This window comes from Lathamus discolor, chromosome 5, assembly GCF_037157495.1.
Source record: "Lathamus discolor isolate bLatDis1 chromosome 5, bLatDis1.hap1, whole genome shotgun sequence".
Lineage (NCBI taxonomy): Eukaryota > Metazoa > Chordata > Aves > Psittaciformes > Psittacidae > Lathamus > Lathamus discolor.
The window spans coordinates 41,475,780-42,628,814 of record NC_088888.1 but is presented as its reverse complement, the minus strand read 5'-3'; the positions used below and the strand labels follow the sequence as shown (position 1 = coordinate 42,628,814).

Genomic DNA, 1,153,035 nt, shown 5'->3' with positions numbered 1-1,153,035 from the left:
CACAGGTGATGTTATCAGAGCTTGGGTCTTAGTGAAAGTTGGCAGACTCTTTAAATGTCTGATTTTCTCCCCACCATTTAAACAGTGTATACATACAGTTTAAGAAATGCATGTCCTCCTTTTCCTCTCCAGAAGAGGAGAGATTTGTATTGTTAGGAGGGCAGGGGACATGTCAGGAGTAGTAGTTGTCTTTCCTTCCCACCCATGGAATGTGTGATGGCTCAGAGGCAGCCTGCTTTGATGAATAAATTTAACTTTTTCCTTTTGTGATTGTGGTTTTTTTCCCTGTTCCTTGCTGTAGTGTCTGATTGTAATAACATTTTATAGCTTGATACCTATTACTGGAACGTGATCTGCAGGACAAAGACTAAATCTAAAATTCAAGGCAGTGAGTTGCTGCACATTACTCTGCCCTGGTGGGCTGGTAGCTGTGTTTGGCTAGAGCATTTGAATGGACTGTATGCAGAAAGTGAACTTCTGATTGAGATGCTTTTGTGAGAAGACTGGTACTAAAGGTACAAAAGCAGCTCTTTACCCCATGGCAAAAGATTCTGACAAAGCAGGCCAGGCTAGATGCCTAGCATATCCAGGCCCAAGCTGAGCAGGGATGCTGAGGGTGTTGTATACAGGAATGTGCTTTCCACCAGCCTCTACCCTGTCTTTGCTTTGTTAAAGACTTGAGGTTATTTGGCTCAGAAGCTGCCTTTTGCTGAATCTCTAACTTTTGTCTGCTTCAAAGCATGGAACTGGAAATCAAGGGTTTCCATAACTGTCTCCTGACAAAAGCTTTCTAAGCCATTGGTGACTTGCAGGGGCCTGTGCCATCCTTCCAGAGGCTGAGCAGGAGTGCAGGGCCTGCTGCCGCAGAGGAGGAATAAGTAGGAAGCCTATTTTGGGGAGTCTGTTTCTCTGGAAGGTTTCTGCTTTCAGTCTAGGGATAGGAAGACTTCTGAAGGACTGCACTAGGCCACAGTATGATGCATGGGGGTGGTGCTGCTGAGGCAGTAGATTTTGTCTAGCTCTTCCTGCTTTCAGCCTGCTTTATTGAAGAAACAGGGTTTGCACTGTTTCATACTGTCCTCAGTTCCTTTCCACAGCATGGTTTTAACATGAAAAAAACACTGGCAAATTTGACAAGGATGTGGAGGTAGTAAAGTAACTGCGTTCTTGACATAGAAGAAAGAGCTTCCACTCTGAGAAAAAGATGGGATTCTCGATGAACACGGGAGATCCTTTCATTGGAGAGATGGTAAGAGTGACTTAACGGCGTGAAGAGTTTCAGCAGACTTCAGCTAGTTGCCAACCGCCTGTGTGACATACAGAACTTCTTGATGTTTAGAAACAAGCACCATATTTCAGGTGAACGTGCTGGCTTTTCTGCAGCAGAAATGGCTTTTTATTTCTTGTAACAGATAAATGTGTAAGAACTAGAAGTTTATATGATAAGTGCATAGAAGTAATAAGTCAATTCGCATTGGCGACCAAAAAATCCTCAGAATAAAGGGTTAAAAATTAAATATATGCAAAGTGTTTCAAGTTTCTGATTTTCAGGATGCCATAGTGCTTTTAAATGTGCAGTACCTTCAGATGGACAAAATTGCCTGTTTATATTTTTAAAACGAAACTTTCAAAATGTGAATGTTCAAAATTTGGGTGACACTAATAGGTGATTAAATGACACATAAAGCTCCCTGTTTGGAGGCAAGTACTTAATGTTAGCTACTGCCACCTGAGACTGCATTTCTAGGCTGTTCTGCTAACGCTGTGAGGGATCACAGTTCACCTGGTACACACATGGGTGGTGGAGCACTATGGGTTAGGTGGGATTTACTGCTACGGTCATCGGAAGTTATGGCTGTGCACATGTGGTTCTTCAGAAAGTGATACAGGTGACCTGTATGGTCAGCCAAAACCACAAACATTTCCTGTTCTTCCTGTCCTGGCAGAGGTGTTGGAGTGCACAAGGCTTCTTACTGTCTGGGAGCTGGAGACTTGACTTGGTTTATTCTAGTAAGAGTTCACACTTCCTTATCCTTGTTTCCATTTTGTCAGCGCTAACTCCAATCACAGTTTCAGTATTGACCTTTGGTGCTTGTGGTGGTAAAAAAACAGAACAAAAAACCCCACGTTCCTCTATAATGTTGAGAATAACATTGAAAATGTTGAAACACAGGCATCAGCTGCTTCACTTTGACTTCACTGAGGCCTGTTTGAAAGGGAACTTCATGCTTTAGGCTCAGTGGTTTAAAGGCTTATAAACCAGCTCCTTAGAGTTTGCTGTTGGATTCCCTTATCTATAACAACATAAAAATATGATGTAGACTCTGTTAACTGTTGTATTCTGTGGATAAGAGGAAGTTGGAGGCCTATTTTATAGTCATGCATTGCAGTTCCTTCAGTTCTCTGCAGCTCTCTCTAGACTTAAGATAGACTTGACCAGAACTATGATATAAAAAGGTTCTGGTCTTAAAGGCAAGTGAGACAAGCTAGGGTTTTTCAATGGAGATTTCTCTTTAATCTCATGGGTATCACACAAGTCAGTAGAAGTAGCATAAGGATTGTAAGGATAAGTGGTTGTTATTCCAGGGTGGATGATACAGGAAGTAGTTATCAAAAAACTATTCATGATAAGCCTGCATTCATCCTGGTGCGTATTCTGCCTGATGGCTGTCGGCCTTCTTGCTGATGGCTTCTCAAAGAACATGAGTGTGCTTATGGCAAAGCACGCCATGTGTCCTGGGTTCTAGCCTGCCAAGAAGCTTTACTCTCTGTAGGTGAAGCTGTACCTGCTACCTTCTACTTGTTAAAAAGCCCCCAGACCAGCGACCCAAATAACAATAACAACAAAATGAAGCTCCCCCCATACTAGTTATTTGGACAAGCATATTAATTGCACATTTAAGAAGTTAAAATCTTCAAGAAGTTCACAGGTATTTCTGAATTTGTTGCTGCTCTTTATTCATAGAATCATAGAATAGTTAGGGTTGGAAAAGGCCTTAAGATCATCTTGCCCTCCTGTGTGATTTTTTTTCACATAAAACTTGTGTTATTGAACAGGGTTTGTACTCTTCCTAGAGTGTGGATAATAGCTTTCTTATCAATCACACATAGGTGTAGTATAAGCAATTTGAAAACATGTTAAGTTATAGTAAGATTCATGTAAATACCTGCTACAGGCCACTGTTCTTGTGGGAAACGCTTGGGCTGGTTACTTATAGCATGTGCTTTGTTGTGGTGAGCGAGCCAGTATCATCTTGGTTAAACACAGTAGCTTGTGTTAAAAGGCATCAGCAAACTGTATTGAGGTTTAGGTCTCCCAAGCATATGATAAATCATCGAAGCTGAAAGGCGGTTCCAAGAGCTTTCTGAAATCTTAAGCAGAACAGCTGTAAACTTTTGAACTTGAAACTTGTTTGGGACTTTCTGACTGTAAAAGGTACTTTTTATTGTAAGCCCAGTGGAAAGCACTTGAGCGATAGCAGTATCTTTTTTTTATAGAAGACAGAGGAAAAATAGATATTTTAGGCAAAACCAAGCTGGGATCCCGCTACCTCGGATCTTAAAATGGGATTGTCATTTTCCAAGAAGTAAAAGAAGTTGCCATTGGCTGTGTTATTGAAATCAGTTCTTCTCTGTTCTCCCTGTTCTGTGGTCAGATGGAGTGCTCACTACTGTGGCATGGTTTCAGAGAGTGAGAGAAGATGGTCATTTTGGCAAGCATGTGAAAATACCTCTTCTAAAGATACTGGCTCTGTACCAGCCTGAGTTCAGGGCTGCCCATCAATAACCACTCCAGCAGAACCTAGAGTTCAGTTTGGGGTGTAAATCTGGGGAGTGAATGCCTGTCTCCAAGTCAATTTCCAGTGTCTCCAACAGGGAGGCAATTTCCCTGGCAGAAAACATCTAGACTTTGCCTAATAGTGTGTAAAAATCACATTTAAAATTGGGAGCCTTGTTGCTCTTAGCAAGCCAGGAGGTTAAATTGCAAGAGTACGGCTTGAGGGTCTGACCCAGGCCGTGCTGAAGGCAGAGGGGATGCTTGAGGCAGGAGGGGAATGTATGAGTTCCAGGAACTATTTAAAATATCCCGGCAATAGACCTACACTTGATTGAGCACTCGCTTTCTCCTGCCTGTCTCCTGCTGGTTAAGGGCTAAAGAGTTTTCACTGCAATACAGCCATCCACAATTGTTTAATTTTCCCAGCAACTTTTTCTGATGAGGAAGACAGTAATAACGCTTTTCTCAGTGCTGATGCAATAAATGACTGTTTCCTTTAGCAAAGCAAATACTCACTGGGGTGTGTAGACCAAAACACCTGTGGTGTTCCATGCTGCCAGTTTCAAGAGCATGTTTTTTTCCGTATGAAAGTCTAACACCCTCAGGAAGCTGGTTTTGCACAGGGAGCCTTCATGAAAGTCGTGCTTGGTCCTCTGTATTGCCTCCAGGAGCTGCAACATCCATCAGCCCAGGGGCATCACCACTGCTGTTACCAGAACATTCCCAAACACAGCAGCACAGCAGTGCAGCAAGGGGTGAAAGCAAAAAGCAGCCACAAAAGAGCACTAGACTCTGAGATACAGTGGGGCAAGCAAGCCCTATGGCAAGCGCAGGAGCCTGTCCATTAATAGCTCAACAGCAGTAACAGCTATAAATTCAGTCTAGCACGTTCCAATCAAATCTGTCGTGATCTCGAGCCCTTTGGGCCCCTTGTTGGCACCAAAAAGAGCCATTGTGGTTCAACCCCAGTCGGAAACTAAGGCCCACACACCTACTTCCTCTCTCCCACCCTGTGGGATGGGGGAAGAGAATCAGGAGAGTAAGAGAGAGAAAACTCATGGGTTGAGGTAAAGACACTTTGATAGGTAAAGTAAAAGCTGAACACAGAAGCAAAACAAACCAAGGAATTCATTCACCACTATCTGTCATCAGGCAGGTGTTCAGCCATCCCCAGGACAGCAGGGCAACATCACAGGTAATGGTTACTGGGGAAGACAGATGCCGTCACTCTGAACACAGAATCATAGAATAGTTAGGGTTGGAAAGGACCTCAAGATCATCTAGTTCTGACCCTCCTGCCAAGGACAGGGACACCTCACACTAAACCATCCCACACAAGGCTTCATCCAACCTGGCCTTGAACACTGCCAGGGATGGAGCACTCACAACCTCCCTGGGCAACCGATTCCAGTGTCTCACCACCCTAACAGGAAAGAATTTCCTCCTTATAGCCAATCTAAGCTTTCCGAGTTTAACGCGTTACCCCTTGTCCTGTCACTACAGTCCCTGATGAAGAGTCCCTCCCCAGCATCCCTAAAGCCCCCTTTAGACACTGGAAGGCTGCTATGAGGTCTCCACGCAGAACATACCCCCCTTCCTTCCTTCTTCCCCCAGCTTTATATGCTGAGCATGACACCATGTGGTGTGGGATATCCCTTTGGTCAGTTGGGATCAGCTGTCCTGGCTGTGTGTCCTCCCAGCTTCTTGTACAGCCCCAGCCTGCTCACTGCTGGGCTGGTGAGAGGGCAGAAAAGGCCTCGATTGTGTGAGCTCTGCTCAGCAGTAATGAAAACAACCCTGTGTTATTTCAGCACAAACCCAAAACATGGTCCCATACCAGCTACTATGAGGAAAATTAACTCTACCCCGGGAAACCCAGCACACTGAAACCACAGCCTTGGTGTCTCAGATGTGTATCTGTGCTGGTGAGCAAAAGGTTTTGAGATCATCTGAGAAGTTAAATATGCCGCTTTGTTTCTCCTGGTCTCCTGTCTCTCAGTTAGTGAAAAGGCTTAACAGATTTCAGGAATTGGTTAAGGGTCTTCCTGGCTGTGATCTGAATGATGTTGAAGTCTTTTGCCCATGGCTTTTACAGCAACAGGTTTAGTCATGTCTTACAAATGAAAGATGAGTGCAAAATTCTCCTAATACGATTTCCTTCTCATTTCTTTTTATAAACTCCTGTTTGTTCTTATTTATGTTGCAAAAAAAGACCTGTTACTGAGAAGTAGGAGTTAAAACGATACTATGAAATGTCATATGCTTTGCTCCATCGCCTTCCTAGGTTATAAATAACACAGCAATTTTCTCTTTCCTTTCCAGTATTACTGCCTTGTGGTGGTCTTGTGATGAGGTGTGTGGCGTTCTGCAAGTCTAAATGGAGCAAAGAAGAGTCAAAGGCTCCGGGTGTTCTGCTTGCATAGCAGCTGTTCCAGCAGCAGAAAGCCATCCTGCTTCTTTAGTTGTGATCTTAGGAACATTTTCCTGTTTCTGTACCACTGACCCCCCCGGCCAGACCTTTGTGGATCAGAGGAGGCTCTGTGCCAGAGGCAGGATAGATGGGGCAGCGTGCTGCCTTTCCATCCCATGACTGCCCAGCACTGCAGGAGGGTTCCAGGGAGTTCCTGGGAGCCTGGGTGCAATGCAAAGACATAACCATGACTGGGAACAGCTGGGAAGTGGTGGTAAGGCTTGCTTGTCATCAGTCGGTCTTCGGACTGAAGAGGATGCCACTGCAAAAGTGTTTGGTCACCCGGCTTCCTCCCACAGAGTATGCCTGTATGTCTGGCTGGGAAGGGGCAGCCCTGCTCTGATGTGTCACCTTGCAGCTCCACAGAGGTGCAGAGTTGTGGGCAGAGCTGTCTGCAGCATCCAAATGGTCCCAGAGCTTAACCCCTGCTGAGTCCCCAGCACTTCCTGCTGCCTAAAAGTGTATTTGGGGCATATTTGTTTGCAGCAAGGTAAGGAACAAGTAAAGAAAACCTCAGCTTTCTGTCGGGAAGTGGCTGTCGGTCTTTGCTGCGCACAGGCTGTGTGTCTCTGAAGTGGTCTTTTGATGGAGGCACCCGTAGGTTAGGTGGGCTTGGCTGGTTTTTGCTGTTCTGCTGCACTCTCCCAGCACAGGATCCCTCAGGTGTGGAGGTGCTTGAAGGAGGCTTTGCACCATCAGGTGCTGTTTAAAATGCTGGGTTTTAAATATCTTTTTCATGCATTCCTGAGGGTCAGAAATGTGCCCGATGCCGGGAATGAGCCTGAAATAACCCGGGAGAGCATCCCTGGTGGAAAAACCTTCACTTGCCCCAGAATTCATGAGTTCTTTTCTTACTGCCTGCTGTTGTGGACCCCGGCCAGGGTGGGTCTGACTCATCTTTGCCTGTCACAGATCTGAGATGTGCTGGGAACCACCTCTTTTTCTTCTCTCTTTTTTGTCTTTTCCCTTTGAAAACCGAAGTGAAAGTTCATCAACCTGTGCAGTTAAACGAGAGCTCCACCAGCCAAATGAGGAAGTAAAACCTTCCTGTAGAGCTCTAACCTGCTCACTGCACTTGTTTGCTCTCAGTTGACATCAGCCTCACCATAAAGCCTCTAAATACGGGCTGACGACTTCCTTGTGAGCCCGGTACTGCTCTGAATTCAGCTTCTGGCCCATGAATGGTGGGACAACATTGCTGGGACGCAGAAGGAGCAGCTGTCAGTAAGGTGCAGGGTGAGTGGGGCTCAGATTGAGCTCTGGGGGCTTGGCTTTATTATTTTTGGCTAACACAGCGGGTAAGGTGAGGAAGAAACAGGTGAATCTTTTCTTAGTCATCCGGATGTGAAATCACTGGTCTTGTTTTGGAGAGTCTGTGTGCATCTCTGCTTTGTGAGTAAAAATTGCTGTTTTTCTGAAAGCAGAGCAGCCCATCTTCTGTCAGAGAGGCAGCTCATGGAAGGGCTCTAAGGGGCTGGCAGACTCAGGTGGTTTGCAGCGTGGTTCTTAGGGACAGAGGAGGCAGAAGAGGTGGCCCAGACCTATGGGGTGAGGGGGAACACTGCCGGGGCAGGGAGTAGTTGCTGTGCACCTTGTGCACAGCCTGGTTTAGAAGACCCAAGCCTGCCCTGCCTTGACCATTACCAGGTCTGGCTGGGGCTGTGTCCCCTCTGCCTCTGCTCAGGCAGGGCAGGGCTGTGGTAGGGCTTTGAGGAGCTCCAGACCCCTCTGTGGTCTGAGGCTGTTGGAGTGAAAGTGCTGCTTAAACACGTTCCTGCGGGGCACCTGGCCCTGCCCAGGTGATTCCCAAGTGGAGCAAACTCCTGGAGGAAGACTAGGAAAAAAAATTGTCCTTTAACGTCATTCAAGATGGGGAATTAGAATATAACCCCTGCTTTTGCCACTACTTACACCTGAAAATTATAAGGCTACGTAGAAAAGTAAAGGTCAAAGTTGTATAAGGTGGGGTTCTAACTAATTACCATGTTTTCCTGCTGAACTCATCAGTTGTAATTTAGTGAACCCAATGCAGGTTTATTCCGCAGGGCTGGGGGGGAGGGAGCTCTTAGTGCCTCAGCGTGCCAGGTGGCCTGGGGAGGGGAGCCAGTGGGTGCAACGTGGTCATGGCCCTGGGCTTGTTGTGGAGGTAGTTGTTCGGGCAGTTAATTCTGCATCATTTACTGACCACAGTTAGCGAAGGGAAGAGGGCACCCTTACGGGCTATACATGGGTAGATGAGCCGGCCACAGCGTTTCCAGGTAGCACCAATAATTGCAGAGATGTGGCAAGAGAAGCTTTGGTGCAAGTAGGCCAACAGCGTCCAAAGAAGTTTGGCTTGATGGATGAGTGGTCACTGTGTATGTCCTTCTCTTGTCGCACTTGCTGGGCTGAAGCAGCTCTGAGTATGCCTGTATATGCTGCCCATCACCTTCATTTACTGTTTAGACCAGAAATGCAAACAGTGCAGCTCTGGAGAAGCTTGAAACAGCTTTCTGCTACTTCCGTACACTCATTTCTGAATTATCAGACTATAAACGTAAGTGAATTTGAAAGTGTTTCTCAGATTGCTACCTCCAGCCACTGCCCCGATGGCTTTCACAAAACAAGCTGCTTCTCTGAATGTAAAAGTCCTCACTGAAACAGTGACTAACAGGAAAAGAGCAAGTCAGGCATCATGGGAACAGATAAGTGACAGAGTTTCGTAAGCTCTGTCTGTGTTACACAGACGGACACATACTAGGAAAGACAGAACTGTAAAAAACCATTCAGGGTTCCCAGGTACTCGCAAACAACGTTTCCTTAACTCTCTCAATGAGTTTTGCTACACTTGCTCAGTTACTATGGCATCTGAGCCCATCCAACAACACTCAACAGATCTTTATCGGTGGCTGGCAAACCACACTGAGCACACTGAAAATCCCCGGTTACACCGTCCCTCGTATCACTTCCTGTGAGATACGTCTGAAGAACACATCTACGCATACAGTGTGTTTGTGTACAGACAGGCTTGCATAGCTCATGCAGTAGGATGACACCTGTCTGACATAACTGCTGGAACGTGATAAACGCCGCATGGGACACTCCGGTGCTTTATAAACAAGCATGGACCAGAAAGATGCTTTAATGCTGAGAGAAGACTGGAGAGTCTCTTCGGAGATGAGAGAGTCTCTTTGCTGTACACTAGGCAGGTAACTGAGATTGCACGTTCTTCCTTAAAACCTGTGTTTTGTTGTTTCTGATCTCTCCCTCCTTTAAGCTGATGCCTGTTGGACAAGGCTGGGAAGACAGGAGCAGTGGGTTTAAAGGAACTTGCTAAGATGGCACTGGCCAGTTCGCTTCCTAGCAAACCGGTACCACCACACTCTGGAGAAGTTTCTGCAGCGAGGGTGGAAGCGCATCAGAGCAAACTGGATTTCTTCTGCAAGCTGGGCTATGGTAAGCAGGACATCTGCAAAGTGCTGGAGAGCCTGGGACAAGAGGCCCTGGAGGACGATGTGCTGAAAGAGCTGATTCGGATGGGGAGCAAACCTCAAGCTCTGGAGAGCCAAGCTCAGCCTTCTGCACTAAAACTTGTTGCCCGTGGATCATCCAGCATTGCACCAGGGTCAAAGTGGCTCGGAGAAGGTGAAAGTGATTCTTCTGATTACTTGCGACCCATTGTGATTGATGGCAGCAATGTTGCAATGAGGTAAGCTGTGTTTCCTAAAAGGGATCCCTCTTACAGGTCTTTTCCAACCTAGCTGATTCTATGATTCTATTCCTGTGAAGTTTTGAATGTTAAGGTTGATGGCTTGAAGTATGTTTTCTTCAGGCGAGAGGTGCACTGATGTATTTGACGTATAATATTTGAACAACCGCTTATTCCTGTTGTTTGGCTGAGGCACAGCTTCTAGGGACCCACTGTCTCTCTGCCCATAAATACACAGGCCAGATGCAATCACTGGCTCGCTCTGCGTTTTGACCTTTTATAAGCCAACAGCTAGCTAACCGCTACTGTTTATGGTTGTATGATTCAGCAGCTCTCTCTCCCTTTTAGTTCACCTGAAAGGAACTGATGTTTCTCTGCATTTTCAAATGGGTACCTAGGGCTTCTAAATCCATATGTGCAGGTGTTTCCAAGGAAAACTGGTGAACAGCTAGGACAGCCTAAGTAACCTAAGAAGAGAGGGAAAATAAAGATGGGTTACTGTGGTTCCTAACAACATCATGGTTGTACTGTTTTGACTTGCAAACAAACCCCAGCAATGTTCCTGGACTGTATATTTTTTGTTGGGTTTCGGTTTGGCTTCATTTTTATAGAAATATCAGGGAATTGATAGTTGATGTGTACTGAGTAGTCTTGTTTCCTCCTTTATTAGTTCTGTTCATATTTCACAGCATCTCACCCTGGCCAATTACATTTCCTAAGGAGTGTCCTGATACTGAAAGCACTCTTACTGGTGGAGAGCCGGACACATCCATGTGGATAGGAAATCCAAAGACCGCAATGGCTTTCCCTCTGTTTATGTGCATAATACCAAGGGCCAGAGGCCGTGACAGCTGGGAGTCCAGGACTCACTGGCTATCCCAGTTTTTCCTTGTTAACTTCCCTGTCCACTCAGCAAGGCCAAGCCCGTCCCTGCAGGCTGGAACAGGGCAGAGGAGGGTTAGCTTTGGGGTGAGATGAGACCACATCCCCTCTAGATAGAGGGCAAGGTAGGCAGCACATCGAGAGCAACTGGAGACTAAGCAAATTATGCCATCTTCTGGATGTAGGGAGAAATCCCACCCAAAACTGAGTGGTTCCTCGCTCAGGGCAGCTCATGGGTGACAAGTACGGAACAGAGCAGAATCGCTCAGTTTGGCTGGGCCAGGAGCTTGGTAGACATCTCTTATGATCTCCTGCCCCATTTGCATTTTCACCCTACACCCTCCTTATGGTGTCCTTCTTGTCCCTCTGCAAAAGAAGTACCTGAGCTGAGCACCTACGTTCTCATAGTGTTAAGGGCAACAGTACCCCTGACCAGCCATGTGCTCCGTTCTCCAGACACAGCCTTGTCCTCACAGATTTACTGGGGCTTTTTTAGAGGTGAACAAGGCAGAGAACAGTATTGTTTCCACCGGAAAAGAAGATGTGCCCTTGCCACTGAGCAGGAGGCCCAGCATAGTTTGGTGGCTAATGAAACAGGGCATGTTTTGATCTGGGAATACTCTGGGAAAGCTCTGAGACCACCCTACTGTGCCAGCCTGTGCACAGGAGCTTGCTGGACGGAGGTTATTTCAGACAAGCAGCATTACAGATGTGTGCTGCAGATGGCTTGAGCTAGCATGTTGTATTGCTGTCCCAGACCACATGCCCACCTGAACAGGTTTTCAAGTAGCCACCCATGCTTCTGGCATGTAACATGAAGGCTTTTTGTAGGATGATTCCTAAAATGTGAGTCTGAGAGAAGGCTGCCTGCTAGATGATTGAAGGTCGGTGCTCTGCTCTGAATTCCTCATCTTTTGCTTAAAAGGAATTAGAGGAATGCGAAGTACTTTTGAGTTTCAGAAAGGCAAAGGTTTTGCAGCAATTCTCAGACGTCCCTAAAATCTCTTTATAAAGTTGGAGACTACTTTGAAGATGGAGAATTGAACCAATGCAGCCTGGAAAGAGCTGCATTTCTCTCCTGAATGCCTTTCAAAGTGATGCTGAATGGCATTTACTTTGGCTAATGGGATAGGTTTGGTGAGTGCTTTTGGTCTCCCCTCTTTAATGTTTCTGGCTTGCTTCTGTCAGACAGAGAAGGGACGTTTGCAGAAGTCAGGGAAAAGGGAAAACATCACCATCAACACCAGCAATCACAGAAGTGCAGGAGAGGCAGCAGTTTAGGGATGAAGCTGTCAAACAGCTGAAGCTTGGAGAGGCAGTTACCTGTGTGGAGGAGAATATCCCAGGCATTTGCATTTCTGCCTTACCAGGGTAATTGAACAAGCGAATGAGTTGATGGTCTCTGATCATCAATCAGCCTATCCATAGAAACTGAATGGAAAATAACCTTGCCTTCAGCCAGTCTCACTGTACACTCTGCATTCCCCTCAGATGCAATGAGAAGCTTACCTGTCTCCTGCCTGTCCACGGCAAGCAGGCAGGATGGTTTAGCAAGGTTAGTGATATGTACAGTGTTTTCTTCCTGGGCCAGAGGAGTCCTGCCTTGGGCTCTCTCCCTTCAGCAAAGCTGTGTCTGGTGCTGTGTCATAACCATATGGAAATGGTGCCATTTGCACTTTCAAAGGGAGTTGTTTTGACTAAACTTCTCCCAGAAGGGTCGGAATTGCACAATGTGTAAAGGACTCACTGTGTGCTAATTATGGATTAATCGCTGGAGTCACAGTGAAGCCAAATCGCTGCTTCAGCTTCTGAGAGATGGGCCCTGCTGGTCTGTGACCTGAGTGCAATGTACCCTGCTGCTGGCAGCAGGGAGAGAGACAGGACTGAGTTACACCAGATCAGTTATGGCCCATGGACTGTGGGCGCGTGTGGGAAAGGTGACTGACAGGAGCCAGTCTGTGTCAAGCAGCACAGACTCATGACACCGGGAGAATGCAACATTTTGAAGCCCCTGCTCTGTTGCACAACAACAGTTGCTGTTCAGTTGTGTTGACCCTGCCATGCACCGTCCATGTACATACTGTCTTAGATAGACATTCCCAAGGTTTGGCTGTAGCAATGTAGCAGCAACTGGATTAACTGATAACGCTGAGAAACAGTTCCAGGTGCCTCTTCTTGCTTGTTGTGCTTGGCATTTTGGGCAAATCACTTGTCATTGAGCTCTTTACCTTCTGCACTGGGGGTACATCTAGATCTAACTTCCTAAAGCTGACAGGGCTGTACATATGAGTAGTCAATGCTAAAGCAGGCTGCTGCTGGATTTTGTTTGAGTAATGACATTAAAGTTGTACCTAGACTTCCTTTTAATGGCAGTTATCTGAAAAAGTCACCTGAATTTCCAATTCACCTCTCCAGGTGACTTTACACCTATCCTGGGCAGATCCTATCCTTTAAAACCAAACACGACAGCTGTTCTAGGATGGAGATTAGATGTGTTGAGCACTTCAGACAATTAATTATTGCTGAGAGTTTATTAAGACTTCCTGTTGTCTGGGTATCTATTCATAACCCCCCCACCCCAGGTTCTTCCTCCAAACCTTATTGTTTTTCATTTGCGGTCACCATCTCAGCACTGAAACTTTTCTTAGTGTAAAATGGAGCTTTGGTTTTGAGATTGATGTAGGCAGAACCTAGAGGTGAATTCCTGGGGGACAGTGGGAGGGGCATTTAGGACTGTGGTGTCGACCTTGACTGGTCCATCACTGCAGGTAGGTGTAGTAACCCAGTGAGTCATTTACAAGTCCATTTGCAGAGGTAAAAGCCTGAGTGAGACTGTGCTAATACTATCCAGCAAGATCAAAGTACAAGGATGAGGTTTGTGTAGATACTGGGAGGGCATTTAATGTAATCACTATTGCATTACTATTACCCATTTCAGGACTTTGTGAAGAGTCTATTTTTGTTTCTTTGTGCAGAGATGGTTAACAAATGACCTCCCCTTACAAGTGCACTGCTCTGTAGCAAATTACAAGCAATAAGAACTTTCAAGGTGAGGCAACTTAGGAAGGATACCACCCCTAATTGTTTTTATTGAGGTTTTCTGCATCTTGCTGTAGATACTGATGGTTCTCCAGAAGCCACTTTGCCTGCATCCTCTGCAGCACCTGTCCCAGGACTTTCCTACCTCTCTGTGCAATGAAGACAAAATCCACCAACTAGGGCAAGATAAACGTGCCCGAGGTGCCTGTGGCCACCTCCACTGAGGTTTTGTCCCGTTTTTGGAGTGCTGGGTTAGAGTCTCTGCATTTCCCATCCTGCCTTTTATAGCTTTCCTTGCCCCGTAGTTTGACTCCTGTTTCCAGACGAGGTTAGCAGCTGAATGACCTGTGATCACAACTGCAGCCTCTTCAGACATTAAAATCGCTGATGTCACAGTTATGACAGAAGAAAATACCCATGTTTTGTTTCACGTAAGAGATCCTCATGGTTTTTGCTTGTGCTGGAAGAACCTCTCGCTCCTCAAACCTTTATCAGACAAGGCACGTGAAGGGTTTGACACAGCCCAGTATCTTGCTGGTACTCTAGGTCCCAAGTCCATCCAAATACAGATGGAAGAAACAGGCATGGGCAACAGGCTTGGGTAGCGGCAGGTCATAGATACGGGGGATAGGATAACTCTGTTTTTGAGTACCCAAACTTTTTCAGATAACAAGTATTTTGTTCTGCTGGAGGAAGTGTTTGGCTCTGTCCAACCAGGACACCCTGCCAGGTTGTTTTCTTGGAAACTGGTGAACGACTCAAAAGATGTTTGTTTTGCCTTTTCATTAACGGCTCAGTGAAAGAGACATCAGCTTCTTGAAAGCTTTGTCTCACCATCCTTTTCCTACTAAAAAATGTTTTTTATTATAGTCACGGAAACAAAGAGGTGTTCTCCTGCTGGGGGATCCAGCTGGCAGTGGATTGGTTTCGAGAGAGGGGGCATACATACATCAAGGTTTTCGTCCCACTCTGGAGGAAGGAGCCCCCTCGCCAAGAGAGTCCCATTGCAGGTAGGTCACTGTCCTGGGCATCATTTGGCAACCAGTGGGTGCAGTTTGGAGGCAGGGGGTGTGAACAGTACAGTTCTGTCCCGTAGAGACGAGTGAAGTGCAAGTTGTGTATCAGGTTTCCATCACTTAAATTAGTCATTACTTTATTGCTTCACACTCCTGGCTAGCAGCTAAATCTGCTTACAAGGCTTTGTTATACTGCTTTGAACCTTCTGCTTTACAAGCACAAATTGCTGCCAGCTGCGTTAAAGGAGTCTGTCAGCTTGCACTGAGTCTGCAGAGCTTTTAAGGCCAGCCAGGAGACAATGATGTGGTTGCACACATTATCCAAAGGTGGCAGTATCCAAAGCATTCGCTATTGCATTACTGTTATCTGATAGAGAAGCTGCACAGGTTCCTCTTCTGGGAGAAAGAAATGCATCAGCTGAAGGCTGTGGAGGGTGGTGAAATTCAGTTTGTATGGAAATACATTTGCCAGCTTTGTGCCAGCAGTCTGGTGCCTGCAGGTGAGGTGGCTGGCGGTCCACCTTTAGCATAGCGGGAACACAGCAGAAGAATAAGTTTGTTTATTTATTTGTTTATCAGGCGCATTTTACCTCTAAGTAAAGCTCGTGTCGGGACTGATTATGAACCGTCTAGCAGGGTAAAAGGACACTACAGTGGTTCAGAATGCCTCTGGTGTAGAATTCAAGCCATCCTTTACAGATAAACATCTAAAAGAAGAAAAGAGGTGCTCACATTTTGGAAGTAGGCAGTTTTGTAAAACCCCCTAATTTTCGAGCTGTCACATGGTCACCAGATATCAATGCACCCGAGAGTCACATCACTGTCAGTTGCCTACACTGCCAAAACTTCTTTAGATTCCTGCAGGTTTCTAGCACGTCATTGAGAGCTGGTCACTGTTAATTAATTAGTTTCTCTTGCTAATTTTTACCCCCCCTCTATTGCTGCCAACCACCCCACCAGATCAGCACATCCTTGAAGAGCTTGAGAAGCAATCGATCCTCGTGTACACCCCATCCCGGAAGGTGAAAGGCAAGAGGGTAGTTTGCTATGATGATCGCTATATAGTGAAAGTTGCTTATGAGAAAGATGGAGTCATTGTTTCCAATGACAATTACCGGGATCTCCAGAATGAAAACCCTGAGTGGAAATGGTTTATTGAGCAGCGACTACTCATGTACTCATTTGTCAGTAACAGGTAAGGGACAGCTGTTGTCAAACACTCTTGAATTTAAACATCACGGGCCAAGTCAGCTCCAACATCACTGCACCTCCCACCACTGGCAGAATATACAGGCCTTTTTCTGAAGGAATTTACCATAACTTTTCATATCTCATTTCTTTAGCTCCTCCTCCCTCAGCTCTGGTCTTAAACCCCCAATGTCACCCTTCTGTGAACTTCTATGTTCGAATGGCAGCATTGGTGACCAGCTTTTCTTCTATCTAACCCAACTGGGATGTTAAACTAAGGCTTGGTATCTTTTAATTTCTATCTCCTATAAGAAATAGAATTAAATCTGTGAAAGGAGGCTGGCTATCTGGCAGCATTTCTAGTCCCCTTAAAGGCAGAAGAGCAGCTTTTCCTATGCCTTTGTAATCATAACTTTCCAGAAGAGAGGTGAGAAGCTGGTCTCTCTGGTCATTACCACCCCCATTGTGGAAGGTTTTCATTCAGGCACATGCACCCTGCCTGCAAGGCTGAGCTGTGTGCTCCCCAGTCTGTATGTACGGACCTTGTCTGGGTGTTTTAGTAGCAGAGGTGGTCATTAGCCACCAGTTTGGCTGGGGAAATACACTCAGAGGCATGCATTGTGCATGGATGAGTGTGAGCGGAGAAGCCATCTTACACTGTGGCATTCTCTCTGGGTCGGGATGGAGACTTGGCTTTCCTGCCACCAGAACTGGACGGCACTGCTTGGCACTGGGTTTCAGTTTCCCTGTAATGCTGTTCACAGGAATGTAGCCACTGAGCATCAGCATATTGTCTCTCAAAGCGCCAGTCTATCATCTCCAGCTACCACCAGGCTTCTTCCCTAGTTACTAATGGGTTACAAGTATTTATGCGATATTTTCCTTCCTATTTCATAGGGATTGCAATACCTTTTCAGAACTCTTCCCTCAGAAAGTCTAGCTGTTACGGTGAAGCCCCTTTGAGTGGTTTCAGCAAGACCTTCTTGCACAGCTTTGAGAACCTCTCTAAAACCACAGCCTGAAGTTGGAGGTTTCAGTCCCCTTCTGTGGATAACCAAATTCCCCGGGTGCCTCCTTTCCCTCCTGCCCGTGACTCCCTTCATCCAACAAAGGGGTTTTCCATGAGTGGATGCACTGCAGATTCGTTTGCAAACAAGTCCAGAGATACCAATTAGTTTTCTTCCTGAAGCATCACATTCACGCACTGGCATAGAAGAATTATGAACAGTTTTATCTGAGCATTTTGCAGGCCTTGCAGCGGGAAGCCTTTACTGAACCTTTGCAAAAGGCTGGGCTTGTCCATCACAAGCGACCAGCTGTACCTCTGGGTTAACTCCTGGCTTTTTAATACTCATTCTCCTACAAGTATTTAGTGAGAGAAAGATGAGTTTGCTGTGGAAGGGAGCTGATGGTGAGGACTGCAGCGCTGGGACCACAGAGGAGTTTGCTGCTGCTGCTGCTTCAGAGAAGGAGGATGCTGCCACAGCCAGGGCCGCACCAAGCTGCGGTGCCTTTCCAGTTGTTTCGTGTTATTAGGGAAAAACAACAGCTACATGAAGGTGAAGAACTGATGTCTTGGCAGGCAGGAGGGCTGTGCCTAGGAGCAGAGCCTGGCTCCTGAAAGCCAGGCCACAAAAGGATCACAAGGATTTTCTGCCCTAAGCTTGCGCCACAAGCTGCGGTGGCACTAGCTCCTAAAGCTAAAAAGGTATTTCTGTTACCCCCATGGCTTTTTCCTTTTTCAGGTTTATGCCTCCTGATGACCCATTGGGCCGGCACGGACCCACTCTTAATAACTTCCTCAGCAAAAAGCCAGTGCTTCCTGAACCAAAATGGCAGCCTTGCCCCTATGGTGGGTTTCTCCTCGTGCTGTGAACCCCTCTTCCTCTTGCCCTTTGCTTCCCAGCAGTGCTTTCCTTCGGCTAAGGGCCCCCACCATTACCATGTGCTGTCCTGGCTTTTGTGCTAGGGACTGGGTCAGGGCTGCACGAATGCGTGCTGATTTTTTTCCCTCTCCTGCTGAAGTGGTTTCAGCCCCGTCAAAGGCAGCAGCTCTGGCTCCCGTCCTTGCCTGCACACAGCACCCAAACCAGGCACTGCAGCCGTGCTGATGCCCCAGCCTGCGCACAGGCGTCACTTCGCAGAGTGGACTTGCATCGTGGCACTGGGGAAAGGCTGTCCAAACATTTTCCCCTTTCCCCTCCCAGCAGCTTTCCAGTAATGCACAGGTTTTTCAGAGGTAAACCCCTATTACATGCCCTTTTTTAAAGCAGCCCTTTGTAGCAGCAGGTCTCCCAGCCCACTGAGAGCAGTGACCGGAACATAAATGAATTCCAGACACTTCCAAAATAGCAGAAACTTGCTTTCACTGCTGCTTCCCCTTGCTATTTCGGACAGCAGTATGTAAATCTGAGGTCAGAAGTCTTGAACCGGAAAACAGCTACTTCCCTTCTGCTGTTTGTGCTCCCCGTGCCCCTGCAGATAGGTAGTGCTGGGAAGAAGCGATGAGTGTGTCAACTGACATGGGAGCTAGCGACAACCTCCTGGTCTGACTTTTGTATTCTTTCAGGTAAAAAATGCACCTATGGCAATAAATGCAAATTTTACCACCCAGAGAGACCGCACCAAGCTCAGCTTGCAGTTGCTGATGAGCTCAGGGCTAAAATAAATGTCCCATTAACCCTGCGGAAAGAGGAAGAGCCATACAGGACTGGAGGAGAGCCTGTGCCCTGTGGTGCCTGCACAGAAACCCTGCGAGAAGGTAGCGGCTGCACAGGAGCTTCCTGTTACCCAGGGTGGTCCCAAGGGAGATGTCCTGAGCAGCCTTCCAGTGCCTGGCCCAGCATCCCTGGCTCTGACTTGTGTCTGGACCAGCGCTTGCTGCAGCCAGAGCCATGGCAAGACCATCCACTCCTGGAGAAGATGTCAGCGCTGTCCATTGATGATGACACCTACGGCTACAACTGGTCCATACATACACGTCAGGACAGAGGAGCGATGGACAGCCCTCACCAGTTCAGCGACCTCAGGGACAACCCGTACACACTTCATCACTCCCATAGCTTGGACCACACCAGCTTACCGGGATGCCCTTTGCAGCAAACGGCGCTCCCTCCTGTGCCGGGTGGGATGTGCCCAGACCACAGCTGGCCCCAGGAGTGCTGCAGCACCCACAGGATCAGTCAGAGGAGCCACTATGTCCCTGATGGTGCTCAGCACAGACAGGCCCTGGGGACTCAGCACCACATTTTGCCGCAGTCTTCAGCTCTTCCCCCTGACCTGCCTCACTCTTACAGTGAGCATCACCTGCAGCAGCAGCAGCAGCATTGCTTCCCCAGCCAGCCCCCACAGCAGCCTTTCCTGTTAGACACTAGAAACGGACTGGGCTTCTGCCAGAAAACCCATGCATACCCCAATGCCTCTTATAGTGACCACTGGCCCACTCCAGCTCTAAGGCCACCCTCTGCCGAGCAACCAAACATACACAGGGAGCTGTGCTCCCTTTTCCCTTACAGTGATGTGAACCATGTCATGGCTTTGTACCCCAATATCGAGGATATTGCCATATTGACTTTACTGATTCAAAGACACAGAAGTTTGTGAAGCCTCCAGATCAAACCTTTCCTGACAAGCACAACTCCTGGGGAAACAACATGCTACTCTGAGGCTTAACCAAGTGTTATTAAAGGTCTTCATGGCAAACGCTGCAGCTGCTCTGGGATCACAGGTCTAAGCATCAACCAGCTATGCCACATGGGGCACCAAGACACAGGCTGCCATTCACTGCAGTGGGATCTCATTCCCCTCCCTGTCACCATTTGAACCTCAGTAGTGACTGGGTTCAGGATGGCAGAGATCTTTGTTGATGCCTTGAAAGAATAGACATGTTTTAAAAATCCTAAGCTTATTGCTCAGCTATTGTAAAAGAGCCGTGCTCCATGTGAAGGGCTCTGCATAGACCTCCCATGCCTACTTGCTCAGCCATAGGCAAAAAAATATTTGGCCTATTTCCCCTGCCACAGAGCTGTGCTCTCTGCTAGAAGGAACCTCTGAGTCCGTATCACTGGCTGTATCAACAGTGAGCTTTCAAAGGCACATCTCGGGTTTATAAACCAAAGCAGTGAACACATCGAGTCTCTAGCAGAGGTGTGAAGGTACAGCAAAGAAGCTGCAGGTACCTTTCTCAGGGATCACATACAACAGAAGTTAAATCAGGGAAGTCATCTCTGGTATAAGTCCTGATGTGGACTGAGGGCTTGGGGTTGTTAGTTAAAAAAGGAAGCACAGATGATGGCGAGGAGATTGGAGGGGAAGCTTTGAAGTGTCCCTGTCGTATTAAAAAAACCTGTTGTTGCCTTAACCCTTAATTACCAAACATGGCCCCAGAATGCAACTGTACAGCTGATTTATGACTGCAGACATTTAAACTGTGCTCTGCTGGGACATGTTTGATCCTCAGGAAGCTGTAAAGCTGCTAAATTATTCCACTGAACTCTTCAGGTTATAATTGAAAGATTAAGGTTGAAGCTGAAGGGCTTTAGCATTATACCAAAGTTCAAGTACGTCAGTATGACACGTTATAGAAATGCTTCAACACATCATAAAAGTGGTCACCTACAACTCTTTGTTCTGAATAATGTTGTCTTTTTTCCTTTGTATTTTATTTTCCCATTACTCTCAGCACTGATGCTTCACCAATTCCAGTGTTTGGGTGGGATTCACAAACGCTCTGACCCTGCGCTTTTTCTGTCAGGTATTTTGCAGTTGGTGATGTGGGTCTCAAGCAAGAGTTAAACACGGCCCTCACTGACACCACTGAATTCTTTCGTTTTCAAAGAAGTGGCATCATCACCTGATGCATGATTGGGAAGTGGTGACAGTTTGACCCGTTTCCTTCTGGAAACCACCCGCAGCTTTTCTTGGTTAGTGCTGTTTAAAGAATGCTCAGGAAATAAGCACACTGTATCAGTTCAATCGTCTATGGCCACATGGTTGGCTCCAAGGAATCCTAATCGTGAGGCTGGGGTATGATCTGTCTTCACAGAACAGAACAGTTTTTTGCACATGCAATGGATTTTCCACTAGTTACTGTCACAATATTTGTAACTGTCTGTCCTGGGTTCAGCAGTAGCAGTCATTTTTCTCCCTAGCAGCTGGTGCAGAGCTGTGGTTTTGACTTTCAGCCTAGGAACAACGTTGATAGCAACAACTGAAAACATTGGTGTGTTAAGCAATGTTTACTCCAATCAAGGGCTTTTCAGTCTCATGCTCTGCCAGTGAGGAGGGGCACAAGAAGCTGGGAGGAAGCAGAGACAGGACACCTGACCCAAACTAGCCAAAGGGCTATTCCATACCACAGCACGTCAGGCCCAGTATATAAACTGGGGGGAGATACCCAGAAGGCCCAGAATGCTGCTCGCGTCAGGCTGGATATCAGTCAGCAGGTGGTGAGCAATTGCGCTATCACCCCTACACTTTGAACCATGTAATGGGAATTATTAACAGCCACACTTCTCTCTCTCTCCCCCTATGGAGGAGACATTCCCTCACAGCCTCTGCTCCCCCACCAGGCTGTTTGAGAATTTTAAAGATTCTGAGTAGCCTTTGAGTACCCTTGAAACCAGCCTGCTCCTTCTGCTGGGAGCCACCGTCTTGTTGAATATGGTTCAGCTTAAACAGCAACCTAAGAACACCACCAAGAGAACTTCCCTGAGGCTGCACAGTCACGAGTGGCAGGGTGTGTGGAGTGGCATGGGCAAGCATCTAGGCCAGTGGGCCCCTCCAGTGCTTTGCAACTTCACCCCCGAACAAGTACAAGATCCAGAAAAGCTAGTAAAACGTGGAAAAAGTATGCGGCCTTCCTGGCAATACCAGAGAGGTACAAATAACTGCAATGAGCCCTGGCCTGGACTACGCATAGAGAGCCCTGCTCAGCACTATCAGAAAAAGATGTGTCTGGATCTGATGGCAAAGCAACAGACAACGTGGCTACTCTGTCCCCATCCATCAGCACAGCAGCTACTCCAACTCTGATAACAGACACTGCAGCCACTCCAACCCCAGCAGCAGCCACTGCAGCTGAACCAAAGGATCAGTCCATGCCTCTACCATTTGCACCTGTACACAAAAGAAATGGAAATGAAAAGCAACTCGTCTAGTGAAGGAAGATGAAGAAGACTCAATGCCAGAATTAGAGGGGGCAACACCAGTATGAGAGGAATCAATTCAAGAAAGAGAGGAAGAGGCAGAACAAGAGGTAATTTCCAGTCCTTGACTGAGCTGTGGAATATGTGAAAACATTTCTGCCATCTTCCAAGTGAATAGCTTCCAGAATAGCTTGTAAGTTTACCCACCTCATATTACATGAAGATTAGAAATGACATTATAAAACAAAACTATGTAATAAATGTCCTGTGAAATGCTTTGAAAAAATTCTGGAGTTCTACCGGCATTATAAGTTGTGCTGAGATATGCCACACAACATACTTCACACACTGAAGCAACCATCTCATGGAGTCAAGTGCCTGTGTTGTGCCTATGCAAGGCCAGGCTCATTGGCTTGCCTACCAACCTGTATCAGAGCTTTCCCAACTACTGCTGTACACATACATGCTGCTGTACACATACGTACAATCACAGAGCAAGTGTGATGCAGAGTGGAAAAATACCTTCCACAGACTTAAACACAGCAAATCCAAAATGGCAGCGCTCAGAAAATATACACATAGCAACAGAACAGGATATAACTGTACTTGTCAACATTTGTTTTCATGTCTGGAATGAATGTTACGCATTTTAGTGCAAAAAGCATTTAAAATCTATAGGAAAATTGGCATTCTGCCTTTATATAGTGCCCTCGGCTTGCTGGAGACATGCATCAGCTTTTCTGCTTTTCCTTGGAGGATGCGCAGGAATTTGGTGGCTGTTCAAAATTCTCTCTTGATGTTTTATAACTTATTTTTCTTTCATTTCTGCCTTATTTACTGGGGACTCTTTCAGCAAAACATACAGAACGTGCGTTCTGCTGAGAAAGTGGCTGAGAAAATAAATCACACTTTGGCACTAAGCAGAACTTAATTTCTCTTGGCTCTGCTGCTGCCCAGAGGGCTGTTTCTCATGGAGCTTTTGTCCGAAGGGCAGCTCAGCAGTGGTGCTGTGTCACTGCGCGCTCGAGAGGAGCTCTGCTGCTGGCCAAGAGCCCGTGGAAAGCGCTGACTGTTCCATTATTTCACCACAGCACAAGTATCTGGGGCTCAGAATTCCTGCTGCAGCACCTCTTTACTTTCCAAGACAGGAGGATCTGGTTTTGGCTGCGTCAGCTCCTGGGGTAGGGGAAGGGGCTACTAATGGGAAGGAGGAGAAGGCAGTTCTTGCCAGGGTGCTCAGAGAGGGTGGGAAGCTGTTGCTATTTGGTGTCTCTGCTAAGATGCATTTGAGTCCAGCTCTCACTGCCAAGTTGAAAATGAATCCATAAATCCCAACAGGCTTGGACAGCCCTTGATGTTCTCTACTTTTTGGTTGTCAAGACTTTTATAAGCAGATGGAAGCAGTGAGAGCACTCCTCCAGGAGACAGCTTTCCTAAGGGAGAGTTACAGAGTTGCCAAGTTCATCTGAAAATAATAATGATTAAAAAAAAGTCATAAAAAAAGAATCCTCTTCCCTTCTCTCACCCTTTCCCAAGAAGTTCTGAAGGAACAGACACCCTGCTCTGTGAGGGGCTGGGGAAGATAGAGACAAATATGTCACTGAAAACCCTTGGGTAGAAGCCACCCCTGCAACAGCTCCTCAGCATAAGAAGGGGAAGAGGGTGGTCCTCTGTGTCCCATGCAGTCCGGGCAGCCCATTATACCTCCCTCCCACCTTCTCTTAAATGCTGAAATCTTCCTCTCACAGAACACTCATGACAAGTCCACTAGTTTGTGAGCTTAGATACCATAAAGATTATTCATAATAAGACTGTCCCTGAAGCATATAATAAATGTGTTCTGTATCAAACACCGTGTTCACCAATTATTCTTGGAAGTTTTGCTGATATTTTAACTCACTTCCTACAAGAGTTGGCACAGTTTATAAGCAAACATTCGAACTAATCACAAACTAAAGAGAACAAGACAGGTTTCACAGCTTCTCTCCTCCTTAAAAGTGCTGGCTTGCTAGTTAAGAACCCAGCAAGTCCTGTCCTTACCCCAAGTATGACAGACCACCTCAAACCCCAAAGCCTCTGGTGAAAGCCTTTAACAGACAGACTGCTTGTTGAACACAGGTCATTCAACTCATCCACTCTGCCACAACAATCCCTTTGCTTCTCTGCATCAGGGTACATCTGTGCCAAGTGGTGAGGCACTGGAATGGGTTGTCCAAGGAAGTCACGAATGCTCCATCCCTGGCGGTGCTCAAGGCCAGACTGGACAGAGCCTTGGGTGAGATGGTTTAGTGTGAGGTGTCCCTGCCCATGGCCGGGGGTTGGAACTTGATCTTAAGGTCCTTTCCAACTCAAACCATCCAATGATTCTACACATTCAAGGTCTCTGTAGTATTTACTACCTGTGGGCTATGGGGACTGGGATGCTTTGACCTTTTGTCAAGAATAGTTTAATATTACAGCACCACTTGTCATTAGCATTATTAAGGAAGCAGTACAATTCAGTCTATAATGAAGGGATTTTTACATTTCAGCCACATATATTCCTTCTCTGCCCCAAGTTGGACTCACTGCCTCGAAGTCTTGCAGCAGGCTCAGAGGAACTCTTGAGTAAGATGTAGTAAGATGCTGACTTGGCAAATTCGGTCAAAATAGACATACAAATGAAGCAAAGCTATGAACACAGCAATCTGTGAGGACAGCACATGCAAGGCAGCAAGCCAGAAAGTTAGGACAACGCATGCAGGGCTGGCGGGCCTATGAATGGGGAAAGGAAATGGGATGATGTGCTTCTGCTGATGAGTGCTGGCATCAGAACTGCTCACCATAACCAGCTCCTCCTCTTCGGCATTCCCTCGTGTCACATGGTTTCCTCAGCCTCCCTAATTTCTACACACTTTTTTGCCCCAGTCTTGCTGTGCCATGCACGCTCCCACTCAAGCCCAGCGAGGATCCTGTCTCTCCCTTCCCTGCCCTCCAGCTGAAGAGGTTTTTAGGAGTTCCTTCTGTAAATTTGCTTATATAGTTTCTTGTTTTACTTTTTTTTTCTTTTTTTTTAAAAAAAGGTTTTGGTTTTTGTTGTTATTAAAACCACAGCAGAGATACCTTCAGCCTGGCAGAGATCTGGTATCCTCAGGCTGTTCTCCCATGGCACATTAAAGCAGCCTTCTTAGCAAAGCTGACTTCATACAGCTTTTTCCACTAGCCAAGGATCAAATGGGATGCTAGCAGAAACTCAGCCAACATATGCTCTGAACTACCTTAAATCCTACTGCAAAAGCAATGAGCATCCTTCACCTACCATCCCCAGGACTGTACATTTGAGGCAGTTATTTACATTACTGGCTTCATACAGGAGACAAATAGGCGTTAGAACACTGAATGGCAAAACAAAACCATAAACTAGAAGCAGGCAGCAAAACATGGACAGCATAAAAGCCAGTCAAACAAGAGGAAATACATTTTCTCATAGAAGACTAAAAAGGTACTAAATAAGATTAAAGAAATGTAGACCTGGTAGTAGCAAGTATGTTGTATGTTACACATGGTATAATAAACTTTGGAGGCGTACTGCTGTGCAAAGTCACATTGACAAGGATGGATGCCATGGATGCCATCCATCTGCACCCTTGAAACACTGAGCAAAACTGAGTCCAGCTCTCCTCTGGCTCTCAGTTCGTGAACTTAATATCCATGATTTAATATTTGCAGAGACCCCAAACACCTGAGAAAACCACTAAATAAGAAGCTGCAGTAACTGAGTGAGCTACAACAACAAACATAAAGACAAGACAGAGGCACCATCACCATCTGGAAATTTGGTTTCCAGATTAGATTTAGTTTTACTACGGAAACAACGTTCTCCTTGCACTGTCAGCAGAAGAGATGCAGAGAGATCAGAACTTGATAAGGGAGCAGCAGGAGAAGTGCAGAGGAACGTGGTGGCTCTTACTGCTTGAAATGGTAAGATGCCCTTCATAACTACAATCACGTTCTGCAGCTCCAGGGAAACCAAAAGTGTAAATGCTGTGATCGCCTGGCAAAGGCTGCAGCCCATCCCATCATCGCTCCAAAAGCAGTGCTAAAGAAAATTTTAGCAGGGAAGCAAACTTGACTATGATTTCTTATTGCCAAAAAATACACAGCCATTGGCAGACAATTATAAATGTTATTCAAAACTATCATTGGAATGAGAAATACCGAGTTCTCCCCACAGGAGGTCCTGTTAGGAAGAGACTGAGGGGAATGCAGAAGCTTGTAAAATATGTTATTTCCAGCAGGGAAATGTTCTCGGAGAAGAACTTCAGCATCTGAATATCCTTTTGCTCATAACATAATACATGACATGTAGCGGATTTGGAGCCCGGGATTCACTTCGAGAAGCAGATGGAAGATCTTTAAACCTTTAGAGCATCTTTCTTAGGTTACGTAGGTCATATTTAAGTCTTGCAGAAGAGAAAAAAAAAGTAACTATCGATTTAGGCTGAAGTCAGATAACAATATTATGGAAAAAGGATAGAACCCAAGTTCTAGAAGAGTAGAAAAGCAGAAAATTACTCTCCAATGGTTATTTCTGTTAATCTTTTATGATACTGATTTGCAAGGGGTGATGGTATTTGGGAAGCACTGATTTAGGTCAGCCTCTGCACTTTGCTCTTTGATGTTCCAATGTTTGTATTTGTCCGAGGGAGCTTGCTTGGAGCTGTTGACAGAGAAAGTATAAGCAGCCAAGAGGAATGCCTCTAGGAAATATCTAGTAATTGCCATCTCTAAGACATACATACACCAATAACGTGTTTTAAACCACATGAGTGCCAAGTCCACCACCAGGTGTCAATGTGGTAGCACTGGAAGCAGGACTCACTGCTCCAGGGCTGACTTTCACCAGCCGGTTCCATCCACTCGCATAAACCCCATCAGCAGGCACACTACATCCATACACCGAGCAGAATGCACACGACAGCCCACGCTGGAGGGCTGCGTGATGGTCTCGGCTCGGCATGAAGGCAGCGTTGCCTGGGCCTCCTGGCCAGAAAGGCTCCTGCAGGCTGACAGAAACTAATCTGCCCACAGGAGAGGCTTGATCACACTGTGATCAGTGTGATCTGAACCGATTCTGCCTCTTTCTGCTAGCTACTGCTGCACACAGGGAGCTGAAATGCACCGCGTTCTTGAGCATTTACACTGCATCTGAACTTTAGCGTGTGTTTCACGTTTAAGTAGTCTGAAAAGTGCGATGGTCTTAGAAACTGCAGCACCATGTCAGATTGGAGCAGTGCGAGCCAAACCCGAGATCACTTGAACAAGGAGTTTCAGAAAGGGGGCATTTTACGAAATCCACCCTTTGTTCTGCCTTTGCGTTCTCCCCTCACCTACAGCTGAAGCCTCAGCTGCCCTGACATCAGTGGCTCAGGATTTATCTTGGCTGGGGCCCAGGCGCTGCTGCCAGGCTTCCCTTTCAGGGCAGCGGGCCTGGGAAAGTCACTCCGGGTTAAGTTTAGAGTTCCAGGTTGGCACATTCTTAACGCAAGCCAAAAATAAGTGTGAATGGGGATCAATTTTATGAATTTGCTGAGCTGCCAATTATATTTTAAAGCTGAAATCTGAAACGAGGTTTGCCAATTGGATAAGCATCACAGCCAGCCCTTAGACAGAAACTAATTGGAAAAACACTTTCTCTTCGAGTCCAGAGAGCATTGCCTTACAAACGTTATCGCTGAAGTCTTTCCTGGTGTGCTTGGGTCATAACTGGTCAATCTGAACACAGGGGATTGTAATTAAGTTTATTATCTTGTATATGTGTCAATCAAGAGCTAGGCAGATATACAGCAAGTATTCCAGGCATGCAGCTGTAAGGCAGCATTAAGTGGGGGAAGGGACACCAAAGCAGTTCCGAAGCAAGTAAAAATGCCACAATTTCCAGCTGCATTCCTTTTAGGCATGCTTCCCTTGCATTGCTGGGGTGCGGGTTCACCACAGCTGTACAGTTGCCCAAGGCCAGGTCAGTGGGTTGTGCACCCACATCTCTGCAAAGCTGAAAATAAAATACTCTGCTATCCAGGTACAGGCTGGATGTGCCACACAGCACATACAGGCTTCAGCTCAGAGCTACCCGAAACCTGCTTGCAGTCTGTGTCCAAGCTCCTTGCCAGAGGCACAAATAACCCTCCCGGGTCCAGCTATCACTTCGCTGGCGCAGCAGCAGCGCTAGCTTACAGGCAAGATTTCCTGAGCCTGTATTTGCCCATGGGCCAGCAGATGATTGCTGATGCTGGTCCATTCTCCTCTTCATTTATTGAGGCCTACCTTAAATACTGCACTTGGGGTGCCCAACTCCTGGCTTTCAGTAGCCTTTTTTAAGTCTTGGAAAATGCAGTTTGTCCTATTTCAAGGCAGAATGGCACCATAGCCATTAGTAATAGTATTACTAAAGTTTCACATACTTTCTAGGCTCTATCACATGTACAAGAACCTGTAAAATAACCCCAAATATCCCCATCCTTCTTGCACAATTTCTAAAGCAAATCTTCTGGAGGACACAGCCAATATTATGATGTATATATGTTACTTCACACCAGTGCAGAACTGGGACACAAAAGGACCCACAACCCAGGCTGCAACAAGGGTGCTGTTGTGGCCCTGCCTGAAAACACTGCTCTTCAGTCCATGGCATCTGAAGTGCAGGGTAGTCTGTACTGAAAGCTGCATAGGGCTGAAAGCAATGGTTTCCCTGCGTTGGTCTTGGTGAGATTCTGAACAAAGCAGGAAACACCAGCTCCTCTCCTCCGGGCCCAGGGACCAGAGAGCTCTACATGGGGTTAAGAGTACAATAAAACATTGCCAGCCCTGGCTGACTCAGCAGCCTGAGTGCATTACACCAAGCCCAGCACCAAACACGCTAGCAGGGAAGCGAATGGAGAAGGAGAAAATACACAGTTTGGGAGCTCTCCGTGCCCATACCATGGCATAACCCCTTGCAATACTGCAGTGGGCTTACCTGCTCCAGGCTGAAAAGGGCTAAAAAGGTGGGGAAAGCAAACTCCATCAACCAAGATACTGGAGGCTGATGAAAAAACATCTGGAAAAGGGCAGTGAGTGTGCTGGCTTGCATTACTACTTCAGGACAAGCAGGGAGAACTAGCTGTGCCTGTGCCCTGACAGCTGGCAGGCACCCTCTCAAACCAATCCATAAAAAACCATCCAGAAACAGCCAACAGGAAATGCAGGTATGAAGCTGCTTTTGTAGCTAAATGCAATACAGCAGCGTTTTGGGGTGGAGAATACTACGGAAAGGAAGCTCTGTCAAACATGAGTGATGGCTGGATCACACAGGAATTAGTAACATATGACTAATGACAGACAAACAAGTTTCTGAGCAATCCAGTTTACTCAGGCCCTTTTCCACAACTTCTTCACTGGTGTGTTTTATTTGTGGCTCTTCTATAAGTCTGGAGTTAAATGTTTTTATTCTGAAGAAAATGAAAACCAATTTGGTTACAGCAGTGACAGCAGAATCCAATTGCACTGTGAAATGAGCAGTGTCATCTTTCTGAGACCCAGCTAGTGTCATACAATCAAAATTCAGAAAGAAAATTAACTTACTCAACACTTGATAACATCTTTTTGGCCTCAGAAGTAGAAGCCCTTCCACACTAGCCAGAACATGGCAGCTGTGACTGAACAATGGGCAATGCTGAGCCCAGCGTTCCCTGCCGTCCCTGGGAAGGGTGCGCCATGGCCGTGCCAGAACACAGGATTCACAGCTCATTAATAGCTCCACAGAGAATGGGAGCATCATGGAGTACAACCCTGTAAACCAGTAACGAGGACACTTCCAGCTGGGGGTGGTGATGCAGTCTCTGCTCCAAAGCATTCCTAATCTGTTTTGGTTTAGCCTCATGAGATTCATTTCACATGTGAAATGAAAAGATATTGAGTTGAATTCACCACATGGCAGCACCTTCTGGAGCACTACTAGAACTAGTAAAGTATTAAAATGCTGATTCAAATCTTGAACTAAAGCACTGTATGTAATAAAAAATCAATAGGCGCATTTCTGCTACCAGGATGCAGGTATTGGTCCAGGAAAAGATCAGGATAAAAAACAAAGAGAAATAAATAAAAGAAAATGAAAACCATCAGGAAGGAACACATCAGGAGATGCACGATGCACTTTTCAACAAAACCACGCAAGACATACCTTTGCGTGTTACTTACATCCACTTTGAACATGGCTGGGCTCTCCAAGTGGGAAGGAGGTTTCTTAGCACAGCATCACACTGCACAGCTGTGCCTGGCAGATGTTCTGGGTGCAATTGTAAATCATGTGAATAACCTAGTATTTATCTCCATCACCCAACTCTGCTGTTGCTGCAGGAAGCACTGGGAACTGGAACGCATCACAGTTATCTTGAAAAATGGTGAAGTCTGTTTCTCACAGCAGAACTACTGGTGAGTTTGGAGAGTTGCGCTTGAAGGCCAAGGCTGTGGAGCTGGCAGAAAAGCACTCCCTGGTGAGGGCAGCTGTAGGGTCATTAACAAGAGGAAGTTCAGCCTCAGCCCTTGCTAGCTGGCTGCTCTGTTTCATGTCGTGCAGAGGCCCTGGGGTAGAGCAGTGGCCAGGCAGCACAGCATGTGGTTTCCTTAGGGGTTCAAAAAGCCTAAGCAATCTAATTAAAAATTATCAAGCTCAGCAGAAACTCCCCCCCCATTACTACTCATCATTAAATAGGGAAAGCTTTTGTCATGTCTTCCAGCTCAAAAAAACCACTAACATGACATTATTTTCTTTCTCATTTACAGAGCGTCTGTGCCAAGGATTAGGAAGGGTTTTCTGAAGCCAAGAGTTATTCTGCCTTTTCAATTTATTTATAAGTACGGCTGCAGCTTAGTTGCACTGACATAGGATGAACCTCCAGTATACAGTACCGCTTCTTCAAAAACAACGTTCATGAACATGGACAGAAGACATGAAGAGGTAACACACCTCCAAATGCTTTCACCGTTGCAGAGAAGCTGCACGAGAAACACTGCAAAAATGAGTAAGGTCAGACTGCTGCCATGGAACACATAGACAAGGACCTGGGCAACTTTCTCTAAACCACCAAACAAGTCTGTGACACAGCATCAAACCACATTCAGACTTCACGCTGGATGCCTGATGAGAGCATCCAACATCCTCTCTACGACAGCAATTTTCATCCACAGACTTTGGCTACCAAAAAGTGATTCTTGCAGACAGAACAGACACCTCATGACAATCTCTTTGCAATTGCGTCTGGGTGTACCTGTCAGAAGGTGGTATTTTCTATCAGCAGGTCATATTTGATATCTAGCCCTGAAACACAGAGGGAAGGAAAAGGCTTGTGAAAGAAAACAAAAGACACATCCCAGTTCTAATTCAAATTTTCACTGTAGCTACCAGATAGCTCCAACAAAACAGAGGAAATTTGGCCTGAGTGGCTGGCTGTTCAAGACTAATTAAAGAGAGGAGAATAAATAAAAGACAGAGGCAGAGATAGAGACAGAGACTAACTAAGGCACAGGGAATTGCAAAATCCTGGGCTCACATTCTGCACACTGCTTGGAGCAGAGCTGCCGTAACTGTGACAAAACATCTATTACCTTTAGGATGTCTTTACACGCTATACACAAGAGGAAGCACAAAAATCCTAAAGCAGTGCCATAAATCTTCCAGCAGAAAGAAGTGCTGGACCTGCTGCTGCTTCAGTTGCTGCCTTGCTTGCCCTCTCTAGGTCTCTTTAGACAAACTTAGTTTTAGCATTTCATATCTCCTCCATTACTGTCCACCAGCTCCCAGTCAGCTCCAACCCCATGAGAGGAGTGGGAAGGGGCACAATGCATCCAAGCATCTTCTGCATCTGTCTTTCAAGCAGCAGCTCCCAGGCTGCATGACAGTAAGCTTCCATTACAATGCTGCAGGACACTAAGCAAGTCATTTGGGAAATGTGACTAACATAAAACAAACAAGAGTGAAACAGAAAAGATTTTATAAAAAACGAATCCATCTCTCCAATTATGCTCTACCCAGGACACAAGACATGAAATATCAAATAATAAAAATAACCATTAAAAGGGGTCCTTGACGGAAAATTTACAGCCATGAAGTGCAGAGTTGTTACCATGAGCAGTGTTTATAAATGAAGTAATTTTATTTTTTGTATCAGCTGGTAAGAGACATTCTGTACAAACAAACACTGCTTTGCTCATAATCTTTTATCAACGTAAATGTAACGCCACTATAAAACTAATTCTTTATTTGAAGTTTTGGGGCTGATAGCTTTTGTAATCAAGTTTTCACTCCAAGCAAACACTCATCTCACCTGGAATGCAGAAGAGCCATCATTATTCACTATCTGTTTAGAACTCACTTTTGGATTTACTACTTAATTAGAAAACACTACTTTTAAGAGTTTATTATTATAGTGTGATGGTTAGAAGCATTACAGATGCATTGGCCTTCCTTCTGAGGCTATTAAGTGTCTGTTTTAATGAATAAGCATCCAACCTTCAAAACCGCAGAGGCAGAATAACCCATTTTACCCACAGGTGCCTCTCCTCCAAGGTGGGTAAGCAGATGCCTACCAGCCAGATGAGGCACTCTACTTACTTGCTCCCCCCATCTTTTTCTTAGGAGCACCTCATGAACCATTCCTGGGCATGCAACTGAACGTGCCAAGCATGAGACCCCAGTACATAAGGGGGGGACATGGCTGTCATGTGAGCAGATAGACAGTGGTGGCCCCCGTATGTCTCTCATGTAATGGGAAGTAAGTTCTGTGTTGAGGTGGTTTTGGGTACCTCCTACACAGACTGCACCTCCCATTGCCCCTGAAGCCAGCCTGACAAGTTGGCCATCCTTTTTTGTCAAATGGCATGCAAATTAAATACTCTGATGCTGCTGTTTCCTAACCTTACTGTTCTTTTTCTGACCTCAGTCTGCATGGTGTCGTACAAGTCTGCAAAGAATTCATGAGATAGGACCACATCTGGCCATCATGCCCAGGAACGTATCAACCAACTCCATCACCAGAAAACCAACAAATCCTCCCAAAGATTGGCTACACAATGTGACAAACCCATTTACTTGTACCAACAGACTTCTAAGGTAGGACAGACCAAGCACACCAGTCTTCATGGCCAGGCATGCTACGTTCCAAGTTCCAGACTCTTATCATTTACAGTCTTGCCAGCTTTGAGGGCTGGTATTTGCTGCACTTTAGTCTGCATATTACAATGGGGTGCTAGAAAAGCAATATCACCTGCTTCTGTATGCGAAGAACAAAGGACAGACTATTTCTTAGTCCATTTCCTCTGTCTCCATCACCATGTATCTTATCATAGAATCATAGAATAGTTAGGGTTGGAAAGGACCTCAAGATAATCTAGTTCCAAACCCCCTGCCATAGGCAGGGACCCTGGATCTCAATCACAACAGGAACCACAATTCAGGCAAACCTGATCAGCCACAGGCTGGATGTGGTCTGCTAACATCTACTAAGACAAAAACCACATAAAACCCACTTTATACCCATTTCCCTCCATTCGTTACCAAATTAACTGCATAAAAATTGTATTGGCACTGTGCTCCCATAAATAGCATGGAAAAATTGCACACAGTCGCAGAATGTCCAGCCATAACACAATGTACATCCATAAAAAAATGGATTAGGTTTATACAAGCACCTCAAATTGCTCATTTGAGTAGTACCCAAACCGACATGCTACTTCAAAATCTGCATGCACACACAACAGTGCTTTATTAAGTAAACTTGCAAATAACAGGGAGTTTCAACCCATGCAGATAATCGATCATTTTGGCTCAAAGTTCTCTGTAACTATGCATAGATACTTGCAACTTAAATCAATGAAGAAAATAGAACACTGGGAAAAAAGAGTCAGCTAAACTCATGCCTGCAGTAGCAATGAGCAGCACTGGATAGAGATTGTTACGCTTTGGCTACGTATTAAAAATATCTGTGCATTAGATGAAAATGTAATTATATCCACTTACACTGCTGAGAATAAACATCTAAAGTCTGACTGAAGCACACACTTCTGAGTTCTACCAGTGCAGCCTCTGACGGCACCACTGTGTGAGAAACTATCCTGTGAAAGGAAGCGCACCATAGATTTGCTCAAAGAAAAACAGATTAAGCCCCACTGAGAACTGTACCAAAAAGTCAAAGTTTAGTGTGACTGCATCATTCAAAATGTTCATTATCATTCCTCAGTGTTCCTACAGTAGTTTAGCCTATAAGGATGCTGGGGAGGGACTCTTCATTAGGGACTGTAGTGGTAGGACAAAGGGTAATGGGTTAAAACTTAAACAGGGGAAGTTTAGGCTGGATATAAGGAAGAAGTTCTTTATTGTGCGGATGGTGAGGCACTGGAATTGGTTGCCCAGGGAGGTTGTGAATGCTCCATCCCTGGCAGTGTTCAAGGCCAGGCTGGACGGAGCCTTGGGTGAGATGGTTTAGTGTGAGGTGTCCCTGCCCATGGCAGGGGGGTTGGAACTTGGTAAGATTAAGGTCTTTTCCAACCCTAACTATTCTATGATTCTAAGCCCTCAAACATTTCATACCAACTCTTCCTGCTCTCCCTCTGGTAATTTTTAAGTAGCTTACACAAAGTATGAGCCTCACAAGCCATTTTGGGCTATACAAAATTAAAGACTATTCCTCAAAGTTAGCAATAAAATTGTTATTCAAGCAGTCAGGCTTGAAAAAGGAATGCACTGTAAACATTCTACCCTGTATGAGGAGTGCAGAGTAAGGAATCAAAAAGTTTAAAGCTGATTTGTATTTTTCTGTTCAAATTTAGGATAATGATTTTTTTTTTAATACAAGTAAAAGGGTAAATACTCAATAGATTTCAATACTTGGTGACTTTTTTTTTTTAAATGCTTCTTCAACATCTTTAATCAATTCTTCTTTTAATATGTATCCAGACTCATGTCATAGCCATTCAAGGTAGGGGAATCTGATGGAAGAAAGTACTGATAAGGGTACTTTTCTTCTTTGGCACCTACAAAATACACCGAAGGCAGACATTTCAAGATCATAAAACTGATTAACTTTGCATAAGTAAAACAAATACACACAGGCACAAATACTGACTATGCAGTTTTAAAATCGATCTATCATTAGCTTGAGACCAAAGACATCAAATCTCACATTTAATTTGAATTTCAGGAGCGCCACACATAACCCTACTCCTGGGCAACAGAATACCTCTACTGATCAGTGGCTGCAGAAGACAAATGTTTTTCCAGTTTATCTAGGAAGCCATCAATATGCATTGGAGTCAGCTCTACACAGCTGAGCTGACATGACACAGAAGCCCACTTACCAGCGCTCTGGCTCAGTTTCACTGCCTTCTTTTCTAAAGTTACCCCAAATCTGAAGCTTGATCATTTGATAGTGTTTCACACATTCATAAAAAATAAATGGGAGCTTCTCTAAAAGCCCAGGAGTGTTGTTCTCCCTTCCTGCTATAGTGAAATAGTATCTCTCCCCATTATAGAGATCCAAAGACTATACAGAAAAGTCATAAATCAGCATCCAAGGTAAACTTTTGATGTTCATAATAAAAAGTTTAACCTTATTGCAAATGTTTCAATTTTTATATTTATCTTCTATGAGGAAAAATAATAAAATTCAGCTATGAAATCTATATCATCCTTCAAAATTTAAACCTTAGAACCCTACCTTTTAAAAACATAACAGTGATATGCCAATATACCAACATCAGCTTGAAGGAAGAGCTAATGACGTATGTGACTTGAAATACAGGAAGAATGCGAAAAGGTAAAGTGAAGGTAAAAAGTCACTGAAGGTGAAGGTAAAAGTCTGTGGAAAGTACAATACTGGAGATGTCACTTCTCTTGTCCCAGTGTTCCAGGATCAGTTATTGAAAACACTGCCTAATAAATTCACATACTAATCACAGAATCACAGATAAAGAGGTTGGAAGGGACCTCAGGGATCACCTCATCCAACCTTTCTTGGCAAAGCATGATGGCTATAAACAGACATTCTCAGACACAAGAATGCTTTCTAAGTGTGTTATTGTGCTGTTTGACAATATTTTACGTAAGTCCAAAGCAGATAATTCTTTAGTCATACTTCCAGTGAAAACTATTTCTTCTATTTCATTAAGAAACAAAACTGGAATTTGCATTTTATCACTGACTATATGCTGATGACTACTTTAAAATATACCTAAGTTTACAAAAAAGTATTGCTTATTTGAGTGCTGTGTCAAGGGCTCTGCATAAGTAGCTGGAGCTAGGATGCAAGTTGTTTTTTTTTTCCCCTCTTTCAGAAAATAAACACTCAAATAAATGCAAGGAAAAGATCAATTACATATTTGATAGGATGAATAGAATTCCGTTTTACCTATTTCCCCAAACATGTTTTTTCCACCCAGCAGCTGACTGGAGTTTTTGGTTTGCTTTTTAAAGACAGCTGCCCTCCACGCTCCAAACAATATTCTTCACACAGCAGATTAAGGCACTCCGGTTGATTCACCTGTGTTAAGGAATGTTTCTTGCTGGATATGTATTTAATCTGTTTATGTATGTCTCCTGAAGGACTTTTACGTGGCATGACTGTGTCTCAGGAAAGCCCAACTCCACATACCAGATGTCTGTCTGCACCAGGACCAAGTGGGGAGGACAAGCGCAGGAACACTCCACATCTTAACAACAGTGTAATATACACAGCACCAAAATACAGTTTAACCATATTAATCCTTAAACTGTACTTATATTAACAGTACACAAAGTACATTCTATACCATCTAATACCTTAGACAAAGTGGTTGCCCATTTTGCATTTGAAAAATATTTTAAAAAATCATAAACCCTTAAAGCATGAAGTAAAAAGGGCCCACATCTAGCTTGCTACTTCATAAATAAGTGAATGGTTTTTATCAGTACAGCTTTATGGAACACATTCCTTACAACAGTCACTGAATTAGAACCAAACAGAATAATGCATGGGAGGAAAGACAAGATTCAACAAAAACAAAGGCTTAAATAAAATCTCTGGTCATAAGAAAATAAGAAAAAACCTACTTTCAAGACTGCTAATCTTACTGTTCCATTGAGTATTGTGTTGCTCCACAGCATGGGAAAAGCAAACAAATCACAAACCCAAACATTAGAATATAATTCTTTTTTTTTTTTTAATTTTTATAAATAACTTATCTGTTACAAAGGCAGTTTACCCAGCTAAATCACAAAACCATCAACTCAAGATATCCAAATTAGGTTTTATTAATAAACAGGTAAAAACTGATTTGTCAATCTTCACATAGAACTGCAGATGAAGCTGAAAAACAAGGCCTCATTTTATAAACAAAATGCATTGAATGCAAGTGCTTTGGGTCTACTGCCTAATTACCCGGGATTGGCATTTTCTTCCCACATAAAAAAAAAGCAAAGCCTTCAAAACAAAGGCCTCTGTGCATTCACATAGATCACTTGTAAAACTCCTGACAAAAGTGTCCACTGGCAAATGTTTACAGTGGGTGACAGTCTACTTTGTCTCTTGCTACATTATTAGCACTCCCTCCAGCCTCACGCTAAGTGCTGCTACATCATTCTTTGCGTGCCATCTTTCATGCATACTGAACTGGAATTCCATTTTCTTGATTTCAGTTACATACATCCCCGATCATGTGAATATTTTCTTTAAAAAAATAGATCATCAAAATAAAGAGATGCTTGAGGTTGCTTCAGTGTTCAAGTCTGTTTGATTTCTCTTTTCCAGCCTTTATTTCAGTTGTCCTAAATATTGCTATCCTTGTTTTCTATAAATATGAGACTTCATCACAAAGTCAGGTTTAGAAACCGGCTGCTGAAACAGGAAAGCATTTAAAGTCCTTGAACAAAGCTGTACGATGCTGCTGCTGTTGATTTTGGCACTGTATGTACTTCCCCAACGAATTTCTCTTCAAGAGTCTGCAAGATACCCAGCAGATGAAGCAAGCTTAAATCGGATGCCGATCTGTTGGTGGGTTGAAAGTTTCTTAGTACAAAGTCTCCTCACACCAGACAAAATGCTACCTTGTGTCACCCACCGTAAAACTCAGTGTACAGAGTGAACTATATGCATAACTCTTCCAACTTTTCCTGCATTTTTACCACGCTGCATCTGCAGGTCTTCACAGATCATCAGCATTTACAAGAGCAATGTACAGAATGAGCAGAGGAAAGCTGTTTTGTGCATAGTTTCTTATTAATGCTCTTATTTTAAGGCATTGCTTCTCTCAGATAAAAGCTTAAAAAAAGGGGACATGATCGTGCTTAATCACTTAAAAGGAAAAAAAAAAAAGAAAGTTAACAAAAAGACTATTACACTATACATACAGAAGTACAAGAAAATAATAAAGGTGAAGAAAAGAAATCACTTAAAGCAGGCTCTAGAGCTATGTACAGTAGGAAAAAGCTTTGGGGTATTTCACTGTGTGTATTGTACAGACAACGCATGCAGTTTTTCCTTTTCATCTTTAGATGTGATTGTACTTGGCTTCACAGAGATGTTTTCAGGGAAGGCAGAAAGTACCACTGATTTGTGAAGTTCTTCCCTTTATCGAAGGCACTATAATGGCAGCAAACAGTTTACACAGTTAAACCTTGTTCTTTTTAGATCTCCTCTGTGCATGTAGTGCTCCACTGAAAGCTCTGAAAACAGAAACACTAGCACTCTATTCCTTTCCCCTGTCAAAATTCAGTAGTGACATCGGGGCAGAGAAGAGAATGGGCAACACCCAAGCACTGAACATGGAGTGTGTTACTGGGATACTGGTAATACTGTACATGGTTTAGGCAGCTGGCAACTGAGTCTTCCAGCAGATTACTTTTCAGCCGATCGATTTCAACTGCCTGTGACACAACACTGAGGTATTACTAGCTCTGTGGGCTGACATTTAACATTAGCAAAATACCATCTCGTCACACCTTCAATTTTACAAAATCCTACGCATAAATGCTTTTTTTTTTTTTTGCACCACCCCACCCTCCCACCCCCAATGACTGGATAGTTCCTTGTAACGTTTGCTATGGTTTTACAGAAAGTAATGAGCCTGTTGGCTCAGAAATGCCTGGGCATTTCACACTGTTCACAGCGATTTAAGGCTGGATGATTTAAAAAAGTACAGGCAGTACAACTCCACTGAGCTCCCTCATCTTCATCCGTGTCTGGAACAGTCTTTGGTGTTTTCACAATGGACCTCTGATCTGTGACATGAAAGAGATAAGATAAGCAGTTACTAACCAATAACAGCATGGAAAGAATTTTGAGATGATTTTTTTTTTTCTTTTCAGTAACTGAGAACTAGTTCCTCTGAGAACAGCACAGTTATTGCAAGTGACAGAGACAGCTTTTTACCACCCCTTTGACTACAGCTTGATTGTAAGTCAGCCAAAAGGCACAAGGTGAAACTATAAAAAGCAAGTTTCATATCCCTTCCCTCTGCTTTCTTCCCTTTTGGTCTCAGTTCAAAGCTGTTGCGTGTAAAGGAGATAAAATGGAGAAATTAATCAGCACAGGAAACATGAATAAGATTTAATAGTCCGAGGTCTATGGAGCAGTCTAAAATTCATTAAGTCAAGAAGTGGTCTGTAACCTTTTGACACATTTAACATTTAGAACCTAGAATGAATATACACAGCTCTACCCCAAAACAAATAAGCAGGCAGATACACTAAAGTGAAAATCGGTGCCTAGGTCTGTTACGCTATACAGTAATCCCCCCCAAGCATACAAGTGCATCTTTTTGCATGATCTGAAAAGACAGAAGGTGAAAAGAGAAAACATAGAAGATGGAAATAAAGAAGATAGACTTCTCAAGTTAAGGGTTCTCAGTTTAGGTAACTGCAACAGTCTTTTAGCTAATTATTTCAACTGGAGGACATCTCATTAGCAAGTAGCCAACTGCAACTGCTGCAGAATGACAGCAACAGTTTCAGGAAGTACAATGGTATTGGATCACAACTGCAAAAAGAATAATTTTTCATTCTTTTGTCAACAGTGGTTAAGTCTGGTTTAAGTTGCAGCTTGTATCGTAGCTAAACTGAAACCTGAACTGAAAATTCAGTTAAAATTAACAAAAGACTAAGATACAAAAGCAATGCTTTTTAAGAAAGAAGGAATGAGAGTTACTTCAGAGGTTAATAAACCAGTCAGGGTTAACTTTGCATTTTCAAGGTAGGTTGTACCAAATAGTTAAACACCTAAATTTGTGAGTTCTCAGAAGATTAGTCAATGCAAATATTAGCTAGCCACAGAAAATTAATTTTCTTCTTTGATAGGTTAGGTTTTATTTAACGCAAAGGGAACTTTGTAATTGACAAAACTTATGATAAATTCTTCATGGTTCAGCTGTAAAGTTTGTCTAAAAGTACTACGTGTGGATGTAACTTTACTCAGTATTTTCATTAACAGCTTAGATAATGGAAGGCAAAAGCAACCTTATAAAGCATGAAGAGCAGCACCAGTTTGGAATAGCTGTAAGCAGTCTGGAGGACAAAAAAAGTACAATTTATCTAGACCATACTGAAATACAGAACGTCTAGAAATACATAAAATGCGATTCTGTAACAATGGCTACCTGCACACTACAAAGACCAATCACACATATATATTATGTGGAGAACTTCCTGGACAGAAAGACTAGACAGAAACGAGTGGATTATGTGTTTCATTCGGCGGTCTGTTTACAGGTCATGGCATGATGCTGTTGTAAACAAGTTAATTTCATTTTCTGCTTTAGGTAACACACAAGGTAATTACTGTATTTTATTTGACATCCCACTAGGGCAAGAAAATAAAGTGCAAAACAGTGTTCAAGACAGACTGATAATTTCAACAATACTGACTGCTCTATTGGGCAGCATTCTTTTCATTGTCAACTATGTAAAACTATATTTAACAATACTCAGAGAAGGCTTTTATGTAAATTGTTAATAAAAATTGTACAGTACCCAGGAAGTCAGGGTAACCAAACTGGGTTATTTGAACGTGTAAATAAACCTACTTTTCCCCAAAGAAAATTATGAATTTATCTAAGTGAGTTTCACTCATCCCTAAGCAATGTATCTCATGCTCTCATTTAAAAGAAAAAATAAACTGTATGCTTTCATTTACCTAAAATACCCCCCAACAGATTATCCACCTTTAAACGTACCCCATTTAATATATTTCTTTCCTGAATACATGAATAGAGAGGAACGCAGCAAACAGAAGCATATTTACTGCCAATACAGGTAAAATGCAAGGTTCATATGCTTTTAAAGTAATCTATTTCATAATCAACATTTAAACTAGATTCATAAACTGCAACTTGGTATTAGATGCAAACCAGATATTAGTATTAAATCCAAATTTTACCAGTACAGTACCTTTGGGTTTTGGTGGAACTGGACCAAGAAATCCAATATTATCGTAAAAATTATGAATAGCACTGGGATTAAAATGTGGTCCTAAAAATAAAAAAGTACAGCAGTCTTAAAAATAAGCTTGGGTAGGAGAGTATATCAGGTTTTTTTTGGCACCAATTCTGAAATAGTACTATTACTCACTTATTACCTTTTAAATCAGGGTGTCAATACAGACCCGAGTGAGATATTAGCAATGTCAAAAATACACTCAAAGAAACTTACTGCCCAAAATATTCAATAGAGAAGTCAGAAATAGAATCCAGTAGCACAAACTCCTTAAATATATTTTTCTGCCATTCAAATATTTAACAGCATTTTATTAGTAAATTTTACCAGAGACATTTTCTAAATTGTGACTTACTGAAAGAGATGTGCTATCTACTACACAGCATATTATATATGCTTAGATTTAATACCTAGAGGAACTCCTAATTCCAATTTACTGTAAGAGGCAGACAAAAATCACGTGCAATTTGAATATTTTATTTAAGGTCAAGTTTTTACATTCAGTACGCCTGTCTGCTTTCTCTGTATCTGCAGGTACACTGTCTGAAGGAGAACTTCATAGCAATCTAACAGCTTGCTCTAATGAAAGTGGAAAGCATTAGTCCCTTCCCTTTCTCAGTTCTCCCTTCCCTTGTCTCTCCCTCACATCAGCTGCAGCAGCTCTTATTTTCTGCTTGGCTAGGGAGCAGAACCAGCTCTGCAATGGGTCTAAAAAGCTAACACAGAGCCAGAGTCACAATAAGCGGCAAGAGAGGGAAACAGGCAGAGACGGGGACCTCTTGCTGACAGCTCCTGAATTGGCTCAGCTGTCTCATAATTTCACTCACATGACCAATAGACTGTGTCCCTGCAGACAAGAATAGGAGAAGAGCACACTGGAAGTTACAACTGTACTTTGTATTTGCTAACTTGAGAGGCTGAATACAATACACAAAAAGTGAAAGAAGAGAGAGAGATGAACACACAGGTATAGCTGTATCGTTTGGAAAACAGCTTCTCCCTCTTCTTTGATACTCAAATAACCAGATTTCCCACCCCAGGGTTTATGAAATAAACAGCATCACAAGTTTCTTCTGAGCTAAGTAGGAGACAGGAATGACTCTGGGATTAGGAAAATCACAAAGCCAACAACAAAAAATACAAACTCAAACAAACCCAGGCTTAGACAATTACTTCCATGGTTTCACTGAAACTAATGTGATGATTTTGCCAATACTGTGTATATATACAGTGTGTATATATAGTGTGTATTAATAATACTTTTCTACATGCAGACAGTGAATGAAAGAAAAACAAAGTATTTACAGTTGTTGATGTACTAAGACATACTGTACCTCTTGCTTGAAAAAGATCAATCTCTTTGGTTAGGCAATCTATGTCTATCTGCAGCTGTCTGTTACAACTTCGTAACTGTTGCATTTCTTCCAGCTGAAAAAAATAAATCTGCCTGTTAAATTTTTCCATTTCATTATCAGTCATCATTCACACATAAGCAGACAGCATCCAGTTATTTCAGAAGCGAAGATAAAAGAATCTTCCTTTATAATGACCTTTCTTTTAATCCAAGCATAATCTTGCACAAAGCTTTCAGACCCACTGAATTCTTCTCTCATCAGATTTCAGAGCTGACTGAATGACTCCAGATTGTGGCCAGGACAGAGCCAACGGTCCACCAGCTCAATGGCTCACCTGACACTGAAAACTGGTGCATTAATCAGTTTCCTTGAGATTGGTATATGCAAGAACACCAAAAAGTACTTTGCGTGGAAAGCAGTACGAGTATTAATTTGTAATCTGAAACATTAGGAAGGACTACCAGGTCAAACCTTTTGTGACTGTCTTTAAAAGCAACACTTCAAAAAGCAACTAGTGAACTGAAAGGCTGTGGTTCAATAATGCATATTTAGTCTCTAAACTACACTGTTTACTGGTTTAATTCTAGCTGTATTACTTGTCACTAGTATATTGTCAATATATGAGCAACTGTTCCTTTAATTTAATGTGACAGACCACACTTGTGGTTTAGGTTTATAGCCTACAGGCGTTTCAACTTACTGATGGAATCTGGGATACAGAATTCGATCTTTTCAGGCGCCTTCGTGTTAGATTATTCTCCATTTCATTGACCTCAGATTTTAGTTTATCCAACTTTTTCTTTTGAATCTCAAGTTCTCGCTGAAGTCGCTCCATCCTGGCCTTCTGGTGTACCAGTAAAGCTGTAATACATAAAGTCCCACTTTATCTACCTTATTATTCTTCACATGGCAACATCAGCTAAAGATGAAAGTTACTATTCTTTTGGGAAAATACAGACAAAAAATTGTTAGAGATTGCTTTTCCATTCTCCTCACGATAAAATTTCTGCCATAAGACACAAAGTGTTGTATTTCTGAAAACGGCACAAATCAATTACAGACAACAAGCAAATACAATGAGAAAGTCATACAACGTAACAGATGACCATGCAAAATTTAGCTGTAATCCGTAAAAGTCTCTTCCAAGAACCAAAGCAATCTACAAGGATGACTACCAGAAAACAGCAACAAATGTTTCCCTGCATTATATTCACCCAAGCATTGTAAAACAGGTAGCATGAAGAGAATTTCAGAGAGACTGGCACAATACAAAGAACACTACATATGCTAGATAAGCATTTAAGGTTTTGATTTTTATTGCTATTTGGATTTGAATATAACAAATTGTTCTTGTCACAGCAGGAGACACTATATGAAACTAAAACAGAAAGTATTACAGGCAATACCACTGGCAAACATCAGTTACAGTCATCAGAGGCTGGACTGTATGCCATTTTATCCCTGAACTATGGTGCAGAACCATTAGTTCAGCTTCTAATTTCTAACACTGCCTACTATTTATAAAGAAAATGGCATGAGGAGACCTAATTTAGAAATGGTGAAGTTATCACTTAAACCACAGGCTTTTTAAAGGTATAAAGAACATAAGTATCAGGAGATATCGATTTTATACAAACTAAGGGGTTAATTTCATTAAAGGTAGGTATACTATTAAATATCATCAAGTGAGCAGATAACACTGCTCAAAGCAATAATCACCTATAAAAATGAAAAAGTATTTCATTAAATAAATGCAACAATCATTTCAACTTATGCACAGCTATTAATTCATCCATTAAATTATTAATTCATATAAACTGAAATCAGCTTCATAGACCATGGATACTTTTATAGCACTGTGGAAATTATAAAGTAGCAGCAATAACAAAGTATTTTAAAGAGACTGAATTTGTCTCATGAAGTATTTAAGCAGACTCTAGCTGGAACGTAATGTTCACCATGATTTCTTTCAGGTACCAAAATATGAGAAGCACTCCAGTTTGGTTGGTTAAGTTTCCTCAGTAGTAGCAGAGGGGAAAAAAAAAAGGCAAAAAAAAGCAAAAAAAAAAAAAGCACATCAGAAAGATGCAAGTTCCCATATCTTTGGCAAGCAGAACTGCCCTCTGTTGCATTTCCTGCCTATTCATTCATTCACACATCATATTTTTGTCTTCCAGAGGTTCTTCAAAAGGAGGAACCATGCCAAACTTTTTGTACAGTGTTACAGAACTGCAAGGCCTTACAGAGATTCAGCCCAGGCTTTTGAGTCACATGTGTCCAAAAGATACTTTTGACAAACAACAAAGCTGCTTAATCTGCTTAGTTTTGTTCAATTTTATCTGCATAAACCTTCGTGGTAGCCACACAGTCACACTATAGTTAAAGTTGCAGCTGTGCTCATACGTAATATAAAAATTTAGCAACTGAAATCCCAAGAGAAAGATTTTTGTTGAAGACTTGGAATCATAAGGTCAGCAGTCTAAAAAGACAACCTCTCCTCTTGAAAAGCTTTTTAGGAATTCAAACAACTGGAGGAACTTCTTCCCATTTTTGAACTCCAGAAGTTACAAATGTAGTTGCAACTATAAAGAAAGGAAATCAAAGACTACTTTACCTCTAGTCTTATAAGGAGAGTACAAGCTCTTTTTTTCTGTACTTCATTTCTACTTTTAGATAGTCTCTTCTACTTCCACTGCCTTGGTATTACTGCTGAGGCAACTGTTCAAAGGCCAGGTCATTGGTATGTGACCTGCAGCAGCACAGCTGTGCTCTACTGACCAGACTCAGAGCTCTTCAGACTCATCCAACTACGGATGCTGGTAAGCAACGAGTACGCTGGAGGTCGTAAGTGAGGAAGGCTGATACCAGAGTATCTCTAGGACACATGGCATGGACTCAAGAGTAGACTAATGAGCAAGACACTCCCCACTCTCCATGGTTTTTTTTAAACCTATTCTTGTAAAGGGGAAAACCCCCACAACTCCCCATTTCTGTGATTTATTAATTAAGCTGTCATTATGGAACTGTGTAGTGAGTGGAAGGTACTGATGGATGCCCAACAGCACTACTACATGCTCTCCATTTTCACATCACTTTCCAGGCATGATCCAATTTATTTTCCTAGTAGCCATGTTACTACCATTTTATAATTTTAAATACCAAAAGATTTTAAACACACTCATCACAAAATTACTATTATGATTAAAGAAGAATCCCTTGATATTGCTACGCAACACTTTTGTTAAAAATAACTTGGATAAGGGACTGGCAAGACATTGGTTTAAGTGGTGGCTTTCACATACAATTTAGTAATTTTGCCTAAATACCATTTTGGCAGCTGTAGGAAAAAAGGGGGTGCAGAAGACAAAATCTCCTCATATCCCACTGTGGTATTAATAGAAAACAGCAATTTAAGTATTCAGCTCCCTCTAGTGTTGATAAGAGCAACCAAAAACATTGAGAAGAAACTGCACTGATCTGTGAATCTAATACAATTCAGCTACTAGATCTAGTTTAGACTGACCATAAGGACATATTTAATGGTCTTTTTGATAATGGTCTTTGTGCATAGGCACACCAAGGTTACTCTACACAGGCTAACCTGGAATACGAGCCGGAAAGTCTCAGGCTTGCACCTGTTTATTTGGACATCCTTAAAAAGAAGGTATTTCCTGTAATCGCCCTAGAAAAGAAGTACAAAATTGCCTTCTCAACTTGTCATTACTGTACTGCAACCAGAACATATTTTATGTTCAGCTTTTTAATTATGTGCAAACAGGGTATTATGCACATTCAATTTTTTCAGCTTCTGCCTGTTCACATTCAGCAGCTTGGCAAGAACTGCACGATTCAGTGCTCTGGCAGATGCCACTGGTTCCTTTGAGGTTTAAAGTGCACATTTTCCACAAAAAGGCTGTAAATCATTGTAATTGCAGGGAGCATGAAAGTCTGGAGGACAAAAGTTCACTTCTTCCTAGATACCTACTCAATCAGGTACTAAATATACTTGCAAGTTTGAAAATGTATACATAACTGTTTTCTTGAAGCCTCTGTGAATCTGAATTTTAAACAATTACTACTTAAGCATGTCTTTTGTTATTGTGTTTCTAAGGGAAAAAAATATCTACTCTAGGAACACAATGATTTCACCCTATTGTACAGGCCTATCGATGTCTGAAATTTCTTAGTTTACCAAACCTGGAGGGAAGGGGAATTCTGGCATTGCAATTGTTTTGTGGCAGTAGATTCAGGAAACACTCAAGTTTGTGCACATTTTCAAAACCTGTATTTAAAGCTACATAAACTCAGTCATTTAATATGCGATTTCAAAAGTTCAAACTGATTATGGTTTTGTTCTCCCTTTCCAATACTCTTTAATTTTTTAAAGAGACCATTACTTAAGAGTGGGGCCTGATACAGAGACAAATATAATTCTGCATTTTATTCTTAGATCACATGAAGTAATTGGAGGATGGGGCACAGCTGTACCTCATTCAAGTATTTATTATTTTTTAAGACATCTACAAGGACTGGTTAGAACTTTAAGAAATTTGTTTTCTGTGGCTTTTTTTCTTTCTGAAAATTTTAAAAAGCTCCAGGAAACCAAAGCAAGAACTGTGCAAAATATGTAGTTACTAAACTAGTTTACCAATTAACATTTTTAAATTAAAAACAGCGGCAAGAAGTGTTAAGTACATGTACATCTAAATACATACATATAGGTGGCACCAATGATGAACTATGCATGCCATCCCCTCCCCGAGACAAAGAAAATATGAAAAAGACAGTCAAAAGCCAAGTAGGATTGAACTGAGGGACTGAAGCTCCCTAGTATGAAAACATCAACCTAAGGATTTTATTACACAGTTGTGTATTTTCTTAATAGGATGTCTGCCCATTAGAGGTGGAAAGTTATACACAGAATGAGCACCATGAAAATAATTGTTTAGCTTCACTATTCAACATATGACTGCACGCACAGTGAGTGTACAAGAGATGAAACAGACCTGGTAGAAGTCAGTCCCATCAGAACGACAGAACAAGAGAAAGGGACACCCTTCCCCAACAAATATCTAAAATGCAGAATGCATGAAGATCTAGAAGAGTGTTTAGATAGAGGCTAAGGAAAAGATTTCAACTGCTTAATTTTTGGGTCCCTAAAAGTCTTCTAAGACTAAACAGCCAGTTAAGCCTCCTGTCTGAGTAAGAAAAAGGAATACTGCTTCTGGAGGGCAGTTTGTTTTGCTTTTCTACAGACAAATCATTTTCTGGTGTTCTTTAACTCTTCAATGATTGAAAAAACGTAACATCCAAAAGTAGCACACAAACTATAATCAGTTTTTGATTTACTTCATTGCTATAGTACTCAAGATACACTCCAGGCTTCTAGTGTCCTGATCACTATACTTCTACAAAACAAAATGGCTAAACTAATCTGAAGAATGTTTACAGTGGTCATGGAACAAGCCAGTTTTTTAATGCTGAATTGTTTGCCATACCCAAAGAAAACCAGTAAGGTTAAAGAGAAATTATTTTGACAATCTACCATGAATACTGCTTAAATATCCTAAGGCTCATTCAACATCTTTATACAAAAGCATCTTTATACAGGAGGGTTAATAAACCATCAAGTTGGTAATAAAAGCATGCAAAACCCATGAAAACAGAAGAAAAATATTAACAGGCTGAGCTGCTGTATCATGCATTCTAAGTTTTACCCTCCCCATCACCACTGATTCTTTAAAATAGCTTTCTCTGGCATGGTGTTCCTTCTCACATTTTAGAACATAACAGAAGTAAGTATCAAGGCTTTAAGCATTTTATTGTCAGGCACACATTAGGAAACACGGAAGCCAACACTTCATCCCACTAATTTCTTCTGAAGTCTACTTTTCTTGCTTCTTAAGTAACACTCGGAAAAAGGAAAAAAATGGGAACATTTTCCAATGGAAACAGTATCTCAAGCGATTCAAAAATCTGCCAGTAGACTGGTAACTTTAAATCGTTAGGATAAATTGAACAAGTTTAGACGATTCTTTCAGAACCTCGTAAAAAATAAAACACTGCAACTCTACTTCATTATACAGATAACATATCTACTTAAGACAAACAGATGAATTATCTCCAAGTATTGTTACATGTCTTTACTATAAAAAGACATCTATGCCTATAAAGCTTTTTTATTTTGCTAGTTGAAGATACTATATTAACATTCACAAAGGTAATCAATGGTTTCCTGTTCCATAATCTACATACTGAATTGACTACCTGGTTGAAATCTCTACTATTTATATTAAGAATATTACCTTGCGTGTAGGCAGCATCATCAGATCCCATACTCAATTTCCGTGCATCACTGATCCTATCCACATGTGCTAAAACAGGGTCAGCAAGATGCTGGATACCCTCTGGTTCAACATAGTGATCAGGAAGGTTTAGAAGGTTTGTAGGTTCAAAGGTTGGGGACACAACCCCTGGGGAAACTGCAGGGGGCTTATTTGGAGAAACTGTAATTTTAAAAGTATATTTTGTGTTAGGCTGCGTAACCACCACTCGAGGAGAGGTTGCAGTGGTGCTGTTGCCCACTGCTCGACTCTTGGGTGGATGGTGATGAATAAATGCAGGACCCATGCTTACTTGACCAGACATATTCCTAGAAGCAGCAGATACTCCAGGATTTGTTGATATGAAAAGAGTGGGCTGGTTCCGCACAACTTGATCATCTCCTGTTGCGGCATTTGCTGAAATGTAGACCTTGGGCTGACTGCGTGTGATCACTTCATCAGTATTTGGAGGACTGGCCGATATGTAAACAGTGGGTTGACTTCTACTTAACGTCTGGCTGTTGAGGGAAGAGGGAGTAGTGGAGGTGCGAGGGCCAGTTGAACGCAACTTAGAAGAACTGTTTCTTTGTGGTGGTTCAAGTTTGATTTCAATTTGGTTTTTGCGAGGTCCTGTGGATATATTCTGAATGTTGTATTGGCTATGAGCAGAGGATTGTGAGCTACCAGATGAGTGAATCATAGGTGCTTGTGGAGTAGTAGGAGAACTGATAGGCATATAGACATGAGAAGTCTGGTGGCCTTGCTGATTTGACTGTGTTGAGTGTTGCGATGAGGTATGTGGCGTAGTACTGGATGTAGGAAGAGTAGTCCACGGACTTGGCTGTGAAGGCTGGTAGACTTGCTGAGGGTGCATGGGATTAAACTGAGATGCCCAGCCTGGCTGCTGCTGTGTCTGTCGAGCAGTACCACTAGGAGCTGTGATGTAAGGCCTAATATAGATAGAATTTCCCTGTGGACTGTTAAGTACAGGAGGAGGTACACCATGTATGTGCAAAGACGTAGGGGTATTGCGACCAGGCTGAATATTTGGGGCTAAAGTTACCATAATGGGGTTGAATCTGGGTGTTTGTTGAGACAAGTTAGATACTCCTTTGCTGCCTAGGTGAAATCCAAGATGCTGTCCTGGATTAGAAGTACTAACTGTATTAGCCATCCCAAAGACATTAAATCCTTGTGGAACTTGCGCAGGTGCTGTCTGTGGTTCCTGCTGGAATAGTTCATTGTTGGACTGGTTGGTTTGAAGGTGTCCATCACTAACGCTGTGAGCTAAAGTCCTACTTCCATTCATTCTACTTCCTTCTCTTCCATGGTGATACACATTCTGTGACTGCAAATCCAAATTAAGAGATGTCATGTGATTTCGTAGTCCAGGAATCCCAGAATCATCAGAAAAACCTAGGTCTCCTTCACCGTAGAGATACTTTGTGCTCTCCTGAGAGAGAACTGCGCAACAGGCATCCAAATTATTGTTATTCTATAAAAGACAGATGAAAGTTTGACATTACTGATACAATACCATCACAATTGGATACATATGCATCCAATCATCATTGAAAAATCAACAACTAACATAAACCAGAAAGTTTTAGGTGGCTGGCTAGCATAGCTGCTAAACACGCACAAAGGGCTTGCATGTGAACCTTACTATTTTGAGAACAGCAACTCAGTCACTGGTACCAACAGGGGAGGTCTGCACTGCTGCTGAAGCAATTGCAGGGAGATCTTGGACCTTGACAAGCTAACACCATACAGTATGATACACCTTGGGTGAGTACTTTTGCTATTCCTTCTCAGTTTCAGAACAATCTTCAGCAACGACCAAGTCTCTGGTTTGAGGGGTGAAATGGCAGAAAATGGATTCACAGCACCTGTATATTACTGGTCAATAACTTAAAAACAAAAACCAAAATAAATGTTTAAGTCTTTTCCCAAACATTTCAATAGCAGTTATGCATTACCGGCTGTTGAAAATGGAAAGTGAATCTTACCCAAAGAAGCAAAATGCCAGCCCAAGGCATTGTACATGACTTCAGAAGAAATGTAAAAACTCAGTGTATACAAATGCAGCAGGATTACCCTTTTGCAAGATGTAGTGAGCAATGTAAAAGCCAGGGGACATTTGTATTTTCATTTTACACCACTGCTTGCAAAGCTCCTAAATACTTACATTTGTACAATGCCACTTAAAACCTGTAATAGGATGACTTAGGACAAAACCAACCCAGCTAATTTGCTTTTTAAAAACATTTCAGAAGAAAATTGCTCATTCCTCTTTTTCCAGGTGTAGTAATACTGTACTCAGATTTTCCCAACTTCGTTTCCTACATAACGATTTTTAGAAGAGCGAACACGTATCAGTGGGGTAATTTCTTAATACTGTGTCCATATCACTTTTCTGACAGAACTTTTCCCTACCACCAAGAAATAAAGGTTAATACTTTTAGCCAGAAAAGCACCTGTTGAGGCCCAGACATTAAAACTAAATAGATGTCAGATTCATCCAGCACACAGAAACAGGTACTAAGAAGAATGCATATGCCAAGTAGCAACATTATCAGTCAGTTAAGGAATAACACAAGCGAGATGAACTGATCTATGCCAAATGCTTTGTATCAAGTTACTTTTGTTAAAGTAGCGGACAGTAGTTCTCATCCTTCAGCCAGGATGAGAGGTCATAAGTGTGTTGTGCAGATATAGCAAGGCTGTCTCTAACTTACATATTAAAAAAGAAAAAAAGGGACTGGCATAACAGAAGTGGATGAGGGACGGGGCTAAATTCCGCCCACAAAAATCAAAACCATGTGTTCATACAGGCCAGATGCAGTTCTGAATTCATAAAAAAACCCCGAATGAACAAAAGAAAAAACCAAAACCCACAAAAAAACCCAGCCACAAAACTTTTAAAGTAACAGGATTCCAGAGAGGCTATCTAACTAACCAGCTGTATATTAAGATTGCTGCAGAAAAACCTCAAGAGATATGAAAATAGGTCAAGATTATGGTTATGCCTATCAGTTCTAGTTTGGAATAAGAACCAGAGGACAAAGTAATCAAACGAAATTAGTCATGAAGAATGGAATCACACATGGACACAACAGTGGGTAAAAGAAAAGGTAAGAAAAAAAAGTCTTATATTTGTTGAGAGGGAGAAAAGGGAGCCAGAAAAGGCAAAAAGATAGGGTGCCACAGAAAAATAAGCTAGAAAAAACTTAAAGGCAGATTTTGGATGAACTTAAGTGAATTACTAACAGAAAGGCCAAAAATACCAAACCAAAAAGGAAGAGGCCATGCTTGCAAGGCCCTTACATTCAGCTTGAATGCATTTCTTTGGACAATTTTTTTTTTTTAAGACTGCATCAAATCAATTCCAAAATTTCAGTGACATCAATGAGCAAACTGGAACACACAAAGGGGAAACGGGGGCACATGGAACCCCTGGCATCTTCTGGCTGGCAGAGGCAGAGTTTCAACCGCTTCTAGCTCTTTATAGATCAGAGAATCGGTTGATGGCAGAACTGAGCATATTCCAGCAAAACAATACCCCTCATGTTAGCTCTGCCCATGTCCCAATTGAGTTTAAAATGTTGGCACCCTGAAAGAGAAAGAAAAAAAAAAAGAATGAATAAGAATGTTGGAAAGAAATGAGGAAGCAAGGAGAGTATGCAGACTTGAGGAGCAGGTATTTACAGAATGCTCCAGACACAAAAAAGAACAAAAGGGGACAACATCCACAGACTAGGGACATTGTAGTGACTCCCTTAAATGAGGAGAAGTGAGAGCTGAATGCAGAAGACTAGTTGGGAAGAATGGAAGGATGCAAAACTTTTCAAGAACATTCAGTGCTGTCAGCCCAAGAAAGCAATAAAACTTCATTCCCTAGATTAATACAGTTTTCATCCTATTAGATTTTTTGGTGGTCCTCTGTTTTCAGTATACTAGATACTGTTCAGCTATTTCAGCAGTGGGCTAATCACCTTAAGACATTTGTGTACACCTATTCTCAAGTTTTTCATTATAAGCTGAAAGTGTCTAGCAAATTAAAAAAAAAAAAAAAAAAAAGGAACAAAACCCAAAACAAGCAAACAAAAAAACCCGCAAACAAAACCAAAAATAGAAGGAAGAGGACTGAAGGATCTGTGTAGTTTTAAGTATCTGTGTAGTTTTCCTGCACAGCTCATGGTGATCTGAAGAAACTTTTCTTGTTAAAAAAGCCTCTTGCCAATCCAATCCCAAACTGCGTAACTGCTTAAACTCTTTCAGGTTCTCTCCTAGGACATATTCTCAGTTTAAAAATAATTTCACCCAGACAAGATGCTTCACCTGACACATCAAGGTAAACACAGCATTTCTTATACCTGATATTGTCCTTAAGTACTTATCTTTGACCTAAACCAAGTTAATGCATTTTTCAGAAATTCCTTCCAGTACGCTCAACTACAAGAACTAGAATATTCCGACACTGTTCCAGCAGTACTGCAGACACATGCAAAAATAGTCAAATTCTACTTTCCAATCTTCACCACAAGTCAAAGTACGAAATTTCTTGGTTTAACGAGATCACATTAGGCTTCTTTTTTAACAAAACCAACCAACCAACCAAAAAAAACCCCCAAAACCCAAGCCTAAAAAAAAATCCCCCCTATCTCAGAGGAGCAGCATAGCTAGAAGCTATGGTAGTTCATAGAAGCCACTGATTCAGAGAAATTGGAGCTCAAGAAATTTCAGAGAACCACCAACATGACAGGATTTTACTGGTGGGTCTTAGAAGCTCTCAGTTAACAACAACAAAAAAAAGGGTAGCTTTCCACTGTAATGAGTTAGTGTAATAATACTGCACATATGGAACATTAATTACACTATGGCATTTTTGAAAGATCCTCTTACAAAAGCAGACCTAAAACAATTCCTCAACATCTAAACCCTTCTCCAATCTCTGTCAAAGTATGGGTTGCACAGTATCTTTTCTTCACAGATAAAGCCTCTTTATATATATATATGAAAATATAAATCATCCAACTGTATTCAATGTCATGCAGACTGCTGAATCTCTCAAGAGCTGAGCACTAGGTTTTAAATTTCTGATGTATTCACTGTGTCAAGTCCACTGACCTTGCTCAATAAGCAGTTCTCCTGTTTGAAGGACAAAACTATACTTGCAGTATGAGAATTAGATTAATCCTACAGAGAACTAATAAAATGGCAGTGTACAATCCCGAAAACAAATACTGGCGATTTATAGTCTGGTTCTCTTTCCAGCTAAAGAGTTAGAAAGGGTGTGGGAAAGCTTAGAACCTAATGAGCCCTGAATTTTGCTCTCTTGCAAGTAAAAAGCAATTCTCTCAAAGAACTGCACTTTTCACAGCTTTTTACTCTAGTACAAATGGAAAGTCATGAGAAAGTCTTGAAAATATGAACATTAAATTGGCAGTCACACTTCTAACTCCCAAGTAAAAAACATTGTGTTTGGATGCATGTATGTATGACTACATATACATACATAAGTATACACATATGTATTTTATAAATAAAAGTGCATATAAAACCCAGGACAAGCAATTATGATATAAAGAATGTTGCATCATAACCAGAGATGTCCTAGCCATAGTCCAGAGACTGCTAGTTTCTGGGAACTCGGGGAACATCTTCTGGGAACATGTTTTTTCTAATCAAGTTGTGTATACTGATGATCCGTATGAATATTCAGACAATCCTCTCATTATCCAGAGCACTCAAAGACTGAACACCTTAGATAATGAAAAAAAATCCAACCAGTATGGATGCTTTGTGATCACTGGAAAACGCAAAGCAAACATGTTTAAGCAACACAGTTAAGTAAGTCTATCAGCATTTGTTAACCCCAGGTATTCAAGGTACCAGATTTTGGATGGGCATATTAATTTATCTGCAGAAGTAACTAACATGATGTTATAGAGCAGAAGCCGATGCAAAATGTGGGCATAAGTATTCTGATGGTGGCAATAAAGAAAACAGATTGCTGGAGGTAGAAGTTGATGATATGGCAGTCCATAGCCATTGCACTAACTGCAGTGCCAGTCAAAAATGCTTTGTTACTTCCAAGCCCAACAGAAATCCATAGATTAGCAGCATGGACTCCAAAGCTACAACAAAATGAACAAAGCCCATCTGGCAGCCAAAGCCGTGGGAAGCACATCAGTGCATCACATCCATACAGGTCTAACACAGTGGATGCTAGGCTACAACCACCTAGTCCTGCCTGATTCAGGCTGACTTTGAGAATTTGGTGTGTCTGTATCACGCTCCCAGGCTCCCTGCTGCACAAGATACCTTAAGGCTACAAGCACTGGCTCTGCAGACCAAGGGAGCTGCGAGTAGAAAGCAGGGGGAGCAACCTGCATGCAAGGCAAGGGCCCACTAATTACCTTGAAGCCTGATGGAGAACAGGTAGCAAAGATGCTTCTGGATCTGCCTTGACCCTCAAAGTGATAAAAAAAAAAAAAGAAACAACAAACCAACCAACCAAAAAAACCCCAAAACAAAACAACCACCTTAAATTGTCCCTGCTGGACTCATGTTGGCTTTGCATTCCTCCTTTTGCCACAATTAGTGGCTCATGAGACGGGTAAAAGGCATGAGCATACTGATTGGTGAGTAGGTAGTCTCCATGCTCACTCTGATTTACAGGATGGTTTACCTTGGGCCACACTTGATTAGACATGGAAAAAGATGGGCCAATTTAACACAAGAAATTGGCTGTGAGATTTTTCTCACTCAAAAAAGGAAAATAGAAAGAAAAAAAAAAATCTTCTTTCAAAGGAGACACCCATACATAATGTTTAAAATAAGCAACACTGCTTACTTGTGGAGTCATTAACAGAACACTGACCTGTAACATGCATCTGGATACAACACCTTCAGGTACCTCAGGAAACTTCTGTCGCAGGTCATGTAAAACCTGAATATCAATTTGCTGGCTTCCTTGGGCCATTCGTATATTGCCTGGTCAGGACTGTTTTTCAACAGGCAGTTTTAGGCCTTAGTAAAGGGAGTACTCATCTCTTCTGTCCCAGCATTTTCTGGAAGAGGAAGGAAAGCCTTAAGACACTAAAAGCAGGCACTTTTGATGTAACAAAAAAACATCCCAAAACCCAAACTGCCCAAATTATTGACACATGTCCTGATCAGTTTCCTTCTGTCTTGGTTTTTATATTGACATTATAAAATAAATGCATAATAAAAAAAATATCACTTGTTTTATCAAAGTATTAAAACTCACAGTTTCAAAACAGCATTTTTACTTATTTAAAATACAAGTAAACATGAAGAAGTCCACATCAAAAAAAAAAAAAAAAAAAAAAAAGGAAGATAGTGTTCATTCAGCTTTTGAGTGTACCCACATTCTTACCTTTACCATCACTGTTACTGTTTACTATTAGGGTATTGTGGCTAAAAGTTCAGTGTTTGTGAGTTTCAGAATTTACTACCACTATTCTACTTGTTTTTTACCCAGAATACTTCAGAAATAATTGGAGATTATGATCACAAGGAAATAATCTTATAACAACTCAGGTTTCCTCAACTAATTCTGTTTCTCCTTTAAAGGAAATTATTAAGAGTTATGAATAAGATTACATCACAATCACCACACTTATACAGTTTATCTGTCCTGGTTATATGATATCCACAGGCTCTTACCAAGATGATTTTCTACCAATTCAGTCTGCAAGAATGCACCTTTGTGTTAACCAATAGGAAGGTATCTTGGCCACATAAACTAATATTACAAATAAATGTAACCATATGTTTTTATTAAAAAAAACCACCTAAAAGTAGTCAGCTCCAACATTCATTTACCTCTTAAGATCTTATTCAAACATCTCCATCGATTCGTTCATTTTCTCTTCTCCTTCTCTACTTGCTTTTCTATTTGCCTTGTATTCAGCATGCAGTATTACCCCATGTGCTGACTCAGGGCAACCTGCTGCAGAGACCTGCCTCCAGTACCACAAATCACCTGGTACATGCTGCTCCCTGGATCCTGCCAGCTGGAGTTCTTTGCTAACAATCCCACTGGCACACTCGAAGTGAGCTGAGCCTGCATGCTTGTGTTTCTGTACTTCTACGCACTACGTGGGACTAGTTAACTGGGGGACATTAATCACAATTTTCTAGCGCATTAACACCACTTGCGATTCAAATGTAGTGTAGTGCAATGCTACAACTTTTCTTGAGACTCCAAAGATAGAGAAAGAAATGCAAAGAATAGTTGGGAAAGCACAAAGCAGGGATGCCAAGACAGGTATAATACTATTTCAGGACTGCTAAACTACTATACTATATATTAGTCCTGAACCACTCGTTTCAAAGACTTCTTCAGCTGCTATGTCTTCTCTGGTCTGAACTGATACAGCTACCAGTCAACTGCAACTGTGCTGAACCAGAGCACCTCGGATAATAGCTGAACATGATCCAAGAAGCAACACATTAACCAGTGCAACTTTCTGCCAACAATTTTAGAATAGCTTTGAAGAAAGAAAAAAAAAAAAACCCAACCCTAAACTAATCCAAAATACATGTTACTCTGGAAACTCCACCTATATGAACCACACGAACAAAAAATCCAAATTGTTAGCTAATAATATACTGAAAGCAACGTCGTAAGAATATTCCAGTAACCATCTGATCATTATTTTAGTCCCATAAATCCTGTATTTTCTGATATAACCACAATACATACTTAAAATACATGCAAGAACAGAAATTTTTGTTAGAATATTCAGAGATGTTTTGATAAAACATGGTTCACAATCCTACTTGCAGTTTTTAGTATACGCAACACAATATTCCGCTATCAAAAACAGCACCACAACTTAAACACACCTTAACATATGACAAGTTGCAGCCAGGACTGCTATAACTGGAAACTCAGGTCATGGTATTCTTTCCCAGAATACACATTCTGTTTATCCGAGTATGTGAGTTCAGCTTCCCTTCTCTTTGTGCACTTTATTAACGGAGCCAGAGCAGCCCAACTTTTCAGGAGCTGGAAATTCTGTATGATTAGAAAATAAAACCAACCAACCAACCAACTCACCCCAAACAACCTGCAAAGAGGTGACCAGTACAAAGATCTGCAAAAATAGCAGTCAAGACAGGATTTTGACTGTCCCACACATGTAAATTAAAAGAGGCGAGCACACATTTAACACTAACAGTCACACTATTATTAATTAAATACAAACCTGCACTAATCTTGCACAAATTTACTCTGCATATACCAAAAGCACTATCTGGAAGGTGTAAAGATACACTGAAGCCAACTACTACATGGGTTGCCTTGCAGCTGCTGCTATCAGTATCCAAGATCACTAATGTAAACGTAGCATGGATATGCCTAAACAAGCTGTGGTCATACTTCAGACTGAAGTTTAGACACACCTGAGAGGTCTCAGAAGTTGCAACACTGGACAAGCAGAGGATCAAAATATTCTGGTTTTAACAACTCAAGCTATATATACACATCTGAAAAACAACCACGTTCAAAAGGCAACTAAAGCAGGAAATCTTGGCTCACGCAATTGAGAAAAATCACCCTGGCCAGTGAGAAATGCAGTTAAATACCACATCTGAAATAGAAAGCTATAATTTATTTTCTATCAGAAAAAGAGTTGGGCTTTTACTCCATCATAGAGAATAGCTACATTAAACATTATTATAGTTCAAATAAGGGATAAGAATTGCAAAAGTTAAAATGAAGTAATGAAATAGTCTTTAAACACAAATTCCAAGTTCTAGAGTTCCTTTTCCCTCCCACTTCACATACAGTGGGTAGCGCAATATTCAGCATGTACATATGCTGCTAAAAAGATGCCAAAGCCTGTTTACATTTACTCAGGTTTAAGGCAAGCAATTCATCAAGGTTTGGGAACAAAGAATACTTTCAAAGTCCCTGAAGTCTCGGAGCAAAGGTCTGTTCACTATGGCAGACCTGAAGGAAGAGCTGATGACGCAGCCAGGCAGAGCGCACCATGCTTTGGCCAGAGAGGTGAGCAAGCCTGTTAGCACACCCCCTCAACCCCCGAAAGCACCTCTGGCAGCCATTTGCTCTTGGTGCAGATTCACAGCAGCTGGAGATCCCGCTTCCAAATGCTTATGATACATGCCCTCAGATACAAAGTGTGAGATGCTCTGTGGCTGTGGCAGCAAAATTTTAGAAATGGATGAATTCATGGCTCACAAAAAACACACCCTTCTTGTTTCTTCAATGGTTTAGAATGCTAGACAAATCTGAGCAGTGACAGAATACTACTGCTTTTACAGTTTATTCTGAGCAACTACTAAGAAAAACACTGTTAAGCAAAGGAAAAAAAAAAAGGCAAGCGAATAGTTCAACTGTTTATCAATGATAACTGTATTGCAATGCTTCTCTAATTAAAATTCAAAGTTGGCAAGATCACAGCAAGTTCAGAAAAATATAGGATCCTATTAACAAGAAAACTGTTTTACCTTAGTTCAGTATCAAATGCCATTTTTTCCACCTCTCATACTGAGTAGCCAATTAAAGACTGCTAAACAGTCAACTCCTCAAGCTCTCCTGAGACCTCTTTTTTCCAGTTTCTTTAACCTACACTAAAGTAACCCATACCACAATACACTCTATCAGGCCAGTAAACTCTACACTCTCCATCTCAAATTACCTGTACAGATCTACACGGTTTGTATTTATTCTTTACATAAATTTCCACCTTTTGTCCAAGGTCTCAGACTGGCAAAACAGCATCTTCACAGCTCTTAGAGCAAAAACTGCATGGAAAAAGTTTCATGCATCCACTCCTTTAATGAAAAACACGGAGTAATTAAAAAACATTATTTAAAACATTTTAAACCAGGAGAACGTTCCAGATCATCACCCCAGTGCTTCATTTCAATGAAATTCATAGAGAAATATACTTGAAATCCTCTAGGCAGTATATCCACTACATTAACAAAAAAAACCCCAACTGCAGAGCTCAAAGACATTTAAAATAAAGATTATTAATAAACTCAAATTAACCTTAAGGAAGTCTGAAGTGGCAGGCCAGGAGGCCTCATGAGGCCTCTAGTACAGACAGATTAAAAGGCTTTTTCCCAATTCTTGATTTTATAAAGGAGCTTAAAAAGGACTTGGCATCCATCTTGCTAGAGGAAAGCTTAAAGGAACAGGAAGGTATTTTGGCAGATGCACGTCTAAGGAACAGAAACACCACGCCATTGTCAGGCATGTAACTCAGAATCTGGAAGCAGGACATGCAGAATATTGTTAGAAAGAGATATACACCAGTGGAAAATAAAAGGCACAAATGTAAGAGCAAGCAGCCAAGACTACTAGTAAATAGGCAGCAGCAGAAAAGGGTACCAACAGGAGGTACAGAAAACTGCTGACAGCAGTATTTTGGCTTCAGAGATTCAGGCATAAAACAACAGCAACACAGCATTACAGAAGTAAACTGAAAAAATATATTCAAGAAATTAATTATCAGCACAAATTAAGGGCAACAATAATGACTCAGAGAAAGAGCTCTTCTAAAACCACTAAAAGCAGTTTATTTACAAAGGAGAACTTTTAAATACCAGAGTGCAGTACAATATAAAGTTATTATTGCAGTAATGGCCATTTACTAATCCTTTTACATACTGCTTTTAGATATTTCAAAAAAACCCTTCCCTGTGACTTTATACTGTTGAAGAGAGACAGGCACAAGAAAGATCCTACTGCCAGAAATACTAAGTAACTGGACAATTTAATTAGCTGGGTTCTTTTAAAGACTACTGGCAAGATCCCCAGATAACTTAAAAGGCCTGGCACTTGTAACATGATGGAACTCCTGTTGAAGCTTTATTCTGTGAAAACTATTGGTATGAAAGTAAACAATGTGTCATCTCCCAGAGGCTGCTCAGAACTGGAGTACAAGACAAACTGCTTACCTTGTTTATTAAAAAACCTCAAAGTCTTAATGTGAAATATGATTCAGATGCCCAATACTACGTTGTTATAATGTTGGACCAATAGCTAGTAAAGAAATAAACGAATTTTAAAATCTCCTTTCTTCTGACAGAGCATGTGTCCAACAGATCAGAAAATTCTTCAACACAAACCTGAAGCTTAATATCGCATTCGCTTTTCACAAAACACAGTGCAAGTGCTCTTCAGAGAAAATTCTGCCAAAACTGATTTTATTAAATGATTATACCTAACAAAATCTAAACAAAGAAGCAGACAGTCTAAAATGTCATCTGCACTTCTTGTTCGCTGCTAATCTTTTCCTACTGCAACTTCACACCATAAGAAATACCAAAGTTACTTGTGCAAATATTAGCGTAGCTGCTGTATTGAACAATTCCAGTTGAACTTCCGATGCACTCAGAATGACTGAAGTTCCATTTATGGTCAGCTACCCCTCTGGAAGCAGCCTTTGTGAGTAGAAGAGAACAGCTTCTGGAAATACATGGAACACTGCAACAGCGAACAGCATGCCCTTCACCTTCCCCAAAATCAAATGAATGAAACCCTTCTATCTGCCTTTATACTTTGGTTATATCTAAAAAGTAAATTGGTCATGCTTTTCTGTCATTTTATCTGATCACATCTCATCTATGCTTTACTCACATGGCTAAAAATGCTATAAAGGTTATTGATCTAAAAGCTTACTTTAGAAACCTGGCTGTAAATATTTATTAAGAGGGTATCCTTATAGCATTAATGGCACAGATTATAGATGTTTTGCTGTAATGACAGCAAATTAGATGCAACAAGTTGCAATACAAGACCAGTAGAGGTTGCTAAAGTGCCTGTTAAGACAGAAGCCAAGGGATTTCTGGCATTTCTTTTGATATATCCAAGGGGTGCAGAAAGACAGCAGAAACAAATAAGCAATAATAAGGACAACAGGAAAAAAAAAAGCCCCACTCCCAGCCCCGAGCCTGAACACCAAAAAAACAACAACAACAAAAAAACCCACAAAAAACCGCACCCAAACCAAGCAATCAAACAAACAAAAAAACCCAATCAAAAAACAAACCCAAATCCCAAACACGCAACCACTCTACACTTATTTGGGGTTCTTCAGCAGGACTAAGTAGTTCTCCAGCTCTCCCAAACTATCCACTGTGGACAGTCACCTATCCACTGGATAACTCAAAAAAGGAAAGCTATCTTCTCCCCACCCCATTCCATGCTTTCTTGAGCAGTACCTTTCCCCATATATTTAGCTACTTTTTCCTTATTACCTAATCCAAACTGCTATCCAAGCACCAGGTCAACAAATATTAAAACACTTCAACACACACTGCTTTTCAGCCAGACCTCAATTACCACTCCAATTTGCTAATTCAACCGCAGGCCAACGTTAGGTCACTGTGCATTAAGGATTTCCCTGAATGGAAACATTTTATCTCTGGAAACAGCTTGAATGATGAACTATGGCTGATATTGCTAGCATTTCTTTCAGCTTTCTCTCAAGAATATAATGTCATCTCTGGTCTATACTTAAGTTTGGCAATCACATTATTAGCTTATGAATCTCTATCCACAAAACACCCCTCCTAAGCAGGATCTCATTCCTCTGAAGGTGACTAGCATTGCAAGTTCATCACTAGTTTATATTTAGTTATTATGTGTCAACACTTTCCCTCAAAATTAGTTTGGGGTATATTTTTGTATCCCTAATAATTATACTATAATGACATTCTTCTCCTCTAACCTGCCTGTCCAACCTCTTACACACTGATGTCCACACCTATTAGTCCTTCCTCACCTGTACCTGCAAGTCCTTGTTAAATGTCAGATGAGAAATTCCCATTACACATGCCTCGCAAATGAAAGAGTGGATGGGTGGGTGTGTGTGTCAAATACCAGGTGGCTTTTTTCTTAAACTTCAGAGTAATTTTGTAAAGGAGAAAATTATAGAAACAGGAACATTCTACCATCAAGTACTATATTCTGTCTGTAAAAGAGATTAAGAAGTGAAATGATAGAATCTAAAAGCTTACATTAACATCACTAAAGTTTTAAATGCACATTTTAAAAGAAAGTGTAGGAACTGTATCATGGAAACAGGATTACTAAATATTCCTATGAGAATTTAATTTGTCTAATACATTACTCATCTTTTTTATTGCTATTATGAACCATTTCAGCAGTATCTCTACTTACAAAAGAATAATCTTAAAACTGTAAGTTATCCTCCATTCATTATCATCCATCTCCTAAACAAAATACACATCCAGCTCATCACAATTAGTTTTGTCTCATCTTCAACCTACTAAAAACTGATGCTTCTATTTAACTGTTTGCCAGATCCCTGTTCTACACTGTTTCGTATGTGAACAAGAATGAGAGAGGATATAAACCTGATTTCAATCACATAAAACTGAAAAAAACCCCAAACCCTGAACTATTCCTCCATTACAAATATTCATTTCAAAAAAGAAACTTGCATTTAACATATTTCATAATGTCTTTTTAACTCCTGGCCTTAATACCAATGTACTACAATGCGTCCCACAGCAAAAATGAGCACATTAAAACATTTAAAGAGGTTTAATCTGACAGGTACTCCTTTGGAAGCTATAAGCACTTACCATCCAGTTTGTTTTTATTTGTTTACTGTGAACTGTTTGAATTCTCTTTAGGTCAGCCATGCTGAAGTGAGTGCACAATAAGGGATTCTGTTTATGGATTTTATATAAATTGGGTTTGCCTTCCCCCCCCCCCATCTCCTTTAGAGATTAAAAACGAGGCCATCACCTTCCTTTACTGTGGGCCATTCTGTGGATTCCACCAAAGCATAGCTGATTTTTTCATAGCTCAGTAACATGTTAGCAAACCTCATACACGAGCACCTTGAAAAATGAGGTTTCTCAGATCCCTATGAGTAACTCCTCTGAGTATGGTTTCATTAGAGGAAAATATATCACAACAGTTATCAAGCTATCGTTACAGTTGACAGTTTGAAATTTGACCTGTATTTTCTGCACAGCATGTTAGCAACAGTAATCTGGGTCTGAAAGCTCTGAAATTTGTAGAAATAGCTTAAATTCATTTTTACTGAAGATGAACTAGGTGAGGAAAGAAAAGCATCTCCAAGACAGCTGAGAGGCATTTTGAATTCTTTCTATGCTTATTCTCCAGGGCACACCCATGTGTTTTTAAGAGCAATACTTTGCATGCACTGTCCTGTCCACACAGTTCTTCCAAAACCACTAAAAACTCTGCATCACAGGCTAGCCTTCTGCTTAAGAAGGGAACGTACCAGAGTCCCGCTGTAACCCAATTAATCTTACCAAGTTGAAATAAAAAGCTCACAGGGATAAAGACTGGGCATGCTGTTTTCCTTCATTTTTATTCCGACAAATACAGTGAAATTAAGTGCTACCAAATAACCAATTTCTTAGTTATTCACATGAATCTGAAAATAGGGGCTCTACTCATTAAGTTACACTGGGAATATGCGTGAAGATAATCAAGATGACTGCTATCTGTATCTTAAATACAGTAGTTAAAACTCAAACTTTTAAATCTCAGAATCTTATACATTTATCATGATGAAGCATTTTCTCCACCTCAGAAGCAACCATACATTTTGTATGTGTCTTGCAGCACATTTTCATGGCAGCTGTAGGATGTCATATGGAAATGTAGTAGACCAAGTGAAAATTGCATTATCTAACCCAGTCAGGGTAGTTTTGTTAGTTGTATCAATGAACTGTGCAGCAACTCCAAGTTCTCCCTGTATTAAGATTCCAGTCTTAGCATCCTTCAAGTCAATTTTACTGAGCTGATCAATTCTCTCCACTTCTAAGCAGATTTATTCACTTCTTTTCTATGCATTTACATAATTGTTTTCATTTGTCTGCTTCCCAATGAATGAAAAATCCCTTAATTAATTCATAAGTTCAAGTAGCAAATATTAGCCTTCACATCCCTGTCTATTCTCTTTACAAATCTGTTGACAATGTACTAATCAAATTCCTTAACCTGCTGAAATCATCTGCATTCACAGTACCCCGTGGCAAGAGATTCCTTAAGTTTATTACTCTTCATTTAAAAGTAACAATACTAATAAAAAAAATAAAACAACCAAGAATCTCCCTAACCAGTTGTCATATAAGAAGTGGTATATAGTTGCAGGATTTGGTAAGAGTTCTGCAGTAACAACTTGCATGAAATGGCAAAATTCACTCATAAATCCTCTCATCTGTCTTTTAAGTCATTCATTGAAAAGCATGAGTTGTCATCTTGATTTAAAAAAAGTAATACCAATATATCCTTCCTGAAATATAAGGACCATAGCACTAAACACTCAGGAGGAAGGCTCACCAGGGTTTCACATAGGAACAAAAAGACACTACTTCTCATGTCCTCATGATCTTTCTGATGATGCTCAACATTTTCTGCCTGCTGCTGAACAGTAGCTTTCGGTAACTGCCATGGATCCAGATCTCTTTTCTGAATTGTAATGAGAGCTCCAAATACAGTACCTATAAGCATCATGAGGCCTATTACACACCATGAGATTGCAATACTGGAACTTTAATCACCTATTCCTGCCCCTTGCTCCCACCTATGCTTTCCTTCCCTGTATTTACTTCCCTAAATATCATTAACTGTGAAAGTCTACGATGTTTTTCAATGTTTTACTACTACCTAGTTTGTTGAGTAGGAGATAGCTTTGTAAAACCTACAACAAAGAATTAGTCATAGTCAACAAAATTCTTAAGGTATCTCAAAAGTCAGAAAAGTGTTAAGCTTGCGATACAAAGCCTGTTGCACATGCTGGTTATGACCACAGCAACAAGTAGAATAAAAAGCACTTGAAAGTGTAAAGTTTATTTCTATCCCCCTGCTTTCATGAATTTCAATCACTACTCCACACATACAACAACTCTAAAAGAGAGCTGGCTCCAGAGCAGTTTGTCAAGTTCAAGTTTTATATCTGACTTTATTCCAGGTCAGATCAAAGTCTTCCTTGAACAAGTTGCCCCCTAAAAAGTGGTAGATGTTCAGGGAACTTGCCAGAAACCTACTGTCAACAGCTGCAATAAAATACTCATTCAAAAGCTTTAGGAAGCTCTACAGTAGTTGACTCTGGGCCAAAGGGGGATACCCTGTAGCTAAGTACACAGAAGCCCATCTCAAAACCTCTTTGCCCCAAGCATCCTTTTGATAGTATGAAACCATGCTCCAATTAGACCTGGAACTGAAGAGCTTTCAGAGTTTTGGTTCCACCTTTGAAAACCACAATCCAGCATGACAGACTGCTCCAAAGCTGTCTGTCTGAACTCTAGAGTCATTAGTCCCACTGTAGTTTCACTGTAAGATTTAGCTTATGCTTGCTAAACCCGTATTTCATTTAAGAGTCTTCAGCTAAATGAAACAAAGCTCTGATGAAACAGGAATCCTGATTTCTAAGAAGGTATAACCCTGGATATTTTGCAGTGCTTTTTGACAGTGATTTCCCAGTTTAAAAACAAAACAAGACTGCACACAAACTAGATATCAAACCTTTCACAAGAGACGGACGCACATGATTAACATCTGAAAAGCCACCACAGGACATCACTGTACAAGAAGCAGCACATAAGAACATGATGCTTTTTACTCTTAAGCATTCACACAATCAATAGGATCTCAGAAAAGCACTATTCAGAAAACTCTTCAAAATTAGATATACACAATTTATTTTTAGGAAAAAAAAAGCTTCTCAGTGACTCAGAAGACTGTATCAGAGAGGCACTTCAAACCCAACCGTTTTGAAACTGAAATAATTGTCAGTTTATCCATACAAAAAAAATTTTGAAGGAATCTTCAATTTCATAACTGAAAGTACTACTTTTTTCTATACTGCCAGTTAAAACATGGAAGAATGTTAGCAAAAGGCTAAGAAGTGCTAAGTTTAACATGCATGATATATAATGCTTTTGCTTGCATTTATAGTGACCTACAATTGTTGAATGTAAAATTATCCTGTTGTCACATCTCCACAACAGTAGAAAGCCTGAGAAATTTGCAACCTTTTAATGTCCCCACTGACAGTATTACCATATTTCCTTCATAATTCATACAAGAACATAAACAAGACAGGCATTGTTGTGCCATGTGTTAGCAGCTTGCTAGGTAGGTAGTTCAATTTTCGATATGTATTTTGGGTTATTCAGTTCATAGCAGGAAGCTCCGGAAAGACTTAGCCAGGCAAATATCTAGATTCCAGCAGTTCTATACAGAAGGCAGCAACAGCATCACAAACCCCAGAGCTTCATATGTCACCCAATGTTACAGTGGTTTTGCTTATGGCTAGGACTGGTATTTGAAAGACTTTTTTCTGTGTTTCATACCAATACTGAAGTACCCCTAAAGAAAATACCAGTAAGTTCCATTACAATACAACTGTAAGCCAGAAATGAAGCTATTGGAAATCAAAGGACATGACAGCATTTTAGGGAAACATTCCAGAACCGAAAATATGACAAATAATTGCCTATACCTACAGACAAACAACTCTTAAGAAGGTTTATCACCTTTTAGCGAGAGCAGAACACATTTAGATTAGACATCAGGAAGAAATACTTTATGATGAGGGTGGTGAGACACTGGAACAGGTTGCCCAGAAGTTGTGGAGGTCCCTCACAACTCTGGATGAGGCTTTGAGCAACCTGATTGCGTGAAAAGTGCCACTGCCCACAGCAGGGAACTTGGACTAGATGATCTTTAAATACTCTTTCAGACCTAAACCATTCCATTAATTTGTGATGTCCACACCAAAAGATAACTGCCATTCTTTCAACTGCATCAATAGCCAGTTTCTATACAATTGCTTAGTATATCTAAGCAATGCATTAAGATACTCCCCTTACTCACTGCCCCCCTCCCCTGACAGTGTTGTTGAAGTCAGGCTGCATGCAAACTGTATGCATACAATTACATTAGAAAAACATATATAAAAAAAACCCCTCAGTAGTAACAAGGTATGTCAACTGTCATCTTATTCTGTGTGTTATATTTTTCCTTAGAGGAAAAAAGGGCTTGCCTGTAATATTGGCCTGAAATGTTATAGCACACCTAGTTCACCAGTAACAAGGCTTTCTGAAACAAACAAACAAAAAAAATCACCCCAAATATTTTTTAGAATTAAGATCAAGCTTTCTTGCTGCTTTGATTAAAAACACTAACTTACGGGAAAAAAAATTGAAGCTACGTGTGGCTCTCTTAGGCATACATACAAAGTACACCCTATTTTCTGGTTTCGTGAGGAAGTTTTTCTAATTATTTCCCCAATTTCATTAAGTCAGTCTTTTTTTTTTTTTTTTTCCCTTCACTTTTTAACTTAAATTTCTACTTCCTTAGTTGTGCAACCCCAGTCTAGACGCTGACTCACTTCAGCACAAGCTGGCAACTGCAACATGGCCCAGCAAGCCAGTGGTGTCCTTTGTCAAGAAACAGATACAGCAAGCAAAGATCTAGAAGTCCTACTCCACCAAAACCTGGTCTCATCTTTAAGAAACTGACTTAGCCAGCACAGGGCTCTGAAGAATGGAAGGACAGAGAAAAGCCAAGCTGCAATACATAAAATGTATCTTCACTGACCTCCAAAATATAGGCTATGGTTTATTATTCCCTTCTTACATTTTTGTTGTTGTTGTTGTTAAATCTCACCTTATTATATAATTCATATATATATATAAAAAATATATGGTTTTGTCTCACCTTATATAAAATCTTTGTTTCATATGGCTATAGAAAGAAAGGTGAGCACACATTTCAAATTTAAGACTAGTTGCACCTTTGACACTTTCTCCACCTCTTCAAAATTCAAATAAAAACTTACATGCTCTGATGTTGAAGATGTTCATGTTCCACAAGTATAGTCTTTTGATTTTTCTTTTCCCCATTACCTTTGTATCTCTTGAATCTGAGTAAACCAGGTAAGTAGGTAACTTCAGCTGTGGTTTAGACAAACTGCTGAAATAAATTCAGAAGGTGTTAGTACAGCCCTGTATGAGTTAACAATGAGAGTGGGAAGTGCTTATCTAAAGGCTGATAGTTCAATCCTCTTACTGAGGATGAAATATAAGGGTAACTATAAGGGTACAAGGAAACAGAATATAAGACTAACTCTTGCCATAAGGAGAAGCTGGAAAAATAAAAAAGCTTGGTCTGGAAAACTGATTTGGAGGAACTACAACCTCTGCTCCAAGACTTTTCCAAGATTTTCCAAGAACCTTTTATTTGCAATGTTCCCAGAATAGAGTCAACCAGTTAGAGATCTCTCCATCCTTTACTTACTACATTGCTTCAAGGGTTGTTAACACAGCAGCAAGAGCAACACTAATGCTAATGCTTTTGAATGCAGTTGTCATGACACACTGCCAAGATCTTCTCAAGCCGTGTAAATAGGAGGGATACTTATTTTCGCGAGTTTCTAACTCAATCCATGAGATTTACTACCATTTTACACACGGCAGACAAGAGAGGTCTCTAGCTTGAGCAAGTCTCATCACCAAATTTTAAAAATGAGCTCCTGACAACAGGTACATTAGAACAAGACCAACAAAAGTCTTGAAAATTCTCATTTCTTGTTACAATAAGGCTATTATGAACAATAACATTGTTATAAAGAGTATTCCTGTTGGGTCTTCACTCTTGCAGCCATGTTACATACTGTTTGTCATAGTCTACAAATGAAAAGCCACACCAGTGCAATAACTGAATAAAAGGCCTCAAAAATGTGTGACTCTACCAAAAGCAAATTAAATCTAGCTGTGATACTCTGAATTTAAGGGTGCTTCAGTCATATTATAACAGCCAAACTCTAGAAATACTACCTATTTTAAATAGATCTCGATTTTAATTAGTCTTCATTTGTATATTAAATTGCTGTGTGGTGTTTGACAGCTGATACATCCATCTACTGCAGACTGTACTGATAGCGACTTAACTCAATAAAGACATTGAAATACACATCCACATAAAATAACATTACTTTTGGGGAGAAAGAAAAAATAAATAATAATAATTAAAAAATAATCAAGTACTGGGAAGTTAAAAAGAATAAAAAAGATGAGCAACATCACAAGTAAGCCATGTGACGTATTCACACACACATCACTGAAGTCCTGCCTAACATCACGCAATAACTCCACAGTAATGCCAGGAATAGAACTGCACACTCTGATTTTAACACACTGGAACACGACCAAAGAGACAATTTCTCTCTTCTTATCGTACTGCAGCTCATTCATCATCTTTCTTTTGCATAACACTAGGCAAAACACTACACTTCTGAACTATGGTATCTTCCAGTCTTATCAACACAGTCTATTTGCTGATCTCATTTTAAAACACAGCAGCAATTCTAACTTGCGAAACAACAAGGATTTTTCCAGGTCATAGGGTCAAAATCTCCAATTCCCCATATGCTAAGCAAGCACTTCAAGAATACTAACACTTTGCGAAGACTTATACAAAGGCTCTAGTTTCTGTGGCTGTCATACAACCAGGAACTGTCAGCACTGGTATACAATGTACATGCACCGCCCCCGCACCCCCCCCCCCCCCCCCATTCAGCTTTATGAATCCACAGTCATGTCGCATTTCACTGTGATTCATAGTCTACTTTGAGAATGCCTGGTTTATACAAAACACCACTCAAAAGACAAGTATAGGAAGTGAAAAGTTCCTGAGAGATACTACTGGCTTTAGAGGGGTTATCTGCTTAGAGGAAAGCAAAAACACACCGAGGATTGCTCAAGCAATAGTATTTTGAGCAAGTCTAAGCTACAAATTTATGAGCAAAATGAATTTATCACTTCATCTTCACCATTCTTTCCTATACAGTATAACCAGTTACCTGTATGTAAAAATGTCTGTTACATGCTGCATGCAAGTGTAGTTTGGAGCTTTGGTGGTGGAATTTTTGACCCCATTTACATGAAAGGCATTGTTCAAAGCATTAAAATGAAACATCAACAACCAGAGGCTGTGTGTTTAGACTGTTCTAGTGCACTACACTAGAAGAGGAAGGCACAAGCTGGTTTACCTCCTCCCAGTTGTCACATAAAGTCATGACACAACTTCCTTCTAGTAGTCTACATGTATAGTCCTTGCCATGCAGGTAATGTAGGCAATACTGCTTTTCAAGCCACTGAAATCACATCTACAGTTTAAGCCTTCATTGTCACAAACTAAATTTTTTCCTTTGCGTTCTAATGAAGATGTAAATGAAGTTTAAGTTGCTTAACTTTTATTAGTAACTCAGTACCATTAATTAACCAGTCAATTAAGATTATAGTGTGGAACTATCACTCTTGTTGTATCAAAGTCACCTTACAAAACACTAATATCAAAATCATTCATATATGAAATTAAAGTAGATTTATAGCAAGCATGATATGATGACTAGGACAAGAGGCATTTAGAAGAATCCGAGGTCTGGGTTCTCACTGTGTAAGGATCCTGCTTTTCCCTTCATTAGCACCAAGGCTGCACTTCCCCTTTCGCCATTGAACAAGCACCTGTATGAAAAAACAAGATTACTTATTCAAAATACATCTTAAGTCTACTTAGTAATCCCATTTTTGGGGGCTAGGTTAATTTTAACCTAAATCAATTTCGCAGCCTTGTTTATCACTCTGCCATTCAAACACTTGTGCCAACTCAAGCAATACAGGCCAGTTTTAGCTGGCACAAGTTCTACCATTCTCAGGCCTATGATCTGAAGATGAAAAACTGTTTCACAGAATGCTAATGATTGCCTTCTTCCCTGATGTTCTTCCCCAGGAAACAAAAAAAAATTATTTAGTGCCAAAGAAATAAGCTTTTGGAATGTTTTTTAGATGTATGCCTAGAAAGTTAGATACTTTATTCTCATTTACAATCCAAATGGAGGAAAACAGAATTTAACTCCTGAAGAGCTTTCAATTAGTGTTTTCAACCTTATCCATAGTAAAATTATGTGTAGAAGAATAGCTAATAGTTTTTTAAATGCCTCATTTACAGAGAAACTGGAAATAGCTTTGAGCCTTAAGGAAAGCATGAAACAACAAAGCAAAATAGTTCTATTTTGTATATACCAGACTTGAAGTACTCAGTTACAAGCAGCAGCAAGCTATGGGCATCACATTGGACTTTAATGTTCTACTGATCGTATGTTACAGAAAACTTTGCAAATTAATTTATTAAGGTATTTTTTCAAAGTAACTATTTAGCCAGAATTCAACAAAAGTGTAGTTTGAAAACTTACAGACCAAGCTAGAACTAGAGCAAATACAGACACAGTTAGTGTCACAAGTAACATGTATCTGTATTTTAGTACCCTAGAGCACAAAAATAACCAAATAAAAGAGAAAGCTTTTAGATTTTGGCAGTGAGCTTTCCCCCTATGGACACAACAGGCTGTCCCCACAAAACTAGTATTTACCAAACATGGCTCAACAATCAAAATACACTTTCTCTGGTATTCTCCAAGTAGAATCCTAGAATAGTTAGGGTTGGAAAGTAGCTTAAGATCATCTAGTTCCAACGCCCCTGCCATGGGCAGGGACACCTCACACTAAACCATCTCACCCAAGGCTCTGTCCAGCCTGGCCTTGAACACTGCCAGGGATGGAGCATTCACAACCTCCCTGGGCAACCTATTCCAGTGCCTCACCACCCTAACAGGAAAGAACTTCCTCCTTATATCCAATTTAAACTTCCCCTGTTTAAGTTTTAACCCATTACCCCTTGTCCTGGCACTACAGTCCCTGATGAAGAGTCCCTCCCCAGCAACCCTACAGGCCCCCTTCAGGTACTGGAAGGCTGCTATGAGGTCTCCACGCAGCCTTCTCTTCTCCAGGCTGAACAGCCCCAACTTTCTCAGCCTGTCTTCATACGGGAGGTGCTCCAGTCCCCTGATCATCCTCGTGGCCCTTCTCTGGACTTGTTCCAACAGTTCCATGTCCTTTTTATGTTGAGGACACCAGAACTGCACACAATACTCCAGGTGAGGTCTCACGAGAGCAGAGTAGAGGGGCAGGAGAGCCGAGTAGAGGGGCAGGAATGTGAATGTACATGTCAAAAAAGCCACAAGGAAAGTTTAACAGTAACTCCAAGTATTCCCTTTAGTACCCCTTTCAGAAAGTGCTCTCAGCTTCCTGCTCTGTGTGCAATAAGGGGATTTTATATATAAATATTTCAAGAACAAAAGATTTCAATCACACAGATTAAAATAATCTAAACATAATAAAGTAACTTAAATCACTGGTCCAGGATGATAATGATACTGGTCAGGCAACGTGTCAAAAGAAGGACTTTTCTTACAGTTCACACTGCCAAATTAAGAAAATTATTTACAGCAAAAAGGTCATGCAAGGAAAAAGAAAAAAATTAAGTTAGTTGCTAAGAAGGGAATTGTGGTCATTCGGATTAATGACTCTACAGGTAACATTTGTCATGTTCCTTCCTGAAGACTTGTAACTTTTGTGTTCAGTGTTAATTAAGTAACATTTACTTGAACATTGTAATGCAAAATAATTATCTCAGGTTTTACTAAAACAAACTATTTGAGGCCTTTCATCAAACACCCCTAGCCCCCCCCCAAAAATCACCTCCCCCAAAAACCCAAACAAAAAAACCCCAAACCCACAACCCAGCAACAAGAACAAAACAAAAACAAAAACCACTGAAAACAAAACCACCAAAAAACCCTACTACTTTGAAATAGTTTTGCCGAAATCTCCTGGCTTCAATACAAATAAAAGCTGGCTAGTCAGCCACCTAAGAGTTTTCAACTCTTCAAAGTAATTGCAGAATTAACAACATAACCTACTTGGCTTTTAGAGATGGAGCAGAAATAAATCTTCTAAATATGCACTCCCAAAATTTCTATGAGCCTTCTCAAACCAAGTACAGAGGCCACTCGTTGCAGACGCAAACAGTGAAGCTCCAGCATTAACACTATTAGACCTGTCAGCTGCCTCCTGCAGCACCAATCCAAAGCACAAGCTACCTTAGTCAGGGAAGGACAGAATCACCCCGAGTTGATTTGGGTTTATTAACTTCCATTTCCAGACTGCTGTGGAGAAAACTCAACAAGTCCGCTATTGCTGCTTCCACTCACTCTGAGGATAAGATTAAGTGAATCTTCCACTGTGAGAAGATTTGAGATGCCCCTATAAAATGAGAGATCTGCACTGCAAGTTAACTGTGGACAGTAACAGTCAACCTTGCACACTCCTCTCCTAATGAAGTGCTTAGAGATTTAGGTTGAAATTACATGAGAAAGCTGAAAAGACTGAAGCCTTCAGCAAAAGAACATATCTTCTTTTGCTCCTAAACTGCTTTGAAAGAAGCTGACAAGTTACTGTAATTAAGAACTGTAATTAAGAATCTGAATTACAGACCCTGGCTAGACCAAAAGCTGAATTTGAGTAGTGAGTTATGAGTCATTATATTATTTTAGCAGCCAGCACTTGAGCCATTTGTGTATTCTGCTCCCATTATCTCCTTTTGGGATTGCATATTAAACCAATTCTACAACTACAATAGGTGCCTAAGAGCAGTGGTTGCCCTAAATTTAAAAAACAAACAAACAAAAAACCCCACCCCAAAACCACCCCAAAACCCCAAAAAACCAAACCCACAAACACCCCCAAAATATTTCTAAGAAACATGTAAGAGTATATTCTAGGAAATGCTGGTCTTGATTTATGCAGCCTTAGACTGGAATTATTTAATCTAAGACTACTGTATCTCAACCCAGCAGCAGCCCTGATAAAACAGTATTGATCAGGAATGCTTTCTACATTTCTACAACTCTGGAATACTCTGCAATAAAAACCAGCTCCATTTTTGGAGGATCACTGAAAAATTTAGACTGGAGTGAGCTTCTGGTGGTCAGCAGCTCCCAGCACCTTTTCAAAGCAGGACTAAATTCAGGTTTAAACCAGATGCACAGGGCCCTGGCTAGACAAATTCTGAAACCCCCCAAGGATGGAGATTCCACTATATTTCTCCATAGTTTAATCACCCCCACTAGGAACTTTTTCCTTATGTCTAATTGGGATTTCCCCTGTTGCAGTCTATGACTTATCTCTTGCCATTCTGCTCACCACCTGAGAAGAGTATGCCTCCCCCAACATGCCTGTAATTCATATTAGAGCAACTTAAAACTACACACAAGTCCACTTTCAGCCCTCTCTTCCCTACATCAAGGATGCCAAGTTTCCTCAGCCTCTCCACATGTATCACTAACCATCTTAGTTGCCCTCAGCTGAACTTTCTCTGGTTTGTCAGCATTTCTTGCAATGGGCAGGCTCCAGACCATCAGATACACCCTCACAAGTGCTGAATAGAAGGAACAGAATCATAGAATAGCTAGGGACACACAGGTTGTGCTCTTTATGTTGAGCCTGAAAGCCCTTTTCCTATGCTCCAAGATGACTGGCACATTGGGAAGTACTTTGAAACCCATTTAAATTCACAGCTGCTGTTTGAAATAAGCTTTTATGGTGCTTTTGCATCAGCAACTATATTCTAAATGATGCAAAAAGAGGTATCTAAACCACCGAAATTAGTATAGAAATATTTTTCCTCTAGTTTTAAATGTGTTATACTTTCAACATTTAAATGTACTTCTGATCGTTTTGCAAACACACATACACAACCTGCAGAACTTGGAGAAAAAGCACTCAGTTTGACAGCTGCCTACTTAGAGAAACTGAAGTGGGGAAAAACAAGCAGAGAAAAAGGAAAGTTATGGGGATGAATATGGGATGAGGAAAAGCTATAGGAAAAATTATAAGCCTCAATGCATTTTGCAACACTGAGCCAAAATTAAATTCAAGCCTCTGTGCCAAGTATTTATCTGCTACTGTTGGGCTCTATGGAGATCCTTAATCAGTAGCTTATGTGAGGCCCAACTCTTTTCCAGGGACCTTTAGATCCTTCTCCACTAACTGTTTGCATGTTTCAGTGGAATTTAGTTCTATTTGAGCAAGACTTCTTTCTAGCCCAGACAAATGTCCTCTCTAGACATCACAGAGAACCCATTTAAATATCTGAAATTCAAATTTTAAAATGCCAAACTTCTTAATGCCAAAACTCAAAGCCACTGCTAACAGTATTTTTACAGTAGGAAAGTTTTAGATGCCAATATAGACAGTGGAAAACCTTTTTCAGTATCTTATACTGAGGTTCAGAAAAAAACTGTCAAGTCCCAAATCTTCTCATGTCATAGCAGCTGGCAGATCTGGCCTTGCTTTTGTGGACAAATGCAGTATGGCCATCTATTGACTGCAAGAACAGTAAACCTTGAGTGAAGTAACATACAGATACCAGTAATGACTACTATGAGTTATTACTGGCACCAGTCATTATAAAACTAAGGGGAAAGAGAAAAGCAAACATACACATACAAAACCCACAAAACCCCCCAAAACACCCCCCCCCCAAAAGCAAGCAAACAAACCAAAAACCACAAAAAACCCCAAACAAACCCAAACTTTGAGATGGATTTTTAAATTCCATTTCCCTACTACTGCCTTGAAAAGCAGCTTCTTTCCAGTAATGAAGGGAAACTGCTAAACTTTCCATGAAATAAGTTACCACAATGTTGCAAATGAATGGTTAGTTATTTTAAATGAGGTGCATAGTTAATTCCTCATATGGGAAAAAAATAAACAACCCATGATTAAAAATATCTTGAAATGCTGTGGCTTTCCCTTATCCTACAGATCTTCCAGAAAGCCTACTGATTAGTCTCAACAGACATGCAATCATGTGTGCTCATTACATGACAAGTCCTCAAAACTAAAAGCAAAGATAACAGCCTATGAAATAATATTGAAAGACTATACCTCCTTTGAGCTTAAACATCTTCCTACCTAACTCAAAGCTATGTTCAAGTTGTAAAGAAGTCAGTAATCTGCCACTGTAAATGTCATATCCTCATTCTGACACTGTCAAAGTATCCTTATGCGCGTTTTAAAAAAGAAGCAGTTCTAGTGATTGAGCCAGGGAGGAAATCAAACAGCATAAAATTCCAGGCATCCCTGGAACCCAGCCCAGTCTGCAGATGATGAGGCCTCACACCCTCTATTATTATATAATAGTATTAATAACATTGACCAAGACATCTTAACCATTTCATTGGGAGCCACAGGGGATAAATACAGCAACTTGGTTGATTGGTATGCAACAGTAAGTAACTAAATCACATCTGGACAAATTTTCAAGACATTGCAACATGAATTTTGACCACACTATGCTCTTTTACATCAATGAGAGCTATATTAGTTTAAAATACATGACTAATTTTAGTCCCTGTAAGAAAGGCTTAGTGACATGGGCCACAGTCAGCATCCAAGGAAACGAGAAAGACACAAAACTAGTCCTTCACAAAATCCACTGACTTCGTCATAATGCAACCCAGGTTATTATAAGTTACTTAAAACTTACTAAAACCACAGCCATCCCATTTCACAATGTCAAAACATATTCTGGAGTATTCACATTTACTTCATTGTTTCAGCTACAGTCAACGCAACCCCTTTTTACCATCAGTGAGTCCAAAAAAGATCAATTGCTCCAGCCAAATCAAAACTAAATGCAAATACCAGTACCACCAACCCCAGAAGTTACAGGCCTGTTTTCTTCAGGAACAACATAGACCAACATACTCTAGAACAACAAAATCTACCATCGACATTGCCATTTCACATAAATGAATTTAGAATGAAGAACTATGAAATGCTCCTAGGCCTGGGTTAATCATAAAATTAATGCATATAAGAGATTAAAATATATTCTACTCACTATGTTTCATACTAAAAACTAATCTAACAATAAACTGCTTTTAACACTACAATAACTGTAATTTGCTTTTTAAAAAGTATACCTTGTATCTCAAATATATATGAGACAAGACAGTTCTTCTCATAACATTCTATAAAGAAAAGTCCCTTACAAACCGCACCAGAAATCAGATTTTTTTTTCCTTACAATTTCAAGAGGAAGAGAAACTACTATTAAAATGAAATGAGTTGCACATATGCCTTTTACCAATTCTATAAGAAATTCTGCATGAGTTTTCTTTATAGCTTCTTAACTATTGCATAATTTTCTCAAATATCAGTGATTTTAGCAATTTCACTCTTGCATAGATCAGTGAGTTTACCCGCATATTAAAATTTCTCTGCAGTGCTTAGGAAAGCTACAAGCAGTCAGCAAAAAACTCTCTACAAAGAACAGATTTATTTCCTTTCCAAACCACAAAATGTAGAAGTTTAGGAGCTGCTCCTCCACACCCCCCTCCATTTTAATGAAGCCTTAAACTTTGCACAATTAGAAAACACTCTTTCCAGTTCAAGCTGTTGCCATAGGGACAGTGAACTCTTAAGGGTATAATGCAAGGCACAAATCTTTACTGGAACACTACATTTCTCAATTGATTTGTAATTTTTTAGTGTTAATATTACATGATTGTAAGTAATATTTGATAAAAGCTCTCAGAATACTAGTTTGTTTCAAAACTTAAGACCTCTTACTGCCCCTGTATCAAAGCCCATTCCAGACTGGTATTTAAAAGTTGAATTGGGCAGAAGGTATTCCAAACACTAATTACCAAATGAAATCCATTAAACTATTTTATAGTTACATCTGACCTTAAATATTTATCAACTTAGAGTAAAAACATTAAATGCTGCAGCATTTTTTAAAAAATCCTATCCATACACTATTAGTGAAACATGACTGAAGGAAGCCTACCTTAGCTGAATGATACCTGTATACAAAGGAATGCAACAACAATTTTAAATTATTCTTCACTGTGGATCACACATAGCAACATGCAGAATTACACATCTTAAAAGCAAAGCATAAAGAAAATCAAGCTCTTTAACTATTCCAATAAGGGAGAATACTTGCCTTTCACCCTCCTCCCCCCCCCCTTTATAGCATGAGACTGAGAAGTAAATTGACACCTAAACTGATAAAAGAACCAAACTAGAAACAAAATTAAAGAATCAAATAGCCTGGGTGCAGGAAACTTGACAAGTAAAAGGAGAGCCCAAGTGTCCGGACAAAGAATCAAAAAAATTTGATGCTTTCTTTCCCAAGTGGACCCAGAGCTACATAACGACCTTTATCAGTGTGTAGTGACAAAACAAGGAATTCGTAAGAAAACCTACATTATCTCCTGAAGTCTGAAACCTCTTCTTCCAACCTTTTAGCCTCTTAGTGTAAGTATTCAAGAATTGTGAATTTCATTTCTTGTAAGACTTCCTGTTGTCCTCACCTTCAAAAATAAATTGCTATTAATCTGTCACCATCTGCAGGAATACCAATGTTGTTAAAGACAGAAGCAGCCATCTCAACATAACACATACTCCAAGAAGACAGCACAAAGGCAGGATGCCTTGATTTTATAGTTCTTCCATTTTTAAAAATGATCTATAGTAGTTTTAAAATCAGTTTTGTAAAGAATTTTTATAGAGAATAAACAAACATGTTGTATATACTGTGTATTCTGACAACATAGAAGTATCACAGCAAAACCCACAATTATACTTTTCTCCAGTCCACAATCAAAATAAACTGTACTGATGAAAGCTGCATCTGTGTGAGGAGTATTTTGCCAGCATAGCGTAACTGTACCAGCAAAACACCTATAACACACAGATTAAGCCACAGGCTATAGTTTCACAACACTTTTTCCACTGCACTACCAGCTTAAGCAGTCCTCATCCTTCAGCTGTGCTGGCACAACTGTTTGTGCAGCTGAGCAGTGAGGCCGGTCAGGGAATCGATCCAGGTTAAAAATAATATTTTTCTGATGGTAAATTCCACAACCTGCTTTGCTGCACAGCCACCTGGAACATTAACTAGTTACAGTGGTGCAACTGAGGGGCAAGGCAGGAATAAGAAGCTAAGGTCAGGGCAGCTCATGCCAGTGCTGGCATGGTAAGAAATGCTCATGAAACTACACCGTTGGTCTTTAAATGTTTTCGTATTCCCTGATTAAGTGCATTATCCATACAGTGCAGAATAGAAGAATACTAGCTCACACAGGCGTGGAAAAAAACCCCAAACAACAACACAGGAGGCTTCCACCCACCTCTCAGGAAATGCTACGCAAGGGCTGCAAGAAATTCTCTTAGAAACTCTTTTTTTTTTTTTTTTTTTTAATAGAAGTTACAAACTGCCCTCTTCCTACCCCCCCTGCACCTCTGCCATTTCCTGTTTCATTTCCTGTTTGTGCGGAACAAGTGTATTCTATCATTTACTGTTTCTTTCACTAGCTCACATGCAAAACATGGTATTGGATCTCTGCCCTTCAGGCAAACAGACAAGATGTTAATACATTTGTTCTCTTAAGAAATCCTAGGCAAAGGAGAGGAAAAGAAACTGTAAGCTAGGACAGTAATATTCGTATATGGCACCTTTATATGCAAGCACATTATCTATGCTATGATAAAGTAACTATAAGACTAAAACCATACAATTCATCTCACAATACTAGCTATGCTGCTTGCATAAGCGCTACACCCTGGTAAGATTTTAGCCTTCAGCAGCAATAGGACAAGCCTTTCTGTTAGTGATCTGCTTTACTCCCAAGTTTTTCAGTCCAAAGGAACTATTGGATAAACATATCTACAAGGCCACAAAAAAGTATAAGCCCTGGCTAGTTATGCTCTATTGATAAAAATGCTTTCTACTCTTGGGGACAAGAGCTATTGGCATGCAAACTGCTCAAGTTTATCACTATGTGGATAAGGTTTTCAGACAGAAGGTAGTTTATATCATATTCCCATGGCATGCAAGACACAGGGAGCACACACCTGTGTCTCAACCATGTTCAAAAGCAGCATCCCTGGCACATAATCTTCCTCCTTCTGCTTACGGTGCAAAAAGATTGCAGTTAATACCTGAAACCAAGCGTATGCTTTTACTTGAAAGGAAAACAACCCTAATTTGGGAAACAGTCTATTATTTAAGTTCATATTTTATTCACACATACATGCTTCTGTACACGTACTAGAAAAGTTAGTATCTTTTCAAATGTTTAAACTAAAAAAATATCAAACTGACAAGTCTTACTTTGTAGCTTCTTTCTATGAATATACTCCAAAGCATTCATAAGAATTTAATGCCATCAACTTGGAGGGTAAGGGAAAGCATTTTTTCACCTGTTAACCTCAGATGTTTATCATCATATTTATTTCAAATTACAGTTTGGAATTTCAAGGGAGGAATCCTGTAATTGAGGAATAAGCCTTTTAAAAATTATCCTGAATCAATACTAATGCCAAGAATATACTGTATTATTTCTAGCCATTACTGGGCAGATGGCAATTCTGAGATGGATCGCAAGCAACAGAACTTGTTTAGTATTTTGATCCTATATTAAACTTCCAACAGATATTACAATATAACTAATCTGTAAAAATAATCCATGAAAGTGCTGACTTGAGGCTTTTTTTTTTAACTTCAAGCAGGAATGAATTTAGTTTGAAACACTGACACAGGCTTAATTCAGGTTAAGACAGAGTTACACTCTATCCTGAACACAACTTAATCCCACCAGAGATGCTTATCCTCCCAGGAGTTAAGGTCATGCAATTTCAAATCCATTCAGATAAAAATACTCAAGTGTTCTGCACCACAACAACTTTCAGAGTTACAAGATAAAGGCTTTAACAGGACATCATTTATTAAAAGCTGGCAAATTATCTTCAGTGAGCTTTCTTCATCTGCTTATCATATATACCTATCCTCATTTTTCTGTCCCCTCACATCTCCCATTCAACCCAGTTCAAGAGGTTTCTGCTGCCACCTACTGGAATAGGTCTGACTCACCTTTCTACCCCATAGAAACTTGTCTTTTCTGGTCCCTCGACACTTCAAAGAGGCAATTCCATTTGCTAGTACAACAGAAAGTTACGTTTTGGTGGACGAGAAGGAGCCTGAATTAGTCTTTAGCAAGCTGAGCTGGCCAGAAGAGGAACCTAAGAAGTGTCAATACAAGGCCACATGTAGAGGAAGAGTACAGACTGGGGATACATTTCCCATGTTAACACAAGGGGATTGTTTGATTGGCACACTATTATTATTTCCAATTACAGGAACAAGCAGAATGACTGCTGAACTCCAGAGCTAACAGCCAAATAGTGCATTGCTAGTTATAAACAAAGTAACCACTGCTACTGCTATCATCAACAAATATCTAACCATACCAATCTTGCTTACAGAAACCATAAAAGGTTGGTTTCTCAAGCATACCACTTTCATATACACATTTAAGGACACTTGAGCCTTTAAAAATAAATGCTTAGGTGCCTTCTGTAATTCTTGGTCTCACATAATTTTGTGACTAAAATATAGTCTCAAGTACTGAATTAATATGATGTAAAGATCATACAAGTTTGATTCCAAGCTTTCAATGAATCTATAAAACCTGAAGACAAACTACTTCTTTTTTAGCAATTGGGCTGTTACCGATCAGATTGGTTAAGAGAACAGGTCATCTCTGAACACCGATTAATCTTTACACTTTCCTTAAAATTTTAATTAAGTCTCCTGAAGTTGCAAGTGAACTAAGTGAAAGAAACTAAATCAAGTCAGCCCAAGTGTTAGATAGCCCATGAACACATCCACAGGACAGTTCTACGCCAACATAGAGAGGAAAAGGAAAAAGGGGGGGGGGGGGGGGAGGACGGCGGGAGTCTGTTGTCCACATCATGAAGCAAGAACAAAGTGTACCAAGTATCTGAGCTGTACAGGTATCCACTAAACAACAAACCCAACCCAACCAACCAAAAACCTACAAAAACACCCCTACCAACAAACCCAGCAGTTTCAAAGCTCTGCACCAGACGTGGAATGGTGACACTTTTGCTCAGATTTCTATTTTACCACTCAGTTATGAAAACCCTTCAGAATACCAAATTTTCAATTGGATAGTTTTACAACTGTAACTTAACATCAACTAGTCATCAGCATGAAACTGACTAGAAGTGTCTGCATTGCAGTTTTAAAAATAAGAAACAGACATCAAAAAAGATATTGCTATGACCATATAAAATAAGATATTGTTTTCTGAAAGACTTCTGGCAGGAAAGAAAAAAGAAAAGAATCCATATCAGTATGATTTCTTTTTTCTCTCTTTCACTTTGTTCCATTCAAAACAAGCAGGAGTTACACCCTTTAATGGAGCAGATTAGGCGCCAGAGGCTAAATTTTAGAGAATACTAATATATCTGGGAAAACACTAGGCTTCACAGAGTCTCTACCTGACAGCATGGAAGAACAGAGGGTAGAACCAGCCTAGCAGGCCAGTACTTTGCGCAGTTGCAAACTCAGCACAGACTTTCAGTTTCACATTTGGCAGTAATGCCTCTCTACACATTCTGACAATTTTATCCAACTAAAAGACTTGGAAGGGAAGGAAGTTTCCTTGCTCTCACAGTCCTCTCCTCATTCCTCTCCTGTTTTTCCCATTCATTTCTACATCATCCAGAGTCCATCCACTCCAAAGTTTTTTGAAAAATAAAAAAAAATAGAAGCATTCAAAATAAGCCTAGAAAACCTGTGTTCTTGTGGGTTTGGGTTGGTTTGATTTTGGTGGGTTTTTGTGGAGTTGTTTTGGTTTTTTTTTTAAATATTCTCCCCCCCACCCCCCCCGATTTTTAACATTAAATTTATACATGTGCAGGGTCCATTCTGCAGCCTTGAAAGACAAGCTTATGCTTTAAAGACATTCAAAGAACACCAAGTATCATGCAGATCATTATAAAACTACTAAAGTTAACACAGTATTTCTTTTGCTACTTGTTCCTGTCATCTCTTCATGCCCATCCTACCAATAAACAATATATATCTCCAGAAATCACACAATATATTCAGAAATCAATACTTCAGTTACACTACATCCCTTTTTCTCCACTTTCTCATTTGTTAAAGAGCAATCACAACAAGAAATTTCCCTTTACAATCATAAAAGAAATTCCACTTGCTACAATCAGCAAGACAAAACCAGCTACATCTTTGTAGGTGACATGGACAGCGGTACTGAGTGCGCCTTCAGCAACTCTGCCAATGACATCAAGCTGTGTGGTTTAGCTGATATGCTGGAGGGAAGGGATGCCATCCAGAGGGACCTTGACATGCTTGTAAGGTGGGCTGATGCCAGCCTCATGAAGTTTAACCATGCCAAGTACAAGGTCCTACACCTGCGTCAGAGCAATCCCAGGCACAGCTACAGGCTGGGCAGAGAAGAGATTCAGAGCAGCCCTGTGGAGAAGGACTTGGGGGTGTTGGTCAATGAGAAAATGAACATGAGCCAGCTTCAGTGTGCACTCACAGCCCAGGAAGCCAACCGTATTCTGGGCTGCATCAAAAGGAGCGTGACCAGCAGGTCGAAGGAGGTGATCCTGCCCCTCTACTCTGCTCTCGTGAGACCTCACCTGGAGTATTGTGTGCAGTTCTGGTGTCCTCAACATAAAAGGACATGGAACTGTTGGAACAAGTCCAGAGGAGGGCCACGAGGATGATCAGGGGACTGGAGCACCTCCCATATGAAGACAGGCTGAGGAAGTTGGGGCTGTTCAGCCTGGAGAAGAGAAGGCTGCGTGGGTACCTAATAGCAGCCTTCCAGTATCTGAAGAGGGCTTATAAGGATGCTAGGGAGGGACTCCTCATTAGGGACTGTAGTGATAAGACAAGGGGTAATGGGTTAAAACTTAAACAGGGGAAGTTTAGATTGGATATGAGAAGGAAGTTCTTTACTGTAAGGGTGGTGAGGCACTGGAATGGGTTGCCCAGGGAAGTTGTGAATGCTCCATCCCTGGCAGTGTTCAAGGCCAGGTTGGACAAAGCCTTGGGTGAGATGGTTTAGTGTGAGGTGTCCCTGCCCATGGCAGGGGGGTTGGAACTAGATGATCTTAATGTCCTTTCCAACCCTACCTAGTCTATGATTCTATAAAACCTCACAAAGCAGACAGTTTAAACTGCAGACTTTTGGAGGGGGATAGTGAATTAGTAACACCTACTAAAACCAGTCTTTGCCCTCTATAGTATTCCTTTACCTTGTGTTATTGATATAAACCCTACCCAGTACTGTTTCCTACTACAAGGTCCCTGTCATGGTTTAACCAGTTGGCAACTATCTGTCACAACCACTCCCTCAATCCCAAAACCAAGACAGTCCATAATACAGAAATCCATGTGCTTACTAGAACTTGAAGTTCCCATGAACTGGATCACCATCTGCTCCTGAAAGGTAATTCTGCTGGCTCCTCTGCATGATTTTAAGCCTCAAAGTTTAGCCTCTCCCTCTAATTCAAGCAGTGTTTAACATACTACATTTCCTTCTGCACAAAGAAAATTGCCTCAGCATCTTTTGTCAAGGCAACAAAAAAAAAGTAGACATAATCAGAACTGAGAAAAGGAGTAAAAGTTTCCTAATACATTATCACAGAAGACCTTCGCGCACACACAGAGTTGTACAGTTTGATGTCCCGGACATGCTGTTTGCTCAAATACCGATAAAAGCAAATGTCTGCTCTCCACGTGTGATGTTAAAAGTAAAAATAAATACATATGGAATAACTGAATAATTTAATTATATTACCAAGACACTTAAGTAACTATATTGCAAACACCTGAATAATATAATCACAGTCCTTTAACAGAGCAAAGGTACTTGGAACATCACTATCCCTAACTGCTGAAGAAAAGGGGAAGAAATTAAAAAACCTCACCCTTACAAATATCTGCAATCACCAGTCTGCTGCTTCTTTAAACAACAACAGTGAAAATACACTGGTGACAGAACCTACCAATTCCTTTCCCTCATTTAAAAAATAACGAGCCAACTTTAAATCAGAACTGTCATGAGATCCAAACCTAAGCACAAAAGAGATTAAACAAATTTACTAATCAAAAACTAGTTTGTTCAGAATATCTGGTCACAAAATCAGATTCTCCAGCTTTTCAAAGAAAGTAGTGTCCATTTTCCTCTTTACACCTTTCACATACAGGGTACTTTTTTCTACTCAAGAGCTTCAATTAAAATGTTTAATTACAGACAATACCACTTAAAAATGCTCAGATCATTTCAAGTCAGAAAATAAACACTAAAAGTATATGAAAACGTTTCACATATGAATTAAAGCACACCATGTAAAATTGCCACGCGTCACAGTCTAAACCTTCATCAAACTGAACAGGGAAGTCAGAAAACTTACTTTTGAAATAGAAAGGTAGTTTTGGGGTAGAAACTGACTGGCTAAAGCAATCACTCACCAGTTACTTCAATAAAGTAAAAGCAGGGCAAACGTATTTGGTTAGGGACTTGAGGAAAATTTCCATGCAACAGTCTGTTCAAAGAGGTCATCTTTTGAGAACTGCAGGCTTAAAAATACAGTGTAACAATAAAACATATGATTAAAAGATACATCTGAAGATTAAATAGAACACATCTTCAGTTTTGTGCATTGCTATACTTTATTTACCCATACTTTCCTGAGAAAACTACTTCAGTTATTAAAGAAAAATGCTTGAACTTTCCATGCTATGCTTAGAATCAAAATTAAACTCTTCTTTTTTTCATTTTGCCACACTTTAGATTTTTTCCAGTTACACTTGGACTTAGCATAGCAGGACAAGCCTCAAGGCAGTATCAAACCCAACTCTCTGCTCTCCTCAGGCATGACCAGTGATACCTTGCCCTGCAGCCTCATGCTATTCTCTCCTGGTCAAGGAGCACAAAATGATTGTCTCACACACACTTACTTCTGGGCTGGCTGAATATTTTGTTTTGCATTTTTCTCCCCTTTATAAAATTCACAACTATTTCTTTAATTGATATGAGAGGTGTCACTGTTAAATCCAACATTTGGATAAATACCTACTGAGAGCCAGACTCTGGCAAAAAATGAATTCCTTTCATCTTAGTCAGGGACTTGACTTGTTTACTAACATATCATTTACTCAATGTTTCAATGACACTAAGGCTGGACATTTCAGCCACTCCTTAAAAAGCAGTTCCAAAACAATTCAATACTGCCACTGTCATTCCTCCTGCTCCCAGGCATGCATTCCCCCTCTCCCTGCTGTGACCTGCTGCCAAAGCTGGCACTCATTTGATCCTGCAGCAAGTCAGTTCATGGAGCAAGAAACAGAGGGAGGAGGAAAGCAGTGTTAATTTTCTGCTAGTTTAGTTTTGAAACAGATGAATGCCAGTGTGAAGGAGCAGAGCCAACTTACACGTATCTATAAATCACACCCTTAATTTTTCCTGAGGGCGATCTTGGAGGGGAGGAAAACAAGGCTGCACTCAACACTAAAAGACTTCTGATTTTACATTACCTTAGCACTGGAATAAACATTTAGGAAATTAAACATGTAGCCCAACCACAAAAAACTGTCTCTGGCAGCCGTTACAATCAAACAATGTGGGCCTGGCAGGGTCAGAAGAAGGAACAGACATACAAGTTCCAAAGAACCAACACAAAAAGGGTTAATAACAGCAAACTGCTTTCTCAAGTTAGCAGCTAATTGGAAACAACTGTGTTAAGACTGAGCAGGGAGATATTGCTTGAACTCAGGAAAAAAAAAAGGGAATTTATCACCTGTGGAAGAAGGGACTGTTACTCCATGAAAAGTACAAGGATACTGTTAGGTTATGTAGAGAGAAAGTTAGAAAGGTGAAGGCACAGATGGAACTAAATCTGGCCACTGCCATAAAAGACAATAAAACGTACTTTCACAAATATATTAGTAATAAAAGGAGAGCCAAAGAGAACCGCCATCCTCTAGTGGATACCAGGGGAAACGGTAGTATCCAGTGACTGAGGATGAAGAAAAGGCTGAGGTACTTAATGTTGCCTTTGCCTCAAGTGCCAGGGAAGGTCATGGAGCAGATGATCCTAAATGAGATCACAAAAAAGCATGCGGGAACATGGAGGGATCAGGCCTGGTCAGCATGAGTTCATGAAGAGCAGGTCCTGCTTGACCAACCTGATCCCCTTCTATGATAAGGTGACCCACCCGCTTGACGAGGCTGTGAACATTGTCTATTTGGACTTAAGTAAAGCATTTGACACAGCACTCTCCTGGACAAATTGGCTGCTCACTGCCTCAATCAGTGGATTCTTCACTGGGCTGGAACCTGGCTGGATGGCCAAACCTAAAGAGTAGTGGGTAAATGGTATCACCTCTCACTGGTGACTTCTCACTAGTGGTGTCTCTCAGGGCCTTCTGTTAGGGCCAGTATTGCTTAACTCCTCCATGGGTGATCTGGATGAGGGGATTGGGTGTACTCTCAGTAAATTTGCAGATGACACCAAGCTGGCTGGGAGTATTGATCTCCTGAAGGATAGGAAGGCTCTGCAGGGGGATCTGGACAGGCTGGATGGATGGGCTGTGACCAATGGTATGAGGTTCAACAAGGTAAAGTGCCAGGTCCTGCATTAGGGCCGCAACAACCCCAAGCAATGCTACAGGCCTGGGGAAGAGTGGCTGGAAAGCTGCTTGGTGGAAAAGGACCTGGGCTGCTGACTGACAGCTGCTGAACATGAGCCAGTTTGTGCCAAAAAGGGCAAGAGCATCCTGGCCTGTAACAGAAATAGTGTGCCCAGCAGGCCCAGGGCAGTGATCATTCCCCTGTACTCAGGACTGGTGAGGCTGCACCTTGAGTACTGCGTTCAGTTCTGGGCCCCCACTACAAGACAGACATTGAAGTGCTGAAACAGGTCCAGATAAGGGCAACACAGCTGGTGAAGGGTTTGGAGAACAAGTCTGATGAGGAAGGGCTGAGGGAACTGGGGTTGTTTAGTCTGGAGAACAGAAGGCTCAGGGGGGACCTTATCACTCTCTACAGCTGCCTGAAAGGAGGTTGTACTGAGGTGGGTGTTGGTCTCATCCTATTGCTTGTCCCTTGGGAGAAAAGAGGCAACAGCCTCAAGTTGTGCCAGGGGAAGCTTAGGCTGGATATTAGGAAAAAATTCTTCAAAGAGAGGGTAATCAGGCATTGTAACAGGCTGCCCAGGGCAGTGGTGGAATCACACTCTCTGGAAGTGTTCAAAAACTGTGTAGATGAGGCCCTCAGTGATACACTTTAGTGGTGGTCTTGGCAGTCCTGGGGTAATGGTTGGACTTGATGACCTTAAAGGTACTTTCCAACTTAATTGATCCTATGATTCTGTGATAAGGAGAAGACTCACTGGTACAGCCCTGTCAAGCAGAGCACAGCATCATCAAACTGAGCACAGAGTATCCTCCCTGTTAGACCACAGTCCCTTTTTCTTAATTTTAGGCTGAGCCTCAAGATTATTTTCCTCATGCAAGAAAGAACCTGAAGTGAGAGCAGGTGGAAAAGTTTCAGAATGATTGGTAGGACACCATCAAGAGGGAAGCTACCACCAATAGGTAGGAAAGAAAGACCTTCAGCTATTCAGCACAGTACCATGAAGAATAGTCATGGAAGTCTTCTTTCCTGCCTATCCTCTTGTCTGGGAAGGGCAACTGAGGCTCTAGCATTTGAAGGGTACCCATACAGGAAGAAGCCTACAGCTGGGCTGCCATAGTTTTAGGCTAATGGAGCTTAACTTTATATCTAAGCCGTTATCTTCACCTGTGAAGTTACACTAACAGAAGGTGCTAGGCTAAGAACTTCTTTGAAAGAATAGGGGAAAAAAAAAAAAGTGCTGCAGGGAAAAGGGGAAAGGAAGGGATAAGCATGGTCACGGAAACTAGGAGCTGTTTTCTCTTCTCTGTTAGTTCCAAACTAACATATGTACAGACAAAAATCAAGACCACTGTTGCAACACTTGGGAGCAAGACTCTAGTTTCCATTTATTTTCTGCCTACTTCATAGTAGTTGGGAAAAATAAACAAAAATCCATTAATCTGCAAAAATCCTACACCAAGATGAGGTAACAGACACTGACAGGCAAGAGCAAAACAGAAATACTCATGGTGGTATCATAATCTAATCTGTTTTGTATTGCTTTTCTTCAAGGAGCATATTTCATACACAGAGTGAGAAAAGTAACAGACAGATGTCTAAACGGCTGTTCCTTTACCTCCCAATTATTTTTCCACACTTTTCTAGAATAAAATATGGTTTTGCTACCTAGGAACTGATAATATATAATTTTAAAATTTGCTATTTCCTCTTTAGGTTTCCCATATTTGTCTATGAACTTTCTTCAAGGAAGGAATAATGCTACTTGTTCTCCAGCCTTCTGTAAAGAAAAGATAGATGCAACCTCTGCACTTCCTGCTATGTAATAGACTAACACTACCAATACTTTTTTCTGCACTTTACACCACACAGGATTCAGTGAGAGGAGATTAATGAAAAGGGAGAGGGAAGCTGGGAAAAGCTGAAATGCCTCCGTAGTTCAAGGCTTCTCATTACATATTGTTTCCTGATATTATAACCTTTAAAAGATGTCCACTAATCCTTTTACAAATTAACCTATCTTCTACCTTTTCTACTTTAAACATCTCCTTACAAAGATCCTGACATAAGACACAGACTAACAAGACAACTAGATACTCGAAAAGCTAAAAATAAAAAGGCAGATGAGGAAAGTAATAGGGGGAAGTTGAAAAATAGAAAAGATGCCTCACAGCACAAGGCAAATAAAAGCTTTTAACCTTGTAAGGTCCTCCACTTTGTCACACTGGTTGGGAAAAGACTCTCACAACAGCAGCAAGATTTACAGAAGACTAAAACCCATGTTAAAAAGACCCAGAACATTTGCAACTAAGATTCTGTCCCTGTATCATCCCTATTCCAAGGCCCTTCCTTGCAAACTACGGGGGCATTGGGAAGGCAGAGGAAAAGGGCAGAATAAACTACTGTTTAAAAAGCTAGAAATCAAGATTACACTATCATCTAGCAGCTAAAATAGGAAAGAGTTCTTTCTGAAACTGACATACATGCATTATTAAACTATGAAATGTAATAAACCTTTTTAATTATAAACCCTCCAATTTTGATGTATTAACACATGCCAAAAGTAAAAAAAAGGTTATCTTTAATTACTAAAATGATAAATTGTTATTAACTTGCCAATAATTCTAATAATTGGATAATTTTCCATTCCCTTCATTAAATACAATCTTCCCACTCAGGTTTTGACCTTCCCCTGTGTTTTCTGAATACAGTATCACCTTATAGCCTTTAACTAAGAAATTAGTTGTGTTTCCCCTTTCTGTTTAAAACTGGAGTTAAACACAGAAAATCTAACTACCACATAAAAGTAAGAACCACCTTTAAGCCCCAGTGTTTATCTTCTGACCACAGATATAGCTAGGTGTCAGGTATTTTCGGGGAACTAAAGAGAGCACCAAGATACCATTTTACTTAGTTAAACATAAAACTACTCCATGGAGGAAGTTACTTTGCTAGTCTGGATAGCTCTTCACAACTTAGACATACGAACACATTTCTTGCATTTGAAACAAAGATAAGAGGCCTGTTAATAGACGTAGACTGACTTCTGAAAGAAAAAATTAAGTGTCATGCAAATGAAGTGCAAAGTATTAGTAACTATTATACTTTGCTTCATATTTCAGAAGGATTCTATTTTTCAGCAATCCCAATTTTTTAAAGCTTGTCCTGCAAAAATACTAAGCCATAGGTTACAAACAGGCATAATTTAAAAATGCAGATGCAGACTTTTCACAGGAGCTGGCAAGAACAAAGGTATGAAAAAAATCTGTTTTAATTTTGTGATAAAAATCACAAAATCCCCCCCCCCCCCAAATGAATAGCAAAGTATTATTCCTCCCAATTACATACAGTTTCATTGTCACAAGAGGTTCAGGAAGGATGACAAAGCAGTGACAATAAATACTTAAGTTCAGAAGGCAAAAAAAGCTGCACTGCTAGGTTTCTCCTAAATCAATTTAAAAATCCTAGTCAATATGTGTACACCAGGAAAAGCTACAAGAGCCAGAGAAGTTGTACTGCAATAGTAAAATCTGAAATGAAGAAGTGCTTTTGAAATCAGTGAATTTTGCCAGTCTGAGCAGTCACTGTAAGACATTCTGCAACATTCATTGACATGACAGTGTAAGGTGATGATTTGCCCTTATCACAAACAGGCAACAGCCTAAAGTCACACAGATAAAGCTGAAATACTAGTTCATTCCAAGACTGCTAAAAACTTCAAACCAGAAGACAACTGGTTTTTAATTAACAAAATCCCATGCAGTACAACTCTGGATATTTTTCTAGCTAAAGTTTTTGTTTGTGGTTTTGGTTTTTTTTTTGGTTGGGTTTTTTTTTTTTTTTTGTAATATGAACTGTATTATGTTGAGTCAAGCTGCAGGTCTAAAGACCTCATTTACATTGGCATGAATTTCCCCACTCTTTGATGGGGAGTGGAAAAAACATTCCGGAGAGTTGCCATTGGCTCTACTCTGAAGAAACCCAAGCTATAGTTTGGCCTGTTCTTTTGGCCAGTTTTAACAGGAAGGAAGCCTGTAGCTCCATCCACTCTGCTAACACCATTAGGTGGTACTTTGACTTTGAGATACTCTCTGTCACAGGGAATGTACTCAAAACTATTCATTTACGGGCAACTAAAAATAAGGCAAAACCAATAAAATAAACTCAACCAAGAAAGAAATAATGTCAAACTTCAACACCTAGATAAGGCTTAAACACTTGTGTTATATAAACAGATGGATATCTATATTAAGCTTTAGCTTGAAAAAGCGGTATCTGCCAGCCTAGAATCTGAACATGCAGGCCACACTGGCAACTACTGTTAGGTTCCAAAGTCCATCCAATATCTGCAATTTAAATACAAAGAATATTTACACATCAATACTCATTTACCCATCCTTAAATGAAGCTTTATATTCACTAATATGGCTGAATAACAGATTATAATTTAATTCACCAGTTTTCTCTCATAACCAGTAAAGGTTACAAAAGGCTCTAACTTTAGACCAGCTCAAATAGTTCTCCCTTGCAGTATACAGGTGAAATGGGCATATCTTCACAAAACGTCTGTTTTTCTATCTCACTTTAACCGCATCTTTCCTCAAGCATCAGCAAATGCTGTACCTTTTTTCTGAGTGATTCTCTCCATCTTTCTTTTTCCATACATACCTCACTGCAATTACGCTCATCTACTAGCCACACTTTCACCAGTTTCAATAGGACCTGAATTTTCTACTCCATTGCAAAACTGGGCTACAACATTTAAAGACTGAGCACCTTAGAAAAACCTGGGCATTTCTATTGACTAAGACAAGAGTATTAGGATTTTAATAGGCACCATCACTTAAAGCTCACTAATTAAAATATGCATTTAAGCCTCCTTGATTATTTCCAGGTAACAGGAGAAAGAATACTGTCACCGACTTTCACCCAGGTAGGCCACTGGTGAAGATTTCACACAGTGGCATAATCCACATATGTGGGTTCTGCGGTGAAGTCGGTCCATTTAGTTCCTGTCCTACTTTTTGAAGGGCTAGCTTTTAAATTTGCACCATCTTGGGGATTCAGTTGATGACCCTGTAAACAGCTGCAGTGCCACAGTGGGCAGAGATGAATTCTTGAACTAGTCTTCCTGCTTGTCTACTGTAGCACTGCTCTTAGGTCTACAGTTTCATGAGAGGCTTTCTTCACCAACAATACCAACATATTAAACTCTTAATTCTAGTTTTTCTTCACCATACTTCAGCTTTGCAGAAACTAAGGCTATCTCTAGGAATATACTATAAAACACATCAGTGAACTAATGGGAGAGGATGGCAAATCCATACACTCTCACTGCTATAGTGCAAAAGTATCCCTCTCAGTGTGAAGCTGAGAGAAACTCCTGAACTCATTTAACAGCTCCTCAGCATCAAGGGGTTAGATCTCACTCCGTAAGATCACCCAAGACAGTTAAACAGCAAACTGGCAGTTTTCTAACCCTTAGCACATGCTGACCCGGCTTACAGACAGATGAAACGAGTACCAGAAACCAGCTGCTTATGTCAGTGGAAGAAATTGTCCCTGTTCAGTCACAGCAAACTATCAAACCAGATCGATCTCTGATGCTCACAAATGCATTCTTCCCTCCATTTTTTGCTTTAAGCCTGCTATCTCAAAGCCATTTCGTTATATTACGACAAGAGTATTTACACAGAAATACCAACAAAAGAGTTAAAGCATTCCTTTCATGGCAGCAAAGGCATATTTTGCTTCAATAAAGCAAAACTATTCAAACAAATCAAGGTTGAAGCCCTTCCAGAAAAATAACACCACTTTACACATGTAACTGCAGCTACACTAGCAACCTCTGCATGCACAGAACTACACTATGGAACGATGACACTCTTGCATGTATTCAAAATAATGTAGCCATGTTGGTACCACTCATAGCTTTGAAAAGCTCTACATCACCAGAACAGTAAAGATAACAGATTATAATACTGATTTTTTTTCTCCTCCACAATATGTGCATGAAGGCACTACTGGAAGAACTGGTATTTTCCTTCCAGTTTGGAAACCACAGGGTTTTTCAACCCCATGCAGAGGAAAAAAAAACAAACCAAAAACCAAACCAAACCCCAAGCAACTAAAACCCGAAACAAATGGGTATCTGCGCTGAACCTTATTGCTAACACATCACCTGCTAGAAACAAGAGGCTGGACAGAAAAGAAATTTCCAGTCTGAATGACAGTACTCTCCCACTGCTTACCATTTATTTTATTTCCTTTACCAGATGCTGTGGGAAAGGAACTCAAATATGTTGCAGTTGAGGCCTGAGAAAGGAAGACCAAAATGCCATTCTTGGAGAGGAGCAGAAACTAACTCTTTAGCAATCCCCATTACACATACATTCATGCTGTCCTAACTCAGATGCAAACCAAAGTAAGTTGTATTGCTTAAAAATTTGCTAGTGATCAAATTTCATCTTGCATTCAACTCATTAAAAAAAAATCAAAAAAATAATCTGACTGAAGTACCAGGTGTAACCATCATAGACCTGATCCACTGACACAACCTCCTCCAACACTATTCCAAGCTTTGATATACCTACCTCTACCCTAAGCAGCTACCGATGAATACAAGCTAGTGAGGGTTTAAGTCAAGTAATTTCATAATTCTTGTATGAATCACTCAAACAGATCTTAAAAGTCACACATGAAAACAGCTAAATGAATTACAGCTATTAAAGACAGTTTTAGTTAATTTTTAAAGACTAGCACAGTTTAAAATGTCTGAAGAACTAACAAGCGTAACAGATGAGAGATAACACAAATACTTTGCTAAATGTCTTTGCCTGATCCAATATATGCATCTTGGTAAACAAGCTTTAATATTCATGGCACTGCAAACTCTTCTGGGACTGACTTTTAAAATAAATATTTATACAGTGCCTTGCACAAAAGGGCGTAATCCAATCCAAGCTCTCTAGCCAATACCAAAGCATAAATAAAATATAATAATCTGGTACTGGCAATTATTCCAGCAAGACGGTTTAAAATACAGTTTGACACACACACACACAAAAAGGTCTTAGCCCCATTTACCAAAGACAAGATCAGTACTTTAAAAAAGGGAACAGGACAAGAAAATTTTTAACAGAAGTGAGCTTCCTTACCAATGTAAACCACTTTAAGCATACTTTTGCTGAGCCCTGCAGATACCCTGTACCCAGACTTCAACCTGTTAAAGAAGGCACTGTAAGAAAGGTAACCAACTATTCATTCCCTTTCAATAAATATTTCTCCAACAAATGGAAAGCAGCAGTTTGAACCAGCTGAATGACCTGAAAGAAATCCAAGTACAGAACTCATGACACTTCCTTTTTCTCCCATTCTTTCAGGAAAGCCTAAATGGAACAAGGGCAAACTTAGCAACTGATATTCTGAAGAAGAAACATGAGAAAGAAATGAGAAGTGCTGAACTCAACTCTTAAGAGGGAAGAAAATTTTCCAAGAAAAAAAAAAATAATTACTGGAACAAAAAGGAACGCCAAAGAAGTATAAACAAGAGGGCACTAATGTGTCAATTGTGAAGTATAAAACATATATTGCAAGGGAAAGGGAGAGGACAAGGGAAAGACAAGATATGAATGAAGAGATCTCTTTTCTACCTCATCTATAAATATGATACGATATCAGTGACGAGGTGGTTGAAGGAGATAAATTCTGCATGGGGCAAATTTTTAAAGAGTCAAGAAAATACAAACAGAAAAACATGAGTGATATAAAAAGACAGGAGAGTATTGTAAAAAGAGATAAGTAGCACACCATCAACACAGGAGGTGGAAGCTCTTCTCAAGGGTTTAAACATAACATGAATTGACAAGTGATACAATTACATGCCACACTGTAAAACTTCACTTCTTTCTTTTCAAGTGTGCCCTGCTTCCCCTGCCCTGTGCCCAGCCCATGTAGGTGAAACAGTTTATAATTTTTTCCTCAATGGGAAATCATGCTTAGGACTTAACATGAGAAAAGACTTCTGCATTTCTAACTTCCAGTATAAAGTAGAAATCAATTCCCTCCCAACAGCTTCAGGAAAACAAACGATTTATCTGGATAGATGTATTAGTCATAGTTTCTGAGGATCGGATCAGTAACAAGTACTAATGTCTCATGGAGTGGTTAGATTCTAAAAATTACTGTATATTTTTTTCAGTTAGTTTGCCCTGCTGGAAAAGACATTTTGAGAAAATATTGATAAACACCGATCACCAAATGAGGTTTTCACACATATACAATGCAATTTCCTTAATGCATTTTAAAGCTCTAGCTTTGACAGCCCCTAAGAATTCCTCAAAGAATATTCCATAAGGATATTTATGCTTGATCTTTCTACAAGTCACCTATGAAAATACTTGATAATAGCAAAGCATCTTCTTGAATAATAAAGATTTGCTGCAGCAAATAAAATTAAGTTTGACGTTAAGAATATTTCACGTCTGCCATTTCTACCCAGCATCCCATACAAAATACAGGTATACCAGATAAATACTAATTTCAAGATTCAATCAACTCCATAAAATCTTATCCTGCAATAAGAAACACGTAACTTCAGGCTTATTAAATTAGTATGATACTACTATGGCTCACCTTCACATGTAAATCTATTAGACCTTCAGTACATTAAATGCACCATTGCATGCAACAGCGCACAGAAGTATGACTGAATTATACTATTAACATAAGGCAAACATTTAAGTCACATTACCTTAAGAAACTCTAAACTATACAGGATATACCAATAAAATAGTGCTTCTTCCCTAACCCTGGAAGTGTTCAAGGTCAGGCTGGATGGGGCTTTAAGCAACCTGGTGTAGTGGAAGGTATCCTTGTCCATGGCAGAGGTGTTGGAACTAGATGGTCTTTGAGGTCCCTTCCAACCCAAACCATTCGATGATTCTATAACGCATTTTGAAGATAACATGTATTTCTTACGCAGCTTAACTAACTCCTCCTTATCTGCACGCATTCTTGCCCCCTGCTGCTATATGCACTCTGTCAGTCTAGGCATCAGGGCAATCCTAAGGTTGAATCAGACCCATACAAACACAAATGCAGGCACAGCAGAAGAGGCTCTGTATATGCATCACTAAACCTCACCTCACCTGCCAGTCACCCCAAGAGTTTCTATCACTGTAATTAAAAGCTTACAACACAGTCTCAGAAGACTGCTCAACTACCTTTTGTCTCTCAACCTTTTTCTTCCCCCCCCCTTTTTTTCTTTCAGTTTTCATCTTCTTAAGAACCTATTGTATCAAGATTTTCATTTAGTAAACCAAAACTGGCAGCTGCTAATCTTCCTCTTAAAAGCACTATCCCATAAATAGCAGAACAAAGCCCCATTTCCCATAATTTGCATTGCTTCAGCCATGCCCCCACATTTCAATTAGTCACATTCCACCTCTATCCCAGATGCCTATTATTTTACCCCTCTCTTCCAACAGCTAGCCACAGTATACCTAATTTCTCATGTCCTCTTAACTACTAACTGAAGAGAGTACTACATTTCACATCTAGTTCCTACCCCACAGACAATGGTTTGATTACCAACTGGAAGGCTAAACACAGGTAACTTCTAAATTAACACAAAACTTTCCCCTAAAGAGATGATCTTACTCAATTAAACCATCAAGTTTAACATAGCCTGTTAAACACTACTAAAATATAAGTCTTTGAGATTTTGCCCCTTGGCTAATTTCTTTACTGAAATTAGCTGATGGGCTCAAAATGTATTGAGACGCAACACTAAAGAAAACATAATTGCTCAAGATTTGTGTCTTTAGAAAGACAAATTAAAGATGGTTTAATACACTACACAAATATAAAAAACAGCAACTCTTTCTTAAAAAAAGGAAAGAGCAATTCTTTCTTAAAGCAAATGCAAACAAACCCCCCCAAGAAAATAGGTGCATCTCCACACATTTTCCATGTGAGAACAGTTGATTCTGAACTTTTCCAGCATGTCTAATTAACTAGTTTCTTAAACTCCATTTATGCATTCCATTTGTCCCTTTAATAAGTATTTATACCCTCCCACTACTTTCAAGTGTATTTTAAAGGAGGTGTAAAAGTCTCAAAGGAAAAAAAAAAAAAAAGCTTCTACAAGGTTTTTTTAAAACTGGCAGTTTTGTAGAAAGGAAGAAACTCAAGTTCATGCCTTCAATGAGGGGAAAAATCAGGTGGAATTCTGCCTTCCCTACTGGCAGCCCCAGCAGACCAAACAGCCAGCACGCACATAGCACCAGATTTGATTAATTCTGGAACAAGCGTTAAATACTTAGTATTTGAGTGCTTGTCTAACGTAAATCATTAAATTAATGATAATATATAGTGGCTTTTGTCCTGGTTTTGGTGAATTCTAGCAAGCCTAGCAATACCGTGACTAAATAGGTGCAGAGGTTTGGGGGTTTTTTTGGTTTTGTTTTTTGTTGTTGGTTGTGTTTTTTTTTTTTTTTTTGAGGTCTGTTTTTTTAAATAAAAAGCCTTGTATACTCAACATACAGAAATGTATGTTTTTTCCTACCACTGTGTGTTTCTAAGTTAACACTTTTCTCAACACTAAAGGGAACACAAGTTTTATATCCATTCCGAAAATCGATTTTTAAATAATGGAAAAATTAAACTCTGCTCATAGTGCAACCAGGATCTGAATGAGTTTTAAACCACTCTTCATTAAAGACAATGAAATTTGATCTTCATGTGTGCTCAGAATAGGAAACAGCTATACATTTTCCATACTGCTACAAAAAAAAAAAAAAAAAAAAGGATTACACAAAGTATTTTTCTAAGAATACAACACACATTTTAAAAAAAGGATTTTTTTGGTAAAATTCTGTGGCTAGATACTAGCTTGAACAAAGTTTATTTAGCGCAGTACCTCAAGTTAAGCATAACTTCTCACCACCAAACAAAAAAAATCTAACACATTCTAAAAACATTAAACTACACCTTAACTGCACCTATAGCAACAAGAAGATCCTGATGACATTCATTCAACAACAGACATGTTCCAAGAATATCAGGATACCATGCACAAATAACAAAGATTTTCCAACTTCAATTATGTCAAGCTACTTCACTTGGTTTCACCAGAACCCAATTACTACAAACTGAGTAACACCAAAATCCAAAGGCAGCATAACACACAGCTAGAAAGAACTCACTAAACATCTGTATACTGTCTGGAATACCTTCTTGCATGGCAGTTAAGCCTGCTGATCAGTTTAATAAAAAAGAAGCCCTGAATGTCACTATCATTTGCCCACACAAAAAGTTTGTCTACAAAACCTTTTGTCAGGGAAAGCATTAATATTATGCCAGTGATTTTCGGGTAAGCATTCTCAAGAGAGGTTGAAATGAAAACAACTGTTATACTGAAACCTCTGACTACAATTAAGAGTTTATAAAAAATATTATCTAACTGTAAATCTGACAGCTTTCTTGCCCTCAAAGTTGCATTTAAATGTGTGGAATCCAATGCAGATCAGTTTGCTAAGCAGGGTTCAAGATGTTTGAGACCATCCACCTGCATTTCTCCTGTTTGAAATATTAAGTGTGTACTTTTCCAGTTGAGATAACCTACTGTGCAACTAAAGAAAAGAAAACCCCAACTTGAATCACTGCATACTTTAGTGGGGAAAAAAGTTAACTTTCATTTCAATCATTTAAATATTTGAGTTTTGAGTATAGCTTTTAAAAAAATCCAGTTCTGAATCACTGGAATTTTTGTTTTATTTCCTGTAAAAGCACCAACAGCAACATCATTCAGCATTCCGTTTGCAGCAGTTCAGAAAAGATCAGTCTGATCCCGCAGTCCTAAATTTACAGTCATTTCATAAACTTGAGGTCACATCTGATGAACTTATTTCTTCCAGTGTTTCCAACCATGGAGATCATGATAAGGAGGCAGCACTTGCAATAGGATGAAAAGCAGTCTAGTTTTATGTTTCAAAGTACACTCTCACAAAGAAATAGTTTGCCAAAAGCTCTTCAAGCTCCCTAGCAAAAAAAGGAAAAGAAAAAATAAGAAAGTTTTCTGAGAATAATCTCTTCAACAGATGACAGGTATAATTCAACAAGGCTTGAAAAGAATACCAGTTATCTATAAAGCCAAAGACTGTTACAAAATGACACAGGACCTCAGCCTTCAAAGCAACACCATGGTGAAAAACCCCACTATCATCTTCCATTCTGTCACTGCTGGAAAAGAGAAGTTTCTACCAGGACACTGTCATAGGAAGGGTGCTCATTTTCAAGAATTCTACTTCTGTATCGGCAAGTTTAAAGAAAGAGAGAAGAACCCTTTGATTTCTCTTGATGTTGAGAAGAAAAAACATTTACATTTCACAAAGTCTTTGAACACTGGTGTGAGCAAAGGCAGTGTAGCACAGGAAGAAGATAGCACTGCCCCCATATATAATGACAGGTATGATGCTTTATCAAACATCTCTCAGAAACAAAATCGGGATGACCCAAACTGAGTTCCCTTCCAACAGCCTTCCTCCCCTCTTTCCCTTTGCAGGCTTGCCTGTGAAGTAACATGAAAAAAAACACCCAGGTCTTCTCAGTTTTTAAAAGAAACCAAGAGTCAGCTCAGTGTGCATTCTGCTGCAACGTAAGCCAAGGCACTACCTACAGATGAGCATCCATAAGTTTAACATATGGATAACAGCCACAAGTGACAGAAACTTTCATTTAAATTGAAGGGCAGAACTTACTGATGCTGATGACACGCGTCACCCAATTTGTCACTGGAACTTCCCTCTTGCCAAAAGCAGACACCAGAATTCTGAGATTTTATAAAATCTAATTACAGTTTCACAGATAAAGAATAAATAATTGAAATATGTATATGAAAGGCAAATGTATGGTTATCTGGTAGATTAGTTATTCCACATTTCAGCGAGTCATGGCCAATCATGAATATAGTGCTCCTGCTACAATGTCACTGGCCCTCCTTACAGTAGTGCATGTGCAGTACCATTTTGGTGGCTAAACTTATGTTACAAAACAATTTGAACTTTCTAGGAGAATGATTGTATTTAATGTACATCTTCTACACGTTTACATAATCAGAGTACTGAAAATAATATGCCACACCATTTTCAGTGTTCTACAGTTGAACTTCAGGAACAGAACTAATCAGTCAGTGTCAAATACCCTAAAGTTATGATGTTCAGAAAACCACACCTGAAACCCACTCCATGCTAAGAAGTAATCCTTCAGAACACCTTTCTTAAGTATGTACTTACTATCATTAATACAAAAACACCTACAGGTCTTGGATGCAAACCAGGCTTTGCTGAGGTGAAGTACAAAGAACACAAGGTCCTGCCCTGAAGGCCTTGCAACATGTAACAGGGCTGATCATTCGAACTTTTAATACAAGCCTTTCAATGAATGACACAAAGTACCATACAGGTCCACATAGCATTTTCAGGTCTCCCGGAGGCACAACAGAAAAGGATGAGAAGAAGAAAAAAAACAAACCACATGCACCTCCTCTCTTCAAAATCCCTCTTATCAGAACCACGTCAAGAATTTCTACTCAACAATTAAACTGACTTGAATAGTGGAAACTAACGTCCCAAATATACTATATATGGAATCGAGCCCAGCCAGCCCCCGCAAAGACACCAGGCACCAAAGAATCGCACCTCTGACACTCTGTTACTCATCCCCAAATGGCGGAGGCTCGCCCAGCGCACCCACACCTGTCACCTGCTAGGCGCCAGGCCAGCCCCCCTCCCTCGGTCCCTCCTCCAACAAGGCGAGCCCGCTGGCAGGCCGCTTCCGCTCCCCCCGGGCTGGGCCAGGCCGGGGCCGGGGCCGCCACGCACGCTGCCCCGCGCCCCCCGCCCCACCGAGTCCCTCCCTCCCTGCGCGGGGGAATTTCCAGCGACTCACGAAGGAAAAGAAGTTTCCATCTCTCGCTGGACGCCCCGCTGAGCGGCGGCTCCCCAAGCCCAGCCTGCCCTCCCCTCCGCACCACGCCGGGGAGCCTGACCCCCACCCCGCCCCACCACGCCGGGATGAACTGGGTGCCGAGGGCTGCTCCCTCCCCGCGCACAGGCCTCCCCTGCCCTCTCCCGGGGCGACAAAAAAGGCACCGGGACCTCCTCGGCCCCTCTCAGGCCTGGGGGCTGGGCCGGGCCAGCCCCTCTCGCCTCTCTCTGCAGCCCCCAGGGATGGGCTCAGCTCCGGCAGGAAACCAGTTCAGGGAGCTGCCGCCAGGCCCGCCTCGGCGGGGTCAGCCTTACCCTGCTGCTGCTGCTGCTGCTGCTGCTTCTCCTCCTCCTCCTCCTCCGCCTCCTCCTCCGCCGCCTCCCCCACCACGGCAGCAGCCGCCGCCACTACCGCCGCCGCCACCAGCGCCGCCGCCGCCTCCGCCCGGCAGGGGGGACCCCGCCGACCCGACCCGCTCTGCAGCCTCCCGCCGCCGCCGTTCCGCTCCGGGGGGGAGGAGGAGGATGAAGGGAAGGGGGGGGTCCGTGCTGCCGCCGCGGGTGTGAGAGGCGGGGAGGCCGGGACTGGGTGGGTCGGTGGGTGCCTGCGGCGCCGCTCCCGTCCTCAGCGGGAACCGCTCCGGCTGCGCGTCGCTCCCGTCCCCCCCCCTCCCCTTCCCTTCCCTCCCCCTCCGCTCGCTACAGTTCCAAATCAAAATAGTGTCACAATATGGCGGCGGCAGCGCAGCATCGCGAGAGCGCACCCCGGGTGCTAACGGGACGCGGCGGCCGCCAATGGGCGCCGGGGAGGGGCGGCGGGCGGGGCCTCCGCCGGCACCGCCCACAGGAGGGTGGAACAGGGGGGGTCTGTGCTGCGAGGAGGAGTTTGTGGGGGACCGGCTGGTGGCGTGCGGAGAAGTGCTCCTCGCTTGGTCTCGGTAGCTCTTCCTCTGCTCTCGCCCCTTCACACCGTGGCCGTGGCCACCACTCTGCCGGCCCCGGTGCTAGAGGTGGAGGAGGCGGTGGTGGTGCTGGCAGCGGTGGGTGGGTAGGTGGGCCGCCCCGGCGGGAAACGGAGCAGGGTTTGAGAGAGCCGTGGGAGGGACGGAGGAGGGCAGCTACCACAAAGGGTAGCGTCTGCAACGGGGAATGGAAACTAGGAAAAGCAGGATTAGTTAAGCAAACCACCCCTTTATCTAAAACGGTTGTTTCTGAGAGGGAATTGCTGGATTCTTTCTGTCAGGAATAGTGGTGCGCTCTCTAAATTTGTTTATACAGACTACATGGTTTCCATCAACCTTCTGAGGTACAGCTCTGCATAATTCTCTTTCCCAAATGCTGCAGGCAAGCAGGGACCCATACGCTGGATGGTGAAGCCCGCTTTCACCTTTTGCTCAGCTCAGCAGAAGGGATGCCAGACCCAACCTGTGGTGCTAGCACGGCCATGATCTCCCTCCAAGATCCCCAAGGAGGAGAGCTTTACCAGCCTCAGCCAGGCCAGGAGGCCCCATGGGTCCTCATGTGCAACCTGGGGAATTGAGATCAAATTCCTCCTCTGATAGAAAGATGGGGTATCCTTGATTTTAGTGGGATGTTTGACTAGATGTTTCTATTGCCATAATTCAGGAAGTTTCATCTTAAACGAGAAGACAACTTTTAGATGAGTTTGTAAAATTATCCAGTAAATCAGTCGGGTTTTGGATTGTGATACCATACACCATTTACTCTTTATCACTTTTACTGTATTTCTTTTTTTCCTGCATATCTCATCCTCCATCCTCCCTGCAGTGAGCAGGTACTGCCCATGCTGTCTAGCAATGAGAAGTCCATCCATCCATCCATCCATCCATTCTTGGGTAATCCTACTCTGCAAAAGACAGACAGGAACAGAAATCATTTCAAAGAAATCTTTATCACCTGTGGTGGAAGGAAACTGTCTGAAACCCTGTAACCTAGCCAGGTTTCTTGGAAGGGAAGAGGACGTGGGCCTTCCAGATTTCCCCATACAGCAGTGGTACTGGGCAGAAATCAGTAGAGGTGTTTTTTTTTTTTCCCCTCACTTAACTCCCAGAGGTACCAGTGTGCTCTGGTATATGAAAGAAGCTACAAAACTGGTGGGCCCTAGTCATCTCAAACCTTAAAAGTTGAACAATCCATTGTGATGGTGTGATGAGAGAGGGACATGCTTTCTCTGTGAGACATCAGCTGTCAGACTGGCCAACTAACAATCCTGAGATAAAATGATACAAACAAACTATCCTGTGCTAGGCAGGAACTAGAGAATTGGTGACAATTTAGTCTAAGTGTCCTGTTACAGAACTAAAGTTGACTTTGCCATTGCAACAATGGCTATTTTCAGAAATGATTGAAAACGTTTTCCAAATGAAAGCATTAACGTGAACAAAAACCCTCTTAACTTCATTTAGTCAAAATTGTCAAACAGAGAATCCCAGGATAAGCAACTGCAGGGACCAGCTTTGCTTGAGTAGGCACAGGGAGAGACAGAACATGACACCAATGAATCTGATAGTGAATTTTTATGCTGGGAAGGGGGAAAAAGAAACAGAAAAAATGGAGAAAGGAAGACATTTTTTCCTTCACAAAATGGGGAACTACAGGTGTGTATATTCATTCCAGTAAGAATCAGTTGTGTTCATAAGCTACAACAGAGAATTCTGCAGTTCCTTCATGTATCAGCAGCATGGTGCATGAAACACATGTCCAATGTTTATTACTCAGCCTGTCTTGACTCAAGCTTATACAGGGCTGAGAACCTGCTGAAATTTGTTGATTGCAAACAAAATAGTCTTCCCCCAACCCAGCCAGAAATTAATATAGTCCCCTTCAAAATGGGCAATGGAGTAACTTGAAGGAACACACAATGGAAATATCAGATCACAGAACTGTACTGCAGTTGCTCCACTGTAATTGTTCCGGTACATTAGTCAAACCTTTCTCTTTTGCGACCCATGCTGTAGGCAGTTCATGATCTGCCTGGTCATCTGCCCAAGCACGCTGCTGTTCAACTCTTCCAGTACAACTGCTTCAAACTTTGCTATGCCATACCTGACCTTTCAGACAGATAGGATCATATATTCACATGGATACCTTTAGTGCACTAGAAACTGAGTTTATTTTGCTAAGTTTAATACCAAGTTAAATATTTGACCCTTTTGCCTACAGTTGCTAAAACAAGGATTTGCCACAGGAAAGTGAAAGGCCATCTGTCACTGCTCCGTCCTTTTACTGCAACGCTTAAATGCTGGGATCATGTGAGTGAGCTGCACTGGCCTTTTTCCCCTCTCCAAGACTCTACTCACTGCATCTGTGTTTGAGCCCATTGCTAAAAATTGCTCTTCTCTCACCTATAGTAGCTAATATTGAATCCTTTTTAAACACCTTTCCAAAATCAAAGAACAGGAAAACAGTTCTGTGTACTGAGATTCAGAAAAGAACTCTTTTCCTATGTATCTGAAACAAGAATTAGGAGGATCTAGCTAATATTAAGATCTGCATGCAACCCTTACCATAGTGACACCAAGTGGGGCAGAGTTTGCTGCCTGCCCAGCAGTTTGCTGATTCAGAGCCTTGCTTCTTTCCCTGTAGATTTTAGAGTATTGCCCCCCCCCCTTTCTTTTTTTGCCATACAAGGTGTGAGTTCATGTTTTTAAAACCTTCATCAGACTGTTTATGTTCTTCACTGGTAGAAAGTGAAATTATAAATAGGACTGGGGAATTATTCTAAACATATTGTCAATGAAAGCCATTTCTGCAAAGTACAGTCAACTTTCTCAGCTTGGTACTGGCATTTCTGATGCTGAAATTTCCCAAGAATGGTTTCTAGAAAAGGTAAGACAACAAATCCAGTTAAAAGCAATCCACAACAACTGGAATAATTATTTCTGAAGCTGAGTTTAAAGTTAGTTTTCTGCAGTGGAAAAAGGTGGCATTGGCAGCTGTAAAACTCTACTTTTCCTTCGAACATTTATCTTGCAATTTTTTTTTCATGCTTTTAGGCAGAAGGTCTGTCAGTGTTCAGGTTGACAAAAGCAGAGTGCCACAGTACAATACTTTGACCAGCCTAGTGTAGAGAAGTGGATAATGATGGATTTGTAAGCAAATTCAACTACAGAGCCTCAGCATAAAGCCAAAGCTGTGATCAATATGCAGCATAGCTTTGCCCAAGTGAAGCACTTGTCTTTCCCACCCCGCTTTGAGTGCTTATAATATGTAATAGCTTTATAAAAAGCCCTTTTTGTTTGCAGTGTAGAGGTAGTCCAGCTACTGATGTTCATTTGAAGGAGTGTGTTGGAAACTGTAGTGTCAATATTCTAGTTTACTATTTTTTCCTTCTGTTTTGAATGTCAGCATAATTCTAAGTCTGTTTTAAAAAACAAACCAAACCCAAAACACTCTTATTTAATCAGAAACATCAGCTCTTGGAGCTCAGAGTTTAAGAACAATCCTGAAATAATAAGTATAATAATTCAAGAAAATGTTTTGGTAAAGAAATAGCTTTCAGATCAAATTATTCAAAGATTACAGTGAACTCTGGTTGCTTAGATTGCACTTGTGTGCAGTTACGAAAAGCTGTTGTGTCCTGATGTTTTTCTTTTCAACCCACAGTACACAAACAGCTCCGCTATCACTGTTGAGACTCCCCTGGTTTTCCAGGTTGCTCCCTTCCTTTCTTGAAGATAGCACCAGCTTTTTTACTTCCTAACAGCTCATATATTTAGGAGTAGAGAGCAAACATGACATTTGAGATAAGGATATGATTAAGAGGTGACTTAGAGGTTCATGAGTTCCAACAGCCTCACAAGAGTTGTCCTTTGCATAAAGGAAATCCATTGAGAGAGACAGCCTACCCTTGCATTCCAATTTTAAAAGCATAGTGAGCATTACTGTAGGGCATGTATTAATCTGACATAGCAAAATGATGTATTTTTGGAGATTTGGTATGACTTTTTTTTGTTTGTTTTAAATATCTTAAAAAATAAATATTTATATTGATCACGAGTGTCGTAGAAGATTGTTTACACTTGAAGGAAGATCTCTTAATCTAGCCAAAGCAATTCTGAAGTTTTTTAAATAGCTGGGAAAGACCCCCATATTAAATCCATTTTTTGACTAAGTCAGAGAAAGTGCATCAACAATTTACAGATCTTTCAGTGCTCAGAATACGAGAATTAAAAATGTAAGAATATAAGCTCATGTATGTTCATGTGACATATAGTTGAGTCAATACCTACTAGGGAGACAAATTTAGTATTTTTCAATGCTACCGTATGCCTCTTTTATGAAACTAGTTTTGGTAACTCACTGACATAGAATATAAAAAGCTAAGACCATTTGAGGCTCCAAGGTACTTCAGAAAAAATAGCAATTATGTTTCTTCCAAATCCACTGTTTCCTATGCTTTGTGGGAAATTCAGTAGAAAGTATTTTTGCATAAATTTCCACTCTTCTTAAGATTTATATAATACTGGGATATATTCAAAGCATGTCGTTCAGGTCTTGGTTCAGCAGAACGTCTAGCCTCTTGGTAAAGTCCATCTTTGTTCAGGATACCTTTCAACTACTTGCTTGAACTTTACACTATGTTGAAACCTGAGGCAAAGAATAGGCTTAGGTGTTTCTCTGGACAGGTATAACTTGCTGATTTGAGACAGGAAACCTACCTGGAAGTCCAAACAAATGACTTTCCTGTTCCAGATTCAAATTAGGCATGAATGTTTTCATAGTAAAAACTCTTGCAGAATGTCTTACAGCTTTTTCATTTCCAGCTGCTGATTTTAACCTCTTCTGTCTCATTGATTTCAGCCAAATCCTTTTCATTTACCCACTTTGTAAATGTGAGAGTGCAAACTGCAGTGTACCTAATCTTATTATAAATGTTAACACAGAAGGTGCAATAATTATATTGTGTTTAATTTCCCCAAAATGTGAAGGAGGTTATCAGCAGGGGGCTAGTATATTTAAAAAAAACCAGCCCAAAGTACTATCTAAACCAAAATGGTTCATGGTATTAGATTTCTCCATTGTCTTCTGGCCTTCTGCCCCACTGCTGTAATTACCTTAACTCCTCACTCAATAATAAAACTCTGAACAAATTCTGTGCCTGCTATTGAGTAAAATTAAAACTCAGTACAGATTCTCTGCATTCTTTCCTCTCTTCAGCTGTGGTGCTTGACAATTTGCATGGTACAACTGAAACACGCAAAGCCTTTAAGCCATTCCATGTTAAAAGAAGAAAAAAAAAAAAAAAGAAAAACTAACTCAGTGCTTTCTAATGCTGATACTTGTTAGAAACAGTAAATTTTGATAAGAGAGGTACGGGGTTCTCCATTTGTGTAGAAAACTCATTGGTTAACAAAACAGAATTGGTCATGTAAACTTATACGCGCACTGAACCGCTTTGTTTCTGCCTGGATCTCATGCAAGCCCTTGTAAGGAGAAGGCAGCTCAGCTTCCAGGTCTACTCTGTGTTGGCGTGAAAATTGAGGGAATACATTTCACTATGTAACCACCTATCTTGCAGGTATTGTGACAAAATCACTGATTTCCTGTTCTACCTGTGTGACTTTCAAGTTCTAAGTTGAGCTATGTTTCAGTCATCATCTCAACATTTTACTTTTTCTGTGGGAAAAGATCACTTGTGTATACCCACACTTAAAAATGTTTCAGTATCACAGAGCAAAATATTAAGAAATACTGAACTTCTAGTGCATCAGTTCACTAGAATTAAGAACGGTCATCTCATCTCCAAGCTAAAATGCTCAATACTTCCAGGAAAGCCAATACAGAAGATAAGGTTGTCATTCATGAAAACAACCAGCTAATATCTCAGCTCTTTTCAGGTACTACATCATCATCTAGAGGTACAAGAGGAAATTGTGGGAAGTTTGTTAGGAGTTGCATTATGTAGATACTTAAAGGAATGCAGTAATGGCCAAAAATATTATTGTTCACTTGTCGGTACTTTTTCTTCTCAAGATCTTGTGATGAATAACAAAATACTTTAAAAACCTGTAAGAGTCTGTTCTTCCATCAGGAGGGTGCCCACTCTGTGAAACACACACAGTCCTCAAGAACATAACCCAGAAGCTATAACCACAGCTAAGCCAAAGGCCAATTTGTGCTTAAATTTAGGCATAGGAAAGTTCTGTTGGCTTTACTCACATGCTTAAAATTAAGCATATGTTTTAACACTTTACTGGACTAGGGCCCACGTCAGCAAAATAAATTTCTTGGGAAGAAGTAATAAAAATGTAGCTTGCAGTGAGGGACAGCAGAGCCATTCACAGCTACAGAAGCTTTAAAACACTAGCTGGTATTTATATGTTTAAAGAAGAAACTAGGCGTTAAACAAAACATTTATTTTAGATAGCTATCTAATTAGTCTGCTACAAAAGGACCTTAATTTTTCTTCACTTAATGAAGAACATTTTTTGCATCTCATAAAGTAAATTAGTCTACACATTGAGGACAAAAATGTTTCGCAAGCACAACTTCAAAAGCAATTTTCCCACTGTTTAGTAACAGCCTGGCTGTTCCAGAGGTATCCCAGCATTGCATGGAGAAGGAGACAGACAGGAGGCCAAACTTTTAAACACTGAGTTTCATTACACACAGGCACCTGAATTTGCTCATTTGAGTGTATATAATTGCATATATACAATAAATGTCAGCTAACTAATTCTCTTGTATGCATTGTGCACTGATGTGTATTTATTTTTAATGCTAAGAACCTCTCTAAATATTTGGTATTGTACTCTACCCTTTAAGAAGAACTTACATCATTTGCAAAATGAGAATGGATACAATTCTACTAGACTGTGTCTATGTTAATTTTTATTTTTTTTTCCAGCAGAAACTTTCTGTTGCTAACAACACTGCAGCAAAGTATAAATTCTAGTGTAGATATAGCTCCTTTGGCATTTTAAGTGCAGTGCTATCTGGCCCCGTTCAGAACAGCTCTGTCTTGCATATCAAGATGCCAGTGGTCACAGCAGCTTACTCTGCACTGGAGCTTTGGCACTTCCCAGTAGCGGTGGAGCTGTACCAATGGGCAATCCTCTCACAAGTATCCTTCCACAGAAAATGTGTCAAACTCTTTCACAATAATAGAGTCATTTATTCCTTTGGCATTACTTCACGCCTGAATCACCAGGCAATGCATGTGCATTGTATTTTTCTGCATTTTCAGAAGTAAAAATCCTTCAATCAAAAGACAAGACATAATCATTTGTTTTCAAGTTAGCTTTTTCTCCCATCTTTAGTAGCCCTCTCCTTAAAGCCAATTTTCTGAAGGGGACAAGGTTGCTGAGTTTGTGTTGTGAGTTTGTCCCAGCCACAGCCTCTGACCCCTCTGGGCAGTTCCAGACAGACACCTTTGTAATTCTCAAGTTTTCAGAAAATAAATGGTACAAAGAGAGACAGTAGTGTCCCTGCAAGAGGGAGTAATAAAGATGGGTCTTTTATCACTCTTACGACACATGGGAGAATCCACTGGAAACCCTAGCCTTGAGACTGGTTTCATGACTTCATTGTTACTATATACCTGATTTGGATCGCTGGGATCTAGAGCTTGGGATTCTCAGTCCTTTTTTCGTATCTTATTTGCAGAGTCCACTGCTCAGTGAAGACCTAGTCAAGGTCCCTACAGTACAAAAAAGCATTAAACAGTAAATCTATTGACTGCATAAAACTTAGGAGATCACAGATGTGGAAAAAAGCAGTGCTGTGAAGAGACCTTAGCATTCACCTGCACAATGACCAGAAGTGTGGGAGAAAGGAAGTTTGGTTTACTGGCAGTAGCATCAAGGCTGGGACCAAGTCATGCAGCCAACTAAACCAAGATGTGCTAACGTGCGTACAGAAACCAGCCTCATATACCAGGCTAAGATATGAGACTTACAGAATGACAGTTCAGATTCACCAACGGTTAACTCAGTGCTATGTTTTTAAATAGCTGAAGTAAAGGAACCATAAAAACTCCCACCAGGTTGAGGTCTCCAGTTTGGGAGCTTTTTCCTAATGTACTACATATTTTAAAGCTTAATCATCAGCCCTTCTCCAAGCAAAACTCCTACCCCTTTCAGTTAATCTTTGTCAGAATCAGTCCTGGTACTGGGTAGCAAGCTGTAGTTAAAGTAAAAATTAAAACCAAGTTTCTAATCACAGAAAAGAAGTTCTGAAATAGTCTTCCAACAGTAATGGGGAGTGAAAACCAGTTTCTAAATAGAATAAAAACTTACTATTGCAACTCCATGGAACTATGTTCAGTGAACCATAGAGGTCTCATCTGGTTCAATTTCTTAGCTACCAAAATCCGGTAGCTGGCAGCCACCTGAAATTTGTACATGAATTGAAATGTTACTGACTAAAGTAGTTGTCACTGAGTATTTATTTTAGACCACCACCCTCAGAGAAACAGAAGATTTAAAGTGCTTTTAGTAACTCGTTTTTTAAAAGTCACTGGTCAGCTCGCTTGTAAATACCTGATGCCCAACAGCATAAACAGACTTTGGTTTTTTGTTTAGAGAGTTTCAGTTTTATTTTTAGGAGTAGTATTTTCATCCAGAAATCTTGTTACAGTCCTATGTACAAAGTTTTATTCCAAATAATGAAGGTCTGCAAAGGCACTGCATATATTAAGTTCCAAAAGATCGTTAAGTTTTGGTTATTATTTTGATTATGGTTATAACCCTGAAAAAACAAAGGAAGATCACAATGAAAGAAAAACAGATGTGGAAAACAATTAAGACATGGTGTTAAGCTGCTGCAGTTGAGACTTATAAAGGTATCTGTAAAAAGAACAAGTAACACAGCATGTTGCACAAGAGGAGACCAGAAGACCAGATTTTTTGAGTCTAAGTCAGGATGCCCTAACTTACAGGTTACTTACTTCCTTTTGGTTGTTTGTCCATGATAAATCATTATTTTAATCTATCAAACTTTAAGAATATATACGCCGTTCATTTTGAGTCACAATTCCATCTACTTTAATCTACAGACTTTATTTCCCAAACCTGTAGCATAAGTAAATTTGTAGTTTACAGCTTAGATAATGCAGCTTCAAAAAAAGAATGAAAGACGGTGTGGCCATGTAACTGGGTGATACAACTACAACTGCTTTCTGTTTCTGTCAGAGGTATGATGAGTTGTACAGGCAAATTATATCTATGTAGTCACCCTGAAGTGATGTAGTGGTGAAAACCCGGTACCTGATATAATTTCAGAATGGAGTCAAATAGACATGTTGTAAAAGGGAGGGGAAAAATGTTGCAGCACAGCATGTAATTTTCTGCTGAAATGAAAGAACATCCTATTACAGATGATGCAATAGAATAATAGTGTACAATATTAAAATATAGTGCACTGCAATAAAGAGTTGGCTTGCAGATAGTACACCTACATTTCTTGTAAGGTGTTTCATATTATAGGTGTTTCAGTTGTCTTGCTCAAATGAAGAACTCTTTCATGGATATTCTGGGGCTAACATTGCTTTTTATTTGTAATGATTATAACAATCCCTAGAGATTATTCTAGCCATCTTATAATAGAGAAACAATAAAAAGTGGATAATTTTGAAACAGCAATAATTTGATACAACTTTTAAGAAAAAAATATATATATATATTAATTTGCCAAGGACTTCTAGCCGTATTGTGGTGGGACCACTTCTAGGCACTTAAGTCAGGCTGAAAACAGCTTTTGAAGTATAGGAGACTTGCAGTGTCTGTATGGGTTTACATGTTCTTGAGATAATCCACGGGTCTGTCTTTCAATATGCAGATTGGATATGGATAATCAGAGTGCTCAAATGTAAACTTAAAATGTTTTGCTGAGTACAGCTCCAGTGTCAGTGTAATGTAGCTAGCAGAGATACTTTCTGTTCTGGTTACCTGCCCAAGCATTAAGTTAATACAGCTTTTAATCTCTGAATTTAAGGGAAAGCTCAGTAGTTAAAAAAAAAAAAAAGCTTGATTAACAAATGAGTTGTGTATTTTAAGAGGCCTCATTACTATGTTTTTGGTACAAATAATGAACATTTTAAGCTCCACAAGTTCTGTGGTGCTGTGAGCATTAATTTCTGATTTAGTACTAGCCAGGAGAGCATTTCAAATGTAAATCTGAAGGCTTTTGGTCATTGACCTTGTTGATCTGATTAGTGTAGATTGTAGTGAGGTCCTGCATTCATGGCATAACTCCAGGTAGTATTAGGCAAAATTGTTTGGAGAGTCATACCGTCAGCAATGCATGCTGTGTCAAGTCACTCTGTACAAGCAGAAACTCTCCCATCTGGCTTATAACAACCTATGCAGAAGTAGATGGAGGAACAGAAGGCTGAAGGAAGTACCAGACTGCAATTTGTAGTGCATAGCTACAAGCACAGCTGGCTCTGCAGCCCATCTCGAAATAGACCACTTATTAATCAAGATAATTTTATGAGCAGAGTTCTTTCCTGTCTCTACTCAAAACACAGTACCTTGGCTGTGGTGGCAATGCATGCCTTAAAGATACTCTGCATAAGAATCAACAGATACTGGAAGCAGTATGATGTGTCTTTTAATCACATTGCATAATGCAGAGCAGTTGATTGCATGTACTTTAAAGCAAGTACTGTTTATATTAGTACTGTGGCAAAGTTAAGGGGGCAGGGGAGCAGGAAGAGATAAGGCTGTCATCTTATTTTATGGGAAATAAGAAGTGAGCAAGAGGTTCCTGTCAGGAGTAATACCTTAAACACTGTTAATAAAGACATTTGTTGAGCACTGTAATTCCTAACATTCTAATTCTGTGTGAAGATGCTTGCCTGTGAAATATTTCCTTTGTGGCAAGATAAAAAAAAAGGTGCCATCCACCTAACTCTGGAGACATTACAAGTGTCTTAATTAAAAGGCAAGCATGTAGGACAGCACAGTGACAAGCAGATTCCTTACAAACAAATCTACATGTAGAAAAACTTCTCCTAAAACACAAAGACCAGCAGAATTACCTGACAAAGAATGGGTCCTTCGCTGTAGTGCAGCGAAGTGTGTAGTTCAACACCACAACAGCAAAAGCTAGAAAAGACGTCAAATGCACCACTGAATTATTTCAAAATACAGAACAGTTCCATTATATGAGCATGTTTTCTCTTCCATGATACTCTCAACACAACATTTCTGCCTATTGTAACTATTAGTACAATTCCTTTAGTTTCAAACATGCTTAAAACAAAGGAAATTAAAATTTCTCCTGATGTTTACTGTTTCATTTCTTCTGGTGTACTTTCCCATGTCAAAGTTCTACAGTTCTTATATTTAGACTTAATAAGAAGAAACTCTCCTTGGGTTTTGTGCTTCTGTGTTTCTTTTTAAAACTCAAAATCTCTGGCTTTTAATTGTGTGGGTGGTTTTTTTTCTTACTCACAGCTTATTGAAAACATTTCTACTAAAAGCCAGTTCTTGGTCGTCGTTCATATTAGTTTGTTTCAGTTCTTTTTTTCCAATGTGCCTGACTGACATGTGTTCCCACCTTCATGAAATGATCTTTTTTTAAAACAGGAAGAACTTCTGAGTAAACAATGTCATATTAGGCTTTATAAACAAGAGTAAAGTCAGGAAGATACAGCAAGTAATCTTGCCCTGCTGAGCACTGGCTTTTAGAGTTCAATATGGCTTTAGATTGGTTTTATTGAAACCAGAGAAGAGTAACAAGGAAGGATTAGAAGTCAGGAAAAATACAGCTTATGAGGAAAAGATTAAGAATCGGTGCTGTTTGATCCAGAGAAGAAAAGGCTGAAGGCAGATAAAATAACAACCTTCAAATATGGAACAGTTGCTTAAAAAACCAAAAAGGTCTCAATTGCTGAAAGGTTTGTGGCTAGACCTTAAGTGAACCTTTCTAAACAGTGAGTGCAACAAAAGCATTGCAATAGCTAGAGGAGTTCACACAGTTCCATCTTTGGAGATTTCCACAAACAGGTTAATGTATAAACATCTGTCAGGAATGCTGTAGAGTGTAGTTCATCCCACATGGGATGGATTAAATTACTTCTTTAAGTCCCTCCCTAGGCCTATTTCTATTATACACGATGCTGGTTATACAACAAAAATTTGTAATTAAGATGAAAACATTTTTGTTAGCCTAGCACAATGCTTTTTACTGTTCTGATCCACTCCTTTATAAATGTAAACCACTACCATGTTAGAGACATGCAAACCCAGGTTGTTCAAAGTAAAAATTAAAATTGTGCATTTTTACAAAGTCTTATGGCTCACAGAAGGCTATACCTCTCTTTTTTACCACTTCCCTCAGACTAACAGGTGATAAAGGAACAAGTCACTTTATTCTTTAATGCTATTTGATATTAGAAATCATAATCTTGTGAGTTGGTAGTAAGAAGACTGGTCCAGGAGTATTACAGCTTCTGTATTCCAATTTATATACAAAGGATTGGAAAGGATCTCCTGGGTCATCAAGCCCAGGTCCCTGTTATCAGAGTCAACCCTGCAGTCTTGTAATTTATCAAGCTTAAATTTGTTTGCAAAGTTCTGTCTTAAAACCCCGTTTCCAGTGTACTGACTGTGTGGCTGTTCCAGGCCTCTCTCCTCTGATGTTTCAAAACTTCTGAAGCTTTCAATGTAAATTTAGTTAGGGCTGTTTATACTATTTCACTCTTGTGCCAGCACTGATTTTTACCTTAAATATCTCCTTTTGCTCCCTCAGTGACAACAATCCTATCCTCTCCTGTTTTAAAGGTTACTTTCTTTTTTTTTGGTCTCTTCTTTAGCTGGTCACTTAGCCACCTTTCATTTTCTCCTACTGATTTTCATCTTTGCTACATTAACTCTTGCTTTCCTTGGTGTGTTTCTTTGAAATTCAGATGGATTGTATCCAGTGCTTTCATTGCCAGCAAAAAGATCATTTGATAAAGTTGTGTACCTCATCAGTATTGTGTAATCTGCTCCTAAAGAAATACGTTGTGTTTTATCATATTTTTAATTTTTCTCCATATCTGCAATTATATTTCTTTCAATATTTAGAAGCCTTGAATAGCATTGAGATATGTTCAATGGATCCAACAGCTTATGTTGTAGTCTTGTGTCATCCTAATTGTAGACACAGTATTTTCTATTTATGTCTTTTCATCACTACCTGACCAAGTCTCAGCTATTTATTCAAAATCTTTACCTCTTGATTCCATTCCATGTGCTGGTTCTTCCAAACACTGGTTATTTTAATGTGTCCCTGTCCCACCCTTCAAATGAGCACATTCAGATCTTTCAACTTTGCTGCCAGTCTCAGTTGTACTCATTTCCATTTTCTTCAGTGTTAAGCATCCTCCTTCTGAAGCTATCTATTCCTTAGTGACTTAGAGGCAATACTATTTTTTTACCTGCAGTTTTGCTCACTTTGCTTGTTTCCATGCTCTGCCTTTCCTCAAATGGTTGGTTATTGGCACTTGTCTAAATCAGAGGACACCAGTCAATATTCTCACCAGCTACAGTTTGCATGGTAGCCTACAGCACTCACCAGAAAGGAGGCAACTCAGATGTAGAGGCCTCCTTGACCAGAGAGGGTACAAGGCATTCCTACATGCATGCTCTGCTCATCCACCCCACTACCAGCAATTCCTATGTAAGGCCTCCCACATCCCAAGTTAGCCTGAATTACTGCATAGTTCAAATAAAGAAACAAAACTTCTTGGGGCCAAAAGTGGAAGGAGGAATAAAGAGCTTGTGCCTACAGCCCAGTGTCAGAGTTTGGGCAGAGAGGTGATGCCTGATGCGTGGTACCCAGGCTGTTAGTGCATTTCACTCAGAGGTGGTGCACAGTTCTAAGCTGTCCATACCAGCTCTCCGTGAATGAGGCATAGAGAGATGGATGCTCCAAGGTGAGACTCTCAACAAAACCACCCTGACCAAGTGGGAAATCCTGTGTCTTGTAACCAGTTCAGTGCCTACTGCCGGTGCAGGAGAGGGAAACCCACTGCTTTGGTGGGAATAAGCATGCCTTCAGATGGAGAGGCATGGAGATGGGAGGAAGCTGGGTGTGTTGCAGCCTGCGTGGCTACAGTTAGGCACCTAAATTCCACTTTAAATCAAATGTAAGCACTTTGGTGCTTACAGAGTTACTTCTTTATCAACAATTTGCTGATAAAACCCGAGTCCAACAGAAATGAAAGAGAAGCTTTCTGGCTGTGGAGTACCTGACTTTTCTAATCACTTCAAATTCCCTAACCTCTGCAGCTTGCCTAGCTTTAAAGGAGCAGTAACACCCTAGCAGAGTTTATGTAACTGCTACTCAGTATTGCATTAAGTTCCTTCATCTGACATGCAAAACTTCCCCCTGCCCAGTCACCCAAGTCCTGACTTGAACTAATGACTCTTGGTACTGCAGTGCTATATTTGCTTCCAACAGGCTGATACTGAAGTGTGCAGAGGAGCAAGCTCCTGATTCAATGTATGCTATAGCCTGAGATGATAATTGTTTTACCCTGACTGTTATCACCTACCAGCAGGATCAGTTTAAGTTTGTTGCTCTCTAGAGAAGAAGGAAACCACAAATACAGTGAAAACTCCATGTGCCATGGTGTTTTAAAATGTCAGAGATCCACTACTCTATCATTAACTCTAATTTTAAGCTTTGACAATGCTGTCAATGAGCCTTGGTATTTTGTCATCGCTGTACTATTTGTAAAAATCTCTTTTTCTCCACTGGCTTCTTCTTTCATCTCTGTGGTTGGCAGCCTAGTTATTTGCTTTCTGCCTATTGCAAATTCTAGAACTACTGGTAGAAAGTAAAGTGTTGCTATGAAAAACATGATTCCCCCCCTCCTTTAAATACCTCTTTCTTTCTCCATGTTTAAAAATGAATACTTTACAATGTAAATGAATATTGTTTCCTCTCAGTCCCAATTTGTTCCAAAGGCAGCAGGAGCTTTTAAAAAGCTGTTACTTTCTAAACTTACCACTGAGATAATTCTGGGTTACTGTGAAAAGTTTGTTTCTGTTCACACCTTTCTCTTTTGCACAGAGACATTTTCACAAATCTCCTGTTATCAGGCAGTGCTGAGAGTAGAGCAACTGTGGAGTCTCTAAAATGCCAGCAAAGATGATCAAGTTTGCAGTGAGAAAGTGCAGGAATAAACAAAACACTGTAGCATGCTTTAAAGATATAATCCTACTCTTCATCTGAGCTTTTTCTTTGCCTGATCCACATAAAATAAATATAAAAAGGCCAGCAAGTACAAAATGAGCATCTGTGTTCCACTAGGGCAGTCTAAAGCAGTTTGTAGGCTTTTCTGTCTGAGTAACTGTAAAGCTCTGGTTATCAGTGAAGCTTCCAAACTTCTAAATATGGCAATTTTTATTACTAATTTTACACTTATTTACAGGTCTTCAGTCTTCCCCATCAAGGCACACTCTGTTGCTGCTGCTGTATGCAGAACCAGCTTTCTGGATGTTTTCTTGCAACATCCAACACAGCTCAACCTACCACCTGTAAAAAGCTCCATCTGCTCCAAAATAATTTGTCTAAAGAGAAACAAAGAGAGTAAAAGGTCCATTCACCTTGCTAGAAGATGGTCACTGGCAGTGCTTGCTCCCTCTCCATAATGCTCTGGGAAGCCAGTTTAATGAACCAGCATGGGCATGAGAGTCCAAAGGATGAAGATCAGCAACAAGTGGTGTCCCTCAGGGGTCTGCATTAGGACCAGTATTGTTTAGTATCCTCATCAGTGACACAGACAGTGGGATCGAGTGCACCCTCAGCAAGTATGTGACAACAGCAATCTATGTGGTGCAGTTGACAGGTCTGAGGGATAGGATGCCATCCAGAGGGACCTTGACAAGCTCAAAAAATGGACTTCATGATGTTCAACAAGGCCAAGTGCAGGGTTCTGCACCTGGGCTGGGGCAGCCCCTTGTATCAATACAGGCTGGGGAATGAAGGGCTTGAGAGCACCCCTGAGGAGAAGGACTTGGGTGTGGTGGTTGACAAGAAGCTCAACATGAGCTGGCAGTGCACGCTTGCGGCCCAGAAAGCCAACAGTGTCAAGGGAGGCAATTCTCCCCCTCTATTCCACTCTCATGGGATCCCACCTGCAGTACTGCCTTCAGCTCTGGAGCCCACAACATGAGAGGGACATAGACCTGTTGGAGCAAGTCCAGAGGAGGGCCACAAAGATGCTCAGAGGGCTCGAACACCTCTCCTATGAAGGCAGGCTGAGAGCTGGGGTTGTTCAGACTGGAAAAGTGAATAGAGATGGTAGAACAGACTTTTAGTACTTAAAGAGGGCTTATAAGACACATGAAAACAAACCTTTTAGGAGGATCTATTGCAATAGGTCATGGTTTTAAACTAAAAGAGGGTAGAATTGGACTAGATACGAGCAAGAAAGTTTTTACAGTGAGGGAGGTGAAACACTGGAACAGGTTGCCCAGAGAAGCTGTGGATGTGTCATCCCTGGAAACATTCAGGACCAGACTGGATGGGGCTCTCAACGATCTAATCTAGTTGAAGATGTCTCTGCTCATTGCATTGGAGGTTTGGACTAGATAACCTTTAAAGGTTTCTTCCAAGCCAAACTATTCTATGATTCTATGATTTAAATGCAGTTTAGGCAAGGCAGAGATGCTCTAACATACACAAGAAACATTTCCAGGGCTGTTGCATTGATGAAAAAGACTTCTCACATTATTTTGCTCCTGGTAGAGGTCAATTTTAGCTGGCCTCTGTACTAGACACATTCCTGGCAACAGACGAGAAGATCCACAAGGAAAGCTGACAGCGGCACTGGTGTGCTCAATTCAGCATATCCTCATGAAAACAAGGTCCTCAGATGACCAGGGGTACCTACTTGGTGAACCCTACTTGGCTGGGGTTAGGGGGAGGCAGCAGTGGAGATACCCAGGTGCACCAAGGGACAGCCAGCCTGAGAAGGAGGCAGCATAAGGAGGCAGAAGGAGGCAGAATCTTTCATAAAGAAAGATTTTATCTTGTTAGAAGTTTCGTACTCAAGTTACTTCTAAACTGAGAAATGTGTCTGTATTCCATACTGAATGTGTGAATGTAACCAAAGGCCAGAATGAGTATTTAAGAGAGAAAAACATAAAATTCAGCAGGGGGAGAAAAGGGACTGATGAACTAGAAAGAATTTGCTTTTCATTTCTAGAGGCACAATGAAACTAAGTGCTTTGCATGAGCTACCCCATCAATATCGTTAAAGGATTAGGAGAGGGGCATTCTTTTTGTGCACATGAGCTTTTCAGCAGCATGGCAAATAAAATAAATAAAGAGAATAGGCCAGCCCCAGAGGTGGGTTTATATTTAAACACAAAGTTTACATTAAAGTTTCCAGGAGAAGTGTTGGAACAATGCAGAGTAAGCTCAGATCTTCTTATTCTCTTAAGATCAAATTGCATAGTATTTTTAGACTTTAATACTGTAAATGTTTTGTCCCAAAATGTAGTTAAAGTCTTCTTTTGTCTTGGATCTATTGTGAATTATTAGCACTTGACATTCTATAAACTGGGGCTGGCACAGACTCTCGTAGACATAAACCCAGAATTGGAGTGGGGCTGTTGGGTTGGGGTTTTTTCCTTTTCAGTAAACACGGATTTATAACGTGCCAAAACCTCTACAGATCCTTTCAATCAGAAGTCAAGGGGGAGGCTTTCAAAACATTCTAGGCTTTTTTATTTGAGCCACCTTGTAGCTTTTTGTGCAGGCATTCCTTCCCAGCAAATAGCACAAGAGCTAGCATGCTGAACAAATAAATACACAAAGGTTATTGAATGTATAACCCTTTCCCTCCAAGCAAGCTCCTTCTACTTTGCATGTACATATTGCAGGTTTAAACTGCAAAACATAATTTAATTCCCTCAAAACACAACAAAACAAGCTAACCCTGTAGGGATTCAGAACAAAAAGATTATTGAGTCATGGCAATTTGTTTCATGTATGAGGCTGCTGAAGAGCAAAAACCTCCAGAAATAATTTCTGTGGGTTGAAATGTTCATTTAGACCTCACCTTGACATTCACAGGGCTCCTGTGCATCCTGACCTCTCCACAAGGAAAGACATGAAGATTACTTCTTATAAGAAACACCAAGTTCATCTTCTTGTAAGACTTTCTGACTTTTAGTGAGTTTCTAATAACCATGCCTAGCCCTAATGGCATCCTCTTCAGTGCTCTGGTTCTATACCTGGGATGAGCATGACTCAATAAGGTAAACAGTCCTGTGCAAAAAGGGTTTTTTTCCTAATCTTAGATATGTAAAGCAGACTTCATGTCTTTAGAAGGGAAAAAACAAACATGCTGTCATGAAAGAGTTGCTTTGGAAATGGTTTTATGCTAGTGTACATCAGGCTTCACTTACAGTGTTACAAAGCCACACACCTCAGTCTCATAACTGACCTTTTTCCTAACTAGCCAACTCTGAAGCAGGTAAACACATCCAAGGAATTAAAGCCATCTGCCAGTACCCATAAGTGGACTGGTTCCCTCTAGTCACAGGATGAATTTTTGTGCCATAAAATGATACAATTCTGGGCTTATGAGAACTGCATCAGCTGTCTTCAGCTTAAAAAAAAAAAGAGTGAAATTAAAAACTAGAACAATCTTCCCGCAGTATTTTAAAACACTATATCCATACACAACATTCATGGCCAATCCAAGTCCAATAATAAGAGGTGAGCTGCATCATCACGCAGCTCTTCCCCATGTGTGTGCCCATAGCTGGGCCAGCTGCTTCTCCTGTGTAGAGCCCTGTCCCAGCCTGCATAGGAAGGGAAGTGAAAGGTTTAAACCTCTATTTCCACTACTACTCTTCAGGTCATATAAAGGCTGAATGTCTTAACGAAGTTTTTCTAAGGTTTTATGTCAGATCTTGGCTTCTGTTTTACATTGTTTACAAACAGATTAAATCTTTGAAAAGGCTATTTTTTATAGAGCTTAAAACACGCATGGTTAGAAGAACCTGACTCAGAATTTAATGTTTCATATGGAACTCGTAAAGCAGACTCTTTTTGCCTTTTCTCTCCTCTATGAAAGTGCCATTAGGGATGCATCAGATGTGAAAGTAGAGGTGTTAAAGATCCTTTATATACTACCTAATACACATTCACCATCTCTTCTCTCTCCAAGGAGGCCAGTACCATCCCCTCTTCATGCTCACTCATTTGGGTGGTGGATGTCACTGACAGCAGTCACTTGATGCAGCGCACCCAGTAATCACCTTGGGGAGGATATATCTATGCACGGGATATCTGTAGTGTTTAAGGTTTGTTGTAACATTTCCTGTGAAACCAGAACTGGGAGAAGCCCCAGTTCTCAGGAACCTTTTAAAGTTGACCTTATGAATTAGTAATTCAGAGTGTTTCTCTGGGACTTGAAAAGCATTAGTAATATGTCAGTCAATACAGATATATAAATAAACCCTACACTTTTACTTATCTTTATATTCACTCTTATACTGCAAACTTCTTAGAGTAAGGACTGGTAAAGCCTGCCATAGTGCAGCATGTTTAGTGCAACCTGCCATAGTGCAGCATATTTAGTAACAATGGTTAAGGGTATAAAATCTAACCCATTTTTTACTTGTCAACTAAGAGAAAATACTGCGACTAGCATCTTGGGACAGACTTCTCATCTCCTTTGCCACGTTAGTGTTGTTCAGTGGTTTCCTGTACTACTTCCTTTACATAGGTTTTCTGTTTCATTTATTCTCTTATCTTGTGGGTTTCCCAAGGCTCAAGCTGTTTATTCTTCCTTTAATCAACAGGACTATTAATTTTATTTTCATTTTCCGTTCTTTCTCCACCAGTCTTCTGTTCACAACTTCATTTCTTTCTTCTACTTCCCATTTCTGTATCTCAGTTCATAGCCTTGGTTTCAGTCTCATCTTGGTCTATACACTTGGCTTCTTTTCCTTCTCTCACCTTTTGTTTTCACAGCCTCTCTTCTTGACATTAGCACAGTCCTGTGTCACTACAAATAGCCTGCTAAACTCTCAGTAGCTGTGTGGTTTTGTGTGAGGGGACACACACACTTTGTGGGTTAACTAATTGCCTTGGGCCATCTTGCAAGTCTCCATGACTAATTCAACTGTACAGTTACTTTGGGACTCTGAAATGTGCTAAGGAGACTGGCTCTGAATGTGCCTATAATAAAAAACTCCTTCAGCTCTTCATCTTTTACAGAATGTGGTTTTTGCCTGTCAGAGCCTTCTTTCAATGTGTGAATGCCCAAATGGCCTGCTCCCTAATTTCCCGTACTGTGCCGATAGAAGCCTCTCCTTAGATGTTACCTGCACATGATATCCACATTCAAAGGGAAGTATGAAAACACACACTTGCTCCCAGTTGAGATTATCTGGGGTAAACAGTAAGTTAAATAGCATAGTCCATAGTTCACATCAGTTCTCTCTCTGAAATCCTCCAAGTCATCTATCACGGTTTGTCCACCTGCTCTCTTGCTGTGGCTTCAAAGTCCTGGATTCCCTGGGAAAGGCTGTGTGTTGCCTGGCCACAACCAGCTCCCAACCCCTGGGGAGTCCCCAGACACCCCCACAATGGGAGCATCTCTGCTGCTGTGATTAGAAAAGCCCGTCACTACTTTGTCACCGCGTTCATCTCAGCTATTCAGAAATGAAGGCCATGCCAAGAAGAATCTCCAGGCCCCAGTTCAATCCTTTGAATTCAGTGTAAATACAGCCTGGTTTGAGTGAGAGCTGGACCTACTCCTTAATCAGGCAGCGAACACAGTAGTATGGCTAAGTATAGTAACCACTTAGTTTACAGTACAGTGACCTAATAATTATGCAAGATAATACTGTATGCACTTAGCTCGCCTGTACCATTTAGAGCACTTGCCAATAATACATGAGCACGTTTCATTATCTCCTTCCCCAGCTCAGGGCTCTTTATAAACAGTACGTTTTCTCCTGAGATCACTGGAGCTATGGCACAGAGGACTGTCTAGGTATATTTAACCCTGCGGGTCATTCCAGCATGCTTCTTTTAAAGAAGATCATATTGTTTTTCCTTCTTTCCATTTTTGAAAGGCTAGGCTTTGGCCAGAGGGTACTCTACATATCTGGCTGCAAATAGACTGCTTGGAGCCAAGCAATGCGGTGCCTTGACTAATTTCAGCGTTCACTTAAGCTAAATTATTTATGATACTCTCTGCACAAGCCTTTCTCTGTTGTTGTTGTTTTAATGTTGTAATCTCAGCCAGAATAAAAGGATAATTTGCATGATTTCAGCTACTGCAGTAGCTCACACATGGCTCTGAAGGCTGAAGCCAACTACAATATATTCAGAGTTTGAACTGAGTGGCTAGAAAAGGGAAATTTTGACGTGCCAGTAAATCATGTCCCTAATGGTGAGAACGCTTAACATTTTTACATAAGCAGCTGAAACAACATCAGAAACATTTTCCAATGATACAGTTATTCACTTGTATCAAAAGCTCATCACCTTTGCTGCAGTAACATAAATCAGGAGGATGTTAAGCTGAGAATGGTCTATTTTCACCTCTGAGCTGGTATTATGAGTCCAAGTTCATTGCCAGCAGAGCATGGCTCCGTTGTTCTAAGAATGTAAAACGCCAGAAAGACAGAGGGAAGAAGCCCAATAGTGTTTTTAAGGAGCCTTCTGGTTTCCAGCAAGCGCAAGGCACAAGAGATAAGAAACAGAATAAAAGTTACAAGGGAATGCAGAGCAGAGAGGTACCCCCAGCTTCTCCGGCTGGTGGCTTGCCAAAGAAAACAACAGAAGTGGGGATTAGAGCTTGCGATGTGCACATTAGAACAGAACTACCTATTCCCTGCCTTTTTGCCTTTGAAAAGCTGCCATGTGAAGAGAAACATTCCTTTTATTATTTATGGGGACAGCCACTCTTGTTTATTATGCTCATGTTACTGTGCTACATGCCAAGTACAAGCCTTCTTTTTCACAGAGAGGTTTTTCTTTGTACAGAGTGGGGGAAAAAAGAAAAGAAAAAAACCCTGCCCTGTTTGCAGTGTTAGTGAGCAAATCACAGGCAGGGTAGAGAAAGGAGGTCTTTCTACAGAGCTCTGATTTTGCTTAGAAAGGCGGTAGGAACAGAGCACTGCAGTGCCCCACACCATCGAGCTCTAAGGGATTAGCAGGCAGGGATCTGCCTCTGGAGCATTCCTGCTTGCCTCAGCGCTGCTCAGGCACCCACATCCCTCAACAGCCCAAGAAGAGGAGAGCTCACAACAGAAAAAAAAAAATTAAACAACCGATAATCTGAACATCGGTATTTGTGCAGCTTGTAGGAGATGGGTATTTCCCCCCCTCTGGGTTTGGAGCAATGTTGATAGGAAAGAAAAAAACCCAAGTTTATTCCTCACCCTTTTTTTCTTTCAAGGCAGCTGAAGGACAGCTGACCTATTTTCTGAGTTCAGCAACACAGGAGGCTCCCTAGCACCTGATTGCTCCTTTGTGCCTGTCCCCTTGAGCATGTTTAATGCTAAAAGGCCTGGCCCTGGTCAGTGGTTACAAAGGGGGGAACCCTCAGCTGCTCTTGGACTGTGGAGTTTGTACCGAATGCAGGCAAGGATTTGAAACAATCTACTGAATGCAAAGCAAATCCCAAAGCAGAGGAAAGGGAAACCAGGCAACAGTACTTTCTGTGGTGGATGAGAGCAGATTTACCACCTAGCAGTTCACAAACTGCCTCCAGCTGTGGGATATTGCTAGTTCAGTTCTCCCATGTTTAATGTGATTACTGGTACTAGTTCATAGGCTTAATTTCATTCCTTTGAATTCCACTTCACTAACAAAACAATCGAACAGAAAAAAGTGCAATAAAAATCCCTTCCAAAACTACAAAATACAAACCAGGAACCTTCACTCATTCTGTCTTCAGAAAAGACTTCTTTTTGTTATTATTATTTTTAACCAAATTATACACAGAAGGAGCTTATTCTGGAAAATGAAAATGCTGTGTTGTATGAAAGGAAGAGAAATCTTTCTCCTTTCCTAGTAGAGTTTTTAAAGAAGACCCTGACTGATGCTTCTGCATGTATAATCTAGAAATGAAATATTTGGATATGGGAGAAAGCAGAAATATAGTAGATTTGCAGGGACCATGTGAAAATGTGACTCAGTTAGATGGTGAAAGGGTACAGCTCTCCCCAGCTAAAAGACTGGGATAAATACAATGCTCCAGACTCTGCCCCCGCACAGAGGCTTGGTCGTGCTGTGAGGGGATAAAAGAGTGAACACATTGAAAGAACAAAAAGACTCCTATCTCACACGTAACTTTTTAGATTTCTGCTTTAAAACTCAGGCTATAGCAACTTAGTTCCCTTTCAGAAACCACTTATTACTTCACGATGGCATTACAAGAAGATGCTGAGCAAGCATTTTCCTGTTTATCAGCAACACAAATAATGTGTGATAACAGCAATTCTTCAGGTAGAGTAGGTTTTTTTCAGCATGTTCTGAGTTACAGAACAATCCCAGCAGTCAAACGAAACATACCGTAACAAAATGTATTCTAACAAATTGCATTTTTCATGGTATGAGGCTGCTTAACACTGTAAGCAAGCAATAGGTTTCACGTACCAATTTACCCTTGCTTTCCATAAGCTGCTGAGCTTACTTGGATTTCATCCTCAATATAGTATTAATAGCTGTTGCAAATAATGTATTTAATGCCTTCCCAAGGCAGGTATCTCCAGGTTATTGAATCCAAAATAATTACTTTCCATGTTCTTTCAGACTTGCCTTGGCAGATTTTGCAGATATGGCTTCTTTCATGGCCTGAACATGAATGTTTCATTTTTCATTTTTCTTATAAAGAGGCAGAAATCATGACTATGTTATATACAAAACATCTGATTTATGGCAGTGCAATACTGCTCTCCTAGTCCCTGTAGTGTTCTGAGTCCACTGCAGAATGTTTTTCTTGCTGATTTTACTACCTGTTAAATATATCTTCTCTGTCACCAAGACTGTCCATTTAACTTAATTTACATCTTGCCCTGCAACTACTACATTATTTAAACGTTTATAATTGTACTTGCCAATGACTGTCTCCATGTCTCTAATTTGTTAATTAACATTTATTGCATATCTGATTATATTTTACTCATTGTTGGCTTAATTTGCATTGAATAAGCCATAAACAGTTCTTACTAGTTATTATCAGTTTAGCTTGTTATGGGATTAATGTTATACCATTGTTGACACGAAACTACAATTGTTAATTCACTCTATTCCCTTCAGCCTCACCAGCATGGCAAGCATGAAGCTTCTTTCCTGCTGTTGGTATCCCTGTCTGCACACCCTGCCCAAGCCAGATATTATCCAGCAGGTTTAGGGATGAATTATGTTCCAGAGCTCTCTTTGCATCATCATCATAATCACCATCATCATCCTCTTTCGTCCCGTTGCTGTCCTCACCTAACGAATGTCAGACTAAGTCCATCAGCTTCAAAGGAATTTTACTCCTATGTATAGCGGGAGACTGCCAGGCTTACTGAGCTCTACCCTCCTGCCACATCCCAACAGACAAATCTCATTTCCGTGCCCTAACAGCCTTAGTTTCTTTATTCCTTCATTTCCTCCTACTTCAGGCTTACTTCTGGCTTCCTCCCATTGTTATTGATTCAGCCAAGCCCTCCCAGTCTTGCCCAGTGCTTGTTTTACTGCAAAGTCATTGATCCCCTCTGTGCTACTCAGTCCTGAACATTTCCATCCGCATTACTTCCACTCAACAACTTTATAACATTTTTAGTCACTGTCTTCTAACAGAGGACGCCTGCACCCTCTTAATACCTGCCTCCTAACCTTTATGTATTTATAAAAAACAGGGATTTAATTTCTGGTGCACTGTCTGAGATTATTTTTCTTCTGATTGATTAGACCACCTCACACAGAAGGAGTAGGTAGGAGAGGAAATCTCTTCTCCCAGCCTCAGTGGGCCTGATGTCTTCCCTCCTTTCACTAAATTTCATCAGTCCTCACTCAATCCCTCTGCACTCCCAAAATAGTACAAGACCACACACTTCTCTCCTTCTCAAAGTCCTTCCAAACCCTCCCAAACTTTATCCACTGCTGCAACTGGTGAGCTAACTCCTCTTTCTTTATGTTTAGGCTTCAAATCCGGAAGAGTTCTTGCCTTCACAAACCTTCTGCCTTCCCAAGGGGCCTGCACTCTGCCTTTGGTGACTCCTGAGGAAGCCCTCAGTAGGGAAGAAACACGCTCAGGCTTGCCACATTGTGGCTGTACCTTGTCCTGCCAGGCTAGGGCCCTGTATTGAAGAGGTGGTGACATGCCCTGGGGTGGCCACTAAACTCCGCACCTGCAGCTGCCAGGCCCCCAAAAAGCTGGGCTCCTGGGGAGCTGTGCAAACACTGCATACCCGTGGTCTAAAGGGACAGAATAAGCCTTCTCCAGAATCCAGGCCATTTCTGGAGGATGAACAATAGTCTTTATTTTGTCTGAGGAATGCCCCTTCCTGTTCTAAGAAGGATGCATATGCTGGTGTCCACAGCATGCACATCTGAGTCGCCTAAACTGTCTTTGCCTGCAGTTGCTCAAAATCCTCCCTGGCTGTGTTTGCTCACAACATATCCACCAAAGCCTGGATGCGATGTAAATGTATTGCTCTTCCTGGCTCCAGGTTGGTTGATTCTGTGCTGGGAGTGTAAAGTCTTGGTAGGATAAATGGTATCAACTCGCCTGTTTGTAAATCATACTGCAAAGTGTAGTTAAGATTGTTGGGGGGAGGCTCTGGGCACCACTTCAGTACTAATAAACAGTCAGGAATAATAAAAAGGAAGGAATAAACTAAAAACAAATAGCAGCAGGAGCTGGCAAGAGACTTGAAAGTTCTATTTTCTTTGTCTTTTTATTAAAGCTAGTAAAAGATTTGGTTGAGAGAAATGTTTTCCAGCAGAAATCTCCTCTTTTCTCCCCAGAGTGAAAACTCACCAACAGAAACACAACAATTTCTACAACACTACAGTCAGATTTACTTAATCCACAGATATGTTCATTTACTGAAACAAATCAACTTAGGCAAATGCAAATACTTTACAGGAATTCTAAGAGGACTCTTCAAAAATATTTAATAAAAATTATGGAAATGCTGAAGAAACTTCAAAATGTAATAATTTTGAATACTGTCACACAGACCCAGTTGCACAATTTCTGCTAAAAAATTGCAACCTACTCTAAGAATCACAGAATCAGCTAGGTTGGAAAAGACCTTCAAGATCAAGTCCAGCCATTACCCCAGGACTGCCAAGTCCACCACTAAACCATGTCACTAAAGACCTCATCTAAAGTTTTTGAGCACTTCCAGGGATGGTGACTCCACCACTCCCCTGGGCAGCCTGTTCCAATGCCTGAGCACCCTTTCAGTGAAGAAATTTTCCCTAATATCCAGTTTAAATATATTCATATATATTGAATGCGTGTGTGAAGCAAAGTTTCTGGGAAGACAGTACCTGCTAGGCACTTGCACTACAGCTATCGAGGGGTATCCGCAGAGCCCAAATGGGTTGTTACTTGTCAGAAGTTCATTTGTCTTGAAATGGAAATAGGAAATTATTTGCTACATTAAAACAAAAGCTACTGGCTTTTCACTCTGTTTCTGACAGTGCCTCAGAATCCTTTCCCAAGGAGTTTTCTATGCAGCAAAACCCAGTGAGGGCCACCCAGCAGCCAGCCTCTGCTCTATGAGAGTGGTGCTTTTGCTCCTGAAGTGCAACAGGTCACCAGCTTTAAAGAGTTTTATTTTCCCACCTTGAGTGAAGCAATAACTTTTCCTTGTTATAAATAATGTCATTGTGGTTTGGATGTAAATTAGGGACCTGATGATTAGTTTCTAATATTTATTCTGCATCTCCCCCCAAAAAAGAACCTGGTATGGGAAACAGATATGTAGTGAATCACTCTTCTGTTGATTGAAAGAGATTACTATTACTTGTAAAGACTTCAAAAAACATGACCTGCCCTGTGTTTAATTTCATGATTCCTGATACTTCTCGTCAACTGAATGCAATGTTAAGGCCTAGTGATTCTTTGGAAAACTTAGTTTTTGTAGATAACGTTCACTCTCCGGTTACATTGTGAAGTGTTACTTAGCTCACACGAGTTCCTGTACCAGACAGTCTGATCCAGAGCCCTATTTCTTATCATGAACAGTAGCAGACACCTAGAGACAGAGCAGAAGTAGTATGGACAGGGTGATCCTTTCTCTGATACACCTTTGAGCTTCCAGCTATCAGCTGAGGAGTTTCTTGAGGAGATGGCATTTGGATTGTTACATTAATAGGTCTTGATTGAGCTATTCCCTATAAATTGCCCAATATTTTCTTATCAATCTATTCTTTGGCTATTGTGGCATTGTGTGGGAATGAATTCCACAGCATAACTGTTCACTGCGCATATTAATTTAAACCTCATGCCTGGTCATTCAGATGACACCTAGTTTTTATAAGACTTAATGAAATATGTTCCCCATGTATCTTCCCTCATGTCTTTGTTGGTTTATAGCTATCACATCTCCTCACAACCTTATCTTTTTTATTTTATTTTTTTTTTTTTATTTTTCAGGCTAAAACTTGACAACCTCTTTAGTTCCACCCCCCCACCCCCCACTTGTGAGCATCCTGTTTCTCTTTTCTGACCTTTCTCTCATTCAATCAGCTCTTTCTGGGAGAGAAGAACAGAACTGCCCACAACAACCACAGTGTAGGTGGATGATAAATTTACACAGTGAAACAATGATTTCTTTTCACTTTCCTTTCCTTTCTTAGAGACTTTTTGTCTGTTTGTGAGTCTAATGTAACCATTTTCAGAGAATTAGCCCAGTGATTCCAAGGTCTGCTTCATAAACAGTAGTAAGTAATTTACTGCTCAGCATTCTGTATAAGTAGCTCAATTTTCAAGTCCCTGCATCCCCTGGTTTGTATTTCTCATCACGGAATTTCACTTTACCCCCATCATTCAGTGCACTCTGTACAAGAAACAGTTAATCCTGAGCAAATGGGATGGGCAAGAACAAATATTACACGCATTTCTGATGTACACACACACGCATCTTGTCTTTTAATTATCTTTCACCATGTTTGAATAACATACTCCACCTTGCTAACAAAGCTATGCAGATCTCTCACTGCCACCTCAAAATCAGAAGGAATTGCTTTGTTTTTAGCAGCTCAAACGGCACAGCATATTACAAGCTCTACTATGAACACCTTGCTGTTTATCCTATCTTGGAAGTAGCTTACTGTTTGCATATGTGTATTGATATTTTATTGATAGGACAGAAAATGTCTAGTACATTCTGAATAACATTGCTCAGTTAGTTTACCATTTGAAACAGGTAAGACTTAGACATGTTATCATAGCCAAATAATGTACAATTTTTAGCATCATCTGAGAGTCCATGATGCTTTTTATTCCATAAATAACATAATCTGCTTTTTATTCCTTATTTTTCCATGCAACATCAGACAAGAATAATGATTTATTCATTGGGAATTGAGCAGTTGAACCAGTGGGCATGGACTTCACCCCATTTGAATGCTTTCCTTGCAGGCTAACATCAGCACATAAATTTAAATCACCTTTAGGTGATGACTTCAGCTTGAGTCTGAGCCTTGTTTGGAAGGTCTTCTCCAGACAAATCCCACATGACCAGTTTTCTGGTGCCAGTTAATAACTGTTAAGATATGCCATATTTTCTACCAAAGTGCTCTTCCTTGTTTTATTCTGTCTTTGTCTTTCCTTTGTGTGGCCCTATGGAATAATGTAACTCTTATCTAGAAGTCTGCACACCAAGAAGAAGTTACGAAAGTGAAGTAAACATTAAATTTGTAACAAGAGGACATAGACCAAGGCAGTAAAACCAAAACCCCAACTGAAATTAAGAGTAAAATTCTATTAGAAAAATAGCATTCAGTTAAGCAAACTGCTTCCTAATTTATTTCCTTCTATTATTAGAGCACAAACTCAACTGATCTTTGGGAATTCCTGTGGCTGAAGGACATTCCTGGCATAAGCTTGTATCTCTGCGCTTGTATTACCTCCCTGGCTCCATCACCACATACCCCTTTAGAGCTGGGCTGTTTCTCCAATGCCCATTTGCAGCACCTGACTTATTTTCTGCACAGCTACAGTACAATGACACATTTCACCCCTCAGTTATGCCTCTTGCCTCACACCTAGTTTTTGCCCTTGCAGAGGGAAAGGCAGCTGTGAGAAAAGTGTGATCTCAGCAGCCACTACTTCAGTATTTGGGAGACAAATGAACATGATCTGGAAAATCTGTTTCAAGAAACACCCCTTCTTAGTTACACATTATGAAAATACAAATAAAATATGAAAAGCCATAAGCCCAGAACTAGTGACCATGGATACCTGCAAGCTGAGATGACCTGGGGTAACCCCCAGAGGTGGAGGTGTATGCAAAGTGTCAGTGTCTGAGGGGTGGGATCCCCAGGTGCTGAGTTTTGGGGAAATCCCTCCTGCAGGCACAGGCCATCAACTCCTTAACAGTCAGCAAGCAGCAGAGATGGTCTTTTGGCTGGGGAAATCAGGTTGCCACATATTGTAAGCATACATTTAAGAAGGGTTTTTTTAAAGCTATACACTCTTTTTTGAATAGTTAAAGCATAAGACTAAGGGGTAGGACCTAATTGTCATAACTATGTGACGATGCATGGCTTAGTTTCTTGTAAGCATTTTTTTGAACGAGGGCATCTGAGACAGTTTTTGAAGGACTTTCTCACTGGATAATTTATCAGGAGATCACGTTATTGCAGAGATTCTGAACTTCGAAAAAATTACCCCTAAAAAAAAAAAGCTTAGTTTCCACAGCCACAGTTATGCTATGCAAGACCTAGAGGAAACCCAGACCAAAGGCATTGGTGCAGGATGGATACAACCACCCTGCTCCAGGGCACACAAACCCTGAGCAGTGTGAGTTTGAGCCGGTCTTTACCACTTGACTGTGGAATTATAATCTGGAGTTAAAGTTATTATGCTGTTTGTACACAACAAGAAGACATAGTTTGGGTCTTCACAGAATTTCAGGAAAGTCTCTTAGAGCAATTTATGAACACTGAGTTTCCAGGGAGCCTGCTGAAATTCCTGTTAAGAGTTTCGGAGATGAATGAAGCAATATGCTGTAAGTCTAAAGTGCTCATTCATCATCACACAAGTTATTCAGGAGCAGAAGCCCAAACCCAGAAGCATTTCTGATGCTTGGTAAGCCCATAATAAATGTTACGAGATGACAGAAGGTTCCTGAGGCAGAGGCCAGGAACTGATAAGGTAAGAGTTGCATTCCAGCCTCCTATCTCATGTTTATTTCAATCTGATCACTCAGTAGCATTCTTTCCAGGGGAAGGAATAAAGTGGGGATCTCCTCCTTTCCTTCCTTCTGAAGGGCTAGGCTCCGTTTCTGGGCAGAACATGAAGGTTTACCTTATGTGTAGAAATTCCCATGTGACAGCTCAGCCGTGTGCAACGTGCATTTGGGTGCTGCAGCAGTATGAAGAACCTCTAGTCTGCAATATCTTAGGGACAGATAATGCTGTAATGACAACACAATTAAGTCTGAATGGTCTGTGAGCTTTAAAGAGCTGTAATGGAGCTCTCCCGCTGGGATGATGTGGTGACAGAGGTTGCGTGGTCTGCATAGCCCAGAGCATTCCCCAGTACCTCAGCCTGTGCCAGACAAACTGTTTAAGTTTTAAACTCTGAAAAGTGCTTCCCATGTAAAAGTCACCAGCCAGCGTTTGCCACTCTGTGTTCCAATGCAGAAAGAGATAGCAGCTCCTGCTGACAGCAGGAATAAGCCTTGGCCTTATGAGGAGCTGTTTTTCTCAGAGCTGTCAGGAAACCCTAGCAGAAGCATCAACAGTGTGGTGCCCTGGAAAGGCCTGAGGCAAAGGACATGCTGCTGCTTATGTGCTCAGGCAGACCTTGTCAGCCCCTCATGGCACAGGAGGTGCAGGGTGCCAAGTGCCTCAGGACATCAGTAAAAGGACAGGAAGGCTCCCAGTCTCCCTTTGGCTCCTTTAATAAACATTAGTTCCAATGCAAACAATTTAAAAGAGAAAGTTTTGGAGCGCAGGTTCAGCTTACTGGTGTGGTAGGTGATAAAAAGCTCAAATAGAAGGGGGGTTCTGGGATGCGCTCTATGTGCAGTAGATCCAGATCATCTGGTTGATTTCACTAACCGTAGTATGTAAGACCTTTTGTTCACCTGGGAGGAAACACTACTGCTTGAAGCTCTGGTCCAGCTCTTTTTCATGACCACCACTGAAGAGCCCCTGTCTGCATCATGCCACACTGCAGAGTCACTTACATCTGCCCATCCTGTATCTAATTAAGTCCCTGTATCAACTACTGTGTCCCAGACAGAAAGGAATGATGCTTTGGTTTAAGGAATGCATGAGTTTTACTATTCTCTGTGGATTTTTTTGCCAATTAATCTCTGCAGGAAGGGGGGCACACACTAACTTTTCATCCATATTTGAGACCGTGCAAAGATTGGACTTGATTTCAGCAGGAGCCTTTGGGCTCATGTAACACTGATAATAAATAACTAGGCACATTAGGAAGGGCAAATAATAGCAGTTTTTCTTTCAGGTTGTAGAGTGGTTAAGCAGGCAGGATCCTTTCCAAACATAGAACATTTTGTCTGCAGGTGGGATGCTCTACAAACAGGGACAATGCATATGCCCAATACCTTTTGCAAAAGTCTCCAATAGCATCTGTTAAAAAGCATTTGGAAAATCCACCTTAAGAAAACCACACCAATGAAATGGCCTGCCAAGCTGCAGCTTCCCGATCCTTCCATTATAAAGAAATTTGCTTATGGTGCAATTTATGTAGGCTCCATATTCCAGCAAAAATACATCAAGTGGTATCAGGTTACCGGAATCAGTCCTAAAGCAACTGCTTCCTAGAAGGGGAGTTAAAAAGAAGCAGCAGCTTGCTTCATGTTCATTAAGTTGTGACACAAAGCTCTTGGGGAAGCACCAGGAACATGAGAAAATACCCTTTTCTTTTAGTGGCGGTGTTTGGTTTTGTTCTCCCCCTTACGAAAACCTGATACAGTAACTGAAAGCAGAGGAAACACCCACTTTTCAAACCTGAACTGTAATCAATTTCCCAGCAAGGGCAGTGTCCCCATGCAGCAGTCTGTTACTAGAGAACATCATCAGTACTAGCACCCATTCCGCTTCAGAAATTTCTTGAAACAGCACTGTTATCGCTAAACCTTCAAATGCTGTAAAACCCCTTGTTTGGGGGTTTGAAAGCTTGATGGTCAAAATGCTTTGACCCTCTGTTTGGGGTCAGAGAGACTTCCTGCAAGAAGGCCTAGTACTACAACCTCCCACTCACTACAGATAAGCTTGTTTTTTATCTTCCAGCAGAAACCTATGTTTCAAAGACATGATTTGAAATAAAAGTAAAGAAAGGGGTTTCATCTTGTGCTGAAGTGCTTAGGTTTTTCTGTAAGGGAAGCAAATATTAGCAGAAGCCAATGCAGCTGCTACAGAGGTGTTTTTTTTTTATTTTAAAGAAGCTACACAGACACATGAAACAAAACTAAACCACATGTTTAATCAGTGGGAGTTAGAATAATTTCACTAGAATCCACAATCGTACATTCATCAGCTGAAAACACCAGTTTTTATACCGGGATTTTTTTCCTCACTTCCCCCACTTATCTGGAGCAGAACCAGCAAGCACCGAAGGAAACTTGAGCCCAGACAGTTCCCTATTTCAGACGTTAACCTGACTACTACAAGAGCACTTTTACACAAAGTGGAAGTGACCTATTTAACAACTGTGACTTATTTTCCTCTTACTTAGGCTGATAGTTAACTGCCATGCCCCTTTTCCCCTCACCCACAGTGGAAAAGATCTTGTTTTGCTAAGCATATGTGTGTAACTAACTGCAAAGGACTGCAGAATGTGCTCTGGAGACAAGGGTGAGCCTGAAGTGCCTGGATCTACACAAAACTTCAGCTTTGCAGGAGTCTTCTTTTGGCAAGCAGTAACCCTGTAGTTACACAGCTGGGTTTATGTTCTCTTACAGGATAAATGCAGGCAGGCACATGCTTGTTTAGAACACTTTATAAAATTAGATGTGCAGAAGATACTGGCCTGCCTACTTTCCCAGCTGATGTGATCACCTGCTCCCATTGCTTGGCTTCAAAAGCGGTAAGAACAAGGTGATCCTGAAGAGGTGACACCCATGTGAGGTATTTCACTTACGTACTGGCAAGAGCAATTGAACTTGTAGAGCTGATGCTGCATTTTGAGTTTGGAGAAATGTGAGTAAGTGTGACGTGGAGTATTTGATCTTTTAAGTTTCTTTTCGAAAAAGGGAATAATGCTGCATCTTGCTTGTGCTATCCAAGCTTGCCTGTGACTTCTATCCATGTAGCCATGAGATCCTAAACATGCCATTTAGTTTCAGGGCACTTCATAGTAATCCTCTCATGAATAGTCACTATGCACGCAGAGGAAGAGATTAAAACCTAAATGGTTGCCTCATGCCAGTATAAAGACTGGCACGCTGCAGACTTATTAGCGAATAGCTCTCTGAGCTTCCTACGCGCATACTTGCTGTGTGACGCTGCCCTTTCCGGGCCTCCAACCTGCCCTTGTGACAGGCAGCTGGGTACCGTGCTCTCCCCTCACACCCAGACCTTCCTCCCAGTATAACCTGCCAGGAACCCACCATTGCCTTGGTCTGACCAGGTCTATGTCTTGCCAGGACCACTGGTGGTGTGGCATCTATTCTGGTGAGCTGTACAGCCCCAGATCTGCTATTGCTAGTGAACTCAAGAGATGGGCCTGGGTTCTCTTTTGCACAGCTATCTGCAGCTCAGAGTAGAATGACCAAAATATCCCTACCATTTTCTAGGTACACAGTCCTTTTAAATGCAAAAGGAAGGAAAGGTATTTGTATGGTTTTCTCTCTCTGTCCATCTGGGAACTATTGCTTTAAATAGGTACTGTTAAACTCTTTGATAATTTAGTTTCACAATTCCAGATTAAAAATAGGTAAGGGCCAAGAGTGGTGGCTAGAACAACCTTGTGACAACCAGTGGCATTTTATGGCATTAAACTGAATAAACTGTCTTTGAAAAACATCTGTATACCTCTTGAGGTTTTCTATTACAAAGAAAAAGTGCCTGTGAGCAAAGCTACTTCCCTATTTTAACATGTGTTTACCAGACAATTTCATTCCTATATGCAACTTACCTTTCTAGAAGAGTCTGGGTACAATATAGATTGAAATTTCTTACAGCATTTACAATATTACTTCAAAACACCTTATCATATAGTAAAATCATCTCTTCATTTCAGTTCCTCTTTCTACCAGTGCTTGATGCCTCTCTACCTCTTGTGTTTCTTCTTACCTTATCTCCTGTAGCCTTTTCCGAAGTTCTTCATTATTCTGTCCATTTCTGACAGCCACAGCAATCTCCCTTATGGGCCAGTTCTTCCAATCATGCCGTGTGCAGTTTCTGTGGTATTAAGCATTAAAGCTAAAGAAAAAATAAAAACAAAAAAACTTCAAAGAAACCAACCCAAAAACTTGGCCAGAGACTTCTCTTTACATGGTGTTCTTTCACCACAATATGTTCAGTGCCAAGCTGGTCTTAAAATAAACTGATTTTGTCTGTTTATATCCTATATCCTCCAACCTCCTGCCTTGACTTCACCAAGTAGTCCCCCTCTTATCAGCCTCTTTCATTTTTAGATACTGTATAAAAATCCAATTAAACAGCAATCAAATGAAAATACTTAATCACAGGGTAAAAGCTGTAAGAACCTATGCTGAGGGTGTGAGGAGAACTCGGCAAGCACAGAGCAGAGACTGACAAACTGCTCAGAAGAGCAGACACATGGCCAGGCCTTAGTGATGGGGTGAAATGTATTTCCTAAAGTTTCAAAGATGATTTTCTCCGAGGAGATTTGGTTGCAATACAGAAAGCTCCTGAGCAGCTGAACTGAGAGGCCTGAAAAAAAGGACTTTTCCTGCCAGGACATAGTGGGCAAGAAGGAATTCTGTTTCTAAATGCTTTTATTTCTGTTTTGTCTCACTCTAAGTTTTATCAGTTTTAAAAGCTGTGGATCTAGTTTCTGTTAAAATAAAACTTGAGTTTGAGTTTAAAAGCTCTTTGGCAGTCTTGAGAGTGCCTAACTTAAGAAAAAAGTTTGGCAGATCTGCCTGAACATTCTAGGCAACCAAGTCCCATCACACCACCTTGGGCTGTGAAGAATGCACCAATTTCAGTAGGGAGCAATGAGAAATAAGCATTTCAAAATGCTACGCTTTGTCAAAATGCCTTGCAATATTGTGGTCCATACCAAAGTCCCACCTTGCAACATCTGCATGCTGTTCTTACTTGAGAAACAGGTAGTTGCTTCCTCTAGTGAAACAGAGCACAGAACTTGTCTCAGAACTTTCAGAATAGCTAAGATACAACACTGCACAAAACATACATCAACCTTTTGGTCTGCATTTACTTGCATGACTCTTGCTAATCTCTGCTGTCATACAGGATTTATATCTTGATTGTATTACAGTGGGGAATCACAATAAGCTGCATAGGAAAAAAGGCCATTGGAAGAATGAACAGAGAATCAAACGGCTTATTTGAACAGTTAAAGAAAATGGAAGAGACTGGGTCTTGCAACTACCATTTTTCACAGAAAGACAAAAATATGATTACTATTATCTAATACACTGCACAATTCCTTGGTTTGCAAGCATGGATTCATTTGTACTAGGCTCATCACCATCATATCTGAGCATCAGACAGACTTTTTTAATTGGCAGCAGTATAACCAGTTCAAACAAAGGCTAGCGGTCTTCCATTTGTTAACTGAAAGTAATATACCCATTTAATACATACCCATTAACACACAGCATAAACAAACCCCAGAATAATTTAGGTTGGAAGGGACCTCTGTATCACCCCACTTCTGCTGCACAAAGCAGCTATAGCTTTCAGGTTGCTCAAAGCTTCATCCAGTTAAGTTTGGAAAGCCTCAAAAGACGCATTTTATTTCAGTCAGGCGTTCCCTGTTCTCAAGCCATTCCTTGCCAGGACAACTCATTTCCTTGCCCACTGGAAAGGATCATTCTGGTGCTCCATGAGGCTATTGAGGATCAAACATATGTGAAACTCCTTCACACTGCTCTATGGCAGCCTCCCGTCTTTTCCTGAGGAAGATGGAATCTGCTCTCCTAAAATCTAGGATTATTACCTTGCCTTCCTTTCTTTCCTTGGGAGCTTAAATTTTATGATCTCATTGTCACAGCAGTGTCAAATTGTGATATAAATGCAGGTTGTCAGGTAAACAGAACAGTCGGAATATCAGCTTATTTAATAGAAAATAGTTTCAAGGTGATCCTTTATAATGCAAATATGAAAAAATGTTACTGTGATGTAAAGCCAAAATGAGGTGCCCGTGAAAGCAGCTAGTGCATATCTTCCTGTTATTCATCATTCTAGTTGGAACTTACTAGTTTTATCCAGCAATGGAATAGTCAACCAATACTGAACTGTATATTGCCGCATAACTTAAGCAATAACATGCCATGAAGATGAATGGCAAAAATTCACATCTTGGAAGATCTGGCTCTGCCTGCCTGTGGACACCTATGTATTGCTTACCTTTAGCTTACCACCCTTACAGCCTTTTGAGCGCCGAGGGCATGTTTGTAAAACATTAAAGCCGGGGGATAGAGCAAAAAGTGGCAACCTCTGCGAGACAGACTCAGCTTGGGCTGCCTGTGAGCCAGCTCAAACTGCCCACACATTATGTGTCCACATGATTTGTATGCTCCTCCTGGGTCATATACTCCCTTGCTCCTCCATTCATCTTCTGTATCTCTGTATAATTACCTTAAGAACCCTTTGTTCAGATGGAACATCAGAAAACTTAGAGTGGACATGGCATCATCTCACTTGTAAAAATAAACAGGGTGTGTGTGTGTGTGTATCATAGAATCATAGAATAGTTAGGGTTGGAAAGTAGCTTAAGATCATCTAGTTCCAACCCCCCTGCCATGGACAGGGACATCTCTCACCAAACCATCTCACCCAAGGCTCTGTCCAACCTGGCCTTGAACACTGCCAGGGATGGAGCATTCACAACTTCCTTGGGCAACCCATTCCAGTGCCTCACCACCCTAACACGAAAGAACTTCTTCGTTATATCCAATCTAAACTTCCCCTGCTTAAGTTTTAACCCGTTACCCCTTGTCCTACCACTACAGTCATATATGTACAGTCATATACTGTACAGTCATGTACTATAGTACATAGTATGTACTATAGTACATCACTATAGTATGTGTGTGCACATGCATGCTTCTATGTACATATTAAAGTTTAATTCAGTGATTCTTGGTTTTCTGCCTTCACATTCCTGCTTTGTTGACATCCGGAAAGAAGTTGCCATTAACAATAGTCGGGTAACTACTGAGCATGAATTTATAAATAGAATTTCACTGCTGTGTTATTTTGTCAGTCATTAGTACTTCATTTTACATGCCATCCATAACATCTCGAAGTCAGAATCTGATTGACTAAACATGTTTTGGCTTTAGCTAGTAGTAACTATTCTATTTTTGAGACATAAACTGTTACTGCTAAAGTGTGGTCCTAACAAGGACTTTGTGTTTGAGGAAATCAAGGCCTTGATTTGACCATGGCAGGGAGTTACAGCCAAAACACTTTTAATCTTTTCTTCAGCCTGCCAAATGAGATGTAGCTGTAGACAGCCAGGCAAAGCAACCAGTAGAATTTCAAGCTACTTCCAGTGCGTGTACCACATGTAAACCAGAATGCAAATGTTACGATACAGTAAACAAAAGCGTGAGAAATTCCCAACAGCACAAACATCCTGAAAAATATTGACAGCTCAGCCTTTCTTGCTTCCTCTCAAAATGGATGCAAAGCAGTCTGTCAAGAAGCAGACTGCCAGCTCCTTTGCTGTCTTTTCCAGACCGTGGTTGAGATCTTTGAAGTTATTCAGCCACCTGACTCTCATTTGAATGGCTTCAGGGGTCTGGGCCTTGGTGTCTTCTCTCAGGGTACTGCAAATCTCTTTAGAGTTCCTTTTATTTGGGGCTCCCCTTTTGGTTTTATTTCTTTGCTTTTTTATTTCTCCCTTCCCCCATTTCCTATTAATTGCTATTATGTTTATCACAGCACCATCTAGGTCAGTGAGTGCAGAGCTAACTATACAGATACAGGCTCTCCTTCCCTCATCCAGCCTGTGACCAATAGTGCTACTCCTGCACCCTTCCCAAGCCCCGCAGGAGTCATGGATGGATTGAAAGCCCTGGCTTTCATGAGGTGTCAGCTGCCCCCACAACCCACCTCTGTCAATGCAATAATCAGGACCTGCTTTGCTCCCAGCAGCTCACAAAGTACTTCATCTGTATCATCAGCTCTGATCGGCTGCATTGCTCACAGTGTAAGCTTTCAAATCTCTTATTGTAATATGACCCTTTTAGCAAATGCTATTGCTTTTAAAACCAATTTGTTCCACACTGAAAGGCCTCTAAGCTCCCATAATGTTAGGGCTGGTGCTTGCACACTAAACTCTGCTTGCTAACAGAGGCCATGGAAAACTATCTGGTTACACATCAGGCTGGTGTGGAACCAGTGAAAAGGCAAAAAGAGAGGCACATTTATACTACACTTACTAGTCTTACTTCCAGAATTGCAAAATTCCCTCTGTTCCAAATTAATGATGAGCAGTTCTCCACATGCTTGTGCAGCACAGTGGCTGCTCAAGAACATTCTTATCACAAACCTGTGTAAAATGCTGATCTTGCACAGCAGTTCTGAAAACCAAAGGTAAAAAGCTGTTGTTTTAAAGTGTTTTAGAATATTTTTAAATACGCTCAATACACTTTTACAATTGTTGTTGGACGAATTTGAACGAAACAATGAGGGAGGTAAAATAACTCTACTCCCAGAGCACTTTAACCTTACTTAATGGTGCAAGAGTTCAGAGAAACAAGGGCTTAAGCAAAGCCCATCTGTCTATCAGCCCTTTCCCCAGGTACTCTTGAACCCGGCGGCCAGTTTCAATCATGTTTGAGAGAGCAGCAGCCTCTTACAAACCAATCTCATATTTCACAGAAACCCATGAGGGGAGGGAGAAGAGAAATGCTTAAACTAGTGTTCTTCCTAAGAGAAAGGCAAGCAGAAACCAGCCATTATCTGGACCTTTGGTGGGCCTTGTCCTTGAACAAAGAGCATCTTGCTCACCTACCAGCCCCAAATAATAGATGGTGAATATATGAGGAAATACTTGAGCTGAAAAGCAAGGTGAAGGGGAGTTATCATTATAAGGGAAAATACTGAAGACGTGGGATGAAGCAGAAGCTTAAGGGAAGCAAAAAAAGGAATAATTCTTGAGTCATGGGAAGAGCCTGGTGATGTTGCTATGAAGAAGCCTTAAGAGTTCAAGAAGAAGATGGGGTTATTTTGGTGAAGACCATAGGAGACAGAAAACACAAATATGTGGGAAACCAGAGCTCCCTACTTATGTCTGTTACGGGTCAGTGTGGAGCATGTTAACACACTATATAAGTCTGAAGATTTACTTTAATGAGGTCCAAAGATTTGAGTAGAAAGGATTCAAAGTTGTCACTCATATGGCATTCCAAGGTCTCATAAATGTGAATGATTTCCAAAGCCAGGCCTAAATGTTTAACTAAACTGGTACAGAGGCTTGGCCTCAATGTAACTTTTAATCAGCCCAAACAGCCTGAGCTACAGCTCTCCACCCCCATCATACTGCATTGCCGGAAGCAAATGATCCACATGGTGGGATTAACAAACCAGAATCTCTCTATAAATTTGGTTAAGGGGCTTCTACCCTTCTGATCAGTTGTGTTTGGTAGTGGGCCTTTGAAAGAAGCAGCACAGTGAAAAGCAATGAGACTGCTGCTGACAGCTTCTGTTCAAGACCAGTACTTGTCAGTGGACACACACTGTTTGAGCAACAGTGTGAGATAACTGGGGAGCTCCTGAGATGACTCGGGTTACTGCCAGTGGCAAGCCTAAGGACTCCTGGCAGAGCTGGTCACCAGCTCACAGACTGACCATCAGGATCAACAGTAGCATGGACTGGTGCGCATAAACTTTGAGCTTTAGCATAAAGGTTTCACCTCTGCCTCAGGAGGCTCCTCAGGCACCAGCTGATGAAATTTGGCAGCATAGGCCACTTACACTCTCCTGCAAGCATTACCTGCCAGCTGCTGTGTGACAAAGACACTGCACCAGTGGACTCTAGTTCAGAGCCTCTTGACCATTTTCATGTTCCAAGAAAACTAAATGCAGGTCTCACAGTCAGGGCACCACACAGGCCAGCTGCTCCCTAAAGCAAGGTGACCCAGAAAGTAATGGGAACCCAGTACCAGCAGGGCCCAACCTCCCCAACCGGAGCCCATCCACAATATCGAGTGAGGTGAGCAGGACAAACCTGGAGATGATGACCAGAACCAGCTGAGAGTCCATATCATAAGACATTGAGACGTGCTTAAGGTCGAGCTGGAAATTCAGTCTGTAGATCAAGGCTGAGAACAAGTCTAACACTGGCTGGAAAGATCCACAAGACTGGACTAAGGCCTAGCCAGGACATCAGTCTCCAGGCTGAGATCTGGATCAACACAGCCCATGGTAAAACAAGACATGGAAAAGCTGAAGAGCAGCACTCATCCAGCCCAGCCCAACCAAAACCTCCCAGTTCTGGGCTGAGCTGAAATAGGGTTTCTAGGCCATGGGTGTGGGTGGAAGCCCCAGCTGAGGCTGATGAAGGCCATTTAAGTCTTACTAGTGCATGCAGGTGCCTGATATGGCCAAACCTGATAAAGAAGATGGGGTTGGCTCAAAATGATGGTATGGGATATTTGAATCTATTCAGCAGGTACAAAGAGCCTGTGACAATACCCCAGAAACACCAAAAGCATAGTTTACTCTGACCCAGAGGCTAGTGTGGCAGGCTAAAAAAGTGCACTGAGGGTGGCTTGCTAAAGGTGTGGGAGTTGCATTCTCTTTCTCACACTGATGTCTTTGCATTTCCCTTGTAAAAACATACTGGGAAAAGCAATCTGGTTTGCTTTAACACTACCTCATACCCACCTGAATCTTAATCAAGAAAAAGTCCACTTCAAAGGGCCGATGTGCTGAAAATGCATATATACGACATACACACGCAGTCGATTTTTAATGAACTTAGATCTACAGATGCAGATCTCATGGTAGACAAAGCAGACAAGTAGCTCTTCTTGGGGCTGTTTTTTTACTGCAATTAATTTTGGTGTCTTCTGAAAGGATAAGAATTACATTAGTACTGTGATAGTGATTATGCTGGCCAGTTGATGATATGGACATGACTATGTTAAAACTTTTGCTAGGCCACTGAGCATTCCCAGTGTGAGCTCCAGAAATGTGAGAAGATTCAGGCTGAGCTAAGCTTCTGATGCTGTTGTTAAAACTGGAGTGCCTCCTTGTCAGCTAAGCTTGGTGCTTAGCAGAGTGTTCACCATCTGCCCCCTGTGCAATACTCATGAATGTAGCAACCAATATACAATCTGGGATGTGTGGGCAATGCTGGAAGGTTAAAATATTCTTCCTTTGCCAGATATATCTTACTTGGTTGTTTCATTTCGCACATATGGAACAGTAAAATCTATTTGTTTTCTTGCCAATAAAGGAACGCTTTACTAATGCTCCTTAGTCACATCTTATCTACAAAAGGTGAAGGCTCTGATGTTTCCTGTTGGGTTGGTTTGCACTGCAATTCATACACAAAAGCTTTTTAGCACTTAAATCCTGAGCTAGAAGTATTTTTAAAATTATGACCTGAAATAGGAACTTCAGAAAACTGTGTCGGCATCTGTGGATATCTTAAGAGTGACATGAACTGTTACTACTTGAGGAACTCGACAGGCTCTCCATGAGTGCTGTGTACCTTACAAGTGTGTAGGAGTCTACTAATGGCTTAATTGTTGAGCATAACATTGTCTCTGTAGTGGGCATGTGTCCTTTCACCAACCTCAGAAACATGTGGTGGGCCATGCAGATTTCATAGGATCTATCTGAGCTCCTGAGCAGTGAAGGCTGCTCAAACATGGGTGACAGCAGCCTTTTATAAAAGCAAGCATTTCATCAGGACAAACCTTGACTCAGTCTCACTGCTCAAAGAATCTGACATGTGTGTTTCCATCCCCGTGTGTTTTACAAAGTGCTAACGTGAAAGCACTTTATAAAGCACCTGGGATCTCATGTACAATAGTGTTTCCTGGTAGGGGAGCACAGGGAGCATTGCTGGGGCCCTATGTGAGAGGCAGTGGTAAAGCCAGAGGGCCCTAAAGTATGCATGCATGGCTGGCAATGACCACCATCCTTGCCTCAGGGTGGAAAAGTGGCACCATGTTGGGACCTAAGGGATGCTTGGTCTTTTTGTAGGACTTTGCAGAAAGGTCATTGAAGCCATGTTTTGCGACTGCTCAAGAACAGTAGCAGCTGTGTTTGTAAACCAAAATTTGCCTGGAAAGCGTATTTCATCCATCTTTTTGCTAGGCCTTTGCAGAGGTCTGTTGGTGGGAGTTGAATATGTGATGCCTTTTTTGTCTAGTCTGCAAACTTGATCATTCCAGACAAACTTTCACTGCTTTAAGAAGATGCACACATACCATACACTTCTCTATGGTTAATGACAAGGCAAGGCTTTTGCCATTTTTAAGGGTCTTCACGGAAAAAGTTGCATAAGTTTACACAAAATTGTTGTATTTTTCATGGTTTATAATTCTGGCACAGAAACCACATAGCTCTAGCACAAAAACACAATGGCTTTGGCACTTTCTGAACCAAGGAACTATGGACCGCAAAGCCAGGAGCTCTGGTGGGGCGAGCAGCAACACCAGGGACCTAAGAAAGGGAGTCAGGGCAGATCTCCCTTTCCAACCTGGGCGTGCATGCCACAATGAGGTGTTAAACAGCTTTTCAGAGATGCCTCGGTGACACTGAAGTCCTTTGCTTCCATTTTTTTAACAGAACAGAGAAAGCCCCAGAATGGGGAAGACTGTGGAGAGAGGTGCAAAGATCAAAGTGAAGACCACTGGGTAAGCCAGTCCCACTGCCCACCTCCCACACAAAGCAGGAGTGAAGTAAAAGAACAGTGTCACAAGAGTAGGGCCAGAGGTGAGAGGCAAGTGCTCCTCTGGGGTCTGTGCCATGTGTGCTTATTTAAGACACCAGGTTTCCTAGAGCTGAGCTCCTTGTCAGACCCATCCTCTCCCAACAGGAGCTTGTATCTGCCCTGGGGCTGTTAAAGTTTTACAATAGCTGAAATGAACCAGAATGCTCTGGGCCTGAGCTGCTGGGACCAGTCAGAAGAACTCGTCCCCCCAAGCCCTTGGCTCCAGTATTTATTGCTTCTTGCCTCGCAGTTTGGACAGTTGTAGAATGTGTCGCAAGACAGAACTTTTAACTCTGGCCTTTATTTAATTTGACAATGGGTGAGGCCTTTATTTTACATCCTTCTTCAGTGGATAGAAATCTGTTTGGTCTATATTAATTTTTTGTTCTGTACCAATGGTTGGCATCAACTGGTTTCAGTTTTTTTGCACTATAAATGTTTAAATAAACAAACCAGGGTCCCAAGTGGTGGTCAGGGATTTTGCCAGACCATGGCAAGTAGTGGGCCCCAAGAGGCTTTGAAAACCACCCAAAGAAATAGAGTACAGAAGATCTGCACCGAGCATGCATAATAATCTGTTCCAGAAGCTAGAAAATATTTTCCAAGAGACTTGGCAATTGTGGCTTGAGATGGAGAAAGAGAGAAAGAGAGAGATGGGTAGAGAGAAAATGCCCTTTTTCCAGGAAGAATGGATAACTGAGAAAAGCCCCTGCTACTGCAGGGTACTTAGCTATAAGGAAAGATTCACTCAGCAGAGGGTTTTGCATCATGAGAGGTGCAGAGACAGTTCTTTGCCTAATTGTAGAGTCCAGACTGGCAAAAGCTGCAGGAAGACTTTGTTTAAAAGAGAGACGACAAATAACGCTGGTAGATAACAACTTAAAATTTTGAACTAATCTGTATCAGTCTCTTAGACCCACCCCCCCCCCCCCCCCCAAAATGAGGACTAGAGAGGTCAAGAACTCGTCTGAGCCTCCAAAAGCCAATTAAGTTTCAGTCCTTAAGATGGGCCATTAGGTTTTGGACAGTCATTTTCATGCGGGGACCAATGGCTTGTCTATCAGAAACTCATCACTGAGAAAAGCCTGGAGCCTTGATGCGATGATAGCTTGACATGAAGAATCGACCACTCTCTGGCGATTTGCTTTAATGCTTACTCTCACTGTTTAACGTTTCTGGTTATTTTCTCATTTGGATTTGCCAGGCTTCCACTTTCAGCTACTGGCTCTAGTTGCCAATTTCTCTGCTAGATTAAGAGCTCTTTAGTCCATGACATTTTCCGCCAGGAGGGAAACATCTTCTGTACTCGAGTCATTTCTCATTTTTTACAAGCCTTTATTAAACTCAACAGACTGAGTTCTCCAAGTCTTTGCTATGGCTTTTTCACTAGGCCTTGCATAATTTTTGTGGCTGTTTTCTTCACCCACTCCAGTATTTCAACAACCTTCTAAAACTGTGGGCATTGAAACAGTCTACCTAATACTGTACACAGGTATAAATGTACATCCCTGCTCAAACTGGATTGGGGTAGCAAACTTTTCTGTTTCTTATTCTGAGATGATTTTTTTCAGTCACTATCAGAAGCTGGCCTGTATTCTAGTCACTAATGCGGTCCTCACCCTTAGGTGCTTTGCTCACATGCTCAAAGTCATATTGATTGCCTCACTTGGCTTCAAAAGGCCAAATCATCATCTGTTCTCTTGCCTGAACAGTTCCTTGCCAATGTGGAAGATACATTCTGCCTTGGTCTTACCTGTGACCCACAGCTGGTGACTGAGATGCCGTACTACAATCTAACTGCTTGTTGGTTTGGTCTGGGCATATCTAAGCAGCACTGAATAACCTGTTGCATATGGATGGCTATCTGGAAGGCATCAGCTAATGAGCTCTCTGGAGTGGCTTCAAGGCCTATGTTAATCCCTTTGGAAGAAACCACACAGACATTGTATACCGTTAGTTTCTTACAAAAATGCTATGTTGTAAGCCAGTGTAGACTTCTGGTGACTGTGTGCCCGTCCAATTTAATTAACAATTCATTTTTCTGCTGCCTAGGGTCCCTTGTCAGGCAAACCAAGCTGCAGCGCTGTCAAGTGTGCTGGTGACCTCCTGTGATGTTGGCTGAACACTCTGCATTGTTCTAGTGTCCTTATGATGTTTCAAGATTCACTAAAAATGAGTATTTCTAGGCCAGGAACTTCTCCATCATCTCTTTAGGTTTCTTGACTGCAAGTTTTCTAGGTCTGCTGATTTTCAAAATATTCATTCTGGGTCAGTGTGGTTTAATATAGTCCTCTTTTATGAGTGGAAAGAAGGCATTTGTGTTCATTGGCTTTCTGGTTTCTGAATACAGATAAGAATGGAAAAAGTCTATCTTTTCTACATGACCATTGATCTTTTTATCATTTCTATCTGTCGAGGGGCAATGTTCCTCTTGTAGTATTTCTTGCATCAAAGTAGTCTTGCTGTTGCGTATGACACAAATATGGCTGCCTGATTCTTATCTGTCTTCAGCTGCTTTTTACATCTTCATGTCACTAAAGCTCCAAACATTTTTCTCTGTCTTATTAATGCACAGTTAATTTCATTTGAATATTGCTCCTGATGTCTGGAGACAATTTTCTGAGAGATGCTAAAGTATTCATATGGTCTGAAGTTTTGGCATCTGTGTCATTCTCTAGAAGAATCTATCTCCTTCAGTAGGGAATTCAGGCTGTGTTGTGATGTGCTCTGAATTTCAGTAGTTTTTGAAAAATTGAAGGAGGATCACTTTTGCAACTGTGTGGATCACTTTAGATCAGCTTTTGGTTATGATTTACTTCTTTTTATCTCAAGCTTTCTTTCTCTCTTCAGTTTTAGCAAATTACTACATCAGTTTTATTTGACTTGCATGCATTAGTCTCTAAGTTAATAATCATTGGTCTTCTCCTACTTTGTTTTTCCTTCCAACTCCTCTCAGTTCCAGGAAGCTGTTTTTATGAAAATATATCTATGACTCGTCAGCAGTATCTTCCTTTTGCCCCACTGTCTGCTGCTACAGGCAGACTACTATCAAGTTTCAGTCCAGTGACTAATTATCTTTATCTAGTACAAAGAAAACAGAAAGATTTACCTCTATGTGAACAATACCCTTTTGTTAGAAATTCTTTTCAGACAAGGAGTATCTTGTAAGGGAATCTTACCTTTTCAGATTTTTCTTCTAAATAAAGCAGTTAGTCATATCAGCTCCTCTCCATCTGTTGCCTTGTGCTGGAAACAAAAGCAAAATGAGGGGAGGGGTAGAGGCAGACAGATAGAATAAGGCTGACAGTGGGGTAGGCAAATCAGTGAACTTACTTCATGGACACGCTTCTCAACCCTAATTTATTTCTACTATATTAAGCAGTATATTTTGATCTCTGGAATGCTTCTGCCTCTTTTCTACTTAATGAGACATAATTAACTAATACTTGCATTTACCCCAAAACCTGTTTCTCTGACACTTTATGTTACCAAAAACTTTAAGCAGTACTGCTCAGATTGTTCTCAGTGTTGACTGTATTTCTTCCAGTATACAAATCTCTCATATTGGTGCAATTAGACATCACGTGGGACGCAGTATTTTGATTCTACTTCTATCTATCATCTCCCCTACCCCCCTCATTTCCCTGTTGGTAGGGGTTTTGATTTTGTGTTTCCTGTATATTCTTATCAGAATGGTGAGAGCTTAAAAAAAAAGTTGCTGTTTACTTTTGTCTGAGTCTTAAGTCCCCCTTCTATAAAGCAGAAGAAACAGAAAAAACTGATGGCAAGAAATAACAAACAGTTCATCATTATTTTTGCGTGAATAGACAGGGCTGTTTCATGATGCCTCTGGCTGAATAGTTTCTGTTGAAATGAAACATAAAATTGTCTCCTGTACCTTGTATATCAATATTTTTTTCCGGCCATGGTGATGAGAATTAGGGAATCATTAAATTAAAAAAAACCAGGAACATAACCGGATAAGTAAACCTAGGGGTTCCCAACCTGTAGAGAATTGGTACCCAGGTATTCAGCCAACCCAAACTGAAAAAGTTTATACAAGAAAAGGACTTGTATTTCCTGCTCTATGCCAGGCCCCTCGGTAATTAGTGTTCCGATGCAAAACTCTTCATTCACCAACACACAATGTTGTGTGGAGCTCTTGCAAAAGTCCTGACCAGTCCCAAGCTCAGTTAACAAACATAAACTTGAGTTGTCCAACACAGATTTAGCTGGAGCCAGAAGGAGTGGGTAGGTAGTAGTAAAGGAAAGCGAGGCAGTACAAAACGTGCATTTTGGGTAGAAGGCAGCTGAAAGTAAAGAGCCTTTAGGAAACCTAAAACATCAAAAAGCCTTAAATCCCAGCACAAGGCCATCTCTAAAGGAGCAGACTGTATCGCACACACTTAGAATCATAGAATCATAGAATAGTTAGGGTCAGAAATTACCTTAAGATCATTTAGTTCCAAACCCCCTGCCATGGGCAGGGACACCTCACACTAAACCATCCCACCCAAGGCTTCATCCAGCCTGGCCTTGAACACTGCCAGGGATGGAGCACTCACTTACTTACCAGTTAATGGTTCACACCGAAATGGTCAGGGAAGATCACTCACACCTAGACTACTGGCTGGTTGTCAGGACTCCACAAAGGAGGAATCAAGGCCAAGAATGCAAATGCCAGTTGCAGATGTATAGCTGCATTTTTGCTCCAGTGACCTTCCTAAATCCTGAAGGCAGAAGGTCAGATGGTCAGGCAACACCAGAGAGTGCCGCCTGAGATGGCTGTTTTATTACTGAAAATCCAAATAGTGTTTTGAAGCAAAGGTTTTGCTAGCCAAAACTGAAGGCACTGAGGAGACTTGTCAGAGCCAAGGAAACTCTGTCATAATCCCTTACACCAAGTATTTTGCACTTCCAAAGTAATCACCGAGCTGTATCCGTAAACACACATAGAATGTGTGCAGGGCCTCAGAGCAGGAATAAGGAAGGAAGGGAAAGTCACTTACTGTATGACCAGCAGTGCTTGCTGTCTGGCAGATATGGTCTAAAACAAGTCTGGAATTGAGAAATTTATCTGTTGTGCTTTTTTGTTTGTTTTAAGAAGCTTTTGCCAAGGAAGATGCCACATTACCAGGAAATGACTTTTTGACATGATACCATATTTTCTGCTGAGTTGTTCTGGACCAGTGAGTGGACTGAATGCCTAGCTCCATGAAAACAATTGAGATCAGGCCTTCTGACACAAGAGAGCTGTTTTCCACTGACATGGGCTGCTCTTTAAAAGTATTTCTGAAAGCACAGTAAGCACAAGAAGGACTGGTGCCGTTAATGTTTCTAACCTGTGTTGGTATGCTTTTCTCAACAGAAGCCTCTTCAACACATCCCAAAACAAAGGCAATGTGGAAACAGCCACTCTCTCTTCATTTCACATGAAGCTGCTCTCTGAGCTAGACACCAGGCGCAGGGTGGTCCTAGCAAGACCTCAGTGAGAAGACCTCTGCACGCTGCACTGTGGGCAGAATTTGGCCCATTGAATAGGAAGCTAGAAAGATGGGCAAGCACACCTTTGCTTGGTGTTTTAATTTGGCCAGTTCCTCTGATGAATGCAAGCAATCACTGGCCAAGATAAGCATGGAAAGAAGAAACACGCTGACAGGCAGATGGCTGTATCTAGGCTGCCTGTAAAGGGCGGCAATGTGACTGCTTTCGGTATCAGACTTGTTTACTTCCACCTTGTGTGGGTGAGCTGGTGAGCCCCAGCTGTGCTGTGGATGGGACCCACATTGTGCTGTTTGTGGAAACACTGCCCCACAAGCACCATATCAGCCTCCTCTCTGTAGCTGAGTCCCAAAGCACCTCCTGGTTCACAGACCAAATCCAGCCATTCCCATGGGAACATGGTCCACCTGCAAGCTACCATGACAGGGAGGGAAAGACACTTGGACTGTAAAAGAGTGAAAAAAAGTTTGTTCCTCTTTAAGGATAACATACTGACTCTTCAAAGCGTATGTACAAAAATCATTTTCTGATCACAGCAAGGGTTAGATAGGATCCATTTCAGACACATCTATTACATATTTGATAAGTTGTTAGAGGTGCTCTGTCCGGCATAGAGGTTGATTCTGACACAGTTTGCTTTCCACAGCTCAGTCATCACTTGGAAAAAAACCCTAAAAATCCATTTTCAAGATTATCGCAGTCAGGATGTCCATCAGGGGAGCAACAAGGGGAAAACTTTAAGGAAACGGGAGATGTAACAGGCATATACTAACAGTAAGACTGATTGTGGTTGTGTATCTTGTGTAACTTTCATATCTTGTTTGCAGTGAAAGAAGAGTTGAGTGCTTTCCTCATAAGTTTCACCATAACTTCAAGTTGAAAGAGTTAGATTTGACCTGCTTCACTGGGAGTCAGCTATTTGTGAAAACTTTCTTTGGCTGCCTTGCTCCAGTGGCTTATTTGGCTCAAAACAGAAACCGATCATTTACACACGAACTTGGCAAATGTCAGTTGCTTCCATTCCAGTCCGGGAGGTTTTATTGCACTCTCTTGAGAAGAGTGGCAGTTGTGTGAATAAAGCTTTTTAAGTCCCACTGGCAGCACAGAAGGGGCTAAATTTGCCCTGTTACAAAGAGAAGTGATTTTCATGATTCTCAGAAGCAGATCTGTCACTCAGTCTTGCAGACATGGCCAAGAAGCCCTACTGGGCTATTATTTCCAGATTTGGAGATAATAACGTTAAGGAGACAGCAAGTGTCTGCTTGTCTGCAGTGTCAATCAGAGTCACGCAGTGGGAGCAGGGTGGGTTGGGCAGGTAAACGCTGGCCACGTGCAGCTGAGGGCTCCAGAGATGGGTGGTGCAGCAGGCACTGGAGCATGAGTGAGGAAAGGGTGCACTACCCATGCCAGGAGGGACACACACCTCCATCTGCTCAGCAGAGACATCAGCTGCAGACGGCCATGGGCTGGTATTAGTCTGTCTCCTCTGCTAATTGGGGTTTTCCGAGCTAAACATGCTGCTGTCAGGCAAAGAGCTTCCCTGGAGCAACAGAGGGAAAAACTTCACTGGATGTTAGATGGTGGCTTTCAACCATTGTGCACGATGCGATTTTTTCCCTGATACTAACTTAACAACTCATCAAACATAAAGCCAATGAGCAGATGAAACACGTGAAACGTCCCAGACTAGTCCCAGACTAGCTAGAAATGAAATGCAAGCAGTGGTGTCTGTGGGGTAAGAAGCAGCCCTCTGTTGTAGCAGCTCCTGCAATTTAGTTAGCATGCGGGGGGGAGGGGCTGCTCCAGTCCAAACCCTGCTCTGTCACACCTGGGTTTACTGGCATGTCTAAGATGTCCTAACCATCACAGCAGGGAAGAGCTCACATGCCAGATCCCAGCCCTAGGACTGCTTCTAACTTCCACCAATTTCTTGTTATTGATGGAAGTAAATGGCATAGGAGCCACAGCAGCAATAAAAACCACTGAGGCTCTGAGAATGAGAAAAATATTCACACAACAATGGTAGAAAAATATTTTGCATTCCAGCAACAACTACAAGAATATGAGTTTTCTAGGAGCCTAAATTTGTTAGTGCTATAGGATAAGTATGCCATGAATAAATATAGCGTCAAAAAACCTACTAACTGAATTGCTTGAGATGGTGCATGGAGCCAGGGGAAGGCAGAAGAGGTAATATTAATAAATCACTGTCGTGTCCAGCGGGCTTCCATTATTCAGAGAGAAGGGCAATTACGAAGGCATACCGCTGCCCCGATTTCAAAGTTTAACATTCCTGTTTGATATCTGATCTAGCAAACAGTGTTAGGAGGTATCCAAGCAGCATGCACAGCACTTTAAATGATTAAGGGAGCAGGGTGCTTGAGCACGTTGGCATTCTAGGCCATAGCTCTCCAGCAATTAAAGACGTACATACATATGCCTCTCCTTAGATACTTACTGATACGGCCCAAATTTGGTTTCACTGAGAAGGGGAAACCACATTCCAGGCTCCGTCTCACTGGTGTGAGGTCTGAGGCTGCTGCACCCCTGAAATAGGGGGGCATACACTGCCAAAATCAGAAGCTACCTCCACTTCTTTTCTTTCTAAAGCGATGGTTGTGCTCCCAGCTCTCCACTTGTACAGAAAGGTCACTGAAGTGTTGGCAAGATCGGATAGGCAGTTCAGACACTGCCACCTCCTCACCCTCCCCAAATAACAGACTGGTTGGCTCCAAATCCAGTGACTCTAATCCCACAGGACATATTAAAACCTAGAGATACTTTGTGCTCAACTCAGTGAGTGAAATGACTACCGTTGAAAATAAACTACAAAGCTACAAACTTGCTTCAGCACAAAATTGCAAATGCTTTTGTTTCCACATCTGCACTTATCCCCACCTGTTTCCAGTGATCATTGGAGGGCTGACCATGAATTACGGAAGCACAAATCTTTCATCTGATTTCATGTTTGCCCATCATAACCTTGCTGACACTGTCCCCGGTGGTCCCAGTAACCTCTGATAAATCGGAGAATGCTGTGCCATGGGCTGGAGCATTAACTCTTACCTGGGGCACACCCTACCCTGAGTCTCAAGCCCAGCAACAAAACAGGGCTAACGGGACTGATGTGTCTCACTGAGGTGTGCACCTGTGTGTGTGTGTGAACACAAGCCAGAGGACTAAAATGAGATGCTGTTAATATACCACGGCAACACCGCAGTTAACATCTTCTAGTGCTGTACGCTGGGAAGCAAGAAAGGAATTTGATGCACTAATTGAGATAAATTTTTATAACTATCTACTGCATGCAGATTCCAACTGAGTGCACAGCCCAGTATGAACTGGGAGCTGAAACATCAGTTTGGCTTGTCTGACCTTTAGACTGACTATTTATGGTTTGAACCATCTTATCCTCCCTCAAGCACGGTCAGGGTTTAATCACTTGAAAGAAGAGGGAGGCGGCACTCAGAGTAGCTCTAGCAGTGACGGGGTAAGGATAAAAGCCAGGCAAGCTTGGCAGGGAAAGGTACTTACTGTGTGTTATTTCCTTTTGCTTTTGAATGCTTCAACTTTCCACACCACTTCTGTGTCACTTATCAGGCCTCTTTGTGGGCTCAAAACTAATTTACAGAGCTAGGAGAAAGCTTACTGGAACCAGCATCTCTGTCTTGCAGGTCTGTTGTTTTGACTGTGTTTGGTCAGCAACATGGCCCTCCCCTTTCTGCTGGCCTGTGCAAGGGAACCTGGAGTGGAAATACGCAGATCGGTAGGCAGGGTTCGAGCCTGCTAACCCTGAAGTAGTTAAAGCTGATTATGCCTTTCATAGTACCTCACATCAGTTTGAATTTTCAAGTTCATAAGGTAAGAGCTGTCACTTGTTCTCTGACCAAGATACCCAGCAAAATCTAAGGGTGGAGATCAGCAGAACAGGATGCCAATAGAGCCTCCATCTCCTCTGCATTTGCACCTACTGATGACTCTGTCAGTGCCTGCTGCAAATTTTGGCTGAGCTATCAAGGGGAAATATGGGCACGCAGCACCTGAATGGAAAGGTTTCATGGTCCTAGAGACAAAGCCATGGGTACAGTGTCTCATATTCAGACAGGGTATGCAGTGTAGCCCAAAGCAACCTCTAAGTATGGATTGTCAAACCTTTATGTTCAATGGACACATTCATGCACTCACATGTGCATGCATCCACACACTGCTAATAAAACCAGCATCAGTTCTCATATAAAACACTAAACTGAAGAAGCACCCTTTCATTATGATTAGGTTCAGAATGTTAAAAACTCCCTGAGAGAATTAACTGTGACTAACCTACTGTTCAAGATCGTTTATCCTGTCAGCTATTTCTGTGTTATAATAGTGGTACCACTGTTGCCACTGAGGTGCACAGTGCAATAGTTGAAGACCTCTTCCATGCTGCTGCAAACTGTACATGTTCTGTGCTTGGGAGTTCACTTGCTAGGGCATACTGCTGAGCCGTGGCTACTGAACCACCTAACAGAACTGCATGTATTTTAACAGAAGGCAAACTGTGCAAGCTCTTGAGTTATCCTCTCTCTTCTGTGCCCCAGGAAAAAGTGCTGATTTATATCTCATTTTCTCCAGTCAAAGAGATTGTTCTGCAAACTAGCTTCCAAAGCACTTCTGTTTTAACCACTGTTGACCTCCAAACCCCAAAGTATTCACTCAATGGATATTTGAAATGCCTAAACGAACTGTACCTAGGAGGAATGCAGGTATGGGAACTTTATTCCAGCTGCAGAATATTAACTGGGTTTACCCAGCTGACACTAGCACTTTGGTTTTCGTCACTCAACATCTTTGATTCAGAAGAACAAATGCACAAATTGAATTTTGGCAGTGTGCACCAGAGCCCCATTCCAGAAGACATTTATTAGTTATCTTACCAGCAAAAGAGCAGAAAGAAGCTTTTCAGAGAGGTTGCATCCTGTCCTCTTGAGCAATCCTTGAGTCATTATCTCAGGATCTCACATTTAAAATGCTGTAATAAATGAAACTATTCATTAGGAAACAGGCAGTCCATGGTCACCTTCTGATATCTCTAACAGTATTCTCAGAGTGGGCAGGCTTACTGAGTCTGGTTTGGATGAGGGAAGCTTTTTCCACAGCTGTAATAGATCCATCATGCCAGTGAAGATCTGTCTGGACTGCCATCATTTTCTTGGAGATATAGGCTTAATATTTTCCTTACAGTAGTGAAGAATTCCCTGTTAAAGATTTTGAAAGTCTTCTTTCTCTAGCATCTTAGAGGCTGGACTCCCATAATCCAGCTTTACCCTGGATGACCTTTTTACAGTCTGATGAAGTGCCACACCTAATCAGTTTCCCAGGCATGGAGAATGCTAGCAGTCCATTTGTCCAAGAGAGACATAGGAAGGAGGGAGAGATGTGCAGTGCCCCAAACCTACTGCTCTTTTTAGAGAGAGGTACTTGTGAACCTGAAGCCTGAGAGATATCTGGGTCTGTCACTCTGCAATGAGTACTGATGTTCTGAGCTGCAGAGGTAGCTTCAATTTAATACGTAGCAACATAAACTACTAGGAAAATCTAGTAATGGCCATCCACCACAGTACCTTATGGGCTTTAAGAACTGACCTACCATATATATGAAACAGCTTTGTCACCCCACTGCCAGCCACCACCACCCCAGCTGGGCAAATGTCAAGTTGGTTTTGATGTGAAAACTTTTATCTTTAGTGCCTACATCCCCATCCAAGCCTGTGGTCACACCACGTGTTTTGTCATCAGCTTTGGGAGAAAATGTGGCAAGGTAAGGAAGATCAGTGGAAGCTGATGTCCTGGCTCTTGCAGCTTTTTTTCCTTCCAACTAGGCTTCTGGAAGCACACTGTAAAAGTAGCTGCAAGTGAAGTGCTCAGGTGAGAGGCAATACTACTCTACTACTGCTTCTGTGCCAGAGATAGCAGCAGGCTGAAGATACAGGGAAAAACAATGGGAGCCACCAGCATGCTGCACTGCTTTCAGCTGAGGAGGTCTCTTCCTCAGGTCCTGCACCATGCTCTCGTTGTTTCCAGAGTAGGTGCAGAAGTTATCGTATTTTCTTAGCACTGATTTTTGTAAGGAAAGAAGTTTATGGAAACCACATGCAACTGACTTAAAGACTGATGCTACCAACACCTGCCATTCCTATTTATGTTTATTTTTAATATCTCTTCACACACTGCTGATGCAGCACAACTTCTATTCTATAATATCTTTCCTAAAAGCTGAATTTTGCCAAGAAATTTCACACAACCACGTAGAAATAACCAGATAAATCTCCAGCAGAAATGGATGAAGACTTCTGTGTACTTTTGGTGGCTTGAAAGATTCTCTCTGACCTTAATGCCCACAGATATGCCAAAATCTTATGAAAAGAGAGGAAAGCTTACAACATGTTGGCTGCCCAGGGGCGCACTCTGATGCATGGAGCATGTCCAAGCCTCTGACCACGGCAGCTCCTCACAGTGAACAATAGCTTTAACTGCCTGGAAATGTGCTGAATTTCTCTGTAATCATCAGTTATGTTCCACTTGCTGTGAATGACCAGCCTCTGGAGCCATTATGTGCAGGACTGCAGTTTTCTTGCAAGGGCCAACACTACTTTTGTTTTTTCCCAAGGCAAATTCCAAATCCTGACTCCTAGCCTGCAGCAGTTTATAGTAACCTAAATAGGAAGACTCACAAGAGTGTTACTTTTAAAATTAAAAATTTAAATGTAAGTGAAATTACCTGTACTTGAGCTACAGTGACACTAGCAGCTTATTATTGCTACTTGAATGAGGTCCACACAATGCGTGCAAGTAGTCTGCCCTCCTTTTCATGAGAAAGCAGCTTTAACATGCTCCTCTGTTAGGTATTTGTTGAAGACAGGACTTAAAAAAGTCCCTCAGCTATTTGGATTGTCTGCCTCAATAAATCTGAGCTATGTGATTGCCCTTTCCTCCTCCTGACAACAAAATCTCTCTTGCTTGTTACTCTCACTTTGTTGCTGCAGATAATTTTATGTAGCTTTTGGATATCAACTATGGAAACTGTGCCAGCTTCTCCAAAGTAGGTTTTCTTGGTAGCTTGTCACAATTCAGTGGTGACACGAAACTCAGTTTCATTCCTGCATTTTGGAACAAGTTAAAACGCTCTTTGCAGTTTAAGGAAGGGGCCTTTGTTCTTTAACACATTGCTGTTTGCCATATTACTTTGGCAGCTTCTTTGGACACCAGCAAAGGAGGGTTGTTTCTGTGGAAGGCCCAAAGCCCTGAATTCCTCATGCTTGTTTCTGCAGTGTTTTGGTGGAAGACACTGTTGGGCCTCACCAAGCCCGGGTGAATCTGACGCTTCCTAGGAGCTCTGGCTCTCTAGCTGCCACAAGCATCTGTGCCCTTCTTTCCAATGTCCTTTCAGTTCCTTTTCCCCTGTGCTTCTGGCTCATATTCAGGCACTTTCATACATTGTCTATGTCCAAGAGCACTTTTTTAGCAGCACCCGGGTGACCCAGGGCCCCAGCTGCCTCTAAAGTCTGTAGGTAGGCTGGTGTGACAACCCTATACCTCTTGTTTTAGTTGTTTCTCTATCCCGCCTTCAAATTCTAAGTAATCCTGCTCACCCTTCTCTTTCCTGTGCTCATCTATCCCCACCTCAGGCATATCGTGCCACTTCCATGCTGCTTCATAGCTCGCAGCCTCTGAAAGGACTGGTAATGGAAATGCATTGCAGGGTGTGCTTCCCAGCAAACAAGAGAGCTGATCCCACAGGGCATCCCTCCTTTCCACCACGTGGGTCAGAGGACAAGGAATCAAAAATAAATAATTATCTTGAAGACCTGCACTCTACAGAGACGGAACCACCGACTGCCCAGGTCCTCCCTCCTACAGGCAATGAGACAGGCTGCCACATAGAGAGGTGGGAGATGGAGGCTAATGGAGCAGGAAAATCAAAGCCCTCTCCCCCTGCTCAGGAAATAAATTCTGTGTATCCCAGAGGCCGTAGAATATGTGCCTTTCAAAGGCAGACACTGCTAACACATTCATGCCTCCATTAGGCCCCATTACCATCCACCGGTTCTTTCTGATATTCAATGCATTATACCAGCTTCTGCTTCAGCAGAACTCCCTGAGGTCTCAGATGCTGGCAAGCTGGTTTTTAATACTCAGTGCCACTGCTGCTTAGCATGGAGAGAGAGATGAGTGGCTGCTTTACCCAGATCCCACCTCATTTGCAGTTCCATAGCCATGTCAGGAAAATGCAAGCAAAACAAAACACCTTTCGGCACAAATTCCTTTTCTTAACCATCTTCCTGTAATGTCTGAGCAAGAGAAAATCACTGCCACAACCACTTGGGTGTTGCCTCTGGAATTTGGAAGGATGAAATCATCATACGTCCCATCACCCTGCTCACTTTGAGGCATTTCTGACTAGGCTCATATGATGTGGTTGCCTCCAATTAGGAGGGATTGGGATCAGTGATTCAGGAGGTCACGTCCAGTCCTGCAGCCCTTAAATAGTATGGAAAGAGTTAGTCTGAGGTTGCCAGTAGAAGGCGATGGTAATTGTTAAAATGGCTCAGGGTCTGGTAGTGTGTGACTAGGGCAGAAGAGGGGAGATTCTGGTTCCAGCTGTTGCTTAACTCGATGAGTTTGGGCAAATCTTTAACCCTGCTGTCCTTTATGTCCTGAGTAAATTTGTCCCTTAGGAGCAATGGCTTTTCCCAGCCTCTGTAAGGCCCTGTGATCTGTGTGTATCACTGACTCATGCTGGCTACTGGCAGTCAGTCTGGGTCAGCAGCAATATGCTGATTGACAGAATGAGTCAGTGTCATTAGAAGTGGCCAGTATACAGTATTGTACTATATATAAGGTTTTGTATCAGTTGCACCTCGATGGACAGGGGTGTACTCAACACATATATGACTACGCCTTTCCTGCACTCCGATCCTGTCCTGGGAGTGTCTCATTGTTGGATGCAACAGGCACTGTTGCACCTACCTCTTGCAACCACCCTCTGCAAGGCAGTCCGACAACCACAAAATAAAGCCCTCCTTTCCCACAGGCATGTCCAGTATTAAATAACATCCTCTCATCCAAAGTAGGACAGACCCATGCATACCTTGCACACATAGAGCCTTACAGGAACTTTCTTACACAGGGTATTAGACCCAAAATATTTATGCAGAAATATGTATATATGGATGTGTTTATATTCACACATAATTATGCAGCACCGAGGCATTTTACAGGCTTGTCCTCTCCCTGTCTCCAACAAAGACTGTCTCTAATGTTCCAGTGATGTACCAGTTCAATGTTTACATCCCTTTTTATTGTGAAAGCTATTGTATGATGCTTGACAGTAATATTTCCTGTCTGTTAAAAGCAGCACCAACAACCAATTTTAATTTCCTTAGAGATGAAACCCACATTTGTTCTCTCCGAAGGCAAAAAATGTGTATAAGACATGTTTCCTGATGAGTAATTTCTGGGCGTGCTGTGATGCCAGCCTCAAGCCCTGACGCTGAAAATTGTTGTTCTGTAAGTTGTTACTGTTAGTTCTTCCTTTAGCCTGCAGATGAGAACGCACGTACTAATAATTCAGCAGAATAATACATGTGGTAAGATATTCAGTAATATTCAGCTTTACCCATGCATTCTTTCTCCTGTTTTTGTACAGAGTTCCCCTTCTTCTTACAGTTAAGCCTGGACATATTTTTCTATTTTAAATTTTCCAGTGATTTGTACAAGAGAGTATTAAATTGCTGAAGGGCATATTAAGTATTACAGCTCTGTTAAACTTGAATGAAGCAATGCAAGTCTGGAACACATTTAACAAAGCTGCAGCTTGATAAGCAAACCTTCTTTGCCGAATCTGACATTCCTTTGCACTAATCACCTATGTGGAAGAGCTGCCTCTAATTCCTCTATTCATTTAACTTTCTCACCCCAAGACGAAAACCAGCTGCAGGCCTCCCCTTCTCTTGGCACTTTGTAACTTAGAACCTTTTCCACAGCCTTCAGAGGAAGGTGTGCAGGAGCTGGGTGCTGCAGAGGCTGCAGCTCTATTCGCATGGCCTCACTGGAGCACCCCTGGCTTACAGTTTTCCAGACTCTTTAAGTTGGAGAATGAGCACATGGCATGCTCAGCCCTGAGGAGGACTCACAGTGAGCATGTGGAAGTTGTATCAAGGAAACACCTATGTCAGTGTAACTGCAGGGGGAAGAAATCAAACCAGGCCACCCAGAATTTCCTGGGAAAGCTTGGAGACTTAAGATTGATTAATTTTTTTTTTTAACCTTTTCTATTATTTCTTATAGTTCTTTCACTTGAAAAGCCCACAGGTCACCTCCAGGGTGATTCACATCCTTAATTTCACCCGCAGGGACAGGGGTGTGTGATTAGGCTCCACGAGGGAAAGCTTGTGAAATGCAGGACCATTACAGTGGTGATGTAAGGCTGCAAATCAGTGTTGATGGATGACAGCTCTCCTAGAAGGCTTTGCTTTGCCATTTAGGTTTCTGCTGGTGGTGTATCTCCCCACTGCGTCAGTCCTTTTCACTCACTGTACCTTCTTGCCTCGCTGACTTGTTCTGGCCTATTTGCTGTGTGCTACACTTACATTTACCATACCAAATGAATTAAGTCAGAAAGCTTATGAAACCCACTTCACCAGAGATTTCACCCCTTATGAGAAGCCTGTATAAAGTCTCAGACCTGTTGATAAAACAGTAAAGACAAAAACCTCCAGGCCTCTATGATGAAAGCTTCTGCTTTCTCATACCGTATGATAAATAGCTTTATTACAGTCAACACTTCTTGCCTGTGATAGCCTCTTGTACAGCCCTAGACTCACTCTTGATCCTAAACTGGAGGGGAAGGCTGACAACAGCCGAGCATGTACACAGCTCCATGGCTGCTGTACTCCTGGAAGAGCTCCTGACAGCCACTTTATTCTTAGAGCTGCACCTGTGGCTAGTCAGTGAGCCCAGCAATTCTCTGGCAAGATTTAATTCCTCTATTTAACGCCCCTACACAACATCTTGCAGTAGTTTCATTTTAAGCAACGTGAAAAGTGAAAATAAAACTTGTGGGCACTACTTTCATGGCCCTCCAGCCAACAAAACAGAAGCTTTACTTGGTGGAAGCAAGAAAAAGTGCAACAAGTACTTCTCTTGGTGGAAGTCTGTCTGCCAGAGGATGCAAAGGCTGATGCTGTGGAGCTGGCAAACTCAAGGGTATTTTCTCAAGTGCCTTGACAGCTGCCATCAACACAGCAAAAATCATGACTGCTGCCCGGGACCCTGGGCTTTCCCTGGGGTGCAGCATCGTGCAGTCATGTCTGCAGGGACTCTCGGTTCCTCATCACCAGACTGCTACCCAAATGATTTCTGTGCAACTGCCCATCTCTCACTGCTCATCCACTTGACAATGTGTCCAGCTGCACATTACTGAACCAGGTACCGCCTGGGCACTCAGCTTCATGCCAGGAGGAGCTAAGGAACGAGAGAGGAGTGTGAACAGGTAGAGGTGATGATGTGGTATCTGCCAGGTAGCAGCAGGCAGGAGAAAACACAGCTTTTTATTCAGGAGAAGGGCATACGGTGATAGCAAAACAGTAGCTGAAGGATTGATGGTTGAGTCCTCGAGCTGAGTGAGAGGAAGCTGAGTGTCCTTCTCCTTTAAAGTGAATGTACAGTAAAGCGTACCCATGCTGTGTGCCAGACTGGCAGGACAGAAAAAGAAAGCCGGTCTGTGTGAAGAGGGCAAGTACTGTATTGACAGCAGGAGCACAAGGCTCCTCATGCTTTTCTGATGACACGTTTCAGCCCAGATCAAGCTCTTTAGGAGTGAGCTGCCTCATGTGTCATAGCCCTCAAATCCTTGGCCTCTGCACTGAGACTACCAACGAGAATGCCAGCTATGATGGTGGGTTTATTTTCACCAGACTGAATGGACTTCCCTCTCATTCCACAGAGAGCACGAGACAGCTGTAAGTTAGCAACAGCTTTTCCTTGGAGAGGGGCCCGAGGCATAAGATTTAAAGCACCTAATGTCTCTCTGTGCCCATATCCCAGGATCTATGCTCTGTCCGAACCAAAATAGCAAACAAGGAACCACGGGTGAATTCACCTAATGGTAATTCCTCGTGCCCCGTGTGGTGCTGCTTGCAGGAGTGGGGTATAACAGGAAGGGGGAAAGCATGGCTGGAAGGCTCCTATTTAAAGTGAGAAGGAAGAGACCTAGGCTCCCGTTCCTGAAGTGTAAGACTGGGTAAGTGCCTGGCGAAGCTGGGATTGTAACAGTGAATGATCTCTCAAGAGAGAGATAAGGTTTAGGCTATTCATCTTTTCCAAGCTTTGATGTCACCAGAAGAAAGGTACCATCTGTGCAGAAGGTTAATTTACTCTTCCCACTGCCAAAAGCCAACGGGAATACGGTTTTGCAGGTTTGACACTTGCTCATCGAAGACTGTAACAGCCCCAGCCTGGAAAAGACTTTTCGCATACTTGGTTTCTTTGGCTGTCTCTTAAAAGTAAGTTATTATCATTTCAGTATGCAGCAAGGCGCTTCCTCGCTCTTCCTCTCTCCTCTGCCCTTGCTGTGATCTCCAGAGATGTGGCCACTCCCTGGTTTTCCTCTTCTAACATCCTGCCACATCGCACATCACCTCCCGCCTGCAGTCTCCTGCTCTCCTCGCTGCCTGGGCGCTCGCTCCTTCCAGCACTGTCTGCATGGCAGCCCAGCTCTCCCAGAACCTCCCTGCTTCTCACAAGCCGTTCCCCCTGCTCCATCCCCTTGCCGGCTGCCCGGGGCTGGCCCAGAGCCTGCAGGTATAGGGGGCCCGGCAGACGCTGAGAGAGGGAGCGAAGCACCGGGGTCCTTACCGCCGCCAACGCGCAGCCGAGCAAACCCGCTGAACCCCAGCGAAGCCATGGGGCGGGCTCCCGCAGCGGTTCGCGTGGGGCCAGCGGGAGCCACCCCAGCGCTGTGCCCTGCCCGGGGCTTGGGCCGGCCAGGGCGGTCATGGCCGCGGCCGCGGCTCCCTCTAGCGCCCGCCCGGCAAGCTCCGGGGCTGCACCGAGGGGGCAGAGCCCTGCCGGGCCCCTGCGCGGAGAGCCCGGCTGGGGCTGCCCACCGCCCCCCGCGAGCTGCGGCTGTGGGCAGCACACGGAGCCAAAGATGCAGAGGGGAAAGGGAGGCCGCCCCCGCTCGCAATCCTGTGTTCGCTACCCCGCTTCCCACTGGAGAAGCGTTTCTTCCCAAAGCAGGATGCTGGGCCAGGGAGAGGTAATGTAAACAGATGCATTCTTTGGGAGCTTGCGGAGCATTTCTGCGGAGCATAGGCTCTGCAGTGAAATGGGGAGAGCCATGAGGTGTGGGAACAGAGCACCGAAGCAGCAGCAGGAGGACGAAAAACCCTTCCTCTGACAAAAGTGAGTCAGCCCGGAGCCTACCTTGACTTTAGTGCTTTTTCTGGAGACACAGAGGGCACAAAGTTGAGATCGAGCGGTGAAAAAAAACGTTAAACACAGCTGATACTGGCTCCTTGCTAGAAGAAAGCTTGAAACAGTATCACAGCCAGCCTGCCTTCCTCTTCAAAGTATGCAGAATTGGTTAATTTGCACCAGAAATGGCCTTTGCTGATGGGAACAAAAAGGAAGAGAGGATCCCATCTCTGCTCACATCCCCACAGAGTGGCTCCAGCACCAGAAAGCCAATGAGCCCCAGGGTTAATTAAGCAGTTTCACCTGGACCCAGCACTACATTGGACCCAGGTTGAATCCTTTCCCTGTTGCTGTGTGCTGCTGTCTTTTATGAGGCATGGGCTTTTCACAAAGTGTGCCCTCAGCAGCAGCGGCAGCGGCAGTGGAGCCAGGGAGGCTGTGACTGCCCTTTCTGCCAGCTTCCTTAGGGACATCCAGCTGCTTAACACCTGCATCAGAAGCAGCTTTCCTCCCCTCCCATTCTACAAGGTTCTGATCCTATTCCTCACAATGCATCTCACGTCTTTCCTGGCTTCTCTGGTCTGGTCTCCAAACTTCCTTCAAACTCTACAGAAGCAAAATCCTTCTGCCTTTTGTCTAAAACCCCTGTGTGGCTCCAGAGGGCTGTGGCTAGTGTTTTGAAGCTCTACACATACAGCTGCTACAGTCCCTGTTCAGTGCAGAAACCTAACACATGCTGTGTAACTGCATTGCTGTGGTGGGAACTTGCCATTGCTGCATGTGCCAGCCCAGTTTTGCTCCACTTTTCACATTACACATTTCACATTACACATTTCCACTACTTCACATTACAGTTTCCTTTAGGGCAGCACCTTCATGCAGGCTCCATTTGCCCCGAGCACATAACCACCACTATATAGTCAGTTTTCAAACGTTAAGTCCCAACAGCTTCCTGGGGAAGGAGCTGCTGAGTCCTAGTGCAAGCTTCAGAATTCTTTGTCTTTTTGGATCTCTGCCTTGTCTTCTCTTGAGCAATGCAAATGGGAATGATGAGTAAGGGAGTAATACCTTTTGACTCACAGGACTAAAGCAAACTGCTTTTGGAGGGACAGGCTAGAGAAAACAATGGATACTTGGTTTGGCCTGGCTTCCTATGTTTTTCTAAAAGGCTGCTTCATCTAAGCTGAAATGACTGGCATGCACAGGGAAGAGGGGGAAAGAAGGAGAAGCAAGCTAAGCCCAAGCATCAAGCACTGCAGTCTAGGCCTCCTCAGCAAGAAGCTTCTGCTATTTAGCCTACGCTCATTGACCTCTTGCATAGGGCTTTCTTTGCATATGTGTCGTGGTTTAAGCCCAATCAGCCATGCAGCTCGCTTGCTCACTCCCCCTGGCTTCTCTCCCCAACTCCCGAAGGGATGGGGAGGAGAATCGAAAGGATGTTAACTCCCATGGGTTGAGATAAGAACAGTCCAGTAACTAAGGTATAACACAAACCACTGCTGCTGCCACCAATAGTAATAATGATAAGGGAAATAACAAGGGAAGAGAATACAACACCTCACCACCCACCGACCGATACCCAGCTCGACCTGAGCAGTGATCTAGCCCTTCCGGGTAATTGCCCCCAGTTTATATACTGGGCATGATGTGCTGTGGTATGGAATACCTCTTTGGCTAGTTTGGGTCAGGTGTCCTGTCTCTGCTTCCTCCTGGGTTCCCCTCCTCCCTGGCAGAGCATGAGACTCAGAAAGTCCTTGGTCAGAGTGAACATTACTGAGCAGCAACTAAAAACATCGGTGTTATCAGCGCTGTTCCCAGGCTGAGAGTCAAAACCACAGCACTGCACCACCTGCTAAGATGGAGAAAAATGACTGCTACTGCTGAACCCAGGACAATATGAAACATTGTTTTGGTCTCAGTTGCAGCATCTACTCTTCAGTTGACCATTAACACTGTGACATAAACACAGTATTATCATTACTATGTGTCATTACTATTACTATTTGATCCTCTGTGTCGCTTGTGAGAGGAGTCTTCAAAGGTATGATGTGATCCTGCTGGCTTCACAGTAGTTAAGGGCTGGCGAAACCTGAACGGATATTTTGGGTAAGGTGGGGATTACCTGTCCTGTTTCAAATTACTTAGCTCACTATCTGGCAGGAAAACGAGGAGGCTTTCCCCATGAAAAATTTCTCCAGGGGAATTCTCAGAGCCTCCTTTTCATTTCCGGAGGAATAGAAACTAGTGCACAGTCCCTGCGTGGTTTAGAGCCACATTCAGCCGCCTTCCAGTGGCACTGCGGCTTCTTTCTCAGCCTGGGACTGACACAGGAGGAGAGAGGTAGAGGCCAAAGTGCCTGGGGCATGCTGGGGAGTTGCCCCTCAGCTGGATTTGAGTGGTGTGGAGCACTTTCTACTGGGATCGGTGTGAAGCAGAGGAGCACAACTCCTGCCTGCAGAGTCTGCGTGTAAATAGGCAAACATCATAGGCATTTGGGTTTGGGAAGTCTGGCTCCACTGCAGGCTACTGTGATCCCCGTTATTCAGGAATCCTACCAAACCGTACCAATACTCATAAAAGTTTTGCAGAGTAGATAAATACTGCACTCCAGCCTTCGCGGTGAGGGGGAAAAGCAAAGCTTTAAGTAATTAAGCCGGGCCACACAGCGATTCGGCAGCAAGCCGGGCCGCCAGCTGTGCGGGGCTCCCAAAGCAACTGCGTCTCTGTGTCCTCTTCTACCACCACTGAGAGCACCCACATGGGTGTTGAACCCTGGGCAGCAGCGGGGAGGGGCTCTGGGGAGAGGGCATCTCGGGACCACATACATTTTTTAAGGAAAGAAAGGGCCTGACCTTCCTCATGGTAGCACAAGGAGCAGCCGCTTTCTTATAAGATGCTGGCTTGTGGCTAAACGCGTTTTCCCTGGATTGCTCCAGCAAGCTTTGCTATCTGTTTTGTACTTTCTATTTCACAGAGAAGTTAGAAGCTCTTAACTCTGGTCAGAGCTGTTCTTCGCCAAGGTTTTGCCAGTGCCTCTGTTCCCTTTCCTGTGGTGAGAACAGAGAAATAAGTTGGGACCATCCTCCAGGAGCTGGCTGCAATGCTTCTCTATACCTACAAAAGGCAGAAATGCTTTAGACTCATTTGGGGTGACGGGTACATGCCTGTGAGGGATCAGAGTAAGTCTGAGACAAGTCCCCTTCTCCTGGACAAAAAGAAAGAGGACATTATCTTTTCTAAGAAGCAAAAAGCTTTTTTCCTTTGACTCAAAAGACATTGTTTTGGAAAATCAGAGTCGACCACATAATAATTCCATCTCCTTCTCCCAGTTTTGGAGAGATAAGGCATGCGTGATGCTGCTTGACACTGTGATATTTGTAAGACAAAATAGAGGTCAAATTTGCTGAATGTTTTCCAAATTCCAGTGAGGTTTATCACAAAGAGATCCATGCATGTACCCAAGTGCTGTGACTGACAAGGGCTGGATTGTAGAGTCACTAAAAAGCTCAGTTTCCAGCCAGTGCTGATCAGCCAAATCACGATCTTTGGGGCAAAACCTGCTGGAAAGCTACAATTATGCAGAGAGATTCCAGGGAGTTTTCACAGCAGAGTTTCTGAAAAGAAACCCCATTGTGTGGAGCCGGGTTTTCATGCTTCAGGGAGCAACACGGTCCTCTATCAGCACTGTCCTGCCTGGTCTGGTGAGAAACAGCCCTGAGCTCAGGCCCCTGTTGGGCAGGCAGGCAAAGGCTGCTGCCCTCTCTCCCCTGCACGCTGACACCTCCCCTGGATCCCTGCAGCCTCCTTGGAAGAGAGGCACAGTCAGGCTCTCCCTGCCAGCTTTCTGTCCCAAGAAGTGCAGGAAGAAAGATTTTTCCCACAGCAAGTGCTGACAGGTCTAGCACAAACTTGTCCAAGGGAGATTTGGCAGAAATGCCCACCAGCTAGCTGCGACTGAGAAACCGGCTCCGTTTCCCTCGCCCCATTCAGACACCAGCCTCCAGCGCTGCTGCTGACACTGAGTCTGCTCACGCTGGAGGACTGACACTGTGGAGACTTCTTTGCACCCTGATGTGCTCACCTGCCAGCGCATTTCAGCCTCCCGGCCCGCAGCCAAAGGGAACAGATTTGGCAGTGCTAAGCCTCAGTTGTTTCAACAGGGACAGGCCAGGACTCGCCCTAATACTCTGAGCAGAAACTAGAGCTGGAGCAGGGATGGAGCTCACACCTGCAAGGTGGGCTCCACTTCAAGAGCCTTTCCCCAGTATCAAAGTTCAGAGTGAGGCTCAGCAGCTCATGCTCCTCCACAAAGCATGGGCACTTGGACAGAGGAGTTTGGATTACGTCCACATTTGTTCAGTCTTCCTTAAGATGGTCACCAGAAGACGTCAGCAGAAGTTTTAATGATGTGTACTGTCCAGGTAAGGGAGAGACTGGGAGAAGATGAGGGGAAAGCACCAGATCTCTCAGCTGAGAGGTATATACCCCTGTCTGACATCTGGAGAAGTTTTCTGCTTTATGGATACACCAGAGAAAAACAACTATTCAGTGAGCCGAGTCTTTTGACTCCGTGTTGGTGTTGGTTGCTGAACAGTTAAGGCATCGCTTCATGTTCTGTGTTTCTAAGCACTGTGGAAAACCAAAGGAAAATATGACTTAGAGGACACACATGAACACAGGTTTGATAACTTTTCAGATAGGCTACAATGGCCAGATATTCCAGGACAAAATGTCACCATACTCTTGCAAACAGCTACATTTACAAGGTGTGACTTCAGCCACCCATCCATCTGCTTATCCGCTCTTACTGCTGCAGAATCACCTTTCCCAAACATAAAGCTACCTTACAGCCATGCCATTTCTGCGTGCGTTCATAATGCAACTGAACAGATAAGACTAGGAAGTAATTTTTGTTCCAAAAGGACATAAATAGTCTGTTGAAGGATTAAAAATTCATTAATATTTAGGCAGTTACCTGAAAAGTTTGCAGAGTTTTAAGGACAGGGTAAGGGAAAACAACTCTAGGTAGCTAAAATTTCCTATAGTACCTGTTTTGCCTTCTGAAATCAAGGTCTGATCTTAGAGCAGGAAAGACAGTTCAAGGATTAAGACACTTGGCTAAATTCTTATCAGTGTTTTCTCACAACCTTCCTGTGTGACATTGGGAATATCACTTACCCACCTGCTGCATCCATTCCCAATGTAAGAAATTAAGATAACAGCATTTCTTTACCTCCACTGTGGATCAAAAGGATAAATATATTAATCATTTTCCAAAATGCTCAGACAATACAGTTAGTGAAGAAATACCCTACACAGATTGACTTTGGGAAATACACCAAATAGGCCTACAGTTTGTTCATATACAAACAAATGGAGTAAGCGAAAATGGAAAAGGTCTACAGCTCTTCAATGAGATGTAAGTGCCTCATTGTTGCTTCTAGCACATCTCTCCAGCATGATCTTAGGAATCTTGTTTTCTTTGGGGAATCAAAGACTAACGGCTATAGCTGATTTCCCCTCCCTGAGCTTACATTCACATAAACTGGATTGGAGGCTTCTAGAAGAGAAATTCCTGGGAAGCCACACCCTAGCTCTTATGTCTGCCATGGGCTGTGACTGCCTCTGTTTCTCTCCTGCACCCAAACTAGAGATGATTACGAGTTCAAAACTAGGAGATGCAATTGGCCTTTGCTACCTGACAATGCTCCAGTGAGCCCTGAGGTTATCAAACATCTCCCATACTGTCCTGGCCTAGTAAACTGGAGAACTGAAGGAATGCCTTCCCTTGTGCACAGTAACTGAGCATTACTCTGCTCATTAGCAGCACCACTGCGCTAAGGACTCATTTCACACAGCTTAGTACTTGCACTCAACCTGGAAAGAGGTCTGCTGAAGGATCAAGCCATGTCTCAGAGCAGCTCCTGCACATCAGATACAGGTAGAGCCTGATACTCTGCTAGGCTTCTGGGGTAGACTGGCAATTTGGAAGCAGATTGAAAAAGCTCCCCCAAATGCTAACTTAATAGAAATCACAAATCTGAAGCAGCATTTGATTTTGAAGCACCATCTCAAGTTTTCCACATGGGCCAAAGCCACAGAGTGGGCAGTTTGTGTGACACTTCTGTGGGGTGCTCTGTATCATCCTAGTATTTAGACCATTATTCTTAATCCCGAGCAGCATTGCCTCCATGCATTTCTGCTAATCTCTACTTTGCACAGCACCAATTTCCCTGCAGTGTAGCAGAATTCTTTAACATGAGCCTTTTTGCCCGTTGGGGTCAAAGAAAGGAACAGATGGATGGCAAAAGCTTGCATAAAGCACACTGCTACCACGCCTGCTTGACAGTAGTGTTATTAACTTACCCTTTCAGCCACAATCAGTTAAATACAAAACCAGACTTGCATTCTTCTTTAACATACTCAGAAAAGGAAATCCACATGTTTATATTCACAATCCCCATTCAAATACACCATTGGTCAAATCTCACCATTTTACGGCATCAAAAAGGCCAAATATGCAGTTGCAGAAAACTTCCCCCCTTCCCATCCGTTCTTGCCCCCACAAAAACCTTCCACCCCACCTCCAGGCTGACGCCAGTTCTGAGACACAACCGTTATGGTGTGCTGGTGCTTCCATTACACGCATCCGTTTTCCAGAGCTTAGAACTGAGTGCTGAAGTTCACGCTGCAGCTTGGCATGCAGTGCCGTTTCTGGGCAAACCAAAGAAAATGCATGACAGTTTTCCAGTTGCAAGTTAGGCATCAGCAACTGATTTATGCTGGTCGAGATTTAACTTTCAGCCTTCAGAATAAGATCCTTTCCATCCACTCCTAATGCATTGCAGGGGATTTTTTTCATATCCTCAATGGCTTTTTCTCATGGAGCTGCCTTCCAGCACCTTTCGCACAATACCTGTGGGCACCTAAGCAGACCCTTTGCAAACGCTCCTGCAGAAGCAGTCCTGGTGGTTCCAGCACCACCAGACAGGCACTTCCAAGGCTTGGTAACACCTTTCTTGTTTTTTCCATGGAGTCTGTGTACGGAGGTCTACATGTAGCAATGCTCAGCTCTTTTCTCTGGTCTTGGCTCACATAAGTAGATGGATTGTCAGTGTTTTATATGTTTGCTGAACTCTATACAATAAAGCCTGATTGCTTGAAAATAAAATTGAAGGAATGCTGTGGTATTGTGTTACAGTATTACAGCGCTCAAAAATGTTGCTGTGTTGTTTTAGGCTGCGGTCTAACACCACAGATGTTCCCTTTCTTAAAGTGGAGGGGAAGATCAGAGCACCATTACCCCTAACTGAGAATTACAGACCTGTATTTTTTAAGGGGATGCAGAGTTTTATTCTTTGGTGAATGATGTTTTTTCATTTGCTAAGAGGATCCAAGTTGGCATGAAGTGTGGTTTCCTTTGTTAGTTGAAAAAAAATCTACCTTTAAATAGTTTTATTACATCAAGTATTGAAAGGAGGAAGAATTTAACGGCTTGAATCAACAGACCTGTCCTCCAGTGTCTAAAATCTGTGGTTTTGTTTGTGTTTTTATGATACCGTGTACCATTCTATATTATAACATCCAAACAATTCATCAAGGACCAATGATAAAGAATTGCAAAGAAGTTCAAATGCTTCAAATATACCATTAGTTTCACATACCTTCATTCTGCTGAGCTGCATAGAAGTACAGCACATTGCAACTACCTGGACTTAGCCTTGCATCACCAGCACAATTTATGTGGAAGAGAAGTAAATTAAATAGGAACAAACCCCACACCATTTGTCACTGTCACTGGAAACTTAAGATTAAAATTCCTTTTTTCCAGAATGCTGCATTTTAGCAACGGTTGATTCAATTTTTAGTGTGAAAGCGCTGATGTTTCACTTACATTACAACATCACTCTGGACTACTGGGGCTGTTACGCCTTGCCATCAGATACCAGGTCTAGTAAAACACAGTGTGTGGGGACCAAGCTGTTTCTCTCCTGGATAAAACTTGTTTTTCTTAGCAGCCACAAAGCTAATGAGACAATGTACTTCAGGGGTACTTACTGCACTTCTCCCCTGAGCAACGTAATTCTGACTTCACTCTCACACCTCCAGGCAGCTGGGGACACAGAATAACCCAGGAACAACCTGCCCCAATCTCACTGCTAAAGCATGACTTTCAGATGATAAACTGTGCTGTATCTCATCCTGTTTTGCCAGATGCAACTGCAGTGCCTTACCCACAGCTGCAGTACGCAGGCAAGAAATCTACCGTAAGCAAGTGGACTATGGTGCTAGGAAGAAATGTACAAGTTTTATTCTTAAACATCACTGGACTGAAAAATAGTCATATGGCTTATTTATATTTCAAGAGATGGTAGTGAATAAGTTAAAGAATATTTCATCCCAAAACATACCTTGCTTTCATTTATAGCTAAGCTAATGTACACATATGTTTTCTTATTTTCATAAATGTTAAGCACCCACCTTTTTACCCCCACAAAGATTCACAAGTACATGCATGGCACTTCCTACAAGCTGTCGTGGGCTAAAGGCTTACAAACAATGATTTCTTTTTTGAATATGAAATATTAATCAGACCAAAATATAATAATTTAAATCAACTTCTTCCTGAGCAACTTAGAATTTGGAATGTGCTGAAAAGTTTCAATAAATAAGTCAAAGATTAACCAGCTTAAATCGTACCTTTTAACAATGAAGTAAAATATATTTCACGGCAGACAAATAGGCTGTAGAACCAGGAATCTTAGATGCTATGTGCCAGATAAATTTATGAAGTACCATTCAAAGAGGAGAGGCCAGGTTGATTGTTATGAGAAATACAACATTAAAACCTAGCGAGTAAATCATTAAACAGGTTTTGTATTTAGGTTATAAGTAGTGATGGCTGAAGATACCATTAAATAAACAGATAAAAATAGACTTTACGGTAAGCGGCAGTGAACTTGCAGGAAGGGTGAATGTGTTAAGTGACTGATTATTCTGTTACAACGTTGGCAAAAAGGATTCGAACAGAATTTCAGGAAGGTGAGATTATTAGTTTTCTTTCCAAAATATAACAACTCCACAGTGTGTAAACTAATCATCACTCTTTCAATGTAATTTCATAGAAACCACTTAAAATATACAATGCAGCAGATTCATATTTTAGCTAATATGTTAGTTGTTATCTGTGCCATTTTCAGCTTTCTTTAACGTGCTCCCCCACAGTAGTGCATTGCTACCACCAACCTGGGATGTTAATAATGAGAACAGAAACGTCTACATAATATTTTCTGGAAGTTAGCATCTTGTCTTAACATGATTACACTTCTTTATTTTCGTCCTCTGCATGTAGGTACAGAAAGGCTGACTGGTGATGAAGATGGGCCACAATGTTTATTGGCTCTCAGCAGGCTCATAAAAGAAGAAACCCTTCGAAACCACGTTCTCGCTTAACCCAAGTTTATATGCCGTGTCCATCACAAAGTAACTTTTGCTTGTTATTGCAAACTGAAGTATGACTGTGCAGATGGCAGACATGCTGCTAAGGCAGCTGCAGAACAGGAAACAGAAATTGCCTGGCAGATGTTTGAGAAAGGTTGCGTGTTAGACAGAGGTGTGTAGCCCCTTGAAGTGTTACTGGGACTCATCCTGAAGAGGAGCTGCAACAACTCAGCCCTGCTTCTTTCCTCTGCTCCAGGACAGGGATTAATTGTTATTATCCTCTACCAGTCTGCTTCCTCTGGCAACAACAGTGCACAAGAGGCCAAGGCCTCATCAAGACCCTTGAATCCCCCCTATTCTGCTATGCCCATTGCTGCACGCAGGTCTGTCACTTCTTCACCATCAGTCCTATCAGGCTGTCGAATAGCCAGCAAGCCCACAGGTCACAGGGAACTCCAGGGATACCCACCTCAAAGATAATAGCATGTCACATAACTGCGCTATTCCCTTTTCCCCTCCCAGCCTCCAACCATCCCCTTTCTAGTGTTTGCTGATAATACTTGTAGTGATTAACAAGAGCAACTTCCACAGTGGCTCTCTTAACAACGTATCACTGATTTGTCTTTTATTTCACAGAGCATACCTTCTTTATCATTCTGAAGTATTTCAACTGCAGAATTTTAAATCATCCAAGTTTTTTTAATGAGTGACTTTTTCTGTATCTCTTTGGATTTGTGACCCATAAGAATAAAAATCTACAAAAACCCTTCCTGAATGTGAAAAAGATATGCTGCACCTTTTCTTTCAGAGTCTAATAGAAACATACTCAACTGCAGAAACCAAACTCTACCGTTAACTCTGCCTTGCACTTTGCATTCACTGACCTGGTAACTTTTTCTTGCTCTATGAAAAAGAAGGGTTCACCAAAAAACATCTGGTTCCTGTAACTTGCCTTATTTCCACTAATACTAACTTTTCAGAATAGTAGCCTTGCTCCTCATGGACAGGGTAATTCAGAAGCCATTATCTAGGCGCCTTCTGAGCCTGTTATCCTTGGATATGTGCAGACACGGCAATGGGATACCAGTGTGTTCTGGGCAAAAAGAGGTACTCTTCCCAAATGGCTCAGTACCTGAAGTCCCCATTGCTGGTAGCTAATGCTGCAGTGGTATGCAACGAAGACTTGTTTCTGGAGAGACATGAACGTCTGTAAAATTCACTTTTCAAGACTGCCCAATCTATCCTTTAATGTTTTGCAGGTTCCCAGAGGACTACTGAATACTCCAAAAGTTATTTTGTGATAGACAGTAGATACTTCTCTCTTGAACCATGCTATAGCAACTATGCTATAGAGCCAACACCATATGATGAATCAAACCTGCAAAACAGGTATCTCCTGGTGGCCCAGCATGTGGGAATGGTCTCAAATGTTCCATTTCAAATGCTGCTGCGCATTAACTCAGTTCCTTAAGGAATTACTTTTAATAATAATTAAAAAAATCTTAAGAAAGCTGGAGGGTTCACCAGAAGAGAAAGGATAGGTCTTCCATCCATCACCTTTTATAGATATCCTCTAGCCACTTTTCATCATCTTCTTCCTCATCGTCTATCGGTTCCTCTGTTTCCAGGGGAGAAGGAATGAAGAACTCAGGTCTTGGACGTGGTTTCCTGATATGAGACTTCAGTCCAAACTTGCGCTTTAGAAGGTGGAACTGTTCTTTGACATAGTAATAAAACTCATATTCGTATCTCATGCGTTGGTAGAGGATCTGTATTGCTTCTGGAGAGGGGACGGTCTTTTTCACTGTCACAGTCAGATTGCCAAGTTTCCTATGTTCTGTAAAAGAAAACAAGAATTGTTGCGGGTGCTGCTTAATGAGGCCAGACCTAAACTTTTTTAATGATTAAGGCATTGCTCTGCTGCATTACTAATACAAATGAGCTCAAGCTGTCTCCCTAATAATGGATTCACTTTTAACAAGAGATGAAAAAATACAGACCTTTGAAGTCAGACTTGCATGTTTAAATACGGCTACTTCATACATGGCATTTGACATTGTGTGATGTCACCAAGGATTTTAATTGGCAATGAATGGTTATATCTCAACATGCAAATCAGGTCATACCATTTATGAACATAAACTACATGCAGAGAAACCCATAATCTTGCCTAGCTTTAGAAATTTTGCCTAATGCATGTGAAATATATATCCAGTACACAGCTGAGCTGAACTAATCACTTATTTCCTGTGTAGCATACTGTGTTGTGTCTCAGTAGTGCTTTATTATTGCCCAAATCTAAACAGGTATTTACCAACCCAAATCCACCTAACACCAAAGCAAAAATACTGAATTGCCTCTGCCTCCTCTTTGGAGGAGTACATTAATCTCCGATGAGATTAGTACAAGGTGTAAAGCCAAATCTCATGGTAATCGTTTTGCTGTTCTAACCCATGGCAATAAGCTGCCAGAGCATCCTAAGTATTTTCTTCTGCTTCGAGACAGAAACATACTTGAACATCCACTGTGAAGAAGAGAACAGAATAAGCTAGAAGTACTGATCTGTAGCATCACTGTATCACCCCTAACAACTGCAACTTTCCGTAGGAGAAGTAGAGGTGAATGTCACATTGATGAAGTACTAGCTTCTATAATTAGGTTTTCCGAAAGCTCCATGCTTCAATCCAGTAACTCTGAGAGAACGTGATGCCTATGGAAATGACTGTAATAGCCTCAGAACAGACCTGTGTCCAGACACGGCAAGATGAATGGGCTTGCATGGAAGCAAGCAGGTGTCAGTGAGACATTAGTAAAAAACCTTTATCATGGCAAGAACAGATAGGCAGTGCAGTGGAGCATGCAAGTTACAAAAGCTGTGTCTCTGGAGGATTTTAAGACTAGATTCATTGATTCTCTCCTGAGGGAAGACTACGGGACATCTTAATGCCATTTTCCATGACTCTAAACCTAATAGATTAATTTTAATCTTGTCAGCCCTTACTTCACCTCCTTGCTCTTTGCTACAACAGCAAGGTCTGCATGAGAACTGACCTATGTATTTTTTTGTTTCAGGATGTCTTGGCTTCTGCTGCTCATTCTTTCCTTAATATTTAGACCCCCTATTTATACGGCCTCAAATGCCAAACAGAAATCCTCATATGCTACATGACTACATAGATAAACTGTTGCAGTGAAGAAGAGCTGGATTTTGATATGGAAACCTAATTCTTATTGTAACAACAGTTCTGTAAGTTGGAGGAATTCAAAAGGGTTGGGCCATGAAGCATGGCAAAGAGAAATCTTACAAGGAGGAAGCAGTGAACAAAGAACATTTCATGTTTCCAACCGGATCCCAGCAGCAGTGATTGCCCTCCCTTTCAGAGGGAGTCCCTGAACCAAAATGGGATTTTATCATGGGCAGAGTTTTGCTCATGTGAGCAGTCCAAACCCAGGTCTTCTGAAGAACCTGCCAGCAAAGCTAAACACATCTTAAGCAGTTCTACAGTGAAACACATTTTCACAATCACTTACACATACTGCTAAAGGATGGATTGATGGCTCCTAGTATGAAAAGTGAGTTGTTCTTGGGATTCCACAAGCACTGTGTTTATCCAAGAGAAATAACCAAAAATAACTTTTTAGGGAAGTGAGGAATTTTAAGCAAAGACAAACCCATATGTTTCAAGAGGTAATAAAAGGTGAGCAAGCCCAGCTAGCCAGCACAACAGCAATGATCTTTAAACAAAAAGTTGGTGTTTGCAATATTTTAAATCTTAAAAAAGTACAAAAGAGGGGTAGAGCACAGCTATGTGAACATAAACTGCTTTCTTTACCTTTTAGAAGATATGCATTCATATAGCTTAGAGTGTCCACACCTATTAACGCATTTGAATTTTCAGACAACTGACACACATTTTCCTTCTTCAGAGTAAAGGAATTGAAGAAAAAAACATGAAAGCCATTCATTTTAATAATACTGCATGAGACAGCAAATGCTGCTGGACCAGACATTCTCATATTCGTTTGACTTCATTCCGTCACACACATCTGGTGTAGAAGAAAAAACTTACAGCTGAAAGAGGTATTTTCCCCCTCAGTTTTACTTGCCAATTGCAGCAATTTGAATTGCTGGAAGAATATGATACAGAGGATAGGCTGACTAGCTACCAAACTTAATGCTGCTCTAAAACACACACAAAAATTATTTGAAGGATTAATTCTGTTTTGCATTTGTACTTTTAATTCCTTCTCTAAAGGAAGAATGGTTTTCATTAGTTGGTAACAGTTAAAACATGCTGCTCTGTAATTAAAAGGACGTTTCACACTAAACTGTCGTTCTTTGCACTGAAATCTCTGTCTCTACTCATATATCTAACTAGTGAAACAATTTGGTACACAGAGTTCTTTGTTCTTTAATTACACTGCTTTATGGTGGTATATGCTCTGCAACTACTGACTGTTCACAGTTTATTAATTTGTATAGTTTTATTTAGATACGAGTAAAAATGATTAAAATATACAAAAACTAAATTAAAAATAAAGAAATTATCTTTAACGTGCTGTCTAGCTACAAAAAAGAGTAGAGGAAGGATCATGAAATGCTTGCATTTAAAATATACATTAGCATTGAAATCACTACTTGTAGCTGGTGAATGGTGTGAAATACTTTTGGTGAAAATACTGGGTTCCGCAAGAGCTTAGTCTCTTTCACACGACCGTTACCCATACATCACAATAGACTAACAAATATCTCATCATTTTAAATTATCGATCACGTGTCCACGTTGCTATTGATGGCTATGAGATGACTACAATGCAGGAAGGACACTGTACTCAGTCTGTCCTTGGGTGAGAAGGTAACTGCTGCCTTATGATTACTGAGCACTTCAAGGCATTCCTCTTTCTGGTGCTTAGCTGGTAGCTCCCACCAGCTTTGCAGTCTGGTTTTCTTTACAAACTCAGCAGCAAATATACACTCCTAAATATTGCATTTATTAAGCTTAAGCCTTTATACTGCTTGCCAACTTCATTTTAATTTTACATAGGTTATTTCTGTCACAGAAGACTCCATTTACCTCGCTGCAAAAGCTCTTTACTTATACAGTCCCTCCAGGACTCTAAGCGGGAAAAGCCACTTCTTACAGCTCCAGTTTCCTTCGGTGGCTGCTCCTCCCAGCAGAGAGAGGCACTTGTGCTATGGCCCAGGAGTGCTGCCAATGATGACAAGGTGAAAAGCAGTAGACTGTTTTCTTGGGGGGGAGGTCAGTGTGGGGCAGGAGCAGCCAAAGAGGAATTTACTGGTGGTGTGCCAGGCAGGCAGCAGCCCACCAGCCAGGTGCTGCATGCTGCCCTCATGGTGGGCAGCAAGAAAGCAGCAACATGCACTCCTCCTCTGAATTTGCAGTCATCATCACATAGAGGATGCCCGCATACATTCAATTCTTTGCTCTATGCACCCACTTACCTCTATAGATGCATACATAGAAACACACACACTCTGGAAGGCTACAGGAACAACGTAGTATTTTTGGCTCCAGCTGGTTTTTGCAGTACAATCGTCAGTAAGGGCAGTGTATCAATAGTTGTGAGGCACTGGTTGTCAGATCGCGTGAGTTGGGGCTGTGCCTGGCTGCAGGCTCAGCCTTTTGACAAAACTAGTGAGCTTTGCATGTTCTTTTGCACTTGATTTTTATTTAGACTGGTTTCTAATCTGAAATATTCTTAAAAGGTTCTTTAACACAAATACAGATGAAATCACTGAACTGACCCTTGAAGTCACCTTAACCACCTCTCCTCATCATAGAAGCAAAATGGAAAAATTAGGTAGATCTGGCTTAAAGCCAAAATAACAATCTGCATACGCTACACAAACCCAGCTGTCCCACTAAAGGACCCCCGTTTTATGACCTTGGAGAGAACTAACCATACGGAGGGCAACAAACTACACCATTTACATTTTAGGGTCATTTTTTCTTAAACTATGTTTGCTTTGGCATTCTTTTAAGTTACTTTAAAAAAAAGAAGTACTATACAGTAACCCAACCTCCCAGAGCAGCCTGCTCGTGCCTTGAATTAAGCCTAAATAGGTATGCAGAGATGGATGAAGAAAATGAAATTCTTTTGGGTTCCCAGGTGATGAATATTTTACTATTACTTTTCCCGCTTTAAAAAAACCCTAACAAACTAAGAAAACTGCATTACTCACTGCAGCAAACCAAACCATAGGGAAAAAGTGGTTTTTATACTTTGTGGACAACCCTGGATTGCCATATTTAGACAAAATGATCCTAAAGACATTCTCCACCTCAGAGGAGAATTTTGGAGTCTCCAGTGCCCCACCATTTTGGCGGATGTGAGGCAAAGGTTTGCTCCCCAGGTTGAAGCCGCAGGGAGCCCAGCACCCTCGGGGCTCTGGCAGGGAGAGGTGAGCCAGGCTGGAGCGAGCACAGGATGGCTGCAGGCGAGGTAACCGTGGGCCTGCCCGGCTAATACTTGCAGTGGAAAACCGCACGCCGAGAGCTCTGCTGCATTAAGGCTGTGTGAACACGATGGCTGTCACAGATACAGTAAACTCATTTCCTGGAACTACACAGGGAGGCCGGGTGTTTCAGTGGTACGCAGCTGAGCTGCAGCACATACCTTCTGCTCCACAGTTTTAAATGGAAATAAATGTATGTCACTGTGGTTAGATGTGATGTACGAATCGGCAAGGGCCTCTGCTTCATTTGCCACTCGAATGATCACCAGAGTGCTAAAACAGGGCTCTGATGGCTATGCTAGAAATGATCTCCCCCAAGAATACCTAATGGCAGCGCAGCAGAAATATTTCTGACATAATCGATTTGCTTTTCAAACTTGAAAGTTTTAGCTGGGTTCTTGAAGGATATCTGGGAAAGGATGGGTTTGGGAGGAAAGACACTGATGCGTTTGGCTCATATGCCACCTTTCCAATGGTCATAATGCTGCTACTGCTCGGGAGCATGCCAGGGCCAGGGCAGGTCCCAGTCCCTGGCAGAAGGAGGGATGGTGCACCATGGCTGTACTACGTGACTGAGCACCTCACATAGGTTCATAGAATCATAGAATGGTTTGGGTTGGAAGGGACATGCGCCAAAGGAAATCAGGGACAGTGGAGAAAACCTAACAGAGTCACCGACCAGGAAGAAGTGCATTAAAAGCCAAGGTGGATGGAAAAGTGGTAATTTGTCCCATAGCATTTTAGTTTTATCTGTCTGAAATATTATGAATCCTGATTATTAACCTTCTTACTGCAAGTTCACTCTCTTCTCCATTATTCATATCAACAAAAAAAGGTGTAATTTTTGACAACATGTAAAGATGTGACACTCATGTGCATACTGAGGACAGTTATGGTAGGCTCACTAGCAATGCTTGCTTTGTTTTAGCATTTCTGTCCTGAATTATTGTGCTGCTCTGATGACATGGGATGACTCCTAACTCCAGGGCATTAGCAGAACTCTAGCCCACTGGCACACTGCAATGTTCTGTCTCCTAAAGATCAGATATAGAATCATAGAATCATAGTTGGGGTTGGAAAGGACCTTAAGATCATCTAGTTCTAACACCCCTACCATGGGCAGGGACACCTCACACTAAACCATCCCACACAAGGCTTCATCCAACCTGATAGGGATGGAGCACTCACAACCTCCCTGGGCAACCCATTCCAGTGCCTCACCACCCTTACAGTAAAGAACTTCCTCCTTATATCCAATCTTCCCCTGTTTACGTTTTAACCCGTTACCCCTTGTCTTATCACTACAGTCCCTGATGAAGAGTCCATCCCCAGCATCCCTATAGGCCCCCTTCAGATACTGGAATGCTGCTATTAGGTCCCCACGCAGCCTTCTCTTCTCCAGGCTGAACAGCCCCAACTTCCTCAGCCTGTCTTCATACGGGAGGTGCTCCAGTCCCCTGATCATCCTCGTGGCCCTCCCCTGGACTTGTTCCAACAGTTCCATGTCCTTTTTATGTTGAGGACACCAGAACTGCACACAATATGGATCTCTCTAAAAGGACTGTTCTCCAGGGGTCATGGAAACATCCAGAACTTGACAGATCTGCAATTCTAGGCACATCAGATGTCTTATCAAACAGGGATCTTGGGAGCAAATACACCAGGCTGTAATTAGCAAAGACATTGCAAAATGATGGCTGCCAATGACAGACTGGGCTCAGGGAGACAGTTACAGCAATGCTCTTTCTTTTTTCTTACCACTACAATCAATAAGGAAACCAGATGGAAGAATAATGTTACTATTAACCTAATATAATTTCATTATCAACATGGACAAAATGCAGAGAGCTCAGAGAATGATAACCTGGTGGAGAAAAATGGAGGGATGACAAAACAGAGATTAGCCAGGAAGAGCTCACAGAGACAATCTGAAAGACACATAATCAAAGAAATCCTAATGCTCAAGGATGTAAACACCACTGAGGCATGGCACAAAACCAGAACAAGAAACTTGGGGGGGGGGGGAAGGGAAGTTAGTGATAAATGTAAGAAGTACCTTGAGCCAATAAGGCTGAAAATAACAAAAGAATTTTCATACATTATGCAAGTAACATTACTGGGGATATGTTGCAGAGGTCCACAATGCACCAGTCTGACTGTCAACTGGACAATATAACAGCGACATGCGTTCAACAGTGCTCTGAAATACAACTTAAGCTACTGAAGGCATTATAACACTATTATGAAACGCTTGCCCTATAACACAGCGATGCAAATAGGTAACTTTCTCCATACTTTGAAAACAGCTACAGACTCTGAGGTCTCTTCTCCAGCCATTAAGCATTTACCATGGAATCTCAGCTCTCCTCTGGGAAACTTCACGGTCTTTATGCCTTTGCTCCTACCAGTTCAGAGCTGTGGATCCAACAATGCAGATCTCCAGCTGCACAGGCCATCTCAGCTGTACCACACTGTGTCTCTGCTGCTGCCCCAGCCTGGAAACAGGCTGTATCTCACACATGATCAGATAACAAATCTCAGCAGGATCTTCTAAGAAACTTCTTTATTTGGTACACTTTAATGCTGCATTCCCAGTAAGGGAAGTTAACAAAGAAAGAAAAAAAGCCTGAAATTTAACCCATGGAGGTAAAGAGAAAAGGCGTACTCTGGTCAGGTACCTTACTGCTGTTAAGCAACTTCTAAGTTGAATTAGACAGAGTTGAAGGTGCCAAAACCAAAGTCATCTGCAGAGGAAATGCCAGGATTGTCTAGTTCAAGTTGCCGAAAGAATTGCTATGGTTGCAGCTCATATGAAATCTCCAATTCATCTTTTCATAGCTGTATACGTGTTACTGAATGGATCCAGTCAAATCTGGATCTACAAAGCCATAAATTAAAAGTAGGTTCTCACAGATCCCTTGTGTGATCTGCACAGCATTGCACAGTAGCTTACGCAGACACTAACGTTATTACTTTTTTGCAGAGAGAACAGAAAGTTCCAGTGATGGAGACAAATTTTAGCAGCACTCACAAGCAGGAAGAGCTTCACCACAGGTATGTGATGCAGCAAATCTGCAGAGATACAGCCTGGGACTTGAAAACCTAGAGCAGGCATCTCGCTGTTGTGCTCTGAGTCGCAGCAGGCTGCTATCTGTGATTTTTGTCTGCAAAACGGAAGCAATGGAAGAGGTATGCTCTGTAAGCTTAAGATGTCTAAGTGGGATGGAGCGAGGTGGAGGTGTTTTTATTTCCATATATAGTACTGGTGAGTGCAATGCTGGCATATAGCATGCAGTTTTGTAACCACATCCTAAATCAGAGAGGGTACGAAAACAGCCTCAGAATGAATACTGGGGTTGGAAGGGACACTTTACAGAAAGATGATAAATTCATTCTGGTCAGCCTACCAAAAATAAGATGATTGAGAGGTGACATTTTTACAGCATCTGCATATTTTCCTGGTGAGAAAAATATGGATACTGAAGGGCTGGAAGCAGAAACCAGAGAAATGTGGATTGGAAGTAACACACAGCTTTTTAAAGTGGTGAAGGTGATTAGTCACTGGAACAAACCAGAGTTGATCTGCTATCACTTGGTATTTCTGCATCCATGCTGGGTAACTCCAGTTCGTGATCTCTGTGCAGAAGTAAGAGAAACTCTGTGGCCTGTAGCACACAAGAAGCAAGCTGAATGACCCAACGGTTCACTTAAGTCTTTCATAGATTCAAGTTCCAAACATCTTGCAAGTGTCAGCTTCTATATCAAGAGCACCACCTGTGAAAGCCTTTTAGTCAGTGCCTTTGAGATACCTCAGTGTAAATATCATTTCTGGAAGACATGTGAACACCTAATATGCTACCTTTTCCAGTCATCAGCAGTTCAAGACTAGTGGTCACCACACTGCGCAGCATCAGGCCTTGCAGGTACCTGAAGTAACACTACCCTTCTACATTCTATTCTGAAATTTTTTACTATGAGGGTGGTAAAATACTAACAGGCTGCCCAGAGAGGTGGTGGATGTGCCGTCTGGAGACATGCACAGCCAGGCTGGATGTGGTTCTGAGCAACCTGATCTAGTTGAAGGTGTCCTGCTCTTTGCTGGGGGGTTGGACTAGATCAGCTTTGGAGGTCCCTTCCAACCCAAACTATGCTATGATTCTATTTTACTCTTTTTTTTAAAGTTCAAGAACATGACTTAAAAAAATACTAAGTGTTGCCTCCTCCTGTGTTCCAAGGGCATACATACAAGTGCTTATTACTTTATATAAGAATAACTACTGAGATAAGAAACAAAAGAAACAAATTATACTAACTAGGGATAAACTAATGGACAATAATAAAACTTATGCACTACTGATAGAATATGCAGGACTGGAAAATGCACATTACTGTATGAAAGCTGCTATTAAAAGAGGGAGGGAGAGAGAGAGAGAGAGAAGTCTATCAGTTCCCTTCTCCCTTGTGAGAAGGTTGCCAGGTCTAAGATTTTCTCCCAGCTATGTCTGCACACAGACAACCGAAAGCCCTGAAATAGCTTTACTTCTTATTATTGCAAGTCACAGGCGGTCAAGAGAAAATTCCCTCTTTTGCCCTTAGGTTCTTTTGTGTATAATGAGCGACGGAAGGCGGCCAGGGGCTGAGGCACTGGCGAAGAAGGAAGAATGCTACTAGAGCAGAAACAACACACTGTTCCTTTCAAGTTCAGACCCTCCTGGCTCACAGCCTGACTGCCTTGGCCAGCTGCCAGGCTATCGGGACAAAGGCTTCCTCCTCTGGCCAAAACCGAGGAAAAGGGTCTGTTGTTTAACACAGGCAGACTTGTTTCAGCAAGAGAAAAAACTAAAAAGAAGGGGAATTATACTAACTGGCAGTCCTGAGAGAGGACAGTAATCTCCTAGTGTGGCTAATGCAATTCTCACCCCATGCTTTTCCTGGAAAGGGGATGTCTTGATTCTCTGCTGTTCAGGCTAGAAGGCAAAGTGTAACATCTCAACAGGGCTAAGCCCCAAGCTTGCCAGGGTCTTCACATCCCCCAAGGTTACTATGAACTAGAAACAAGAATGCATCTGTCTGCCTTCCAGGAAGCCCCAGACAACACACTGCTCCCCTCCATGCCTACACTACTAAGCCTGAATGAAGGGTGAGCATCCTCACTCATAAAAAGACAGAAATTTCTATGCATGTAGCAGACACTGAAGCGTCTGGCAGATAGATAAGTCATGTAGCTACCTCAGGACTTCACAGCGACCAAGGCACCTGCTGGCTTTCCACAGTCATTAAACACCAGTCAAGGCAAATTCACACCTGGGCTTTTTGCCATCTCTGTAAAAGATCTTGCAGCCCTGGTCTGCGATGGGTAACTTGGGACACTTGGGGGTCACTGCAAGTTGAGAGGTCGTGCCCCTACCTGAAACCTCCAAGGCAGATGCTGTTGCAGAGGTTACACAGAGTCGCAGTGGCTCTTCATGCCAGCCTCTGTGCCTCTTTAGCAGCACAACCACAGGCGATGGATGAGGACTTGAAAAGGGCAGAAGATAATCCCTAGGCCTAGTGTATCTCATTTGGTTCTGAGCACCAAAGCACTTGGGTGAGGCGAGCTACCTCAGAGGCTGCATCGCAGGATGTAGTGTCTTCGTGTCTGAGAGTTTTCAGAAGCAGGCCCTAGTTCAGGGAGAAGCGTGATTTTAATCAGCTCAGGTTAATATAGATGAATACAGGACATTTTTGGTACTTAGATGCTGCTCGAACACCACCAAGATTTACACAGGCATGTACTTGCTCTGTATTCCAGGCAATAGATTTTCTTCCTGAAGGAGGGGGAAATGACATTTCTGACATGTGCATGTGAGACCAAGATCTTTGCAGATGAAGGGCTCCCTATGAACCCTGTGCATTTGCACCAGCCAGTAGCAAAGTCAGCTCTCATCTATTTACAGTGACTTATGCCGTCAGCTCCAGCACACCTTGACCATTCTCACTTGCGTGTCAGCACGAAGAGCAATCTATTGAGGAAACAGAGTTTGCTCAATGATCCTTTCTAATTCAACTCGTATTTAGCATTACTGTGCTGACAGGGAGGAGATACACGGGTACATTGTTCTGCCATCCATCACCTTGTTTACAGGAAGTATATTCTCAGTAGCCGTAACTCTATCACAGGTTAAATGAATTAGTGAATACTGTGGAAACATCCATGAATCAGAACAAGAGATTTACAGGGATATGAAAAGCCACTGCTCCTGCGAATTGTCTTGTGTCTGCAGTGCTTCTATCAGTAGTTTCAGTCCAGTGTTAAAGAGACTGGCTAGTATCAAAGTTCCCAGGATGACTGCACTCTTTTGCTTTAATGACAATACGAGCCTTGACATAATGACTACCATGCTTCAAGGTTATACCACACAAAACTTTCCCTTGTGCTTAAGAAAAACAGGAGATAAAATGACCTGCTGCCTTTTTCCATTTCTGTATTTATGGGCACATGTAAACATTAACACCTCTGAAAGAGGATAAAATGGGACAGAAACCAGGGAGGTTGTGACAGCAATTAGGAAGAGCTCTTTAAGAAAAATCGATTTTGGGAGGGAGTGAGGCTACTAAAAAGAACACTAAACCTGCAGCAAACCAGGCTTTTATTGAAGAACACTCCAATTTTCTACACTGTGACCTTCAAGAATGGTGAAATAAAGGCCCTCACTTTTTAACATTATTCAACAGCATGCAACATTAAGAGTTGCATCAAGATAAAGAAAGTGTGTTCTGGTAGGTTAACCTCAGCCAGCAGCCAAGCACTTGTGTGACCGCTGGCTCATTCACCTTGCCCCCATGAAGGGATGAGGGAGAGAACAGGAAGAACAAAAGGGAGAATATTCATGGGTAGAGATAAGGGTGGTTTAAGGTGGGGGAAGTGGGAGGGCAAATTGATGCAAAGGAAATTGATGCAAAGGAAAATCCCTCACACCACCTCCCACAGACAGATCAATGCCCAGCCAATCTCTGAGCGATGGTGACTTTGGAAGCCCGAAATTTTCTTCCTCCTCCACCCCTGCTTTTATTGCTGAGCATGATGTTATAGGTATGGGTTATCCCTTTGACCAGTTTGGGTCAGCTGCCCTGGCTGTGTCCCCTCCCAGCCTCTTGCCCATCCCCAGCCTACTCACCAAGGGGGCAGAGTGAGAAACAGAGAAGGCCTTGATGCTGCAGGAGCTCAGCAACAGCCAAACTGGTGTGTTGTCAGCTTTGTTTTAGCTACAAATCCAAAACACAGCACTGTATAGGCTGCTATAAAGAAAAGTTAATTCAAACCCATCCAGAGCCAACAGAGTAAAAATGGCTGCTGTCAGGTATGGGCAAACCTGTCACATCTGTCTCTAGGAAATTTAAAATACAAAGTATATACATAATGCTCAAAACAGGCACAATGAATCACGTAAGTACCCACTTCAACTTCATAGGCTGATTCTAAAAGGAAGAGGGGACCTATAAGTAAATTTAACTTATCTGGTAAAGTAACATAGAAAATAACAGTAAGAACAAAGAATTAACATTTCAGTGGCCAATTTCAACATATATTCCTCAAAACAATGAATCTGATTCTGAATCTACAAAATCCTATTCAATTTGCAGAGCTTGCCACAAGAATAAATGCCTAAATTTCCCCCCTGCCCTTAAGAAATCCTTAAACCATAAATGATCAGCTTTTTAAAATGTGTAGACAGAACGCACCATTGAATAGCCTTAAAACAAAACAAAGCCAAACAGAACATTTTAATGAAGCTCTGTGGAAAACATGATGAACAAGTTATCTGAGAGAATGGTACATTCAGGGTTTCCATAGTAACAAAAACAACGAAAAAAAAATTAAAAATAAGGCAGCTTTGTAAAGGCATGTCTGAAAAATCAAAAATTAACCGATGGGAGGCTTGGCATACATTTGCATAGAAGGGACACCTACAGTGTTGGATGTGTATATGCATTTACACATGGCAACAGAGCTCTAGGGTGCATGCTTTGACCGAGACTCATCAATGGGAGATAATGCATGCAATCAGGTTTTGTCTAAGTGCCTAGTGTACAGGTCCCAGAACCCAGTTCTGTGTCTAGATGGAGGACAAGTTATCCTACAAGCCTGCAGGTGCTGGGAATATGAAACTGTAATCCTGAGCTCTTTAAGAATACATTCCTCACAGGCTGCTCTAGGGTGGCCAGTGACTATGGCCATCAGTTTCTGAACAAACATGGTAACTCGGGCACATCACATTCAGCTGAAACTTCATCCATCTGCTTGCCACAGTAGTTGACAGCATTCCTGGCACATTCCCACATCATTTAATTTTGTTAAGTACATTTACTGAAGAAACAAGAACCCTAAACTGAGCAACAGAGTCCTCATAAATATAACTGCTTTTCTTTTTTTTGTCCGAGTAACAGTGGGAAATGAAAAACCACAAGGCTGAAGGAAGTGAAGGGACTATTTATGTAGCATGGGAAAAATTAAACTGAGATTCAATGCTTTAAAGTGGGTGATATCTGTTTATCAAAATACTTTTGTTGTATCTCTTTTGCCTTTGAGTATCCAGTCTGTCCGCTAAGACTTAGAAACGGTGATGTGGTGCTACATTCAGCCTTTGGTTTTAGTGGCAATCTGTGTAAGCTCTGCCACTGCTTTGAAACCAAAATGTTGTTCTTGTGTTGCCAATTGTTAACAAAATATACCAGTGTATCGCAGGTCATTTTTTGCAAAACTACTCACACATGTATGCAATATGGAAAGATGTGTGGGACTTGGATTTTTTCCTTTTCTGCACATGAGATACAAATAGCTATGCACTAACTATTTATTTCTATTAAAACAAAACCTGTTGAACAAGTGGGATATACACCAAGATGTGGTCTGGAAGGATAACAGAAGCAGCCTGTGAACTGAATAGCTAAATTAAGCAGGAACTCAAACCACTGATTTCTACAAGTAGCTTGAAATAACATGCACCAAGGGAAATAATTTTCATCGATTCAAAGCAGAACCTTTGGCTCAATAGTGAGTCTGCCCTTAAGATAGGCTAAATAATGTGTTCTGCACCCACACAAAGTACTGGGGCCTGCCAGGGACCCCATGCTGTATTCCATCAGCAGCACAGGGCAGTGCCAAGTACATGCTGAAATTCAATATACAGACAAACATGATTTGCAATTTCACTGCTCTTCTGTTAGTAGAAGTTCTAGATGAACTGGGCTGATATTTTTGGTAAGCTGTTGTTAAAGTGTAAGAAGACAGACTGAGGTTTCTTGCTTTAAGCCTCTTGCGCTGGCATGGCTGTACCAAACAGGCAAAGTTATGCAAGCTGGCAATTTGTTCCTGCTATTTTCAGCTAATACGCCAGTTGGTCTTGCCATGCTTCACCCTCTTCAAGGTCCCTTTGTAGTTTCCAGACTCCACAGGTTTCCTGTCTTCTGCAGTTCATTCACTCTAAGCACTCTCCTAGCAGCTGCTTTGGTCATCACGCACAGTGTTCTCAAGAGTTTACCAGAAGGATCTTCCTCCCCATTAATCTCTTTTGATCTTGGCAAGGAAGTCCTCAACTTCTGCTGTGTTTCTTTGTCCCACATGGAACTAAGTCATAGACTTTGATCCTGCAAACACTGCAGGGAAAGATACTACCAAAGGCACTAAAAAAACCAAATAAAAGAACCAAAACCCCCAAACAATTCCACCAAAAGCTTAGCTCAAATAGCACTCAAAGATGACCTATCCATTGAATACATAAGGAAAGCACTATAAAGGCATGATATAAACTTTGTTTTTATATGCATACTTCATCCTTGCTTCTACAAACATTACTGTATGCCAGCTCCTTGACAACATCCATCTCCACCTTACTGTATACAAGAATACAGCATGAGTGAGAAATATTCTTGCTGCTGAACTCCAGGCATCAAACAAACCCTCACACAGATAAACAGACATTTACCTCTCTTCAGTGATCGTGCAGTGTTCAGTTTCCCTGGTACCTAATTTAAGCACCTGATGTTAATAACACCTATACCCAGTGAAGTAAACCAGGTTTGCCAGCTGCCTGAAGACCCTTCAAAGATCAGTCACAGCCACTGTAACACTGGCAGAGCACTTGCAGAGACAGTGGAGAGTGGAAAAAACCTTGGAAGATAAAAATAAGTCTTCAATGCCCACCAAAATATTTGGTGGCACTTAGGTGAAAACAGAATTTTCTGTGAATATTTTCATTCAACATTTCAAATAAACTTCCTTTGGCTACACGCTCATTTCTGTCATGCCTGATTTCCACTAGCTTTTGGGAGATGTATATTATATACCAGCCATACATTAATCCCATACTCTCATTTTATGTAACAGTTATGTAAAAGTGCATGTTGTTGCATAAGCAGTAAACCTCCAAATTTGCTAACATCCCAAAAGCCCTGAGAGCGCATCTCTGCAAAGCACTGGGGGCTCTGGCCAGACTGCATGCACCCATGCTCTTTGCACACAGGCATGCACCCAGTACTCTGCTGGAGCAATGGCAGTGTGCTCCACATCCTTCCCCAGCACAGGCCCAACACTACCAGCCACTGGGCTCTGCCAGTAACTTGTGTTGCGCTTTCCGGCTAGAAACAAGCAAACAACAAAACAACCCACCCCTCCTCTCCTTCTTTTATTCTAGGTCCAACAGTGCTCTTATCTGTCTCCTTTTCCCCTTTTTACTCCACAAAAAGCAAGAAATCAAATAATGTTGCTGATTGCTTGGAAATGAATCAAAGCAGCCAAGCATCAGGAGGAGCAAAGCCTGAGAGAAGCATACAGATTCTGTTCTAAGCCCCGCATTTGCATGTTCTGTAATACCAAAGCTGTAATACCTGGAATGACTTACAGGTACGTGTGTACTCTAAGTACAGCAGTACATCACACAGTAACACAACTTCATAGACCCTCTGAACCTCAACTGAAAGAATCACTATGGAAGAAGACATACCACTACAATTACGTTGCTTAAAATTTTCACTACCCAGGAAGTATTAGATGGAATCATACTGCAAAAGGCACAGGAATAGGGTATATTGTTTTATCATTGATCATGGCAGAACACAAGAAATACGGTTTGTTCTTACAGTGAATGCACAGAGCTGATTAATTCCACACTTACAGGGAAGCTAGACCACAGGAGTCGAAGAAAGCCACAGGAAAGCAAATTGATTGTGAAGAGAGTATATTTCAGGGCCTGAGAACAGAGCAGGAACACTTGTGTGGGCAGACAACAGATGCTGCTCCAGACTTCCAGCAAGCAGCAAAGCAGGGAGGGATGGGTAAATGCTGGGGTTGACTTCATGTTTTAACTTAAACAACTGGAGGAACATAACAATTTAAGGCACTGTCCCCTGCATGGCTCTTCTATTTCTCCTGGGTCTCCAATTATTATACTTTTCCTTCCCTTCAATACTCTCATTTCCCTTGAGTATGCACTCATCAGCAACTTGCATTCCCCAGAAATCCTCCCACTAGCTATTTGGAGAGACATTCATGCTGGAGGGCATAACACTCTTCTAACATGTAGATGCCTTTAAAACCACAAGTCAACTTCAGAAACCAAATGGCACAGAGGTGCATGAAGAATTTCTCCAAGGCCTATTTTGGAGGCAAGTGAATTCAGCCATCTCACAAACATCAGCAGTAATTCCAATCCAGTAAGCATGTTTGGCAGTCTCAAAACTTTCCCCCAAAACCACACACCTCTTTGCACGTGTACTTCTTCAAAAAATGTTTCTTTCTTGGTCTGTTTTTATGCTTACTTTTTGCCCTCAGCCTGTATGATAAAAATGTTTCTGGTGAGCCCTGGAGAACCAAGCAGACCAAACACTAATGCTCATATGGTATTTATTTAGAGGGGGAGAAAAATCCCTTAAGTTGAGTATTTATGTTATTTCGAGTTGGTTTTATATTTTATGCATACATAGTGGAGCTGGAATTTCAGGGCTGGCTTTTGTTTGCATTCATCATGAAACATTTGTTATATGAGCTGCTGCTACTGCTACCAAAACAGCTGCTGCTCACTGCCAGAAAACCAGAGACCAACTCACCAGTTTCTTTCTTCCTCTGCTAAGTGTAGCTGGCAAAGGAGGCCTAGCATTTCTACATAAAATGACCTTTTTTTAGCTTCACTGTCACCCTTGACACCTTTTGCCTACCCAGAACACGGACTTGAAAAAGAACAACTAAATCAGAGCAAAAGCAGGTACGCACTGATGCTCTTGAATCACCTACAATTTAACATAGACCAGAAATACAGCTGTATGAACTCCCTGCTTGGCAGCTAGGGCAGCACCTCACGTATGAACATCTTTTCTTCAGCTGCTCTTGAGACTTAGCCAGGACTTAGCCTTCCTGTCCTGCATCATCATTTTCTGCCATCTGGAAAACTGAGCCATGGCTTGATCTAGCTTCGCAAAAAAATTTCTTCTGCTTCCCTGTGCAGAACATTATACCCACCCACATGACAATCTGTGCACTTTCCTACCCACCTGGGCACACACCAGGACCCAGCGCATCAGCGGACTGCAGTCCTGAGTGCCTGGGACAGACCCTTTTCTACTGCACTTAAAGTGAATTTTAATGCATTGTTTTGTTACAACTACTAAAACAATTCAGTGTTGTCATTGTTGCTTCCTGGTAATTTCATATTGGCAGTAACATCTCACACCTCAGTCTCATCTTTTTTAGACATGACTTCTCCCATGCTGGAGCACAGTCCCTGCAGCATTCCTCTGCTTGTTTAAAGTAAGGGGAGTCTATCAAACAAGTAATGCCTATCTCTTTAACTAATTTTATCCTGCAGGAAAACATTCTCTCGTATCCTAACAACTTACTTTCTTCAAGAGCTTTTGGACAGAGATCCTGCTGAAAAACACACCTCTACCATCTCATATCCCTGTGCTTGCTGACTCCTTTCAGGAACTAGTTGATATTTAAGGGTCTACAAATGCCATACAGACTTTTTCCAACTGTCTATTAATCCATCTTTTTTACAGTTCTACCAGAACATAAATTGGGTTCTTTCATCTGTTGCTATCCAGGCAACCACTGCAGCCCTTTAAAAGCCTGGAGTCACGTTAACTACCTTCCATTTCCCCAAAGTAGCTGCTGATTGAATGACAGGACACACCACAGCATTGGCAATCTCAGTTTCACATTGATCCTTGGTGAATACTAGCTCTGACAGCAGCACGCCTGACACTGCCAACGAGTAAAGATAGCTGAGGATAAAATAAGTGCCACATGCTAACACCAAATCTGTTACCTGTATTATAGATGGCACCTGCAAGTAACTGAAAAGTCGAGTCCATACAGTACAACTCAACAGATGAGATTTATAAAGTGCAGTAACAGTTGTGCAAAATGTTGGAGATGATAGAAAAAGCAGCCCGACTGGAAAGAAGACACTAATTAAAGGACACAATGGGAATGCAATTTGGAAGAAGGGGAGGAGACAGGGAATATGAGTATAGACAGCAGTGGAGGGGAGGAAACTCTTTTTTACTGCATATGTGAATTTGTGATTCCACTCCAGTTACAGAAAAAAAAGAAGAGAAAAGGAATCTTCTTACCCATATACAGCAAAACCTTCTTCCCCTGCTATAGCTTCTTGGAGAACAAATTTTCAAGAGGGCAGATCAAAAAGGCTGGGAAATTCCAACTGGGAGAATAAATAGGGAAGCATAAACTCCAAGACTCACTCTTAGAAGGGCAAGGATCCAGCACCACAAACTGCCTGCAGGGCAGGTAAAGCAAAGGGGCTTGGAGGAAGGAGCACAGGCACAGTGTGAAGCTGTGTTCAAGTGAGCAGATTACCCCGTTAGGAAGGAGCACTGGCTGGGAGACATACCAAAAGGACTCCTGTAGTAGCTGAGAGTCACACTGCTAATCTATTACCTTCATTTTAATTCTTACCACTTTGTAATCAAGGGCCAACACTGCACTTTGCTAGAATTTATTCTACTAATTCTTTCCCTTTTCTAACAGCAATAACAGTGGTCTTAAAATGACTTAGAGCACAATACACTGTGTCCTCTGGGAGTAACTGCTGTATTTGCAGATGTTTTCTGGCTATGTCTCTTCCCTGTGAGTGCCCCCCTCCATCTCTCCCAGCTATTTTCTGTCTTCCTCTTCCCAGCTAGTTCTAGTTCTAGAGCCTAGTTCTGATGTGGCTGAAGCAAACCTTTTAGCTTTAATGCTTTTAGCTAGCTGCATGCCAGAAAATGCCTTGCTATAATTTCACACCTAACTTGTCAGAATTTACACTCTTTGATGTTTTCCTCATTTTAATTATTACAGCATTTTAATTATTATAGCAGCTCATTTGTATCACTGTAAAAACTAGATTATAAATCACGGTGCTTGAGTGGAAACCCAAGTAATTCCTAAGGAACGGCTGCTTGTCTCTACTGTCCAAAAAATACAGGTAAAAGCATTTTTATAGTTAAATTTATTTTTTTTGTAGTTACTTTAATATTTTCCAAAACATTTCTGAGCCATCCAAGCTATTGGCTCATGGTACTCCCACTGTTCTTGCAAGATGCCTCACAGATATGCATAATCAGTTTAACCTGAAGCCACTTCTATCATTGATAACAATGGGCAGGACTTACAATTAGTGTGAGGGAAAAATACAACAGACTTTTTTGAAGACTGAAAATATTATGCTCCTAAAAGCAGTGTGACAGTGAGCTCTGTGATCTTCTCCGTCCTGCTCTTGTGTCTTCCATGCCAAAACTGCCCAGTTTTCAGTTAAAAGATGTTTCTCCCTGAACACTGACCCTGAAAACATGCTGTGGGACACAATGATAATTGAGCTAAATTCCCAGTTGTTTTTGTACTATGATTAACAAAAGTTTTCCAGATTCCAGCCTCAGCCACCTTGTGCAACTTGCTTGATTCTGTGTAGGTGAAATGAAGACCTGTGCAAATATGCTGTAGCTGCAGCTGGGAACAGAAGTAGGCCTATTAACTGGGATTTAATGGCTCTGCCTTGTCCTCTATGCCTTCTGTTGCCTGAATAGAGGTTAAAGTTGTCAAAGAAGCAATTTGCATAATCTGTTACTGCCATAATTTTCATTCAAATGCTATTTTTAAAGCAGAAGCAGTAACAGAGGTTTAGCTGGAATGTTACTGATTAAAAAAGCATTATGATTTTATTTAGTTAGTCAAGAAGGAATGAACTGTCATTGAAAGCTTTAATTGTCTGTCATTAAAATGTCTGTGGTGTTTTGTCATCAGTGACCCAGGATTATTTATGAGATATAGCTAACACTGAATCTGAATGCAGCTTTCCCTCTGTGCCAGAGCTTTAACAAAGCTGCTTGTCCATGGGTTTTTCATTTTGTTATATTAGGAACAGGAAACATCCAAAAGATGCATCAGGGAATCAACCTCAGATGAATAGCAGGAACACTCTTACAAAACAAATCTTTAGTGACTGATAGGCTTATTGGATAAACCTGACAGTTGCTTGAAAGATACCAGCATGAACCCTTCAAAATGATCTCCTGACACACAAATAAATACACATGAATTCTTGATACGTGGGATGCAAGGGTTTGGCTGGCTGCCCCCTGGGATTTAGACCACAAATTAGTTTTTTTAACTGCACAAAGTATGAAATTACATCTGTGTGGTTTTAGTCCAAAACCAGACAGCCCATCAATAGGTCTGATGAAAGGAAATTGAAACAATGTAAGCATCATGAAGATGTGGGATGAAATGAAAAATCTGGAGGCTGAAGTCTTTTGGAATTGCACTAAATGATGAAGACAATGCCAAAGGTGGTCTCAGCCTCCATAATCCTGCAGGTATATATGCATTATACAACAAGTTTAGAAAAGGGAAACTGCTCATGAAGAAAGGCTCAAACAAGACCAGGCAAAAAAGTAAAGCGTGTTTGGCTTCAAGTAAAGACCTTGCCAGTCAATGGGAAATAGCAATATGAAAAAGGTGGTGGAGATGTGTAGGAAAAAGGTAGAAGACTGCAGAGCACAAGCACTGTATATACAACATGTATTATAGCACAAAGAAATGAAAGATTCTGTAATTCTATGAAAAAAAAAAATACTTAGCCTATCTCTACAATACATTATTGGTGTTGGTGACAATACATTGTCAGAGCCAGTCCCTGAGCTCAACTGCCCAGAAACTTTTGAGGAGAAACATCTGATCTAGGTTTTTCAAAGGATGACTTTAAGGGAACATGGTCTTCACCCTTCCTCTACAACTCACTTCCGAGAAGAGCCTTTACAAATTCAACTCACATGAAAATCCAAGCCTAAAATTAGGCTTTAAAAATCTGCACTGTAACTGCCAAGCCGATAAACCATATCCTTCTCTGCCATATTCAGTGGTGAGATCTGGAAGGCGGCCAACCCCCTCAAATGCCAGAAGTGCTGGGCAGAGGCTCTGTGGATCAACACTGCCCTCCTCATTTCTTCAGTTCACGAACCATGCTCTATGCCCTCCGTCCCCTGCCAACATGAAATATGCCAGTTCCTCACCTGATCTAAGTGATTGTTGCTGCTGCTGCTGCACTTATAAAGTCAACCAACCATCTTGACCCTAGAAGAAAGCAGAACCGTACTAATATGTCTGGCAGATAGACCTGTAAATCACACTTCCCTGCACCATGAGCTCAGGGAGCAGATCTACCCAAAGTGTCAATGTCACAGCAGGCTGTTAGCTACCTCACTTTTCATCTCAAAATGTGCATTCATTTTGGACCACAAGAGGTATTTTAATGCAAAAACTCTGCTGCATGACCATCCACATATGAGCTAACTCCAACCAGCAGGGAACCATAACTACAGAAAACTTGAGCCTGGGTGCGCGCAAGCTCCACGTGGGCTTGGAAAGCCATGCCAAACTCTCCTGCCGCACCTTTACTGTTGCTCATATTTCAGCAGTGAGACTGATGCTATCTTGGATAAATCTTCTGGTGCCATAATTCTGTCTCTCATGCAACACACACACAGTCTGGAGTGGCTTCACCTTCCTCAGCAGAACAAGAACCACAGCTGTTATGAGCTGCCAATCTTTGCTGCAGGACTTGCCACGGAGAAGCTTATGCTTCTGAGGCAAATCTCCCAAAGACCTAATGGATCTTTTGAAAAACATGGAGTCATGAGAAAGCCCAAAAGTGCTCAAACCCTTCCAAGAGCTCCTATTCTTAAAACTGCTTAATTCATTCACAATGGGATTTGAACCTCTGAAAGACAGAAAACAACATCCTTTCCTTTTATGGCATTGGAGAAGGAAAGAAGATTTCCACTGATTGTGCTTATCACTGATTGGTGCATCCACTAACTTCAAGGCACCCCAGGTCAGGCAATCCGGTTTTGTCGCTGCCCTCCAAACCTTGTATTTTCATGCGTGAAAAACTAAATGAGGTTTCTGCAGCTTTTGATAATACCTTCAGCTTTATAAATCAAACTAGAGAGCTGAATAAATCCACAGAATGTCCTAGATGCTATCGACCTAACTGGGAACACACACCCTTGGGGATATGCACTGGGACTCTTCCTCTCTCCCTGCCTTTTTTGCACGCAGAGAAGTGGGAATTTGTTTTACAAGAAACAAAACATGTAATTAAAACTTTTCCTGGAGCTTAAACTGCCCGTTTTTGCATACACATTGTTTTAGAGTGTTCTTCTATGTAATTTTGACAGTTCAGACTTCAGAGGGAGAAGAAAGGAACGGTTTGTTCACATTTCCTAGTTTTATTTTCTATTTTCAGAACAGGATGTTGGGTGCTGAAGAAGAAACCGCCACCCAGGTAGAATGTAAATTCACATATGCTGTTACCACTGGCACTACGTTCAAGTCCCTGAAAGTCCTGAACAAGCAGGGAGATTACACCACCTTCTGGACAAAACGTTCTAAGTCGCGCATACAGTTAGCTTCATATAACGGATGGGAACATGCCATGGAAGCGTTGTACAATTAACTGCTCCCCAGGTCCAACCTCGTATTCTACCTCCATGTGAAATTTACAATTTTCCTCTTCTGCAGAAAACCTTCATAGCCAGAAATTCCTCTTGAGAATATTATTTAGGGAAAGCGCCAAGTTGCTTTGGAGTGTGAGGTGAAAAAACAGCATGTTTGGAGTCTCCAAAGGTTTTGAACATTTGAATGTGTTCGAAGTTTTCCCAGATTCTGTTTTAAGAAAGTTACACATGCAAGGAAGTGATATAAAAAAATCTTATCATATAAATTTAATCCAAGCTGCTTTTATTCTCACATCAAGAGTGCAGATGCTTGTGGGAGAGAGAAGGGCTGTGCATTTGCACACCAGAGATGAGCAAATATATTCTCTTTCCACATATCAGTCACAACCTTCTCCAGGAAATACAGGGCATGAGAAGCAGGCAGACTATTAGAAGCTGCACGTCACCTGTCCTAATTTTTCCTTTCCTTTCATTTTGTGCTGAACAAAGACACAATATAAGATGATCACTATTTAAGGATACTGCACAAAACCCACTGCCTCTCCTCCATCAGACTTCTTTCAACATTTCTTACCCAGATTTTTTTCTCTTGGAGATTGTGCTGGCAAACGCTAGAAATTCCAGTTTCTCAGAGGGGAAAAAAGAACAGTGGGATCTTCCAGCCCTCCTTTTGCTTTCTTTGTATCACAGCAACTTTTCCAGCAATAACTTTTCAGTTCCAGAGCATTTCCAAATGCACAGCATCCACATCTTGCCAGAGCACCCCAAGAAAAGGGTGGGAGAAAGTCTGCCACAAGAATTTAGTACTAAAGGTATCTATCTACCTAAGACAACAGGGAGCACTACTAACAAAGTGATGGCCTCGAAGGGGGAATAAGGAAAGAAAAAGCCTTTCTCATCCTTCTCCACTTGCAAAGAGTTTTGTTTTGACAAGGAGTGGGAACATGTTCTTTTCACATTCCAGCACAGGAACCATGGGAAGGCATGCCCCATCTTCAGTGCTGCCCTGGCACAGGAGCAACCTTTGGCACTATGCAAGACTTCCACCCTTTTCCTAACTCCTTCAACTAAGGCTTCATCATCTACCTCATGGGATTTCAGCCTTGCAAAAAAGACAAATGTCAGCATCTCTCTCCTTACTAAGGTTAAAGAGAAGGGGAAGCTTATAAACAGAAAATGTCAAGACTCTCACTCGCATTCATGAACAGAATGGATTTAAAAAATCAGCAGGATCATATTATCCAGGATATTAGTACTAGAGCTTAAAATATTCCCTGTAAATGTAATTCTTCTGGAGAATAACATTTTCACTGCATTTTCAAAAAGAAGCACATTTTATGGTTTACCTGTACAATATATTTTCTTCCAGCTGACAGCGTGAGGAATTTCACTCAATAAAATTCACTGTTTGAAAAGCTTAAACCAATCTTCTTGCTTTAGACTAAGATGTCCACATTCTCCATGCAAAACACAACTTTCAGGAAACAATTTCTTTTTCTTTCCCTGGTATTGGGAAGGGGTGTTTTTATTGGGCTCCTGGTGCCAAAGAAAATTTATGAACTCCTGCAGAAAGGTTAGAGGATATGGGCTGCATCTGAGGTAATAGAAGAACATTTTATAGCCTATTCTTTGTCATCCTGTAAACTTTTACCCCATACTGCAGAATTTGACAAGGCAGAAAAAAAAATCCATGCTTCGTTGTCTATAGGTAGTGTGTACTTTTCTACCACTTATACCCACCAGGATACAAAACCAACACGCACCTATTTCAAAAGAAACTGTGTAAGTATTCTGGCCACCAGCCAGGCTACCAAAGTGAGCTATAGCCAGCAAATATCACAGGACTAGCAAAAATGAACAGGACTGACCAACTATTTTTCCTTCAGTTGTGCTCCTGAAAGTGAGGGGAGATGTAAAGTTATGCTATAGCTATTTCAGGCCTTTCAAAGAGTTAAGGAAAACTTCCAAATTTGAAGTAAACATAATACAAGGCTCTCCAATTGGTCAATTGGTCCTTATCTGCTCCAATGCTGGGCAAAAAAGAAAGAAAAAAATTGGAGCAAATTTTATTGTATTAACAAAGAAATCTACTAAACACAGCAAGATTGTTTATTATTATTATTACTTATTCTACCCATCTATCAATCCATTCATCTATCCCGTAATCTGTCTGGCACCCCTCACCCCCACTCTTCCCTTTTGATCTCATGTCAAGGGTAGTTCTAGCTGTCAAGGCAGGAAGAGTTTGTCACTTTAGACAAGACAGACATCAAAAAGAGGGTCCTTTTGCAATTTTTGACTTGGTACCAACATCAAGAAAATACTTCATTTCAATGACAGAGAGGAAAAGGCGAAAAACAGGAAGCCTGTAGCTCTAAAATATTCTGCATGATAAAACCAGATTGGTTCCAATGAAAGCTTTAGCACCACAAAGAACTTTCACATTGTTTTGCACATTGATATAAACCACAGAAGTCAAAATATTTGACATAGGGATTAGCTAAACACAATGTTTTTATTAATGCTATGAATAAAATTATCTTCCTGGTGTCCTCTGACACTAAAATTTCCTGTCATGAAGAACTGCCAACTTTTTTAAACTCACAACATTTGAGAAAAATTGGTGTATGTTTCAGATGTGACACCATTGAAAAGAAATAGCATCAGGGAACAAATACATAGCAGCTGGCAAGCAAAATATATTAAAGACCTCAATAATCAACTGTTAGTGATAATGTCCAAACAAGGCAACTCTTTTAATTTCAGTTTTTAATTTTTTGTATATTTTACCTTTCTTCAGACTTTCTTTCTGCCAGCTTATGTATAATAAATGATTAGCATCACCAGCAATAGCACTCAAGTTTGGATTAAGCAGTTACCTTTGTCATTACGTATGCAGACACACACACACTCTGTGCTCTCTGATGTAAATGTTCCATTATCTATCTGATCAATAGAGCCACTGTTATACTGACCTTGTGCTTCAGAACAATAGCTGCAAAGTGTTCTGGAAGGTAGAAAGGCTACTGGTTTTGTTTTCCAGCTAGGAGGAGGACTCTGAGCAAGAGCTCCTTAATAAATGTTGTTACATGCTGTCTCAGATGAGAAATTTTACTAGACACAGAAGAAACAAAAAGGCTTGAATATGGTTCACATAGTTAAAAGAAAGAGATTAGGGAAAGTTTCCAGATTTCTTGTTTTCTATTAGCAGCAACCTACAGTGAAAGCTCCCAGTATTAACAGCTGCTCTTGGGTGGGAGCTGTAGTGATCTGGTGACTACCCAAAGCACCTGTAACAAAGAAGGTTAGTCCTAGCTTTTGGAAGAAAGGGTTTAACCCAGAACTCCTGCAGATATATCTTCAATGCACACAAGATTTCGTGGGTTTGATAACATTCAGCAGTTTGCTTCCTAAAATGACAGGTGGCTGTTTTTCATTTTGTTTATATTATGATGATGGTGGGACAGCAATAACCAATCCTCTTCTCTGGTTTCTAATGTATATAATCTACTAAGGCAACACTGGATGGAAATCGCCTTCCTTCAGTTATTTTCTGCTTTAAAGCAGCTCTACAAATCCAGTTTTTGAACTGTGTCTAATCCAGAAACTCTTACTGCAGTAGATTTGAGTGCAGAGACTCACTGACCTGGAACTGAAATCACCTTTCATTGTCCTTTTCTCATGTCAATGTATTCAACTGATTAAAGATAAGTTCTGGAAAACCTTTATTTTCTTTATGTGAAAAAAGGAAAGACTGCTGTAAGAGTATCTTGGGTGGAACAGCAGGTCAGAAGGCAAAACTTGTCAATTGTATAGATTTAATCTGCAAGTATCAGTTGCAACAAAAGGTCACCACACAGCGGGGCAGAGTAACATCTCTTCTTCCCAGCACTTCATGATGCAACAGCAGAGGGTGTTGCAGATCAGGTCTAAGGTGCACTTAGGAGAATGATGCAGGACTTTTTGCACAGCACTTGGAATATGTTTTTTTTCCCCCCCTGGCTGATTCTGTTAAGTTTTTCCTAAGCATTAGCACCAACTCAGAAATAACCTGAAAATAATTATGACTGAAAAAACCCCCAAACATAGGCATGTACAAAAAAAGGAGAGAGTCAACACAAGGAGACCATTTCCTTTCTATTTTTCCTTGTCAATAAGTGAATGGGAAAAGTAAAACAGAAGTTTAATCCACATGGGGAATACTGAAGAGGTTAATCTTCAGACATGACACAACACCAGTCTTACATGCGAACTCACAAAGGAAATCACTGTCCTGAAATAAGGTGTTATATCTACCCTGGACACTGGAATAACCACAGAGAAGAGAAAGATCATCCAGCACTTAATGATTCCAGGAGATTGCTACTTCGCACCTGATGAAAATCGAGACCCTGTGTGCTATCTGTTAGCTTCCCCCATTGCACAAGAAGTGAAAACCTATGGTGAACAGGACAACTGAGGAAGTCTTATAGAGTCCCAAAGAAAAGTTTGCTCATTGCAAAAAGAGCATCCTTCTATTAATCCCCTGCTTCTCTCTTGTCTAACATTCCCATGGGAAAACCTTGGAGACTAAGTTGTGTAAATCTTTAGGAAAACTTCCACATGCTACAAACATAGGCCATTTTTGGTTTTAATTTACAAAGAAAATAAAAATAACTCTTTTCCAAACCTGGGCACTGTTCTCATGTCAATACCATACCATGCTCTTCTTATGTCTGCTATTGAACAAAACAGCTTTATGGGTGGATACAGAACCAGAACAAAGTAACACACCCCCCCCCCTTCTAAATAGCTGCCTTAACTGTTTTATTGAAAGCAGATAATGACTCAGTGAAATCATGTTAAGAGGAGGAATGCCATGCTTTCCCTGTAATATCTCTAACATTGTTACAAACAAAATCTTCAAAGATGCATCCTGGGGGCAGGGATTGGTGGACAGTCACCCAAAATTTCTGGTTAGAGACAGAAACCCATGATTTCTCCCAAGTGACATTTTACTGTGATAGCTGTTCTCAATCAAAAGCCAACCATCATCTGCATGCATTACAAACAAAATTAAATGTTTGATCCATGTGTTTTTAATACACAACTTGGTACGAAACACGCATTTCAGTGGCTGTAGGCATTTCACACTGACATGAATGCAACCTTCTTGCACCAAGCAGGAAGGGAATTTTTACCCCACCCTGGTTCATACGATGTTGATAGCCCAACCAAATGTAAGCAGGAAATCAGTTCTGCTGGAATGACATGCACAGCCGCACAGAAGCATAATATTTCTTGGTTTAGATATAGGACACAAGACTGCCTTCTAATGAAGTCAGCAATAAATAAGCATTGGGAGGAATGGACTGATGCAGAGAAGACAGAACCCTTTCAGATTGACTGCAGGGTGCAAATTAAGGGGTATATTAGATGCTCTCTTTTCATTTCTCTTACTCAAGCATCCCAAGTCTTTTTCCTCAGCATGCCATAAATACACATTCTTCTTTGTACTTTACCTGAATTCAGTTCCTGAGCTCAGAACCTTAACTGAAGGTTCATTTCATTTCAACTCTTAGTCAAGGTTGAGGGACAATAAATATCCTGGTGCTAGAGAATCTCCAAAGCTCCCAGCTCCCCAAACCACCTCTTGCAGGTTCACTTACGCAGATATTGCTGACACCATTTTGAGAATATTTTGACAGTATTATTTGACAGGTGAGTATGACAGAATTAAAAGATAAGAAAGCCACTCCAGTGGTAAACGGGAAGCTTTCTGGCATGTGACAAGGTCCCTGAAGCACTAAGTGCTTGCCTGGGAATGAAAACTACACAGCAACATTGAGAAAAAAAAGCAGAATATGTACCCTTCCCCATCAATCATATCTGCTCCCCGAAAGGGAGATAAATCCCTTCACTGACTAAGCAAGACAAACACGGATCTTCCAGCAGCCTTGCAGATTTTGCCGAAGTTTCTGTAAAAATAGCTTTTTAATGGAAAAAGTTACCTGGGTTTTTGTAGATGCTAAGCACATCCTTGAAATAATGAGGTAAGAATCTTTCTAATAAAAGCAGCACATCTTCCAACTCCTCCAGAATGCCCACAAGCAGGAAATTCTCATTAACGTTCAGCTTTGCTCTTTCAAGGGCCCATTCACCAGGCTCCCTGTATGAAATTAATGGAGGGACAGAACGGGAAAGGGGAGGGAAAAGAAAAAAAGTTTAAATATGCATTTATTTCAGAAATTCAAGCCAAGGACACAACTGAATAAAAAAATATTTCGTGCTGCACTTCCAACAGAGCATAAAAAGCCCCCACCAAACCCCAATGGCTTACTGAGCGTTCCTGTACATCTAGAATTGGTTTGGCTTGTGAAAACATGATCACATTAGAAGGACATTAATCAATGTGTGGAAATACTCCATTCTGAAGACATCTCTCACCAAGTCGTTTGTACACTCAGACTTATGAACTCTTGTATTTCAACTCAGAAGCATGACCCATCTCATAGGAGGACGACTGCCCTGGGTGATGAAGGGTGCTAAGGGGTGGCAGTGTCCCTGAACCACATCAGGAGAACTGTTGCAAGCAACCACTACCTGCTTTACTCAGTGAGTACTACACAGGAAGCTACTGGCCTGTTTCTCATCTTGTCCTTTTAACTTCTGCCAAAGTGTCCATGAGCTTCCCTTTTCCTTCCATTACCCCTGACAGCCCTGTTGGCTCTGCTACAGATTTCACATTTGTTTGCTCTGAAGATCAGCTTAGGGTTATTCTATCTTTTCCCCCAACAGAAGTTTTCTTTTCCCCCCAACAGATCAGGGGACTAGAGCACCTCCTGTATGAAGATAGGTTGAGGAAGTTGGGGCTGTTCAGCCTGGAGAAGAGAAGGCTGCGTGAAGACCTCATAGCAGCCTTCCAGTACCTGAAGGGGGCCTATAGGGATGCTGGGGAGGGACTCTTCATTAGGGACTGTAGTGACAGGACAAGGGGTAATGGGTTAAAACTTAAACAGGGGAAGTTTAGATTGGATATAAGGAGGAAATTCTTTCCTGTTAGGGGGTGAGGCACTGGAATGGGTTGCCCAGGGAGGTTGTGAGTGCTCCATCCCTGGTGGTGTTCAAGGCCAGGTTGGACGAAGCCTTGGGTGGGATGGTTTAGTGTGAGGTGTCCCTGCCTATGGCAGGGGGGTTGGAACTAGATGATCTTGAGGTCCTTTCCAACCCTAACTAGTCTATGATTCTAAGAAGCGGCAGAACACCAGTAAAACTTTATGCTTCTTTCTTAGTTTCCTGGAAGCAGAATTTGGTTAGACAAGCATAAGAATCCTAAATCCCTTAGGCTAACTTATATTAATTATGTCCTGAGAGCAGCAGTCAGCATTCATTTTGATAGGGGATATAATGCCACTGTCCCAAATTAAAGGAAATCAGCTTTTTCACAGGGTCCACCTAATATGATGAACACCTGAGTCACATATGCTATCAGAGAGTGGCTGGGGATTGCACCTCTTTTCTGGCTCCATTAGGCTATTATAAATTCTATGCAATAGTCAAACATTTGTCAGAATGTCTTTTGATAACATTTATAAAACCTTATTGCTTCCTACTCCTGCTAGAGCAGATCTGGAGCAGGTTTTTCATTTCCTACCCCTTTCTGTGCACCGATTCGTTTTCTGGGAGATCAGAGCATCCTAACAAATCTTTCAAGATTCCTTCTTGCAGCTCCTTGTGAGACTACGAAGTACCTGAAGGAAGGGCATGATAGGAAACCCATCTATAACAAGCTACAAAACGGTACTTCAGTATACTGCTTAGGAACCTCATAGAGCTACGTGGTGAAAGTACTCAGGTATGTGACTGTTGTTAATGTACTCATGCACACAAGTTAAATATGCAACCATAAGCATTTGCCAAGTGAGGCCAAAATACATTAAGAAAAAAAGTGTAATGAAAATGAAGTCATGCATCTGTTTTGCTTCTTAATCATGACTTCACTTATGCCAAAAAACTAAAGCAGGATTTTACAAGGAAGATACTTAGAAACCGAGACATAAGAAGGAAAGCATTTTCAAGGGTTTTTACTGCTCAAAAAAAGTATGGCTTTTGAAAGAAATTTTTGAAAACATCTGCAGTTGTCCCACTCTGGAGAAGCAGTAACAATAAATAAACAGAATACCTCAAAGCTGAACAAACCTAATAAAGAACATGCTGTGACCAACAATATGAAAGTACTTGAAAACAGGAAGATATCTAAAGTTATTTACATATTGTTACATTAAAGTTCACTACGCAGAATTAGTAATACAGCAATATCAGAACAGACACATTAAAAATAAGCTAGGTCAATTACAGCAGTATAAGGCTGCACTTTACGAGTTTTAAATATGATTCCTATTTCTTACGTGGACATAGAAACCTGGAATTACTCATATACAGATCTCATACAAGTATCTAAGCACAGCTAAAACATGTATTGCAGAACTGCAGTGCAGTAAAATGAGTAATGAGCACACACGGTCACTGCCATTCTCACCTTGCCAACGCAGAAAAAAAATTTCCACATAAATACGTCCAGATTCAATGAATTATTCAAGTATTACACCAAGAAAAGAGAAGTACATTTGCATTCCCCTCCTGACGCCAGCATATATGCATGCAGTCGCCACATCCAGTGCTACATTGTACTTACACTTTTCTCTTCAAGTAACCATTGCCTCCTTATTACCAGCGGCTGACAAATTGCTGGCAGTAGCTATTGCTGAACAAACGGGAATACCTTGTATATATTTACCTGCATCTCGGATGCTGTCCACAGAAATACGGTATGATGTAAAATAGCCTAGGATTGGAACATTCAGGGTAGTTTTCAAGGATACATACATTAATGTCCTGTGGGGGAGGAAAGATAAAAATAATTAAAGAAAGAGAGGTTGAACACTGCATTTTCCTTTCTCTATCAACCAGTGGTTTATCTCTATTTTTTAAAGTCATATCAGAGTCAAAGAATTGTGCTGAGGTTATCCCAGATACCTTAAAAGTCATCCACTGATCAAAGTGGATTCTAAATATCATTAGAAATATTTAGGAGGGGGAAAAACCCCACAAAACAACAAACCCCACATACTTTTTTTCTTACTGCAAATAACACAATTACTATATTGAGGTTTCCATGTGATTCAAAGCAGGGCACCTGGATCAGCTTTCATACTGAGTTATATTTAAAATATTCAGAATATTCAGGAGATTATTTTCAGACACTTCTAAATACACCCGGGAGAAAATCTGAAGTAGCCAGAATAAATCAAATTGAGACAACAATTATTTAATTTTTCTTTTCCCATTCTCTTTCATTCAGTGACAGGAATGATTAAACATAAGCTGTAATTTCCACCGCTCGCTCTTGATTGAAAAACATACATCACTTCTGATTACAATTCTGTTCATTCGTCAGATGCTCAGAATTGAGCCTATTGTGTAAACCCCCACTGAGAAAAGCATTTATTAGAAAGTATTTATCATTTTCCTGATTTACTGTTCATCTAATGAGAAGCTATTTATCATTTTTCAAAGACTAGGCATAGCTACTGAACCCTGAGGAACCGTATTCCATTTCTACCTTTACTGTAGCGCAATAGTAAAAGTACCTCCAAGCCGACGGAATTGCACTATGTTTACCTAGTCTAATCGACCCTTATTCTGCAAGCAGACCCACTGATTCCAAAGAGATGTACAGGACAAGGAAAAAAGTGGCAGACAAAATAAGCAAAAATGAAAGGATCTCATCTTTGCAAAACCTTTCTTATTTCAAGATGTGTGCCTTCATAATGCAATAAGCTTGATGCACATCAGTATCAAAACAATGAATAATCAAATCCATACTTCATCAAGTAAGGAAAATGCAACAGAGAACACTTCAGTGGGCAACAGGCTCTCTGGAAAACAGCAGTGCTCAGCAGCATGGGAGACATGGAGAGCATCCACTGCTCACCCAGGGCAGCATGGGGTACAGGCCTCCAGCTGCAACACCTGCTTTCAAGATCTCAAAGCAGAAAAGCTCTTCCCAGAACTTCAGCCCTCATGCCTGACTTCACTAGTGTCGCATTTGGGTCTGTAAGCCTTTTAAAGCACGCTCCTGTTTCTTCCTCTGTCTTACACGTATGCATATCATATATTATAAGAACATCAGAAGATCCTGGGTGAGGAAGTAAACCTCATGGTGAGGAACCATCAAAGAAAACAACATAAAAATTGTCATACGGAATATGAGCAACCCGGTTTCTCTTCTCCCCCCAGTGTATTCAAACATACTGATAAGGGCTTGCCTTAAATACATATGAGACAATTTATGGTCAAGGCCTGAATTTTGACATTCAAGTCTCTGAGCTGACACTAACCGGCCCTCCGTTCTCAATCCTTTCAATATTACTGAGAAACATACTGGTGGCACAGTAAGGTAGCACAGGGAATGTGTCCCTCCTATCATAAAAAAAAAAATATCTAAAAATAGCAGTTCTTTAAGTTTTATTGTGCTCTTAGTAGAGATGCCATCAGACATGTTTTTCAGGGATGTTTTCGGCTCTTACTGGTAACGGTTTAGTAGTGGACTTGACAGTCCTGGTGTAAAGGCTAGACTTGATGATCTTAAAGGTCTTTTTACCACCTAGTTGATTCTATGATTCTATATTTTCAGTTTCCACAAGAACCTGCAGAGACCTGCAATGAATTCATAAACTGCTTGAATTTTAAGAATGTGAAATATTGTCCTGAGAGTACCTAAAATTATGTCCAAGCCAGCTCGCCCTCGATTGATGGATTAACTGAAAGGCAGAAACACCTACATAAGATCTAAAATTCATTAGTAACACCCAGCCAAGAAACATTCATCTTTTCTCCGAAGAGAGCAAACTTTGAAGTACTTTTTGTAGAACAATAAACAATTTCCTTCAGTTAATCTCTTTAACTCGCAGCAGATACTATGCCACTTACAAAAACAGGTGACCTTAGCTTTGAGAGCTTTCTTTTACCACTCCTACTATAAAATCCTAGGGATACTGGAGGAAATAAAAAGATTTCTTTGTCCACTAGAATTAACACCTACGTTTTTTAAAATAATAAACAATTATTTGGCTTCAGAGCACTCCCTATTTCTTGATCCTTAGGATCACAACCATGAATTACAAAACCTCCAGATTCTACTATGGATGTACGGCAATTATAAGTACGGCTAAAAATTTTAAATGAGGAATCCTAATTCAAATAAAGACATCCCCTGTAGATATATTTCCATGAATCATCCGTTATCTATGGGAAGCCATAAAACCAGCCTTTCTTTCACAACCAAAATGAAAAATATGACATGTTGTCTTTCCATGCCCTGCCCTTGTGGGATATTGCAGCTTCTGTGAAGCCAGGAGACCGTGCTTACAGCCCAGCCACAGTGAACGCTCCTTACTTCAGTCTGAAGGTTGCAGATGTGAAACTGAGGTGTGTCATGAAGGCTACAGAGGAAGCAGCAACCTAAATAAATACCTTTCAAGTTTCCATAAAGGGAAAAGAAATGAAACGACGTGGAAAACCAGTGAGTGAGCCCAGTCTAGGGTGACCTCTCCTGCTCACAAGGCTGCTCTTCATGCGTCGCTACAGTCAGCGGCGCAGTCTAGTCCTCACCGCTGCCAGCCAAGGAAAATTCTCCTGGTCTGCTGAGAGCCTCCGAGAATCCTCTCATGGCTTGTAAAATGTTTTCTCACATACTTGCTTGGTGTTTGTGAAGAGGTCAAACTGACCGCTACATCCTGAGGACAACGTTGCATCATACGAACTAAACACGGCCACGCTGAAAAAAGAAATATAAAATCCGCTTTCTCTGACCCCAGCAAGGGAGCTCTGGGTGGCTACAGAGTGACAGGGAAGAAAACAGAAACAGGACATCTTAGGAAAGGGTTCAGAGTGCAAACACGGAAAAGCACAGCTTTCTACTTTGTAAGGCTGCAGGAAGATATTGGAAAATCAAGGTAAAGTTGGCACAAAGGTTTTCAAATATAAATGCAACATGATTTACTAGATCTTATTTAGAAGCATAATATTTACATATTTTTTATGGAAACTATAATGCAAAACATTATCGATGCTAATTAGAGGTGGTTTTACTTCACTAGGTGATATTTAATGTTTCAATTCAACCTCAGTTAAGTATTCAAGAAACACGCAACAGCAAGACAATCTTAATTGCTTCCACATTCTGGAGGGATCTGGTATTTATTTGTGCATCTATGCTAACGGCACTGGCAGCAGACAGCTGTGACATGGGCATCACCTCCCAAACCAGTACTGCTAACACACCTGAAGCCAAGTGGCTCCCAGCCCATGTTATTGTGGTACTGAGCCCCTCCAAGGAGGGCTGCCAGGTGGAGTGATCAGTGCCAAACGGGATGGAATGACAGTCCTCTATAAATGACAACTTGGACAAGTCTATTGGACACCAGTGGAAGGTGGCAGAGCAAGCAGCTGGCATTTTGGGGAGAAGCTCCACGAGATGGCAGAGCTGATTTGGCTAACCAGAACATGGGTTTCTGTCCCCAGACAACCCCCTGCTCCAGTTGTGATTGTCCCTTCACTCATGTACAGGCTCCACCAGCTCAGAAAGTAACAGAAATCCTTTGCTTTCCCTCTGATGCTTTCTGCTCTTCTACCAGAGGCATGAACAAAGCAGAGGATTCTCATGGAAATGCCACAATGCCACCCCAGCACCCTAGCTGCACAGGGCATGTCTCCCTCCGAGCGATGCAGGTCACATTTAATGCCATTGCCAGCAACTGAGAAACAGTCAGAGCATGTGGCCATTTCACCCCAGCATTGCCTGTCCCCCTATGCCCAAATTCTGACACCTTTGCAAGAGCCACCCGTGCTCCCAGCATCTTCGTCTGTGGCACCATGAAATCCACAGATGTCAGGGACTTCTCTCTTCTTAGCTACCTGGCAGATCTCACGTAGTTACTGACAAGAGAGCAGAGGTGAGCCTTGTGTTTCACTCTGAAGAGGATCAAAACTGCTGCAAAAGAGGACTATAGCTGTAAGAGATATCCAGGCTAATCCTCTGGTGGGTCCATGCAACAGATTAAGGTCTGCCCTGTGAAGACAGATGTTACAGCAGATGGAGGCCAGTGCCAGGATTTTGGGAACTAGAGCATGGAACAGAGAAGAGCCTGGAGCACCAAGTAGGTAGAACTGTGCTCCCCAAAGACAACCTCTTGTAGCTAGCTTTAACCACTACTTTCCTGCTTAACAGTCAAGAGGTATGTTATGTTATTTTAACTTCAGCACCTGTATATTTGAAAGCTGAGTGATGATTTGCATTTTAAAATTAGTTTTCAGTCACAGATCATACTCCTTTCAACTCTCACTTGGTGCATCTGCTTTTGAAGAGAGACACTTCCGAATGCTTTTGTACAGCTCCTGAAAGAAGGCACAGGCATTTCACACCTTTGCAGGTATTCAAGTTCCTTTCCTCCATGTATTTTTCAGGAGTTGAAATACACTTTAAAAAACACCCAACAAACAAATCCTCGATCTCTTTAGCTCCTTGAAAACCCTCGTGATCATTTCTTCAACTTCTCTTTGCCTTCAGCGAAATCACGTATTTGACAAAAAGCAGAAGCAGAAGCAACCGGAGGACGAAGAGAAGAGCCCTCTCATCACCTGTACTTCCATAAGGCCCAGTGCACTGCTAGAGAAGAAGACACTGCAACAGCCTGCAGAAGAGATCAAAATGATAGCCTGTAGGAAGTTTCCGGGACTCCTAGCACACTGGATGAGCAAAAGCACCCCATAGAGCCAGCTCATTTGATTCAGGCTGCTGTCTTCCACCCATTTTATTTAAAAGAGTAGCTCAAAACAGAAGCTGTCCTGTAAAACAAAGTGCTCTTATCAGTATGTTGGGCTTTCTCCCTCCAAAATAATTTTTCACACTTATTATTATCTGGAAACAGATTCTTTTCCCTTCTCCTCTTTTCCAATATTTCAGATGCTTCCTACAACGATTACTTCTGTAAGTGAACCATTAGTTAACCCCATGCTTTGACACATTGTGGTGCTTACCTACAAGCTACAATAACGTCAACTACTTGCTGATGACTGGCATTCCTAGCTAGTGAACAGAAGTCCTGAACAGAAGTCCTGGGGCCTGAGGGACAGTGACAGCATGCTGTCACTAGCCAGCAGCTACAAAGGCCAACCTGGTGTCTTGCAGAAAGCCCCTGGGAGTCCCTGGAAACAGTGATCGGACCCTACTAAGTTTTCCTCATTATTCACAGGCCTATTTTTGAAAGGACTCTTACCACATCCACAGTTGTTTTGGGGAAACAGCTGACAGCTACAGATGGAGGCAACATTCAAGTGCCCACACTTCAGCTCTTCTCCATATTAGCTGTCTAGCTAGGCTACTGAAAGCCAGAAGGCTCCAAAGACATTTTGTTCCCTGAGAGCAAGCTCTTTGATATAACCAGCCTGAGTAGCAAGTCACACCAATACGTTGGTTTGAAGCCAGTCAACCATGTATACAAGAAAAAAATATGTTAAAAATGTGTGGAATATAAAGCTGCCTGCTTTGAAAAATCTTTCTTTAAAGAAAAATGCACTTTAGAAACTTGAAAAGAAAACCCTGAACCCACAGTTCTCCAATGTTTAACCTAAATAAAATTAAAGGAAAATAAGCATTTTTGTTCATTCTCTAGCATGGCACACTCATGAGCAGGACTGCTGCACTTTCCTCTTCTGAGTTTCCATCTCAGAGACCCGATGGATGGAGAAGCCAGGCCAGACAGTTCTCCTTCCCTCCAGGCAGTGGGAAGTTCACCAGACATCTTGAGAAAGGGTGGAGGCAGCTGCCTGCAAGTTCTTAGCTGACTTGAGAAAGTAAAGTTTCAAAGTAGTTCTGGTACTTGTGATAGAACCTTGGAAACCCTGGAAATGGGGTTGTTCAGTTTCACCTCCAGGGAATGAGTTTTTGAAAAGCAACATGTTTAGATTGAAACTGACCTTACCTCTGTGCCCAAAAACAGCATCCAAACTTACAGGTTTGAATAGACCACTCTGCTGTTATCTATGTGTAGCATGACTGTGTTCTCATAAACAAAACTGGCTTATAATCTAGATAACATGTACAGTCATCTCTTATCTGCCCCATTTCCTTGGGGTGTGCAAAGCACACCTTGACAGCGCACCACTGAGCAGCAGCAATGCTGTAACTCCCCGCAGCTATCTGCTAAGACTTCTTCACCTATGGTTACAAGCACGGCTTAGAGACTTACACTAAATATTTCTATTTCACATGCTTCAGGGTAGCACATTAATGCTGCATTTGAAAGAGGTGACAGGAAGCTGATAGAACCCTTTGCAACAATAGATGACTTGAGATCAACCCAAAATATCAGCAGAGACAGTAAAATAAGGAATGTATACATCTTCTATTCCTTCCCTCAAAGCTTGATATTTTTCCTTAGTAACTGAATTGGCAAAGCTAGACATTTACACTTGAAAGTTATTTAAATTTTGTTTTGATTCATAGTATGACATTTTTTCTTTAATTAAAAAAGCCTGTACTGTATGAGTACAATTATTCACGAGAAATTTGTATTATGAAAATCTGGAGAAAAAAGATAAAAGATATGAAGGCTGGTTCAGTTAAGTCTTCTTTCAACTGTGCTTTACTGAGGAAACTTGACTTTTTAAAGCCAGCCTAGGGTAGCCTATGGCTTGCTTAGATTCAATTTGTGCTGTCTTACATCAGCCCCACCAAAGCCACTTCACTCCCCTTCTTCAGCTGGACTAAACGCTCATAGGTTGAGATAAGGACAGGCAGAGACCCCTCACCAATTACCATCACAGGCAACGGAAGGTTGCTTCTCCCAGAAGCCACCCCTGCAGCTCCCCCCAGCTCCTACCAAAGCCTTGCCACGCAAATCCAATCCATTTTTGTAGAGGATAATTCTGTGTTTTCTTTGAATTGACTTTCCACTTTTTTTCTGGCAAAATAAGTGTTTTTCATTTCCCCCCCCCCCCCAGACCACATAGGCAAATAGGCTGCCAAGTTTCATTCTCACTTTTTTTTCTCTTTGACAAACTCCTTTGGCTGGGCTAATTTGCCTGGCTTTTCTGCCAACAATGTATTCAACTCTTCTTCCTGGCATCTTTGCAAGTGAAGCAGCAGCTAACAAAACAGCTGATCTTCTGCTAGCCATCTACATTTTCATTCAGTGCAGGCATAAGTTATTCCTTCATATATAAAGTTTTGATGGCATTAACATAGCAGAGGTGATGAAGTATGCCTACAACACTTCTATTTAGATGTGACAAACATTAAACACATTTGCAGATCCCTATTTTCTAACTTACAATGATGTACATCATTGAGAAAATATGCAGGTGGATGTATTTCTCTCCTCTCTATATCAGAAATCATATTGGTAATTTTTCAAAGACCAGTGTTATCAATTAGAATGGCATCACTTCTTAGTTGTGCACCTTCTCATATCTTTCTTTTCCAACTTCTGTGGTTTTCACCAAGAATCATCTTAGTACGGGAAATATATATGAAAAAATAGAAATTATGCCAAAAAATGGGAGAGTGCCTGCCAGCTGGAAGAAGTGCATAAGCAATAAATAACTATCCTGTCATAGAGGGCACAGATCCAGAAGACCAAAGACACAGACCATTATACTGCAATCAAGAATGAACTCCAAAGCAACTAACAGCAGGGAGACAGTTCATCTGTTAATTCTGTTTGCTAACACGTCTCTATAAAGGAAGGTGGAAAATCAGCCTGCTTGGACGATGACCCTTAATAAAGTCAATTAGGGATGGCACATACTCAATTCTGCAAATGCTGAGCAGGAAGTAGTCCCCACCTCAAGACCTTCTCAGCCCTTCCTAATGCAGCACTGCTGGACCCTAGCCTACAGATGCCTGTGAGAAAAGCAGCGAATCAACAGATACAACTATCAATTTACTATCCCAAATGGTAGTTCTGGGGAAAATATTGAAGTTATTCCCTGACAGAAGACAGACTCGCCTTGAGCTGACTCCGAGGCTGAAGTCAGTGGGCTGGAAGTGAACAGAGATGCAGCTGGTGGGTGAGGGTCCTCCTGGCAGCATAATGCATAACCAGATAATATCTGGTGATGCAGCACAGCCCTGGTTGCACCCAGCCTGACAATAAAGGCTGCTACAGAAGACCCAGGGCATTGAGAAGCTTGATAAGGGAGAACCAAATGTATCTAAACTAGGGCTGCCATTTGTCCAATCTGTTCATAAAAATGTTCATATCTGCTCTGATTCTACCAGTGCTTTACTCCACCTACTGTCAGAAAACCTTTACTAGTATCTGATACAAAAACATCTGAATATTTAAATCTCCTCACAGTATTTCCTTTTTAAGACCATCTTCTGGACTCTCTTCAATTTCTTAGAAATCCTAAAATGGAACACTTCTTAACTTAAGCTTTTTCAGCTCCAAATGAAGCAGAAAAGACCCTGCTGGCGACTTACTGAAGTTCTCATCTGAACAAGAGTGTGCTATGGAGGAAATGAAGGAGTAATTTCATGTCTCTGGCTCCTGGAACTCAGCATCTTCTGTTTAACTTGAAATGCTGGATCCCAGAAACCATTTGTGCTGCACATTTAAAAAAAACAACAACAAAAAACCCCCCAACAAATTGGAGAAGACATAGAGGAAATCATTGTATAACACTATAGATCATCACCTCTGTAATACACCACCCTGTTAATGTCAAAAGCCTCATTGTCCAGCCAAGCACATTGTAATACTGAGACTCAGTGTGTGTCCTGGATTGCGAGCAAGTCCTGCTCATAACTGAGTAGTGATAAGTATTACAGATTGCTCAGAATGAAAAGTCTTGTCATGAAAAATACCATAGGAGATCTGGGATGCTTTTACATACAGCAAACGGCCTTCTAGAGCAGGCATAAGACAGGAAAACAAGATTCTCAAACTGAAGTGATAGTCAAAGCTGCTTTAGAAAAAATGGATAAAATGAACTGAAGATTGACAGAACCAGCTAGCAGTACATAACACTAATGAAGAACAGGTCAGCAGAGAAAGCTGGGCCCCCCAGCTTCTAACAGGTCTTTGATTCAGTCACTGATGATGTGATAAATGCAGTCCTTCGTTCCTAAATTCTCAAGGCAAACCTCCCCAAACAATAGAGGATACTCTGGTAAAGGATAGGAAGCTAACAGGAATAAACTGGCCAGTTTTCTTAGGGAAACAGGACATTGAGTAGGACATCATAGCAGGGTATCAGCATCTGTGCCTAGGCATCTCTTGTGCATAACAAAGAAGAGTTAATAGTGAACTAGCAAATTTTTCAGGGAATATTAATCAGAGTAGATAAGAAATCTGACCTGAAGGAGTTACAGAAGGACCTAATGCTGATTAGGCAATAAAATGTTGGAAGAAAGTCAGTGCTAGTAAATGCATGGGTCCCTGTAACAGGCTACTCCGGATGACAAAGGTGTAACAGTTTAAAAAAAAGAAACAATAAATCCCAAAATAATAATAATACTACTACTTTAAAAATAAAAAAGGTATATTCATAGAAAAAGGTCTGTCGACGGCTATCAAACACAGATACGGAAGCAGTATCTGGCTCAGAAAACTGGTAAACTGAAGAACATCAGAAGCTGAGAGGACACTGGAGGAGAAGCTACACTTCAGCCTGCCCCCAGTCTTCCCTAGCTGGGCTGGATGGTGCTCATGTCTCAAAAAGGCCTTAATGCAGTAAGTCCACACTTCTACCTATGACACAATGTCATTTGCACAGGTATGACGAGATTTAAATGTTTCAAACTATTGCTTCGTTGCAACAATACAGGAACACCTACATTAATAACAAGACATTTCTGTGGTTTACATTTTCCTCACATTTTCTTTCCTACATCAAATGTTCTCATTCCTGTACAGCTTGACTGCATGCACAGAAATTACACTCAGCAGATTTTAGCACAGACCTCAAAAACGCATGCACCACCAGAAACGCATTTAAGTTCTACAAATGCCACATCACCTTGAAGCTAGCATTACAGTGGTTTTAGTAGGGGCTCATAAAAGATAGTTTTAACAATACAAAGCTTATGCAATGCCTATTAAAACAAATATTAGAGATCTGAATGTCAAAGATGTCACCAGAGAGAAACAATCCATGAGCCAAAAGAAAATTAATTTTATTGGCAACAAGCATTAAATGTTACTGCTTTCATATATCCCATCAAGACAGAGGCAAAACAAACGAGAGTTCATTCCACTTGCATGTATTTTTACAGAACTTCATGTGACAAGAATTAGGGAGGCAAATGTTTATTTTCGTCAAAATAAAGCTTCAAACTGAAAGACTATATACACGGATAAGGAAGATACGCCACAGTATTCAACCTAGTTGGTTCTATGCTTCTATATCTCAAAAAAAATAAATATTGCAGGTTTCAGGAAAGCAACATTTCTTTTAATCATTAATCTTCTCTCATCTGCAGATGATGAGCAAAATTTCCACTAAAGAAAAAGAACACTAGCTAGCTGATGCACCTTAAAAAGTTTTATTTCAATATACTGCTCAGTTATAGCTTACATGATATGCTGTCATGAATTCAAACGATACACTTCCACTTCACTGATGCTGAAGAGAGAGGGATTGTATCCAACAGCTCGTGATGTGCACCTGAAATAATCCAGTCACATCAAGTGCACTGCCTAGCAAAAAAGAAAAAAAACCCAACCCTGCTGCTGACCTCTTCATTGAAGAAAATACGTGATGATCGTCATGTAGTGCGGTTATAAATTCATTTGGTTTTACCCCTTTTTTAAAGTTAGATGATGAATCCTAAAAGCACAGTACTGAGTTTAAAAAAAACCCTAGCTTTCTCATAGCAGCAAGGTCTGAATGTTTCCTATGTCCTCTTAACCTACACATTTGCGTGGCATTTCACCACAAGCCTCCTGAATGTTGAGAGAAGAGATAGAGGTGCAAGCTGTGCTCTGATTTCTTATCAGTCTTTCGCCTGGCGGTTGACTGACTTTTAATCTCTTCATGCTTCAGGGCTGAAGTGCAAAAGGAGCTGCAGAGCAGAGAAGAAAACCACACTACTTCTGCATGTAGCTTCACCGCTGCTGCAACTGGGGATGGTTTCTGCTCTGCTGCCCCTATCTAATTTCCTTAGCTATGATCTTTCCCCTGCTGAACAGTTTTTCTGGAAAATTACTAATACTTTGCATCATTCATAGCACTGCCATTCCGAACAGCAGCTACAAAATGGAACAGACATTGATACCACACTTTTGTTTGACAATACTATCACTGTCAAACACTGACCTCATAGCAGCTTTCCAGTATCTGAAGGGGGCCTATAAAGATGCTGGGGAGGGACTCTTCATTAGGGACTGTAGTGAAAAGACAAGGGGTAACGGGTTAAAACTTAAATAGGGGAAGTTTAGATTGGATATAAGGAGGAAATTCTTTACTGTGAGGATGGTGAGGCACTGGAATGGGTTGCCCAGGGAGGTTGTGAGTGCTCCATCCCTGGCAGTGTTCAAGGCCAGGTTGGACGAAGCCTTGGGTGACATGGTTTAGTGTGAGGTGTCCCTGCCCATGGCAGGGGGCTAGGAACTAGATGATCTTGAGGTCCTGTCCAACCCTAACTATTCTATGATTGTATCTACAATTCCAGGTATTTAAAAACTAAAATTACAAGGTTTAGAGGCATAATTAATGCTCCTATTTGCCTCTCTCTTTTTTTTTTTTAATTATTTTTGAACCTTAAACCATCTGCTTAAGTTCTTTTCTACAGCTATGAAAAACAAACCCATGCCTCCTTCCCCAGAATCTATCAATGTCAGGCAGTACAGTTTCAAAAAGTACAGCAAGTAACACAATCAATAATAAAATCATGGAAGTTAGTAACTCTGCTAGAAGGAGGGGAAAAGTGTAAAATCTGCCTTTTTTCTTTCTGTTTATCAAAGGCAAAGAAGTTCTTTACTGTGAGGGTGGTGAGGCACTGGAATGGGTTGCCCAAAGAAGCTTTGAATGCTCCATCCCTGGCAGTGTTAAAGGCCAGACTGGACAGAGCCTTGGGTGACATGGTTTAGTGTGAGGTGTCCCTGCCCATGGCAGGGGGGTTGGAACTGGATGATCTTAAGGTCCTTTCTAACCTGAAGTATTCCATGATTCTATGACATCATCTCTTTGGATTACATTCTGAAGAAATTCATTTTATTTCCTTCAAACACTGATGAGCACTTTTGATTTTTCCTTTTAAAGAGAACAGAAAATTACTTTCTAAAAAAAAAAAAAAAAAAAAAACCAACTCATTTAGCAATCCATATTCACCATGGAAAGTTTCCTATTTGCCACTGGTTAGTGGATTTTTCCCCAAGAAAAAGGAAATTACTCTTGACAAGCTTCAGTTATGAATAGTGGCTGGCTTTGCTTGGATCAGAGTTCACAGGAAAAAGTTGTGTTCAAGGTAACCTGAATAGACTGGGTTTCAATAACTCACTGAGCAGTAGGCAGCTCTGCTAAAACAATGGCAGTCCATTTTCCAGAGTCCAGAACAACAAATAATCAGCCTTTGTTGAGGGTTTTTGGGTGTTGTATTTCTGATTTTCTGTAAAGCAAATATAGTTACAACAGATAGAGGAGCTTTGAAAATACCAGTCAATAAGAAAATGAATGCTGCTTTTACTTCAAAGGAGAATTTCCCTACACTGTTCATGGGCAATGCATTTTCTCAGCTGACACAGAAAGCCTATTGCTTATTCTGAAAGATGAAATTACCTTTTCATTACCCTTTCAAGACAGGCCCCCCCGCCTCTGTGATAGCTCATGACCATGGAACCTCATAAGCCAACTGGTGAGAGGCACATGTATGTTTGAGTAAGGTTATTTAAATGTAAATAGTCATCTTAAGGAAAAAAAAAAATATATAAAAAAGAATTAATTTGAAACAGCTAATTTCTTTCTTTACATAAGGTTCAATTATAGTAACAACAAAAATATGAGTTCCTGGCAGCAATACCCTTCCTTACTTGACTGAGTGACTAGAAGGAAACAACGGTCAAATGCCTTAAACACCTGGGACGCGAGCCTGAGTGCTCACCAGAAAGGAGCAGCCTGTGCTCCAACAGGCCCCAGAGTCTGTAAGATCTAGGATAAGCTAAGTCTTGAGTACGCCTGGCCACTGAGAGTCCCTTTTTTCTGTAACATGCCATCTCTGCTTCCATGTGGTTTCAACATAAACAATTTCAGAGCATTAAAAATAAAGAATTCAGAGGCGTGACCCACTCATTCTGCAGCCAACAGAAGAGTCCATACTACCACCAAAGAATTACATGATAGGAGAATATTTTGCTGACAACAAACACCTAAAAAGCCCAGGACAGGTTTGGATGCTTTTATGAAACTTGGCTATCCCTCACCATGTCATGCATGTGCCTCAGGCAGGTGGTTCTCCTAATCCTATCACCCTGAATTCTCCCTGCCACCTACCACCTCAGAGCTTCAGCCTTGCTTTGGCCAGTAAGTTTCAGAGATCAGGATTTGAGTTTATTTCACTTTGCTGGCAGTGCTGGCAGCCAGAAAACTTATGTATAGACCACAAAAAGGAAAGAGGAAGGAGGATGACAGAAAAGGAACAGGCTAATAAATTCAGGTTTATTCTCACGGGTTGTCAGCTCCTGCAGGTTCTGACACCTACAGAGAGAAGTGAGTATCTGACTGCTTGAAATTACATTATCATGCCACAGCCTGAACACATTCAATATATAGGCAGTAAGGGGAGGGCTGCCTCTGTCTGCCCTTCCTCTATCAAGAGGACTAAAGGGTTCTGCAGTTTCCTTCCCCGTTACACTGCCAATAAGATAGTTTTCATTTAAGGTGGTTAGAGCATAAAGCAACCAGGAAACAGGTCTACTAGCAAGCAGTGTACTTAGGAGGGAATTCAGTAGGGCTTTCTAGGGAAGGCTACATCAATTTCTTCAGACAAGATGTCCAAGACATTTTTTAATTAAACAGGAATACAATACTGAACATTTCAATATTTACTGAAATATATATTATTTTTAAAACAGAGCATTGGCTGGTCAATGCCCGTCTCTGTTATTTAGGCCATGTATAAAATGTAACATTAAAAAGCTTAATTTTAAAAATCATACTAACAGAAATGAAAATTGGAGGCATTCTTTTTCTTCTGAATGATAAAACACTGCAGTTCTAAACTCATTCTAGTCCAACTTTAAACAAACAGAGTATCAATAATTATTTTTCCATGATGGCTACTAAAGACTACTCTCCAGCTTCACAACACACAAAATGTTGGACTATGCACAGAAGATTCACTCAGATTCTTTTGTTTCCATTACCTGCAATGGTTACTTGCCAGCTAGTGTTCGTTAAGCCATCACTTACTGGGAACCATTTAAGTGTTGTCTCTTTAGATGTGTCTTCCTGTTCCTTTAACATTAAAATACAGCCTCCTGTTGTATTTTGTTATGGAGACTGACAGAAATTATCAAAAAACCTGAAACTCATCCATACTGAAACTACTGTACATAGAAAATGTACCAGGATGTACCGGGAGACTTCTACTTTCCAGAAAGCACTGAAGAAAATGTTTAAACCCACTATCTTCATTTTTTTCCACATTTTTTGTTTTGGTACCTTTACTATTAGCAGTGCATAGTGTAAATTTGTAGATATATTTCACACTTTAAATGTATTCATCTCTTAGCTTTTGAAGATAAATTTGGTAATAGTCATGACAGTGTTAACAATTGAGAGCTTCAGCATCAGTTTGGAGATTACAAAAATTAATTTGATAGGCAGATCTGTAAGACAACAAAATCTTAGCCATTATGGCATAAACACAAGAACACTTGAAAGTCAAAATACAATAGATGCAACTGAAGATTTCTATAATGGTAACTATCTTACATAAATTACCTACTAGCAGAATTCATTTGCAAGCATGTAATTACAAAGTTTGTTTTTGAGTTACCCAGAGTAGTCCCTAATTTCAGAAAGTCAGTATGGGAACATCTACTGTATGCATAGGACCCTTTTCTGCACACTTACCTCATCTACATACATACTTACAGCTATGTACTTACCAGAGATTTTCTGATAAAGAGATCTCACCTTGGTAACTAGTAGCCTGTAATGGCTACATATTTACTCTTCAATTAGAATAGAGTATAATAGAATATTTCGGTTGGAAGGGACAATGACAATGATTATCTAAGTCCAACTGCCGGACTACTTCAGGGCTGACCAAAAGTTAACCCATATTATTAAGTGCACTGTCCAAATGCCTCTTAAACACTGACAGACCTGGGGTATACACCACCTCTCTAGGAAGCCTGTTCCAGTGTTTGACCACCCTCTCTGTAAATAAACATTTCTTACAATGCTTCCTTTTTTGAATACGTATAAACTGTTATCCACAATAATGTCAGCAACGACTTCCACAGCTTAATTACACATTATCCAAACCATCACATCTTCCTGCTTTTTCCTGCATCTGGCAACTGCCCATCCCAGTTGAGATCTTCTAGGTCTTGCACTGAAACAGCCCACAAACAGTCATCCTTGATGCAACTTTTCCATGCCTTCTGCAAACGTGCCTTCTCATATCTTTTCCCCTGTTAACTTCTTTCTCATGTGAAAAGTCCTAATATTCGTCATTCCCTGTGCGGGAATTACTTCGTCCTTTCACTTTTGCTCCTACCCATTTCTGAGTATTTTCCAGCCCTTGAAAACCCATTTTGTGAATGGGAGGTCACAAATGTCAAATGAAGGAAGTAAAATGCAGCCACCCTATGGATTTATACACAACGAGGTTCTGTTTTGGGTTTTTTTCTCTGTTGCTTTTGACTTGCCCTTTTTTTTTTTTTTTTACTGCTACTGAGAACTGAGCTGATGCTACAGCAGAACCGTCCACCACACACACCAAGACCTTATTCCTGACTGGTAACAGTCTGCTGGGAACCCATCATTTTCTGTGTGAAATAAAGATGATCCTCCCCACCAAACCACCTTCCAGCCTCCGCTGAAGGCAAGGCTGGCTCTTATCTCTGGCCTACACAAGAATGCTTTTTTCTGTTCTTGTTTCCATCTCCAAAAATATACCTCCTGAAAATATAACACGGACATACCCTCTTCTCTTATACAGTTTATACGGCCTTAGACGGCCCATTAGACTTTGTTCTGTGTCTGGGATTTTCCCCTCTAAAACAATAGCTTCCTATAGACAACCTACAGAAAAGTAGTTTCTCAGGCTACCACAACACATCAAAATCAAAAAAGATCACAAAAGAGAACATCAAGAGCTACCCTGTATTCATATACTCAGAAAGGCACAAATAACAAACTTGGCAAAATCACCACAGAAATGAAGATTCATCATTCTAAACTTACTACAGCTAAGTCCTTAAATAAAAGAACATCAATTCTATATATACCACTGTCTTAAATACCGTACACTACTGTATGGTGGTGCTAAACCTCTGTAATATTAAGTTTAATTAAGACTGTAGGTACTTAGTGCGTGGAACTCTTCTGATACTTGGCCTTCTCGTTTCTAGTGTGGTTTCCTAGCATTTGCAACAGCCAGAAATTTTCAGACCAGTACCATATTGCATGAAAAAATACCTCATGCTTTTATATTCTGAAGCAAAATATTGTAGTTTTCCTTGACCCTTCGTCCACAAAAAGGAACGCAATACAGAATGGTGTAATGATATCATGACAAATAGTATCATTAAAATAAAAGCATGGTGTTAATAAAATCCAGATCTTTGTATCTTTGCTATTAATATAAATATGTATTATAAATTACATGAAAGATTTTAGTGCTGCAATCTTAACCCACGGTATACTGCTTTATTTACTATGTGCAATTGACTCAGGCTAGTAAATGAAAACAGATTAGGAAGGCACATTTTCTTGCTCTCAGATAATTGCACAATGCTGCAATGTTTGGAATGCAGACTCCAGAAGGGAACATTCAAAAATAATGGTTTGCAAATTAAAGACACTGAAAAGTCAACGTCAGCCATGAAAACACTTCCTTTAACACTACACACTATAAGTCGTCTAATCAGTCCCTCCTCCAGCTAAGGTCTGAATTATCATTAACTCTGTGGTTCAATAAATTATTAATACAAAATGGAAGCATCTAAGGGAAAGATGATGCTTTAGCAGATGACGAGTTTCAAAAAAGGCCAAGAAATGTTGTTGCGAAGAGTTAATGCAGCAAAAGGGAACAGCTGGGACTATTAAAAGCTCTCATTAGAGGGAAGAAGCAGCAAACTGTTCTAATTGGGTCAGCTGACAGGTGGCTGTGCTTCAGCAGGGTCCTCCAGGCAGCCCAGTCCCATGCGCAGAGATTGATGCTACTGTGAGATCCTCAAACCACACCTACAGCTGTGAAGCTCAGGACACAGTGTGGGACACCGAATGGCCAATTCAAAGCTTCTCAGAACTGATATGTAACACAGGGAGCAAAATGAGTATGTATGGGGTAAGTTAGGGAAAACAGTGAGGGTGCATGAAATGTTCAGTCTCTTAACTACAGCTCGGAAAGCAGTAACAGTACTTTTTTACTTATATATTAAACTCAATATCTGGTATGCACTGCACTGGCACAGGCAAATAATTTTAACCTCTGCACGCCTCAGATTTCCAACATGAACAATGTTAACCAAGCTCACCAGAATCTCCTTAAAAGTTCCAAGGTTCAATCAACAGACATACGTAGCCCCTTGTGAGGTCTGCAGCAGGAAAATCCCATTTCAAATGAACCTTCTACTCCCTGCTGCACCAAACCTGCAGGCGGGCAACTCTCCCACTGCCTTTTTTATACAGAAAAATACTCAGGAGAGTGACAGTCAGGATATGGAGGCATGGGCTCCATACCATGGTCTCTCCTGGAGGCCACATCCCTGGCAGACTGAAAATGTTCAAGAAAAGTAAGTCATGACGGAGAAAGCTCCATGTGTTACTGCTGGTGACAATTCACAATGCAATTAGCCATGGTTCAGTATTTTTATTTAAAGATAAAGACAGGAACCAAGACAGCTAGCTGCTGTCAGAAAACCAATGCAATTGATAAAAGCATATTTTTCATCATAGATAGAAATTTGGGGATATAAATAATAAAATTGGTTCAATGTATTTAGCGAATGTTCTTATGTTAACAAAAAAAGTGTCATATAAGGAAATTCTCAAAATTCAGGAGCACAAAACCACATTCTATATGAATCTAACAGCTTAACCATCTGGCTTTTTGTACAATTTTGTTTGAACTTTATGAAATAACCTAAACATTGGTTTAAATACTTAGGAAGAAAAGACAATCTTTGCCACAGAAGAGCAGCTCCTATTATAAGAAATCTGACTTGAAATTTCCCTGATGTCCTTTGCCTTCCTTTGCAGTAATCCTAACACACTACTAACATACATTTTAACATTTAACTTAAGAGACAAAAAGACATGCTGCTTTATGGGATTACTTGCATGAGTAATCTTTAGCATAACTGAAGCTGGATATTGTTAGAATGGTTTTTATTTTCAGCCGAGAAAAGCATATCTATTTTCAGAGATGAAGTTGAAAGACTATGCTGAGCCTGACATAGATGCAGTGCAAACTTAACCACTAATTATAATGAAAATCTGAAATGGCCTATAGGAAGGTGACAAGTTCTTAATTTAACGAACAATCTTTTTTACAAAGAACCTCACTCTTCTGGCAGATCACCTCAAAGATCTTTCGATCTTGTCCTTGAGTGAGTTAGGAGCCATGCCATTTGAGAGCCTAACACAACAGAATCGCATATAACCAATTTTCCTGCAATTCAGGAAAAAATACACATCCCATGTTGTTTCACACGCTCACTCAGCCTTAGCTGTCTTAGATCAGTTTCAGCAAGTATTAAGGAAAGCTGAAAAACCCATGCATACCTTTTATATTTGATGTCTCACACTGCAATTGTAGTAAATACGAGGTAATTGCTAACAAGCCTTCTGGAAAGGACAATTTTATATACAAACCTTTCAAATATTTATGGTAGTCCCTCTATCAGGAGTACTTCCCACCTTCTGCACTTTCAAGCCTTAAACTCAACCATTCTAAAATACTAACATATTTTTCCTTTGCTTGGTACCAGCAGCACCCACAGCTGTGCTGATAAGGGGTTACTTGCTTTCTTGAAGCATATTTACTCCACTTCAACCTGAAACATAGTTACTATGACAGCTTTAAATTAACTTTTGTGAATTTATCTTACAAGACCATAAGGTAGGGTGACTCTTGACGCCATTGTAGACCATGCAGCTCTCTGCCATATGCCATGCTAACATGTTGACACTATTCATTTTGGGGAGCTTGGAAGTGGTCTTTTTAGGTGACTGACAGTGACTCACGCCATCAGAGAAAGCACAGGATCAGGGCAAGGAGCTAGCTGATCCTGGTGGGAAGTCTCACATTGCAGCAGCTGCCTCTGCTGTATCTGACTCATGAATAAAGGGCTTGTTTTCTAATCCTGCCTTTCAATTAAATTTCGGTAAACACAGACATTTACCGAAACATTTAAACCAGTTTATCTGACTCCTAAATGAATGGTTGTTTTCTCTGGAACAGAATCAAAGCCTGAAGCTCTATTCAGAGAAAATTTCAAATGATCAGTGAACGATGGAAATTTCTGTCTCTGTTTCTGATCTTTGCAATGTCAGCAGTCCAAATATTCAAAGTTAAAAAAACCAGCACCCAAGGTACTACAAGACTTCCAAGTCTGTTGTTTTGTTTTTTCTCCAATCCCCTTTTTTCTTAAGGATCAGAACTGAGGGAAGAGAATACCTCCATTAAGGATATCACAACCTGATGGCGAAGCAGGAGCTCATCAGACACAAAACCAATCCATCTTGTAAATCTATAACCGCTGTCAACCTGAGGCTTCTCAGACTCTTCAGCAATGAGCTCAAGTTTGTGGAGCCATCAGCAGTTTTATGTTTTCCTAGCCATTGAGCTGAGGCATGATGGAAGAAGAAAAGTAAAAACTTCTCAAATCTTCCCCCTGCTTTCACGTATCTGCTTGCTGTCAGGCACACCTCACCCCAAATGACTCGGGTTTAATAACTTTGATCAATATAGAAACTATTTAATATGCTAAATCTAAGTTTATCCTTCAAATACTCCCCTGTGGAAATAAATGCCTTATGGTGCATTTTGCAATTTAAAAAAAAAAACAAACAACAAAACAACACCAAAAGAAAAAATATTAGGGAAGAATTGCTAAAGGTATGAGGCCAGAAATCAGGTCAGTCATTGGTCCTGTGCTAAAGGGCCACACCGGCTCATGCTCAGAGGTAAAACAGCTGCTTACCTTCTTCACAGCTGGATCAGGCAACTGATCTAGCAGCTTCCGAAGCTACCATTCCACAAAATTGATTACCTGAGTTTTAAAATATATGCCAGCAGATTTCCTTACACCACTGAGGGGAAGGTTAAAATGCAGTCATGAAATATATTACATCGCTGGATAGCACAGCTCTTAATAATGCTTCACATTCAGAATAAGTGGCTTTTGTTAAAATTAATTTCTTTGGCGGGTGGTCTATACATTACTGTGACAGAAGCAAATGCCTTCTTCAAACAGGGCAAGTGACAGCCGAAGTCTGCCAAGGAGGGATGGAGGACAGATTCCACAAATGATTCCAAGATTCTAATGCTGAATTACCAACAGAGAAGTTTAAAACAAAAAAGCAAAAATAGAATCATAGAATACTGGGCTGGAAGGACCTCAAGGATCATCTGATCCAAACCTTCTTGGCAAAGCATGACCTAGACTAAATGTCCCAACACCCAGTCCAGCTGAATCTTAAAAGTGTTCAACATTAGGGAATTCACCACTTCCCTGGGGAGATTATTCCAATGGCTGATTGTTCTCATTGTGAAAAATTTTCCTCTGGTGTCCGACCGGAATCTCCCCAGGAATAATTTGTGCCCATTACCCCTTGTCTTTCCCATGTGACTCCTCGTAAAAAGACAGTCTCCATCCTTTTTGTATCCACACTTTAAATACTGGAACATGGTAATAAGGTCTCCCCTGAGCCTTCTTTTCTCTAGGCTAAACAAACCCACTTCTCTCAGCCTTTCTTCCTGGTGTAAGGAAGGCTTTCCAGACCTTAGATCTTCGTGACACTTCTCTGGACCCTCCCCAGCCTGTCTACATCTTTTTCATATAGCGGGGACAAAAACTGAGCACAGTATTCCAGGTGTGGCCTGACAAGCACTGAGTAGAGCGGGATAATGACATCTTTATCTCTGTTGGTGATGCCCTTGTTAATGCAGCCCAGCATCTTGTTGGCTTTCTTTGCTTCAGCTTCACATTGTTTACTCTTACTGAGCTTATTGTCCACCAGGATCTTCAGTTCCCTTTGCACAGAGCTGCCCCCCAGCCGGGCAGATCCCAGCCTGTACTGCACTCTTGGATAGATATATAAAGCAGTTTTGATAAAGGATGCTGATGGTGCCTCAGAGCAACAAACTGTCTTTTAAAGAAAATGACTACTGACCTCAGGTGACCACTTTTTATTTTCCGTTCACTGTATGTGTACATACATGCATGTGCACATAAGCAATTTCTTAAAGAACATCACAACAAAAATGCAAGGTGATTTCTTTCTATTAGCTTTTAAACCAACACAAACAACAGGAATTAGATCTATTCATTTCAGTTCTGCTTGAAGTAGAATTTCAGTGGCTTTACATACCACATCTTAAACTGCACAGGCAGTACTGTATTAATTTAGCTTTTACAGAGTCACTCAGTCATGAGAAGTGTCAATCACTGCATGCTCCACTTCAAATGAGAAGTACAGGCACTCAGAGTGAAGTACATACTGTACAACTCCCTTTCAACATTTTCAACATAGAAAACATGACCGCACTAACAAAGTAATAATGCAGTAAAAAACCCACCACACACTCACTTCTGCAGCCCCTCTGTCCCATTTGCTGATGACAGAAGTCCATGTATGAAGCATGCAAAGCTTTTGGGGCTGCCTTCCAACTGCACATGAGCAGGTCAAAACCTGCTCAGCTGATGCAGGGACTTCTTCAGCATCTCTAGACATATAGCAAATAAAAACCCCTTTACAGCATTACTGAAAGGAGTTTATATCTGTATAGCAGATATCTCTGAAGTTTAAAGCTATACATAGCTATACACACACACACACACCCTGCCTTCAATTATACATAATCTATAAGCTTATCTTTTCACAGGGATTTGAATGGCAAACAACAGTAGTAAAGTACAGAATAAATCAACACAGCCCTGTCATATGAAAAAAAAAAACCAAAAAAACCCAAACCCCAGCCTTCCTTGGATCCATCTGATCCCAGTTAGAACTGAAATATATTGTACGGCAGCCATTCAGAGCTGTGCTCTCTACAGCTCATCCACACCACATCTTGTACTCTACTGCCCCTCCAAAATATCATCAAAACTTCCTCCCTCTCTTATCCAAAAGATGCAGCTCTCTCTGGTTTTGATGTCTGGCCTGCAACATCTCATAGCAGACCATTAAGCTGTCCTGTCACTGCTGTGTCACTGAACCTTCTACAGGTCCAAGTGTGGCTGAAGGCTGAGTCCAATCAAACTGGATCTCCATTATAAAGAGGGTAAGAATTAATTCCACCATTTTGTCTTAGGAAGGTGTTGGTGTGCATGCAAAGAGATCAGTGCTAAACACACTGACCACCTGCCTAGCTTCTGTGTTTCTCATTCAGCATTTATAGAATACCTACTGCCACAAGACCTTGGTCTGTGACAATGGCTGGACAGATGTTATGACAGTTCAGCAGTTACACAAAATTAAACCTTAAGAACAGCTCATCCAGCATTACTGCCACCTTCTTAATTCAAAAAAGGCAACAAAACCAAACCAAGAACTGGGATCAGAGCCCTAGTATAAAAACACGATGCTCAACTTGGCAGCAAGAGCATTAGAAGCTTGGACTCCCTAAATTGCTTCATTTCCCAAATCTCCTCTGAGGCCGCAGTGTTACAGATATAGTTCCAACCTAAAAATCTGTCTGAATATTCACAGTGATAAATAGGCAGAATTACTATGCCTAACCACTATATAGTGAGTGTAAATCCAACTCGGTGAAAGGACCACAATTCAATGGTGGCAATCTGCGACTTCCTGTCAGCTTATACGAGATCAAACCAAATCACTGAATTCATACTAAAGCTGACCAAAACTGAAGGACCAGGTAAGACAGAGAAAAAAATGCAAGATGCCTCAGCCCCCATGTTTTCAAACATCTTAATATCAGCATTATGTGATGATGGGAAATTGGCAATAAGAACCTTGCATTTAAACATACCAGATATCTTTCCTCCTGCCTCATGCTGGGGGTACGGATCATGTGATTCTGTTCTCCTCTCCAGTCTCCAAAACGTCGAAAAAAATAATTGGATAAAAATCGATTGACGGGATCTCTAATGATATTGATGTACACTGGCTGGTCTCCTCCAAACCTGGCGGGAAGAAAAACAGGTCAATCTCATCAGAAGATTTCACATTGGCGCACGTATCCATCTTTTATCTGAATGTCTTCAGATTACTCTCTACACAAGCTCAGAGCTTTCACAAGATTAGAACGGAAACTGAGAGGCTTACCAGTAGCTACCAAAACTGTGTAAAAGCATGCAAGAACTCTTTCAGATGAACAGTAAATATGGTGTCACATTAAGCTACATATGTAGTATAAAAATTTTTGTTTAAGACCATTTTTTGCACTGTGTCAACAGATCAGCCTCTTGAGTTTTCTCCTTGATGTTTTCAGATGAAGAACCTTCTGCAGCTCAATTCGGGAATGGGTACTTTTTGTCAACACATTTCTCATCTAGGAAGTTACCAGAGCAGGCAATGCCTAACACAAACTGCCATAAGGCAGCCTTGGATCACCTTCACCCGTACAGTAAGTACAAAGGATTTTGCAACATTCAAGCTTATCTCAAAGGGCTTCCTTCGGATGAACTGACAGATATGTATGATATTTCCACCTTTATATTTGCTGGAACTTGTGAAGATCTTCCTTCCCTCACCCCAGCTTACACCACCAGCTGGATTTGAGGTTAATTTGTGGTTATACATCACCTTATCCTTGTACTACTCTGCATAAAGGTGTTTTTTTGGAAGTCAATATAAAAACGTGCTTCAAAAAAGAAATGATGCATCTATTTCAAGTACAAGCAAGTCCAAGAAAAAGAAAAAGATAAAACCAGTTGTGACCAGGCTCCACACAAAAGCAGAATGCAGCACAGGTACCTGCAATTTGGATGTAAAAAGATAAACCAAAGCAACCTCATCAGTCTGACTTTATCCTCCTTTACACCTCCTCCTGGTAATTAATGACAAACATTTTCTGTTTAATAGGTAGGATAAAAAGAGACGTAAGGAGGGAAAAGGAGCTTGAGGAGGCTTGTGATTATACTGTATTGTCACAGTATTGAAAATATTTTAACTGCCTGTTTTGTATCAATACACAGCATCAGAACAACAGGCCTAACTGGAGGAAAAAAATGCAAGTTGCTCACTTTCTTCTGTGGTCAAAACTGACAATGGACATTTATGCTATGGAACAGACTTATGAACTACAGATGCTGGGAGAGATAAAGAATAAAACTTTTTTGGGTCAAGAGTTTCATAGAGTAAATTCTACTTGGAATTTGCCTAAACACGTGAATTATGTTTCTCCCTTCTGTTTCCCCAACTCAGGGGGACAATTCTTAAGCAGTAGCTTGCAGTTTAATTTTGGGAGCTTGAGGACATAGCCACGTTTAATGACTTAAATGCTGTTCTGATGATTTTATGAGTCACAATTTATATATTTTCCTTTAAAATGTAAAATATTAGATGAGAAGAGAGAAAACTGAAGACACCCTTTATATTAAAAAAAAAAAAAAACCCAAACCCTCTTGGCTCTTTTAATCTTTTGAGCCAGATGAATAATGGCATATGTATAATAAAAGATCAGGTCTCCTCATAAATATTAAATAGCCAGCAAAATTGTTAAAAATATGAGTTCTAGTAAAAGACAAGAGAAAAAAATCCCACAGTTTCAAGTTGAGTTTTAGCCTGCATGATTCCCCAGACCACTAAGTACAGTCTGCAAAGGCCTGTCTCATGAATAATGATGCAGATCAGTAATCTCACTGACCTCAGTGTTGCAGGATCATTGCCATAATTTGAAATTGCATAGACAGCATAAAACTTTAAACCAATCCAATTTAAAAGGCAGATGCTCCTTGCTTCCTGATTAGTGCATAGCCCGGTTTGGACACAGGTGTGCAAGGGAAGTATCCTAAATTCAGTACCCCGAACTCTTCTCTGAGATTATTTTTGCTGGTTTTCGTCATTATACAGAAATAAAACCTACATTAAAGAAAGGCATTCTTGTAAATACCATAGGACAATGAGGGCATGAAGCTTTGACAGTATTTATTCAAGCAGAAAGCTTTTGGTGAATGCCATGGCGGGTAGCCATGAAAACTATATTTTTCAGTTGAAACTGCTGACAAGAAGAGGTTGCACCTAAATTACCAAACACATTATCTTCCTATTGCTTGATGAAGATCAGCAATAATCTCAAGACAGCAGCGAGTGAAAGTACAAAGAAGGGGGAAGCAATGGAGACAGTAAGAAGCGATGACAGCAGCAAGTTGTCTTAAGATACATAAAGATTACAAGATTCAGAGAAGCAAAGAGAAAGGATATCCTGCCCCAGGGTTTGTAGAGGACACTAAGCTTAAATGCTTGTCTGAAGAGACAAAAATCAGAAGCAGACAGCTATTAGTTGTCTAGATAAAAATATTCAACACATATTGTCTTTTCGGAAGTGAAAGGAGGGGTCAGATTGCATAACCAACCCACCAAAGTGTCAGAGCCTGCCCCTTTGCTGGTAAGGTCATGTCCCCGAACACGTGAACTGCAAATTCATTACCAACAGCTCTAAGAAGAGGCACATGCAAGCTCATCTGTCCCAAGAGGACAGCTCAGATGGGAGGTCACTCTTTCACAAAGAGCTACAGAGGAACTTCCTATTTCTGAAATGGAGAGTGTGTGTCCCCCAAAACACAGGGCAGCTCGAATGTCTGATTTCCTGCACGCTGTAACCAGCCTGGTATATAGCCTGGAGCTGCAGTTGCTCCATCAACAAGCAGGGAGTTTTCAGAGAAATTAAGTCTGTTCTGGCTCTTATTCAAATCTGTATTTTTTCTTTTTTTCTTTTTTTTTTTTTTTTTTTTAAGCATGGTTTTTAATACTTCAAATTCCAGCCATTTGTTTCCATGGACTACACTGAGACTTTTTTATGGAAGCTAAGCATCACTCGCATGGCATAAAAAATCCTCCTGGTTAAAAAACCTCTCTGAAATCAATAACCTTAAGCTATTTAGAGAGAGAAAAGGGCAAATCAATGCTCCATTTGTTCAAGTATGTTCAGCACATTTTAGGTACCTATCAATCACAACATATTAAATATTACTTAGCTTTCCAGAGTGAAACTTCTCAAATTAACAACACCCACATGAAAGTGCTCTTGCAAATAACACATTGTGCTCTCATTATACATCATGTCACCTTATTTATACTCAGATACCTATTGTGAAGAATTCAAAAAGGGATACGATCACATTTTTCTAGGCCTGAGCAGAACGCTTACCTTCTCTGAGTGGGATCAAGACTTCATTCTGCATAATAAATGTACCTAATCATTCTCATGCCCAGCAGCACATCGCTATTGGGCAGAGTGGGCCAAGACACCACCATTTCAGAGAAGCATTGAAAATGTATACACAGATCTTCTGCAGTCCTAGTCCTGTATTTAATTTCTCCTGATTTATTCAGTATATATTATTAAATCCCATTAGTTTTAACTGCTCTGCTGTGACAAGTATATTTTTGGAGCGCCCATCAAAATAACTAGACTATTTACAGGCTTCAATCAATGATACTTAGGTTCATTAATAATACATTTCTCCATCTTTTTTTTTAATAAAAGGAAACAAAAAAGAGAGGTATGCCAGATGTTGCAAGTCTGCCCCTTAGAAAAATGTTTCTGATGACTTCCAATTGTATGATTTACATGAACAGTATCTTTGTTTGAAACCATTTGCAACCGCCTTATGAGTTTAACATTGTTTTGTTTTGGGGTTGGTTTCTTTCATTTTTTTTTTTTTTTTTAATCAACTAAAGTGATTTGCTTGGCTTTAGAATGGAGGATCTCTCAGTTCCTGTTATATTTCATTTCACTTCATTGCTGGAGGCTGCTGTATTTCTGTTCAGCACAAAACTCTGCACAAGCAGAAGCAGGCTTCTTCGTCCCTGCAAGCAAACGATACTCCTTGAGGAAATGACAGCTCCTAACCTATTCTCTGAAAGAACCTGGGCTGTCTTTTACTCTTTTAATATAAAGTATCTCCCCTTAAACAAGTGAGAGAGTTGTTAGAAACTCAATGGAACAGAAGCAAACAAGAACTGACAGTCACCTAATATTAACAGGGACAAGCATATTGTTTCCTTCTTAGAAAGGCAGCACAATTTTTCCTTCTACAGCTTCATACAAATCAGAATCACATGCTGAGAACACAACTGCCCAGCAAGCTTTACTCATCAATTATGGTACACCTCCATTAGCTGCTCTGCAGCACAGCTTCATGGGGAAGTCACGTAAAAGCACTAACATACAACTTTCACCTTTTCAGGACTGAAATAAGATGCACTTACATCAAAATCTGTCTTCTGAAAAAGGTACCTTAAAAATTGAAAGATACTATAACTTGTAGAATTTGCATGCACTTGGGGCAAAGCAACCCCATTCTGTACACAAGGTGCCAGGCAACGCTGGGATGCTCCAATGACCCTCTTCGAGGCTGAGCTGTAAAAATTTCCAGAGAAGTAGGCTGAGGTACTGCCTATTTCACTATATCCTGTGAATCTCACAGAATATTTAATGTTTTATTTCTGTCAGTCTTTTATACTTGTGAATGCTAAACAATAAGGTGTTTTTTTCCCCTATGCTTTTCATTATGCTGAGGATATCATAGAATAGCTAGGGTTGGAAAGGACCTCAAGATCATCTAGTTCCAACCCCCCTGCCATGGGCAGGGACACCTCACACTAAACCATTCCACACAAGGCTTCGTCCAACCTGGCCTTGAACACTGCCAGGGATGGAGCATTCACAACTTCCCTGGGCAACCCATTCCAGTGCCTCATCACCCTAACAGGAAAGAATTTCCTCCTTATATCCAATCTAAACTTCCCCTGTTTAAGTTTTAACCCGTTACCCCTTGTCCTGTCACTACAGTCCCTGACGAAGAGTCCCTCCCCAGCATCCCTATAGGCCCCCTTCAGGTACTGGAAGGCTGCTATGAGGTCTCCACGCAGCCTTCTCTTCCACAGGCTGAACAGCCCCAACTTCCTCAGCCTGTCTTCATACGGGAGGTGCTCCAGTCCCCTGATCATCCTCGTGGCCCTCCTCTGGACTTGTTCCAACAGTTCCATGTCCTTTTTATGTTGAGGACACCAGAAAGTAGTTTAACATATAAATTCACAATTAACAGCATCAGCACTGATACCAATCCTGACAGGGTCTGTAAAACATCCCCAACTCAAGCAAAAGCAACACTTGAGAAGGTAATACTAATTGTGTTTCCCTTTATGTAATGCAGAGTTACAGCCAGAAATAAGCAGGAGAGAAAACACTAATTCTCCACAAAGTACTAACAACAGCTGTAGTCAAACTCTGCATTATTTAAAATCACTTAATTCTAGATACCCTTTTTCCAAGGCTTTCCAAAAGTCTGGCTCAGGATCTCTCTGGACCCCTGATTAACATTTCATTGTACTTCAGAGATGCAAATGTTGCACATTATACAGAGGAACAGAAAAACTGATTACAAAGTATTGCAATAAATTTCCAGCAAATAGCAGAACAGCTGATACAGCTCTTTGGAAAGTATTAAATCAACAAACATGGTGTGTAGAAAAGATACATCTTCAAAATTGGATGAAACCACACATTTGGCTGAGATAGTTATGTTCACATGAAATCTTGAGGCTTGACTTCTTGGGAAGGTTATAATGCAAAGAATGTTGCAATACACTTGGCGCTGCTTATTCAGCTTCTCATATGAATACATTTATCAAGAGTATCATGTGTGTTTACAGCTGTCCTGTGGAAACTGCTGTGACAGATTGCTACACAACATAATGCTAGGAACGTCCACGTGGAAACTGAAATACAGCAATCTAGGTATAAGAAAAAAAGCCAACATTTTTGTAACCTGGCAGTATATATTATGCATACAATGTGTGGTATATAAAAATCAATGTAACTGAAATTGAAAGCATGGCTGCCCTGTACCAGATGTGAAATTCTACATAATCACCATCAAACAGAGGAAGCTTATCACCATGCATGAGGCTTTGAACCTACACAGTTTAACACCATAATCTATGATTCAGAAGGTAAGTGCAAAGCTACGGATAGCATTTTCAGATAACAAAGTTGCAAAAGGAGAGAATAATGGAACGGTTTGATGGCAAAGAGCTACTCAAGTCACAGGGCAAGCAAGACAAGCAAACATCATGCACTGTAGTACAGTAAATAAAACCCTAGAATCAGAAGCAGAGGACATTGAGAGGGAAGTAGCAGTTCTGTCAGGGATTTGCATGCCTCCACAGATTATCAGTAGCATGTGAGACCTTAAAGGCCAATAATCCTAATTTCCCCTTTTCTGAGAAGCAGGAGCCCTGATGTGACCACTAACAGAGTTCATTTTAAACAAAGTGTGCGCAAAGTTCATTGCAGAGTCACAAGAAGGATGAAAAAAAAATGTTTTGGAATGGAAAGATGTCTAGAAACTGAAAATCTTCAGCTTGAAAACAAAATGAAGAGGGGAAAAAATATAGAGAAGGCTCAGAGGCGACTGCATCACTACACATAAGAAATTACACATGAAAGCTTACCTACAGAAAAAATTGATAAAAGGCGTCTTCAGAACGCGAGCAAATCTATTCTCAGATCCAAGGAGAAGGAGGCAATTAGATTTCTCCAAAAAAATAAGAGGAAAAAATAACTCTCAATTTACAATCTGAGAGAACAATCCAGTATTGGAAGAATTTACCAACGGCTGCAAATTCTCTGTTATTGGCGATTTCTAAATCAAGACTTAAATTTTTGTTCTGAAAGATGAAGGTTTTAGATTGAAACCTAAATAGTCTGTATCATGCATTACACAAGGGTGAGAAAGACTAGAAATGACTTGGGACTGCCATAATCCATCTTTTTGCCTGAAGGCAGGATCAGCCACGTAATTGCCACTACCAGCTCCAAGATGCTCAATCTATCCCGTTGCTTCGCTGTCCTTGTTCAAGCCTTTTCCTAAACGCCCAATTTAGAATTCTGCTGATGCAATTTAAGGCTGGCACTTCTGCTATCATTACTCTTAAAGAACTGTATAGTCCCTTTATTTCTACAGAGCCTTTTAAATATAAAACTCAAAAGTGTTATCACAGTCCCCTCTTTCCCAGTCTTCTCTATTTTTCTTTCTCTTTCTCTGCCCTTTCAATCTTTCCTCACAGGTCAGTTCTCTGTATCTCTGATCATTCTCTCTGGACTCTTTTGGACTCCTTTGGAGTAATCAACATCTGTCTGGTAATCTCCCAAACTGGTAATATAATCTAATCTACAGTGTGAATGTAAGCATGGAAACCAAACAACAGTAAAAAAAAAGATAATTTGGGTGTTATGTCTGATCCCACCTTCAGTAACTATATTTCAAGCAACAATTCTCCATTACCAACTGAATGAAAGCTAAAAAGTCTATTATGCAAAGAACACGGGAAATCTAGGGAAATAAATTTTAAATCAGATAATCTTAAAATCTGTGGAAAAACTTGACATAGAGCAGTATTAAAAAAAAAAAAAAAAACAACCAACCAAAAACATGAAAACTAGCCCTTAGACCATGCTGAGGTCAAACTGCACATGAGATTTGTGCTTAGCCTTCCACCAAGTCACAGTTAAAAAACATCATTACATACTCACATCATTAAAAAAAACCATAGTATAAAAAAGGAAGAAAGATGTAGGAGGGATTATAGCACCATGTGGCCATTCATGAAATGTGTACTTTACAAGGCAGACCTCAAATGATGGTAGAAAGTGTTTCATGATGTGTTAGCAAAAAGTAAAGATTATAATGCACACACATAAAGACACAGTGTTAAGGCAGTGCACGAAAGTTTAGCTGACATTTCCCTACTTTTAAGAGCTTACCCAGAGGGTCATATTTTATTTGTTAACGTATTTTAAATGACATTTCCTAGGTGTGTATGGTTTGTTTTTTATTTAAAGGAGGAAAATATCCACAACATGAAAATACTTTAGTAGATAATCTTAGGCAGCAATCGCTGTTTCAAGATGTTGACTCAAGATGGCATTCAAAGAGCCCAATCCCTCCCACAGAATTGGTGCAAGCTGACTGAACTGCTGATGTTCATACAAAGCATACCTGAATTTGCATTCAAGGGGTCATGGACATTCAGCATCTTGTCATGCTAGCTCCATGCATTTGTCCAGCACGCCATTTTCAAAAGCTAGTGGAGCATGGTTAAAACACATAACAGGCATGTTCTGCAAAACATTTACGCTCTGTGCAGCATTACTTGTTCCACAGCAAGGGAGAAACAGGAATCTTCACATTATTAATAAATTTGAGTATTGTGACAAACATTCCATGGCTGTGTTTTAAACCAATGAAAACAGCACCACAGAATCACCCTGGTTTTACTGATCTCTTACCAGTCTGTAGAAAAACTGAAAAATTCAATTCTAATTCCAAATCAACAGGCCAGTGACACACACAGAGGTTAAGTCACAGCAAAGCAAGATCTTTTATTTGCCATAAAAATTGTAAAAGTATCATCCAACCCTTATGAATCATCAGCAGGCTAACATGCAAGGCTGTCATGCTGTCAGCACAGAGTGTGCTCCTGCTTTCAAACACATGGCTTATTCTTATGACATATAGTCAACTGCTGAACCCAGGACACTAATTCTTCAAGATTTACCCCCTTTTTGTTTGTTGATGCAGAGACATTTTACAGAGCCCAAGAACAGGGAGTGCTGCAACATCAAAATGCTGTGTTAAGCTTCAATTTTTAGAGCTGCTTCTGCATGAGAAAAAACAGAAAACTGATGAATAACAAAACCCCCCTGAACAATATTCAGAAACTAAGTTTAAGTTTGGATTTATCAAGACTGCATCTCTCTGCCTGTATCTGCCTTCATACAGCCTGTGATTTACTGTTATCTGTAATTCAGAATTCAGGTCAGAGATGAAGGAAAGCATTCAAACTGATCAGCACTGCTGCACATGACAATGTCTGCTGCTACAGCACCCCAATTTACTCATTTTTATTAGTGGTGGCTATTTTGTCTGTTTAAAAAAAGCAATATTAAAGCCAATATCAATAATGCTGATACAGACTGTCCACCTAAAAACTTTTTCAAGAAAAACAAGAACCTTACACATTAACTCTGCTAACAAATAACAGAAACCCTGAGATATTTCTTACACTGATTCCAGGGACTAAAGGAAAGTACCTTCTCAAGCAGAAGACCCAACAGATCTTTCTCTCATCTCTTAAACCTGTTACCCACTTCCCTTAGGCACTGAGCAAAACGGACATGGCAGAGCTGGGGCTGGCATCCAAGCAGGGCATAGGACGGTGGCTGCTGGCTGTGACCCAGCAGAAGGTCCAGCAGTTCTGCTTTGCCTGGCTTTCCCTTCAGCAGAGGTACCATCAGCAGCACGGCTGTCTCCAAGTCTTCTACTGGTCTTTCAAATCTGGCTTTAAACTGACCAGGGGGTTCAGAAGTTATTTAGGAATTAGGCGTAGGGGGGAAACTGGAAAGACGCAGAACAGCTGGGACTGCTGCGTGAGTGTTACTTCCTTAGAAAAGTATGCTGAAGTGTTATCCCCTCCCCTCGAGCTCATGCACATATATGCTTAAATACCCACCGCTGATATTAAACTGCAGCTGGAAGAAAGAAGAGGGCAGCAGCCTGACAGTGCAGGAAGAATGACTCCTTACATACTAATGCTGGGCAATAATTCATCCTGTCTTTGAACAAACAAGATATACTGAACTGAATTATAAGGGCTAATTAAAATGTAAGATTAAATTGACTCCATGTTTTATCTCTGCATCTCCTTACCACATCATAGGAAATTTTAAAGGAGATCACTCCCCAGTGGCCTGAAACTACTGCAGAAATTAAAGAACTCATGGCTCCAGTGAGACATGAAAAAGCCTGTTTCTCTCTCTGGGTGGTCTTTTTAATGCTTCTCCCTCCTGTGACTTTACCCTGACCTAATCAGCCAACTTTTAAACAAGCAAAAGCCACCTACCAGCCACTGACAGAGGAACACCTTTAGATTTTTACGCATTCCTCTGTAACTCCCATTTACCCTGAGACAGGAGGGAGTGGCCAAGCTTCTCACTGCGCCTGAACGAGGGTCCATACATACATGCGTGGAAGATAACAGTTTGGTGCTGGAGAGAGGCAAGCTGCCTTCCTGTGTCCAAAACAGGAGTGGTGTAATTCTCCCTGGCTCAGTCTGACCCAAAACCATGGCCTCACCACCCCTGTGCATTCCCACAAAAGTTCTGCTTCTCTGCAACCTGTGACACTTGAAGCACACACCAAGCATCTTGAAGAGCTGCCCAAAGATTGTTATAATTACTAAATTCAGCTGAAGATTACTTACAGGTCAAGTGGGGATTTTCCACAGACTTGAAGCTTCTTCATGCTTCATTTTTTTTCCCAGGCTAAGAGATGCCAAGCAGGGGGGTTGGAACTAGATGATCTTGAGGTCCTTTCCAACCCTAACTATTCTATGATTCATGATAAAGTACAGCCAACAACCTGTACCTATCCTGAAATAGCTTTTGGTGCTTCTCTGCAGGTTATTCTAGCTCTTCACAGCTTCTGCACTCTAACACTGTATTGCTTGGATCTACTAATAACACCTGCAATCTCAGTGATGTATCAGCATATAAATCTTTACCTTCATAGAGTAGAGACATTTTTTAATATTTGCTTCTGACGCATATTTTGGATGTTTTTCCCAGCAACATTAGTATGTAAGCTTCAATTCAGAAAGAGATATAAATATACATCAGTATTTTTACTAATTTAATGGCTCCCACAATTCTTTTTAAATACATGCAGCACTGACTTTGAAAAAGAACTGGAATATAACAAAGATAAATTATATCTGTCATCCTGGTCCTGCAGTGTGACCTCTTCGGGCGCATGTCCCTGAGTGGAGGCAAACATCCCAAATTCCTAAGCTCTGTGCAAAAGGAGGTGGGTGCTTCTACCCTGTGCACTACAGCTCATAGCAGAGGATAACGACTGACAACTTCTAGAGCTCCTTGGGCACATGAGAAAAAAAGTTGTTTGTTTTTTGTTAACATAGGCCAATGGATCCCAGCATTCTGAGAGTACACATAAAGGATATTTTTATTTTTTTTTTTATTATTCAATTAATTTTCTTCTTCACAGCATCGACTGCAGTAGGTCAGCAGCTAGTAATTTTGCAAGCTTCATGTCCCCTTGGTTAACACATTTAAATACAAGGAGTGAAAGCCATTTCTATAACATGGGAAACGGCAACCTGGTAAAGAATGATTAGGAAAATACCTAGGAAACACACTGGAAAAACAACTTGTCCTGAAAGCCCATTTTGCTCTGGCATAACTGCAGCTTTAGTAAGTCTACATATGGCAACTGCAAAGTTATTTTTTTCTACTGCAAACAACATTAGTGAAGCTGGTACAGGTCCACAGTACAGCTTTGATACTTACACTTACTTACAGAACTGCTGGAGAAGATTCAGAGAAGAGTCACAGAGTTATTAAATGGATTAGAAAAATACTCACTAGCAAGAGGTTTGAGAGTACCTGTGATCAAAAGGAAGAGTGCAAGTTGTTTGGAGACAGCACCAGCAGACAGATGCATGGGGAGAAATACCAGGGAATACAAAATCATTCCAGTCAATAAGGAGCAAAAGACAGAGAAACTAGCCACATAATTTGACAATAAAACTGACAGACAACTGGAACCAAGGAAGTGGCAGAAGTGGTGTAACGCAATGCCATCAAACACAGCCTGGATGGTTTTATGGAAAACTTCAGAGAAATACCCTCTTTCCAATCAAGAACAAAGAAATCCCTAGTAGCTAACAGCTAGTATGAAGACAAAGAGCATCAAAACATTCACCTCTGTGTATAAAAGACATTTCCAAATAGGGTTAATAGAAGAAAGTATTGGGCCAGTTCTGTTTAATGTCTTGTTTATCAGCTGTCTGGATGAGGGGGTCGATTGCACCCTCAGTAAGTTTGCAGATGACACCAAGATGGCTGGGAGTGTTGATCTGCTGAAGGACAGGGAGGCTCTGCAGAGGGATCTGGACAGGCTGGAATGACAGGCTGAGGCCATGTGCATTAGCTTTAACAAGGCTCAGTGCCTTGGGCCTGCATTTGGGCCACAACAACCCCATGCAATGCTAGAGGGCTTGGGGAAGAGCGGCTGGAAAGCTGCTTGGTGGAAAAGGACCTGAGGGTCCTGATTGATGGCTGCTGAATGTAAGCCTGTTTGTGCCCAGGCAGCCAAGAAGGCCAGTGGCATCCTGGCCTGTATCAGAAATAGCATAGCCAGCAGGACCAGGGCAGTGATCATCCCCCTGTACTCAGCATTGGTGAGGCCAGTTCTGGGCCCCCACTACAAGACAGACCTTGAGGTGCTGGAGCAGGTCCAGAAAAGGGCAATGAAGCTGGTGAAGGGTCTGGAGCACAAGTCTGATGAGGAAGGGCTGAGGGAACTGGGGTTGTTTAATCTGAAGAAAGGGAGGCTCAGGGGAGACCTCATTGCACTCTACAACTACCTGAAAGGAGGTTGTAGTGAGGTGGGTGTTGGTCTCTTCTCCCAGATAATAAGCAACTAGACAAGACGAAATTACCCTGACATTGTGCCAGGGAGGTTCAGATTGGGTATGAGGAAAAATGTCTTCATAGAAAGGGTTGCCAAGCTCTGGCATAGGCTGCTCAGGGAACTGGCTGAGTCACCATCACTGGAGGCGTTCAAAATATTGTAGATGTGGCTGTTACGGACACAGTTTAGTGATGGACTTGGCAGTGTTAATGGTTGGACTTAATGATCATCAAGGTCTTTTCCAACAGAAATGATTCATTTCTATGCAAAAGCAAAGCAGACTTCTATTTTGCATGACTGCGTCTCTAGTACCTTGGTGATAGCCTCTAAAATGGTTTAACAAACCTTACAGATCTTGAAAGGTCTCAGGCAGGTAACTGCAAGGCAAATAGAAGAGACTCCTTTTGTCCCTAGAGTGTCCTTCAAGCACAGCATGCCTTATAACTCCTACCTGTCTGCCAGCTTGATATATGCAGGGAAAAAGGAGATTAAAGCATTCTCTATCCCTTCCTGCGAACAAAAGCTTGATTTCAAAGGTATAAAATGCCAAACGAGAAATGAGTTAAGTTACTGGATTAATGCCCTGGATGACTGCACCTGCAAAAATTCACTATTTCCAGTAAGGGCTCTGTCACAACGGTATGTAGAAAGCCTCATCCCTTTCCTTGGGAAGGAGGAAGGGTTGTCACCAAAGTAGGGTTCTTCAATCCTCAAGCTGATCTTCGAGCCTTTCACAGATCTGAAGCTGCCCTAAGCCTGCAGAGTCAGTGGTCTCCCTGTCCCTGAGCACCCACCCCACTCCCCACTGTGCTGAGCTGGTCACAGCAAGTTGCTGTCTAAGGTCTTTAGCTGTTAGCCAAGAGAACACCACATCAATACTTTGACCCTCATTCTTTTAGTTTCTGGGCTATTGCATGGCTTTCATGTGAGCTGTCAGGAAAGCTGTGGCAAACAGGAAGAAAGGTATTCCACAGACAATTTGAGTTCAGCTCAAGTCACTAAAGGTGGTTTATAAAGGATCAGTTAAAAAAAAAATAAAATCCGGTAATACTAAAATGCTTTCACAGTTCTGTATTATTTATAATGTGGTTTTAAATCACATTCTTGAAATTTCTGCAAAACAGATACTTGACACCCCAGTTCCTAATGAAATCAGTTACAAAGACAGAAATGTATCACCCTAGAATTAAGGAACAGAGCAACTATTCAACACTATTCACTGTTGTTAATACCACCAATAAATTTTGAAACTAAAGACTAAAACTCTCAAATGTTTAATTTATCAGAAAACGCTAGGAAATGTTAAACCAATAGTAAGCAATGTTGATGTACTTCAATGATGTCTCATTTTAAGGTTAGTCTTTTCACTACTCTACAGCTACTACTTAAACCATGTGTCCTCTCAATAAAATGAAAAATATGTTTTCCAGGTTTGCAACAAACAGCCAAAAAGGAAGCTGCAAATACTTTTACACATCTCACATAATTTTTATATGTTTTCACGGACTTGTATTGGAAGAAAAATGCAGAGAGATTTCATCCCATGGCTACAGAACAAAAGAAATATGTTACCAACGTGGCAAGGATGTACCATATGTATAGAGCACGGGATGTTGGGATGAAAAAGAGGCAATGATGTTCATTTCTTTCTCATGTACTAATGTTGCGTCCCATCTCTAAAAAAACCAGTTTAATCAAGAAACATCTCTTTATGTGGCTACTTGTTTGATCTTGCCTTTTGGCAGAAAGATCATTTATTAAAGATGTGACGTCCTATTCTATGAGTTTCATTTTTTTTGAAGATAATACATTAGAAATGGAACTCTCATGGAATCAGAATAGAGAACAGAGGATGGGAATTTTAACTCTTCTTGTTTTCATGTAACAAAATCATGGTCTTACTTAAGTTGATTTCTCAAGTGAAATTCCAATTGCTCAAAATATTTTGTTTTCTAAAAAACCCCCAACAAAACAACCCAATAAAACCCAAAAAACGCAAAACCAAACCCTAAACAACAGCCCCCTCTCCTCTTTCCCCTTCCATTCCCCGCCCTCCCCCCCCCAAAATTTTATCACTACACTATCTACCCAAGCCATACATTCAGAGGACATGCACTGACATTACCACAAAAACAAAATGCAACCTCTTGCAAAGACCTGCAGAAAATTCATAAAATTCACACTCTTACAAACATTTTTTTTAATCTAAATGTATGGAGTCCAACCTAGTGGCACAGATGGCATGGTTCCCAAATATAATTTCCAAATTAAAATTACAACTTGGGCAATAACCATCTGCAGTTAGCTTTAACCCTTGTGTCCTGGCTAAATGCTAATTGGCATCACTTGCTCCTTCAAAAAATTCCTTCCAAGTTTCATCCAAATTCAATTTTCTTCACATTCCATGCTATAAATGTCTCTAGTCTTGCTGCATACTTTTAAATGGCTGCCAGGAGGGACTGCACTCCCATGATACAGAGCATAATCCATTTGCATGGTTTATAAATACTTCCGTACCCTGTGGAACGGGGAATATTTTGTCAGAACAAAATTAAATTGGTTAAACTGGTGAAGAGGTGTTCCGGGTACAAAATTAACGCACTCAGTGGAGTTTTCAATCTGGTATTAGTATCCGGCTATACAGAGATAAAACCTCTGCAACAATGTTCACAGTTTAAAGACCTAAGTTACCAGCTCATGCATGTTGGCTGGCAATGTTGTAAACCAAGATCAGGTTGGAGGCAAAGGCATGCAATAGCATCCTGGCTTTTCACAAACATATTCTACGTAACTATTATGTAGCAAAAAGAGGAAAAAAACCCCTCCAAACTTCTGAATGTGACTTCCAGCACCAGAAAGGGGAGAGGAAGTAAATGTTATCGTTTATATGTAAAAAGGAGGGAAAACGTTCCATATATTACAATTACAAGAAATCAATGAAAAAGACTTCAATTGAAAAAATGCCTTACCTTGAGAAGTTGAGGAAATGAACATGTCTAGTGAATAAATAGGGCTGCTCAGCAGTGCTTATGTTTTTAATCAATTCCATCTAAAAAGAATTAACAAATCACATTTTCCAGGTTACATCAACACACATTTTGAGGCAGATACAACTACACAAACAACATATGCAATTTTCAAGTCTGAATTACTCAGGAACCCTGCCCCACTATCCCTCCCAAACACTGCCATCAAGATAGCATGATTACTATTTCATGTTTAAGCAAGAAAGTTTAAGCTGCAGACACCATCCTGCCATCACTGAACTGACGTACTTCCTGTATCAGTTTAAGGAAAGGCATGAACTAAAGGAAAAATCTAACCTCTGCCTAAATCTGCACCAGAGCTTTGCAAGTGGCAGCTGCCCTCTGAAAACAGTGTCTCTTTTCACCAGAATGTCAAAATGTAAAACGTCTGCAACTGTAACAGCAAGTAGGAGCTGAGCCAATGACCAATTTAATACAAGAATAAAAATAGCCAACATTGCCAAAACACTGATTCACCTGTTTAAATACAGAAATCCATACTCCTAATCCTTTCACTATTACAGCAAATCAAAGGTACAGATTAACTGGGCACTTTTAGAAAGATGATGCTAAGTTCTAGTTCAGGCACATTCACTTTTTTTTTTTCTTAAATAAATAAATTTTTCGGATCACTAAAATGGAATAATGTAAACAGCATAGACTGAAGACAGCGTACCACGGATATGAGTATCTAGGTTGTGTAAGCCGAGCTCTATCTAGATCTAGAGAAAACAAAGCATCTAGTGGAGCACCATGCTAGTGAGTTGAGACACCCTGGTTAATTTTGCTTCCTTATTATTAATTTACTGAGATTTATGTTCAGATTTTCTGTTCTGTGCTCAAATGCATGTTATGCTATGGATATTGAGCCCAAATACATTTGAAATGATATATTTATTGATTTTTGCAAAGTGGGTAGTAGAAAACAATACAGAAAGTAACAGAAATTCATAAAATGGGGTGGGGAGGGCGGAAGAGAAGGTAAAGCAAACATTCTGGTTTGAGCCATATCAATTGATGTACTAAGTTTAAACACCATTAAGGAGACTTAAAAAAAAAAAAAGAAATCTATTTCTTAACACTTTAATCCTATACCTGACACAGACAAAGTACCTGTCTGTTACGAGGCCAAGATAAACTGACTGGCATGTGAAGAGTTACTGCACTAAAATCCTGAAGAACATTGTAGAAAATAATGTCTGTGCCATAACAAATACTAAACTACATTTAAGGGACAACAATTGTCATTTTTTTTCCCTTCTATCTCCCAGCTATACTGATATTTTGCCATGGTTTTTATGCTGTATGTCACATCTTACTGCTTCTCATCCATCTTTTATTCTCCGTTTTTTCCTAGGACACATAACCTGCATTCTTCTTGCAGACTACACAAGCTATAGCTATTTAACTTCTAGCACGAAATAAAAAAGTGCAGAAATTGATATGCTTTTACCTACTTTTTCTCTGCCTTAAACAATTTTATACAGATACGTGTACGATGAGGACTGAAGCAAGCAGTTCAGTTTGTCTGTCTTCTCAAGATAGGCCTTTTCTCCTACCAAACTAGTTTAAGTACATCAAGGCATATTAGGTCTAAGAAAGCGCATCATGGTGTATTAGAATCTAAAGATATATTAAGTCCAAAGGGCTATAACCCCAAGGGGATGGAACTTAAAAGACCGTCAAAAGAAAGACAATATGAAAGGAAAAGAGAAATAAGAGAAAACAGACAGATGTGTGCTTTAAAAAAAGTGGCAAGAAGGGAATACCAACCCCCCCCAATTTAGCTAGTCATATACAGACTCCAGACTGGTTGATTCAAGTATAAACAGATCTTTCAGTTCCTTCAGTACAACATAAATGTTGTGAAAAAGAAATTAATAAACCTGAAGAGAAGAGCTTGCCCAGACCAGAATTAGAAAGCCTAGGAAACTTTGTAATAATTGGCACAAGCAATTGGCTACTGTTTGTTAATTCTCTGATGAGACAAAGGCTTCCCTAGCAAACCAAACAAGTCAAGATTTCTTTTGGACTCTGTCTGCCAAAAAATTATATTCATTCATCTTGAAGACTGAAACAAGGGGAGACTCTAGAGACTGTCTATCAGATGTCTCAATTGGCTTCTTTCTTTGTTTTTACCCAGAAAAGTGAAAGAGAAGTGAAATTTTCAGAACTGTACAAAGCTTTATTTATGTTTATTGTCATTTTACCTGTGTTACTGTATCTGCATGAATAAATGAAGGAAGGAAGATGACAGAAGGAAGTTATTGATATGGAATAAAAACTTCATTCATGCCATTACAGTCACCACTGTAACTACATCTTTGAATAAACAACAAACAAGTATTAGAGTATAAATATTGAGATGTAAAGATAGTATACATATACAGATTAATCCCACTGAGTTTAAAAAGTCAGGCACCTTTAATATAATACCACTAGATAAATGTGTGGGAGTAGTATATGTGAGTGTTACAAAGCACCATGCAAGCCTCCCTTGCTCCTCATCTCTCCCTAGGGCTGGTACCAATTTGCTAGCACCAGGCGGATTCACATCACACCACTATCATGTTTCCCATTGCACTTCACCTGATGCCAGTGTCAGGCTTGTGTCAGCCAGTTTTTGTACCAGAACAGGCACTTCTGCCTCAGGAGCAAAGTCTGGAAAGATGCACAGAGAGCAGGACAGCATTTAGCTCCTGGCTTTTTTTAAATCCCTTGCTACCAAACACAATCTCTTGAGCTATGACAATAGCTTACACCAAAGCATGCACAGAATTTTGTTTTGACTTAAAAGTACCTTCACATTTAGACACTTAATGATGAACTAGACTTGCAAGCAGATGTGGATAAAGCTACAATGTGCATATGAACAAACAAGCAAAACCCATCCTTTAAAAAACCGTGCCAAAAGGGTAAGTAAGGCTCAACAGAAACAACACACAGATGTCAGGAGGGAAAAATAAGTAACTGTAATGGCTCACAGCCACATGCAAACTGTGGCCATATTTCCCATGGGCCTACCTCTCTCTGATCCCATTGTGCTGAACTGATTTCAGTCTAACAAGCCAACATTAGTCAGTGCCTCCTTTCAAGATGACTTTAAAGAAAAATAAATAAATAAATACAAATTTTCAAAGGTCTCCCATAAGAATAAGGTCTCCAGTGGGTTCTTTTGCTGTTGGTTTGGGGTTTTGGTTCTTGGGTTTTACAAGATGGCTAGTGTAGAGTACCAACACAGAGGAAGACTGAGCAGAAGATAACAGCTGAGGAAAGCAAGCACCTTTGGAGGGAATGAGTGATGAAGGAGACAGACATACAAGCGCAAATGATATAGGAGATTGTCTTAACCAATCCGAGTTGGAAAGACATGAAAAGGCACAAGCAGCAGAAGCAAAACTACCCTGGCAAATGCTGTTAGGAAAGGGATGAACCAGAACACATCCATGTTTGGAGGGAGCAGCTGTAGAAATATGTGGAGGAAGCTTGAATGGAGCATATGCTCCCTAGGATAAGGGCCCATAAAGAGCCATTCCTCTTTCTTGCTGCTGCCCTGAGCTCTCCTGGGAAAGTTAGGTTATTGCAGTGAAACAGCACTGAAAAAGATAGCAATTTGCTTTTGAAATTAACTGAATTGCACCAGAGGGTTCATGCTGCTAAACAAGGATCCAGGGAGAAGGAAATGCCAGGACACAAAGACTGGAGAGGCAAGCAGTGACATTCCATTCCCACATGCTCCCAACCCACCAGCGGAGCCTATGGCATGGCCCAGCCACATCAGCTCAACTGCAGGGCAAAAGCAAACCAAAAGCACTGGGCACACTGCATGGCAAGAGTCTGCAGAGATGAGAAACCACAACAAGCACTTGCAAATACCTCTGTGGTGTGGTCAACACACATTTGCTGTCATTCCACCTCTCCTCCATAAACACTTTATTGTAAAGAACAGTGCCTTTAGCATAAATGCTGTTTTGCTCCCTAGCATAATATCTTTCTACCACTGTGATTCCTTAAGCTTTTATTGTAAATTTTCCTCCAAAATTCCTTTTCTGCACTGATCCTTAAACAGGACCTTTAAAGAAGACCAGATCTGCAAAGAGATGCAATCCTATATACCACAAGCTGTTTCTGAATCTTAAAGCCCACCTGAGCAAGAACATCAGGAGGCAATACCCAGAGGGAAAGGTTTTTCCTTAGTCTACCATCCTACACTACTACTGTAGGATCTCAGTTAGCCATGCTGAAGAAATTAAACCATAATGGCTCAGCATCACCCGTGCATTTGTTGCTGTATTGCAAATCGCAATCCAGCAGATGGCACAGTTAAATGACTCTGAGGGAGACTGGACAGGCCCTCCCCCAGAGGGGAGAAACGTGGAGGATGGCTTTGCTCCAGCCACAGCATTGTTCCTGCTTAAAAACTCAGCTCAAAGCTTGTGAGAGAGGACACCACCTTTCCCTCTTCTGTAAACAGCCAATTCCCCAAGCTAACTTCATAACAGTCCGGTTTGGTTCGAGGTTTGCAATAGGTAAATTCTACTGGGAACAAAAAGAAATAATCTGATAATAATCCTACCCAGACAACAGCCAAAACGTTACCACTTCTTTTTTTCCAAGTTGCTGTTATTTCACTGGGAGAATTTGAGGTCAAAATGTACAAAAATGATGAGGCAACTGGAATTTTCCAAGTGAGGTCAGCTGGATCACACTATGGTCTCCACTAACACTGATAAAATAGGACAAAAAAAAATTATCTCTGTGTCTTTCTTGTGAGTTCTTTACCTTCCTCTACTGCTTTCAGGCACGCAGGGTACAGGAAGCACAAGTATCTACAGGTGTTTGGTATATCACTTTCATCTCGGTATCATTTCCACAAACAACTCACAGGAATGAGACTAGGTCTTTGTTTTCAGCTTTCAAAAACTTGGAATAGTTTCAAGAATTTCTCCAGCTCCCCAAGCTGCTATGACCAATTTTGTCTTTAGAAGCACTTAAGAAAAATCAGTGATGGAATTTTAGTGTGTTAAACTGGGATTATACATAAAGCTGGCTGCATGGCCATAAGGATGAGTGGTAGAAGTAAATGATATGAGGATAAACCGTCAATTACTCCTGTGATTCATATCAGTACCTCTGTAATATATCTACATCTATACTCACTCTTACTTCTCCAAGTGAAAAAACAAACCAAAAAAAAGGAAGGGTGGTGGGGAGGAAGGCAAGGAAGGGGAAGAATTATTTTGCAGCAGTTTGTGTGTCATTCTAAAGCCACATCAATTAGATTAACTTTGTATACATGAATAATACACATTATTTTCTGAATTTAATTTATTTGGAAATATTATAGCCAATGGTAAGGCACAGATTAACCAACCTATTTCCAGAACTCACTCCCTTATGCCCACAGATGTTCAAATGCTGGACTTATAATTGCTGGCAGGAACATATAATTTGGGAAAACGTCTTGGTAGGAAGGAGACTGGGAAAGGCAATGAAAATATGGATTCCAGTTATGTGCAATCTCCATAGTCATTAAGAACACCTACATACTTAACTTTATTCAACAACAGCAGACTACATAAGCTAAACATTTACATAAAAGTCTTGGCTGGATCAGGACATTAACCAAACACAGTACAGACAATTACAAAAGGAAGAGAGACTTATCTTCAGTGAGAAGCCCATGCTCATGCTGGGAGCCTACAGCCCAGCCCAGCTCTCTTTTCTCTCATTCCAAGGCCTGGAGCCTGAGACCATCCATTCTCTTAACTTCCCCTTGTGTACACCACATTAAAGGTGGGGGAAATAACTTAATTTTTCCTATTCTGCTCATAAAAAATGAGAGGACAACTAAAACCACCCTGAACAACAGAACAGTTACTGTCTCCAGGCATGCTTCCTGCTGATCAAAGGCACTTTTCAGCGAAAGTACTCATTAAATTATGAACGTACTGTAACTATGTAAATAAGCCATAATTTAAGAGACTCAAGTTATAGGAGGGCAATCTATAGAGTACATCATTAGCTCAGTATCAATTTATCCAGTATCATCTGTGTTCCAGCACATTTGCTATCTAGTAACCAAACAGCTTCTGGCGCACAAAAAGTAATGCAGATATTTATCCTGTGTCAGTGTACTGGTTGAATCAAAAATAAGCCTGGGCCTCTCCGGAATCTCCATATGCTGGACTAAAGCACTGAAGACTGTTGCGATGTGATACCTGATGAAGGACATAGTCAAAACCCAAACAACCCAAAACACAAAAGCAGTCATACCCACTGAAGTCTTCTATCCCATATCCTACAGTTAAGCAGAAAAACTAATCAGCCAGCAGCTCAGGATAGTTTGACCCTGACCTGATGGGACCATTCTGCAAACTCCCAAGGCTCCATGGTGCTGCCAGTAGGATACACAGAGGGATGCTGCAGTAACTGCAGCCCAGGCCTTCCCTTGGCCACAAGCAGGGGCACTGGGGATACACTGTCCTCCCCGCCAAGCCTTTCCCCTGGGATGTTGCACCCAGCTGTGCACAGAAGCCTTTGAGTTGGTGTGGCAGCCCTTGCTAGTTGGTCCCACCTTGGGCTGAACTTAAGACACCATGTGGGGTTAGGTAAGGCAGCTGCTCATGAGACACCAATGGCGATCTTGGAAGGGAGGAAGGTGGGACCTGCAGGACAAGTATCTGCTCCCAAATTTCCATTTGAAATGAACCACTTTGTCTAAAATAACAAGCTTCTGCTCATAAACAGGCTACAAATAAATCACCCCCAATCATAGCACAATGCCACTGCCAGGCCCAGGTATGTATTCTGATCATCACATATATCCTTTTGCGGTTTGCAGGTGCTATTCCTAGAAGTGACACAGGCAGTTATTGCAGCCTCTACCTGATCTGTAGATCAAAATAGCAGCTGTGGGCAATTTGTGTGCAACAGCCATGTCTATAGCATCTGACTGTATCCATACACTTCAGAGCCTGAGGTTTTTTGTATTACTTGCATCAGCATCTGCTGATGGCAGTGATATTCAGAGGGCACGTGGTTACCCTAAATAGAAAGGAATTTAAATAACTGGATCTTTTGTGGAATCAAAGCTGCAAAAATAATGCCCTCTACAACTTTAAAGGAACAGGAAAAGGGGTGTCTGGGTAAAGAGGTTTCATGTGATATTTTCATTTGCTTTAGTGAGAGTTGTGTGATAACATGAAAAAGGCAGATGAGCAAGAGGCTGAGATAGGATCAAGGATGTGTCAAATTATAGCAACACTGGTTAGTATAGCACCGGGGAACAACTTTTTGAAGCAAATGTTTCCTAGAAAATTCGGAATGAAGAAAGTGAGGAAAAAAGCCCAAAAAAAACAACTGTTGGCTATTATTTACTCCTGCTCTGCTAAAAGAGACCGAAGTTAGGTCTAAATAAGATGGTCTGCTTATATGATAAATGGTTGTGCCTGAAGATATATTAGTACAGATCCCAGAAGCTGTTAGCACCTAACTTTTCTTGTACTAACCCTTCTTGCTTCACTGCTGGACCAACTGCTATGCTGACTAAATTCATGAGCTGGCTCACTGGAAGTTAGTTTTTCTCGTTAGCTTCCACATCATGTTGCTCTTGGCTCTATCATCCATTTTGCCTATTAACTGAAGCCACTCAGACGATGATGAATTCTGGCTGATTACTCAGGTCAAAGAATCAGTATGCATTTTCAATATGATTTCTGCCAGCATATGACTTTGTCTCTCAGTCTCACAAACATACTAAGAAAACAGGATCTAAGATGAAGTTACCTGTTCATTTTTGGTCAGTCTTGTCTTGTTATGGATGTCAGATGTAACCAGGTTGAATCCATGTTTCTCTGATAAAATTCTCAAAAGCAAAACCACAGTTCGACTCCCACACTTTCCAACTCTGTTGTAGACCACCTGGCTGGGGAAAGGAAGTACCTAAATAGAGATTGAAAAAACATGGAGTCAGTATATTGGTATTTTTGTTTCTGTGTACCTCTGAATCACAGCATGTTTTGACTGTAAGCCAACAAATACATACAGGAGAATTTCTAGGGCTCTGCCCAGGTCAGAAGTATTCACTTTCACCAGCAAGTTAGAAGCTCTTTAGACTAGAAACACATGGCTCAGAGGGTGGCAAGCTAAGATTTCCCCCTCATGATACAGTTTAAGCCAACAGTGCAGACTGGTAACTACTCCAGATACATTAAGGCTCTGCTGATGTCTTCTAGAGAAGATGATGATGTGCTTAAACTTGCTGCTTGTTAACCTCAGTACAAGTAATCACCTTTAGTTGACCGCCTCCCATACAAAGAACAAAGAGGAGTGACTTTTCACTACAGTTTGGCAACTCAAAGTGAAGCTGACATAATGCAAGAGGAATGCCTAAAGTGAAAAACTTCAGCTTAAAAAGAAAAAAAACCACCCCAGCAACAACCACCAGTTGTACAGAGCTAAGAATAATCAACTGTTTCAACTTCAAATATAAACATCAATCTTCCAAAGAGACTCACAGAACAAATCATGACACTGGCTAGGTATGTACTTGCACAATAAACAATGCTTCAGACACAGGCAGCCTGGAGGTCACCTGGCACAGTCTGATCACCTCTGTAGAGGTAATGTTCACTAAACCTCAAAACAGAACAGAAACATCCAACCTGCCCACTGGGCATGACCTCCAGCCCATGCTCTCTTGCACCATGCTCTTCTCCATGGGAAACAACAAAAAGTGAGAAGTAGTACACTGTCTTGAAGTACACTGGATGCAGCCTTGGTTTGTTTCTGGATGATATTCGTGGGCTATTGCTTCAATAAAAGGTATTCTGAAGTTACACTATTGCACTAGACAAAGTATTGCATATAGCAGCAGCATCTGATAATATAGGCCAAGAGACATCTTCTTTCAAGCCTTTTAAACTGGCTAACATAGCCAGGAGTTCAGTTTTGTTCACAGCAGTGCATATATCACACTCACTCATGGGAAGTTCATTTTCCTAGTAAGAGAACAGTACAAAATGTTTCCTGACACAGGGAGTGCATCCGGGTTCCAGGCGACGTGTTCAGTGCAGAAAACAACTCACATGCCAAAGTAATAGTGTGTCTCAATCTATAGTTACTTCTGCTGTTGATGCAATCACATTCTCCAAGCAGAAGGATTTCTAACATCAGAGAAGTCATATGAGGCATATGGGCTCCTGGCACTTCTTATGGTATTTGAAAAGCTAACAGATCTTCATTAGAGAAGAAAAAATATTCCTCAGGAAAACCTTCAGATTACTTTCCAAGAGGACTGCAAACTAGAATTAAAAAACCATAAATAAAAGGAAAATCTGAATTCCCCTATATATAATGGTACCATACTGGCACCTTGCTATTAACATTACACTTCACAACAATAAGAACTTTACTATTGTTACTGGTTGCAGTGTTTAGGATATCCTTCACTGCAACATGAACATGGAAACAACCATCCTCCGAACTACCTTGGGAAGGGGTAGGTATTTGGTGAACATGGTCTTGGTTAAGCTTTCCAACTTATCCAATCACACCTGCTGATTCAGCAACTAAACATGGGCCTCCCAAGGCTCATACAGAACCCACATAACACACCAAGCCTAACTATTTTGTGATGTTTTTATAGTTTTCTACGAGATACTTAGCCCCCTTGTTCCTTAGCAATCTTTCCCTCAGAAGCTTTGCTTCCTATGAAACGGAAAATCCCAGCCTCAATGATTAGAGAACTCCAGGGGTGATGAATTTAACATGTCTCTGCTGCAGCTGTAGCTAACCATTTCCAAAACGACTGCTAATGATGTCTGAAAGGTTAACTTTTGAACACATTATATTATGTTGATAGTAACACCAGGAACACCACCATGGAAAGTTTTCCTTACGCAAGAACACACGTGAGCCATATTCTGGATTGTCCACTTTTTGATTCATCTCTTTACACAACAAAACCCAGTATTTGCCAACAGCCTTGCAGCACTATCCAAGCAACCACCCTGTAACTTGTGGAATGGATGAGAGGTTCTCCTCTGCTCAGATGTACACTTCTGGCATACTGTGCTGTGCAAATATGTGAAGTCTTCAAGAGAAATGCTAAGTAGATGCTGACAAGTGCCAGTGAAGGAGCAAGAGCACACACAGCATGTGTTTGCCTAGCATCCTGGAAATGTGATAAATGATGAGAGTTTGTGGAAACATTTAAAAATGCTCCATTAACTGCTTGGATTCTCATAGCAGAGCTGCACTTCGCCATATAACAAGCAAAATTTTGTCTTCATTGGTACTTCATTCACATGGAATTTTGCTACACGCAGATCACATCCAAGTTCTAATTAAACCCCTGGCTTGATTAGCCAGTAACTTTGGGTGAATTTTATTAATATAATTCTTTAAAATGAAATGAAATAAAGCAAGCATTTATAAGGTCTCTCTTTTCTATGTGCAAGCAACTTTAGCAGCCAAAAAAGTGACAGTTGCCACCAACTTCTGCCAGTTCTCACCTTTCTTTTTGAAACTCACCCTCCTATGTAGCACAATTCTGTTTTGCACGCTGACAATAACCATGGCAACCCCCAATAAGAAACTAAGCAAATACTCATTGCAGTTATACAAAACTGAAATAAAGGGCTATTATTTTCAGGCAACTGTTTATCTTAAAGGAGACAAATACATCAATGCCTTAATTCAGTAAACATCTAAATGCATCTAGGTAAAATCAGACGGGATTCAAGATAAATGCTACAGCTCAAAGCTCACTTCAGAAGAACATAGTCACTAACAGTAATCAAAACTTCACTGACAGCACTGCTGAATGTGACTGGCTTTAGGGATGTGCTGCTGAAGCTTTGCTCATGTTTCTTCTGTTTACGTCACCATTCCACTTCCACACCTGAGTGCACCAGAAGGTGTGCCCAGTACACAAAGCCCTTCAGTACACAGGCTTTTGGACATAAGCAAGTATTTGTTTGAAGTGACCAGTTCTCTCTGGATGCTGCAAACCTGTTTTCTGCATTTTAGAAAATGTCTAAGTAATTTTCTAAAATGTCTAAATTTGATGAAGAAATATTTCCTCCTGGATCCTGAGTTTGTATCAGGCAGATCTAGAAACGCAAGAAATTGAAAACTTCTTCAGAGAGGAACTTCTTCCTCTCCTTCCCCCCCAATACTTACAGTAGACTCAGACAACAGAAGAAATAGTGACAGAGAAGGCACTTGAAAAGGAGGCTCCTATTATATTAACAGAATCAAGATGGAAAACAGCAGTTGGAGGTTTACAAAACACTAACCGGATTACATTTTATTTTACAATAAGAGTATGTATCATGTAGACTAGCTGCTGAGGTGATGCTCTGGCAACGCAATATTCATGTAACAATATACATAACCTGAAAATAATTACAATTACTTTATTGAGCACTGCATCAAAGCCCAGAGGTAATATAAACAATTCAAACATGTAATTCACTTTGGAGTTACACGAATTAGTACTTCTAGCTATAAAAAAGTAAAACCCACAGTATAATTACAACAGCTCTCTCTAAAGGTTTGGAAAGTTATGTAACAATGTACTTGTCAGTTCAAACTCAACTTTTTTTTCTTTGTTCCACACTTAAATATGTCAGCAACCATTGTGAATGAAATCAAGAAGAAAAAGCAAATTCAACTCGAAATGAATATACATTACAGATGATGACTGACAAGTAGCTCTGCCAGTTTTAGGAGGGGAGTCATTTCTCAGATAGCCTGACAAAAGCTCAGGCTTCCATCTTCAGTGGTGGCTTTGTCTCCAGGTAAGCCTTTGCACCATTGAAAGAAAAAATAGGCTGGGTAATTACTGCAGTGTCAACAATTCAGGGATCCACCCAATGGCCTAAGGCATTCTTTTACTGAACCAAATCCAGTATGATTCTGCCAAAAATTTCCCAGCCCAGGTGCAATTTGCCCAGACAAAAGAACTCGTGTCAGAGATACATGTTCCCAGATGCAATCCATTACTTCCACAACTTCTGCAAGCAAGTGACCCCTTCCCTTACTCATAAGAAAGTACAGAAGTAGGTACCAGCACTGGCTTCCCCTTTCTGAGCAGCGACTAACCTGTGGTCAGATAGTGCTCCATGTTTATCAGTTGAATGAGGCCAACTCACACAGACAAACCTGGTGAGATCATGAAAGCAATGAAACATTTGCTAATGACACACATCCCCGTATATCACATCTTCCCAGTGCCAACTTACCATTTTTTTTCCCATCCGACTGAGACTGAATTACAAGAATTTAGGAAATTGGTTATTGGGTCAACACAATGGCCCATCTTGCTCATGAGTGGTGGAAAAACACTAGTTAGGCACTTGCCAACCTGAGCACTGCCAGCAGTCTATTTCTCTCCTGTCTCTCTCTTCCTCCAGTGCCCCCAAAGATTGCAGATGGGTTGTTAGAAGGCACATCTATACCTGTTGCCTAAAGAATTTCTTACCCAACGTGCTACACCAACAAATTCCAGAATTCTGTTACCCACCATGCATTTCATTTTTAGCTCATCTTTTACCAACTCCAGAGAATATCCATTCTCACACTGCGAGTTTCATGAAGATAGATCAGATAATTCATTCACCAGTTTTGAGACTTTCTTAGAGTTGCTGGATGCCTCTATTTAACTGAGGTCTGTCACAAGCCTGCCGTGGCCTATTAAAAGACAAACTACAAGGCCACTAAGAGATAGCATATTCCAAACATAACTTCAGGAATTGCTGCACAAAATTTCATTCCAAGCAAATATCAGCTTCTTACTCACTTTCAAAGCATTTACAATGAAAAAGTGCTAACACAAAGCTATGTTGGCAGAAAACATGACTGAAAAATGAAAGAGAGAGAAAACAAAATAAAGTTATCCTCCTTCTTCCCCAGGTAAACCACACAGATCCAGTTATATCAAGATCCATCTATGCAGCCTAGTGACACTGGACGGAGACAGGCTTTGGAATTAACCAACTCTTTAGCAGACCAGACAGCATGATCTTCTCTATGGATCACTGAAAATACACTAGAAACCACATGAAATGTAAGGGTGAACTTTGTTTCTTTTCAAAGTTTGAAAGCCTTCAAGCTGCAGTGGAGCACTGAAAATAGGGCAGCAGAAGAAACAGAAGGCTCTCCTGTTGCATTTTCATTAAGCAACTAAATTTAACTGAAAGAGTATGACTTCCCCCCCACTCCACCCCAAGCAACGCATTTCATCTGTTTGGCAGCTGACATTTTTGGAAGAGTAAGTTTAAATGTGTTCCCTAATGAGTCAACATCCCTAAGTACCAAAATAAATTGAAAACATAAGCAAGGAGCACAAGCAGCAAAAGGAGACTGGCTGCAGACATAGTCAAACTTATTGAGACTAAAGAAAAGCATTACTATGAAGTGTCTGCCAAAGTTAATGGTTCCCCATGTGCCCCACAAAACAGATCTGTATAGCCCGTATCAAAACTTCCACTATTTTTTCTGTGAAGAAGCACTTCCCCCTCACAAATTTAAAAAGAGTTTGATCCAAAGCATAGTAAAGTCTCCCTGTAAAGTCTCAGATTAGGTCCCATTACAAGATATTATGGTTATATGTACAGAAAATTGAAACTATAACAACCTGGGAAAATTATTAAGAAAAGGTCAAAGATAAACTTTCAAAGTTTGGCTGCATCCTGTTAAAACATTTTGGTTTGCTCCTTTTATACCTTGCAGCTGATTTAGCTTCTTACAACAGCAGCTCACAGCTGAGCAAAGCCTCTGCTTCAGCAACCTGCTCCACAAGACTCCCTGCCCAAGAGTGCAGAAGCAGGTTTATTTCAGGCATGTGAAGTTACAGCAACATTCAAATCCAGCAGATGCATACAAAGAGTCAAACAGGCTGGTAAAGAGCACGTGCTCTGTTCACTCAGCAGTTCCAGGTGGTCACTAATATCAGCCAGCCTCTGGAGGCGCAAGCCGGACTCCTGGCTCTCTCATCACTCAGCAACACTCACTGTACACAAGCAAAGGCTGTTCTGGCTCCCATCAGGGATGAAGCAGGTGAGAGGGAATCACCCTACCCAGAAGGCAATTGCTCGGGGAAGGGGTACCTGCTAGATTAACCAAATCTTTTCCTTTCTCCCTTATCTTAACTTAGCACACTTTTCAATCTCTATTCTTCTTCTTTTCCTCTGCAGTTTCCAACCTGTTCACTTCTTCTGGGACCAAAATTAGATATAGTGCTGTGTCTAAGTCCAAAAAGAACTGAATAATTATTCTTTGTATCTTGTGGATATCCCTTTTTAATACATCTCATGGTGGCATTCTGAAGAATCAAACCATATGAGTCTGTTGCTGGTATAGAATGGGGTGCTGAATAAAGTCACTCTCTCTTTTACCCTACATGAGTGTATGAAGATGACAACAGAAAGAGAACAGGAAGACCCTCAAAAGCTTCCTTGTGAAAAGCAATATTCTGATCTCTTACTTCTAAAGTTCCTCACAATGTGGAAGTCATTTATGTATGCGTCTATCTTCTAATGAGATAAAGGAGAGAAATGATAAGGACACAGTTCACTGACTCTGATATTCATTGTGGGAGCTAGCATGAATTCAAGTAGGTCAAGAATTTTGGTGTCGCTAATTACCCAATTTTCCACTGGAATGTTTTACATGTCGTATCGAAAACCCCTTAAGCTGCAGAATTTGTGCAGCTTTTATGCTATATGTGTATGTATCTTGGAACTGTAAAATTTAAAACTGCTGGTTTTCCTCCTGAGCCCAGGGTTTTGTACACTCTGTGATGTGTTCAGAACACACTGGCACAGTTACTCTCTGTTTAAGCAGTAAATCCTATCACATCCAGCCCACATGTTTATACTGGATACCTACAACATGAGCGATATTAAGTAGCTAAGCCTGGTTTTAAAACTTCTTATAATACATCACAGCACTGGTGTTCCCTTAAGTAACCTAACTACTTTAGAGTAGTTTCTATCCTTCCAATGTAATATACATGAATTCACCCCAAAGCCAATAATACTGGATTTGAATGTGGTAAGTGGTAGACTAAATAATTTATTCCTCTGTCTTTCTTCAGATTGAGGGTTAACCCTTTTGTACCTATTGGGCTGCACTAGTACAACTCCTTATGGTTTCATCATTGCCAAGGATGTGTCATACTGTGTGTCAGTTTGCCCTCCTGCTCTTTACTTTAGTAGTTTCACATTTTATTTTAATGTCTTCAGCTCGCTTGTTTTTTCCAGTGCACTTTGAGGAGGCACTTTATAAGTCAACTGCAGCCTGAAATAAAGGTTGTTTATAGCCCTAACTGGATTTGAATTTGTAAAACAGGCTAGTTCTGCTGAACTGTAACTCAAATGCTCATTACTGATGGGCTGGCTCTGAGGTGCTCTCACTCCGCATGTTCAGAGAAACTCAAAGGGACTGAATTTACTTCACAGCTGCCAGTCACAGATTCAAACCTAGCTCATGACAATGTGTCACCACCTGGAAGGAGCAACACCAAAAAGTACCCACAGGAAGGACAGTGTGCTACTAGCCAACAATTCCAGCAGAGCCAGAAGAAATCTTAGCATCACCTGAAATGACTCAAAGGCGCAGAATACTTTCCTGACTGACAACAGCGCATGTCTCAGTCACAAGTGGATCCTGTGGTGTTGGAGATGCCCCAAGTTGGAGGCACCAATGGATGCAGCCCAGTATCAAGTGCTCCCATTTCACCCTTCTGCAATCCGAAATGATCAATCTGTTCCTCAAGCATACCAAATGTCATTCCTGCTGATCAAGGCAGGACTCCTTTCTGTTTCAATGGAGGGAGCTTCTCTTTTAGCTATGGTATTTGACATAGAACAAACCTACAGGTTGCAAAACTGGTGATATCAGAATTTTTCTATTTTGTGTAACAGTGGGTAGGCTGCTGTGTTTCACCTTTAACTATGCACACAGCCTGACAATTAAAGTACAGACCAAATGACTGAATACTTCCTAAGCACCTCTGAAATTAGATGGATGAAAACTGCAGACTCCAGGCATTCAAAAAGTCTGCATCCCAGTTGTGTCTTGAAGTCTTTCAAAATTGAGAGGCTGAAAACATCGGGCTTTGTAAAGCCAATTCACTACTGTTTAAACTTTTGCAGGATGTCAGCATGCACAGTACGTCTCATGGATTTATCTTCTTATGACAGGCAATCTGGCTTTAATTTCCCAAGTCTCTTTGTACTGTTCATTTACTATCAGTTAGCTTCCTCATATCAACACCTTTCTGATACACTGTAAAGTGAGGAAGTATTAAAAACAGAAGTAATCATTGTCTCTATATTGGTAAACAACAAAATACAACAATTTCTTGTTCTCAAGATTCTTGATCGATATATTCACATGAACAAAACAAACAAAAATAAGGAAGGAGAACAAAACTTTAAAAGGACATAAAATGATTATTCCAACTATTTCTACAATTATTTTACACTGCCTTTAATAACCTGAGGAAAGTGGAGAAATATTTTATGTTTTTTAATATCACTGAATTTTATTCACTGTACTACACTCAATCTCAGTTATACAGTAAAACATAGTTCTTCAAACTATAAAGGGGATCTTTGTAGTTAAGGCACTTACTGCATTTTGATTTTTATCAGCCAGGTATTGTGTCTAATAGCCACTGGAAGTTACTTATTTCAGCATTTCTAAATTCTGATGATTTTTGCTAGATGGAAACTTTCACACTGCACAATATCTCATAAACAATTCTTCATTTTACAAACACAACAAGGCTTTTTAATCACTGAAATCTCCTCCCACCCTGCCCTGGATTGATTGCTTCACAGATTATCCACCATTTGTTTTAGAACAGCTAAACACAGAATATCAGCTCTATCACAAACACACACCACTATTCATGATCTTAAAATCCCTATTAAGCATGCACCTAAAGTGACACAAATCTTGCTTGGTTTTTGTTCCAGTGCCTCACCACCCTCACAGTAAAGAACTTCTTCCTTATATCCACCCTGAACTTACCCTGTTTAAGTTTAAACACATTTCCCCTTTGCCTACTGCTACAGCTCCTGATGAGGAGTCCTTTCTCCAGCATCCCTGTAGGCCCCTTCCTGAGGTCTCCATGCAGCCTTCTCTTCTCCAGGCTGAATAAACCCAACTTTCTCAGCCTGTCTTCATACTGGAAAATATTATATTGTGTCTATGCATTTTATTTCTTTTCATTTTGAACCCATCCATGTCTGTATTCATTTACATCTTTGAAGCATGTCACACACATGCTAAGCATAGAGTTTTGATGACATCCTAACAGATATCAAAAGACACTGGGTCCATCACAGGCATCCCGTGGGACAACCATCAAGAAAAGGAGAATAGACCACCACTTGAATTGAATTCATCTGTCATCTACATGCACAGCTCCTTTACACATATAGAGGGACATATCCTGATGCTCTTGCCAAGTTCTCAGGGGAAAAGCTTTCAATAGATAACAACAATAGGTTTGTTAAAGATCATATAATTTGTCCTCAGATGTCAGATCCACCACATTGGATGGAGGAAAAAAACTTCAAGAAGTTTTTTGCTAAGGAAATAGCTAACCCAAATACAGGAACAAAATACACCTGTTTATTTCAGAAATGCTCAGACACGAAATGTATCAACTGAACATCACCAGTCCCTAATGAATGTCAATTTCACAGGTTTTTTAAAAACAGGCCAGCATCATCTATAGTCATTGCTTAGTCTGTGAGAGGCTAAGAGAGGCTATAAACAAATGATCATTTTGCAAAAACCTTCAGATCAGAATTTTCAGAGACTGAGAAAAAAACCTAGCAAGAAAGAGATCTGAACTAGGAAATTCAAGTGCTTTAACTTGAAGAATTATTGTTTACTGACAGAGTAGGGAATATAGTTTGGCCAAATGTAACTTCCTTTTTATCTGGCAGGCACTAACACCACCAACACCAGTGGTGTGCTAGGGTTGTTGGAGACTGCAGCTACCTGGAAAGAAGCACACACAGAGATCTGTCTTAGAACTCGTGAAAACCTAGGATGAGTCTATCTCTGGCCAAGTCTTTGGTGTCTAAGGACCAAAGAAGAGTGGCCTGCACCAGACACATACCTTCATACTACAGGCACAGGAACCTTTGTACCAGTGGCAAGGGTAATCACTGCTAGTCTTTAACGGTCAGTAAATGTTTACTGGGGGAAGACTTGAAAAGCTGGCTCAACTGGCCTTAAAGGGAGAACCAGAACCACACCAGCAACGTTCATGTACAGCATTTAGCAAACCTTTCCTTCTCTACTTGCACTGAGAAAATTGCTGCTGCCACATTTATCTGAAAAAAACATACCAATACCCTGACCTCCTGAAACATGATGATGCTAGTCCTTATTCAGAGAACAAGAGCTATTTTCAGTTCTTCCACTGGGAAAAAACCCACATAGTTATTTAAAGAAAATAAAGTTTTGGCACCTAGCCATGACAAAAAGCCAAGACTAATACAATTTCCAACAAAACACTGGAATGCACTCTGCAAAACAGTGCAGTCCAGTGCATATCAACTGTTGGTGGCCTTCCACTACAGCTAACTACATACTGTCAGTGCTAGCCAGCAGTCACCCCAACCCAGGGCAATGGCTTCTTGTTCACTACCTCAGTTTCTAGCTTTGAAGCATTTTTAAGCAGACACACAAAATTAGAATCCTTCTAACTCTGTAACTTCCTTTCTAAACCTTCCAAATCCCCCTCTCATGTTTTCATTTAATTCAGGGCATGCTGCAGTTCCCCCTGATGAATGCAGCAGGCATCAGGGAAATGCTGGAGAGCTTCATGTAATAGCGCCACATGAGACTGACCACAGCTGAATACAGCAGGGCAAAGATATGCCTGCCATGGTAAGTGACTGCCAGGATTGAAAGAAACAAATTAGGGTCTTTTTCATCCATGCATTGTGTGTGCTGCTAAAGAAAGGTGCATCACACCATCTGTGCTTTGTGAAGATCACAACTGGAAATATTATTTGTAATGAAATATTTCAAATGTTGGATTCAGGATTAATTTCTTCTGCCACTTCTTTATGTGCCATATTAAACCATTCATTGACCTTAACCATCTATTAGTTTAAATGTGGACAGTTATCTAGGCATGTGAATAGAAGCTATCTTAATGATAATGACAGTTACAGTTAATTTAGTTCAAGTAGAGTTCACAGTTCAGAACTGAAGCTGTAGGAGGGTAAATAATTGCACTTAGCCAATAATGCAGTGCATGAGGTTCACAAAGCAAGAGCATCTTCATGCAAAACATGACCTTAAGCAAATACCAGTAATTAGCAGCCCTCTTACCAATCCCCACCCACATTTTGATTACAAGAACGAAAAACAAAACAAAAAGTCCCCACCCAAGAACAAGCAGACTTGCCCACATGTTGTCCAAAAGGTGCTCAAAATGTGCGCATGCATCCATGTTTTAACAGTTTGTAAACACATGCAAGTACTTAAAAAAGAAGAATAGTTTTAACTTGCAAAAGGCTACAGCCTGTTACTCCACTGAGATATTCACCAGGCTTTCAGAGGTGATTACAGAGGAAGCCCAAAAACTTTACTTTTTGTAGTTAATCAAAGAGTACCTACACAACCGATGAACTGTGTAGGTATTTAATCAGCTCGCCTTTCTACAGACAGCTGAGCTGCAGCTGGATGAAACTGTGTGGATACAGCCAAAAATTACATGTTTAGATAGGCAAAAGAACTTTTCATAATGTAAACAGGAAAGTGTCTGGGTTGAATAAATCTGTACCGCTGCTGCCCATTGAGTTCCCATCCACAGCACCATTAATTGGTAACACAAAATTCCTGGTGCGAAAGGACCAGAATCTGAATAAAGTTTCCAAGGTTAAAAATTCTTATCCAGATTACAGCCTTTTCCTTACTGGCACAACTGGGCACTTCTGAATGTTAAAGGCAGTATGAAAATTAATAGGTCTGGAGTAACCATTGTTTTACTCTTCCGAGCTGATTGTTCACCGTGGAGACCTGACAAACATAATGCTTTACTCCCTGCAAGCTGCTTTACTTCTGCAAAAGAGAAGCAGATGGTACCCAAATAGTAATTAAAAAAAAAAAAAAAATCTTGCAAGAACATAAGAGGGTATTAAATAAATTTCAAGTGTGAAACATATGTTTAGCCTTAGATTCCCTCCCGTCCCATCTCATTTAGTAATTCTGAACCTCATTTTGTTGCTTCTGTCTACATCCATTTGTTTTTGTAACTGGGCATGCAGAAAACGCAATCTGCGTTAAGAGGAAGAAGATCAGATGCACATCCTACCTCTGAACTGACTGAACTTCAGGAGTATAACAAATTTCCACATATCCACTGAAAGCTACAAATCTCATATGCACATAGACTTTGCAGCAACAGCGTGAAGAAATACAGATTATTGTAGCTTGCGTTCACTGTTAACTAAGCTAAGTTGAATCACTTTCCATATTACCTTCCTTCCACTGACCAAAAGTCAAATGTTTCACCATACTGATGCACACACATGGTTGAGCATTTAAACTCAAGGCCTGGTGGCTCAGGGTGTGATTTCATGGTGAGTTTGAAGAGAGGTAAGTGAGGGCTACCACCAGAGAGAGTGGCTCTTCACCTCCACCCCATCTCTAACTACTCACTCTCACCTGCTGCGCTCGCATTCATAGTGGGCCACATCACCAAAATAATCTGTCTGAAACTAAATAAGGAGACAGACACATTTTCAGGTTTCGTGCTCTAGCTCATCCACATAGCCCAGCAGGACTCCTGCACTGCTAAGGGGAAAAAAAAAAAAAAAGACCCTTTCATCAGTAGGCTCCACTATTTGGCTAGAAATGACCATGGAATCTCACCTTTCATGGGGAGCTCTTAAAACATGTAAAATTTCTACTTAAATACCAATAGGGCTTACAAAAGGATTCAGGAATCTATGTTCCATTAAACCAGTACTACTTGAAAAAGGTTCGTATTAAAGAAAGCCATAGACTATTATGTAAATTAGCCTATGGCTAATTATTATATGAACAATCACAGTATCTCTGCTTCCCTTCTGCTTTGCTGTCTTACAAGTAACAGTGAGAATTCTGCATAACTTCAAGAGGAAACTTGCAGAAAAGCTGCATCTTCAAGTGTTGCAATTGCACAGCATAAAAACCTTCAAAAGACTTCAAAACCACAGTTAGTTCTACCCAAATATCTCAGTAAGACACTCCACCACACCTACAGAAATAAAGTGAGCCTGGATAAATTAGAACATAGCATGAGAACAGTTGTCAGCCTGTTTTTTAAATAGCTACTATGTAAAAGGAGTTATAATAGACTTCTTGTCTGGAAAGACAGATACAACACAGTGTAAGATCATGATTTAGAGAATAAAACAACACAAGAGACAAGAAAACAAACCAAGGGATCCTAAATGCCTGCTTCTACTTTTTATTCTTGTAGAAGTGATCACAACGCTGGTCCACCTGTCATGAGGTGCCATGATAATGGTGATGGAAAAGTCAACGCTGCAGTCATAGGCGATGAGAACAGTGTACCCTATATCCCTATAAAAGTAATCATTACCCACATTCATTAAATACCGCTTTGTTTGAAATTACTGTACAGAGCAGCAGACCCCATTCCTAGTAACTGCTGCCAGGAAAAAGGCCATCTTCACTTGCCTTATTAACTCCAACCACTGTGTCTTGTTTGTGCACTAATGTGCTGACAGACAAAACATCACTAAAATCCTGCCTCTCCTTGACTCAGTGACAAAAATGCTATTAGTTTAATCACACAGAGATTTAACCCAAGTTACTTACAAATGCCTGAAAACAGTGGGGAAAAAGAGTTAGAAGGGCCAAGTAGTATTGATGTAAACTCATCACAGTTGCTTTGCATACAAGTAAACATACAATTAGTTAAAAAAACAAAACCAAAGAAAAGCAAGGAAAAAGCAAATGTAAAATAACAGCAGCTCACCTTTTGAGGGGGTGGTCCGTGGTCATCCAAGTAAGTGGAATTTCCTACAAAAAGCAGAAGAATTTAGATAAACAAAAGACATCAAATGCAACTTCAAAACTTCCTAATTCTTGGAGCCAGTGTATCCCTATCTCACTGGTTCTTTGGTGTTGACTAATTCAAGGAAAATAAATACCCTCTGCTTTAATTTCTGATTAACAAGAGAAAAACAAAACTAATTCATTTTGGCTACATTTGTGCTAGAAGATTAGATGCACATTGTCATTTTAGCAAACAAATAAACGTGCCAAGGCAGCTTTAATTAAATAACATGGCATTCAATTATTTGCATGACAAAAAATGTCAGCTGCATCTTTGTATATATTAAGCAAGTGAGCACAGTGAACCTCAAAGAGATTTCTTAAATAATGAAGCTTCAAAGGCCTTAATCAGATTTTGGTCTGATGGAGTTCACAAGCATTCACCTATCTCCTAACATGGATTTTTTCTCAACCTCCAAGTTACTTCTTTGCTCCCAAACAGTCCTGATCAAACAGGAGAGGTATTCTGCTGTAGTTACACCTGCCCTTTCCAGCATCTCTTTTAACTCTGATGAAAAGCTTCAGGAAAAGAATAAAAAAAGCTCCTAAAATTTTTAAGTGCTCCATTCTTAGTTGGCTACAACAGAAAAGGCAACAATTTCTTTTTACCCATTACTAACAAACATACACTGACATATACAATACACCCTCCCACACACACCCATAGGCTATCTTCCCCGTAACTGTTCTTCTTGAATCCTTCTTAATCATGAGCTTTCCCAACATGTCCCAGCAGAAGATACCTTGCAGCCAGTCTGAAAGTTCTCCTCAGGCCACACATGCCTCTCCTCCCAGTCATTCTCCTACCAAAAGCAACAAAAATACCTCTGCTCTAACCTTACATCAGTACAGAGCATAAGAATCATTTGTACAAGTGCCTGCTAGATATCAAAAACTCACATGGAGGAGGACTGCAAAAATCACATCCCACTTCTGAGCATCTCCGCCCCTGGGGTTTTTAATGGGCAGCAGATATTGCCTCCGGGGCAATGCGGGCTAGTGGTAGTAAGACATAATTTCACGTCAAACAGTTTTTCCATTGTCAATCTGGACAAAAAGACACTGAGTCACCTTAGTTTTCGGAGCGCCAGAATAGAAAAAGAGATTTCTGGATCCAGAAGGCTGGAAGAAGTCTGTATGTGTGAATGTGATGAATTTTCATGTAAAATAAAAAGGTAAGCCCCAATACCCCAAAATTATCCTTTTGCAGATATATATACCTTGATCTTGGAAGAGTTTGCACAACTACAAAAGCGTAAACATGTTTTGGGATGACTTTTTGATGGTCATCTCAGAACATGAATCATCTTCTAAAGCTTACCAGAAACTCCTATTTCTATACGGCTGACAAAAACACCCATCCTTTGAACAACCCTGTTGATTATTTTAATGCCATAGATAACATGGCTGATTCCCTACATCCAGGGATAATCTCTATTATCCTTTCCTCTGATCCAATTCTAATTGCCAAGAAAGTGATTCAGTTCCCAGACTGCTAACAGACTTATGTAAGGCCTTCCAAAAAAGTAGCTACTCCATGCACAGTGACAGGGACTTGAAAGTAAGCATTTCAGGAAAATCCAGTTACACCTGAGAGGGAGGCAAGGAAAGCTCTTGGTACCTCTCCTTTCAGACTCATTCGGGATTTAACTTCCCTGTAGATGAGGCTGTTACAGTATCGTTCATAGCAACTTCCTTCTCTTTGTAATTAAACAATACTGGCACTGTTGATAAAATAACTCTTACAGTTTTCTCACTGTGTCAGAAAACTCTTCCATCTTGATCCATGCTAGAACAAGTGATGTTTGCTAAAAAGTATTTTTGTGGTCTAAACAAGTTAACACATTAGAAATGCCATAAACACTATATGAAAACTATTTATTTGTTAAAAAGGAGTAACAAAACTTTGAGTTTTATAAGCGGTATTAAGAGGGATACATTAATACTCATTTTTTCCTCATCTCCCCAAAATACAGGCAGTTTTTGCTCATAAAAAAGAATATTAACTACATATATATACATGTTTAGGAATGGCTCATTTATCTGTAGAGAAGGATTTGAATTACCACCTTCTCTTGAGGAAACAGTATAAACTACGACTGTGATGATCTATCTCATGCAGCAGTGTCAAAAGTGTCTGAGCTATAGTATAGACACCTTTTCGAGATATTCTTTAAAACTAAGGAGCCAATAACTTGAGCAATTTCACATTTCTGTATCAGTAACCTATATTATTAGCATGTGTATTGTATTTTCCTCCCTTTTTTATTTTTTAATGTTTGAAATTACATCAAAATATCCTTGCCCTTGAACACTTACCCTATAGGTTTGATTTCTGCTCTCAGAAAGTTACTAGTTACCAGTTAAAGGATAATAGTACACCATTGGCCAGTTTTATAAAAGGTCTTTTTCATGGTAGTTGCTTGCTCAAATCCAGGAACAACTAACAGTGGTATAAACAAATTGCCAGACAGATAAAAGCGATCACAGAAATCAAGAGTACTGATTTGAAACATTTTCAGAATAACTCACAAATGAAGAGCAGAGGAAGGAAAGCTGCACACATTTCCGACACCCTTACGCTGCCCTAAACGCCATGTACTCAACTAGCTCCCTTCTCCTGCCAGGTCTCCTACTTCTGCTCCTCAGGCATATGAACCAGAGCTGATCTCAGCATCCACTGCATGCCACACCAGTTCAATAGTCTGAATCCTTCTGTGTTCAAGTTTAAAATAAGTATTTGTTTTCTTTCAGTAATAAAAGCAAAACCTTTTGCTGTATATTTCATACCTACCCTAAGTTAAAATCCACTACAATAGCTCAACAAATCCAGCTGTGATGCAGTGTTGCAGCTGGCTGTGGGGTACACTGGCCAGATCCTTAACCCCAGAAAGTCCTGCACATGCTCTCACTGCTCATCGCATCATATAATTGGGCTTGTTTCCATCCTGCTTGCAAAACAATAGCCATGCTACAAGAGCCCTAATGCATGCAGAAATATCCTGGAAAACATGCACCTAGGTCAGAATCTTTCTGCAGAAAACCTTCAGGAAAGATGATCACTTTCTAAAACAAGAAGAGACCAAGAAAAGCTTATTAAGCATGATTCCTGATTTGGGTATTTACAGATCCCATGAGCTTAAGACAGGATGCTACTTTCACACATACAGAAAACATATCAGACAAGTTAAGTTTAAAAACAAAAGAAAAATTCAGCATTATGTATTTGCAACAATAGAAAAATACCAAAGTAAAGCCAATCTATGAACTACTGTCTAGAAAGAGATGACAGTACAAGAAAAAGAGTTGCACAGTGAAAATCAGGAACTTAATGAATACATCAAGCACCAAAACCCCTGTTGATAAGTTCAAGCGCTTAGTTACATCAACATGGCAAGCTTATCTAAGATGGAGAACAATATTATGCAGCTTTTTTAAGCTCTGGTGTGTCTGGCATGTGTTTGACACTACTAAGTGCCACAAGAAGAAAAAAGGTTTTCTGTCATGGAAATGATAAAGCGATAGGTCATCTTTCCTCATTAAGAATCTAGTCCATTGCCCAAAGCAACCGATGTCATTACATTATTAGGATGACTTCTCTGCAGTCCTTTAATGAAGCTTAGTAAAGCTTAGTAAAGACATAGTTGCTTTTGTCTGTTGCCTAAGACACTTCTAGATGTTTGGGGTTTTTTTTCCCCTGTAGAGGAGTATTTATTCTATAAAAAAAAAAACAAAAAAAACTTTCTTGCATGTTCCGTCTTCTGTAATAGTGTGAAAGTCTAAAGCATTAGAAACAAGTCAGACAGAGCAAAAACAAGTCTCAGAACAGGGGTATTATGCATTCCACAAACATGTTCAAGAGCACACTTGAGCTGGCTGAACACAGCCTCCTCCAATCTCTGTCGGGAGAGAAAAAAAAAAGAAGGAATTTAGCTTTATTACAGAACATGGTGAATATGTGGAAGCAGTCCAAATTTTTCCATAATTTATTATCTTTGAGGTTAAGTGAATCAGCTGTATGCAAAATCTTTGGGGAAACCTTGTGGTTATGTTCCCTTTTTCTTGGAATCATTTAAGTGTGGGGGTTTTGCTTGAAGCAAGCCAAGTTTATACAGAGAATGACGGTCAGCCACCAGGATTAAAGGACAAATATTACTGTGTCCAGTTCAGAACCACAGAAAAGAAGAATAACTGCAATCTTGGAACAAAAACTTTCCAAAAAACGACTAGGGAGTACGGGAAGAGGTGGTGAATGAACTTATGTATGAACTAAAGACCCTTTGATAGCAACTGAAACAGGATCACTCCATTTGAACAACTTCGATACCATGCAGAAAGAATTGAGTAGAGATGAGGGGAGAAAGCCAACATGGAAAATGTGGCGTTTTGACTGTTTTCCTGGAGCAGGGTTTTCCCTTGTTGGGAATCACAAGCAGCAGTCTAAGGGAGCTGGGATCCAGTTACTGCCAAATTCAATGTGTCTTCTGAAAATCCTGCTTTGTTCTCTTCACTTGGTCATCACTGCAAACTTCCAGCTGCCAATACAACCTTTACTGACATACCATCACTTAGATCATCTGACTTCTAATGGAAACGAACAGTCTAATAGTTGTCTGATGAGTCTTCCGGTCTGGAAATCAAGGCTTTGAAGAGCAACTCCCCCACCAAGCACCTTTAATCATTAAGAAGTGCACCTTCAAAATAAACAAAAGTACCAGTGAATAAGGTTCAGTTCTGCTCTGCTTCCAGACAAAAAATTGTTTGAGCAAGAAACTGGAAAACCAGCCACAATGAAATCAGTTCATGGCTTCCCAGTGCCCATTATCATTTTATTCTATGCCATTTCCCATTACAGAAAACACTGGGGAGATGCCACCAGTAAGAGCGTTAACTCGAACAGGATGCCCTTGGCTGGCAGCACATACCCAGACCAGACAGGACTGCCAGAAACAATAACTGGGGGTGGTTTCTGCAGTTTATTCTCAACATCCTGCATTTTATATGTAACAGTTGACTTCCTTAGAAAATTCATTGATTTTTAAACATCTGCAATAATAAGATGTTCTTAGTCATCATGTCATGGAGCCCTCTGTGGTCCAAAGGCAGGAAGGGGGCTAGAGACTACAACTTAAAACCTAACAGCTCAGCAGAACAACTGTGCTCAGCTCATATCCAACCTGAAACAAAAACCCAGCTATTGCTGAGGTCAGAACAGCCATTTCAGCTTTAACAGAGGGAACTCTTTCAGAGGTGTGCAGAGATTAACATCGCAAAACACTGCAAAACCCCACTGACCAATCTGCACTGGAATACAAAGTGACTTAGTGCAACTTCTCCCATTATATGTAAAAGGCTCTGTACCTACAATTGGTTTCCTTTGTGAATGACTGTCAAAAGTTTCATAAGCCTGTCAAAATTTTCATTTTGACCATAAAAAAAAAAAAGGAATAAGCCTTTTTTAAAAACAAACCAACCCCAAACCCCAAAAGCATTCCAAAATGGATTTTTCTGCTTCCTTTCTTGCCTTTTAAAACATTTTGGTTATTCTTGATTTTTTAAATCGTAAATACCAAAACAACCCAAAACCAACCCCATACATTTAGTTCACCCTACATTACTGCATGCAATGAAGCAAAGAAGCTGGAATATGACAAAAATTCTATTTAGCTTTATTAGCCAGTGAAATGAACCCTGGAAACTTCATTACGTTATAATTCAGATTTGTTTACCTATCAGTTTCACACTTTAACACAATTAGGAGAGAAACTGGCACACGTAAGTACAGTTTTTGAAAATCTACTGGTAATTCTCCATATGTCATCTATGTATAAGTACCACTAGAATACAGATACAAAGGGTTTCGATTGACAGGAGGTTCTAAACCAGCACAGAAAATATATCAGAGAAAGATCCTAAATGAAGAAAAATACCTTTATGAAAACAGATATTAAATAATACTGACTTTCTGTATACTTAAGTTTGTCCAAATCTATTTGTGTTCCTATTTATATGCTTCCCTCTTAATGTACTCGAGACTAGAGTGTTAACTTGTTCCATAGATCAATTTCTTAGAAAAAACATCCACAATAACTGTATTTGCTACATTTAAACATATTGAAATGTATAACTATAATTCCTAAATAAGAAATCCAAAACTTTCAGCAATTTAGTTCAACTAAAGGAAAAAAAAAAGTAGAAGTTCTGATGTGATCCCATCTACTCAAATTATGTGATCTAGACAAGCAACACGATGGAAGTACTGTAGACATCGGGTTTATTGGTGGTATTCCTAGGGCTTTTTGTTTTCACTTCTACCCTCTAATGACAGGCTTTCCAGCCTATAATTCTATGAGATTAAAGAGCCATTTTAATAAACATTCAGAAACAGTGGCTACATGAAACTGAATCTGAAAACTGAGTAACTTGGCTCTTAGCTGAAACTGCTCTCAAATAAGTAGAAAAATCCTTCCGTCTTACAAACAAAGACAGACCTAGGTGGTCTGACATCAGAAAGTTAATGATCTTCCTACTCCAAGCACCCACATTATGTATTTGTCCTATACACATATCAAGCAGAAGAATATCTTGCTCCAAAATTCGTGCTGGGAGATTTTTCCTAACCCCTAATTGTCAGACAATCTAATCTTGATTAATCTAATCTTGAAGTCTTCCATGACCAGTTCACAGCAACTTTTTACTTGTACCTGCCTTTAACATCCAGAAGTCTTCATGGCCCAATCTATACTGGTCCTAGCCGAACGTACCTACATACAGCAGTCTTATCCTCTGCATTGCTTGTTCTTAGCCCCTTTCTACTCCTCTAAAATTTTCCCTGCCCTTCTCAGAGATATCTGCAGGTTCAGTCACCCTTTCTGCACCTAACAGCAGCACACTGCCTGCCCAGTTACCCCTGGTGAGAGGCTGACTGCTGTCCTCCCAGGTCTGGCATGCAAAGCAGAGAGGTGTGGGCAGGACAGGGGAAGATCCGTATTAAGCATGGCCCTCCTCCTACAGAGAGAGGAGAATCCGGAAGGCAAAGCTACTCAAAAATCACAGATTCTCTCTGAATTGTGTGGTTAAGCCTTGCTTCAACACACCATATACAGAAAGCTAACAAGCATTTCACAGTGTAGTCAGGCGTTTCATTTTATTGTTTCTTTTTCAATAAACTGCTTTATTACAACTGGGGAGGGGACAGGGGAAATCAACTAATAAAACCAGCTTCAACGGGTATTTTCCTGCATTCCATTAAGACAGTGCAGAGAAAACCTAATGACCAAAACATAAAATTTGGCTTAATGGCACCTTCTATGTGAATGTGTTTCGCAATAAGAACAAACACTGAGACCTATCTCTGCAGCCAGGTAGCTCTTTACTAAATTCACTTCAATCCCCCTTAATCTGTTCTTTATCTTCACTCTGCTTTTCAGCCGGTATCACACAGCAAGCAGATGCTGGTTAAATGTGGTGCCTTGCTCCCCTCCCCACCCCCTGAACATTCTTATCCTTTCTGCCACAAAGCACGCCAGCTATTTTGTAATGACCTGTATTCTTTTCCTGCAAATGAAGCTGTTCAACATTTAAGGGGCAAGTTGTGAAAAGCTCATAGTTTGGCTGCTAAACTGCCACTCAGTGAAGTCCCACGGAGATTGGTCTCCTCCTTCATTTTCTAACTAGCTAACATGACAGTAATACTGGAAACTGTGTCAAATTATAATGGCTGAATACAAAAAGGATCAGTGTAGCACAGAAAGTAGCAAATTAGAGAGTAGTTAGAAACATCTGACATGTGGAAATAAGCTAGACTTAATGACATCCAGGTAATGTATTTTGGAAACTGCCTGTGGCAGGCTGCATTAACAACTATCTCAGAGAATTAAGAGGGAAGGAATGAGTGAAAATCTGGCTGAAAGACAATATTCTGAAAGTAGTTAGCAGAAACTAACACTCAAACTGGAAACAGAAAAATGTGTCAGAAAATCAGGGGGATGAGGACTGGCTGCTAATGGAGATCTCCAAGAGCGGATTAGGCATCTGCCAGGAATGATCCAGGTGTTGCCAGGCTGCTTTAGAACAGACAGGCAAATTACACCAGCTCCTATTCCAGGCCTGCTGTTTTTAATTATTTATTATTTTTTCTTTTAAATTAAGCAGACTTCCCCTGGGTGTTGCTCTAGGTTCCATCACTCAACATTCGCACTCATGACTTGAAAAAATGCATTACAGAGCGCTGGTATTACATTTGATAACAGTACCAAATGAAGGGATCTGACGTCTGCTGAAACTCCAGGGCAAACACAGAAACACAGTGATTAGTTAAAGAAATAGTCTGAAAACACAAGATGCAATTCAATAAAAACAGGCATAGAAATTTCAATTTGCCTAAGAGCAACATCTTTATAAAAGCAGAAAGGAAACATAGGGGAAATTGCAGAAAAGAGCATGGGAAGAGATGATGGGAGGTGAATACCAGTTCCCTTCCTTTGGATCAGTTTGAGCGCTCTGTGAAAGCTTATAGCTTCACTAGCTTGGCACGAAGACTGTTTTAATTGATTGTCATATGAAGAAACTTTTTAAAGCTTAGGGTTACTCTGTTTCCCCGTTTTGCTACCAAGTGATAGATAGGTGCAACAGTATCTGCAGGCCATTTGCCTTCAGAGAAATGTTTCTTGCTTCTACCCTGCCGAGCGCATGATACAAAGGAAGAAACACTGTGGGACAAAAGATGGTGGCAGGACCATGACATTTCCCCTTTCAAGGTGCACGCTCTCCCCTGCACAGACAGCAGCACACCAAGTGCAGGAGAACTTGCTCTGCACATGTGAAATATAAGAGTGCAGCTCCCCAGATAAGCCTTCTCTCTAAAAGGCTCTCCTTACCAAATTGACGACAATTTGAAGGCGATGTTGAGGACTGGACAAAAGACATAATGATGAAGCTTCAATGAAGACCCTGTCACATGTGAGGCCTCTTAGTCTCACTTAACTCTGCTTTTCAGGCTCCAAGCTACAGGGAATCTGTATCTGACCAGACACCTTCTCAGATGATACCAGTCTCAAGAGTTTCCTATTACATCCATACCAGACATCAGAGCTCTGCTTTTTCTGCATGACGTTTTTCCAGAGACAAGGATTTTATTATATAAACCTAACCCAACTTGCAGGGTTTATTCCTGTCCATTGCATTTCTACAGATAGTTTCAGATACACCACACTTTTTCCCCCCTGCATATGCAATCTTGGAAAACAGCAGGTCAATGAATTTTGGAAGACACACAGCTGGCAAGTCACCAGTTGGTCAAGGAAGAAGTTTATTACTATTATTAGTATTATTAAGTACTACACTGCAAATGCTATCCAGAAAGGGTTGTTTGTTGGGCCTTTGGTTTGATGCTCCTGTCCCTCGAGGCACATTTCCGAGAAGCTGCCTAGGTCTGTGGTCTGACCCCAGCAGCACCTTCCTAGCAGAGAAGGATTGAACACACTTCACAGCCAACTGGTCACATAAAGCTCTAAAGAATTATTCATATTTGTATCATGCTAAAGCCCAATGAGTTTTCCTTGCGTGTGCTTTTCGCAACATCGCTTGAGTCATACGGTTGCTATGACTTTGTCACACTTCTTTAGAGGCAGCTGCATTTACAATAATGGACCCCCCTTTGTGGAAGCCTCCAGGCTCGAACTATATGTCTGCATGGCTTTCTATTTTCTTCACAGTTCAGATTCTCTTTCTATCTGATCGCAAATAGAATGACTGAAAGTAAAAAAGACTTTTTACAAGTCTATCTCATTTTCCTCTTCTACCACTTTTTGTGCCATGAGAGAATCACTGTAAAACTCTTCGCTATACTCACAAAGCTCTTGAAAAGCAAGAACGCTCTATGTAAGAAGTGACTATCTTTGTATTGCTTTCTTCTCTGAAAATTAAAAAAAATAATAATTAAAAAAATCACAAACTGTTTACACTATTAGCTTCCCATCCTCAAAAGGCTTAAAAGGCACAAAACTGGAAGAAGCACTTCTTGCCAAGGTCTGTTAGAAGTTTATAACTGCAAAACAGAACATGTAAGTAGGTCAGATAAGGAACATAATGTACCTGAGCTATTTCTTCTTTATGACACATTAGCATAAAGTTTTATTAATCTGAATTACAAAAAATATATATATAATTCTAACTCTTCAGATGTTTATTTTTGACTTCAATATGATTTAATACAAATATTTTCCATTACTATAAATGCTCTGGCCAAACTGCTCAATTTTCACACTATACAGTTACTGGCTTTTGTTCATGAAGACATTTTAACTCCATTCTACCCCTGTCTCAAACAGATGCATTTGAGTGATGAAAAGACTTCTCAGTGCAAGTGTTGTGTATTTCAGGAACGTCTATATAGAAATTGCATGTTTAAAAATAAGAGGCAAGATTTATCAACCACAAAGCATCGGCCTTGGCTTAAACCTGCCCTTCCATTACAGCACCCTTTGATCTCCTGCAACTATGAAAGGACAGGATTAACCCCATTCCTGTCATTCCAACCCCTTGCAATATATAACATCTACTTCATATTTTAGCCTTGGTTGAGAAAGAGTCATTTCAGTACACAGAACAGACAACTTAAAACTCAAGCGTCTCTGAAAGTTTTCTTCTACAAAGCACTGCAAGTGCCAGAACAAACATTATGATTTCTAGAAAGATTACTTTTCTGCTGCCTTCTGCCTCATGATCTTTAACAAGATTCATAACCATTTTTTCGTACAAGCACATGATTTGTTAAGATTCATTTGTAAACTTTCTGTAGGAAACCCTATGAAAAAATAATTGAATGTATTGCTATAAAAGCTTTTGCTTTTCAAAATCTAATGCAGTTATTACTGAAGCCTAAGACCCACTGTGCATACACAAAGCTTACGTGTATGAAAGAGACAACACAACCCTTACAACTTTCATCAATTCACAAATGTATCCAGCAGCAAATATAAGTATGTAGTGATGATTTTTCCCATACTGTAAACAGCAAAAATATGGCTATCACCTATCAAGCATTTGGTATGCTTTCAATTTTCCAAAGTTTGAGTGAAAACATTTGGAAAACAATGGACACATGAAGAGTTTTCAGATGTATTAACTGATTCCAACCGTAAGCTCTCCAACAACCAAAGCAGTGTCTCGAAAACAACAGCAATGACAGGTTCTAGGTTAAGATATTTATGTTAAAAAGGTAACTACACCTTAGGCAATGTCATACAACCACACAAGCAGTCCAGGTTTCATCAATCTCAGCAGAATTCTTCAAATTGGCATTATTTCTCTCATGCTTTCCACCTGTCCCAAAATATACTTCCTAAATACACAACTAACCTAACTGCTGAGGAGTTCAACTCAATTAAGGTACTACTAATGTCTAAAACGCATTTTAACTCATTTGGATAACTGTTTATTTGGTACTGCTCTTGGGCGCTTTGACCGCACTCATGAACTCCGAGATGCAAACATTCACTACTGGTAACAATTACTGAGGCGTGCTCTTTCTTTTTATATAATTTTCCTGTGTTTTATTTAGCTTAGAGAACCACATCAGGATGTCACCGCTAAGATGTGGCAGTTTAATAGATCTCTAACCGCCACTCACCAGCCCTCCTGCAGACCATGCTTCTTACAAGAGACATCTTAAAATATATGAAAAACATCTGTGCGGTGTAGACTGTAACAATATAGTAGCCATTACCTAAATCGAGCTTCTCAGGGTACACATGCACTAGGAGAATTTATTTTTGCTCCATCTACATATAGCTATATAAATCTGTATCAGCAACAATCTCTGCTTTGCTTGAATGGTTGAGAGACTCTTAACCAATATGAAATCAGTTGTTTAAAAAAGCTAAACCGAAGGTATTCATATTGGCACATACTAGAGGATAGTATAACTTAGGTGTATTATTGCATTTTATTACTAGGTGGTGTATTATTTTTAGGACATGCCTAACAGCCTTCACTATAAAAGTAATGATGCTTTTTTAACGCTACAGCTTTACAGCAATACTTTTAAACTTTTGCTGAAAGGTGAAAAGAGGCTTTTTGTTCTAATCGTATAGCAGGCAGAGTGGTGTAATTCTACAACATTTCACAAGGTCATTTCAGTGACAGTATTTCATTTCTACAAATTTCCATCAAGCTTGGCTGAGATACAGAATAAAGAAATTGCAGCATACTGAAATTAACATTCAGATACATGAAAAATGCAATTCTTCATTCTTTATTCTGTATTAGGCGCTGTTTCCCAGAAATATGAGATTTGGTCACCAATCATGATTGATAGAGAAATCTAATCTGAGAATCAGATTATCATCTCCAGACACAGAAACAATGGTCTGCCATGTAAAAACTATCAGGACAGACAGACAACAATGTAGATGGTGCCTACAGTACCAATATTAGCTACTCACGAAGAATGTAACACTTCTGTGGATTGCCCTGACCTCTGATCCAAAGACAAAGGGTACTTTCTGATGAATACTGAACTTTCCTTCAAATGGACTCCTGTGGGAAAGGGACTGTATTGCAAACAACACCCAAAAATCAGTATAATGCCAAAACCAAATTTGTTTCAATCTAAATGCAGCCTTCACACTTTAAAGGAGCACATTCAACTGAGCAGCACTGCCACACCAGCAGACACACTCAATTTGCTACTCTACTATGAACACGAACTAACCTTTTGACAATGGTTGTAGCAGATTGCTCAGGGCTTCACTATTTGGCCTTACAATGCTGTAGGCTTTGGGACACGTGTCAGGACTTTTGTAGCACTATTTTCCTCTTTAGCCTTCAAAAATTCACCTCAGACTTCCTACCACAAGTCATTTTGTTCCAGGCCTCGACATCCTTATGGATCCGCTATCAGCAGCTCTCATGCTATGGTCAGCCAAAGTGTCAGCTCCTCAGCTCCCCTAACTCCAAACAAAATACAGCTGTGAAAATACCTCCTCTCTGCTGCCGCTGCAACTTCACACAAGCTGTTTAAGAGGTCTCCACTGTTTTCTTCTTGTTTCCCACAGCAGTTTCCACTGTATTACATTATTACATTATTTACTAATCAAGAACCTGCCAGAACTTACTTTTGTCAAACACTAAGAAACAATGTGCTTCCCCTGGCTGCCTTCTCAAAACAGTGCATTATGTTTTACTTAAATTAAACCAAATAGTTACAAGAATAAAAAAAATCAGCCTGAGACAGACTTCTGGCACTGAAAAGATACCAGTCCAAACTACTGAGGATTAAGAAGCTGAAAATGGGACCTTAAGGAGGGAAAACTGCAGTACAAACCTTGACAAAATACCATGGCACTGGGATTACCAAAATTTATATGTCAGAAGACACCAGAGTATTTACTCAGGCTGAAATGTGAGTTCCCAGCCAAGGCACAAGCAATAAAGTGCTTCAAATTACTCAGCTGGGCCCAGAGCTCCTCCTCCCATGCCAGGCAATTTTCCTCCCTTCCTCGCAATCCTTCCTTAAGGCAAGACAAACCAGCATCACACTGTCATGATTTAACCTGGCAGGCAGCTACACACACAGAGCCGCTCACTCGCTCTGCTCCGTCTCTTCCACCCCTCTTTCCCGAGTGGGATGGGGGAGAGAATTTCAGAAAAAAAATAAATCCATGAGTTGAGACAAAGTTTAATAGGAAAGCAAAGGAGGGGGGTGGGGAATGATAAAAGAATATACAAAACAAGTGATGCATAATGCAATTGCTCACCGCCCACCTACTGATGCCCAGCCAGCTCCCAAGCAGTGGTGCCAGCCAGTTTCCCCCCCAGTTTATTGCTGAGCATGACACCATGTGGTGTGTGATATCCCTTTGGTCAGCTGGGGTCACCTGTCCCAGCTGTGCCCCTTCCCAGCAACTTGTGCACTCCCAGCCTGCTCACTGGTGGGGTGGTGTTAGAAGCTGAGAAGTCCTTGACTTCAGAGCACTGCTCAGCAACAACTAAAACATCTGGGTGTTATCAACATTATTCTCATACTAAATCCAAAACCAGCACTGTACCAGCTACTAGGAAGAAAACTAACCCTAGCCCAGCCAAAACAAGGACACACCTCAAACATCAACAATTTTTTCAGTCATCTTAGAATCCAGATTTGCTGTTTGACATAATTCCATAAAGAGACATTATAGAAGTAAACGGATTTAAAAGCCGTGCAAAGGGTTATTTTAGTATGACGGTTATTGGAAAGCCATGAGAGCAACTGATGAAACAAGTCTACACCAGTAATGCTTGCAGGATTAAGCCTTCAGACTAGCATCTCTTTGGAAAGAAGATATAGTCTTATAACATGCTCATGTAGGGCCCAGCACTCACTAACTTCACAATCAACTAAATACGTCAAGTTTCCAGCATCACTAGGAGTTTATTATTCATATAAGTCCAGGACTTTACATACTTTCACTTTTTTTTTTACTCTTTCTTTGACATGTAAATAAGAACTGCATTTAGTTCCTAAGAAACCATGAAATATGCTGCTATTTTAACTCATGGAAACTGTAAGGAAGAGGCATAAATATGGTGCCGTCAGCTGGAACATGTGGTGAGTGAGCACAAACAGGATTTTGCAAAGGCAGCTATATGAGGATTATATAAAACTACACAATTTTACAGCAAGATGCAGACTCCCACATACCACCCTGAGTGGAAAACAGGGTAGTCGGGTTACCATTTTTTAAAACAAGTGGCCTGGTGCATGAATCACAGAAGGAAACCAGTGCACGCGCTGTCCTTATTATAATGGAATCAGAGATTATTCTACATATAATCTTCATGGGAAGAAAAGAAACTTTGTACTTGACTTATCCTGTCATATTTAAACTACTATATTTCTGCTTGGGCTGGGAAGGATGCCAGCAGGCTCAGCATACCCTCTTCCGCCACCTTCAGTTACGGAAAAGATTTCAGGGCTTTCTGACGCTTTCTAGCACTCAACAAACCATAGTTTGGATGATACTCTCCCTTTTTATTAGGCAGCTGAATGACAGGATACATTTTCACCATGTATTCTCGTGGCACTTGCTGAAAGTTCAGTCAAATTTTAAGTACCATGACTGAAAGCTATTAACTAACCAAAGTCATCCCTTATGAATTCCTCAGAGGAAGGAAAAACAAACAGAAACACAGACATCAGCACCTCATCACTGACATTGCAGTCTCAGCCCTACGCTGCAGTCTCCTTGGCTACTCTGGCAGCTGGGCTGCTGCAGGTACCCATGGAAAAGCCCATACCTCATGCAAAATGCCAGCCTTGCTTCAAGGGGTTGGGCCACATCCTCAACCTCTTCCACCATCACTGCTGAGTCTGGGAGCACTACCAGCAACAGCAGGACCACTTTGTTTAAGTTATATGTCTCCTAAGTCTGAGAGACTTGTGTTCACAACTGCCAATAACCACAGCTCCTGGGAATCACAAGCTTTGGTTTAAACTGTAGAATCACAGAATCATTTAAGTTGGAAAAGATCTTTAAGATCTAGTCCAACCATTAACCTAGCACTGCCAAGTCCACCACTAAACCATAACCCTACAAGTCTTCTTAGATACTTCCACAGATGGCGACTCCACCACTTCCCTGGGCAGCCTGTTCCAATGCTTGACAGTCCTTTTGGTGAAGAATTTTTTCCCAATATCCAGTCTAAACCTCTCCTCATGCAACTTGAGGCCATTTCCTCTTGTCCTATCACTTGCTATGTGGGAAAAGAGACAGACACCCACAGTGCTACAACTTCCTTTCAGGTAGTTGTAGAGAGCAATAAGGTCTCTCCTGAGCCTCCTTTTCTCCAGACTAAACAACCCGAGTTCCCTCAGCTGTTCCTCCTAAGACTTATGCTCTGGACCCTTCACCAGTTTTGTTGCTGCTCTTTGGGCATTTAATTTGGACACATTTGTACATAAACACATTCAAAGTTACTGTGGGAGCCAAGACAGAAAAAGAGCAATGCAGATGAGTCTCAACAAACGTGGACCAAATGTTACAGCACCATGTGGATCCCTCTTCTCCTGTATCAGAAATTAACTAGAAAACAAATGTCAGTAAGTTGAACAGTTGTTAAGGAGTTTTGGAACTTCAGTCATTGCTTCTCCAACTTGTGGATTTAAGAGCCAATACAATACCCTGGGAGCTGGCGGAGGTCATTGCTAGGCCACTTTCCATCATCTTTGGTAAGTCGTGGGAAATGGGCGAGGTGCCTGAGGATTGGCGGATGGCAAAGGTCACACCAATCTATAAGAAGGGCAAGAAGGAGGACCCGGGTAATTATAGACCGGTCAGCCTTACCTCCATCCCTGGAAAGATGATGGAACAACTTATTCTTGACTCCATCACTAGGCATATCAAGGATGAGGGGGTCATTAAGAACAGCCAACATGGTTTTATGAGGGGGAAGTCATGTATGACCAACCTTATAGCCTTCTATGAGGAAGTGACTAGGTGATGATGGTAGAGCGGTAGATGTAGTTTTTCTTGATTTCAGTAAGGCATTTGATACTGTCTCCCACAGCATCCTCACAGATAAGCTAAGGAAGTGTGGGCTTGACGATCAAGTAGTGAGGTGGATCAAGAACTGGTTGAAAGGAAGAAGGCAGAGAGTTGTGGTCAATGGCGCAGAATCTAGCTGGAGGTCTGTGACTAGTGGAGTTCCTCAGGGGTCGGTGCTGGGACCGGTGCTGTTTAATATTTTCATCAATGACCTGGATGAGGGAACTGAGTGCACCCTCAGCAAGTTTGCTGATGACACAAAACTGGGAGGAGTGGCTGACACACCAGAGGACTGTGCTGCCATTCAGCGAGACCTGGACAGGCTGGAGAGTTGGGCGGGGAGAAACTTGATGAAATTTAACAAGGGCAAGTGTAGAGTCTTGCATCTGGGGAAGAACAACCCCATGTACCAGTACAGGTTGGGGGTTGACCTGCTGGAAAGTAGTGAAGGGGAAAGGGACCTGGGGGTCCTGGTGGATAGGAGGATGACCATGAGCCAGCAATGTGCTCTTGTGGCCAAGAAGGCAAATGGCATCTTAGGGTGCATTAGAAAGGGAGTGGTTAGTAGGTCAAGAGAGGTTCTCCTCCCCCTCTACTCAGCCTTGGTGAGGCCGCATCTGGAATATTGCATCCAGTTCTGGGCCCCTCTGTTCAAGAAGGACAGGGAATTGCTTGAAGGAGTCCAGCGCAGAGCCACAAAGATGATTAAGGGAGTGGAACATCTCCCTTATGAGGAGAGGCTGAGGGAGCTGGGTCTCTTTAGCTTGCAAAAGAGGAGACTGAGGGGTGACCTCATCAATGTTTACAAATATGTGAAGGGTAGGTGTCAGGATGATGGAGCTAGGCTTTTTTCAGTGATATCCAGTGATAGGACAAGGGGCAATGGGTGTAAACTGGAACATAGGAAGTTCCACGTTAACATCAGGAAGAACTTCTTTACTGTAAGAGTGACAGAGCACTGGAACAGGTTGCCCAGGGGGGTTGTGGAGTCTCCTACACTGGAGATATTCAAGGCCCGCCTGGACAAGTTCCTGTGTGATGTACTGTAGGTTACCCTGCTCTTGCAGGGGGGTTGGACTAGATGATCTTTTTAGGTCCCTTCCAACCCTTGGGACTCTGTGATTCTGTGATTCTGTGATTCTGTGATACCATTGCTGGGACTAAGGCAGACGATTCACGAGAACCAAATAGGATATATCACCATATTAGATAACGATGCTTTAGGCACAAACAAGAAAAAAAAAACTAATCCCAAAAGACAAAACAAAACCACTATTTACCTAGGGATGCCCGATTGCATTTTTCAGCCATTATGCAGAAGATACTCGGGTCACCAGAACCCAAATTAACTTTTAAAATCATTTCTGCTGGAAGCCAGTGCTGAAATCAGTGGAAACTTCAAGCTATTTAAGTTTTGGTTATGCAGAACAGCTTCACCTCTGAAGGAAAGAGGGATTTCCTGCACAGACCTGAGCTGTTATAAGGTGGACACTTCTGACACTTCACTTTCTGTGCAATATCCTGACAATATTAACACAAAAAATACCAGACAGTCAAGGCACCCTTTCTAAAGCATGAATTCATCTACAAGTGCACAATACACAAATAAAAAGTGACTCTGAAGCTTCAAGAACTGTAATGTGTTTATATGACTCTATATGACATTGCTATTCAGCAATGGCTTCAGCCAGACAGAACAGGAAAAACACAATGTACGTAAAAAGTAGTTATGTTGGAAATACGATTTCACGGTATAACTAAGATCTAGGAATAATTTAGTCACTCAAAGATCACAAAGGGAACGCAGCTCTACTCCTCCCAGCTGCTGACCAATCTCCTGGAGGAGCTACAGTTTCTGTTAAAACAATCTTAGAGAAACAGGCATTTTAGTTTCAAAATTAGTTTTCGGTACAGAAATAAGCGAAGGCAGTTCACACTTTTCAGGAAACTCATAAAGGCAGCACAGAAATGTCAGAAACCCAGTTACAATGTCTTCAGTGATTAGAAAATTTCTGCCATTACAAATGGAAGAATATCTGCACATCTAACATAATACTTTTCACACAGCTGAAATTATAATCTTCTTTATTTCGTTGCAATCTGGCATGCAACATGTTTTTGACTTGACTTTCATTGCTAGTGTGCTATTCAGTACTCAGAACATTATGCAATTTTGGCATCTTAACTTTTTTTCTGCAATTATGCCAGTTCCATGTTTTTCCCCAACTGATCTCTTATTTACTGTCAACCAAATTTTTCTAGATTGTTCTGAAATTTATCTCTGCCCTTACTGGCTTTTATAATATCTTTACTTCAGAATCATCTGCAAATATAATCAAAACGTTAACTCTCCACTTTCTAAGCATTAAAGCAGACACTGTGCAAAACCAGCACACTGATCTTTACTAGACACCTTCCTTAACATGTACATAGGCCATTATAGCTTAGCACTGCAGTATATGAGAAAAATTATACTTATTACCCTTATCAACATCTTATTACTCTCATCAAAAAAAATGTCATAATGGAGAATGCAGATTAAATGAAGTAAAAAAAGTCTGCTTCTATGAAATATTATCAGTTTTCTAATTGTACCCTAGCACACCCAAAATGACACACAACCACATCCAGCAGCCAGACCCTATTCCAAACCAGCAGCATCCTCAGCACCACAAGCAACCATCGTGACTAGCACATGGTCATCCCTCTGCCTTTTGCAAGCCTGCCCTGACCTGTACCTCATCACAAATATGGGGCACCTGTACCAGAGAGCCACCGGTGCCACCCCACAGCAGCCTCCCTCTGCCTCCTTCAGCTGTGGCAGCCAGACCTAAGCTGCACTTCAGCAGTGACACTTCCTTCTGAGCAGGACTGTAAAGTGCTGCACCAGCTGCTCTGTATGCGGCTTTCAGCACGACCTCCAAGTACTGGACCACTGAACCTGCATGATGCTGTCCCCAGGCCATAGCAGTTGCCGTCCAGCTTCTCCACGCACTACGTTAAGCACTTGAACAGTAACATTTTTATGGCTGATTGACAGCACACTGTGTGCCACTAGACATGATGGTGGTTTTAAACTTCAATTAATTTAGGACTGAATCATCAAATGCAGCTTTGAATGCTCCAAATCTACCATGTGGCACATATGAAATTATTAAGTGAGACATCATTCTTTACTGCATTTTCATTTCTAGCAGCCCTGAATTGAAATCACGCCATTCTGGAAGTAGGACTCCCGATAAGGTGCTTAATTCAGAGAGTTCTGTTTAAGTGTTGAAGTGAGAAAGGAGACACAGGAATTACAAGCTGTTTTGAAATATTCTTTTTTTTCCCTCTCTTTGTTTCTATGGAAACTGAAACCTGTTTGCTTTCTCTTCCTACTGCTGCTTTTAGAAACTCAAGTACATTCACACTTCCATTTAATCTCTTGCTTTTAGTTTAGCGAAATCCCTATTCTGCAAAATACTTTAAAGGAATAACACTTGTGGTGTGATGAGAGCATCCCGTACCAAACAGCTGTGCTACTGCTGCTGATCCGCTTACTCCTAAACTCCTCCCAGTTTGGTCATTCACCTGATCAGCAACAACAAGGAAAAATAGTGAGAGAAAACAGTCAAAGTGACAGTTGAATAACCACTACCAAAGATCTTTGAGATTTTGCCAAATCAAACAGAAGGCCAGCTAAACTGCTCTTCCAGTACACTCCATCGTGTTTACATTTCTTGTAACTAGTTTAACCACAACAATTCTGCACCTTCTTCAACTGTTAGGAATGGCATTTTAATGCAATAACAACAAAGGAAAGCCCCAAAGCCCAACTGTAAATATGACAGCTTTTGCTCAAGCACTACAGATACACTTCACTTGTGATACAAACCAAACTTCCTGACAGTCTGCAAGACATGGCAAGTGTACAATGCAAGCTGGGTAGGCATCGATTCAGCCTTACAGTCTGTCCTTCAGTGCTTCAACTGCCACACTACACAACACAGAAAGTGAAGTCCCCAGCGAAGCTGAGCCATCAGCTCTCCTCCAAAGCGCCTGTCGCAGCTTCCCCACTGGCTCCAGTACCAGACAAACCACACGGGGCCTGCCTGGCAGCCCCACAAAAGTGTTTTGCAAGCCTGGTCCCGAGGGACCATTGTGCAAGGCCACCATGGAAAACCTAATGTTCCCCACACCCACAGGCACCTGGCAGGGATTTCTGCCCCACACAGAAACACCGCGGTCCTACAGTAACTCTCAGACCTGTGGCCACAGCGAGTTTGCCATGGCCACACAGGCAGCCACAGTAGTAATTAATCTGAGAAATCCTCTTCAGGGCAAGAAGCCCTCTTGCCGTTAGGACAGGCCAAAGTACACATGCCACTGAAGAGCATTAATAAGCATGTAATACATGTACACATGTAAACAGCAGCTGCTGGAGTAACGGAGCAGTCTGTAAAACAATCTCCACACACACAAGGTGGACAAGCATCCTGCCTGAACCAAAGCTGGTGTCATTTGCACATCTAAAGCTTCCAGAAATCTGCCCAACCTATCTTCCTTTTGGTGACCAGAAGACAAGGAATACTCAGTTTCCAGCCACCTCCAAACATGCTGACCTAACTGAGCTGCCCACTGCAGAGGCAAAAAAGAATGCCAGCCTCCAGCAGGGCACTGGTGCTGCTGTCAGGAGGCTTTCCTCTCCCACCCTGCCACTAGTTTCTGCATCATTTGGGACCAGTCTTATGCTAGACCCTGATGAAGCCAAGGCCACCCTACGTCCCTGCATCACTGATGTAACACAATGTTCTGCACCTCTTCTTCAGCTTCTCTACTTACGCTTCTTGGCTTCATCACTGACATTTTCAGTATATGCCATCTCCTGATTTTCCTTCCCTCGTCCTTGGCAATAGTCCTGATGGCACATCACATTACCCAGTGACTTTCCGGGTTGGCACGGTTGACCTGCCCTCAGGAACCTCTCAAGGTTGACAACATTAAGAAGGGTGACTACCTTTCATGAAAATGGTGAGCAAAACATCACCAATATTTTAACTATCAGATGGCTGCAGCTTCACATGGCACAATATAACTAAATGTACTCACTTTTACTCACCTCCTTCCCCCACCCAAACCATTGTTTTCATTATGTGATATAATTTCTGGCATTAAGTCATGTTAAAACCAAGCTTAATGTGAATTTCTATAAATGACATTATTTTCTGCAATCTAAAGACGTAAGGATATGTGAACAACTTTGGGCATTTTCCTTCTAAAGTCATACAATCTCCAACGACTTGTGAAAACAGTGAACATCTATTTTGAAATAAGCTCTCAAGCTAGACATAGAAATTACAGCTGGAAACACAGTCTGTTTTTTTACTGAGCGGAAAAAAAGGAAAGCAAAATAAATACATACAGACAAAAGCTTGATACTGCACTATCCAGACAGTTTCAGCACACATAAGAAACTTCTACAACAAGAAACAAAGAAATTAATAATAAAGCCCACAAAACTTCTTGCTGAACCAAAAAGTACCCTATTTTTGTGTTTAATCGAACGCTCTCCAGACAAGACATCTGAATTCAATTAACAGAAGTTTTGGTTCGGGGGTTGCTTTTTTTTTTCTTCCCTCTTCAGTGGTTTTGTTTTGTTATTTTTAAGTACTGAAAATTTAACTATGTGAGCTCATTATTGCTGAATGTCAGGATCACGGGATGCGAAAAGCATAATCCAAGTTTTGAATAGCTCCTTAGAAAAAGTTGTGTGCAAAATAAATGTGGAATGTGATCATGCTGAATTACTCTGCTGAGATGGGCAGCAGTCATGCTGTTACTAATTCATATATTCTGAATCTCTGTAGTTGTTTATCCTCAAAATCTAAAGCATACAGATGATGCGCTAATTTGTTCCCAACTGTCTCATTTTATTGACTTTTCCTAGGTAGATTAAGGTTCTTTTTGTTCCTGGTAATATAAAGGCCACTAAAATGAAACAGTAAACTTGAAAAATGCATGTAATTAAAAGTTGGGGTTTTGCCTAATATTTCCAGGTATTATTTCACACCTTTGATATGTGGAGACTGATACACAGAAAGTCCTGATGCAACAAAGCAGAAATAACCAGTAGCTTCTTCCTGCTGTCACTCATGACAACCCTGGTTTCTCTGGAAGCACAGCCCTGGTGTCAACTTTCCAATTTTTAATTATGTCTCATAGGCAACCTATGCTTCCTTTGCCTTCCTTTATGAGGTGTGAATGACCACCCAAACTTACAACACTCTCTCCAAAACCTTCCACAATCCCAACAGATTCGGTTTACACCTGGGACAGAGCATTGCTGTTACAAGACCCTGAGAAGCAGTGTGGCCCATTAACTTTGTGAGAACAGGCACTGAAAGCCATGATATCCTGACCACCTGCAAAGCCCCACAGCAGTATTAGACATAGCACATGGAAGGAAGATGGAATAGTCTTGCTAAAATATATTCAAATGGAGGCAGCTTGCTGCTACTACTACTGAGAGAGAGAAGCAGCTGGCGAGGGGGAGTGGATTTTACTCCAGTCAATCAATACAGAATAAAATCCGGTAATACTGTCCAGTCATTCTATACAGATAAAATCCATTTCATACAATTTCAGGCACTGATGAACTTGTTAACAGACGACTACAGACTATTCTGCCATCTCTTTACAAGTGCTACTCTGGCTGACATGCACCAGATAAAATTCTGCATCACGAGATCCTTTCTCTTCCAGAGGCTGTACCTACAGAGATGCCTCAGGCTGCTATGCCTTGCACAGAAGCCATGACTATTCTTTTGTTATAAAATGTAAAAAAAAAATAAATCTTTTCTAATGTCAGACAAAAAATAAACCAAAGTATTTGTTTGCACTAGATCCACCTTCTTTTTGCGTGGTATTTGTTCTTAAATAAAAGCTGAGACAAAGTACAAATCTCAGCAAGCAGAGAGTGAGAGCAAGAAGACTTCCAGCACTGTCCACGTGAATACTTTCCTTTGCACAGCTTGAGCCCATTAGCTTCCTTTGTTGTCTCTACACTGTCCAATAAAAGTAATCAAATCCAGCCTCATTTGTAGTATCCCATTATTTAAATGCAAGCATTTATGCCTCTCTTTCCTCCAGCTTTAATGTGGCAAGTTCCTTGGATTAATAAACTGGCCATCCTGTTAGATCTCCAGCTTTATGGGAATAAAAGGCTATGTTATTACAAGGGTGGGGATGTGCATCTTGTGACATGCAAGTCCTCCGTGAAATTGTAAATACATCACAAAGTCCACAACAAAATATTCAAACCACACAACAATATCACAATACCCATCAGCCATGGTAAACTCAACCCCAATTTTAAGACATTATTTCTTCTCCAAAGTAACATGCCAGTTTCAAAAGATGGGAAACTAGTTCATGCTCATGTAACCAAAGCACACACATCTGAGTAAGACAGTCAAGCACTACACAACATCATCAGCTTCCATGTAATGCTGGCAAGAGATACCATACCATTTCTTTTGGGGTGCTTGTGTGAGAAGCAATTGTCATCTCTAAGTTCAGAAGAATCATTTCTGTGCCTCAGGCTGCATATTTTCAAATGACAAAACATTTCTTTCCAAATTGTTACCCATCACATCTGACTTAACAGCACATAGAATCATAGAATCATAGAATAGTTAGGGTTGGAAAGGACCTCAAGATCATCTAGTTCTGACCCCCCTGCCGTAGGCAGGGACACCTCACACTAAACCATCCCACCCAAGGCTTCATCCAACCTGGCCTTGAACACTGCCAGGGATGGAGCACTCACAACCCCCCTGGGCAACCGATTCCAGTGCCTCACCACCCTAACAGGAAAGAATTTTTCTGCAACCATTCTATATATAAAATTAGCTTGCTTTCTGGTGGTGATCCCAAGCACAAGCACTCTTTTAATTATCTTTGAGCAGATTACCAACTCAGAGCTAACACTGATAATGCTGGGCATATGCATGTTACTCCTGATACATGAAAGCCTAGAACTAAGAGCAATACTTAGGAAAAGCAGTTGGGATTATTCAGATATGCCAGAGGGCTAGTCTCCAACTTTTTCTGCTATGCTACACGAAGGAATATAGGAGGAAAGAAACATCACTCAGCTTTTTTAGTCCTGATGTTCAAAACATTTAAGTCCTGAAGCTCAAAACATTAAAAAAAGGCTTAAGCCACCTTAGGAGAAAAGACTGACTGTCATCCATTTGAAGAGAGCCCAGGTATTGCAAGGTGAATACTGAAAGAGAGCACTAACATTGATGCTGATCTCTGGTACTGGTTTAGAACTGTTTGAAAATATGCATTGGTTTGGAAGGTATGTAATACTGAACTGGACATCTGCTCTTGAACCACAAGAATTCACATGCTTCATTTTTTGATTTCCAACTTCACTTTTTCAGGAGGTGAAACCCCAAATTCAATCTCATGCTCACCCTCTTGCTGTTTTCTACGAAAAGCTCAAGACAGAGATCCAAAAAAAGCACATCAAAGCTTTCTCCTGGCATGTACAAGAATTTCCCAGGAGCAGCTATGATTGTTTCACTGGTCTCTTGGCTCTGCTTCTGGGACAGTCCCACTCCACTGCCGCTGTCAGCTGCAAGACCTGGCTGGCTGGTGTGGCCGCAGGCAGCCCTCACTTGCTGGCCATGCTCTGCAGTGCCTCTGCCAGCCTCCCTGGCTCTTGCTTCCTCCTCCTCAGACCAGTTCCTCTCCCTACCTGTATCGCAAATTGCAACCTGGCTTCACTCAGGCTCAGCGAAGCACCCTCCTTTGCCCCCATGTTTCATGTTGCGCCCATAACCTTTTTTCCTCCCTTGTGGTCGAAAGGGATGGATCGTGATCTTGAAGGAGGATCATATGGAAGAAAAAAAGAAAACCTAAACCAGACGATCTTGTTGAAAAACTTGCTCAGTGAAAGCTTAAACAGCTTGTTCAGAGAGCTCAAGGGGAAATCCTTTCCGTAACTTTGTAGGTCTGCTGGTGATAAAGTCTGCTAGAGCCCAAAAGCAATCCTCTCTTGCTCCCACACAAGCTACTTGTTTAAGGCCGTGTCATAAGTAAGCTATTATTTGCAGTTGTTTATAATACGAAGCCTCACAGCACCCATATTTTGCAAAGAGCAAGTATCCCGCTCAGGTACACAGAACTTAACCCTAGGGGAAACTATGCTGAGTGAACCAACATAGCCAAAAATGAGGCATAAAGTTCAGATTCTTTCCTGAAATCAGAAAGCATATGCCTTCTCTCTCCTCCCAAAGGCCAGAAGAGGTTATTCTCCTACCATACCTACAACAGGTTAGGAAATTTTACCCCTCAATTACTGCCCAGTTCTCCCTCCAGCAGAGTGCATAGAACGAATTTACAGAGTCCCCCTGCTTTCAGTGAAAGCTGCCATTTTTGAAGGCAGAAACAAAGCAGTTGATACTGCTTAAAACAGCTCAAGTCCGTTCTGACAGATTGTTACAGCCCGTTTTATTTCAGAACTAAATTGCCATGATGAGGTTGTAAAAAACTGACTCATTTTTGGAGTGCTGAGTATTACAACTCTTCACGTTTGCCAAAGAAATCAGTGGAACGTTTTCTTTTCTTTTTTTCTTCAAAAAAGACATATCTTTGAGTCCTTGCCACAAGAAATGTTTTTGTCCTACACTGTTAATAATCTCCCGGAACATTTTTCTCCTCCCTTAATTAAAAATCTTGTATTTTTTCATAGCTTCTACACAAACAGTATAGGAAAGCCAAAAAGTTTCTCGTAATATAACTTTTAACAAAGAACTTGCTACCTTGTTACAGCCAAATTCTCCACAACAGATTTTTCTCTTCACATCTTCTGGTTGTCCCTAGTTGTCCACATAATCACATTATCATTGCTATTTCCAATTCAAATTTATCTGACTGCAGCTTCCAGCTATTGCTTCCTGTTATGACTCTTTCACATACTGTAATTTCCTTGGTATTTTCTCCCTGCAGATTTACTTGACTGCTGTGATCAAGTTTTATCCCAGTCATCTTTATGCTGAATCAATACCAAATTTTCCATTATAAGGTATTTTTTCTAGCCCTCAAATAATCTTTGTGTGGTTTTTTTGTTTGGCTGGTTTGTTTTTCCTAGTGCTCTCTCCAATTAGTTTTTCCTCCCAAAACACGTGGCTGTTCAAAACTATACTATGCACAGAGATAAATCAATGTTCTACTGTTCACATGTGCCAGGAGCAAATCATTTCTTTATTGCGACAGCATCAGTGTAAAGTGTGTGCTGATGCATAGGAAGAAAGAAAACTATATAAAAACACAAGCTTAAGCTTGAATATTGACCTATACAATTTAGTAATGTATGTATTTAAGTACTTGAAAGATTCTAAATCTGGATGGCACAAATGTTATACTAGTAGCTATTGCTGCTTAGGCCAAAATAACAGATACTTAAATAAGGAAAATACTGCTCTATCTCTGCAAGACAGAGTGGATTTCAGATTTTATCAACCACAATAAGTTTTATTCCTTATATGATTATACTTGAGTACAGCAACAGTAATAGTCAAGAAAAGCTGAACAGAATAACTCCATTTATGAAACAGAGTTAGCAAGTATTACTTGTCCAACTAATTTTCAGGATTAGCCTTTAAAAATTCTGCCTTTGATCTTTGATTGGGACTAATTCCCATTTGGTCACAGACACAATACTTAATATCAAATACTTTAGTCAAAATGCATCAGGTGCTGTTTGATTCTAGACAACAGCAACATACTTAGCTGCTGTGAGTTAATAATAGCTATAGTTAATAATAGCTATAGTTAATAATAGCTATAATTTAGTGACTAAATAATAGCTATAATTTAAAACTGCTATTTTGTCAATAGCCATTGAACTATAACTCATGTCAGTCACTGCCATTAAATATTTCTGAGGCCCAATAGTACATCTGCATTCAAAAAATTAAGTCTACAATGGCAGAAGTCAGTGCGACTTCTAATGACCTTTATTATCTTTGGTCATCATACAGGCATTACATTTTGCATGATATTTTACAGAAGGACTGGATATATATCTCTTTCCCCCTCCCCCCCTACATATATAAACATATATATATATATATATGTAGAATTCATTTCCATCACTTTTTGAAAAGTCTTCCTTTCTTATGAAAGAAATATTTGACTTGGCATAGCCAAAAAGGATAAAATGTCTTAGACCCCAAAGAACTTCATTTGTTGTATTTAATTCTTTTTAGTATTCTATAGATTTTTTGCCCTCTTTTTTCCAGAAGCAGAGGCAATTTTCCTACGCTATCATGGTTACTTAGACAGATATGCATAGAAGTGCACAGGCAGTTCATGCCTTTGCCTGGGCTTAGCCTTTAAAACGGGGCATGAAATATAAATATTTAGCATCTGCCCTTTCAACATGTAAACAACAAAGATGATGCCCAGAGAATTTTTAGATGGTTCTTAGGTCTTTCAGTTCCTTCTTTGTATTGAAATATCATAGACTTTATATTCTGGATTATTCTTCAATACAGATCAAGTGAATCTGAACTAGCAATTTCACATCTAAATCTCTCCAAATATTAGCATATGCCTCTGCAAGTACCAATTCCACACTGATCTCCTGGCAGACCTTTAAATCTCGAAGCTCTGTTAGCACCACAAACAAGAAAAACATTTTTTCCAGAGGTCTCCAGTAGTTCTTTTTCACATTCCATTTCCATTAGAATTTCTTTCTTCAAAACAACCTTTCTTTCCTGCATCTGTTGAACCACCCTCATGCTAACAAGTTCCTCCGGTAATAAATGAGGAACATCATTAGAACTGGCCATTAAAGCTAGTGAGAAGCAAGAAAATACATAAACATACTAATTTATAGATTTTGCCAAAATATGCACTGATCAAGAAATCATGAAACTGTGGACACCTCTGTGACCCACAGTGGGTGGTACAGATAGCAAAGCCACACTTGGATACAGAAAGAGTGTATCACCTTGACAGCAGGACAGCATTCAAGCTGAAACGCTATAGGGCCAAAAATGCACCAGGCCATGCCATGCTGCTGACAATCCTGCTGCCCTGGTCCCATATGCTGGGTCCCTTGGACCACTGCTTAGCTCTGATCAGAGTAGGCTGCCATGTGGCCTCACCTGGTCTCCCTCAGCCTTACAGCAACAGCAGCTGGGTACAGACTGTAAGCTGCACCTCCTAACCATGACAGTACTCACCTCCTGTCCTAAGGTCTCATTTCCACTTGCCAAGAAATTAAAGAGTTTTGGCCACTTGAACCAGTATTTTCCACATCAAGCCTTTGTCTTGTGCTGTAGGCTTTCAGGAGTAACACCTGATGTATGCAAAAAGGAAGTCTTCTCTTATGAAATACACAAGCAATACCAATTAATCACAGAGAGAAAGTACATGTTTACTTCATTGTGAAGAATTGCCAGTGATAGATGGCACAAAACTTACTGAGGTGTGCACACACTTTGTGACAGCAAGCCAGAAAACCCTGCCTGTTCAGTGTAGTACCCTGCTGACCAAGTAGATTAAAGAAGAGGTTATGGACAAATTGCAGAGCAAAGAAAACAGGATATCAAAGACACTGAGTAAGAGAAATATTGAGTACATCTGCAGAACTGATAACAAATCCTGCTCTCACAGACTAGCCATCTCAGTTAGCAAACATTTTTTTACAGAGAACTTTTAGGGTGGGTTTTTTCCCCTCAGCCATAACAATTATCTAATAAAAACAAACCTTAGCCCTCTTTCCATAATGCTCAACTTCATCAAAACCTGTGGCAGGAAAGGAACATTTTTTCATTTCTTTAAGGCAGAACAGTTACAGTACTTCTGCCTGAACATAGCAAAAGTGCCACTGACACACAAACACATATTCTACTTGACATCAGTACTCCTTCGAGCACTATGGATTTGACCCCTTTCATGTCCAGGGCAACTCTCTATGCCACAGTATCCACAGTTAAGACAATACAAGATATGAGACATACGCATTTGCACTTCTATTTTTAACACAAGAATTCTTGTCTCTGAAGCCTAACAAGAATGCATGTACACATGAGGCATCTAGTAGAGAAAGCAGTACTTCAAACAGTACAGCAATCTGCGGTGTGACACCGAGCACCCAGTTTCTAGCAGTTATAACCATGCATATCTTTCTAAAGAAACTGCAGACATACCTATAACAAGACAAGCAACTTAAAAGGCAGTAACCAGAAGCCAGTACAGCAAATCACCCAGCTCCTTCCTGCCACAGCATTTTCCAGCCTGTGTTGATGGGCTCTCTCGCTGTCTTCAGAGCTGCCTGGAGCATGCACAAAAAATCTCACAGCAGCCCCCGACAAGGGACTGGAGATATCAGTGGTGAAAACACCAAAAGGCTCAACTTGTCTTCACCTGCAAACCTATCAAACACTTCCCTAAGACTTTCTTTTTTTCTTTTTTTTTTTTTTTTCCTTCCTTTTTTTTTAATTTGGTGAAGAAGGCAAAGCAAGAAAGTTCAAAAGATTCTTTCTGGTTTTGACTTCAAATGATCGCTTCTCCTCTCTCGTCTTTTGTCTTATGCAATACAGGATGCGCAAGTGTAGAGGCTTCCCTTCCCTCTCTGTTTCTCAGGTTGTTACCTATCATCTCCTTTTCCATCCCTCCACACAGAAAGTGTGGTTTATAAGTATTCGTAACTATTTCCAATGCCTGAAGACACTCACGCCTCCCCAGAGCCTGTACCTCTATATCATGGTTTAATACCGGCCAACAACTAAGTACCACACAGCTGCTCACCCACTCTTGCCTCCCTTTCTCTCTCCCTGCAGTGGGATGGGGAAGGAGAATCAGGAAAAGGTAAAAACCCCATAGGTTAAGAACAGTTTAATAACTGACGTAAAATATAATTATAATAATGAAAATGAAAAGGGAGATAAGAAAAAGAGAGGAATATAGCCCAAGAAACACAATGGATGCACAACACAATTGTTTACCACCTGCTGCCCAATACCCAGCCTGACCTGAGCAGTGATCTGTGCCTCTCAGACAACTCTCTGCAGTTTATATACCGAGCATGATGTTCTACAGTTGGAAATATTCCTGTGGCTGGTTCAGGTCAGCTGCTGGCTGTGCTCCTTCACAGCTTCCTGTGCACCTCCCTAAAATTGGTAGTGCATGGGAAACTGAGAAGTCTTTGACTTAGAGTAAGCACAACTTGGCAACAAATAAAAACACTGGTGTGTTATTGACATTATTCTCACACTAAATGCAAAACGCAGCACTGCACCAGCTACTAGGAAGAAAATTAACTCAATTTCTGACAAAACAGGACAACAACCCTTTATTCCATATGATTTATGTTGTGCCATGGTTGTAAAAGTTCTGATTAGGCTGGGCCAGCCCTGTTGGCAGATCCTCTGGTGTTGACCAACCAGGTGGCTTTTGGTAAATGTGTATCCCAATGCTTGAAAGTCCCCCCACCCATTGCTCTCAGTGTGGTTTTTAACAGCCCATTGTACCGTTCGATTTTCCCAGAGGCTGGTGCATGGTATGGGATGTGATATACCCACTCAATGCCATGCTCTTTGGCCCAAGTGTCCGTAAGGTTATTCCGGAAATGAGTCCCATTGTCTGACTCAATTTTCTCTGGGGTGCCGTGTCACCACGAGACTTGTTTCTCAAGGCCCAGGATAGTCTTCCAGGCAGTAGCCCAGTAAATACATTATTATATATTATATAGTATGTAGGGAATAAACTATACTTTTCATAAGGTTAGGGGAAGAGGCAAAGAGATGACTTTTCCTCCAGCGCTGTACTGAGCAGCAAAAATGTCATTCAGGTTTCTTACGGAGGAATTGCAACATTTTACTCCCCTCAGCTCTGAGCTTTCAGCAGTAATGTGAAAGTCACTGTAATTCTACTTCAGCGCAACTTCAAACTATTTTATTTGAAGTAGGACACTAATTTTTCACAGTTTGCTTAGCTCTATCCGTTTCAGGCTGGACAATTACATACTAATCCATTTTACATGGAAATACAGTTATCCAGGAATGTCAGCAAAATCCAGCAATGCTAAGGACTGCAGAACAGGATCACTTTTCCAATTTCTGTTCTACCTTGAATCTTGTTCCACCACCTTGTTCCACATTCTGTTCCAGGCAGGCACTCAATGGCCATTCATGTACAGCAGCAGCTGAGAAGACTGCCAGAGAGAATAAAAAGGCCCTGGTATTAATACACCCTATCTTCCCTTTACTCTGTGGACCAGCTTTACCCCACTCAGCTTTTGAGAGGGAGTTTTGGCACAGGGCTCCATTGCACTGCAGCAGCAGAACACAAAGGCAACAACAAATAAAACCCAGGGCATCAGTCTAACACCAAGCCCACATCCTCTTCAGCCCTCATCAGTGAGGGGGAACAGTACAGAACTGAAGTGCGAATCCACTCTCTGGAACTCTTGCCACACAAGGACTGAATTTCCAGAGGCTAAATACACCAAGTGCCATTCATCACCCTGGATGTATGCACAGGTCCCACTGCAATTCAATTCTCACGAAGAAGTTGCTTCTTGAATTCTGTATCTTCCAAAACAGTATTTGTCTGATGTTCACTTTCCTACACATCCACGATCAACCTTTTTGTCACTTCACCGGTAGAAACAATTGCTGTAAGAAAGCAAAACCAATATACTTAAGGCATTTCAGGTTTTCAAACAGCAGAGGTTACTTTCCAAGCAGTCACTGCCATGTTATCTATTACTTAATTCAATAGGAGGAACAAGAGCTGACACAGTCACTCCAGGACTACATCTCTATTAGGGCCCTTTAGGCCAATCTTGCACAAAACCTATTTGCAAGAGGTTTTTTAGCCAGGCTTTCTTGCATCAGCATGAAACTTTTCCTTCTCCCTCTACCTCTCAATCTGGGAGCAAACACTGCCTTATTTCCAGCATAAGAAAACATCAGAAGGCTTTCCTTTGCAATAAAACACTCAGGTACTTTGGCAACCTTGGAAAACTCCAAGAGGGAAAACAGACCACACACATGGTAAAGCTCTACACAAAGTTCCTCTTGCAGATGTGCAGTCCTTTTGCTTATTAGGTCACATCTCACAGGTTTTACAAGGTAGCAACATCTATTCTCATTGTGACAGTTCATTTCCTTTAGAAGGCATACAAAAAGATAGGAGACTAAGGTCAACAGAAGTAAATCACACTTTTAAATGATGGAGAGAAAGATACTTTGATATCTGACATAAATGATTCCACATGTTTTTCTGAAAAGAAAGTCTTCTGAAGGCAGCCAATAACAACCAGAGTCAGATGCATTATATCTGGCACATGGAAAGAGAAGTGTAAGAAGCTTACACCTAACACTAAGATTTGTGGTATTTATTCATAAAATAAATCAATAAATTCACAGATCTTTCAACAGCAACTGTTGAAATGGCTCCATATTGCGAAAAAGACTTTTCAGCACACTGTGGTACAAAACTTTTCAACCCAATCTCTAAACCCAAACCACATACAATAGAAACTGCCATAACAGAAAAGAATTATGTTACGTTTGTTCAGCAATCGTATTCTTTGTCATGATTTTATAACATTATAGACTATAAAAAATAAGCTCCCTTCAACAGAGATCAGTCCAAAATCTCACTTTAATATTTTAAAAAATCAAATTAGAAAAAACATTGAATAGCTGTAGTTTGGTGATTTATTAGATTTTCCAAATTAAAAACCAACCAACCAACCAAACAACAACGTTGGAAATAGCCAAATATTTTATGTTACTACTTCAGGAAATAAAAAACTGATGACTTGACAAGACTTTTAAGATGTGGTCAGAGAAATCACACATGCTTGAATCTCATCCTTTTATCCTGAATTTGGTCTCCTGCTTGCTCTGTAAGGCTTGTGAAAGGCATGGGAAAAGTAACAGTTATCCAGCTCTAATTAGCAATCTTTGAATGCTCCCTGCTACTGTCCATCTCGGACTTACGTAATTTCCAATCACATGTTCACATTTTACAAATACATTTGAAGTGATAAGGAACAGAAATGGCAAATTCAGGTGGAAAGGCTTGTTTGATCATAGTCTGATACTTGAAGTAACGCAGAATTGTTACAGATTCACATAATGCCTGCAGATCAACACCAAACCAAAACACATCAGAATTTGGCCCTCTGCTCTGAACTTAATAACTTCTGCCCAAGAAAGACAGAAAAGAAGTTTGTAACTGTAGAGTAAGAACCAAAAGCTGCACAAACCTTACCTTGGACATGCTGTAGTCTGTAATCAGAATGGCATAATTTTGGTAATTACTTTGGGACGAAGTTTAGGACAGCTATAATGAAGCTTCCTGTTGACATGAAGTTAGAGGGAACTGTCAGCAGAGGAGGATTAGAACTTGGTCTATGGAAAACTGGTGATGCTGAGGATTACAATAACAGAAACAAGGTGACTAAATAGTACAAAACCATACACCAAGAGACCCTCCCTAATAGGACAGGAGCATTTCACCTAGAAGCAATGGATATTGATTAACCTGTTCATACCTGCAAAAAGACAACAATGAATGTTGAGAAAGGCAAACAGGAGCACAGTGAACAACAGAAAAGCTATGACCTGTGGAGGAAAGGAAGTAGCAACACCACTGAACAAAGTCTTGCATTTGACTGTATATAAAACACTACGGGCCAATCTTGTTCATTTTCTTCCAGAAAAAGTAATTTCACCCTTTAACAGATGGAAGAAGCATTACTAGCACCATCAGAGGAATTAAGAGATCCTGGTGAAAATTAAAAGTCCTGTTTTAATTTAAGTGAAAGGGCTATGTTAGCTTTTACAGGCTCAGAGGCACAAGAGCTATTTAAACTACAAAAAGACTGTGGCACAGGAACAAAGATGCATAAAGAAGCCAGAGTGAAACGTTTCAGCTGGAAGCGAAAGGAATTTTCTAAACATCAGAGCAATGCTGTTTAGTAACAAGCTTTCAGAAGGAATGTAAAAGTAAACAAAACTAACTAGTTTTAAAACTTTTTAAAATGTATTGTAGGAGGTAGTTGCTTACAGTAGCAGGGGACTGGATCATACGGTCCTTCCCTCCTGTATTCCTAGCTTTGATTTCTGTATTACATAGTTCACAACACCCTAGCTCTGCTGAAGAGGGAAAACAGCACTTGAAACTTCTTGAAGTAGCATTCTGCAGCTTCTCTTTGCAGTCTGGCAGCCTGACAACCTAGCTGATATTATCAGTTATCTTTCCCCCAGTAAGCTGGTGTCCAAAAAGTGTCCTTGAACACAGCATTTATGAACAAATCTGTAGTCTTTATTTGTTTATGGATTCATGCATATTATGAAAAGAAAACACAAGGGCAGAGATTTCAGTCGCTGGGCAACACCCACCCTCTCCAATTCCCTGCATAATCTCATGTTGTTGCCAGAGTATGCAAGTTGGGATCGGGAACTCCACAAAAGGAGGTAAGCTTTCCAAGCAACCCTGGAGGCAGGTAGAACATGAAAGAGAAAGTGCACCGAAGCAGTATGCTCCAAAACAGTGTTCAGACCTTAGCTCTGTTCCTACAGCTAGATCTTTCAGGATGTCTCAGTACATTATCTTAAAAACATCCCTCTGCAGCTTCCCACCACTCTTGACAACACAAGAGCTAACAAACAGGGATATGAAAACCCACCTTGATGTTTTCAACAAATTATGCCACATCATCTTGAAGTTTCAGTTGAATTTTAAAAGATACAGTCAACAGCTTCTAAACAGACAAGTTGGCTGATATGTATATCAGCTATTCAAAGCTGCATATTTCAGTCCAACTCAGAAAACACCAGAAAAGTCTGATTATGTTCAGAGTCTTTCCAGTAACTACACATCCAGAGCTACCACAGTGTGGCTTACTATTCAAAAACAAACAGCTTAGCCCATATGCTTATCGAAAGGGAAAATAAAGGTAAGCTATTTATACAACATACCAAATATATCCAGCAGTAGAGGCATATACAGAATGTGGGTTGCCTTCCCCATCCCAAGCCTCTAATCATGTTTTCCTCCCCTGAATCGTTGCCACAAAAATTCCTAAAATGTCAACAGCTCTAACATGCAGGAAAAATTGAAACAAATATCTTAACCACAGCATTGCCAAGGTTCTCAGCATCTGGGCAAGATGCACATGACAGAACTGTTTTCACTCTTAGCTTTATGCTACAAATGCTTCCATAAAACTGCCACTTGATGCACGTATTTTCAACACTTCCATATAATGCTCTAAGGAAACATCTGACATCTGCAAAGTTTGAAATACAAAGACAGCACTCCCAGGGAACTTGACAGTGCTCAAATCAAGAAGTTTGCCACAATAAGTTTTCAACAGACCTAAAACCCATCTCCAAAATCTAACCCAGTTTATCATCTCCAGCTTTTATAAATGCCATTCTCCAAGATCTTCAGGATGGATTCAATCATTGAATGCAACTAACTTCTTCAATTTCAAATTCCCAGTTTTATTATCATCACACAAAACAAACCAGCAAACATTTACTTTCCCATTCAAGTGTTCAAACAGCTTGAAGTAGCATGATGAAACCAGCTAAGACAGATGGGATCTGGTATCATAATCAAGGCCAGAGTGTCCCTTTGACAGGCATAAGACTAATTGTTTAGAAAATTCACAAGTGCAGCCTCCCAGCACTTACATCTAAATTCAAAGATAAGAAAAACATAAGTAAATATAGTTTACATATTCTTAATTAGGGCAATACGCAGTTTATTTCCATATCTCATAAAGTAAAAGACTGAATTTGTTCAGTTTGTTTATCAGTTCGCCACTGGTAACACCATGACTTAGGACAGGAAGAGAGGACACATCCTATGGGTTTCAGGACCAGTGCAGGCATTCAGGTGTTACACAAAACAGCACCCTCTTCAGCTTCCATACCCCCAGTGGCCTTGTCCACAGCTTCTGGATTCACTGCAATACACAACAGCTTATTCTAACACACACCCCAGGAAAGCTACCATAGAGCTACAGGGTACTGGCCAAACACAGCCATTGCCATTGCAAGACTGTATCGGCTGGCCATCTAGCCCCTCAGAGCCCAGACCCCCTTGCAGAGGGTCATGGTTTTTGAAGAAAGACAAGGATTCCATATGTAGCTTAGGTCCCTTGTTGGTAAAACTGAATTAACACCGTCTGGTCAAAAAGCCACAAAGCCCTTGTGTGTTTACTCCCACAACTGTCAAGCTGTTTCCAATGTTGATGGTAGCATTCAACAGCGTTAAGAGCTACACGCAGCATAAAACAGCATCTCCTGTCATTCTGTAATGGTCAGCACAGATGATTCAGCATCCACCCAACCAGTATAACTCAGCTAATGTAATTCAGTATTTTAACAGCTAATATTGACTACATTATTCCCAAGTCACTGGCACTACCAGAAAAATTGCCGATCCAGCAGGGTGACCTCCTCAGCCCAACACACACCTCTGGCGTACCCACAGGGAAGCTGGCTTTCCTTCATACCCTTTACTTCCAGCTCTACAGGAGACAACCAACATAACCAGTACACGGCCTGCAATTACCAAGAGGCATGGCTATGGCATGTCCAGAACAATATTCTCCCGCATCCTGCATCTGCTCTATCTTAGATTTTAAACATTCATCATTTTTTCCAGTTGTTCAGTACTACTAGAAGCTTTAGTGCAAAAATCTGTTTAATGTTCTTGATATCATTTCACAAAAGGACCCCTATTCTGACTAGAGAATGCCCCACAGCTAGGTGAGGTAAGGTGATGGACCCCAAGGCAGGGAGGCCAGGGACAGATTCTGCCTGCATTCTTCAAAGCAAGGAAAGACATTCCAGAAGCAACACATCAGTGAAGACAGACAGATAGAACATGGCTGCTTGCTAGTGTCCCTGTCAAAATCCAATGTAAAATATTACTTTGTATGATTGGAAACAGCAGCACCCGAGTTTCCAAATACAGCAAACACGCTGCAATTGTCTTGCCCTTGAAAATTACCGGGTTTTATGCAGAAAACAAAACACCATATGCTCATGGGAGGAGTAATCCCTATTCCCTCAACAAACCAGAACTTTGTAACACAAAGCCAGAAATCAGTTACCCCTTAAAAAATTAAGACAATCTACACAATTTTTCTTGCATGATAAATTACATTCACACTACCTAGCAAACGCCAGTGTTACACCCTTTCTAAACTACAGCTCATTGGCTAAAACATAAACAGGAAATAAATGCTCTTTTGGCTTGGAGAAAATAAATCACTAAGCTTATTTTTGTGGAGTTCAAAAAAAGATACCATATCCTGTGGCACCTGGAACAAAACACAAGAATGAGGGAGACAAAATGCTGTCAGTTCTCAGTAAAAACTGAGAGGCATAATACAAGAACTTGCAGTCACTTAAAGCAATCATCGGAAGTCAGATTTTATGGCAGTATGGAATGTATATTCACTAGAATATGGTTAATCAAGAGCTTCTAGTTTGTAAAAAAAAATAATTCCTTCCATATGACAACTGTACCTTCCAGTGAGATATAAAATTATATTTAGTACACCATGATGCAAACAAAAAGCTGCATGGATGCTCACCTTCATACTTATCACTCCTCATACTTATGGCTTTAAATTTTCCCAATTGTGCAATTTCCCTAATCTTAGTCGCAACTTACTCTTGTTTTACATCTGCCACGTGTAGATTCAGATGCAGACTTAACTGAAGCATGACACACACTATCTGCTCCTTAATGAAGGGGTCACACTCCCCACAAAGCAGAACCCCACCAAGTAGAAGTATTTTATGAGACCACTGCCACCTATTTCTAGACAATATTCCTCATAATCCAGATGAACCATGCATAAAGACTTTGTGGCCAACATGCCCTCCCCAGGTAGCTTCAGAGATGCTGACTGAAGAATACCGGACCTAATCCCTATCTAACAAACACTGACTGTCACACAAATGTTTAAGAGAAATTCTAGAAGCACAAAGGTAAGAAAACCAGGATGAAATTACTCTTAAAACCAACATATGGTTACTTCTGTGTGTGTGCGTGTGTGTGTGTGTGTGCATCAAGAAATCTTTAATCACCTCAAAAATCTTACTTACACATGTAAAATTACCCCAAAATACATAATTCTAGCCTGAAATCAAACACCAGAGGAGGCAAGGCGGGCGCTGCTGCCTTTGAGCGATGCTATTTTTCAGGGCGCAGCTGTTCCCTCTCTTGGTTCTGTTTGTACATTAGCTGGCAGCTACAGCCGGCTGCATTTTTCTGAGAGAGAGAGAGAGAGAGAGAGAGAGAGAGAGGATTTTGATGCACGTCCAACAGTAAGCAGTGGTTATGTGTTGTCTTTAGATCATGGGGTTTTCTTAACTGTTAGTAGTAAGTGTCAGCTATGTGATGACAATCACAATATATATTGAAATTTATAGACCATACTGATATTCACTTTCAGAAAGCCAGATTCAAAGGAAGATCCAAATTCTTTCTTTAAGGGAACAGCAAAGAGATATTCAGAAATTCTTGCAATTGCAAACATTCCTCATTGAAGCTTAAAATACTGGTAACTTTCTGGAATAACATCTGATTCCTGGTTGTTTCTAGATACTTGTTCATGCAGTGAAGAGAACAGCACGCCGACAGAAATAAGCTTAAAACTCAAGTAATTTCTCATTCCTCCCTATAGCTATAAAAATCTCCTTTGTAAATCCTTGTCTGTCCAAAAGCAAGTTCGTATTTCACAAAGTTTAGTTCGTATTTAATAATAATGAACAACGTCTCTTGTTGATCACTCTTGACCTTCTAAGATATCTGTGTTGGGGTTTTAGTGCTCATTTCTGATACGCACTGTTTCTCCAACTTTGCTCTGATTATCTACATTTCTAACTTCAAAACTTCTCCTTACAGTTTGTAAGGAAATTACAACCTGAATGGGGCACAACTAAAAAGAAAAAAAAAAGGATATGAATCTCCTACATGTAAGAACAGGAAACGACATCATCATTTTTCCAAACACTTAACCTAAGTCACAGTGTAAGATATTGTATGCACTTCAAGGAGATAAATTTCTCATAAGAAATTCTTTCTGCTATTGCTTATACTACTACCTTTCCAAGAAAAGGTAGACTGGAAGAGCAAACAGTGTATTAGGGAATGCTTGCTGCCAGAGTATCATAAGCTGCTATCTCACAAAGGGCTGAGAAACCATGCTTACCCAAAGGTTATTTAAGAGAAATGTCCTATTCCTTGCAACTGGATGTACAGTTCCACAGAGCAATCAAGTGCAGCTTTGTAAAAATGGCATGAATCTACATAATAAAGTAGGATTGAATATTCACTTCACACTATCAGTGTTTTTATGTATTCCCAACTCTCTTAATTGCCACTGTTTATTTCTCAGAGTGTAGCTCTATCAGCTTTAAATGACCACTGGGTAGTGGTGCAGTATCACAGTCCCCCTTCCCTCTCGCTTAGCTTGTGCTTGCAGTCTGGGTGCCAGTGTTCACCAAGAACGTCACTGAGTCCAGTTTACATCAAAAAGTCAGCTGAAGTGACACTGCAACAGCGGAGCCACACTAAGGTAAGGCATCTTTTCCACAGCCTGCAACTAATAGGGCATGTCCCCACCCCCAGAGTGACAAAGTGTTTGCCAATTTTCAGGGACAATTACACTGAGCTGTTATCTGAGAACTGCTGCCCTCTTGTTTAATCTACCTGAGTAATTAAAAATATGACAGGTATCCTTCCACAGGTCTTTTAAGTATTTAATCCTTTTTATACTCCTTTGTTTCCTAGTTTTGAGATGTTGGGCTTTTTTGGAACTATTCACCTCTCACCCAGTAGTGATTCAGTAGCAGACTTGGTGTGGAGAACATCACAAGAAAGACTTCTACAATCTAGCAAGACATTTAAGGAAAAGGAAGTGGACTAAAGAAGAAAAAAATCAATTAAGTGCAATTATACATCTCATTTCTGTCATTTGAATTATTCTTTGTCAACTTGCAGCATCACTGTGTCCACTGAACCTCTGCAGATATCAGAGCCTTCCCTTATGAAACATCATCAGTCCTTTCAGGCTTGAACCTGCAAAGGTTTCCTTTAAAACTTCATCAGGATCTCTTAGCCAATTAACTAGTTAACACACACAAACTGCACATAGGAAAAGGGATGCAAAAGTACTCAAATTGTTCTTCCTTCACTTCAGGAAACAGAAAAAGTGTTGAAAAGAACCAAGAAAAATTCCTTCAGACAGGAATGCTTACCAGTGCCAAATATGAATGTCATTTGTGTGAAGGAAAATGACTGCTCATCTCAGTAAATAAATTAACACAACAGCAATTTCGCTCTCAATCCACATGTAATTTTAAGATAAGCTTGCTATATCTTTTAAAATTAAACTATAATTGAAAATATTCTTTGTTTTCTTTTGTCTCCTTAAACTTCAAGACTCCCATCCTTGGCACAGCCATTTGAACTAGATCCAACTTGCCAGAGGTATCAATTTCATTGAAGCAAATCTGCTTCAATAGTTTTCATTTGAAAAGAACTGGACCAAGCCTTTGCAAGATAGAATCACACTGGAGTCAGAGAAACAAAAACAAGCAGGCTAGATTCTGTCTGACTTGAGCCAGGAGACTGAAGTATCATATCTTTTGAAGTTAATACATCCTAGAGGCACAATGGATTTACTGTACTATATCCCCAGTCTCAGAAACTGCTCTCCTACTGACCCAAGAGGGAAAACATACAAAGAAAGAAGGGGAAAAAAAGTCATCATGCTGTAAGTGGTAAATGATTACTGGAATCACTAAGGAGCATTCTCTTCCTAACCTGATCATATACATCCTCTCTCAGATTTCCTATCCAGTTTCTTTCTCCCTTGTGCTTTGACACACATACTATCCAAGATTCTTTTTTGGAAATACCTAATTTTGTAGAATATCTGCAAAAGCTAATCAGAAGGTATTTCTAAATGTTTTCAGCTACAGTAAACCATCATTTTTTTTTTATTTTGGTTCCTAGGCTCAAGTCCAACTGGATATTTAATGGTGTGTAAAACAGAAACCAAAGTTTATTACCAAAGTCACTACTTATTTTTCTCCTTCATCACTTGCTGTACCCTTCTTTGACAATGACATGATGCAGGATGACAGATTTCTCACAGCTACTAAAAGTACCCTATGCAAGAAACACCATGATCAAGAAAAGTCTGCAGCAGCATATTCCACCTACCAGCTTAAAAGACTAAGTAAGATTCAAAGTGTCTAAAGTAGTTAGTAGTCAAGTAGTCTGTCCTTCACCTTGCAACACAAAAATTATGTACCTCCATGTCCAATTAATCAATTCCTAGAAAATAATTTTCCAGAGTCCTGAAAAAAATTCAAGTCCTAGAAGTGATTTATGAATGTGACATGTAATTCTGACATGCCAATCTCCTTTAGGCTGAGACTGATGCTAGGACCCAAGCTCTTCTCCTAGACCTGCCGCTAATCAGCAACATTTCTACCATATCAATCTTCCTTAATGCATGCATACATTAGAGTCTAAACAGCTCCACATAAAGTACAGTACCACAAACAATGAAAATTGGCTACACAGACAGAACTCCTCTCACAGTATGCAAAGTCTTAATTTTACCTACAGTGAGAAATAGAGAGTAGTATGATGAATGCTTTTTCTATGCCCTTTCATTTCCCAGCACCAGCAAGGAAGCATTTTCTCCATACTTCACTGTAGAGCTGACTTTTCACTCCTACTCCTAACCAAATTTTGGAAAGGACAGCACCAAAGGACCAAAAGATTCAAGTAGCACAGCCCCACAGCATTGTAGGGTGGGAAGGCACTTTGGCAGAGCCTCTTGTCTGCTCTGGCCCTCTGCCCAGAATGAAGCCAGCTCCTCAAAGATGTTTTTCTGGTATCTCAAGGCAAGTTGTGCCACTGTTCAATCACCCTCACATAAGAAAGTATCTTCTGATGTTTAAATGGAATCTTCTATATTTAAGTCTATGCCTACTGTCTCTTATTCTGTCACAGGGTATTACTGGGAACAGTCTGGCTCCATCTTCTTTACCTCCCCAAGGTATTTGTACACACTGGTAAGATCATCTCCAGGCTGAACAGTCACAGCTCTCTCATCTGCTCCTCACGTGACACCTGTTCCATCCCATGATCATCCTAGTGGCTCTACACTGGACTCACTCCACTAAGCCTATAGCTTTCTTGCATTTGCTGAAGGTGCACTATTTCCCATCATCCAGGTCATTAAAGAAGATGCTGAACAGTGCTGGCCCTGATGGTGATCCTGAGATACACCACTAGCAAATTCCTCTGTCTGGACTGACTTCCTGCTGCTGATGAGAATCCTTTGAGCCAGTTGCCAATCAACCTCACTGTTCACACTTCATTGGTTGATCTACCAGGATTCTGGAGAGACAAGAGGCAAAAAGCCTTGCCAATGTGAAGACAAGCAACATCCACTGTTCTCGCCTCATCCACTTATACAGTCGGCTCACTGCAGAAAGCCATCAGGTTGACGAGGCATGATTTCTCCTTTCATAAATTGATGCTGACTATCCCAAAATCACCTTCTTGTCTTTATATGTCTGGAAATGGTTTGCAGGATTATTTGCTCCATCACAAGGATCAAGGTGAGGCTTACTGACTGTTCTTGCCTTTCTGAACCATAGGATTGACTTTTGCTTCTTCCAACCCCCAGGAACCTTCCTTAATCACAACCTTTCAAAAGATAACCAAGAGTGGCCTTGCAGTGACACCAGACTACTTCCTCAGCACTCGTGAGTACATCCCACCAGGCCCCATGGATTCATGTATGTCCAGTTTTATTGTTCCCTAACCCGATCTTCCACATCTGAGGGCAAGTCTTCCTTGCCTTGGATTCCTGAAGGCAAATCTTGCCAGTAAAGTCTGAAGTACCTCAGCCTTTTCTGTCCCCATTCAGCAGAGGGCCCTTATTTTCCCTACTCTTCCTTTTGCTGCTGCTATGCCGGTAGGAGTCTCTTACCAGAAAGTCATCAGTGAGTTCACATGCAAATATTTTGGAAAATATTCAAGAACGCTGCAGGATAAAGCAACTTCTTCAGGAGCAAGACACACACATTGCCATCTCAGCTCCTGAACTTTAAGAGGAGAGCACTCAAACTGAAGTTACTTTCAACGGCACCTCAGACCGATTTCTTCATAGGCATATTGCTACCTACATTCACAGGCAACTGGCCGTTTTCATCTTGAGAAGAATTTGTACGGGTTATTTAACCCTTCTTATACACAAAACTTATTAAACTACTTCAATCCTTGCTTAATCCCCGCTATCTATTAAGAGAGATGTAGGAGATAAATCAAACTTTTCTCACCTGAACCTCATGGATAAAAGAGATCCAAGGGTAAATGCCTTAATTCTTTATATCCATCATTCCTTGTTCATTTTTATCTTAGAGGAAGGACACAAATACTGACAAGCAGCAAGACAAAGAAGAAACCATGGAATTAAACAATGTATTACATATGCTTCGGCATTATGTTGTGTATGAACAGCGGCATCCTTTTAATGGTGTTTAACTTGTAACCTAGAATATGACTTCCATTTTAAGACATATATTCCCACCCATGTATTATTGTTCTTGTTTCTTCCAGAACCAGATTAGGTCTTATTTCTATTACACAAAAAGTCCTGTAACCCAGCAACTAGGCTTTGCACCACCTCTGCACTCAGAAATACATGGCAAAAAAATTGCTATTGAAGAAACAAATTGAGCAGACCTTCCTCCTAAAAAAGAAAATATGGCACTAGAGACTGAACTCCAACTAAAACAAACTTCAGATAGAGTTGCATAAATAAAATAATACTAAATAATTAAATGTAAATTCTGAGAAATTTCAATATATACCAGTAGAATAAACCTACTTTGGTCACACACACTGTTATTTCTAGTTAAAAAAAAAAATAAATATCAGGCCCTACTGAACTGTAATTCTCAGCAGGAACCTAACTTTGGTGTCACAGACAGACTGAAGCTGCTAACACTCACATAAGGACATTAATGCAAACTCGGACTTTTTAGTTGCCTAACACAAATTTTACCCAATTATAAACTCCTTTTATTTCCAGGATTTTTAAGTTGGTAAAGCAATTTATTTTTTTTTTTTTCTCAAAGAAGTTAAAATGCATTCAAAAGCACACAAAAGAATGTTTCACAAGTTTATACTTTCTCTAAACTGTTCTTTGTGGTTTACAAAGAATTACGGCTGCAGGAATCAGAACACATCAAATCTCACACTAGTGCTAATATCACTTTGTTAAAAATGTCCAAAACCACAGAGAAGGAAGAAAAGAGAAAGAATGGTCAGTTTGCCTCTTTTTTGTTCTTCCCTCCATTCTTCCTTCCCAGTTGAGGAGCTCTTCCCAAACTGTGTGACCATCACAGTCTTACAACCTCTTTGTGGTATGACCAACTGCCATATACAAGTTTGTACTAAGAAACCTACTTAGTCACGTGGCAACAGGAACTAGAAATCCTCAGTTCTGCAACCCATGAACTATTCTCTGCTCCAGCTGGAGACCAGTAACGAGTGGTGTCCCTCAGGGATCAGTGTTGTGATCAGTCTAGTTCAACATCTTTGTCAGTGACATGGACAGTGGGATCGAGTGCGCCCTCAGCAAGTTTGCCGATGACACCAAGCTGTGTGGTTCAGTTGATAAGCTGGAGGAAAGGAATGCCACACAGAGGGACCTTGACAAGCTTATGAGGTGGGCTGATGCCAACCTTATGAAGCTCAACCATGACAAGTGCAAGGTCCTACACCTGGATCAGAGCAATCCCAGGCACAGCTACAGGTTGGGCAGAGAAGAGATTCAGAGCAGCCCTGCAGAGAAGGATTTGGGGGTGTTGGTCCACGAGAAAATGAACATGAGCCAGCTTCAGTGTGCATTCGCAGCCCAGAAAGCCAACCGTATCCTCAGCTGCATCAAAAGCAGCATGACCAGCAGGTCAAAGGAGGTGATCCTGCCCCTCTACTCTGCTCTCGTGAGACCTCACCTGGAGTATTGTGTGCAGTTCTGGTGTCCTCAACATAAAAAGGACATGGAACTGTTGGAACAAGTCCAGAGGAGGGCCACGAGGACGATCAGGGGACCGGAGCACCTCCCGTATGAAGACGGGCTGAGAAAGTTGGGGCTGTTCAGCCTGGGGAAGAGAAGGCTGCGTGGAGACCTCATAGCAGCCTCCCGGTATCTGAAGGGGGCCTATAAGGACGCCAGGGAGGGACTCTTCATTAGGGACTGTAGTGACAGGACAAGGGGTAACGGGTTAAAACTTAAACAGGAGAAGTTTAGATTGGATATAAGGAGGAAGTTCTTTACTGTGAGGGTGGTGAGGCACTGGAATGGGTTGCCCAAGGAAGTTGTGAATGCTCCATCCCTGGCGGTGGTCAAGGCCAGGTTGGACAAAACCTTGGGTGAGATGGTTTAGTGTGAGGTGTCCCTGCCCATGGCAGGGGGGTTGGAAGTAGATGATCTTAAGGTCCTTTCCAACCCTAACTATTCCATGGTTCTATGATTCTATGCCACTAAAGCAAATAAAAGGCGTATCTTGAAAATAAGCAAGATGGCTGGCCAGTGAGCAGGACCCAGCACTCAAGAGATCAGAAATGCAGTCTGGAACAGAAGTGAAGCATGGGTGTTCAGAGAAAGAGAGTGCACACCATATTTGTTATTTATAGAATACCAGTAAGGAAATATTATTCACCAGGGCCATACTATAACTGAATAGCTAAACCTGTCATTTTTTACTCAGAATATATATTGAATATTGTGGGTTTCTTATTTTCTCTCATGCTGACCATATTCATAAAAGAACAGTCTGAGACCACCACATTTATTTCTTCCAGAAATGAAATTTTAAGCTTGAAATCCAACTGAGGAACCAGAGTACTCTGCTTGAAAACAGAAAATTTTCATGCTTTGTGAGCCAAACCATAATCATATTGCAAGAGCAAAGAGCTACAGCATAAGCTTTTTCACTTGATCTGCCTTAAAATTTCATTATTATTTCATGCTTGGGACACGGTAATGATTCTGTTGAATGAGAAAACAAGTTCTCTGGTCACTTTTCTCATACGATGCAACTGTTACATAAGGATTAAGGAAATCTGTAGGTGTAAAATTTTAGTCAAAAATAGCCCGAGGGCCTAACAGATGGACAAAATTTGCATGAGCCTCTCACCACCTCCCTCACACTAGGACCTCCTTTGTATTAAAAATATTTCTGTCTTCAGAATTAAATAAGTTAAAGAAACATTTCTGAAGCTGACTATACAGCTTTTAAGCTGTGCTGGCTAAATAAAGCAGCTGTTTTAACATCTACCCATGCCACAAACACAACTTCTTCCACCCACAGTAAAGGCTTTGGTGAGCAAATTCCACAGAGGTGTTGAAGACAGCTGCAGAAAGCAGTACAAAATACTTTTCAGTGGGAATAGGCTCCTTAACATGTCATTTATCACTTATCTGCTCTCCCAGTACTATTCCTGTCTTTTGCAGGCTCATTTTAAGCAGAATACATTAAAAGGTATGCTGTTATAGCTTAAATAGGGAAAGTTCTACCCAGCAACCTATCCTGCTTTCACCCGACTTTTTCCTCTACCAGCTATCACTCCCTCCTACATGCTTCCCTGCCATTTTCAGAGTTCCCAAGCTTGACGTACAGCTCTGCAGTAGCAGGCTTCCCCGCAGATGGGAACAGGGTGAGGAAAGACTAACAAGGTGCTGCTTGCAGACAGGAAAATGCAAGTTTCCATACCTGTGCTGGGGAGAGGCTCTGCTGGGTAAAAGTTGCTTCACAGTCACATAGATCTGGTTTCCCACTTCCCTGAACAATCTCATGCTTCAGAAGCGCCATCAAAAAGACAACTTCACTACTTTTCAGGAGTGTTATGCCTCAAAGGTTGTACAAACTCAGATCGCCCCAGCCAGGAGAGGCAGGTAAGTGCTGAGACAAGGGCAAGTAGCTGCCTTTCTGTGTGGCTGAGTATCAGTGTTTTGCTGGACACGCTGCACGTGTTTCCAGGTGAACCCCTGCCCTTCTAAGACTGCAGGGAATCATGTCCCTAGCCTTGATCCTGCTATTGATCAGACAAATAACAGCAAGGAATGTGGCCTTTCTGTGCCCTTTAAATAAAAAAGTGTTAATATTTACCTTCCTCTTTGAAATGCTAGATGGAAACTGCTGTATGAGGGTATAAAACAGACACTTGTACTCTCTGGTCAGTAGTGAGAGAGAGAGAAGAGGAAGTGAGGAGGACACTTAGCAGCTTCTTCTGCAGAAGACTGAAGATTTCTTGATCTATGACACCTAAGCAAGAAATTCCAAGCTTGCTCTTTCTGAATTCTTTTTTTTAGTAAACAATAAATTTATAATTGCTACAATAGCTACAAACAAACACCTCGAACTGCAGAGCCAGGTAGTACAAAGAAATCCACTACGTAGGCACAGCTCTTACCCTAACAACAGTTGGGTCCATGCCCCCCACAAGATTTATAACCCTCAGTAACATCTTTCTGAATCTCACTTCCCTTTTGTACCTAGTACGGGCAGTGCATACACCAGCACCAAGCCCAGAACCACAGCACACAGAAATGGATGAGAAAGTACATCAGCTCATTGGGATAACCCATCAGATAAAACCCACTGGATCTTCCACTGCCACTGTACACCCCCATGCTGGCCTGCAATGCCATATCCTTGGGCTAGTGGAGCATAGAGGAGGGTGGCAGTGCCCACAATGGTATCGTAACAGCTTACACAATGAGCTTGCTGCATGCAGCTTACTGAGCATCTCAGCACAGTAATAAGATGCCGTTACTGTCAACCTCAGCTGTATTTGAGGTGGGGTCAGAAGGTCAGAAAGACATTAGATACTATTTAAAAATCTTCCAGCTTTTAACACTGATAACTAAAATGTTCCAGGAAAGAAAAAAAAAAAAATTACAAAGCTGTCAGCTGTTTCCATGTAACACAGATCAAAGAACAGACAACTGCTGAGCTATAAAGAATCCCAGAGCTTTGCTAAAATTTACCCCATTGATTAGATGAGAAAAGTCAAATTCAAAACCACAGAGGAAAATGCAACAGGCTTAATAGAGAAAGGCTGTTTATGAGGAGATTAAATAACTCATGCCAAGTTTGACTGAATCCTCAGGAAAATATTCTTTGATGGATGAAACTGATTGGTTTTGGTCCTTATGAGTGAGGCAATGTAGACAGCTTGCGGTTTGGGAAAGAAGGAGTTACTACTTCAGCTTTCATTTAAGCACACTTCTGAGAGTGGCTACTTCACATGCAAAAGAATGGTATTATTATCCAGTTCGTAACATGAACTTCCATCAGCATAAAAGTGATTTAAGAAACTTCTCTTTCCTCTTGAACTGCCTCTGATTTCAACACTTCCTCAGCTAGTAAGCGGCAATACATCCTCAGATTGAAGCTAACTCTCAGCCTCTCCTGCCTCCATGCCTGTTCCTAATGGCAGCCAACACATTTGCTCCCATCTACTTATATATACAGCTACTGCTATTTGCGTGTTGCACAGAGGCAGTGATAACCAAGCAACCAAAACACACCAAAAAAAAACCCAACAAAAACTCAAACAACTACAGGTGGTAGCAGCTAGGCCCAGCTATTTTGTTATTCATCCTCATCTATTTATTGTGATATCTCCCAACAGGCAACATAAAAAAAATCTGTACATTTGTATGGAGAGTTCTGCTAGGAAAGAACAATCAGCAGCAGATATGAAAAGAACCAAGAAGTCAGCATTTTCACAGCTTTTGCCTTACAATGTCTGCTGCAACATTTCGTATCAAAGCTGTTGTCACACACCCTTTTCATGGAACTGCAAGGCTTAAGGAGAAACAAACATGGCATCAAATCTAGCAGGGATGAAGCAGGGATAGATATCCTCTGCAGTGTTAATTTTCCATTGCTTTATGTTATTTTTAGGCATCCTAAGCACTCAGGTTTCAATGACCAACTGACACGAAGTGACCTATGCATCTAAAAACTCTTGGTAGCGTAACTTCCACTCTTCTCTCCCCCCTCCTCCTCTCTGGAAGCCTTCCACTAGTCTTCAACCTATGTTTCTAAGAATAAATACTATCATGACCTAGATTCTTCCCACCAAACTTCAAGTATTTCCCTGTGCACAAGTCAGGGGCTCTGCTACCATAAAGATACAGGCAGCCTCAGTTGCTCTTCGGAGATACCTCTGCCTCACCCTGCTGACTTCAGAGAGAACCTCTGAAAGGAGTCAGGACCTTATAGACAAGGCATAGACAGTCTAAATCTCAGGTACATTTTTCTAATCATCAGGATGCCTGCCTGTCCCCTCTTCCTATGAAGTTCTCTCCCACTTAAAAATCTCTTCTTGGCACTGTGCTGCTCAATCTGAATGCAATTTCTACCTGTAACCTCCAAGTTGTACAGAAGAGGTCTACCAACATTCCAGCTCCAAGATCCTTCTCTGTTTCAAAGTACCCCATTAGCATTTTTCCTTACCCTTTAAGAATGCAAAGGCACAGGCTACTCATGGGACACTTCTAAGATTCCAGTTCCTTCTGATTTTCAACACAGATTCATATGGCTCTTATCTAGACATAGGTCAGATGAAAGAGGCAAGAATATTTGCTTTATAATACAAGCCACTGAGGAAAGTGAACCTGGCTGGAGGAAGTAGGACCACCAGCAACATGTGGTTTGGAAACCACCAGCTGCTAAATATCGTCTGGGGTGTTGTACAGGAACAGATTAACAAGAGGACTGGGCAACTACTTGTAAATACAGAAGGAGTGGAAGGAAAAGAATGTGTTCACAGTAAAAGGCAGTAAAAAAACAGATGAGAGAAAATGAGACTGAAGAAAGAGTACATTGGTACTGTACGAGAAAGTCATAATAATAATACTGATCAATTACTGTAGACATTTATAAAACTACTGTGTCATCTGAAATTGAAGCTGAAACTGGTATATTGTGGGACAATTCTTAAACACTTCCTAAAACAACATCCTAATGTGTTTTCTTCTCACATCTCCCTATCTGCCCCAACTCCTTCAGGTCTTGTGTCCTTTTCAACACAAGTCACTGCCATCAAGCAAAAGTGTACAACTTCATGTCCTGAACAGACAATTAAAAAAAACATCTGATTAGAAAAACACTTCAAGTTCTAATCTGCACAAGAATTCCCAAAGTTTAGGAGATCTTACAAGGATATATAACTAGAACTTACATTTGAAGAGCAAATTTTGCATTCTGGACAGAAACGTCATGCAAAAATCATTGAGACAATCCTAGTTTCCTCCAAAGTAACCTGGCATCCTGATCAAAAGCCAAACAATAACAGATAGGTCACAATAGTCCCTAGTAGTAATCAAGCAAAAGCTATGAAACATTCATATATTTGTTACAAATTTGTTGTACAGATTTTAGAAACACCTATTGTTAAGCTACAAGGACTCCCCATGTAGAATCATAGAATAGTTAGGGTTGGAAAGGACCTCAAGATCATCTAGTTCCAATCCCCCTGCCACAGGCAGGGACACCTCACACTAAACCATCCCACCCAAGGCTTCATCTAACCTGGCCTTGAACACTGCCAGGGATGGAGCACTCACAACCCCCCTGGGCAACCAATTCCAGTGCCTCACCACCCTAACAGGAAAGAATTTCCTCCTTATATCCAATCTAATATGTCTAGGACTTTCCAAATGGGAAGATTGGAGGGGAGCAGGGAAAAGAGAGAGGAAATAATTGGTCAAATTCCCTTGACTAGCAGCTTTTAATCCAGCTGCCGGCAGCTCATCTCACACTTTTGTCACTTGCTAGCAGTTTAGTGACCTTGTATGAGTACACTGTTATGTTGGCATCCTCCCTCTGGGGCAGATACATTAAACTAAACCAATCATCCACTCAACCAGTAGAGGTTTTTAAAATAAACATTCTCAGGGGTGCTAAAATATTTCGCATGGCAGAGATGCACGGCTGCTTTACTCAAACCACCATGGGCTCCATCCCAGCATCGTGATGACTTCTACGCAGAATCATTAAGTGTGATAAGAAGCAAGTTTTGGCAAACATCCAAATGTCTGTTTCTGAAGCACTGGTACTCAGAAACCTTAATGCAAACCTAATAATTGTGCTTCCACGCATACAAAGCCAAACATCTATTTTCTACACAAGAGGGTCTGCTTCCCTCAGTGCAGCTCTACAGAGCAAGAGCAAAATAAAGTTCAGTCAAATAACTGCTCTCCACTTCCTACCCACCCCTCCAGTCTCCAAACATCCTCTAACCCAGATTCTAAAACGAAGAAAAACGAATGCCTCATTATATAAACATAAGTGATGTTTGAAAATCTACTTGCCTGCTCACCAGTAACGATGGGGAAACTTCCCTTGGTGAAAAGTCATGTGTCATCACTGCCCGCAGCTTTCACTTCAAAGTTTAATAAGAATAATAAAAAAAAAGGCTTTTATGTTATGCTTTTGAATCACTGCTGCACTGGTCAGACTAGGTCTTACAAGCAAGCACCTCCACTGCCCAGGGAAAAGCAGCACCGCTGTACTCAAGTCTGGTGTTCCCCTCCAAGTGAATGGCAACAGGCTACAGATGGTTGACATCTCCGAAAAGACTAACCCTACTCACACCATAGGTCTATCAAAGGCTGTCATGTCCTGGAAGTGGTGCTCTTTCTCCTCACTGGTAAGACAGGAAATCCAGACAAATAGCAGAGAATGATACAAATCTTACAGTGAGATCCAGAGAGGAACCAAATTATCACCAATTTCAAAAGGATTCTTGTCCCTTTCTCGCTTCCATGATAATGATTAGCAGAACTTGGGCCCTTGCAAGCCCTGGCTCCAAAACTTACTGCTTTGAAAGCACAACAGCACAGAAGGAGCGGCAGGGGGACATTCCCCCTCCACCGAGTCCTTCAGGAAAGATGATCCAGTTAAAGAGGGCTGTAAACGCATCCTTAAAAATTATCTGCCCTGAATAACAATGCAGTACTTTATTTTGGTAAGTGTGTTCATACCCACTTGCATGAGCACACAGAGTGGCTATTCACCCCCTTGGCTGCACGGGTAACAGCGGAAGCACACAGGGCTTCCTTTCACAGCACTGCAATTTAGAACAGTGCTCACAGGGGGTCAGCAGCAGGTGCAAAGTCACAACTTCCCCAACCCACTATAAACAGAGATTTTTGTCCAGTCCAAGATTAAAAAGTCACATCTCACCTGCAAACATGCTTGCACAGAGGGACAGCTATGACACCAAAATAACCAATAGTGCTCTTCAATGGGTAACAGGAACCAGAAGTTAGCTAACTGCAAGTGCTTTCACATGAGGCTAAGACAACAAACCAGAAAAAAAGGGCACTCTTAAGTGCCCCAAATTTACATCCAAAAAATGGGGTGATTATCATACAAAACACACTCAAGCAATTTCAGTGATTTGAGTTTCTTGCTAGACATGAGGAACTCCCTCTTATTATTACGTGTATTAAGGGATCAGAAGAAGAAGATGAGGGGGAAAGAATCGATTACCAGCTGGAAACAAGGGTTATAAGAGAAGATTGGAAAAATATGAGAAATGAAAAATAAATGTGTTGTGCTTTTATACACTGTACAGATTGCTACAACCAAAAATTACATCAAAATCGAGTCACTTTGCTATACCTTCATCACGCATTCTATAAATTTTGATATATTTTCCTATATATATCATATAGATATATCTATATCATACATATAAATATATATACCAATATAGACCTATATTTAAATAACAAATGAAAAACTTTCACTTCACTGCTTATTTTGACATGTGCTATTGATTTCAAAATCACGGTTTTATCAGGAATCAGTGCAGTAGAGCTAGCACAATATTAATGAGAGTTAAGGGGCGCAGGAGGTGGGGGGTGGTGGTGGGAGGGGATATATTAGACAGCCTTTATTTTCTCCATAGAGCATCAAGTGTTGAAGCTTTTGTACCAGTTACTTAGCTCACAGCAAGAATCTACCTTTCTGGCACCCTTTAATGCTTATCATTCTTTGTCAGACCCTAAGCAAAAGCAATCTTACTCCTCCCTAATTTCATATGAAAATATGAGAACCACTGCATCAATCACCTTATTTTTCCCCATGACAGCCACAATTCATTTTGGCTGAGTATTCTCTGATAGGGCACAAAGTGCTTGCCATTCACTTTGGGAGAATGAAGCTTTAAGAAACTGTATTTTTACTCTCTTTTTTGCAAATCAAGTCTAAGCAGCACCACTGGAGGCAAGAAATAAGTGAGCTGGTTACATTCTCCTGGACATTAAGTCTTTTATATGAGGACATATATGAAAATTGATGTCCTTTGATGAGACTCTGGAAACCAATTATAGCAATAACTCCTGAAGTACAACTGCACAAAGACTGTTAATGAAAAGTGTGATACCCTTGAAAGAAAAGCAACTGGACCACTGGCTTTGCCTCAGCCTACACAGGTGTTCCCTTCTAACATGTTCTGCCTGCCTTATCTCCTTGACATGGTCAAAATCCCTCCACAACAAAAGGATTTATCACGAGTATCTTTTTCCTTTAAGCATTTCTATGGCTACAATCGCTGTAATACCTGAGAATATCATATTCTGTTACACATTTATCTTCAAAATGTCCTTTGGACAAAAGGGGATTTAGCACAGACAGAATTAACACACAATTTCTTCAACATCACATGAAGTCTGTCAGGGAAAGCAACTTCCCAAGCACAAGTGAAGCATCCCATTTAATCAGCAGCCATGTCCTCTCACAGGTATACATGCCACATATACACCACATACACTTCAGGCCAAATAACTTGAAGTAAACCAAAACCAAATATATTTTCTAAAAAGCTGTAATAATATTCTTTCTCATCAGGAACTGAATTAATCCTTTAAATCCCTTGTCAACAGTTGACAATATGAAACAGAAAAACTTATACAGCTGCATATATGCAATACCCAATTCCCAGATTTTGAAAGCAGAAAATACATCTTTGAATAGATGCTGTCCAATTTTCCAAATATACCTCGAATGTCATCACAACACATTCACAGTCTTAAAACATTTTTTGCTATGACTCTACTGCACAGTGTTTTATGGCCAGCCAGGATAATGTAGTCCAGTGACTACTTCATCCTTTTGAAAGGAATAGGCTTGAGCTGCTCACAAAACAAGGTGCACTCTGGTTCTCTTTAGAGCATTCCCTCACACCATCATGGGTTAGGTAGAGCTTTGATATTCTTACAATCAGACAAGCTGTGAGTGATGAGCAAGCCATGCAGCCTTTTAACAAAAGCTTCTTGGAGACGGCACATCTTTTGTCTTCCAAATGAGCTTACTTATAACTTGAGAGCTTAGCAACATAAGTAGAAGTCCAAACGTAATTTAACTAAAAGATAATGCATACCACATCCACAATAGCCAAATGAGGAGGCCCAAAGAGGGCAGAAAAGTTAATTAAGAAAGATAGCTACAGATTTGTCATTTTGGTTCAGACCATCTCTTTTCAAGGCATTAGGAAGGACTTCTAAACTGACCCTTCAGTTCCTTACAGTGTTAATGAATTTTAAAATATACTAAATTCCAAGCGCAATGGAATTAAACAATCCACCTAAAAGCCACAGAAAAATCAAAAAGCTTTGAAGTACGGAAAAACTCTTTTGAAAACACTATGTATTCTTCAAAACAGTAACAAAAGAACTGGCAGTAAGAACAAGACCAGGGCCTTGCTAAAAGCATATTAATTTCAGAAAGAGGTATTGTGTCACCATACAGTAAACGTCATCCATAGACCTGTCTTTCCTGGAGTATGCTTCTCCTACTCACAGGGCCTTCAAAACTGTCACGGATTCATGATCCATGTGCAGAACAAAACTGGATAAGCCAACCCTTTTGGCCATAACAATTCATCATGCTTTTTGTCAACCTAAATGGAGCACACTAGGTGCTTTTATTGTTTAGAAAAGCTTGCCCTGAACAATTCTGTGCTTTCCATCATTTTAGGTATAAATGCAGTATTACCAAAATAAAAAACTCAAACCAACCCCTCAAAACAAAGTCCAGCTGTTGTTCTCCCCTCCTGCTTCTGCAGTTTATGAATAAAATTTGTATACATAACGCCGCCGGTTACTTTTATTGTTTGCTTTGGATAGTGAGTGTTTCTTTTTTGTTCCTCCCTTAACATGTTAACAGGAAAAAGACAGAAGCTTCAGAAGAACCAACCAAAACAACAAACAAAAACCCCACCAAAATGAAACAAACAAAACCCCCAAAACACCCTACCAAAATGAAGCCCATTCACACTACCCCAACTTAAAAGTCTCACTTTGTGTTTAGTTCTAAATATTTTGAACTTTTTGGTTACAACCTCCCAAATACTCATGTTTCTCTCTGCTTCCTATATTTAACAACATTATGGTTATATTCCTCCACACATCCAAAATAAAGTAACTGCTGTGACAACTTTAGGCCTACCAGGTACATCTAGAAAATATCCAAGAGCTTCCAGTGCCATGAAAGCAAGAGTAGGCAGAAATTTACAGATTGTTTTAAGAACATAACTGGACATTTCAGTCTTTTGTCTTGCATAGGAAGCCACAGCACAGGCAGCTTCCACATGCCAGTGTACATGTTGGCAGGTTCCTGGGGAGTGCAGCAGGGGAAACGCGTTAACTGAGATGAACAAGTCTGCACTGCAAATACTGGAGATCAAGAGATTGATTTCATTTTTTGTATTGGCCATTATAGGGTTGTTACCAGCCCTTGGAAATACTCATTTCTGCATTTTGAAGCATGTATATGTCAAAGCCAAAGCAGGGAAGAACAAAGGAATGCAAAAAAAAACCCCACCATAGTTGCAGGGAAACAGAGTCCCCAGTGCATTCCCTCAAAGCCACTGGGCTATCCAAGATTTACAATTTCTGTCTTACTCATATACGGGAAGACTCATCTCGCTTCCTCCCACTGCTGGAGTTGGGTTTTGATTAGCGAGCCAGGATTACCTTGGCAGAATCAACAAGCAAGACCTCATCTGCGCAAATCTCAACACTCCAGTTTATTACTGGAAAGCCTGGCAGTTTTTAAACTTTCTTGGGTTTTGGAGCTCACAGATGGTCCAGGACTGTTTTGCAGCCCCATACAACAAATCTATGCCTACTGGGAACAGTGTGCTTTTAAGTATCTTCCACAGATTCTTTAGAAATAAACCACTGATGTCCCTGCCCTCACCAATTAAATGCTGAAAACCAGGGCTCTAGATCTATCAAGCTGTGTTGTTATGAACCACGGCCAGAAGGGACAGGAGAAGCCATTAGCTTTCCACAGATCTTTCTGCCCTATGAACAGTTATGAGCTTGCAGTCAGAACAGGATAAAGAACAAACCTCATACCTACTACTCTACTCTCACTTGCTCTGTATGACTCTGGCTGAGTTTTATAAAACAGAAGAGACAGCAATGAAAAGTGGAAATACTGAATCTAGCTACCTTCTCCCCTACAAACTGTCATCATGTTTTTCCAGGGTTCTCCCCAGTTAGTATGGCAATCAAACAAAAAATGAAACGCATATGGACAAGGCACCAGAGAAGCTCATCCAGGAGAAAAATAATTCACCAATAATCTGAGTATCCTAAAAATACACTCATCTCCTCTACCACCAAAGGGAAGTTCATAGGACTAGCAAGTCTTCACACACAATTCCTTTGAAAATAAACTCATACTCTCTCCTCCTCCGCAGTGTATGATGCAGGCCTAATAACAGAATAAAAGTTTCCTACCACCAGTGTTTTCACACTGCCTTTTCTTTTATGCACACACCTGCCTGATGCAGGTGTGATTTCTATCCTGATCGCTGCTGAAGTTTTCTGTTGTTACTTAGGAACACCCTTTCAAGTTCTGAGGTAAAAAACATCCAAGCATTCCCTCCAGAGTAACATAACCATAAAGCAACACAGTGAAACTTGCAATGCTAATAAAAACCCCCACAGCCAGGCAAAATGAGCCCTCACCACACTGGAGGCCACAAAATAGTTAAACAGCGAAATCAGTTTTCCCTTTAGGCTAGTCCTTCTTCATTCTTGTAGATTTAAATGCAATAAGGGCAACTGCAAAATTCACGCACTGCAAACATGGCTTGCAAATTAAGTGCTCATTTTTGTTCAGGGATTTAAATTTTAACATCATAAATTATGGGTTGGACAGACTGGAAGGAAAGAGCTGCTTGTACAGTGCATCTGTGGCTTCAGGGGGAAAAATAGTTTAATTTTCTTAATGTCATGAGACTCAACCAGTCCAACTGTTGTATAAAACACACATGCGTATGTAGGACTCTGGTAGTTAGCAGGACTGCATTTCCAATACCTATTCCTCCAAGCAGTTCTGTTAGTTCCCTGGAAGACAACACAACTACTGGTTACCACAAAAAATTGTTCTCAGTTTGTAAACCACCCCAAGCTGGATACCCCAAGGAGTACACACCACTCCTGATAAATCTACACTCAGTAAAACAATAAATACATCTTTAGCAACGTCATCACATGGATCAACTCTGACAATACAATTGAAACTATAAACCAAGGAAGTGTAAAAGAACTTTAGAAAATAGGATGCAAACAGGCATGTGGGCACCCAGACAAGTACTTTCCACTTCTCTGCAGAGGCAGCAGCACTATTTGCTAAGTGGGACTAGGACTCCAGCCACAAGGACTCTGCCTCCCTCTCAGCCACCAGCCTGCTGCTGGATGTTAGACGAGTTCTTGTCTCCTCCACGTCCCAGGTGACCCAGGCATTGACAGGAAATTCCTGTACTAATTGACAAGTGCAGAAGTTCATTAACAAATAGTTATTAACAGATCTGTCTGCTATCTCCTGAGAGAAGCCGACACTTCAAAAAAACCCCAAACCATTTTCAAATAAGACTACACTCCTTCCCCAGAGGCCCATCACATCAGGCACACACAATAAAGGCTTTTCTGCACTTTCTGAGTGCCTCACAAAAAATTATCATGACCCATTCACCAAGGCACAGTGGTTTCCAAGCCTTTCATCTGCAGGCCTCAGAAGATTTTCCAGCAGACACACAACTACTGGCTAGAGCAGCTAGGGTAGTGCATCCTAGTTTTATTTCTCGGATCCCTCAAAAGCAGTCAAAAGGCCGCAAAGCAAGAAGCTGTGTAACCCTGCAGCCTATTCCTGTACAAAGCAAGCAATGCTCATCCTTGATGAAGATTATTGACATCAATTCTCTGAAAACCAGAGTTCTGTGCTTGATCCCACTAAAAAGCCTATCAATTGTAAGCAAAATCTGCATCTACCTTCATGGGAAATTTGTCCGGTTTCTCTTCAGTGGTGGAATTTCTTCCTAATTGTAACATTAAAGGAAGAAACAAAAAAATTAAGGAAGTCATTAAAACTCAAGCCAAAAAAGCAACACTTTGTGGCGTTTGGGAAGTAATATTGAAAGCACTTCTTCTCCTGTTTTAAATTGAATTTTCACTTCCCCCACCCCCCAACCCCCTCCAGTTACAGTCAGAATCACAGATTAACATGAACTGGAAGCAACTTCTGTTCCCTTGGTCCTTTTCCCCGCAAGAAAACAGGGACAAATTGACTTGGGTTGCTCAGGGCCGTATCCGGCTGTGTTTTAAGTATCTGCAAGGATATCCCAGCCTCCCTGGGTAGCCTGTTCCAACATCTGACCCCCCTCACATTGAAAATTTTTTTCCTAATATCTCATTGGAATTTCCCTTGTTGCAACTTGCGTCTGTTGCCTGCTGTGCATCTCCCAGAAGAGCCAGACTGTCTCCTCTCCATACCCTCTCATCAGTTAACTGAACACATAGGACAGGTTTCCATTAAAGACAGGCAACAGAGAGTTGTACTCCCAAGATGCTCATTAAATTATGTGCACACACATATGGATTTTCCGCTTATTTTTTGGAAATACAAGTACCGTATTTTTGTTTGCAGCCTAATACTGTCTCTTGTGGATCGTCCTTCTGCAGTGTGTACCACCAAAGGCTTACCTTCACAGACAAGTAGCACAGAGTAGCTAATATGGTAAAAACCCACACCTCAAGATTACCCTGTAGCAATCCTCCCATCCAGAGCAACCCTTAGTTTTCGTTCCCTATGTGTACTAGCCCTGCCAGCCTGAGGTACTTACACGACCTCACGCCACACTGTGGTTTTCAGAACTTCTCCGTTAAGCAGGGAAGCGACATTTAGCGATGTGGAAACTGGGCACAAAGGAAAACCACGTGCAAACTTGCGGTCAGCACGAGGATGAGGACCACAAGCCCGCGGCTTGTAGCTGCTCCGCGGTGACACAAGTCCTTGGGGTCACGCAGGCTGCAGAGGCAAAGCACCGTAGCGAGCTCAGTGATGGAGCGCGGTTGCTCTCACCCTGCGAGCGCACCTTTCCCTCTAGAAGCCAATCTGCCACACACGGATGGATGCTTGGTGTACACAGTAGATGTGTTCAGGGGGGGTGGTTTGGTTTTGGTTTGTTTTGGGGGTTTCGTTTCATTTTTTACACCACCACCCTCTGACATGAGCCGTTTGCGGTCCCGTCCCCCGGCGCCGACCTCCTCACAGCCCCTGCCCGCACCTGACCGGTGGGAGGCACTGACAGATCTGCTACGCCCAAACCCCCTGCGCCGGTACCCGAGGGCAGTGAGCCCAGTCCGCCTTCCCTCCCTCCCTCCCTACCTCCGCGGGTACTTCAACCCGACCTGACAGCAAGAGGCAGCCGGCAGCCCATGTCGGTCAGCGGCCACAGAGCTGCCTCGGGTCTGAGGAAGGGTCTCGACGAGACTCTACCTTTCGCCAAAATGAACTTCAGATAGGGCCCACCCCATGCCCTACTCCTAGAGTGCAGCCGGTCCTTCCCACCTCCGTGCCGGACCTCCCCACCTCCGTGCCGGACCCCACCGACCATCCCTCCCAGGCAGCTCCGGCCTCCCACAGCCCCTCTCCCGCCGTCCGGGTAGCCGGGGGGCCCAGCGGGCGCCCCGTCCCCCCCGCCCCAGCCCCCGTCGTCGGAGGGGGGCCCCAGCCCAGCCGCTACGGGGGGCGAGGAGGAGCCGCAACAAGTCCCCGCCGCCGCCGTCAGCCGCCCTTACCCAGATAGTGCCGCAGGTCCAGTAGAAAGTGCGGGGGCCCCCCGTTGAGCTGGTAGAAGAGGGAGCCCAGGCAGAAGAGCAGCAAGGCGGCCATGCAGAAGCCGTAGTCGCGCAGCGAAAGGAAGGGTAGCAGCGAAAGGGGCCGCCGCCTCTTCCAGCCCCCGCCCTGGCCCGGGCCAGGGCCCCCTCCCGCCGCCGCCGCCGCTGCCGCCGCGGGGGGCCGGGGCGCCGGGCAATCCCCGCCGCCGTGCTGCTGTTTCTTCTTCATCCTCCCCTCCGCCGCCGCCGGCTCACGCAGCCCGCCGGGGAAAGCGCATCCTCCATCCGCCTGCTCGGCTCCGGCTGCCCGCGGCGGGGAAAGTTCCCGGGAGCTTAGGGGACCCGTCCCGTCCCCATCGCCGCCTGTCCCCAACTCCGCGGCAGGCGAGAGTCCCGGCGCTGCTGCTGCTGCTGCTGCTGCGGCGGCTGCTGGTGCTGCTACTGAAGAGCGCAGTTAAGGGGAGGAGAAGGAGGTGGTCACCATCCCGCTCCCTGGGGCTCCTCTCCTCCTCCGCCGTACTCTGGCTCCCTCTCTCCGCTCGGCCTCTCGCTCCAGTGTCAAGTTACAGCCAGCACTGCGCCGCCGGCCGCCTGCAACTCGCGGCTGACTTGTGCGCGCCGCCCGGCCCCGCTGCCCCCCGCCCACCCCCGGCCCGCCCCGGCCTCCGGTATCTGCGACGTGCACGTTGCCTCCGCGCGAGCGACCCCTGCGGGCGCCGCCGCAGTCAGGCCGTGGGGCGGTAGCGGCCGGCCCGCCCCGGGCCACCTAACGCACCTGCCCGGCTGCCCTCAGGCCGCGGGGTGCGGGCCGGGGCCGGAGGGGTAGGGCTGGTGGCAGCGGCAGCGCTTCCACTGCTCCGGAGCGCAGGGTCTGCCTCGCAGCCGGCCCCGCGGGCAGCCGCGGTTAGGCCTGACTTGTGCTAAGCGCCTCTCTTGTCCCTGCGCCTCTCCCGCTGGAGCAGGCCTTGGGGACCAGTGCCCTGTGGCCCACACATGCCACGTTAGGGCTGCCAGATCTTGCAGTGGTAATAGCAGCAAAAAGGTTTAATTGTAGTCATTTAGACACAGCGTGAAGAGGCAGCAGCACCTTTACAGTCGCATAACATCATTCACGGGGAAGAGAGGGACAGCTCTTCGTCGTGGCTTTTTTGGGATGATTAAAGTGGGGCTGTTGTCTAAGGGAGACAAGGCTTTAGACAAGTACGGAAATGACAAAATTAAGGTTGCTCAAGCAACCTTAATTTGACCCCTTTGTACATATGGCTTATGATACAGGCTCTAATTACTTGATCATGCTGTTTTTTCCTAGAGAAACACTTCCCACCATGCAAAGGGTGAATGGCATTCACTCAGCACTGAGCTGTTTAGTAGCTTCATCCTCTTTATATAACATATGTCCACAATATGTCCTGATGGCTTATTTGGAGCTATTCTTGTCCTTGGGCATTGTCTTCAGAAGAAATACATTTCAGTCCCTCACATGGCACAGCAGTAGAGGAGGGGGGCTTGGGGTGGTAGCGCCACTACACTGTTTTGTTTTATGGGCTTGGGTGGCAGGGGGGGGTCCCCAAGATCCTGCTCCCAGGATCACATGAGACTCTTTGTTTCTCAGCAATAGCAAGTTCTATCCCTCATGGGTTGGGAGAAAAGTAGGAAATCACAGCCCAAGGGCGACTTGCCAGGGCAGAAATTAAAAAGCAATCACCCTTTTCCTTTTTAGGCTTAAAAACCAAAATGCATCCCGATTGAGGGAGCCTGACTCATAACTTTTGTGCACTTGAAGCTGGAAATCTTGTTCAGGAGACCGCACTCAGATGGTTTTGCCAGTTACACTGAGGGACTTGGGTAAATGCCTGAGTCTTACCTATGCTACTGGCTTTGTTTTGTTGCTGGCATCCAGCAGCAAAGGGCATCTGCTGAAATAGGGAAATTAATCTTACTGGTGTGGACAAGAGCACAAAGCCAGAATCTGACAATAAATAACCAGTCCCATTGCATTCCTTGATAAAAAATATCCCCATACTGACTGAAAGAGCAGACCTTCTTAGATAGATTGGAAAGGCATTTCCTGGGCTTAGTTACACAGTTCTAACACATGACTGCACAAATCCTTCACAATCTTACACAAAACCTTTAGCAAAGACAAAGTTAGGAATGACACCTCATTTTTGAAAAGGAGAAAAGTAGTATGATACAAAAAGTGAGTCCACTTTGGGATAGTGTTTAAGCACCAAAAAAAGGGGGGGGGGGAACCCCAGCAAAAGAGACATCTTTAGGACTGTGGCTCATTTTAAACAGAAGACTCAAACACCTCTCAACAGATAAAGTCATAACTCCAATTGCATGGTTAAACTACCACTTCTTAACTCTCATGAATGTTGCTTTGAAACACTTGGGAAGTATTGGGGGCTCACTTACTGTGAGCTGCTCTCATGGATGTTTTACATTGGTTTACATATCCTTTTTGAATCTACTGGCTTGTCTGAATGACCACGCCGGAGACTGTTTAACAGTGGTAGTTGCTTTTATAGATGACAAACAGGTAAGAACTTATACTGAATGGTTGAGAAAATGGATGCTTTGATGAGAAGACAGACAACACCTGTGAGGTGAATCAATAAATCTTTGTTTTTCTGGTTGCTAAGAATGTCTTTGATCTCTAGGAAGAGTTTGGCGTTGGTTTGTTGGGGTTTTTTAAAATGAAAATATGGAAAACCAGACCAATCAATGGAATAAAATTTAAGTGAGAAGACTACTGTTGGCAGAGTTCTTTCTGTATTTCTAAACATTGACAGGTAAAAAAATATCTTGGGAGGAAGAAGAAATAGAAATCTTTTTTGCTGGAACATATACTTCGACATACAAATTAAGTTGTAAGATTAATTACTTTCACATATATGAACTGTCACACCTGCATTATGCTATTATTTAGAATGCCTAAATCCAACTAGGGCAACGAGCAGGAAAATAAATACTGTTTACTTTGTGCTATAGCTTGATACAGCAACTGTTTTCTTATTCTTAATTCCCCTATCACTCATCTACTTTAATGAAAACAGTATGATTTTGCATGCACAGCATAAAGCAATTAAAACATATATACATCCTTATTACATTTCCATTCACAAAAAAAAAACAAAGAATCCAAAATACAAACCCATGTTAAGGGAATGTTATGGTTGAAAAGCCAAGTGTTGATACTTTAGGATAATACGAAGAAAGATTTTTTCAGTCTTGTTTTGACTTGCAAAGGGTATGACTGAAGAATTAGCCTTTAATTGTGTGATGATATCGTTTTGCTCAGAAGACCACTGCCTCATACAGTGCATGGGATGGACACTGTTCACTAAATGTGCAGCTTTTCGGTTTATGTTTAATCTCTTTGTTCAACATATGTCCTCAGGCTTTGTTTAAAGCTATTTAAATCCTGCTTGTAATGTGGAATTATTAATATTATAGCAGGCTTTTCTACAATGTTCATTGTTACAGTACCTTGAGCATAGGATGAATGCTTATGAAGTACTTTAATGAAATGTAGCTGATATCACCATTTTACTGATTTGGAAATGAGACGCAGAAGGATTAAGGTAAATTTGTCTATTAATTTTGGTTGCCAGCCTTGAGATGACTGGAGTTTTCCTTGGTGGAATTGTGAGAACTGTGCTGCATTTTGTATGTTCAAAGCATAGCTCGCTTTGACTTCAGATGCAGCCATGAATGCCAATGACTTTTACAAATCAGACCTCAGGCTCTCAAACCAAACACCAAGCATAAAAGAAAGCACTTGGTAGCCACCTGTAGTTCAAGTAATCTCCCTGACATCATCTAGGCATGCTGTGGTGCTAGCAGGCACAGATCAATCATTTTCAGAGCAGTATTCACTGCAGTAGTCCTTGTCCTCTGCCTGCCTTGACCTTGTCCCACTCATTGTTTTCCTTCTCTCCTAGATCTAGTCTCAGCTCCAGGATCTTTGTCCAAATCTCTTCCCTTCAATGACCTCATACAGTCTAGGTCCAGCTATTGCTCTGACTGAATCCCCCTCCCAGCTGCAATGGTTCCAGAAAGAAGAACATTTTGAGCACAGAGGTGATTTTGATGGAAGAGAATGCTCCATATAGTCAAAGGAGTGGAGCTGATGAAAGTTTCCAGTGGGTCCACATTGGTCGTCTGGTAGAGATTCCTCAGCTGATTAGAAACTCCAAATGCATGCATTCAGAAACAAGTTCAATGAGTGAGATAAAGAGCTCCTGGAGGCTATATAGCCGGCAGTACCTGCAGAGACTCATTTGGCCACATCAGCACGGGCTACTCACTGGCTGGTCAGGTCTGGCTGAGCCAGCCTCGACATAACATCTAGCCATCTGGGCTGTGCACTCCTGATTCTGAGCCTATATGGCTAGTACCTTGTTTGGGAATATCTGTGCCCAGCTGCAGGGGTGCTGCAGCTCTCTGCTACTTAGTGCACATAACCTGAGGTTACAGAGAGATCTCTAGTCTTCCATGGGAATAGCAAAATCCACACACTCAAAAACCAAACACCAGTGCTCCAAGGAACAGATGCGTGATGATTTCCCATTTTTGCAGTGGTAGGATTTTATTTCTAACATAGGCAAAACATTTTCCCCTTATTCTTAGAAACATCTGAACACATTTTATTCAAATGTTCCAACTAAATTCTCATTAAGCAAAATTCCCCAGCTGGGATATTTCAGAATAGGCAGTTTGCAAAGGTATAAATAACTAGAAAGGGGTAAGATATAGCCTGGGCCTGAATTTTCATCAGACAATAAGGATAAAGGAAATTTAGATGCAAGGCTTCGCTGAGTCAATGTTCATTGGTATAGCAGAATAATAAAATGTAATGTCATCCGAGAAGCACCCATGAAAGATCACAGCCTTGGATTCCTTCAGCACTGCCTGTGATTCAGAAAGGGTTCAGAGCATAACAGAGTAATTGTCGGCAACTGTGCAGGCTCCATTTTGCTTTGTTCAGTGACAGTTAATAATTTGATAGAGATGAAATAAGGGTGCACTGTACCCTTTCATTTCATGCATACAGAATGCTTGCAAGTTTCATCTGCCTTGACGGAACTGAACTGCAGCTCTTTGCTGGCTGGTTGCATTCATTTCTGTCCTTTGTGGAAGGTTCAGGAATATAACCTGACATATATATATGACAGTAAATATCTGAAGACAGGGAAACAAGCTTGTGTGCCAGATAGATACAACTTAGTGACACTTAGATGGAGCACGTTCACTTCAGAAGAGGTGTTTATAATTTGTAATCGAAATGCTACTTGGAAGTACATGAACATATTCTATCAACATCACTTGGTGTGTGATACATTTATCAAAAGGAATTTTTATTATTCCTTTGGCACTGCTGGCTATCTCCATTGAAGTGCTGCTCACAGGGCTATCCTAAATCCTGAGACTACTGTTTTTGTTTGCTGAACCTTCCCAGAAAATAATTAACAAGAGGATTCAATTAGGATGCTTTCCTTTTTAATGAGCATGCATACCAATCAGAAGAGGCAATTGAAGCTAGAGGCACAATAGAAGAGGACGTTGTATAATGTATAGTCTTGATGATCAATCCTTTCCTCTCATAAATATCCACTCAGAATTCCCCGATTGAGTTCCCTTTGACTTTGTGTCCTCTTTGTATTGATTTTCCAATAGCAAATTCCTGGACTTGTGTGCAGAAACTACTAATAGAAAGGCAGAAGCTTCAATGTGTAAATGTGAATTTTCACACAGTAGACCCATTAAAAGCTACATGTGTTCAGACAGTTAACAGAGTAACACCATATGATGTACTAGACAGATTTAGACATGTAAAGATGGAGACAGCCACATGGGGAAAATACATTACTGGTGCTAATTAGGTACTAATTAATGTAGATAGTTAGGCATTATGTCTAAATCCAGGAAATGGAAAAATATGTTAGAAACACACAGCTACCTCCGAAATAGATGGTGCATGCATGCAACCGCATGCAGAGCTATGCCATTGGAATACCAGGGAGCAGCAGAGCCAGTTTAGTGCAGGGTGTCAGGATGGCTCTCCATTGTGGTTTAAACACTGGTTTACTTTGGCCAGTCCCAGGGAGATTTTACAGCTCCTCATAGTGCACCATATTCTGTAGCATAGGGAAAAACATCATGGAGAAGTAAGCTAACACACAAATAGCTGCAGTGGTGTTGCAGCTGGGAACACTATGGGAGGATGAATCAGCTCTCTATAAGAAACCTCAATCCACATCTCTGGAACTATTCCTAAAATTAATATTCCAACTCCTAATATTCTCCAAACTGTAACACCACCACCACCGCTCCTATAAAATAATGCAGACCTTCAAATGAGGTCTCTCCAATAGGTGAAGTTTCCAACTGGTTGTAGAAGACTCTCCAACTGGTTTGGGTTTTGGATTTAGGGTTGGAGGGTTAGGCACCTGGGGGTGTGAGATGAGGGAGAAGGAAGCTGAAAAGCCAAGATGAAAAGAAGTTAGAAAAAAGAAGTGACAAGCAGGTTCATGTGGAGGACTGGAAAAAGAGTGGTGCATCAAAGGTGAAGACAGAGAAGATCCTACACCTAGCATGGCATGCAGGGTGGAGAGGTGACTTGAACTTACAGGGGGGAAGAAGGAAATTCCTTCCTGGTGGGGTGAGGAAAACAGTACCTGATGTGGTGCATTTAGTGATTAGCAATCTTGGACTCCAGGTGGGATTTTCAAAGGCAGCTGTCTGAACAACTGGGGGTCTAAATCCCACAGTAAATCCCTGTGTTTTTCCAACTCATCTAAGACCTTATATATGAAACAATTCACAAGTTGAAAGTTGCTTTACTGAATTATTCATAGATTGCATGTAATCACAGTATTTCAGAAATACTGTTTGTTCACATATCAAAAAGCTGTTCACTTATCAAAAAGCCAGCAATTGCCAAGCTCTTTAGCATGGATCCCTCACTTGGTAAACTGGTATCCACCACAAATAGTTATGCTTTGGCTGCTCTTGTATTATCTGCCACAGGGATGTCATTACATGCATTAGGTCAAATTTTGGAAACGGCAATGTACAGAAAAGGAACTGGCCCACAAGATAAAGATTACTGTAAAGTCTGGAAATCAGGTCACTTCATCCTCTAACCTCCCAGTGACAGATGATACAAACTGTACTTGTGAGCTGCAGCAGAGGGAATGTCTTTCAGAACTGTTTGCCTTTGCTGCACAGGTAACTTGGTCTTTTAGGCGGTTTTACCAGCAAGTGGTGATACATCACTGAGAACTGAAATGGAAGGTCCAAATTTAAAAACCTCAGGCCAACAAAGCAATATGCAAACTGCTAGAGCAATATCCGATGATTCTCCCATCATATGAGGGACTGGAAAAGAGCAGTACACCAAAGGTGAAGGCACTTACCTGTACACAAGTATGCACTCACACACATCTGAGGTGGCTATGGGTATAAAATGCTGGCTTACTAATTCAGGCAGCTTACTGCAACAGCTCTGAGAGTTCTTTTTCTAACTTAGATTTGACTCATTTCCCAGACAGTTATGTATATAACCTTGGCTTCCTGTCACTTCTTTGACACACGCACTTCTAAACCTGAAAGTTTTTCAGCTGTATGTAAAGTTTCAGTTTGATTCTACACAGATTAGCAGTTTCATTCCGTGTCACCTTGCAGAATAACTGTGAGAAATATGGAACCTTTTCATTCTTTAATTCAGTAACATCTCTCATCTGCATAGTACATTCTTGTTACTCTTGCAGTTTCATGTTGCTGTTGAAATGTGGAATACACAAAGCAGCAAGTAGATCTGCATATCATAAACTATTTCCTCCCACTTTTAAATTAGATTCTTTGGCAACAGCATTTCTGGAATGCAGTAAGCATTTCTTTTAACCTAATACAAAATACATCTGGAAGACAATGCTTACAAAAATGCCTGTTGAAAAAGGAGACTATATAAATCAATTATTTAAGACCTCTAAAGTAGAGCAATAAAATCTAGAAAATAAATATAAAAAGATGCAATGCAATTGATGTAGTCATGAATGTTTACACAAAATAAAAGGCAGCCAAGCATTTGCAAAAGAAGAATGAATGTCATTCATTTATAATGAATTAAGGCAAATAAATCAAAGGCTCCTTGCTCAATTTACTGAGTTTTACTCAACATCAAGGCTTCCTGCGGACCAATTTGATTTTTCTGCAGTCTTTGTCCAGAGCCACGTGACTGGAGCAAAACCCTGAATTGCTTTAAGCAATCCCAGATGCTGGGGTTGTCAGTCTTAGATCATACTGTTTCCAATTCTTGTGGAAAAAGAAAGTATATATACTCATTAGACTGGGCCTCCAACTGAGTAATTTCCTGATTTAGAGAGACAAGTTTAAAAACCAGAGCAACAATTATGATCAACTGGTCTTATTTCTGTTGCTTGATGAGATAAAAATTGATTCTGTTGTTGCTGCTGATATTGTCTCCACTATATTTTATTTCCCTGCCTCTTGCTGCAGAGACCTTAGCTGTTTCAGTGGGACTGTGCATGTGCTGCTGATTGAGCTAAGCCAGACTTTAACATCACACCTTGTAAAGGCGGCTCCTACTGCCCTTATGGGAGGCTCTTTCGAAAGATGTCACCTTTTTCTCCCCCTTTTTTTTTTACCTTGAATTAACACAATCAGGCTCAAACATATGTCTTTGCATTTAAGAGAACAGTACACTACTTCTTTCAAAGATTTGCTTAAAGTGCTGCTACTTTTTCATGTTCAAACAGCATAAAGCAAAAAGGCTCTGTGTTTGTAAGTTTTTGAAGAATATTTTTTTAATTTAGTGTAAAAAAAGTCATATTGCCTCCTCTCCAGCCTTGCCTTTTTATTTCACAACCACATTTATCCATGAACAGAAGACTGTTGCAAGACAGTCCCTGCTTACACCCTCAGATGAGTTACAGACCTCTTATATTTGTAGAGTCTTATGTTGGCTGTAGGGTGAGAGATGACAGATGTGCATCAGTGTAGAAAATCTCACCCTGAAATGCATAATGGAAACACCCAAATACGCATGGAGGTCAGGCGGTATGTAAACCCCTCTTTCCTTTAGGACAGATAACAAGAGAAGGGTGGCAGGACAAGGCTATTGCGCCAAAATCTACACGTTGCACCAGCTGCATCTCCACTCTTCTGGACCTCAGCCTGCATTCTTTGTGCAAAGCTCAGTGTGATAAAGAGTTATGCTTCCTGCAATCATCGGTGTCTGATTCCAGGTCAGGAAAAACGACAGAACTGTGCTGCAAACCTAAGAAATGCAAGTGCTATGGAAGAAACTATGATACAGGGTCAAAAGTGTGATTCTCGCACTGAATTCAGAGAGTTGGTTGGCTTGATGGTGTCTGCAGGGGTTGTTAAAATATCCTCTTGGGGTGAAATTAAATTACTTTGTTGTTCTCTCGAGTGTTACACCATCATCATCCATAAAATTGTGGATCATAGCAGTTACAGAATAAAATGCACTTTGTATCCTCATTCAAGCTTCAAACTCCCCTTCCAAATGTCACCCTTGTACCTCTAACTCTTCTCAAGATGGAAAGCTACAATTTTCCAGCTCTTCATTACTGCATGCATTGCTTACACAATGGCCACAATGTCTCTATCTTCACATAGTATGTCTGTTCAAGCTGGAGGAGGTAGGTGAAAAACTGAACACCAATGATTTGAAAATTCTTCTTCTTTTAACAAGAAACACGTATCTTAGGTGGAAATAAGTCATGATTAGACCAAACCCTCAGGCAGAACCAGAGGAGGAAGTCTGTTGTAGTGATGATACATTATTTTAGAAAAATAGGGACATCAAAAGTTTGGGGTTAGAGGGTTTTGTGGTGCTGGGTTTTTTGGTGGTGGTGGTGTGTTTGTTGTTGTTGTTTGGTTTGGTTTTTAATTCCTGAAGCATTAAATCTAAGCATCAGAAATGTGGAAATTACTCCACTTTTAGCCTTTAGACTTACACAGACACGATCCCCCACGAGGACAAGTGACTGTGTATTGTATATGTATACAATGGACTAACTGTTAGACTAATGGGGGGCTGCAGGAGGTTTCTGGGGCCCCTTCATTAGACTAATGACAAACATTCATCCCTTATTACAGAGGATACATTCTCTCCTCTATTCCTTTTGCAACCGACTGTATTTTCTCTTTTTAGAAAGGCTTTTCACTTGTGTCCTCTGAATTCTTAAGGGAATAGAAGATGAGTAAAAGACTTTTGTTACCTATTAATTACCAATCAAATTTTCTAATACTAATGGGCAGCTGAGGTTCTTGTAACTGCAACTCTTCCTGTATTATAGCTGAGACATTTCTCTGAGCTTGTGGACATGGAAGTTTAAATCCATTTCCATATGGTTTGGATGCACAAGAACTACAAGCCCAAATATTTCCCATAGTTTTAAAACAGCAGGCTGTAAATATTATCACTTGTGTATCACTTTTTGTATATCTAAAAGCAAGAATACTGAAGGTTCAGTGCATCAGTTTAGTATGCCATCTACACCATGAGTCAAGCAAATAGGAGACTTTGTCTGGTTGTCTCCATGGTATCTGAAAGTCCTTTCTGGAATATTTCAGGCTTATAGTCTCTCCCCATGATCTTTTGCCTTCTGAAGCCTGGATTTATTGCCCTACACACTGAAAGTCGGGATTCCTGTTGCACTTGGGTTGTAAGGAAGCAACATGCCTTCATCTCCTAACAGCCACACCTGTCTCCTGGTGTTATACAGAAAGCCAAAATCTTGGGTGGCACGATTAATTACTCCATCTTCTCATTTAAGTTTCTTTCCAGCCTCTGCAAAAATAAGCTACCAAATGCCCATGCAGTATGAGCCTCCAGGTCTTGCAAATGTTTGAGAAGAAATCCCCTTCCTGCAACTCTGTAGAGATGTGAATCTTGCCTTATGAGCTTTATAGGCAGGCTGCTTTTTCAAGTCTTTCCCTTTCTTCACAAAACCCATTTGCTACCAGAGCAGAGCCACAACTTACCTGAAGACAGTCCAATGTATTTCCTGTATCACAACCAGGCAGATGTTCCTTCCACTAGGTTTTGTTTGATAAAGAAAGGCAAAATGAAAATCCACATAATCATAGAATCATAGAATAGTTAGGGTTGGAAAGGACCTCAAAATCATCAAGTTCCAACCCCCCTGCCATGGACAGGGACACCTCACACTAAACCATCCCACACAAGGCTTCATCCAACCTGGCCTTGAACACCGCCAGGGATGGAGCACTCACAACCTCCCTGGGCAACCCATTCCAGTGCCTCACCACCCTAACAGGAAAGAATTTCCTCCTTATATCCAATTTAAACTTCCCCTGTTTAAGTTTTAACCCGTTACCCCTTGTCCTGTCACTACAGTCCCTGACGAAGAGTCCCTCCCCAGCATCCCTGTAGGCCCCCTTCAGGTACTGGAAGGCTGCTATTAGGTCCCCACGCAGCCTTCTCTTCTCCAGGCTGAACAGCCCCAACTTCTTCAGCCTGTCTTCATACGGGAGGTGCTCCAGTCCCCTGATCATCCTCGTGGCCCTCCTCTGGACTTGTTCCAACAGTTCCATGTCCTTTTTATGTTGAGGACACCAGAACTGCACACAATACTCCAGGTGAGGTCTCACAAGAGCAGAGTAGAGGGGCAGGATCACCTCCTTCGACCTGTTGGTCACACTCCTTTTGATGCAGCCCAGGATATGGTTGGCTTTCTGGGCTGCGAGCGCACACTGAAGCTGGCCCATGTTCATTTTCTCATCGAACAGCACCCCCAAGTCCTTCTCCGCCGGGCCGCTCTGAATCTCTTCTCTGCCCAACCTGTAGCTGTGCCTGGGATTGCTCTGACCCAGGTGTAGGACCTTGCACTTGTCATGGTTGAAATTCATAAGGTTGGCATCAGCCCACCTCACAAGCGTGTCAAGGTCCCTCTGGATGGCATCCCTTCCTTCCAGCATATCAACCGGACCACACAGCTTGGTGTCATCGGCAAACTTGCTGAGGGCGCACTCAATCCCACTGTCCATGTCAGCGACGAAGATGTTAAACAAGACCGGTCCCAACACCGATCCCTGAGGGACACCACTCGTTACCGGTCTCCAGCCGGACATCGAGCCATTGACCACAACTCTTTATGTGCGGCCGTCCAGTCAGTTCTTTATCCACTGAGTGGTCCATCCATCACATTGATGTCTCTCCAATTTAGAGAGAAGGATGTCGTGTGGGACTGTCAAACGCTTTGCACAAGTCCCGGTAGATGACATCAACTGCTTTACCCTTGTCCATCAATTCTGTAGCCCCATCATAGAAGGCCACCAAACTGGTCAGGCAGGATTTCCCCTTAGTGAAGCCATGCTGGCTGTCACCAAGCACCTTGTTGTTTTTCATGTGCCTTAGCATGCTGTCCAGGAGAATGTGCTCCAAGATTTTACCAGGCACAGAGGTGAGACTGACTGGTCTGTAATTCCCCGGGTCATAATTTCACCATACTACCTGCAACCCCTAGGATGCCTCTATTTCTTATCCCCTGGCTCTGCTTTAAAATAAAGGCCTTCTCCATCCAACAGGTTGAACAGGTTTGCTACAGCAAATGTAGAACTAAGCAGCCAAAAGTAGGAGGGGGTGATGGTAGTCACTTTACAGGAGTTTTATGGCTGAGAAAACACCAAGAAGCAAACAAATCAATATCATTTCAGAAGAGTTTGGATAACATTGCTTAATGGTGGGATTTTTTTCCTCCCCATTACTAAATGGGGAATGGTGAAGACACATGAGTACCCCACGTGCTATTTTTCTGCAAGACTTTTGCAAACTAAATCAGGGCTGGAAGATCCCAAAAAAGTTTGGCAGAGAGAATGTGAAACATTTTATAACATTTACATCATTGTCTTATGTTTTGCAAGGGAAATTACTCACAGTGTGATTTCTACTGTGAGTAGAAATCTACTCCCTCCTGCGGCACTGCATGCTCACTTAAAGAGAGGCAAGGATTAGGTGATGATAGCAAGGTAAGAATTCCCAAAGTTTGTCCAGTGTCTCCTAGTTTAAACTCTACCTGTCCTTGACTAAGTGAATATGAAATCATGTCAATGCTTTGGGGATGCCAGCAGTGAGAAGCTGAGATGGGCTGCTGAATATAGTGTGTACAACTCAGTTCTTTCCTTCAGAGTGGCTGCAGATGTTAGCACTTCGAGTATGCTTTGTGACATAGTCCCCAAAAGGAATAACTACATATCTACTTTGGCAGTGTGTCCAACTAGAAGGAATTGTTAAAGAAGTTGCTTCAGGGACAGCAATGCTTCAAAGAAAAGTTTTTGAGAAAGGTAAGATGCAAAAAAAATACTGGAAGTCTTGAAGGGTGCAGAACACACCTATAACAAGAACAAAATGGGACAAGCTGTATTCTTGCAAGCACTAATTGAATTCAAGCAAACTGCAGGAAGGAGATGCTAAACAGGAAAAGAATTTTTAAACAATTACAGTAGGGAAATTTCAAATCCAGATTAACAAAAAAAATTTCCATTGCCACCATTTTCCAACAGTCTACATTTTGGTAAATGTGAAATACACAGAATATCACTTTATCTTTGAAAGAAGATATTGCCTATCAGATAAACCCGAACTGCCACTGCAGAGTTCAGTTTGGAGTGGTGACTACAGTGTGATGCAACACACTCCTTTCACACTTAGAAATAGAAGTACTAGACTTGTTGGGAATGAAGGGCTGGATCTTATATTGAAGCAAGTGGTACATTAAGAGGTAAGGTAAGGCCTTTAAGTGTTCTGCTGTGTTTCCTCTGTGTTATGGTCTAGAAAGTGAGAAGAAACGGCTGCCATTAAAACTGTCAAGTCCTGTGTGGATTTGGCTGGCTGGGAAATGAAGAATGCAAATAATGAAGAATAGGAGAGTATTTTAAGAAATTGCAAATGCATCGTGTTCAGAATATGTGCAATTTTTGCAAAAGCCAGGCAGAGACAATCTGACGCTGTCCCCAAATGTGGGTTCTCTGGCTGGCAGGGTGGTAAACGTGCTGCAAAGGCAGCTGTAGAGTATGTTCTGATTAAAAAAGAGCCACATATGGAGACCACCATGCTGTACTTTAGTGTTGCTTTTTAATTTTCAGCTGAAACCACTCTTTAAAATAATTTGAACTTTGTTATTACGTGGACTTTCCAATCATGTAATTATTATATTCTGTTATCACAGTGGTAGAATCTGCAGCAGTCCCTCATGCTAACATTCTAATCACTAGTACTCACTACTGCAGAACTTCTCACAGGCAGAACTGATTTGTAAAATCAAACCCTACATCATTTATGTGGTTTGACATCTTACACAATTACCTAATTTACTATGCACCAGAGGTCATTGATTTTACCATGAAAAAAAGTTAGACTGAAACTTGCATCTATTATTTTCTTCCAATGGATCATTCTGCCCACTATAAACGTTCCTTTTTTTTTTTGTACATTGTCATTTCCACGAGAAAAAAGATATTACTTAGATAAATGTGTCATGGTCTTGCAGTTTGGTTATCTGTACTTCTCTTTTTAGAAGTACAGTTTTTGTTTCTGAATGTAATTGAAGTAGTTAGACCCTGAAACCTACCTGACAAGAGGATGCTTTATTATCTTCTTATTTCAGCCTTTCCACAAAAATCAATATTCTCTTTTTATTCAAAATTTAATATAAATTATAACTAGCCTACTGAATGGCTTACCTTGCATTACAAGTTTTTCTTACTTCTCACTATTAACAATAGGAGAAGTGAAAAGGGAAGAGAAAAAGACAGTAGTGTTTTAGTAATCTATTAATTCTTTAATATTAATGTTATCTGAATGGATGGATTTTTTTTCTTACTCAAGTCGCAGTTAGTGTTTTGGAAATATCAGTTTTATACATGTTGGACATATAAATATTAAGCATTCCATCTTAATTCCCTCTACACTACAAAAAGATAGCTTATTTGGCACTTTTAGTGTGTGAATTCTTTCTTTCATGTGTGCAAAGTCAGTTGAATATAATATAGATGATTAAGGATATATCAGCTGACAGGAGTATAATTCCCTTGGTGTTTGATGTTGCAGATATACCTGTCATGTAAAAGGTTTCTGAATATAGGAAGAATGAATAAATTAATAGGTGATAGCAAAACTTGCATGTTAATCAGGGGTGCAGGTTAAACTGTAATACTTAGCATTGATGTAAGACCTTCTCCGTGGGGAACAGAAGTGATTTAGAAACACTAATTGTTCCTTTAAAAGTTTAAAAACCCCACAATGTTCTTGCTTACAGAACAGGCAGGTTTCAGGTGCCCATCTCCTTAATCGAAAGCTGGGTGCAGAACTTCTTCCTCAGTGACCAGTCAGGTCAGTGGGCATTGCTGACTCTGCCTGAAGCCAGGTCCTCCACAGCTTTAGTTCCTTCCTCTCCCTCCTGCCCATTCCTTCAGAGGAGCCTTGCTGTTCCAAAAAACATGTGTACACATTTTGCTGAATAGATATCTATCTCATTCCTTTAAAAAACTCTGCCATAGACTTTAACATGAAAGGCCAATAGGCTTTTATTACAGGGGCAGGAAAAGTTTTCATCCGTTTGAATAAGCTTGTGGGCTGACTCCAGGAACAATCCCAGCCAATTATGGAATCTGAAGGACGTAACAAAAAAAAGGCTGTGCTGTAGTTGTGGTTTCTGCCATTACCTCTAGTGAAAAAAAGACTGTATGAGTACGGCTATGTATCACTCACGTTTTGGTTCTGTGGCCAAGACCATAAACATGAAAAACACTTTGAAAAAGGAAGGCGTGCTTTTGCTCATGTAAAACACCTCTCTTTCCAAGTTATTATGGGGAAGATGGAGCATCAAGAGATTATTTTTTTCTCCTCTCAAACGTAAAGCAATTTTCTGGGACTTTGTAGAGGGTGAGAAGGGCTAGAAATTATGCATCCAGACAGCATTTGGCTAACCCATTGCTCAGAAACCTTACATCATTTGTGACCTTGGGGGAGAATAGCATTACAAAACAAAAAGATGGATTTTTTTTTCTTCTTTTTTTTTTTTTTACAAATGTAATGCTATATAGTAGCTAAAGAGTGCTGTGATTTGTTTCAAGAGTAGTAGAATGATGGAAGTAGGTCCACAAGGGACCTTGGTAGGTCATTTAGCACATCCACCTCTCCCAACCTAGAACTGGCTATAGACTACCTCAACAGATGTTTGTACTTAAACATCTGAAGAGATGTTCTTAAACCCTCTGTCAGGAAAGAGCCTACCATCTCACTAGACACACAATTCCAGTCCTTTGCTGTTCTCAAGGGGGATGTCTCAGCTACATCTTGCTTGATGCAGTTTGAGGTCATTGCTTTTTATCCTATTGACAGAGGTCATGGAAGACTCTTCCCCCAGGCACCTGTATCATTTCTGGGAATTGTTATTCCCACATTTCTAAGTCACCTTTTCTCCAAGCTAAACAAACCAAATCCCTGTGACTTAGTCACTGGTCACATATTTCTTCAAGATGTGCTCACTGCTGTTGCTGTCCATGACTCTTCAGTTGTTTAATACGCTTTTTATATGTACCCTAGTTGCACATAGTGCTGAAAAGCAGAGGTGGTGCTTCAGTTTGATGCTCTCACCAAGGCAGGCAGTTCTACCATTCACCATTTAAGCCTGCTCTCTGGGACCCAAACTTCCCATTTTCACAGACAATGGGAATGGCAAAATGATGAAGCAAGAGTCCTAATTAAGGGAATTATCTTTGAAAGCTGGACACCAACCAGCAATCTTCCAACCAGCATTTTGCCTGAAACCTAACAAAAGAAGTCTAAATTCTTTTCTCTTACAGATACAGGGGTATTAATAGTTCTGACTTCTTGGGGAACCTTTCTTATTCCCTACAACAAATGACAGACAATGCAAACCTTTAACTTAAGCTGTTCTATAACAAAGCTGTTCTTTCCTAAGAAAGTTCATTCATTAAATGGGAGGGGTTACTACTTCCCACAACATCCGAGTGCTTTAGGAGCTAAATTAGCTATGAAAGGTTATTAGATGAGTTTTTTGAAGTCTGCTTTCAAAAATGTGGCCCACACCTTGACAATGATGATGTAAAAGCTGAAATAAAATCTTTCTTTTTAATGTATGCTTTTATTATGTTTAATGTGCTTTTACATATTTTAATGTATGATTACCTCCTAGTCCTTCTTTGTATGTCCTGCTCCAGTCTCTATTTGTTGCGGTTTTATGGATTCATTTTTTTAGATAGATATTCCTCAGATGTATTTTATCCTTCTTTACCAGTAAAGCTGTATTAAATATACGTATTTTTTTTAAAGTTGCAAGTTGTCTCTGTTTCACTTTTTCCAAGCATCGTATGGCTCAAATAAACAGCCCTTACATAAGCTAGGAAACAAAATTCCTCCTGCGGTCTGTTCTCCCTCATTACAGCCCACCTCTGCAAGGACAGGAATTACAGCCGCTAGATTTAAAGATAAAAGCAGGCCGTGCAGCAAGCATTAGCACTGCGGCTCAGGTGAGGGGTATTGCTCAGTTGCTAGTGAGCTCCCTGCTGTGGACTACACCCAATAGCCTTCTCCAGGAGGTGAGTGGGTGCAGTGCTGGAAATACTTCACTCCATGGATGGCTCCCAAAGGGCATTGTGGACATGGCTGCCCCAAGTTTGGCTTCCCCCACCTACTTTTCTGACACGATTCTAGCAGATTTTGTACTACCAAAGTGTGCCACGTGACACCATGACTTGTGACAATACCCTCAAGTTCTGCTCTAAACCCATCCCTATTGTGGGCTGCAGTGCAGGCCAGGTGAGTGTTTCAGATGCACTGAAGTGGAAAGAAAGCCAAATCCAAAACTTCCCAAAGCCTATCAATCACCTCCTAGGGCAACAGTACTGCAGATGAGGCCCCAAGGAGGTGCAGGGCAAGGCACTGTACGAGATATACAGAAACTTCCTGCTCAGAGGGGAGCCAGACACTAGGAGCACCAACAGGACACATCTTGCACCACTCGGCCTTGTATTACTTCCTGCCATGGTTTATTTAGCAGTACAGACATACACAACGAGGCTTTCCCAGAAGCAGCTAAGAAGAGCTGTCTAACTGCAAGTACAAGTTCACACACATAATCCTCTCAGTACTTTTAGGGGAAGAGTATGTCACAGTATTTACAGTTTATGGGTGCAGTTTAATTTAGATTGTAATAAGCATCCTTTTCTTTGCCACAGAAGTCAAATGACAATAACAACTTCCTCAGAGCTCTCAGGTGCCAGATAGACATGCAAAGAGGTTTTGTTTCCATTTACAATTTCTATTAGCTTGTCCAGCTCACAGGGGGAACAGGACATGAAGACCTGACTCCATCTCACCCATGGATGAGTCTCCTACCCAGGGACCTATGCCTGCCATGCTGGCCCTGTCTAAGGGTGCTCCACTTTGCGTAAAGACTTGAAGATCCCTAGGCCCAGGAGCAGACACCAGAGGCAAGAGGAAGACTCAACGCTCCTCTCCTGCACCTTGCATGGGAGGGCCATGCTCGCCTGAAAATCAAGTGTTGCACTGTTGAGACCACTATATCCTGTTGTAAATTTAACTACAAATGAGCAACTGTTTGGGAGTAGATTTAGGGACAGGCAAACAGATTTTAAACTGGCAAAACTTCTGCCAAATGATTAGGCTGTATCCATGCTGTGTCACAGGTAAACATAGAGAATTGTGAATTGCCTCCAGAGTAGAAAGATGCAAAATACATTCATAACTGCAGGGAAACAAACTAAACTGCTCAGCTGGGTGAATGGTCCCAAAATCACAGTTGTTCTTGTTATGTGATGTAGAACATTTTCCGTTTTACCAGAAACATAGACCTTTGCTTACAAAACTTCGCTTTTTGAGTCCCATACAAGCGGCTTTAATACCTGAGCAGAAGCAGGAGCATGCCTGTAGGACTTGTGCAAACACATCCTGATATTTAACTCCATTAAGATGTAAACAAAAGCCGTGCCCCTCAGGATGTAAGAATATAAGAAACAGCAATAAATATTTCACAGAGATGAGAATAAACAGGCGGGAGGAGTCAAGAGATGATACTTACTTAAGCTTTAGCTTACTGTGTGCTATGTAAACAAATACCAACCTGAAGTAAGTATGACAGGAAGAAAGAAGAAGGTGGGAAATGAAGGGCACAGACTCAGTTCAACTGAAATCTTGTGCTTCTGAAATTTTTTGTGCTGCATTCACACAAGACTTTATGTCATTATTAAATTTGCTATCGAGCCGGTGCTCTGAAGTCTACATCCCATTTAAAACGAATTATGTTCCTCAGAGTCACGGCTGTGAAGAAATCCTTGAAGACATGAATCAGACAGGATTGATGCAGGCTTATGTTCGGGAGACCAAAGACAATGGAAAGAATAATTTGCAATTGGTATGACCTGTTCATCCCTATACAGTACTGACTCCAAAATCAAGACGACAGTCTAAATGTTAACATTTTACTGCTGAGCATTTTAGCAGAAAGTTGGCTAATTCGGAAAATATACTTAAAGACAGGAATAAGTTTATGTTCCACTTAGAGCACTGAATCAGCCTCATGGTGCAATTAAATTGACTGTACTTTGTATTTCTGAACAGAATTAAGACTCACAAAACTATGTTAATGAAAGAGTCTTTTCTGTATATTTGTGATGAGCTCAACAATTTTCCAAGGCCACCTAGATAAAAATTCTAGAGTCAGGAGCTGAAAATTTATTCACTTATCCCAAAATGAAAGATTTTATTTTATTTTTAGGTTTATTATTATTTAGTCAGTACTTTCGTGTGAATCAGATGGTCCATGGATTTCAACACACTCAGTATCAGTCAAAACAGCTCCTAACCTATTGCTTCCCCTTGGCTGGGCTCCTCCTTCCCAAATTATTGTGATATGCATAAAGAAGACGGGAAGCAGACTTTGCCTGTGAAAACAGCAGAAGAAACCCCACCAAACCAAACCCCACACCCAGAATACTTCAGTCTTTCCATCAGCAGTCCAGCAGATGAGTGCAAGCATAACATCTTGTTGTCACTGACCCAGAATTACAAATACGGAATGCTAGGTAAACGTTTGGGATTTATGTGAATAAAACATTGATACAAGAGAGGACTGGATGGTGAAAAGTTTCCCTTTGAATTCTGAACCAGCAGCAGCAGTGTGAGCAGGCAAAATCAGTACCTGAAGACTCAGTAATGCAGCGACAAGACTGTACTTAGATCTTTACATTTTAAGATAGGAAAGCATTAGATGGCTGGAACTTCTGCGGTCAGAAATCCCTCTTCCTTGACTGCCAGGCTCCTAATGCTTCATCCCACAGCAGTGTGGCAGAACCACATGCAGTTTTCTCCAAGGGTCATCCAGAACCTGAAGGAGCTGGAGCCAGGACTTCTGAGCTAGCTCGTTTGTCCTCTCCAACTCGCAGAGTTCAGTGCCAGTATTTACATCTATATTATTGCTTGCTAAACTTCTAAGACATTTTGTCCTCTTGGAAATGTAAGGGGAGGAGGGAGAGGGGGAGACTGGGTAGAAATCTCCACCCTTAGTTATGCAAAAATGGCAGTAATCTCACCTGAATTGCTGTGGAGGTCAGCAGATCAGTTTTACTGCTTCACTCTGGCACTTTTCAGCACTGAGACACAGAGCGCGTATGCTCTGTCCTGAGTGGGAAATGACACCTAGTGAGTTACTGTGAAAAAGATGGTGCTTACAGGTTTTTCTGATGCCTCTTGTGCAGCTACTGCTTGCATCTGCAGTTCTTTAGCTGATGAGACTTGACATCACCACTTTAAAAGGCTGGCAATCTCCACCTGCTGAAGACAGTTTTTCACTGTGTGATTTCGACCTTCTGGATACAGCATCGTTACTTTATTGCACTGCTTCTGAAATACCTCTTTTCATGAACTCCCAGAAAATTGAGTTTCACTTTTCTACTTGATTCAAGCTGACAAAATCATCTGTCATTTTCTTCCAAGTGGTTAAGCTTTTTCCTTCAGATTCTTTTGGCTTTAGGATAGATTATTCATCCCAGGCTTTACTGGGTCTCTCCTCAATCTATAACCTGCCTTTGAAATAAGTTTTCAACATTTTCTCTGTAGTCTACATCCTTCCTGAACAGAAAGTTTAATCAGAATAATGCAAAAGCATTTTCTGTTTACTTAAGCTTTACTTACTTGTCACATACTTTCTGAACAGAACGCACAGCCCTATTGCTTACAATGCCAAAAGTAACTGCAAATTTGTTTGGCATTAGTACTCCAGCCTTAAAAAAACATTTTTGCTGTTAAATACACCATGAGGAACATTATTTATCCTGGCAACAGATGTTTTAGTATATACTGTGAGCTTTAGCGATGAAGGAAATGTAAAGACAAACCAAAAAGCAATAAGGCAGGGATGTGAGGTGGAGCTTAGATAAGTTGCTTAGGTTGTTAACGGGAAATTGTCCAAACTTAAAGTGGCAAACTACATGTAGGAATGTATAAGTACAGTGTGCATATAGTATGTACGTGTTCTTTCTAATAAGAGAAAATGCTAATGACAGAGTGTGCTAGAACCCAATGTCAACTCTCTATTTGCAGGTCACTGACTTTTATTTTTTTAAGGTCTGTCTTTAAGTTTTCAATGGGGATGGGAGCAACAGGCACAATAAACCAGAAAGATTCTTTTCAGAAAACGAGTTAAACATAAACCAGGCCAACAGGTAGTACTCACAGTAACTCTGTCATACTACTCCATAGATTCTCCTGCATTGTTTTCCTTAAAGCTAGCAAGCTGTTAGTTACCCTGAAGCCTTATCTGCTTTTCCAATGGGAGAGAAACAAATCTAACAGTCACTTTGTGCTGATTTTACTGAAGGTTTCCTGAACCTGGCTTTACTCCTATAGAGCATAAAACCCCCTCTGCAACCTCAGTGGTATTCACCTCAATTTGATCCAAATTAAATACACTCTGCAAATGCTTTGCCTATCTGTCAGGGTATATTTAATCAACAATACATCTGAGTAGGTTCATTTTCAAATATTGGATATGATGATCTGGATTTGCATTGTAATATTGCTTCATAATCTATCTAGATACAGCAGAACTGGGGGTTAAGAGCCTCTTCTCAGGGGACCAGAATATGCGGTTTTTCCTGAGCTGGGAGTCTCTTTCTGCACCCCTTCTTTCACAAAATATATAAAGCACTTGGTAAGGTAAGGGGAAAAGGGATTGGCCTCCAGTACATGCTGGATCATGTGGGGACCCCAAGGGAATTCTTGAAGCATTTACAAAATAGAACTGGTGGTCAAGAAAGGTAAAGATGGACACTTGCAAGTATCATATTCTGAAAATATAATGGTTAGTGTTTCGGCTCTACATTTAGGCTCAGGTACATCCCATGATAAACATCATGGATTAAGTCTCCTGTTCGGTTTGCTATAGAACCATGGAATAGTTAGGGTTGGAAAGGACCTTAAGATCATCCAGTTCCAGCCCCCCTGCCATGGGCAGGGACACCTCACACTAAAGCATCTCACCCAAGGCTCTGTCCAACCTGGCCTTGAACACCGCCAGGGATGGAGCATTCACAACTTCCCTGGGCAACCCATTCCAGTGCCTCACCACCCTTACAGTAAAGAACTTCCTTCTTATATCCAATCTAAACTTCCCCTGTTTAAGTTTTAACCCATTACCCCTTGTCCTGTCACTACAGTCCCTGATGAAGAGTCCCTCCCCAGCATCCCTATAGGCCCCCTTCAGATACTGGAAGGCTGCTATGAGGTCTCCATGCAGCCTTCTCTTCTCCAGGCTGAACAGCCCCAACTTCCTCAGCCTGTCTTCATACAGTATGATACCTTGCATACATTGTTAACTTGTCAGTATGATTCTTCAAACTATTATATGCAGCGCACCACTGTAAGCATTACCAGAACTATGCATTAGATGTGCAAATTGAGTAAAATGAAGACATTTCATAGCTGAGTTCTACCCTGTGAAATCTTGCAACAGGTCATGACACCACCATTTAGTGTATACATATGTTGATCTATATATTAAAATATTAATAAATTCCCAGAGGCTTGAGTCTGGTGTCAAGATGAGAAGTCAGTATTATCATAACAGACAGCTCAGTTCTGTTAGAAAAGTAGCAGTCAATGCCCTAAAAACTAAATTCCTGTGAGTTTCCATATCTAAGTTACGGATGGTGTCATTCCCTCCAACTGCCCCACTAACACAGCACTGCTGAGCTTTGGAGAAGCCCTGGGCAGGAGCCCTGGGCAGAAAAGTCACCAGCACAACACAGAGGCAACTGAGTAGCTCAGCTCAGGACTCAGCCAGGAGCTGTTACTTTCCGCGCAGAGCCAGACCAGAACCAAAGAGCTTGCCCAGTGCTGTGGGACTGGACACCTCTGCTGTGCTTTTCTCAGCTCTTCAGCTCTGGGGAGGCTCCTGCTGAGGTGCAGAGCACAGTGTGTGCTTTGCTGGAGCCTGTCAGGGTAGGATGCTGATCACCCCAGCAGAAGAGCCCTGGGCAGCAGGACAGCACCAAGCAACCTGAGCAGCTCTGCAACCCAGCCCTGGGACCAGGCTGAGCACCAGGGTGCCCACTGGCAGGGCTCATCACCTGTAGTTCAGTGCCAGCCATCCTCTTAACAAAGCCTCCCAGATGCCTGCCTGTGCAAAATGTTCTTGCTGTTACCCATGCTCTTTCATCATGCCAATCTCTCTTAATGTGGGTAGGCAGAGGTGACCGGGTTTGGAAATCACTTGGATATAATAATATCCCCTATTGTAACAGTACACAAGCACAGCATCTTGCATTCTTCTGTCAGGTGGAAGGAGAGGACCAATGAAGTACACTACAAAACACCTGGTTATTCAAGTGGCTACTGACCAGCTCCTAGCTGTTACACGAGTCTGTCCTTCTCTGGTGTTGTGCCCTTTGTTACTAACATGTGCACTTCAAAAAAAAAAAAAAAACCCCAAAAACAAATAAAAACCCAACCTCAAAACCAAGCATGAATCCTATGGCAGGGTTCTATAAACTCCAAGCCAAGACACACGTATTTCATATCTTAACAATAGAAAAATGTTGTATGTCTTCTGTATTCTTAGGAAAGCATTTTTCACAATACAGAACATTAATAAAATATTCTTTTGCAGAAGTAACTGAATGAAAGCTGTTGCGTGTTAGCTTATTTTGTGTGTGTGCATCTGAAATCTTCAGTGAGGGAAACAGAAAATTGGCTGGTTCTGTTCTGCATTCCATAAAAAGAGGTGCTTGAAATGCCATAAAGTTCATGAAACATGATGATAAGCGACAGATGAATGATCTTGTTGGTTGCCAGTGGGAGATTGCACTTTCCTGAGGTGGCTTTCTTTGACCAGATTACATTCTGAGCAAGTCTGTTAAAGCTGAAAGCGAGGGGAGAAATGAGCATCATTTTTACACGTTTTTACTCATCATGCCCATATGGGAGGCGGGACTTTCGGTTTGGTGTTTTTTTAAATAAACCCAAGGAAACCCGCTTTCCTGTCTATTTTTAAAGAATGGTCTACTTAAAACATGTTAAATAAGTTCCCAGCATTGAGGCAGCTGAGCACGTCCTGAAGAGTGCTGGCAGGCAGGACGGGGTGCGTGGTACTGTGCAACAGGGGGTATTGCTGGAGCAGCTGAAGTGCTGTCTATCCAGGTAGCTGGCAGCATATGTGAGGCTTGACTGTTGGTGGGGATAGCATCTGTGAGTGCTGGCAGAAGTGGAAGCTGAATGCCGCTCCAGCCCCAGGGGACTGTAACTGTCTCTGGAGACCATTGTAGCTCTGCCAGACTGATCCTTTGATATCATAGACCGCGTCTTGTCAAGCAGCATATTCTGGTTTTAATCAGACCTTGACAGATGCTTTTGTGAAAAGGCAGTATTGGAGGAGTGTATTTGCTGGAGAGCTTTGGAGCTACAGTCAGTGGTGCAGAGGGGAAAAGAGTGAGCATGCAGCACTGATACTTCTAAGTGAGCTACACTTCCCTCTGGATTTGTTCCCTTATTAAGTCCCAACCTCTTATTTCAGCAAATGTGGTGCTTAAATGTACAGCTTGAATAGGCAGTGCAAATGGCATGCTTGCTGTACTAGCCCCAAAGCTGTTGCACCAAAAGTCAAGCTGTTGCAGAACAGGAAAAGCAGGAGGAAGCTTAGTCTCTCTGCTGTCACTGGATTCTTGCTGCCACCTGCTACCAGGCAGATATTACCCTCCAACAGCACTATATGTATGAGGAATATTTTCCACAGGTAGCTCATCATCATCTGTTTACAAGTGCTGCCACTTCTGTGGAGAGACTTAGAGCAACGGTGCTCTGGTAAATCTTCCTAAGATAAGCCACCAGTAGCTCAGGTTATGTTGAAGTCAATGTTCTTGTGCTCCCTGGAGCTACGACACTCATAAAAACCCGAACGAGCAGCATAGTCTTTATCCATTTTGTGACATTCGTTTCTCCCTCTCCTTTGAAAAAACCCTGCCTCTGACTCCCAAAGCACAGAGAGAATTAGCTGCTGGCAGCTGGTGGGAGATAAACCTATTCTCCCTTTGTGCTGTTGGTGAGAATAAATGAGAGGCTGGCTCCCCACACCTCACAGCCACATGCTTTATCCTAATTATCTTTTTCTTAATGGAGTGAACTATCCACATGTCTCTTGCCTTCTGCTATAGCTGCCAAAATAATTCTCACTGTAAGCATAACCCTGTTTACTGAGATTTAAGTGAACTGGAAAAAAACCCCAGTGTTTATGTGTGCTCTTTAGACCCATGGTAAAGGTTCAGCTGCCTCTCAGCCTCAAAATAAAAATGAAATTACTCCCTACATGTTCAGAACTGTGCAAAAAGCATGCTTACATTACCACACACCATCTTGAACTTTTACACCCTGAAGCTGTTGATAAATGGTACTTTCCTTCCTAAGAAATGGCTTAGTTTTTACCGCATAAAGATGGTAACACATTTATTAGTTACACAGTGGTTCTTTACGTTGGCTTTGCCACTCACAAAAGACTTGTGACAACTAACACAGGCCAACTCTGATGGCCTATATAGGCAGACTTTGCCCCCTCCAATAAAAGACCTCAGCCATTTAAAAGCATAGCTACAATGACACTGATTTAATAAATAAAACAGCTGCCAACTTTTAAAGTGGGCTGCTTGAAAATAGATAGGCAGTTACTCAGCACAAGAGTTTCCTGTCATTCTGCTCAGTGAGAGCACAGATCAAACTGGTTTACAATAGGAACATTCGTGCATGTTTGTAATGCAAGGAAAATCACGTGTTGCAAAGCACTGAGTCCTATTGCTAGTATATGCAGAGTCACACATACATGGATGAGAAAGAAAAACTGCCACTAAAGGGAATCTAGAAGTTAAAATCTTAGTAGGAGAGAGTACAGACAAGAGGCAGAGGTCATTGAAAGAGTTACACAAGAGATACATAAACAGGTTGCAAAGGGAGAGGAAAACATGCTAAGTCTTCCCCATCACTGCTTAGAAAATAAAAAGGAGTTAAATTACAATGAAAGATTTTAGCTAAAGGACTTTAAAGCTGAATGACAATCCATTTGCTCAAGGAGTCTAAGGACAGAGTGTGAGGGAAACCTATAAAAGGGAGAATAAGAGAAGGAATGATCCTTCTGGAGACACAGGTTGAGAACTCACACACCCTTTCTGCACGCCTTACATCAGGCACATTAAGACAACAGCCCACACACTCTCTTGGCTCAGCCTTTGCTTCCTGGCAAAACACAGCTTCTTTTTGTCAAGGGTAAAATGTAGAAGCTTCCCAAGAAATACAAGTGATCACAGATAACCGTTGCTCCTATGGCCATGGCAGCTGGTAAACGCTTGAGGAACGTTTGGGTTTGGAGAGAAGATTTAGCATGATCCAGACCTGGCTGCTTTTGAGTTACATCACGTATCTGCCTCTCCCCCGCACCCCCCTTACAGTATTTCCTCTGCCTCTAAGCAAAGACCCCTCCTGCACAGCTTCTGTGCTAGCTTAGACTGCAGGTTTGAATACTGGCAGAGCGCTTACCTTGGTAAAGCCAGCTCAAGGCTCCCTCCCTGCTTCTGACAGAACCTCCAAGTCCCCCACAGGCAAGAACTAACTGAGATACTCCCTCCCTCACACTTCCTCCTCTCTCCGCCCCGCCGCCCCGCTACAGGTGCAGTTGCACTGTTGCCCCTCTGCTTGGCTCCTGGGGTTTGCTTCAGCCTTCCCCCTCGCTGCTTTGTGCTCCTCTGCATCCAGCAGGGGCTTGGTGTTTCCCATGGGTGTTTCCGTGTCTCCCCAGCCCCAGCCTCTCTGGAGGCAGAGCGTTTCCTGCCGATAGGAGCCGCGGGCGGTGGCGTTTGGGCTGGGCTGGGCTGGCAGCTCACCCGATAGCGCATCCTCCCCACAGCTGCTCTGCAGGGTCCTCATGTTTTCCTGGTGCTCTAGGAAGCTAGGAAGAATTTGCTTCCTCAGATGACTTCCAATTATAAGTTCACAGACCACAATTAAACTATCCATGCAGACCAGTTCTTCCCTCCAGTAGGATTCTGTGGTTCATGTAACATAACTACACTGTCCCTCCCAATAAGTGTGTTGGAAAGAAAGCCAGAAATGCTGTGAAGATGCTGGTCCACCTCATTAACAGAAGAATAGTGACCTTTTCCATTAACTACATGATGCTACTAACGTGCACCACCTCTCACCTCTGCTCTCAGGGTATTCAGCAGAACCTCATGTGATTTCTGGAATGCTTCAGCTGACCAGCAGTCTGAATGCATTTAGCTTAGAAGCAGAAAAAGATGTTTTATAAGGCTGCCAGCCCTGCACACCCTCTCAGGGCTGTGAAAGACAGGCTGTGTTCTTGCCGGCACCGACTGCCTCATCCTTAATCCCAGCTCAGCAAGATGCCTCGCAGGCACAGTTAAGGTGCAGCTGAAGTCTATGAGAGATGATTTGTGAGCCAGGTGCAGTTTAAGCACTGGCAGCTAGAAAAAGCATCTTTTTTACTTTTAAATGAGCAGATCTGAGGTTTGAGTGACTGAGACCAATAAATATGGATATGTTTTTTTACAGAGTATCTTTTCAGAATGGAGTTGGAGCTCTTAACCTCAGAAGCTGGGATCGAGCCATACCATATATGTTTATGTGGCAATACAGGAAGAAAGGTTATCATGTTTTAGTTAGCTGAAAAGAAGTGTAGTCTCAAATGCTAACTTTCTGCTAAAAGCAGACCTCAGCCCCTCCCCACTCTTTACGTGGTAAAGCAATTTCACACCATAAAAATGAATTTTGAAATCACAGCTGCTTGCCCTGACTCGCCGGTCAGAGTAAAACACAACATAAATGAACCTGGAGGAATTTAAATGTTATCTTCCTTGCTATTGAAAATTTCACTGGATAATCTACCAGAGCCCTAGCTGACCTCCACAGCCAGGGTCTATTGTGCGGCTGTCCCTTTGTCTCTCTCACTCTCTGTGTCACCAGAGGCATCATTTTCACAGTCATCTCCTTTGGCTCATGGGGATCACTGGTAATGCTGCTCTGGGAACTGCACATCTCCAACAGCAAATCCATGAGTGTCTTTTATCTGGACACAGATGTCTTCCTCCCCAACTATTTACAGAATCCCAGGAAGTGTTAATCAGGAAGTTTCAAAGAGTAAAGTACCACCAGCTAAATGCAGGCTTGCCCTGAGGGATAACTATTCCAGTTTTATTAGCATCACCCTGTGAGCTCAGTGTTGGAGTGAGCTCAAATAACCCGTTAGCACATTTAGATCATCTTTATCACCCTCAGAACTCAGTGGTGTCTGATCTTTTAAGAATACTTTGTCAAATTTTACCAAAAGCTTGTGAGAGAAAGATTATTAAACCAGAGATATGATTCTTTTGGTAGCTTGTTACAATTCAACTGTATGTGGCTATCAGGTTTATGTTTTTTCTGAGGTCTTTCAGATACCGTAGGGTATGGAGCTCCATAACAGTAGGGATCATATAATAAATTTTATATATTTCATCCTTATTTCTGTATGACTTGTCTGTTAATATTACAGTTTTACAGATTATTTGGTGCAAAATTCCATCTAGCTTTTCTCGTCTTTCGGAATCTACCATGCAGGAGTAATCCAGCATGAGAGGAGTCGAAGGCAAGCTGTGTTATGGCTCCTCATGTACAGATTGTCGCGTCAGCTCAGCTTTGACAAGTGTTCTCCTGAAAGTGGAAGACTGCAGGACTCCAAGACACAAGTGTGTTGTTCAGACAGCAATGAGTGAGATATCACTGCTATGGAACAAAGTTTGTCTGGCGTCTGTCCTGACACTGGCAATTTGAGCAATGATTTCCTTCCCAGATGCTGTGCAGTTTCAGAGAGTTTGTCTCAAGAGGTTAAAAAAATAATGATCTGGCAGTAAACAGCTCTTTAGAAATATTATTTGGAGACTTACTTAAACTTGAGCAATACTTTATCTACAGCAATAGGAACTGCAGCAAGTAACAGTATTACTGTTACTATATGATCTAGCTGAAAGAGAGAGCCCTGTTGGACTTTGAAAACTTTCTCTCAGGACATAACTTTTTCAGCTTCTTTCTTTTTATCTTGCTTGCATCAGGGCATAACATGAGTCAAACACCCACAGACTTTGGGAAAAAGTGGTTCTGGGTCTAAATGTCAGGTTTTGGTTCTGTTCTGCCGATCTGTAAATTTGTTTGCCTGTAAAGAAGTCTCACAGCTAATAAATAAAACAAAGAAATACTTAATGATCCTCGGAGCAACAAAGAGCAACAAGCTTCATTTCTTTCTTTCCCATCAAATTCAGACACCATTTAAAAAATGGTTTCTTTACAGTCAGTAAGAGGCAGACATTTCCCTTGTGAAGATGAACCATTAGTCAGGCTGTGCATCCTATTTAGCTAATGCTTGGCCCTAGCCACTCTGCATTTCGGAGGCAGCAGCGGTGGGATTAAGCATTCTCCAGCTCCTCAAGGGGTCCAGACCACTGAAAAGGTCAAACAAACAGAGTTAAAATAACCATGAGACTTGCTGGCCAGCCAGCACTCTAGGTCCAAGATCAGCGGTACTGCTGCTTGGTGACTAATGCAATTAAATCAGCTCTTGATCCTGTTCTGCAGAAACAAATCTTATAGCATTGCATACTGCTGCCAGATGGATTGCTCAAGCTTGGAAAGCTCCCTCATGTGCACATACTTAGCACAACAGGCCCTATTCGTGGAAAAACCTGACACTGACGGAGGGATTTTTCACCACTTTCCCATAGAAAACAGTGGCAGGGAGCAGACGTCAATGCATAGGCTACAGGTGGTGAATGTGGGCTTTGCAGATTGCGAACAGCCATTTATTTAGTGAGAAGGGCAGTAAAGTGGAGCCCAGAGGGGTCTATGCTGGGAGGACTTGCTGGAGAACAGGCCACCGAGCACTGTGGGGTGGCTGCCAGCCCTGGGGATGCTCCACCAGGCTCCTACACCCCTGCCATGGCAGCCCTCAGCTTCTCCCAGGGACAGGCACCCGAGGTCTAGCAGCGGCTGCTGCAGTTGTTCCTCTGGCTTGTGCGGTCACTTCAACCCTGAACAATTAGTAATTGGAATAACAGTGAGAAAATAGATGTCTGGAGTTTGTCTAGACTAAATGGGATGGATAGTTTCCCTGCTTCCTGCTCTTTGAGGTGTTAGTGGTAAGCTGGAAAGAAAGGATGGGAGGGCAAAATAGCGTATGAGCCACATTTGTGTTACCCACTGCACAGGTGCTTAAATCACCCATGTCTCCCCGTGGCGATCTTTGCAATGAAAACATTTCTGCTTCCTTTCCTTCTCATCAGGTACTCTTGGCTTTGTCACAAGATTCATTATCATACAGAAAGAGAAAAGCAGCAACTGTTTAGGGCCACGCATTAACTAAGCTCCATAAATTGTATATGAAAACAGAGTGTCAGTCAGGAGAGATCATTCCCTAGTTGCTGCTGTTGGCATCAGTTGAAGTTTGAGAAGTCCGCTGAAGTTGGAGAAGTCCTGTGGAATAACACAGTAGTAAGCTACTCAGTTTTTAATTCAAAAGCCTTTCCTATTTCATTTGAATTCTCACAGGCTCCTGGGCAATTTAACTGGGGTTTGAGGTACTGCAGATTCCTTTTAGCCAAAAGAAAAGCAATCTTATACTTGACCACTATGGCTAAATCTATACTGTTACCTCTAGTCTGAACCATGGGAAAAATGAGATACAAGGAGGAAAGCAGTAGCTGCACATTCCAGTCGCTGCACCTTCTATGCTACCAGTAAGTCTCCCAAATATATTAGTGTAGGAACAGTAGTATTAGGTTGGAGAAAGGATTTCTTCATCTTGTTATTTTATCTTTCCTTCAGATGCACCCTAAACTATGTTTGTGGAAAGAATGACACCTTTTCCCCGGTACGCTCCTCCAGCTGTCTGTGGTTTGAATGTGCCCTGATCTAAAGCGTGCACTGACACCATAATCTTTTTAGCAGCCATAAATGAAGCTATATTCCACAATCTCTCCAATTCCTTAATTCTTGTGGCATCTGAAGTAGTTTGCTGTAAGGAATGCCACACTTTAACCACGCAGTCATGAACAATTACTTCCTTTTGTTGATTTAGTATCAGTGGTTCACTGTGTTGTGAAGCCCCTGAACAAACTGTTCTCCATTCTGGCCAATATAATTGCACTGTCGTTCACCCTATCCTACCTCAGTCTCTGCCTTGGGACCTCACAGCTATTTAGTCTCTCTTCATAGGAAATCTGTGCTGCACTGACCATCCCTGCCCTCATCTTGTACAGCATACAATTCTGTCACTGCTTGCTTTGATAGCAGTGACTGCAATGACATCCAGTAGGCAAAATGTAGAGAAACACGTAAGCCTGCTCAGGCAAGAGGGGGTCGTGGTGGCACCCACATGGTGCAGGTGGTGGGACCGTAGGGCTGCATGTGGTACTGGTTCCTACAGGAGCTACAAGAAGCAGATAAAACGGCATGGCACAGAGCTACATGGAATGTTTCTGAATGGCAGCAAATCATAAGAGCTTTTTCTTTTAATGCAACACAGAATATTTATTGGACAAACCAAATATGCTATTATTTCTGAAGCCTGTGTCTCCTGCACACTGTCCCTCGGAGCTCTGCTTGGAAACATCCCCAGCTCCCCACCCTGCTTGGCTTTTTGTTTTCAAGAAATACAGCCGCATCAAAATGGAGAAATACCCAAACTGCTGCACAGAAAATTGAGCCAATAGACTGATCTCCTGCCTCGGAGCCTGAAGGATAACTGTACCTGTAGCAAAGTGATTTTATTTACCTCCCAGTCATATGTTGCTTAGCACTGAGATTGGCCTCTATCTTAAGAGCTGCTACAAAATGGAATACGAACAATGTCATCAGATGGTGTGGTAGATTTTCTTCAGAGATATACAGCATGCCCTGTCTGAGACACAGAGAATGAAACCAATGTTCTTTGTTTTCAAGGAAAGGAGATTAGCAGAAATATACTTTCTCCTGAAAAAGAAACCCCCAAAATTGATGTGATAAACACTATACCAATAAACACTATACCAATAAACACTAGTGTCCAGCCATGGGGACTGAGGACTGATCTTTTCTCCACTAGGAAAAAATCATTCAACCATTTATGAAAAGAAAATACAACACCAACAACCCCTCCACTGTACTCATTCCTCTTCTGTCCTTGAGCACATGCTACCTCACTGCTTTAGGATCGCAGCTATTGTCATTGTCAAATCTGGGTCTCGTCACTTCTGTGATTTTTGTTAACTTGCTGATATGCAGCAGTTAAATGATGAGATGATTTTATTACTTCATACTGAAAACGGTCCAGCTTGAAGCGAGTCTTGATGCTGGCTGAAGTCACTGTGCACCGTGCATATCTGTTCAGCAGATTTGCCGTAATGCTGTAGGATCTGAATGGGATGTTCTCTAACCAAAATGCGTTTTTCTCTGCTGCACCAGCTGAGCCTCAGCAGCAATGAGTGAGTAAGTTTTCTTGAGTGACATACTTACAGCTGCGGTATTCAGCAGAGACGAATAGGTTGCAACAAGCACCTCGGAAATGATACAATGGCAAGGCAAGCAAGGAGAGATGATGAGGAGAAAAGGGTGAGTGAAAATATGGGACTGGCGCAGGACAGATGTAAAGGAAGATGGGAGGAGGCAGGGGTGCAGGTGAGCAGGACTCGGGAGCTGTGGTGGCTGGAGCAGGTTCTTCTCGAAACACAGCCAACCTTTGAGTAATCTTCATCTGTCTTTTTAAACAAAGTATCTTTTTTAAAATACATTTTCTGTATTACCGCCCTGACTCAAACCAGCCTCCGCTGACACAGCCACAAACCCACCCTTTCTGTTACTGCACCTATCTGCCTCAAACTTCCTCACTGATGCAGGCCTATAGGTTTAGATCTTTTCACTTCTTTTAAACCTGCCACCTGGACAGTCTCTTAATGGAGAGTCAGGTTCTGCAGCAGTCAAGAGGAGCATCTTGTAGGGAATACTTTCAGCTCATCCAAGGCAGTTGCAGAGCGCTTGGCAGGGTGAGCTAAGGCTGTACCAGCAATTTTAATTCTTCTTCTCCCTACGTTCTATGAACATAAAACTTTATGGACATAAAAAAGATTGGAAGGCAGGAAGAGGTTACTGTATATCAATAAGCTCAATAACACAGATTCGTTTCACAGGCCAAAGGAGATGGATAGAGGGAGAAAGCTTTAGGTATTTTGTTTTAATTTGCCTTTGGCATAAATTCTGTTGGTAGTGATTTCATCTCAGGAGTAATATTATTTAGCCATTTATTAGCCATTTTTACAATTGTTAGACCACAAAGGTCAAACAAATACAGAAGTTCAGGACTGAGAAAGCTTTAATCCTCAGTAGCATTTTTTTCTGGCTGCTTCTCTAGTAGTTCCAGCTCTAAAGGGACCACATGAGCTCATTATTTACAATATTTGACCTGTGTCACTCTAACAGTGATATTTATGTGGTTTAACTTTGAAGACAGTGAAGACTACAAACTCTTTAGCATACAGAGAATGATTTTATAGGCCGTCAGAGACTTAGATTAATTGTATAGAAAGAGGGAAAGTTAAAGCCAAAAATGCACAGGCAGCATAGTTCCTTTGCTACTCAAGATCCCTTTATTGGATTTTATTTCTTCTCTCTCCAGTAGATGGCAATGCAGTACTTGGCCAATAAAACATGTGAAGAGACTTTTGTACGCAAGCCCGTGTGGGCTTTAGTTACATATTCTAAGTGAAACTTTGATCGCAAGTGTTATCCAAGTGAATCATTTGACTGGTGTTTTACTGTATTGCTGTCCAGCATGAGACAACACCAGGGCAAATATGATTCAACAAATGTGTGTGGAAACAGCAGTGCCTTTCAGCAAAGGGGAAGATTTTGATGTCGTTAATGGCTGCTGGTTGTTTTAGTGATGACAGTCTCTTACAATGATGCTTTTAGAAGTCTTGGAAGGTAAAAATGTAAATTTTGACTACTTGTTTAGAAACGAGCTTGCTCTTGAACTGTTGTAAATCCATTTCTTGTGTTTAAGAAAACTCCCTGAATCCTCTCCCTTCTATCTGACCTTCTCGCCAGACCGTGGCTGTGTGTAGTACAAGTATCTGCTGATCCTCTTCTGCTTGACTGCATTGCTCCAGGGCTATTTGTGAGCTTGTCACTGTGAGATCAAGCCCACAGGCTATGTCAGATTTGATGCATACCCTGTCTCAGCTGATTGCCTAGCTATTCACTTACCCCTGGTGCCAGGTCACCAGAGCCTTCAGCAGTCGGGTGGGTGAGAGTGGTGGTGTGGATTTAAGGGCACCAGAAGCAAGATCAGGGGGTATGCACCATCTGTGTTGTGTGGCAGTGTCGTGGTTTAAGCCCAGACAGCAACCCAGAACCACTGAGCTTCTGGCTCACTCCCCCTGCTCCTGGAGGGATTGGAAGGAGAATGGAAAGAATGTAACTCCCACAGGTTGAAACAAGAACAGCCCAGTAACTAAGGTATAACACAAAACCACTGCTGCTACCACCAATGATAATGATAAGGGAAATAACAAGGGAAGAGAATACAGCCACTCACCACCCACCAAACAATACCGAGCTCGACCTGAGCAGTGATCTAGCCCTTCCGGGTAATTGCCTCCAGTTTCTATACTGGGCCTGACGTGCCGTGGTATGGAATACCCCTTTGGCTAGTTTGGGTCAGGTGTCCTGTCTCTGCTTCCTCCCGGCCTCCCCTCCTCCCTGGCAGAGCATGAGACTCACAAAGTCCCTGGTCAGAGTAAACGTTACTGAGCAGCAACTAAAAACATCGGTGTTATCAGCACTGTTCCCAGGCTGAAAGTCAAAACCACAGCACTGCACCACCTGCTAAGATGGAGAAAAATAACTGCTACTGCTGAACCCAGGACAGACAGTTACAGCTGAAGTGCTCCTCATCATCCCACAGCTGTGTCATGGCTCAGGGCTGCATAGGCAGGGAGAGCTGTAGTCCACCAAGGCTGCTTGAATGAGGTTGGACACGTCCTTCTGTGGAAAAGGGTGACAAGTCAGCAAGGTACAAAGTGAAGGGAAGGCAGTATATCAATAGATATTCAAGTGTATTTTGTCAATACCTCTAAGTCCTCATAGGTTTTTTTCATAGTTTCATTTATACATTTGTTTTGAAGCTTTGCGATTTCTGAAAGTATGGATTGATAGAGGCAAAAATGGCCTTTTGTCAGATATTTGACTGTTTGCATTCCATTTTGAATCAAAGAGGAGCTGAAGGAAAACTTTGTGTTTGCATGTGAATGTGGCTTACACTGTGTTTTGGCAAATTGGCTCATTAACAACAAGTGTGGGGTTGCCAATTTGGTGTACACTTATCCTTTGGAGTTTGGTTAGCTGGTTTTTAAGAAGTCCTTGGGGTTTAGAGCTGGTCAATGCAATGGTAGCTGCTATTTTCCATATAAGTCAAAGCCAGTGAGAAGAAACTATGCCTGGGAAAACTAACAATCTATTTTATGTTCCCACTGCTGTGTGTGAAAAAGGATGAATCAGATGCTGTTGTGATTTGGAGCTAGTGACAGCCTGCTCAGAGCAATATGGAAGCGGAGAGGAGCAGTCCATGGTGAGAGCCTGGTGTCTCACCTTGTCCAGGAGTAACTGTCCTGACTCGCGAGGTGCCTGTTCTGGGCATGTAGTTCCCACAAGTGTTTAGAAATAAATGAGAACTTTCCTTTTTTCCTTCAATTCTTTGTAGTTTTAGGTGGTTCATCTTTGAAAAGCATCTTCTCAAACTAACTCTTTAAAAGCATGGCACAACCTTGTCTAATACATACCAAACACACGCCTGAGAATGTGAGATGGCTTTGTTCCCAGAAGGTAGCAATGCTGCTCTTAATGTTATGACATTCAACAGCTTTCCACCAGTTCCTTCATCCAGCCCTTCTTTCCCTTCTCTATCTCCCAGTAATCCTCATTACCACATCAGCTGTTCCATGAGGTGGTTGATCCTTTTTCCTTTCTCCTGTGTCTCTAAGGCAGCCAGAGCAAATACATGCCAGGAACACTGTTCTTTTGCTTGGGCTGCTTGGAGGGAGTGCCATGCCTGGGCGGCTCAGGCACACCTTGAGACGGCATAACAGAAAAGAGGCACAGCCCGTGAATGTTATTCCCACAGCACATGCTGGTCTGAACAGAGGTATGGAACACTACCGGGGATGATACTGGAAATAACAGAAAACAAGTATTTGCTGTGCTGGCATTGTGCAAACGTTGCACAAGCCTCAGGGTGCAGCCTGACAGATCTTTGCAGTTTGCTATAAATAGGATTTACCTGTATTTACTTCACTTATATCACTTATATCAAGAAGATGGTGTCTGTGGGATCTTGCTGTTATCTACTGTACCTTCCACTCTCCTGGACCTCTCATTACTTTTGCCTCAGGACCCAAGGCTACTGGTAAAAGTGACATTACTCAAAATTAAAGAGTGCATCTGGCCAGGATGCTTCTCTCATTTACTCAATTGAACTGAATTTCTCTTCTCCAAATGGAATATTGACAAGACAGAACTTTACAGAAGCACTCAGCAAAGTAGATACACCTGAAAAAATGAGCAGAAATAGTTACCAGCTTGATGGGCCTCCAGCTGGCTGGTTTGTTTCCTTACCTCTGTATCACATTTGAGCTTGGGATTTTTGTGAGGCCCTGATGAAATATTCACCAGGTCAGTATTAGCTGCCTTTTCCCCATGCCTCTTTACACCTCTGGTGCTGCTTGCACAAGGCACCACAGAGACACTTCGTGCACACCCCTAAGTGAGCACTGAATGATTCGCTGGAGTACAGAACTTGATAAAACCTTGGCTTTGATCTTCTCACAGGACAGAAAACTAACAACATAGGACGAAGCAGGATGCACCAAGTAGGAGTGAGGCTGAATCTTGGCCTACTAGTACATGCTTGTCTAAGCATGGCCAAATTTTTTTCTTTTAGGTGTTCCTAAGCATGGTTGGGAAGCTTTGCCTGCAAGCTTAAACACTGTGTTGCAAACACTTGTCTGCTCCAAGCAAGGCGCAACTCTACACCAACAGGTAGATATACACATAAAATATATAATTATGGGAGCTTGAGACATCACTTTTAATGTTCATATGCATGAATCCACAGACTCAGGCCTCCCATATTCCTGAAGCAAGACAAAACTGACCGAATTGCTAAAACCATAGGATTATGGAATAGTCAGGGTTGGAAACGACCTTAAGATCATCTAGTTCAAAGCCCCCTGCCATGGGCAAGGATGCCTCACACTAAACCATGCCACCCAAGGCTCTGTCCAACCTGGCCTTGAACACTGCCAGGGATGAAGCATTCACAACATCCTTGGGCAACCCATTCCAGTGCCTCACCACCCTAACAGGAAAGAACTTCTTCCTTGTATCTAACCCTGCTGTGTCTTTCGCTGTGTAAATTTAAACCCATGCCCTCTTTTCCTGTCGCTACAGTCCCTAATGAGGAGTCCCTCCCCAGCATCCCTATAGGTCCCCTTCAGATACTGGAAGGCTGCTATGAAGTCTCCACGCAGCCTTCTCTTCCCCAGGCTGAACAGCCCCAACTTCCTCAGCCTGTCTTCATACAGGAGGTGCTCCAGTCCCCTGATCATCCTCGTGGCCCTCCTCTGGACTTGTTCCAACAGTTCCATGTCCTTTTTATGTTGAGGACACCACAACTGCACACAATACTCCAGGTGAGGTCTCACAAGAGCAGAGTAGAGGGGCAGGATCACCTCCTTCGACCTGCTGGTCACGCTCCTTTTGATGCAGCCCAGGATACGGTTGGCTTTCTGGGCTGCGAGCGCACACTGCAGCCGGCTCATGTTCATTTTCTCATCGACCAGCACCCCCAAGTCCTTCTCTGCAGGGCCGCTCTGAATCTCTTCTCTGCCCAGCCTGTAGCTGTGCCTGGGATTGCTCCGACCCAGGTGTAGGACCCTGCACTTGTTGTGGTTGAACTTCATAAGGCTGGCACCAGCCCACGTCACAAGTGTGTCAAGGTCCCTCTGGATGGCATCCCTTCCCTCCAGAATATCAACCGGACCACACAGCTTGGTGTTATCAGTAAACTTGCTGAGGGCACACTCAATCCCACTGTCCATGTCAGCAACGAAGATGTTAAACAGGATCAGTCCCAACACCAACCCCTGAAGGACAACACTTGTTATTGGTCTCCAGCTGGACATCGAGCCATTGACCACAACTCTTTGCATGCGGCCATCCAGCCAGTTCTTTATCCACCGAGTGGTCCACCTATCAAATTGATGTCTCTCCAATTTAGAGACAGGAATGTCATGTGGGACAGTGTAGAAATCTTTGCACAAGTCCAGGTAGATGACATCAACTGCTTTACCCTTGTCCATCAGTTCCGTAGCCCCATCATAGAAGGCCACCAAATTGGTCAGGCAGGATTTCCCCTTAGTGAAGCCATGCTGCCTGTCACCAAGCACCTTGTTGTTTTTCATGTGCCTTAGCAGGCCTTCCAGGAGAATGTGCTGCAAGATTTTACTAGGCACAGAGGTGAGACTGACTGGTCTGTAATTCCCCGGGTCTTCCATTTTCCCCTTCTTGAAAATGGGGGTTATATTTCCCTTTTTCCAGTTGTCAGAAATATCTTTCAAATATGATGGCCAGTGGCTTAGCAACTTCATTCGCCAGCTCCTTCAGGACCCGCGGATGGATTTCATCAGGTCCCATGGACTTGGGCATATTCAGGTTCTTAAGATGATCTTAAACCTGATCCTCTCCTACAGAAGGCCCAGGGTCTTCATTCTCACAGTCCCTGCATCTGCCTTCCAAGACTTTGGCAGTGTGGGCATAGCACTTGCCAGTGAAGACTGAGGCAAAGAAGTCATTGCAAGTCTCAGCCTTCTCCAAACCCAGGGCAGCCAGTTCTCCCGAGAGCTTCTGGAGAGGGCCCACATTATCCCTAGTCTGTCTTTTGTTTTCTACATATCTATAGAAGCCCTTCCTGTTATCTTTCACATATCTTGCCAGATTTAATCCTAACTGAGCCTTAGCTTTCCTGACCTGGTCCCTAGCTTCCCAGACAACACCTCTATATTCTTCCCAGGCTGCCTGTCCTTGCTTCCACCTTTCATAAGCTTGTTTTTTGCACTCTAAGTTTCTTCAGCAGCTCCTTATCCATCCAAGGAGGTCTCCTGGCCCTCCTGCTGCTCTTCCTTCTAGTTGGGATGCAGCACTCCTGAGCTTGGAGCAGGTGATCCTTGAATATCAGCCAACAGTCTTGGGTCCCCCTGCCCTCCAGGGCTATATCCCATGGAACTTTACTAAGCAGGCTCCTGAAGAGGCCAAAGTCTGCTCTTTTGAAGTCCAGGGCAGTGAGCTTGCTACACTCTCTTTTCACTGTCCTGACGATCTCGAATTCGACCATCTCGTGATCGCTGCATCCAAGGCTGTGACACATTTCCAGCCAGCCCTTCCCTGCTGGTGAGCATGAGGTCAAGCATGGCACCTCTCCTTGTCGGCTCCTCTATTACTTGCAGAAGGAAGTTGTCTTCCACACAGTCGAGGAACCTCCTGGATTGCTTGTGCCATGCAGTGCCATCGTTCCAACAGATGTCAGGGTGGTTGAAGGCCCCCATGAGGACAAGGGCCTGTGAGCATGAGGCTGTTCCTAGCTTCACCCACAGAGCCCTCCTGATCAGGCAGCCTGTAACAGATCCCCACATTAATGTCCCCATCACTGCTCTCTCTTTGACCCTGACCCACAAACTCTGTTGACTGATTGCCAGTCCCCAGGGAGAGTTCCATACCCTCCGGCCTATCACTGACATAAATGGCTAATCCCCCTTCCTGTCTGCCTGGCCTGTCTTTCCTAAAGAGCCAGCAGGACTCACTAGAGCACCATCCCTGATCCTAGCCCCCAGGTAGGCAACACACCTCCCTTGAGACTGGGTCAAGCAGACAGATGGGTGCCTCTGTGCCCTTCAAAGGAGAGTCACCAGCTACTGAGACTTGCTGCTTTCTCCAGGAGGCACTAGTACTCGTCCTCTGCACTGGTGCATCAGGGGTTGTTCATTTGGTGCATTGCACATGTCCTCGTCAGCCCGCTGCAGAGTGCTCCTGGGTGGGGACGTCAGGTTTTGGAGGAAACCCCTTGCTGTTGATAGTCTTCTTCCTCCTCTTTTTGCTGCTCCCTCTCAGCTTCCCTGACATGTTTCAGCCCATTGACAGTGCCCCGATGGACCACTCAGGCCTACAGGAGAGAGACCAGCGGTCATTCTGCATTTGGAGGGTTTGAAAAATCTGCCCTCTATGCAACGAAGGTGCTGTCCAAATGCCTCTGAAACATTGATGGGCACAGGGCGCTGGTCACCTCTCTGGGAAGCCTGTTCCTGTTTTGGCCAGCCTCTGGGTAAAGAATGCTTCCTGATGTCTAGCCTAAACCACCCCTGGCACAGCTTGGAACCATTCCGTGTCCTATCAATGGATCCCAACGAGAAGAGATCAGCACCTCCCTCTCCATTTCGCCTCTGTGGGAAGAGCTGTAGAGAGCAATGAGGTCACCTCTCAGCCTCATTTTCTCCAAACTGGACAAACCCAGTGTCCTCAGCTGCTCCTCACAGGACACGCCTTGCAGCCCCACCACCAGCTTTGTTGTCCTCCTTTGAACGCATTCAAGGACCTTCATGTTCTTCTTAAATAGAACTGCACCCAATACTCAAGGTGAGCCTGCACCAGCGCTGATTGCAGCAGGACAATCACCTTTTCTGACTGTGTCATGCTGTGTGTGATGCACCCCAGGATGCAATTTGCCCTCTTGGCTGCCAGGGCACATTGCTGAATCACACTGAGCCTGCTGCCAGCCAGCACCTCCAGATCCCTTTCTGCAGGGCTGCTCTCCAGCCCCCCCTCTCCCAGTTTATACTTGTGGCTGGCATTCCTCCACCCTGGGTGCAGAATTCAGCCTCTGCTCTAGTTCAGTTTAATGCCGTTGATGACCGCCCACCCAATGCTCCAGTCTATCTAGATCCCTCTGCAAGGCCTCTTGTACCTCAAGAGAGTCAACAGCACCTCTCAGCTTAGCATCATCAGTAAATCTGCCAGTGATGCATCCAACGCCTGCATCCAGATCATTGATAAGAAGACTGAACAGAATTAGACCTAGAATTGATCCCTGAGGAACACCACTGGTGACCAGTTGCCAGCCAGATGTAGCCCCATTCACTACAACCTTCAGAGCTCTGCTATTCAGCCAGTTCCTCACTCAGTGCACCATGTATCTGTTCATCTCACAGCTGGACAATGTGTGCAGAAGGAGGCTGTGAGGGGCAGTTCCAAGAGCCTCACTGGAAACTGGAAAAACTAGACTCACCAGCACCCCTTCACTTACTAGGCAGGTGAGTCCTGCCTTCAAACTTTATCACAGGAGGATCTCAAATCAGCTACACAGGACTTTCCCTTTGTGAACCCATGTAGACTGTGCCTGACGATCACACTTCCCACCTGCACTGGACAGAGGCAGTAGCATTTTCTGCTACTGTATGTGAAAAACATAGGTGTTTTGCCTAAAAGAACAGTTTGTTCAGACAGACACAAACATTTCCTCATTTCAGACAGGAACCCAGCTGGGGCTGTCTTCTGCAGCCTGCGCCAGCATCTCCATTAACAAACTTGATGACTTTCCCCTTTCCCCTCGAGAGAGACCACTCAAGAAATAAGCCTATGGGAGAGAGACCAGTGGTCATTCTGCATTTCAAAGATTTGAACAAATGCGCTGGGGGGATTTGTTGCCAATCTCTAAAGCTCTGTCCTCTATACAGTGCCCTTACATGATACTTAGCTGAGGTCTTTAAAACTGTTCTACACAACTGAGTCAGCTACTTGTTCTTCCTGAGCGTTGCAGGAAAAAGCTGCTCAGTCCATGCAGTTTAAACCGAATTGGGATCAAAACAATTTATTGAGCTATTGAGAACATGTATTTAGGCAGTAGTCAAGTGACAGCAGTCAAGTGGGCACAGGGCATTGGTCACCTCTTTAGGAAGCCTGTTCCACTTTTTGGCCACCCTCTAGGTAAAGAAATGCTTCCTAATGTCTACCCTAAACCACCTGTAGTGCAGCTTTGAAGCATTCCCAAACGTCCCAGTGAGAAGAGAGCAGCTCCCTCGGTGGTTCTCGCCGCTCAGAACTGAGGCTCCTGGACGCTGCGTTTCCCCTCGCTCCAGGGTTGGAGGCTCCTCTCTGGAGCTGCTCACCTCTGCAAAAATGCATAACAAAAGAAAAAAACCCAAACCAAACCCAAACATATCTGAGCACCTTCCAGAGGTTTTGCTGTGTGTGGAATTGAAAGGTTTTGACTTACATTTGAATGTATATCAGAAAGCAGCCTGAAATCTCTCATTTTGCCATCAGGTTGCAGGGGAGAAAACTGAGAAGGCAGCAATTGGTCCCAAGGCACGTTCTAAATCCAGCCTTTGGGGGCTAAAAAAAGTCTCTTTGGAAAGGAAGATGCTTAATGAATTGAGAGAGCATCTCATCTCTCATCTCATTTCATTAGATGACTTTATTAAGCACATAAGTGCTTATTTGGGTAATTGAATTAATCTAAGCTGTTCTTCCCTTCAGAAACTGCACTGCTCCAAATCCAAAGCACCTTCTATGATGCTCGTATTTTGATGCTCTTAAGTGCAGCCTGTGCTGGTCTGTAAGAGCGACAGACCTGAAGTGGTGAGCAGGGATCATGGTGGGAGGCAGGAGGGGAGCAGTCCTGCTTGTCACTATCAGGACTGCAGTCTTCCTTATGCAACAGCTCCTGTGAATGGCAGCTAATTCACTGCTGCTAAAAACCAAAAAGGTATACAGTGCTGGCCTGCAGCTTTAGTGTGCTCAGCAGCAACACTAATCATGCTTTCACACAGCTGCTGTAACCTATAAAACTGTTCACACCTCAGAGTGTAGTGGGCAGTCTGCAGTATTGCCAATTCTTTTCTTTGGGGCTTTTTTGGCTTTGTAGAATTTCTAAAACCTGTAGTCAGACCTGGAAGTTGGACTAACCTCTGCTCTTGGTACCCAGCTAGTTCCAGCAGGGACTCTGTCATATGGACATCAGAGTGAAAGACAAGTTATTTTAACTGCTAGTAAATGCTGGCATTGCATGTTTTTAATCAGCATCGAACTTGCAAGAGTGGCAATTCAGTTTCACCCGTTGAGACAGAGCACTGGTGGTGGGGTTTTGTTTGGCTAACTGCAAATGAGCCACTTAAACCAGAGCTTTTAAAGTGAACACTAGTAGTAGGTAACAGCTTCACCATGCTTCAATAAAACAGAAAAAAATTGCAACTTCCATTTTTCCAGATTCAGTATCACAGGAGTCAGTGGAGCCAAAGAGCAACCCCAGTAGTAGCAGATTGATAGTCTTAATTCTCAAGTGTGCCCTCTTAAGGCAGTATTTGTGGACAAAAATACAGGTCTTGTTTTTTGTAAAAAATGGAGAAATACAACTTGTGAGACTTTTGCAATAGCATATACTGAAAGAATGAATGTAGAAATGTCAGGGATACAAAGCACTCTGCCTACCTGGGATGGGATCCTCCTTGGAAGAGCCAGGTCTAGAACCTCCAAGTGTATGCAGGACTTATCTCAGAGATGAAAAAGCTAAAAGGCTGGATTCAGTAAAAAACAAAGCTGTTTGAAGTGCAGAGTTGTAATCCCAACCCACCTTTCCTGCTCCAGCCTGTCTAGTCTTGGAAACAACTATATCCACCAGGTGCCTTTCTGTTTGACCTTAGGCATGTAGAGCTCTTATGAACTCCAACCACAGCAGCCTAAGCAACAAAGTTCCCTCAAAATAAGACCTATGGCTTTGCTCTAGTCTAACTCTTTTTGGAAGTATACTAACTCTGTACGTGTCCTGAAACATTTTTAAAGAGGTTGGGGTTTTTTTGGGTGTAGAATATTGTAAGTTCATTTACGCGTGTAGAAGTCCTTCTCCTGCCTGAAGGCAGGCCCCAGCCCACCAGAAATGTTAGAACCTGATACTACTATCAGAGCTTGGGATCAGGGCTTGAACATCACCAGTACACTTAGAGCTGTGAGCACCGTCATGCAGGCATAAGTTCAGCAATAAAGTAATTATGTTGCAGAATTGAAGGAAAAAATAATTATGTCCATTCATGCAATGAAAACCTACAGTACCTGCAAAAGGGCAAGCTGAAGCGCTAGGAAGATTTTGTTGTCTGTGACTTTGTAAATGTTAAATGATTAACCTTTAGTAGTCTCATGAGGTAGCTCTGGTGGTGCATACAATGTTACATTCATAGCTTTTAAATCTCCATGGGCTTACATGTGAACCTTCTGCTCAGGCATGAAGTTTCTTTTTATAAGTATTAGTAGCAAGAATTTTAACACATTTCTCCCATGTCTCTCTTTCTGATGCAAACACTTCATGGAGGAGAGAGCTTTTAGAATACGGACAGAGGTATGTATGTGTCGGGGGTGGTGGTGCTTGGTTTTGGCAGCAGCTGTGGTGGTTATCACACATTTGGATCAAACATGATAGCAAAATGCTGACAGCAACGGACAGGGGCTTTGTGTTTCAGCTGCTACCAAAGCAGTCCTGGACCACAGCAGTCTTGGAAGGGAAGCAGTGCTCCTTCCAGCTGCAGCAATGGCAGGCACTCTGGCTTTTCATGTGGTGCAGTGTTTGTTTTGTTTGTATTTCTGTTTTGTTACTTGAGAGACGGCTGGAAACGGGCTGTGTGCGAGGCAGCTGCGGTCCCCAGGGACTGGTGGATGCTCTTCTCCCGCCAGCAGAGCAGTGCCCTCTGCTGCACATGCACAGTGCAGGCCTGGTCCTCAGCTGAACTAAAGATATTAATAGAGGAGGAAAATTAGAAGTTCACATCTGACATGCTCCCTCATTCCCATGAACTGTTTGCCACGTTGTACAGTTCTGATGGGAGCGCTGCCTGAGGAGAACCAGGGACTCAGCTGTCCGGATCCAACCCAAACAGTAGGGTTTTTTTGTTTTCTCTTTACATCATTTCCAGAGTTAAACTTTGGTTAACAACAACTAATGCAGGCACAGTCCACCCTTGTTACTTGGGGCTGAGTCCAAAAAGGATTAACTTCCAGCTCTGGTGCGCTGTTGCTGTGTGGAGCTGCCAGCACCCTGTTAGGTAGCTAAGCACACCCATTAATTGCACAGCAAACTTAAATAGACCAACAAATGCAACACACAAAGTGAGAATCACTCAAGTGAGCTTGAAGGAAGTGCCAAGAGTTATGTCCTAAGGCTAACTTTGTCCTAAACCCTGGACACTGGCATCTTAAAGAATGCAGAGATTACCTAACTGCTTAGGAGTCACAGCCGCCCTCTCCAGAATGAGGCACCTTGCCTTCCCAGCGAGGCAGAGCTGCATGTGAAGACCAGGTTTGAAATACCTTCTTAAGGGAAGAGCTGTAACTACAACTCCAGAGCATTATACTCATATACTCTTTCTCAGATTCCACTGATTTTAAATATTCCATTGCCAAGTGGTAAAGCTCTCCAGGCGAGACCTGGGAGACCTCTTGTACCCTGAGCCCAGCAGTTGGACATTCTCATGGGATACAAGGCACGAAGTTTAGACAGGGATGAGTCACATCCCATGCAATCACATTTGGAGGACTGCTTCCAGTCGTGGATTAGCAGGGCTTTTAATATTTTTTGGCCGGTTGGTTGGGTTGGTTTTTTTTAACCTTTCTCTCCTGCTGTAGGTATGTGTTGAGAGTACTTCACAAGGTGAAGAAGTGTAGGCTTGGTAAAATGGAGGGAGAGGGCCTGGGGTACAAGCAGAGAAATTAAACAGCTGGATGCTGCTACCAGACCTGTAAATAGAAGACTTGTTAGCTAAATAAAAACAACCAAAAAAGAGAGAGACCAAGGAAATTTATTTACTTTTTATCTATGAACAGTATGACATATAATTATAGACAAGTTTTGATACACAGGAAAACCCTTTTGTCAACCATTTTTTTTGCTAAATGAAACAGCACAATAATCTTTACACATTCATATTTTGTTTTTTCTTTTTTTTTTTTTCTTTACAATACACAGCTTTCTTGGGTTGAAGCAAACTGCAGGACATATTGAGTACTGGTATATTACAGCTACTTACATCATTTAAGAACAGCAAATGGAGAAAAATAAGTTATTTAAATATTGATTTCATATACAGAAAGTGCAACTTTGTTAGTTGTTACATAACTTGCTTGACAGTTTTGATTCCCCAGGATGTCAATTAAAGATAAAAGTATCTTGGACCAAAAGTATTATTTATTCTAAAAATAATACAGTACAACTGCACAGCTGTGACTTGGTGAATCGACCATTATTGCTGCTCTTAGAGATGATGACCTGTTTGAGTAGAGATGATGACATGTTTGATGCTTCCAATCATGCTCCCACTTTGCATTCGAAGCCAGGCTCATAAGAGAACACAGGGAACTACGGGCATTGTTGCCATCCAGGTAGTAACACAGGCTTATTGATGGAAGCTCATGGTTATGACAGCATTCAGTAATAATCTGGGCTTGCTGCTTCTATTCTTAAATAGCTGTTTGAGTTACAAAGGTACAACGGATAAATACTTAACATCGTCAGCCTGAGCAGAGCAGATTAGGATTCCAGCAGCAGGTTTCCTTTGTGCTTCCCAAGAGTTTATAAGCAAACGTTTGCTTAGAGCACTGCATGGTTGCAAGATGTAAGAGGTTATGGCTCTCATACTGCACCACCTCACCTGTTCAGGGAACACCACAGGTCCCTGAAACCATAGCAGGGTGCTCAAACACTGAGAAGCTTAAGGCTTTTTTAGATTAAAATATCAACTAAAATTGTAAATCAAGTAAGACCACAGAGCACAGTCTTAAAAAGAAAAACAAAGCAACTATTAAAACTCACAAATCTCAGACTGCTCACTCTAGCCCTGAAGGGTGTGATTTGGTTTCCCTGGGCTATGTAATTATTTTAAAATTATGGATTTACAAAGAGTGTTTGGCGCACAGGTTCAGTTTATTCCTGTAATTGTCCTGCTATTAAGAGAGAGAAAGGTAATTAGTATGGGAGAGCTTTATTGTGCAACTTGCCTTCACTGCAATGCAAGGAAATTTGTTTCCTTTTTTATTGCATATAGCCATCTTGGACTTTTCCCTTGCTCCAGTATAGCTGCTGTCTACTTCTACTCAGTTCTGGCTCCTGCCAGCAATCTCGGGAAGTCTCAATACTCTTTCCATCTCCTGCTTACTAATAGTTGCCATGTAAGCCTCAGAGAGGAACAACAGACAAATCATCATTATTAAAATGACACTTCATTTTTTTTTTACCTTTTTTTTTTTTTTTCCATTTTCTGGGTTTTCACCAGCTGTGCAAAACATCTGTGCTGTATGTTTCCTGATGCTGTCATATTAGAACACGCTGATCACCCACACACTTTGCTTGAGAACAAAAGCTTGAGTTTTTCTTGAGAATCACTTCAAGTTACATCAATGAATTAATTGCCTTCACATGATGGTGTGTGGTAGACAGTGGTGAAATACGAAAGGAGGCAAATAAACCTAACACCTACCAATTTGACCAGAAGACAAGTTATTTCATATCTGTATTAAAATGCATAGTTCATCTAACTTAAAATATGACCATGAAAGGACCATATGAAGTTAGAAATCATGGAGTAACCACAGTTTTGAATTCATCAGTCTAAAAGAATTTTACCACGAAAAGTGTCATTAGCTCAGTATGAGGCCGGGATAACTGAAGCACCAAATCATTAAGTTCCTTGTCTGGTTTTATACAGTAAGTTGATGTCAGAACAGCTGCTAGAAACAGCCACATTTCCTGGCCTGTGCCCAGGTTTCTATACTCTCTCCCTTTACTGGCCAGAGTAAGCTTGCCCTGTCCTTCCATGGAGCCTTTGCGCTACAAGAAGCTGAAGGACACACCATATATAGACCACAAAGAAAAAGCTAGTTATGTGCTATTCATGCTAATCTGTATTTGGTATAGAAAAATGTGTACCCATATAGAAAAATAAAATCTGTCATTAGCCACATATGTGAATGGAACGTTTTACATGGATTTAGGCAGAAAAATATCATTAGAACATGGAAAAATGGCTCAACACATATGCCAGAACAATGCTCTCTTCCAGTGAGAGGTAACATTTTAACAAAGTCATGAGGGATATCAACTGCTGTAAAATCACAATGCAATTAATAAGACTATATATAGAGGGTTTTCATCTATGCAATGGAATTACCGGATCTGAGGATATCTATGGGACACAATTTGCTTTTCTGATGCATTTTATCTCCCACAAGTGAATTTTCATTTGCAGAAACCCACTGTTATGAATCGATATGGTCAGGATACCAAGTCAAAGCTGCAGCATAATGATTGACAATATAACACAGTACACAGAATATGATTAAAATGAAAAGCAGTTACATATATACAAGGCAGTTTATCTTGTAACAGTTTAGTAAAAACAGTAAATGCAGACTGTAGTGAACAAGAAGTTAGCCTGACAACCAAAACCTAGCATAACCCTGCATTTGTAAAAGCATCTCTACAACACAGAAGGTGTTATGATGAGGCATTTTATAGAAGCTACGTTAGCTGGAAATCACCCTAAGTGCAGCTTAAGGGTGACAGGTTGAAACAAGGCTCGGGAAACATGAATACAGGTAAGTGAACGCTAGGTAACTGCTTAAAAACTTATTTTAAGGCAAATAAAAAGCTGATTGCTATAAAGCAGTTATAAAAATGACCTCAGCTCTGTACAAATAAAAAGAAGCGTTCTGACTCTGCGCAGGTTAGCTGCAGCAGAGTGACAGAGATGGACCATATTGAAAACTAATTCCAGTCCATTAACTTTGGCCTAGCTAAAGGCTTTGTGGCATATTGGGACCTATACCAAGCAACAGCAAAGATGACCAGGGGGAGGTTGTGTTTAGCTCTATACTGTTAAAATAAACAAAAGGCATTTTCCAAAGAGCTTCTACTGGAATTTGCACCTTGGCTTGTACCTGTTCTTTAGGACTCATCCAAGGTACATGGAACCTGGATGCATAGAAGCTCTCCATCCTAAGAAGCTCTCCAGAGAAGCAGGGCCTATTACTAGTATTACTTCCACAAACTTTAAGAAAAATGTATGAGGGTCCCTTAACTCTGTGAAGCTGTCTGATTTTCAGGCCAACCCTGTGCACTTTATGAAATAAGAATACTTTAAAGGGGAGTGAGAGCAGAGGAAAGTACCACATCTGTGTTACCTGGTGGTTGCTTCTCTTCTCCTTCAGTTGCCAGAGACAGCAATAGAAACATTTCATATCTTTTGAAGAAGATACCTGCCTGTCCTTGGGAGCCACTTCATCAATCCCTTTAGCTATGTGAAGTAATTAGAGCAATACTGGTGCAACAAGAAGCAGTGGATTCTCAACCAGAAAATGCCACACTATGGAGCATTTAAATTGTCTCTGGATCAAGAGGTTTGAAGAGTCTTGCCGCTGCCAGAAGCTTGCTTATATGCCTTTCCTCTGTGATACCAGCTTCCTGAAGATAAGTTTGTGACAGAGAAGGCACTTTGCTCAGTGTGTTGAATCCTGCTTCTGTGAGCAGGCTGGAATACATAGGTAGACCAATGGAAATCAGCCAGTCAGATACAGAGGAGATAAGTCCTGGGGATACAGGTTTTCGGCAAATTTCAGTGAGCCCTCCACTTGGAATCTGGGCAGTAAAGAAAAAAAAAGAAAAGAACCCTTAATGTTAAACATAACTGCGTGCTTTACAGCAAGTCTTTTGTTTTTTTCCTCCAAACTGGTAGAATTGTATAGCAGACTTTTCAAGTTGTCTCATGTCACATTTGTCAGTATGAGACTGGTGTGGGTATAGAAAGGCTAAGATCACTTGGCACAGAAGCAACACCAATGATTTTGGCAAGGCAGGTTCAGCAGGCAGTATCCAGCTGCTTGGGCAACTGTCATGTCCCATTCTGAATTAGTTTGAGATCAGTAAAAAATAGCTAGTGACAAGACTTTCCAGGGTGATCCATTTAATTTCTCGTTAAGACAAAAGAATACCAATTTTGCCTACTGCCACCTCAGACAGACCAAATTCTTTTACAGAAAGCCATGAAAGCTTTTGACAGTCTTCCCCTCCTGCTTTTGCTAAGACGTGGACAGTAACATAGCTTAAGAAACAAAAAGGAGGGTAAAACTTTTCAGAATTCAATACATAAGCATTTAATACATACCACCCTTAATGAGCAAATCTCTGTTAACCACTGCTTGCGGTTTACTTAGACTACTAAGGCTATTATTCAGTCAGGAGAGAGGACTATCTGCTCTCCTTTCAACTATTAACTGTCATCCTTTGGGACAGGGGGAGGTACCTCCTGCCCCTGTAGTATCCCTGCATACACTGTAGTACCTGCTGGGTAAACACAGAGAACACTTTCGTACCAGGACTTCATAGGTATCTCTCTTTACCAGTAGTCAGACCTTTTTAAAAGTCTGCTTATAAATAAGAAACTGTGTTTATAGAAATACTCACTGCCATGCGATGCTGCTTTCTCAGCTGCTTTACCCGGATTTGGTCCATGTTTGTGGCAACATCCTTTTCAGGCTGATCTAAGTCTTCAGCGTACCTCTGTACCAAAGCCTCAGGAATGCCACAGCGACCATGCTGAATGTCCCCAGCCAGACACAAAGGAGAGAGGACAAAGAAAAGAAGTGTATCAATACGGACCAATCAAGGCAAACATAAAGGGAAGTGCAGGATGGGAGTGAGAAGGAGCTCTCCTCAAGATTCCATGAAAAAGGAAAAAGCAATCTCTAAAGGAAGAACTGGGCGTTAGGATTCCTTCCTTCCTAAAAAGATGTCGTAATCACTATGCTATGAATTCAGATTTTCTTGGACGCATAAAATCTAATCACGTCTTCCTTTTTCAATTCTACTTCCCCCCACTGGCCGAGAAAGAGACATTTCCATGTGCAGTGCCACCAAAGTACTGGTGGCCTGAAAAGACAAAGGAATCAGTTCAGAATTTCTCAGCATCCCTATAATGCAAGAGTTACTTCAGGCATAAGGCTTGATAGTAAAGATAAACATAGTTATAGAATGCCTAATGTCCCAATGATATACGCTTTATCTTGGCTGGTAAGTCACAAGAATACAACAGAAACAATAAATGAAAGACTAACCCCTGGAATGCTAGTAGAAGAAAAATGTTGAAGTTATGTCCTCCATTTACCTTGTCAGAGTACGGTTCTTCAGTAAGATCAATGTCTTCGGACTGCAACTTGTTTTCTATTACCATTTCCAGATCCATTCCCCTGCTACAAGAGGTTTTCCTCGCTGAAGCAGGACCTAGTTTTATCACATGCTGCTGAACACTAGCAGTCTCTGGGAGCTCGGACAGCCAGGGTGGAAGTGGGCTAGGAGGGGTACTGGGCTCCTGTTCAGAAGATGTCCTCTGGGAAGGTACTGCGTGACAATCAATGGGAGTGGATGAGCTGGTTTTTTTTACTGGCAAACATGGTGCTTCTAGACTTGAATGGCTCCCACCTGGTGTTGTGGGAGGATGATATAATCCATTAGAAAGGCGTTCTCGGCATTTTTTGGCAGGGACGGGTGGCGGCTGAGAAGGATGTTTTGGTTGCGTTCTTGCCTCATTTGTGCCTTTTTGCTCAGCTTCTAGACCTCCCTTGAGGACTGCAGCATAATCAGCCCGTGCAAGGTCATGCAAGCCTTTACTTTGTATTTCCAGAGGCGTCCTTGTAAGATGCGTCACTAAGGCAGGCTGAGCTTCACAGTTTTTCAGAGGGAATGGAGCAGGCTTTCCACCTGCAGTCTCCATTACAGAGCAGTCCAATTCCTTAGCTCTTCCCTTCTGAGAACTAGCAGCTCCTTTACCCTGCTTAGCCATCAAGTCGTCTATGATACAGTTGCCTCCACGAGACTGAGGTGGCAAGGCAGGGCTAGTTGCCTTTTTTGCTATATCCAGTGAATCCTGAGGAAAAGAACCTACTTCCTTGCTAGTGTCCTGTAGGTTAGTATTGGACTCTCCCTGGAGATCATCCAGTGAGTGAGATCTTGGCCACGTATCTACACCCTGGGGGCCATCCAGAGTTTCATAGCTCCGACAGACAGCAACCGGTAAACTCCGACGGTTCTTCTTCAGACCCATAACAGCTGGAGGTTGGACAGAGCTCTTCAGAGCACGATGGCTCAATCGGCTGTCTTTCTCCTCTTGCTGCAGAGTTTCTATTGACTTGGTCAGTGGAAGTGTAGGATAATTTGATAGCTGGTTTCTGCTGAAGTCCTTAAAGCTGTGCTCACTTGTTGATTTTGAGGGCAGAAGACAGGTCCTTCGAGTTTTACCTAGAAGCAAGCAAATCACAATCCACCATTAAAAGTACTCATAATCTGCACTGTAAATAACAGATCACTTCTAAATGCATTTGAAGCAAAATTATTTACTTGCTTTTTTATAACTCTAGATGTACAAGAACTCAGTGCCATTTTAAGCATATAAATTTGTGAGCTTCAGCTTTAATGAAGAACTGGTAAACATGACCATGCAAAGAAAATTCATTTAGAATAATTAATATCCTTCCTACTCCCCAGTTTGCAGGGATTTGAGGTTTAGCTCCACCTTTTTCAGTGTAGAAATATCCTACAGTTAGAACTGATACCTTATACCCATTACGTGAACTCTTTTGTTCATGTAATGAATACAGAGAATGTAACTCAAACGACCTACCTCTTTTTTCTACTTTCCCAATTTGTTTAGGGCATGGGTAATTATGTTCACCTTCTAATGAAGTTTACTAGATTGCTCAGAAAAGACTTTTTTAAAAAGAAAAGATCCAGTTTATTCATTTTAATTACCAGATGTGCCAATAATGTTATTTCATCTTTTAAGTGAGCAGCAAACTATTTGCAATGGCAAACCAGCGAATAGAGAAGTGTTAGAAGACTGGTTTTGCACCAGTCCCTTTGTGAAGTTACTTTTAGGGACAGCAGAGTTTTATTGAAAAAGGGCTTATACTAAGAGATAGAGAAGAGTTTTAAAAGGGAGTTTCAGGTGTGACTGATCTTGGTGTTATTTTTATGTCATAGTGTTTTATTGAAGTGGAAGGTCTTAAGAGATGTGGTGTTTTATTATAATCACTTAAGACGAGATGACATGAATCAGTATGAACAACATGTTCTTCGTAAACTTTATTTTGTATTTTTACAGTATCATTGATTTTGAACAGTGAATTCCATCAGAGAAATTCCGATCAAAGGGACAGAGCTCACTGGAGTATTCATTAGTACGAAATACAAGGACATTTTTCAAATACTGCATACATTATTTAATTTTCTTTTTAACAAGACAGAAGTAAATTTCTCTCAAAGCAGATGACTGCTCAGAATGACATCACATCCTGAACAGTTATTGCTTTAGGGTGACGGAGACACATTCCCCCGTGCACAATAAGCTTTCTAGAATCAGGATAAAGCTTTACATTTCTTTTTGCAGTGGGTAAAAAGAATAAAAATACACCAACCCCCCAATCCAACAGATTTGATTAAATGGTCTCAAAAGTCTGTAACAAGTAATCAATAGCTGCCAATTAAAAGACCAGTTACTTTGGAGATCTGAGTAATTTTGCTAACTTCATTGGAACAAAATTAATCTGGTGCACTTTTAAGCAATAGACGCTTTCTTCTCATACAGCTCACCTTCAAAGCTTTATCCTGAAAGAAGCTCAATGCTTGGGTTTTTAATAATATTCACTCCTCACTTTGAATATGAATGAAAGAATCTGTTTAACACCAAAAAAGAAATAGCTTACTTTCTCACTTTCTCTTGCCTCTTTATCTGCTCAGGGAGTTTAAAAAACAAAGTATCCAGAAAACCAGTAAAGAAAATGGAGGTTACAATTTAAAGAGAAATGGAAAACATTCCCCTCAAAAAATACCAGTCGCATTTACTGGTATGCCAGCAAGGTTATTCCATCTAAAATCAAAGTGAGCCTGCAAGGATGATTGCCAGCACACAGGAACTCCTTTCTCAGAAGCTGTATGGTTCACAGTTCAATCCGAGCTAAATATTAACATTACCCCAAAATGCTAATAAAGACACATCACACATTAAGTTGGCTCCCTTGCTACTACATTGAGTTCAGGTAGCTCAGAGAAGTAGCAGAAAGACTTCTCTGTCTGCACCTTTCCATGGTGCTAGGCCACAGCTTTCTGAAAATAACTTACAGCCACATTAAAAAGACATGTTTAAGAAATGTTACATTCACTTTTTAGTGCCTTTAGGCACTAATGTCAATATGTAATACATGTGGTCAATATGTAATACGTGTGGAGAGTTCTCTTTTCATTATTCGTATTTGCTAGTACATGTCTGACTTGTGCGGTAATTCACCATATTGTCTGGGGCTTGCTGTCACAGCTCACATAACAAAATTCATGAACCTTCTTTTCAATCTGAAATAAATACTTAGGGGCTATACTGGGTTAGGAAAGCACACTCAGGAACCTCAGCACTGAAAGAGAAGTTGTAAGAAATGCTACTGCTGTGCAATGCAAGCTCTTACTGAAGCCACAAGTGTAGCTAGTAAATGACATTTAGTTCCTTTAGAAATAGGATATGATTGTGTAAAGCAAGTAGTCAGGGAATGGAAAAAAGAAGAGATGGAGAATAGAAAAACAAAGAAAAACAAGGAAAGAAAAATTTTGGAAAGTAAAGTGACATCTTCAGTTAATTCTAGCCCTGTTTGGCATAAAAATACAAATGTAGAGAGAATGGGATGAAGTTCAAAACATTTTGTCTTGAAAACGTATAACCCAATACTCTGTATAACCCAATTCAGAATGGCTTCAAAACAGTGCTAGGTTTAATGCTACTGTTTTGTACAAAGGATTTCAGAACGTAATTTTTCTTACACAGATTTAAATCAAGAGCAGTATCAGGAGTGCAGCTGTTTTCTAGCTATTCCTTCTCCCCTCTTGACTACCAAATGCACCTTCATTATACTTCTGAGGCATTAAACAAAGAAGGTAGTATTTCCTGAAAACAGACTTTTAAGTATGTTTTTAAGTTGTTTTCATAAAGTAGAGAGCTATATAAACAATGTCCACAAATTTAACATTCCCTCCCTACTTAGGGAAACAAGAAAAAGCCTACAAGGGTTAATGCCTATAGCTAGTAAAGTTTAAAACCTTTTTAATGTTAGCACTTTTTTATAATAATTCATTCTTATGAATCCTTGGTACAGATAAGCAGTCTAGTGCCTTTCTTAGTGCTGTCAACTAGAGTAGCATCTTTGATGTAAATGTGTGCAGAATGACACAGGTGTAATGGTGAAAACTAAGGTAACAAAGGTGGCCTTTACACAAAACAAATGGAAAACTTTTATTGTTTCCAGGTTCAGTTCAAGCTTACAGGCATACTTCAACTCTTTCGTTTAATGTTATGGTGCAGTTGTGTTAGACAAAGCACTGTCCACCTCTCATGGTACTTCTTGTTATTAGGATACAGAGAAGGAACTTTCCTGTCACCATCTGCTTCAGAAGAAAGGAGATTATCTTGGGGAGTATTTTCAGAGGCACAAGAATTACAGCTAAAAAATTTTAGTGTTTCTCTTAGCACCTTTTTTCTGTATGGAACGTTGTCCTCTGAAATTTAAGTACTCCAAACCAGACACAGAATGTACTCAGTGGCCTGAATTAACATCATTTGGCATTGCTTTCTGTGGCTATATTTTGCGTGCATTTCAAACAGTGCTGTTGACACAACAAAGATGATGGCACAGAAGACAACCGTAGCCTCATTGCTTTAGTGCTATTTTTTAAGTGATTACAAGCTAGCAGAAATGCACACTACATTAGGCAATGCGGCCACCTGTTCTGTTGCTTCCTTTTCTCACTAGTTAGCACTGAACACTTAAGCGCTTAGGATGCCTATTTCACACTACGGAAATCGGGGCTTCAGCAGCTGAACAAATCAGAGAGCACCCTTATCCTACCTGATAAAGCCATGGTTTGTCTGCTTCTTCAGCTTTGGGCATTGCATGAACAATTCTTATCCCTTCAGATCCCCTCTCTCCTTAAATAAGCTACACGGCACAAGAAGAAAAGGTTCAAAGACACCAGGCATGATCAGGGACATGAATGCCCTATAACGAATAAGAATTAGAAGGGTGCTGACATGGGAAGGAATATGACAGGGGTCAATACAAGAGTTAACTGGTCTAAACACTGTTTTATGGAAGACTGGGGATGTTCATAAGAAGTTTCAGGAAAATGGATGAATGCCAGGAAACAGTAGCCAATTTTTTAAGTCCTTAAATGATTCATTCCCCAAGAGTACCCTGGGAAGCATCAAATATGCTTGCTCTACTCCTTTACTATTCTCTAGCTATCTGCTTTTGGCCAGTACTCTGACAACTAGATTTCCGATATGGTTTCCAAATATGTTTCAGATAGACAACGCTTGCACACAAAACAAGTACAATAACTGCACCATTGTTGTAAGTCTAGAAGAGAGCTTTTTCTCTCTGCCTTGTTTCAGACCAAGGACTGGACTATATGGACTAATAGTCTGATCATGGCTGGTTGCTGTCTGCTCTTATGTTCTTCCTAACACTGAATACATCCCAAACTGTATATTCCTTGCTCTTCATAAGTTGGAATAAAATCACAATGCTGCTCTAAGTACATTGTGTATACTTATGAGAATACCCAAATATTTCCGCAGTGGGACACAGAGCAGTACCTATAAAAGATACACATGTGCCACTGCCATTATACATAGCAAACTACACGCTAACCAAACAGTAAGAGCAACTCTGAAATCTTAGAACTGATGCCAAATAGTGCAATATCAGCCCAAAACAAGACACTATACTAGATACCAAAATACTATGTATAACCACTCCCCAGAAAATCTGAAGAACCATTTCTTCTCAGAATATATTTCCCATTTATGAAGCACAGTTTATTATTGCTGCTCTGCTCATTATGTTTATACTAGACAACTGATTATCCTTATTTTAACGGATGAGAATCCATTCAATGTATTTTGAAAACAATATGCACATAAACAACTATGGTCCATGAACTCTGCAAAGAAGGTGTAGCACATTTCAGATTAACCAGCCTTGAAAAAATCTCTGAATGAATCCCGTACCAAATGTTCTTTTCATAATGTTTTTCAAAACAGGCACTAAATGCATTTGTGAGCAAAATGATGCAGAAATGCTGCAAGCCATACATAAAGAGCAATATAAAAATTATCAGTGGTAGTTCACATTCTGCAAAACTCAGATAGAAATATTAGTTAATAGTAAGTGTAAGCAGACAGGCAATGCCAATTGCTTTCTAAAGATTTCATTATATTGTTAAAATAAGGAAAATGTACAGGCAGCAATTTAACTTCAGTGCTACAGCTATCATTATGATGGCACTTAAGAGATAAAAAGGGAAGAAAATTGTCACATATGCCATATATTTAGCCATGATTATATTTCAGCATGCCTACTGGATGGAGATTCATATTCAAGAAAAAAATTCTCTCTGCTTTCAGGAATTCAGCATATTGTTGATTTCAGCATTCAGCCCCAAAGCAAATTGTAATTTTCTTCAATAAATGGTTATTTCTGAGTGGCAGACTGACAGAATATGCACATGCTAAGAGAAGGACCTTTAGCTCATACTTTAAATGGGAAGAACAGCCACTACAAGGGGCGTACAGTATCTCTATTTATTCTGTTCTTGGTTTCCTGTTTATGCTGGATGTTAGTTATGAAACCAGGCAGTCTGAGGCCAAGCTATGGCTCAACTGCTTGAAGTGATAATGCCAAGCTCAAACCAGTTTCATGTATTTTAATATTTCATTCCTAATGACAAGATTACACCATCCCTCAAGTAAAGCACACTCAGTCAGCACAACAAACTGATTTCTTCAGAACAGAGCAACCTCTGTTAACATCTGTCGTGGTAATTTTTCAGTGTACCACCTTTCACTGAGCCAAGATAAGGCAATGGGAATTGATACCATAAGCATTTTTTCCCCCATAGTTTATTTCCTTGCCAACTTCTCAATTAATTTAACTTGCCAGTGTTCATACACTGAAAAGTCCTAAATCTCTGCAGTTGGCTTCTGATCACAGAAGGCAACATGCAATCTAAGCAAAGATACAGCCTAAAACAGAGAACATTTTTTCTAAACATTTTTTGTATGGGTTTTGCTGAAATCCTAATCTCAGTGGAGTTTATTGATTTCTCCATTACCAGCAGTCCCTTAGACATGGGCTGTTGGAGTGTAAGTAGTACAAGCCTCATGAGGCACAGCTGCACGACAATATGACACGGATTGGAGAAGGCAAAGAATGGCAGTGAGAGCGCCTGTTGCTATATGATTACAGAAGAAAGATGATTTCTGTAATGTGATCCAATTCCTACCAATGAAAATAAATAAATTAGAAACAATAGAAATGAAAACCAGTGGCTCAAGCCAAGAGGAAAAAAGGCAGTCAGAGCAAAGAGGAGAGTCAAGTGTGAAGTAGTCTGCGTTAGCTAGGAACAGAAGCATCAAGTATATGAAGATATCTACTGAAAAAAGGCTGCAGGGATTACAAGGCTCATTGCTGTCACCATTACCATTCTCCAGGTTTTCATTGCTTTCGTAGCAGCCAGAATCCCGAGGAGAGCATCCGGTTAGGCCTTGGCCTTCAATGAGAAGTTTCTCCTGAGATCCTGACTGGTCGCTGTTACCTAGAGGATGTGAGAATACAGTGAAAAACAGGCAAACAAAAAGTCTGGCTGAACTTTTCAACCTTCCATTTCCAACACCGTTATCCTGTGTGTCCAGAGAAGGGCAATGAAGCTGGTGATGGGTCTAGAGCACAAGTCTTAGGAGGAGGGAGCGGGGTTTGTTCAGCCTGGAGAAAAGGAGGCTCAGGAGAGTCTTACTGGTCTCTACAACTACCTGAAAGGAGGCTGTAGTGAAGTGTGTTTCAGCCTTTTCTCCCAAGTAACAAGCAACAGGACAAGAAGAAATGGCCTCAGGTTGTGCCGGAGGGCACATGAGGGGGTACTTACATTGGCTATGAGGAAAAATTTCTTCACTGAAATTACTGTCAAGCACTGAAACAGGCTGCCCAGGGAAGTGATTGAGTCATCATCCCTGGAGACACTTAAAAGGTGTAGATGTTGCTCAGGGACATGGCTTAGTGGTGGATATGGCAGTGCTAGGTTAACAGTTGACTCGATCTTAAAGGTCGTTTTCAACTTAAAAGATTCTAGGATTTTATGATCTTCCCTGTTGTATTAATTATAGCAGATCAGTATTGTAAAAAAGAGGGAGCATTAAGAACAGCCATAACAAATGTTGGAAACATTCACCCTGTTTGGTGAAGAATTAAGCAACAGCCTCAGCGCAAGTGAGAGGGAGCAGTGTGACATACAATGAAAGCAGAATGGACTGCTTGTGCACCTCAAGCTGCCTTGGGGCCAACTCCTGCAACTTACAACTGTGGAAATTTATTTCAAATTATGGAGTCAAAGTTCTAAAACTTAAAAAAACCCACCAAAAAACACCTAAACAAACAAACCCAAACTCAACGCCCAAAACGAAGGGGGGAAAAAAACCCCAAAACACTGAAAAGAACCAAATCAAGTAAAAAAGAATAAAATTCTAACCCTGACCTACTTTCCAGAAGGGACCAAGAGGAAGGATTAGAGGTGGGTCTGACAAAGTTAGATGCTGTCCCCTAATGAAGTGGGAAAGGACAAGGGAGAAACGAGTGGTAACAATTCCTTCCTTGGTCTGTGCAAAGAATCAGCACTCAAGCACTCATCTAGGCTGCACAGGCTGGATTCCAGGACTTTACCCAGATGCAAGGATAAAGTTTTTGCTGTGTTTTTCTTTTCCTGCAATAAAATGTCAGAAATGGCTACTCCAATTCCTATTCTCAGCACATGAAAGGTAATTATGGGGTGGAACTAAACGTTGCCCTTTCCAGGTTACAGCTGTCCGGCCCTCACTTCTCTTTCTGCTCATCACCCTGACTTGGAGCTGGAATTCATACTTTCCAACCACCACATCACACAGTTCTTCAGGTTTTCAAACCAAAATTGAAGTGCCCTAAAAAAATTATTACTTCAGGAAAGTGAGTATTCTAACTAGGTCTGCAAATAACGAAGAGAAGCTCATATTAGGTAATGAAAAGCTACTCAGATATAAGAATCTAAGTCTGCAACCGCAGTTTTATGGAGGGGTAGAGGAGGACAGAGAAAGTGTGGATGCCTCTTCAGGAAATGAAATGAACAAAAACGCTATGTGTCAGTGAAAGCTCAGGCCACACAACATTGTCTAGAGATACTAATCACACATCTCTCTATAACAGAATTAAGCATTGCACTTAAGCACTTAATAAGCAGCTGTTTAAATTGCTGCTACGGCAGTTTAAGCTAAAACACAGGATTCTGCACGGAAGCACTTGAGAAAGCGCTCACACAGTTCATTCCACTGATTCTGTTCAGGGCAATACTGAAGTTCTGCTGACACTTAGATACAGAGGGGCAATTCAGTACTGTCTTAGGTTGCTGCAACTAGGTATTGAGTGCATCTAAATTCCTGTCTCAAGCTACACTTGTTTTTCAAATGAGTCTACTCTACCATGACTCTATCATGACTACTGTGGGGATGATACAGCCCCACTTTCTCCTGTGCAGTAAAGATGCCATCAAATTTGACTGCCACGGCTTGCTCTGCTTTCCCTCATCTTTGCAACCACTTGCTGGAGAACATCTGTACAAAAGGCAGAATCGCACTTCTGCCCCTTAGGTAGTTAGGTCACTGTCTTCTGCTATTTGCACTTGACTTACATTTTATCCCTTTACAAATTGCTATGTTGTTATGTGTACAACCTGAAGCTACCTGTAGAATCCTGCAGTTCACAGTCCAAGAACCATATGTGTGTGCAGGTAAAATAAGAGAGTTTAATTCACATTTTCAATTCACATTACCATTCTCCATGGCTCTCTGGGCTTAGATCTTTTTCTTACCCTTGGCTATCTCATAAAGTTTCTTCTTTCCTGTTCTCCATGCCTCAGCTTCTTATTTTGAGTAGGTTATCTCAGGATTTATTCCTGAACATCGGTATTCTAAAACATACGTGTTGTTCATTTGATATCACATGAATAAGTTGGGTAGCAGGGCTTACATGAACAAAAGCATTCTGGCAGAACAAATACAAGTCTTAAGTCACTCTTCAAAAATCTACATACTGCTACACAGAATTACCCTGGAAATAACTAGATTAGGGAAAAAAGATCAAAATCCTGGAACCAGTTTTCTGCTTTAAGAGGTTTACAAGGTTCTTTGCAGAGCTACTGAAAACTTAAAAAATCCCACGTACTATCATACTCCTGTAGCAGCTCCACTGCTGTGAGGAGAACGGCTCTGTGCTCAGGATCTCGGATGTTCAGTTCATCCAAATCTTCTTCTTCTAAAAGCTTAAAGGTATCTAGATCTTCATAACCATTGAACAGAAAAGTGGGCATGTGCTCCTGCATAACAGGAAAAAAAAAAAGGAGAACTGTAAGACAACATATTTACTCAACAAAGATACTAGAAAAGATATTCATAATCAATAGAAAAAGCAGCAGTTTAGCAAATGCAAACCAATGGATAACAGCAAAATTATAGGATTATAGCTTGTATAAACACTGCTCAGAGTTCAGGGAGGTAGCTGTGCCAGAACCAGAAAGCTGCACATATTTTTGTATTTGGAATGCACTGTATTCAACGGCCTGGGTAGCGTGCTATCCAGACGCACAGTATGGTACAGCTCTGTATGAATGAGAAGTACAAAGGGTGAATGACTGCCACACTTGTTTATCCCTAGCTCTTCTGAACAGAAACATGGAAAAAACATTCGTCTTTAAAAAGATGGTTACTATTGTCATTCTATACTCTTCACTTGCTTTTGAAGTGTGGCACCTAGTAGCCATACTATGCAAGGATTTACAGCCTGCAAGTGCATGCAGCCTGCAGCACTTCATCAAGCCTGACAGGCAGTTCTGCCTGGCCTCAGCAATTTTCACTCTGCAGCTAGCACCCGGTTTTGCTAAGTGGTGTCATGATCCTTCAGATTATGAATCTGGTGTGCAGCAGCTTTCAAAACAGTAACTCCAAAGGTGTGGCCTCTTCCCACAAGTAAAATTGAAGAGTAAACAGAAAGAGAATTCAGACCTTTAAGTTGATACGATCCAAGAGATCCTCAACTGACTTGGGCTGGGGCGGTCTGCTTTTCCGGCGTCTCCTGGTGGGCCGCTTCGGCTTCTCTTCTTCTTCATTTAACACATCCACATAGATAAATTTGAAAGTGCCAACTTTGTTATTCAACAGGCCCATCCAAGTGCCCATGGGGGGCTTGCTGATTATATCAATAATGTCGCCTTTCTGCAGATCAAAGCAGCAAGAAAGCCATTTAGGCATGATCTCTGATGGATATTCAAGCAAAAAACCCACTTTGTCTTATAATTTCATGTACACAGAATGGACAACACTCTATAGTTTTCAAAAGGTTAATCACAGCTCTTGCAAAAATATCTGATTATACTTGTTTTACAAATGGGAGAAAAAGGTATTGGCATGCCTAAGACCACAGAGCAAGTCAACAAAAAAACCTGGAATGGACCCCCACTGTCCTGATTCACAAACCTGCGTATACCCCAGTCATGCATCACTGCTATTTCGCACAAACGTCTCTAAGCTGCGCAACATCGGAAATGGTGCAAATAACATGCTCAGTGTATGCAGACACAGCCGCACTTCAAATCTCCTGAGGAAAGGAGGTGTATGCAGAAGTAACTGTACAACACCGCTACTTTTCCTGAATTGCTCCTGACCATAACTAAGAAATGGACACACAAGCGTTTTTGTATCCTTACAAAGAGATTACTGTATGTACATTTAATAGGAATTACCTGCCCACAGAATTTTAAATAATTAATATATGGAGTCAGATAGTTTGAATTGAATACAACACAACTAAAAATAAAAGCTGATATCCACAAAAATTAAAGGGGTGTGACAACTCACAGTCAGCAAAGTAATTCAACATTAACTCAAAACACGTTGTATTAACTGAAATGCCTTTAAGAGACACTATGTGCAGATGCATCTACATTTCTTCCAAGGATTCTGATTTTTTTTTCCATTGATGGATTAATTCATTGTGGCAGACAAAGTACTTTTCCAATCTCAAAAAAAAAAAAGAGAAAAAAATCCTTGCAAAATGGAAATGAATTTATGGCACATTTTTGTTTTTCCAGAAACTAAAGACACAGGTGTCTTTCCCTCGATATGGAGAAGTACTGATACTTACATTCTATAACACTTTGCTGTAATTCAAGCAAATCTTAAATGTATCAGAATAACACAGGTTAAAAGGCTTCAAAAAACACATGTAAATTCATTAAAAGTTAAGAAATGCATAGTCTTGCAAAGAGCTCTTATTTTGCCAGAATAAATGCTTGAACCCTTCAAAAGAGATATGGCTGGTACCTTGAGCTTCAAAGAGTCTGTATCGTAAGGACTTGGAGTAAAATCAGTGTGAACCCTGGCTCTTCCACAAAAAGGTCCTCTGTAAGGAGGCTCTTCATCATCACCGTCTTCTGATTTCACGCTCTCCCTGTTGCTGGTTGAGGAATCTGTTGTGCTCACTGTCTGACCACCTGGTGAGAGACACAGTAGCAATCTCTAATAAAGAATTTCTTTGTGAGGAAGGTTCAGAAAAGACAACAGAAGCAGGACAGAAAATGGGTCTTCTTTCTACAAAACCTGGTAATCAAAGTTACAAGTTCTTAAATGCTGTTACATAACTAACTCTCCCATCATGTGAATAATCTACTTTGCACTCCTGTTTTCCCAGATTCAGCTCCTCAGTATCTAACTAAGAAGCTGTTTAACTGGTATCTCATTAAAGGAGATGCCATTTCTCTGAGTTTTACCCACAGAAAAGCACAGTGGTGTGAGTAAAATAAGCTCCGAATCCTCCATGAAGTTCCAGAATCCCCTCATTTCCAAAAAATCAGTTTCATGGCAACACTCTGTATTGATATTACTACAAAACAAAGAAAACCAATCAACCAACCAAACAAAAAAGGTAGATGATTTTCAGAACACACTTTCAGTTATTTAAAAATGGAGCTTTCTTTTCAGTCCCTCTCCCCCACCCCCCAACACATTCTTGCTATAACTCAAAGCAAGCAAGTTCATTTCATCTGTGTACCACTTAAGCTCTATTTTGTGTGAAGACAGTCTTAGCCAGAGAGGTTTTAAATACTCATCTAACTAGCTAATGAGAGAACCTCAAGGTCCCTCTGGAGGGAGGGTGGGAAGCCCATCAGGAGGCCCAGGAGAAATCTCATGTTTAGAAAACCCTGTTTACTAGTGGCCAAGAATTGTAATTCTCACTCCAATCATTTATACTATAATAGAGAACCCAAAACACCCATCCAGAAAGCAAGTGCTTACAGTTCTTCCTAAACCCTTAATGACTAACCCATCAGCCCTTCTAACTTTTTAAGGACTGCTTCAGCTTTCTCTGATTCTGCTTATTGCAGAGATCTCTGCTCCTTGAAGCCACACAAATGGAGCAACACAATTACAAACGAACTTACTCATTGAGCTCTGACCACTTAAGGAACTCCTCAGGCTCTCTACTGAGCCACCGGCTTTCAGCTTGGGTTTGTCCAGGGAGTCAGTGTCTGGAGGTGGTGACTGTGGAGAACCCGGCATGACCCCAGGGCTGGACTCCTGAAAGGGATTGAACCATTTCAGTTTGGTAAATGAACACGGGCACTGACAGAAGCTGCTTGTTCATCTCCAAGGAAAGAGATTCTGTTTTCTTGCTTTTTACCAGACCTTCTATGTTTATCTGCTTATTTAGTAGTACTCAGCTGTGGCAGAAACCCAACTTTATCATGCATGACAGCAGATAGAGGAGCAAACAGTACAGTCTGAAAAAGCTAGTACTATAAGTAGAAAGAAATATTAAGCACACTCCCAATTCAAAGGTTGTTAATGACATGGTATTTTTATCAGCAGTACTTGCAAAACAGCTAATGCCAAATTCAGCTTTCTGAATCAAGACTTTATATAAAGATGAACACAAACAAATCAGACAGTGCAAGTGAAACATGCATCAATGTACTTCTTTTTTTCAGTGAATTGTTATCTTTGCTCATTCACCTTGAAGACAAAAAAATTAATTAACCAGAAAATGCAGCCTGTGTATAGTATAAATACTCATTGACATAAATGCCTAAATATATCAAGGTTTCGCTGCATGTGCAATAGGTGAGGAAATTCTTCTTTTCATCCATTCAAGCATTACAGGAAATCAAAGAGTCTTTCAAAAACTGAAATTCTGTCAGTCTCTGTTAAGCACAGTTAAAGCAAAGCAGCAGATTTTGTGGCCAAAATAAATTTTGCTTGGGATTTTTTCTGAATGTAGAAAGAGATACTGGCACATAGTTTGAGTCATGATGCCAGAAAGGTGCAAATATTCTAAACCAACTATGCCGAAAAGCTTGAAAACAAAAGAATTGTAGCTTGCACACAAGAAGAGGTTTTGTGGGGATTTGTGGTCATAAAACTTTCAGATGGAAGCTATTATTTGCATGCTGCAGAATCATCAGGGAAAAAAGTCATCCCAGCATATGACTTCAGAGGTCAAGTCAATCTCTGAGAGAGCTACAGAACTGTATTGCTAACTCACTGTAAACTGATTTCTCAAGTGTCCTTTTCTTAGGCAGTCTTTGCAGAGGGGTACTGCAAGGCCAGTCAGACACCAAAGCATCTTTTAATCCATATCGAATCATGTTAGGCCTTAAAATGTTTTCATCTGTAAATTTAAATTAAATAACCATAACTGTAGCATTGCCCTGGTTATGAATCAGTATGACAGTTCTACAGGAAAGAGATTCTAATGTTGCAGAGCATTGCATAAAACTGCCCACGTTCCAGCCTGTCTCTGCTGTCTCCAGATTCTACAGTTTGGGGGGTTTATTTTTAATGTTACGAGCTGCTCCTTTTACCGGCACTAAGGCTTTGCATTAATACCAGAAAGCAGATCTGCTGGGGGAGGATGCCCTTCCCATTCCCATTTCTCTGCGGCTGGCAGCATCCCCGGTACGAACCCACTTGGGGGCGATGTCAGCCAGAGAGAGCTCGGCTTTCCCAGCTATTACACGCTTTAAGTTTGGTTTGATTGGCAAGACTGGTTTCAAACAAATGCTGAAGAATTTTTGACACTCCAATGAAGAAAAGGAATGCAAAATATGCCAAAAGGGAAAAAGACAGCAATTGTTCCCAGGCCACTGAAATTCAAAGCCTAATTTACAACCAATGTACTTCAGGTTTGTCTTTCAGAACATGCCATAAAAATCCACAATAAAAGAATAATAGGGAAATCTGTGGGATGTCCCTTTCTGACTACATTGTGCATCTGTTTTAACAGGCTGCTGCGGAGGGAAACTATGATGGACGAAAGATCTATAAGAGCAGAGAGGAACCATATACGTGAAGTTATGCTGAAAATTTAAACTAAGGTATAAATTGGATATTAAATATATTACTGTGACCCTGTGTCAAAGACCGGTTCCTTTAATAAACAATGATAGATAAAGAAATGGAAATAGAGTGCAAGATGTGTAATGCCATCAACCAGAGACTTCTGCTGATGAGCTACTTGAATGAAAATCTGAAAATGCATTTTCATGGTTTGACATCTATAGGAAGCCGTTTCACAGTAAGGGATTTTATAAGAACATTGAAATAAGCCATACTTCACAGTCTTGTTAGAATTATCTTCAGAGATGCCTCGAAGCATGGGAATCAGTATTGATTATCACTTCTACACTATTAAAGTGGACTCCATTGCAGACCTTACATACCTGCTCAGACAGAGAGCTGCTGTATTTTTTAGACATCCTTTTCTTCATGGTTTCCTTTACAGACTTCACCTTTTTGCCCAGAGATATACGGGAGGCAGAGGGGGATTTGATCACGTCTTTATAAACAAAGTCTCCTTCTTTGCCCTGCAAAATACAACAGGGTTTAAGCCTATAAAATAGAAGAGATATTTTTTTCCTCAGTCACCAGTCACTGCAGAGACCTTGTGCAAACTACTGTAGCAGTCCATTGTAACGTACTCCTAAGGCCTGATGTATAACTTTCTCTGCAGCTACTGTTTGTACATATGCTGTGGTTTGTTAGGATGACTTTGTCTCTTTGAGTTTCAGGTAAGGATTTGACCTGATAGAAAACTCCACAGTTTCAAGCTAAGACTTACCTTGTAACAGGAGTAAAGGTATCCCCAAGATCCTAGCCAAATATATAAGTGGATATATATATATATATATATATATGGATACCTGCGTGTATACATATATATATATATGGGTACCTGCATTCAATTTCCCAAATTTACTTCAAGAGGCATTCAGTTAACCTCTCTTGATGACAGTCTCCATGGGTTTAGTCTAGATTTTTTTTTATATATATATATATATTTTATATTATATTTTATATATAAACCTACAACAAAAACCCACAACAAAAAAGCTTCTAAATCTATCAGCCGTGGCAGGAAGTAACACTTGCACAGCTATTCTTAAGACATCCAACAGAGTACTGCTGAACTAAATTAGCTGGTCCATATATAGTGGATGAAAAGGCCCGCTGCTTTGAATACATTTAACCTTTTCTAAACCAGCTTAAGATACCCAGCATTTACTTATGCCACAAGCACACACGAAGAATTAACATGGATCAGTTGACATTTTGCCAAATTCACTTGTGTGACTCAGCCCTTACTCAGATTTGCCAGGCGGCATGTTAAACGGGGTCTTTCGTTCTATAGTGTGTCAGGAACCACAGCAAGGCAGCAGTATTAAAGAGTTACTACCAGCACCTTCATTGGCAAGGGTACGCCAAAAATCACAATGCAAAAATGACCAAAATCTGATCAGCCAAATCAACTGACTACTGAATTTGGCCCCTGACTTGGTTCAATAACCTTTCTGAAGACAATTCAGTTACTTAAAATGACAAACCTTTAAGTAAGTGTACACTGTATTCTACATAAAAGATTTATAGCTTTTTTCCTAAATTTATGTATGTTTTATGTTTGCTACTTCGCTAAAGTTATAAAAAAAAAAAAAAAGTTTCTCTGAAATTCAGCTGATATTTCATTTCTGACAATTCTCCATTTTTTTCTTTAAAAGCTGTTTTTGTTTACAACTTTGGTAAATTTTAGTCTTTTGGCAGAAATTAAGGACAGCTTTTTGCCTTTTCTTTCTGTAAAAAACCTTCTACTTAATGGACTTAAATGTTTAAAGAAAAAAACCCTTGCTCTATATACATTATTCTGGTGCACTGCATCTCTCCCACTACTGATGCTAGTAGGGAAAAATTTAATTCATGATGTTAAAAAAAAAAAATCAGAAAACCAAAACCAACCCCAAGAATCAGAATATAACACACAAAATGTTTCACAATTTAGACTTCATTTAAGTGAACAGAGAAATTATCAGCCCCAATGTTGAAACAGAAAAGAAAATCTTATATGGGCAAAAAGGAAAAAATATGTTGGCAATTTCATTTGATATGATGCTCTGTCTCATTTCTATTCTGTTATTTTTGGCTTCAGGCTGGCCAACAGTAACACTGGGATCAACATGAGTAACATAAAATGGAATTAATTCTCAGGGGAGGAATGTTTTATGTTATTTTTTTTACAACAGAAAGAGCTCTGAGATCAGTTGTGCAGCACCCAGCACAATGGGATCCTGGTCTACTCCACAGCTCTTAGATACAATGAGAAAACAAATAATAAATCTCTCGCGTAATGACTTCCACCCAAATAACTTGCAGATCTTCACTGAAGGGAAGTTTGCCTCATCATTCCAAATAGTAAATATTTTTACCAAGAAAGTATAGTAATCATATGTTTTGCCTGGGGTGATGCTCTGAGGAAGTCAGACATAAGACTAGACCACAGATGTATCCCCAGATCTGCACTTTGATCACTTGTTCCTGCTTTTTTACACATATGGTATATAAATACTTCTACACACATGGATATGGGCGGGTATGTTATTCTCAAAGCTAAGGAAGCTTGAGGTTAACAAAGATACTCTGCTTTCTTGGGTTCCCAAACTGTTATTACAGACCTAAATTACACTCCAGTCTATAATAACTCTATTGCACATTTCTTCTTATGCTATTTCAAGTCTGCACCTTCTTGTCTTAAACTTACCATTTGGTCAGAACTGTTTCCAATATGAAGGGACCGATTTGTCAAGTCAAATCCTCCAAAGCTACAGGTTCTCTGTAAAAAAAAAATAACCAACAAAACAATGGATACAGTTCTGTTGCAATGACTAGCTCATTGAAAACACCTGTGATTTGGGGAACACCAGTGAAAACAGAAATGTCTGCAAAAATGGAAACAAACAAAAGGATGGGAAATTATAAATCAAGAAATTTGTTATAAAGCCATTTGAGTCATTTGCCTTTTCCAGAGACGACTCCTTGGCCTAAGGTCTGCTGCTGCTGAGTCATCTATTGCCTACTCTTCTTTTTAAAAAGGAAAAAAAAAGACCTTTTGGTCCAAGAAAACTGTTGTTCTTATGCATCAAGTTTTCCAGGGTGCTGGCAACTCCACCTCAGCACTCCCATCTGCCTTCATAAATGAGTCCACAGTAGCACTGAAACAGAGAACCACCAATCTCTTAAAACATTGAATAACCTACCTTCTGGGAATAGCTGCATAGGTTCCATTTCCACTGAAATACAGGGAAACCCTAGAGGCCTTGCAGGGCAAGCCCTTGGTAAGAGGGGGGAAAACCAGTCTGCCTATCCATAAGTACTGTGTCCCCAAAGACTCAGCAAGCCCTGATTCCAGATTAGGTATTTACCGTCACAGTTGTGGTGGCACAAAGCAGCTCTGCTACTTCTGGGATAAAGTATGCTATGTTTACAGTGCCACAATCTCCTAATGGAGTGACTCAGTTTTGGCTGAATGCACAGATTTAGTTTATCTTGATCATTCTGAATAAAAAAGGAAAATCAGCACTATGATACTGCTTCCTTCCCAAGAGCAGAGGGCCACCAAACTCAGTACAGCTGCATTTCCACAGCTAACCCTTATTTAATTGCGGTGGATGAATCTCTGCTAAAGCATTGGTATCACTTTAAAAAAGACCAGACACTTACGGGGCTCAGAGAGAATCCAGCTTTTGCTTTGCAATCACAGAATCACAGATTAGCTTGGGTTGGAAGCGACCTTCAAAGGTTATCTAGTCCAACCCCCCACATTCCAAAAGGTTAAACCTTTGACTTTATACGTGGCCACTGAACAGCCAGCTCAACAGTACTCAAGTACCTGGTCCTGCCAGAAGCCTCACAGTGCAATCCAGGGAAATGAGGATACAAAAGTTACAATTTACTTGCACAACTTCAATTCTGGGCTCTGAGTGTGGGCGGTAAGACAGGCAGACATCTAAGTATTCTCTTCAGGAGGCAGAAGATCAGCTACTTGCAAACTGTAAGTTCTTAGGGACTGAACTACCCAGCAGAGTAACTTCAAAGATATCTTAAGACTCAACTATGCGTCAGATCAGACCTACAAAGGATTGCCTGATCACTACCATGAATTTGTACTTGGGAGACAGTGAAGACCCACCACCTGAGAACTACCAGTCTGCTTCGACACTCTATTAGGAAAAAGCAAGCTCTATAAACTGTGACACTTAGTAAACAATTACATCAAGTAGTTCTATTAAAGTAAAAATTCTTCCTGCCCTGTTCACTGCTGATCAGCATACATATTAATAGCTTTTAAAAAGTTTTCTAGCTTCTATGTTAGCTGTTGCGTATCTACAGTGCTTGGGTAACAGTTTTTGTACACACCACAGCTCTACTAGAACTCAAAGCCAGCTTTGTCTATGCCCCACATGCATTATAAATGAGTGCTGTGGTAAAGAATTTTTTTATGTGTCTTCTACCAGAAGGCAATGTGACTATGGCATAGCTTTTAAAAATTGTTTTTGGAAAGCATCTCCGACGAGCTACAAGTAATAAGATCAGTTCTTAAAGCACAGCATATTTAACTGTAAGTAATGTTGTCCTTCTCTGAAGAGTCCGTTCTAACTAATCCTACAGTGTAAAGGCAATTGCAGCAATGAAGAGAGGGCATCTGGAACTGCTCTGAGCAAGCTTGCCTGTCAAACCAGCCAGAGCTCCTCCTAAATCTTCTCAGATAGCAAACTGTTTGCTAGTTAAAAGCTTCTGAATAAATGTACCATAATGCAGGTGCTTACTGTTTCATTACAGATCTCCCCACACGTTTAACATTTAACTTCCGCCTTCAGATTCCAGTAGTGGCCCTGGCAATACTGTACCAAACAAAAGGTCTGTGGATGAGGAGAGGGATATTCAATGGAATGGCCATGCAATCAAAAGTATTATCCTTCTGGGAGAAAAGAAAAACTGATGCGATTCGGAAATTTCATGCATGTCCAGGTCACTGAAACAAATATAAATGATAAAAATGAATGGCAAGGCAAGACGGAGTGACCAATTCCACTGAATACATAGGCATTGCAGTTTCCCTGAGGTTGCAGCAAACAAACATGAAGCATTTCTAGGAAGAAGGAGTGGCACTGGTTGAAGTTTGCCAGCTTTTTGTGGTTTCAGGAAGAAGTGTGTTGAAAAAGCTAGTAAGAGCAGCATGTCTCCACCATTTATCCCATTCAAATGAGGCTGGAGGAGCAGTTTACTGAGGAGTTCCTCAACAACAGCAATAACACATCATGCATTTCTTCTGCGATTGTATCTCTTGTGAATAAATAAAAGTTGGCCAGATGGTTTTCATAATGGAATTACTATAGCAAGACAACTTATTAGAAAAACTGAAAAGCTTTTCTGTCATCTGTATTTACAAAGACCGTTTCAGAGGGTATTTTTAATTATGGGGCATCTCTAGTACATACAAGCATTCTCTTTTGCCTGAGATAACCTTATTGTACAACCCACAGAAGCATAAGTAAGATTTCTCATATCATTGTAATATCCTTATGGGAAAACAATGTCTTCTGAGAGTACAATGATTGTGAAAATAAACAGTACCCTGTGAGCGGCAAGGCAAGCAGTCAATGCAGAAGAAACTGTGAAGCTGCCAAGAGAGAATACTCATGGTATTGAGTATAAAAAAAAAAAATGTCTATTTTGCAGCTGAAGAGCAAAAAGCAGACCAGGAAGGCTCGGTCCCCTCCCACAGGTTATTCAAGGAGACCAAGGCTGTGACTCTTACACTGAGAATACCTCATATCTGAAGAAATTAAGCAGAGACCTCTCAAAATGAAATCTGTAGCTCAAGAGGAAAAGCTGTTTCTACTGTATTGTTCATTGGAATATCTTGCTTAACACTACCAGTGCACTGCTCTTTCCACCCACTGAAGGAGGGAACATATTTACATTGTCATCTAGACAACAGACTAGCTGGCTCAGCTCTGGAGATCTGGCTCACCCCAAAGGTAAGTTCCTAGGAAACTCAGCATCATGGTAAAGGGAAATGTCAAAAGGGAATCATATAATCAGGAAGCAGCTTTGGATCTCTGGAGTCATCAAATAATTTCCCATTGTACTGCACAATTTTCTTTATCAGCCACCCCTTATTCCTTTTCCACAATGCTCTGAGGGAAGATCCCATCTTCACCCCATGCTAGAAAGAAGGAGCAACAGCCAGGGGCAGAGCAGAAGGGGCACTTCTGGCGGTGGTGAGCAGCAAGCAGGGTAGTGTTTACATAAGGCCAATCCCCTTGTCTTTCTGCAGCTGTGTGTGTAACACAGAACACAGTAGTGGGTGGGTGAACTGATGAGATGCAAACTGAGAAAAGGAGGGCCAACATGAGGCAACAACAGCAAGAGAGAAACAGCACAGTTGATTAAGGATGCTCTAATCCTCTGAAAATTTTCTTGGTAATCCCTTTAAAAGAATACCAACTCCCAGAGTATGACAAAGAACATGTCTATAGCATCTCAAACCTATGTTCACCTGTGATCTCAATTTCTCTACTAGTTTAAGAAGCAGCAGCGTCATATTTGCGTTCTCATTGAGTTGTTCTGTACACAAAGAAACTGCAGTTTCAACAAAACTCGTACCTGATGGGATTGTATCAAACTCTTACCTCAGAGCTGAATTACAGTGCTTAAGAGTTTCTAACAGCAAGGAAAGCAGAAGCAGTGAGTTTTAGTTAAAGGTATAAAGCAGAAAGTGTTGACTGCAACCTCACAGAAACTGGAAGACCACCTTCACGGCAACTCTTTGACTCACAGACTTTTGGTGGATTCTCAAGAGAACCCTTTTAGTACACCGATCCACTGTGGCAGCCCACTTCCTCTTGGCCTCCTCATCCTCCTCCAGCAGGCATCTCCTCAGGTCCTGCTTGTCGGCCTTGCTCAGGGTCCTGTCAGTAACGGGACGCACCAGCTGTGAGAGGTTGAGGTGACTATACAGGCTTCTCTCCACCACATAGGTAATATTGAACTCGCTGACAGAAGTGCGCCCTCGTAGCCTTCTGTTTGGGAAGCCACAACCTCCACCCCCTTTCGTTTTGTGCCGCAGTAATTGCAGGTCGCAAGCTGTGGGAGATGCTCCTTTCCTAGCAGGACGCTGGCAAAGAAAAGCTCTGGAACAGGAATAGTTAGTATCCATTTTCTTCAATCGGATCTGCTTCCTTACATTCTGAATCTCCTCCAGGGACACCAGAAGATGGTGCTTGTGCCTGTTGCTGTCATAAAAGCAAATGCTTTCTGTACTTACCCCATGGCTCAGTGAGCCGAGGCTTTTCTTCATTTCCCCATCTGTCATGGAGCGGCAAACTTTCTGGGTCTTCTCCTCTTCTGGGTAAGAGAAAAATGTCCCAAGTTTCCTGGGAGGCTTGATAAGGCCACGGCTATCGGTTTTGCTGAAGGTCTTCACCAGCTTCCGGTTAGCTCCCCACGTATCAAGACTGCTGGATGAGGGAGAAGTAGTAAGTGAGTCCGAGTCATCCTCTGGCTGCTTTTCGCAGGGGCTGTCAAAGTAGAATTGCTTCTTGTGAACTCCAGAGTAAAGTGCTGATCTGTCATCCAGTATAGGAGAGTTGTCAAGTGAGTGCTCTTCGACACCTACAGAGGACAAAAGCAGCACAATGCATGTCATCCATCGCTCACAGTTATCTAAGATACTTTTCCCTATGGAGCTTTGCTGTATTACTTTAAGATATCTCCCACTTAAAATGGAAGAAAACTCTTCCTTATAGAAGCAGCCCAGAAAGCATTAGCAAATAGTTAAATTTGAAGCAGCTCGTTCCACTTGTGAAGTGAGAGTTCTGGGATGAGTTAACAACAGGGAGATGACAGCATCTTATAAGTAAACTCATTGTTATTTTAAGTTTCTCCCTTTCATCTGCAGCCAAGACAGCTAAGACAGACCACAGGTGCTCTCACAACAAATCCCTTAAAGGCTGGAACTGGGACCTGTTTTCATGGTTTGCCTTCCGATACTTGCTCAGCTCTACTGAGAAGACAACAAGTCAGAAATATACTCAGGTATTAAAAACCAAACAAGTACTTCTCAGGTCCAGTTTTGCAATACCCAATGCTGCTGCAGAAAGCAGTATTTATTTTTTTTTTATGGAGCTGAGCTCCAGGATGAAATATAAAGTTTTGGGGTTTTGATGGGGGAAGAGGCACCAGTTTTAATCACACAGAATTTTCTTAAACAGATGCAAAGAAAAAGTAAGTAGGTCAAATTGCGGGTGTGCCAATTTCAACAGTGTCTTTCCTGGTAATGACAGAAACACTTGGTTTTCAACAAATACACATTTCACAGGAAGGGAAGAAGACTTTTTGCAACACAAGCGCTAGAGATGGGCAAATAGCCAGGTCTCTTTTTTGGAGCACAGAGAAGGGATGAAAGAACCTGAACTTGCAATTCCTTTTCGCATTTATCACTTAAGATACTTTTCTCTGGTGTTTTCTTCTGAGCAAAGCATAGGCTCAGGTGTTAGACATGGTAACAAGGAAACAGTCAAACAAGAGTATACATCCTCCTCAGGCTTGCCTAACAAATTTCACAGCATTCATAGGTATGTATCAGAAACACACAGAGAAATGTGACTATACTTATTTCTTGTCAAAATAATTTTCCTGCCTGACCCAACTTGTCCTTCATCTGCGATTGCTTCCACTGCTTACACAGCAGAGCTAAATTTGAACAATTACCGAAATAACTATAACTTACTAAACTCGCTCATTCAATAACAGAAGACACATTTCAAAATGAAAGAAGATTGGTTGCCCTGTCCAGGCTTTCTGTCTCACCTTCAGTTCACTCTGTTGGCAAAGCATGTTTGATGGACATTTGCTGAAAACTAAGATGCTATTGTACCAAGATGAAACTCGCTGTGACAGTGAAAGGACACACAACTTTCACTCTTTTTATAACTTTTCTGGGGTAGATATGTGGAATGGAGTCTGATTTTGACACCACCTTTGCTGGACTGTCCAACTTACTCTTTTTCCCCCTTCTACTTCCCAATGTTGACAGAAAATAGACATTCTCCTGGGACTGAATATGTGCTGATAAACAATTTTAGTCCACTGAGTAAATATGTTTTTAAACAGCTTGTAAAATATGCATTTTGTGTCAACACTGTAACAGATGTTATTTGGAGTGAGTCCATAACACAAAGCCATAATGACGCAGATGTAGATGTGATTTGGTTTTAAATGCTATATAAGAATAGTGACCAGGAATTACAAAGATTCAGTTATTTAACTCACTATGAGCATGCTAACACAAAATAAACAATGGATTCAGCTACTGGCACATTCTAGTGCATATCAGATCTCCATATGTGTATTTAGTGTGATAGCAGAGTCAACAGCAGAAATGTGGGAGAAGGCTCTGGGATAGTTGTTCCTCATGAAGAAATTTTTGAGGACTATGAGGAATCTTCTGGGGAACTGCATGTCAGTTTTCAAACCAAGCCTACTCTCACAGTTTGTTAAAGGCTGTTGAGCACTGACGAATTTATTTAAATTTTAGTGATGTTACTCCATCAAATTTTATAGCCAACTCCCCAAAACTTAGCCATTCAGGATATCACATTAAATTCATAACGCAGACCCAAATAATAGCAGCAAACTGCTCAAGAACCAATTACAGGTAACTTGGAATGCCAGACAGCAATCCCCAAATCTGACCACAGCATTTTTTGTGATCTTGAAGAGCCCTTTGACATATCCAAATAGAAATACAGACCTGCATTATGAGATGGAGATGGACAGCATTTATGAAGTAGTTTTACTTTCTCACATGAAAACTTGGGTGTTGAGAGAATTTCCTGAAAGAAAAGTCATTCCTAACGTAGACTTGGCTACTTAAGGGGCCTTCTAGTTACAGAGAAGTTATGCAGAAGTATTCCATGATGTGTCATATAGCAATAATTGGTTTTGCTACAGAGTTTCCCGATCAACAAAGAAAACTCCAGAGTGTTAGATGAAGCACAAACTCAGAGTTACACATAACTTATTCAGAAAAGCCTGGAGTTAAAACAGAGAAGACAGGCAGCAGACTGAGATAGAAGGAAACAAAGCAAACTTTTTTGAATACAATTGTTAATTCAGTGATTTTTCTGCGGGGGGCATGGGTGGAAAAACTCAGTGGAAAAGAATAAACCCTGGACGAACAATGATGCTTAAGTGAAAGACTGAGGGAGAAAAGGAAATAAAGAGGTGAAGCACCATAGGAGAGAGTACAGAGAGCAAGGCAGACACTTAGAATGCTGAGGAGAAAGTCTGGCCAAACTGCAGGAAGGCATCTGCATGCACAGCGGCTCCTGAGCTGCCTGCTCCTGCAGCTGCTCCCATCCCTGGGGCCTCTGGCTGATTGCTCCCTGCAGCTTTTCCCAGACCTCCAGGGAGGGAAGGGGTAGAACAGGCCTCTCTGGGGTCCCTTCCTCAAAGCAAAGGAAAAATAGCCACGTTGTGTTTGCCAGTCTCAAAACCTATGTTTTTGCTTCAAGATAGCCCAGCTTTATGTTCATCCTGTAAGGTGACAAGAACTTTTCAGAACAAGAAGTTGCCCAGTGCACAGCTCTAGACATGCCTTTCACACCAGCCAGTACCACCAAAGAGGCAGGCTAGATCATAAATTTGCCAACAGCTTCCTGCCACATACCCAAGGAGATGCACACATTCTCCTTAAATGCACTAGGAAGGAATCATAACACAGCTCAGCTCTCTGCAAAGCTGAAGGCAATTGGCATGTGATTCTGGGAAGGCCACTAGCACAGAGAGATGCCCACAGTTCAGACAGGATTCAAGCAGGGCCATGCACAAAGGCTCCTGAGGCTCAGGCTCCACTAATCTGAGTGCTCACACACAGATACAGGTCATCCAGAGTTAATTCTGCAGCATGGTGTTCCCAGGGGCTGATCTCTGCTTCCCATTTCCCCACCCTCCTCCTCCTCCTTTCTCTCCCCCTCTCTCTTGGCAGCAGGGCTCATTCAGGAGCCAAACTGTAAGCAGGCTCCCCCAGAAGTAGGAATTACTATTACATGAGGCTGTTGCTATCCCACAACAATGTCTGATAGAGTTTCTGTACTTTTGCCACAGGATCATGCCATGGTGCAACTGCATCACCAACCAGCCACTACCCTCCCAAAACTAGTGAGGGCTTCACCTGTGTTCCATCCCAGGCCTCAGAGGACGAAGCAACATGGTGGTGGCCCTGCTTACCTATTTGCTGCGCCTGTGGGGCAGCCAGCTGGGATCGCTCCTAATCTCACTCCCTACACAGCATGGGGCATAAAACAAACCAAGTTCTAATCTCTTAATGAGGGGCTCTCAAGCGCTGCTCTGGAAATACCAGATCAGCAATAACCACATCCTAGGCTATCACTTTCCTCCTTCCACTGTCTCAAAATGCAATTACTTGCATAAGGCATGCACCACAGACAAGGCAATCTTTCTTACCATCCCTTAAGAACACTCCAGCCCTCCCTCACCCATCCCTCCACTTTCTGTTCCCTCTCAACAGAAACATGTATGCACACACAACAGTTTTAACCATATGCACATTGCTTTTTTACCTTCCGTGCTGGGTTTTTTCATTTCTTCCACTCTTATGAGTTTCTTCCTGACTCTGCGAGTAGAATTCACCAGCTTGTGCAACCTCTTAAACTTCACCGACTCCTCTGTTTCATCATCGGATTGTTCTCTTGACTGGCAAAGAAACAAAGGGAATATTAATAAAGTAGTAGTTCCACGTCTTGCTCCTTCAGGTCAAGTTAACCCAGCTCATCTGCTGCACTGTGTCACTGCAGCTCTATAGCTGGTGTTATATTTTCAGTCCAGGTCACACAGAAACATTTAAATTACTGAGGGTTTTCTTTTTTTTCTTTTTCTGAAAGCATGACATACCATTTTGATTTCTAAATCTGTGCAATGTAAGATCCTAGGCATTGAAATTCATTCCTGCCCTTGTCTTTCTTCCCATGCATTGTGTAATAACTACTTCCACGTCCTCTCTCAGTGCGTTTCAGGCAGGGCTCTTTCCCAGGGCTCTTCTTACCATACCAGTTATGCTCCTGTGGTTTGGGTCAGTCACTGGTCTGTCTGGCATCTCAGAACTTGCTGTTTAAACCTGGTTATAAACAGCTTCTCCAAACTGAAGCTCTGTCATTGACGACTTCTCTTTCCTCCCCCCCAGCCTTCCCAGAAAATCAAAACCAGCAGCACAAGAAAGGATGGGAAGGAAAAGGAAGGAGGAGACCTCATCTGCCTCGTTCATGAACTGCCACAGCTACGAAATATTCCTTTCCTCCTCCCTGCTCCCTACACTCCTCCTGAAGGCTCTTGAGGCTGGAATCAAGATGGACACAGCATTCCTCCAGCACTGACCAAGGGAAAATTCTGACCTTTTCAGATATACAGTGCAGTCCATATTCCCCAGCATCCCGTTTCGTTTTGCATCTGATCCAGTATGCTCAGTTCCAGCTGTTTTCCCTCAAGTATCAAACATTACAGAGACAAAAAAAAATTCCCCTCTCTCCAGCAGCAGTGACACAACAAGCTGAAACAATCCATTCCTTGTGAACGAGAAGATGACTTCGATTTTCGAGCCAGATCCAATGTTCAACGTGCTACTTCCTCTGTTTTAATCAGTTCAGAATGTGGAAGGCAGTGGGGGGAAGGGAAGGGAAGGGAAGGGAAGAGGAAGCCAGAAGGGCTCTCCGGCTCGGCCAGGACAGCCCTGGCACTGTGGCTGCTGCACATTCCTGCATGCAGCACAGGCTCCAGCTGGAGTGCGGTATGGATCATATACCTTACGTTGTTTTCACCGGCGGTCCCAGCCAATTCGACGCATTCCTAATGGTCAGCTCTAAAAACCCTCATGCAACTTCCTGTCGGCACAGCTTTCTGGGTTTCCACAGCACGCTCATCCTTTTTTCTCCTTAATTAAACTTTCAAAAGAAAAATTCCCAACAAATACAAGCCAAGAAAGAAAACCACCCTCTACTCTTCCCCAGTAAAAATGCTGTCTGCTTTTTCAGAGGTTGAATAAAAGACAGGACAAATATAAAACTGCTTGCTGCTTTTCTAATACACTTAAATATCAGGATGTGGTAATAACAGTAGATGCCATGGGGCAGGACACCAATTAGCAGTTGCACGGGTATGCTTGCAAAGACACAAACAGTGCCTAGAGGAGCCAGGGCAGCTCTGAAAGCCTGCCTCCCAGGCAAGTACCTCACAGGGCCAGCAGCACCACACCAGAGCAAACTTCAGCCACTTTCTGTAAGGGCACTGTCAATTACCGATTTCCCACAAACTTCATTTTAATCCAAAACAAGGAATACCAAACAGACCATATATGGCAGTAAGACTTGTCATTCTGCCATCTGAGAGCCACAGGAATGCGTTTATTATGGGTACAGGCTGGCTAGGTAACTAACGATCTTCCTTTGGGAAAAATAGGGCTGTAAAGAGGAGTACCAGATTTGTTCATATCAAGATAAATTTAGCAGCAAGATGAACATTAATTCAAAGACTTTGGCTGGGACAACTTAGTGACATGTCAAGCAACAAGACAGCCATATTTAGATAAGATGATGAATGGATTATTGACCATAATCAAGTTCAGTCAAGACTTCTTAGGCCATCGAGCACGCCCTGGCAAGGAACCATCATACATACTCTGCACTTGAGATCTGTTTATTTTAAATGCAAGTACTATTAAGTCATTGCTTTCCTTCATTATTTTTTGTACACCCTTCGTTTGTGACATTACTGTTTGTAAAACTCTGAGACTTAGAGAATGGCTCATACCTGTTCCTCCCATCCAGAATTTCATCAAAGAATAAACGACTAGTCTTTTGCACCAGTGGTATCTGACAAAGAACTGTTCCTCTTAGGTTTATGAAGACTCAACAATTACAACAAAAGCTTTTACGGTGTCTAACATTTGCATTCAGAATTATCACAGTGAAACTGAGAGCCAAAATAGCCTCAGCGCAAGGTACTGAGATCAAACCCAAGTGGGTGGTAAAAGGGACACTTCAAAATAAATAAGATCCCATCATAATCCAAGCGCCAGCTAGTTTTCCCTGCCACTTCAGGACTCCTGGCACCCTTTTGAGCCAGGATCCTCTGCAGGCAGTAATAACCCTTCCTAGTGCTGGTGCTTGGCCGAGAGAGGCAAGAACAGCTCGTGTTCAACAACAGGAGCTGCTGGAATATGGGATGACTAAAATAAAGCCAGTCTCTCTCCATCATCCTATTTCCCATCATACCATGTAGCATGTGGCATGGAAAAATCTTCTGTAAAGGAAAAGAATGGCTAATAAGTTTATGCAAAAAAGCCTAAAAATGTCGGTGACTACGCCAGTAGTCAGGAAACTTTATCAAATAATGCTGATTTCTTAAGCATGAAACTGTTTTTAAAAAAGGGTTGTTACTTTTGAGTTACTTCCTGGTTTTGAAACAAATTTTTTTTTAAAGGCCTTGAAATTATCGACAGTTTCCATTTTTGCACATGGGAAACAGAGCTTAATTTTCCAGCTCAAGCAATGCTTATTTTACAGCTAATATTAAACAGAAAACAGAAATGTAAAGCATCCAGGCTGTAAGCAACATATTTGTAAATTGTTGAACTTCAACGCTTTGACTTCCTTGACCTACTCTACCCTTCCTGCCTCCACAGTTACTGAATTGCTTTTTTTGGTTGCTGTCCCCTTATTTTGGATGGGAAAATCACCCCAATCTCCGCAGCGCATGGCGGGCTGGGCAAATGGCTTCCTGGGCAGCTCTAGCAGACAGCCCTTAGCATGGGGCTTTGACCCAGACAGCTGCCAGTCCCCCTTTCACCTTCTCCCCCTTTAACAAGTGCTTCAGTGCTCTGCAACACGGCAAAAGGGTTGCACAGTCTACTAGAGGGAACAATGCGTCAAAAAGGCGAGGCTGGAGGCTCTTGAGCACAGGAAGAGACCATGCTGCACCCCCTGTGCCAATGCCTCCCGGCCCCTGGCACACGGCTGTCCCATTGGGGCAAGCCTTCAGGGACTGGTAAAACAGCCAGGACCCCTCCATATCCCACACACTGCAAAGCAGGCCTCTCCCCACACTCCAAGGGGAAAAACAAGCAGATTTGCAGTACTGCGAATCGGAACAACTTGAATTCCATCTCCTCCGCTCCAAAGTTTTCCATCTGAAAGCCCATATGGCTTGACTTTTAATTATTTTGGCTAATGCTGTATGTAGTAATTCTGTGGTGAATGCTTAAGTATTTCATTTCTGGTTTCCAGGGCAACATTACATCAGATTGCAGACAGCTGGCTCCACAGCCTTAAACCATAACAAATTGGCCAAAGCTGACGCACAGCAATCGCGCTTGCTTTAAGGAGAGCACAGGGCTCGGTCGGGCTGCCGGGGACGCGGTGAAGCCTGCAGGGCCCCCTTGGCGGGGCTGGCCGGGCGGAGCCGCCTTTCCCTCTGCTGCTTGGAGCAAGTGCATCCCCGACACATCTGCAATGCTCTCACGGTGCGGAAACCAGCCAGCTTGGACAGCTCGGCTGCACAAGCGCGTGAAGGACTACAGGGGAACGGGGACTAAATTAACAGCATCTGGAAATATCAAGGACTGCATGCAGAGGACTGCAGCCACCACGTATCACATGGCTGGAAAACTATGGGCAGTCCAAGGCTCATCCCCACCACCCAGCTCATCACCACTAACAAACGTGGCCAGAAACCTATGAAGATTCTCTCAAATCTGGGAGAGAGCAATTTCCTCTGCAACCTCTCCCATCTCTTCTGCTTGGAAAACTTTTTCTGTCTGTGCACTTCTAAAGGCCACACTTTGCATCATCTTGTATGTAAGATAAAAGTAAAAAGCTTTACGTTCAGGAACAAATGGGAAATTAAGCACATGCACTTTGATATTCAAGGAGCTCTCTAAAGTTCTGCTCCTGGCGCCCTCTTTGCTTTCTCTCCTGCTTTTCTCACGTGGACTCTTTGCTGCTGCCTGATCTGGAGGCAGGGCACACGCCTTGCTGTGCTGCTCTCTAACATCCAGCCCATTTCACACGCCACAGAAATAACAACCCTAACCTCCCCCTTTGAAATAGTGCTTCACACAAGCACACACACACACGGACAGAGAAAACTAAACATTTATTATGGTACTTGGAATTAATTGGCAAAATGTAGAACAGAAATAAGTAGCTAGCTTTCGGCAGGACTATCTTTGGAAACACATAAGGGTTATAGCAGTAGCCCTTAAAAAACACAAGACAGGAAAAGCTTGCTAGCCAGGTCAGAATAAAAATGTTTAAGAAACACTAGGACACTATCCAGTTAAAGCTATCATAATTGATTAATTTGTTTCAGCTCTGTAAATAAAAGCATACACTACTTTTACATGAGCTGTGTGAAACCATTTAGAGAGATGTGAAAATTTTACAGTTCTCTTTATGCCCAGTAATAGTTCAGTCCAAAACTAAGGTCTCTGGGGAAACCGAGAGACAAGAAAATCTCTTAATATCTGATTAAGCCCAAGCTATCAGACAATTTTTGTTTTAGACAGCCAATGTTTTTGGCTATTAGACAATTTTTGTTCAGCAAAGTGGGTCAAGAAACCACATTCAGATTCATGGGCATATCATATCATATCCCCCAGCCCTCGCTAGCTCAATTCAGAACTACGAGCTCTATAGTAGATGCAGAGAGATTTTGCTGTTCCTTTTAGGAGACGTGGCTACACGTGTCCTTTCTTCTTTCTCTCTAACAGGCTTTACATCCGCCAAAAGCCCCGTCCATTCTAACTTTAAAAAAAGTTTTATTAAAGACGCCTGGATAAAGTCAGAGGCAGGAAAATAGAACAGAAAAGAACTTAAAAGCCCAAGGAAAGGAAGACGAGAACTGAGAAAAGCTATGCATGCTGTGCTGCGCCTAAGAATAACCACAAAAGCCTTTTCTCTTTCTCCCTCTCTGAAACAGGAGGCACATCCTCTCCACATCACTCTGCATGCTCAGTGACTTACCAGCTTCGGCATTTATAGGCCTAAAGCTCAGTTTCGAGTAATTCCCCCCGAGTCCTCAACTGCTGTCAGCTTCGTAACCCTAAAAATTTAGGAGCAGACCCTTCTTCTTAAGTATTGTATTCGCTCCAAATCCTGTGCACAAAATGCCTCTTCTCTGGAGTTACATTATCAGACACCGAACTGGCTCTGATTCCACCGCTGAATATGTAAAGAAGAAAAAAGCGTGATGCTGGACTCAATTAGCTGTTTTCAGCTCACTGATTGATTCTCCCAGTTACTCGCTAGCTGCATAACTTGCAAGAAAGGCATAAGTCATCAGCTCTAAGCAAATCTTCTATTCACCACAAGGAAAAAAGGGAGTGTTGTACATGGCAAACAATCCCTGTTTTCACTGACGAAGGCTTGCTGACCTCTTGCTGGCCTCCAGTTCCTTAATTACTGTCTATGGAATTTCAGTGAAAGAAAAAAAATACAGAGAACCTCTGCAAAGCCAGGACGAAGACTGACCCTCAAACACGACCACTAGAGTGGAGGCTGTGTCTATAGGAAATAGAACTTAAGCCCTTTACCAGGCTTTTTTTATTTTTACTTTTTTATTCTTTTGACAAAAAGCCACCCTGAGAATTTCCCTTCATAAAGGGCTAATTTGAGAGAAAAATAAACCTTGCTTAAATGCTTTTAAATTTGTGAACTTAAATCCTTCTATTTTTTTTTCTTTTCCCTTCGTCTCAGTGAAAAAAAAAAAAAAAAAAAACAACACCTATCATTAAGAACTGGAAAGGCAAATGATGTTTAATTCAGAAATCTCAGACTGGTCTAGAATTAGCCACATTGTGGCTTTATAAAGCATTGCAGCATGACTACCAGCTTCTCCTCCTAGGCTGGGCTCAGACCTCCCTTCCTAAGAAATAGACTGAGATGCTCAAGTAAATTGGCACTACTCTTTCAGTCAACCATACCTAATCTTAAACCTTGGGGCAAATCCAGAACTTGGACATTTCTTCTCAGAGCACAAGAAAACATGGGCCAAAACCTCTACCAATTAGAAGCACTGCTATGCAGTGGTGGAAAGCAGTAGCAAAGGCATACCACAACAGCACCCTCTTTAAGCCAAGAAAAGATTCCCCTTACCCAGGACCATACCATCAGTTGCCAGTTGAACTGGATTTGCCACAGATCAACCACAAAGTGAAATCACAGTGGGACTAAACAATCTACTTCCTTTGATAACTGTCTGACTTACTGAGCCACCTAGCCAAATATCCTTTTTCGATTTCTCCACCTTTGTAATAGTGACCATACACAGCTTTTCTACTCCCTAGGGGTCACGTAAACTAGATTTACTGGTGTGTTGTAGTTGGGTTCTTACCTTCACATTACTTTAGCCCCAAAAATCTGATGTAAAACCCTACGGAAAACTCTAAGCTTCAGATAAAACCAGGTAGTGTTCTCCAATTTCAAAACCATACCAGCCCACATCGAGTGAAACACGACAGCTACTTCCTTGAAATGTATCCCAGATTCCCTAAACAGTTCATGGCCATGAGTGAAACTGAGCTAAGTCCAGGGCTTTGCAACTTGAGTTTTGAAGGTTTTTAGTTTCATTAAGAAAGTTTTGCAAACCTCTAACCCTTGCAGAGGCTGTAAAGCTCAGATGTGATAATGCACACCATAACCTGAGGTTACAAATATTAAGAAAATTACAGAGGTCATAAACATTTTTGCCACTTCATATAATTAACTGCAAGCTCATGAATTGTAGGGGCTCTGTAAGTCTAAAACATGCAGTGGAAGTGTCAACCCCGCAGGTAACCATGTGTGGGTTCAGTCTGTGATTACTTACAAGGGAATCAAAGGGGCATCCAACAGTTACTCTGGTGAAAGATACATTACACATTAGCCAGTGATGACACTGCTTGCTGAAATTAGTGGGAAATATTTGTCATAAGTAACAAGAGTACAAAAATTTAATTCTCCCCGGAGGTCTGTCTTGATACTAGAATAGCTACTTAGGCAAATTCCTAGATGTTAACCGTTTCCAGGTTTTACTTGAATAATTCTGAGAAGCCCATTGCCGATGTTTGCATCTGCAAGCCAGACATTTCCTCATGGCTAAGCATTTCTTTCACTGATTGGCACAATGAATTTTAATGACAATACAACTGTACTCATGTACCACTTGTCATAGATATATGTGGTAGCATGAAGCTCTGCATTACATTATTCTGTACCTGATACAAAATGGCATTCCTCTACACATGGGAAAGGTCTCTAACAAGGCTCTCTCAACTGCATCTTGTGTTTTTGGCAAGGTCAAGAGGGCCTGAGGAGAACCTCTACTGTTTGGTGTAGGCTGTACTATTAATGAACAAAGCATATCACTGACACGGGAAACCAATCTCCCCACATTCTGGAAAACCAAGGGTGGAACAGCAATACATGAAACACAGTGAAATGCATATCAGAGAAGAAAAGAAGAGAATGAGAGCCCTATAGTGAAAGGTGTAGTAATTAAAATTACATTCGTATAGTATTTTCAAACAAATGATTAATGTTATCATCCTAAGTGTGAGGAAGGGAAAACCAGCAGCAGGGAGAGGGCTAAGTGGTAACCAACAGGAGCACAACTAAAATTTTCTGTTGTACCACAAGTAAAGATTATTCAGCCTGGGTCTGTCAAACAGGGCAGTGAAACACATGGATTTTGAGATTCCCAATTCTTGAACTGAGCAAGGCTTTGTTCCAATTTAATAAGCTTGGTCCCAGAAAACATGGGGGCAGGGAACCACATTATGGATTACAGCATCTCCTGCTGGCTGATACATGTGGGGAGAACAGGAAAACCCTGGTTCCATCATCCCCCACCCCACTCTACGTAATAAGCAGAGAAATCAGGCAGCTGCCCAAGGGCAAAATGGCATAAAAAAGCCAAGTAATATGCTAGAATGAATATTAAATTGATTTGCCTTCCCACCTTCCACCCTCCCACAGTGCACAGCCAAACACTTTGCGGTAAAGCAAGTCAACAGGGCTTGTCTGAATGCAGTCAAAACAGAAGTGGTTATGAACATGCTTAATTATAGTCACTGCCTGTGCATTACTGTAAGCTCTCTTCTCTGACTCATGATACCAGGAAGATTTTTCTCAGAGACCTTATGGCAGACTAATTGCATCCAGTCTTCACATACGCAGGAGCCACTCCTACTGGCAGCAAGCAGGAGGTTTACTTGGGCTATGTTACTGCCAACTGTTCAGTACAATCCTGTGGTGACAATGTATAGTCACACCAGGGACGCATATCTAGCCAAGCTGGATCTGGTAACAACATGGGCAAGTCTTGCATGGTAAATAAAGCAAATAAGCAAATGGTAAATAAGGCCAGGTTGGATGCGGCTTTGAGCAAACTGGTCTAGTGGTAAGTATCCCTGCCCATAGCAGGGGGGTTGGAACTAGATGATCTTTAAGGTCCCTTCCAACCCTAACCATTCTGTGATTCTGTAATACTTGAAGAAGTGATACAGCTTTATTCCTAAATAAATGTGTTATTCCTTCAAATTCTAAAGCATTCTGGAAAATTTCAGACCAAATATGTAAAAAACTCCTTACAAAAAGCTACAAAACCAAACATAAACACATTGATGGTCTTTTGCTCTGCTATCATCACTCCACAGCACTGACCTTACTTAAAACTGTGTTGTGTCCTGGGAACTGTAACGACAATTTGTGTTTCTCTCATGAAGGTTTCTGTATTGCTATACCCATGGGAAACCCTTATGCATGGATAGAGAGGGGAGAAAGATAATAAGAAAACATGCTGTAATTCCTCTGCTACGAGATTTCACGGAGAGGTGCTGGACTCTGTCCTTGAGATCAGTGGAAAAAGGAGGGCGGCCAGTGGTCCCAGGACAGGCCCCTGTGGTAGGCACATAGCGTGGGAATTTAGAACTATCATTTTGAAGCCATGCCTTATTGTAGGCTCTTTCTTCATCATAACTATTACTGAGCACTGACAGTATTTAATGAAACTTGGATAGTAATAATAAATATATCACTCAATACGATGAGGCACATCAATGCCTTTCAGGAAATCTTAACAGAAATTGGGTCACCAGACTATTCAGAGCAAAGATGAAAGCTCTGCATTCATTCATAGCCATGCTCAACATTAGCTCCCCTCCACTACTTCTAAGAGCATGGACGGCCTGGAGGTGGCCACAAGCTCTCCAAGAAGAACTGAAGCACAGAACCATCCTCTTTACACCCTTTAGCTTTTTATGGGAAAAAAACCCCCATGAAAACTGGTAAGTCCTGTGATAACAGCAAAAAGAGGGCACAGCTCCCAAAATGCTCAAAGCATCCATGTTGCTTCAGCTTAAACACTACTGTTTAAATTTAAAAAAACCTCCACATCATACACTCATCTCCACTGGTATCCAAAGCTGACTCCTGATATGCACTGATTGACTTTGAGCTTAGTTCTGACAAGTCAAAATGACCATACCAAAAGAAGGGTCTTTTCCTGTTTACTGGAACAGTCCTGTATTATAAGCAATAATAATGCTAACAAACGGTTAAACATTTTAAGAATCCATCAGTAATGGGAATAAGAATCAATTTTAAAATTGCTGTATTTAGAAAGCATCCAGAATCTGAACCAATGAAATACAGTATAACCCTGAATAATGTGGATTTGCTGTTGTTACACTTAGATTTACTCTCAAGGTAATTGGTGCTATGGAAGTTATACCACAATTATTTCGTTTCTTCCTACTCTCCACACTTACCAAACACCACAGTAATGACTGTGGTGAGTCAGAGATAATTCTATCAGACTTCATCTTTTGTAGGTCCGCTTTGTACAATGGGTACTTTTCACCATGGGTAATTAAATCCTGATTCAACAGCTTCAGCATCTCTCAGATTGAAACAAATGTGACCCAAAGTCCATTGTCATCTGTTATTCTGCCTTTGACCCTGATATCAAACACGAACCCAATACTGCACACCCTTTCAACTTTGAGCTCCATTTAACGACCTGGTAAAAGAAAATGTCCTCAGGAAATTTTATGAAGAACAGGAGCAACAAAAGATTATCTTACTCTGGCTAGAACTGTTACTGTGTGAACTTGATGTGCTGCCATTTGTCAAAGTGGATTGATAGCAGACAGACGAGCAGCAATGCAAAGGTTTTCCCCAGCATCAGCCTCATGGCAGATGCAGATGTGCATGGCACACCTCCAGATCTGAACAACTGCTGCCACTCTCCTCAGCGAAAACAAACAGGGTGCCAGTTTCCTAGTGGTAATAGTGCCATGTTGACAGTCTTGGGTAGAGAATTGTTGGGAGGTCAGGGAGGTAAAACCACACTGTGGGCTTCCCACTGCCCACCTGCAGGCTGTACAGTTTGAGGGAGATGCTGCTTTTGTTCTCCCTGCTCATAAATTTTATGGCGTCTCTCCTGAGTCTGCTAGGGCCACATGTAGCAGGTGGAGAGGTCTTGGGGAAGCACAACACAGCCCCCAACAGAACCCTTCAAATGAAGCCTGGCTGGGCTACATGGAAGCTCACACTAATGAGCTCTGGATGGCTGACCATTATCCGCTGATCAAAACTGAAACACAGAAGCACAGTTCTGTCCAGAGATAATTACAACTTCATTTAACTTGCCTCTACAGAAACTGTCAACGAAGTTAATTAGTGGTTTGTTTCAGTGGCAGCACAGGTATGATACACCCTTCTGCCACAACCTCCCTCCTGCTTCCCTCTTTTCCGCCACCCCCGCATCAAACATGACAATTGGTACCAATTAGCAGTCTTTCAGCAGAGAGAACAAGAAAGGATTTATGCTGAAGCCTCCCAGTGCTGGTCCCTCTGAGCAGGCTGAAGTTGTACCAGCGGGGCTCTGGGGATGAACCACCCTGTTGTATATGAACTGAGAATTCCAACACCCAAAGTTATCAAACAAATATCTATCTTTAAGAGGCACAAAAGGCACCTCAGTGTAAAGAAAGAATGTGATACAATTTTGAAGTCCTCTCTTTTCCCTGGACTTTCTGACTCCTGAGGACAAATAGGCCCTTATCTAAAACCCAGAAAGGGATTCATTTGTAATCTGCACCTGCTTTACATCCCAGCGCTTGGCAAAAGTCAATGAAAGCTTGTCTTAGTGTTGCTGTGAGCAGCCTTCACTCCAACAGAGATGAAACATAAATATTCAGAAATAAATGTGTGAAAAAATGATGAGGCATTTTAGACTTCTGATACACTGGACTCAAAAGGATAACAGTTTCAACTGGATTCCCACACTAGCAAATAAATAACACACATACTTTGTTGTGACATGAAAGGGCCACAGTGGTAGGACTGAAAGCTACAAACTGGTCTAAAGTGGCAGAGAACCGAGTCAGTCACCTACTTACTCGGCAAGGCCTTTGTTTGTTTCTTAAGAGCAAACAAAGAGGACATATAATTAACAGCAGAGTAATGACATCAGGCTGCCTCCCTTCAGATGCTGAGATTATGGTCCTTCAATCCCTTGTGGTTCATTTTAGGGTTTAGTTTTGAGGGGTATGAAATGCACGCTTCCATACCCTGGTACAGTAATTTAGAGGAGGAGAAGCTGGGAAAAAGAATCCTTAAACCAACCTTTAAATGAGTTAAGGATCAACACCAGTGATGTTAGTCATAAACACGTAACAGCTATACAAGTTTAAAATAAAAAGTGTTCTTTTTTTCCCCCTAAAGAGGAAAACAACAACAACTGATGATATTTACCCTTTAGATATTACTTTGTAGGTGGCTGTTCTTACGCTGTGGGCAGAGCTGACTTGAAAGCAATGGAGTACTTAAACGCTTACAACACTTCAGATATTCTGTCTCCATTTTAAGACTCTCTGATTGCTCAGATTCTCTCTCTTTTTTCTTTTTCCTTCTGCCTGAAATGTATTCATTGAGCAAAGCTAGATCAAGATTCTCCGCAAAACACTAGAAAACTAGTGACCCGTCTTACCAAGTCCTCCAAACTACCAGCAGGTCTCTCTGCCTACACAGATAAAACAAGGAGGAGGGGAAGGTGGAAAGGTCATTATACAAGTGTCTTGGCATCCCTTAAATCCCCAAGGTTACCAAACAAATATACAGCAAGTAAACTAAAAATTATTCTTTTCCTAAATTTCCTCAATCTGCAGTTATTCTGCGATTTACTTTTATCATTTGTGTTTACAAAATATTTACAAAATGATTAAGTATGATCACAATGTTCCATTAAAAACTGCCTAGTAACAATTTGGCCCTGAGACTGAAAAAAAAAAGAAATCAGAAAAAATGTGAACAGAACCAGAAGAGCCATTGCCCAAAGCGTTTTAATTCAAACCAGAAACTTCAATTCCAGAAACTCACATTTTCAATTACTTTTGGATGTTAGAAGGCAGTGGGCTACCTAACAGAGTGTTTTTAATATATGGAAAAACATACTTATGGCCTCTACAAAATGAGTGGGGTAGTAGAGCTGAGATTCCAAATTCGCAGAGTACAAATCACACAAATGGCGCTGAAAGTCAAACCATTTGGCAAAGAAAGGGCTTGAGAACAGAATTATCTCTGCACATCTCAAAAGCTTGTTATTTTGGATTAAAAGAGGAGTCCTTTGACAAAATAGTCCGGGTGAACACACACACGATCTCTAGCCATATCTGATAGTTTGTGCTGTTTGTTTTTCCCTCTTGCACATCAATTATATGCCGAAGTCTTTCACCTCAGTTAACCCCAGTTTCTTTCTTGTCCACACCAAAAAAAAAAAAAAAAAAAAGAAGCCAAGCTGACTTTCGTTCTAGCATGAACTTTCATTTCTGCAGAGTATCTGCTTTTTCCTTGAAGGCAAGCAGTTTCACAGCTTCTATTAAATGTAACCAGGATAAAAATGAGAAGCAAGGGCAAAAATCTTGAGAGGTATCTTACAACGATGGACTAGAGATCCCCCACTGAAGTTAGCAGGAAGATGGTTCAAATCCTAATAGGACACAAGAGAGAGGCAACAGAGCTCTTGGCTCACAGTGGAAAGATGGCTTAGGAAAATAATTTTAGAGAAAAGGTGCCAAGTTGTTTCATTAGGGAGGAAATACTGAGTCATGTTCAGTTCTCAGAGGTATACACAGCTTGCAGTAACTTCAACACAAGAGTAAATCACTGTCAGAAGGTTTAAGAAAGAAATTCAATATCCTTCTGAGATTTGACCACAGAAAATGAGAGCTTTGAGGCTTCTATGCTATAGGTACCTTAGCCAAAGGTCTTAAGAAGAGAAAGTTCAGGCTATAAACACTGATGATGAGAAGATCAAGGGATCTTTCAGCTGGCTAAACAATCAGTATAGAAGAGTCAAGATCCTTCCTTCTCTGTTCTTTGCGCATTTCTCAAGTATCAACACATCAGCTTCCTCTCTGTTCCCATCTAACTAAAGATGGGCATATTCTTTTTTGAATACAAACAGAATCTTTCTCCACCACAAAATATTTTAAACATCTCATAAAATGACACAGCATTCCTCTTTTTATTTAGGGAGGAGAAGCTAACTGTCTGCTGCAGTTAGCAGGAAATTCCATACGGAATAAAATAAATAAATCAATCAATGGTCTCAGAAGTCTATATTTCAATTACATGGGTTACAAAAAGCTTGGATTTGACAGCTGAATGTGTTCTTCTCTAAGATTTATCTGTGAACTTTTAATTAGAGAAATGAAGTGGAATAAACTACTCAGTGAAAATTAAGATATTTGGAAGGAAAAACTAATTAACTCAGTATGGCACGAGACAAAGGCTGTCTGCTGCTCATAAAAACAACAGAAGCTGCACAGCTCAAAAGTAAAAATGAGGGAGGAAAGCTGCCTCACTGCTCATGGGTCTGGCAGAAGCTGCAAACTTTCTCAGCTAAGACTTAGCAAACGCAGAGAGAGAACTGTTTGAAAGCAGCAGGTAGCTAGGATTTAGCCAGACCCTCATCTAAAATGTATCAAAAAGGGCTAGGAAGGCCTGAGAAACTCTGCTTCTGAGTTACTATGAATCAGTAAAGTGAAACAGTTCCCTCTAAACAACCTAAAAGCCCTTTACTGTACATTTTGGAACACTGGCATTTTTGCGGGGAATAACCTGTACTTGGAAAGCTCAGTGAAAAAGGGTCAGATTAAAGAAAAAAGAAAAATAAAAATAAAAAAGAGAGGTTATACAATAAGACTGTTAAAAGTCCAAGACAACTGACCTTGAAGATTTAAAATCCATGTTAAATATTTTCTGCAGACAGAACATGGCATCACAAGGTCAATTTATACATATGCTAATAAGGCAATCACCAGGTAAATCACAATATTTCTGACTGCAATAGAAGAATTTAAATACGAAATGATACTGGAGAGCTATATCAAAATGATAGGTACTTACATTACAATTGGAAGAGCCATCAAATGTTGAGTAAGAGCCATCAGGCCATTCTGTAGCATCTACAGAGCTCGATTGCCTGTGCTGAGCTTCATACTCCTTCAGCTGAAATTTGAAAAGACAGAGAGAAGCTTTTCCAGTGAGGAGAATCTATCAGGCTGCATTAAAATAGAAAGGGTTCATGTCCTTTCAGTTCCCCCAATTTCCCCCCCCCCCCCCCCCCGCCCTCCCCTCCCCACCATGGTATCATTGTGGAACTGAAAGAATCAGAACTTTTTGCATTGCGTGTCTCACTTGCTCACAATAAATTAACTTGCTTTAGAACCAGTAGTTTTAATGATGACACTTTTTCTTTCTTTAAAGGAAGTGGTCTGTAAATAATAGATTTTGATGAAGTGTCACTGGAAAATATAAATTACACATCCCCATTTCAGAAGCACAGTTTTCAGCAGACAGATTAAATCACAACAGCCTGCCAATTTCCTTCATAGAGAAAATGATCTGCAGCAATCACTAAGAACCATAATTTTAAAACAAAAGACTATCTTTTCTGTTTTCCAATAAAAGGCTTAAGACAAAAAATCAATCTGACTGGAGTCAAATTGTTGAAAGGATCGTCAAGAACTGATATTAATAATGCTGCAGCTAGTAGCTCAGACCACTAGAGGGAAACAGTACCAACACATACATGTACCATACAGACTAGGTACAACTTTTCTCCCCTCAAATTTTCAACAGCAGAGAAGTGAAAGCGTTCCCAATATTACTGCCTGGTAATTAAAAAATTTAGCTTTTCTTTTTTTCATGATATGATTCCCAGCAAAGCAATCTCCTCTTCAGAAGATAACATGACTTTATATTCTAGGATAATATATCTCAAGATTTAGTTTGTCAGTACAGAAATTTACTGGAGTGCCAGCTCATGATCTAAATTGTGTTTTCTGCTCCTCTAATGGAGCCCATACAGAATATCCTGTGTTCTATCACAGTCTTTGCCACAAGGGTACAAAATCAAAAGTGGTGCACAAACTTTAACACTGTTTTGGGTCCTGAACAATTAAATCTCAGCCCTGTTGCTGCACAAATACAATACCTTACAGTTACTTTTCTTGTGGTTTATTAACATTTAGATTTCATAAAGAGACACTTGTGACAGCCACTACACTTATCAAAAGATACATCCATGCTGATTTTAATGTCAAATGCCAAAAACGTCTGAATATGTTTTCTTGAAGGCTATTAAAACACCACCTTTTTTGCTAAGAAACAAGCAGAATAGATTTTAAACATTTTTTTTTAAGTTTTAATTGCTGAAAAATGGAAGCCTTCAATCAAACTGCCTTTCAGCCATTAGCAGCAGGAAAATAAGAAATATATGTATTCTGAAACGAATGAGGCAACCTCAGCAGAACTTGAAGCATTCCTTTTAGTACTAAACAAACCTATGAACATACATGGTAAATAAAGGCTAGTACAGGTGAAATTCCTGTCCCTTACTTTAAACAGTTTTTCTCTGATTAGCACTTTTTATTGCTAATCGAGAGAAGCAAATGCTTTTAGGACTTGATCAATTTACCATGCACGGGACATCTATTTTTGTTTGAGCTAAATTTCACCCTTCCCCATAAACAAAGAAATTGCTATCTAATTTATGTTACCTATGCAGGTTTTCTCCCACTTCTACATTTTCTGAGCAAATGAAAACTCCAATTAATACAGCCTACATCCTCAAACTTGTTTCTCAAGGAAACTGAAGTATATACATAATCATACCCTAGCGAGGGCTTCCTCAATGGTGATCATCTTCTCTTTGACCATCATCATGAGCTGGATCCGTTCTTCATCACTCATCGTGATCTCACTGGCCACGTACCCTACATCCTCTCCTGCAGGAAAAAGCACAGAGATAACAAGCACGTCTAAGAGGTCATGAACAGAGTGGGGTACTGGATTTTAGTGGATGCTCTGAAATATGGTCGCCATATGGCTCTGTCTGGCCAGAAAACAGATGCTCCCCAGAGCAGGCTTATATGATGATTTCAAAGGACTGAACGATTTGAAAGTAATTGAGCAAAACAAGAAAGTACATTAAGGCTAGAAAAGTCTACTTTGACACTGAAAGCAAGAGAACATGACAAGGAGAAGTAAAAAGTGACTGTCATCCACACAGTTATTGACCCTGAAAGACAAGAATCAAAACAGAAGGTGCTAAGAAAAGTCCTGCTCTCAGTCCTGAGGAATACCGTAGTCACTGCCAGAGTGGATGGGAAACCTTTTCAGGAATGGTGTGCTGGGCCCTTGTAGCTCTCTGATGCAGACTGGCCACGTACCCTATCTATCGTATCTATCCATGCTATCTAATCTAATCAGTCACTATGCTGACATATGGTGCTGGATGTATTTGGGCTCTTACCAACAGGACCTCTCCTTTTGGCATTTGCTTGGCATGTCAGCACGGACAACTAGAACACGCCTTGAGAGCAAACAAGGACCCACATTTAACTGAGAGTGTAAATGCACCCCTTTTCAACCTCCTAAGTAGGCTTCTGTCATCTTCCACTATCTGTCTGAACACAGACATAGTGATGTGGAGAAGCATCTGCTTGCAACACAAGGATCTACAAGATACTCGTGTGGAAACAGAAACTTTCTGTGTGAAGAGAAATACTTAAAGCAATGCACAGCTGCATCTTTGGGAGAACTAGAGAAAGACACCTGACCGTTTTAAGTGGCATTGATCCTACTTTGTATGAATCACCAGAGGCACTTTTACTACTCCTTTGTGTAGTGTCTTGTACAATGAGGGGCTGGATTCAAAGCAACCAAATGCCAAAGAAAGGAGAAATGTCTAAGATCAGCATTTCTCTCATCAAGGCAGTATTGGGGGGGGGGGGGGGGAGGGGGGGGCGCGGGGGGGAAAGGCATCTCATTCATTTACAGATATTACTTATATATTAACTGCACCACTTAGTGCATGTGCTATTACAGATAGTCAGGACTGAAGGCATCCCAGCCTCATGTTTGCCTGTCTGTAGTATCACACAATGTGACTCTTCTTTCTGAGCCCTGTCACAATGAACCAAACCTGTCATACTCCCAGATATAACTGCCACACTGTTGAAATAAATTTTTACCCGTTTGTGATGCTGGCTCCTTCTATTTTATATGGATAGGTTGTGTGTCATAAAAAGCGATTTACCTTTTGAAGTCTGCCTCATTAGTCCTTTCTGGTTCTTTCGGAAATTCTGCCAAAAAAACTTATTTTTCTTTTTCCAGTCTGCTTTCCCTAAAAGGAAAGTGGGGAGGGAGGGGGAGAGGAAAGGGGAAAAGAATTTCAGAAAGAAACATTAGTTAGTGAATGCTAGAAAATTTTCAAGGATTAAGTTGTATTTTCTATGTAAAAACAAGAAAAAAATCTATTTTTTTTTTCTTGATGTATTCTGTACTAGATCTATGCTGATGTAGCTACTTCAGGGAAACGCACATTCTGTTATAATTGCCAATGCTATAGAAGACTGAGATAAACCAGTAACTTACATATTTTGAATTATAAACAGAAAATATTTTACATTCATTTTGATATCTGTTGAGCTGTTAACGTCAAGTATGGAAGTGTTTTTGAAGTATTTTCTTGTTTATTCTCTTTAACTGAACCACAATTATGTAGCCTAAGCCACAACTCAGATAACTATTTTTCCAGCATGCTTATCTATACAGAAAAGAAATACTTTCTTTGTATGTACATATATATAAACACACACACACAGACACACACATATGCACAAACACACACATTCTACTACTTGGCATGAGAAATCGTGTAAGACCATCAGCTATATCTGACTCTTTGTATGCCTGTATGCCTGGACCGTGCAAGGCTGGATCTCAAGGTCCATTAATGTCAGATCTGCAGGTGGCTTGATGATCCAGCAGTAAATCATTTGTTCTATAAAAGAAATAGTATCTGGCTCAATGTAGGGCATATAACTTTGTTTCATGAAATAACCAGGGCACATGCTATAAAGTCTATGTCACCTGCAAGAGAACATACTGTGCCTCATCTGGCAGAAATGCTATTGATAACAGCTGCATCGCCCCTCTGCTTTTGAAAAACTCAAAGGAACACAGTTTATACTGTGCCACTGAGTTTCAGCGTGTGACTATAGTATTTCGGATCCTGCCCCAGAAGACCTAGTGCTGGATTTACTGACTCTGAAACACAGCCCAGGTACAGACTGTGTGGAAATGTCCCCAGGAAAACATTAAAAAGAAAAAAAAGAAAAAAAAAAATCCCAGTTTTTCTTTTCCTCTCCAATGAGCAAAATAAAATTTGTTCAGAACTGTATCAGCTCAACTAACGTTAGGATAGCAATATGAACTAATTATAGCAAGTTTAAAACAGAAAACAGAATCCCCAAAAGTTAAAGACAATGGAAAACAAATACATATTTAAGAATACAAAATTATTCAGAAACAAAGGAAAAGACTATGGCATGACATGAACAAAAATCAAACCACTAGTTATTCACTGGTGGTGGTAATTTTCAGAATACAAAAACGAACAGGCTAGCAGTGATCTAACATGCCAACATTGGAAATTCAATACAAGTCAAAAGATGCATATTTATCACATGACAGTGCTGGTTGGGCAGTCTCAGTGATCGCTGAGACACCCAGCATCAAACTTCAAGCTGCTGAAACTCGCCTTCCCCACACACACAAATGCTGCCGGCTTCTGCCAGCATTGTGTTTACTCAGCTCTTTGCATCCCAGCACAAGCAAAACTCAAAACCTGTTTAAGTATTCCATAGGAGTATCTAATAAAATGAAATATACTGACCTACAGAGCCTTCTTCCGAACTTGATTTATGAATGGAGAGCCTAGGACAAAAAAGAGAAATGGACTTATTGATGTAGGCTTCTAGCATTTCATGGGAGCTGTCTGATTACAATAAATTATAGTTTTCAAACAACATATCATGAGCTGTTTTCTCTTCCCCTTTCTTCTCAACACAGCAAGTGGGAAACAAAAACTGAACCCACTGGTCTGGCTACAGTAAGTGAGTTCCCCTCTTACATATGCCTTTTGTGACCAGTGTAGAAAAATACATACCAGCAGAAACCCATGGTTAAGGCAAAGTAGTCTAGGGATCTCTCAAAAAAAAAAAAAAAACAACCCACTTTTTCACGTATTTTTCCCCTTTCCACTTATAAAACAGTAATATGGCTGCCTTAGAAACTGTAGCACTGGGTTGCCGTATTTGTTTAGCTGTACAATGGTTTTCAGCCTATTTGATTTTTATCTGAACATGCTTTACAAATATGCACTCATTAACCTTTCAGAAGCCACTGTGTGGAACAGAGAAGTAGAGATTTAAAGACAAGGTACAGAAAGCTTGTGCAGACACTATGAAGTGGGACCATAGATGACTGGAGACACAGCTTTTTCCCTAGTCCCTCCTGTGTGCTTTCCCACAAATGTGTAACTCCCTTCCTCAAAAGCTAGCAGAAGAGACAGAACATGGCCTTTACAAACAACCCACTAAAACAGTAAGTAAATCTTTTGTTCTTGGTCTTTATATTCATTGAACCAGTTTTCCATAATGGATTCCACCCCAGTGCCAACAGTTCATTGTGGGATCTCTGATGAGACAACATCGCCCCGCTTCATTGCCTTTTTTTTCCTGTCTGTATAAAAGGAAGCTAATAGAAGTTACCAAATCTTGTGCTATTCTTTGAAGCCTTCCTATGGGAATCGCTATTTAACCATGCTGTGCCAAGCCTGTGAAACGACTTCTGCCAGCTTCAATGGCTTTGCTGGAGGCTTCAAGTGCAAAGCATTACTGCAGCGCCTTTGCCGAGCGACTGGCCCCACAACATGACAATGCCCTATTGTGCTGTGGCTGTACTGCAGCCATGCAGAGTGGAAACATGCATACCCCAGCATACCAAGAAGACCTCAAGCTAAATCGTTCTTTGAATGAGACCACATAATACACACATGCCGTACTCCTGTTACGCACAGCGTTTGCACAGGCCCCTTGCGTTTTCTTAGACGCCCAGAAGAGGGCAATGAAGAGTTTTTGATAAATTCAGTAAAGCACTTGAAGGAAAATTTTAGTTCAGTCCAGTTCAAAAGATGTAAGCAATTACTGGCCAACGCTTTGTAAGGATGAAAAGCATGCTCATCAGTTTGCAAAGGCATCACTAAAGGGGAAATGAGACAGTATGAAGTTTCAGTTTGATTTACTAATTCATCTAGACAAGGAGGGTTTGGCACAGTGCTGCTATGAAATGGAACCCCCTTCAACCTCAGACTGATTAGAAATTCAATCCAATATAAACTGCAAACTAATTGAAGCAACCAAATTTCAGATCTGTAGTGCACCAAGTGGAGGGAGACATTTAGTGTTTTCCTTAACCCTGAAGGGGAAAAGTTAATGATATAAGTGGTATGTCACCAAATGCTTAGTTTTTAAGAAGCCTGAATGACAAATGCAGGAGAAAAACACAAACCCCATGCTTTTGGGGTAGAAACTCCACAAAAGCCAAAATCTGAAGACTTTCAACAAGACCAGGACTTCATCCAGACACTCAACAGCAAAACTGTCAGCAAGTATTTTTCTGAATAAAGGTAAATCAGATAAAAATTATGTGGACTTGCACATGGAGACAACCAAGTAAAAAGAAAGCCAAGGTCTGCTGGAACCTACAAAATGAATCCACTACATGTTCTGCACCTCAGCATAGACCTCAATGAATCAGTTATTCTGTTTATCTTTAATGAATTCAGTATCCATTAAATGCACCAAATCACCATCCTGAGAAAATGATGTGTTAATGATCAGAATTCTGTCTCAGTAGTGAAATCAGACTCAAAGCAAAGAAGCAGCCTCTTGTGTTCTTTAGCCTGTAAACCCATTTTAATCCTTTTCTCCTCTCACACAGTTGCCAACAATACAAGTAAGTAGCAGGTGTAGCAGCAATGTTTGTGATGTGGACATCTGTTCACTGGGAATTAGCCTGAGGCCACCAACTCATCGCACACTGGACTCCAAAGAAGGGGAAGAGCAGTAGGAGCAAACTTCTGACAAGCCTGAGCTAAAGCGGGTGAGAAGAAAAGGATCCACAGCAAGCACACCACCTTCTCATTTATAACTGATTTAAGAACTATGCTGAATTTCATCAGAGTATGCAAATTTCAATTATCATTTCATGCATTCCCTGAAGAGGAAATCTTCCATGCCTGGGATGACCTTGAAAATGCTAACAGCTGGTCTGAAGAGATGGAAATGCCAACAAAACTTACCACATACAGCCTGATATGGCACTTGCTTTTTAGTTCCACCAAACAACTCTGATGCTTAAAAATCCTCAGTGAAATCAATCAAGCATTTACTTCCTAGATGACTAGTGAAAAATTCCAGAGTACCTGAGTTGCTGTATGTTTGATTTGCCAATTACACTCCCTTACTCTGTTAAATCTGCAGCTCCTCTGTGAACGTGTACTGAAAGTGATTTGTGTTCTTCCATTCATAGACTGATAACTTGCACTGAAAGTTAATGATGCAGTGACACTTGGCAGAAATTTCAGCACTGCGTGTCTGAAAGGGAGCCAAATGCCATTATTCCACCATGGAGGCCTTCATTTTTGTTGTAGTCTGATGTACAACTTCATTAGCAAGCTTTCACATGAAATGTACTCTGTCACAGCATATAGCGGAAGAAATGTATAGGTATATGTTCAGACAAGAAGGAAGATTTATGGCCAGAGGGAAGGAGTACTTTCTTATCAAACCATAATCTCTGCAAGCGTGCTGCAGAATGGGTCAAAACTTTAATCCATTAATCTCACAAATTCAAACCCATCTCTACGCTGATACTTTGGGCTTCTTGGAGACAAACTGCTGAAATAAACAAGGGGGGCGGGCGCAAAGTGTAATAGATAGTCTAAAAACAGAGCTACTTTTGGGAGTAAGCAAATATTACTGCCTTAGAGAGATGATGGGTTTCAGTGGGGTTTAGTAAATTACATCAGACCACTCAGTGATCAGTAACACAAAATTTAGTAGCAACAGCCAGAGTGGAGACCAGGAAACCCGCTGCCTAGAAAGACAGGCTTAACGAAAATGAGTGTACATTCAACACTAAAATGTGCAAGTACACGAATGGGACTCACACAAAAGTCAGTCTTTCAAACATCGGAGTTTACAAATGACAGAGCGTCTGGGGATACACCAAGTGAAAAAGGATGACTGAGATATAACCAACACGTTAATCCTAAAAGGCGCAAGGATGGGAAATTCCAACGGCAGTACAAAGCATGAATACATATGGGAATAGCTGTACAACTATCATTACTCAGGCTCAAGAAAGATGAATTAAAACCTGAAGCAGTAAAGAGAAAAACTGTTACACTAGTCAGGGAACCAGGCAGCTTATCTTATGAGAGAAAGCTAGAAAAGTTGTGCCTGTTCAGTCTGTCCAAATTGAAAGCTGCAAAATTACTGCCTATTACTAAATCAGGCACAGGAACAAGTAGACTTTTTTTGTAAAAAAAAAAAAAAAAAAAAAAAAAAAAAGGAAAAGGATTTAGTATTTTCTAACCATTTGGACAAACTTCCAACAGCAGGTAGAGAAAGGGAGGGCAGCTTTACAAACCAACTGCTTTTAAGGGGGTTATTGAAAGATAGAGACCAGACCAGAAGTCTTTGACAAGAAAGACCTGGACATGACGACTGCCTCTGGAGAGCACTTCTGTCCTTCCTTTTGCAGCCTGTGGGTTTGTATGAACAATGGCAAAGCCAGGCATCCAAAACAGTCTTTGATTCTATCTTTCTGTAAAAGTTTTACAGTGGGGATGACCTTGCGATACACTTAAGCAATCCCTTCCATTTATATATTAACCCTTGAATCCTGGAGATGGGCTCTAAAACATGGAGTGCAAAGAAGAACCAGTGCACACATTTGTATCACAAGCCAATTGTGAGCATATCCTATTGGTAAGACATGTTTTAACTAGGCTGCATTGAACTATTAGGCTACAGCTTTCCCCATTAACTCTGGACTGATTCTGATCTCAGACAGAAAACACTGGGGCTTATCTCATATACAGAGCAGTTCAGTTTACAAGGGGCACAGTTATATGTGCCCCGAGATGTGAATGTGCTGGTACACCCCTGAACTGGGAAAGGAAACAAATGACACCATGTGCTGCTTTCATGAATGTGCCTGTTGATTTTTGAAAGCTCATTATTCTCCAAACAGAACAAACATGGAAACTGAAAATTATGGGATTTCTGATGGGTTTTTGTTTCAACACTAAGTATTTTAAATGCAGATGTGCTTTAACACATGGCCACATCTCATTTATGGACCATAAAATCCACAGGTGCATAGCACCATCTGATAATGAAACCACAACTATTATGATCTTCAACAAACTGATAGTGGCCCTCTTATGCCTTCCCAATCACTATTTATAGCCCATTGAGGAAAATGCTTGGGATGGGATTTTCAATCTACAAATATTATGCACATTCATAGTGGTGAATAAACTGATGCAAAAGTCCATGCTGGCTCTGCTGCAAAGCCATTTGGTTATCCATGTGCATTAGAAATGGCCCAGTCACATAATTAGTATGAAAAACTGACAGACTCGTAACTGCTCCTGATTGAACACAAGATAATTTATCTAACTGGAGCTGGCACAGAGAAGAAACAGGCCTTTGGTATTTTTATCAAATTTGCATGAACCTGAAGAGAAAGCAAGCCTCCAAGGCTCTGACCTTGCTGGCACCAGTGTGAGAAAGGGATGGAAAGTAAAGATGCTTCATTCAATTATCTTCTCATTAGGTTTCCATAGCAATGGCTCTTTAACCAGGTCAAAACTTTCTCGGTGGAAACAAACACTGAGCTGCTTGTGGGCCATGCGTGCACACATGTATTTTCTACCACCACCAGAACGGCCACCATGTCAGTCCCACAGGCTTGGCTGGGTGACTGGTAGCAGGCAGATGGGGCTGCACCACGTATTTAGTAACTGACTGGTTGGTCCCAGCCAGGAGGCAGATAATTGCCAGCTGAAAACTCTTCAACAGCAAAGAGCAGGGCCCAACATACTGCACGCAATGCACCCCTGCTCTGCATGCATTGCTCACTACATGCTGTGTCGACTAGCTGCGACAAGTTGGACTTTCTCGTGAAAGGCGCCCTTCATGCTTTCTTGTACAAAATTACCAGGCTTGGAATCTTCTTCCAGCTGCTCAAAGGCACACTGGTTTCCCTTCTCACGTGTCCAGGCAGCGTTTGGCTGTCCTCTCACTCCCATTGTGTGGGTTATTGTGGGAGTTTCCTGCCCTACTTCTCTTGAGAAGGCTGTTTAAAGGCAGCATGAATAATTTGGCTTTGACTAAACCAGGCCTCAAACAAGTGAAAACACGGCTGTACACATTCACTGATACTTCTTGATTCCTGCAAGCACAGGGTAAAAAAAAAGTATCTTAAACACAGACAATCTCAAGAGCAAGGTCTTATTTTTCTTCCAATATTCCCTTCCATTTTCAACTACTCAAAGGAAACAATTTATTCGATTAGTAAGTGCAGACTTTAGCATCCTCAGTTTGGGGGATCTGTTTGTTTTCTGCTTTCTTGTTCTCATTTTCTGCCCCCTCTCTGCCTAACGTCCTCTGTCAGCCCCACACTCCTATTTCTTTGCAGATGAGCTTACAAATACCTGCCAAAGTTAATTTGGACACCTTGAGAAGTTGCCACAATCAAACATGATAGAATTTAAGCACCCCATCTGTGACCTGGAGGGATGATTTAATAACCTCCTGCATTTAAACCTGGACCTGCAGTTTGGATGCTGCAGGGAAAGAGGATTAGCAAATCTAGTGTTAAAATTATGGCAAACACCAGTAGATCAGTGTACCAAAGGGGGCAGAATTGAGGCTTGCATAAAAACTTTGGCAAAACGAAACCTGTTTTTAAAGAGACTGCTGCTTCCACTGAAAATCACTGTGGAAGATCAGAACACTGAACTGCAGGGACTCTTATAGCCTTAGGGTGATGTGGAGTTCAAGTTTATACCACAGGACAGTGACTGACTATACTACAGCACATCCGTTGCAGAAAATCCTTAAAAACAGATTCAGTCAACAGTCCCTCCTGCAGAGACAACAGCGTGCAGATAGCAGCCACTCGTATTCTGGCCTCACTGGTTGCCTGCTAACAACCTCAGAGAAAACTGTAATGCCTAAGCAGCCTACAACTCCTCTGATATTCCCAACAAGCCATCAGAGATCTGCCAAAGTGCACGAACTCAGCACGTGAGGGGCTCAGTTTAAGATGTAGGTCCTGCACGCACAGAGAGGATGACAGAGACATTCACTTGTGGGAGCAGCTGAATCAGGGAGCTGAGGACACAGCTGCCAGAGGCACAGCAGCTTCCCCATGCCAGGGGAATGCAAAGCCCCTGAGCAATGCTGCCCTGTGCTGCCAGCACCCCACACGTGCGTGCTCTTCAGCAACTTCCGCTTGACAAGTCTGTTTCTGCTCGGCTCCCTGCTCTGGCAGACTCTGGGATTTAGGTCCTGAGGATCACAAGGTTGAGAACGCTTAAACTGTGCTGTGCCGCAGGCTGAGGAGAACAGCCGGATGAATTGTGGCACTTAATATGAAATATGACCGTTTACTTGGTCAGGAGCATGCTTGAGCGGAACAGAGCAAGAAACAGCAGGTAATTCACACAGGAGGTGTCAATTCGTAATACCCACTTCCACATGAAGGTGGTGGGAATGCCTGCGAAACACCAGACACAGCCACAGTCATGTTACCTCATGAGGTTTGTTTTGTCCTTCCTTTCTCTAGCGGCTGCAAAGAAAAATGTATATACAGGGGTGACACTAACCCATCCTATCTGCATGCAGTGCTCTTGGGTCTCACCCACTTCCACCTCTTTCCAGGCAGTTCTCTGATACACCACAGTTGAAACTTGCCCAGAGACTGCTGGAGCAAACAGTGACAGCAAAGAGATCTATTTCCCAAGAGGGAAATCACACAACTTCCCCTCTGCAACATCCCCAGTTCTAAAAACAGGATGAGAGTCAGGATGCAGAAGCATAAGTTCAGGGGACTGGGTTTAACCTGGATTTCCTGGCAAACATGCAAAGCTCATCAGTCTATCATGTAGACTTGAATGGTCAAAAATGGGAACAGGCTAAAAGCTGGATTACATTGTTTTAAATGCTCTATTTACAATTATGAGAAAACCCTCTCAGTCTGCTGCCTGAGTAAACATCCTTGGGGTGTTGCCATCTCTTGGAAATAATAGGGATTGTATATACAATATATCCCAGGATCAACATGGTATGGGCCTAAAGAAGCCATACTAACTCCTAAGAACACATTTCCTGTGTATTTGTTACACTAATAATTCTTTCAGCAAATTAGAAGTCAGTGTGTCTATATAGGAACACCTGCAGTTCTGAGGAGATTTTTATTTAAAATAAATACTATCAGTGTTAAAGATGCTATTGCCACTTCAGTGAAGGCACACCAAGAATCTGCAAAGTCACACTCGCACCACAACTGACAGCAAGACTGCAGTTTAAATGATAGGAATCTTGAAAAGGGCAGAGGGAAATGAAATGTATTATTTAGAGAAGAAAGCTACAAACGTCTCATTCCATGCTTTGTGTTATTGGCTAAATATTATGTGATTCCGAAGCCTGACCAACTGTTTCAGTTTACAGAAACAACTCCAGTATGGCAAAAAAAAAAAAAAAAACAAAAAAAAAACAACAAAAAAACCCTCACAGCAATTGTGAGGCAAAGCTTGAACAAACATGACTTTGTTTTCTGTTGTTTACGAATAGTTTTTCTGGCCACATCAGTACCCTTGCTGTTATTCACATAAATCTTAGAGGCCTCTGCTACAGGGAAGATTTCTCTCTCTTTGTCAGAGTCAATTGAATGAAAACCATCTTTGGTAGTGCGTTTACAATGCATAGAGCAGGTTCACATCTGCAGTATTTTGTAGCTTCATCTAAATTAACAGGAACAGTGTTGTCAGCAATAGAGGAAGGTAGTATTGCTCCAAATGTTCTTTGGGGGAACAATGACTTGGAGTGACAAGCAACTCTTCCCTCCAGGCTTGTTTAACCCCTTTTGCCTCCTTCCAGGCACTACAGCTGCTCTTCTGTGTTAGACTGTATCACCCACTAGGCAGATACTTGTTGAGCAACTTGTTGGACTGAGGGCAGCAACTAACTTCACCCTGGCTTTGAACAGACTGGGCAGAAGGGTTAGCTAGTAAGACGCAGGGCAAGACTGAACATACACTGCTTGTCCACACAAACAGGGTTTTTTCCTACCACAGAGCACCAAGGCTAATCTGTTTTCAGTGCGGTGTACAGTGGAGGCTGTCAGGCTCTCTCTTTAGTTGGGCACCACAGAAAAGGAAAAATCAAAGCAGGTTAAAACAAACATAGCTTCTTCCAGACTCCCTCAAAGGCTCTTTGTGCCTGGAATCTCTCAATCTGGCAAAATTAAACAACTATCCAGGTGTGTTATTTTAAAACTTTAGACCTTGGTAATGTTAAGCTGCAGGGTGTGCAGGCAGCCACACTGGTCAAGGGAGCTATCAAGAGCAACCACGTTCCAGCCTGCCACTTGCCCTCTCCTTCCTATCCCAACACGGGTTTTAGTTTGAGACTGCTTTTACTTTCTGAAGCAACTCACTCAGAACATCAGGCCAGAAACAGCTCGCTTCACCTTACCATGAGAAAATGTACTTTCAATATGCAGACATACAAGTTTTCTTGGGCAAGCTCTTACTCGGGTTTTGGAAGAGTACTCACAACAACAGATTTTTCAGCTCCTGAAAACTTGGATGGCTATTTTGAGATAAATCTCTCCTTTTGCCCCTGATCTCTTTGTGAATATCAGAAACTAATGAACATCTGCACTCAGTTTCAGGTTTGGCAACCTGGAGTCTTCTCATAACAAAAGAAGTTTTGTAAAAGGTTTACCCTGGATCTTTCATGCAGCATGAGAGGGCCGCAGAAGCAGCAAAGGGACAAGCTTTCCTGTCTCGTAGCATGCCCACACAGTATATTCAGACTAAAGCCATAAACTAAACACTGAAACCCCCTAGGGCCAACACACTGCCCTCCCCTGAAAACCATTAAATTCAACATGTTAGTAGCAAGTACAGATGGATCGGATATACTTAATGTGGTCATTTTGTACAGATCAATTTTATAAACTGCCTTCCTGGAAGAGGCATTCCCTGACAAGTTGGCTCTTCAAGCTACAGGGATGACACCAGCATTGACATGCAGTCTGCCACTAATAAGCACAGGCCTGTAAAATTTCAGTTTTGATTAATCTGTATGGTATTGAGTAGATATCACCAATTATTTTCAACACCTTGCCCCTTGTTTCCTATGGCACAAATATTTTATACAACCTGCCCTGCACCAGTTTCACATATATGACCAGGCTCATCACGTACACCCTTCAACTGACAAATCCTCAAACAGGACACTTCAATTCTGGAAAGGTTCAAAAATCACAGGTCCTTTCCGGCTGAAGTTAAGATAACAAGGTTGATTTCCTTTTGGTGAGGTAAATGGGCTCTCTCAGAGCAGAGTTGCTCAGAATATGTTTTTGTAAGACAGTGTCTTCTCACTCAGTTATTTATGGTACAACACCTACACAGACACACAATTTAAGAAGCTGGCTAGAACCTGCAAGAGGAGTTTATTCCCAGTTGTGCGCTGTCCTACTGCTAGATCTTTATCGCATTATTACCTGAGGAGGGATGATGACATTTACCCATGGGGAAGTGCTTTGAGACTGAGAGAAAAGTATTATGATTATAGGATAACCTTAGAGGCTTACTCCCCAGAATACAGTTCTTATAATGTTCCCCATCCACTTGGCACTTCTGATCTCATTAGAATTTTATATAGGGAGTTATCCTTGTTTCAATATCTGAAGCACTGCTTTTAAACTCTAAGCCTTCTAGGCTTTCAATGTTAACAGCATGTAACATGGGTCCCGTGATGGCACCCAAGGTAAAATCCACCTTATCTGTCCTCAGATGTTTTGAAAATGAGCATCTACCTCAAGCAAACCATCACTGTTTTCTCTGAGTAATGAAGGAACCTCTGAAAGATAATTTAATGCCTTCCAAAATCTTCAGCATGAACCAGCTTTCAGACAATGCCAAAGGAAGCCCTTAAGCAGCCATTCCTTACCATACAATTGACTCCTACATGGCTGGCACTCAGGCGAGTCCCATATTTGAGTGCCCATATTGAGGAAGCACCCACCACAGTTACATCTGGGACTGACACTCCTATTTAACTAGCAACAGCAAGGGCAGCAATTTCTTACCGCCTTTTACCTATTGCCATCCAGTGTTGAATCACTAGAAGATATGAAAATGTGGGACTATAAAACCTTACAAAAACATGTCACATCATGACTGAATTCCACATACTCCCTCTGAACCAGCCCAGCTGGCACTACCCCATGAAGTGCAGACAATTGGAAATGCAGTGTCAGTTGTCTTCATGCACTGCTGCACGTTGCCCTTAGCAGTAGGGATCCGAGATCCTGGGATCAAAGGAAGGAGGCGCAGAAACCGAGCACACACATTGCAGCAGGAGGTGACGGTAAACAGAAACCCTCTTAGTCCTCACAGAGAGGTTTTTATGAAGGACTACTAAAATTAAAGCTCCTTTTAACTTGGTTTTAAATACTTCATTCCCCTGGCACCTTCTTCAAAAGCACAGCTACAAGCCCAGGAGTGCACAGGAAAAGGAAAGTGATTTAAGTTTGTAACTCTTCCTTCCCCTCGCCTATCTTTTTTTGGCTCCATTCAGGTCTAGTCACAGAAATAAGTTTTTAAGCAGGCTTAATTTGCGGAGAATAAGAGATCAGGAATGTTGCTCAAAAATTACTACCAGTCATCTTGGTGAATGCACATCCCAAGCACTCAGAGAGGACAGAAAAGATCTAAACCCTTGATCTAAACCCCCGATCTAAACCCCCAAAACAACAAAAGGCCAAAAAGAGAATGAGATAAGGAACAGGTTCCAAAACAGGTTTCATTAATAGCTACCTGATCTGAAATCTTGAAACACCAGTACAATCTAAAAGGAGTTTAACTGAGGGAGAAAGAAAATGTATCAAATTTCCCCTCCCCTTCTGGGACTTCACTTACTTTCTTTCAGTGTCAGGTGTTGATGCCGTACTGCTGAGACCAAGTGACTCCTGCAAGATAAGGCACACAGCAGTGAGAGCAGACACAAGAGCAGCCTTTATCCATTTCATGCAGAATACCAAAATGAAGAACAAACAAACAAAAATGGATTATCAAAATCAAAGTGTGTACCTCAATCTGGGATCGCAGCTGTAAAGATGTGGGACTGGCATCAGGTTTCTCCTAAAACAGAACAAATGTCAGGTTAATGAAATATCCAAATGTTAAAGAGAAGAAATCTGCAGGGGAGAAAAGGGTATAAGAAACAGGGTAACAGAACCTAGGACTACTTCTAACATTCAAATGGGTAACATTGAACTCTCCAAAAGGAAATCCTTTCAGGATAAATTTTGAAGTACTCCAGTAAAACAGCTAATTCCATCCGTATCGCTGCAGAATATAGAATAAGGTAAAACTGCCAGACAAAAATTATTCAAGACAAAATAGAAAGAGGAATGTGTTATTTTCACCAGGTCATCACAAAATTTGTCAGATAACATCAAGTGCAATTTCCCACAATTTACCTTCAGGAAGAACATACAGGGAAAATCTGACATAAAAAGGGTATTCTCTGAGCTAAGAATACTGAGAGGATTCAGACACATGTCAGCAAGGCCAGTTTCTCCACAGAAATTTGTCAACAGGATAGAGTTTAAATCATCTTCCTTCAAACATCTAGGACATAACCATCTACTCCAGGATTTGGTTATCCAGGTTCCCTTTGCACTCAATGTAGAGAGACAGGAACTCTTACAGAACAACTCACCTGATGGGTTTCAGCTGCCTCAAGTTAGATGAGGCAAGTCTCACTGGTGGTATCTAATTTAAGACTGCAAGCCAGCTGCTTAAAAGGCACATACTACTAACAAGTCCAGCTGAAGCCAATGGGAAAACTCCAATTTGAATGGAGGAAGAAATCATAGTTGTCAGTACACTTTGCTGGTTGATCTGTATGTGAAACCACACAGGAACCTACTTACGGCTATTTTATTCTCAGCCAGTCCTACCTCTAGTGAAGTTACTGCAAGTGAGTACTGTAACCAGAAAGCCATCGTAGCTGAGAAAGCAACCACAGTACCATACACACTTTAAAACGGAAGAAAAAAAGGACATGAATTTATTCCTCAGTACTGGAGGTCTTTTGGTTCATGCATTCCTCAGCCTACATATAAATCTCTTATCTCTGTGAAATTGTACTTCCTATGCCCTTTGTTTACGAAAAGGGTGACAAATGTTCTTAAGATTTAATAAAAGAAAATTAGACATGATTTTCTGGAAATGAAGCCTTTTAATACTAAACAGGAAATTAGCACTGACTGCTATGAAGCAGTTTTGGATTAGCCCGCCCTGAATGTCTTCAAGACTTAGAGTAGAGAGGAACCTACCCTGTCATCACCAGACTGACTCAGCTTGCATTGCTGGCCACAGCAGCCAGGAGGACACAGGACAACTCACAGCCACGCGTTTGCTAGTATATGAGGTTGACACGGGGTCACTGCCCTACTGAGGGATTTTGCCTGACCATGCATTGTCTGTGTATCTGCTTTTGCTGATTTTCTAGCACAAAAAGGGAAATTAAGTCCTTGAGTGGAAGCCAGCATGAAAAGCTGACCGCATTCAATTACTGACAAATCCAAGAGCACTCCTCTAAGTCAAGCAGAAGCTGGACCAAGCCCAGTGAAATTCCACAGATGCTCACAGATCAGTTCTACTGTAGCTTCTGAAATGATTAAACAAAGCTACATCTGAAAGATAGCCAGAGCACTGAAGGTCTTTTAGAGTTTGCTTTATTTTGAAGGCAATCACGCTTCCTAGAGACCTCCACCAGACACGTTTTCAGCCTCTGCAGTGCTTCTGGAGAAGGTAAAGGGTAGCCCCTGTGCAGAGATAGCACATGTATGTAGTGTGCAATGGAAACTGCCTACAAATCACTAGGTATGGGTCACGGGTCAGGATAAAGACATAAAAGAAAGACCTATACCTGTGGCAACCACCTCAGCAAGTGTTTGAAGGAATTAACCAGCTCAGTGAGTTTCTAGTGGTACAGATTGGTAAAAGTTCCATTTTGAGTCTCAAACCACAACCTCTGAACCACCCCATTAACCGTTTCAGTGAAGAGCGAAGCCTTTCCACTCCATTACTCCTGCACATTCAAGCCACAGCTGACACATGCTAAATGATAACATCCTGCTGCAGCAGCAGCAGCAAAATTCTGGATCAAGAAAATGAGCTATGTGGGAAAAACGGTTTAAAAAAAATGGCATTTCAAGCAATAAATGCTTCTACACATGAAATAATGGTGAAAGTGTCGCAGTGCCTCAGACAGCAGTGCAGATGTAGGTAAACACTTTGCTTAACTACTGATGAAAAGCAGCTTCAGAGAGAACACACTGCTACAGCACTCCTATGTCTGCTTTTAGTATTATTACATAGGAAGGAAAAGTCATGCCTCTCAGCTTGTTGCAAACACTAAAATCTATCAAACGTAACATGTCACGGGAGAAGTGTTTGACACTCTCCCCTCTGCCAAGAGTAAAAACAGGAGTGTTTTTTTGTCCATCTCAAATACACTGCATTCAACACTAAGGCTGGAAACCACAGGGGCTGAAAAACACTCCACAGTTATTTTGAAAAACATAATTCATTAGCAATTACAAAGAAACTGCAGCTTTTGTAAAGCCCTGTAACACTGAAAAGTGAGGCAGTGATAACTCATAAATCCAATTGTAACAATCAGAGGCTGAATCCAGCGAAATTACAGCACAAAGACAAAAACCAACAGCAATGGGCTTCGGAGAAAGAAAAGTCGATACAGAAACACAGTGTTCTGCAGTGGGGAAATCAAATACCTTCTGATCAATTTTCCAAACAAGACGAAGCAGGCCCAAAACTACAGTAGTTGTTTCTGAGCTAAAACCATATTAATATAAAGGTGTATATATGCGACTGGGACACAGCAGGTCTCTGATTGACGTATTTTACACCCATTACCCAAACGGTAAAATAGTAAAGCACTGTGCTGGCATAACTGCATCTATACTGGAGCTCTTGCTGGTAGAAACAGGATGAGCAAGACCTGCTATCTTTGCCTAAATCTCTTCAGGTCCGTCAGCATTGACTTTTATTGTACATGTAAGGCCAAAAAGAACTTTTGTGATGAGAAACAATGATGCATTTCTAGGGAGGACTTTAAAATAGCTGGGGTGTTTGTGGCATCAGGAAGAGCTGTAAAGTTTCAGAGGGATGAAAAAACCCCAAACAAACCACATGAAGAATAGTTAAATATTAAGGCAGAGAGGGCTCAGGACGCGATATGGGTGAGGGAGGTGTGACGCAAAGCCCAGTTGGCCACTGCCCAAAGCAAGGGGCCCAGGGAAGACTGACCACTTCCCTCAGGGAGAGGGTTTCGGCCTGTGGGAAAATGACACGAGGAAGGAAGAAAATAAAGGAATAAACAAACAAACAGTAGTTTGTTACAGTGTTCTTTTGAGTAGGAACAGTCTGGTCAGCCAAGTACAGATTCCTGCCCAGCTGCTGGTGCTCTGGCAAGGAAGGTGACGGCAGCCTGTGGGCATCTCGGCCTCAGTCCCCACTTGAACCCATATCCTTAATTACTTAGGAAGTCAGCACCTCTCTGAACAACATATCCCCCTACCACCACCCCGTACCTTGCTTCCCTGGAACTGCAGGGACAGGAATGCAGATGGTTTTGAGGTGAAACACGACTGACAAGACAAAAATAACCACAAGCAGCTCCTCGCCTTGAAAGCCATGGCAGAATATGTCAAACTTCTTACTGAATATTGATGAACCTGTTCTGGTTTTATGTGCTCTTCAAATTCAGGATACACATTCCTCAGGATTAGTGATGTTCTCCACTTCCTTCTTTTCAGCTCTCACTAGCTTTTAATTTACATGCACACAGAGCTGTACTATGTTTGTATTAAGCTTATTTGCCTTTTTCTCAATTTGTCTTTAATACTTTCAAGAACAACAAAAGATGTATTTTCTTTTTGAAGAGTGGCAAGAAAGGAGAAAGGGAACTCAGAGTAAGACCAATGCCTTCAGGAAACTTTTAAAGCCATGATATAAATCCTTTCAGCCATACCATGGAAAGACACTAACCCAAGTCCACTCTATGTCATATTTGTACTGATACTGGTTTTGTGCACCTACATACAGACATCTGTGCCTCCAGCATGTGAAATTTCAAAAGATCTATACTGCAAATGAATGGAAGCATTCACACTGAATCAATCAATACACTCAAGACTCACGTATTCTTGTGAAATGGGTTTTTACTCTAATACCAATGAACTTCTGCAATTATACTCCCTTTCACATCATCAATTATTGTGGTAGCAAACATTTAAAAACTCTGTTGTTTTTGCTTATGTTGCACCAAACAATAAGTTACCAATGAATTATTCAGAAGATTTATAGTGGAAAATACAAACTACTTTGATTTACAAAGGCCTTAAAAACCCTGGTGAAATTCAGGAGTAGGTAAACCAGAAGAAAGTACTACTTATTAAGGAAATCACGAACTTGTCTTTTTTTTTTTTACTATTACCACAGATGCATGGAGTATCAGCAACGAAGTCCCAATGAATTTCAGGGAGAAACAAACAAACAAAACTTTGCATTAATTTAATTCCGGGAAAGCAGTGACTTGTTTTACTTTGCTGAAAAGCAGATAGAAGCAAAAGTCACTGAAATTATCCCATATGAAACAAAGCATATTTTAGTTTAAAACTTTCCTCATTATTTTTTTTTCTAATGTATGTCAAACTGGCAATATGCAGTGCATTTTGTGTCAGAAACTTCCATCATTACAGTCACTGTAATGTGAAATTGGCTATGGCAGTGAAATTAGACAGTTCTATTTCTTTTACTTGACACACCTCACATTACAGAGACTCAAAACAAAACTCAAGTATATATATAAAAGAGATCCAACTCTTTATGTTGGCTCCTTTAGCTGTGGCAAGCAAAACCAAACTCAACAGCACTGTGGGCAGATTTAAGACTTTCTCCCACCCAGCACAGAATTTATGAAAGTTTTAGCATTACTGCTCAGGAAATGGATTATTTTTTTTATTTTGGGTGGTTTTTTTTTTTTTAAGAAGTGAAAGAATTCTGTACAGAAACAGAAAAAATTGCAATAGAACATGTAACAGAGAGTTTAACTGAGCCACATTACCACACATCCCTGGCAAGCAGTCTTATCATGAGGCTGTGCCCACGTGCAGTTACTGGTTTTCTCATCTTTCCATCAAGAAATTTAAAGTTTCCTGCTGCATCCTTTCATGAAAAAAGAATTATGTCAAAGCTTTAAACATTTGGCAAAATAGATTCTTGCTTTCCAACTGGCAGTAAAAGTGTACATCTTTTTTCCTCTTTCAGAGGTTAAAAACATCAACAGCTGCAAAATCAAAAATGCAGACACCCTGAACTCAGGTCTTCATTAGCAGAAAGCCTTGCAGCCCAGATTTCAATCCATGCATTCTCAGTGTTTAAGACTCAATAGGCCTTTCCGGCCGATTTGCACTTCCAGTTCATGCTTTTAATCCCCCTTCGTGACTCCTATATTCATTATTTCATGGGAAGACCCCAGTCAGAAAGGTGTAACAACATTATATATGCTGTGTGTTTCATACACACTTACGAACAGGGAGGGCTGGTGCGGTCTGACCCCCATTTCAGCTGCTTTGACAGTGGAAACAGAAGAAATATAGATGAGAAAAGGTTCGGAACAAAACTTGTATCAGGCAAACTTCTGCCAGCATATGGGGAATCGACTCTTTGCTAACATCTCTTTTATTACAGTAAACACATTCTGAAGAAGCAGTTTCTTTCAGGTTCCTTTTAAAGAAGGCTCACTTAAAGCAGGAAAGAAACTGGTCATATGAGGAAAAGTTGTACTTTTTTTTTTTTTTTAATCTGACTTTTCTAACGATTTAGAAAGCAGAATTGACATTTAACTTGAAATCAAACTGGTTTTGTGTACTATGTAGGTATGTGAACCTTAACACCTGAAAATTAAGATAAATAATATGAATTCATTCCCTAGAGCTAGGCCTGAACTGCTTGCTCCCAACTTGCATAAACACACTCCAGGAATGTGAGGGGGTGACGGAAGAGAGGCAAAGGTAGACAGTTGGATGCTAACTTCAAAGTCTCCTAGAAAGTGAGGGAGAAATTAATTTCTTGAATTAATTGTTTTCAGTTCTTGAAAGAGAACTGAAAACAAAGTAACCATATTAATGCAAAAAAGGATTAGCCCACAAATTGCTACTCTGTGTTTATACATCCTCCCTACTATAAAAACTGCCTTTGATAAAGAGAATTTAAAATTAGCCATTTTCTCTTTACCTTTGAAACTGAAGCCTATACTTGATAAATGTTTAGGGCCAGATCCTTACTTAAGATTTCATCACAGGCCATCACATGATGATTATCATCAAATGGAATTTCAAATTAACTCTGAAGCACCGTACTGTATTTTTTAGGCCCAAATACAATGTGGAAAATTGTTCCCATCACAGGAAGAAGTTATTACTGAAGGCCATTACACCATTTGGCACAATTCTGTGTATCTATAAAGAAGATACACAATATTCTTGTTTGGCGATATTAAGACGTAATTATTGTCTTCTACACATTCATTACAGAAATCTGGATCTACACAAGTAATGATAGAAATATTCTTAATTTTCTATTTACATTTAAGTAAATGGACTAGAAACTTTTATGCCATATAGGAAGTAGTTAACAGTAACGACCCAAGTGGTGGTGCAGCAAATGGAAGCTATGCTCTCTGGGATTACTGCTGCAGCAAATTTTGCTTTGAAGGGTAATGGTGTGACAGTGACATCAGACAGCTCCAATACTAATCAGCACAACTGCTGCTAAGGGGTTAAATTAAAGGCTTCAGTCATGGCATTAACAGCTCCCGCTGTTGGGCCAGGCTCCAGCCCAGCTGCAGAGCTCCAGCCAGTTCTTGCAAAGCTCAGCTGTTCTGCTGAAAAGACACAAGTGGGTTCCTGCCACATAACCAGCACTTGGGATAGAAGGTGGGTTTTGCCCTGGCACACTGTCCGGACAGCAGAAATGTGGTTCTAGTTTCAGTGACTCTTCAATTTAAAGGGCAACAAATCCAAATTCTGAGGATCTGTCAAATAGCTGTAAAATGCGCATCCTTTCCATTGTTCAAAGCAAAATGGTTGGAGATTTTCCTCAGGAGAGGGCAGTGGGGACCAGAACCCTCACCCCAGCCTCCTGGTGAGATCAGGCTTGTGCAATCCCTGGGGCTGACTCTTGCTCTCTCCAGCTCAGGAGCATCGCACTGCTCTCAGGCTAGCTCAGGACTGTGATGCTCAGCTCTGCTTTGCCTCATCGTGTTTTTATGCAACATGAAGTTATCCCATCACAGACTGAGTCAGGGTCTTTTCCAAACAAAAGGCCAATCCCTGACTGAAGAAGAAACTAAGTACCAAGAACTTCTGCAGAGAAAAAACAACTATAACACTTTATATGCTGCTTACAAAGTGTTTGAACCTCAGCAAATGGCTGTCCTTAAGTAATTGCAGAAAACTCAGACCTGAGTAATCTGCAAATAAAGCTGCACCCTTGCTCTAAGCAAATCATCTGCAATTGCCATTCCACCAACAATTCACTGGAGAATTTAGAGTAAAGCCTTACAAATGATTCTCTAGCGCAACATTTTCTCCCCGTGGAGTTGGACTACATACTCACAATTCAGCTGCTTAGACCATTTTATTCCCTAAGTGGCAACTACAGTGAACTTCTTCCCAAGTTCCACTTGCAACTTCAGCCTTTCTCTCCACCAGACTATGGGTCGCACTTGACTTTAAGAAGGGTGCACAGAATTGGCAGTTGGAAACAAATGAAGCACAAGCATAGAGCTGACTTGCACTCCAAGAGCCACCAGAGTTTTTCAATGATGTAGTGCATATGAGTACCACATACACTTCATTCCAGCAAAGCCTCTACAGCTTTGCACTTCCTCATGCACCTTCTTATTCACCCTAATGGCACAGCACCTTATTTTACTACTGAAGGAGTATTACTGTCACAGGTAATCAAATTATGGCATTAAAGATGCTGGCTTGCATTGCTTTGAATTTTTATAACTTGTCTTCTAAACATACATGAAGTGAAATAAAGTTCTCAGCAACCAGTAACTGTTTTTGTTGGGATCCCCATTCAAAACCCAGCCCCTTTACTAATAGCACTAACCACCATGCTTATCCAGCAGCACAAGAGCTGGCCAATAAATCGCAGCCCTGATAAACTAGGTAAAACTAGCGAATTAAGAGAGAATGCCGCACCTGTACTGCTGAAGAGGCAGTTAAGCCCTTCACATGGCCCAGCGGAATTATAAAACTAAATAATTAGAAAGAGGTCACTTAAAACTGTAAAAGCAAGAAATGCCTTTGCAACCCTATGTGCTGGTTTTGGCTGGGATAAAGCTAATTTTCTTCATAATACCTAGTATGGGGCCATGTTTTGTATTTGTGCTGGAAGCAATGCTGGTAACACAGGGATGTTTTCATTACTGCTGAGCAGAGCTCACACAATCGAGGCCTTTTCTGCCCTCTCACCAGCCCAGCAGTGAGCAGGCTGGGGCTGTACAAGAAGCTGGGAGGACACACAGCCAGGACAGCTGATCCCAACTGACCAAAGGGATATCCCACACCACATGGTGTCATGCTCAGCATATAAAGCTGGGGGAAGAAGGAAGGAAGCGGGGGGAACATGCATAGTGATGGTGTTTGTCTTCCCAAATAGCCATTACTTGTGATGTTGCCCTGCTGTCCTGGGGATGGCTGAACACCTACCTGATGACAGATAGTGGTGAATGAATTCCTTGGTTTGCTTTGCTTGAGTGCATGGCTTTTGCTTTACCTATCAAACTGTCTTTACCTCAACCCACGAGTTTTACTTTTTTTCTCCCCAGTTTTCTCCTGCAATTCCACTGCAGGCAGGGGGAGTGAGTTAGCAGCTGTGTGGTGCTTAGTTGTCAGCTGGGGTTAAACCACAACACCCTGGAGGCCAGCTAGAGCTGCCAGCAAGCATGCTCCACATTAGGCCCACCTGATTTAAGAACAGTATAAAAGACATCTATTACTGTCTTGCTGCAGACACTTGGGGCTTCATCATGACTCCTACTTCATACAGCTAAGCCTTTCCAATCATCTTCTAAACAGGTATGCACATTGAACAGAAATAGACCAAAACCAAACAAATGAGATATTACGGGCAATGAAGTAACAAAGCAGGAGACTGGAAGCAACAAAGAAAACATTAACAGTTGGGACACATGTAGTGAAAGAAAGAGCAAAGCAGACTGTACACTGCCATTCTCAAGGTACAAAGTGTTGAGCCAGACCTCATCCTGGATACATATAAAATATCTGGAATAAAGAACCATCAGCAAACCCATTAAAAGAACAACCAGTTGCACTAAACTCTTGAAGACAAAGGCAGCAGTAAAGGTGCAAAAGAAACATACACCTCAAAAATATCTAGTAAATCAGACACATAAGCCCAGAGACTTTGGTGCCTCTTAATGACATTGCAGTATTGCTAAGAGCGATAACAACTCTCAATTGCAATATAAACCAAATAGCAGTCAAAAGCTTTAGACTGAAAAAAAAAAAAAAAACAACTATTGAAGTCAAATCGTTTCAGTTAATAATTTGCTGCCAGGCTCCTTCAGTGCTGCTTTGTCAGTGCTGGCAAGGCCACAGAGCAAGCGCACTGCAAGCTGCCTGCCTGCAACAAGCAAAGGGTTTGCTGTGGAAAGGGAGCGTGCTGTGTCTTGTTTCCTCTTCCCTCCAGCAAATATAAATTATGCATACAAACCCCAGTGAACAAATGACCAAACACCTCATCTTTGCGAATGTCTGTGTAAGCATTGTGACTCAGTTTGCTGGTAGGCCCTCCAACTAAATTAATTCACTGTGGTAAGGAAAATCGGAGCAAAGTAAAATTTAAGCTGTACAAACACCTGCAAGAGTTTCTAAATGCCTGCGGTTTTATAGACAAGACCTGCTTGTTTGGGCAGGTGCTGCCACTGTTATGGGAGTGTCAATGGTACAAATTCCTCTCCTCTACTGTCTCCAGAAGGGAAAGCTGCCCTGGCTTCTTGGAAACAAGTCTGCTCCAATCACAACAGCAACAAAATGTCTTGATTTTTTTTTTCTATTCAGGCTTCCCTTAGTACCTTTGGGGTTTTTTCCAGGTTTATGGCCCTAACAGTTTAGTTAAAACAGCTTGAGGCTCTCATCAGTGCATAAACCATTTATTTTGACACTTTTCTTGTTTCAGACTGCTCCTCAGTAATATTGTCTCTTATTCGAAGTTAGGTGCACTCTGTGAATAAGTGCATGCCAATGGATGCAGAATGGGTTTTCAATTACAATTTTAAGATTTTGTTAAAAACGAGGGAAATAAAGATAATACAATCGTAAACATAGCTGAAACTACGGAACAATCTCCCATATGCCTCTTTAGGCTTTCAAGATACCAACTGGTCTCACTGTATGAACTAAATATAATGTATTGCTATGTGCTCAGAGTGCTACTTTCTTCAATAATGTATGGTTTTATGTGTTTCCACTGGCTTTCAAACCAGAAAGAGACACACAGTACAGCTCATCAGCATTGAGTTTCTTCCTGGTCTTTCTAGCCTGCTCTTCATTTAGCTTAATCTATGATCATTCTTACATGCACATTTTTAATACAATCTTTCAGAGAAATTTAGGGGGTAGGAAAACAAAGTATTTAAGCACTTGCCTGGCAACTGTACTCAAGTTTAAACTTCGGCATGTTTTTGCATGTTTTACTGGATGGAGTCCTGACCCCACAGGATAGGGTACAAGCAGTAAGAGAAGTTAGTCAATAATACAGGACACCTTCATTTTTCATTGCACAAGATTGCCGTTCCTTTAGAAACTGCAGCTTTCATATTTCACAGTGCATAAGCTGCAGTTTCTACACAACCAACCAAGAGTATAAACAGATCTTTTTAGATCTGAAAAAAAGAGTAAAACACACTGTCCAAGCATATCCAGAGACTGTTCTTTGTCAGTTCACAGGATCAGGTGAGGAAAGATGACAGGAGGGAGTAGGAAAGAGCAGGGGCTGCAGGGAGATTGTCTGAAGCCAGTTTCATTATTCACCATTCCTCATAAATGTATGCAAATCCTCACACCCAGGTATACTCTGCACGCACTGAATTCTGTAAGGGCTCCTACGACTGCTGAATTGGAAAAGTGGATGTAACAGAATACCTTAGATAAAGACCTAATGGTACTCTGCACTTCTGAAAACAAGCTCCGAATCTTGATGAAACTGCAATGCCACAACCAGATTCATTCCTGAGGTGAAGCAATGCTTCAAATAGAGAAGAAAAAAACCCCAAACAAATCAAAACTGAAAATCCATCCACCGATGGTTTGCTGTTAAATTTTTTTCAAAGTAAATGACAACACTAGACCATGTAAGTTATACTTGTATTCATAACTGCTTTAATTGTTGCGTTTCCTGTCCTTGACAAGTACTCAATTCCAGCTCCTTGTAAAAAATGCGTGGCAGATGTATATACTGAAAGAGACTTGTTTTCAAATCACTCGTAGATTGCTAGAACTTTTAACATGACAAAATCTGTTTAAATAAGGTGAGAGCACTGATTTGACATGATGTTGATCTTCATACTTCTAAAACGACTAAATTGCCTCCCACACTTCAGCTTCTATTAGATACTATTAATTACATAAACTCAATTATTAGCCTTTCACATTAACAGTTTTGTTTGCTCACTCCTTCAGATCTAATTAAGAAACAACTTTTAAAAACACAATGTTGCATGTTTCAGAAGGCATGGACTGAATGGATTCTCACTCTGCTGCTGCTGTCCCCCTCAATAAGACCTTGATGTGCCTGCAAAGATTCAGAATGCTGCTACTGTTTAGGTACTAAAATGTGAGGTTATCTCAGTAGATCATTCCCACTCCAGGCCTTTTGCTGGCTATACAAGATATCTCCTGTAAAAACTGTTCTCCATGGCCTTTGCCTATTTGCTGCTAAATTAATCTGTTTTCTTTGCACGTCCTTGGCTTCTCTAGCACTGGCAAATGCTCATCTTTTATACCATCCCTTTCTGTCACTTCAAGTCTCAGTGTCAGAGGACAAAAAGACATTTTGCAGTTTGCTGAAAAATGTTAGCTGATCAGAATGAATAATTAATTATCTGTTCACTTTAATATCTTGAAAATCAGTTTCTTGGTAGCTATAAATGTGTTTGTAATCATTATTTTCAATAAACTTGAAAATAATGAAAACTGTTTTGGCTTGCAGAGTTAAAGAAAGAAGACCACTTTTAGAGGTTGGCATGCACAGCTAATTTGAGCTTGTTTCTCTCTTGCCAACTGCACCTCCCATTTCTCTAATTCCAGGCATACTACAAGCCATAAATTTTGATGTCCTCCACACTAGGGAAAGGGGAAGTAAAAGTCTTCAAAGGGGGGGGGGGGGGGGGGGGGGGCAGGGGGGGAAAAGTCTCCTGCAGAGTTTTCTTCTGCATATTTTGCATCTTGTACTGCCTTGAGTGAAATATTCTTTTCAAAGCTGTTATTATACACTGTTCTATCCATGGGATCTGCTCCCTAGGGTTTTTTCCACAGCTGCACACTTAGAGAAGTGATTAATGTGGTGACCATGAAATACACAATGTCCTGCTATTCCCATGAAGAGAAAAAGTAAACCAAAACCTACTCAACCCTGAGACTGTATCTCCCACCAGACAGCCACTGGGTTCGTATATGTCCTACTGCTTTGAACATTCTCTTCTCATTCATACTGCTGAAGAGCAGATCAGCAGCTCCACAGGTAAAATTTGGAAAAGCATGATGTGATGATCAGAAGAGAACATGGAACAAAACCCAAACACACAGCAGACTACTTCAGAAGATGATGTCTCAAGCTTCTTCCACCCAAGGAACTCAACAGCCCAGTGCTATGCATCTGTAGATTACATTTAACACTACTCAGACTGCTGTGGTCTTTAACGGGCAGCAAGGCTCCTCACACCTATGTTCCTCCTGCAATAAGCTGGCTCAGTGCAGCACTGAGTGACTCTGCGCTCACCCAGCAAACCTATAAGGGAAAAAAATCCCTCTTCATTATTTTCATGTGGTCTGGCTACAAATACTCTGAACAAGCCTCTAGGATTTAGAAACCTGAACTGTAATGAGCCAGGCTGTCACTATAGGTAGCTATTACTGGTGCCTGTTCTGCCTCAAATTGCCAGAACCATTCGTAACATGCCTCCTTACAATGCCTGAAGACAAAGTGGAGAATTGTTTGCTACAAAGATAAAAAGTATATCCTCTGGGGGTGGGAATCCAAACAAAAGAACCCCAAACCCTCCACAAACACAAGCACAGAAAATGAAGTTTGCTCCTTTTCATCTCCTGTGAATGACACTCCCAAAACAGTAAGAGAGAAATCTAAACACTTAAAATACTCAGTCTTTCTTCCAGTTCAACTACCGATTTTCTGTATCATCTCAAGGGAATTACTTAAACTCCCTGTGTCTCAATGTATTTGTCTGGAAACACAAATTCTTACCTACTATACTTCATGGCACTTTCAAAGTTTTTTGTGAAGCTGCCTGAACAACTCAGAAAAGACATACAGAGGTATAAACACCTGCAATCACGGCATTCACCTCCTTTCCTGAGCGCCCTGCATTCGCAGCTGATGGCCATCAACACATATAGTGCAACCACAGCAGACAACTGGTGACCCAAAGAGGACTCTGCTACTTTGCCAAAACCATCCCTGAAAACCATCAATGAGATGACTGTTTGAGAAAGCAACTACAAAACACTATGTGACCGTCTCCCAGACAAACCTCTCTCTCCAATAGTCTTCCAGGGATGTGCATACACATCCCTGTAAGTAGCATGTATATTTTTATTAGACAAACTAGACTTTAATTAGACTTTACCACCAAAAGCGGGTGGAGTTATCTCTAGGGGTCCAAGAAAGCAGGAGCTATTTTACAAATAGCCTTTGTGAAAGCAAAGTTGGCGAAGGCAACCCCACCTTATGCATGGCTATTGTTGGGTCCTTAATTTTTAGAATAAATAACCATTTTGAAAATCATTGGGTGAGGAACAAAAGAGTATGACTGTTTTTACGACAATCCAGTTCCCTGAAAACTCATTCTTCTCAATTTGCCCTGCTTCATTAAAAGCATGCATGCCAAGCTGAGATAACATCTCTTACTATTATAATTGTGATCTATGAAGCAATTCATAATTTGCTCTTTGTCAACTCTGGCTCTGATTCTGGATACACACTCACGAGCAGCCCTGCAGACTTCATGGACTGTGACTGCACTTCCGCCACTCACATAAAAAACTCAACTGAATTAGCCAACTTAATTTTCCTCCAATTCTCCTGTTTTAAAAAAACCCCAAACATTTAGTAATTCAGTTCCAAAAGCAGACTTTGAAGAGAATGCATCAGCAGATAGCACCGTGCCACTAATTAAACCAACATATTTATGGTCTCCATAAATTCCCTTTGCAGCCATAATGTAATTGTTTCTCTATGGCAATCCCACAGTATACACAAATGTTTTCATGTTATCAGCACTGCCTTCCTGACTGCTTAAGATAAGGTCCTCATCTAGCAATGCAAAGGAGCCTTAAACTGTCTGCCATGTATTGATGAGAAATAGGAACCATCCAGAGAGCCTTCTGCTCCTCCAGAAAAGTCTCTCCTGACTGCACAAGAATATTACCTTCTTTTTTTTTTTTTTAAGCTTACTCAAAAGGACAACACTTGGAATGTGCTTCTCTCTTCCCCTCCCCCTTTCCTTCTGACACAGCATCTCTTAAACAGAATGTCCTTAATTTTTGTTGCGACTCCTTCAAATAGTGATTTATGTTCCTTTGGTGATTGTTGCTTTCTGTGCCCGGAAAGCCTTCACATATATCTGAATGAGTGTCCGAAAATTTTCATCAAGTTCAGAGAATGAATGTTGCCACACAACATTTAGAAGCTTAGTTTGTTTTCCTACAATTTTGAGAAAATTTATCTTGGCAAAAAAAAAAAATCCAGAAATGGCTAACAGCCAACTGTCAAGAAAACAGAGAAATCAAAACCAGCAGAACATCCTGTATGCCAAACAACAGGAACACCCACTTGTGTTATTTCTCAGTGTCACTGAAGAGGCATCATTTGTCATTAGTGAAATCCAGCCACTGCCCCATCACAGGCTTGATACACACCCAATCAAGAGAATGGACTTTGTCAGCAGATGCCAGATCAAATCCAAATAACTTCCAACAAGTTATTTAACTTTCAAATGCCTCTGTTTAAGCATCTATAAAATGGATATTTTAGCATCCACCTTTGCGCAGTGCAAAGATGCAAATCATATGTAACAATCTGTCTTCATACCCAGAAATACCATGGCACAACGAAAGTAGTTCCTCACAGTGTTGTAGATACAATCTGTCCCCTTCAGGACAGTCATAATACACTACATGAAAATGTGTTTTCAGAATGAGATATCATGATGTTGGTGAAGAACGTAAGTTATTTTACATGATATGCCTGTGCACTTCTAAAATTAATTTTTTCAGACAAATCAAGCGAGCACGACAGAAGTCTTCCTGTGCGGTTTCAAATTTTTTTAACGAATAATGGTATTTTCCACATAAAAGGACGGACTGAGGGAAGGAGGGAAAGAAGAAGAGAACATGCAAGTAATTTCAGCAGGAGTGTCTGTGATAAGGTACTACATATTTATGAAAACCAGATCATAGAAGAGTCTGTGAACTAAGAAAGTGTCAGACAAACACCTGTCTTAAAAACAATAGCGTTTTCTCCATCATAAGACACATTCAGGATGTTTCTGGAACAGTAAAGACTAAATCAGGATTTTAAAACGCAGTTCCACCAACAGAATGTCTGACAATGGGAAACAAGTTCCACAAAGAAATGATATAATTGTAATTCTATGCAATATAGTTTTGTAGTTTTATTTCAAAGTTATCAGGCACAGGAAGAATGCAACTATGTTCAGTTTGCAAGCATCCCAAAAAAAATTAAAATATATACAAATAGTAGGTATTAATGTTACATAAACCTGAGCAAAGAACCCCCGATAAACACTTATTTTTACAGTTCAGTTCTGTTGAAAGGAAGGCTGGACAGCAGTTGTATTATAGCCTGAGTTTACCTCTTTACTGCAGGGAAGCAATAAATACGGCCTTCAAGATTCAAGATCAAGTAATTCATTACCAAATTTATGTAAGGCTTCACTACATAAATCAATAAATAGTGACTAAAGAAGGCATTACAAATTAAACAACTTCATAATACTGGTAACTCCACCTGAAAGCATGGCAAAAAATTTCTACATAGTAAGTATACCAAATCAATTGATGGAATACAATTTGCATTGAATAAACTACTTAACATTTTGCACATGACCTCAGTGTTAACCTCTGACAGGTTAAGTTGTCTCCCATCTTTTTGCAAGGTCACATGTAAAAATACAGAGGGATCTCTGGACCCTTCACTCTCACTTACAGATTGACCCTTTCCTTCAACTACCCACAGTAACACAAGCTTTTCAGAAGTAGATGAAAAGATACCTACATCAATTGACTAAGAGAGCACATAATGGGACTGCTCAATTAAAAATTGCCACTCCAGAATGTTGCCTAATTTTTGCCAAATTAGTGATCTATATAATATAAACGTGGATTTTTTATATACGCATATACATATTAGATCAATAAATATATGCTTCATCTCTGCTGATAGATCAAGCAAGAAAAGCGCAAAGATGGACTGTTGTTTATTTCCATTACCAAGGAGCAAAGGGCTAGACGGAGCTGTCATTATCGATTACATAGACAAAGGTTGTTTTCATATAAGGCTCCACTCTAGAAAAACAAGCATGTGAATCCACCACCACTGCTAGGGAAATAACAGATGAAAAAGCAGGTTACTCTAGCTTAATGTTTTGAAATCAGATGCTATTCAATACAGAGAACTGAAAAAATACTGGATTTAAACAGAACTACTCAGACAACGAGATCCAGGGTGAGCAACATCTGAAAAGCTAACAGGGTGGCAAAAAAGGATGCAGGGATTACCATAACTTAGTGTCACGCTGTTGCGTAAAGAGCTACCATTGTATTATAAATATAAACAAGCTAATGTCATGCTACCAACCCTTGTGCTCCTGCCAGTCCTGACTAGACCTCAGGTGCAATCACATGCCCAGTTTTTGGTACTGTTGTTCAAAAAAGAGGCAGTAAATTGTTCAGAATCCAGAAAAAGAAACAGTGATATTTATGAATGGACTTAGATAAAAAAATAAATAAAGAAAAAAGGAGGGTTTAGAAGTTAGCAGTTTAGCCTGTGGGGAGAAAAAAAAAGAGGAAGAATAAAGAGGGGAGTGGAAGTAGAACATAATGCCCTTCATGAATATTTAAAAAAAAAAAAGTTGCTGTAAAGAACATTTTAGCACTCATGGAAGACAGCGAAACTTAAAGAGAAATGTCTAACACATCAATTAAAAAACCACTCAGGTAAGGATTATGCAATGCCAGAACAGCTTGCCTAGGGAGGTGGTGGAATTAACATGCTGGGACACTTTTAACGACAGGTCAGATTAACATCTGTCAAGAATGATAACCAGAGTTGAAGATGATTTGGGGCAAAGGATGTAGGTGATTCTCAAAATTATAAAATGAAACCAAGGTAAACTCCATGAAGTGCAACAGTATTAAAAACTAGAATACGTTTGATAACCCATCCAACCACAACAACAATAACAGAAAAATCAGGTTTTGCTATAATTGTGTTTCACTTCTGGTTTATATATTTCATAAATAACTACAAAGACAACTTCAGCTCCTCTATTTGCAGTAACAGGCAATATTATCTCAGATCAGGTGTTGCAACCTTTATCTGGTGTGGATAAGATACAGAAGGGTTATGATCATGCCTCATCCAAAACTGGGAGAAGCTAAATCATAGAATCACAGAACAGTTAGGGCTGGAAAGGACCTGAAGATCATCTAGTTCCAACCCCCCTGCCATGGGCAAGGATGCCTCACACTAAACCATGTTCTATGTCACCCAAGGCTTTGTCCAGCCTGGCCTTGAACACTGCCAGGGATGGAGCATTCACAACTTCCCTGGGCAACCCATTCCAGTGCCTCACCATCCTCACAGTAAAGAATTTCCTCCTTATATCCAATTTAAACTTCCCCTGTTGAAGTTTTAACCCATTACCCCTTGTCCTATCACTGCAGTCCCTAATGAAGAGTCCCTCCCCAGCATCCTTATAGGCCCCCTTCAGATACCGGAAGGCTGCTATGAGGTCTCCACGCAGCCTTCTCTTCCCCAGGCTGAACAGCCCCAACTTTCTCAGCCTGTCTTCATACGGGAGGTGCTCCAGTCCCCTGATCATCCTCGTGGCCCTCCTCTGGACTTGTTCCAACAGTTCCATGTCCTTTTTATGTTGAGGACACCAGAACTGTACACAGTACTCCAGTGAGGTCTCACGAGAGCAGAGTAGAGGGGCAGGATCACCTCCTTCGACCTGATGGTCACGCTCCTTTTGATGCAGCCCAGGGGCTTTCTGGGCTCCGAGCACATGCTGCCGGCTCATGTCAAGCTTCTCATTGACCAATGCTCCCAAGTCCTTCTCTTCAGGACTGCTCTGAATGTCTCTCTGCCCAACCTGTAAGCTCTGCCTGGGATTGCTACGACCCAGGTATAGGACCTTGCACTTGGCAGGGTTAAACTTCATAAGGCTGGCATCAGCCCACCTCACATGTGTGTCAAGGTCCCTCTGGATGGCATCCCTTCCCTCCAGCGTATCAACTGAACCACACAGCTTGATGTCATCAGCAAACTTGCTGAGGGTGCACTCAATCCCACTGCCTGTGTCATCAACAAAGATGCTGAACAAGACCGGTCCCAACACCAGTCCCTGAGGCACATCCTTAAATGAGCCTGGGTACACAACCATACAGCCACTGTTTTCACATGGAGCCTAAACCAAATTATCATAACTGTGGTCTTATCAGGAACTTCAACTGCAACAGGCAAAATACATAAACAAAAAATTACCAGTATGAGTTTCATAAGGAGCTTATGAATTCCCAACACCAATCCCTGAGGGACACTACTTGTCTCCAGCTGGACACTGAGCCATTGACCACAACTCTGTGTGTGGCCATCCAGCCAGTTTTTTATCCACCAAGTGGTCCATCTATCAAACTGATGTCTCTCCAATTAATAGACAAGGATGTCGTGTGGGACTGTGTTGAATGCTTTGCACAAGTTCAGGTAGATGACATCAACTGCTCTACCCTTGCCCATCAGTTCCGTAGCCCCATCATAGAAGGCCACCAAATTGGTCAGGCAGGATTTCCCCTTAGCGAAGCCATGCTGGCTATCACCAAGCACCTTGTTGTTTTTCATGTGCCTTAGCATGCCTTCCAGGAGAATCCGCTCCAAGATTTTGCCAGGCACAGAGGTGAGACTGACTGGTCTGTAGTTCCCTGGATCATCCATTTTCGCCTTCTTGAAAATGGGGGTTATATTACTCTTTTTCGAGTCATCAGGAACTTCACCTGATTGCCATGATTTTTCAAATATGACGGACAGTGGCTTAGCAACTTCATTTGCCAGCTCCTTCAGGACCCGCAGATGGATTTCATCAGGTCAATACATCACCTTAACTTTTCATTTATTTTGTGTTAAAAGAGACATTTTGCATTTGCACCATCCCCAAGCTATGAGTCTTCAAACAAATGTTTTTTTCACAGATTTCTGATATTTTACATTATTTCTACTGCTTTTCTGCAGAAATAGCATAGCTGCTTTCATAAAGCTCCTGCTCCCCATGAGGTAATAACATCCAACTCAGGGAGGTATGTATGAGAAAGAATAAGGAATATGGAAGGGTAAAAGGAATGCATAGCACACAAAGCACTCAAGGAAAAGAGAAAATTAAGCATGTGGGACAAAGTGAATGAAGAAAGGGTGTCCAAGGACTCTTCTGCTCCAAGTACTAAAGAAAGAAAAGGCTGTGAAGCTTTGAAAAGATGCATGGGTGGAGTCAAACAGGGAAGGCAGAAGAGCATAGGCTGAACTGCTAATGGAAGGGATGGAAGAGGAAGATGATGGGGACTAGAAAGAATAACCTGGAAAATAAAGATCGTGTCAATGACGGAGTGTTATTACAGATAGATATGGAGGCTCCTCCCACAGCTTTGAATCTCCTGTAACAAGGCAGTATAGGGGCACTATGTCAAGTAAAGCATCTCAGAGGGACAGACGCAATAATTCTGGAACAACACAACTTCCTTGGGTAATTTATCCTATCTCCAATCTGGGGAAGAGGCAGACAAATCCAGTGTTGGTAATCAGAACCTTTCATCTGCCACTTAGTAGCTCTGTAACAGTGGTGGAAATAAAATTCTTATGCTCAAACCCAGAGACAAATAAACATCAGAACAATGTAAATGCCTAATGCATACTAATAGTCCAGGATATTCTCTATTTTGAACATATCTTGCCACTCAACAGAACTGCATTCAAGTTGCTCTGAAGCTGCTGACACCAGAAGGGGTGAAAACCCTTTCTGCAGGCTTATAAATTCTTTAGGGTTCAAAAAGGGTTTACCATGTTCTAAAGGTAATGAACCGTGTTAAGAAACAGGCCCAACTTCTGTAAGCCCTGCTTACCTATCCAGTCCTCAGAAGAGCAACAGCAGCTATTGACACCAGGATACACAGTGCGATTTACATCAAGAAAAGTTAAGTTTCTTAGTATGATACATAAGATGAATTCTTGCACATTCTTATTATAGATACCAAACCACCAAAGCTGAGGACATGGACAGTCAATAGCTTCCTTAAAAGCTTCTAATAGTCTACTTTTAATAAAAGGAGCTATTAAAATTACATTAAATACTCATGAGTCACACTTGCTCACAAGAAGCCTCAATTCCATTTTCATTCTACTTGTAAAGACATATGAAAGACCAATTGATGTAACACACACTTTTAGCTTTCCAAATCTCCTTTGGTGTTTTTTATTAGCTGTTAAGTGAAATTCCCTCCAGCTAAAGAGGTGAGACAAGACCTAGCTCACATTGGATCAATCCATTTTGGGTGGGTTTGGGGTATAAATAGTTCAAAGAAGAAAAAATACAGGAAGAACAGTTCAAATAGTTCAAAGAAGGAAAAACTAAGTTACCAAGTCCCCTGAAATGCTCACTGCATTTGTCTCTCTTACAAACCAAAGTTATCCAAACTAGTTATGCAGTTAAAAACAGTGATCAAGAAAAATAAACTTGAATTTTGCTAGAGGGTCAGTGGTTTGACTCCTTGTTAAGAGCATCACTCAAACGTGACATAAGCAAAACATGCAAAATAATAAAATAAAAAGGTGCTAAAAACCATTAAGCCAAAATTACTATTCCTACTCTGTTCCTAATAAAGCTGTTGAACCCTGTTTAAAATATTTATACTATTTAGCCAGTAAAGATTCATTAACTTTGTGGAGAGATGTCTACCTGGAAGATGAGACACTGGTAAATCCCCATTGCTACACCAGGAACTGTTTATATACGTGAACAGGGTTGATCAACAGATAAGGTTAAGACGACTACAGAATATTAAACTGCAGATTGCTTTGCTTCGAAGAGTTCAAGTTTCCTCAGGCAAACGAGAGAACCAAACTTTGGTTTTCTACACCACTGGATTAAACCACCACCATCTACTACTTTGCACACCATGCCCTTCATTTCCATACTTTCCCACAAGGATTCAAAACGAAATACTTTGTTTGGGGCCTAATGAAATAGCATGTTTTTCCACCACCACCAACTGACATTATTCCAGTGAAACTAATGCATTATTGAAGAAGAGACAGCCTGCACCACAGTGAAGTAACAGCTCTCCACCTCTGTGTTTATATTAACATTATCCCTCACATATGTCAGACAACTACTTAATGCAGAGGCATGATGGTAGGAAGAAGTGATGGCAGGCAGTGAGCTACTGATCAGTACAGCTAGACTCTTCACCAGACCTCTTTACTCCAGGTCAGGAACACTGTAACAGCCTGGCACAATTTTAACATACATCTGACTTTCGGGGTTTTTTTTAAAGCGTGGTCTAGTGGACCTGACTTCAGGCTTGAGCCACAGGTCATTTAGACTGTCACTCATTGCCCATGCACTGCTTAATTTGCCCGTGTGGCCAGTATTTGTTTACAGCTACACTGAGGCAGACCCAGACTAATGCCACCATCTGCTATTACGTTGGTCTGAACTTGTTCATGCTACTCTCTTGCAAACTTAGTTACAGAGGAGGAATTTGGGAATTACATAGGTATATCTTCATCAGCAGCTGAATCTCAGGAAGGCAAAGCCTGTATTGGGGTAACAGTGCTAAAATTACCAACCTCAAAGATGCAACAAAGGCTAATTAATGTTTTTAAAGAGTTTTGAGGGTGGAAAGTGCTACACAAAGGAGAAATAAAACTATTTCGTGAGCTTCTGTGTAGGCCAGCAAGTGAAGGCTCTGATTATGTGGCTTTCCATAGTTAACCACATGAACATAATAAAGCTACTCTGATGACTGACTTCCTTCTTACTTCTCATTTGCATGACTTTCAGCACCTCCCACATGCTGTAAAACTTTAAAAGCTCTCAATTCTGTCAAAATGGACTTGAGCTATGGCTTAACCTTTGTGAATACCACAGTGAGGAGAAACCTGAAGAGGTTCTTGGAAGCACCAAGACAGAAAGCTGAGCGAAGCTTGAAACATATGCCCCTTGGAAGTTAAAGGGAGATGGCCTTCTTTCAAATACTATTTAATTTATTAGCCTAGTTAGTCTTAAAGGAAGTTTCCAATTTCTGATTTTTTCTTTTGCTAGCTTTTATTATCTTCCTGATTTATCTGGATGGCTTGCAAATAGAGCCTTATAAAAAGCTTCTCTGCTTTTCCATGGCTATATCCATTGATTCAATAAGATACTCTTCCTGTAAACACTGCCTTCTTTACATCCTTAAATGAGCCTGGGTATACAACCATACAGCCACTGTTTTCACATGGAGCCTAAACCAAATTATTGTAACTGTGGTCTTATCGGGAACTTCAACTGCAACAGGCAAAATACATAAACAAAAAATTACCAGTATGAGTTTCATAAGGAACTTATGAATTCCAGATTTTGCTAATCATTTCAAGTCTTTCTTCTTTAATTACTTCCTAATCCATGACTGATTCTGTTCATCATGCCCAGTAACGCAAAAAATCCATCCCTCTGATAAGGTTCTGAAATTTAATCCTTTAGCAAAATATTACCCATATATTTTCATGTACTTTTATATGATTCTTGTCTTCTCCAACTCAGTTAACTTGAACAGCCCAAAAATACTTATAGTCAGGGAAAATCTGGATGTAGTCATCCCAAAATACATCATTCCCTTATGTAAGATACAGCTGCAATCTAAACTGTTGGGGAAAACTTGACATTAGAAATAAAGAAGGATATGACATGGGAGTCAGGAAGAAGGGTTTCCAACTGACAGCCATTCCTTTTCATTTTTCTGGGGAAAATAAGCTGATCAATCACCAGAGAAATCACGTCCTCAAATTGCTTGAGTTTTCCATCAAAAACAAAATTCACAGACTATCTTGTTTGAAACAGAGGATTTCCCCATGTGCTTCAGGAGAGACTGCTGAAACAGGAAACCTACACAAGACAGAGAAGATAAAACATGGAGAGATCAAAGGCCTGCCTTCCTCTAGGCATCTTTGTTGAAGGACAGTCCTTCTGCTGTGGAGAAAGACATTTCAAAACACATCCCAGATGTGCACAAACACTTGCGATGTGTTTCTCATTTTCATCAAAACATGCTCTCAATTTATTCTCGATTATGAAGACCCTGTTTTTCCTGATGACCCGCAAGGCTGTCACAGTTTTTTAAGTGCAGTTTTTTTAATACCTTACTAACTTCAAGACTTCTGTCTTGAGCAATATCCCTACTATTTCTCAAGGACCCATGGTGGTGCTCCTTTACCCAAGGGCTTAGAAAAAAAATGCTAGCTAGCACAACAATTAGTTGACATCAGAAGATGTAGTCAGCCACCTTCCTTCAGCTCACACAGATGCACTGGAGAGCAGTGGTTGCGGGATGAAAGGAGAGTACACAGAGGCTGAGGCTGCCTGGGGAGTCAAGCTGAAGCTTTACAAGGACAAAGACGAGTAATCTAAATACAAGACATTACACCTTCTAGGTTAATTCTTCTGTTGGTTTAGAGCTGCCACTGCATTACAAAAGTCTGACACTTTTCTGATACAGCCAATATAGTTACAGTCCTTCCTAGAGTAAATCTATTAATCTGGGTATTTTGGAATTCTAGTAATACGCGAATGGCAAGCTGGGCTGCATGACACAGAAACAGTTCACCACACAGTTTGGGTGTTTGAGGGGGTTGTTTGTTGGTTTTGCCCTTTCTGTTGTTGTTAGGGTTTTTTTTCCCCTCAGATGCACCTTCTTAAATGACAATTTAATTTCCTTTCTCTACTGTATCTTTTGTAATGAAATTTACGTAATGGTCCAGATAGAATGATGCTGCACATTTCCATTTTTGCTGTCATCTTAAATTCAGAGGGGAGGAATCGGACAAAAAATACACAAAAGGAGCTGAAGTTAGTCAACCAATTCCTCCTACCCCCAAAGTCCTCAGGCTCCAATGAGATTAAATCACAGAGTTAATACAAATCTAGTCTGTCAGTTCCAGCAGATACGGATACACACTGCTTCTAGCATAAAAGAACAGCACAGTAAGAATATATACCCAATTGATCTTAGGTTTAAAGTAAAAGTCCTATTGAGTGTAAAAGGACAAGAAAATCACTACAGATGATGCTAAAAGATCAAGCATAGCTAGAAAAATATCTATAATGCTAAGGAGAATTTCTCCCCTCCACAATTACCAGTCAAGACTACCAGAACTGTGTTATCTTTCCTACTTAAGCATAAATATTACTTTATTCATAACAGTATTACCAGTCCAGAAAAAAATAGCAATTACTTTGATAACCTGTTCTTCCTGTAACACTGACATTGCCAAAAATACAAACGCTATCAGAAGACCGACCACAAGTGTTAAACTGAAGATCATGCTACAAAAAACAAGGACCCTCTGAAAGTATGAAAGGAAGACAAAGTCACCCAAACCACCATAGCTGTGCAGTCTGCTGAGTCTCCAGCCTATAAACTCTGCCTATAAATAGATTTTGCTTAAGGGATTACTCATAAATGGACTTCCAACAAAAACAGTGGAGAGACTGCAGGAGATAATTAGCTTTCAGAAAGCAGAGAGATTTTTACTTAATCTGCTAGTGCTAACCGGACTAAGAACTGTTTAAGAACAGTATTCACTTTGCTGTGTATGGAACAAGCCCTGCTTTATTTTCATGCTTAATGCTAGCTCTGTATTTAAAATGCCTTTGCTGTCTTGGTGTGCGATACATGAGACACTAAAATAGCCTGTCTGTTCCAGAATTTCCATTGTGTCTACCTTTGAAAAGCTCCATTAATGATGAAAATATTACTATGAACTGAATTAATGAAGATAAAGCATAAAACGTTGAGACTGAGACTGCACACAAAGTAAATCTCTATTACATATTTTCTATGGAAACCTACTTTGTGCATGTCATTCAGGCAAACTCTCTACTTCAAGCTGTACTGGAGAAAAACAAAACCTAAAAACAAATGTTTCAAAGTCCATGCCTTTTACTGCTACTTTTTCTTTTGCATGTCTGCCTGATAAAGCCTGGAAACTCTCAAAAATATAATAAGTCTTATCTGTGTGTTCTCCAGCTCCTCTTTTTTTGCGCTGTAGAAACCTTTTTAATCCAACTCAGATGTTGTTTATACTTCAGAGAGCCTCTTGCAGTCAGCAAGACAAAACAGCAAGATATAGAGGTGTCCTCTCAGGACAAGGTAAAAGCAGCCAGTATTGCATTTGCAAAGCAGAACTGATGATTTCATGTCAGGGAATACAGTCTGTTTTAGGATCCTGAGATGTTTTTTATGTATGTAAGATGCAAAGGACAGCAGATGTGGCTAGAGCTAGGTACAGAACAGGCATGGGCAGACTCCACAAAGCTGTTGCGCATCCTAACTCCAGTTTCAGTGGTTAACCACCACAGAAATTTCTTAAATACTTATCAATCACTGACTGCAACAGTTTTGGATATTTCAGTATCCTTCAGTGAGGGCTGGCTACTTTCTCAAGTAGTCTTGTGATATCACCAACCAGCAGTACCTATCAGACAAATATACCTCTAAGAAGGTTAAAGCCAACTTACTCTACCACTCAAATTATTAATTATTCGACTATTGTCACTTTTCCTCTACTCTGCCTTGCTGGACACATACCACTTATCCATGATGACATTTTCTAGATGGTCAACTCCATTTGCAACTGAAAAACTGACTGCTGAGCATCTTTCAAAACTACACACATCCAAGACTTCTAAGGACTATATACGTTGTGAGCAGCAAAACAAGAAACTTATGTCGGTTATATGTTCATTTCTATTTTCTGACTGTGCATATGTACATGTGCAGGTACTGTAAAAAACACTGAACTTTACCACCATGTACATAGAGAGATTCTGAACGTTTCCCCCTTTTACACATCAAAATGAATTAAGTGGATGGAAGGAAAAAAAACCATAAAGGTATACTTGTGTGCTTTACAGCTTTCCAGTGGCATTCATTTTAAACGTATGTCATTTACAAGTCAAAAGATTAGTGTAGTTTCTCAGTGCCACAACCCTACCTGTCAGAGTCAATCAGAAAACCTCAAGCTGTTCTTTGACTTCATGATTATCAGCTGCAATACAGACCTTGGCAGCAGCAGTTAGCTGGCTGCTGTCAGTGACAGATGAGACAAAAGAATGCAGTTTGCTCCTTCACAACTACATTAATGCCATTCTGCCCTGCTGACAGGCAAGGCAAACTTGGTTTTGTCAGTAAGCCAAGCAGATATGATCCTGAAGATACAAAGGAAGCAGATCAAAGAATCACAGGATGGTTAAGTTGGAAGGGACTTTAAAGCTCATCCAGTTCCAACCTCCCTGCCATGGGCAGGGACATCTTCCACTAGACTAGGTTGCTCAAAGCCCCATATAACCTGGATTTCAACACTGCCAGGGATGGGGTATCCACAACTTCTCTGGGCAACCTGTTACAGCATCTCAATACCCTCACAGTGAAGATTTTTTTCCCAATATCTAATCTAATTCTACCCTCTGTCAGCTTGAAGCCATTACCTCTTGTCTTAGCCCTTGTAAAAAGTCCCTCTCCAGATTTTTTTGCAGATCCCTTTAGGTACTGGAAGGCCGCTCTAAAGTCTTTCTGCAGCTTTCTTCAGGCTGAACAACCTCAACTCCCTCAGCCCATTTCCATACAAGAGGTGCTCCAGCCCTCTGGCCATCTTTTTGGCCCTCCTCTGGAATTGCTCAAGCAGGTCCACATTCCTCTTGTGTTTTGGGTCCCAGAGCTGAAGGCAGTACTGCAGAGGGGGTCTCATGACAGTGGAGTAGAGGGGGATTCTCATCACCCCCCTCAACCTGGTCATGTTTTGATGCAGGCCAGCACACAGCTGGCTTTCTGGGCTGCAGCCACATACTGGCTTCTTGTCAAAAAGCATAACCAAGACCACCTCCTCAGCGCTGCTCTCAATCCATTCTCCTCCCAGCCTATATTTGTGCTTGGGACTGCCCAAACCCAGGTGCAGGACCTTGCACTTGGAACTTCATGATTTTCATACCGGCCCACCTCTTGAGCCTGTCAATGTTCCTGTGGATGGCACGGTGTTGCTGGCATGGTATCATTGGCAAACTTGCTGAGGGTGCACTCAATCCCACTGTCCATGTGGCCGATTCCAACACTGACCCCTGAGGAACCCCACTTCTCACTGGTCTCCACTTGGACATCGAGCTGTTGACTGCAACTCTGAATGTGACCATCCAGTCAACTCCTTATCCACCAATTGGTCCGTTCATCAAAACCATGTCTCTCCAGCTTAGAGATGAGGATGTTGTACAAGCAGTACCAAAGTGTCGTCCTCACAGAGTCACTTTTCTGGCTGTAACTGCATTTTAGCAGATGTCCTGCTCAATATTACCAGTGATATATTCATTATAGGCCTGAAAATCCACTATAGCTACTCCGACTGCAGTTCTTCCTCAGCCAGAAAGCCACATGGTGCACAGGAATAGGCCAAATGCTAGGAAATGTGGGCAACTCCCATTCTGTTCACAAACATTAATGTCCAAACCCAAGCACATTCTCTATTACAAAAACAGAGGCACAATTCCAAATGCAAAAAGCAGTTACTGTGGTTAGGGACAACTAACAATCCTTGACGGAACTCCTATTTGGAAAAATACTCTATGTTCTGCTCCATCTGCAGCTACTGTTTTGTTACAAGATATGCTGCTCTCCCAAACAATTTTACCAAGAGATTTTTTTAAAATTCAGCTCCAGAGCAGGATATCTAGACTGAAATGGCCATGGTCTGATAGGAAAGGTTGGAGAGCTGATTAGAAAGCACAAAATATAATCAAGATATCAACACTTGCTCCCAAATAGCTTAAAATGATCTCAACATGTACAGAAGCAGCAATAAACAGTTCATATTTCTGTCCTTCCAGAGGACACACTACAAAGGGCAATCTGGGCGAGCCAGTGTGAAATACATGTTCCTGGCAAAGCTCTGCCAGCTCAGACACTTCTTTGTTACTGCACTGCCCTCCTGATGCAGCCTCTCTGGGCAACTTCTAGAGGACACTTCAACCCCTGGGGTGACCCACGCTTTGTTCAGTAAAAGCAGCTCCAAACCTAACTCTGGCCTTTCGTGTTTCTGCTACATATTATTTATCACTCATACTGCATTTTAGAGGCAGACATTAGAACTGTCATCAAAAAAGCAAGCCGCAGCCTCCCAGCTATATCACGGCTGCTGACTGCCTGACCTTTCATGATTATAAAAATCTAAAAGATGTATCCCAGTACCTTTTGCTTTATGATATTTTTTGCACATGGGATCTGTAGTTTTGAGATAGCTGTCAGAGACTTGCGCCTCCCCTGCCCCGCTCCCTTACTCTTCATTTAAACCCAATCTCTGTGCAGAGGTTGGGTTTATCCTATGGTACACCGTTCTCATTAATCAGTAACCTTCACTCCATCAAATCCCCAGAAGTACTGCCTACTTCCAGCTCTGAAACAACCACACTGCTGGGAAGAGAAGGTATATATGCAGAACTGTCCCTCCTCACCCCTGTTAGGAGAGCAATGTACAGCAGAACAAAGCCAGGCTGGACTAACAGCCCCACAATACTGGTGCATAACTATTTTGGGGCTGCATATACTTGCTACCAGGTGCATGTATTTTGCTATCACAGCACATCTGACAGATGCTCTAGCATTTTCACCAGCATTACTCCCCACTCACTATTCCAAACCCTCTGCAAATACATCACCTTTCTTCAAACTGTAAAGAGAGGAAAAATATCACAACAAATGAGTCACTCTTCTGAACTGACTTTCACATTAGTAGTTTTGCAGTCACTTCAACAGCTCCGCTGTTTAAACCAACTCCTGACTGTACAGAAGATTATAAAGAGCATACTACTCTATCACACCAAAAATACATTCCAGTCAACATAGCCACTTCCTGCTACCTCTGTACACAAGTCAAGCCTGCCTACTTATTCATGAGAGTGAGTTTCAGCTGCACTCACCACTGTTTGGATGCTGTTGTTGTTGGATGCTTTTGTTGTGGACGTGAGCTAATATCTACAGTCTTATGTGTTATCAGCAGAATGGCTATCTGATATCCAGAAACTGTACTGTAGTGGTGATGGATGTAGCAAAAATTGAGCACTGACTTAATTTTCAATTGCAATATCTTCTCTCTGACCTGACAGTTCAAGAAGTCATCACTGGATTAATAGAGCAAGCAAACTTAATACAAGAGTCACTGAAAAGGAATCTCCAGATGTCTCTTCACATAGCCACTTTCTCTAACTGTAGCTTCTCTCAAACAGAATGAGCTAGTGAATCATTCACTGATATGTCTTGGGTTAGTTCACATCCATTTAAACCAGCGTGAAGCTCTGCACCTTTGATGTAAGTTAATTAAGCTCACATGGCTTTCTCCAGCCTGGCTTCTGCAGCTTCGGAAGTGAAGGGAGCCAAATTAGGCCCATCTGTCTAAATGGAAGGGAGTCCTCTCCTGCCATAAGGCACACTTCATTACCCAGCACAGGAGCTGCCTTCCAAGAGTGCCTTGAAACAGGGTTTCATTTCTGCCAACAGCTACCCGGAATACCAGGCACAATGAGTATGGGAGTTTTTATGAGAACTACAATTCTATGCTATCAGCTTCTTTGAACAGAAGCTTCAAGGGTCTGTCTACAAAGGGCTTTCCTGCAATAGCTTTTTGTTTAACACTTGGGACTTCTTGGCAGCAACAGATCTGCAAAATCCTTTTTTTCCCATTTAAAAATAAATAAGGAACTATAGCAAGCTTCAGTGGGACAGAGGAGATGACTTTCTCTACAGCCATTTGTTGTGTAACTATAGTTTGTAGTCCATACAAGCTCTGGAAGCCTCTCAGCTGCTAAATTGGAATCCCAATAAGAAAGTAGCCTTAAGTAATCCATGTCATCATCTACAGCTGCTAAAAAAGACTCTGTGCTGGTAGTACTAGGATCCGGGGAAGCAAGGAAGCAAAGATGGAAGACACACAACTTCAGCTCCCAGATTTGTCTTGAAGGATTTGATCTGGTAGAGTAACGGCAGAACTGTGGTCAGATCCCATGCTGGCTCTGCCACGGTGCTGTGCCTCAGTAGAGGTATTAACCATACTTAGGTTGTTATACAAAAGTCACCACCAGAGCAAAACTGTAAGTGACAAAAAACACACACACACACACAAACAAAAAAAAATTCCTTCAGTAACCTGTTTTCTGAGAGACGAGATTTGAAGGAAATACCGGTAAGTCTGTACGTAAAAACATATGATACTGTTGGGAAACACAGACTAAGCACTGAAGACCTAACAGAGCAGACTTAAAAGCTTTTTCCTCTGTCACAGATGATCATGATGAATGTTATAAAAACTAACAAAGAAGTTTGCAATGAAAAAAAGCACAGCAATCAGTAATACATAGACATGTACCGTAAGTACTGACAAACATTCACTACTGTTACAGGACAGTAAGGAAATTGTCCAGCAAGTGAAAACACATGATGTTTCTGGAATATGCCTCTTAACAGGTTCTTTCTTAAACCTAACAAAAATGAGTTATGGAGGTGACCTATAGTCACCTTTAGTTTCAGCTAAAGGGGGTCCCCAGGCAGTCCACACAGCTAAATGGATGAAAAAACAGCTAGCTGGACTTTAAGAGTAGTGTTTAATGTGCTGTACTTGGAAGCCAGGTACAAGAAGAGTAGTACAGGGGCCTATCCTGCTAGATACCCCAGGAGGAAATAGGTAATGGATGATGCCCACCTCAGGCTGCAGTCAATATGCTTGAGGGTAGGGCTGCTCTGCAGAAAAGGCATGGAGGACAGTAGGCTTAGCACAAGCCAGCAGCGTGCCTGGGCAGCAATGACAGCCAGCAGCATCACACACCATGTCAGGAGATAGAGGGAAGTAATCCTTCCCCAAGACCATTCTTGGACTACCATCTCAAACTCTACAACCTTGTGTGTTAGGAATGTGTTGATAAACTTCAGTAAGTCTGGAGAGGGCCACCAAAGTGCTCAAGGACATGAGCCCTTGCCTTACAAGAAGAGCTGGGAGATTCATCCTGGAGAAGAGACACCTTCAATGAGGCTTTTACTGGCAGCCTGCTGGTACCTATGAGGAGGTTATCAAAAAGAAGGAGCCTGGTTCTTCACAGAAGTGGTGCATGGCATGAGAATGGGAGACAACAGCTATAAATTGTTATGGGGCTACTGCATAGAATATCAGGGGAAAAAAGTTCATAGTTAGAACAGTCAAGGAGTACAACCGGCTGCCCAGAGAGGCTGCAAAGCCTCCATCCCTGGAGGTCTGAGACCCAACCAGGTAAATCCCTGAGCAATCCAGTTTGAATTCAGTGTTGACACTGCTTGAAGTTGAAGGCTGGCGTACAGGCCTCCCAAGGTCCCTCCACTCTTAAGGCTTCAGTGACTCAATGTCTCTTGCTACAGTTTCTGTAATGCATAATAATGGAAAAGGGTTTACAAAATTGAAGACTGCTTACATTTGGGAGCCTGAAACCAATATGCACCCTGGACTTCTGAGAAGCAGTGCTTTAACAGTTCATACAGTGCAATTGAAATATAGAACACAGTTTTGTTGTGCTCACACTCGAAGCATCTTGGAGCAAGGGAACGCTTTCATCAGACATGATCTTACTTCCAAGAGTTGAAGTTTGCAAGCAAATATGAGCAAGCAAAAGTATTCTAATTAAAGAAGAGCTAAGAAATGCAGACTCCAAGGCTTAATGAATCATAACAAATACTTAGAGAAACAACTAATCCTACTCATTTCCAAGTGTTTAATTGAGTTGGCTGAAATGTTTGTGTGCATGAACACAATCACGTAGTTAATTTCCCTGTGTAGAACTCTTCAAGCTGAGATACCGATTCTTCATCTGAGGCATGAATGGCAATCATTTGTTAATGAAGTCGTAATTTCTCTACATACCATATCAAGGTCTTGGGAAACCCTCCGTTTACGCAGCTCTTCCATCCTCTCACACACATCCGTGAAACAAGTGTTATAGTAGTCTGCATACTGCTGTGCCAGGTCATCAATATTTCCCAGTGACCCATCCTATGGTGGAGACAGAAGGAAAAAAGAGGTTAATTTTAAAATTCTAATTTAACAGTAACAGCACAACTCTGAGGGAGACCCCTTTCCTGCATCACATCCAGCACACAGGTCTTGGGTCATCTTCTTCAATCCCTAGCCCCAAGCATGCTAACATGCCAGAACAGTTTGGAAAAGCAATACCCCAGCAGCTCTTCAGAAGCAGGTGGGACCTTGCGAATTCCTACACAGAGAGAGAAGGCAAGGACAGCAATGCACAACGGTGGAACAACATATCCCCAGGCACTATCTGCCTCAATTCCTTCCCACCCACATTTATTCATATTCCATCTGGTTCTCCCAAGCAGCTGCCCACTCATCCAATAATCAGTCATTACGTACATTTCACTGACCTTATTTACTTGGGAGTAGCCCTGCTTCCTTTGACAATGACTAACAGCAATTTAAAATATTAAACTTCTTGCCTATAAGCACAATCAGCCAGACTGCAAACAATTCCAACCAAATGACTTTAACAGGCACATTTATGCCGCCCACAAAGACATTCTGCCAGTTGGTCTTTTAAGATATATTGGAGGCAGAAACATGGTTTGCTCAGTCCCAGGAGCTAGGGGCTGCTAGGCAGGATTGCTACATTGTTAATGAATTGGCTACAGCCAGGAATCTAATTGTAATCATCTGTTAATTATGCCTGAAATTAATACGTTTTAAATGATGGATAAATAAGGGGGAAAATGCAAAACAAAACAAAAAAGAGGCTGAATTTTAAGCAGCATGAGAAATCCTTCCAAACTTCAGGTAGGTATGCCACAGAGGACTGAACAAGGGGGTGGGCAGGGGGAATTACCCATTTTGTTTGGTACAACACGCACACAATTAAAATAGGTCCAAAAGATGGGATGGAGTAATTTTGTTTCTCTATCTGCCTAATTTATGAAAGAACACACATGTTACTGTATACATTCTTTAAAATGAAACAATCTATGCTATGTGTATATTCTGAAAGAACAAGAATACACTGCAGAGTGTTGTTTCCTTGTTGCTGTCAACAGACGCAACACAACCTTATCTCTTGAACATTAAGACAAAACTGAGCAATTAAGAAATAATTTAATGCTAATATATATATACATTGCAATGCAAACTTTTAGCATACACGCTAGGAGGAAATCTTCTAATTAGAAGCCACACCTTATTATCTATATCAAATTGCCATCTGGAAATAATTATGTGGTCCTACTTTCAGGGTTCTTGACTATGCAGAAGAGGCAGCTCTGTTCTAATAAGGCAGCACTTCCAGAGGATTGAAAACACCCCTCCCCCCCTGCAGTTTAAACCAAATTGAAAGCCTATTAAATATCAGATTCTGTGAAACACACTCATTTTCTTAAAAAAAGCACAATTGAGGTATCTCAAATTCCACATTCCCCAAACTCAGAACAGCCTGCAGTTTCTTAAAACTTCTGAGTACAGTACAGGTGGCAAATAACTTGCATGTCACCTGTTGGAGCAAGAGAAGCAAATTACGCTAAATATGTATCTATGCACACACCCTCCTCGATGGAGGTACATATACATACCTATGTATTTTTTACTCTTTTTCCTCTCTGTCAAGATAGGAATATCTAAGGATCTCAAATGGGAGATTTTTCAAATATTAAAAGATCAGGGTTCCTTACTGCAAATACACTTCTGGGAACTTCAGATTGTCCGGAGCTTCAGACAAACAACTTTCCACACTGCTAAACAAGCATATAGCTTATGAAGACAAAACGACGACATCTTTGAGAGCATGACAGTGCTACCCTGCCTTTCTTCCAGAGCAGGGGTACCACCTGCTCAGTGGGCAGCAAGAATAAGTATTCCTCCAGCCACCTCTCTGCCACCCATTCCTTTCCAGCAAACTGAGAAAGAAACTGACCTCCTGCCCGTGCCACAACCTCCACACATCTGCCTGTGAAACTGGACACTCTTCCAGTGGTTGAGGGCATGCTTGCTGATCCCACAGGCACAATGAGCTGCTTTCACTAGGTCTGCACCCTCAGTAGGGATAACTAATGCTACAGTGCTGCAACCCAAAAATTAGCCTTTCTTTGCTTGCTGCTGCAGACAATAAGAAAACCTGTATGACTTCCAAAGAGATGGCATGACATCTGAATCCCAGCCACTCCATCATAACATCCATCTCTAAGGGTTACAAGAAATGCCCACTTTGGAGTATCTTCCCCAGCCAGTTTGTTTATTCCTTGATAAGATTTGCCAGGTAAGAGTATAGGAGCTGGAAACAGTAATGATACACAGACAAGAGGGAAAACTACTGCTTTATTAAAACAATATGAAATTACCTTTCTACTTTATCAGTCCATCTTCTCCTTCCATTCTGCAAATTGTTATATTTCATATAGTAAACCTGCCCAGAAACAGGTATAACCTGTGAAGACGGCTGTGAAGGGGGAGGAGGGAAGGCCATGATGGGAGATCACGATGCGAGATCATGAGGAGAGAACAGGGTCAGCCTTGAGGGGAGTTTGTGAGGGTAGAGGAGGGGCAGCTGTGAGTGAAGACCATGAGGGGAGGGCAGGGGCAGCCATGAGGGGAGACTGAGGGGAGAGCAGGGGTCGTTGTGAGGGAAGATCGTGAGGGGACAGGAGGAACCGCCATGAGGGGAGAGGTGGGGTGGTTGTGAGGGGAAATCATGAGAAGACAGGAGGGGCAGCCTTGAGGGGACATCACAAGGGGACAGAGGGGGTAACAATGAGGAGTGATCACGAGGGGAGAGCAGGGGCGGCCATAGGGAAGATCATGAGGGGAAAGGTGGGGTGGTTGTCAGGTGAGCTCACGAGGTGAGAACAGGGGCAGGCATGGCGCGTGAGGGGCAGCCATGGGCCATGAGGGGTAACCACAAGATCTTGTGGGAAGATGAGGTGTGGCCACAAGGTGTAGGAGCAGCAGCTATATAGCATGGGCCACTGTGAGCAGGCAGATGAGGGGAGGCTGCGACTGAAGATCATGAGGGGCAGCCATAAGGGGAGATCAGTTTGCCCCCAGTGACATGGTTTAATGCTGTGTTTGACAGCCCTGGACTGACAGCTGGGCTCAATGATTTTACAGGTCTTTTCCAACCTAGTTGATTCTATGATTCTACGACTGAGTGATATACTCCAGATCCAAACATATCACGTGAATTTTAGCTTATGAGAGCTGTATGGAGCTGAAGCGAGGACAGCAGCATACTCCAGCGCTTCTCTGCACACCTTCCCACCACCTCCTCTGGTGCATGGGCATGGACTGCTCCAGGATAGCAATGGTGCTGCACAACGGATCTGACAAGCGCTCATTTTTCACTTACATTAGCATGCAGTTTGCTGTGCTTTTCTTAAAGATGGTCTCTAAAAGGCTGAAGGCTTGCAACTGTCCCCTAACAAAATTAGCTCAATTGCTAGACCCAATTAAAGCCTGTGGAACGCATGTGGCCCCACCGCCAGTGAGCACGTGACTACAAAGAAAGGCCTATTCACAAGCAACCCCGTCCGCCAGTGCCGCAGTGTCCAGAGAAGTTGAGCTGCAGGCATCAGCCTGACCGACTGACAGAAGGAATTGTCAGTGCTCCGGATTCACATTAGGGGCTATGCTCCAAACACAGCTCATGCCAGGTCTCTGGGGAAGACTAGTCCTGTGTGCACACAAGCTTAATGTCCAAAAAAACTTGAAGGAACAGAAAAACCACAAGACCTTAGGAGATGAGAACAGGTAACTAAAACATATCACAACTCTGCCATACACTTTTGCTGGGTTACCAGACCAAGGGCAGCTAGCTTTAGGAGATAACCATTCCACGAAAGCAGCACACAACCTCCTAGCTAGATGCAGACAGCTTTGGGGCTTGAAGTCTCTAGCTTTGAAAAATGAGAACAAAAATACAAACATTTGCATTTGCACCTCAGCTTGCCAGGAAGCTGTAGTGGAAGATGCCAACTGAATCATTTCTTTCTGTGGCAAAGAGCTTCTTTTATGAGCTTATTTGTACAGGTATCCAAAAAGCATTACTTTTGCTGAAAGAAACACAGATAACCAAATCAATCCAAGCCAAAGTCAGCAAGTATTTCACACCTTGCAACATCCACTCATGTGACATGTGAGGAAATGATGCCGTAACTTGACAAAAGATGGTATGACTGACTTATATTAACCTCTAATTTTATTCCTCTATATAGTTATATGTAGGAATCCTTCACCCGCCCCCTTTATTCCTTGAATGCTATTAAAAATATGGAAAAATTAGAAGAGAAGATGCTTTCCTTTTCTAACCCACTGATAATGGCAGAGAGGATCTACTTTAGAAATGAAACTACAACTAATGAGATTAATTTTGAACTATGTCATTTTGTCTATCCATTCATCGACTGCTACCTTGTCCAAACAATTCTAAACTCTCACACAAAATCACCACCGCTTCTATGTAGTATTTTTGGGGGGTGTTTTAAAATATTTATATGCAAAACATAAGCTCTAGCTAGAGAAGTCGCTCATTCCCTTACAGAGAGACAAAGGAATTATCCAAAATGTCTTAAAAATATCCCCAGCATTGTTATAAAAAAGACTAATAAAAGCATTCATAACTAATAATATTTTTTAAATATTACTGATGCATAAAGAATTACATATTATGGATGCATAAAGAATAAAAGCCAATGTTAATTTTAATAAGTTCCTTTTGCTTTCTTGCTTTCCTCATTTGGCTTGCATATGATTTTTAAGATACTAGAAAAAAAAAGTCTTCCTATTAAGAGCCCTACACTGTGGTCTTGATTTTAATACTAATACAACAGGGTCTAAGCAAACATGGACTGTCATTTTAGTTTCACGGGTAGGAAAAAAAAGCATACAGTTATTTGATACCAAAAATCATAAACCACTGAAATGTATAATGTCTTCAGTTATGAGCCACTGTCTCATTTTGACATAGGTCCCATACTTGAATCATCTTATGAGAGTAATAAAGAAGCTCCACAGCTTTTAAATTCATTCCTACCACTGTATCTGTAATTCAGTAGCAACTGATGTGCTCTTAACTGCTTTCGGTCAGTAATATTTTTAAAACCCAGACCTCATAATAAACTCTTTCTCATTTTGTTACAAATTTCACAATTAAACAAAGCCCTACCATGAAGACTGCTTTGCACCAGTTGTGTTTATTACCGTACAAACTTCAATGTTCCAGCTATATAATCTCACAGATCTCTGGTGGAAAATATTCATAAGCAACACAAATAGTGAGCAGAAATATCATTCCTGAAATGCTTTAATTTATTCGTAAAAAGTTAGAACATGTTTCTCCTAAGACTTCACTACTGCCTGACAGCTTTCCATAGAATAATCTCATAGCCAGGAAAGTAAACAACCTGCTAGTTTTAAAGGATTAAATGTAAAATGAAGATTTAATAGAATATTCTAATGAAAACAGAAGTTACCTCAGATTTCTATTTTCTGTTGTCAAATGTGTTCCTAAATTTCCATCTTATAATGTATGCATGCAACATTTTTTGGCATCATAAAACACAGAGTAAATGATGAATTGCCCTGGAATTCCCAGAGAATTAGTTCTGATATGCATGTGAATACCAAAGGAATCCATCGGGATTCCTGTTAATGGAGTGACTACAAAGAAAAGTTGGAATGATTTGACACTTATTATAAAGTTAGGATTTATCGGTCACTGCACATCAGTTAGTTTAACGTGCTGGCAAAATCCTTTGTATCCGACATCTGCAAGTGTAAAGAAGAAAAATGTTCTGTCAGAGAGTTCTGCTGGAAATAAAATTAAGTAAAAACACATTCATATTTAAATACTAGTAATCAAAAACCCACTATTAGCTAAGGAGGAATAATGGAATTTGCTAGGTAACATATACATTTCATGAACCTGCATACAAACCGAAATACCAGGCAGTGGCACAGCACACATACTTTCTGCATAAATTTCCATGCAGCATAAGCTTTAGAAAAAGCTACCTGCGTTTGTGCTTTTTTCTCTCAGATTCTGCAAAAATGTATTACAAAACTACATATTCCAGCATATCCTAGTCCTATTCCAACCACTGTTAGGAAAGCCAGGAAAGAGGTCCTGATTATCAGATGTATGTGCTCACTCTCTAAGACATCAGGTGAAATTTACACAACTGCACAAATCTCAAAACTGCAAAAAAAGGTGTGCATGCCGCAAGCCTGTTCGGTCAGGGAGACAGATGGGTCTCCATCTGCACGTGGCAATGTGTATTACAGCACACAATGTACTATACAAGTTCCTAACTTAAAAACTAATCAGCTATGGCCACAGCACATGTATAAACTGGGAGGTTAGGAAGAGGTCAGAAACCGTAAAGGAAAAGATCTGACTTTTTCCTACTAAAGTATAAATGTACATGGAAAGGGCACACACGAAGGAAAGATGCTCTTTCACAACTCTGCAATCATGCCCTAGCAAAGGCATATTTTTGACCGTCACAGGCCAAGATGAGAAAAATCCATTTCCATGCCTGAAACACAGGACTACTGTGTGGAGAGTCACTGTAAACATTAGCAGCTTATTGCTGGCAGTTGATCTTAACAGGGACGCCTACCAAAAATCTGTGGAACACAGCCCTGCATTTCAATAATACCTTTGGTTTGGATAGCTGTAAGAAGTACATAAATGAAAGTCAGAATGCAGGCCAGAGCAAACAGGCTTGTTTGGGGAAGGGAACAGGGTAAGAGGCAGGAGGGACTAAAAAGCAGTGAAATGACAACATGTACTGAAAGGAAACATGTTTGCACCTAATAAACACAGTTTTCAACAGGACTTCATGCCTACATAGCAAACTATAAGATGTTTAAAGTCAAGCAGAACTAGCTTGCCTAGAAAGCAAAGGTTGCTCAGATTTGCATGGGCCCATTTTGACTAAGATACCAGTCCGGGTTTAGATATTTTTCCTAACACAGGGTCACGAAAGCTTGAGTAACTTGTGTATCCTTCCCTAGGCAACCTTGAACTAGCAGTGTACCTCCCTGCATTGCAAAATATACTAATGCATGAATTCAGGTTACAGGTAATTAATCTGACACTGTATTTCACATTCCTCCATAGCTCTTTCTAAGGAGGCAGATTTAAACCAGATCCAAACCTTCTCAAAATAAAAGAGTCACACCAACGTTTACCTCTCTGTCTAGGGCTTGTGTCTTAATTTCCTGCAGTAATACTGACTTGCATAATGATGACAGGCATGCATAACAAAAACCTGCGGAGCTTGATAACAACTGTGTCTTTTACCTATTTCTGATCCTCTTACTTGCCCCTTGGTAGCAATTTATTTCTGCCAGGATTAAGGCTGATGTTTGGCCTTCTGGCTTAACTTCAAAACAGTTGCCATTAAAACTGAACCCAACAAGCTGCTACAGAAACATTCTCTTCTTTTCCTAGGGCTTAGAAAGGACAATCTTCTATTCAGCAGAACTAACAATTCCACCATCCATGAAGTGACAGGTTCAAAGTCTGTCTTGACAGTCAGTGAGGTCAGAAATGTGAATGAGACAGAAGCATGAGGCCAAGCCGCCCAGTGCTTGCCTTGATATTCAGGGTAAGGCATAAAATACTCAGTGTAGAAGTCATGACATTTTTATATTGAGAACAGCTATTTTAGAGAATACTGAAGGGTTGTCATGGTTCCCTTGACCTCTCTATAGCTGGACACTGTGAGAACAAAGAGAACATATAGATGAAACTGATTCAATAGAAGACTTTCCATTAATTTTTATGGCATCTGAGGGTTAAGTCATTAAGCTATGCAGCTTTACAGAGTTGCAAAAATAGATCTAATAAAATTGTGTCAAGCTCTCTGCAGCGTGGTTAAAACAGCTCTACATTCTGTACGATAAGCAGAATGCACAATGGTACAGCTTGATATCAAAGCTTTTGCATCAGTTACACGAAATAACTGATACACCCAACTGAGTTCAGAGCACAGTCACCCTAGACCCAGAAAGTTTATATTAAACCACAGAGCTGTGTAAGCTTTTCCTAATTCAGATGAAATCTTGCCCTATCTTTACATCAAAACAAACTCTTCCCCTTTTCAAAATTCTGCAATTAAAGTGCACCATCAGCAATATAATCTTTTTTCCTCTAATTTTTCACTGTAAAGCCCTGAAATCTTTGTCAAGAAGGTGTAATAAAGCATCTCTGGAAAAGCAATCTGAATGCAATTTACATTTTTCCTTTTGAAAATTAAAATCAACTTGAAAACACATATTGGGATCCCTCTCTCTGACATGCAACCAAGGAAGTCCTCTATGTAAAAAAATTAAAATGTGTGTGTAACAAAAAAGTTGCATCTATGCAAATATGCATTCCAACATACTTAAAATGTAGGTATCTATCACAAGCAGAACCAGCTCTTTCACACACTCATTATCTCGACAGACAAGACTACATGCAAATTTTATTCTTATATTACAAGGGTGCTTTGAAACGTTAGTTCAAAGCACCCTTTATGTCCAGCTTCCCTAATAATAGTATGTTATCTTCTATCCTCCTTTTCCTGAGGTGATATGCACTAAGCTCATCAAAATGTAACTCCTTGTCTGCTCCGACACCTGTCAGGCCACCACTACCCACCAGGCTGGTCAGCTGTCAGGCACAAACTACTACTGCCAGCTTGTAAAGCAGAGTAACTCCTCCTTCATCCACATAATAGCTGCACCTGACATCACCTCTCATTAGTTTTGTTTCCCTTGCTCTTGCTGCTTCCTCCCTCTGCACACTGTGCTTGCTGAGACACTTTCCTCAAATGCGTCTCTTCATGCACACCAGCTGCAGCAGGCTTCTATCCTGACACCCAGAGCAGAAGCAAACGGTAAAAAGAACGGCAAGAATTAAGAAATTAACATGTGATATGAAATTAATATGTGATTAAAGCACTATCAAGGAGACAGAGATGAATTTCTTGTTTCAGAATCGAGACATTTTAACACACATTATGGGGTGGCTTCATGTTTAAGTTAGTCTAATGAAATAGATACCCAAAAGCCAAAAATCTTAGGCAGATGATGAAATAAATCTTTTATTTCAGTGTGCTTGCCAGATCAGCTGCAATAGTGAAGGAGGTCTCAATAAAATTTGTGTCTTTTCTTTATATTTAGTAGTAACACAGCATGACAAGAACAAATCTGTAACAAAAAACCCCAAACCAAACATCAAACCAAACATCAAACTAACAGGAAACATGTAAAGAAAACAAACAACCAACCCCACAAAACAATAAACAAAAAAAAACCAAACAAAACAAACCCACAAAAGTTGGATATTTAAAGACAAAAATGGAGAACAGCATCTCAGAGCAATTGCATAAACTCAGCAAGCCTAGTATTCCCCAAGGTGTTAAAGTTGCATGGTAGATTCAGGGAAAGCAAACTTTGGTTATGTTTATGTCCAAGCAGAGTTAAAACTGATTTCTGCTTTATGCCAGTAATCACTAAGAGGCCTTCCCTTATAGACAGGCATGTTGGTAAAACAAAATAAAACAATGAAATGCAGTCATCTAAGTCAATGAGCCAGACACACTCTCAGATCCTATCTAACAAGGACTCTGCTGTATGAAATTCTGGCTTCCCTTTCAACTAGGAAGGAGGACAAAAGTGAGAAACTACTATAAAATAAGGGTTTCACTATGAACATACTCTTAAGAGTATGCTGAGAAGCATTCAAAGGCTGATTTTATTTTAGGAATAGGCAATTATTATTCTACAGGTTTTGCAACTCTGCCTGTACGTCAACCTCCACATATGAACGACATCTAGAATATTAATACCATATATTGGTACACTAATATTCTGCTCCTATATGGGATTTCATTCTATCCTGCAAATGAAGTATCTTAACATTACAAAACATTATGGAAAGGACTTACCAAACTTTGGATTTGTATCTGTTGCATCAACACAGCAGTAAAACCTTTATAGCACCCAATATTCTACATACTGACTGCTCAAGTTAATTCTTGCTGGAAACACAATATACATGGATTGCTAACAGGTATATGCATAAGGGACATACTAATACAGAATGTAATTGTCACCACATTATCCATAGCAAAACAATTGCTTGTTTAGTAAATTAAGTCTCTATCCAGTTTCTCAGACCTTAAGTAGTTTCTCCAAATAAAACGCACTAGATTTGTTTTGGCTTACAAAATGATTGTTTTTCTTTTTTTCCCTGACACTATGAAGCTCTTGCTATCTGTAACTTCTTTGTGGCAGAAATGTTATTTCATTCTGCCTTGTGCTAGGTGCTGTGCAAAACCACCAGTGACAGTGACAAGTACCTACTCTGACCTTTTTTCCTCTCTACTCATATAATTTTCCCAGTGTCAATAGAGAATAACCATCTTTACCTTAAACTTTGCTGTGCTTCTCACCAGGACAGTTTGGCACAAGCAAGATATATCTTGCCCAGAAAAGTTCACTCAAAAAAACCCCCTTCTTAACCTTCTTTCTCTGTTCCCTCTCCCCATTTCCCTTGCTTCTTCAGTGTTCCATTGTGCACTCTGCACACCTTTATTTCTACTTCTCTTGGTAGAGCTTTTCAAGAGCTAGGCCCAAGATCCTGAAAAGGTCTTCTGCTTGGCCCTCTCTAAGGACTCCAGCATCCCTCTGCCCACTGAAACACAACAGTACTGGCTTCTGGGATGCATCAATAAAGGAAGAGAGTCCTCCATGCCTTCCCTAATTTCTCACCATCTCAGTGCCTCTACTGCTCCACAGGGAAGGCAGTGCCCAGCAAAGCCTGGCAGGGATGCAGTTGCTCAAGGTTTCTTCTGGCTGGACACGCCAATTGCCTCATCTGCACTTACATGGCAAGGGCTACAGGGCAGCACCTCACCTTTATTCATGCAGCACCCAGCTCAGCAATGAGCAACTCAACATTAAGAAATGCTGCTATGACATTATGAAGCAGGGTGTGACAGTAAGGACCATTGCTTATTCCTCCATGTGTCAACCAAGAGGCTTACTTCCAAGAGACCAGCACTCTCATGCTATCCATGTGAAGATTTTGGAAAGGGGGAAAGAGAATCTTGGAGTATCTCCCTTCACCCCAAAATCCAGTTTTACAAAGTGTGAAAAAATAATGTTCTGCACATCAAGGCATGACAAGGTCTCTCCTCTGTTTTGGGAGTAGATACAGAAATCAGTTACCCTGGCTGCTGAGCCCAATGGTACAGGGTACTGCGCACCCCGAAGACTCAGCCCTTGATTTATTGCTGCAAGCACAGAGGGCAGCCTACCTGTCATCTGTAGCAAACCAGGACGTCAGTGCTTAAACTGCTATCTCAAACTACTGCTCTTTTACTTCTTTCTGCTAGGAATTCATCAGCTTGCAGCCTGGAGGATACACCCAGCACTTCTGTACCTAGGGACTAACCTCGCCTTCACTTCTACCGCTTCCTGACAGGCCCTCTTTTACCAGGAAAGGAAACAACTGTAATTGAGCATGGCAGTAATCCATGTTTCCCCATGTAATGTTAGCAGCAGCAGAAATGGTTTCCTGTAGCTCCCGTTAGCCAGCTGCGCCCAGGCCCCCCTCACTGATGCTGCTCATCCTGCCTGTGCATGCTCCTGCCCTGCAACCCTTGGCTTCCTGCAGGGACCGGGTGTTCAGCGCTGGCACAGGCACAGAAGGGCTCCTGCTCTTTGGTGGCATTAATAAACTAGCTTAAATAGACACCCTGCATTCATACGGGTAATGTAATACCAGAAAGACTGATTCTGCCCTGAAGCACTTCAGTGAAGCCTAAGCTTTTGACTCGAACAGAGGTACAGTCCTGTTAACATGCACTCTCCCACCACTGCAGGTAGCATACAGATGAACTAAATATAAAGCTACTCATGCAAAACTTCATGGCACTGGGCTCAGGTTTTTTATCACTTTAACTAAACATCTTGAAGTCTCTTTGGAGAGTGTTTTATTTAGGAGCAGTAATGCACAGTTATCAGGGGGGTTCGGTTCATTTAATTAAGTTGAATACAATTACACTCCAGTGGGCCTTAAAAGTGCAAGAATCTATTTAAATATTATTTAGATGCGTATCTTTTAACTACCACAAATTGAACAGGGCTTCATGTTTATATCAATTAGGGATATCAACCTTACAACAAGAGCTCTCTCTCTTGCCAACTTACAATCTTTTCTGTTCTGGGATCTCGTATTTTATTTGCTCATTTTCCTTTATCTGTGTACACTGAAGATGGGCTTTCTGCATTCCTGTGTGTTCATATTGCTTCATCATTGCCAAAGTGCTTCCTAATTAGGCTAAATAGGTCACTTACCCAAATAAAAGAGGAGTATTTCTGCTTAGCTACAGAGCAAATCCTACAGAGTCCAGGCTTCAATAACTGTGATGTTGCCATATCTCCCAGGTGTTTCAAGGTACATCTTTAAAGGGGCAACGTGCACTTTATTACCTACAGGAGGTCACCAATAAGCAGGTGCTACATGCTAGTTTCAAGGAATTGCTTAAGCCTGTGGGTGCTGCCAGTCCAGTGGCTCTGCCCACTGAAAAGAGACACAAGCACACAGAATGAAGCTGCATCAGGGGAAGTTCAGATTGGATACTAGGAAAACATTCTTCACTGATAGGGTTGTCAGTCACTGGAGCAGGCTCCCCAGGGAAGCGGTCATAACACCAAACCTGTCAGAGTTCAGGGAGCATCTGGATGACACTTTCAGTCATATGGTTTAGTTTTAGGTAGTTCTGTGAGGAGCCGGACTCAATGATCCTTATGGGTCCCTTACAACTTGGGATATTCTACGACTGTATGTTGCTTTCAGTGGAGACTTGAATGCATTGATCAAGTATTGCCATAACAGAGATGCAACTCTAACTTAAGTGTAAAACAATTTGAAGAGCCCCACATGGCTAAAAAGATCATAAAAAGCAGAAGCTGGCAGAACCCCAGTGTCAATAAAGGTCACAAAAGTCTCTACAAAACTCAGTAGCTGGTTCTGAGTGATCCAAGGCCCTGAATCGCACATTGAAAGACAACTGTAGATAAAAAACACTTGGACTTTGAGGGTTAAGTCAAGTGCTCTATGCATAGCAACTTGAACATCAAAAGAAGAGCATCTTGGTAACTACCATTTGTCAGGAGAGTTGTCATGCCAAAGAGTAACATCTCACCTACCTGTAAAAGCAACTCTAACATGAGAAGAAAGTGTCAGAAGGAAGAAGCTTCCTCACAGACTCTCCTGATATGAAGAGACTGCAGTCTTGGGGAACACTGAACCATGAACCCAGCAAGAGCACCAGGACATCCTAAGTACAGTAGGCATCTGAGGCACCACAAAAACAGCAGAGTTCTCTGAGCAAAAGGAAGGTATTTCACCACTTTTCACATTATGCACCATTCTGAGTTTCAAATCATAGTAAATAAGCTGCCTCACTCATAAGGAATCAGGACTTGAAGGGAAACAAAGATTCTGCTGTACGACTTTCTCAAGAAGAAAGGAAAATCGTATGTTTTTAGATGTGGTGATCTTTTCAAAGCTTTAAACGTACAACCTGAAACGCAAAGGCTGGTTCAGAACAAGTTGCATGTGAACAAGGAGTCAAGGCATCAGACTGTCTCTAGCAAAATAGTATATCGTGCTCTCAGCCTGTTTTAACTAATCAGCTCTCTGCTACAAATTACCTATTTGGAGCATCTGCTGGCAGTACCTGAATGGCATCATTTTATATGACTCATACATTAATCAAAGATTACCCACCTATAGTTTGTATTTGTCTTTAAGCAAAACCAAAACAAGGCGCAACCAACTAGACGTGAAGGCTTACTTTGCTCTCTGATATCCCTACTCAGCACCTGCAGTGAGCCCTGTCATTTCTGAACCAGGCTTAAATCTCTATTATTTACTTCCTATGTGCTCCCTGCCCGTCTACACCATTCAGTCACCTCCTGTGGGCCTCCCCAAAGCCAGCCTGAGTGCTGACCTTCCCCTGCCAAAGCCTCAGTGCGTGCTCCAGCCATTTCCTGCCATGAAGGCAGCAATTCTTCCTTTCACATGATCCTCTTAAATCCCTCTTCCTAGCAGTTGCAAGTTACCCTGCTGAGCTGGGACTCTTTTCACTTTTCTAGCCACAGAAATACAGTCCTGGATACTGAGTCACTGCACTTCCATCCTTGTCAGCCTCCGTTTCCTCTTTGTATGAGAGGTATTTTCCTAAGAGAGGCATGAGTCTGAAGAAAAAGAATAAAACACATATCATTGCTTTTTTTCTTTTTCCAACTCCTCAAAAACACACTGCAACAGATCTACCTAAAAACGGCAGAAGGGCCAGTGAGGAGCTAACAAACCATTTTACTCCCCTCTCTTTTTCACGACACTTTTCAAAATAAGTAACTATCTGTAAGCATTTTGCACTAGTTGTAATTAGGTTTGGCAGATGAAAAATGAAAATCTGTACAGTCTTTTGTATTCTAAGTACATTTGAGATGAAGATTAAAAACCACAAGTAACTTGGCAAAGACTACCTGAAGAAAGTATTGTTCTGTCAGAGAGAAAAAGCAACACTAAGAACATCCACTTCTTTCTTTTCTCTTCATTTTGGCAATTAGGAACTCAGCCTTCACACCGACCAAACCCAGTGAGATTCATCATGAGTAGGTCTGTAAGAAGGATATGCAGAAGTATCCCTTTCCTCTCTCATTTATGCATGAACACACACCACATGCGGTATGAAGCTATTCTTCACTGTCATGCCAATATTCTGACGAAGTCCATGACCTTATGTTCTCTTTTAACTTCCTGAGTTTAGATACCTTCATGCAAAGCTTCAGTTTTACAAATCTAAGTTTATCCATCTGCACGTATATACTCGCTCCCAGACACAAAATCTGAACAATATATTGCTGGATCTGGACTGAACAAGAAACAACATACAACACTGAGCCAACACATCCCAGTATCCCTTCAATTCAGTACACAACAGAATGAGCCACCACAGCAGAGAGGAGCGACACAGGATTAGACTCTATTTCACGCCTCAATGCAAAATGCACAGAATAAAGGTATCCATAATTAAAGTAGAAAACAGGTATTTTTTTTAGGGGCTGACAACTATTTTACACTACCTACAACTGAGCAGTCTCCACTGATGACACAAGAAATAGTACAGACCCTCACACCAAACCCCTCTGAACAATGAACTGGACATATGATCACAAAATGAAATACGATGAAAACCAGACATCTTCCAATTTTTATTTGCACAGTGTGCAGCAAGCAAGGTGTAAACTTCCACATGTAAACTGGACACCAGTAGATGAATTTGGGTAATTAAGAAGAGACATCAGGAACATGGCATTTTCTTCTATAAGGAAAATGACCCTTGAAAAGCTTTACAGAACTACGGTATGTAAAAACACAGAGAAAAACGTTCAAAGAATTTGCCGTGTATGAAGATTCACAACATGCCCTGCCAGCAGGAAATCTGCCTTTACTCAGCCCTTTTTCCTCAGTGAAATGAAAGCAGACAGACCTAAGGAAACACATCCAGTGGGAGATGAGATGTCTGCTACTGCAGCCACGCCAGTTGTCCACTGTGGTATCTGAAGCTACCTCTGCTGTCAACATTTTTCAAGGGGCATAAACAGCCTGCCCACAGCCTGCTCTTACTTCCAACAAGATCTGTGGCAAATAGCAAGTGACCTCAGGGGCAGCAGGAACACAACAGGTTCTGTGGTGGTGACCCCCTGCTGTGTTTGCTGTGCTGAAAAAAAACCCACTCATCTATATATACCAGACATACATGAAAACCCAAATACCTCTTCTGAGCCTAATTAGTCCTCAGTCTGACACAAAGCACCATGTAAACCCAACAAAGAACATGTCAGAAACCAGCCAACATGGATTTGTGCCACAGGCACTGTCACCCCTGCTCCACTGCCCATCAACTGCTGTATTCCATGGTATGCTCAACGTGACAGCTGACCATCAGCTTTTCATTGTTTGTTTGACTAGAAATTTCCTAGCCTTACCAGTGGTTTTGGTTTTGAAATACAGTATCTTTATTAGTCCTCTGACAAAATGGTGCACACGGAGATCTGTTCTCCCCAAGTGTTGTACAAAACATGACATATTCCCAAAACACACTCTGCAGCAGTGAGTTTTTTTTGAAGTGTAAACATACAGTCATCTTGAAGATGAAATGTGAAGATAGAAACTTGAAGACAGGAACCACAACTGACACACAAAGTGCAATCTACCCCCACCTTTTCCTGTGTTACAATTGTTATTTATGAATTCTAAGGTGGGAAAGAAGGTTAATAATGAAGTGGAAATCACAACCTGCAAGTTGCGGTGTATATTATGTATGAACACAAATACATTTATGTATAAAATGGGATTTTTCTTATTTTCATCCTTACAGAGTATATATTTTAGTTTAAATGCAAAATACTTATTGTCAACTTTCAGAGCTATTGCACTAAACTGGCCAACCACTTAAAGCTCCAAAGCTCGTAGGTATTAAAAATTATTCTGTATAACCAAAGGCTACATTTAAGTTTATGCACTGATATCGATAACAACATAAAATAAGTCTAACAAGGATGGTGAAAAGAGATAAGCCTCAATTTAGCAGTAGAAAATAAGTATCCTCTATTTGCACTCCATCCCTGGGATTGCAGCAGAAATTTCAGGTGAGAAATTTCACTCTTTCAGCTGAGTTGGAATATGCAGGAAGCTGCTGCTGGAAGCCTGCAAGCACAAAATCCAGAGGATGAAAGTGTTTCTGAACTGTAACAGATACAGATAAACAGAGACAATAAAAAAGACAAAACACATCTCCTAAACTGTAAGTGCATAAGCCCCACATATTCTACAGCAATGACGTATCCCTTTCAGAGGTATGTATTATGACCAGTATGATATTATACTGGCAAGTAAAATACCTTAAAAGCCTAAAATGCCTTTTTGTGAAGTACAACGTAATGCTATGCAATCAGACCTGGAACATGTTTTCACACAAGCTCCAACTGTGGATGTACACTCACTAAAAAACACTTCCAACAGTTCCATTGTGGTGCAATGAGCTCTTATGATAAGTGCTCTCAAATCCATTTTTTTCTCCATCCAGTTAGACTGGGGTTACAGTCAAGCAGAGAGAAAGCTCTACAGTAGGGTCAATTTACTGCTGGCATTGAAAGGGCCAGGACACTGAACTAATCTGAATTTGTGAAGGAATGACAGAAGTTGCTTTTTCCTCTTTTATTGAAATCCTACAGGCCACACACTGCTCAACAATAAAAAAAAAACTTCCATGCCTTAGGCTCATGAAGTTTTTATGTAAACGGAGCAGAAGTTAGACCCTTTATCTTTTGTTTTTTCTTCATCCTTTGTTTCCACATGCCCATTAGCACTGCACAAAGCATCTTCAGTTGCAAGCGAAAGGGTTAGGAGCATCTTGCAATCAAGACATTGCTCATGTAACTCTCTATTTAACATTGTAACAAGCATGGCAGTGTTTTCACTACCATCTATTGACTCTCATCACTGCAAAGCTTTCAAAGTATTGATGTTATTATATTAAATCGTTACCTAATCTCCTTTACAACACACACTCCCACACACATATGGAAAGGTGGATAACACTGCAATATAAAACTTCAGTATGCTGCTACCGAAGACCAAAAAGCACTGTATATTATCTTAAATACAGTGACAATAATGAAACAGAAAATGACGTATTTCTATTCTTGATAATTACGTTACCACGCTTGTAAGCTTCAACCTGTGTGTTTACTCATGCGCATAAGAACATCCATATCTTTTCTATCTGGAGGCCTGATCATGTAAACTGATCTGAATAGCCTATCCCTGTGTTCATGAAGGACCACAGGGAAGCCAAATCAGCAAAATCTAATGGGCCTGTAGCAGGGTCAAGTGTGCTACAGCACTCCAACCACATCACAGTTGGATCACGACATGGATACAAGGAACCATCTCTCCATTTTATTGTATAACTTCCCATAAAAAAGCCTTGAAGTGTGCTTTATAAATCTTTGCTATATCACATTCTTGAGCTTGTCCATCTAGTTTTCCAGTTACAACCTCCCTAAAGCTGTCCTCCAAATAGGTTATACAATCCCCACTCTCAATTTCAACCTCTTCCTAGGAAACATGCCTCTAAAATTAGTAGGTAGCTCAGAAATGCTTATCCAGGTGTCATTAAAACTAAAGCCATCAAGTATTTTATTACACTAATCAAAGTGCTAATAAAAATAGTATATTATAACTTTGTGCTTCAAAACACATTAGTCTGCTATTACAGTAAGCCAGGAAAAGCATTCCCCTCACCTCAAGAAGATCAAAGCAGAGCCATGTGCCCACACCTGACCCACACCACAGAGAGTGCACTGTGGTGGTAGCAGCTCCTTTTATTTATAGAGTACTTACTTTCCATAATGGAAATCCGTGTTGTGAACTCCTGGGTTCAAATGTGTTTCAGGGAACTGTGCTGTATTTCTGTCCTGCCAATCGGACAGTTAAGTCTCTTGATGATAGTGAGAAATAAAAACCATTCATACTTCTCTAACCACACAACACGAGTACCTACATACTTCAACAGAGAATACACTTTTATAGCAGAAACTTAATTTCTACAGACTTGCACATATTAAATCCACTTCCATCTTTATGTTAATCTCTTCATGAAAAACATGGACTCCAGACTCTTGCAAAGTTACCTCAGCATTTCTGCAGTCACAACCACCACCTCCCTCCTCCCTTGTATCACCAGTAATGGCAGAATGTTCATTAGTCATTGCAATCAAAGAGGAACATTATTAGCAGCACTTTACCTTTAAACAGGTATTGTGACAAATCACTTTGCTGTGTAATTACAAAGTAATTCTTATCCACCCTGTGTCACCCTACCTCCTAAAGTCCAAGTACAATGTGTGCTCTACAATCATTAATACCATGACAACGGGGTAAATGGAACAGGAGAAATCCTGTGCTTTACTCCATGAAGTAAAAGCTACAACTCCAAACCAGGAAGGGACACCCTGGAAGGCACAGGCAACAGGACTGAGTGCACAAGCATTCTCTCCTCTGTCATGCCACATCTAGAGAGAAAAGAAGTCCTGAAGGAGCTGAGCCAAGGGCCAACACTGGAGTAGTTCAGGTGGGGTATGGAAGGGAAGTCCTTTCTCCCCTCTTACTCAAACTCCCTTGCCCCAGGCACTGCGCATTTTGTCCATTCCTCACAACCCTGCACCACATCCAGCAGTGACCCTACACTATTGCACACCAGTCCCTCTGCTTCACTCACACAGCTTACCCGCTCTGCTCCCATTTGCACAGCATCTTGTGCAATCAGCACTAATTTACATTGATTTCTTGACAGCATCAGAATAAGTTAGATTCATCATTACCCAGTCCTGCAAAATGTCATTCACTCTGTACATGCTAAAAATATTTTTCACCTGACTATAGAAAACGGTAACCAGCATGTGTAATACATCACATTCCGTATCATAAAATTCCTTTAAGTTATCATTGTTCTGCATGTGCAACGCTTTAATTTTCCACACCAATTTTCACATTTCCTTTCTGTTTAGAGACTACCATTTTTTCACATCTATAAAAGGAAGGAGGCATCATTACAGGCAAATTCTGGTGATCTGATAATCCGCGGCTCTTAAAAGACAGAGCACTTGGTTGACTGACTTACAAAATGCAAATACATATGAGGAAAATGAGTATTTCCAAATGCTGCTAATGGAGCCCGTATTCAGAGCAAACCAGCAACTCACCAGAAAATAAAATTTTATCACCAAGAATCAAGTTTACCTTAAATTCATAGTTATTATCTAGTAAACCACAGTTCATAGTAGACAAAGAGCGGGTATATACAAATCTTCCCTATTTTTAACTCTGCAATTCAAAGACCAGGGAAACCCAGAGTTTGATTTCAGGGCACCAGAACCAAAACCTCTTATCATTCCTGACTGTGCAGGGTCTTGTAGCAACTGAACTGTCTGGTGGAGACATCTGTTTTATGTGACTTGACATGCAAGAAAAAGCCTGGACCAAAGGTTATCTCTACGAGCTGTCTTTCTTCATAAAGGTATTAGCATTGCTACGTGTAATGCTGCATGGAGATGAGAGGGAAAACAGATGAAATAGGTTAAGTTTCAAATATAAAGCTGAATCCAACACCTCAACTGACAGTCAGTGACTTTCTCGTTCGATTTCTTTATTTAAAAGAAATATTTCCTTTTCTTTTAAACAGAAAAAAACAGTACCTGCCAGTCTGAAAAGCAGAGGCCAGGCCTTCTGGGTTTATCCTTATTGTTGCAAGTGGGATATACTTTTAAAATGTACTCCAAAGCAGGAGTCAGTTCTGTTTTGAATCAGAATGTCTCAAAGTGCTTTTTGAGCTAACAACACAGTGCCACTGCCATTTTGCAACATCTCAGTAAAAACTGGAAAAAAAATGAGTATATTGCATTTTCAAAAGCAAGTTCTACCTGGAAAAGCTACTTGGTTGCCTGCGCTTTTCCATAGAGCTGTGCTCCGTAGAGCTGTGCTGAACACCAATGGCTTCAGGTGGAGTGGCCTCTCAGTGCCAAGCAGACATCAGAGAAACAGAGTCACCTGAATCAGACACTGTGAGAGCAATGGATTAAAGAGATTTCCATGGTTGGTCATGGAGAGCTAAAGATGGTTTATGGAAGGACAATCCTGGGAGAAATCTGGGGCTGGTAGGAGCTGCCACAACTCCTCTCGGCAATCCTCCAACTGCTTTTATCAGTCACGGATCTACTTCCCCAATCTCTCCAGATATCCAGGCTGAGTATCAAATTCCTCTACCCAAAGTATGTTAGTCAGTATGTAATTACATGTTATTAGAGTAGTATTATCAGCTGGCATCCTTCTCTCTTGGTTTTTTTCTTTACTACTTCGATAAGAAATTCAAATAGTTACTGAAACATGGAAAGCAAGACAGATTATATATGTAAATAGTAGGGCGCCCAGTATAAGCCCAAGTGAGCTTTATTGTCGTCAAAACACTGTTCTCTTTAGCTCACAGGAGATGGTGGGAAAGCACTAGTTTCCTCTTAGCATAACTGCAAAACACTACCAAAAAATAAAGAACTCCCATTTTTTCCCACCTCTTTTAACTGTTTGAAACAAACTCGCTATGACTTTGAAATAAAAAGCTAGAAAGACTTCTAATTTCACTGCATCTCTTGCGATTTCCTCTGTATCTTTCTCATCTTGGCCATTGAAGACAAAAGCTCCTCACAGAAATAGACATTTTCTTCAGGGAAATCCATGCTCTATAAAAACTGATCAGAGTTCTGCTAGTGATTTGATTAATGCCAGGATTTGACACAGATACCTGTTCCAGCTATGCTATATGAGAAGAAAGAACATCTTATAAACAAGACAGACACTAGTGTCTTCCCTGTACTAAGGTCAACAGCCCATGTTTTGAAAGCACGTCTTTAAAAGAATAAAGTTCATTATTTTCACTTCATATTACAATTTGTTCTCAGATCTGATCACATAAAAATCTTCAGACTCCCAGCATAAAAGAGTTTGCTATCTCCACATCAATACATGACTCTATGCCAAAAATATTCCTTTTTTATGGTGTTCCATTTTGGGATGCAGAGAATTTTCTGTATTCTTACTCACGATCCATCTACTACAATCTCTCTCTGAAATCTTAATACACTTCCACCATCCATGGTCGCTTTGAGACACTGCAAATTATAATCAACCAGTACATTCCATCATGTGCTTGCTACAGACTGAGCAAAAGCTTAAGTATAATTATGTTATCTAGTGAGCTCTATTAACAGCACAAACAGCTTTGAGGTGCTCATACCACAGCTGCACCTATAGAATATTTCATAAGTGCAAATGTGAAAAGTTACATTAACTTCAGCAAAATCCCAATACAGCTGCAAGTACACTCAATATTTGTCAAGCAGAAAGAGGGTTATTATGCAACTTCAAAGTCTGTAAAATATGCTGCTTACAAGCAGCACTTGAGAAATATTTGCTTCCCCTCCGGACCTGGGATCTGCCATCACAGGTTCCTGCTTAATGAGGTCCTATTTTAAGGAACCTATCTAAATGTACACAAACAATGAAATGTATTTATCCGCTGAGTGAGAGGGGCTCAGTTTGTACTTTAAGTAACTGTAGGACTGAATACCAGCTAGGCTGACTTTCACAGCCTCTCCTTCTAAACCTAGCAGAGACACCACCACAGCCACCAAGGCTTCCGGCAAGGACAATGGGAGAAAGGCAACGCCTTTCCCTCCTCCTTCCCACTGCTGCAACTCCTCAGTATGAGATGGGCAGAATCAGACATTTCATCATTTTTATGAAGACCACCTTTTTCACAGTAAGGATAGTGAAGCTGTGGAACAGGCTGCACAGAGAAGTTGTGCAGTTTCTGTCCCTGGAGGTTTTCAAGACCCAACTAGATAAACCCCCAAGCAACCTTACCTGGCCTCAGAGCGTTCCCTGCTTCAGCTCAAGGTTAGGCTAGGTGTCACCTGAGGTCCTTTCTAACCTGCATCATAATACGATCATCACTTAAGAACGCAATTTTCTCTCTTTCAATCAACAAATTTTTTATGATTGCCTTCTTTCTTTATTTCTTTCTGGTTTTCCTCTCCTAAGATCCTGTCTCTTCTCTCCTGCCTCTTCCTCCAAGCTAGCACATTCCTTTGGTAGCTGTTGCAGGGTTCCACAACATCAACCTCCTAGTTCCTAAAGCAGTTCCCAGTGAATAAATCCACTCTTTACATCTGTGTTCCCTAAACCATTTTGGATCATGAATTACTGTAAATCCCAAGAATTTAAGACCCATGCCCTAACTTAACTGACAAAGCCAAAATAGTAAGCCAGCTATGCAGGCCACTGTTGTGACCCCATGGACCATGACCAATCATCTACAGACTTTCATGTGGAAGCCACAAATCTAGTTTACTGTGTTCCTTTTGCAATGTAGGTTTGAAAAGGACAAAGCTGTATGAACCACAAAGTCACGCTGGCACTGGAGCCAGCTTGGCACTCGATCTACTTCTTTCTTGCCTTCAGAGAGGGACAGAGCAATAAATAAGTTTATAGTCAGTTCATATTAAGACATGTTTTGTACCCATGGAGACCAGAAACGCTTTAAAGACCTAAATCTGAAGAAAGCTGACAGCTTGTAGAGAGAAGAGCTTCTGTCTTCCCTCAGATAGGTTATTATTTGGGACCCAAGACAAGGGTATTCTTTTGTATTTGTAATTGTGTTGCAACACAAAACACTGCAGTAAGAAAATGTAACAGTGCTGGATTATGTCTGAAACTGATATAAAACACCGACTTCACAGTTACCAGATGATTTCTTCCTATAAAGCAGACCAGCTCTAAAAGAAATTATTTTAGTTTAGTTTTATTAGAAGACAAATAATGAAACAGCTATGTTTTCTCAGGAAGGAAACTAGCCTGTACAGCCAGGAGAAACTATTAGTTGTGTGAGAATCAGGTATTTTTCTGCACTGCGCTCCAGCATGCTAGGGTTGTTGGTCTGGCCTCCTCAAACACTCCTTCCCAGGCATCCAATAGCATTTTGCTCTTACTAAATGCAGTACTGAAACCTGCCAGAAAAACAGAGAAAGAGACTGTTCATGAAGTACCAACTGTGTGCTCCCTACAAACTGGCAGAACTGACTCTGCTTGCATTCTTAGATTAAAATCATTAACAGTGAAAGAGTGTACGCATCCGGGTGCTACTAAACTGAATGCCAAGTCAACAGAGAATTCCTATGAAGAAAAGGAATGGGGCAGGTTTTTTAATCTTACTTTGAATATTAACAGTGAAGTCCATGTGGAAAAAAAAAAAAAGCAGCATAAAATGCTAATTACATTCTCTGTGCAGCTCTATAATGCTTCTGAATTAGATCCTATGGGTTTACCATTCATTTTGTTAGCAGCTTTCCAAAAGGTTTTTCTCATAATATTCTTTAAAGTCTGTTGGTTAAATGTTAACAACAAAAAGTTAATACGCATCAAGCCTATTAATTTGCTTTTAAAATGAATAAACAGGCACTCCACTGTTGATTTCCACATTCCTGTATCACTGGAAAGCTGCCAGCCCCATTACATATATAACATCAGTGTTTGTTTTTTTGCTGAGTGGCAGTCCTCGGCAGTAATTATCATCTTGCACCTAAAGTAAATACTATTCCCTGGCTGCAAGTAGAAATAAAGAATTGACTCTTCCTGCATTTTGACTGTTTGCTATCCAGTCCGTCCTGTCGGTATGCTACGTGCCCACTAAACATAATTCCTTGAGCCCTTGTAACTGGGGCCATCTCCTTTGTTTGTAACCAGTGAATTACGAGGATTAGTCCTTCCTCAGATGATCGCCAGCGCAGAAACTCCACCAGCCGTAACCGGGCAACTCGCTTCCAAAAACACTACGGGGAGTAAGAGCAACACAACCAGCACCCGGAGGTGCATTAGGGCACGGGGCAGCGCTGCTGGGCTGGCGGGCGGCCCTGACCCGGGCACACGGGGTGCAGGGGACCCCTGGCCCCTACGACCTCCCGCCGGCCCCTACGACCTGCCCCCGGCACGGGGACGCTGGAACACGTGCGTGGAATATAAAGGCAGCAACAAACCAGCCTTTCACCAAAACTTCACCGAACCCGGCAGCACGCCGGAACGCCAGGAACAATGCGCCCACGGACCGGCCCATACGGGCGCTCCGGGGGGCGTACACGGGCGCAGGGGTCCGGGCCGTCCCGAGCCCAGCCCCGGCGGTGCTCTGCGCTGCATCTCCGCCTCGCCTCTAATGACAGCCGAGAAAACTTTCCTCCCAGCCCGCGATGCAACCGGTCGCTGATACCACTCGCAGTTGTACCCATGGAGTTGGTGCTCCGGGACGTACGAGCCCGCCCGGCGAGGTCGCCCTCCCACCGGTTAACCTCCGCAGCAGGTGCCGGGGCCACGCCGCCCACGACCCCTCCGGTGGGCACAGCAGTGCCCGCAGCCCACCCCTCCCCACGGTGGGCTCCCCCCGAGCCCGACTTTTCTCCCGGCTCCCTCCCGTCCCGTCCCGCCCGCACTCACCAGGATGCCCATCACGTCAGCCCACAGCTGGGCGAACACCTCAGACGTGCCGCTCTCCGCCGGGGCGGCGGGGCCGCCCGCCCGCTCCCCCTCCATGCCCCGGCCCGGCCGCCGGCTCAGTGCCGGCTCCCCGCTGCCGCTGTCCGGCCCCGCCCCGCCATGCCTCCCCCGGCCCGCCCCGCCGCCGCCACTCCTCCAACTTTCGGCCCGCGACAGGCCCACCGGCGGTGCCACTGCGGCGCGGCAGGGCGCCCCCCCGGCGGCGGGACGGCGGCAAAGCCCCTCCTCTCCCTCCTCCCCGCTGCCGGCTGCTCGGCCCCGCACCCCTGCCTGCCCGCGGGCTCGCCAGCCGCACGTGGCCGCCCCAGCGGGGTCCCGGCCCCGGCGCTTCCGCCACCCCGAAACCCGAGGGCCGGGCCCGGCGGGGGGCGGCCTGCTGCTGGCGGGGCTCCACCGGTGCAGGCGCCTCACCTGCCTACCGTGAGGTCCGACGGCGAAGTCAACGGGCTTTCCTTCAGCCCACGGAAAGGCCGCGCTCGCTACGAGGCCGAGGAGGGAAAAGGCACCCGGTTAAAGTTTTAGTTCAAGTACCGGGACCGCATCGTTCGTTCTCCTGAGGAGAGATCCATCATCAATCGCCTCATTAAAGGCAAAGCTCTCCTTGCGGAGGAACTGTGGAAACTGCCCCCATCTATGCCTCCTAGTGCTGCTTTCCTACCCCTCTTTAAGATATTAAATAATCACGAATTACAGACAGCTCCCGCGCCCTTCTTGGGGAACAGCTGAGTGCCCATGCACGCACACACACACACTAAAGAACAGTGGCCAGTTAATGGAGGAAACGGGAGAGGTCAGCAGCAGCTGGGGTCAGATGATGACCCTAAGGCCTGGTCACCACCTCACTCCCAGCTCTGCCGGGACCAGTGCCAAGGAATTCCTTTACACTTGGTGCTCATCTCTAAGCTCTGAAATGGTTATATGTGTCCTTAAAAGATCCTGTTTCAAGCTGCTGTCTACTGAGAGCAACTGTCTGAGAGGCTCTTACAGACTGCAGGGCACTGGTAGCCCGCAAAGGCTGGAGCAACAAATGATACCATTTGCCTACAGGGCTAAAAACGGTTTCAGGAGAAGGCATAAAGCACTCCTCATCTTCTTTCCACATTCCCACCAATGTTCCTCTTCTGTCCTTAAAGCTAAGATTGCTTATGTTACTTTGTAGGCTAGCACCAAAGAGAAAAGCCTAGTAGAAGCACTTCCTTTCTCAGCAACTGGCACTCAAAGCAAGGGACGAGACTTTTCTAAGCACACACAGAACAGAGAAAAGGAGGCGGGGAGCACAGGTAGTAGCAAGAATTACGTTGAAAAAGTGGTAAAGAAACCACTGATAATGTAGATATGTGCACATTTTTCCTGACTCTTCTTTAGGATGCACATGTAGGACGCACACTGTGTAATGCATCATATTACTGGCTAGTACTGAGAAATAGGCCCAAACCAGGTATAAAATCTCTACTGATCGATCTTTAAATTGTATGCAACTGTAAACCGATGAAATACAAGGATAAAGGCGTGCCAGTGAAGTCTGTCAGTACTCTGAGAGGGCTTGCATAACTCAAAACTGGTTTAATTAGTTAGGGGTAATTTACTCAGTGACCCTCTGAAATCCATGTTGAACCACTTACAACAGTAATGTCAACCAACTTTCAAAATATCTGAACAAGGCACACTTTTGATCTCAGGATTTAAATATTCTGGGCTCCTCTTGTGCACAGTCTTGTGTACATGGTCTTTTTTATAGATTAGAGGCATATTTAAAACTAACAAACAACTGCAGCACCAAGTCTAAAACCTCCTCATTGTTCTGACTCAGGCAGCAATGATTAAGAGCAAATAGGTGCAAGGGGCAGCACTCCCACTTGCCCCTCCCTGCCAATGGAGTCTTTGCTCCCCTGTGAGGTTGACTACACAACTTACAGAGGCAGGTCCTGAATATCTGCACTTTTCAGCCTTCCAGTGCGTGTAACAAACTAGTTTATAAATTGTGGTGGTGCAAGAGCTGCTTCCTGAGCCGTGATGTCATCCTCTTTAGAGGAGGCAGCAGCTTTTATCAGAGGAGCATGATGCATGGCTGCAGCAGTCTTCCCTCAGCCAGTTGACTTAATTTATCTGAGACACAGAGCCTTTGATTTTAAAAAAATCAGGGAGAAAAGGAAAGAAAAAGAAAAAAAAAAAAAAAAAGGATCTTCTAAAATCACTTGACTCCAAGAGCAGTTCCTTTAAGAAGCAATTTGACACTAGAATCACAACAAATCCACAGTAGTTTACAATAGCTACCACATTCTGTGGTCTTGCAATTACAGTATCTATTCACCTTCAGACATTTACAAGATGCCATTTTCCCAAGACATTCAATGACTATGACATACTAAAATATTCCCTGCTCTCCCTCTCTCAAACAGATCCCCTCCTAGGTATCACAGCGTTCCTTTATTTTAAGGATGCCAATGTCCTGCAGTTAGAAAACCTAAGGGCATTTTACGGAAAACAGCTGCAACAAGAGCACCCACTCACGGTTGCTCTCACATACACTCCAGGGCACTTGGACAGAAGGTCCCTCCACAGAGGATGTATCAGAGCTCCCTGGGGATGTTCTCCTGCAAATGTCTACACAGGATTTGGAAATGATCAATGTGAATGCTGTGAATCTAGTTTTGCCCAGTTATGGCAGATGCATTCTGCATGGGAGTGTATCCTCCTATCACACCATCAGCTGCATGTGGGTGTGCAGTTAATAAGAGTTTCCCAGATCAACACACCAGGCAGGATTAACGAACTTGGAGAGCACTCTTCTATATTCAAGAGAGAGGGACTTTCTTCTAGAGGAATTCTCAGAGCAGGATCCTAGCTCCAGCTTAAGGTGGCTGTAGGGATGGAATGCTCATCTGTCTCCTTTCTTTACTGCGGGTTCAGGGAGATCACCTTCACCAGGCCAAACTCTTTCTCTTTGAAAAGCACAAACATCAAACACAAACATATGAGTCCTTAAGACAAAAGATGACAATCTTTCTGTCTTGAAGTAGTGTGCATTATATCATCAGTGTCACAGAACAGTGACACAATGGTTTCAACAAAGCATTTAATAGTGAAAAATTGAAATATTCATAAAAATAAACCGGAAAAGCTGACATGCACCATCAGAATCAGACTATGACAACTGCTGGCAACTACATAAATGGCAATTTAAGCCAAGAAATCTATACCACAAATAACCCCAAGTACTTTGATATCCATTTTAAGCTACATGCAAAAGGCTGGGAGATACCACATTGCCTTGAAAAGTGGATTATGCCTCACAGTGTAATGGACACCAAACTTCACAGGTTCCTGATAGTTGAACTGAAGGAAATGGCTTTCTGCTCAGAGGCCTGGCAATTAACTCTGTGTGCGTGAGCAAAACACACGTGGTTTCTCAACATCACTAACACCACCCTGCCCAGTATTTCAAGTCTTAATCAAAACATCAGAGCTTCAGAGAAATAAATAAGCAAGCCATTGTATGCACAGAGGGTGCAGGGGAAGAGAGAAATAAAAATTCCAGCTAGCCCCTACAGGTGACCCACAAAAACCCTAAAACTCTTAACACAAGCCAATTACAATGCAACACACTACTGGCAGTGATTTTATCTCCTTTCAGCTCTCTCCCTCTTCCCCCTTGGAGGGAGTCATCAAATTGAAACATGTAGTTTCACATCATAGCCTCTGACTGCAACAGCAACCCAGTTGCAGGCTCCAACCCATCAACTTATCATAATCCTCCTTGGAACAATTTTATCACATTGGCCTCACTACATCTTTCTGAAAGTCTCTAAAGCATAATTTCTTTTAATTCTCATCTGTTACTTGAGCTTTATGTTCCTTTAGAATTATTTCAGTTAAATTTATTTAAATAATTATTATTTCTGGTAGCAGGGTCCCTCAGGGCAGGTTTTTTTGCATCACTCGTATCAGCCAAAGGAGCTGGCAGCTGCTCTCCAGCAGAACACAGGCGTGCAAGTGGCCATTCCAGAAAGCTTCTAGCATGGGGTGGGATGGAGACCCACACACCCAACCCATCAGCTGTTTTGCCAATCAGGCTGTTGCTCTGTCTCAGACACTCTTAGTATAAACTATAGGAGAGTGCTAGGTCCATCACCTGCACTTGCGCATCAGACTGCTATGTATTCCTGAAATGATCATGTTTTATCATCTGCCAGTTAAGTAACTACAGAAAATATACCTGATTTTGAAAGTGGTACAACAGTGGCTTTAAAATAGACAGTATTTAGACCATATACTCTTTGCTGTACAGTCAGAAATCCTTATTTATTCTTTCAGAGGTTTAGCTGTCAGCTCCCAGTCTTATTGCCAGCCTGATGACTGGATTATTGCATCAAAGTGACAAGAGTACACTTAATATGCTCCACGCAAACCAGATGTTTAATTCTGTTGGTAGACAGCAGTTAGGAACAACGAAGAGTTTTATTCTAAAAAAAAGTCTGAACTCTCCACATTACACCCAACATCAGTACTCCACTAGATTAAAAAATAAGGAGGAAGACACATATCCCCAACAAAATCATTCCAGTAGCCTTAACATTTCAGGCTAGCACCACGCTTCGTAGGTGTACAAATACTGCTAAGCTTGGCAGGCTACAGTTAAAACACAGTGGCTGTGACTTTGAATGAAGGAAAAGAAATCTAAACACAGCAATTATCACAGCCCTCCTGGAAAGATACCTTTTGACGCATAAGGAGAAAGGAAAGGTTCATATCCTCCCTTCCTGCCCAGAGATGTGCTCCACAAAGGCCTCACATCCTGCCCAGTTCTCCTCCCCATTGTGGAGCACAGCACTGTGTCTCTTAATTGGGAGGCAGCAGCACCAGCTCAGTCAGTGGAGGGGCTCCAGAAGCCAGAATGTTATCAGTGAGAAGCATACATCCCCAGGGATACCTGCTTAGGCGCACAGCACACTGCTCCAAAACTGCCCACAGATCGGGACTCCGTCTGCCTCATGCAATGTCAGGCACTGCCTGGACAACTTCCAAAATTTACTAAGACTCTTGCTTCTTCATATTACTTACTTCTGCCTTCTCCATCCAAAGTTAGCATCCCCTCTTCTCTAGCCGCACAGCAAACCCAGCCTTTATGCTTTATTTCTTGTCAACATCTAAATAGTTAGCATTAATTTTCTACTAGTTTTCTCCAGCACTTTTACAAGATGTTTCATAAACCTGAATTAAATTTTCAGGCAGGAGTTCAGCATCCTTTGGGATGTCTAGGGGTAATCTCTACACTGTCATTCCAGGGGCTTGCTCAACTTCTTATATTCTTTCTGTATGCATCTGCTAGAAAGGATATGTATAGATCTTTTTTGCAAAAGACTTAGAAAATCCACAGAGAGAGAACAATTTAGCTCAGTGTCCTTTGGCTGCTCTTACCCCAAATAATTTTAGAACTGGGAAAATGAAAAAGGTGAAAAAGCCAGCCTTAGAACTGGGAATAGGACTTCAGCCTCTCCTTCTTCCAAACACAGTGTCCTTTGATTTCTTTGTTGAAACTCTTGTTAAATTACTAATGCAAAGGAGTCTGATGATCTCATCCCAAATCGCATCATAAAACCAGCCAAGAATAAGGTACAACTTAGTAGCATGCAATAGCCATGCGTTTCAGAGATGCTCAGTGCTGATGTAAATACCACACCGAGTTGGCTGTAGGAAGGTGGGAGGAGCACCGAGAATGCCAAGCTCACACAGCAACTGCTTTATTACTACTCACTTCATGACCAACTCAAATATTTAAAATAAGAATGGATACACCTCAGAGAGGATGTTTATTGCATCTCCCTTTGAAAAGGAAATATCCTTCCTAAATGTTATACTCTCTAGAAAAAGAAACCCAAGAGCTTTCATCAATTTTATCTTTACAAAAACAACCAATTGTGAAATGCAAATGTAGACCTCAAAAAAAAAATATCTGCCTGCTATCAATGGAGAGATAAAAACTTAGAGACTCACCCTTGGCAAAGTATTACAGCCAAGCGCATGGGACACAAACATGCCAATGGTAGAGACTTGGAGGAAAACAGAAGAGGAAGAATTGCTTACTTTTTCTTCCAGAACAGACGACTTCCACCCAAAAGTCACCTCCTCCACATCCCACCTAACACCCACTCCCCCGCTTACCAATTAAATATTGTCCCGAACATAACAGAACACAAACTATTTCCTCAACTGTTTCTTTAATATGCCATCCTTCAGAAGAAGCAGCATACACATGCTACTAAAGCCTGACTTTCAGGTCCCCAGGGACTCACTACTTAGCTCAGGCACAGAAGTCACATAGATCTATTATTACTGAAGGAGTACTTGGTCCTATTTAATGCAGAAGCCAGCCAAAGAAAGAAACCTGCCTGATGATCTCAGCTAGCCATGGGTGAAGATAATAGACCAGATGTGATTATTTGATGTTCGTTTGCAAATCACCTCAGCCTAGGGTTAATTCTTTCTAATGCAGCCACTTGAGAACAATGTCCTGGATTCAACCTCTTCTTTCAGATCAATTTCTGCTGGAATAACTCCTCCTCCATGGCCAGAGCTTCTCTTGCCTTCATCCCCGAAAAGAGCTCTCATCAGCAGGCACTGATGGATGTAAACCACCTAATCTTCTCTCACTTTCCAAGCAGCTTCCCTGCCTTTCCTTTTAAAGGCTTCCTGCCCATTCCCCAGAGTACCAGATCAGACCAAAACACAGGTGTCTTCCCTGATGCTGAGTTGCACTCCTGGGTTAGTTGACCTGTGCACACCCAGCAAGCCTAGACATGTACATTAACAGATAATTTATGGAAAAACAAACAGCAGTTGCCTAGTGAGCAGTAGGCAAGCAGTGGTGTTACACGCGGTGTTGCAATTTCTACTGTAATGATAAGTGTTCAAAACTCACAGAGGTCATGCACCTGGAAAGTACGCTACCATTTAAATGTAATGGAGTTTTTTTAAAGTAAGACTTTTGGAGTGCTTCAGCTTCAATTGCCTGAGTCATCAGGGTGCACTTAGGTCACATTCTCATACTTTTATTGAAAAATAAAAGCCATAGTTTACATTTCCATTATTATAAAAACCAACAGCGAATTGAGAATTTTACATCACTTGGCTCCAGCTAATAGGATGTTAAATAAATCATCAAGCTAGTGATGAAATCAGGAGCATTTGCAAGACTGTGACAATGTAGTCAAGATGATAAGCATTCATTTCAGCTGTGGCTGTAAACACAGGCATGAGCTTGTTTCACAGAGTCCGTGCTCTCCTGGAGGAGCCTTACTTTTCACTACCTTGAAAGCTGTACAATCATTCAAGATGCATGCTCTCAAATCAGAGTTTCAAATTGCCATGGAAAAAAATATATTAAAACCTGCTCTGCGCTCACTAAGAAGAGCTAACAAGGAAGTTGAGAATCATACCTGATCAGCACATTTCATTTTCCCTATATTGTTAATGACATGTTTCACTTCATAAAACTTCATTAAGTAATAGAGAAAGGAGAGAAACATCTCTCAGCAGTCGGGCACACCTGTAGCCCTGGAACTGTGTACATTTTACATCCATGAATTCACTGAAGGGGCATGAGACACTTACTACTTGTGTAACACAGCAAGGACAGGGAGTAATTCCGAGGAGCAGCTGCTTCCAGTTAGGGCAACTCAGCTGAAAAGCAGAGGTGCCTGTCAAACTAATTAAAGTGAGGAGAAGCTATCTATCTGAAACTCCTGCTTTTAAGCACTTGGCTAACCCACCCCCGAATGTAATTTAAAATAAATAAAAAAAAAAAAAAAAAGAAGGCAAATAAGAGAGACAAATGAAAACAGGCTTAAGCGTTGCTGAAAATACACCTCCAAGCTATTATCTTAATAAATATTTTGGGAAGTTTGTGAACAGAAGGATTATTGTGACTGTGGTGGTGTGAGTGGGAGGAATTTACCCTCCACAGCTCAACCAACTGCATCAGTGATGATACAACAGCCCTCAAGGGCAATGAGCTAACTGCATTGGCTCAATGTTGATGAATTTTTACAAAGAAGCCATTTTGTTGAAGTATATGCAGAGTAAGCTGGTATCTCTAGTTCTCAGAAAAAACGAACCTTCATTTGCAAGGATTTAATAATTAGGCAATTCTGTCTGAAGATGGCCAAATACACTACTTCGGTATAATGTGTATCCTGTAGCAACATATGCCTAATCACAAAAAGTGATTTGGGGTTTTGAAAGTTGCTAATACACTTGATCCCAGAAGTGCATCACATATTCCTTTTGATTTCTGTGGGAAGAGGTGATTTATGTGAATGCATTTAAACAAACAACTGTTGCTTGGCTGGAGGAAGGTTAAAGGGACTGGAAAGGATGCAGTGATTATCTGAAAGCATCAAGGGTGTGTAAACACCAAGGGGAAAGTCAGATTGCTGAAGAAAGCTCAAGAGGGTGTAACTCGGGCAATGAGATAAATGTATGTGTTTTTAAGCCCTGAAATATTGGCTTCTAAAACGATGACATTATTTGTGCATGCAAAAGAACCTCTGGTCATTTCAGAAGTCACGGCTATTTGTTACTGAGGACAAAATATGTGAAAGTGGACTAAAAGGAATGAAAGAAATTTGCTATAGGGATGAAGGGGAATATGGGATACAGCAACAGTAACTCTGTATCTTGGGGCAAACCAGGTGACCTTCTGGAGTCACTTTATACTATCTGCCATCTCTACCACAGTGGAGGCAGCAGGGGTGGGTGGTGAGCCTACAAGGCTCAGGGCTAGGTACAAGCCATTAATTTCACATGGCTTGCAGCTACATGGAAGTATTTTGGATGTTTTTCATGGGTAATTCTAAGGGGTATGCTACCTGTGCAATTACCTAAGAAGTCTGAAAAGCCTATTTGGCCCTTAATCCCCTTGATTACACATGTGGCATTTAGGGAATATATAAGCATATGGTAAAATGCCAGCAAGGTATTGGGCCTCATCTAGATTATTTGCATTACTCACCAACTTTCATTTCTTTTTAATAGATAAATTTAAAACTCCTGGAGATAAAAATAATTATTATATTTCTTGTTGTTTAATATTTATTTTATTTGTATATGCAAACTGCATGAGCAGACAGAGCTAAGAAAAGACAGCATTTTGACTCGTCAAAAAGACAAATTCCTTGCCTCCTAAAAGCTTTCTCCAAGTGTTGTGATACCTTTTTATCTCCTAGTATTTTCCAGGTAACATTTCCAGACATGGATATCTCATGTTAGAAATGAAATACAATTATTCTCCTGGGTAGTTGCTTAAAGCAGCTTTCACTGTATCAAACATGATTTAAACTTATGCCTTCTATTGCCTGTACTTTCCCAGCTAGTGTTCAAGTTTGTCTGAAACCAGAAAGCAATTCAAAGGACCTAGTTATTCACAGCACCCTAAAACACGCACAATATTATCCTGATTTCTAGCAAGTTCAAATGTATCCAAAGACTTTGGCAAGGGAGGTACCGTTTAAAAATATTTTAGCACCTACTATTTCCCAAAGAAGTGTGTGTATAGACACAGGCAACAGAGGTTAAATACCTGAGTTGGTTTTATATGGATACACAAGAAATGACTGTAACAGGCTCCGTGTATGACAGATGATTCATGTCAGTGTCAAAGGGCTAAACAGTATTAGAGGCTACTTAGTGTCCTTGGTTTCATGTAAGTTTAACCTGTTCATGTTCATTCAAGAATGCTCAGGCTTGGCTTAAAGATACAAAGATTTTGGCTGTAATAATGACTGCTGCCTTCACCTCTTACTCTCACTCCTGCACCTTGGTAATTACAAATGAGGACTCCTGAAGCGTAGAGTTCAAGAGGCTAAGGGAGGGTAAGCACAGGGCTGGAAAGATACATAGACAAGTTATATTTCTTTTTCCACCCTATTATCCCGTAGGAGTTTTAAACAGACAAATGGATTTGTCAAGAATTAATTGTGTCAAATCAATCTAATTTCCTTCCTTGGAGGATAATTGGTACTGGATAAGAAGTAGTAGCAGATGGAGTACACATTGAATTTAATAAGGTTTCTACCTTATTCAACACAGTCAGCTGATACCATAATAAGTGGTGTACAACTGGTTGAAAAGAACACTTTTAGAGATTAGTTTTCAGTGGTTTGGTTGGTGGCCAAAGTGAAAGAATATATTGAGCGGAGTTTTGCAGGACTGTGTTCTTCAATATTTTAATTAACAGCTTGGTTGGTAGAATAGAGAATAAGCTCACTGCATTTACAGATGGCAGAAAGCTCAGAGAGCCTGAAAATAACTACTGAACATGAATCAAATAAGTCATCTTGTTGCAGAGCAGCAAGTTTCATAGTAAGACACACCCAATATAGCCAGTACACAACCACCAAGATGTGTAGCAATCTGTATGCTGCTCACCAAATGCAAACCCTCAGCTGGAGTACAGTATTGTGTTCTGGCCCAGCATGCTCTAGACTTCAAAACAGACATGGACTAATGGGAGAAAATAAAGAAGGCATTACATGAATTAGATGTTTATGAGCAGAGATTGAAAGGACAAGGATACTTTATCCAAAACAAAAGATTGCCCGTGAATAGGGTAATAATTTTCAAATATGTAAAAGCTTTGCTTCACTGAGAAAAAACTTCTCTATTTACTGGGGATAGGGCAAGAACGAACAGGTTTAATTGCAGAAGGGGTGATGTTAGCTTAAACACTAGAAAAAGCTTTCTAACTGCAAGGTTTGTAAAGTGGTGGAATTGATTGCCTGGGGTCAGTGTTGTGCCTTCATCACTGTCTAACCTGTTCTTGAGAGTCTCTCAACATCCCATTATTTTGGTACAATTGATTCAGCTCTGGGGCTTGGGGTTGGCTAAATAACCTCTTAAGAGTTTTTCCAGGTTTTATTTTAGGGGTTTTTTTTAATACTTTTTTTGGTATGTTTTAATTCTTTAAACCAGACTATGACAGCCTTATGTACAGTAGCCAGCATTTATTCAAAAGGATATCTGAGTGCATTCGCGCCAAAAAGCCAATATACAATGCTGCAAGCTAGAATCAGAGCTTACAGGTATTAAAGACACCACAAAGAGCATGGAAATGCTTTTTATGCCAGTGCCACAGAAACAGCCATTGACACCTGGAGAACTGGAGAGTTTTTATATAGGTTACTCGTAAATTCTGTGATTTTGATAGCGACCTGAAGATCTATCCCAGAGTTTGCTACCACCTGGCCTGCTTTTAATATTAACATTTGCACAAGACATTCGAGTGGCTGTGGCAGCATGTAACTGATATGAGTGAGGATGACAGTTGCCAGAGGGACAGCCTGCTGTACAAGGAAGCCAAGAATCTCAAACTCAACATGCTTCATAAGAATAATCTTAAAAATTACAGCTGCTCAAGGGCAATAGGTTTGTTAGTTCCTTTATATTCCAACTGAAATGCATTAAATATTTTGTTTGGGTATTCCTACCCCTCTTGGTCATAACCAATGACAATCACCATAAAATATGGTCTACCTACCCTTCCAGAAGTGAAATCATTGCCTGCTTTCTTCAAAGAAGCAATTTCTGGGGAAGCATATATGTCTATCAGGATTTAAATGCTGGAAGCGCACTGCAAATGTGGCTTTCTTGTGTAAACCAGACCTGCCAAGGAGTGTACCTTTAGCAGAAGTTACACTCAAAAAGTTATTCTGTGTTTTTCATACAACACATACATATGTACAAGAACTGAGCATGATGGTGGCATGCCAAGATTAGCAGAAATGATCAGGACAGCCACTTTCTTCTCTGAGACCTTCACAGGCATCATCCTTTTGGAAATCAGACCCTCACAGTGCTGATTTCCCCAAACCAGACATTCACAAGATCCCTCCTTTGGGAGCCTGAGAGGGGGAGGAAGCACGGGGAGACGTGTATTCACACATCCCCGGAGACAGCATTACACAGACATCTTCATGTATTCTACACATATTCAATTACCTATGTCAATCTGTGATTGCACAGACAGACAACCCTGCTATTTACATTAAAATAGATGCATACAATAACATCTGTGACTGCAGATACACCTAATACAACGTACAGTAGCCAAGCTAGCAGCAAGTGACCAACCAGCCAAAATGGCAAATTCAGCAGCACGAAATCATTTCCCTGGGTTATGAATCCACAGGAGGCTTCACAGGCCAGTTAGCAAGTTATCGCTCTTACTCCCCACCCCGTAGTAAGTGAGTTAAGCAAGTTGCTGATTAGGAAAAAGTGCTCTCTCAGACTCTACAGCCCACACTTTCTGAGGCAGGATGCATGGAGAAAGTTAGTAAGGTTTGGAGAGAGTTAGTAAGGTTGTGTCAATTAGACACAACAGGGACATGGCATCCCATCTGCTCTACAAATGTCAAAGAGCTTCATGACACCTGTCTGAGAGGAAAAAGAACCCCACAAGCAAAAGTTTACCACAGGTTTGGATACTCCTGTGAAACAAAGGCCTCTTTGTACTAGTGCCTTCTGCAGCAAAAGCCCTTTGGAAAAGTCTGGAATATTTTTTGCAGTGGTATTTTATACCAGAGGGTGAAAAAAGAGAAACAGACACATACCCTTTCCACACTAAATGCCTTATCACAAGAATCAGAGTGAGTTTTTTTCTAACTTTGAAGGTGTCGTAACTGTAGCTAAAGCCTCCACTTGTAGGAAAACACCTCCTCCCCTCAAATACAAATGCTGAAAGAGGAATGAAGTTGGTAACTTTAAGTATCTCATTTCCCAGCCATTCCTAGTAAATTCTAGATTTGCACATTGCAAAAGGTACAATGCCAATCATACATCTCCCACTCGCTTCCCCTGGAACAAAAGCAGTTTCTGGACAGAAGCAGCAAGAAGTTTCCTTTCTCCATAATCCAGGTGGAACTGGAGAGATCCAGTCTTTTCTCCCTGTTGCACTGAACAGAGATAGTATGTCCCCTGAAATCCCATTGCTCCCTTCCTGCAGTCTCTCTGCATTAGCTACTTTTGCTTATGTCTGAAAAACTAGTCCAATCTGCAACAAGCCCAGAAAAATCATGTTAACATGGATATAAAGCAATAACCACAGCTTCCAGAAAGAGCTGTTTTTCTCCTTGGTATGACTATCTTCTGTGCTAAAACACCCCCAAACCTCAATCTAAAATCATCAGTGCTTGGACTTTATGATAGCTGACAATTACCTTGGCAACTCTAAAAAGGAGCTCCTGCTTTTCTACGCAACTTGCTCTTACTGCCTGAACTGCCACCGTGCCAGCCATCCACAATTCCAGATGTTATAATTCTTGTGGTAATGAGTGACAATGTTATTAGAGTTAACCAAAGTCAGAGGAACATGTAAAATGGGAGCTTTTGTCTACACATAAGGTTCTGGAAAGTCTAGAAATAAATAGCACAGGAATCAATTCAGGAAATGAAAGGCAGTGGGACGGACCATGATGAAAATTTTCCTGACAGGTGTTTGTGCAAATACGCCTTTTATGCTTCAGTTTCTAAACATGTTATTTCTTCAAATATTTAGCATTTAGCATGTATTTAGTTTTTACTACAGAAGCATCTGGACATCTCACCTAAAGAACAAGATTCTCACTACTAAACACTGCATATAGCTTAAGGGCATTTTCATTGTACATCTGAATGTGAAATAGAAGGTGAAGATGCACAAAGATGAAGTTATTTGCCCTGGGAAACACAGCAAATAAGTTACAGAGCCAGAAAGGAAATCAAGGTCTTCCTAAGTTGTGGTCCAGGGCACTGCTAACTGGACCACGCCATGCTCCTCATGATGTAAATAGTCATGCACCAGTCCAGGATGCACATGACATGCTCCGTGACTCTAAGAAAGCAAAGATATCTTAGGAAATGATCTGTTTTGCTGGACACCTTTTACACAATGAAGCATAACAGAAATAAACCTGTTAAAAACATTACAGCAACAACCACAGAAAATACACAGCTGTAAGCAGACGCTCTTGTAACTGGGAAGGGGAAATGCTTTGTGATGAAGTCCCAAACCATGCAATGACGTGGGAGTGCTTTCTGGAAAGTAATACTTCTGTACTACAAAGTGCATGCAAAATGCAGTTTCCCAAGAAAGTGAACTGAAATATCAAATATTTTTAAAGTAAATTCTGTTTGCAAGGAAATTTGGTATCTTAGAACTAAAAGCATTACAGTCATCTGGAAAACTGTATCAGCACCGTGATCTTTCTGGAAGGTAGCACAGTGACAGGCAGGCATATTTCAATTGTATTTTCCATGTAAAATTATATTAATGATAATTATGGACGTACAGGACACGCTATATCATAGTGACCTGTCATCATCGTTTTCTGGCACAGTACTAAAGATGCAGAACCACAGAGTATTCAATTACAAATGCACTAATCTCATTTTATAAGAATCATAGCGATAGTTTTCTCTCTCCTCATTCCAGGCTCTTGCATCTTTCAAGATTTCATGTTACCTCCCCATACTGAAATATGGCGAAAGGGGAGAAAGAGAAATGAGACATTTAGAATAACCTAGCTCCTGAAGCCCTTTCTATATCAGTATCAGTGGAGTAAGCAAACTGGTTTTGAAACCTCTGCTGCTAATCTTCACTGCTTAAACAGATAGCAGATGCCTTCCTCTTATTTACTATCAGAAATGCAGGTAACAAACACTGTGAATCCACTATTAATTCCTACTATACTGTTTCTGAAGCTGTGGCATTCAGCTTGTGGTTCATGGGCTTCTGAGCCTTACCAAGTAGCTTAATGACGTTCTTAGAAAGTAATTAGGAACATTACTTATTTCTTAATAGCCTTAAATTCACCACACCAATTTGCATCTATGTCTAGACAACTTTATGAATACAGAAAGGTTGCAAATCACTTTTGCTGAGTTTCAACCAGAGTCTGAAACTCAACTAGTTAAGTTGTGGTACCAGGTCAATGGTTAAACCTGCACAATATGCCATGGAAGCCACAGCTAATGTATAGGAACTGTTGCAAGCAAAACGTTTGTGGAATAATTAGTTACTCTGGGGCAGCTAAGTAGTCAGTTCAACATGGGAAAGTGCTAGTAGTTAGGTGACTAAGTAGCATAGAGGGCCCAAAATACACACACATTGGACTAAACTGCACAGGTTTTAAAGTAAGTTAGAAGCAATCAAGAGAAGAACGTGGCCAAACTCTCTTTTAAGACATCTAAGCCCTTATGTATGCAGGAAGTTTCTCCCAAGTTTTTTTAAAACACAGTGTAGAAATTTGTTTCCCTTTGTTAGGGTCTTGAGCCTCTAACCTTTGCCTTTCAATTTAGGAGGAGCCCAGACACTCCTAGCCTGACTGGGAAGTGCTCCTGCTCCTCCCCAGGTGCTCAGGCACCTTAGTGACCTCCCTCCATCCATAGTTCTTTCAAGAGGGGCAAAAAGCTTCTCCTACAGAAAAAAAATCCAACCCAAAATAGAACAGGAAACCCACAGAAACAAACCTACAGATTCCTATGGAAAGCAGGAAAAATTTGGACAACTCATCTAAGGGAGAAGGCACAGGGTCTTCCTAAGCATCCCCTTATACCCCACCAAACTAGTAAGGTCCAGACAGAGGAGAGGGGCACACATGGACGTGTGTGTGCACATGCACACATACACACTGGGGCTGGATGTAGAGGCTACGCAGAGGATACTGCCAAGAGTGGTTTGACTTCTTTGATCATGGGGTAATGGCTCCAGGACAGATTCCCTGCTATTCTGCTGTTATCCATCTAGTGAAGAAAGACAGAAAACAACAAAGTGAACTAAATTCTCCCCTCTTAACCAAAACAATGTAGACAACAGTCAAACCCCAGAGAAGTGATGGAAGAGAGGGTGGAAAAGAAAGAGCACAAAATCTAAAGAGGGAAAGAGGGGAAAAGAGATACTGGGGTTCACTGTAAGGTCACAAGAGGGACAGGAAGAAATAGCACCTCAGTCTGGTTAACCTATTAAAAGCCTGTGTGCTAATAAAAGAGCTATAACGAATCAAACAGGAGGAACTGGAAGTCTTAATGCATAATAAAGTATGAGATTTAATTGTCATAACAGAAATTTGCTTAGAGCTCACACAAATGAAAGGTACAGCTTATTAGGGAATGATAAGTGAGGGAAAAGCCTGCATTTTTATTTCAAAGGTAACTCCCAGACTCTGGAAAGATAGAACAGAAAGCCCTCTTCAGAATTTTGGGACATTAATAAGACTTTAGGGGCTGTTCACGTTTTCAGAGGTGTGATCAAAACATCCACTCTGAGGCTCTTAGAGGGCCAATAACCATCCTCTCCAGATCATGATGCTCAACATCCAACTGCAAGAAGTGCCTGAGCCTGCAGAGGCCGCAGAAAATCCTGAGAACCATAAGCAAGAGAGAGCCATGTCCTCAGCTAGCCTCTAATGCGCATGAAACCTGATTTCTGTGTTTCGAGACTGCACAAAGCTAGAAGGAGCTGCAGGCGTATGAGAGTGTGATTAGATGCACAGATGGATACAGAAACTGGAGAAATGGGCTAAGACAAAACAGGAGGCAGCATGCAAAAAGGACATATTTGTTGCAAAATACTTCACTTGGAAAGAAATAAGTTAGGAGGATGAGCAGGAGATTGGAGGCAGCTGGCCCTGAGGCAGTTCTTACAAAAGGATCTGCAGGCTGAACATGAGTCAACTTATTTCTTGCTGTCACAGAAAAGCAACCATTATATAAAGATTTACTAACAGACAGCACGTAAAATAAAACTTTTGCTCTCCTCAGCATTGCAAGACCTCCATCAGCTGGGCCATGAGACTCATTGCTGACACTGCACTTCAAAAAAGATCTGAATCAATTAAGAAGAGTCCAGAGGAAAACACCTTAAATAACCTAGAATAACCTAGAGGCCTAGTTTTATTAGGTCCACAAAACATGTCCAGCAGAAGAAACCAACTGCCTGGGATTTAGTGCTAGCTCAGTTGGAAGATCGTCAGCCTAAGAATTTATGATGGCTAGCATTTCCTTGCCCCTCTGCAGACACATGAAGTTATGCAGACACATCCTTTTTTTATTTTATTTTTAATGTAAATGGAAATTAGGGAAAAAAACCCAGGGATTTTTAGCCCTCTTGATTTTAAAGTGCATGAAAATACATTTTCAGCATATTTCAAGTACTGAAAGAACTGGCTTAAAAAGATACCAAACATATTGGGGAGAATATTTAAAGAACTCTCATTATACTGGAAGCCTAACCTAAGCTTGAGCAGCTGTGATCAACAGTACTGCCTATTTACAATAGATTGTAAGAGGATGAAAATTGAAGGTATTAAAAATAGATGTTCTTCATATTTTATGAAGAAAAGAGAATAAAGGCTGTTTAGAAAATTATTTTATCTTTGAATAGACACTCTGCACTTAGAGATATATAATTCTCCATCTCTCCACCTTCATACAATGTTCAAGAGTTATCTTCCAAGTTCATTTAAACCAAATGCATAGCACCACTACACTGTATTTCCTTTTTATTCACCTATTTTCTCTGTTCAGAGAAATACGTATTTAACTTCAGCCCCTTTAGGGCGCAGCAGCTCCCACTGATACATCAAGGGCTGCAAAATAGCCAAGGCTTCACCAGCCACAATGACTCAAGTCCTGTTTTAGTCAACATTGTTTTCCTTAATAAGTCCGCTGAAAGCTACTGAAAATAGATCGTTAGTGCTTCTCAATGGGGAGGCATTCTGTAGTTGTCACCATTGAAGGAACAGTGAAACTGAACAGTCCGGGTTTGGTTTTTTTTTTTCCTTTAATTTTAAATTCTTATGTACCAGTAAAATAGCTCAGTACGTGAGATGATTACACTTATGGAAACCTGCTTATTTAGTTGGAACAAGAGTCTCTATTGTAACTGCTAAAATAACCTGGTTCAGTTCTACATATAATTCTAGGAATTAAGAATCTTAAACTTGATTTTATACCATCTATTATAAAGTGTATATACTGTAAAGTACTATGTACTGCAAAGAGACACTTTTAAAATTTTTAGACTTCATTTGCTGAAGCATAGTCTGCATATTTTTGTGAAACTAAGCACATAATTGAACAGCTTCGGAGTTAAAGTTAAAACTTGCTTATATAGAAGGCCCTGGCACTAAAAAAGTGACAACTCCTCATGTCAGTGCCAACAAAGAACCGTATTTTTGCAGGCTTTCACGCACAGAAAATGTATAAGTCACGTTAAAAGTTTCAACTGAAAACCAAACATTTTCTGATTTTATTTTTGTAAAGCCCTTTGGTTTGACACCTAATTTAATTCCAAGAGAGCGAGAAGAGAATATTCTGTCCTATTGTGCTCTGGGACCTTAAAGCTCAGCATGTTGCTAACATCCGTGCATCATTGGAAACAGGCCTTGCATGCCCCCAGGCACTTTTTTTTCACATCTTGACTGCATTTTCTCAACTGAATTAACCCCCACCCATTTGGCAGACAAAAGGCTCAGAGGTATGCTCTGATGTGAAGGCTTTAGTTTGTAAGGAGAAGTCACTCTTAATTGAGATTTCATTTCTTGTGCCATCGCTGGGAAATACTAACAGCTTCAGTCACCCAATGAATTACTGAAGTTTTATATTCTCCAGTACGGTCTCTGTGCCCTGAACAGAAAATTTTACCTTGTCCGAGGGAGAACATAGGAGCAACACTCAATTTCTTTTGGCTCTAAGCCAAGGTGAACAGGTTAGATATAGCAAGTGAGAAACAATCTGAATTCCAGCTAAATTCATGAAGCATGTTTTTGTTAGTATTTGAAGCAAAGAGAGAAAAAAACCTCATGACTAATCTTTATCCACATCCTGATGCTCCACATTCATATTTATTGGTCTCTTTCCTTTCAACTTAAAACATTCCTCACCTTCATATTCATCCACATATTTTATTTAAAGGGATAAATTAAACCAACACTAAAATCTTGTCTAATAGTCTATTTAATTTCTTACCTTTCTGTGATAGGAACCAGCAGAACTGTTCACAAACAGTAATATCAGAAGTAATGCTTCTATTTCTCAGGGTGAAAACAGTTTGAAAGTATTTTCAGTCAAATATGCAAGGCCAGTAACTATTAAATTCCACTAAAATTAACCATATGATAGCTTTGTAAAAAGCATCAATGTAACCTGCATGTAGTTTGGAAATACAGGTAAATAGCTATAGAAATATACAGGATGGACTGATTTAAATGACTTACCATCTGACATCAAGGAATAGCAACTTTCTCAAGAGGGATTGTTAAGTTAGTTCTTCTTTACAGCCTAGGCTATTCTCCAAAGGATCTGTGCCATTCACTTCTGCACCAACTTCCAGACCCAGCAGGGGGAAAAACTCCATCAGCCATCAAAGCAGCATTTCATACTCCAGACGAAAAGCATCAGCAAGCCACACAGCCCCATTCCTGAAGAGTCATGCCTCCTAAAAATGCTGGGTAACCACTCCCTAAAATATTAAAACGTATATTCACAGGTACATACAAAGGCTCAGAGGAGCTGAGCCAAAGGCCTCGCTGACTCCTCGGCGCTACATTTCAAACAAAGGCAGAGCCACCCAGCTGCAGTTGTCCAGCTGCTAGCCTTCCTTTGACAAACACCTTTTTCCCTTTCTGCTAGACATGTGTCATTTCCACCCGCTAACGCTGACTGCTGAAACACCGGTGTGGTGGGGCTGCAAGGGCTCTCCAGCTTGAGAGGGCAGTGGCCAGCCCCACTCCCTGGCATCACCCCCGCATCACCCTGAATGCGCCCCTCACCCAGAGGTCACAGTCTTAGCCCCGGTGCCCAGCCTAGGCTGGTCCCTTCACAGCTTCCCTTCCAGCCTGGACCAACCCGAGTTATGAAAACTGCTGATAAGGACTGTACTGCCAATTTGTTGTGGCCCTCTGAATCTTATCTAGGATTAAAAAGCTTCATAACTGCGCAAATGGAAGTGAACTGGGAGTGCAGAAAACAAGCAAATGTGTTGAAAATATGCACACACAAATTTTGAAATATGCACACACACATTCAAGAAAGATTTCATGTGTTAAGCCTTTAGAAAGGTCCCTGAACATGATTTTCTATAATGCCTTTTTAGTTCTATTTGGATGCAAATTAAAAAATAAAATACTCTGTCGAAGACATATATCACTATGAATTCAAAAGGGGTAAAATGATTCTGAGATGGAGTGCCATATATCAAGTCCCTCCACACAGTTGTAAGTCACTGATGTTCTTAGACTTCCTCTTTTCAGGTTAAAAATGTCATAACTTCTTTCTCACATGAGCAAAAATAGCACTGCTGTTTGGGAGTACTGGAAGGGCAGAAAATCATTTCCTACAGATGATGGTGATTGCGGTGATTTTAAATAATTTCCCCACATTCTATTAACTTACATTCGCTCACCTTTGCAACTTGGCAATCCCTGCATTTGCAAAGCCAAGCTGCACTCTGGCAGCAGCAGCTGCTCTTTGCAGTTGCTATAGGTGGCATTTCCATCTGCAGCTATTAAATTGGGCAATTCTTGGAGGGTCCGGTTCTCCTGTGCTCCCAGGAGGAGAAAGAGGGCCTGACCTCAATATTACAGGAACAACGAGTGTGGGCTAGAGCTGCACACCATCCTGACCCCATCTACCATCCCTGCTGCTGTGGAAAGAGGAATGAAGGCTGAGACTGAGATGTATATAACAAACATTCATAGTCTTTAGGCTTTGGACAGGGATTTACACCCATGTTTACACCCAGCAGCAGTGGACTTGGGACCAAAGTGAGCAGGAACAGCTTTAGCCCATTTGAGGACAACACTGACTATCCAAGGAAGAGGGAGGCAGAAGCACAGAGGGAAAGGGCAGCGGATGGGGCTGGAGTGGGGTGCAGGAGGGGTGAGGGCTGTGCCCAGTAGCTGAGGATCCCTGGCAGGAACAACACAGGAAGGAAGCAGGAAGCATGCTGTTGCCTGTTCTCAGGATTTCATTTCAAGTCTTGGGAATCTCTTGCTTTCATTAAAAGAAGCCCCCCTGTTTACTCCTTATGGTATCAGAGAAAAAGATTAAAGTTAGAAAACTTTAAATGCTTCCTTACGCCTCCACAGGGTTTAAAATTTAGAAAGTAAATACGAAGACTTTACTGATCTATTTTTAACCTTGTGATTCAGCCTGATTCAACTATTTCAAATGTTTGTATATGGCCACAGAGGGAATGAATACTTCTTAACAAAACTTCCATATGCTTAATGTGTGTGTGTGAATTTTATATACGTTTAATGACACATGTCCAATTAGACATGTGCATGCATTCAAAAACATGGTACAACTACCACACACTAGGAAATCAATAGCAGAAAAGGGACAAAAAAGCTGTACACACTGCAGAATTCGTAAGACACTATCAAACAGAGGGAATTTTTGGTTTTCAAGTTGATCGATTTCCCCACTGAAAGCAGAGCTCTACAACCTCTGCTGAACAGCCACAATACCAGAAAAAAGGCTTAAGCTTCCAAAGTTAAAGTATGGAGAGGGAGTAAGCCAGCAAATTACCTTTGGCTATTTCTCTCACCTTATACCCATTAAAAATAACAGATGAACAATATACTTCCCAAGGAAATCTTATTGCTGTCAGTCTTGTAAAGTGCACTGCTGAGGACAGTCCCACTGCACATGCTGCCTCTGCTACTCATCAACAGTAAAGATGTGGAGGAAAGGGCCTAAATTTCTCCCAGGGCCACACAAGATGTTCCTACAACTGGCCATGGTGTCCCCATGACAGTAATTCCATGTGTACCTCATGTCCTCCCAGTGTGGGCTGTTCTAATCCCTCCATGCCATCCATGTCCTTGTGTTCCTGGATCTGCAAGCACAAGATGTTAACCCACATGTGATCCCCTTCCCTCTGTTGTGCCTCCATCCCTTGACCGTCACTGGATGTCACAGCCTGTTCCAGATACAACATTTGCAGATCCCCTTATCTTCCCCTTACACATCTCCTGACCAGGATGCTTTAATGCCCTCCTGTACCAGGACCTCTGTCTGTTCCCATTTACTTTTCATTGGAAGCCTGTCAGCTCTTGATTCTGCTTTTTTCCGTGTCCCAATCAAAAGATATTTAATGCATCTGAATTGCCTACCAACATTCTCCATGCCTCCTCCTTCCCTCATGTACCCTGTTCTCTTCACTGCTTGTCCTCTCAATTTTCCTCCTGCCTGCTGCAAAAAAGCAGCACTACTGGGTGTTCAGGCATTGGCTTCTCAAACTGTATCAGAAGAGTAAGTAGGGAAGCTGGTTTGCTGGTCACCATTAATGGATTTGATGCTTAGCCACTTATTTATTTATCTGTCAATAAAGTTATTGTTATCTATTACCTGTCAATAATGGAGAGATGTGCTGTGGTTCCCCTTAGTTCCACCACTGTCAGTTCGCCTACTTCAGGCCAAGAAACCCAATGATTTATGCTTAATATTGTGAACTGAGGTGGCCACACAATGTTTATGCTTATGTTTATTTAAACATAAATTTATACATTATTTATATATTTAAACATAAACATAAATGCATTAAGTGTTAAGTGTATTTAAACATTGTATTTAAACAATCCTGCAATGTTTAAATGCTACAGATGTGTAAACAGAAATGGCGTCTAGTTGACTGAAAGATCTTTCAGACTGTGCAATTCAAATTGGGTTTACATGCAGTTTTGAAAGTGGAATAAGGATTTACTCCATGTGTCCCCCTGGGGAATCATAAGTGTGGAGATTAAAACAAAACTGGCATGAAACACCCACGAAATTATGTCTCTAATATGCAGAATTAATAACTAACAATTTCTAAATATACAGTATTTTCTGCTTAATGTTCCTGATGTGTTCTTTCCAGGAGCAGGCTCAGGATAGCTGATTTGATTATGATATCAGTGCATCTCATTTCAGCAATGATGGCTTTATTGTTTGTCTCTTGCTATGGCTGCCCAGATCCAAAAAGTCAGCGAGGGTTTCAACAGACACTCCCTGACCTATTCCATAGGCAGGTCTTCCGGCAGCCATACCTTTCCCAGCCAGAGGAAAAGGTTATTTCCCAGAATCCATGCTGGTTTTTCTGTGTCCCGCAGGCAGCATGGGTATCCAGTCCAAATGACCAGAAAAGGGCTCAACATTTATCTAACGCAAACTTTTTAAAGTCTTACTGTGACCCTTGCAACAAATTGCTGTCTGAAAGCCCTGACAGATTCCTGCACCTTCCCAGCGGCCCTCTGGCCACGGGCTCCCTCCAGGCCCCCCTGCCCAGCATATGTCTATATGACTGTGCAAGGCCTGTTGTCTGGTTAAGAAAAACCTTGAATGATCAATGGATCGGTCTTGGTAAGTGATTGCTTATTGCCTCTTGGATATTAGTCTGTGTAAAAGCCCTAGGCGAATCGATCTTGCCAGACTTCAGGCCCGACTGCTTTAAAAATACAACTGGGTTCAGGAACCTGGTTACAAAATGGTTCCAATTTGTAGCGCCGACAGGACCTTAATAGCATCCTATAGGCTAGCACAAGCCCTAGGCTGTCTCATTTGTATTATTCCTTGTTCTGCTTTCTCTTTCTTTTTAAATAAGGAACAATACAAAGAATGAGAACTCAAAATCCAAGTCATGCTGTCAGGAAGAATAATGGATCTATTCTGTACAAAAATGCCTGTATTGTTGGTTTGTTTACTTCAGCTGTTTCATGGCCATGCTGCTGTCAGAGCTCTGGAGACAAAGCCCCAGCTCTGAGCCTGCTCCTGGGCGCTGGGCAGGGAGACATTTCCCCTGTGCAGCTTTTAGCTGGGTGGCAACAGAAGTCGGTGTCAGAGCAGCATACTCCACCCACCCCCATAAGCAATGCTCAGGAGGGGAGCAGTGAGATAAATCAGAGACATCCAGGTTTACCATCAAATCCAGCCCTTCTACAAGGATCTCAATGGCACATGGTGATATATAGGGAAAAAGCCTATTAAGCATGCAAAGGAGTTAGGCACGGCTAGTACAGCTCTGCACATCTGTGAAGAGGCTTAAACCTCAGTGCCTTTCACTGGAAGGGTGTCTCCAAACACTATACTCTGCTTTTTGTCACCCCAGTAATGACTAATACACTGTCGGGATGTCTCTACTAGACTGATGACAAGAAGGGGGTTTTGGAGAGTCCCAGCTCAAATAAGTAACTCAACAAAAATAGTCCATTCCCATATAGCTACAGCAACCACAATCTGCTAGGAACTTTCTAAACAAAATAGAAAGTTACAGTCCTACAAAAAAATCTAAACAAGGATAAGAAAATACGATAACAAAGACAATAGGTAAAGGAAGGGGTAGACTGCACAACCTACAAAGAAAAAACAGCACAGTGGACTGACATGCATATTAATGGCTGTGTATTTTTTGTGTGTGTGTGTGTGTTTTGATCCCTTCTAAAAACTATTTTTAAGCAATTTTCTCAGTTTCTGGAATGATAATTAAAAAAAAAAAGAAGGAAAAAAAAAAAAAAAAAGAAAAGTCCCAGTCATGGTTTACAAAACTCCAAGAATAGTTACATCTCACCGGCAAGTTAAATCCCACAATGAAGAAAGCGATTTCCGAATCTCAGAACAGCCTATGTAAGAAACAATCCTGCTGCTTTATTCTGCTGTCTTTCAAAGAAGACATTATTATTCTAGTTAAGCAATCTGAGCTTCTCAAAGAAGTGGCATGATAGCAGGCCACTTTGACTAAACCAGGAGTAAGTGCATTTTCATGAGCAGTTTATTTGCGTGCCAAGAAAAAGTCTAAATCTCCCCCACTTCCAGTGCTGCTGAATTAGCTGTGCTGCTGCCACGTTTGTGAAACAACTCATCAATAGAGGGGATGGAGATGCTCTCTCTGCAATACAGAGCATAACACAGCGGAGCTGTAAACAAGGCAGGGACCCAAAACAAAAACACCAAACATTTTGACTGCAAATTCAATTTAGTTGAGTCAGCTTCATGCAGTGTTATTTTAATTCAGTGTTACAAAAATACGCCTTCATGCGAAATATTTTCAAATGCCTGTGACAATGTTAGTGTGAAATTTTTTTTAACTCATCCAGTTCATTCCTAGACGATGTTTCCTGCCAGCTACATTCACCACAAATGCTGTCTGGTAAATAGCAGCTGCAAAGGAAGGATAAGGATGCCAGGGTACACTTCAGTAAACACTCCTTCTCAGTAGCTTACTATACCCTGGGCCAAGCAAGCTAATAAACATTCACAGCCATGTTTAAAAATCCTCAGACACAGTAGGACGTTGCTTTCATAACTCCCCCGAAGGTGAGGAGAGGAAATCAAGATTAAAGGCATGCCTGTACTTAGCACTGCCTTTGTGTGAAGGGGCGCAGTGAGGCGCAGCAAGTCGGGCCAGCAGCCTGCCCGTACTGTGCTGTTGCTCAGAAGGGGTTTGCCTCACATGACTGCGGCCGTGCTCACAGCATGCTCCTGCGGCAGCACGTTGCACGTTGGCTGCACACCCAGGGTGGGCACGCTCCCCTGCCACCCATCCCAGGCCATTCAGGCTGTGCCATGCCTTTTGACTGGCAGCATTGCAGTGCGAAGGCCTGCAATTAAACCGAGCTATTCTCATGTCACTTCTTGTTTCCTCACCTAGCCCGTCTTGTTTTCGCAAGCCAGCACCTTTCCCACCCAGGCTGCCAGGCAGCAGGGAGGAGATAGGGGTGAAGGCTGTGAACTGCCACAGCATGTAACCCCTCTGCAGGGCCATAATGGCACCTATGACGGGACAAGGCTGCTGTTGAGCAGCACTTCTCAGATGACATCCAGAAGCAGCTCCCGAGGGAGGAGTGCTGGAACCAGACAAGCCACTGGCCTGGGATACTACTGGAGGCACCAAAAGCCAGAAGGAGAGACAGGGTTTCCAGGAACCACACCTGTGGGGATAAACACACATGCAGGGCAGGCAGCTCTCCCTGGGGAAAAGATTACTGCCCGCTGGCGTCACTGCCTCTCCGCCGTAAGTTATCAGTCTCGCAAAGGCACTAAGGAAACTGCCGGTGTGAATGGCCCTAATCTGCTTCTTCTGCGGTCCCTGATAACCCGGGGAGCGGCCAGGCAAACAGCACACATGCCTAGTGCCACAAGGAGCTGAGGCGAAACTGCCTTTTGCCAGCACAGAGGATGCACAACAACGGGATCTATCTGTAGCCCTGTGCAGGGTTATCCTGGAGCTACGGTGACCGTGCACCCTGCAATGCACTAGCGTGAAGTCCAAGTATAACTGTCCTGCAGGGGTTTTAGCTGACTCCGATGTATGCAAGAGCCAGCTGAGGGGAGGCTAGCAGGCTGCAGTGCTACCCAAGAGCTCATTCCTCCCACATCACTACTGACTTTACCCAGCTTTGCCCTCTCGCTGGTATCCTCAGTTATACAATTGTTTCCCAAGGTGGCTGTGAGCCAGTTTGTTTGAGTAACAAGGCAGTGAGCAGAGCGAGAAAATGGTGGACTGCAAAGAGAAGACAGAGAAGGTAAAGAGCACCATCAGAAAGTCAGATGACAGCTTCTGTCACACAAAAGGAGACAGGCTGGAGTGGTCAAAGGGCTTGGCCCATAGCTAGCAGAGGAGCGAAAAGAAACAATAATAAAAAAAAGTAAAATAATAACTAACAAAAATTGTTGCTGCTTCTCCTCCTCTTTTCCCATGTCTCCTCTCTCCCCCCACCCCCGAATAAATGAGGAGGAGAGAAGCAGACACATCAGCAACAATTCCAGAAGCTCACAGGGAGGAGAGCACTTCTACCCTCCTTCTCACATTGTGGTTGTAGCCAAGTGAACTACACAGAGGGAGAACAAATAGCAAAAATGACTATTTGAACTTGATGAACCTTTGCTCCACAGAACCATAGTACATCAAACCTACTGCTGAGTGAACATCACTGGCTCCAATTTCTCAGCAACAGTCTTGGACAATAAACGGGACGTGTCAAAAGGAGACCATGGGGGTTGACAGTAGAACATAATTGTTCAGCCTGAGGTACCCTGGTCATCAGGATTCCACTCCGTTAACTAGACCACCTAAACTCATGTGCAAAAGAAACCCATGCTCCATGGCTTAGAAGCTTTCAGCAGTGATAACCACAGTTATCGCAGGCACTGCTTGAATAGTATATTGAGACAGAGACTGTAAAAGCAGTTGACAAAAGATAGCTAAATAACACAGAAGCCCTGTAAGTAAGAGCAAGCTTTTCCACATACAGCAAAGTGTGACTCTCATATTTTACACTGCATTACCTAGATGCTTGAACCCACTAAGGACTCCATTTCTAGCCATGTCACTTTCTCCAATATTTTACTAACATTTATTACCTAAAATGTTAAAGTCCAAACAGTTCAAAACAAAGAAAACACAGAGCTGGAAAAAAACCCAAGGGTGTGAGAGGCAAGCAATCCTGTGAGAAGCTGCTTTGGCAGTAGACAAATGAAATACGCTGTCTCTGCATACAAAGACATAACTCTTATTTATGTGAATGGGAAACATGCTCATGCACCAAAGGGGGAATAACTACCATAGATCAGCAGAGTGAATGCACTGGAGATAGCTAAAACGAGGCTACATGTGCAATGAATGTGAAAATCTTTTCAGCCATCTGGGCCATGTAATCTTTCAGAGATGCTTTCAGAGCTGGATGGACCTTGCTGCCTCTCTGTTCCCTGACATTTCTCCAATGTTTGCAAACTGCTTTCTGTGACCTGTAGGATGTACTCCATAAAAATTTAGTCTGTTCCTTTCTGCCATCATCCCCAGTGTTCAAACGGACTTCTGCGACCAGTTTTCCTTCCAGAAGGGTTCTGCAAAACGCCCTGCTCAGTCACATGCAACCACCTGGCAGGTATTCAGCCCACTAATACATCCACACAGACTGCAGTACAGCCATCGCCAGAGATGGCTTCAAAAACCTCAAACTGCAAACAGCTTAACTCACTGTGTAAAAAGCTTTTTCTTGGGTACCTAAGAAGGACACACCCCCACTGACTCAGTAAGATCACAGAATCATAGAATGGTTAGGGTTAGAAAGGATCTTAAGATCACCTAGTTTCAACCACCCTGCCACAGGCAGGGTTGCCTCAGCCTAGACCATGTCTAGACCATCCCAATATCCCAGAATATTGGGATGCTGCTCTCAGTTGCTATAGCTACCAAAACTAACCATCTCCTCCTCTGTAAAAAAAGACCACTACAAAAACAAAACAAGAAACTTGAACTTTTCATTCAGCTGCATCAGAACAGTTCTGCAAGTACGAGGTCTTTAAAAAAGTAGAGAAAACTGCACGTTAGACTTCATAAGCTACTGGTGGTTTCAAGTTTGTTAGCTGGATTTTAACCAGCTGGATTTAGCTGGGGAGATTCTTGGTTTTTTTCCATTTCTTTCATAGCTCTTGTGCAGAATGTCAGGTTGCTGTCACACAATGTGCTCTTTTCTAGGGCACATAATACCAAATAAAATAAAACAGTGAACCTGCCCAAACCTACATTTCTGGTTCTTATTTGTTTTAAAGTATTTCTGAAGGACAACTTTTGTTCTGGCGGGTGTTATTCCTGCGTAAGAACTCTCTGTCCTCTGAATCCAGCATAAACAGAAGTCTGAAATACATGCTGTTTTGCACGCTTGGGCTAATTGAGTAACCATGTGCCCAGTCTGGTTCAGGACACATCTACCTTGCCAGCTGATCTGGATCTGATGTTGCACAGACCTGATCTTAATGGCGAGGTAAGCAGGAGGGATGTCCGTGTGACCACAGTGCTAGCACCACCTATTCTGATGGTCACTTCTATTTACATGTAGAGGTTTTAGAGGCATGAAGCTACTTCTGGATAGTATCCAACATAACACTGAAAACCCATAACCAGCACGGTTCCTAGTGATGGCACACTGAAAACAGCCCACACAAAAGAAACAGATCTGGGAGGGTCTCGTATACAATGGCTTCCCAATTTTGTAGAGGCTCTTCAGGCTCACTGAAAGCAGCTGGCAATTTAAACCTGTGCTTTTGCACTTCCTGCAGCTGGGACTGTGGTTCATGGACAATTTCTCTGATGGCAAGGATAGTTTAAACAGCTCTGGCTCCCTTTGGACACTGGTGCCTGCCCCACTTCTCTCCCTGTGCTCTACCAAAGCCAACTATTTATGCAGCTGTGTGGTAAAATATTTCAAGGAGCTGAACTGGGTGGGGACAGCAAAAACCTGAAATAAAATTCTAAGCTATTTTTTCTGGCCAGATTACTTATGTGTTCAGGTACATCAAGAAGCCACATGAACACTTTTGTTGGCATAGCCTTGGGTGGAATAGAGGAAAGAAGGAAGCCTGCTTTATGGGAACTGTTATTCAAACAGCACTGCTCCTGGATGTGGAGCCATATCCAAAACACTTTCCTACACCCCTGAGAAGTGGGATTTGTGTGTATAGTTCAGGCATTCATTAGTAATGGCTGGGCCCCCTTTTTAAACTTTCCCTCCTTCTCACAGGGGTGTTTGGGGAAACAGGCTCATGCGGTTCTGCTAGAATGAAGTTAAAGCCTTGTAAAGCTAAATAAAGCTAGGCACCATTTTTATAAGCTTGGTAATAGTGCCCTGTGGAAACAGGCCATGATTAACAACCATGGCAGTTTCTAACTGCATCTTTAAGCAGCATCCCAATCTGCCATACTGATATTTTTGACGGGTTTTGAAGCAAGAACGATCCCTGTTGTGAAGACTAGACAGTTCTACATCTTTTAAACTCCAGACATCAATGAGATCAAACTAGAGAAGCATTTTATATGAATCTGCAGGAAACTGAAGAAGTTGAGGCTTACTTAATGACCTATCACAGTTACTACTGATCTTAATACACAAAACCAACTACATCTAACACTGAGCCTGTCTCATTGCATACAGAAAAACTAGAGATTGCTGAAGAAAGAAAATATGGTTCCCGTCCCCCCCCCCCAAAAAAAAATGCTAACTTCCAAATCACTGTTTTTTGAAATAACTAAAGATTACTGGGAACAAGGCTGGCTGTGATTCCCGAGGTCAGCCAAGCCCCAAAAACCTGCAGTTCAAGCCTCTTCTCCCACCACGGGCCTGGCTAAAACTTCCTTGTGTCTCATTGAAGACAGGCTGCCTCAATGACAGGAACTGTTAGAAGGATGGGGTGCTTTTCTTGTATGGCATCAGAGCCCACATGACCAAGTACAGCTGAAACCTAAGCAACAAAAAGAAAAGGTGGAAGTCCGAACTTCCTTTCATTTGCGATATGGAAACACACTTTATTTAAAGGAAGCAAGAGGTGTTGGACAGTCCAAATGGTTTGCAGCTAACTGAATCTGCTGCTCCCACCCTTTGAAATGTCTATCAGTTTTGCAGGTGGGACCTGGAAGACTATCGGAGAAGGAGAGCAAGCAGCAGAGATATGCACCTAATGTGGCAGAGAGATCAGGAGTCCTCTTAAGTTGTGCACAGTTTTGAAATCTGTTAAGCAGTAAAGACCATATAAACCCAAGGAACTAAATACTTTCCTCATCCTGGCACAGCTCACAAACAGAAAATAATTCACGAGCACTGCAAGCTCCTGCTGGGTCATTTTTAACTTGATTTTTTTTTAGTCTGGAAACAATCACATACATGCAAACACAACACACAAAATTCATTGCCCTTCATGTGTTGCCTCTCTTCTTATTTGGAAATAAAATACTTCTCTCTAAATAAACCATCACTCCCACAATAATCTTTGATTTGTAGCAGCGTTTAGGGACTTCTGGAGGAGCTTAAAGATGACACATAAACTGACATTTATGTATGATAAAGTGAGACCGCTGCATTCAGCCCTGAAATCTAATCCTCTCCAGGGCAGAACACAGCAACTGCTTCCCGGCCGGAGCACCATCACACTGCCTGACCAGCATGGAGCAAAAAGCAAGCAGCGACCGCTTGGAAGCGTGCCGAACTTGAGCAGGAGGCAGCTACCTACCCCTGCGAGACTTCGTTTACTTGTGGGGCAGCAGAGCGAGGTTTCACAGTGCTCGCAGCAGCACAACCCCCAGCGGGAGGGAGCATCACTTTTGGCCGCGCAGGGCCCCCTGGAGCATGGGTTCAGAACTGGGACAGTGGAATATCACTGCCTAGGAGAATTCCTGATCCCTGCTGCAGGTAATGCCTGCTCTGGTTCAGATCAACAGCGATTCTTGAATGATTCAGCTGTATTTCTGACATTGCCTTGCTCACACACTGACCGTGCTCATGCATACCACTCACTGCATTAAGCCTGCATTTTAAGGTTTAATTTTTGGTCTTGTTTTGGTGCTAAGCAATGCAAAGACATATGGCCTCAACTACACTACCATTCCAAGTAAATCTTGCCAGCTTAACATTTAAAAGTTTGAATTCTTGTATCTCTGAAAACACCACCACCTTCTGATTTTCAAAGCTATTTTAAAAGAGCAGGACGATACTGCATATCACTTTTAACATGCATCTTGTCTTATCTGGAAGTGCCTGGTTCCCCACTGACTTCATCTGTTCCCACCTCATTGGGTAAAGGAAGTTTTGGATAGATGCAACAAGTTGGCTACTACTGTTTTATGTACTACTCTCAGAAGCTAGCAAGGAACAACTGGTCTGTAATGCACATACCCCAGACTGTGGATGTCCTGCTCTTAAATACTGTAGTTTGCACTCCTCCATGTCCTATCATGGCTTAAATTCATGTGTAAAAGGCAGATTTCAGGGCTCTTTTTTCATTTGGAGTTTTACACCTCCACAGAATACATTTTCAAAGTCCTTGCAACAGCAAGGGCTGAATTTTACTGCTGAGGCAACTTCTCTTGTATTTTATTTTCACTAAAGCTCTTTCTCATATAATCACTATATTCAGTAACCAGGGATTAGCAAAAATACAAATATCATGAGCAATTTAATAAAATGAAGAGAACAATATTCACCACTTGTTCTACACTCCCACTGCTGCTCTTACCAGTGGATCTGGGCCAACAGTTCAGACAATGGAAAACATTTGCAAAGAGGTCTTCATGCATGAAGAACAGTTAACTTTTCATATAATGGAATTCAGCAATATTTTCCTGACAGTGTGGGGCAGTGCTTCTCCAGTGAGGTTTGCTCTGAGTGCTTGTGCAACTTTACATGACTGACAAAAGATCCGCTGGCTTAGAAAAGTACTGCAGTAGCCAAGTTAGTCCATTGCATTTTTGTACAACAGGTAGGAAAACTGTTCAAAAGGGGATTGTTTTTTTTTTTTTTTTTTTACTTAGGGATGTAATTTCCAGTCCCCTGAGAATAAAGGAGAGTATCAACCATTTAAAAAACAAATCATGCTTTCTTTTTTCTGGGTTCCTTACAGAATACCTATATAAGGTTATCTTGCCAGATAACCTTTGACATGTGAAGAACAGTAAATAATCATGCTAGGCGACAGTGAAAAGCTGTATTTTTTTTTTCTTTAGTAAGATTCAGAGACACATCAGCCAAAACATGAATTACTCTCTGGAGTAATTACTGTCTTCAGACTGGGCAAATACGCTCCCTTGCACTTACATATCTTATACTTGAATCAGAGTGCAACCTGAGCTGTAAACTTCCTCTGTTTGGAGGCCTAAATAAGAAAGCACAGCAGATTAACTGTAGGGACCAGGAAATGCTTTGATCCACAGTTCAAGAGGAACGTAAAGCAAACATACTCTACAGAGACCGCTAACACATGTAAAGATTTTGTTGTTTCTATTTCACTAACAAGGTTAGCTGTTATCAGGTGTCTAACACCATTAAGATCAGGGACAAAGGGATGAGAATTCAGGTCAGATTAGGAAAAAGAAGAGGTTAGACTACTTAGATAAATTGCATGTTTTCAAACAGGCTAGTTCAGGTTGAAATTTACCCTAAGGAAGCCAAAGAATTGTCTTAGCAGTGCCACTGGACCCTCCTGAACAGAGGATGGCCTCCCAGAGACAGTGAAATGGTAAGCACAGCACCTCATTTTGATGCCTTCCCTTTAGACAGCACTTTATTATCTCTCTGTCATAAACTTCAAAATGTCAGGAGCAATTCCTTTGAAAGTTCTCAAATATAAATTCCCCTTGGGTTTGACAGTATGAAAAGGAATACATCTCTTGCAGACCAGAGAATTTTTGGTTTTGACAAAGCAGTAATTGCAATGATGCTCACAATAATGGCAAAAGAGAGAATAAATGTAAGTCATTATCATCTACATTCATGTCCAAATGTGTGTCCATTCTGAATTTTAAAAAACTGGCATGCTGCCAAGCAAGCAGAGGTTTAAAATACAAGATATCAAGTATTGGAGAATACAAGAGAGCATATAATTTACACCTGAGATCTTGATAATTGTCCTTTATATCATGTGGTCTATAAATTAATAAAGGAAGAAAACCTTTTTGATAGCTGTCTCTAAGGTACTAACCTCCTTGCAGATCATTTGGCATAGCTGCTAAGTAATAAAAACATATAGAGTATTAATCAATATACACCATCCATTTTCCTTTAGAAATGCTGCAGTGATAGAAAGCCTTCAAAACCGTAAGTAAAATGAATGTCTAATCCTGAGGTTAATGCATGAAAAAATAAGCACACAGACCATATGTCTTAAAACAAACATTTCCCACTGAAAACGAGGATCTTATTTTTTTCAGAAAAATAAAAAAAAAATCAGTATTCTAGATATGGATATGCATTGATACACAGCATATAGAAAGTTTTGGTGATATGGTCAATAAACAGTCACGATCTGGTTAATCATCCTTATTCTTCTGTGCTACATTCCCCAGACAAAACTAGAAAGCTACTCTGTTGGGGATCAATTCTTTGAAGAGTTGGGAGAGTGTAAATTACTAGTATTGGCAATATTACCTTTGGCTGTGAAAAGAACCCCATTGCTGAAGATGGTTACAAACAGAATTAAACATCAAGGATATTCCTTGGATACTGTAATGGTGGTTTAACAGGCATGAAACACAAATTTCTTCAACCAGCCAGACAACCAAGTAAGAGCTGAGAGCCCCATAATGGTAGGCAAAACCCTGATATGCTAACAAGTGTAGTGTAGACATACCCACAAATGGTTTATGTTGCTTCATTTTGTCAAATAATAAAATAATGTATTGTTCTGACAAGATGCTGGAAAGTGCTGTGGTGTCACTTCAACAGGACAATTACACACGTATGCAAGAATGTGATTCATCTCAACTATTTATTTGATTACAGTTAAACTCGTGCTTAATGCCATATCTTACAAGATTGTGCTCTAGTTAGGTTCAAACAGGAAATAAGAGTCACCTGAGTACGTGGTTTCACACTAGCAAATCAGCTGGTAGCATCCATGGCAGATTGACCAGGGTTTGCAATAGGCCTCTCCCCTCACAGCCAGTGGAGCCAGCTCACAGCCACTGATAAAAATTCTGTAAAAGTTTATATGTTTATATTTTTATATAAAATTTATATTTTATATGTTTATATGTTTATATTTTATAAAAGCTGAATTATCTAATCTAACAGATGGCAAATGTAGATTTCTCATGGAGAAGCAAAAAAGACAGTACCCTTCCCTGATCTTACAGATACCAGTAACACTGGTTAACGTGATGGCACAGCAGCTACACCACTGCATTGTTTTACACTAATCTATACGGCACCTTTATTTGGGCTGTTAATGAGACCATATTTCATGTTAATAATTTGTTCATGAATAATTTAGTAAAATAATACTTACACTTCTGCTGACTATTTCTCCTGCTCTCTGGTTACAGACTAGAGATGACTAATGCCTGATGACAATCTGCAATGCTTGCAAGGTCAGGAGTAACTTGTGAAATTTTGGGGATTTTGCAAATATTTTAAGTCGAATTCTGAGAATACCACATAACCTTAAACACACACACACACACACACACACACACACACACAAGTTAGCTGTAGAGAGAAAACAAAATAAATGTAGAGAAAGTAGTTGTTTTGGGGTTTATTTTTCTCACAAATGTTGTCATGTTTCTTCAGCAATAGCACACACACAAGCCTAAATTAATAATAACGTTGCAGTAGATTTTCTTAAAAAACTCAGTTTGTGCAGTGTGAAAACATTCAAATAACAGTTTTCTTCCTTTTACATAAGTAATGCAAAAAGACTTATCCAGCATGTCCCTATCTCATCCCCAAGAGCACTATCTCTCTGTCCTTTGCACTCCTCTGCCATGAGATTGTCAGCAGCAGTGCCAATGAGTCAAAACCAAGGAATCTGTACTTAACTTTGATCAAAAATTAATTCAAGGACAAGATGAAAACAACCATCAAAAGATGACTTCCTATTCTTTTTGATCTGGAGTGATCTGGATATTCAGGGATGGAAGAGTTACCCACTAATCTACCTCTTTAAGTGACTCTCAAACTCAAATGGTTTGAGCTATTGATGATCGGTTAATTCTACCAATCAACTTTTTTGGTTCTTCAGTGTTAGGTGAAGAAAAATAAGCCACCAAAATAATAAAATTACGTATCTGGTTAGTCATAAGGCAAAGATGGTCCCATGGCATTCTGCAGTCATTTTTGGCATACACGGAAATCTGACATCACGTAAGGGATGCTGGCAGGTTCTCAAAATATAACAAAATTGTGGCTCCTCCAAAGAACACATCAGCTCCTGCCCAATACATCGTTACTTCAGTTATGTGAATCTCATATAAAATAAATTCTGTTAACACTATCACAATATTTATGATCAACGAACTTAGAAAAAAGAAAGCGGTAGCTGACTAGATCAGATTCTACTCCCACTTTTCCAACAGCTCTGAAAGAAAGGAATGAAGAAAGCTTCCCAGTGACTCTTATCCCAGCTTTCCAAAAATCTTTTTAGCTTTCATTATTTCTCTTATAATGAATCAACAAAAATCCTTTTTCCACTTTTGTCAGCTATTTGGCTCTTTGTCCTCCACGTGGTTTTAGTCACTGGATGTAACTCATACCTCCTGCAGGGAGTCAGTCTTTGATTCACAGCCTCACTTCCTTAAAAAATAGACTTACTGCCTCCCACAGTCTTGTCCTGACCCAAGCAGACAGTCCAAAAGCAATCAACAAAGTGGTTGTCCCATCTCTCTTCATGCTAACCACTTTCTGAACTCAACATATATCTAGATAATTCAATTTTTATTTTTGTCGCTGTTGTCTCACATGCCAAGAAGAGGCTTCATTTCACATGCAAACGCCAAAACAATGGACTAAAGTAGCTAAGCAGTGTAACTTTCTCCATTAACTTTTTAAAGAAGATGAAACAATCAAGGGCAGCTTCAAAGTGAATGACTCGCTAAGACAAAATGCTCTATGCTTTGCTCAGTCACCTCTGGCATAAGCTTGTCCTTAAATACATCAAACTGCTGAGAAGCAAAATAAATGAAGAAGTAGAAAAGCCAAGGGACTTAAATAATAATTACAGTAAGCTTAATATAGTTTTAATTTTTTCAGATACTGACATACTACATTTTAATTTGCTAAAATTGAAGGTTTATTAAAAAATAAACAAAAGGAGGCTTCCTCTCATAAAAATAATCCAGGTCCCTCACACGTATGCTTAAAATGAGAAAGGGCTATGAAAAACCTACCTTGTTACTGGATTTTTAAAATACATTTTGATGGTTGCCAAGAAGCAGTACTGACTACTGTGTTCTCCTTAGGGAGGTAAAAATGCTCATGATGTGAGTAATTTTTCAGTTCGTACCAAAGACAGATCAACCTAAGAACTGTACTTCATGATTTAACAAAAATGTGCTTGCTCTACAGAGTTGCAGTCTCTTGCACAGTGAGAACAAATCTAAAACACATTTTAGAGCTTGATACAAGGCTAACAAGGCACCAGCATGATTAGAGGCATTAGGCCGTACCTTCAGCTGAAAGAGGAAGCAGAGATGACCACTTAACTGACTATCTACCACTTACTTGGGTGAGTGAAGCGAACAGTCCCTGATGATGTGCAGCACGTATCTCCTTGCTACCTGTGTAGTCTTCTCTTGAAGCACAGTATTCCTATCTAACTGTTCAAGTAACAATATGAAGTATTTTTAAAGAACAGAACATCTATCTCCTATATCTCTGTTACCTCAAGGAAGAAGTTAATTGCTTGTAATTCCATCATATTTTATTTGAAAATGTACTTCCCAACTGACTCATTTCTAGCTTATCAGCAATACTGATGTAATGCTCTTTAATGCAGATCTGTTTTCAATTCAGGACAGATGCAGGCTGGTTTTTTTTTTTTTTCAGACACAGGGATAATCAAATCACTCTTAGCATGGTGTGTAAACCAGAGGAATCGATTCCAGAGGCTAATTTCGGGTTTCATCAAGCTGTCAGTAAGCATCCAGAAAAATTAGGGCTTATAAAACTAACCAATTTCAAAGAAAAAAGATAGGGTTTGCAATATATCTTCTTAAGAAATAAACAAAATGTTAAGCTCTGCCATTAGGTTGTACACATTAAACATGTTCTAACCAGCTGCTGTGATTGTATTGCACTGTAGTTGAAAGGCAACACGCTTCAGAAGCAGTTTTATGGTCTTGCAACCCAAATCCTGTTTCCAAAATTGATTTAAACACTAACTGCTTGAGTTTTGAAAATCAGGGATGGAGCTCCAAAGGCACTGAATTCCTGTTCATCAGTATAACCACTCCTCAGTTTCTATGTAGCTTTAATAAATGTCAGTGATTCCAAAACTCTCAGTTATGAGAACTGAAAAGTATTATTATTTTAAAATGCCCTTGCATTATAGAAATACTGAGATCATACTTCTACAAGACCATCCGTGTGTGCTTTCTGCCTTCCTCCTGTATAGGACTAGTCAGCATGCCTAAGGATCAAATATGTACCAAAAAAGGTTTTGTGAAAAATGGTCAGAATTTCTGAAATGTTTCATAATATTTTCTGATTATTTTTTTCCAAAAGCAAAATTGGCAAAGTACTAATAGATAGTAATAAAAGTCACACAAGAAGAAATATAAAGTTGAAGATGGATCAATTTCTCTTTCTCTAATATATTAAAAAATCAGCTTTACAAAACTAGCCGCTAAATTGCCTTTCCATGCTTAATAATAGAAAAATGAATGTATTTATTATATCAAGATTACTTGAATAATTAAAAAATCACCTATTTCTTTTAAAATTAGGAGCAATGCACCACCCAGTTAATATTTTTTAAGAAAAAAAAAAAGAAAACCAACCCACAACAAAAAACCTCCAAACCCCACAAAATCTCCAGGTTAAAAAGGAATTATGATGTTTTTACTTAAGAGTGTGATTTTGAAGCCCTATTCCCTCTGGAGTGCAGGCTTCAGCCCCGCAGCCCAAGTCACATCTCCCTGGGTGGAGTTCTGCAGCAGCCAGTGCAGCCGTGCTCCCGGTTGAAGGCAGGAGCAGGCTGCATGCACGCTCCCTGCATGGCTTCCAAACATGAGCTCAGAGGCTCAGAAGGGATGCAGAGCTTCCAGAAGAAAGGAGTTTGCACTTGTCTCTCACTCACTGATGCATGTTTCCTTGTTGAGATAGTCTCCTCTGCATCACAGCTAGCCTTAGTCTTAATCTGGCTATATGTAAAGCCCTTTGTTGGCAAAACCAGGGTTTCTCTGGATAAAAGAAATACAAACTCTTCTTATATTGTTATTTGCTTTTGCAAATCAATGCTAGCATTTGTTCCACTGGGCTGGATCATGGCCTTGAGGAACCCTGTCCCCGAACATTCATGGTCTACATCGAAGGAAACATGAACTTTGTGAAGTGCAAATTTTAATGTGGTCCAGCCACAAAACCCTCAGTATTTATGCTCTGAAACAGAAGAGAACAGCACTGGGATGAAGACTGGAAAACAAAGCAATTCCAATATCCGCATTGTTACATTGCAGATTACTGTTATTCTATCATTTGCCGTTTTGAAAACACTGACTAGTGCCAGGTCTTGATGCCTCAGCATCCAAGTTTTCTACTTTGAAAAGTTTTTGCCTGCACTGGAATTTGCAGCTGGGAGGAATGGCCCATGAACTAAGTCCATACGGCAAACTTTGGCATAAGGCAAAAGCAGGAACATCTGCTTCCACCATGAACAGCTTGTTGGCCGAGTTCAGCTGCACTGGAATGCCAAGCAACTGCTCTGCTTCCCCACCTCTCTGGTTTGGCTGGTAGACCCCGTGTGAATTAACCTGAAACACTGAGTGCACTGAGCACAGTCTACGTACTCTGGGAAGGTCTAATCACAAAGGCATTATTTAGATCAATTCCTCCAGAAAGTGAAGATGTAAGGATATGTCTTTGCATTCTGAGAACCATATTCCTCAATCACAGCCACTTTCAGTCCTTTAATTTGAGATTTACTGCTCATTTTACTGCTGTTTGATTTTTTGTAAAATACTTTTGAGTTTTTTCTTCTTGTAAAGAGCCAAATCCTACTCTCATTTGTGGAAATAGAAAACATTATTTGATTTTTGATGTTTTGATTTTCTGGCAATTTATAGGTATATCCTGTCCTTTTTTTTTTTTTTTTTTTTTTCTTTTAAAGCCAGAAATAGGAACCACTTGGTTAACTCATAAATACACAAAACACTCACACATTCTTCAAACCTTCTTCACCAATTCTTACTAAAAGTGGAAAGGTGGTACTAGATTTAAAATACTAGATTTAAAATTTTAAATAGCATAGTTTAGGTGACTGAGATGGTTAAATCACCACGGAGAAGGACTGGAATTCTTTCCTTTTGGTGCAAATCGTATTGCATGGACCTCTGGAAAAAGCTGAACCATTGTGTCTCAGTTTTCCTATCCTCTATACAGTGGTCATAACATTTATTCCCCTATCTTGCTACAGTATTTGGAGGAATGCTTAATTAGCACACCCCTGTGCTGTGCTTTAGGTAATGTACATGGAAAGGATGCTTAGCTGTTTTATTCATCTGTGTAAAAGACAAACTTTATGGATGATGAAACTTTATACCTATGTGTTAAACAGTTATTCAGACAATGAATATGATCTACAGGTGAGGTTAGCTTCTTCCATGACTATGTGAACTAATTTTCCTGTCTACCCTCACGTCTCCATTGCTTCTTCAATAAAAACACGTAAAAATCTCAGAAATTTTAATCTGAAAAAAAAGAACTCCTCCCCCCCCCCCAAAAAAAAAAAAAACCAAACCAAAACCCAAACAACCAACAAACCCAAAACCAACAAACCCCCGCACGACAAAATCACCCATCAATACAGTGAGAGACCAAAGGCAGCACTGATACAGCCTGACCTGAACAGCTGGGGGCCTTGCAGAAAAGCACTTGATGTTAGACATCAAATTGAATGTGGGCAGCTATGAACCCTTACCGTGTTGGAGACTAGCTGTATACCAGGTTGCATGAGCAAGATAAGGTCTAGGGAAAAGTGTTTTTCTTTCCTCCAGCACCTGGAACCATGTCCAAAGCACTGTGGCCAATCTGGCCACCCAGCACAGGAGAAGTACTGATAAATTAGAGAGAAATGCAGCAGAGGCCAAACTGTTTGCTTACCCTGAAGAAAAGAAGGCTGAAGGCACACATAACCAGACTTCATCTACCAAAAGCAGGGGTGTAGAGAAGACAGAGGCAAACTTTTCTCAGCGATGCATGACAACAGGACAAGAGCCAACGGTCACATATTGCGAAAGAGAAATTCTGATTAGACACAAGGACAAAATTCTTCACAGCGGGAGCGGTTCAGCACTGGAAGGGGCACCCAGGGAGTTAGCAGAATCAGCAAGACCTGACCTATCTTTGATGTTAACCCTGCTTCAGCAGGCCATTGGGACTAGATGGTCTCCATAAACCCCTTTCAACTTAAATTATTATGTGATTCTATAATTTATGACTAATAAGAGGCATCATTAATGTTCCCATTATTTGCTCTCTGCTCTCTCTCTCCCACCCCCTCCTTTCCCTAAGGGGGACATTGGCTCGCCAAGATGCACATAATGGTCTAAGAATATTCTCAAAAGTACACAGTGTCCATGTAAGGTGTCAAGTATGAAACATTGGTGCTGGCAAAGACCCAGATGCCAAAATATAGCTTTCTAGAGCTCAGCTGGATTTTTTTACTTGTCAGATCTGTGTCATAACTGCTGTTTATCCACATTCTTCTCTGCTGACATGTATTTTCAGTCTTGCGGTCCCACAGATTTAGCAGGTCATTTTGTGTCTGTAAGGAATTGTATAATTAAATATTGTGATTTAAACCCTTCAAACACATTAATGTTACTTGCCAGTAGAGTTAAGCATGAGAATGATGACATTTTCAGGGTCTGTATTTATGCGTTAGCTTTGCATGTTTAAATGAACCTAAATGTCTTGTAGGGCCTGTCCCCGCTGGCAAATATCTTTGAATTGAACATGAATCAGGAATAACTCAGTGGAAAAATATACATTCCAGTATCAGAAGGCCCAAATTTTGGAAATTACTTGAACGCACTGTCCAAAATATGAAAACTTAGTATGGAGACAATACTCTTACTTTGAAATAAGCATGTCTACCTGCAGAAAGTTAACCAGAAATACTTTATCTGAAATAATTATTCCTTAATTATTACTGAGACAATTATTATCCAGACAGATTAAATTACTCTAGAGCTTATACATGCAATTCAAGCAAATAAGCTGAAGTTCAATTACAAGTAAGATAATCATATTACTACATTTTAGAACAATTCCCAATTCTAAAGGCTGATCGCCTACTTTGGTTCCTTTCAGGGCAGACAGAGGATGCCTTCTCCAATGGACTCTCAGGACTTTTCAGGCATTTCCAGTTCTCCCATTCCAGCCTAGGAAGACACATGACTTTTTTGGCACCTTATGATTGCCAGATAAATGCCAATGCGCTGTCAACAAAGCACAAGATAGCCTCAGGAAAAAAAGTGAAATTTACACCTGTAGTAGTTATGTTGCTTTGAAGAAACCTCAGTCTGATATTTTGTATTCAAGGCTTAGCTCAGAGGTAGGCAAACTTTTATGGTCACGTTATTAACTCCTGAAAATAGAGCTCTGTAATAGGAATGCTGACAGACGCTTTAGTGTAGCAGTGCTATTGGGCACTGCTATAGTCATGAGTTTTAATGAGAGCTGTTAATATCACCTCAATCAAAATGGTTGCCCTGGGCTGACATCTCGGGCTGTGCACAGGTGCTCTCAGCCAAGAACGTAATGAAGGTTATTACATTATCAATGAGGCACAGATGTACATCCCGTCTGAACTCAAGGTGGTGTTACTGCCAAGCAGTCATCTCTTTCAGCAGGTCCCAGGTCTGTTTATATCAATATGCTTTTCCAGCTCAGTGAACCCAAGCACAGCCTTCTGCTTCTCTGTGGCACCGCCAGTGAGAGAAGGAGCAACTTTTAAGAATGCAAGAAAGATTTACCCCTGACATGCAGGTGGATCACAAAAAATAAAACCAAACACCTCCAACCCTGGATTAGTTTGCAATAGTCTTTAACTTGGAATTAATGCAGTTCGACTGCTTCAGCATTTCAGAGCAGTTCCTCCTTTTCACCAAGCACAGTAACAATATTGGCTAGAGGGAAAATGCCCACTCACATCTGTGTTCCCTCTTCTTTGTCTTTTCTGAAATCCAACATACTTTTCATTGGATTTGCATGCTTTCCAAACCTTGCTTCACGCTTTGCTCATTAGTGCTCATGTTCACTTATTTCACTGTACAAATCACACAAGCAAGTCACATTTCTACTTTTTTAAAGCATCTCTTGCTTTTATAGCACATACAAAATATCCAGAAACATCCTGAGCAAGGGGATCCATAGTGACACATGTGGATACGAGCAGGTTACATTTCTGCTGAGGTAACACCTGGGCATTCAGAAGCCAATTTGAAATGAGCCACAGCCATCCTTCTTCCTTTGCCCTTCTAGGACCCCAGCCTGAGGGACGCAGTACTGCAAGAGGACTGACATAAACGAGAAATGGCATCTCATCAGAACAAAGAGCATGTTTGCTTTAGCAGAGGAGGGCAATGGCTCAGAGATCTCAGCTGGCACAGTGATGTTACTGTGCTCTCCAGAAGTATATGTTATACCTGGAAAGAGCCAAAGAAGCATCACAAATTCTATTGTATCAAAGACTGAAGGTGTGCATGCATTTATGTATGTGTGTCTGCACAAAGGAAAGAGAGCTGGCCAAGGCAGTCACTATTGTTCAGGCATCCTAAATGTAACTCTTGATGGCTTCTCCCTGGAGGATGATGTATGTGCTGCTTCCCCCCTAGCCTACCTCTTCATCTTTATCCACTTCAGGCTTTGCTAACCAATGCAAGCAAAGTGCTGAAGTCAAGCTATTTATGGTTTCACAATGGTCCCTCCATAACTTAAGGAACAGATAATGACGAACTCTCTTCACCAGTCTGTATCTGGGATCCCCAGCACTGAGCTAACATGATAGGTTGAATGAGCTCCATGCTAAAATCCTAGCACTTTACTGTGCAGGTGGTACTAGTGGTTCTCTGGCATTAAAATCTGTGCTCAAGAACCATGCTGAAAGTTGAGTCACTGCAACAAAGGACAATATGGAAGCAATCAAAGCAGAGCACAGGCTGCATTATGACAACTAAGGACAGAGGTAGGTACCCTAGAGATAGAGGTAGTGGTTAAAAAGCGACTACATCATTCAGCTCTAGTCAGGACACTGCAGGTGCAAATTAAGCTCTAGCTCCCAAATATTCCCAAACAATGTTTGGAAGTGATCTGACAAGTCAACCCTCCCAGGTTGCAGCAAGAAAAGAAATCAATGAGCTGGATGGTTTTAGCTTTGAAATAAAATGGCTTTAGATAATTACTTTCCTTAAAAAAACATCAGCCTTGTTCTTGTAAAGGATTAGATGACTGTGATAAGCAAAGCTATATTTAGGTTAGCAACACTAAAACTGGAAGGAAACAAGATGAGAGCTATTGCTCCAGCCAAGCAGAAGCAATACTGCCACAGAGCACTGTTTTTAAATCAGGAGATGAGAGCTAGTGTTGTTTTGTTTCTAGCAAGAGTAAAGCTGCACTCTTTCATGACTCAAGTGAAGAAATGTTATACAAATGCAGATGCTCTTATTCTGCATTTCTCAGCAGCAAATATAAAGTAATCTAGTTTCAGTTTATTCTGGCTACCCTAGCATGTTCCTGTATTCCTGTTACTGTTCAAGTGGAAAGAAGTCAATCTTAGTACGCACAGACCCCCTCCTCTGCCAGGAGGCAGTCTATGTATGTAGGGCTACATTTACATATAAATCTAGCCCTGAAAACAGTTCCCCACAAGATTTTGACATTCTTGACCCATTTATACATTTCAAGGAAGACTTCATAGCAGACAGATAGCAAAACCCACTGCAAGTAACCCAGATATATCCTAGAGAAAGCTTATGTTGAGAGTAATTACTACAAAGGAGTTCAGCTATCATGCTCTGAGTAACTTTCAACCTGGGGCTGAAGGGGTAATGACAGACCTTTGCTACTGGTGCTTCTCCACAGCTGTCACTTTTATTTGCTCTCTGTTTTTTGATGGTCACAAATCCTGCACAGTGTCCCACGAGGTGGCAGCAAGGGGTGCAGCAGCACAGTCTGGTGCAGGAGGAAAGTCATCAAAACTTTCTAAATTGCTTTTTCCCTAATCGTCCTGTACATATGAAACAGGCAACATCAAACTTCATCTATAGCCAGTGCAGACAAGCACTTTAAAACAACAGCAGCAGCAGCAGTTACAGCTCCCTCCCCACCCCAGTATAATAAATTGCTTAGTAGGAAATTAGACTGTGACTTCCTTAAATGAAATATAATGCCCTGATTAGCAAACAATGCTCAGTTTAAAAATGGGGAATTTCCGGCTCAGTTTTCTTCGGTAATAATAATGAATGCTGTAAGATGATAGCACATGGCAACGTCAAGGAAAGCGAAACTCCTGATCATAGAATCATTTAGTTTGAAAAAGACCTTTACGAAAACTGAGTCCAGCCATTAACCTAGTACTGCCAAATCCACAACTAAACCATGTCCCTAAATGCCACACTACATGTCTTTTAAATATCCCCAGGAATGGTGACAAACCCTTCGGTGAAGAAATTTTTCTTAATATACAACCTGAACATTCCCTGGCACAACTTGAGGCTGTTTCTTCTTGTCCTATCACTTGTTACTTGGGAGAAGAGACCGACCCCCACGTCAATACAACCTCCTTTCAGGTAGCTGTAGCACGCAATGAGGTCTCTCCTGAGCCTCCTTCTCTCCAGACTAAACAACCCCAGTTCCCTCACCCTTCCTCATCAGACTTGTGCTCCAGACCCTTCACCAGCTTCACTGCCCTTTTCTGGACCTGCTCCAGCATCTCAAGGTCTGTCTTGTAGTGAGGGCCCAGAACTGTACACAGTATTCGAGGTGCAGCCTCACCAGTGCTGAGTACAGGGGGACGATCACTGCCCTGGCCCTGCTGGCCACACAATTTCTGATACATGCCAGGATGCCTTTGGCCTTCTTGGCTGCCTGGGCACCAGCTGGCTCATGTTCAGCTCCATCAACCAGCAGCCCAGGTCCTTTTCCACCAAGCAGCTTTCCAGCCACTCTTCCCCAAGCCTATAGCATTGCATGGGGTTGTTGTGGCCCAAGTGCAGGACCTGGCACTGAGCCGTGTTGAAACTCAAACACAGAGATCCAGCCTGTCCAGATCCCTCTGCAGAGCCTCCCTATCCTTCAGATCAGTGTTCCCACCCAGCATGGTGTCATCAGCAAACTTACTGAGGGTGCACTTGGTCCCCTCATCCAGACTGTTGATAATCAAACATTAAACAGAACCAGCCCAATACTGAACCCTGGGGGACACCACTTGCGACCAGCCAATAACTGAAGGTAACTCCATTCACCACCACTCTTTGGGGTTGGCCATCCAGACAGTTTCTTGCCCAGCAAAGACTACGTCCATCCAAGCCATGAGCAACCAGTTTCTCCAGGAGAACACTGTGGGAAATGGTGTCAAAGGCTTTGCTGAAATCTAGATAGACAAAATCCACAGTCTTTCTCCTTATCTACTAAGTGGGTCACCTTGTCACAGAAGAAGGTCAGGTTAGTCAAGCAGGACCTGCCTTTCAGAAAGTCCTGCTGACTGGGCCGGATCACCTGGTTGTCCTGTATGTGATGCATGAAGGCACTCAAGGTGATCTGCTCTGTAACCTCCCATGGCACTGAGGTTAGGCTGACAGGTCTGTAGTTCCCCAGATCCTCCTTCTGGCCCTTCTTATTGATGGATGTCACATTTGCTAACCTCCAGTCAACCGGGACCTCGCGGTTTAGTCAGGACTACTGATAAATGGTGGAAAGTTGCCTTGATGTTACACAGGGAAACATTTACTGAGGGGAGGGGTAGGTGGTGGCTTGACTTTCTTAAAACTTCTACATTTTGATTCCTTCCACCACCCATGTGCATGTCCTTCCTCTAATAGTTTAAAAATAAAGGATGCCATCTGTATTCCAGACAGATTGCATGAATAATCTTTTTCTATCACAGACCAGACACAACTGTCCTTGAGTAGCTAACAAGGAGCTACAGGCACTGCCCCAGCTCCCAGATGGATGAAGAATTAGGTTTATAAATACGCTCTAGAATTTTTAACTCAAATGCACTGCAGCCTCTCTTTTGCTCCAAGACACTGAAAAGAAGCATTGAGTTCATCTGTATGTTGAAATAAGAGAAGAGGTGCCACATTCCTCAAGACTTTAGATCTGTACTGTCACACAGAAGACCAGTTTCTACAAGTATCCCACTGGCATCAGGAATCTCTTATCAATAATCTGCCTCTTACATAATCTGCTTTTCCTGGGAGCCCAGGCATGTACTCAGGGGAACTTCGCCCTACATGGGGGGCCTGAAATGCAGAATGGTTCTGGAGCTTCCTCTTTCATCCGCCTGTAGCTCCTCAGGATCTGTGCCACTAACCCCTCTGATGGCGGGTGTGCTCCAGCATTTTACTGGGAACAAAGGGGGTACCGCTGGACAGAGGAATGGAAGGGAAGTGCGGCTGCTCTCGTTTCCCTCAGGAGTGGGGGCTGCACTCACCTCCCTGAAGGAAAAGCCAGGGCAGTATCAGTAGCACCATCCCACTTTGAGAGTTGGCAGCAGAAAAAGAGGCACAGAGACGGGAAGAAATACATAATTCATTGATTTTTTTAGTTTTGTGAATGCCATGATAATATTGGCAACTCCTAGTTTCGATGCTGTCTACCAGCCATGTCATGATGGTGCCACCATATTAATGTGTGTCTGTCAAACAACTCTCAGGCTCTCCCACCTGGGTAGTCCATAATGGTTCAGTAGGAGACGACTTCTCATGGGTGCCCTGGACCTGACAGTTGCCAGGGAAACAAACTTTATTATCAGTCCCGAAAGAAACAGCCATGACTTCCAGCTGTGCACACTAAAAAACGGTAACTTTCTTGTTACTGTAAAGATTCTTGGAATAAACAGCTGTATGTAGCTATCACAGAATCATAGACTGGTTTGGGTTGGAAAGGACTTTGGGTTGGAAAAATCATCTAGTTACAACTCCTTGCCATGGGCAGGGACACTTTCCCAAGGCCCTTGTCAAACCTGACCTTGAACACTGCCAGGGATGGAGCATTATGGAATCAATATCAGAAGTGGCTGAGAAACAGCTTTTTCCCGAATTGTGGTCCAGGAAGGCATCAAGAGCAGTACCAGCCTGTGTTGCTAATATTTGATCAGTTACGGGTTGACACTGCATTTATTTGTGCTAGTGAAATAAAAAAAAAGGCAAGACAGAGATTGGCATCGAAGGAAATTCAAGTGAGATGGCTATCATGAAATCTAGCCACCCAAAGAGGGAGTACAGGCCTATCCACATACAGACTACCTACTTAATGTACTAACATGTTGCCTTATATTTCCTCGCCAGCTTCTGGGATCTTCTAATTACGCTTTCCTGTAACAATACATGTATTTTTCCTACCCCACAGTTATCTGAAAGACCTATATAATCCAAGAACTAACAACGATTTCAACAGAGCTATGTCATGAAACGTGAGACCTTTTACAGATCTATGGTTTAAATTAGCTGGCAACTGTTTCAGTTGCTGGGAGTTTACACTGTATTAATTCCATGAAAAAAATCATTCTTAAAGTATGAATTAGCTATCCAAGAAAGTCTGTATTCTTCGTCATTTTTGATGGATTATGGCCAAAACAGATTTACCTTTCCTCACAGAACTTTTCTAGTGCTGTTGACACCACCACTCCTCTTTCTATCACTCTGGCCCACGTTTGGGGGTTGTGTTTTATTCCTTCCATCTTAGCCACATTCAAACCATCTCCAAGTCACGACACTCGTCTCTTCAGCATCTTCAAATCCCCCTTCCATCTCCATCCTTACAGTGCAATCCTTTGCTCTGTCTCTCACATGTATCCCATTTTGATTACTGCAGCCTCGATTCCTCCTTCCTGGCTTCCCGTGTGCACAAAGGCATACAAATCAAAGTGCTGCCAAATAAACATGTGTTTCTTGCCTGGAAGTTTGATCACCTCTTTTCCTTCCTCTCCCCCTATCCCTTTCTTAGCTTCACTGTTGGCATCTCTCCAAAATCATGTCAGCACCTTCCAAGCTCAGTGTAATTCTGGGTCCTTTTAATTTATCTTCCCCTTGTTAAGCTTTATCTTCACTTCTTCCCCCCTTTCCTCTCAGCCTGCCAAGTTTTCAGTTTCCTTATCTTTTGTCCCATAGCACCTCTTCTGCTCAAATTTCCCCCAAAGTCCTGCTTTATCTGAACCTGGCAGATCCACTTGCAACATGCTGCTTATGAAAATACATTGATTTTTAAGCTGTGCAAAGTAGTATTATTTCTTTTTGTCTTACCAGTTGTCCAAGCTGACATCCTCAAGTGCTTAGGCAGTGCCAAGCATACAGCTGGCACTCCTGCAAATACTTAATGGCAGCAACCTGGGCTCAACACTGAAAACTGATTAAATTATATGCTAGGGAATAGAGCAACCAGATATCCACAAAATGCTGTCAAATGCGTGAAGCAAGCAAATTGGAAGAAACTAATGGAAGAAAAAGTACTTCATCTCCTTTTAGTTATAGGAATTTTGGCTACTATTTTTATGATGAGTTGCTGTTTCTTTTTCTGAAGAGTATGAATGTCACATCCTCTGTTTATGTAGCAAAATTACTGCATATATCACACTAATTAATTTCTCTTCCATGTCTTAGCTACCCTTATTTAGGTACCTACTCCTCTTTAAACTCTGGTAAAATCTATCCTAAAGCCACTGACTCAAGGGCAGTACACTGGATTTAGAACTGTAAGTGTTAACACAAGCTGAACCATACTCTTACGGGAATGGGAGAAAATGTCTATGACTCAGAATGCCTACCCAACACTTTATTTAACAATTAACATTAATCTGCTGCAAATCCCACTCAGAAGTTGCCCGTTTACATCCATACATGCACAAACATATCCATGCGTGTGGACACTCAGATTTCAGCCTCTCTGCCAGACTCCAGTAAGGCTGCTGCTTCTGTCTGCGAGTAATCACTAGGAGTCAGCCCTACACCAGGCTAATTTTTGACTGCCTCTTCCAAAGGCATTATAGTAAGACCTTCAGCTATTGCAGGACAGAAAGCCCCACACTTACTATTTTTATAGGTATTTAGGGTCTCAGAGGGGCAAAAATGAGATTTGCTAAATGATTTATCTACTTTCCTAACTACTAGTGGCCACTTCAAAAACCCACTAAAGAGACACCTTTAGATGAGCAAGCTTTAGATACCTTAGGTTTGAAAATCTGAGCCCATGCGCCAATATCACATCACTTCCACCTTTTTCTTAACATAGCTTTTCAAATCCTGTTAAGCTACATGATTTACTACCAAAGAGCTATCAACTTTTACGAGCACAAGGTGCCATCCTTTACTTGCACAACTAACAAATTTTAGGGTAGCTCCTCATACTCTGACTGTAGCAAGAGATGAGTTAAACACTGTTTGTGCTGCCAAAGGGGAGAAATTGCATCAATCCCCCAGATTTAAAACATCAGGAACTTTCAGTATTTCCTCTCTTAAGCATAAGGCAGCTGTTCCTCCTGGGAAGGTTTCTGGAAGACATCTGAGATCAATGCAAGAGGCTGGAATGTGGGATGGATGAGGAATGCCAGGACAGGACTTCTACTCTCAGGCAATACTCCTAGCTCTCCATTTAACAGCTTTCACAGCCCAGATCAGCTTCAGCCTTTCTGAGCTCCCCAGCAATTTGGAATACAGCTAATCCTCCTGTCAAGAGGCAGAGCTCTTCAGAGTGCACCTTCCTCCAGAGGTCAGTGGGCAAACATAGAGGGAGGAAGGAGGCCACCCTTGGCAAGTGCCCTGCTCTGACACATCTTCACATGGTCACCCACTGCAAAACAACCACCCAAGGCTTCTATTAGGAAGTGCACAGAGGGGAAATACGCATGAACTGAAGAGACCCAGTTCAGAAAGTTCAGAGTTTATGTGCAGGGACAGGTATCCTTGTGTGTACACGAAACACACCTACACTGTTAAAAAAACACAGCACGCATTCTCATGTGCACTTAGATTTGGGATTCTTTTAAAACGTATCTAGAAAGACTTAGAAGGATAGAAGATACAACTAGGGAATTGGGATTAAAATACTGTGGTTTACTGTAACAGCATGCTTTGGTCTCTGAGCAGATACTGCTGGCAAAGAGGGACACAAAAGGGAATCATGTACTTTATGGCAGTGATATGTGGATTTAGTATCAAGGGAAAAAAAGAAAACCTGTGAAAGGATGTAAGTACATGAATGGAAATTATAGTATTTAAAACAACAGGAATTTATACACTTTCATCCTTAAATGCGACTCAAACATTTGTTGCCCAGTTCCACAAGCAAGGAGCTTGCTCTGCTCTGTAGCAGCTTCTGGCAGGATACAGCAGCACTCCTCCTCTGATCCACCGCTAGAGGGGAATGGCATAAAGGGAGAGATGGGTTATTACATCAGATCATGCTGTGACAAATAATAAAAAGCTCCAAGTCTGTAGAGTTTTATTTATGTTGCACACTGATAGTCTAGAGTGGTCCAAACAACAGGTCTCCTCCCTTATCGCCCTTCCACACCAAGGAAAAAAAAGCCTTCATCAGGGAGATTTGATGTCAACCGCTGCCAGACACATACACTAAGAACTGAATGTTTAGGGCTGATTTAGATTGGTAAAACTCTGTAACTAAAGCTAGGTTGCACATTTTCCCCCCTGCAAAGGACAACGTTCTTCCACATTTGAACTGATGGACTGTGCTGGCAGAAGGAGGAGGAGAAGATCCAAAGGGCCCACTGGAGGCATGAAGATAGGAATGTGTATACCAAAATGACTTCATAAGAAATTGCCTCATTGTCTCATGTAACACATTTAAGAAATTCCTCCCGCAGTTTTAATGATGGAGTGGGAAGCTAAACCCCTTAGGAGTTCCTCCCTCTATTTACCAGAAAGGCAAGATATGGCCTCCAGTGATGAAGTGTTCCATTAATATTAGTGCTAGAGGAAATAAAGCAACTTAGTTGTAAACTAACGACCTCCTCCTAATAACCAAATTCTAAACAGAAAAAGCAAGAAAAAACCCTAATTTCAGCCACGCTGCCAACTCATAAATTAAGCAAATGACATTGGGATATAATTATACTAATTAGTACTGATGCCATGCAAAGACTATTTATGGTTATGTGTTCACCCCATTTTTAACCCTAAAGCCTAAATCTGAAATAGTAGCTCAATCAGAGCACACTTCGGAAATTCAATGTTATTGTTTATGCTGTTGTAGATCTAATTTAATCAGTATCATATTCTCATTAAATACAAGGTCTGTTAAAGATGTTCCTTTCACAGGCTCCACAAATGAACTCTATTGGATTCGTCTCATTACATTATTGCTCTGGGCTTGCACCATTAACAGAAAGAGAAACAACATACAAGTTAAGTATGAGGCTCTATATATCACCTTAAAACGACAAAGTCACACATGATTATGGTCATAAGTGATTGGAATGGTAAAAAGCTGGCATGTGCAGTGATTGCCAGATATTCATTGGCTCTTTCACATCAAAAAGGTTATCTGAATTCCTTGTGACCTTCATAGTGCCAAAATGGAAGATAACAGAGATGGGTTCCCTGTTTCCCAGATGCCATACTGCATGGATTTTTTGTTTGCTATAACCAGAGAACTCTGAGAATATTATTTCTTACCCTGAATTTACCCTACAGATTTTCATGTTCCAGTAATAAAGGCTTGTAACACTATGGTGCAGTGGATTTTAAGAGGTCAACACAAGGTATCTCAATACCCTGAAGAGATCAGCAAGCTCTGTATCTTGAAGTACTAGAAGAAAGAGTAGACTTACTTCTTCTCTTACTCATTGCTAGCTAACACTAAGATGCATATTAAACACATGAAGAATGTACCAGCATTATTTATATTTGAAGGTTGCCTCCTTATTTTTTCTTGCTTTTAGATATGACCATACATTTGTATTTGCCATACGTACTACTGCTCTCTGTTAGTCTGTGTGCTGTTCAATAGCAGAGTATGACATATATGACACACACAGGGCTGTCTGGTTTACATCTGAAATAACCATGCATAGAAGAGCTGCCAAGAAGATTTTTCATTCATTTTGTTACAATGTTAAGAGACACTATTAAAGCTTGCACTGTCTTGCCATTATCCGTTCACTTAAGTTTCAAACCTCTAGCAACTATTGACTTCACCAGGTTTAGGGTTTTTTGTTTGGTTAGTTTTGGTTTGGGTTTTTCCTTTCTTTTTGTTTTCCTAAAACTGGCCAACAAGGTCTGTGATTGTCATGTAATTATTTACTAGAAAAACATATATGTACATACAGAGTAAGAAAATGTGTGAGCAGAAAACAGCAGAAAATGCTTCCTGGTTTAAATATTTTTCTTGATATTTCTGCTGACCATTTCCATGTAGAGTTCTTCACTGATTGTAATTGCTAGAAAATTGCATGTTTTTGCTTGTCCCTTTGGACAAATGGGCTGAAATTAGTGGTTGCAGAGATCTGCAGCTGACTCATTACAACATAAAGCGACCGAATGTGGGGCTTGGGGTTTTTTTGGATCTGTTATTTTAGGATGGAAATTGCTGAGTTGGCAGGCAGTCTGACCATATAAATCAACAGCAACTGCATACTTTTAAAATGACACGGTGGATAATCAATGTAATATGTGATGTTTAAGGGAAAATAGTTTTATTGGGGAGGTAATACTAATAAAAATTTATCCTATGATACCTCTTAGGTCACTAAGGGCAAAGCCATAGGCCATTATTTGTAACACTAGACAACTGGCTCTTTCTTAATCATCCTGCCTTTCTTTGGATTGCTTCTGGATGAACAGGATTGATATAAGTAACAGAAAGTGACCACTGGTATCTAACAGGTTATTGCTTTCATCAGCGCTCGAGGGGCAACATGAATATTATTAGAGTGCAAACCCAGCACAGATAGCTCTGCTATGACTCTTTTTTGAAGATCTTTCCTCCATTTTGCAGCAAGAACTTAGGAACACCTCTACAGCATCACCCCTCAAGTCTTCCGGTTCCGAGTCAGCTTTTTGATTAATGCTTTGATTAAGGAGAAGCAGAAAACCTGGAGGAATCATGCATTATTCCCTCCTCCCTGTGGTGGAGTGGCACAAACTGCAACTTCTCTTTCTGAAGGCATCCTAAGAAGAGGAGGACTTGAGGGGGCCCCTGTTCATGGAGTCAAGGTGTCATATCACACTAAGGAGCAGCAATTGTCAAGTCAAGACCTGGGACAAATTCACAACACTTTATGCACGGGGGAAAGTTCAAAACTGACTTTTGCATAGGATACTAGGCCAAAGCTGACATAAATCTTTTTTAGGGTGGAGAAGGGGATGGTTAGAACCAATGCACTGAAAGACAGTGTGCAGTTTTGTCAGTTATGGATGCCAACACACTTTCTGAGGATGGGAATTTTCAGAAGGAAATGCATAAAGACAAGGAACAAGGCTGGGGTACTGCATAATAGGACCTACAGCTCTTTCACTGCCATTACCTGGAATGGCTCATATCTGTCTTGCTATTTGGCCCTGTATTCAATAGCTGATTAATGGAAATTGCTTACCCACATGTTGCAAACAGCAAAGCAAAAAACTGCTCATATGTAAATGGAATACATGTTTTCTAGTCAGTGATCTCATAAGTCTTGACAAAACTGAAAAAAAATAAAACCAACATATTATTTTTCAAGTATGATTTAAATTGGCAAGGTGAGCTAAAACTTGCCAAAGATAAGGAGCAGTGGGTTAACACATGGTAAAAACTTTTGTTCAGCAAGTATTTTTTGAAACTAGAACTGACCAGTTTAAAAATACAGGGGAAAACCCCATTTGTTTTCTATTAATCATGCATTATGGAAAACATAGGGGTAGACAACACAAAGGCAACACAAAACTGGCTTCTCGTCTTGAAGAGACCAAGGTGGCATTCAGTGCATCCCACTTGCGTTTTGACACCAGAGGTATCAAAATTAAACAGATTAAATACAACCTATTTCTTTTATTCAAGAATGGGAGCACAGAAACAAGACAAATATCCTGCAATCATCCATGTGTTTGACTGAAATGCCGCAAAGGTTTGGATAAAGGGGAGAAGGAATAAAAATCGAGGGACCCAGATTCCTGATAGGAACAGGGTAAGTATGCCTGAATTAAAAGGGACAAAATAAAATCGATAGATTTTGAATTGGAAAGTATCTTCTGGAGTAATTTATATATTTCTAACAGTGATCTAACAGTAACAAACAACATCTGTTCAACATCTTTGTCAGCCACATGGACAGTGGGATTGAGTGCACCCTCAGCAAGTTTGCCAATGACACCAAGCTGTGTGGTGCGGTTGACACACCAGAGGGAAGGGATACTATCCAGAGGGACCTTGAAAGGCTTGGGAAGTGGGCCAGTGAGGACCTCATGAAGTTCAACAAAGTCAAGTCCAAGGTCCTGTGCCTGAGTAAGGGCAATTCCAGGCCACAGATACAAGCTGTGTGGAGAATGGACTGCGAGAAGCTCTGAGGAGAAGGGCTTGAGGGTGTTGGTTGATGACAAGCTCAACATGACCCAGCAGTGCTTGTTTGCAACCCAGAAAGCCAACCGTACCCTGGGCTGCACCAAAAACAGCGTGACCAGCAGGTTGAGGGAGGTGATTCTCCCCCTCTACTCCCCTCTCCTGAGATCCCACCTGCAGTACTGCCTTCAGCTCTGGGGCCCACAACATAAGAGGGATGTGGACCTGCTTGGGCAAGTCCAAAGGAGGGCCAAAAAGTTGATCAGTGGGCTGGAGCACCTCTGCTATGAAGACAGGCTGAGAGAGTTGGGTTTGTTCAGCCTGGAGAAGAGAAGACTATGAGGAGACCTGAGAGCTGCTTCCAGTACTTAAAGGGGGCCAAAAGGAAACCTGGAGAGGGACTTTTTACAAGGGCATGTAGTGATAGGATAAAGGGGAATGGTTTTAAACTGAAAAAGGGTTGATTTGGATTAGATATTAGTGAGTTCTTTACTGTGAGGGTATTGAAACACTGTCACAGGTTGCCCAGAGAAGCTGTGGCTGCCCCATCCCAGGCAGTGTTCAAGGCCAGGTTGGACGGGACTTTGAGCAACCTGGTCTAGTGCAAGGCGTCCCTGCCCGTGGCAGAGGGGGTGGAACTAGATGACCTTTAGGTCCCTTGCAACCCAAACCATTCTATGATTCCATGAAATACATGGAGGTGTTTTTCAGGAGTCTTTTGGAAAGGCAAAATATAGTGGTAAAACCAAAGAAACAGGAAACAAACAACCCATTTAGCTTGAATACCTTCTTTTAAACTAACACATGCTGTAAAAAAATAAAAATGAAAAATCTGCACTTTTAAGTAAATTAAAGTCTTCCTGAGAATAGACTATTTGCTTTAAGTCTCCAGAGAGCCTCATAAAAAGGTATAAAAGCTATTTTAAAGGGGAAAACAGGTTTCTCTCTAAAATATAATTCCCTCTTTGGCATTCATTTTTAGTATAGGTAATGGACATAAACCAAATTAAGTATTTAGAAAAAGGCTTCTAAAAATAAAGTGCTTCTGCACCATTTTCTATGTTTTTTGCATTAACATCACTATTCTCCATTAACCAGAGGCAAAATAATTTTAATATAAGGCGCTTCGCTGTTAATAAAACTAAAAGGAAGATGCTGTGGGAATTCCCAAATGCTGTGGGAATACAGCTTTGACTGATTTAATGAAAAATATACAGTTAGCAGCCGTTAGAATGGTTTGATGACACGCACCCTGAATAAGATACGACTATTGACATGCCTTGGACATCCAGGAAAACAACTGTTACTGCACACAAATTCTAAGTCTGTGCAAAAGCTACTCATTTCTCTAATTATTTTCCCAGCACTCAACAATATGGGCTTCTAAAGCCATATTATCCTGTCACAGCAGCTGTTTTGCTATGGCCATTGCTACTGAGAATACGTACCATGAAAAAAAATGAATGGGTAAAATAAAATTTAATAATCCAATGCATGTGTATCTTAGAACTGGTTTGATCTTGGTTATTTTAAATCAAAACTTCAGAAAGACAGAGTAAGCAGTACCTGTTCATCAACATTTGCTGACTCTATGAAGTGCAGTGGAAATGACTATGCGTTTGTCACAAACTTGACACTCCAGTTCCAGGACTGTAATTAAACCTGTTATTTAAATTACACTTGCTCAGTGCATCAGCTCAGTTTCTGCCCACTCTACAGGACGAGACATGTATGTGAAGAAGCAAGAAAGCAGCTGGCTCTTGCTCACGTAGGTGGAGAACATTTTTCTCTAAGTTCAAAGAAGAAACTAGGCAAATCATACTTGCTGTACCTGCTTTTAGATGGGATTTCCCCCCTGCCAGACTATTGCACTGATGATAGATGCAGGATTCTTGTTTGCTACAGCTGTAACTCATTCACAGATATTTTTAAGACCGCTCAACTGAGTTCTCAGAATTTCTGGATTCAGTAGGACCAGTTTTACACTAACTGAGTGTAGGTATCCAAAGCTGTGTGTTCAGCCATAAGCATCTATTACAGAAGGAAGAATAGCAGCTACCACATTGCATGAATACCTCTAGTGGATCCTCTTGATTTCCACAGATTACAGCACCAATTACTTTTGCTTTCTAGGCTCACATCATCTGTATTTCTTGTTCTCGGAGGATGAGTTTTCCAGAGTTCAAACATTGTGGAGAACTATGAAAACCTAAATGTTTTCATAATTTCTACCATTTCTTAAAAGGAGTTTTTATCCCCAAGTTCCTAGCAAAAGAAAAAAAAAAAGTACCAAAATATTATTTAAGGAGCAATAAGACACAATTTTTAGTTTTCAGGAAAAAAAAAGGGTTTGTCTTGTCTAAGTCTCAGATTCCAAACATATATAGTGGTGCAGCATGCACGCCAACCACACAACACAATGTTTAGCAAAGCTGCACTAGTGAAAATATCCTGTGTGATGTTTTCTCACGTAGCAGACTCAAGCAATGCAGCTCAGAAGGTGCAGCAGCAGCCTCTGTTGTAAGCTCAGTATGGTGTGTTTGGATATCTCTTTCTCAAGGCTTTTCCCACGCATACTAAGGACTGCAAATTTTCCACTTCTTTTCCTTGAAAAATGAGTTTTAAAAGATCTGAAAGGAATGTATCCCTGAAGTTTAAAATATACGTTTGGCTGAGATGAGACTGTCTGGACCAGTGATTTCAAAGGGGGGGAAACGGGGAGAGATGTAGGGAAAGAAAAAGTTCTCAGGGTCCCTCCTCTTTCTTCTCTAAAAGCCTCAGATTGTGACTGGCTGTAAGGAGAAGGAATTTCCTGACTTGAGTCTATAAATTGAGAGAATAAAAAATCCATATAAACTGAAAAGTGTAACCCAGCTGCATATATACTCCAATTTCTTAGCCCTATAAAAAAATGGTAGGAGGTAGATCTCCCTCCTTTTTTCATAACTACTGGCATAAATATGGATGAGGAAAAAAAGCTGAGGAGGAGGAGAGGGAAGGGATGGGAAAGGAAAACTGAAGTTATTCTTGCATGCACCAAGCAGCACACAGAATCTCTGTAAGTCAGGAATTACAGTGTCATGGCAAGCATCCCACCATCAGACAGGGGATTTAGAGGAAAATAACATACAGAATTGACCAAAACTGATGTGTGAAAATCACGGGGTTAACTATTTCATCTTCTCTGTCAAAGAACTGACTTCTTCCTTGTGCTTTTTTTGTTTGGCAACACAAAATAGGTTCAAATCATTGCACTGATTTAAACAGAATGAGAACTTCTTTTCTTTTTTAAGCATTATTAACTAATAAATTTCTGATCTATGTTGTGATCCAGCAATCTGAAGCAATATTTTGCTCTCAAAAGAAAAAAAGGGACCACATCTAAAAATTTACAAATTAAAGAACAACAACAAAGTGATTGAGAAATTTAAAAGCACTGGCATGGGGAAAAAGAAAATAAACCAAGAAAACAGATTTTCAGTTATGCTTTGAAATTAGATGGTGAACAGATGCTTCAGAAAGATAAAGGAAGGCTTCTTTCAGGCAGCACAACTTTTAGGCAGCCTTTGGTAGGACCAAAAGGCCTCTGATGCTAGATGAGAGAGGTGAGATCAGACAAAAGCTGTGCGAAAGCCGGGGTACTTTGAAAATGAGGGCCTTGCACGAGAAAGAGAAATCTTTTGAGAGAGTTGCCACACATCTGTCCTGTTTATGTAGAGCCACCTGCTTCCTACTACCACCTCCTACTGCTGCTAGCACAAGAGTAAATGAAGGGTCTTTGTCTTCCTCTGGCTTAACAATCCTGTATTTCCATCATCTCCACTGACAGCTCCCTGTGCTCCACAGTTTCACAGGAGTCATATGATTAAGGCCCTTTTTTTTGGTCAGCTGCACATGACAAAACCTTTCCAACAAGCCAAAGCGATCCAGCACACATCTCACTGGAGCACAGGCAGGGAACACCACATACCAGCTTCTGGAGCACATATGCAGGGTGCCGCTGTGTTTGACCAGTGCTCAGGCAAAAAACATCTGCTTGAAATTTTTGTACACTCCAAGATCTAAAATTTAAATGCAGCTTTCTGAAGGTTTGAAAGGTAAATGAAAATGCCAGGAAGCCTGTAAAGATGAAAAATACTCAAACCCTCTTGAACTGATGACAATTCCTTCTCTTTTCATAATACCATTACATTGCAAATAATGAACTTCATTGCTAGTGATAACCAATGGCAAAGGAACGCTAGGAAGGAGCAACTTGAGCCTATTCATCTATTTGCAGGAGGTGGATTTGATAATTAGTTCAGAGCAAAAAAAAACCCCTTTATTAGCACATTAATCTTGTTTAAAGGTATTCACCTTTTTTCACATCATTTTATAGCGTGCTATTCTGTTATCAATCATTCAGTTGTAACACAGTAAGATCATTAGAACTTAATCCAGGCACTTAACACAAGGTTTCTCCCCTCTTCTTTCCCTTCAGACAGGGAAGCTGGAGGCTTTAGGCCTCACGCTGTACAAATCAGCGTCATTGTGCCATCCAGATTATATAGCAGTCTAGTCAATCTAGCAAGTTTTCGTCTTGCATCCTAGTCCCACAGGACACAGACTTCTTAATCATAGTCCAGGGGAAGGGACTACTAAAGCGTATTTCAGCTGCATTTTGCTTGGATTTGGAGGGACTAATTTCAACAGCAGAGTCAACAGCAGATTATTTCAGTAAACACAAGCTATCTTTATGAAAGATTTTAATTTGCCAACAACAAAACTGATTGTAAAAGTTTGTATTTTCTGTGACAGTTTTTTTGTTGTTGTTGTTGTCATCTTTGTTTTGAAGGATTAGTAACTTCAGGCCAAAAAACCTGGCAAAACGAGGTGCAAATGGGAGGGAAAGGAACAGAAAGCTGATATGGTGTGATTCATTTTTTATTTTATTATTTTTAGCTTGTGAATTTTTGATACTTCCTAGGATTCAGGCTTTCCATCCTACTTTGAGAATGAAAAATGTGTGGAAATACTATAAATTCTTGCTGCATTAAAGGATTACTTCTCTACCTTGACCAGCCAGAAAAACCCTTTCTAAGCTTGGAAAGCTCTCAGGGTCTGCCTGTGTTGTAGAAACCCATTTATGCAAACCTTGCCTTACTTTGGGGTACTGGCAAGAGGATCAGCCCTTCTGGTTTCCTCTCTTCACTGAGTACTTTTTTCCTAGTGTTTTTTAGAAGGAGCTCTCAGGACCACACTGCCAGTTTCTCTTTCCATTTCCCAAGGGAACCCTAAGACTTGGCTTTGCTTCGGTCCTTCCCTTTGGCAAATGCTTTAGGTAAGCATGCCATCACATCTCTCAAATAAAGATGCCAACCACGCCTAAGGGTGGCCAGATGTGACATGTTAAATGCAGCTAAGTCGTTATACAAAGGGCTAGGCAAGATTTAACACAAGCTGTGACTTCACTCATGAAGCTGATAGTGAGGAGTGACCAGTACGTGTGGTGACAGAGTGATTCCATCACCCCTGGCTTTGCCTTCGTACCAGAACAGTTTGCAGGGAAACACTAAATGAAGTCGAAAGGCAGGGTATGTCTAAGAAGGCAGAAATACTGTTTTTGCTTTACAGATAAGCAGGACAGCATGACAGCTTGTTCTTTGCTTGAGTTTCAAATACAACACATCAGTGCAGGGGGATGGGTGCTTAGATGAAATTTTACCTCTGCATCTCTGAAAATAATACATGTAGACCTGGAAATGGATAAAAAGACAGTTTTTACTTGTTTGCTTTGTGTGGCGATAATAAAAAGTATTGTAGAATTCCTGCTGAGGTAAATGAGGGATAGGTACCTTCGCTGAAGGTAGCACAGAAATTCAGCATCTGTGTGGGATCCCAGCTCTGCATTGTAGAAGGACTGCTCTTAAACAGTTAAAAAAGGCACACACAAGATGCTACGGTACTATGTCTTCTCACAGAGAAATGTCTGCTGCAGCTAGGAGAAATTAACTGACTTATCCCAGCACCTCCTTGCATGTCAATGTCTAACTTTCTAATCACAACCATCCTGCATAATATGGAAATTAACAGCAGCATCATATTCCAGTAATTACCAGAAACATACACATTTTCCAAGAGGGTGACATTATGTCATGAATTCCCTTGTCAAGAGGAAAAAAAGACAAAACATATCATACTTGTTTGAGAAGGCAAAGTGATAGATTTGTCATGAGGGTAATCATCTATAGGAAAAAAAAAAATCCACTTCAACTTCCTGTATTTCTGAAAAGGGATTCATTTTCTGCCTGAGCTAATAATGAACATTTTCCTTCTATTCATCATCTTCAGTTATTTTCTCTCTTGAGATTCATTTATCACTAACTACTGAACCCGAGAAATAAAAAATAGGCAACATCCCTTTTTGAAGTAATGGCTTAGAGGACTATTAAATCAAGAGGAAAAATATGGATTTTGAAGATATACATTCAAAATTCTTCTAACAGCTGCAGGTTTTTCACAGGGGATCTGCACTGCTGGCTTAGTAAAGGTATTTGGGAAAGTAAGTTCATCCTGTGACAGCACAAAGTGTTGAACAGTAAATTGTTTGGGGTTTTGGTGTGTTTTTTTCTTTTGGGGGTTTTTCTTTTGGTTTGGTTTTTTTTTTTTTTTTTTTTGGATGAAACTCACAACAATAAAAGAAATGGAATTGCAAAAATAATGAGATCAATGACACGACAAAGTGCAATTCCTGTTGCAGGAATTACTCTAGGATGATAGTTTAAGCACATTTTAAATGTAAAATAGCCCATGTTAAAGCAAATCATACAGATGCTTGAAGCCTTGTGAACCTTTCTGCCCGTGCATAGGTCCCAGCTTGCCAGAGCCTCACCTGGGGCACTGATTGACTATTTTGCACTCTTGAGATATGGAGTGACAGCCAAGCTAGGGGGAATGGCCCCAAAGGCTTTTGCTGGTACAGTAGGGACTGAGTCTCCCCTGAGGCTTTTGGAGTGCCAATGTTGACGAGTCTTTGCTGCTAGCATCCCTGCTCTTTGGCAGACCTGAAAAAAGGGGCATTTCTGAAGGGGAAAGGAGGAAGACACAGGATTTACACTTGAATTTTTCTCTTGTAAGATTCTGCTGTTGCATTGTCCCTAAGCTTGTATTTTCCAACAAAATAAGCTCTCATTTCATCAGCCTGTGGAAACACAGGAAAGAAAATCCCTTAGAGATAAAGGACAAGAGAAGCAGGACTTTCTTTCTTTTGAATAGGATGGAGAGAAGACCTCCCAAAACTCCCTCTTACCTCATCCCTTATTCAACCTTTCCTGGCATGCCAAGTAAAACCATACAAACAATTGCTGTTGGAGGTGCTTGCCTGATGCTAAGTGGATGTGCTTTTGAAAGGCTATTGCATAAGTACGTTCAAATCACTCACTTCGGTCCTGGCAAAGGTCTCTGAGTAAATCAGCAACCCTAGCTTCCAGGAGGAGACTTCTGAGAGGTGTGCTTCAGCAACATTAGGACAGTAGAAGTCACAACAAGGTATAGGTTTCTGACATCAGTTGGTTCTGTACCTTCCATGCTGTCTCACTGGGATACTGTCCAAACACTGCTTCTTGTTCTGACTTGCTATGCTAAAGCAAGTGTATGGGATTTGAGAGATAACTCTCTTAGATTCTAGCTTGTTGGTCTGAAGCCAAAACAAGACAACACCTATGAAGCCCCAAAGTGAAGCAATTTTATTATGCAAGGCTGCCTCTGTGCAGAAGAGTCCCAATTTCAGTGGCTTACAAAGCTGATAGCAAAGCACAGACCCTCTGTGATTTACTTCTACAGTGTTTTGAAAGCCATGGAGCAGCAGAAAAGAATGGGTGTAAATTCAGTCTCTGAATGTGGATAGTGTGACAATATGCTTTTTGTTTTTATGAAGTCAACAGTCTGTGTGGATGTTCCCTTAATTAAGGCAGTACATCAGCTTTCCTCTACAGCCAACGCTCATGGGTTCCCTGCTTAGGCAGCAGAGACAGCTTTCAATAGCAAATTCTCATCTCAGTGCTACATGAACAGGAGGAGGAGCAGAGGCTTCAACATCTGGTATTAATGGCATCAAATCATGTCACAGGTCAGCAAAACAATTTTATTCACTAGGTGATTTCTTGACACTGATTGCTCTAACACAGAGTTGCCAAGAAGCCAGCTAATCGTAGGCAGCACCCTAGAAGTAAATACTCACAGCTGTTTCTAGAATCTTGCATAGTGGGTATTGAAATGGATTCTCTGCTTAACACAGCAGACAGCTAGCAAGAACAAAGCATGAAATCAAATTCCATCAATCCCTTACATTTGTTTATGCAACCCATTGTTACTGCTCACAGAACAGCTTTGGCAGGCAAAGGCCATGATAAAATGTAGCCTTGGTTTACACAGAGCAATTTTTCCCAGCTGCCATTTCTGTTGTCAGTTGGTTTATATTGATTTCTCTCCATGCAGTTCCAAGTTTAACCCGGGCACAGCTGCATTGATCCAAGAAAGCTGAAGTAATTCGTCTCTTCTAGTGAAGCAGACATCATGGGAAAGGAGATGGTACCTATCACCATTTTTCTGGTGGGAGTATGTTGGAAGCTCTTTCCTGTAGCACTGACATAGATTAAGCCTGCACTTACAGCTCTTCATACAAATATTTCTGGTAATTCCTTTTTATCTCTGGCAAGAGAGATGAAATTCACACTAAGGAGCATGTTCTCAAGTAACTCCTTCCTTCATATGGGAATGAGCTGACTCAGCACATGAATTATGGAATCACAATTATGTGGAGCCATATCACAGGCTTAGATTTATACAGGAGATTTTGTATTACATATAAGCAGCATTGCTTGGGCTCTACAATAAAGGGATTTGACCTGAATCTACCTGGAGTCCCTCTTCATTTATTTGCTGAAGTGGCACTTGGGATATGCCTACAGGTCTTTCTCAGTGGTCACAAGACCCTATTAATTTCTGTGGGGTCCCTTCTTCAAAACACTTCTGGTCACTGCATAGTCATGAAAAAGCAGCCAGCATAATCATGGCAACACAGCATATATCACATGCAAGCAGAGGCTGCTGGCCATAGTAGAGTCTGAGATCTTGAACTGCTCACACAAAGCACAGGGAAGAAAACTGTTTAAGTTAAAAACATTTCTCTGTACAATTACCACAACGGCATCCAAATTAAAGGGTTGTTGAAGCAGTGAGGTTTGGGACTGCCAGCCTAACTACCACTGAGGCTCCCAAGGTTCCTCTCAGTCCTTTTGTTTCTTAGCAGCTGTAGCCCTGACATGAAAAATTCACAGTGGCATAGGAATACCAGAGATACATTTAAAAAAATAAAATGTAAATGAAGGAAATCATTGTATGCTGTCAAGGAATCAATCTGGTTTAATTTTAAGGCTTTTCAATGAGAAGGCTCCACTATAACAGTAAATGCTGTTAGAAAGGTGATCACTTCTATTCATAGCCACTACTCAGTGCACTCTGAAGTCAAATGAAATCCATTGGGTTTTATTTGCCAGCAAAGCTTCATGGCAGATAAAGTGTCAACTGCAAGAAACCTGCAATTCTTTTTTGCTAATGAGCGTTGTTAGATTATTGTGTGACAGGAAGAATATGCCCAGGGAATATTCCCTTTCCCCGAACATTTTATCCTCTCTGGAATATGCTTTTGCAAGATAAGTCATCATAAATATGATGTGCCAATTGTCTCACCCATTGGGAAAGAGCAGGTACACGAGAAACTCGGTGCAAATATCAGAACCTGCTGACAGGCACAGACATGGTTTAAATGCCATTTCCAATCAGAGCACTATAGATAAAGGCCAGGCATGTAGCCCAACTGTATAATATTTGGAAATTACCCTTTGCTGTTTGACAGGAATGACTGACAATGGTAAACCACTTCTTACAATGTCCAATACAAAAATTCAGGAATTATCAAAAAAGGCCAGCATTTGTAATACGGAATTTCAGAGTTTAGACATGCCATCAATGAAGGGCCCGAAGTGACCCACATTTTAAAGGTCTAACATTACCTGGTTTATTCTTCCAAGTACAAGCTCCTATTTTTTTTTTTTTTAAGAGAGTCAACTGATTTTTCTCAAAAGGGATTAAAAGCATGATTCACATTTTCATTTTGCTGAGAACCCAACCAGAATGTCCCATTTTTCCATTTGGATAACTGTCATCAGACACAGCTTCTCTGTCGGCGTACAAACGAAGCTGTCAAATTCATTCTAGCTCTTTGCATTAGCTAAGCATATAAGAAAAAAATTCCATCAGTTTCTAAGGGGAGAATTATAGACAGGATGTTGAGTGGTAAATGAGGATATTCGGAATACATCTATGAACATACACTTTGTCATTCGCTACTCAGTGCAGCTCCAGCTCAGAGGAATGGATTCTCTTACACAGCAGCAGATGTTATTGTTTGGATGGTAAACAGTCATAAGCCATATGGTGTGGCAGAAAAAAAACCCTTCACACTTTCTCATATGGACAAATATTATTACTGCAAAGCATAAACACATCAATATATGTGTCTTTTCTCTGCGAAGCATGTAGCCTTCAACTGGATTCTAAAAAAATTATCACCTTCCAGATAAGCAGATTACCTGTAAATATTGGATTTGGATTTTTAGAGCTTGGATGACTTGATAGAAAACAAATGCAGGTGTGCAGTAGATACAGTGCTTTCTCTTCTGTAAATACGATGGAAAATAAACACAGAATATAAACTAAGGTACTAAAATAGGAGCGAAAATTAGGAGGAAGGGATTAAAAAAAGACATATACAACTTCTGTGGAAAAATGTATTTCAGTATCTTTTGCTATCTACTGCCTAGCTACATAAAAAGCAGCAGGACTGTGGCTTATCATGCAAATGAATCAGCAGTTCCTACACACACGTGAATGTGAACTTTCTACCAGATCAGTGATGGGTAAAGCATTTCAAATATGGGTGGATTGTGTGCAGATAAGAGCAGGCCTCTCAAACATGGTGGGATCTCTACTTGGCAAGGGAAGCTGGTTAGTCAGTGTTTTCAGAACCTGGAACAAGAAGATGCAGCCTACTTCCTTTCTGTAACCCAGCTTAAAAATCAGGCTTCCCCCCCTTCTAGACCTGTTGAGTGCAGAAGGGTTGCTTTGTTTTTAAATCATGATTTCTTCACTTTTCTGGTGTTTTTATGCTATCACTAAAGCACTTTTGAGCTTCTTATTTTACTTCAAGCACTTTAATCAAAGTGTGATCATTCTTTCCATTGTACGGTGAAGCTGGCAACACACACAGTTACCTTGGAGTTTTGCACAGCCAGGTTTCTGAACTACATCCCAAAAATCTTAGCAGAGTGGCACTGCACTTCGCAATAGTATATACTAACACATCCTATTCCTATGGTTAGACAGACCCCATGAAGACCTGGTCTGGCAATTAACAGTTCTTCTGTTACACTCTGCTTCTCTCAGCCTGTTTCAAATGCTGCATTGACACCAACTGGCACACCAGTTCTGAATTTGTATGAAGAAAACACCTTCGCTAAGGGATTTTGTTCATGATTAGCTGCACCCCAAATGAAACAATCCAGCAGACAATAAGAACACCAGGGCACTCCTGAGCCTGCAAAAGTTATGCCGGGGCTCAGGATGCTAGCAGCCACCTAATGAGGTCAAAAGACCTTCCATATTCATCAGCCTTTGTTGAGAGTCACAGTTCAAACCCAACCCATAGATACAAAAGGAAGTGGCAAATCATCATCTAACAGGAACTAGAATAAAAAACCCCCCTAAACTTTCCCCAGGATTTGGTTGCTCTGCATCAAACAGCCATCTTGCTCTAATGACCTTGCTCCCACTCCCTGATTTTCAATGTAAGATGGCTACAGGATTAATCAGTTTTCTACCACTGTTACACTTTCTATCCTGATATCATTACCCACATCCTGGTTATCATGTACTTCTTTACCAAAACTCAAAACTGGAACTGAGGTAAGCAAAATACCTGTGATCAGAAGAACCGGTCCACTACTGTCTTTGATGCTTTAGCATGCCTCAAAGTGTTTTTTCCTGTTTATCTTTGACAAGGGATGTGGCTAAGTCCAATGATCCCATACGCAACTGCTATCCTGACTCACTCTCACTAAGCTGGCGAGATAACCCCATCCTCAAGACACATGGGGAACCAGCTTGCCAACTTTCGGAGCTGAGATAGAACAGAAACTTGAGAATCCCCTCCAGATCACAGGTGAGAACAGCAGTGTTACCACAGACCTCACTAACAACGGGGACACAGACCTGTCCATGTGACAATCAGCTGGCTTCTTCCACAGAAACACAATGCATTTGCTATTTTATTTTGAAATTACAACCAGTATTTCCAGTCACCTTTCTTTTAAAATCCTTCCTGAAGATTACAGTGCTCACACAACCATAGCCCAGCTTTGAAAAAATAACTTATGCTCCTTTGGACGTTTTAAATTACTTTAAATAAAGCTGTGTTCAAGGGCAAAAAACAATGAAGAAAATTGCATTGACCTACAAGAAATGCTTTGTGACAGGAAAAACATTAGGACACATAGATGCCTATCTGAAAATCTGATTTCAAGAGATCATAGAAATCTCATAGCCAGAAGTTTTCATTGCATCTTCTTCATGTAGTGTTTATATAGCTCAGCTTTGTGTGCAGGGCTCTGCTCTTGAGAGAGAGAGATCACCCTGGAAGAGGATACAGTCAGGTGAAGACGGAAGTGCTACTATTCTGGGAGAAAGGTGGTAAAAACCTCAGGCACTGAAAAATAAGAATGAAATGAGCTGCTCTCTTAATTTTATTTTAAAGAAATACTTAAACGTGTCAGCAAATCCTAAAGGAGACATGTTCCCAAAGCCATCACTGGACATAAGCCCACCTAAAATAAATTGCAAATATATGTGTGGAAATAGCTTCCATGCATGGGAACCTACTCAATATATATGTTCAGACAACCACAAAGGTTGCCTTTACCCACAAAACTCTTGGTTTACAACCAGATTGCACAATTATGGCCTAAAGGTTTGACAGGATGATCCTTTTCACTTACAAACCTGTTGTACATTTGTACAAATCACGTATGCAAGACAGCAAAATGGAGGACTTCTAGCTCGCAAATGAACTAAATTATATGGATAAAAGTTAGCTTAACTTGTATATCTCTCACATGGAGGTTGCTTATGCACAGTATTTTCAGCAGTTGGATAGGCAAGCGGTTACTTCAGTCGCCTTTTTTTATAAATACAGAAATACAAATAAGTCCTTACAAATTTGAAATGTTTCATATTAAACACTCTCCTGACTCCTGCCTATGGAGGAAAGATCTAGAGAAGGTTGAACCACTGTCATCGAAGACTAAATACACTGATGGAGCAAGAATCATAGCAGCCCTGTGAGGAAGGCACAAATTACTGATATTTTAAAAATATGGAAACCTTACTATATGAATAAAATACAACTCACTGTGTAGCAAAATTGGTTGTACAGTGGCTTCCTCAGAGTCATCTAAGGCTGCCTGTGGCAGTGCCTGAGATGATAAGCCAGACACACTGATTATATGCTTTACCAGCAAGATCACGTTGCCTCTCTCCCTCAGAAAAAAAAAGTGTTCCTTCAGTTACTTTAGAAACCTCCAGCTGATTTTTTCTTTTCATCAGGCTAACATGAATGTTCTGATTACCATCAGCAACAAGAGAAGGCACAATAAAATTTACTTGTCCTAACCTGCAGCTATGCATATGGTTACCTCCCTATACTTAAGCAGCATTATTTTGTCTGGCATTTTTACTCTTACAGGCAAAGCTTGGAATTTAAAAAGCCCACTCTCTCTTTGGATGCAACTGATATTCACAGACTGAAGTATTATTTGTAGTTTGATGGTAACAGAGAGAAACAAGAAATGAAAGAAAATGGCTACTTACAGAAGATGCAGAATACAGTTAATACAGAAAATACAGTTCCCAGGAAAAACATCATTAGTCATTTAAAAAGTTTTCCCTCATCTGAAATAAATTTGGGTTTTGATTTAACTTTTCCTTTTTCTATAGTAAAAAAACCCCAACTCTTAAAATATCTAGATAGCAATACCACAAATGATTTTGAAAATCTAGGTTACTATTATGCTAAAAGAGGCTGCTTAGACAAAATGCATCTATTTAATGAGCTGATGTTTCCCCTTCAGAAGTCAGATGAACTAACTGTGAATCAGATTTGTATCTCAATATTAAAAGAGAAATCACATTCCACTTTTCCATGGAACACGACAGCAAGCGTGCCTGTTACTGTCTCACACCTTCTTTAATCATAACGTTATGTTTTCCAGTTAATAAAAACCATATAAACCTGCAGTCAGAATACGAAAATCACTTCCATCTTAGTTTTCAGAAACTGCTGAATAAAACTCTGAGCAAAAATAACCCCTGCTTCCCCACTCTCATGATTTACTCACCATGACTTTATTCCAAAACTCAGTTTCCCTTGATAAATGATCCATAACAAGGAAACTATTTCTTCCTTCCAAAAGTATCACTCCAGTCATTTAAATTACTGAATGAAGAAAAGGAAACATTGTGCTCCACAGAGCGCTCTAAACACGCGCTGTTGTTTTCGCTGATGCAATGAGGCTTCTAAGCAAACGATTTTGCAAGCAAGCTGGGTAGTGGCATTTTCCTTATGATTCAAAAGTGAAGTATGCCTCGGCTAACTGAATGCTTGCACAACATATAATAAAGGAACTCAAGGATTCATACGTGTCTCTAACATAATAATTTGTAAAACTTCAACTCATATTACCATCTATAACTCTGCCACACCTCAAAAATGATGTGCCAGATACAAACTTTTACTGGGTGCTTTGTGCAGCCAAGAGAAAGATAGCTTCAAGCCAGAGGCTTGTATTTAAAAATCTCTGAAGTGTAAGTCCCTAAGGTGTATGAAGTTACATTCTGTGTATGGAACGTAATCGTGGATTCCTGCTTGCTATGTACAGAAATAATCACAAAGTTCATCGTAAGCCACACATTAAAAGCATCTAGTCTGCCACAATGCACTACTGGATTAATGCACAAAACTGCTGTGATAGGAAGAAGTCACAAAAGCATAGTTAAATGCTCTTATAATTGCCACTTTTAACTATTAACACCACTCGTACCCCCCATTCCATCCCTCACCCCCTGCCCAAAACTTCAAGAAAATCACAGAATTTACAGTGTATTTTTTGAGAAACAAGGATGGCAAGATCCAGGGACAATCTACACACTGTGTCTTCTTTCCATACACACACAGGCCTGCTTGTGCCCTCAGAAGAGAGGCTGGAGAAGTTCAGTAACAACTCTGCAGTAAATTGAAAAGCAGGGTGAAATATGTAAAAAGCTAATAACTGCTTGTTAATTGGTAGACTCCAGTGCAGGATTTGTTGCTTATTTCATCAGCCTATCTTTAAAGCTTTTGGGCAGCTGCCTTCACGGGCAAACCTTGTGAAGGTTCAGAATCTTTCAAGTCCCAGACTAAAAATACCACTCCAAGCAAACAAATGCTGTTGCAGATCTTTACCTGACCATCAAGCTCTCACCAGATTCATCAGGTAGCTTTTTTTTCTTTGCAAGCTTTTGCTTATTCTGACACGTTGGGGTCTGAGCCAGTATGCATTCTACACCTCTTGGTTCCTACTGAGCTGGGACAACTGCACATGCTGCAGTCCTTACTGCCTTGGAAACTCCTGAAACAATCTAGATGAGTGTTCTTCACAGCTCCAAGTTTTAATATTTCAAAGCTGATGTTCTCTGCCAAGCTTCTATCTTTAACACCCTCCTATCTTTAACATCTTCCTCTGACACCCTTGCTGTGCTTGTGGGCTGTTGTAACTAGGAGGAGTGGAGAGGCAAGACTCAACAAGAAGGCAGGTGGAAGTTGGGAGCAGTTCCCAGGGGAACCCGAGCACCCTCTTCTGGGGTCCGGCCATGGAACAGCATGAGGTGGTGCTCATGGCTGGGGGACCCCTCAGCAGCTGGGGTGGGAAACACGTACCTGGTGGTTGTCACTGGGTAAGGCAGTACTAATGCTATTGCCTTGTTAAATCATTAAAAACATAGGGAAAGTCCTCCACCTTCTTATACCGTAGGAAATTCTACCTATATGTACGATAACCTAATCATATAATATACATATAATAGCTTCATAGCTATGCTATTATAGCCTGAACCAGCTATGTGCTTTCAGACAGCATTTCATTAGATCAGTGGGACATCTATACCAGACTGACTGCACACTTAGGCCTGGGATATACTTGCACTATTTAACACACCAATCAACATTTACGATCCAATGACCTGATTTCAGATTTTCCTGAGTCTATGCCATCTCCCCAAAATGCAGGATAAATTTGGATGCACCTTTAATCAGCACTTATTCCCAGTTAATCACTTCAGGTTTCTACTTATACAAACAAACTGGAATGAAACAGGATGCTGATCATCCTGTATCTGTCCAGAAATAATTACAAAGGATGTCATTCAGCAATAAATCTATTATTAGAGCTTTTCAAGCTCTTTGATTTGCAAAAACTAGCAAACTGTTCCTTGTCACATGTATGTTTTCCCTGCTTTATTCTGTGAATTCTACAACTTGGCAAATGAACGTAATTCTTCTGGCATTTTGAGGAACACAGACATCCTTGTCCCATTACAAAGGATCCTTAACCCTCTGGGCTTTCCAGTTATAATCAGGATGTCTCCAGTACTTCATCTGTCATGCTGAATATGTACATTGAACCCAGAGGGTTGGAATTATGTCCTGTTGCTGAGCTCCACTGTAAGCTCTAAGGAATTTCTGTAGATCCATTACTTTACAAAGAGGATTTTACTTTATTTTACATAGTCATTTTGAAAAGCATTTGAATTTGTGTTACAAAATTTAATTTCCATGGAAAATTACCTCAGATTAGTTATTTCAACAGCTAGAAAACAATTTCAACAGTTAGAAATACTGTGGTGACAAACTGTGGTGAAAACATTAAGTGACTGAGTTCTTGGTTTCAAACTAGTATTTGGAGGGGGAGGGTGAAAAATAAGAGCAAAGGGTGAGTGATGGTAGCCTCTGCACTGCTGTATCCTATAAGCAGGAACTTGGGGTAGTTATGGCAAGGAAAACCACAAAGGTGAAATGGTACACAGTAGAAACCATCTTTAAAAGTCTATTTTTTTTCTTTTTTTCTCCCTTGAGTCTTGTGCCACACAGCATAAAATCTTCCATCAGGATCATAATAAACATCTATCAAAGAGCTTTCCCTGCTACCTTAACAGAAGGCCAAATAATTCAGAGACCAGTTGAAGTTCAATTACATTTTCTGCAGTAAGCCAGAAAAAGGTGAGCAGTAAATCACCTTTATGCACCCTTTCTGAAGTTCTTTTATATTGACACCCCCTCAAAACATGGTTTGAACATTTTCACATGTCCATCATCTAATTTCATGCTTTTGTCTGTACCAAGCAGAACCCACCCACCAACTTTATATTTTAAGTTCATTAGCTATGTAAATAGCTACATTTTAAAATAATGATCTTGTACTAATTTCTTATAAATACATTTCCTTAGTGCTTCAGCACACTTTACCTGCTACCGCAAATCTTTGATTTGTGAGAAAGATTTCTGAGGTTTGGCTCCTGTAGCAAGTGCAAGTATATTCTGTTTTTAATGACGTATTTCTGAAGCAGACCTCAGTACTGTGGTCACATACTAAGGGGTCAAACTTCTAATCTTCTTCAGTTATAGAATCTTAGAAAAGCTTAGGTTGGAAGGGACCTTAAAGCTCATTCACTTCCAACCCCCCTGCCATGGGCAGGGACACCTTCAACTAGACCAGGTTGCTCAAAGCCCTGTCCAATCTGGCCTTTTAACACTTTCAGGGATGGGGCATCCACAACTTCTACGGGCAACCTGTGCCAGTGTCTCACTACCCTCACAGTGAAGAATTTCTTCCTAATATTTAATCTAAATCTATTCTCTTTCATCTTAAATCCATTCCCCTTTGTCCTATTGCCACATGCCCTTGTACAAAGTCCCTCTCCAGATTTTCACATCTGGTTTACTGGGTGAGGTCTGGCTTTTGCTACATGAAGTATGATTGCAGATGTACTTCTGTTAACTGATTAAGTCTTACACTGGCACAGCTGTCCATCAGCCTGAAGGGTAGGATCTAAAGTGAAATTCTTCTATGTGCTGACACAAGCATATGCATTGGTTAATATGACAGTTAATCATCTGGGGCTTCACTAAAAGCAAATTACGTGCTCCTGGAAAGCAAGCAAGCTGACTTGCAGCAGAGGTCTATGTCCCCTGTGGCTCTTTGGAGAAATGCCCTGATCACCAACTAAACTATTTTAACCCCATAAGTATTAACAAAATTGTTATCACTATAGAAAGTGTTCTGTCTTCTATTCCTACACCATTGTGTCTTCTGAACTTGCTCACTCTAGTTGTGATCAAGTATGGCTTTTAAACTGGTGGCAATGGGCACCACAAATATTTCTAGATTTAGTCATGCTGAATACAGATATAAAAAAGAAATTAAACCCAGAAACTATTCCATGCACCTACCCAGCCACGCTCACCTCCTGGGCACAGGCAAAGCCTCTAGTGTACAGGGCAACATCTAACAATGTCACTACAAACAGCTGGATCAGAGCCTTGCCATACACGTGACCTGCCAGCATCTTACTTCCTACTTGCTACTGTCTATTTTATGAGTGCTGATCATACCTCCTGAACAGGGCTTGATCAAATTCCTCCAGGACGTGGCATCAGTAGTTTGATATTCTTCATCTTAATGGCCTTCAGCAACATTCAAGCTATGAAGCACTGTCTACCAGGAACCCAGCTGAATTACCAGGGTCAGAAACCCGGCATACTCCTTCTCCAACTTTATGCATGAATGATTGCAGTCACCTCAAAGCCTTATCTGTTGTGACGCAGTATGTGTTTCACTACATGATGCAGAGAGGAATGTGAGGCACATTGTGGCCCTCACTTCACTCAGGTTTGTAAGAAATGCCAGTTCATAGAAGAAGATATTAGAAATTTGGAAAATATGTAAAGTGGCTGAACCCTTCTGACGTATGCTTTAGGGGAACTATAACGTAAGTACAGAATATTGCACAGTAAGAAGTGAAAGTACAACTAAAAGATTCATAACCTGCAATAGTAATTTAATAATCAAGCCCTTATAAAACAACACCAGCTGACACTGGGAGCTGACAGTACCTTCCCAATCAGTGCTAAATAATGCATCCATAACAATTGCCTCTCACTTGATTATGTTAATGTAGTTGATACTAGATGCAATTCAAAGATTATTGAAGTCAATGACTGCTCTTCATTAATGACAATGGAATTTGAATCATACTCATCAAGTTAAAATACAAGAGAGGAGTTAGACGTTCAGTAGAGGCATAAGTAGAGGTCAGCATTATACAGGTCTTCAGCATCAATATGTAAAAAAACCTTGTCACATTCCCAGATATTTCTGCCAAAATGGAGAAGCAGGGAAATACCACTTTTAGTTTAACTATTTACATCTTTTTTCCTCCGTGCAGGAACAATGCTGCTTTTTGAAATCAGACTGCTGACAGGAAGCGTTACCATTGTTTTTTTCCTCTTTATAGATCAAGTATCAGAAAAGCCTCTTATGAATAAACATTTGCAGTAGCAGGTGTCCTTTCACAGCTGAAATGAAGCTGGGACATCAACTCTTATGTGAGGTGGGAGAAACATTTAAGAAACACCGCAAGCAGAGGAGAAAATTGTCATTCCCCCGAATCAGTGCTCCAAGGTGGAGGGCAACACCATCTGCTACCTCTAGCTGGAACCAGTCTAACTCACGGCACTTACCTGTGCACACGCGTCCCATGCAAAGATCATGACACTTGGATACAAATGTAAGTAAAGCAAGGGTTTGTGTGGAATGAAAGAGTACACAAAATAACCACTGCTTCAAAAATGCATTTTTAGCTACTGTCCTCAGAAGCTGGTGACTCAGTATTAGCAGAGTTCACAAGCTTGGACAGACTGACAACAGCAATTTTAAGCTTAGTTAAAGACTAAACCGGATCAGAACAAACCCCCTTCTTCTGAAAATACTTGATTGCTAGCTGCCTTATTTTCATCTTACCTAAGTTTTATGTACTGAGGTTGTTGATGATACACACTGTGCTGTATGTTGCAGACAACATACACAGAGGATTGCCACTCCAGAGGGAGAAGAGAAAAAGAAAACCTTTAGGCAGCTCTGCTACCTCTGCAGGAGTGATACCAGCAGTCTCTGTGAGAAGGGTGCTTGTGCTCACATGACTTTCTTATTCAGTACATCAATTTACGATTTGCCCATACTAGAAGTCAGGACAGAAAGCCACTGATGCTCTTTGTTCAGTCAGGCCTATCCACACATGAACATGATGCATTTTTTGGAAACAAAGCAGTAAAGATTAGTAATGGTTTTAAAAAAAGTTACCATTTCATTCAGCAAAGAGATAGAAACAGGAAGGAAAAGGTCATCTTACTCCGAACTTCCCAGTGGCTCTGTAAATTACATTGATGTTGCCGGCTTCCTACACTAATTTCTTACCCAGTATTAGGAGGCTGCTACCAATGATTAGAATTACTATCCTTAACCTAGAAGCTAAAGTAGCTTTCAGTCAGCAGGTCTTGACTGGAAACAAAAAGGAGTTGATTTGTTCTTATATAAAGTCCCCCAGTAAACAATGCTATTCCTCTCTCCCATTTGGACTCACAAGCAGAGATTTTCAAACATCATTTTCTCATGCAGTATCGTTTTCTCTCTGACCATAGCAGACATGGAAGCATGAGAAAAACATGCTAGGCTGCAGCAAAGAATGATATCATTACCTGTCAAAAAATGACCCAGAATTACATAAAGTATATAAATAATCAGCAAGATATTTATCAAACTCCTTGACAGTACTGTATGAAGGGTAGGTAAGTCAGGGTTTGATAGCTGATGGGAAAAAAAATGTGCAAGGCTACAAGTCATTATAGTCCTGACCTGGCTCTTAGCAAAGGCAGTGGTTGTATCCCCATCCATCCCCTAGTATCTGGCTTTAACAGAACAATTTGTAGCGATATTGTTGGTCAGTCTCATTCCTGATTATCTATATATAATATCCATAGATGCTTTGAGAACTAAAAATTACACACAACCCCCCCAAAACAATACCGTAATTTAATTAATGTAACTTTTATAACTTCAAGGTTTCTCTAAGGTATGTAACCATAGCTTTCTTTTTAAAGCTTCAGCTCCTGCAGTCATGTTATTTACAGTAAGCCCAGTTTTTATGAAGAATATCATGATATTTTAAGTACTCAGAGTCACTGAGAAGAGACATAAAGTCTGATGCCTAAAGGACATAAATGTAGTAAGGTAAATAATACCGGGGTTTTTTTAATATTAATTTTTTTTAAACTTAAACATTTAAATATTAGCAATGGGGAAATGAAAATCTCTTAGCACCAATGTAATCCATGAACATTTTGTTTATATCCACAGTTCTCTATCACAACCCACAATGGATTCAGTTGCCTCATCTATTTCTGAAGAGAGTATCATAAACAACCCCAAATTTCCTCTCTTTTCCAATGTGCTTGGTTCCACTGATTTCAGAAAGGTAGTGTGGTGTAGCACACAATGAAACAACTATTCTGTGCTACAGAGTAATGATCTTGCAGCGGTTAATACCTAAATACTATGCAAATGCTTTACACTAGTGATTTTTTTATATGAAGTGGCTGCAAAAAGCAAATAAATCCGCAGCTTCAAATCTAGGCCTTCAAGAAAGACAAAGGCTCAATTACATTTCAATGAATACATACTAGATAATTCAAAAGAACAGTTTGAATGGCTACATTCTTTAAGCTACATCATCGTCTTTATCAGAAATATTTCATTTTTGGAAAAAAAATGGCAAGTGAAATTATGATTATTAAGGCAGGACAAAATACCAGCTCTTTATGTCATGTTAAAGTTGTGATCTTGTATATAAGCAACTCATGCTCTCTCTTCCTCTGTAGCCTGTTTAAGTTGTCCTACAGTTTTCTTCCTTTTTTCCTTTTATTTCACTGGGGTTTTGAGGGAAGGGGAAGGCTGTTTGGCATGAACTTTTTTAGACAACAGGGTATTCCTTCAGGAAACGTTTACTTCTTTTAAAATACAAAAGTAAATAACGATGCTGATTCATCCCGTTACTGATGCTGCAGGAGCCCCCCCAGAGCCCCTGATCCCACTCTACAGTGCAGATTGCCACACCTCACCCTGCACCTCCAGACTCCTGAGGGCTGCAACAGGGGCCGTGTTGACTCACACAAGCTCAAGAACTGCATAGGTGGAGTACCACAGCACATTGCCTGGGGAGGGGTGATCTCACAATTAGCGGTGAGCACCCTGCAACCCAGACACAGCCCAAAAGCACTACTGTTTGAATGCAAGGGACAGTTGGGACAGTTGGTAGGTGTTCTTTCTTTTTTTTTTTTTTTGTTTTGTTTGGGTTTTGGTTTGTTGTGTTTTTTTTTTCCCTTGGATTTGGGGCTTTTTTATCCTTTTAAGGGATTTTTTCGTATTCAAGCGACGAGATGCGCTACAAGCTCCAGCAGTATAAACGTCCCGACACCTCCAGAGTGAAACCCAGAGGGGGCCCGACCCCAGGTGGGCACCCCGTCCAGTGCCGGGTCGTGTCCCCGCCAAACCCGGCCCGGCAGCGCCCACGGCGGCCGCTAGGTGGCAGGCAGCGCTCGCTCAGCCGCCCGGTGGAGTGCGGTGAGCGCTGCGGCCGGCGCACAGACGGACAGATGGACGGAGAGGCGGACTGCTGCTGTACGCTGCCCAGGAATGACCTTTTCGGGCAGTCGTTACAGGGTAAATCCCTGCCAGAACGTACAGGTACGGCAGATGTAGCGTAAACGGTCACTTCTGCACTGGACATGTTTGGATGCAACTTGCTACAAAACTTCCCGGGGGCTGAAAGGTAGTTATTGATACCCAGCACAGCTGCAGAAATACCATGTGTGTTTGCTTTAATTTAGCAAAGCAAGTTTTGAACAAAACATCCTCCCCGTCGCTGTTAGCCCAGTCAGGGGCCAAGCAAGAAAGAAGTTCCATTAATGATGAACCTGCTCAAAGCAAAGACCTGTGAAACACTGAACGTGCTGTAAGCTTTTCCCTGAGTAACTACAACTGCCAAGGCATCGCAGATTTTGGGGACATTTGAAGAGTACTTGTTGGATTGGAGGCCCAGGCTGACCCTGCCAGTTGGGGTTGCCTCCTGACAGAAAAGCAACAGTGATCTGTCAGTGGTCTGGAAGGGCACAGCACTGGTTTGATTTGCATGAGTAGAATCAGCTAGGTTGGAAAAGACCTTTAAGATCATCAAGTCCAGCCTTTATCCCAGGACTACCAAGTCCACCCCTACACCATGCCACTAAGGTTCTTGACTATATGTTCAAATAAAATGAAAATTACAGAGATAACTCAACCAGAGGCAGCTTTTAAGAGAAAACAGAGGTGGGTAAATTTCTGCCAAGTGCTGTTCCCCCCAGACAGCTCACTAACCAGGGAGGGAGGGAGGAAAAACTGGCCAAAGCCTGGACAGGAAAAGGGACTGGACCCAGCTGTTCCTGCCTGGTAAGCACATCTCCATCAGTCCATCCAGTCTGACCAAGAATCAGACTGGAAAGCTTGCATGATCCATTTACTGTTAAAAACCTGCGGTTTGTCTCTCCCCCTGCCAGACATCTAATGTTGAAAAAGATATGGCTGGAAGAGGAACAGAGATGGCTGAAGATAAAGTATTACTGTACCCTTCTTTTTTGTGTCAGAGATACTGTACGCCTACAGTTACACAAGCAAACACAAATTCTGAAACACAGAAGTTAACGTTTAACGTCAGCGCATATGTATATTCACGAGGATCCCTTTCTTTCTAGAGCGTACAAACCACAGCAGAGCACTTCCAAGCCTGCTGTAGGCCAGGGAACCAACTGCTAGATTACAGTGCAGAAATAAATTGCCATTTAAGTTTCAATGTTGCATTTGGATGCCTTTTTTGCAGTTCTTTATGACACAAATTTGAGGCTATATAAAGACATTTGATTACCCTCATTGTATATCCTTGAGCTAAACTCACAATCTGAATTGTCCATTTGAAATGAAGTAAAGACTGAATAGTAGGATTCATACAGCTGCTTTTAACAACTGTATAATAGAGTTCCCACATAAGAGACGCGCTTTTCCCCCGTAAGACAGAGACTGGTGTAAGACGAGTAAGAGCAAATTATGCAAGCTGATGAACACACAAAATATTCAGTGGTTCAGGAACACCCTTCAGAAAAATACTATCCAAATAAATAGCTCCTGTCCAGACAAGGCCGAGCATGGGAGGGCCCTCCTCCCTCTCATTCCCCCCACCTTTTTTCTTACTGGTATCCAACATTGACATCCAACGCTGCCAATTTTTCTCAACCAGTTGTTAGCAAACATTGACAGTAATAGCAGAGCCTGTCCCATGATGAACTGTGATATCTTGTACACTGAAAATACAACTTTAGAACATCTCTCTCTGAATGAGGTTTGTCTTTCCCCAGCCAAATCTTCTTAAGACGGACAACCTGAAATGTACCATGAACCTTCCTGCTTTAAAATCAATTATTTCTTCAGGCTGTAATAATCAAAGGTCACAAGCAGCTTCAAGGGGATTCATCCTTGTTCAGAAAGATACTTTTTAGTGCATTTAGACTAACAGAAACGTGCTTTGGGCAGTTGAGGCTCTGAAAGACTGTACAGTAAGGGAAGACAAGGGAAGGAAAACTGGATTTGCTCCAGAAAGCAGCCTGGCTGGGGAACGGACAGCTTTTCAGTCCCTATCTCCTGGGAAATCCACTGAGCTGAGGTACAGACCCAACCTCTCATCCTGCCCAACCTGTATAACTCTTCTTCTCTGAGGTGGTTAGCACATCTCGCAACTCTTCCCAGAGTCACGGATGTGCTGCTCCTCACCTTCACAGGGCAGAAATCAAACTGCAGAGATTGGCCTACCCAAGACCATACAGAAAGTACGGTCTATGCAAAGCAAAGACTTGGAGCCAGGTCACCCATGCTTCCAGCTACTCACCCTCATGCCCTTTCTAGCCTCTCCCTTAGTTAGGAATCACCCTGCAGCCATGAGGGGGTGGAAAGAGGGGTGGTAGGAAAGCGGGGTGGTGAGAAACTGTGTTAAGTACCAAACATCAGAAGCCTGCTGAATATTACAGTTAAACTCATCTTTCTGTCAAATTGAATTGTGAAAGCAAGCTGTGATAGGAGGTTTTCAAAGGCAGCTGGAGCTTATATACATAGGGAAATGATTTGACTTCTGACTTGGAATGTTTATTTTCAGGGCGTCGATGGGAATGTGTGTCCTGCCTAAGGCCCTGGCACAGCTTGACAATTGTTTTCACCATGAGCAATGCTGTCCTGAGCATCAGAGATGGCAACCACCTGGCACACAACAGCTGGCAAATGGCCTTGCTGCACTCGTAGGGCAGCACATTGCTGGGGTACCTCCTGCCTGCACACTCCTCCTGAAACACAAGTGCCCAAACAAGGAGTTATACCCGTGTAACTACAGCAGTTTAATTACACTGGCAAAGTTTCCCTGCAGACAGGCACTAAGAGAGCTAATTCTGACTCTTTTCCTGGAGAAAATCACCCTGGATGTCTCTGCCCTTTGCAAAGTATGTGAGTGTTTACAGTGCTGCACCTGCAGCAGGAATAACCTGCAACCCTGGACTTTCCAGTTCCTATCACTTTGGTTCAGAATACCCAAGTTTCCTGTGCTCCAACTTCTGCAGTGAGTATTCTGCATCTCCCTGAATACTTATACTACTTAAGAAATAATAATAATATTATAAGATAAAAATAAAAAATTAGAGACACAGACCCACCAATACTACACATTTACACCCCCCCCCCCGCCCCCAGCACCACAGTTAGAGAAATTAATGTCTTTTTTTTTCACCTGTTGCTGCAAAAGGCTGAAGTTTATTACCTATTGAAGCTTTTCAGTTCTCCTTAGGGACCTGAATTTCAGGAAGCCAGTAAAAAAACCTAAGCAAACTGATTAAAACAAAACAAAACAAAAAACAAATCCACACCGTGCCAAGGAGTAACATACATGCAGCTTCTTAACAGCACATTTGATGAAATGCACACCCGACTACTTGCAGCCTGCCTCTGGTCCAAATCAGACTGAACTGCAACAGCACATGCCAAGCTGTGCCACAGGTCCCAGGCAGGTGATGCCCTGACACTCCCACTTGTTCCTGCTGCTTTGGGAGCAAGTGACTGAACACATACCCCCAGATGCTGTGCCTGACACTGTTCAGCAGCTTCCTCCATGATTTTAGAAGCGGCCCAAGCTAGAGCTGCAGAAACTTAATGCTAGATGTCATACTGACACTACCATCTAGATTATGACCTAGGATTTGGCAGCTCCCCAGTCAGCCACTTTCAAGCAGTGCTGGGCCTAACTAAAACTTGAACTCCAAAATCAGGCACACTGAATGTATCAAAAAGCAAACCTGATCTAATCCCATCAAACCATTGCCTGTGTAATCCCATAAAAACAAGTGAAAAAATAATTTACATTGGTGCACCTTGTTATTTTTCAACTTGAAGTAGCCAGTAGAGAGTAAGTGAAGTGAAGGTATCAGGTTTTACATACAATAACTCTGTCAACTGAAATTCAAAGTATGAACCTTTAATCATGAATATGTGCAACACTCGGACCACTTCTTTCAAGTAACAGAGGGGGAGAAAAGTGCGCATTCTCATAAGTCCTGAGAGTTTGAGCAAGTAAATGGATTATTTGAGGATCAGAGTTTGCTGGCACTATTCCTGGTTTGAGATGATGGTTTCTGTGCTATGAAAACGTAAGTGAATATTTGCTTTCTCTGGAAACTAGTTAGGGTTTGATGACAGTTGAGTTTAAGGACGCATTATGGGATTCTTTTCCCTGTTTCTGTGTTTCTTCACAGATTAAGAAAAAACCTGCCACCATTCATCCCTAAAAACACATTAAGAAAATAATGGAAGCAAGTGTTGCTACAGGACTAACCTGAAGGAAATGGCAATATTAAATGAACATACTGTACACTGACAAAATTATGACGACCTTACATGCAATTACCACAATCTGCAGAAATACTCAGATTTGGGGCCAAACCATGATTTATACTACAGTAATTCTGCTCATTTCATTGGATCACTCCAGTTCCAAAAAAAAAAAAAGTTTATTTTAAGGTTTTTACATTTCTCCCCATCATTATAACTTTCATGCATCTTTCATATAACAGCAACAACTTCAGATGAAAGTCATAATTCTCAGCTCTCTGATGTTTCTTTTCAGAATAAGAACTATTTTGGCAAAAGTAAAAGGAGCTGAGATTTATGGGCATAAGGCAATGCCAAGTACATCTCATCTTCTTATGATGGAACATCATTTTTCATGGTGAACAATGGTCAAACTAGATGTTCACCTAATATTTGCCTTTCCAGGACCAGATGTTCTTGACTTTCTCTCAGAGGTTCACTGACAAATACAGATTTCAAGATGATGACATTATCAAGAAATGCAAAGTAATTACTGCTTTTGAACAACCTTCTGCTGGTTTTGGCTTTGAACTGGAAGATTAAAATATTCACCTTATTACAGCAAGGTGAACAGAAGAATTCATGTGCCTGCAGTGGGGAAGGGACGCAGAAGGGCTGCAACTACAGCCTCTTGGATACTCTTTTGAATTGGGGCAGTAGTTGCCAAAAATGAGTAAACAAGCATAAAACTAACAAGCTGTTGCTGCTGCCATTACGGCCTCCACACAAAAATGGGCACCAGATCCTTGTTAGCAGGTTTAGCAAGGGGTGACTAAAGCTGCTGGAAGGAGCCCAGCATGAGCACAGTCCAAGAGGCTGTCCCAGGGGGCAGCTGGACAGCCTGCCAGCTGGGAGCTCTACCACATTTTCACACGCAGCTCCAAAGCCTGTAAATTAGGACTGCTGAGCCTGAAGTTAATATGTGCACGACTCCCAAATCTTTAGGAGGGAGGAAGGAGTGACATCTCCAAGAGAGCTTGAAGCTTTATGGAGAAGGGAAAACCAAAAAAAGGTACGGAAGTTTTATGCAGAATCAAAAGGGAGCTTGTGCTTCTCACTGCTCAGTGTTTCACCTTTTCCCCCACTGTCATTTCTATGTTGTCTCCTTTTCATCCACAGCCCGATTTTATCCATAGGTTTTAACACATTAGAAGCGGAGAAGATTCCTGTCACTTGGGAACATGCCATTAAAGTGTATGTGGGACCATTTGTCTGATTTGTGATACTTTTATGAGTAAATCATTGGCAGTTGAGAACAAGTTTTTTCACTAGTTCTTCCGATATACATATGGAGACATTAAAGAGGGAATGATTTGACTCTACATACGTTGCCTTTGTTGCAGAGTCAATGTTAACCCACTCCAATCTGACTGCTTAGTTGTTCAAGCATGTACTTGTTATTCTGAGGAATTTATTTAGGATTTAGATCAGAAGATCTTACACATGTGTAATCCTATTTATTGAAGGTGTTTCGGTGAAAAATTGAAGCAGAATTCCTTTCTCTTTTCAATGATGTTAAATGTCTCTCCACTAACTAAACAGGTGGGGCATGATCCTGACTACTGTCTTTCCCCACCAAAGCCAGCTGGAGTTTTACTATCAATGAGCTTTGGTAACACTTCATTCCTATTGGGTAACAATTTTATTCAGAGGCCTGTATATAGCAGAACTACAGCCCAATGTCTTGAACACTCCTTATTAGCTGATCTCAGTTAATGACTGCTAAAGATTACCCAGGCATTTAATTAGAGAGCATTTGAAATGGGAGAATTATTTCCATTATTTTAATTTGCCTTTTTCATTGTTCTTCTACTTTTCCATCTCATACTTCAATGACTTTTTAATAATAGTAATAATAATAAAAAAGTGTGTATTTCAATGGGGGTGTAGTGTTTTCAGATAGCTGGCCCTGAATATCAGTGCATTGTCACAATGCCCCTGTCTAGACTGTTCTGAAGTAATGCTTGCATTTCTCAAACACATTTAACCAGTCCTCCAGCAGTTTAACAGTCCCACCCATTTAAGAGAAACGGGGTGTTTGGTTGGTTGTATTTTTTAATCAGGCCTGCAGCTACTCCACAAATGCAGTACAATCACAGTAACAGCTTCATTCCTAGATTAGGGGATCTAAAAAACTTACATACAATATACACCACTGGAAGATAACTTTTTCTTGTTGCAGTGTAGAAGAGGGACAACAGACAAGAAAGAGTTAAAACATAAGAAATTAAGTGTATCCAGCCCGTGCCCACCTGAACAGCTGTAGGGCTGTGCTCTTTCTTCTGCAGCTGTGCCAATTAATCTTTATATCTCCGATATTCCTAATGTAATGAGGGCATCAGCACTTTTTGTGTGTGTGTGTCTCCCCAGTTTCTCTGCATCACAGGTACTAAGGGGTTGGTAGATCTACTGTCTGGAAGAAAAACAGTAAAGAGGGAATGCCAGCTTATAGTTTGTACCTACGTTCTCCTTGCTGAAACAGTCTCAGGTATTCCCACAGATACTCTCTAGACCGTCTATGTCTCTGCTCTCTCTACAAATGCTTTTAACCTTGCCTGTCCTACCAAAAACTGCCATTAAGTTAGTCCTGTTCAGTTTGTTTAAAGAGCACATATATCAACTTTGGAAACTCTGACTTAATTAACTGTAAAAAAATGAATGACTTTTCTATTAAGAAATCTATTCTACTGGGATAAAGCTAAAGGCTCAGGAGCAGAGTTGCCGTATTTCTTTACCCACATCACTGTAAATGCAGTCTTTGATGATTTCCCTTTCAAGAGTTTTTTTCCTGCACATTGTATCTTATGAGATGTTTTGTATCCTCTACCAGAAGTAATTCAAGGTACTTTCAGTAACACTGTTCGCTTGCATGAAATACATACGCAGCATTGTAAAATAAAGTTGCCACCGTAATGCAAGAACTCAAGGTGCCTGCGTTTGAGTAACCTTTCTGAGCACATAAAATGTCTGCAGCTCCCAGTACAGCAGCTGCTGCCTCCTAACACCACCAGTGCGGTGCTCTGGCTTAGCCTGGCATTAGCTGTCCTGCACTGCTGACAGCACAGTGTGCCTCCTTTTGCAAGCTATTTCTCTGCTCAAGGAAAACTATCCTCAAATACAGATTAACATAAGCAATTAAATGGTCTGGGTAGACTTAGGTAGATCTAAGAAAGACAAAAATATCCATCTTTATCTCATCTCAAACGTTTTGTAATCTGGGAATTAAAGAGAACTGATTTACTATATCTGATAACTGAATTAGCATTGATAACAGCATAAAAAGAAAAGAAAAGCCCATCAAGAAACTTTAATCCAAACCTTCATTACTCCAAAAGTTCAAATAAAAATGAAACAAGGAACTTTCCTTCATTTGGAGTTTTTGCAAAACCTAACCCTGACTGACAAGGTTTTACAAATGTAAAAGTTCCCTTTGGCTATCTTTAACTGCTCTGATTTATTACAGCTTTGTAGCTAATAATTACTTTCTAAAGGGAAAAGAAAGGCACTTTCAGTTTGTAAATTGTTGCTTCACAATGTGGAAGAACAGCAATAGCCAATATCCCTCACTGAGGTGTATTGCTTTAATAAATTGCAAACTTAGGACCTATAAGGGAACAGCTTTAACCCCGGGCAAAGCCTTCAGACCCCAGACAGCCACTGGACCACCAGCAATATTGCGTGCCTCACTGGAGATGAATGCTTGTGGGTAGGGGTGACAGCAAGCCATAAAACAGAGAACAAAAATTACAGGTGCTAAAGGACTCCATTCAGTTGCTCTGCTTCCTGAAAACATAGTGCATGTCATAGACATATAAAAGCTGTAACCAGATTATTTTCTCAAATAAGGCCTTGAGAAACATAATTTGATAATCAACATCTAGATATTAAATATAGTGGGGAACGTGCAGCAGTAATAAATGAATCTGACCTTCCTTCCCCACATCAAAATAAATCACGCTCCTGAGTAACAGTGACGGAATTAGCAAGGTTTTGTACTTGGTCGTCGAACATGTAATGAACAAGAATGGCGTAAGACTTGCTCTTTGCAAACACTGGTTTGCTTTGGGCAATTGCTCATTCTCCTGTATTATGAGAGTGATGATTAAGCAATCGGAACTACTCACGATATCACATGTATGGGAGCTTGGCTGCAACCCTGCCACTGGTACAGAGCCACTGGAAATAAGTATTTGTGATTTTATCTGGGACATATAACTTGCTGGTTTTATAATAACTGAATGTAATACTTTGTAAAACCCAGTACAGAGGCTGTTGAAGAGTGGTATCTGACTAATGGATTTACAGAAAAGCAAACACAAGAATACAGACACTACTGGAAGCACCAGCCTCTTGTTTGGTGCTTGTACATCTAAATACTTTTAAATTGCATGAACTAACAAAAGTCCATTTAACACTTTTGGTTTTTTTTCAAGTTGTAAGGACATTTATAGTCTTGATTTGCTGTTTTTGAAAACATAGCATTTTATTTCTGTATGAAAACACTTTGAAAGTTTTATAGCTTTATACTTTGTGTAACGGCTTTTGATATAACCTGTCTGCCACTCATTAGAACATGACCACAGAGAATACTCCTGAATCACTGGGCAGCCTGTGTGTATGTTAAGACAATACTAAACTGCTTAATTTGACTCACTGCAGCAGTTTCCAATAATTAGAATAAGAAAGTGAAATAAAACTTATTACCATTTACTTATTATTTCTTTCAACAAAATGGAAAGCAATTATCTAATCACTCTAGTAAAGACAACTGTTCTGAAATAATCCTTGTTCCTTTATTCCTTCCTAGTAAGTTGTTTATATTGTACCAGAAAGAGGTTCTAACACTTCTCAGATGGATAATTCTTACAGATCCTCTCTCAAAATGCTTGTGGTTATTATTAGTTTGTTTATAAATGGAATTAAAAACATTAGGGAAAAAAAACCCAAAACCCACAACCCAAATCAACATTCCCTTCCACAGAAAAATATCAAGAAAAAAGTCCAACTAGACCAAGTAATTGAAAATGCATTGAGAAAATAATATATATGTCCCACGGGAAACATACCACCACCTTATCTTTTTCCCTTCCTTCAAAGACTGCAACTACGTACATTTTAAAATTTACTCCTGCAAACAGAAAGCAACTATTTCTAGGACAAACCACATAAGGTTCTAACTCTTTGCTATGGGCCGACTGTTTGCAGATAACATTCCTAAAGGAATTATACCAATCCAACCAGTAGATAGAAATGAGGTATGCTTATATGACCGATGACTACCAGCTAATAACGCCTTGAGGCTGAATATTGAATATTTTATAATCACAAACTGCATGCAAACCAAAGAGTAAAACAAAAACAAAACCAGTGCAGCAATTCTAAAGAATAACCAAATTTTCAGAAATTACAATATGTTTGAGGAGATTTGGTGGGCAGACACAGAGGCTAAATTCATCAAGGAAATTATTCACTCAGCATTAGCATTACAGCTGTGTTTTGCCTCCCAAGACTTTTGCCTTTATTTGCAATTGTGTTGATTATGCATATGCAAAATATTTTATCTATTCTATCCATCCCTTTTCCCTCTAAATGACGCACTAATCTGTAATGACAAGCATGGTGCTGCACATACAAAACTCGTCTGCAGTGGGGCAAGCAAAGACACTTGGTTCATAACCAGCAACTTTCAAACATCTGAATGCAGAATGAAATGGATATAAATCTTCTCTAACAATGTAAATGTACTGCGTTGCACAAAAAGGATGCTCTGGTTTTAGGAGACAGTTGTGGTACGTCAGCTGAATTCATCACTGATTATTCTGAAAGCATGGCTGCTGCCGCAAACCAGCACTTCAATTTTAATTTGTGAGCCTTGTGCGGGGTGACAGACATTTGCATAAGAGTGACAGTAACTTTAATCCCCCTATACCCTTGACTTGTGTCTTGGTTTCTCTGAATGCATTTCTAAATCAGCAGAGCTTCAGTCAATTAGGAATTATAATACTTCCTGGGAAAGAAAAAAGGTTTTCAATCCCAGCACAATTTCCCTGAAATAAATGATTTGCATATAGCCCAGCCAGTGCCAGTAACTGTATTAAAATGCCATTGCTAATTAAATTGTATCCTTTAAAGCCTGACATTTTTGAGCAGAAAAGGAGGGGAAAGTGTTAAATAGATGTATAATTTTAAGCACTATTCTAAACACACGTTACTTGACAAATATTTGCTGAATATTTCCTGACTAAAATGCATAGTGATAGCTATTTTCCTATTCCCTCATACAAAAGGGCAAGGCAACAAAAGCAGCTGTCTGATTAGGGGCACTGTTGTCCTGAATCAATTACATTCCCACAGCAGACAGCTCCACTTATGCACCTGTTTTTAAATAGAAAGCTTCTGTAGCTACCAAGCCTTGTACAAGGGAGATGGGGGGAGAAACCATGAGTAAAAGAAAAAAAAGAATTCTTCTGAAGGTCAGCCAGGGCATCCTGCATCCCTTGCTCTCCACACTCACTGATTGCCTCTGAATATGAAATCTGCCCAAATCTTCTGTAACTATCAAGGACAGGGGGAGGAGATCCATGTTGAACATGTGCCACTTTCACTCGCTTTTGAAGGAATATAATTACTGTGTTTAACTGACTGACTGACCTCCTTCCCAGAGCTTTTTGAGCTGAATGACAGCAGAGCTGAGGAGCCTAAGATCTGGCTGCTCATCCGGATTGCATTGTGCCTATAGGTATTCTTTAGCATGTCCCCACCTCACCCCTCTTCTCTCTTACCCTCCTGGCCAGGGCTGCTGATTCGAATCCTGCTTGCAGCAGTGCTACCCAGGTGCTACCTCTCTGCACTGCATGTTGACACAGGCAGTTCCTATTTACCTTATAGCCTTACGTGCTGTGCCCTGAAAAAATGGCTGCAGACTGAGATTGCACAATGTGGTTATTTTGATGAGCTTAAATCCCAAGAAAAGACTTTTCTGTAATTTATCCTGTCTTATAGCTTCTGGTAGACACCTTTCTACAAGAAATTCACTATCACTTACCACCCACAATAAAAAAGAGACTGTTTATGCAGTCTTACTATATGCATAAAGCTTTCCATGTAATATGAAACATTTCTCTGGAGTATTTCCATTTACTACCTAGCTAAGCATACTTTTTTCTTTAATATTAATAAAGTCTTAATCTTATCTTCATACATATTTCTTTTTAAACAGTATGAAGAAATCAGAATATATTGTTTTCTTATTAACGGAATGCATGAAGAAAAATGTAATTGAACTGATGAAATGGAATGGGCTTTGGCCAGGGCAGCCGTTCTGCAGTTTGTGCAGATATTCTGGTTTTGTTTCAGCCACTGAAATGAGAAGTGCCCAAGCTCCCATTTCCTTGCATACATAGCAGAGAACAACTAGATCGCTACCTTCACAAACGCTGCCATACTAATACTACAAAATACACACAGAATAATATTTTAAAATAATTATGAATGCTTTTCCCTTTCATTTTTCCATTTTGCTTTTACATGCAAAGAGGAGCCTGCTAATCCTGTCAGACATAAAGGCCAGCCTTATGAGCTTTGCTGTAAGGATGGACAATAAAAATCAGGGCTGAAAAATTCTTAAACGCTGTTTTATAAATGCTTTCAAGAATTTGATTCTTCCGGCCTTAGACATTAAATTATCAAGTAGATACAATCATGTTATTTAGGCCCAAATATAAATACATATTTAAGCAAGGCAATGCTACAATCTAAAGTTGTACAGACACAATGCTCTCTAGAAGGTATCTGGATTACATTGAAGGATTCACTGCGTGGCTGATCTGTCTCTCTGCTGATGGTTGGAGGAATCTAGGATGCTTTTAACAATCCCAGTGCTTGCATAAATCCTAGGTGGCTTTAGAGACATGACCTTCAGTACCTGCTATATCGGAAAACAGAACTTAGATTCTTCAATATTTTGGTCTCAAAACCACAAACTTTTACATTCAGATCCCTAAACTGTGATAGTTTAGGGATTACAACTACTTTGAAATGAACTTTTATATTTTAATAGGATTTACCTGGACAGGATATCTGTAAAAATGCGTTTAAAAATCAACCTAAACAGAGTCTGCCTGAAGGCAGTTTCTGAAGCTGAAGAATGACCTTTTTGAAAGATAATGCTAGGAAAACAAAGCTTGCCTCTAGACTGTATTATAAGTTGTCTTTATAAATAATAGAAATGATTTCCACTAAAGATACACATTTTTAAAAAGCCTAAAATAGAGTCTGGCACAGCAAATTATTACTTGCTGAATAAACTATGACATTCTAGTGTTGCTGTCCTTACTAGCCTCTGCTGCTTCTTTTATTAAATGACAAATATCACTCATTCTGTTTTTTACTCAATAAAGCAAAAACAAAAGGTCACTCATTAAGAGAAGAGATGCTCATCCAGTCAGTCAAAAGAGCTGCTTCAAAAATCTCAGGAATAAACAGTACCAGCAAAAAGCTCTTAAAATATGGGAAACAATACAGATAGTTGAGGAGAAAAAGGCTAAACAAGGAAACAAGTGGGCCCATTTGATTTCATCAAGGCTTCCAATACATCTTCCATTATATTCTTGAATCTATCTTAGGATGTTACAGCCTATTGTGGGTACAGGAATGACTGGCTGTCTGGGCTCAGAGGGTGATGCTCTGCCTGGAGGCTGGTTACTAGCAGAGCACTGCAGGGGTCTGTCCTGGGACCTGTCCTGGTTAACATCTTTATCACTGACCCAGAGGAGTTGGTGGAGCTCACTGTCATCAGGTTTGCAGCTCACTCCAAAAGAGTGGGAGCCAGCAATATGCCTGGGAGCCAAACAGCCATTCAGGGGATCTAGGCAGGCTAAAGAAGAGAGCTCACAGGAGCCTTACAAAGACTCAATAAGGCCAAATGCAAGACACTGCACCTGGGGTGGAATAACGAGATGAGCCAGCAGTGGTCCTGTCAGCAAAGACAGCCTCTGGCACCCGCGGCTACATGAATAGGAGCCCCATGGCCCTTCTACTCAGCAATTCCTAGACCACAGTTTTAGACCCTCCAATACATAAAAGACACTTCTAAATTGGTCGTTTATCAGAGAGCTACCAAATTGGTCAGGTCCTGGCACACTTGCCTCATGAGAAGAGACTGAAGGAGCTAGGTTTGTTCAACCTGGAGAAGAGACAGCTTTGTAGGGTCTGACAGCAGCTCCTGGTACCTAGAGGGAAGTTACTGAGTACTGAGAAGATGGAGCCAGCTCTTCACAGTGATGCATGGCAGGAGAATGGGAAAAAATGAGAAGTCCAGATTGGATATCAGACAAAGGTTTTCTTCACAGCTTGGACAGCGAAATAGTGGAACAGACTGCCCAGAGAGGGCGCACATTCTCCATACTTGGAGGATTTCAAGGTCAACTGGGCAAAACCCTAAGCAACCTCATCTGAGCTCATACAGTTCACCCTGCTTTGAGCAGGAAGCTGAGCAGACGCCTCCAGATCTTTTTTCAAAGCTGACTTATGCTGTGATATATTCAAAATACAACAAAGGAAAATACAACCAATCTATTCTTGATCATTAAAACAATCCAAATTTCCTAAAGTAATGATAATAGCTGCACAATTTTGTATTCAAATCTCTTGTTGATAATACTAGCCAAGAAATTAAGCACCTTGCTAACTTCACACCAACTGCCATGCGAAATCTCACATTTTATTGAGAACATGGATAACTTAGGCCAACAGATGAGACAAATGCACTACTTGGAAGGAAGAATGCATATCGACTTTTCTAAAGACTCATTATGAGATTATTTTATTCATCTTTCTTTGTCTAGCAAAACTCAGTAAAATAGGAACCTTTATTGTATTTTCAGTGCCACACGTTATAAATTTGTGCAGCATATACAAGCTACATGTCAAATTAAATTACAGTAGGTTTCTCAAAGCTGTCATTATATTAAATGCAAATTGAAGGAGGAGAAAATCTGCTTGACTAGACACCAATAAACAAAGTATAAAACCCTATTCTTTTATACAGCCTGACACTTCTGAAAAAATAATCTGTAAGCATTTTGCCCTGCAAAAAAATTAAAATGCTCTTTGCATTATGTTTCTACACAAGGCTGTTTTCTTTTTGCAGGGTGGATGTTGAGTTTATTTTGTCATTTGGTAAATCAACCTCAAATACTGAAAGCTATGGGTTTAGGGCTACCAGGTGGCATATGGCCAAAACCAATATGTACAGATCAGAGATAGTTCAAATATCGTATCGCTCGTTCTCCCAAGACATGTCTAAGAGGCAATTTATACTGCCTTTATTTTAACATGGGTAATATCACAACACTGCTGTATTTAGACGAAGTAATTTAGACATAATTTCCCATCGCAAGCTAAAGCCCTAAATCACTTAAAATCGAGAATTGTACTTCTTGAAAAACATATACTTATAGCAATCACTGAAAAATGATCAACCTTGTAGCTCTCTTTGTAAAGGGAGATTTCCAGTTGCCTATTTATACAATTTGAGCATCATTCTTGCTCCAGATCATAACTAACACTCAGTACTAACCCCAGCAGTCTAAATTAGAAAACAGAGAGATTTTATTTCCAAAAAAATTGTATTTTGTTCATCTGGATGCACCAGTTGTAATCCATACATATCTTCAAGAACAGATCAAGTGATTGACAAATGTGTAAAATAGTTCTAGAGATTTGGAGATCTAAAATAGTTTGCAAAACCTATTCACACCAATCCTTAGATGAAAGGATCCCCATGATGCAATATTACAGTTTTCTGACTGGGACACATAGCCTGTATCTCTTTATAGTACCTGCCATGTGAGCAGCTAACACAATCAGGAAGTACATCTTAAACAGCAAGTGGCATTTGAGAGGTTCAGTGACTCTTCATTAAGTTAGCGAAAGGAAATGAGTAGAATAATATTTTTTCTATTTTAATTATCTGTATACAGTAACTATTATAGCAACTGTGCTACTGTTTACTTTCATGGTAATAATGATGAAATATGTCACAATGAAATGGAAATAATGTTCGCTAAAATAAGATAGAGAGGGAATAGAGGAAATAACCCTTGAAATTACAGATTGAAAGAAATACCTAAGAAGTCAATACCTAAAAAGTCATACTCCTAAGTCAGGGGCTCTGAAGCACAGTGCACACCAGTGGCAGTAGGTGCATCATACACATTTTTAGGTTTGCTTGACCTGATGAGGTTGCTCCACTATCTGTATCTGACATTCAAGAAAACCATGCTGCGCATCTAGCATTTCTTTGCTTTGGCACAGACAGCATGACAGCTTTTCTTTTTCATTTTGAGTGTCCCTTTATAGAAAATTATGCCCGAGTCACAAAATAAATTGGGCAGACTGGTAGCAGGTCCTTGCCACAGGGAACATAGTTACGAAGATTCAATATTGTCCACTGTCCACTCAAGTTGCAGTACAAATAGCTGTAGTCAAGTGAGTCAAGACGCCAGTATGATTAGCTAGCCAGCACTACTTGGCCACAGCAGCAAATGGCTGAGCATGGTGTAAATGGCATGTGTCCCAGAGCAGGCTTTCCAGGCAGTGCCTGGCACCTGCCCCCCCAGGCTTGCAGCCCAGCAGGTCTGTGACCCACACCAGGCACACTGGTGGTAGAGTAAAGCTTCAGTGCAGACACCATAGAGGTCATGCCAGGCCCACCATCACAGCAGGACTTGTGGTGTGGCAGAGGTGTGCCCAGCAAGGGATTATAGCCTGAATCTGAGATTCACTTACAGAAACAAAACCCAGAAATTGACAAGTTGGGATTCACCACTGAAGACAAGACCCAGTGCAGCCTGAAGACCTGGTTCCCTGGCTGAATGCTTTTTCTGCCCTCAGACTGCTCCAGTGGATAAATACTACCGTGCTCAGGGACTACCTACACCCATTTTTCACAACTTCTGCTTCTCTCAGATAGCACATCTCTTCTTTCAGTGATATATGGGGATGGAAAACATCAGCAGTAAAAGATAACCACAATGTCTCAGCCCTGACAAGGTTACATATTTTCAGCAATTCATACCATACCTATGGGAGCCTGAAGTCACTCATGACATCTATCTCTTTTCCTTCTAGAATCATAGAATAGTTTGGGGTAGAGGTCATCTAGTCCAAACTCTTTCTGCAGTGAGTAAGGACATCTTCAATTAGATCAGTTTCCTCAGAGTCCTGTCGAAATTGCACTTGGGTATTTCCAGGGATGGGGCATCTGTCACCTCTACGGGCAACCTGTTCCAATGTTTCACCACTTTCACTGTAAAATTCTTCATTATAGCTATTCATATATAGCTATATATATTCATATATATGTATATATATATTCATACATACATATAGCTATAGTTTCATTATACCCTCTTTTGTTTAAAACCAAGACCCCTCATCCTATTGCAACAGACCCTGCTAAAAACTCTGTCTCCATCTTTCTTATAAAGCCCCTCTAAGTACTGAAAGGCCATAGCAACATCTCCCTGCAGGCTGAACAAGCCCAACTCTCTCAATGCATCTTCCTAGGAGAGGTGCTCCAGCGCACTGATCATTTTTGTGGCCTTCCTCTGGACCTGCTCCAACCGGTCCACATCGCTCTTGTGTTGGGGGCTCCAGAGCTGGATGCAGTACTCCAGGTGGAGTCTCATGAGAGTGAAGTAGAGGGGGAGAATCACCTCCCTTGACCTGCTGGTCACGTTCCTTTTGACGCAGCCCAGCATACAGTTGGCCTTAGGGCTGTAAATGCACATTGTCAGCTCAGTTCCAGCTTTTCACCCACCATTACCCCCAGGTCCTTCTCCACAGGGCTGCTCTCATCTGACAGCCTGTATTGATACTGGTGGTTGTCCTGACACAGGTGCAGGACCCTGCAAGCAGCCTTGCTGAACCTCACCTTGGTGGGTGCACTCAACCCCACTGTCTGTATCACTGGTGAAGATATTAAACACTAGTGGTCCCAATATGGACCCTGAGGGACACCACTGATCTCCAACAGGACATTGAGCTGTTGACCACTACCCTCTAGATGCAACCATCCAACCAATTCCTTATCCACCAAACAGTACACTATCAAATACATATCTTTCCAATTTAGATAGAAAGATGTTGTGGGGGGACTGTGTCAAAGGCCTTACCGAAGTCCAGATAGACAACATCTGTGGTTTTTCGCTTGTCCACCGATGTATTTATCCCATCTTATGGAGGGCCAGTAGGCTGATCAGACAGGACTTGCCCTTGGTGAAGCCATGCTGGCTTTCTCAAATTACCTCCCTGTCCTCCATGTGCCTCAGTATAGCTTCTACCAGGATCTGTCCCACGATCATCCCAGAAAGAGAGGTGAATCTGACAGGTTGGTAGTTTTCAGGGTCCTCTTTTCCACCCCTTTTAAAAATGGGTGCAATGTTGCCCTTTTTCCAGTCAACAGTGTTTTCGCCTAGAAGCAGCAAACAAGTCAGGTGGCTGCCTTCAAAATCCAAGTTCAGTTTCAAAGCTCGTCTTCTCCTATTCTCCATGTAGATGCAGCATGCCCTGTAATTCTCTGCACTCTTTTCAACTCTGCCCGCTGCAGCTCCATTATCTCTGGAAGTTGCTTTAACACCTGCCTCTTGCGCCAGCCAAAACAACACCATCTGTTGCGCAGCCTGAAAGGTCGATGAGCCCCAGTGTTCTGATTTGCCTAAAATATAATGAATCCTTTCTCCCCAAACATGCCAGGCCCAGCAGCCTTCCCGGGGCTCTGCTGGGTGCTTGTTTTGCTCCCCTAGCCCCCTTTGTTCCTGCCCGGGCACAGAGACCAGACCCCTGCCAGCTCATGGCATTCGCTGCTTCAGGGGTCGAAACAAAACCTCCCCCAAAACGGCTTGTAAATGTGTGCCAAATCCACAGCCAAGCCTACACGAGGTTTCTAATTGCAGGCTGTGGGACAGAGCATGACGTTTCAGAAGCCTTGCTACTCTCCAGTTCAGCTTTTCAACAGATGTCAGGGAGTAGGTTAGCAACAGGCCAGATTGCGCTGGTAGCAGAAAGCATGTGCAGGACTTGGGGCCAAGGCTCACCTGTACTGCTCTGTGCTCCCCTTCACCCTGTGTTCCCGGTCCCTTCTATATCCTTTCCAGCCTATCCCTTCTCTCCTGCAGTATCTCAGGCCTCTTTTGTTTTCCCACTTTAAGACTAGTTGGCACTGGAGTAATTAACTCATTTATCAAGGTGATAAAAAAGGATGGGGGCAGGATGAGGGAGTTGATACTTTCAAGTACTACACTACAGACCATCAAGAAGATGATTCTGAACACTTGTCTCAGGATTGTCTCTTATTACCTGAAGATTTATCCTTTGTCTTATCTTAAAATTTGCACTTGTCTTACTTTTAGATTTAGCAAGTTCAGATTTCCTAGCAGTCTGAGAAAGGGTATTCTGTGGAATGCAAAGGTTCATACAAACCACCTGAAGTTTGATCCATTTTCATTAGCATGTATGTCTCTGCAGGTATTTTTATTTATCGTCTTTTCTGTGTTTTCACCTCAAACAACTGAGAAGGAGAACTGGAAGCCAGCTAGCCAAATGTCCAACCCAATTACCTACTTTTTGTTTCCCTGGAGAAAGGGGAGGGGGGAAGTGGTCTAAGCAAAACTGGAAAAAGCTCGAACAGTTCTGAAAAGAAACAAAAATTCTGCATATTCTAATGCTCATTTTAATCTAGTGACTTATCTAGATCTCATATATTACATTTAATAGATACAAAAAATAGCTTTCTTGGATTCAGCTTGGCTGAACAGGCAACATTCAGTGTGACATAAAACAACATAAAACCAGGACTAGTTAGAAATTAGCAGTTCTTTCAAAGGAGCTGGGTGTCAGAGTGCTCAGGTGACAATCAAAAGACAGGAGCAATTCTTTCAATAAACAGACTTTTCTGCTTCATCCTTGGCTAGCAAGCATTTCTTGTCCGAAACTGCAGGACTGCAAAACTTCCCATCTTTGTCACAATGAAGGAAGCTCACAGCTGCATATAAGACAGTAACTTTTACACACAAGCAATTATCAAGCAGGTAATGCTGCTGCCGTGTAAGGTTACTTCTTCCCTACCTGTAACCTTCAGACCTTACATTAAACGCAAAAGACTACTGAACTCCTTTCGTGAATCATGCAATTTGTGCATATTGGTACTCAGGGATGAGGAAGTCCATATAGAGACATTTATCATTTATGGAGGGTGCTGACGTGTCCAGCTGGCATGGTTTGGAGGTAACAGGGAAGACTCTGCTTCAGCCTTAGACAAATTACTCTTTTATAAGAATAAGGCTCCAGTTTACTTTACGCCTGGCCTTGATTCTCTACTGTTAACCACATAGATGAAATTTAAACATGTTTCTCACTGCAGCTTTGTGTCTACATCATCTGTGATTAGTAAACAGCAATCATTTTTAATGTTCTTTGGAAAATGTTTTGGCTGCATTTCAAGCATTTTTATGTATTCTCATCATGATCTTTTACTTTAATTAAATTTAGGATAATTAACATTTTCCTTAGAGTCTGTATCTGCACATTTTTTTACCCATGTTCCAGAACATTAGATTACATTCAGTAAAACCTTCACTGTAGCCTCGAAAACAACTGAAACACTGAAGGTCAGTCTTATCTTTATTCCATGCAAATAATAAATTATAGTGCATACAATAATGCAATATTTACTTCAAATTCTCAAATGGCATTTGGCTGGAGATTGGTTTTATGCAGCTATTTACTCCCACTACTATCTAAGATATACCAATATGCTTTATAAATACAGAAGGTGAGGTGAGTCACTAGTTTAACAAAGCATTCCACTGTGGGTTTGACAAATAATGGCAATCCTCGTACAACTGTATTTATTTATTTATATTTGTTGAAAGATCAGAAGAGGAAAATTTGGTGCCATCAAAAAATCAATAGACACATCAGGAAAAACAAAAAATGCAATTACGGGCTCCAACATTTGCATATTTCAGGCTTAAGATTTATCTAATACATATTTAATATGCGTATTTTAATGCCATTTCAGCTTTAGCAGATTGCAGCATTTCCAAAAGAGCTATCATGAATTGTTTTGTTGAAGGAAAGCTTAATTCCTATATCAGTATTTAAATTCACAGACTTCACCCCTGTATTTACAAGTCTTGTAAACTGATTCTCAATATAATGGTCCATCTGCGGTCAACAAAACACTAAAGCAAATGCAGAAAAATTTCTGCTAATCTTAATAAGTTTGTAAATGTGATATATTTTAAAAAGAACCTTTACATAGCACTGCTGTTAAGATTATGCAAGGAAATTGTTTGTATAAATGTCTTTGATAATTGATGAGATACATTTTAACAAATTTGCCCCTAAGGAAGGCAGATTGATGCTTCTTTTCATACCAATAATTCAAGAACTTTTGGATTCCTCTCAAAATTCTCCAGTTTATAATCAGAACTTTAGTCATGTCGATTTTATTTTTGTTTGAAGTAATGAAAAGAAGGAGACTGTGCACTGGTGTTCTTTATTGAGAAGAATGTGCTCTAAAAACTGCTCTGTAACTTCAAACCAGGTAAAAGTCTAACTGTTAAGTGTAACACTCCCTATATATTACAAGGTAAGAAGTGCTTATACTTAATAAACTACAAGGGACAGTAAAAACACAGGAAATCTAAACAATGCGCTGTAACTCTACTGATCTCTCTATTATTCTTTACTCAAGGTTAACCATCACTAGAACTATGAAAATAATTTTCCAATGTGTTTTCTAAATAGTGTGACAGCCATCATCTGAATTTATATGAATTCAGTGAATGAATATTCAAAGCAAGCTGTCTCAACCCACAACATCTTCTAGGGATTTTACACACCAGCAATACAGCAAACTCATCTTTTATCAAGGTGTAGGCTGAGCAGCAGTACAGTCAGAAATTCCAATTTGAACTCACAAATATTACTTGATGCTTAATTATTTAAATAACTAATCCACAGTAGCTAAACATGTATCTGAGAAAAGTTCCAAATTAGCTACGGCTCCGGTGGTTCCTCTAAAATGGTGGATTTTATTATTAAAACCACGTGGTTTTTTTTTTTTTTAAGTGTTTCCATCTATGCAAAGTGAAAAACATTCCTTGAGCTTTCTAACAATATTGAAATATTCATCCTTCTGTCTTTTTATGTCCCTCCCCTTTTATTTGAAGATGACTTTTACCCCCACTACCCCGCAGTGGTAGGCATTTGTAAGCAGAAACTCAGTGGTTTACAATTAAGCTTACATTAAGCCTATCCTGATTTCATGGGAGACAGGAGTCCAATATGCCCTGCAGATTATACATAAGAAACACAGCAAAAATCACATTAGAACCTGCTGATGAGCTGACTGAAGGTGCCTTAGCCCTGGGTGAGACACAGACGGAGCTTCTTCAGAGTCCGAGATCCCTCCCGTGCACTTAATCCTGTCTGGAGCACCGGTTCGTACTGTTCACCCAAGTCCCATGCAAACTGCAGAGATGAGACAGAAATCTAAATGTTTGTACAAAATGCTCATCTTCCATCCTCCTGTTTGTAAAACTTCTGTATTCTGCCTGATTAATAAGTAAAATGCAGTTGTGTTATTGAGACAGACTTGAGATAACACCTGTCATAACAACCCACAACTGATTTCTGTTTCCTAGTATTTGCTGATTTAACATTTATGCCAATGCTGTCTTTCAGTACTCAGTTGGTTGCAACATTTAATACTGCTGTAATTTATCACAGGTTAACATCAGCTCATTTCAATGCATCCTTAATGTAGAAACATTTTTGACATTTTCTGTCATATGGTCTCTTTCTGACCCCAGAATTTTCACTCCTTCATGTCTGTAGGACACAAAGATGTCCTTGCAGGCTCATTCATTCTACCCATCCAAAACATGCTCCATAACCCACAGCCTTCAAGCATATGTCCTCATCTAGCAAATGCATCCAAAATTTAGAAGAAAACTTACCTACTCATACAAGACAACGTTTTTATTCTAATAAAGGCCTTACTTTCAAACATGTGGAATGTTCAGCAGTTTTTACTCAATGTATGGCATACACTGATAAAGGATCCCACTACTTATTTAGGAACCTACATAAGATTAACCTTTAAAACCTTATTTTTTTTTTCTTTTTTTTTTGTTTGTTTGTTTGTTTTTTGTGTGTGGGGGGTTTTCTTTTCAGCATATGACAGCACCTTTCTGAAGGACAGACTACTTATGTGAGTAAAGTAGGAACATATATAAATGTCTGCAAAATTAAGGCTTTAAAATAATGTAAACTGTAGTAACAAGCAGCACTACTGAGGCAAGTGTCAAATACTGCTCATATACTGAGTTTTAACTTCCGTATTTACCAATCAATTTAAATAAGTTCCTGCTGCACAGCAGGCTAGCACTGCCCTTGACAACTGGTGTCCACTGGTAGAGATCACTTGGAACAGAACCCTGAGTGAGGTCTGCTGGAAATAGCTCTGCCATGCAGAGCATGACATTACAGCAGGATAACAAATGGATCAGAGATGTTCTACATTTGGATTCTGTTTTACTTGCTTTAAATAAAGTAACTATCTGAGCTTGAAGCAAAAGCAGAGACCTATCTTTCTGAACAAGATGGACTCCAAAGGAAAAGTAAACTACCAAGAAAAGCATTATGTTCATGAGCTTTGGTCATAATTCTTTGGTTTCCAAATCATCTATGCTTACAGAAACCCTCTGCTATTTATCACATGACAAGATCAGCAATTCTGACACCTCTAAAGAGGTCAAAAGTTGCCCTAAAGAATCCACATGGCATTCCAGTGGAAGGTGCATTTTATCGGTCAGAGGGGTCACTACTAATCCTCAGACAGCTGGGCTATGGGAATCATTTCTCAGGAGGAGAAAGTCCCAAACAGGTGTGTTCTCTTACACTATTCCTGCAACACCAAGCTACAGACTTGGTACAACCTAGCTGTCTCTTCCATGAAGAACAGTTTGATCAAATCTATGATATCAGAAATTGCATGATGGAAATGGTCTTTCTTCCAAATCAGTTAGTTTCTGAGGATATTTTTTCCTACACACATTTTGCTATGGAAACAAATAAACCAGTAGTACTAAAAGCAGCAGCAGCAGCAGCTTGCCATCTGCTGACACATTTTCATCTCACACTGTCCTTTGCACTACATTTCATCTTTGCATTTGTATAGAAACATGTAACCATCCCCCGTACCTGACCTAGTATGACAGTTTCACGAATCTGCTTCCATGCACTGTATGAAGTACAACAATAAGTACTTCTTTAGCAATGTACTGGTGCACGTGCAGTCAACCACAAACTCTTGGGATTTTACAGCAGATTTTCCTGCCTGTAGAAGCTGGACAGCCATCACTTGAGCTGAAGTGCCCCACTGTAAGATCAGAATGATCTTCAGTTACAGCTGAAGTGAGGTGTTTAGAAGATGAGGTGATTAGGAGGGAAACCTTGATGTTTGGAGCAGTAGAACATATTCAGGGTAATACAAAGTGGTGGTTCTTAGTGGCAGATTTAAACAAAACCTGAGAGTTGCTGGAAGGACTCGCAGACACAAGTCATTCAGTGAAGGAAACCAAGGAGTGACATTTTAAAAACAGAAAAAAGGAAGCAAATTTGCTGTAGATAGGAAAGAGCAAGAAATCAGACACACTCTATGGCCTGGATGAAAAGGCTCGCGCAGAAGTCTGGTCTAAATAGTCTGTATCTTGCTTATGTTAGGCTGATGAGCTTTGTGCAGCTCTGCTGCTGTCTCACAAGGAAGGAGTTCAGTCTCCCCTTGGCATAGAAGCTGGAGAACTACTCATTTGTTTCTACTACGGCATGGATACAATCTTTGAGACTGAGAAAAACCTTTAGGAAGATGTTACGGCAGGATCTTAAAACAGTAACTGAGTAACTGTTCAGTTGGGGGAATTTTAACAAGAGTGTAATAAAGCTCTCACTATTGTTCAGTCTGATCTATTAGAGAATCTTTTCTCCATCCAGCTTTATTTAAGCTTTTTCCTCACTGCCTCTCCACCCCTTCGTCTCCAAGTAAATCCAATCAACTAAATAGTCATTTAGTTAAAATCCTCCAAGGATCAGAGCCCTCAATTCCTTAAGGACTCTTACAGTCCTATCATAATTTCTTCAACTCTGTTTTTCTAGATCACTGATTTATGATTTTATGAAACTACTCCTCTGGTAGCATTTGTGTAATAGCCCATTGTGTGGTGAGCATCATCTAGGTCTGACACGCACAGTTCCACACCAGAGTGTGCCTCTCACAGTCCACCAGAGCCAGAATCCACTGTGGAGAGAACTGCATCAATTTTGATTGTTTTATTCAATCTTTTTTCCACCCTTGACACAGAGATTAATGCTGTAATTCTCCCAAGTCTGTTGAATAGCCTGGAGAATGTGCAAGGATCTAGCTGCTATCTTATAGCTGACAGTTGATTCTCACAGTAATGAAGTGTGAAACTGGAGGGCCCACTTAGCAGAAATTCATGCAGATGTTTCTGGCACTTGACTGTATCTTGGATCTGCACAAATATCTGATCTAAAATAGGCTAAGGAGAAATTCTCTCAACACCTATTGCATTTTGCTCAACTGAAAACTGCAAGGAGAAGGCACACACTGCTGGAAACCAGCATCAGACCCAGCCACGACTCGCAGTAACTAAGGAGAGAGAGAAGGCAAAAGCCAATACTATGTCGCTGCTGGAGGCTCCCATGAAAGCAGCAATTGTCTACAATGGGAAACTATGACAGCAGATAGCAGGACATCACAAGAAGTCGGTGGCATCTCACAAAGTTGTCAACCAAGATAGGCACTTCTTATAGAGAAGTAGGTGGCAGTATCTTTCCTACATGCCAGAAGACAGGATGCTGTTGTGCTTGAAAAAGTCTCAGGTGAGAACCACAGCAGGTGAAACCACTGTGAGGCACAAGCAGGATTACCACAGCTAAGACTGCGCACACTCTGGTTTTACTTCAGGGTAGCCCTGTCAGTCAACACAAACCAGTGCAGGACACCTCAGTAACTGATTATGTATTGCCATTTAGTTAGAATTGATGGATTGTTTGTAATTGTTCTCTTATGTTTTCCAGTGGTATTGCTATTGTGTTTGGCTGGGAAATAAAAATGGGAGAAAGAGCTGTTAATAAGTCCTGGCACAAGCTAATTGGAACAACATGTTATACAATACTGCTTATTGCACTGCACTGCTCGGCTTGATTTTCTGGTATGGCACAAAGTACATGTGCCAAGACCCTTGTTTCCAAGTAATTATCCCCTGGCATGAGAACAAGAGTAGCCAGAATTTGACAGGCTTTAGCAAACTTCTAACTCCAAATAACTCTATCCATTTCAGCTACACTCTAAAGCAGCATTAAATGATGAGCTACAGGTTGAACTTTAGTCCTCTCCCAGAAAGCGCACAAGAGATTGAAAACCATCCATGTTAACAGACATAGTGTTTTGCCATCATAATTTAATTTTCAAGTATTGCTGGGATTATGATGGTAAGCAATTGCAGCAGTCTGATGGCCAACCTTTAAAAACCGAATTGCCTTAATGCAGTCCTTAATTTGGGATGTTAATAAAGTTGATTAATTTTCACAAACTTACGTGAGGAAAAGAGCAGCTGAAAACGCTGTTTTAAAAGTAGTGACACTATCATTCTGGCTGTGTGGCCATGTAAAGATATATTCAGAAGTATTAGGTTGCTGAAATTTACTGCCCGTTACTTCTTCCCTGTCTTGAGTATACTGCATTTAAATGCAACAATGAGCTAACATCTGTATATTCCACAAAGGAGAAGGCTGATAAATATTAATGATATCTGCTCTTCATGTATCTTATGAATTTTTATGTATTCTTTCATCTAGGGGCATCATCACACAACTTTCACATAAACGGTTGCAAAGATCCCATTTCAACCTTGAATTTCCACTTTGCACATGAAGCCCCCACAGAGAGAGAGCCAACAGAGCACTCAATTGGCTGACATGTCTGACTCCTGAAGAACATCTAACCCTCGCAGAAGAGGCCTTTTCTAGTCTGTTTGAACAACAGTGGTAAGATGAATTCTCTCCCTAAACAGATTAATTTTAATTCAGCAGCAGTGGAATGAGTCCTTGCTAGACTGCCTTCAGATACGTACACGGCCCCCTACACCTAACCGTGCAGCTAGCCACAATAAAACCAATGCAATAGATCAACAGTATTAAGCTATGTTTCACAGTGTGTATGAGAAAACAGAAATCTCTACTGGTAAATAAGACCACCCTTGGATACACCTACATTTCTGAATATTTCTCAAATGCAAAATGCTTATTCTTGTCTTCTTTTATGTACTTTTCCCCATCCCATTGCCATCAATTTATCACAGAATGGTTTGGGTTGGAAGGAACCTTAAAAATCATGTAGTTCCAACTCCCCATCCAGCCTGGCCTTGAACACTTCCAGGGATAGCGCATTCAGAACTTCTGTAGGCAACCTGTTCCAGTGCCTCACCAACCTCACAGTAAAGAACTTCCTTATATCTAACGTAAATTTATCTAACATATATCTAATCGTAACTGTTGAATTCTTTAACCCTAAGGAACAGAACTTGTTTTGGGGTGACACTAAGCACAAAATGCTCCTAACATGTACCACCTCACCCTTCATCTTCAGTGATTCCTTGGGATTTAGCCCATTCATAGCCAGGTGAACCACATGATGCACACGAGGGAATTTGTTCATTTAAAGCTCCACTGTATTTGCTTACTTTATTGTTTTGTTTTAAAAATATTGTTTATCCAAAATCAAGCCAAGATCCTGAACAAAATTAAGTAATGCCTAAAGTAAAAGGTCACTCATGAAGGTAATCACCCAACTTTGGACATCAGGAGCATACCTGCTGAGCACAGAGGAGTCAGAACACACAACAGGGAACCTCTGTAAAGGCATCTGCAGACACGGGAGGAAGCTCACATAGGTGATCTTCACACACCTTTAAAACACATGCACCTGTACAGAACTCACTGGCTCAAAATTATATTATTGTACCATTGTGTTTTCCAAGGCTGAAGAAAGTGTAGTGGAAGCCAAGGATTTTCTTTTTTAAGCCATACCACTAGCTACAGAACAGGCAGGTTTCTTACACAGTCATGACCTTATGGCCAGTTAAACAAGTTCTAGCCAGATTCAATACTTAGGCTGTTGGACTTTTCTTTTGATATACAATTTTGTCTCTTCTAAAAATGCAATTTAATGCAACTACCTCAAATTGCACTGATCTCCACCCCTGAAACATATTCCTTCTTCTTTCAATGGAGGTATATGACAAAAAATAAAACAGTTGACTTACTGCAGTGTTCACCCCTCCACTATAAACAATTTAATGAAAATGATCAGTGCACAGGCAAAACCTATCAAAAGCCTTTCAGCAAATCCTGAAATATTTTGATCTTTAATTCCTCCAAATTGAAAAAAGGTACTATCACAGTCCTCATGCAGATACTGTAGTAACAAAAAAACGAATTGCACGAATTTTCAGCAATAGCATCATCATAAGGGCTGAAGTCTGTCATACTTATATGACCTTTTTTCTCCCTTTTTCAATGAAGAATTGGTTGTATAGTTGACATTGTCGCCTCTCTCAATAAAAAAGGCAAAAAAGTAATACATTGATATGTCTCTGCATAACTTCCAGGAAAGGAAAAGGCCTCAGATGACTACTATACTTCCATGCACAAGATGCAGGCAAACCCAAGACTGCTCTTCACCTGTAGCAGAGATAGGGCATTTCTTTTTCTTCTTCCATTAGCTTTGTCTCTAGGGTAACTGAAAACAGAGGTTACTATCAGACAGCTATTGTCTTTTTCCTTCTATCACTGATGCATGCTGCTGAACTGAACTTCTAAATATTCCTCAGTTGCCATGGAAGCTGTGGGAAAAGCAGTATTACCCCAATACAGTTAAGGGACCTGATAACCAAAGGCCCAAATGATGGACTTTCCATCTACTTTGGATAATTGAGCAAGTCATATTGACAGAAAATACCAAACTGCCCAAACATTCTTATCTGCCAACATTTCCCAATACAAATTCACTAGTTAAAACTGCATTCAGATTTTAATTGAAAACATGATTTTGCCTGGAGGAAACAGAAATGTTTCTGTTTGTTTTATTTTAATTTTTTTTAAGCTTTAGAGTCATAATTACTTTGAAACTGTGTTACCACAGATGATTTTTGGTAAGCTGATTATTCAGCTAGAAAAGACATTTTAGAGATGAGTTTGACTTTGAAAAGCAAACTCAGAGTCGAAAGGTGACAAACTTTATACAATCATCATGAGGGCTGAGAAATCACCACAGACCCAATCCTACTAGCAATGAATGTCAGATAGCATGTAGCCTGCACAATAGACAGCATGTTCAGAGGCTGAATATAAAAGAACTGCATTTTTGCATAAGACCAGCGTGTAACAGATGATTTAAACATACTTACAGTATGGACAGTTCTGTTAGGAACATATTTGTGTTTTATAATGAAGAGAAAATAGATTTCTTAAAATAGAACACACGCTGTCCAGTTCTTTCTTTATGCTGTTACATATTCATGAGAAAGCAGTATCAGCACTACCCTATCAGAGTAAAATTTGTGCTAGAAAGAAAAAATCAAATCTACAGCATCTAAACTACTCAGTGCAGCCTCAGAATATTAAATCTTAGATAAAAATGGATGATGATATTTTTCACAACCTTCTGGTACAATGTCGGTCTTGCTGGTAAGATCATTAAAAGGTTAAACACCGCCTCCCACCCCAGTCCTGCAAATGTGAATCTGCTGCAATTTTATTTTAAGAGATTGCTTGTATTTGACACTATTATGCAAGTTAAACAGTCTTTCAGGCATGCATTCATATTGAAATTCTACATAGGATTTAGCCTTGGAAACTGTGCTCAGTTCCTGCTGGTTCAGAATCTAAGGCAAGTCAGACAAAAATTAATATTCCCACAGTGTGTCCCTATTTTGTCTAATCCAAGATGACTACTAAACTAAAATCCTAGTAAATTACATAATGTCAGCATTATAAAACATATAATTTATATCCATTTGAACTTACGATACCCTTTTGATTAATCATTCCTGATATATTGTACATCAATAATTAAATGTCTTCCAGAAATGTCAATGCTTATCAGAAAATGACTTAGTTGGGAACACATTAGACTTGTAATTTACCTAATATTTATCTTTAATGCCTGAATTTATGATCCTATTTCTTACAAAGATTAGTAGTGAATTACATGTTTAAAACTTAGATCATGAACCTGCAGAGAAAAAAGAAAAGGTGTAGAATGGTCTGAAGACCATCTGAGGTTTCAAAGGATAATGGAACGAGTGTTACACAAAGAATTATCGGAATTAATGGAATGGGTAAATAAAAAATAACAACATTTAAAAGACATCTCTTGTATATTCTAGGAGAAACGTGATTTATTCGGTTACCTACAACCAGAGAGAATAATCATTCTTGTCCTTCAACTGGAATATTATCAGGCTAGTCATGGAAAGAAATATATTTATAAATTATCCGATAGATCTCATCCTGCTTTGAAAACAGAAAGAATCTCCCTTTTCTTTTTTAAAAAAAGATAAATTTCTACTTCTTTTGAGCAGCCACTACACAGCACTGACTTTTTAAAGACCTAATCTTGCAGAAGGATTAATAAAGGGATTTGGCATTTATAAGACTAATATGAAGATCTACAATTACATTAAACAGAACACAAATACTTCCAGGCATCCTGCGGTTAGGAAGGAACTTTCCCTTAGAACAGCTTATTCCATAATAGTCCACTGTGGGAGTCTTAGGACTTTTCTCCGAGATCTAATACTCTCCACTGCTGGAGACAGAAACACTGGGACAGATACATAATTGTGCAGATAAAATTTGGAAACATTTTTTTTTTATGGTGAAGGCTTCTCTATCCACCAGTTTTGTTTTTCAAGAATTGCTCATACTTATTTTGAGGACTCAGGCCAAACAGCGACTTGGCACTGCTGACAAAGTTGTAGGTGTAGCTGCCCTCCTAGAACTGCCAGTGGTTGAAGTCACTCGTCAGCCAACTCTCCATAAAATGGTTCCTTTCAACAGGGTGTTTAAAGCAAAGGGCACCAGTTGTACCTGGTCAATACCATTCACACACAGAGCAAATGAAACTTTAAAAATGTAAGGCTCTCAGTCTCAAAAGTTTCGTAATGGGAGAACACACAAACTAACCACAAAGTATTTTTTAAAACGGGGAGAAAGGCTATACAAACAGTATATGCTGAAGGGAGAGTACCTTTGAGAATAGTTTCCGACTTCTTTCTCAAGCGTATTTTTGGTTATATTAATCACTTGGAAGCAGACCCAAATTCTGCCAAGTCAATATACTTCTGGAATATTATTTCTTTTCCTTCGCTGTTTCTCAGCCTGCTCAGAAACTTCAGGTGCAGACATTTTTTTTGCTCTTATTGCTGCTGCTGGAATTCTAGGGGGTATTCATCAGCAAATGTCAGGAAAGGCAGAGATGTAGCTAATGAAAATGGAAGCTACTATAGTCTTGTCGGTATTCTCCTCATCATCAACTCCTCCCTTCACCACCCCATCCCCTCCAAAAAAACCCCACCAAAACAAACAACCCTAGTGTTAGCATGCTTATTTTGTAAAAGGAACCCAAGACATCAAACCCACCTGAGAAATAAATACAGATATAAACACTGCACCTCCCAGACCTGGGGATTAAATATTCTGATGCTTGCTGGGGGCACATTGCCATGTTCTCAATTCAGAGCATGAAGTACTGCAGGCACTGAAACCACCTTTATTAAAAAAAAAAATAAATAAAAACATCACACAGGCAGAGCTCCCATCCACAGCCCTGCTAAAGGCTCAGGAGACTGCAGAACTAAGGCTCATCTTCAGAAGATCCATGCAAGGAGTGTGAGTGAGAAGTAAACTGAAGGAGTGGGCTTCAGGAATGATTACTGCCCCCCCCCCCTTTAACTAAGGTAGTAAGTTTAACATAAGGCTTTATATACCTTTATCTAACTACTAGGGCAGCCTAATACTAACTCTTTGAACCTAACACTAGCATAGACCTATTTATCAAGTAAGAACTGTGACAGGTCTGAAAAAGCGATGAGAATGACCAGATACTAAAAATGTTCCCTAATTCCACTTTGTCCTCCAAAACAGCAGTTTCAAAGCACAGGAAAATCAAATAATTGCTCTCACATTTTATACTGCTATTTCTGTACTCAGACCAAACCCAGTCAGGATCTTCTCATCACTGTTCCTGATACACAGTACAGACTGACTAGCAGAAAGAGAAACTGATGGAGAAACTGGAAATACAGGAAAGGCAGCATTCCACAGTATAAAGAATGCATATAAAAGAATTAAAAACAAAGGTGAAGGTTGTATTATTTATAACTTCTAAAAATTTTTCATGTGAGATTATAAGGAACCTCATGTTCCTGGAACTAATGCCTGTTTGATTTAGAAAATATTGAGTCATGTTACACTACTGACATGGTTTAGAATATCCATCCTTGATTAGGGTACGTTTTACCAATGTTTATCACTACTGAAAGTGGACACTATATTTCTCTCAATTTTGTCTAGCTTCCAGTTGTTAGACACATTTGCCAGCTGCACTGCAAAGCCCTCTAAGATCACACTTCAGTTTTCTGTGTAAGTACTACTGAACTAATAATTTAGGTCTTTCTCAACTATTTTCTTGACTAACTGAAACAGTTAAGATCCCTTAGTCAGCCATTCCAAAGATCTCACCTGAGACCTCCCCAATTTGAAAGTTTCCTTCTTGTACTGGGGACATCAGAACTGCAGCAGCAGTCATACCAAGTTCAAAATCTAAAGTTTGTGACACTGCAGATTGCAGATCATATTAGCCACTTTGTTACCTTAACAGATTATGTTCAACCGATATCTGCAGAGGTAAGAGATGCAGAATTGCTGTTTTCCCTAGATAATTTCCCCCAACCACAGGAAGACTGCTTACACTCTATCACTAGAATGCTACCTCTGCAAGGGAAGGAAAGATTTCATCCTCCTTAACGGCAGTCACACATTCTTTGGGTTGCTGCCCTATCAAAAATTTGTTTTGGTTAAGAAAAACCTGATCAGCTCAGTAAGTCTAACCTTGTTTAACACCATCATACAGGGAAGTCTCAAGGCTTTATATTAAACAGCAAGGCATTTTCTCTGCCCTGATAAGGACAAAATATTCGTATGAAAAAGGGCTCTTCGTGACAAGGGCTGACAAGACAGAGGAATGAAGGATAAGTGGAATTAAAAGGAGTTTGTCAGCTATGCAAAGCTTTTCAACAAATGGTTGAACTGATGTTTAAAGGCTAAATGAAAGGTTTTTCTAGAGGCAAATGAAAACTTCAGCAAATTTCACAATTAAATGCCATGTAACCTTGAAGTTGCAGACAATTACCCAAATATTTTACAAATGGAGTAAAAATGAAGGCATCCGGTATGGACAAAACCCACAATGTTATGAGGCTTAAACAACTCTGTAAAATACACTGCTCCCTTCTTGCCATAATGCAAGTAACAAATTCACAACCTAAATAATTTCAGGGACTGTAGTGACAGGACAAGGGGTAACGGGTTCAAACTTAAACAGGGGAAGTTTAGATTGGATATAAGGAGGAAATTCTTTCCTGTTAGGGTGGTGAGGCACTGGAATGGGTTGCCCAGGGAGGCTGTGAGTGCTCCATCCCTGGCAGTGTTCAAGGCCAGGTTGGATGAAGCCTTGTGTGGGATGGTTTAGTGTGAGGTATCCCTGCCCATGACAGGGAGGTTGGAACTAGATGATCTTGAGGTCCTTTCCAACCCTAACTATTCTGTGATTCTATGATTCTAATCAGTTACAGCCTGTCTGCTGACAAGTTTACGGCACTTGGTTTGGCACTGCCGGGCAAGAGACCAGACGCAACCCAAAGACCTTCACTGGCATGGTAATAAAGTGTGCACCCACACAAGGGGGAAGCTGAATCCACACCCCCAGTATGACACTGACCATCCACTGTCAGGAGATGTCCATGCAAATGCCTGCAGCCTTTTGAAAACCTGAATACCTCTTGAGGCTTGCTGTGCTTGTGGCTATGTTACTTTGTACTGGGACTCTAAAAAAGAAAGAGGTGCCAGCCTGAGGCCCATTGATTCTTAGATCCACCCATCAAGGTCAGTGTGGATCAGCCTGAGTAGCGCTGAAAGTAGCAACCTCATCCTTGATTTGGAGTGCTCAAAACTGATGAGAAGCACTTTAAACCCAAGGAAGAACATACTAAGCAAGTACTTCACATTGAATTGCAACGTTTTAACAATTCAGAAAGACTGCAATCCTACATGCTGTAGGATTTAGCAGGCGGCTACTCAGGAAGGGATGCTTCAAATGTGTATGCTCATCTCCCAACTTTATGTACACAGCAAAATGCAGTCCCAAGGCAGCCCAATTATTTCCTTCTCTTCTAAAAAAGGAAGTCACTAACAGTTCAGATACAACCTAACATTCAAAAGCTTGGCATTTCTCCTTGAAGTTTTGAAGGTAAAGAAAAAGCCAGGGTTTTATGTTACGTTATGCTAATTAGCTATCTCTTCTTTTACATTATAAGGGAACTAAGCTGCAGGGGCTATACTGTAACTTGCTTTTGCAATTTCTTTTTTGGTTGAAGGATTACTTCTTTCCAACGCATATTATTTTACATTTATCAGCAAAAGGATTTTAGCACGCTCTACCCCTGCAGAGCAAAAGGCCCCTATATTCAACACTGCCCCTTCATTCGTTTATTCATTTTTAACCAGCTATCATTCATTGTCCTCAGGCTGCTCATTAATTCTGAAGTTTAAAAGATATCCATCAGCAGTATCATAAATTCATAGCAACAGGAATGTCTCTCTCTCTAAGCATGACACTTTCCTTTACAGTTTAACCTCTGTGATTAACTCACACTTTTGTGTCTTGCAGCATCTTTTATGCAAATGGCAGAAATTCTTATAGAAAGACCTTTTCTTAATATATGATACATCCTTCCTTGGCTCTCATCTCCAGAGCACTGAGAAATCACATTGTCTAACAGGCAGCACAGTAACTGTGCATGTTAACAGCTAGTAAAACATGTAAAAGTGCTTATATATTGGTGAAGCTTCAGTGCCATGTCTGGATTAAGTGGGGCAGAAGAAGGTTAAAGCTTTTCAAAAACAGTCCATGAAGTTTTAATTAACACATGTTTTCGAGCCATCAGATTGTGACTTACAAGATGCAATTACTATTTGGACCATTAATGTAATACTCCCCCCCGGCCTGAAGAAAAAATGGTTAATATAGGAGACTATAAAGAGGATTGGGATTCAAACAGCAATCTAATGAAAAAAAAAAAAAAGATAAACATTCTGCATTTTTATAGACATCTGTTAAGTTCCACGAAGTGAACAATTTTCTGCATCTCTACCCACAACTAAAACTCTGCCCCCAAGTCACAGCCAAACCTGCTGCAGAAAGAAGCTTTCTGAGTACTTGGTGCCTACCTTCTCTCACTGCAGGTGAGCCCAAACTGCAACCCCACACCATTTCTATCTCCAGCTACCAACATCTGCCAAATTCAAGCAGGATGTGTCAAAGAGTGGAATAGATACTAGCAATCCACAAACTGTGTAATCGCCAATACATTTACAGACTGATAGTGTAAAATAAGCTTGCTTTTCCTTATTAGCAGAGATTATAGATGGCACAGCAATAATGGTATAGAGTTACTGTAAACTAAAGTTGCACCCACATACTTACAAAAGCTACAACCAGCATCTATGCTATAGCAGCACTAATGGTATCTAAATAAAGTGTGATTTCAAGTAGGGTAACTATTAAAGGCCTATTTAACAGAAGTTAAGCATATGAAGGGACAGGAGAAACAATTCCACAAGGCTCATTCATGTTTCAAAACTACCAGTATGCCATTTTTCACCTCTCAGTGCTGTAATGCTTTACTACATATCATTGATGAAAATGGCTAAAGAACATAAAGGTCTAGCTCAGGTACAGTGAAGAACTACTGTAGGCAGTGGTGTAGCTGCATTGCCAGAACTGCACAGATTTTCTCTACCTTCTTGTTTAGTTGCAACTTAATTTCTGAATGTTAAACTCTTTTGAAATATCCACACGACATACACAGCTTTCCTAGCTTGAGACCTTAGGCTGAACAGCTTGCTTCAGTTCAATTATTATTCAAGCACTTATAGCTTGCATTATCCCAGATGAAACAGAAAACCAAGTGAGAAACAGATTCCACATAAAAAAGCTTGTGAGCTAAAAGAAAATGAAATCAATCCTCAGCCTTTCAACTCCTTAAAGTGATAGGCAATAACAGGGCTGCCAAAACTGAGTAAACCTGAAAAGAAACATTTTGTGGCCCATGATTGAAAGAGAACATAAAAGGATGTCAGGTAGATAGATGCTTTATTGCTATTTTATATTTGAAACCAGCAAACAAGGCCTGGCTATAGCTGAAGACATGAAATTGCAACTCTTCCATCTATTTTAGGAGACCTAGATGATGCAGCTAACCTTGTTGACTGATCATGATCACACTCTTCATCTTTCCTATACATTGATCAGCTGTTTCCTTTGACAACAACTTGTCACTAACACCTCTAGAGATTTATATTTATATGCATGTCCTTTTCTCCCCATTACATTTTTATTGCAAACAACCTATGAATACAAGTAGTACGTTAGTAGTAAATATAGCTTCATAGCAGGAAGGAGCTGATACCAAGTTCTTACTTCCAACAGGGTAAACTTGGCCTTTTTCCTTGTTTCCAGAATTAGGTCATCATAGACCGTGGTGGGCTGATGCTGTCTGGCTCTAACCCAGCTCACTCACTCAACTCCCTATTGCAGGTGGAGAGAACTGCAAGGGCAAAAGAAAGAAAAACTTGCTCTCACCCTTGCTGGCTGAAGAAAAATAAAAGAAAATAATGAAGGATACAGAAGCAATCACTCACCAGCTCCCACCAGCAGACTGATGGCCAGTTAGCCTCCAAGCAATGCCTACTTTGGAAAAAACACCCACCCCCATATTATTGCTGTGCATGATGTTATAAGGTCTGCAGTAACTCTTTGCTCAATTCAAGTCAGCTATCCTGGCTGCCTCCCCTCCCAGCCTCTTGCTCACCCCCTGCCTACTTGATGGGGCAGCAGTGCGAGGAAGAGAGAAGGTGAGGCTATGCAAGCTCTGCTCAGTAATAGCTAAAACACTGGTGTGCTATCCACATTGTTTTGGCCACAGATCTAAAACACAGCACTGTACAGGCTGCTCTGAAGAAAAATAAGTCCATCCTAACCAGACCAAATACAAAGATTCATCCCACAGCATCCTCATATTCTGGTTGCTCTTTCCCTCAGCTCTTTCAGGTGAACAGATATCCAGGTAACTCGGACATTTTTTCCTAATTCTAACCTGGATTTCTCCAAGTAGTTAAATGTTTTGGTGTTTCTTTTGTGTTCCTGCAAACGAGTGTGCTTTACTGTGTCATTTTATTTTAATATGAATTAACAAAGAAATCAAGGACAAAAATATGTATGTTCCTGACTGCATCAAAAGCAGCCTGATGAGTTAGTCTACAAAACCACATAGTATATTGCCCTTTGATCTCTCCCATTTAACTGAAAAGCCAAATACATCAATACTCTTCCAGGTCAGTCCCATACTGAATTAATGAGGGAATTAACAACCTATCTGCACCAGAACTTCAAATTCAGTGAAAGGGCAACTGTAATCTCAGCTTTTCCCTTTTTTGACCTCCCCTAGTGGAAACAGGAAGGAAACACTGACCTGGAATAAATGGGCCATGTGTGATTTGGCAAAACTACTAACTGAGCTCAGCCACAAGTGCCACTTCCCTTTGTCTAAGGGACGGATTCGCACATGTTACAGACCAATCACTGTATCTTGTGCTCCCCGAGACCACTATATGAAGAGCCTTTTTCCCCACCAAAGAGAAACAAGGACTTGCTCTTGAACAGAAGCAGGCATTCCCCTGGCTGCACACATCCGGTCTTCCTCTTTGCTTATTCATAAGAGGTATGACCAGAAAATTGGCTGACCTGAGCAATAATGGAGGTGTGAACTTACATCTGTATCCATTTGGGTAACTCGTGACTGTGTTGAGCCAGTTCCTTTTATTAATGCTTCCTCAGAGCATCAGCTAATGTGAGAACCTTCCAGTGTTGCAGAAGTGTCCCTGTAAGGATCTTGCCATGAATAAAAATGAACTGAGCTCTACTAATGACATATGACTACATTAACAGTCAATACCACAGGTTGCACAAAGAGCTGTATTGTACTATCATACTGTATTTTGTCACACCCTGACTCTATTCTCCCTTTTAACCTAGGGAGAGTAATGAAACCCATTTTTACTTGTATGCAGTCTATAATGCCAACCCCAAAACAAGATGTAGCTGCCTGCTCTGATACACATGAGATGCAGTTTTGTGATCAGCATAAGCTCCAAGAGCAGTCCCACCACACATTCATGATGTCCTTCTCATGCTTAGGAACATAGCACTGAAAACTATTAGTTCCTTTTTCTTAAATATTTTCTTGCTCTTAAGAAAGAAAAAAAGAAAAAGAAAAAAAAAAGGCACCAAGTTGTCAGCTGCGAAACTTTCAATTTTGTTTAACATTTCATTTTTTCTCTTTAAATGACTCTTAGCTCAGCATATTGGGCAACTGCTTCACTTTCGAAGGTTAGCATTTCTGACTGCCAAGTGAATATCACTACCACTTGCCGACACATTCAACAAAGTATTATCCATTGGTTTTGCTGGGGAAAAAAAAAAAGAGATCCTCACTTTCTCTCTTTGGCATATTGCCCAATTAATAATGTGAAAACCAAACCCAACATCATGGATAAAAAACCAGAAAATGGTAAAATACTAAAAAGCTTGGGGAAAAATGTAAATGAAAATGTTAGTTTTTAAATTTTGCAAGACTTCTTAAAGAAAATTCCTTTTTCAGAGAGGATGTCTGAACAAGTACAAACTACCGTTTATACAGAATCATCAAAAAGAGCCTCTCTTAACAATTTAGGAAGCCCTAGATCAACCTTTCAGATAATCCACTAGGAAGGGAAAAGCAAAGCATGGCTGGATATCATCACACCCTTTCTTCTACTTACTTAAGGCAAGTAGGGAACAGCCAGTGAGTCTCCACAATTGGACTGGATTTCTAATGCTAAATTGATAGGTGTTCAGATACTAGTGTGATAAGTAGGCTATAAATACACAGAGGCTGACAGCTTAAATAGTTTGCTAAAACAGACAGCTCTAAGAGCTACTCTGGACAACCATTTATCAATCCATCCATCCAAATTCGCTCTCCAAGCTGTTGATGTGAATTTTCAGACAGTGTATTTTACCAGGACAGCTTGTTGAAATATAGCTATAGAAAATACAACAGAGAGATAGATAGCTAAAACAGATATGAAAACTGATTTAGATACTTGGTAATACAGAAAGAGCTCCAGGAATCATGGATAAAAAGAAAACCAGGGTGAGTATGGATGACTGAAGAACAAGCTGGCACCTTACAAAAGAAACAAATAAAAATCCTGCTGATGGTGACTACATTTTCATATGGTTTTCTGCTTTGGAAAGAAGGTGCCTTGAAAATCCACCTTCAAAATCATCCCAATCCAGTTCTCTCAGTAGTGACTGTGGTGCGGACCCACCAGCTGTGTAGGGTGTGCACAGGTCTGTATGTACTTTTCACCTGCACTGGTGCTCTGAGTGACAGGGAAAATCACTATTGCAGTTATTCCTCTTTTTAGATGTCCAACATATCCTTCAGCCCCCTCATTTATTTTTTTTCTTTTCCCTTTCAATTATATTTTTGTGCAGTTTACTATATTCTTATCCTTTAATATTTGCCATGTGGCTTCAAGCTCACTACTGACAGTGCAGATATTCCAGTGAAACATTCCTGCCACAATTAGGAAACTGAATTTCCAGAATGCACTCCATCCCCACCTCCCGCCCCCCTTCATCTCTTCACAGACTCATATTCCCACAGAAACCTTAAAACCATAAACCAGATTTTACCAGCTAATTGGAGTTCTGGGTCTTGAATAAGTTCATGCATTCAGTAGCGACATTTTTAAGTAAATCACACTACATCACAGCTAGATAGCAGAAGACATTTAAAGATCTTTTATATAATAAGTTGCTAGTTGCCAGCTGTTTTTCTGATCTTTATTGTAAATCCTGCATTGAAAGATTGCTGCCTAGAAGGCAGGAGCTGACAGTGATCTGAAACTACTAGCCATCTCTGTAGATCAGATGCCATTGTTACCAGTGGAATCAATTTTCCATTCACATGCTTCTATTCTTCCCTCTTGGAAAAGCCTTTACGAGAAATAATATGAACATATGTATATTGATAGTCTATGGTTACATATGCTGTGCTCGTCCACTTACATGTTTCAGCATAGCTTTCTACTGGACTCTATATAATAGGCATACATACTGTATACTACCATAACACATGGTTTTTAATATACCCATCTTTCATCTAAATGATACAATAAAGGTGTTAATTTAGTGCATAAATACTAGTATAGTCAACTGGAATTTTGCTCCTCCTTTAGTGTTTATTATTTTAAATATAGAAGAGCATTATAAATATAAAACATACATAAAGTAACAGCTATTCTGGTACAACATTGATACTTAAGTTTTGTTATTATCCTATACAAATAGATATGGAGACAGAAGTTTATGGATTTGCTCTGCAAAAAAACAGAATAGCAAGAAACAGAAGACTGACTGCTTAGACAACAGAAAACACATGCAATTGTTTTAAGCAGCTACTTTTAATTGGAAATCACACATGAAGCAAAACAGAGGTTTTAAGCTAGAAGATGACCAATAAGTGATTTTGTCACTTCTTTGGATATGATAATTTGCATCACAACACATTGTCTTCAATTTCTTGACCATCCATCTCAGTGAAATGGAAATATGGAAGTGCTGACCCAATGCAGATTTTAGTGAGAGGTCAAAGTTTTGGAATTAGGCACCATAGCAAGATAAAATAAATAAAATTATCTGATCACCATCCAGGAACAAGTCAAAGATCCATGAATTTACACAGCTCAACACAAAAAAAGACTTAATGTGATATGTACATAGTTCAGACGGGGTTAATGTGTTTGTTTCAGATCCCAGCTAAGCTTTTAACTAGACAATCTAGAGATAGCAAAGCACGTGTGCTTAGAGAGAAATGGCAAACATGTTACATATAAATGTTAAAAAAAAAAACAAACCCACAACAAAACCAACAGGGAAAGTAGGCAAAAAATATAGAGCAAACAATACAATATTATGATCAGATTTATTAAAAATGAATCTTGCAGCATTAAAAGAAATACAAGTCACAGAAATAAAAAAATACCAATCTCTTGAAGACGGCAAATCATTACAGGGTGCTAAAGATTTCTTAGATATTAGCCCACCCTTAGGGCTTCTTGAACATAATCCATTTCAATAACTATTCTGTTCTCCATTTTCTAGCACAAACAACATTGCAGATTAGATCAAGGCAATTCTTATGCTAGTAGCATTGTTCTGCCAATACCCACTATGGGGTATAGCTTGAGAGGAGTGAGTCAGTTGTAGCACAACCTGCTCATGAATTCTGCAGTGTGTGGTTTAATCTAAGGTTACAATATGCATGCAACAGTGAAAGAAGGATAAAGCTACAGGTTAGATGAAGCTTTTATCTTAGCAGATAATGATTGATATTGTCAGGCAGTAGAATATCCAAACCCAGAAGTATTTAATTTCTCCATCTTCCCCAGTGACTTCTGTTCAACACCTTTAATTTTGCCTTCAAGTTACCAAAAACTTGACATCTCAGGTCTATAGCTCTACATGGCTCATATCACTATCCCTCTACACCATGTTCAGGCTCAAGTACACGTAAGAACCCTGCTGCTCCTACCTTGACTGCTCTCTTTTGGCACTACACCATTCCTCATCTTTTCTTCTAGTAATTCTAGATTTCACTGTGTTTCCCATATGTATTTCCTTTGTGCTTCACGTTCTTACTGTCCCTCGCATATGAGGTGCCTTTCTTGAGTTTAACTGTAGGATTGAGGGCTTCTCTTTCTGCAAGGCTTGCTCCATCATGCCAACATATGGCTGAAAGGTGAAGGATATGGCTAGCACTGTGATGAAACCTTATTTCTATGTTTTACACTACTTGTACAAATAGTTAAACAAGGCACAAGGCACTGAAGAGCCTGAAACTAGCATTTATAATGCTATGCATATCTGGGTATAAGGTGAGATGAACAACAAAGGTACAGGGTGTGACAGAGAGAAAATGGAATTTCTGGAAGGGAAGCTGAGCTGGATTTCGCTCAACTGCAAGTGCCTGAAACCTGTCACCTGCAGAGGAGACTGCTATAGAAAGCATTGTGGAACAGCATTATCAAACAAACAGTAGTGCCTTTAAGAAACATCTGCAGCCACCATTATTCCTCTAGAAACTGGACTTCCTAAAAATGTTTATCAGGAAACTACAAGCTGGAAAACTTCACTTGGTCTGTACATAATACAGAAATTGGAGATGGAAGGACATATTACATTAATCTTTCATACTGTGGCCACTGGTAGATTATTCCCTGTTACATAGTCCTGAGCTCTTTGTCCTCTGTAGTTTTAAATGACTCAACTGTTTGGGCTTCTACCACTTCCCTTGGGAAACTTATCTATTCCACAGTCTAATAGATCTCACTGTCAGGAAATGGCCTCCATTTGCCTTTGCTCAATCTTATCCCATTACTCCTAGTTATGGTAGTTTTTTCCTGGTGTGCTCTGTAACACCCTTATAATGGCTCTTACCCCAGAATCACAGTGGAATAACAGCCATAAATGGAAACCTCTCGCCTTCCACTAAGTGCTCCCTCATCCCCTTGCTCTCACAGCCTGGCACAACATACCGGGAGAGACAGAAGCAGTTGCAGAGAGCAGGACCTGGACTAATGCCACCTGAGACAGGCCTTAGCACACGGCTCAGCCATAATTATGGCACAATGGGACAGAGGGAACAGTGCAGGAGAAAAGCAGTGTCAGCAGGCAGGGACACTTCCTTTTAACCCAGGCAGTCTGTAAGTTACATGCTCAATTTTGCAAATAGCCCAATTTTGTAAATGGGCATTAATCATCTTAGTGAAACGTCTCATCAGCATCAGCACTCCCGCATGGTGGACCTGTCTTGCTGCCTTGCTCCACCCTTCTCATCTTTTCTGCTGAACTGCAGCCAAACGTTATGCTGCCAACCGTATGACTGAACTTTCACTATTTTAGGAGGTTCTGAGAACCTGAATCCAATTTCCGGCACCACTTGTTTTTCAGCTAGGCAAAGGTGAAGATGTGCATTAACATGGTTTCCCAGTTTTACAAGGCAGAGGTATTTTGTGCTAGTTAATGATCATGCTTTGTTTCAAAGATGTAAGTTGTTGGCTTTAATCTTATGGTTCTTGAACAGCAATGACAGCAACAGTAATGCAGAGGCAATATGGATGGTTGCTAGCACCTAGAAACCCCCAAACTGGCAGAGGAAAGCTCAAAACAATTGCCAAGATAAAGAAAAGAATGGTGTACTCCAACAGATACAAGCCTTTTGTCATCATGTGAGATGAAGATAAAATGTCACCCAGGTAACAAAGATGTAAGAAGTTGGTATCAGCCAATCCAGAATTCAACAACCAGTTCATGCTTTCAGTGATTTTAGACAGCAAACTACATATAAATAGTTTTATTTATACTACGAAAAGACACCATCAGAGAAAAAGAAACTTCGCACAGTTCAATTTCCTTTGTGTTCTAATTTAAGATGGTTTCAGTCATTTCTGCTGCTCATCTCTTTATGTTCCCTTTAAGTGTTTTGCTGAGATTCTCTTACTCTGAAGCTTGGTTATTTTCAAGGGTATTTTTTAGAGAGTGTTTGTTTTGACTATGCCTAAGTTCTCCTCAAGTCTCCCTGCGGTGTCTTTGGAAATAATCTGTATATTATAGTCTGGGGACTGACAGAGCGAAAGAAAATACAAATACCAGTACTGAGGAGTCTGTAACATATTATGCCCTTTTAACAGACCTGTCTTTTATTAACTCCTTGCCACTTTGCTGTTTCATGTAAGAAAAATGAAGTAGCCAAGGGAGAACTACTGCAAAATATATCATCAAATTATATTTTAACTCTGAATAAAAACTATCAAAGCAAACAGTATGTGTAAGGGTGCACGCGCTCTCATACACAAAACCATGCAGGTTCTTTCCAACGAAATGATCTCCCATCCACTGGAAGGCGCACAAAGACTTTGAGTAGCAGGACAGATACCAAGCTGCCAATTTAAAAAGGCCTCAAAATCTTTAAAGATGATCAAAAAAAGCACCTAAACCACATAAAGAAATAAAAGCAGGAATGGTCCACGTCAAGATGCATTGCATTTGAAAGGCTGTGCAGGCAAAGGAAAGCAATGCTCCCACACTGCATGTTCCCGAATACTTTTTTAGGTACATTAAGAGACAACTGAAACAAAAGTAAAAACATTCTCTTCTCTTTCTTAGTCTATTTCGTGGAAAATGAGGAGTGACTGCAATTAGAAGTAGCCAACAAAAAGTCCAGAAAGAATTATTAACACAGAGCCACAAAACACCCACCATAATAAACTCTCCTAGTAAGTGGAAGAAATGGCTGGAAACATGAGTAATTCAATTCTTTATTAAGATGAGCTCTTTTACAGCTACATATTCTACATCATAGTGAAGTTTATTGACAGTCTGAAGGCCTAAAACACCTCAAGTTTTTTCTCCTCCATGCATTAGCAAACTCTTAGTTTTCCTGCACAGAAAGGCGACACTTGTTCATACCTGAATCCAACCACGAAACTCCCATTATTTTCAGCTGACATAAGGGCAGTCCCATAAGATTCAACAAACAAATCCTGATGTTGTATTAGAAAAAACATGCAGCACCACTGCTTTATGTTTTGGCTCTTTAGCTTAGCATGTCTGAAGGGCACAGCTTCACAACTGCTCTCATTTTCATTCATTTACAGCCTTGTGGGTTGAAAAGAGCGACAATGTTATTTGGGCACCCTGTTCTGCTTCTCTGGAGCACACAATAAGGAATAAATACCATCCTGGTCATCTATTTCTATCTGCTGTAAACACTTTTGATATATACAAAATGTACTTCAGGTACCATTGCCCTCCTTTTCTTTGCTCACTACTCCGCATAAATCTGAGGTTACGCTAGAAGCTCCATACCTGGCTCCCCAAGGCAAGATTATGGCATAGGGTGGGATCTGCACTCACACTGAGTCTGTGCCACTGCAGAAAGTGGAGCCATTAAATTAGTGGCTAACTACCCCTTTCAGGATTTGATGACTTGAAGTGTGACTTCTCTGTCACACCGCTCACCTAGGATTTGCAAACTGGCTGTCTGTTTTTGACAAGAAAAACTGGGAGTGTAGTCCAAACTGACAGGAGAAGCGTATTTTTCTTTTTTCTTTTTTAAGCATAATTTCTTCCATTTAGTTGATATGTATAAATAAACATGAGGAGAACATTGTGGCAGACTTCGTTATTAGCCTAGTGGAAAGTACTGTATTGCAAATGTAAACTTCTTTGGGGAGACTGCTCCTGACTAGCCAGCAAACCCACTCAAAATACAAATTTTGCTTCAGCTTGACCATATTATACACTTTATCACCCAGTGTCTTGTGTAATAAATGTTACTGAAAAGACTAATTTAGGATCTGAATTTATTTTAATTAGTCTTTGTAATACTGCAGCAGATGTTAGCTTGCATAAAAGCAAACCTGCACTTGTGAGGAATCTCAATGAGAAGGCCCCAGTGTTTGATATTCTCAGACATGCTGCCCCAGATTGTAACAGCAGACAGGAGGGGAGTAAGGAAACTAAAGAACGAACAAGAATTGGGAGGGCGAGGAGAAAAGGCAGCAGAGATTCATTTTGTTATAAATATGTCCTGTTACCAGTCACAGCACTGTAAAGGTGAGGCTGCAGAGCACCATTAATAACTGACAGTTGTTGTTAACTACCAGGGAACACCAGATAACCTTCCTGAGAATATCTATACCCCCATCTTGGGCAGCAAAGTAATGAGTCCCAGTGGAAAGAAAGCACTGGCCGTCTTTGTTGTAGCTATTGATCTCCTGATGTGATTTAGATAAGGGAGGAAGAGATAATGGCATTGATTATTCTATTTAGGAGCCAGACCAAGACTAAACTCAAGTATAACACATAAAGAGGAAAAATCGACACTCAATCACTCGTTGTCTGTTCTTTGCAGTTCAAGGCAATGCTAGGTGATCATGGCAACAAGGACACACATCTTAATAAAGATGTGGGGTTTGGTTTTTTTGGACATTTTGATGTAAACTAATCTCTGATGGAAAGTTTTTTTTTTGTTTGTTTCTTTTTCCTTATTTTAATGAGCATGCACTCTTTTCATAAAGCAAATCAAGAGCAGAGTAGGTTGTTTTTCTGCCAAGGAGGTTGACAGTAGTCATTGATGGAGATCTCAGGCTGACAGCAGGACATGCATAGCTAATTTTACTTTACACTCCTCTCGTATTCAGCTCAGGTCAGGTAGCTTAAAGGGAAGAATCTTAAAAAAAACCAAAGAATGCTTATATGCACTCACAGCAAGATGCAATTATTCTGACAGGCCTTAACTGCAGGTCATCTGGAGATATGGATTAGAGGCTCAGGCCTTGCCTTTAAGTTAAAAAGAGTCCCTGTTGCATGTAAGAGCAGACACTAGTGAGATTTAGAAGTACCTTAAAATAGTGGAGGTGAGGGGGGAAGAAAACCATTTCCAATCTTTTTCAAGCTGCTGAGCTTAAACTGCCTCTGAGCATGTTAAGACATTACAGAAGCCACTGTTCCACCAACGGAACCCAGTGAGGGGCAGGATGGATTGACAGCCATACTCTGTTGTTTATTCTCTTTCATACTTTCCCATATTCATTGGAATACTGCCCCAGACCTGAAAACCAACATAAACTTGTACTTTTATTTTTGTCCACAGTGGAGGTTTTCAAATGCTAGACTGAAGTTCTCTTCAAACTGTGTGCATTTAGACTAAGTACAAATTATTCATCATCTGTTAGAGCGATTGATAGATATGCGTTGTAAAATATAAAAGGAAAAGCAGATAAAGTATACGATGTATGAGCTAAAAATAAAATAAAAGCCTGTCTTCAGTTCTTAGAACTCACCATAAAGAAGTTTCTTTATATATTGAAGGCAGTATTTTCACCTATTTGCGACCCTAACCTTGCCAGTGTCAGAGCTGCAATCCACATCAAGCAGAACTGTCCTGAAGATTTCTCATGGAAGTACAACTTACCTTTCAAAAAAGAAATTTTAAGAAGTCAGTCCTTACAGTTTTGGGTAAGGAAAGCGTGACTGGCTTCATCATAGGTTTACCTGGGTTGGGTGGCGAGAAAAATGCTGGAGTTTCCTGCACCTGCTATAGTAAGTTGATATTTTATGGAGAAGCTAAAGAGTGGATTTGAAGCATCAAAATTTCAGGTCCCAATTCAAGTTTTTTAAAAACTTAGAATCCCTGTGTTTCCAGCATTCTTAGAGCAAACCCCCAAGATCTCATGTCTTGGTAAGACTGCCACAGATGATTGCACAAAACCACAAAGCACTCTGGCAGGCACCTTTGTACCTTGTACTACTGCTTTTCCATTGCATCTCAGCAAGTTAAACAAGAATGACATGCAGCTCAGACACAAATTACAGGCATTACCACGGAGAGCACTTCAAATCTGCTCTTCAAATCTTCAAATCTCAACACAGTCACTGGAAGACACAATACACCAAGTATAAACCAGTTGCACAGAGCACTGCACAAGTGACGCAAATCTGTATGGCAGGTCCTTGAATCACCATGAAATAGGAGAGCAGAAGTAGCAAGAAAGACCAACCTCATGTAGGCGGAAGCACAAACTGCAAAGCTAAAACCAGTCCCTGAAGTATTGTAGTATGCATATCTCAAGCACAAACTTCAGAGCAAAAAGACTATGTGGGTCTAGCTGGTTTATGGAAAAAAAACAAACAAAAACCCCAGCCCAAACCAAACCAAATCTCTAAATCCACTGCCTATATATCAGAGTAGAAATACTAACATATTGGCTGAAGGTAAAAGAATCACAGGTTTTCCTTTTCAAAAGGAAATTGATTGAACCATACAGGAAAGATGGATTTACTCATTTCCTTAACACAGAAAATAGGATCAGTAGTGTTAATGTTCGAAATAAAAAGCACTTCTGTATATTTCCCTGGACTCCAGGGGTTGTTGCTGAAGAACAATGATAGATTTAATGGCAGCAAGAGGAAATGCCTGGTGTGAAAAAATACAACTTCTATTTTCATTACCGTAAATAAAAAGAAGAAAATACACAAAATCATTGGCACAAATCCTTGTTTTTCCCATGTATAGCCATAAAATACTATGACTGAAAAGCAATTTATGTAGTGCATACAGGAGTTAGATACAGGCAGAGGTGGCCCAAAAATCAGAAGTCAAATTCTATAGTTCTTTTGAAAGACCATTACCATATGCCAAACTCCCAGACACAAAACACACCAAAATTTGGTAGGACCCTGGATACCCAAAATTAAATAGTTTTGAGTAAGATGGAAGCCTAATGCCAGAGCATCTCTAAATTAACACATCTCTGTTGGTACAAGCAACTCAACCCTGATCTGCTCAAACATTTGATTTTAGCTTTAATTTTCTTCTGAAATTTATTTTAGGGTGAAAGTTGCCTTTAAATGTTCTTCATGCTTCTAGCAATTTGGAAGATGATTTTGTAAAGTGATAAAATATAGCTGTGGCAGTTGACCTGTCTTTCAATATCTTTTGGGAATTATCTTCTAACATTTCTTTAATTTCACAAGAAGTATTTTTTTCTCCTGTCTTCTAAATGTCATGATTTTTTTTTTTTAGCAAGACCTCTCAGGTATACAGTTAAACAAATAGGCTATCAGCTAGGCTTCAGTTAACAGAATTAACTGATTCTCTGTCTTTTGCTTAATTGTCAAGTAGGCACTGTGTCAGTTCCTCCAACTTCTACTTCATGCTACTGAATGGTCCTGTCTGACAATAATTAAGTAGTCTGGGTAATTCTTTCAATTAGTTACAGAGATAGTTAATATCTGGAAAATATTTTTGTTTCCAGGCAAATGACATGTACAAGGGAGCTTCTAGTTAAGTTTAGTTGTAGTTTTTGAGCAAACAGTGAAAATGCTATGCTACTAGACACCTTTAGTAGCTATACGGTCTAATTGGCAAATGCCATTTAGATCAATTCCTTTTGTTTAATGTTCCAGTCCTTTCTGGTTTCTAGGCAAGCTGAACAAACAGTGAATCCATGACTAGAAATGTGCTTTCATGCAATTCCCTTGGGCGTACCCTCAAGCCAGATAAAATCTGTGGAAACAACTAGTCAGCTCTCACCTGAGAAAAGGTTCTGATTAAAATGTTACCATACATTTCTAAATGCCTAGTTTGTTTTAAGGAAACATATGTCAGTTGTCCTAGAACCATTCCAATGGGGACATGAGGGAAGTCATAATACTGTGTAAAATAAACCAAAAAAATGTAGAGACTAGTATTTATATGTTGAAGAGAAACAAAGGTACATCTTTCTCATTTTAAGAATTTTTGAGAGGAAGTGAAACCTGTACTAGAAATTACTATATTCCTTCCACTTCTTAATCATTCTTTGTGGTAGATACCTGCCTGTTTACAGAGAGGATGAAAATAACCACAGAACAAACATTTAGTTTCCAAAGGAACCATATCCATATTTTCATTTTATCATAAAATGATGGCAAAATAATTCCAATGCTAACATTTCTTGAAACTCAGAGGCCATACAAATGACTAGCCCTATAGAGAATACATTATATATGCATGTGGTAAGGGCAATTGCAAGAGAAGATCACAAGACACCATGTCTTAAGTTTAATAACCCATTTAATATTGCCTTTCAATTCCATTTCATGCTCAGTAAAGCAAGAATAACTGAGCCTTTCACTGATGTTGGCCTTAGATGAACGGCTTTTGTTTCGAGGGCTTTGGTTGCAACGACTGATCATGGCTGACAATCAAGGTCTTGTAGCAAGAGCCGGTGATAGTGTTAGAGGAACTGCTTCTGCACCTGAACAAGGATACTTCTTTAACAGGTTATTTTTCTTAATTAGGGTCATGCTAGCAGCTTGTGTGCACAGGGAAAAGGTATGGCATGCACTGCCTTTGTGCTTTCCCCACTACATTCCCCCATCCTTCTTGTAATGAAATATGGCATCTGCAAATGCGTAAGGGTGAAAATGTGTGTGACATGCTGAAGTAAGCAAAACACAGCGCACTGTCCCATCAGAAAGGTTAATGGCAAAAAGAAGCAAGACATCTAAACTCATGCCATGCTAAAAAGCCACTTTAAAAAGGTTAATGGCTCTTGCTCCCAGTGCTTGCTTAAAGAACAAACTGTATTGGGAGTCAGCCAACCAAGAGGGAAGAATATAAAAAGAATGAGCAATGGCTTGAATCAAAGATTACAAACTGAACCCCTACCAGAGCAGACAGCAAAGGTTTACAGCTCAGCTGCATGCACAGTAGCATCACACCATTACCTTACACTGCTCATAAACAAAATGATTTGATCAGTAGATTGGGAAAACCAAAGTACTGTACTTCAGGTCTATCCATATATAGCATAAGCAAGCAGACAAGTCACTAATTCATCAGGAAGTTCACAACATGTGTTTCGTATCTGCAGTATAAACTGGCTCCAGCCATGCTACTCTAAGGCCTTTGAAGAATGGCAGGTGCCATGTTTTGCTTTTGCCTTTGCATAACCTACTAAGAAATTGTGTGTTTCACCTTGGAAATGGCAATATAGGCCAGTAAAATTAACATAAGATAATACTGTAGCAATCTCCTCCATCCCACACTATCCTTACTATAACCATCTAAAAATTGAAAAGTAAAAAATACTTGAAGTTTGCTATAAACAGCTACTAGAAATATGAAAAATAGTGCACAGGCATAGTGCAGAGAAGCCAAAGCTTCCCAGGACAGTCTCAGAGAAAACAATTCACCCCAGAGAGATGAACTGTTGCCTTTAGTTTTCACAAACCCCTCTTGTTGTGCAGGTGTTTTGGTTTGTGAGGTTTTGTTGTTGTTGTTGTTGTTGTTGTTTTTTTTGTGTGTGTGTGGGGTTTCTGTTTGTTTAATCCTCACTACCTTCAGGAAAAAGGAATAGCTTTCTCACTGAATCTGCACTTACAGCAGTGCTTTTTTCCTTTTTCTAGCAGTTTTCCTCAATGTCTTCACCACAGATATTGCTTCCCTCTCTCCTCCCACACAGCCGCATACTCCTTTGCACTCCTAGTACCTTCGGAGAAGACGACAGTTAACATAACCATGTATTCACATTTCCCCAAAATGTGATGCTCATTTACCGTAAGTTCTGTTACTATTTCTTTTTTATAACAATCGCCTATGTTATACTCTGCGCTGTGATGAGTATACCACATTAAGGGGGAAACTACATTTGTGGAACTGTCTTTAAAATATGAAGAACAATATCCGGAATAGTTAAAAAAGGTATATTCAACAAAATTTGGAGAACTTATATTAATTCTCATGAAAAAAAAAAAATACTGTTTGTGTCTACAGATGAAGTGGCAACCGTATCCTCCCTTCAGTGTTAGTACTGTTGCTATTAGCAGAAGACTTCAGTTCTAAAACTCCTGAGTAGCACAGGACAAATAAGGTTTTAAAAGCTGTTACAATTCTGTAAGAATTGGTATATTTTTTTTTAAACATTAAACTTTTTTATTCTTTTATGCCGCAATCCTAATCTCTACAAATTGCTTCAAATCGTGTAAGACCAACTATCGCAACTTGTGAATAACATCTAAATCACATCATGTGTGGAAAATAAAATACCAACTGATATGATCCTGTAATGTGACAAATCTCCCAGATCTAATCTGTGCTTTTGAGAAATGATTGACAATTCTTATTTGCTCTGAACTAAAGCAATCTTCCAGCTAATCTATAGGAACCAAATTCAATGGAACCAACTAATTTGTTGGATTAAAACCAAAAGGAAGGTTATGGAAGGCAATTTTGCTGCCTTGTTTTATACAGCCGTTAATATTTTACATCCCCTCATATTAGACGGAAACTTTTTTGCAACCCCGATTATACCAGATATGACAAAGCACCTATTTTGAATGCTGTCCTCCTCTAATATATGGCTTAGACTTCTCAGAAAATAGGTGACCTCCTTTCGGATAGCTTATTAAAGCTCTCTCACCTCAGATTAGTGACAAATTTTAAATTAAAGTAGTTGAGAAGAACGGACAAACTTAAAACTAACTTCTTCCTCAACCCCACCAGTATCTCCATATTGCTAAAATGCATTTTCAGTCACTGGTTTGCTACTAAATTCAGTTCAAATCCTGTGCACAGCTATTACCACCATTGCTGTGTGTTTTTTTAATATCCTCTTAAAAAAAACCAAACCTAAATCAAAAAACCAACCAACTAAACAAAAATGTAGTTTAATGTATGGTTACATTTTGTGAACCTTCCTATTTTCCTTCAGAAATTTACCAGCTTGAGCATTTGATGTTATATAATTTTCCAAATCACCAGATTAAACCAAAACCTCTACAGCAACATGACTGCACGTACTTTGTAAATCAGAAAGAAAAGCTATTAAATACTGATAATGTCAAGAAGTAAAGAAAATGCTATGATCAAGAGAGGGAACAAAGAAGAGCTAAACAAGCAGATCATTTGAAAGAACTACCTGAAATCATGAAACAGTTTTGAAAACAGTGATAAAAAGCATTTATATATTTTTAGGCAGAATCTTCTTCAGATATGTAAAATCAGTTAAAAATCTAGAAAAAAGTCAAACTTATCCAATGCAAAGGAATTTTCATGACCGTTCCTTGCTTATGCACCATTAGTTAAACGCTTCATGGAGAACCACAAGTTTACATATAACCACAACCAGTCCCAAAACGATGCTGTTTCTGTGTTGAACTATTCACTGCAGAAATGGTGAATCTTTAGTTCTGCTGTCCACCTGCCAAGCATGTGTGCCAGATCTCAGCTGGGTCCCATCCCAAGAGGGATGCCAAGGAGGGCTCCCTCCCACTACAAGCAGAGGGACAACAGAGCAGCTTTCCTGAGCCTACCTTTCTTCTGCTCTGAAGAACACAATCCCAGACAAGCACTTGATGAAAATAAACCCCAGGTATAAGCAATCACTGAAGGTCTTTTTAAAACTAAAATTACTTTTTCCACTAAACAATAAATGGGCTCAAAATAAATCAGGTTATTAAGGAGCATGGGGTTTTATTTTGTTTTGTTTGGTTCGGGTTTTTACCTACTTGCACTCTGGGGCACTGTTTTCCTTCAGCCCTTGTAAAACATGGTCTCTTCAACAGACCTCAATCCTGTGCAGCCCATTACACCTACACATAATAATTTGGAAACAAGACTATCTGCGAATTCAGAAGTTCCTGTAGACACGCATACATGTCATCCAGTAATTTTTCAATAATAAAAATTAAATCCCATCACTTAAAGGGAGTACAGCTTTTCAAGAGAGAACAACCCAAAAAGCATATGAAACAGTGCAGAAACAGGCAAGTGCCTTTCACAAAATTTCGGAGACTATGAGGCATGTGATAACATGAATATGGCTATTTTTACTGACTTCTCCCTTAGTTGTTTTTTCCTCAATATTTTGATATTTCTTGGAAGTATAATATCAAGCTGAGATCTTTAGGGAAAACATGCACCATCAAGCATAATTATATTGACTTATGGTTTTGGCTGGTAACAAGATTTATTAGTCTTTGAGATATAATAATGTCATGGATTTGCTGAAGTCAATATCTCTCGTGCCAATAAATCTTGATATTGGCAAGAGAAGTCAATGTCTACTTAGGATTCTTCCAACCATTGACAAAGCATCCTGTTAATAACAGATCTGTGATCATGCGATAAGCAGTTCCTCTGATACTTTGCTCTGGCAATGCAATCTGTTTCACTCAAAAAACAAGTTACTTTCCAAGTCCCATCACTTGCTTAGCTAATGATAATGGCTTTCAAGCATACAGTCAAGCAAGAGAGGGACACAAAAAAAGGGTATTGCTTCTGCACCTGGACAGGGGATGAATGGTACATTCCTGTGCTTAAGCAAGGTGGATTGTACAGGAAGGACGGTGTGTAATTCTTGGTAGTTCCTTAGAAGCTTAGCTTAGTGAGATATTTTTTGAGACAGTTGCTTAGCCTCTTTTTATATAGAAAAACAAAATTTTCAGCGTGTTGTTTTGAATGTGGAATACTCTTGCAAAAGCTTGTAAAATAAAATTAATATGGATACAATGGCCAATAACTGGAAGAGCAAATAAAAACTTTTTATCTGATAGTAGCCAAATCTGAAACACCCAGAGATACTTTTGTTCAAATCATACTTGTTTGTTACATTTGCATTTGCTACAACAATGCTGTACTGTACTTCTTCAATGTCAGCAGTGATATCTTTCATGTGAATATAAGAATAATAACAACAACAGTTTGGAATTTTTAATTTTAAAGCAACTTCTTTAACTTACTTCTTCACACTCTATTTCACTCCTGCTAGATTATTCCTTTATGTGACTGGTCATATCTTAAAACTAAATTTTTGCCTTACCATCCAATCTGACATACCTTCTCCTGGCAAATTAACCTCTTCCACCTCTTAAGAGGGGAATGCATTTTAAATCCTAACTTTGCTTTAAAAAAAAAAAAATATTGAATTTGTCAAAACACTTCAAATATTTCAACACTGGTTTCTAATCTAATTTTACACTTACTAATCTCTTCAACAATATACAGTGAAAGTCAATGTCTTGATGGATCACTCATGGAAAACTGAAGTAATTACCCTCATTCTAATATTCCTATTTAAATGCATGGAAAAATGATTAGCTGAAAGTTCTTTATGTAGCAGAAATGGCATCTGCTTAATATTTATGCTAATGTGAAATACCTTTCACCCTAAAGGTCAGGGGTGATGCATGAATGAAAAATGAAACCAAATAAAAACAAAACAGATACTAATTCCTGCCTCATTCTCTGTTTTTTCCCTACAGAGGAAATTTGGCATTCTTTCTTTGGCATGTTCGATTTCTTGGAGGTTTCTTTTGCCAATAGCAGAATCCTATGAACGTTTCGGTTGTTTCTGGTCCGTGTCCCCCCCCCCCCCCCCTTTTGCTAGTAATACCTATGAGACCTAAACTGGTTTTAATCCAATGCACTAAAGATGTCTGATAGTCTCTTTACGGCATATTCAAGTCCATTCTGCATATGAGCGTGAGGTAAGAAATGGCTAACATTACCTTAGTATTGGATAACTCTACCTCTTCCCTGTCAAACAAGCTTGGTACAGGGACCCAAGAACTTTGTCAGCATTTTGTCTGTCCCATGTCTATCCCAGATGATCTGAGGACTTGCACTTCAATGAACAGTACTGAATCAATTCACTCTCCTTTTATAGACTGCAATGGCAAAGCACAAAAAATGCTCAGTGTTATGGACCTTTCTGCCAGTCATTACAATCAGTGGGGTCTTTCTCTCCCCCTTCTACCTTTTTATGAGTTAAATAAATGAAAAGAAAGTATTAAAACTGAGAACCTGATTCTAGTTTTCAAATAAATATTTGAGTTCAGAATTCGAATCTTAGTGGTTGAATTTTAAACCAATAATATTTAAGAGATGGAGGTAAAGAGAGAGGATGTAGTTAGGAGTTAGAAGACTCTCTCCCTCCTCTTGTCCCTACATGAAATATTGGAGACAGGCCTGCTTCAGTTGCACTGCTTCCCTGATCTCTGGTGTTCCATCCCTTTGCTCACAAATGGCCCAGGTCTTCCTTACTTTTCTATTTTTCTTTTAAGATAACCCCATTGTTCCTACTGTTCATCTTGATAATGAAGTTATGAATGGATAAAACCAACTTCTCTAAGTCGGTTTCAAAGCTTCCCTTTAAGGGCAATATGGTTATTACACATAGCTAACAAGGTAAATGACAACTAACAGAACTGAATTAAAGGTCGTGAATACTTTGCCATGATACTAACATGTTTATTCTCATCCACAGTAAGAAAGAAACATGATCCAGCCCCAGATTTCACTTCCAGTCCCAGTCTTCTCTAGTCCGGGGCTTGGAAAGGATGTAGGAGGTGGGAAAAGAGACAGGTTACAACTCTGAATGCAAGAATGATCTAACATCTCATGGAAAATTTAAACAATGACGAGGACAGTGAAATGAAGTCAGACTAAAAAGACTTTACTGAATGAATAATTTTTGAAAGACAAATGAAGTCCACTTTCGAGTTCTCTTTCAGCAATTCAAATGTACAGAGAATATTTTGTATATCTTCCTATTGTCTGTATTTTATTCTCAGTTTTTACAAGGTATTTCATGAGAAATAGAGCATGAGTTTTTGAGTTTTACTTCACACTATGGGAATTAACATTTTCTTTTTTCAAAGTCCCACAGCCAGTGTTTCCTCTTGGTAACATATTTTTGACAGTAGAAACCTTTTTTCCATTTTAATACAGTTTCAATCTATGTGCATTTATTTAACAAGAAAAATAAACAAACCAAGATAAAGCTTTTCTCTTTTCCTCACCAGCCACTGAATATTTTCTGCTTCGGGGGAAAAAGTGAGGTGAAAGTTAAAAATATTAATTAGCAATGGACAACAAGAATAAATTCCTACAGGACCCAACTAGAAAACACTCCCTAGGGAATTATCCTCTGTCTACAAACACTGGTTAGTAATTTTAAACCTATTCTGTGTATACCATATTAATTTTGAATTTTTAGCCACATTATTTCAAATCAAATGCCATGCAGAAGATTTGATACTGAATCATAACAATCACCAAAAAATTTAGGCTGGAAGCAACTTGTGAAGGTAACCTGGTCCAACCATCTGCTCACAGCAGGGATGCCTTCCAAGTTCAGATGCAATTTCAAACCTAGATCACATTGCAAAGGACTTGGTCCAGCCAAGTTTTGAAAATCTTTGAGGGTAGAGAGATGGCAACCTCCCTGGCCTGAACCCTTACAGGGAAGGCCCACCCCACACGCATAGGTATGTCCAACCAAGTGTCTGCTGCTACTTGTCGTTTCTCTGTGCCCCTCCAAGAGGAATCCGATTTCTTTCTCTAAAGCACTCCTCCCCCACATATTAACTAAAAATTGAAATTATATCCCTGATTATCTTTCTCTTCTCAGGCTGTAAATCCCACCTCCTCAGCCTCTCTTCCTATGTTGTACTTGCTGGCCTCTTAACCATTTTAATCACCCTCTGCTTTTTTGAGCTTTTCAGCATTATTCTTGTTTCATCTTTGAAGTGGAGTGTGATTAACGAGACCATGGCTGACCTCTGCTCAGCAAATACCTCTGAAGTTTCGCTTTGAAATTCAGTGTCCTACAAGCAGAGCCCTGAAGGGCAGAGCTGTTTGCTCTCCATAACTAGTGAATCTACCTGTAGAAATCTTAAGTAACAGCTAGGTTAATATTACATACTCCCTTCCTAAATTTTATTATTTTACAAGGCTAACATTGCTATAGACTACATAACGGCAAACATGCACTTTGGTGTTTTAAGAACTGCAAGGAATGGTTTTCAGCGCTAGCAATGCTGGGAAGTCTTCTTTGGCATATGCTAGATAGTGCTTCTTTTAAAGAGCTTGGTACACTTCCCATAATCCGTATTTGGTTTATTTATATCTGCTACTATTAACCTACACTTTTGTCTGTTTCTTTTAACTAGCTTGCCCTTCTGGCGATCCTATGGGAATTATCTGTCAACTGCAGTCAGGCAGCTGTAGGCTCTCCAACATGTGACACGGCTCTAGACAGTAAGTTGGATCTTTATCAAAACTTCAATATACTACTAAAAGTCCTTACTCAAAACACTACCTTACAAGGACTGAGTACCTCAAAAAGAAGGGTCACCAGAAGAAAAGATGCTCCCCCTGAAAAAAATCCCAAACAAATAGGAGGGACTGTTGGGATTGAAACAGCAACATCAAGAAAACCAGAGTGCTCAGAAGTTGAAAAGGGACAGGACTAATCTGTAGATTTCACCAAAAAAGTGAAAACTACAGATTAGAAATCTATTTTTAAATTTATTTTTATCTATTAGAAATCTATTTTTTTATCTTCATCAAAGATAAAAAAATAAAGCTACTAAAGTCTTGGAAAATCTAGAATTGAAAGATCAATATATGTAGTCCTTCCAAAAGAAACAAAAAACCCACGAAGTCTCTGTAGACACTGTGTCTGTGTATCCAATAACTAAATACAGAATCTTCACATTTCAAGGCCTTATACTTGCAGGATTACCAACAGCAAGTTTATGAAAAAAACCAACCACTATGTAGACGAAAGTTCAGTATAACTGAGGGTGCCTAGTGGGGAGCTAACATCCACTGAATTACTCTATGACCATGAGTTGAAAATTAAAAGGAATTTGCAGAGTATTTACTATAGTTCAGTACTGTAATGGGGTTTTTAAAATACCAACAGAAACATACACCTTAAACAACCCAATAAGTGTTTTACAGAGATTAAAAAACTCAGAGAAGAAACAATGCTGGCACACAAGATAATGTTGAAGATATCATCTGAACCAAGCACTAATATTTACACACAGATTACATTTTACTATTATTATTTATATTTCCAGAGGTGGCACTAAAAGAAAATATCACATAAAAATATATCAAAGAATAAATCAGGTCCATATGTGATCAGTGCACTAGAAATAGTAGTACCTAATAAAGGCTGTCAGCTCAATGACCAGGACTCACAGCAATGTGCAGTTTTAACCTTCACCATCAAGTCCCAGACAGCTTCATTCAAAAGGTCTGAGGCATAATGAAGTTTAAGCTATTTTTGAAGCAGCTAATAAATAAAGGGATTTGAAATCCAGTGACAGGCCCATATTTGGTTTTATTTGGCATACAGTAGCATCTTTAGAACAATGTGTCAACAGCCAGAATTTCACTTTAATCTTAATTGAAAGTCCAAATTCACATTCTCATCAGAGGTCGCACAGAAACTACAAATGAACTGAGTGGGCAAAGAGAACCTGTTGAAGCTCATTATAGACTGTAAGAAAGAGCTCTTGAACATGACACAAGTGTCTAATTTTCAGAAAATTTAACAACCCCCAAAACAAACACACACACACAAAAAAGGCATTTCCCCAGGCCCGCTCCACAACTAACCACACGTTTTTATGCAAATTCAAAGTTTTGCTTCTGCACATGCTTTAAGTCCTTTATCAGAGCTATTATAGTCTAAAAAGGTGACAAACCCCCCCAACAAAACCAGAAAATCGTTCCAATCTTTACTTGTATTACTTCTTCAACACTTTGATGTTCTTAATAATTTATTTATTCTGGTGAAACTGCTCTCTTTCAACACTTAGAATTAAGTCCATACCACAAACAGCACAGGACAAGTTTAACCATACACACTTAATTATCATTAATTTTTTAAAGTGATCAATTTTTTTTCAATGCCTTGTTTGTTAAAATGAGATTTTTAGATGGACTTTATTGTTATGTGCAACACTGAATTTCAGTATTGGGAATAAAAACCTATAATTTTTAGAAATAAAGTTTAACATACTAGAATATAAATTAGAGCAACCACATTCCCCCTGAAATGCACCAGTCACAGTTGTTAGCTGGCAGCTGTAAGAGAACTGAAATATATAGCTCTCTAGAATATAAGCAACATGGATTAATATTTTAATTCCTCATGGAGGAAAGAATTCACACAATAATGAGCATCCCTAGAACAGATTCCACTCACTGGGAAATACAGGAGTTCATGTAGGAGGTTCAGTGTTCTTGAGCTATGAGAATTTATCTCACTTCCAAATCCTGGGTGTGCCCCTTAGGTCATCTCTTTCTAATCCTTTCGGTTTGATGTTAGCAAGCAATAATCTCTTAGATTTAATACCCACGCTATTCTGGCAGGTCATGCCAATCATTATGCCTGTTGAACCAAAGATGTCTAAAAATCTGCACTTTTAGATTCAGGTCTGCGATCTGCTAAAATGATTATATTTGTCATAGAGCATTTCCGTCAGCCACTGAATTATGAGAGCCCCTTACCATGGACATTCTAAGACAGGTTTGTGAAGGGTTAAAAAGACTTTCATATAGGTGAGGACATTGCTCCACGAACTGTAAAATTAGTATTGAAAGCAACTTGGCAAAGGATCTTGGGCCCTGGATTAATTAAAGTTGAGATTGTTGTGCAAGTAAACGGCACACAGTTGGGATTTGCTCTCTGCATAATTTACACATCCCTTGTTGGCTTGCTCTCAAAGCAACAGAGACTAATTCTAAGGCAAGCCTTGCCTGATTTTGATTCAGGGGTCATGTCGCTGGAATAAAGAGAAAGAAAAATCATGTACTGATATTTTTAGGAAAGCTTAGCTCAAAGTTTCAAAGGCCCACATATTGTTAATTGCTGTACGCAGAAGAAAGGACATTGAATTTGATAGACTGCAGTAGAAGATGTCATGATTCTGCACACAAAATAAGTAAAACATTAATAACAGTCTTAGCTCAATAACAGAGTACTGTATCAGAGACTCTAAAAGTATTCTAACTACTTATTTTTAATTATGGTTATAGATCCTTGAGCAATCATCTGAATGTATGTAAGAAAGCTACTACAACTGCATTTTTATGTTAAAAACTGTATAGGTCCAACTGCATCTTTTACATCTTGTGGGTCAAATGAGATCTGAGATTCAGATTTCCCTAGTGAAAAAACAAACAAGCAAACAAAAAAAAGAAGTCATTTAATGTGCTCTTGGGCCCATGTGTCAGACAGTTTGATGCTTTCTGGCTTTCTACTGAGATGGTAAAGTTATGCTCTCCATCTGTTCTTCCTTACACTGTTGAAGGTTGGTAACTGGCAAATCCCTTAAATACATGGGGTATTTAACTACAGAGGGTCTGTAAGCTATCTGCACTTGCTGGTAGAGAAAAAAATATTTTCAAGTACTTTAAGCACAGAAAAATGAAAAAAACATGGGGTGTAAATTGAGCTCATGTCACTTACAGGAAAGCTACAAGACTATAATGTCATCATGTTTTAGACCAGAACTGTGCTTTTAAATCATTTAAGAGTCATTGAAAAGGAAGTTTCCACAAAGACCGCAAACACCTACATCCTGTGTTTAAAAGGAATAAAACCCACATTTGATACAAAACACAAGGGAGAAACACATAGTTGCAGTTGTATCAAGCAGTATCTCAAAGGCAAGGGACATAATCAATGAGAGCTTTATGGTGGTCCAGATCATTTCATTCATATGGTGGTGTCAGCTCAGGCACACTGACTAGCAGAAAAGGAGGAGCAAGGAAGGGTGTCTGTCTACGTCATTTCTCATACATGCTTAGCTGCACTGGTTTGCTCCCCACTGGGTTACAACTTACAGCCCAGGCCAGTGGTGCAGAAGACTTAAGGATGCTTTATATGTTTTTTCCTCTGGCAATAGGCATCGGCCACAATCTGGCTGAAAACTGAGCAAGATGATTCGCTATTCATGCCTAGTCTTGTGTTTGAAACATTAATGCATGAATGCAAATGTAGGGTTCTGTAAAGAACAAGAAAAAAGCTTATCTTTCCTTTAAAGGTTTCAGTGCTGTAAAATAGATACTGTGAAAATATGCAAGCAAAGAAGTAAAAAAAATTTAAACTCAGATAAAGAACAAAGCAGTAAAGCAATTTAACTGTATAAAAAGAAGGCCATAAAAAGAATACACCACTGAAAAAGATTATTTTTTTCTACTACATGCTGATCACAATCACACAATGAATCATGATTTATAACAGTCTTTGCAAATAGACTTTGTGCATTGAATTGTTCTAACAGGTCATGTTTTTTCATATGACTTCAGAATCTTCCTTTCATAATGACAAAACTTAATGTGAAGACCTTGAGACTACTACTTGGTAGTAAAACAAGGTGATCCCTCTTGCTTAAAATGAACTAATCTTAGAAAGACATTCTCCTCAAGATATCAGACATATTACCAACACAGATCCTACTGCTCCTTCTCTTGCCCTCTGTTCTGCAGGTCATTGCTCAGATGGAATATCTGTTTTCATACAAAGTGACTGACACAAACATATTCACAGGCAACTTTATTACATATATCTCACGTGGCAGCAAGGGACTCAATATAGACCAACTAGCATCTTAAAGGAAAACATCACAGATAACACTGCATAACAGTAGCTCCCACCTTGGAAAATATGCCTCAATATACAGTAATGACACCATCTATACTGGCATCAAATTGTGGATTTTCCATAACCAATATGCTAGACCTTAACAATCAGTATACCTTGTGTTTTAGTTTTATAAGTACTTATTGATCTAAAAAAAGAAAGCAATAAAATGGTCAGGTATTTTCATATACCTGAAATACGTTTCAAGTATCAATTTTGACCAAAGACCTTAACAAACATTTTGTCCACTCTTATTCAATTCTAAACCCATAGAAAATCCAAAGAATTTACTGTTTGTCACACAATAGCTTTTAATTTCCACAACAGATTTGAACTTAAAAGAGTAATAGAGAATACAGTGAATTAAAAGAAAACCAAAACAATCAAAAATCAAAAGAATAAAACCTCAAACACAACAAAACCTACCCTCTCCCAAAAAAGATTTGCTTTGAAAAAACATTAAGTTTGACTTCTCTAAAATTTGAGAACATGCACTGATACTCTCCCTTGGGAATATCTATCTAGATTTAGACCTCTATTTCAGGTTCTAAAACAAACCCTAGATGCTTGAAATTAATAGAACTAGATGTGAAATCTCATTAGGACCCTGATTCTGTCAATTATAGTATTTCTAATGCAAACCTTTTTTATTAATGCCTAGTGTTAGATGTTAATGCTTTCTGCCACTTATAGCTGAAACTTCATTGCTACAGACGGAACGCATTATTGAGTCCATTCGTAACAATTCTCAGGTTAACAGATGTGAACTGCATTAGCTTGGGCAGAACAATAATAATCAGAGTGATGGATTTTTTTACCAATACAGTCACTTTTGGATTTTTAAAGACATATAGTATATGCTATTAGTTTCAATGGTGTGGAAAAGATTGAATATATTAAAAAGAAAACAACAAAAAAATGACCAACAACCCATCAGGTTATAATGGGTTTTTTTGAACTAGTCTAGTACAAGAAAATCATAATTTTCTATCTGCATTTATTAGTCTTTCTTTGCATGCCATTATTTAGATATCATTACGGAGAACAATAAGACTCAAAGTCATTTCAAGCAACACAAACAATAGTGTGAATAGAAGTATGCCACCAAATAATGCAGATTTCTAATTCGATCATGGGTCACGTCCCTCTGTGTCTCTCTCTGAAGAAAGAGAACATGTTCACTCTGATACAACTGAGGTGAGATGGTGGAGGCTTGTTTCAGATTCTCCTTGCAAGGGGCCAGTATGAACAAGGCAGCATCACTCAATGTCACCTTCTGCCATGACCAGCTCTCCTGTTGGAGAAGTTGACTACTGCTGTCATGACCTTGACATTATGCCATAAACCACCACTCTTGTGGGCTGTGACTCAGCTTTCTCCCTATTTAAGTTTACAAACTGAACTTCTCTCTTTCTGTCCCATGCCCAATGCTTATATAAGGATGTCTGGGAGTGACATGGGTGCCCCACGCAGACTAAGGACAATTAATGTGTACACGGTGGGAATACCAGCAAGGCAGTCTAGAAAGAATTAATGTGAATGCTCTGGACTTGAGGCACTCTGGACCTCTTCATTCTGTGAGCCAGAGATCAGTCACTACCCAATGATCTACTACTGCAGGTTCAACTCGTGATTCCCTTTTCCAGAGCACATCTTTATAACACCAAGCTGTCCAGCTTTAATGCTGTTGCACAGTACATATGGCTATACTGTCCAGCAGTATATCCATACAAGAAAAAAGAGATATCCCCACCATGACAAGATTTCTTTTTAAACTAAAATTGCATCTGTTTTCTTTTACCTATGCTGTTCCAGAAATCTAAATTTGTTACTGCCTATCTGCATTAATAGTCACTTTGTGTTCCACTTATTTTCCTCTTCAGTTTAGTGTAATCAATGTGTTATATAAATATGTGGCATTTTTTCCAAGTAATTACTACTGAAACTCTTAACTCTGCATAAGCAGGCTACCAATGACCAGTGACAGACTTGATAGATCCTCCTTCCTATACTCAGTGCACTGTCATTGATCACTCAGCAGTTTTGGATTACTGCCTGTCAGGTTTTCATCCATCAAGGGGTATTTAAATTTAAAACAATTGGAAATATATCTCCACGTGACATTTTGTATGATCTCACAGCAAATGAAAATCTATTAAATCTAGATATCTTTGTCTGCCAACTACAGTGATGTGATCGAATGAAAGAAAACTTAAACAGGGGAAGTTTAGATTGGATATAAGGTGGAAATTCTTTCCTGTTAGGGTGGTGAGGCACTGGAATCGGTTGCCCAGGGAGGTTGTGAGTGCTCCATCCCTGGCGGTGTTCAAGGCCAGGGTGGATGAAGCCTTGGGTGGGATGGTTTAGTGTGAGGTGTCCCTGCCCATGGCAGGGGGGTTGGAACTAGATGATCTTGAGGTCCTTTCCAACCCTAACTATTCTATGATTCTATAATGTAATGAAATACAGGCCACTGCTCTTCCTCTGGGTGGTTCCCCTAGCTTGTTGATGACTGAACAGTTTAATTTTTGTCAAGCTTATGACTTCATCATATTCAGAACTAAATTTCTGGAAAGAAAATTATATGTAATATAATATTTGGTAACTTGTGAATTCTCAGTTCTCAGTTACTTCTTACATTATCCAGACACAAGACTGTTACATTCATTTTCTGAAATGCCTCACCTTGCTAGAAGTGTGTAAGAGTTCACAAAATTCTAACAGTAAGGTCACAAAATCAAACCAAATTTATTTCTTACGATCCAGCCTTATAATTATAGGTGTATGTAATACTCGTAAACCTTAGGCAGTGCAAAGAGTTTATACCTGCAGTCTCAAGTTTAATTTTTAACGTGGTTAAAAAAAACGTCCTAAAACTGAGAAAACTCCAAACCAGAAATTTAAGTCTGGTGAAACTACAAGCTATAGGAAGCAGACTTTAATAATGGAAAGCATTAGGCAGCCTTATTTCCTTGCTAGCTTGCCTAAAATTATTCTGTCAGAAGCAATTTGCCTATTTCCCCTTCAATACATAATTTTTAAAGAAGCAGGAACAATTATTTTATGAACTGCAATAACACCATATTTCAGGAGAGGATGTGATTACAATGTTTTACAAGAATTGCAACATAGTCAGCGGACAATTACATAAAGCTGGATTTGGTCTGAACATCTCTAGTTGTCACTTCTGAAAGCAACTTATGAAAAGCAAAATAGAATGTCAACACTTTAAGTGATCAAACTCAGATTTACACTTTTCCAAAAGAATAAACGTTATGTAATGTTCTGTTAACGCAATCATTTATCCCCCTTTGCCTTCACCAACCAGTCCTATGAATCGTCTCAGGCTCCTGATAGATTTATCAGCTAAGCACTGACCAGATTTCACTGTGCCTTGTCCTTTCTCAAGGTAACAGAAGACAACAGAACACTATGTCTGTAATATACTGTGTTTTTCTGTAAAGTTAGCACTGACCAGTAATATTCAGAGCAGTCTTCTGACCAGTAATTGAAGCAAGGAACAATAAATCTGCCTCATGTACTAGGCAGTATCTGACAAAAGAAACAGGTTTATGCCACCACATTCCTTTATCCTTATTTAAGAGAGAAAAAAGTGCCATGTGGCAATTCCCTTCTAACCTCTTGAGCTGCCCAGCATCCCCTCATTCTGGATTCCTGTAAGCCATAGCTCTGGATATAAAGTGTTTGCTCGTATTTTGCAACCCCTCTTGCCCTGCTCTGGTGCAGCACAGTTTAAGCATATTTCTTTGAAACTGTTCCCACTGTCATAGTCTGGCGTTTGTTTTTTTTCTTTGGTTCTTCCCCCCCACCCCCTCCCCTGTAAGTGCTCCTTCAATAACACATTTTGGCTTGGAGATAGGTATGTATCTGCTCTTCCTCTGCTGTTACCCCTGTTTACAACCCAGGTGTTAGCAGCTGTATTCTTAGAGTCATCAGCCACAGCTACCTTAAATAATCTGTGAGTATGAAAAAATACTACTTCAATGAATTTGCTGGCAAGCGGAGACTGATGGTCGGGTGGACAGTCAGTACAAGTGCTTTATTGCAGACCTGCTCTGTTTCACCTACTGATTCTTCTTTCTTATAACTTCCCTCCAGGGAGGAATAAAATGCAAATATTTTCTTCTGTAGACTGCAGGTGACACTGCAACAGGAAAAAAACACTTTCCTATCTAGACAAAACACAACAATTGGAATGATCTCTGGAAGGTTATTAATTTATGTAAGAGAGAAAAAAAAATAACTTCATTTAACTTATAAAGGCCCACCTAACAGGGGAAAAATAATAAAAAGATTCAAGAGCTGGCTTCAGGTCAGCTAAATTTACAACTTCCTTTTACAAAATCAAGTTCTATATAGACACTAAAATTTTAACTAAACCCAAATATGTTTTGTAGTGTCAATTAATGATCTACGACTATCTACTAAGCTTAGAAAACCTGATGGATTTATAACTTTCCGTTTAATGATCAGTTGGTGATCCATCTCCAGGTGTATCGGCTCTCTTAAAATACTGGCTGTTAAGTAGAAGGTCTGTAAGGGAAATGCTTAAATACTGGTATAAAAATGTCTGTGATAAAACCAGAAGCTCTGAATTTCATGGTGTTTTAATGCTGCCTCTGAAGTAATGGAAAAGCCATTTTCCAGCACTTGCTTCAAGAACTCCCCTAATAACATTTTTCACAAAGGACCTATATTTTCTTAAATAAGTTATTGTGAAGTTATTCTAAAGTATTTAAAATAATGCAATTAAATGTGATCAGAGCCTCTCAGCCTTTTAACTCTCTTTAATGAAAGATTTCTTAAATGATTTCTAAACATAGTTTCTATTGATACACAGTCCAATAATGAGAATAGTAATATCAAGTTACTGCTTTAATACCACCTATGACTCAACTGTACAACTTACTCTATCACCATGAGCTAGTTGAAAAATCCATTTCTGGCCAAAGCTGAAAACTCATTTGGTGGCTTCAGACAAATCACTGTCATCTAAACTTCACTGCAGAAAAACATTGTGCTGCTTGATACTTCTTTGCAATTGCCAGTAAACAAGGGGGACTTGCAGAGTGACAAAAAGTGCTGACAGAGCTGTGCATGAAAACACATACGAATATTCAGTGCTTGTCTAGAATATAGACAGAAGGAAAACAAGTATCATAATGGAAAGTGCAAGAACTCTTGTCAGCAGCAATATGCATGTCCCAATAGCTCTGCGTAGAGGATACACCCTGTGCCCAATCTTATCAGTAAAAAAGTCATGCTACAACTACACAAGAGCCCACTCACTACCAGTGGCCAATTAACTAAACTAAGCTTTACTTTGGAGACAGCAGTGATTATTTTTCAAGGGAAAAAGAAGTTGTTTTACTGAGATCAATATCTGTATACAGTACCAGTTGCCCAGAAGCCCACTACCAACCTTCCATGACTCCACCACTTATGAAAATGCCCAAAGGAAACAGGGTCAGTTTGAAACACAGTACAGCAAAGCTACCATATTCCAATTCAGAAAAATACCTCCCCAGCTGTTAAAAATGTAGTTCAAGATTTAATGTATTACGGCTTCCAGTGAAGTGCTGGTGACTAAAGCAAGTCGGCCAGTTCCTTCAGTAGCCTGACAGGTATAAAATTCTGTGCTATTTTGGGCTGGAGTGGTTCAAACTGATGACTGTTAAATGGTCACTGGCCTACAAAATGATACAGCATTACAGCATTATCTTGTGATATCTGAATTCTGTATACTTGCCTCAGACACCTTTAGTTGGGTTTTGGTTCGGGTGGGATTTTTCTTTTTGGGGGTGGCGGGGTTTTGTTGTTGTTTTTTTTTTTTGTGGGGTTTTTTTTTTTGTTGGTTTTTTTTTTGTTTTTTTTTTTTTGTTTGGTTTTGTTTTTTTGGGTTTTTTTTTGGGGGGGGGGGGGGTTCCCCCTTCATGTAAGTCAGCAGCAAAAGCATTAAATGAGACGAGTAAATGTTCAGAGTTTCAGAATGCAAAACCCTTCCCCCTCTTCGTAAGGTAAATTCAGAAACACTGAAGCATGATATATAATTTCCACATATACACTCAGCTATGTTCAAAACATTTCTAAAAATTGCCTCTACATTTAGATGCATTGAATATGCAAGAATATATATTTGAAATATCTAGCTCTACCTATACAAATATCTAGATATATTTTGTTAGCCTCATTTTCAATGAAGAGGTGAACCAGAGGTCACATAGAATTATATGGACAACATGAGAAAAGAGCCTCCTACAATTTTTTTTAATGGAATCTAAATTCACAATACACTGATTAAGAGTCATGGAATTTACTAGTTTTGTTCATGAATAGAAAAATTGCAGTTATTTCATTTCTTTACAAGGCATACTGATGAAATACAAAGGCCAAATTATTTCTTACCTGTACAGCCACTGTAGCAATATTAGCTTCAAGTGTACATGAGTTTTTAGCTTAAAAGGTAATATACGCACAGGATACTGGTCTAAATTATCTAGGCACAACATGGGTACCTTTGAACTTAGAGCCTTTGAGGGCTGTGTTTTGAGTACAGATTTATCCTCCACATGCAATTAACTAAATATATATGGCATTCCTCCAAAAAACCAATTCCTATGCTTCTGATTAATCAGCGATTAAACCCCCTGAACCTGTGTTTCCAATATTATCAGAGAAAAGTAACACATTCCTAAAGTTTTTGCGCTTACAGGCAAATGAAATACTAAGGAATTATCTGTGGACACAGAATAGATTTACATATAGATGTCAGACAGTACAGCAAGCCCATACACACACCATAACTATACACTGCAGAAGATAAATCTGAGAACAAGCATTTCTTTGCTGCAGCCTCAGATCATTAGAATATTCTTCCTGCCTGGCTACACTTCTTAAATCTTCAAACTGCTCTGGCAGTGCCATCATTTTCTCACTAATTCAGAAACGGGTGGCAGTATGATAGATGAAGGGAAAAGTCCAAGATGGATGGATAGCCATATTTTTGGTGCTACAAAAACAAACTGATTCAGTAAGCAAGAAGTTTCCTTATCAAAATGCTACCAAGGAGTACCCGACCTTTAAGGGACAGGTCTTTTGCTACATAATAGAACGGAAAAAAATGTACATAGAAAACCTTTTATTTTAAGCTTGACATTACTAGCATTTTCTATTTAACATACTACCCTATAACAAGAGGAAATTCCCTTGCCATCTAAACGGTCGCACTAACAGTGATATATTCAGTCTGACAAAATGACATTTTCGAATTGGGCAGAGCAACAGCTGAAAAACTGTAGTGTTTTCTGCAGACAGCAGGTGCTCATATGGCTCTGTAGGCAGCCAGGGCTAGTGGTAATTGCAATTACAGTGATCTTCTGTGCTTGCTTATTTCGGGGAAATGCTGAAAGCAAGTGCTGTATTAAAGAATCTGTGGATATTGACTGTACAAATGTTTTGATATACAGTATTAACAATACAATGACCCCCTTTAGGCCTCAACAGACACAGCCTTTAGCTCCAGTTGCAGAAAGTCACAGCCTTGTCAGAGCTTGCCCCTGACCTAAGTGGAAGTCATAGACTGTAAGACACAAATACATGCCGTGAGAGAAAAAAACAGCTAAGAGAAGAGCACACTCCTCCTCTGCCTCAAATGCACTGGTGATAGAGTTGTGGTCTGGACATCAGCAAAAGCATTTTTTCCTATGGAGGTGAGACTTACAGCTTTTCCAGCCTACTCATATACTGAAATAACAGTGTAAGACCTACACAAAATGAAAGGTGCAATTTATATCTCTAAATATAAGACTTATTCCTAGAACATGGGAAATGGCTCATTTGACTAATAACTCTCCACTGCAAATCAGCTAACCAACAGTATTAGGAGTACTTAAAAAAGAATATTAAAATAGCCTGAATGCTTTAACATTTTTACAGCAAGCAAAGCAGAAACAAACATCCAAATGGAACATAACCAAATCTAAGGAGAGAAACTATTTGGGAGCAGCAATATATATTAGAATTTATTTTTAATGAATATCATTGATTTTCAGACAGCTCCATGAAATGGTTTCTCTACACTCACTGCTCCCCAGCACTACCACAGTACATTTAGAGCTGCCTTAGAATGTGAGGGAGGACTGAAAATTGCTGAATTGTCAAGAATAGATAATAGTACTGGTAAAGGGAAATATTTAGTATCATAAGGAAACAAATAATTATCAGGTTTCTTAATGAAATACATTCTACACGAAGTTTAGACTATAATAACAGCTATTTTGAGAGGAAATTTCCAAGCAGAAAATCAGATGTTATACAATACAAATTAGTCCATGGAAAATAGCAACAGATATGATTGTTGGTTTCAAACATTTGCTGAAAGCTGTTTATTGACTGAAGATGCATCACTAACATTGCAACTACAATTCATAATGAATAATAGAGACAGAATAAATCAATTAATCTTGAAATTACAGATTTCATTTAAAAACACTGGAAATGAAATTTTCTTTAGTACAAACACTGCATTTGAAGTCTTCTTCAGATGTATTCCACACTCCAGCTAATTCTGTGCTATGTACAGAGAAGAATCTATTTTATATAGATAAAAAATGGATATACCCAGAATTTGGGGTTTTTTAGATTTTTTGTTATATTTAGTTCCAGTGAAAAATCTTTAAGGCTTTCAACCAAACACAACCAAAATTTGATTTCTTCTTAACTTGGAAGAAAATATGCTCATATAGATGAGTTAAATTTGGATTCAGGCTATTCAAGAGACCTCTGATTGTAAGACTGAACAACTGTCTTCTAGACTATGATTCAAGAAGAAAAATACCAGATCAGAACACTACCAAAAATCCCAAACCCAAACATAAAACCCCTCCAACCTAAACCCATCCCCAGCAATCCTTCAGTATCTTCCTCCTGACCTAAAGAAAAGTAACTTTTCCTCACTGCTGGGTGTTCTGTTAATTCAGTCACCATTTGTGGGTACTCCTACAGTTTCCATTCCTGACAACATAAGGCAGATAATAAACAAGATGGCTGCTAACTAAATAATATATCTTCAAAATTGACCAGATACTGTTTTTCTTCACTATATATGTGAAATTGGGTTGTATATCACATACCACCCCTTGGAATGTATAATGACTACTAATACTTAGGGGTTCTCCCTGCTCCTCTCCTCTGAAGCTGGAGAGATATGGCAGAGAAGAAAAATAAATAAATAATCCACACCTTCAAGATGTTGCCATGGTGAATTTAATTCTGTATCTACATATTCACTGCGGGAGAAGTCAGAATACTGGACAAATTAGAACCTTAACTTTCGTAGATGGTTAAATGTTTGCATTTCACATTGGCTAGGTTCTTAGCTATTTGTAGAAATGATGATGGTCCAAACAGCTGTGGATGCAAGCAGAAGCAATATCAGGCAAATAAATGTAATTGCTGGTTTTGACCATATTCTATTTGCCTCATTCCTAGACTTCCTGCTACTAGTAAACCAGCATTTTCTATACTTTCTGTGATAAACCTCTGGAAAAATTAGTCTTTAACTAGGGATAATGATACCAAGACCAATTCACAGTAGCATTGCCAATAGATTTATTAACATTTTGGACATCTTCAAAAACTCACAAGGATATAAATTGTCTTATTTGAACAGCGTTTGAATAATGTGTCTTAAAGCAGGTATAGGGACTGGGCACAAAGAAGTAAAGGAGAAAGGAAGAAAAAAGGAACAATCCTCCCTGCATGAATTAAGAATTTGGAGGTGAAAAAAAATAGTGTATGCAACACAATTACAATGTATATGTACAAGAATATTAAATAGAGACCTTGAAGAAAACCTTCACAACATCTCCTAGCTCCTAAAAGCTAAATTTCATGACCTCAAATAAGGCTACTTTAACATTGCTTTTATGTATATTACAGAATCCTAGTTTGCTTATGACTTATGCACACACTTCCCAAGAAACATACCCTCACATTATTATTTCACAGCACATCTTATTATTTCTGTTTCATTTACACCTGGAACATTTTGGTTTATGCATCTGTCAGGTGCAAGAAGAAAAGCAGATTACAACGCACCGTACTATCACAGCATTTAAAGCAAGCTCATGTGTTTTTATACTATACTGCATTAAAAGCACGTAGTGCAGATGTAGCGCAAATAGGGATAGTATAACTGTTCTTGTCGGAAGCCTTTACTGTCACCATTTTTTTCCTCCTTCAGCTCACCTCAAGCTGATACTGCCATTGTCCCATGCACTTCCACAAAGCTATCCATACAGGGCAGTGGCTGATATAAGGAGTCCAGCAGAGTTTATGAGATCTGGTAGCCCAATCCCCCTCAAATGCTGCTGTGCTGGCAGTAGCACAAAGGTGGGGATAAGGGTGCTGTGTCGGGTCCTACCCTTTGTAATCCTGCATTTTTCCCAGCTCTACATCAGATCTACAAGTGACCTTAGGTACCTCCCTTCAGCTTACAACAAGACCAGTTTTACTTATAGTCTTTGCCTGGCCTATTTGTGAATTTTTGGATGACAGATGCTCATTAACATATATAATGTCAGATATGATAAAGCAAATTCTGAAAGGAGCCTCTAGGTGCTACTATAATACAAAAACTTAGTCTATTCTTGATGAAGATAGGTCAGAGATGTTGATACTTCATATGCAAAGCCCGAGAGAATTTAATATGAATACCAAATCCCCTCCTTTACTACTATTGCTTAAGAGAAGTGTTTTTTTTTTTTTGTTTTGTTTTGAATGCCTTTCCCTTTAATGACAACATCAAAGAACTAAGGAAAACAAATTCTGCATTAGGAAGGCTGTGTCAAAAAACATTTCACTTGAAACAAGGCACCACACAGAGCTGACAAGATGAGAGATTTAAACACTAATTAGCATCAATTTCTTAATTGAATTACGATTTCAAGAAAATGTTGTGTGACCCCCTGAATTAAATACTATATTCCTTTTAAGCATGTTTTTCATTGTCAGAATCAGTTCCTAGATTTATAGGCATGGATCGCACATTTTGAAAGTTTTATTATTTCATATTAGCCCATATTTTCAGATTTATAACAAAAGGTTGCGAGGACTGCATTAATCACAGTATTCATATTCAAGACCAGAACTGTCACAGAGTATGCAAGGCACAATCTCTCTGTCACATTTCTATGTGAGAAACAACTAACTGCCTCATATATGCTGGATGGGCAACAGAAAGGATACAGTTAAAAGAGAGGAAAGTGTGTAAGTCCCACCTGATGAGCAAACATGCTCTGGACTCCAAAAGTCTCCAAGAAGGCTCTACAGCAATGGCAAAACTGCACATAGATGTGTTGTTTTTTTTTTTCTCCTACAGACTTATCACGATCACCCATTTGCTTCAATGATCACAGAGATGTAGAGGTTTGCAAAAGCATTATAGGTTAATTCACATCTACCTCATGTAAATGCTTTTCTTTAATATTCATGTGTGAGAAACAGATTTCATAGATGAATGAACTTAAGAAGAAGTGGGAGCTATGAATGCTTCTTTCTGTACAGCTTTCCCACATGTAACAAGAAAGGAGATTTACACACAGTAGATGAAAACTGAGCTAAACCAATTTCATGATAGGGGGCCATATACAGAGTGAATGCTGGAAGTCTCAATTAATAAGGATTATAAGCAGGTGTGTTGTGACTGAGATGCCAGAACATCAGAAAGGCACCCAGGGGACTAGCTCACCTCTATCCTAATGAGGTTTCCTTGACAAAGGAGAAATATGATGATACAGGCAGTCTATATATAATTTATGAATTCTTGGCTGCATTATAATGTTGACATGTAATTGCTTTAAAAAGGAGTGTATGCCTGTGGGAAAGGGGACTGTAACACGTCTCTGTGGGAAGCCAAATCAGGTGAAGTAGTTAACTCTAACATTGCTGCCTGCCCCTGGTTTCCCACAAGAATGCTGGACCAACTTTTAGACCTTAGTGACTTTGAGGAAAAGTAACAAACAGTATAAACCAAAACCCAGGATGTAAGGTGCTAGTTGATCTTCCTGTGTGCTAAAGTAAATATTTAAAATTTATAGAAAGTGGTAAATGAGGGCTTACTATTGACATTCCATTGCAAAACAAAACAAAACAACCCCAAAACTTTAAAAATAAAATACATAGTATTTCATATATACTAAGCAGCAAATTCTGAACCAAATGATGCCAGCACACCCTAGTACATTTATCCAGAGGCAACAGAACCTCTGCTTACATTGATATTCAGAGAAAGATATGTAGAAAGATACTGAGGATTGCTGTAGTCCCTTCCCTACTCCACTTGCCTTACCAGTTGGTATTACGTGCTTGCTGCTCAATGTCTTTTAATCACAGAATAGCTGTTTTCTACCTGGTATAGAAGGCTTGCCTGGCTTTTTAAACTAGTGAGCTGCAAAAACAATTAGAACACTGTTTACCAGATCAAACAAAATGCTCAAACGATACAGCACATTTAAGCAAAGCACAGGCCTTGGAGATAAAAGGATTATTTCAAATTAAACAATCATGATTCTTTCTCTGCAATTTATACCACTGCACTGTGTGTTAGAATACTGAAAGTCTACATCGGGACTTTGTTTATAATGAGCTTTAGGACATCTCAAGAGACACATCTGTGACTTGTTTCAAAATATACAAGTTCTATGTTGCTGAATGATACCACGGTTTTGTCCTCTGGTTCATTAGTAGGCAACGAAAAAAAAGCCAAACAAAAATGTTTTGAATAATTTCAACCACAAAGGAGCAGAGAAAAAAAGAAATCAGATGGCATAATGCCATGATTGTTTCACTGGACCTGTCCTTCTGAAATGATTATGGATGCCTAGACTTGCAAGGAGACCTTAAATTATGAAAGTATAAGAAAGAAATCACAAACATCTCTGCATGTGACTTACAGCAGACAAGCTTACTGTTGTGGATCACTGAGACAAATAAGCAGCTAAATGCATGTACATATTCCATATGAAGTTAAATCCGCACTTTTAAGTTCAGGTTTCACTGAAGCTCTGACAGATTCAAACATTAAAATTGCCTGATATATTCCAGAAATCCTAAGTGACAGTACTATAATTTAGTGAGCAAGAACTCAGCAGTCCAAGAAATGCTCCTACCATGTTCTCATGGAGCAGTACTGCATTTCAAAGAAATTAATGTGGACAGATTAGGACTACATTCACTCTTTCTAGAGATAGTTTATACCTCTCGGAGGGTATAAAACCCAATATTCTAGCTCTAAATGACAAACAAAACATCCAAGGAAGGAGGCTTTTTCTACTACAACAGTGATGTAGCTGCCCACCATCTTACTTTCCCTGTGTAATGGAAATAGATGGTGAAAGACTGTACATCATCATATCTGGACAGGTCAGGCTGTTAAGAGCGTAAAATGCAGTTTCATGTTGTCAACTCTTCAGTATCCAGGATTTTAGATAAATAATAAGGCTCAGCTATGCACACAGAATCCCAATTCTCCCCCCACCCTGGCATACAAATCAGTAGGCCACTGCACAGAAACACAGTTAATTGTTGGTTTGGATGCATATGTTTTTTTTTTTTTATCTATTTTATTTTTAATTTAAGAAAATACAGCCAGCCATACAACAGAAGTTATTTGATTTAACCCAAAGGATGGCAAGCATGAGGAATGTATCAAGATCTGCTTTCAGAACTGCCAATACAAGTAAATGAACACTTAATGTGGTATTTTGCTTTCATATGTTAATTTGAGATTCACAGTTGATACCATACATTTGAAACTTAAATAAGCCATTAAAAGGTTAAAAAAACACAGACTCCACTGAATAAAAGCCAGTGTATCTATCTAGTTAAGCTACATGATATAATAAAAAAAAAATTGACATCAAAGAAACTACCTCATTCAGGCCTTTCAAAATACTTGTCATTAAAAGATGGTTTGTTGAAACTTCAGACAGGCTAAATGTATGCCACATTTTGAGTGAAAGAATTACCTTTCCAGGGTTGCAATTACAACTGTACTTAGTTGTCATGGCAACCTGGCAACATATAGATGTTGTCAGATGAAGACATCAAGGGGCAGATAGCGATTTTCAACTTACCGCATGCCAAGTGTCATTTTTCACGAGTATATCTGTGTTCAGTTAGGAAAAAAAGATCAAAAAAAATGGGAAATTACCATTTTAAAACAATGTTTAAACAGCATTCAGATTGCAACACCCATACCCTATTTTTCTGAGCTATTTCAGTATTCATAAGGTTAGTGCCTGCTTTTCATTTTTTTTTCAGTTAACATTTTCCCAAAAATTAAGCACGGGGAGTTGAAAGGCAAACAGGTCAGGCTCAGTTATGAAGGCTACCATGCTTTGGTGGTTGCTTAAGTCCTACCATTTTCCTCCCCTTTTTCTTCCTGTTTTAATTGTCCTGCTATCTTGACTTCTGTATTTTCACTTGGATGTTCTTTCTGACCTGTACTCCAAGTCCTTTAGAGACAGCAAAAGGAAAAATGGATCTATACTAAAAGCCAATGCTGAGTGTGCTGCAATGATGTGGAGTTCTGCAAATACTCCAGCTGTGATGCCTTTGTAAAGGTTGAGGCAGAATCCAGAAACATTCAGTACAAACACAGCTTTCAGTTCTCTTCAATAGGCAGCTCCTACTGTGGTGCCGTCATCTATACTGCTATTTTTACTTGTACTGCCCAAGGTGGCTTTGTTCTGTTTTACATTATGGGTTTCAACACAAGTTTTCTGAGTTGGTGTTCAGTTATTTATGTGGGCTTCTCATACCCTTATGCTGTACCCACTAAGGCCACAACATATAGCAGCAGTTTGAAATGGATCAAGCCTGAAGATAGGCTTGCGCATCTTTCCACGTGACAGAGTGAATGCAGGTGTTTCTTGCTGTGGGAAGACACGCCAATCCAGCCTAAAGTTTACCTGAATACTAAATAGTGGAAGCAGACAGAAAACACACAATACAGTCTAAATCTTTTTTGGACAAAGCTACTCTTTCAGAGCTTTCAAACAAATTGGAACTGGAATAGATTGTTCACCATTTGCATAGTTGAGATGTTTTTGATCTAGTATTAAACTGTCTCAAAACTCAAATTCATCAGCCTTACCAAACCCCACCTAAGAATTTGCCTGGTTCATTGAAACACCTATGCAGTACAAAACTAGACACTGAAAATTCAAAATGAAAAAATGTTTAACTCATTAGTTAAGTATAATTCAGTTACCGAACTTAACAAGTATAGATTTGTTACGATGAATGTCAACACAAAGTTTTTTTGTTTAACTGTTTTTGTCTTTTAAATAAACTCAAAAGCATTTTATTCTGTTATCACTAAACACCTTCAGTAATCTGAATGATTTAATAGGATACTGTCTTTGCATAGGAAGTGCCTACAGGGTTTAATAACAAAAAGAATAAAAATTTTAGTGAGATGGATATAAGTACATACTGGAAAACAATTTCTTTTAATGGGAAACAGTTTTAGTTAGTATTTGTAACAAAAGTTTAGGTTGTTCAAAGTATCTAGAAATTTCTCCATAAAATTGTATGATGATTTCTATGTTGATATGTCTGGGTTTGTGTTTTCAGATTTTTACTGTTAGCGCTGAAAAAGGATCATCAAGAAAGCTAAGCAGCGCTCCGCTGTATGTCTTTTCAGAATTATGATTCAATATTGTCTTTATTTCCGTAACAACTGCTTCAGAAAAAGACACCGCTTTTATTGTTAAATTCTATCACCTCCCAAGCGTGTAGAAATGAGAACACTGATAAATTAGAGAACATTTTTTTCTTCTTTTGTGTAAAGAAAAACAAACTTATTAGTTGAGCTTCACATAAGAAGGAAATCAAAAAAGTAATATAAGGTAGTCACAGAGCCCAGCTATCCTAAATCACCATCGCAAAGTAGAGCTTAGGCCATTCCTTAGCAAACACTGCATAAGAGAAAACAGAACGAGCACTAGAAGTAGGTATGCATATGTCTGCAAAGAAAGAAGCAAAGGTCTTATTAGTCCCAGTTCTGTATTTGGACCACAGTGAAATTTGAAATTTCCCTTTAAAATTAAAATACACTAGAGATTTTCTTGACACTCAGTAAATTAAATACAAAATCTGGTCAACAATTTGATATTCCAATCTGAAAGGCCCTTCTGTCTTCTGGTAATGGACACTGATCAATCAGATGTCTATATTTTTTGAAATGTTTTTCTGGAACTCATATCTGTATCGGTTCTCTTATATTTCTGATCTGAAGAAAAATAAAACCAAAAGAACATTAATGAATGCTCGCTAATGGTCAGATAATGAAGTATGCCCTTTTTTATGATCTTAACATGAAGACAATATACATCAGTCCTGGCTGTGTTGTGCCTTTGCCAGTAAGAGCATCTATGAAAATATGGGTACCTGTCAAGCCAAGTTTAGCCTGAAAGAGCCACCTCATCTCCTATAAGCCTCCAAACATGCATCAGACTAAAATGGCCCTCAATTCCCTCTAACTACACTGGGCTACAAGTTATCTCTGTATGGAGTCAGTGATTAAGACTTCATGGGCTTCCATAGTCAATCAAAGTTCATTGTTAATCCGTAGATCACCTGAGACTGCATTTATTGCTTATACCATCGGAAGCACTGTAACTTTCCCATCAGGTAAAAACAGAGTTTCTAAAACCAATTTACCAACCTTTCTTAATTTCTTTCCATTAGGAATTTTAAGAGGTGACACCAACATTTTGGAAAACAAGGAACCTTAGCGCACCAGCAGATTTTACCCACAGTTGAAGGGTTAAGGTACAAAACAAACAGAAGAAATGCCAGACCTACCAGAAGACTCTTTTCCTTAGCTGGAGGACACAGGAAAATATAGCTGATTAAGAGGGACCTACACTTTCCAAGTAGGATCAAAAATTATCCTCCTGTATCAACAGAAAAAGATACAGTTCCAAAATTGAAATGGAAATAACTAAAGGCCAGTCAGAGTACAAGCTATCCCCCTAGTAGGAAGCGGAAACAGAAAGCCCCCCACCTGCCACCCCTTCCCTTTGCATAAGTATGAAAATGACACCAAAGCTTGCTGAATCACAAAAAAAGCTAAACTTGTAGTGAACTTTCATATGAGCTCTCTCTTCACTTTGGCTTCAGAATGAAGCCTTGCTGTAAAAGAGCAGAATACATAACATGAAACTGGAACGCAAAGTGCAAAAAGATTTCGCAAGAGATGTTTAAAAATTGAAAATCCTTTGTAAAACTTCTTTCTCCTAGAAAAAAAATCCATCAACATCTCTGACATTAAAGTTCTATTCATTTTGGATATAATTTAATAGGTCAACCTTAAAATGTTGAGACCAGCTTTGACAGTAAACACTTCAGAAGAATCTGTGAGATAAGGGTATCTATTAAGAAATTCACATATGAGTTATGGCAGTACTATTCCCAGCCTTAATACATATATACAAATATCTATGCATGGGAATATTTTTCACAGAGAAGAAAACATTTCCAGAATTTATTAAAACCAAATACGTGTTCTATAAAACAATTTCTCCTCTCCCCAAACAAATGTGACCTGTCAGGTCCCTAAAAAGCTGTTCTGACAAAGAAAAATCAGACAGGTGTTACCAGATCACAACAAAGTAAGTTATACCCACTTATTCCAGTATGGAGGCAGGTATCTTGCATTAGACTTAAAACATGTGCTGGAAGCCTATGTGTCACCAAGATGTCCTCCACTTGTGGGTGCTGCCCTGAATTTCATCCTGCAGGATCTTGCATAAAACTAAAAAGCTCTTTATAAACAGGGAGGGCATTGAAATTCTGTAATTTCCAGCTCCTTAGACAGAGCCTTGGAAGTGACAACTTCATGCTAGCTTCCCCCTTCTTCCCTCTGTACAAGTATCAGGCTTGCCTATCTTGGAGCTGCATACAAGACTAAATGCTTTTAAAAGTATATTCAGGATGAGATGAAATTAATTATTACATATGTGATTTTTTTAACATTATCTTCCCACTTCATTCATGCGTCAGAAACACTCGCAACTTGCATATTTTCTCTAAATACTGGGAGAGATCAAATACATTATATTTTCAACAGGGGTTGTGAATAATTCAAGTCCCTATGTCAAATCCAAACTTCTCTTTCAAGGCAGATGTGGTGTTGGGACAAGCCAAACTCAGAAGTCTGAAGTACCACTTAAGGAACTGAAGTAATGCAGGGAAATGAGACTTATGAGGAGTTCAGAAGTCTCATAAATTAGGACCCCGGTACTTTGAAGAAGACAGAACTGGTCTTTTAACTCCATGTCCAAGCAGTGCATACTGCCACAAGTGTGAAAAACTACTGAGGGAAATAAACATCTCTTTCTTCAACACATACTGAGAAAACTAAGCTGTTGAAATCCCATAAAAAATTTTTCTGTCAACATCTTTCTTCAGCTTGCATTGCTTTAACCCTTCCAAGCCATGCTGTGCCTTTGGAAGGCATAGGGGTCTCTGGTGTGATTTACAAAGACATCTTGACATAGGAAGCTGGAAATCATCTACATAGGACAAAGAAGTATTTACAAGAAGCAGAGGAATTTACTAGGCAGTCACTCAAATCCATTTGTCAAAGCACTTTCAGGACTCCTTTCAAGGCAGGTGAACTAATAAGCTCCAGCAAAGCAGCCACCAAGAGAGCATTCTGTTTTACTAAGAGGATTTGTAGCCTTTCGTCTCATTCCATCCCCCATCAAAAAGCACATACTTTAACTTGCTGGCTCTTATCTCACTCTTTACTATAATAAATCAGATGTTGGAAAAGCTAGTGGAAAGCAGAACAATAGGGTTGGAAACATGACCTTTGTGTGTAGTAATTGAAAACCACAGAGTTCAGAGTGCAGAATGAACTTTTGGACACATCTACACTGGGAGCTTTGAAGTTTGAAATTATCCACTGTTATAACTCTATGCTTACATAGTGCTGCCAAATTGTAAACTGGGGGTGGGTTAAATAATTATAATTCACAGCATTAGTAGGTAATTAAAGGATCAAAAACACTACACAGATATACTATTACCTTATTTGGAATACTGTAATTTTTAATTCTGGGACAGCCATTGTTTGTGTCACCTGTTAAGAGTGCATCAGTTGTAAAAGTGTACAGAAGCAGCTACTGAGACTGCAGTGCCTGTAAACAGCTTCAGAGGGCACCTGAAGCTATTTACAGGCACCTTTCCATATCAACACTCCTGCCATTATACTGTGCAGACTGAATTAACATTGGAAAGATTAAAATATAACAATAATAAAAAAAATAATCCAAGCATAGTTAAGGACAATGGTAACAGAGTATTAGAAATATAATTCCCTGTTACCCCTCAGGCTCTCTAACTTTGTTTACCAGTAACTATAGCTACTGGTAATAGTAAATAGTAACTGCTCTATTGTCCAGGCACGGGTAACACGACTCAGCTGTAAAAAACTTGACACTGCAACTTCTATGTTTGCTACCATAAATTAACATCATGAGTAGTTTCTGATTCTGGCTTAACTCAGTTTATTCCAGAAGATCCTTATTCTTCACCCTAAGATTACTCAAGTTAGAAACCCAGTGTCTTGGCAACCTCACAATCCTTTTGCCTGCTACACCTTGTAGTATTTTATTACCAAATCATAGAATCAACTTGGACCTTTAAGATCATCAACCGTTATCCCAGTATGACCAAGTCCATCCATTCCTTTGTCTTTGGAAAAAGCGCTGTCTGACTGCAATGAGACTATTTATCACTAAAAGGCTGAATGCCTTTTTTTAATACTAAATTTTCCTCAATTAAAAAGACACTGTCTTCATAGGCAAATGAAATTCTCCTGGGGAGGACCTTCTGTCTTCTGTGTTGCTCACCAGGAGGATCTTGAATATGGTACCTGGACATTTCTATATGAAGTAGTGCTAACATCTAGTTTCTAAAGACTTTAGAAAAAAATAATTTAAAATTCACTAAATCAAAAACACTGTGCAAGGGAATGGAAAGGCCAATAAATATATAATAATAATAATAAAGGTAAAACTTTAAAGAATTAGATTACTAAATGAAAACTTTTAAGCAAATTGTTGCAATCCAATGCTAGCACCACTGAAGTCAGTGCTAAATTTCAAATTCTGTAAATTAAATACAGAGATGGTGTTAGAGAAAGCTAGCGATTAAGGCTTATAGCCACCTGCAGAAGTAAAAATCATATCTGACCTCTTCAACCACAGACAGCAAGAGTATTTCTCTTCATCATTCACACCACAAAACATAATCATACTTATCCCCATTAACTTTCTTTTCCTTTGCATCTTCAACAGGAAGTATTTTCTTCTTTTCCCCCATCCTACCCTTTCCAAGTAAAAGCCAACAAGCCCATCTATTCCAAGTACTTCGACTTCTCCACTTACCCTAGTTATTTATTTGTGTATAAACCCATTCAGACTCCCTGGCATATGTACTACACGCTCTTATCAGTTGAGTTGAAAACTATGAATTTTTTGTGTAGTAGACCAGGACACTGAAATATCTATGCCATACAGGTAGAAAGTAGAAGCCAGGACTGAAGTTTTCTTCGCTTCAGAGTTCCAATTAAACTTTCCTGCCTCAAAGTGAGGGCTCCTACTTCAGAAATTTGATAGAATAAGCCATTTCAGTTTTCCCTGAGGATAGCTATGAAAACATAGCTTGAATGTGGTTCTTTTATGCCACCAACATCTTAGCTTTTCATAGGCATGTCCAAAGACAATTTCCTAATTATCTTCTTATTGTGTAGTAGTGCTAAAATGTATAGAAAGCAAGTAACTTGCTAAAAGGTTGGAAAAAAAGCTTGTTAAAAGTCAAATCGGAAATTTTCTTTTTCTATCCTAATATGTGTACAGAGGTTTTCAGACTGATGTTAAAAAATATATTTTCATTAAAATGTTAAGACATTCTTTTTCAAGATGATACACAAGAGGACATAAATTACATCTGCATCCTTGTAACAGTGTATTATGCACAGCAGTATTTTATTATGATTTTAAAGACTTATATCTGTATTTTGTTGACATGGAAAGAAAAGTAGAACAAAAATAAGAAAACCTAAGTCCATTGACTCAACTTATCTTGAAGCAAAACAACCCTTTTGATCTTAAAATCTGTAGCAGAACTGTACTGTTTCTGAACAAGGAAACAGTCAGGAACAGAACTGTACAAATATGCTGCCCATCCTCTTCAGAAGCATCTGTGAATTCACTTTCGACAGAGCTGATTTTATTTCTCCTTGTGCTCTGCTTTTGTGTAGCAGTATTTGTTACAAGTGAAAGCTACAGTACAGTGAGAATTTAAGTTAGGCTTCTATCATGCCAGCCTCAGATAACACACAGTTGTCTCTACATTACTATCTTAGCACCATTATTTTTATGCTTTAAGACCCAAGAGCAAGCTCTAAATCATCTCTAGTTCTTGACTTCCTACACTTAGCAGCTGTATTCAATGTTGCTTGCTAAATCATCTCCAGCAATTTTGGTTACAAATTATTATGCACTGGAATGCCAGACTAGAGTGCAATGTCTGTAAGGTGTAGCATGTCTATACAAACCTTGTTAATATGCGGGAAGCTGGAAAACTATAGAAACAAAAGAAAAACCAACAAAGAATCAAAACCCGAAGTATTGAACCTGGGTGGCCTTATTTCTATCAGTACACACAAAAAAAAAAAGATAACAAAAGTAAAAAAGAAAAGCAGCATAAAACCCTTTGAGGGTAAAAAAAAAAGTCAAATGAAAAATAATATATCTTTTCAGACAGAATACGGCACATAAGCTGGGCCCCCAACTGCAGCAGGTAGGTGCACAAGTAAAGGGCAGTTGTCAAAACCCTGACATCAAAGCAGTGAAAGGAAACCAGAAATCCTATGTTTAGAAATGCCCTTGATATAATCTGCATATCCTATTTTATATACAATTTAAGACATACCACACAAGTTTAAGAATAAAGCAGCTACATGAAGTTTCCCAAACTGATATGGGGGACACAACAAGGAATCAAGTTCCCTGGTAGCATGTAATTAAAAAACCAAATAATTATTACACAACAGGTACTAAGCTGTTACTTCCTCAGACTTACGAGCCCACGTCATCCATAAATTTCCCCAGACCTTTGTCAGCATCTCCCACAATCTAAAAAACTTCGGAAGAACCATCCATGGTTCCTGCTCTCCAGGAAGTACACAGACCAGGCCTATAGTGGAGCCAGCCATGACTTTGGCACTGATCTGATCAGGTATTTGGAACTTGGGATAAGAGTAATTTTGAAGGAGCAGGCCTGCACAATGCAAAACAGAAAGAAAGCAGAAATGATTTCACATGCCTATGCTGAAGGTTCAGCATGCTAGAAGCTGACCCACTTGGAAAGATCTTGGGTCATTTCAAGCCATTTGAAAAAAATCCAGAGTTGCTTTCTGCCATTTTATTCCCACTGATAAGGGGGATGTACCACATGTAATGATAACAATATGAATCGTAGTGAAATTAGAAGCCAGAGTTCAAACTGGAGTATAAACAAATACGGTGGTGATGTGGCTGAACACACAACTCATTTTAACAACAGACTACACTGAGAGATGGCTGAAGAACACAGCAGGGTAAAAACCACCAGGCAGATAGGAGCAAACTCTACAGCCTTATTTTCCAGCAGTAAAAGCAGCTTCATCAGCAGTTCAGAGGAAGGCTGGGCAGCATGAACTGAAGAAGCCACACTCTACACGCACATTTAATACTTTGCACAAGGCTTCTCTCTAGATTTAGACAGGTGTGCAAGTACTTGTAGGGTTTAAGATGGACCAGAGAACTGGAAGAGCTGAGGATCTGTCATAATGCCCATGCTTTGGGGAACGCATATGAAAAGGCCAGGGCAAGCGGTAGGGTCACTGAAGGGCAGCTTTGCCAGTGCTTTTGCTGTTATGTGAAGTAGTATTTCCTCTGCCCTTCCAAAAGAAATCCCTCTTTTACTCCAGCCAAATGCCACAAATCAGGATTTTTCTACTTAAAATGCTAACTGGAACAGAAATACATCCTCAACTTGACTATTATTTGTTTGTTTTTTTTTAACTCTAACATTTTCCCCCAGGAGGAGACATACTAGAATGCTGAAAGATTATCATGTTATTCACTGACAGTTAAGCGAGGTAATTTGTATTCTACTTGGCATGTACAGCAACTGACACAAACCACAGGGGGACTTCTTCTTTTTAGTTGTTTTTTTTAGTTTGTTTATTAAATTTCACCTAGTACTGGTTAAGTTCCCCAACACGCATTTATGTACACGCACATACACTTACAGAAATTCTTCCCAAAGATGCACAAGTACTGTACTGCTGATCTGTTGTACGCAGACTAGACAGTTACCTGGCCGTAAGTGGGACTGACTGCTGTACAGTTCAAATTTAATATTCCAAATGGGATTGAAGTGAAATGCAAAATAACCCTTAAGATCAGATTCTAATGTATTTGATGAACTTGATTATTACTAAAAGATTTCCAATGTATGTTTTCAAAAGCATAGACTTGACCATCCTTTAAAGTATTCCTGTTTTGATATCACAGACAATGGATCCCTATTGACAAAATAACTGTACAGTCACTTCACTGAATGTTGTAAAGAACAAAATTCTGTTATACTGAAAATCACCAACCCCACAGATGAAGCTACAGGTGTTAGCTGAATTTTAGAATAAAAGGCTTAGGCCTTACCTTCTAAATGATCTCATTTGATCTTCCGTAAATAATTCTTTCTTTTCCCATGATCAAACAATACATTTGAGAGTACTGAAAACATGTTGCTGCTCTCAAACAAATTACTTTTACCCATTTACAAGTTTTCTGTATTTTCATATCATGTTACAATTTGACGTATTATTAGCTCCAAAACAGATTATTCTGTCACAGACTCTTACATCATTCCTTATAGCTTCACTTCATCAAAAATTCCAAGACGTGCTTATTATAAATATGAAAGCAAGCAGATTAAATCAGAGAGGCTTTCAGAAGTGGACATTTGCACTTTAGAGATGTTCAGTGCATTATTGCTTTTAATAAGCAAAGTAATACATTAAGCTAAATTTAACATACCAATCATACATTTATAAACAAACACATAAGAAAAGATTGTATTTAAGCACCCAGCTCCACACAAACAAACAAAAAGATCCGAGAATAGCTTGCCTGCCCCTTTTTTTATCCTTTTTTTTTTTTTTTTTTTTTCTTTTTGAGCAGGATAATTGAGAGATCTGGTAAAACTAACTTCACTCAGATTTCCAAGTGGAAAACATCTGGTATTTCCACTTCTTTCCTGTTTGGCATCACAAATTTTGCTGTTTTGAGCTCTACTTCTCTTAACTTTCCTTACCGCAAAGGGAGCAAGAGTGAGAACAATCTGGCCTGCTGCTCTGTGACTTTCCTTTAGAGGAGATGATGAAGAGCTGATGGGAAAGCTCATGCTGCACTGTTAAACAACCCTATATATTAGCAGGCATTTAATACTGGAGCTGCCACTATGGCCACATAGGAGGCAAAGTAATGCCAAAGGCATTCAACTTCATCAGCATATAGAGTCCAACAAAGTGCTGGAGGAAACCAATAAGGCAAAGTATGTAGAAATTGGGATCCTGCTACCTTGGCCACTAGCCCTCCACATGTTTTTTAGGATATACTGTTGTTTCCAGGATCAATTCTGCACTATGTAAATAGATCATCAGGTTGTCTTGGGGATTACTAGAGCATCAAGAACCCGTGGCATTCTAAAGCACACTTTGGCAAAAATAACATTTATCTTCAGCAAATGGTAATTGCAAAGATATATGTGCAATAGCATTGGGATGTCTCGTTTCTTATACAAATACACATTCATCACACTTAAACGGAATGCCATCCATGTTGATGATAGATGAATCTTTTCCTAAACAACAATTTTATTCTTTTTTTTTTTTTTACAACATATTCCAGTGGCTTTCTAAATGTGCAATGCATTTCCCCGTGAGAATATAAATAAATGTCTGACAGAGACAATTAAGTCAGCTATCACTTCAATTTGCAGGACTGAAGCATACCAAAGATTATTTTGATAGATTTCTGTGCAAAGTATGAATATAACTTCATTTTCAGAGATACACATCTGCTGAGCAAATACATTTAATGGAAGTGAGTTTTGTTATCAGTTTTCTGGAGGTGTCTGTCAACAGCAATGATGTAGTTGACCAAAGGCCATCATCTTTGACTTGGGAAAGAAACTATGGCTTTGAGCATATTACGTAATGTATACCTTATTGCCAAAATGCTGTGCTGTTTCTTTATTTGGCCTTCTTTTGGAAACAGTTTATTAGAAAGGAATAATAGAAGTTTGAGAAGTTAATGATACTTAAACCACAGAATAGAAAGAATCTCAGCAAACAGGCATTTTTCTTTCTTGACAAGCTAGCAAAAAGACAGGCTGAAAGGATACACAGCCTTTATACAACTCCTACACAACTCAAAACGTAAACTGGTATATATTCATTCTAGCTGTTGTTGCTTTTCTATTGGCCAGAATATGTCCCTCAGGAGTAAAGTTTATAAACCTGCCCTGCACTTTCCAGAACTGTGAAGCAAAATGAAGTGATAGAGCATTATTTTTTTCCAGCCTCTTCAGCTGTTTTACTGTTTACCAGTATCATTAATTTTTTTCATGTTCATTGTGGAAATGGCTCTGCTGTCTTCCACAGTCAGAAATCTTGTGAAGGCTGCTAAGGTTAGAATTAGAACTTTGATCCCTTTTCAAATCAAATTATCCATATAATTAGAGAGGACATACATTTGACTTATACAAGATACTCTTAATGGTCTTCAGATCATTTTAAGGAGGCATTGCTCCTTAACCTTCAAAGGTATCTATGATTTCAAATCACTTCCCTAACTCTACACAGTTATACTCAATTAAAAATATTTGCTAATAATTATAACTTGAAAACAAAATTAATTTTTCAGTAAAAATACCTGGCAATTCTGTATATTTGAATCCTACAAATATACAAGTTTTCCCATTTCTTTTTGAGTACACTCTTGTGGCACGCAAAAACTAGTTCAATAGTCAGGGTTCAGTCTCACCTAGCAAACGCATTCACAAGAAGTTTTTCTATGTTCAAATTTATACTTCACTGAAATCAGAAGGGGCAGCACAATTTCAAGACAGATTTATTCTAAATCATATGACCAAGACAAACAGATGCTTAACAAATGAAATTAAATAGAGCATAAGCTGTACCAATCCTAACACACTCAGAATCATGTTAGTCATCTTCTTCCTTTGTAGGTAGCATTTTTTTTTTTTCCACATTGTCTTGTCAAGTTACACAAGATTTCAGCCTACTAAAAATCCCCTCAAACTTCTAAATCTGCAATTTTAATTCTATTAGAAGAAAGAAGTATAGAGTATATTTAGAGTTCTTTGAGTAATAAAAATATAATTACGTACTTGATGAAATGTAAAGGTACTGAGTCACTTTGAAATTTCAGGTGAATAGCTCCGCAGAATAGTGGCTTCAAAGCTGGCACGTAAAACTGGTGTCACTGAAGGGCACTAACTGTCGCTCATGTTAATCCTTTGCACAGTTTGAACAACAATCTTTGCAGATAATCAGGGGCATTTAAATACTTTACTACTTCTTTGCTACAATCACATCTTGGTAAAAACTAAATTCAGGAAAAGTAGATACACAAAGCATCTCTGATGATGAAGATCAACAAAGCAGGATACAAAACAGTAAGAGTTGCCAGTATAAATGCACAGTAAAAACCAAAAGCAAGTATTAATTTTTATTTGCACATCTTCAGCTGCTTCATACCACATTCTTGGAAAAAACAAACAAACAAAAAAAAACCCCGAAAATAAAAAGAAATCTCTTAGCCACTGTCTTCTTGATGGAAATAACTCAGAAGCAATCAATCTGCAAATATGCTTTAACCACCTTATCCTCTTTATAGATGTAAGAGTGTGCAGCAGCACAGCAGATGGCTATCAAGGAAATGAAGCTGAGTGCAAACTGGTGGTAGATGTTTTGAAGTCAGAAAAGTCACTTATCTTCCACAAAATTGATTCAACTTTTCCATACTGAAACCCACAGAAGCTGGTCATTTAAATAACTTCAAGAACCTGGGCTTTAATGAGTAACCACCACATTGTTTGCAGACAATGCTAATTGCTAACAGGTGCAGCAAGTGAGCAGGGAAATAATTTCCAAACTACTGAAACAAAAAATCCTCAGTACCAGCTGTCTTCCCTGAGTGCTGGTAGAGAAGCCCACCTTGTCACTGCAGGCACCCTCAGCGAGCCCACAACTTGTCAAGCAATGAGAAGGTTCCCAAACATCCTCCCAGGCCATGAGCAGAGAGAAGCTCTTCCAGAGGGAAATCTGGGGGAGGAGAAGCGTAGGTACAGCTACAAAAGACTTGCAAAGTGGTAGTTAGTTTATGCAAATATTTATCTGTCTAAACACCTTCTAAGTCAACATCCTATTACCTTAAAAAAAACAACAAACAAAACCCCAAAAACCTTATCAGCGCAACCAAATCCTGAAAGGAGATGGAGGGAAAGAAAAATCAAGATTGTTTTATAGGACACACTAGATACAGAACAAGAATAAGCTTCCTAATAAAAGGAGATGCACTTTCAGAGCTTTGGATAGTCTTCAGGTAATGAAATTTTGTTAGATTTAGAAAGAACCAGTATATACCACTTGAGTCTCTACCATATAGTTACAATTAAAAAAGAAAAAACAAAACCAAACCCAACACCTACACATTTTCAATGACCAGCAAAACTGATAGACAATCGTGTATGCTCACACTAACTGCTAGGGGTAGGTAGATTCCGCCTAGCTAAAATGAGTCTAGTCACTGGGGACTGCTAAAGACACAATGTGGGCAAAGGAAGACCTAGATGGAAACTGCTACTCCTGAAAGTAAGGCTCAGGCTGGCAGGCAAGCTGCCAGGTGGTTTGACAGGGTTTTTCCTTGTTCCTCAAGCCCACAGCCATGCTTCCATCACAAGTAGTTTCTCTCACATAATTATACATCATTATATTTGTAAAAATATTTCAAGATCACCCTCAAGAAATTCGACCATGAAACTGGAAAAAGCCTAGGACTGATGAGCTGGCATTTTATCTACTGCATTTTATCTCTGTGTAGAAACAACAGGAGCTGAAGTGTTAGCAGCTGGTTGCCTCCATTTGACCTGATTAATACCCGACACCGCAGAGAGGCAAACAGCATTTCAAGGTGGCAAAAAGTGCCTACAAAATTTCATGCCTGAGACTGTGAACTCCTAAAGAAAGAACAAATACTCCCTTTAGTCTTCCAAACTGTTATTCTGCAACCGAAATTGCAGACCACAAGTATAGGGGCAGACTCAGTTTTGTTTTCCAGTAAACTGGAGGTTGAATCAAAGACAGAACTGTTTGCAAGTAAACAAGTTGACAGATGAAAGGTCAGAGCATTAAAGAATAAACCTACTGAGAATTCTCCTTCTCATTGAGATTCAGCAGAGAGCTTTATATCTTGGGAATGCAGGAATATATAATCGCAGATGGGAAATCTGCCAAGAAAAAAGTCAAGAGAAATGGGAGAAGGTGGTCACCAATTCTGCCTGCCGATTTTGTTTATTATTTTATTTTAAAATATATGGAATATTTAATTCCATCACAACACACATTGGGGAGATTAGTCGAAGGCAGTTTATATTATTTTTGGGTAATGTTAATATCTTTTTCTATGTGCCATTCTTGTTTTGAATTTGCTATTGGTTCAGAAAATAATTATTAAAAAACCCTGTCCTGAGCATGAAAGTAAGTGTTTATGCGGTATTAAGAACTTTCCAGTTTTCAAATCAAACAAATATAAGCACAATTCTCCAAAAGACCAAATGATTCTTCTTATGTCTTTTAAGACTTGCTATTTTACATATAGAGTGTATGACCTGACCATGATCTTTTTAGGTCCCTTCCAACCCTTGGGATTCTGTGATTCTGTGATTCTATGATCTGAGGTAGGCACCATAAAGTGGCAAAAGGACACAAACATCCCATCTCATTATTCTGTGTTGGGATTGCATGAAAAACATAAGTATATAAAGAAACCTATAAACACTTATACATTGCTTTAAAGATTAAAGTCAGGAACGTTCCATGTTGCTTGATCTTCCTGAAGGCTACCTGCAGAAAAGGAGGGGGGAAGAGGAAGCATGACAAGAGCAGGGCAGCCTCGTTTTGCCCTTCACCCCTATAGTCAGGTTCTCCACTCTAATTCCTCTGCTCCCTACCGCAACACTTCAAGAAGCAAAGCTAAGAAGGAAGAATGGTCATGGAAGGAATTTATCTGTTTAGGGCTGGATTAAATTGCATAGAGGGAAGATGGGAAAACAGGAGGTGATGGCCACCTACCCACTTTTTCTCATCATTTTATGTGCTTAAGCACTTGTAACTTATCACCAAGACAGACACTGACAGTTCTGAGGCAATGCACTGCCATCAGAACTGTTGCTCCACCTAATTTCAAAAGGCAAATAAGACAGCTGAGTAAGAATCTTTCCAGTTATTCACAAAGCTGAATAATAAAAATCAAGCAGTGATTTTTAGATCATGTAGTGACTGTGCTACAGATTAAAGATGATGATAATTTCTTTGAAGAAAGATAGCATGGGGTGGTGGCGTTTCTTTTATTGGAGGTGTTTGGATAATTGGTCTTTTCCAGCAATGAACCCAGAAATGTCCTATTTTTCAATTAGACAAGAACCTCATTTGCACATTCTTAGAGACAACAGGATATTCTGCCCCCTGTGGCTTTTAAATGATGCAAAGTTAACCTTATTTGTCCCTGCAAAAATATTTCACTTGCACATTCAAACAAGTTGCTAGAACTCCCCTTCAATGGAACAAGGTAAAAATTTGTCAGCTACAGGAGGAGCAGGGACTGCAATCTCCAGTGCTGCACTGAATTTAATTTCCTGCCACATCTTCACAAGAGTACTGGGACTGGGTGTGCACAGTTTTAGTTTAGTGGAAGGAAAACTTACCCAGTATGCAAGGGTTGCTTATAAATATGTGCATATAAAGCTTATATTTTATACCTAAAATTCAGGATTTCAAATGCAATAGCTTCCTCTAACAAAACCAAATTCTGTGTGTTACTTGAGTAGTATGTAAAGATCACAGAACCTCTGAATTATGTTTTGCCTTCCCAAAGCCAAAGGCAGCTGTAACTCCATAATCGTACTGTTCCTTGGTCTTGCAGTAAATCAAATCACGTACCTCAATATTTGCCTGTTCCAAGTAGCACATTTAAAATACACATGGCAGAAGAACAACTCAACTTAGCCTCCCCTTTGTTAAGACTTTCAAAGATACAGAAGCCGCTTGAACTTGCCTCTCTGCACTATTCAAGATGTCCTTGTATTCTATTCTATATCCATGTATTCTAAAGATCACATGACTCAGACATGGAGTTATGCAATAATTTCTTTACTCTTTCTTTTTTAATCTCATTAACATTGCCTTCACCATCTCTCAAAGGTGCTACCCTAGTTCTCTCAGGTCTGCTTCAAGCCTTCGCTCTGCTTTAAGCAGAAGCATTAACAATAGTGTTTATATGCTGCATTATTAAATACCTGGTTATGTCATGTTTAAATATGTTGCTTGATTCTCACATTATGCCAAATTACTGGATAAATGGGAAGGAAAGAAGTGAGCATCACTGCTGAATTGTCATGTACATATGGAAAAAGACCCATGATTTTAAGTTCCAACAGGTTTTCCTTCTGCTGAACTGGGACCTATTGAAAACAAAATGATACATTTAAAATTATTTCCTAGCGGATTTGATTACAGAAATAAATTAATGACTGCTATTAAATAAAACATTTTTGCACTGAATATTATGGTAACTTGATTTGCATAATTTAACAGTTGCAGGGACTTCAGGAAATAACAATGTAAATGAGTGCTGAAAGTGTACATTAATGAAAGAGGAGATTTTACCATGCGTAAGACTCTCCCCCATGATGTTATTTTAAGGTTATCTTTCAATCCTTAATCACATTTGTATATAAGGTTAAAATGATTTGGTGTCAACATCTCTGGTGTCATTCCATTCTGGTGTTCTTAGAGATATTTACAAGTTTCTCTTCCCATATCTTTTCCATAAAGGACAAATTAAGTTCTGAATATACAGACAGAAATCCACTCAGCTGACAGAAATTAAAAAAAAAAAAAAAAGGAAGAAAAGAAGCCATTACTAATAAGCTATCGATAACATTTTACTGTTTCCTGTCAGGCAAACCCCGAGGAAAACAGATATTTCATATAATTTGATGAGTACTTTCCTAATAATAATTGCAAAATAACAGAATTTTCACTTAAATATTTCATAAATCATTAATGAAAAGGGTTTCAGCCGCAGTTCATAAATTCCACTTTCTTAAAAAAAAATAAATTGGAGTAAAATGCACGGATCAATGCTTATGTGGCAATCCATGATATGATTTTTAATTTTTGCATGTTCACTGCCATACTCCGGAGTTACTTTTCTTCATAAACAACATTATGATTCTTTTTTAGCATCCAATTTTGATAAAAAACCCAGATAATTTTACTTTCAGTTTGACCTCATTTGCTAATGGAAAAAGCACAAAAATATCAAGATAGTATCCAGGCTTCATAAAAAGTTTAAGGCTAGCTGGCTGCCCAACCAACATGTAAACTAGCAGATGCTTAGGTCCTGTGTCCTGCTTTGACAGCCACAAACAAGGGCAGGTAAACACTGAGCTAAGTGCTCTCAACAGGATTTCAGTCAAATCTGAGAGCTCTAATTTAGCACGACAATGTGTCACCTCCAACTTAACTGCACACTGGGTTTGTACAAGGGACACTGAGCAAGCCAAGTAAAACAAGTAATCTGAAACCATGTTACACAGAAGCTCACTATTGCTGCTGCTCATAGCGGTTATACTCACTTTAGCATAAAGAAACAAATCCTGCAATGGAGGATTGTGGACTTCTTCTGGGACTATACTGATTATTTCCATACAAATTCAACCCTCACTTTCAAAATGAAGAAATCAAAGACAAAGAAAATAAAAAAACACCCACAAAACACCCCACAAACTTATTAAGCCTTTTGAATTAAATTTAATAGATTCAAAAGTACAACAATAAGCTTCTGATCACAATCTCTCCAGACTGAACTTCTAAGTTAATGCAACTAATGCACTTTTTGCTTTACAAAATGCGACTCAGACTAATCCCACCAAAAACGTGGTAAGGTAAAGGTAAGGTCATGGAATACAAGAGATCCCAATGCAATACAAAATGTCTGTATACAAAATCAGAAAAGTAACTTAGCTCTGATCACGAAAACAACAAATTGGAAAGTGTAATCTAGCTATATGGATATACCCACTTTGTTACATACATGTTTACACAGTTTCAAGACTTCAAGATCATTATTTTAGTTCAATGAAAGACACTGGGTATTTGTCAGTGGAGGCTGACGTTTCTTTTGACAGATAACATTAGCCACCTTTCTGTAGAAGAAACACTACTTAGGAAAACCTTAATAGTGTAATCACAAAGAGCAAAGTTAGATATTACTTAAGAGATTAATGAAGTGGAAGTAAATTTATTAGAAGCAATCTGTCATTGCAAATTTCACATCTGCTCAACAGATTGAGAGGTGGATTTTCTTGTTCTCTGTACCTTGCACTGTCAGAAGACCGAGATGTTATTCGCTTCATACTTGCTCATAAGACATCTTGAAATGCAATCATTTATCTTTTAAGATAAAAGCCTAAAAGAGGTTTTTCTGGACTCATGTACTTAACAAAATCAATTTGGTTAATATACAAACGTAAAAGAGAAATAGTTCAAGAAATGTAACAAGCAAAAAAAAAAAAAAAAGCCAAAACAAAACACCACCACAAAAAAAACCCCAACAACATTCCCCACCCCTAAATGGTCACCAATCCAGGATTCTTTCTGAAAGGAAATAAGGAAATCTATCCCTTTAGCCACATGGAGAAACCTTATAATAGCTTCATCCAGGCATGACTCAGAATCATGTTCAGCTGAAGTAACCTGATGAGATGTTGGGAAGTGCTTTCCCAACTTATACATACATACCAAATCTCACAGGTCTAAAGTAATTGTTACATACCAAATCTCACAGGTCTAAAGTAATTGTTACGAACACCAAATCCAACATTTATAGTAATAAGTGTTGTAAAAAATGTTCTAAAAAATAAATTAAAAACTATTGTTTTGAATAGCTATTTTGGAACATAAGATTTTTAGTGTTTATGTTTCTGGTACTGCAGTTTTACATTTGATGTTTCCTTTGAGCAGCAGCAAAATGCACCGCTGTTTCTGTTGATATTTTAGTCTTTACTGTAGCCTTTAACTTATCAATTAATGCAAGAGAACAAGCAACAGGGTAACAGAAGTTGTAAGCTAAAGGCTTTTAAAAATAAAACTGAACTTGATCAATAAGAACATACCAAGTGATTGAATATGGAAAAGTGGCAGTAGAAACATTTACAACCTAAAAAATGGTGCACAAGAAAACCTGCAAAGCCAGAATAATTAAAATGTTTGCTGCTTATAAAGGATTAAAGATTTACTTTTCCCAGTTTCTGCAATACTATTTTGCTTTATTAAGGTTTCTCAACAGAAGTTTGAAAGCAACCTGAGCTGCAAAATGAACTGGAAAATGTTCAACATCAGCATTAGTCCCAAATTCAGTTCTTAACATTTTGAAGATTGCTGCAATACAATGCAAAGTAAATATATCTATCACAACTGGAAAAAAAAGCTTTATATATAATGATGCTAAGTACAAATGAGCATCACAGTGGGTAAGCAGTATTAGAAGAAAAAAGAAAACTATGACAAATAGTTAACTGCAGCTTTTACAGTGAACAACTTCAGATGTCAGGAACCAGCACCCTCAAACAAAATGCAGAATAAAAGACAGGCACATCAATATACCATGATCACTTGAAATAGGGTGCAGCTGTTAAGCTGGTGGACTGTATATTGGCATGAAAAGACACAGCACAGATTTGCCCTGACACTGGTACGATTTGCTCTGGCCAACCTCCTTTGAGATAGCTCTTCAAACAACATCCGGATTTGTGTGTCTCCGTTATTCTTAGAAAGGTTCAAAGCACAAGTATGAAAAAGCCTACACAAGCACAAAACCTGACCTTCACCTTCCCATTTTCTGATGTTTCTAGTCCTGCTTCTTCAATAGAAAACTAAAACAGGGTTGGAAACAGCATGGGGCACGGATCTCAATGTAGAATCTACAGTAAAACCTGCTTTCTTTAGTATGTTTCAAGAAGAAAAGTATTTCCCTGTCAGGAATTAATTTGTTTTTCTACCCAACAAGGAGATAAAATTTAAAAGCTGAAAAAATAATATGTAATTAGGCTTGACACAGATAGAACTACACTCTCAAGCAGACAGGGCACACATAGACCACTGGCAACTCATCAGCAGAGTTTGTATACAACATTACACATATGCACAGCTTCCTTCTCCCATTATTACGAGTATCACTGGCAGGAGATTTCTGGACTTTCTAACCACAAAGCCACTGCTCAACTAAAGGAAGAGAGATGACAATTCCCATGAGTTCATTTATTCAACTTAGACATGAAATGTTCTTCCATTTGGACATTTTTCTCTCCTAGAGTTGTCAGTTTTCTGAGCAAATGCTTCCCTTAAAGCCAGCAAAAAAAAAAAAAAAAAAAAAAGCAAACACAACTGGGTACTCTCCAGCTAATTTACAAATACCTGAAATAAAACTGAATTTTACAAGTACAGGCTTTAACTACATAATGATTTTTCTTATTTTCTTTTATTTTTTTTTCCCCACAGAAAATGCAGATGGGCAGTGACAAGCAACAAAAAAATAATCACAATACAAATAAATCAACCTAATTTAGTTAAAAATGTGACCTGCCCTTTTTTGTTATAGCAAAAATCTACTGGGGAAAAAAAAAGCCATTTTAATGAAGAGCTATTCTATACTAGCATAACCTCCTCTACCTGCATCCAAAAATACCATCAATATAAACAATGCTGTTGGCAAAGGCTAAGTATGTTGGTTATGGTTAAAATACTACCACTGTATGTAATTCATTCTTTAGTCCAATATATAAATGAAAACCACATAGGATAAACATCTGCAGCCACAAAATCCCCAAACCCCTACAAAAGAAACCAAAAATCAAGCAGGGTCATAAAATTTCATTTCAAAGCCATGACTGAATATATGATGCTTGAACATGAGATCACAGCACTTTCAACAGGAGGTCTATGCACATATTGCCATTCCCAGGTCAATGCCAGAAACACAAAGGATGTTTCTCTCTCCTGCAGCCCACTGCCTCATTCATCATACACCTGCTTAGACAAAAAAACCTGTGGAATTTGCATACCTGAAGTAGAAAATTCCTCCCTTACCATCTAAACCCCAAGTTCCTAAAAACCACTCTGTCCTTCCCTTTCACCCAACTATGGTCTATTCAGCAACAGATAGTGCACAAAACAAAATTCAAGCATTTATTTTTGCTCTGAAAGAAGCCATGGATAGGTATTCAATTTTTTTTCCTTTCATACACACATGCAATTTATAAAGTAATTTTCAATTAAAAAAAATGCATACAGCAATAAGTCTGAGCCACTAACAATCAGAACAGTGCTACTGCGAAGCGTTGTGAAATAATGCTAAAGGAGGTGAGGAAAACAACATTTATTCCTATAACTGAACACATGAAAACTGGAAGACAAGCAGCCAAACCAGAAACACAAGTAATCCACTTCATCTAACAAGCTTCTGTATTGTAAGCCCAAACAAAACATAACAAGGCTAATGGTAAACAACAGTAATATGAATAAAAATGAGTGAGGATACCTGCAATTGATACAACTGAGCAGATCTGTAGAGAATAGATCATCTTCTGTATTCAAAACCTCCACCAACTTGTGTAGAAGCAGAGTGTGTGTATGTATATACACAGCCTTCTAGAAACCATCTGCTGCCAGTTGTGAAGCCAACTTATGGTGTTAATTTACACACAGCTGATCCCTATATTCATGTGATGGAGAACACTTACCACAGCAGTTAAAGTCATGAAGAGAAAGCTTCCACTTACCTAAAATAAAATAAATAAAATGAAAGAAGATTAAAATAATGTATCAGGAAATCTGTTACAGATCTAATGTTTAGCTGGGGAAATGAAGTTTTACTTCATTCAGTTTTGACTCTCTCATCTTCCCCTCCTCCCACAAAAAAAAGGAAAGAAATGTTTTGCAAGGGATAAAAAACAATAGCAGTCTGCATTTGTACTACAATCAGCATACATGTAATCAATACACATCATCTTCAATATGCCTCTTATCCAAAGAATGCTCTTATCTAGCATGTATTATCAAAGAAGGGGTAGTTTGAGAACACACCAACAGTCAACCACATGAAATGCTTAATGCAGAAGGACACTTAAAAAGAGAAGTCAGAAGGAGAGAAAAAGCAAAAGAACAAAGCCATTCCTTTGCAACTGATATCACCTTTGAACTGCACTGCTCATTTTCTAAATTTACTGTCATAGGAAGCATTTGAATCATGATGTTGTGCATTTAAATAAGAACCCTGAAAGCCTGTTAAGGAGAAACAGGATTTCCTACAGCTTATAGCTGACCATATCATAAACTTCTAATTCTCAGACAATTTTAAATAGTTTGTATGTTTATATGCAGTTGTGCCCTTCTAATATAGACTTAAAATGCATCCTTTTTTTTCTTTTTAACACAGCAAGAATGTTCCTATTATCTTGGAGCTAGAGATGCTGTGTAGTTAGCACAAAGCTGTGTCACACAGCATAGTTGCAGAGCTCCTTTCATCTTAAAGCTGTAGAGAAAAACAGATGATGTGCCACCTCCTAGTCCAGAGGGGCTGAGCTCCCCCTCACTGAACCCCTGGCAGACTGGGGTACTTGTTCAGCAGCTCCACAGCAGACTCCTCCTCCACTGGGATCTCCTGGCTGGGCATGAGAGTACAGATCAGTGCTGGAACACTGGAGATATTTTCTACTCATACCCAGCATTCAGCAGATTTGAACTGTTACCCCCTAGGAAAAGCTCTTTGCTAACTCTCATTTTTTTTCTAAAACCTGTATCATCTCCAACTAATCTAAGACCTTTTGAGAAATACATTTCCCTTCAGCTTTTCACTTAAAGCTTGAATATTTCTCATAGCTAAGAATTTACTTTTCTGTGTCCTTTCATGCAGACACTCTGCAGCGAAGGACTCAACATGGGCTCTAAACAAATGCTTGTATTTGGACAAGGAAATTCATATTCACAGTATATTTGATAAACCAGGACTAGGGACATTGAGTAAAGGTCAGACACTGTTTCTAAGATGCCTCTTATTTCTTACTGCTATAGGATAGTTAGAAACACAGAAAATCAGTTGACTTTTAACAAACATATATAAACAGTAAGAGTTACTAAACTGTATGCTGAAATCCTGGGAAGTGTTACCAAAATGTTTAACTTGGGTGGCTGTCAGAATGACCAGGGTGCATCTGGTACAATCATGCTACTGCTGCTGCTCCTCCTGGGCAGTGCTGCACATCAAGCTGTGCTTTACTCCTCCACAACACCCCACTGTTAGGTCACCTAACAGGCTGTTAGAAAAACCCCGTATTTCAATTTAATTAAAATAAGAAAATCAACAGAAGCAAAAAAGGCAAAAAACATCTGCTTTCTATACATTTTAGTTCTAGCGGTTCGTGAAAATGCTTTTTAAGACTCTGTCCTCCGTCTAAACTATGGCACACAGTATTACTCCAATGTAAAATGTCCTATTACTGCATATATTTCACATATAGACTTCTCATTATAAGACCTCGTATCATCATTCTATTCATGATTCCATTATTATAAAAAGAACACAAATCAAAGCCACAGTGCACAGGTACTGAAGGTGCTACCATTAAATTCATCAATGCTAGCAGGTATAGCTGTATCCAGAAGAGAGAAGCAGTGCTGCAAGATAAGCCTTTCACAGGAATAGATTTCTGCCAAGTTTCCGGACTCAGTCTCGGGGGAAGATAAGAACACCTTGAAATCCCAGATCAGAAAAACTTGTGTGTAAAAGTTAACCTTGCTTCAGAGTCATTGTGGTTTCAAGTCTACATGCTTTACCAAGCTGGGATTTTAGAAAAACAAAAGCTTAGTATGCCATGTGATGAAAGCCATCTTTTAGTCAATTCTAGTTAAAAAGAGAGCTAAATCACAAAAAGTTATGGCTATTGCACATATGCAAACACAGGTTGATTTAGTCCAAAACCAAAACAGTGCAAGTAATAAACAGGAGAGCTTTTCTTGCCCTAAACCTGTCAGCTTCTACATATATTTTACTTTAAATAAGATCTGTAGTATCCTGATGTCAAACTATTCCTCTTCTCCCATTTCAATCCCAAGTAGCAGAGGCATCAATATATAGGGCACCGCCTAGTTACTAAGAAAAACAACATAAGCAATGCTTTTCTTTCTAGCGAGCATACACAGAAGTATCTATAAATCCTTAGTCTGTATTGTAACAACCCATTTTTATCCTCCTTCATTAGATTCAGTTTAAAGGGATTTGTTTCTGCACCAACTTGCGGTGAACCCACAAAAAAATGCCTGTAAGATGGAGATAAGCTATGACCACAGTTGCTGCTCTGTTAGTTTGCTTGCATGGTGGATGTTTTTGTGATTATAGTTACTCTGCGATTTAACGGTAGGAGGTTAATGGAAATGTTACTTGCTACGGTAGCAGGCTAAATCAGTTGGGGGAAGGAAAAGAAATGTGTTTACACTTGAAGATGTCACATAAAACAGTGGGAAGCTCCCACCCCTGACACCAGATCTGGCATGCTCATTCAAGGACTCATCTACATTATTACATGCTCCTTCACATTTAGAAATCTATTAATTTACAATTAGCTGTATTGATTTTATAGCAGATTCATAATTTCCGTGATAATTTACGGACTACTGACAAAATTAACTATGCCCCTTCCAAAGATGAGCATTATTGATAAAGAGGCCTTGGTACGAGTTACTAAACACACCACTGACAGTCTGGATTTTCTGCTGTAAATTCTACATTAATTACAGCAGAACTGATTGGTAGATTCTATCTGTTCCACCGAGAGTTTCCTCCCTCACTCCTGACAGTATCCACCAGCAGGAAATGTAATCAGCCACTGGAGATAATGTCAGTTCAGCCTTGGATGCCTTGTTAAGTTAGAGAGATTTAAAATAATGTAGTTATTGTGTATACCCTCTCATGTTCAAGGGTGATGTGTTCTCAAAAAAAACCCCAAATCAACCAAAACCTAGAAATAAAATCTGAAAAGAAATGCTGCATAAAATACAATTTAATCATATTTTGAGAGCTATATCTACTATATCTACTGTGGCACTGAAAAAAATAACAGTGGGTCAGTAACTGAGAATGAACTACTTTTAGAATATATGTTGTATAAACCATGACAGTATATTTCCTAGAACAACAGTCATTGCTTATTGTTTTACAAGGTATTATTTTAATAAAATAGTAAGCCATTTTATAAAACAGGCTTTTACATATTAGTTCTGGCATGGTTTTGCAATTCCTCCACATTTATATGAAAAAAATTACTTCCAATAGAAATCAAATATCTCATTTTCCTTCTTCGCTCAGGGCTTCACTCACTGACAGCATGAACAGAATTCCTTTCAATGTTGCATGAATCCCTTTCAATATAAAGTTGGTCGCTACAAAAAATACTTACTGCATGATTCAAAAAACCATGCTACAGAAACTTTGTATCAGTGCTAATCACAAAATCTCTGCCCAAGACTGCCCACGTTTGAGAAATGTTTTAGTTCTGTGCATATCATAGAATCACAGAACGGTTTGGGTTGGAAGGGACCTTAAACATCATCTAGTTCCAACCTCCCAGCCTCTACAAAACAAAAATTCTCCCTTTCACTGACAGGCCTTCAGTAAGTTACTGAACATAACTTTGTAAACTCTCTGCATCTGGTATCTTGGCACCTAAATGAGCTATTGATACATATAAATATAAACTAAAAAATAAATATCAAGGAGATATAACTTGCATACACAGATATATTTCACAAGAGTAAAAATATTGGTCGTGCAATGTCGGTGCTGAAACTTTTATCTCTGTGCAGCACCTGCTCAGTGAACAGTCAGACTTTATCTTTGTGAAGTTATGTGTTAGCCTGGGTTGTATTTATGGCACCCCAACAAAACCCTGGCAGAATTGTTAAACAGTACATAGGTAGTTATACACTATTCAATCACAGCAGAAGCTGAGCGGTGTACAAACTCTGATGAACTTACCTGCATCACATTAACATTGTGCATATGGGGAATCAAACTCCTACATATGAGAACAAACAAGGAAGATGATCTACAGTCAATTGCATTAGTCCTCAATATATGATCCTGAGTACTAGATATCAAAAGAAGTGTGACCAGCAGGTCAAAGGAGGTGATCCTGCCCCTCTACTCTGCTCTTGTGAGAACTCACTTGGAGTATTGTGTGCAGTTCTGGTGTCCTCAACATAAAAAGGACATGGAACTGTTGGAACAAGTCCAGAGGAGGGCCACGAGGATAATCAGGGGACTGGAGCACCTCCCGAATGAAGACAGGCTGAGGAAGTTGGGGCTGTTCAGCCTGGAGAAGAGAAGACTGCGTGGAGACCTCATAGCAGCCTTCCAGTACCTGAAGGGGGCCTATAGGGATGCTGGGGAGGGACTCTTCATCAGGGACTGTAGTGACAGGACAAGGGGTAATGGGTTAAAACTTAAACAGGGGAAGTTTAGATTGGATATAAGGAGGAAATTCTTTCCTGTTAGGGTGGTGAGGCACTGGAATCGGTTGCCCAGAGAGGTTGTGAGTGCTCCATCCCTGGCGGTGTTCAAGGCCAGGTTGGATGAAGCCTTGGGTGGGATGGTTTAGTGTGAGGTGTCCCTGCCCATGGCATGGAGGTTGGAACTAGATGATCTTGAGGTCCGTTCCAACCCTAACTGTTCTGTGATTCTATGATAAGGCATGGACTTTCAGGGAGTAGGAAGAATAGGGAATGCCATGCCATAACTCTCAGAAAGCAAGGAGGTAGCTGTAAGCTACACAGGCAGCTGCAGTTTTACCTTCTGAGCCCCTGACTTTGTAATGTTACTACGTCCTTTAAAACAGACTTTGTAAAGCTTTAGAGGTAGCGATCAACTTTTTTGTGAAAATGTAGTAATGTATTAGCTCACTGGGGTCTTCGAAATACTGCACAGTGCAAACAGTGAACAAAGCAGTATCTTTTCCAATTACCTTCATATTCCTGAAAACTAGGTATCACAAGAAGTCCTTTGCTGTAAAAATGAATGCTGCTTGAGGATGAGAAAATGAAGGTCATAGAGGTACAAAATAATTTTTCCTGCAATATTTTGGAGCTTACCAATTAGCAATGTAACCCAGATCATGACTGTCACTTGTGCTTCAATGGCAGTCCCGCCTGTCCCCATGTGCCATCACTTAGTGTATCTTTGCCATAAGCAGGTAAACAAACTAATAAAATAAACATGATGGAAGTGTGGAGAGATCACTTGCTTTTGCTAGACCATGTCAGTGCGCTAGATAGAATATCAGAATCTGTACCATCCAAAGATGATGTCACCAAGAATGGAAGAGAAATCACAGGAAATGTTACAGACAAGCAAAATTAAGAACATACAACTGGACATAAGATACTTCTTCCATTTGATGAAGCAGCCAATTTTAACACAGATGTTACCCCGTACTAACACATTCCACGTGTTACCAGATAGTGCCAGGCACTTGCTATATACCAGCCTTGTAAACCCTCATTCTCTTTTGTGTGTGAAAATTTGTGAAGTGTAACATTATTTGACTGTCTCATTTCTCAGCAGCATGCAGCACAGTCCTGCTTTCCTCTATCATCTCCTGTTGCCATACTCTTACCTATCTCAATAACAAATGAGCCCTCAGTGTTTACCCTGATCAAAATTCATAGCTACAGCTAACAGCTGCGGTTCTGCACTCATCTACCAGAATAAAAGGCTGTGGTCTGATTAGCGATCAGCTGGGCTATACATTACTACTAAAAATATTCCAAGTTGCTACTGACAGTCACAGTTCATTTACCCCTCATTGTGATAGATGCACAGTCAATCATGAGGAGAAGGTCGGGAGCCACTTAGACATACTTAAACCATAAAAGGGGGCAGTATGAACCTTCATACATAAATCACAGAGAAACACAGTGGACAAGCAATATCACAAAAACAAACACTGGGTTTACTATGTGGCAAAACATTACCATATGTCAAGGCCATCACACTTAAGATACAGTCTTCTAAAGACTCATTAGATCAGGACAGACAGACGAACACATATTCAAGGTGTTTCGTCTGTACAGGGGAGCTACCGATCTACCCAAGAGCCAAGGCAGAAGATGTTTGCTTGGCAGGGGAGCTCAAAGACATGCTTTCTGCTGTCGCAGTTCCTCCTGACCACTCTACCAGGAACTACTTAAAATTTTGTCCATCTTAAGTAGAGTTCATCCATTTTTGTTAAAGGACAAATCCCCTTACTGTTCTAGTGATGTACGTCATAGAGCTTATTTAACTATTTCCACTGGGTTTGGCTGGGTTAGAGTTAATTTTCTCCATAATAGCTTTTATGGTAGTATGTTCTGGATTTGTGATCAAAACAGTCGGTAATACAGAGATGTTTCCCTTACTGCTGGGCAACGCTTACACAGCATCAAGGCCCGAAATCAGGCAGCACACTAGTTAGGATCAGGGAAGCTGAAAGGCTGGATCAGTCGCACATTGTTTTCAGTGCAGGGAGCTATTTACACACATCACATCAGACTGTGATGTTATCTGTGAAAAGGCAGATAGCCACGGCAGCAGGGACCACACAGCACTCTATTAATACAGGAGCCTGTTCAGCTCTGCATGGGTCCAGATGTAACAGCTCTGCCCAGAGGAAACAGGCCAATTTATGGAACCAATGCTTAATGTGTATCTAAGGAGGGCAATATTGAGCTTCACTGTAAATATCACAAAGACAACTTAAATGGTTTCATGCAATGGGCCTGGAATGAAAATCACAAATTAAAGAAAAAAAGGAGGAAGAGCTGACTGATACCAAGAAAACTTTAGATCATCAAGTTGCTGAGCACGGTGGGAAAGCAACAAATAAAGATCCCAAACCCACCTCTAAGAAGCTATCACAAATTTCCTTTTCTGCCAGCTTGAGCCTGTCACCTCTGCCACATACCCCATTTAGAGCTAAGGATCAGCTCATTACTTGCCTCAGTGCTACTCACAGAACAATAAACCTGCATGTAAATGGAGTGAAATTAGAAATTACAGGAACCCTTAGGGGTATTGCAGCTCCCTTCTTTTGTCTAACTTCCGTGTAGTATCAACTTCCGTGTAGCATCAATCTGCTCCAAACACTGTTAGTTGAACCCAAACCAGCTTGTGGAATGGCAAAGGGCAGATGTCTGCAGAAGAAAACCTGCACAATTCTAAATTTTTTTGACAGGAACCTCCACTGAAGTTATCCTTTGTAAATGTAAGAGCATTATATATACATTTAAGCTCAGTATTTAATAAATTAGTGTGCACACACACACATATATACACACACTCATGCAAACCCGTAAAAAGTTATTTCCTCACTTTGTTGTTTATGTGGGTTTTTTTAAGGAGTATACTAAATTTCTATAAATTGTACTGGAATGCTTACTCTATTCATAAATGGGTAAAAATAATGAAAGCTCAAGAGACCATACAGTAAAGAAAATGTCCTGCTTTTGCAGAGAATCACACTAGGTTTCTGAATATTCACAGCTGCAATTGGTGTTTCTTTCAAAAGCATTCCAGATTAAATAAATGAAGCCACATGAGTCCTGTATGTCAAAATGCACAAAGCTGAGATAAACAGCTTCTCACTGGAAAGTGTTAAAAACATAAGGTTGGAATAGAAGAAAGCGATATATAGGGATTCATTATGTTTTTTTTTTTCCACATAAACTTCAGTTTAGAAAAAACTAAATACATAAAAGAAGAATACAATTTTACAACTGTAGCATACACTATAAATTAAATCCTTGGAGCTCCTTCTGTTTTCCTTTATTCTGCCAGCACACGCATGCATACTGTAACACCCAACCATTGAGGTGTATGAATTCTCCATCAGCCCATACAGTAGCAACATGTTTTGGAAATACTATTTTCCACAAGCAGATGCTTTGGGCTCACTTTTGCTGGTTGACACTTCACAGTAAACCTCCTTGCCAAACTGTCCTTTTACATCTGATAAAGATTTATCATCTGTGTGCTTGGAGTATACTTTGGAAAAGGTGCAAGTACCTTGGTGACAGGGGGGATAAGAAGAAAGTGTACCAAGTAACTTGCAGGTGTACAAACAGTCAGGACTACAGACAAGAAAATAAAATATGAAAAAAAAGGAAATAGGGATTATAAAGTGTTGGGTAAGAAAACAACACCCCCCCCCCCCAAACCCTTACCACCCCCCGCACCGCTCCTCATAATAAAGTCTCGAACATGTTGAAAGATACTACTGAGCAGTACACTCAATTATCAGCACACTTTGGGGATTTAGTGTTCCTTCCGCACGATTTTGGTTTGCATTGTCCCATCTGTGAGCCAAAAGCCTCTCTGAAAGAAATAGTTGGGTTTGCTCTGCAATTTCCTTGTTAGTGACAGTACAGTTTGCCTAAGGAAACACACAAGGAACTGTGTGGTGTTGCAACAGTCATATTTCAGACTGAAGAACCAAAACAGAAGTCCTGGTGCCAAGCAAAATATAGTATTGAGGTACCTGCAATGCACAGGCAATACTATTTCTACTAACATACTCCCAGGTTTGTACCATAAACCACAGCAAATGTTTAAAAACAACTTTGTTTTCCTAATAGTTGATGCATAGAGAATTTCTCTTTACATGATACCTCACAAAGGTGTCTTAAGACTTTTTGAAATGTTTGGACAACTTCTGAATTAAAGATGATATAAAAGAAGCAATATTGTTTACTTTAATCAAATATATAGTACTCTCATACAAATAATTAAAAATGGCTTTGCCATTAAAGATCTAAGTGGTCTTTAAGATAGAGATAATGCAACCTACCTCTATTTTTGGAAAGCCAGTGCAATGAAATACACATTCTTTCCTGCACAGAAGATGCTGTTAGCACATAACATCACACTACTTGCCAAGCCATTTATACATGAGCTCAGCTCTTGCTTCTGACATGCCAGTCACTTGACTAATTTAAGATATCTACATGGAGTGGGGTGAGCAGGAAGAAGGTTTATTGTCTTCCCTCAAGGAACTTCAAACCAAAGCAGAGACCAGTTGCTAAAGGCCATACAAAGCTGAAAACAGCCACAAATCCCCAGTTCTGATGGTGCATTGCCTGCAAAATTCTACACCAAAGGCTGTATCAAGGAGTCATGCTTTTGAGGCAGTGCACATTCTGGGAAACAGAGCTCTTCTGATGAGTATTAGAAGGTGCTGGCACAATGAATTAAGGTATGAGTTTATAACAGAATGTGATTTCCACATGAGTAGGCTCAGAAAAGGTGTGATTTTAAAACATGATTACACAAAGAATTTTGTAGGGCTTATCAGCAACACGAACTAAATCTTTATGGGATGGACCCTAAAAGAGCATTTTCCAATTGAGATGCCCACTGTGATTCAAATAAGAACTTCTAAACTTGTATTTATTATTTTCTCAATGTTACACCTTTAAATATAGTAAATAAAACCTGCCAAATGAATCAGTGCATTGCAAGAACAAAAAAGCCATATCTTCCTAAACTGTTTATCTAAGAACCAACAGGAATAGTTTTATGATTATTATGAAGCCCTATAAATTATAACATTATGACTTTAAAAATGCAAAAAACCCCAAGATTTGAATTGACAAGTCATATTAAAGTGTAAGTGGCAATATTCCTAAGGCATGATATTAAAATTGATAAACACTGCTGACTCATATAATAGAAACCGATATCTTCAACAAAACCCACTGAAGCAGCAAGTATAGGAATTTGTAGTAGATGGTTAGACTCTATCTAGTCAAGGGCATATTAGCTGCTAAGGCAAAATAAAGCGACCATAAAGCTAGCTTAACGCTTTTCATCTGAATTTTGTTAGTCTGTCTTGACCTGGTAGCTCAGATTTGTTACTTTGAAACAATCTGTTTTAATCACATTATAGAAACCACCTCAGAAACATTAATGTGCAAGGAATTATCAGGAAAAACAAATAGCATACTTTACATATCTGCTCATTAAAACATAACTGGATGCTGGGGAAGTATCCCTTCATCAGAGCACTCCAGAATGATGCAGCACTTCAGAATAGAGGGCAGCAGTAATAAACAATTACTCTTCTATAGTAATGAAAAATCACTGAAGTAGTTTATAAGGAGGTCGCAAGCACTTGAAACAGTGGCATTTCAGGTCACGTCTCTTCTCCAGTCAAGAGCACCCATAATCAGTTATTCCCATGGTCATTTCCCCATTCTTCTGTCTAAAACCTTGTCCTTAGTGGTTTAAAAGTTTTCCAGTAGCTTAGCCAAGTGAACAAACAAGGACAGAAAATATGCAGTGATGATGAGTACGACTTCCTCCAGCCTTACGTAGTTTTCTGATAGCTTTGCTTGATCCAAATAGAGTCAAGTCTTCAGCTCTTCATGCTTCTTCAGAGAAAGGAAAGTGGATAAACTCTTTCTGATTTGCTACTTATTTGTTTAATATTTAAAGATACATATTCGCAATGTATATAAAATACACAAAAATATATACTGCATGGTTTTGCTTTGATATTGATGTAATGGGAACAGAATTGGGATGCATTTCAGAAATCTCATATCGGATCTTCCAAGAGGAGAAAACAAAGTACGAATATCATCATTAAAAACTTAGCTGAAAGAGAGAGTAATAAGGAGAAGAAAAAATAGGGTGACAAGAAAAACTTGTCACCTCTACCAGCATTAAAGATAATATTGCTTATGAAAAATCTAATTGCTGAATCTCTAAACATGGCATTCATGTACACCAAAAGACACTCCTCATGTCCACTGCAATTAGACCTCTTCCACAAGCTCTAATTTAGAGCTTAAATTGTTTGGGTTCACTAGTACTGAAATGCTGTCCCTAAGTATACAATACTCAAAGCCTTCTTTGAAGTTGTTTTTTCTTTTCCTTGCATTTTCTGATTTATATCTTTCCCCCTCCTTTCTGAAACAGTCACTTTTAAAGGGTATTTTACAGAACTTGACTAGGTTGAAAAATTTTTGAGGTTAACTTTCCTATCACTTGTAGAAAATGTTGTTTGTATGCAGTTTCTAGCATACCTGTTGCAAATGGCTGCCTTTCAACAATATTTCCCTTTCCTCACATTTGCAGTGACTTAAGGAGCAATTCATTGTGTTCTCTGGTTAGATTCAATGGTTTGTGATATGTCCCAGCAGTATTCCCTCCCTGAGCTTCAGTAGCCAGCACATTGATGTATTTGCTTTCAAAAACCCTATGCTTCCAAGTTAACAAAACTTACAGTTACAACATTTGATGCAGAGAGTGTAAAAATGCCTAAAACATTGTTTTTTAGGGTCAGGAATAATTGTTTTATGTCAGAAGTGATTCCCCTTTGTTTACAAAAGAAAAAAGGAAATGTGAAGAGGGAAGGGGCAAAGATTAAGATCCATTTTCATTGACTTTTCAAGAACAGAAAGAATTCTGTTGGTTTACTTACATCTGTCAAACCCTTTTGTCCTTCATGAAGTGGCATAGCAACTAAACTAGTACTAAATTGATTTAACATTTTCAGAGTGCTTTGATATCCCTCCCCCAGCCCCCCAAAGTAAGAACTTTGATCTAGTTCTTATTTTGAAATACGCTTTCAACCATTTGGTTCTTATCTACAAGGATAACCAACATACAGCATCGTCTTGTAATGGTCTTGCATTTAGCTTGATTACCTAATGTGTCCATGGTCAAATCAATCATAACCTTTTCTCCAGCTCCTCAGTCCTCAGTGCTCAGGTCATCAGATTTTTCCCTCCTCTTACTTTTTATCAGTTATTGGAGTGAAGCCTAGGGAAAAATCATTGCCTATATTATATCAATTTGTACAGCTTTATAGCATCGGTACATGTTTGGAGGACACACACAAAATCCTGTTGTGGTCTACCCTCTTATTTTCTTGTTTATTACTAAGGACATCTCTTTCAGTGCTTTTAGCAAACATGTGCTGGCCTCAAACTCTATACTCATTGCTGTATTTCACTCTGTGATGCTGATGTATGTCAGCAGCACTGACAGGAATATACTTACAAGGAACTAAAAAGACCCCAACAACCTACAGCCCTGAATAGATTAAATGCATCCTAGCTAGAATTCCTAAGGGATGACAAAAGAAATACTGTCTACCTTGAGTGCTTAAATGGGAAATTTTCTTTCAAGTAAAAAAACCTGCATAAATTCAGAGGTAGCAGTTGCATTTTAATGTCGTTTACTGTTGGATCAAAACTACAAAACACACATTCTAAAAAATTACTTGTTTTCTGACCGCAACATAAAGAGGTGTGATTTACGTGAATGAAAAAAACAAATCAGTTAATATTTTGACAGGGTTCTTGCTTTGCTGCTAAGTATGAATAATTACTCTGATGGTGATTTTCTTTGAGAAATAATACACATACACAAGGAAGCATGACACAGCCTTTTCACAGGATCAGTGATACAATAAAGGAGGCTGCTGCAGCTTAGACTGTCCTTCTCACAGGAGGAAACTATAAACTCAAGTATAACCATACAGTTTTCAAAAGGAAATTTAAAACTATCAATAGCTGCACACATGCATAGCCCTTAATACAGCTATATAAAACACAAGCATTTACTAATGAATGAGGAAGGAAGTGCATGAAAGAAAGAAGATTCTCAAATATTTTCAAATCAAGTGTGTGCAAAGTATTACTGTATTTCTGCAATATATCCATTGTATGGTGTGACATTTCATTGTTGAAACTATAGTCAATCTTATCTCATACACTGAAAAACATCTGACGGTCTTTTGCTAATTAGGAATTATGTAATTGTATAAACCCTTTACAGATAAGTCATAAGCCAAAGACCTAAACAAATGCATGGTGCAAGGAAAGAAGAATTTTATCAGCTGAAATGTATGTGGTATTTTCCTCCACAATGGATTTTTGATGTTACTGTCTAGCTTCCCTCACATTTTATCCTTTTCTCTTGGTTCTATGGACACAAAGGAGTTTCACATAAGTTATGAACATTTCAACATCACTTCAAAATAAGCATTTAATGGAAAATGTGTGTTTTAACCATGGCTTTTATAGGTGCTTTACTGTAATACTTGCAACAAATTGCCAGTATCTTATTTTTGAAGGTAACTTAATGAACATGACTTCAGAACATTTCTACTATCATCTGTGTAGTTTCTTTGAATACAATGAACTGAATTAAGTCATGTAGGATGCATTCCCTGATACCCCTGAGCAAAGACTCAGGCTATCAGAATCTCCTACTAGTAGATGTGCTAGTTTCCACTCTAGGTTTTTTCCAGTTCCAACTTGCCTATAGCTCTTAATTCTCAGTAGCCAAAAGAGAGACTTTCGAAGTATGAAGAGCTATTTTCACACAACAGGATAGAAGAACTGAAAGAGCATGTACAAGTTAAACTGATGTTGCTGGCTTTAATCCCCCAGATTAGCTGCCTGGATACTTAAGGAGTATTCACAAGAACAACAAGAAACTCTCATGCCAACTTAAGAAACAACAATTCCTTCAGCAGTCATAAAAGTAAACCAATAATGCAGAAGACTACTAAATCCTAGGAGATCAGTGAGGCTGATGTGCTGAATAAATTAACAGGGAAGGAGCAAAAGATTCAAGAGGAGGGAAATTCTAGAGCTCCTCAAACAAATGTACTTAGAAAAATAGCAGCGACAGAACACTGTACAGTAAGAACGTATCTAGTTATTGTACTGAATGCAGCATTAAACAGCAAGAAATTACCTTAAATCTTGACAGTTCTTTTATGGCTACCTAATTTGCACCTGAGTTCTACACTCACCTTTCAGATTTAAAAGCTTCTTAAACTAAACTAAATTTGCAATAATACCACCTACTGTGGCATCCCTTCTCTGGGAGGGAGAGTTCAGTTCATAAGTATTTGTACCTCTCTTTCTATCCAGAGTTTCCTCTCTGCCATCATCTGCCATTAAATTTTAAATAAAGAACAAAACAATTTTCATTGCATGAGACAATTTGAACATTTTTCTAAGTTACAGAAATGGATTAAAAGCTGCAAGTTCCTGTCACTTTCAGAATGCCTAAGGTCACAGTATGGTCAAACTGCTAAGTAACTGCATCTTTACATAGACCTTCCCTCTACACTGAGTTGCAGGAGCTAGCCCACAAATCAGTAACATTCAGATGGACATGATCTCAAAATCCTGCCAGACATTCACTGCATCTTTAGATACACACATTTAGAAATCTTGTCCTAATGTCTTAAGCTATTTTTTAAGAAGGTACATGGAAATCCTAAGTATAAAACGATGTTCCTTAAAATGCACAATCCTTCCAGATGTAAATTTCAATCAAGTAAAGAAGACTTAAATTTAATCAAATTAAGTCAACATCCTGGTTTTGGAAGTTACCTATAATTCAGCAGTAAACCAGTTTCTTCTACAATGCACTTAAAACCAGTGTTCTCTCTCATATACGACAAATTAACTTCAGTTACAGTACAGCAGCACTTCTAAAACTACTAAATATGAAACCCACTGAAAGTCAAAGATTTTGGAGACCAAGGACACATTTCTAGCTCTCTAAACCAGCAAGCTTATTCTCATCAACAGGTAAGTTACAGGCCAATTCTCTTTTCTTCAAGTGCTAAACATATTTTTACATTTCACTGATGAAGACAGCCACATGCTTTGAAGTACACATGGATCTTCTACTTAGAGGACAAATAGACACATTTCAAAATTAGTACACATTTTCCTAAACACAGATTTATACACTTTATATACCATATGCAAATTAATGCAGAAATGTGATAAAGACATCGGATCACCTTTAAAGCATGATTCCCTACTGTTTTATCTGTGTAAGAAGACACTGTTTTTCTTGGTGCACATTTCCTTGAAGTTCTGAACATCAGCATGAAAAATACCACAAGCACAATCAGAAAATCTGCTCTGTATCTGCTTGACCACCACCCAAAGCTACCCAGTCAGTGGATGGGAGGCAAGCCTGCAAATTTTACTCCACTGGATAGCACAGAAACCTTACATCAATCTCTCTCTATCCCTCTTCCAAATCAAGCATCTCTTTACTGACATTTTCTTCTCAAGGTCCAAAGGAATTTAATAAAAACAAATTACATTAACCAGAAAACAAACAAAATTTGAAGAACTGTTGCTGAAAAAATATAGAAGATGCACAAAAAACAGAAGACAAAAGATTTTTCCCAGCTGTAACTTCCTTATGCTGTGCGCTTAGAACTGCAAACCTCAGTAACAAAATACTGCATATCTATACAGTGTAGGAAAAGTAACAGAGATCAGAAGGACCCTACTTCTCATTTTCCTGACCTTCATGGACTTACATTTTTATCCACATCCTAATGCTTGTTTTCAATAAAATTTAATATAGCTTTCATAAAATGAATCAGAAAGAGAGAGGAAAAGATATGAGGAGTACTTCAATCAGAACAAAAACCTTATACAATCCTGTTTTGATTCATGTTAACACATCTGTGTGCACCAATTAATAGAGTAGATTTTGCAATACTGAAAAAAATGTATTTATGTTATATAATTAGAGAGAAGGAACTGTATTCCATACACTTTTAAGGCATATTATTCAGATAACATCACTTAAGATTTGTTAATTCCCACACTGGTAGCACTCTTTCTCTGTAATTGGTCTCCTTACATAACCTCAGCTCAAGCATCAGAAAATGCAGTTCCCCAAAGTATTAAGCATTTCTGAAAATTTAGGTCAGAGAAGATTTCTACACTTCAACATCAAAATTATATTTCCCTGAAACCTCACAGGATTCTATTTCTTTGAAAAGTTCTACTGAATTGAAGAGAAAGCAAAGTGCAGTCATCAAACCTTTAACCAAGGCCTTATGGCTGCACACCAGAGAAAAATCTCAAAGAGAGAACTGGAAGAATGAGACATCTTAGGTGATGTGTGCGAAGTGAGGAAAAGTATCAGACCGATTTTCATCAACTAGACTCCATGAGTACTTTAATTGCAGAGCACCTCCTCTCCACTTAACACCTTAGAAAAGCTGTAGCAGATTTGATAGCTGGCTGAAGCATCGTTTCTCTAAACTAGTATTAGAAATGCATATGACTAGAACCAAGAATACCCCACACAGCCCTCTAGGTCATAGAAAACATTATCTTATAGATTACATACATTATCAGCAAGTGACCGTAGTCCGATCACTCCCTTCTAAATTAAATGAAAATTAGATACAGAAGCGTAGAGGAGGAAAAGCTGTTAGCTTTTTATTAAATACATAAGTGATACGTAAAAGGCTCATGGAAATCAATGATAAATGATATCACAGCCAAGTTCCTGCTAGTAATGTCAACTGATAAACCACATCGTTAAAGAAAAACTCTTTAACCAACAAAAAAACTCTCCAAAAAACAACCAACAAACCAAACCTAGTAGGCTGATACTAATCTCACAATCTAGTGTGGTGGTTTCATGCAACTTGGCTTTTCTATTCTTTCTGTCTCTACCAAGTAAAGCAGGATTATCTACATGAATTCCCTGTTCTAAAAATACATGGAAAGGGCCTAGTCAGACATTTTTCTCCCAGCCAGTTGTACTCTTCTTCCGAACATGGGCTGGAGCAGAGCAGGAAAACCAAAAGGACTACAGGTCCCAGGAAGACAGCAAATTAAGGAAGAAACTGATATGGAACAGGGTTTGGGGACTGTCAGCACTACCTGATATCGTAGCTTTCGCCATGAGTTTAAGTTCCCCATGAGCTTCTGGCTTCAAAAGTAAAACTGACCAAGCAGCAGGGGAATGATGATGGCATATCCCCTTAAACCCACTCAAAACTGTCCTCCAGAAATATTATTGCACACCATAGATTGCAGTGTGCTAATCAGCAATATCATCATCATGAAAGGTAATTTATATTTCTCACTGACTGCAGAACGTGAGGACTGTGCCCATCATGGAACTATGGGGAGAACGCAGAGCACTCCTGGCCACTTATAACTGCAAAGGTAGCAAGGAAGCACGTTCTTTCTAAAACTGTGGGTCTAAAATGTAGCCATTAAGATCCCAGGAATAGATCTTGGGCTTATATCTGATAATAGAGACTGTTACCATTCTGTTTTGAAATCTGTAGCACTCATTTTAAGCACAGCACTGACTTGTCATCATATCTTTTGGCAAAAATACCCCAAAGTAAAAAAAAAAAAAAATATATATATATATATACACACAAATATACACACACCTTAAAACAAAAAATAAATCAGAAAACAATCAGTGAACAAGGACCTCAGATGATTAACAAAAAATTTTAGGCTGCTTCATATGGAGCTGATGTGAGTTGACAGAATGGTCTCCTTTTGACGGGAAAGATGCAGGTTTCTATAACCAACAGTACAAAGCAAAGGCATTACTAAAGTAAGAACAAAGACAATTAAAACAATATATTTAAAAATCTGTTCTCTCACTGGCAGTTTTCTAGCTCCAGTACTAAGTCCCAGAAAAGGCTTTTGAAAGTCTAGGTGTATTGCATATTTTAGAATCCTTTGTTATGACTTCAACTGAGATTTCGGCTGCCAGGCAGAAATTCCACTATCCATCTATGACTCTGCTTCCAGCTTGAGAAAGATCAGCAGAGAATAAATGAAGGTTAGTCTGCTCATTTATATAATTACTTAAGGGAAATTATATTATAAAGACAACTGAGAAAAAATAAAAAAGTCAATCAAAAAAGTGAGTGAAAAGCCCAAATAATTGCTCATTTTAACGCCCCTCTCTGGAGATGCACTTACATAATCATAAAGTGTATAAATTAAAAAATAGTGTCAGTAGATCAGAACTGAGTTTTTAAAAGCATTTGCACACTAGAGATACTGGAAGTATTTAACTATGACTTTCGCACTTCTGCTGCAACAGCTGTGTAAAATGTGCTTCCTCACACGGCTTGTGATCTGCGCAGAATGCAGCTGTGGAGATTACCACTTCTCCTTGTAAACCTTAAAGGAGCCAGCAATGTACCATTAATAACCTTCTTCTTAAGAACTACTGAGGGATCAAAAGAAAGTTTGCAGATTAATATGCTATCTGATATGAAAGTGCTTTTTTTTTTTTTTAAAAAAAAAGCATTATATGTAAAATATCCATTCTGATATATATACCTGTATTTTTCATATATAATGTAGATACAAATCTGTGAGAAAATCCTGATGAAGTTCACACAGTTTGAAATTTGATCCTTCTTTCTTTGTTGCCAGCACCCTTACATATTATTTCCTGAATCCAATGATTTTTTTCTCCTATCCTTGTGCTACTTGAATTATGGCATCTTATCAGTAAGTCAGCAAATTCCAAGCTTGCTTTTAATTTCCACTTGTTCCAATCAGTTAACTGTGAGGAAAAAGAACAGCCTCCGTTTAGTATGGAGTTTCCATTTTCTGCCTCATTGAACAAAGTCAGAAATTCACCTAAATAACCAAATTATCCTACCCATTGACAGAATCACATATCTAAGTGAGTTAAGAGCAAACTGAAGTATTTTTCTACTTTTAATTCTTCTTTGGTCTTTGCATTTGAAGGAGGAAAACAACTATGCTCTGAGTGTTGTATTTTTTTTCCTCAGATTACAGACTTTTCCCTCAGATTCCTCAGACTGCTCTTCCTTCACACAACTCACTGACACTATATATAGCTTCTATATCAATGCTGTGATGTTCAAGTTGAGAGCCACCCTAGAATCTTCGAATGGTGCCCTAAGAGGTAACAAACCTCTCTGTGAAGTACTGGTCCTGGTAGCCTTTGTGTAGTTTAACATGACATTGCACACAAACATTAATAACTCTCTTTTGTACACTCGAATTACTTTGATGAAAGTTTTTCTTTGTTATTTTTCTTTTTTTAAGGCAAAACTAAAAAGTGCAATAGTTTTTACTATAGAGCTTGCACACCATTAATTGTTTTTAGAAGTAGAACATACTTGAAGTGACAAATTTCTTTACTTCTGAGCTTTGAAGTTCAGTCAAAACAAACAAACTTTGAACAGTCAAAACTGTCCTAAAGTAAGTCTTTCCAAAAAATCACGTGCAACACCCTACCACTACAGTATCTGTAATGCAGCAGTATCTGTAATGCTAATATCAGCTACATTAAATGTTATTTATGTTTATAATATGGTATATTTTCCTGTAAAAAAGCTGTATCAGAAACACCACAGAAAACACATCAGCTTCTCAGACAAAAAGTTCTGTTTAAATTTAATTATAGTGCATGGAAAAAAAAAATTCCTTATGTAAAAAGACTGAGATGTACAGGCTGAATTCCAGTCTACTTTCATATTACCTGTGTATGTATAACTTTACATGGCAAAAAGGTATACATAGTTTGTAGTTTGTGCTCCATTTACCCCTCAGATGACTTCAGACATTTATCTGTGGAGGTATTATGCCTGTTTGTCCAATACAGACATATCAGAATTCTCTTTATTAATAAAGCTTTTCTCTGTCTGCTAGATTTTTATCTGTGCACAACCAAATTTAAACACTTTAATAAACAGAACCAAAAAAATCTACCCCAGTTACTCTCATTTGATACATTAAACAAACAGAGAAGCTTCTCTTTTATAATTCCAAGCAGTTTATATACCATTGGCAGTAGCAGAAAGGTTGCATTCTTCTGCCATAAAGCAGTTAGGGCATAAAAGACAAGCCTTCTCCAAAACTGTTGTATTTCTTTGATACTGCAGACAGAAGTATTCCACAAAATCTTAGGTAAAATGTGACACCAATAAGATCCTCCACAAAGCCTCATGAGAATCACAGCGGAAAATTATGAGACTCTGTCAGTCTCCTGCACAGAAACAGAACAAAAGTCACTGTCTACTTTTGTGCCCCCTGCAGTGGCACGACAGAGGTATGGCTTATGACGAATCACAGCAAAAAATGCTATGTGGTAAGTACCTACAGAATAAATTGCATTTTTGTTCAGTAAAACCACTTGATAAATTGCTTTTACTGTGCACCTCTGGCTATCTTCACCTGCTCTCTGCCCACAGATTCATCTTTCTTTCTCCGCTTTCTAACATCCCAGGTATCAAGCCATAAGGCACAGCTACTATTTAGAAATTATCACCCATCTAAAAGCAAATCCTTTTTTCTTCCAAAAGACTTTAAAACCACATAGCAATTAACTCGAACACACAGAGGCATTAGTGACCCCTAGTAAGCAATGCTCTCAAACTCTGTGCCCTTTGCACAGTTGAGGGAATTGTTAATAGAAATGTCACGTAACTTTACATGACTAGAGAATTACAACTTCTAGATTGACTTTTATTGTCAGTGGAGAGAAACAAGACACTTCTGTTGTATTTTTTGGCACTAACCTCAGGATGATCTTGACCATATCCTAGAAAAGCCTCTTACTCTTCACTGACTACAAAGGTGGTGGTTGTGGGGTGTCTACACACCACCAGTTCACATGTGGCTGCCTGTGTCAGAAACATTTTAAGTTAGGTAAGATATATTGTACCCTCGGTGTAAAACAATTAGCAAGCCCTGTCCTGTTTAGCATTGCTCTAGGTTACATAATACAGAAGAGCATATGGGCAAAATATAGCAAACACTTTGCTTAGCAATAGGTAGAGGACCATAATTCACATACCATGTGTCCTGGGTTCAACTGTAATAGCTATTTTTCTCCTTCCTAGTAGCTGATGCAGTGCTGTGTTTTGGCTTGAGTCTGGGAACAATGCTGTGACACACAAAACACTTGGTGTGCCTGGAAGGCAGTCTTGCAATGACTGGTTACCAAAAAACTACAGCTTGAAAAAAACAAAGATAAAATCTTCAATAAGCGTGCTATCTCCGCTTTCACACAAAAACGAGAAACAAATCTACAGAAAAAAACAGATGCTTAAGTACTGTCAAATGCTGCAAATAAATGTGAAATATCAAATGGTTTGCAGCAAAAGCCAATATTCTAAGATGATAACTCCTTACCATGATTGTTAGCAAAAAGCCCTCACAAAAAAGCCATGTTGGCCAAGCATAAAAGTTCTGCTCTGAAAAACATATCACTGAGCAGAAAAAAAGAAACATAAAAGACAGCATGTGAAAGCATTTCTCAAATAGCACCTAACTCCTGTAATTTCTTTCTCCCTCTTTCAAACACCATCATAGTCAGATCCTTGTTTGTATTCACCATGTTGTTTAGCAGAATGAGAAAGTCTCAGACATTTATTTAACATAAAAATGCCATTACTAGGAAACAACTAGTAACAGAACTACAATGGAGATAAGCATCAAACTTGAAAATAGCAAGTTTATTCTCCAAAATAACTTAATTCAAACAAAATCATCTTACTCAACATCTGAAGATAACATTGATGCTGTACCCCATGTAATAAGGCTGCTGCATAATCTTCAGGGGACAATCTTTCACCTAAAAAAACCCTTATCCATAAAGAAATACCCAGAATTTAAGCAGAGCAAAGGCTTTGTAAAGCTGACTTAATAACGTTCAGCAGACACTGAAAGACCAGGAAGACTGAGCCAAAATATGAAAAAGACTTCCCCCTCCCCAAAATCTTATCAAGCAGCCAGCTGTCTGTAATAAGCGTTGTTGTAAAGAGCAAACAAACTGAAGATCATCTTTATGGAACTGTGAGCTTTTCAGTGCCAGCACAAAAGCTTCAGTTTAATGGGTTGTAAAGCTAGCTTCCCAATAAATGTAAGAAAAGGTCATTCTTGATTGAAAACTGCATTTTGATAATAAGAATTATCTAATCAACTTGTGAACATGCTTTTCTTTTATTACCAAGGTGAAATAAGCAAAGGACCATTTGTGGAATGGAGGTCTTAAGAGATTTTTCATAAGTTGCATTCAAGGAAGTGATCCTGTTATGGACTATACGGCAAAGCTTTGACTGACAAGTAGTGAAACATAAGGAGACATTTTCATTTTACATGCATTTACTATCTGCAGAACCTGAATGTGATATATTACATAATACATCACACCAGTTCTCTTCCCTTTTCCACACATTCATTACCTTTTACCCACATTTAAAATAGCACAGTGTGGTATATAACAAAATTATTTGCATTCACCCAGAGAAGTCTGCAATACATAAAAAGAACCATATAAAGAGAAAACCTAACACAGCACGTGCAGCATATTCTTTAGGTTTTGGCAGCTGGTTCCAGCAGAAATGACAGCCAATTTTCCAAGTCACCTGCTAAAGACTGTCTTGCAAACCCAGCTCCTCGCTCATCTTTCTTTCTTTCTCCCACACAGATTTCATGGCAGATTTCATATTCCTCTTTAAGACTTTGGTGCAAAAGTCTCTGCACTACTTACATGTGATTGTTTCAGGCTATATTGGAACTCTGCCTTTTGGCTCTTACCACACAAACATCTGATATTTCTCCAAAACCATTAATCTTAATATCAGATAAAAAAAAAAATGCATCAGTATAAGGAAGATCTACATAGATAGTCTCATACCCTAAATGATAACAAGTAATTTTAGAGAGATTGATTACTTGAATATTTCAATAGAATATGCTAATAAAGAAGTATTAGAAGTGACAAAATTAGCAACTTCACTCAATGCTATCATTAAAGAAATTCAATCTACAGCTCACAGTTATGCTCTCTGCACCAGGCCCAGGCACACGCCATTATATGGAGGATGCTCAAATAACACAGGCCTGAAGAGAGGAGCAGAATGTATTTCAAACCAGAGGCTGGTGAATGTTTTGTATATACTTGTTCATAGGCATTTCAGGTTTTTTTTTTTTAATTGCATCTTGAATAAAATTTAGTTTTAAAAGCCAAAGGAGGTCATGCTGTAGATTGACGCAAACTTCATCTTCCTCTCCCCTAATTTCCAACTAATATTTTCACAGAACTTCCTCCACCAGCAGCTCCCAGTGTATTTAATGACAAAGGCTAAAGAGGGAGAAAAGATCCCCATGTGAAGTTATTAACAAATACTGTTGAAGAATTACAGTGTCTGAATATCTGGGTTAAGGCCATACCAATAAATGGCTTTCCTGGTGGGCAGGTGACACGGATTGCACAGAAAACTTCTCATTAAGTCTTTACTGTACATTTTTCCAATGTTCTTTACTCCTCCTGGGAATCCTCATGAAGGTGTGTATGGATGGTACCACCTCAGAGAGATGCAGTTTGAGCATACTGAAAGGCACTGAAGAACAACTCTCTGTACATAGAAGGTGGTCTAATATACTGGCACTTGGGTAAAGGGGAGAGAGCATTAGTTGTTATTTTTTTTACACCTGAATGTATTAAGCAAAGTTCAGGAAGCTTCATAAAGGTTAAAGCTGCTACTGGATGACTGCCATTGTGAAGCAGAGACCAGGCATGGAACCGTGCCTAATTACAGGCCAAGTTTAATCCACCAGATGATCTGGCTGTGCAGAAGTCTGGCAGGAGCCATCAAGAAATATCACCTTGGGCTGAGAAGAGGCAGGCTTCAAAAGCTTTATTTCCTTATTGAAACATTTCTGCAAGTGCACCAGAAGGCAGCTTAAAAATTAGCTGTGTTTTCCATTCTAATGAAGCTTTTAAAGTACTGAATATTGGTGGGGAAATTCAGCACATACCTAGAGCACAGGAGCTACAATATGCTACCTAATGATGTGAACACAGAGTATCCTGAACTTGACTTCTGATTATGACCATTAGTTTTCCATATTACTTTATTATGCAGGTATTTTACACAGTATCTCTTGTCTTTGATAACCAGTAGTAAATGAAGGCAGAGTCAAGAGGTTCTGGAATACAGTGAATTATTTCCTTAACTACCAGTAATCACAGATACTGTATTTCCACAAAAGCAGCATTAGCACTTGATTTATTTTTATCAAAAAGGCAATGCAACGAAGCATGAGACAACTTGTCAAACTACTCTCCACACTACAACCAGAGTGAAGTGGAAACACCATAGTTCAGATAATAGCAAAGGCTAATTCAGTGGTTTTCAGCATTTTTTGATTCTTAAAGAAAGCTCCTTGTAAAAGATTAATATGCATGTATCTCTGAACACAGTATGTTCATTTTACTTTTATATTTCCCACAACACAGGTCTCAAAAGCAGGACAGGGAACCCTTTGAGGCTGCAGATGCCCACTGGGGACAGCAGTGTGGGCAGGACAGCTGCTGCACTCCCAGACAGATGAGCCCACTGCCTCCCCAGATGCTGCTCGCTGTTTCACACCTTCCCTCCAGACCCCTTCTTTGGCAAACAGCTTCAAGAAATCCGTGCGCCCAGGAGGTGTTTGCATACTTCTATACAATGCAACAAACTTTGAGGCACACGTTTGCAGTGACTCCCTAAAAAACAAGCAAGCTCCAGCACACAAGCTAAAGGTGTATACATCATGCCGACACCTCACACGGCATCTTGCCACAAGAGGAGCACTGCACTGGGCATGTGCCCCATGCCCCCCTCAACTTTCTGGGGCCACCCTTCCTGGCCATTGCAGGACACACAGCCTGCCTGGCCAGCGAAGTCCCACACTGACCACCCAAGGCAGGGCTGCATGCCTGCCCCAAGCCAGGCCACCCTCCTCCTACCCACAGCCCAGTCCAATTATTGTAACACCCATCCACTGAGCCCAAAAGCATGCTTTTCAATCATTTCTACATAACCAGCTTTCCCAAGGACACCGCTATGATCTCTTCTCACCCCAAAGGTACAGGGGCTTCACACCAGCCCCTCTTCCCTGTGTGTGGGATCTGCAGGCAGAGGTGGGCTACAGCACCAGTCATTTCTGAGGATGACAGAGATGGGGAACATGTCAAAGGCATGTGCTTCTGCTTGAACATGCCTCTGGGGCAGCTGAGGGAAACTTGGGTGAGAGGGGCGTTCACAGAGCCTGTACTGTCTCTTCACGAGGGAGAATGTGCACCCAGAAATATGGCAAGCTTGGTTGCGAGTACAGCCTTCTTTCCTGCCAGGCAGGAACAGCTCTCTGCTGCCCAAGAAATCAGCTCTTCAGGAGACAAGTCCTGCATTTTACCTGCCTTTACGTTAAAGAAAGACTTTACCATTACCAAGCGCCATGAAGACATAAACTGCATAAACCCCCCCTACCACAGCTGAAATGCCACACCTGAGAGGTGGAAAGTGGCACTGCATGCACACATCAGCACAGCATGAACACTTCAGAACAGCATGACTGCTCCTGCATGTCACTGACTCTCTTTTCTTTCCCCTTCTCATTGCCAGACTTCATATTTCTTGTAGCTCCCAGCATTTAATAGCTGTTTTTCAAACAGTCAACTATGCAAAACCCGCTTGAGTCATATAATATCTCCTTGGTTTAAGATCCATCTCACGACTGCAGTGTACATGTAGGGAGGTTGTATGCAGCTAAGTAATGATTTGAAAAATAAGAAATGCAAGTAGCTTGAGAAATGGTCAGCATTTTAGTAACATTCTTGGTGAAAATGACCAAGAAATACATGACAACACAAACTAATGTTCTAAAAATGTCTCTTTGTGTTTTTGGTTTGAATGCTGTTGTTTGGTTGGCTGGTTGGTTTGTTTGTTTCCAAACACTCAGTAAAATAACTGAATGGCATCTATTTTATCAAGTTATTGGAATTGCTCTGAAAAACACATAAACCATAACACTTCCGTAACAATTCTTACTTAACTTACTTTTCACAGGCTGCATTCAGCTACAATATAAGCAGAGATTAACCTCTTTGAATCGCATCAGTTAAGAATTTTGCCATTAGTTGTCTTGGTAGCTTCTCCAAGCAGGCAAACCAACCACCTGTTCTACACCCTCCCCCTCCCGCCCAAATTTGTGTATCAAATTGAGATGCATTAATACTAGACTAACACACAACGAGCTTTATAATGAAAAGCTCTTTAGAAAATGACAGAGCCAATCTAGCCCTGTTAGGACACCTATCGTAGGTTTTACAGACTCCACTGTAGGGAAGGAAATATGGACTATGTGTGTTTCTGCCTGACACTGGTTCTCAGCAGCCAGGCTCCAACAGAGATCAATCATGCTGACTTCTGGCATTGCTGCCTCTGCCCTGCAGCCTTCACATGCAATGGGTCATCCTGGCAGAGGATGCCATTCTGTTAGACTCCAAGAGACTTGCTTTACTACTTTTTTCTTTCTTGTTTAAGACTTTAGGCAGGTACTATTTTGGTGCTCTCTTGGCATGCATGCTTTAATGCCACTGCCACTGGTGCTGCTGCTACTGCCAGCAGCACAGTAAAAACCATCACTTCTATAACTCAGTTCCTTCAGAACAATCTCAACACGTCCAAGTGGACTGCAACAGGACTGCAAAGCTTTACACAGAAAGCACAGCATCCCCTGCAAGGTCAACAGCTCCTCTTTTGTTCAGGTGGACTGGGAAGACCCACGCTGGCAGCATCAGCTAACCTGAAACACAGGGCTCAGCTTCAGGCAGGCTACTGGGGCTGGGGATGCTGGAGGGAGTGTGCTCCTGTGATTCCTTCCAGCAATGCTGCTCAGGGCACTGACCTCTAATGCTGAGGAGGGCAGCTGCCAACTAAAGCCTGTCTGCAGGGTTTTGCCTCAGTGGTGTATGACAGCTAAGCTGTTTTCTGACATCTTTCTAACTCAGCTGCACTTCCTTTACTTCTTTTTATGTAGGCCGTTTTGGTTTTGCTACAATGTTGAGTATTTTAGCTGGGCTCTTTAAATAAACTTTAATCACACGGATGCAAAGAGCTGAAACTGAATGAAACTTAAAAGAAACACAAGATTTTGCAAGTAGCTTTGATGTTCTCTAGCTTTTTATTTATAGAATACAGATTAACTTCCTTTTGTTAACATCTATTGTTGTTTTATAATAGGTGCTGCAAATGCTTTGACAAACGAATTGAAAGGGCTTGCTTCAGCTCCTGCTAGGTGCCCTGACTTACTGTAAAAATGTGTTTCTGATTGAGAAATGGAACGAGAAAATTTCATCTGATTTTGGACAGTTATGAAATAAAGCAATTGCTTTGAAGCTGTGAAATTTGATTTCTTTACTCACGTGTAACCCATAAAATTCAGCCTCAACCTAACCCACATATCTGCATTGGATGAACACAATCAGTAAGTCCACTCTGTAGCTGTGTACCCTTCCTTATGTAACTACATTGTTTTGCTGAGACTCTTCACATCCCTTTTCTTTTGCTTCTTGCATTTCCATTAGCATCACCTCTTTATAATACATTGGAATATTTTGGTTCTGAGGTGGATGTCAGACTTTTTTCATTAAATATGGACCTTTTTGCAATTTTCTGCGGATGTCTAGAATCATCCTAAAGATGGCAAATAGTCTGAGACTTCCTTGGGTCACTAGAAAGAATTAGTAGTGAAATCTATTATGAATAAGGCTACATATGTGCACTCTAGCTCTAGTGGCTACTAGGTGGCTACTTCTGTTTCTCTTCTTATTTCCATGCAGGCACCTCACGTTGTTTTCATACCTGTTGCTGTTCTCAGTGCCACTGTTCCTAATACTAATGCTTTGGTCAGAGGAGGTTTTCAATTCAGTACTTTCACAAACAGACAGATAACCTGAAATTCAAATAACAAAGGTCTTAAAAGAGCAAAAGTGCTGAGGCACTTCATGTACAGTATAAGTGGAAGATAGTGACCCAGATCCATGGAGGATGTTTCACAAACTCCCAGTTGTCCCCACGAGCCATATCCATACCAATAAATTAAACAGGCATAGCCTCAGTCTGTTGGTAGGTATGTAGTAGTTATAGGAAAATGTCAGAAAGCAGTCATAGATAAAACACCCTTTTCAGTCTGTATGGTGTGCAAACTGCCATTTCCAATCACGTAGTTTTCAAATGACTTATCTTTTCCATCACTCTCCCTTTTGCTCATTCATGTTCCGGTTTCCCATAGCTGCATTCAGGACAGTGGTGAAGTTCCTTTCACTGAATCCGGATGTCCTCTTGTGAGTTAGCAATGTGCATTCGAGTCTTCTCAGGTCATAGGGGAAACTGAAGCAGAACCTGAGGGCACTGGATGAATGCTCCCAACAGTGAAGCTACCTGTAAAGGTTGCAGCTTGGCTATGAAACAGAAAAAGTCAGCTATATGTCCAAACTCAAAAGGACCATTTTCAGGGATTAATGCTAGTTTTGGGGTTATGATTTTCAATCTTTTAGAGTTTCCAACTCAAGTGCTCAAGATGGTATCTAATTTGCAAAAAATACACTCCTCCACAGTATAAATTGGTAAATACTCTTATCAAAATGTGGGGTTTTTTTTTCTCAGATTTATACGATCATATTACTATAACCCTTTGCTATTTGATCTTTCCACTAGCTATAAATGCAGTAGCAGTGTGACTCACTGCTTCATCACTGGCAGATACCACTTGACATACACTAAACCTTGAGTTACTAAAATATCCAGCTTATTTCTCCTGTGGGGTTGGGTTTTTTTTTTTTTTGTTTGTTTGCTGTTGGTTTAGTTTTTTTTTTTTTATTTGCTTATTTTTAAAGAATCTCTCCTTCCAGTCTAGTAAATTCTTATTTAGCTGATTTCATCTGCTAGGTGATTTCAGAATTGAAAAATATCTCTCTTTTTTTTATTTCTTTGTAGGCTTTTTAAACTATTCAGGGCTCCTTTCTTAGCACTTTTTCCATCTAATTGGCCAAATGAGTAAAAGGCACTCAAGTAATTAGCACATTCCTTTTATTCAAATCTAAACCCATGCCATTTTCAGTATTTAATGATTTCCAGCTCAGTTTTGAAAAAATAATATTTGGGGAATTGGACACGCTAGTTAGCTGCCTTTCTCTCCTCTTTCAGCTGCTTCCTGCTCTTTTCTGCAAACAGAATGCTCTCTTCTCAGCTCAGCTTTTTAACCCCAAGGACTTGAACTCTATTTTTAGCCTTTGTATGAATTTCTAATCTAATGCATTTAAAAAACCTATCACAGATGTCTAAAACCTTGGAAGTAATTAATTAAGTCCTGCTATTTCCAGACTAAACCAAAACAATTTGTCCTTGCATGTAAAACGGTATAATCGAGTAGTATAAATGTTCTCAGGCCAAGTCTTGCTATGAATTATTTAGTTCATCTCCGCTAATTAAAGACCTATCAGAGGCTTAATGTCTCATAACCTGACAAACTACTTTACTAAGTAACAAATTATCCATATAATGACCTCAAACTAAATTTATATAACTAGAGCAGTAATTTGCATAAGTATACAAAATCCATTGAAATAGAGAATATTCTTCCTTGATATTCAAAACATAGGTTATCAATCTGCATTCAAGAAAGGAATTTGGAGCAAATATAAATCTATTCTAGAAAAAGTAATTCCCTGGATGTCTAATTTTTCAGCATTTACATAAATATTAGTTTGTAAGGACAGCTTCTATGAATACTGCAAAATAACATAGTTATGCTAAGAAGTGAAAACACAGATGCCCTCATGGAAATATGATTTATTTTCCATTGCAATCCATGAAACAAATACATTTCCTGGTTATAGAATTTGTATTATAAACCTACAGCATATACTATACACTTGAAAGTAGTTGTGAAAAGAAATAATGTCAGTGGTTCAAGAAAGCAGTGAAAGATGAAATACAGAAATACAGGTGAACAGAGAAAGACGAAATATTAGGTCAACACAGAACAACAGCCTATATTGATGTAAGGGGGAAAAGCAGGATGCAATGCTATGCTGCCAGAAATCAAATTTTCAGAATTGTTTAGTTGTCAAAAATTGATAAAGCTAAATACTAACAGTAAAAAAAAATAGGCCATAGTAAAAAAAATAACAAACAGTGATGCTTTATAAGCACCCCCTCCGCTTCCTAGGGTCCCGATCCTCTGTGTTTCCAGGACTAGAGGTCCAGCTCTTACCCAGTTCTACTGTTTAACTGGGACTCTTGTTTCTGAGAACATTACTAAGCTGGGTGAAAGAGTTGTATGGAGTAGAAAAATGAGAAAAGAGAATACAAATAGAATCACAGAATAGTTAGGGTTGGAAACGACCTTAAGATCAACTAGTTCCAACCCCCAAATGGGGTACAGTAGCTGTTACAGGGCTTGTTAGTGGCTCAAGGATTCAAGATGAAAAGGTGCACCAACATGGAAAAATGTAAAACCCTAAAGGGAAAAGCCACAGATGCTGGTCAAGTGAGTTGGGAATCACTGGGTCACAGGTCTGAGCTGGCAGCGACAGCAGTGATGACAGAGCTGGTGGCAGACGGCAGCTCAGCAGCAATGTGGAGCCAGTGCCGGGGGCTGCAGAGGCTGACCCTTCCCCACTAAGTCTCATGCTGGCCGGAGGTGCAGCATGCTCAGCCTAAGAGCTAATGCTAATGCTTATGGACTGTTGCTTTGCCTAACAGCTCATTAAATCCTACCTATATTCTGTGTGCTAGTTAGGCAATAATTGCTTTATACTTTATGTTATATATATCCTGTATCCTAAGGCTTATACCTGAACAAACTGATCCAAACTGGAAAAAATGCCTGCCGCTATTATATTTCTTCCCCTGAATACATGACCTATTTCTGTTAAGCAGAGCAGATCAGGCTATGACTGGACAACTTCTGAGTCCCAGATTTTCAGACTCTAAGCCAAATTACACATTATTTCTGTTTTCTTTCTGTCCTGCTTTTACCAGACCACAGTTCTCTTGTCTCATTTTAGCATCTGCATAAAAAATTACTATCAACATACATATTCCAGTCTACATATTCCATATTCCAAGACACAGAAATAGGTGACTAGAAAACATAGAGAATATTAGGTCTCTGTCTTTGATCCCACAAACTCTCCTTTAATAAACATAATCATAACAGACAACGCTGAGCAAAACCCTCTTCACTCATATACACCAAATGCCTACAAGAAAGATGAAAAATAGCCAGAACATCCTACTTGATTCAAAAATAAAAGGAAAAAATTAATTTGGAGCTGACTTCATTAATTCTGGAGAAAGCACATGAACAAACATGTTTCACTGAAGAACCCATAGCAGGGAAAGCTAGCAAATCCCCCAAATCCATAAGCATGATTTTAGTACTCATTCAGAACCAAAAGTAAACCAGAAAACATCTAAACCAGAGTGAAATTTAAAACAAACAGTCCTCCCTAACTAGGGGTTTAACAAGCCTCTCAATTACCTAACCTTCCAAAATTGCTTCTTAGGGGGGAAAAGCCCTTTAGTTAATAGAACAGATGCCTCTGAAAATAGGGCACTTGTTAAACTGCATATAGTTTAGTAAACTTAGCCGAAGAGTCTTTAGGGCTTGGTTTGTTTACTCTTGGAATAGAGCTTACATCTTCCAATACATAATAAAGGATTTTTAAAATTCCTGCTTGAAAAATGGAAGAGAAGAGAAATAAAACACCTGTACCATATTCTAGACATAAGAAAAGTATTACAGGCTGTTAAAAGTACTGGAGAAGTCTATTTTTAAAAGTCAGAATAAGCACAATGCAAAATATCCTGCAATTTCTCTTTGAGTTAATGCTCAGCAAAATGTACAGAATAACATAGAAAATATAGTGACTTTAAACCGATTATAACTGTCTTTGAATTATCCACTCTCTATCTAAGAATGTCTTCAGTAAAAATACCCTTCTGCTTTAGAATTCAGGAAACATCAGACTGACTGTAGGTCAATATTCTGTGTTTTGTATAAGTACAAATGCACACAAACCCTTCTGCGGAGTTGAATGAAAAAAACAACAACAACAACAAACCAAAACGAAAGAAGTTTTGCAGGGTTCATTTTTCTCAAGGTCTCCATCATTATGTCTCCTATACAGCTATTTGTTAGGAGAAGCAGTGGCTTACCTGTGTGTTATTAGTTTGGCTGAACCCAGTGATAAAACGCACACCTGCTTCCTCAACTGGCTGTTAAAACCTGTTTATGATGTACCCAGCTCTACCTATAATGCTTCCGCTCTATCCCCACTATCATGTTCAGCTTGCCACATGGCACAGCACCTTCCTAGACAGAAATTTAAGGACACTTCTGGTTAACAAATGATGCAAACGAAGACCAAAGAATTAATTTGTATGGACTTCATTACTATTTTAACTATTCCCAGAAGGAGCGCCTTGTTGTTTTGTTACCTTTAATACCAAGATTCTATTTTAAATACTTCCATAGCGTATTTTAGATGTATTTTTGAAGGTTGGCTCCAGCAATTCTGGAGGGCACAACAATTTCTTGAAAACAGCAGGGACAAAAAGTGACAAGACGAACTCCTGCGTTTTCAGCTGGGAGTTGCAAGGTCAATGCTGATTTAATTGAGATGCAGGGAGCACAGCTTTACCCAGAGGTATAAAAGAGAGAGATGCTACAAGGAGATCTGTTCTCATGAAAATTTCAATTCAATCAATATAAAGGCTACACGTTTGGATCAAAAATGGCAGGGAATCCTCAAGGACTCTTACAAAGAGCTCACAGAATCTTAAAGCAGCCTTTGATAGCCTGAGAGAGATCATTTTGTGGCTTTGAAAATACTGAGATACCTGGAAAAAAATGTTGCTGGGATCTTTACTTTAAAATTAAAGTCAGGCAGTGACATTTCTAACTATTTGAGTGCTTCTGTGCTTATTTCTTTCTTTACCAATGAAGCTCTTCCTAGGAATGCTACAAGTTCTCCAAGTCATAATGATGGTATTTGAAGAAACATGAAGCAAAGAAGAACGGCCACCCTAGGACCAGTCAACATATGACCTTGATTAGAAGTTTGTGCTAGAAACAGGTTTAATGTCCCAGTAGGTTTTGTTCGCATTTCTCTGTGTATGTCTCTCTCTTCTTTGTTTTGCAGTGTGTATTTTAAAGGAAATCCTGACTGACTTCAGTCCTTCAAAGGCTAAATTAAAAACAACCCAAGACATTACACACAAACATTACATAGGTACTCTGTTATAACTGCTGCATCCATAGAATCATGGAATGGTTAGGGTTGGAAGGCACCTTAAAGATCATCTAATTCAAAGCCCCCCACCACAGGCACGGACACCTTATGCTAGACCAGGTTGCTCAAAGCCCTGTCCAACCTGGCCTTGAGCCATGCCAAGGCACCACAGCTTCTTTGGACAACCTGTTCCACAGCCTCACCACCCTCAGGCTAAAGAACTTCTTCCTCATATCTAATCTAAATCTACTCTCTTGCAGTGTAAAGCCATTTCCCCTTGTCCTGTTATTACATGCCCTTGTTAATAGTCCCTCACCAGATTTCTTGCAGGCCCCCTTCAGGTACTGGAAGGCTGCTATAAGGTCTCCCCGGAGCCTTCTCTTCTCCAGGCTGAACAGCCCCAACTCTCTCAGCCTATCTTCACAGGACAGGTGCTCCAGACCACTGATCATCTTTGTGGCTCATCTCTGAACTTGCTCAAGCATATATACATCCGCCTTGTGTTGGGGGCCCAGAGCTGGATGCAGTGCTGCACATGGGGTCTCATGAGAGTGGAGTAGAAGAGGAGAAGCACCGTCCTCGACCTGCTGGTCATGTTCTTTTTGGTGCAGCAGCAGCACCTCAGTTGGATGTGTTTTCATATAAACTTCTACTAACACCAAAGCTGTTTCCTCCTGACCCGTTTTTAGACCAAATTCACAAGTCTGGACAAATGCAGGCCTCATAATAGCAGGTGAGCTGGTCAGAATACTGGCAATTTTATTTGAATTTGACTTGCAATTTTCTGAATTGGCTTACAGTACATGAAAAGATGTATATAGTGTATGCAGTATTTGATTACATTTTTATTAAATGCACTGTATATATTTACATTTACAGTTAATATTCTACTTATTTATTACATTTTTAAATGAGAAAGAGTGATTAAACCACCCAGAAAATAAAGGAATGGTATTTAAAATTGTTGAGATTTGTGAACTATGACATTAAGTACGTTTAAGTTTTGTTACTGAAGCATTTTTACTTTGCTTTATTTATATCGCAGCTTATTTTGGAATGCAGCAGCACTGAAAATCTCTTTGAAGAGATGTGTGCTCAAAATCTATGACTGAAAGCTCAAACCATTTAAAATTAAATAACTATCGGGGGCATGTGCAATAAAGTGAACATAAAAAAAAATCTAAGCTTATTTATGCATTTTCTTCCCTTGTGTGGAATAAATGGATACGCAATTTGCTTCGGATTCATGTTTAGATTTAATCTACATCTGAAAAAAGGTTGCTCAATGGATTTCTGGGATAACTAGAAAATCAGACCAAATTAAACCATTCATTGTTCTTATCAGATTTGTCTACTCTTCATACATATATATACACACAGGGACACAATTATATATAAATCCTCAAACTCATTGTTCACTCTGCTGTCATCTCTGGGTCCCACAAAATGGGGCTGTTGCATCTTCCCTACTGGACTGCAATGAAGTCATATGAAAAAGCTGTATCACCATTAATCTGGTCACCATCACCAGTTACAAGATTTAAATGTTTGGTTTTTTGATTTTGCGGTTCTTTTGGTGGATTTTTTTTTTTTTTTTTTTGGGGGGGGGGGGGGGGACTGTATTTTGCCAGAAAAGGCATCTCATAAGTGGTAAATAACTCATACAGCATAGTAGTATTTCTAGATGCTGCATGTGTTTGAGTCTGGATGCAAAAGACCGAGAAACAATGGAGCTCCTTTGTTTGGCAGTAGTGCAGCCAATTACCATTTTTTTAAACCATGGCATTTACTATGTATTTATATAGATGAGTCAAAATAATGCAGCCCACATGCCAGGGAAGAATAAAACGGGAGGTACATGGAAGATGGGGAGCTGTTACTTTAAATACAAATGTTTGTGACTTCATGATTTTTCAAGGCTCTAACATTTCTGAGTGCTGTTGATTCAGAGGTGACTAATATACTACTGCACTTGTATAGCAGGCTTGAGTCTGAGAGTATAGACGGCAGAAGAACTTACGAATCTGACTGAAGTAAAGCAGATACTGTGATGAGGCACAGACCTAATATACTTAATTAAATAGTAAAAAAGAAAACCCCCAAATAATCCTTTCCACTTAAAATTTGGTCAGGGCTTAAGAGTCACTGGCCATTAGAAAGAAGACAGTAGGACAAGACAGATAAACAATACAGATGGTGTGAAATTTTAATTTGACTGACTGACTGCTTGAATGAAATTGTTAACACTTTGTCACTATGACAGGAGACATAAAAGCTTAAGACTTGGCTATGACAGAAAATATAGCTACAACCTGAAATGCCAATTAACAGGGGAAAAAAGTGCCTCTGCTTGTTATGGCATGGAAAGTAGTTCCCCAAAAGTATCAAAAGATTTAAAATATGACTAGCTGTAAGTGACCTACCTTTAATTTTAACTATCAGCTGAACCTTTTCATAGCCCCAGAGGCTGTGAACTTCATGCAACCAGAATAAAGTGCATCTCACATACTTCCTAAAAGGCAGTTGTATCAGAAGATGAGTAACAACCAAAATAAAAATCGCCACAGAAAGCCTCTCCGTCCCCAAGCAAAATAACCATTGTGCTTCTTCCGCACTGTACTCTTCACATTTACCAATTTTTGCTACTATTCAGCTGGATCCAGGCCTTTCTCATCCTTTCTCTCTCCTTCCAAATTTTTCAGTTGAGTAACAGGAAACATTTATGAATGAAGTATTTTGTTCAGTCAATCCCAGTCTCAGCATTCTTGTAGAGGCTGAGACCAGTAAGTGACATGAAGAAACTGGACCTGTTCTGTAGAAGAAACAGAAATAACTAAGATTCAGAAAAAATAATCTTCTCCCTTTATCTCCCTGTAGGCATGAAGTTATGCACAATCTGTGTCAGCCAGAAAAGCCAGGCCACTTGAGTCAATTTGATGCCGCAACATCTCATTTTGGGGAATATTCACTTTAACACTAACATGGGACAATGGGATGGTAAAAGGATTAAGAGGGGGAGAAGACTGAGGCAGACACCTCTTGTAATTACTTCTGAGAGTCAACCAGGAGTCATGAAGTCATATGTATTACTTCAAAAGCCATATTAAGAGTGAATTATTTGTTGTCCACTACAGAACTGATTAAGATTTAATCTTTTATAACTGAGATCTAGTAAAGGAGCTAAAACAGATCCAAATCTTATATTGTTTGATGCTAGATAAGATGAATAGCAACAGTTTAGAGGAATATTCTCCTTCCCATTAACATAATTTCAAGTTTCTTATATTGGACAAAGACCCTATGGACACTTCTCATGTTTCACTGCTTCTGGTGACTCTGCCAGCCTGCACCTTCTCATTCGCTCTCAGAATTGCTCCTGTCCATGTTAGTGGTGCAGGGAGGAGAAGGGCAAATGCCTCCAGTCATTCAAGTGTGCCTCCTCTTCTGGTCTTGCACCAGTAGAATAAACTAAAGCACAAAAGAACTGAGAACTGGTGATTGGTGCTCGCTCTCTCTCACATTCATTTTTTTTGTGCCCAAGCTCTGCTAAATGAAGTGGAGAAATGTCCCTTCCTTGCCTGTCACATATCTTCTCAGTCTGCAAGGATTCAAGATTTCCTTTTTGTGTTTAATAGTATGTGAAATTATACAAGCGCTACAGTAGGAGAATATCAAAGAGAAAAATTGGAAGTGAAACACGTAGAAATAGGGAGCAGGTCATCATCTTGATCCTTAATCTCTAATTGAACCTTACTACTATCCCTAAAAATAATGTTAAGTCATGTAGAATATTACAGAAATGTCACCTAATAAAAAATAAAATCCCTTTAAGAATTTAAATGGCAAGAGACTTCAGCAGTTGACAATAGGTTTCTCCCAAAGGAGCAAGTCATCTAGACAGAGGAGTCAGGATTACTGGAGCTAGCTGTCATGCAGCTCTGTGAACTTTCTTCATTTCTGTTAGCTGAGGGTATTGGCCCGTGCTGACCTTCTGTACTCTACTTGAGGCAATCACATCAAACTCCCTTTGAGATGAACCAATGTGAATTGCACTCTGCTAATGACTCTTCCTCCCACATTTCAAGATTCGTGACAGTTACATCCAAAGGAATTATGGACTCCATATCTTTTGCCTGTAATTAATGAAATCCTTTCAGTTCAAAGACCCTTAACTTTAATGCTAATGCAAAGGATATCAAAGTAATTGATAGTCTGCATGAATAAATCTGTGCTTTAAAATACTTAACCTTCAAAAAACCCATCAATTCATAATCATAGTGCCTTAAAATAGTGAAATCACTAATCAGAAGAAATTCCTGAGCACTACACATACTGTTGGTTAACCTATATAAGGAAGAAGAGTTAATTTCCTTATCAACTGATTTCACAGAGAAAAGTCAAAACAGCAAGTAACTACATCCTGCTTCTTCTATATGGGAGCTCTTACTTGACCTCTGCTCAGAAAATTTCTGCTCAATGACAGTTTTATAGCTTGCATTTCCAGCACTATTCCTGATTAAAAAAATCCAAACTAATTAGCATGTAACAACCAACATCAACAACATATGCTGGGACCCGAATGAACTCTTAATTTGTAAAATGTTCTCAAGGATGCTGTATTATTGATTAAAAATTAACATTTTCTCTTGCACTAGAGCAATTAGTGAAAATGTGAGATAATGAATATTTATAACGTTAAGGTAAAAACTTGATCATATCGTAAGACACTGATTTTGTGCTTAGTAGCAGCCAGCTACTTCTGGCAAGCAGATCTAACATATTAGGTTTTCAGGGCAGAAGTTTGTTCATTGCAGTCTATTTTACAGCTAGAGCCAGGAATGCAAGAAAAGGGCATTTTCCCTCACAAAAGCCAAAAGGCAGCAGCAATAGCACCAAATAAAGCACAAAAAGTCAAGCCAAGATAACTTCTAATGCATATTCCCAAGTGTTTGTCATCAGAAGAGAAAGGTCAAACTGCCAAGTTAGCTAACACCTTTGATAAAGTCAACAGCAATGTTAGTTACAGCTTTGCTGTTTCAGCTCAGAAAAACAGTATGCGCATGATGCACTGCACACGTTTGCTAGGATTCCTTTGATGGAACACGAGGCCATAACTAGACATCTTTACTGTGCCGACAAAGGTAAGATTTGGCCTGTCCTTCAGTCTTCGTAATATCAGCTTATTTTTATGAGATGTTCAGCTAGCTATGCGTTTCACTGTACATTCATCATAATGATTACGGCTATTAGCACTTAAGATCAACTTTCCTCCCCTACAAGATTTAATCCTTCCATAGCCCAGTCTGGGTTGTCAACAAAACCTTATTTTTTTGGTTCTCTAAACTCAACAGATTTCAAATGTAATAAAAAATTATTAAAGAGATTGCCTGTGGACTTACCACACCTGAGGTGATAAAAAAGGTGCAAAACCTTGAAGGTACATATATTTCAGATATATCCAAAATGCAGAAATTAGTTATATTTGAAGAAACACTTTAAAGTAGCTGCTAATGCTAGAAATGCTAACTTCTGGGAACTGCAACAGAAGAAAATACAAAGGAACAGCTGTCACCAGGACTTACCCTCAAGATCAAGAAAAACATTTTTATTGTGTAGCCCATGGTCTTCAGAAACACAGAGATTAATATTAGATAGTCACCAGGCAGGGAAAGCTCTACCTGTAAAGGACGCCATATCCTTTCAAAATAGAAACATATTACTAGCAACCCTTCATCTCCAGCCTGAATGGAAACCTTGGTGTACAGGCAGACAGGTATTAAATTTCTTGCTTACTTCTTTTTTCGGGACCAGATAGGAAATCAAACTCTCCTTGAGAGCTGCCATCTCAAATCTTTCCATAGGCAACTGGGACTTGGTGTGTTAAGTCCCAGTTGCCTATGGAAACCGTGTTAAGCTGAGAGCTCAAGGTCTTAAGTTCTTCATCAAAAAAAGATGCTTTTCTATTGAAGAATCTTGCTTACATAATAGTCATGGCAGCAGAATCTGCTGATCGCAGCTGTGGATGCAATACTCATTTAGCTGCAGCCTTCACAGAAATGCTCTGAAAGTGAGAGAAAGGTTGTTAAAAGCTGTGCCTGTCACAACCTAAAGCACCACAGAAAGCAGGTTCTTTTATAGCTTGAATGTCTCTGGAGCTATTAGAGGTCATTTTGTTTTGTGGGCTTTTGTGGTTTTGTGTTTTGCTTTTGTTTGGGTGTGTGTGTGTTTCATGTTTTTTGTCTATAATAAGTTGTATCTGTAAAAATAAAATACAAAGGAATTCTAAAAGTAGGCTGCTATGTTATGTCTCCTCCATTTTTGCTACCTCCATAGTCCTGCCGCAGATTCATAGTAACTGAAATATTAACACCCATTTCTCACAAAAAGGAGAGATTTGGTGTTTTTATAATGTAGCTCAGATAAACTTTTAACAGCACATTCACACATTTTTTTTTGGGGGGGGGGAGGGCTAGTTAACTTTTCAAAGTATTAATAATCTAAATTACTATGAGGAGTTTAAATTAAATCCTTGAAGGCAGAAACGCTGTGTATAGCATTACCAATCACAAATAAAATGCTTAACGACAGCAGCTCACTACATCATATGCATTTCCTCTCGTTAACTTAAGTAGATATGCCCTATTGAAGGATATTACTTCATATTTCCTTATTATCAAGAAAATATCCAAATCTGTCCTTCACAGACTATAGTTTTAGCAGGGAAGATTTCTTACTTTATGTATTTCTCCTTTTTGTCACAAACCTAGTAAAATCAAAATTGGAAAAAAGCAGCATCTCACCCTTTCCTTGATTTGGATAGAGGAAATCTGAAAAGTTGTAAAGTAAGACCGACCACTTGTGTGCTCCAGGATGAGAAAGTGTTGAAACCTCCTGTTCAGTCCCCTGGAGACCTCACCTGTCAATTATGTATCTGCTGAAAGCTCAAGTGGGTCAGAGATGATACTCAACTACCAACTGTTATGTATGGGAAATAAGTGAAGCTGTTCAAGATGAAACACAAAAGATGCTAGAGGAGACCCAGACACCATATCCTAATACAGGCACAAACACCCAATACAGGCTCCCACAGTCTCAGGAGTGGGGACTGGAGTCAGGTAAAGAATGGGACTCCCCAGCATTGCCTTGCCTCCCTGGCTTGGAGGAATAGTGCCCCCAGTTCCAAGTGGGTAGGTAGTGTTGTGCTGCAGTGAGCTGAAGATCCTGTATTTTTTTGTTAGGTCCTACCAGAAACTGAAAACTCTTCCCAAATATTATTTTGTATTACTCTTCTATGCTGCTAGGGGTTATATTATAGTTAATTACTTTCTACCCTGCACCTATGCTAATTTTGGAGCAAATGGGGAAAAAAATAATTTCATTTGCGATAAGGCAAACTTCGAGGGACTACCTCATGGAACAGCGGAAATTTGTTACTGCTCCTCCATTCCCAATTTTTCTCTTTTTCATGATCTCATTATGGGTTTGAATGTTTGTTAGTCCTATTGCTCTATGCATATATACTATTACCATTTAATTTTTAAAACTTTTTACCAAAAAACTTCAGATGTTTATAGGTAATAGATTTACACAAAAGACTATTTTCTCTTAAATTTGAGTATCCAATACATCTGGAAAACATTCAGCACACATTTTTTATCCATCGCTATTTATTTCAGATTTTCTCTTACATTTTCTTTGTCTCTAGTTGCCCTACTCACTATGAGAATTTTTAATCTTTGTACTATTTCTGTAGATTTCCAATAATGTATACTACTCCTAATCTATCTACAGTTTCTTTTTAGATATTTTGGATTCTCATTTTGGATACTTTATTCTTAGATGAAATTATTAAAAAATTTTATAGAAACCAGAGAAATGTCTGCAAGTAGTCCTCTACCGTTCTAATTCACCATAGCTTTATCCTTGAACTTTAATGTGCATCATGGTATTATTGTTATTTAATCAATTTATGTGATAGCCATTAAGATATAAAACAATAAAAAACATGGATAATAGACACACAAACCTTTCGTAGCATTTGTGAACTCAGGAAAAAAAAGAGGGGAAACATACGGGACAAGCATTTTTCGTCCAGAGGAATTCTGCTATGGAAATGTTTCTTATATCTTTAATGACTTTTGTGGTACAAGGCTTTCGCTTACACTTACGCTTAGCTTCAACTGTGCAAACTACACTGCTGATTTAAACAATTAATCTTAAAGCAGTATGGATCAGCAAGAATCATTTGCCAATATTAAATAATGGTAGAAGAATAAAGTTTAATAACTTCCATTAAGCATTTTAAGCTCTAGTCAAGTGCAGTACTAATAGCACTAACATACGGCCTTCGCCATCATGTCTAAATTAATCAGAGCCCATGTTCGTAGGTTTTTTTTGTTTTTTATTTTATTTTTTTTAAAGATGTTTTATGGTTTCTCTTCCTTTAAAATCATGGCGATTTTAACACAAAAATAAGGAGCCAGGAAAGGAGCGTGTTTATCACAAACAAAACTAAACCACATTGAGGCAAGAAGTGAACACTCGAAGAGTCAAGTGGTTCAAGACATGAATTACCACTGTGATAATTGACATCATTAAAACCAAGTCAGGTATAAAGCCAAGGCCACTCTGTTAATACCCTAAGATGGACTAAACTGAATTGTGATTGTACCAACTACTGTTCCTCACTATTGCTCTTCGATCACCAGGATACACAGCTGCACTTTCTGTGGGCTTGTTTTTGAAAGGAGCTGAGCATACGCATAAGCTACTGAAAATCCACGAGTCCAGTCCTCTGCAGTCCCTGTGATTTTTGATAAAATTGGGAACACCTTACACCTTGAAAAACCATTATGTAGTTGGCAAGCTAAAACTCCCATTTTCAGACTTGCTCAATACAAACCTTCATGGACAGAGCTGCAATTAATCGGTAAATTTATAGGCCTCTTTTTACTGGAACCAGTTATGAACTACTAACCTAGAGAAAATCAGCGCTATATTCCAATTTCCATAAACTGTAATTTACCGTGTAATGACAGTTTCCCAGTGACATAACTTAGACTGTTGCTTCTTAGCTTAAAAAAAAAAAAAATTAAAAAAAAAAAAATCAAATACAAGCGTCAAACTAGAACAGAACCTGTGCGATTTTTCAGGAAAACTGCTTTGTTATATTTCAAGTATATTCTACAGCTGCATTGCCTGGGCTGACTCAAAGCAAGGGTTTTGCTGTCTGATTCTGGGAATTACTTTTTTCTTGACTAATTCATGCCTAGAAACCTTCTGAATAAATTAACTGTCTGGCCAGTGTCAAAGGTGTCACATAATATAAACACTTGCTTAGAGTTATCACTATTATATTTAATTTATTGAGATAAATAAGGAATCCCTTGGCACAACTAGTATTTTACACCATAAAGAGCAGGCTATTTTGATAACAGTCAGCATTATGGTTTCACAGGTAATTACTGACATAAATCAATAGATGCTGGAAATATTGATTATACATTCACTGTTAATTTTCTGGCACCATATCTCTAGGTTATAGCCATCACATCTTTCACTTAAGTCTTCCAAAAAAAAAAAAAAGCCTGGAAATAAATATAGAATTTCAGAGGCTCTGGCAAAGATTAAATAATCAGTTAATGACTCTTCAGAGAAAACCTTTGTATGTCACTGTATCATCAGTCTTTGAATGATCCATGAAGTAATTTATTACCTCCTTCTCAATTAGTGTAAGATGTTAATATGGGTTAAAGGGAACTTTCCAACAAGATGAGAGAAATATGCTAACTGTCATAAGGCTTCCTGGTTGCATTTTTCCCAGTTCCGGTGAATGGAATTTAAATGTCATCTCCACCTTTAATGTGTTCTGCTTTGATTGAATTGGGCAGGAGTAATAAGTTCAAAGATCAGCATTTTATATTGCTTCATGAGAGCAGAGGTTTTTAGCCTGAGTTCCTAGCATCAGGCAGTATAATTTCAGAAAGCTTAACTGGGGTTAAATGGGAAAGAGGAGGATTTAATTATAAGGGGTAAGATTACAGCAATTAATTATAACATGTTTTTTTTGGTTTTGGGGTTTTTTTTGTGAATTAGGGTATATGCACATATGTTTATGCCAAGGAGAATTCTGCCAGATGAGGAAGAGCGTGATTGGACATACTGATACTATAAGGAACCAAAGAGACACTTGGGTGCACACACACTAGGGAACAGAAAAAGACAGCAAAGCAAACCCATCATGTTGGCAAGAGGAAAACTGAGTATAAGCTAACTACAAAGAAATTTAGTCTGGGAATTAAAAGGAAATTACTAGTCTGTATCAGCAAGGGAGGCCACTGTTCTAATTAGTTTTCAAATGGAACTTGATGAATTTATTACCAATAATCCATCTAGCTGCAGCTGTAATCACTGGAAACTGAAATCGGTTTTACCCTGCTAAAGCACATTACCTCAGCTTGCTTTCCCCAAACACACCAGTCTCCTGGATATTCACCCTGAAAATATGCAGCTGCATACTGTGTCTGCAAGCACCACCAACCCTCATTTTCTAGAGAGAATTCTCCTGGTTTAGAGAATTTCTTAGCCTTTTCTAAGAATCACCAGCTGTATTTGCACTGCCACTGTTCCAGTCTCTGCCCTAGGTCAAGCACTCATATTTTCGCAGAACAACCATCCGCACCTTTTCAGAGCAGCATTTCTTAGCAAGGCTGCAGAAGGACCACCTCAACAGGATGTACTTTTGATTAGACCTAACAGAGAATCAAACTGCTCATAACTGAAATTTTAGTAATGTAGACACTTTGCTTAGTAGTAGGACCAGCTGCAGGGGCCTTCTGGAGCCACTTCTCAGTTAAAGAGACCCTGATGTAGCCCTGAGCTGGGATGTTTTCTTAGTATGACATGTTTATTTACAAAAAGTTATTTGCAAAAAAGTTATTTACAAACTCCTCCTTCCTCAGGCACAGAGGTCTTATACTTGTGTGTAAATATGCTGATGCAGGAATATCCCCTTGTGCTTGATTTTCATGAGGGTGTTAAACAGTGTTTACCCTCCAAAGAGAGAGGTCCTTCTCTTTATCATTGTAAGAAAGCTGTGATGATCACTGCCCTAGAAAAACAATGGAGAGCAATGGAATCCCAGTCATCTTAAAAGTCATTCAGATCCATGTGTAGCACAACACAAAGTTCTCATTCCATGCATTCAATGACCAGTCAGACAAGAGCCTTTAGACTGAAAATAAGACTATGAGATTTGTCCGAATCTGAATCATCAATGTGCCACGTCATGCATACAGAGCCACATGTCTCAGTTTAAAATATGTTGTCAGACTGCATATTAAATTTATTTAGCAGATTTATTTCATGAATTTTAAAGCATTGTATACCCATCTCTGCTACATCTTTGGCTGTATTGTGCATGCTTTAAGAGTAAAAATTTGAACTTCAGATCATCTCTTTTTGATTCTACTGATTCATTCTTAAATCTGGGAAAAACATGTTGTATAACATCTGCACTTTGTAATAATGACTTTCAATACCTTTTTGTCTGTACATTAAATGAAATTTTAACCATAGACCAAAACCAATTGATGTATTCCAGTTCATTTTAAAACACAAGTAAATCAAGTTCATTCCAGATGGCAGCTTGATTCACTGTCTCTCCCTTGTATCACAGTTTTGCTCTACTTCACACTGAATATGGTAGACTATCTTTTTTAACTAGGGAAGTAAATGACATTTGTACTTTGTAGAATTTACCTCTGGCCAAATGCCATTACACCTGCTTTTGACAATATCATCAAATACACTTACAAAGATCTGTCCAGAAGGGTATGGCAGCAACCCCATAACCCCAGCTGTGATCTTCCAAAGGCAACTAGACCTGGATGGAAGGATAACTTGAGACATGAATTATTTTACATACTTGCACACAAACCAACCCTCCAAACAGAAGCTTTCTTGTTCGATCTTGGAACCATTCTAGAACTGAAAAGCAGTTAGGTGGCTATTTATAATAAGCTATTGTATGAGACAGGCCATTTTCTTTTTTTTTTTTTTTTACACATGCCAGGTACATGAACAGGCTTTTATGGTCTGTCAGATACTATCTCTCAAATGCTAAACAAGGCTTCGGGCACAGTCTGTGCAACTCTGGTTTTTACTGAAGATGAAGCATTCCTCTAAATCCAGGTGAAAGATGCCCCATGTGCACATACGCTCATGTTTTACTTTATGACAGAACCCCTGTAAAGAGACAACATCTGCATAATCAGCAGCTGTTCACAAAGAAGTTCTTGCTCTTGCAACAGATGGAACTACTAACGACAATGAGCATGACCCTGCTGAGGAATATCTCCTCTGAAAATACTTGTTCTAAAAAAGCACCTTTTAGATTTTTCAAATCAAAAGGTACAACAAAGTTACTTGCAATTCTTACTTTGCAGTTCAATTTTGGTCTTCCTTCATACAGCCTGCTTTTCCTTTTACCTTTTTTACTAAAGTATGCAATGTTTTTGGTATTCATGCTCCATTTTTAAATTACAGTTGGCCTTTAAATTACACTTTGGAGAAAGCAAAAATACCAACATGGGCTGTTTCAAAAAAGCCAAACCCCAACTATTACACTTTCCTCCCCCCCAACTTTGAATGTAAAATAAGAATGCCTGTCAAACTGTTCATTACTTATAAAGCACCTGCACAGCCACAGGAGTGTTAAGATGGGTTCCACAGAACCTCTGCTAAATTCAGACTGTTTTACGTGCTGCTCATTTCTGAAATACTCCTTCAATGGTTTCAGAGAAAGAATGGGGTCTTAGGCAGAAGATTCAATCGAGCTCCAGAATGTTTTGAATTCTTCTTTTGGGATGATAAATAAAGCTGGTGCTAGGAACTGAAAAATTGTTGACATACAATTTCTCTCTGAGTTGCATTGTGAACTGACTCAGCTGTTGCAGCCATGAAACAATAAAACATTCTGATGTAACCTACCTTGCCTTCGGCATCATGTTTCATACCTCCCTCTAGAAAATCTCACTTAAACCTAAGATGTTTGTGGATTTTCTTCCTTCCTAACACAGCGGAAACATCCTTTTGCCACTAATCCCAACCTCAGATCAGTTCAAAATCTAGAACAGAAACCACAGACCTCACTTTAACGAGGAAATCTAGCCTAACTCCTATTTAGACATAGTGCACTGGCTATATTCCCATCTTGTTAACCACCCTAGTCATCTATATCCATCAATCTCAATGGATGAAACAAGTACTGACACTAACAACTTTGCTTTTAGTTCCTGAATGCTGCTGAATGGAAGGAAAGCACATGCATCAGAGCTCTTCTATGGAATGCGGGCTTTATCTTCTGCCCTGAAAATATTTTATAGTATTTTCTACAGAAAGATTCTGAAGATGCTTCAATGACGTAATTTAACAATAAGCATTATTATCACCTGTGTTCTAAGAAATTTTCTGATACTCACTTCTATACGACTTGACATTGCGTAGGCTTCTTGAAATCAGCAGGAGAGGCTATTCTGACCTGCAAGGTAATGCCTTCTGAAACAGTTTTTGAAATGCCTTCTAGAATTAGAATTGTTTAAATATCTTGCCTAGAAAGCTTCAGGTCAGTTCTCATGCACTTTGCAAAAAGACTACCTGCTACATTAATATATTATGAAGAGGTGGAAGACTGACTGAATTCCCACCTTGCTGTACCTTCAATCATATCATTAACAGTTCTTTCTCTCTTTTAATACTGACAATATAAAATCTACCTACCTCCAGCTTCCTATTAAACTGTATATACAATATAGCATGTACATTATATATGTAATATCCTAAGTACACTTACATACAACCTATAAACACTGGTTGATCCCTATCCATGGGTGTCTTCCATACATTATGCCTACTGTTTCACAACTTAAAAGGCTCAAATGCTGCTTAGAGAATCATAGAATAGATAGGTTTGGAAAGGACCTTAAGATCATCTAGTTCCAACCTCCATGCCATGGGCAGGGACACCTTACACTAAACCATGTCAACCAAGGCTTTGTCCAACCTGGCCTTGAAAACCACCAGGGTTGGAGGATTCACAACTTCCCTGGGCAACCCATTCCAGTGCCTCACCACCCTCACAGTAAAGAACTTCCTCCTTATATCCAATCTAAACTTCCCCTGTTTAAGTTTTAACCCATTACCCCTTGTCCTGTCACTACAGTCCCTGACGAAGTGTCCCTCCCCAGCATCCCTATAGGCCCCCTTCAGGTACTGGAAGGCTGCTATGAGGTCCCCACGCAGCCTTCTCTTCTCCAGGCTGAACAGCCCCAACTTTCTCAGCCTCTCTTCATACGGGAGGTGCTCCAGTCCCCTGATCATCCTCGTGGCCCTCCTCTGGACTTGTTCCAACAGTTCCATGTCCTTTTTATGTTGAGGACACCAGAACTGTACACAATACTCCAGGTGAGGTCTCACGAGAGCAGAGTAGAGGGGCAGGATCACCTCCTTCGACCTGCTGGTCACGCTCCTTTTGATGCAGCCCAGGATACGGTTGGCTTTCTGGGCTGCAAGCTCACATTGCTGGCTCATGTTCATTTTCTCATCGACCAACACCCCCAAGTCCTTCTGCGCAGGGCTGCTCTGAATCTCCTCTCTGCCCAACTTGTAGCTATGCCAAACTACTTACCACAGTAATTACCATTTTTTCATTGACAGATCAACCACTAATAAAGTCAAACTGTTTTTTAACCCAGCGGAATGAGACCTTATTAAACAAGGAATATAACTTTGGGCAAAAAAATTTGCATTTGCTAATCAAAAGTAGGTTTTAGATTATCTCATTTAGCTGAATGTAGGCATTATCCACCTCCCTCTGCAAATTACAGTATTTGATCTTTGCCAACAGCAGAAGTACACAGTTTAATATGATGATATAGGACCCGTTGTGAGGTAACACAGACAAAAAGAAAAATAAAATCATAACCAGGTCATAGATGTTAAAATGCAAAAGGAAGGAAATGCCTGTTATTCATCTTCCAGGCAGTATTCAGACATTCATGAAATTGAAAGTTAATGTACCAGGGACTTTCATTATCTGACCCATTCTATACTATCCATTAGAATCCTATAGCACTAGAGACAGAGGACCAATATGTCACTAATACAAGATGGAAAAGGTCACAAAAACTAAGCATCAATAAGACATTACTTCTCTATTAAATTTCTCAACACTCAGCAGAAAACACACTTGCTGAAGCCAGAATACTTGATTATGTAATGCAGCTAAACTGAGAGAAATATGTTTATCAAGGCAAAGGCATAATGGCTAGTTGTTGAGTGAAAATAGTTACTTTTTTCCTCCATTTCCTCATTAAAGACATTTTGTTTGTTTAAACAAAAAATATTGCATGGTTTGTTTTGCTTTTTAAGGCTATTTCTTACAATAGAAATATGTTGCTCCTTTGGCTATAGCAAAGGTTTCTTTTCACGCCACTGGAAAAACAATATTTATTGCTATGTTGTGAAGTCAAAACAAATTTGCTTTCTATTTCCTTTAGTAGAGTATTTCATTTATTTAAAACAGCTTTCAGTAAGAACAATATCCCTACAACTGCAACATCGTTTTCATGTAGAAAGATGATGTACTGATTCCCTTGAGCTTTCTCCTTCCCATTTTTCCCCTAATGTTGTTGCCCAAGCCACTCTGTACACATTGCTCATGCCATGCAGCGAAGAAAAACTCACAGCAGAAACTGGGATGTGTGATTCAATTATTATGAAGCAACTTATAAAAACATTCTAACTTTACCATTTGCTATTTCAGAAAATACGTGAACATCCACAATATTTAAGTATTAGAACTAGCTTGTTTGTACTGTCAAAGATCTTGGGACTCATTCAGATGATAAACTTGTTCCTTATGCTACTCTACCTAGTAACAGGTCAAGAGGAGGACTTCTCACAGTAGACCACTCATCCACATAGCTGAAAAGCAAGCAGGCAGCTGGTTACGTAGTGGTGGACATTGGGTCACAGGACTTCATTCACCACTTTGTGAGTTTTGGGGAATGCCACAGGAACTAATGGCAACAGCTGGCCAAGTTCTATCTTGATATATTTGTTTAATGGTGCTGTGATTTTACAGTATCACCAATAAACACATGGAGACTGGGATAAAACTTTTATTATTTAACAAATACATTCCATTCCTTCAGCAAAACAATCTCTATTAAAATTATCTGAAAAGTTATAAAAGCTGCCTGTAGAGACTGACTGGAGTACTTAACGTGTTATAAAGAAGATGCAAGAATGAAAATAGGATGACACTGAGGAAGGAAATCATAGGAAGGAAATTTTCATTTGGGATTCCTAACAGCAGTCTGGAAAAAGTGACATAACGTACTACATAATTTAAAGAGCAACTCTAAACTGACTGGATAAGGGACACAATAGATCACTACCGTTTCAGCGATCTACCCTTTTCTGTCAGGATGGTTTGTATTTCAGGTTAATGGAGCAAGCCAGACAGTGGCTGAAGAAAAGCCTGACATAATTTCAAGTCTGCTGGAGCCCTAGGATACAACTACCTCCCTCTTTCTTTCAAGCATCCTTAAAGGCACCAAATATTTGCAGACTTTAATTAGAGACTTACAATCTCTAAGACTTTTTTTTTTAAATCAGAATAATAACTAGAAAAAGATAATTACAGCTAAAGAAATTCAGAGCTGCTGAGTGACAAAAAGTAAACAAAAGGGCTTGAAGAAAAACTATTGCCTTGTCTTCAGCTCAGCGACTCTCAGTGCCTGTTTAAATTCCTTCGATCACATCAGAGGGCACAGAAAAGCACCTCTTAGTTTCATCAGATCAGCGACTGGGCTTCCCAGTGCCCATCAGTCTCCAGCTTTCCCCAGGTCTCCGTGCCTGTGCCACTGCTGAAGGCTCCTGCTGACCCACTCTATTCTGCCATGAGCGACAACAGTGGGAGCTTGATGTCTCTTGGGAAAGAGAAACTTAACCAGCATTCTCTCCGGAAGACTAAACCCAAGGAACGGTGAACAATGGGAGATACATCATCCTTCTCTCCTGACTTTCCTTAATGATTTAAAATTCAGTATTTAACAAACATCTTAATAGTTCTATAGCCCCCTATATCCAATTACAATATTAATCATAGGGAACATTTAAAGCATCTCTATTTCTTTAAATTTTCTTACTGTTTAAGGAGACAGAAGGGCACATTTTAGATATTTTACTCTTGCTTTGGTAAACACTTTGCAATGGACTGTGACACAAATTTTTATTTAGAAAGTTGCCTTTCTAACCATGCCTGAAAGACAGAATCAATAGCAATGCAGACAAGGTTAGCAGTTACTGGCTAACCTCTGTCCAAGCTAGCAGGCCCCTGAGGGCATGGAATTTATGCAAAATCAAAGTTAATAGTGCTGAAAAAATATATAAATCCCTGAATCCATGCTACCTGATGTTGCCTCCTGTCCAATGTGTTCAATGTGTTTGAAATAACAGAAGATAACCCAATAGACCCTTCCCATCCTAATCACCTTTTTCTTTTTCTCTTGGCAACACAGTAATGCATAACTGAAAGCCAAAACATAACAAGCAATAATGAGTGTTTGTTTGTTTGGGGCTTTTGTTTGCTTGTTTTATTTGGGATATTTTGGTTGTTGTTGGTTGGTTGGTTTCTTTGTTTTCTGTTTTGTTTTTTTACAGTACTGGAATTCCTTGAATTAAAATATCTGGATAAAATGGTAGTTGCAGCTCTGTGCCCACTAACCTTTAATAAGGGCTAGATCGAATAGGAGCATTAGATGACATGCCTGCTCTTCCTATAAAATTAAGTCTGAAGCTTTCAACTTTTTTGAAATAAAGATTGTTTTTCACATGACATAGTCTGCCTAAAGATGTGCAATTCTGGACTGACCCTAGCTCAGAAAGATGGAGAACACTGAATTGCAATACAAAGATTTTAAGTTTGGCAATGTGATTCCTTACCAGTTTATTCAGTCTTTGCTCATGACAAACTCAGAAAACCAAGAGAACATTTCTGGCACTCCAATTCTTAAAGAATTGCTTCTCTCTTAGTAGATTACAGCAAACCCACCCCATATGTTTTTACATAAAGAGATCAGTATTATGGTACTAAGCATTAGAAACTGGAATCTGTATTTTCCAAAAGAAAATGACAGCTAAGATAACTCAGATAGCTATGCTTCAATAGTAGGGCAGGCCATGTTGTTGTTTTACTAGGAAGAAAGTACATAAGTAAAGCTTTGGTTTAGACTTATTGTGACTGGGACCCCTAAAACAGTTAACCACCACCAAAATAAACCAAGTCACTATAAAACATGCAAAATACAATATTACAACTTGAACAGGCTGTGAAAAACATTCAACAAAATCTCTCGGGATACCTATTTAATTATTTGACATGTTTCCAGGTATTACTGTCACTATTTACTACTATGTACTTTAATTAGATCCTCATGCCAAAATCCATTATAGAAGAATCTGGTACAATAAGGAATAATAAATTCTGTTCATTCATATGTTTTTAAATTATTTTGCTCCTATAGGCCAAAAATGGTATCTCCTACCTTGGCTGCTAGTTCAGAGACTGCAAAACCAGTCACAACAATCCTTTCAAAATCTTGTGTCAGCCACAACTGAGTTCACATGATCCTGCTAGAGTTTCATTTAACATAACTGCACAGGATATCCAGACTGTAATTGAACGCTCTACTGCTGAACCCTATATATCTGATTATGAGTGACACTGAAATTGTGGGGTTGAGACAGACACACACACCTCCAGCCAAGCCCTGCTTCCAAACAGCATCACTGCAAGAAATGTGAACAGCTCCAAACTCTCAGCTGTGTTTAATTACCTTGTTTAAGGAGTTGGAAGAAGAAAGGAAGAAGTCTCAGCCTAGTGACTAGAGAATTTGCCTAGGAAGTACAAGTCATGCATTTAATCTCTCTACTTCCAGAGTGACTTCAAGGTAATTGCAGGTTTAGGGACCACTTTCTACTTAATTTGTCAAAGGAATGCAGCCATGAAAATATTGAAATGGTTATGATGAGTTTTGCCAAGCTACTAGGTACATAGGAGTATATTCATATTCATCCCAACTAGCAATTAATTGTTGGACAGACATAAACAATGTATGTCTCATCACTTTTATTTGACATAAATGAGAACTAGAGAGAAAAGAAAAGATGGTGACAATAAAACTGCCTTGTTGGAAAAACCTACCACCAAATGACAGCTCTAACTCTTATCAATTACTGTGATATAAATCTTCATTACAACACATTTTTATAAATTACCACTATAAAAAATAAATGCTTAACAAGTATTTAACAAGAAAAATGCTCATTCTCTGATGTCAGCCTATCTGAAATCCCAATTTTTATTTTATTCTTTCTTTATTTAGAAGAATACAAATCCTCCTCTTAAGGAGTACCATCTTCAAGCAAATATCGAATTCCCGTCTATTTGAGGGAAGGAAGCAAGGGAGAGAGAAATGCTCAGTACTGTAAGAAATCTAACCCATTTTTACCCTGATAGAAATTCTTAGGCAGATTTCACTGAAGGATCCAAAATAAAATGTATAACAGAAACTTCTACTTTAATCGTGGAACAAATACTGATGCCACGAGAGGAGGTTCATTATATTACTTGGGTTGCCATGGCTCTCACTGATATCCAGGGTGATACCATTTGAGCTTTCTCGCCAAAATGCCACAAGAAATAAAAGGAAGCTTTACAATAACTGTCAAGGAGGTTACAGGAGATGGTGAGCAAAGACTGTCTCATGTAGCAAAGGAATCTCCTTTTCTGCTTAAACTAGAGCCTTATTCCAAATGAAATCCTGCAGGAAAGGTCAGGATCCCATGGTGCAGGCTGCAGCCCGAAGCACTTATGGGATCCTCTCTAGCTTCTCCCTTTTCCTGAGGTACAGGATGAAAATGACAGCTCTCTTCTGGTACTTCAAGGGATAAGGAAAACCTGCTACTTTCTAAGGAAAAAAAGGAGAGGAATATGGCTCATCACCAGGCCCTCTCTCCCTCTTTCTGTGAAACTGCTCAGCTCCTAGGACACAGGTGGAGCTGTGCCATCTCAAGGAGAATTCCCTGCATGCCAAATTGCAGATTTCACACCACACCCATTATTTAACTCCATCATTGTCTTCTAACACCATGGAAAAACAACCCACAGAACAAACCACTAAGACTTCTTTTTCCTGCAGGTGCCTTGCTGTTCTTTCACATGATCTTCCATCAGTGAGCTGCACTCCTGGGATAGCATGGGTAGGAAGAGAGAATCAAGGTACAAAAAAAGAGTAATACAGACACTGCTAGAGACAGAAGCTAAAGGAGGAAGTGAAGAAGCAGCTATATTCTCACAGTCTACAAGATGAGAACAAGGTTTATACTAACCTTTGTGCCTCATCCTTCTTCCTGGGCATGGAAAGGCAGTATCAAATAGTTTCTGAACTGCTCAGAAGAAGGGGCAGCAGGCTTAAGTAAAAAGAAATAAATTGCGCCCTGAAGGCCTGCTACTAATCCAGGGTGCAGTTTCGTGTAACAGCAGAGAAGACCTGAGGAAGGAGTGGAGGCCAGCATTAATTAATGTGATTTGGCCAAGATACTAGAATTAACTGACTTCATTTGGCTGGGCACAATTTGATTACAAAAGGGATAAATTGATTATTTTGAACATGGAAATGATTTATTTCAGAGTAGTAAAGAGATATGGATGGAAACTAACCCCAGAAATGCAGAAGGTAACATCACAGAGCATTTATTGTCCCCTTTCAGGAAAACTGGCTTAATACTTTTACTCTTCAGGTTCAGGAGATTTGCCCCTAGGAAGAATCCTTAGCAAACAGCATCTATAAATATTTGGCTTGTTTACAAAGTCTTGGCAAACCACATTTCTAAACAAGCCAGCTAAACGAATGTTCCTATTTTGAGCCAGTTTGAAACTGAGCACCAAACAGTACATATAAGGATCAAATAATTGTGTGCAGTCACCTAACTTATGCATGGCAATGAACGCTTGTTTAAAAGTATTTGAGTAATTTCAGATGCCTGAGACCCTTCTGAAAATATGGCTTCCATATTTTATTGAATTGCTCATTTTTCCAAGTAGAAGATTTAATACCAGATAAAGTCAAGCGTGCATGAATTTTTCACATGTAAAGCTTTCAACTGCATGGCACCTGTGTTATAAAGCAGAATAAAGTAACACTGTCTTGAATGAAATACTCCAAGTGCCCACAGGTTGGATGGAAATAACTTCCTCTCCCCTCTTTCCGCTTTTACATGGTGAAAACAAAAATTAGCATCAGTCATACGCTGTCAAAAAGCTCAGAGTATTTCATTTGAGCTGACTGACGGGACTGATGTCAAGTAGATGTCAAACTAAGTGCACCAGCACTGAATAAGACTTTGCAATCTTCTCGGCAAGTGAGCACAAGGGATGCTGGCACCATCCTCCATGGTGGCAGTATGTGTAAGGTGGCAGGCAGTAATAATTCCATGGGGTGTGACTCAGCTTGTTTGTCGCTTTCAAAATTTGTGTGTTATCCAGCTTCTGTGTGAGAACAGCTGCTCCTTACCAAAGAAAACTGTATAGATAAGGAACATCCACAGCATTAACTTTAGACTCTATTTTCAGTTTAGCGTAAATGCCAGAAGAAAAGCTAACATTGGTTATAAATACACATTATGTCACCTCAAACTTAAGAGTGTGATCCTTATGTTCCTGAGAACCCATTCATTTCACCCAAACAAATCAATCTCTATTTGCAGTCTGAGCTAATTTGTCACAAATGCATTCACAAAATGCCTTTATTCATCCTAATTCTTATAGCTCATCTCATTTTCTCTTCTGCACCTTTCCCTGGCCAAGGAAGATTATCTAATTAAGACTCCTGTTAAAAGTAGCACAGTGTTGGCTGAAGCCTTCTTTTGTACCCTTGCCAGTGGAGAATGATCGACATTAATAATAACCCATATTGTAGACGGTCCCAATAGTTAAGGAAAAGCAATGGCTGATGCAGAGCCAGTAACAGCAATTTGAAACAGACAGAGAAACAAAATGGGCCCACATACCTGGCAGCAGTAAGAATCCCTTCACTGATGGATAGGAATAAATATAAAGGCTGATAGCAAAGTAATAAACCAACAATAATAACCCAAAATTATTTATTACAAGGCGAGAACACTGCTGCCTGCTCAGGCTCTGCTGTAAATGGAAGCCGACATCAATGGATGACTCTCAGGAAGAAAACACGACCCATTTTAATTTGGGAAGTGTCATTACATTTTTTCAGGTGAAAGCCATTATCAGAGGTGACAATGATCTATAGTGAATCAAAAGACGCAATAGAAACCCATACTTAACCCTTCAGTCCAGTACATTTGCTACAGATAGCGATTCCTTTGCAAACACCAAAACAACATCTTAGGAAGCTGAAAACCACCAACAAAATCTTCTCAGAAATCAAAAGTCATATTGGGTTTATTAAAGAAGGACCAGAAGTGGTACTGGTATAATATTTTATTTGAAGATAATACAATCTGCCAGTATTATTCAGAGAATTACTAGTACTGAAAAATAGGGCACCCTATCACAAAGAATGAAAGAGCACAGAAAAAAAAACCTGGAATAAAGTAAAATTCTGATGAATTGTGTTCAATAACTCCTAGAGAATCTAGTCACCAAGGGAAACATTTCTTCTCACTGTTACCTGCCTTAATACAGCTAAACTTATATTGACATATTTAAGACAGATAATGTGCAAAAGAAGCCTTACAGCACATCCCGTGTAAGTTCTATGGCCTCCAGTAAAATGTTACCATAGAAACACCTTTACCACAAGGAAGGTGTACTTTTGCAAGGGACCTGGGGGTAAACATTCAGATTCCCATGGCAACTGTGGGGTCCAAAGGCTGAATGAAGTACCATGTGTCAGTGTTTTCTGGAGCAGCATGCAAGAGAAAGAATGAAAAAAAGAGAAAGAAGCCACCCAGTATTTTCACCATTAGATCTGGTGACCATAGCTGACCGTTCAAGGCACCATCTGAAGGTGGAATATCTACAGGCATTATTTTGAATTAAAAACTGTTCATGAGTGGGCTAATAAGACAGCGGAAAAATAAAGGAGAAAAGCAATGGATTAAAATGGCCATTCACCATTAAAATGATGAATAATACGAAACTGAAAGTGAGTAACACCTATTCGGGCTTTATGATTTTTAAAGTTAGAAGAAGGTCTCAAAATCCCCCAAACATGCTTAATGCAAAAAGAGCTACAGACAAAACAAGAGAGTTGGTTTTGCCCATCAGATTTCATAACTTCAAAATACAAGAAATAAATTTATTTTCCTGCCACATATTCAACCACCACCACTTGCTAGGAACAGATCTCTCTTTGAGAAGACACTCCTGGCCTGAGAGCCATAGTATGCAAAGGAAAAATGTGCACATAAGGATTCCAGAGGCATAAGCTGTCAATATATACTAACTGTATGGACCCACTATAACTGCTAATATGAAATATTTCAATAGAAATTTCTTCTTTAAAAATCAAGGGTTCAGGAAACAGTGAGAATTAAATGATTAAGTACAATATTTTCCTGCTGGAATTCTCAGTATTTATTTTTGCAGATTTAGGTTAAGAATTTGGGAAATAAGAACATGCTGGGGAAAAGATCCAGAACTGGAAGGAAAATGAAAGAATGCTTCTTCCACTGAAACCCCAAACTTCAGAAAAATAAGATATGGGTATAAATAACAGTACAGGACCACTAGTGCATTTCTCAGCTAAATTTTGCAATCTTGTCCATTCTGGAGCACAATAAAGGTCAAGTTCTTTAATGAATACCTAGTCAAAAAATGTGCATATTTTCTGAGGCTGACTAGGCTTATTGTCTGGAAGGTAATCCCTCCATTTCTTGTCCTGCAGCCTAAGATATGAATGTCTAGGAGTCTGAGAGAAAACTGCTTGTGGATGCTGAATTGGTATCTGTTAAAACTCTGACAGTAACTGAATTATTACCTTTCTGTAAACTGTCTAGGGACTTTGTTATTCTCATGAATCCTACTGGATCTGATAAAACCACTGACCTTTTTGTTCAGATGTAGGCAATTGTAATATATAGATGCCTATTTTCTGAGGTCTTTGAAATGATCTGTAGTGAGAACTTGGAAAGCAACCAGCATTATATCTGGTCACTATCAAAGTAACTTCGGTTCTTTGAGAGCAAATACTTGAAAACCCTTAGAAATAAAGCAGTAGGGCTTTTTTTCTTTGGTATCTGAAGTAAAACCAGGAATATTTTTCTAGAATAGTCAAACCCGGGTAGAGGATAAAGGAAAGCTTCTGGAAAAATTACGAAAAAGCTGAAAAGTATCTTCAGCTAAAAGATTCCTTCACTGCACACAGATGTTATTATCAACAACTTACTTAAGCATTTCCTGTCACAATCCAGACACATCTTGCAGACAGAAAAAATACCCAAAGAGGACAAAAAGCCACTGCATGGAATCAGTCTACAATATGGCAAAATTCAGGAAGGACTTATGACTCAGAGAAACTACCACAGAAGGACCAGTTTCCTTTTAGGATGATGAAGAATCATGAAGCTTCAGGACATAAAACCAGGGAGGCACAGATTCTGTGAAGAAAACATTCTTCCGGTCAGCTGGGAAGAGTCAATATTGTGCAAAACTCTCTTTCTGTTACAAAGAAACGTAAACACAACCCTCTAAGAATCCCTTATGGAGGGGTAAAAAACCAAAAAGCAAATATTTATAGCAAAAGCAGTTCATAGCTCTATCCCTCACTGCCTCTTTTGTAGAGGTTAAATGGTTGTGGCAGTGCATCTTGCTGACTAGAGTATTAAATTTAATTTTCAATGCTTGAAAACTTGAGAGCTCTTTTCAAAAGGAAAATGTATTACTGAAGCAACTGCACACCACCAGATCTAGTCCCCTGCTATACTAGACAAGTAGCTGTGTCACATAATCCCGTTTATAACTTAATCAAGCATCATCCTAAATCTGGTTAGATTTTCCATTCCCGTTGGAAAGCTAATGCAGTGGTTGTCTCAGTGCTTGCAGAAATTTTCTAGGCAAGAGGTACACACAACTGGCTGAGAGCTGTTCTCAAACACATCCTTTCCTTGACAACCCGCAATCCTAGGAGTCTTATTTGCACTGATTTTAATATAATTTTCATCCTTCTTGAAGACAGACATGTCCATGGCATTTCAGAAGGAACCCATCAACACTTTAAATAGTTGATACTATTCATTCCATGGCTATAAATACCTTATCATATGCCTCCTGCTATCTTGCTATGTGTTTTGCAAAGCTAAATCTCATTAGTATTTCATAAACATCCTATAACTCCCTAATGCACTTAAGTCTTTTTTATTCTAACTGATGAGAACTCAGAATGTAGCAGAAATTATTACTTGCTTCAGATACACAGCTTTGTCTTTTCTACTATTAAAATCCATCTCTTTTTATTCATTTCAGTTCTTGATATTACCCACTTCATTCTACTTGTTATTCAGCTCCTCCCCTGCATTGGCATTGATCCCATTTCTGCTTTATCAGCAAATTTCATTCGCAAGTCAGGGTCAGTAAGGAGAATATTAAACAAGATTTTTCACTTGATGAACTCCTCTACTATTCTTTTTCCCTGAAATACTTCCACTTTCAAGATAACCCGTCATACTGGGTAGGGAAGTAGCATACATATAATAGACAAAGGGTCAGGAATGAACTCAACTGCTTGGAGCCTTTTCCTGGAACAGCAATAAGCATTACTGTGGTATTGGTGGTACCAGACTTTTGTCTCATTCTGTAGTCCCACACATGTTCCAGCCCTTCACTAAGCTCCTACATTTTGTTATGCCAAACTCATCCCAGACTGAGCCAAGCATGGGGACAGTACTGCAAACACTGCTTGTGCATGCTAGCAAAAGAAATCAGAGTAAAGGGGGAGAATCACCTCTCTCGACCTGATGGCCATGCTCCTTTTGATGCAGCTTGGGTTACAGTTGGTTTTCTGGATTGCAAACACACATTGCTAGGTTATATTGAACCAACACAACCAACACACTCAAGCTTTCTCCTCCATTCTCTGCACATTCCGTATTTATTCTTGGGATTGCCCCAACCCACATGCAGGACTTAGCATTTGGCCTTGTTGAACTTCATGAGTTTCACACAGTCCCACCTCCTGAGGCTGTTAAGGTCCCTGTAGATGGCATCCCCTACCACCAGTGTGTTGACCGCACCACACAGCTTCATGTCATTGGCAAACTTGTTGAGGGTGCACTCAATCCCACCATTCATTTTGCCACCGAGGACGTTAAACATCACTGGTCACACCACCAACCCTGAGGAATGCTACTCAACACTGATCTCTATTTGGACATTCAAGTCATTAACCACAACTCTTTGAGTGAGACCATCCAGCCAATTCCTTATCCATTGAGTGGTCTATCTACCAAAACCATGTCTCTCCAGTTTAGAGACAAGAATGTTGTGCAGGACAGTGTCAAATGCCTTGCACAAGTCCAGGTAGATGACATCAGTTGCTATTGCCTTATTCACCATCACTGTACAACTGTCATAGCAGGCCACCAAATTGGTCTGGCATGATTTGCCCTTAGTGAAGCCATGTTGGCTGTCACCAATCACCTCCTTATTTCCCATGTGCCTTAGCATATTCCCAGGAGGATCTGCTCCATGATATTGCCAGGCGCTGAGGTGATACTGACTGGCCTCTAGTTCCCTAAGTCTTCCTTTCTTCCCTTTATAAAAATGGGGGTTCTGTTTCACCTTTTCCAGTCAGTGGAAACTTCACTAGACTGCCATGACTTCTCAAATATGATAGTTAGTGGCTTAGCCACCTCATTCATCAGTTCCATATGAAACAGCAGATGAATCTCATCATGATTCTTACTTTCTAGTATCAACACTGTAAAGGTTCAGATGATATTATACATCCTAGCACAACAATGTTCTGCAATTCTTATGGCTTTGCTGAAGTGGTTTTATAGCCGTGCAACAAAATATTGCCCTCCTGTCCTTCAGCGCTGACAGGTTCACAACTGTTTAGCCAGTCCACTGGAGCTGGCAGGCCATTGGGGAGAGTAATTAGGCACACTCATTGCTTAGATAAAAGCCATTGCTAGGCTTAGTCAGATTGCAGATTGCAGGCTAAACCAATCTGGCAGAAATAAAAAGAAACTGGAAAGGAGAAAAAAAAAAAAAGCTTAATTGAATCTCTTCATATTCCAGTTACTTTTGCACCTGTGTGCCTACCCAGACTGACAGTACAGGTAATGGCAGTAAAAGCAGGTGTGGAGAAAAGATCATCTCCAAACAGAAGGGAGACCAAACGGCAGCCATGCAGGCTCACAGACCATATTACAGCTTGGTCAACTGTGGTTGAACCATGAGGTAGAAAATGAAGAAAGGAAAATAGGAGAAAGCAAAGGTAAAAGGGAGAACTGAGACTGACTGCATCTGAGTGACCTTGACTCAAGCACAGTGCCTCATGATATATGGAAGTACAAACTGACTTTTGAAGCATGTTGGTTTGTTCTACAGAGATTCATTGTCAAAAATTTTGTTTTAGTTGCAATTATGCTACAGGAGTTCACACAGAAATTTGATATAGGCAAGTAAATTCTTGCATCCCTATTGCTCTTCTCCTGAATCACAGAAGCCCTCAGCTGGTTTACAGTGGCCATACAGATACCTCCCAAACACAGCCAGGTTGGCAGCTTACAGAAAGCTAATTTACAGAACCTTATGCCTAACAGTAAGCTTTTCCTCTGCAGGTGGGACTCATTTTAGGTGGTAAGTCTGAGGACTTTACAATTTTGAGTTAGAGTTAAGCTTTATAGAATAGTCATAAAATGAGTTTTAACAGCCCTTACCTCTAAGAAAGATACTAAAAAAATCCAGTTAAACACCATTTAATTTATATGAAGACAGAGGCTAATAGTATAATGGAAAAAAGAGCGGTGCAGTCAATAGCCAAATGAATCAAGAATTAATCTAGGATTTTCATAAAACCTTGAAGAATTAAGCAACCTTCCAAAAATCCCTTTTTTAGAAAAACAGGTAAAACCTACAGCTTCAAAAAGAAGTCAGTTGTCAATCAGCCTCCAAGAGTAGATGCTGCATGCAAAGAATAGATGTCAGAATTCAAGGTCAGGGTTTTAACTAGGTAGAATCTCTCATTAGCTGTTTTCCTTGGATACTAATCACTGTCAGAAAGCAGTAACAGAAGTATAGAAATTACTAAAGTGTGATCTGAAAGGAGTTTCTAAATGAGAGTATCAAGTACTAATATAGAACTTGATTATAAGATCCTCATGCAAAGGAATTTTAGATTTAAGGATACTTAGTGATTAAGAATTTTACCAAACACCTGCAAGAATAGGTTATAAAGATGTGTAACACCTATCAGTAATTTCATTGTTATCTTAATTATTATACTGATGCCCTTTTCTTTGGGCCTTCATCAGTTACATATTAGTATTATGGAATAGATAAAACTGAGAAAAGACGTCTGTTTCATGTCCAGTTTAGTCTTGCACAAGTTTTTTAGAACACTGTGGCTGGAAAATACTATGTGTATAAAGAAGAACAACCCTCACACATCAAAAATAACCAAACCAGCATGCATAATTCAAAGGAGCGTGGAGGTATTAGGTGCTTTTTAGAAATTACACAGACTATTGTTATCGGCTGTGTTAAAGGAGGTCACATCATCTTACAAATCAGGACACAGCTGCAAGAATCCTTTCTTTTCACCTGCCTCACCCTGCATTTGTAGAATAATCGTGAGGGCTTGCAGCTGTTCAAATAAGAAAAGGTAAGTCATAACAGGGAAATTATATTTGGATACAATAAAATAGAGGCAGAGAAAGAAAGGTTGGAAACTGTGCCTCCCTAACAGAAGTAATCAGCTTCTAACAGAGGGAAACTAAAATGTTCTGTTGTAAGAATAAACACTTGTTCCACCACAGAGCATTCAAGGCGTAATACTCTTTCCCTGTGCTATTCTTATGTAAGCTCCTCCTGCAACTGAATTAAAGAAACCAAAGCATGATTTTACTAATCAACATTTAAATTTCATATGTTGAGATCTACTGCTGAGAGCTATTTTATAGTAAACTACTCTTCCATAAGAGGCACCATTCTTCAAGTTTTACAACTTTCTTTGTCTATTTTTACCATCTACATAAATCAAGTTATAAGCACACAATCATTGACCTCTTTATGAAAAAAATCTAATGTGTAAATTCATAAGACATTCTAAGGTTTAGTAAGTAAAAGTGACATGAAGGTCCCTTTTGCTTTTTAAGCTAATTACCTAATTGATGTATTTGCTTCATTAAGCTCTACATTTGTTTTTCTTTTTCTTTTCAAGTAGCAAAATGCTACCTGCCATGCATTTGAAAGTTAGCACTTTCAACTGAATAGTTTAAGGGACATTTTAAAGTGATGTTCCTTAGAACCTTTCAGCAAATCAGGGTTCATCAATTACGATTTATAACAATGGCATACAGATCAATGTTTTAAAAGTTGCACTTATACTATTCAAAACAACACAAACTGCATTTTACATCTCAAATATCTTGACCCTAATGGTGCACAAATGAAGTCCTTTTTCTGTTTCAAGATGTACAGACTTTTAAAGTGCAGCTTTACAGAGTTAAGAAATGAGGTAATTCAAGTTAATATTCATACTCTCAAAATTACTATGCACATTTTTGCAAAAGAGAAAAATTAGTACCAAATAAATGTAATTATTAAAGCCAGTAAAAGAAATTGAACTATGTGTGAAAAGCCTTGTAACAGGTGAAAAGTCTTTTCAACATGAATTAAAATTAATCATATCAGGATACGACACATATTCAATAGAATAATGGTTACTTCCTTATTTGAGCTGTCATAAGGAATATTATTGCTTTTCCACAACACTGTTCTTTTTGTTGAATTTTATTAATAATAGTATTGAATGCAATCATTAAATATCATTAAATGGTATAGTTGCACCACACAGACTATTGAATCTGCTCACTAAAATGGATTTAAACTTAGCAAAGAAAAAAGCAGCAACATTATTTTACATAGGTTTAGAAAGTGACATTGCTGTTCTGCATGCAATTCACTATCCACTCTGCCTGTATCATTAAAGAGGATTATAGTTACTTTTCACCGAAGTTTCTTAGAAAGTGACATTGCTGTTCTGCATGCAATTCACTATCCACTCTGCCTGTATCATTAAAGAGGATTATAGTTACTTTTCACCGAAGTTTCATCTTCAGAAGCAGATTAGAACACAGAATAGACTGTAAAATATCTTAGGTTTGTGGAGAGAAAACCACTCACATGTAAGTGAATGGAATTTTCAGTCAGCCTTGAGTAACTACTAGTAAGGTCTCCATATTAAGGCAGACAGACTTCCAGCTGCAACTGTTTTTTCCAGTTTCCATAAACATCAACATAATCACACTGTACAGAACCAGGCATCACTGCTATATTAAAGTAACTAGAGAGGTAAAAGAGGTGCTAGAAGACATCAGAATGTAAAGGAATACTATTTTGGAGATGACAAAGAGAAAGACTGTCTATCTGAAAATTGCATTAACTGTTGAGCAAAACCTACAAGCAAGGGGACCAAAACCTGTTTTAAATTTGACTCTTTTCAAACATCCTCATTTCATCCACATGCACATAGGGGAAAACCTGTATCTCTTTGATGTGCGGACCAGGAAGGTGGGTATTCAATCCACCACATCTTTCCAGCCACAGTGTGGAAGGACCCATTGTCCAGTTAAGATTTGTGTGCAGCCTTCTTCAAGGGATCTACCTTATTAGCAGAAATTAGACTTTTATTGTGAAGTGTTCTGACACTGATCCAAGTTTCCTTAATAGGTTATGTGCTATGGCAACAAATCTGAAATCCATATAGGTAAACTTTTGCTGATTTATTCATAGCTGATTTATGGATTTTGCTTCGAGGGTCCAGAGGAATTACATTAAATCCATCATTTATTTTACTAGATTTGATTATGTCAATGACTGTTGCCCCTCCTTCTCCTTTGATTTCATAGGCAGAATGAGCAGAGAGTGTATGGAAAGGTGCATGTAGCTGAAATCTCCAAGCTTCTGTCTCTACAGACTTCTAAATTCACACTCAAAATACAAACCTGAAGGGTAATTTTATGTTAAAAAATAAACATGCTAATAGGATGCTCCAATGCATGGCGTTTGAAAAGCTTAGCATAGTGTTAATATGGGTGGTGCTGAAAGAACATAAACTTCACCAGGTATGTCATTATCCTGGCTCTTCTCTTTCCACAGTGAGTACAGATGGACATAATTGTCCAGATTTGTGTAGCACTTCTCAGGTATATATTATAGACTAGGAATGTATTGTCTGGATCAGAAGGTGGAATGGTATCACTGGGAGTTAGTAAACTACTGCACAGGAGGGTTCTGAATAAATGATCAAAAGTGCAGGAGCATTTCTGTCCTGAGCTGTAGCCTCTTTCCACTCTCATCTAAACCCACAGCATCTACAAGACAGAACTAGGTTTTGACACTATATTGAGTAATTAGAGAAGAAAGGTCTTAAAAGATGTCAGAACATAACAAAAAATTATTTTGTTTGGAAGATCAGATGCCTGATAAAATCTTGCACATCAGTTGAGTGGGTGGCTGAATCTGTTATCCTTAGGATAGCAGAACATTCCGGAAAGCCTAAAAAATGCCACACAGAAAGGATATAGTAACAACATCATAATAATAAGAATAAAAAAAAAATAAATTGAACAAAATTTGGATTTCCTTCTCTGTTTTGTGGCTGTTACTAGGTTAACAGGTTCCAGGGTACAGAGATCCACTTCTGAAAAGAAACTTTCAGTCTGTGAGACCCAAGCACTAAGCCTTGAAGCTGTATCAGCACCTATTCTGTACACAGCCTTTTACTCATGGCTTTGGCTTTCCTTAACCCATCCCTGTGCACTCGGACTGTGTATCTGTATCTTTCTTGAGTCACCTACCACTGCTTCCACTTCATCTGCTATCTTTTTCACATCTGGGTTCTGTCAGAAGTTCCTTGCTCATACACACAGGCCCCCTGCTAACATTGCCTTACTTCCTGCTCATGCTGGACCTTTACAGAGCTTGGAAGAGGAGATCCTTGAAAATTAATCAGCTGTCCTGGACCCCTCTTCAATCTAGGGCCATATCCCATGGAATCCTTCCAAACAATTGCATCAATAGGACCCAAGCAATTGTCCCTTGTTTGTAAATACGTGGTCCAGCAACGGAGATCCAATGGTCTGCTTTATGTCTAGTTATCTTACATGACATTGCATCTTGAAGTTGTTTGTTTCTGTGTTCTGTGTGACAGGAGCATTCTTTCTTTGTCCTTTCTCTTAGGAAGCTGATTGTGAAACTCAGTGGCACTCAGTCAAATCCTCAGTGGACCAGACAGCAAAAAAATAGCTCAAATTCAGTAAGGTTTGCAGTCTACAGATTTAACTACACAGTGGCATCTGCCATACTGTGCCACTGTGCTCAGCAAACGACTTACAACGATCCATGCAGACTGACGTTACATTTCTCATTTTGATTCTGTACTTATAATACCTTCACTTACAGTCCAAATTATGCAATGCATTAAAACATCTTGAAAGTGGGAAACAAACAAGAACCAAAAATTAGCTTCAGTAACCCTTGCTGTGTGGAAATTGAATGATAACACCCCCTGCAGAGGTGCAGAGATTTACAACTAACCATATCTGCTGGTACCAACCATTCAGATCCTGGACAATATGTAAATACCAGGCTCCCTATAGCATATCTACTATTTTGCCTATGCTCACTTTCAGCTAATAGTTTTTTCCTCCCCAAAACATGAAAATTTGGTTCAAATCATGTTTGAAGCTCTGTGGATAAAAAGACAAACAATTTTGGGATTTAGTCCTACATGCAACATAACTAAGTTTAAATGATCTCTTAATTAAACCGAAAAGAAAATGGAGAGAAAACCTATACTACACAACATGAAAGCCTTTAGAAATTCATTAATCTATCATGTAACACTGCTGTATGAGATTTCTTTTGACAAACATGAATTTAATAAAAGAGAAAACTTGAGAGAATCTGGGGCTTTGAAGGGTTTTACCCATATTGTGCAATACCTCCTATACATGGCATGATGGTAAGTTGAGCGCTAAAATCAGATAGAAGTTTGTAGTTCAAGAGCTGTGTGCGTACAAAAAAGTGTATATAATAATTGGTGTGGTAGGGAGAAAAGAGGCGGTTACCATTACTATTTGCCTGTCCTTTTGTAACCTTAAATCTCTCAGACCAATACATAATGACAAGAAACTCCAACAGGTCTTTCCTTTTTTTTCCAGCATCTCAACTTCAGATAACTTCCACAGCTTTTTGTTCACTCTAGACAAAACATGGTTTTAGCAACTTTGCCTTAGAAAAAAGCTGATCTCACAATCAAATATATGTTACTTAAAACAGACACAAGCACCCCCCTTTTACCAAGATGCTGTCACTGCATCTCATCTACACATGAACATCCCTGTCATAATCATCTTGCAGCTTACAATGTTTTCTAGCTTCTTCTCTTCCAGGAGAGATGTTTCATGATACAGTTTCACATAGGTGAAAGAACTTTTATACATCTTTCATGTTTTCTTTGAACGATTCCTCATCTTTCACTGACTGAGTCAACATAAAAGCTTTTCCTGGGAACCACACAGCCTTTATCCTTGCTGGCTCCATCTCCCTTCTGCCTACACACTGCTAAACACAGCCACTTCCAGGTAAGTTTGAGAAAGTGGAAGAAAATAAAGTAAACTCACATGCTGGTGTGCTGTATATCACTTTTACTATGCAAATGATTGTTTAGAGAAGAATAAAAGGCTGTAAATATTTTGAGAAGTGGGCCCCTGGTGCCTCTTCAGCATGCCAAACGGCACTCTGTGCTTTGTAATTATGCAATATAGAGAATACCAGCTGGTTTGAATTGTTCTCAGGGGCTTTGGATGATATCGAAATGTTCGGCTCCCCCAGCAAGAGCCATAATCAAGCAAGTAATACCGTAAAGTCAGACCAAATTGACACTGAGTTGTTGGCTGTTAACACACTTTAAACCAGATGTTAATGCTGTACACTGTGATTTTAAAGTTTCTGGGGCTTTTTGTTTCCTTAGATAAAGCATCATTTCTCTGACAAAGTAATCTTCTGGTATGTAGACCCTCTCTCAAAAGCTGCATTTTATATTTTCTGAAGAGACAGCCAGATGTTTATTTTCCACTGCTGTGGCAAAGAATGGAAAGGGTACTTGTTTTGCTGACACAAAGTAGTGGGGAGGCGGCCAACACACACAGTGCTACGTATGTGGCATGACAATTGCTTAAAGTAAAGTCCTGAGAGCAAACTTGTCAATTCTTGCAGTAGCACTAACTGAGAAAAAGTGGCAGCTGCTTTTTCGTTAATATGTAAAAAATAGGCATGTGCCTTCATTTACAAAATTTTTGCAATTGGTTCTTTAGTGCTTAGAATTTCTCCAGAGCTTGTGGTCTTTAGCTCTTTACAAAAATGCAGTATGAAACTAATCACAAAACTAGAGTCTATAATATTATATCCACTTTGTGCAATCTAATATAGAGGCTGAGAAAGCTCACAGGTTGTTGGCACAGCTACTCCCCTACTGAAGAGTCACAATTAAACTACTCTCTTTCCATGGAGATCATGTCGTCCTTCATCGTAATCTTAGTATTTTTTACAGCCATGTTGAGACAGCTTCCAATTTTTATGACAGGGCAAAGAGTTTTTTCCTTTTACAAATCACACCCTCCCAGGTCAAGGACCCTGTAAGGCACAGAATAAATCACAAACCATATATCATGTTGTCTGTGCCTGTTAGTGAAGCTGAACATAACTGGAGAGGCTGCTCTTCTTTCTGTTTACAGCAGCAAGTAAAAAACCACATCATGCCTCCTGCAAGTTTCTAATGCAATAGTAGGATTGTCCTAACAAAAAACTCCGCTTTGCAATATCGACTGGAGACCCAGCAATCAGCGTGCAGCTCACTGTCCAGGTGTTCAATAGCCAGTCCTCCTGCACAACTAATAAATATTTGATACAGTGCCCTCATAAACTCTATTCCCAATTTATAATTCTCTCACAGTATAGGCCAAAAATACGCCCAGTCTGAAAGACCTAAGAACTGATGTGTGGCTGCCATGTGACACCTAATCATGAAATCAACCCTTGCTCTTCCTCTTTATCCTTCCTCCCATTCCTCATAGCCTTACAAGTTTGCCACTGTGATCCCTTGACAGCCATTCTGCTGGTTTTAAGCTGTTTTGCATGCTGCTGATCCAAGATGTGGGAAACAAGAGTGCTAGGAGATTACAGGTGCTGTTGAACAAAGCTACTGCATAAGGGGGAGAGTTCAGCAACTGCTTGGCTGAAAGAAAATGCAAAGAACGTAAAAATGTTCTGACTGCCTACTGTTTATTATAATATCCCTGAGACACTAACACAGCACGGATTTTGTGCAAATAAGCATCAGTTCTTCACCAAAAAGTCAGTATAATACTATATTGTCTTGAATAAGCACTAAAAATTGTTTTACGTATTATCAGTAGCCTCCTTCCAGACAGCTATGTTAAAACAGCAAATAGACAAGCCCTTAGGTAACAGAAGTAGGCACAAGCAATTATGTTATCAATTATTCAGATGGATAACTACTTTAAAGAAGAGAACACAGCTGCTTTAATAATTAATAATATTTAGGACACTATCAAACTATAATGTCACTTAAAAAGATTTTTATGGCCTACCGGAGGAATAGTTTTTTTTGGAAGAACTCATAAAAATAAAGGAGCATTTGCAAGACCTCTATTTGTGTTACAGAAATATTGTACCTGCATTTCAGGTTAGATTGCACTTTTAAAGTTACTTTCCACAACAATCTTCTATCCCAAATAAACTGCTCTAAAAAAAAAAGTGTGGTAGTCTTGTACTTCAGTAGTTAATATTTTATTCAATATTAAAGGTTTTTATTCAATATTAAGGAATGAAAGACTCTCTAATTTAGTAGGACCACTCATGTACCATTTAAGATTAAAATTGTTACTACCGACCTGTGCCTTTTCAAGACCGAGATCCTGTGGCAGCTTCAATACAAGTAGTTGTGAGAATTAACCTGGAGCTGATTGTGGGATCAGAGCTCTATTCTTACTTCCATCATCCCTCTAAAAGGTAGTTGTCTTCCAGGTTTCTTTCCCAGAATCATCTCCTGCAACCATGCTTCACTGATTGCTTATTATTCAAGGACATGACTGTGAAGGAAATTCGTCACAGCAGGCTCGAGGGGTGTTCCATTTACGTCTGAAAAACTGCAGGCTCCACAGCAATATGAATTCAGACTTACCTCAGCACAGTAACTACAGAGCAAACAGCTTCTCAGAAAATATCAACACCTGACTTCCAGAGGGATCAAAAAGCAGCATGATTTTTGATTCACAACATGATGCCTGGCCTACTGATACAGGCATATTTAGAAAAGGATTTGCACATGGAAGGAATTTAACTACACTGTAGTTTAAGTTAATAAAAGCTTCTTTCAAAAGATACAAGCAATTTCTATGTCAAACGTTAACTATCTGCAAAAGCAATGTGTGATTTCTTTGGCTAAACTGATAATAGAGTTGCTTTGCTAAATTTCATTTTACATCTGGTTTTGATATAAAAAAAAAATCCTTTACTTTCATATTATTTGAACTGCTCCTCTCATGATTTTTGGGAGCTAATTCAATATTAATTAGAATATTCTCTGCAAATAACAAAATATTAGATATATCACTGCTTTGGTAAACCTAAAAATAAGCAAAGACAATCTTCATTCAAGCACAATTATATAGTGATTGAACTGGAACGAATGATAGGATAAAACTGGTTGATATTTCTCCTTTTCTATCCCCAGCTCCCCAAGGGCTCTAGCTCATGCCAAATCCACACCAGAGGTTTTGGCTTAGAAAAATGATAAGTTAGGTGGAAATTACTTAGCTATCATTACTAGTAGGATGCCTGCTATTAGAAACATGAGGATGAGATCTAAGATCAACCAGAATCAAATCACAGATGGCAGGTATACAGCCATTATGAAAAAGGCTTTAAAATGTAGAAACAAGAGAAGACTTAACAATAGTAAAACCTTCGGCTATAGATGGAAATAATAAAGCTTCCTAACATGCTGATGAGGCTCAACTATTCTAATAATACTTTCATTTGCAGAAAGCAGAATGTGGTACTCATCGCATGAGAATGATAACAGATCTTTTCATTGTGTGAATAACAGAAGTGGATACATAATGTGTGCTAGGACTAAGGATTACTAAATCAGCTGCTTTTTTATAATGACCTCCCAAAGCTCTATGGAGATATTTCAACCACTGTTATCAGTTTTTACATAAACCTCGTGATACTCGGGAAATTTCAGAAATTTGGAAGCATGCTAACATTTCAAAACACAATGAAGGCAAACAAAGTGTTGTGAATTCTGTGTACGATAAAGACCACCAGATATTTGGTTTCTAGATGACGGGAATACAATTAAACACTACATCTGGGGTCACATAATGAAAGTCTTGCAGCCACACCTAATTCTAATATTTTAGGAGGTTATAAATTGGAAACTACGAAGCTGGAATATTCCTGGAATATTCTATTGGTTCAATTAGAACCACATTAACTGCTAATTAAAAAAATAGTGCAACAATGGAGATTAGCAATAAAGTGTACATTCAAATACTGATATGAACTCTGATATGGAGAAGGAAGTAGCAGTCAGAAATCAGTTACTGAGAAAGTAACCACACCTAAGAATCTTGAATACACTAACAGAACAGGAGGTTTGAATCCTGGAAAATGGTGAAGCTGAAAAAGATTCAGAGAGAACATGAACTCCCAGGACAACATTCTGTCCGACAAGAAATACTAAGACTCCTTAGGCATAAGCAAGGAGTATTAAGCAGAAATAATTACTGTGCACTACAATGCTAAATTGACATGACAGCATTTCACATGTGTTTTGTATCCATAATCCAAAACTGATTTTCAGAAACTGAAGAAATTTCAGGGACAACACTTAAAAATAATATTATCAAGACGCCTCTGTGTAAAATATTCAGAACAGATCCATATATATCATACATCAAGAAAATGACTGCAAGACAATCAGATAAGCAGCTTTTTGGTTTTTATCTTATCCTCCCTCAGCGCCTCTATCCCATCCCATGCCTGAAAGAAACCACTGCCCCATGCAGCAGTTCTGCAGATAGGAGTCACCCCATAAATAGTGGAGTGCACCCCCCGCCATGTATTCTCTGCCCACCTGTATGAAAATGGAGAACACAGACTGGACTTCTCTCCTGGAACCCCCTAGGATCAGGTTGCAATGGCCTATGTTAGCCCCTGATAGAAGAAATAGATCGCTGGAGCTGGAGCCAGCCAGTTCCATGAGAAAAACTGGCATGATGTGTTAACTGTGGGCACTTGCAGGTGCCACACTGAGCCCAGGTGCTCTGTACTTCAGTTTTCCTGTTTGTTATCAATACATCTCAATCAGGAAGCAGCAGTGAGAGGAGCCTGGGAGAGCACCACTCTGTGTCTGCAGGACCCATAAGCACTTGCTTTTCATGATTAGGCAATTCAGTGTACCTGTGCTAGACAAACACAGGTTGCCTGACTGTTTAGCTGACTGACCAAGTTCAGGTAAAAATCTTACAAGGTAAAAACTAGTTGAAAATTAGCAATGTTTTACCAGCCATCTTTTCAAATTTTATTTCAGAGGTGGGAGGAAACAGATTGGGAATATAGAAGATCATAAAAGATGAAGGGAAATACATCTTTATGTATTTCTGTAATTCATGTAGGACATTCAGCATTTGCCTTACAGATTTCCTGGAAATATAACAGTAACTTTGCAGCACCATCCCAATGCCAACATCTCCCATGTGACTGCACATTGTGCAAACTATTATGACCACAAAAACCAAGGAAATTCCCCCTCAGAAACAGAATACTTGAATACCTATTCCTAAATAATAGAGAAACAATGTAATATAAAAAGGTGTGCTAGATCAGTACTGTGATACCAGTATTTTCCCCTATTTGTGCCCCTCTGTTACTAAGTGTGTTTAGATTCACCCAACTACAAATTCCACAGAAGTTTAAAAATTTACAAAGATTTACACATTAGAAGAGCTGTTTTCAGCCAGAATCATTATCACTACATGAAATAATCCTTTCTAATTATCTCCTTAGACATATTTGCAGAAAAAAGATGCAAGGCTTCTACTGCTTGCAGTCTTACTGGAAGTTACAGAACACTGCATTTGTATGGAAAAAACTAAATGCAGATGGGTTTGTGGAAATGCACTGTGACTGTTTATAAATGTAATTGAATTCTGAGGTAGCATCCATTTTAAAATTTGTCTTCTACTTTAATCTGTATCTCCTCCTGCACACAGAAAGCTTGGTGAAAGTTGGAGGAATTGAAAGAAACCAGCACAATACACATTCATAGAATCACAGAATCATAGAATAGTTACAGTTGGAAAGGACCTTACGACCATCTAGTTCCAACCCCTTGGAGTCCTGTTTGTGATAATCTTTCCTTCCACCCTAGCTCAGGGATCATACTGCTCAAGAAGCAGGGGGTTTAAGGGGTTTGATAGCTGATATTTTAGATGTTAGGCACGTAATACCATTTGAGCATCTGGCAGAGGAGTTAATCTCTTGGCCAACCATTTTTATATCTACCTATCCTACCTATTCAGCACTATAGTTGTGCCTTGTTGGAAGCTATAGCAGAACTCCCAGGATGTGGCAATTTTTTGCTGGAAAGGCTTTATTTATTGATGCTTACAACGATTATTTTGCATCAAGTTAATAAATGAGGTTAGCCAATGTCCAAAGAACTCATCTCACAGAAAGAAATGGTCAAAATCAACCTTCTGGGCCATGGAGCTGATCCTGTAGCTGTGCACTTACTTCAGCACATACAGCACCAACTTTCAGAAGTGCAGTTCTACTCATAGCAAGGCACCTACACTTTCTAGGGAATCAGGAATATCCCTTTATCCCAGCAATACAGAATACGAAATCCACAAAGGAGAATGAGGAAATACTGGTCTCACTTTCATAGCTCTGCTGTGACAAAGATAATTTTCCACTGTTTACATTCTGGGTGACTGAGTGGGGAAGCAAAAGAGAGAGAGACATAAAAAAGTGTGAAGGATAATTTGGAGGAAAAATATCAGAAGGCTTCAGGCAATAGAATAATACAATTTTAGCTTGATAAGGAAGGAAACAGAAGTTTGGTAGAAGTTGTGGTTTTGTTTTTTTTTAAAGGAGATTCAGTTAAATGGCCACTGCTACAAAGATGGTATGGAACTTATGGGTAGTTTAAGGAATAAAATTACAGGAATTGGTATTGGATGGGACTTATAACTTTAACAGGCTGACTACTCAGGAGAGATGCCCAAGGTACACAAGAAATGTATGAAGAATTTGAGCAGAACTCAAGAAAGATCAGAAGCTAAACCAAAGATGCAGTAAGTGGAGAGAAGTAAACATGTTGCCAACCAAAGATACAAGGACTACATGCGTCCATGCCAAATAGCAGAGTCAACATTACTCAAACTAAAAATCCTAAATTAGCAAATAATTAATCAAGGCAAAATATGAAGAAATTATATTTAACAGTAGTAGAAACCACGTATTTTCTCAGGACGAACTGCCACAAGTTTCATCAACTTCCAGAGGACTTTAGTGTTCCCACCTGCTGTATTTTATTCGCTTTAATATGCTGTACACCTGCAGGCTAAAGGATATATAAACAACACTTGAGTATGTATGGTTCTCTCCAAATACTCATCTCAAATTGATTACTGGAGTATATATTTACTGCCTAAGCTGCAACTTAAATTACTGAAGGACTCAAAACAATCTTAGAAGACGATGATAAGCAATGTTACACAACAAGCTCTTATTGTTGTTTTAAGCCCTGCAAAAGAGTAAAAATATCAGTTACCTGTTTCCACTGAATTAAAAGAAAATGACAATGTAAAAGGAAGAAAAGACATTGTTTTCTTCCTTTTCTGGGTGTGCCCTTGTAAAGCTCTCCCATTTTGTCATGATCAGAAGGAAAGACTCACAAACTTTTTGGAAGAAGTTCTTACAATCTACTTAATCGAGTATACCTAAAATATGTTTGTAAGTACTCATTGTGCAGAGGTCTGAAAAGTTACTTAAGTCTCACTCAAGCCTGTGAGTAAGAAACTGAGACACTGTTACTCCAGCTTAGTCAGGCAGCTTCTGGTATTCTCTAAGCAGGGTGCTATTACTGCTCTTTACTCGCAGGTAACCATCAGCTTTTGCTAGTGTATTTCTCACATTTTGTATTCCTCCATTTCACTTTATCCTCTCTCAGGTTTTGAGTCCAAGAATTCACAAATACAATTTCTCTCCTTCACCACTTCTGAAGCATCCTCTTTGTTCAGTTACTCCCATCATGTACAAGTGCTTCAAACTTCCTGTTGTTCCCTATTTTTTCCAGACTCTGGGATAATTAGGTTCATATTTAATTATAACTGAAAATAGCTATGTTCCATTAGAGACCTGTTTAGTTGTGAGATGTTGTCATTCTAAAAGCCTCAATGGAAGACTTCAATGGATTTACAAAACTGGATATCTCCAATGTAGACACCTGTAATCTACATCAGTGCTTCTCAATAAGGCACAACTTTGTTCTTGCGTCTCACCAGCAACTGAAGTCATCAGGCAGCTGAGTTAGATGATTGTTGTAGGTCTCCTAACAGAAATTATTCTCTTCTATTCTATTCAACCACTGCTGCTCTGGGTTGCTTCTCAGAAATACAAATTTAAGCTATGTAACGAAAACATGCATTAGCCATAACACAATGCTATCTACAAATAGTCATACTAAGTTACATTACACTTTATGCAAAGAACATTTTTTCTACTATGCAATAAGAAAAACATGACTGTAGATAATATATCCATGTAAATGACCAAATAATATTTAATATATTGAAAATAGTCTGTATATATGCAAACTCATTTTATTCCAGTTACAAAAGTTGTCTCTAATAAAGACACAATAAATGGCATATGACTGAAACACCAATGGATTTTATTCCAGCTTTCATTCGAGGAGGGTTCTCTATGCTTCACCAAGCAGAGAAATATGGGTTTCTTCCTTGCTTCAGACACAAGCAAGTAGAAGCTTCTGTATATTTGTCTCATGACAACTTTCATCTTAATACAATCTGGTCACAGCAACTACTGCAGAAAATTGCTTGCAGTTTGCTGGCACCATGGGAGACCATCGTTACTGACAAGATTGAGAAGCCCATCAATGACAATTCAGGACTCAATCTAACTGTGGCATCGAAGTGCTGCACTTTTTTATTAGGGCTATTTTCTTGCATCTCTTTAATTCTTATTCATATCCATTGGTCCTTGACTTACATTGCAATTCAATACAATAAAGGCTTCAGCTCAACTGAATTCAATCTCAGAAATCATCAAGAAGTAAGATTTATGTAGTAGTTTTTAGACAACTTTACAACAGCCACCAACTCAGCAAGGAGATGTAAGATTTTCTTCAGCAGTATTACTAAGATGTTCACCTATCTCCTCCACAAAGGAATCACATAGGGCAGTCTATCCTGTATCATGCTGTGATGACAAAAACTCACTTCACTTGGGAGAAACCAGTTACCACCTATGCCAAGAACCTTGTTTAATAGGTTTGTTTGATTGAAACTCATCTATCATATGGTAGGTTTTTACAAATAAAAACTAATTCACTTTTCAGTTTCATGATCACTCCAAATCAGACCAAAGCTATCACTGCTCTTAAAAATTATTTAAATAGGGTACAGAACTATTCTTTAGAAAACACGTTGCTTGCTGAGTTTGCAAATGTCCATCAGAAAACAAGAACCAACACACACTATTTTTGGTTTTCTTGTTATTGCAAATGGTATACCTATATCTGCAAGGGAAAGAGACTAAAATTCTAAAAACCAGACAACAGACACAGCATAAGAGACAAAGATTCATACTGCCTTCAGCTGAAGTTGATGCATCTGTCACTCCTGTGCTGCATCAGTTCTCTTGTGTTCACCTGCAGTACAAATCTCTTGTTTCATACAAATCTACTATTCCATACTGGGGCAAAAAAGAAATCCAGTGATTCTTATTTCTTGTTTTCTTTTATTAGCCTTCAGTCCCCATGTGGAAGATCTCTCAAAAAAACCATATCTCCAGTCTCTCATTGGCGTCTCTATGTCTAAGGGTATTCTTGCTTTTGATTTTCATCAGTTACTGAAAAAAATCTCTTGAAATACAGTCAATATACCTTGTTTCCAAATTTAGTGCAGATTCCTAATTTCTGAATATTCAACTTGGAGGATTAACTGGGGATTTTGAGGGCTCTGTTTGTTTTTTCTTTAATGTTGTATAGTCAGGCACAGAAAAGCGGTCAGGCAGAAAGCACATCAGTGCAGGAGGGTGCTGAAGATAGATCACAAGATTTTTGAATGTATTAAAAAAAAATATTTGGATGGCCTTCTTTTATAGCTTAAGGCTGGTTCCATCCCAAGTGAAGTCATCACAGACTAGCTTCAGTATGGACATCACATGAAGCTATCATGTCGTTAAACAGAGTGAATTAGGTCAATGTTAAGAAACAATTCCTCTCTCTCTTTCATCATTACATTACAGATATCCAAAAAGAAATACCAGATATCATGGTCCAAAGCCAGTATTGGCAGAACACTAGCAACCCGGCAAGACACAGCCAAACTTTCACCTGGGAAAGCAATACTATGCAAATGGAAAAACACTTCTGTGTAGTAGTATATGCTGACCTGTTGTGAACCAGTGTTCAAATAACTCTCAAAGTAGCTGGCAAGACCTATTCATTCTTTACATAAGAAAAATACATGTAAAAAGCACAACAAATAAAATCAGGAAATAGAGTAAGTAGACATACCGTTAAAAAAAAAACAGGACAGTTTTTTTTTCTCCCAAATTAATTTCCTTATATGACTTTTTTTCTTTTTCTAGCCCTCACCTGTTTTTAATTTTAAGACTGTGAACTGTTCTTTTGTCTTTTTACATTTCCCACTATGATATTTTCTTTATTGAAATATTTGAGTGCTACAATGAGATTATTTTTACTAATATACCTAAGACTTCTTTTCTTTTTCCTTCTGGTACTTCTAAGTATTCAATTTTTATAAACTTTTAGGATGTGTTTTCAATGTGTTCATTCATGTGTTTGTTTAAATTTTTTAAAAACACATAATTATACTGGAAATAGATAATTTCACTATTTCACTTTAGCTTACAGGCTCCTTCTTATCAGTTACATTTAAACTTGAACTGAATAGTATTTACAGTGAAATGGCAAAAAACACAGCATATAAGTATTACTATTCATACTAAGTTTTCAAACCTCATATTTGAGCATAAACTAATACATAATATTAGTTTCACATGCACAGATATAGTGTTTTACTTGAACATCAAGGCCAGGCTGGAGGGGGCTTTGAGCAACCTGGTCTAGTGAAAGGTGCCCCTGTCCATGGCAGGGGGTTGGAACCAGGTGATCTGTAAGGTCCCTTCCAACCCAAACCATTCTATGACTCTACGACTCCACAGGCTAAATGCGATGATACCTTTTCATCTATGAAAAAATATCAACAGACTGAACGAAAAATTTATTAAACTCAAGTTATAAAATTAACTGTTCCTTAACCTGAGGTACAGTAGAACTGGATAACTTTTCCACTGGAAAGACTTAGGTTTTGGCTGGGGTCTTTTAGTGTGAGATATGTCTTTGTATGGGACTATGTTGAGAGAAAAGTATTCACAGAAGTCAAACAGAGAAGGATGAGGTTAGCTGTGTTAGCTGTGTGGCTTTAGACAGTAAACGTACTACCTCTGATGAAAAACCACATTCACTCCGCATTTCTGTTCATTGCACCAAATACTGTATTTATAAAACTATCAGATAGCATGTGAAAAATCTGTACAAAAATACTACAAGTCTCTTCCACAGTACAGTTCAACATACTCTGACTCTTCCCCAATACCACTGTATTGAACTGCGATATGCACATGTGCTTAATCACAGATACACAGAAGTTCATATGTTCTCAGCCTAATCAAGTATTCCTGAACATGGGAAAATAGTCACATAACCTAAGCTGTTTTGGGCTGGGCAAATAATTTATGTAGAGGATTAACAAAATGCTGGAATATATTAGGAACTTGTGGAGTCAAAGCTAAAATTAAATTGCTTGAGAAACTTTTCCATACATCAGGCATATGAATAGAAAAGAATTTGCTACTCTTACATGTCTTTAGCTGCTCATTCTTCTTCATGGCAACTAAAAACACCCATGCAGGACTTTTTTCCTCATTACATTAATCGTTTCTAGTCAAAACAAAGGTTCTGGAAACTTTTTTTCTAAAGGAATTGTCTACTAAAAAGTGTCCTGCCCACATATAGAGGAATTAACTGAAAGGAAGATTATTTGGTGAAGCTATCCGAAGTTTTAGGTATATAGGAATCTTAATTTCAGTCACTCTTCAGGTGTTTCTGGGGTCAGTAGTTTATTCCCATCTACTACCTGTAAGATCAGAATCACATCAGTGTCATGCCTCTATTGCTTGAAGCTAATTTTGATGTCTTTTTTTTTTAAATAAGTATGAAAAAGATAATAAATAATCAGACAATTAGAACAGTGAGAGATTGCAATTAAAAGTATTCAACACGTCTAGTTGCTCAACCAGGATAAAGGCTGTCTCTTTTTAACACAAATCTAATTAAAACCAGCTTACATAGAGTGTATCCACAGTATGCTGAGACAATATGAAAAATGTGCATATTTAAAATCCCTGGATTTAAAACTAGCAAAGCAAAGAATGCAAAAGAATGTAATAGGAGTACTTTCAAGGAAGTTTAGAATCCTAGTATTTTTTTCTCTTTTGCAGATAGGATTTTAGGCTATTTGGGCAAATTTGACCATTTATCTTTGGTCTATAAGTTTTCCCATCTAGGTCTCAGATTCTGCAGACAACACCCAAGATAAGTAACCTGGCTGATATCATCACAAATAAGATGTGATAAAAGAACTGGATCTTTGCATAATTCTGCTCATTCTTTGAAAGATGCGGGAAGATCTCATGAAGAAGCACATTCTTCATTAAGCAGAAGTCACTGAAAATGCACTCCTAAACAAGGGTCTCTCTCTCAAGCACTGTGGTCCAAAGCAATTTCTGAACAGCAGCTTGCACCAGGAAGAAATTACAGAAAATAATCAGAGCAGAAAAGATGGAAACATCTAGATATACGGAAGGCAACTGAAAGAGATCTAATCCAAATTGTGTATTTTCAGGAATGGGTGCTGGTGAGAAGAGAAACATGCAGAGAATAGTCTGATAGCAGCAGATTCCTGTGTTCTTGATGTGTTTTGGTTGGCAATTACACAGAGCGAGCTAACTGTGCAAGTGCATTGCATATAGCCTCAGAAAATCATACCTCACGTCAAGGACAACACATTTGTTTTAAAGCACATATATTTTAAGCTTAAGGACAGAAAATAAGTTGGAGCTTGAAAAAGGCTTGTGACTGATCTAAGGCTGAAAAGGTATTGCAACTCTGAGAGCAATAACTGAGATAAAAGACCCTATCTTGATCAGACTACAGGACAGAAATCTCAGAGGCAGATTTTGAGGAGACTTAGAATTAGTCCTCTCCAAGGTGATTCTCATTTTCCCAGTGACAACCACCATATTGACCAGGCTGAAGTTTCTGATCCCACAGGCAACATTAAAAATGCAAAGGCATCACAAGGAATGGCTGGAAGCAAAAAGCAAGAGGAGCTGGTTCAATGTATATTTAATAATACCTGAAGCTTGCACAAAGTGCCAAAAATCGGATACTGTAATGAAGCAAAAAAATACAAGGGATGAAACTTGTGTTTAAGAAAGGATACCAATACGCAGAATCAGCTGACATACAGGAGCGGTGGCAGCACTGACTATATGACACCGTATAACAATTGCCTAAGGTCCATCAGGGTACCAAAACAGGCATGCTTGGACTGTTTATTCTTATGCCCATTCTTCATTTTCAGAAATACATAGTCAAGAAACACTTCAATTTCCTAGCTACAAAATAGGTATCTTTGCATATGGAAAAGCAACTTAGTCTGTGGAGAGGTGTCTATCTGTTGTCGGAGCTCTGGTGCACCTACCTCTACGGAAACTCCCCAAAGAAATAGTCTGTCGATGTGCTTAGAACATATCATTCACAAATTACTAAGGCAGCCTGCACTGACTGAAATGGGAAGCTCACACTGAGCAGATGACACCATGCCTACCTCTGTGGGGCATCCAGTAGTTAGCAGAGTTGCTGACAGAAGCAGGACCCCACTGTTCCCAACCTGAGAGTATTTGAATCCCACTGCTCAGGAGTGCCCTGTAATCTAAGAGGGCACTACCTTCTCTTGGATCTGGGCAACCAAGAATGGAGGAGGTGAAAACTGAAGAGACAATGAGCATGAGAAAGGCCAACACAGTAGCTCCATTCCTATTCAAGAGTCATTGCATACATCTTAAAAACAGTTTTGAGAACAGGAAGAAGCAGCCTGAATTCCCAAAGGACTATGCTCTTCACTAGGTTATGTGTTGTGTACTTGACATGTAACTTTAATAGCCTACTATTACAGTAGACTATAGTTTGCAGTTTGCAACTACAATTCCCTAGGAAGCCGTCACAATAACTTACAGAAGCCTAAGCAGCAGGCTCAAGTGCTCATAGTCTGGTCTGCCTGAGCATTTGACTATACCAAAAAAACACAGTAATTCATGAATGCTTAAAATTGCATTGGTAGGAGAGGATGGATCAAGGTCATACTTTGCATTTCTGATTTTATACAGAAGCAAAATATGCAGGGCAGCTCTCCAAAGTGTTACATGTCAGTCAGTTCTGCTGCTGACCTGCTTAAAAACTTGAACTTTATTCTCATGGAATGACTGAAAAAACACTGGGAAGCTGCATTTTCCTTGATAGGTTAGATCTCATCAAGAAATGTCCAGCTGCTGAGTCAGTAAGTTTTTTAAAAAAGCTTCTTCATAAAGCAGCTCTAATACTGAATTACTTCCAGTCTACTTTTTTGACCCTTTGTTGAATTATGGGACATGGATTTTTCAAACAAAGCCCTTGCTGCCTACCATTAATCCTTTTGGGTAAGCAAATCAGCAAGCTTTTAATCACTGGGATTGACGCAACCACTCCTAGGAAAGCATCATGAGCCATCTGCCAATTTCTCAACTGTCAGATCCATGAGTGAATAAAAGTACAAGATAAACAGCATGGTACAGAATGCCACAGCTGAATAAAAAATTAGAACCATCACAGGGGAGACAGATTACTGCTTTATTGTACCACAATCCGCAGAGCAGTTAAATCTCAACATACAATTCCTATTACGGTAGTCTTTGCTCCAAACTGCAAGTCTAAGCATAAACACATTTCTGTGTATTATGAGAACAGAAGAACGCAGTCACATACCTAACAAATATAACCATAATGTACATTTTCACAATTTGTTACTATTGTCTATAATCATATCTGAAACAGCACTTCAAAATAAGGAAACGCCTTTCTACCCTCTCACTCACAGATACTATAGTTTCTGTCCTATATAGTTATATAAGCCCCAAACCACTCAGAGACTTGAAATACTCTTTCAAAATGATGACAGCCTAATCTCACAGCAAAGTAGTTGCTAAAACTAGGTGCAAAACAAAACTCAGGGCAGGGCTCTTCTGAGAGTCAAATATAGAGGGTTTCAAGGAAGGGGAAGAAGAGTCACAATCCCCCTCTGCACATTTGGATAGAAATGATGTATCCACTGTTTTTTTTTTTTCCAACATACCTAATACTTCTAGAGGGAATAAATAAGCAGAAAAACCCCTAAACTATGCTGAAGTCTGAAATCAGTAGGAAAAAAAAAAAAAGGTAAAAAACGGAGTAAGTCTAACCACCATCACAACTCATAAGAATCAGTGGAGGCTGCAAGCACAACAAAGGAAACAGGTTGGAGCTCAGCTCAAAAGGAATGGCAACCAGTCTTGTGGGGCTGGTTGGCCTTTAACCACAGATTACAACTGACAGGCACAAGCTTCCAGTGGGAAGAGAAGACAGTGAGAAGAGATAAACCCTCTTTCACTTGTTTGGCTTCTCTCAAGCCTCTGGTGCCACAAAAACCAGCTGCTCATCCCCTTGGCTAAGCAGGCTCACCCCCAGCAGAGTTCCTCAGGGCTAATAGAAAAGCCACTGCTGGCAGGGCAGAAGCAGGCAAGAATCTCTTAAACTGATGGTCAACCAAGTACAGCTTATAAAAGTAGAGAATAAATAAGGAAGCTGCTGGTGAACAGCACTGCCCTAATGTTGAGAAGGGAGTCAACCTGGACCTGAAGCTCCTAGATGGGCTCCCAAGGCTAAAGCAATCAGTAGAAAGGCAGAAGATGGCACAGACCTGTAGTTCTATCTCTGCCAGCAGCACATGGCAGCTGCAGCCACACTCTGTAAGGAGATCCATCGGCTGCCATCTCTTGGGGATCTTTTGAGGCACTCAGTGTACCAGGCCCCTCTGAATATTCAGGCAGAGGATGGCCTCGTTTCTGGATCCTGACTTAGAACAGGCACCAAATGAATTGGAAACACAGGCTCCCTCCATGATGCTCAATACAGAATGGCCAGAAACTGCGCAATTTACCTTCATGCTATTCAGGACCCTCCACTGCAGCTGTGTTTGGGGGAGACCTGACTAGAGAGGCCAAAACAATGCCCAGGGCTGTTCCTGGAAGTGTGGAGGCCCTTAGCTGAGACCATGTCCTGTGCCTTTTTATTATCTGCATCTATGTACATATAGGGAGCACAAGGGACGTTCTCACTAAGAAAAAAAACAACACAGAAATCACTGAACAGCATCCTAACAGAAGGTCCTCATTAAAATTAATTTATCTAATTCCAATTCTTAACATTAATGTACAGAACACACGCAGAACCTATTCCCATTAAAAACTGATGATATTCACTTTAAAAGTGACTATGACTTCAACAGCAAAAGTGATTCAGCAGCCTAAGTGGCAACATTACTACAGGAGAAAGTTATTTATTTACAAGAGAAAGTATTTATTTTCTGGCAACTGTGTCTGAGGAATCAGAGCAAATCGATCAAGAAGAGTTATTAGATGTTGACTGTCTAATATTGTTGAATCTACTGCAAATGACTACAATTTTTAATAACAGTTTGTTATATTTTAGGTTTAAGGCTTACTTGCTCCAGGCACTTCTTGGAAATTAACAATTTCAAATGACAATGAGACAAATGAGACAAATGGAAATTGCAGTGAGGTATTTACCTTTCCAGATGACAGAAGTAACCCTTTGACGTAGTTTATAGAAATTTTACTGCTATAAGAAGCTCAGAAATTATCATTTTCTGCTTTTTAGCACAACTATTCTTGAAAAGTGCTACAGTTTTGTTTGCTGCAACCCTCTCATAAAGCCTTTGAAAAACCTTCCCAATATGTTGGGTCTTCCTGAAGGCTTTAAGCTCTGAAATATGGCACATTTAGCCTTGATTACAATTTTCTAATGTTCTGCCAACAGAACCTGCAGTTTAAGCATCATGGGGGACATGTATTTTTTTTTTTTTCAATTGGGTCAAGCTCACTTGTTCCTACTGGAGCAAAGACTTCAGTATATTCATGGAAAGACCAAGCTATGACCTGGCTTCAGGTTTGCTATTATCTTTCTAATCTTAGAAATCACTATTGTTAGATCTGTGAAATAATCATATAAGCAAACCCAGAAAGTCTCATATAGGCAGAGCCTTCCAAACTTCCAGAATGGTATTTCTTCTTTCTATATATTCCACCTCTGATTTTACTCAGTCCCTTTATGATTCCACATCCCAACCACTATTTCTTATCCTTTCTGCAAAGTACTGGGGCCATTTTCACATTTCATTATTTGAATTTTTATAGTTTAAAATATATTTCCTATTTAAGACTCCTGCGAAGCATGAGGAAAAACTGATTATGTGTTGCAGTTATACATCTGAAGCATAGAACGGTTGAAGGCCCTTCAGCTAATACCCAAATCAAAACAAGCCCAATTACCTTTGTAGACATGGACCAAAAATGTAATGCTTTCATATTAATATTGAAGCATTGCTCTAACAGTGTATTCCAGGCTGCAGAATAAGGTGGTTTGCTCTATAGAGATTGGGATAGTTACATAAATTGCAGAGACACTAATCTGCTCTACTTTAAACTCAAACCTCAACCAAGTCTTGTCCTCAACTCTGACAAGAGGAAGGAGAGACAGGTATTCGGTGTAGCTTTGTGACTGGGTTAAATCTGCTCTGCCATCCGAAGAAGCACTCCTGCATTCCTGTTTCCCCACCTCCCCTTGAATCAGTCTATCTTTTTTGCAACAGTACCAAAACTCTTGGGGGTGGGGTGTGCAGGAAAAGACTAACAGTAATTCTGATTCAACTTGAGACACTAAAAAACTGAGGAAGAGCATCAATTAAAGTGAGCATACTTGCTGGCTGGTTTGTGTAAAATCCCCACATAGTCAAGGAAGTAAGGAGCAGAACCAGAGTAAGGCAGCTGCCCATGCTTGCAATCAGCATCCTGGTCTGTGTCACTTGTGGTCCCAGGCCTTTCTTAAACTGACCTAAGTGCATGCCAACCCTCAAAAGGGCATTTCCTCTCTCCTCCTCTGCATCCTCTGCTTAGTGCTTCTACCCTCCACCTCCCTCAGTCAGCCTCAGAGCTTAGGCGATCACCCACAGATTTTGAAGGGGGAGAGAGATTTTTACTAGATCAAATCTCTAAGCATTCACCTAAACAAAAGTCATTGCTACTACATCAGCTTGTGATTTACTTGAAAGATGCTGGATACTTCCAGGCACTTAAATAAAAATAATACATATAGTTTGATATTCCTAGTTCCTGTAGTGAACCACTACAAAACTATGATTTACAATCACTGTCTTCACATCTCAAGAGAGTGCTATGCCTTTTACTGGTGATTACGACTGAATAAAGTTACTTAGATGCTGAAAGGATGCATAAAAACCAATAGAGTTGCTTTGTGAAGTCTGAAGCCCTATTGTAAAACCATGAAATGCATTTCCCTACAGTTATTGTGAATATACTTGAAAAGAACGATCTATTTTTTATGATAGAGTATTCCATGCCAGAAATAAGGAAGATGAAAACTGCTCAGATTAGAATCCCCACAATCAAGCACTCATTACAAACTCAAAGGTACCCCATATGCAGACACACACGTATATTTCTTACATTTTACGTCTTAAAGACTGCTCAGAGGGAGAATTTTGTATATCCACTCCAAACCCTTTGAAAACTTTCAAACATACCCTTACAGTAAATGTATGACCTTGTCAGCTTGTTCTATTTTACATTACAGTAATTTGCAGTTGAAAATTAGACTGAGTGAAGGAACTGTCAGTCAGTGCCATTTTAGAGCATTCTGGAGCATTACTCAAGCAAGAGTAAACCTGCTCCTTCCATTATGTGAACAGGAATAAGAAGTGACACTGTGGCAGCTTCAGTATACCTCCTTTATTTTCTTCACCAAGGCTTTTTTCTCAGGTTTTCTGTAACTTGTGTACTTGCACAGGCTTTGAAGCAAGCTATTGTAAAAACATTGAAATGACCTAGTCTTCTCTGGACATGCTTCTAACATGGGGCTATACCTGTTGCCTCCCATGCGATCTAAAGCCCACTCAGTCTGCCTAATGGTCTTGTGATGTCTTGTGGACCTAGAGCTCTCAAAAGCACTATCATTTCTGGCATCCCAGAAATGAGGGGAATCAGTCATCTTTCTAAGTCCAGAGACTCCCCTACTTTGTCACTTCAGATATTTAGACACATTCCCCCAAAATGTATGGATAGTATGGCCAGGAATCACAGAGTCACAGGGTGATTGAGGCTGGGAGGGACCACTGGGGGTCATCTAGTCCAACCTCCATGCTCAAGCAGGGTTACCTGGGGTACCATTACTCAGGATTGTGTCCAGATGGCTCTTGAGTATCTCAAGGGAAGGAGACTCCACAAACTCTCTCTCTGGGCAACATATTCCAATTCACAGTAAAGAGGCTATTCCTCACGTTCAGGTGGAACTTCCTGTGGTTTAGTTTATGTCTGTTGCCTCTCGTCCTATTGCCTTGCACAACAGAGAAGAGTGTGGCCCTATCTTAACACCCTCCCTTCAGATACTTACATACATTGACCAGATTACCCCTGAGCCTTTCCTTCTCTCAGCTGAATAGGCCCAGCCCCCTTAGCTTCTCTTCATATAAGGGATGGCCCAGAACCTTAATCATTCTAGTAGCCCTTTGCTGGACTTGCTCCAGGAGCTACACAACTCTCTTGTAATGGAGAGCCCAGAAATGGACACAGAATAGTCTCTACTCTGTGATCACTTATTGTCGAAGTTGTAATTAATACCTTGTCTTGGTGCTTTTGGCTCACCCCAGTTAGCAAATGTGCGACTGGTTAACAGCCTAGTTGTAACAGAGCCTGGGCACTGTTCTGAAAAGGCTGTGTGGATGAGACCAAGATATTTTTTCTGAGGAAAAAAGTTAGCTATATGGGTGTAAACTCAGCTGTGCCACTTGAGCTTAGGGCTAAGGAATGGGCTCCTTGCCCATAGCCACTGCCCCTACATAATCCACTTGTCTGCAGATGTACTATACCTCTTGGAGAAACATGGCAAGAAGGCAAAGAATTGAGTCTTAGCAATCAGGTTTCTTAACTCTGTAACACCTCTGTTTGAACAAAATATATCAGGGAGTTATCAAACTGACAAAGAGCCATGGAAAGAGTATACTCCTGTAGCACAGATCCCTTTGCTAACAGGTTTCACTGGGCTGTGCAGCTGAGCCTGCCTAGAAGGACCTGGCTAACTAGGATTAGTTCTCACTGGTGAATGTCAAGAATTTGCCTTCTCCATATTCCCTTCCTTCAAATACCCCCACATACATATTCCCCTTTATTTTGTGTAAAGAATGATTAATAAATAAGAAACTATAACTGTAATAGGGAAATGTATTTCAAAGGCCTTTTATTACACAGTAACCACTTGGAGACTGTCACTCCATAAGCTACCAAACATTTGTGACAAAACTCTTTCTGTAAACCACCCCAACAAGCAATGAAGATGACAGTGCGAAGGGAAGGCTGTAATGCAGAGCTAAGCCCTTGAAATAATATGGCAGCTTATGAACCTGACATTCCTACCTGATTACAACCGGGTATGATTTCTTCATATTACTGAAGGGCTTTGCTTAGAATGCTTTTTTCCTGACTTTTCATATTCAAAACTTTTAAAGGAAAGTATTGTGTTTTCTTCCTTACCCTTTCTTGACACAACACCCTACTCAAACATGATTGTGGACAGTTTATTGAGAACCTTGCAAATGGGTGGCACACACTATCCTCTTCCTTTTTGCTCTACTCTTTTTAATAGAAAAATCTTAACATACTCTCTAGAAGAACCAGTAACAAAGAAGAACCCTGCCCTATGAGTAAGACGGAAGACAGTAACTCGATATACTGGTGTGGTCAGAAAGAGCTCTCAAGATTGGGTTTCTGTTTTAAAAAGTCCTCCCAGTTTCTTCTTTACCTTCTTCATCTTCTATTATGCTTCTAAATAAACCTTTATAATCAACACATCACTCCTGCATGTGAAAAATTACATATCGGCTGTCAATGAAAACACTTGTGAGAGTGCTTAAAATCCTCATTCTAGAGCAGCTAGGTTTCTGGAAGCATGCATATACATACACTAACCTAATAGCATACACAAAGAAAAAGACAATGTAAATTCAAAAACTAATCCTTCTTTAAAAAAATGAAAAATCAAGCTCAAAGTTCCAATTATTAAACTATGTACTTTTACTCAGGCAAAGGCTGTCACAAATCCTTGTCTTCATCAAATGAATATAGATTTTAAGGACCAGCTGTATATTTTGCCTAGCAAGCACCCACAGTAATTGAAGATGCTGTTGTTCAACAGCGAAGTGTTACTGCCTTGGTGCTGGAGGTTACTGCATTGACCTGCATTCTTCAGCCACTTAGAGTGAAATCCAGCAGCTTAACCCAAGCCATATTTCAATGCCAGTATAAAATAAAACCACATAACTTTGCACCAGTTGAGGAACAATGGCCTCACATGGCTTGTTGATGCAGCTGTCCAGCAGGAACAAGCGGTAGGTGGCTTAGCTTTTGCAGCTGATGGCCGTGTGACATGCACCTAAGATTTCAAATTGTAAAAAACTGGTAATTAAATACAAGCTTAGAATTTGCACTCATAATTTGCACAGTCAGAAGGCAGGCTGCTCTCTGGAGCACTTCTTGGTCTAGTTTGGAAGTAGAACTGCTCAAAAGTCTAGAATTAGTGCTTCGGACCTTTCTTCAACTAGCCCAAAATTGATACGCAGGTTCAAAACTTCCAATGAGAAAAAAGAAGTTTTTTAAACACAGTCAGGGTATGGATTTCATTACTCGGTCTCTTCCTGCTACACAGTTTAAACAAGCTAATTTATTCAAGAAAACTTGATAGTTACGGGTTGCCCTGAGGCAAAAGCCCTAAGGAGATAAGGGCTGCAGAACTAAAGCTGTGACAACCTGTACAACATGTGTAACTGTAAAAAAAAGGAAAAAAGTGATGGAGTGAAATCATTAAGCACCTGAAAAGCAAAAAATAAAACTCTATTTTCTACATCAGACGTTATCAATGCAGTACTACCAGTATAGAAAGCTTACACGATTGAATTAAGCACGTATCACATTCAGACTGATGGAAATGAAGAACCACAATCTGTCTTGTCTGAACAGTAGCTTGGGACAGTTTTTTCTAGTGGAGAAATGTGCTAGTGGGAGGGTACCTGAGGAAAAAAATGCCATTTTCAAGTATTTATTTGATCAGCTCCTGCACTACACAGCATAATCACTTCTATACATCATGAAAACTTTACTCTTCTTGTAATGACTTGGTAATAAGTCCAAATGCATTGGAGCATAAAATAATATCCAAATCATTACTGTGTAAAAGATCATTACCTGGTTCAGAAATTATTACTGTAAATAGCATCTTGTGCGAACAATTAACAATCTCCACTGCATTTGTAAAATGACAAGTCACTTTCAGTCAGTCTAAGTGCTTCTCTAACACTAGTGTATTACTGTGAATCAAAGACATCTTTACAGTTACGGCCAAAACTCTTGAAAATTTACAATGTGTGAGATAATGTGGATGTCTTCACTGGATGCTGTCTGTTTGCAGGATATAATACCTTAGATGCTCTCTGAGCTAGATAAACATTTGATAATTTTCGGCTTAGCAGAAATAGTCTAGATGTAGGTCCTAGCTATCATATGCTATCCATATGCTTCTTATCTACAATCAAGTACAATAAACTTTTTTCACCATAAAATAAACTTGTGGAATTTGGGGGAAAAGGCATTTAGATCAGTGCATAGGGAAGGGTGCCTTCTCTGTCCTCTTCCTTAGGGGCACAGGACAATTTCAGTTTTCAAAACCACACAGTATACCACACTACATAGCATATTTCAATACCATACAGTTCCTTATAAGTTTTCTTGAGAGAACAAAATCAATTTTCATTTTGATACTTTATGGGTTTGGACCCTAAACCATCAATGTTACTGTCTTTAGTGAAAAGGTCATGATTCCAATGATGGTGGCTAACTGATGCCAGTGTGGTTCTCTACTTCCAAAAGACACTGCATTCTTTTTAAAAATCATTATGAAGACAGACATTAAAACACTTAGCATTTTGTAACCCTTTCATGTTCAGTTTTTTACCATCATAAAGTAACCAAGTTGCATTCCAACCTCCCATGCTTCACCAAAGCATCTCATTAATAAAAAACAAGAAAGGATCTTCTCCAGTTGGAGAAAATCTACAGCAAGTTTTCTTGACCTTGTCTGAAGTCCAGGAAGACACTACCCAGGGGATACTGCATAGGTATTCACTACAGTTACTGTATTTAAACAAGTGTCAGTAGCCTCTTGGCTCACATGATTTACTTTTTCTACCCCTTCCTTTCTCATATGTCTCCATCTTTACTCTGAGAGCTTAGAAAACATACTAAATGCAATTACACTGGTTCTTGAGGTTTTGTTCTCTATTTCAAGATTTGGGCACATGTCTGTTTCTGAAACAGAATCTTGGTACTCTAATTACAGCCACAATCAGGGAATATTACCTTATTTATTTAAACAAATTCATTCAAATTGCCATATTTTGTAAGTCAGACACAAAAAGCAGATCTGGGTTCCTAAAGAAAAATGGGGTATTTATATATCTATAAAAATACATATGAGAAGTATAACCCATTACTCTTTAGATCTTCATAATACATAACATCCAGAAGTAACATGAAATCAGATGAGCAGCAAAACCAGTCTTGACAACAGAAACTATGTTCTCTTTCCACTGCCTCATTACCCAAAATCCAAATGACAGTCAAACCATTTTTAGAGCTTTGAAAAACTTATTTTTTTTCCTGTCAGCATTTTCTTTTTCTGTGATCTCCAGATCACAGGAATATCAGTCAAAATGCGGCTCTTGTGGTCAAATTGATGAGAAGCAGAGAACGTTTCTTTTCAATTGCGATGGACTGGTTTGTGGAGTCAACATATTCAGTGACTGAATGGACCTATAGATTTTTGCAAAAATATCCAATTTGTTTGAGATCCTTCCAGAAGTAATACTAGGAAAAGCAACACTTGCATTCTAGCAAGTGCCACTTTGTATTAGCTAACAGCTCCCTACAAAAGCTATGAAGAACAAGGCCTGTTTTATACAGACCCACAGCCCAAACCACTACCCACTTTTCTTAAAATAAAACAGCTACTCCAGAGATCTAACCAGTCTTATCAATATGTAAGGTTACATGTCATATTCTCATGTGACATCCTTGTCTCTAAATTAGAAAGACATGGATTTAATGGATGTACCACCCAGTGAATAAAGAATTGGCTGGATGGCTCCACATAGAGAATTACAGTCAACAGCTCAATGTCTATGTCGATGACTGGTGTCCTTCAGAGGTTGGTGTTGGGACTGATCCTGTTCAACATCTTCATTGGTCCTTTCCAACCCAAACCATTCTCTTATTCTATGACTAGGGCAAAGCCTCTTCAATGTCTTTAAGGTATTTCTGACCTGCTAGTTCCTACCCCTATTGAGTAAATACTACATTAAAGCTGAACCGTTCCTAGAGGTGCAATCTGCAAAGCCGTTTATGACTGCAGTCTTAAATCCACACAAGATGTGTGGGGGACATCTGACACATTCAGTATGCTTTAAGCAGTAAGTTTTCATGAGAAAACATGTGACCAAACTACATCGCAAAACAGAGATTCACTAAAGCAAAGCTGTGAAGCTTTGACATACAGCTGATTCATACAATCAAGCCAGTAACTTTTCCAGATACTCTTTTCAGAGTGGGTGCTGAAACTTTGGGTGTCCTCTTCAGCGAGAGAAAATACCAAAATACTTCAAGATCACAGTGTGATCCCATGTACAGATAAGCTGCATGATGCACCACCTCATGCACAACCATTATTTTTCTACTCTATGGATCTACAATTGTGCCTTCCAAATCATATACCACACCATGCTGTAATTTAAATTACTAACTTTCCACACCATCTAGCTCATTAGTGAAAAAGCAAAGCTGAACTCTCTTCAACTTGCACTATTTCTTTCATTAGCACAAAATTTGTTCTCTCTCACTGCTATAATGTATATTAATGAGATACATATAATTCATCTACTAATTTATAATATGTTTTTTATTAAAAAAAAGGATTCTGAAAGGAAGATGCAAGGTTACCGTGGCTTTCGCTGTTCAGTGTTTTGATCATCTGATAGTTGATAAACACAGTAGGAGATGCTTTGTATCAGGGAGGTAATATGGGACTTACTAAAATCAGAGGATTTATTTGTAGTTAGTTGTGCTATCAATAAAACAACAGAGATCCTGCTAAGGAAGCAGTTTGTTGGAGGCATGTAGCACAGTAGGAACACCATGTCTGTTTCTGAAGGTGACCTGAAAAAAATTGTGATAATGCTGAGCTGTTTATTATGGGGCCTGTTCATTTTACAGCAGAAAGCCTGTCACGCTCAAAAATTACTCCAAAATCTTACTTCAAAAGTCCTTGTTTGAGAAAACCTGAGGAAGTGCATCCCATTACATGAAGAGATAGGGTCAGTAGACATGCACAGTAATGATGTAAGATAGTACAAGTTCACACACTGGAACAGTATCACTAATCTTTTGCTCCAGTGGTGACACATTTTAGTAGGGCCTGTTGCAATAGTATAGGGGTATAGGGGTAATGGTTTTAAACTAAAGGAGGGTAGATTCAGACTAGACAGAAAGAAAAAATTTTTTACAATGAGGGTGGTGAAACACTGGAACAGGCTGCCCAGAGAAGTTGTGGATGCCACATCCCCTGAAACAGTCAAGGTCAGATTGGAGAAGGCTCTGAGCAATGTGGTATAGTGGAAGATGTCCCTGTTCATTGTATGGGGGTTGTTGGTTTAGGTGACCTTTAATGGTCCTTTTCAACCCAAACTATTCTATGACTCTTTATTTCCTTTTCAGAAGATATAGATCAAACCTTACTTCTCCCTCTCGCATTTACCACCATTATCTCAGAATACAAGTACCTCAGGCTGTTGAACGACTCTAGATGTGGTTCGGGGGCTCAACAGATGTCACAGAACAGATGTTCATTGTCACAGTCTACATCACTTTCATGTTACCTTCTCTCATCTTTACACCTTATGCCCTTTACACCCTTGACACTGCCCTTTAGCAGGGAGATCTTTCTCTAAACATATGTACGCTATACAGGCATTGGAGTGCCATTTGGTGCATCTCAGGGATACAACTGAGGGAGATAAGCAGGCCTTGTAGGCCAATGGCAGTTACTTCAATTGTAGAAATTGTATCAATTTATAAGTTATCACAATTATATTAATTCACAAAACATCTCCCTCATCTTTTCCACTAATGTAATAGGTGAGATGGCAGAAGCTTTTGTAAATAAAGAATACAGTAAAATACAAAATAGCTACAATTCATCTATCTTAATTTGCTATCCAGTTCTTCAATAGTTTAAATTCATATTAATCTCCTCTTAGGCTGAAGATAAATATCTTCATCATTTCAGCCTTTAATTTGCTCAATATTCTACGATCTTCTCCCCTTCAATGGGAATGAAAATACTATCTTTAATATACATATGTCTGTAAAAATAAATCTTCTCTCAATGGTATAGGCAGAATGCCTAAACAGCAGCTAAGCTACATTGCATCCCTAACTGAGGTTTGCGCAGCATAAGTTACATATTTCACATTTTTGCCTTTGGAGGGTTTTGTTTGTTTGTTTTCACTTCATTCTGTTCAGCTCAAGTACTCATGACCCTAACAATCAAAGAGTTACCAGCACATTGGTCTTTATAGCTATATTAAACATATATTGACCTTTAATTTTGGCTGACTTCAGTGATGTTGTAAATGATCATAAGGTCATTAACACAAAGAGATAATCTTAACATACTGGTCAAATACATACTTAATTGCCACAAAATCTGAGGATAGATACATGGTTTTGCCAGGAACTATAATGCATGTCTTCAACTTTCCATGTTGGCAAAAATGTCATCCGTCTCTTAAATGGAGAAATATAAATGGCTGATGTGAGCATAACCCTCACACAATGTGGCCCTCTGCACCAAGGTCATGCAGTTATGAAGATGTTTTTCCTCCATTAGAGCACAGTGCCATTATGATTTATGACTGCAAAAACCTTTTCAAATTAAGACTTGTATGATTGTCTGTTTCTATTAGGGGTATCATAATAATATTTTTCCCTTTTCCAAACAAATGTTCTACACAGTCTAGCATCCACAAGACATGCACAAGGATGTGACAGTGATTAATTTCTGTTGCTGAATTCTTTATTTCTAAGAACTAATTTAAGATAGTCACCACTTTTTAATAACTAAAAGACATAAATTCTGCAGGGTATTTTTGCATAGGTAATTGCTAAAGCATCTTCATATTAATGACTGTAAATTATGACTATTATATAAATCTGTCTCCTCTGAAGTCTCCTGCAGAACATGGCAGTATAGGCAGCTGCTGTGCACTGAGGTATAAAATTTATATTATGAAAAAGAACACATCACCACAATGCCAGAAGCTGTTTGAACAGATATAAAGATTTTTTTTTTTTTTTCTGCTTTGATTTCATCTGGATGATAAAGTTCTGATGACATCATATAGAATTGAAATAAATTATATATATGGTTGTTGAGACTCATTGAATGTCATCTCCCCAGAGGAAATGGCAAAAGCATAATTTGTTTGGGGTTTTTAAAAGTAAATTAGACAGACCACTGGAAAATTGCCTGGGTTGAGAACAATGGCACAGTGGCAGACAGAAGGACAGGTTACTTAACAAACCTTCCCTAGTATCTAAAAATTTCTCCACCTCTGGTCCTTCCTTAGCTAAAACTATAATCAGACTAATTTAGATGCAACTGCAAAAATAAATGGTAAACTAACTCTCCACTCTTAAAGCAACCTCATACAAAATTACCCTTGCTTCTACAGGATCCTTTCTTAAAGCAGAAGCTCATATTAAAAGATCAGAAAATTTTCTTGTTTAGTACTATGCGTTACACATGCTTTAAAACACCTCAATGTTTAGTAAGGAATTTGGTCCTATCATTTCTGTAGGTATGCACAACTGTTTTTGAAGAAAATACGTGAAGTTCTTCCAGGCAATGATGAACTCTACCCATATGGATAATCACACTTCTTATGAGAGAAGATAACCTTTTGGTTTCACCATTTCAGTCATCTGTAAATGACTAAATCTTCCAGAAATTATTCGGCTGGAGTCAAAATATGCCGATATTTCATCCAATATTAGTATCTATAGGTTCATATTCAATTTTATTGCGCCTTACAGAAAATCATAGTCCAAATATTTGGGTTAATAAAAGTCAAGATGATTTCCCAAAGTGAACATGAGCTGGAAAAAATACAAACTGAACAGCAACTCAATTGTCTGAAATATTTTGGCAAGTATTCTATGCTAAAAACAACTTCTCTTTGGGCGTTTAACTGTGACACAGAGGGGAATAAAGAAAAGTTCTTCAGATACCCAACAGCTGTTCCTTGTTGTGTATTTTACTGGGATTCAAAGATGACAGTATTTCAGTAATGCGTATAATCACAAGTATTGTATCCATACTGAGTGAATTATTCATACTGCACTATCTTTAGTTATATTGCAGCTCCTTTACAGTTGCACAGAAACAACAGGAGCTACGGAAGATAAAGGACATTGACGCGATCACTTCATCACACCATACTTGGACAGGTACTGGTGATTAAAATCTCTCCAAACTTTCTACCCAAGAAACCTTATGTCACTTCTATTCATGCTATTACCTGCCATTTTTATTGTGTATAGGATTTTATGATTTATGAAAAAAAGCCACTAGGATGTTCCTGCCAAACAGCATCTCTCAGACAACATACAGGACAGCAGAGACCTTGTGTGTGAATATGCAGCTGAATTTTAACAGCCCTGGAAGAGACAACAGAGAAGGGGCTGCAAAGGGAAGAAGACTCTCAGTCTACAGGCTAGTATACAAAAACATTATCCTCTGAACATGTAAGTGCTTCCCAGATGTGCTCTTAATAGCATGATTGTGTTAGTAAAATTTAAGAATAAAGAAAAGAATTCAGCTGATGCTGTGAGGAAAGACAAGTTACTGTTTTTTAGCATTCTGTCCTTTTAGCGATATAATGGGACTTACTCAGTGCCAGTCAGTCACGTCTTTCAGAGACTGAGTCTTCCTGGCAGTGACAAAAGCATTGTGTTACATTATTTTTGTACTGTAAAGCAATTTACCAGATATGGAGCAACAAAGTAAAAGAAAATTACAGTAATTCTCAAATTTACCATGATGAACGTACTCCTGCCTTAAGTACACACTGAGAATCACTGAAAGGAGAGCTCTGAATTCCAGACAAACCTTGACATGCCTCAGCCTGCAGCTGAACACACCCTCCTTCCTCTTCACTCTTACTCAAAGTCACTATGCTGGAGTTACACTAGGCTAGACGCCTTGCTGGGATCAATTTTGTCTTACTCCAACAAGGCTATTATGTAGGAAAATTTTAGTTTCCATATTGCTGCAAGTATAAACACCACCCTGTATTTGCAAACAATAATGCAATTAGAGGCTATTATAAAATAATAAATTCTGAACCATAATTTTGCATGTTTTCACTAAAAATGCAGATTGTCACTTTTAAGTACTGTAATTATTTCTTTTATCGTTCCAGTACAGCTTCATGGAAAAGCTTCATTAGAAGCAGATTCTACAAGACCAAATACCTTGAGCAGTTGCCATCATAAACTAACAGTTCCTGCCTGTACCTTAAGATTTTATAAGAGAAATATGCTAAAAGCCTTGGAAAAGACACAGATGGTGTTTCGTATCAGTATGTCTCAGATTTAAAATTAAAAAAGAAAAAGAGACTTATAGGAGTAGCAAGGCTGCTTGCACCTATAACTTTATATAATTTTAAATAAAATTTCCATTTACCTTAAAGGTTGTATCTTTAATTTTTATGCACAGATAGAAAAGCAGTCCAGAAAAGTACTATTGCAAAGCTAAACTCTAAGCCTTCCACTTTTAAGTGAGAATTGAATAGACGAGAGCCACAGCCTCTGAATCTTACGGCACAAGGCAGATCTCCCCAGGAAATAATTGCCACAGGTTTTCCTCATGCTGACAAGCAGCCAAGAGAAAAGAGTCACTGTGAAGATCTGGAAATGGATTTGAGATTGAATATAGAATTGCATATATATAGAGAGATATTAAACATTTGTACATTTTATACTTACAAATGTACTGCATGTGTTGAAAAAACACATAAGCAAAACCACAGAATGTAGATTTGAGAAATATAACAATGAAGCCCACTAAGATTTGAAGGGAGTTTTACCCTTATCTTCAATAGAACTGAAAATGTTATTTAATTCAATTTTTAAATGTTCTTTTAGTATTAAGATCAAAAATACATCACAGGATAACAGTTTCACATCTCTTTTTAGCAGCAATATCTGGCAGTGACATGAACAGGATTTTTGCCACAACCCTAGGCTCAATTCATTTATTAATGAGGTAATTTGTCCATAAGCATCTCCTGTTGTAACAAAAAAGCCTGACCCCTTGCCTACTTCTGATTATGAATTTTCTACAAAATCTAGGAAAAACAGAAAACATAGTTTCCCATGTCTGAGCACTCAGCTATCAAAGCAGTGAGCACTTGCTGTTCACCACCCATACGGTGCCTACCTACCTATAGCACAGGGCAATCCTGAAGCTAGTAACACACCTCAGTCTGCTTAATTCTGGTACAGCAAGAGGAGTTCTCGCTGTCCTTTGATTTGTATGTCTCATAGAAGTAGGCATGAAGGAGCCATCAGAGCAGCGAAAGAAAATGCTGTTAGGCTACTACAATGCATTCACCTTCTACATAGCAATAAAACGTGGTTTTAATATCTTGCTGTTGTTTTAATAGTCATTGGGAACATTTCATAACCAGTAATTTGATTTTAAAATTCTAACACATTATGCATTTATGATGTACGGGTCTTAATTAATATCCCTGGTTTAATTAAAAGCTTTGCCAAAAGATAAGTTCTCAGTACAATAAACACTTGGCTGCCGACACAATCCCATCTATGGCCACATGGAAAAAATCAAGCATAGAGTAAACAACATGCTCACTTCCTCCTGAAAAAGACATTACAGTATGACATGTGGTGCACATACACAGTGACATATTGCGTCTGCTCTAATCCTGGTCCTCTTGCAGGTTATGCCCTTTCTCTGCCTTCTTATAGTCAACGGTGCAAGCTCTAAAGAGACCATATACCAAAGTATTCATAATGAAGCTTTGGATAAGACCACTACATTGATTCCACATTTGGTTTGACCTTCAAGGTGACTTTACCAAGGAGAAACTTCATCATCAGGCAGGGAGAATTTGTTTAGAATTGAAATTAAAACTGGACAATGCAGAACAGGTTCTTCACATCTCCTACAAATACCATCACTGCTCTTATTGTCCTTATGTGCATCCATGCATTCCAATTCAACTTGCCACAATCTTTTCGCCTTTTTCTAAGAACCATAATAGTTGAGCTGTTCATTAAACTATTTTTACCTAAAATGTGAAAAAAGTGTTTAATTTCCTGTACATTACATTTATTTTTCTTTTTTATGTCTATCTTAGTAGAAATCTTTCTTCGCTCTAATGATATAATTTCCTTTTCATATTTTCCATTGTTACACAATCTTTTATTGCCCTCAACTACCATTATTTCCCTAGTTTGAAATACCTTTAGAGATAGGCACAGCAATTGCAGTTTCCCTCTGTGTTTTTTCCAGAACATCCCTTTTCTCTTTTTCCAGCATCTATATGGTCCAAGTCCTTCCTTTCTTCCATTAGTATTTTTTCCTGTAACTGAAAATATATATGATCCCACTTTCACATTAGCATGTACTTTTCCTACTTTTTAGTTTTCCCAAATGTAAAATAAGTATCTCTTGTGAACTTCAAAATAATCCCTGAATTTTTTGCTTGTATGTATACCTGCCCTTACCATGTGCTAGAATTTAATCTTCCTTATATGATTTCCATGGTGGCTACATCACCAAAGAAGAAAGGCACCAAAGAAGAAAGGCACCACAGGAACCCTCAGGAAAAGTACAGATTTCCTAGCAGAATGAAGAAGAGAAGAAAGGCTGAATAAGCCCTTCTCTCAACATGCTATGCTGGAGCACACTCTGTGATATCCCATGGGAGCACAGGTAATTAAAGCAACAGAAAATTCAATAGGACATAACAGGGAGCAAATAAAGTAGCATACACATTACTCAGCAGGCATTACTGAGCAAGGCACAGAGAAAATATTTTGGGATACAGACAGAAAACAAAAAGTGGACACCTTCTGGTGTACACAGAGAAAGAATTTATTTGAATATGAAGGTGTCTTCATTCAGTTGTGGAACACGACATGACACTAATGGACAAAAGCGCAGCCTGCTCTTGTCAGATTTCCAAACTAAAGGAAGAAAAAGAGCTTTCACTTTTATTATTGCTTTTGCTGCATTGACCATCACTAACAAAATTTGGGAAAGGACAACTTGTGAGGGCGGTGTCCTGATATATTTTAACTGCTGTTCTCATGTGGCTGATGAAAATAATTTCCTAGAGACACAAATGAAGATATTTTCAGAGTGATTTAGTAAGATATGGCTGCTCACACAATTCTCACTCCCAATTGGGAGCACGAGCAAAGTTCCTTGAGATCAGCACAAAGCAAGCATATCATTCCTGGAGTTCACTTTGTGGTCTGTCAGAGAGTTAAAAATTGCTATGCTTATTGCAAGGAGTTTACAACTGTCATTTAATAGTTTCCATATTTCAGTTTTTACTATACAAAGGGAAAACATCAAAATGAATTATAAATTATGGTGGTATACAGGCTTTTCAGATCATTAATTCTTTCCAGTGGTTCTAGAAATGCATACTTATGCATAGCAAATACATATAGAATCATAGAATAGTTAGGGTTGGAAAGGACCTTAAGATCATCTAGTTCCAGCCCCTCTGCCATGTGCAGGGACACCTCACACTAAACCATCCCACCCAAGGCCTTGAACACTGCCAGGGATAGAGCATTCACAACCTCCCTGGGCAACCCATTCCAGTGCCTCACCAGCCTAATAGGAAAGAACTTCCTCCTTATATCCAATCTAAACTTCCCCTGCTTAAGTTTTAACCCATTACCCCTTGCCATATTACTACAGTCCCTAATGAAGAGTCCCTCCCCAGCACCCTTATAGTCCCCCTTCAGATACTGGAAGGCTGCTATGAAGTCTCCACGAAGCCTTCTCTTCTCCAGGCTGAACAGCTCCAACTTTCTCAGCCTGTCTTCATCTTTCATCTCACTTCTTATGTATAATTGAGTAAGAATATGTTTCTGCTGCTAAATCTTTAAAGTACATGTGAAAAAAACCTTTTAAATGCCATAAAACAGTACTTGGCTATAAGACATTGTGGCCTTAAAACACATGACAAGCCAAACAGAAGGAAGTTTGGGGGTGGGGTTTGCTTTGCTTTGTTTTATTCAAAGGACAAGCATAGGAATATTTACAGGTTGGGGCATCTGACTTCATTTCATTTCTTGTTGGCTAGAAAGAGCAAATTGCTTTATTTCATTTTCAAGCATTTGAGTCAGAAGATCATAGAACAGCTGCAGCACATTCAAAGATGAGCCTTCAGCTTCTAAAGTGAAGACTAAAAATGTAATGAGTCTTTCCTCGTAATGATGCTTATTCTCATTTTTAAGTAACTAGCACCACCACAAGAGACTATATAATACACAGCTGCATCAGAAAAGCATCAAGATTATTACTTTTGCTAACAATTCAGGTAAATATTAAAGGGCACATGAAAAAAATAAGTTTCAAGACTCTTGTTCAAACTGGAACTGATCTGTGATACACTTTGTGTGTGTGTGTGTTGGAGGATATCAGCATTGAAAAAAAAAAAAAGGCATATCCAAGCCAATAAGAGACATATCCTGGTGAGCACCAGCAGTAACACCATTACGTATGATGTCTGACACATTCATTATATAACAATACGTTGCAAAGTCAATAGATAGGTTAGTATTGGTTAGTCAAGGTTTGTTTTTTTCCATTATGTAGCATATTATTTGCATATCATGTAACATTTATTTTACAAATTTCACTTTTTAAAAGGCCATCCAGGAGAAAGTAAGATTTAAAGTCTGCGACCTTGAGCACTGGCTACCTCACTTTTGGATATTTACCTTTGAACATCTTTTACAACCAAAACAACTCAGTTTCTGTGCATTCTTGTGTCAAGGATTCTTGTTGCTCTGCCTTGTATCTGATTTATTGAATTATGCAGCTACATGGTGAGTTAGTTCAGTTGGCTCATCCTGTGGAAAACAAACTCTGCCAATGCAGAAAAATAGAAGGAACATTTTCTGATGGATCAACTAGATGTATCAACTCACCTTCTAGTGATAAAAATCACTTGATCCAATGCAAAGTAGAGAAGTGGGAACATGATGTTGAGCAGGAGAGCAAACAGACTGCTCCTCTAATATGCCACTTGCCACAAGGTCAGCAGAACCATAGCCCCCTTCACACGTTCTCCCTGTATAGGCTATTCCTTAATTTTTAGTATCCAAGATTTCTTCCTTGGCTGTGACCTAGAAGCACTTTCTGCTCCTTTTTCTGGGGAAGGTGAGATTGTGCCACATGACTTCAGTGAGCTTACAGCACTCTTTGTGAATGTATGAATTTTCCGAATGCTGTTATGTCTGTTATTAAATAGTTGTGCTACCTCTCCCAAGTTATCCATGATTACTTATCTTTGCAACTTTTCCTCTAATAATTCTTAAATTACATCCTTGCAGGCTGAGTAAGTGTATAAAGCATATGATAAGAGATGCTGCATAAATCTGGAGAGGCACCATTATTAAAAGGTCTTCCTGAAGTTCCCTTTGCCATCTAGCTACTGACACTGGAAAAATAAATATACAAAAGGCAACAATGTACGCCAGTTCCTCTGAGAGATACCTTGGAGCAGTTAGATCATTTAAAAGAACTTTCTCTGAAAGAAATTCACACTCCAATGAGATTTAAACATCCAAGGCATATAGGGCTCCTGAAGAACATGGGCCACTGTGAATAGATGTTATGGTGCTGTGAGAAAAACGCAAATGGTGGACGTACCAACTAGGGGAGCAGCGCTGCTAGATTTAGTACTCGCCAACAAGGAGGGTTTGGTCGAAGTGGTGACGGTCAATGGCAGCCTTGGCTGCAGTGACCATGAGATGGTGGAGTTTAGGATCCTGTGTGGGAGGAATAGAATACCTAGCAAAGCCACAGTTCTGGATTTCCGAAGGGCCAACTTTGGCCTCTTCAGTCAACTGCTAAGGGAAGTCTCATGGGAAAGTGTACTAGGCGGTAAAGGGGCTCAAGATAGTTGGTTAGCATTCAAGGACCGCTTCTTCCAAGCTCAGGATCGGAGCGTCCCAATGAGTAGGAAGTCAAGTAAGGGATCTAGGAGACCGGCGTGGTTAAACAAGGAGCTGCTGGGCAAACTCAAGTGGAAAAGGAGAATCTATGGATTATGGAAGGAGGGGCTGGCCGCTTGGGAGGAATATAGGACAGTTGTTAGAGGATGTAGGGAGGCAATTAGGACAGCTAAGGCCTCCTTGGAACTCAATCTTGCTAGTCGGGTTAAAGACAATAGAAAGGGCTTCTTCAAATACATAGCAAATAAAACTAAAACAAGAGGCAATATAGGCCCACTGCTGAACGAAGTGGGGACCCTGGAGACAGAGGATATAAAGAAGGCAGAGGTGCTGAATGCCTTCTTTGCCTCTGTCTTTACTCCTGCAGACTCTCCCCGAGGGCCCCGGATTTCTATAGCCCCAGAAGGAGTCAGGACAAAGGAGGAGTTTGCTTTGGTAGATGAGGATTGGGTTAGGGATCAGCTAAGCAAACTGGACATCTGTAAATCGATGGGTCCGGATGGAATGCACCCACGGGTGCTGAGGGAGCTGGCGGAGGTCATTGCTAGGCCACTTTCCATCATCTTTGGTAAGTCGTGGGAAACGGGCGAGGTGCCTGAGGATTGGCGGATGGCAAAGGTCACACCAATCTATAAGAAGGGCAAGAAGGAGGACCCGGGTAATTATAGACCGGTCAGCCTTACCTCCATCCCTGGAAAGATGATGGAACAACTTATTCTTGACTCCATCACTAGGCATATCAAGGATGAGGGGGTCATTAAGAACAGCCAACATGGTTTTATGAGGGGGAAGTCATGTATGACCAACCTTATAGCCTTCTATGAGGAAGTGACTAGGTGGAGGGATGATGGTAGAGCGGTAGATGTGGTTTTTCTTGATGTCAGTAAGGCATTTGATACTGTCTCCCACAGCATCCTCATAGATAAGCTAAGGAAGTGTGGGCTTGACGATCAAGTAGTGAGGTGGATCGAGAACTGGTTGAAAGGAAGAAGGCAGAGAGTTGTGGTCAATGGCGCAGAATCTAGCTGGAGGTCTGTGACTAGTGGAGTTCCCCAGGGGTCGGTACTGGGACCGGTGCTGTTTAATATTTTCATCAATGACCTGGATGAGGGAACTGAGTGCACCCTCAGCAAGTTTGCTGATGACACAAAACTGGGAGGAGTGGCTGACACACCAGAGGACTGTGCTGCCATTCAGCGAGACCTGGACAGGCTGGAGAGTTGGGCGGGGAGAAACTTGATGAAATTTAACAAGGGCAAGTGTAGAGTCTTGCATCTGGGGAAGAACAACCCCATGTATCAGTACAGGTTGGGGGTTGACCTACTGGAAAGTAGCGAAGGGGAAAGGGACCTGGGGGTCCTGGTGGATAGGAGGATGACCATGAGCCAGCAATGTGCTCTTGTGGCCAAGAAGGCAAATGGCATCTTAGGGTGCATTAGAAAGGGAGTGGTTAGTAGGTCAAGAGAGGTTCTCCTCCCCCTCTACTCAGCCTTGGTGAGGCCGCATCTGGAATATTGCGTCCAGTTCTGGGCCCCTCTGTTCAAGAAGGACAGGGAATTGCTTGAAGGAGTCCAGCGCAGAGCCACAAAGATGATTAAGGGAGTGGAACATCTCCCTTATGAGGAGAGGCTGAGGGAGCTGGGTCTCTTTAGCTTGCAAAAGAGGAGACTGAGGGGTGACCTCATCAATGTTTACAAATATGTGAAGGGTAGGTGTCAGGATGATGGAGCTAGGCTTTTTTCAGTGATATCCAGTGATAGGACAAGGGGCAATGGGTGTAAACTGGAACATAGGAAGTTCCACGTTAACATCAGGAAGAACTTCTTTACTGTAAGAGTGACAGAGCACTGGAACAGGTTGCCCAGGGGGGTTGTGGAGTCTCCTACACTGGAGATATTCAAGGCCCGCCTGGACAAGTTCCTGTGTGATGTACTGTAGGTTACCCTGCTCTTGCAGGGGGGTTGGACTAGATGATCTTTTTAGGTCCCTTCCAACCCTTGGGATTCTGTGATTCTGTGATTTTCTGAAAACGACTCAGTGTATTGCCTCCTTCTATGAAATCTGTGGTGGAGAAGTGACTGGAGAGAGCATCCTGGCTGGATGAAACAGAGACAAAAACTTCCACCGAGGGCTTGGATCTGCAGAGCACCAATTTTTTAAAGTGGAATTTGAACTGGCAACTACCTGAATATCCTTTCACCAAGTTTAGTAATGCAGATTTCAGTACTGAACTAACTCAAAAGCTTGGCCAAGCTCCTGCACAGCTTCAGTGACAACACATTCAGTGTTGATGTATGTGGCCTGACAAGAGATGACTGGTGCTGACATCAAATCTCCGGAAATCACAGGTGTCTGAGATGCTGCAGAGGATGAAGAAAAAGAGGTATCATAATCTTCTGAGATAAAGAAAACATTCATGCTTACAGGAACAGGTCTTGGAATAATGAGCCTAGGATGAACAACAACCATCCTTGACAACAACTACCTTGAAATTTTTCCTGGCTTCTCAGAAACAGTTGACTTCCAGCCTCTAGCAGCCATGGCTTAATTGCTCAACTGTCTCCAGAGCTGATGAAGCTACAAGAGTGTTTGTATGCTGAAGAACATGGCAGGAAAGCCTAAAACCCAGGGAACTGGAGATCTGCCACAATGACTAAGGTAGGCTCTTAAGGGCAGTCAGTAAGAAGCAACTAGGTGTACAGATAAATGCAAAATTACTTTTTTCCTTCTAAAGACCAAGTTTATAGGAGCTCAAAGAATAAGAAATAAAATTCAATCAGAAAATGAGAATGCAACTGTCCTTCACATAAGTAAGCTCTGTCATAGAAGAGATGGAGCACATGGCCAGCATTTGGTCTCACACTGAGTTTGACTTGTTGGTCTTCTGTTGTGGTCAACAACCATTTCTTCACTGTGATGTACTCTCAGAGTCTATGTGAACACTCATGAGAACAAAAAGACATCTGAGGAACAAACACAGCTACAAGTCAACTAAGCAAATTAACACAACTGAAAGGTGGTGACTAATTCTCTTTGAAGTTCTTCTCTCTCCTGAATACATACTTTACCACAAACACTACAGCAGTTTTCATAATTGATTTCTTTCCTCAGCTCAGAGCCTCTGGTTACTATACACTGAGACTGATTTAACAGGGTTAATTCAAGGAAGCATTTTAGTATCATCTTAAAATATTTTTTAGTCTTCCCTGCAGGACTTCTTTTAATAATGCTGTCCTTGCCTACTTCCTCTCCATCTCCACTTTTGTTGCTTGGATAACTGGCACCAAAAGGCCCATTTGAGAATCCTAGACTTCCTTCTTCCATGTGTACTCAGCCAAAACCAAATGAAACCCTAGATCACATCCTACTGAAAAACATCTCAGATGTTTTTCTCTCCCTCAGCATTTGACACAATGCTCATGGCAGTAAAAGTTCAGAATCCAGAATAGTGGTATTCCAACGACTCAAGGTGTTGAATATGGTGAATGTACAGGATCCAAGACTCAGGGAGAAATGCAGTAGTATCATTCTACTTCAAGTGAAGTGAAGTGAAAAAATCAACTCTGCGTTTTTCCTCACAACTGAAAGATGAATTGTCTTTGAAAGAGAGAAGACAGATTTCATTGCCATTTGCTACTGATCTGAGAAGACTGCAACATAGAGAAAGCTGGTGACCATTTTGATCCTTCTTCTATTAACCAGTGTTGGGACAGCTGACCTGGGAGAGGTTGAAATATGCCCTCAGCTTCTCTGACCACGAAACTGAAGTCATTGGAGAATGTGGAAAAGTGGTTGAAACTATTCTGCACATTTTCTGTGGGGTTTGCAGCTATTCCACAATCTCCAGCAATGAAGATCATATCTGGATTTAGATTTGTGTTCTTGTGTTGGATGTTCACTTCCACAATGAACAGCATACATTCTTTTTCACAGTCTAAAATTGAGGGTAGCATCATCAAAAAGAGAAGAGGGAAAGGAACAGAGGACTGCTGATGAGAAAGTCCTCTGGATTTGACTATATGGTTATATCAGGATATAAAGTCAGTGAGGTAGCAGATGATTACAGGATGGTGCAGATAAGGACAGACCAGTTTTCTGAGGATCTTTCTGTGACTGTACCTTCTTTCAAAATGCCTAGCTAGGACTATCTTATCAATGACTCTGCAGAAAAACTGCACTTGCTCTGAGGAAGTAATCTGTCAACAGAATGCAAGGTTTTAGATAAGCAAGGGTAATCTTACGCCAGGAATTTTCAACCACAGCATCCATGGCCCAAAACAGTAGCACTCAAAATAAATTCAGTCATGTATGAATCACATATAGGATCTTTGTAGATATTCATTCCAAGAAGCAGCAATACAAGGATTGGGTTGTCCATATAGATAGAGGACCAAAAACATCAGTCATATTTTCTTAATGCTAAGAAAATAGCTAATTCATACTTTCTACAAAAAATAGTATTAAAACTAGCCCAAAAATGTAAAAATGGAACAACAAAATCCACAAGTTTAAAATAAAAACCTGCAAAAAATTTGGACTGAGTATTCAAGAATGATTTTTCAATCAAGAATACCACAGGGCTGCCACAATGCTGCCACAGACATCAGCATTACTGCATGGAAATACTGGACATTCTGACTTTTATATTTAAAATTATCTAAATCAGTGCTGATTGTATAATGTCTACAAGATGCCCTTTTTCCCACCCTATTATTTTCCTGAAATGTAAAAAAAAAAAAAAACCTAAAAAAAAAAAAAAGAAAAAAAAAGAAAAAGGGGAATAGGAGTTACACTTAATATTGTTTGCTATGGGTCTTTTTCATACTTCCTTCCATACTCATTTTTTAGTATCTGCATTTTGTATATTTTAGGTATGTTACCTCAGCAGTCCTCCTGAATGCAGCAAAAGAATTCTGGAAAGAAGAACAAATTACACAAAAAGCAAAGCTTTACACTACAGTTAATGAAAAAGCACTACTTACAATTATAAAACTACATAGAAACTATTGTAAAACTATATAGAAAAAAATCACCAAGTAATTTTTCCATTATATCAAAGAAAGCCTCTATTTCCTGTATAATAATCATGGGGTTTTTAATTCAGAACCCACTCTCCTAAAATAAATCCCCAACTTTTTAACAAATCCCACACAACTTGCACATGAAAGTAAGATCTGCGGTTTTGGCCAGTTCCAGAATTATGTTATCGGTGCTTCTCTGGAAGCACAGCAGAGACTATCTGTATCTCCAACAGTTTGAAAGGGCACTGCTGTCATTCCCCTCATGCCTCGTATCAGGAATGTTGGTTGAGTGTTGCAGGTAACACTTACATAAAACATGGGATGATTTTCCTGTTGCAGTCAAAGTACTATGTTGCTGAAGTTCCATTTTTTAGACAACAATATCTAACTATGAAGGAGGTAAAGGTAATGGCATAATATGACTAAATAACATAGATATTGTGGCAGATTTTTTGTTGTTCTGAAAGCCCACAATATTCAGCAGAGGAACAACACACAGAGAGAAAATTCTTCTCATAAGAAATGTCAATACATTTTATTACAGTGACAGCGCAATAGCATGGCTTTGATATTATTAAATTCACAGCTTTGATAAACAGCCTACAAATTACCTCTTGAAGGGAGCTGCATAATACCTGAAGTGTAAAGAGGGGAAAGTGAGTTTAATTAAGTGTTGTCCAGCTAAATCACATTGAGAAAAGCATAGGGAGGTGGGAAAAATACTCAGGACTTCAGCCCTGCACGGAGGTAGTAAGACAGAGTGGTCAGACAAAAGGCTGTATCTAAACATATGCTGAAGCTGGAAGGGGTTACACATCAGCAGTTTCTGATGAGCAAAAGCACACATCTTCACTCCTCTTCCCATAGTTCTTTCAACATGCAACATTCATTTTCCTCCCCTTATACACAAAAAAGAAGAAAAGCAATATCATAAACCAAGGAAAAATGCATGTGTCCTAATTAATATTTAATAGTTAACAAAAAATCCAAAGCTGTGCATTGAGTAGCTGTCCTGGGTTGAGCAGTAGCAGTCATTTTTTCTCCTTCTTGGTAGCTGGTGCAGTGCTGTGTTTTTGACTTTTGGCCTGGGAACAGTGCTGATAGCATCAATGTTTTTAGTTACTGCTCAAATGTTTGGTCTGGCCAAGGACTTTCTGAGCCTCATGCTCTGCCAGGGAGGAGGGAAAGCTGGGAGGAAGCAGAGACAGGACACCTGACCCAAACGGACCAAAGAAGTATTCCATACACAGCACGTCATGCCCAGGATGTAACGGAGAGTTACCTGGAAAGGCTAGTTCACTGCAGGTGTTGGATGAGGTATCAGTTAGTGCTCGGTCGGGTGAGGTGGCGTGAGTTACCAGTTGGCAGGTGGTGAGGTGTTGTATTCTCTTCCCTTGTTAGTTCCTTTATCATCATTATTATTGGTGGTAGCAGCAGTGATTTGTGTTATAATTAGTTATGTGTTATAATGTTAGTTACTAACATTAGTTACTAAACTGTTCTTATCTCAATCCATGGGAGTTGTATTCTTTTCGATTCTCCCCTCCGTCCCTCCAGGAGTAGGGGGAGGGAAAGAAGGGGGGGAGTCAGAGAGAGGCTTTGTGGCTGACAGAGTTTAAACCACGACAGTAGAATCATAGAATCATAGAATAGTTAGGGTTGGAACGGACCTCAAGATCATCTAGTTCCAACGCACTTGCCATGGGCAGGGACACCTCACACTAAACCATCTCACCCAAGGCTACATCCAACCTGGCCTTGAACACCGCCGGGGGTGGAGCATTCACAACCTCCCTGGGCAACCCATTCCAGTGCCTCACCACCCTAACAGAAAAGAACTTCCTTCTTATATCCAATCTAAACTTCCCTTGCTTAAGTTTTAACCCGTTACCCCTTGTCCTGTCACTACAGTCCCTGATGAAGAGTCCCTCCACACCATCCCTATAGGCCCCCTTCAGATACTGGAAGGCTGCTATGAGGTCTCCACGCAGGCTTCTCTTCTCCAGGCCCAGCAGGAAAGTCCTGGTAGGGGGAAATGAAATAAAGGCTGATGCAATTGCTGTAGAAAAAGCTGACAGTTATACTGGGGTTGGAAAGTAATACTCAAACATATCTATTGCAGGACTGCTGGGTATCAAGATTGGTATGATGCCAAGTACTAGCACTGTACACCGTTTCCCTTTAATATCACAATTAATACTCCAAGAGTACCACTGATCATCTAAAACTAGCAGCCAATTAAAATCAAAACCAATGTATCCTAACAGATTTGGAATCTTTAATTTTTAGGAGTCTAACTTCTGTAGGAACCGGTAGATTCACCAAAAGCATGCTGCCACAGTGCTCCAGTATTTACTGACATCTCACAGATTAAAATGAGCTACCACTCAACTTTGTCTCTCTACTAATAATCGACTCAGGCCATTTCATTTTGCATTAATGTTCTATTGCCCTAAATAAATTAACTTTCTGAAGCAGAAAACAGATTAACAGTGCCCTAAATTTAGTGGCTTTTTTAAAAAATTGCTTCTGAAAGCAACAATTTGGCCATTTGATAGAATATAAATTTCTAGGGGTTTATGACTGTGAGAAATAATTACAGCTCTTCTTTTTTCCTCTCTGATCCCTAAACTAGAATGCCTAACAGTTTGAAAGTGGAGTCCAGACATGAATTTAATATGAGTTAGCTTCATAGGAAGACTATCCCAGTTGCAATGCACACTAATAATCTAAGTGAGCTTGCACAAAAGTCAAGGAATGCTCTGCAGCCAACTCTAAAGCAACGCACTTGCCCTTTACAAACAAGCACGGGCAGATGCTGTAACAAGCATTGCAGTTTGTATAATTAATGAATAAAAGCTCTTTAAAGTGCTTTATGCAACATAATCCCACAGAAATATTTCTTCACAAAAATTTAATGTTTCTTGAGAATGTCGATGGCCAAACGCTAACCTAAAGCTCCGAAAAGGCAAGTTATACTGCTTGTGCTTCTGCAGCTGAGTCTTAACTGGAGACTAAGCAGTCAAAACAGAAAAGGAGTTCAGCAGCAAATTGCCTGTGCTAATAATAGAAAAGGCATCATCTACTAATTAACACACCAATAATTGAATATTGATTAGAGTTTGTCACTTTTAAAATAATTTAATCAATTTTTGCTTCTAATAGTCAAGACTGTTAAAGATTTGTAATAAACAAAGGATCTTCAGTTCAGGAATGCTTTGTCAGCTTTCCTATTGTGTAATGCACACTGAAGGCACATCCGAAATACTTTCTTCTTTTTGATAATTTTTCCCTATTTTTCAGTTCCTAAAGAGAAAGCATTTGGGATATCCCGAGTGCATAAAATTCATGCATACAATCTTGTTCCCATGCACAAAAGTAGATCCAAGTACAAAGGATTTAAGAGAAGTAAGATACAGTGATGTTGCTAAATGATACATCATTTATGGGAAATTTAGGATAAAATTATATGGGTTGCACAGTCAGTAACACAAAACAGAAGGGCTTTTTTTTTTTCTGGGTTGTTGTTGTAGTACATTCACACATCCCCTTCACCCCTCTAGTTATTTTCTTGAAGTCTCAGTTTTGAAAGAGATGGCTAAACTGTGCCAAACCTTTTACGTGATTCCATGGAGCCATCAAACCCTGAGAAATGGCAGCACTTGAGATAAGGTGGAAGAATAATGTCTGGGAATGTATCTGCATGGTTAACAACAGTAACGAGCTAAGGATATAATCCTATTCCCTGCCTGGGAACAGAAAGGCCATTAATCTTCAAATGTTTCCTTCTTGGGAGTGAGAAGAATATAAGGATGAAAGACGAAGACTCAAACCCAAACAGGAGAAATGGCAGTAAATGTAGCACTTCAGAAATACCTCTTTTGAGCGTTTTTAACTCTCCTTGAGTTCCCTCAGTTTCAAGTGTCTGTAGTCCTTAACTGTAAGGCCTCACAAAACCAAGACGGGTTATAATCCAGTTACTTATAAATAATAACAACGATCTGATCTTCCATCTAGTTTTCACCATTTCATGGTTTCAAGAGAGGTTACTTAATGAGTTAAAAATTCCTGCATAAGAAAATATGTCATATATACAGACAAGTGTGATTTGCCAAGATTTTTAAAAGGATAGATATTAATTTAATTTATTCATAATTTATTTTTTAAATAGATTTTTTCTACATTTGTTAAAAAAAAAAAGTCATCCTAATTCCACCATTTTGTACTAAACCAAAAAATTGTGGTATTTGCTCCCCAAGTGTTGAAGTACAAGGAACCTTATAACTGAAACTCTGTTTACACAAATGAATTCTCAGATCTGTATTCTCCAACTTGAAAGAAGTGCAAGGGCTTACTGAGCCATAATGCATAAAAAGCAATTTCTGTGGTTAAACAGATACTTCAGATGTAACAAAATGAGTTCAACTGGTCAGATAAATTACTAAAGGCATTTTACCATATTTAACTAATAGGTCAATTCATAGGTATTCCTCTGTTATTCTGTATTTCTTAAAATACCTAAGTGAAGGGCTCTCTGTAACTTATGGAGCCACTGGGGAGAAATTGTGACACATATCCCATCAAATACCTTTTTTTTTTTTTCCCCCTCACAGGAGGTTTCTTCTGTGCATGGATTTTGGGAAAGGATATTCTGGATGAAAAAGTCAATTTTTCATTAAAAGTCACTGAAGCTCATCTTTAAATTGGTGCCAAAAATGGCTCTTGCCTTGCGACCTTTTGTGTCCAGTTTCATCATGCAGGGAATTTTTATAGCAAATGCTACACCTCCTGCAAAGCATAGCTTAAAATGGAAGCTCCAATACAACATTAGCAATAGCCACGGTATGATAAGAGGGAAGAGAATACAATAATTGTTACAGCTTGCTAAGCTCCACCTGGAGGACCTGGTGGCTAAATAGATTACTCGCTGACTTTTCACCTCTGGGATTCCAGCCCTGACTGGAGTGACTGAAAATCATTCCGATCAGTCAAGTGAAAAAAGACCAAAGTGAAATTATACTGGTGGTTTCGGCTCAGTTCCCTCAGTGCTGTACCTTCAAATCAAAAACCCACAGCACGTTGAACACTTCTAGCAGGGGAGAAAGTGAGAGGCTTTGAGGCTTAATGAGCATGAATCCAGCTGCCTATATAGCTCGCAAACACCTTAACATAGACTATAACCACCCCATGCAAACAGGCGCAAAGTAGAATAAATGACTGTGGATTACCATACAAATTAATCAGAAGCAATCCCTTGTGAATGTGTAATGAAATGTCTGCATTGCCTATCACAATAATATAATTGTTAATCATATTAGATTAACTCTGACAGATGATGATACTTTAGTAAACGTTTAAGGAAAGTCTATAGCACTGAGTATTTCTATTAAAAAAAAAAAGAAGCCTATTTTCATAGCACTTGCAAACAGTAAGTATCCTAGCATACCCCATAACCTATGTGTGCAAAACTTATATTCAACTTAAAAACTGAGACTGAGGCAGAGAGGTTGAAGTGATTCATTCATATTTTTAACGCCAGAAAAGGACATTATGATCATTTGATCTGACATTACACTGGCCACCGTCTCTGTACAAAGCTGGACAGTAAGAGTCAATAAAGAGAACTGCTGTTAGGATGCAGGAATTCAAGACTTCAAACCCCAGGCTCAACTCCCTGTTAATTTATAGAACTAGGCACAGAAAATTTGCCTCGAGGCCAGTGTTTTACTGCAGATAAAACAGTCTCGCCCTGTGCTGCTGTCTTTAGCTGTAGCTCAGCCAGCAAAGAGACAAAAATCTCACTTCCTCCAGTGAGACAATTTAAATGGGAAAAAGACCTGGCATACATTAAAATGTATTGAAAGTACCTCATTAAATTACTGCTTGGAAAGAAGCAGGAGAAAGACCTCTGTCATAGTTTGAATAATTCAGGTTAGTTGTTTTGTTTGTTTGTATATTTCAGTGTGTGTCCCTGCCTATTGTTGGTTTGTTTTTTCCTTGTCTAAAATAATTTTATAGAACCTCCAGAAAATACTCATTTGCTACATGAACATGAGTGAAGGTATAGAAGAACCTGACTTGTAGGCTGGAGCCAAGGTGCCACAAAACAGTCTCAAAAAATGCTGCCTATAAAAATGAACATTTTTATTTATGAAATTATTATTTGGGGGCATCTAGCACATTGTCGTGATTTTCATTAAATGAAAAATCAATTGAGGAAAAAACAACGCCTGTGAATTTCTCCTGGGGATTGGACATTGTTCTTCACTCAGAAGCAATGTTGATTTTGCACCTTAGAGCTTTCTCAATTCTCACATCAGAGCAACAAACAGAACAGGAGTTCTTACAAAGCAGCCACAGAAGCTGAACTTCTGCTCACAGAAGTCTCTGACATTATTCTCCTCCCCTACCACCTATCCATCTTCTACGCTCTGTTAATGAGATTAGGGAATATTAGCAAATATGCAACATTGGACTGTTGTGAAAATGTGTCAGAAAAATTCAGAAGTCGACCGAAACATCCTGTATACGTGGAGGATTTTCAAATATGGCTCACTACAGAAGGCTTGATTAGCTAGATATGATTGCAATCACTAATCCTCTTCTTTAGGGTCATATGACTGCTCAGATGCCCAGGAAATTTCAGTTACAAAGCAAACAGGCTGCATGGGCCCCATGACTGTTTCACTAACCTAATACTGAAAAGCCTTCATAAATACTGTATTTGCCCATAGCTCAGACAAAGAATTTCATGCTTTAGAACTATGTCTTTATTTAATAATAATTGCTTTACAGAATTTTTCATGGTTTATTTAAAAATGGTATACAGTATAAAACTGCTTCTAAAACTTCTGTAAAACTTACATTTAATGAAATGGCATGCTAAAAATCCTTCTAGAAACCTGAAAACACCTGAGAGCTACTTGGTTATTGACAAAATATACATTTTTTTCCAAATTATTCCATGTACTGCATATATTGTATATTGCAAAGCCTCTACATGTCTACTCACTGCCTTCTCAGGCTGCTGAAAGTAGACTGTATCCATACAGCAGACTTTCTTTTTTGGGATCAGTCTTTCACAGCTGGGACCTGGATTACTTACTATAGTTCACCGAGTTAGGCTTCTACTGAAAATCATGTGACATTATTTTTCACTGGCAAGTCATAAGCATCATAATAAAAACTGGCTCAGTGAGAACCTTGGTAAAAAAATATTCCAAAATTAACTGGTCTAGGAGTTAGATGCAAGTTAATTGCATCAGATGTTTCATCTATTTAATCATAAAAAAATCTGCATGTACTCTGCCTTAGAAGAGAACCACCCTAGAAAATGAAGTTATCATTCTTTTGATGCATCACCAGAAATTGAAAATGGCTTTTTAAGGAGTCTATTGGGGAACCAACATATTTTCCACATTTTTTTTTTCATCCTTTATTTCTCCAAAATGGATTTTCTTATTGATTTTGGAGCCATCATATATTTTAGTTCACAGTAGCCTGGCACACAGATACGTTGTTAGGCACATCTATTTCTTCGCTCTCTGCTATTTAGATTTTGCATTATGTAGTCATTCATCTCCCAGTGTGCAAGTCTGAATCATTTTCATCTGTGAAACCTATTAGTAACGTTTAGCTGTGCTTTCACATCAACTCTTTTTCTTACCAAGGTCAGTAAATCTTAATTAAAAATAAATATTAAAAAAACCTACTCAAGATTGTTTCAAGTAAGCATCTAACATTTTGTTTCATGTCAAGAAAAACATACTTGCTTAAGTCCTATTTTCCTATTTTACACTTGCAGCAGTATCCAACAAAATACTACTGCTCCAGCAAAAATACAGCTAGTAGGGAAAAAACCAAAACTCTTCCAAAGCATTTCTTCCAAACACACTCTTAGAACAGCTATCATTAAGACTAGCTTCATTTAAGGGCTAGTAATGAGTCAGATGCATTTTTCTCACTTAAATGCATGCTTGCATAAAGAATCATTATCTGTCAACATTTGTACAGAAAAATGTAGCTCTCAGAACATGAACAACCTGGGCTGTGAGCTACTGCCTGTGAATCAGATGGAAGGGTCTACTTAGAACAGGCTGATGTCGCTGCAGGTTATTGCTAAAATGTTGAGATCTAGGCACACTATTCTTCTCCCTGCCCAGATGTGAGATTACAACCCAATACCACATCCAGGTTTGCACTTCTGCGTGCTAGACACTGCATTCAGTAGTCCATCAAGGATATTGTTAACACATTCTGAATTTCTGTCTTCCCCTTCTGCAGAAGGGCAATGGAGGAAAAAGAATGCAACAGTACCCTTGGCACCCTAGGTGGGCTTGTGCATGTAACAAAACCTGCAATTTCAAATCAGGGCTTCACTCAGCAAAAATGGCCTAAGAAAAAGAGTCTGTATTAACACAGGATCCCCGTTGTGGTGTCATGCAAATGTCCTAATAATGTCCAAGAAGATACAGCAGAGAGAAAAATACTTCTAATGAATTCATGAAAACAATAGGAAAGTATGAGCTTGATTTTCCATCATTTTATGATCTCAAATTCTAATGCATGCGTTAACAATATTTCCCATGGTCTAGTATTAACTTCTTAATTTTATATGAACATTCTTTTTTTCAAGAATTTTTTTTTCTTATTCATCCTTCTATACCTGCAGCTATGATTTGCTGGGAACCCAACAGTTATCACAGTATCCAACACTGAAGAAGAGCTGTCAAAAGCAGGAAGCAGAGCAGGAGGGCTCCTGTTCAGAGCTGAAGCAGCTGATGTGGCAACAGGTAACTCAAGGCATCATTAAGAACAAAATACCTTCCAAAAAGCAGCCTCAGCCAGAGTGCTTAAGAAGCAGGGAGAGTGGGAGGATGCCTAAACAATACTGTAACAGTTTATTAAGGGAGCCTTTTAGCTTATTTACAATTCTTTGCAATATATACTAGCTTTTCTCCAGAGTATTTGCACAGTGGGGACTGTATGTTGGCAATGGTTAGAAGCTCCCAGTCCCTGAATCTTTTATGACTGTGATGAGGTGCTTCAAGTGGAGGCATAAAAGTTAGCCCCATTAGGCTGCAGTGTCATTCCCACTAGGTTTCTGAGAGGGGTAACTCTCCTTCTTCTCTTACAAAAAAACCCCACAAAACCAAACAAAAAACAAACCAACAATAAAACCCCAAACCAATAAAATACATTTAATATGCCAAGAGAAGACCATCTCCTACCAGCTATCTTTACTAGAAGGGCCCTTGAGCACCCTTGAGTTCGTTTATGATGCTGATATTGGCAAGGCTTTGTTTTCCTCTTACTGTTGATTGTTGCTATTTTAGGGGAAATACTGTTTGGAACAAAAGCACCTGTAATCACTGACACTTCATAGAGTGCCCTCAGGCACAAAAGCAGCTGAACAATGGATGCCTCCTCATACATTTGCATATATTGGATCTCTTTATTCAGAGGAAAAGTTATTAGACATACATAATATTTGAGAATGCCAATATATAAAGATAATTGCACGATATATTTAAATTAGCCCCCCCACACCCCCCCAGCAATAGGATGGGCATTTTTAATATAGCATAAACAGAAATTTCAACAGGACTATGCTCTCATGAACAACAGATTATAGCCAATACCAGCTCACGTTGGTAGATGTCCAGACATTGCCCCTAATGAATAAACTTCATAAAACAAATGGTAACACTGGATGTACGGCCCTGGACACCAGGTGCTACCCTTGAAGCTCTTGAGTCTCACTAAAATATCAACCTTTTTTCTTTTTTTCTCTCCTGAGGAAGAATACGTTTGTACTCTGTTACTGACCTTCTCCCTCTAGAATTTGCCCAGTTCTACGATCATCAGATCATTGTACAGGAACCCGTAACTGGTCGCAAATTCTCTAAAAGCAAGTGTCCCTAATTCATCCCTTCCCCAAATAATAACTCCAAGAGCTAAAAAAGGCAGCAGCACCCAAAATAAGACTGCCAAATTAATTACAGTGTTGAGTACTCTCTCAGTACTAAAAGTTCAGAAATACTTTTATTTGGTATACTTAGCTAGCCTAATATTCATTTTACACCTGGTTAAACTCCAGAAATCACAATCCCCAGAACTACCATAAGATTAAATAAAAAGGTGAGGGGGAATACATGGCATTAACTATTCTTATGTATCAAATAGGCTCTCTTAAAAGAACACCCTAATTACAAATATGTAAAAATATTAATCAACTTCCACAAAAAATAAACAGGAAAATTGTAGCAAATTTCTACCATAGATCTCATACAGCCTATAAAAGCATTCCCATTTTCTAGTTGTAATTAAAAGCATACAGGATTTATGCAATTAATTTCACTGTAAACACACAAAGAATTTGTATTTTTCTTTAGGAATACAAGCTCATGCTATATCCAAGTTAAAATGAACGAAACACGAGTCCTTGGGGATATTACTCTTTTCCCATGGTATGAAAACAAATAAGCCTAGATTTATTTCAAAACCACATTTCATCTTTGAAAAGGGTTTTTAATAAAAGTGAGAGAATAATGGCATTTTATAGGAGGTGCTTTTGTGTCACTCAAACTTGATTTTGATATCACAAGTATATTAATTAAAAGTAAAATATAAAAAAGGTCCTTTGCATTGATTTCACATTATCGTTCAATCCGATATACAGAGTTTTTATTCTGTAGCACTAGAGGATCATTGAGTATTTGCAGCTTCTTCCCAGTAAAGCTTAACCTGAGAAAACTAAAGACTACTGTTGATGTTGTCCTGAACATGTTTGATGTGCAAGCGTATTTTTCTTTGAACAGCCAAATAGTTTTGCTCTTTCTGATAGACAAAAATAAGAAGATAAACCTGGAAGGGACCTCCCAGGGAGTGCAAGCAATTCCATCTTTGTGCTGATCACCGGTCCACTGATCCATTCTAAAACTAACCAGGTCTTTTGCTCCCTCTGCTGCTCTTGGCAGGTTGCTCCAGAACCCTATCTGACTCATAGTAAGAAATCTCTCAAACCAGATATACTCAGGGACAGTTATATTCATTTTGCTGTTCTTGTGCTACCACCGCTCTTCAGCTGAAGCAGTTATTTCACCTCCCTCTCTGCTGCCTACCCCTGAAGGAGTAACCACACTCCTCAGCCTTTATTGTACTACGTTTAACAAGCCAAGCTCCTTTTGGCCTCTCTGCATGACAAGCTTACCATTTCCTTAATTACCTTAGTTCCAGCTGTCCCAGTTCAAATTCATTTTCCATGAAGAAAACTGTGAGGTGAGGTTGCTCCACTGTTCTGTACATCACAAAGGCTCTCCAATCTCTATCAAAACACACTCTTTCCCACTGGCTAATACCACAGCCTGATTTATAGACTCAGTATGGAAGTACCTCTGGTACATGGGATCCTAGCAGGTTTTTTCTTCTTATTAATTTGTGATTGAAAGGGGCACCTCAGCCTGTAAGTCTAAACAAGTCCCAGTACTTCTGTATCCCTAAAGCCACATACACACTACACAGCACTAGAATCTAAGATTTGTCATATATTGTATGTCTTTGGCCCAAGGACACAATGATAATGATGGCAATGGCTATCTTTGTTACTATGAGTTATTACTATTATTGCTGGGGGGGGGGGGTGGCTTTTTCAATTCAAAGTACGTGAAATAATGAGAACCCAATGTTGCAGCCACCACTGCAGTATTTTTTATGCCACAATACGGAGATTATGTGTAATGTGCAGCACAAGGGTGCAATACGAAAGCATACAGAAACTTTTGAAAATGCAAAGCCTGGGAGCGTTAGGTAGTGTCAGTCCATGCACATGTTTTCTACATGTAATCTACACAAAATATCCTGAATTTTTTAAAACTGAATTTCATTACATTTTTGTTATAATAATCTCCAAGGTATGGTTCTTCCCATCCTACTGTCTCAATCCTCTTTGTCAACAGTCCCTCCTAATTTTGTGTCAAGTGCAACAGCAAATCACTACAACTTGCTACCATTTAATGAAAACATGACAAAGTCCATTAACTTCTTAATCTTTGGGAAATTCCAGAAATTCCACTGCTTTTTCCCCCTTCAAGCCAGTATTTTCTTTTTCAATATAATCCACTGTCATCTCCTGTTAAGCCAGTTCTTCCACTTCCTAATATTTCACACACTAAGTCTCATCTTCCCCAGTTTTGCAAATAGTTTTTGTCACTCCTCTGTAAAAATAATTTGGTATGCTTCAATATTACTCCTGTCATTGTAGATTCCTTCCAAATTATTAATTCCAAACTGACAATCTTATTTGCAGATTTCCTTAGATATCTAAGATGTAAACTATGCACTTCTCCAGAACTGAGCACATTAAGCTCTGGAAACCCAGATGCAGTAATTTCCATTTCCACACTCAGTCCTCAGATCTTTGTGCTTAAGCTCAGTGCAGTGTTACAGTATAGAGAACACAATTCTTCATTACTCCTCTATTTACAGAGTTGAAAAAACTTATTCCTAAAGTTTTACAAGGATTTAAAAGCAGCATGGAAGTGCCAAAATGAATCTTCCATAGTACTACAACTTCACTTTTATTACACCTTCGTAGCAGAGTCTCTTCAGTGCTGTCTTAATACTCTTAAATTAACTAGTTATTTAAACACATGCTTTGGTTCAGAATCTCACAATAATGGTCATGTAGGTTCATAGCAATTAACAGATGAAGCTTTTTGAGCTTTTTGAATCCTGACCCTACTGATGAGCTGCTAATGAATCCAAACTGTACTGTTAAAATATTAACAAAATTGAACTTGATTTTTACATTTATATTGATATTATTTTAAACATGCTTTAATGAAACAGCTCTAATACCTACCAGCAATGAAGTATTTAAGTGTAAGAATTCTTGATTTGATTAAAAATGTGCTCTCCCTTAAAAGTAAATGGTATTAAACATCATGCTATCAATTCTTTATAGCCTGTTGCTGAAAGACATATTTTCTTTCCATCACTAAGGTTTTGAACAATTATAAGCTTTTTTTTTTTTAAATAAACATTCTACTTCAGAACAAACTTCTCAGCTATTCTCCCCAGCTACTTCCAACAGCTGCTAAGTTTGATGCATCTCTAATTCAAGTAATTGAAAAAATGGAAGGTGAAATACAGCTTCTATCAGAGGGAGAGAGCAAATAAAATAATACACTGATAGAGATGTTTTACTGTTTTACATCTGTGAGCTGGTGAAAGATCACTAGTTACAATGAAGTGGTGAGCTCCTAATTCATTCTGGGATGTACTCCACTTTCTGGCAGTTCAGACAGGTTATTTTTTTCATTCATTTGCTTTGTGGAAAAAACGTATTTGTTCCTTTCATCCTATGAGAGAAATGGGTTCAAGAGTGGCACGTCTCCAAGAGGTACTACTGTCCTCCAGAAACTCCTAAACTGGGACATCAGATTCAGTGAAACTTTCTTACTATCCTAAACGCATTTGTGCCAGACACATTCTGAAAGAGACTATACAAAGAGAACTTGAGGAAATTTTTGCCTGTAGTTATGCGGCAGGGCTTTGTTTTGGTTTGGGTTTTTGTTTGTTTGTATGTTTGGGGTTTGTTTACTAACAGGAGAATTTTCTTTTTCTTCATTCATTGAGATATATAAATATCCCTCTAAGAACATTTATTTTCTTCGCCTCTTGTTCTCTCAATTAGAAGACACAGTATAACAAAAAGCGTATTCTGATTAGTATTCTATAAAATAACCAACCCCCCAAAGCTTATTCTCTTCTCAACATCTGAAAGAAAAAGATATGAGCTAGAGCCTTTTTATCATTAAAAGCTGTCTTCCTGTGCAGTCTAAGAGGCAGTTTATTTATTAGTTGTACACTATTTCATTCAGTCCAGTAGCCTTTCTGACCATAAGAATTACTTATGCCTGCAAGACTAACACAAAAGCTGACTTTCAAAAGTTGTTCTTAGACCCTCCTTTGCCAGTACCTCTTGACCTAGCTTCCTCTGTCTCTCTGGAATTAAATGAAAGCCATATGCTGAAAACATGTAACTTGAACACTCTTCCAATGTTAGCAACCTTATGACTTGCGCTGACAGAGCAATGCTTAGAGAAAAAAACAGCTACTGTGGTGTCATCTTTATAGAAGCACTGCATACATGCTGACCTATCTTGAGTATGAAGCAGAACAGACAAACTGGTTTTGGCGACAAATCTCCTGATAGATGTTCCTCTCCCTTTCACAGAGACAGCTAATTGTATGATTCTTTTGGAGAAGAAAAGAACTATTCCCACATTTATATATAGGGAGGTAAAAACATAGCCTATTTATGGTTTGACTGAGAATATCATACTGCACTCTTGACTGAGAAACACATACTGCACCGTGCCAGATTTCTTTTCTGACATCAGATGCAAAGCAATAATGTGCAAATGTGCAGTCTGCACAGGAGGAGCGCCTTAATAGAAAAGAAGAACCAACAAATGCTTCAATATCCTCCATCTCAGCAATACAGTCCAACAGCACAATGATTTCTGAGAAGTATAAATGCATTCTCACACAGAAGGACCCCGGAATCTGATTCTTTTATACCAGAAAGCTCTGGCTAAATTGCAATCCCTCATTTTCAGCATAGGTTTAATCATACACAAATTTCTAAAGAAAAGCCATACAAGAGTGAGTTGCGACTTACAGAAGAGTTCTTTCCTACTTTAGCAAACAGCCATTTTAGATTTGCTCTGTATATCATAAAATCAAATTCAATTAAAAAACAGCCACGTCATTCTGTAGAAAATGGAAAGTAAAATATCAGGTACATAAACACTTACTCCTTTGAAATGCTTTTTCCTAAATAGTGAAGATTTGCACATTATCTCCACTTCCACTAGAGGTGGTGGGAATGCTGGTGATACTGTCAGAAGTTTCATCATCAGCATCTATTTTTAAAGAACATTAATAATGTCCATATTACAGTAACTCCAACAAGTAAACTTATTTTTAAAAAACAAACCATTTCCCCCCTCCCCCCCCAAAGATATGACTAGAGAAGATGAGACCTTCCATATACAGGTTGGTATTAATGAATTTGCATAAGTATCCGGTCATTATCACCTACAATTCTTCCTCTGTGGTTCACTGTATTTTAGCTACAGTTCCCAGCCTGCTGAGAATGGATGCAGGTTCACTTCCCCAGAAGGTGATCAAAACATCTAATTTTCTTTCAGTGGGAGCTTTTCTCACAAATGACTTTTTGCCTGAATGCCCTCTCTAAAATCTCAATAAAGCTTTTCACAGGCAAAATTATCTTTGACCATTTATAGTTTCTTTTCTTTTAATTAATAACCCAGGATATAATTGCAATACGACATTTCAGAGAGTGCAATTATAGTTTAATAAACCAGTCAGGGCATTTAAAGGCAAAGTGCCCTAGGTTTCCAAGTACTCTGCATTATTTGCATACTCTTTGACATGCTTTGTGGCTTAGTTTGATGTGGCTTTTCTAATTAGAAATAAACAGAAGTTAATCATTCAGGAGGCAATGGGAAAGGGAGAGACAGAAAAATACACCTATTTCGCAGTTACATCTTAATTCCATGCAGTAATTCTGATAGAACTCATCCTTTTTATTATTTTTCTTATTTTTCCCCCAAATAGACTGAAGAATTAGGGTGAGACTGACAAGTGTGTGTGGGATGGGGGGAGGGAGGAACGCAAGCAACAAACAAACACAGAAAAGAAAAAGGGGTAATTTTAAAACATTGAGGGAGAAGAAAAGTTTTGTTAATATTCAGGTAAGAGTCTATGTATCACCTCTGTCCACACTGGGTCTTCTGAGCAACACCTTATAATGTTCCTCCACAGGGAACAAGAAACACAGTTAGTTAACCAGATGATTCAGAAAAAAAAGAATTTGATAAGGATATCAGGGAAGTTGTAAATGGAATCTGCATGACTCATTTGTCACTTAAGAAAGTCTATTGGCATCATTCCATTACCCATTTCACAACATTTTGGGTCTAATGCCAGTGGGCATAATTACTTGGGAAAAAAGCACCACCAAATACCTAGGAACAAGGTCAGGTGTCCATACAACCTGAAGACTTTATTAAATAAAACAACTGTGCAGCTATTGTCTTGCGAAAGCTTGGAAAAGATAAGCTGTGTGCATGCAAAGATACTGACACACTCCATAGTACTGAGTGGGAAACACTTGAAATAGTCATCCTGCTGACTAAATTCTGGTTTAAGGTATTTAATTTAGCCTTCAAACTGTACTATTTTCCACAATAAGTCACAACCAGAACTGTCAAGGTCTTTAGGTGCTTACTGCTACAGACAGACACCTCAGGACCTTCTCAAAATTACTAACTTTGAGTTAGTCATTTTTGATAACTTTGAGTCCTCCTGAAAATATGATGTGTTTCTACTTCAGACTACTTCTAAAGTTAACTATTTTACAACAAATATCCTTCATGATGAATCATGCTCTGAATGAGGAAAAAAAAAACAAGAAACAAGATCAACTCACTAACAAAAATCCTTAGGAATGTGATCAAAGCCAGGAAAAAAAAAAGTTATTTTTATCATTATAGGAATGACAGGATAGGGCACTATATATTATCTATTTTTTGCAGTTCTCTACTTGCCCGTCTTGTAAAAGCTTACCTTCAGACACTGATTTTCAACTATCATCCAAATAAATTTCTAATTGTTCTTACTAAATGTAAATTAGTAAGCTAAGGGTTCTGTGCAGCATGCAGTGTGTCTTTTCATTCTTGCTGTGCATATATTCCAGGTGCATCAACTTTTTATTTCACTACTTTCTCTTCAGATTATTTAGTATTGTGTGTGCTTAAGTGTTTTGCTAAAATGGGACCTCAAGGAATAACTATTATTCACTTGGGCCCTCAACATTCTCACTACCAATTTAGTAATCTCAAAACAGAGAATTACAAGCACCGTGAACATCATTCAATCTAAAGAAACCTCATAGTAATATACCAGAGCCTTAAAAGAGCTTTGTTTCACTTCTTTTTTTTTTTCCTTTGTTTTGTTTCTCTCATTTAATAAAGAACCTGTCAAACACAATGACTTTAAATCCACAGCTGCTAGGAGGACTATAGAAAAGCCCCTGACCATCAGGTGTTTACCTTATGCTTGAACTTGAAAGCAAACTTTCTTTTGCTAAATTCCCATTGAACTTTTGATGAAGTATCTTGGTTCAGAAGGTGGTCAAAAGGGGTGGGCATTTTTATAATGAGAAAAAAAAAAGATATTTCCAGAAAAAGGAAACTATTCACTGCATGTGCTCATCTTCCCAGCACTTGTGGGAGCTGCTACCAAAGCAGATGGCCAAGAGGAGAATGAAAAGACGACGGATGAAGAAAACAAGGAACCAGACGGACAAGCCAAGATGGTATTTATCTAATTCTCCCTGGTTCTTTTCTCCTGTTTCCTCCCTTCTGTCTGTCTGTTCCAGTCTGAAAATCAGCTGCCCTTCTTCAGGACATTTTATAATTTTACAAGCAAACTAAACGAGCATATTAATTCTGCTTTCACAGGGCTCCAAATAGTGAGCAAAATAAATGCTCATTTATAACAGCAAAACGCTAACCAAAACACACGTTTATGCAATAAAAGTGCTTTCTGATTAGGTGATTCTCCTACCATATAAACAAAAAAATCATTTCATAACAGTTCAAAGACACTTCTGAATTTATCTTCCTCAACCCCTCACTGCCCCTGCATTTTACCCCTGTTTCTGAACCTCCTTATTCCATTCCTGAAATCTATTGTAATAGCATGTAAACCACTACTAAAAAGCATATAATTAGACTTAAATCAATAGTTGGATATCTGGCTTGTGCAGTGGCAAAAGTCAGGCAATTCCACAGAACGAGCCCCTGAGGAATATCCTCTGCTGCTCTACGAGGTTTTAGATTCTACTTTCTACATTTTGACTGATTAATACAAAATGTACCTTGGCATTTTTGCTGCTTATAATGCAAAAGGGTTGTAACATTCAGCAATATACACTTACATTTGCCAAATATTTCTAATACAAACGCTGCCTTACATTTTCTGAATTACAGCAGCAGACTTTTATTCGGCTTTTTTTTCTTCCCTCTGTTGGGAAAAGCAGTAGCTTTTAATGTTTTCTAATGAGAATTAAAAATCTGTTTATTTGATTTAATCAGCTCATTGAGCATTCTCTTTGTATCTCTAATCCCTTGAATGGGGATGTCAAGGCACATAGCCATGACAATAATTTCAGGAGGTTTTTTCATTGCTGCCATTTATAAAAAGTAATGCATTTTAGTGCTAAAGAGGCAGTTATCATTACAGGGGACATCTACTCCTCCCCATGCATAAGAACAGCAGCAGATTGCTTTAGGAAAGGAATTATGGAGGCCTTCAAGGTACAGAACCCATTTCTACCCCTCTATCAACCCTTTTTCTTCAGCCTCTAGGCTAAGAAGAAAATGAGTTACCTCTTACTCAGTTCACCTCCAGAGCATCTTTCTATTATACCAGACTCCAAGGCTGTCATAGCCTTTACCACTCTGTAACTGAGTATAAGCACTATGGGACCGACCAGGAAAAAGAGCCTTCCGTACCCAGTTATGCATAGCTTTCAGCATATACATACACATATATATAGCATTTGACTCTGAAGGAATGGCTGTGTGCATAAAAACACACCCCTTTTAACCTTAGAATTGAGCACCTTCAATTAGCCATACCTGCAAAAGAAACTCCTCTTGGATATACTCAGTCATGGCTCTAGTGAACGCTGTGGGAACCTCAATCAGGATAAATCTATTGTGGCTGCTTAAAGCTGCTTGCGCTCAAAATTTAATATCGCTGGCCACAATTAGTAGACACACATACCTATGAGCTAGCTTAGAGAAAAATAGGCTGTGAGAGCAAAGAAAATTTTTAATCTGGATATGAAAACATAGGCTTATTATGTACAAACATGGGGTTTTTAAGTTTCCTCCCACTCCAGTGTCCTGTGCACTACCGTCATTTTTCCTGAGATTTACACTGCTTTTGTTTACAAGCTCATCAGTGCCTGAAGTTGCACTTCACAATAAAAATAAATAAATAAATAAATAAAACAGCAACATGCTTCAAAGCACTGTACAATGACGACTTGCATTCATTTGAATGACACGTCCACTCAACAAGGCACGTAAAATAAGTCAATCAGGTTATCATGATTGCTTGGTCATTCTGTCTCTGAAGAACTAAGCAATCATTTCAAGTAAGGCGATTTTTGCTTCTCTTCTTAACTTAGAGAGGAAGTTACTTTTCTTCCTCAGAGAGAAGATGACTTGGTTTCCCCACTAAATTACAGCTCTGAACTTTCAAAGAACAATGAAAAGCCAGGCTGCTAGTGCTAGCATAGAAGGACTATGAAGTCTTTCAGAGTTTATCACTGTCAGGTTTGAATTGCATTTTGTTATTTTCTTCAAATGAAACACCTATGAGCATTTGTGACACTTTTTTTCATATTCTTTTACACTTTGTCTTATGTGGGACATGTGGCTGCCTTTAACTACACAACTGAAAATGCTTCTGGGTTTTCTTAAGTCTGCTGCCATTATTTCAACATGAATATTTATGTTTAAGCTTTACAGCTGCAGAAGCACTGTGAATATCAATCACAAAATTCCCATCTCAAAGCAGCAACACAATATAACCTCTGTGAAGTGACTAGATCCTTACTGTCAGCTTGAGGTAGCAGGGCGAGTTCTGTTCAGCTATGTGGAGAAGAATAATAAATGCCTTAAATGCAGCAGGGTTACCTGAGAGTCTTACTCAGCAATACTGAGATCAGAACACATCTACAAATAGCAGCAGATGAGACAGCACAGTATACGCAGTGATACTTACCTGTTTGTGCCAGAGTTGACTCTGATCTAAAAGATGTACTGGTACAGAACTGAAGAACTAAGCCTGAAGAATTATGATATCCAAATTTTCATTGACTTCTAGTCAATAAATCTCAAAGGCTGCAGAATCACTCACTTTTTTGTATGCAATGAATTGATGGGTTTAAGCCTTCATTTGCTAAGCACCTGATCGTATAACTCAAAGCAGCAACCAAGGACCCTGCAAAGTATTTTTCAAAGACAGGATAATTCCCATACCACTTTTTTTGAGTGACATTTAATGGCTGCTCAGTCATCAGACTGAAACTTTGATCTGATGTCCACTCTAAGGAAAGCATCTTTGAAGAGTGTATTCCCTTCCATCTGCACAGGCAATTTCACTGACTAGAAACAACTGCAGCTCCCCACCAGAGCTGGTTCAGGAGTTCATTCACGATATTGAGAGAGGTAAATCAGAAGTCAGCTTGGGACCCTAACTCACATCACTAACTGAAGACAAGACACCTTCTGGTAAAATACTCAAGGCTCCTTAAGCAACAGAGAAAAGGTATGAAAGCAATTAAAGACAGCCGAAGTGTGACATTTAACCATGATGCAGTCTAGTAAGAATGGAGTTATCTCATTGACACCTGTTGTACACCCTCAAAAGAGCCCACATGCATAAGAAAATTTAAAGTAACAAATTCAGGTGGGTAAAAACATCAGACAGAAGGGTTAGCTTGTGCACGGAAGTGTGCAGAGAGGAGGAGCTTTTGCAACCAGCTGTAATGAATTCTTTGCTAGCGCATTAACAAGCCACTTACTTCTATTCTGATTTATCTTTGCCATCAATTAGATAACTTTTATTTATGCCTTCGGGCTGTGCTGTGTTGGCACTTGCTGTGCTCTGTTCTCTCAATGAATTTATTAGCCAAAGATGTAATTTAATCAGTTATTTCAATTTACCACCAGCAAATCACATTTACCATCATTATTTCCAATAATACTGTTTTTCAACAATGTGGTGCTTTATCATGTCTCACTTTTAAACGGTGTTTTCAGTACTGTCAATCTGGTCACATTAGGCGTCCACCTGTGTAAGACAATGTGCTAGCTCCCTTGAGGAGCAACTCTCTATTCTTCCACAGCATATCATGCATATAAAAAATATAATCAAAATTAAAGTCTCAGGACAGTTGCTTATCCTGCCCTGTTCCCGTAATCCTAAAAAACACACAGATAATACAAAAGATTCAATTAGAGCATCATATACATACACTGATCATTGAATTATTTTCATACCTCAGTTACAGTTCTGTTACTTTCTCAATACTGATCCCAGTGGTCTCAACAAAATAACTCGGAAGGCAAGCCGCCAGGTAACTAAACCTGTGTGAGTAGGGTAGTAGTGACAAATGGTAGAGGAGCCACTGCTCTGTTTGAGCTGTTCTGCAGGAACTTCTTATCATTACCCTATGATATTAACATTCCTTGGAAATCATGGGTGTGCCTAGGACAGGAGCTGAAGTAGCCAAAGAGCAGTTACCAGAACAAATACACCATCTAATTTTCATAGATATCGGAGCCGATTACACCAAACAGTCCCTCAGGTGGTTTGTACCTCGCAGTAGCTGCAGCAGGAAGACTTTGTGAGGCTCTCACCTTACTGATGCTGATAACAGCCTGCCATGAGGAAGTGACAGCAAAAGGTGAGAAGGGCCCTAAATTCAGAACACAAGTAAGTCCCTGCTAGGGATCTTACAGGCTCTGCGAAAATGGAAAGAGACTTTCTAGTCTTCCTCTTTCTTGGCCTGTGGTGGCTTAAGGATATTCCCTGCCATCCTTAAAGCCTTAATTACATTTTTACCTGGTTTGTTTGGGTTTTAATACATACATTAAGAAAAAAACAAAAACAAAACCAAAGAACAACAAAAAACAAACAACAGGGGAAGACTGAAGAGCTTCCTCCAAATACATGACATGTATAATTTTTACAATGCAGGCCAATCTGAACACATGACAGCTTTGCATATAAGTCCAAGGCACTGAGAAAAAAGGTGCCACAACAATGGTCTTCAAAAGAAAAGAAAGAAAAACAGAGGAAATGAATAGTGAAAGATGAACAATGAATTAATTAGCACTTAAAAAGATGTATTCATTAAAAATAGGTTCTCTCATTCCAACCGTTCATGATTCTCTTTAGTTGATATTAAAATGAAACCATTAATTACAGATTATTATTTTTAGATAATTTGATATGTGTAAAAACTCTGTAATTCAAATACCAAACATCTGGCTGTTAATGAACACTGTTTGGTGTTTTATTGGTTGAGTTGTGTAAACACTTTTTTACTGTGATTTTATATACTCTGCTTAGAATGAAAACTTAACATTTTTTCAACCAGTACTAGGGAAGAAGTACAGACTTCCTTAAAATTACTAGCTGATAGGGTTAATGGGTCTCAAAAATCCCATATGAAAAATAAACCTCTGTGAATAGCAATACTTTATGCCCATTTTTATTTTTCATGAGTAAAGGCTGATAATAGCAGCAATGAACTTGATGAAAGTATTTCTAAGTATTGATTTGTTTGTTCCAAAATTCAGTTCTTTACATGCACATTTATAATTAGCAAAGATTATGGAAAGCAAAGCAAATCTAACACCTTAGGTATCATTGAACAGCAACATGCTTTTCCTGAGGTTCAAAAGGCTTTTTAACATGGTACAATGAGGAGAGGATGAAAAACCCCAATTCTTCAAATTAAAGAGATGGATGTTTAAATTCATTTGGTGAATGTGTTTCCTGTAAAAAAGTTCCCCCACCTACTGCAGGTCTCCACCCTTTCAAGTATTTGCACTCACACCCCAATAGCTTCACAAGGGGCTCAGTCATATCACTTTAAATAACCTGGGTCAAATCCTCAGATCCAACAACCTGCCTTTTTGGCAGGTCACCAGGGACAGACTGATGGCAGATCATCCCACCTGGCATATTTAACACTGACCTCTCTAACACACAATGTAACAAATATGTTAAAGGAAATAAGGTAATGTAGTCAGGGCTCTGATTTACTAAGTACTGTAGTCAATTTATACACAGAAGACTCAAAGACAGAATGTACTAGGCCCATGGCAGCACAGACTTTCATCAGAATCAGGAGATGCAGAAAACTGTTTTTGAGCAGCTAGAAATCCAGGCCATTGTCTTTACTCGTTTTTGTGAGTGGCTTTAGTTATCTGCCTGCTGTCATCACCAATCTGCAGCATATTCACAAAATGAATTAAGGTCCCAGGTTATCATTCTATGCAATAATAGAGCAAAATGAGCTTTCAGTTGCATGGATACAATCCTGTGGATGATCCTTTAAAGTGAACTAAAGCCAAGGGGGCAAGAAAGAAAAACCTCAGAGGACAAACCGTGATACTTTCTGAAGCTTACTCTTTAGTTCACAGCATACAAAATAGTATAGCAGACTTGATAAAAGTCGGAAAAATGAGGCATACTATCACACAATATAGCCTGAATCATCTCAGTGCTAACAAGCAACAATGATTGGGCATTAGAGATTTTCAGAGGTATTATCACAAAGAATAATAACCCTTTGTGCTTCACCACTGCACTGAAAATAACATCCACAGCCATAATTTAGATCTGCAGCTCTCAGAAAACAAATTTGATTTTATTCTCAGGAAAATTTGGCCAAGGGAGTCAACTGTTGATCAAAGGTCTTATGTACTTAGGGTTTGTGTAAAGTTTACGAGTTATATGAGGGAGCTATGTAGAATGCTAGTTAGGCCAACAAAACCTGGACTAGTAGGTTATCCACTTTGACACATAAAATGAAAAAGGTTTAATCAGAAGTCATCAAAATGCACAGCTAACACAGTGACTCAGCAGCTAAGCAGTTCATGACTTCTACCTGTATGCTGCCTCTTATCAATTTCTAATAAAATTTGCATAACATTGCAAAGCAGTACAAACCTTTTGAGGGCATGAAGAGCCATTACTGCTCACTGAGGACACTGTGAGGTGGCAGTGCTCTGCACCTTGCACAATCACACCTTGAAGTTTCACTTAAAGCCAGTGAGCACTGGACTGTCCTAAGAGAGTCCTCCTTGGATGGTTAAAATACTAAGGCATCTTTGGATAGGGATGCAGTGAAAAAGCTCTAAAGTGAAAAAGAGGAATGAGGGTAAATGAAGGGAAGCATCTGTTCAGATGAAGACCAAACACAATAAAACTACATAGTCTCAGTCTGTCAGAAACAGAAAATATGTGAAGACAGCACACTGACTTCTAGATTATTGTTTGAATATGTTACTGCAAAATGAAAACTCAGCAAATTAATCTCCTTGAAGGGTACCCAAAAACTTGGGCTCCCAAAGGGTGAGATCTAGAAAACAATGCTCTTTGTAAAGGTGTATGAAAAGGAAGCACAGCCTAATTCACCTTTTAGGCAGTTAAGGAGTGCTTCTTCCAGCACTCCTCTGTGGCCTGTGTCAACCTCATTATTCTTAATAAGATAAGGATGCCTTGATACATGTTTCATTTTCTGTAATAGTTAAAATTGGTGATGCTGAAAAAGCTTTTCAGGCACATGACCTTACTCTACATAACTGCAAGTCAGCTCTTGTTTACAAGTGTTGGTATTGTGTTATGCTGGCATCATTATCTTCAGCATAAATTGTGTTATAGATCTCATTTTTCCATTACTTATTTTTTGGATGAAAATTCTGTTTGTATGATACTACAAAAAAACCTCTCCAGGCAAAACAATATTGGCAGTTTTTAATTGTTCCAACCTATTGTTACTAATAGCACTTCACACCTCTGCCACAAGGCAATCACTGGCACCCAAGGGCTATATCAACAGTAATTATATAGTTTTCTCAACATGCTGGTAAGACACCATGGCTATTATTTCCATCATACCAAGAGATTACATGTCTTCTTCAAGAACGCAGAAACAAATCAAATATTCAGACAGAAGGCTTGAATCCTAGGTTTCTGATTTTAGTGGTGACCAACACACTCTCCTCTTCCTGGGGAGGAGCTATCAAAAATTTTTATGAGTAACCTGTTAAACATCTAAGAATGTGTTACACAGACTATCAATATCACTGTGCATAAATAGATGGTCTCCAAGCATTTCATCTTCACTCCAAGACAAATAACTTCAACAATAATGAAAAAGGAGATGTATCAGGAGAAGAGATCAGAGGTTAATTGCTATCACATTAAACTCTGAAACATGCTCCCCTTTAACACCTCATGACAGATGCCAGAAAAGCAGAGGTAATCTGTCACAAGGGAACAAAAGATGCTAATTTGCAGATAAACCAACTATAGTCTACAGTAATAAAGTCAGTTCTTGTTGTTTCTTAATAATGAGCTGTCAGATGGCAGGATTATAGTGTGGTTTGACACCAAACTACTTCTCATGGACAGCCGCAGCATTGTGACAATATTCACCTCCCTCACTCCACTGGGATATTTCAATTCCATTACTTATGAAATGGAACCCAATTTCCTACGCAGTACAAACCAACTTTGAAACCCTTAACTTAATTCTGTGGGGTGGGTGGGCATGAGGGAAACCACTTCATAAGCAAACAAAATCACATTACTATATTATCATTTCTCAGAAATAGACTTTCTATTCTGCTTGGCACCCTCTCTCTTTTTCCCCTTGCCCCAGGGCACAACACAGTACTGTGCAGCATATTGCCTTATGAATCTTCTTCAAGTACCCAATTATCCTAGTGCACCAGACTTGTCATTACCATGACAGCTGTGTGCAGTATGCAGTACATGCTGTCAGAGGTGAAAGATTGTACACAGGCATCCCACATTTCCATTACAACTGGTAAGTGAAGGGGAAGGAAGAGACAGACAGAAATACGCACACCCCCTTAACAAACAACTTTGCTAGAGATGCTGATTAAAAGCAGAGGTTAAGATCCCTTTTCTTTTTTTTTTTTTTTTTAAGTGTTAATATAATTGCCAGACATTCTGGTGCGGTCTCTGCCTCCAGCAAAATTCCTCCCATGTATTTTTTGTCATGATAATCAATGAGGTGGTGTAAGTACATTTTGAGCTTTTAGCAGAGTTGAATAAAACAGTCCATCAGCCTGCAGTTTCTCCAGAAGGAGAATTAAGCTTTGTATTTTCTTCCTCTCACCAGTTTTCTTCTTTTCAAAAAGTGAAAACCCAGTCACCACTCACACACACAGACCCACCCAGCCACAAAACCCTAAGGGCTGTTACTGCAGTAATTGAGCTGTACTGGCTCTGATAAGCTTCCAGTATAGGAAAAGGTACAGAAGTGATAGAGGACACTCGCCCTCTAGGTGAACACCACCGGCTGAGCACAGAGATCTGATCCAGGACACATCTGGGAAACTGCATTGTGATGGATCAAAGCTGGCACTCACATGGCAGGAGGTAACTGATATTACCCCTCTGAGCATATGCTCATGCAGGGTGACATATGCCCTCAGTTCCCACTGATATCAATGAGAACAGTACCCTGCAAGCATCACAGTCAATATCTCACCAGGATCAGGCCTTTAAGGACAAACATGATGCTTAGATGAGCGGTCACAGTTCATAAGAATGTGCTGTATGTTTTCTAATTACATACAGTGTTCGGTACTTATGTTTTGCATCTCACTTCCTCCTTCCTAAATTATCCCCAGCAGGCCCCTACCAATTCTTCATGTGATCATGCAGTTCACTACAGCTGTAAAGATAAACATCTTTTTTTTTTTCTCCCCCCCCCCCGCCCCCCCCAACCTATCATTATTACGAAACCAGATGGGAAAAAAATCTCCAGATTAACAGTAGATAATGCTAAGATTTCTTTTTCACTTAGAAATAGATTTCCTATTTTAAACAAATGAATAATAATCTTGTAGAAAACAATAATTACAGTACATTAAGACAGTTAAGGATTCTTTCTAAAGACAAGCAGTCAGAAGAGGCTGTATAATACCTCATAATTCAAAATTAATTTCATGTACATTAACAGAGACAAATGGAAGCAACCTGAAACTTCTGGTCAAGTATTCTAAAATCAGCACTGGAAGAGATAGATCTTCACCGTCTCCAGTCTAAAATGGAAGAGAGCAGCTGTGGAGGGAGAAGGAAAGAAAACAGAACTCCCACTTTCCCTTTGCAAAGTGGGAATGAGGTGTTTATTACTTGGAATCAGTTGCTTGCTTTTCACAGGATGATATAACACACAAAGGTCCTGAACGAGATCTAGCATTAATACCCTGTGCAGACACTCAGCACTTTTATCTAGCTAGGGGACCTGGGAGTTTAAGGTAATGGGAAATCAGTGTAGCCTAGAGAGACACTTTTCATTCAGCTCTATGTGAAACTAAAGGACAAACTTTGTTTCCTCGAAACAGCTATATGAGAGACTGCTTTCTGAAATCAGCATCTGATCATGAATAATGACTGCAGTGTTCTCATGTTTGGAAAACACCAATGCTTATAAAACAATAAGCAATCAGATAAGCAATCTCAATCTTATTTCAGAGTTAACAACACAGAAGACAGAAAATGCGTAGAGGGGCACAAGCACTGAAAGGTAAGGATTTGGAGAAATGTTTTTTTTATAAAGCAATTAAACCCCTCTTCAGTATCACACATTTACTCTTTCAGAACTCCGCTTCACTGCAAAGGCCCAGGAGCATCGTTCTATCACCTCCTTAACAGTGTACTCACACCAATTCCTAGAATGGATTTAAGCCTGTTTGTAAAAAAAAAACCTTTGTAGAAGGGATGAGAATGATTACGGTGAGATAAGGAAGTGGAAAAGGGGAAGAAAAAAGGAAAGCATAAGAATAGTAGCAATAACACAGTGAGCTCTAGAAAGATGAACTTAACACTTGTGTCTTACCTGTAACAGAAGCTCTGACAAAAAACAAACCCAGCAGTTAATCTGACAAATATAAAATACGCATAATTTTTACTAGTTATGAAGAGTGCAGTTGCTTTATAGCAGAAGATTATACATTTCTATACGGTTTAGATTATTATAATTTCTTTCAAAATCTACAGCAAACTAATAACCAAGTGTAACTCTCACCTCTGATAATGACATTTTTCTATGTAAAATGAACTGCTTTCATTTTAATGATGCACTTTTTTTTTTTTCCAGAAAAACCCAACTTATAAAAATTATAAATCTGTAGTTTATCACAGATTCCTAAAATACACATTCCTGAAGTAAGCTGCAAGGTCAGATGCATAAAATACGCCATTTTAGTGGTATGACTATGTTAGTGGTAAGAAGAAGCTATAAATTACCTTAATTTCACTACTAATCTTCCTCCCAAATTCCATCCGATTCATTAAAAATTAGTGAATCTTCTTCATATTGAGTCTTTGTAAATGGGAGCCCTATTTGGTTGGAGGACGTAACAACTATTCAGTCAGAAGGATATGCTTCATAATGCCTGGATAGCATCTATGTGAAGGTTGAAGGAAGGCAGGGAGCTCTAGTTTTCAGCTTTTTAAGGGCATTTACTGTTACTAAGTTCCAGTTCATTTTAGCTCTACACCATGACTTCATGCTTAAGATTTTTTTTATTCTTATTATTATTTTATTATTCTGTATCTATTTCCCTCCACTCTTTTCAATTTGGTACTTCTGAGAGTTAAATCATCTGTAATTCTGGATTCCAAAAATAATTTTGATAGCCCAGGATCAATAGTCTTGAACAACACTGTGCACTTTGCTAAACACATACAAATCTCTTCCTAACGTGTTATGTAGAAAACCAGAGGTGCTAAATGCAACTTTCGTTCTGAAAAGCAACACTGTAAAATTAGGGTATAGGTGTCTGAGTCTTTCTGAAAAGCAAAAATAAACTTACTATCTTGATTACCAGAATGAGAAATGCAGAAATCTCTTGGAGATTAAAAAAAAAAAAAAAAAAAAAAAAATCCATTTGCTTGAAAGGGGGAGGAAATTTCTTGCTGAATAGTCCCTCACCTCTCTGCATACCTTATACCCTCAAAAACAGAAATTAAAGATACGACTCTGGGAAACGAAGACCTCAAGTTACCAAAACTCACGGGACCATTCCCAGTCCATGTACCACTGACATCAGCAGGCTCTCCACATGTGAAAGAGATGCAGATGTACCACAGCTCAAAAATTTTGAGGAAGTTTCCTTATTTTCATTCTGATTAAAATCAAGCCTTTCGTTCTGAAGGCAAGCATAGTATCCCAAACCTGAACTTTCATTACTATTACCATCATTCAAATTACTAACAAAATTTTCAAGATCTAAAGTTATTCTTAAAGTATACTTTAAAATTATTTAGTACAAAAAAAAAATAATTCAGCAATGGAAATGATGACCTTCTTGATTTGGAAAAAAAAAAAAAAGAAAAAAGAAAAAAAGAGCATGCACAATTAAATTTAAAAATATCTAAAATAGTATTTCCCCATAATCTCAGTACACCTGTAGGACTATGTTGCATTCATAAATTAAATTAGCTGTAATTAATTGTTGCTGCCAATGTTAAAAACTACAAAATAACATACTAGATGTTAGTGAAAGAGGACAAAAGTTGTAACCAAGATGTTGCACTTTAGTGAAACTGATAGTGAATACCATGCTTGCACAGAGAATTAGTTTAAGCCTTTCAAAATCCTTCTGTAGAACATGCAATACCACCTGACCATGGTACTACTCCGCGCAAGATGCCAGCTGTTCCAGCTGATCTTGTACTTCAACAAGAGAAATGGCTGCATTTAACTGATTTCCAATTTCTTTTCCTTTAGTTTTCTGTTAATTTTTCTTTAATTTTCTATTATGTTTTATTTCAGCATTAGGCCTCCCCAACATAAACCCACCCAACTGATACCTTTATGTCACACTCAGGAGACCAGGAAATAGTCTGAGGAGTGTTTCTAGAACCAAATAAGCTAATAAACTTTATATGTACTAGTGAAAATTCTGACTGATTTATCAAACTGTTAGAAAATGCCTCACGGTACTTTGTGTCTGTTCTCTAAATACAGCTACATCTAAATAGTAAAATTAATCTCCTATGGCAAGCACAATAGTTAACTTCTGAGGATGATGCTTGCACATGCAAAATGTTTTTGAGAAAACAGCAATAGTCTGGGGGGCCTAGCACAGCCAAATAGCAAAAGTACCTGCTGCCATGGAAGACTGACAGGCAGAGAGCCTTCATCACCATCATATGCCTACTACTACAAAAATAGGAGGGTTTTGTTTGCTAAACCTGTGGTGACATCTACCTGAGGGTCAAAGCCTTAAAAAGAAATTATTTATATACCTGTAGGGGAAAGCGTGCTGCTACCTACTGCTTGAGATAACATCAGGCACTGAAACAGTCTTCATTTTTTCATCGCAATTTTGTAATAATCTGAACTGGCAGAAGTTTTAAAAAAACCCTAAATGTAACATCATATTAGAAAGATTTGAATGTATTAGCAATGTAAGTCTTCCGGAAAATTGCCTTCACGCATAGACAGTCTTGTAATTTCCAGCTTTTCGGTTCTCCTCTTATGTGCCTTTTAATAATGTGGCATATTTAAACTGCCATGGGACAAAAACATTTATTAGCAGAAATACTTGATAGTAATAACGCTAGGATGAAATTTATCTTCCTTTCTTAACCGTGCTGCAGAGCCACAGCAATTTGATCTCTCCCACGTCCAAACTCTCTGTAGAATGGCTGCCAAATTTGTGTAGAAGAAGACATACCAGTTTTCCTGATCTCATCATCATGACCTCCATCTCAAGCCTGGCTCTATGGGATTGCACAGACATGTCTGAAAAGATGGTTTGCTCCTATGCAGTCTGCATAAGCTCCCCAAAATATTTCAATCTTCTAATGCAGGAGTATAATGTAGATCTTTATCAACATGACTGTATCAGAGGATGTAGAAGAAAAAGAAGAAATTGCTCTATCTGGAGTAGAATTTCATTCTCCAGAATATACCTATGTTGCCAACATTCCTTGTCAAATGTTTTTTTAGTCCATACTTCCAAGTAAAGGTATTCTTCATTTTCTATAAGTCTGTCATTTAAGAACACTTAAAGAGGCAAAAACGCAACCCTGCTTGGTGCAACTGATAGGCAATAGAAGTAAAAATCATTTATGAGTTTTGAATCTAATCACAGCAAATTGATGACTGATAAATTAGGATGTAGCTTTTTAAGATTTTTTTTTTTCCTACCCCATTTACAGTGAACAGCAGAAATGTCTCTAGCATTTAAGGAATGCTAAGGTTGTCTGGGAAACTGTTCTCCATTTAAACTGTACTGCTGTTTAAAAAAGGAGAGGTGGTGGTAGAAGATGAATTCTCCATATCAGAGGAACTACATCCAACAAATGGCAAATCAAATTGTGACATGTAGCACGTGTTGCCCAATTGCTTTTCAGTCACGGCATAGGGCCAAGCATTGCTTGCCTATTTGTTTCGCACTAACAGCTGGACACACTTATCCATGGTAAACTGCCTTCCTAATGAATTATGTTTAACAACATAATTTATAGATCTTCTCCAAAAACAAAATAGTTCATGCTACAGAAACCTGAGATGAATGACAGACAGAGACCAACTTTCTCTTCTTACAAGGGCCCACACAATGGAGGTATGCACAGCAAGTACTTCTGGCCACAAAAGAGGAGATGGACTGTACCAGTCCACCCCAAATGTAGGGAGGGAAGACAGGAATCATTCTAGCAGCACTTTCTTCAGCATGGGGCTACAGCAGGAGGCACACACAGCTGCCGTACAGTGCAGCAGTCTCCTAGATAAGAGGCAGATGCATGAGCTTCTCTCTCTGGTATGTGTGGTCACAGACTGACAGGAAAGCCAGTGCCATCCTTCAACCCTGCAGTATATCATCCTAGCTTGGAAGAAGCTGGGCACAGAAGCACGTCTCGTGTACCAGCTTGGGCAGGTGGTGCATTTAAAGCAGTTTGCAGCTGATGCAGAATCATAGAATAGTTAGGGTTGAAAGATGTCTCTTAAGATCATCTAGTTCCAGCCCCCATGAAGAAATGGTGCTGCAGAGGGCTTGTCACAGTGCCCATGCAGTGTCTCAGCTACAGATGTGAGGGATGTTGCTTCTGGTATGCAGTTCATTTTTGGGGGTCTAATACCCTCTCCCCTCATGTCCATGCTTGTTCCTGCTTCACTGTGACCTGTAATTTCAAGGTATACTTTAAGACATAAAAACTGAGAGTAGAAGATTATCAGCTTTCCCAAATACATTCTTCATATTTCAGAACTTAACCTCAGTTATACACTGGGAGCTGCGGTATATCTTCTACTCTTTCACAAGAAATAAATTTTATTAATTTGCAGCAGTAATCGTCAGAGGTTTTTTTACTTATTAATTTTAAGGACAGCATAAAAAAGATAGCATACAAATGGAGACTCATTATCAAAAGAACCCAAAGCTGTCAAGGCATACTTATTGGTTGCTGCTGAGTACTCAACTCTTGAGTCCTTAAAAAAAATTAAAACACAGTTGCCATCAATTGCCATCTTCTAGATAGCAATGTTGGAAAGATCACAGAGTTCAAAATCTCAAAATCAAGAGGATGTCTTCCCTTTTTTTAAGCAGTGTGCACAATGATACATGAGTTCTAGTGTCTGTGTGCTCTGAAAAGGGGTAACGTTTACTGAAAACGTCTTTTTATCCAAGCAATATTCTCCAAAATTATCTCAGAATAGAGAGACAGCAGTAGCCTAGAAGAAGACTTACTAGAAGTCCTCCTTGGTTACACCTACAGAAGTAAATTTTATTGTGCTAACAAATGTTCCTTGGTACTAAACCTTACTTGTCTCCACTGCTAAATCGCTAGAACATGCTTTTAGGCTGCAATGACCAGTGTGCTCCCTAACAATTTCCTTCCATGGTTCAGAGGTTAGTATACACTAGCGACTGTTCCTAATTGGCGTTCTGCTTACAGCCACGCTGCCTCCGCTTTGTAGGACATGAAAAGATTGTGAAAAAGTACTATGAGTGCATGGATATGCCATAACAGTTTTGGCATGTTTAATTTAGTGATAACAGGGTGTGTCAGAGCAGATCCCAGAGGCTGATTCAAATACATTCAGGGCAAGCTATTAATAGATACTACGTTCAGCAGAAGATGTTTTGATTTTTACAGTACATTTACCTTTGCACAGCTGATGTGTGTAAATGGCTGACATAAATGAAAACAGGAGACACAAACCACAACTAAAGAAGTAAAAAATTACCAAAAAATTGTATAAAATTTAGAAAAACTGTAAGTGCATTAAACGATATTTCTGGGCTTAGCCAGTGAAGTTTTATTTACAAACACAGTTAAGTTTACTACAGCAGGAAAACTACATTTCAGGGTAAAGATCTTTGTTAACAGCAAGGATGTTCCTCTAGTAGCAACCTTTGTATATTGGGGATACACAACCCCAGAAAAGGAATAATTACACTCACGTCAATAAACCAACTAGCGCAATACAGTAACTGGCATGAACGTTTTTAAGTTGCTACATCTGAGTGTTAAGTGAAAATAACTAGTTATAAAAACAGAGATTCAAGTAGTGTGCAACTCTCTGCTGCTACCAGATGTATACTGTCGGCATTGTTTTTTACATTTTTAGGCTATAAAGGAACTTTTGTTCTTCAGAAGAAAAGAGAATTGGCAACATTCCACCAAACGCTCTTATGTGCTGCACCCTGGGGGTCCGGCCAGTAACTTTATTTTGCTTTTGTTTTGTCTTTACATAAGGGTCTCCATATGCTTTACCAACATACCCATATGCCTTTTCTTTGTGCCTCTAAATAAAGAAATTGGGATTTTCTTTTTAACGAACAGAGATTTTCTTAACATTTATCTGATGTGAAATGAAAGCATGAAATGGAAATTATAAATAAATAAATAAATCTAACCAGATTTCTTTTCACTCCTGGAAGCCCATAAATAGCTTAACTTTTGCTACTGTCCTCAATACTCAGAAGCAAGTTCTAATTCTTGAAGTGCAGCAGATGATCATGCATCTCAGGGAATTTGTGACAAAGCCTTCCAAAGAGTATCTCATCATACCTTAGAGGTAAATTCCTCTTCCAAATATATATAAACAGTTTGGAAAAAGCATATACATCAGAAAAAAATACAGTATACAATTTTGCTTGCATGTCCATAAATACTGTTTTTGTTAAAACTTCAGAAGAACTGGCCTTAGAAGTTACCAATACCTCCTATACTGCAGTTTATTACACGCAAGTGTACTTTTTTTCCAAGTCACACATCTGCTAGTCCTCTATTTATTTGCAGAGTTACTATACAAAAAGATGGAACAGCATAATTGTAAATAAAATTCCTTCCTCTTTTAACAACTCTATCTACTATGGCTTCTGAAGTCCATCTAAGTAATACAAGTTTGAACTGAAGGAACTGACAAGTGTTTACCAAAATATACAAATAATAGGAGATTTCAGATTTTAATACTGAGAATAAAGATGCAAGTCTGGAGAAACAGACCTTCTTGTATGGAATTAACTTCTCATTGTATACTTAACATTTCTGTTTTCAACATCTCCAAAGGCCTTTCTAATGTATCAACTTCTGTTTTCTATCCTTCCTGTTTTGTTTTGGTTGGTTTGTTTGTTGGGGTTTGTTTTCCTTTTTACAATTCCTACAAATACACCACTTAACCATCTTATTATCCAGTGGCATTTTATATATTTGTGTATATATTGTGTAGAGGCACCGGAAGAGATAGATAACATGTTAAAAAAAAAAAAAAAGAAAGGTTTGCCTTACTCATCTGTGGTGAACATTTGCAGCTGGTCAGCCACACTCTTAACAGCAGTAACTTTCACAGATAGAGAAGTTAAAATACCAGAGTTTTTCTCTTGAATCATAATAATATCTGACCTTTGCTATTGTAGAAGAGCCCTTATATTACATATTGCTGTTTCAGTCTGACCGCATTTTAAACATTTTTTCAAAGGTTAAACCCCCTGCACATTACTTTTACTTTGTAGAAAAATGCAAATAATATATAAGTACACAGAATATGACTTAGTATGGCAGATAGATACTTATTTTATTCTGAACGTACAGCCTCTTCCTTGTGAGTTTTCCCTTTCCATGTTCCCCTCACCAAAATACTTCCATGGAAACTGAATATAAACCCTACAAAGACATCATCAATGGGCAAGGCGACTATGTAAGCTGAAAGCTGGATAATGTATAGTGGAAGCTACACTGAGAGATAAGAAAAAAACCCAAGTGAGTTAATATTTAGAAATCTTCACTGTGCTAGTCTGAAAGTAAAGAAAATCACCATCACGGCACCTTCAAAACGACACTGTTCTTACAGTGAAAACACACAGTGTGTCTGTGCAAATGCTTTAAGCTCCATTTCCCCTTAAAACGTTGATGGATGCTGGCTAAGTCTCTGCAACCATATGAAAACAAAAGTGCAGCCAAAAATGTTCGTAAGTCAGTAATATAAGTCAATAAGCTCATGCCCACTGACTTTATTTGCAGTAACTGCCAGTGCCTCCCAGAAAGCCTGTGATTTCTATCACAATGATGATACGTTACCTCTGTCATTATGCACTGGATACTCTGTTTTAAAGCAAGTTTTCTGTTAGTCCTCCTGTCCCACTCGCCACTAATTCCCATAAAAGACAGCTCCTTCTGGTCACCACAAACAAGCGAAACATGAAATATACTGCCACTTGTGCCACTACAGTAACAAAGGGGCTGTCTTGCCTCTTCCATTACTCTACCTTAAAGGTTATGTTTGTGAAGTAATGCAAACTCTTCTGTTTATGAAAGTATACATACCCAAGACAGCCAGAGAGAACTGCAGCATGCTTCACTATGGGAGCTCAAACAGGAGATATTCTGCAGTAATAGGGGAATTTAAAGCCTGTGTGGAAAGTACCTAGTAGAGGAAAGCATATTTCACTCTAGTCTGATATTCAGCCTCCAATGTTATTTGGATGGTAATCTAAAATAAAATAAATGTATTTGACAAAGCTCAAGGCTAAGAAAAGAATCACAAAAAAGACAGGCTGGCAAATCACAATTTTTTTGTTATGCAGTGACACTAATTAAAGTCATCTGTGCCTGGCTCTCCATGTATTCTTACACTGGCAACAACTTTAGACTATCAGTGCTGTTAGTTTGATTTTTCTACAGTTCTTTTTTTTTCTTACCTTTTGTTTTTCCTTTTTTTATTTAATAACATGCACAATTATAAGCTGCAGCAGAAAATATTTTGCCTCAAGAGTCCATATTCTGCAACTTAAGCAAGCAGGAAAAAAGCATACAGAGAAACCTAGGGAAAATAAACACTTGATAGTTTCAAAATATTCCTCTGACATCAGTCAAGAAGAAATAGCCCCTGAAACTTCAGAGGGACTAAGAGGTCAGATATAGACTGATGAAAAAAAAAAAAAAAAAAACAAAAAAACAAAAACTCATCGAGCCTTGATTCCCCACACCATACAACAAAAAAAAACCCCAAACACCCCCCCCCCCCCCCCAAAACAACAACAAAAAAACCCAACCCTGTGGGGGGAAAAAAAAGTCAACTACAAGCAACAAGACAAAATAACTTCTTAAATTACACTGCTGCTGTGATATGGGCCAGCTCGCTGTGTTTGGTTAGGCCTTTGCTCTCAGAGAAGCGTGTTTCTGGCTGCACATGAAAGCAGGTAAAATGTTTTAGAACTTGACATAAGGTACTAAAATAGCTTTCCTTTACTTCAAATTCTTGATAGCCCTTTCTTTTCTTCAGCCACAAAGCCTAGATTTCACTTGAAGACAGGTTCTCCTTATCTCACCGACTTCTGAGACTTGAACTTTTTCCAGTCAGTAAAATACATGTGGGTTTGCTCTGAGACATTTTTAACCTAGTTAATGGTGATTTAAATTTTCTTTCTCTAAACTCCTCCTGTGTTTTCCACAGGGTACACAGTTCTGCTCTGCACCATTCATGACTTCACACCTTTGCCTTGTGTCTTTGTCCTATAGTCTGGAAAACTGAAGTGAAAGACGTCACACTTCCAATTATATTTTTTCAGTGTTCAGTAAAAAACATACACAGGTATTATAAAACACTGCCACAACAGTATCTTTCCTTACAAACATATTGTTTCTGCTTTTCCACTTCTTTATGAAAGGTGACAACTCAACTGATTTCACCATTGCTTATACTTACAATCTGAGAGTTAATTTTCGCTTTCCTCTTTCCCCTACCACACAGCTGAGTCACTCTACAATTCTACTGCTGCTCAATTCTTAACATCTCCAAGATCCTGCCTGCTTTTCCTATAGACAAGTTTCTTACTCAGATCCCCATTATATCTCACCTTGAGCACTGGTAAATCCTGTTCCTTGACTTGCCAAAAGGCTACCCTCATTCCATGCAAAACACAGCTGCAACAGCCATCTTCTTCACCTGTCGATTTGATCACATCAAGTCACTCCCTCTTTGAAGCCTTCCACTTCTATCACATCAAATTTAAGCTTCTTGTCATCACCTTCAAAGCTTTAAATTGCCTGTCACTGTCCCCCTGTTCCCTTGACCAGTTTTCCTTATGCTTCAAGTTCCCTAGAGCAAAGAATGTCCTCCTTGAACACTTGTAAAGTGATTAGTTGTTTGACAGAGGCTATTTACCACAAATAAATCATAAACAATAAAAATCATACCAAAGCTAATTTTTTATTTTCCTGTTAACCTCACAAGCTAATTCCTACAGTTCAGACAACAGTGACAGAAATTTTGCAGATGTCATCCAGGAAGTGAAATTTATAAGTTATTGGCCTCAAAAACTCTCTTCCCCAGAGTCACAGAGAAAATTGCAGTGTAGAGAAACAGGCAGGATGCACAGAGACTTTTTTCACTGGCGAAAGTGAGGACAAAAGAACCAAAATAAATTCACCTCAAAGGAGGCTTACACAGCAACAAACAAATGGTCTTTTACTTCTAAATATAACCCCAACAGAGGGGTTTTATGACTTCTATGCACATTAAATCCCACTGTGAGTTAATTGCTCTCCTACATGCCAGTCTGCAGAGTAGCCCTCTGTTTCTCAGGTGTGTTAAAACATGGAAGAATATTTCACATCTGCTTTCACTGCTTTATATTATTATTCTGCATAGAAATATGGCCAATTTATCTGCTTTCTTATCTACTTTAGTATAAAATTCATATCTGAGTAATCCATACATGGTAGTATGTACACTTCTGAGGTGCTTGGCTGACTGGAGGCAACAACTTAAATAATGGAAAAGCTGTGAATCTCCTTGCTGTTTGTCGTGGTTAAAACCCAATCACAAAGCTCGTTCACTCACTCCCCCCCCCCCCCCACTTCTTTTTTCCCCTCTTTCTTTCCTCCCCACTCCCACCCCCCACCCCCCCCCCCCGCCCCTCCCCGCTCTCGGAGGGATGGGGAGGAGAACTGAGAGAATGCAACTCCCACCGATTGAGATAAGAACAGCCCAGTAACTAAGGTATAACACAAACCACTGCTGCTACCACCAATGATAATAATGATAAAGGAAATAACAAGGGGAAAGTATATAACACCTCAACACCAGCCAGCCAATAACTCACCCCATTCCCCCCAGCCAGGCACCGACCAATACCTCCTCCAACCCTAGCCCTTCCGGGTAACTCCCAGTTACCTCCCTGGGCATGACGTGCTGTGGTATGGAATACCTCTTTGGCTAGTTTGGGTCAGGTGTCCTGTCTCTGCTTCCTCCCGGCCTCCCCTCGTCCCTGGCAGAGCATGAGACTCACAAAGTCCTTGGTCAGAGTAAACATTACTTAGCAACAATTAAAAACAATTGGTGTTATCAGCTCTCTGCCCAGGCTGGAAGTCAAAACACAGAGCTTGCACCAGTTACTAAGAAGGAGAAAAACGGCTACTGGTAAACCCAGGACACTATTCCTTCACCAATTTTGATTTACAGTTTCCTAACAGTTTGCTACAACTTTGTTTTTTTTTTTTACAAATGAGCTTTTTGTGGATAACCAGGTTCCTTAACCTTAAATGCTGAAAGAAAATGAGACACAATTGTGCTTCATCATACAACAATTCTGTCCAAAGGCATGTTGTTCTGAATTTGAGATGAGAGCAACTTGGCTAACTAACAGAAAGATCCCATATCTGCTCTGAAGAACTTTCCTCTTTATATGTATTCCAGCTTTCTGTGTGTTAATTAAGACAAACTCAAATTCCACTTGAGCTAAATGCAGTATGTCAACATCTGTAACAGATTTACTTCCTCTTTTTTTTTTTTGTAGTTGCTATTGCATCAAATGCCTGCTATATTCTGCTTGCTCATGACAGATTTAAACCCCCATGACAGCTCAGCACAAAGGGAGAATTTAAGCTTTTGAGAATTTCAGCAAGTGCCACTGGCAAATCTCCTTAGGCCACTACACTGCCATGCAGCCTTCACATTTTCTCCGTGTCAGTGAAAGTACCTGCTGCTCTTACCACTACATCTTCCTCTCCCTTTTTTCACTTAAATATTTAACTCACACTCTGAAATTGGCCTGTAATGTTTCTAGTGCCTTAAAAAAAATAATAATCTTATCAGTATGCATTACGTTCATGTAAATATTTCAAGGAAAGCAGAGGGGAATCAAATGGGAAAAGATCCAACAAGATCTATTACACAGTTTTTCTGGAGCAGCAGTAATATTCAAAACCCTGACACAAGTTCACAAAGATCATAAAAAAAACTATGGCAGCAGGTCAGGTGGATGCAGGGTTCTTGAGCTAATTCCCAGCTCTCTGCTGCCACTAGCTTCTCCGCACCTCTGTTTCCTGGCCTCAGCTTTACCTGCTCCTGCAGTTATGGTGCTGGGGAGAAGTGACACATCATGACCTGAGCTGATCTGAAGTATGCTGCTACTGCAGAAGGAGCTCCCGGTGCTGCCAACACTTCTGTCATTTCCCTCCTTGATTTCAGCCACTTCATCTGCCAAATGTTCTTCACACTACATCAAATGCTCGTCTAATTTTGCATCCGGTTAGAGTAATTTATCAGAAAAGAAGCCCAAGAAAAGGAACTGAAGAACTTTACACTGAATTAGCAAGTTAAAATAAAAGCTGGTTAGAGCCAAAAATAAAAGTTGGAGAGAGACAAAGTTGTTCTAAAGGAGATGGGTAGAACTGTGTGGTTAGCAGCAGACAGGAGGAGCAAGGGAGGACTCTACACCTCTCAGTGAGGTGCACCTCTACGCTGAGGCTCTACAGCAGGCTGATAAAAACAGTTACTGGCTACTTAGACCAGTGTTTTACTGGTAAAATGAAGGCTTGATGAATACGAGAACTGGCAAAAATGAGTGAGACGCAGCAAAGAAAGAAAGTGGGACTATGCAGTGAGATCAACTTAAATTCCCATTAGATGCTTACAAGAACCTCAGTTCAGTTCACATCTGCATTCATACAAAACAACTTCAAACTCAATGAGGCCTTTAAGTGCCATTATACTGGAACAAGAAAAAAAAAAGAAAAAAAAGAACATGATGAAGTGAACATGCTGCTTGTAATGTTTGCTGAACTGGCCATACTCTTAGTAAGTAATAGCATTGGATGCATCACAGATTTTTCTTGGAAAATACCTGTATACATATGACAGACCTTCTAGAGATATTCAACATGAGAGACCAACACAAAGTGCTTTCATTTAGGAAGATCTATAGGCATTGGAAAGAGACCCATAAATCCTTTACTTTTTGTTTCTAAACTATTTTTGTAAGACAAATAGGAAATATGTATCAACTTATAAATCCTGCACTAACATAGCAATGTGTGGGACCTTGTTTAGCAAGCTGATGCTCTTTCTGTGAAGATTTCTAACCCCTTTTAAAGGTTCTTCAAAGCTTAAATACAATCTGACAGTTTTCTTTCTACCATATGTAGAGGTAATGAATCTATCAAGTCTCTTGAGGCAGCCAGCAATTATCTCTGACATTAGATACAACACACTTGCATTTACCCACACAAGCATAATTTTAACTGTGGGCAAGAATAATTAAAACTTTGGAAGCTACTATGAAGTAAAGACAGAACAGCTGGTGAAATGAAAGAGCACCACAAATAGACTTAAAAAGCGCAACGTGTTGAATTTCTCCTGATTGCATTTGTGGCAGTTAAGGATGTGCAACACGAGAGTTTGAGCCAGTCCACTGGTGAAAAGTAAAAGCATCTGCAGACCAACTAGCTCTTAAGAGATCCAACTCTCTCCAGGTCTGATGTATACCTCCTCCAAATATTTTGGTGCCACTTTGAACTCACTCTTCCTCAGTCCTTACCCTAACTGCAGGCTCCTCTTGGTTCTAGTTTTCTCCAATTCTGGCTAAAGAGGCAAGCTATTTAATCATAGCCACTATACACTAAAGGGTTTGTAAATTCTAATTAAAACCATAATAATAAAGGTACTGGGCTTGCCCACTCTTGTCTAATCTCACTGCTTCCAGAGTCTGAGAGTTTCTAATGTTTTGGGGCAGGCAGAGTGTCTCTTGTTTTGTTGTTCTCCAGTCATGTTTGCACAGGATGGTTAACAAACCCTTGAATGCACTGTCTCACTCTGTCATGTAGTAAGGCTGAGAAGCGTCAGATGTTACTATTCAGTGATGCTTCCACAGAAAATCCAATGTCCCTGCTAACTGGGACAACTTTTGAGAGACGAGCCAAACTGATGTCCGGGATCACCTTGTGATGGCTCTCAGGGACAAGCTGTCAAATGCCCCTCTCAGCATGTAAACTGTCTGCTGTCCACTGTCTTGGGCAAGCCTAGATACGTTCTTGCTGCAATACATGATGGAGATTCTCATACAAGATGGAGTGACAGTTTGACACCTTACTTTCTTACTGTCATTCTTGGAAATTGGTAGTTCCAGGCCTATGCGAGTTACAGCTGGACAGTGATTCCCACTATGCAACCCAGCAAGAAACTTCCCATCTCTTCCTTTTCACCTGTATCTGGGCTATCAAGTCCTCAAGCCTACATCACAGGAGAAACTGAGACTGCTTTCTGCTCATTCCTCTCAGAGTAGATGGTTACTGCAGATGAGCAGAACTTTGTATCCAGACAGCTGCATATACAAGCCAGGCTTGCTTAGTGAGTAGCATATATTCTGTTTGTATAGGTCAGTGACTACCTATGAGAAAACAAAGCTAAGAATAAAATGCAGCTATTGATGTGCCTGTTTCTGCTCACATCACCTCTGTCTTCCTTCAGCAGTGGTACAAGTTAAGCACTAGACCTCTTCCACAGCAGTGCACAATCCCACAACGAAGCAAAGCCCATTTTTACTGTAGTGTTCTTATGTCTGCATGGAAACATTGTGATCTTGTATATACATTTTGCATTGTGGGGGAAGAGAAAAAAAAAAAAAGGAGAAAAAGAGTAACACAGTGACTATTTTCATGAGACAGCATGTCTACACCACAGCTGAGAAACACAGCTCTATTTTTAAATTACTTTTAATTTCCTTCACCCACTTCCTGGAACTCACGGATGCTAGAGACCCCTGAAGTCAGAGTTTCCTGGCACTGAACATCAAACCTGCTTGGGTTATGCTCATTTTGGAAAATCCCTGTTGTCAGCACCATGGGAATTTTTCAGACTTGCTTGAAAACGTTGCTTTCCAGTCTCAGCTCTACGAGACAGACCCCTCCCCCGCCCAGATCATTTCACAGTTATAATTAAAAAAACACCATATGTTTGAAATAGGCACGCGTAAATTAACATTTGCCTCCTAAGCTTATTAAGCCTTCAGAATAGCTATAGTTAAAATTTATTTTGATCGCCTTTACAGCTTTCCGTTGCGAGAGCACGATGAAAATTAACAGATTTGATGTATACCATGGAGGTGCATGTTAACTTTTGTGCCTGACACAGCAACTGGAGGGAGAGGCAGAAACGGTAATTAACAAACTACCTGGATGTTGTGGCAGTGTTAATTAGGTACTGCAAGAGCTGATGTAGCTCCACAACAATCTTCACTGAGGTAGTCGTTTCAAGCACTTCATAAGGGGTCTTTCTGTCAATCATGTAAAAAGATTCCTGTTTTGCTTTTTCTTTTCCCCACTAAACTGTCATAACGTACTTAAAAACTTGACACACAAAAGAATAAAGATCAAACTATACCTCATTTTCTCTATATGAAAACAAACTCAATACTTGACAAGTCAGGCTTATTTTACTTGTACAGAATATGTCCCAGCTTAGCCATAATTAATTTTGGGATGATTTAACATACTGGGCCACAGGGCAAAATAGGAGTTCGGCCACTGCTTCCACTCTATTCCTCAGAGGTGATCTGCATGAAAAACAGAAGTTTCTAAGAAATCCATATATTTTCCACTGGTAGAGAAAAGGAGGCAGATCTAAGAAAGCAAGACAGATTTCTGTGGGAAAATAAAATTGTCAGGATTGTAGTCCTAATGTACCAAGCACGCAAGGTATGTCATGTCCACAAATTGTTGCACTTGTAGCTGGCATTTTGGAATGAATTAGGTAGGTGGACAGTTAAGTGACAACAAGTACTGTATATCTTTAGCCCTCAAGGAAGAGAGTACTTCAGATTGCCTTACATGTCTTTTTTTTTAATCCTTTAGGTAATAAATTTTTCCAGGAAAAGGTCAGGCCAGTGCGACAGAAAATCATTCTGATTTGAAGGCTGTTAGGAGTCATGAAAGTAACACACCCAGCTATATTCAGCCTGGCTCGATGTGTGCAGAAACCTGCACAACCCAAAAACACAGGAGAAAGGAGGGGAAAAAAGAAAAGGAAGAAAAAGAGGGACAGACACAGAGAGAAAGAAAATACCTGCAAAGAAAGTTTTATCAAAAATACAATCAGCAAGAGGGGGAAAGAGAGACAACAGTACTTGCTTCTGAATACAAAGCCTCTGAATCGCATCTAGCCCCATTTTCTACCATATTCCCCGCCCCCCCCCCCAGCTATTTCTTTAGAGTATTTTGGAACAAGTTGGGCTAAATCCATTTTTAAATGGCAGTAAAGGTTTCAAAAAGCATGGAGAGCCCAACTGCAAGGTGACTGAAATCTGCTCCCTTAAAACGTGTTGACCAGAAGAGGTGAGCTAATACAGCGGGGAGATAAGCATTGGCAGGTTTAAAGCTCGTGATAATGCAGTGATCTAGCTCCAAGACACACGCAACAAAGCTTCTTGGAAGACTTATTTCACTGCGTTCTTTACCAAACAAGGAAATCTCTAATCTGCAAGTAAAGGAAATGACAAGTGTGAACAAAAAAATGAGCTGGTTACAGACTATTCAACCTTAGATTATATTACTCTGAACTGTTAATTAAACTCTTTTTATAACTCTCTCCTGAGTCTGCCTGGGGCTATGCCTTTAAATTACCTTTTAATGGGAAATTGATGTGAACAGCATGCAGCCACAAGACTAGCGAAATATGTCCCCATTCTTAGGATGTCTGCTGTACACATCAGTGGACATGAGGGGTCCATGTAGAACTGGTCCCTCTATTCTTGGTTGCATAAAGAGGTAACCAATTAATTGACTGTCAGGAAACACATACAGCACTATAACACTCGGATGGGAAATAAGGAAAAGCATACACATCAGAGAAAAGAATACAAGATAATCAGGTCAACTACCACAGAAGTGTGAAAAGGAAAAACAGATACTGGAAATGCATGAACACAGTGGCTTACACTTCCAATTCACTAGAATTGGAGTAAGCTTGGCCAACATGTTTATATGATGACATATATCACAATGTGAAATATTATGGAATAATTCCAAAAGCTTGATTTACACTTAAAAGATAACCCATGGTAGCATATGTCAGATGAGTGGTGCAAATGAGACTATTGATATGCTATGCTGTTTCAAAAGAAAACTGAAATAGGCTTATTTTACAGCTTTAAATTAGGAATGTAGGGTACTGCTAAATACAAAGATATGAAACAGAAAGTATGAATTTATATCTATAAAAAGGCAATCTGCAAACTGTTTCAAATAGGTCACCATTAGAATGAAACAAAATCAAACTAAGTTGTGCCCTAATGTTGCATCACAGAAAAAAAAGCTTTCACACAAATGAATGTACAAATGCATTCAGGGGAAGACCGACTCAACAACAGGACTGGCTGAAAACATCAAGAATCTACAATTTCAAGAAAGTAAATAGTCACCTTTTCTGAACAAAACAGAAACTACATGAAAAAAAAAACACTACATGACATAAATGGTTGAGGTCTTGGTTGAACTTCAGCAGCAAGATAAATCAGAATAGCTATGATAGGACCTGAATTCATAACACAATCACAGGTCAGGTCAGTGCCCCACTGCTCAGATATTCACAGTAACGGGGAAACAAAACAAACAAAAAATATAGCTCCAAGGAATAATTACTGAAAGAGTATTTTTTAAAATATATATTCAGCTATATTAAATTTTCCTGTCCTTAACTGATAAGTTACTATACAGTACAAAAAACAAAAGCCAAGGGGTTTGGGGTTTGCGTTTTTTTTCAGAATTGCTGGGCAGACTTTATGCATTGCTAATAAATCCAAAACTACAAATCTAGAAGTCTTGTTAAAGTTTGAATCCCATAACAGTTGATATTTAGACTGAAATTAAAACAACTGCATCAGCACAGTGTCATGCTGTGCACTTCTGTTTAGTGATTTCTAAATGACCATCACAGTTTTAACTAAGAAGCACGAAGCTAATCACACGCAGTAGAGCAGAAACAGGCCTAAGATCACAAGCTGAGCATCTTGGTTCTGCAACAGCAATGGTTATAAGACAACATTAAGGATGGACTACAACAAAAAGTCTACATCTTTACACATTTTTGAACGAGCACCAATATCTTTGGTCTGAATACACAAGGGCTGATCTTCAGATAAAAAAAAAAATAAAAAAAATAAAAGAGATAATTCAGCATTTCATATCCCAAATCTTTTCCTCCTTTTCTTCCTCCTTAAGAAGAGCTAGGCGGAGGGGAAGTAGTAACTTGCTTTTCAACAGGTTATCAGCTAATTCCTACACCTTTAGGGGGAAGAAGCAACAAGGAGAGAACTGTAGGAAAGGGCTACATCCTGCTGACTCAATGCAGCTTGAAAAAAAAAAAAGAAAAAAGCCCTTCTTTGAAGCAGGAATGCAAATGCTGAAATTCCTTCCCATTTCCTCAAGGAAAAGAAATGTGATATTCGCATGCAAACAGCATCCTCATGAATGATCATTTCCATACTGTATTTCAGGGTACTAACATGTTCCCTGATCTTTAAATTCCTGAATATGACCGTTGAACCATATTTGTGTCTACTGACATCATACCGCAACTGCCAATAAACAGCATTTCTCTTGAGAGAACCTCAGTAATCATGCAGCATACAGTAAAAAGCTAGGGGCCAAGTCCCCCTCCCAAGAAATGTATGCTCTTCTTCAGAAGGTCACAACCACCCAAACAAATAATCTCAATAAAAGGTAGAGTCAGTTAGCTAAGGATTTAGCCTAACTACTAATTTTGAATCAGATAAGTGAAACATTTTACTGCACAAAATCTACAATGTACACCTCAAAACAAAAGAGTAAGTGCACAGCACTTAAACTTCCAAGTGGTTAAAGGCATATGGAGACAACAAACAGGACGCAAAGGTATCTTGTTAGAATATTTAATCTAAGAAGCATCCTTCTCATGGAGGGGTTATCTGCAGTGGAATCTAGCTCTTAAACAACATGATTTTTGTTCTTTACTGCCACGCCACTAGTGCTGATAAAATACCACCAGGAGAGAAGGAATCTTCACAGAAGATAATGGCTTTGCCAATGGCAAAGCTGAGAAAGTAACTTTTAGTAGACACTTGTAATTGTAACAAGTTACTTTTTTTTTTTTTTTTTTAAATCTGCTGTAGTTCCAAATTACTTTCAAATGTAATCAAGCACAGTTAATTACTTTCAGTTACTTTTTCTTACACTGGGTATTGGTACCTGTTGAAAAGAAAGATTACTAAAACATGTAGTCACTTTCTCACTCCCTTTCCCTGGGGAAGAGGAAGATTCAAGGATCCAGGAGAGAAGAGAGGACGCTGCTGGCTGCTGTTTCAAGTTGCACCATGCCACTCTTCCATTCAGCTGTATAAATGCAAGCTACAGAATGAAAAATATTACTGATATTCCCACTGTGCCCAAGGAGAACATGCATTTTGCTTGTATACATTTTTCTTGGGTTTGAATGCTGATGTCCACAGAGCCTTTACAATAGACTTTCCATTTGTTTCCCTTATTGAGAGAAAGACTGGGGGAAGGAAAGGAAGGCAAAAGGGTCACACAGACTACATACAGAAATAACAGAAAACCCCTAAAACTAAAAGCTCACCATTTCAGGCAGCTTTTAGTCAGGATAACTTACAAAGCACAGGAATAACTCACCATCATACTAGAGAAAAAATTTCTTCAGAAACCGCTACCTATTCTCTTCCCTCAAATCCCTCTGCTGTCACATCCACCAGAGCTTGAAAATGGCAATGCATTACTGCACTATTATTCTCAACCCTGGATTTTACAGTTTATCACGGAATGTTGCTGGGAATATACAATGATTCATAGTATTTCTAACAATTTATTACTAAGCATGATTTACAGATGGACAGAAAATAATAGAATGCATATTTTTAAAATAACATTTAAAAAGTTCAGAAAGCACACGGCATTGAAATGCTGCCTTCAGAAAAAACTATGCATCAGGATGAATGCAGCCACAACATAATAAGCAAGTAGGGTATGCATCCTCAGCCGTCTCACATGGCACACATACTCCATTCTCCCTTCTCCTCCCAGATGCTAGCATAGATGCTCATTGCTTACGCTTTCCTACTAAGTAACATATATAGCTGTCTAGATAGTTTAGGCACTTTTTCTTTCTATGCAGTGACATTATATACTGGTTTAGAACACTTTATAAAACCCTACTCTGCCACCTTCAATAGCCATGTTAAAAACATCAGTTAACAAATACATAAAGGGAACAATGACCTGAATTTGAGACTACTCCCCAGGTATTTTTTAAGTCCCTCATGTTCCATGTACGCAGGGAACCCTCATCAAACTCAGAAATGCCCACAGTTTTCCCAGGTGACGTTGAATTTGTAGGAACAGTTTACTGACCTGATAGACTATAAAAAACTTTCATTTAAAAAAAACTTTTAGATTAACTTTCCCATAGGTTTTATCCAAATGCATTATCTGACTCCCTCTGCTACACACAAGTGGAAACATGCAGAAGGCATGCAATACTAAAGGTTTTATCCCCATTTTGTATTACCCATTTTAAGATCGATACCCAAAGGACTCGAACAACTGGACAGTAAAACATGGCAGAAAGCCCAACAAAGTTACTGCCATTAGAAGAAAACAGGCACTAGAGGGAGCATCTGTCTTTACAGTCACTGAACAAAAGTTTCTATGTGACTACAACTTAGTCCATATAATATGCAAAATACATTTTTGTAAAGTGTAAGTCCTACTTTTCTCACAAAAAAAAAAAAATCAGACAAATAAAGGAAATAAAAATATTACTTAACTATCGTTTTAAATAAATGCACTCTCATCTACTTAGCTTACTCAACTATCATTTTAAATTATTTTCTTCAAGTTCAGACTCTGAAAGTAAACTTTTTTGTGCAGTTATTTAAATAGCTTAATAGTGTCAGAATACTATAGCTTGCATAGCTCAGGAAATTAAAGCAATGACATTCTATTTTAAGGACACAGCTTCAGACTTCTGCAACGCAGACAACTACATATTGGCTAGCTGCCTCGCCTCACCATGAGAGAAGGGCATTTCTGGGCTGTGATTCACCTGACCAGCTCTAGACATCTGTCAGAGGATGAACGTGTGAATCATTTTCTCCAAGTGCCACTTCTATGAACTGCAAGGTAGCTGAATTCACATGTGGATGTGTACAGCACAGATGATTAGGTCACAGGATCCCCACCCAAAACATAAACAGAATATGCTAGGCAAAAATATGCATGCCAACATTAGTGGATGTAAATGGGGGGGAAGGGGGGGAAGGTGAAGCAGGGATTCAACTAATTCAGCTTCGCTGAATTAGTAATGTTAAGGTGGATCATTTAAAATGGAAATTAGCTACACGTAGCACTACTACTATGACAGTCACAAAGCCTTAAGAAAACACAATGGCTACCGCCAAGTATCATTCTCAGCAGAGGATTATATAGGTTGGTTACTTGGAGCACACTGGCACCATAAACTCGTACATTTTCTAGTACGGTAAAACTCTTCATTCTTACTACATGCAACACATCTGGTCAAGAAAGCAAAAGGAAGAGACAGAGCAGAAATCACTTATTACAGCCCATAAGAAAAAAGAGAACCTAAACATCTACCAAGCTGGAGTACAGATCCATTTGAAATGTTAACAGTATTTTTTCTGCTGAAAGCAATAGGAAACAAAAAATATCTGTCACCTATACTTCTCTGTAATGCCTCAGCTTTGCTATGAATTCCCTTGCTGAGTGGCAGGTATACATGCTCCCTTCAAGATAGCCCTCGGCTCTCTGTCTGTCTGGATGCTGATGCCTGAAACACTGCTGAGAATCACAGCTTAGTTTACCTTATGCAGTTTAGTAGCCATGGTTTTAATATCTGGCATTATGCTCCCAGACTGCATGCCAAGCCTAGAGACAGGAAATTCTATTTTCAGATCCATCAAATTGGTACTGCTGCAGTCAAGGATATTAAATTATGTAGTTTTAGTTTGTTGTGTGGTTTCTTACTTTTGTCAACAGTCATCAGCCACATAAGACAGGCTGTAAATTTTGGGAAGAAATACTATCTCCACTTATGTCCTCTGAACAAAGTACAGAAGTACAGTGACTGTGGTTCTCTGGAATTTTCATTAGAAAGATCCTTCTTCCCCTAGGCTTGAAGGTCCTTGCTCATTTCTAGACAGAAAGGACTATGCAGTGCAAAGACAAAACGCAATGGTATCTTCAGTTATCCACCCAGATTAACAAAGCGATCACCACATATGACATCTGCTGAAACAATGTAAGATACCAGAAGCCTCCAAAATCTTAACTAATTTACAGAATCATAGAATAGTTAGGGTCGGAAAGGACCTTAAGATCTTCTAGTTCCAACCTCCCTGCCATGGGCAGGGACACCTCACAATAAACCATGTCAACCAAGGCTCTGTCCAACCTGGCCTTGAACACCACCGGGGATGGAGCATTCACAGCTTCCTTGGGCAACCCATTCCAGTGTCTCACCACCCTTACAGGTAAGAACTTCCTCCTTATATCCAATACAAACTTCCCCTGTTTCAGTTTTAACCCATTATCCCTTGTCCTGTCACTACAGTCCCTAATGAAAAGTCCCTCCCCAGCATCCCTATAGGCCCCCTTCAGGTACCGGAAGGCTGCTATGAGGTCTCCACGCAGCCTTCTCTTCTCCAGGCTGAACAGCCCCAACTTCCTCAGCCTGTCTTCGTACGGGAGGTGCTCCAGTCCCCTGATCATCCTCGTGGCCCTCCTCTGGACTTGTTCCAGCAGTTCCATGTCCTTTTTATGTTGAGGACACAAGAACTGCACACAATACTCCAGGTGAGGTCTCACAAGAGCAGAGTAGAGGGGCAGGATCACCTCCTTCGACCTGTTGGTCATGCTCCTTTTGATGCAGCCCAGGATGGCTTTCTGGGCTGGGAGTGCACACTGCTGGCTCATGTTCATTTTCTCATTGACCAAATTCTGCTAATTCTGCTAATTCTGCTAAGAACATTCAAAGCTAGAAGATCTTGCAAGCCCACTAGTTTAAACCCTGATAAATCTGAATAAAAATTTTTTGACCAAAAGGATTTTGAACATCTGTAAATTTCAGATCTTTTAAAGAGTTTCTCTTCACATTTTGAACATTTTTACAGTAGTGTAGGAAAGCCTCCAAAATACTAATATAAGCACCTATCATTAAACTAACAGGAAAAAGAATATAGAAAAAAAAATCACAAAAATTGAGCTTTAAAGGTAAAATTTTCAAGATGTAGCAGATATACAGGGTTTCAGACTATAAAATTTCACCTCTATATGTAACAAAGTTTGCCTTATAGTCCTACGGCTAGCTCCTCTGATGCTGCAGCAACAAGCAACAAAGCAGCTGGAAATTCCCATTAGCACTGAGGCTTGTTAGTCACAAAGACTCTGTCTGAACTGCAGGACACCTGACCTGAGCATGCATGGGCGCAGGAAAAAGATGAAAGAAAAAAAAAATAAAAATAAAAGGACAACAGGACTAGGAGAAATTACTGTATGGTCTAGACTTGTCCCAGCATGAAGCTGGGACATTATAAGCCTCATAATTTAGAGATGAGCACAGGTGAAGAAACAGTCTTTCATCTTTCTCTCTTTCTCCATTCACTTGGTGTGAGCTGCAGCACAAACCAGAAGAGTCCAGCTCCCTCAAGTTATGAGTGCAATATATTCCTCATCCTGCAGGAGGAAAAGCTATTTTTACAGTGCTATGTCAACTAAAATTCACTTGACAGAAGATGTGTATCTTGAGCAACTAAGACACACTGTAATCAAAATCTTTGATTAATTCCTGTGTGGATGGGAGATATGCTGTTGGCCACTGAACTGAGCCCTGAGGCAGACATGATCATGCTACAAACAGGAATCAGCTAAGGAATTAGACAACCCAGTTTCTTTTGCTGTGGAAGTGAAATGCAGAAGTTACCATGATCAGTAATATTATTCTATGAAGGCAGAACTTTTTAAGTCTAGGAAATGACTCCTTCCCATTGCTATCTGCTTTTAAAAAGCAGGCACAACTTCCTGTAACAATTTCCTAGGGACTTGCATATTTTTTTCTCCTCCCCCCACCCCCCCCGCCCCGTCTATTAAAATCAACATATTTTAGAAAAAAAGTATTAATAAAGACATTTATGAAAAATGAATGGTTCTGAACCACAACTCCTGATCCAGAATTGTTGTTCTGAATCACTGTTGAATTTGGATCACAAAAATCAACAGCTATGTCCTGTGCTGGGTGTATTACAAAACACAGTAGACTTGGATCAGGAGAACAAAGAAGCAAAAGTCACATTTATGTCTCGCAGATGTATTAGGATGCTTGGCAGATGCTCTGTAACTCACGTGAGCTCCTTCCCCAGCTACTGGAGCACAGCTTCATACCCTAAAATAGCGAGAGCAGTGTTTCTGGTCCACAGGCTTCCACCCAAACACCATGGATTGTGCTACACGTTGTGAGCGGGAAGCTACAGATTACCTACATAACTCCATTCCTTCTCCACTTCTGGTGCAATTGAATTCCTGCCCTGTTTCAAAAGCAAAGCCTTAGTAGCTATACAGGCATGCTCTATTTTTATTTCATTATCAGTGAAATCTGCTAAGGCTGCACGTCTTCAAAAGAAAGTTACAGATACTGCTATTTTTCCACAAGCTCTCAAAATTACATAGTAGAGCCTTGTGAACCACTTTCTATAAAACTGTGGGATACTTGCTCTCTTGAAACCAATGCATAAATATGTATTACTAGTTTATAAATATGCATTGTATTACAAATGAAGAAAATAACTAAATAGAAGACATCATAATTGGTATGATCCTTTATTTAAAAATAAAAAAGAATTACAAAATTCCCCAGGGAATAGCTTTTCATGTAAGCATGGGAAGATAGTATGGCAAAATATTTTCCAGGTTTTTTTGGTTTGTTTTTTTTTTTTTCAAATGTATGATTTGTGGGTTTGGAGTTATTTTTTCTTTTGGTTTAGGTTTTGATTATGTTTGGTTCTGTGATTTACAGAGAGACAGAATAATCTCTCTGGGTTGCTGGGAGAAGGAAGGAAGGAAGCAAGCAAGCAAGATGGGGCTTTTTGTATCCATCCCCATGGCTACAATAGTCACACAAGTCCACAGCATCTCACGCTTTGATTATTGTATTATCTTTCCTTCTAAGGCTGGTAAATGCATCAGTGCACAGTTGTATCCATTTTCTCAAGCTGTTGCTTTGAGTATGCCATCCACATATTGCATCTCTCATTTTCTATTGCACTGAAAGAAGCAAGTGTGGAAACATGATTGTAATTTTATGCAAGTTCTTCCTATCAAGGAAGCTGATCAGCTATTTGAAGTCTGGCCATATACTCTCAAATTCATAAATACAAAAGGAAAAATTAACTGGTCGAACTTTCCTCAGAAAAATATGTATTTTGTGAAATTTCTTCTGTCCATCTGAAATGTTCCCAATCTAAAAAGACATCCACAAATCAGCCAGGTACTGCACATCCCTCAAAAAAATGCTGTACAGTCACTGGTGAAAGAATCCCAAGCTGCTCAGCACTGAGCTGACCGGGTACTGATGTGAGCTGTCAGAAGACACACACACAGGTCCATTAGGCTGTTGAATCCTGGATGTTAAGCGAAAACACCAGGAACCTGAATCAACCAGAGAGGAAGCAAAAAGTCTGAAGCCAAAGACTAGCCATCTAGAAAAGCTAAACTTAATAATATTCTGCTTTAGTTCAGAATTAGGGGGCATAAGGATGGACTACGTGTATTTTTTTCAAACAAAATTACACAGTGATAATATCAGTAAATATGGCAATCCATTTTTATTTTTAAGCAAAGGGAGAATAAACAGATAAGCATTATAATGAATGAAGGAGGCTCATTATTCACTGAGGGTATCACCTGTATCTCAGTTGTTCAGCCTGGAGAAGAGAAGGCTCCATGGAGACCTTGGAGCAGTCTTCCAGTATTTAAAGGGGGCATACAAAAAAGATCTGGAGGGACATTTTACAAGGACATGTAGGGATAGGACAAGGTGGAATGGTTTTAAATTGAAACAGAGTAAATTTAGGCTAGATTAAAAGGAAGAATTTCTTTCCTGTGAGGGTGCTGAGACACTGGAACAGGTTGCCTAAGGAAGCTGTGGATGCTCATCCCTGGCGGTGTTCAAGGCCAGGCTGGATGGGGCCTTGAGCAACCTGGTCTAGTGGGAGATGCCCCTGCCCAAGGCAGGGGGGTTGGAGCCTTCCAACCTTAACTATTCTGATTCTATGGTTTATCTGTTAGACATTAAACAACTGTATGGACCTATAGCAAAAGCATCCTTTATAGATACTGAAGATCTCTCATTAATTCTTATCGGTTGCAGGCTGGTTTTCCAAAGGTCAGAGTGTAACACTAAGATCCATAATATAAGCATGCTACACAGATAGGGATTTAATTAGAATCACCTCCATGCCCAAGGACACAATCATCAAACTTTACCTTGTGTCTTTGATGCTATTTGTAAAGATGATTCTGCCTTCATTCCCAGGCTTAAGACTGAAGAATTTCAATCTCAAAGGCAAGTTTTGAGCAAATGTGATGCTGCAGCCTGATGATCCCGCTCAAAGTGAGCTGCTTTATTCCGTAAAGAGAACCCAGAAAAAAGCCAGTCAACAACTTTTTTGTTCCAGAACATACTTGTGCCCACATCATGTTGTCTCCATGAAACTTTACATATGAAGGGTGAAATTTCAGAGCTAGAAAGAGGTCTCTAATACTTTCATAGCATTCATCACTCTCACATTTCTTCACACATAAAATTAATTCAGACTAGGGAGCTCTTTTAAAAAAACATACGAAGGTATGCTATGGAGAAGGGACATCACCTAGAATGTTACAAGAAGTGACACACAGACTGATTGTATCTTACATGTAAGACAACACAAGCATGTAAAGAAAGGAGGTGACTAGGGTTGAGGGTCTATGGGACAATCTATTCTTTTGTGGCAGAGGAAGATTTGGGTCTTGGACTGTATGTTTTCTATTTTCAGGAGAAAAGCAACACTGCTGTGTGAGAGTATAAAATATCACTGTTGTCTTGCATTGTTGTTTTGCAATTTAAATGAAAACAAAATCAGACTTGCATTTCAATAACCTCAGGTTCTGAATTAATGGAAGTGAGATGAGAAGTGAATATAAGGGATCAGTACTAAAATTCTCACAAATAAAAATACAAAGATCTGAGAAACAATTTCCAAAAACATCTGATTATTTTAGTTACCCTTCAGTAAGGTCTAGAAATACAGTGCCACTTTCTGACAATCCACTGATGTATCTTTATTGAAGCTAAGTGTTTTATTACAAAATGAAAAGATAATTTACTGGGAGTTTGAGTAAGAAATTATTTTACACTTTGTAGCCTCCCTCCCACCCAAATAGCATAAATGCCTCATTGTTCTCCCGAAAGCACATCTCTGGTGGAATATAAAGATGGTGCTTACAGCAGCATTTTGAGACAGTTAGCAGTTAATCATATGTAAAACTGTTAAAAACTAGGGGACCAAATAATTTTTAAACCTCCCTCATGCATTCTGCAATTGTACCGTGGGAGTCTGACAGCCTGATGGATGGTGGGTCACAGTTTGGCAGAACACAGAGTGTTAGGTGACCGAGTAGGTAACAGAGGAACAACAGCATAGAAATTACAAGGGAGAAAAAGGCTTCCAAAAAACCCCCAAAATCCTGCAGGAAATGTAGACATGTTTAAGCAGGTCCCTTAACCTGCAAGCAGAACCAAGGGTTCTGAAAAATCAAGTATCTGGTCAGACTCTCAAAACACAAGAAACGCGAGATTGGTATATTGTATTTAACATACCTCCTTACTGTCAGACTCAAATGAGATGCAAGAGTTGTCTCTGACATGTCATGAGATTTAAGCCTTTCCTCCATTTCCCTTTTTCCTGTTTATCTACTGGGACCGACTCCCACTTCATTTTTGAATTCTTTGGATTCCTATTTGATTCTTGTTTTGGGCTCATGTTCATACCACTCAAACATATGTAGTGCATCCTGCAATTCTTACACATTCAAACCCTATTAGAAAACCAAACTGAGCGAGTAGAAGGGAATACATTCTCTTATAGGAACACATGTACTATGGTGATGAGAGGAGCCAATGGTAACCATCATTAAAGGACGACCTGTATGTTCTGAACAAAGTGTCTGGATTTTGTCCCACATAGAGTCCCTTATGAAGTGTTTTTAGCATGTCCTTCTTTTAGGCAATGGCTTTAGGGACTTACCCATTCTCAGACTCAAACAATATGTGGGAAAAGGCTCACAGTTTAGACTCCACTCCCGTTCCCAGTGGGAAAAACCAGCAGAGGACAGGTTTTGTTGGTTTGCTTCTAGCACACCACTGTTAACAATGCAACTCCATCACATCACTGATGAGCAACCTTTGACTTCTTGGCTGCCTGCTCCTTTCAGACATGAGAAGAACTGCACGATTTGAACAATCAAAAAAGCCTTTGAAAGCCACACTGATTCCCCTGCCACATCAGACAATAAAAGATGATACCTCAGCCTCCTCCTGAAATCACATATATTTGAGCACAATTTGCTTCTAACTTGTTTTTTATTACTAACTTACTAAAATCAAAACTCCAACATTTTAGTGTGATTTACCTATAAAGACTGTGAACCACATTCATCGACTTGCCTAAGAAGGAATAAGAGACAAAAAGAAGTCCGAAATCCAAACTAATTCACTTGAAGTGCTGGAAGTCCCGTCAACATTACAATATGAAAATTACATAGCACGGCTACCCACATAAAGCTATATAAATGTCTTTCTTCCATATTATACAATAATATTTTTATATGTGTCACAAATAAACATAAAATTATTCTTCTTGGACATTCAGTATGTCTGAACGTCTTTGCAGAGTACCTGGCTATTGAGTAGTGGAAACTCCCTTTTCATCTTGTACAGTGCCGAAAAAAACCTGTTAACACCATTTATTCCTCAACTCTTCACATTTTGGGACTAAAAGGAAGGAAAAAATATTAATATTATTCAGAACAGCACATTCAGTACTCTGAAAATGCAAAAGAAAACATCTCTAAAATCTGACCATGTCACATAGTAGTGAAAAACATGTCTACGCTTACTACTCAGCTGGCAAAGAAGTTGCTTGTGTGAATGCCAAAGAAAATTAAATAATATTCATTTGGAAGCCATTCAGGGTTTAGTTTCACATGATTATAATGAATTAAATGCAGACAGGATTCACAGCATCAAAGTACTCAATCAAAATAAAACAATGAGAAAATAGGCAAGCGAGCTTGATTATTTAAATATGAACAATTATGTCACAGAGCAAGTAATTTTCAGTGACACAGAGGAAAACAGGTAAACTCCCTACATTATGCATTTTGCCTTTTGGTATTTTTGCACCTACTGTAGAATGAACACTATTTGTTTGAAAACATGTAATTCTACATTAAAAAGTGAAACAGACTTGACTGACAGAGAGGGACATGGATTAAAATCCCTAAGGTTTACTAGCCTAAAGGCAGCCATGACAAACTGCTGCCAGTTGCCCAAAGTCTGCACAGCTACTCGAGCACACAATCCTCAAAATAGTCATATGTGGCTGAGGACAATCCCTGCTGTGCAGAGCTGAATTTCAAACTGGGCTCAAGAGAAGGGAAAACATCAACACAATCACACACCAGTCACTCACATCTTACATTCATTATCAGGTTTTTCAAAGGAATTCCCAAGGCAGCTATATTTCACAGAATTGAAGATTTAAAATAAAAGAAAAAGAAAAACCAAAGCAACTCCCTCTACTCAAAACACTATTTATGTTAATTTATAAACCCGCAATAAAATGTATGACAAAACTGCTCAAGTAGACTTTGAAGACAAAAATAGGGTTTGGAAAGTGAAAAATAAATACTAAGAGTGTAGGTAACAGGAATAATACTGCTACCAGGGAATTGAACGCCATCCAGTATACAGGTTCTTAACTGAATGCTATATACTTGTAAAAGAATCTTACTTCCCAGGAAAACCTGCAAAGATATTTTGATTTGCTGTACAGAAACCATAGCTACCCATCTTTCCCTTTCCTCTGTGAAAAAATTCTGTGTCACTGCAAGTAAATATAATGTATCAGCAGTAGGATGTGATATGTTAATATCCTCTAATTTCCATTACTTCAGCAGAATCGATGTGTGAAGAAATTTAAAGTCTATGCATTAGATGGGTTAGTAAGAGCCTAGGAATGAATAAAATATGCAATTAGAAAATTCTGTTTAAATTAAGAAGAGACTTTGCAGAGAGAAGGCACATTACGTTCACGTGACTGGTCAGCTACTGATTTTTCGTGTGTGTGTTCTGGTGTCAGACTGAAATTTTCTTTACTAGAGTACCCTGGAAAGGGTGTGAAAAGATTAATAAAGACTTCAGAAGGATTTACATATATTTTATTGATGTGAGTATAACATACCTCTTCATGAAAGCCAGCAGTAGTCAAAAATAAGGCAACATTTACTGGTAGATCCTGCAGAGAGTAAGCAATCCAAACAACTATGCACCTCTTATCATACATTGCATGTATAGATGAGTATGTTAAGTACACTAAGAGTTGCTGGTTGTTTCTCCCTTTGTCTTACTGCAAGATACAAGTAGCCCATCTACTAGTGAGAACCCTTCTTCCACACTGCCCTTTTTAAGTAGTGGGAAGTATTTAATAAAAGAACCCCCAAGGTTAAACTGATCAGAGCAGTTAGTGAGACTGACTGCAGCCAGCAAAGTCATTGTCATTATCCCCTTCTATGAATTGCCCGTCACTAGCATAAAAGAAATATGGCAACTGGCAAACCATGGTTGTGTCAGGCACAGATGGGAAAGCTCCCTCTGTCTGCTAATTGACCGGGAAGAAAACTCATTAAATAGCATTTTTCACCTGTCACAGTCCAAGAGCAAACTCAGCAGCCAGTCCAAGAGCAAACTCAGCAGCCCTCTTGGCTGCCCACCTGTAGGGGAAGGCATAGCTGATGCTACACTGGACTCTCTCCTGCTACTAGACAAATGTCCTGTTGCTCAACACAAGAGCAATAGATCAACCCACTGACAATTAAGCTCCCGTAAACCACAGTGTCATATGTATCAAGTTCTATCTCAACCACATGCAAAAAAAAAATATATTCTAACCTCTGATTTTCATAGGCAGTAAATAATGAATAAGCTAGAAGATAAGTTCTGTATTTTGTTAGGACTTTTTCCCCTCCCTTTTAAAGCACTGTCAGCACAATGAAGTTTTATAAAAAGACATTTTGATTAAAGCAAAATAAGAAAAGGTAGGAACTGGTTTTGTGTGACTTTTTTTTAAATAAAACATCACCATCACTATTATTTGCACTTATTAGAAAAGAATGTAAAAAATAATACTGAGAGATGTTATTTCTGTTTTGTGCTCCATTTTATTAGTATGCTTAATTTAACACCAGCATAATTTTGCTAAGTCCAAAGAACCAATGGCATCTACATCATTAGTGTAAATCCAGGCTAGACCAGCAAATATTTAACTCCTGTGATACACTGGTGGAAAATAGAACAGGATTTGGCTTGTGGCATTTGCTGGACTTCCTAGACACTTGTGGTATTTCACTGGGTTACAAAATTTGCCAGCGGACTTAAACATCAACTCACTTAAATACAAGACGTAAGAGTTAATATATTATTTTAATGTTAGTTTCAAACAGAGCAGACTTTGACACTCTGTAAAGGAAGAGCCTACCACCATAATGATGTATACTCATATATAGACAACAAAACAAACAGAAAACTCCAACAAACCACAGAGCTGTAAAACTCAGAAGAAATAATACATACATTTACTTAGTTACTTCAGAGTACAACAGCAATCAGCAGGAATGTGCAGTTGCCATACAGGGACCAGAAGAGAAAGGTTAGTTTTAGTGAAGGGCTTTGTGCAACCTCAGAAACACATGGGTGCCCCATCCCCAAAACGCAGCTTAAAAGGGAGTTCCACCAGTTTCCTGTAAACCTGATAAGTGGGAGAGTGAGCATAAATCAAATCTATAATCAAAATTTCTCCCACTGCTTCTCTTCCCATATCTCTCCCACCCCAATGCTTATCTGTACAACTGTATATCATGACTGGTCTCTCCTGCGGACAAACCTGTCCCTGTATGTTAAATGAACAGAGTTGCAGGAAGAACAGACTTTTACTTCAAAGGAGTGCTGCTTTCACAAGTTGTTTAACTACCAGTCTGTTTTAATTTTAAGATTTGCATGCCAACTCTAAACCACAAAAGAATTCTCTCTCACGAGCAATGGAGATCAACATTTCAGGGTGCTGACACTGACACTGAAACAACAGTTAAGAAAAGGTCCCCAAATAAATCCTACTGCATGGAATGGTACCATGTGGCATTGGTTCTAAAAGAACTGATAACTCAGACACTTTTCTAATTTAGCACTTTTTTTGAGTGTTGTTCTCCTTATCCTTCCATTGGGTGCTTCCCCCATGCAACATGCTAACTAATATGAGGAGAAGACTTACTTTCTGCCTTAGCCATGGATCATGGAACATCTCAGTGTTGCAGAAAACAGGATGAGGAACAAAAGGATCCGCTTTCCTTTTATTAAAACATTAACCATAGGGGAAGAGGAGAGAAGATCTGAAGAGAAGGAAGTCCAGTAAAACAAGAAGTAGGAGTACGGAGGGCCAGCCCAACAAGCCCGAATCCTGCAGATCTCTGCAATGAGCTTCAGCTAAGTATGGAAAACTGCATGCGAGAAACTGCAATGGGTGGTCATTTGAGAATCGCTTCATCAGGCTACAGAGACAGATATCATAGGCTGATGCAAGGGAGAAGATGTCCCCAAAAGCATTTTCATGTCAGACCCATCCATTGCAAGAGCCAGCTGCCTGCAGAAGGGAATGAATCACACATGACAAGTATCTACAGAGTAAAGAAGAAGCAAGTGCAGTGACTCAAAGAGCAGTACAATGCAACAGGCTAGGAAAAGGACATACAGTGCAGCAACCTGACATGAGGTAAGACAAGCAGGGTTCATTTAAAGAGCAAAGAGAAGGATGAGTGCCTACAGAAGAGACAACATGAACACTAAGTTTGTCCTTTTTTCTGCCAGCTCAAAGAGCTGTTGGAGAAATAATGAAAGGAAAACCAGTAAGTAAAATTTGAAGAAATATTACCAAAATGTAGTTTTCAGATTCACAATTCACATTTTACTGTTTGCCCACAGAACAGAACCCAGGACTAAGCTGCTTTCCCTCTTACATTTCTCTCCATGAGATGTGATTGTAACAACTATCAGGTTAGACCAAATTGGCCACATAGACTGAATTTGCTTATTTTTCTCCATTATGCCTTGCTTGAACTGACAACACTCCAAACAAAACTATTGTGTAAGCTCTTTGGTTTGGTTAGGCTGTGTAAAGATTACCACAATGTTATAAAACATCTAAAAGAAAGCAAAGAAAACCTCATATTGTGAAAAGTTACTTGGTCACTGCCATCCTATTTGAAATGCCTTTTTTTTTTATACCTCCCTTGTTTCAGATGGAGTGGCCCCATTCTGTTTTCAGACGTCAGACGTAGTGAACACAATGCTGTCAAACTATAATGGACAAAAATGATTTTTTTTAATTTTTCCATAAAGTGTTTTGTTCGTATGAAGTACTGTGCCAAGGATCTGCTAAGTTATATCATTTCCTTCAATGAAACTAATTTACAATGAAAATGAATCATGGGAAAGTCAAGGAAGATATCAACTATTCCTTATCCACCCTGTTCCTTCCTGTATCTGTGCCTGGAAAAACCAAGCAACAGAAGCACAACAGACTAAACTCAGATCTGGTATAATGCCATTGAAGTCAGTGATGTTACAGCATGAATGAATTTGGCGTAATATCAATTTAATTTTTAACAATACTAGAGCCAATCCTAATAGGCAAACATTTGCCAATCACTTTACAACATGAAGATGATTTTCGTGTTATAAAGCACAATATGCTGCATCCATTCTAACTGGGAATTTGCAGGTAAGCAGGGGGTATACTGTGTACTTAGAGCTAAGTTACTGTTGCAGGAGAAGAACAGAATAACCGCTCTACAAGCTGAATGTAGAATTAGCAACAACATATTGCTACAACCAAACAAAATCCTATCTTGTTTGCTAGACCAGTACACAGACTTCAGGATTGCAGGAACAATGTCATAGCTATGATGGAGAAGTAACTATGTCTGGTATTTGCATTAGGAAGATCACCCTTTGGTACAAAAAACCTTATGCTTGATTTGTTCTCATGATTTCTGAGAATATTTGTCATTCTTGGGAAGTTGCACGCTAAACAAAAAACAAAAGCCAAAACCCTACTGAAGCAAGCTCCCCTCCAAAACAAAACAAAAAGCCCCACAAGGCACATCCAAGCATAAAAATTCTCTATTATCAATGTAATAATTACACAGATGCTTTTTCCTCCCCACTTCAGTATCTCAGAAGTTTTAAAACTGAAATTTACCACCTATTCAATCTTCATTACAAAGATAAATGATGTACCACAAGCCTATATAACGCCTCTTGGATTTTTTTTTTCTCCACAGTGTCTCACTGCCACTGAAGTCAGTGACAGAGAGCACAAACGCTTGCAAGAAGAGGAGAGGTATGCAGGCCTGGATCAAAACCTTCACTGATGGATAAATTATAAGAAATTAAAATTACTTATTCAGAAACTTAAGCATTTTCAAGTCCATTATCACAGTAAGCAGCAATAAAACTAATTTTGGGTTGGGGTTTTCTTGGGTTGGTTGGAGTCTTTTTATGTCAGTGAAGAATATACAGTTTCTCAGTTCCCCGCTACTCACACATTCCCTTTTGCAGCACACCGAAATAAAACACATCCCTATATGGATCATATCCACTGCTTCAATTTGTTTTCAGAACAATTGCATGTTACCTGCCTACAAAGACATATAAATTTAAACACCCATTTGAAGCATCCTTGTTCAAATACTGCCATTATTTAATGTGTGATCATAAAGCTGTAGTGGATTGCTCTCCCTGAGCAGCATTGCATGGCAAACTCTCCTCTCTTCTGAGCTGTAGCAACTGTGCTTGCCACTGCTATCCATGGCTTAAAATCATAGTACATAGAAACTTCTACCCCATCTTTTAAAATTTAACAGATTTTAGATTTAGAATGTGTAAGAATAAAGACTATTGCAGAAATCCATCAACCTTCGTCAAACTGTAAAAAAGTTTTACATTTAAACTAAGAAATAAGAAACAAACAGAGATGGATCAGCTACCATATGAAAAGACTAAAAACCCAAGACAATGATGGATTCCAGAATATGGACATACGTTTAACAGTATTAAAAAAAACCCCAAACAACAAAACCAAACCCCCCCCCCAAAAAAAAAGAACCCACAAAACCAAACAACAAATTTTCACAACATAATAGGAACAAATGGCGTTCACACAGTGTTCTTATGTATCCAAAGAGCACTTGAAGCAACCACACTTTCACTGACAACAGATGGGCCAAACAGAAGTTAATGGCCTATTGCACTGTGTGTCTGGCTGATGCTGGGGGACTAAGACCTGCCAATGCCTCAGACCTAGACAAGTCACTTTGTGCCTCAATATCCAAGTCACCAAAATGAAGGCCAATGGCAGCAACCTTACAGAAGTGCTTTCAGATTTCCTCAGGATAAGCTCCACAGATGCCAGGAGCTAGGTGTTGCTGCAATTAACAGTATGTCAGATGTTTTCAATTGCATGAGACTAACTACTTGGGACTAAAATACAGCCTTGTGCAGGACAGTTCTGCAAATAAAATTGCTCTGGTCTTTGTTAAGTGCTTAAAATGGCATTTTCTCTAAATTTGCAGTCCATGCAGGTCACAGCAAATAGGACACACTTGTGCAGCCTGAGAAACAGTCTAAGAGGGAAACTTAACTCAGTTTGTATTCCTTTCCTCCTCATGCTCTGGAGGAGAATAAAGAGTACCAAGTCTGTACTATTGCAGTATGTTCCCTAATGCTCCTCTGATGCATTGCATTGAGGGGAGCAGAGCAAAAACTCTTCTGAAAGTATGGGAAATATACAATTCCTTAGCTGGAGGGCTTTCTTTCATAGGTCTAGTTCGTATTCTTGTTTTCCTAACAGCAACTCAAGTAAGTGACAGCTGTAAAAGGACACCTCTATCCCTTTCCCCTGAAGCCATTCTCCATTTCTGAAGGTGGTTTACACTGTCTCAGAAAAGAAAACTGAGCCATGCACTAAGTATGTAACAAGGGCTATAGTCCACCATTTTTCTTACTATGCTACCATAAAATTTAATGATTGTACTTCAAGCAAAGGACTGAGTCTAAAAATTGTACACTAAAAAAAAAATAAGGCAAGAAAACCTTGAGGAAGGTAAATAGAAGAGAAATTGAAAATATAAATATAAAAGTGAGGAATAAACAGGAATAGTTGTCCCTCCAAATACTTTTCTGGAACTGCCAAACAAAAAAAAAAAAATTAGAAAAAGGCTTTTTAAAAATTATTTCATACATATAATACGGCAAAGTAAAGTAGACTTTATGGCCAACTTGAAAAGGCTCCAGATTTGCTAAAATAATAGTAAAAATACTCCTTTCATGTCTCTACTAAAACAGTGTTTGAGCTACAACAGCATGATTCCAAAATACAACACTATTTGTCTGGAATCTTATCACAGGCATGGACAAAGAAATGAAGGCATACAGCCAACAGTTACTGAAAGGAAGTAAGTAACAGTAACTAAGATGTCTCCAAATATACGCAACTATATAACCATATATGGGGGCGGGGGGGGGAGGGAGGGAGAAGTAGCTAGTCAATGCTTAGAAACAGCTTCAGCTAGAAATCTCGGAATTTAGTTTTTATCCACAGAACATTCATACATGCACACACGCAAAATCGTGAGCAGTACTGAAAATACATTATGTTCTCTTCAACTTGTACAGTAACATGCCGTACCATCTTAATCATTCCCTAGGTATGCTGGCACCAGGGCAACACAAGTGGGAGTTGCAATTGAATTTGACCAAATCAGCTTTTAAAGGTTTAAAAGAAAAAGTCCTGAAGGAGCTTATTACGTATAAAACTATTTGTTCTTCAACAGAAAACAAGTTCCTTTTTATTTAGAGGCCATTAAGGAACACAACCTATTAATTCAATTCATTATTCATAGTCTTGAATTTAACTAAAACACTTAAATATAACTTCATAGTGATTTTTGCTGCATTATTAGCAGCAAGTTCACTTTGCTGAAAAGAAGCATACACATACGTGGTGATAACAAGAGTACGTATATTTTATCCCACACACCACTGAAGTAGTTGTATATTCCTCACTAGATTTTTTTTCCCCCAAGAACACACACAGTGAAGGTTTACCTCGCTGAACTTCCTTATATGCCCTTTTAACACCATTCTAGGTCACAAGAATGATGCTTTTTTCATATTCATATTTGTTAAATTTAGGAAATTAACATTATTTACACAGAACATTCTCGTGTGGTATATTAGGTATCAAGCCAGCATCCTCCTACTTGCAGGTGACTGAAAACCACTAGAAAAATTATGTTGCCTTGTAAGTCCAAGATGATCATCCAGAGAAAGAATTTTGACGCACACAACTCATTAACCCTAATCAGCCTTACTGCTAAATTCTTTCATATTGGACCAAATGTTTAAGAAGCATTTCCTACAGTATAATGCTCTGCTATGTAGAATTAATTATTATTAGCTCTAAAACCACAAAAGGTCTCACTGACTTCAGTTCAGGGGTAAGCACCTGCACTGCCTCATTTTTAAGTACTCCACACCAACAGATGCCAAACATTACTGTAAGCTGCCACTGATTCAGGACAGATTCCCACCATTGTATCTGAGCAGCACTGTTCTGTAAAAAAGCATGCAAAAACCTCACAAATCCCAATAATTAATTCCATCAGGATTCTCTTATTTTCAAATTGAAGGGAAAAAACAAAACGAAACAAAAAACAAACAGATTTTGAAAAGGAGCCCTTCAAGATTTGCTTGGCTGTTGATGATGGACCAAGTTATGTCACTTCTACTTTCTCTCCCTTCTACCCTGCCACCTCCCCCCCCCCTCCCCAAAAAAAAAGGCAAGGAGGTGGTCTGTATAAAATAGTTACTTAAAACAGGCTATTGTTTCCTTCTCCTCCCAGACCACCCAGATTTCCAATACTGAATCATCTTCACACTAGACAGATTAGTCTACTAGCACAGCTCTTTGTGCAAAGGCTTGCTTCTCTGCGATACATTTATCACTACTTACCACCATCACTGCATAAACAGAGCATAATGTGCTAGTTAAATGCATACGCTTAAGAAGAAACAGTAAATATTGGGGGGGGGGGGTGAGGGAAGTGAAATCTTAGGCATTTGGGGAGGGGAGAGCCATGACTAAGGCCCTTTTGAAAGCTCAGGAGATTATGTTTAAAAACAGGCTTTCTTTTAGAGCCTGTATGTAAAGCCCTTTATTTTCTTTACACATTTAGAGTTTGGGATCTTATACCTGTAAGCTGGGGGGGTTAATCAAAATTTAAAAAGGAAATGGAAGTAATCGCATAATAATCTAAGTCCAAACTCTAGCATTTCTTGAAAATAAATAAAAGGGGAAAAAGGACTCCTAGAGAGTTTCTCCTAGAGATTATGGCAGTACATAGGCAGTTTAAAAATACAAATTCTATTTAAGGCTTTGTTATCTGTTTCCACTTTCAGTTCATAATGCTTCAGCTTCCCACCCAGGTACTGGTATATTGCTACTGGTCTCCACTGTGTTTTGAAATCCACAAATGAGAAATAGAAGGTATGAAAAAAACTATGCTAGTATGAAAATGAAGTTAGTACTCATACAAGGAACAGATATTGCTTAGGGGCAGGATTTACCTATCTAGTCTTGGCCATCTTAAAAAAAAAAAAAAAAAAAAAGAAACATCCATCCCATACTCTTCTTTTATTCTTCTTTTATTGCGAGAAAGGGCAGAGAGCATCTTTGGAGGTAGGCAAATTAAAACAGTGTGGAGATGCTCAAGACTAGCACCTGTCCAGACAGCTAGATTTAGGTGACTTGAAACTCATGCCAAGCCACAAATTAAAGCAAAATTATATACATGAAAAACATGTCAGGCATTTGTCCTTTACTCAAAGAACCACACAGCAACAGTGTTTACTGTATTTTATCACATTTAGGATAAATACATTTTTAGTGTGATCAGCTGTGCATATTCTTTACTAATCACGAACTTGCCACCCCACACTTTATGTGACTGGCACAGAAACTATTCTATAAATCATAGCAGCTGCTCAGTGAAGCAGGGCAGGCAAAGGACTGCCTGAGGATGATCAAGAAAGAGCACTTCTCTCTGCTATGATATGTAACAAGGAACAAAGACAGAATTCTGTTTGAAGACGTTGTTATTAAATCTGATTAGGATCACCACAGTTAGACTGGAAATCATGAAAAGGAGGAAAGGTGTACACTAGAATACTGTCAGTAACAGTATTTAGAGTCTATCTGGATGTGGGTTATATTAAAAAAATGTGTCTCTAAATGGTATTTAAAATCCAGGAAAAAAATCAGGTAGAAAAAATCATTGCTCTGTTGCTAATGATATTTAATATGACATAAGCAAAATGCTGCACTTCAGATGTTGGTTTTGTAGCCTTAATTTCTTGTTCCGCATCTTGTTATGAGTCTGAATGCACATCTCTTCTTGGAAATACAGCTGCTTGTTCTTTCTTTCCACTACAGTCAGCACGGATATGCTAACATGGCACAGTAAGACAGGTAAATGGAGTGGTGATGTTCAGAGAAGCACACAGGAACAGGATGAGTGACACTGACATGGGCTGTAATACAGGAAATTCCAATGAGGCATTAGGAAATCAGTTTTCACAATGAAACAACTGAGCACCAGAATGAGGGCCCAGTCAAGTTGTTGAACACTCATCTTTGGAGAAACTAAAACTGCACTGGGTGAGGTCCTAGCAATCTGCTGTAGCTGGTCCTGGTTGGAGTGGTGTCCTGGACTTAGGTCTCCAGAGGTCCCTTCCAACCTAAATTACTCCAATTCTAAATCACCTTGAAGTAACTTTGCTTTTTAAATGGCTAGTATATCTAGGCCATTTAAAATTACTGCAGTTAGCAAGGTATTATTGTCAGTCTTTCCATCATGCCTATTTCCCCAGCAGGTGCATTTTTGCTTCTTGGGTGGACAAAGAAGCCATGTGTCAGTGACTGGGGAGGCTGCCTTGAACATCTTAAGCTTGCTCAACAGAATGTTATTTCTTTGTCACAGTCTTAGCATGCTTCCTTTCCCTTCCAGCCCTGTCTCCAGCTGTGGCTTGTAACTAGTTTTCTGCCTGTGAAATAATCAGTGGCATTAGTTCTTTGTGATAACTACATCACAATTTTGCCAAGTTGCAATTTTTAAAGAGGTTTGCTGTTCCCACTTCCAGCCTGGGCTTTGAATCCCTCCACATGCGGAAAAAAATTGTTTGTGCTTCTGTAACTCAAGTTTAACTGCTGAGACATAAGTTACTTATTAGGATAGGCTGTTCCCAAAAATACAAGCCTTGAAATAGATTAGCATATAGCTAAAAAGGAGATGATTGATAGGTCTTCTACCACTCTGATAGCTACACTGGCTCATACTAACTCTCCAATAATACACACATTCAGAATCTATGCAAAATTTCATAGCTACAGTATAGTTTCAGAGGTAGACAGTTGTTCCTCTTCTCCACTTATAGTGCCAACATAACTTTACAAAAATCACCCCAACAGCAAAAGATCAAATGGCAACAGGTATTTCGCAAAGGCTGAAGATAATTGCGAGTGAAGTGTGCCTGCCATTTTTGCCAACCATTAATTTGCTCCTAACTTGCCACTGTGGAAAAAGAAAAACCCAACCTCACAGGCACCTGACATGGACAACTGCATCAGATTAGGCTTTGGACAGAGTAATGAATTAGTCTGCATTATCATCATGATTGTTATTATGCTGTCTGTTCATCAGCTACTGAGCTTTTGCACACTTCAGGGCAACAAGAATAGCTGTAATGTTACAAATACCAAACCCATCTGTGTAAGTGAAGAGACACAAAAGGAAAAACAAGGAGATATTTAAACTAGGAGAAAATGCTGAAGTGGAGCAGTGGCTGTTGCTTGCAAAATATTTTAAGGCTAGAGCATACAGAAGCATATTCATATATTTATAACATTGACTATGTCAATTGAGGGTTAGCAGTTTTTTCATGTCATTCATAATGATGTCTTATGCTCAAGAAACATAACCTTACCATATTGTTTTCCCTCTCTTCATAATTTCCAAAATGAAAAGCTATCTTAACACAATATTAATGCTAAACTGAGATGGAAACAGTTTTGCTGTCACAAAAAAAATTTTTTTCCCCTAACTTCGAATAAAACATCAAAAATCCAAACATGGCCTCAAGCCAAAAGTAATCCTAAATCAACTGAAATGTTTTATTGTGATGGCTCATTTTTTTGCTGTTGTTTTACTGTAAATTATTATAGCTTTTGAAATAAACACCAAAGAGTAAAGCAGAACTATTTTATTTAAATAGTGTTAAATTAGAATGTCACAACAATTTCAAAACTCCATCAAAAACATTTCAAAGCAGGAAATTCCTGACCACTTCCTATTAAGGCTGAAGCCAGGAAAATTCTGGTGTAGCTTGCTACTTAGCCTGGCCTTTGTTTGCATGACATGAAGTATTTCTATTACAGAACTGCAGTAAAGAGATAGCATTCCAAACTCAACCAGTTTAGAAACTGGAATTAACTGAGAGGTATATTTTCTAAACTATATTTATATAAATGAATGGTCAGTGAATCAGAAGATGTTAAGTAAGGAATAAAAATAAAAACACACTGCCTGCATGTAGCTATGAGAAGCAATATTAGAGTACCTTATACTTTGATTTTTAATTCATTGCTTTTATCAGTGCAAATAGTATTTGGAAAGTGATAGAAAAGCTTCTGTTGTATACTCTGGGTAGCGAGTCAGTCTTGCACACTAAACCATCCACAGGCATCATGAAATACAACAGCAAGGGATGCTGTAGATCTGTGTCTCAACATTGAATGAACTATTCTGTCCCTGGATCACTGCATTTAATCTTCAGATGTGTTACAGCTGGTCTCAAGATTTACTGTTAATTCGTCAGAAGTACAGGATTTCAGACTGTTGATGTGTTTTAGAGAAGACTATCTGAAGGAAGTAAAATCTTTGGTTCTTCAACCACCATGTTATACATGGACATGCTTAGCACACGCTGCCTCCTTTGTTCTGTATAAACTTTTTGCAGTTTTCAGATGGGGAAATGGCATGGGCTAATACTAATCGTGAAGTTGAAGCATTTAGGCACGCTGCAAATCCTGATTCATGACGGAAGTTTGCTGGTTATTTTCTTTTGGACAGAGAATACAACTTGTTAAGTAACTTCTCTGGGGAAAAACACAGTCCCTGCAGAGCTGAGCCACCTGCTGCCTAGATTTCATTGTCTAATTTCCAGGCACTGTCCTTACTGTCCTGAGCTGAGTACCTCCACACAGCCCTCCTCATCCACAGAGAAATGAGGTGCCTCACAATGTACCCTCAGAAAGCAGCAACCTGGCTAGGGAGATGACAAAGTTAGCCAAGGGGAACCATAAACACTAGTAAGGAACCTAAATGGTGCATCTTCAACGCAAACGCCCCAGTAGCACAAGCAACAATGTGTCCACTTAAACAGCTTTGAATGTAGTCCAAGAGTTAGATGCATACACATTAAAAATCTAAAGTCTTGTTTATTGTTGGGTTTTTTTTTTTAGATAAGTCTGGCAATTTTTTGTATGCAAAAATGCAGTTTCAACTAAGAAGTGTTTCTCAGCTCAGATAAGTGTTGTCATCTGCAAAGCAGGACACTTTCTGAACTCAGGGCTTACACATTCCCAGATGGGAGAGATAAATGACCTTCGATCTCTCACAGCCTTGCTGAGCATGGAAAGGCTGCCCCTCCTTCACATTTTGGGGTGGGTTTCCCCCCCCTCCCTCCTTTTGGGTCCTACTGTGATACCTCAGTGTAGTAAAATGACAGGAATAATCACAAGGATACAGCAGACACTTTAATGCCTAGGGGGAAACAGAGCTTCCAGCTCTCAAAGTTTTAATAATGAAAATCGGAGCACTAATTGGCTTGAGACGTGTGCCGTTACACATACCGTGAGAACATGCTTAGGCTTCTAAATTTCTTTTTCAATCTAGTTTTGGGCCCATTGGGGCTCAGGTCTTAGTATTCCACTGAAATGCATGAAAATGGAAACAGGAGCGAGGCATCAGAAAGCAGTGTGCCAGTGAACATTTCACAAGTACGTACAGAGTGCAAGATGCTCCACTATACCCAAGAGTAATGAAGGACATCTTCTATCACATCATGTCCCAGACCAGAATCTTCTACATATTTAAATTGTTCAGCATTATGTATGCTTCAGTGGTTCCCAAACACAAACACTTTCACTTGCAGCCTGATACAGTCATGAAAGACTGAGGAATGGTGGCCCAAGACTGCACACATTTCAAAAGTCCTGTAGCAGAACTGGAAAGTTCTTCACAGCTTAAACCTTCCTTAAAAATCCTCAGGGGATGTCTAAAGTATTAGGTGGTTTTACAGAATTCATAATGTTTTACTTATTAAATACTTAACAGATATATTATAACCAGAAGAGCAAACAACAGCTTTTTAAGAAACTATGTTCTGGAGAAACATGAATGGAGAAACATTCTTCATACCTGACAGATCTCTTACACTCGCTATCATTTTGACAATGAAGTTCACTTTGTAAGTATCTTTTAGTGCTAATTAGTCTCAAGCTACTAATAATAGATTTCAGTCCCTCCTAGTTTTACAGCAGAGTAAGAACAGCATTGATGGCTACAGGAATTTATTGCAAAAACCCCCACATTATTGGGGTGTTATCAGAGACTAACACACCATGCTCCTACTATTTTTCCACAACGTTATCATCTTAGAAATAAGTAAATAAACACACCACCTATTCCATATTTCTGGAACTGGAGGCATGGGGGTGTCTGTTTGTTAGTTAGGGGGGGAAAAAACACCAAGGTCATGTTTTGGGGATCTCTTTCTTGTTGTTTAACTACAGCAAGGATGAAATAGGTAAACTGCTGAATAGCAATTTCAACAGAATTGCTGGTTCATGTAAATTACCTACCCCCTGTGGCATGTTTACAAACCAATCAAAATATTTTCTTCAGACAAAGCACTGCAATAAATTTAAATGAAAATAAGGACAACCACACCACAAGACACATAATAAGAGATTTGTGCACAGCATGGAAAGTATCTTATAAGTAAGAAAATTATGTTCGTGCTTTAGAGTGCAGAATTTTCAGAATAACATAGCATATTTATCATTTGCTGTAGTACAGTTATTTCCAACAACTTAATGAAAAAACTCCAGTTATAAGTTGCTATTGGACTCACTGGGAATAAAAAATTAATCTGAGCAAAGCGTTTGATAAAACATGCATATTCTATCAGAGCAAATCTTTTATCACATTCTTTACTATAAGGAACACTTACTGAAATGTACATTGCAACCCTGCAAGAAAATTCCATCCAGTGATTTCTGGGGCGCATCACAAGTGTAGATGGAATGTAACACAGCCCTCATCAAAAATTATGTGACAAGGTGCAAATACAAGCTGAAAAGATTCATAAATATCCTGCAAAATAACTTCACATTCCTTCAACAGACCGACATTAAAGACCCTCATTGCCAGCAAGCTCAGAAAATCTTTTTCTTGGATTTCTTCTGCTTACTAAAGAAACACCACACCCAGAATAGCATATGAAATTACACCTCTGGAAAATAACATCTATCCCAACACATGGTAGAAAGCACTGCATAAAATACCTCTGCATCTTCTCCTGAGGGGTACAGCCCTTTGATCTGCTTTGGTCTGTGAATTGGCAGTTCTTCTTTTTAATACCTCTTCAGATCAAATTTCCAATATGCTGGCATTTGGCAGAGCTTGCCTGCTGCTACAGTGCAAGGCTGAGTGTTCACACTTCTCAGAACAGGATCCTCTCGTGTGCAGCTGAAACAGACAACTGCCTACAGGAATGAATTGCTGAGAGCAGGAAAACAGTCCTGTCCCTGTTTTCTCATGCCAGAAATCCAAGGGGCGAGGTTGCCAATGGTGATACCAAGGAAGTGTACAAGGCACAGCCAATGACTCCTTCTCAGGGGTGAAAGAGCCTGCCCTGCCCTCCTGGGAAGCTGGCCTAACCCACTTCCCTCATCTATCTCTGCCTTTCCAGTACCTGCCCCTTACCTCCAGAGAGGAAAATTTTCATTTTCCTTGCAGGAAAGATCCATTTAACCCTGGAGACCTGCATCCTTTGCAGGCCCTATGGCAGAACCTGACAACGCTCCTACACAAGAGCCTCCATCACTTCCTGGCCTACCCACTGTGTGCGTCCCACAGACAACAGCATGGCTAAGGTCTCTCAGGCTGGACCTCCAGATGTCTGTGACCAGTGAACAAAGCAAAGCCATCTTAACACACAAGTAGCATCATTCACATTGCCTCTAGAAAAAAAAGGCATTTCTACATGAAACTGTGGATAACAGAAAGACTGACTGTTGTCTACAGGTAATCTAGGAAAGACCTCAAACAAGTCCAGCTGGCATCCCAGCTTGATTCTCTGCTTTCCCTCAGCAAAAAAAAAAAAAGTCATTCTCTTGAGCAGGCCCCTTTTCTCAGCTCTCTATCACATACCCACCTCTCCCTGTCCTGTAGCTCTCCAACAGTTCTCATACATTTGCCCAGAAGGAGTTCACTTTTATTACTGTTTATTTTTCCTCCAACAGCTCCCTACTAAAATGAAGCTGCATATCCAAACAGTAAACATAATAATCATAGAATAGAATCATAGAATAGTTAGGGTTGGAAAGGACCTCAAGATCATCTAGTTCCAACCCCCCTGCCACAGGCAGGGACACCTCACACTAAACCATCCCACCCAAGGCTTCATCCAACCTGGCCTTGAACACTGCCAGGGATGGAGCACTCACAACCTCCCTGGGCAACCGATTCCAGTGCTATATACCACTATATTTAGTTATGCAATGCAGGCTCACCAGAGAGCAGTTTAAACTCATCGCCCCTGTATCACATCTGTGCTACGAAAGCAAATATACCATGAAAGAGTAAATTGCTACAAGTGCCCAAAAGGCAAGAGACAGAAGCCAACTGGCCCAGCAGTTCCCAGCCACCTCCACTACCATCCAGCCAGCTACAAGTTCTTCCACCCATCTCTTCCACCTCTTGCCCAGAGGAGGCCAAACCTTTGAGATATTTTAAAACAGAGAGGATATTACAGAACTAGTGGGGACAACACACAAGAAAATAAGAGGCATATTCAACTGGGAGTAATATGAAGGAGAAAAGGGGGAGACTGTACATACAGGGAGATATGCAACGATTTGTCACGGTCCATCCACCAACCTGACCTGTACCATTCTGATTTAAGGAAATGAGAAAGCACAGTAGCATGAAAGAGAAGAGACTGCAATTTTAAGTCTTTTTGCTTTGTTCAAGCAAAAGAAGAATAAGAACAACTAGGATAAAAGAGAGGTGTAGAGAAGTTAGAATCAGTGTCCCCTGTCTCACAATACAGGAACAAAGAGTAATGCAAGGAAACTGAAGGCAGAGAAATTCGCAAGCTTAAAGAAAAAAAGTGATCAGTATTGTTTTACAGGAAAAAAGGAATCAAAATAAGAGCAAGTATATACCTAAAGTTTTGACAGCCATATGTAACTAGCACAGCTGTCAAGAATACTTAGATTTTGTGAAACCAACATAACATTTTGAAAGGCTATTGAAGTTTCATGTTTTATGGTTTTAAACCTGTCTTTAAATATCTGTAATCTGAGTGAAAACAGTTGTGAAGAAGAAATTATCTGCCTACTGTGCCATTTTTACAACTTCAGTTATCTGATGCTGTCAAGTGCACTGTCAGAGCCAGGACACCAGCCAAGGCAGCACTGGGAACTGGTATTCCCACTAACAAAGGGCTCATTCCTCATCACTGAGGTTTCCCATACCCATGGTTCCACAAACTCACTGATTCTCAAACAAATCGGAGTTCACAGACCAAACAAGCAACTGGAGAAAAGGCTGTGATGCTGGAACTGGAGTCACAAACAACAGAAAACTGGAAACCATTGATCTGCATACTGTATTTCATTAAGTACACTGGATTTTGATTAAAATTTTAAACATGGAATTATGGTATACAGGACATAGAAAGAATATATTAAAAAAAAAAATCACTTATGCTTTTAATTTACTTTTTTTTCTTCCTCCTGAACCAAAGAGGGGGAGGGAAGTATATAACTCTTTGGCTTAAGTAACTATTACAACATCATGACAGCTTCAGCAATTCATGTGAAACAAGAGCTGTATCATCCAAAGTGAAAAAAATCAAACCCAGAGCTACACTGAAGAATTCTGCCTTGGAACAGTAAGAAGAAAAACAAAAACACTGATTCCTGTCAGGTCTTCAGGTTTTTGTATTTTAAATATTATTGTTTTGTATGGAAACTTACAATTAACCCAGGCTTGTTTAATGACTGCAATTTGTTTGTGTATTATCTCCAACTACAGATAAAAGAACAAGCTATTTCAGTCCAAAAAGTTAATGAAAAATAAAATAAGCCCTGTCCTTTTTGTATCATCAATAGTTTGTTTTCACTGAATCTTGGCTGAAACCTCCCTACCTCCACAGAGACAAAAGGTTAACTTGAGTCTGAATATCCTGACTAGCTAGCACAGATGGCAGTGTGGCTTAGAGCCCAGGATCTAGTTTAAACCAAGTTAGCACTTACCCATTTTGTAGGGAGAATACAAATAAAATAACACTGAGAATCCTCCAATGCCCCTCCTGCAGTCCCTACTTCCTCGTAAGAAAAGCCAGTTTTCCACATCTGGCTGGGATAACCTTAGGGCATCACAAATCTGTGGGACATACTTGCAGACTTGCACTTAGTCCACACTGTTCAACCAGTATGATAGCTACATTTAAAGAAAGATCAACCACCCATTGCTAGGGTATGGATGTGGAGCTGATCACACACACCTATTATGCTCTAAATTCATGCTTTGCTATAGAATCATAGAACCACAGAATAGTTAGGGTTGGAAAGGACCTCAAGATCATCTAGTTCCAACCCCCCTGCCATGGGCAGGGACACCTCACACTAAACCATCCCACACAAAGCTTCATCCAACCTGGCCTTGAACACTGCCAGGGATGGAGCACTCACAACCTCCCTGGGCAACCCATTCCAGTGTCTCACCACCCTAACAGGAAAGGATTTCCTCCTTATATCCAATCTAAACTTCCCCTGTTTAAGTTTTAACCCGTTACCCCTTGTCCTGTCACTACAGTCCCTGACGAAGAGACCCTCCCCCCAGCATCCCTACAGGCCCCCTTCAGGTACTGGAAGGCTGCATTTGGAAGGAGGAACTAAGGCTGAATTTTCAGAAATATTGAGGCTTCTGACAACTGTGATATGACTTGAATGAGCCAGTGGGAGCTCCGAGGCACTGAAAATTGCTGCAGGTGGCCAGCTGCATCTGCAGACGTGGAGTGGGCTGGCTGGTCAGTAAATGGAGATCCGCAGGCTTTCCCACCTCACATTGGAGAAACAGGGGAAGTTGGAGAAGCACTGGGGAAGCAGCAACACTTTTCCACTTCTAGAAAATCCATGCCTGCCTAGAAGTTTTCCAAAATGGGCCCTGAATTTCCACATATGTCCATTCTTCATCTGTAGAGCTCTGTGTAGCGCTTGCAGTGTTCAGCTTTATTAAAGAAGTAGAAGTAAGGCAGATTCAGTCAGTATCTTTTCTTTTTGTTCTCCTTTCACTGACACTGTTTGGGATTGTATATGTTCCTATTTCAAGTTCTCCAGTGGCTTTTGAACGGTAAATACAGAAAAACCTGAACACTTACAGCAGATCTACTTTAAGAAGGGAATGAAATCATACAAGATATAAATAAAAAATGTAAAACCTAAGAAAATATCTAAAATTTCAACCATTTAATATGTTTATTAAATAAGTTATATACAGTAGTTCCTAGATTTCATAACTAGTATGTACAAATGACTTTTCACCTTCCATTCCCTTACCATGTTTTACTCTCCAGTTAAGTACGGGCTCACTTAACTTGCAATAAACTTTTCCTTCCAGATATCTGTCAGGCTGTGAAGTGCTATTCTCCCATGCTTCATAAATATGGTGTCTGGAAACTCATTATTAAAACCATTTCTGTGAATGCTCAAGTTCTAATTCATGACTTCTCTGAAACTGTTTAATGAAACCAAGATGTCTGATAGTCAAGAAAGTTCTTCCAATGGGCATGAGCAACAGATCTTTCACAACCTGTTAGAAGATGTGCCAAGACTAGTTCCTTTCCTGTGTAATAGAAGCCACAGGAATCAAAGTTTCTGATCAAAGTCCAACACCTCAGCACTGCCAAAAGCTGACAAGCCCTTTTTCCCCCTCTTTCCTGAAAACAGCTCTATAATCACACTGGATTTTAATAGGATAACTATCTCTTGGACTCACGCTGAACTCAGTTGCATTAAACTATGATTAAACCATATGACAGCTACATATAGCATTACTTCATATATTTATTTTTAAAGTGTGCCGAGATTTCTTATGCAACCTACTACCACAGTCCAGGGTGGTTTTTTAATGTAAATTTCTTTCCTTCTTCAAATATTCCAGCAGTAAAGCGACAATCCTGCTGTACTTGTGGAATGCCAGTCCAGAATATATAGGCTGGATTTAATGAAGCTATTCTGTTTTGACCGGAGTAACTATGAAGAGATTTTAACGGCTGGAAACAAATTCTCCTGTACATTCCTTCACGCTGCGCAGCAGTACAGTATATCTGCTCCTAACCATTCACAGCCATGGCTGTTGGGAAATTGTCATGGCTACAGAATTCCCATACCAAGATTGAGGTACTGAAATAACAAACTGACCATGCAAAAAAACAGTACAGGTCTGTCAAAGTTTATCTGCTCATGTTTTGCGTCGCAACTCACAGACAGTGTATTTCCAGCTCACCAGTGAGGCACACCCTGCTGGAGGAGGACGTAACCTGAGGCCCAGTGAAGACTTATTTAAAAGGTGAGAGTGGTGTAAAACTGCTGGTGAGCAAGAACTGGCCTTAACGGGGTCTTATGTAGACAAAAGAAGGGAGATTTAAATGTATTATTGCTGTACAGCCTTTTCACACTCAAGCCAGAGAAGGGAGTGGGGAGGAATAAGGACACTGAGGTCTGTGAACACAGCTTCTCCACAGCTATGCCAGTACTGCGCTTCCTGTGGAGAAGAGGCACAACCACAGGCATAGACTGAGCAACTCAACCCTTCACTGAGGGACTCACATGGATAAATGCCACTCCAGCCAGCCAACATCCTGCATCAGCAACACATCTGATTTCATTAACTTCATGCCACTGTAAGGCTTCTGCCAGCTGTTGTCATACAAACTGTTAAAACTGCTTACTGGTTTTGGATGCATAGTTAACCTTGAGATGTTATTTAATTAGATGTGCTGAAGGAAGTAGTAGTTCAACAGCAGCATACAGCAGTCTGGACTTCTGAACTTCTTATCTCATGTACTACTGATTCAGTGTAAAACCACAGCAATATCCCAGAGGTTGCTGGTTATTCACTTACCAGGAGAAAAAGTAAAACACCGATCAAAAAGGTCTAATTGTCCTGCAGAGGAAGAACCATAATCATAATGTGTAGCCTAAGATGAACAGTCAGGACTTAATAGACAGAACTGCTCTTTTCCTCAGGGGGCAAAGAAACAGTTCCAGTTCTTCTGTTTGAGTCAAATCACTGTTAAATATGTGTGCCAATGACCTAATTCAGTTTTCTAAAGATGTATTACTTACGCAAGAGAGACCATAACAACCTCTTCACAACTATTCCCAGTCAATTGCAGAGCTACATATTTGCAATAGGCACAGTGCATAGTGAAACTTAACGGCGAAAAACACACAGAACCCAATTTAGCAGAGGGTGAATAGAGGCTCAGTTACATCTCAATTCAGTAAAAACAAATTATCAGATTTCACGCCACACATTTATGGAAATTTTAGCACCTACAGAGAAATGAATTAGCTTCCTAAGGCATTGATATTTGCAAATTTAAGATGTTATGGAAGCAGAAAACTACCATCAATAAATGATAAAAAAATAACACTAAATTAGAGGTTTATGTTTTTTTAAGTCTACCAGATGGGGAAAGAACCTATTTTCTCTTTCAGCTCTCTCCACTCAATAGTTATATGCTCACAATATTCTCCAACTAAATAGGATCTAGCAATTTATAATAGTGGAATCATCATAGTTAATATTTTGAAGGAGTGTCTATGGGAAACTTAATTTTCACTGTATGCTTGGACTTCTATAAAGAAGAGCTCTTGTGAGTCTAATGTTTTGTGTTGATTCAGCTGCAAAATGCTGACATAAAGTCTTACAACTTGCTACACTGGCTAATTCTCAGCAAGGACTAAATCACACGGAGGTGTAACAGGTTTGGCTACCATTCTCTCAAACTGTAATTTTGCAGCAGACCTGGTAAAACTGTCATTGCAACCTAACTGAAAGATAACCATACCTTTTATGCCTGCCCATGAGGTGCTTCTTATGGTCAGGAACGGTGAGAACATACAACAGACTCAGCTGTATCTGGTAATATTTAGGTCTGTTTGGGGCAGTTCCAGTTGGCCGAGGGCTTCCAGTGCAGAGCTGACATATACAACCTCCCAGCATCTAATATGTGAGAAAATGCTGTGGGCTTGCGCACAAGTTGAACCAGCTTGGTGTCAGAGCGTGGTTCATTTTTTCCTACTCATTACTGGCCCGATACTCTTCCCAGACAAGCTCGTGAGATTTTCCTACTGATTTAAGTGGGAGAAGAACTCTAATCCCCAAATACTCTAATTTTTAGGAAATTTTCTCACAAAGGTAAAATACCCAAGCATCATAAAGCTGGAAAAAGGGATATTTTTCTCTCTCTAAATGCAGAAACCTTATATTAACAGAGAAACAATATGAAAAAAAACCCAACACTCTGAAAGCTACTATTTTCAATGAAAACACTAATGTGCGTTGCAAACCTGAATGGGTTTAACTCTATGTGTTATATCTAAAATGTAGTATTCACATCTTGGCACAACCCACACAGCCAGGAAAATAATCTGTGCTTTGCTGTTCTGCCAACAGTTACTTTATAGCTTGAGCAGGTATGTAAATTGCTTCCCATTAGCTGGAGTACTAATTCAACTGAAAAAGCCATCAGATCAACCTTTTCTCTTGGTGAAGTGGTCTTTACTCACCCCACACATACAGCCTCCTCCCCACCCCTCACCCCTTCTTGTGATGGCCAAATTTGCTTGGAAATTCTTCCTGGTTTAATCCTAGCCTGGGAGAAGCAAAATGTATCCCACTGCTAGTGCTGCTGTTTGGCCAGAGTGCAGAAAACTGTTAGTTCCCTTCATGCTGCTTAAGAGGAGGCACATTATCTCATACAGGGGAAGTTAAAGTCACAACAAGGGATCATGTGCTTGATAATGTTTGTACACATGATCACCATACTTCCTAGTAAATTAATTAGGGTATTTTGGCATGCTTACAACTCATAATTCTGATACAAGACATCTATGCTTAGATATTTGTAAGAGAAATTACCTGCCATCATGAGAAAAAAAAGAAAAGGAGCATACAGTTAGAAGGAATTGAGGAGATGGGAAGCAGTTTTCCAAGTTACTGCCATTAAGAAACAAAAAGGTTAAAAAGAAGAGGTAAAATTTAGGTATGCCTTGCTACATATTTGCCTTGCAGCCAGGCCGGAATAATTTACTAACCCAGTGGACAGTGTAATACTGTAATCCCTTTGTGCAACAGAAAACCGAAGCACCTGCAAAGTATGTGGCTAACTCAGAATGGAGGACTACTTGGTTTTCCACAAAACCTGACATTCTAATGTCAGTGCTGGAATTTACTAAACTCCACTCTGTTGGCATCTATTAAAATAATGTTTGAAAATTAGGTGTGAAAATAAAAGCTTTTAAAAATTCCCATATCAAGTGTTAAAGCCCAAACACTCATTCATTATGTCTTGGAATTAATGCTACCATTATTTATGAGGTTTCAAACAGAAAAGTACCATGGTACAGTAATAAACAAGAAAGTGGATAAAGACTGCATATTTCATGTACATAAGAGAAATAGTGAAATTCAAATTGGAACATTGAAAATTATTAAAACTGTTTTCCTGCATTTTTCTTTAATCTCATGACAAGTAGCAAAAAAGGGTTGAAAAGAAATATTCACCCCCCCAATTCTAGAGACCCCGATATACCCTAAAAATATCTCCACAAGTTTAGGCAAAATTCTGCAAATGCCAAGCCCTAATACACTGTTTTTCTTATCTTTTGCTGGGAGACACACAAATTTATGGTGAGCAGGAAATGTTCACTGTATCTGACATTACATACTTCTGAGATTAGATGGGGGGGGGGGAAGGAATTCATGGTTACAATTTTCATGAAACCTTACTGCTCCATAAAGCAGCAGCTGCACTGCAGTACATTGTTCCTCACACATACGTATTAAAAACTTCCAGATAGAGAGATATGAGCTCATTAGCAAACTGAAGACACTAAGATGAAGCATCCTGAAATGCTTATTTTCCCATTAATTGTTTTGACATTACAAGATAAAAAAAATCTGAAGAGACTTTCACAGCAAAGCAGTATCAATAAAGCATTTTGTAAAGATAACAAACGTTATACATCAGATTCTGGTCTGGTTGCCCAAGATGCCACCTGTTTCAGTTTGTCAAATAGAAATCGATAACTAAATAGCTAAGAAATTAAAACAGCATTAGTGTATTCTTAAATTTTTAAGCTCCGCGAATTATTACAGATGTAGTGTCAAACATATGCTTAGTACCTAGCTGTATTATTCTCAGTTTATCTGATGCTAATTAAGAATTCCCACATACATGTTGAAGAAATCTAACTATTTGCATATTGCATAAACCATAGTGCATTAAGGCTTAATCAAAAAAGAAAACCCCACACATTCATTTTTTCCTCCGTAAACTACATTAGGCTTCTTTAATGAGAAGTGACGTGGTATCATGTGCAGCTTTTTATCTTACATAGACTACTTCATAATAAGCCTGGTGAAAATATCAAGGACTGTTTATATTTTGTTGTCCAGTCATTCTAATTCCTTATTTTCTCTGTCAAGCACAATCAATAATTCATTTCAAAAATGCGTGCTTCACATTTGTTTCCAGTAGTCATTCCATTGCCATTTAGCTAACATGGAGATGGCCATAATCCAGTCTTGACAAGCACCCATCTCATTAATGCCTTTTTAATCATCCAGGATGACATCCCTGTCAAGTTCTAGATAAATGATGTCTAAGCACATTCAACACACAAAAGCATCATTCTCTCATACATTTGAGTATAAATGGGTTTATTATGGAAATCTGAAATTAAAAAGCAATGGGCAACAATATAGGAAAAAAGTAAAAGAAAGCATATAAAAGCAAGGGATTTAGTGACATGAAGAACCAAAGGGGTTTTGTTTGGTGGGGTTTTGGTTTTGTTGTCATTTGGTCTGCTGTAGGTGAGTTTTGTTTTGGTTTTAGATTTGCTGGGGTTTTGCTTTGTTTTTTGTCCTCCCCTGTGTCACAAAAAGGTCTGAACTATTATTATTTCTTTTTCCTCCCACTGCTGCTGTTCCACTGCCACTGAAACACTACAGCACTGCTCATTCCCTCTTGCTTTGCATGCTCTGACAGCTTCCTGCACAGCATTGCCTCAGGGCCAGCACAGGGTTCACCAGGAGCACAGCAAGATAGGGGCTATGATTTCAGTTTCAGTGCTAGTTCTTCAGCCAGGAGCAGCAACTGCAGTAAAATGAATCCAACTTTAATGGTGTAGCTCCAGGCCAAAGCATGTTAAGTATCTCAGGGGGGCTGATATGTGCACAGGCTGGTCAGCGCTAGCACAACAGAAAGGTGCAGCAAAATGGTCACACACAAGTTCAGAGAATTCAGGAAACCTTAAAAGGAATACTCACCAGGGCTAACCAGTCAACTGAGTTTTCTCTCCCTTGACTTCCTCCAGAAGTAATGAAAGAAGAGGACAACTCAGCAGGAACCTAACTCTGATCCTTTGAATTACCCCTGAAGAACTTGTCTGCCATTAACTACAGAGAAGATTAGCCTCTTTCAATACCTCCCTTTTGTCTCTATTCAGCCCATGCAAGCAGACTTTAGAAGTTTATAATTTGGCAAACAAATAAAGCAAGCCATACCCCTGACAAAAAGGCCACCTGCTCCTAAATGTCAAGGCTGTGCTCTCAATTTTGGAACTCAGTAGATTAAGCTATATATAAAATAATATATGTAATTACATACAAAATAATAAAACCTGCTGGAATAATTTTAAATGTAAACCATTTTTTCCCCTTCATCTCATTTCCAAGAACTGTTTGACTGTTTTGTCCAAAATCTTAAAGATATTAAAACCAAAATTCAACTATAACAGAAAATTCAAACACACACATACAAACGTATTGCTCAGTCCCAGCAAATGTCTTGGCTGCAATAAGTCATTCCAGTGGGTTACAAAATTGTCTCAAGTCAATGGCAAATTACCATACTTCCAAGTACATTCTATATTGAGGGAAAAGTGAAAACAAAACAAAAAACCACAAAAACCCACCACACAACAACGCCCCCCCCCCTCCCCCGGAAAAAAAAAAATAGACCCACCAACAACTACAGGGATTTACTGAGGATTACTACATGCTAAATTCTAAGATCACGCTACAAGAAGTCGTGCAGAACAATCCATTCACAGGGTCAGTTTGCAGCACTAAAAGACATGCCTCCCCCTCAAAACAGCACCCCCTAAAGCTACCTCTCCTTACTCTCCCCCTACCCCAAGAAAAGGGAGTAGCATCGCAGGAACAAACACAGATTTAGCTGCATTTTACCAGAACCATTTTTACCTAAAATGCATAGCTTTATTACTGCTGTTATCGGAAAATGAGAGCATATATTCACACTACAGAAAATTGTTAATCCTTAATTTTAGCAGCTTCTGTATTCGAAAGTTTAACGAAGTAAATGCATTTCATGCATTTTACTGTTTTTTAAATGCATTAACTGACCACATTTCTTTTTTACTGTTTTTTAAATGCATTAACTGACCACATTATAAAGCTTTCATTATAAAAGTCACCTAACATTTTCAGATCTTAAAAATGTGTTCAAAAAGCTATCTAGATTAGTCAAGGTAACACAAGACTAACACTGCTGAAGGAAACTGCAAATAGAGTTTTCAATCCTTTTCTATATGCCAGTTGTTTCAATAAAGCACAACCAAGACATAATTTGATTTTTCTGATATCTGATGCAGCAACCTTTCTTGCTATTATCTGTGGTTGGCATTTGGAAGAGTTCATGGGGAAGCTGATAGCCAAGTGCTAGCTTCAACGAATTTTATTTTCTTTAATGTTAAGAAGAGTAATAACATTGTTAATACATTCATATTCACTGAAGGCTTCTAGACATGCCTTTGAAATAAAGTTTTGAACATCTGTCAGACGAGTAAAATTGCATGTCTTTGCATCACCTCATCTTACTCATATTGGCTAAGCATCTACTCACTCACACTGTAACTGGAATTGTACAATCATTCATAACCCCTCTTCCTTCTGTGAAAGATTATAACCCTTTCTTACACACAAGCATTTCAAAATAGAAAAATTTTCTTGTATTTCACAAAGACCAGGAGAAAAAGAAAATCCAGTGAAATAGGTTGATACTAAAAGAAACAACTCTAAAGAATTTCTGCTTTTCCAGATATAGTCCCTTTTAATGTTTATTAGGTTCCATCCACTGAACTTAATGGCATTGCATGAATGTATCTGAGAAGGGAATTTGGCTAAGAGAGGTTAGAAAGTATGGCAGTGGGTCAACATTTAGACTTCTCTGCCAAGGGCAACAATGTTGAATATTATAAACATTCTGCTGTGCTTCAGTGTTACTGTATGCCAAGTTGTTCTCTTCCCACACATTGCCCATAAACCTCTGGAAGCAGAGGAGGCAATCTGGGGCTTTAAAGCAGCTTGCAGCAGTTAGCCACTGAATGCCCCACTGACTGGGCATTTAATTCCTTTTACTCCCTCTAAAAAGCTCAGCTTTCTTGCAGCCTTCTCCCATAGCAGATGCCATACATATAAAATAATGCTCCCATACATCAGATTTCTGAAGTTATTCAGCTGTCTCAGAGCCTAATGGGATTCTCAAAAAACACTGAGTAATTTAACATTTATTGATTTCAAATGAGGTAAGCATTTGTATGATTACCTGTAAGTATACTAATATCTATAATTTAACTGCACTTATAATGAGATCACCCGATTGGACACTCCAATTTTGTCACTGGTAGTGGTGTGACTTCCAAAGATGCTGAGACTTTGCAAATCCAAGTGACTCAGAGCTTTGTAGGTGCTCAGCACTTCTGAAAAGGCAGACTTCTAAGCACACCTGCACTAATCAGAAGTGGAAGGCTACCTTTGATCAACTATGCCTGACATAGCATGTTTGTTTAAAGTGCTGAAGTATCATGCACTGTATACTGAGGGAGTATGCCTAAAGAGGAGACTAAGGGCCCATTCACTTTCATTCAAAACTGACTGGGCATTCCAAGAGCTCTGTTTAGGTAGGTTGGAAGAACAAAAAGCCATTCATATTTCAAGGATCCTTACCACATGCATCAGAAAACAGAAGGTTCAAACTCAGTTGTCTGTAAAAACCTATCTCTGCCTAACACGGTATAGCTGGCCTCCATGCAGTCCTACCCCTTGAATAAATGGGATCAAAGGTACAAAACCATTTCTGTGATATCTACTTTTGAATTTACTTATACCTGCTTGGAAAGTTAGCTGGCACATCACTGTCTCCCAGCTTTCAAAAGGATCTTGCTATTTGTGTAGCAAGAATCTGCTGTAGTCGTGTCCATCCTGACACAGTAAAAGTGTCTCTAAGCATGACAAATAGCATCAAAGGAATGAAACAGAGCAGGGTGGTGAGAAACTCAAGCACATAGTTTGGCAGGGAGGTAAGACTACCATTTCTTAAAATAATCTCACCTTTGAGGTATGCTTTTAACCTATGCTCTTCGGGGAGTTCTCAAGCCTTGCTGCAACTAGAGCTTATAGCAACAAATTACCTACTTTGTTCATCCTAGAATGAAGTTTCTCCTTAAGTTGTGGAGATCATAAAACTATCTTTCTTCAGTGCTTACTGTGGGAATTTATAATAGGGAATAGATACCAACAAGACAGGGAAAAGTTTCTGTCTGATTAAAGTAGTCTGTATTAGTGCTAGTGTAAGATGCAGAAATAATACAGCAGTAATACCTATGTGGTGCTTGCTTTTTTTTGTAAGCAGGATAAAGAAGTTGGAGTAAATATTATAAATATAGCTTTGCCCACAACACAAAAAGGGGAAATTAAGATATTAATAGAGTCCAGACTTAAAAAGAGACCTTTCGATTTCACTGCCAGGAGAAAACAATTTCAAAGGCACAAAATACAATGACATGTTCCCAAACTGTCTTGTAGTTCAGCATAAAGTGAAAACTTCTTGACCCATGTTTTGGACTGCACTGATTATCCTTGAATTTGAATCCATGAAAACACTCAGGCTGAGCTTGAACATCAGGACTTGTTAAATGCTTTTATATTACAGACTACATCTTAACATAGTCTTATATTTCTTAAACATATATTCTTCCTTTCGTAGGCACAGACAACTTTCCTTTTCCATTCACAAAACATGTATCTTTTCAGGGACTACATAAACTGCTAACGTAAGACAGCAATATTGTCAATGTGGTTTTGCCTTCGTTTTAATGCAATTATAAAATTGAAAATTAAGAGGACAGTGAAAAACCATAAGATTAGCTCGCTCTCTAAGGATCAAATACTTGCCATATGCTTTCCAGACTACCAATAACTAGTGAACCATAGAGTGAAAATCTCAATGACACAGGGGAAAATCAAGATAAAAGTAGACCAATAGCGAGTTTTGCTCATTTCACTTTGCTACTCACATGATGCTTAGCACTGTTCCCTTATATTCACAGAATATACAAAGGCTAGTACAATAGTAAGTGATTGTAATATTCTAAAACTAGATAATGAATTGAGCTTGGTGGGGTGGCAGAAGAGTAGAGCAAGGTGGGGAGTGTGTGTGTGTGTGTGCACGTGTGTGAATGAGACAGAAACTATTAACCAGTTTCTGATTAGCCAGATTCCAAAGCTTCCTTATTCAGAGAAAACATTTAAGACACAACTATACACAGCTAACAACAATATAATTTGTTTTAGGGTTAATTTCTCTTTTCTGTTAATTGCATACATAGTTAAAGTATTGTTGTTGGGGTTTTGGGGAAAGACAGATTGTTTGTTTTTTGATTGATTTGGGGTTTTTTTTAAACACTTAAATCAAGAAATAATTTTCACAGTCATAGGAATATAAACATATTATATAAATTCCAAGAAAAACTCCAAATTACTACCTTTTCACCTGTCACTGAAAAAAAAATTAATGATAGGCCAGATCCACCTTTTAAATCCCAGCAAGAGAATTTAGAGGAACAGGAATACTGAAAGTTCTTAAAGATAAGCTAAATAAAGCTTTTGCCCTTGAAGCAGACTGAGGCTCTTCCTAATTCAGAAGAGTTTTATGGAGCTAGGTTTTCCATTTTCTTCCTTTAATAGATTTAGGATTTATTTCCTTGGTTGTTCAGCATTCTTTCTATTTTCCAGTTAGTCCTCTTTGCTTGGTTAGCCGCATACAGACAGCTACTGATATAGTGCAACTGTAGGTTTCTGCACAACACGGCCCAGACAATAAACACTTAACAGTTATCTCTAGCTCAGTCTATAGCTAGAAACAGAATTATATCTCTGCTCGGTCTTCAGTTCTCAGAACTCAGCTGGAAACTGAGTCAACATAATCTCAGATCTCAATATAACATCCATATTAACACTAAATTAAATGGACAGATGCTGAAGGAACCTGAACAAGATGTTTTTTGAGTAAAGCCAGTTTCACTGAGGTCTGAGGTCCCGCAAAGTTTTACCTAAAATAGTTGTTTCATGTTGCTAATACTTTGTGTAAGTTTGACGCCAGCTGGCAAAACCCAGCCTGTCACCTGAGTAAACTACCTTCCCAAACAGCACAAGCCTTCAGCAAAATGTCACTACGGACAAACTCCAACTGAGAACATATGCCCTCGGCTCCTCTGATAGCGTCCTTTCCCAGTATAGCACTTTTCACAGCTTGGATGCATGGCACAGGGAAAAGCAGCCAACTCTGCATATGTTCCAATAACACAGCACCGTCAGCAGCTGTGGGCTGGCAAGTTTTGGAGTCACATGCACACCAACACAGGAATATAAGAGGTGTGGATTACATTCTAGAATTTTTAATTAAAATGCATACAATTTTCTTGAGGCTTAAATTCTTCCTCCTTACCTTCTTTTGCACCTGATAAATGAAAAGGCAGGGGATTTTAAGAGGAAGGAGTGAAAGGAGAAATACTGTCTCTGAGGGAGACAATGTGCTGGCAAAAATGCAGCCATGGCAGCTTAGCAGTTACATTGTAGTCGTAGAACTGACGAGGTCATTTATACCTTGGCTTCGACAGAACAAGAAAGAAGCATGATCACTGGTTTCATTATTTTTAGATTACCAAGATGTCATTACTGAATAAACTCAGGCTGTTTTAGTTGCATAACAAAAGATGCTACATACCCAGATTTAATATTTAATTTTGGAAACCCCACTTTATCAAAAGAAATTACAAAACAAGCAGACCAGCACAAACATGCACAGCGTATCCTATAAATTTCAGTATGCAGAGGAATGTTAGGGAGTTTTTGTCAAACCTGTACACATAAAGATACACACAGCATGTGATCAAAGCACCTTCTATTCCTGTGGGATTAACAATATCACTCAAATTAAACTAGATAGGATGACTTTGCCAGACTTGACTCAAATGACAGCCCATTTTCAGGCTGCACTGTGAGGAAGCATGCCACAGATAAGAACACCCCTTTGTGAATGATAACCCTCACACTGCTTTCACACCGGTTGTCTCCCTGTATCAAAGACCAAGAAGGAGAACACTAGGTGAAAGCAGGAGTAATAACTTTCCCTGTCCCTGAGCACATACAACTTAAAAGATGAGCATTTGGAAGGGGAGCAGGCAGGTTCACCAGATTTTTAGTAATGGCTTATCAACCAGAAATTTTGAACAAAATGATGACCTTGGGCTCAGCAAACGTGTTCCCATTCAGTTGTGAGGAAAATACTGAACACACCCCAGTAAATGCAAGAGTTCAGAAGCAGTACTGTGGTAAGATCATGACTTACTAGCACAATATAAGTAGGTTTTCGAAATTGAAAGCAATTAAGCTATTTGCATGTTTATATGGTAACATTCATTTTTACAAGAGCTTTTTCTGGGTCACTGGAAAGGAGGCATTTGAATAACAACCCCTTAGATTTTAATCATACATTATCTATTCACAAGTGTGTCAGGTGGCTGAATGGAAAAAATAACCAACGATAATTTAGAATAGATTTTTACTCAGAGGAAAAGATGCAGTTCCTGTACTATAATAACTCCAGCTCCTGCTTAATATGCAACCAAAGAAATGCAAGAGTCTAGTACTTCATTTATAAAAATTCAACAACTAGTATTGCTGCTCAAGGGACAGTATCTCAGTAGACATCTGGAGAACCTACTGATTAATTAATAGATTAATTAGACAGCTGTAGTGTTAAAAAGAGAACTTAATTGTTTAGATTAATAACCCTACTAATTAGTCCTAAAGAAAGTCATCATCAACCCATAGAGTTGAGAAAACGCTTACTTCCTAAATGCCCATCTGCATGATTAACTTCATGTTTCTAGAAGATGTTAGCTAACTACTGATTGACTTGCAAGACCATACGTGCCGTGGGAACATCCAGATCAACCCTACAGGTGGTGGTATTTCTGGTCTCTAGCATATATACCACTAGAGACAACTGCTATTAAAAAACATTTATCTATTTCTTGATTTTGAAATATGGCACCAACATGGGAATCTGAGGAAAAAAAAAAAAATACAAACACCAAGCCTGTGAGGGAATACATAAATCAAGAGTCAGCCTATGAATACTACTTAATTTAAAATAATTAAGGTATGCAAATGACACACAACAGCAAAGAGAAGCCTATGCAAAACCATGGCAGAGCTGCAGCATTTGAGAATAATCTTAATTGTCTTGTCTCACCAAGAAGATGGGCATATCCCTTGCTACAAAAGAAATACTGTAATTATATGCGGTATCTTATATGAACCATAATCATCTACGATGTGTGACAGAGTGTGGTCTAATAATGAGCTAAAGACCTCACTGCAGAATGTTCCTGTCATCATAGTTGAATCTGACAGTATGACTATACATTGATGAATATGCTAAGGATTCCAATATTGGTTTTCTTCCTTTGTGTTTAAGTTACCCAAATGTTTAACGGAGATATCAAGGGGTATAATGAAAACAAATGAATGATCTTTGTTAAGGACAAAGATACTTCACTGAAATCCACCTTAAAAGCCCACAGAGAAATTAATAATTCTGCATTAAATACAGTTAAATCAACATATAAAAATGTACTAGGGATATAAGGAGGAAAAAGTAGCATTTTGCACATCACACATCCCATGTGTTAAAGGAAGTTTACAACCAGTTTGGAAAAAAATATTTATGAAATAGCATATACATGGAAAGAGAAGAGAAAAAGAAGTTAAAATTGCCCAGGTAGCCACAGCTTCATACTTTCTCTGTTCCAAGTGCTTGTTTCTACAGTTAGAGTATTTCCTGCATTCCTGAATTCTTTAGCTCAAGTCTTTGCATGCTGGGGTTTTTTTTTTTTTTTTGAAAACGAGGTGTATTGGCAAAACCCAAGACTGAAAGAAGCCACTTCCCATCAAATTCTAACAGCTACTTAGCTAAATAGACTCTCAGTGGGGAAGAGATACCAAGGATGTTTTTAAAATCCTACTGATCCTACTACATCACTTTATGTCCAACTCCCTGTGACCCAGAAAGTCTAAGAAATCTCTTAATGAATGTGTGTCATATTATTATAATAGACTACATATCAACAAGAAAAATCTAATTAATTACTTAAGTGATACTTGTAATCACTAGTTTCATTCAGGTTGCTTATTTACCTGCAATGTAATGCTTGGATATTACTGCCAAACATAAAACTCCTTCTCACAAATGACTAAAACTCTGCAGTTCTATGATACATGATAAATCAGAAGTTTCTTAACAGAACATTGGTCACGGAAGTTCAGCTGATACTTGCCATTAACTTTAGTCCTACCAAGTTTCCAGGTTTGCATAGCTTGAAAACCAACAATGGTGGTAGTAATAGACAATAGTTCCTTTCCGCTCATACATAACATGTAACATATGTAACATCTTCTACTTTTGTTCCTGCCTCAGTCTGTTAATAAGGTAACTGAAGAGCCTTAACTAGTGATAAAGAACTTGGCGTCACCTCTGTGCTCTCAACCCTCCTACGTCTCTCAGCTCTCATTAATAGCATGTGCTCATAACCACATTATAGGCCAGACCACAGAGTACTTAAGTCCCCTGTTCAACTCTGCAATACTTGTCTGTACAATCATGCAATTTCTTACGGTTACAAAGAAAGCAGGGAGGGAGTTAAAAAAGAAAGTAGCACCGCAGACTGGGACAAAGCCATCCACCCACTGTCATATCAACCAATAACCTTTCCAAACATAATTATCTGTTTTATCCAATTACTGTGTCATACAAAAGAAGGATATAGGTAGGAGAACAGAGACCACAATACCCAGGACTTCCCCATTAAAGCTAATTGTCTACTTGATTTAGCAGCTTGCTTTAAATTTCTTGCACATTTCTCAGAACAACTGGAACTAGTTGAACAAGTCCTCTGGATAACCTGGAAAGAAGTAAAATGAACCAAAGAAAATGAGATGGGTCATGCACTAGAAAGAAGGAAAAATTAAAAAAAAAAAAAAAAACACCAAAAAAAAAAACCCAAAAAAAAACCTCCCCCAAAAACCCACCAAAAAACAAGAATTAAAATAAAACAAAAAAAAACCCAACACACACACACACAAAAAAAACAAACACACACACAAAAAAATCCAACAAAAAAACCTAACAACAAAACAAACCCAAAACATTATTCCAGGCTTTTGTTATACCACATTTATAGAAAACAGTGGTTTTACTCACAGAAAAAGAACAAAATTCTGCACATGAATTTTAAGAAACAAGTCCAGAATATAGCCAAACGTGGTCAAAACAACATTGTGTTACAGGAAACCACACTCCTGCCTTCTGTAAGTATTCCAAAAGTTAACAGGAACACTCTAGACATAAGCAAACCTTAAAATCTATGGTAGGAAAAATTCTTTAAGCAAATTTACTTCATGGATAAACCCCACAAATTCCTATTACGTGGTGTTAGGGAAAGACAGATATCTATTTAGATTGCTGTGACTGCAGTCAATAAATGTATTTCATCACTGCTGCTGCCAGAAACAACTGTATACAAATATGTCTGACAAGCATAAAGAGAAGCAAGAGAAACTGAATGACTTATTGCTTGCATTACATTAATAACTGAAGTGTCTGGAGAAAGATGGACCAAGTGGGATCAACTGGTTAAAAATAAATCATCAATATTGAATTTTTCAAAATAACCTTTATCCGTAACTTACATTGCGACTTTCCACACTACTTTTTCTTCAGCATTTGACACCCTTTCCTCCTGATACCTATTTAAGAAACTATCACTTACAGTCAATGATTCTGTTTACCTAACACACACACACACACACACACACAAACCCTTCACACAACTGTTACCAAATCATACATTTAAGTTGCCACTACCAGCTAAAGGTAGATTATTTTCTGAGCATGGAAGAGCCTAACTGAACAGAAAAATAACTTGAGGAAGAATGTATAGAACCAAACTACTGCAATTAAACAAACAGAAACTGAGGACATAAGTAACATCTCTATGGTCCTTTCCATTTCCCTTTTTCCTTTTTATTAAAAAAAAAAAAAAAAACCCACCATAATTTAAATTGTGTAATTTTTTAGGGTAGTACAGATTAAATCAGTTCAGAGCCTTCTTCCCCCCACACCCTCCCCCTTCAACTGAAATATCAGGAAAAAGAACTTGAACTTCTAACCAGGCTGAAATGTAACTGCATTCAACCTTTAGTAACTGGTCAGCATCAGCAGATGACATCTGAACTGTCACCCGGTAGATTCAGGTAAAGCTAAATGTCCTTGCTACTATTGCAAAAGCTTTCTGTAATGACCTTTTTTTAAACACATATAGAATATATTGTTAACAATACAGCTGAAGGTACTGGAATACCTCTTGCAGCTGCATTAGTATTAAAGTACTCTCTCCTTAAATTGCTTGCATTACTGTGCTGTATCGAGAATAGCAAAGTGCAATAAAACCCAATTCATCAATCCAACAAATGTATTTGTTTTCAGACAGGCTTATTTTTAATGTAATAGAATCAATTAGGTTGGAAAACACCTTAAGATCATCAAGTCCAATATACAAGAAATTAAAAGAAGTTTATATTAAGCAAAACAATGGTCACAAAATAAGAAATTTTAAAGACGAAACAATTCCTTTTCAGGAAAACTGAACTCACTGGGACAGTGAGTTTTTATACCTGTGCTTGACTATAACAAAAGTCTTGTGACACCAGTATATTTAAATGTGATTCTCACTTCTTTGCCTAGATACTAGTAGGGGAAAAAAAAACCCAGGGGTTGTTTTTTTTCTTGTTTTTTTTCTTTTTGTTTGTTTTGTTTTTAATATGCATGTCAGCCAAATAATTTAAAGTGTCAAAATGTACGTGTCAAAGTCAGCCTGCCTTCTCTGTCAAGAACACAGAGGGGATATGAGCATGTTGCCAATTTCTACAACACTGTCAGAAGTACTATCAGCGCCTTTTTTTTTTTTTTAGCTAAGGCATATGGTTAAGTGACAATCCAATGAGCATCCACTCTAATAATGTGTTCTTTGTAGCTGGGTGAAAAAGCTTAAAAAGCCTCAAAGCAAAAACAACAAAAAATAATTTCAGAAGAATTGAAAGAACATGAATTGATCTCACAATTTTCAGTCAATTTCCATATTTCTTTTTTGAATGGTAAAACAGCTGTGGTGGCCTGGAAGAGGGGTGATACATTCTCACTAAGATCTGTGGATGGCAGTGCCCTAAATGCTGTTAGGAAGGAGCCAAAGTAAATAGGAATCACCATCAAGAGGACATGTACCAATCAAGGTGACCACTGCATCTAAGTCTTCTGTATGTGCCCTCCAGTAGATGGAAAAAAACCCAACAGCTCCTCACCCCATCCAGTAAAAAAAGAAAGATTTACTGCAAAATCTACTCTGTCCCTCAAATGTAAGAATGAGGGTAATAAACCAAGTCAAGTTGTGCAGGTATCTAAATAGGCTCTGCAGCAAATAGCTTCCACTGCCCAGAACTGGGCTAAGTTATGCCCACAGCTGGCGCAGCACTCCTATTCCCGAGAACACAACTGAGATTTTTCTGGCATGAGCATGTGATGATTTAGCAATATTATTGTTTGCAAACATTTAGAAGCAGATTTATTACACATACCTACCTGTGTGATACTTTCCTGGTTTTATTCTTCTTTTAAAGGACCATAATTGTACTCAGTGGCATTACACAGTCCCTAGTTCCCAAAGAGACCATACAGAATTGAAGTGAAACACCATCATTACGTCACAAGGATAATACCTATTGTCCTCATTCACATCATCCTCCTCATGAAATGAATTCTCTGACTGTCCTGAGCAACAAATCTGGCCCTGCTAAAAAGTAATACAGATTTCCATATTTTCACTTCTTTATACATACTGTATCTCAGGCATTTAACAACTACCTTACGGTTTTCAATAAAAAGATTTAGAAAGAATGCCACTGCTCCACTGGATTCTTTTCCAAGAGTCCCATGTCTTTCCATGGGACTTTCTGTCAAGGTATGACAATGGAAAATAAGCAAACCTGCACCATAAACAAACACATCTACATCTCCACCTCCACAGTTCACGGGGTTCCTTTAATGCGCATATTAAGTGCGACTTCACTTTGACTACCTGCTCCACCTTCAGATCACAAATGAATGAAAATATTAAAAACTATTAAAAAAGGTTCTTTAATGCTTGCATTTCTCATTTTCAAGGGGGAAAACAGACTGCACTGGCTCTACAGTATACTGTGTTATGGAGTAGTAGTACTGAACCTTAAAAAAACAGATCAAGAAAAATGTATGTATCAGTTCATACACTTCCTTTTGGATTAATCTCCACCATGTAAGAGATTGTCTTTGCCATATTTTCACTGTGCACTACTTTAAAATACACAAACAAGCAAAAAAAAAACCAAAAAAAAAAAACCCACCCACACCAACCAACCAAAAAAAAACCCCAACCACCAACACAACAAACCCAAACACCACCAAAGAGCCTGCCACCACGACAGGCTGGCTTATAAGAATAAAGTCTTCAAAGAAGGATCATAAATATCCAACATTTAATTCTTGATTCCCTTTGTAACGATCTCAAGTTATACGATCCTTGACAAATAACTAGCAATAAAAATAAAGGAAAAGATACATTGGAGAGAAAAGGTATTACTGCAGTGAAAATTTCTGAAGCAACTATTACATTTAAACGCTGTTGCTCTGGATTTATTCCAATTCAGCTGTGGACAGTATTAAACCCACTGGAGTCCTCTACTTCTTGCCATAAATTTCAGTTTCTACATCTGCAAATCAGCTTGCTGCTGGAAGTACAAATAATGAGATTTACGGTACATGGGAAAATAGCAACAAACATCTCCAAGGCCCCTGAATCAGCAAAACTACTTTTTTTTTTGTCCAGGATCTACCAAATGATACAATGAAAAGGAATGGAAGACATCTTTCTGAGTATAATTCCAGTCATTTACATTTTTACAACCAAGAATCTGGCAGAACATTTCCTTCCATTAGGGTAGCAGATAATACATGTGAATCTTTCACAATACTTACACCAAAATATTATATTATTCCAAATGCTGTGCTATTTAAACCACAATAACATGCTGTATCATAAGGGATTGCTGAGTGTTGCCACTTAAGGGTGGTTTTCCCCCTTCCAGCAAACTGCTGTTCTCTATCTACTGTCATTTGTCTGTAGGACATCACACTGTGCTGGAAATGGTAACCCAGGATGGTTCCAGGTTGTGCTCCACACCCCTTGTTAGACCTCTTCAGTAATTATACACATGGTAGTGTTCATGCAGCTCTGTACTGTCCCGAGTCAAAAGATAAACTTTGAGTCACACAAGCAGACAAGCCCCAGACAAAAAAACTGCAACCAAACAAAACCACATGCATTCTTACAGCTCCATGCTTCTAGGTTTTAGTTTGCTCTTTTTAATTCTGTTTGGTTTTTTGGTGGTTTGGTTTTCTTTGTCTCTCCTTCATTTTGTAATTCTCGCATTTTGGAAAAGCACGAGGCAAAAACTTTTTTGTCAAGGATTCTTAAATCCTCCTAAAATTTTCATCTCTCTTCCTCCTGCCCTGGCAATCCTTTTACCCTTGAAGCAAGATGATGGCTGTTTCTCATATTGCAGCATGCAGCAGGGAAAAGGACAGATTTGCAGAGAAATCATTCTATTTCTGTACTACAGATTTCCGTTGTATAAATTATCACAATAATTTCTTCTTAGAAGCAGTAACTCACAGATTAAATGAATATATACACAAAGTCAATCCCAGGTGAAATACAACATGTAAATTTTAGTTATGAAATACTTAATCTAGGGTGCTCTGTACCCCTCTGAGCTGATTAGTGATTAACATGGGAAAGTAGGAACCAGGAACCAAACCAGAAGCATGTCTGAAATCAAAGCAACATCCCACTGAGCTACGTGCTGCCAACAGTGGCTGTAAAAGCGTCTGTACAGCAGTCGCAGGATTTCTGTGTAAATAACCAAGGCCTGTGCCCTCTCTCAACTGAGTTGGCTCATAAGCATGACTGACAGCTTGCTGCCTTTAATGAACAGGAAAACTACGTTTCCTTCCTCTGCAGATTGGGGCAAATCTACCTCTATTAGAAATCATGACCTGCTTTCCTTACCTTTCCCTGATTTGGGGAAATCATCCCACTCCCCATCATCCCACAAGAAAACCTTTGCATTTCTAAAGGCGTTCTTGACTCCTAACACCTATCACTATCTTCCCTGTAGCTTTGTGTCATTTACACAGAACATTCTGATATGTTCTACAAGGCCTCACTGACAAAAACTTTTATTCCCAAACGAAATGGGATCTTCCTTCTTCTTATATGCTTGTGTTCATTAGCAAAATTGCAGTTTTCCATAAAACTGCATCTACAGAACAGTGTCTCACATTCGTGGCATGAACATCCTACAAATAACAATGCTGCCTCAGGACTACTGGAGACAACATTCACAGTGTGGAACTAATGTTTTTGCATATTATGGAATTATGGAATTATTATGGAATAAAGGTAACTCAATTGCCTCTTATCTAATTATCTACAACCTTTTCTTTTCTTATTACGGTTAGCAAATCTAGGAAAGACATTTTGATTGAAGGGGGGAAAAAACCCAAAACAAAAAATGAAACTAAAAGGCAGAAGAGTAATAAAAAGGCTGTTTCCTGAGCAAGGCACTGCTAGACAGGGTGCGAAGGTTGCTGCAATTCCTCCTTGCTGTGAAGTTAAACTAGTCTCAATTTAGAGCTGACTAAATGCTGTGACTGGCACCGCTTAACTATGCGGCAAGAGTCTGAAGTTTATATCCCATTCTACCTTCTATCTTCAGCAGTTTTCTCCAATCCAGAAAACACACTTCCAGATAGATGCATTTAAATTCCTTTTGGCAGCTCCTTTGAGGAGCACACCTCTGCAGTGGCCAGAGTAAAGCTCTTCCTCATAAGGCAGAGGGATCTGCTTCTGACACTCCTCTTAGAAATGGAACGCTTTGCACAAGAGATTGCACTGCAATCCTTGTAGAGTGTCACAGCTGCCAAAGGAGAATACTGTTTGTGATGAAGGTTTCTGAATTTGATCTTTTTAGGTCCCTTCCAACCCTTGGGATTCTGTGATTCTGTGAATTTGTTCCCTGATGCAAGAATAAAAGTAGAACCTGCTATTCTTGATAGCTGCAATCTCAAAGCCTTTGAGTTCTAGCTCACCAGACCTCAAGCTACACAACTACAGATTTCCATTCCCTCCCCCCCCCCCAAGTAGTTTTCTAATGCTCTGGTGTACAGAACAGCCATTCCCTCCAGAGACCTTGTGACATCTGCTGAAACACCTGCTTAGTTTTCTATTCTGTAGAATATCCACTAAAAAAGGCACTCAAAAAAACCAAAAAAAATCCAGAAAAAAAGCATTTGCACTTTTTCCACTTAAAGCAAAAGCACATAGCAATTGCAGAACTTTCAACAACTTCCTCTCATTTTGAGTAACACAGTAACATGCTTTTACCAGGATGCCTAGTGTATCCTATGACATTTACTTTTCTCAGTTCCAAAGAAAACATGTACGTATACACTATGCAACAGAAAGTGCAAAACACACCTCATCATGAGTCTACACTTGTAACACTGCCAAACTAAACATAATCTAGGGTAACTGAACACTGCTGCTTTCATCATAACCCAACTTTCTTCCCTCACTTGTCCTCTTTCAGCACACACAAGGACAAAAACTCAAGGTCTATAGCTTTCTGTGCTCTGCTTCATCCCTAGAAACAAAATCAAACCAATTGGTAGGCTTATTACACACTTAGAAACAATTTTAGAAGCGATTTCCATTTATGAAATTTTACAAGTAATGTGCTGATGGGAAATCATATCTAGTGATTTATTTTAATGTAGAGGTCCTAAGCAAATTTCACAACTGAGGAAGTAAAGGATTTGGTTTTTTGTTTGGTTTTGGTGCGTTTTTTTTTAATAAGAACAAGGACAACTTTACAATAATGACTTTAATACTTACAAAAGATGTAGGTTTTGTAGCTTTTAACCCAGCGTATTTATCCAGGGAAAAGAGACAATATGAGACAAGTTTTTAAACTCGGTGCATCCTAGTGCAGAAGGATGACATCCAGGCTGTGAAGAGAATCGAGATTAGTATCTTTTTTTACTGTATGGATAGCAGTTACTAAAAATGTCACCAAGATCCCACAACAACATCATGCAATTCCTCAAATGTGACCCTATCTAACAGCACTGACACAGGACAAAGTTGAACTTGTGACCTAGAGGTTAAAAACCTTTCTATCTTATTATTGACAATCTCTTGCTTTACCCATGCACATACTAAAGGGAAAACGTGAACAGGGTAATCTGGCATTAAAAGGTTAAATGAAGAAACACCTTCTTAGTAAAGCAAAGAATTGCTTTAAGGAGAGAAACATTAAAAAGTTACTCTTACGAAAACATTGTTCAAATGAAGTTTAGCACAGTTGAGCTTAGGAAAACAATGCCTCCCGCAGCTAAACATGCTTATACTCTTCTCCAAATCATACTCTCGCTTTTCTAGACTTGCTAAGCAGCTAAGTTAGACCTGGACCACATAGGTTTTAAGGAGCTTTTCAGGCACCCAAAGTAAACACAATCTATTAAGAACTCGTGTGCTTCACTTTTATCACCTGAACACAGCCTCTTTTGGGAACACCACACCAGGGGATGTGCTCCAAACACTCCAGCTCCCTGAGCAGTTGCAGTTCAAAACTGTGAGGATTTCTGGGCGCTAAGCAGAACAACTCTAGTAAAGGCCACCTGCCAAGCTTCCCAGAGCACAGCTTACAACATGATATGGATGTACAGCAGGATGCCAATTGGATGTGGGTTCACAGATCCAGAAAGTCTATTACTTCGTACTACCTCATTTAGTTCACTTTGCTTCACCAGTCAGCATTTCAAACCCTTCACCCTCTCATAACACTATTTTGAGCAAGGGGCTCAAAGCGACGGATGCAAGTTGGACTCTTCTCCGCACCAGTCAGCACTGTACTACATACCAAATGTAAATAATAAGCAAAGCAAGAAACATTTTCTGCTAGGAAACCTCAGCTCTTCTAAAACAGTCAAAAGTGCTTCTGTTTCAAAACTCTGCCAATGCCTCCTCATGATTTCAGAAACAGTATTTTGAAACAGCCTCAGGAAGAACAAGTTACAATCAGCATAAGGAAATTAGTCATATGCATATAACTATGAATTAGTGCATCCTTTTAAGTGTATACATATGCGTTTTATTCCTCAAAATTCCTAATGAAACTCATTTACAAGCACTAGGTCTCTCTTCCATAACAGTATTTCCTACTGCAGAACATACTGATTTTCAACAGTGAGAAGAAAAAGAAGGGAGAAGTAATTTTGTTATTTTTAAAGTTCTGTTAGAACTTTAAAGAGTAAAACCTGATGAGCTGTGACTCATTTCTAATCTATCTACCCTTATTAAATGGATCCAGGTGTTAAGTAGATGGTTTATTCCCAAGCAACTGTTGATCCCAAGCAAATCATGGATTACCATATTAAATCACTTCACACAACTTTTCATTTTCTAAATTAACATTCTTTATGAACTTCACTGAAACAGACTGGGATTTTTCTTCCTCAAAGAAAAATTCAGATTTAACTATTAAGCAGCACAATATGTAAAGCATCATAATACAACATGAAATAAGATATTAATTATATTGCAAGATTCTCTAAGTTACTGCCAACAAATCCTTAAGCTAACTTAGCAGGACTCTGAAGTCTTTCATAGAGGCATATGCCAACTAAAACATTTTGGCAAGTGGTATACTGGAAGAACATTTTGAAATGCTGTGAGAAATAAGAGACCACATAAACTGTTGCACAAATAGCTGTATTTCAGAATGCTTTACATAGTAAAAAGCTGTCAAATGCACAGCTTATCTCTTGAAATACCATCTATTTAATAGATCTATTAGTTTGATGAATTTGATTTTTTGCAATTATTGACTTAATATTGCTGAATAGATCTCAATGGCGTCTCTGCTCTGGGCTATTTGTACACAGCACAAGAGAATTTTAAATTATCTTCTGTTTTAAACAAATAGCTTTAATATACATCTGTGCATGCTACATTCGTCTTGTACTGCAGCTTGACATGACATTCCATTTGCTTTCTTTTTTATTATATGAAAAGGCCCTTTTTATCAAAGTTGTTGCATTGATTTTTAATGAAGTGCACAGTTCAAAAAGCAGTAAAATACAGTGTTTGCAGAGAGTCCAAGTCATTGTTCAACTAGATTTTCTTCACTTGACATATTTTGTCTGTGCGCACAAGGGGGAGGCTTGAAGTACAGACTAATCAGCCACTGCTTTTAATATCATTCAGAACGACATTGTAGGCAACTGCAGTTGTCATGTTCAACTGTCTCCTGCTTTTGGGGATGAATTTAAATTCAGCCATACAATTTTATTTTCTATTTGCCACTAAATTTGTTCTTATTTTTAAACTAGCAGAAAAACAAAGAACTATGATGAGCTTATTCAGGGGAATACAGTGTCAGAGACACCCACTAGAGTGTTTTTGAATATATTTGCAATATTACAGCTCAGTGGAAATACCGAGCAAACCAGTTCTATGTTGTATCCACTGAAACAGACATGACTTGGTATTAAAAGTTACGAGCCTGAATAAAGTCTTCAGAGACAGAAAATACAGAAATGACTTCTGGATGAACCGAGGCAAAAGATACAACTAACAATACAGTAATAAGTAGAAGAACTAAAAGGGCAAGGTAAAATGATGGAAGAGGAAAGTGTACCGTATCCATACCATGTAAATTGATCAGTGAGACACAGGGTTTATCTACAGTGACACAAGACAATCCAATTTAACTGTTCTTAACACAGACCAGGAGCCTGAGAAAAGATCTAATTATATCAACTGTGCTACAGATTTGGAAGAGCTGGTAACTGTCATGATAAACACCGGATGCTAATATGGCTGAACCCCTAATACACAAACATTTCCTTTTGAAGTGAAAGGGTGAAGACCTGCAGGAAGGAAAAACCCCACAGAATATTCCATTTTATACTTACTTTTCTCTCTCCCCCTCCCCTTTTATTTTGTTTTGTTTTTTTCTTACAAACCCTAATTTCAAATTCAAACTCAGGCACTTTTTTCCTTTTATTTTTCCTGTGTTTGTAGGTTACTGAGTTTTTCATGTCATGAATAACATAGGGGAAAAAAACCCATCAAGCTACTTTATGTAAGTGATTAAACAACACAAGAAGGTGTAAATGGAAAAGCAAAGAGGCAGCCGGGACCTGTGCAGAGCAGTCCCCAGCAGCAGCCCAGGGTGTTAGAGCCCGCCCTGCATACAGCCAGCAAGTCTATGTGCCCTGTGGTTGAGTTAATCTCAAAACTGGATGATGTGCCCCGAGTTAATCAAAAAAAAAAAAAAAAAGACCATAGCAAACCAAGACATACAAATACCATTTTATTTCACGCAAAACCTGAGTAGAGAAATACCAAGATTAAGTGGGTGAAGCCAAGACTTTCACAAACAGCATACAAATATTCAAGCTTTCCTTTTAGTAATCTGAGATCTGAACAAATGTAACATTTTCCCCTCCAGAAAACCAAGCCCAGTTCCTGAACACCACCTGAAACTGTTCTTTAATGACAGTCATCTTTTACCAAATATTTATAGGCAGCATTACACCGAAAACTTTTTGTAAAAACAGAAAGGTTCTGTTACCCGAGGATTTTGGTTTGTTTGGATTTGTTGGGGTTTTGGGGGTTTTGTTTTTTCTTTACCCTAAAACCACTGAAAAATTGTAAGCAACAAATGGCATTTTATTTTGATACAGTAACTTCATAAATGCAGTCCACTTCAGTAAAAAGAAAAGAAAAAGAAAAATGAACACAAACACTCACAAACACCATACTAAGACCTTGATACATTATTTCTCCCCCACTCCTTGTTTGTGCTGGTTAAATGCACACCCTTAATTACAGAAATGCACGCTGCCTCTAGGCAACCTGAAAAATGACTGATAATCGCATTTTACAATTTGTTTAAGGCTTCTCCTTTATAATTAACTGTCTTACAGAAAGTAGACCACATTAGAGACACAGTACCACGATCTTTGACTGCTTTTTGACTTCTATGAGCCCAGATCTTAAATTATCTCACTGATATAAGATTATGTAAACAAGTGCATTTTGCAAAACATTTTTTCCTTAAATATTAAAAAAAAAAAAACCAAACGTATCTTTGAAGTACCATGATTTGTATCTTTCTTAACAGTCCTCAAGATAATAACTACTACTTCCACAGAGACCTAAACATTTTAAAATGTGGGTTTATTTTATGCTGGCAATTCATAAAACAGTCAAATTCTGATCAACTAACACAGCAAAGTGATTAGAATTCGGTATTTATGGAAGTTACTCATTTTAAAAACTGAATTCATAAATTTAATTGACAAATTTGAATTTCATTTATCTAGTAAAGGGTGTGCTTAGTATGGCTAAAATAGAACAAGCAAGATTGATCTGGGTTATTTTAAATAAGAGCATCTAACCCAGTGGAGGGGTGTAAAGATGCAAACTCAAATCCTATTACTTCATCTCATCCTAATACGTGCATTTCAAGAACATTAAAAAGTTACTCATGCAAAAATCCCTACGCTAAGTTTCAGATCTTTTTTATTAAATTCTCCTCTTGGTAAGTAGCATGCACTCTTTGCAAGTTGTCATGGAGTGACGCAACTTGTTTCTACAGCCAGATTTTCTCCTCTCACGGAGGTGATGGGAAGTGGCATGTGAAACACATCTTTGAATGAGACACTTTATATCTAAGTCACTTTAATTTTCTACTCCAATTAACAGTAATTTCACTATATAGCCAAATAAATTCATATATTCTTCAGTACATGTTCAAATTTATTGAATACATGCCTATTTTCTCTCACTAACACACTCCCTATGGGGAATACTTCAGGTTTTGCTATTTTGCTTATTGCCTTCTGTAGTTTTAAATTTCCGGGGCTTTTAGATACAACACTCCAAGCACTTCTCCCCTCAATCCCTACCTCTTGCATTCAGAAGGCTGTATGAAATTAATTTGCCTGCCATTTCTCTGGGGGCCAGACTCTACTTTTCAAGCTATTGAGGCTTCTGGTACCAGACTGGGAGGGAAGGATCCACAGATGCATGTTATTTGCTAAAATGTAGTATGGAGCTATGGAAATGAATGCCTGGTAACATATCATCTCACAATGGCTTTTGAAACAGAACAGTAGCTATTAGGGGCATGCCAAAGTAGGTAAAACAGCACCATGTTAAATAAAATGAGGAAACCACTATTAAGGCAGATGCTCACAAAGCAAGATATTTTGTCTTTGCTTCTCCTTCTTCCTAATGATAAGAATTAAGGATGTCTGTAGCATTTAGTGTTATTATGAGCCTGGCTCTAGCTACAGCTCAAGTGACAGGTTTGGGTTTTTTTTGGGTTTTTTTTGTTTTTGTTTTTTTTTTTTTTGAAAATTACCATTTTGGTTTAAAACACTTCGGTCTACCTTTAAATAACTTATTTATGATAGGATCAGTATAATGCTTGAAAGATTATTCCAGTTGTAAGTCTGGGAATTGCGGCTTTACACTCTTCATATGTCCCAGATGATCACCTTTCCTTGCTTTGCTCACACTTAGTCACAAGCATGATTTGCTTTCAATGCAAACGAATGAATATTCAAGAGAAACAGCAATAACAAACTTTATTTCTTTTTCCCCAAAACATGTGCCCATTGTCCAGTATTTGGAACCCAAACTTCTGTATAGAATTATCTCCCCTTTCATTGAATATGGAAAACATCTAAGAGCTGCCCAAAGCATGCAGGTTTTTTTCTAAGAAATAGTGAGGGAGAATTGCTGCCACAGTTGGACTAATCTGTTGATCTTGCAAGATTAAAGTCAGTAAGCTATGGAATTCTGCAAGTAACAATAAATCTAATCACTTATTCAAACTATATGAAAAGAAATGTTCTTTCTTGTGTTGGTTTCACTAGAACAATCATGTTTCAAGATCTGTATTCTTATGAGTGGCATCTTATACATGGAATTTGGAAATACTTCAAAGATAAAGTGTTATTTAGTGGAAATAGCAGCACAACTAAAGACAGAAAGGCGTAAAAATCCCCTCAATTTTATGCATGTGAAAAGGAAAAACGAACTGCTTCAGTGTTACAGGTCCCTCAAAACCAAACAAATAAAAAGAAAACACCAAACAAAACACAACATAGAAATACTTTTAGGACAATATTTTAATAAAACTGAAGACCCCACACACTCTTATGTAAGCACTTGCATTTTGAACAAGCACCAGAATGATTTTCCAGGGACTGGGCAGATTTCCGTGTTCTTAGAGGATTTTACTGAATTAAGCCATTAGTACATGAACTAGTTGCCAAGAATGTTAAACACTTAGAAGCATTAAAACAGACAACAGTGACATGCCTGACATTTGGTTTCAGGGACGTACTATTTTATCCTGTACATATTTGAAAGACTTTTCATTTTTGAAATAACAAATGTTGTCTTTTTTTTTTTTTTTATAAAAGCCATGATACAAAATACAACCAGAAAATATTTTTCCGGTCTTAAATTATGTTTAAAAGTTTATTTCCTTCCTAATGTTCCAGTGGAATAACTTTTTGGCAGAACTAGATGGAAAGTAGAAATCAGATCTAAATGCAGAACTTAACCCATTTATTTCTGATCTGAACTAATATTGATAAAATTCTGAAGTCTTCCCAAAGCTGTAAAGTTACAGAAATAACCCTTTTTTATTCACATTACCTTACTTGCCTCTTGATATTTATTATCCTGAGAAATTTGGGGGAGATTTCTTGAGAAACTGAAAAGTCCAATTTTCCTTTTTTTTTCCAACTGGTTGACCTGTTTCTTTGTACGACTCTCCATAGCCCTTCTCCAGTTGGAAAAAGGGCTAGCAGCCTGATTCTGCAGTGCACATGAATGCACCTTCCACTGCAGCCCTGCAGCATTTTGTTTTAAAAACTGCAGAAACAAGAGTGTAGAATATATACATTAACCAAAAACTCATGTAAAATATGCTGCATTCAATAACTTGAGCTGATCACCATGGCAAGCAGCTACTGGCCCAAGCCCAGAGTGGAGTAAACAAACAAACAAACAAACATTGGCTAGTATTGTTCAGTTTGGTATCACACTCCACAACAAGAGGGAAGATGCCTGAGGCTTGAATGAAAAATAAACGCTAGTAAAGAATGTGCAACACATTAAATGGGGAGATGCCTGCAAGAGAGTATAAAACCACGCAAAAAGCAAAATAAACCTCAACAAAACAAAACAAACAACCCCCCTACAACTTAACACCACCCCTACCTAAAATAACCTCCAAACTCTTGGTCTGGTCAAAGCTTCCTTTCACTTCAGAAAAGCATTTTCTTTCATGCATCACCAGCATGAGTAGACCCTTAATCTACAGAGAGTTAATTGCTCGGTGTATCAGTTTTATTAGTACTCAGCAACTTTATCTATATCCTTCACTAGTTGTATTCATTCCCATAGTGGTGTATTTCACCACAAATCAAACAGAAATTTCCGAAAGTGAATGCATTCCTCCCCCTAACCAACTGTTATTTCTATATCACAGAGGAGTAAAATATAAATTGAAAAAACTCCGTGTTCTACACAAGTAATAGTTGAAGCGCACCAAGGATTTCTGAATTTTATATGGAGGTTCTGCAGCATTTCTTGGGGATGTTTAACACCGGGATTTCCAAGTCTAAACATATGCTTTGGTATTAATTAAATGCTTGTAGTTTGTTCAAAATCAGGTATCTTTTATTTCTGTCAAAACAGTATTCAAGATATAAATAAGTAGCAACAATGAGCTCCCACAGAGAGATTTTAAAAAAGTATCAGTCAGCTTGTTGTATGGTGTCTAACTACTCAGGGCATAGTAACTATCACCTTTGCTGCCCTTGGAATAATCTGGGGAAAGAACAGCCAAGTTCATTTCCCTCATGTAGATTTAATTTGGACACTCTCACTATGTCAGAAAGGTGAAATTATTTTCTGAATTGCGCCTTCAAGGAAGTACATAAGAAGTGTTATTGCCTCCATAGCTGGTGCAAATTCTCCTCAGTCTCATCTGATCTCTTCTATATATTCCCTCAACACCATGACTTACCAAGACCATCATAAGCTCAGCAAGTGGGTTTACATGTGGTACTGATAAATTTTGGTTTGCATCCCACTGCCAAACTTGGCACTACTCTTTTACCTAATAATATACTATAAACTGCTGCATGAGGATGGACAACAAAGCATGCACCTCTCATAAGGAAACCAAGATGTTTGAGGATATCACAGATCAGTCATTTATTACAGTAAAACTGACTCCTGGCAGAAAGTCTATAATCTACAGTTCTGTATATGTGCACATGTGTGGACGTGTGTATGGATCAGTGCTTGTAATAATTACTGAACGCTTATAGAGCTCCCACACGATTTCTACATTCAAAGTCATATGTTATCACTCTAAATCCCTTCTATCATATAGGGTCATGTAATTAAAAAGCTCAAGCCACTTAAATTGCAGTAGTCAAATAAAAAGGAACCACAGAGTGCTTCATGGCCAGTGGCAGCTGTGTGTGTTTTCAAACAATACTCTACTTCAGTTAGAGACACACACACTGACAGAAAACAAATTATTTCTGTATGCGTGGTTCTCAGCAATTACTTCACACATTTCATGATCATTTCTCCATTTAATTACTTTCCTTGGGGATTACTTTATGCTACAATACTTTGTATTCTATTTAATTTCAAAGGTTTTTGAAAGCCAGGACTCTTCCATTATTAGGTTTCCTGCTTTTAGTCCTTTGGAGAGAGTCTTACCAAGGGCTCATTCCTTCTACCTCCCTCCCTCCCTCCAAAAAGGAAAATTATTTAAATGCAAAGATTTTTCTTCTAGCAAAAATTAACAAGTATCACAAACATCACCAATAATGGAATTCACTTCTATATTGCACTCAACTAAAAGCAGCTAAGCTAGTGAAGAACACAAAAATCCACCATTTATTGCTGAAATTCACCCACCAAGGGAACACTGAGCATGCAATGTAAAATGTGTATAGAAGTTAAAATTATGTGTTGCATTACTGTGGCATATTTATCCATGACATTATAATTAATAACCAGTTGTCAACATTCTGGAGTGGTTTTGGAACACATTAAATATAGGATGCTTAAATACTTCTAACTTCTTTTTGTTAACACGCTTCTTTGAACAAGCACATTTTTTTACATAAGCACTGTACTATTATGAATGCCTGAATAGGATTAAGAGGCTTTCTTGAAACGCAGAGACCCAGTGGATTTCATCTGCTATATAGGAAGCCAGCACTGTTCATGGGCTTCGAGTTTGTGCTACATTCATTATCTTCAAGGACTGCTAGGTGTTGACAGTTTTAACTGCCTTCATCGGAACAACAGCCCCTGCAAAACTGAACATGAGCAGAATTTATGATTTACTGCCCATCTGTCAAGGCTGAAAGTCAGCCCTTCACAAATGTGTGTCACAGCACATCTCCCCTGACTCTTCTCAGGGACATGCAAGTGGGAAAGTCAGAGCCAGGAGTGGCAGGGGAAGGGGGCTGGGAAAAGTACTCCCAGCATTCCCTGAAAGCTTTAACTGAATGGCCACACTGCCCTCACTGCAGGAGGTCACACAACCTCCCAAACACCAACAAAAATCTTACTAAGAAGCTTACACATAGTTTAAATGGCACAGAAGTTTGTGCCTCAACCTGCTGTTCTGGAGGAGTCAGCACAACTGCGTACTGTGATAAAGACTTTCATGAGGTGAAATTAGGAGAGATTCCTTGGTCAGTGATATGAAGAATTTTAGATTATCCCATGCTCTGTGCTACTGTCCAAAAACCCAGGAAACATGTTCCCATTATTTTACTATTAAAAACAATCCAACATTCTGAAGTAACCTTAGACTTTTTCAATTTCCCCCTCCACTGAGAACATAAGCTTTGTCTATAGACCACATCAGCTTTGTTCAAAGAACAGTCTGATATATTATCATAATTTTATCATATTTTTTTTCATTACACTATTACTGGAGGTTACATTAAACCAACCAACAATTTTCAGGGATTAAACAAAAAAAAATATTCACACTTCAAATAATTGCCTGCTGGTGCCAAGCAGGTTAACTCCGAGGTTGTTATTGATTTGGTATCCTACTAAATTATGAAGTGCAACCACAAAATGCTAGATGGACTGCAAAGAGAATTTCATTCATGTATCTTTTAAAAATACAATAAGCAGCAGTTTGAAAAGGCAATTGTATCCTAAAATACTGAACTAAGGAAAATAAGAAAGACAAAGGAAAAAGTAAATCAAAGTTTTAATACAATACAAAAATGATGTTGTGTTGTTCCATACCAAAACCTCCACTGCTATCCTTTAGTAGTGAAATTTTTGACAAAGTTTCAACCACACATAAGAAAATGTTTTCTCTTATGTGAAAGTGATAAAGAGACAAAAGATACTGATATGTTAAAACCTTTCAAGAAATTATGGCAGATGTCTATAGCATGCATTACTGTATTTAACTTTTAAAAACATCTAAGTGAAATATAAACCCTTGACATTTGCTCCTGAAGATAACCCTTTGAAAGGCCCTTCAGTCACTTGGAACTTTTCTTGACCCTATTCTGTTCTGTTACAACCTAAGAAAGAGAAGTCCCACGTAAACGTATACAAGGTAAATAGCTTTAAAGCCAAAAGAACAAGTCATAACCTCTTAAATGTTTAAGTAACTGATGAAGAGGAACTCAGAAATACAATCCTGCAAAGGCTTGTACTTAACTTTCTGTAATACACATACTCCTACTGCGGGGCTGCTCACAGCATGTGTTAAGTCAAACATTCACATAATGCATCACAAAAATTTTGCTGTGTCAAATTCATCTTGAACACAAATCTGAAGCTATGAGTGAAGAACAGTGTTTTATTGAAGAAGCCAGAAACACACATCTCAGTAACTGAACATACCACATGAAATTCATGAAAAGAGGAACTAGTAACAGCAAGGCTTAATGGCTGCGGGAACTGGTAGGAAAAAAAAAAGGTATTTAACTATCTTCTCACTGATCTCACCCCTTATTATAGGCTCTATCATCGCATTATGGATACAAGTCAGGCTTACTGATCCCTAGATTCCAGGGTGTCCACTTAAACCCTTTTTGTAGATGGCAGCCATACTAGCAATCTACACAGTAGCCATCCGAAATGGAATGTTACTCAACTTGGCCTGCAGTTCAGTGATTTTGCATGTCACAGTCAAATACTTTCAATACGCTTTGGTGAATGTCATCTGATCCTGAAGAACTGTTAACAACTCATCTGTTCAGTCTCAGATTTACTCCATATTTACATGAAATTCACCTAGTTTCCTACAGGGACAGCAGGACAATTAGTACATGAATTTGAAAGCAGTCAGACTTAGCTAGGTTATAATGAAAAGGGAACTGTGCAATGTAAATAAGGTTGTTGCTGGTGATCTTCAGTGATCAGTTTCAAGACTGTTCTTATATAGTATTTTGCCTGACATGAAAAAAGGGGCAAATGGAATTTGTGAACATCACAAAGCAGGGGAGGTCCACCAAACACACAGGAGGGTCAGACACACCAGAGCTGCATGATATCAAAGATTACTGTATGGAAAAAGGAGTTATAACACTTCAGAGTGCAAGGTCAGTTTATATCCGAACATTAGAGAAAAGTCCAGAATATATACATCAAACTGTAATTAACTGTGAGTATCAGCAGGACAACACCACCCCCAGCAAAAGCAAATATATACCTCACTGATCCATCACTGGATTATACAATGAAAATATTTCATTTCAGCTGAAGTAAATCCAATTTATGCATATGGGGTATTTATGTTAAGGATAGAAATAAAAGTTTAATCCCACTTCAGAATTAATTCCTTTGATCTCTGCTAGAGGCCAAGAATAACCAGTCTTACAGCTTTTTCAGAAAGCCAAGACTGAGACCTCTAATCAATCTTAAAAAAAAAAGGCAATCCAAAAAGCCCACCAAAACCCCAAATTTTATTGTATAAAGTGAGATTTATTTCTTATTAACAAAATCTCCTCCTTTTCTTTTTTCTTTATTATTTTAAACTGTAGAGTTCAATGTTGTCATTAGAGAAAAAACAGCTCTGATTCAATTTTAAAATTGTATTAACATTTAATCAAGAATCTTAATGATACTTATAGTGTGTAATAAAAATACAACCTTGCAGACAATAGAATAATTTTAGTGTTTGCAAAGAGTCATGAGGAGGCAAGCGCTATATAAAGCGCTATGTGCATACATATATGCTACCTGTTACTATTTTCAGTAACTGCTAGCTATCCTTTTCAGAAAAGAAAAAAATAAAGGAAAAAATGGCTGCACAAGCAAGTATTTTTACTGGAAAGAAAAAAAAATAAATCAGAGAATGAACAAAACACAGTTTTCCTGCGCCAAAGATCTTCAACTGATCAAATGAGCACATTCAGGCAACTTATCTTTCTACTATTCACATGTTTCAACACCTGTCAAATTGTACTTTCCATTGTAAAACACTGGAGATCTACTAATGAAGACCTCTACATAATCAAGTACTTTTATTTTTCAGTTCACTTAATAGGCATCTAGGTCAAGAGATTACCAAATCTACAGATTAAAGGACCAAAAAATTATTACATGCAATATTAAAAAGTATTCCCACAGCCTTGAGAGTATCAGTGCTGACAAAATACAGGTTAAAAAAAAAAAAAAAAACCTCCAAACCTTAGTAAAATAATTATTCCCACTTTGTAAGAAAAACATTTTGTTAGAAAGTGATTAATTTATCCCCAAAATCACCTACAGTTTTCTTGAAAAAGTAAATAAATTTCTCAGTTCAGTGAAACTAAATATTAATTTAGATTTGTATATATTTTTCTACTTCATGTAGAATGTCTGCATTGGCTGGAAAACCAAGAAACTTCAGTATGAAGTGCCCCTTTCTCAGCTCCATGAAACCCAAACTGCTGGGACAATACTGATACTGAGCAACAATGTTTTAAGAAAACAAAACTGTTTTATCAGAAAAAAAAGCCAGCACTAGCACAGACCAAGTCTGTAATTATGTTTTACAGAACTACTGTCTTCTCATCTCTGGGCAGATATTACTAAGCTTTGCTTACTTGAAAACACACACAATAAATGCATTTTTGTCAATTTTACTATTTTATTTATGCTCTATTACTGAAATTATGTGTAACACTCAGAAACTTAAATTTGCTAAGTGAGAAAAATAGCTTTGTCATTAAGAGGATTAGAAACACGAAGCAAACCAAAATGTCCAGGCAACAGTCTCCTCAACATGTTTGTAAGCAGCATGGCAGCAAGTGTTATCTTGTTACAAAGATAGCTATCATTAACAAATATCACAACACTCAGTACCAACACAGAGAATTTTCAGCCTGCCACCTCAGGTCATAGATCCTGTAGGCAAAACTGGAGTCAGGTACAATAGCTAGGTATTGAATAATAAATTCAGCAAAACTCCATTAGGTTGCAGGTCAGTTCTTTATCAGTAGTCTCCCAAACCACTCACTGCTGACTGAACTCAGTACATTTAAATTATAAACGATATAAGAACAATCCAAGATTTACAGCAATAAAACACTTCCCTGCAATAATGCTACCATGACTACTGCTGGGAGTTTCGGTTTTGGGGTGGTTTTTTTTTTGTTGGTTGGTGTGGGTTTTTTAAGGGCATTTGACTCCCTCTCACATTGATCTTTAAGTTCAAGATCAGAACATAACCCATTTCTCCCCAGAAGGTTTCCCATGAATGGGTATTACTGTTCTTCAGTTGCAACACAGCAGTGCCTTTTCATTCTCTAATAAAACCTAGAACACTTAAAAGTAAAGAATAATGATTTTAGAAAGTGCAATGCCCGCTTCAGTAAACACTCTCAGTGTCAGTTTAACACTCAAGAAACATTTTTTTTCCATTCCAAAATGCCTCAATTTTCCATACATGTATATGTTTAACCAAGTCTGCTATTAAGATTATCTTTTTATTATAAAATTTAACTGCATCTCTGTTACAGCCCTTCTGCCATCTGTGATATCATATTTCTTGAATTCAGCATCAGACTACTTGTTTCATATGTTACCTCTTCGTGCTGCTGAACATACATTCCAATCACTGATATTTTACCACTAGGCAAAGAACCTTCTGATTTCAAGACACAGAGGGAGACTAATGACAGAATCCTCAGCAGGACACTGCATCTCCTCAACACCAATCAGAGATTACATTTCCTCCCTTCCACTGCAGCAGGAAAGCAGCAGCTGACCAGTTCAGGAGAGATCCAAGTAGCTTAGAAAAAAGTCCAGAGCCAATCACAACTCTAGTGGACACAGCAGTCACCAAGAACTGGATTAGCATGCAGACCAGGAGGAAGATGCAAGTTATTTATTAACTCAGTCATCTGTGTGCCTCATTAAACAACTGGAGAGGAGGCAAAAGAGACAGAATATGACAAAACCAGTGTTATTAAAAAAAACCCCTCTCCTATGACAAAGATTAAATTGATTGGCACAGCTATTCAAATATCAGTGCTCTCAGACTAATGATACAACTCTTCCACGGTCTTATCTCCACATAGACTTCTTAGAGGTCCAGGATGCCCTCTAAGGACAGGCTAAATAGCCTCCCAAACAAGAAAAGGATGTCATCTTCTCTGAACAAATGGAAATCTTGATAGCAGCATCATTCATTGGATGGGCTGCACTCCTTCCTAGTGTGTCAACAATAAGCATCTGCAACAAATTATCAAAATGGGCATATACAAAATGGGAGAATCTGATTCCTGAAACAATCAAGACGAGGAGCAGCAACATGTGGGGAGATTCTCTGCACATGACTTAACCCAGGTCAACGTAACAGTATAAAGAAAACCAAAGTTAGCAGTATAACTTGAAATGTTGCTGTAACTAGAGTAATCTGATTAGGACGGAAAATTCATCATCTGAGATCCCATACAGCAGCCAAGGTCTGATTTAAATTCAGAGCAGTACCAACATAGCAAGAACAGTTGTGTGCAAACTGAGCGTCATACATTGTATATACTAGCTGCAGTGGAGACCTAGTTAGTTGTATGAAGGAAGACAGACAACAGCGGGGGGGGGGGGTGAAAAAACACTATCGTTCACCAGAGATTGGAAGAGGCTCTGGAAGCCATCATTTGCAACAAATCAGGATTAAAAGGGGTTTAGGGTGTCAGCAGAAGGCCAACTCCAGTCATGCAATGTCAAGATCCAAGTTTATTTTTTATTATTGATATGGAAACCTTTAGGGTTGAAAAACACAGAGCATACAGATGTGCTTTAGAAGGTTCCACTTACCTAAAGCAAGTCAAATACTTCCTTATCTGACAGCATTTAGGTATCACTGTTCAAACATGCAGCAAGGATAACTGTAACACCAGTTTATATGTCAGACCACAGCTTTATTTGATTCCCATAATATGAAACAAACTCTCCAAAAAATAAGCCATAATCAGGCACACGCTAGGTTTGGTACTTCAGCACAGGACACCTATACTACCCTATATCCCTGCCTCAGCCTTCCATGCATTCCTTTTACTCTGCAGAATTTCCTTCTCAGTTTCCAAAAGAGAAAGAATAAACTTGTAATGACTCCTCCGGGTGGCCTCCAGTCATATCCCTTCTGTCTCCCACATTCCTTCACTCGCAAGTCTTGCAGCATCAACTCTTTTTTTTTTTTTTCCCAAAAAATAAACCCATGAACTTATCACTTCCTTTTCCAGAATCTCTTCATTTCCACAGGGGGGTTAAAACAAGACAAAACAAACCCCAAAACACAATACATTCACCTTATGTACAGAGCTATTTAAATAAAATTATGTACTCTATTATAAATTGACCATTTAAAACCTTTTAAAAAAAACTATGAATGTTGCTATTTCTTGTGAAAAACATTAAAACAAGCTGTAGTAGGAAATCCCACATACTCCAAATACTGCTTTACTAAAATACTGTCAGAAAAAAAAAAATACCCACACCCAGCTCTACTGTCTAATTAGGGATACAGCAGCTGTTTTAAAATTCAGACATAGGAAGCCACAGGCCCCTAAGGTTTCAGGATTATAATCAGGTGCAGAAAACTGTCTAAAGAACAAACAGGGGATGCAAACTCCAAAGAGCTCATTTGTGTATTAGTGACAAATAACTTAGCTGCTCACAGCAATATGCAATTGCTCCAACAACAAAAAACCCAACACACTGTCTTCCATAGTCCTTGTGAAGCAGAGTAGCCTGTCTGTACCACTCTTCCTCATCTATATATGGGACAGCTTTTTCCTCAGTTAATGTATTGCCTCTCTGCACACTCATGAGATGTCCTTGGCAAGTAATGATTTACCTCACCTGCTCCAGGAACAAGTTGATTGTAATAAATTACTCTGGCTTTCAACACCGCTTCTCCATCCATATGGCCCCTAGTATACACTCATCATTTATCTACAAGGTTTTCTGAAACAAGTGGTGCTGGTGAAGGAAAAGCTCACACAATAAGGTAACATTTCCATCTATTTACAAGGAACAAGATTTTGAATGAATAATAAGTGTCCATGCTAAGCTTCAATACTGAATGTCCTAGGACTGATCAAAGAGTCTGGTTCTAAGTATCAGCCTTTAGAATGGCACCTTTTAGTTATTTGCAGGCCAATAACTGAAATAAAGTGTCTGTTACATACTACTTCACAGACAAGTGACAGCACTATTGCTGCAGGAACACACCAGGCATTAATAAATGTAGACACTTACTATGATCACAAGACAATTTCAATTTCACACTTGAAATTATGTAAGTCCACGCCAGCTGCTGTCATTTCACAAATGCGTCCTTTATTGCCATTTTATAATTGTTTAGAACTTGTAAGTAAACAAAAGTACAACACAATACCTTACCTCTCTTTCACACCTTTGTCATACAAGCCTCAATGCTTTGGTTGCTGCTGTAGTGCATTGCATGCTTTGATACTACTTATTGAGAAACATAGAAGCAGAACTCACACAAAGCACAGACAGATCATTTGCAATCCAGTAAGAGGGAAACCAGTAAGAGGGAAACCAGTAAGAGGGAAACCAGTAAGAGGGAAACCAGTAAGAGGGAAACCAGTAAGAGGGAAACCAGTAAGAGGGAAACCAGTAAGAGGGAAACCAGTAAGAGGGAAACCATGAGCCACCCTCTTTTTCACTTGTGCAGATCATGACGTGAGTATTAAAGGACCAATTTTATAGAAGTCATCCTAGGACAAAGAAATGAAGATTCCGATTCAGTAATAAACAGAAGAAGCGATGGCTGTCATGCAGTTCTGCAATTATATGCAGGAGAAAGAATTAGCCCAAAAGCAAATACTGCAGTGCTCTAATTTTCCTAGAGTCTCCATAAACCTATCTCGTGACAGCATGATTTACCAAACACCATGCTTTAAAATTTACAGCATCTGAAATAGAAATCTATGTTTATTTTACTGAATATTGTTCATCCTGCTACTACTGGTTTAGTGTGAAAAGGCACACAAGACAAATCAGATTGAACTCTGCAATGACTCCACGAAAGTTCTGTACATTACCTCAGGGACTCAAGTTTTGCAAGCACCCACCCAAATATACTGTCAGCCATCCAGGCACACAGACAGAATACACATTCATCTCTCTAGAAGCAACCCAACCCAAGAAAAAAAGCACCAATCCCTTGGACAGTCAGAGAAGGTTAGCATGCCTTCGCAGTCACAGCCGCCTACTGCCTACCTAGTTTGCACATGTACTTGCTGTGAAAGGTCACTGAGCCCAGCACAGTCTCTGGCTGCGGGTGCAGAGAGCAGCGTACCACAGCACTCTGCCTCAGGTGTGCTGCTCTCAGAGACAGAGAGAATATGCTGCTCTACCATCAGCAGAGTCTGCCTAGACACCTGAACACACCAGCTTCTACTGCTGGTGCTCCTCAGGGACCTGCCATTCACAGACACCTAACAAGGCTCCCAAGCAACTTGCATGGAATTTATAATGTAAAAAGTTGATCAAAGTGACTGGACCTTTTGTTGACAGGTTATATTAAAGAATCCCAACCAGTCACACCCCAATCTCATAGGCAGTCACTGTAACATAGTTCGAAGTATATTTGCCACAAGAAAAACTGTTCCAATAAAGTTAATGTAAATCTTCCTACGACAAGGCTCTACATCCCAGCAGACATAAAGATCCCTTTTGCATGTTAAGACTAACCCTACCTGCAGCTTCAGGAAATTCCATATCATCTTTTATTACTTCTGAGATTAATAAATAGTCAGTTCATCCTGTCCACACTAGTTTAGGCCAGGTACTTCAAATACCCTTTCTAAGCCCAAAGGCTTACCCAGCAGTTCAACTCTGCAGAACAATGAAGCTTTAGCTAATTATGCTAATTAATTAAACTAATTAGGCAGCTTTAGCTAATGCATGTAAATGCATCTGGTTTCAGAATATTTCATCTTAAAAGGCTAACATAATTCAGCATGACTTAAGGCTAACAGTAACTTTTATAGTAAGTGTTAACAAACAGCTGTAGTGGTTTGTTTTGCACAGGAAACTGTTGCCATCTTTTTCTCCCACAGAAGGCAATGCTCCAGGGACAAAACTACTTAATAAATGGAAAAGACTAAGCTCAGCTCCAGCACAGTGAGAGTGTAACTTGCACAGCTACACACTGCATGTGCCTTGCTGTCCTGAAAATTCCCAGCAGAATTTCCCAGTCGACAATGAAGTCTTAACTGTGGTATTACTGTCATCTAGCTAGCTTTAACCTGAAAAGGCCTCATTTTGCCCTTGTGGAGGCAAAAGTCATGACTGTAACAGAGTCATGGGTCTATTTTGCCTTACAGACCACAAATACCTTACTCAAGCTTCACAAGCTAAACAATCAATATGGACTTAACATGATGTAATACACTTTTGGCTTACATATGCAATCCTTTTGGAGTAGAATATTCTAAGTACTTTAGTGTTAAAACTGTATTAACATGTCTTTGATATTGTTAACATAAAGATTAGCTATGGATTACTACTGTCCCTTGAAGGTCCAAAGGCCTCAAATGTAATTTCTACCGCTAGGCTGAGCTTCAGGTAATAGATTCATTTGAAGTAGGTCCACTTTCCATTTTGGTAAGCCATTTATATCTGTAAAGTACACCTCTTCCTCATCTTGTTGCATAAAAGCACTTGTTAAGAAGACATTAAAAAAAATAAAAATCAATATTAGGGTAGATGAGCATAAGGCTGGAGAAAATGAAAGCTGCAGAAGGAACATCCAAACTGAAACTCTGACCTATATTCACTCCAGGTAATTTCTAGAAGGATGAAAGGCCAACAACCTTTTAAAATCAGAGTGTGAAACCATATATTTTGGTAGAAAAAAGGTACCAAGATCTTAGCAAGAAAGAATTCAACATGACAAACAACAGCTATGATGAAATAAAACTAAGACCAGCAGCATACTGGCAGTCTATCCAATTTTTACTTCCTGTTTATCTTATTTCCTTGTCATTAAGGAAATACCTCTTTTCCTTACATGGGAGTGCAGTGACATTTGACAAAGTAATTAAGAGAAGCAATATCATGATCAGCTGCCTTTGGTCTGTTACAAACACAGTCAATACACTGTTCATGACTCCAGCAGATGTTAACACTTAACAGACTCATTGGGAACTTAAGGTCTTACTGTTTGTCCTTCTGTATTACATGGAAAACAGAAACTAAACAGAGAAACCACTGAATTTTTAGCAGCAGGTATTAACCCATCCAGCACAATCCACTATATAAATCAACAAATAAACCTCTGCCCAATGGATTTACTTCTACAAATCCACAGTGATTTTCAAACAGGCAGGCTTGAACTCTCTTGACAAACAGCTGAAGAGCTAGTCTGAGCAAAGGGCTACCAGTGCTGTTGGCTACCTGTCCATCACTCATTACCCTTTCCAGTTAATACTTGGCTGAAATAACCCTGTTCATAAAACGTGCATCTACAGTGCACAGGTCAGAGAGTCACATGTTTTGAGGCAGAGGCAATCCCTGAGTCTGAAGAAGCATTCATGAATTCCCACATCCCTCATGACTTTGTCACTCACTGCCTTTACTCCACTGCCTAATATTTCTTATGCCACCTATCTTCACATGACTGCAGGCTTGACCATATCACAGGACTAATTCAAGTGAAAACTGACCCACCTCACAAAAAGAGGGTTTGCATGTGTGTATGTGTGCATGCTCATACAAGAGGAAGGTAGGACAGATTTAAAATTAACTGCCTAAAAAGGCTTTAAACAAGAAACAAAACTCAAAACAAACAAAAAAAAAAAAAAAAACAAAAACAAAAAACCAACAAAACCCTAACCCAAAACAACAACCAGTTTAAACTGCTTGTAAAATGAGGGCCTAATTCTGATGCAGGCTACTTTAGCTAAGGCAGTGAAAGTACAGTACTTATAACCTGATTTGGCAAAAGGCATCTTTAGTCACGAGTGAGCTGCAATCTCACTCAGCAGCTGTGAGGGCTTGCAGGATATACAGCTCCTGGGGTAACTGTCCCTCACTCTAACAACCAATTCCTGGACTTCAAATGCTGGAATGTTGTCTCCACAGTAAAAACCCACCCAGGCTTCACAAATGTATCAGAAATTGGCTGCAGAACCTGGGGCCAGATACCAGCTAGGGATTCTTAGGTCCTCCAACAAGGAAGAAGATAACCGGGAAGACTGAACAGAGCTGCTGGAAGCCTGGGTCAACTATCAGCAGAAACCAAGAGTTCCCTCAGTGTGGAAAAATCCGAATGAAACATTTCAGACTCTTACTCAAAAAGTATCAAACAATCTCTAGGCCTGAACACAGTATGGTAGGAAAAAACTCCACAAACAACAAACCCCAAACTCTTTTCAGGTGAGGATATGGGTTTCATCTCTCCTGCCTGCATTGAGAAATTCTTAAGTCCTTACCCATGATATTATAAAATCTTGCTATTCTGATTTTCCAGCACACTCTGTCTTACACTATTATAACCACCTAAACAAGGCACCAAGCTGGACTGGAAAGAATCTGCCAGAATGCAGAATGTGCAGACCTTAAAGCAACTAGTACTGAGGTGGTCTCTGCTACATGTTAAACCCCTTTTCAGACGAAGAATTTTAACAAGGAGAATTACTGAAGGCCAGCACTTCAGGATACTTTGCAAACAGTAACATGAATACAACTCAGTGGAAGACAGGGATTGAAGCTTTAGTCAACTATGCATTCCACATAAAACACAAACTAAAATACGGTAAGTTTATCCTATTAAAAATAATATGGACACTCTTTCCATGCAAGCTTGTAGAAACAAACCACTATCATCTAACAGTTCAGAAACTTCTCTAGTTTTGAGATTTTGAGTCAGTATGTCTAACAAACAGCTATATAATCAGTAACTATGCAAGTACATCTTAAATCGTGACTTGACTGCTAATGTACCTGCTTGCTATCTTATCTTAGTTAAAATCCAGGTTTAATAAGAAGGGAAAAGTACTGTTAATGCTAATGCCTAAGAATGTTCTAAAGAAACACATTATTGTTAAAATAGCTTTAACTCTTATAGTTCCCAACTGCAAAGCCCAATTCAGGAATAACACTCCATGTTTTGATGCATGAAGGTAGCAGAAAAAAGAGGAAATATGCAGGAAAGGAATAAAAAGAACAAAAAGCAGAAATGTGACCAAAACTCCCCCATGTTCTCACCTTATTCCAAAGGTATTTAAAAACAATTTGCAGGTAAATCTTCCTTCTCTCTACATGATTTTAAGTGCTTGAAATTTCAGTATGTTAGCTACCTTTTTAATGACTCATACATACCTAAATATGCATTTGGGATATGGGGACGGGTGAAGGACTTATTTACATTACTTGCTAGGAAGAAATTATTCTGGAAGCTAACCTTAAAATTCTTAGATTACAGTAGAAGCCAAGAGGGAAAAAAAAATCATATGGTATATACACACACACACACATACACACACACACATATGTGACTCTGGCAGTTGTAGTTCCAACTGATTTCCAGCAACAAAAGAAAATAAAGGGCTAGATATGTATTCTTTTATGTACAAGCTTATAATTAATATAAGGTCTGCTTTAAATTTACTGTTATCTTCTATTAAAGAATAACTGATTTTACAGCTTTCTAACATGTAGCTCTTAAGCTCTAAATCACTGACCATAACTAATAAGCAGTTTAATACCATGAGTATGTGAAGTAAAACCATAGACTACAATTTTCTTGATTGTAAATCATCATCATTTTTAATGCAAAAGCAACAGCAAATCTCTGTAATTACTGGGTGCATTTTGAATCACTTTTATGATTACTGCTCTATACCCATTAAAAATCCAAAACAGTGAACTGCACAGGGTATAAAACTAGAATTATGATACACTACAAGCTGTAATTGAAATCCATAATTTTGAACACTAGTAAGGAAATTTATTTTGTTGCCAAGAACTGCAGCCCTGCAGAACTGACTTTAAAATCATTTACTTTATCTAAGAGACTGCTAATGGCAGGGACCATAGTAGTTGCTTTGGGGTATTTAAAGACAAAAAAAGTGTCAAGGATCAGATCTGGCACTCCTGTTTATGTAATCCCTGTGGCTATCAAAATCTCCAATGTAAAAAAATAATCTGCTCTAAGTGTTATAACAAAAAACTGAAAAGGCCAGCAGCGGTACACATGCAGTTTGGACCTGTAATTAAAACTTTGAAACACAGCTTGTAACACCTGGTATGACTTACCACCTACAGCACTGCCCAAGAACATTTCAGAGTGGTGAAACATTGTCTACGAATTCAGTAAAAAACCCCAAACAAATGAAAAACCCAAACAAAAAACACAACAACCCTCCCCGCCAAAAATCCCAACCAACCAAAGAGCCCACACAACATCAGAAAGCCCACATACACTACTTAAGAGATCTAATAAATAAATACTAAAAATCTAATAAAAAAATAATAAAAATAAAACTGGCTTCTAGAAAATATGTTTTCTAGGAGGTGTGGAAATCAGAAAAATTAAATTAATAACAGGAAAAGGCTTAAATGTTTCTAGATAAATGAAAGTGTACGTTAGCTAGACTTCTCATAGAATGACAGAATAAAAATTCATATGGAATAAACCCATATTTAAAAAATGGATAATACAAACTTCAGTGGGTGCAGAAAAGGGACATCAGGATATTTATGAATTTGGACAGGTCAGCTTACACGGAGAGACTAGAAGAACTTTCCCTGTTTCAGCTATCAGAAAAAAGCCACTGAAGAGAGATGACTGCTCTCATCATGCTGGTGAATTTGAGTTACTCCCTGAATGGGAACTACTGTTGCAATTCATCTCTACACGCAAGAAGCTACACCCATGATGGAGACAATGCACAGGCTGACAGGCACTGTGGTGGTGTTCTTTTTACATGGTAACCTACTTCCAGTCATTTGCTATTCGTTTAGAAAAATAGTGATAACTAATAAATGAGATTTGGAAATTAGAAAACATTTCCTATTAAAAACAAAAACAACAACAACAATAAAAAAAAACAACACCCCACCAAAATCAGTTTTGAGGCTCTTGAAGTGTTTCTATTAGGATGAATGACGGGAATAAACTCATCACCTAAATCAGAAAGTTTCTCCACACCTACATACTGATGTCATTGTCTGCTATCACTGCCCAAAGCTTATTTTAGTGTAGGTAACAACTGTTTTTCATTCTAGTGGGCTTTTCCTAAATTCATAGAATCATATAATGCACTGAAAAGAAAAAAAAACACCAAACTAGTAACAGACAATCTGCAGATCCACCCTGCAGAACCTCCAAGGACAGAATTTGAACAGAACCAGGTAAGAAGTCCACTTTGTCCTTTCCTCTCCTCCCTTCCCCAGCTTTAGCATGGATGTTTCTACATGACCAGATTATATCATCCTATGATGAACCACAGTCATGGTTGAAGAAGCATGCTTCAATCTAAAAGTCCCTCTTCACTGATTTATAACTTCCCCTAAATTATTTCCTAATTTTCCCAAAGCTCCAGGCGAGGAGCAACCACGCAAATTATTTCTCCTCAAAGGAATATACTGAACTGTTTGTTTTCAGGAACGGTGTTCTGAAAGTGGGTAACATCAGCATTATTTAAGAATAGTTTGAAATAGCTGAAAACAAACTGTTGAAAATGCCAAACTTCACATAAATGCATGTAGATAAATGTGTGGTTCAGTACTTAAGTGTAATCTCCAGTATGCTGCAGCTTGCCCTCTTCACATTAAGATGTGCATTTGTGAATCAAAACATATTTGGTCCATTAGAACAACAATACCAACAACACTTAAAGACACTAAATGGATTCCCACTGCATTAAGTGAAAGATCTGTTGATTATACAGGTAGGGAGTAAGATATACAGCACTAGAGAGAAGCAGACACTACTTTTCCTCACCCCTTCCTTTGCTAAGGCTTAAGGAAACATGAGACTGCCTTGGCTCTGGTTTTGTCTTACCTACATTTAAACTCTCCCTCCCCATGGTTACATTACTGTGCTATCTTTCAGGATGCTGTGCATATGAGTGATGACTTGGTTTAGATTCAGGAGAGGATTTCCTCTCATTAGGCCAGATGCTTAAGCTAGGATAGTCAACTGCTCTTGCTTCTTCTGCCTTTTGCAACATCACAGCAGGTAGATCCTCATAACATATGGACATCATGCAGTGCAATTAATAAAGGAAGAGACTTTCTTCAAAGATAATGATAATCAGAGGTTTCACTACTGAACTATTATTGATAGAAGAGATTTACAATAATCCTGCCATGATTCTTCCATGTAAGGGACAGGTTAGGTTGCCCTAAAAAAGGATGAAGAGCCTAGGGATTAGAGGCATGAATGATGAGTTCCTGACAAAAAAAAAACAAAACAACACAACAGCAAGATGCACAATGGGGAGAGAAAGGAGAATGCACAGAATGAAGGAAAGTTGTGGTATTCCCTCCAAGCCTACTCCTGTCAGTCATTTAATTGCTCATACTTGTACAGCAGGCTACTCCCAGGCCTTTGTCCCTGGCAAGTTGCGTAAATCAGAGCAAACTAATCAACTGGTTTGGGGTTTTAGTAGTTTTTTTAGTCTACCCTCTCTAAAAAGAGACAAACCAACACAAAAAAATCATAACAAAACAGAACAACCCAAGACAAAACCAAAAAACACACTATAGAAAAACACAGGATACCTATGTGCCCATTGCCAGCCCTATAAAAAGTCTGTAAAGCTTTTGGAGGTCTTGATATAAGAGGAAAAATTTAGAACAGCAGAGACTTCTTCGGAAGGACCAATCCACCAGGTTATCCAGAGAGACAAGGAGGGAGATATCCTTTCAAGTATATTGCAAAATCCCAAAGGCCTGTGATTAAAAGCCACATTAGTCCTACCCCAAGTGACCCTGAATAGGGCCAGCGCATATCCAGGTAAATGCGGAACAGACAAATTTATTTTTACATGACATGCCAAGCAGGAAAAGTGTTTCCACCAGTTTATACTTTTGAGTCGGACTAATACAGACTAAAGATACATCTGAGGGTTGAGAAATTCTATCAGGATTCATGTGTGACCCTGGTACATTATTGTTTTCTCCAGCTACATCCTGAACAACAGAACAGATGCCATACAGCATTCAATACACACCAGGCCAGTTCTCTGGCAACAGCCAAAACGCACACAGCGTTTCTCAAGATACGATTTACACGAGTGTCTCAAGGTCTTCCTTTGGGAACCCCACTTTTGCATGTGCACATTCCCGTATTGCCTATGGACAAACTCTCCTCAGGTCCAAAGTGCTGAAGAACAGCATGTAGTTACCCTCAGTTCCCTCTACACACTAAAAAACTAGGAGGAGCTGAAATGCAGAAGGTGCATCCGTGTCTGTGCTCAACAGACATCTTATAGATAGAGACAAACAGCTTTGCAAAGGAGTTCACCTACTAGGTTAGGTTTATGATAACAACTAAACTTGTGTGGGGGGAAAACTGGACTTCATACAAGGAGATGATCTGCTGTGTACCTTGCAGATCCGCCTAACACACTACCATCTCCCAGAACTGGTGCTGTAAGTGACCCAGAGCAGATATTGCAGGTAAGGGAAGATAAGAGAAGGATGAAACAAACCTGTATTCATTGGAACAAGATTATCACACTGTCTAAGGAAAATCCCACTGATCCTCCCACACAAAAATGCTTTGTTATATGAATCAAAAAGTGACAAGATGTTTAACAGTCAGACTTGTCTAGAATGATGTCAAATCAGCCTAATCTTTGTATACCAGACCACAGACCTCCAGGGGAAAAAAAAAAAAAAAAAGAAATAAATAAGTAGATGCCGAAAATCTTGAGTTTATTACGTCTTTTGATACTGTTTCACAAGACATTTGCATTAGCAAATTAAGGAACTACAGCCTAAATTAAAATAACAAATGAATATAAAACATGAGGAAACCCATGCTAAAATTTGAGGAGGTATAAAAGAGTTTTTCAGGGGGCTGTCCTCAGTACAGCAATAATAGTATTTTTAGTACTGATTTGGGCAGTAAAACAGGTGGTTTTTTGTATCAGCAGGCCATATTCCACTTGTGAGCACCAGTGCACAAGAGGTTAGGCTTAGACTCCAAAATGCCCTTAAAGGGGAGGGAAAGCCTGGAAAATACACAGTTGTTTTTCACCAAGGACAACAGCAAGAAAGCACACCTGACTGAATCATTATGTATACCAATAACAGGAAACAAATGGCTCATTCTGCTACCTAAAGGTCTCTGAGGCTCCCGTGAATCCAAGGCACGAGTCAGCAATATCACAACATTACAAAAAAGGTAACAAGCATATGGGGGTAAATGAACTAAATCATCAGCTACTAAGACAGATTACCTTACTTTCAGCCCAACACCAGCAAAGTCCCCACTGGGATACCATACCCAGACCCCTTCACATTGACAAGGGACAGAGTACAGAAGGGACAAACTTCAAAGATGGAAAACTGGTCTAGAAAGTAAAACCTAAAAGGAGAATTAATGAGCCATCTTTATTTTAGCAGAGATTCTTAGGTAGGAATTAGCAGCATTCTCAGGTAGCTAAAGCTTGCCACCAGAGGAAACGAAGTAAACTCTATTCTCCGTGCACCTGGCAGACACGGTAAGAACTAAAAATTGTTGCATGGAAGATTTAGGTAAGACACTAGGAAAAAAAATAAATAAAAAAAGAAAGGCAAAGACACAATAAAATTGTATACAGATTAACAGCCAAGGTTAAGATCACCAATAATGCAACCTCTGTAGTTAAGTAACTCCTTGTCAATCAACAGTTTCAAAATCCAGCTCATGGTTGAGGAAAACATTTGCCATTATGTCGGCTCTATTCAGACAAGTATTTCAATCACAAAAAATTACTTAGGGCTGGTACCATCAATTAGCCAACCACCAGAAGGACATTTAACTCCCAAGGTGGATCTGATGTCACATAAGTAGAGCTATTTTTAAAGCTTGGGCAATATCCATTTAGTCAAACCTTAGATATATTGAAAGTGAACACATGGAAAACTGCTGCACCAATTTCACTGGGGTTTTTTTCCATCTTTAGAGATATGCAGTTGCTTCAGTTCCAAGCAGCACTACCATTTATTTGTACATTAGAAAAGAAGCTTGTATGAAAGTGCAGGAGTCTTTCTAAACATAGTCTTCAGCTGCAAGCTTTCATCTCCCAATATTTTCTTATATTTAAAAGACACTAACAGTATTGGGAAACCCAAGGTCTAAGTGTTATTCACATACCCTGTTAGGTCATTTGTGGTTTTGTCCAGAATGACAAAATGATCTGAACAGGCACAAGTAATAGGTTAACAGGTCTAGAAATGTCTGTGTTTATCAGGAAAGGGTGCAGAAACCAGATACTCTGAAGGAAAAGTGAGGGAGTATATGGGCAGACAACCAGCTAACACATCACTTCAGTTAAAGTCTGACAAATTTCCACCTTTAGGACTGACCCAATATGTAAGTAAACCAACTTACCCATCTCTTGAGAGAATCCTGCCATTTCACCAAAGTCAAAGTGATCTCCTCCTTGGGAGGATCCAAATCAATATGATACAAGCTTGTATGATACAAGTCTAAAAACTTTTTTCTCAACCTGGCTGCTCTTGAGATCTCTTTACTACAGCTTATACATCCTTTCCAAGTTTAGCTCCTCCCAGGCAGTTTAAGCCTAGTAAGGCACCAATACCTAACATACAGGATTACTCAAATAGGCTAAAAATCCTTTTGAAAAAGCTATACAACATCAACAATTATAGCACAATTATCAATTTCTGCAATTTCTTGCCTTCTAAATATTTGTAATTTTCCAAAAACCTCTCTCATTCTTACATGTTACATTTTCTATCTCTTCTAGCTGAAAAATGGAAAATCATCCAAAATTTGACCAGTGTTTGACAAACTAGGACTTCACAAGTCTTGAAGAAGCTGAAAAAAAGAAAGGCAGAGGGGGAAGTGAGAGGAAAGCAAGAAACTAAAAAAAAAAAACCTAAGAGAGAAAAGAGGTACAAATCAAATCAATGGTATTTGGATGGCAATAGTAACTGGGGGAGGGGCACCCACAATCTCAGCAGCTCATTCCAAAGAGAAAGGACTTTTACCAGTTCATGACAATAGCAGCTAATAAAATATGTTTAAAAAGACATTTAGATGAAGGCAAGGTTTCAACCAGAAACCACACTGGTTACATTTTTTGATTTAGTACTTTGAAAGCAGAACTGTATGTTCTCAGCAAAAACCTCAGTCTGTTCCCAACAAAATCAATAGCAAAATTTCCACAGACATTTCATGATAGGGGTGATACACTCAGAGCCTGCATACCTGACAGAATCTATTGTAAACATGCTTTAACTTTTGAAAATCCTACTAGAAAAGGCAACTGATAACATTTGCTGCTTAAACTGCAGAAACTTACATCAGAGCTCTTCACCTACCAACATACATGTTTCAGTTAAACATTCTGCATGCCTTTCTTTCAAGTGGCTAGCAAACATACCACAGGAAAGCACACAAAGACAAAAATTCAGTGCCACAGTCTGTTTAGAAAGCACTGCAAACCCTTAAAGTAAAACCTAAATATTCATGCATGCCTCAAACCCCTCATAATATAAAAACCACAAATAATTGCTCCGTTAGCATATTGTTCCTTGTCTGTGTGATATCCGTAACCACTAATAGGTAATTACTATTCAGGTAACTATCTGAAAGTCTACAGAAAAGCTTGGTGGGTTTTTTTTGTAAATGCCAACACTTTGTTTTTCACCAGTTCTTTTTATTTTAGTGGAGGTTTGTCTTGCAATGCCATTCAGAATGGACGTTTTTAGTTTTTGTCAGCAGGTGCCAGAGAAGTAAGGCAATATATCAGCAAATAAATAAATAAATAAATCATGCAAGCTTGTACTGCTACTAAAGTTCTGAGAGGGGCTGTCTAAAGAAGCAAGGTGTTAGTGAGAACACCTGATGAATTCTGAAAATTCATACCCAAACATGAACAAAGTGTTCAATTTGAAGGAAAAAACAATGCTACCACTTCAGTTTAAAATAGCACATCTTTAAAATTAGACACTTCTGAAATGGAAACCAGCAAGTACTTGAAGTGTATATTCATACTGCACAAACTATCAGGGAAAACATGAAAAGAGTGAAGAGTATGAAATTTGAACGTGCCGAGTAGAAGGATTAAACTGGGTTTTTTTTTAGTTGCATACCAAATTCAAATTAAAGAAAAACATTTTTCCATAGCAAATATGACAAAAGAGACAGAGAAGAGAAAAATAAGCTCTTGAAATTTCTTCACTACCGTCACCTTTAATTTATATTCATCCTAAGTACGAAACTATTTCTGATTAAGAAGATGATGCTCATTTCCTTATCCCTGTTGGAAGAAATGTGCTCTGCACAAAGGAATTTCTGCCTTATTTTCCAAATCTAAATCAATACTACTAACTCTTGCATCAATTTCAGCCGCTGAAAGATCCACAAAACAAGTTCTATGAAAACAATTAGTTCTCCTGGACAAATCTGTGCCCCTACCAAAACCATCACACACACACAGAGTAAGGATGTACTGCAATGGCTTATTTCCTGTTAGACACCATAAGAATTGCTTTAATAAATCCAGTGGTTGCATAAGCAGATCTTCTTAATATACATAAGTTTAGAATATAAATTCTCATTCAAGGCAATTTCCAGCTCTAAAATGAAAGAATTCCTTAGGGAAACACATCAATACTTTACAACCTCCTCTATAGGTGAATGAATACCCACTACTGAAAGCTCATATGAAAATCACATTATTTTAAAAGTAATGCAGTATCTTATAAAACACAAAGTACCCACACTATCACATACTTGCTACAGTATCAATACAAGCCAACAAGAGATTCAAACTACCTCTAACTGTGATAACCTCTGCTTTCATTGATATGAATAAAACTTACCTACAACAAGTAGCAGATGACCTGGATTCCATCAGAAAAATATCCCAAACTAGTTCAATTCTATGCAGTGCCACTTGTACTTCAGACAAAGTAAATAAACACTGAGGCCACTAGCCGGGAGTACAAGGAGCAAGCCTAGCTCAGCTGATTTGCATTGCTACCTGATAGCAATTAAGTTCACTCCTCTCACTCTGCAGCATGTGCATGCTTTTCTATTAAAAAGAATAAAGTCATTCTCCCCAGGAAATTATTGTTATCCAGACCCAAAGTACTAATGAAAGGACAATTTTTCAACATTTCTTCAAACACTGAGTTTTAGACCACAAATCTGGGAAATAAAGTCAACTTTTTAGGAGAATTTTGCCACAACTTTTGCTAAGGATACTAATGTTACTTCTTAAAGAGACAGAAAATGGGTGACTGGAGTTTCTCCTTTGGTTTTGACATTTACTGGCAATGACACAAACTTCTAGTTACTAGCTGCATGAAGTATGGCCTTACTGTATGTAATTTTTAGAGCTGGACAGAAACCAGCTAGTGGTATTCTTGTCAAACTTCCCCTTCATCCTACTCCACAAGCTACAGAACATTATTTTTACCACTGTAAATACCAAGTGCATGTGAAAATCCTCTCTGAAATGCTCTCTAGGCAAATCTTTTTTAGAAGTTATCATAGGAAAATCCAATACATTTTCTTCATATGAAAATAACAAAGCAGGTGAAATTAAAATTACTCTTTTTCCAGATCTCTTGATAGAATTTCAGTCACATTTCCTTATTTTCTGCATTTCTCCAGTATCCTAAAATGAATAAACTTTCTTGGTTAGCAATTGTCACTCTTCTCTTTATTAACCCTTGAGTTTCTTTATGTTAGTGTTTTAAAATGAGATCTCCTTGTGATGCTTGGTCTGATAGGAGAGAGAATGGAGGCTAAGAGGCCAAAACAGTCATTCTTATCTTTAGGTTGAATTTTTTAGCCTAGGAACTAGCACATGAAGATCTGTGACTGACCTTCTCAAGCACCAGTTCAATTCTTGATGATTCTTTTTCTGGTACTTCCCATTCTCTAGCTACGGAAAAGCTGCTTCTAAACCAACAGCTGGATATTTGGAGGGAAACCTTAATTATGAGGTATGCAAAAGATCAGAGATGCATTTGTACAAAAATTCTCAATGCAGTACAGCACAAGCAGTTATTTGTAGAAAAGGTGTAAACAAAATTGGAAGAAAAACATTTTGCAACAACTAAAATATTGGACAAGGATTCTGAGATGCTGCAATTAGAAGCAATTAAGAAGATCACGATTAGATCTAAAAAAATTATGTAAAAAAACCTTTTTATCATCTTTGCACTGAATTCCTAACTTTTGATGAGATTACAGCTTATTTTTTTAATAATACATTCAGCCTTGCTTCAAAAAGACCACGTCAGTCCCATAAGTATGTTCGAAAGAGATAATGCATCCTCCTTTTCCTAGATCAATCCCTTCTTTCTGCCAAAAAACTGGGGCTAGAGGGACTTTGGATAACTGCAGCTTTAAGGTAACTTGTATTTTTAAGGTTGGAATTTCTAAGATTGAAGTCTAGGGCTTTAGTTTTATGAGAACAATCTGAGCTCAGCCTCCTGCGTTGGTCAGTGGGAGGGTAGCTGGGGACACTGAATGCAAAGGAGAGAGACGCGATGACCCCACTCTGCCGACTGGGGAGAAAGCTTCTGTTCTCATCAGAGCATGAAGGAGGACAGGGAAGGATTCAAATTACAGCCTGAGACTCTGGGGTGGCAGGAGAGAAAGATGGAATGAAACTCATACAAGGGCTTGCGATGGGATGGGACAAGAAAAACACAGTATTTTCTCAAGCTGTACAAAAAGGCATTGCTACACCAGTTCCATCTTTCCACCCAAACAGATCGTGGTTAACACTCATCAGCTTTGTTGAGTGAATGTAAAATGGGGAGAAGAAGGTTAGGGAGACCTAAAGCAAAAGATGGGTTCCTGGGTGGGAAAGAGATTGCTCTTAGGGCAGAAAGCAGTGTTTCTTGAGACAGGGGAGACGATTTAGAAGTCAGGGAATGGGTAGCTCTGGGATACACAGAGGGCTCTGGGACAGTAAGGCTGGGAGATATGGAGCCCAAGGGACAGGAGCTTGCTAGTGCAGAGGAGTCACTCCTAGCAAACATCTTTGTCCACAAACCAAGGGCACTGTTGCAGAACTGGCTCCCACTACTAGTTTTGGTTTTTGAGGGTTTTTTTTTTCCTCTATGTAATACTGACTTATTAAGTTTTTGGTTTATACTGGCTTTTGGCCTTCTTCACAGCATGAAGAGCCTAGCTCCAGCTCTCAATGCCTTTTTCTGCTAATAAAAATATTTCCTTCCGTGCATGTGAGAGTATGGCCAAGTGGCCACTTAAGTAACTCTGGGAAAAAAAACAGTACAAGCTTTTCTTAGTCCCTAGCTGAAAGGCAACTTTTTCTTTCCAGCTTTTTAACTCTTAACCACATTGAATTTACAGTGTGATTTCTGAGGCACAGACATCAGAACTGGACTTAATTTCCCCATAAACTTATGACTGACATCATATGCAGTGATAATACCACATCCCTGCTTTGGGGGTTTTATCCTCAAAACCAATGCATTCTTCTTGGGAAAAAAAGTACTTGTGGAAGACATATATTTGTACGTGGTTGTAAGTTTATTTGCTATATATGACTGTCACAAGAGTACAGCTGTGAACAACTATATGTACTTGGTTACAGCCAATATACATTAGTGAAGATTTAAGAGAATATTTACCAAATATTTATCCTAGCACAAACCTGTAAGCTGTATATTCAGTCTGCGTTGCCGCTATTCAAACTGTTAACAGCGAAAAAAGTTCTTATGAAAAGTTCTTATGTTTGCATGCTACTGCTGTATTTTTATTGTTTTCATCTCATGTCATCCCGCTTTCACCCATCACAAAAATCACAGTCAGTAAGGGTGTGCTTGTTAGCTGATTTAAATTTGAACACTTCAAGCCAAACCCAGCATCAAATGAAATCACTGGCAAAACCCCCGCTGACTTCACTCGGAGTAAGACCAACTGGAGAAGCAAGGCTCCCATGAGAGGCATGCATCACAGTCATTCACATCCTGCTGAGTCTGTGAGAACCAGGACGAGATACTATTTGAAGGCCCTTCTACTTGTGTTTCATGTGACACACCACTTCTCTTTTGTTTTGCAGAACTGTAAGAGAAGATTTTTACTATCTGCAAGTAACAAGTTGAAGAGGCTGGATGAGTCACTGGAGACAGTTTTGGGCCAGCTCGGCTCGCAGACTGCCAGTGTCAAGGAAGGTTCACCCAATTCTCCCCTTCCTGCTGCACAGCCATCCCAAAATAATGTGGCAGTGCTAAACATAGCACTGCCGTGCTCTTTTAATAAACAATGATTCCTGCAGCGTGTACAAGTCACCACATTTGTCAAGATAAGCACATCAACATGAGATGTCATATTAGCCTAGACAAAGAGATTGAATCAGATAGCTTTGTCAAACACCAAGCAAAGGGGCTCATTCAAACTGACAAAACAAGAAATTTAAAAGTTGAACCTACCAATCTAGCCTTAACTCATTCTGTCCTCTCCTGCTGTGGAAGAGTCTCAAACCAGTAAGGGAGCTCCTGTAAGTGATATAATAAATTCATTCCTGATTTGCAATAACAATATTCCTGTCACTTCAAACCCCTGCGCTGCACTTTTCAAAATTTCTATAATGGCTGTTAGTATGTTTCAGATTATGCATATGGATCTATATACCTTAGTGGTTAGGGACTCTTCGTAATAACATATGCACAGAGAGTATAACTAACAGGCAAAATTAACAGGCATAACTAATTGCCATATAGACAAGTTACTGGTTATTCCTTTACTGCATTTTATTTACTTTTACGTAAGGAAGCTTAATCATAAGGCAATGGACAAAGATGCTGCAGTAGCGGGTCTCAGTCCTTCACCTGTCTAAATTTTTTCATTACTTCAGGCAAAGTCTTCAATTTCACATCTAAAATCAGGGACACAGCTGCTCTATATATTATGGTATATGTGAGATAGTGATATTGGTCATAAACAGAACTAGAAACATGTTCCAAAAGATTACTTCGCTGCTGAGAAATTATCTTGGTTTCTTTGGTATTCCTCACACATGGTTGGGTGTATGGGCTCCATCATCCTCCATATGGCAAAGACAGAAGCCCTGGGGGTGGGGTTATCAACAGAAATATTTTCCTTTAAATGTGTTTTCTCCTCAAGAAGACTTACAATCAGCAAACTTATTTAAAACAAGACAAGTTTATCAGTGGGCGGGAGTGAAACTGGCAGTTAAGATTTCTGCCACTCCAGACAGAAGTCTGACTGCATCGTGTCCTTTGGGGGAAGAAAAAGCCTTCAGGGAACTACAGGATGCCAGGCCAGAGACCTGTAAGTTTTGCTTTTCATTCAAGCCTGGAGCTGTGTGGAGAATGAAGGAAGGATCCCCCTTTCAGGGCAGCTGCTGCTCGCAGTGGCAGGCTGCTCAGCCCCACACAGTTCTTCAGAGATGAAAGCCACACACTCACCTTCTCCTCTGCCAGCTCCCACCACCACCAGAGCTGAGAAAATACACTTAACACGATCCTAGAAAGGGGAAGAGAAAGCTGTGGTACTGATACTATCCTCTTTCAGGACTCCACCTTTAATATACCCAAATGGGATCTTCCTCCCCTCAAAACAGAGATAATGAAAAACAGGAAGATTTACATTGAACATTTCCACAGGAAATTGAATACACTTTAAAATATTCAGGAACAATTCAAATGCAAATACAGCACAGTACTGTATTATTCATATTCTGCAACATTTTGCCTTAATCGTCTGATTGGAAGAAGATCTTTTCCAGTTTGTTTTCTGTGAGGTTAATAAACCAGGACTTTAAAACAGCCATCCAATATATGAGGTGCTGTATTTTCTTTAAAAGAAACAAGAGTCACAAAGTCAAAGGCAAATTCAGTGGTTTCTTACATAAAATATGTTTTCACTTCCTGAACATTGCCTGTAGCTTTGCTAATTTATTGCCATGAAAATATTGTTACTACTTAATGCACTAGTACTTTTGTCAATAGGCAGTTTTCCCCAAGGCATATTTGAGAATGCTCTGCTAATCAGAGTTGATGCAGTTACTCCAAAGCAGCCAGGTCTTTAGAAAAAGGTTTGTGTTTAATTCTAGTATAGGTGAGTGTTGTCATTCCTTCAAAGCACAATATTTTTAATTCACTGAATTCACTTGTGTAGCTATCTGTAGCACTAAGTACATTACCCAGCCCCAGACTCAGACTGAACAAGTATATTTTAAAGCAGTATTACTGGCATCTTTTCCTCTTAACGTTTAACTTATGTGAAATATTCCCCATTTTGTAGTGGCAAGGATTAAATGAGTATTTAATCAGAACCACAAATCTGTGCTGTATCATCAGCACAGAACTTGCAAAAATGCAGATGGGTATTTAAGCAGATATTCACTTGGATCTGACTTCTTACTTTTCTACATCTGCTTGAACATTTGAGATTGTGACCTCAAATACAGCTGAATTTTTAGTGTTTTTCATGAACATCACCATGACTGACAATGAGATCACGTACACATACATATGTTACACTACTGTTTTATTCTCTCTAACAAACATTGAAATCTGTGTGAGTATAACTTTACTGAGGTTAAGTAAATCATCTTAATTGGTGTGGGAGCTTTTAATGCATGTATGTTTTCAGTGATTTTTAATGCATTTGCAATCCTCTGCAGATGAAAAATTGAATAAAGTTCCTCAAGAAACGGGTCAGGCCATTAATTTCAATTAGAAATAGTAATGAAATTCCAGTAAACTATTAAATGTCACTTAATCTATATTTCAGATAAATAGAATACTTAATTTTTCTTGGCATGTTCCATAACAAGGCACCCTACTTGTCTTTATATTGACACAACTGGTGCTCCTCTGCTTTCCCTACCACAGTGACATTTAGTGACATTATTCCTGCTGAAACCCAGCATGGACATAATTCATTTTGCAACAAGCCCACTAAGGCAAGAAGTGTCTCTGTATGGAGGTAAAGGCTCTACTTCTTCTGATCTAGCTGATTGAGACTAGTGCTACGCTTTTCTTTGTTCATCTTTGCTGGAATCCAGGCAGGTAGCTCATTTTGGTTTCCGTCTGCCAGTAGTTCATCCCTCCAAAACCTCTATATGGCAAAAGGACACTAATCTTATTTCTACACTGGGCATAATTAAGTTCCTTATTAAGGACAGAATTATAACTATCAAGGTTATTGTTTTACGCAGCTATATGTTTTGAGATGACACAGATGTTCCACTTGACCAGGAGAGGTACCATGGGTTCTTGTTTGAAAGGTACTCAGGCCCATCCCCTCCACAATAAGTTTCTTAGATGTATGATACTTCTAAGGCTATCAGCCAGCAGCAGCAGGAGTGAAACTAAAACAGAAGATTTTGAGTATTAAGGAGCATTAACCAACATGGAACAAAATCTGACTTCTGGAGACTTCTCCTCAGTTACAGCTGTATTCCTTGGCTTGTACCTAGAAAATATATAAGATGCAGGTTTTGAAGAGATGAGGCCTCCTTCTAATTCTCCAGAGAAATAAGATGGTCTGTGATAATTCTCCATGTCTGAAGTCACCCACACACATGGCTTCAATTCAAAGTTTGCACATCTTTAAGAGATTTATTAGGAGATTTAAGTAGTTGTTAGTAATTTCTGCTGACTGTAATAAAACTAAGTTAAACTAAAATGTACCATGTCAATATACATTTCTATCCTTCCCACTCTGCTGTCTCACCCTTCATCTGAAAATACAGTGACAACACTGTAAGGACAGTGAAAGGATGCTTTTAACATCTCCACAGCCATATCCAATACTCATTTTTGATCCTTTGATGTGTCTATAGCTCAGACAGCTAGCAAGAAGGTATAAACAAGACATAGGAGCAGTGCTTCCAGTTTCCAGGGATGTTTAAAAAAAAAAAATTAAAAATTGTCTGAGAACTACATAACTGTGTTCTTCAGGTAACAAGTAAAATGCATACACAGGTATGTATACATGCAGACACAGAGGTATGCTCCTCCATTCAGATACTATTTTCTACTCATAGACATTAAGAGGAAAACATGATGGCATTCTCCACGTAAGCCATGGAGGGAAGTAGGTGGCTAGTTAGCCACTCAGCAGCACCAGAAATGCAAATAGATGTCAAACAGGTCAGTGTCTAGTGCCCTGCTCTAAAGTACCAGCACAACCATCTGTAGATGGACATGTGATAAATGCATATAAAATCTTGACACAAGCCTCAAGCCTATTCTTTAATACTGTGCACAGCAGAGAACACATCCAGTTTCTTTCAACATGCAGAGAAGTCTGTATACCACATATTCTATATACAAAGTATAATACAGGTTGATTAAACTGTGTCCACAATTTTCTAAAGTTTTTTTAAAAGAGACACTGTTATAATATGACTCCTTCCTAAATGAAAGAATACAATACTACATTTTTCTTGCCCTAAACAATACCCAATGAATAATTTACAGTGACGTGATCTTTGCTGTTCCCTTTAAGCCGTTTTGGAGATGGATTGCTACAGTGGGTGGCATTCAGAATAACACATGTTGAGCAACGCACACTCAAATCTTGCCAGTTTTATGGTTTCTTACAACATGCTACGATACGACGTGATTCACACAGAGGAGATGGAGAAAGTTTTTCTATTACTGTAAAAAAAATGATGTTATATGCATTTATCATCCAAAATAAATACATTGACACTACAGGCTGAAATAAAACTAGGAAAGTAAGCTTAGTCCCTCTATTTCAAAATATTGCATTTAGATTAAACCAATTAAAGATGAGTGATGCTCAGTGTAAGATGAGCTTGCTCTGACACCCATCAAATTACAATAAGGTGAGTTAAGAAACCAGCACCAAAGATTTGAATTTCCTGATGTCTCATGCTGCCATCTTAGAAATTTTACAACTCCTATGGAAGAGGTATAGAAGAGAGAAGGTAGAGGATCCACTTGGTAAGACAGACCTGGTCACTATAAATATACACAAAGTCAAAAAGAAGAAGTAAAATTTAGCTATGCAGGTGAGTAATGTGCTGTAGCTATACTGATAGGCCAGAAGTTCCATAGTTGTTCTTTCATCCAAGATACATACTGGTAATTTCAGCAAAGTGTCCATCCAATGACATAACACTTCAAAGGAAGGGGGGAAACATCTCTACAAAATGATACAGTAACTTTTGGAAGATGCTGTACTTAGAGTAAATGTTCATGGATGTTTTGTTAGATTTGACCACTGTCCTATCAGATTTGTTACACTGCCTCTGACAAGGTCATCAGACAGATGTTTCCAGGAAAAGAGAACAAATCATAGAATCATAAAATGGTTAGGGTTGGAATAGGGTTGGAAAGGCTAAGAAAGTTGGGGCTGTTCATCCTGGAGAACAGAAGCTGCACGGAGACCTCATAGCAGCCTTCCAGTATCTGAAAGGGGCCTACAAGGATGCTGGAAAGGGACTCTTCGTTAGGGACTGTAGTCATAGGACAAGGGGTAATGGGTTCAAATTTAAACAGGGGAAGTTCAGATTAGATATAAGGAAGAAGTTCCTTACTGTGAGGGTGGTGAGGCACTGGAACAGGTTGCCCAAAGAAGTGATAAATGCTCAGTCCCTGACCATGTTCAAGGCCAGTTTGGTGTTCTGGAGTTTGAGGATTCCAGGTGAGAGAAAATGAGAGGCAAATAGAGAACTCACAACTAGTTTATTAATATAGGAAAATATAGAGATAATAAAGAATACAGTAAAGAATACTTCTGATGTTTGGTTATCTTACCTACCCCAAGGACCCTACGAAGGCAATCAGGAAACCAGCTCTGAGAATCATCATCGCAGTGCAAGGTGGCAGGCTCAACCTTAGCGGGCATCCCCTCAGGGGCAATGTTGACCTGGGTGGTATGAGGTTCTGCCTCCCCCGCATCGCATGAGGCTCAGGCTTTTATACTGACAAAACTGCACACTCATTCTGATGCAGGGGGCCAGCCTACGTCAGAAAAAGTGGCTAGCTATATCTAGAAAGGTCTCCAAGGGTTGAGACTTTTCTGGGGAGTTCTAAAGCGGAACTTTCGGGGTAGGAACCAAAGCTGGACTTTCCAGGGAGCAGCCAAAGCAGACTCTCCGGCGAGGAGCCAAAGAGGACAAACTTTTCTATCTTTGTGTGTTTTACCACGGACCATTACCTATTGCTCCTGACACAGCTGGACAGAGCCTTAGGTGACATGGTCTAGTGTGAGGTGTTCCTGGCCACAACAGGTGGGTTGGAACTAGATGGTCTTAAGGTCCTTTCCAACCCTAACCATTCTATAAACATCTCAAAGCAGTCAACTGTGCTCTACTTGAGAAGTAACTATTGGTCCTCTATCACCAAGCTCTTAAAAGACTGGAGTCCTGCCACTTGCTGCCTTATCAGTCTTATTGTCTGCACCTCCACATTGTCACCCAAGTTGCATTTTACTCATTATCTTTACACTCAGGTCCCCCAGAGCAGATAACTCAATTTTAATTCCTCACATTTCTGTAAAGCCAGAACTGCAGACTTCCCCACCACCTTGCCTCCATACCTTCATAAGCTTCTCGGAGGTAAAAAGTACTCAAAAGTTGAAGGCCGACTGCAACTGCTCAGTCTGTCTGAAAAATCTGACTTCATATCATTACAGAAAATACAGGCAACTTGGGTCATCCAACAATTTTGAAGCACTTCATTCTGAACTCAGAAGCAACCACACATTATAATACCTTATTTTCTTTCAAAATCATCCATGGTATTAGTCATTCAATTCTGTTGTGTTATTTATTCTGCATATAGCTTTTTCAGCAGGAAACCTACAGAAAACTTTAGACATAACAATTCCTATCTTCCAAACCACATGAGTCTTAGACTTTAACCTTTCAAAAGGTAAGAAATAGGTAAATATCGGGGTTTCATCAACCTGGAATGTACTATTCTGAGACCTGCACTTTCCTGGCCTTTAAGCAGACCATGTGTCCTAGAGATAGACCGACCTGTCCTGGAGCAGCTGATGAACAGGTCTGACATTCACCAGTCGCTACCATCCTCCAGTAAATAAATCCAGGAAACAGAAGGAGTTGTTCCTCCATCCAGATTACCACTTGCTTCACCAGCCATTTCGCCAGCAGAAACTGACACTAAAATATGACCTTTAACAAAAGATTTAAAAGAAGCCATCACTCTCCAACACAATGGAGAAGTTTCACAGGACAGAAAAGCAAACAAACAAAACCCCAAACCACTAAGCCTTCCCTGTCAATTTCTGCCTTCACGCCCCGAACACTCAGCCTGGACTAAGAGAACCGGTTAAGGTAAAATAGACGCAACACCAAAAGGCAGTGCAAAGCTGCACCACCCCATAAATCCACACCAAGCCAACAACCATTGGCGGATCTGACCTGTATTGGCCCCACTTTCCTTCACACCTGGCTGGTGCTAAGTCCTTACCATGTTTCCCCTGAAAATGCCACCACTACAGCAGGAGATGAACAGGACCAGGCCCCGCATCTCCAGCTGGATGCCACCGAACCTCCTGCTGCCAGCGGGACCACCGCCCCACAACACCCGGGTGGCCCGGCCCCTCCTGAGGACTGGGGGCCGGAACACTCTTACCTTGTTGGAGTACGGGGGTTTACTCAGGTTGATGCCGTCTCGGATGAGCTTGTCCCGGATCATGATCTTCAGCTTCAGCCTGGGGTAGGCGGTGAGCCCCCCGCCGCCGCCCGCCCGCCGCCGCCCGCCGGGGCGGTGCCGGGGGTCCGCCCCCCGCCGGGTCTCATCCTGCCCCGCCACCCGCCGGGGGCAGCGCCCGGTGCCGGGGGGCGCCGGCCGCGGCGGCGGCTGCGGCTCCAGGGTGAAGTACAGCCCCGCCGCCGTCTCGTCCGCCTCCTTCAGCCGCCGCACAGCTTCGTGGATCCGGCGGCGGTGGTGGGGCACGGCCACGCCGATGGCATCCAGGTCAGGGTCCCCGATCTGCTTGCAGACCTCCAGGTCGTCGTAGCCATTGTCGACGAAGGACTCAGCGTACTGAGGGAGCTGCAGGGTCTTCAGCCACTCATAGACTATGTTGGTGCACATGCTGGTTCCAAAATAATGACTGCAACTTTCAGCACCGAAGCCAGCCTCCCCCTTTCCACGCCTCGCCAAAGGAAATAAACCCACAAAACCTGCGATGCAACTGAAAGGTCTCAAAATCAAGGTCAAGATACCAACATCCACCAGAAAAAAAAAATAATAAAAATATCCTTAAAGCAGATCAATAGGGCACAGCAAGAACCGCTGAACAAATCCGTCCTGTTTATTCCTTCTCCTCTTTTCCTACCGCCAAGTACAGCCGCTTTCTGCCACCGGAGAAGGGAGCCTCGGACTAGAGAGAAGCGAACCGTAAGGGTGCATCCCCTAAAATCCCAAGTCGCTGCTGCACAACATCCACCCACTTTCTCTGGAAGTAATTCGCAGTCGCTGGGGTTTTTTTCGCCTCTTCCTTTCAGTGTTAGTTTCTGTATCTGCTTGTGTCTCACCTTCCTGCGCTCTGTCGCATGATGAAGCTGTTTACTGTGGGGAGCTGCTTTGGTACCCGATCACGCTGGGGAGCACGGGGCTCCCGCACGCTCGGCCAGCACGGGCAAGGCTGCAGCGTGCGGTGCCCGCCTCTCCCGGGTCTCTCCCGGCAGCGGCGGCATGCGGCGGCTCTTGCTTTCCTTTGAAAAGGGTCCTTTCGGATTAAGAGTAAAAAAAAAAAAAAAGGAAACAGGAAAAAAAAGATGAGAATCCCACTCACTTTTCCGAGTTACTTTCCCAGTTCCCCTTCACCCCCGGGATGATGGTTAAACGCGCTTCGCCGACAGTGAGCCCCCAAACTGCTTTCCAACCCCACTTTCTCCGCGCTGCTGGCAGCGGAGCCCTCTTGTTACCCCCGGGGCAGGCAGCCCAGCGCCCGGCACGCACAACTTTCCCCGCTTTCCCCTATCCGCGCTACCCCTCCCGCCGCTGCCCGCGGCCGCCCCGGGGACGAGGAGGATGAGGCAGTGGCGGCGGCGGGGCCGTGCGGGCAACCAGCGCTCCGTGCATCCTCCGGCGGCAGCGGATGAGCTGATCTGCGACAGGTCACTGGCGCTCCCCCCTCCTCTCTCGCTAGCGGCGGGGCTTTCCCCTCCTGCCAGCGGTACCCTGCGCGGTGCTCCCCTCCCAGGTCCTCCTTCCTCCCCTACCCCTGAGGCGCCTGACACGCCGCCAGCAGATTTCCTCCGGCTCCTCCCGGTGCTCCGTGTGCGGCTTCTCCCCGCTCCTCCTCCGCGCCCGTCACCCCGCTGCCAGCCCCCTCCCTAGCTCTGCCCGGGGCCTTTTCAACTTTCCCCGCCGGCAGCCCTCTGCCTGTGCCGCCGGCCGCCCCTGCCAGACCCGCCGGGGCGCGGGCACGGCAAGCCCGGCCGGGCAGCGGCGGGGGATTGGCTGCCTCCGCTCTGCAAGCTCTCCCGCGGGCTTGCCCGTCCCCTTTCCCCGGGGGCACGGGCAGGCACCGCGCCGACGGGGCACAGCCCGGGGAGCTGCCCCCCCGGCGCCCTTGGGACGGGCGGACCGACGGCTGTGGCGGCGGCTCCCCCGCGGGGGCACCGAGCTCCTTCGCGCCCGGAGGGCGACCCTTGGTGGGCAGAGCGGGGCTTTCAGCGGGGACGAGCGTCCCCCCGCGCCTCCCGAAAGCGGCGAGGAAGGGCGGGAGGCGCCGGCCCCGCTCTCCCACCCGCCGCCACGGGCTGCCCGACGCCGGCGGAGCCGCTGCGCGCTGGCAGCAGCGAGAGCCCGGCAACGCCTGGCTCGCAGCGCCCCCGCCAGGCAGCTGCGGGAAGTGCCCCCAGGCCCGGCCCGGCCCGGCCCGGCCCCGGCTCGCCGCCACACCCGGGCAGGCGGGACTCAGAGGGGCATGGCCGGGGGTCCCCTCCTCCCTCGGCCACCCCAGTAGGGGTGAAGCTTGGGTCCCGCTGCCGCTTTCATTTAGAACAGGTTGAAACTTGTTTTCTTAGGAAAATCCCTTTCCCTCAGCGGACCCTTCAGGCCCGGTGTGTGGGGTGCGAGGTAGTCAGGGCACTTCGGGATGGCACTGCCCGTCGGGTCCACTCCGAAGGATATAGGGCAGGGGCAGCGACAGCCCTGCTCGGGCTGAGGGGAGCTGGGGAACGACGGTGGGTTACGCACCCTGCTTCCTCACAGCACAGGGGTGCCGGAGGAGGGACACGCTCCCTTTTGCTATTTAGTGAGGTTTATTTGTAGCAGGTTTCCTGAAGGACCTTTTTTAGCAGGTAGGGCCACATTTGTCCTGGGCCTTCACAGTAGTTCATCGTAGGATTATGCTGCGAACTACCACATAATAGCTTAACAGCATTCTCACAAGAAGTATTATATTGCAAAGAGATTTGAAAAGATTAGCTGCTTACAAGTGCTTAAAATACAGCCTCTGAGTATAAAGCCTAGAGTTCACAGATTCATGTGCTAAAAGGGGAGAAAGGGAGGAACAGCATTTTATTCCTTTTAAATTTTTCCATCCCTCTTCTTTTATGTATCTTATTTTCCTTCCAGGCCACATAATATATCAAACCTTCTTCTCAGGCCAGAGGCAGAGATTGAAGCAGCAATTATCTTCTCTTCACAGACCTGGTGAAAGGCTGACAACGCTGGAGAAATTAGCAAGGAGGTTCTGTGAACTGGAGCTGGAATTGATGGTGTGAGAGACAGTACATCAGGCTCATCAGGCTCATTGACAGTACATAAAGAATTATATCATTTTAATGCATAGATTTATTTAAGCGTCTTGGAAGGATGTTGAGGTATTGCAGATGTTATGGTTCAGATGCACTTGGTAAACTGTGTGTCTCCCACCTGTAAAAGGCTAGGATCCATAGACTCTTATGGGACAGAAGGAGGAGAAGTCTGTCCTGCATTCACCCCATGGGAGTGTGGAGTTTGGTATCAGGTTACAGTACTGTAACTTAGACAGGGGAATTTCAGTTAGATATAAGGAAGAATCTCTTTACTGTGAGGGTGGTGAGGCACTGGAATGGGTTGCCCAAAGAAGCGGTAAATGCTCCATCCCTTGTAGTGTTCAAGGCCAGGTTGGACAGAGCCTTGGGTGACATGGTCTAGTGTGAGGCGTCCCTGCCCATGGCCGGGAGGTTGGAACTTGGTGATCTTAAAGTCCTTTTCAACCCTAACTATTCTATGATTATGAAACTCTTGTCTGGCTGTGTTGGCATTGATTTTAGTTTCACAAAATGAGTTCACCTTACCAGGGGACGAAAGAAAGAAAGAGAGAAAGAGAGAAAGAGAGAAAGAGAGAAAGAGAGAAAGAGAGAAAGAGAGAAAGAGAGAAAGAGAGAAAGAGAGAAAGAGAGAAAGAGAGAAAGAGAGAAAGAGAGAAAGAGAGAAAGAAAGAAAGAAAGAAAGAAAGAAAGAAAGAAAGAAAGAAAGAAAGAAAGAAAGAAAGAAAGAAAGAAAGAAAGAAAGAAAGAAAGAAAGAAAGAAAGAAAGAAAGAAAGAAAACCAAACAAACAAAAAAAAAAACCACCAACCAAACAAAACCAAACCAATAATTAAACATAAATTGTTGTGTCCACCTTTAAAAAAAGACTGTCAAAAGTCCAGGGAACCAAAGACCAGTCCATCTCACCTCAGACCCTGAGAAAGCTCTGGCAAGTCTTTGTGAAGACTTACATGAAGTTTTGGTGGGTAGTTGGAAGGGGCATTCCTTGGGGGATTGCAACTGGAGCTGGCACTGTACAACATCTTCACTGATGGTGACAAGCTGGAGTGCATCCTCCGCAAGTTCACAGATGACACAAACTGGGAGGGGTAGTCAATATGTTGGGAAGCTAATTTCAGAGTGAAAAAGGAGGAAGGTCACAGAGTGGTGGAGCAGGAAATGGAGGCATTTTTTGAGTGATAACAGCAAACTCAGTTTGAAAACCTCCTTTATGTACTTTTTATTAATTGCAAAGTTATTATTAAAAATTATTAAATGCAAAATGTTCATTTCCAAGACACTGAACTGTAGTTTCAATCCAGCTGAAACCAAAGAGTGTGCTTGCTGATTGTAAGGCCCCACCTATCACGCATATTACTTTTACAGAACTATTAAGCTAAGGGGGTAGTATCACTCTAAACAGTATTTCTAACAGTATTTCAGATTAGTTGCAGTGGTGGAATACAGACACTATGTTTCACCTCAAATTTAGCTTGATCTGTGGTACAGTATTTATACTTGTGTTATAAACACTAATTAAGGTTTTTATATGTTACAAGATGGGAGAAGCCTTCCCTGAATGTATAGGGTTTCCTGAGATACATTGGAAATAGGTTATGCTTAAACAGCTGAAGCTCTATCACAGAAAAGAAAGAAATAAAATCAGACTAATGAGAATATTGCAATGAGGAATTTATATCAAATTTAAGTATAAAAATAGAATTGTTTACAAAACCAAATGTATCACTGTACTTTATATAAACAGAGCAATGTTTTAATGTTAAATTAAACTTTAAAACACACAGAACAATGAGCCCCTACTCTAAATTTACTCACTATGTTTGGAATAATTTAGTGCTCACTGAGACTATCTAACTGGGAATGTAAAAGGATCTAGTTGAAGAAATATCCATTTTTCTCTGTAATGAAGATAAAATTATTTTGGATTCAAAACAGAGCAGCTACTTTATTTACTGTGATGCTCCTTTCCCATGAGAATTTACAGACATTAATTAAAGATTAAGTCTGTTGTAACTAGAAGATCACTTTTTGAATGCGATAGAGAAGGAAATGGAATAGAAATGGGAATAAATATCCAAAATCAAGGCTAGTGATTGCCTCAGACCAAGTTCTGTAATCAGAATTCAGTCTAAAAATTCAGACTTTTTTTCCTCAGTAACAGGAGAAAGTATAAGAGCTAAACTTCTTCCACAGACTAGCCAATTCTCTATTAACCATTCAACCTCTAACACTGGTTTTGTATGTCACTGTCAATAAGAAGGTAAAACAGGGCACAGGTACAACCTTCTTGGCCTCTTGTGGCAAAGATTGTCCTGAAAAATAACAAAATTATTCTAAACCAAACCAGAAATACACTTTATCCCTAGAAATACATTGTGGCTGCTATTTTACAGCTGCTGACAGACACGTGTTTTCATAAAACAGCTCCCTACAATAGTTCAGGGTGGGTTTCTCTTCAAAAACTTGAAACGCTGAACAATTCTCATTACTATTAGCTTTGAGACAAAAGATAACACTGCCTGCAGTCAATTTTTAACTCTACTCAGAAACATTTTGCTTCACACTGAATGCTGTTTAAATGAGCTATTTATTGCAGGTAAATATAAAAAGAAATTCTACATTATTACTAATAGTGTTCGTACTACTAGTTAAGTTGTGGAAGTCCTAGAAATACCATCTGAATATTAGTGCAGGGGGTAGAAAACTGATGAATATTTACCTCCTCACAATTTACAATCTAGCACTTCCATGTGATACCGTCTTGGAATCATAATGAACAAAAAAGCTGAAAGCTCTGCTCACTTGGACATTTAGTGTCAGCTTCTGTTGCCTTGTTATTAGGAACTTCCACATACTCTGCTTCATGAAAAAGTGCTTCTTCATCAGACATATGCGCAAAGTATGAAACAACAATCTTTACGCAGCTTTCAAGTTGTTTCTTTTGTTGTTGCTTTTTTCCCAGTGAGAAATTGAATTTAGAGCATACAGCTACTGCCTAATAAAATTGAACTCACAGTCAGCATAGTCCTATTTTGTAAACAAATACATTTTATATTATGTATATTATGTACATGTGGATTGTGGAAATCCACAAATCAGGCACCAGGTTTCCAGGACACCAAAGCGTTTTATGGAGGAAAAGAAAATTAATAAAATGGGCAAAAAAAAAAAAAAAAATTGGATCCATCATTTCTAACTAGCCTGTGCTGCTCGCCCTGAAACTTGTGGCTCTAGCTGTAATTACCAGCTGTAATTACTGTGGGACAGAAAGTGTATGTCAGGGAAAGGAAGAAACCTTCAACCCTTCAGAAATTATCCTCTCTGTTCTAAAAGCATCCTCCAATGTTGTAGGGCTGCAAGGTAGTGTCCTAACCCCAGGGGAAATTAGGGAAAAACCTCACCATTCAGTTCAGAACAGCTGAGGCTTCTCTGCACTCCTGGAGCAGTGTCACCCATTCCTTTTACAGAGCTATCAGAAAAACTGCCATCTGACAACCACGTCCTGGTTTCTCCTGTGTCTATTTTTACTCTAACACACTTCAGCAACATATAGGCAAAGGCCCAGATTTATAAGGTATTTAGGCAAAGATAGATATAAAATCATGGACTTTTTGAAATTCCTCAAAACCCAGACTCTTTTAAGTACATAAGCATTGAAACTGTGTTCTTAAACTCTTTTCTGTAATATACAATAGCTGACAATGGAGACTGGCCATAATTATTACCTGCTGGCATGTGCTCAGTTCCCTTATTCCATGGCCTCTTTCTCTAGCTGCTCCATTAATCCATCCTTCCTCCATACCTATTATCCCAACCAATTTCCTGTAGTTCTGTCTGCCTCATGAACTGTGTTTTTCATCATCTCATATTTCCACAATTCCTCCACTTTTCCTTCACAACTTGTCTGCTGAATGGCTTTTTTGTTACCACTCTTCACTTTCAGTTATTTTCTCCTTCTCTTGCTGTGTCCAGACCTGATTCTTTCCCCCTGCACCTCCAACAAAAACAGTTAAGCTGGAAAGTTCCCTTGTAATGTTTGCCATGTTCACATATATACTTATTTTTCACTTACGCACCTGCTACCTAGACAGGATATTGAGCTAGAGGGACTTGCTTGTCTGATTCAGCATGGCCATTGCTATACATGGCTTTTGTGAAGGGTGAAAGCACTATCTTATCTTTCACTTTCTCTCCTGAGCTCAGCTGCTGTAGATGGTATAAACACACAGAGCACCCTGAACGGCACTTGAGACACAAGGCATAAAAGCAGGAGCCATGCAAGGTAGAAATCAGAAAGAGTAAAGCAGTGAATGCCTACCCTGTTTCTTGGTCATCAAACATAAAGTGCTTCCTTGTAGGAAGAAGTCAAGATTATTACACAGGTGGCTATCATGCAAAAATTCCTGGAGCCAAGTAGCACTGCAGGTTAGCAGTCATGATTTTTCCTTCTAAAGATCTGAGCCCAACACAGCAGGACCTATAGTCCTGGAGGAGGAGGAAGAGAAGGAACCAGCTGGCATAAAATGGTACAGGAAGGCCCAAGTAAGTTAGGCCCTCTGAAGCAGCTAAGAAACTGGCTCCTGGCTTTGAAATAAAAGAGTCTCAGTGGTGCTGGGACTCTAAAGAATCTCCACCAAGAAATTAGAAAGCTCCCGCTTTGCTATTTCAAAACAAGACAGGATAAAGTGTTCAGATTTATGCAAAGGCTTTTCTCCAAACAGTCAACGTTTGAAAGAATCAAATATTTCCCCGAATTCCCCCCAGACAGCCCTATTTTGGATGAGTAATGAGAAATTAATCATCCTGTCAGAATAAATACTGTGAGACCTTTTAGTCATGCTCTCCCCTTTCTCTGTAATAGATTTTTGTCAGTCATTCAACTAGGTCTCCCAGAACACAACACTGCATCCAAGCTTCCACGTTTTCTGTGGTCTTTTTTTCTGGCTGGGACTCATTCCACCATTCCTTGGCATGTCGGGAGTCAATCACATGTCACAGGAGCCCAGCCCATCACACCTGCCTCATCTCTGCTGACTCCCTTACCACAGCACAGCACCAGCTCAATCATTAAGTCAGTGTTGATTCCAGTCTTCGTGCAGCTGATACCCAGTATCATCCTGACACAGGCAGTCATAGCTGGTGCATCTGTGGGGTTTTAACTGGTTAGATGGATAAATACAAAACTAGCAGAATATTATAATATCAGGGAATTAACAAATAAAAGTTCTCACAATCATATGAATTCATTTACACTACATATATTTCTACTAAAGTTGATATGACAGTATAATTAGAAATGCAAGGAAGAAAGAAGAAGTAACATGTTTTCTGTTCTGAGACCATTTTTCATTGTTACAAAGAGTCATGCTGGCTAAAAGAACACAGAGTTTTTCTGTAGATACAAAATCAGGATGACGGGTTTTATCTCCAGGGAACAGATCCAATTTTATATTTTTGATGTACTATGTTTTAGTTCCTTTTTCAAGAAATACTAGCTCAACTGAAGTTTTCTATCTTTGTATTACTGAGTTTTCACTTCTCTATAGCATGCATGCAGTTTCCATTCATTTACAGTTTCATTTGGGTGACCCTCATCCATCTTTAAGCATCAGCTTGTATTTGAAGTGAATGGCTGAGGGTTACAGACCTTGACTGCATAAGGATAGACAGATCTGTGGGTTAACCTTTGCACCTCTGGGGGGAGAAGACAGGAGAAAGATGAGTTGTAAAGCAAATAACTGACATTTCAAATTCCATGTGCAGATCACTGATGCTTGTTAATCACAGAAGCGTTGGTAGAGAGACAAAGAAATATTTTCATCCCTTCCAAGCTTCTGTAGGCTTTCATGTCTCACTGCAGCTCAGTATGCAATGTAGGAGTGGACTGTTGTGCAAGTGAAAAGGAGCTGCATATGTGAGATGATCCAAGCTGTTATACCAACTCTGATCTAGGCATGGGTCAAACCTAATCCAGAAAGAGCCTCATTAACCACACTTTGGCATTTGCCAATATCTGATACTTGTCGCCATTTCAGGTTGCCAAATTCAGAAGACAGTTGTAAGTCTATATATAGCTCTGTCATTTGAGCATCAGAAAAAAGCTGTATCTCTGCTTGGTGGACCAAGGACATTCCTGAGTTTCCGGGTGTCCAGGTAAATTCTTCAGCTGTGTCACAACCTCTTACCAGAGCAGAATTTGGGGGTCCAGGTTATTATCTTTGCATTAACTCATATGGTAGAAACAGCAGTCACACAGCCTGGAAGACAGCTGTTGCTCATGTGAACCAAAACCTTGTTAAGATCGTTGAGCGAATAGGACTCAGAAGTATGCCATGAAGCACACCCATCTAACTACAGCCTCTGTGTTTCAGTCCTGCTAATGATTTGAGACAGGTTAAATCATGTCTGTATGAAGTTTGAGACTCTGATTTGGAATTAAGATCCAAGGTTTGATCTAAATTTAACGTTAATAAAATAATGATGAATTAGTTTAATTTGGATTAGTCAAATATTAAGGCAATTTCCTGTTTCATTCAGGCCCAGCTGAAGATCCAGGTAGAGCATTAATGTGTCTTCAAACCAGTCTTAGCTTCATAAAATCAGCATTGGTTCAGACTGGTCAGCTGAAGTGACTGAATTATTCTGCAAAGATGTGCTATAACGAATTATTTTTCCTCTCTCCAGGTAACGTAAAAAGCCAACTATTTCTACTGATGCCAGTCAGTAAATTTATGAGGCAATCTGTAGTTTACCTTTCCATCTTTAGGCATACAAGCTACTGATACAGGCATCCCTTGTCTTTTTATAGTGAAACTTCACCTTCCTTATTACAGAAAAAAAATCAAACCAAATAAATCTTCATCAGCTCCAGCCTATGTAAAATGCTCTAACTATAGTGCAGGGCTCATGAGTTTTGTCTTACAAGCTTTTAGCAAAATTGCATCTCACCCAAATGAGCTCTTTTACTTTCAGAAAAAGATAGTCCTCTACGGGTGCTTTCAATCAGAGCTTTGAACTCCCAAAGTCCCTATTTCATAGATGTTTTTTCCCTTATCCACTGCTGTGCTGAGCTATGCACTGCATATCTGATGTAATTGCAGCAGGGATCATTGGAGAAGTGGCATGTTGTTGAAGTTAAGTAAGAGCAAGAGAAATGCTAATGATTTTTGTGAACTAGGTAAGGAATACAAAATGGAAGATCCCATCAATGAGATGAAAGAAAACTGCAGAAGTGAAACATATGTGTCTCCGTGGTCTTCCCAGTAATTCAACCTTAACACGTGTGAATGCAATTTTTAATGAATAATTACTTTAATGAATAATTGTAAGAGAAATTTTGAAAGTGCTTTGTACCAAGCATGTGCATAAGCCCTTGCTATGCTGGAAAACACTAAACTTCTGGAATAAACTAAATTTAAACACTAGCTTACTCCTATTTGTATTGTATAGCAATGAATAGTATTACAGATTCCAGGACAAGTACGTTAGGGGTTTCAGAGCTCTGAAGAGTAATGATGGAATGCTGTATTTGCCTCTGCCTGAAGTACAAACAGAAAACTGGTTTGGTTTTTTTTCTACTCCTAACCAAAGATATTTAATGCTGCTCTTTTAATATTTGCTGGTCTGACCTATGCTCCAACATTCTCTGCAATTCTTCTGAGATGTGACACCCCTAAAACATTGCAGCAGTTACCAGTCAAATATGTGTTTTCTGAACAGCCAATTCTGATGCTTAAAGACGTATTTTTCCATTAAAATATCACCACTGCTTCTCAGACATGGCTTTTAGGGGATTTGTTTTATATGCTCAAATAAATGTAAGGAAGGACATGTTGCTTTATTTACTTACCTTCCCCTCAAGGAGTGGGACACCTCAGACTCATAGAATTGCACTTCTATTGGAAATCTTCCCCCAGAGATGGAAGCAGTATATGTGGTACTTATCTACTTGAATTTAATGTAATTGTATTAAAAGATGGCTGTAGCAAGGTCTTCTCCCCCCCAAACAAAGCAACAAACTGAACAGGAGTATTTAGTATCATTTTGGCAGTGCACATTTCAACTTAATTTTGGAGAATTTAATTTCATGAGGGAGAATGGAAAAGCTTCCTTATTTCCTCAGATATTTACCCGCAGAATGAACAAGGAAGAGAAAGGACTTGCAATCATTTTTGACACCAGTGCACTGTAAAAATTATAATACTTAGAAACTAGTAATGGCAATATTGGTTTTGTATTTTACAATGGGAACACCACAAATATATCTGTGTCTATTAATAGCTATGCTAGTGAAGAAAAGCGAGTGACTGACCAGGGTAGCGTTCTGAAGATCACTGAAGTAAGTTAAACATTATAAATTATAATCTGTTTTGCTTCAAAGAATTTTCTTTATCAAAAATATTTTCCCAGTTTTAAAAGGGGGAGAGTAGCAGTTTAGTTAATTTTTCTTGTGAAGTTTCAGAACTTGCTTTTGCTGACTGAGCTGCCCAACCCGATGCCATCAACAAATTATCTCAAGCACATCTTGAGCAGTTTTGCATATTTCAGCACAAGTTTTCTTTGAAAAGATGACTTCTGTAGCTCCATCTGCAAGAAGAGGCTCCTTTGGGGAGCTTTACTTCAACAGACATTTAAATGTATGGCAAAATAGAAGCAGACTCTGAACCTCAAAGATTTTCTTTTAAAATGGTGATAGAGAGCTGTTACAGAGGAGAGAAGGAAGGAAGAGTTAAGCATACCTGGAAAACATTACTGGTTTGAACTACTTCGAGAAGAATTTTCTCACTCCCTTGAGCAGATCTTTTTCTCCAAGTATTCCAGAGATCATACAGATTTAAAGCACTTTCAGATCAAGTTCTTGGCTCTGGTTACCCATTTCTATTTTTTCAACATAACGTTCACATCACTACATACAGCTTTAATAGAGACCACAAATAATTAATGTTCATAATGGTTTTGACAAGTCGAAGAGTAATCACTTAAGAAATTTAACTCCTTAAGTAAACTGCCTAATATTCTTTGGTTCTGTAGCAACCAGTATGTTTTCAGTACAGAATATTCAGAAATCATAAACGAGGTCTGATGTTTCATGACATTAATTTCATTCTCATGACAGCTCTTTCTTTTTTTCTTTTTTTTCTTTTTTTAGGGAGGCAGCTGAGTGTGTGTGTCAGTTTTGGGTTGGTTTTTTTTTTGTTTGTTGGGTTTTTTGGGGGGGGTGTTTTGGTTGTTTTTTTAGAAAGAAAGGTGAGATTATAATCACTTGCTTTGGGGGTTTTTGAGTTTTAGTAAGCTGCACTGGACGCTTTGTTTAACATCCAGTGGGCATCCAGTTCAGCCTTATGTCTACTGTGGTTTTGAAAGAAATACTGTCAGTGGTAGCTGACTTCCTCCTACCTGACTTGCATGAGGTTAATTGTGTTGAAGTAATTATCACCCTCTCCAAGTCTGAAAAGAGGGACAAGACCTAAGACATTTCGTTATAGTTTGTTCTGGTATGTCTGTTCAGGCTGAATATCTCCTCTTCTGCCTGTGAATGATTAAAAGATGTGGACAGGTACATTAACAGTGAGCTGCCACTGTAGTCAATGTACGCCATCCCCTCTTCAAACGGCAGTAAAATATCAGATAATTGGTAGAGCTTGGTAGCATGGTGGTATCACATCCAGAGTTATCAAAACACTTACTAAACACAGATAAACTGAACTTTAGCATCCTATTGCTGTATTCATTAGAAACAATTAGATATTAGTAGATTAGCAGTTGGTTTTGAACTTCCTTGCTTCCCATTTCAATGCCAGAATAAGCATTCAGAGATCCAAAAAAGCTGGAGGAATGAAACTTGCTGGAAATCTGATCCTATCTATGGAAGTGGCAGGCTGCACTAAGCCAAGGCTACTCTGCGGTTTCACCCCTCTTTCGGCTGTAACCCCACGGATGCTCAGCACAGGCACAGGGCTTTGTCTGTGAAGTTGTTCCTGGGAAAGGATAGAAATAAGCGTTCCTATTCCCCTGCCTTCCCTCCACCACAAACAGCCCAGCAGTCATCAGAGTAGTAAAGACTTGTCATGCCTGCCTTCATCAATAACGAAATGGGAATCTTGATTGCCATTCAGGAAGCTTTTTTTACATTTTCACAAGGCTGTAACAAGCATTTCAACTGTTCATTTTTGTTAATGTTGCAAGATAGGGTGTAACCTGTAGACTAACTAATTAAATGCTCTTTGATTTTGAGTGAAGTGTTTGGTACAGTTTAGACAACAGAGTCTAATTAACGTTGGATGTTTAATGGAGCTAAAGACCCATGAAAAGCAAAAGGTGCTGAAATAAAAAGTCAGCGAGAGAGATGTGATGATAAATGAAAGTAAAATAAGGAAAATAAAATAACCCTTTACTGTGCTAGAAATACCATTCCCCCAGAAAAAAAATTATATTAATTATGAAAAATTGGTAAAATCTAGTCAACTCAAATGTACAGCTGCTTAGGGTAATATAACGGAAAGCTATCCGAAATGCATGTCAGCAAGCAACAGTTTAAGGTATTTCACACTATCTCACTGCCTTTAATTTCTTTCAGGCAACAAATTCGCCCCAGTACTTTTAGAATAGATTAAAAAAACACTGTATGTATTGCTCTGTGTGCTATGATTCACAGTCTCCCAGCAGGAAATAGAATGTTTGCCTTAGCAGCACCTTCTTCTGTCAGTAAACACAGCCAATTTATGGTTTTCCTTGGCTGAGAAAAATGTGTATGCAACTTTCTACCACCAATATGCAGTTAAGTCCATAAACTTAAAAAAACAAAATGAAATCTAAAAAGGGGGGTTCTGTAACATAGCTTTAAACCAATGATCTTTTATTCAATGCACATGTCCTCTCTAAGAAGGGATTAAGCTGAATGGTTTGGGAGTAACAAAGTTTAGATTGCATCCCCAGCGCTGCCATGGCCCATTTAGTTTTCCAGCACCTCTGGTTCCCAAGCACCACATTTTTTTTTCCGCAATGGGGAGTTAGTTTTAGGTTTAAGTTTTGGTTTGGTGGTGAGTAGTAGGGTAAGGATGCCTACAAGGGCAAAGCTTTCTGAGGAGAGACGTGCGCCCTGGGCTCTGCAGCAGGCTACTTGGAACCATAGCTGTGGAATGGGCCAGTGCAATGAAGAAGTGGTGCCTGGCCCCTATCAGACATGGGAAACATTAGCTTGAGCAGTTCAGACCGTATTTGCAGTTGTCATGGGGCTAGAATGAAAATGTTCCAGTGGTTCTGGAAGCCTCTCCATGCTTTATGGCCTGTCTTCTCACACCTTGCTACCTACATACAGTGTCAGGCAATGCTTGCCTTCTACACCCAACCACTGTACCCTCTTTTCTCTCCTCAAAACACAGAAACCAGGACAAAATAGTCCCCAGGGCTGGACTCCTGTGCTCTTTGGGAGAGGCCCTTGCAACTTATGGCCAAAGTTGATGAGCAGGTCTTGGTCTGCAGGAGATGCTCCAGTCATTGAGAAACTCATAGGGGAGTTCAGAATTACAGCCTCACATAGGCTTACAGGGAGCCCAGCCCCAACTGCAGCAAGTCATGTATGACCAGACTCTCTGACATGGGCTCCATACCAAATGCCTTCATGCCAAAACAAGAGCGGTATGTTCAGCCATGCTACAGCTGTGTTTTCCTTCATGGACTTAGGGTAGGCTACCTTTTTCCATTGAGATTGTCATCCTGCATTGTTAAAGGCCATCATCAAGCAGCTGCTGAGCTGCCTTCATATATTGCTGCTTGAAGCAAAGTCCAAGTCACAACAACTCCAAACTAGAGCACCAAGAACCCTATGTTGTTTGGCAATTGGTACAGAAATGACTGGCTGCTTCAGAGCCCACCACATGGAACTTCTTAAAGCACAATGTCCATGTGTCTCATATGGAGATTTGTATGTGGCTTATGAGTGAAAGAGGCCACAAAGGTTGCTGGGATAATTTTGGAAGAATACTTCAGTCTTAGAAGGCCAAACGGTTTTGTTTACATCTGCACTGCATCTACAGGCAAGGAGCTTGGCATGAGCAGCCCTCTCATCACACCCATGTTTTCTTGCAAAAATAAATGGCTAGTTCAAATCCACTTCAAAGCCAGGGCCTTAATAACAATTCATTTTGGACATCTGTATGAAAATTAACTGGATATTGGATTGCATGCAGGGCACTGCTGCTACAGACAGGGGGCCTGGCACATACAGGGTGCCCTTACATGTATTATCTCCCGACTTTCCTTGGTTACTGCTTCGATAAAATTGGTTTTTTTCTGGTCAAAACTAAACAAAACTCTGTGTTCCACTAGCATGTGCAATTTACTTCATTTGCATATGCGGATTCAGCCCAGGGAAGCAGAATTGACCTAGTCCAAAGCAGTTCTCCTGACTTGGGTTTAACACTCTACAGATATGTTCCTATTGGGCAATACTATTCTCTAAAGCAGCTTTACTCATTGATACTGGGTTAAATGTTTTTGCCTTTGCTACTTGTCATCTACTACTGCCATTGTGGAGGAAAGGAAAAAACTAACTTAGCAGTGATGGCAGCAGCGTTTTGTCCAGATCAGCACAGCACATGAGGCGGCATCATGTGTTCTTGCCTTTAGCATCTGACAAGTATTAATTAATTTCAGCAGGCACCACACAGAAATAAATTCTAATAAGAGATTTGGAGAAAGGGGTGGTATTAGCAGCCTAAATATTAGGGAAAATTCATGCTAGGCTTAGAGGCACTTGAGGGAGGATAGACTAAGGTAATTTGTATACTTGCATGTAAAAAGTTGTGATAGTAGTCAGCTGCCACCTTCCCCCATGCTAAGCCAAAGCTAGCTTAGTCAGAACTAAATCACAGAAGATTTGGAAAGCAGGCTTAGAAGCTCATATTCAGTACAATGAAGAACACAACAAATCAGTGAAGACTCTCATGTGAGTGGCTAAAATGAATGAAACATTGAGCTACAAGAAAGATATCTTCCCTCCAGGGTCTTGTGAATGCCACAGAGCTACTGATACATAACTAATACAATAACAATAAATTCTTCAGAAGTACAAATTTATATAATTTTAATTATTTTGGGGAATCCATCACTAGTTATAAGTGCACTAAATTTTAAATTGGATTTACTACAATACATATAAGGCCTTTATTCTTTGTGTCCAGAAAGCTTACATGGATCACAAGAAAGAAGGATTTGTTTTCAGACTTAAGAGCTCTTAGATTCTCTGGGTAGTGATAAAAGAGAATTGTATCTATTTTCTTTTCTTAAGGCTCATTTGTTATATATACAACAGAATTTCTTCTCTGCCGATTTCTTTAAAGTCTTCTTAAGTACCATGACTTGATGACAGGACTCTACTGCCAACAGCAGAGTGGAAGTTGCAGGTGGGGGCTCTGTGTAGGTGAGTTCTAGCAGCTGATGGAAACTCTTTTAGGCCAAAGTTCAGCCTTAAGAGGTTGGGTACCCAAGTTGGGGACCCCAGTCCAGAGAATTTGAACATGATCATTAGTGATATCCTTTTCAATCTGTGCAGTTGATTAACAAAACCCCAAACAAAACCAAGAAACAAAACAACCAACCAAACAAAAAAAATCAGCACAGATTCAAACACAAGTTCATCTTCTGAAAGGCAGTGAGAGGAAGAAGGGACAGAGTGCCCAAAGCAATGGAAAAATGGCTTTCGTAATGTTGCACAACTTAACTAAGTCATTTGCCCGTGTGAGTTTCCACCTTATCACCTGCAACCTGTCAGACCATTTCTATTGCAATGTGTGCTGGCAAACATAATTATTAGGGGTGGGAAAAATAGTGAAAGAAATAATTACTGAATTGCCAGGTGTATTTTCATAGAATGTAAAGGTTTTCTTTTCCTCCAGTGCCAGAGCCAATGAAGCCCCTGGAGACTAACAATACAAGTATTTCTTCTGGAGCAGAAGAAAGTCATGCCACTGGGGGCATGACCTTGTCCCTCAACTATTCTTTGTTTTCTGAGGTAGGTTAATGCAGTCCATTGTTTCCTGTTTTGTTGTGTGGGGATTTTTTTCTTTTTTTTTGTAGAATCTTTGTTGATGCTAAAGGGGAAATGATGAAGGATTAGCTGAAGCTGAAATGATGAGAAATGTGGAAAACTTTACTCCAAGGCTGGTTTTCATGATTGATTAAATAGAAACAACTGGAGAAACAAGACTACCGCTAGATCTGCATGTCATCTGCTGTTCACATGGATTAGTGCTGAGAAAGAAGAAATTAAATGGATGAAGCTCAGAAATGTAGGCAGTACCCTGGAACACTGCTGATGTAATTAGTTGAAATGAAACTCCTAGAACTTGAATTAATATCTGGTGCTGGGTGTTGTTTCTAAAGTCACAGCTGTTGCTTTATGAGGAGGGAGGCAAGGGAAGGGAGACCTCAGTGTTGCTGTTTGTGCTTAACTTGCTGAAGTAATACCAGATCTCTGAAATTAAATCACAGCCTCAAAGTATGGCCTTTTCATTGTCCATCAGCTCATATTGAGTTGGAGGCTGAGAATGGCACAAGGTTACCAAACCTCAAAAAACATACAAAAAGCCCTTTAAATGCTTACAAGAGATAAAGCACTGAGGTTTAGGAGATAAACTTTAGCACCATTAAGGTCATTCAGATGAACACATCACCTCCTAATCCTAAAAAATATTTAAGGCCATGTGAGACATGGCTTCAGGCCAGTTTAGTGGTTAGACAAAAATAGAGGCAATATGTCAAAACAAATAGTCATTATACCCAGCATGGGCTACAGTTTCCAGTTTTTTGTCAGATTTTTTTCCTCCCCCCATTGCCTTTCTCAACTCAGTGGCCCCTTGAAGACTTTACACATCAAATCACCTGTCTTGAAGGCAGGTAGGGCCTTTTTGCCGTTGTCACCACCAGCAGTTTTCCTGTTCACTCTAACAGCTCAGCACAGCCTTTCTTCTGGCTCAGTTCTTACCTTCAATCCAAGAAATCTAAAATTCCCCAGACAAAGCTTTGTTGGTCTTTTGAAAGAGTGGGTAATATTCAAGTTGTTTACTGACCCCAACCTTACTACCTAGAAGAAAAGACAATACTTACAGAATGTCCAGAGCCCATTCAGGAGGCCATTTTATTCATGACCAAGACCAAGGAAAAGTCTGAAAGCTTCAGGGAATTTTAAGTACAGAGGCTTACAGGTAGCTGAAGAGTTCCATGTGTCTAAAAGACAGTAATGTATACTAACCATGCAGAAGAACCAATAAGAACGCTTGCAGTCACACATTTTGGTGTTCTGAAAGCCTAAAAAATTGGATTTTCAATTCACATTGCAAACCTCTCTGAGGGTTTTTAAAACTCCTGACCTCCAAGCCTGGCCTTCAGGTATGCTTCATCCTTGGTGGAAGACACTGGAGGTGCTTGAAGCAACAAAACCAATCAATCAGAAAGTAAATGTTTTGGGTTTTGATGTGTCTTTTGTTTTTGTCTCTCTGAAAAGACTCATCATTTGTAATAGAAACTCTAAAATGCTCGATCCTAATTAAGATAGAACTCTGATATTTAGGTGATATGGAAAGAAATTGCATTACTATGTTATATATCCAGCAAAATTCTTAAGATACTCTTCAGGCTCTGAAAGAGTTTCATGGGACAGTTTGATAGAAAGGAGAGTGATACTTTTCTTATCCTATTGACAGCTAGAAAGGCGGCAGCAATTTTCCTATTCAATTCAAACTACTGTTTAAACTGAAAGTGTGAAATATGAGTAGAAATAGTTTGCATCAGTCACAGCGTTGCTGACCAAAGGACATGTGTTAGACAGCAGAGGTTGTAGAAATTGTATCACTCCAGGCCCTGCTGTCTTTGCAATTTTATATCTAACAACAGACCAAAGGAAAGGGTTTATTCATCTTGTTTTGTGAACAAATTGTGATTTGCATTTGTATAGTCCAGCAGATTATGGAATTGGGATTTGTAATCTGATCAGAACAAATATGCACCTCTGCAGCACTGGGGGAGCACCTGTGTTTTGTTTTGCTTCCTTGTCAATTAGTTCAGGAGTAGGTCATTACAAAATGGTATGGAGATGACCAAAACATTTGCCATATTCCGGGCTACATACACAAGCCACTTCTTCGACCTACTGTCTGGAGAAAGAGTTAAATGCTACTTTTCCACACTCAGTAGTTCTGGGAGGTGCAGGGAGGTTATTCATCTGTATAAGGACCTCAATCAATAAATTGTGAGACAAAAAGGAAAAAAAAAACCCTCAACAACCTAGCACAGAAAGCACAGAAAGCTCTGCTGAGGCTGCGTTCAAGGTCCTTTTATAACATAAATAACAAAAGCAATTTTATGACTTTGTGACTGAAAGGACATGGCTGTATGGAGCAGTTATTAAAGTGGACAAAAGCAGATTTTCCCTTTATTCCCATCACTAGGACTGTGCAAACGTGTGGGATGGAGGAGGGGACAGAGCATTTCGTACTTGGCAGCAGGCTGTCTGATGAAAGGAGGGCTCCTGGTCTTCAGGGTGAGCCTTAGTCTTCAGAGGTTGGGAATGCCAAAGGGAATCAGTAGAAATAAAACAGTTTGCTGCACTGTGTCTATCAAATTCAGCAAATGCTTATCAAGGTTTGTTTCTTTTCAGGCAGAAAATTATTGGTTCCACCCTTTTAGGGCTGGAGGAGGGTTAGCTGGGGCTGGGAAGCCAGCACCAGACCATGGAACTGGAGACAAAACCTGAATATGGCAGGATCAGAAGAAAGTTGGGTCAGCAGAAACTATAAAAGAGTGAGAAGGTAGGCGAGTACAGAGGGAGCAGACTGCCTAGTGGCAAGGGCCGAGCTTGGCAAAGCATGCAGATGCTGGGATTTGGGGATAATCTGAGAAGCGTGGGTAATAGGTTCCTATCTGGACCTGCCAAGGTCCTGGCAGGAAGGCAGAAGAGATGAGCACATGGCTGAAAAGTAGGAGGTGCTGCAGGGGTAGCTGGTGATATGAGCTGCAGGGCAGAAGCAGCAGCAGGATGGCTATGGTGGGAATAAACCTCTGCTCCAGCAGGGGCCTGTGGTGCCCAGCACTACCCAGAAAGCCAGTTCGGGGCAGGCTGGGACAGCAGTGCTGGTGATGGGCACTGCAACTTCGCACTGTGTGGGAACATGGGCAAGGAGAAAAGGTCTGCCTTGCAACCAGAACTGCTCCTACAACTGCTCATGCAAAGCAAGACTATTCTGTCTGAAGTGGCTTAAATTTTCACTGTCCAAAATAGGAATGCAGTCTGTTCTGAGCTGTTTGTTATGTTTCAGGTTAGCATAAAAACATATCAATCTTATATGCATGAACTGTAAAGGATTAACATAATTTAGCATCTAAAGTTCAACTTCCCATCATAGCTGTCTGTATTTCTGTTCTAGATTTGAAAGGACAAAAAAAATAAAATCCCTTTATTTCAAGCCAGTTGGTTTTCTCTCGAAGTATTTCCATCAGAATAAACTGTGCTGACCCATCTGCCCACAGATCTCTATAGCCTGAAGTGGATTAACTTTCCATCTGCCATTATGCCAGCATTTACTAAATTTCCTATTATTTTTTAAAAGCAGAGAAAAAGGAAATGGCAACTGGGAAACCTCCAAGCTCTTATTGTGGCTTAACAGATTTTGGAGGAAGTTCGATGGAAAATGGACAGCAGGCACAGCTTCTCTATCAGCAGGGCTTTAACTTGAAACAAAATTTGTTAAACGCTAGTTACCATGAATTCTATTTGTGAAGGTCCAGACTATAGGTGTACACTCCTAATGGGTGAATAAGTAATTATAAGTAAAATAAACAGTACACAAACTTGGCCATGGCAACCAGGACATGGCAACACAAATTTGTAGGGAGGACCGCGAACCCTTCAGTGAGACACAAAAGAGACTTCACTGATGAGTGTGACCAGAAGGGTTGTGAGTGAAGTGAATGGGATCCAGACTGCCTGTCTCTATTTTGCAGAAATCTGAGTTAGCTTGTCAGATGGAAACCGTTAGGAGACAGTATGATTATAATACTTTGAAGACAACTCAAAACCTCCTCATACAACCAACACATTCAACTCTCGGGTGTTGCTTAAGTGCAAAGCAGCTGTGTGAGAGCCCACACACTGCCATGGGTTGGCAAACTTCACTTACCCTGGGGAAAACTGTATTTTTCAGAGTTGGTCCTACCAGGGGCATCTGTTCCAGTAGAGAGTGCAGCATTTATGCCACGGTGCCACAGAGGTCTTGCCCTGAAATGCAGGGAAAGCACAAATGAAAACATAAAAATTGTCTGTACATTCATTTTCCTAGGGTCACAAACAGTTGCTTTGCTTGACATGAAGACTTAATGCAGCACCTCAAATACAGAGAAAGGAAAGATATGGAGACTACAGAGTGGTATTTCTGGAATCTGTCTGTGGGAAATAGTCCCTGATTCTGTTTTTGCTTTTTGGTAATGGCCTTTGATTAATTTATTACAGGTTTCTAAATTACTTTTTTTCTTTGCTCCTGATAACAGTGATTATACCACAACAGGGAGGAAATCCAAGCACATGTTGCATGGAGTGTGTTGTCCTTGGCTGATGGAGGAGGAGCAGGGCTGTGCTGGTGGTATCCATACCATTCAAACTTGTCTGGAGTCTAGCCCTCCTGCCCTGCTCCCTTCCTCCCTGCCTGCCCCTCTCCTCAAGGGAGGGAAACAGAGCACCTCAGCCTGCCCAAACCATCCCGTGGCATCCCACAAAGCTGGCTTCATCCCTGCCTGGCTCCCAGTGAGATTGCATCTACCATTTCAAATAGCAGCTGTGTTGGCGCTGCAGTTTCAGCTTGCAATTAAATTGCTGGTTGAGGTCTTTCATTAAAAAATGTCATGGGATTATAATCACAAGCAATCAAATAAAACAGGACATCTCTAGCACAAGAGGGCTACTGCTGCTTGTTGGTGTGTCATGGAAATTGTTCAAGTATTTAACAGCCATGATACCATTTACCTGCTGTGATTTAATGAGATCATAACTCCACAGGCAGGAATCTTAGTGATATGTAGATACTCAAGCATTTGGATAGGCACTCAAAAGCAGTGCTCAAACCACTAGGCTCACAGCTCACAGTGAAAGCTGCGAAAATTTGGTGCTTAAGTGCTCCTGAAAATTCCCAAAGAACCAAAGCTTTACAGGTAAGCACGACCTCATTTCCACTAATTTCAAAGAACATTGAGCAGACAAATACGTGTGAGGATCTGGTCCTAACTGCCTTATGGCATGGGACATAAGATGGAGCCAGATGTTAAACTTGTGCTTCTTTGTGTTTTCATTAGCAGTGACTACTTGTTTTACTGGTGTACACAGGGGTGCTAACAGGCAAATTCCAGAATGACTGACATACGGGCACAGAGATTTACAGATCATGCTTGGATTGACTGGCACACTGTTCTATGGTATTCAGAATCTGAAGAATTTGCCTCTCTATCACATCTGCACTTGAAGAGAAACATCTAAAACATTGGGGTTTTTTTTTAATACCTGCCAATGAACTGAAACAAACAAGTTGCTACTTTCTGGCTGACATTAACAAATCTACGCCCTGTATGTCTTCTACCAGCTAAGAAGCTCTGCCATAACGCACAGAGCTATGTAAATATGGTTGGGATAACATAGGGACACTCTGAAATAAAAACACCAGCAGCTCTGCGGGAACATGGTCCGTTCCAGGGATACTATGTTAGCAAGTGGGAGCCGCAACCCAAATAAAATGCCTGAGTAGACATAAGCAAGGATGAGACACGATACAAACTCCACTGGGCTCTTTTTTTCCCAGGGGACAAAATGAGATATATTAACGCCTGCAGTAGCTGCCTGTGGCAGAAATATGTCAACGAGTACTACTTGCATGGAAAGTCAGCACAACTCCTGTCTCAGCAAAATCATTTGAGAATAGGGTTTATCATAAGCCCCTGATGTTACACGCTATCATACCAAGGAGATGAAAGACATAATTTTTTTTCTTCAGAACAACTGCAGGAGACATACCTGATGGGTTGACTGCCTCGCTACGTGGGGGCAAAATTTCATGTGCGTCTTTTGTCAGGAACGCATAAGTAATTAATTGCACTTGTTCATTCTGGAAGAGAGAAATTGTTTGCATGTGAGCAATAATAAATTTGGCATTTTAAGTATTTGATTCTCTGCTGTCAGAAAAATGTCATTACAAAAGCAGTTTCCAGTAGCTAAGATTTGCAATAGAAATTCAAGCCCTTTTGTGGAAAAGGCCTTGGATTTAAGGATCTCATCTTTTTCTGTGCTGGAAAAATAAGTAAGAACATTGTCTATTTAGGTGAATCTATATGCGTGATAAAAACTTTATAGGCTTTTCAACTGGCTATTAGATTTAGAATGAATCCATTTAAGCATCGCTATTCTTCCCCTTATTTGTAGCTGCAATGCTGGATTTTGCTAATGCACATGGTTGGTTAATGGGGTCACCACAACATTGAAAGAATCATTGTCAGAAACGGAGTAAATTGTTTTCTCAGTAGTTTATTGTTACCATTACTGTTTTGAGACGTATATCAAACAAAGTTACCTAAATTGCCTCTGAGAACCTCATTGCAACGTGATGGATTCCTACAATCTAGCTGGAAAAACAGATTGCCTTGTGGTCCTAGCAGACTGTTCTGCTTCCACAACCCCCACCCCCTGCCGCTCCCACCCCCCACCCCCCCCATTCAATAGACATTTTGGTTTATTTCTGAATAAAAACGTAACAATTGTGCTACTTCACCTTCATCACAGGGCTGTGACTGTAAGTACTTCAAGCGGACTTTCTATGTTTTTTAATAATTTCCCAGGGCAAGAATAATTATGCAGGTTATAATCATAGTTTCTACAAAAGACATTGCAGTAACCCTTATGAAGAGGGCATGCGTGTAAAACTGAGTGAAAAGACAAGCATGCAAGGATAGATTGAGTCCTGCAGTAAAAACTCAAAGAATGTTTCCTCTGGAAAGCAGTTATATAAAAATGATTTCTGATTTCCAAGTGAATAGCTCCTTACAATATCCAGTCACATCTGCTTAGTTGTTTGAAAGAAATTACTTTTATTGCCTCTTCCCCCCTGAGATACAGTACGTACCAATGCCATTTTAAAAAGTCTCCTTTCAGTGCAGAACCACGTCTCGCACCCAGAAAGAGACAAAGACTCCAGCAATCACTTTCAGACCAGCCTGGCTCTCCTCTCCCCCGTGCCCGGGCACACATGCTATAAGGAAGATCTTTCTCTAAATTATTTCTTTTTGTTGGACAACTTATTGCAAGTATCCAGAGAGGTGAACTGACAGGCAGCTGCATGTTGGGGCAATATTGCTGTCCTAACAACACCAGACGGACCCAGACATAGGAAACAATGTGGTGTCATGAGATATTTTTGCTGAATATGACGCTTTCAATTGAGCATCTTCAAGCCTGCTTCAGCTTTAAATATGAATTTGCCAGATATAACAAGGATTTGACATTGACCCTTCACCTGACAGTAATACATTTTTTTTTATCTTTTAATAACATACAGCGGTGCAGCGTTGTGATTCCAGGAAGCGCTTTGAGTAAACAAATCATATTCATTGCCTAGAGACTAACATGCCTTCCCAGAGTCTATAAACACGAGAGATAAGCTGAAAGATAGGCTTGGAAAAGTTTTCAGCTACCTAACAGAATTTTTTTTAGGAGTACATTGCTGCACCAGCTAGAAATTACTATCTAAAATGATATTTTTAAAGGTAAAGTTGTTTATACTGTTTCTTGACTTGATTTCTTGATACTATTTGATCCAAATGTACTGACAGCTTCAGACTGGGTCTCTAGCCCAGTTTCTAAGGAAAACGAGCTTTATGTGCTCATATAGGCTAGCTGCCCATGCCAAGAAAATTGGTTTTGAACTTAAACTTCAATTTACAGTTTCACTCAAATTTCACATCATGCTAAAAGCAATCCCTTCTGCATTCTGACTCATTTTCTGGTCATCAACAGGATGAGAAAAGCAGATGTACTTGTACTATCAGACCCCCGACCTATGGCAGAAATGCTGAGGTGTGGAGAGGTTTTGATCCAGTCTGAGCAGAAATGAGGGTGGGAAAGGTCACTATCACACAGAAATCAAGCTGTTAGACAATGGTGCCTTCAAACAGAAAATGAAGACTACACCAATAAAATTGAGGAATTTAGGAATTTTGATCAAAAGGCATTTTTGCAGTAGGTTTCCAGAGTTAATAGGCATCGCAGTGCAAAATCAATACAGGTACCAAATGCTGCACATACCACTGGGTCCCCCCAGCAGAAAGCAGCACACACTTTCCTTCAGATCCAATTTTGGATGACAGCTGCCACTTAAAGGGAACTTTGGTTGGCATCTGGGGGTAGGAGTGAAACACGTCCAGCACAGTAGGACAGTAAAAACTTAATTAACTGTGGGCTAGCTTGGGAAATTGGCTGGCTGAGGGGAAGCAGCCAAGATTCATCTGGAGTTTGTGGAATAACCTTAGCTGAAAAACCCCCCCAAACCAAAACTCCATTCACTGGCACAGGTTGCCCAGGGAAGCTGTGGCCGCCCCATCCCTGGAAGAGTTCAAGACCAGGTCGGATAGTGCTTTGAGCAACCTGGTCTATTGGAAGGTATCCCTGCCCATGGCGGGGGGGTTGGAACTAGGTGATCTTTCAGCTCCCTTCCAACCCTAACTATTCTATGATTCTATAACGAAATGTCTTAGACGACGGGGTGCAGGTGGAGCATGTGCATACTGGCCATCGGAGAAGGGTTTCCAACTATACATTTGGAAAGCAAAGGCAAAAAGACACACACAACATTGAAGAACTGTGGACTGAGCTTCACCCACAGTGTCTACACATATGTCCTGATATTTCTAATGAGAGTTTCGGAACTGTGTTCAAACTGGAGGGGAGTATTTTTGTGTAACACAGTGGAGAATAATTACTGACAGATTGAAACGAACAGCATGTGTATTGTAGGATTTATTTGTATCAATTGAATTCTGTGATTTGTTCCTCATCCTACAGTCTCGTAACAGCATTAAGTGACGATTGTGTGCTAGCATGGGTAATCAGAATGAAAATTAGCCTTTTTCAATTGAATTAATTGTCTCTATTTATTCTGCTTCCAATTCAGTTTTTAGCTATTATTTGTAGTCTATTTAAGAAAGATTGCATCTCTTCTGCAAAACTACTGTCTTCAGCAAAACCACTGTCAGAAATAAGAGCAGTTTTACAAAAACTGAAATAACGCAGCATTTCTCATTTCGGTTGGATGTGCCTTCCATACTTAGTTTCTGGCTTGAAAAGAAAGCCATTATAGTCAGATAATAGTTTTCCCAGCCAAAAGCATACACTCATATGGAAAAGATTGACTGTTAAACTAGCAGAATCTGTAATCTACACACAATGACATTCCATAATAACAGCCTATGCTAAGTAAAGGCATTTTGTTTTTATTTTTAAAAACTCCTGAGAAACCACAGGATTGACATATCTGAACACAGACCAACAGGCTAATGTCTATTTGTGCCTTTCACAAAAACCGACTTATTCAGTGCTAGAAAAGATTGGGACAGTTGTGTCAGAGTTGTTGCAATATGGCAAAGGACGCTATCTGTAAAACCTTCATCCTATGTACGAGCTGTGCTTACTATCAATCAACCATACTAATTACTAAATGACCCAGGGCTCACTTCATTACAGTCAGACCTTGGTGAAAATCTGCACTCTTGCCTTCATTATGTGTTTTATGGCAAATTTTCCCCTTGCTCGAACTCTCAGCCTCCCTAATGGGGGGTAATCACAGGTCTTTGTAAAGCATCTTCTAAGAAGCAAGAATTTCCGAGCAAACACAAGTTAGAGGTGAGTAGGATTGCAGAAGATGCAGCATCCCCCTTGTTTGACTCAGTCAGATTTTGGGTGACTTACATGCTAGTGCTGCTGCTCCTGTCCTCGGGGGACATCCTCAAAGCTTGAGAGGGAAAAGGCTTGCGTCCATGGTTGGTCCTCTGTTATACTTGGTTGGCTAGAGGATGAGTTTACATTGAAACCTGATAGCATGAGTTGGAAGAGTCAGAGAGCCAAGCTGCTTCCCGCAGATCTCCAGCGATGCCTAATGTTTGCAAAACAGGACACGAAGTCTTGGCAAGCAAAGCCCGGTTCTGCTGTGCAGTCAGAGCAGTGACTGTCCACACAAAGACCTTTCTCTTCCCCTCCAAGAGTGTCCTTGGCCTACCTCAGGCACCTCCAAACTTGCCAACTGCTCACCACTGTGTTGGCAATCCACAGGCTTCTTTTCTCCTCCCAGTTCCTGCCCTATCCAAAACATAGCTGCACCCTGCCTGGGCTGCAGCAGAGCCAGCGGGGCCCTGCACAGGCACCTCCTGTGAAAGTCACCACTACAGAGCCAGGCGCCTTCCAGCTGTTCCCTTCCTGCACACTCCAGCACCTCGCGGCCACATCTGTATCCTGCCCCATCTGGGCTGTCCCATCCCACATCCAGGAAAGGAGCATGGAGGAGGGGCTGCCCAGCACCAGCTGTGCACTACTGTACCCATCCCACCCTGCAGCCTCTCATCTCTCCTCCTCCCGGCATCAGGACCACGCTCTTCACCCACCTGATGGGAAAAGTGTGGATCTTCAGGAAGAGACAAAGTCTTGGAGGAGCCTTCCTCTTCTGCAAGGCTCATCTGCCATGCGCCTGCTCCAGTGGCTCGGCAGCGTTTATTCACAGGGTACAGCAGGCAAGTGAAACCCTCCACAACGAGCTGCCGTGCTGATGACACACAAATGGAGGATGGTCTTGGGGAAAGCTTTTCCAGTAGCTCACAGAGAGGTTGGAAGAGTTAAATAAAAAAAGAGCTGAGGGTGTGAATCTTTAAAGTGACCCCATCAAAGAAAAAGTTTCTGGAGACCTGTGTTTTAGTTATACAGGAACTTCTTGTGGGAAGTTTCAGTACAGCATACACTACTTACCGTGTTAGTCAGGTGTGCAAAGGACGAAAGGAAAATACTATTGGGAAGACATACAACTCCCAGTTGCCTATGCGGTAAATCTTCCGGTGGAGGGGAAGAGGAGTCTGCAATTTCAGTCATCCTTAATGCACTATCATGTACCAGCACAGCTTTTAATCAAAACTATGAAGCAGGAGTGGGGTTTATTTCACTCCAGAGCAGGATGGGTGGTAATGATGAGGAGGGGAGGGCTCTTTACTTGTTAATTTGCAATATTACAAGTATCCCTCCCATGGACACCCATCTGGTGCCCGAAAGCCACGGGGCTTATTACTCACTGTGCATGTTCGCTGCCGAGCCTGTGAGCTTGCTGTAGATCCTGCTCTCAGCGACCTGGCAGCCCATGAAGCCCTTGTCTCATGAGTCTTCAGCCAAAATGTGACACTTTAAGCTCTGGGAATAAATGAAAAACTCTGCTCCTCTGTCACGTGCATTGCCTTCATGGAGCAGGAGTCCCAAGGCAAGGCAGACCTGCAGAACAGCAATTGTACAGCCAGAAGCTACTTGAAGGGCACTCTGCAACTGATAATTTCTTCACGAGAGGGTGCTTGCATCTGCAATGCCCTTTGGGCAGATGTCACCACATGTCAGTGCACGGAAGGAAGCTGCACACACTGTGCCTTAGTTACACTAAGCAAGCAACATTGCCAGTTAATTTGAGCCAGAGCAGCATTGGGCTTGTTTTTTGTTGTTGCTTTCTCATTAAAAAAAATAAAAAAATAAAAAGATCTATATAATGAAAGGCTGATTAATTTTCACCTTTCCTGATAAAGAAACCCTAAAAGAAATCCTGTCTTTCTGTGTTCGGTTCAGAGCAGAACCTTGGAAAACCCTGGGGGTCAAAGCCCTGCTGGTAGCATCAGAGCAGCCAGCAGGACAGCACAAGGGTCGTGGAGTCACCTCCTACCAATCATGAAAGGCAAAAAGCCCGCTTTCATCCCTTTGAGGAGGACAGAGATCCTGGTCTGGATGCTGGGGAGCAGGCAGCGATGTCAGACTCTTTCTCTCAGGTTCCTCACTGCTGGCGGCAGAGCCCTGGGGTCAGTGCACTGCTCTCCCTGGCTGCCAGACGTATCTGAGGCCTGTCACAAGCTGCAGTGCTGCTCCAGGTGTGACTGTGTTTGGAAACGCGGCCCGTAATTGGCACTGCCTATATATGAAGTGATAACTGGGATAACGTGGGTCCTCTGTCTGGTCAAGCAGAGACCAATGTCTCCTCAGGCATCATTTCCAGCCACTCTCTGTAGGCACTGATGGTGGGGCTGCCTGCTGCCTCACACACTCTTTTTTGTGCCTCACTTCTAAAGCAAAGCCTGTTGTATACATCCACATCACAAAGCTTCACATCAGGTCTCGTTTAGATCCTTTCTTCTGGTTCCGACAAATGTCATTTTGCACAAGGCAGCCATAAAGATAATTTTGAAGCCTGCTTCATAGCACTTCTTGCCTTCTGGACAGCAGCAAACACAAGTTGTCCGTATGGCCTTCTCAGCACCCTGTCCCCTTCCAGAGGTAGTATTGCTCCTTCAGTGGGATGCCACATCTCTCATGACTGCTGAACTATGCCAAACACTGTCAATCCTGGCTAGATTTTTCCAAACAGTCTCGCTTCACTTTTTCCATGTTCTTGCAATATGTATGTATTGATGGCTTGGCTTCATGAACAAAGATTTGGGAAGGGCTTTAACCATCCTACTACAAGCACGATGACCAAGGGCATGCGGGATATGCAAATCTGGTTGGAAAAAAGGGTGCTTAGGCAATCAGGAAGTGTCCGACCAGGACTGTCAACTCCTGGGGCAATCTGGAGCTACCCATGCTCTGGTCCGCCTGCATGCAAGGTTGGATCTGCAGCTTCCAGTGCGTGTTGTCACCTGCCGTTTCGTCCCTCGCCGGTCACTACAGGGCTTTGCAAGTGTGAGTAAACCCTTCGGGCCTGCGCAGTGGATTTTTTAGGTGAGGCACAGTGTGCGTGGAACTGGCCCCAGTCTTTACACTGGAGGTTTGTCTGCCAGGACGGTGACAGCAAAGTCCTCAGGTTGTAGGTTTGGTTAGAGTGTCCTTCTCTTAGATGGAAGGCCTTACAGGGCTAGAGGAGCTCCATCTGCCCAGGTTTGAAGTTAGAGTTTTCTTTCCCCTGTGAGGAAGGCCTGTCTTCGCTAATGAAGATTCAGGAAGGGCTTTAACCCACGCATTCTGAACAAGACTGTCATCTCCAGGGTCAGTCTCAAGGGACCGATGATGCAACAGCACAACATCAAGTGTCAAGGCGCGATTCTGACTTAGAGGCGTTCAGTCATAAGCCCGCAGATGGCAGCCTCGCAGCAGTGGCTCCTCAGCCAAGCACACATGCCTGAGGTCTGAGCCTGCGGTTCCTCTCGTACTGAGCAGGATAGCCATTGCAACAACACATCATCAGTAGGGTAAAACTAACCTGTCACACGACAGTCTAAACCCAGCTCATGGTCCCTATTAGTGGGTGAACAATCCAATGCTTGGTGAATTCTGTTTCACAATGATAGGAAGAGCCGACAGCGAAGGATCAAAAAGCAACATATATATACATGTATATATATATATATACACATATATGTATTTATAGCTCCCTATGAATGCCCAAACAGCCATTTTAAATGCATTTTAAATGCATTCTTAAAAGATTTCTTTGACACAATAGCTGCAAAGATGTGACAAGAGGAGAACCAGTGTTGTGCCAAAGAGCTCAGCCAAGCCTCATCTCCTTTCTGCTCCCTTGCCTCTCTGACCTAAATCAGTCATTCTTTTACCAGACTGAAACCTACGGAGCCAGGCTCAGATCAATATTTGTTTCCATGTTTTCGCACCACCTGTAATGATAAGGTAGCAGACCATGAGTAGGCCTTTCAGTGATGTAGCAGTACACACAGCTCATGCTCTGACTGAGAGCAAATCACGACCTTATAGTTTATAATGCAAATGTAAAGAAGTTCCTTGGAAAAGCAACTGGATAAATTTTAGGCTATTGCTTGCCATCAGTCTGATGCAAGACTGTGGCAAACAGCATTATCCACATTAGCATTGCTTTTTCCCCCAGATTAAATCACAAGGAGAAGGGTTTTCAGGCTTGAAATTGGCTCTCCAGAATCTGGTACTGTCACTGTTTATACTTCAGAAGACCACATCTATTCTTTGCTTGAAGTTCTGTATTAAATCTTTGGTAAACTACACATCCACTTCAGACAGACAGCCTTTCATGTTCCCAGTATTGGAATACAAGGAGATAGTGAAGGGCTGCAGATGCAGTGCTGTCTGTTTCTGACATGGAATGAGTCCCGAAGTGTTGTACTGTGCTCTACAGAGTGCACAGGGAGAGATTTCTTTTTGTCCCTTAGGGTATAATCTGCTAAATACTCTGAAGAGGTCGTGATACTAGCAGTAGAGCCTCCTAGCCAGCAGCTATTTGATGTTTTTCAGTTCTCCTTTACCTGCAGGAAGTGAAAGCTTGCATCAATGACTACAGCCCACAAGCAACTTGCCAAAATCAGTGCATGCAGCATGGCTGGACTACCGGAAAGGAAGCAGCTGCTTCCAGAATAATTGTAATGAGAGCAAGCAGCTGCATGTCAGATATTTAGAGCCAAAGTAACTATTAGCCTTTTACAACTGAAGGAAAGCTCTGGAGGTCAATGCAGCTTCCACTGGTCCTGCTCTGGTAAAAAATTACATTTAAAAATGTGTAAAAAGAAAGCCTTCTGAAGGGATTTAACTGGAACAGTACAATAAGAGAACTGATTTCTATCTCCCCAGGTGCTTCACAGATTTCTTGCAAGAGATGCTGGAAACTCTAAAACCCAACCAAAAACTGATGTGCTTAAACATGAAATGGGAAGTATGGGTCTCCTAAGTTCACAGCTAGAATTGACTCTGAGTTTGAGCATATTAAAGAGAAAACCTGATACAATGACCTTGATTAGTCCTTTTCTTACTGATTTTTATCTATCCCTGTCTACAGGATATACATTAAAAAAAAGCAAACAAAAAACCCAACAAAAAGACCCCAAACCAAAAATCCTGCCCTTCCTTATATGAATTAGTATGTTGCAATATACAGCTTGAACAACAGGCATGTGCATAACTCAGTCTGAAGACTAACTGTAAGGAAGAGAAGCCTCACGAGGGCCTGGCGCACTGTGTTGCGTGCTTAAGATCCTGGAAGAAAAAGCACCATAGTTGGTAGGTGACACTGACATTCAGATAAAAAGTACTTACTGAGGTGCTGCCAAGAGACTTGCAGGTGCCCAAGAGAGTTAGGAGAACCAGCCTGAAATAGTTTTCTGTTCACTCCCGCAGAGAAGACTGTGTTCCATGTTATTCTCCATAGGAGCCTCTTCTGCCACAGAAATCATAGTTAAATAAAATTTCCCATTATGTCTGCTTAATTAAGCAGAAGAATTGGTAAACTTATCAAAACATAAGCACAGCCTGACATTTTGATTGCAAACGATCAACTCTCTCTGAAGCCCTGCTCACACTGTGACTGCAGCAAGATGCAGAAACACTGTTATCTGCTCCAAAACACATCAGTCTTCCTTCTCTTGACTGTGGCTTTGCTACATACAGTTCTCCATCACCCCTTCTGAGTAGCTTTGTAGTCAATCAACTCTGAAGGAGTATTAGAGGCTAAAGGAGTGCTCCCTAGGTCTCAACCAGCCAGGGGGTACAGCTCCCTCATTTCCAAGCAGCCTGAGCTCAAGTCTCAGCCTAGGCTGTCTCCTGCAGCTGACAAATAATGATAACTGTGCACTACAGAAACTGAGCAGAACCCTGTACTATAACAGGTTACTTATGCAAGCCCCCAAGCCCTTACTAAGAGAGCATTAATTGTGCATTCTGAAAAACCAGCCAGCAAACTAGGTGAGAAACTGGTGTCTGCTGGCATTCTGCTCTCATGGTGTATCTCAGTGCAGGACTGTGGGGGAAAGCATCCTATTTCCTTAGGCCAGACTGCAATGTCTCCAGCAAGGCTGCTACCTTGTCTCCTAAGAGGGAGGAAACAGGCCAGTGCCTCTTGCTTGGCCGACCCACAGCCAAGGGGGTAGAAGGAGGAGGGAGCAGGCATGATAATAGCTAGGGTGCCCCTGAGCACCTGCAGGACAGCAGGCAACAAGAGGTTTGGTTCCTCAGCCTGCACGAAAACTGCCTTTGAAAGCTGGGATGCAAGTCTGGTCCCTGGGTTTGCACTCAGTCCTTTTCACTGCTTGATTTACAGTCCCTCTGCACTGGACCTCAGCTGCCCACTGCCATGTCCTTACGGGGCTTCTCAGTCTCCTCCTGGGCAGAGCTGGCCAGGGGCCAGTCCCAGTAAAGAATCTGGATAAGTAAAACTTTTAGAAGGTGGCACAGTTTGATACTAATAGGCATATCATCATGTGTCTATAGGTCTTCAATGCATTTACAGTACATTGGCACTGGAATTATCCTAACAAATGATGTGCAAAGGGATCAAGTTTTACGTAGCTCTCATCAGATCCTGGCTTTCACTAAATCAAGGGCCTTCAGACTATGCACAGTCCCTCTGCCCCCATAAGGAGTGAATTCCTGCTCTTAATAGTGATGGCAGAGATTACTAGAGCTGGTGTTAAGCCCAACTCGAGGAGGAGGCAGCGTGACAGTTCTGAATGTCTTCTGTCCAATTCAATTGAATGTAAAGCATTTTTTTATTCCAGTGCATCATCCTTTTTATAGCTCCATGTGCTGCAGAGCTTAAAGCTCAGAAAACATAACTATCAGCTATTGTGTGTGTGTGTGTGTGTGTGTGTGTGAAATCAGAACAGGAAGGCAGGAGAGGTCTGGAACCAGCAGACTTCCCCACAAATGAAACTACATCCTCACTATATCAAGCACACAATAAAACAACCAGCACTGAAATATTTTACTATTCGACATCACGCGTTTCCAAAAAATTTCACTTCTCAGAATTGCAGCTCCAGCCTCTCTTCAGACTCAGTATTTCTGCATCATTCAGAGCACATCTACAAAGCTGGGTAGTCCTGGTCCCTTCCCCCACCCCCAACAGCAGAAACAGAAAATCTAATAGACTACAAGCTAGAAACTGGCCTGTGGCAAAGCTAAGAAAATAATACAGCATATGGCAAAGGAAAAAAGAGAGAGGAAAAAAAAAAAATCAGCTTGATTTCTTCTCCCCACACATCCTGGATTTCAAATTAATGAACACTGTCAAAACACAAAAAAAGACTGAGTCTGTCAAATGAATGACCTTAACTTTTCTGTTAGCTCGAAAGGGTAACAGGAGTCCACATCGTCACCACCGAGATGCACATTTCAGGATGGTTTTAGAGCTGCTTGGGAGCATAACCGCAGACAAACCATTTCACCTTTTGTGCTCCTTAGGGGCTGCTTGCTACTGGCCTGGCTGCTAGTGCTTCCAGCACACCCTGCTCCACTTGCTATAAAGTGCATCTCAAAAACTTAATGAAAAAGCCTTTTGTCCCAGGGAGTCATTGCATGCTCCGGCCAGTGGGAGAACAACTGGGTAGGAAGGAGTAAGCTCCACTCATTTCAGGAGAGATTTGAATAGTTTATTTTGCCCAATCAAGAGCCCTTCAGCATAATGACACATTCATATACACATATATGAACATTTTTTCTGAAACATTAAAGTATAATACATTTTAAATTTAAAATACCAGCTGCACAGGTATTTTTATTTACAAAAATATTCCATACTTAATTTTTTAACTTTGTTATGATGACATAGTTCAGTTCAAGTACATGTAAGTAAAATAACTCTATGCAATCTAACATAGTTGTGTTTGTAACAGTACAGTTTGCAGTTCATATGAAACTATATTTGTAGACAGATGGATTTGCAACCCTACCTAAAATGCATATTCCAGTAATCAACCTCAGAAGAGCTAGTGGGGCTCAGCAAGACTTAACTGAAGAGTAAGTTGCAATGAACAAAAAGAAAGAAAGAGAACACACGTACACACTAAGAGATACGTAAACGAGAACCGCTACACATCAAGCATGCTTACCCACAATGGGGCAGTGTTAGAGAAATTTACTGTTTTTACCCTTTCCCCCCACCCCATGGTGCTGGTACAATGAAACAGTAGCATAACTAGAAAGCAGCATGTTTTCCTAGTTCTAACCACTACAGATAGCAGAGCTCAGGTCTAAAATAACACAGTACTGCTTATTTACAATTCTGTTTTAAAAGGGAATATTTAAAACATGTTCCCACCCCTCTCCCTTTGCATCACCTATTACTGAATGGTAGTGGTAATCCACATACAACTCCTTACATGTTTTCAACTGAAACAGTTTAACTTTTGAGTTACTATTTGCCTGGTAAAACAAGTGTCAAAGTAACCTACAGTTGTATGACTTAAAGGTTTTGTGTGTTTTACATGGAAAACTAAAAGAAATACTGATTGACACCTGACATTTGATTGTTCTTTGTTTCTGCCTCTTTTCAGCTCTTCAAAAATGAACGCCCATCTCTTTAAGCCTAAACTTTGAGGTGCAAAAGAACCCAGAAGCACCATACACTCATCTGGTTTGAAACAGTAATCAAATAGACGATATACAGCATATCTTTTTAGCACATGTAAGAAGAAATTGGCCCAGCTTAATTTAGCTTTTCAATAAATGCAATTGGTTTACCCGATTCACCTACACCACACTTTTTTTCTGTTTACTTCCTCCTTCCCCTCAAACAGCATTAATTTCTGTCTACAAAGTATTTGAAGATTTTGTGGTCGTAGCAGAACTACCAACATCCATCAAAAAAGATTCATGTAAGTTATACAGGAAATTGGCTAGAATGAGATAAGGTTCAACTGATGAGTCACCCTGCCACTCAGCGAGTGAGGCAAGGGGCTGCCCACCTTTCCCCGCACTAAACCCCAGCTGCTATCTGTGCTCACCTATGTTAAAGCATGGTAAGAAAGAAGAGGGCACTTCAGCCATAGGCTGAAAGTTTTCTCATACATGTTTGGTATACAAAAAAAAATTCCTGATTTACATGTAAAGAGCTGATGTATAAACAAGATTAATACATCAAGAAAATTAAAAGATTAGTAACTCAAAGAAAATATTTATTGGATAACCTCACTTGGTTTGGGGAATTTTAAAAGTTTAAGAAATAAAGCTGAAAAATACCTTTCATGTGTATACCTAAAAATAATAAATAAAAAATAAAACCATAGAAAACCAGTCGGCCACAGACTGCAGCTACTGAGGTAACTTTTACATTACATTAGTTTTCTGAGTGCACAATCTGTCCTCTCCTTACTTAGGGAATTGTTAAAGAATGTTCAAAATGGGATGTAAAAATAAGTATGATTGTTTTCTGTGAAGCAAAATGGGCTATTTGTTTTCATTGCTTAGTAATTTTATCATCTCCATATGAGATATGAATGTATTCATAAGCTTAAAACAACTTCTTCTATGGATAATATACATACTTTAAGTACTTTGACTTAAAAGTTGAACATAAGTCTTTTTAAAATTAAAGGTAGAAGTGTACATATAAAAATTATTTAAAACTAAAAGTATATTCTTAAGCAGTATGTATAAATATAACAGATTTTATTGTAGTAACTAGTAACAAATGTGACAGTGTTGCAGTAATTTATAAACTGAATGCTGACACAAGATACGTGCCTTTCATTAGTCTGTATTGTATATACATATTTTGCTAAGAAAACACACATTCTAAATGATAGTCACATAATTAGCAAATGTGCCTGAAAGTAATCTGTTCTAAAGTCTTTATTGAACATGTGTGTTTATATACAAATAATGAACCTGAACTGCACAAATGCAGAAACAAAATAAAATACCACGATTGAATTAAAGTGCAGGAAAAATTCAAGTTTAAAAGTTCAGGTAAGATCAGTGCCATTAAGCAAGCAACAAAAAATAAAAAAGCCAACAACAGAAGAGAAAAGGCAAATGAAAGGAAAAAGAGGAAATGAACTTGCTTCCAAAAATCCTCCTTTGGATGTAGCTTTCCAGCATCACCTGCCACACAAGTACCACCTCAGGCAAAAATATTGGCATAAAGACAGACAAGGAACACAGCTATCTATTACTATATTTTATATCTGACTGTTTGCTGAAGAACGAATCACTGGAGATGCCTGTGGTGTAACACTTTCAGACATATTTGGAATACACACATATTTACACAGACCAGCATTCAAAAGTTACAATTTGGCAGGACTAAGGTGAAAAAAAGCTTCTTCTGTTTACAGTTCCTAATGAGACACACTACATATAAACAGATAGGTAGCAGCAGTTTCTTACACTTCCATCATAAAAATAAAAAAGTAATAGCTCAGTTTTATTTTATAGTTTTCCAGACACCCTAAAAAAGTTTCACACAACTAAAATGCTAGCGAAAAAAACATGGGAGCTTCCCCCACAAGGATTTCAATATACCTTGCTGTACAAAAGGTGCACCACCAATAGCAGAACAAGATGCAACAATATGTGTACGATCATTTTCCTTCCACAGAGAAGGAAACAGGAACGTTTTAGACAAAAATTGTACATAGCCCCTTTTATTGACCAAGAACCATTTGTGTATTCATCTCAGGAGCAACCATTAGTTTTCAAATCTATAAGCATGCTCTGAACATACGCAACAGAAGAAAGATTCAACTATGATAAATTTTATAATACCAAAAAAACCACTACACTCTTCTTGTACTGGCAGATGGTCTTCCACTGCCACTTAATTTTTTTTTGCTTGCTGGTGGTTGTCAAATATTTCTTGATGAGAAGTACGCTTTCCTTTCGAGCCAAGATCATCGTCCATTGAACTGATACCACGATCTGCTGAAGAGTACTTTTGCCATCCTCTCCCCCAGAGCCTGACCAGACTAATTTTCCAGGATCTGTTGCTCTGAAATATAGTTCACCTTCACTGTGTCAAATAATAATCAGTCATCTCAATTTACATATGTGACAGAACAGAGGGAGTAAGTGTCAGCTAGGGTGTTTTATTTTTGGAAACGGTATGGATAGGTGTTTACGTAGTTTTCTCCTACCTGGATTTTTGACAAAATGGAATTGTTTTAAATATGCATTAATTAGACACAGAAAGAAAAAGTCAGCATGCATAGGCAAAAACTGCACGGGATGACAAGTCAAGTAGCTGGAGTTAACATTGCCTCAGTAGGTATGGGACAGAGCCATAAGGAAACCATAATGCTGCTTGTTCAAATTCTCACATTCTCATTTGTTCTTTGAACAGTGGACATGGTATGGCATGCCCTCGTACTAAGAACAGAATTCACTTATCCTTTTTAATTAAGTGTTACTATACAAGGAATCAGACGATTCAGTGTGTGCTACAAAGCCCAAACATATTTACCTTTCATTTGAAAAACTCATTAGGAACCATCAGTTACTTCAATATTTTGCATGTGTTGAGTGCTTTGGAAGGTTGCCTTATCTATGTATCTGCAACATCACTTAATAATACAAATATAACCAAGGTTTTACTTTGGGAATATTCAGAACATGTGCAAAAAAACCCCCACAAAGGATATGATACTTGGTGAAGCAAACCCAAAAGAATAATTTCAAACAACGTTGATCTATCTGCTTCTAAGTACTCCCTTTTATAAAACAAAGTCAGTCAGTAACTATTCCTGCTTTGAGGAAAAAAGTCTAAATAAATTTTTGAGATGCAAACATTTATCTTAAGGAATTCTCTCTTTTTAAAAGAGCTCTTGTCATTCACACTGTTACAGCTTTAGTGCAGCAGCCATTAACAAGTTAGCTCAGCAATATTGTTTACCTTACCCAAACAGAACATTATTTAATGAATTCCTGAAGTTTTAGTGGACACTTACCATGGCCCACACTGAAAACACTACTTCAGAGACTAACTCAAAACTTTAGCCAACTGCCTTTAGTGCTGGGTGGGGCTGAGATAGGTACTTGAAAATAGCTCTACTAGCAGAAATTTTCTAAACAATACACTGACAACTATTAGGATATTAGACTCTTGCCAATATTCATGCATCAGCACCTCCACAGAGTGTAAAACTTTGAAAACCTGAGTCCAAGATTATCTGATTTCATAATAAAGGACTAAAGGGGCATCTAGAAGTTGAGTTTTAAGCAAAACTATCTCAGCTATTTTAATTAATGGCTGTAAAGATACATTCTGTTAAACATTTATAAAAATTCACAGCATGAATGGAACCCACAGCCAATTCTAAATGTTATACAAACTGAACCAACAGCTATTTTTGGCAAAAAAAAAAAAAAAAAAAATTTAACTGAACAGAAATTTAAGTATTCTTACCACAATGAAGATGTTAACACATTTCACATTGCACAGACATAACACAAATGAAAACTCCCAGCATGACACATTCCAGTCATATTATTCACTTGACTTTTTTAATGCAAAAATTGTGTTTTCTCTTGTTTTCCACTTCACAGAATAGGATGTGAATACAAGAATACTAGATCAGGGGTCCAAGAAAAGACTATGCACAAGTCAACTATGTATACAATTTTCAAGAAGACATCTTCCAAGCTTCCAGCTTTCCCAATGAAAGAAGTGACAGCAAACTCTTCCTCAGCAATAATGGTAAATATAGTGAGTCCTAGAGAGGGTTAAGTGTAAGTCAGCTACCGTGCAGCAAGACAAACAACTTTATTCCAGCTCTTGGACCCCTGATTTATTGCCTCTCCTCACAGGAGGGTATAACACTGGCAGCAATTACAACAGCACAAAAACTTTTGGCATATGAAATATTAACACAGGATTGACCCTGCATTGCCCCTGCCCATCTCACACTACATTTTAACTTTTACCCTCTTTTCCACATGTTCTGGTTACCTTCTCTGTTCCAACTCTCAGCTAATCACTCAAGAATAAGAAACACTCAAGTTTGCTTTTTGTGTGTTTCTTTTAAATATAAAGCTCCTCAGTTAATGCCACAACTGAGGTAAAACAGTGTGTGATTTGTGCTAGGAAACACAGTATCCAATGGTGAATGCTCTTTTAAATTTCAATGGTCCTGCCAAAATTAATGAAACACCAAGATTTTTCCATCAGGACAAAATTAAACAGATGTAATTGATGAGCTCATCAGAATTGGTACCACTTCTTGTCTTTGTACTTCAACATCATCTGAAAAACCAAAAAATAATTTCTAATTACTGTTTCTGTAACATACAAAAAAGTACAATGATACAAACAAATCACATGCTTACAAAGCAGTATGAGAAAAGGGACTTTATAAAGCGTCTCAAAAGTGCAACAACTTTGGTGAACAGCAAAGATTTAGCATGACGAGTTTTCTAATGGCAGCATCACTGCTGATGATTTGGCCTCTAATTATTTCTCAGTAATGGGAATTGCACTTTTGGAAGTCTACATATCACTCAGACAGAGGGTATGCTCTAGACCAATGTGCCACAAGGTAAAGCTGTTTTAATTAATACATAATTATTAGGAGTAATGATTGATAGGTAAAACAGACCTAAGAAGTCCTTTATCCATGTTAGTTCATTCCCTTTACATACTTCTGACATGCCTTTGCATAAACCTGTTACTTGCAAAACTTATTTGATAAAGAATCAGATTAATGTTCAGCATAACATGTAACAGACTCACCTCATGAGCGTGTTTAGAGAACGAATCAGCACTGTAAAGCATAGCTGCAGTTTTTTCTTCCAGTTCTCCTAGTTTCTGTCCTCTTTCGTCTAGTGCCAACCGGGCTCGTGCTAGTTCACCAACTACACCAGATGCTGCTCCTTTGACACCTTCAATACCCCCAGGCCCTGGTATATGCTGGGCAAGACTCCTTGAAGCCTTCCCAGCCGCTGATTCTCCAACTAGAGGCATTTACAAAGCAGCAACAACACAATAGTGAGGTTTTCTACCATTAATAAACAAACACCAATGTAACTAGTTTATAAAGAGGTGACATTTCTTTGCATGGACATTGAACACCTAATCATAGGCGTGACTACTAGCAGTACTCACTACTCAATATTAGTAGACATTATTTAATAAAATTAAGATTTTCAAACATATTTCCAAGTTTTCCAGACAGGTTATAAAATAACCTTTCCCCAGCTCAAGCGCGAAATTAAGCTCTCTCACCAGCGCTGACATCAGTCATCAACAGAACTGTGCTGGTGATGTGGTTTTTAGCAACAGAGCTGAACTGAACTATCATACCATTCTATCCTTGTGCTTGCTAAGGCACCTCTGCATAAGTCAAATGAGGAAAAAAAAAAAAATCTAGCAAATGCACTGAAGTCAGATGGAGTTCTAATTTTCTCACTATCCAGCACAGTGCTCTCCAGGACCAGCCCCTTTCAGTTTAACAGGATTAAGAAATATCATGGTCAGTACTATGTACTCCATAAAGATGAGTAAAAATAAGATCAGTTGTCTTACTTCTTGTTTTATAATCTACTCCTGAAAAAAACGAGGTAAAGGAGCCTGTGAAGAAACAGTACCAAGCATTTCTGATCTTTTGGTAAGGTGTACAACACGAAAGCTATGAAAATGTATTTGTCACCCCTTTTGTTACTCTCCTCTCTGCAAATGTAGTGTTCTATTATCACAGGTTAATACATTTCTCAAGGATCACTGGCTTCCTTAGACAGAAATACAAGAAAAATAATGAATACAAGAAACTCACAGAGCTCTTCTCTGTCGAGTGACTGTGCGCCACCTCCGAACAGGCCTTTAAAGAACCCCCTGTTTGGTGCTTCTGGTGTTTCTACAGGAGTGAAGAGCTCACCCAACATTTCCTTTACAATGAAGAGACACAACAAAGCATACATTATTCCACGCACAAATTAATGGAATATTCTTTAAGGAGCAAACTTTGTGGATTTGAATTTCAAAATTAACATGCTTTAATAGGCATCTGCCTTTGCAAGGCAACTTAGGAAATAAAAAACACATTAAGAAATCTGTCCAAACTATCCATCTGATAGTTGCAAGTTTATAGCTCTTGCAATTCTGTAATGAAGAAACAGGTTCAAGTAAAGCTGTATTTTGGGCAACACTCCTGATTTTGTTCTGTTCACATTATATCTACAAATAATCCTGTGTGGTACCACAGGAGACCTTACAGCCTGCATCTCTGCTGTTTCAGTATTCTATAGAACTTCCAAGCTGGAGCATGGTGAGAGTCTTTAATGTTAATACCCCTGAAATATAATAGCTTTCTTAAAGTATCCCAAGATAGCATTCTCCAGTTATAGCAGCATGCACGTCCACCAGCATCAATTGAACAAGGGAGTTTTTGTTAACTGTGCATGTTGTGCAAGGACATTTCCCATTGATCAAAAAGGAAATTTAAGAAACCGTTTGAAACACAAAAGGATGGATGAAACAGTAAATTTAAGAGTAGAAGTGATTCATCCTCAATCAGACTCTACATTGAGGGAAAAACAAAACACCAAAGCTCAAAAGCCAAAGCTTTACAACAAATCAACGTAAACATCGTGAATCCAGAACCAAGAACCCCAGAGTATATCTAAGAAAACTATTTTTTTAATTCATTACCTGAAGATTTTCACATGTTTCTTGACTGTAGGTGAGCCTCTGTATTTCAGTTGGTGATACAAGATAGAGTGCTTGTCCATTATTGGTGAAGCAGAATGTTCTGGCTATCCGCATATTGGTGAGTGGCAGGTAATATACATCCAACAATGGCCTTAAACTTGGCAAACTTGAGAAAAAGAAAAGTCCCATGAAATATAGCAGGATTGTCTATTATTAGACCAAATGGCTCATTTTTACACCACAATACATTATTTTTCTCTTCACTATCTCCAGGTAGTTAGGGTTGGAAAGGACCTTAAGATCACCTAGTTCCAACCTCCCTGCCATGGGCAGGGACACCTCACACTAAAGCATGCCTCGCAAGGCTTCGTCCAAACTGGCCTTGAACACCGCCAGGGATGGAGCATTCAAAACCTCCCTGGGCAACCCATTCCAGTGCCTCACCACCCTAACAGGAAAGAATTTCTTCCTTATATCCAATCTAAACCTCCTCTGTTTAAGTTTTAACCAGTTACCCCTTGTTCTGTCACTACAGTCCCTGATGAAGAGTCCCTCCCCAGCATCCCTGTAGGCCCCCCTTCAGATACTGGAAGGCTGCTATGAGGTCTCCACGCAACCTTCTCTTCTCCAGGCTGAACAGCCCCAACTTTCTCAGCCTGTCTTCATACGGGAGGTGCTCCAGTCCCCTGATCATCCTCGTGGCCCTCCTCTGGACTTGTTCCAGCAGTTCCATGTCCTTTTTATGTTGAGGACACCAGAACTGCACACAATACTCCAGGTGAGGTCTCACAAGAGCAGAGTAGAGGGGCAGGATCACCTCCTTTGACCTGCTGGTCACGCTCTTTTTGATGCAGCCCAGGATACGGTTGGCTTTCTGGGCTGCGAGCGCACACTGAAGCCGGCTCATGTTCATTTTCTCATCAGCCAACACCCCCAAGTCCTTCTCCGCAGGGCCGCTCTGAATCTCTTCTTTGCCCAACCTGTAGCTGTACCTGGGATTGCTCCCACCGAGGTGTAGGACCTTGCATTTGGCATGGTTAAACTTCATAAGGTTGGCATCAGCCCACCTTAGAAGTGTGTCAAGGTCCCTCTGGATGGCATCCCTTCCCTCCATGATTTACAGAAGATTAGTGCAAATGCACCAACACTACATTAAGCAGGTTTTGCTACAGAAACCATCTCCATTAATATTATCAATTCTAGAAAGTAAAAAAGGCAGTAAAGGGGCAAAGTGAAGTCGAAAGCAGTGAAAAAGCCAACTGTAATTGCAACAGTGTTTTTGTTTGGTTTTTTTTTTGTTGTTTTCTTTTTTTTTGGTTTTTTTTTTTTTTTTTTTTAATGTTACTGAGATGTCTAAATGTTAAACTTGCATTTTACTGATTGTGAATTGCTTCTTAGCAGGAAACTTCATGTATGACAAACAAAAGAAAGGAGAACTGGTAACATGACTTGGACGCAAATTCTACAGGTAAGAAATAAAAAGCAATATTCTCTTATAAGCATGTCACCCACCCAGAAACAACACTTCTGCCATGCTCGTGTCAAAACTAAGAATATTCCCAAGAGTGAGCTAGTATCAGGGGAGTGCTTTGCTTCAGACTGATGGAAACATAGAACATCCTTATAGCTTCAACACAAAACACAAAACCCATAGATCAGATAGGACAAGCATGATATCCATGACAGCATTTTCATAGTATCAACCAAATCTGTAACAGAATCTTAAGTCCCATCTAAACATGTATCAGTAGATAAGTATTGGGCATCACACTTGGGTGTGATACAATCCTCTGCCAGCTTTACACAAGGAGAACATTAAGTCCTATTCCCAACAGCAATTAATTGTTACGAAATGGAGCTAATCCTTGGAAGTTCAACTTCTCTACAATGTACCTTAAAGATTATCTAGTTTCAACCCCCCTGCAATAGGCAGGGATACCCTCCACTAGACCAGGCTGCTCAAAGCCCCATCCAGCCTAGCCTTGAACAATTCCAGGGATGGTGCAGCCACAGCTTCTCTGGGCAAGTTGTTCCGATGTCTCACCAGCCTCACAGTGAAGTTCTTCCTAATACCTAACCTAAATCTATCTCCTTGTCCCCCTGTCACAACATGCCCTTGTAAGAAGACCCTCTCTGGCTTTCTGGCAGGCCACAGAATCACAGAATCACAGAATCCCAAGGGTTGGAAGGGACCTAAAAAGATCATCTAGTCCAACCCCCCTGCAAGAGCAGGGTAACCTACAGTACATCACACAGGAACTTGTCCAGGCGGGCCTTGAATATCTCCAGTGTAGGAGACTCCACAACCCCCCTGGGCAACCTGTTCCAGTGCTCTGTCACTCTTACAGTAAAGAAGTTCTTCCTGATGTTAACGTGGAACTTCCTATGTTCCAGTTTACACCCATTGCCCCTTGTCCTATCACTGGATATCACTGAAAAAAGCCTAGCTCCATCATCCTGACACCTACCCTTCACATATTTGTAAACATTGATGAGGTCACCCCTCAGTCTCCTCTTTTGCAAGCTAAAGAGACCCAGCTCCCTCAGCCTCTCCTCATAAGGGAGATGTTCCACTCCCTTAATCATCTTTGTGGCTCTGCGCTGGACTCCTTCAAGCAATTCCCTGTCCTTCTTGAACAGAGGGGCCCAGAACTGGACGCAATATTCCAGATGCGGCCTCACCAAGGCTGAGTAGAGGGGGAGGAGAACCTCTCTTGACCTACTAACCACTCCCTTTCTAATGCACCCTAAGATGCCATTTGCCTTCTTGGCCACAAGAGCACATTGCTGGCTCATGGTCATCCTCCTATCCACCAGGACCCCCAGGTCCCTTTCCCCTTCCCTACTTTCCAGCAGGTCAACCCCCAACCTGTACTGGTACATGGGGTTGTTCTTCCCCAGATGCAAGACTCTACACTTGCCCTTGTTAAATTTCATCAAGTTTCTCCCCGCCCAACTCTCCAGCCTTTAGGTACTGGAAGGCTGCACTAAGGTTTCCCTGGAGCCTTCTCTTCTCCAGGCTTAACTGGTCCAACTCTATCAGCCTGTCTTCATAGCAGAGGTGCTCCAGCCCTCTGATCATGATTGTAGCCCTCTGGACGCAATCCAACAGGTCCACATCCTCCTTATGTTAGGGGCCCCAGAGCTGAACACAGTGCTCCAGGTGGGGTCTCACAAGAGCAGAGTAAATGTGGAAGATCACCTCCCTTGACCTGTTGAACACTCTTGATGCAGCCCAGGGTACACTTGGCAATATATACTATTATACTACTATACTACAATTGCTAGCAATTCATCTTGCCTCTTGAGCTTGAGTTTCAGGCATTTAAGACAGGAACAAGCGACACAACAAAACAGTAAGCTTGAGGCATGAACGTGATGCAAACAGCTGCACAAAAATATGAGTTATGGTCAGGTACCAGCTGAAAGCCTAACTCAAGGCAGTTTTTTTCCATCAGGGAATAAATCCACCTTTGAGACAAGCTTCTTCAACTCCTGGGCCTGTATCACACATTTGGATCTCTCTCTTGAATCAGGGTAGCTCCTAAACTTGTAAGCGCTCTCATGTGTTAAAGGCATAACCAATAGGAATGCATAATCAAAATTATGCAAACTCAAGTGTTAGAGTTTTATCAAAACTGAGTGAATGTAGATTTATCTTTTTTTATATCACATGCTTATGGAAAAGGAAGTGTTTCATCTAGCAGAAGACTTTTTAAATATTTAAGTTATTATCAAACTAGTCTTACCTAAACGTCATAATATGTCCATTGGCACAGAAACATGCAAGGCAGATACTGTTACTCAATGATACTATGTCTCCACGAAGAACAAAAGAAGTCTCTGTTATGTTTTGTTTATAAATACAGTTCTGCGATGGCAGTGAGATAACTTTTGCTTGCTTTTCTGAACATATCACTGCATATTGGTTTTCACTGATTTCCTGAGAGGAAGAGGGGGACACTGAGACAGGTCGTCTCTTTTTCGATTTATCTTTTTCATCTTTATCTTCAGGAACATTGTGTTCTCTCCAGGGTTCATGTGCTGGTGGGACCAAAGATCCTGTTGTATCCAGAAAAGCCATTCTCAAGATTGCCCCTTTTAGCCTCAGGATGGTTCCTAGAAAAAAGAAATAGAGTGCATTTCTAAAACAGTTCTGAATTATCTTTCAGCTACAGAATATTCCTTTAGAAGCTAGCACAATGAGAAGAAACAAGAATGTAGGCTTGCCTCTGTAGCAGAACAACATACCAAAACCTCCAGATCAGTGAAGCACATTCAAGAATATATAGGCATTCAAGAAAATGTTAAACCAGTTTTCAAGGGTTAAGTGTATGCATACTCCTCTGTTAACTTCAATAGAAATGTACACATCTCTTAAGAGTGCCAAGCTGGAATGCGTATCTGTTTTCAAGTTCAGTGTCACAAATGCAACTCATTTCAATCTCCGAGGAGGATGCAGCATGGTTGATATAAATGTTATTAGTCAAAGGTGAGCCCCTCTTATTTTCTTCAGTATAGACAGGCTCAGAAACAAGCAACACGCAGGATTTTTTTGCCCTGCAGCTTCTGCTTGAATCCATTTCTCTAGCATAAAATGAAAGAGAAGTTTTTTCTCCTCACTGTTTAACCACTGTTTCTGTAGACAAAATATTAAGCTAATAAATTTCTTAGTTTACTTGTTCACATGCAAGTAAAAACACAAACATTTGCTAAGTGCACAAAGAATATCATACACATAGCAGTATCTTCTAATGCTTATGCTGCAGATCCAGAGATAAAACATACTATCCAATCTGCAGCATTGCCTTTACTATTTTAGGAAATCTGAATACTGCTGCCAATACCATACTTAAGAAGCACAAATCACGTATACAGTCTAGAGGCCACACTACTCCTAATCACTATGTCAATCATATAGCATTACCATTTGCATGTCCTGATCCATCTGTGAGAACAAAGTCGAACACAGCAGTACATTCTGCATGAGACAGTTGTAGCAGGAAAGCTAGCTCTATGCCTAACAGCATATTCAGCAAACCATTAATACATAATTGCAACTGAATCAGTTGCTATCAGAAAAAGAAGATAAAAGACCTCCCATCAGAATCCAAAGGAATATTTAATCACTAATTAAAAGCTAGTTGTTCAATATATAACCCTTAACTTGTATTCCCTTTTTATAATGCAGGAAAGCTCAAAGTCTCCTACCTCATGACTAAAAAAGTAATAGACTAAGCATTTGAAATATTCATCTCTTATCCTATCTCTGTTTAACAATTACCAGGAACTATATGAAGGTCAGCAAACATGCTTTTCTCAGCAAGTATACACTAAAGTGGTGTTTTATATTATACGATATCATATTTTCAACTTCACAACTTTAAAACACTGGTAATGAAGTAACCAATCTAAATTGTTAACCTCAGTAGCTATATTAATGGTGTATATATTAATTCCTAATTAATCCATTAAGAAAAACAGTTTCCTTATAAAATTATAAGGAATGGCAACAAAACATTATCAAATTATAATTTAGCCCCTTTGGTTTGTACATACCACTAGGAGAAACAATTACTGGCTGGAGAAGTCTTTGCTCTCCTCCTGGGGGTAAGTTCAGTACAATGACAAGCACTGTACCCAGCGTGGTCCCAACCCACAGACAAGGGGAAGGTGATGTATCATTCTTTCTTGTGAAAGTTTCACAGAAATGGAGAGCTGAAATTGCCTCGCGTGACTCTTTATCAATGCTAGTTACACTAGAACTCCGGGATCGACTGAAAGAGTTGTCTTTGACATCTGAAAATAAATCAGTATTAATTAAAAAGAATGGCAAAATGCAGGGTTTAAGAGAATTCAGAACCTTGTGAGGGTTTTTTTATTATTTTTTTTTCTTTAGCATGAAGTATATACGGACTACCTTTCTACAGTCAGCCCTGTATTCTTCCTTAATCATATTTCCTTTCGGCTCCATTTTTAACACTGTATCCTGAATATCAAGTGCCCAGTCTTTTTTTTTTTGCAGAGGTTGCCATTAGGCAATTGTCATGTTATGTGTGTTTCCGTCATCTTGGGACAGAGAATAAAAACTAGACAGGACTCTTCCTTTATAAAAATTGAATTACAAACCTCTCTGCCAATTCGTTTGTTGATCAGATTAAGAAATACTGGCTTCCACGGAACATGGTTTAGTAATCTTGAGGAGACACAACTGTTTTACTTTAAGAAGTGCAGCAGTACCCAGACAGCAGGGTAACATGCAACCAATAATGACTCAAGATAATACTGTCCCGCTTTAGAAAACTGTATGGAGGTGGTCAGACAGGTTATTTTCACATACCCAAACTTTTAGGAAGAGAAACATCAAACACTACCAAATGCCACCTGGCACTGGTATGCAAAACTGAAGATTTCTATTCTGAATACTATGCCTAGTGACAGAAATGGCATTAAAACCTTTCAGGTCATCCTGCTCACTGCTTAGCAAATAAGGTTCTTGTAACAGAGAATGAATTGTAACATTAACAAAAGCTCAAACCAGCACATATGTTGCTCCATTTAGCTGTATGCTCTCTGAATGTGAGATGATGCTCAACAAAACAGCATGTCTGAATTTATCTGTGCATTCATGAATAAATCCTTCACTTCCTTCACTCATCATTCCAAAATTTTAGTGTAAGACAACCCTTACTGTAGAAGTTTGATGCAATATTTATCATGACTTTGAAAAACTAAGTCACTGTTTTGGATCTTTGGGCAGGTAAGAATGTGACTGGCATCTTTAAAGCAGGATTAACGGCTGAAGAACAACATTGACCCACATACTTTCTGGAAGTAGCACTATGCTAATTCCACTAGATAGTTTCCACTTTGAAGAAAGAAGATCTAATACGCATTTGAAAAGCATACAAACTAGATTTCAAATGACTAAATACAGACATCTACTCAGCACAACCAATCTGTCTTCTTAGATTTGTCTCATTTGAAAATGGACAGAAAAATTGTCCTGCTGAATTTTAGCTGTCAAATGTAAAACATGGATTACTGAAAGAAACTAGACCAATCACTCAGATGCTGGCATCCTAGGTTTCCACATTAAAGGAAAAAACAAATCTAGATTAAAACAATGAAAAACATAATTTGCTTTTATAACTCTTTGTATGACCACAACATCTTAAAATGTTTGTTTCTTCAGGCTTGAATATTTACTAACAAAGATTTTTCAGCTCTAACATAGATTAAGCAGTCTGAATATAGTAATACATTAACTGCAAAAGGCATAAAATTCAATGTGCATTCACTGAGTTGCATCCAGTTAGGTATTTGAAGAGCATGTGTACATATTCCAGAAGGACTGGAATGGACAGGAAAAAATTCATAAAAATTAATTTTCCAGACAATATGGGCATTGTGGAGAGGGGACAACTCATCTGTATAACTGCTTTAGTGCGTATTATTTATCCTGATACCAATAATCTATGTGGGTTTTTTAACAGGTGAGTTCCAGATGAAGAGGAAGGAACAACAGTGTGATGACCCATTACACACAATTTCATTAGAAGGATGGAAAGATAAACCAAAAAGATAGGACCTAGTGGTAAGGGTACCTTAATCACCTGGATTACAATGTTGAAAAGCAATGGTATAATGCAGACTAGACAACGGTCAAGACAACTCCTGTTTTAAGAAGTAGAGGATAAACACAGAAGCACATATTTAGATTTTTGTCTTGGGTATTTAGGGAGGAAAAGGGATAAGCTAAAGATCTAAAGACAGAAAAGTGATCTGAAAAAATGAGATCATAGATGAGTAGATTCAAGGAGCTATGGAAAGAAAGAGAGAAAATTATAAGCATAATGAACTTCGGAGAAAGGCAGCTCGATTGTCTCCTTGAGCCAGGAGATACAGCCACATAAGTGAAAAAAAAAAAAAAAACCACCAAAAACCCCCACAACAAACCAACAAAAAAACCACCCCAAACCAAAACCGAACAACAGCAACAAAAACAAAAACAAAAAACCCCCCACAAACAAGCAAACTAAAAACCAAACCCACAAGCAAGCTGACCATCTTTGAAGAACACTATGCAAAAGCTTTCCCACTAGGAGACGAAACAGAAGGAAAATAAACTAAAAAAAGAAAATGATAACTGCTAAGGAATTTATTTACAGGCCTGAAAACCTGGAAGAGTTTTTACACCCAACAAAATGAGGCATCTAAGTGCAGATATCCACACACACGAAAAGTCAAGTAAAACCAGTCAAAGGCTGTTACAATTTGGAAGGTACAAACTACTTTGTAGGATTCCGTGTGATGACAAAAAAAAAAAACCCAACAACAAAACACCTGAAACCCAAAAATCAAAAAAACCCCAATCAAGCAAAACCAACCCCAAAACATTATTTCAGTAGAAGGAACAGCAAGCATTAAATTATGAAGAAAATGCCAAAACTTTCAGGATTGGAAAATGCTCTTAGCATTCTCTTTTTTCCAGTCTTCAACAGGGAAAAAAGAACACTTCTAAGTACGTACTACTGTCAAAGAACTGGGAGTAAAACAACAGTAGAATTAGAATGAATTGGGTAATATTTAAATACAAACGCATTCCAGTTTGCAAAAAATCACCCTACACTGCAATCATCTCTGAACCATTAGTAAACATAGTAAGGAAGAACAAAAACATATCAAAAAGACAAATATTTCTGCTCTTTTGTGCCAACAAGGCCACAGTTAAATCCCTCTAAGCAAGAGATTTAGGAAGATGAGGAAAAATTCCAAGTTCAGAGGAGATGAACAGAAGCCATCCTAGATTTAGATATCACAACCTGAGAAAGGACTGAATTTTGTAAGAAAAATCTGCAGAAATGAAGAGATTTGATGACAGCTTCCAACAGCAAAAAAAAAAAAAAAAAAAAAAAAAGAAAAAGACGGGGGCACTTGTTATCCCTGTTCACTGTGGAAAGGACATGGAAAAGTTAATATGAAAGCAAGGAAGATTGATTAAGTAACAGGAAATTTGTCTGACTTTAAAACACTGTAACTTTCTGTCTAGGTTTTTTCTAAAAACTTATTTATTGGAGGCTTACGAATGGATGAGAGGTTAAGCTATCAGACATCTGGATCCTTGCCATAGCAATGGATTAAAGCATCTCTGAGGATTCCTTCCAACTTCACATTTCCCTGAGTGAAGCAAGCTGCAATGGTAAACTGTAAGTCAGGGTGGTCTAACTCAGTTTCAGGAAATCCCAGCACGATGGACTCTTTCCTTGCTCATAGCAGCAGTTGTCAGATACACAGTCCTGCAGCTGCCAGTCTGATTGGGGTCTATCTTCTGCTGGGGTTGTGGCAGCTATCCTGCTGCATGAGGGGGAACAAACTATGGCAGGCATAAAGCAACTTTCACACTCGGCTGCATCTACTGTTGTAGGTCTACAACTGTCCCCCATCAACTTTAGGGAACAAGGCAGGGAAGCTGGATCTGATCTTCAAGCTGGCAGTAAAAGTACTACAAATAAAACCACAAATCTACTCATTTTTATGCTGTTTTAGTTGTGCAGTATAATGACCTTTAGTACTACAGACTTCACAACTGACCTGCTTTTTATATAAAAAGATACTGTGCTGTTTCAAGAAAAATAAAATTCTCAGACAGGTCATCCATGCAAACAGCTCTATATTATTTTCATTTAGACAGAGCGGTCACAAGACAGGTAACATTTGTAAAACTATGCACATCTGTTTATTGATTGGAACTCAACATATCCTATGATTCTTAGATATTTATTTTTTTAATTTAAAATGTATCAGATGGTTTAAATAGGCAGCAATCTCCATCACCTGCTTAGTCATGCTTTTGCTATCATAACACTACTGATAAAGTGAGTGACAGATGTCCCAAAATTATGACGAAAGTGAGATAAGCCATGTGCAAGGACTGGCGGCTTACCTTATGATGACAGGAAGAACTTTTTGTACCTGAGAGCCCCCATAAAGAGTGGAATTAAAATTTTAGTTCTACACTTCAGATAAATATAACAAAGTCACAATAGTATACATGATTTAGGATACTAACATACCCACATTCTGTAAAACAGTTTTAGTAAATATAAAATCAACTATGTAAACTTACCTAAATCAGGCTTTAACTCAGTTGGCAAACTTAGCTTCCTGGACATCTTTGCTGAAAAGTGAAGTATATCTTTTTTTTAAAAAAGAATAAACATGATTCTGCTGGCCTTTATTTGCTTCTTCCCCAATACTTAATGTATCATTGTTTGTTACATTAACTGAAGTACTTAACAGGATTTCTACTAAAGCAGGGCCTCACTTCGACAAGGGAGGGGTGCAAAGTAAAACCTGGAAGATACCAAAATCCCCAAATACAGCATTTTATGACTTTTGCCAAGCTTCATTTTTCCTCAGGCTTCAAGCAGAACTTGCTGGATCGGACGAATTTTGCTTTGGCTCAGCCTCAAGTTTTATCTCTTCAGGTGTGAGGGCAGAATACAGACTCTTGGCTATTGCAAGAACATGCACTTAGATTTACATGAAGTTAACATCCCATCCCCTTTTCTCCTGCACTACTTCCTGATCAAACTTGAGATACTGAAAATAGAGAAAAGATGAACTTTTAATTATGCTAAAACATTAATGAACACGTGTAAAAAGTTAGTAATCTGAGATGCAACCTCCAACCTTAAAAGAATGAATATGTTATAAAGAATAACTACTAAGTCAGCAGCATACAAACACTTGCAACACTGTAAACAAAAACAGTATAATTTTGATAATATCGCTGAAGCAAAAAAATAGAACTTGAACTCATCTCTTCCTTGGAAAATTTAAAATGCAGTACAATACTAACAAATGCTGCTAAAATAAAAGTAACCAGTAAACTAGTAGCCATATAGCCGTCTTCTATCCTTTTTTCAATAATTACCAGAGAAGGAATAATTTTGATGTAGCTTAACTACTACACCAGGGATAGACCGAATTTATTCCCAGCCACAGGCTTGAATTCTAATACAGCAACTAATTCTTCACTGTCTTGTAAAGGTAACACTTCTCTACCTAAAGTAGATGTTGACAATAGCTTCATAATACTAGAAGCACCATGTAATGGATACCGATCACAAGGCAGCCTGAATCTTGCTGTTCCTCTCTGCTAAAAATGAGGTTTACTCATTCTAATTATCCTTTTAACAGAAATAATTTAATTTTCTATATATCCTGAAGAACAGCATGTGATTTAAAGTTACTTGCGCTCCTTCAAAAAGTTAAATACTTGATTGCATCATCAATTGCGCTTATCAATATTGCAAATCCTAGTTATCTGAATAGTTGAACAGTTTTATTCCTGTCATACATCATAAAAATTTGAGAGTAAGACTCCAGAAATAATCTTCTTATTTCCTTCATGTGTCAATGTTACAAAGTATATTCTATCTAAATTAAATTGAAATTACTCAGTCTCAGACTGAAATGCTAGTCCCTTTAACTTACTTTAGCACAGGCTGAAATTGAAAAGGCCAGTCTGACTACACGTTTTCCATCCTCAACCTTGCATAGGCACTGGCACCTGAGGCAAAAACTCATCCTTTTAAGGTTTCTGCCACGGATTATTTGCAATAAGAACAACTTCTGTTTCTGATCAGAGCTCAGGTATACAAACAGAAAACTGTGGTAGAAAATAGCACTAGCGACCAGAAGCCCACCTTTCTGCTGTCAGCTTGAACTTGAATCAGCTTGAAAAGAGATCATGAAACCTCGTCTGAAATTGTGAATTACAAATTCCTCCTAAGACATGTTTTCTGTCTTAGAGGTATAAACTACAAAAGCTAAGATACGAACAAAAGCTCAAGTATGTACATAGAAAATAATGTGAGTTACTTTTACATCCTTCACCATATGTGAACACCAGCAATAATTAACTTCCTTAGTCATCTTGAAGACCAGAATGGTCACTTTTAGCTTCTCCAATAGAAAAAATTTAGACACACGAATTTAACAACTTGGAGAAAAAAAGGCAAAAACCAAACCAAAACAAAAACCCAGCCAAAAAAAACCCCAAACCCGTGGGTAATATAGCAGATGACAACAAGTACAGGCCAGTGGGTTGGATGCTAAGAGTCAAGTACAAGTTTTAGTTTTCTATTCTTTCACTAGGCCAGCTGTGTGAACTATGTTGAAAAGGCAAAACAAATTTGTCAGACATCATTTTCTACACTGAGCTATGCCTCGTTAATAGGACAGGACTCATGAATTGTTAAAAAGCATGTCATTGCTAGAAATTGTGAATTAATGTGATATGCAAAAAACCCACATTTCAAAGCATACATTAATGTGTCAAACCCTTCAGTAGTTCAAATGTAAATAGGGAACAAGAACTAATTTAAATAGCAGCAGTGCCATCTTGTGTTTAAAGAAAAAAGTGACTAAAGATGCCGTAAGAAAATGGGAGTACTTCAACAGCTAAGCCATTTTTACTTAATATAAAACCCCAACTATACTTGTACACATATCTGGCTTACGGTTTACGATCGTTTTGGAAAAAACTATGCCTCAGATGAAAGACCGCAACATGCTAGACAACTTATACAACACAGAAAATGAGAGGAATGAAAGATAGGATGGAGATCTACAAAGAGCACTCATGAGTTTTTGCATTATTTTTGCTGCAGATGTACAAGGTAAGGTTGACGGTGACTGCTCCTGCTGGGTGTGGCTGACCTCAAGTAGTAGATGACAGAGTTTAATACATATCATGGTGGTGGCGGTTGCTGCAGCATTTACAGCCAACATTCTCTTTCTGCAGATGGTGTGAGACAAGGAGACAAGAGACTTGAAAGCTGTTTTCTTCCTCCTGGCACATTGCTGCTCAAAGCAACAGCGACTATTTTGCCTGAGTTTAGGGCCTACATTTAATAGTCCTCTAAAATCAGAAAACTTAGAGTAATACACACGTAGACACGTATTCTTTCTGTTGCCAATATATATAATTTAGTAAGTATCAGGAAAAAACATGATATTGGAGAACTGTCCTAAAACAACATTCAGGTTCTTGGAAATTTCTCATAGGTCAGGCTTGAGGGGGCAGGTTTTAAAATATGAAAAGTTACCCTGGCACAGTGTGGTATATTGCAGGTGCAGCCAATTCAATGAAGAAAATCTGAAGGCTGAGAAATAACTATCAACAGGAAGCTGTGGCTTAAAAGTAATAGTTATATATATTGGCAGTGGGTTTTCCTGAGCCAATGCTCTACAATGTATAGCACTTCAGTTTGAAAGCTGTAGAGTGATTTTGCAACTATTCCTTAAGAAAACACTCTAAACCCTTTAAAAAAAATATCTTCAGAAAGTTTTTAAAGATTATAAAGGAGACAAGAGTCTTGGTGTTTTGACAGATAAGAGTACAGTTTACATAAAGCCTATTTAATTTCACATTTCATGAGAAATAACTAAGCACCTTAGAATTTGTTTGGCATAGCAGGTCCCAAATTACTCTGTATTTTACAACTACGCAGAAGTGAAACTTAACATTACCAATTAACAAGACACTTAGAATTGACTATTGTATTGGTGAAAGTACAACAGATTATGAATACTGAAATCTAAATATGATATAAGGATAATAAAACCGATTTACATGAGAATGTAAGGAGAGATGTACTGAGATACCCCAAATTAGATCAAAGTATTAAAATCACAATGACTAGCACAGCTTGAAAAAAATTTACTGTGCACTTACAATGTAACAAATGCAAGAAATCTGATGTCAATAGTAATAGCAGCAACTATAGAAGTTTGCATTAAAGCTACTCTTAGATCTACCTACCAATGTCGTTTGTTTTTATTTATTTTCTGAAGTTTGTAAATTTAAAAACAAATGCAATGTTACTGAAAGGTATTTCAGATGTACCCTACTGGAACAGTTATGAAGGTCTTAAGAGCTTACAATGTTTTGCATACATCTTTGCTAAAGCTTCTTTCAGAAATGGATGTTACAATACCTTGTAACATCTGGCCTGATTTATAGCTATCTAATCGCAAAAAAAAACCAACAAAAAAAAACAAAACAGGAGACCAACTGACCTTAACAGCATACAAGGCAGAGCTGAAACATTGGTACATGAAGCATTTACATTTTGCTTGAATTAATGCTATTGCTGCAGTGTTGGATGGTTCTTTAACAAAGCAAGAATCTTTGACACTGTCAATAGTGGCAGAAATCTGCAGAAATTAAGATGTCTCAAGTAGAGACATAGTTTCTATGGTAGAGACAAGTTTCAATAAAGTGATTAAATTTATGATGGCTTCATATTTCTAAATCCATGTGTATTATGTTGCCACCTTAGAGCCCTATCAATGCAATAACATTACTTTGCACCCCGTAAGCAGTACTCCCTTACTCAAGATCCCCTGTGACAAAAGATAGGACTGATATTAACAGCAGCTGAAATTATCAACATAAATAATTCTTGTTCTGTTTCACAATCCATCTGACAGGTTACATTTCACATACTAACAGAGAACAGAAAGAACTTGAACTGATCACACCTTGTGTCAGTGCAAAAAGCTACAGCCATACTATATATATCATATTCTTCCATGTGAACACAATTGATGCTCAACAGTTTAAGTTCATACAACATGGTGATGTTAATGACAGTAAGTGACACATTTTACAAAACTCATTGTCCATTCACATTCAGTTGGCAATTCAGTTTAAAACAATGAAATGCAAAAAAACGGAAGTATTGACTCCAAAAAAAAGGTATTGTACTTCTGTGAAAGAACACAGAATGTAAGTTCAGAAAGAGTCATGCAGAATAAACATGCCAGATAAGGTAGAAAACATTGCAGCGAAAGAAAACCAAAATAAAATAAGACAGTTCACGGCATCAAACCACTCAAAACTAACAAAATGCAGATGAAATAATATTTTTTTTTTAACTTCCAATAAACTGTGCTACACAAATTACAGCATAGGATGACTGCGAGTAATTTCTGAATTACACATCAAATGCATTATTGCCTAAATTAACTCTACGTTTAACTTACACTCCAAAGAATGTATTCCTTGCAAATAAATGCTTTGCTTTTTTAGCTGTGAAAAACATTCATAGTATTTTTTTCTGAAAGGCTTCAAACTGAAACAGATGTCAATAGCTCTATAGACTTGTCATTAGCATGCTTTATTACTACTGTAAAACATTACTCTGAAAAAAGTGGAAAAAATAATGAAGTCACACTTAAACATACAGTGTTTCCTGCACAAGACAAGCTGACTTTAAGTTCAGAAGAGACTTCTTTGGGACAAAAAGGTAGTATTACCTCAATAAGCATTTATCTAACATGAACAAGATAAAATATTGGGGTTTTTTTCCCCCATTAGAGAACTGAACATAAGTTCTTAGTTAGCCTGAATTTCCTTTAGAGAACATATTAATCCATACTCATGCAAATGATACTCAAGTCGTTTCTTTTTTCTTTTTCAATTACAGATAAATTGCTATAATACATTAGTGACAGTCATTTGCTTTCTTAAATTATATTCAGGTTTCCACTTCCTCAGAACTCATATTCCCTCACATTTCTGTTACCACTGCAGGGAGGGCTCAACATAGTAGTGACCAAAAGGCATAAAAAGTAGTTTAGCAAACAATTTTACTGTATCAAGTAGCTTCAACCTCTCACGTGACAGAAATAAAATTAAATCCTCCTACAGTGATAGACCAATGCAATAGATGAAAGCAAAATGACCCATTAACACAGTGATTATAAAATTAAAATAACCATATCCCAGTTAAGGAAGAACAGTCCCTTTCCCAAAATTAAATCATACAGCCTCTCACCTGCATCTATTTAATGACCCAGGTGTCAGAAGCAGAGTTAATTTTCATTCCAATCATAAAAGGGTTCAATCTACCTGCATACAACATATTCCAAGGGAATTTTGTTGCCAAATTGTAAAGACACAAGTCTGGAGCTGGTAGGGTATTGTGTCACTGTTGGATGCATTAAAGTAAGCACAGTTCTAGAACAGTAATGGGGTGTATCTAATATATGATCAAGTCATCTTCCATATGAGTAAATACAAACATGATACTATGTCTTATCTTGACTAAAGTCATATGGAAATCCAACCATATGGCTATGAATGTAACACATCAGAAACTAAATCAGTCACATCTTCTCAGGGTGTACCTTTGCAAAAGTAGTGGAATGATGTTGTGACTTGCATAGACTGAACTCTTAGTATGGATTAGAATATCACCCATCCAGAAAATAGAAAGTGCAATTGTAAAAATCAGAGAATTTAAACCACCAATATCCTCGATTTAAAAAATTCCTGTGCCCAATGTATTTAGAGCAGAAGCAGCACACAGAATTACCAAGTAGCATTAAGAAGGAAAAATTAATAACTCGATGCTTTGAAATTTTAGTTTTATTTTGGGTTTGGGGTTTCATTTTTTGGGTGTGGTTTTTTTTTTTTTTTTTTTTTGCTGCTGGGTTAGTGTTGCATAGAGTAAGGCACTGGATTAGGAACAGAGCAGATTTTTCTAATTCCTACCTATGTCATTGGCTACCATCTTGGAAAAATTTCTGCTTTTGGTCTTCACTGTAAAGAACATTTTAATAAAAAAAAAAAAAAAGATCAATTTAAGTGTATCAATGGATGAACTGAAAAAAAAAAAAAAAAGACTACAGAAAAGAAAAATACTGTACCCTTTTCTAGAAAATTATTCATTTTTTGATCATCATCAGAATTGTTTGGTGAACCAGAACCTATGAGTGAAGACAGAATGAAATGGATATACAAATGTCTATTTTTGACACTAAACAAACATTAATACAAGCTTTAAGGAAGATACTAAAATGTATTAAAATATCAAATACTGATACAGATATTCTCTGTAGCTGTACTAGTTATATAAAGTCCAAATTATTTTGGTATGACAGGAATTCCATCATATTGAGAACAAATTATAATGCAAGGTACGATGTTGCACAGTGCAGCAAGTTTATTGCTAGAAATTTACCTCATTGAATAAAATGTTTATATTGAATAACGCCATTACTGCCTTAACCATTAATCTAGATTAACCTAAATTATGATTCACAGAACACTGCTGTAACCAACAAGGTTTCATTTTTTCATTTTTATTTTTTTCCCCTCTCCAACGCAGTAAGGTTCTGTTGGGCCACTGTTCAACTATTCAGCATACACACAATGTAGAGCCAATGCTGTCACGTGGGATTTTTCTGAAAAAACAGTTGTTGCTATAGGCTACAGCTTGAGGCTTAACATTGTCACAAAATTAAAACATAATTAAACTAAAAAATGCCAAATCTCACTGGATTTTTATATTGTGGAACTGTAACATAAGAACAGAATGTAAGCTTTCTGGCACCCATGAATACAGTTTACAATTCTATACAATTTTACTATCTCTCTTGCATTTTCATAATTCTGTGTTGTTAAAACTGTAGGATTCTCTCTTAACTTGCATAGGCAGGTTGGTCCCTTTCACAGTTCTCTAAACTGTATAACCACCCGCTGGAGGATGTCCCAGGGAAGTTAGCTTCCAGTTCTCTTCACATGGGCACAGAAAGGTGGAATATTTAGCTCACTTGAGCAAATGCAGACTTCAGCCCAAAAAGTGGCTGGTCTGTTTTACAGATGATACTACAACAGTCAAAAATCAATAAGGTACTCAATTGACAATCCTGTCCTGCAATCTTAGAGCGAGTAACAAGCAAACTTTGTGCTAGTTTATTTTCCTCTTAACTAGAACGCATCTAGACTGGAAAATATTCTTTTAAATCTGGGCTCTGTCTTGCATTTCATGCTCACCACATACTATGCAGTCAATTTCTTCAAAATGTCCCCTCACCTCTCCAAAAACTGAATGCCATTTTCAAGCTTCTTTACAGTCTTGTGTTCTTGCCCAGAAAAGATACAAAACTTAAAGAAAACCTAAGGAATTGCAGCTCTTCTCTCTTCATAAGCATCACACCAAACAATTTCCGTATCAGGGAGGTGACCCCTGAGGGAGGTAAGGTATAGTCCAACCTTGTGGTCTCAATATTTTGTTTTACAGGGGAATGCAACAGTGACAATCCTCCTCCACCTTTCATCCATTTGTCATTTTTGGTACTTTAGACTTACTTCTCTCCAGTACTGGGTGCGTAACCAAGACATTAAGATAAAGAGAGGGAGGAGAGGAAAATTATTAAATTTAGTATTTTTTCCATATACACCCTGACTTTCACCTTTGGGCTTACTTTCATTCCACTGCTAGTGAAAATGGTGAATTGAGTTTAACTCTGCTTCAATTCCAAATTATGAAAGAAACAAACTCAAATAAAATAGTATTTTAAGTTTTAGTGGTACCAGTTGGAAGTAGTTTGGGCTGACATTTGAGTGATGCTGGAGAAGGGGAAAAACGGATATAGATTAAGGGTTACAACATATTAGCTGTTCATTATACATATTTTATTGCTGTCTATCACAAACTATAAGTGATTCTGAGCAGCCCTGCTGAGAAGGACCTGGGAGTGTTGGCCAGTGGGAAACTGAACGTGAGCCAGAAGTATGCGCTCACAGCTCAGAAAGCCAGCCATGTCCTGGGTTGCATCAAAAGGAGCGTGACCAGCAGGTCAAAGGAGATAATCCTTCCCTCTCTACTCTGCTCTTAAGAGACCCCACTTGGAGCATTGTGTACAGTTCTGGTGTCCTCAACATAAGAAGGACATTGAGCTGTTGGAACAAGTCCTGAGGAGGGCCATGAGGATGACCAGGGGGCTGGAGCACCTCCTGTATGAAGACAGGCTGAGAAAGTTGAGGCTGTTCAGCCTGGAGAAGAGAAGGCTGCATGGAGACCTTATAGCAGCCTTCTAGTACCTGAAAGGGGCCTACAAAGATGAAGTCCCACATCAGGGACTGTAGTGATAACACAAGGGGTAATGGGCTTAAACTTATACAGGGGAAGTTCAGCTAAGATATAAGGAAGAAATTCTTTACTGTGAGGGTGATAAGGCACTGGCTACAGTAGAAAAGGAATCTACCTTTAGATTCCTATACTGATTACCTTTTTGCACTATATCGCAAGAGTACACATATCATTTTAGGTACTTGAGTAAATCTGCAGTTTTATCCTCTACTCAACCTTGAGTACAGCTTTGAATGAAACAGATAAAGTTACATATTACTTCAAAAGGTTACTCATATTAATAGTGAAGATAAGCTACAAATTTTTAGCTACTACATGAAATATTCATCTCAAATACTATATACTGACATGCACTATTAAGTATTTATATGGCTACAACTTCAACTAGCCAGTATTAAACAAAATACTAAATAATACTACATATTGCTGAAACTTTTGTTTAAAGTATTCATGTACAGTAGTAGCTTCTAAATAAGATAGGGGGAGTGTTAAGTAGGATACCAGCGTCCAAAGACCTCAGATTCCAAAGAAATACAGTAATTTACAGCTTATGAGGAAACTGAAGTGAATTAGTTCTTTTGACAGAAATAATTTTTACTACTTCTGAGGACAAAGAAACACAATCACATCAACTATTACAGGAATTTGTGCATCTCTTATCAATGATTCAGAATTCCATTGTGCAGTATGTTCCCTGAAGCATAAATATCTCATGTTATATTTCTCTTCACTTATCTTTATGACATATTCCTATTGCATCTCTTAAATCAGCCTTGTTTTAAAAATGCAGTTGTACAACAGAAGATTTATCACAGCTCAGTTTGTGAGATGAGAACAGGTTTTACATAATTACTTAACTACTAAGTGTTGACTTCAAGTATGCTATCTTCTGAACAAATAAGAAGCTGAAGATCAGAGGTTATGATTACCTGAAGTAGGTGACTTGCAGCGGTCTTCTGGCACCGTTGTACCTTCATTAATATCACAAAGACCTGCTGGAACACAAAAACAGTGTATAATAATACAGCTGCTACTTTATCCTTCCTTCCACTACAGTTAGAAACTTCATTTCTTAATAGATACAAACCAGCCGGTTGTGATAGAATTTGTGACATATTGCTTGCTTTGTTATTATTTGGACATTACCCACAGTAAGTGTAGAGTCAATTTTTTCTACTGAAGTTTTCTTTACAAAATAAATTTCCTTATTAAATATGAGTGAAAACCACCGTATTTTCAGCAAGACAGACTTATCAGAACACTTACTTACAAGCTATAGGTATATATTAAGTACAACTTGTTTTAAAAAAACAACCTAGAGTTATATTAAAAGCGTAATTACAAAAGAAGCCAGATGAAAGAGGATCTTGAAGCTTACAACCATGTGTGCAGTACGTGTGAAACTACAGTGCCTTTTTGCAATTCTTTTCCCACTATAAAGTGATATGCTTTGCATTTGCTGTTGTTACATTTTGTCCTCCAGCAAAACTCCTTACTGATGTCACCTACATAATTTAGGTTCTAGAATATTTATGAAAGTGCTCTTCCTTGTACAGAGGAACTGCACTAAATTCTTACACCAACGAATCTGATAATTTGAGTAACTGCAATGTGTTAATATCTAAAAACTCATCCCCCCCATTCCAGTGAAGGAAGTAAAGCATAGGCGGCCACAATCAGATGCTAAAGATGGAAGTTGCTTCATAAAGATCCTAAATATTTTTCCATAGCGCTGACTAGAAATATACAAGAAAGTTTTCTAGTATTCTTTTTGACAATAAAATGCTGCCAAGACTCCCCAAAATTAAGGAATCTATAGCTTAAACCACGACAGCTAGTAACATATATTTAGGTTTATAAAACAGTTTTCCTTCAGCACATAATACTTAGCAGTAATAGTTAAGAAATATTTGTTAAAATGAAAAGCTTTACATGCACACAAATATTTCAAATGGTCAAAAAGCTTAAAAGGTGTAATGGTAATGACTAAGGCAACAAGGGCTTGCACATGCAAAGGCTGTCTATACAGCTGTTCACATTCACTAGTATATCTGTACATATATCTTAACAGATGACAAAAAATATGGGAACAACACTACTCTCCCAGCAAAGCTTTAAGATTTCCTAATACTATTATCAAAGTTGTTAATTAGAGGAAAAAAGTTCTCCTGAAATATCCTACCAATGTGTAACACACTAAAAGTAGGTTGCATTAACATACAGTATCTTTTATGCCAAATAGTCTAAGATTTCTAAACGCACAAACAGCTTGAACCTCAAAGCTCAATGATTGATGTGAAATTGCCAAGTGACCTTAAGACTTGGTTAAGCCTACACTTAACAACATTGCAGAAGGTGATTTAAATTCTAATGTGCACAGTGAAATCCCAGATGAAAGCTGTACCTTTCCACTACACTGGAGAAATAAATATGTTGGCTTTTTTCTTTTCCTTTAGCTATCAGTAAATCAATGAGCTCTATGGGGTAACTGTTGTACACATCCTCTAACAATGTATTATTTGACCTCAGAGTTTTAAACAAGAATGGGAGTCTAAATGTTATGTACTAGACAGGATTGTGTAAAAAGATTTTTTGAAATCTCAGATACTGGCCTCCCAACAAGCAATACAAGCTTTAGTAGCAATGCTGGGAGAATAAACCTGTACTGCGCTTTTAGATGAAGTTGTGTTTCTAGATCATGCTTCTTCAGGAGCCAAACTGAACAAATGCAAGCACACAGTTCAGGAACTTATTTCCCCCTTTCCTGTAAGTATTTTCATTCTTTATCTTAATTTGAATAGCTTAACTTCTCACACTAGTTTTCTGATGAAAACTCCTGCATTGACAGGAACAGTCTTTAGCCGAGAATGAAATCACACACCTGTACATGTAATTTCTTTGTAAGAAGTCTTGAGGCTATGATTTAATTTATATACATCTTAATGAACTACTCATATCAATTGATCTAACAGAAAATGCCCAGAATCCCCAAATTTTATGCCTTCGGTAAGATTCACCCCACTAAAGAGTGTGCATTATGGCAACCATTATGGCACAAACCTTTGAAATCTAAGCATAGCCATCACTCCTGTTATTTAAGAGCAAAGAAGGGACAGGAGCAGCCAAAAAGTAATTTTACCTCTGACTGTATTAGTAATTAAACTAAGCAGAGAATAATATGAATTATCTGAGTTATGCCTTTGAGCTATGAGGGTCTGTCCACGCCCAGTGAGAATAAACTAGTGTAGCAATCGTTACTGCTCTTTATCTTAAGCCCCCGAGGTACCCTGATCAAAGCAGCATGTGCACTGGTAGTAAGACAGATTTACTGGAAAAGTTTCCCGGTTTCAGATTTACAGCATCCATGGAAATTGCCATGGATTACAAAAGCAAATTGATCCAAGAGTTTCCATTTTGGAACTGCAAAAACTACAACCTGCTAGAACACAAATACATGGAAAAGTGACATTCCAGTGAGTTTTCAGCCTATCTCTCTGAATCTAGCTGAAAAAAATTTGGAAGCCCCCAAAATGAAAATAAAAAAAAAATCAAATAATATCATTAAAGACAAAAATTACCTATGCTGCCTTAAAAACTTCCTAAAATTAAGGCTCAAAATTAAGTAATGTATAAATTAAGTTTCATGACATTTGCCATGTTTTGCACATAACCTTTAGACAGCTACATAGAATCACAGAATCATAGAATAGTTAGGGTTGGAAAGGACCTTAAGATCACCTAGCTCCAACCCCCCTGCCATGGGCAGGGACACCTCACACTAAACTATGCCACTCGAGGCTCTGTCCAACCTGGCCTGGAACACTGCCAGGGATGGAGCATTCACAGCTTCCTTAGGCAACCCATTCCGGTGCCTCACCACCCTCACAGTAAAGAACTTCTTCCTTATATCCAGTCTAAACTTTCCCTGTTTAAGTTTTAACTCATTATCCCCTGTCCTATCACTACAATCCCTAATTAAGACCCCCTCTCCATCATCTTTGTAGGCCCCTTTCAGGTACTAGAAGGCTGCTTTGAGTTCTCCATGCAGCCTTCTCTTCTCCAGGCTGAACAAACCCAACTTTTTCAGCCTCTCTTCATACAGGAGGTGCTCCAGTCCCCTGATCATCCTCATGGCCCTCTGGACTTGCTCCAACAGTTCAATGTCCTTCTTATGTTGAGGACACCAGAACTGTACACAGGACTCCAAGTGGGGTCTTGTAAGAGCAGAATAGAGAAGCAGGATCATCTCCCTTTGACCTGCTGGTCACACTCCTTTTGATTCAGCCCAGGATACAGTTGCCTTTCTGGGCTGTGAGCGCACACTACAGCTGGCTCATGTTAAGTTTCCCACTGACCAACACCCCCAAGTCCTTCTCCGCAGGGCTGCTCCGAATCTCTGCCCAACCTGTAGCTGTGCCTGGGATTGCTCCGACTCATGTGTAGGACCTTGCACTTGGCATGGTTAAACTTCATGCGGTTGGCATCAGCCGACCTCACAAGCGCATCAAGGTCCCTCTGGATGGCATCCCTTCCCTCCAGTGGATCAACCGGACCACACAGCTTGGTGTCATCGGCAAACCTGCTGAGGGCGCACTCAATCCCACTGTCCATGTCACCGACAAAAATGTTGAACAAGACCAGTCCCAACACTGATCCCTGAGGTACACCACTTATTACTGGTCTCCAGCTTGATATTGAGCCATTGATTGCAACTCTTTGTGTGCGGCCATCCAGCCAGTTCTTTATCCACCGAGTGGTCCATCTACCAAACTGATGTCTCTCGAATTTAGAGACAAGGATGTCATGCAGGATAGTGTAGAACGCTTTGCACAAGTCCAGGTAGATGACAGCAACTTCTCTACCCCTGTCCATCAGTTCCGTAGCCCCATCATAGAAGGCCACAGAATTGGTCAGGCAGGATTTCCCCTTAGTGAAGCCATGCTGGCTGTCACAAAGCACCTTGTTGTTTTTCATGTGCCTTAGAACGCCTTCCAGGAGAATCTGCTCCAACATTTTATGAGGCATAGAGGTGAGACTGACTGGTCTGTAATTCCCTGGGTCTTCCATTTTCCCCTTCTTGAAAATGGGGGTTATATTACTCTTTTTCGAGTCATTGGGAACTTCACCTGACTGCCATGATTTTTCAAATGTGACAGACAGTGGCTTAGCAACTTCATTCGCCAGCTCCTTCAGGACCTGCAGATGGATTTCATCAGGTCCATGGGCTTGTGCACATTCAGGTTCTTAAGATGGTCTTGAACCAGATCCCCTCCTACAGTGGGCCTAGGGTCTTCATTCTCTCAGTCCCTGTGTGTCTGCCTTCCAAGACTTGGGTGGTGTGGTCAGAGCCTTTGCCAGTGAAGACTGAGGCAAAGAAGTCATTAAGAACCTCAGCCTTCTCTAAATCCAGGGTAGCCAGTTCTCCTGATAGCTTCCGGAAAGGGCCCATGTTGTCACTAGTCTGTCTTTTATTCGCAATGTACCTATAGAATCCCTTCCTGTTATTATATCTCTGATATAATATATATTATATTATAGCGCTGAAGAAACTACAACTTGACTGGAAACAAGCCTAATTAAAAATTACAACTTGAACTAGCTTAATAGAAAGTTGTAAAAATAAGAATTAAAAACAATTAACCTGGAAAATGGGAGTAAAAAATTTGCAAGCCCAACAATCAGGCTTTCTGATTCAGTTCTGGACTTGGCTTAGCTATAGATTACAGTGGATTTAAGATTACAGTGACATTTAAGTAAAAAATTCAAATAGTTCATGTCTGGATCCACTTCAAAGGAAAAGGGGACAGGGAAAACAACTTGAACAAACAACTCCAGAAGAGTTCTAGACATGTACTGTCTTCAGGTTTGACTCAATCTGCGCTCTGAATCCCCTGTAGATCGCATTAAAAAGACTTCTTGGTGTATAATAATAAATAATAATAATAATTAAAAAAAAGTCACATGAATGCAAGAACTGCTTCTATTTTGTCAGAATCCTGAACTGCCTCTGTTACAACGAAGAAATACTTATAAAAAGTCGTATTATACTGTACTAGTTGAGAAGTCACATAAAATCTTGTAACTCCCATCAATAGCAAGTTGCAAAAGAGTCAAGACTGGTGTCTTATGTGAACTTCATTATGTAACTAAGCAAGGAAAAACAGCAGCTGTCCCTAAATTTTGGTGCCGAGTCATGAAATTGTCAATTGTTTGATAATTTGGTGCCAATATTGACTTTCTTAACGGCTCCTACTTAGTAAACAGTATACAAAGTAAAGGTCTCTAAACAGTGTAAGCCTTCACCAAGTACAGAGGTTTCATCACAGTATAAGACTTTTACTTACACAGTTTATGTCTTTCAGCATATGGGCAAAGTAGTTTGTTGTGGTTTTTTTTCCCTTCACTCTTATGATCTAAAGGCAAAGGTTAACTGTTTTTATCCTTGACAAGCACCTGATGACAGGCCTTCATTGAACACATATACTGCATGCTTCACAAACTATAAATTGCCATCCAAAACATGAGTAATATACCTGGTATGAATCACCGATAAATTCCAAAACACGATCCCAACTGGGAGCTTGTATCTGTTGAGCTAGCCTGATATGACAGTTTACAGTCTAGCTAGTGTAGAGAGCCTTGTCTCTAAATAGGTGCTGCTTTAAGACGGGAATCTGAATTTCTTTTCTGAGTGAAAAAAAATGACAGAAACATACATCATATATCATATTCTTGCAACACAAATGAAGGGAAAATCTTGCATTTCCATTCATAATTTAGAAGATACATAACTCTTACTCTATGAACCCAAAAAAAAAAAATCTTTAAATTTCAATTGGTTGACTCAGGACATGCCATTTACTAAATAACAAATATGTAAGCAGATAATGGTGATCTGTTATATAGACATTTTATTCTGGAACATACAGAATAGAAGGGTTCCTAACGAGGAAGGACCAATTGCTGTTTCTTCTGGACAAAACCTATGGAAATACTTGAGTAACAAAACAGTATTTTCCTACCTCCCCTGCCATACTGTAATAATTTAATTTTTAATCCTGCCAATCTTGTGATACCATGTGCAATAATAATATGCTGCTTTGTTGCATGCTGTTTGAACCTGAACATAACTAATTAAGAACTTGTCTTAACACATGCATAAGCTACTATGACTTTTTTGTTTCTCCCCTTAATACCCTGTGATTGTCTCCGAGAATGAGAAAAATACTCAGCTTCTCTAAAGCAATCACATCAAATACATAAACACTTTCTAGGAAGTTTGAGAAACTAAGTGCAAATACTCCCTGAAACTTATTAGAGCTATACCGTAATTGAAAAAGTCTTACTCATAGAAAAATCACATTTAGAAATATCAAAATGCAAGTTTTTTTAAAGATAAAGAATGAAGGCATAACTTTAAAAATAAAAGCAAGGAAGCATAAGTTCCTTGCATTTCTGAAGTGTTCTAACTCTTAAGGTTCCAATCTTATAGCAAACAATAGTTCTTTGATGTAACAGTCTTATTTGTGGAAAATTACACAGTAATAGAATCACAGAATAGTTAGGGTTGGAAAGGACCTGAAGATCATCTAGTTCCAACCCCCCTGCCATGGGCAGGGACACCTCACACTAAACCATCTCACTCAAGGCTTCATCCAACCTGGCCTTGAACACTGCCAGGAATGGAGCATTCACAACCTCCCTTGTCAGAAGTGCATTTCTTTAAACTATTGAATTCTGGGCAACACGTACACTGAAATAACTGCAAATAATGAGAAATATTAAAACTCTAGCAAAATTTTCAGTTTTTAAAAGGACCGTAACTCCAAGTTAACCAAGGTATTGGCAGGACAGTGTATGGAAAGTGAATTAACAACAAGGTTAAGAAATTAACTCTTGCACAAAACCTGTTTTAACCTATTCCTAAATTAAATAGTCCAGATAAATTCAGCTTTACAATCGTTGGCTTCAGAAACCAGTTTTGAGACTTCCACCCATCTTTTGCTTTCCTTTACAGTAATAAATCAGTGGTAGATTTTTGAAACCAGTCAGTGACTGGTTTTCAATTCTGCATTGTTTTAAGGTGAAGGCATTTCTTTCATGTCTAGCTCCCTTTCTCCCTTGTCAGCAGGTGATGGAAGACTGCACAGTAGTATTTGGCTGTTGAGCCCACTTCTGAAATTTCCTTTTTCTTGCTGGGGAAAAAAAACAGCAGAACTAACAGAATTGGATCACAGTCTCAAGGTGTGTGTGGGGGGAATTGCCCCATTTTTTTATTTTTTTAATGACAAAAATCCTACGGGTCATTCTTCCCTTAGTTTTATTCAACCTTCTTTCATTAAAAAATGGGGAGAGATTACCTACGTCTGCCCAAGGGCTGCAGAAAACTGGCATCCTAGGGAAAGGAACAGTGTTATGTTTTTAAAAATCAGCTTTATGTTCTCCAAACTCTTGGATATTGTGAATGATGGAGTAAGTTAGAGAAGCCCTCAGGTTAATCGTGGTTCCAACAAGCTACCTTCCTTGCACAGGTACCTGAGCTTCAAAACTGCTTGGAAACTCCACCGGGCTGAGAGATACACAAACACCTCCACTCTCAATCCCGATGAACAACATCTTTGTAGAAGTAAGTCTTCATTTGTTATAGACAAATCACTGCCTTTCACAATGTTAACTAATAATAATAAAAATCATCTAACACTAGAGTTCTGAAGCTTTTTCTGTCAGAAAGGGGGCCAAGCTAAGCTTCTAGTCTCATATTGTAAAATACTATGATCTGCAACTAAGATCTCAGGTCCGTAGACATCAGCAACTTCTGAGACAGAACCTCCTTTTCATTTTGATATTTATTTAAAAACAAAATGCAGAGACTATCACAGTTGCTTTTTTTCCTTCAAATTTCTTTTGAAGATGCCATGAACAAGAAATACAACAGATGCATGATAAATTAGAATCAGTTTCTAAAATTGTAACAATTACTTGAAATGGACTAACAAAATAATTATGGTGAGTGAACAAGTGAAAAAATCAAATTCAGGTGTTCAAAGATATTTTAATGCCATGAAATGACTTACTTATATAAGAGGTGCGAAGCTTTTTCACAGACTCTGAATATAAGTTAGAAAGGCCGCACATGCAAGAAGCCACAGTCAGCATACCTTCATGAAGCAATGAGAAAAGGAAAGATGGAGACACTAACAGTATGTTTGAGACAGAAAAGCCAGCAGAGTAACTTCTATAACCAGGCTTGTAAGAAGCTCTTGCCATGCAGATTGTTAGTATTAAAATGTAAGATAAAAAAAATAATACACGATTTCATGTAACAGTTATATTCATGAGCAAAAAGGACTTAATTCATGAACATCAGAGAGTTAAGCAGATCCAATACATTAAAATAACAAAAGCCAAGAAAACAAAGCAAGTAACATTTGACACTGTAAAATACAGTTTATAATCCAAATGCATGAAGCAGGATTCAAGACCTTTATTCCTAAGAGGAAATAAAACAGTCAACTAGTAAAGTTATTTCTTTCTCTCAAAATGCAATTTTTTAAATAAAGTGTTTATTTATTAGAAGAAAATATTTTATCCGACAGGATACCAAACGTACATTCTGCTGTACGTTGACGACTTTCAGACCAGTTTTCCTCAGTAGAAATAATCTGACTGGTGCTAACTGGATCTTTTTCAAACCAGTGATCTTAGAGCATCCATTTCAATTTCAATAAAACATTATCTAAAGAACTTACCTGGATCTTATTTTAGATCTCTTAAAATAGAGCAACCAACACTACAGCATCACAAAGCTTTTGAACAGTTTATTGCCTATTGAAAAATAATCATATGGGGCAACAGTGACACCGTTAATTATTGTGTCTTCAGTCATTTTGCAAATAAGCTGAAAAGTATTCACTACATAATGAGGACGAGAAAATAATTTAACAATACTGTGTTTTTCTTTCAGCAATAAAAAGCTTGGCATTTTGACTGCAAAGCCACTTTCCTCCTCAGCTACAAAGGATTACCCTTCAGTATGTTTTTAAATCAAAGCCCTTTTTTCAAAAAAGATTTACTCTATGATATTGTACTTGGAAGTTTATTTGGTTCATTTAAATCAAAGGCTTCCTCTCAAGCATAAGAAAACAGCATCCACAACATAACACGCCTTAGCTTATCAGGAAAATTTCTAGTCAAAGTTTAAAACAGGATGCAAAAAGATCCCAGCTGACATGTTGGCTATCTGTTAACATTAAAGGTTTATACAAGCACTTGATATAGGTACTAGGTTTATCAGAAATACCAGGATACCTCTACTTCTTCATGCTGTGTTATTAAATTATAATCTTGTAAATTCAATCCATTGTACATGCATTTTCTTAACACACACATTACACTGAAAAATAAGTAATGATACCAAACAGTTTTGAAGGAAAAGTGAAGTAACAAACCTGCAATACACATTAGGGACAGATGAAAGAGAAAGGATGAAACCACAATGGAGAAAATTATGTTTGTATTCAAAGAATATACACTAACAGCCCGGATGACCAGCTCTGCCTTTCTTCTCAGTTTAAACCAAGTTTTGGGTTACTCACCTCCAGATGGTTGCCGGGATTTTCGGGGAGATCGTGGCTCCCTGCGGTATGGATCATTGGAGCCATACAGCTCAATAGTGCCTAAATTCAACAGCACTGTCTTCTGGAGGTAATCGACCATGGCAATACCATTACAGTTTCCAAAAACTACTCTGGAAAAAGAGAAGTGGAAGGAAAGATAGTGCTAATCAAATGCTCATAAAATTTTATCTCTGTTTTTGCTGCTGTTCATCATTTAAAGACTTCTTATTTTTTTTAATTACTCTAAACTATGCAGATTTATAGATTGCTGTTATAGAATAAAGTATTGTTTAATTACTCTCTTGTAAAAAACACAGGACACTGAGTAGAACAGATCACTATCATTGTACTTGCCAACCTGACAGAGCCTTAAATGACACTGTCTATACAGTGTCAGGTGAGGAACAGTGATGCTGATTTGTTTCCAATGTTAGCATCAGCAGCATGTGCCATGACCCAAACCCAATTAACTTTTAAGCACAGGACACCGATTGCCTCTTTTGCTTTGCTGTGCAGCTCATGTGAACACACATGGGAGTTTAATTTTTAACAGATAATTTTAAGCCACTTTAACATAACAATAGAAAATATGCATAGATTATACTTACAAGCCATACGCTGAGTTGACTGCTAAGCTGGTTATCTGTTGAGGAGGTTCTCCACTCACCCACACTAGCTGGATAACTAGCTCAATTTGGTAGCCTGGAGACTGCTTGAGAGGAGAATTTTTAACTCTGCAAAGTAAACAAAACATGGTATCTGTTTATGACTCTTCACACTCTCAGTTTTTATCTTATGGGCTCAGAAATCATTAGATTCTACACTACACTGGACTTTAGAAAGTTGGAAAATTGCAACAACAACAACAAAAAAAATCAACACATAAAAGCAACCATAAAAAAGCCACATTGGAAATGGTCATTCACTTCAAGGGCCTTTTTGATTCACAACCTTACCTAATTGAAAATTGATTAGGCAGTGATCACAAATATGTCATTTCTCCCCTCTTCAGAGCATGGCATTACAGCATTAGTACGCCTTATTGACTTGAATAAAGGCTGCCAGTGTCTCAATGGAGTTACTCACTCTTTTCAGAGTTCCCAAAAGAACTCCGACTTAAAAAATGGAAGGGGGTGAGAAGCACATGTGGAAGCTCCATGAGCACTCTGAGGCATCATACAAAATGAATATCCATGAGAACGGGACATTTAATTGTTTCCTTCTCCCACAATACAAAATAGTTCCCTTGGAGAGTTATATAAAAAAAAAAAAAAATCAGATTTCTAAGCCTAACCTTAAGCCTACAAATAACTTTCTTGGTTATTTGTAAATGTTTTCATTGCTTTTGATTTGGTTCTAAAAACTTAAGGCTATAAAACCAGGTGCAACCTATTCAGACATGCTTGGCCTAAAGTTAAGGAGACTCTCAAAAGCAATTAATCAAAATTAAGTTGCCTACTCATTTCAATGGGCAGTAAGATTTACAAGTAACCATATTGTTGCTATTGAAAATGTTTGCCCTAAAGCATGAGTATCTAGCTACGGTAACATCTCTGCCAAAATTTCCTACAGCAGGCAGCAATCAGAGGGTAAAAACATTCAGATTGTCTTTTTTTTTATTACTTTTTTAAGAATCAGCTTGTGAAGTTTAAGGAAACCAAGAGTGCAATATTAATTCCTTAAAACAGAACTATACTTTCAGATTTTTGGAAAACATTAAGAAAAAAATCCCCAATTATTACATTTATGTAATAATATCAAAGTACATATATTCTAATCACATATTCTACTAAAGTTTCACACTCAACCATGTAACAAAATTTACTTACTTTAAGCATGGGACATTATCACGAAGTCCATCAGATGAACTGCTACTAGTAGATGGATGAGACTGGGGAACAATGGATTGAGGATTGGAACCTGTGCCTGGAGTTGGTAAAGGTGGCACCTGCTCACCATCTGGAGATTCCGTATCATTTATTTCATACAACAGACGTACTTCCAGCATCTGTGAATTACAGTAAAAAAAAAAAAAAAAAAAAAAAAAATCAGTAAACTCTTGCCTTTCAAAAAACTAGGTATGAAATAAATGAAGTGCAACTAAAGATACTAATGGTAAGTGACATCCAGGACTTTATTACCTTATAAAATATAATGGTAGTTTAATAAACAGTGCAACCTAAACACAATGCAGTCTTTGGAAATAGTTATACTAACTACTACAGACCAAGTATCTTAAGATTATGAAAACTTGGAAATCTAACCTATTTCCCAATATATAAAAAATTGCTGCTTAATACTGGGAAAGAAATTAAACACTGGATACAAGACCCATTCAATTATCAACCAGTGCAACATAAAAAATTCTCAGTTATGAAGATGATTTGTTTTATGTAGTCCAGGAACGCTAAAACTGAGAAGAGCTGAAAGCATATAGACAGCTCTATAGTTTATACTGTTGTAGTACTGTACACATGGAACTTAGTTCAGTGTCTGAGGTTGCACTGAACTAGATGATACATTTTAAGGAACTAAGTCCGTTACGATTTCAGACTTCCTTCTGATAGATCTATAGTAATATTGGTATTAATTTTAGTGCTATGTAAAGAAAGTTTTCTGCTCTTATTCTCATCATCTGCAAAATAGAACTCATGGACTGAAACAAAGAATTAAAGAGGTTTTTTTAAAGCATTTTTAGTACTGGATAGTTTGCTAGTCACTGATTTGTAAATACCATTTAGAAAAACTATTCCCTCAGAAGGGAGTGTAGTCATACATAAGTAAACACTAGAAGAAAAAAAAAATTAAGCTTCATCTTGAACTGAAATTGATCTGAAGGGGGCAGAATAAGAGGGGGGAAAAAACCCAACAAAGACAAAAAAAAAACTACATTTAATGCTAATTAATGCCTTGCTTAGAACATACAGTATTTTATAATTAAATGGCTTCTAATTAGCTTTCACCTCACACACTCAGTAACTTAACCTTGCATGTGTGTGTCTGATTTAAAAAAGGATTTCTGAAACTCTTGTGACAGAACTCATCATTGTATCTTACACAGAATAAACAGGGACACAGTAAAGTCCTTAACAGACCTGAGGGCATGTCTAGAATGCTTCTACTCTAGTTTTGCATGCTACAGAAGTTTTGCCAAAACAGATGGGAATTAACAGAAATCCAGGAGGAAAAAAACAATCAGGTGCCTAAAAGCTTTGAAAATGTTTCAAATCCACACCTCTATCACTTTTTTTTTTCATTTTATTTTTAATACAGCCAAGTTTTGATCCACTATTTAGTTTGATAGATAGAACAATTATTGGCTGCAAAATCTGAAAACATTGGTGTGCAATTTTCACTTCTGCTGAATTTCATAATTTATTGGTTTTCCTCCACAAAAATGTATCTCCTTGTTTTGAGGCCACTATTTTAGTCTGTTTCATTAATAAAATTAAAGACAATGAAATAGCATATTGCTACATCAGTCTTCTTATAGCTAAATCCCACAAAGTTAAAGCACAGTTACAGTAATTACCGGAATGATTTCTGTTGTCACTTCCTGCTTGCTGAACCTGTAAATAATGACATGTGCAGAAACTCCAGCTATGCACAGCATTCTACTTTCTGGACACCATGAGATGATCTGAATAGCATATGGATCTTCATCCACTATATCTGTGTTTGGTCTGTCATCTTTATTCCGTGATTTTTCAAATACTTTGGCTGTTTTTAGCTTATAGAGTACTTGCAGCGTTACTAGGGGAAAAAATAAAAGATAATTAGTTTTGTTCTAAAAACATATTTATCTTGGTTTTGATTTTTTTTAATTTAGAAACTTCTCTTCATACATAAACCAACTATGTTCAACGAAAGAGGGCAGAGGAGAAGAACCAAATACTTGTGTGAGCTCTGCCTGTGCAGTGCACCACTTGACCAACTCAGTATCAGTTAGTATTAAAACCACCACCACAAACAACAAAAGCCAACACACACTAACCCTCATAGCTTCTCAAGGCTTAGCTCTATTTAGGTATCTCATACAATAACACCTACCCACAACTTCAGCTTATCTGCGGCAGACAAAAGTGAAGCTCCTTTCCTTTCTCCTTACAGAATTTCAAATACATGGCTTCTCACTGATGTTCTCAGACTTAACAGGTTCCAGTTTTTATTTTGTCCTATCATTCACCCTACATTTTTGTTGATAATAAGTTTCTTAGAATTGTTCTAATGAGGCCTTGCCACAGTTTAAAACTGTGGAAAAAAAAAATCCATATTGGTTTTACATATATTCTAACTTGTTTATACCAATGATAATTTTATATTGTGCAAGGCTGGCACTGCAATCCATTAGACCTCCAGGATTTTTTTCCCAGAACATAAGTTCTGAGTATAAATCATTGAATAAAGTTGTCTTGAATGCTATTCAAGAATTAGCATTATCATTCTCAATTGTAATTGTAATTATCTTACTTTTTTTTTCAACCATCTTGTCATTGCTTTCAAACTTCACAGGCATGTGAATGTCCCATATCACTGCTACATATACTAGTCATATCATTAGGAAAACTTAATTTCTTTCATATTTCCATGTTTTTACCTGAATCACACTTCCCCAGTTCATCTGTAAGACTGGGCTATTACAGAGATTTAAAAGTTTAAAAATCAAGATATGGTGTACTTTCAGTTTCTCCCTTAGCAGATTTGTCTGTTTTAGAAAGAAACTAAATGCATTTAACAGGATTTCCTTTTGACAGATCCTATACTGAACAGAATTTTTAAATATACACTATCAATAAAAGCTGCCCCCCACCCCCCTCTCCCAGGTTCCACCCCCATCCCAAACTGAAATTTAAGCTCTCTAACACTCCAAAACTCCTCCTCCCAGTTTTTAAACATATACATTGCATCTGCTGCCTCACACACCCACACATGCCTTAGAATTTTGGAATCTCACCAGTCTTCCACACGTTTTCAAAGACAACTGATAATGATTCCAAGATTGCTTCAGACAACTTTGAAGCACCAAGAGTAAGGTTAGTCAGAACTAAATTAATTAAAACATCTAACTCTGTGTAGCCCATTCTAATTTGAATTCTTACTGCATTTCTCACTGTTACTTTTGTATACCATTAGATGCAATTGACCCTCTAAGTGAAAAGAAATGTAAAACAGTATCTGACTGCAGGCCTGTTAAGTGTTCCACCAAAGATAAGTCTCTTTTACTGTTCTTCTGCCTTTCTTCACAAATGTCTTCACAAAATAGATCATTTTATTAGCACAAACTACTACTGGTTCCAATTCTCATTTTTAGATACTGTAATTTATGGGGAGCTGATGTCTTCAACACATGCCTCTCCTGTCTAAAAACACAGAAACAACCTACTGAAATTTAATTGTACTAAAAAAGAAAGCATTTGTCTGTTATGCACCTCTATGCTTAATAAAGTGCTTCTAAAAATTTTTAGAACTCTTCCATTCTAGCTGGCTCTTGGACTACCAATGCACTGAGGTGGTAACAACAGTGAAACAATTAACTAAGAAATAATGTTAATTTTATTTAATTTTAAAATAAAGTTTCCTATAGAATTGCTGACTCTAAACGAGGCAGGAAATAATGCGAATGACTAGTCGACAATTACATTCCATTAGAGAAATCAGTAAGTTTAGAAAACTCCTACTGTACAGGTAAAAAAAGCTCTACTGAAAACACTTACTTGCTGAGGCATCCCAAAACTTGATTGACCCATCAGCATGCCTATGAAATATTAAAAAATTAATAAGATGATAAAAAATGGTTAGTTGGACTGTTAGACCTCTGTGCTACTGATTAGAAATATATGGTGAACATTCTATTTCTATTAAAATTCCTAGTGACACTATTTTCATGATTTACTGGAAGCCAGTATTTTACAAACATGTGCCCCAATTACTTTACACAGAAGGGATTAAAAAAAATAAACACAAAAAGTATTTGAAGGCTAACTCCCCGAAATTCCATGATACTAATGCTAATTTTCCATTTTAAATACGGATTTCAGTTACCTGCATTTCCCATAAGCTGTCTGGTATACCTTATCATGCGTTGTTTCTCAAAAGATGCTCTTTATTTCGAGTGCCACTTGTAAAGGAGATGCCTACATATACTGTATTTCAGAGTAAATGAGTCACCTAACTTGTTTATTTATGCTTGAAATTGAGAATCAGATGACTTTTTCTTTTTCTTCCAGGACTCTCTCTTTAAGTCTCTATAACTTACAGTATAAAGTGACAGTAATCCTCACTAGGCTTAATGGACTGTTCTGAAAAAACTTTAGAGGTACTCTCACTTTCAGTGATGCACTGCATGGTTATAAATTAATTTTTGTTTATGCTTCTTATAGTAGTATTAGAAGGATCAGTCTCAAAAGAAATCAAAACAGATTTAAGTATTCAGTTGTCCTTTTTGAAATAAAAAGCTTGGCTTCACTTTGAGAACTGAATTCAATAACTATTTCATGGGCTTCCTATGTTTTAGCACATTATTTAACTGTTTCCCAAAAATTAGAGAAGTTTTATCCAGGATATACTGATAGCAAGCAGATGTAATCACAATACCAAATCGTAATAATCCCCATAAAACACCTACTATCGCTTTGTGCTGACATTCTCTTCGACACTTTGCTTTACTTTCTTGTTAATGCCTCAAGAAGATTACACAAATGGCTTGTAAACTTATTTCTTAAATTCAAACCACACTTAGAAAACTGTTTTGTATAATACAAATAAAATATTCCCACTTGTATTTAATCAGCTAAGAAAGTTATTACTACACTTTGGTGTCACTTACCCTGTAATAATTATCTCTGGATAGCTCTGAGTGATCAAACCCCAGTTGCCTCCACTGATGGGCCATTCCTGGAAGATTAACAAATACACTGAGGAAGAAAATATCATACAGTGCAAAGTTAAGCCATTGAAATTACTGCAGATACGGCAGATTCCAATATTTCACAAGTTCAAAACCTAATTAAGATATATCTATTTTGGGGGGGCAGAGGGGATAAAAAAAAAAAAATGTTCAACAATGGCTATGAACACTACCCCTGCTCCAGGAGTTCCCTTAGCTTCCTTGCTAAGCAAGCGATGAGAGCATATTAGGAAAGCATGACTACAGGCTTGATATTTGCTATATTCTCCCCAGACATCTGCGATTAGTCACTGTCAAAGACAGGATAATGAGTCAGATGGAGCTTTAGTCTTAGCATAGCCACTCTTATGTTCTTTAGTGCTGCTGATTTTCAGTATTTTCAAATACCTGTATGTATACTAGATATTGTACCTTCTTACTGTAACCTTGACGCTTCTGTCGAGCACCAACTGAATAGAGTGCAGGTATGAGGTCCACAGGACAATCAGCAAAATATTCACAACAGGTAACCGGAGATTCATGTATAGTCAAAGGATAGGGATTCTCAAATATAGGGTACCTTTGATGGATGAAAGGAGAACGATTGTTAATCTAGTAAATATGTATTTTTTTTTTAAAGCAGAAGTAAACCACTAAAGATTAAGTCTGCACTCTTTCCACATAGACAAAAATAAATGCACACAAAATTAGATTATGAACAAATATGCAACTTAACTGCTCATCCAGTAAACTATCAAGACAGTGTAGTACTCTATATAGAACTTGAAGTTTGTATTGTTACTAGAATTTTGCTAGAGTATTACTATTCCTATAGTAAGCTTTTAAAAAATATAAAACTATTTTAATGGCTTGTGGAAACCCCAAAGTTAACCAAGTCCTAATTGTAGCAACATGGAGCTATGAATTTGTTTCTAACTCTTCAGCCTATTTTTCCAGGGAGAAAGGCAGGAAGACTCCACTTCTATCTATTACTATACTGTTCTTAGACAGAAAGTTGTCCTGCATTTTTCATAACCTACTCTCCTGGTTTCAGTTGTAATAGTTATTTTTCTCATTCCTAGTAGCTAGTGCAGTGCTACGCTTTGGCTTTAGTCTGAGAACAACGCTGATAACACACCAATGTTTTAGCTGCTGCTCGGTAGCGATTACCCAGATCAAGCACCTTTCAGTCTCTCATGCTTTGCCAGTGAGGAGGAGCACATGAAGCCAGAGGGGAGCAGAGGCAAGACACCTGACCCAAACTAGCCAAAGGGTTATTCTATACCACAGCATGTCATGCCCAGTATATAAACTGGGGGGAAGTCACCTGGAAGGCCCAGATTGCTGTTTGTGTCACACTGGGTATTTGAGCCATTGTATTGTGAATCACTTGTTCATTGTGTTTTTTCCTGATCCCTTTTAGTTTTATATTCTCTCCCCTTGTTATGTCCTGAATTATTAGTAGCAACAATAGCATTATTTTGTACTTGATTCATTAAACTGTTCTTATCTCAACCCATGGGATTTGTATTCTTTCGATTCTCACCCCCATCCTGGACAGAGGGGAGAACGGGAATGGCAGCTGAGCAAATGGCTGCGTGGTTCTGAGTTACTGACTGGGTATAAACCATGATACCTACTTGCAACTTCAAGATCATTTTCTAAAAACTATAGATAGCAACACCATAACACCAGTTAGACACTGTGTCACACACACAAACTCCCCACTACCACCTCCATCACACAAGTGACAGCCTTAATGAGGAAAAAAAAACAAAATTTTTTTTTTTTTTGAGAGGCAGAAAAGGACACAGCTGCACAACCCATCTAAAGTTAGAATTAGCAACAGATGAAAACATTCTGCAGACCAGTAAGTTTATACAGAGCTATCTGGAAAGTTACAGCAATCTTCTGAAAACTGAACAAAAAAAAAAAAAAAAGGGCTTAATTTTAACAAAAAGTAACAAATTCATATCTCAACACAGGGCAATAAGAAAATTCCTGTAGCAGAAAAAAAAAATCTTCTCTGTTGTTTTATTAAGGTGTGAAATAATTGATACTGTGCAAGTCAAACATAACAAAGACCAGTATGAATTTCTAAAAACAAAACTGCTGAAGATTCTGTTTTTAATATGAAAAGGAATAAGCCTTAACATAATTTTAAATTTCAGGCACTGCAAGCTATTTCAACTTCAGAAAAATAGGTTTATACAAGCTTCTTGATTTCCAGTTTATTAAAACTTGTTTTATTAATGTTTCAGCATATGAATGTTGGAAGCATAACGCCATTAGTGTATCAGAAACAAGTTTTAGACACAGCATATGGCCATGTAACATTAGCAAAATCTACATGAAATTGCTCAGTAGCTGCAGAGATATTAGGACTACACTTGATCTTCTTCCAAGTTCAACAGTCTTCATTATCCAAGGTATCACAACTGAGGACATGTAGTTACAGGTTTTTGTTTTGCCCTAGAAGGATGTTCTTTACAGGGATTTTTTTGTTCTTCATTGACCACTGGGGACTCTTAATCAGGAACACTATAAAGATCTTATCCATACAGATCCTCTGCTATTAACCCCTTAGTAGCTAGTTGTTACTACCCATACTAATCCCCAAACCCTTGATAAAAAAAATAGTATCCCAAATTTTTAATTACCACTGAATAGAATACACAAACTGTCCCATGGACAAAAGAACAAGAGACTCTAAATTTGTTAGGAAAGTATTAATTATGAAAACTGTAATAGGATATGACTTTTTATCTCTCACAACAGTAGTAAAACAGGGATAGGTGTTACCATTCTAATTTTACATATATGATATTTATTGAATCAGTATTGAGCTACTTTAAGCAATACAGATAGCAATTCATTTAGCAATAAAAATCAGCAAATATTTATGTGATGACCACAACACTCAGTGTCAGCCATAGTTACTTGGCTTATCTGAAGAGTTATTCTCCCTGCTCCCTTAAATTCCAAGCCCTCCTCATAGCATTTCAAAATAAACTTCAGTCAACTTCAAAATAAACTGATACTTAAAAAGTAGCAGTGATCTATAAGTAATTTCTGTCCATTGATCAAGTTTGAAAAAGTCACAATCTACTCATCTGCTACATACTAACTTGAAAAACGTTGACCTATAAAGTTTCACAGTTCTGCCACATCTAATACTCAAAATTTTATGCTCTGGACAGGAAGGTATTATGGTAGATTAAAAAGCTACAGAGCAGAACAGCAGGCTGATCACTACAGCCAGTCATTAAAAAAAACACAAGATTCTTACCCATTTTGAGCAAGGTCAATCAGCACTAAGTCCTTTTCTAGAAGAACAACTACAGCATAAGGTTCTTGAAAGTCTGAAAATAAGAATGAGAAAAAGGTACTTACCAATAAACACAGTTCTTGCATGCACAGTCTCAAGAATGTGATCAGTCCTCTATCAACTCTATCAAGTTGAGAGCCAAAAGGCCCCTTGGATGACTATAGTTTTCTTAGGATATTTCATACACTCTAACCCCCCCTACCCCCCCCCCCGCCCCGGCCCTGAATATTCCAAGTTACATTTGGGGAAAACCATGCTCTCCATTTAATTCAATATTCTCAACCTGTTTTTGATTTGCTAGAGCCATTTAAACAGCTCACACAACAAGGAACATGCAAAGAACTGGAATAAACAGTATTTTTGAGAACAACCTAATTACAGAACAATAACATTCTCCCACCCTAAAACTGCTTTTCCTCATATTCAGTGGAGTTTAAAGTGTAACTGCTTACAAAACAGACTGAAAGACAGCCTACCTGAAACTAAAATAAGAAAATTGAAAGCCTTTCCAAAGTTTATCGTGCCCTCAAATTCTGAGCTAAGCAGTTTTATACACTCAGATGGAAGGTGACAGGTAAAAACACTGGAGCCATTGGTAATATAAAACTATTAATATGGGACAAATGCCTAGGACCATCATAAAAAAAAAACCCTTCTGCAGAAAGGAGAATACAGATTAGCGATGACCTTCATGCGAATACTGGAATGAATAAAGTTATTAGAGTTAAAAGTATTACTTGAATGCTAACTTAAGATCTAGCATTGACTGGAAAGGTCTTATGTGCTCAGATATCAATAAACGTGTTGCAGTAGCTACAGCTTAAAACTCTAATACTACTTTTTGTCTGTACATGGAAAAAACATGCAATCAGTAAGTGGCAAAACAGATTTTATAATAAACTTTTCTATTATGACGCTTTGGGAAGTAAAACATATTTCAGACAGTAGGGATTAACAGATGTTGCTACTGCAGTCTGTTTGCCAGAGGTAAAGCAGGAAGGCAATAGTAAAAAATACTCCGATGGGATACAACTCCTGAGAGAAGAGGTCAAAGTACTGAGAAAAAAAAAAATAAAATCTTTACAGAGCCTACCATTAGGATATGGTGTTTCACAGAGGGTTAGAAAATCAACAATAGAATAATCCATTTCTAGCACAGCAGTACTTTTCCCATGCATAACTGTTAAACAGGGTCGTCTTCCTACAGTGTCATACGACAAGCCTCCCGAGAGAATGATGAAAGGCTCCCTGGAATAAAGCAGAGACATGTAGATCAAGCCAAGATGATATGTTAAAAGAGACTGGGCACTTCTTTAACCTTATAATAAAGTTCAATGAGATATCATTAAGCACAGATACATTAAGAATAATGTATACCACCTCTCCATGCAATGTGTAGCTTGGATATGTGTTTCAAAGTTTGAAGAACAAGAATTAGAAGATTAAAATTTAAGTCAGACATCTTTTCCAAACCTCTTCCGATATTGCTTATTTAAACAATCTTTGCAACTGTTTCCCAAGATGAGATTGTTTTTTATTTTGTTAAACTTCAGAATTGTTTCTTTCTACTAAACTGCAGATTTGGATTTGCCAACAGCCCCATTTATCCATACTATATAATATTCCAGCAGGATCAAGTACATTTACTTCCTGTACAGAATTACCCTAAATGTTGAACGATGAACAATTTTTCAAACCCTGTAAAGCAATTTTGCAGCCACAATAACATTACTGTCTTGGAGAAGCAACCAGCTGCTTGATAAACTACAAAGATCTAATATGTTTTAATAAAGCAATGACACAAATAAATACCTACAGTTCTTTCATCACACATTTAACTCTAGACATTTTATTAATTTTACTCCCTACTACAATGCACAAAATTCAAGAAACTACTATGTCATAGACTACTCCTACTGCAGAATTAAGTGCCTTGAGTATAGCAAAACTATTTCTTCTAGGCTTTAAAAAGAGATTTAGAGGCTTCCCTTTAAAAGTTTGTCTTTACAGAAGCATATTTTTAAATACATGCACATTATCTCCAATATGCACATAACACACAGCTTAGTACTTCATTTCCTGAAAAGCAAGATGAAATAAACTCATTCATTTTACTAGTGTCCTGGTTTCAGCTGGGATAGAATTAATTTTCTTCTTAGTACCTGGTGCAGTGCTGTGGTTTAGCTCTAGTCTGAGAACAACGCTGGTAACACACCAACTTTTTAGTTGTTGCTCAGTAGCACTTACCCTGATCAAGGACTTTCCAGTCTCTCGTACTCTGCCATTGAGGAGGGACACAAGAAGCACTCTGGGGGAGCAGAGACAGGATACCTGACCCAAACTAGCCAAAGGGTTATTCCATACCACAGCACATAACGCCCAGTATATAAACTGGGAGGGGGGTTACCCAGAAGGCGCTAAGTGGTAGTAATAGTAGTATTACATTGTACTTTTGTTATTAAGCTGTTCTTATCTCCAAGCTTGTGGGTTTCATATTCTTTCGATTCTCCTCCCCACCCCACCCAGAGTGAGCAAGGTGGGGGTGAGCAAACGGCTGCATGGTACTGAGTTAGCAGCTGGGTTGAAACCATGACAACTAGCTATTTTCTTTATTCTCAAAAGTCAATACTCATTTTAATACTTTTTATGTTTAAAATAGGGCATAATACCTTTTAATGTGCAGGCCTACTGTTCATAAGCATACATCTCAATTTCTTGAGCTACTATTGACTATTGCCTCAAATTTCAGGTTTTGTTTCTGGAGAAAAAATATGCACTTAGCCCGTGAAATTCCTCTGATCTACTCTTATGCTCACTTTTAGGTAGGAAACCTACCCTTTCTGTGTCTACCTCAGAAGCAGCTAGCATATTACTATCTGGAAAAAAATTGTAGGTAAAAAAGACATCCTGGAATATTGTGAAAAAGAGGCTTAAGATATCTTTTATTTTTTTGTCCTTTCCTGTAACACCATATTTTCTATGTTAGTTTTGCATTTGAAATAGAAATGTGAAAGACTAGGTACATCTTTTTTCTTGAAAGCTGTGTATGGATGCTCTAGTTTATGCATATGTGCCTTTCATTATTTTCAGGCTTGCCTTAAGCATGCTCTGGTTTTAGCACTGAAGACAAAGCAGACTAAGATAAGCTCTCATTTTCTACAATTATTTCACAATCTGCCTGATCCTTTAAAAAGCCCTGTAACTGAGGAGTTGATAGGGTCAAACAGTCCTGCTGGCTGAGGAACAGACCCCACAGAACAGCCACAAATTAGATCATGGCTCCACGGAGTTCAATATCCTGCCTCCAAGAGTAGCCAAAAGTACGTTTCTAGAAAAGGATTCAGTTTCCTCAGAGTTTATTTAACCTCAATTCTTCATATTGGAACTTCAGACCATCTCTTTTATGGTCAGGTCCATGATGCAATTCCAAAAAAAGGACAAACTTTAATTTAACCTGATATTTTTCAACATGTCAACAAAGAGGAAAATATTGGTGTGATGTACTTGCAGTATCTTATTGTGCTGAAATGATTTATTGCAGTAGTTTTTGTCTACACAAAACCACTATTTTTTTTTCTTTTTAACAATAATGCTGCCAGAACAAGTTGCAGTAATTATTTGACTTGTGGGTTCACAAAGATCAACTGACAATAACAAAGTAACAAATACCAGTTTCCAGGTTTCATACATCACAGTGAAAACCACTTCTCCTGGTTTTATTTCTCAAGGTAATCAGACTGCTTTGAGCAGGCTAGTCAGAGTCTGTATTCTTATGAAGCAAAGAATGGAAGACCTAAGAACAGATTACACAGATCTGTCACATGGATTTTTCACAGAGAGATCAAAGATTAAAGTTGACTCTAGTCTGCCAGAAAGACTAATACAGGTATGTATAGGAACTTTTCATATTTTAGTGAAACTGGATTTACCATGAACACAAGCTGTGTGTTTTCTGATTAAAGTGTTGTCCCTCAGTTGTGATACACATTAAAAGGTTAGCACACACAAATTTTACGTAGAAATGCACAATTTAACAGAAACATTAAAAGTAGTGTACTTTATGTAATAGATGACATAGGTAAAATTAACTGTCCAAGTTAGATCAATCTGAAACAATGGGAAACCTTTAACAAAAAGCAGTGCTCAACTCTTAGAGAATTGCTATGTAGCATTTTTAACAGCAGCTAATACAGAGATTCTTCTTTGAAACCAGTTCTGTTTCAGCAGGTTTTGAAGCGATCCCTTTACACTGATTTTCTCATCAGTTAAATCCTTAAGATCACTTGGGAAACACTGTAAAATATTGGCTAAAAATCAGAAAAACACAGGATTAGGTCTTGCAGTGCATGAAAATGAAATAAAAATGAGAGTTGAGTGGTTCATAGTCCTGCAGGATGTTCCTGCTCAATTTCAGACATAAATTGTTAAATGTTAATTGTTAAATGTCTGGCAACTTGGATGTGAGGGCAAAGAGTATACACAGAAGTCAGGCCTTTGGTACCAGCTGGCTTCCTTTTCAAGCCACAGGTGGATCTGTCAAGAAGTTAATCCCTAGTAACACAGGTGAAAAATACTTCCAAGCATTAGTATAGCTCAAAAATGAAATTCTTGAAGTACTAGTGAAGATAAACTACAAATTCATTTTGGGAAGTGTGATTTTGAATAAAATACAATAAAATCATATACTCAAACCAAATTAACAGATCAAGAAACTTCAACTTATCTGAAGACCTCATTATTATTATAACCTCTAGGTCCCAATTATATACATCCATCTTTCTGAGGTACTGCTCTACAGTTAGTCAATGACAGCTACATTAGCTAACAATAACCTTTTGCTATGTCTCACAGGGAGACTTTTGAGCTGTAATTTCTATTACGCAGAGCTTTAGTGGTAAAGAATAAGCTTAGGCAATTTTATCATAATGCTAATATCAACCAGAATAAATACTGCAGACACTGAATCTGAAGGGGCAGGAAACGGCTTTAGGAAGCTGAAGAGCTTCTCTCTAGTTTCACTTCAGACAGAAAAGCATGCTTAAAAGGCAACATGGAAACCATTTCAGCAAGCCCAAAGAGTAATCTATCTTTGCAACTCATCACTTCAAAAGACATGGAGTATTTTAAATGAAGAAACACAAACAAAAAGATTGGTGAGCAATGGCATTCTCTGGGACTGGAAAATGATGCCACTTTTCACAAGGAATATATGAAGAAACTTGCCCTTTTGAATCCCTAGCCTGGGTACATGATGACTGTCAATAACCTTTCTACATGTTTTTTCCTAGAAACAAAGCTACAGATATACTATTGTTGAGGGTAAACAACTGTCTTTGGAGACTTCACAGGCACTATCTGCAGCAGATTTAAGCATAAACACCCAACAACAGAAAACCTACAAGCTTAAAAGATAAATAGGTAGTCTGCAAGAACCAGAAAAAAACTTCCTGTCTTGTTTTTACAACCCCAGCTTCACAATATGGAGAACACTGGAAAGCAAGAGGTGTAAATAGAGACCACACTAGGAAAAAGTAGTCTCTCCAAAGTGTTATACATTCTTCAAAATTACACTAGAGTAAGATCCTATTTGAACTGTGTGAAAAGTCAATTAGTTTCCCCATTGTAATATAATTGCATAGAACAAACTTCAAACTCATCTTCTCCTTCAGAGTGACTTTTCATAAACAGAAGGCTTTTGATTGCAGAAGTCGCAACTTGTTGAAGCTGAGACTACTTTTGGTTATCTGTATCTTTCTTTAGATCAGCGTTTAACATTTCACTTGAGAAAGGAATACACAGATGTAGCCTGCTGCAAGGAAAGTATGGCTTGCCAACTGATCATACATGATCATACACTGGGAATTAGCCACCATCTTAAATTTCTTTTCACCTTACTTTTAGCAAAAACAAAAATACACAAAGACGCTGCTATTATATATGTATGAGTATACCAATATTTATAGTAAGATCTATTACATCAATTAAGTAACAATCTTCTACGAAACTGAATGCCTGGAAAGCAAATGAAATCAATGTATAACACACACCCCACCACCCCCAAATAAAATAAAAATCCCAACAAAAACATTTGCAAGTAGCTGAACAGGTATCCATGAATTTTTTATCTTTATATTGCACTTGTTACTCAAACGCTTTAAAAGACTTTAGAACCATAAATAAAAAGTTCCACTCAGTTCATGAAATCCTGCAATCCTAATTGCAGTCTTGGTAACAAAACATGCTACTCAACATACTGTAATTCCATCTGAGCCTCTTGTTGAAATTACTGCTTTGTAACATTCTCAATGTGCATAATTAGGCAGAATTCACAGCATAAATTACTGCACTTTAACAGAAGAGCTTGTCAGTAGCATTTCTGGGGGAGGAACACATATTCAGAACTTAGAATACTCGCATCAGGCTACTATTTGCCAAAGTTCAGTTTTTCAGGCCTGTGCTTTAGCTTCTTGCTTTATCAGCCTTTTTCTCTTTAGTATGCTCAAAGGACTGAGCAAAAATACACGTTCAGTAGCATGGAGGAAGCATGCAGATTATGCATTAGCAGTATCTTTACCTAAGATAAGGTCTGTAGGTAGTAATTTGTTCACATGTGGTTTTGTAGTTTACTCAGCAATACCTGCTTTACCAAAATTTTTCAGCTGTTTTGTCATAGCTCAGTGGCATCAGAATATGTATCCCAAAAACTGGAAAACAAAGTACATTCCCAGAGAGCTACATTTATTTTACATACATTAATTTTAGATGCAAAACAAGTCTTACCCAGCTCTAGTTGTTTTATATTCCACCTTAAGGATAGGTTTACAGGGTTCTGGCTTCTTTCCATCCTTCAGCTGCTTTCCTAAAGTGAATTATTTGTTTACATTAACCTTACAGTTCCATAACCTGATGAAGAATTATGAAATCCACCACACAATTTGCAAAGTAGAACACTCATACAGCCATATATTTAACACCTCAGAAAACTACAGTTTACCTTGGAATAATACCATTACAGATTTCTTAAAATTCTCAGTATACCAACTTGGAATATTTAGGTTTAGTCTGGGGTTTTTTGTTGTTTTTTTTTTTTGTTTTTCTTTTTAAAGCATTGTTCAATGTTTGGTTAAAAAAAAAAAAAAAAAAAAAGAAAGAAAAAGAATCCCCCCCCTAAAAAAAGTTGTTTTAAGTAGCCCTGGGATATTTCAAACTTATGTCTACCATTTTGCAATTAAAATTGGTCAGCTTAAAAGTAAAATAAGGTTTATTCTGAGTGTTTTCCTTGGGGGCTAAGATTTGAACATGAGGGACCACTCCTTTACTGTGCACCATTAGCAGCTAAAGCTTTACAGATACAATTTCCCATGGAGTCAATAGAAATTAAGAGTACAGTGTAAATATGCATCTTTTCCCTCTGAACATTGATGAAGTCTGATACAGCTACAAAGTTCTGCACAAAAAAATCTCATTTGCAGCCCAAAATCAAATAAAAATGTTTACTAAGAGGCCAAAACAATAAAAAAGTTAGTCTTCTCTAACCAAGTTTACTACTGCAGTAGCAGTCAGGTTTTCTATTTTTTGACTGCTACAGCATCACGTAGAAATGCTCAGCTTCCTTCTTCCATTCTAGCACAGTAAACACAGACTTGCTGAAGGCTCATATAGGTAAATCAGGATTCATAACTTCAGCATCTCATGCTGCAACCCCACAGATTATGCTGTTACATTCACACTTCAGAATCTGAGGTAAATAAGTTGCTAAAACATGACTTACACATATGCACACCATATAAAACCTGGCATTTGTATAGAATTCTTGAACAGTGGCAGCATATTTTACAGAAGAGCAACATGTAAAGTTAGTTTCCCAGATTAACATTAACTCAAGACTCCTCAGATATGGGAATATCTTACCAGATGCTAGTCTTACTCTATCACAAACCTTTCCAAGAATTTATATGGCAATCTAATCTACACATTTATACATGAAACAGATGCTTGCTTATATGTATTTTAAACAACATATGGGATTGTAATGGCAAGCAAAATGTAAGCCCTGCAAAATATGCATCAGCTAATTTTGAGATCAATGCTGTTGTGTGAAAGGTGAGTTTAAAAGTTTAGAGCTTTATACAGAACTGCAGTGATTTGGATTCTTATTTGATACTTTTTTAATGAAATCTATCAGAATTTGATGACTTCTTTTTTTTAGTTGCACTTGCATTTTTAATACTTGGTTTTGCAAGAAGCACTTCTTTTAAAAATAAGTTCCCTGTGTTTTAAGGGCTGTCAAACAGTGCGTATCCATTTTCATCTTACCATGTGGAGTGATTGTCTGGAATGGCTTTGTAGGAGATTTTACATTCCATATTGTCAAGGTACCGTCTGAGTGACTACAAATGAATTGTTTTCCTTCATGATGCCAAGCCACAGAGTGGATTGCCTATGAAAGAAAAAATTTAAACAGAATAGTATAAATTCAGTAGCTTAGTATAATTTTATCCTTATTCAGTGACATATGACAGCAAAAGGAAATTAGAGAAAGTACTAATTAAATCATATTGCTCTTAGAATGTCCTAATTTACCCATGGTAAGTTTTCCATTCATAAGTACTTCTTTCAGACACACTTAATCCCTCTAAAATGCTGTCTTCACTGTAGTTATGTTAGACATGTTTAAGGGGAGAGAGAAAGATACTCTTCAGAGGGTAGTATTAAGGTATTTTTCAGTAATTTTCAGCATGCAGAGAATATCTGAAAACACTTAAACTTTGCCAGCCAACATTTTTTTATTATTGGGAAAAATAGACTGTCCATAATAATCCTATCAAGTGCTTATTTTTTGTAAGTCAAAGTTTTAAATGACATTTCAAGGTATCTGTGCAGATATGCACAAGAGGCAAGCAGGGGCTGAGAACATCAGTAAAATGACGACTAAAGCAATAATAAGATTCTGGAAATTATGATGAATTATGATGATCACAAAACCAAAACATTAGCTTGAATAAGCATTCTAATGTTGCAATGGTAGTTTTAAGGTATAAGAAAGCATAGGAATCTACTAGCATATCTTTTCATGAATACAGAAGCATTTTTACATTCATAAAATCAGGAATGGAGTGATTAAGCCAAGCCACGTGAATTCTCATTGCAGAAAAAAGCTGACTAAATGAAATCTACTTGCTGACTTAAGGTGAGGGAAAAATAAACAACAAAGCAAAGAGTACAAATAAGGCAAAGAGATGAACTAGTAAAAAAGTTTGGTGCCATTTCTGTTTCCAGCATCTGCATTAGTACACGGAGACATCAGGAAATCATTAGATGATGTTCAAGGGAATTTTAGAAATACGATTAAAATATCAATAAGCAAAAATATAAAATATCAAAACCCCAAAGTATCTGTCTACTACCCAAAAGGTGCAGAAGGAAGTATTCCCTGCTGGAAGTATGGAACTGTGATATCAGTGAGAAGGCAGGTCTGCCTCATACTTACGATAAAGATATAACTAGGTAAACTTAAAGCAAGAACTTAATATGTGAAAGCTTACAGGGTGTACAATGTCATCTTTTCAGTGGGTACCCTCAGCAGAGATTCTATCTGTAAGCAGGGTTTAGACTCACTCCAGTAACTCAGGTACCTAACGGTTGAGTAGTAGGGAATCTTAACTAGCAGTGAAAGCTTAGGCAGCAAATCCCTAGATGAAAAACAAATCACACAAGACAGATCTAAGCTAGCTTTGCCTAAACTGATTATACACAGATCAGATCCTCACATTTCATAAAATTACACAGAAAATCAAGACAGTTTCCTGTAATATGATTGGAAGAATCCAGAGATTAAATGCCAGACAGGGGAAAATGACTATACAACATGAATTCAGACTCTCCAGTAATAACTTCTCCAACTTAAAGTAGTAGAAGAGTTGGATATCTATAAACTACAGATCAACTAAGTTTTGTATTTCTTAGTGAATTTTAGTCTTGTCCCCTATGTAGTATGGAATCACTACAGAATTTATTAGAAGACTGATTCAGTGTACCAATATTCAATCAACACATACGCAGTTCAGAAACGTATACACACATGAAGTCTCCTACAGTCAAAGTGGCATAGACTTGCTCATCCTGCCTGTAAAATGATTTTTTATTTAGCAAATATAAGCAGGTAATATGAAAGATTTTTTGAATAAATATTGGAAATTCAGTGTTATTTACCAACGTAGTACTAAGCAAATCCAAGAATCAGTAAGTTTGAAAGCACAAACTTGGTAAAGCACAGATTGCATTTCTAAAATCTGTTTTCACTAAGAAATTATCTATACTATTATGAGCAATACAATGTAATAAGTATGTTTTAAACACTCTCCCATGTGGAGTCTAACCCTGACAGTATTAAGTAGCTCATAGTGTAAATGGAACCATTTTTGATACATGTTTATATAAAAATAGGTCTTAAGAACCAGGAAGAAGGCAAGTTTCATAGAATGAAGGGTGAATTAGAAAAAGGGACACTTGGTTTTTCTTGAAAAAGCAGGTCAAGAGGACAGAAACCCAAAACCCCATTACTGTTGAAACATCATTAATGTTTAAGAACATAAAAAGATCTGACAAACTGAGCACAAAGGAGAAGGATGACTGCTATCGCCTTACTTCCACAAGGAACCTGATGTGATGGAAAGAATGCTGAAAGAATAATGAGGCCTCTGGATTTACGGCTATTTATTGTCTAGTTTTATAGAGCATCTGGCTATGTTTAGCAATGCAGTTAAATATTACCTAAAGCATAACAAGAATACATTTTATGTATTTTTAAAATAATCCAACTAACAATTCTGTGGGTTGAGTAAGGTAATCTTTGGTGCAGAGCACTATCTTTAGCTACTACACACTTCACATCTTTTTGTAAGGCTGAAAAATGAAGCCAAACCTGTAAGTCTGTAGCATAATCTCCAATTTTACAGCAGGATAGCATATTTACAATGACAATTCAGTTACAGTAAAAAAGTACAATAAGTTTAAGTGGCACAAGCTGGTCAGTATTGATAGCCTCAATTAGCAAAACAAAACTGGTAACTGAAATACCACTGCAATACTCAAGAGCAAAAGTTCGGACCCTTTTTCTGTGATTAATATTAGTGCTAGAATACAAAGGAAAGCACGACATCGGAGATAGAAAAATCAGGCAAAATCCACTGAGGCTGCAAATCTATATATAGCTTCTTCAACACTAAAAAGCCCCTAGGAGTAATATATTTTCCAGTATTTTACACAAAACTTACTGATCAAGAATAAAACTTCCAACGTTTTAATGGTATTTCTCACTTTGTTTTAAAACTTCACCTGGTACCCTTTTGGTAGAACAAGGCAGCAGTATGCTTAAATCATCTGGTGCTGATTCACCGTATCTCAAACATTTTTATGGAATATATCACTGGTCATATGGATCCCAGAGCGACAATAATTCCCTATTACAAGATTATGCACCAGTACCACGGAGGAACGTTGCTGTTTTTAAGGCACAAGGCATTTATATCCTTAAGAGGAGTTGTCTTCAACTCGTGACCTCATTAACATTCTGAATCTTCCATTTATAAACATACACTGAATCTTTACAGGATCTTACACTGAAAATACTCTATTAAAAACACCCCAACTTTACGTTTACTTAAATATAACTAAAGGTTTCTTATCAAGGGTATCCCTACTACTCCCTTCACTGTGATTTAAAGGTAGCTGTTCTGGAAGTTTTTTCAAAACTTTTGAGACAGTTACGTGTTTTCTAGGGGAGGAGCAGGGGTGTCAAGTCTTTTTTGAATAACAAATCCAGCATGATTGACTGTGTTATCCTGCTTAAGCCAAAGCTTAACCAGAAACATAGAAACTAACTACCCTAGAGAGCATTATGTGGAGACAAGCTGTGCACAAAGGAAGCCTCACTTTCACCAGCTGCTCCAGAAGGATTATCCTGTGTGGAAAAGTGACTGTCACACTGCATGCAAAGAAGGTGAACCTATCTGATTTTTAGAAGGAAACCTTGCAATGACTGCAACAGTTAACCGAGGGAGACTGCAGGACTCCCTCACAATCACAAGTAAAGTGCAATCACAAATAAGAAACCTGAAGTCTGAGGAACAAAATTAAAAGCATTTATATGCAGGTCTCCTGCAGAAATATCTTAAGTAGATCATTTTCTTTTAAAGAGATTAATGCACATTTAAAACACTTTATGCAATTCAGTTTCACGCCTGCAGCAGCTTGTCAATATGCCTAGAAATCACTACTATTTCTTAGTTCTTTAAAGAGGTACAAAAATTAGTAACTCTAAATACAACCTTACAATTTAATAGACAAGCTCATTAATAAAGACTCAAGTTTTGACTATTTTTCCCCACCAAGGGGATTTAACTGTTTCAATTCATGAAACAGCATATATATAAAATCCCTTTTCTTTCAATTTCTACAGACTTATTTTAACCCTACAGGTGATTACATGTACATCACCTCAGAACAGTTTGAGATCACTGTTTGAATCTTATTTTCCTGCAAGACAAGATGCATGAAGAAAATTCATACTTTGTTGTCAATACAAAAACTATTTCAGCAGTTTCCCCTGTATCTAGGAGACTTTTTAACCCATTTTTCTAATACCAAGTCTAGACCACCGCAAATACAGTTGCTACAACTCAGAAAAAAACCCACCACCAAAACCTATGTAAAGTGGTTTGCTTTTTTTTTGTTTGCTTTGTTTTAAGTAATACGCACCTCCTCGCTTGCTTTTCAAGTGTAACACAATCTTTGGCAAAATGTTTCTGTACACTTTCCCACAGGAATGCACCACAATCATGGAAAATTCCTTTCAACATTCTTTGGATTTGACAACGATCCTTTTCTCTTTCATGCCATTAAGTGAACTTAAAGTATACTGTGCATGACTGGTAAGGTCCATGGTAAGAGATTAGTTATTCTGCAAACCACTGTTTACCGTAGCCTATTCAGATTTCACCGTCTTATTATGATAGTCCTTCATTTCCATAGACATTGAGAGCATTTTCTGGTAAACTTAAAAACAGCTGCTGACACTCCTTTTCTACAGGTTTACTAACATATTCAAAGCACGGATAGTAACTTGGGAGTACCTGTGCTAACTCTCTTGTCAATAGCCTAAGAAAGAAAGGGTAACGAATGCTGTAAGAGAAAAAGAATATAGCTACTGAGATTTAAATGCAATGTATCACGAAGATTGTTTTGATGCTATGAAATGTGCAAGTGCCTAATGAGTGCATTGACATGCTTTGGTTTCCGGCAAGTCACATATCAGCATTGCCTTTTTTTTTTTTTTATTCATTCTCGTCCTCTTAATCCCACAGGCTACTTTGACATGTTTTTAATGCTTTAAAATAATCTCTTATACTCAGCTATGTACCAGAACATTGAGCCTAAAAATAGTAACCTATAATACAGTTGCTGAGTTAATGCTATCAAAGCTTCCTTTAAATCAGAACAAAGTAATACTTGAACAATGGACTGTATTTAAAAAAACAGAAAACGAACAGTTGTTTGGGTTTTTTCCCCTCATGGCTGAAAATATAGTATGAGAAATGTTCGCGGTACAAAATGTATTCCACATAAGAAATTCATAACTTTTTTTAATCACCAATGTTTGAAAATAAAAGGCTTAAGGCTAGGCAAACAGAATTCAAGCTTTATTTTTCCACTGAGCTTGCCTAAGACAAAAGCGATGTTTTGAGGAAAAGGCTTCAAAGAAACTTTCTAGTGAGAAGTTAATTCACAACTGCAGTTCCATTATGTCACAGAAAATTTCCTCCAATTTCTCTGGAAAAGAATGCTACATTTGTGCATTCTCCTAACTAATTCTAAACATACAACATATTACTGTTGTAATAAAAAGTACACAGTACTGGAAGTTCAAGATCTCACTTGTAATACGGAAAAATCAAGAACAAATTATAATTAAATGCATCTTCTTGACCAAGTTTTTCAATTCTGAAGTCAGTACTACATGTTAACAGAACAAAACTAATATTAGTTTCAAATGTAGAAGAAAAGAAGATATCAAGGTGCAGCCAAACGTATAATGGACACACATTAGGTTATTTCTGCCTAGAACTGTCTACTAGTTACGCTTTTCTTGCCTGGAACCTAGGCTACTCATACCCTCCCTGAATCCTGCTCCATTTAGTCAGCTTCCCTGGTTTCCAATTTTCCATTCTATTTCAAAATTCTATACAACTGAAATAGCCTGCCACTGAAAATTATTATTTGCTTACATTATACATTACATTTATAGATATTTCATTTTTTGGCTAATTATGTGAATTACTAAGTTACTCAACTAGAATAAACACGTTACCTCATTACCATAATTCCAGCAACGCCAGTCAATGTTTTTTACAGTATCAGTTATGGTGTTACTTGTGTAGGACTGAAAACATTACCCACCTTTCTGCAGTAACCTCTTTCAGTAAAAAAGCTAGCGAGAATGCTTTTTTTGTTAAGAAAGCCGCTCAAAATCCAGCAAAGTTTTTATTATTTCTTGCAAAATGTAGTGAAAAAAAAAAAATGTTTCTTCTGTGTTTCTTAACATTTACATTCACTTACTTGAAACTCTGCTAGTCGAAAAAAATCAGCAAAACCAGTGTATTTATATGGGCCACTAATTAACCAGCATTGATTGTAATACAATTAGAAAGATAACACTATGGAGTTGAATTTTTCTTTCACAGACAAATCAAGGGAGATTCGCCATTTTTGTGGCTAAATACAAAACAGAGGCACTGGAGGATAAAATGAAGGAAAACTAAAGCGGCAGTCCCAACTCACTTTGACTCACACTAAAAAGAGGATAAGATATGTGCATATATAGCATATGTGGAATAATCCACTTTCTGCAGCTTCCTATTAATTATCTTTTCTGTATCTGACTGTTTCTGGACCAATGGCCTTGAGAGAAGATCCTATTACAGCACTCCGCAATGGCACTTCTCAAGAAATGCCATTTTCAATTCTATTAGACAAAATAAATAATTTTATTTCTATGCCATTCAGGCCAGAATCCTGAAGAACTTGAAGCTGCCTAACTGTATCAAATCCAAATTTGAAAAATGGGACAGTAGTCTATTCTGCCTTCCTCATTAGAAGATTAGATCTAAATAACTTAATCATTGAAGAAGAAATTCCTTGTCATACATTGTTAAATGGATAAGAACCAACAAATTATTACCGCATCCAGTAATTCTTTTCCCCAAAGATAGATTTTTCTTAAAGGATAATCTGAACTCACAGAAAAAGCATACTTCAACTTTTAAGACATCAGTGGCCAGTATTTCCTTTTAAGCAATTTTATGCATGTTGTTTCTCACCAATAAGAATGATGAAACTCACCAAGTTCACCCTACAAGTCTTCACTTTTCTCTCCCCTTCCTATCTATTCCCAACCTATGATAATGCACATTTCTTTACTAGAAGATCTGACAAGAGACCTTACTTCTCCTCCAATAATTAAAAAAAACCCCAAAACAACAACTGAACAACTAGATACATTCACTTATAAATCCTGTGGGAAATCAAAGATGAAACAGCTGAACTATGCACTGCTCTTTGCAACCTCTCAAATCGGGGCCAGTTCAGAAAGATGACAAGTATGGAGTCAATTTTTAAGCAAAAGGACAACAAAATGTGAAGAAAAAAAGGATAAGCAGCATAGTGAAAAAGGATAAGCAGCATAGTGTCTACCCTGGGTAAGCTTCTAGAAACTGCAATAAGGCTTTAATAAAGAACAGAGTCTAAACAGGGATGAGTATAATATCTCAGGTAGAAGTCAACATGCGTTTTATAAAAGGAAATTATATCCAACAAACCTCTGAAAAATGTTAGCAAGCGTGTGTCTAATGGAAACACCAATTAAGTTTTCCACAAGTCTTTCAACATCTCTCAAAGGAAACTAAAACCAAACAGATTAAGATCCCTGAACAGATGAATAATTGGTCAAGCTAAAATAAAGACAGACTGGCAGTAATTGATCAGCTCAAGGCAATTGGTAGATACCCACAGGGATCTGTGCTGCTCAGTTTATTCATAAATAACCCAGGAAATAACAGTGATAAGTCTGCTGACAGTACCAAAGCATATTCAAGGTAGAAATCAGGATTCCAGTGAAGAACTGCAGAAAGACTTGGAATTTTTATTGTCCAACTAAGTGTGAAGCACTGTGTAAGTGCAATGAACTTAGAGCTGACAACACTGAAGAGTGAGGTTCTAGTTTTATAGTGGGCTATTCTAAGGAAGTATCTCCTTAATGCTTGCCACATCAAAAGGCCGATCCAGTATTAACATCAAGAGAGAAAAAAAAACCAAAAAACCAAACATCATTATTCCACATCGTAAATTCACTGTGCCCACATCTTGAATATACTATGCTGTTGTGTTTGTCTTTTATAAAACAAAGATGAAATAGAATGGTTAAGAGCAAGAAAAACATGAGGTATAAGAACTTTAGACTAGATAAAGATGGAGATACAATTAAGTTTATGAAACAAAATGACAGGGGGAATTAGATGCATACAATGCAACTGGAAGATAGAAAACTGCTCTTTACATAATATACTCTGAGGCTTATACAGACGTATCTGAATAAGCCTCATTCAGCTCAGATGTTCTAATATAGCTCTGATGATCTAAGACTAAAACCACTTCAGAGACTGGTTCTTCAAAGAAACTTCATTGGTACAGCTAACAGACAAGCATGAGTACTGAATCAGAACCACCACAAAACCCACAAATATCCTTCCTTGTGAAAAAAGTTTAGCACAGAGCTGAGGAAGATATACCTGCTGTGATACAAGAAACAGGTTTAGCTAGCATCCAACAATAAAACAGCCATTTTACAGTGAAATATAATTGAGACTAATTTTATGTTGTTATTTCAGATAAATCAACTTGCATGCTATGTTGAGTGGTTTTTCTCAGTCTTTCAGAAAGCCTACATTCTCTCAATAATTATGCTTCAAAGAAATAAGTGCCCTTCAAGGCAATTCTCTTTTTTAAATCTCTCCCACTTTCATTTCAGACCTTGATCTTATTCTACAAGGAAAAGGTGTGTTTATAAAAATGGCCTAGTGAGACTATTTAGTAGCTTCTTTCCCCCCAACTTTTCAGAATATGTGAGCGATTACGAATGACAGGAATTGCTAAACCATCTTGTTTCAACTTAAGACTCAAGCTCTTAATACAGGTGAAAATCACACTACCCAGTAACATGAAAAATATCTGAAAGCCAGACCCCCAAACTAGTAAAGAAATCTAATCCATGCCACCATTCATTGCTTCACAAACTTCTGTGAGTTAAATTCTTCTTATTCAATCTGAAGCTCCTATTACTCAAACTCTATGGCTCTTTAAGAGAAAGCTTAAAGTACTTCAGATTTCAAAGAGATGTATTTATTGAGCCACTGGTGATAGAAGCAGCAGGAGGAATTCGAGCAAAGAAACACAAAGAAAAAAAAAAAATCACTCTTAGATTGGGCAATTATATTCTCATAATAAGCAATGCAGGTGAAAAATGTTACCTCATCATGTGTGTATCTGTAATCTGCCTTCTTTGACTTCAGGTCCCATAACACCACTGTTCCAGATTCAAAGCCAATCAGAAGCTGCAACAATAAGCATATATATTAAGTCATTATATAATACTATATGTAGTAACTGCCAGTAGTTATGAAGAAAAAAAAACTTAGTCAGAAGTGGTGAAAACAACTGACATTCATGCAAAATCAGGAGGAAAAAAAAAAAAAGAGAGAATGCATTCTTCTGAAGTGCCCCTGGAAACCCCCTGAGTTCCAGGAAGTCTAACATAAAACTTACCTAAGTGTCAGTGTATTCCTTCCAGAATGAAAAGGGGGGGGGGACGGGACGGGACGACGACACGACGACACCTAAGTGTTAGTGTATTCCTTCCAGAATGAAAAGGGGGGGGGGGGGGGGGGAACGACGACACAGTGGTGGGAAAGACAACTTGATTGTACATTTTCCTCACTGGAATTTGTTTTGCTTAGATGTTCTGGAAAAATACACTATGCTTTCCAAATTTCTAGGTAATAGTTCATTGCCTATAAAGGAACTATGTAATAAAAGCTTTCTCCACGTGTTAATCACAGTTGATATAACTAAGGTTCTTGGTGTTCCTTTAGCTAGTTAAAAGGAGGAAAACTAGAGAGAAATTAAACAAGATACTTTTCCAAATAATCTTTCTTTTAGAAGCAAGATTAAACCATTTCTGTAGGGAGTCAAGATTCAAACTGCTCATAATAATTGGTCTCAGACATTCTTGAGTATCTAAGTGCTTTGCTCTCCTAAAGTGACACTTATCTTAATGAAAAGAAAACAAGGCCAACATAAGGTAGTAGTAACAGCCTTGGCACTTGTTACATAGAAAGCAGCAATGCAGCTTCATCTCTCACAGCTGCTGGATCTAGCGTGAGAGCTTTTCTTTCAGCAATGCCACTACAGGAGAAGCAGCTCTTAGCATTAAGTAGCATAACTTCACTCCCACTTCTTTTTCCCAGTATGGACATAAAGAGGAGTGGCTGGATTCTGGGATATACTTGCTGTTGAAACTGACCATTTCCCATGAGAAAACAGAACTGTGCTGAGGAGTGTCCTTCATATTACAAGTTAGAAAACATTACCTTCACACACATGGCACTGCAGTCAAAGCTAGAGCTGTACCTAGACATTTTGCCTGGACAATCTTTTCAGCATATTAAATTTTTCAAAGAGTACAGTTATTTCCAGTATGAGATAAAACACATGACCAGCTTATTGATACAATATTTGATCTATTTCAGTGCTCTACAGCTAAATCTACTAAAATACCCTAAAATATTAGACATTTGATCTACTCAAAGTGAATGTTAGATTTTTTCCTCACTACAGTGTCATATATACTATTATTTTAAATTATTTTATCATAAGCCATATTTTATAATTCTTCTGTTTAAACTTTAAACAGTAGAAAAATGATGGTGACTGGAAGGCTAATAGCATGATCAAATTTTAAGAGTGAGCACACAGGACATTCCTTGCAACAGAACTTTTTTTTTTCCCAGCAATGACTTGTGAGAAATGAGATGAACGTAAGGTCAGATTCTAAAACACTGGTTGACAGACAGACTGATAACCCCAGTAATTCTTAAACTTTAATTGACAATAAATTCAGTATGGGGTGAGGGTGGAATACACCAGAATAAATAGATCATCTGCCTTCTGAAATTACCATAGCTTCATTGAATTCATACCCTAGGGTCTCTGATTCTTGAATGTGATTCAAACCCAATTCTATAGAGAAAGCCATTAGTTATGCACTTACTGTGCCAAGTTTCATCCCAATATAAAAACTATTCTTGAAATTTTCCTTGTTTTGACTGAAACCTCAGGTGTTTAGGATACAGCCTTACAACCAGCATGCTATTAAAACATTCAAAGCTCTACTGAGATAATAGTATCATTCCCTCTCCAATTTTACCCCCTACTAAAATGGAGGAGCTTTTCACTAAATGAAAAGAAAGTAAACAAACAAAATTCTCCTATGTAGAACAGTAGTAAACAAAATTATTTTGTCTCTCCTTGAAGATTCCTCACAAGTGGGACTTCAAAACTCCAGGGTATTTCTGAGATGTTGCACTGACAAAAAAAAACCCTCTCAATTTTATTCAATCACTTATGCCCGATTAATCTAAAGTAGAGTCATTAATGAAAATCAGTTTAAAGTGGTATCAAGGTCTCTCTGTTTAAGTTATAACCATACTTTTGTTAGGAGTCTATACACTTTTAGGAAATATACATCTAAGGCTGCTGTTTTCAAATCCTTCCTTTGTATTTTGCTTTACTCCTACTGTCAACGCCCCCTCCGGCTTACTCTTCAATGTGGACCAAGGGATCTGAAGGAAAGTAGACCCCATGAGCAACACCCATGAGCATTTTAAAGTTTATATAATTCCCACCACACTATTTTTGTACTCGGGTTATGACTGTTTTTTTTGGTAACAATTTTTACCACCATAAAGTTCCTTAACTTTTTTTTCATGAATTTCTGCAATTAAGCACTTTCAGCTGTGTTTTCAAATGTTTCCGATTACAAGAAGAATTCAATTATTATTGCATCCTACAGACATGTCTGTACCTTGCTTCGCATTTTCAGAGCTTAAAAACTTGATTTAGCCTTTATACTTTCAACATTGTCCTCACCTACTTAATCCCTCCTTGAAAAGCACTGGTCTGTATACTTTAAAAAGAAACTCTTGCTTGGAAAATGTACTGAATACTATTTAAACATATCCTACCTTCCCTTCATCCATTGGATTGTCACTAATGTGCACAACAGGTCCTGGGTGAGATTTGGATGACCTAAATAAGAAATATTTCCATTTAATAAAATTAAAATAACTTAAAAACCAACCAACCAAACAACAACAACAAAACAATAAACAACATTCCACTGCCAAAAACTTCATTTCACAGTAATTGCAAGTAATACATATGCTGCAGATAGAGACTCCATGTACAGAAGTTATTGACATTCAGCATGGAGTCACTTTTGTCTTCAAGCCTGTAAATACTTCCTGAGTATTTTTAGGCACTTAGTTCCTGTCTTTTTTTTAAGAAGAAGGAAAGACTTATTTAGCACTTATTTACAACACAGAAAAAAATTGCTATTAGCTTTACAATATCTAAATGTTTGTTGTTACAGAATTGACACAGTTGGATAAAATATTTTTTTTAATGCTGGAAAACAAGTCTTTGCATTATTCAGAAACTGCCTAAACTGTGCATTGTTAACACAGAGTTAAGACATTATGTTGACTTTGTTATTGAAGAAGATGGACTAAAGAGCTATGTTTGTTTGAACAGCTTTTGGGAACTGATGGAATTCTTGTATGTTTAGAAGACAGACATAACATTCCAGAAACAAATTAAGAGCACAGGAACAGCAGCACACAAGTATATATTTTCACCCATGAACCACTGTATTTGCATATGCAATTAGTAAAACAGGAGAAGCAATGACAATAGCTGTAAAATATACTTCGCTGTTGGAATAGGCTTATTTAAATTTAGATTTTCAGCAAGTAATTTTATATTCTGCATGATCCAGCCCTACAATGTGTATTTCTGTATTTTGCTCTTTAACCCCAAAAATGTAGAAGTGACATGGCTGCCCAAGTACCAGTCACATCATATTTTAACATACTTTGTTTTTCCAGTTATCACCACAGAATTATTTTTGTCTGTTTTTATATTGTCTATTTTTATATCTATTCCAGGCACTATGATAAAATAGTGTTATGGGCAGAAAAATATATGCTAACATTAGAACTTCATATTTATGCAAATAAAAAGTTTATGTGACTGTATGTTTTGATCCTGTATTTGCTGAAGTGTGACTAAGATGAAGGCCACTCTGGCTAACAATGACATTTCTGCTATTGATGTTAATAACATCTAGGACACTTCTGTTCCCTCCCCTCAACAGACAATGCTTCATTAAACTCACAGTTCAATGGCTTTATTCCACATGATGACATAGCCTGAGAGAGTAAATGATTCCACATTGACGATGTGAATGTTTCCTCTTTCGGTGCCTACATACAGCCATTTACTTTGGAAAGGCAGATGACAAAATGTTATCCTAAAAGAGAAGGCCGTCAATAAAAAATTAATAACAAATTAAATAATACTTTTTTTGATATCCTACAATTCAAGGCCAATGTTGCCAAAAGGCAGAAGAAAGGCAATAAGCAAACAGGAAGAAATAAGACAAGCTACAGGCAAAGCCAGTATGTGACAAAATGAAGAGATACACAGACAATGTAAAAACTCAGAGTAAAACTAAAAATAGAAACCAAGGTGCTCTAAATCTAGCAAGTCATTCAGATAATCAAACAGCCACCTTTGAAAATTATCATATTGAATGTGTTTATTCAAGATTGTTGTCATTTTAAACTTAAAATACAGTACTCCGATGTTATAATCCATAAATGTCCCTTTGAAATCTATCTAATTTCAAGTTTTCAAGAACTAAGCATTTTTAAAGTAGCCTAATGCAGATTAAGGTGGTTTCAAGTGAGGAAACAAAGGCAGAAAATAAAGCATAAGAAACATAAGTTTACATGTAACCAAAGTATTACCTAAAAAGTAAACCTAAACCCAATCCTTAACAATTACAAAAGTAAAAGTAGCTTTATCTGGGAGCTATTTTACTTAAATAATGTTTTAATATTCTGCTTAGAGTCTTGTCTTCTAGAAAGAAATACCTGAACAAAATCTAAAAGCCAATGAAGGTTTCTACCAGCAGAAAACTTCTTTGACCATAGTTACAGTGCAAGTATTATTTGAAAGCTTGGTTATTTCTGCCTTCTTGAGTCCTGCTTATCATTTGCTACTTCTTCAAAATTTATAAGGAAAAAGTGTTGTAGTAACTGAAGTTTTTGAAATATCTGATTTTTCTATACAACAGAAATACTAACTAGAAATTAGAGTCCAGAAACTTTCTGGAAACTGTAAACTCCAAACCATTTTAATCTGACAAAGTCCAATAATGAAAGAAATTGCCAAACTACTTGTACTATCAAACTTGGGCATTCATAAATGTTGCAGTGATAAGGTAAAATAATTATTCAATGGAAATCGTTCCGTCAGCTCTAATCCTTAGCTTTACAAACTTTTCATTCTTGTTTTCTCCCAGTTGGGCTCCCTTCTTGCCAAGTCCACGCAACATTTCACAAGCCTGTTAATAGATATTTATGCAAAGAACAGCTTTAGACCCTTTGCATTAGATGCTGTATATGCACACTTAACCTCAGCACAAAAGCAAAGCCTTACAGCAGCAATGAAAAAATTGCTAATGGCTGAAAAGGCTTTAGCTTATATTAAAGGTTTCAAAAGTTAAGGCTTCTGTAGTAATACTACCTGGATCCAAAGTGTGCCCCTTTTTATATCACCTGTTTCTTCCTAGTTAGAAAATGAAATTTGCTCAAGCAGATATTTAATTTCTCCATTTTCTAAGTTCCTTGATTGATTGTGCTTGAATATTTAAGCCAAAAGGCTGCACCAACTTTTTTAATTCACGTTTCACAGAAAAAGGACTAGATGCGAGACTTAAAATGCTCTTCCAACTCATCGAACTTACAAAGGTTGTAACATTTTTACTAGGCATAGTAATCTGCAAACATTACGGGTTAAAGACTGAAGTGTTCCAAACATCCTGAAAAAAATATTTTATTGGAAGCTAAATCACACAGATCTGTACACACACTTCCCTAGGCAGGCACCAAAACTTTACTGCCCAGGAACAGAATTCTCCCACCACATGCAGGCAATGGGGATGAGGAAAGATAACCAGCATGAAAACATAAACCCTCAGTATTCTGCAACACCACAGGGTTTTTTTTGTGCCAGCACTCCATGTGCCAGAAGCAGCTGGCACACAGATCAGCTGGATCTAAAAATGTGTCCTAGCAGCCAGAAATACTATCCAGGAGGGATATCTGTCTTGATCTGTGAGTTAATATTGTCAGTTACAGCTGTCCAACACTTTCATTATAAAACCCAATCTAATTCATGTCATTTAAAGGTGGGTAAAAATATAAGTTGGGGCTGCGACTTCGAGTGCTATAGCAAAAGGCCAATACTTTGAGTGTCCAGATTCTCAGTGTTGATACTATTCTTAAATGTGCAGCCATATTCAATTTGCTGTCTCCTCTATGCAAGAGAGATTAATTTTGTCAAGAATACTCTGTTGAAAATTGGACTGAGGATTAAAGGGATTCAAACTTTTTTTGCAGGAATGGAAAAAAAAGGTCAGGGTCTTCCTGGGGGTGAGGCAGTACTTGCTTATTTGATGCTTGGCCAAGGATAGCTTATTTTTTCTCTGAAAAATGCTTTTTTTCTTTCAGAAGAAAATGTATTTTTTCCAGAAAAAAAAATAATTTTTCTTTCAGAAACCTATTTTTCTGTCACCACAAGATTAGAATAACCTACTCCATCCATAACATATTTTAAGATCAGCAGAAGTGGAAGCTGCCATATAATGCTCGGGGCATTTTTACAGGTCAGGGATTCTTCCTCTCTCCCTATGCTCATATGGATACATACTTACATGTGGAAAAATAAAGTTGTGTTGGGAACAGATCAAAAAGACTACAGTCAACCCATAAGAAATTTTTGGAATTCTTTCTTGCACACAAACCCCCAGTTGGCTGAAAACAATGAATCAGTTAAAAGCAGAGCACCATACTCTTCTCACGTATTAAACCATTCTGGCCAACTATTATGAAAAATAGTAGACCAGTTTGGTGCATCTAAAGAAAAGAGACAGCCTAGAACTGAGCCAGTGATCACAGAAAGCAGCCTTCTGCAGGCAGCTCCTTCATAGAGCAACTGATTCCTCATGTTATCACCAAAGAAACTTCAGTTAGCTCAGTACGTACAGCATATTTTGTGGAGTGGATTGAACTTCGAGCAAAATCCAAGTATCTTGCAAAAGCACTATGCAAAGTATTTCACTTCGCCATATCTGTACACAGAAAAAAAAATCCCCTTTATAGAAAAAAGCAGCGCCTTAAAGAGATTTTTGGGTTTTAATCTGAAATCTACAGTATGATGTTAATACATGGTAACATCAGTGCTAAAATGAGGTACTGTTATGCAACAGTCTGGGTAGTTTTAAACTCAAGCTGTACTTTTCCCTAAGCATAAAATCTTCCTCCTCACTGCGTACATATTTGCAAAACTACTCCATTACCTGCTGCTGCCTTCCAAAAATAGAACAAAACCCCAAAACCAAACCAACAAAAGAATCCCAAAAAGTAAAATAAACTAAAAAAAAAAAAAAAAAAAAAAATCACTTTCATTTCTGTGAAACGGATTTGTAAGAATGCAAGAAAAAATAATATACAAAAGTCACAGTGGTGCACACAGAGTGGGAAGCACTGATAAAAGAAAAGCCCTCATAAAATACTACCTGTTCTTACTAAAATTAAAATAAAATTTGTGCTATTGCTTATGGAAAGTATTAACAGTGACAGGAGAGTCTTTAAGAAGCCATATGTAAACCTACTGAAAGGATTTCCTTTTTTGACTGCAGACAATGTGGATTTTTTTCCTAAACCAAAGTTAGTTAAGGAAAAAAAAAAACAACAAAACCAACAACCTTAATTGTGGTTAATTCACAACAGTTGTTATAGCAAATGATAGTATTCCCTAGAGGAATTTAATTACAGAAATATCAAAGAAGATTTATTAATGTGCAAGTTGGAAATCAGGCTTTTAAGGAAAATACTTAAATAAAAATGACAGGCTGTTATCTTGCATGTATTATTATGACAACAGAAATCCTTCTAATTTAACCATTACCTTTTCTTAGCCTACCGTATTATGAAGTATTATATGTTCTTCAGAAATTTTCACTGCTTTAACAAAGCACAGTGACAAATGCTTTGATGAATGCCAAACACTGATGATAAATTTATTTTTCAGTCACTAAAACTATTTCTAGAAGCTCAGGCTATCATTAAAGGCCTGCAGTTACTGTAATTACACTAGCTATAAAATAAAAATTTTCTAAAAAGAAAAGCATTAAGCTATGAAAAGTTGTATGCTGCATACCTCTAAATTCAACTTTTCATTCATGGGATAACCACCATGTAAAATCAAGAAGCTGCAAAATTTAATTCTTATGTTAGCCCAGACTCCACATCCACAATCTCTTATCAAGTCTTAAATGGGCATAGTAAGTCAAGAGTGTTAGAATTACATACTGATGGAAGCAAGCAGTGGCTATGACTTCCCTAGACTGCTGCAAGGGGTCAATTTCCATGTCTGGTAACTACAATAAGCTTAAAACACCTACCTGCACACAAAAGGCCTGGAGGGGAAGGTAGCGCATACAGAGGAAGAATTCCTCTTCAATGCATCAAAAAACTGCCCCCCCTGAAAGGACCACATGGATAAATGTGGTGTATCTTAGAGATTGGAACAGGTACTTCAATTCCATTTATATCCCATAACAACCCTCCAAACACATTCACTTGAAGGGCTGCCTCTAAGGGGAACAGAGAAGTACTTACGTTCAGTATCAGAGCTGTGATGTACACTAGTGGTGTCAACATGGAGTAATTGGGAATCAGGAGCCAAGAACAGAAATAAAGCTGTCACCACTGATGTGGTCACTATTAGGTCCATTCAGATAATTTTCCAGAAAAAGGCTTAATTTTAGAGGTTTTGTACATTGCTGCAGGTGTCTGTACTCTTATGATACAATGTTTCTAATATATTTCATGGCTTACATGTTTTCCTTTATGAGGTCACATTTCACCACTCCATTTTAAGATGGCTTTTTGAGCTTCAGTTGTACTTGCCTCAGAAAGGGCCTCCGCATTTTTATGTACAGACAAGTAGAAACCGGCTGCTTCATTGCTTGTAATGCTTACAAAAGACTGAAGCACATATGCCTTTTGAAACAACTGTTCATAAAACTAAGAAAACTTTTCAGTATTGACGTAATTCACACCAAATACCCTAAAGATCTGAAGGTCTCCTGCCACTGATAAAATCCCCTGCACTACATCTCCTGTTGGTATACCTGACATGACTCAAAAAGTAATCAAATCCTTAGCATCAGAAGATGCTTGGGTAAGCTGCTCCAACACATGCAGTTAAAGATCAACATTCCATCCGGGAAATTATGCTAACTTCTTGAAAGATGTAATTACGCCATCTAGTTGATCACTATTGAGTAGCATTTTTAAGCCCACCAATTAAAAGAAGGCTTTATATGACACCACAAATGCAAGCAGACCCGACGGTCATTTCCTTTCACTCTGAAGAAAGCAGTTTAAAATGTATTAAAAAAAAAAAAAAAAGGGGCAGAAACAAACACCAAGAAACAAACCTAAAACAACTTAGTTACATGTTAAAAAACTTAGTTGTGTTGTATAATAAAACTCGTACTTGGTATAACACTGACTCTGCAAAGACTCCAAATGTTTCTCAGAAGTATGGTTTGGATATGTATTTGTAATCCTTCTGTTAGTTACAGTATAATCCTGCCTCTAAACACATAGGGAAAGGGGGAAAAGCCCTCAGACAAAAGCTGGAAGTGAATCAGTGATACTGATGCACAGAGAGGGGAAGAAAACACAAAAGCACACAACCAAAAGCCCTGAAACAGTACCTATCACCTGCTCTCACAGGCAAGAAACCTGTATGTCCTTCAGCTATCCACAAAGTGGCAGAATTCTTCAGTTTATAAATTCAGTGAGGTGAAAGGAAAAATTGTCTTGCAACTAATACCTGCTAATATACAGGCTGGGTATAAAGTTACAGTATCTAACAAGATAAGGTATGTGTCATAATAAAAGTCTTGTTTATTAATAAGTAAAAACGGGTGGGATTTTTCACTCTGTCTACAGCTCTACAGTGAGTAGACAGTCTGTTTTAAACAGAAGGCTCAAGTTGCTGTTTAGAGCAGGATACAAAAACATGAAAGCATAATTTCATAACTCCTAATTGTGAAGTTTCATGCTGAGGAAAACTATTTAAATCCTGTGACACAAAAGTTGTCATATTAAAAAATAAACTTATCAATATATTCAATGATGGATATGCAAAGCACTCACACTAAATGCTCAGCTGTATTTTTATTCTATGATTCTGGTTCTTGTCTTTATGCTAAGTCACAAAACAAGTAAACTACTTCCTCTGGCATTAGAACAGGGAAACTGAGCTCAGGAAAGCTGCAAGTCTTACATAAAGAAATTTTTCATTTGTATGTAAAGCTAAATGGTTTGGGGTTTGGTTTGCAGCAAAGGAGACTCAGATTTGCCAGCCTGTATCACTTTTCTTCCCTCCACTATCCCACCCCCCTTTTTTTCTTATATCTGGTTAGATTGTCCCTTCACAGTCTCTTAAATTGTTTCTGTGGAAGTCCCTGGCTCATTAGTGATGTGAATTTGACCTTTCACGCCACAGATCAGAACAAAGTGCAGTAGTTCTTGCATGGTAAGAAAACTAAAGCCAGACTGGGTATCTATCTTACAACATGCTTTCAACATTTACCCTAATAAGAAGCATTAACTATGCTTATTTCACAGTTAATCTAACATAACACTCGAATTTGCTAATTATGTCAAACCAAGTTTGATGCAAGGTTTGCATTACATGTGAACACATGATTTTATTACCTGTAGGATATTTACACAGGTATGTAATGTAAAAAGGTATGCAGATGACAAAAATTACATTATGATTCACTGAAGAAATATTAAAGAAGTACAAGACCTATGATACTAAGTAAGTTCACACACTGAATTTTGCGTTCTGCAAAGAGGTACTAATACACTTTTAACATGCAAGCAACACCCTCCCCTCCTCCCCATGTCAGCATCATTATGCTTTTTTATTTTTCCTCTCTTTGGCCCCTACACACTGCTTCCCACAGTCAGACAGTGGCCAGGCTTAGTATGACATGGGTTTAATATCCTCTAAATTTTGCTTGGCAACCAGAACATGGAGCAGCTGCAAAACCCACACAAACACAACAGAAACAAAAGGCTAGAAAACTTGCAGAACAAGCTTGTTTAGCACTGTGATTCTGACATCTGCCAGTAATTGCAACTAACAGATTTGTTATACATCAAAAACTTCATCAATCACTGGTTCAGAAGACTTGCTTCAAATTACTAACCATCAATGGTACAAAAGGCAATCAAAAGCTATGAATCTATTCAATGGCCAGTTTCCTATCTATAGATACTCAAGTCACTTAAAGATTCCAGAGAAAGCATCTTTCAAGACTATTAGCCGCTACTTTTAAAGAACTCTTTTGTACAAATCTAAAATGCTGCAAGTTACCCAATGAAGACATTATCCACAGTTCAGAACAGTCTGTAACAGACACAGAATTATTTTAAAGGAAAAAGCAACTCTCACCACTCTGTTCTTTAAATTCCTGGAATTTAAAGCCTGGAGAAGCAGGAATTCACAACGCTTTCCAGTCATATACTAACGACTGCATTCTGAATTAAATTACAGGTAATTTAATACTCTAACTCAATTTTCAGGTAAGTATAAAGAAAACCTTGACACTACACAAGCATTTATAAACAAGCTATGTCTGGTTTTTATTCCTCATTTGAAAGATGTTCAAAACAGGGCTGAAGGTAATCTAGTTTGGCTAGCCTGCTAACAGGAAAAACAAATATGAAATCTAGAAGCACCGGGCAGTAATTCTACCATATGGCTAAAAGCAGGGAATTAGCCTGGTAAAAGGCTGTGCTAGCGTACCGAATTCATTAACAACCCACAGCATTATAATTTTTTATTTTTTTTTTAACATAGTTCAAGAATAGTTTTCAAGACTACAATATCCTTTGATCTGGGTAACTACCTGATACAGTTAGCTTTCAAGACTACAACCAACTTTCTAGTTCACATTTAATCCTCACACAGTAAACTCTGACTTAGAAATAAAATCGAAGAACTGGCTTGTGACATGTTGAACTCAACTCCTATTAATCAAGACACAAATACTGCTTTTCTGCAATGTCATCATGCATCCAGGTACGAGATTTTAAACCTTAGGATCTACAGAGTCCTAGAGCAAAAACCAACATAACTGGAACAGTTGTTTCAGTCACGGAGTTACATTTGGCTTAGTTTTGCCTCCAAGGACATGTTTTCCAATGTGTTAACTATTTAGTCTTTCACCCAAACATTGCCAAGATACTGAAGTCCCCTACACAAGCTGGCAAATTAAAGTATCATTAGAGAAGATATAGCTCTGTTGTAGCGTTTAGTATTTTAAATAATTCCTTTTTGAGAAGGTATTTATCCTTATGAATAAATCTTCATCCCACAACATAAACTACTTAAAAAATTTTGTTAATTAGGTATCTAACAACTTGGCGCATGTAAATTGAGAAGACCCAGTGTGATTCATGAGCACATAATAAACTTAGTAGGTAATATAATGCATACGACCTAAGAAATGCCTATTTACTTCAAATTCACATGATATCTCAAACCTGCTAGGTATAATTACTAAGAATTCCTAGTGTTGTAAAAGGCACCTATTTAGAATTATTCCATTTTGAAGTTTCGCAATTGCCTGAATTTCAAAATCAAAATAACTCCTTAGTAATGAAATTGCACTTTACAAACTAGTCAAGAAAACAATGTTTGAAAACAGTATACAGTCATCCAGCATGACTTAAATGGCTAGCACAATGTATGGTTCTGGGATTTTAAGTATTCTGGCTACTTCTATATGCTATTACAATGGATACTTTAATATTTAAATTGCTAGAAGAAGAAGCCTATGTCTCAAACTATACCTTCACCACTTTGGCAATTATGGTGCTCTTGCTATCTATTTTAGCAAGGCACAGGTTTTCCTCTTTCCAAAATTAATAACAAATTCAACCACTGAAGTGACACAAGTGGCCTAGTCAGCAACCAAGGTCCAACTGTGGTTTGAGGCTGCAAATCTGAATTTTATATTGACATTTAAGTAGATGCTGCAGATGAAAGTCATAAGTACGCATAAGAAATGAAAAAATTGAGTTTGGATACACCACTGCATCTCATATAGTTGGAGAATACTAGTTAAACTAGAGGCTGTAAATTGCATTTCTCTTCATTTGACCTTTATGCTGTGTAAAGAAGCAGCCACTCCCTTGGGGCAGAGAATTTTGCTCTGTCAAAGCTTTCTATCTGGTGCAGAACAGTTCAGAATCACAGAATGGTTTGGTTCTTACGAAGCCTTTGAAGACCACCTGGTTCCAACACCCCTGCCATGGGCAGGGACACCTTCCACTAGACCAGGTTGCTCAAAGGCCCATCCAACCTGGCCTTGAACACTGCCAGGGATGAGGCAGCCACAACTTCTCTGGCCAACCTTTTCCAGTGCTTCATAACCCTCATAGTGAAGAGTTTCTTCCTTATATCTAATCCAAATCCACTCTATTTCAGCTTAAAATAATTATTTATCCCTTGTCCTATCATATCACTGCAGGTCCTGGTAAAAAGTTTATGCACAGTGATCATAGAAGCAACCTCAAAAGGGACTTAGTCCTCTAGCCCCAAAACCTCCAGTAACCTGCATTTCAGTTATTTCTGACAAATTTGTGTATAACTTGCTCTTTAAAACCATAAGGTTACTCCATAACCCATCAGTCTGTTTAGCACTTTGCTTCAACTTTAGACATTACATTAGAAAGTTTTACATAAATATTTAACTTCCTCTTTCTATTGTTACCCATTACTTAAAGCTGATTACTTCCTGCCCTGTTCAACAGAGGCACAACTCACAGACGATCCTGTGTTCTTGCTAGTATCCTTTGAGCTCACCAAGCAGTCCACCTCTGAAGCACACTGCTCCAAAGTAGACATAGCATTCCAGCTGAGACTTCACCCATACCAGAAAAGAACTACTTCCCCAAAAGGAAGGACTACTTTTTATTAAAAACAAAACAAAACAAAAACAAAAAAACCACCCCACATTTTTATTCTTTTTTTTCAAAAGTTATATCTTCTGACTTTTAGAAATTTTAAGTGTCACCCTAGCCTGCTTACTACACTATTAGTCTCTAAATTGCTAGTCAAAATTAATGTTGTTCTCAGCTTCTCTGATATGCACAGGTGCTCTAACACTGCAGAATTCTTATTTTTCATCAAGGGGGAGAAAAACTTCTAACTAAAAAATTGAACTAGCTTTCCTGTTGTTGGTGCACACACATACACACATATGCACACACTTTCTCTTGTTTCAGAATTCCTCTGGAGACATACACTGAAAGTTTTCTATCCCTCCACTTTCTAAAGACGAGAAAATTAATGTTCAACAATGCAATATGCAAAATGATAGAAAAGTAATTTCAGTTTAGGTTACTAGCATGTCTATTCACTGGGTCCTAACAGCCTGCAATTCAAACGGGATGTAAATCCAGTTTCAACAGTGTAACAAGTTATAAACTGGACTGAATTACTCTTACAATAACACATAGAATGATGTTAAGGAGCAAAGGAATAATAACCAAATCCTTACCGTTCTCGGTTAAATTTAAGTGAATGAAGTATAGCAGGTCTCTTCTGACGTAAGTTCCACAGGTGTAAGGTATCATCAGCCAAGGCACTCACAAGAGCTCCCTATAGGAAAGAAAAAGTTTTAGTCAACTTATTTCCATAAACCTACTAACAGTGTATCATCTTCATAGTGGAAGTACATTGCATATTTGCTACCAGGATTAAAAAAAAAATAAATCTATAAACATGCACATCAACAGCATAGCACATATAAGGTTTAAGTAACACTAATGAGATAACTGATGTGATCATACATCATTCAGCTCACCCACATTTGGTTCAGTGCTATACTGAGGGGTGATGGGGAAGAAGCAGCTTTCCCATGCATGATGTACATCAGTTCCCTCATGTCCAATCTCTGCAAAAAAACTACACAATGAATTCAGCTGCTAATATTTATATGCTGACAAAGCTAGTGAAGTTTGACTTCACCATTCCTCTGAGCTAGAAACCCCTCCACAAATCTGGCCTCAGCTAGCCCAAGAAAAGCGCTGCTCTCACATCTTGGCTGCTACACCCCTAGAAAGAAAATATATGTGAAATTGAGGGATCAGATTAGGGATCATTGCTCAGCTCATGTTTAAAACTGTAACTATAGAAATAAAACGAACCACTCACTGAAACTATTAGTACTATTGTAAACATTATTTACTACAAGAGCTAACTTGCAATGTTCATTATATGAATAAGTGTTCTCGGAAAAAAGTTCTTGCTTCTAGCAAGAGTACTCTAGAGACAAAGATTTTCAGCAGTTAGTCCAGCATTAACTAAAAGTATAAAAAGAATTTGTAATTGCTATTACTGTTTGCCATTCATGTTTAGAGGCACTTGTGTTAGCTGATTTTGATGCTTACTTACTGAGAAATTGAAGAAAAAACAGTCTCCTCTGAATTATGGAATATGCACATCATTTTACTAACCTCGTTAATCAGGAACTGAAGCTGAATTACTGCAGCTCCACTGTCATGCTGGCAGTAGCATTCAACTCCTGGCCTACCAAAGCTGGAATTGGTACCATTAAGGAATAATTGTTGTACGACACATAGAGGGAAAACAAACAAACAAACAAACAAGAAAACACCAAACACCATAACCAACATTGTCACTAAGACCATATTCAGACAAGTTAGCATCCTGCTTCTAGTTAGAAGAACCAACATATTTAACCATGGAGATCTGAATGATCACCACAAAAAATAATTTATAAACAACACAAAGGAACACGAAGTTACAAGGCCCACCCTGTTTATCTCCACGTAATATGAAAATGATCTATAATTGCTTAACTTAGTTATTTAAAGGATTTTTCATCAGAACATAACAGAATAATGAAGCAGTTATTTCCCTAGTGTTAAATATCAGAGCTAGTATAAGACGATGTTAATCTAAATGAGCATCATAATAAAAATTACCAAATTTTTCAAGTTTTAAAGGAGTTCTCTCCTTTTAAGCACTACTTACAGATGGAAGATCTGAATAATGCAAAGCATGTTGAAAAAAAACTCTGCTGCAACAGAGATAAAAAGACTGATATAGCCAAAATACGGCGATTCAATGGGAAATCATGGATAAGTTGCCGGGATCTCTGTATCATGACTGCCTGGATTCACACCAACTATGACATAACAAAAGCTTGTTCATTTTCCCTCTCACACGTAAATCAGTTCTGTATTTTCACAATGAATATCAAAAAATCAGAAGTAGCAGCAACAGAGAATTTTTTAATTCTCCACACTCGATTGATATATTAGTTGCAGAGATTCTGTATTTCAAATGTGGTTATCCCCCTTTCTTCTCACACAGAATTCAGGAAATTGTCCAACCTCTAGGAGACAGGGCAGAAAAAAAAAACCAAGTCTAGATGAATTGCACAAAGTAGCCGCTACTTCATCATTATAATATGCTCAGCATTTCTGGAATATCATTTTCCAAAGAGCTAAACACCTCTTGACAGCCACCTTAGTTTTTTAAAGGAATCATTCCAAAGATGTATGCAAAACAAGGAATATAATGTACAATTTGTTCTCTCAGTATACACTAGAAATTAATAAACCAGTACAATTCTCACCCGTTCTGTATTTTTTCCATTTACTGAGAAATTGTTGATCAAAACTGAAGTAGATATAAATACTCTTAAAAAATAAAAAATAAAATACATGCATTCAAACTAGAGACAGTTGAAAGGCTAAAGAGATTATTAGGTTGCATGCAAAAAAATTAAATATATACTCACAGCCTCTAAGCTGATGAGACAAAACATATCTACAATGGAAACAAGTCTGTTTCAGCACAGTATTTGAACTTTTAAACTTCAATCACATTCTTCTCTAAGGCTAATGAACCTGCATAACATCCAGTTAAGTGATGAGAGATACACTCTACAGATGTTGAATAATCCAGCAAATTTAATACCAGTTTCTTCCCTCAACAGAATTAGTAATTATTTTTATTCTGGCATGGAAGGGCTTAAAGAGCCAGCTTGCCTCATCTGTTTTTTTCCCCTTGAATTTTAAATTTTTATCTATATGTTTCTTGCATTAAGAAGTCATCTGTAGCCCACTGACAGTTTATACCTCCAAGCTTAAAACTATGGGGGGTGGGGATATCCCCATAAATGATACCTTCCTACAAAAATTCAGAATACTTTTAATGTAAACTCATTGCTTTTGCATTTATTATGCGTTGACTACACAAATTGCCACATTAGGAAAAAAAAAAATAAATATATCCTCACAAGGAATACTGATCTTTCAGAGCTTGCTTCTTGGTCTTCACTTGAATTAACAATTCTTTGCAGAAACAGACAAAAAGAAATTTCCATGAAACTCAGATGCTTACAGGAACTGAAACGTAAAACTTATTTATCTGCACTGACACAGGTAGTTTTCATAAAAAAAAAAAAAAAATTTTCTCCAGAGCACATCCCTTGAACATCAGCTTCCAAAATAATGAAATGTAGCCCCTTTTTGTTCATCCACACAGTTAATTTGGAATTAAGGCTTTAGAGCTACCTTGCTTCAAAACAAGGAAAAAACCCAGAAAACCAGAGAAGCCCACAGATTCCTCTATTTACTTCAACCTTCAAATTATATCTCATATGTTCTTTAAGCACTTCTAAAGCAAATATTTCTGAAGGCAATACTCCCCCCCCCAAAAAAAAAAAAAAAGCACAAAACCCCATAAAACCTTGAATATTTCTTTAAACAACAAAATAATTCTTTCACATTTTCAAGGACACCTGCATCAGTTCTCTCTCCAGAAATCAGTAAATATGCAGCAGTAGGAGTAAGTTTACACAAGCTTTAAGCATTCAGAGCAAGTTCTTCTTTTTGACAAATTAGTGGAAGCCTCATATGCAGAACTGAAAATAGTCTGGCTTTTTTATAGAGCTTGCAGCTATCAAAAATAGTCCTTGCAGTAGTCCGATTTAGTTCTTTTACCCAAGGATTATGTCATCTCCACTTTTTCACCTAGCAGCTAAAATTATTCTTCTCATCTCAAATTAATATCATCCTCCTAACCAGCATTAATCTTCTTCTCTAAAGCAAAGCAAAGCATCCCAGTTTTGCAGGGTATGCTGAGTTGAAAAAACATGCCACTTAAATGCTGACTGTAGAAGGATAATAATACATGCCTGTTTCAGTACATGTTAAGCATTTCTCAAGCACCCAAAACAGGCAGCATCCCAAGCAATGCAGTTTGTCCAAATCTATACTTGCCTATGTGTGCTCTCACTGTACTAAGCAGTGATCATCTACTGCACAGTAGTCCCCAAAACAGGCAAAAAATAATAATGAATAATGACAAGATGGACAAAGGATTTTAATGTTGTAGACAGGAAAAATTCTCTGCCAAAGAGCTAGGGTAGCTCTAGAGGAAATAGTCTGCCCTGGGCAATTTTCTAAACAAAGACACTTTCTTTCTTCTTCACTTTCAAGCATTTCTTTCTACTATTCCTGCTTCATCCCCATTCTAAATATTAACAAACTGGATAAATTACTAGCTTCTCAGCTGTGCATTTGAACATTGCTTCTGTGTTCCCCGCTACAATTAGGAAATTAACCCTAGAAAACACTAGTATTTCACTGCGTGGGTTGTTTAGGGGTTTTTTGGGGTTTTTTTTTTTTGTTTTTTTTTTTTAAGTAAGTAAGATACAAAAGCTGTGGCTAAGAAAAGGAAGAGATAACGTACTTGAGTCCTACAGCAGCATTCATTTCCATAACTCCTAGAAGTGCAGGTTATACAGAAGCACAGTATCACAATAATTTTATATTGCATAATGACACTGATTTACTTTGACTTGTGAGAAAAGGGAACAGTTAAAATATTTTTCCAAACAAGCTCCAGGCCTAAGGTTACACTCCCCTCCCCCCCCCCCAAACAAAATTAAAGCATTTCAATTAGTGAAATGAGAGTTGTCCATGCAAAATATTCTCTTAAGAAGTATTATCGGCACTGAAGCAACCTGGCACACATCTGCCTTAAGAAGTCACATTTTGAAACAGAAAACTAATTCCAGAAAATTTATGAAAGCCTCAGAAGAACATTTTGGTTGCTTGCCTTTTTTTTAAGTTACTTTAAGTAGACCTAGGGAATATAGGGTTCTTCTTCACCTGCAGTTCACCTAACATAGGAGGCAGTTCCAAAAACTATAGCTATCAATTCAAGCCCTAACATAAATCAGTTATGAGACATTTATAACATTAATTACGTCCCAAACTATCACCACACAGACAGTCACATCTTCATGTCATTACACTGCTATGAAAAATTTTGATAGCACAGAACAAGATATGGACCATGTTCCTGTATCATATTTGTCACTGTTATGATATTTAAGACAAATCTGAAACTGTAGCAACTTTTAAAACTAATTCCTAGATGCTTCTCAGAACTGTAGCTGTAACACCTCACAGTACATAAATATTTGACAATTTTAATGAAGGAAAAAAAAAAGATCTCCAACTAGAGGAAAAAACATGTCACTTATGTCAATTACATACAAAGCACTAAGGGCAGTAGATAACTCACAGTATTCTTACATGTACCAGTCTGCAGCATATAGGTCTCCAAGACTACACATTATACTGACAAGTTTTACTATAGTCATTGCTATGTAGCAGTTTTCCACTTTACTTGCAGCAAAACCATCACTTAATTTGCACACACTTTTGTGGGTGCTTTGATTGTGGTCCCCAAGAACTACTGCAACAGAAAAAAAACAGTCACGGTGAGATTTCCAAACAGTAGTTGAAGTACATAAAGATTAAAAGTCTGTCTGGTGTTACTCACCATTGCCCTGTCTGGATACAATGCAACAACAGATACAAAGCAAAAGACTAACTTTACTACAAGTTACAGAGTACCATAAAGTCCACTTACACATCTAAGCAGGACTGAAATAGCACAAAAGCAGATTCATGCAACTTTCCTAACTTTCAATCTTGCCTGCACCTAGATCTAATCAACACTAATACTTGCACATACAAAAGCATGATTTCACAGAAACAATCTTATGAAGAACAATCTATCCAGACATACAGGTATTTAGCAAAAGAGTTATTAAAAAATAAAAATCTGGAAGTACTACAGTCAATGCTGTCTACAGAACTGACTTTGCTACAAAGAAGACAATAAAAATCCAAAAAATACTTCTGGGGGAGTTTCAGACTTCAGACCAAACCTGATACGGTAAAGTTTTTTTTTTAAAAATAGTGATATGATACAAGTCATTTCCTTCTAAAGCTTTAGGCCTGCATAACATCTTGCTGTGTTTATACCACTCAGCTAAGCAAGTCTTTACTCCTCCCAGTTTCTCAGTATTTCTGTCTGCAAAAGGATACAATAATGTTAACATATCAGATCAACTTTTCTATATGTAAACAATAGCACCATGGCCTTTAAAATTGAGACTGAATTTTGTCAAGTGGAAATACTACCAAATTACTATTAACGATTTGCTATGGAAATTCCAGCTGGACCATTGCAATGAATTCTCCTTCTGCCAGCTAAGGAGTGTGAGAAGGCAAGAAAACTGACAGTAAGGAAACAGGGTAAGAAAAAGGCAGATGTCAGATACAGTTAGAAGACAGGGGCTACAACTTCTCTGCAAATACAGTACCTGTGAATTAGCTGATATCTAGGTACAGCTTGACCTCATTACTCGGACAGAGGTCAATATTACATTTTTATATTTGGAAATCAAATCAATTGTCATTAGAGAATAAAAATCTGTAACTTCCAGGCAATAAAAGAAATGAAATAAAATCTACATTCAATTAATTCTGTTAGTTGTAAGGACAATAAGAATGCAAGGTACCTCAGAGATAAAGAGGTTAGGAACTCAGTCCTGGAAGGTTACCAAAAGATTTTTCCCAAATATCTTCACTTCTCTTGGAGAAGGATTGGAGAAGACAGGAATATAGAGATCATTTACATGCCAAAACACTGGGAATGCATTTTTTTTTTCCCCCTCATTTTCTAGGAATCTTAACATAAGTTCCCAAATGTTTTTTGGAGAGCAATGGTATTGATTGCTCAGTGTTTTTTTTTGCTGGGGTTTGGTTTTCTATTTTTTAATAACTATGAAAGCTAAGAGGCTGTGTTCAGATGATCTGTTTGTCAAAAACAGTATTTAAGATGCATTATCATGAAATTATTTAATACCATTTGAGTTCAGCAGTTCTTACATCTGACACTCATAATGAGTTTGTTCTTTCATAAGGAGGGGTGAAAGCATATCATTTGTCCTTTTTCTGTTGGGGGGGGAAAGGAGCAAAACCAGGTATGGTATTTAAACTGTTGATGTTAGATTTTATTACAAATAAAATCTTATTACAAACAAGATCTATTAGCTTAATAGGCTACAGAAAACTATTACTGCTATTGGCCACTGAAGCTTTAGAAATTTCAGTGAAGTTGTGTACTCACAACTGCCTGGAAGCTGAATTTCTCAATTTCCAGACCAGGTACAAATAACATTAGTTGCTGCATAAATACAGATCAACTTCCTTAAGTATTCACTTTGTTTATAAAACAATACTCAGCTCCTTGAATCGGTCGGCTTCTGATGTTTAAATGCTAACTGAAAAAAAAAAAATAAATAAAAATGTTCAATTAACAGGGTAAGAAAGGAGCTCTGTTTTGAAAAATACCAAAGTACATAGATCTTAAAGTTCATTAACTAGCTTCTGTATAAAAGAAGTTCCAGCAATTTTAAAGCACAAACCCTTTTTTATTTGCTTAGAGTTACACATTTTCATTTTGAATATTTTTTTAACTACTTTGCATAGAAACCAATAGAGAATGGATAGTAAGCCATTCTTTATTTCCAATCCATTTTCTAATGATAATAGCTAGGAGTCAAAGTACACCTTAAACTTCAAAGCTGCTTACATAAATATGCACAAATACATTATCTCCCAAACAGCTATGAGAACTGCCAGGAAATTTTCTGTAAAGGCTCTATTTGGTAGAATTTTCTCATAACTGCCAGTGAGAGGCAATCGTTCATTAGAACAAGATGTAATTAGTAGTACAAATGCAAACAGGATTAAAAATCTGTGATTTAAAAAACAAACAAGAAACAAAAATTGTTTTTAATTATAAGCTTCTATATGCACAATTTACAAATATCAAAGCATGCTCTTAAATGAAGAGGTAAAAACATCAATTTAGGCTAAAATAACATTCTATTTTCAAAAAAGTAACAAGCTATGAAGCTATAAGCTTTCCTTGATTTTATTCAATTTGTTTTCTTATCCAGGTTTTACGACTAAGAGGTTCTGCTACTTTAGTCAAAAAAGCTGTATTTCAGCATTAATGAAAAAAAAAACAAAAAACAAAAAACAAAAAAAAAAACCCAAAACTAAGACACCAGCCAAAAACAGTGACTAATCTGGTACTTTTTTTGGTGGAATGGAAGGAAAGGAGAATGATAGAACACAAGGGGAAAGAGTCCGAAATAGCCTAATGGTTCCTCTGACTAAGCATGATGTAGTGAAATGGGTGGTAAACTGCTAATTCACTAAAGTTTTTTCCGAAGACCCTATACAGACAAGTAAATCCAGGAAATGATATATTTTGAAAGATCTTAATCAAACTTCAGAGGCAAAATCTTTGTGTTCTGTTGCAAGCTTCCAAGTCCTGCTCATCTGTCAATGTAAACCAGTTTAATTTTTGTCAAATTTCAACATGTTATTACAGACATTCTATCCTTCTGGTAGCACATACTGTATTATAATATCAATAATTAACCATGCTTTTACTCTTATGTGCATAGCTTCTTGGCCAAGGCTTAAGGCAGGACCATTCTATGCTCTTAGAAATGAGGAATAACTGGAGCAAGAATGATGCCTTTGCCCAGCATCCAAGTATTTTGTACAGACATTGCCAACAGTAGCATTAACAAATGTAATGTTCTGAACTAGATGTTAAGTGAATTTATATACCTATTTAGTTTCACTTATGAAAACACAAAAACCCATAGATATTATCTAATAAGGACAACTCAACTTTGCCAAAGACCATGGCCAATCCCGGAACAATCACAATTACTGTTTGCCAACACCAATTTCTGATTGCAAACTAGCCCTTTTGCTAGGTCCAGAAGCCTCTCTTCATTCACAAAGCACAGTGTAAAACACCTCCCTTAACTCTCACCTGCCACACAAACCTTCTTCAGTTATTTTCAAGTCACTGACTACTGGATGTTCATAACAGAAGACTAACTGTAACCAACTAGCCATTCCATCTTAACTTGGTTCAAATACAAGCCCATTCTTCAGTCCTCACCCTGCAAATTGAGTAGTAGCTAGACTAATCTGCTGAGTCCCAGTTTCATTTTTATCTTGTTAACCTTTTATACCGTTTTGAGGTTATACAGAGTAAGACCTTAGGTACTACTACAACTTAAATCAACTGCAGTGGTTCCCCCAGCCCTCCTGATCCTCTGCTATAACTCAGTTAATATTTCACTCCTTTTACAGAACGTATTATTCTCACAGTCTTTCCTTTTGGCATCAATGCCTTATTTCTCAAATTACCCCATTATTCATATTTTTATATTATATATATATATCACTACCTTTATACCCCTATTCATCGTTTTTAACTTTTCTTATCCCAAACCAGGTTTTGCCTCATCTATCACTTTTACTATATCACCTATCCAATTTATCATTCTTCATATATCACTTTTGAAAAACAAGGCATAAAAATCAAGTGACTAAAGCAGACAGAACTGAAGAGATTAAAAAAAAAAAAAAATAAAAATAAAAATCACCACACAGAAAAACCCCACACTAAACACTTAAAGAGTGCTGGCAGATCTGGATGAGAAAAAGGTCTTAAAAACCACCTTATATTAACATTTACATTGGTCACATGTATGAAGTCCTCCCCCAGAGTTTGCTGTGGTCTCTCAGTACTGATTAGTAGCTTCCTCCTCTGGACACAATACTCCAATACTTAACTTGTGGATAAGTCTTAAACCCACCCTTATGCTTCCCACACCATTTTGCCTTGTATCAAGGATGGAAATAACTCTCTCTTCCACATAAGCTTCTGTAGAAAGTTTAGCTTATTGCTACGAGTTTTCTCAATACAGTGACGGACGTTATAGCACAATTTTTTGCTTTATGCAGCCTTTTGAAGTACTTGTCACTAAAGTCACCTGTTGAAGTGCTAAGAGGGTCACAGACTAGAAGTACCAGCACCTCCATTATATAGCCAAATCAAGACCTCAAATCAAGCCAGCAGATACCTCTCTGTCTATACCAATTTGACATGACAATCTCTCCCAGAATCATAGTGCTCACAACCTGGAAGATCTTCCAAATACCCAAAGTGATGTTCAGAAATAGTATTGATGCTACTGCTTTAAATATTTTAGCTTGCAGTGTGTAAGTCCTAATTTGAGACTAATGCAATAAATGGGTCTCGGGAGAGTTTCCATGAAGTCTGCTCAAAGGCGTAAGTAGAGAGAATTCTTGAGTGCCATTTTGAATGGATAAAACTTAAGATTTTTACAATAAGCTTCAAACATATATAAGCCATCAATAACTATCCTCTCAGTGCTATGCTTAAAAAGGTTATACTGCAAAATACTTAAGTGTTTTAAATTTTATTTTAAGCCTCCTCAGGTTCCACTACTGCATCATAATTTTTAGGTTTCCAAATCCCCAAAGGAACTGATAAACTTATTGTTTCAGTATTATCAAAGTAGTAGTGACAATTTCATAGGTGCGCTCAAAATTACCAGTACGAATGAAAAACTAAGGTACAATTCAAGCAATTCAATAGATGGCACTCTTCCACCAAAATCAAAAGAGGAAGCATGTCCTCACACAAACAAGTGGTACCTTGGGGATGCAATTCTTATTTTCAATATGCAAAACCAGTTCTTACTCATTACATTGATTTTTTTCCTGTGCTTTTCATAGAATTTACATGTCAGAATATTAAACGTGATTACTGTTTTGTTGAAATACATGTGAATTTACTTATTTTGTTCGGACATCTGTACTATTACACATAGCTCCATTCCACACCACAAAAATAGCTGCATATCAGTGTTACATGTAGTCATATTTGTGGCTTGTGTTTACCAGAAAGCCAACTTGAGGTGGACTATCAAAAGGTTGACATTGTCCCTAGAAGGTGCTTATGGAACCTTAACTCCTATATCCACAAATGTATTATGGTAATTTATTTTTAAGGGCTTAAGCACTACCTCACCATCACTATTAAATGTTTTACATTATTTAAATAACCTTATTTTAAAAACAGTGTCATAGACATTAGAGAAACCAAAATTGCCAGATAAAAAAGGCATTAAGACATGCAATTCTTCAATATAAAAATGTGAAGCATAGCATTAAAAGCAATGCTACACATTCCATCTTAGTTGTTGCAGATGCCACCAGAAATCTGTAGTTTGCTCTCTCAGTGTACTTGATGACTTCAGATGGATTCTTTTTTTGGCCCCAAGAAATGCATCACTTGACAGTGCTAGAGAGTTCCCATGAGAGTATGAACACAGAGCTACTGTTTTTATACAGGCTGTAGATGTCAGAAACAAACAGCTTTTATTAGCATTGGGAAGGCATAATTCAGACAGTATGGAGAGGTTTCCAAGTATCTACAGATCAGTTCAAGACTGCAAAAGGATGGAACACAGATCAACAGAAAAGCACAGTCCGAAGCAGTTCTCCTATGCATCTTTCCTGCAGTTTTTCTAGTAGACACATTATGAGCTGGAGGGAAGGTATTATCTTGCAAATCCAGCTTCAGTGAGAGGTTGGGTTTGTTTTGGTTTGGGGTTTTTTTTTTTTTTGATAGTTTAGAGAACCTGCTCATCTTTTAGCCTTGTATGTTTCCAGTTCCTGTCAGATTACAAGTAATGTCTGACAGCAGGGCAGATGAACACTGCCTGAAGTATTACAAGAATGTTTTACTTGTTTGTCATCTGCTAGCAATTACTGAGGCTAAAGAGTTATTCTTTCAAAGTTGATTAAAAAAATATTAAAAAATAAATAAAAAAGAAGTCTTGCAGGTAATATTTGCTGTAAATTTTATGAAAACAAGAAGATGAGAAGAGGGAAGAAACACAGATTAGACCCATATCCCATCAAAAGTAGAAGGGTGGCAGCATTACCTCAACATCCTAAAATAGAGGCTCTGCATTAAATGCTGCAATCACAGGAAACATTGCAAATGTTACAACACACAGGTAATTATACTACAAGATAGAGCCATAGGATAGCAGGTTTCACAGATAAAATGTCTGTTTCCTCTAGATAAAATAATCTAGAATTATGAATATCCACATGTTACAATTCATTTCCTAGAACTAAAACTGTTCTGGTTCCAAAGAAGGGGAAATGCCATTCTCTTCATATAATGGCTTGGAGAAAATGTTATATAGAACAAATCCCAGTTTTGAGGATATCAAAGATGAAGAACTAAACCTGTTTTGCTGCTCAGCAATTACCAGGTTCCTCCACAATCCTGTAGTTTAACTGAAATACCTAGCAATAATTCTGCAAGAATGAGATTGTCTTAAAAAAACATACATGCATCAAAATTTATTAGTTTGACCTCTGACTTATTATGAATGAGGGAAGGGTTGCGCAAGTAAAGAAAACTGAGCATTTGTCTACACTTGCTGCATAGTCCAAGAAAGATGCAGAAAAAGAGTAGAGATTTTCCTTTCCACACAGTGTTGCCATCTCCTTCACTCCCACCCTGCTCCACAAATGCCAAGAGAAGACATTCACATTTCCACTATTCCTCCCTCTTTCTTAAATGGTAAAAAGAAGGCAAGGTAAAGAGCAAGTCTGCACAAAGATGCACTTGAAGACATACAGCCAGATTCCTCAGAAAACTACAACTTTCAAAATGACAGTTGTTCAAGTACAAAACTAAGGAAGTTGGAACTTTTTTTAAAGCAATTTGGTTACCACTGGAATCCTCAGCAACTTATTTACACATGAGAACCACTTGAAAGTGCAATGACTGCAGCTTCTGTCTTTTAAGACAAAACTATTAAAAAACTCAGTACTCATACATCTTCCAAAAAAGTAACCTTTATCATCATCACTCTTCACAGGACTTCTCCCACAAATAAAATTTAAAATACAATAAAATAAAACTCAAACACTCACTATTTGAGGTAGATTATCACCACAGCCCAGAGCTTTAACAAGGTTTTAAATGTCAATGCCTAAAGTTACAGAAGTCAGACAGGGTTTCCCACCTTCTGTAAGGAAGTTTCCAGCATGGAAAAGAGCACTTCAGAAGCTCCATAACATTAAAACATCCAGGGACTCAGACAAAAGGAAAGCATTGTCTAGAACAGGACTCACCATCCAACCTCAAGGTGGTTTCTAAGCAGCAAACACTGATCATTAAAATTAATGCGGCATTATATTCAGACCTGCTTTGAGTCAGGAGAACCTGCACTGATACAATGTAATTAACTGCTTAAAGTACTTTGATTAATCCATTTGCTTCAATGTTTCAGTGCCAGACAGCTTTTCTGACAGGCCAATACAGAAAATGAAAATAGTTTTGAAAGTTCACTTTTGTAAGACCTTTCGTCAGAAAGCACACGTGGAAACCAGCCATGTAACTCTCAGCCAGCTTGTGCAACTCACTAGAAGTTGCAACATGTGGAAGTTTTACATATGCTCTGCATAATGAGGAGTAAAAACACAGAAGGCTCAGATAAATGATGGAATACTAGGCATCTAAATTGGTATCTGTTAGACTAAACCTATGATATTACACATTTACTAGAAAAAAAACAAGCAAATCAAAACAAAAACAACAAACAAAAAATCCCACCCAAAACCAAAACCCAAACCAAACATACAAATAAAAAAACCCCTCACAAAAAAAAAAAAAAAAATCAACACAACAAACCAAACAACAAACCCACAAAATCACAGGGTTTTTTTTTTTTTTTTACTGTTTCCAAGATTTGGCTAGAAAAGTTTAAAGAGAATGAATGTCATCTTTACAAGGTACATTAAAAGTTAATTTCTTCTTTCAAATGGTAGCATAGCAGAACAGCAATCTAATAGCAGAACAAATAATCCCGTTGTATGTTTACAGTGGTCAATAGCTCTGTGTGAATTGGAATAAAATAAATAAAAAACAAACCAAAACAATAAAAGCATTACACTTCCTGATGGTAAAGAACTCCACTGAAGATAAACTCAAATCACAAGTATTAAGGGTAGGCAGAAAAAAAAAAAAAAAAAAAGAGAACAGCTGGAACAAGTCCAGAGGAGGGCCACGAGGATGATCAGGGGACTGGAGCACCTCCCGTATGAAGACAGGCTGAGGAAGTTGGGGCTGTTCAGCCTGGAGAAGAGAAGGCTGCGTGGGGACCTCATAGCAGCCTTCCAGTACCTGAAGGGGGTCTATAGGGATGCTGGGGAGGGACTCTATGTCAGGGACTGTAGTGACAGGACAAGGGGTAACGGGTTAAAACTTAAACAGGGGAGGTTTAGATTGGATATAAGGAGGAAATTCTTTCCTGTTAGGGTGGTGAGACACTGGAATGGGTTGCCCAGGGAGGTTGTGAGTGCTCCATCCCTGGCAGTGTTCAAGGCCAGGTTGGATGAAGCCTTGTGTGGGATGGTTTAGTGTGAGGTGTCCCTGTCCTTGGCAGGGGGGTTGGAATTAGATGATCTTGAGGTCCTTTCCAACCCTAACTATTCTATGATTCTAAAAAAAAAAAGTGTATTTTCCTTTACAAAAAAGAGATCTTTACTGGCCAGCCCCATGCAGATTCACTTCAATTCTTTGAAGCACTAGAATTCTGGAAGTCTTTTGCTTGCAAAATATCTCAAGGATCATGAAAAAATAATAATCCAAACTAATTGACAAGCTAGCACTGCAACCTGAAGTCTGATTACTACTAACTTTTGCCCAATGAATGCCCAGGTTCCTAGCTTCAGTCTCCAGGAAAGGCTGACAGAAGTAGACTGATCAATCTAGAATCACCTACAAATCCCATACACATCCTGAGTCTGCTTGACTCACTAAACTTGGCAAGTCTGCAGAGAACAAGTAGTTTTCAAATTAATTCTGCAGAAACAAAGCTGCAGAGTCAGGCCAAAGAAATGTTTCAATGGAATCAAGCCTTATCCCTCCACACAAGCCTCACACATACACAAAGTTGACACTCCCTGAGCAGAGGTGAAAGAGAAAAGAGTTAAATCAATCATTCATTCCAGACCACTAGAGATGGCCTCTTCCAGGATGGATATATTCTTTGAAACCATTCAGGGACAACAGCTACAGTTAACTACCAGGAGCTGCCCTGTACAAAAGCACACTTGAAAACCATAAGATATATTCCTGAAGAATCATTTAGTGAGAAAATTAAATCAGTCAGGTACAGACTCTGAAAACTGCTTATGTGTAAAATAAAGTCTAACTAGGTTTCAAAAGACAAGCAGAGATTATTTCTATTAACAAATAATTACCAATAATGCAAAATAGCAACTATGGAAGGAAGGATAACTTCATATAATCTCCACAAAGACAAATGAAGAAAGGAACACTAACTAGCAGCCTGTTGTATGAACCCAGCATGAAGTCTTTTTTACTAAAAAACACTACAAACTGATACATGAATTCCAGTCAAGCATCAACAAAAATACCATGCTGAATGGCATTTATTAGTAGTCCTTGAAAAGAAAAAGACAGCCAAATAAGTAGCATAGCAAATATTTGTGACCAGCACTGAGCTACTAAGATAGACTACTAAATATTTTTTAAAGTTCTTATTAGGAGCTGAAAATATATTCATAATAATTCAGTATCACTCAGAGAATGCACTTACACTGATCATCTTTAAAGATTCTCCATAAATACAACATTAGACATAAAGACATGTGTCAACATAAAGACAGCACTGAGTTTAATTTCATCAGAAGTGAACTCACCCCAGATTAAGTACATTTGTATAATTAACAGTTATATGTTCTTAAAGTACTATAGCAGGCATGAGAAATTACAGACTACAAAGGATTTTCTACTTTTAGGGGAAGAGGGATTGGTAGGAGAAAAAAAAAAAAACCAACCCAACACCCCCCCCCCCCCCCCCATGTGGACAGTTTCCAAACTATGCTTTTAAATATTTTACCTGTTTTATGACATAAATCTGCTAATTTAAAGTTTGAAACTAAATAAAATTTCACAAATATTTTGCAAAAACAGTCTCTTCGAGTAAGCTTTCCTACAGCAAGTGAGATTTTACTCCTAAAAATGCCAGTCCATTACTCTGCAAATTAGAACTGCAGTAACATCTTTTGCCAAACAGGTACAACTATTGTAGTAGCATGCTATAACATAACATTGAAGAATGGCACAGAGTAGTTTTTCCCCTTTGAAAACTTGCTCAAGGTCATTGTTTTCTAAACTTGCCCAGCACTCTAACTGCAACAGTAACCTCCACTGCAGACAAAAAAGCAAAGGCAGAGAACATTATCAGATCACTGTGTGATTACCACACTCAAGTTTTCATGCCAGCTTCATCAACATTAAAACTGACCGCTATACCACACCAACAGTCTGTGTTTCATATTTTACCATATCAGGGAAACTGTTTCATCAACTGTTGAGGCATCAGATAAGTTTTGCTTAAGCAAAATTTCATTTCATTGCTAACAAACCACAGAAACTGAGAAAATTTCAAATTGTGTTTCTAAAAAAATTGTAGTGTGAAGTAATGAATTGAAGAAGTTTGTGCAACCATGATATTGAACAACTTCGTAGTTAAGGAATTCTTTCCTTCAACAGGACTCTGCCAGAACAAGAGCACAGGAGCCACTGTACTGGCTCAAGCCAGAGGCCCACGCAGCCCAGCACTGTCTTCTACAACAGCAATCCAACGTTATTTAAGGAGAGCAAACAAGCCTGGCCACTTTTTGCAAGACTATCCCCTTTCTACTCTCAAACCAAACCCTCCAAACCTACTGGATGGGGTGTATTAGAGGACAAATTCCAGTCTAGTCCCTTTAGCATATGCTTATTGAGAGAATTTGTCCATTCCCCTCCCATATGCACTGGTACAGCCTCTGCTGACACAATCTCCCACACCCACAAATCCTAGAATTTCACTAGTCATTATATTCAAACTAAAAATTGGGGGTTTTTTCCTCTTTTAAATCAGTCTCTCTCTTTTAAATCATTTAGCGAATGCCCCTAGTTTTTACACTGCAAATTTGCTTAAATAACAGCTCAGCATATATTTTAACCAGTGTCCTCTTGATTTGACAACTGATTGTTGAGCATTGTTGATCCTCCTGTAAGGCAGTCACTCCATTCACAAGAATTATCCTTTTCCTTCTCCAAATCCTTGCCACTTGAAATGCAGAGAAAAGAAAAACATAGGACTCAAAGTGAACACACCATTGCCTATATGACAGTAAAATGATACTTTCTTTAGTCACTATGCTCTTCCAAGTTTGCTAAGTAAGCTTGGTAACAAAAAGCAAAATGCCAGCTTCCAGTAGTTGGTTCAGAGAAAAGTACATATCCACTTATCCACCAATTTGAAGCTTTGTACTTCGACTGCTGTACTATTTATACCTCAAAGTTTAAGCCGATCCAATTTTTTTCTTTAACATATTGTATGTTTTATCTAGAATATCGTACATTAAATATGTTTCTAAATATAAAATAAGAATTATACATCTCAGGTAATATCAGCTTGATTTCAGACAGGTGAATTACTATGACATGATACACAAAACTTACAAACTAAACATTTAAGTAGTATTCTTAGCCTTGCAAGTTTCTGCAGCCTTACTAGGAATTGATTTCCTTCCTCTCTCCCTCCAAGTCAATCTTGAAAATAGAAGAAGACATTTGTAAAGGACAACTCAACTGTAATTGAGTTATGAAAACCTGTAGGTAGGTAACAACCAAGTATTTCCCTCCTCCTGGTTTTAGAAACTATCCTTTTTTAAAAAGGGCTCCACTAAGGTAAGAGCTGAAGCCTGTAAATATTCTGCCCAGGCCAGGGTGCACTAGACACAGATAAGTCAAGGTCACTTTTGCAAATTTAAGGGAGAAGAGCTTGTCCGTAACTTTAACAAAATAGCAAGGATCTCTACAACTTCCATCTACTGAAACGAAATGCAGGCAGCTTCAATTTGCCACAGGAACTGGTGACAATGATTTCTAGTGTTTATTAGGCTGATACAGATGACTTTATTCCCAGGAAAAAGAGTAATAACAGCCTCATTTTTATCTATTTTATAAAGAAGACTTTTTTTAGTGACTACCATATACTCATATTTAAACCATACACCATCACATTTCTGGCCCCTTTGGAACTGTAATTTCTGGTACCAAAATAGAGCTAGCTTTAAATATAGTCTCCTGCAAATACAAGTCAGTTCTGCTGCAAAGTTCAAATACTGATACATTCAAATATTTATCACTTAGCTCCCCAGTTATAGCTATGCACCAGCTGTAATGTCTACATACTTGCAGATCTGTAGAAGTTAAGATTTTTTTCTGTACAGCGGTATTTGCAAACTGCTGTAACATGCATCCCTACAGCGGCTAGCACTATTTCCACACTGAACATGTTAGAGTTAACTTTCCTGTATTGAAAGAGATGTGTCTACTAAGTTTTAGTCAGGTTATCTATAGAAAATTACAAGAGGTAAGAGAGGCTGCACAAATGTCATAAAAAAGTACGGTCTGGAAATGACAGAATGCACTATTAGTTAAGCACAACAAGACTATCACAAACTAGTGGAATTGCTTCTGGTTATGACATAAAATGCAAGATGGCAGTTCCTAAATACATTGCAACCAAACTTCACCATTAGCACCTTCTGACATGCTGCTTCTCCCACTGGGAATTGCCAGCAGAAAGAACAGATCATCAGTCAGTAAAGTTTGCACAGGAAATGCCACCTACACCCCAGAGTTTCTCCTCCCTTCCCTTCCTGTACCCACCCCTTCCCTCCCCCCCCCCCCCAACTTTTTATCCAGAACAGCATTTATTTGATCAGAAAATGATTGGAAAAGTATTAATGTTAAAAACAAACAAACAAACAAAACGACATTAACCACAAAAAAAACACAACCAGAAAAAAACCACCCACACAGTTCTTACAATTCAAGCAAGAAAAGAAGCAGTATTACAGAAGTTAACTTCTACCTCTTCCTTCTTACAGCAATCTCTAAAGCATCTCTAAGTCTTTTTTGTTTTTTTTTTTTTTTTTTTTTTTTTTTTACTATTCCCTTTGGCTATTAACATAATTGGGAATATATTCACATTAGTTCCATGTGTAATGCCTGAAAGAAAACAAGTAGAACAATCTAGTCCAAGACAACTGTCAGTAATTGGTGGGGAGCAGGGGAGGGGAAGGTTTGGACTTATATTTTTGTTTAGGTTTCTTTTAACTGAAAGATGGAGAAGTACAAAACAAATTTCAAAAAATGCTAGCATTTTTTTTTTGTGAGTAGCTGCTATAGCTGTTATTTGAATACTATTTTCTTTGGCCAGCAGCCCTTCGGAAAACATGGAAACATTACTAATAAGACTGTGTACTTTAAAGAGGTAAGCTCCCCCTTCTCTTTCTTCACAGGTTAGTAACTCATCAGGATTTCTTTGTGAAGTATTATGTTTCCCATCGAATTATTTTAAAGAATGAGGGGATATTCACCATGCCAACAGAAATCTCATTATACTTAGTAACTTAAATAGAAGTTTACTGCAGGCTTTTTTTTTTTGTGACTTTCCTTTTTATCTGACATTTAAGGGCAGCTGTGAAGCTAATCTCGCTGCATCAGTTTAGAACATGTAAAAAAGGGAACGCCAGGCAAGTTAGTGCTTAGCAGCCCATTCTGCATATTAATAAGCATCACTAAAGCTTAGTAACTGTACTTCTTGTATCAACACTACAAAGTTCAGTCAAGAATGTTTTTCAACTGTGAAGATTAACATCTGCTCTGTTTAACAAGGTATTAAGACTGGATAAAGCATATGTTAGAAAAATACAGGCATGCTAACCCTATCAATTAACATTAAGTGATCACCAAAAAAGCAGCGTTCTATTCTTTTTCCCCTAATAAGCAAGTAAAAAAACCCACAAATTGCTTTTGTCCATCTGTTGCTGCTGACTGTAAGTTGGTGTTACTAGGTGGGGAAACAACAGGACCTTTAGTAGAAAAGGTTATAAAAAACATTGGCTACCAGCTGGATTACCGTTTTGTCTACTCTGAGTGTTAAATGTATCATTTTAACACGAACCAAAGATCTAATGTTAATCAAACACATACAAAGTATAAGCAGCAGCTTCAAGAGGCTATGTAATACAATCCCCTTCTTGAAATGCCATGAATCACACCAAATAAAGCAATAGCTTGCTTAGCAGAAGTAGGAAGGCCTTGCTTCCTTTCGATCTGCATCTTTTCTTTGGTTCTCTAGTTTCCAAAGGTAACACAGTTCCTGTGAAGTCCTTTCACAAGGCTATAAGAGCAGAAGGAAACAATTAGTTCTTGCAGAATCCATGCGAACTACATTATAAAAGGGTGAGTTTGATCTACAGTCTTCATGGTGGTGAACCTAACCTTTTCTTTCCACTAATACTGCTCTTATGAGCACTGTCTGGTTTGAATGGGACAAAAACTTACTCTGGACATGAAAGCAGTGATCACTGCAATTATATTATCTCAATTTTAGAAGGAAAATGAAGCTTCAAGTTGCCCAAACAGAAGCCAGGTTTTGTTACTAACTTTAAGACACAAAACAAAATCCTATGACATTCAGTGAAACAAGTAGCCTTTAGTTACTTCTATCAAGCTATAAGCTTATCTATAGAACAGTGATCTAATTGATTTTGCAACTGAAGTCTGAAGCAGACTGCACTTTTTCAAGTACTATAACATTAGCATCATTGTTATTACACAAAAATTAAAAGTATTGTGTTTTAATTAGCTCAATTGACCTTGCATTCTTCAAAGTATTTAATCTTGCACTGTTTTCTATACTAGCAGACATTTCAAGTTTAATGTACTTTCACCACTCTTGACACTTAGGAAGTCAAACAAATGGGAAAAAAAACCAACCAACAACCTGTAAGTACAGAACCACTGCTGGAGAGTAGAAGCAGCACAGAAAAATGACTAGGGAAGATCTACTCCTGAACGTCAGTGAAACACAATACTAAAATCAATCTTAATCAGCAATTATTAGAGCTGCCTCAATACAAGCATTCCCTCCCCCCACCAAGAGAAACTTAGAGATTCAAAACAGACAAAGCCTTTGCAGTTAGTGATTAAATTAAACAAACAGTATGCAGATCAAGACTGCAAAGCTGTACAGATCTCAGACAAAGGCAGGTTTCAAAAATCTTACCAACTGCACAACAAAATGGTTCTCATTTGTGGTAGAGGGCCTTAAACTGAATGTCAGTATGTCTGATCAGGCTAAATGATCACCACAGAAAAAGTAATTTCATGACAGCCTTGTAAAAAAGAAGGGGAACTAGGACTTTCAGTACAAGTCTCCAAAGGCTGACAGAATTGCTACATATTTTAGAAATCTACTAAATAAGAACATATACCACTCAACCACAGTACTCACTAGTGAAATATTTCAATTTTAGTATATCCAAGACCTTCATTATTTCTAACTGTGCCTGAATTCAGTGATACAAATATCACTGCCAGAGACTTCAGTTGTCATTAGACCTTCACCTGCATTTGCACTATAAGTCAACAGAAGTAGTAACTTAGTGTTCCCTCTGATAAACATGTAAGATGTGTTATTATCAAATGCCCATGATAGAAGCATTGACATGAAAAAGGTGACAATACTTCCAAAGACCTCTTATGGCATATGCTTATCCACAGTTGCTCTCAGGTGTACCTGCTCCACCATGACCCCACCCACAGCCACAGCCCCTTCAGAAGTAAACCTGCTATAACAGGGCCTTACCCATGGCTGTAGTCCCTCCAGGGTGTACCTGCTCTGTCGTGGGCTTATCCATGACCACACACTTTAAGGTGCTCCAGCATGACCTCATGCACAGCCATTGGTGATTCAAGGAGCACCTTCTCCATCATGGCCTTATCCTTGGGCCACAATCCCTTGGCACAGACACAACCATGGCTTCAGACACTTTGAGATGAACCTGTGGGATAATCCACAGCCACAGCACCTCGGGGTGTCCAGCTCCCACATGGAGTCATGCACAGGTAATAGTCCCTTTGACTTGAGTTCACGCTGGAGTTTCAGCCTTCCTGTTACAGCAGCATAGAAACAGCAGTGACGCCCTGGCCATCCGCCAGCCCAGGAGCATCATCACTGCTGTTACCAGAATATTCCCAGGCACAGCAGACTAAGATGAGCAGTACAGCAAGCAGCAAAAGCAAATAGCAGCCACTAAGAAGCACTAGACTCTATCAGGCAGTAAGGCAAGAAAGCCTATGGCAAGCACAGGGGGGTCTGACAAATTACTTTATACCTGTTATTGCTATTGAGCTATTAATATAGCACATTCCAATCAAATCTATCATCTCAAACCCTTTGAGTCCCATGCTGGGCACCAAAAGGATGATTATGGTTTAGCTCCAGCCAGCAACTAAGCACTACATACCACTTGCCATCAGCAGGCAGGTGTTCAGGCATCTCCAGGACAGCAGGGCTCCATCTGGTTACTTGGGAAGATGAACACCATCACTCTGAACATCCCTTCCTTCCTTCTTTCCCTAGCTATATATGCTGAACATGATGCCATATAGTGTGGGACACCCCTTTGGTCAGTTGGGGTCAGCTGTCCCAGCTGCATTCTCTCCCAGCTTCTTGTGCCTGCCCACTGATGGTGCACTGAGAGAAGCAAAAAAGGCCTTGACTCCATGTAAGCACTGCTCAGCAATAACTAAGACATTGCTGTATTATCAACACTGTTTTTAGCATAAATCCAAAACATGGCTCCCTACTATCTACTATGAAGAAAATTAACTCTATCCCAGCCAAAACCAGCACACCAAGTCTCCCAACAAGTACAGCCATGGATTTAAGAAGTACTTTTAGAAATACTTTTTTGCTTCTCACACCACACCATTTACTACAAAGAATTCAGTCATAGCTTTCTCTGTGTAGGACTAACTTGCTATAATCTCATACATCAAGAGTTACATGACTCATTATGGCATTTTGGACTTGCTTCATTTCAGAATATCCGAAGGTATTTGATTTTCTTCATTGAGGGAATGAGAATTTTTCATTGAAAGAAATATGAGAGCTGATGATATCCTCATGAACTAAGTACTGGAAGAAATTACAAAGAAATGTGGAGCATTAAAAGAAACTGAATTGTGTTAAGATTAATGTATGCTTTAAGCATAGTTTTTGCGTTTAAACTACTCTACGTGAATAACGTGGCAATGTAGCCCATGAACATTTTCATATTAACAGAGTCTCTCTGACATGACACTTCTATAATATTTTCAGTAGCTTTGCCAATGCATTTTTCCCAAAACAGGAAAATTTGTTTTAAGTCCAGAAGAGCATTGATAAAGGTTGAGACTATTCTCTTCCACATATAAATGCCAAACAATCCTGACAATCCACAAAACAGTAGTTTAGTTCCACTTCGGTATATACACAGAATGGACAGTCTCACGGAATATTTTAGGCTGGAAAGGACCTCCATGTTCATCTGATCCCACTCGAAGCTGTGCCAACTTCAGTTAGATGCTCAGTTTGAAAAACTGAAATCTGTTCTCTGCCCTTTCTCCAGAAGGAATAAAGAGCAAGTATAGAGCTACTGTAAAAAAAAGAAACAAAACAAAACAAACAAAAAAAGAAACAATAAAAACACCACCACACAACATCTCAAGCTGATGTTTCTGTGAGAGGAAAAACAAAAAGCAAACAAAAAAGAAAAAAAAAACCCTCACACAGTCAAACTGCCTAGCATAGACTGAATGATCCGAAGTATTTTTAATGAATATAATCACATCCCAAGTTTTAAATGGGATTTTGCTAGAGCTTCGGAGAATTCTCTAAATTGCTTGAATCTTTTGCTATTCATCTATAGTAAAACTGTACAGATGCTGCAACACAAACATTTCATCAGAAACTGACTGCATGGAACCAGACACCCAGGCTTTGAGCTATTTTGATCAAAGAATAACAATTGTAAATTCTTCTCACAAAGGCCAGAGAATGGAAGTCAGAGAAAGCAAGTTTTACACACCTCAAACATGAAAACTTCAGCCATTTGCTTACATAAGAGTAATTTTTTACTTATGAAAAGAATAGGAAGAAACAAACAGATGCTGACATTCAGAATTACTGGGATCTTCAGAGGTTTAATGACAGAATGACAAACAACCTGATTTTTCTCCTTCCCATGAACTGGGTTTGCAACAGAAAGATACACTCTAATTAAAAAGAATAAAGAGTTCCAGGGACAATTTGGTTTGTGTGGAAGACACACCACTTATTCCTCTTTATTCTCATGAGACTTCTAGTGGAAATGGTCTTGCTTTTTAGAATTCACTCTATCAAGACAGAGTCTGAGCTTCAAGCTTCAAATGAGTATTTTTAAGCCATGAAACAGAACTAGGGATACTGCATTCGTATTGGCAGACAATCAAAATACATCTCATTTGATATACTGTCCTAGTTTTGCTATTGAGAAATTAAAGCACAGAAAACCAAAGAAACTTGTTTAAGATGAATCAGTTAAACAGCAGGGAGCAGGAGAAGTCCTTCAATTTTTCTGCTTTAGCTTCAAAGCTTATTCTACCTCCTATAAAAGCAAACAAAAATGCTCAGCCAACTATTAGATTCAGAGCCCTGCACAATTAGTAATTTAAAGATCTGATGAAACGACATCCTAAAGGCAGACAAATTCTGGAAAAGTCCATCATGCCTTCTCAAACATCTTTACAGTTTAGATGCTACCCCGTCCAGATGACATCTAACCGGACAGCTTTAAACTGAGAGAGGGCAGGTTTAGATTAGGTATTAGGAAGAAATTCCCCACTGGGACGGTGGTGGACATTGGAACAGGTTGCCCAGAGAAGTCGTGGATGCCCCATTCCTGGAAGTGTCCAAGGCCAGATTGGATGGGGCTTTGAGCAACCTGATCATGGGAATGTGTCCCTGCCCATGGGTGGGGGGTTGGAACTGGATGAGCTTTAAGGTCCAACCCAAACCATTCTATGACTCTAAAACGACTTTAGAGCAGAAGAGCACAATGGACAGCACGGAAACAAGACTGTTACCTATGAGAATGAACACTGTCAGGATGCCATAGGGGGAAAGTTTACCCAATTAAGTAATTCAAGCAAGTTAAATCTTGAGTACATATATACTCATCTCTTAACTTATTAGAAGGTTTTGTCATCTGCTGGGAAAACAAAGCACAGGCAATTATGCACCAAACTTCCTAAAGACTCTGGATTTTAGGAACTAAAAGGATGACATGTTCTGCTGTAAGGGTTTGGGTGTGCACAGGAAAGAAGTAAAGTAGAGATGAACTTTTAACTACTTGATACCTAATACATTTGGGACAGGAGATCAAAAGGTGAAAGCCACCCCAGTAACACCAGCTGAGTCCCTTTAAGAATGGAGAAAGTCAAAGATACTGGCGTGCAGTATGAGACAGCTTACATTGACCACCAGTTTGCAATCAAGAGCAAACAATTACTTCTTGTGGGAAACACATCCACGAGCATCCAGCACGGTGCAGAAGGTTGAGCCTGAGGCAGAACTGCCACACACAAAATCCAGGTCACCAGCCAAGACTCAAACACCTCAAGCAGCTAGAACAAGTGTCTGATCAACAGCACAAACTCAAAGGAACAACTCAAACAGCATGAGCAGAAGAGTGTGTGCATGTGAGAAAAAAAATTAAGATTTTATGTCACTCAGCACTGTGCTTTTGCTCTTGTGCCTACCTTATCACTCAGTTTCCCCTGCAATACAAAACACAGAATCAAACAGCTTAACTTTCCCCAACAGATCCTGATGTCAGGAAGAGGGTCACATCAGCTGGCTGTCCTACAATCAAGAGCAGAACCCTCTCCAAGGTTTGTATTCTACCACACTATACACTTTGTAACTTTCCCTGGTACACAGTAAAGGAACCAAAGCCTTCTGTAGCTGAAAATGGAACAGAGCCTTTCTTATCAATAGCTCAAGATGATCCTTTCTGTGGAGAGCACAACATATTTTGTTAATTCAGGATAATACCTGAGCAATATCAGTCTGCCTCAGAAACGCTTCCTTTTAAGTCACCTCACTAAATCAGAATTAGAAATATTTTTAAGTAACTCTTGAAATAAACCCAAGGGATTTTTTTTTTTAAGGAATACCTGGAATACATCACAAGTTAAGCTACTGAATAACCCCATGCTGTAACTTTCGTGACTTCTAAGGTTTAAGTTTTACACTAAAAGCAATCTGTTCCTAATGTTTGTATAGGCTTCTCTCCCTCTCAAAGCTGCAAGAGCTAGAACCAAATGCTGGTTATGGGCACAGAATGGCAAAGTCCTGCCTCTAGCACACTAGTTACAACTCAGCAATGCTCTCCTCTGATTTTAACCCATCACACCAAGGATTGCAGACAAGAATATTAACATAGTAGTAATTCTAATATAATTAGTGAAACATGCCACCTATATTTTAGGTATTTGTATTTTCACAATTACTTGGGGGATTCAGAAAATTCAATATAGTGTTGATGTTATATTGTCTTTATCTCCGACTGAAAATACACTAAGTCAGTGAATTCTCAGAATATTTGTATCTACAGATTCTGGTTCTTCAGAAAAAGCTTTTGTTCTATTGTAACTGTATCAATACTAGAAACAACATTTAGCATCTCTGTGTTAGAATTCTCTCTGTTCCTCCACTAGTGGTTACAGAATTCACATAAAGAAGAATGAGTGCGATTGAGAAAATTCCCATTCATATTAATCTGCTCTAATCAATACGGGGTTTGAATTTATAATACCCAAATTGCAGACTATTCAAATACGGACAACATGCTCTGTAAAGAGGTTAGCTGATAAACGACCCAAAGCCAAACAAGACTGTAACATCAATTTCTTCACATATTAATGAAATCTAAAATAGGATAGCTCATTCCTTGATTTAAAAATATTTTATCTTTAATACCCTTTCTAAAAAAAATAATAAAAAAAAATTGCTTCAAAATTTTTCAGATCACTTACTTGCAATACAAAGGAAGTGAAAGCTTGACAATACACACCTATACTTGAAGACGCAAAGAAAACACTAATTCCCAGATCTCATCTGATGGCAGGCAATGAAAGAAGCATTAGCATTCCTTTACTTCTGTACTCTCACAAGATAAATGCAGAAGCAAATGAGGATTGACTTTACTCCCACTTTTAGGATTTACTTCTCAGTGGAACACCTCTTGACTGGCTCTTAGTCTTTCCAGTCCACAGGTTGTTTCAATTAAAAACATTTTTGCAGCTCTAAAGAGTAAGTGGCTCCCACTTTAATGAATCCCTGCACATAGCTTATTGCTCATAAAAACCTTGTCAGCTAAAGCATCCTGTAGGTCAACAAGCACTTTCTGGATGTGTTTCTACCTTTAAGCAACACCATGAAATAAGCACTTCTTGCAAGTTTCACTCCTTCTCAAAGAGCACTTTTCAAATCAATTTCACTAGGGAGAGAGAGGTGCTGGTTTTACATCAGGAAAATGTTCAAGTCTATCCCTTCTGCCTGAACACCTCCATCCTAAAGAACAACTAATCACTGAAGATGACACTTCTGCAGAGTTGCTGGATCAGAGGGCTTAACGTATCAGCTGAGGTTGAGGGTTTTTCACTAGTTCTTCCACAAATCAAGATATGTACCTAGGTACTAAGAAGCATATTGATCTTCACCAAGTTATGGGAACACCAACATTTCAGCACAAAACCTCCTCCCTTAGGAAATACATTTTCTGTCACTGCTTCCTCTCACAATAACTATTTCTTGCCTGACAATCTTGCAATACTTCTCTCAACTATTTAGAAAGCAATTCGCACTCTCAGATTTCGCAGGTGTAGTCATGGATGAGTGCAAATAAACTTTTTTATCAAGTCATTGTTTTCTGAACTGCAACATCGTGTTGCCCAAAATTACAGGTAAGCAAGCTCTAAAGTGCATTTCGACCTCTCCTCCAAGCTAAATCCTTACTTTTAGGTCTCTCTTTTCTCATCTGTTCTACTGATATAAGTAACAGCACCACCCACACTTCATTCTTCATTTAAATCAACTCTGTCACCTTTTTAAAAGCAAAATTTATCGATTTCAGGGTACTTTCAAATACAGCATTAAGAGTAGTGTATGGTTATTACTGTTACTTAAACTTTGAATTAAGAGATCATAATAGATATCATTATAGGTAACATACAGGCTACTTCAGCGTCTTCTTAAAGCTTTGGATTTGATAGTGAAGCTCTAATTTTTTTAACTTGTAAAAGACAACCCTCTTAAGGCAATTAACCTTACGGACAGAGTTGTAATGTTAGTGAAAGAAACAAAAGTTCTACTTGCAGACTAATGTAAGCAGCAAAGGGAAAGGAAAAGATGAGATTTACCTACAGTTTAAAGAGGATTAAGTAAATATTTCTAGCAAGATGGCCTAAGCCTTCCTCAAAAGAGTCAGAGTTCAGTCAATTTCAGGAAAACAGAGAATTTAATTAATTCCTTTCTGCTGAAAAGTAAAGTCTGGGCAATGGCAGTGGGGATTTAAAAAAAAAAAATATCTATGGGGCATCTTCTTTTAAAAATAAACTTTTAAATACATATGTTGTTACATGGCTTGGATAGTACCATATGGCTATGGTACCATACGGCTATAAACATATGGGTAAGTTCACTTTTTAGTGAACAAAAACAAGCAGGGCTACTGGTACTTCATTCCATAAATTCATTCTGCCCATCTCAGTCACTTGGAAGCTATTAGTGAGATGGAATTCCTGTACCCTTTAGTGTCCCCCCTTGAAACCATCTTTTGGCATACAGAAGCAGCAGCAGGTAACTACAAGATTACAAAGTTTATCTCATGAACAAGACCAAAAATATTCCCACCACCCAAAAAACCCCCGAAGCAGCACAGAATTTTTGTACCCCAGAAAATACAGCAGAACAACAAAAGAACACTCAACCCAAGTCTGTAGATTTGCAGGCAGCTGCTGTAAACTGTCAGCACCCTAGTAACCCTCTACAAAATGTTTCTATTAACTTCAGATAATGGGGACTAAGCAGCCATGCCTCACATCATTAATACAACTCGAACTGACATAAAAACCAACCAGAACAGCCAGGACACCCACCAACAGAAAACAGAGCTTTTTTTTCTCCCCTCCTGTGTACCTGGTTCCCACTAGACTTCTGCATGGTTCCAGCACATGAATCAAAACATTACTTGCATGAGGTGCACTAAATCCACTTCGTATTATAAAAGGATACAGCCTTAGTGCTCCAGTCTGAGTCCCGATGGCCAGTATTTTCTGAACCGGATCAAATGCCAAGGCAGAAGGTTGATAAGGGAAACCATGGCGTACAGTCTAACCAGTCAGAGCATCGCAGTAACAATGGGCCAAGCAGCAGACCAAAAATAAACAGAATCAAAATCATATGTTATTCAATGTTAATCACAATTAAAAAGGAAACTACAAAGCATTTTAACAACAGAATAAGATCTGCTGTATTACATGAACCAATTATAAAAGATTGTTTTAGTCATAATTACCCTTTCATCCTTGATCATCAAGTGACAGTCACACTTACTGAAACTTAATTTGAATCTCACATTTCTTCTCTACAAAGACTGTATCAACTCAGCATTTTATTTTTCCATCTACCTCATTCTCTGAGTAACTTTCTTTTCAGTTCTAACAAAGGTGCAAAAACTATCGAAATACGAGATGTTCCTAGGAAGTTTGGCAACAAAGCCAGACTCCTCATTAGAACTACTACAAAGAAGAGATTCAGAGCAGCCCTGTGGAGAAGGACTTGGGGGTGTTGGTCAATGAGAAACTTAACATGATGCTTAACGGAGCACAGAAAGCCAACTGTATCCTGGGCTGCATCAAAAGGAGCGTGACCAGCAGGTCCAAGGAGGTGATCCTGCCCCTCTGCTCTCGTGAGACCTCACTTGGAGTATTGTGTCCTCAACATAATAAGGACATGGAACTGTTGGAACAAGTCCAGAGGAGAGCCACGAGGATGATCAGGGGACTGGAGCACCTCCCGTATGAAGACAGGCTGAGAAAGTTGGGGCTGTTGAACCTGGAAAAGAGAAGGCGGTGTGGAGACCTCATAGCAGCCTTCCAGTATCTGAAGGGGGCCTATAAGGATGCTGGGGAGGGACTCTTCATTAGGGACTGTAGTCACAGGACAAGGGGTAACGGGTTAAAACTTAAACAGGGAAAGCTTAAATTGAATATAAGGAGGATGGTTTTTACTGTAAGGGTGGTGAGGTACTGGAATGGGTTGCCCAAGGAAGTTGTGAATGCTCCATCCCTGTCAGTGTTCAAAGCCAGGTTGGACAGAGCCTTGGGTGGCATGGTTTAGTGGGGGTTGGAACTAAATGATCTTAAGGTCCTTTCTAACCCTAACTATTCTATGATTCTATGATTCTAAATTACTAGACCTGCTTGTGTGAGAATCACTTCAATTTCAATCCAACAGGCCCCACATGACAGTGCAACCTCTCTCAGCATATGAAGAAAAAAAAAAAACCCAACCAACAAGCTAAGCTCCACAGAACCAACCTCTTACCCTCTGCTGCCTCTCCCTCCCTCAAACTAGACCCAAAATAGACAAAACCAAAGAACACCCTACCAACAAAGCAAAACATCCTTCAAACATGGGATTCCTGCCTCGTATGAAGTTACTGGCACACCTAGCTTTTGGGTTAGTCAAGACTAATTTGGAAGTTGACCAAATGGTTAACTCCATTACACCTCTCGGGCTGCAATTAATCAGAACTGAGAACATAAAACTGTCACCTACTTTATTTGTTATAAACATACACAAAGTAAGCCACACAGATGCTACCTTTGCCATTTCAAACCCTTTAGGTTAAAGCAGAGTTATTTCAGGACCTCATAAATGCATAGCAAACTTCTGATATACTTTTAATTCACTGAAGTTGCAGTCATACCCTCCAACTCCCGGTTTTTCTCAGTGAATAAAATTAACTGGTAACAGCTCTGCTCTTTTCCTTGCTTTTTGTGAACAACTTGCAAAAGTGGCACAAACACCTGCAATACTAGACAAAACAAGGAGGCGAATCCTCAAACAAGCTCATCCATATCAAGCTAGGCCGTGGGTGCATTGTAAAGATAAAATAGTTACTGATATTCAAATCGGTTTTTATTCCTCCTGGTACAGCTGGTGGATTAATTCGCTGCATCAGTTTCTGAAACGTGTGAGCACAAACCGCAGTTACTGTATCACGCACAAGCAAATAAAAAAAAAAAAAAAACAGGAACTTTTCTTCTGTCTTTGGAGCAGATCTGCAATAGCAGCATCGGCAACTTGGCAACACACTGCAGCGAAACGACCACAAACCTCTACAGCCTTTTTCAGGCGCAAAGGAACAGGAAAATGTATTTCCAAATAATGCAGAGCGACAGATTCCTGTCCTTTGGGCCCATTAGCAGAGGCTGCTACTCAAACGACGCGATAATCAGGTCTGCACTACAGCTAGGTATCACTCCTTCCCCCATCCATCCCACTCTTTCTACGAAGCCTTCATGAACACTGTCAGTATTACACGCACGAAAGAGCCTGGAAGACGACAAACCTTGAAACTCTCCAGGAAAGATGACTACGGAAATCCAATAAGACCTGTGCAGCTACACCCACCCCTTCCTTCCCTTCTTCCCCCGCCCTCCCTTCCCAAATAATAAAATCAAACAAGTAAATAGAGCAGGCTCGGCGAGGCCGGTACCGAGAGTCAAAGCCCCCAAAGCCCACCGCGGCGGTGCGCCCCCTTCCCGGGCCGCCAAGCCGGCTAGGGGCTGCAGCACTCGTTCACCTTGCAGAGCTGGAAGTGTTCGGACTGGAGCGTCTCCTGGATTTCGGTCTCCCGGTTCCCCGCCTGCTGCTGCTGCGCGGCGGACGACGCCGAGGCGGCGGAGGAGACCGCCGTCAGGCCGTCCAGCACCTTCCTGATGTTGAATTTCCTCATGGTCTTCGGCGGCGGCGCTCCCCCGGCCTCGCCGGCGCGCTGTCACCGCCGCCCGCCCCGCAGGCGGCAGACGAGTCCCCGCCGGGGAGGGCGGCGCAGGGGCGGCCCGCGGCCGGGGAGCTGCGCTCTGCGCCGTGGGGCAGCTCTCCTCCTCGTCCGCGGGGACGGCGGAGAGGCGTCAGTCCGGCAGCGCAGGGGCGCTCCTCATCGGTGCCCGCGGGCTCGGAGACAGAGACTGGAGCCAAGCAAACAGCAGCCGGTCAGCCCACCGGCAGCGCCTCCGCCGGTCCCACACTCGCCTCCCGCGCCTTACCCGCCGGGGCTCACGGCTCACCCCGGGCCCAGCCGGCTCCGCCCCGGCCGCCCCTCCCGCTGCCGGGGCTGCGCGGGCTGCCTTGCCTCGCCTCGCTTCTCCGCGGAGCCTCCGCGTCCCCCCGCGCAGCTCGCCTCACATCGTGGCGGCCGCGGCCGCCGCTGTCATCCGCCTCTGCGTGCGTGTGCGTGTGTGTGTGCGCGCTTGTGCCGGTCCCCTCCCGCCGCCGCAGTCTCTCCCCCCCTTCACAGGCGCCCGCCCCGCGGCTCGGCTCAGGCACCCTCCGCCTCCTCAGAGCTGCGTGCGCTACCAGCCAGTCGCCAGTGGGGCTTCTCCTGGCTGCTGCCAGTGGCGGCTGCTGCCACCGCCCGCTCCCACTACCATCCTCCTCCTCCTCCTCCTCCTCCTCCTGCTGCTGCTGCCACGGAGGGTGCCTCCCCCGCCTCACAGTGCCTCACTCCCCCTTGCCTGACAACGCGGAAGCGCAGCGCCCCGGGGAGGAGCAGCAATAGCGACTACCACAGCACCCTGCCTCGCAGCGCCGGGGCTAACGCGCATGCGCGCTAAGAGCGCCGGCACCCGGATGTGGCGCTGTCCTTTGCCTCCCCCCCCCCCCCACGCTGCTGCGCTCCGCTGTGCTCCGGGGCCGTAACAGCGTGAGGGGTACGAGTGGGGCGTGAGCTCGGTGTTGGCCTCCGGCCGGGCGGAGCCAGGAGCAGGTAACAGGCGGACGCGCCGTCCCTGCTGCTGGCACGGTGCTGGAGGTGCACGGGCGGCTCCCTTGTGAGCCGAGCTGCCGTGGAGGGAACCGCGGAAAATCCGCTGCGGAACGGAATGGGGAAAGATGATCCCCATCCCGCGGCGTCCCGGACACCGTAGCGGGTGTAGCGCCGGCGGTTTACCCATGGCGCGGCGTGCCCGTGCGGCGGTGGGGCTGGTGCTGCCGGGCGAGGGGAGAGCGGCGGCGGAGTCGGGGGCGATGCAGAACAGCCGTTTCCGATGGCAGTAACAGTTACCGGCGGGGTGAGGCCCCCCATAGCCCTCCGTCGTGATGGTGGAGCTGCGCGGGTGGCTGCTCACAGCCAGAAGCGGCTGGGCGGCGAACGAGTAACTGCCATCTGCGAAGTCACGGTCAGTCCCCGCCGTGCGAGGCGAGCCGCCGGAGTCACCACTGTCCTTCCATCCAGTCTTACGGCAGCAAAACTAATTTCAGCAGGTGGTACAAAGTTAAGCATGTCTTTCTGCTAACCATTGTCACATAGTATTCCTTGCTCTGCTTTGATTTGTCTTTTAGTACTAGATTGTGGTTTTGGATTATCTAGTCAGCGTTCAGGTAATTTACTACTGTTTTCTCAGTGTTTGTTGTATTATTAGTATTTGCAACCCTTTCCTGAGCTTTCTTTTAAACCAAAAAGAACTGGAAGACCAGTCATCGCTTTTGGAGGGAAAACTTGCAGAGATGTGATCAAGACCTTGCCTCACATCTTTCAGCTACAGTGTGAATTCCGTAGCAGTAAAAGGCTCCACCAACATTAAAATTGTGCTTTTAAGTGGTGTTTCCAGCCTGGTAGCCGGGCATGCTTTATTAGCGCAGTGAATGTAAAAGTGCACAGAGGGATCATCATCATCAAAATGCAGCAAAGTAGTTACAATACAAACAATCATCATAACCTCAAAAGCAAAAGTTCCACAAACTCTTCTTAGAACTGTAACCTTGTCAATTTACAGCCATGTTGCAAGCAGGTGTGTGATTTGTAAGTATTTGAAAGAAACCAAGACGTTTTAGGTGTTCTTACAGAGCGTCTGAGTCATGAACTTACGGACTTGTTCCCCTGTGCTACCAGGGCTGTTGGACGTTCTCATCATCTTGGTAAAACGTGAAAGAACGCTTCCAGAGATGGCAGAAGTCCTAGAAATAAAAGTCTTAAATAAGGTTCAGTAAGTTTCTGATATGAAAACCAAGAGAGATATGTGTTCATTTTCCATATGTCTTTAACTGTCCATCATATACAGATACACAAACATGTCTAGTTATAACTTTCATAGCACAACTAACATTATTTATGGTAATATTAATCACAAAAAAAAAAAAACAACAAAAAATAAAACCCAAAAAAACCCCAAACCTCAAAACTGAGTGAAGAATTAAAGGACTTTAAAAGCACCCTTTTTGCATACTACAGCCACTATGCACTTGGTCCTTGAATCCTTACTTTCACTGGACTGTATGTTTTTAGAGGAGAAATTGGATTTTTTTTTCTGTTTACATTAGCATCTAACACAAGGAGAAATGTGGGGGATTGGCTTGTCAAAAAGAGTCGCATAGATATGCTGCAGCTGGTGGAGCAGGAATGTGGTAAACACCACAATCAGCAGGTTTAAGACCAGGAGGAGGACGGAACAGCGAATCATCACCAAGGACACAGCATCCTCGGAAAGTTACATTGTATCTAGCAGAATATGTATAACCTGATTAGAAACCATAAACAGTGTCCTTGGAAAGCTACATTGTATTTAACAAAATATGTGTGACCTAGTTAGAAACCATATAAATAGGTGTTAAGACTTGCAATAAACGGAGCTTGCTGGTAACTCATATTGAGTCGTCCAAGTCTTCCTTTCACGACAAATGGTGACCCCGACGTGATACTTGTCTTCTCTTGGATGGTAACAACACCACGGCCGTGAAAACTGGCACTTGGCTCCGATTTTGCCCTGGAGGGTCAAAGCGGCGCATTGCACGAAAGGACGACAGTATAGACGGGATCTGGGCGCCGCCGGACTTGCAGTGGCTGTATCGACAGCGTTGCACCAAGGAGGAGGAGCAGCCGAAGCCTTGTAGGGCAACGGAGCGTGAGCACCTTAAAGGGGGGTATGGAGAGGCAAGCTGCCCTAGATTTATTAAATTGCTTTTTAGAAAAGCGTGGCATTAAAGAGAAGGAGTTAAAGAAGGAATTAGCGGGAGTGGTAGCTTATGGAGTAGCGAAAGGTTGTTTCCTCGACCCGAATACGATCTTTGATCGTGACGAGTGGCAGAAACTAGGAGATAAGCTGTGGGCAGCCACCCTTGACGATGATAAGACAGCAAAGAATTTGGGAAAAACCTGGCGAGTAGTTATTAACGCATTAGATCAGCACCATGACGAGCAGAAGGCGGCGAAAGCCGCCACTGAGCAACTCAACACGGTCTCCTCGAACACCTCAGGAGGGGCAGGAGACCCGTGGCCCTTGCCGCTCCTCACCAATACGGTTTATATACCGCCCACCGGCTCTCCCTCCTCTTCGGTTCTTGCTTCCCCGGGTCCAGCTGAAAAGCTGCCCCCCGGGGACGCAGAATCTGGGGACGTGAGTGAGCTGATGGAGAAGGGAAACCTGCAAGTTGGTGACAAGGGCATGGGTATTGATCGTGAACGTATATGGAAAAAGACAGCAGCACAGGCTGCCCAGGAGGGGGATCTCGAGGCTGCCTCTGATATGTTACAGGCATTCCCGGTGACCTATCAGCAGGGGCCTCAGGGTGGCCTTACAGCTAGTATCACACTGTTAGATTGGAAATTGCTGTCGCAGCTGCGAGCGACAGTGAGCGAATGTGGTATTCAGGGGGAACCCGCTAAACAAATGTTGGATTATATTTGGGGGGGACGGTTATTACTCCCCAATGATGTCAAGAGTCTCACCCGCCTTATATTAACCCCACACCAGCAGTTGTTATTTAACGCATACTGGCAAGCATTTTGCCAAGAATCAGTGGCCGAACAACGCCACCCCAGGGATCCTTTATACGGGCTGACTATCCCCGAGCTGATGGGGTTGGGTCCTTTTCTACGTACAGAGGCACAGGCCCTCCTAGGGCCTGACAAAATCAGAGAGGCAACGGCCACGGCCAGGCGCGCCATAGATCGAAATAAGGCCCCTGGTGGATTGCCCTCCTATAGGTCCCTGAGGCAGGGCCGGGATGAGCCACTAGGTTCCTTTGTAGACAGAGTAGCTGCAGCCATGAAATCGGCTGGGGTGCTGGAATATATGCAAGGAGCTACCTTAAAGCAGTGTGTCTTGAAAAAATGGGAACAGCGTTGATCGAAATCTTATAGTGACACTGCCAGGGAATTGGAGTGTTGAGGAGTTATTAGAACGTGCCGCGCAAGTCCCTACCGATAATCAGGCTATGCTAGTGAATGCCATCAAAGAATTAGGGGAAGGATTGAAAGCACAAGCAGAAACATCCCGAAACCAAGTGTTCGCAGCCCTCACTCCTCTCCGCTCGCCCGGCCAACCAGTACCGGCAAAAGCTCTGAGAGTCCGCTGTTTCCGATGCAGCCAGCAGGGCCACCTCCGGCGAAACTGCCCCGCCGGAGCAGTCTGGTGTCCTCAATGCCAATCTGCTTCGCACAGCCCTGCCGCTTGCCGAAGACTACAGGGAAACAGGGGACAGAACGCGAGGGGGACCCACGTGATGACACAAGTAGCCCCCCATGTTGCTCCCCAACCACCCTTCACCCAGCCACCGCAGGAAGTCTCAGCTTGGACCTGGCAACCGCAATAGATACTACCCTAATAAATAACACCCCCCAGCGAATCCCATCAGGAGTGAAAGGACCCATAATGATCAACGAACAAGCAGTTGGGGCCCTTCTGATTGGACGGTCATCGGCAAGCATTGGAGGACTCAACATCATAACTGGTCTGATTGACGCCGATTGTCAAGGTGAAATCCACATCATGGTACAGACATTCCACCCGCCAATATATATTCCTGCTGGCTCAAAAATTGCACAGCTCATACCTTTACCGCACCTTGCTCAAGGATTCCCTGCCGACTCCCCTCGCCGTGGAGAAGGGGGCTTCAGCTCCACGGGCCCAGCAGTAATGTTAATGGTGGGTCTGGGCCAACGACCTCAAAAACAAATCACACTGGAATATAAGGGACAGCAAATTCACCTGTTTGCCTTGCTAGACACAGGGGCTGATGTCACTGTGGTAGCTGAGCATAAGTGGCCCGCTACCTGGCCAACCTACCCAACAGGAGCCACCGTTACAGGCGTGGGAGGGGTAACAACCGCCCGTCAATCCCCGCGACTACAGATTACCATTGATGATAAGGTGGTCGACTCTACTGTACAATTAATACCGCTCCCCTCACTAATACATGCCTTGGTGGGGCGCAATGTGCTAGCCCAAATGGGGGTAATACTCACATCCAACTCACCCTTTTAGATAAGGCCATTGCATGGACTTTCCCCATCCGCCTCACATGGACAACAAATGAGCCCAAATGGGTGGAGCAATGGCCTCTAAAAAGGGAAAGTCTCAAACAAGCTCATCGCCTAATAAAGGAACAGTTCCAACAAGGACACCTCCGCTTATCCACGAGTCCATGGAACATGCCTATTTTTGTAATATGAAAGAAGTCTGGTAAATACAGGTTACTCCATGATTTGCATGCTGTCAACGAGCAAATGCAACCAATGGGAGCTTTACAGCCTGGACTCCCAAATCCCAGTATGATCCCAGACCAATGGTCCTTACTTGTTGTGGACCTGAAGGATTGTTTTTTCACAATTGGACTGCATCCAGATGACATGCAGTGCTTTGCATTTACTCTACCCTCTATTAATCAGGAAGCCCCTGCTCAGCGTTATGAGTGGACAGTATTACCACAAGGAATGTGGAACTCACCTACCCTTTGTCAGCTATGTGTGGATGCAGCCCTTCAACCACTCCGTAAGGCCTGGCCCAGTCTAGTTATATACCATTACATGGATGATATTTTATTACCTCAAAAGGAGCCCTTTACCACCATACAACTGCAAACTGTAGTGGAAAAACTGAGTGACTGTGGACTGACAATAGCCCCGGAAAAGATTCAACAAACAGCTCCTTGGAAATACCTGGGCTGGACAATCACCGATCATGAAATACGACCACAAAAACTGACTGTGGATACACACATTCGAACGCTACACGATGCCCAGAGACTTCTAGGTGACCTACAATGGCTCCACCGGTTGTTGGGATTCCAAATGAACTGCTTGATGGTCTCCGCCCCCTACTAAAGGGAATGGACCCGGCCTCTACTGTGGTGCTTTCCCCAAAACAAAAGGGGCTGTTGCAATCCATCACAGAATCTGTCACCAATCATGTCACTGCACGACGACTACCAGATGTTCCGATAGATCTAACCATTCTAACTGGCCCCAAATTCCTTCTCAGTGCCATTTCCCAGGCAAAAATAAAAACGGGGGAGGGTCGTGGCCAGCCTGAACGTACAGTATTGGAATGGATCGCCCCCCCGTTGCAGCCGCGCAGTACAGTGCAAGAATATATTATCACTCTAGCGGACTTGATAAAAAAGGGCAGACTGCGCACCCTTGCCATTACGGGGCTACCCCCAAGAGAAATCCAAATTCCCATGAGGCAGACCGACTTAGATTGGTATCTGTGCTCCTCTATGGAACTTCAAGCGGCACTATTAGAAAGTGGTTTGCTGATCACTGCGTGGCCATTGGAATCACCTACCCTGGCATGGATGACTAACCACCATTGGTTAAAGAAACCCAAATGGTCACTTCAGCCCCTTGCAAACACAATCATGGTGTTTACAGACGCCAGCCAACGATCATGAACAGCAGCGGCGACGTGGAAAGATGGGGCTGACTGGCGGCACCAGATTTTACAGGCACAACCTGAGGATACGCTTCAAACCTTGGAGTTGTATGCTGTAGTGTGGGTATTCCTCCAATGGCTTCACCAGAAGATCAACATTATAACAGACTCCCTTTATGTGGCTGGAGTAGCTAATTGTATTGAGGACGCCGCCATACGTGATTTGAAGAACCAGCGGCTGGCGAATCTCTTGATGCAGCTAAAGAGTGCTATTGACCTCAGATCGGAACGTTATGCAGTGTTGCATATTCGTAGTCACCAATGGAACGAAGGACTCGGGGAAGGCAATGCAAGAGCAGACCGCCTCGTCGCAATAATAGAGGCCCCGGTTCCCACTTTTGACAGGGCCCGACGGGCGCATATGATCTTCCATCAGAATGCAAAGGGCCTCCAATGCAGCTTTGGCATTTCACTGACTGAAGGGCGAGCTATCGTTCAGGCCTGTCCTGTGTGTAGCTTCCACAATCAGGGGATAGGCCTCGGAATCGGAGTAAATCCCGAAGGACTACGGTCCAACGAACTGTGGCAAATGGATGTTACTCACGTCGACCAAAATTCGTACATGTAACAATAGATACTTATCGCCATATGATTTGGGCGACTGTGCAGCCAGGGGAGAAAGCTGGAGACGTCAAAAGGCACCTGACGGCCTCCTTTGCAGTTATGGGAAGGCCTGCCTCTATTAAGACGGACAACGGTCCAGCATACAGCAGCAACAATGTTAAACAATTCCTACAGCTATGGGACATTAAGCTCGTCACCGGCATTCCACACTCCCCAACTAGGCAAGCGGTCGTAGAACAAGCAAACTTCACATTAAAAAATTATTTGTCGAAACTAAAGGATGACATTTCTGATCCAAGAGAACGTTTAGCCAAAGTGCTGTTTGTGCTCAATCACCTATGCATTTTTGGCCACCATAACGAACCTCCCATTGTTGTTCATTTTCCTAAAATGTCTGATCATCCCACAATTGATATGCAGGTTTACTACAGGGATCCACAGACAGGTGTTTGGGGGGGCCCTGCCAAGGTGATATATATGGGGCGGGGTTATCTGTGTGTTCTTACCCCCACAGGTACCATCTGGGTGCCTAGTCGTTGGGCCAAACCTGCGGTGACGCCTGGCTCGACCACGGAGGCCGGCTCGACAGAACTCACCAAGCAGAACTTAACCAACTGAGGATCCATAATACTTCAAGCCCAGAGGGCAAGTCCACTGCCCCCTGTAGGGGGAATGGGGGCCGCCGCACTGGGCCTCTTGATCCTGGGCATTGGCTGTGTGTCGCTCAGGGTAAATGGCGTGCTACAGCACATTGATCCCCGAGTTAACCTGTGGGTGACGTGGGCCAATCAGACTAATACTAATTCTTTTTGCCTAGCTCTTGCCTCTGCCACGGATCCCTTCCGCACCTGTTTAATAGGGATTCCCAGCTATAATAATCAGAGTTTTGCAGCATATTCTGTTAACAATTGTACCCGGGCGGACAATAGCAGCCAGTGTACAGCATTATTATTGTCCGGGTTAAATGTCTCCTTGCCATGGGATCCTCAAGAGATCGAATTGTTAGGCAGCCGTACTTTAAACGTAACCACCAATGAAATTGGTTGCATACTTTTAGGTAACTTTATTATTCATCTACGACAAAATACAACTTGGTTAACACCTAAAAACCCCACCTTTAATATTCCCAACCTATGTGGTCAATATCGAGCATATGGGTGAGGGTCCAATCACGTGCGAATTTGGGCTAACCAAAGTGCCTTAGCACTTCCCCCAAACATTTTTCTCATTTGTGGAGATCGTGCATGGCATGGGATACCTCGCTTTGCACACAGAGAACCATGTTATTTGGGTCAGTTGTCATTATTAGCACTAAAAAAGACAACAATCAGCGCCTTACGGGCTGTGTCTCATAGAAAACGCAGCACCCAGCCGCTTTCCCAAAACTGTGACGATAATGTTGAATTATGGGCCAGCACCTCCCGAGTTTTTGCTTCGCTTGTACCAAATATAGGAACAGCACACGCCTTGACATCAATCAGCAAATTAGCCTGTTGGGTCAGCAAGCAATCTAATGTTACTACACAAGTGTTAGAACAACTATCTCAGGACATGAACAGCCTGCGACATTCAATTTTACAGAACAGAGCAGCAACTGATTTTCTGCTTTTAGCCCAAGGACACGGTTGCGTAGAATTTGAAGGTATGTGTTGTTCTAATACATCTCAACATGGAGAGTCCATATATAAACAAATTCAATGGCTTAAGGAACATGCCTCTAAGATTAAAACAACCACTGATCTTTTTGGTATCCCGTGGGACGATTGGGGCATCACTGGATGGCTGCGCCAGCTTCTTCAAACTGGAATTCTCATTTTATTAGTAGTTTTGCTGTATTAATGCTTTTTCCTTGCTTGCTACGATATGCTTACAAGTTAGTCCTGCAGTCAATAACACAAATGTGGGGCCCTCACACCCCAAATAAAAATGGGGGAATTGTGGGGGATTGGCTTGTCAAAAAGGGTCACATAGATATGCTGCAGCTGGTGGAGCAGGAATGTGGTAAACACCACAATCAGCCGGTTTAAGACCAGGAGGAGGACGGAACAGGGAATCATCACCAAGGACACAGCATCCTTGGAAAGTTACATTGTATCTAGCAGAATATGTATAACCTGATTAGAAACCATAAACAGTGTCCTTGGAAAGCTACATTGTAAGAAACCATAAACAGTGTCCTTGGAAAGCTACATTGTATTTAACAAAATATGTGTTACCTAGTTAGAAACCATATAAATAGGTGTTAAGACTTGCAATAAACGAAGCTTGCTGGTAACTCATATTGGGTTGTCCAAGTCTTCCTTTCACGACAGAGAAATTCGTTCATTATTGCAAAATTGTACCAGTATTTGGAAACTTTTAGGCAAACCATACCCACATGATTGAGACAACAGTTCATTTTCCTCACGCTTTCTGGTTGATGCCATTCAACAAATCAATGCTTTCTGGGACTGCAGCTCTTCCTGTAAAACATTAGCCCTCCCTCTTACTGGGATGTCAGTGGGAACAGTAGTAGGCATTTTAATTTTACAGTTCTACAGTTCAGGAGACATCCCCATTATCTCCGAGGATTTAGCTGCTGTATTTCAGAGCTTCTCTGCGGCCTCCAGCTCTTACCCAATAACCATATCCTGTTTACACACGAGACCAATACTGCTAACCTCCTTACCTCATATTGCCCACTCAGACCTTCCGGCTTCTAATGTCTGAAGTCTCTTGCCAGTGTTTCATACCGCAGTCCAAAGCTCAAGTGTCTTGCACAGCTGGGGAAGAAGCAATCAGACCCAACTAGTTTGCAGTATCTTTTATTCCACAATGACAGAGTCCAGCTGTGACAGAGCCAGCGTCAGATGTTCATGAGTCTCTTAGCCCCCAGAAGTACATCTTCACTGGCTACACAAATCCCTGCCACCAAATTAATCCACTTAGCTTTGGTGTTCTTTGTCCTCCTCTTCTTACTGATCCTGTTATGGCTCCTAGAAAAGGAGAAAGAGGATCACTTGTTTCTTGATCAGTATTCCACAGGTACCACACAGGCAACCACTATTCCTAACAGGGATTTGAGGCAATGGGGCATGCAGCATTGGCCTACATACCAGTGCGATCCCACAGACCGTTAGTTAGTGCAGTTGTTGGATATTATGCCTCAAGATAGTAACTTTACAGATAACTGCAGAGTGCAGCCATCCCTGTGCTTATGGTTTGGGTTTTTTAATTATTATTATTTCTTCTTTTTTTTTGTGGGGTAGTGTACCACCAGACTTAGCATGAAGAGGATAAAGAATGATGGTAGTCCCACACAAGCCAGAATGAGTAAAAGCCCACCCAGTTATAATGTATGCTAATATTTTGTGGAGTAATCCCAGAACAGTGGGTAGGTAGTGAAGTGACAGGTCCACTCACAGCCATTCTCATTAGCTTTTACATAAGCCCCAGAAGTGTTACCCATTGCATCCAGAGAAGGCAGTGTACTCCAGGTGATCTGCCCGCCATAATTATTGCACTACTCAGCATGAATGAGAAAACAGCCATCAGAAGTGACCTTCACATCTCTGCTTGGCCTCTAACTGCGCTAAAGCTTTTGACAGTCAGTCCAGGCTTTGAAGGCTAACTGAGATGCTTATCTTTCCTGAGAACTTTTCAATGGTGCTTAGTCACTCACACTGCAGTCAGGATTGACTGAGCCCTAGCCAAACATTTCCTTGCCATAAATAGAAAGAAGCTGGGAAACATTTCTGAACTAATCCTGTTCAGGTTGTTCTACTCAAATATATTGGACTGGGCAGTGCAACCAAAGATCCAAGTGAGTTTTGGAATCTCTCCTGGCTGCTGAAAAACTGCTCAAGCTTTCTAGACTCTGAGCTGTTGTCAAACATCTATGATTATTTTTCCCCCACAATAATCTGCATTGGTGACAAATCCTGCGGAGGACTTCCAGCTACAGGTGAACTTTCTGATATTTTTGCAGCTTAATTTGAATAAGCCATAAAAAGGAAGGAAATTTAGAGTATGTGTCAATTAGCTGGTGAGCTCCTAGAAAAAAGCTATGCTAGTACTTGCCATAACCTCAACTGGAGATGAACTGTCTACTCTTTGTAAATTCACCCGTTTCAGAAACATCCTGGTTGACTATGCCTGTACTGATATGATGCGTTCCTGCATCTGGAAGCCTGCGTGGTCTTTGGCAGGCTCACAGATCATGGGCATTTTTTATTAAAGACCTATGGAACAGCTCGCACCCTATCTGTGGGTGCCACTAGGCTGTATGGACATGCATGGTAGAAAGTGGGCACATCCTACTGCTTTAGACAACACCAAGATTTCTGCACATTCAGCTCAGGTCAGTAAGAATAATAACAAGTGCATATGCTAGTTGCTGAAGGATGAATTGGAGGGCCTCTGCAGCACTGATCTGCGCAACTAGTATAGATAATACACAAGTGCCTATGTAGCTGTTGTGTGTTGAGCTGGAACATAGGAAAAGAAAGAGGCATTGTTACCAGTTGGCCACTGTGGGTCTGTTACTACTGGCCACTACTAATGGTATGTGACAAAAGGTGAATAGGTACAGTGCTCTGGCAAGGGAGAATACATAAGGCTAAAAGAAAGAATGACAGCAGCACTATGCAGTGGAAATGTGAGACTTGTCAAAGAGATTGTACAGCATCCTCCTTGGTAACTCACATCCTCCTTAGTAACTCACTGTTTGCATCTTTGTCCCACCACTGTCATCTTAAACCAAACAAAGGCAGTGTCAGCTATTAAACTACACACAAAAGTTTACCTTATCTAATGAAAATATCTCTGTTTATCTATTGACCTATTCATATAGTCTTATCTTCACTGATGACACACAATCCCTTAAAAAAATGTACTTTAGCATCCAGCTTTTTTCATGAGATAGAAGTTCTTTAAATAAAAAATAAGTAACACCAAATAAATATTTAAGAAGAATGTTAACACCACATCCTTTGCTTTCAAACTTACTTTCATTATTTGCAGCTGTGTCTTTAGTACCTAAGGCTATATCATCTTAGCAGCATAGTCTGACTGATTTGGCTCCAGCCAATCCTTTCTTTTTATCACTGTCTGAAGAAGTAATTTATTTTTCTACTTATCCAAATCTTTGGCCAGTGCAGGCACTTAATTAATTTTGGTTTTATGCTGTACTAAAAATGCACAGTTCTGTTTTGTTCATGCAGTCTGTTGATTTCTTCTACTTTCTGTATTGCATTTTACTTGAGCCTGGACCAGCTTTGTGTTAAGAATGTATGTTAAGTATGTGAACCCTAGCCTCTACCCTAGTCTCCCCTATGGTATCCTATTCAACTCCACCCTGCTCTGCTTTCCAGCTTCACCCTTTTATTTACAATAGCTTCTTCAGTTGTACCCTAAAAATTAATCTCTTGTGCAATCAAAACAGGCAATTTTGGTGGCAGAGTATTTCCTTTTTGTGCATGATTTTCTAGAGTATAGTGCATAACCAGTCCCAGGAGCAGGGTTCACAAGTCAGAATGCCCCCTTTCTAAGCGGATACTCTGTGAGCTGCAGAGATCATCTCCTTCTGCCACCTACTTTCCTTGTGTGTGCGTGTGTGAAAAATAAATCAATGGAGGATAGATTCTCTTTCTATGACATTTTCCTCTTGCTAGTGTCTGCTCATTAGGTGGAAGGTGGGGTGTCTCAAAATTCCCATTTTCTTGTCATGAATAAACACCACCATGACCAGGCAGCCACAGAAAGAGCTGTTTTGAAGTACAGTGTTGTGCATAGGATCCTAAAATGCACATCTGTTGTACACTGGATCTGATCCCTTGTCAATTTCTTCCATTTCTAGCTATATTTTTATGGATACATTTTTTATTTTTTTTTTAGTGTGTATGAATTAATCTCATAATGTTTGTCCCTCACTTGGAATGAACTTGTTGGGGGTTTTCAGTCTATAGATTTATAAGAAAATCATTACTTATGCTAGTGGACTGTAATGATTTACAGGAGGAGCGTGTAATATGTACATTCAACGTTTAAGTTTTCTTAATGTGTTGTGGTTGTACTTTAGATGCCAAAGCAAAATTACAAATAATGTTACTAAGGAATTTCTAATGTTACTAAGGAATTTCTAATTTTAACTCAATCTATGCCATCACTTCAACATGCAATTAACCTTATGTTTCCTTCAATGCAATCTGTGTACCTTCTTAACAGTATGTATAAACTACATCAGGAGATGACACGCTTTACTTAACTGATAGTATGACATACAATCAGTACAAAACTTGCATCATTATTTGCTTTATATTGTATTGCTTCTGCAGTTTGATCTCTTCTGATGGATGCTTGTGACATCTTAATGCAAAATCATAAACACAGAATAACTGAGGTGAGAAGGGATGTCTGGTGGACATCTGGTCCAATGGTCTACTCAGTCATCAACTGAATCCAACTTCAAAGTCAGATTATGTTGTTCAGGGTCATGTCTAATATTTGCATATCTCTAAAGATGGAGATTCTGTAACCATTACTACAAAATAAAATTACAGTTTCACATCCCATGTGCTGCATTTCTGTTTTCTGATTTTACATTAATAGAAGGCCTAAGGCGGGATTAAAACTTCATACATAGAATGCTAGTACAGGTTTTAAACAAGGTAAGGCTTTTATCTATCTGGAAAAATATGGGCTGATACTTTATTGAATAATTAATATTGTTTCATATGTATGAAACATTTTATGGTATTCAGTCAAGTATAATACAAGTGCTTCTTATTACAGTTCCACTCTAAGTAGTCTAAGACCCGTGTAACGAAGTAAATATGAAATATAATGTCTCCATTAAAAGGCAGCAAAATATTACAAGTGAAATCAACACAAGCTTTATAAAACAGCCAAGTAAAGATGAAGTATGAGTGTCTGCCAAGTGAAGAATTATTTTCTTAGACTAAATGAATTAAGCTAAAATATGATGGACAAAACTAATTTATCCATTCTTAAAACATAATTATAGTGCTACAATTTAAAAAATGTCTTTCAAATATAGTGATCTGTTTATATACAGTATTTTGTATGAAGTGTAGCATTTCAGACAGGATCTTTCATCAGTGAGTCATTCTAAGTCATTTTAAGACTGCCTACTACAAGAAAAAAAAAAAAAGCTCACATTTTGTACTATTATTGTAATTACAGTGCATTAGTTGGAAGGGCATTCCTGTTGTACAGTAGTTTAACAATGTAGACAAGTACTCATTTAGACTACAGAAACATTAGGCCTTTGTTAAAAATGACTACTATTTCACTGTTTGGGTTTTTTTTCTTACTTTAGATTAAAAGCAGTGAATTACATAAACTGCAAGACTAAGCACACGAGTGATCAAATGGACAATTCGTTTAATGATGTTGAAGCTAGAAGATCCAAAATGCATCCAGGCATCATTTTATTTTAGGCTTTTTGGTTTTGGAGTTTGATGTTTTTTTTTCTTTTTTGATTGTTTGGGGTTTGTTGTTTTGGGGTTTTTTGGGGGGGAGGGGAGGTGATTTAAAGTATATTTATTTTCATTTATGTTATCATTTTTCTGTGAATGTAAACCCTTCTTGTAACACCAGTTCAGAAATAGTAATACCAGATACATATTTAAATTTTCTCATTAGCTCATTTGTGTGAGAAAAATTAAAAGTTCTCCCATAAAAGCACGAGTATTCTTCATGGTTTTAACTTCATTCCAAGCATGGCAAGCAGTACCTCATTCATCTTTCTCCCTCCATTCCAACCAGTGAAATGCAAGGACAGCTGAGACTTCCTAGAGAAAATGGTAGTGCCGTCCAATTTATGAACATTATAATTTGAAATTAACAAGCCAAAGAATTGTTTCAGAGAAAGTCTAAATGGGTAACAAGGCAAATGGGTAGGAGAAGCCTAACATATGCAAGACAGATTCCAATTTATTAAAGTCAATAAGCCTGACAATTCTTATTTCTTATTGGAAATCTGATTGGATTCTGTCCCAAGACACTAGTCACTGAGCTTCTTTAGCAAGCTTTTGTCCAGTTGGTGACTATCTTAATTTAAAACTTTCTGAAACCCTAACTGAGGCAATTGAACTTTGGCATGTAGCAACAGATTGAATTAAAGCCTAAAGGAAATTGTGAGCTGTAATTAGATCAGCTCAGCAAGCCCTATAGAGCATGGCATTGTCCTGACCGTAATTTAAACGTATTGCTGGGATTAGATTCAGCAACTTGATGTAGTAACATGGTTTTGAGCTTTACTTCAGGCAAGGTGTGTAAGGACTCATTAATATCTGCTCCTTCAAATCTCTGTGAGTCACCATCCTTTCTGCCGTAGAACCGAAGTTAGAGCTGGTTACAGTGCCAATTAGGAATAGACTATGTTTACTAATTATACCTATATTTTATAGTGCATTACGTTGTAGATGCTCAGGCTGAAAAGACACTTCCTGAGAAACAGTGAGAGAAAGACTCTTGGAGCAGAAGCCCACCTTTTTAGGGAAGACAGATTAATAAGGAAGAAAGATTGTCTTAATTTTAGCAAATGGAAGTAGAGACATACACACAAGTAAAGCTGTGCTGGTTTAGCTGTGCAAGTGTCTGGTACAATTTGTACTGCTTCATACAGCTACGCCTAAATTACAATCTGCAGTGGAAGCTGTTTAATTTGCATTAGATTTACATTTTCCCCCTTACCCGTGAGCAAATAGCTGTCCTGTAACAATGTTGAGGCGTGTCTGGAGGTATGGTGGAGGCTGCAGGCCCAGCCTGAGGGTACCCACAGCTCTGCTCCCTGCCAGGTTGAGGAAATCTGTTTTCCTCTTCCCGTTCCCCAGCCAGCCCCGCTCTGTCCTTTTCCTCAGCACACAGTGTGCTGCTCCTCCTGGAGTCTGAGCTGCCCTTAGTTACGTGATGAAGGCTTTTAAGGCAATAATGGCAGCTATGCTTCTGAATAGCACTTAAACCTAACCCGTAAATACTAAACTCTGGGCCATGAAGGTTTCATTGTAGAGGCAGTTCAATACACATTCTGTCAGGGCGCTGTGAGGGCCACTGTCTCCCTGGATTGTTGGTTGCTTATAGGGCAGGGACAGAGACACTGACAGGCAGGAGCAATCCCCATCTAGGAGGAGGTAGTCAGGAGCACCAGGAGAGCATTAGGGCAGTGTCAGTCCAGCACCAGTTCCAGCAGTGCCCAGTTCCAGCACCAGGAACCTCGCTAGGAATGGGATGAGGCTGGGCTGAAATGTGGGGCTGTGGCCAGGCAGGGCTGTGGGGAGCTGGAGGCTGGTACTGCTGCCGCATCTCTGGGGCAGGGACCGATGGCCCCACGGTCTGACATGGGGTCCTGGACTATGGGGAGCCCTGAGGGGTCAGGCAAGGACAGTCAGGGCTGGTAGTGCCCCTAGGACCCTGACATTTTCATGCCAACATCAAAAGTAGCAGTTCTTATTGGAAAGGCACTTTTAATTCATGTCCCATGGAAATATTTTTCTGTATGTTGTGACTATTTTTGTCTACAAGTTCAGCAAAAGCAAAAATTTTTAAAGAGAAAAATGTATCTCATAATAAACTTTATATCAAATGTGAGTTATTCGCTTGCTGTATATTTAGTGTGGACATGCATTCATATTCCTGGAATGATTTTAGGGGAAAAAAATGTATAAAGTTGATTCATTCTCAAATTTAAAATTGGAAAACCTGGTAATAGTTACATAGTTTGAGTGATATTATTAAAGCTGTTCATTTTGTTTCACTTAATGTGAAAATGAGTTTAAGATTTATATCGTGCAATGTCACTTACTTCAAATCACAGAAGTATATTGAAAGATCTGACTCTCTGGCTTCTAACTCTCAAGCAAGAGCATCATTTTTTCGGTGAGAGCTGATTTAAGAATAAAACCTGAGCTTCTCTGATCTGTGTCACTCACACTGTCTCACTTGTTATATCTTTTCATTTCAATGCATAGTTTTTGCCACTAAAAGAAAATTCTCCTCTTTATTTCTAGCACTACATAGTGACTTCATAAGTGGCAAATGAAAGGAAACAGTACTTGCAATGAGTCATCACAAATAAGTGCAAACAAGCAGTTTTCTTTTTGCTGCTTATTATTCACTGTAAGCCTAACGTGGGTTTGGAGAACTATCTGTGTGTATCTTAAAATTAAATAAATACTGCATTTTGGACAGTGATTATGAAATACTTCCAAAATCCATTTTGCTATCCTTGCTCTGTTGTCTCCAGTCTTACTAGGAATAGTGTGTAGTCCCTAGCACTAGTTTTTAGTGTAGACTGTTTCCTTGAAACTGAGCAAATCCATCAGGGATTTCCAATGGCTAGACTGGACATGGGTCACTTACATTTCCACCACTTACGTGGTCCTCATATTAGATGCTATATCCATGTCTACAGACTTTCTCCTGGCTACTCCATTCAGGTCTGGAGGAACTCCTAGGCACATTGTATTCTAGGAATCCCCTAGGCCCACATACCAGAAGCCACCACATACTTAGAAGATTTGTGAGGTTGCTCTATATTAGGTGCTTTTGACGTTCTTTTGTCTATCTTACTGATCCTTCACTAAACAGTTTTTTAGATCCAAGACTTTAGGCCATTGAATAGTATTTTCCAGGAATTATTCTCATATAAGCAAAATTTCTTAAAGTATATCTCTACTAAATTCATAATGCCTTATGACTTTGGAGTTTTCAGGTGTGGACAAATATATTGAAAAGGCATCTTCCAAGAAAAGGAACCCAAAAGTATCAGTTATACTATGGTAAGATTTCAGAAAAGATTCTGCTTTGTTTTTCATAAACTCTGAAATAAACACTGTAATCTACCACTGCCTAATATTTATTTTTTGAAGTAATTATGTGCACTGGTAGTGTTTGTGAAATAAGCATATTACTTGGAAAAGTTAGGATACCACACCCTCCCCAGTCAGAAAGAGCTGGACATTTCTTCTGTGTAATACAAAGTATGCAGATGGGTAAAAAGCAGTGCGACCTGTGTGACCTGGAGGTCAGTGATTTCCAGTTCCAGTGGATTAACAGAGAAACCCATCCCAAGACAGAAGATTCTTTGGTGGAGGTCTTTTCCTTCAACTCCTGCTTCCTTGAATGTGGAATTGTGAGTATAAGTGCTTCAACTGACAGCTGCCACAGTATCACATGAGTGAGAACTATGAAAAGTACAGTTAGATGCCCCTGCCCCCATATTTTTATGCATTTTTCCGTTAGTCTTGTTTTAGTCAACACTCATCTCCCTCAACTGTTCCTCTTATTGCTTTAATGTAAAAGTATATGTGATAGTTGGAAATCCAAGGGAAAAGGATTTAAAAATTACTTTCAGTTTTATGAAAATGTTTGAACCAGCAAAGATTTCCTGAGATAATTCATTGTGCAAATTTGCATAAAATCTGAGAACTTTCAAGTAACGGGGTAACAAAAGATACAAAAATATTTGCTTGCTACATCACCAGATGCCAGATAATCTCAGTCTTCCTCACAGAACATTATGTTATTCATACATCAGACACAGTTCACAGCGTGAGCTCATACTACCAGCACTACAAGTAGTGTACTTGAATTCCTCCCCTGCTCCCTCTCCACAGCAACACAAGTTCCGATTTTACTTAATCTTCTTTCTCAGTGAAATAAAGATTTCTCTCCTCAAGGGTGTGTTCCTTTCTCAATCCTCATCCCACAACAACTAATGCAACATGCCTCTGTATTCTTTAAAAACACCTTTCACACATTTTTTTTTTTTCATAAAATACAGCAATACAAGTTGTCCTCCTTGCCAATCATTTACCATTTTATCATTCTCTCTTTTTACCCCGTATTTACTCTTGGTCTTGTATTACCTCAACTTCAAGCACTTTGTCAGCATTTTCAAGTTCTGTAAGACCCCTTCCTCCTTAGATACCTAAATTAATTTCTGGTACTTGTATTCCTAACTCTTATTATTTGCTTATTTTATTATTTTCTTCCATGCTGCCCTCTATGCATATACGTAAGTTTCTGAAATCAATTTACAAGGCGGAGTAAGCCTCCCAGAAAGTCCTATTCTCTTCATGCAACCACAGTTAGGCTTAAAAAAAAAGAGTGAAAATGGTTTTTGTGTCTCATCATATATAATTGTCTACTTTTCCCATAGGGTGTGACCTTCTTTTCCTTCCCACCACATAGTAAAACAATGTAGAAAAAAAAATCATAAATAGGGGGTCCGCATCGCTATACCTTACATACAGAAGTCTTAAACATCACAGGAGATTCTTCTGAAATAAAAGAAGAGCACTGTTTCTTTCCTGAAGTATCTGTACACATAAGAATTAATTTAGGTGTCTGAAGTTGCTCTAAGACTATTTGTGTTGACATCAGGGATGCTGAGAACAGCCTCAAGGTGGAGATACATTTACCTTTAACTGAGAAAACTTCCAAATAAAGCCAATAAAAGCACAGTAAAACCCAGATTTACCATTTTGAATATTTTAGTGAAATGTAGATTGTCAAACAAACTATAGATAAATAAAGACTTGGCTTGTCTTATTCAGTCTTTAATGATGTCTGTCTGAACAGCTATTATATGTATATATGTATATATATATATATATAATCATCAACTAGACCTGCACAGAAGACACAAAAAAACAAAAGTAAAAAGAAACAGAAATATGTATTAACGTAAACCCAATAATAATTCTAACAGAATATTTCAAGATGTACTTCATGTATTGATATATTATAAATTTATTAGTAATCTGGAAAAGGCAGTTAATGACATCTTGGTGAGAGAGCTAGTCAGAAAACTTCACAAAGCTAAGAAGCCTTCTTAGAAAAGAAGACCAGCAAAATAAAGTGTTGGTAAATTAATATGTACAGTGGGAAATTTCATACGTAAATATGAATATGTATTACCAGCACCATGCCTGTAGAAAGCTCGTGGGGAATCTGTGCTTGGTAATAGCAAAAAAAAAAAAAAAAAAAAGAAAAAATTGCTAGTGTGCAGAATCAGTGGAATATATTTCTACAAAGATACAAATGGCATATTTAATTGAGAATTAATTTTGTCATTGTGAACATTATTGTAAAATGAAAATAGGTAAGGAGAGTCTGACCTGTTTAGGAAAGCCACAAGAAGATACTAGAGAGTAGGTCTACATCATTCAGGAAAGAGATGAACTGGAAAGGCACCAGTTACACATAAATAATAGTGAAAAAGAGAAAGTTATGAGGATGGGATGAGTCTAATCTATACTTGGTCATCCCAGAAAAAAATGACAAATATTCAACTAAGACTTAACAAATGAAAAATTGACAACAGGCAATATCTCTTATACTGCATAAAATTAGATGTTGGACTCTAATGCAAAAAATTAGTCAGCCAAGAGCTTTGAAAGATTTTAAAATAAAATACATGGATGATTAATAAGAATATTCACTAATAATTAGCTGGCAAGTTTTAAAAATGCTACATATAGACGTTCATGACTAAATTCATCAGAATTTGGCAGTACTAAGGAAGGAATATCCTCTACAGAGAGATCGGTTGCATTTCTTAATTTCAGAGTTTTTTCTAACTTCCTGTAACGATCAAGTTTTGTCAGCTGTCAGATACAGGATTATATGGACCAGTGGCTTAATTCTACTGGCAAACTGCTCTTCTCCCAGTCAAGGTAGAATTCATTTCTTTTGTGATAGCTTTTTCACTTACGACTGAGTTTATTTCTGCTTACATTTATAAGTATCATACTTTCTTTACTCTTTGCAGAGACTGAAGCTTTCTGCTGGAGCCTTTCTTTTCCTGAAGTTATTCTCAGAATTCTGAAATTTCCCTTTGTATCTTCGAACAAGCATTTCCTACTTTCAAAACATTGTTAATGGGAAAATTCATCACTTTGCAAGTAATATAAATAAGAAAAATTCCCTCTGTTGTTTGTATGTGTTTGAGAAATCACATTAAACTTTATATATATCTGGCAAACTCAGTATCTGACATTTTAAAACTTATTAATGTTTGGACAAGAATCCTGGGAAGATGCTTGAAATTGAAGCAGCACATATGCCTAGATGTCTCTAGGAACTTTTCATTGCGTACAAAGAAACTCCTTTTTCTGTGAAACATTTGCAGTGTTTCAGATTAAAGGGAGTTACGTAGGATGTGCTCTACTAAGTTGAAGAACCTGTCAAAAGAACACTGCACATACATATAGTTTGTTAAAGATACTTTTGTATTATAGACTTAACACGACCATTCACATACATAATTTTAATACTTTGTGTCTGTTTTCTTAGCTGTGTTGAGCTTTGAGAATGAACACTGGACTGGTTATTTCACTTACAAGTTTTCATATTATCACAATGCTTTTTTACCCCAAAACATTGCAATGAAATTCTCCCTTGAATTATTTGTTTCAAAGTATGCAATTAATATCATTATACATATACATTTTTTTATATGTGTTTGGTTTTAAAATGTAATTTATGAACATTGGGTTCAGTGAATGTTTTATTGTGCAGATTAAAAATCAAAACAAGAAGGAAAAGAGTGAATCAAATGCTAATCTGAAAAATCAGGGCATCCTGCCCTGGAGGATAAGAGATTCAGGCCTTCAAGGGCAGTACATCCCAATGGCAGGACCACTCGTGAGAAATTTCTTACACCAGATGTGACTGAATTCAACCCTGATAGAAACTCCATAATTGCTTAGACACAAGAGTGGCAGGAACTCTATAAAATCCCTAATTATAGAGATAGAAAGCTTGGTCTTTGATACACATGTTGACTTAAGCCTGCAGCTGGCTTAGAACAATTCACTGGGAGTTATGCTGGAGAGCCCTCTGTTCTAGGCAGCCCAGGGCTTCAATTATATTCAACAGCAACACCTTAAAAGCAAATCCTCTTTCACCCTGCAAGTAAAACTCAGTGCAGAGGTAAAAGCTAATACTCAGCCAAAGAACAGGACAGAAAAAACTCCTATCTGCTCCCCCAGTGCCTTTCTGTTACCAAACTTCAGTCCTGGACTGAGTCCTGGACTTGCTGTCAGATCTGGAATAGGAATGAGAAAATCAGAATATGTTGTCTAATGAAAAAGCACTGGAGATATTAAACTCACTGCGAAAGTAGGAATCCCCTTGGTTTTTTTTTGTATAACCCACCAAACATATGAAGAGAAGGTACAAAAAGCAGTACAGTCAGTTCTTCTGGGAAGGTTCAAGAAACAAATCAGATCTCCAGCAATTTGGAATCCCCTGTCAAAGTGCAACCCCTGAAATACAGGCCAGAAATACATTATGGTCAATGATGAGAAGACCTAAAGAATCAGAACAATTACTTCTGATTCTTGCTGTGAGGAGACCTTCCATCAAGCTTAATGTTCTGTTAGTGTGTATAGTCTGAGTAAGACATAATAAAATGAAATCGTTATGTGTCTATACTTAGCCACCTAACACCATTTGAGATAGCTCTCTAAAAGGAACAGGTGCCAGGCAGGACAATAATTTGTGAATCCAAAATCCAATTTGTTGGTATCCAAAGATAGCTGGAAAGAAGATACAACTATTGCATGCTTGAGCATGGTCAGCAGCTTGTTCTTATGAAACGAGGCATTAACAATTCTCAGCAGTAATATCTCTGATTATTAGTGTCTCTGCTAACTTTAGCCAGCCATGAAGAACATAATTATGGTGAGATGGTGCATAATGATGTAGGACTGAAATTTTTAATAGAAATTCTTTGTGTGACAAATGATGTATTAACTTTAAGTTGGACTGGGTCTTTACAACCTGCCCAATGAAAGAATCTCAGGAGTCTTATGGGTATGACCAATTTTACTGCCAACTTTCTCATAAAATGAAAAGATGACTTAGTCTTTAGCATTTCCTCAGTTTGGTCTTGCATATGGTAAGGAAATTAGTTAATTTTGAGGGATGAACAGCCTCCCATATTTGTGTGTATGTGTTTTATTTTCCTAAGTATACAAAGAGACCAGTGTAGTAGTTGTTTCATTCTCTGCACTCTAAATTGTACTTCACAGTGTGTGCAGTTGGGAATACTATCAAAAAGAAACTTGTTTGCCTGAGGAAACATCCTTTCCTTCCATGAAATATTGACTGTGATTGCTTGCTAAATTTTGCCATGTTTATAGATAAAAAAAGATGTTTTTTTTTAATTGGCAGCAAACATACTACTTCTAAGATGTGAAAATCAAGACTGGCTTTTTACAGATTCACATATCATGATAATGGACCACCCCTTTGGCACCCTAAGCATATTAGAAAGAGTTATTTTGGTTCTAATTACACTGTTATAATTACACAGTACATAAGGAAGATGTAATAAATGTTCTAATTATAGGCAATATAGAATCTGGTTCACTTCCCATTGTCTTGTTGGATCTGTGACAAACTAAGAAATAAAATGTAAATTGTACAAAAATTGATGTGATGCAGCTGACTAAAAGCAGAGAATGCAGTTGAAGGGAATCCCCATATTAGGTAGCAGAAAAAAAAATGAAGATCTATACATTAAATGCAAACCAAAATTTTTTCCTAGCAAATATTTGTTAGTATAAGGCTGTTGCAAAATCTGAAAGTTTTGAGTGTCTGTTCTACTTACGGGAAAGAATGTAAATGTGCTTAAATTCACCTCTGAAACAACAAAAGACAAACCTTCTTAATATATTTTTTTAATGCTACTGCATAAAAAATATTGCTTGCTTTTAACTGATGCAATGTAAAAGCCAAGATTACCTCAGTTAACATAAGCACAATCTTACCACAGGCCGTTGCCAAGCCTAGTAAGAACCTTAAAGACATCAGCCAGCATTGTATGCCCATGATACACAAATTATAGGCACCAAAACTATTCTCACTACAACACAAATAAGTTGTTTGTCTTGGTCATATTTTAAGATGTCATAATTTCTTTTCTATGCATGTGTCTGTAAGGAAAATAGCCTAAATGCCAATGGATATTGGTGCTGTATTCATCAGTGCTTTAGCTAAAACAGTAACTGCAAGATATGTTATTAGCTCAATTTCTCCAAACTGTCGTATTTGCATGACAGTTATTATTTCAGAATACTAACATTGACAATTTTGTTAGTAGACGCCAATTCTTACCTTACGTGGTTGGTTACTATAGCATTAACGCAGCGGAAGCCAATAGATTAAAGGTATTCAGCTGCCCTATGTGGTGCTTTCTCTCTGTTAATTTTACTTAGCAGGTGCTGCACCGTTCTTGTGGGAGATGACGAGGCAGTGAAAGTGGGGACAGTAGGCACAGGGGACATCTTCTGTGTACAGCAAAGGCTGAGACACTTCTTGACTTTTTGCCTACTGTGAAAATACATTTCAGGCTCTCAAATATTACACTTCTGAAGGAAGGGTGACTTTTGTTTGCACCTGCCAGGAAGAAAGTGCCCTTTGTTTGCAGCCTGTCAATAGAATGACCTTTGCTTCTTGCCAATTTATGCTCAAGAAATACACGTGCTTGTTTTCCCTTTGCAGCATGTTTCAAGACTCTTCCAAATTTGTTTGTTCAATGGTCCAGAAGCTTTCAAACTGACATGAGAAAATACACATTTTTGCAGACTCATTTTCAGTTGGACCTGAAGCAGCTGAAGCTAGATATCAGCTAGAATTAATCTGTACTTAATGAAGAAAACTTGCTGAATTTCTATAAATGCTTGCCTATGACACATATCCAGAGTTACATAAAAAGTCTGCCATTTATGCAATCTGCTTTGGCAATATTTGTATTTGTATTCAAATCTTCTCCCTTGTGAAAATGAATAAATCAAAACCTTGTAATTGCCTATCAGATGATAGCCTGTGCTTTGGAATGCATATGGCTACCTCAAAGGCAAGAACAGGCTTCAAAAGCCACTTTAAGGTTTTCAGAGTTGGTCTAGCCAGCAATGCTTTCTTCCTGCTGTATTCAAAGCAGATGCTGTCTTTGTCTTTAATGAAACAGTACAGATGCACCATAATTTTATATAACTGCAACAAAGATTTGAAAAGTAAATTTAGATTATTCTTGCATGTGGGGCTATGTGGCAGATATAGATGTATTCAAATGACTTTTGCCTGTACTCCAAGTTCTCTGGCAATCGCATAGCCATGTTAGCATGACATTGTACCCAAGCTGCAAATCTCTGCTAAAAAGAAACATATGTTATCCTGAGTGCATGTTGCATGTTAACATTGTGATACTGCTTCTGTTCTGCATCTGATCCACATTCAGCCTTCTGGGAGCAGTGAGACCTCCTACTGATCTCTTTCCTTTCTAAGAAGGTGAGATGCAAAATTGGCATCAGGCCCTCTTCTGAACTGCTCCATAGTGACAGTACATTTCATGTACCTTTAGATGATCATAAGGTCCTTTCCAATCCTAACCATCTATGATTCTATGTCAGCAGTATCAATTAGCTACTGTTGCACTGGGTAATGCCCGAGATTACAGCAGAAGCTCATGCATGTTGTGCTCCTGCATACAGGCAACCAGTTTTGCCAGTTCCTTATATCTTAAGTGCCTTTAAAAGAAACAAGTCTCAAAAATGGCTGCCTGCCCTTCCAACAGGTGTTTTTTAGGAGGCAGGAAATACAGGGTCAGGTTTTAGGACATTTTTTAAAATGATTGCTCATTTGAGTGGGGCAACACCTCTCCACTAAGGTGCCTGATTCCTGATGGATTTTAACACGTATCATGCTGGTTAGATTCCCATGCAGTGCACAGAATGGGTTACTTGCCTAATTTGCCAAATCAGGAACCATGGTTGCATTATATGCATCACATATTAATCGATCTGACTTATCTCAAATGCAAAAATCTGCATCATGTGAATCTTATGAAAGTGAAGGAACATGCAGAACTCATAAATCTCATTGACTCAGAGGGAATGAATGGGTTATACACCAAAGTCAGAGCAGTGACAAACAGAGGTGAAGTCCCTCAGCCTAAGCCTCAAAGAATAAAGTTTAAGTGAATTTTAATCAAACTGTGACATGCACGAGGAGCAAATGCAGGAGTAGCTATAGCAGAGTAATTTGTCATGCTGTGATAAATTTGGATGGTGTCTCTGAGCCCCCAGCAGCCTGTGGCCAGCAGTTGAATTCCTCTTGCCTTACATGTGGTGTCTCACAGAGGTGCACTGTATTAACTGTGCCCCTCAGCTGTGTTTTGATGAGAGCCATACTGCTCTTCCACCCTCTGTCAGCTGTATCCAGGCCTCTTCCAAAAGCATCTTAAAATATTATCAGCTTAACCAGTAATATAGAAGTCATGCCAATGTTATTTACAGCCAAATATGTATTTAACATATGCTAAACTAACCTGTGCTTTCAGGCAATAACAACTTTGCTGAGGCAGCATCCTAAACTCACTCCCAGCTGTTCTTGTCTATGTGAATGGTCTTTCACTGCTGCTTCTGCTCAGTGTATTCTCAAACAAATGGCAGCCTTAGCTGCATAAACTCTTAGCTGAAATTGCTTCCTTACTGCAAGCACTTAATCATGTTGCTCCTCCATGTTTTCCCTAGAACAGAAAGCAGCAAACACTCCCACAGGGAGAGAAAGACCCATCCTGGGAGGTGCAGGGACCATCCGTGAGCTTTTTGTTGTGGCGTCTCAGCTGAGACTGCAGCCTGAATTGGGTATGTTTCTCCTTCACTGCATTTCAGCACAAAGTGCCAGTGATTTAAAGCCAATCTATGAGGGCACAGCCCTCAAACTAGCATGGCCTGTTGCATTAGGAGGCAATTCAAGAACTTGCTCAAGTGTTAGTTACTGGTTCCTGGGTGAGAACTGGTAAGACAATGCAAGTATTTCTAGTACCTGAAGCTGCATTTGCCTTTTGAACAGACTGGATTACTTGGGCAGCTATGTTGGAAAGGCACAGTAAGTGAAGAGGCAGGAAACATCATAATCCTAGATACCTTCCAGTTGTACTTCTCAAGATTACAGTTTTATCCCTTCATTTCATCATCCACATGCCAGGACATGCATTCTTGGGGCAAGTGTTGTATTGTAAATGGCATTTTCCCATATTACTACTCAGAGCTACATGGCACTGCAGAGCTGTCATATTTGTAGCAAGTGTCAGGCCTCAGAATGAGGATTTGTGCCAAAATACAAGGCCACAGGTGTCAGGTGTGCTCTGAAAATAGTTCCGAGCCCTTCTGTCTGCTCAGTTAAAATCCTTTAGCATCTTCAGGACTGTGACTTGAGCTAAGGCTTTGAGCAGCTAACAAACTGGGAGGTGGAAGCAGCATTTGGCTGCTAGCAGAAGCCAGCAGATGGAAGAAAGGATATGTCTGTAGTGAAAGAAGGGGCATGGTCCACACCACAGTCGTATCAGCACAGTGTCATCCCAAGCTCATTAGGCTTGTTGAGATGGAAAGCTTATTAGTTCATGCACATTGGCTTCCTTTCACAGCCAGACTGCTTCCTGAGGCTAAACTAGCATGCTGGCACATGTGCTACACCATATTGTCATACCAGCTAATTTGACAGAAGTTCAGACAGCTACACATTTCTCTCCTTGGGCACTGTAGCTCTACTCTAGGTAGCTGGGAGGGTAAGTTGTGACTGAGCTGTGGCTTTTAACACTCTTACTTGGATGATGCTGATAAGCATTTATGATCGTGCCCCTAGTGTCTTTAAAAATCTAGTCCTTGATGTATGTAGGTTTCCAGAGTTGACAGATAGCTGATAATAGCCTGACGACTGCAGGAATAGTTGCTTTCTTCAGTACAAGACACGTTTTTGTGGGCTACTGGTATAGCTTCCTTTACAAGATATGAATTGTTCTTTCCCAGCTCATATTGATGCTCTCAACAGAAAAGTGCAAGTGCATAGATATAGCCAATGTGATCCTTCATAGACACATCTCTTAATGAAAAACCCATATTATTGTTAGTATCAAGACAATGGACATTTTTACAACAATTTCTGGAACTTCAATTTCCTTTTCTTTATTTTTTTTTTAACCTTGCTTGTGTTCATTCTTAATTATGCTCAGGCTTCTTCATTTGTTAGTCATCACCATTTAGCAATCTATATCCTAGCAGCTATGATTTTAGCAGCCAACAGCTTGATGACTTTGCTTTTAGGAACTATCTAAAATACCTGCCTGTTTAGCAATAGCAGATTCTTTTTTTGCCATAGCAAGTAGGCTAGGAGTGTGCTGCCCTTCAGAGACCACTAGCCAAGTAAATAAAATACATAGAGTCAAAAAGTTACATTCTGAACCAGAAGATGCTTTCCTACACTTCCCAAATGCTCTCCTTCCAGTTCCCTTCTGCCCTCTTGAAGCTCTTCTGCCTCAGCATTCCTGCTGCCTATTTCCTTCACTCTTCTCAAAACAGCTCCAATAACTCCACACAAAGATACAATTTTCCCTCCCCCAAAATGAGCATTATTACTTCAAAACTTCACTTCTTACTGCTACTGAATATTAGATTTTTGGATCATGAATAGGGTCAGGTACCTGTGATCTTTGTGTTTGGATCGTAACCACAACACTCAACTACGGAAATGCTTTTCTTTAATTTTGTTAATTTCTGTTTTCCACTTTAGTTCTCATCATTTGGTCTCTTTTATCTTTCCTCCTCACATGTAAAATTAAAAAGATATTTGCTTCAGAACTTTTAGAAAACTTTGCAAAAAAAAAAAAAAAAAAAACACTCTAAAAATCTTTCCATACTGTTAATTTCACATCTGCAAAAGCAGATATGAAAAAACTCTACCACCCACCTTTGGTCAATAAATATCGTTACTGCAAACAAGCATGAATTGTAGGAGCTGAACAAATCAAGATGCGCTTTTGACAGGTTCATTTGGCAGTGTAGGAGGATATTCTACCATTCTAAAAATACGTTCTATTTTCACAGACATTTTGAGATGTCTCTGTAAGTTCTCTTACAGAAGATGGCCCAGGGCCCATATGGTACAAGTCAATCTGACAGATGTTATATAATAATCTTCTTTGATTAAACTAGTACAAGACATTCTCTTCTCACCAACCAAATAACAAGCAAGAAAACCCTCATCCATTCTGAACCAGCACCAACTAGATAGACATGATAGGGCTAGATCTTGTTATAATGAACATAGTGGTCATGTTCGAGAAAACCATGTCCCTCTATGTCATGGGAGGAGCATTATCAGATAAGGTAAAGAGACAAACAGGACTTCTTAATTCTAGAGTTTTTATCTGTGTATTAATTTCAGAGCCAGGTTAAGCAATAGCAATATATATCAAAATAATTCTTTTAAAGGAAAACAATAGGGAGAGAGGGACATATTTCATCCCTGATAATAATTGAATTACTTTGCACAGAGAAACTGAAAGCAACTAATTTTCAGAGAAAGTCAGTATGATATTTTGTGGGAATAGAAAAGGTCTTCAAAGATTTTGCATCAGACATTGCGGGAATAAGATTCAGATATCTTCTGAAATGTGAATAGGCAATTACTTTTTTGACCAAATCCGTACACAGAAAGGGCACACTGGGATATCTTCCCAAGGGAGTTTACTGAAGTGGCCTTAGGCATCCAGCATCTTCTAGGCGCTCATTACAAATACCATCAAATAAAACAAGTCTTCAAGCTTTTCTCCAGGTTGCTCAAAACTGCGTCTGAATCTCCAAAGTTGTTGATGAGAGGGAAAAAGATGTAATGAGACCATGCTGCCAAAAAAGACAATTTAGCTCTGAAACATCTGTGCTGATCAACTAAATTAAACACAAGAAAAAAAACCCAAAATCTAACTGCCTTTAAAGACTATGGCAGAAAACCCTTCAAGCATATGCACATAGACTTTTGATTTTCTTATACTGAATATGCTCATGGAGGCTGCAGTTTCTGGTTTTGACTTGTTTTTTGAGTTGTTAAAATTGCTTCAAACATTTAAATGTGTTTTATGTGTGCTACATGTAGTTTCTGTGTGCAGAGCCTCACCATATTGTGTTTTGATTTGGACCTAATTTTACAAGCCTGCTTTTTTGGTATTTTACTTATATTAGTAGTCATGTGGGGATGACTGTAATTCATTACTCTTATGAATAAATCTTTACAAAATTGGATCTTTAGTCTAGATCCAGTAAAACTGAAATCAAAGGGCACTTTATACCATTAGGCTTTTGTGGATCTAGAACTTTGTTACAGTTTAGGATTTGATTCTCTCCTTCCCCCTCTCAGAACAGATAATCATCCTATCTTGTTTAATTGCTCAAAACTGTATGTTTGTGTTTATTTTTACACAGCAACCTGAGAGAGTCAAGGCAGACAAAGAAAATCCTCTGGTCTAGTGATAATAGCACTATATCTTGTTCAGGACTATCAGTCAGAACTCTCAATTTCATGCTATCAATTCTGATGTAAAGGCATTTAAACACATAGGAAGACTCCCATCCATTTGACTGGTCTTGGCATGTTTGTCTAAGTCTCAGCTACGGCAACAATCTAGTGTTCATCTTGTATAAAATTACACTTCATCTTATTGTACCAAAACTCCTGGGAACTAATTACAAGTCTATTTTTATGGCAAGACAAGCATATTAAAAGTTTACAAATTGGGTGTATGTTTACTTTCCTTAGCTCACATACTGTGCTCTGGAGTATTATTCCCATATGCAAACAACACCGCAAATATAAATTGCATAAGTGAATTCCCTGTTTTCAGAAACAGCTGTTTAGTGTAGCAGTTACTTCATCTCTTTTTCAGAAACAGATACTAAACCCCCTGAGCTAGTTCTCCTTCATGCAAGTAGCAAGGTGGAATACTGTAGTAATTATTTTATTCATCTTTTTTTTTTTATTTGAAACTAAGTGTCCTTTCATACAATGAATATACTAATGGTATTGAGCAAAATATAGAATTCATGGACCTTATGTGTTCAGTGCTAAGCATGTTTTTCGGTATTTTGATAAATGGAGCTTTCCCCACCTCCTTGGGAATGGATGAGGATAAATTTGGTTCTTTGAACTCAGAGTCTATGTTTTGAACCTTGAGTATGCTTTTGTCATTCTTTGAGAGGTGTTTTTGCTTTTTTCAAATGCAAGGGCTAGGTATATTTTCATTCTTAAAATAAAAACAGGTGCACAGTTTATTTGGTAATACCAGATGACAGGATTTAAAAGAAACACCAGATGCTATGAGACTTAATAAAACTAATGCTAATAAAACTATGTATTTCCAGAAGGGGAGAAAAAAAATCACTGATACATTGAAGATAAGGGGAAAGAACAGTTGTGTGGATACTCATATCTGTGTACTTGACCTGGCTAAGAACAACACACCAGATGTACAAACGTTAGAAGGCACAATGTCCCCAGTATCTTTATACCTGCCTGACAAAACTCCAAGCCAGCAACTACTTTCACCTTTCTCCAGCATTTGAGGCCATAAAGATCATAGACAGTGTGCAAGATCCATCATCAAGCACCACCAGTAGAATATTCAGATTTAAGCACTCTAATACTGTATTATTAATCTCAAAAATCAGCCTTGCCATTCTCCAGAATAATTTTGTGGAAAGAATTACTGTCTGTCCATTTTTGGTACACTTATTTTGGCACTGTTATTAGCAGCTGCAGGAGTGGTTTCTATCTGGATGGGAATTTCAGAGCTGAGACCACTGAAACCTAAACATCTCACAAAGAGATTATTTGAACTGACATTAGTGGGTTCATATATAGTGATGAAATAGTCCACTGTATATTGTAGGTATTATGACACGTATACATTGTTCTGAGCAAACTAGAAACCTCTTAAGTTCTTTGGAACAAGTAGCATTATCATTCAAACATTAGGAGGATTAATCAATACAGTTGAGGAGGGCCTTCCCCTGATATCGAGGGTGTGGTATACCTATTTAAACAGGCACTCCTTCAAATCAGTCCCAGTTGTACCTGGAGTGAACAAACAGGCTTAACTCACCATATTTGTCAAACCTTAAAAAATTATGCCAATAGTTGCATGGCTGTTGCATATGACTTTTTCAGAATAAGAATTAACACTAGAAATCAGTGTTAATTCCCTTAGCTATTGTTTCCATAGACCTCATCTACAGCTTTTTTGAACACTTGCAGGGATGGCAGCCTGTTCCGATGCATGATCATCCTTTTGGTGAAGAAATTTTTCCTAATATCCAGTCTAAACCTCCCCTGGCACAGCCTGAGGCTGTTACCTCTTGTCCTATCACTTGTTACTTGGGAGAAGAGACTGACCTCCACAATTCTTATGCAGAGTTTGATGAGAAAATGTCGCAGAGCAAAATGAAAATGCTAAACAGATCGCATTCTTCATTCGCTCAGGCCTCCCTCACAGTAAATGTCTTCCAGGGCTCTGTAAGCAATATTTGGCTTGCTGTGTTGATTAATTGTTTAAAGTAAAATTTGTAGAGGTTTACAGAAGGTGTGGAAGGCTTTGAAACAAAAAACTTGCTCATTTTTAAATACAAGCTCTGCCGTAATTATTCTTGCTCATAATTACCTCAGATTTTCATAAAACATACCTGAGACTGTTCCTAACATTTTTTTTTTTATTCCTAATATCTGAGAGCATTGCCTCAGAGTACCTCTCTATGGCACTGACTTGAATAGCAATGACATTTTATTTTCCTGTTTATCTGAGGCAGAGCTTGGTCCTAATTTAGTGTCAGGCTGCACACTTTCTCTTGTGAAACCTAAATGTAATCGAATTGCATACAGTCCATCCATGGAACTGATTAGAATTTGATTTCTTGAAACAATCCCAGAAATTTAAACAGTCTGCGCAGAGGAAAGGTTAGTCATCACCACTGAGCATGTGGATCCCTCTCTGGCTTCACTTTCAGTGGAAAGATGCCTGAGCAAGTCACAGACAAGAATATTTCTCCAGTAACACCCAGCCATTAGGATGTTACCAGTCTCAGACAGGTTTATCCATGCAGTTCCATGCCCAAGCTAACAAGCCTGCCCAAGCTAATTGTATGAGTATATTGACATACCAGAGCATTCCCATGGAGGCCTGCCAGGATGGTGAAAGGGCTGTAGCGCATGAAGTACAAAGGAGAGGCTAGGCTGAGAGGAGTGGACTTGTTAAGCCTTAAGAAGAAAAAGCTCAGGGAAGACATTTCTGCTGTCCAAAATCGGAAGTTGACTCTTCTTGGACGTACACAGTGCAAGAAGTGATGGGCCCAAGTCTGAACAAGGGAAAATCTGACTCAATCAAAGGAAAAATATAGTGAACTATGAACTTCAACTAGGGAAGAATTGCTGACAGTATGGTCATAGCATATGTATAGATACGCATTAAAATAAAATACAAAAAGCACTGAAAGAATTTCAGGAATGTTTTAAAGATCTGGGAGATGGCAGAATATGATATCTTTGCATAACAGTGTGTATAGCATTTTAGAGAGGTTTCTTGCGGCAAATACCTCTCATTCTGTAAGCCATACTCATTTAAATCCAACGAAGCCCTGGAACTACCAAAGCTCTCCTTTAAAATTAATTTCTGCTACCTAGTTACTTAGGCTTTTATGAGGAAACAGCACATTCCCTATTTTTAAAAACCAAAAATAGCTGAAAATCCATTTGCTTAACAACCTCTGTATGCAATTTCTGTTCAAAACACCATTTCAACTGTACTTTGCCTATATGCTCTAAGTTCAGGTACTGTAAAATATTCAGTTACAGAGTTAGACATTTGTTTTTCCCGACTAGTTCAAACATTCTGAGATATGATGGTTTCCTGAGAATTAAATGGTGCTACCTTGTGATCAAGGATATTCAAGAGGATTACAGGAATGTATTTCACTGGAAAGCAAAATGAACAATGAAAAGACATTTTTCCCATCTTCTCCCAGAAGAAAATATTGTAATTATAATTTCCAGTAATGGGAAAAGGATACTGATGCTTTTTATTGTCCCCTCGTTATGTTATCTTAATTTCTATTCCTTTTCCTCAAATCTAATGCTTATCGTGCCTCACCCCCATACTTCTGCAGCCATGCTCCCTCATTCACCTACAGTCAAATGTTCTTTGAATCAATCAATAGGATTTAAAAACTGTAGTGACTTCAGACTCAAATCTATTTTGACTCCCATTTCATAACTTCAATCACAAAAGGAAAAATGAAAACTCATTTTCTCAGGAATTCAAACCTTTCCTACTACTTAAGATTACTCACATGGTGTGAAGCCCCTATAGGTGCCTTCCACAACTCTCCCATCTTTTCAGACACAGCTGATTCAGTAGGGATCGAACCCAGAATACGTGCAGTCTAACAAATGGCACCTGATGTTGAAGTTAAATACATTTCCGAGTAACGCAGAAACTACTCTCCCAACTGTTAGTGGTGGAGCAAGCAAGCAAAAAAAATTACTTTAAAAGAGTCTTAACTAGGACTTCCTTGCCCTTTTAGCCTTTACTAACCAAGGATGCTCCAATGTTTTAGGAATTAAACCCAAAGATGTTCCAATACAGGAAAATGGGTGAAACCAGATATTAAAAGCTATTTAGGCATGAGATGAGGAGGGTTTACAAAAGTGTCTGAATGATTATGCAAACCTGTAGATTTCCCTGGTGACTCTCTGTATCCAGAATATCCTAAATAGCTTTACTAACCCAAGTTTAAAGAGCCGGTTTGCCTATTAAGCAATATAGCAATATTCAGGTGACTGTGTAATTAAAATTTCATTACTGCGTACTTTATTTCTCGTTAAGTTTACATTTTCATTCAACATTAATGCGAGCTAACTACTCTAGCCAGAATGTGAGCAAGTGCTATTATAAAGCATGCATTCTGTGTTGCTTCATATATAGACATCAGGTGATAGCAGTAAAAAGAGGTAGTAGTATTACAGGACAGTGTATGAAAGACACAGGAATTCACTGCCTAACAAATGATGCTACTTTATTTTTTTCTTTTTTTCCATTAGGCAACAGATATTTTTAAGGAAACTCAGTAAAAACCCAGTAGCACCTTCATCCCATTTTAAAATTGCCCATGTGTTTATCCAGCATGTTTCAATTTGTATTCTTAACCTAATGACTCTTCTCAGTTACTACTATCCTCATTTAATCTTTGTACCAACTGCTCTGCTACCTCACCTGTTATATGAATGCAGAACATTTTCTCCAAGCTTGTAGTCTAAAATATAGAATTAGAAATAGATCCTGCATGTTATTCTATTTAAAAAAAAAATAAAATTGCTGTCAGTTGGACAGCTCTGAACTACAAATCTGAAGCATAAATAAAATCCAAACACCCCCATCTCCTTTTTATTTCAATAGCTCACACATACACATTTTCTTGACCTCACTAACTTTATGAAATAATCAGTGTTAAGCTAGGCTTATAGTGTGGGGGATTCTATAGTGTGAAATTAATGAGCTGGATGGGATCCCTTATATTTGGGAGTCAGAAGGAAGTTCTGTGGGGAGGTGTGAAGTCTACTCATGTCAGTGGAAATGTGTTGTGTGGGCACTGAGGTGCCTTTAAGAGGATTTCCGTAATCTGACATTTTCTTGCTTTCAGGAGTGTTCTTTGCATGGATGTAATACTTACTCAGCCTTAACTGATGCAAAGTTCTCTATGGGAATATGCACAGTGAGTAGGGAAGCACTCAAAGTAAGGTTGGTGAAACAAGCCATAGGTTCTGACGCCACAAGAAGCTAAATTCAGCAATGTTGCAAGCAAGCTCACAAGATACCAACCTTAACCTAGTGTGAATCTGTAGCAGAAATATTCTATTAGTCATCATTACAACAGGATATTTTCCTTACTACCTGGCAGTGGGACTAGAAGCATTCAAGACTTCTACAGAATTTATTGAGCTGCCTTGCAACAATGCATGCAGGGAAAATTTTGGTATAACATGTAGCTTGGCATAAGTGAATTAATGTTATTCAAAAGAAGGTAGAATTGATTAGCAGAAAAGAGCAAAAGTTATGAACATTTTTGTCAGGATATATAAGCTGTGTAACAGAGGATTTTTATTTTTTTTTTTTTGATACCTGGATTTGTAACAAGTTATCTGCAAAGTAAAGTTGTGCAAATAATATGAAAACATAATGTTACAATCAGTGCTGACTTTGGTTGCTGTAGCTTGAAGTCACCAATCTGTATAGCCAAGAAGTTTTAGGAATTGCTAGCAGTATGCAAAGTGGTAAAGGTGCATATAGGACATAAAAATGAACAGCAGATAGAAGAAGTAAGGTTGGTGTTCAGAATTTTAAAAAGCATAGTAAAAGCATATTTAGGAGAAATAGTCACTGCTAGAGGAGTTAACTTTCTATAGCACGATGTGTATTGGTGTTACGGTGCACTCTTATTGAACAAAGTTTTGTGTGTGGAAGAATATAGCAGAATGCTGACATCGCTGTGGTGGGTTTGATAGGAGATAACTGTCGATACAATAAAAAAAAAATTAACTTTATCAATATCTCTCCAAAGTAAACCTTAGAACTTGTAATTATTGGAAAATAATAATTAACAGAAAATAAAAAATACGGACTCCATTAGTTTCAGTCTAACATGGTGCTCAACCATAAAACCACAGAATAGTTTAGGTTGGAACGGACCTTTAAAGGTCATCTAGTCCAACTTCCCTGCAATAAGCCAGAACATCTTCAACTAGATCAGGTTGTTCAGAGTTCTATCCAGCCCGACATTGAAAAGCTTTAATTTTACTTTTTTTCCCTTAGCTTATGGCCTCTGTAGAACTACGAAGACTAACTCCTCTTGCAGCATTTTGTGCAAAAAAAATTCTACAGCTGGACGGACCTGATTATAGGATGACATTATCTATACAGTTTTCCATTCCATTTTGTTTACATTTTAACATTTGTTTCATTTTAAATGTATGAAGATTTTGACTGATTAATAATGTACTGTTGAAAATATCCTGAAGCAAAAGAATTCTTATCATGGATCTTTGATAAGTTTCTGGGTTTTTTACAGGTGTAAACATTTACTGTGATAAAAAAGACCAGTCAAGTTTTATTTTTTTCTTACTCTCAGAACATTTCTTTCCTTAAGAATGTATTTTCTTCTTGCAACATAATTGTTTATCTTCTTTGCAGACACAAGCACATTATATAGTGTCACTGCTATTTATTTTTTTTTTTACTTTCAAATATAAATGACTCTCTAATAATAATGGAGTTATTTTGCCTCACTGAGTCATGGTATCTGTTACTTTAGTAAAGGAATTTTTGTGTGACAGATGATGGAATTACTTCATTTAGATAAATATTAATAATTTGTCTGAAAGACCTTTGTTTCTTCCACCTATATTTTTAGATACAGCTACTTAATGCTCAGCACTGTAGCTCTCATACAAGAACACCTTCCAACTCATCTACAGCCTCAGGAAGAAAACTAAGCTATTGGCTTCTATCCACAGGGCCTTTAATTGTTTAGTTGCTCAGTACGTGGGGGATTTATTCCTTTATTTAAAACACAACACTTAAGGAAGTAGAAGAATAACTTGGAAGGGGGTCTGAAACCTTCAAAATTATACAAGACCACCTTGTAGAGAGTGTTATGGCTGGCCAAAAGAAAGCCACAAAAGAGAAGAAAATCAAGATCATGAATTGTTTAGTTATAGATGTTTCCATGAGCTAAATATTCTGTGTAAGGTTAAACCATACCGGTTTCACTTATGTATTAGGTCATCTCAGGACAATCTTTGAAGTATTGAGCTCTTATTTCAATATCTTAGGTTGCTTATTCCAGTTTCTTAATGTTCATAATTACACCAAATGAAAGCATCAACTTTATATGGGCATCTTTGAAAAATGTCTGTTTCATGTCTATTGTAATCAACTTACTCTTAAGTTGTACATACCGTTATTCACCATACATCCTTAAGAAAATCAAAAGGCTGTAGATTAACCAGTTTCACAGCATGCAGATACAATAAACAGCTATGATTTTTCGGGCTTCACATTTCAGGTGGAAGTTCTATATGACTATGAAAAGACTTTAGATCAGAGTATGGTTCTTTTAATTATCCCATATAGTATATAAGCTACTAGAAGATTAACTTCCTCAATAACATACAAAACATGCCCATCATTCAAAGAGCTACAGCTAATATCATTGGTTTTATAGGTATGAAAAGATAATAGGTTCCAAATCACAACTGAATTTGAGCATTCATTGGAATTCCAAAATTCCTCTCATCTACTTTAAAAATTCATAAAGCAGCTGTGCTTTTCTAATTTCCTTTTTATTTTAGGGTTTATTAGTCTGCTGACGTTAGCCAAAATACTGTAGAAACAGGAACAAATTACTGCAATATATTCAGCTTATCTTTAATTGGTTCATTTTGGAAATGGGAGATTCTCCAAATAAACCTTATAAATGTGATGAAGTTCATGTTTTCTGCACTGACTTAAAGGAAACTACAAACTTCTCCAGACCATAAAAAAATCTCATAGAAGATGATAAGCTACTAGGTCTCAATCACTTGTTGAAAATATGCCCTTCTGTCTGTCCAGTATGCCCCTGATTTTCATGGGAACCTTTACTCCTTATGCTTGCATCTCTGTGGGATTTTCACTGTGAATAAAGGCTAGGTGCATTATTGCTGGGTAGCTACAAGTATGAAGGTAACCTAGGAACATGTATGCCATAGTGACCTGCAAGTTACTCAGCGAGATCAGGAGTGAGGATTTTATCGGTTACCTCATTCTCAGCAAATGCAATGCCCCAAAGCCAACAGAGATCAGAGAACTGCTCTGGTAGCAAGTGCGTCAACACTTTCTAGACTTTACTAGGATTTTCAATTTTTAAGGGCAAACTACAGAAATTTTCTTTCAGGTGGAAAAGCATATAAAAAGTCATTGGCCTTAGATGAATTTTGCTCTCATAGGGAGGGACATGTACTGTTTAATTGTTGTTGAGAAAACTATTCATATATTCTTTCCTTATTCAAACCCAGAGCAGGAGCTGATTTACAGTCATGAGTTTAGTTACCTGTCCTGGATAATAATAACTGCATTAGCTCATGTGCCAATATATTAGACATCCTGTGTGCAAAATAAATAAGGAGCTAAGTTTGAAATAAATGCAAGAGGGGATCACAGAGAATTACAGGAAATTATAGAAGTTTCCAAAATTACTGTTATTCTGAATTCATACACTGGCTGGCACAAGTGGAATTCCCTCTTGAGAATACACAACCCTTAACAGGTGAGAGCAGGCATGGTGAGCCAGCCATTTCTCCATCCTTCTCATTTATCCATCTCTACATACAGTTAGTTGAAAGAATAATTAAAATAGGGTTTAACATAAACCTGCTAGTTCCATCAAAATTTGGGATTAGTTAATCTGCATGAGATAACTGGTGACGTGGTTACTTTTGCTTGTGCTGTCTGGTGGTGTCGAACCATAAGGTCTGGAACTTGATTTAGAAGTTACATGTAGTGTAACACTATTCACATTCTTCAAATATTTTTCTAGGGCACCAGCAGCTTTGTATAAAAGCCTGTTTCTGATGAGAGGACACTTAAATCCCACCCATTTCTCTTACTGTCTATATATATATATATTATACATATATATATATATATAATATGCCTATATTGAGCCACTGCTTATTCTTTCAAAATAGATCTGACATTGCTGAAAAGAGGCTTTGCAATGAGTTTACAATTATGATTAATTGATTGTGCTTTCCATCAAATATGCCAAGGATTTGTCTTTGGATGTATATAACACACACAATACAAGCAAATTAATAACTATTTTATTGAGTAGAGTGCTAGATCTGTTGGCGTGGATTCTCATTGTTGGTATGCATTATTTTCATTACTCACGTGTTTGTTGTCTGCCAGCTCTATTTTTTTGTAATAGAAGAGATATTCTCATTTACAGTTTAACATTTTTAAAGCCAATTTTAAAACAGCATCTGTGAGTATTGGCTAGATTTCTATTTTGGTGAGATTTCTTTTATAGGTAAGACCATTTTGGAGATTGTTGTCTGCAAAGGAAGCCCACTAAGAATTTAATGAATGAAAATCATTTTCATATTCTGAGCTCGCTCAGGAAAGGCCAAGTGAATTTTTTCCAGATTTTACAAACATTCACTTATGAACAAAGAAAGTCAGAGAAAAAGTTTTTTCTCCACTAAGATTATAAGGACTTAATGACAGAGATTTTAATGAAGACATTTCATCAACCATAACATCTTTTCACTGATGAGCTGCTTAATGAACCCTGAAGCTATACAGCATATAGGGTACACTAAATCAAGGAAGGGTCCCTAATGATTTTACAGTCTTGCAAACCCTAGCGTAAGTTACAACTTCAAAAGAGATTTTCTGTGATCCTTGGAAAAAGGGTTCTCTAAAGGAAGTTTGGATAATTTCCTCTGAAAAGAGTTATAAAGTTGCTGACTAAATAAAGATCTGATCACTTGGAGCAGACTACAGAGAACTGCTAAAAGCATACTTGTTCTGTTCACATGTTACAGGTGGTCACGACAGAAATTTGGTTAATTGGAAATAAATTACTTTTCTGCGTGAAATATTAGGTTAGAATGGCAAGCCAATAATGAAAAGAATAAAACTGGAACTTTCAAGAAATGAACTCATATTTGATTAAATATGATACTAGCAATCATGGATAGATTTAATTTTTTGTGTGAAGGGTAATTATACTTTGGGAGGATAAAAATCTCACCTCCGTTTGTACAGATGAGTTGTACTAACACCAGAAGATTAATTTGTACACATGAGATGTACTAGCACCAAGGAAAGGAGGGAAGTATAAATCTCTAGGAAGATGTATTTGTAGATACAGACCAACAGAGGGTGAAAGGAACCCCAGGGAGATCCATTTACAAAAAGAAGAGCTGGGAATAGTAAATAGGAAAAATAACCCCCCCAAAACAAAACCAAAACAGACATGAACAAAACAAGGCTGAGTATTAATTATGTGTATATAATGCTTATGACCTTTGAAAATGATGCACTGGCAGCAGATGAATGATGAAGAGATTTGTATTTCCTGAATTGAATTATATCCATAACAGATTTTCCTTGTTCCTATATAAAACAAAATACCTTCCCCATTGGTTTTATGAATGCTTTACTCTATGTGCCATGAAACATCACGTTACTTTAATATTGACTGACCTAGCCCACCAGTTGGCAACTCCTTTTTACAGGTTTCCCAGCAATCATTTGGGCTGGAATTGGAAGGTGCCAATTAATTACTTATTCAAGGGTATGGCTTAGGACATTCACATTTTGAAAACAGTTGGCTGACTAAGATGAAGTGGTACATTCTGAAGCCTTGGAAGTTGTACCAGTTTGCCCAAGTCAATCATTTGGCCTATAGGAAGGAATAGACTTGTTCCCTTTAATACGTATTCTTTTATATTGTTTTAGAAGTGCTTGTTGGGGTTTTTTTGGTTGTGGGGTTGTTGTTATTTTTTCTTTGCTTGTTTGTTTTGTTGGTTTTTTTTGGGGGGGGAGCTGTTAGGTTTTGGGAGTTTTTATGTATGTGTTCTGAGAGCAGCATGGATTCTCCAGAGTAGGGCTTTTGAAATTAATTTCCCAAGTTTTACATAAATTCTCTGAGGGTAAATCATTTTAATTTGAAGGAAAAGTCCTACTTAGCTGTGCTGCAGATTTTAAGTGAATAAAATTTTTCCAGGAGTAGAAAACAAACAGTTCCCGAACAAAGTCAGAGAATTAACGCCATAGAACAGCTACTATTTCTGAGCACTCTGATAAAGCCCCCGTCCCTATTACTTCAGAGTGAAATCTTAGAAGTCATTATAACTTTAGATATGTTTGATCAAAAGCAGAAGAGACTTGCCTGCAGACTGGGAAAATTGTTGAATCTGGAGAGCTTGGTAAATAAATCCAGCTATAGGTAGTTATGCAGATTTAATACACATCATGGTGTTAAACAGGTAAAGCAAGCAGTGATGTAGAGAGAAAGAAGGTCAGGAAGAGCTAAACTCTGTCTAGACCTAGCCTTTAATTAAACTACTCTGATATTTTCATCGTTCATGATTAGCAGGCCTTGACCCAGCAAACTCTGAGGTACATTCTTCAGTATGTAAGAAGTCTTTTTAAAGTAGATGGTCCTATAGTTAAAGTCAAGAATATATAATATTAAATAGTTTGTTTGGTCACTAATGTTAGTAATTCCTTGTGTAGCTTGCAAGCTGGTATAAGAAACTTGAATCTACCAGTTAGGAAGAAGAAGAAACCTTCATTTTTCTCCCATTTTCTCTTGCTATTTGCATTCTTCTCCATACCCACAATGTTAGAAACCACTCACCTGAATGGCCAGCTTACCTTTCTCAGCTTCCTCTGTAGTTAATCGAGAAAGAAGCTGCTTCTTAAGGCAGTTTGCAGCAGGAGCTATGTCTGGGTGGGTTGCCTTCTGGAACGGGGCTTTCTAACCTCTTGCTTACACAGGTTTAGAAGGTTACCAGTTAACAAAGGTGACTACACTTGAGTAGCTTAAGTATGCTGTTAACACAGCTTGAAACTACAGTGAAAATTATAGACTATTGCAAACAAACAAAAAGGTCAGCACTCAGCAGTAAGAGAGTTTAACTCTTACCTTTTCTTGAGTTACAGAATTTCATGAAGATTTACGTAGTGCAAAACTCATATGAGCATAAAAGGATCTTTCAATTCAGTGAGCTTGTGCAGCCACATGGTTTTTATTTTTAAATCTGGTGAGCTTTGCTCGATGAAGTTTGCTTTTAAAATGTATTTATTTTTATTTTGTATGTGTGTGCCTGTACTGCCAGGTTGAATAAGACAGATTTTTGTATATTTGTGTAATCTTTGCAGAGATCCACACTGTGTTCTTGTAGTTTGAAGTGCCTGACACTGAGGATACGTCATATTCACAAAAGGGGACAGAATGTGTTTCCTGGATAAGTTACACTTTGTCCATTTGCACTCATTTTTTGCCTTTGTGATAAGGGAGGGTTTGAAGGCTGCCTCTCCTCCTTTTAAGAAGTTCAGCCAGAATGTGTTGCTGCTTTTAGCAGTCTTCACCATTCTGCTTGCCCTCACACTGACATCAGCTTTTATTTCCTCCCTTCATTTATTTCATTACTATGAAGATGTAGTGGAGATCTCAGTCTTGCCTGAGCCTCCATTACTAACACAGTTATGACTTCTTTTCCTTAATTCTGGAAATTAAGAGAAAGGGTGTCCATGACTTCCCTAGGCCTCTGTAACGTTAATTTAGACAGAGAACTCACACCCTATTCTAACAGAGTAGAAATGCATGCTCTTTTGGCTCTTCTTACCTCAGTTAACAGAAGGACTGCCTCAAATATTTAACAACATTTTAAACATACAAGAGTATCCCCTTGATGGTTTGTGCTGCTTCCACGGGCAATTTAAAAATTGATTCTTAAACACCAACTGGTTAGGTGTTTCATTTGTTTTAGTTTATGCTCTTTTACTGCTATTAAGGACCTCAGCACTCCCAGCTGTTATATTCTTAAGATCAGCGACATGGTATCTTGTCCTTGGTCTCTAGCTTACCCCTTCAATATTTTTTTCTGCCTGAGTACAGCTAGCTTTGTAGCAAAAGTGCATTCCATGGACCTCCATCAAGTAAAAATCTTGGGCAGAGGATCAGACCAGGGAAATGAACACTTTAATGTTAATATAATTACCCACAGATAGACAGAGCCTACTGCTTTTTTTTTTATTATTACTTAAGTGACTTCAGGACTTCAAGCTTAAGAAAATGGACTAGGAAAAGGTAAGTATTAGTGGGGGTGTGTCAGTGATACATGCTCTCCCACAAGATCATTCTTAATTTCTTTTCTTCTTTCCCTTTAGCAAATAGACTTTTTATTGGTTCCTGGGTCTCAGAGATCCCACCCTGCTTGCTCACTCTTATGACATGCACACGGCTAGCTGAAGAAATCCCTGAATCAATAAAATCACTATTTGAGAGAAGAGCAAAGAAAAAAATTGTTCTGGGAAAGCAAGCAATATTAGAGCTGGTCAGAAACACACTGGGAATATTTTTGAAATCTTGCTTGATTCAACTCTCATTCAGCTGAGCTCAACTTGAACTAGTTACTGAACTGAATCTTTTTCAAAGTATGTCAGAATATGACTTCTACGTCAAGCTCATGTATCTCCAAATACTTCAATCTGCAGATTGATGTAGAAACTCCAGTAGACAGAGACATAAAAATTTTAAGTAGCAAATGGCTTGGCTCTCTGAACTCAAACTTACCTACTGAATGCAAACACTAAATATTCAGCTATTATCTCAGTTTGCCATTTATCTGCTGATAATATGTAAAGGGTGGTTTCAGCCACCAATTAATATTAAATTATCTGAGTACTTTGCAAATATCATTAATGCCAAAACAAAGCCTAACTTAATTAATCTATGAGTCAGCAAATACCACTTGATGACATCTGTTTACTATCTGCCTCTAAAATATGTGAAAGACACAGTAGCTTGCAGCATACTATGGTGTTTCCTTGCAGCACAATTTTGCTTTCTCTTGTAGAGCTGGCTTGTATGGCTGCTTATGATTCCTTCCACTTCATCATGCAAAGATGGGAAGACCATTTTTTTCCAAAATGACATATGATGTATTGCTAAAAAAGTGAGGTTCCCATGGTCTGAACTTTTTGAAATGCTACAAAATCCATTGCCATATAGACAGTTTTCAAACAGTGCAGTGAAATCATATGGACGGGTGTGATCTTTTCTATTAAAAGCTCATATTTCTTGCATGAGAACAGGACATCCATAATTTGGAACTGTTTTCATGAAGTCTGTTGCCAGACCAGAGCGCTACTGAGAGTCATAGCAGAATGCCAGAAAGTCAGTGTTTCTGCCATTCTGTAAGGTTACTTATGATGAAGTTAGGAAAGCTAAAGCCTAAATGAAACCTGATCTTGCCAGGAATGTCAAAGGCAACAAGAAGGGCTTCTGTAAGTACACAGGTAACAAAACAAAGACTAGAGAAAATGTGGGCTCATTACTCAATGAGATGGGGGACGTGGTTATGCAGGCAAAGGAAAAGGCTGAGGTACTGAATGCCTTCTTTGCCTCAGTCTTTCCTAGCAAGACCAGCCTTCAGAAATCCTAGGTCTTAGAGATCCTGGGGAAAGACTGGTGCAAGGAAGATGCACCCTTGGTGGTAGAGGATCAGGTCAGGAATACATAAGTAAATTGCACATAAATCCATGGGCCCTGATGAGATGCACCCATCAGTGCTGAGGGACCTGGCAGATACTGTGGCAAGGCAACTACTGATAATTTATAATCAATCATGGTGACTGGGAGCATTTCGCAAAGACTGAAAAAAAGCAAATATCAAGCCATCTTCAGGAAGAGAGAAATAGAAGACCAAGGGAACTACGGGCCAGCTAGCCTCACCTCAATCCCTTCGAATATCGTGGAGCAGCTAATCCTGGAAACCACTGCAGGCACGTTAAGGACAAGAAAATTATCAGGAGTAGTCAACATGGCTTCAGCAAGAGGAAGTCATGCTTGACCAACTTGATAAACTTCTATGATGAAGTGGCTGACCTGGTAGATGAAGGGAGAGCATTGGATATTGTATACCTAGATGTCAGTAAAGTCTTTGACACGGTTTCCCATAAGATCCTTGTAGACAAGCTGTTGATGTGTGGGCTGCATGAGCAACAGTGAAATGGTCTGAAAACTGGCTGAATGAGCAGGCCCAGAGGGTAGTGATCAGCAGTACAAATTCTAATTGAAGGTCAGTGGTGTACCTCAGGGGTCAGTATTAGGTCCAGTCATGTATAATGTCTTTATCAATGATCTGGATGATGAGGCAGAGTGTACCCTAAGCAAGTATTGGCCAAAACTGGGCTGATACAATGAAAAGTGTAAAGCCCTGCACCTGGGGAGGGACAGCCCCATGCATCAATGTATGCTGGAGGCTGACTAACTGGAAAGGAGTTGGGCAGAAAATTACCTAGTGATTCTAGTAGACACCAGATTGAACCTGAGCCAGCAATGGGCCCTTGCAGCAAAGAAGTCTAATGCTATCCTGCAATGGACAAAGTATTGTCAGTGGGTTTAGGGTTGTGATCCTTCCCTACACAAAGTATTAGCATATTGCACTCAACCGACCTAACAGAACGAGCACTGGGCAGCATTAAGTTGGAAATTTCATGTGTGCTTTGGGCTCCTGCCAGCTTAGAAGGGTGGAAAGCTCTTAGCAGGTTTTGAAAACACAATTAATCCCAGAAGGCATAGATCTGAGTACAACATTTGATCTTTAGTTCTGGAAAAGCTTGCTGTATTTGTATTTGTAAAGGAGAAGAAAGAGATATTTTTATTAAAACTCTTTTAAAAAGAAAACATGGCTTGTCTCGGAAAACATTCATAGGTTTGGATGATCAAAATAACAGTGAGTTTGCCTCTCCCTTTGATTTATGAAGGCAAAAACTTAAAAATCTAAAAAAAAAAAATAATATAAAGACAATAATTTTTCACATGTTTGACTCTTTTGTTATGAATAAACTTTTCAAATTCATTGTTTCCTCTTCCTCCAGAGAATGGTAAATTTTCAAACTCAGCATTACCACTAATGTCACTTGTGAAATACTAACTTGGTTCTCAGAGTTAATATCCTCGACTCAAGATGTGTTTGATCCAGTCACCCATACACTTATCCTTCATTTACTCTCCCTTTCTATGTACTCGGGTCAGGTCACATTATTTTACTCCATACTGCCTGGACACAAAAGCAGAAACAGCTGCTTTGGACATGAAAGTAGAAACAGCTGCTTTCAGTTCCTTGTATTCCCATGGCTCCTGTATTCCCATGGCTCAGGCCAGAGGCACGTGTCACAGACAGAGAGCAAATTTCCCTTCACCCCAAAGTCACGAACTGAATTATTCTTAGTGCGACAGAATGGTGGGGGCATTTAGTTGGAATCCTCCTCGTGCATTGAACAGGCACGTTTCGAAAGGCCTTTAATTTCTATTTGAGCAGTTTTCCCAAGGGACATCTCCTTTGCTCCTGAGCTGTCTCCCTTTTAAAAGAAACACAGCGGAGCACAAGTTGCTTAACTAATTCACTGAAAGTGTACTTTGAAAATGGTAAAGCCCAATATTTTCCTTTAGTCTCGAGGTCAGAAATAGCTGATCTTTTTTTCCTTCCACTAAACATTCATTTAAAAGCAGACATCCACATTACAGTATTGTAGTTTAAAGGAAAAATATTGGCACGTACGTAAATGCTTCAAGGCACAGCCCTGTTCTGGAAAGTGTTGGGCAGCCTTCACTTTGAAATTACTGGTAGCCTTATTTGTTATTTATATATTTCATGACGGTAGTTTATTATGTAAACAAATGCTTATCTCTAAAGCCTGGAAACCTTTTTAAAAGCAATCACAACCACAGCTGTATATATTTTAAGCTTAGTGCTCTTAATTCGGTCAAACCCCAGGGAAAATACTATTAAATTACTTAAAATATTTTTATCTAATTTCTGCTAGGTATCATAGTTGTGATTTTATTTTTAATGATTTTTCATCTTGATCAAACACTATTGCAAAACAGTATTTCAGGGCCTTCGAGCTCTCCTATTGTACACACAGACCCAGTGATTCACCCAGGCTGCTCATGGATGAGAAGCTGCAGAAGGGCTGTACGCAAAACTAGCTGTGCAGCTTATCTGCCTTTATTGCATAGCTTCATACTCCAGTGTCAGGAGGTGGAAAGACTGCTGGACTGATTCTGTCTTATGCAATGCCAGCATTCTTCAATATTTCTATAGAACACCAAATTAAATGCCAGTAAATAATTAATAAAAGTAAAATTGCAATTGTATTTTGATCATAGCAAGTGGGTTGTGTGCCAAAGAGAGGCAAGAAGTCTCTACGAAAAGAAGAATGTATCCTTGCTTCGGAATTGATGGGTTTGATAGATATCAGCAGTTTTATTACTTTTCATCTAGTATGATTGGGGGCCGGGGGACCGCAAGGGAGAGCAGAGGTCCTGCGTGTAAAGGCGACTGTGTCTGAGGAGGTGGCAGTGTTGTGTAACCACGCTGACAGAATGCGTCACAACATGTGACATGTGGCAGCAGCACAGCCTTAAATAGCTCTCACTGTCTTTTCTCCTCCGGAGGTTTTGAGGAAAATTTGGTTTTCTGAGTAATGTTTTATCCTTCCTAGAATCGCCCAATAATATGGCTCGAACTCCTCTAGAGGATATGTCCCTGAGTTGTTGGAGAGGTTTAGGGAAGAATAGGTGGGGAATTTGGTCTTTTAAGTCCAGGTGTTAAACACATATTCCTGGGACTATGGGATGAATACATGTTCATTAATCCTGGTGTTAAAATTGATCAATGTCCCTTCATGACTCCCACTGTAACAGAAAAGTGTCTGAAAATGACTAAAAATTTTCCAGTGATAAAGGATCCATTAAAAATTATAAAATTGTGTTTTAGCAGTTAATTGAATTTTTATTTTAATTATATTATTATTTAATCATATTATTATGTTTATATTATTTTGATTATATATACAAAAACCTAAGCTTTGCTCTTGAAGGTCTAGGAACTTATCTGGATTCATCACATGCTCGGGTTTTTGTTATTCATTTATCTGCTAGACTTCAGAGAGCTTATTACCACATTTCTGTTCTTACTCTCATACTTACACACTGCAACCAAGTCACTTCTTATCTCTGTAAACTAAACATATTGAGTTTCTTCAGGAATTGTTCCTGCATGATCCTCATTGTTCTGATCTCTCTCCAATTTATCTGTGTAGTTTTTGACCTGTAACACCAAATTTGGATTAAGTATTCTACTACTGGATGTGCAAACAAGGAATAGAGGAGAAACATAATGTCAGTAGCGTTACTCTACAGTCCCCTTTTATTCTCCACTGAACTATGGTGGCCATGTAAGTATTCTGAGCCGCCATGTCCAGTTCATCAGTGCCCTGCATCCTTTTCAGAGTCACTGCATCCTCAGTCCTACTTCCTGTAATCATGGCTTTCATTTTTTGTTTCTGGTTGAGTAACTGCACGTGACATTACTTGTTGGCTTCCCTCTTGATGTGCAGAAACAGCCAATAACCTCCCTAAAGTCTGATGGGAAGCCCAAATTTCCTGGGGCCCAGCCTAGATCCCTTTTTCTGGCCCCAGATCTATACTTCAATTTTGCCAGACGGAAAAACCTGTTGCCCAATGCACTGCTTCTCTACGTCTCAGCTAGAGCCAACTTCACATCATAGATCAGCATTTATTATCAATCCTTAGCAGGAAATCTTCTTTATAACTCAAAGTGAGCTTTTGCAGCTGGCCTGCCAGGCCTTCTGAGGCACAGCTCTGTGAAAGATTTCACTACTGCTTAGACCTATTCAGAGTTCATGTTTCCCAAGCACTGGCTTCCTATAACAGAACTTACTAAGCCAGGACTTACTCTTTCTCATCTATTCCAACATCCGGTGTTAGAACACTTAATACAAGTTGGCTTCCTTATCTGTGTTCAGCACTCAACATCACCACACCAAGAACAGGACATTGGCTCTCTGGGGTGGGGACTAGGGTGCATCAATAGTGTTTGGGATTTAGGGTGAAGGCAGGAAAGTAGAAACCACCCAGGAGGAGTTTTCTGGTTTGCAAGCTAAGCAGGTTGCTTAGGCCATGGATGGCAGCTATGAAGAGAAAAGCAACTCCTGGATGGGTGACAACCATCAAGAACAAAATTGTTCTAAGTGGCAGTAAATAAGGAACCAGTGATTGCAAGCTGAGAGCAGAGACTGAGGCAGCCACAGAGCAGAGATGAGCTTGGGCTCCCTCCCCTCCCCTCTCTCCTCTTATTTCCCTTCTCTTCTAACCCAACATAAGAAACTTTTTCTCCAGGCGCTCCTTGCAGACAGCATCAAAGCTGTGCATCCAGAAGGAAAAGGACTGCTGGAAACAGCCCGTAGCTAAGCTGTCCTGGACAAATAAGTGTATTATTAGCAAAGAAAAAATGTATGCTCTGGCCATTCAGCTGCTTAGGGGTGGTATTTGTCTAGTTCTGACTCTTTCTTTCCTTTTCCCTAAGATTGGCTTCAACACAACACCACCGTCTTTTCTAGCGAACATGAGATGTATTAAATGTAACAAAGGAAAAAGAAGGCAGTATCTTCCTATTTGCTTCCAGCCTTCCCACCACTGCCCCCCAGCTTCATTTGCCATGCAGCAGCAGTTTTTTGTAAAACTCTCAACACACTGCTCAGTGAATAAGCATTAATTAAAAGAATAAGAAGGTGAAGATCAATGTTGATTTATAGGCAGGAGGCAGGGAGCTAAGCCTGAATGGATACATAGCTCTGAAATTAAATCTGGATCTAGAAAGTGGTCAGAAATAAAATACTGAAATGACAGGTTCTGATAGTGAAAAAGTAAGCACCAAATTCTGCTTGGACTCAGAAAAGGTCAGGACTAGAAGGATACTGTTGGCAATGATGAACAGGATGGGGTTACATCAGGAACAGCTGGTTCCTTTTCTTGGCTATGCTTTTTACTTCAAGGTAAGAAAACTTTTTCTTCCCCAGTGTGCTGTTCTGCAGTATGCAAAATGTTCCCAGTGGTTTCTGAAATGGGTTCCTTGCAAGAGCTTTCTCCCACCGTTGCCCTACAGGTTCTTCCTTTCAAGAGATGAAAGAATTCGTATTTCCGTGATTCCCTTCTCAATGCAAAAATATAATCTGATTCCTTCCAAATTCTCCACCCATTTATTCCTCTCTTTAATCCCTTACAGAAAATTAGTTCCAGAATATGATAGACACATTTCCACTGTGGTATACGAATGTCATACAGAGGGCAGTGCTGTCTTTTCACAGGCTCTCCTGCTTCCAAATTTTACACCACTCCTTATGATATTTTTTTTTTAGCAGGATTTGCTACTTTTTAAGTCAAAGAGGGATCCACTGCAGGAATGAATTTACACTGGCTTTGTGCCACCCAATCTTGAGAACTGAGACACTGAGTTTAAAATTTCTGAGACAAACTATAATGTGTTATAGGCAGTATGCAGCTTAACTTCTAAGGAAGGAGAGAAGGTGTTTAAAGGGGATGGTTTAGATGGAGCAGTATTTAAAAAAGACCTGGGCCAGCTGCACCCCCTTCCCCCCCCCCCCCCCCCCTTTAGAAAGCAGTGGTAAAGGTTTGCTGTCTGCCTTCCAGAAGGGATTTTTTTCAAATGACAAACTGTGCCAAATTCTGCTTCTCAGTCACAAAGCCCATGATTTGCACCATGATTTAGTGCTTGGTGCATGAATATCTGTGAAATAATGACTGAGCAGGCATAGCAGTAAGTCCCTGTACACTCTTACGTTATGCAGTGCAGTTTCTCCAAGGGAAATAAGAATTTACACTGTAAGATATACCCCAGCCACTCAAAGTACAGGTCCCTGGAGGCCCCATTAAATTGACATCATGATGAGCATTGGGCTGTACTGGTCTGTACACCAGCTCCCGTTTTTTGCAGCTTCACAGCAGGCTCCCTCGTTATTTTGAGGGAAATGCAGTCAACAGATTGAAGATCAAAAAGAGTCAAAAGCAAGATATGAAATACCAGCCCAGTCAGAAATGAACAAATGCCATTTGATTTTCTCTGCCGAGGAGGCAGTCTAGTGAGAAACATACAGTTGTACCTACTGTTTGGCACATACTGGGAGGTGTTTGATCACTTCCATCACCTACTTGTCCATCAGCAGTTAGATTTGTTTTCAGGGCAGTCATAACAGAGAGTGAGGGGGAAGCCAGTGTCACCCTAAGCTGTTACAGAGCAAGAGCAAGAGATAGAGATGTTGCCCTGTTTGCTGATGGCAGTTGGTTTCCTCTGTTTGAAGCCAGAGTGACTAGCCTCCTTCTCCTTCTTTGTATTTTTGATTGCTATCACATTATGCTCCTGTGTGCCATTCTTTTGGTGGAATATAAAATATACATTCTGACCTGAAATTAGACAAACAAGAGAGGTGCAGATTGCCCCACAGTTTCAGACATAGCAGAAATGGCACTAAACAAGTCTTCAAGGGCTATGCAGTGGTAGTAAGCCCTGTCTTCAAGCTTTTGGTCCAAGTGAAACTGTTGTTTCAGCCCAAGTGAAACTGTTGTTTCGGTCCAGGCCACTGATATGGCTCTTCAGGACCCCCTTATCTGCACTGACAGGAGTTTCTGATAGCTAGTTGTGACTCCACAGCAGAGGTTTAGCAACAGGACTAGATGATCTCCTGAGGTGCCTTGCAGCCTCTTCTGTTCTGTCAGTCTGTATCCCCAGAGAGAAGCCAGACTTGGTGGGATTTTCTGTTTCCAACACTCTTGAACAGATACCCAGCTTTGATAAGGGATGCCAGAAACATTTTTATGTGAGCAAGTAAACAAAAACTAACTGAAGAAATCAATGGCTCAGGAGTTTTAACAGGCTTTCCCCTTTAGTAATACATCATTTCATTTTTCTGCTTGGCAGCTTTGTACAAACAGGTGGGGAGGAAAGCTCTGAGCTGGCTTAGCTTGTGTTTTTCGACACAGCCAAATGTCAATATTCAGAAGTGTCATGCAAATCAAAGCCTCAGATCTGAATGGCTCCATTCTTGAGGAAGTTTGCAGAGAGATCCAGATTTTACAGATGGCTTCTATCTTTATGATGATCTGGCAAAGACCTCAAGGCTGAACCTCGGCATAGTCTAGAACTGCATGCTGCAAACTGAACTTATCTGAAAATTTATGGCTGAGGAAAGAAAACGGTTGTTGCTCTCAGATGCAAAAATAGCCTTTCCCTGGACTGAAAGCTGCTGTTGTCCTAGTAGCCAATTGTTCTTACAATAAAGTATGTATTAGAATGGCTGGCAGAGTAGAAGAAAGCCACTCAGGTGTGCCCAGGACAACATACAGGGAACAAAAGGGAAGATGCCATTCCAGCTTCTAGCTAGTAAAGGTTCATTGAACAGCACTGATGGCTTTTGAGGTGTTGCATAAAGTCATGAGCAGTCCAAGAGAAAAACAATCATAGCAATAAGAAAATAATTTTCCTTGGACACTCTTGTGAGCAACACTGAAGTCCAAAGGAAAACATCAGAGGCAACTCAGAAGCTGAAACAAAAATCTGGTAGTGAGAACCTACTACAGCTTCCTGTCAAATGTTTCCATTTATCTGCATGAACCTTTTACGTAGCAGTCAAATGTGAATAAACGTTGTGGAGTTCCTGGTGCCCTAAGGCCGAGCACATTAACAGCGGGCTTTGCATATATTTATATAAAAGGAAAATAGTTTCCCTGCATTACTGAGCTATGATTCTGCACTGAAGACTCATTCAAACACAATGTTAGTTTCATTCCCGTTAATAGGTTTTGAAACGGATAGAAGTAAAGTAACACAAGTACATGCTAGGACACATATGCCCAGAAACAAGTGATAAGGATACAGTTACATGCCTAAGTTAATAATAGCTTTTCATAAATTCTCTCAGGCTAGGCGGTGTACTGAATTTACAGTCAGTAAATAAACTCGTCTTCACTCCTGACACTAAGTACGTGCTCCCCTAAAAGGAGATGAATATCGAGATACTGTAAATAACCAACTAGTGGGAAAGCCTGGATCTGTACTTAAGGCACACAATTGGGTCCAGTTCCCCTGATGCCATAAGCCCCTGTGGTACCCCTAGTAAAGTGTTAACAAAACCTTTGGGGGTATAAGGGTCCCTGTATCCTACTGGTTTTACTTTATTTTTTTCCAGATGCATTATTTTCTGCACTAATAAAAAAGAATAACAGCATTACATGTCCTCAAAGCACAGCTAGAGTAATTGCATTAAAGCTTATGAGGGTCTGAGGTGGATGTAATGGCCACTGTATGAATATCGCACACTGAAAATGTAGCAGTATATATTCCAACCACTTCCTACCCACATGTGGGACTTTCCACAGGCAGAATGAAAATTATGTGAAATCAATCAATTGCAAAAGTCTGCCCAGGCAAATTATCTATTATTTCCTGGTGTCCAAAGAGATAAGCACAAGAATTGTTATTCTTTAATTCTGCATGTAATTTTGCTATGATTTTCATCACACCACTGAAGAGAAGGTATCTTGACAAAATCTTAGCCGTGTTCCCTATTGTTTTGGTAGTTTGGAGTGGGGAAGAGAAGGAGGTGAGGATCACAATCCTCATCCATTTTTCCAAATGTGAAAGTCTGTTTGGCCACAGTCACACAAAGAATTCTCTTTCTGCCAGCCAGAAACGGGTCATTGCTTGCTTACAGTTTGCCAGTCTTTGTATTTGCAAGTTATTTTAGCAGCTCTGAATAAGGATATCCTGTGGCCAGCTTGGCTGTGTCCATTCCTGCCTATTTAATTATTGCATAGGCATGCCTCCAGGCCATCCTGCTTCTATCATGAGAAAGGCAGAAAGTGAACACTCCCTTGGCCTCTTGGCAGAATTACCAGTGTTTCATGATGTAGGATCCTGTGTCATTGATCTATCTATGCACATGGATTTTGAATAAATAGGGCCTAAAATTGTTTGTAACCCAAATGAAACATTTCACAAAAGCATACATTAACTTTCAGTCATTCTGACTACACTTTGTACAATCAATGCCACAGGGGAAAGAAATTTTGTGGTTATAAATTGTGAGGTGTGACATGCACTTGTATGTATCAACAGCTAAAACAATTGTTTCTGCAGTAAGCAAATAAAGTCAAAGAAACAGGGAGATTATCCTTCTAAACAGTTTTTAATAGGAGTTTCATTTTAGCCAGCATCTGACCTCCCTTTTTTCCATCTAATTCATTTACTTGATAATTTCTTAAGGACTGAGTTTATGAAAAGAAAATCCTCAGTATAGATAGTGGGGAGTAGAGTGCATTTGAAAGGGAGGGCAATAGTATCGAAAGCATAAGAAACCTTTGTTCCTAGCTTGAGTTCTTTTGTGTATCTTCCCTCACCCTCTATAGCTACATTATATTTACAAATAAACCATCAGACTGATTCTTGCTATGAGGAACAGATCCCGTTTTCTTTGTAACTAACCTACTTCCTCATTCTGTAATGAAAATGGATCAGTATAAATATGTTAATGGCCTTACCTGAGGCAGGCATTTCAAAAGAAGATAACTGAGTGTGATGTACAGTTTGAGTTCAGAGCTTCCCGTTTCAAAGCATGCACAGATTTCTATTTTTGTAGAGCAAAGAAAAAACTAATGAGCTTTAGACATAAAACATTTGGTACCATCATGCAGCTGCTGTATGCCAGAAATGCTGACAAACCTGTTTGTAAGCCTGCAACAACCACATGACACAGTATGATTCACACTCATGTTGACCTTTGTCTTGTTTATGATAGAAAACAATTAGAATTACCAGAGTCAACAGACTGCAACCTATGTAGAGTAATTGGGTTTGGTTATCTATGCCTTTAACAGTATTTCTGGGTTTCATCATTCTGGCTTACATGTACACAGAATCTGCTGAACCATTCATGCGTGCTCATGTGGAGATGTAGATTCAGTGTGTTTGACAGCTCAGGAGAATTATAAAGCAATGTTGTCAAACAATTGCACAGAAGATGCAAGAATCATTAGCTAAACTGTCAATAAGCCACAACATTAATGTAAATTATCAAATCAAATTAATTGAGCTAAACCCAGTGTAAACATTTATCTTAAGAGAACAGTGTTTGGATATTTGATGATTAAGTTGCCTTCCAAGACAGCAGACTAGATGTATAAATTGTATTAATGTTTCCCTTATTAACACAGTGTCTTTAAGTATTTATTCAGGAATTACTTGTCTAGGACACCTTATTTTTAAGGAACACTTTTATCACACAAATTCCTCCTTGCTCTCATAATTTCTGTCGGGTGTTCAATACAAATACAAGGTGAAGCCTCCTAGTGCTGGTGGAAGGTGATGACAGTGCTAAGTGGTATTCAAATATATTCTACTAGTAATGACATCTTTAAATACAGGTTTTAGCTTTGAATTGGAATATTTCTTCACTGCAAACCTGTCTTTTATTTTCATCTTTTTATGTTTTTTTTCTGTCAGGAATACCTCTGTGTATGCTGGCATTTTGTATTTGTCAGGCCTTAGACCTAGTAGTCTCTTTTCTTCCCAGTGCCACAGAGTTCATTCATATAGCTATTACTTTTTGTTGCTATACGCTCTCAGACTTATCCAACATGCTTCTCCCTGTAGTATTCTATTCACTTACAAAAAAAAATTAATTTTATGTTTACAAGAGTGTTTAAGCCATCATTGCCTTGGGCGCTTTCCTCCTTTTCTGCAGGACCTAACAACGACTATTCGTGACATGAATACAGTTTTATCTTTGACTTGCTGAGCTTATCCAGGCTAACATCACTGTCTTTTTGCCATTATTCCTTAAACTTTGTTGTCAATTAATATCCATCTTGTTTTCTAATCTTTGTTCTGCAGTCACTGACTATTTCTGTTCTTTGGTTTTTTTTTTTTCCTAATGAGAGGAGATGGGGAAAAACGATGAAGTGCATAACAAACTGTGTTTCGGGTTTTTTAATTCTGGTAGTTATCCTTCCCTCTAAAATCTCTGAAAACAGAATTATAATCATGCATACAATAATTTACAGGAAGGATTGTTTTTCCTTTAAGAAAATGAGTACTTTTGTACCTTCATGCTTCAGCATGTAAGCCAGTGACGAATTGATAGGATTAAACAAATGTTCTATCTTATTTTTTACATAATTTTCCTCTACAGACTTTTTCTAATCTTCTCTTAAAGCAGCCAACAGTTTTTACAGCACAAAATAAACTGGGGTCTGATGTGAAGGAGTGTTTCCTTAGACATATAAAATAGAAATGTACAATGGGAAATCCCAGCACAAAAGTTAATAATGTCACTTCCTTAGGGGTTTAATATGAAAATGCCCTAAACCACTTAATTCAAGGTTTTAAATCCTGTTTGTCTACCTGTTGCATGGGTAGAGACCAACTTGTAGGGAATACAAGTTATTATTCAGAATATTATAGCATTTGGGTGCTTAATTCCTGGACTAAGACCCATCATCCTTGGCACTGTGGAAATAGCAATCACAAGACATCCTCTGCTTCTGAGACAGCTTAAGCTAAGTGGGAAGACTGATAAAAGAGTAAAGAAATCAAGTATTTTTTGATAAAATATACTTGGAGCATTCTGTTGTCAAAAGTGTATAGGCATCAAAGGAAAATTATAAGCAAGATAGGGAAGAAAAATAATACGGTAGCTCTGTGACTAGTCATGAACCTTTCTTTTAGAGTATAAAGGGTTCTGGAAAGAAACACAAAGACTCTATGGTTAAAGGTTAACAAGAGAAGCGGAGGCTGGCATTATATCTGGCCAGAAATCAGGATTTTTGTAGGAAATGAGAGTAAGCGCATATGGCCAGAATGGGTGTCAGCAGTCTTACAGAAGGAAGTCAAGCAGTGTGGTCAGAAAAACAGAGGATAGAAACCCAGGAATGGAGTGCACAGGGAAATCTCAGAGGTCAATATGATGTTAGGAAAAAGACCTTTGCAGCACGCAGGGTGGATGTCAGTAAGGTTGAGACTGCATTTCACAATGAAAGAGAAAAAGATGTTGCAGTAACTGACATGTAAGATAAGGGCCCTGCTTTAAAGAGGATGAGAAAGGCATTTTTTTTAGAAATGTAATATAAGAATAATTTATGAATTTCTTATGCAAAGAATTATGAAAATTGTGAGAGAGCACCAAGCTGAAGTGCTCTTCACAGGCTTAAAAGACAGGAACAGGTTTTTAGCCATACTAAAAAAATTTAAGAAAGAAGGGGTAATTTTAAATCATGACCTGTTACATTAACATGGACTTATCTTGCATGCTGCGGCTTCTATTATTTTCTATACTGTAAATTATTTCAGCATAGTGCAAGCTAACCATGAAGAACCTGACATCTATTCTTAAAGGACCTTACTTCCTAGGAAGAAGAGCTCCAGAGGTTATTAGCTATGTACGTATTTAATTGTTTTGGAGCATAATAGCTGATGCTAGGCAGATCTTCACATCAGTGCTGTCACATTAATTATATTATCATCATACATCTTTTCATTGTTAGAGGTTGATATTGTATAGCCGCCTTCCTATGAATAGGCATTAATTCATACCTCTGCCCAAACAGAACGTGTTGTGCAAGCATATACTTTGGCTACATATTGGTAATCCTATTAGAACATATCTGAGAACATAAATATGCATATCTATATATTAAAAATATATTTATATTGTTGAGCGTATTCAAGCTAAAGTACACAAACAAATATTTGCTAGGCATACCCACTATCTAGAGTACACCTGTACTGTCATATAAACTGCAGTTCCCTCATTAGGTCTTCATTAGAATTATCAGGTCATATTTATTTGTTCTTGAGTCTAGCTTTATAACACAAGGCTACCTCAATTTTTTTAGTTTGTGCAAATGCAAGTGTCAGTGTATGAGAGATCCTGGCAACTGTGCAGTTCCAAGAAAAAAGCCAGGAAAGGTTTTGATAAAAAAGCCGATGTCTCTTGGAAATGGTCCCATTTTCATATTTGTGAGACAACCTTACCAATATAATAGATTTTCTGACTCTTCTTACTTACTTTTTTTTTATATAAGACAAGCAAAGGGGCATTCAGCAGCTCACATAATCAGATGAAGAAAAACCAACCAAATACAACAAACCAGAGGGTTTGTTCAGTTAATTGCTGAAGATACATCTGTTCAGAAGACAAATAGCTAATCAAAATACTTCATATACAGTGGTCTGCATAAAATCATATTATACAAAGCAATTATACAAGGCAGCGTGCATTCACAGCCGGGAAAGCCAGCTGTACCCTGGACTGCATCAGAAGTGTGACCAGCAGGTCGAGGGAGGTGATCATGCCCCTTTACGAAAGAACTGGCTGATGGCTGCGCTCAGAGAGTTGCAGTCAATGGCTCGATGTCCACGGGGAAAGAGGTAACAAGTGGTGTCCCTCAGGGATTGGTATTCGGACCAGTCTTGTTCAACATTTATGTTGGCAACATGTACAGTGGGATTGAGTGCATCCTCAGCAAGTTTGCTGATGACAAGAAGCTGTGCTGATGACAACAATCAGTTGATACACTGGAGGGAAGGGATGACATCCAAAGAAACCTGAATGTATCATCAAGGGCCTACAGGATGCTGGAGAGGGACTCTTCATCAGGTACTGTAGCAATAGGACAAGGGGTAATGGGTTCAAACTTAAACAGCAGAAGTTTAGCTTAGATATAAGGAAGAAGTTCTTTAAGGGTGGCGAGGCACTGGAATGGGTTGCCCAAAGTTGTGGTGAATGCTCCATCCCTGGCAGTGTTCAAGGCCAGGTTGTACAGAGCCTTGGGTTTCATGGTCTAGTGTGAGGTGTTCCTGCCTATGGCAGGGGGGTTGGAACTGGATGATCTTAAGGTCCTTTCCAACCTAAACCAGATTTTATATTCTGCTCTTGTGAGACACCACCTGGAGTACTGCATTTAGCTCTGGGGCCCCCAACATGCAAAAGACATGGAGCTGTTGGAGCAGGTCCAGAACAGGGCCACAGAAATGATCAGAGAGCAGGAGCACCTCTCCTATGGAAACAGACTGAGAGAGCTGTGTTTGTTCAGCCTGGATTACAGAAGACTCTGGGGAGATCTTAGAGCAACCTTTCAGTACCTAAAGGGGGCCTGAAAGAAACCTGGAGAAGGATTTTTTTTATAAGAGCAAGTAGTGATAGGGAAAGGGGGAACAGATTTAAGCTGAAAGAGGGGATATTTGTATTAGATATTAGAAAGAAATTATTTACTATGGGGGTGCTGAGGCACTGGCACAGGTTGACTAGAGAAGCTGTGGAAGCTCCATCACCGGAAGTGATCAAAGCCAGGTTGGATGGGGCTTTGAGCAACTTGGTCTAGCGGAAGTTGTCCCTTCCTGTGGCATGGGAGGTCAGAACTAAATTATCTTTAAGGTCCCTTCCAACCCAAAACATTCTATGATTCTATGATTATGATTCTATGATTTTGTGACATATGTAGTATTTCCTTTTAGGTATTAATAGAAGGCATCAATAGAAGGCATCAAAATCCAATAAGGGTGGGGGGAAGACTCCTTGAGCAGCATTTACCAGCATGACATGATTTTTGTTTATAAGAAGGTGTGAAATACCATAAAATAGTACCAGTTTTCAGGAGCAATGATTTACTATGTATATCAGCATCTCAATATAGCTTTTCACTTCAGAAAACAGGTTTTGTTTTTTAAAATGTTTTGTAAATGGAGCAACAGAACATTTTCATAGTCAAAAGAAAAATCCTTTTCATGTTTTATTAACTAAAACTTGCCAAGGAATACCGAGGTGTAGAACTCCATAGAGACAAATTTAGAGGAGGAAGATACGTTTCAGCTTCTATTATGCATTATTCTAAACTTAACAAGGGCTCTGAAATTTGATACTTAACAAAATCTAACCCCCAAACTGCAAACTAGACTTGCAAAACTGCAAGGTGTTTCAAAGGACTAGAAGAACTCTACTAAAGGTAAAAGTTGGAAAATTTTTAGCTCTGCTTTAAGACTGGAAAGGTAAAGTGCACTCCAGATCCTTTAAGCTCTTATGTCCATTGTTGAGTCTAAAAATATAACCAGTCTTAGAGAATTTGATGAAACTTCGGGGGAGTAAAGTTAAATATATGCCCGAACACTGGCATCATAAGAATGAAACAGATCACAGCATTCCCTAGAACAAAATTTTATGAGTTCAAGAAAATTCAAATTTGCCATCTTCAGTGGCATATTGCATCAGCTTTATTTTTTGCCATGCTTTCAAGAGCATACCTGGGAAGTGCAGGCTCAAGAAATTCTGGTATAGTCCCTTTATTTTGCCATGCTGGTATGGTTGTTAAGACACATATTTAGACATATATTTTGACAAATTTAGAACTTAGTTTTTGAAGGATTATTTTTTGTCCCCTATTTAAAGTAACAAATTTATTTAGCCTGAATCTCAGATCCTCATATCACATCCAGCTGCTTCACAAAAGTCTATGTGCTTTTATTGCTGCTTTTATTTTACATCTGTTGTAGAATAGTAAGCAGCTTGATCTTTCCTTTCAAAAAGCATAACACACGTAGAGCTTTCATTATAAAGTACTAATAAAATAAAGAGAACATACCGATAAGACATGGTGAATAACGGTAATGCAGGAAATTACGAAGTAGCTTTTTACTTGCTTGCGTTAAGATTCAAGAATTTTAGTTAATCTTTAGATATGCGCATATGCACAAAAATAATTTTCTGAAATACTAAACCATATGACAAAGAATTAATGGTGCCTTCCAAACAGGAGCTATCAGGATGAAGTATTTTTATTCTAACATGGCTCGTTTTCAATACCCTCTTCATAAAAATAATTATCAGCCATTTTAATTGTTTTGGGTAAATATGTATACAAATCCATATTTGTGACAGCCATTCAGTAATTTTGCTCTTAAATCTTTAAGAGGAAAAACACTAACCCCTTTTATCTTTCCCATGCTGTTTCTCTGGTGGCACTCATACTGCTCTCAGAAAACACAAAGTCATTAAATGTTACTTGAAATGTCCACAAAAGCTTGAGGATTTCTGTGAAAAGGTCCTTACAGGTACTATTTCTGTAGCACTGCATTTCCTGGAAATAAAAGTCATCAGCCTCAACATGTGTAAAGTATATATAACAGCATGTCTGTGCTCACTTCAGTGGGGACAGCAAGCTTTGCACTAGGTAATGAACTAGCCAACTCTAATCCTGTTTAGCTGGGGAAAAAACAAAGTGAAGAATAGAGAAGAAATTAGTTTTTAAAATGTGCTTGTGCATGGCAAGGAGAGTATTGTCACGAGGAAGAGGTACCGGGTCAACCCTTAATGATATCTGTTCACGTTTGCTCTATGCAAGTCTGGTAAACCAGCATTTCCTCAGCTCCACATCTTTGTTACAGTAACACTTTTCCTCCAGCCATCCTTCTTGTCTATTTTAACCAGATGCCCTTCAGTGCAGAGGCTTTCTTGGACATTTGAATGTCTTCCAGCTTGATGGGGGGCTGCTACTCCCCTAGGTACTCCAGGGACGGGTAAATAAGCTGTTTATGTATGGCTTGCAATTCAAATTAAGCTTTGTCCACCTCTGCTCTGAAATAGGGAGTGAATTGGAGATGATAGTTTCAAGAAAACTGTAACTGAGAATTACAGTTGACAAAACAAAGATGATAGGCCAGGTCTCTGCCATTGGAGGATGTCAGGACTAACTCAATTAAGTATAACTGAATTATACTGGAGCAGAGGAATGGAAAATCTTGACTGATGCACGCAAAAATGAGCGTTTGGCAGAGGAGCAGGGACCCAGGCTGCTTCTGAACTAAAGATTGCTGGTGAGGTGGCTGTAAAGTTGATTGAAAGGGGATGTTAAACGTGAATGAAGGTCAAGCCGAATCAGCGTATTTGTAGGGAGAAAGTTAAACACCAATGAAGTGTCAAGATGAGGACGATGCAGATTAGACTGTGGAGACAGAATTAGTTATGCTGCTTTATCTGACTTGAAATGGGAAAGAGGGGGATAATAATACTGGATTAGTAGGTCATAAAGAAGATGGTTTCTTCACACTACCATTAGAACCCAACATGTCCATGCCAAAAAATGTGCAGATGCTAGTAGTATATTGGGTTTATAAACCCACATTATAGATCTCATTCTTGTGGTATCACCTCTTTAGTTTATGGCCTTTTTAACTGAAAACACTTCTTGTACAGCTGTGCATACACTTTCAGCTTCAAAATGGCTTTTGAATGGCAAGTATTCACCTGGCTTTGAGTTCACCCATTGTCATAAAAAGCTTACTTTTAAATAGGTTTCCAAAGCTATCAGTGCTTTCTGAGGAGGTGAAAGGCAGCCAGTTCAGAAGCATTGTGTATCTTGCAGTCTGTCCACCATCCCTCATCAGTAGCACCATTGCTTCTCAAACAAGAGCCCAAGGCAAGGAGAAGGGGGTCTGCTGAGTGTCCTCACACATGGCTTGCCAATGTGCTGAGCAATGCTGGGCAAGCAACGCTGCTGAGAGGTGAAACCTCCCCTGACAGTTCCCCCACCCCAGGAGGTATTGGACCTCCTCAGGGCACCCTGTTTGGGAGGGACTGATGATTTTCCAGCTAGTCTTACAGGCTTCACCAAGCTGTGAAAGGAAGGCTGCCTTTTCATTTATGAAAGAGGTTTTTATTTTTGAAAGTCAGCCGTCTCCCATATAAAGTCTGTTCATTTGATTTTCTCTTTAGAACTAGAAATAGTCATTAATACAGAGCTGCTGTCTCAAAAGTTTCTATACAACCCCCAATCTCCCACTCCATCCTAAACACACACAGTGCTCAAAACATGTAATACCTGCCAAAAACCATTAAGAGTTGTTTTCCTCTTGCTCTCTCCATTAGGGCTGAGCCTTCATGTCCGTGTGAGCAAGATGTTTTAATATAAAAGAGGAATTTGTTCTGTGTCAACTTTTTTAACACAAATTATGGTGGCTGTCAAAGGTGTCAATTAGATTGACAAGCCTATAAGTTCAGGTCTTGCTCTTCATGACACAAGTAGTAACATACTATTTCTGTTACTGTATTGAGGCAGCTGTCAGAAACTAATCCAGCATGTGGTCTTCATCCTACAAGGCAGAGTACATGCCTTATATAGCAATTTAAAACCTCGAGTGTAATGTAAGCAATGAAAAATATCTGCTGAGCCAGGAGGGGAAACAGAAAGATAGTGAGGACCCAATATTATTTAGCCTGAAATGAAGTAAATCCAGTTTGTCTGCTGCCTGAATTTTAACAAGCATATCCTTTTTGTCAGCACCAAGATGAGGGACAGAGGGAAATTTTTGGAGGCCCTCTCTTGCAGAAGAGAAAAACACATGATGACTGGTATTATTGGCCAGTAGCAGAAACAGAGAGTCTAGGTAGATATTTCACAGCAGAGAAAGAAAGTTTTGTAGTGGATCATAGCTGAAGTGGCAAGTAGTGCTGTAATGATATTTTTTATTAAATAAGCAGTTTATTCTACCAGAGAATGCAACCTCTCTGCCCTCCTCAAGACAGTACTGACAAGCCAGAAAAAAAGCTTGGTGGAGGAGCCTTCTGGTCCTAGCAGGAGAATAAGAAATTTGTCTGTGAGGGTGGAGAAGAGAGGTAGCCAATTTTTGGGAGGTTATGGAGGGAACAAGGGGAAAACTTTAGCTTTGATGCAACTTTAGATTCAAGAATAGAACTGCTGTAAAGAGAAAAATAGCTCCAAGATGGAGTAGTTTCTGCACAAGAAAAAATGGACTTGCCAGGAAAAGATCGGGAGCTCTGTTTTGTGCCTGTGATGGCAGGATATCCATGAAGAGACTCAGAGACTCAGACCAACATTGAGATATGACGAAATAAAGAGCAATTTAAGTTAACCAAGGTAAGCAGAAGAAATCGCACAAACTAGCTGCGTGCTCAGTTTCAAGGCTGCAAGTGAGTTGAAGTGTTATAAACAAGAATATCACTGCAGCTATCCTGTTCTGTGCTTAATTTGTCAGCTGCAGTCATTGCCCTCTGTGGCACCATCACAACCTCCACAGCAAATGACTGCACTGTTACAGACTGAGGTGTATATGAGGAATAAGCAGCAGGAAAAGATTAATCCACCATTAATACTTTTGTCTCCTGGAGTGTGTGAGCCCAGAGAGGAAAAGATTCTACCCAGAGGTTGTCTTTACATGCTATAAACATTTTATGTCCTATAATATAAAATAAATTCTATATTTTCTGGAAGGTTTTGTTAAACCTTTTACAGTTGTTAGTGAAAGTTTTATCTTTACTGTCTCTTTGACTTCTGTTTGACTGTGTTCTGTCAGGCCAGCAAACCTAAACTCAAGCTGAAAGTCAGTTGTGTCCTCTGCAGCAATAAGTACCATCAGTTGAAGTGCAGCTCTTATCTCTGAATCACAGTATAGCTCAGCTCACTTTCCCATTGTTGCATTGGTTTTAAAAATGAGAATATTTTAAGAGATGTTTAGTCAGAAAATACATGCCAATGGGGAACACTCATTCAGTAAGAATTACATGCAAATAATACCAATTAGTTTTGGGACCATAAACAGACTCTTTGCTGTACTTGTGATCAGTGCAAACACAAAGGAAGAAGTGCAAACCTTACATGAAGGTGTCTGCCATAAAGGACTTAAAATTTCACACTAATTCCACCATCTGAGTAGTCAGTGAAGGAAAAGACCTGCAAAGTGGCTTTTCTTCTGTATATTCTCTACTTAGTGAAGGAGTCCACCTTCAAACAGGTTATACATTTATGCAGAGGAGACACCGATTAGGCTGTGTCCAAGACACCTCATGATAGGAACCAGACTACAGACTTGAGTAAAAAGGGGTCACTGGAATGATGCATCAAAGACTGTATTGCAGTCCCCACCTGATATACAAAACTAGATCAAATATAATAACATACTCTGATAAAACGCCGCCAGGGAAGTAGCACATAAAGGAGTTGCAATAACAGAGTGAAGTATAACTATCATTCTGGCAGTTTTGTCTAAGATATTACTAGGACAGCATGTATTTTTGTTGCCTCGCTCTATGCATGGCATTTTCAGGGGCTGCCTATTATTTGTCATGGCATGAGAAGATGTGATCCTTTCGAAGATGTGATCCTTTCAAGTAAATGGAAGATTGTTTTCTGCCAGCATGTTGACAACCATAACATGTCTTCCATGAGCTCTGGATTCTTTCTGTGAAGCTATTTATCTACTAAGGATAATGCTGGATATAGCAAGACTAACTGCAAAACTGCTGCCATAACATATGCAAAGCTGAAAAGTTACTGTCCCTTTTGGGTCTTTTCTACAGTATGTAGGAGAAGGTTGATTTTTCCAAGAGATTTTATCCTATTTTTTTCCCTAGAGCTCTTTTTCCCAGAGCATTTATTTCCTCTGGCTGTATGATAGTAATCATTCTGCATGGATACATCTGTGACCCGATGAGAAAGGTGAGTGCAAAATGCACAACTATAAATTCTGTCTAAGAATCAGCGGCAAGGAATAAAATGAAAGTAACGAAACTGGCCAGAAGGCACTGACATTAGAAGAGACTCTTAACATTCCTCCCTCCCCTCCCCATCTCACTAATGTTTGAAAGTCTTAAAAATTGTCCTTCAGGGTAAGTTTAATGTGCATCAAATAAAGACTTATCCACATGACCCTTATTAGCATTTATGGAGAGTTGTTTTGCCTCTCATTCTGGGAACCTTGCTATTGGAGTCTGCAAAGCGTAGCAGTGGAGTACAATTTATGAGTCATGAGCACAAGTTACAAGTGCAAGGATGGCAGAAGCTTCCTGTTGTCTTTCACAGGAGAGAACACTGACAGACAAGCATGTAGGAGAAAGCTTCTTGGAGTCACTGCCAAAGGAGTCACCATTTAGGCATTGTAGCTCTAGACGTTTATTTATTTATTTATTTACTTGTGAGCAGATTTCAAAGCATCTGCCATTCAAAAGGCAATGCAGATTTCCTGTTGAAGATGCAACTGCAATTCATATAAACCGTATTTGAGGTAACTACAAAAAATAAACTGCTAACTGAATAGTAGCGAACATAGTACAGGATGCAGAGGTCTGGTGGGTAAAGACTGGAGGGTAAGGCTTGCCCTGAGTTCCACTCCATCCCAATATAGCACTGCTACCTTCTAGGCAGCCCAGCTGAGAGACAAAAGCAGGGATTAGAAAATGCAAGGGCAGTTCAGGGCAAACTCTGGAAAGAGAAAGCAAAAGGAGCCAGCAGAAACAGCATCTTCTGATGGGGAGGTAGACATGTTTGGCTTCTGAGATATGTCAAGAAGAACTTAACTGACTGTGTCCCAATTGCCCTTCTTCCTGGCAGGTGCTGTGCAGGTGCCACGCACATGCCAACTGCATTACTGCTGCCATTGCCACCAAAGTGAGCCTGAGAGAGACTGCAGCAAGACCCTGATGCCCCTGAAGAAGGGATATAACTGTGTGCCTGCACAGCACACCAAGGCCCTCAGTCAGCATCCCTAAGCTTCACACCTTTTAACTAGATTGTTTTATTCTTAAGGATTACTTTTTATGAGCTGAGTACAGGATTAGGAATGCAAGTGGAACTGAGATTTATAAGGTTTGGTCTAGAGAAACAGATCAAATTCTGCATTCTGCTGTAGTAACAGCCTCTCGCTATGCAATGGATGAGAACAGAAGATCAAAAGTCTATTTTGAGACTCTCTGGAATTCACTTTACAGACACTGCTCTTAACATACTGCTTTTAATTATTTTTTTTTAAATACTCATACTACCTTGCTTCTAGAGCTTGCAAGTCATGATTCCAGCTGGAGAGAAGATACAACACTATATCCAGGGAAAGAAACCTCATTTAAATTACACTTTAAAAAGTAGATCCTGTACAACAGACTTCTTGAAGCCCATTTTTTTCTGATTAAACCCAGCTAACACACACACTCACCTGGAGAGAATCTAATAGGTGTAGAAGATACAGATACTGTGCCTTGATTCACAAGCAGCAGTCACGGTAAAACGTTCCAGACTGGTTCCATGAACTATATAGTGCCAGGTATTTTGGGAGTCCCCACGGTTATCCAATACTGGAAGTCCATGCATTTTTATGCATGAAAACAAGTGACACTTTTTGATTTTCGTTTGTGATTATTTGCTGTGCTTGCACATGTAGCTCTCAATGGATGCAAACTAATTTTAAATTTAATGGCATTGTTAGGATTTTTGTTTTTAAGTTTGTCACTTCAAGCCAACAGCCATCTGTTTTTGCAGACTTTTTAGTGTCCCATGTGCTTGTGACTCCTTGAAACTTCATCTTTTTTTTTCCCTAGGTATTTAAATATTCAGGTATTTAATCTTGAATCGTTCCACTTAATACACTGTATAAAAAAATATTGCAAAGTCACCTTCACATTAAATACAAATAAAAAGGGTCTGGAAGGTGCCTCCCTAGTTGCCCCTTGATACTTGAGCAGTTGGTTGGATGTGAAACCCTTGAATGTCATAGTTTGTTATTCTGCCTGAAAAAAAAGAGTATTGGCAGTTTGATGTGTGACACTACAGGAGATAATAATTAGCTGCAATGTGGCAGAGAAGGAGAAAAACTGAGGACTCCGCAAGCAGCTATGAGATGGGAGCAGATCCCACCACTGGGGCTGTCAGGGGACCTGACCTGAAGCAATAGCAACTCCTCTCAGGCAAAGGAGGTTGTCGGCTGGCTCACTGGCAGGGCTGCCCTGGGCTAATGGAACAGCCTTCAAAGCCAGTACTGGCATTTTTACCAGTTGCTGCTGGGTATATAACTGGTTGGAAAAATTCTGACAGAATAATGTTTCCATTAAAGAGACTATTCTATTAAAATTGACACATTTCACAGAAAGATGACAGCATTGATTCATTTGGACTCTTCCTATTTGAAAAATGAGCCTTCTCATTTCAATTCTATGTCATGAAAACAGATAATCTCAGCTTTTACCACTTTGATTTACTGTACATTTAAATACTAAATGAGCTGTTATATAGACATAACACAAATAGATAGTGTTCTGACACTAACGTGACCTATTGATTTAACTTTGTGAAAAAGGCTTCACAATATCAAAAGCAAACATTTTGATAGCAGATTCACACTGCAGTTTCCACAGTGTCTATTCATAGAAGTGTGAAAGATGGGGCCTTGCAAGGCAAAACAGAGAAATCAGTTTTGCCAGTGTAATGTGGCTAGTCGGGTTTCTGAGCGCCTCTGCTCATCAACCAACCCTCATGTCCTTCCTCTTTCCACTGACTTTCAAAATGGGATGCAGCCTTTCAGTTAGTGGGTGGCCAAACACAGCTGTTAGAAATGTGATGTCGCAGCAAGGCTGCAGGACCCAGCAGTGTGTGTGTAGTTGAACAATAATGAACGAGGTGTAGGACAGCTCTTGGGTAACAGATAATCAGCTGGGAGGAGTTAATGGCCCACATTGTGCTTTGGCTCATTAACTGCCAGCAGATATTAATCCCCAGAGATCATTCTTGATGGAGGCTGGTGTTGCTGTTTGAAACAAGATGAGGCTGTATTGTTTTCTTTATGCCTACCTGTTTGTTCCCACCTGTGTTATGAGTTTGATGGTGATCTCTTTGTCAGAAAGAGTACCAGGGTACTAAATCCCCTCTGTATGTCCTAGTAAAGGTCTTGAAGTGACCAGGTGGTAATGGGTTGTTCTGGCACAGCAGCATCTAGTTGTGCTAACTCCTGGCCCGTGGGTAACCCCAGATTCCCTTATTGTGTCTTAGTTCTACATTGGCATGAGAGTTTTTTCTGTTCCCATAGGCAATGAAATACAAGTATGAGAAAGGGAATTGGAGAAAGAGTGACTTACGACATCTTCTAACTTATTCATGTAAACTCCAAGAAGTCCTGCAATTTTTAAGCTAAAATTAGTTATTCTTTAAAGGGAGCTGTTCCACAAACTGTTTCTGAGAAGAAAAAGATGTAAAGCAAATAAGCAGCTATTTTTAGAAGACATAAAGGTATAATAACAGAAGTTATTGATGGGTGTACCTTTGTCACAGAAGTTCAATAACATTATCAACTAAATCACATCCCCAGTCTTTTACAGCTGCCCAACAGTAATGAAAGATAGCCTCTTATTTTATTTAGTCCAGTAAAAGATATTGCATACAGTTCTGTGTCACTTTTTTTGCACATTTTGAAGTTATTTTATTTTCTACTCAGAAGGGAAATACTCACTGGAAACATCACACTAAAAAAGTCAGAACTCCTCTTTCCACCCTCTCTCCTAAACATACCAGGTACAGCTCTGGGAATAAGCATCAATGTAAGAAGCTCCTGCTAGTATGACCACTGGGAATTACTTGAAAGTCATTTCTCGTGGAACTCCATTGACCATGATAAAATTCCACTAAAGGTGAATTTGGTCCTGGCTACAAGGAGGAAGGACAATCATTATGGATACCGTGGTACTTTCATCTGACCATTTGGTTTACTAGTAGGTTTGGAATTGTTCTCTTTGTGCTGGGAACAAGAGGGAGAATCACTAATGGCAGAAGGAATTAAGAAGACAGTGGCTAAGGGCAGCTATCTAAATGCCCAGAGCACTTGCCATGAACTCATTTAAAAAACTGCACTGTTTTATAGCTAATGCTTGAGAGAAATGCTCATTTGAATTACTTTGCAGCAATAGTGCTTTTTATATTAAAGGTCATATAAAGTTAGACTCCTGTTGTAGAAAAAATCCACTCAATAACAGGGCTGCCTCTGAAAGGCAAGAGGTTTGAAGGGGAGTTTTTGTTGTTCAGTTTCCTTGTACTGGTAGCCTTGGCAAGAACTGAGAAATTAGGCAGGGTTGGCCTTATTCAACAAGAGCAAGGTGGTTGTTGGAAGACTGAGTGGACTCCAGGCACCTGGGTTGCATTGGACTGGAGAAGTATAAACACACAGAAAAACAGCCAGCCAACCTGTCATTGTCTACCTGATTTCACAAGGGAAGCTGCAGATGCACAAAGAAAGTTTATGGGTAAAGTTTTAACTCTCAGCCAGGCAGTTACTAAGTCTGAGATTTCTTCACTTTTATCTATATGACTACATTGTGTATTTTCCAAGTAAAATTGTTTGCCATTTCATCTTCTAAAAGACCTCCTATAATCTTAAAAGGTTGAAGAATACCTGGAAAGCAGCTAGGAAGGTCACAGCTTCAGTCTCTGGACCATGAGAATAGATACAACTTTGGACACGGAAGATTTAAAGCAAGACCATTGAGAAAACTGGATCTCACATCTGATACAAAGTCACAGAATAAAAAGGGAGACTAAAACATACAACCCCAATGAACTAACTATTCCTGTGGCATAGTAGCTGGGTGAAATAGTATGAGTTTTCATGTGGGAAAACTGGGAGATCAGGCCCAGTCAGCACGGGTTTGTGAAGGGCAGGTCCTGCTTGACCAGCCTGGTCTCTTTCTATGATAAGGTGACCCCTCTGGTTCATGAGGCTATGGACATTGCGTATTTGGAGTTAACATTTGACACTATCCCCCACAGCGTTCTCCTGGATGAATTGGCTGCTCATGGCCTGGATAGGTGGATTCTTCACTGGTTTGGAAACTGGCTGGATAGCTGAACCCAAAGAGTGGTGGTAAATGGCATCACGTCTAGCTGGCAACTGGTCACTACAGGTATCCCTCAGGGCTTGATGTTGGGGCCTGTGTTGTTTAACACCTTTATTGATGATCTGAAAGAGCGGATTGGGTGCACCCTCGTAAATTTGTGGATAACACCAAGTTGGCTGGCAGTGTTGACCTGCTGGAGGATAAGAAGGCTCTGCAAAGCGATCTGGACAGGCTGGATGGATGGGCTGTGGCCAGTAGGATGAGGTTCAACACGCAAGGTGCCGGGTCCTGCACTTGGGCCACAACAACCCCATGCAATGCTATAGGCTTGGGGAAGAGTGGCTGGAAAGCTGCTTGGTGGAAAAGGACCTGGGGATGCTGATTGATGAAGCTGAACATGGGCCAGCTTGTGCCCAGGCAGCCAAGACAGCCAACAGCATCCTGGCCCATATCAGAAATAGTGTGGCCAGCAGGGCCAGGGCAATGATCAGCCCCTGTACTCAGGACTGGTAAGGCCATAGCTCAAATACTGTGTGCAGTTCTGGGCCCTTCACTACAAGAAAGTCATTGAGGTGCTGGAGCAGGTCCAGAAAAGGGCAACACAGATGATGAAGGGTCTGGAGAATAAGTCGTATGAGGAATGGCTGAGGAAACTGGAGTTCTTTAGTCTGGAGAAGAGAAGGCTCAGGGGGGATCTTATCATTCTCTACAACTACCTGAAAGGAGGTTGGGGAAAGGAAGTGGCTGGTCTCTTCTCCCAGGGTGGTAGGACAAGAGGTAACAGCCTCAAGCTGCGCTTGGGGAAGTTTAGGCTGGATATTAAAGATTTCTTCACCAAAAGGACGATTGGGTACTGGAACAGGCTACCAGAAAAGTAATGGAGTCACCATCCCTGGAAGTGGTCAAAAACCACGTAGATGAGACCCTTAGTGATGTGATTTAGCGGTTGTCTTGGCAGTCCTGGCGTAAAGGTTGGACTTAATGATCTTGAACCTTTTCCAGCCTATTTGATTCTACAATATAAATATACTTACAGTAAAAAAAGGAAATAGATTGACTACTTCTCTCAGGATGCTATAAAATGCAGTATTACCCTCTCAAACGTTGTCAGTGTATTACAAGTAGAATGAAGACTGAACCCGAACAGCATATTTTGAGGGACAAGTAAGAAGAAATTGGTTTCTTTATTCTTTTTGTTATATTGTCTCACACCATTTTTATTGTTTCGCTTCAAAAGTGCAAGAAGGTCTCAATATGTGTGTGTGATGCCAAAATACACTTTGGATTTAGAATTAATATTCTACCTTTACAGCAGAACACTCCTTGAAAACTGTCATAAATGATATACCTAATGCCATAAAGCAGTTCTGAGAGTGGGTGAAGTGAGGACTCGAGGCTTTCTTCTTTTGTATATTTCTTGAGAGTTTATGGAGCTCCCACTGCCACAGAATCTTAAACTTGTGACTTTAAGAATTTATTCTCCTAATACTTCAGTGTTATTAGAGAGTGGAAGGAGCAAGTCCATGAGAAGTGACAATGTGGAGTCCGAAAGTTTTGATGGCTCTCCCTAAGTTTTCTGATTGGTTCATTGAGAAAGTTAAAAAAAAGGGATATTTTTCATTTTTGTTGACAAATTCTCTGAAGTTCTGCTTAACTCCAGAGCAATTTCTCTATCTCACAGGCTCAGTGAATATATTTAATTCCCCAAATTGGACAGGCTCCTCAATTTAAATGTTTCTTGGCCATAGTGAACCAAACATAGCAGCCATCCTCAGCACACTCTTTAGAAAACGCATACATAAGTACTTTTGATCCGCAGCCAAAACAGTGCTGGAAGCTGTACTTGTTTTACTATACAAAGAAAGAAAGAGGAGAATAACATTGAGTATCCCTTCCTCACCATAAGAACACGTGCATGATTACTCCTTCTAGTAGTACGGAGTACCCTAAATATGAGTTAATTCACATTAGATTTGCTGTCTTTAGCTTTGGGATACACAAAACCTACCAGCCACCAGGCGTCAGCTGATATTATACTCCCATCCTGACCCTTGAACATGGCCCTCCGTTATACAGATGTGAAATCACTGAACAGCAAGAACACATCTAACCTTTCAGAGCCTCAAAACACTAACTTGAGTACAGTCCCCTAAGACCTGTAAATACTTTTCATTCATGCATTATTTGTCATCAAATTCACACCTGGCTGAGGTTAGTTTATGCTAGTAGGACTCCCTCAGGGATGGATGTTTTAAATAAAAAAGAATTATACCTCCTGAGTCTTTTACGCTCCCGGTTCTGGGAAGTGATTTGGTAATCCAGACCACTATGATAATCAGTCTAAGTAACATCTGGAGTTCTATTTCAAGTGAAGATGTATGCGATTCAGAAAAAAGGTAAGAGTTAAGATAGAAACTTATGTCTGAAACATTTCCTGTTTATAAGTTCAATGCTCAAGCTATTGGAAATGTCCAGCCAAAGTGCCAGCTTTCCCAGGGAGGAGAGGGTCATCCAAGGCTGTTGCAGTTTAAACACCAGATTCAAGACTGTGGGTTCAAACTGTGAACTGGAGTAATGGAAATCCAGAAGGTGAGCCCTCTTGCAGCTTTAGCCCTATGTGACTTTTCAACTGTCCCAGCTGGGTAGGGAAATGAATGAAAAATGATATCTTAGATACATAAAGAGCTACTTTAAGATGGATCTTGGTCATTCACACTAAGGAAGAATGACCTCATTTAGGGTTAGCCATGTTAAAGTTAGATATCTGCTATTGTCATGTACGTACTTCCTTAGCTGAACAAATTATTCTTGAGAAGTGCCTGCATGGTTTATGGTAAGAGCCTGGGTGAATGATCTGTAACAACTTTTTGATGGCTACAGCTGGAAAAGACAAATCCCATTTCTTTGTGATTAACATTATCAAGAAGAGTTGCTAAGGCTATGATGTCAAACATCTGGTTTTCATCAGGAAGAAATCTACCATTGATACATCATTTATACATATGTTTATTTAGGCCAATAGCCAAATGACACAGCCATACAGTCAGAGATATTTCTCTAGCAAGAAAACAGTCTTAGTTTAAAACTGGTGATGCACCTGGGCTAGTTGAAATCTCACTGTTTGTTAGGGTTTTTTTGTGTTGCCTTTTCTTTCTTTTTTTATGTGGGTTTTTTTGTTGTTGTTGTTGTTCTGGTTTGATTTGATGGTTTGGTTTGGTTTTTTGATGGTTTTGGTTGTTTTGGTTTTGTTTTTGTTTTTTATTAGAGGATATAAAAATGTTTTTTCTGATAAAAGTCAGAAACCTGCTTTGTGGAGCTAACGAGCATGGCAAGAAAATCTCATCTTGAAATATATGCAACATCCCCATGAGCATTCACCAGACAAAAGAGGGGGAAGAGGGATTGTGCTGTGCTTTCACACATTGTTTGCATATAATGTGAGAGTAACTGTCAATGACAGCATTTAGCTGGTTGAAAGAATATGTTTTTCCAGTGTCTTCTTGCGAAATTCTGTTTTCCAGCAAACTCCTTAGATACCGAATCTCTCAGAATAGAGCAAATGGATTGCCAAAACGCATGAAAACAAAATGACTGTCACCATTGATTAATGAAAATAATACGTGTGCTGGTAGGCGCACACTCACTAATCACATTTTCCATACACAAGTCCTAATCTTATATTTACATTCAAAAATACTTATTTTGCATAAAGGGGAACAACAAAAGAAGCTGAAAGTAAATAGACTGTGGGAGAACACAGTATGTATCTCCTCTGCAGCAGCCTGTGTCTGGACTAAAGATGCGACGGTAGCAATCTCCAGCTGATACCAGATTCCTTGTGACTGAATGGGGTTATACAGAGGGAAGATCCTGATATTTCCCACACATCGTTACAGTCTTGAATTCTCCAGACTAGGAAAATATTGCTTTGATAAAAAGGACAGATAACAAATTGGTGAAAGTTAAGCATGAGGAAGTAACCCTTTCTTTGACCTTTTAACAACACTAAACCCTCCAACTCACTAAAATAAACACAGTCAGAGGACGGGACTGATGTAATTCACTGCATCGTGCATGTTTAGACACTACAGATTATACCCCAGACAAATTCCAGCCACGTGCTTCAGTCTGAGGTTCTCTACCTAGCAGTCTCAGCAACTTCCAAATGCAAGTCCCAACTGTAGCTCAGAAAACAGCAAAAGCCATGTAGACAGAACAGTGGTCACCCCTTCTCCATCCCTTAACCCTGGATGCAGTTGGCACCAGCCACCTCACTGTGCAGATGGTGGCCTTCTCACTCCTTCTGCAGTCCTTTCTCTTCCCTGGTACTCACTGCCAGCTTTCTGGTGAGAATCTAAATTAATTTATCTAGTGGAGTGATGTCACCCTATTGTGAAGCTCTGCTGAATAGAATAAAAAAGGAAAGGAGTCAAAGCTGGAGGAACATGGCGGGGGTCTCTTTTGAATTCTCCGATTTCTGCTACAAGGCTGTGAGCGTAAGAGCCTTCGGTAAATGGATGAGGTTTAATGAGTGCCTGCACCCAGACCTGCATTTGTATGGCACACAGCAAACAGCCTCTTTTGTCTTTTCAGTATTTTTGCTGAAACTTAGAACACAGGAAAATGACAAGTACTGATAACTGAGCAGCCTGCACTGCCACAGCTGGCTGGCTCAATCTTACTTTCAAAATCTGAACCAAAATCTCAGATCTAAACTTCCTCTTGAACTTTGCAAAGCTAAAGCCCAGTGCTGAACTGAGCAGTGACAGACCGATGTGAGCAAATGCATTGGAAATTCTTGTCCTGTTCTGAATGGCTAAAAAAAGGAGCCATATGCTGTTTATGCAACTGCATAATAAAGCCTGCTTTTAAGTTTGCATTTATGGAATTCAAATTCCTACGTTTTTAGTTTAAAAATAATTTTATATTTTGCACCATAGTACTTTTTCTAGAGGAATTTTCTAGGTTTTTTTTTCTTTTTGAAAGAGATGTGTTTTATCCATTTCTTTGAGTTCTTCTAACTTACAAGATAAATGTTCATGGATTTACATTTCAAGTGGCAATTTTTCTTCACAATGTTTTTGACCCAGACAAAAAGAGCAGAAGTATTAAAGGTTTAAAGTTATTGCTAGAATTTTTCATAAGCGAGTTTCTAGAGGAAAGCCAATGTCAAGTAAAGATTCTTTATTTTTAACAAAGCTTGATTTTCGAGCTGAACTCCTGATGGAAATTATACCAAAGAAATAATAGCGATGTTGGAAAGCAGAGGCCATAAGCAAAGGAAGTAATTCAACTAAGGATATGGATCTGGAAGGCCTAGGGTCATCCAGGGAGGTAAAGGTAGAAAATCTGGGAAAGACAGTGAAACGACTCATAATCTGTCATTTTCTCTTTTGACTAGTCACCAGTTAAGAAGATAACACTGATTTGGTTTGGCCTTAGAAAAAACACTGACTTTTGCAAAGGATCAATCATTATCAGTTCATTAAAAATCTCATCAACTCAAGTACCAGCCAGCAATCTGAGGGCTGCACATATATAACTTCACAGCCATTTTAAAAACAAATATCAAAGTCCCGTTTTCCTCTACCTTTTACAAAGAACCATCACTCTCCCAGAACTTAAGGTAGTTGCATTTAAGTAAGAATTAGGGACCTTATGCGCACACACCATGAGACAGAGCAGGTGGGAAAGGAGTGGGAATTGGATGTAGAGGATAATTAAGGGCCTGGACTACATGTGGTCATTACTCCTTTGAGGAATAGTAACCAGGAACGATATTTACCCAGGTTGGGAAGTTGGGAATGCTTTTTGGTTTGGAGGGATGAGGGAGGTTGGAAGTCAACAAGCATAACCATATGGCAAAATAGAAAGCATAACGTCAAAACTTGAGTTGGTTGTCATAAGAAAGAACCTACTCTTCCTGTACATGTAGTAGTATTTTGGGAGGTTTTGGTGGGTTTTTTTTGTTTTTTTTTTTGGGGGGGGGGGTGGTGTTTGGGGTTTTTTTTGGTTTTTTTTTTTTGGCAGGGAGAGAGGGTTGTTGGTGGTTTTTGTTGTTTTGGGCTTTTTTTCCCCTTTTCTCCCCCTTTTTTGTCAAGAAATATTAATTTTTTTCAGCTTTTGATTGCACAATCCTTTAATGCTTTGCTGCTCTTTTAATTAGTCTGTTATCACTATCCTTTCAGTAACATTTCTGAGCAATCCTGCGTGTCCTTTAATCCTGTCTGTTCATTGTCACCCCTGTGACTTATTTTCTATGCAAGTATTTTCTAGATGAAAACCTTTCACCATCCTTTGTGTCTTAAATCATCCCCTCTGTAGCAGAAAGAAGGTATCAGCCAGTAAGTATGGCAATTCTAACCTCAGGTATTTGTAGTCCGTGAAATATTGCAAACCATCAAAAGCACTTGAGCAGAAACTTTAAAAGCATCCAGAGAACATAAGCTAGTTTTAAAAGTTTGCCGTGATTGGTACATCTAATAAGCGATACCCTACTATGACCTTTTAAAAGCATCGAACACCTAGTGAAAAATACCAAGCAACAAGGATGCCAATTTTTTCTGTGGTTTTGTGTGTGGCCTCTCTTTCAGAAGGAGGAAAAAAGAGAAGTTGTTACCTTAAAAGCGCTCTGTTAAGAGGCACTCTGCAGCTGCAGTTGTGCCATGATGTCTTTGTCTAAATTAAACTGCAAATTTCCGTAGCTACCTGAAGTGGTAAATGCTGAATTTTAAACCTTTGCCAGGTCTTCTGTAAACTACTTCTGTTTCTGTGCTTTCAGGGAGTTCTGGCTTCTCTGTAACCACCAGAGCACAAAGAGAAAAGCAGAGTGAATTCATTAGTTTCTGCTTCAACAACAAAGCAGTACTAGAGCTGCACCTTTTGGAGAAAGAAAACAGACACAAGACAAAGGGCAGGATTAAGACAGGGCTTTCGCCAGGAACCTGTTTCTAGACTTTCTGATTGACTGAGCCATTGCTAGCCGGGCTTATTTTGGACTCAGCTAGACTGTTGTAAAGATAAAGACTTTGAAAAACCATTTGCACCAGGCACAGGAATTCTGAAAAAGAAAATCCCTGCTGAAGGCACAAAAAGTGTAAGTGTTGCCTGAAACACAACATTTTAAGAAGCCCAGTGTGTTAAGTCTCTAGAGCAATTAGTGTACATAAATAACTGCATCCAAATTTGCACCTAACCCTGTGCTTTTCTTGGGGAAAAGCCTTCTGCCCCATGGCGCACACACACTGAGCCCCACAGACCATGCTTGCTACTGGGCATCCGTAGATATGCGGGCTATAGGGGCTGCCCTGTCACTGTGGCTGCTACCCTGAGGCTGAGCTTTCCTTCTGAAAAAATAAGAGACCAGAGCTAGAAGCAGGAAAAGCTGTAAGGCAGAGGCCTTGCTCCTGTGTGGCTGGCACCTATCCTCACCAGTAAGAATGGTTTCCACTTGCAATTGCAGACCCCTTGCCCCTTGAAAGTCTACTACAGCAGCAACAGTAAACTGGTTCCTCCACACCTACAGAGGAGAAAGCTCTATTCTACCAACAATCATGGAGTTAGGCTGTGCTTTAATGTGTCAGAGTTTATTTACACACTTCTTTTGCTTGCATATATATTTTAAATGTTAATCCTCAACTATTTATTTGAACTGCTTTGTGGAAGTAGCTTCCTGCTCTACTGTTTCCCTAGCAGCCATGCAGTCAACAGTCCTTTTACCATGTGAGCCACAACACACTGAGTTTGTGCCCTGGGAGCCAACCTGCTCCTGATCTCTGCAGGAAAATTCTAGTAAGACTTTGACAGTTCAAATTGATGTAAAGCACTGTGGTCTGACTTGCTCTGGGTTAGCATATTCTTCTCGTTTAGAAGTCCACAGCCTGTTTGGCCTGTATTATACATGACATGAGCACCACTGGCCTCCCCTCCAGGCAGTGCATCAGCTCAGCAGGCTGCTGGCTCAGCTTACATCCTACATCACGTTTGATTTGCTGCTTTGGGTCTAATCCAAGTTTAAAGTTCAGGTCCTATGGGTTTAAGTTTAAGGCATTTTGTTGTTGTTTGTCAAATTGGAAATATTTTGTTTCCTGATATTCATGATCTGACTTCTTGTCAGTGTGTTAGCTCCTTATTTAAAAGCCTACAATCCCTTGCTAAAACCAATGAGAACTATTTAAAATCATTGCTAATCGTTTTTTGGTGGGTTTTGGTGGGGTTTTTTTGTTTGTTTGTTTGTTTGTTTGTTTTTCCTCAGAAATATAGTGTATTTTAATCTTGGTCTTTGTACATGACTGAAACCAATAATTTTGGATGCCAACAATTCTGCATTCACGACTTGTTACATTAAGGAAGCTTGTTTTTCCCCAATGTATACATTCACCACTTCGTGAAATACCTAGCCCTTTTTTCCTCTCGTCATTCCACTTCCTGCAGCTATAATGATTTCAAGCTCTTTGGCACAGGACACACGCTTCCGTACTCCTGCGCTGTTTGTAGCACAGTCTGAATGCTGTGGCTGTACATAGGACTCAGAAACATAAGTACTGATCTCAGTGTTCAACCTTCCCTGTACCACTCCCAACACCAGCACCCTGCTGCAAGGTTTAGCACTGAAGACACAGCTCTGGTGTTGCAGGTGAACTGAAATTTCTGCAGAACAAATTTGCTCCCAGCTGGAGCAAATGCAGACTCCAAGAAGGTGAATTATTCTTCCTCCAGCTTGTTTTCCTCAGCCTGCTGTACACAGATATGGTTATGCAGCATAGTGCCTTACATTAACCCCTTTTGTGTGATGTTATAAGTCAGAAAGAAGCCAGCTGTTTTTCCATGGTACCCATCATTTCTCTCCTGCTGTCTATACGAACATGCTGTAGCTTCACTAGACACACTAGCACTATCTTCAGTATTGCAGCAGTACAGCTCCCCAAACCCCACTCCAGCTACAGAGACAAAGCTTTCACTATAAGAGTTGCCAAATGGAAGAAGACACACTCTGTGGTTGTTTTTCAGGATTACACAAACAGACTTTTGGACAGATTTTCTTTGTGGGATCAGCATCCCATTTAAAGTGTTCTCCTTTCATAGGTGCTTTATTAACACTGACACCTGGGCTTGTTAACTTGGCATCCTGTGCTGCCTGTGCATTGAGACATTAAGCAGGTTTACTCTTCAGCTGTGCTACCTGTACGCATGGAGGACCTGGAAGATGTGAAGGAAGACCTCCATGCTAACTGCCATAAACCAGCTCTCAGATGCAACTGCTGCTGGGGCAGCATGCTGTCCGTCACTGCCCACAGAAGCACTTTTTTTCTGCAAAGTCAGAACAAGGGGCAGGGAGCCAGTACTCTAGAAACAGCAGAAACAATTGCTTCAAGAGAGTTTTAAAAGCCACTGGAAACTTTTGAAACTGGATCATGCCAAAAATAAGACAGAATAGAGTAGTACTGAGGGAAGATCTTGGGGTTCGTGTTCTCCCACCACCTCCCTAATATGCTCTGTCTGAAAGTAAGAGTTGCCACGCTCTTAGCTATTCTGGCACTTGCAGACAGGAATGGTGTTTTGGGCTTCTTAATACCCTGCCGTTGTGGGTTTCTTGCAGCCCCCTCCGTGTCACTTGCAGGAAGGCTTGCAGGTAGCACATACCCAGCAAATGGTTACCAATTTTTGTGTCTCAGTATTAGCAAGAGGAGAAGCTTTCTGCTGTCTCATGCTCATAGGTCATGGCCTATCTCCAGAAAACTGCAAAGAGGAGAGATTGTGAAGACGTCAAGGATAAAGGAAAGAAATAAGCAGCTCTGCAGAGAAGGACTTGGGTGTGCTGGTCAACAAGAAACTGAACTTGCGCCTCACAGGCGGAGCCCAGGCAGAGCAACCCTGGCTATGTCGCAGGGAAGGGCACTGCTCACTCACTGGCTCAGCAGGGCAACTAGGAGGGCTGTGCTGGCACGTGTGTCAGTACCTGCATCACCATTGTCCTTCTCTGGACAGCCAAATGTTGTTGACATCACCTGCCAGAAGAAGATTACATTCTGGTGGTTCAACATGTTGGGCAGGGACCTGCCATGTTACTGCCAGCACCTGATCTTAGATATGTTAAGTGGCTTCCTAAAGGTTTAGGGGCCAGAGGAAAAATCTGCGTTATCCTTCCACAAACATTTTTTTCCTCCTGTACCTGACAATTCACAGTGGCAGAGAAACAGAAGTGTCATTTACTTCCACCATCAGCCTGTTTGCAGAGAGCAGCTTCTCGGTGGGCACTAAACCCCCAGGAGGCTGAAGGGCCAGGGAGAAGGAAGATGTGGCACCTGCATGAAGAGAATCTTGTATCTAAATCATGCTTTTTATTTCTTTGCAGAGAGCACTCAGTCTTAAGCCAACCCAAAACTGAGTGGAATTTTCCCATTGAAGCTAGGAGAAAAAGTAAAGCACTCATTTCCTATAAGTTGCTCATATGAAAACCAAAACTCACGATGGGATTGGAGAGGATTATTTTGGTTTATTTGCTCTTCAGAAACATCCTTTCTCATTTATATTTGTGTCAGATGCAGAATGGAGAGGTAGAAACTCAGACACAGCTGATGGTTCTGCCTCAGAAAAAAAGTACACAGAATGGTTTGAAAATAGCCTCTTTTCCAAGTTTTGTTCTGAT

At 39.9% G+C, this 1,153,035-nt stretch overlaps 5 protein-coding genes and 1 long non-coding RNA gene across 31 annotated transcripts; 1 reads left to right on the top strand and 5 right to left on the bottom strand.

Annotated features, from left to right (window-relative positions):
* Positions 1 to 7,288: 7,288 nt before the first annotated feature.
* ZC3H12D (zinc finger CCCH-type containing 12D) lies at positions 7,289 to 24,057 on the top strand. Of its 2 annotated transcripts, none has more exons than XM_065680544.1 (6): positions 7,289 to 7,484; positions 9,505 to 9,936; positions 14,728 to 14,867; positions 15,834 to 16,068; positions 17,807 to 17,913; positions 18,631 to 24,057. In XM_065680544.1, exons 2-6 carry the CDS (start codon positions 9,566 to 9,568, stop codon positions 19,662 to 19,664), a joined length of 1,887 nt encoding a protein of 628 aa, XP_065536616.1. In that variant the 5' UTR covers positions 7,289 to 7,484; positions 9,505 to 9,565; the 3' UTR covers positions 19,665 to 24,057. The 2 variants fall into 2 exon arrangements, with proteins under 2 accessions (XP_065536616.1, XP_065536617.1); XM_065680545.1 differs by lacking the exon at positions 7,289 to 7,484 and adding an exon at positions 8,337 to 9,436.
* Positions 24,058 to 37,481: 13,424 nt separating this feature from the next.
* Positions 37,482 to 103,565, bottom strand: TAB2 (TGF-beta activated kinase 1 (MAP3K7) binding protein 2). 5 transcript variants are annotated; one of them, XM_065680537.1, is made up of 7 exons: positions 103,139 to 103,565; positions 56,243 to 56,432; positions 49,339 to 50,851; positions 43,734 to 43,894; positions 43,013 to 43,106; positions 41,634 to 41,714; positions 37,482 to 39,470 (listed from the first exon to the last, which is right to left on the bottom strand). In XM_065680537.1, the coding sequence occupies exons 2-7, from the start codon at positions 56,342 to 56,344 to the stop codon at positions 39,325 to 39,327; spliced, it is 2,097 nt and encodes a 698-aa protein (XP_065536609.1). In that variant the 5' UTR covers positions 56,345 to 56,432; positions 103,139 to 103,565; the 3' UTR covers positions 37,482 to 39,324. The 5 variants fall into 5 exon arrangements, with proteins under 5 accessions (XP_065536609.1, XP_065536610.1, XP_065536613.1 ...); XM_065680538.1 differs by lacking the exon at positions 103,139 to 103,565 and adding an exon at positions 69,219 to 69,337; XM_065680541.1 differs by lacking the exon at positions 103,139 to 103,565 and adding an exon at positions 57,211 to 57,424.
* A 907-nt stretch (positions 103,566 to 104,472) lies between these two features.
* LOC136014299 (uncharacterized) lies at positions 104,473 to 150,324 on the bottom strand. The gene is made up of 3 exons (XR_010612618.1): positions 150,260 to 150,324; positions 138,260 to 138,367; positions 104,473 to 104,690 (listed from the first exon to the last, which is right to left on the bottom strand). It is a non-coding gene; the product is annotated as an uncharacterized LOC136014299 (long non-coding RNA).
* Positions 150,325 to 174,329: 24,005 nt separating this feature from the next.
* Positions 174,330 to 331,674, bottom strand: UST (uronyl 2-sulfotransferase). Its single transcript, XM_065680536.1, has 8 exons — positions 331,019 to 331,674; positions 270,144 to 270,187; positions 255,896 to 256,051; positions 248,051 to 248,130; positions 232,391 to 232,544; positions 208,727 to 208,824; positions 205,941 to 206,098; positions 174,330 to 177,318 (listed from the first exon to the last, which is right to left on the bottom strand). The coding sequence occupies exons 1-8, from the start codon at positions 331,284 to 331,286 to the stop codon at positions 177,035 to 177,037; spliced, it is 1,242 nt and encodes a 413-aa protein (XP_065536608.1). The 5' UTR covers positions 331,287 to 331,674; the 3' UTR covers positions 174,330 to 177,034.
* Positions 331,675 to 377,605: 45,931 nt separating this feature from the next.
* Positions 377,606 to 945,594, bottom strand: SASH1 (SAM and SH3 domain containing 1). Of its 10 annotated transcripts, XM_065680529.1 has the most exons (22): positions 925,789 to 926,037; positions 925,099 to 925,292; positions 924,191 to 924,944; positions 473,990 to 474,118; positions 441,239 to 441,289; positions 441,068 to 441,117; positions 429,671 to 429,711; positions 428,030 to 428,116; positions 426,604 to 426,716; positions 424,834 to 424,935; positions 409,954 to 410,086; positions 405,636 to 405,982; positions 401,067 to 401,138; positions 398,701 to 398,844; positions 396,424 to 396,559; positions 395,306 to 395,475; positions 393,989 to 394,198; positions 393,153 to 393,303; positions 390,391 to 390,504; positions 382,979 to 384,108; positions 382,279 to 382,410; positions 377,606 to 381,453 (listed from the first exon to the last, which is right to left on the bottom strand). In XM_065680529.1, the coding sequence occupies exons 3-22, from the start codon at positions 924,653 to 924,655 to the stop codon at positions 381,193 to 381,195; spliced, it is 4,038 nt and encodes a 1,345-aa protein (XP_065536601.1). In that variant the 5' UTR covers positions 924,656 to 924,944; positions 925,099 to 925,292; positions 925,789 to 926,037; the 3' UTR covers positions 377,606 to 381,192. The 10 variants fall into 10 exon arrangements, with proteins under 10 accessions (XP_065536601.1, XP_065536599.1, XP_065536602.1 ...); XM_065680527.1 differs by lacking the exon at positions 925,789 to 926,037 and adding an exon at positions 945,506 to 945,594 and having other exon boundaries at positions 924,191 to 925,292; XM_065680530.1 differs by having other exon boundaries at positions 428,030 to 428,107; positions 924,191 to 925,292; positions 925,789 to 926,038.
* An 18,218-nt stretch (positions 945,595 to 963,812) lies between these two features.
* On the bottom strand, positions 963,813 to 1,071,177 carry STXBP5 (syntaxin binding protein 5). 12 transcript variants are annotated; one of them, XM_065680513.1, is made up of 30 exons: positions 1,071,040 to 1,071,177; positions 1,070,488 to 1,070,875; positions 1,067,910 to 1,068,007; positions 1,039,834 to 1,039,915; positions 1,038,876 to 1,038,976; positions 1,028,325 to 1,028,459; positions 1,027,114 to 1,027,177; positions 1,024,342 to 1,024,425; positions 1,015,076 to 1,015,199; positions 1,013,540 to 1,013,618; positions 1,007,853 to 1,008,007; positions 1,006,721 to 1,006,793; positions 1,003,864 to 1,004,011; positions 1,003,372 to 1,003,439; positions 1,002,260 to 1,002,300; positions 1,000,078 to 1,000,298; positions 998,375 to 998,553; positions 997,154 to 997,279; positions 996,525 to 996,676; positions 995,004 to 995,087; positions 986,859 to 986,924; positions 983,702 to 983,761; positions 983,547 to 983,594; positions 977,103 to 977,153; positions 972,533 to 972,772; positions 970,723 to 971,092; positions 966,974 to 967,139; positions 966,099 to 966,210; positions 965,060 to 965,280; positions 963,813 to 964,573 (listed from the first exon to the last, which is right to left on the bottom strand). In XM_065680513.1, exons 2-30 carry the CDS (start codon positions 1,070,638 to 1,070,640, stop codon positions 964,532 to 964,534), a joined length of 3,543 nt encoding a protein of 1,180 aa, XP_065536585.1. In that variant the 5' UTR covers positions 1,070,641 to 1,070,875; positions 1,071,040 to 1,071,177; the 3' UTR covers positions 963,813 to 964,531. The 12 variants fall into 12 exon arrangements, with proteins under 12 accessions (XP_065536585.1, XP_065536584.1, XP_065536587.1 ...); XM_065680512.1 differs by having other exon boundaries at positions 1,070,488 to 1,071,177; XM_065680515.1 differs by lacking the exon at positions 983,547 to 983,594 and having other exon boundaries at positions 1,070,488 to 1,071,177.
* Positions 1,071,178 to 1,153,035: the final 81,858 nt, after the last annotated feature.

What these genes read in the sequence shown, in the direction of transcription:
- ZC3H12D (XM_065680544.1), top strand. Translation starts at nt 9,566, where the DNA reads ATGGCACTGGCCAGTTCGCTTCCTAGCAAACCGGTACCACCACACTCT. An exon ending in CCAAGAGAGTCCCATTGCAG is followed by an intron (nt 14,868 to 15,833) that starts GTAGGTCACTGT and finishes CCACCCCACCAG; the next exon opens with ATCAGCACATCCTTGAAGAG. An exon ending in TACTCATTTGTCAGTAACAG is followed by an intron (nt 16,069 to 17,806) that starts GTAAGGGACAGC and finishes TTCCTTTTTCAG; the next exon opens with GTTTATGCCTCCTGATGACC.
- TAB2 (XM_065680537.1), bottom strand. Translation starts at nt 56,344, where the DNA reads ATGGCCCAAGGAAGCCAGCAAATTGATATTCAGGTTTTACATGACCTG. An exon ending in TATCCAGATGCATGTTACAG is followed by an intron (nt 50,852 to 56,242) that starts GTCAGTGTTCTG and finishes TGTCTTTTATAG; the next exon opens with AATAACAATAATTTGGATGC. An exon ending in TGATGCTGCCTACACGCAAG is followed by an intron (nt 43,895 to 49,338) that starts GTAATATTCTTA and finishes TATGTATTACAG; the next exon opens with CTTTACTGGTACACCAGAAG.
- UST (XM_065680536.1), bottom strand. Translation starts at nt 331,286, where the DNA reads ATGAAGAAGAAACAGCAGCACGGCGGCGGGGATTGCCCGGCGCCCCGG. An exon ending in GGACCTGCGGCACTATCTGG is followed by an intron (nt 270,188 to 331,018) that starts GTAAGGGCGGCT and finishes TGCTTTTTGTAG; the next exon opens with GAAATTCCACTTACTTGGAT. An exon ending in GGACAGCATCCGAGATGCAG is followed by an intron (nt 206,099 to 208,726) that starts GTAAATATATAC and finishes AATTTCATACAG; the next exon opens with GGAGCCTGGTGAATGGGCCC.
- SASH1 (XM_065680527.1), bottom strand. Translation starts at nt 924,655, where the DNA reads ATGTGCACCAACATAGTCTATGAGTGGCTGAAGACCCTGCAGCTCCCT. An exon ending in AATGAGGCAGACTTCAAAAG is followed by an intron (nt 426,717 to 428,029) that starts GTAAATCGCTTT and finishes TTTTTCCTGCAG; the next exon opens with GAGAGGATGTAGGGTACGTG. An exon ending in CAGACTCTTTGAAGCTCAAG is followed by an intron (nt 394,199 to 395,305) that starts GTACCAGCCATA and finishes TTTGATCTGCAG; the next exon opens with AAAGGCGACATTATTGATAT.
- STXBP5 (XM_065680512.1), bottom strand. Translation starts at nt 1,070,640, where the DNA reads ATGAGGAAATTCAACATCAGGAAGGTGCTGGACGGCCTGACGGCGGTC. An exon ending in CCAGACAATCACTCCACATG is followed by an intron (nt 1,013,619 to 1,015,075) that starts GTAAGATGAAAA and finishes AATTCACTTTAG; the next exon opens with GAAAGCAGCTGAAGGATGGA. An exon ending in GTCAACTCAGCGTATGGCTT is followed by an intron (nt 996,677 to 997,153) that starts GTAAGTATAATC and finishes CTCTTTTTCCAG; the next exon opens with AGTAGTTTTTGGAAACTGTA.